The sequence below is a fragment of the Microplitis demolitor genome, chromosome 4 (genome assembly GCF_026212275.2).
Source record: "Microplitis demolitor isolate Queensland-Clemson2020A chromosome 4, iyMicDemo2.1a, whole genome shotgun sequence".
NCBI lineage: Eukaryota > Metazoa > Arthropoda > Insecta > Hymenoptera > Braconidae > Microplitis > Microplitis demolitor.
The window spans coordinates 21,929,695-23,017,651 of NC_068548.1; the positions used below are offsets into that span (position 1 = coordinate 21,929,695).

A 1,087,957-nucleotide genomic window follows, 5' to 3' on the forward strand; every position below is an offset into this window, starting at 1 on the left:
ATCATTTTATTATTAAATACATCTAGCAGTCGTTTAATTTTTCAAGCGCGAGCTACAGTCTCTTTTAAATGATAATAATTTAAATGACATTAATTATAATACTTTATTTATTTTTTTAATACGTAATTGCATGCGATATATGCACATTAATGATTAATTGTATTACATATACATAATAATTATAATTGCAATAATAATAAATAATATTTACGTATCATTATTTACATAAAAATATTAAAAATATCATGCGCGATAATTTATACGAAATAAATAAAATTTATCATACAATTTCTTCATTAAGCGATTATTTATATCACCGAAACATTAATTACTCTTTCAAATAATATATATTTTGTAATACGTTATATCAATATCAATATATATTTATATATGTATATATTTCACTAGTTATTTTTTAAACTCTGATTATGTGATTACTGATTATTTACAATAGTAAAAAGTATAGTGCGTAAAAATAATAAAAATATAGATTTAAAAAATATAATTATTTAAAATATAATCATCCCTGATATTATCAATTAAACTCTTTTAATTTGAGCGTAATTATTACATTTTTTAAAATATTTATTATTTATAATTTATAACTAAATAAAAATTTTTTTTATCTGGTATCTAATCATTTTAAAAGTTAATAAAATATTTCAATTTTTATTTTTTATTTTTATTATAAATCTACCCTACGCTACTCTATTACTAAACATAACAATAATAATTTTTAAATAAATTTAAAAAACATATTTTTAAAACTCTAGTAATCAATGATCCGGAAGTTACGACAGTCTACAATTTTTGAATTTTTTACACCAAATAAATTACAAAAAAAAAAAAAACTAAAAAAATGCACATATAGAAAATTGAAAAATCTATAAGTGCAATTTTTCAAAATAATTTTTTTTTAATAATTTATCATTTTTTAAAAATCCAAAAATTATCAGACCGGCTAACTTCAGTATCATTGCAATTATCGCCATTGGAAGTCCATAAAAATATATACACATATTTATAATAATAATAATTATGAAGGATAATTTGTACATTGCAATTGAGAGATAAATTTATTTAATCAAGTGCTTTAAATAATTATCATTATTGATAATAATAATTTAAACTAGAGTACATCAGATATGCATTTGAATTTAAATTTAAACTTTTATTTAAATAATAATTTCTTCAGTCATATATTGTGATTTAACTCAACGTCACAAATTGCACAATTGCCCTCTGATTATTTTTCATTACTCTCAGTATCATAAAACACGTCAATACTTTACCATGCGGTTTATTTAAATACAATATCTTAATATTTATGACACTTAAATATTTAATGATTAATATTCTTTTAAATCTTTATACTCAAAGATTTAATTTAATTGTCGAAACGCGAAAATTCCCTCCACGATAATTATTTTTAAATTTAAATTATAAACTCAGTGGTATCGCAGTGCGTAAATCGAATTGATATTCACTTATGCGGTATGAAAGAGATCAGGAAAGCCATAATTCCTTCAATAATAAATATAAAAAAACTGATCGTTAAGTGAATTCACCATCATTATAAATTGAACATCAAGTAAATGAAAAAAAAAAGGAATGATAATAATAATAAATAATTCCTTAGTCAGTATCATCTTTGGTTTCTGAGTCAAGTAGCTTCGATCTATGATCTACTTCCTCCTCATCTTGCTTTTCATCTAAAAGTGGCTCTTCAACATTTTGACATTTACGCCGATGAGCCTTAAGCTGCACTACAGTCAGTATGCAGAATATTAAAATTGATATTGCCATCAGTGTCACCAAAATCGCGAACATCTGCTGATGAAATTCGCTTATTTTCTGCAAAGTAAGCACAGAATATATTTATAAACTAGTAGATTATTAATATTTATGATATTTAATTATCAAATAAACATTCAAGATATCAGATTTGAAATTATAAATTTTGCCAAGTATTAAGTTCAGTGTCCCGAATAAGAGTCTAAGGGAAAATAGACAAAAATTTCATACGCCAATAAGTCATTTATACAAAACGGTCTCAGAAATAGAATTTTTAAATTACTAAGATAAGAGACTCAGTACGATCAGGGAACTAGTACTCGATTACTCATGTATTTGAATGTCTATATTTACTAAATTATACGAAATATAGATATAAAAATACACGGAGTGATCGATTACTAGTTTCCTGATCAGGTACTGGGTCTTTTACCTTCAAATCTGTGCATTTTTTTGGTGGGTCTCTAAATGCATTCGAGAAGTCAATTAGAGTCGGAATGGAAAGTAGAGTGAAAACTGAGTCCAATAATTGAACTGTTTGATTGTTTATGTTTATTTTTTCGCAATGTGATAACACGAATAAATATTATAAAATTTTGTAAATTGTGGAGCGTTAAATAAATAAATAAATATTGATGACTGATAAATACGAAGTATAAAATTACCTAGTATATAAAATTTGAAAAAAAATCTGTCAAAATATCACTGCAATTAAATTTTAGTAAAACAGTGAAAGAAAAAAAAATCTCATTTTAAAAAAAATATATGAATATATTGCAAGTATCATATAAATAAATAATTAATAAATTTTAATTATCGTAACTTGATTCAATTCATTATAAATCAATAATATTCATGAGCTCATGTTTAATTTTTAATTCATACATTTTAGCTCTAAAGATTTCTTGCTCATATTAATTGGGTTGAACTAAAATTATTATGGCAGGGATTTATTTATTGAAGACTTGGTCAGTCATACTTTAATTTAATTAGCAAACTTATTAGAAATCATTAATGTCACAATTTAAATATTTAATTGAACAAAAGTATGATTAATTTCCTGAGTATTTAATAATTTAATTTAAAATTTTCAATTTATTGTCAAAACTCCTGAATCTATTTTATATATTATTTATAGAGGCTGTAATAAAATATACGAGGAAGTAAAAAGAAAAAGAATGAAGACTGGGTGTTGAAAAATGTTTTAAAACATACAGAGTCTTGTTTTATGTTGTTGCATTTCTAAAGCTGCAGCCCAATCAATATTTTATTCGCAATCGTTAAACTTTCGTGACGCCCTAGAGCCAGTACGTGCTAGAGTAACTTTCAGCCAGACAAAACTTTGAGCCTCAATGCTAATAAGTCGAGATATAAATAGTCTACATTATTTACTACAGCATTAAATAACGATAATTATAAACAAACCATTCCTGAAAAATATGCAAAGTAAATTTATTATTTCACTTAAAATAATTACCTTCCACTGGCTGTAATCTTTGTAGAGTGAGGACTCGCCAAAAGGCCATTTGTCTTTCCACGGCTTAATGGTACCCTCAGGTGTCTTGAATATCAACCCCTCGAGACTGAGACCATGTGCAAGTACACTTGTTGTAATATTTCCTTTTTTGTAAGACGCAATTCCGGCTTTCATGTACATCTGCGGTATTGTTTCATTCTCCCGTAGTTTAAGAGTAACACGTGGCATCTTAGCTTTTTTATAACCACTCGTCGAGCTTACAGAAGTTGTCGGCATTGTTGTTATCGTCGGGTCAGTGAACTCTTGAGTCTCAAGTTTTATCTTAGAGCTCGATGTTTCCAAGATTGATGATGTCTCAATCAATGTCGATAATAACAGTGACGTTGATTCTACTTCAGTAATCGTTTCTTCTGTTGCTGTTACTTCTGTCACCAACTCATCTATAATGATAATAATTCATAAATAAATTGTACGAGTAAAAAAACATTGGATTGATTTTTAACTTTAAAAAAATATGACCCTGGTTAGCGGACAATTACCAATTTTTGGATTTTTTTTCAACAAATCAATTGCAAAAAAAAAAAAATGCACATGTAGAAAATTAAAAAAATTATAAGTGCAATTTTTTTGAATATTTTTTTTTTAATAATTTATCATTTTTTAAAAAATCTAAAAAAAATTTTTAACTGAGTACTTTTTCATAATTTTTTAAACAAAAATAATTCGACCTAAATTTTTCTTGTTTGAAAAAAAATACTTTAAGTTTTTTATTCTTATCAGACCTATCCGAGGTCAGAAAGTTGAAAATAAAAAAATTTTTTTTCCCAATAATCAACTCAAGGTTCAGAATCCTCAAATTTAAAAGTTCAAATAAAAAAATTAAAAATTTTTTTCTACACGAGTTAAATAATTATCTCTAATTAGTAATGTCATAATATTCACCTGTACTTGTATAATTATCAACAGTAGTCTCATCATTAATAAAAGTATCGAATGTCTGAGTTATAAATTCAGTAATATTGTTAACGTCATCATTGACATCAACAATATTATTGTTATTATTATTATTATCATTACTAATAGTATTGGCAATTAATTGAGAGACAGTATGATCATCATCAACATCAATATAATCATCATCATCGTAACTGGCACCATTGGAGGCATAAGTTTCACTCAAAATAGTAACGATAGTCCAGATGCACATGCCGACAATAACAGCGGGAATAACAAGCTTGTATATTATTACCGTTGCGGTAACAAAATATTTATAAACACTCCACAGATAATTGTTATCACGTGCTGAGGGCGACGGTGGTGGTGCAATTGGAGGGCCATTGTCAAAAAACTGGTCCGTTTGCGGTAAAATCGTGTACTGGAGACTTGCATCTCCTTTCCGCACGGTCTTGTACATTTTTACCTGTCAAAAAAATAAATAAATTACTTAAATCAACAATTACTTCAATTTACTCCCGAAAAATAACTGATTAATAAAACAAAATATTTTTTTCCAGAGTATTTACTTACTATTAAAAATAAATTTTAAAAAATGCGAGTTACTTTGACAGAACGTTACGCGTTGATCCGGTGCTCTGGAGAATACTCTCCGGAATAGCGGAGCTGAATCTGCGGCAAGGGCTCGCACCAGGAAGGCGCAGATGCGTTTCACCCAAAGGCCGAGAGAATCGAATGCAAGTTAATATATAATAATATAAGAGAAGAATAAAACAGCGCTTGCGCTCAATGTGTTCGCGTTAATACCCAGGGATTTAAATGCCCTTTGACATTTAAATATTAAATTTTTCTTTAAAAATACAATAATATACACAAGAGTCTGTTGACATTGATATTTAAAGCATATATATATATTTCTTTACAAAAGTACATTTTTATATTTAAAATCTTTAATTGGAAGACGTGGAGTTTTTATTTAATATAGAAAGACATTCCCTGAGTTCTTTTATTTTTTTTTTTTTTTATCAATTCTTTATATGGTATTGATATTTATTGCATTGTTGGCATTGCTGTAGAAGACGTGATATCCGTTGTATCTTCAGATCTCCACAGCTGGGTTACTGTTTTCGTTTGTGTATGGAAATTTATCCCCTAGAGTATAAATAAGTTATCAATAATCAATAGCCGATAGTTAAAATATATCAGAGTAGAATAAATTATTTTATATATATGTATGTATAAATTATACGTACGTATTTTCCATAAAAGTGATTGTCACCAAGGAACGATCCTTTGTTGCCAGTGAAACTAAACATTGGCAGAGGTACGGGAATTGGTACATTGATACCGACTTGTCCGGCTTCAATTCTGTTGATAAAACTTCGTGCTGTTGCTCCATTTGTTGTAAAAACAGCGGTACCGTTGCCATAAGGACTGTCGTTTATTATTTTAATAGCTTCGTCTAGAGTATCAGCAAACATGCATGATAAAACGGGTCCAAAAATTTCTTCAGTGTAGCACTTCATGTGTGACTAAACATACAAAGGATTGAATATTAATTAAGATCAAGTGAATATTTAATTTAAATCCTCGAATTTAAATATTGTAATTGTAAAATTCACCTCAACGCCAGATAGGATAGTAGGTCCGACAAAATTACCATTTTCGAAGTCGGGAACGACGATCCCCCGGCCATCGAGGTCTAGCGTAGCGCCTTCATTGACACCGGACTCAATTAAACTGTGAATGCGTTCTTTAGCTTGCGGAGAGATAACTGGACCGAGATCAGTGCCACGAATATGACCAGCATTTACTTTTAGTTGTTTTGCGGCAGCAACTAAATCTGGGATCCACTCGCGAGCTTTTCCTACGAACACGGCCACTGATAAAGCCATGCAACGTTGACCCGCGGCTCCAAAAGCCGCGCCGACGATTTGCGATACTGTTTTATTTTTATTGGCATCTGGCATTACGATGCAGTGATTTTTAGCGGCCATGTTACACTGGACACGTTTGCCATGAGCGCTACTTTGCTTGTAAATGTATTTTCCAGCCTGATCTGAGCCTACGAAGGAAACTGCACGGATGTCCGGGTGCTCGCAGATAAAATCGACTGCTGCGTGCTGTCCGTGGATTATGTTAAGCAGACCTGGAGGTGCTCCGGCTTCGGCGAACAACTCGGCGAGGATTATCGAGGCTCCGGGAACTCTTTCAGAGGGTTTCAGTATCGTTGCATTCCCACAAGCAACCGATATGGGAAACGACCAGAGCGGGATCATCGCCGGGAAGTTGAAAGGACAAATTGACGCTGTGACACCTAGAGGAATTTTGTATGAAATTATATCCATGTCTTTAGCTACGTTCGGCGTAGATTCTCCCATCTGGAGCATCGGGATCGCTGCACACGCGTCCACTACCTCTATAAATAAAAATAATTCATAAATATATTTTTATTTTTATATAAATATATAAATAGAATTTTTTTTACTTACGTATACCCCGCAGCACGTCTCCTTCAGCATCGGCCATAGTTTTCCCGTTTTCTCTTACTATAGTAAAGGCTATCTCTTTCTGAAACCCCATCAGTCAGTTGTAAATACTAGAGTTTAGATAAATAAATAAATAATTTTGTGATAATGAATTTTTAGTACCAAGCGCTCGCGAAGTAGAGCTTGATATCTGAGCATAAGTCCTTGTCGGGTTAACACACTACTATCTCGCCATTTTTCATATGCATGTTTAGCACTTTCTACAGCACTTTCCATCTCGGATCTAGTAGACTTTGGAGTCCGATACAGTAACTTATTTGTCGCTGGGTCATGTACGTCAGTAAACTCTGTACTTTTTGAATCTATTTACATAAAAATAAATTATATTAATTTATATTTACTTATTTAGTCATTTGTAAATAATAGTTACCAACAAATTGTCCATCGATAAACAATTTTACTGATGGAGTAGCGCTGCAGAATGATCTTCTTATTACATTCATCTGAAAAAAATTATTAATTGACTGCGTATACGCTATTATATTTTTCGGGACTGGGTACGTGCACTAGGTCTTTTAGGGAACAGTCAAGTTTTCCAGGCTTTCAAAAAATCTGGACTTCTAATACGTGGCCTAGAAGTTACCAAAGTCAAAAATTTTAAATTGTTAATGAAAATTGAAGAATAATAAAAAAAATGAAATTTTAAAAATTCCTCCAAAAACCCAGTATAGATACCCGGGGTTAATTAACTAATTAAATGTAATTACTAGACTATAGAATAATTAAAATAAATACGACCCAGATAATAGTCTGCGCAACTAATGAATATGATAATGAGCGTAAAAATTGTTCTAACAAAATAATTTTTATTTTATTAATCAATAATAACTATTTTTAGTTACTTGATTTATATATTTTATATATTATATTATATTTTATTATATAAGAAGAGTTAAATCATTAAGATTCTATGACACCCGGATGATGTTCACTTTGACTAGCAATTTAATTTAATTTATTAGCTTCCAAGGTCGTATTATTTTAATACTAATAAAATAAGTATTCTTATATAAATAAAATAATTTTGACTTTTAAATTTTATAAAAAAATTTATAAAATATTTCTCCATATGTTTTTTACATTTTCGTTAATTAAAACAAAACTTTTGAGTTTATTTAAAAAAAAAAAAATTAGCAAATAAAAATAAACGTCAAATTTTAAGTAAATAGATTATTTATACATATACATTATAAATATAAATAATATATATGTTAAAAACATATAGATATAAATTTCTAATCCATATTTTTAAAATTTCACAAGTGAATAAAATTATTCTGTTACTTTTTATAAATAAATATTTAATTATAAAAACAAAACCTACTAATTGTTAATTTAAAAAATTGTTAATTAATTTAAAAATGTACCTTGTAAGTTTGTACGAGTAAAGCCATGGTGAATTTATTTAAAGACGATACTTCCAGAGCAGTTTGCTGAAGAGTAGCAACGTAATATTTGATAGCATACTGATTAACTCCAACCCGCTTGGCTCGTTTATCTCATTAAAAAACGACCAATACAAATAGAATAATAATAATAATAATAATAATAAAGTCTAAAAAAAATCTTTAAGCTTCTACACAAACCGTTTACTGATAATTTAACCCTCTATATTATCAGTAATCTCCATTTTTTTTTCCAAACTCCTCACAATATTAATTTTTGTCAATTAATTGAGAACCACTTACACTTGCGACATTTTATAAACTTAATTATTCAACAATTAATTATAAAACAATAAATTGCAACAACAAATGCCAGCAATTGTAAACAAAACAAAAAATCTAATCACTTAGCTCGGGGAATTTTGAATTGACGACCTGTTTAATAATTAGTATTTAGTTTTTAATTATTTCATATACTGATTAATTTGTTGACTGCAATAAATATAAACAAAGTTGTTAATTGTACAGTAAATAGTAAATAAAACAAATTTTTTAAAGCGCGGGGCATTTAAATTTCCGAATACGCGCCTGGTTTGAAAAGCGCGCGGCGCGCATGCGTGATTTTGAATAAACCAATAGAAAAATAGAAATTAAAATAAGTGCGCGTGCGCGGCAAGGAACGGACCAATTGAAAAATAACAATTAGTTGGGTGGGATAAAATTTAGTAAGCCGAGGGTTTTGGGGTTTGGGATTACAGCGTCGATGAGCATTTAGCATTTGTCGTCTGCCGTTGATCCCGGTTGCTCGACGCCCGTGTACGAGCTGTTGCTATCATATTGAGATAGTCCAAGTCCACAAAGTTGCGTGTTACCTGCAAACAACGTAAACCCATAACCCACTGCGCGCCAGTGGCTGTCTGTTGGTGGGTAAGTTTGTCCAGACACAAGAGGTTGAGCCGAGGAAAGTGAAGACGCTACAAGTGAGTGAGAACCCAGCAGTGGCGGCGGTAGTTGAACATTTGAGTCTTAAATTAAAGCAAGATACCAATCATTTATTACGGTGAGTGATAAAGATAAAGTCACAGGGCTGTAACATTTTATAAATTAATTCAAATTTTTTTTATAAACTCAACCCCGCTGTCATCGATTATTTAAAAAAACAAAATCAAACTTTTTTTTTTTTTTTGAATTATTGAGCGCAATTATTGGATGGAGTTTATAATTTTATTTGTTTTACAGTTTCGCAGGGAAAAATGGCGGATATTCAGGTGACGACAGTCAGCCAAGATGCTCTGTCTGTTGGACAATTGGAATTAGGGGGTAATCCAAATGCTCTATCACTACGTAGGCCATTTGATCCAGTGGCACATGACCTGGACGCTACTTTCCGCTTAACGCGGTTCGCGGACTTAAAAGGATGAGGGTGTAAAGTCCCTCAGGAAGTTCTTGGTAAACTTCTCGAGGGACTTCAGTCCGATGATAGTAGTGTTCAGGATCATGAACATGCTCACTTTATGCACATGGCTATTCCACGTATTGGTAAGTGGATTTTAAATACAAAAATAAGTAAGACAATGTCCTTGGTTTGAATTTTGTCTGGGTCCATTGATGCTGGAATAAATTTGGCGCGGCGTCTTTGGCCATGTGCTACCGGCTTGATTTTTTTTTACATGGATCTAGCAAAGTACTTGAATTCATTGATAAAGATGAGTCGAATCAACTTTTTCGGGTGGTTATTTATTCATACGAATTGTAAATTTGATGGGTTTAAATTGTATTTATATTTATGTTAATTAATGATAGACGCCATTGTTAGACGCTTTGGTATTGGTACGAGTTGCTCATTGTTCTGATATTTAGGATAGTACAGGGCCCGGTTTAATATTTACGGTACTTGGTTATAAAATATGGCTGCCACGTTGGCGCCCGCCTAGAGGTTCTCAACTATTTTTATTTACCCGCCAAATTTGAATGAGAGTCAACTGATCAGAAATTTAAAAACAAAATCCTATGATACTGAAGTTGGCTGACGTCTAATAATTTTTGAATTTCAAAACAATAAATTTAAAAAAACGATATTTTAAAAAATTGCACTTATAGTTTTTTTAATTTTCTACACGTGTTTTTTTTTTTTTAAATTGAATTTGAAACAAAATTCAAAAATCTTGAACTGTGCTAACTTCAGAATCATAAAATCTCCCACGTGACTTTGAATTTTTACAATTATTTTAATATTTACTATGAATTTATTGTAGGCATTGGCATGGATTCCTCCGTGACCCCACTAAGACATGGAGGACTCAGCCTGGTACAAACAACAGACTTCTTTTATCCACTGGTCGACGATCCTTATATGATGGGTAAGAGTATCGGGGAGTATGTCCGCCGACAAATAACATCCCTCCTACTATTATCATTTTTTTTCTTAATAACATAATTTAGGTAAAATCGCTTGCGCGAATGTGCTGAGTGACTTGTACGCGATGGGAGTGACCGAGTGTGATAACATGCTGATGTTGCTCGGAGTGAGCACGAAGATGACGGAGAAAGAACGGGACGTCGTGGTACCTTTAATCATGAGAGGGTTCAAAGACTCAGCTTTAGAGGCTGGTACTACAGTCACTGGTGGGCAGACTGTTGTCAATCCCTGGTGTACTATCGGCGGGGTTGCTTCTACCGTTTGTCAGCCTAATGAATACATCGTGTATGTATTTTTTTTTTATTAACTAGTAATTAATATCCTGTAAATACAGTAGGATACTTTAGTCAATTGAGTATTCTAAAGAAAATCAGGTAAATTAAAGTGGGTCTTTCTTATTAATTAATTATTTTTGAAAATAATTACAAAAGATTGATTCCTACAATTTATTTCAAGTAATTAATCATTTATTAATTTGAAATAAATGCTTTTATTAATTCATATATATGTAATTTTTTCAATAGGCCAGATAATGCAGTTGTTGGAGATGTCCTTGTACTGACAAAACCACTAGGTACCCAAGTAGCAGTAAATGCCCATCAATGGTTGGATCAACCAGATCGTTGGAACAGAATAAAATTAGTTGTTAGTGAAGATGATGTACGGAAAGCTTATCAACGAGCAATGGACAGTATGGCTAGACTAAATAGAATAGGTATTCATTTATTTATTGATTTATTTATTTTGATTATAACTAGATCTTTTGACTGATTGATAATTTTTTAGCTGCGCGTTTAATGCACAAATATAATGCCCACGGTGCCACGGATGTTACGGGTTTCGGTCTGCTAGGCCACGCACAAAATTTAGCAAAGCATCAGAAAAATGAAGTGTCCTTTGTAATTCACAATTTACCCGTGATCGCTAAAATGGCAGCGGTTGCAAAAGCTTGCGGCAACATGTTCCAACTGTTGCAAGGACACTCTGCAGAGACCAGCGGCGGACTTCTGATCTGCTTACCACGAGAACAGGCAGCCGCTTACTGTAAAGACATTGAAAAGCAAGAGGGCTATCAAGCCTGGATCATCGGCATCGTCGAGAAAGGAAATCGCTCTGCGAGAATAATCGACAAACCTCGAGTTATTGAGGTACCGGCGAAAGAAAAAGATGGAGAGCTTTGGTAGACGTTTGCTAGGAGTGCCATCATCATTATCATTGTCATCATCATTCTTATCATTTAATAAATAAACAGCTTTGAGTTATCACTTATTGATTAGTGTGTTGTCACATAATTAAGTTTAAAATTGCGCTTATTTTTCGTCTGCTTTAAATGTTATTTTTATTTCATTATATTTTTTTTATATATAAATTTACTTTTGTCCGTTTTTCGTATCATTGAAAATTGTTGATATTTTTTGTAATCGATTAATTTTTTTTTTTTTAAACTAATTGTTAATTTAAAATAATTTAATGCAAGCAAATGAGCAATTTACAATTAGGATAAATTTTTTAATTAACTGATTAAATAATTATTTTTTCTTTTATAAATAAGAACATTACTTATAAATATATATAAATATTTTAATGGAGAGTTATAATTTCAAAATCTAAACGAAATTGTAAATTTTTCTTGACGAAAAAAATTTATAAAATATCAATCACATGATAGTAATTTTATTGAAAATAAATATAAATAGCTCTAATTAATTAAAATGTATTAACTTTTCATACTAAATAAAAAAAAGTGCTACTTTGTCAATAAAAAAATTTCACGATAACTTTTTTTATATATTTTACATCTTGACTAATTATTTATTAGTAATTTTATATAAAGTTGTCAATTATTTTATAACAAATTAAATTTTACGATAATTATTCTTTTTAAAAGTTATTCAACTTTGGATGAATTATAAAAATCAGACACAAAATTGTGATGGAAATTTAAGTCTAAAAAAAATTCGTTCAAAAAAAGTTCGACATGTGGAACTTTTAAACTTGAGATTAAAACTTCGACTGGAACTTTTGTGACTTGGACAGTAAAAAAAAAAAATTTTATATGAGCGAATTTCAAAAAAAAAAAAAGAAAATTTTTAAAACATATTTTTATTACATTTTACTCTGGTTCCGAAAAATTTCCCATCAGAAATTAATACCCCCATAAAAATTAAAAAACCAATGATACTAAAGTTAGCCGACGTCTTATAATTTTTGAATTTGTTTAAAAACGATAAATTATACGAAAAAAAAATATTTGAAAAATTGCACTTGTAGTTTTTTTAATTTTCTACATGTGCATATTTTTAGTTTTTTTTTTTTTTCTTCAAATTTAATTGCTCAAAAAAATTCAAAAATTTGTAATTGTGTGCTAATTTCAAGATCATAAAAAACTTTCATACAAATTTTCAAATTACAGATTTTTGAACTTTTTCAAAACAAGGGTAAATATATAGTAAAAGTATATCTAAAAAATGTTATATTTTTACTCAAAGTTTGCCCATATAAAATCCTAGATAAAATTTTTGATTTCCATCAAAGTTCTACTCCAAGTTCTAATCTCCCTCGTTAAAAAGTTCTGCATGCCGAAATTTTTTGAATAAATTTTTTTTAAACGTGTAAGATTAAGTTAAGATAAATAATTTTATGAGTAATTTGTAGTATATTAATTAATGTAGTTTATTAGCTGTAACTATTGAGTAAAAAAATAATTGGAGTGGTGACACAACAGTAGAGTGAGTTTGCGTCATAAAATGAATATATAAGTACGGTATTATATGTACTGATACATAAATGACATACTATCAAAAAACCTTCATTACATACAAATTATTCCACTAGAATTTATCTTTAGGTCGAAGGTCAGGAACAAACTAAAATTTAAGTGTAAAGTGCGGCCGCGCATTTATTATTTAAAATACTTAACTGTAATTTTTACCATCACTAGAGACAATTGTCAGCGATGCAATTGCGCTCTTGCCGGTCAAATTTTCTATAATAATAATAATTACTAAGGTAAGATAATTTGATTTAAATATTAAAACCTTATCAGTTGTAAATATAATTGCATTTATTGCAAAGATTTGAATACTCAGTGCAAGAGATAATTTATTTGAATAAAATAACTGTCCGCATCAATGGGACATGAGGGCATGGGTTTACTTATTCATTTTTTTTGTTATTTTAGACTGGAATTTACCAAAACGCACAGATAATAAAATGGTCCGTATTTCGAGCATCGTCAGGGCCGCGGCTCTCCGCGCTGTCATTATCGGAGCACCAGGTTCTGGAAAAGGAACTGTGTCATCTAGGATTGTTAAAGATTTTGGGGTTAGTCATATATCTACTGGAGACAAACTTAGGGACCACGTGACACGTGCTACTGGTGTGTAATTATTATTTTTTTTTTTTATTAATGACCTAGTCAATAATTTCGATGAATATTCATTGATTATGTAAGTATTAATTTTTTATCATATCAGACTTAGGTAAACAAGCATCGAAATTTATGAATGAAGGAAGTCTGGTACCTGATGAATTAATTATCGATCTTGTTGCTCATGAAATTAATGCTGTCAATGGCGCTAATTATTTACTAGACGGTAATTATTTGGATTTTATTTTTAATAATAATTCAAATGTATGATTCTGGTTGGCTGACGTCTAATAATTTTTGAATATTTTTACAAACGATTATAAAAAAAAAATATTTTAAAAAATCGCACATGTTTATTTTTTAATTTTCTACATGTGCTATTTTTTGTAACTGATTTGTTGAAAAAAAATCAGAAAATTTTTACTTATCTACGAACTTCAGGATCGTGTTAGATATTTAAAAAAATTTTTGAAAATTCAAAGATTTTTAAGTCTTGTATGGATTTTAAAATATTTTTTTGATATGTAATTTAAAATTTTTTAAATTATCTGTCATAAATAAAAGTATTTATTTATTTAATTAATTAAGGATTTCCAAGGACAATAGAACAAGCAAAAAAATTACAAGATAAGTTTCCAGTTAATTTAGTATTAAATTTAATAGTACCGCATGAAGTTATTATTGAACGTGTACGTAATAGATGGGTTCATTTACCTAGTGGACGAGTTTATAATATTGGTTTCAATGATCCTAAAGTACAGGTAAATAATTAAATGTATTATATCATTATTATTAATTCCTAAGCAGGGATTAGGTATCAATGCTTGTATGTAATTGGCTTAATGATAATAAATGAAATTAAAAAATGGGTTCATTTAAATTTTTACAAGGGCAAGGATGATGTTACTGGTGAACCATTGAGCCAAAGAATCGATGACCGACCAGAAGTAGTTGCCAAAAGACTTAAAAATTATTCACTCCAAACCGAACCAGTCATTAATTACTATAAGACACTGGGTATTGTCGAAGACTTCAAAGGAAATACGACCAATGAAATTTGGCCTAAAATAAAAAAACATGTCGCTGAGTTTATTGCTGCTAACTAACTAACGTATGAGTTTCCCCGGTGGATTTCTTATCACAAGTCACAGTCAAGATATTTTTAAGACATCAATTAATTAAATAGTACAAGTTATTTTATAGATTTTATTATTAATAGTAATTTTTGTTTTATTTATCTAAATGAAGATCTAATTTTCATGAAGAAGTTAGTAGACGTTGGCAAATTTCAGTATCGTTAATTTTCAGAGTACTTTGATAGCCAAGTTAATTTATTATTTAATTAATTAATTACTTGACTACTGAAATTGTATTGATTACTACTTACTAGATAATTTTTTATTTTAATTGAGTTTCAGTTTTGTGTTAATTACTTTTGGTCAAAAATTATTTTTTAAGGCCAAAAATAATTAAGACTAATTAGAATTTAGTAATTAAAACTCGTACTGGCTGACGAGTAATTTTTTACATAAATTTTCAATGTACAAAAATAGAAAAATTGTAACGCACAATAAATAATTTGATAACAATAAATTTTTTTCATTAATTAATTAGTTTATTAATTAATTAAGTCTCCATAAATTTTACTTAATTATTTAACATTATTATAATTATGTTTATTTTCTTGGTAGTACGAATTTCAATGACGCGAAACAAAATGATAAATAAAATGAAAATAAATAAACTTAGAATATAAATTTCGTAACTTAAAAATAAAATAATCAAATATTTACAATAAATAATTTCACAATTGAGAAAAACAATTTTGATTTTAAAAATTCCAACGGAATGTTAAAACATTAATTAAAACTTTTAAATTCTAGTCTATAAAAATCACATATTCTTTTTTTTTTTAATTAATCTTCTTCAATTAATCAACTCATGGGTCGCTCGGCAAAAGAGTCATAATTCAAATTTATATTTAAACAAATGCTGAAATAATTATCAAGAGATCGTAGAAAGCATTTAAATTATTTCCGGACGATCTGTATTAAATATTTAAGTACATTAGTTACTATCAATTATTAATATATCAAATAATTAATAATTAATAATTATCTAAGAAAAATAAAATCGTATAACAAAATTAAATGAATGATGAGTACACGGTATCATCATTACAGAACTTCAAATTCTTCGCATTCGTACGGTAGTTCATCAACAGCAAACTGTTCAGGATTAGCACTAGTGCTAGTGGCCATCATGTCTTCAGTAACTTCGTAGCCGCGTCTTATTTCATCTCCACTGCCCTCGCAAAATAGAAACATCGGGTAGTCAACCTTCTGATTCGAAGGCACGAGAGACTGTAGTAAAATAAAAATTAAAATTAAGATTAAAAATAAAAATAAAAATAATAAAAATAAATAAAACTCACTCTCTCAATAGTCATAACAAACTTATCAAAAGCCTGTTTATCACAAAAATAAAATCCAACGCAACAACTAGGGTCCATTTTTGACAGCAACATTTTCCTAGGAGACGAGCAATGGAAGCTGGCAAGAGGAAAATTATCTTTCCATACATCAACGGCTTCTTGGCAATAATGCGGGTCTAGATGAATGAGTTTGTCTTCCTGGTAGCCGATGAAGTAAAGTGAGTGTCTAGGTCGGCCACCAATTACTCCGATACAGACGTCCAGCTGCAAGAGCGCAGTCAGACAAGGCGCGTAATTTGGATTTAATTTATCAGCGCCCAGTCTCAGAGGTACTAAAAGTATCAGAGACTTCCAGCTGCCGTCACTTTTCTCGCAGGCTTTTCTTACATCCTCCAGATAAACTGAAAAGTTTTGATTATCGTCAATAAAACTCCTGTTCAATTTATTTACTTTTTTAATTATGAATAATTATAATTATTCAAAATACCTGCGCAGTCTTGGGCAACATACAGAGCTAAATTTTCAAACTGTTCATGACGCAGAGCAGCGTCTTTTACAGCCTGACTAAGTAAATGAGCAACAGATGCTGGCCCGTACCAATCACCAGCTCTTTTACCCGCAGATGCTCCAAATTTTACTAGGGTATGAATAGACAGTGGGGTTTGTTCTGTTGGTTGATCACCAAACCATTTTATTATCATACGATGCTTGGCTTCATCTTGTAAATAAATTTCATCTTTTTGATCGGGTCTCCATCTCCAATCTATTTATAAAAAATTAAATCATCAGTACTACGATGTAATAGTAATTTTTATCTGATAAAGATCAGACACGACCAGTACTAATTCGGTTTAAATTTCCGCAAGTCATCAGTAAGTAAATAAATAAACATTTAAAATTACCACGACCAAGAAAATGGCAAACTAGCGCCTGTGCCAGCATCATCTGTCCACTTCTGAGCATACACCCCCACCCACAATCAGTGGTATAAGTGGATCCATTTAAAATAGGAAATTCTTTGCGATACGTCAACCAGAGTCGTGACACAAAGTCCCGTTTAAAACCGTCCATTCCTTCGTCCATTATTGTCGCGTCTTCTGCTAAAGATTCATCACCACTTGAGTCTGGATCCAAGCCAGCTTCTGATGCCTTGTCTAGTGACAGAGCTTCCTCTGGTTTTTTGTAGTAGCAGGAACCCAGAAGCCACACTGGTGATTCTTTTGAAAAATTTGTTTTTATTTTTGATGCCCATCCTACAAAAGCAAATGAATATTTTTTTATTGATGTTGTGCTGATGGCAATTTTTAGAGTCTTAGTTTAGTCTAGGCCGGTATTTTAATGTCAAAATAATTATCAAGGCCTTGGTTTAATGGTGAATGCTCACACAAACCGTATTTAACATTATTCCACATGGTGAGTAGTTTTGTTTTAACTTTGCTGTCAACTTCTGTCGCCAGAACACTTTCATTGAGCTGATGTTGATGAGTCTCTTCGGTAACGTGGAGTATGTCTGGCATGCCGGCTATTTGTTCAGGAGGGATCAAGCTTGCGAACCAGTTGCTGGTACTGGTACCTAAGCCAGCTTTAAATTAAAAAAAAACAGTAATAAGTAATAATAATAATAATTAGTTATTAATTTTCGGGTAACTGATCCGTGTAAAAAAAATTTAGTTTACTCTAAATTTAAAGATGTAACACGAACTTTAAATTTTTGAAAATACAAAGAGAAAATCAATTTACTTTACTATAAATGAACGTTCGTAGATCTCAAGTAGCACAGAGACAACTTTGAGATGTCTTTTAAAAGGACAAGATAAATTTTTTTTGTCTCAAAGCCAAGTATGTTTATATAAATAAAACATATAGATGTTAATTTAGGAGTCATAGGAAACTTGTCATCTTTTTTCCGTCCCAAAAAAATGATTTCCATTGAAAAATTTTGATGACTAATTTGACACTTATTTGTAATTGTTTTTTGTCATCACTTGTGTCAAGTCAGATATTTTTTCAATTATAAATTTCTGATTGTTGTCAACAATTTGGTGTCATTGATGTCAAAAAATAGTTACAAAACGAATCTTGTAAATTACAAACCTAAGAGTACTACTTGGGTTTTGTAATTTTTTTTTGCCACTCCTAGGCTTCATAATTTTTTTCAGCAAAGTACATTCAGAAAAAGATAATTCTGAACTATTTCTGAACGTTTTACTTTAGCATGTCAATAATATCAGGATGTCAATTGACTTGTCTCTTCATATTTTAAGTGGAAAAAAAATTCGTTTTGAAGTTTTGATTTTTTTTACACGGGCATAAATAATTTTATTAAATGACATCTAGATGTCACATTGTCAATCAACCAGTCACCAGTCATCAGTAATACTAATATCGTTGATAAAAATATATTTAACACAATGACAGCGTAAGTACCAGAGTAATAAAGCAGAAACCAGGTGACGTGTCATCTGGGTCAATAATAAAAATATTTGCTCTACATAAATATTAAATTTAAATGTTTGCAGTTGATGATGATTTATGTAAGTCATCAGATAGCAATTAGTATGAATTATCATAACATATTTAAAATATAATTTAATTTGTGAAATTAAATAATATACTTACTTAACCTTTCTCGAGGAGATTTCACTTGCCCATTCATGATTGACAGGCAGAAAATTTGAATTGTTGAAGTGCATAAATGTGTTAATTGTAATTTAATTTAAAAATTATTAATAATAACAAAAAATACTTTTTTATACGGTAGTTAAATTTATTTCTTGCAGGTTAGTAGTAGGATTTACATTTTATTGGACTCGAGATATTTAAATATGTCAACTGACGATCCAACAGTTTATTTTAAAATTTATATTTAGCTTTTGTTTAAATTCTTTTGCAAATAGAGATTATTTGTAAAGATAAATTTATTATCACCTATCACACATTGACATTTAACAGTGTTCTCTCTTACTGATATCTCCTTTTTTATTTTATTTATTTAGTTTTTTTGTTTATTTTAATTCACTTGACAATTTTATTTTTTACTTTACCAACTGTCAGTTCAGTAGAATAATTATTTAAATTTTATGATTCTGGAGTTAAAAGACAATTATAAAAATATGCACATGTAGAAAATTTGAAAAACTACAGGTGCAATTTTTCAAAATATTTTTTTTTAATCATTTGCCATTTTTATGAAAATTCAAATATTAGACGTCGGCGAAAATACGGTTTCATTGAATTTTAAATGTCAAATCATTACATATATTTTTTTTAATTAAAAAATATATAAAATATGAGGTAATTATATTTTATAATTATTTTGAGTACTGTTTTTATTTATTATTATTATTATTATTATTATTATTATTTAAATATTTAAATATGATGTATATGTAAAATACTGACAAATATATTAAATCTATATACATATTTACTTGTGTATATATAATTAACATAGATACTATGGTATTATATATATTTTATCAGTGTTAACTGTAGGGTAGGTCAGTGCACTGACATTTTTATTTTGTATATTTAGTCATCTAATTTATTAATAAAACTTTTTTTTATGTATTATTTATGTGAATGTTCAAAGTAATTTTAACAAGAGATTTGAATATACATCATATATTGTTTATAAAAAAAATTTTTTACTTAAGGAAAAAGAAAACAGAAAAATTACAATTTCATGTTAAGCAGCGCGAAATTCAAATTTAAAACTGGTAAGACTTTTTTAAAATTTTAAATATTATTCTTAGTAGGAGATTTTTCAGCTCAAGATTTTCTGTCATGTCTGAATTGATAAAAAAAAACTTTTATCAGCTACAAGAAAAAACGCGGGAAAATTTTAAATGACAAATATTTTTGAAATGTTAATTTTACATAAATGGTCTGTTGGTAAAAAATTTCTGTTCTACAGTTTTATTTAAATGAAAAAAATAATTATTATAATTATAATTGTGGGATTTTTTTTTTAATTCAATCAGAATTGTAATGACTTTTTTTTTTATGGTAATAAAAAGTTAAATTGTAAATATTGAATAGAAAACATGATTAACAATTTACTGTCATTATTTTCTTGTGGTTTTAAATTTTAATTTTGTTTCCTATGCGTACTCAGTTTTAAATTATATTTCAATTTTTATCAAGTGTAATCATGGTATTAATATAATTGTAAAGAAAAAGAAAAACTGAAATAAAATTTTATATTCTATGATTTAAAAATTTCATTAATTTTCACGAGATTTTTTTTTTAAATTTAAAACCGCGAAAAATTTTCGCGCCATCTTTCCGTACACTCATAAATTTCTTAACTTAAAATTAAAAATAAATAAATATATAACATTTTCTAACTACGCATGCGCGAATTTAAAAAACCGCGCTCCTATATTTTACCTCAAATTATCCTATTTTTTTAAAAATAAATAAATTAAACCCAAGCCAATTTCTTACCCACCATAACTCAAAACACCCACCCAATAATTTCCAAGCCCTCAGATAAAAAATAAAAAATTTCAACTTAAACTCCAAAATTTTCTTTTTTAAATATTCCCAAGGCCATTACATAAAAAACATAAATAAATGGATTTATTTTCAACCTTCCTCGTCTTCACAAGGTTTTATTCTCCATAAATCCTATTAATAATAATAATAAAAAAAAAACATTTATATAAAAGAAATAAAGTTGAATAAAATTGTAGAGCGCAAACTCCATCCAGCTCTCGGCTAATTCTACCTCCGTCTTATCACCACAATCTGAATGTTTCTGTCCTCCTTCAACTCACAGCAAGACTCCAATGTATTCCCCCAGCCCAGCAAGTCATCAGCCAGCATTGAACAACATTCTATCCCGCCGATCCCACCTTTCATTTCGTGGATATCAAGATCCCACGTGATACGCGACACAACTTATACTACGATATCTGTGTTACTGAGTCGCGAGTTACATGTTTTAGTTTTAAGTCAGTACTCAGACACTGCCTGAGACACAGTATCAATACCGTAATTGTTCCATTACTTATCACTACTATCCATTAGTTAATTTTCCCTCACTAAAAGTGAAATTAATTAAAAAAACGATCAAAATTTTCTTAAACTCCAATCGCGAGTGAAATATAATTTAAGTGAAATTACAAATTTTTATATTGCATTTATTTACATAAATAATTAGTTATTAATTATTAATAACAAATTGCGTAAATTTTATTTTTCCTTCATAAAAAAAAATGTAAAACTGTTTGTTGATAAACGTGCAGCAAATGTGGGATCAATACGAGATGGAAAAGACGGAGACGACGTTGTCAATGTCAACAATAAATTAAAAATAACATCAATTTTTTTTTTAAATTAATTTATTTAATTACTTGTTAATATTTTTTAACAAAATACTCAAATATGGATAATGAGCAGTACTCAAATTCTGTGCTATTAAATACATTTGTTATTAAAAAAAAAAGATGTAAAGTATATTTTCATAACGGAACACTAGTTTGGCAAACGGAGCGACCGCCTTACAGTAAGAATTTTTTTTTTTTTAATTAGTAATTATTATTATTTGAAATTATCAAACATTTAATTGCTGTACTTAAGTGGGTGCTCTAGTAATTTGATGATATGTTGCGTGGGAGTCTATTGTATGTATTGTTATCGTTGTACGTGAAAGTTCCTGTTACCGGTTCGGTTTAGTCTAGTGTATGTTTTTTTTTCTTTTCCTGTATTACTCTTCTCTAGTACAGCATATCGTTAACGGTAAAAAAAAAACAATAAATAAAAATGTTTTTTTATTTCGTAATTAAATTTCTCTCCGTTTATTTCAAATTGGAGTAGACTTTAATTGGCTACTTGTTATTTTTTTTATAGTGACGATAATTAATTTTTGGAGTAAAAATTTAAAAATAGACAATTATTGTGTTGTAGTTTTTTTTACAAATTCAATAGTTGTAAGAATTTATTCTGTGTAAGATGGCCATGAGAGGTGACTTTGAGGAAATTTTATTAATGGTTCTAATGACATTTATTTATCACTGGGTAATTTAATAGTGACGCTAATGGGAAGCATAAAAAAATTGATAAAAAAAAATTTTGTCGTAAAAATTTTTAAAAAATAAATTTTATGATCAAATTTTTGATCATTACCAAAATCTTATTTTTTAAATTACGGCTTTCTTATTAGTCCTATGACAAAATTATAAGAGACATTTTCTTTATAAAATTAAATTTTGAACAACTTTTATTTGAAAAATTTTTTGATACGACTAATATTTTCACCGTAATTCCAAAATTAAGATTCATAATGATTGATTCAAATTTTTTATCATTACCAAAATCTTTTTTTTCAAATTACGGCTTTCTTATTAGCCCTATGACAAAATTATAAGAGACATTTTCTTTATAAAATTAAATTTTGAACAACTTTTATTTGAAAAATTTTTTGATACGACTAATATTTTCACCGTAATTCCAAAATTAAGATTCATAATGATTGATTCAAATTTTTTATCATTACCAAAATCTTTTTTTTCAAATTACGGCTTTCTTATTAGTCCTATGACAAAATTATAAGAAATATTTTCTTTATAAAATTAAATTTTGAACAACTTTTATTTGAAAAATTTTTTGATACGACTAATATTTTCACCGTAATTCCAAAATTAAGATTCATAATGATTGATTCAAATTTTTTATCATTACCAAAATCTTTTTTTTCAAATTACGGCTTTCTTATTAGTCCTATGACAAAATTATAAGAGACATTTTTTTTTTTAAATTAAATTTTGAACAACTTTTATTGCAAAAATTTTTTTATACGACCAATATTTTTGCCATAATATCAAAAATTTGGCCCAATTAATCATTAATTATATTTTTAAATTAAAGCCAAAAATCTTGGCCCTATTCATAACTTTACAATGTAACAAAGATAAAATTTTACCACTGTTATAAATATTTGTTAGTTTTTTATATTTAGCAAAAAAAAGAGTTTGAATTTAAATCATGGCCGCGGTTTTTTTCCATACTTTTTTTTTGTCAGAAAGGTTAAAAAAGTGATGGAAATTATATTTAAAAAGGCCATGGACCTGATTCATGACCTTCAATTGCAACGTGCCGTTGAAATTACTATAAAATTTGAAGTAAACATTTTTTTATTTTAAATCTGAATGTCCAGACAACTTTAGCGCAAAGTTAATAATTAAATAAGTAAACATTTAAGATTTAAGATTTAAATAAATTTAAATATTTATATGATAGTATAATTGAGAAATATGATAATCGCGATTGCATATAAAAAATAAATATCACATGTTACAAAGATCATTTTTATATATATTCAAAACGAATAAATAATTATTAAAATTTATAAAAATGAGTTTTTGTTACGAAACCCCAGAGTACTTACGTCAGTAGCGCAATGCAATTTGCTAGCTATCGTTAAGTGACGTGCAAATGTACCAACTTGTTATCACTTCCTTTACACATTAAGTATAAATGTATATAAAGAGACACGTGTCTTTTGTGTATTAAGTATTTTAATACTTTGTATTTATAAAATGTATGATAATTAATTGAATATAAAAAAAATATCTAATTCAATTAGTAATAATGTTTGTGTTAATAGATAAAAAAAGGTCAAAGATAAAATTGTAATTAATTTATTTAATTAGCCGTTAAGATTGTATTATGAATGATAAGTTATTAATTATCATAATAACAAAGGGGATTAAGTATTTAAATAAATGTTATTATGTTTTTGTTTGACAGTAAGGTGGACATTGCCGCTGACAGACGCGCTGGCTGTTAATTATGGCGATGATTACATACCTGAGACGAGGATAAAGGAAAAAGTTCCGGATGCGATTGGACCCACGTCGCCGACGAGTTTTATTCTTCATTATGCCGCGAGAGGCCCGAAAAATCGCTGGAGTCATCATAATGTTGTGATGAGTCATACTGACCCGAGACAAGTCGCTTCTTGGGTTAAAACTATCAGGAATTATTTATTGAGTAGGTTTTTTTTTAATTAGATTTATATATATTTTTTTATATTTTTTTTTTTAGAGGATACGCTACCGGACCTCTTTCTTACACTTGGAAAAATAATCGGGACTATCTCTGTTACACTTGTAGAGTAAATGATAATTTTAAAACAATTTTTATCAAAGACGAATTTGAATTTTTGAAAATATGAAATTTTTAGATGAGTTTGAATCTAGCAGACATTAGACAAATTTAAAATTATAAATAAATAGAGTAAATAATTGAAAAAATAATATTAAAAAAAAATGCACTTATTAATTTCAAAATTTTTTAAATGTCCATTTTTTTTTAATTTTATTTTATTAATTATTTACTCTATTTATTTATGATTTTTAATTTGTCTGGTGTCAGAAGGAAAGTCAAAGTCTAAAGAATAATAATTTTTGTTTTTATAAAATTTCAAATTAATTACAAAAAAAAAAAAAAAAAAAAAAATGCACATGTAGGAAATTCAAAAAACTACAGGTGCAATTTTTTTAAATATTTTTTTTTTTGTAATTTTGTTTAAAAAAAGAAAAGTTAAAAATTATTGGACGTCAGAACGTCAGTATCATATGATTTGTCATGTTTAGCTTTACTGCAAAAGTCCAAAGTCTAATGAAATCTATTTTTTTTTTTCTTAGGATTGAAAATAATTATCGTGTTTCTTATTTTAAATTATACGATAAATAGAAAAAAAAAATATGGAAAATAATGAACATTTAAAAGTGTTTCGTAATACTTGACAACCGGTTATTAATAAAATAATAGAATGTCGGTTACTTTTATTTTCACAATACAGAGATTTAAAATAAGAAGAAAAAAAAATAAATACTCAAGTATTGTTTTGTCTGAATGCGGAAGAAATTTATGAACTACAATTGTATTTTTTTTTTATACTCATAATGATTAAATTTATCATACAGTAAATATTTAATAAAAATTAGTGACTATTGATTATTTAAAGTACTTTATTATATACAGCAGTTATTTTAGTCTTATTGATCTTTCATACTCATGTAACATTAAACGATCATTAACTTGTGTCCTTGAAGTAAATTTGTAAGCCATTGACTTGTTTGTATGTTGATATTTGTACGTGATTTAGAAACAAGTATGCCAACTTAACAATTGACGTATATTTATTAAATGTTTTATTTGCAGGCATTGCTCATCGACCAAGACGGATAATCGTCTTTGTAAATCCGTTTGGAGGTAAAAAGAAAGGGACTAAGATATGGGAAAAACAAGTCCAGCCGTTAATGAAGTTAGCTTGTGTTGAAATGAAAACAATAATTACTGAGAGAGCTGGACATATTCATGACTGTTTGCTCAATTATAATTTAGATGACATTGAGGTAAATTGCTTTTCATTTTTTATGATTTTTAATTAAGTTATACAGTCACATGGGGTAACTTTCGCCTGTCCCTGAAAAAAAATCGGGAGCAAATACGGACTTTATTTAAATTCAAATTCACTCAGAGTGAAAACTGGATTTTTGTATTTAAATAGAGGATTTTATTTCCCGCGAAATACGAAAGAAATTTACGATGAAAAAAAAAGTCTTGATAATTTTTAAAAATAATAATAAAATTTTTAAAATTTTAGGCAGTAGTTTGTGTGGGAGGTGACGGCACATTTGCAGAAGTATTTAACGGTCTGATATTACGAGCAGCTAAAGATCATCATGTAGATCCAAACAATCCTGACGTAACACTTCCAACACCTAAATTACCTGTTGGTGTGATACCAAGTGGAAGTACTGACACTGTTGCTTACAGTCTTCACGGAACGACAGACGTTCAAACAGCCGTAATCCACATAATATTTGGAGATACAACGGGCCTTGATATTTCCTCAGTCCATGGAGATCAAACCCTCCAGCGATTGTACGCAAGTGTTTTGAGTTACGGGTACCTTGGAGACGTGATACGTGACAGCGAAAAATTTCGTTGGATGGGACCCCAACGCTACGACTACTCCGGTTTCAAAAAAATAATAGCGAACCGCGGATACGAAGGTGAAATTGAGTTACTATCAGATCCTTGTCATCCAGCAGCGAGCACCCGGTGTACGAAAAATTGCACACGATGCATTCGTCATATGCACAATAGTATTGCGGATAAAGAAATCGCAAGGTGGCTGACAGTGAGGGGTAAATTTTTTATGGTAAACGGCGCTAATGTATCGTGTGCTTGCTCAAGAAGTCCTCAAGGATTTAGTCCGCACTGTCATATTGGCGATGGTTGTATTGATATTATTCTAGTCCGACATACGTCATTATTTAATAATATAAGAATGCTGCTGAGATTAACCAGCAAAAATAAAACAGTTGTAAGTATTCGATTTTTTTTTTTTTTTTAAATTAATGTCATGTTCGAGTGCTTACTCTGGGCTCAAAATCGATTGATCAGTCAGAAATTGTTTAGTTAAACAGGATAAGTTTCTGATAAATTTATTTTTAAAAACCTGATTGTTGTGACGAATAATACTTACGGCTATAACATGAAAGGATAAATAGAAAATTTTATCCGTTAATAAATTTTCAGAGTTCATTTTTTATTTTTAAATTTACTGATGGATTTATTAGGTATAAATCGGCTTTGCTCCGAGCAGCCCAGAGTAAGCGGGAATGACAATTTTCAAATTTATAAAGTGCAAATTTTTGCCCATTTTGTAAGCCAATAGCTCTCCTGCTAAAACTTCATGATTTCCCTTAATTGTTATCATTTTTCTTGTACAGGAGGTCGTCCTGAATGCGCCTGAGCAGTTGTCGCCTTATAATTTTATATTTTGATACTTTTTTCTAAGATTCAGTGGTCAAAATGAGGATTTTGGCCCGTTTTGACCCATTTTGTCGGTCTAGCCGTACTTTAAACTCGTAGAGCTCAAAAATTAACCAATAATAATGTTCTCGAGCTCTTTGAGTTTAAAAACAGCGGGAAATTTTCAAACTGGCCCACAGGGTCAACCGATGTCCTGATTTTTTTTTATTATGATATTCATAAAAATCGGGTCTCGGTGGATTTCAAAATTAGACAGCCTCGGAAATTATCAATTAATATTCGTTAAAATTTCTAATATAAATTATTTTTGCCAAGCAGTAATTAAATTTCTTTAATTTTAATTGTAGATGTCGATAATAAAAAAAATTTCTTTTACGTAATGGGTTTGAAATTTTGATAAATTTACTAACAAATAATTTTTTGCAGTACGACTTACCATTCGTTGAAGTATATCGAGCACGTGAGTTTACATTCCGAGCTTCTTCAACAACATCAACAAATGACGCAGTTGACACAAGCTCACAATTAAGCGTTTGGAATTGCGACGGCGAAGTGCTTCAACACGCGGACGTCAAGATACGGGTTCACTGCCAGTTATTGAAGGTTTTTACTCGACGTATGCAAGAACCTATTGAAGAACCCAAATGTTTTTGTTTTCCATAATCATAATAATCACAAATAAAAAGAGAAGTAAAACTATTTTATGCTGATTGAGTAGGGGAGGGTCAAGTGCAATAATTTAAATAAAATTCTGTGAATTTTGCCATTGATATTAATATTTTAATGTGTATGCGAATGCGTAAACTCTATTACTGAAGGGTGCACATGTATTTATAGTTATATTTAATTTTTAATTTTTTTTTTACCTTCGGACCTTTGAACGCGTGATCCGCTGAAATGTATTTATGCCCGCCTTAAATATAGAATAAGCTCATTTTTTTACAATCTTATTTTAGTTTTTATTAAGCTCGTTATTATTTTCTCAACAATTTTCGAGTGAAAAAAATATTTTCGTACTTAAATCTTTCCACTATATTATATTATATAATAGTAAAAAATAAAAAAAAATAATTTAATAAAATAAAAATAGAATTGAGTATTTTTTAGATATATTTAGATTACAGAAAAAATATATTAAACTTTATGATAATTTATTCCGTTCGAAATGATGGCTGTTGAATAATGCAATTATATGATTTTTTAAATTAAAACTTATAATGTAAAGAGTAATGATTAATTAATTAATTAATTAATTAAATAATGGAGTAACTGTAAATAGTGGATTAAATATATGTGAGTAAAAATAATTGTTAAAGTTACATATCAATACTATTTTGTAACACTTGTGTATTGATCGCAAGTGAATGTCTTTAATTTTTTAATCTATTGATGTTTATATTTTTAAATGAAAGTTTTCTTGCCTCTCTATACATTTTATGTTGATATCATTAAGTGGAGGGAAATTTGAATAGAAGCTCATGAGTATTTTTAAATAATTTTCTGGTTGAAGGAAGTATGTGACGAATTATTGTGATAAATGAATAAATAAAGATAAATGCATATAGATATATATATATATATATATCTATATAAATATATGTATTCGAAAATGATGTATTGCATCGAATAGTATTGAGAAGCTTTTAATGAAGATGTGTAAAATATTTGAAATATTGAAGATTAAGATGAATTTCTTTTCATGTAAAATTATTTTGTGTATTTTAATAATACGATTTGAAAAATAAATTTTAGTGCAAAATTTAATTTTTTCTACTTTATTTTATTAAAAAAATTTCAAATTGTAAAGAGGAAAAATGACTGGTGTCGGTCGAAGTCTTAAGAACTGAGTTTTAAACAGTTCTCGAGGTTTTGAGGTCCTAGGTAAGTATCCTGACTTATTGAAAGATGTCCAAGTATATGTACGTACGTACTACAGAAATTCTATAAATTTCCTTCAGCCTGATTTCGATGCAGGGGATTGAAATCTACTTCCAAACCAATTCTCAGCCTTCTAGAGCAATAATTAGATTTTCTACGTCGATTTGAGTGGCTGAAATCATGATTTTCACCGATTTTTGACACCTGGAGACCCTCTGCATATCTTTCTTATGGAATCTCCGGTCATCTTCTAGAATACAATTTGGCGGCGACCCTGACTATAATCACGGCCTTGATTTAATTTTTTAGCCTTTGGTAAGATGACAAGTTTTTTGGAAGAACGCTAGCATATTGAGTGAATGAAAAAAATTTTTCCTTCTATTTAAATTATGCTACTTCCCAGAACTCAGACAATTCGTTTGGAAGAATGAACGCAGGAAAAAAATTTTTTTTCAGCTCAAGCCAGAGAGTTCCGATTTTCCATCCTGGCCAAATATACGGCTCCTATCAAATATTTAAAAATGGAAGAAAATGATCAGATTTTGAATATTCCAAAAAAACTAAATGATAGTAAATCTAAAACTTGTCATATATGTTATATTTCCATATATTTCATTTGGTCAACACAGGAATGGCTCTAGGAAAAATAGTAGTAAAAGTCATATCAATGATAAAAAAATAAATAAACCATGAAACATATATGTATTAAGAGTTTTTAATAATCAATATTGTCGGATATATAATACATATTAATATATAATTGAGTCAGTATGGACACAACGGTATAATTGACTCGGCAAAGGTGACAAATTAATAATCTCCTGCACCGGCAATCTAATCGTTTATCATTAATATTAATCATCTTATCACTTATCATTACCATCATAATCATTATTAATAATAATTTCAGTAATATCAATACCAATGTAATAATAATCTCTTCCAACTGGAATAATCATCAATTATTACAAATGATAAATTCCAATATTTAAGAGATTCAACTATTGAGGCGACTATCACGTTTGCAAATCTCATATCGCTCACGCTAATTAACATTCAATTTTATCATTATCATTATCATATATATTATCATACTTATAATTCCATTCAAATTACAAGTATTTATTTTCCCTCCACCACTATCACCACCTCGTTGAATTTTTTTTTTTTTTATTTTTCCATCTACTGCCGCTTAATTTGCAGCCCTTACTATTTAGTCTAATCCCTGATATATAACAACTGCGTTCACAATCGTAAAAAAAAAAAAACGTAACAAATTATCATTGATCGTGAGACGAAAAATCCATAATTATTAAATGGCGTCACGACTAAGACTTCACCATAATAATTATCGTTTATTTAAATAAATAAACCGATACTGCTATTTCACATAAAAAATTTATTGTTATTTTTCATACGCATTTTTAAATTTAAATCAATAAATCTCTCCCCGCATTATCTACTTTGTACACTTGCACTACACATCTGCTAATTTGCTCAATAAATATTCGATAAATATATATATCATATTTTTTTTTTCATTTTTTCATTTTTATTTTATTTTAGTTTAATAAATATATTTATATATATATTCATATAAGTATATAATTTTTAGTATTGCCGTATAATAGATAATTGCACTATCATCGTACATCATTATTATTGTTTATTAATTCAAAAAAATTTATTGTTCGTTTTTTTCTAAACTCCAGTCAACTTTCTCGACATAAAATTAATTATTTTTTTGTATTTTTGTATAGATTAATTAACAATTCTACATTCATTAGCCCGCGCATACAATAACCATAATGTTCACAAATTGGCCCAGCTTTCCCCCGCTAATTTATAAATTTATTAATAATTAATTGAGCTATATGTCTCTCGCAGCTTCAAAAGCTCTAAGATATATCGCATTTATATTTTATTTTTTTTTTTTTTACACTATCAACCTTTTTGTTGCCTCGTCTTAATTAGTCATCAATAATAAATTTATTATTTATTTATTAAATATCAGTCATATTTAAGCAAAGTACTTGAATTTATATATTTATTTAGCCAAGTACTTTGTAGATTTTATTTTCAATTTATTTTTGTTATTAATGCACTTTTGGTTCAAGGCAGCTCGAGACGATGTACGAGGCTCCGGGTAACCCGATTATTTATTTATTATTTTGCATTTTAACTGCAATACTTATGTCCTATCTCACTATTTAGTTACTTTTACTTTAAACATTCAAAAGTTTTATATTTCAAGTTCCCACTGCAAATTATCGCTAACAAAAATACTTTTTTTTTTTATCTACTTTAATAGTTTTGATCTTAGTCTTCTAAGCGCTACCCTGAGAAAAATTTTAGGAAGAAAATTCTACAGGCTCTTATTTATTATTTATTTTATTTTTTTTATTGATGAGCCACTTTTTTGTACATCCAAATTTTTTTTATATCAAATAGCTTAATATTAAGCGACAACCATATGATTCGACTTAAAAGTAACCCTGGTAGATACCAACTACGGTAATTTACTACATTTCTCGTAATTTACCGTAAAATACGGCGTTTCTACAGAAAAATCACCGCATCTCACAGTAGTCTGCGGTAATTTATGGTATTTTTAAGTGATTTACTGTGAACTGTGCTGTAATTTACCGTAATTTGCGGAATTTTTCCCGTAAGCCCTGTATATTTTGTTATTTCTACAGTTTTTACAGCGCAATACTTCACTTTAGGGAAAAATACCGTAGGCTTGCCACAATTCTACGGTAAATTACTGAGTTTTGACTGCAAATTTACGGAAAAAATACTGTACTTGTGCTGTGAAATGTACTTTTTTCGTAAAATATCGCAATTATTCAGAATACCGTCAATTACGTTAATTGCCGTAATTACCCGAATACTGTAAATTACGTTAATTACCGTAATTTACCGTAATTTTGATCCACCAGGGAATAGCACTATAAAAATCTAGCAAAAGTTTACTATTTTTATTTATTTAGTTTTTTTATTATTTAGTTTTTTTTAGTTTATTAAATATAACGAATCAACGGTACGCTGTCCCGGGCCACCCTGTTTTAAATGTGTGACAAAGAATGACGAGTGCATTTACCTCACATCTAATAATTATTATTAATATTATTATTATTATTATTAGTATTATTTAAATAACAACGCATGTGTCATAAGGTCGTAAGTATCAAAAATACGATTTTGATATCAAAAGATCCCATCTTCAAAATTTTTTATATTATAAAATAAAATATAATATATATAAATAAAATATTAAAAATTCATTGAAACAATCGAATTAAAATTCAAATAAATTAATTTCGATAAAATAATTGTAATTAAAATTTAATTTTTTTATACGCTATCCTAATTGTGGCTCGCTTATATCACTAATTACCTAAGCATACTTTTAATGAACCTTTTGTTAACCATCACAATCGTAATTTCGGAGTTTACAATCACATGTAAATTCGAAAGTATTTATTCATTTAATTATTTATTTTTTTTTTATAAACTACTTATTTAACTTTCGTTGAATATTGCTTGTATATTATTATTATTATTATTTGCTACTTTTACCCTCCTTGTGCGTCACTTACGTATTATCTCACTGCCTTTTTTTTTAATTTATTAATTAATCGAATTAATTAATAGACAATATACATTTACAATAATTCTTATAAATAAACGACAAAAGCAACGTATAAGCCACCTGCAAAAAAGGCATTCTGTTTAATTTTTATTTTAAGTATTATGGCAACAAGCGTTTTTTTATTTTTTAGATTAGCTGAGTTAATTCATCTTTTATTAATGTAGTATTTTTTTTTTATTTTTTAATATTTACGTACGGAAAAGTTGTCAATATAATTAGACCATGATTAAATATCCTCATTTTATAATATATGATGAAGAAATTTTTTTTTTCTCAATTAATTGCAATGGAACGAAAAAAACGGGAAGAAATAGTTTAAATATATATTGATCTATTTTGTAGATCGATATCCAGTTAAATAGATCTTTATAGGTAACGATTTATTTTGTTAGTTTATAGATCAATATTGATCTTCATAGATCACTAAATATATTAATTTATTTAATTTATTTTAAGATCTATATAGATCCTTATTGATCTCCATAGATTTCTTTAGTTGTAAAAAATTAATTAATAAACAAATCTATAGATCTTTGGATAGATCAAAAAGGTGATATTGATCTATATAGATCTATAATTATATCAATTTATTTTGAGATCTATATAGATCCTTATTAATCTCCATAGATTTCTTTAGTTGTAAAAAATTAATTAATATATAAATCTATAGATCTTTGGATAGATCAAAAGGATGATATACGTTGATCTATATAGATCTATAATTATATCAATTTATTTTGAGATCTGTATAGATCCTTATCAATCTCCATAGATTTCTTTAGTTGTAGAAAAATTAATTAATATATAAATCTATAGATCTTTGGATAGATCAAAAGGATGATATACATTGATCTATATAGATCTATAATTATATCAATTTATTTTGAGATCTATATAGATCCTTATTGATTTCCATAGATTTCTTTAGTTGTAAAAAATTAATTAATATATAAATCTATAGATCTTTGGATAGATCAAAAAGATGATATACATTGATCTATATAGATCATTATTGCTCTATAGATCTCTGGTTCTAAAAAATTAATTGTATAGATCTATGATTAGATCTACAATTTTGATTCACATTGATCTATAAAGATCTAGATTTTTTAATTTTATTAATCGACATATATTTGAACTATTCTTCTTCAAAAATTTCAAATTATACTAAAATTGTTATTGTAAATAATTTGTGTTAGATTTGAAATTACTGAAATTATAACAAATATTTAAATAGTCTGTTATAGTTGACCTCACACGAGTGTACTTCGGGCATCATCGGGATTTCACCTCACTCTAATAAAATAGGGTTTTGTAAATAAGCAAGCGCGTGCGCTTTTCATAATTTATAGAAGAGGAGTAACCGGAAGTACATTCTCGAGTCGGGCCAACTATAATTACAATTTTAACGTCCATCTTACGAAGTTATGTAATAGATTTATACAAATTAGAGTTACATAACCTGAAATTAAGGCGTACAGATAAAACAGCTAAAATGGATGCCGCGGCCATTTTGTATTGAATTCCATGAGAGAAATTTAACACAGAAGACAAGAGATGTAGAAAAATTAGGATATTTAGTCATGTAACAAAATAGTGTATAACAAGAGGTTTAATTTTAAAAATAATTAATTATAATTTATAATTGGTGGTGGTAATTAGTGGTGGTAGTAGTAGTCGTGACAAAGGTAGTATTATAACAATAAATAATTTAAAAAGTTTTAGTTTAAATGTTACAATAGAGCGTTATTGTTATTATTCACTCACAAAATTGGCATTTGTATCGAAATAGTTGAGCCGTTTTTTTTTTTTATTTATTTTCTATGTTAGATTTTAAATTAATTATAATTGTTAATTATTTATTAATTATTAGTATAAATTTTCAGCGTTATTTAAAATTATTACGTATTCTCACTCATTTGTGCGATTAATTGCGATTGATCGGGTGCGAATTTAAAAAGCGGGACTGGGATTAAAATAAAATATTTTAAATGAGAATCGATTTTCAAAAGGGTTTTATCCTTTCTTGATATTTCTTTAATTATTTTTAACAATTGCTAAAATTTATCTTTTTCGATGTAAACAAACCAAACTATTGTATAGTAAATCTAGTTAAGCCATATACAGAATACAATAATAATAGTAGTAATAATTAATCGTAATTATAATTATAATAATATAACTTAAGTACAAGTTTAAATTTGTATTATAAATAAAACAAAATTTTTAAATAAAATTTCGTGTCGAGTAACTTTTTTTTTTTTACAAAAAGTAATAATAAAATAATAAATTAATTGGGGAGGGTTAATTTTGACTGCACCCTCACAATCTTATCTAAAAAAAAACTTTTTTTTTTAACTAATCAACTAATTAATAACAATAAAGTAACAAGCTCAAGTCTTAATTAATTAAATAAAATATTTGAAATATCGTCGTTTATTTTAACTTCTGATCGCCTACGAAAGCACATAAATTTCACTGCAATACATACTTTATATTTATTTTATTTTCTTAGGGATAAGCGAATAATTTAAATTTTCCCGCCAATTATTTATTAATACCCAATTATTTTTGGTTTAATTTCAAGGATTAAAAATTCAAAAATTTATTTTTTTACTGTCAGCTTTTGAATTTTTCCAGTTTAGGATTTTAGAATTTTAAAAAAAAAAAAATCCCCTGAAATTTGATTTAAAGTAAAAATTTACTTCAAAGTCTTAAAAAAAAACAATATAATAATATATGAGATGGCAATAATTATATTTTTTGTATAAAAATAACTAAAGAGGTCATACTGCCTCTGCACGTTATAAAAAATTCAATTTAATTATTTATAAAATTACTTTACATCAAATTTCCGGTTAAAAAATTCCTAAAAATTTTCGCGCGTCCCCAAAATTCAAAATTAAATTTTCTCTCGCGCATCACTAGTATATTTTACAAGAGCCAATAAGCGTAATGTATAAGAGCTCAAAGCTCATTTATAAAAAAAGAAATTCCATAAACATTTTTTTTTCTTCAATTTTTTACTTTATAATTTCAGCTCTAAGATCTTAAGCGCATCCGTTCGCGATCACTATTGCTATTATTAATAATTAATAATTAATAAATAAATTAATCAATATAATAATAATTATTGTTAATTAATATCATTACCAGTAGACAAATTATTTGCTCATTCAATCCGCTCTTTTCACTCACTCAAAATTCAGTCGCCCAATTTTCACACTTATCTGATAACTATAAATATTACTTTGTTTTTCTTATTTATCAATTAATTAATAATATAATTAATGTGTATTTTTTTTTAAATTTTAATATTTTTTTTTCTAACTAGCAGCCTCGAGTGACTAGTACGCACTAGTCAATTACTAGTGTTAAGCACTAGTCTGAGCAATAGGCAATAAACCGTAATAAACAATTACAATAATTAATTAATTAATATATTTATATAAATATTAATCATTTATTTATATATTCATTCATTATTTTAAATAATCAACATGATATCAAATATCACGCGACTCTAATTAATTATTATTATTATTTGTTCACACTATCGTTGTCCAAGTATATTTAAATACCCACAGAAAAAAAAAAAGAAAAAAAAAATATTAATGTTAGTCTCTCATCGCTACCGCATTAAATAACACCAGTAATTGCTTTTACTTCATTTTTTTTTTGTTATTATTTTTTTGACTTTTTTTATTACAAACTACACAATCAGTTTATTTTTTATTTAAATTTATTTACTAGTAAGAACTATATATCAGCTTTCCGTCCCCCATCTTTATTTTATTATTAATATTAATATTAATATTATTTTTTGAGGCCATCTAATGTATAACAAACGCTTAATTATTTAAAGGCAATAATTCATCTCAACTACTCTTTCATCATTAATAAATTTTTTTTTTTTTTACTTTTTTTTAATTTTTTAATTTACGTTTATATTTTTGTAAGTGCGTGTATGCTCGGATATTACGTCCAACACGCCCGGGAAGCACATGGCGCGGATAACTTTTTTTTATTTGGAAGACCTACGACTAGTGGCAGAGGGTTACCTTATCAAAGGATTTAAAAAAAAAAAGAATTATTAATCTAGACGATTAATTTTTTTACTCATTAATTTACTAATCAATTAAGAATTTTAAGTAATTAATAAATTAATGAATTAATTTATGAAAAAACAATTAGGAGACGAAAATAAGTAGGGAAGAAAGTTGAGCATTGGAGTGCCGGTTGGCTTTTTTTTTTTTTTTTTTAAATTGAATTTCTTAAGAGACTCGCATGAAAAAAGTTACGAGTGATGAACTTAATGATGTTGGTTCTTCGTACGCGCAACGATTTTCTAAAGGTCACGGAGGTGATTTAGCTCTTTCTTTATCTTGCATTTGTTGTTGCTGTTGTTGTTGTTGTTGCTGTTGTTGTTGCTGTTGTTGTTGTTGCTGCTGCTGTTGCTGTTGTTGTTGCTGCTGTTGCTGTTGTTGTTGTTGTTGTTGCTGCTGTTGTTGTTGTTGGTGATGTTGCTGATGATGATGATGAGTCGACGGATCCTGATTCACGCCGAGTTCATTACTCATCAAACCCCCGGACCCGCTTTTGTCCACGACGTTGCTCGTGTGCACGGGGTGAAAGTATCGTTCTGCAAATAGCAAACTGATTTTTAATTTTATTGTGTGGTCTATTAATAATTATAATTCTTTATTAATACAACATCAATTATTAATTTTTATAAATTTATTAAAAAAAAAAAAAAACTGTCAAAATTTTTTAAATAAAACGATTACAGTCAAACTCCATTAACTCGGATTCCATTATCTCAGAATTTCCCCTCAATCTTGACCCCCACTACGAGTTACGCTGTCTCCCATCCGATGTTAAACGTTTGTATGTGTCTGTATATTTATATATGCATTATATATGTAGATGTAAGAGCGCTTGCGTCATAGTTTACTTTTTAAGGAGGAAGTGGCATTCGATAACTCGGAAATTCAAAAAAATTTCCGCTTCGTAAACTAACTGTCCGCGTTAATGGAGTTCGGTTGTATTTGTCGCTAAAATATATACTGTTAAATTTGAGTTTAGTTGAAATAAAAATTTTTTGAATAATGGTAGTAGTAAAATATTCACCCTCGTCCATACTAGAAGGTGGTTCACCGGGCGTGCCAGCAATAATCGGGGCGATCATATTGTAATCGTCCTCGAGGTTGATAAACGGCGCGGTGTTCCAACGCGGTGGTACATTCGCAACCGATCTCTGGGTAGCGACTGGCCTCGTGACAGACACCGGTGATGAAAAGAGGGAGAGATTCGTCGGTGAAATCACTCCGGACATCGAACTGATAGTAGGGTACGTAAATATTTGCTGTATAATAATTAATAAATAAATAACCTATTTATAAAAATAAAAGTTGACACACTCAAAAAAAACTAAAAAAAATTGTTAATCTATTTGTTATTATATTAATTATTACTAAATTATCTATTAAAGTAACTGACAATTAGTTAAAGAACTGTCCTTACCTGTCCGGGTTGCGAATGGAAGTGAGCAAAAGTATACTCTCGACTAGTATGAGGAGCGGTCACGAGAATTCTCGTCGGACTTTTGCGTCCACTGTCAACAGAACTCTGACAGTTCGAACCCACGAGTCCGGCCGCCGCGGCGGCAGCTGCCATCTGCTGGTCCTGTTGGTTCTGTGCGGCTGCGGCCGCGGCGTTAAGATCCGAGGGATCCGCGGGCGATGAAGACGAAGTCGGTGGTGAACCCGAGCCTCCGGTGGCCGTCAGCTCACCCGTCGAACGTATTATCGCGACTGGCCTTGCCATCGGAGCCGGAGGCGGTGGTGGCAACATCGAACTCGGATAATACTGTGAGAACTTTTGCATACCAGCGCGTTGACCAGTTAATTGGGTCTGGAAAATTCACATACAACTGATCATCATAATCAACTTTTTTTATTTTTTAAATGCTCCAATCACTTGAAAAAAATTTATTTACTACTTTATCAAATTTTAATTTTTAAATTCAAGTTCATTTTTTTAATGATAAATAACAAATTCAATTGCAATGTGACTGCCAAAGTATAATCATTAAATTTATTTAATTTCAAATTTTTGAATCTTTCCCTCTCCCATAAATTAATTTCATACATTTTTTTATGTCATAACGTGAATCCTAAAGTAATTAATCATGATCCTGAAGTTAAAAGACTAGTAACTTTTGGATTTTTTTTCAACAAATCAATTACGAAAAAAAAAAAAAAAAAAAAAAATTACACATGAAGAAAATTTAAAAAAGTACAAGTGCAATTTTTTAAAATATTTTTTTTTTTATAATTTATCGTATTTAAAAAAAATCAAGAAATTATTAGACGTCTGCTAACCAGGATCATCAAGTAATGATTAAAAACCGCTGAGTAAGAATTAAAAATTTTCTTGACTGTCAAAAAAAAAAAAATTCAAATTCAAATTTATTTAAACTTGGAACTTTAAATTCAATTCTTTGATTTTATTTTTTTTTTTACAACCTGCCAAAACTATAAAAAGACATAAATTCAGATAAAAACTTTTCAACTGACCAAATTCAAATAGTTTGATTGTATTTCCAAAAAAAAAAAAAAACTAAGGCTGTCACAGAACTTTTCTTACTTTCTCAATAATAAAAATTTGAATTATTACTATTATTATTTAATTATTAATAAAATACTCAAGTGATTGGAGCACTTAAAAAAAAAATATGAATAATAAGACAATGTTGAATCCGGAAGCTACCTGGGGTAGTTGCTGAGTGTTCTCAGCCTCTTGGCAAACGAACGTGACAAAGTCCGAGAGTGTGTCGTGACCATTTTCCGGATACTTGACGACTCCGCTTGAGACGGGATGCTCAGGTTGATAATAGGCAAGACCGGACATTCCTCCGGCCTGCCCTGAACCTCCAGCGAGTCCTTCATGAGGTGAATGTAGCCCTGGAACACAATCCGCTTAAATTGTAACAAACATAACAGCATTTTATAACGTCATTGCCGGAAGCTAACCATCCACCCCCACTCTAACGCCAATTTTATCAATTATTGATTTTTTTTTCTGTCAAAAAATATAATTTATAATTTTAGTCAGTTAGTTAGCAGCTAACAGTTTTTAGTCATTGAGGGGGTGGCGGTGACTTGGCAATCGGCGGAGGTGAAAATAAGAGAAAATTAGTACAGGGAAGTGAAGAGAAAGTTGTGGATTTTAAGGGTTGGGGGTTATATTTTTTTAATAAGGTACTTGAACAGAATGGGATAAGCGTGAGACTGCTTGACTGGCTGGCTGACTGCTGCTACATGTATATGTCTGCCCGTACACTACGTCATTATTTTATACGATGTTAGAAAAATAGTTTTATAAAATAAGTTAATTTTTTATGGTCGGGAAAGACGAGGAGTTATGCTTTTAACGGAGAAAAGTATTGTTGTAGAGGTAGAGACTGGATACACGAAATAAAATGCAAAGGAAAAGTAAAGGAGGTTTCTGGTGATTTGTGGACGGATAAAATGAATTGGTCGGTGTCATCGTATAGTTGTACGTATCGTTGCATACGGTAGATATATTCATGTATCATATATATGCAATGTAAGGAAAAAGAACAGACGGTGGATACAAGAGCATAAATCCGGGTTCTTCAATTGGATTTACACTTGTCTCTCTCGTCTATCTTTACCTAAATATCATGGTACTAATGCCATAAAGGCTATTTTTTTTTTTTTTTAATATTTATAAAAATATTTTTTTGGAGGACTGCTATTTTTTTAAATAATAAAATTTTTTTGTAAGCAAAAATTTATAGAGCCGAGTATAAGTAAATTTATATGATACTGAAGTAAACCGATATCTAATAAGTTTTGGATTTTTTAAAAACGATAAATTATTTAAAAAAAAATATTTTAAAAAATTGCACCTGTAGTTTTTTTAATTTTCTACATGTGCATATTTTTAGTTTTTTTTTTTTTTTTAATTAAGTTGTCGAAAACAAAATCCAAAAATTTGAAACTGGCTGCTAACTTCAGGATCATAAATTTAGATGTGAAAAATTAATAAATAAAAAATAAAATTTCATATAAATAATTATTGAAGTAATAAATTAAAATTATGAATAATTTTAACAGAAAAGTTTTTGGATTCCCATTTTTCCGGTTCTATCTTATATTTTATGAAGACATAACTTAAGAAATCTCATGTAAGTTATAAATAAAAATACTTAAATTAAATTAAACGCAAGCTCAAGATTGAAAAATTTTCCAAAGTTAACTCAGAGTACCACGATAATTAATTTGATAAATTTGAATACAAATCCGTCATAGAATTTAAATTAATTACACCGCAATGCGTCACCAGTTTAAATTCACAGAACGTCATAATCTTAAGATCTATATTTTTATTTAAATTATTCCGATACTTAATTTATTTTCCTCAATTATTTCAGTACTCAGTGCACTGAAAAACCACCCAGCACTCTGCTCAATTAACAATAAATAACAGTCCTCGTAAAAAATAAATTAACAAGCAATTATAATTTTTTTTTTAGGTTCATAATTAAAATTTACAATACTATTAATTTTAAAAAAATTGATTTATGGCATTAGTAACACGATACACACACATATAGTGCAACACACACATCAAACAGCAAATTATATTTAATAACAATAATAGTAATATATATATTTAGTAATAATAATAATAATAATAATAATAAACAACAATTAATAAACACAGATCAAGTAACATGAATAGTAACGACATCCACATCAACAATGTTTATAGACACATGTAACAGGTGTATATAGTTTTATATACATGGAGTAGGCTTTGCGTATAATATATATTTATAGTATAATATTTAATATATAATATATAATATACGGTCAGCATGTATGGAGACAGTGAACAACACCAAGATCGCAAAAAATTTTTATGTAACTTATAATATGTACACAGAAAAAAATAATTTCATAAAACAAGAAAAATTTTCCATTACAAATTGAAAAAAAAAAATTTTTTCAAAATTAAAAAAAAATTCTTTTGCCCGAAAAAAATTTTTGTTGTATTTCATAAATTAAAAATTTCTTAGGGCAAGTAAAATTTATTTGATACTGGAAAAAATTTATTGATGCAAGAAATTTGCTTTTGAACCGAGAAAATTTTTTTTTGCCCAAAAAAAGGTTTTTTCACTTTGAGAAAATTTTTATTTTCAATTGATAATTTTAAAATTTCTTGGGACAAGTAAAAATATTCTTGGGTCAAGAAATTTTTTTTTTCTGTGTTTGTATGTAGTGCATGTAAGTGTGCAATATACATAATGGGTGTGGGCAGAGCTAGTGGACGGGTTTTAAGGATAATGGATGGCCAGGACTGATAGACTAAAAGTTTTCGAGATAAAGTTAAAGAGAAAGATTAAGAGTCAAAGAGTGATAGAAAGATTTTAGTGATATTAGTGTTCATATGAATAAATAATTTTTGAATAGGTTTTATATACATATATATACATATATGTATATTAGTATGGAAGTATGTATGTATGTAAGTCGATCGAGGTCAATAAATTCCATCCAGCATACGACATACCCAGAGCATTGGCCGTGTACAGAGAGTGAGATAGAATACATAAGTAGTCTAATATCATAGTAAGGAATAGCTGATGATAGTGGTGACAGTGCACATGACAGCTTTAACTTGGATTCATGAGCATGCTTTTGTGATTTTTTACTTTTCATATCTCAACTCGGATTATTTATTTATTTATGCAGGCATTGATATTTTTTATGCTGCTTTTTAATTTAATTATTTGGCGGCTTGGAAATTTTTTTTTTTTTTTTATTCAATTACTGACAATTTTTAATTACTATCAAGAATTTTGATGGAGTATTTATAGAAAAATAATTAAAATTTTTTATTTTGAACTTGAAAATTTTTTCAAATTTTACTAATTCAAATTTCCCGCTTTTATTATTAAATATATATCAGATAAAAAAATATTTTTATTTAAAAATAAAAATTTTGATTTGCTGCAATTGTTTAAAAGCGAGATATAAATAATTTGAAAAAATGAAAAAAATTTAATTTTATTACAATAAATTTAAATAATTAAATAAAATTTCAATTTCAAAGCCCATTAATTTCCTCCATCAATCCGCGGATGCATGACAAGATTCAATAAAAAAAAAAAATTTTTTTTTTCACCAAAAATACATGACGCGCGTTCTGAAATGAAAAAATTTAATTCAATTTAATAAAACCATAAATATTTGATTGACTTCACATAAAATTAAAGTGGGAAAACCGTATTCCCAAAGACCATCAATTTAATTTAATTTTAAATGGTCAAAAATATGAAATACTCGAAAAAAAAATCTACAAGCTCAGTAATTGAAACATTAGTCAATTACTCTAAATAAATAAATAAATAAATAAATAAATAATTGAAAGTCCAAGTTTAAGCTCAATGCGTCAGTTTATTTATTTACAAATAAATAAATAAGTTATTAAGTGAAATGAAATTATGAATAAATAATAAATTATCATACAGGGGATGGTAATAAATGGTACATGATTGGAAAGGTTTTAACAGACAGACGAACAAGACAATTAGACAGACAGACAGACAGACAGTGACGAGCTTACCGATTAAATATAATCAGATTGACGTGCTATACCATTACTAGTAAAGTACATTACATTACATTACTGTAAAGTACAGTACAGTACAATTTGTGTAATACGTGAATTAATAATAGTGGCATTACATTTGTCTGTCTATCCGTTGGTAAGTCAATGCCCCTTATTAATATGCTTTCCATAAAAAACATCCCAAAAATAATAAACATTTCAGTTTCATCATAAACAATATTTACACTCTGTAAAAAATTGGGAGTAAACTCGGATTTTATTTAAATTCAAATTTACTGTTGCTCGATTAAAAAAAATTACTTCGTATAGGAGTAAATTTGTGATTTCGAAGTCTGGATTTTATTTAATTTTATTTAAATCCGCATTCAGTATTCGGATTTTTTATTTTGCTTTGGAGTAAATTTCACTCCAAGAGGGTGAAGTAAAAGAATAATTCACTCCGAATTTACTCCGGATTTAATCTTAAAATTTTTTACAATATATAATAGTAACATTAATTTTTGAGAGTAAGTTGTTATTAAAAAACGAGCGACGAACGATCGGAACAGGCAACACACAAAAGTGCAAAATAAAATTGCATAAAATAAAAATAAAATTTTATTTGTTTATTTTTTTGTGAGTAAATAGATATAATGTAATTTAAGATATTTGGTTATAAAAATATTGAATTTGTCTTTTTTTTTTTTTTTTTTTTTTTTTTTTTTTTTTTTTAGGTTTTAATATAATCACATGCTTGAAAAAACGTTTGAGGATTTCTCTAAGGGGAGAAACTTGTGCTCACAACTAAATCGAAGTTTTCTATGTATAACATCACCGGCAATCTATAAATCACGCGAAGCTCAGGCCGTAGGGTAATTGAAAAAGCAAAAAGCTTGAATGTTTTATTTATCATTTTACTTTTTTTTATCTTCATGTCTCTATTGCCTTTTTATTTTATATATGTTTTATCAATATATTATTTATTCTTTATGTATATTTAAATAAAATTAAATATTTTTTACTTTTGATATTTGATTGCGTAATTTTTTTCTGTCACAAGAACAATAGTAATTAATAATAATAATAATTAAAAAAAAAATAATAATAAGAGCATCGTAAAAACAATCGTGCATACACATTTTGCAGGCGACTAATCCAGCACATCATTATTTATAATTAACAGTTGTAAGTTTTAATTCAATGCAGTTTTTTATATTTCATTTTTATTATGCAACATGCACGGATCATTTTTTTTAAACTTTATATATATATTTTTTTTTTTTTTTTTATTATTAGAGGTGGGCGAAATAAAGATTTTTTTTTCTATTTTGGAGTAAATGGGAGTAAAAAATAAAAATCAGTAAAAAATAATCCTGAAGTTAGCAGTTAAAAAATTTTGAAATTTTTTTTCAACAATTTAATTTATGAAAAAAGAAAACATAAAAATATGCACATCTAGAGAATTTAAAAAACTATAAGCGCATTTTTTTGAAATATTTTTTTTTTCATAATTTGTGGTTAAAAAAAAAATTCAAAAATTATTAGAAGTCTGCTAACTTCAGTATTTTAAAAAATGTCATGAATATTTTTGAAAAAAAAAGATAAAATTTTGATTCCTATAATTTTTTTTTTGGCAAAATGGGCTTTAAAATCAAATTAATTTTTTTTTTCATTTCAAATAAAATTTAAAGAAAGATCTGATTAAATTTAAAGTATGAATATTTATAAGATAATTTTAGATCAAAAATTGAAAAAATTAAATTTTTTGTTAGAAAGTGTCAAATTAGTCAGTAATAAATAAACAATAGTATTTTTTGAAATTTTTGATTTTATCAAAATTTTTTGAGCACTTTATTTTGCCCGCCCTTCAAATGTAAAAATTAGATTTTTAAAAATTAGATTTATTAATAAATTTAATAAAAAAAAAAAATTGAATACTTGCAATCAGAGTAATAACGAAAAAAAGAAAAAAAAATGATTTCCGTAATATAAAAAAAATTAATTACTCGTACGCATTAAATAATAATGGCATAAATATGAATAAAAACTTTTTTAATAAGATGTTTAAATTGTTAATAAAATGATCTGTGAACGAATGATTATTAAAGTCTAAGTATAAGTGTAAGTATAATAATAAGAATAAGAATAGAAAATTTGTATTAAAGAGAATAAGAGAGCAAGTTTCTTGAGAATGATATCTACTGGAACATTATCATAAGATGAAACAAGTTTCAAATACTTTTGGTGGTATGTATTACATATGTATATGTAAATGTAAATGTATTGAGTATAGATATGTAGATATGTAGACATGTAGATAAGAAGTGTAAGAGGGTGAAAAAGTGAGAGACGTATAACATTATACAAGCAATACGCTAAACTTTGCTGGGCAATTTCATGGATGAACAGGTGTAAAAAGGAAGTGAGACATTGAGAATAAAAGTTTATGTTAAATAGAGTGAGATAAAACAACTTTAACAAGATAATGCAACTATATGGATATTTTAAAACTATTCCAAAAGACATTTGTCAATGACGCAGTCATTTATTGTGATCTTTTGTAAATAAAATTGGTTTTATTGAAAAAAAATTTTTTCGCTACCGCATGATTTTTTATAAATGATAAATATGAGGCGATTAAAATTATAAATTTTTTTAATTTCAGTAAAAGAGACTGGAGTAAGAGGAAGTTTGGGAAAAATTTAAAAAAAAATTTCTATTATTAGAAGGTTGAAATTTTCAAATTTATGAGATTTCATTTTTTTTTAGACTTTTAAATTGAGAGTAATTATTGATGCGATATATTTTTAGTGGTGTAAAAATATATGAGAATTAACAAATAAAAGACATTTGATGGTAAAAGCTCAAAATGATATTTTAAAATATTTATCAGGACATTTTGTATGAATTATTACCTTTTTATCTACAGTAAAAAAAAAAATCAATATCTTCACTGCTGTAATATGGTACTAAATAAAAAGCTAGAGAAATACGTTATTTCACTGGCAAAAAATAAATCAAAACTTGTTAAAATAAATTTGTTTTTCGAAATCAACAAATCTAAAATAAAAAAAAAATTTTTTTCTCCATTTTTCCAGTCTCTTTAATTTATTCATAAATAAAAAAAAATTAGCAGTAAAAAAATTAATTAATTGATTAGAAAAAAAAAGTTGTATAATTTTACTGAATAATTAAAAATTTGAAGCTTAAAAAAAGTAGATTTTTTTAAAAAAAAAAAAAAATCTGTTTACTAGTGTAGTGTACTATTATAAAGCGTGTAGAGAAAATGTTAAAATAAAACGAGAGAAAAGTGTAGGCATCAAATAAATAATAATGAGAAGCAACCTGACGTGACAGCAATGTAAAAGTAACTTGAATAATTTTTATTTTTAAAACTTTGTTCTTTTTATACACTATACATACTACTGTTGATTTTCATACTCGTGTGCACATAGTTTACACCCAGATAAAATGCTCGTGATCAAGAATATTTAAAAGCCACAGTTATCATTATAAATAATATGTAAAACAAAAATATATAAATAGAAATAAATAATTATCTAGTGCATTCTTCAGGGTTAAAACTATTTTGCATCACCACAGTACTTAAAACTTTAAACGAAATTATAAAAAATAATAATAATAATGGGATCAAAATTAAATATAGTAGATATACATATGCAAAAACACGTACGTACAATAAATGTCAAGTTAACGAGACGCACGTTTAAACATATCCCCGTAAGAAAACTCTCTATATATATATACATATATATAAGTACATATATATAAGTACATATATATATACTGAGAAAAAAAAACTTTTAGAGACATTGTATTTTCTCATTAGAAATTCAGATACGAAAATTTTGAATTCTAGATTTTAGGTTTGAAATTTTCAAGGTTTTATTCGAAGTTATTTTGTAAATTAAAAAATTTCTAGTTCAAAATTCGCTGATTTTATTTTTAAAAAATTTTGAATTTTTTTGAAGAAAATATTCCTTCAAGTTAAATATGAAAATTTTTTATTAATTTGCTCAAAAATTAATTTTTACATAAGTTTTTTTTCTCAGTGTATATATATGAATATATATACTTACATAATATAAATAATAATAAATAGAGATGTTATTCGTTCTTTGATAATACAGCCGTGCGCACATACGTCTACGATAAATATATACGTGTACATGTCGCATTAGGTAGATATATAGTATATATAAATATATATATGTATATATTAACATGATAACAACGATATTTTCACAATGTACCTTTTAGTCGAGTTAGCGAGCTTCTCTGAAAATGCTCGGGCTCAGACTGAAACAGAGATCACGCGTAATCCACGATTAGTGATTCCCAGATTTTATTTTATTATTATTTTTCACGATAAAACTTTTTGGCTAGTTGTTATTGTCTCTTGTTGTGTATTAGAGTTGTACTATACCACAGCATAATATTATACCGTATCAGAGCACCATAGCAAGAGTTAAAGTATCACGATCAACCCCTAAGACAGCGTCTTTATACTTTAAATCCTTTTAATCCTCTGGAGTTTGTACATGTCCTTTTTCGTGGAAAACTTTTTAAAACTTTAAACTTTACTCGTTTTAAATTAAACTTATTCAATTTAATGTTTGCTTCTGTTAATTAATTAATTTTTTTTTTTTTTTTTTTGGTTTATTCACTTATATATATCATTTATTTACTTAGTAGTAATTAATAAATTGGTGAGATATATATTATTAAGACTTACAACGATGCCTAAGTCAGCTCAGAATGGGTTTATCGCATACTGGACATATTTGTTATTGTTGTCACACAGAAAAAAATAATTTATTGGTGTAAGAAATTTTTTGTATTAAAGTAAAAGACCCAGTATCCGATCAGGGAACTAGTACCTGATTACTCATATATTTGTATATTTATATATGATACTGAAGCTAGCTGACGTCTAATAATTTTTGAATTTTTTTTAAAAACAATAAAGTACAAAAAAAAAACATTTAAAAAAATTACACTTATAGTTTTTTAAATTTTCTACATGTCCATTTTTTTAGATTTTTTTTTTTTGTAATTGATTTGTTAAAAAAAAATTTCAAAAATTTTTAATCGTCTGCTAACTTCAGGATCATATTTATATCTAGTAAAATTTAGTAAATATAGGTATATAAACACATGAGTGGTCTGGTAGTAGTTCCCTGATCGGGTACAAGGGCTTTTACTTTACGAATTAAAGGCGAAAATTTTATGTTTTTAATTTATAATAAAAAAAAATTTCAAGCGAGTAAAAATATATTGCGCTAAGAAATAATTTTTTTCTGTGTATTGTTTTATTTTATTTTGTCGACATAACAACAAAATAAATAATCGATAGAGGAAAAAAGAGAGACGGATAATGAGAGAAACATAAAGGGTGTTAATGGTTGTAATTTAAAAATCAATAATTGATATTATATAAATAAATAAATTAATTAATTAAGTTAATAAATGATAATTAATTAAAATGTCTTGTGATAATTAATTGTGTTGAAATAATAATAAATGTATATATATATATATATATATATATATATATATATAAATATATAAATTGGCGAATACAACGTGTTTTAGGCGTGAGGCGATGAGTTAACAGCGGCATCGTTATTGGCATTATTATTATTTTTTATTTATTTATTTATTTCATATATATTTTTTTATCGAAAATACATTGTCGCTCTATGAAATCCTGATTTATTGCTCATGTCCGCTCGTGGATCTCATGAGACCAACATTTCAACGCATTGTATTTTTTTTTTTTGTTTTTTTTTTTTTTTTTTCATGCAAATATGGGTTTTAATAAATTTGAATATAAATATTTTAGTATATTGTTATTAGTATTGATATTGTTGTAGTTATTCTTCGAGAAATATTTATATAGTTAATGGATTAGTAAAAAAAATATATAAGGCCAAGACATACCTGTTTGAGAATGAGGTGAGTCAATTCCGCGGTGGCCGTCTTCGGGCCTGAGTACCGGTGAAAAACTTGGCGCACTTGATACCGATACCGTGGGCGCTTTGTCAGTCTTGTCGTTCCTTATGAGCTGGTGTACCGGTGGTGGACCTAAAATTATTTATATTTAATAAAATTCATTTTTTTTCAGATCATATTTTGTACTTTTGGTCTTGAAAAATATTCTTTCATTTTTAAATTTTTTATTTCTCATCTCAACCCTCCAATTTCAAAAAAATTTTTGTAATTTTCAAATCTCAGTTTACTAAAAAAAATGCAGGCTGAATTTGAAAAAAAAATTGCAGGCAAATTCTAAGTACTGATAAAAAATTTAATTCTTTTATCCAACCGCAGAACCATGGGTAAGATTAAAAAATTTATATAAATAAAAGTAAATCTGAAAGAAGATTTTTCAGAGCGAAAATAGGTCGAGTCTTATAATTATAATGAATATTATTTTAATAAAACAAATATCATAATAATAAAAATAAATAAATAAAAACATGAGCTTACTGAAGCTAGCCGCGGGCTGAGCGTGATCCGCGGCGGATGCCGCGGATGGAGGGGTATAGCTGCTGCAGTAGTACGGCGGGTGCTCTATTTTGATCGCGTTTATTTGAGGCTGCATGTCGCTGAGGTCATGCAATATGGACGCTGAAACCAGACGTACACGCATTACGCTGCATTATTTTTCGTTCCACCTGAAGCTCAACTCAATTCTCAACAAATCATATTAACCAACCACACTCTCTGTCCCTCCCTCTTTCTCATATTCATATATACATATTCTATATACTCACACACACATTATTATTTTTTCAATACTATTTTCCAAAAGCAAATCTGCCTCGTTCCCTTCAGTAAATATCGAGTATTACAAAATAAAAAAAAAATCTAATTAAATGAGTAATTAAATTTATTAAAAATAAAATAATAATAATAATAATAATAATAATGTAAATTTAATATAACGAGTCTTTTAGGTAGCTAACGTGTACAAAGTTACTTCGAGCATTGTTCGTTTCTATAAATATAAACGGGTTGCATACTAATCTACAGTATTATATACCTAACACACGTACGCGTTGTTACCGAGCCTCAGAGGCTTTCGCACTTGCATTCGTCAAGGCGTTTCGAATCACAACTTTTTTTACCCATACCCAAACCCGAACTCGAACCCAAGCCCGGTCAATTAACGTCCCCATAACTCCGTCAGTTCTAATAGAAAATTAAATAATCCCCGCGAAATTCAAATAAAATAAATTAGACCAGAAGTCTGCTCGCGACAATAAATTTATCTAAAAAATCGTGGATACTTTCAAAAGGTATTGAGACCTATCTAAATAAATTACCTTTCGAAAGCATCCATTTAAATGAAATTTTAAACTAAATTTAAATAATTTAAGTCTTGAATTAAAAAATTTAACGACTGATTAAAGGATTATCTAATTTGTTTGGACACCGTCGTACCTTTTGAAAGCATCCAAAGCTCCTTGGAGCTGAAGACACCGGTCGCGAGGATTGTGTCGTTGCAGACGACACCGTTATACAGTTCATGGTAACCTCCACCTGAGAACAAATCCACAATTCTTATATTTATTTAACGTTTTTAATAAAACACCTCCTGCTCTCAATTACAAACTCAGTCTTAGTTTTAGTCTTATCTTTATTATTGTGCTCGTACGGATTTAAATGTAGTTGCATAATTTTATTTACAAGTACCTTTTCGCCTTCTCTCCTCTTCTTTGTTCGCATTGCAAATTCCATTTAGTACTTCTGAAAAATATAAAATTAAATTCTTCCTATATATTGTTCTCTGATTTTAATTTAAATACACTTTTTTTAATTAATATTTTAAACAGGAAGAGTAACGCTCGGACCTTACGCAAATGGTTATTGCGCAACATATCACCGAAATACCGTCAAGACAAAGAAATAAAAATAAATTAAGTATAAGGTTTAATTGTGTGTTGAGGAAAAAAAATAAACTAGTCAGAGTGTTGGTAGTGAAAATCACACACATATATATATATATATGGAGGTAAGTTAGTTAAGTTAGAACGAGCAGTAAAATGTACTTTAGTCGAGGGTGCAGAAGCTTTTTGCGTGCCTGGCATCCCTGACAAGACTAGCCGATAGTCTTGATAAAAGAGTAAGTGTACATGGATGTGTTTTTCATGTGTGCTGGTAACGAGTAACTGGTTGTAGTGTATTGAGGTTCGATATAAAAAATAAAAAAGAAAAAAAAGATGATAGAACAGGGTTAAATAAAAACAGTTGACCTGTCGATACAATAAAAAGAGAGATGATGATGATGATGCGTGTGCCCGCTTAGTCAGCCCATAAACCCGGACACATACTCTGTGAAACTTTGTATGAAGCAAAGACTTTTTGACTCTGATGCTGATGAGAGCGTCATTTTCAACAGATATTAAGTGGGACAAGTCTGTTGAGGAAAAGTCTTTAGGGATTTCCGTATTAAAGTTTTACTGTTTATTAATATATATTCATATATATAAATGTATGTGTGTATTTATATATAAATATATTTTAAGGCACTTGAGATGATATTCATAGATAGATATATAATGACGATCGCAAATGTAAATCAACATAAGCGAGGGACATGCTGACGAGAAAGAGCCTAGATATTTTTAGAGCTACGTTTTATATATATATATATACTCACATACACACACATGTCTAGACAATTTTGTATACATATTCTCCCTCAGAAGACTTTTGAGAGACACAAACTGTTTGCGGGTACAATCTTGTTTTAAACATGGAGTCAATTTTAAATTTGTCCTTCTATTTCTGAATATATGTATACCCATCTATATATATATTTTGTTATTCATGTACCGAGGGTATGTAGAGTGTAGTTTTTTTTCTCTTTTTTTTATATATATATTTCAGTTTAGTTTTATTTGGCCTTTTTGTGAACGAGTTTTTTGCGAGGGTTTGTGATATGAGGGATGAGTAGGAAGTATGAATACAAAGACCCCGAGACACACTGCAGCTAAACTGGAAGCCAACAACAATTTTTATTTCGGAAATGTTGAATAGAGTTTGTGAAACTCGTATCATCGTGATTCCCTGAATAATACTATATTATGTAGTACTGGTGCTGGTGTACTGCGGACGTAGATGTATACTCGAATAAGCTGTTGTGGAGTCACCCGGCGAGCTAAATATCGCCGAGGTAGTTGCGTAAGTTAAACGACGTCTGACGACTAGGATGCTGCTGCTAATGCGAGCAGGCGAGAGGGTGAAGGGGCGGCTCTGACTCTCGACTCTCCACTCTCAACTCTCAGCTCTAGGGGAAGAGAGCTTAGTTTAGGTACTTTTCGTTGTGACGATAGTGCGGTGTAGACTACAAGGCCTGGGACAGGTGCTTCTACAAATTGACGAGCCATTTTAAACACACATTACATCTCCCCTTGCTGGCTCTGCTCTCACCAGAGGAAACCCGGGCTTTTAAACGTTTCCTGGTGTTGCTGTAATCCTCGACTGTAAATGTTCCTCTTTCTTACTGTACTTACAAAGTAAAAGGGGACTCTATTACACTTACGACTTGTGCTCTTTGATCCTTAATTTAGATTTTTACTTTTCTTTTTTTTTTTTTTTTTTTTTTTCTTATTATATAAATGCTTTATATATTTTTCATGTGAGCTTTAGGGTCTGCAGAGTAATTTTTAGTGAGCAAAAAACAGAGAGTGAAAAAAATAATTTTAGGCGGGTGAAAATTATTATGACCGCGAGACACGCGATATTATGGAAAAAATGATTAAGTAGATGATGATGTATTTGTATGCGTGGGCCAAGTACTCAATCACTGGCACCTTGAGTTGACGTGTTGGCCGATCACCATCTTGTAATCTTAGAAATTGTTAATTCTCATCCTAAAATACTTGTGTCACAGTACAATGACAAATTATAGATGATAAATAAAAACACGTGACACGCGAGGTAAAAAAAAAGTTGTATATAAAATAATAAACGTGAGATAAGGCACTTTTTTAGTTAATAACTTTGTCAAGTAGATAAAGACTTGAAAAGTAATTTGAGTTTGGTATAAAGTTAAAAAAAAGGCGATACGAGGAAGCGATTGAAAATAAAGGGGAATCGCGGTTGATAAGTGAAAGAAAACTGGTGTGACACTCAATGGACTTGGTACGACTGGGAGGATGTGGATCCAAGTGAAAAAGTTTTGCTGAGAGTTGAATGCGAACATCGAACGACAAGTATCACCACAAGCTTACAAGCTCGACGGTGCAACCTTGGTCCTTTATTCCTTAACATCTGAGGACGGGCTGAGATAGAGCGAGAGAGCAGAGTCTCAGAAAGCGATGCAACTTACGGTTGAATTTTCGGGGACAAATAAAAGGCGAAATCGTTTGAGCAATAAAAGTTTTAAGCTTTTTTTTATCCTCAAAGTGTTCAATAAGAACGGAAGAGTGAAGAGTCAAGCGACCGTAAATGGGCAATGCCTAACCTACCCCATGCTTTGGCACTGACACTTTTTTTCTGCTCTTGCTCTTCTCTTTTTCTACACACACACACACACACTCTCACATATCAAACTCTTGTCTTTCTCTGTCTCCTTTTAATTCACTCTCTCATTCCTTCCTTCACTCACTCATCCTTTCTTCCTTCTTTCTTTCTTTCATTTCTTTCTTATTTTTATTGCTCAGAGTGTAGTAGGCCTCAGCCAATTTTTGCGTCAACCAGCTGTAAACATTGGAAATGAGGCTGCCAGCAACCGATGCCATCGGGTGCCGTACTTATTCATTGACGCTTGTCGTAAGCCAGAGATTGACTTCTCACTGGTGATTCAACAAGCTCTTCATTAATGCCCACCCGATTCTCTCATTGACACGACACGAGTAGAGTAGGATAGGGCAGAGAAGAGTGAAAGCAAAAAAATTTTTAGAACCTAGCAGTCTAATTAAATTGACAATAGGCTTAGAAATTTTTTTGAAGCAGCGATTTGCTCGGGTCAGGTGACGTTTCTCTTGGAGGGCTTGTTGATGATGGTCATGGAAAGTAAAATTGGCAAGAGACACGATGAGAAACACCCGGTAAATGTTGATTTGAAATAGTCTTTCTCTTTCTGTCTATTCTATATCCGCGGGTACGGCAATACAACGTCTACAGCTCGAGCTATTGCTATTGCTGGTGCTCTCGACTGACTCTCAACTCGAGCTGGGCTTTTGAATGAACGAGTGCAGAGTCGAGAGTTTAGTTGAGTGAATGAGTATGAGCATGAGCATGAGTATGAGGATGAGGATGAGGGAACGTTGGCATGCGATGATGATGGGGACGTGAATTTTATACTCGCGTTCTCTCCCTCGCTGCTACTCATCTTCGCTTTCCCATTCATAATAATTTACTGGTGGACACATTGTGTGTTGGCCGACTCGCTGCTGGGCTATTTTATGTTTACGAGGGAGTTGTCGTGCTAAGTAGATAGAGAGCTCATGTTTATTCGAGGTGATGCTATCGTCTGGGCTAATATTACCGGTATTGTCTTGCCTATCGTTTGTTTATTATTATAATAGCCGTGTAGAGGGAGTATTTAGATATTGAGATGCTCACCGTGACTGGTAATAAAGTTTGCGAGATAGAGGTCCAGTTCCCGGACGGAGACGTTGATGTGGTATGGGTTTACGCACAAACCCGGCTGGGCACATTCGGCCGTCTTTTCCAACCGCTCGCCGTCGGTAGATTCCAGTGGGATCGCTTTGAATAGAATCACCATCACTAGATCCAATCGCCAGACCTTTGACATTTTTTTAAATTTTTTGGTCATTTTTTTTTTACTTGAAATAAAATTTTTAAATTAAATTTTGACATTTGTCAAAAAATCAGTAAAAAAAAATGGAGCTTCAAAGCTCATTTTTTTACTCGAAATAAATTTTGACGTTTGTCACAAAATTATCAGCAAAAAAAAAATGGAGCTTCGAAGCTGATTTTTTTTTACTCGAAATAAAACTTTCAAGTTACATTTTGACATTTGTCAAAAAATCAGCAAAAAAAAAATGGAGTGTCAAAGCTGATTTTTTTTTTAATTTAAATTTTCAAATAATTTTTTTTTTTTTGTAATTATTTTTATTAATAGATTTTAATAAAAAAAAATTTTTATTGATTTAGATTAAAAAGTAAATGAAATACAAACTTTGTCAGCTTGTCGGAGACAGTCAATCCGCCTCATTTTTCCTTTCTGGTCAGGATTGCTGAGCACACACATAGCTGGCCTTTTTCCCGTAATACTCAGTACAAAATCCTCTCGATATTCCTGTGTAATATCTTTCCTCAATTTTCCCAAAAGTCTTGAGGCCCATTTCTGCTTCACCTCCAATTTTTCATTCTGAAAAAAAAAAAAAAAAAAATTAAGGAGTCAAATAAAAAAAATTAAAAAACGATAAATACTAGAGCTGTAATTTATACAATGCACAAGTGATTAAATAGCAACTTGAATAAAATGTTACTTTAATAAAATGCATCACGCGTACTCAGATCTCCCCGCCCGCAAACCGCTTGCCTAGCGCCCCTTCACTCTCTCCTTATTCTCTCAACCTTATGCTACTCTCAACTTCGGAGTCACATGTGGAATAGAAAATCCACACTCGAGAAACGCATCGAAAGCGCACTTTAGAGGAATTCACATGTCGTCGATCCATCCTAGTAGTTCAGGATCGTTTCCCGTTCGTGGGAGCGCCTGGGAGAAATTACGAAAAAAAAAATAAGGAAAAGGAAAAAACATAAAAGTTTAAACTTACAAGCAAAGGAGAGTCGTGGCATCATCAGGTATGCAACCCAAGTGTCTTTTCGCGATCGTAAATAAGAAATCGTGAGTGCGTCGCCGTTGATCGTACGGTTTTCACGACTTCCTTTATACATTACTCTCTTTATTTATTTACTTTTTTTTTTTTTTTTATTATTTATACCAAACCCGTGTTGGTCTTTCAACATTTCGCTTTATATCAAACTCAAAGAGAAATATAAATATATACATTTACATACACATAGAATATGTTACAAATAAAAGGGGTAAAATGGGCTCCTTGAATTTTTGCAATGAATTTATTCATATTTTAAATCTTGTAATATTTAAAATAATTTTTTTTTATTTTTGCACAAAAAAAAATTTCGTCTAATTCCTGAAATAAAAATAAATTTTTTTTGTCATCGATAAAATATTTTTTGTAATTAGCTGCCCATTTTCCCACTTTTGTCTACAAGATATAAAAATTTTGTAAAAAAAAAAAAAAAAAAAAAAACTAAATAATGATAATAAGTTTTAATAAAAAAATTTAAAGAATGACAAGGAAAGAAAAGCAATATATTTATTTATTATAATAATACGGAAGGCATATGTGACATGAGACATACATCTATTTATGTAAAATGTTATATCTTATTGCCAGAAGTGTTTTATATTATAAAAGTATAAAGAAGACACAGAGGTAGGGGAGGAATTGAGTAAATAATTTACAAGTAGATATATATTGGTCGGTGTTGACGATGAAAACGACGACAACGACGACAAGCACGACGACGACGTGTGTATATAAAGATACATATAAGAAGGCGTGGAATATTCCCCCGGATTTCTCAATATGACCTGCGTTGCAGCATGAGAACAGTTGGAAATATTGGACGTTGCACATTGGACGTGAGAGAGACGAGGTGGACTCTCGAGGCCCGAGGTGGAGACTTACTGCTGGTGGTGCATACAATCTGCATGCAACCGCTTGTTCGTAATAGCAATGGCGTTACACTACATTGTACACACTACAAAATTCTACTCCATACTACAAGCAAAGCTTGTAACGTACTCGTAGTCTTGGTTGTCGTCGTAGACACTGATTCTGACACTAACGCAAAACGCGCGGCGCAACAGCTGCCGCCAATTTATTTTGGAATATCGCAAGTGGATAAAGCTGCTCACATCCCTCGAGCTAGAGAGAGAAAATAAAGCCTCGTGTCTTCATGTGACGATCACGCGTGTACCTCGGACATTTTGCTGTCCATTACACTAACATCCACAGGAAAACATCGTCCCGAATATTCTAGATATTTTTTATTTTATTTGTACGCTTTTTCATCTTTGGGCGCAAGCTTTTAAACAAAATAATATTCAAATTCGTTTTTTTGATTTTATATTAAATTTATTAATTTTATGTAATTAAAAAAAATTATTACTTTTTGATAATTAGACTGTAAAAAATCAGGAGTGATTACAGATTTTATTTCAATCCGAATTTACTCCGTGGCTCGGAGTTCCGAAGTTTAAAAAAAAATCCCTTCGCATATGGAGTTTGTTTTTTTTTCACTCCGATTCGGATTTTTAATATTTAAATAAACTCCGCTTTGGAGTAAATTTCAGTCCCAGAAGATTAAACAAATAGTCACCCGCTTCGCAATCACTCCGGATTTAATCCGCAAATTTTTTACAAGAATTTAAAAAATAATTGTACGTGAAAAAAAAATTTTTCAACTAAAATTATGTTTTTTTAAATAACTATCAACTTTAAAATTAATTGACATATGGATAATAAAAATAACATTTATTGGAATGACAAAATAAATAACGAGTGTAATGTAGCAGACATCAGACAAATTTAAAATTATAAATAAATGGAGTAAATAATTTTTAGAAAAATATTTATGAAAAATGCACTTATTAATTTCAAAATTTTTTAAAATTGCATTTTTAAAAAATTTAATTTTATTAATTATTTACTCTATTTATTAATAATTTAAAATTTGTCTAATGTCTGCTACATTCACACATGGAAATAAATACACCGTGATTTAAATTTTTGACATTTATATGACTTGGAAATTTTGAGTAATGATCAATTAATGTCTGCCTTAAATTTCAAGTAAAATTTTTAAATTTTTTATTGACTTAAAATTAATAAAATTTTCGAATTTCAAGTGCCAAATTAAAAAAAATATTAAAGACGTAATAAAAAACCGTAAAAGCGAATATTAATTCAAATTAAAAGCAATGCTCGAAGACTTTTTTTTTTTTTTTTTTTTTTATTGATATGGATGTGAAAGTATATATAAGTAAATATAAAAATAATTGCACGACCTTCTGGCACCAGAGTCACATTATTGATGCTTACTCGGTTTTTATTGCACTACTAGTACGACATTATAGTTTGTTTAATGTCACATTTCATTGTCCTAACTTCCGATGGACTTACTGACCCCACGCGAATAACAGTTATGTCTCGGTTCACGCAACTACTTAAAGCTCAAACATTATGCCCTTTCCCCTTGAGTAAAAAAAAGTAAATTTCCCAGTGTCATAAAATAACCGCAACCATTTGGATTCTCTATCTCGTTCTATATCTCAACTCTGTTAATATTTTATATCTCTTGGTTTTAAAAAGCTCTTTGTATAAAATATTATTTTCCGAGGCGTTAAAAGACCTTGTTGGGTATTTCAGTTTTATAAACTTTAAACAACAAAGTGTTGAGTCCCGTCTATTTAAACTTGTGGACAAAATAAAGGCATCGTTTACGTCACTTTTAAGACAGCGAACATATTTTTTATCCTCGTCTTGTATTATTTTCATCTAACACACTCTTACCTCTCATACCGAAAATTTATCCTGCAGCAAAACTCCCAACTGAAAAGTTATTTCCTGAAAAACTTTTACGCCCAGAAATAATCTCTTCCTTTAAAATAAAAAGCTAAACTCAATAAAAAGTGTGAACGAAATAAATGTAAAAAAAAAAGTAAAAGAAAAAGTAATAAATAAAAATAAAAGAAAATAAACAAACGTGTTCAAGACTTAGTGGCAGATAAGTAGCGTAATACTCTCAACTCTTTCTCTCAACTCGGTAGCCGAGATTGGCGTGAGTTCATGGCACGAAGAGGTAGAATAACCGCGTGGTGTCTTTTTGGCTTTCATCGTTACACGACACTGAGAATGAGAAAGAGACCGAGACACTCTGATACCCAACAGCCCAAGTAAACTAAACAGTCAACATATAATAGCAGTTAGACTGAGGCATAGGCCGAGAAAACGCCCGATGATAGCGCGAGAGACAGAGATGGGTTTAAAAGGCTGCACATTTGGAATTACGGCTTCCTAAATGCCTTGCCAGACTGTATACACAAGACAAGACAAGACAAGGTCCCGTACCACGTGCATCAGTTCCTTATATATATGTATATATAGATAGATATATACTTGGAGCAGATCTTAGCTTATAGCTATTTCATCTCTTTCTTCACCTCCTTCCATTTCATCTCCTGACTACTGTACCAAGTCCGACGAGTTTTCATAACCTACCACCCCTTTATACGCCTCCTGTCCTCACCCCCGATCTCCGGGATTCTTCTTCTTCAATTGACAATGGCTATCCTAGTGGAAATTTCCCGATGAATAGCGACCGTTACTTTTCCTCTGCAGCCCATCCTTTATCTTCTACCGAGACATCTCCGGGGGGTTGGATATGTCTTTGCTACATCCGGAATTCAGCTCTCCTTCTCCTCCTTCTTCAGCTTCAGCTCCACCTCCCCCTCGTTCTTCTTCTAGCTCCGACTGCTTCAGCTCTTTACCTCATTCTTTAGCTCGCCCTCGGAGCCCTCCTCGGGTTCTTAGCCCTCCGGGGAGGTGGATACACAGTAGTGAAATGAATTTGAGGTGGAGTTAAAAGCTGGAATGCATAGGTCTGAGAAAAGCTTTAGACGCAATCTAAAGTACAGGGAAGGTTAAATTCGGGGCATCGTACATCCGTACGTTTGTGTACACAGAGCATACGTTTGTACGGTTATAATCCATAAGAGGCTACAACTTTTGCACAACATTTGCTGTTGCTCTTACACTGCTGCTCTTTTCCGCTGATACTTGCCGAGAGTTTTTTTTTTTTTTTTTTATTGTGAATATAGAGATATAGACATAGACGTGTGTATATTGCTGGGCATATATTCGTATATAATGTGGACACATATATTTAGTATATGCATATAAATGTATATATATGTACAGCAAATGTTGTGTATATTGAAGGAGGTTAATGTGTGTGAATGTGTGTAGGCTATGCGCCTATCGATTTGGTTTTTCGGGCGCAGGCCTCGTTTCTATGCCACTCAAACCCCTATATCGTCCTTTAACCCCGAATTACTTCCTAATTGCTTATCCGCGGTAATATCATTGGGAAATGTGTGGAATAAGCGTGATATTTATTTTTATTTCGTCGTCGTCGTCGTCGCAGTCGCAGTCGTCGGGCTCTTGGATGTCCTCGGTTTTGTAAGAGAAGGATAGAGGGAAAGGGGGCCCGGGGCTAGGGAGATGACACAAAAAGATGGCCGGGGGGCCAACGACGGCGGAAGATCCTGGAGTGCTGGTTGTAGTGGTTGAGATAGATAGAGGATACGATTTTAGTGGAAAAGAGTACCAGAGTGTACAGCACAAGTGGAATAAGAAGAGCAAGAAGAAGAAGAAGAAGAGTACCGGAGCAGAGTAGAAGAGGCGGAGGAATCGACTTGGGAATATATTTATTAATTTGGCAACGATCCCGAGTGTATGGCCGGTGGCCCCTTACGTTACTACGTTATGACGCGAACAAAGCGACTCCGCGATTTCTTTATAGGCAATTCCGAGGTCTGCATAGAGCGTTGTAAATATTGCGGGCTCGTGAAAAGGGTGGAAGGAGTTACAAGAGCAGCCACTTCTCCCTTCCCTCTCCCCCTCTCTCTCTCTCTCTTTACTTATTCGTCCTTTTTTTTAGATACTCTTTTTTTCAACGATTTTTTTGGTCTTTGCCGGGTGTTTTTTTTGTGCCCTACACACCCTTGTCGGGACACCATTCTCTCTCTCTCAATTTCAACTCGTTGGCTTTTCTCATTCTCATTCTCATTCTCCGACGTCGTTTCGTCGTCGGCCGCGTCGACTACGATCGACCGTAGAGTCGTCGTCGTCCTCGTTATAGTCATAGTCATAGTACTTGTATATATTTTTCAACTCAAGCTCCCTCTCTCCCTTTTTTTTATCCTATTTTATTTTATATTATTTTTTTTCCTATGCCTGAGTTCTTGGAGGCCCGGGGGCAATTGTTTGGTAAAAATTACTACAACGAGCTTTGAAGCCACATTTTTAGCTTTTTCAGACCAGAAAGACGTCAGTGGGAAAAATGAGGGTAAGTATATACACATTCACTTACATATATATTTATATAAATTTAAATATAAGAGAGAGAGTATATAGAAGTAAAGTCCTAAAGTACATCCTTATGGCTAGACTATTCTACTACAGTAAATTGCCTCGTGATTTTATTTTTTCCTTTATTTTGTTCCTCGGTCTATACTCTCTACGGGCTTTTATGCGTGTAAAGTACACAATAAAGTTTATAAACTGGAATAATTTGGACGAGCGCACAGATGGATGGGAATATAAAGGAAAAGGAAAATAAAAAAAACAGCTGAAAGATGGAAAAAAGGGGTAGAAGTTTAAGGCGGGGAAGAGACCAGGGTGCACAAGAAAAGCTATAAAATAAAATAAATGTTTGAAGAGATAGTTTGTTGAGGTTCTCGCTTGCACTCTTGGACAAAACTCGCGGATTATCGATTTGTAATGCGGCCGTTAGTGTGATGTAGGACAGAGAAATTCCAATCTGCATAAATTTGGCGCGACGAGGGCGAACCAATATATATCTATAAAGCACGCTGAAAGAGAATGAGTCGTAGCCGGAGAGTGAGTGAGTGAGTGTGGATGAATATAAAAAAAAAAAAAAAAAAAAAAAAAAATAGAGTAGAATAGAATAAAAAAATAAAAAATAAAATAAAATAAAAGGCACGAGCAATCGACCTCGGTGGCGCGCGTTTTACCCCCGCGGAAACATGAGCGAGGGCGACAATGTTTTTAAATCGTTGCAACCCGCGATCCCTCTTCCTTCCGACCGACACCAGAGAGTATACAGACCCGCGCGCCCCTTGACCCTCCGGCCACTATCCGCTACTCGCAACTCGCTCGTTCGGAACGACGCGTTTCATGCTGCCACGTAGTCGCGTCGCGTCGCGTCGCATTGTCGTTTTTACCTCACCCCCTTATCATCTTTCTCACTCTGTCTTTCTTTATATCTTTTTTTATCACTCGTTCACTTGCTCTACCTACTGCGTACTCAATATATAGACGGAGGAATCGACAACTATCTCTTGCCGGATCAAGTGCTTCCGGTGTCCGTATATCCTACCGACAAATTTTTTACCAACGAATAATTCGCGAGTCACTCGAGGCGCGAGACAAAGGGAAATCCGGGGACGATCCCGACTCGGAACCCATCGGCTCCATTGATAGATATTCCTTTTTATACATATGTACTTAGCGTTACATAATTTATTAATTGTTTGAAATTTTTTTCGCACCCAAATTTCCCAGAATTTATAAGTCTTATTTAAAGTTTCCACCAAACTTCTGGTAATTTTTAAATTTATCATGAATACTATTTCCGAGTTTCTTATTTTAATAATTTAATTTAAAGTTAAATAATTTTTTTGACTATCGCTAATAAGTAATTAAAAGAAGAAGAGTGATAAAAAAATTTTGATAAACTTTTATGAACTTGAATAAATTTTAAAAATAAATTTTATTGTCAAGTACTTCTGCAATAGACTTTTCACTTTAATTTGATTGCCAGGAGCTCTCGGGGATTATTAGTTCATGAATTATGGGTTATCAAAGTCAAAAGTTTTATTTTTTACTTTGACAGCCGATAAGTTGCCGAGAAATCACGCAGAGCTCAATCACCCGCCGAATGAAAAGGAAAAAAAAAAAGTTATATAACAGTATTTGATAGCGAAAGTAATTAAATTTTTTTTTAGCGGATAGAGCTCATCAAAGTTTTAAAAATTTTTTTTACTCCAACCCGAGACTTAAAAATTACCAGGAAGCAAAAATTAGGAGACTTTATTTTATAAAATTAGTAATATTTATTTAAGGGATAAATTGTCGATTTTCCAGTCAAGTTGATCAGTATAAAAAGTAAATTCTTTATTACCTTAGATAAAAATAAATCGGCGAGGATAGAGAAGTAAATCAAATCAATAATTGACAGGTAGGAAAAATAATGTCCTTTATCTCTTTATTGTTCACACCTGGGTCGTTTCTGCTGGCTCGCCGGCCCGTCACGGAGGTGCAGAGGGTACGGACGCGATATCTCGGGCGAGTGGGCTCGTTAGATGAATGGGGCCGCTAGGTGGTACATACACACAAGGATATATAAAGATATATAGTTATGTACTAGTAGTACAGAGGCAGTCAGACCAGAGGCAGTAGGCAGCAGGCTGCCCGTTGTCGGACGATCGAGGGAGAAAGACATCGCGGGAAAGCAGAGTCTCGAGTAAGCCGACACAGGGGCCGGTGAGGCGGGGGACCCCACCAGAGGACGGGTTGTGTGCAGGAAAGGGTTGCTAGTTTGCATAAATTTAGGAAATACAGGGTGGAAAATCGATATCCGCATAGAGATTATAGATGGTGGTTGGTAGGCGCCGCGTAGCCGCAGCCTCCGTCGCGACGGCGTATGCGCTATACGTGTGTCTGTGTCTCCTCCACTGCCTCCACCTCCACCTCCTCATCCTCATCCTCCCAATAGCAACACCACCTCCTCATTCTCATCCTCTCATTTTACTCATCCTCTGCTCCCTTTTTCACCCTCCCAACTGCCCGTGTACTCTCCCGTGTATTCGCGGACCCGCGGACGTGTTCGTATGTCTATATGTATACATGTATGTATGTATGGATGTATATATATATATATATATATATATATATATATATGGGTGCAGGCGTTGTTAAAACTAGCCGGTTGTATAGTAGTAGAGAGGACGTCGGTCCTTGCATGCCCAAACCCTCTCGGAACGTCGTCGGATCGGCATCTCACTCACTCACTCACTCACTCGCTCACTTCTCTAACATCCTTTTTTTACCCTTTTACTTTTTTTAAAGTCATTCTTTTTACTCCAACAATTTCTTCGTTTCTTTCTCTTTCTCTTGACTGGCCAAGCAGTCGGAATTTAAGTAGTCTATCCCGCGATTCGTACGCCCGTCACGCCAACCCTCCGAGGGCCCTTTCTACTTGTCTCCCTTTTTATTTTCTCTATTTTTTTACACCCCCAGTGTCAGGGGTGAAATACTCGGGTCGATGTAACGTCCAGCCGAATCTGCAGTTATGTCTTACCGGTTTTTTTCACTCCTCCAATCACCGACTTTGTTTTACTTAAAAATAATGAAAAAAACGGGCTATTGTACACCAAAGTTTGACATTTTTTTCTACAGTCACTCAACTTTTTTTTTTTTTTTTTTTTTTTTTTTTATTTATTATTACTATTTGTTTCGGTTTCATTTTTTGTGTATACGTATTTTGTATGCAGAGTAGTCGGACATGAATTGATTTTCAACAAATGTCCAGTTTTCTTTTATATACTTTTCATCTTTATATTAACGTTTTTTCCTGTCGTTTTAGTTATATTCAATAGGGGTTTTGTGAAGAGGAATAAAATGTGAAAAATATAAAACAACAACAAATATATATACATATATATATATATGGCCCTAGCCATTTACCAAATACCACCATCGTGGGATTAAAATATCGATCGAGAGAGCATCGCCATATCGTCGAGTGTGAATAGACCAGAGAAATTCGTAGATATTTCACCGCGAGTGAGATACCACCAGATAGTGAATAAAAAAAAATTATATATGAGGGAAATGAGCCCTCAAGCATATAGAGATAATAAAAGAGAAAAAATAATGTGGAAAAAAAAAAAAAAATAAAATAAAATAATAATAAAAAAAAAATTATGACGAACACATACGGATAATAACGAGGAAAAAATTATCCTCGAGGCGCAATTATTTTCTTTTAATGTGGCGAGTATATATATAAAATATGTTTATGACGGTGGATTCGTGAGGCAAAAGATGCGATAAAAAAAATAAGAAAAAAAAACTAAATAGCGTATATATATTTAAAGGTAAAAAAGATAATAAAATAAAGTAAAAGTAAAAAATGTGTGGGTAAAAAAAAACTAAATAAAATAAAAAGCACGAAAAGTAAGAGTGCGTGAATTGAGATGAGAGCTACTGACCGAGCGATAGAACGTCACGAGGTCGTTTAGCGCCAGAAATAGTTTTTGAATCTTCTTATTCTTTTTAACTTTTCATTTTCTCTTTTTCATTATACCCCTCTCTCTCTCTTTATCTCTTTCTCTCGCTCCCTCTCACGCCCATTTATTCTATCTTTCACATTTCATTCCTTCTGTTTATTTTTTTATATTTTGTTCATTTTCCTGAGCTTTTCGTCTCCCCGACTTCGTCGGCACTCTATACTCATTCGGTACTTGCAACACTAAAAACTCCATCAATGCTCATTTCGAGTGAGCCAACGATGCATTTTATATTTACCTTAAAAACTATCCATAACACTAACCCACGTTACATAGTCGGAGTTACGATGGCAAAAAGAGCTCCAAAAATATATTAAAAATTAATATTTTTAAATTCTCGCTTACGTTAAAAATTTTTTATCCCAAGCTCTCAAGTCTTACGACCGATTACCATTTTCCAAGGTTAGTCGCTTGCAGTTGACCAATAGGTCGGTTTAAAATAAATCATCCAAGGTGAAGAAACACTTGGTCAAAAATAACCATAAAAATAATAATACCGTTAAATACGTCTATGCAATTATCTCTCTCTTTAAATCTTTTGAATCATCTGGAAGTGCATTTGGCTTTTAAAAGACCCCGAGGTCCGAGACCCAATAAATACTTAATTAAATAAATATATAAATAATTAAAACTCACTTGAAGTTCTTCTTTGCACTGGCGCTCCTCTTCAAGACTCATTCGTTTCTCGTGTTTCTTGTAGTAACGTCTTTTGGCTGCTTGTAGATTGAACCACGTGTACGAGAATGATTTCACGAATGGTAAGAGGGCCTCAATGAACGGATGGAACTCATCCTGAAACAAAAAAAAGTTATTGTCATTTTTGTTTAATAATTAAATCAATGGAATTTTCTGCTGGTCTAATTAAATTATTTCTAATTAATTAATTAATTAATTAAAATAAAATATAATAAAAATGAATGACGTGCTGAGCATGTCGGTAAGTTTAACAAGGCCCGTTAGTAGTTGCGGTCTTAGTTGGTCAGACAGTAGGTTGAGAATTTGACGATCGCCTTGTAAGGGAGTAAAGACGACGGGTCTGACGTGTTGTGATGGTGGTCAGTGTGGTTGCCATCAATTATTTGATTGTCTTGACTATTATTAATCAATTAAATTTGTCTCTTACGTAGATGAATAATGAATTATAAATAAATAATGAAAATAAAAGTAAATAATAAATAAAACGAACCATCGAGTATTCGCAAGGACTTGGGCCGCTGTGGCACACAACCGAGCGTCTGTTTCTCTGTTCGTCTGGTTGTCAGAAACACGGATTCCCGAAATAACCGTAACGCAGGTCACACCGGTACTCCTCCACCTCCTGGACGCAGGTTGATCGTGGCCTCATCTGCTCGGCGTTCCCGCCTTTTTATTATTACTTATTTGAATTTTATCAGTTAACACAATCGCTCTATTTCAATCACGTCTCACTGCTATACAGTATAATTATATTAACAATTAAAATAATTTTAAATATAGTTAACTCACTGACACCCACTTAATATATTTTTATAAATTTAAGCTGCACTTGTTCGTCTATTTACCGACCACTGTTATTATTTATTTTATTACTCGTTATTCCGACGGTTTATTCCCGTTTGGAGCAACAAAAACAAGGTAACTGTCACTCTTGGCACTGTTTTTTTTTTTTTGAATTTATTTAAAAATAAAATCAACACCGCCTGATAAAAATGAACTTTTATTTATATTTTATTTCCGTAAAAATAAAACGGAAGAGACGTAAAAAAGGTAAAAGACGCAGTAACAATAATAACAATTCATGTAAGAAGAGCAATAAGAAGTGTGTAAGAAAATATGACGAAGAACTGCGGGGTAAAACACGAACCACCAGGGGGTATGTCGGTATGGTCCGTCGGCGAGATGACTAAAACACGACAGTGAAGATTCATGAGGACAGTCCGACGTAAGAATAAGAGAGAAAGAGAGAGAGAGAGGGAGAGATCGAGAATGAGAGTAAGAGGGTTTATAAAACTGCGTCTACTGGCGGCTATATCTCAACGACACTCAGTAATACTTGAGCCACTGGTACTGGTAAAGTAGAGTAACGACAACTACACGAAGCTGGTGGTGTTTTATTGAAGAGAGATAACGAGTTAGCAGTTGCAGAAGCAAGACCGTCAGCAGAGAGCTGTAGACGACGTCGCTCGTCGCGGCGACACTGAGACGCCGGTGGACGCGCGCTTTGCCTCCTCCGGAGTCTCTTCTCGGGTCTTTCGAGACAGAGACCGCGCACACTGAACACCAACAGTTCAACTAACGAGTAATAGAATAAACGAGGAGAGTAAGCGAGTAAGATACGCCGCGTCGTGGCCAGGTACGGCACCCCCAAATATACTGTTTATTAATAGTACATGTCCTAGCTTACTAGATTTGCCCTCGAACCGACGACATCACTCTCTATATCCCCACCACCAGCATTAACTAATACTGTGTTAAGAATAAGTTTTGAGAAATAGAAGAAGAGTATATATAAAGTGGGTATAAAAGTAGCGGATGAAAAAGAAGATGATGCTGACGCTGATGCTGGTACGAGTATTGGTACTGGTACTGGTACTGGTACTGGTACTGGTGAAGAAGATCAAGAAGAAGATGTAGCAAAAAAAGAGGAATTTTAGAACAGAGTTTCTTCCGGTTCTCATTCGCGCGTCACGTCACGTGGTCGCTGGTATGTGTAAGTGTGTGTGAGTTTTGGTGGCATCAGAGGGTTGAAGAGATTTTTCAGCTGGCGCGTCAGACCGTAGCATTGCTACGTGGCCAAGGAGAAAAAGAGTAAAGAGGACACAACAGCCGATGCTAGAGGGAGAGAAGAGAAGGGGAGGAGGAACAAGTAGTAGAAGTAGAAGTAGAAGAAAAAGAAGAAGATGACGAAGAAGAAGAAGAAGAACAAACGGAGGAAGGAAGGAAAGAAGCAGCAGAGGAGGAAACGGCGACCACGCGGCTGCTGCCGACTAACGATCGATAGCCAAACTCCTCTCCGTCTGGCGGGACATAGACCGCATAGACACTTTGGGAGAAAGAGATGGTGTATTTTGTGTTTTAGAATGAGGCCGTGGTTGTATCTGGTCTATCTGGAGTTAGCTCTATACACTGAGAGATCTTGTAGGATTTTAGTGTACAGCAGGCTTGGGTAAACATTTAGTCCTTGCTGTACTGATGTACTCTTGTCTATCTCGGTCGTTCTCTCGCTGTAGCAGCCTCTTGGAGCTCACCCTAATCACCAAATGAGCCGTCTTGAAAACCCCTCGGTGCAACACCTCATTAACCTCACGAGAAGCGCTAGACTTTTCGACACCTCTCGTCGGCATCCCTCCTCGTTGAGCTTTTGCTAAATACCCTTTATTGTAGGAGCCTTTATCTCTTCATTGCGTCACTTTTTCCTTGGCAATTTAAGAACCTTTTTTGCGCTTTGATTTATTTAATAGCTCCAGAGTTTTACTTTTTTCTTTACAAAGATTAGTGGTAGAAAAAAAATAAATTTAAAAAAATTCCGAGTTATTTTTACGAAGGGCTTAGGTCGGACTACCGTGAATGTGGAGTGAGAGGTTTAAATTTGAAATTCTTGAGGTACAATATGAGGGTAAAAGAATGATCGTAATGTAGTGGTGATAATGGAGCGAAACGTATTTTTAAAAGGGGGGCTAGAGTATAAGACAAGAATGTTACGATCTCGGTTAAGTTGGCGTGCACGGATCCACAGCACGCGATCTCTCCCACAAGACCACGTGTTCTCCTCTTTCCACACAACCCTCCCTCGCTCGGTTTTAGCTTAAAAGGCGTCAACGACGTAAGGTCTGAGGATCGATTTGCCAACTAAACAATTTAACGTAAATATACATAGATTTGTATACATACACGCTGTCCGTATCATATACAAATCCTGAATAAAAATAATCTCAACGCTAACCAGTATCGCGGTCTAAATAGTTTAATTGACAACTGTCTCACTAAAAATAAATTATAACTAAAATAACAACATTAAGATCTAGTTTCTAGTTTTAGCTCTAATGTTAACGCGACTACACTACGTAATAAATTTATATAAATATTATTAATTTTTTATCAATAGTAATAAGCACCTGTCCTACGGAAGGGGCCTGTAGGTAAGTCGAGACATCCGGTTCCACCATGCAGCTCCTCAAGGTATCCGGGATGAACATGAGTAACTCGACGGTCCAGGCTGAATCCGATCTTCTTTTTTTTCTTCGCTTCAAATTCAAATTCAAATTCAAATTTAATTATTCATAAACTTGTTCACTTATGGGTCTGTCAGACAAATCACAATTTTCAGTCTTCAACAAATCCACGTGGGCCGTCGCGTATCACCCAGTGGGTCAACCAGCCTCAGTCTGGTTCTCACTTGATCAGCAGTAACAACTTGTAAATATTTATTGTCGACGTTTGAATAATTGTTTAAAAATATATTTCTTAAACGATTCCCGGTTCTCCAGGTCCTCAAATTCTTACAACTTATGGTACTGGTACCAGACACGAGGTAACTGTTGTTGACGTAAATAATGTTGGTGTTGATGTTGATGTTGTTGTTATTACAATGCAGGATGCTCTTGATGCAGGGTGGTGGAACACCGCGCCCAGATACACGCATCCTACCTAACGCTGACCACACTCCTCACACAACTATTCCTTCTCGTCTTGTTCTGAGGAAAGTTATCGCAGATTCCGGTGACAGTATCTTGTGCACGGTGGGATCTGCTCTCCTGTCCTTCGTCCCTGCTGCTGGTTGCTACTGCTGCTGGCTGCTGATACTGATGGTTCAGAGCCAGTGCTTAAGTTCAGAGGCTCCCTCTCTTGCTGAACAACCTTTCGGTGTATATCTCTGTCTCGCGTGCTCCAATCCAACGTGGACCGTCGCGAGTACGTATTCAGACTACGCCGACTCCGAGTACGGCGCTCGGCGTCGGCGTCGGCGTACCAACGTCCTGAGAACCCCAATACCAAAAATTTAGAGTTTGCTAAAGAGTAGGCGCACGCTCATTCCTATATAATACAACTACAATAACAAACCCAAACATAACATGGTTAAAAGGAGTATTAGTAGTCGGAGTAAGTAGAAATAAGAATAAGAACGAGTTAAAGTAGTAGTGCTAGTGCTGGTGCTGGTGCTGGTAGTGGAACCATCAAGTAGTAGAGAGAGGGACGAGCAATCTCTGCAAAATCACTCTCTTTCGATTTCACGTCTCTCTTACTTTATCCACCACCACCACCACCACCATCACCACGACCTCCTCCTCCATCTCCACCACGAGCTTCGCCACCACCACTGGCACTACAACTAATACCAATACTACTAAAACTTTTATATTGGGTTATTTCTCACTCGCTCACACGTTTATCCGGCGTATAGCGGAAGTTGCGCGAGACGAGAGATACTCTCGTATTTTTGGATTGACTTTCGGGCCGAATGGAATGGCACTTGGAAAGGGGAGGCTAGTGGATAGGCTAAAGTAAGGCCAGCAAAGGCTGGGAGGAAGAGAGGAGGGAAAAATCCGCAGGCTAGAAAGCTTTAAAAGCTCTAGCGGTACTGCAGGTGTCTTCTCACTCGGAATTTATATATCAAAAGCTTTCAAATTAACTTGATATATACTGCCAGACGTTGTAATTCAACTGCTAAACTACTAGATACTGGTAGATGTAAACAGAAACGATATTTTTGTCTACATATCAATGTATGTATGATATATATGTGGATGTATATGTATACTATGTCTTATTCGACTGTCTGTGTCTGGGAGTGGGAATTTTTTCCAGTGGAATATGGCAGAAGAAATTACCAGAGTTGTGTAGTATGAGTTCGAATGCAAGAGTAGTTTTTCAAGTTGATGGTACGGGACACATTTGCGGGCAGATATATGGACCGATACCGCACTGAGAATTGGTGTACTATCACAGAGACTCGCGAACGCGAGGCAGAACGTACGACCAAGAGCAATAAAATAAAATTATTGCTCGAGAGATATGACCGGGAATAGCAGACTCATATCAACAATTTGCAAGCCCTCGTTTAATTCCGCCGTTAGTGGTTTAAAGTCAAAGACACACTGATTATATTATGCATTTCCAAGTTTACTAGTATACCAAACGATGTCTTGATCGGGAGAATAGTATGGGAGAGCATGGAACGTATGCGAAGGTAGAAGGCTGGGTATAAGTGTGTGTGCTGTTGTTACTTCTGTTGGCTCGACGACCTTATACCCGTCCCGGCTGAGGAGGAAAATAAACATAAATTTAAAAAATAGCGGACGTGATGGATTCCGCGGTTCGAGGGAATGGCAAAGGCTTACCGATGTCGTGACGCGATTTAAGGAGCACTCGGTGTAGTGGACTTGTCACCCGTTCTTCGCGTTGTAGGTGGAATGTTCTCTTGTCTTACTCCTATCGACGTTTACTTGTGCCTGTCATTCCACCTCTTGGTCTTATGTTAAAACAATGACCATCGGGGGGGTCTTTGCAATCTGCAAGCGACGCCGGTGACAAGGTTCGCATACGAAAATTAAACTGCAACGGTTGATACTCTGCAGAACCACTTAAAATCAAATACATTCCTGTTAACTCAATGTCATTTACGGGAAAATTTTATATTTTCTTTTTCTAATAGAAATATTAATAACTTTAATTTTTTGAGTAGGAATTAATAGACACTAATATTTCTAACGAAAATACAAAAATTTTTTTTCGTCTTACTTTTTTTGTCCTAAAATACGTACTCGGTGTCTATATGACCCAGTCGTAAAAAATTAAAAATTTGATTAATTAAAAAAAATATTTCAAATCTGACCCCTCGGGTCTAACTATGCTATACCTCGTCTTAGACCAAACACTAATTCAAATTTATTTAAATTCTGGACTAAAAAAAAAATTTTACAAGAGGGGCAAAATGGCTCCTCTCACAAAAAAAAGTTTAATTGACTTCATTTAGTCGCCAAGTAAATATTTGATAAAAATATGACCCAGTCATAAAAATTTTTTAATGCGGGGCAAAATGAGTCGCCTAAAAAATTTTTGAATTATAAAATAATTTTGTGTGCAATTTTTGGATGAAAAATTAGAAATTTCGAGCGATCATAAAGCACCCTCAGGGCTTTCGCGCTTGAGTTGTGCAATAAATTAAAATAATAAAGGATAAGTGTGAATGGATCAGACATCAGACAAATTAAAAATTTTAAATAAATAGAGTAAATAATTAATAAAATTAAATTTTAAAAAAATGCGCATTTGAAAAATTCAAAAATTAACAAGTGCATTTTTTATAAATATTAGTTTTTCAATTATTTACTCTATTTATTTATAATTATAAATTTGTCTGTTACATTCATTCTCATTAATAAAGGCGGTATAAATAATCGATACCTTTGTTTTTTATTTAATTTTTTTTTATTTACTCAATAGACATTTATTAAATATAAATTACAATGCTGGAAGTTCGAAAGAGTAATCACTAGATTATTTAGTAATTACAACCTATCGATAAAGACCAAAGAGCACCTTATAATTCTATGTTTTATTTTTTTATTTTATTTTTATAACAAGTATTTTACAATCGTCATTATTCATTATCTAAATGCAGTATTATTTACTTATTTTTTTTTTAATCCGTTCGGCAGTTGTTATATTTTAATTTAATTAATTAACTTACTCAATTATTTATATATTTATATTCAAAGATGAGAGGCGTTAAAGTATGTTATTAAAAATATAATAAAATAAAAAAGTGATTTTATCAACAAAGTGTTTGAGAGGAATGGAAATGCATCATCGTATTCGAATTTATTTACTTTAGTCTGTACGTGTGTATTTTAATTGCACAATGTGAGCGATAGACTCTGCAGTATTAATTAAAAGATTATTTTTTTTTTTTTTTAGTAACTAATCTACAAATTGCCCTGATTATCCTTTTATTTATTCGCTTATTGGTCATCGTAGTACAGAATTCAAAAATAATAAAAAAAAATAAATTAAGTAATTTTAAAAATCTTCTGTCGTTGATTATTTTTTTTTTCTTCTCCACTTTACAGAACTATCGCCAACGATTTCAAATCGTTTTTATTTTTAGTTATTAAAACTGCAAAAAAAAAGAAATTAATTAATACATAGAAAATAAATTTTATAATAATGAAGTTAAGTAGAAAATTTATAAATCCGTCAGAGTCTTGTCTGTCAGATCTAATTTCAAATAAAAATTTTTTTTAATAATAGTAATTATGCACTTAATTAAATACAATTAATACAAGTTATTGTTATTCCTTTAATTAATAATTAATTTGATTAAAAATTAAAAAAAAAACGAGTGAAGTCGATGTCGAAATAAAATTATTTAAACTTATCATAAAAAGCCATACCCTTTTTAAAAATTCTTCAGCACAAATACGAGCTCTTGCATTCATAGATAATTTCATTTCACTTATTTCTCTGTCGATTTCCTCCATAAAATGTATAACAAAATCTATTATTTTGTGCTTATACATTTGTTCTATATGTATATTTGTTATAAGAAAACTTATATCATATCCCTAAGACAATAAAAAATATAAATAAATATTTTACACAATTATTTAAAATTTTAATCTTAATAAGGTAAGAGACCCAGTACCCGATCATGTATTCATGGCATTTCATAGAGTGATCAAGTACTAGTTCCCTTATCGGGTACTAGATCTCTTACCTTAGTACCAATTAGTGACACTCTATTTTATTCAACAGTTTTAAACGTCAACACCTTTACATATTTTTCAAATTAAATAAAATATAATAATGACTTCACAGTAAAAAAGGATCGTCACACAAAAATGTCATTTTCGAGTCCTTTTTTACTGGGTAACATACTTGTCTGTCTCTAATTGGGACTATGACGTTGTCAGTAATGACAATAAATAAAACTTACTTTAACAGGTACTCTCCTTAAAATCATAAAATTTTCAGCCCTCATCATCATGAAGCGCGTAAATTTATGACACAAAATTCTCTCCATATCATCAACTTGTTTAACAGCTATACTTATCCTCATACTATTAATACTCGATTCAATTAAAACTTTTTCTTTATCATTCCTACTTACAATAACTGGAGTCAACAATAATTCTTTGCTCATACCGACTTCTATCTCAGGTTTATTGTGTTTTTCAACAATTTGGGACTGAAAATTCTCCATACACATTGCCGCGGTAAGTGTGCGCCTCACCGCTGTCAAATACGGTTTCAATGTCCCAGACTGTAATTTTAAAAATTCAAACTCATTATTTTGTTATCATTCACTTATCATCAAGACTCAAATATACTTATATACTAAGTTATTGTTATGTATAAAGGAAGTATGATAAGATAATAGTTTCACCAGTTTAATTTCTAACCTATATACAAAAATAATATATATATTTTAAAAATACTTACCATGTTTACAGGAAGAATTGATTATAATTATTGTGTAATAATTAAAAATATATTTTATCACTTATTGGTTACTATTTATATATATTTATATTATTTGTAAACATGTGAAAGATGACACATTACGATTGTATAAAAGGTTTTAAAACACTTTCAAAGGGGCTTGGCCGTTCTTTTTCATGATTACGAATTTTAGGGTTTGTTTTTAATGCTCACGAGCTCGGGTTTTATTTTTCACGCCATCTTGTGCTCGAATTGTACGTCATTTAAATTAGGAAATTGATTGCAGCGTAACATCAACTGGTTTAAATTTACCAGCAAACTCTTACTAGGCAGCCATATTGGCGCCAAAATAGTTGAGAAATAATTAAAAAAAAAAAAAGAATTATTCTTTAATTTTTGAATTATATAATTATATAATTAGACTTGAAAAAATATCAGGCGCGAGACATAAATATTTCATTTGAAGAAATAATATGAGTTTTTTAAATTAAACATTAGATTTTAAAGACAATAAAGTTAGCGGACACCTGACAATTTTCAAAACTTGGAAATGATAGATTAAAATGTTTATAAAATAAAAATGAAAAAATGCACGTCTAGACAATTTTAAAATGACTACATGCATTTTTTTAAATTTTATTTATTTAATTATTTTATGTCTCTTACAAGTATTTAAAAAATTGTCTTATGTCTGCTACATGTACACTCATCAGATTTCATGACTTACCGAGATGACTTCAGGCCGCTGAAATAAAAAAAAATTAATTATTAGTATTTTTGATAAATTATATTATTTTTAAATAAAATAATTATTGAGTGATATATTTACTGGATAATTGATTGAAGAACGATGTGATCGAAATAATATTTCACTAGGATTCACAATCGATGCCACGAAATTTCAACACTGATGAAAATTGAATTTATTTTTTGAAAGATTTAAAAATTAGAGGTTTTTAGCAGTAAATTTAAAAGTTTGTAGATAATTATATGTTATTCGAAAGAAAGTATAGGAAAGTGAGCACAAAAAGATTTTTAAAAATTTTTTATATGTATTTTCAAAAAGTTTTGTTAGAATAATGGATAGAAGAGAACGGAGGCGAGACTGTGACTACTAGGGCGCTGATGTCTGATGCGGGAGCTTGGAGTAACTAGAGCAGAGGAGAGGGGATGGATTTGAAAATTACGGATCGATTAGTATCGATATCGTTGGCTCAGTCGATAGGTTGCTGCAACTTCAGAGGTGTCAGATGCGTCCAATTCTACTGACGCCTTTGTTCCTTTGTTCGAGCGGACGTTTCGTGAACGCGTAAAAGTTATAAGTGAGTTAAAATTAATTCATAATAATTAAATAATTAATTAATAACAACATTCATGTCAATTAACAATAATATAATTAAATAATCAGTTAAATTAATAGTAATAGTCGAGTATATTTGTTGAGTGAATTTTTAATTCTCGGAATTTTATACTGAGCGAGTTGAAGTTAGGTATCATAGGACTTAAATAAAATTTTAAACTTTATAGTGAAAGTATCAGACATTTAAGTTGTTTTTTTTTGTGAATAAATTAGATATTATTTGAAAAGTTTAGTTTAAAATGTGCGTATAAAAATTAAAAATAATTTTTTTGTTAATGTTAAATTTATTTATCTAAAAATATAAAAATTACGGGAAGTTGATTTCTTTTGCCGCCATTTTAAATGGATAATAATCGATAGTAGTTTTTTTTTTTATTTAAAAATTTAGTTTTCGTGAAGTGACTTGTGGTGTAGTGAAGTGAATTGTGTTCTAGGAAAGTGGATTGTGCTGTAGTGAAATGAGTGTGAATGTAGCAGACATTAGATAATTAATAAATTTGAATTAAATAAATTAATTAATTAAAATAACGAAATATTTTATTCATTTATTATAAAATTTAAAAAATTGACGTCTGCTACATTCACACTCGCTGTAGTGAAGTTTGAGTGATGTAGTGAAGTGAAGTGGTTGGAGTTTGATGAAAATGGAGCTGGAGATCTAAGGCAGTCAAGTTCCTGGTGTTGCTGTCCAATCAATCATCTGGCATCAACGATGGGGAAATAGCAGTCAAGTGATGTTTTATAGCAAGTATACAGGAATTTGTAAATTTATGAATTCCTGTATAAGGATACCCTTCTGCATATTATTTCTCTATCGAGGTTTGTTAATGCAGTTAAATTATGATATTGGAAATGACAGATACCGAATTTTTTTTTTTTTAAATCCACAACTAAAATACTTATAGAAAAAATTGAAAATTTAAAAAAATATTTTCCACATATTTGAAAAATTTTATTTTACTTACATCTCATGTATAGAAATTAAAATATTTTCCGATATCTGCTACTTTCATTATCATGTTAAACGCATATTTTTATTACAAATTTATTTTCTTATAATTTTCAAAAACACAATTATTTTAAATTTATTTTTTCCCCTAGCGGGATAATTATTTTTGATTAATCAATTTCTTAATGAATTATTTATTACATTCATTGTAAATTATATTGAAGCTTTTGCTTCAGCCCAAGCTCTTTTTATTATAATTAATTGGCGGGAAAAAATATTATTTGAATTTTTACCGACAGCAGATGGTACTTGACACCGCCATCTTTAGGAAATTTTCAAACGTTAGAAATTACGCGGGACGTGCTTACAACTGTACATTAACTTTTTCGGCTTATTGTTAAAAATTAATTATTTAAATAAATAATTAATTATCTTCAAAAAATAAATAACAACTCGTTATTTATTTTTCCCCCCCAAAAGTTAGTACGACCCCTGATTAAAAATATTAAGTGCAGTGTAAAAAATAAATATTGTTTGTCAACACTGTGAGGTTATGTTGTCAAATAAAATCATATATTTATTTATAAAATAAAATAAATTATAAATAATGGCAAGACGAAAAAGTCTTAATCGTCGACGTTCACGAAGATCATTAAATGTCTCTGGTATTCTTAATGATGATACTAATGCTTATGAGGAAGGTAATTATTTATTTATTTATCTCTTATTAATAATTAATTTATTATTTAAGTTTTTTAATTAATTTTTTTCATCCACTGCATTTAAATTTTTAGATAATGATCTCTGGTTTGATAATCTTCCAAATGAATCAAATATATCAAAATACAGGGCCTCTGATTCTCGGTCAAGATATTCAAAGTCTATTTTAAATTCCGACTCGCAAGTTGTCGACAGTATTGGTAATGATGATAAATTTTGGGAAAATTTGAATAAGACGAGCCAAGATCTTTTTGCTCGTGAAAATTCAGCTCCAGTACCAGGACATAGTAAATCAGCGAGAAAATGTAAGTGTGTTAATTATTTCTCGTAACTTGTAGACCAGAGTCTGCTTTAAACTATCAGCTGATAAATTTTTTTAATTAATTAATTAATTATAATAATTGCTATTTTAGCCAATACATTGAATGAAACCTTGACATCAGAGGCATCTACGACACATGCAATAAAAAAAAGAAAATTATTAGTCCCGAAAAATCGTAAGAGTACTGGAGATGTTTTTTCCCAAGCACTGGATGATTCGGAGCCCGCAGTTGAATCCGAGCCTGTGCGTTCTTCTGCGCGAATGATTGATCGGCGGTCATCACACTCGCAGAGCGATATATTAGACCGGAATCGTTCCCGTCGTTCTGGATTCCAATCTGCAGAGAGTGCCAGCGATAACGACAGACCTGCGAAACGGGCAGTATTCAAAAAACCTTCACAGAAAAATGTATCGCGCACTTCGGTTTTTGATGAAGTTCTCAATGATCCCGAGGAGTCAGTAGTCGGCCCGTCGCAGGAACCTACGAATAGAAAAACTTTTGTGAAGCCGCGCACTACTTTTTTTAATTCGCCTCGTGGATCTGCTTCTCAGAGTAGAAAGAGCGGGAGTCAGCAGCTGGGTTCAAATGAAGACAAAGATAAAGATGTCGATACTGATGATGATGACACTGATGATAATTTAGCATCACAACAGCGCCCATTCTTCAGGCAACACAATAGAAATTCGAGTAATCCTTTCGCTAGTATCATCAGTGAAAGTGAATCAGAAAAAGACACCGCCAGTCAGCCGCATTCTAAGAGTCTAGATCAGTCAAAAAGAACAGGAGAGCAGTCGGTTGAACCAGAGGTCCCGGAACCAGAAGAGATTCCAGAGGAACCAGGAGATGAAGAAGGTTTGAATGAGTATGAAAAATCGTTGGCTTCAGTAGAAAATAAAACTTTAGTATCCAAAGAGAGTGAGAATAATTTCACTCTACGTGATTCCGCTGGCAGTGGACACTCTGATTCTCGGCAGAGTAAAAATAAAGATTTGATGCGGAAGACTTTACGGAGAAGCAGTCGCGTATTGTCAGGACAATCGGGTACTTCTAATAAATCATCGACATCTAGTCTAAGTGAAGTTTATAAAACTCCAGATATCAATCAAACTGATTATCAAAGTTATCGTACTCAGTACTATGAACCTATTGAAGATGATGATGCTGGGACATTTGAAGCCGACAGTGAAAGACAAAATGCTGGTGAACACGATTTGAGACTGAGTCAAGAAATAGAGAAAAGGGAAAGAGTAAATAAAAATATCGAAAAAGATTTTGATTCAAATTCACCGGAGGTTAATGAAAATAATTTTGATGATGAGGATGAGGATAATATAGTTGATAAGGAAAACCGCGAGAGTCTTAATAATTTAGAGGATGATGTCAATTTTTCTCAAATGAGAAAGCGTTCAGGGTCGGGAAAAAGTGGATCACCAACAAAAGCTGGTGATAAAAAAGCTCGAGTTAGTGCTGATGACATTATTACTGGTCAGCAGGCCAAGGAAATTACAAATGCTGACTCCAGTGGGAGACGGATGACTAGACAAAGTGAAGGAGATAAGTCGACTAGAAATAAATCACACGTTTCTCAGGTTGATGAGTCGGTGAAGAGTAAGAAGAGTGTATCAGTAAGAATGCGGTCCCAGAGCATTTCTGAGGCTGCTTCGTTGATAGAACAGTTAGGTGTTGAGGCTGGGAAAGATGTAAGTCCGAGTAAATCTGTCAGGAAGACACGATCTGGGAAAATTCTTGAAGAGTTAGAGACTGATATTCCTGAGGATGCGGTTCTAGAGTCTGCTAAAGACAACAGACAATCCAAGTCTTTGAAAATTGTAGAAATTTCGAAACATTCAACGCGTGTTACTATACGTGAGGAAGTAGGTGATGAAGACAGGGAAGAAGATGAGGTAGAAGCTGGAGTTGAAGATGGGGAAGAACAAGGTTTGGGTAATTCTACCAGGAAGACTAGGTCTAGAAGAGTTATCGAAGATTCAGGGGATAGTAGTTCTGATACCAGCTCCGTCAGAAAGAAGAGAAAGGAAGTGTCTGAGAAACGCCAAAGTATTTTGAAAAGTATTGTCGGCTCTGATAGTTCAGATGAACAGTCAGAGTCTCCTGGTAAAGCTTCTGGTAAGCAGCCCAAGTCCTTGATAGTGGAACCTCCTAAATATTCTTCGACGCGTATTAATGATATTAATAAGAGTTCGAGTAGAAAAGATCAAGATGATGAAGATGAAGAAGAGGAGAGTCAGGATGTAACCGAGAGTCAAGATGATGAGGCTCAAGAAGAAGAAGAAGAGACTCAAGAAGAAGAGGAAAATCAAAATGCAACAAAGAGTCAAGAAGATGAAGAAAATCAGAATGCAGTAGAAAGTCAAGATACAGAAGAAAATGAGGCTGAATTAATTTCCTCGCGTAAACCATCTAAAAGTTTGGGCTCACCAAAATATTCATCAACTCGTTATTTAAATAAAACAGGTGTAAGTTTCAATGAAGCTGACAGTGATGATGATATTGATGAAGAATTAAATGAATATATTAAAAATACAAGTAAAATGTGTAGTTCACAAAATAAAAGTAAAAAATCCATTAAAATAAATCCAACACCTAGTCAATTACCATTTCGTGAAAGTGATTCTGAAGAGTCTGAAGATGACAATAATTTGGATGGCAGTAAAATTGGAAAAACTCGCAGTCAAATTTCGCAGACTTCAACTGGAAAGACATCCAAGGTACCGGAAGCTGTGGCCAGTACTCCGGGTACTGCAAGAGTAAATAACAGAGTGTCGACAAAGTCTCGTCTATCCCAACCTCTAGGTAATCAGAGGTCTATTTTGAGTTACTTCGATAATCTCAACTCACGACCGTCATTGCATATAAGCACCAAGCCACTAGAGTCTTCGGATTTTCTGAAAGAAGCGTCCGCCAGGATGAAAGAAATAAAAAAGCAACAAGACGAGTTATTTGCTAAGCAGTTGGAAAAGAATGCCAGCGTGGCGAAGCCAGTGACCTCAGTGCCTGTAAAAAAGAAGATTGGGGCAGGTGTTGGCTTGAAGAAGAAAAATTCAGCGAATGTTAAAGTGGTCGATAAAGCGTACATTGTCAATGGTCAGGTTTACAAGAGACCCAGACTACCGCGACCCAAGCACTGGGCCACAGATCGGCTTTACAAATTTTTGTGGAAGAAAATGGAGCCTAAGTATCAGCTGCAGACACGGGTTCGCTCGGAAAAATTTGTTAAGGACCTTGCGGTTGCTGTGGAAACGATCAAGAAGAAGAAAAAGTATGAGAATTACAAATTTTTGCTGGATGATTTGCTAAAAAAAATGGCGCGCCTGGGGATCATTGAAACCAGAAGAGATTTTTATCATTTTTGCTACGATTTCTTGCCCTATGAGTTCAGAGAAAAGGTCACGCCTATTTTACATCCTAATGCCGTTCATTTGGTTCCATTTGAGCCCGATAAAGTTGATGTGCCCATACTAAGTTGAAATGCATTAAAAAAATAAACAAATAAATGTATATAAAAATTATTTTGTTCAAGAGTGCGCGTAATATTTAAAAATTTATATCGCAAATAACAACGATAGTTTGAAGCTTTTTGATAAAAAATATTATTTTTGTTGTTAATATATTTAATTCTACTCCACTGTTACCAGGACTTGGTTATAAGAAATTGTAATAATTACTAGGAGTCGTTAATGTAATTATTCTTAAGTTAGATATTTAATTGAATATTTAAATTAAATAATTAAAAAGTTGTTTTGATTAATAAAAAAAATTCTTGATATTTTTTCAAAATTTTGTTATTTTTATTTCGCAATTTCATGATTTTTCTGAGTCTATACGACACATCACATTTTTCTTTGTATTTTCTCAGGAAATTTTTTCAAAGGAATTGAAAGCCGGGATGACAGCATCAGTTTTAATTTTTCCAATGTTTATAATTGAAGTAATTGCTCGTATTTAATTTGCCAATTACTTAATCGTTGACAGCCAAAAGCTACTAAAAAAAAATTTGGTAGTATAAAATTTCGGCGGTAGTTAAATTAATAAATATACATTTAAATTCTATAAGTACTTAAAGATCAGAAAGTTTATCTGGCAACGAAAATTAAAAAAAATTGTGTAGTCTCTCTGCTTTAGGGGTAGATCTGGAGGTGAGGAGGGAGAGGGGGCTGTAATTTTTAGCTGACGTGCGAAAGATTTCAGAAATCTAGATCTCGTAAAATTTTTACTTTTTATTTTCGTTTTGAAAAAAATGTTCCGATCTTCAGGAACATAATTCAATATGATATTAGTTAAAAAATTTTTTTATTAATAGAGAATAAAAATGAGTTATCAAAATTTTTTTAATTACAACATTTCCAAAAATAATTTTCGTCTGTAAAAAAATGATAAAAAGTTTTTCCATAAGAAGGCACAATATTTAAATCAATAAAAAAGTCTACAAAAAAATACCCTGGTGACTAATTTCTGCGACTCTTTTGGCACTTGAAGTATCACTAATCTACGTACAGTAAAATAATTAATCTAAAATACAATAATCAGTCATGTCAAGTGTAAAAATAAATAGCACTAGAAAAATTTAAAAATAAATTTAGTCATTTAAATGTCATGATGGGGCTCATGGCAATAGTCATAAATAGGAATTTCCGGTGGTTCCTCAGCGACTCTCGGTATGCAGCTGCGAGTAACAGCGACGATGCAGAGAGTTACTCCAAAAGCTGTAGCGATGTGCCAAGAAAATGCGAGCGCCACTCGCTCAGGTGAATAAATTTCCACTGGATATGTTCTGACCATGTGGGCGATCCATCCGCCATGCAGGACAGTCGTGAATCCTCGTAGAATTTTAAGATCTGGCCAGACGATTTCCAGTAGAACCGTGAACGAGGTCATCCAAACTATCCCAGCAAGTATTCCGTTGGCCATATTTGTGGTTGGGCTTGCCCACACAAACAGGAAACCCTCGACGAAAAAACTCTGGGCGAGGGCTAGATGCGCCAAACTGTTTGTCACGTTGCGGGGAAAGTAAAATGTCAGCACATCGACTAGGCCGGAAAATGCGAAAAATAAATAAATTGTTGCGTGAACAACTTTTGGTGATACTGTTACATTGTCAGGTAATCCGCCGATCATTGTTCCGACTAGACCAACAGCAGTGGCAATCAGTTTCAGACTCCCTTCTATCGGATGATTTATGAAAAGTTTCTCGCAATAGCGAGCGATCCTCCGTGACTTTGACGGCTCGTTTTCCTCATTGCGCTTCGGTGTTATCCAAAATTTGGCGTACTCGCAGCACCATTTCAAACCAAATGCATAGAAAATGCACCCGATCAACACGTAGGGAAGAGCTGATTCGAATGATTCCATTTTTGGAGATATCTAGAAATTTTGAAATTTTTTTTTTAGAAAAATCTACTGAATTTGTTAATATTTTTGTATTTTGCTGGAGTACTCACTTATTTCTGGAAATCGATTATCAAATTTGCTTTTGAGACATTTTTGAAGACTCGTTTCTTAAAACTGTGATTATGTGACTTGTGAAATGGGTAATGGAGTAATAAAACAATTTAAAGGAGGCCGGAATTTATTTATAATTTGTTGAATTTTAGAGTAAAAATGTGTGGGCCGAAATGTTTTCGCTGTACATATGCGACCTCTAAAAAGTTTGCCTGAACTTGACGGAGTCTGGTGGGAAGTAGAATGTCACTTGATCCGTTATGAGTTTTGTAGAAGTCTACTATATTTTCACAGCTGAAAATTATAATGGGTTTTACTTTTTCAACGGAAAATACTTTTTTTCAAGTTTTCTTTTTTATCTTTTCCAAAAGTTCATTTTACTTGCATGGAAAATCTCCACTTTTTTTTATTTTCTTATAGAAATTAAATAATAAAGTTTTCAAGAGTAAATTTAAGTAAAACTTTCAAGAAACTACTCGAGAAAAACTTGAATAAATATGATTTTTTCAGAAATTGTATTGAAAACGTATTTTCTAATAAGTTTTCTCACAAAATTTAATTGTGGGCCATTTTTATCTTCAATTCACAACAAAAGGGGCAAAATGAGTTTTCAAATTCTTTTTTTCACCATCGATTTAAAAAAAAACTGAAAATTCAGTGTATTAATTTTCAAGCCAAATTCTAAAAAATAATCAGATTTCTGTCCATTTTGCCCTTCTTGTTAAATACCAACTCAGTAATAGAAAATTACCGAATTTTATCCCATCTGGCAATTCATCCCGAAATAACTAAAAATGAATTTTCCCATCGAAAAAATTTTCATAAATAAAAACCGATTAGCAGCCAATAATCATCCAAATGTCAACATTTTCATGTCCGTCCTCGCCAACCACGTAGCGCACATAAGATTAGCAAGTCGAGGGTGAATAGAAGCCTCGAACTAGGATTTAATTGTTGGTTTCCTCTATTAGGACCAGAGAACTCGTGTTATGTCAAACCAACGCAAAAGGTCCACTCGATTGGTCGAGTTCTAAATTCTTTATCCGCCCCGTGTCCCGCACATGGGGCAGCATTTCGATTATTATTACATTCATATATCTATACATATTATTATTATTATTATTATTATTATTATTATTATTATTATTATTATTATTATATATGATGTATCCGTCAATAATAAGCGCACTAAGCCCATTCACTCAGATCATCCGGATAATACACCGTGTATTCATAGAATTGAGCTACTTATATAAAAGATTACAATATTACATACAATAAACGCGGCATGTATGTAAAAATTCAAACTTTAATACAATAAATCGTCATAATCACTGACCTTTTAAACTCAAGCTTCAATCATAAAAAATTCTACATCAATATTAAGCAAAAAACCCGTCATTTATAAACAAATACCGCTGAAAAAAATGACATGACAGTTTATAAATAATTCGGAGCATTTTTTTCTCTACACTCAAGAATACCTTCATGAGGAATGAAGACTAAAAAGGAAAAAAATAAAAGGAAAAAGACAAACAAGAGGAATGAGAGCATCGGGGTGCAATTCATATTATTCCTAAGGCAGAGCAGCAGTAGAAGCAGTAGTGGAATTGCACCTTTAATCAAGATTTCTACCAATTTGCAAGCGCCGACGGCGTGAAGACAAAGCCCATTGTTGCCGTAACTGGTTGAGGCTTCAAGTGTTCCAACGCAACGCAACGAACTCAATGCTGCAGCGGCAATATACCGGGTGGAACCGACGTTTCTTTACATCTACTCATACATTTCTGCGAGTTCTGCATCACACAAAGACCCGCTCGCCATCGTTAACAAATATCAAAGTCCTACTCCCGTTGTTAGTCTTCCTTTTTAATACTCTTTTTACAGAAACATTCATACCTAGCGATAAAAAACGAGGGAAAATAACTAGACATTTATAAAGGAGATGTCATTTTTTAAAAATTTTATTGATATTCGAAAAAAATATTTTGAACAGTTTTAACTTAAAATTATGTTCGATGTAGTCTTGAAGAAGTATATTGGCTTGATTTGTCTCTGTTCCAAAACTTCCGCTAGGTGGCTCAGCCTTCTCACACATGCTATGGAAAAATAAATATATAAAGTAGTCGAAGTCTAATAATATACATGATCAATTTAATAAAATAATGAGTTACAGGCTGATCTCAATTCTACACATGTACTTACTGCAACAAAATCTCAAGGTAGTTAATTCCAAGTTCTGATAGCCGTTAATAAAAATGACTTTTCATAAATCAAAGTTTTGCATGTAGGTTGAAAAAACACATCATTAAGCCTGAAAGTAGTGACGTGTACTTGGCGCGAGACACTACCGTGTTTCCTGATTCAAAACTTATCTCGAAGTATATTGTCATGATTTAAGTGAAGCATTTTGTATATAATACAGATTTTAAACGAAAACCAAAAACTTTTTCTAGTGAAAGACAACACCCCTTGTAAAAAATATGAAATTCAGTGAAGGTATCAAAAATAATACTGATGTACGCACACTATTATTATATACTGTTTCAACTTGAGAAGCCACCCCAGCCATTTGCTTTCTGCAGAGTCGAAAGTAGTCTTAGCACTTTCAGCTCATGCACCACTACAACACACTTGTCTAATTCTCAGTCTATCTCATTTTAATCTACAGCAAAACTAATACACAAGGATCTTACTCGCTGGCAGGCAGACGCTACTGCCACTGCCACTGGTACTTCTGCAATGGAGCTCAACTGTACTCGTCGTCGTGAGTCCAACAACTTGAATCCACTTGTACTTCTGTTTGTGTTTGCTAATTGTGAATTGTCTACTTCTTGCCCGGGTGCCTCAAGTGTCTTTTGTACAAACACGCGCACATATACCCACCCCGTCATTTTACATAAACTCACACAATTAAATCCGCAGTGCACATGGTTGATAGAGGGCGTTGGTTCATGTGTCACATTTCAGCATCAGCCATATATTTTACATAAATGTATACATTTATGTGTATCAGTATGAATGCTCAGACTACTGTGCCGTAGATTTAACAAGAGCAGTAAAGTTCTGTGCTCGTACACACGTACCAGGAAAGGAACCAAAACGTGAATACAATTCTCTACAACTACTACTTATATATCTGGGGGCGCTGAAGTACTTGAGTTTACCTCACTGCACTGCACAACACTACACTACTCTACACCAGTAGTCACTGCTCACACACAAGCACCACCAAGAGGCGCCCGCGAGCAAAAGGCTACCAATTTTTAGGTTTACAAGAGGGCGATAGTCTTTCTTTGTCACGTAGCTCCATTTTTTTTTCATTTTATTACACTAGCTATTTTTTTTATAGTAGAGTTGTACTTTTGGGGTTGCCATGCATGAGCAGTATGACATTGTTGCCGGTGGATTGGATCCACGGTTCTTTTGTTACAAATTCAAGCATCGGGAACCCGGTTCGGTTTGGTTTGTTGCTATCTATATACATATATATATCTATATATATCTACCCATGCCGATTTGACAATTCACGCGATGTCGAAAGTGTTTACACGACGACACTGCATCCTCGATGGCGAATTGTCTCCAACCCTGATGGATAGCACCCACCAGTTCTGCTATACCTACTGCTACGGTGTCCAGTCCCTAGTTTCCATTAGTGGTCCCTTGATGATCGCTATGTATGATCGACGCTTGCCATGTGGTGTCGGTTAATGCCGCGACACGTGCAAGCACACCAAACTTGTCGCTTGGTAAACAATCAACTCGAGCTTAAGTACTGTCATCAATGTAATCGGGTAAAATTGCCGCGGGATTTAGTGCTCAATATTTTCAACTGTTTACCCGTGATGTCATAAGTGCTAAATAAATTTTACTGATTATTTCAGACTTTTATTTCAGCCATGGCTTTGATACAGCCAACAAAGGATTGTGTGTGACAGTGTCTTTTTAAGTTTTATCAACTGGCACTAGTCTTTCCCGGTACTATAAATTTTCAGTGCACATTCTTACTTGCTCACTAGGGTTTGCCGGTGATGATGTCCTTGTCTTATTCGTCTGAGCTGTATTCCGTGGAATAATCTCCTTTCTAAATGTCTGGTTGCGCGATTGGCGCGGTAGGAAAGAACGAGGGAGCATCGCACGAATTTTCATTGGCTCACTGTAAATCCATACTCGGTAGTCGCGGGGACGCCTCATTCGCGGTAGTCTACTGACTATACATACACCAAAAAGCTTCCCCACGGGAATCAAAACCACCCTAAGCGGCACCAGCTTTTACCATTCATTCTCACACCCTTACTTTCAATCCCTAGCCAGTATATATATACACACATATATCTATATATATGTACATCAGATTAAATACTGTAAAATAAATTTCTTTCACTTTTTCCAGACATTTCGCTGCTCAAACATCAATTACTTATTTTTTAAAATTCTATGGCTGGAATTTTAAAAATTCAAAGGTTTATATTTCTGCAAAAAAAAGTGAAAATGTGCAATTGTATATGTTTTCTTTGGGGTATTTTTTTTTAGCAACTGAAGAAATGTTTTTTAGTAAAACAAAGCGAAGCTTTTGAGAATTGATCAAGCAGTCGTTTATGTTCCGCGAGATATCTGGGGGGATTGTTTTCACCCTGGCTCGCGCGCGGGTAGTGGAGCCTTCAGTAGGGCTCAGTTTAAACCTCGGTGGGCGTGGCTGGAGAGTGTAGGTTATTCAAGGCACGCCCATCGCGAAAAGAGAGTACAGTGGGGGTTAAATTGCAGCAGGAGCACGCTGACAGCATCAGAACCTACAACCATCTCCATCCGCGGCTGACCAGCTTGCTAGCTGCTGGCTAGATTGAGCTTTAGTCGCGCAACTAGGGCGCCCCCTTTGCCCTTTCGTGTCGCATTGACGAACCACGGTAGACACACGCGTTTTTCTCGTGCAAACACCACCCGAGACACCTCGTTTAAGGGTTCAACGATCTTACCCGGGACCTCATCAACTGCCTCTTCTTGGTCTTGGTCTTGCTCTGGTTTTTGTCCTCGTCCCCGGAGAGAAAAAGGCGATCGTCATTTTTCACATCGGGGATTTTTAAATTTACTGATAAAAAAACCTACCGACGGCGACGTTTGCAAGTTTATTTTGTGAAAAAAATTTGTGTTTATCGTGTTTTCGTTTTGAAAAAAAAATTATCAAATAAAGAGAGATTTTAATTGATAATTAATTGAAGATTTAAAAGTTTTAGTGAAATTCAGTCACGAACAAAATGATCAAGTGGTCGGATTTTTGGAACTGGCGACAGTGTTATCAGTGACGAAAATTGGTCAATATTGCTCTGCATTATTTTTTTTTTTCAAGTACAAAAAGTAAAGTGATTGTGATTACTGTGCACCGAAAGGTTCAACCAGATAAATTTCAAATCATTGGTAAGATTTTTTTAAATTATTTTTTTACCCAACTCTTTACACTACATCCCTAATTTATGTTTAAAAAATTATTAATCCAAAATTCAAATTTTTTTTTCCAGTTTTCCGAAAATTGCTTTCATCCCTCCTTCGCCCCATACCACAATTAATTAATTTTTTACGTAAATTCAAATGAACTATTTACTGATTCAAGTAAAATTTTTTTTTATCAACTTACATTTCATAAATAAAATTTAAATTTCGGATTGATTCAAAAAATTTTCATATTTAATAAATTTTCCTGACAGTATAAAATTTATTTTAAATGAATTTACTAATTAATTGTAACAATAAATTTAAATTAAAATGACTTTATTGTTAAATTTCCATTGAATCGATAATAAAAATAATACATCAGTGAACAAAACTGATACAATCGTATAACCGTCGGTCAGAACACTCAAAAATTCAATTGTTGATTATAATAGAGCAATTACAATTATAAAAAATTACCGAACAATTAGCTCTTATCTTAAAATCATAAAAATATTTAGCCAACACACACTCGTAATCTTTTATACGCGTACTTGTTTTAAATACGGGGAGAGTAGGGGCTTAAAAGAGCGCTAATTGCATTCTATTATTTTACAAGAGCACAACAACGTTTTAAGTTTACAAGTGCCCTGGATATTCGCGCTTCAATATTATAAAATATGTATGACGTGTTACAGTAAGTGGATGAGGTACTATAAGTAAGACAAAGATGTCGTGTATAATGAGTAGATTAAGCAAAGCAGTAGTTACATTGAGAAGAAAAAAATTAAAAGAACCAAACGAGGACGGTTTTGGTTTAAGTTTAGGTCTCATTCTTTGGTTGTATCCGAATAAGTACAGCATGTGGGACAGGGTGGTACTGAGTACGTTTTTCAGGGGCTTCGGTTTATAAACTTCAAGTACTAAGCGGCACAATGCATTATTATATTGGAGGGGGCTTGCGAGGCACGAAAAAAGGGGCCTTCCAATCTCTATTTCATTTCATATACACCCGAGATTTTATTATTGTACAGTATAAACGATTTTGAGCAAACACTTTGACCCTAATGCAACAACTATTTTTATTTATTATTTTTTTTACACAAAAAATTAATTATTGGCATTTTTTTTTTTACATATATTTCTTTTTACAAAAAATTTGATAAGTTATTTTTAATTTTAAATATTAATAATAATTTTGATTATTACGTCACATGTTTATTAGACTCAAAAATTGGGAGTTAGGATTTTATTTAACTTCAAATTAACAGTCACTTGGAATTCCAGAGTTTTGATGCTAGTATAAACTCTCTTCTGGAGTGAATTTCACTCCAAGAGGGTAGAATATATGAAAAATTAATTTACTCCGAATTTACTCCGACTGTAAGATGCGTTCACTCCGAAATTTTTTTTACAGTGACTAAATACTACAAGGAAAAAAAATAATTTTTTTTTTGCAACAAAATTTTTTAGATTATAAATTGAAAAAAAAAATTTCTTGAAGCAAGAAAAGCTGTTTTGAGACACGGAAAATTTTTTCTGGTTCTGAGAAAATTTGTCTTTAATTCATCGCACAAAATTTTTCATGCGCCAAGAAATCCTTTTTGTTGGGTAGAATTATTTATAATAAAAAGAAAAAAATTTTTTGTAAGTTTTTTTATAAACATTACATAGACTAGAATACGTTTTTAGACATGCGACGGCGTCCAGTGATTAGCATAGATATCTTTAAGCCCTTATCTTCTTATTCGAGAACCTCCGCTGGGCATTAATTGTCGGTTTGCTGCAGAAGTATTTCACTGTTGAGAAATACAAACTATGAGCTTTAATTCTAACTAAAATAACAATATATACTCTATGTATATATGTATATGTATATATACACAGAAAGTAAATTCACATTCACACATAAAGAATAAAAAAAATTCTAATGAATTTTTATTAATTCAAGCGAATAAATTTTATTTCTCAATTTTTTGTTATCCCGAGTTTCCCGTTTAAATACTACCAGTAGTTATCCCGCGGACTTTATTCCTTTTATATCCTCGTTTCACAAAACGTATGGGTCGTGAATCCGGACGGCGGTGTCGCATTATTACGCTACTTGATTTTATGTCGAGAGTCCTGCTGCCGAGCAGTAGCTAGATCGCGAGTATTACTATATATATTTATACATATATATATACCCGGCAGCTGTCTACGTCGATTATTCGCCATTGAAATATTCTGTTGGGATTTTCCTCGACGGCACACAAGAAGGGATCATGCAGGGTACACTCTACTTCTTCGTCTTCTTCAGCAGCTTCATATCCAGTTCATCTTCGTCTTCATCCTCGTTTCCTCTGCTAATATTTGAAGAGAGTTTTAAGAAAGAGAATGCTCCTTACATCTTATCTACTCTCATTTTTATTTTATCCCATAATAAATTATACTCTCAGGACTTTGAATTTTTTTTATTACTCCAAAATCTTATTTATTTATCAACTTTTTTTTTTTTTATTAATAGTTCCTCAAATTTAATAATTAAAATCAAATTTCCCAATTAAAATTAACAAAAAAAAAATTTCCAATTATTTTTTATTCAAAATAAAAAATATTTTTTATATTTTTAGTCGGAAAAAATTTATATAAACCATAAAAAGAACAAAATAAAAAAATGAGGCGGAGAATGCGCGCAAAATTTAAAAAAATCACTCAAAGGCGTGAGAACTTCCAACTATTTATTATTATTTTTTATATTTTTTGTATCGCGTGTGAGTTTGCACAGCCGTAAGTGGCATTTTCGCTGTAAAATTGTCACTAAAACGCGAATACAGTTTATAAGAAATGCAAAAAATTAGGAGTATTCACATTAAATCGAATCGGATATTAAATTTTGAAGTCACACCTGAAAAAAATTTCGATATCTAGAATATATGAACTCTGACCGATTTCACTCAACTTTCTAGTCGACTGTTGATATTTTCGATACGAGTAATTTTTGCCTTGAAATTTTTAGTAAAGAAAAATATTTTTAAAAAACTAGTATGTATGTTGAGTATTTGTAAATGTATGAAAATGACTCGTAGATTGTTGATGGTGAGATTGATAGTAGTCGGGGCGTGAGAGTGTAGTGTATAACTAGTAATAAATAACGATAAACTTATGACAAACAAATTACTTGGCACGGACTTACCCCGTCGCTATCGTATATCTGTCTACAAATTAGCAACCGGTAAACTTGACTGCGAGCTTTTGTTAAGTCATACTGAGTTATATAAATGTATCAGTTCTTCTAGACCTATATATATATATATATATATATATATATATATATATATATATATATATATATATATATGTGTATATTACACATACTTATGTGTGTATATATATATGTATATTATAAAGTGCAGTGGCATAATAGTGAGCATGAGGCAAATGCTCAGAACTACGAGGGTTTTATAGAGGGTGTATGTAAACTTCATATGTATGTATGAATGCATGTGTATGTACGTATGTAGTTTAGGTAAGGGTTGCCCTAGAATTAATGTACCACTTCCTCTTGAAGCCAAACGGCAATTTCAACCTCAAGCTGTAATGCTAAACTAAAACGCCTTAAACTTTGAGGTCTTTTCAATTAATCTTTGCCATATTGTCCAGTATTTTTCATTCTGATAAATCTTATGCTATTTATTTTTATTTAGTCTTTTTATTTAATTATATTTTAAATTTTAATTAAGTGATAAGAATTTTTTTAAATTTTCCATCGAATCAAATTTTAAAAATTGTTATTTTTAAATTATTATATGGGATACCAAATTTACGGCTGCCCAATTTGGAAACACAGCAAGGGAAAAATTTTTCAAAATCCAATTTTTAATTTTAGTGAAGTCTTGTGAACATGATTCAATACAGATTTAAAAAATTTTATTATCAGTTACTGTGTTTTGAAATTTTGAAAAATCTTATATATTTATTTTTATTTGGTCATTATATTTGAAATTTTGATTATGATCAGATTTTTTTAAAATTTTTTATTGAATTAAATTTTGAAAATTGTAATTATTAAATTATTACGAGGTAGGAAATTAACGGTAGTAATTGTTATTTAATTTTTAATCAAGTGGTTGAAATAAATAATTAGTTTTAATTGATGTGGAGTGAATGAGATGATATTGTTGTTAATAATTAATAACTTTGTTACGCTGACAGGTAGCATTGGCTACAGGCGAAATTTATTTTAAACGGAGTAAAATTAGCGGTCGAGGGTCTTTTGAGCACTGATGGGTTATTTCGCGTAACAATAACTTGAATATTATCTGAATTACATACTTGTGTATATAATATAATATATCATTGTTATAATTATATATTTATTAAATGTTATCATTATTACCGCACATTGAGCCTTTCAATTAAATTAAATTTTTAATTATTTATTTTTGATTTAAATAAAAATTTCAATGACGTAAAGAAAAATTAAATAAATTATTTTTTTATAGCCTAGATTGTTCATAAAAATTTTAATTATTTATTTTTTTTTATATAAAAATAATAAATTATTATTTTAACATAAAAAATAAATGAATCAATTAGAAATAAAATTATAATTAAATTAAAAATGAAAAATTGTCTTGTGAAAAAAATAAATTATCCTCATTAAAAAAGGATTAAGACAATAAATAATATAAAACTATTATTATTAAAGTAAATAAATATAATAATTTATATCAAGACGTCAATTTAATTGGACTTTTGTAAAATACAAAGTTGCATACATTTTGAAAATAAAAAAAAAAAAAATAAATAAAAATAGTTCAAAATAATGAAGAAAAAGGTGCAAGGATACTTATACATCCGGTTGAGAGATTAACAGATAACAAGGTGTGCAATAATATATATATATATGTATGACATTGGATAAATTAAGAGACTTGACGGGAGATGGTGAATTCTCTTGGGTTTGCGGGGAATACCTATACATATATATATATACTAAGTATAAGCAGGTGCAAGAAAGATCTTGGGTTGTTATCGTACAACGCATAAAACATTATCTTACACACTTACATACCCTTAGTGAATAAATTTTCTTCTCCTACGCATATTTAATTTATTCACTGCACATTGAAAAATTGCTCTCAGCTAAATAACTCAGATGCTAAACTTTAGCACACTTTATTTTACATATCAAAACGTTCTGATGATATTTTAAGTATTTAAAATATATATCAATCATAGTATTTTTCATAAAAAAATTTTTTTGAAAAAAAGAATTAATTTTCTTGGGTTAATAAATTTCGTTATAATTAAATTTCACTGTAAAAAATTATCGGAGTTAACTTGGGGTAAATCCGGAGTAAATATGAACCGGATGACTGTTTATTTATTTAAACCCCTCAGAGTGAAATTCACCCCTAAAAAGAGTTTATTTTAATTTTCAAACTTCGAGTCGGAGTAAATGAGGATTTAAATAAAATCCAGATCATTTTAAAATCACTCCGGATTTACTCCTAATTTTTTTACAGTCTAGTGCTCTGATTACTAAGATAATTTTTCTTCTGGCAAAAAAAAAAAATTTCTTGTATCAAGCGACTGCAGATTTGCAATAAAATATTTTTTCTGCACAAAAATGTCTAGTTTTGAAAAAAAAAAACAATTTTTTTGAGTGTAATAGTGATTTAGACTTGAGTCGAATTGGCTAGAATTTAATTGTCATTTGAAATATTGGACGAAAATAACAGAATATAATTGAGTGGGTAAACCGGAAGTCAATGGTTATTCACTGAGCACCGAAAGGGCGGCTTGCGTATAATTTACGTATAAATTAAGGCGAATGAATCAACGGCAGACTATTAATCGCCGTGGGTCTTATATATGTTTATGTTTATGTGTATACTTATACCGGGTTTAAATATATAGATCGTAAAAGTGTAGACTAGTTTATGTAAGTTTATTATACAGTTGTGAGTTAAATTAAATGCATAAACTCGGTGGTGGTTTTAATATTTATTTACTTGTGTGAATTTTATTGGTCTCGCTGATAACAATAACGATTTGCCGGACGCTTGTTTATACACCTTGAAGTATAAATTAACTTTTTCATTGCTTTGCCACGTGGATCATCAAACTTTCCCATAGAATATGAGACTCATGAGAATTTTGCTCGTTTTATTAAATGAGTATTTTTTTATATTTTACGGGAAATAAATGCAGTATCGTAAAAAAAAAAAAATTATTTTTATGCTCGAGATTAATTTTTTTTTTTATTTTAATCAATTAATAATTTCATTAATAATAATAATAATATTTTTATAAAATTTGAGAATTAATTACCGGGGAGGGCTGGACAAAAAAATAAAATTTTTTTTTAAAATGTTCGAAAAAAAAAATTTGATAGCTGATTAAATAAATTTTTTTATTTATTAAAAATAATAAATATAAATATTAATAAAACAAAAATCAGTACCGGAAGTGCAGTCACATAACGTCGATTGAAGGGATAAAGATAAAAAATAAAAAGAGTGAGGGATTGTGTATAGTATTGAAGGGTATAGAGAGGAGAGAGAGAACAAGAGAGTGAGGGTTGGACGGGGTAAACAGCCCGTGAAATTACCTTTTAAATATTAGATTATGATTAAATGTGTACTTAGCCTCGGAAGCCCTAAATGTTGAGCGATGATCGTTTTCCCTCCGCGGAGCTGTATGGGCCAAAGCTGCCACCAATGAGCTGGCTCATAAACTTTCATGGGGAGAGCCACACTCTGTTATGTATATATATCATGCCAGAGATTGTGTCGACTGCATCCCTTCGCGCTCCATTCACCCCCTGCTCATCTCAGTCCATTATCTCCCCCCCCCCTTACGCGGCCAGCCCTTTTACATCCGCTATCTACCCGTTGGTATCATAGATAAGATAAGATATTGAAGAAAATGAGGGCTTTTAAAAGCATTTCTATGGCTTTATCCCAAAAGCTTCAATAATAGACACCATTTTTTCGACTTTGTTAATTATTTATTCGTTTATCTGCTTTTTTTTTATTTCTTGACGTATCTAAGAAGTCAGCAGGTGAATCTTGATAACCGGTGCACACTAGCCGGCAGGTTTATTTATAAATATTCATAAAATTGTAATGTAATGCCCAGTGGCTCTACCACCCTCACTTTTCTTATCTTTCTTCCTTTATTTTATTTTTACATTTTTTACATCTTATTTGTATATATATATATATTCATTATTTCCTCTATAATTGATACAATTTTACTACAGCTGATTCATTGTTATCTTCAACAAAATTCATCTAAAAGTAAATGAAATAATGCATTAATTAAAAAATGAAGCATTTACTTTAATTTTCCGTCTTGACACCCTCGGGAATTCCGTCTTGGCGTCTTTCTCTTTTTATTAAACCCACAACATACAACATACTTGTTGTGCCTTAATCGAGGATCGACGTAGATGATTTCGTCTTAAATAAACTTGTCACCTACCACTCGAACGCGGATTACGTCCCTTATTTCTCTCAGTATTTTTTTTCCGTCGGTTCTCTCCCTTCTTTTTCCTCATACATTTTCTCCATTCCGTGATCAAAAACCACAATCGTACCCACACTTACATGCCCCACATAAACTACCCTCGGTATTTCCACCAGCCGATCACTTGGACACTTCGAGTGGTCACTTTTGATCGAATCTCACAACAATATCCCGTTTATATTATTCTAAATTCAATTTACCTTTTTTTAACATCCACCATCTCCCCCGTCCACTGATTAATATATAAGGGCGTTGTCATTTCATTATATTTTTTACACATTACTAAACAACACAGTATTTAGACTTCCGGTGTGCCTTGAGGCCTCGAAGAGGGATGTGGAGTATTATTCAAATTAAATTCGCAAGCAGCTGTTTTTATTTCCTTCCTTAAAAAAAATTTAGACCTCAAAACATTATTTAAGATTTTAATCATATATATATATATATATATATATATATATATTTATATATTTTTAGTGAATTGACATTATGAATTAAATTTAAAAAATTTATTGAAGAAAATCGTTTAAGTTGATGATGAAGCTTTGAAGCTTTACCAATCAACTTCCCGTCAGACTGTGACATTTAACGGCATTATGAAATTCTATTAAATATCCTTGTGAAAAGCTCGCTCGTGTTCTCAGAAATAAAGACACGTTGGGTGATGTAAGGGGTGTTTCAGCCTCGACGCTTGACGCTGCTTCAGCTTGAATTTGTGGCTTAGGGAGACTATTCACCCGTCCAACCCAGTCACCAGCTCACCAGCTCACCCTGAGCTGAGATCCAAGACCCAGCACCCGGCAACCCCACACCTTTCCAGACTACTTTCTTCTACCCACTTCTAGCCCACTTCACTCACTACCTTTCGTCTTGGTCTTCTCTAACCCCTTACAACTCAGTCAACATCTTGAGAAAACATCCTACTGATTTTTATATAGCACTCGGGATTTAATACACACAAGCATCAAGTAAAGCTAATTCATAAAAAATATAAGACCGTGTTTTTTTTTTTTTTTATTTCCAATATTTAATATTACTGTTTATTTATTTTTTTTTTATTTAAAGTTTTCAAGTTTTTTATGTCTTAAAACTTTTTAAGACGAAGTTTTTTTTTTTTTAAACTGAGAGAATTATTTTAAGACTGGAAAGTTATTTTTATACTTAAAAAGTTTATAATTTAATATTTTAAGTTAAAAGTTTTTTTTTTTTAACTTAATACCTCTTATTAATAAAAAAATATACGGAAACTTGGGGTAGAACGAGATACCAATTGAAAAAAAATAGTAAAATATTTATTTACAGTATCGAAAAGAGGGTGGGTTAAGATGGCCACTTTCTAGCGGGAAAAATTAATATTTTTATTAAATTCAAATAAAATATCAGAAGTAGAAAAAATTTTAATCTCAGCATTAGATTTTTTTTTTTATAATTAAAAAGTATTGATCCACATATTTAAGGCATTTATTTTCTATTCAACATATGATCTATATAATATGTTCTTCTCATATCAAGTGAAGAGTGATCGTGTGTGGCGCTGGCGTGGCTTGACGTGCTTATCAAAAGATCGACTGAGGTAATAGCCTCCCATCCACTATACTCCACAATACACCCCACTAAATTGAGCGGATATAAGCACATTTCTTTATTATTAACACCAAAAAAAAAAAAAAAAAAAAAAAAAAAATAGTGATAAGAAATCTAAAATATCCTCATCTGCATCTTCATCATAAACTGCCATTCCAGTTTACGAACCAGAGTTCGTTTAAAAAAAAAATAATTTTTTTTGATACGCGATACCGCAAAAAATCAATTGTTTTATATAAAGAAAAGCCGTTTAAAAAGTCTTTTGAGTCTGAGGTTCTAAAAGTCTTGGACACGCGCCGCTCTAGTGGTTTTTATAGGGCAACGATCTTTTTTGATTGAAGAATATAAAAGGGCGTAGAATATTATGTATAAGTAAAGAAATATATATATAAGGGCATAAAATATAAGGAAGACAACGGGCACGCGCCTGGTACTTAAACTCAAGGAGGAGATCGTTGTTTTCTACCGTCGTACGTCTTACTTTACGTTTTTATTCACTACTATTTTAATTCACGTTTGCTGATGTGTGTGTGTGTGTGTGTGTGTGTGTGTGATTGAGTGTATATCGTCGTGTACATCGGATACGATGCAAATGGCACGCGAGACTTCCGGTATATCGAATTCTTAGCTCCATTCTCCATCGGTGACAGAGTGGAGATGCCTGTCGGCGGGTGCATGAATACCGAGTAGAGCGGAAGCGCGAATTTTAAGTCCTTACCGTGCTATTTCTACAGCTACTGCGTTTACTCAGTGCTTTGTACAAGACCCCTGGCATTGTTGCCCACTGCTATTACTTTTATTATTTTTTGTCTATAAGAGAAGGCGTGCCGCGGTATCGGGCTACAGTACATTCATCTAATAGGGCGATGTAAGAAAAGATCAGTCGACTCTAACGTCAAATTTTATTTTTTTTTAAACGTTATGAACAGATGCCTGTTTTTTAAAAATATAATAACCAGAGGTATTTCATTTTTTAATTAAATATTAATTTTTAATTTTCAAATTTATTTTTAATTAATATATAGAAGAAACGCAAAAAATTATTAATGGAAAAATTTAAGGGATTGATAAAACAAATTCTTATCAACTCGAGTTTTAATTCAAAATTTTGAATAAAAAATTTTTTTTAATCATTTATTTTTAAATTTTTTATGGAAAATTTGTCTATTTAATAAATAATAAATATTTAATCAGAAATAGAATTTTTAAAATAAAATTTTGAGATAGAATTTCTTTTTAGCTAAAAAATAAAATCCAAATTTAATTTATTTTTCAAGCCAAATATAATTAAATTATAATTCCAAATTTTTACACAATTTTTTTTTTTTTCATTAATAGTTACAATTTAAAAAAAAAAAATCGGATAGTGTGGGGCAAAGTGGGCCTCCATAAAATTGTGTAGAGGCCCATTTTGCCCCACCCACCCCTATTTATAAATAATAATAATAATGTAAACAATTATTTTTATTTTATAATTGTTTTTCTGACTTTTTTTTGTTCACTATTATATATAACGCTCTCCAGATCCCTTAACTTTAAAATAATTATCGCGTGGTTATTGTTAATGTCATCGTCATCGTTATTTCAAAACGTTGGCGAGCGATCTCAGGTTACTGCTAACTGCTTACAAGGTTTTTATATAATGTGCCCCCTATTGTTACTAGGGGAACCGAAATGAACGTACGTCCACAAATCCATACATCCATTCATCCATATATTTATATATATAAATGCATACATACGTGCGTATTTAAGAGCCGGGTTAGATGTGAAAAAGAGTAGAGCGTAAAAAAGCTAAGGGATATATTAAAATGCACGCAAAAACGAGTACATGCGCGTGTGGGCGTGTGCGGGATGCCAAATGCTCACATCAACTTCTCGTTGCGCTTATTTTGTTCATCTTGATCCTTATTTATTTTTTTTAACCCCGCACATTTAACGTCTCTCATAAGTATATACGTTTTTTCAGCCACTGCGAGCGTACTTGAGTTTTATTTGTCTTTTTAAATAAATATCAAACAATGAGCATCGAGAAACTCTGAGCTAAGAGAAAAAGGCAGAGTTTTATACAGAAAAAAAATGTATATATGTATAAATTTATGTATGGGTGCATGTGTGTATAAAATGTAAAATGAATAATATAGGTTTTGAAGCAGAGCTTGAGTAAAGGATACCTGGCGAGCTCGCAGTAAGGGGTGTGTTTTATTGAGCATGGAGGTCAGTTGACATTTTAAAAAGTGTCTAGTGATAACGAGACTGCCTGGTGTGTATAATCGTGGGTTATGCTGGTGATGAAAAGAGCGTAAAAGTCGATGGTGACCCCCAGCAGTACAGCAGCTGCGTGTCAACCCCCTACGAATATTTTTCTGATCATTTTTGTCCTTTATACTTGGGAAAATTTTTTAGTATTTTTTATCAGAAATCAATTTTTTTAATCCACTGTCAAAAATTTTGAAATTTTATAACTCCATAGGAAAGCAGAAAATTTATTTTTATAAAAATAAATTTTTTTTTTATTTAAGTAAAAATATTTTATTCAGAAAAATTAAAGACCTTTTTCAAATTTCATAAGAAAAACTTTTTCAATTCTGTTACTTGTAATTTTTAAATTTTATTTATGGTGTAATTTTTTTTTTTTTTTTTTTCAAAAACGAGATGAATAATTTTCTAATTGATTTTTCTTTTTAAAATTTTAATGAAAATTTATTTCAAATTCCATATAATCAATTTGACTTTAATTTCATTTCATAAAAATAGAAATTTTTTTGAAAATTAAATTTTAATTTAAAAACTGAATTGAAATATTTGTTAAGCAAACAAATCAGTAAATCTTCTTTCATTAAAAAAAAATTAATATCATTTGGTTGAAGCTCGCAATTAAATATTTAAATTATTTCTAAAAACCTTGAACTTTGGGACGAAATTTCCAACGGGTTAACTAGCCAGCAAATAATTCACATGTGTTGATACTTAAAGATTTAAATAGCGAGCTCTACCCAATAGGAGAAAATCCGCTTACGAGTAATATTCCGTTTTCTCATCTCAAGTTGAGCTGACTGTTTATATACCGAACACTGAGGGTCACGTCCAAGAGCTCGGTTAGTTAAAGGGTGAGTTCTGGGGGCATGGTTTGTATTGTGTCTGCTGTCATCTTCAGCCTACGGTCTTATTTGCACCCAAATGCTAATTATACGTCAACGATTCGCGCGCCAGTTGACGACGAAAGGCCTCTGATGGGAGCACCATCCGTAGCACACTACTGTCAGGGATGGAACAATTGCTCGGATTTGTAGTGCACAAAGACCGAGTTGAAGAATAACCCAAAGCTCCCTGAGTTTTGAATCAGCGACTAAAGTGACGCGAATAAACAAGTGGGTTGTCACTCGTGAAAAACTTTATCACTTGGCTGTTGGCTCCTGCTTTTAATATTTTTAATGCTTGTAAAATTGACCAATCTCTTATTTTTCGAGTACTCTCTGATACCAGTACTTGGACAATAAAATTCTCAATATCAAGTTAATCGACACTCGACTTATTCCCAAGTGCTTACGGAATGACTGATGAAGATTTCACACGCAAGCCCTCTTCCGTGTCTGTTTTAAATTTCTTTGCTTCAGAAATTTCTATGTTCTGATGTGATGATCGCTCATAAGAATACGATTTAACCAAAAATCTAACAAGAACCGAATACATAACTGGTGAAACAAGTTATCGAGTAGGCATTTCACTTTTTATGCTAATCTATTCCTTATCAAATTGTTGATCACGAGTTATGGCGGCGTAGCGTGCTGTCGTTTTCTATTGGCGGTTGTTAAATGAGAACCTGAAATAAAAAAATAATCACTAGAATAAGGAACAAAAGATTTTTTGGTAACCTGCAAAGTAGATATTGTCCAATTCACTGTAGGTGGGTTCAGAAAGAAATCATTGGAGTTTAAACATTAATTCACTGTCTTGGGTAATTAACGAGTTGCACAACGTGACGTGCAAATTTGCAAAGCCATTTCAAGTTGCCCGACGTACTTCTTATTCTTATTATACTTACTTTCCTCGAGCAAAAGCAAAGGCTCTTGTTCGTTTTTCTTTGGCTCCAGTTACACCTCGAATAGAGGTGAGCTCCCGCTCTGCAAATCCGCCGGGTGATTTCATTCTTGGTTATTCAAGTTAATAGTTTACCCGAGAGTGTACTAAACCCAGCTGCGGTAGTTATAGGAGCTTGTGTTTGGGAGTAAAGGGTTGAGTTGGATGGTAGGTGGTGATTGGATTCGTCGGACCATTCGTAACTTGATCGGTAAACTTTGTACATTTAGTGCCTGCTAGAATCTCTCCACCACTTGGTTGTTAATTTTCCTTTACCCCTAGCCTAAGAGCTCTATGCAAACCCGTACAATGATTTCCTCGTTAACAAGAACTCGTCACGAAATCACGATCCTATTTCCTTATGGTATATTTAGTATTCCACCAGTTTCGAAAATTCTGAAAAGCCGCTTTTGTCTTGAGTTATTTACACAGAATAATTTACATGACTGATGGACGTCACTTTGCTAATAATTAACCGCCAACTAAATAACGTCCATGTGCTCTTGAATTAAGTCAGGCAAAATGGGCCCTCGGCAGCAATAACGCAGCCATTACGGCGATCCGCCGGTCAACGGGGAATTTTATCACGTAAATTGGTTTGAATTGATAGGGTAAATTGGTCTGGCTCGCGCGTCACATCATCCGACATATATACATCATTATAAGATATATCCTCTTTCCTCTTTCCTCCGGGCTCTTAAGTTTTTTTGTTCTTGCCCATTGTCATTTGTCGCGTCCCCACTTTGAATATCGAATCTGTAACAACGTGGTACCACCATCAATTACCCCGACCAATCATCTCCATCTCGTCCTTGGTATTATTTTAGTTCGCACATTTAATATGTATGCTTTTCATGGTTCTTTTTCTCTAACATATATATATATGTGAGCATGAAGTACTTGAGGAGCAGAGAAGCGCATTATGGTTTTATACCCAGTGGACGACAGTTGCTCGAGCCATGGTGATGCAATTGTATGTATGGAGGCCTCAGGGGCGTTTCGCCAAGTTTCCGTGGCTTGTTTCACCGCGGGGAAGCTTTACAATGTATATCCCTCTTTAGTTTTTTTTCTTTATTTCTTTTCGTTGCGCAGTTGCTCCCCTCACGATGTCACGATTGTATCAGCTAGACTTTTATATATATATGTTTTTTTTATGGTGTGATGTCTGCGTGTGTGAGTGTATCCCAGTAAGAGTCGGAACAATTGCCGAAGGTTTCAGAAGATGGGCGGAGCTACTGGCTGAATTCACTTTTTTATGTTGTTACATTTCTGCACACTGGCCTTTTTATTTCGACTTTTTTTCTCTTTCTCAAGAGGCAAGTCTGCGGAGTTGATTGGATAGACGAGTAGAAGGTCAAGGAAAAGCTCTTTGCGAGGATTTATATAAACACAAGTCAGCAGTCTGTAGTAGTAATAGTAATTGCAGAAATATACAGGGTTATGTATTTGTGTGGGTTGAGTGTAGACTCGGGTGTATATGCTTGAGATAGAGAAACGTTTCGCATTCAATTCTAACCGTCATTCCAAGTCCAAACAGAGAACATAGTTCTGCGGAAGCAAACATCCTCGAGTCTTGCATGCATACCCATGATGCACGTCCAGCCAATCAGCCCTATCTCAAGCCTTAAGCGCTTTCACTGTGCTGACCATTTGGCATTTCATTCAGCAAAACCGTACCAGCTTTTTACTGACTCTTATTCAGTGGCTCTGTATATTTTCCCCATTCTGTATGGATGTATAAATGACTTTTTTACATTTATATGCCTCTTTTCTCTGCCTTTTGTCCCGATAAATAACGGACGGAAAAAAATAGTAGCAAAAGGAAATAAAAAATAACAACCGGGATTGATGCTTGAGAAAAGGTAGCGAGTAATTAAAGTGACTTAATTTACTGGTCACAGAACTGGAGCGAAACCTAAGCCAATTTAGTGGTAATCGTTGATGATCGTTAACTCCGTAGGAAATGAACGAATGAACGAACGAACGAACGAACAAGTAAAAGGGAGCTCGAGAAGCCTCGGGTGATACCGCAGGATATGTAAATACACGACAGACTGTATACCAAAACCAATAGTGGGCGGTGGCTCGAGGGAGGGTCGCTCTCAGAGTCAGCCCCTAGCACCAAGTCTCCTCCCTATCCTTTCTCATTCTCCACTGCTACAATATATTACACCATACTACACTATACCTATGCATCTGTAGATAGATACCAATCTAGATATTTAACAGAGTTTGCTTTGATACCCAGTTACCCTGACTGATCCTGATGTGCGTGTTTCCTGTTGCAGGAGCTTCTACGAGAATGCAGCCGTTGGATCGTTCCAGCAGTACAATGGCAGCCACTGACACACCAACAAGCTTACCACCCGCTGGTACTGACGATTCCTCCAGCAGATCAAGGAGCTCGCCGTCATGCAGAAACCTTTCAACGCTGACCTTCTCCATTGCAAAGATCATGGAGCCCGACAAGAGGCTTTCGGATTCGTGTTCCTCAACCGCGGCAACGATCCTTCGTCAGCCAGCGCCCAGCATTTCATCGCTTAGCTATTCAGCGCATCTGGAATCGGCTTTCAAGAAATACGTACCAACTTTACGACAGCAGACTCTGCTCCAACATTACCCATTGCTCTATTATCATCCAAATCCGCTGCTAAGGGCATTTCCAGGTGGACCAGTTTCCAGCAATAGCACAACCAGTATCAGTAGCCACTCAGTTTCGCCGCCTATCTCACCGTCGCATCCAACACGTTTGGACTCCAGCAGTGTCTCAAGTGGGAAAAAGTCTCCCATAAATCCTGGTGCAGTAGTGCCTATTCCAAGTGCATCAGTTCCCGCCTCGGCGACTCAATCGCCCAGTGGACAACCGGCTCACATTTCACCGGGACGTGAATTGAACCCAGGCAAGCAGAAAACATTCGCTTGTCCAGAATGTGGCAAAGTATTCAATGCCCACTACAACTTAACGCGACACATGCCGGTGCACACTGGAGCAAGACCGTTTGTCTGTAAAATATGTGGCAAAGGATTTCGTCAAGCGAGCACCCTATGTCGTCACAAAATAATTCATACTGCTGAAAAACCACACAAGTGTCAGACATGCGGCAAAGCCTTCAATCGTAGTTCAACATTGAACACTCATACACGCATTCATGCGAACTACAAACCATTTGTGTGTGAATTCTGTGGCAAGGGGTTTCATCAGAAGGGCAATTACAAAAATCACAAATTGACACACAGTGGTGAGAAGGCCTACAAATGTAACATATGCAATAAAGCTTTTCATCAGATTTACAACCTAACTTTTCACATGCACACGCACAATGACAAAAAACCATTCTCATGCAAAATATGTGGCAAAGGTTTTTGCAGGAATTTCGATCTCAAGAAACACATGAGGAAGCTGCACGACGCAGTGTCACCAGTAATGAGCGCCAGCAATTTAGGAAGTTCTGCAGGACAAACCCACGTCGAACAGTCGGGATTTTCAGCGGTGCATCATGGCTCGACGGGCCACGCTTTCGTAAGCCCGTTTCTGCTGCCCTCGCCGGGTTCTCACCAGGCCAGTTACTTCAGCAAAATGTTGTGACAGACTGAGAACACTCATTACGCCAACCGAAAACAGTGTCCTTTATTTTTGACATCCATGAACTATACCCATGACACAGGACATCTAAGTCTCAAGTAAAAGATATCTACAGAAGTATATTTTACGAACGAGATTACCGTTGCTACATTTCAATTGATCTCAATGGGGATAAATGCTTACTCGAGATCAAAGAACTGTAACATACATTTATAGTTTTCGGTTGCATGGTTTCTTTATGGAATACAAGGTTTCAAATCTGACCAAGCGAAAAGTGTTAAAAACTACCCCATGGGATTTTTAAAAAAGGAGAAGGCTACTGCTGGATATCATGGTTATAAAGGTTAAAATGTATGACACGAGGTTTACAAGTGCGCAATTCCGGTGGGAATGGGCACCTGTGATTCTCATAATCGTTTTCAAACCCCAGTGAATTTTTTATTTATAAGTGGAGGTTTATATATGGACATCAAAAATATAAAAGCGGTGCAATTATGACTGAATTTTGATTTTTTTTTTTTTTATGTAAATACATTGTAAATATCTAAGTGTATAGAATGTTATGACGGAGATTATTGAAATACGAGAGAATATATATAAAAATAAAATATATTATATATATATATATATATAATAATCAAAAATATATTATTATAATTAAGGATTTAATTATGAGCTGATTCGCACGTAGATTTATATAGTTGACGACAAATATATGATGAACATATATATGTGTATTCAATTTATTGATTAATGTACGAATCGGTGTGATAGTAGACTTAAGTTTATAAATTTAAAAAAAAAAATTACCTAGATAGCTAATTTTTTAATAATTCGTTAAAAATATATAATTGCATTTATTTTTGATTTTGCATAGGGGTTAAAAATTTTTTTCTTCAGTCGACGGCTTGTATATTTGATTCAGATTTAAAATTCGTGATTGATTTTTTTTCAAGCACGCCCTTATCATGGTTCCATCTCACATTATTATTGCGAGATCGGGAATATCGCAATTTAAAAGTGCATCGATAATTATATAAAAATTAAATGTAAAAATTAAATTATATTATTATTAAATAAAAATGTGCATTTATTATTAATTAAATTTATTGAATAATTATGAATGATGATTACATGTATTTGTAGATATTTAAAGAATAAAAAAATGGTAGCGGCAAAATTGCATATATGTATACGTGTTTCCCGTTTGTAAATATTTCCTTCGTCCAAAGCAATAAATAAATCGATACGAAAATAATTACCGTCTTATTTATAATTCCATTTACATAAAAAAAATCACAATTTTTTCTTACAGTTAATTAATTATAAAACACTAATTTTTAAAAGGCATGAAAACCAAAAAAAAATTTTTTTAAATCTTTGATCTGGATTCGAACCGACGACCTCGGGTTCAAAATCAAATGAAAGCTTACTCAAATTTTTTTTCACAATTTCCTGTGATTATTAATGAGATTTTTCGTTCGAATCCGTGTTTTTCTAACAGTAGACATGGAAAAAAATTCCAATTTAAGTGAAAGATAAAAAAAAAAATGTAATGTACGAATTTTTAAAGAACTCGAGAATTTAAATCAGGAACGAAAATCAGGATGTGAAAATTTCCATCTGGTGTTATCTCTATCGGCCTTGAAAATTCTATAGATGTTCTTACATAGTTACTACATCAGAGGCTTGAATTTGAAAGAGTCCTCGTGCTTGGATCAAAAAAGATCTGGATCTTGATGCCGCGCTTTACAAAAAAAGAGTAAAATAAAATGAAGAGGGCAAAAAGCTTGATGCAGTATTAAAAAATAAAAAAAGAAATGTATGCATGAAGTATCTAGCCCGTGAGCGAGTAAAAGGTAGCACGAGTTTGTGAGGTTTGCCAACGTCATCCACCATTAGTGGCGATGCGATCTCGTTCGGGCCAATAGAGCTGTGTATATAGATGGTACGCGGATCACATACAAGGATCGAGAAAGGAGGGCAATAGCATACGATGCGACGTGCCAACGTGTACTGATCATTGCTGCAGATATCCTGGGCTTTTCCCTGATATATCTAGGGTAGGTATCTGTCATCCTCTATCCATTAAATTCGATCTTGCGCAGCCCAGCACTGCTCTACACTAGATACAAACTACATATACACCACATACATATATATACTTATATATATAATGCCTGTGTATTCAAGCTAGCAGCTTTTGCTACCCCAACGCGTTTCATCGTCCCAGCTTTACCCCTTATCAAACTGACGGTCGTTATACGCGAGATAGGCACTCAAGCTTTTGACGTGTCGGAGAGGAACAAACTCTACCATAACTATTTTATTTTTTTAAAAAAACTTTTTTTTTCCATTGAAATTTTTTTTATTTAAAAAAAGTCTTCATTATGAAATAGTTTGAATTTTGAATTTTTTTTAATAATAAGTCTAATTAAATAATGTAGTAAATTGGAAGTAAAAAATGATTTCCGGAGTAAATCGCAATAAGAGATTATAGGTATTGTTGTTGTTGTTGTCATTGTCGTTGTTAGGTATACAAACAAGTTATTTAGCGGCGTTTAATGGGAATCACCTCAAGGGATCCGTGCCGAGCTCCACCTTCCTTTCGTCAGGGACAATTAGGGGCGGATTATTGACACCTGGGCACGAACTCACGCTGCTTTTCAAATCGTTGCCTCTTTAGTCTTGTATACTTAGCTAAATTCTACAATCCAAAAAACCCCGAGCCACAAGACACTGGAGAATAAAAGTAAAAAGATGAAAGTAACAGCATAAAAAAAGAAAAAATAAATACTATACCACTTTACTTTATTTTTTTCGCTTCTGTATCCCCACATTCGAATAAATACATTCATATATATACATCCATAAATACATATGTATATAAGATATCATGCCAGTTCAAAAAATTTTCTTTCATCAATATCCGTTCTAGCGCGATTCCGGTATTTCAATTTTACTCTTACCAATACTTAAATTCTATCGTTCTAAAATACTTGAATATCTTCAAATAAAATATTAATTTTTAACCCGCTACGAAAATTTAAAGTTTAAAAAAAAGAAATTTAAAAGTTATCTTCAAAAATTGAGTTTTTATTAAATCAAAGATATTTTGGAGTCTTAGAAAAATAATCTATTTATACTGCAATATCCGAATGTTCTACGCATGTGATGTTTTTTGTCTGAAATTCTGATCGGACAGGATGACCCGGGTCTGAAGTGATTCTTTAATAAAGAGTATAGATTTGCTCATATTAGGAATAACCTTTTATGACATGCACATTTTCTGTTCTTTATAGTGCTCTCTAGTAGAAAAATCTATGAAATTTCTTAAAAAAAAATTTTTAAGGATTCGGACATGACTGATGACCCTGCCCACAATGATACTTCCCTAACAAGTAGTATATGTATTTTCACCTTCATAACATAACCCTCCATAACATAAACATTTTTTGTTCTTTATAGGATCTTCCCTGGTTAAAAATACTGATTAAAAATAATTGAGAAGCGGTCACTCCATGCAAACTGTATATCTATATATACAAACATAAGAACTGAAAAGAATTCGAATTCCATCATTTTTAATTCTTTTCAATCAATAATTTTAAACAGGGTTCTAATAAAAAAAAAAAATGATGAAAATTCCTTAGAAATTTATCTTGAAAAAATTCAGCCATAATTAAGGATATGAATTTTGAAAAGCCGTTCAAAAATTCGATAATTCTCTGAGTCTCACATATGTCCATACATATGTGAGTGTGAAAAATAATTAACATATAAGTTACATTTACTTTTTCCTACAAAAACACTCATCAGCATATACTGCTGTCTAAACCTAATTTCGTTTGCAAATATATAACAATACTCTGAAATTGAGTTTGTACACAAGCAAGTATAGATATATTTGTTGCAAATTTCGATATGTTTGAATACAAGTTCCACCAAGGTTCTCAAAATGTTACGGAGCCGTTAATATAACCCCCGTAATTGGTTAAAACCCGTAACTGATGAGCGAGCTGCAAGTTATTATGCGCAAAAGACCCTCGGGTTTGGCAATAGGGCTTTATGGAACACGGTTCAACACCTCTTCATTACCCTCTTCAGGCTTTGCCGCGTATTATATATACACTATATACATCCGCCTGCTCGCGTATTTTCCCGTTATATCTTCATTGTTGTGTGAACCCCCACCACCGGCACTGCGGCTATTCAATCGGTCCTCTCCCTTGTTATTAAATTTCAAACCATTCGTGTCAATTGATCCTTGCTCGAATTTTATGATGCAAGGTCGGATGCGTTAATTAATTCTTGAGTCTTAAATTTTTTTCGTCATCAGTATAATACTATTGATAGACGTACTGCAGCTAGTGTCTAGTGTCTAGTGTGTGAACGAACGAAAATATATATATATATCGAATGTAAGTACATTGTAAAAAAGAAGCGTTCGAGTGTAACTCATTGATAACGAGGTAACGAAGAAAAATTCTGGAGTCGATGGATTATAATGATGTTCTTGGTGCTGACGATGTCGAGTTGAAAAGATATTTTCTTTTACATTTTTTACCTTAGCTACATTTTTTTTTTTTTTTAACCGAGTACAAGAGCTTTTGTACCGAGTTTTTTATTTTTATGATCGTTACTCGATTACAGAAGTTGTAATACTTGTTTTTGGAGTGCAGAAATTTTTTTATAAAATCTTGTTCAATTATTATTTTTTTCTTTTTAATTAATTATTTATTTCAATATTTTTTTTTTTATTTTCAAAATTAATTACTGAGTAAAAAAAATTTCCATGCATTATAATTAAAAATTTTCTAGAATTAAAAAAATTATTCTGTCAATTTGAATACATAAACATGGAAAAAAAATATTTTTGAAATTGCATTAAAAATTATGAAAAAAATTTTTGCTCAAAAAAAAAAAAAAAAAAAAAAAAAAAAACATTACTGTTACTTTAATAAAGTATCAGTAATTATAGGAGATATAAAAGTGCGGCGGTAAAAATTAGAAATTTTAAAAAATCAAAAATTAAGGAAAAAAAAAAATTTTTCAAGTCCAGTGTTTAAGTGAGTAATAAATAGGATAATAGACGATGATGTGTTAATAAGTAGTTGTATATAATGGGATTCATGTCCAGCTGGGTAAAAAAAAGCGTCGACACTCGACACCGGCCAGGTCTCTATTTCCATTCAACCCTCTTTGGAGCAATGATGTCAGGGCATCACACAAGAGAGGGTTCAAGGGAGAGACTAGTGTCAGGGGTAGCACCCACCAGCACACTCTAGTCTGCTCTGCACTTCACTACACTGCACTAGCTCGTACAGGAAAGAGAAGAAAAGTAGCTGAGTAAGAGAATGAAAAGCTGATGAGCGAGAGAAAGAGTACTAGACATTTCGAAATCTGTTTAATCTTGGTCCGTGGCGCGTAAGTGAAAGCTATCTCCGTGAATGTGAAATCAAACAAAGAGACAAACAAACCTGGAGTCAAAGTTTCAGTCGTCCGCTCTGGTAGTCGTTGAGAATAGAAAGAGGTGGGAAATATGGCGACGGTGCTCGTGAGGGTGAGAAAGCGAACACCCCGGCGAGTCGCTCACTCGTTGAGTGCTTTTGATGTGACGCCGCCGCCAAGAGACGCGACACGATCACGTCACACTCCAAGTGTTTATGAGCTGGGAATCTCCATCACTTTCTTTCTTTCTTTCTTTTATTCCCTATCTTATATATCATACTTTTATTTCGCCTTCTTTTTATCAACTCTCCTTTCTTTCTCCTCTTTAAAACTCGTCCTTATCCACCTCTTATTACACGCTTAGTTCAGCTTTATCTCTTTTATTTTCCACGAATAATTAATATTTTATCCAATTATATAAACTCCCGGCTTTTGTGGATCATAGTCTCATCTCAAATTTAAAAAAGACGAAAAAAAAATCACGATGGATTTCAAATGAATTTATAAAGGATAAAAGTGGATTGTATAATTGCCAATTAGTTGCTTTTATTCCACTACATACATATATCCACTGTTGTACAAATTTAATATTTATAAAATATAACATTTTTCTTTTATATCCAATATTTTTATTATCATTCAAATCTATTCGCGATCTTATCTAATAATTAGAACAAGACGCGATAATGAGGTTCAAAATTTTTCCTACTGTGTATTAATAATATAACAATCATTAGATCATTCTAATGAAAATATATATCCAGACCATACATTTATTCATTTTTAAATTTTCAACTGACATATATTTATTTCATACTTTACCCACCGCGAACGTTTTAAATAAAAATAACAGCTAAAAAAAAAAATAAATAAATAATAGACAAAAAAAAATTTGCACAGCTTATTGTAGCTGTAGGAACAGTTGTTAATATTAATACAAAAGTGTTTGTAAACAATGGCCACTCAATTCAATAACTCGAGCGAACAGCCGCACATTCAACGCCCAGTAAATAAATAAATACAAATTTTTCTTCACACATGACCGATCATCTCTCGATCTACCCGTACTTCCATCTCTCTATTTCCGAATCCGAGCCCATATTTTTTCCTCATCACTTGGATCTTAAAATTCTAAACCGCAAACAAAACTTCTGAAGACCAGTAGCCTTAAGGTCAAAACAACGTAAATGTGATGTAATGATCTATTAAACATAACTTCCCTGACGGCTTTATATATTTTCATTCATTATAAGAACCAGTAGTAGTAGTAGTAGTAGAAGTAGTAGAAGTAGTAGAAGTAGAAGTAATAAAGGTAAAGAAAAAAGGAAATAAAATAGTGAGTCAAAGAAGCCGACAGTAGGCGGCTTGTTGAGGATTAAAAGGCCCGATGTTAACAATGAAGTGAAAAAACAGCACACACGAGAACAAAACCAGACACGAGCGACACCATTCGCAGATATCCCTAACTAGTGATTTTTTGTTCCTGACAATACACAATATAATAGTTTTCTATGAACATTCAACGTTCATTCAATGCACCCACACACTCTTACACACACACTACTTGTATTGAGATTATTACCAATAAATTGGCATACGGATCATTTCACTAATTCTCATAACAACAACTCAATAGATTATGATTATCTATTTATTACGCTTCGTTAATCACACTTTTGCTTTCATTTATATCTGTGTCAGTCTATGCACTATATAAATATATATATGTGTGTATGTGGATATGTATTGTGTGAATTAATTTCACTTCCGTTAATGGCATCAAAGGACAATCGATTATTCCTATTATATATATACCGAATGATACTCGAGTAAACTGAAATTTCCAGGCGGATAAATATCTTCAAAAATCACTTGATCAATTTGATATCTGAAGGAAAGAAAGATAATAAATTCTTAGAGATGACATTTAGAGGTTAATTATCGTTAAAAGATTTTTTTTTTAATGGAGGAAAAGATTCGAAATGAGATAATAAATCTTGATGTATAATTGACGTAAACATCTTGTACTCTTTACTTTTCAATTCGTCCAGACAAATTTAGGGTCGGATTTAATTTAATGCGAGTTGATGTAGAGGCGTCGTGGCTTGGGGAGAGAGGGTGAATCTAGCGCCTGTAGTCGCTGGGGGAATAAAAGAGTAGAAGACCGTGTGTCGATCGGTATTTAGTGGTGCCTGAGAGTGACACGGGAATTCCCGTCTGGTATTGCCGATTACGGTGATTTGTGTATATACAAGTATGGAGATTTATTGTTGATATACATACGGCTGCCTTGATGGCTACTCAACCCTTTCGTTTGGGTGCGTTTAATAATGGGAGATTAAATCGATCTTCATGTAGTGAGAAAATTTTTTTAGAGTATCGTCTTTTGATGCTGATAAGCAGAATGACCAAAATTGGCTAAATGTATAGAAAAATTTAATTTATTAGAAATTTTAGTTTAGTCCTGAACCATAAATCGATAGACAGTTCGATGAATTGAGTGATACAGAAATTTTTTGAAACAGACCTAAAAACTTCTTTTTAATTTTTAGCCACTTTACAAATTTTTCGCCCTAAAATCACATGTTCGAGGGTCTTCTAGACAGATTTATTGTTTTTTTACTTTTTGGACATTTTCAAAAATTAATCATCCGATCTAATGTAATACAATTCGAGAAACTGCGCTATCTTTACTCTAAGGATCTATTGGCCCGAATCCATGATTCTGCTAGGACTCGAGACCTAGAAGCCAAGTAGGTAAATTTTACCATTTAAAATCTTCAGTGGAATACAATATACTTATAAAAAAATTTTAAGTACAGTGACATTGTTGGTTCAGGTTTTTTTCGCAGTAGAATTTTCAAAAATTTCAAGTATTGATAATGGTTCGATTTCTAATTTCTTCGGCTCTCCGTAGCTGATCTAATTTCTTTTATGTCTCTGTTCTCTTTCTTGTAAAAAATTGTGCATAAAATTAAAAAAAATAGTTTATCATTTTCTTTATTCAAAATATAATCCCTTGGGAGAGTAAAAAAAAGCAAAGGCACTAAATGTAAAAAATGACAATGAGTTAAGTTGAGAAAGTAATCGCCTGCACTTAATATTTTTGTCGGTTATTATTGTTGTTGTTGCTGTCATTATTGTTATGATTAAAACAAGAGGACATATATATTTGTGTGAGCATTGAGGGTGGACAGGTTAAAATGTAATGAAGGGGGTGAGTGTTGAGGTGGCAGTGTGCTGTAGTATTATAGTAAGAGTGAGTGGGAGGGTGGTGTTGGTGGTGAAACGCTTAGCGAGATTGCACCCGACAATACAACAATACAACGTGCGTGACACGCCCGATGAGGCTTGGGGGATGGTGCAGACACTGGGAAATCTCGCCAATTCTAGAGGGGCGGTTTGCCACACCCCCGTGTTCCAGCAGAAGCTGTACCAGCAGAATCAGAACCACCAGCAATTTTACTCCACTCTTTGGCTCAATGTCTACTCTTCTCTTGTCGTATCGGCTTTTATACACCATACCCAGAGAGTGAAACAGCTCCTGCAACACACAGCTATCTGCTCCCGTTTATTTTTTTACCAACGAGACCAAGAAATGAGAGAATTAAAAAGAATGATGAGACGAGAATTCACTGCAGTTTTTTTGTTCCTCTCTATTCATTACCCTCTCGACGCAACTTCTCTCACTGTTTTTTATTTTACTTGAGCTTTGACGTTCGTTAAAAAATATATATCTTTCGGATTTATTCTTAAGTATAGTCTCATTAGCAATAAAAATTTATATTCTATAATTAGGCCGGATAAAAAAAAAATAATTCTCACACCTGACGCAAAATAATTAAGTTTATAAATTAGACTAGTGTTTTTTGAAAATTTTTTTTTTATTTGGAGGGGGGGACCATTGTGCCCCGCAAAATTTTATTTTTTTAATGATGATGAATTTTTTCAAAGTAAATTAAAAAAATCTTGTATCTGATGCTCAAAAGCCACAAAAAATAATTAGCAGCTTAGGGAGAGGGGGGGGGTCGTGTCCCAGCCGAAATTTAAATTTCATATTAAACGGATTTTTTAAAATTAATTAATTTTTTCATGCGTTTTTAATTTTAAAATTTAAAATTTCAGTTAAAAAATATCGAGAAAAAAAAATTTCCGATCACAATCGATTTTTTCATTAACTATAAAATTCATTTCATCTGTAAATAATCACACAGCTTATGAAGGTCCTCGAGATTGCTTAGGACTGTATACATTATACATCTTTTGTATGGATACTCTTTAAAAATTTTGTTGAAGCCCAGCATAAAAGGGCCCAAATGGACAATCAAGAGCATCCACATCCGGATCATCATTTTCTCTACCATTTTTACAATCTCTATTCTATTTAACTATGATCAAAAATGTCAATAAAGATGTTCTCTTATCCAGTTGGTTTTTTATTTTTTAAAATTTTAACCATCAGAAAATTACATCAGCAGACATTTAAATAAATATTTTACCATAAATAAATTAATTTATTTTATATGACAAAACAAAAAAAATTTTATTGACATAAAAACACTCGATTCATTTCCTCCGTCACATTTCACTCTTCAGTAAATTGAATTTCCATCAGAAATATAAAATAATAGAAAAATGGAAAAAAATTGATAATCATAATAATAAAATAAATTTTAAATGCCCACGTTAAATATAATAAACGTATGAATATAGGGGCTTTTATTGAAATTCAGTGTTTACAAGGGAATAAAAATATATATATCGGGTCAGGACTCTCTGAAGTATGTAGTTGTATATATATATACACATACACATGTTTTGTGGTATAGAGTAAAGAGACTCCCGCATGTAAACGGCTAAGCTCCAGCTTAGTGCTTTTGCTACTGGGATAAAATTTATATATAGAATTGTCGAGTATGAAACGCCAACGCGATCCTTGATCTACTACTAAATACTCTACTACATACTATTACCACTACCAATAAATATATATATATATACTCAGATGGGTTTTGGATGTTGGATGTATGTAGTATACAGTACAGTAACGGCGCGAGTGATGATGACAAGGGACGACAGCTACGTTAAACAGCCAGTTCAAAACGTCCGCTCGTATTTCACGCGCGAATTGTTGCAACCACGATCATGTACTCAAATCTATAGGACGGAAGTGTTTTCGTATTATATCGAGCACTTTATATATATATATGTAGGTTACAATATGTATTTATACCGTATGCGGGCTTATTAAATTTAAAAAACAACTTTGATTATTTTTAAAAAATTATTCAATTTTTTTTTTTTTTTTTTTTATAGTGATCAATAAAATTGGGTACTTATCATGATGAAATTTTTTTAGTAATTATAGAAATTTTTAAAAAATTAATTGCAGTGATATTTAGTTTAAAATAAAATAATGAAAATTTATGATTACAAGAGAGGTCGAAAAAAAAATGAGATTTAAAAAAAAATTTTTATCTACTATTTATGGTGAAGTATGGGGTAAATTGGTCACTGAAGCAAAATAATGAGCTCGATAAAAAAAAAAAAATGACAAAAAAAATTTGAACAAATTTGACACTCGGTTAAATGTACATTGAAAAAATTAAAAATAATAATTAACCAAGTGAATAATCAATTTATATATCAATTATAATTACACAAATATTCAATTAAAATTTTTCAGACAGATTGCACTCTAAAAAATTTCTAAGTAAATGAAAAGAATAAAAAAAATCGTCAATCGCGCATTTCCATTCTTCAAATTCCCACACCCGAAAAAGCAATTAAAAATTATAACTAAAAAATTCATCTCAAACAACCTTGAATATTTTTTTCCGTAATAGTCTGCTTAGACTTTTTTTTTATACTCAATACTCGAATATGAAAATAAAGTTTGACAGAGCAGTCAATTTATCCGGGCTCTCAAAGTTCATGAAGCAGCAGCCAATACCAATATACCCTAGCGTTATTGCGTTTTTCCACTCGATTAACGAAAAAATGTGGGATTTATTATGGGTTGGCATGTAGCTCCATATATTTATGATCTATATCTATACATCCACATCTACATTCATTTCATTCTCATACAGGCAGACTATGTACTACATAACTACATAAAAGTGAAGAGGTTAAGATCCGAGAGGATCTCGTTGCTATGAGACACTAAAGCCCTTTATTACAACAAATCCATTCACGATTAGCATTTAGATTTTTTTTTAACATTAATTCTCTTGTTGAAGTTCATTTATCTCATAAAAGTAAAAGTAAATGTATACATCGAGATCAAAATCCAAAAAGGATAACGTTTTTATGTTTGAAATTGTAAAGAAAAGGGTTACTCTGAAGATTAAAGCAAAAAAAATCTTGTAGATCTGTGCAGCAAAAAGTTACATCCTCTTAATTTAAACAAGAAATTATAAATACCGGCTTGTTACAATCTCATAACCGCTAAATCTTTTATTATATTTATATATATATATTTTTTAAATACCATTTAGTTTTCTCATAGATTTTCACGGGTAATTCGTTCAGAAAATCAGTTCACGCATTTCTAAACGTCTCTGAAAATGCGGAGGAGACATAACGACGCCAGTAAACGAGGATAGAAGTATTGAGTATTGCAATGTTATGAAAGAAAATAAAATGACAAAAACTCTACTAGAGTATAATTCTGGCGGAAGCCGGTAAAAGATAAAGAGAAAAATCGTCGAGGATTATACGCACCCTAATGCTACTAATCCTTTGGCTTTACTCGGGTATTACCGCAAATGCAGTTACAGAAGCCGAAAAAAACTACTGCCCCGAAAATTTTTTTATAAATTATTTTTTTTACTTGTTAATTAACAATTACAGTTTCTAACTAATTAATTAAATCATACGTATAATACAAATACAATTTTAAACAATATTAAATATATATGATACTGAAGTTAGCCGTCTAGTAATTTTTGGATTTTTTAAAAACGATAAATTATAAAATAAAAAATAATTTTAAAAATTGCGCCTTTAGTTTTTTTAATTCTCTACATGTGCATTTTTTTATTTTTATGATTTATTATTAATAGTAATTTATATGATCGATTATTGATTTAACATGAATTTTAAAAAATCTATCAAAATTATAATTTTCTGGGTAAATAATTGAAAATTCAATCGCTTGAAAATATATGTCGTTATTGAAACAAAATTCATATCCATAATTAATTTTGAAAATTTGTAACAGCATGACATATATTAACATATAATTATTATATATTTTAAAAATATTAATGGGTATAATTGCACGTCCAATGTATTTATGTATATACATATGTGTATGTAATATAAATTTATAGATGTATATTATGACGAAATCGAGTCCTGCGGCCTGAGGCTTTACACGAGCATATGTCAATGTTTGCCTTTCAGCACACAAGCTTTGCATTCGCTCGGTTGCTCGCGACTCACAAATTCACCCTCTTCATTTACGTCTGTCCGATTTTATAAAAATATATATGTATATATATAATATACAGATTTATCTAACAGAGATAATCACAATTAATATTTATCAAATATTTAATATTATTAATTATGAATATAAATTATCAAAAATATTTTTCAACGCGAATTAATTTTGAAAATGTCTGAAATTTTTTTTAATACGGAAGTTCTGGTTGAGATTTATCTGGTATTAGATGTATAGATTGAGGGTAAAAATAAAACGAAGACAAAAGTAAGCTCCAAGCTCTCGTTGGTCGACGTCGTCATTTGTTCGCGCCACAGCCTCCATTTTAAGCCACGATGAGGCTCGCGAGGGACTGCCGTAACTTCCCTTCCGAAAGCTCCAGCGCGGGCTTTTCCTTTGGGAATTTATGTCTTTCGTGGTCGACTGGCTACCGTGTTAACTGTCGTCAAAAAAATTTTATTTTTTTTATCAATTGCAACCACAAAAAAAAAAAAATAATTATTTGACTGGAAATTTTTTTCTAATTATTGGAAATAAAATGTTGAGTAAAAAAAAAAGTGTGAAAAATTGCAAACGTCAACGTAAAGTTAAAGGGATAAGATGAATTGAAGGGTGATAAAAGAAGGTTTAATGGGATAATTTAAATCCTTTGTCAATTGGCTAATTATCCACTTGGCGAAATTTTACAAATTATTATTATTGAATTTATATTTTTTATTACAAAAATAAAAATAAAGTAGAGTAAGTCGTACCAAGGTATCTAATATTATATATATTTATGATTGCAAATGGGATTGTGATTTGTGATATATTTTATATTGTAATGGTTTATTACTATATATAGACAAATACATGTATATAATATGGATCTAATTTAATGTTAGATGAAGAAATTCGGGTAAATCTATTCTGCATCGCGTGATGCATGTCTGATGTTATACAGGCGATTGTGATAAAAGAGGGTTGCGGTATAAGATGATTGTAATCCAGGGACAAAAATAAATGGGCGTGGAGAAAATAGTCAATCGAGAAAAGACAATGAGAGATATACACGAAGAGTGAAGTCCTATATGAGGGGTGACTGCTGCTGCTGCTTCTGTTTCTGCTTCTACTGTTTCTGGATGTGGGTGACTGTCACTAGGAAAGCATTCGGCTGCAGTAATGGCTAATTATTGGATGAGAAGAAAACCACGGGATTTTGCTGATTCATTTACACTCGCTATTTGTCGCTCTGTCGCTGCGACTGTTTATTTGTGGTTTTCCGTGATTTTGTAATGCAAATATTAAATTTTATTTTATGGACTTATGAATTATTTTACATTTATGTTTCAATGAATTTATATTATTTAAATATTTAGCTCTGAAAAAAAAAAATAAATAAATAAATAATGTTGGCAATATTTCAGTTTTGTTGTCAATAAAATGTACAAGCGAAATTATTATTTTTAAATTTTGCAAAAATGACTGCTAGCTCCGTTATTAGTAAATAAATGTTACGTCTAATATAAGAGAGACACTTGAAAAAAATTAAAAAATAATTGAACAAAAAAAAATTTTTTTAAATAAATTCAAAAAAAATCCAAGTCTTGTTTAAAAAAAAAAAAAAAAAATATTTACTGTCAAAGTTGAAATAGAAAAATATTTATTTTGCTAAAGGTCAAAATTTTCTTAAAAAAAAAACTTGCCGCCATAAAAAATTTTTTTTAATTGTTCAAAAAAATATTTACGTCAATCAATTAGATTTAAATTATTTTTTCAGGTAATTAACTCTACTCGGTGTTCGGACTCTGATTGATCGACATAAATTTATTTAAAATAATTTACTCTCAATAAAATAAAATAAAATCGCTCAATAATTACGATACCGAAATACGGTCGTTGAGTTTAATGAGATAAATTGTATAAAAGTAAAGGATATTTGCCTTTGATTTATCACGTAAAAAATAAATATATATATATCCCGACTTTATGTATATTCCTTTGGCCCGGGGGACGTCGCGATACTCAGGGTCGTTGGAATTTTATCATCTCGTCGGTTATTGTATGGAAACAATTGTAATTGTAGTGGTCGAGTGGAAAGGCGGAGGAGCAAGCAGAGCTGAGTAAAGCAGAGTGGGTAGACGATCAATGCAAGAGCACACACCGAGTCCAGTGGGTTTACAGCAATGCTCAGAACTTGGATCCATCCATCCATCCATCCATGGGATCTACAACCAAAGAAAAAAATATATATGTATATATATATAAGTTGATAAAGAAGCAGAAGCAGAAGCCGAAGCCCGAGCCCACAACAAAGTGAGACAGAGTGAGATTGTTATACCTAAACAAATCGGGATTGTTTGCAGTGGGATCGTTTTACGCATGAGCCCGTGGTGGGTTCTTTATATTCTTCTCTCGATTCAAGTTGATGCCACTTGAGCTCGAGGTTGAGTGTAGGCAAATGCGAGAGCGAAAGAGATGGAAACTCGTCGTGGGGTCGCAGTCGCAAGTCGTCACCACCGGCACCGCCACCGCTATCGCAGGTCACCCCCGGGGGCTTTGATCTCTGCCGATCCATCCCGGAACTACTACAAATTCCCTTCAACACTATTATTCTATGCCATCATCATTTGTTTTTTTATTTTACTTTTTTTAATCCCACTTTGCAAGACCACTTCTCGCTTTGGATGCTCCGCAATTCAACTCTCTTTACTTACTCACTTACTATACATCGATCCTACTAGTACACTAGTACACTAGCTCTGATCTTTTATAAAAGAATGACGCTCGTCCTCTAATTACTTTATATCTCTAGTGGATCTTTTATTTGTTTATGTCCACAACTATTTTATGTACTACTTTTATATTATTTACATTTTTATTCATTTATTCATATTTATTTTTATTATTTACTAATTACTTTATATGCTACAAGTGGACAGGCTTCAAAAAAATACAGTCCCATTTTTTTTTTTTATAAATTTAATTTTAAAGCGGGCGTAAGTGGGCGTGAAGATTTTTTTTTATTTTTAGCCAAAATTGGGAAGTCTCAAAAAAATAATTTTCAGATTATTTTGAAAAAAAAATTTTTTTTAATTTAACAAACTTTTTAAAAATTTTTGACATCTGGTTTTTTAATTAGAAGTCGAGTTATTTTTAAAGCGATTGGTTTCCTTGATATAAATAATTTAAAATAAATTTTCTCCACATATTTATTATTTCAGAAAAATTTTATTAATAATTTATATTTTATACAACAACCATAAGGCCACAAATTAAATATATGAATATTATGCAGCAAAACTAGTAATTGAAATCGATGAAATAAATTAATTTTTGTTAAATTGACAAACAATTATTCCAGAAGACAGTTCATATCGTAAGGGATAATCTAATGACGGGCAATTGATGACACTAAAGTGCAACAATGACACTCCAGCTTCTTTACGGACAAGCAGGAAATTAATCAATTCGTCGACCTCAGCGACACTTAAATTCACGGCTTCTTTACCACATGGTTTGTAAAAATACTTTGTCAGTTGAGCTCCATCTTTGCCATCCGGGTATACGTACGCGTCTGTTTCTTTTTGGAATTTCATTTCTTGGACGAATGGAATAAACATATTGATATCAGAAATTCTCGTCGTACCAATTGGGTTCTTAGTTTCAAATCGCGAACACGCTGAATGAACGGCTGGTGATAGATATGCCTGTAAAAAAATATTTATACACAATTATTATTTTATTCAAATTTATCTGATACCAATTTTTTGATATAAAAGAGCCGCAAATAGTAAATTCAAAAATTTGGTAAAAATGTTCAGACTTATTTAGACATTTGAGAAAAAAAAATTAATTTTAACGGAAATTCAAAATTAGTCTTATATTTTTTAAGTATAAATAAGAAGTACAAAAATTGAGCGTAACTAAGTCAAAAAAAAAATATATATATATATATATTTTTCGACAAATAGCAAAAATTTTAATAATTATTTAAATATTTTTTGACTTACTGGAGCAAATAAGCCGACGAGAAGTAGAGCGCAGAGTGAAAATTTATTGGCCACCATTTTTATTTCACTAAAAGTTTTCTTTAATATTTTTAAATGAGACTGTTACTTCAGCTATTGCTGTTATGTTTAACTAACGCTCTTCTAGTCCCTTTTATATGAAATTTGGAGTAATAATTTTTGAGATAACGGCATCAGTTATCTATATTTGACGCACATTTTTTCCTAAATGATTTAATTTCTGTGGAATATTTAAATTTGCTACATTTCTATCTATCACTTTAGTGACGTCAAATGATTACTTCCTACGAAATTTGTTAATTTCATAATTAGGTTTCTTTGAACTGACGCATCGGCGGATTAATGTGCGTCATCATTAAAATAGTAGACGTGATAATAATCATCTTGATATCAAATATTTAAAAATATATTATTTATAAAGACGTACTCAATACATTTCCAATTACATATTTTAAAGAATTGCATCATATTTGTTAATAATTTTGAGACGAATTGTTATTATACTAGACTACCAATAAGAAAATTTCCCATAGTAAAATTTTTTTGCTCCATTTTGCTATTTTATTTATAAGAAATTTAAAATAAGAACAGGCTTAACGATAAAAAAATTTTTTTCACGAAATTTCTTGAGTGTCCATATTGCCCGGAACACTTTCGATCGCTTCAAAATTTGGTCTATGTGAAAATAATAAAAAAACATTTTTCAAATTAATTCTGATTAATATTTTTAATTTTTTTTTAATATTGTCTGCATAAAAAAAAAGTTTATTGTTAAAAAAAAATATTTTATTATTTGAACATTGACTCGGATTATCCTGCATAGCTAAAAAAAAATAAAAATAGAATATTTTTTTTATTTGCTCATTTTTAAAAAATTTCAATTAAAAAAAAAAAAAGTATTAAAATGTCTTAATCTCAATTACAGCGGCGGTTTTCAAACGAATATTATTCCAGTCTCAAAAAAATATATCTTTCACTCTAAAGAGCCAACAATTAGATGACTGAGTATTGAGGAGGGGTTTGATTTTTTTTTTATTAATTAATATTCATGAGGAATCAGTGCGCGTTTAAGTAAAGGGACATAGCCGATGAGTTGTGATCAAAGGGCAGAGGATCATGTCAAGTCCTCACAACCCTCGATCATCCCACTCACTCTCTATCTCTATCTTTTTCTCACTCTGTCGCAAACCGTGTCCTTCATCCATTTGTTCCAACTTCCAACACTCGAACAAACTCCAGTCAACTGTACTTTTTAAATAATGATCCCAGCATGTTGTATATCTTTGCATTTTTTTAAGTCATTCAAACCCAACACATCCCAGCTCTATTTGCAAAGCTTTTTTGAATAAGCGAATAACGGAATTTTATTTTTCCCACAAAAAAAAAAAAAAAAAAAAAAAAAAAAAAAAAAAAAAAAAAAAAAAACATTTTATTAAAAGTAAAAATTTTAGAATATGAATCAATGATTTACTTTTTTTTTTTTTTTTGTGAAAATCTGAGTTACAGTCTGTAATCTATCTGTAGCCGTCTGGCTGGCTGTGATAAAATTTGCTCATCTCTCGTAATGTCAAGAGATTACTCTGGTGTCTGTGTAAGGCTCCATCAACCAGATTGAAACCCTACAGCGTCACCACCTTCACCACCATCCCCATTACGAGTCGAGATTTCTTATCTTTCTTGATATGTAACCAAACCAACTTTTGCTTTCATTTCAAACCTTTTTTATTTATGCAATCCATTAGAAAAAATTTTTTCACATTTTAAATTTTCAAATGCATTAAAAAAAAAAAAATATTTTCATTGATAATAAAAGAAACGAAATGGGCTTAGGGGCAAGATGGGCCATCAAAAATAGTTAACGGAAAATTAAAAAATCTAAAAATTACTCTCAAAATTTTTTTACATAATTACAAAATTGTGATTTTTATCAAATGAGCTGATAACGATTTTTTCTTTGCTATAAATTAAAAATTTGATTCGCTTTCGGCTCAAATGTCGTTACGAGCTGCCATTTTCTTCTTTTCTTCTTAGTTGTGAAATATACAAATTTTTGGAAACAGCATCGTGTCCCAAAATTAAAAATTTTTTTATTAGAAATTGTAATTCTGTTTCATTTTTGAAAAATATGAATCAAAAGTAAAAGCTTTAGCATTTTTGGGTTAAAAAAGTGAACTTTTCTTTTGGCGCCCCCATTTGGGACCTCCCCTATAGATTAAAACATAAATAAAATGTAACATCAGCCCATGTATTGCAAGATCAACATTTGAGTTAAATATGATATAGTATTTTGTAGAGTTACGAGTGTATTTTATTATAAGATGAACGTTCATCCAAATTTGGACAGTAGATTTAAGACGATTACGTTTTGCTTTGATGCGCACTACCTGTATTGAAAATAAAAAATTCGTCCTGGTATACCTCTTTATTGTTGGCTAAATCTCGTTCATATAACAGTTCTATTATGAGTTACGTTGTAGAGCAGAGTTAGCCCGCGATTAACGCGAGAAAAAAATTTTATTTGTCCGAATCCATCAGGAAGTTCAGTTAATTCTGGTCCATAATTCTTAAATACGAAGAATTCAGTCATGAAAATTTTTTAAAATTACTCAAAAAAAATTAATCTCATAATTCTACTATTCAGTGCATCTGAAGATCTTCACCCAGTAGCCAAAATCGTGGTTTTAAGGAAATGTGAGAACAAGTCTCGCTATCTCTAAAAATTTTTTCAATTAAAAGGAAATGATTCGTCGGTAAAATCGAATATTTCACACGAATCCCGCCTGGTAACTGAGAGATCAAAATTTGTATGAAATGTCACCTTACCCCCGTTACCAAACAGGAAACTTTTCTTACCGACAGCAAAATACAAATTTTCAAAATATTTTCAAAATTTGAATTTTTTAATTTTTTGGAATAATTTAATTAAATTGATTATTGTTTTATTTAATTAATTTTTTCAAAAGTTGTCGATAATTTATCAGTTATAGATAGCGCAAAACATCGCAATATGTGTAGTAGCACAAAATATATATATATCTGTATCTAAAAACATATATATGTATAAATATTGTATTTTTATTTAGTAGTTTTACTAATTACATAAAAGCCGGTGAAATAATAGCGCTCGTACTATTTTTGAAAATATTTATTTATAATTTTAGTGGGTCTTTATCCATGCGTTCGGAAAAGTTTTTGATATGTACAACGTAATGTCTATCAGAACATAAAGTCCACTAAAATTTTATCTCAACGATAAGTACATATATTTATAAACACATATGTAGACAGCAATTAGCGAGTTGAAAATAGTGATTGCCACAAATAATTCTATTATATGTTAAGTATATTTACTGTGTTATTAACATACACTTGATATACTTGTTTAACATCTGTGATTAATTAATTAAATAATTTAAATGAGATACTAATTAACAAAACAGTAGTAAGTAAATACTTTTTTTAAATAAAAATACCACTAATAAAATTCATAAGATTTTTTAAATATTTTTTGAATATATATGAATATTATTTTGTGGCAACGTTTTTTACTGCGCATATTTCAAAATTTAATTCTTAAGTATTAGAATTTTTTTTTATTTTTTTTTAATTTTTTTTTTTAAATGCCGGGAACTATTCAAAATTCGAATTTATCAACTTTTTCAATGAGACCTTTTTTGTAGGGAATTTAATTTTCTACAAAATAGCCTTATGACTTTTTTATGTAATTTCAAAATTTCTGGGTGAAAAGACCATGATTATATTTTAAACTGCAATTATTTCAAATTTTGACCTTCGTAAATTCAAATTAAAAATTTTTAACCAGATCTTTTTTTGTGAATCAGAAAAAAAATGTTGCGACAAAATAGTCTGATAAATATAGATTAATTCTAAATATATTTTTTTATTTTAGAAAATGACTCCATTATTACCAAAAGCGAAAAATAATTTAAAAGAAAAAGAAAAAGAGAAAGAACATCATTTGAATTATTTGAGAAATAGATTGAATCAATTAATAAATATCAATTATAATCTAGCAATTTATAATGTACTGGCATTATTATTTGGGTTGTTATTATTACTCATACTGGGCTGGATTGTGATAATAAATCAGCGTACGATAATAAACGGAGAAATCCATTCTGAAAACAGCGTATCCATTTTCGAAACTTTCAAAATACCGATGATCAGCATGGAGACGCTAAAAGTTTACGATTTCAATGAACCGATAGCGACTAGTGCAGAGTGCAGTAATATTGCGCGTGAATTACGTTTCGATTGTCATCCTGAAAACGGAGCATCTGAATTGGCTTGCTATGACAGAGGATGCTGTTGGGAGGCAATTAATAAAGACATAGACGTTATTTCAGAACGTGTTCCTCTTAATATTCCCTACTGCTTTTATCCGCCAAATTGGAAACTCTATAAATATAGTACTGATAATTTTAATGCAAGTGCCGGAAATTTTACGGCGGATTTAGTAAAAACAGGGGACTCATTTTATAAAAATGATTTGGAAAAAATTAGGATGCAGACCATTGAAATCGATGAAAATATTTTACAAGTCAAGGTTCTTATTCATCAATTAAGATCTGTCTTAATTCAAATTATCAATTAGTTATAATTATATTTTTTTTAAAGATTTTTGATCCAGATAATAAAAGACATGAACCGCATTGGCCAGTAAGAAATTTTGTACCAGAACCTAAAATTGATAAAAAATCTTATGAATTTGAAGTTGATAGTTCGAAACCAGGTTTTCGTATCAAAAGACAAAAAAATAATGCCTTAATGTAATTATTTATTTGTAATGTTTTTAAATCATCTAATCAAAAAAAATTTCTACCAAATTTTTGGCAAAAAAATCTAGAAATTTTCTCAATGGATAATTTTGAAAAGTATTAATTATTTTTGAAATCAATAGATTTGATTCCTTGAATGCTGGTGGGTTCATTTTTGCTGACCAAATGCTTCAAATAAGCACACGTTTACCCACGCACAATATTTACGGTCTAGGTGAACACAGGACGCACTTAAAATTGAATACAACATGGCAGATACTGACAATGTTCAATCGGGATCAACCACCAACTGAAAATTCAAATCTGTATGGCTCACATCCATTCTACATGATAATGGAAAAAGAGATTGGTGTCTGCCATGGGGTTTTGTTTCTCAACAGCAATGCTATGGGTAAAATTATTCATTACTTCCTCATCAAATTGTCTAATTTATCTATAACTATTTATTGATAATTGCAGACGTAATATTGCAACCAACACCAGCATTAACGTTCAGAACAATCGGCGGAATATTTGATATATATTTTTTTATGGGTCCAACACCTCGTGATGTTCTTATACAATATTCAAAAGTTGTTGGCAAACCTTTTATGCCACCTTACTGGTCATTAGGATTTCATTTATGCAGGTTTTTATTGCTTTAATTATTGATAATCATAATGAATATTAGCAACTAATTATTTTTTCCAAAGATTTGGTTACGGGTCTCTAGAAAAAACTAAACAAGTTTGGAACAGAACTCGTGCTGCAAAAATTCCTTTCGTTAGTATTCCCATACATAAATTTCTACCAAAGTTCTAAAAAGTCATTTCCAATTAATTTCGATACTGAAAACGCGATTCTAATTTGATTCTACTGAAAATGTTCTATGATTTGTTTGAAAATGATTAACAGGAATATAATTTTGATAAGAAAAATTTGAAAAATTTGTGGACTATGACTTTTCAGAACTAGAGTTACCAAATAATTTTCCGCTGAATAGAAAATATTAAACAGATAATTTTTAAATTCTCACAACAGGATACCCAGTGGAATGATTTAGATTACATGGATAATAACAATGATTTCACTTACAACCAAGACCGTTTCAAAGATCTTCCGGGATTCGTAGAAGAAATTCATGCGGTACAGAAACTAAATAATTCAAAATTATTAAATTTATTGTAAGATGTTTGTTTTGTAGGCTGGTATGCATTACATACCACTCATAGACCCTGGAATATCAGGCTCTGAAACAAATGGTTCGTATCCTCCTTATGACGAAGGTTTGCACTATGACATTTTCATAAAAGATCCTGAAACAAACGCGCCGTTTATTGGAAAAGTATGGAATCGCATATCAACAGTATGGCCTGATTTCACTCATCCGAATGCTGAAGCCTACTGGTACACTATGATGAATAGTATGCACCAGAAATTTCAGTATGACGGAGCATGGATCGTAAATTTATTTTCCATTTTCACTCAATACTCAAAAATATTCAAATTTTTATGTACTCGAAAATTTAAACGTTTTTCGCACAACGAAAATTTAAAAAAATACATGTAATTTGACTGATTAAGAGGTAGCTGTAGAGGTCGGTGGTGGCCTCAGATTTTCGGCTGACATACCAGCATCTATATGCGAAACATTTCTGAAATTTAGTCATTCAGTAGATTTTTTACTGTCCAATTTTTTTTTTCGTTAAGCGAAAAAACGTTCCGATCTTCAGGTACATAAATTTTTCTTAAATTTAATTTTTTTAAACTTAATCAGGACATGAACGAGCCCTCAAACTTTTACAATGGACGTATCAATGGATGTCCAATAAATAATTCACTTAATTACCCCCCATACTTACCCAACATTGTCGGCAATTCCTTGGCATCGAAAACAATCTGCATGGATGCGAAACATTATATGGGACCGCATTATGATGTCCATAATTATTATGGAACTGCTGAAGCCGTTGCCACTCATGCGTAATAAAATTTAATTTATTTAGATAATTAATTAGCCTTTTAATTAATAAAAATTTTTTTACGACAGTTCATTGATTAAAATTCGTAACAAACGGCCATTTGTTGTTTCACGCGCGTCGTGGGAAGGTCACGGATCTTATGCTGCTCATTGGACTGGAGATATTTACTCTAGTTGGTAATTGCGATTCGTGAATTTGAAATATTTTGATATTGACACTTAGTTTAGTGAATTTAATTAGTTATGGTGATGAATGTTATTGTGTAGGTATGATTTGAAAATGAGCGTTCCTGAAATTTTGATGTATAGTCTGTTCCAAATTCCGATGGTTGGTGCAGATATTTGTGGGTTTGATGGCAATACGACAGAAGCTTTGTGTAATCGGTGGATGCAATTAGGTGCATTTTATCCATTTTCACGTAATCATAATTCTGATGATACTATTGTAAGTTTATTATTAATTTTTTAAAATTGTAAATACTCAGTATACAGAAAAAAAAATCAAAATTTTTAGTCAAGAAAATATTTTAGAAGACAAACGTTTTCCGGCACAAAGTCAAGATTTTTTTGAGCCAAGAAAATTTGTCTTAATTAAAAAAAAAATCGTCTTGATCAAAACAGATTTTTATTTTATCTGAAAAAATTGAAGTTTTCAAAAACAATTTTTCAAATAAAAAAAATTTACTTTCAGCTGAGAATTTTTTTTTCCTGGGTACAAAAAAAATTTTTTTTAGTGAACTTGGAATTCGGAATGAATATTAATTTTTTTTCAAAAATTCAAGTCGAACAAATTAATTTCTAATAATTAATTGAATTTTACTGACAGTAAATTTTGAAAAAAAATAAATTTTTAAATTCTAAGTGATATGAAATTTTTTTTCCGAATGTTGGCGTAGATTAATTTTATTAATTATCTGAAAAATGAATTCTTGGAAATAAAACATGGAGTAAAAATTAAACTTTTAATGTTTGCAGGAACAAGATCCAGTGGCGATGGGTGATATGGTTATTAAATCATCTCGAGAAGCTTTGATGATACGTTACCGATTTTTGCCATATCTCTATACACTTTTCGCACGTGCTCATATGTACGGAGAGACTGTCGCCCGTCCATTATTTATCGAGTAACAAATTTAAAACAATCTAATGATTATTAAATTATTAATTACGAATGAAAAAAATAAACAATTAATGGTATTTTTTTAAGATTTCCCACAGATCGTAATACTTGGGCTCTTGATACTCAATTTTTGTGGGGACCTGCATTTCTAATCGTCCCAGTCCTCGATGAAGTATTCAAACAATTAAGTCAATTTATAAAAAATTAATTATAATTAAATAAATAAAAAATTTTTAGGCAAAAGAAGAAGTAGAACCATATCTTCCTAAAGGAATTTGGTACGATTTTTACGGCAAGTCGATGATCAGTTCCCAAGGACAGAATTACACTTTTCATGCCCCGGTTGATACGATACCTATTTTTATTCGCGGTGGTTTTATTTTGCCAGCCCAAGTGCCGGGTAAGACGACAACTGAAAGTCGTAAAAATAATTTTGAGTTATTAATTGCTCTTGATGAAAATGGGCAAGCCGCTGGCGAATTATTTTGGGATGACGGGGACTCGATAGGTTTGTTAATACATTTCACATCAACTTAAACATTATTATTTTTTATTTTTAAATTTAATTAAGTTCAGGAAAAAATTGACATTAAAGTTTTCTATTTTTTTTTTTTTTTTTATTAATGAATACATTAATTAATTGTCTTATAGATACTATTGAAAAAGAAGAGTATGTTTTCTTAAAGTATAATTTGAATAATAGAACATTAGTATCAGTGACTTCAAAAAATAAACTTAAGGAAGAAATGACTTTAGGAAAAATTCAAATTATGGGAGTAAATAAATATGTGAATAAAGTTATGATTAACAATAAACAAGTAAAGTATACATATGACAAAAAACGATTGGTAAGTAAAATTATGAATAAATTCGTAGTATAAATTAGTCATGAGATTATAATAATTTTATTTATTTTTTCAGTACTTGACAATAAAACCAATAAGTGTTAATTTACAAGAAAATTGGTCACTCATGTGGAATTAGTTTTTTTATGGTTATTATTTTTATATAAATATATTAAAAATTTTATACGTGTTTATATTTTTTAGTGGTAGTTATTACCATAATTATGATTGTAATGACTTTATATAATTTTATACAAGCATATAAATATATTTTAGAATTTTTATTCAAGCTAGTGTTAACAATTTTTTTTAATAATAGAAATATATATGTAAATAATAATTAATATTTATGTTTTATTTTAACTTTTTTTAAAAAAACAAATTTATAAAATTATATGGTATTGACAAAAATTATTATTTTAACATATCAAAAGCTAATGGTGGATAATTTTTATTTTCAATTTAAAGTTAGTCTATTTTTTATTCAAAATTTCGGCTTTTTTATAAATTCGCTTCAATGAATTTTAAAATTTAAATTTTATAGTTACGTAAATTCAAAATTAATCACAAGCATTTCAAATTTTGGTGTTAATTAATTTTTTTATTAAATATTTATATAAAAAATTCAATTTCACATTCCAAATTAAAAAATTGTATCAATTTTAATACAAAGTCTAAATATTTTTAATAATTTTTTTTTTTTTTTTTTTTTTTTTTTACATACATTAGAATTTAATTATCGTCTTTATAAATTAAAAATAAAAATTTGAAAGAAATATATTTATGAAAACTTAAAAAATAATTTTTACCAATTCCTCTTTTTAGTAAATTTTCAAAAAAATTTTGCTTTATAATTTTTTATTCCATATTCCACTCTTTGTTCCTTTTTATTTTCAAGTGATTGTTATTAATTTCATATGACTCTGAAATTACCAGACAATTAACAATCTTCGGATTTTTTCAACAACTTAATAAAAAAAAAAAAAAAAAAAAAATGCACATGTAGAAAATTAAAAAAACTATAGGTGCAATTTTCTGAAATATTTTTTTTTTTACATTTCCAGTTTAAAAAAAATCCAAAAGTTATTAGATGTCGGCTAATTTCATGATTCTAAAATAATCGAAATTTATTTAAAGTTAAAAAATTATATCAAAGTGCCCTAAAGACTAAAATGAAGAAAAAAGTAACTAAATAGAGTCTAAATAAGCTAAAATATGTAATTTCAATATTTCTCTTCTGTTCGCTGGTACCGGATCTTATGTATTATGTGAAAAAAAAATACAAGGTTTCCCTTATCGTCAAGTCAAATGATGCCCTCGATGACCTCAATCTTTATTCAGTGACTCGGATCCATAACAATGCGACGTATTTTATTTATACTTTTTGCTTCATAAAGAAAAGGTTTTTTTTCTCATTCATTAAACTTTCGATAAACATCAAAACGTTATTCACAAAAAAAAAAAAAAAAAAAAAACTACATATGCATAAACCATAAATTTTATGGAACAAATCAGAACAAACTTTGGTGAAAAATGTCTTTGTAAAATTCTCTTTGGAAGTAAAAAAAATTGGTACCATTTTATCAGTCAGACATTTGACAGAAATAATCGCTAAATTTTAGTTACACGTATAAAAATCCTAGTTATCAACTACGGTATCGATATATAAGAATATCATATGCCTAATACATTGATAGATAATATCATTATTGTCTGTTCACATGAACTTACATCTAACTATCGCAGTTTTTTTTTTAGTAATGATCTATAAGTAATTAAACTGATATTCGACCACACTGGCGGTGAATAATTTTTCTAAGCAACAAAAGTAAAAGCCAAAGTTATCTAACTACTTAACAATATAAACTTCCGATACATAACATAACGTAAAGACTATAAATTTGGCATTAAATAATCATTAATAAAAGTGCACTTAATTAATTAAAAATTTTCATGAGCTTTATCCGTAATCAACAAACTTATGGCAAGGCATTCAATAAAGTACAAAGCAAACAGTACACTTACAATGTAATATAATTAATCAATAAAACAATCAATGGCAAGGGTAATTTAGTAGATGGCACCTGGATTTTTATTTATCACACAAAAATCCAGTCGTTTTCTTTGGCTCGCATACAAGTCAACAGTAATAATAATGATAATAATAGTGATACGCCTTAGGTGGCTGTAAGAGTTTCAAGTATTTCTTCCGGGCTCTTATTAAGCTTTTTAAAATTCTCCCAGTGCTCTTTGGGCACAGTCCATTCAAGAAAAGTCTCAATATTCTTTCTCAAAGTCTCCAATTCTGTAAGCTCGCCAATGAAAACCGGGTCTTTGCCCGCCGAGACCAAAGAATCTTGGAGAACTTGGTCGATAAGCCGCTTTCCGAATCCCAGCTCGTCAAGTTTCTCGGGTTTCGAAATCCTCTTTAGCAAAACCGCGAGCAGTAGCCGCATTTTTTCTATACCCATCAAACGGTAGCTTCGAGTCTCATCAGCAGCAGCACTGGCCGCCAGATCTTCGTCAGTTAGGCAAATTTTTTCGTGGCTCTCCAAATCGTTTTTGATACGGAAAAAACTGTTGCAATTTTTACAACTGTAGGGTTCAAGTCTTTTGTGTATGCACTTCATGTGCTTTTTCCAGTGTGGTAGCTGAGTGAATCCAACATTGCACTCAGTGCACTTGAAAGGTCTCTCGCCAGTGTGACGTCGTGTGTGTAATTTAAGGGCCGTCGAGTGGGCGAATGCTTGCCAGCAAACGAGGCACCTAAATGGCCTCTGGCCTGAATGGGTGCGTTGATGAACAGTAAGCTGTGATTTTTGGGCAAATCTTTGTCCGCATGTAGCACATCCGTGGGGTCTTTCTTGGCAGTGAGTCCTCATGTGCTGAGGCAGGTGTCCTTTGAAAGTTTTATTGCAAATCACACACAGGAATGACTTGACATCTTTGTGCAGACACTCTAAATGCTTTTTCAGTGCATCGCGTCTTATGAATCCGCGTCCGCATATATCACACTTGTGGTCTTTTTGACCGTTATGACGTTTCATATGCAAAGCCAAATTCGCGGGGCATGTAAAAGTACCCGAGCACAGCGAACAGTGGTAAGGCTTTGCGTGACTATGAACCCGACGATGTTGCGCTAACTGCCCGCCCCGTGCAAAGCTTTTACCGCACTCGCTGCATTTGTAAGGCTTGAAACCAGTATGCGTGCGTACATGCAGCTTCAATCGCTCTTTTAGGGGAAATTCTTTGCCACAATCGTCGCACTTGTAAAAAGGTCCGTCTGCGTGCACGACTTTCCAATGGTTTCTCAATCCGCCACTGCCTTTGAACTTGGCATCACACATCAGGCAACAGTATTTTTTATCCTCAGTATTTTTAGTTCCATTTTTATCATTTTCGTTACTTTCTTCTTCAGATTTACTCGGCTGCATATTAACTTCACTCTCTATATTATTATTTTCCGAATAAGTTTCCTGAATTTCTTTTTCGCTCAAACCCTCCCCTACTCTGGCACCATTTTTTGAGTCTTCAGCTTCCAATGACGAACTCACTATTTTCCTACGTTTCTGCCGCTTTTCTCCAGACTGCCCACTAAAATTACTGGCCATATCCTTAATGACATTGTTCGATACATTTTGGTTGCTACTTTCGTCACTTTCACCTCCAGAATTATGTTCCTGCTGATAATAATAAACTTCGTCTTTCAAATAAACTTGTTTGCGTTTTTTCCTAAGGTTGTAATTTTTCCTATTAGTTTTCAATTTTCTCTCACCCTCATTTTCTCCATAACCATTTTGGTCCTCCAAAGGTTTATGAATTTCACTCTTGCCTTTTTTCACCCCATTACTTTCTATTTTACGAAAAACTTTAAACCCCTGGGTATCAAATTCACTTTGTTCCTGGGTAAAACTTCTTAATACTTTAAGCCCATCTGTAGTCCCTTCATCTAAGTCCTTAAACTCCCGTGTATCCTTGATACGTGACTGTTCAACTGGCAAGAGTTCCGTAAGTTCAACTTCTTCTTGCTCCGTGGACACTTGGGACAATACAGTTTGCTGTGTATTTGTCATTTTCACCAACGTTAAATATTTTTCCTGCTCACAATCAGTTGTCACCGAGAACTTGTTACCGCAAATATTTCTTTGGTATCATTCATTTAATTATTCTATCTAATCGATCTACACTTGCGCCGTTTCAGAGACTTTAACGCTTTAAGCGTTATCAAACAAAGAGCAAACATAACGACCTCTTATCAATATATACATTCACATCCACATCCACATCCACATCCACATACATATACATATACATGTGTATTAAATTTTATCAAACTCGCCAAGGCTACACTTGCAGAAATACATATATATCACTTTTCTTTTAAATAATTACAAACCGAATAAATTATGTCAGCTGTCACTCACTGGTGACATTACAACTTATCAGATTATCTAATTAAACAACCGAATCATGATAACAACAATAATAATAATAACAACTATGGCAATAAACTGTTATCTAAAGTCGGCTTTAGAGCATTAAAAAAAAAAAAAATAAAATAATAAGACCTATTTAAAGTAGAAGACCGATCGCACGAGCGAAGCTACTTCGACTGACCGCCGGCACAAGTCACACCCGGAAAACCGTCCATATGTCTGTCCCTTATCATTGAGTGCGTACACATTGATGGAACGTTTAACTTACTTATACACACGGCATTCACATCCACACACAACAATCGTACGCATGTAAGCAATAAAGTAGTGGACGTGAGAGGTTTTATCGAAGCGTTATCGTCGCACAAATAATTTTAATAATGCGTGTCTTCCTTTACTTACACAACATACTTACACTTATATTTCCATGTGTAAGTATTGAATACCCAGTTAATCAATAATATTATTTATAGATTAACTTCCGAAGAATTATCAATCGATATGTTGGTTATCGTTCCTCGATACCAGGCTTAAAGGCTTGTTTGTTAAAGTATATTAAGTTTAAATATATTTGAGCGTCGAAATTACTTGAGGGCTTTTTCGATGTTTATTGCCGGTCGATAAACTCGACGTGGCCAAGGCGTTGGAATCTCCGTGCCCGGAAAACGTTTCCGATATAAAGTTGCCTTTTTCTTTTCTTTTTAGGGCAGACAGCTGTGAGCTGGAGAAAAGCTTTTTTCCAGCGAGCAAAAGTGTAGACTAATTCACTATGTACCCGGTTTATGAGAGTTACTTATTATTGCGCGCTTTTTACCGCGCAGCCGCAATAATAAGGTCGATATTGTCGGCGCGTACCTGCGAGCTTTCACCCTCTTTTTAATGCTTTTTTTATATTTTTATTTTTACTCTTGAAGGAACAACTAATTCAGTCCTTTGTCCTCTGTCCCACTTGCCCTCTCGACTCAGATTAAAACTACGACCTCTGACTTTTTCTCTAGTCTATTTTATTATTTTTTTTGGACGATCTTTGGAAATGTTACTGCATAAATGATCTTTTTTTAATTCGGCTGTTAGTTTTTGTAGATTACTGCTTATTTAACATGAACTAGTTTTATGTTTTTGTTATGGGTGAGTTGTAAAGACGATTGATGACTGACGATTTGCGATTGTATATGATGACTAGAGTGGATAACACGAATAAAATAGTGAGGACAACGTGAGTATAGCAGCGAAATTAAGATTATAAAGAGCTGTGTGTGTGTGTGTTTGAGTATGGGAGCATTCGTACGTGCCCCTGCACGCCGCTCCTAATTAAATGACTTCCGGTGTGGCCAGTATGGCTTAAAGACCAAGTTAGACGCTGTTACGATAGCTTATTTATTTTTTTATTTTATTATTATTAGTGTAGAGTAAGTCCGCTTTCCCAGTAAGTCTGCTTCAAGAGGTTTTTGTGATTAAGGCCCTTAACCCCCCGTTTAACCATCACCATCTGTAAAGAAAGTTTAAAAATTCCAAAGCTCCGTTTTTTTAAATTCAGACATGCTAATTTTATTTTGGTGGGGACGGATGCTAAGGATTGTGTGTTACGTGATTTTTTGATTAGCCTTGCTCCAAATTTATAAATTTTATGATAAATGTGGCTGACCTCAATGCAGTTTGTTATTTATGTATGCCAATATATTTGATTAAATGAATGATCGATTTTATTTGCCGAGACTTTATTGAAAAATTTGTGATAAAATTTTTTTTGGTTAAAAAATTCAGATGAGGTAAAATGGTTCAGAAATTTTGTAATTGATAGTGGGGTAAATTGGATCGGTAAAAATTTTTTCATGTAATAGATGAGGCCCATGGTTTTTAATTCAAGTTTTTAAAAGCGAAACAGAATGGGTCAGCTAAAACTTTTTATAAAAATTTCTGTAAAATTAAAGTTTATCCATTTTGCCTCACTTATGATAAAAATGAGGTAAAATGAACCCCGTACATTTTTCATTGAAAATTTTTAATGGTCCATTTTACCCCTTTTCAATATACATGGGGTAAAATAGACCACTTAAATTTTTCAAATTTTTCAAAAAATTAATTGAACAATAAAATTTCAGGGACTACTTTACTACTTGTTTTGAAAGTTGGGTAAAATGGGCCGCGTAAAATTTTAATAAAAAGAAATTTTATTAGCAAGTCATAAAAATATAAAAGAAGAGCCATCTTACCTCAGTCTAAAAAAAATTTTATTGACTTTGAACTTGATCATGATAAATATGAGTCAGTAAAATGTTCAATGATAAGAAATAAAAAAATAATCGAACAAATATACAGAAATGATTTTAGAGTAAAATAAAACATCGCGTGTACACTATATAGATTATCAAGAATTTAAGTATGTGAGTAAGTATACACATGTAATGTATGTACAAAGGAGCGTAGGAAGGGAGTAGAGCATGCAGAGAAAAATAAGCAATACGTATAATAGAGTATTAAACAGAAATGAGAGCACACGCACGTGGATATCAACAAGAAAACCACGCGCGCGCATTTAATCTCTCTCTCCCTCTTTCTCTCTCTATCACTTAAAATTATTTCCAACAGTGACACACGTATGTGCGCATTGAACTTCCCGACTACACTCTCAACCATCAAGTCTCTCAGTCTCGTCTAATGACAAGCGAATAAAATTCATGCATTTAAATCCCGCTTTACGTACAATACAAATTCCCACAAAAAATTCAAGTATACTCTACACATAATAATTAAAAAGTACTTACAAGTCGGCTCGAAGTATTATTCGGTTAACCAAAAAGTCACTTTTATTCAAAAGACCGTGACGACCAGCCCTACCCTCGGTTCGCCATCTTTGATTCCACATACATCCTATATTCTATATTCTACCTCTACCTTCAGTCCGCTAGAGGGGTAAAAAGAGCGAGAAACTTTTATTCAACGAACAAAGAAACCTATATAGATGTTCAGTACTTTAGTGTAGTTTCCTACTTTACACACAGATGGACACGCGCTCCCGAATTTGGACTGTACCAACCAGAGCTTATTATACGCTTCAGTTAATTTTAATATTTTTCGTTATGCATCGGCTCTTTTTTTCGCATCGCTGATTTCAAATGAGCTTTTATAGCCCGGTTATGAATTTTTTTTTTTCATCAAAAAACATTAATTAATCCTCTGGTTTATTTTTCCAAATTAATCCCGCTAATTTTTAAAAAATCTATTAAATGGTTTTTTATATTTTACTGCATGAATTAAAAAAATATATATGACTGTTGATTGAAATATATATATATATAGTAAATTTATGAATTCCTTTTTTATTAACTGTTAATAAAAAAAATATTTATAGATGTCTCTAGTAGTCTAGAAAATTCGATAAAAATCCAAAAAAAAAAAAAAATTGGCATTGGAAAAATAAAAATATTTAAAAAATCAACTTATAAAAAATATGACTAAAAATTTGTATAAACATAAAAATTATAAAATTTACAGTAACGATTTTGTAGACGTCATTTAAAAAAAAAAAAAAAAAAAAAAAAAAAAAAAAAAAAAATAGATTAATTAAAATTGAAAAAATAATTAGTCTAGTAAATTTTTCTTACAGAAATTGCTAGTGAAGTATGTGAAGTATGAAGTTTTTTAAAAATTGCAGTAGGATCGAATAGTATGCATCCAATACAGTCAGCACGTGCGCACGCATCCTACCGTCAAGTACTCGATGTAAGTAGAAAATGGTCTTAGTGCAGACAGTGTGGTGGCCGAGTGTGGCCACATCTGGCCTCTTTTGTACGACTATTTTCTGACTTAACCCTTTACCTCGGGAAAATTTGTTCTAAGGACCTCGAAACATCTCCTAATTTCGAGCGCCATTTTTTCAAAACATCGAAAAATAAATGTGAAGTGACAGTTGACATTCTATTTATTTTTCTGTTGACTCGCTCCTGAACTCCATCTCGATTCAGTCTCACGCGTGTGCCACCAGTTGCTCATTGCATAACAGTGAATCTTTATCCAATAGAGTTTCCAAAAAATTTTTCAAATAATAAAAAATATACAATTTTCTGCTATTTTTTTTTTATAGCAATCAATATATTTGTTTATTTGTTTTATCGACCGTGTTGTGCATTACTATTGTTTTATTTTAACAAAATACTTGGGCGGCGTGATACTCTGCTGGCCTCTGTCGGTGAGTTGTTATCATTTTATCTGTCATTAAATTTATTTGGAGCAAGGATACTAATTATTGTTATTACAAATTTTTTATTTTTCATACAGGATATTCATAAATAACTATAAAAATATATTCCATTTAAATTTATCACTTTAAAAAATTTACCGTTATCAATAATATAATTTATGACTCTAGTATTATAATATACCTCATATTTTTTATTGTATATAAATATATATTGTACATAAATATATGACTGTCATTTCATGACATTTCATATTCTCATTTTTCAAAAGCATTTAAACCCAAAGAAATTTTTTTGTTGTCCGTAGTTCTAATTTTGGAAGGCCGCTCATATTTCCATTTTTTTTGCAAAAAACAAAATGAAAAATTGTTATAGCGGCTAAAATTTAAACATTACATAAAAATGTAGTAGAATAATTTTTTTGAAAAGTAACAGAGCAACAAAAAAGATCTTAATGAAAAATTCAAAATTTGAAATTTTAATGCTTAAGAAATAATCAAAATTTTTTCAGCTCAGCAAAAGTATATCATATATATGATTAATATGACGAACAGAGATACTTTTGACGTAAAAATAACAATAAGTAGAATAACGTAATTTTGAGCTTTAATGAAAAATAAAAATATTTGAATAATCGGAAAAAAATGACACAGTTCAATATATTTATTTATATAGAAATATATAATGAGGTAATATATAAATCTTGTGATTGAATGGATATAAAATATAAATTTAGACATAAAATAATGAAAGATAACAAGAAGCATTAAAATTTCAACAAACAATGAAGGTGTGAAAACTGGTTATTATGTGAAAACATATTTTATATTTATATATTTATTTATTTATTAATAATTGCATCTTAATTTATGACTATTTGTTTACTGAAAGAGCGTTTTTTACAAATTTAATGAGGATAGTTGGCAATTATTTATTACAGAACAGAGGATATTTTTTAGTGACATCTTAAATCTGTTGCGTGAGTGGTTACATGCTGGCAGTCATATGTAGTTATGTACTGTATTATATGTACGTAGACTACGTAATAAGATAGAATCATCTGGTCTGGTAGTGGTGTAACTACAGCTCCGGTGCTTTAAATTACCATTTGAGTTAAGTGCAATAATTTATGGATCTATGAATATCAAATAACCTATAGTATTAAATTTTTCAAAAACTACCGCGTTTTTTGATAATTTGATAGCAGCAAAGTGATCATTATTGATCGGGATAATTTTTCAGGTAATTAACTTGAAATAACTACTAATATGACCTGCAATATTCAAAATAATTTTTCAAATTTTTAGAGTACGTCAAAAAAAAAAATTGAAGTCATTTTTAAATTTTGCGACTCCAGCAGAGTTCAAAAATACCAAAAATTGATTTTCAAAAATTTCCAATGACCAAATTTAAAAATCATTTAATTATGGATTTTAAGTTAAAAAAATATAAAAATATGAGCTCTGGTAAAAAATAAAGTTTGAAGAAAAGGAAAGTGTTGAACCCAAATAAACCGCGTGTCTGAGCATCTACACCCACGTGGCTGATGCTCAAGAGCACAGCTGTGACTCGTCTTTTATTTTGTTGCTTTTTTTACTCCATTCCACGTCGTTTCGCACTACTCGAGATCCATAAATAAAAAAAACAAGGTATAGTAGCTCAACAGTTAAAGTCATTCGTGTCGCGACACGTTTTGAATATTACTCTTGTCTGACATACTCATTTTTTTTATTTCTATTTAGATTTTTATTTTCATTCGTATTCCATTTTACACTCTCTTCCTTCCATTTCCTCTCTCTCTTTCAGCTTCTCGTTTGACGTGACCCCACCGTACCCTCCGGATAATAAAACCGACGTAAAAAGTCTCATCCGAAGTAACGACGATCGTCAGGATGGAGAAGTAACAAAAAAAAAAAAGTTAAAATACATAAAAGACGATAGTGAGATGTCAAAAATGTCAGCTTTCAATTTTGTTTTATTTTTATCCTTACAGATAAAAAATCTCTACGTAATTTTTTATCGTCTTAGTCGTTAGTAATTAAATTAATAAAGTAAAATGGTCACTACAAAAAATTTAAGAATATTTTCGAGTGGCCACTTTGCCCCGTTTTTTTAAAAAATCATGAAAAACAAAAAATTCAAATCCGTCATTTTGGAAAAAAAAAATTTTTTTTCGAGTATCCACTTTGTCCAGATGAAAATTTTCTGCTGTCTCATTTAATCCCACTGTTATATATATAAATATAAATATAAATATTGAGGAGCAAAAAGAGAATGAAATAATGAAAAGGAGAGATAATCCTCTTCGGATTTGCGCTCACGTATAAAAGCCCGAGGCTCTCTCGGGTAAGAGTCGATTACGAGCATATGCGCTGGGTCTCTCCTGGGCATTATATACACCCGGTCAGATTAATTCCACGTTCGTTTAATATTTTTTCATGCTCTTATCTCCAGACCTCTATACATACATGCCTATATATATTTATATTTATAAATGTGCAGGTTATATCCTCCCGCGAGTTTTACCGGACACGCGAGGATCAAATCAATAGACGGCTATATATTATAAGCTATATTATAAATATATATCTACCTACTCACATAGGGGAGACCGGGGCAAGAAGGCCCACCTCAAAAATTAACAAAATTTTTTTTTCTTGTTTTCTTTTGATTATCAGAAATTCAGATTATTTACTCATTTTTAGCCTTATACGTGAAACTAGGGGCAAAATGAACCACTCAAAATTCTAAAAAAAAATGTATTTCATATTATTATAACCTAGTCATGATTAATTTAATATAAATATCATTTTTTGATTAATTCTATGGATTTGGAGTAAAATAGAGCAGTTGAAAAAGTTAAAAATACCAATAATCAATTTTTTATTCAATAGAAAAATAATTATTAATCAATTATGTTATTTTTTATTAATGAACTTTTAATTTATTCATATAATTTGTTATAGAATCCAACAAAACAATTATAATTATTATATGTAACATTATGAATAATATATTTATAAAATTTGGTACAGTATTTGGTAATATGTTTGGAAAAAAATTAAAACACTCAATTTTTTTCTACAGAAGTGAATAAATTACTCGTATTATATCAAAAAAGGTTATTTCGAGTAATATAAAAGTAAATTCAGTTGTTAAAGACAAAAATATAAACATTTGTGACGCGGGAAATTTTTTTACAATTAAAAAAAAAAAAAATTTTTTTTCATTTTTTTCGGAGGGGGCCGTCTTGCCCAAAAAAAAAAATTTTTTTTCAGGAGCCTCACCAAAATTTTGGTGAATTGAGTTAAAGTTGGAAGAGAGTAAATCGACTTGATGGTTAAAAGCCACAAAGAATAATAATCGGCTTAGGTGGGCCGTCTTGCCCCAGTCTCCCCTACACACATATATATTATATATATAAATTGACTATCTTTGTCTATGATTAATAAATCCTCTCAGTTTTATTTATTTGCCACTCCCAATCCTCGGCTGTAATAGTAATCAGCTAGAGGCAATAACCATTTATTTAATTAATATCGCGATTAACTCAACAATTAATTATTTATTATTTTTATTAACGACCGCCTCAAGATAATTTTAACACTAAAAATTATTTTAATGTCAGAATAAATTTATTACCTAATCGGATCTCAACCATCAAATTTTTTCTCCGGATACTTTTTTCTATTTGACAAAATTTTGAAAAATTCTGCTTCCAAAAATCGTCGCTTATTTTTCTCCGTATTTTTCATAGAATTAATTAACAAATGAAATTAAACAGGATTTTTTTTTAAAGTAAAAATTTAACTATTAATTAAAATTAAATTAAAATTTAAATGTCAAAGTTGAGCAACACTGTTCGCATGAGTTTCATTAATCTGGCCGCGCCTGGAGCTTCATCTCGACTACTCTCATCTTATATATCCACATATATATATATATATATATATATATATATATATATATATATGTATATATGTATATATGAGTACTTGGGTTAACTCACCATATATTCCATGTGCACTTGCTTTCTTGGATGGTGAAGTAGTAAGTGCACAGCGAGAGGATGTATGGTGATGAGCAAAAAAAAAGTACACACGTCTATTACACATCTCGCACGATATTGCATGAAATTATGCGAGTATAGATGAGTGGCGCCATTATTATACTATATCTACATACTTAACACGTTCATACCTATAGATATCTACATAAATGTATGTAAATTATTCAACGTTATATTATATGACATTAGAAGAGTACATAAAGCTTTTAAATTAGAGGCATGACGTGCTTCACATCCCGAAAGAGTCTTTGTGGTTAACCGAGCTCGAAATTCAGAGGTTTAAGAATTTATACTTCCACACTAACCCGATTCCTAAATTCCTGCTCTTTACACTTAAATGGGCTTTAAATGTACTCAGGTGTTTTAGTTCTCGTAGATAAGCTCGAGAGCTTTAAATTTCATATATTCTCGTATTTTGTCTACAGAGTATAGGTACCGTCTTTCGCCAGTTTTTGATACTTGGAAAATTTTGATTAAATAATTTTCAAAATAAGCAATGGGGTAATTAATTTTTTGAATGGGTTTGAAAATATTTTTATCACATGGAAATTTTTTTCATATAATTTTTATACAGTGAAGTTAGCAGACAATAATTTTTGATTTTTTTTTTTTGCAATTTAATTTTAAAAAAATAAAAACTAAAAATATGCATATGTAGAAAATTTATAAAACTATAAGTGCAATTTTTCGAAATATTTATATTTTTTAAATTTATCATTTTTAAATCAATTCAAAAATTATTAAAAAGTGGAGCAGTGGCATCGAGTGGTACTTCTACCGGCCATTTTTTTTTTTTTAAATAATTAACGTGTCCGAACTCCCCGACTTTTCTAATTATAAATTTAAAAATAGACAAAAATTTTATAAATTCTCATTACATCGTTCCATAAATAATTTTTTTTTTAATCATAAAAATAATTAAAAAAAAAAAAATTCTTATTGCCAATGACCAATTTAAGCTCGTTAGGAAGATAATTATACGGAGTAGTGTTATAAAAAAAAAGGTAATGAATAAAAAAATTAAAGAGCGGGTATTTAGATGTAATAGCAGAAAATTAAATATTAATTCCCGGAAGATTATTTCTCAAAGAAGCTTTTTCAGAAGAGGGGCATTAAAATTTATGAGTTATTTTTTAATGCATGATATAAAATTATAAGCAATAGAATAGATTTCCATGAATATAAGTACACTATAACTAAGTATATGTACGTACGTATGTATATCTCCCTGGACTTTCCCACGGCAACGGTTTTCTGTTCGTTCCTTCCTCTTATAGAACAGGCGCTCAAACTAACGAAGCAAATTTCGTACGGTCCGCATGCACGTTTATTCTATAGATCCATACGTACACATATATTTATACACATATGGATATCTATATATATATGTGTACATAACAGTCGTTTCTTTATCCTCTACGGACTCCAATTAGACGTTACATCGCTACACGCGGGCACATTTATGTGCACAGAAGCAAATTAGATGGTTGGTTCTTTGATTTGTTACTCGAAAATTTATACGCGTATCTTCATATTCTGCAACTTACATGCATCCATAATTTTATAAATTAAACCGTTCTAAGTAATTTTAGCTCTACAGAATAGAATTTGTCGAAATTTCTTCATAGGCTTTTATTTTATTTAAAAGAATCATTAAACCCAACTATAAAATTATATTTTCTATCTAACTGATTTCACTTTCTTCTTATTAATTTCAACTTTTGTTGCATGTCATCACGCATCTTTTTTACTCCGCTATTTATTAGTATTTAAATATTGCTTATATTTCACTAGACAAATAATCAGAATTTACATAAAAATTTTTTTTTTAATATCGTCTAAGCCTCATTTTTAAATTTTAAGTACGAAGAGGGGGTAAAATGGGTCTTCAAAAATTTTATTATTTTTTTTTTTTAGAAAACTCTACGTTTTTTTTAACGTGAAATTAAAAATTTTTTATTGAAATTTTTTTTTCGCGGCCCATTTTGCCCCTTACCTGCTAGCTATACAAATAAAAATGATTACTTTGTACTACAAAAGTTTACTAGATTTATTTGATATGTCGACTAGACACTGTCTGGTTATTATATAAATATATGTAAATTATGTATATATATATATATAAATAATTAAAACTTGTTTTATCTGTCTTATCATAATCACACCTTTTTATAAATCTAATAACTTAATTAATGATTTAATCTCTAAGCACTTGAATTATATTTATAAAATGATTATAATTAATTCAAAATAAATATACAGTAGAATAAAACAAAGTAAACTAATGTAATATAAAGTATAGCAAAATAATTTTAATATCAGCGACCGTAGAAACTGTACTCGAGTCTTATGCACATAAATCACCGTGACTGACTCTGCAACTCTTTATACCCAGCCGGCGAGAGTGACAGAGACAGAGGCAATGCAAAAAAATAAAACAACTCCGCTAAGCAAAGTAGAAATCTAGATGCAACTGCAGGGAAAAAACTGTTCTGTACCTCAGTAACTCACATTGTGCTGAGTGACAACCGAATCTTGATTCTTATTTCCAATAGACGTCAACAATCGAGCGCGAAAAATCCAAACTATTAAATTCATATTTCTTATATTTATATTTATACTAGAGTTCTTCAATCTTTTTTTTTAATTGTTGATATAAAAATAATTTAAAAAATTTGAAGGCGGAAGTATTGAAATTACTTCCGCAAAATACTGAGACCACTCACGTTTAAGAAAGTTACATAACCGTAGGATAACCAATCTCTGTTTCTTTGGTCTCGTTAAGTCTTCAGTAGTATCTTCTTTAATCTTTAAATGCCTTAACTTCAGAGCCGAGTAAAGAGGAGTTGAGTTTAATGATGAAGTAAAAAGTAAACGAGAGTGGGTACCAGAAAAAAAGTAGACTACACTGGACTTGGTGCTGCAGCATCTGAGAAGTTTATTAAAATAGTTTAATGTCTGCAATTGTCTTTTAGTGAGAACCACTGTAACGTGTACCGGTTGTTCCACTCATGGAATGCGGACCGTCGTGTGTCTATGTACACTAAATGTGTATGTATGTATGTACGGGTTGTCTGGCCGCGGGGTTTACAAGTGTGCGCAATTATTACTGTCGAACGATAACGTCCATTACTAGTGTGCACCCACTTTTCATTAGCGTGCTGATTAAAAATAACTGGAGAAATTTGAAAATTTTTAAAATTCTTCAGGGTGTGCTTGAATAATTTGAAATTTTCTATTTAACTTTCGATAATCTCTATTGTAATATTGTATGCAGTGTGAGAAAATTATAAAGTCTATTTTGCAGAAACCATGCCGGTAAATAACTCAGTTGTACGGTAGGAATATTGAAAAATAATAAAATTTTTTATGTCTAATCTAAGTGAAGAAAGAAATTTGCAGTATAAAATTTTAAATACAGCGAAGAAGGCATCGTACATTTTTTTTTTTGGGCAAATGTACATTGAGTACATTAGAAAATTCCTGAAAAAATTTTTTGGACAGAAATTTGGAAAAAAATGTTTTTCTCAAATTTTTGGTATCTTCCATTTTTGTACAAATGACCATTGAAAATTTTATTTTCATATTTTGTAAGCTACTTCATTTTTCCTGAAAATGAAAAAAAAAAAATTATAATTGAAAATCAAATTTTCAATGTTCACATGTAGAAAAACAGAACATCCCAAAAATTTGAGAAAAACATTTTTTTCCAAATTTCTGTCCAAAACATTTTTTCAGAAATTTTTCAATGAAAATGTATATTTGCCCACAAAAAATATATACAATGTTTTCTTCGCTACATTTAAATTTTATACTGCAAATTTTTTTCGTCTGTTAGTCAAATAAATTAAAAAAATTTTTTACAGAATGTTATGAATGGAAATAAATATTTGAAAAACAACACGAGTCAATAATGGACTTGCTTATTTCAATAACTATAAAATTGACATTTCACAGCATTTTTCAAGTGTTTATTCCATGCTAACAAAGATCAATTTAATAATAATTAAAATTTAAATACATGGAATTAATGATTAATGTCTATGACAGATTTATTGCTGCATATAAACGAATGTTTAAAAAATAAGCAGAAGTACACTGAGTATAAAGACCAAATACAATCGAAGGAAGTCAAAGCCTATAAATATGCAAATAGTCAGTGGTCACCTGGGCCACTGTATGCTAATAATGTATCAAGCTTTGCATACGTTCTAGATACACTCGATAAATATTATAGATCTCTATATTTATTTTATGATAACAATTTAATATCACTAAACATATATTTAGTAGTCTCTGCCGTGACCTATGCAGGTGTTGTCAAAAAATTTCAAATATTTATCATGATCCCAAACTTAACATATCTACTATTTTTTTTTTCGCTATAAATATATCAAGTTAATTTTAAAATCGACGTTTTTATGTTCCCTTTTATTTCCAAGTTAAATTTTCTTCATATGAATTTAAATTTTTATTTATAAATTATTTTATGGATGTTGAGGTTCAAAGATTTAAAGATTTGAAAATTTAAATTTGAATTTGAATTTGAATTAATCTGTAATTATTTAACGAATAAAATTCTCATGATTTATTTATTAATTTTATTCCTTTTTTTTTCCATGGCTGGTTTCAGAAATAAACAGAGGGTAGAAGGTACTGGAGAGAAAAGACTGAATATGGCGGCAGGAACGTGTCCTACCTGAAGATTAATAAAAAACAACCAGGTAACATTTTTAAAATTTTTTTACTGTCATTATTTTATGAAATTTTACAATAAGTGGAAAACCACGAGATAAATTGATGTGCATTTTCCGCGCGAGGTGTTGCCAACGATCCGTGTGATGGCGTAAAGACAATGCAACATATGTGGATCATGAGAAGCGCGGCAGAACGTGAAAACGTTTTTATTTAGCTTGGATAACTTTATTATTATACTTTTACTTGTATCCAGCTCTTGTTTATTTTTTATTTACTTTCTCAGTCTATTCGCGTGCAACATATTCCACGATTAAGATGTGCACGCGGACCGTGAATTCCGGGCGCTTGATACATATCTCGATTAACATCGTCCTTTTCTTGTCTACTGCCCATGCAACCCTTTTTTTTACTCCCGTAATGGAACACTTGGAGATGACTTGGATGTAAATCTGCTTGTTCGATGTTTTTTAAATATTTTGCTATCGGATAGGGGAGGAATGGATTTTGTTGAGCTCTAGGCCGTGGAATAGTGGAATAAAGATTTTTTTTATTTGGTAATTGACATTTGTTTTAGTTTTTTTTTAAAGAAGTTAATAAAATTCTGCATTAGAGGCAGAATGTAGAATAGACTTTTTGCAAAAATAATTTTGAACCCCCATGAAATTGGTGAGAGTCAGTGTGAAGTAAAAATAAAATTAAAGCTTAGTTTGTTAGCTTGAATGAACTTTTCAAACTTCATGAAATTCAAATTTTTAAATGCAATTTTTGAACTGATCGACTAGTTTTTGATCATCGGTAAAATTGATCACCAAAAAAATTGTTTTTAATTTCCTCAGAATCCGAACAGATTCGTGATCGGTTTCGTCACTATTTTTACGCGGCTCTAGATGAGTTGCAGCATCTGACAGCGACTTACAACACAAAATAAACCATGCGAGGGACTAACCCTAATTCAAATTTTTTTTGGAAATCGCTTACGCTCAAATGGATTTCAAATCATCCGTAGGCATGAAAATGAATCGAAACTGGGAAAAAAATTTTTACGCAGCTTTAGATGAGTATATTTATACATATGTATATACTTATAACCATTCATTTATTTATTGAACAAATAAATGTATATTTATATATAATCTTACAGTTTTATTTTTAATGAACTTTTACGTCACACGTTATCTCCCGTCTTATCACGTTTTATTATACTTTATTATTTCTGTAAATGAGAACGAGTATAGTATAATAATATTTCAAATTTATTTTTTGTCCGAGATTCGATAAAACGCCTGAAGCAAAACGAAATTGAGTAACTGAGCTCATACAGAAAAAAAAATTTCTATAATGGATATCAAACCCAATTGTTATTTTATTTATTATATTTATCTTTTATATTTGTTATGATCTATTATTTTTTATTTTATATTTATTTATATGATTATTTTTTATTCGAGGTAGCTGTTTGCTGTGAACAAACCGACTGTTCAAATATTTTCCTTACGTTTTTTTTTTTTTTATATTTATTTATACCCGTGACATTTCACTAGATATATTACTGTAGAATAATAATAACATGAGAAAATATATATATATATATATATATATATATATATATATATATATATATATATATATATATAAATAAATAAGATAAATAAATCTTAAAAATAGTGGAAAAAAACGTGCTCGCAATATGTCAGCGGAAATAATATTACCGACGCATCATCTGAAGGTCGGATTATAAGGATACGGCAAGATTGTCAAACTCAATTTACATCAACATAAAAACCGTCGAGAATAAAAAAAAAAATATTGAAAAATATATAGAACATGAAAGAAATAAAAAGAAGAAAATTTTATAAAAACTCGACAATCGAACAGAAACAATAATTTCTCTTTTTATTTTCGAACAAAGAAAAACAACATCAGTTAAAAATACAATTCTTTTTAAAACAATACTACACATAATTAATATCTATATAAATACATTTTTGTATAACAATTTTATCTTTATCGTTCGTACTTCCTGTCATTGGATCGAAACATTTAATTAACTTGTACCATTAATTCAATAAAAGCCATTAAAAAAACATTACTTCGACATTACGACTTCGATTGTTACATTCACAAAAATTGATCGAAATACTTCGAATTAGATTAAAAATTATTAATGAAATTTTTAATTAAGTAAAGAAATAAAATAAAATAAATAGTAGAGGACCAGACAAAATGAGTACACCTTATCCTTTTTTTTTCTTAATCAATCAATCCCCTATCCATCATAGCTCATTTGCTTAATTAGTTCATTTCCCCCTCGAAGAGATAATTGCATTTTGAAACTGGGTTACCTGAACAAAGTTTCGCCTGCAACCCATCGTCACAGCAATCGTCCGATGTCTTGCACTGCAATAAAAAAAATTTTATGTTATTTTAGTAAATAATAATCACTGTAATAAACACTAGGGTCATACACTCTAAAGAAATTACGGATTTGAATAAAATCCATAATCACTCCAAATTAACTCCCGATTTTTTACAGTGTAGTGTAGATTTATATAAAAAATATGAGTTATACTTACTACTTCGCCAGCATTTTTACATCCTGGTGTTTTTGAAACACAACTTTCGGTTAACAAAATAATGGCCATTACAATACCCAAAATAAAATAAATTTTTATAGACATTTTATATATTCAATTATTGTACTGCTCACAATTTTTTTTTTTAAGACAGTTCTTACGAGCTCAGTGTCGCAGTGATTTCATTAATAGACTTAATTGGTAATAGACTAATTTTTATATTTATATCTGAGTCCCCACTTAAATAATTCTATTAAAAATTTTTTTCTTAACCTGATATCAGTATTGTGACGATGGTAGGAAATTAAACAGTGGGAGTTTCCCAAAAATACTTTAAAAAAGTCATATCAATGTCACCGTACTTGAATACTATTATTATTATTTTATAATTAGTATTTGATGAGAATTTTTAATTTTTAATTTTTTTTCTCTAATTGGATAAATTATTGTAGAATAAAACTACTCATCGTAATTAATTTTAGAAATTAATTATAGTCATTAGTTAAAAATAATTTCATATCAAACTCAAATTTTAAAGTCAAAGATTTTTCCCTCTATAATAAAAAAAAAAAAAAAAAAAAAAAAAAAATCAGTAATTATTTTAGTCAAAACGAAAAAAAAAATGTTTAATTATAAAGCTCTATTAAAAGATATTAATGAATTCTATCGAGATATTTAATATATAATATATATAACGATACAATTTAATTAAGGACTATAATAAGGATTAAATTTATATCCGAAGCTCCGTTCGTGATAGTATAAAATATCATCATTAAAAACCTCTGTCTAATTAATCTTTCAAAGATTTTATACAAATGTATATATATATATATATATATATATATATATATATATATATATATACAAATTATTTTACACGAGTTTAAAATATTAACACATGAAAATATAATCTAACAAAGATAACGGTAATCTCACTGAAATATTAATCCATGTCGAGATTCCGTGAGGATTAATTACCCGTATCGTTATATTGGTCCCTAGAGTTAATTCTCCCTCGTACACATGGATGTAGATTCGAGATGATCGTCTTCCTTGTCGTCATCCCACACATCCACCTATCTATACAATATATATGTGGAGATATATACCGGTACTTATCCCAGCAGTGTGATTACTTGGTCAGCTCAGATCCGTATCCGAGGTAATTAGGATAGTAATTAAACTGACTAATTAATCATCAGCCGCGTTACATTCTCATGGAGCTAATACCTATGCAAATGAGCCCTCTTACTTATTTTCAAAAATTTTTTTACGTTCACGAAATCATGGGAAAATTTTTTTTAAAAAAACTCCGGTTTCAAATATACATTTTTTTTTTTTATAAAATTATGTGTTGGAGCTCATGATTTGGATGATAAATTATGAAAGTATTTATGTCATATATTTGTTATGAACCAATTGCTTGAGTACCAATTAAAGACCCTCAGTATGCCCGGACTTTTTTAACTGCGGGCTCAAAGAATTTTAAAAAATAAAATGTCACTTTATTTTTTTTTTGTTATGGGAATTTTTTTGTCATTTAAAAATAAATAAATTCACCTGAATTTTTTCAAAAAAGTGAGCTCTCATTTTTCAAAAATATGAGACTGTTATTGAAATATATTTTTCTCTAATATTAAATATAAAAAAAAATCGATAAAATATTTGACATACAGACCGACTTATTTGATAAAATATCAGCCGCTTTTCTCATCAAATATATTTTCAAAAAATAATAAAAATATATATGCTGATAGTTAAATTTAGCAGACTTCACAATACACCAATGAATCAGAAACGTATATTCCCGTTTTACCAACCGTTAGGATTCTCCAGATTTTTTTTTATCTCATCCCGTCTTGTTATTCTTATATTCGTATTCTTCTCTTCAATACAAGTCCGATCGATTCGCGGAATGAGGTAATCGATGATAGTACCAGAGTTTGTACGATTGAATAAATAACTACCGCGTTTCATCCTACCCACCAGCAACAGCATCAGCTACAACTCAGCAACAGTAATAGTCAGCAATAGGTTACCATCCAATCCTATTTCTACCTTTGTATATATAGTATATATCTAGTTTGTACTCGATCCTCATTGCTTTCTCTCATCTTCCGTGAGATTATTTTGCCCGCTTTCTGGCTGTTTAAAAATTATTCACGTGAATTGCTCATCTCTTCAATCAGACAATTAGAAAAATAATTTAATCCCACACTTAATTCAAATATTTTATATCCGTTAGATATAAATGTATATATATTTATGTAGACTCGAGATTTTTATTTTTTTCTAATAAGCTCAGGATTGCAATTTATTTCCGTGTATTGATCAATGTATTGGTTATTTATTTGAATAACTTTTCTGTAATTAATCACGATTTACAGACGTGATTTATCACTGCGGTTAAATAATTTCTTATTTCAACTTTACCTCACTTCGATTATAAAGTTGGCGCTGAAAAGTAAATGAGCAATGGAAAAAATTTTCTTTGTGTAAAAAAACGGGAATACGATGTAATGTATGTACATAAATATATATATAAATGTATGTGAGACTTGACAACCGACATTGAGAAGTATTTCATGCAGACGAGACTCGTCGAGTATTCGAGACACCAATAATTAAGGTAATGGCTACTTTTCAAGTGGATTTCCGTGTGGTTGAATCTCAGATGTACATTTCTATGTATATATATATATGTGTACGTAAACTAACACAGCTTCACAGCTATTACAGTCACGAATAACGAGTAAGAAAGCACCCACAAGTTATTTCTTCAATTTACATTGCTTTATTTTTAACTTCCGGTTTATTAAATATTAAAATTTGAAATTCGCGGGGATTACCATTTTTTTGAGAATCAAAACATTATTCATTTATTTTTTTTTTTTAGAAAAAACAGTGACGTAAAATATATGCAACTAAATTTATATAAAAATTTTTCAACATAAATTTTTTTTTTTTCAAATAAATAACTCGTATCATAAATTTTAAAATAAAATTAAATTGCCGCCACAATAAATTACTGATTACTGCAGCCCTTATAAATGTCAAATTTGAAAAAACCAAAAAATTAATTTAAATTCCCGCCATTCACTCAATTATCAAAAAATATAATTAATCTCGGCACTAATCTCTCCACATTTTTTTTTATCTCCTCAAACTAGTCCCGTAAAAAAAAATAATTTCTCTTCCATCAAAACTTTTATCACTTCCAAACACATCACACCTTTCAATTATAAAAAATATCTCCCCAAAAAACCCAACATTTAATTTCTACAAAAAAAAAAAAAAAAAAAAAAAAACTCCAGTTCATTGCTTCTCTTATCGAGCTGAAGATAAGGCCGTAGATTTTTTATTAAAATTTATATGTCTTCTTTATCTACTGAGAATGCTCCAGATAAACCGATTACACATATATATACATATATATATATCACATAAGTGATGTTTCTTCACACGTTTAAAAAATAAATCGACACATTTATTTACTGGCGATTCCGATTAATCTGAGCGCTCATGTCGAGACTGATATCACGCATATAATTATCGATTATCACTTATCATTATCGCCCAAGACAAGTAAATAAGGGGATATGTTATGTTAACTTTGAATTTCGTTTATCGTTCGCATAATTATAAATATATCACCACGGGTGTGATAAATATTTATTCATTGGTTTAAAAATTTTATTTTTACTTATTAATTGTCGTGTTTACGACATTATTTTTTTTTTTTTTTAACGACTTCTTAAAACTGTCAACATGTAATCGTTTATAATAACAATAATAATTATAATTATAATAATAATAATAATAATGATAAATAAAAGTGGCTATCAATTTAAAAGGGAAAGTTTAAAAAAGAAACAATGACGTTAAATTACAGACGTGGGTCTAAGGATGAGTCGAGTGGATAAAAAAGGGGAAGTTAATAAAAAAATAAAGTTACAAATATGGAGAAGGAGTTTCTTGGTGGACTTTATCCTCCACTACTTATATTAAACTGACTCTATATCTTTAGTGTAGTGTAGATTGAAGAGTGAAGAGAGTGAAGAGTGTAGCTCTCTTATCCTCTTCTCTATACGCCGTATTCTGATACAATGAATTTTCGAGGAGTGTAATTTCCTGGCGATACAATGGCGATAGCCATCGCCGCCGTGTAATCTCATACCGGCGAATGGGGTGGCAGACGCTAATTTTCCCTGCGTCATAGTAATTCCACAGGATCCACCTTGTAGTTGCTTGTAATCCTCATTTTTATTATATACTTCATTTTTTTCTACTAAATTTATGGTATATATTTTATAAAACCCTTTAAAATCAGTTTTATAATATTTTTCGAGTCTTTTTGGATTTTAATTTTTTTTTTAATGACAACATAAATAATTATACTGTACAAAGTACAGTGGAACACAATATCCTGATAGAAAAATTGCTCTTAGAATTTTTTTTCAAACAGAAAATTTTTAACAAAATTTTGTAGTAAATTTTTTTTTTACTAAAAAACTTGAATTATTTGTCAATAATTGAACCTAAACCCCAATTTATTGGGAAAGCATTCCAGAAATTTTCTCAATTAGTCAAAAATATTAAGAAAATTAAAAAAATTTTATTGGTTCACTTTGTGGAATTTCCAAATTAAAAAATTCTAGAACAGACTCAACTTGAAATATTTCAAAAAAGTCTAATTCTGTGTCGAAAAAAAAGACAAATTGCGTTTAGTCAAAACACTATTGTTTTACGAAAAAAAAAAAAAAAAAAAAAAAAAAAAAAAAAATATGAATATAAGGTTGAAAGTCTTCTTCTAACAGTCTAGCTCTTGTCCAACAGAAGTTTAAGCAACAGAAATTCCATCGCTGAAGGATTACAGTTCTAGAGAGAGTGAAATCACATGAACACACACACTGTCAGCAAACATAGTTGATACTCATACACAACTAAAACTACAAGAGAGCAATCTCAATACGATGTTACGGATTTTTCCGTCGACATCAGCCCGTCCATTCGTTCTTACAGATTTAATCTAACACAACTCGTAGTCTTTCGTGTGCGCTTAATCCTTTTCTGCTGTGCTTTATTCCCATATCTCAAGTCAGATCCTATCACTCCTTTTATTCCCTCATCTATATTCTCTGCCTTCTTCTCCTCTTCCTCTTTCTCTTCTTCCTTCTTCACCTCCTCCACCTTTTTCCTGCTACATTCAGCCTATGTCCGTTAAATCTTAGTCCACATCACCACATATTAATATCCGCGCATAACTTTACATAAATATTTAATTGATTTCCACTTTCGACAAAAAAATACCCAACCGAAATATATAACTATTATTTAAATATATATTTTTGTAGCCTATTTGTCATGTAAATTATTCCATATTGTTGTTATTATTCGTTATATCGAGCATTAATATGTATAAGTCGCTGACATGGATGTTGGTTGGTCGTATTTTGATTTTGACTCCTCCCTCAACGTGACGTAGGACGCATGTCAGCCAATCTATGCCTACAATGATAAGGAATGCTATAATTAGTATGATTTGTTAATAAGCTGAACACATTACTATCGAGTATCGAGAATAGTGTAGTCTTAACCACCGGTTTCTTGTTAAGTCTTACCATTTCACCTGATTATTTCCTCACTCCTATTATTGACTAAAGAAACTTAAATAATTCAAATTTAATTGTGAGTTAGATTTAAATACAAGTGAATTTATTGAGTGGATTTTAAATAATATTTACTGAGTAAGTTTATTTAATAATTTACTTTTAGTGTGGAAAGAAAATTTTTTTTTCGAAGTTATGGTGATTTGTGACTACGTTTGGTTAGAAAATTAAGAGGGTGAAATTTTTTCACTTATGGTAGAAAAAGTTTGGTTTTTATTTTTACTTCAGTTCTGTTCAAAATTTGGGGGGAAAATTCATCAGTCCAGCGGGAAATTTGAAATTTATAGTGAAAATTTTTTTTTTACAATCGTGGTCCATTTTACCTCAGAGTAAACTTTTTCTCGTTTGCAATAAAATTTTACACAGAAAATTTGAAATTGCTCTGCCCCAAAAAAAATTTTTTTTTTTTTTTTAATTTATAATAAAATTTTCGGGAAAAGTAAAAATTTTTTAGGGTCGAGTAAAAATTTTTTCGCTCGAAAATTTTTGTTCTGTGTACAGTAAAAAAAAATATGGTTACGTTAAAAAAAAATGGGGCAAAATGGACCCGGATTTTTTCGAGCTGTCAAATTTTTTAAAACTTCCTAAAAAAAATATACTTGTATATAAACGAATACTTATCACAAGTATCGCAATAGGACGAACCAGAAAAAGTAAAAAGATTTACAAGAATTTAAAAACGCAACAATGAGTGCTTCGTCGACTCTACAATCGATTCTTATCAATATATATTTTTTGTTGCACCATAAGTCTCCTTTGATCTTTTATATCGTATTTATATTTTTTTCATTGTCTATACTCTTTTCATAGCAAAGTGACGTACAGCTTGTTATACAAGTACATTGTCGCGGTTTAGACGTGTACCGTAGTCACTTGACACGAAATCACGTCACGAATTTTCTATAACAATAGTGTTGATCTTCGATCCTCGTAGATCTCTCTTTTTGATCTTTAGTCTCGTTAGTAACCTCTTTTATATTATAAATAAATTATTTATCGTAACTTTTTAAATATTTAATTATTCAAATAATTAAATAAATAAATCTCATATTTTAAATTAACAAAATTACGCACAATAAAATAATTAAATACATAAATAATAACCAGTACTAATTATTAATTTCTTCGTTATCGAAATCCATTCGACCGTTTAAATTGAACTTTGGATTTAGTATCTGTACTATATATTTTAATATTATTTATTATTTTATTACTGATCCCTTTGAAATAATCGTTAACCTGCATAGACATTTACCATTTTTATTTCACAGACGTTATGGACATTTGTTTAGCAACGCACTTTATTATTATTATTATTATTACTATTAATAACCTAAGTGAAATAAAATATCAGCTTATGAAATTTGTTATATAATTAAAATATATATTTTTAAATAATTCACGTATCATTAAATTTTAAATTAAAATTTATTCGCTAAATTTTTATCAGTTTTTTTTATTATGCAATTTCATAGATGTAGAAATAGGGGTAAAATGGACAGCTGACAATAATTTTTTTTGCAATTAAATGAGCGGCAATTTCTACTTTTTTTGAATTTATTGAAATTGAGAAAAATTATTTTTTTTTTTTTAAATGACAGCTTAATGACCGGGATTTTTTTAAATCGGAGGATGTAAATAAAATAATTTTTTGTAAGTAAAATTTATCGTGAGCTTAAGGTGGGGTGAAAAAAATTCAGGGAAGTGAGAAAAATAACGGAAGATTTTGTGTGTCGCATTTAAAATTTTTTTTTTTTTGTGTACATGCAAAGATGTATGTATGGAAATATATATGAGATAAGGATAGAGAATAGTGCAAAAGAGTCAAGCATGTGGTACGTGCTGCAGAAATAAGGGTAAAATAAAATTTAAAAAGTGAAAATGAAAAAAAAAAAAAGTCCGCTGGCGATGAAATTAATGCTCACGAAATGCGACTTAATACGCGAGTATAAAATATTGTGGCTCTTGTGTAATGGTCTCCATAGTTTGAATGATGGGAGGCAGTGTTAAATAAAAATAAATAATAATAAACCGTAGAAATAAAAAATAAGTGACAAATAAATTTAAAATATGTCAAGAGAATTGTAGCGGGAGGATTTAAATCCCATCGCATTCATAAGGGCTCTACAGAGTTTAATACTGTACATACTACATATATAAGGATACTCATATTTTTTTTTTCAAACTCAATTCGCAGTAAAAAATTTTTAATCCGTATAAACTTTCGTTATTTTTTTTTTTAAATGAAAAGCTTAAAAAGTTTATTTTTACTGAAATAAAATTTACTCCTTTTTTTTTTAATTAATTAATTTAAAGAAAATTAATACCAAGTATTTTTTAATTAAAAAAGGATGGTGTTGGTGGTAAACGGAGTCCTGCAAGAGGAGGCTCCGATAAACAGCCGATCACTTTATGGAGCGCATCCAATTTATCGTGAGACAGCTGCTCAATTGCATTCGATGCCCGCTAAATTAGTGGGTCCAGTGGGCCTTCTCTATGTACAGCAACGAGAAATGGCCGCAACTCTTCCACATGATAGTAAGTAATTTTAATTAATTAACTAATCAATTAACTCAATAGAAATCTCACAAATAAAATATTTAAATGTCCCGCCAAAAATTAAATTTTTAAAAATTCTGTTCACATATTGCTCGATAATCCGAGATAAATTACACGCCAATAGCTTCGAGTCCAGAGATAAAAAAATAATAAATAAAGTCCCATCTATAGATATAGGAACTTAAATCTCAGCACTTTTTTCTTTATTTAATCTGACGATAACTGTTCAAGTCCCAGTTAAACCTCTCGGGCACTAAAAAAAGCAATAAGAAAGCAGAAGCATGACACGTGTAAAATTACTAGAAATTAATATCAATTATTTACATAAATGTCCACATCATCTTGAGTAATTCAATAATAAACATCCGAGTGGTTTTTTTACATATCATCAGACTCCATTAAATGCTTTCAATCACTATTTTAAATTTAAATCAATGGACGTTTTATTAGATTACTAAAAAAAAATTTTCCATACCGCGGTACTATGGTATACATATTATACTGTTTCATTAAAAATTGAAATTACACAACGATATATTGACTTAAAAAGTAAAAGCGACGCAATATTAACTGTCGTAGAGATTATTATCGATAATTCACGACTATACTTTAGCTCAGGACTGCCAATTACTGGCTTCAACTATAAGAACTGCATTCAACTCTCTTGAAATGAAAGAGGATACGATAGAATAAAATAAAACAATTTTTTTAAAAATTGCGGTGAAAGAGTGAGACTTTTTTTTATTATTTTTAATGACTAAGACAATATATGTATGTATGTATGTATGTATGTATGTATGTATGGGAATAAAAAAATAAAGACAAGTTGATTGGTCAAGCAATCTGACCGTAACCCTTTTCCTTACGCTATCTATATTTAACTTTTATTTTATTCAACATCCTTTTGCTTATTCTGTTACAGAGAACGTGAGTATTCTTGGCTCAGACGACATGACCACGTGTATAATTGTCGTTGTTAGACATTCTGGTAAGTCATTATTGTCTTATTCAATCATTTTTTTTTTTTTTTTTTTTTTAACAAATTAGATATCGAATTTTATTTTTCCTGCTCTTATCATAGAAAATATTATTTTACATTTTTTTCCGCACTCTAAAAAATTTTCGGAGTGAACGCGGATTAAATGTGGAGTGGATGACTATTTATTTAATTTCCTTGGAGTAAAATTAACTTTAAAGGGAAGTCAATTTTAATATTGACTCCGAATCGGAGTGAATTTGTATTTAAATAAAATCCTTTATCACTGAATTCACTCCCGATTTTTCACAGTCTGTTCACATGGAAATTGACAAAAAAATAAATTTTTAATTTTAGATTAAAATTTAGTCTCTCAAATAATTCACTAGCAATCGCAATTAAAATTTTCCTCTCAGTCTAGTTTTGAAACCCGTAATTTTTTTCTTAAACACGCGGGCATGAAATTAAATAAAAATAAAAGTCATCACCTACTAATTAAAAAAAACTTACAGACAAAACGTGACGTGCAAGTCGAAAAAGTATTATTTAAATGTAGCTCTCTTTCCGTATTTTATAAAATTTTTTATCGGATCCTCAACGCCTGTACACCTGTGTTATATTGCTTTACGCTACACCGTGTAATGTTTAACATATACCCATATATCTATCTGTCTCATTCAACTGTCTTACATGCGAGATATATATTTTTTTAATTATCTCAGTACTCAGTGCTCAGTGCTCAGTGCTCAGAGCAGTGTCGGTGCCTCGTTTGAACACGATACCAATGAGACTTGATTCCTATCATCAATTTTTTTTATTTTTACTTTAAACTTTTTATCTTCAGTTACTATAATTTGTAAAGCCACCACGTTCAACGTGTAGATGAGAAAATGATGCGTTTCTGGGCACTTGAGAAAATTTTCTTGCCGTATATTTCATCCGATATATACCATAGGCTATTTATTTTTTTTAAACCACTTTGCACATATATATATATAACATATTTATAGTAATGCATTTTATCTATTGGATGCATTGTAATTTATAGGATCGGGTGCTGTTGCGCTGGCACATCTTGATGGTGCTGGTACTGAAGATGCTGCAGCTGCGATGGTCCAGAGGGTGACGGAACTCGCACTGGGTTTTCCTGAAGGCCGAGTTGAGCTACAGCTCGTTGGTGGTTACTCTGATCCACGAAATTACTCTGAAGAATTATTTTACAATATTTTATGTAAGATATTAATATATATTTATTTGATAACTTGAATTATTAAAATAATAATATGAAATAAATTAAACAGCTGCCTTTCACAAGCAACCTATCGAGATCGACCTGACACTTTGCTGCGTGGGCGAGCTTAATACGACAGTGAGAGGAGGAATCCATTGGCCCGTAATATATGGAATTGGGCTGAATGTCAAGACCGGTGAGATATTCCCGGCAACGTTCCCGGACAAGGGCCCAGACCAGGCTTTGAGGTCGGCGAGGCATTTGACAGGTGGCCAGCAAGTCAGTCTTATTCTATTTTATTTTATTATCACTCATGTGGGCAAGGGTGCAGTAGGTATGAGTGCGCACACTTGACCCACATGACTATTGCCGATTGGTCTATTGGCTTATTTTTTTAAAATAATTAAATATTATTATTATTATTGTTCCTATAGGTTCTAGATGTTTACGATTGTGGACTTGGACTCTTGAGAATTGGACCTTTCAACTACGACCCACTTCGTGGAGTTGATTTGTGGCTGGCGCAGTCCGATCAGTTTATTTTACAACATCTGTCTACTTCACCAGATGTTGAACCACCTCATTTTGTTTCTCAAGTATTATAATTATTAAAATTTATTAATTTTTAAAATATTAGACGATAAAAAATTTTCAGAGATAACGCGAATAAGATCCAGAGTGTCCATACTTTAAACTTTGAAAATTTTCTAATGACCGTAGTCATTATAAATATTAAATATTTTTCATAAAAATAATTTTTTAAATTTTTTGATAGTTGAATTACTTAAATTTTTTTTTTTTAGATAAGAGCAACATTAAAATATATACAAGACAATCAATTTCCGGCTGTGACAGTCTTCCGAGATAATAGGCCTCATTACTATCGCAGAGATGAAACAACAGGAGTTTGGCAGCCGATACGATACGATACTAATTTTTAATAATTATAAATAAATTGCGTTACTCGTGCAATATTTACATACAATTTATTTGTTTTCAAACCACGACCACGTTTTTTTTTAGATTTAAGCAAACGATTTATTTTTACGCGCCGTACATTTTTTGTGGTCGAGTAATCGATCTGCCTTTGCCATAAAATTTTTAGTTTATTATTATTATTACTACAAAAAAAGTGGAGGAAGGTAGAAAGATACGATGTATATACTTTTTTTTGACTAAGCTCGCCATTTATCAAAATTTTTTTATCAATTGCGTCTATTTGATAACAATCATTTTTTTCCATGTCTATAAATTGATGACTGTTATATTGTTATAAAAAAAAAGTAAATATTGTTAATTATTGAGAAAAAAAAAAATTTAATGAACAAAACCGTCCGTCAAAAAATTTTTTTAAGTAAAGACGTAATTACTTGAATGTTAATTAAAACTAATGAGCGAGCTTAGTCTAGATATTAATTACGAGAAAAAAATATATATTTTTACTAAAAAAAAAAAAAGTTGTAAAGAGACGATTTATGAAGCAGGAAATTAATAAATAAATAAATATAAAAAAAAGTAAATTTTTATTGTAATTTTTGGAAAAATGTAATTTTGATCTACGAAAATTTACGACCGAAATTGAAAAGAAGAAAACTGGAACTTGAAAATTTGGTACCTTGGGGTAACCGAATTTAGATCTAAGAAGATCTAGGATTTCAGTAGATCTTTTTTATGAAAATGTAGATCGTAATTTTGAAAAAAAAAGTGATGAAATTTCGTATGACAGAATTATATTTTCCCGAGTTGAAACTGAGTAAAGTTTGTTATTGTTTACTCAAGTTCATTTTTATCGTTAGTCTTTTTTATTTTTCTTAAGTTTTAAGTTTTAATGTAACAGAGTTTGAGGATAAAAATAAGTTTTCTCTTCTCGAGTCAATTACACCGGTGGATTTAAAAAGAAAGACCGCCATTGTCAAGTAAATATAAGATTTTTAAAAAGAAATAATAAACTTTTACGAAGATGTAATTGATCATTTTTAAAGTTTACAAACAGTTTGCTGGAGAACGTCTGTTTCATTTAGACTTTTTTTTATTTTATTTTCAATTATAATTTACTGTTTGCTCTCTTTTATTATAGTTGTAGTTATAGTAATTATTAATTATTATTATTTCATTACGTAAATACAATTGTAATTTTTATTATTTGGTGATATATTTATATATGATTAATTATTAATAAATATTGTTTTATTTTATAACAAAAATTTAATTGTAATTGTAATTTAAATAAATTTAATAAAATTATTATACAACTCAATGAGATTTTGTTATTTATTTTTTTACTTGGCACGGGTATATTTTTATTAAAAATAAAAAAAATCTACCTGCTTAAAAATATGTCAATAATTTTTTAGCATGATAAAAAAATATAGAATTCAAATTTCAGGGAAATTTCCCGCCATTTTTTGAAAAATAAAATAAACGATGCGCTTACTAAAATTTTCATGATAAATGCGGCTGAGTTTTCAAATTTTATTTTTTCCCGCCAAGGAGTCTGCGCGTGCTTAAAAAAACGGTTGAATTTTATTTTACAAATTCAAAATTTGGAAATTATTAAATTTTTTAATAAATTCGATAGTAGAAAATTTTCGCTACATTTTATTTTTTAATTGACCCGTCGATTTTTTTTAATTGGACAGAAAAAAAATATAATTCCATTTCAAGATCCTTTGAATTTTTTTTTTAAATAAAAGGAAGGGGTGTCTAAAATTCGGCTTGAAAAATTTCAATTTTCTAATTTTTAATTTCGCTGATGAATTACTAGTAGACTTAAATTACAAGATTAATTTTTCTACATAAATCCCATTGATAATTTTTTTAATAGTATCCAGATATCAATAATTTGATAAAAATTTAATTTTCAAAAAGTATATTAATAATAATTATTATTAAAAATTTATAAAATTAACTTCTGAAAAATAAATATACTTCCATTAAAAATAAAAATGACAACTAACCCAATAGATAATCGATAAAATTCATATTCTTGCATACATTTAAAAAAAAAAAATTTTTTTAATTTTTTCCATCCCCGAAGTAAAATAAATTTAACTTTGAAATTACCCTACTAATGTTTCATAATTTAAAAAAACTCCATACAATTTCTTTTATTAAAATTTCAAAGTACCTCTTCAGAGTCACAAAATTAAATATTAAATTTCTCAAGTATAACAAGTGTAAGGCAGTGAAGATCCATAACTGATAAAAACTAAGGCTATATCCTCTACACCTCCAGGCGATTCCGTTAAATTTATTAGAAACTGCTTCAAGATCTTTGGTTGATATTCCAAAAGTTCCAAAGTTAAAAAAATTTTGAAAATTAATTTCGCGTCTTTTGACCCGCGGCAATTAACTCCAGCACTATACTATTATTAATTACTAATTATAAATTTGTAGGATTAGCCGTAAGCTCATATTGAAAATTAGTGAATATTTTCATCATTATCATGATTGATAATCGGGAGCTGATGAGGTAGAATTTGAAAGACCCAGGGGGTAGTAGAGAAGTAGAGATTAGAGAATAGAGAGCACATGCATGAGTGCTTAGTGAAGAGCAATGTTCCTAGTATATTAAGATCATTATCTCATTGATTAAATACATGTTCATACATTTTATTATTATTATTTAAAATTTTATTAATTAATAATTTATAATAAATAAATAAAAACTAAAACTAATGGTCGCAATGTTGGTATTCAAAATAATTTATTTAAATATAATGATAATGACTAATGATGTCATGCCTGGTTTATCGATTAATGAATTCGCGTGTGTGAAATCTGTACATCAATCTCGACTATAACGTACGGGCTCCAGTATATAGAGCTTGATATATATCCTGACAATTAAGGATGCACTGCATGTGAATCGTTGACAAAGGACGACGACCACATACTCCCAATCAACGTAATTTACATCCTTAATAGGTCATACGTGTTAAATTAATTTATTTATTAATAGATTTTGTAATTAATCCATCAACAAGTCTCACAATAATTAATTCATTTATTTAATACTAAATTTAGTAACAGTAAGTGATACTATTTCATTTATTTTTTATTTTTTAAAACTGAGGATTAGAAAAAAATTTCGAAATTTGGTCAATACAAATTTTGGTTTTTTTACACGATTGATTAATTAAATTTTCGATTAATTTATTTTAAAATAAAATCAAAAATTAGCTTGAATAAACACTCGGTAGTCACAAAAATTTATTTATTTATTTATTTAATGAAAATTCGCTCATCTGGAAATTCGTAAAAATTTTCAAAATTCACTTAAAATAATATAAACTACTTTTTACGCTTCATATAACTACATACCGATAATTTGAACAATTTTCAAAAATAATAGTCCAATAAATTTTTTTCTGAAAAATTTAAATTTTCAAATGAAAAATTCAAATTTAAAATCCAAGTAGTTTCACAACAAAATCTAACAATAAATAATATTAGAGGTAAATTTTAGTAGACAAATATTTAGCGCGTAATTGAGTCAAATGTTCGGGCAACATTCGAAAAAAAAAAAAAAAAAAAAAACTAAACCGTGACTAATAGAATAAAGTAACTTATTTAATGCAATCTGTTGTGACCTAAAATCGATAATGGATTGGTGTTAAAACATTTTAGCGATAAGCAAAAAAACAAAAAAAGTTGTCCTTTTTATCATAAATCAATTACTCAAAAATTTTTCTAAAAGCGTATCAATTAATTAGACAAAATAATTACATTTATTATTTTCGTGCATCCATAATTGTGTTTACTTTTTGATTTTAATACCGAGCTCTGGATACCGGAGATGTTACGCTACAAAATATAATAATAATAAAAATAATAATAATAATAAATACATAAACACACACGCGTATTATTATCACCGCGGGGTTTAGAGTTCGCGCATGCCGTCTTTACCATCAGCGTCGTTATCGGGGCTGCCACGACGCTTTTTGACGCTCAGTGCCGTTCCGTCAACGCGTCTGAACACACATTTTTTCGATTGTCAACAAATTCGTGATGTCGGTTGTGTTTTATCACATAAACATATACTTTAATTAATTAATTAAATTTTTTATTCAAAAATTTTCATTTTTATTTTGAGTTTTTTTTTGGGGGGTAATTAATTAATTAATTATCTTGTTAGTGGTTCAATCTTACTAATTACCGGTAAGTGGATTTTAAATTAAAAAATTTTTCTAATGTACAGTTAACTTGTAAAATGTAATTTATTTACTTGAATTTTTGATAATTAGTTTTGAGTTTTATAGTTTGTTAAAGCAGGGTAAAAGAAAGTAAAGAGATAAATCGATTCGTTAAATTTTAATCAGAACATTGATTTGCTATTAAAGTACCCTTGGATAAAATACTTGCAAAGTATTCGGTTATAAGGAATTTTATTTTTTAAGCGGACATTGAAAAATCATTTGGATTTTTATTAAAAAAAAAGTTATGGTAATTTTGAATAAATTATTGAGGATGAGTTGAAAAAAGTTTGATTTAAAGTTTAAGGCTGATCTTCAAATTTTTTATAATTTAATTATCATAAAAAAAAAAAAAAAAAAAAAAAAAATTATTTTTCAAAAATTGATGCAGAGAAAAATTCAAATAGAAATTTTTCAAAATATAGTTGATGGTTAAAATTTAGTATCAAAATTTTTTTGAATAATTCTTTGGTATTAATTTGAATTTTCTATATATATATAATAAATTTACCCGTGAAATTTTTTGAAAATATTAAAAAAGAGAAAATTGAGACTAGCTCATTTTATTTTGAAAAAAAAAAATCTAATGGAAGAGAAAAATATGTTTTATATTTTAAAATATAAATGAAAAGGAAATATACATCACATTTAAGTTTACAAGAGTACTTTATTTTCTTATCGCTCTCATTTTTCCTTCCCCTACAATTGAACGTAAAAAAAATAATATAATCCATTTAGAAAGTTGAATCTTTTAAAATTTCCACTTTAAACTTTTACACAGCATTAATATAATATTATTCAAAAAATATATATATATATATATATATATATATATATATATATAAATATTTTTAATATAATCAATTATCCTCACTTTATTGCACACAATTATTTATCCCAAAAATTTAAAATAGACCGCGAAATACTTACGGTGCGGAATTTAAATTATTTGAATTTCGATATCAATATTAATTCAAAAAAAGTAAATTCAAATGAACGATATTCAAAAAATGGTTAGATGCTATTTAAATGTTTTATAAATTTTTTTGAATTCATATATTTATTGATTGACAAATGATGTATTTATTTTATTTATTACCCGCAATATTTCATTTATTATTTAAAAATAATATTGAAAAAGTTTGTAAATTGTCAAACAAAACAGTCGGGTTTTACCATATTGTGTTTATACTAGCTCCGCCTAGCCTGTTGATATTCATGAAACCGACATATAACCAACTATGTACTAGAAAATACGAAAAAGAACATTTGCTCTTGGCAAGACATGAATACAAAAAGATAACAGCTACATAAACAAATAGTCAAAAAAAAATAGTGTGTAATAAACTGTTGACAAAGATCAAATTTACTTAAATTATTCTAATAAAAATATTCCATCTTGGTCAAATTATAATTTTCATTTCCATTATGTTTTGTTTTCTCGTTTACATATATAGAGGATAGGGGGTATAATGGTCCCCGAAATGAATTTTTGAAAATTTGAATTCAGTATTTTGTATTCTTTCTTATGGTTAAAATAATTACCAAATTTTTAATTACCACAGAGAATCGAATTTTTTTTATGTGGCCAAAATGGACACCGTAATTTTCGGTGCAAAAAATTTAGTCCTGAAAAATTTCTAAAAAAAAATTACGAATTTTTTTTTGAGCAAATTTTTGAGATGGTCCATTTTGTCCACCATTTTCCTACATATATATATAAATGTCAAATAAGTAATCTAGTATTTTTGGTATCAATTACAATTTACCCGTTAGCAATTTTGAAATTGAACCTTTTGAACATAAACGAAAATGTCAAAAAAAAAAAAACATTTCAATTAAAATTTACTAGAATGTAAATAAAAACGTTTATTATTTACAAGTGACCTTTAAAGTTTTTATTTACTATTTCGCGATCTAATTTTAGAAGCCAATTATACTGAGTACAATAACCCAAAATAGTCTACTATAAAATGACTAGACAGAAGCTGTTTAAAGGTAATTAATATAGATCACCAAAAATAGATAATTAATTAAAAATTTTTTAATTTTTCATCACGACCAGTGATGACTTTTTCATTCACTCTAGATGTAGAAGTTATCTATTTATAAAATACAAAGCTTCAATAATTATCAACTCTATTGTTGGAAAAAAAATTTGAATATTAAGACAATATAATAGTATATACATATATATATATATATATATATATGTTAAGTAATATATATTTTAGTGTTCGTCTTGTGTAATTGAATTAATAATAGGTTATGATAATTAAATAATTGAGTATTTTTAGAATTTATTTCTAAGATTCGCAGCTGCTGTCAATTTGCTTATTTCGAGTTTACGCGACAGTTTTTAATGAAAGTCATTGATAAATTAATTGTGTAATTAATAATAACGCAAATAGTATTGGGGTAATAAGACAAGATATTAGATAAGAAATAAATCAATTAGATAATAATTATTAGTACAAAAGACATCGTAAGATGATTCGATGTCAATTTAAGTCAATCCTTTCACATACATATCTATATATATATTTTTGAAAATAGAGTTTATTTTTTCCACGGAGTGATTTCGGAGTATTCTGTATTTTATTCAATTCCGCATTTACTTCAAACTGATGTCAATTTAAAAATTGACATCCTTTTGAAGTTAATTTTACTCAAAGGGAATTAAATGAGTACACAGTCATCTTTTCCGCATTTGAATAAATTGCTTACATATTTTCAAATATTGTGACAATTCTATTAATCTCTCACTCGAAAGCTATCTTTAAAAAAAATCGAGTATGATAATTGAAAGTCTTCGGTCAATTCCAAAGTATAACTAAAAATAATAAATAAATTAACCAAGAAATTATTCTGTTTAATGGCAACAAACTTACTCTTTAGCGATAATAGACTAAAATATCGAAGTTATGATGATATTACGTAGATGCAAGCTGCAACAAACGACAAGGACGACATTGTACTGCTAAAAGTCACGTCAACTATAGCCAAAGAGCTTTTCGGGACTAACATTAGCACACTATATCTTGCAATTTAAAGTGTACTAGTGCTCGGTTCGTGTTACGCTTTGCTATAATAGTTACCTTGAAATTCGGTATTACCACTCCATTATGGGTTTCCATGTAGCTTGCGAGCATGCAATTACATGCTTGTACAGCTTTGTCTTGAAATAAACAAAATTAAACAGACAAATACCGCGGGAAACCCAAATAAAATTTAATTATCTCTGCAGTTGTCGGTGATTATCTAAATTAATAGCAAACACACCAACGTATCATCAGACAAATGAAATTTTTTCTTCGTCGCCACTGTCCGCGTGGTCAATACCCGAATGTTAATATTCTGTTTCAATTATTTGTTTGATTAAATTAATTATCGTTCATTGAGCTGTTAAAAAATAACTCGTCCACTTTAATTAGTTTTTTAAATTTTAAATTATTGCTTTTTTTTTTTTTTAATTATTTTTTAAGTACTCTGCGTAAATATATAATTAGACACCTGGGGAAAATGGAAAAGAATCAAGTATGAAGGTGAAATAAATATCAAGGTCGAAAGTTATTTAACTTAAAATTGAGAGAACTGTAAAACTTTATCAGACTTAAATTCAAAACGGATTTAATTATTTTACGTTATAACTTAAAGTTCCCGCACACTTTGTGGACATTTATAAGCAAGAAATAACTGATATTAAATTTTTAAAAACTCGTTAAAAGTGAGTTGATGCTTAGGATCAAAGTACGCCCTTAATTATTATAAAATTCATTTAATTTTTTAATTTTCCACATGGTCAAAATTGCCGATTTAAAAAAAATTGTCAAATTTTTTCCACTCCCAAAAATACGAAAGTCAAAAAATTTTTATTAATTTATCATTAATTTGAATCCCTTTTCCATTGGCGCGTCATCAAAATTGATGTCAAAATTTTAATAATTAATTTCCAAAGCCGTAAAAAAATTTTTGGCTCTAAATATATATCCAGACTGAATTTTAAATTTATTAACGGCAGCTCATTAATAAATTAAAAATTAAAGATCTCATTGTACTGACAGTAAATTGAAGATTTTAATTACGATCATAAAAAATGTAGGTTTGATTTGGCACTCAAATTAAATAAAATTCAAAGAGAAATATATGAAAGAGAGGTACAAATGCGCCGTGAAAGCTGTGTAGCAAAAGTCTAGCTTTTCGAGTTTAAAAAGACGGCGTTTCATCTGTAAGTCAGCGGAAGCCTTTCCCTCCTTTCTCACGTTTTCTTGTTGCTAACCATCCGGGCTTGTCATATCAACCAATCGTGTCCGGCCGTTCCTTTACGCATATCGATTCCAAGAAAACTAGAGCGATTTCATCGAATCCCCTTTACTTACACATATATATCTTTGATACATATATATAAAAGGATTGAAAAATGCCGTGTAACCGATACGCCTTTTTTTTTTTTTATTCCCGTCCTTATATATTTAATATTTTTCCATACATTACAATCTTACGCAGAACATTTTAGTCTGGAAATAAAATTTTTTTTTAAATACATAAATATGATACATAAATAAATGGATAAGTGGATAAAATCCTCGATAACAAGAATACATTTATTTTATTGTTGAGGAATGAAATATTTTTTATCAATTCCCGGCTTGAAATATTGTAAGGGAATTTTAGGCTGAAATGGCTGAGGGTCAGTGAATAAATTTTATTTAATGTATGAATAAAAAAATAACAATGATAAAATATATATATGTGTATATTTATTGAAGTATATAAATAATTATTTTTTATTACGATTGATTTTTAAAAGTGAGTAAAAAGTTATTCCATTCAAAAGTAAACTGTGGCGTCACGACCTTGTGAAACGTCATCGAGGTACGTTTTATGTCGTGTATTCAATATATACAATATTAAACAAAGAGCATCGACGATGCGGAAATGACGGAAGAATATACAGCCTAGCTGTCGTCATTTGACACCCCCGTATTTGCGATTACTCATTTTATATTATTTTAATAAACTTTTATCTGACCCAATACACGTACAATTTTGCTCTCTGCAGTCACTACATTTATCATCGCTATATATATCAATATATAGATAGATATTTGCATAGTGGAATATTGGATAGACAGCTTTTGACTAAGGGAACAATAGAGTTGTCACAATATTTATATATATAAGCAATTTATACTGTCAAAAATTTTCAGAGTGAACGCGAATTAAATATGGAGGGGATGACGTCTATTTATTTAATTCCTTTGGAGTAAATTTCACTTCCAAGGGAAGTTTATTTTAATTTTGAAACTCTGGTACAGTGGATGCGAAATTCAAATAAAATCTAGATCATTCCGAATTCACTCCTGATTTTTGTGTGTAGGGAAGACCGGGGCAAGACGCCCCCCCCCCCCCTGGGGCAAGAAGGCTCACCTCAAAAATTAACCAAAATTTTTTTTTCTTGTTTTCTTTTAATTATCAGAAATTCAGATTATTTACTCATTTTTAGCCTTATACGTGAAACTAGGGGCAAAATGAACCACTCAAAAATTCTAAAAAAAAATGTATTTCATATTATTATAACCTAGTCATGATTAATTTAATATAAATATCATTTTTTGGTTAATTCTATGGATTTGGAGTAAAATAGAGCATTTGAAAAAGTTAAAAATACCAATAATCAATTTTTTATTCAATAGAAAAATAATTATTAATCAATTAAGTTATTTTTTATTAATGAACTTTTAATTTATTCATATAATTTGTTATAGAATCCAACAAAACAATTATAATTATTATATGTAACATTATGAATAATATATTTATAAAATTTGGTACAGTATTTGGTAATATGTTTGGAAAAAAATTAAAACACTCAATTTTTTTCTACAGAAGTGAATAAATTACTCGTATTATATCAAAAAAGGTTATTTCGAGTAATATAAAAGTAAATACAGTTGTTAAAGACAAAAATATAAACATTCGTGACGCGGGAAATTTTTTTACAATTAAAAAAAAAAAAAATTTTTTTCATTTTTTTTCGGAGGGGGCCGTCTTGCCCAAAAAAAATTTTTTTTTCAGGAGCTTCACCAAAATTTTGGTGAATTGAGTTAAAGTTGGAAGAGAGTAAATCGACTTGATGGTTAAAAGCAACAAAGAATAATAATCGGCTTAGGTGGGCCGTCTCTCCCCGGTCTCCCCTACATATATCTATGAGTAAATTTCTTATGGAGGAATATAACAGTTAGCAATATCTAAACACCTCTATAATAGACTTCTATCACGTTTATTTACCGAGATACAATTTATGATGACGTCTAACTCACTTAACAAAGTAATAAACATGTATGTACGTCTTTCTACACAATAGAGCAAGCTGTATCTTCATAAATGCATCATACATATTTAAATATTCTAAGGAAACTTGTTTCGAAGGTTTATCCCTATGTTGTAGCTACTTCGGTTATTAGTTTCGAACAATAAACCCTACCCTTTTACCGGCCCTTAATATTCTATTAATATCCATATGTAATATTTAATATTTAACATTAATGCTGTGCTTAAAAAGTGAATAAGTTCTTTAGAAGCATCAATTCAAGAAAGTCAATATCAATTGGGCACTTATAAGAAAACCAGCAATTCGTAAAGTAAATTTGTCGGATTGACTATGATCGGTTCAAGATTACCAAACTGTCAAACGACAACTCCAAAGACTACAACTCTACCTGAAATTATTGCGCTCATTGTCTATCAGTCTCCTGTTCTGCTAGATTTGTATCAAGAGGGAAAAAAATGGGGGTCGAACCCTAATTAAGAAGTAGTTTTGAAACCGTAGCTTCTTAGTGACTAGTGATGTAGAAACCTCATGGAATTATAATTAATCTCATTTGTTAGTTCACAAAATTAACAAATTACGCATTTATTTCTTTAATCAGCGAAAATATAAAAGATTAAAAATATTGATCATCAGTGAAAACAAACAAAATTTCGTTAATTTAAGTCCCATTACTCATAATTAAACTTCCTAATTTGTCAAAGGAATTTATGTGTTCGTAAATAAGAGTGACATTAAATGTATTCGGGACATGAAGCACGCTGTGCCATAGAACGACCTTTTACTTGATTACTTATGTACGACCAAAGTAATGGTATATCTACTTGACTATTTGCTCATCATGGCACACATGTTAATTAATTTATAATTAAAATTATGAATATAAATATATCAAGGTTTTAATATTAAAAGGCTTAATTTTCAGGCAGAATCTGTGAAATTACCAAAAAAGTCGTCAAATATTCAGCTTTTGACGCAACATATTTTCAGTGAATTTTTCATGACAGTAAAATAACAACGTAAATTATCTTGGGATTTTTATGTCCTGAGATAAAATAAGTTACAAAAAAGTGTATCTGTAGGTACAAGATATATTTTGTGGACTTTCTTTCTTCTCAAAGTGAAGTGATCCTAGAAACCTCAAGGGGAACATTTTTCTACTCCCTCATTTTTTTTCATTTCCCGCCAACTTGCATACTTATATATGGATAAAATTTATATACAATGAAGAATATACAAGGTCATTTTTTTGAATAAAATTACCGCGAAATACATTATTCTTGAGAAAAGTGTGTACGGAATCATAAATTATATGAAATTTTAATTTTTCTGACCGAATAATTTTTGAATATTTCAGGAAGTAAATATAGAAAAATATGTTTCATCTTTTTTATATAATAAAAAGTATAAATATGTATAATTGAGATGACATACAATTACCGAGACGTTAAATAATATGTCAGTTAAAAAGACGTGTCAATATTTAAATATAAGCTTTGTAACTAATCCTCGATTATGAACGAAAAAATACATAATTTTGAATTTTAAATTTTTGGCGGGTAATTTAAACAATTGGAGCCTATTATCAATAATAAATCCACTCAGCTAATGTAATAAGGATAAAGTGACGTCACAAGTCACTTTTAAATTTTAAATTCAATTTTTTTTTTTTAAATTGCAGACGTGGGTTCAAAATTTATAAAAACCAACATACCCCACTTACTTCATATATAGTAATTGAATTTTCCACTAATATATATATATAGTTATTTTAACTAGTTTTAGAAAGAAAATTACCCTCAAATATATGAAGGCTGAGAAAATGAAGTAAAAAAAAAAAACTTTTCAAGTTGTCAGTAAATATCACCAGCTCATAATTTTCTCCTCCTTATTTTTTTATTACAACTTGAAGATTGTAGAGTACGTATTATATTTTTTTTCTTTAATAAAAGTTGAATATTCATAAGAAGTTATTTTTAAAATTGGAGTACTTAAATTTCTGTTTCAAGAATCATATTTTCATTTTCCATTCTCTCATGTAATTTTTTTTTTTTTAACTTATTGTTGTCAATAATTCTACCCAATAGTCTCGTTATAAAACATGATATTGATTCATATAAATCGCAAGATATTAAACTGCTAAAGCTCTCATTTATTATTTTTTTTCAGCACAAACGATGAAGATTACCCGCGTTGGGGTTAAATAATACGTTTTTTTTTGCTAGCCCATGATCCGGGATGAATAATAGATATTAGGAAATTGCGATTGCGAATAATATATTTGATTGTGAATAATATAACAGTTTACTTTTTTGTATTTGTTTTTAGTCGAGGTTATTCCGTCAGCCGGCTTTATTTTTATTATCATTTTATTTTTTCCTTCATGTTTTGAGTACTTTTCTCCTCTTATTGTTTCTCATTCCCTTCTCGACGCCACAATTTACTATAACCTACGGATAATAGAAATCTTCAGTGTGACAGGGGTCCTACTTCTCACCCACCCTGTGAGCAATAAATGCGACTGCTAACAAAATAATAACAACAGTAATAATAAAATACAATAAAAGACACAACAGCAAAGACTTTAACTGCTCTCACATTTCTGCTCGAGAATTACAGAAAAATAATATTAAATTTTATTCAAAAAAAAAAAATACAACAAATCTCTCACTGGTTATAGAAATTTTTTTTGCTAAAATTACACGATAACAATTTTTTAAAATTGAAGTAATTAAAAAATAAATTAAATGTGGCCATAGAAAAATTTTTTTTTCACTAGTCACTAAAATAATTAATCGATATCCGAGACAATTACAAAATCGCGTGTTAAAAAAAAATAACCAAGTATAAAACTTACCCAATTCAATAAAAATTTTTTATAAAAAATCATTGGCACGAATATTGTTGTCTTTTAATTTTATTATTTGTACTCGTATTTTATCTTTGTGATAAAAGTTTTTTTTTTCGTTGATTGTCATGTCATAGGAACGAGACCGTAAAGCTTTAAAACACGACAATTTAAAATGGGTAACCAGTAGAATACTTTGCTGTATATTTTTTGTTTAAAACTTTATGTACCAGCTCACATCGATACTGCGTATTTGTGTTCATTGACACGATCCACATGCACACAAAAAGAACCAACTCGATTCTTTTTATTCCAACTGTTTTTAACTTGTAGCTATTTTTCAATTTACTGAGTACTTTTTTCTCTACGCTTTGCTATTGTTGTTATTATTATTATTATTATTATTATTATTATTATTATTATTATTATTATTATTATTGTTATTATTATTATTATTATTATTGTTTTGTTCAACTTGAAAAGAGACTTGACTATTTCCGCCACATCATGCCTGTGGGAGGATAATCCTCATCTCCATATGAAAAGGGGAAGGGTTAAGAGTGGCGAAGAGGCTGAAAGGAGTAGAGGGAAAACCCGATAATATTCCGATGACGGATGGCGGGTGGGATGCTTAATCAGCACAATCAGGTTGGATCATTGTTAACGCGCTTGTCTACATCACTGAGATGTCAGTTATACATGATGAACATTATTAATTGTATTCAATCATAAATTTATATCATACTAATTAATTTAACACCATACCAGGATACTAATTCATGTAGACGATAAATTTACATTTATGCTCTCATTTATAGACATTTATTGCTCAATATTTTAATAACTGCCTATTAATTTAATCACCATGTCATTTAATTCATTTTCGATGTTAATTTATTTTTAGTTCATAACTTTATTAATTAATTTATTATTCAAAGGGGTGGGGTAATAGGACTGGGAAATTTTTTTTTTCAAAAAATTGAATTTTTGAAATGACCCATTTTACCCGGTATACTTTGTTTTCCGAAAAAACATGAAAACATTTAATTTTTGAAATAAAATGGTTCAATTTAAGTTTTAGATAATTATACGATGAATTATTAATGTGAAGCAACTCAAAGTATATATAATGTATATAAATGCAGAAAAAAATATAAGAAAATATTGCAGAGTATGCAAATATTGTGATAATATTTGAGTTTCATTGAGAGGGGAATGATGACGTCGAATGTAAGTTGTGTAATAAATGTTTGTTTAGTTCGGCTTGAATAACTTATATGGTAAGAAAATTATCTATGGTAAAATAATATTCATGCCGAAAAAATTACCTTGAGCTGGGATCGAACTGCTGACCCTCAGCTCCCAGTAGAATTCAAGCGCGGATTAAAAATTCGATTATCAACTGATTTTAATATTAATAAAAAATTTATTTGTGATTCAAAATGTGGAACAAGGCCAAGCCAAATCACATATATTTTTTTGAAAAAATTTTTTTGCAACAATATGGCCTACAATTTCTATGACTTAGAATGTCCAAAAAAATATTTTCTGTTCAGACGTATTAAAAATAACATTTTTTAAATAAAATCATGTATATATATGATATATCCATCACTCGATGCTATAAATTTGAAAAAATTTTTTTGGGCTACTCCATTTTTCAAAAAACCTTTTGCCGCATCATCATATTGAGCGGAGACTTAAATTTAATTTTAATGTTATCTAAGCAATTTTTCCAAACTCTGACATCAAAATCAAAAATTTCATCTCACTAAAATAAAAATGTATGACCACGTGGTTAACAATATCAATGACAAAGGTAAAAAATAAAAAAAAAAATGGAAAAAACATCAAAGAGGACTGTATTTAGCGAAATAACAAAAGTATATAAAGAAGAAACGAATACCACTCTCAGTGTACACAGTAATGTTAAATTATTTTTTTTTTTCGTCCTCTCTACGTGTCTCGGTACACATTATTTCAATCATCCCCATTTAACCAACGGCAATTTTCCCGACAATTAAATTCATCATAAAATTCTCACGTTGCCAGAGATATTTGCTCGCAATATAGACTCGAGTCGCTGTTTTTTTTTGTCAGCTAAAATACTAATACATTGCGTTAATTAAAAAAAAAAATCTTGCATTTATTTTTGAAAATTTCTACTTTTCATGAAAATTACATTTTTTCAACCGTAAAAATCAGTGATAATTTTTTTTTATTAATTGAAATTCATGAGTATTTTCGGTTGAGAAAAAAACATATGAAACATTAAATATAAATAAATATAGACAGGGGATTGTAAGAATATGTACATCGATAATATTACAATACCCATGAAAGCATTGTGAGTTCATTGTATCCATCGATCGTCAAGTAGCCAAGGTGGCAAGGACAAAAAAATAAAAAAAAAAAGAGTCACGTATACAGAAGGAGATACAAAAAATAAAAGCTCATGGGAAAAAATTCAGCATTATCAGAATATTCTATCAATCTTCACAAAGCCCTCGTCTTATTACGCGTCTCAATATAAAAAATAAAAATATATTAAATTGTTAAAGTTTTTCTACGCAAGTTAAATTGTCACTGAAAATAATTTTGCAAAATAGGCCTGCAGGGAAATCGTCTAAGGCTAATGGACAATAATTTGTCTTTTTGTTATTTTATGTTATGTTAAAACTAAAAGTCAAATTTACTTAAACAATAAATCTATTTTATTTTTATTCTTGTTCTTATTCTTAACACTTTGCTATTTTTGTTTCAGTTTTAATGCGATTCGCTCAATTCCACGCCGAAGACCCGAGGGATCAAAGGAATTTATTAAGGCGATAGATGCCAAGTAATTGCTGGATTTTGTAAGTTAGCCATTTTATATTCAAATTAAATTGTTTTTATTGGAGGAAAAAAAAGCTGCCATTTAAATCATTAATTACATGTGATTTTGGACAAGTGAAAAGAAAGAAAACAGGGAAGAGGGAAGTCAATTGACATTTGAAATTTTTTTGGAGATTTCTATGAAAAAATAAAATGGCAAATTAGGCGACGTTCAATTTTTGAACCTACAATTAAATTGCATTTTTTTGCAATAATTAGATTCAAATTTTCGATGAAAAAATCATTTTTGAAATAAAGCTTATTCATATTTGAAATTCATAAATTTATATACATTTTTTTTTGAGTATTTTCAAAAGGTTTTACAAAAATTGCATGGCGCGATTTTCGGAAAATTTGCAATGAAATGTTTTCATGCATTGAAGGAGTTCCAAAAACACTATTTCTTCAAAAGTATATAAATGCATGTATATTTTTGACTTTTTTATAATTATTTTGACTAAGTTTAAAAATGAGTTGCTATTTCAAAGTTACTTCAGAAATAGTTGCCATTTAAATTTTTCAAAACAACGAAAGTTTAATTTTTCATGAAAATGCGCATTTAATTTTTCAATTCAAGCTGCATTTTGTACAAAATATATCAAAGTTAATCGAATATGCTTTAAATTAAATTTACGATCATTTTCACTGATTTTCGGAAAATTCAAAATTCTTCCTGAAAAATTTAATTTCCATTTTTTGGCGCGGCCGTATTTTTGAGCCATTTTTGCACGAAGAATGGAAATCAAAGAAGCATATCAATATTACGGACAGACTAAAACTGAAGATAAATATTTGAATAAACAGAAAGATGAATTCAGAAATGAAATGAAAATATGCAATAACCGACATTAATGTCTCATAATGAAGTAGCAGCTTGAAACGGTGATAAATCAGCAACCGCAGAACAAGTAGAGTAACATCAGCAAAATTTACGTATAAAATCACTCGAAAATCCTTTGAGCCGTTTCAGTAACGTCTTGAATGAAATGGCAGCAAGATCCTGAAAGATCTTAGAAATAAATATTCCCCCATTATCTTAGTTGAAAAGGGTCTGTTTTGTGTTCTGACTGCCCTGTCTTTCGACTAAAGATATATTATCACCGTTAACTGACAATCATGAGCCTCTTTTTCACCTCGAGATCTAACCGTCGGTTTTTCATTTACACTCTCCACTGCTCTCATAGATGCCCATACTATACGAACACGAGAAAATGGCAAACACTTTGAGTCGTAAATCTTAAGCGATTGAATCCTGTTCTCATTTGAGTGACTAGGTCCCTCGTCAATGTAATTGAAAAAATTTCCCCTTCCAAGATAAAAAAAAAAAAAAAAAAAAAAAACTGAACCAGATCTTTTCAACTTGTAAGACTCTTTAATTACTATCGACTTTTTTTTCTTTATTTAAAAATCTTTTTGCCACTTTTTGAAACTCCTTAAAGTAAAAAGTTTTTACTTAATCAAGTATTAAATTTATTGAGTGAAAAATAAAGTTTGCTGATGTCAAATTGAATCAGATTTCAATAAAGTTGACCGTTAAATTTATGAAATTATAAATTAATTAATAACTTTTTTTTTTTTTTTTTTGTAATTCAAGTACTCGTGGATTAAATTACATTCACTTAGCAAAACTTTTCGATGACAAATTGTAAATATTTAGTGTAGTCAAAGTTATTTCGGTCGGCTAATGAATAAAGTTTTTTTTTTTTCACTTTAATTATACATAACATGTACATATATATTTTGATGTATGTAGAATTCATAAAACTTTATATTTATTCTATCAATATATTAATAAATTTATCTGAATTAAATTTTCCAGTCAATGTTTATATGTATGAAGAAAAAAGTTAAGCGAAATGTGAAACTGTTATGAAAAAAAAAGTTCTTCTTTATGTTCTGTGATGCTGATTTTTTAACGAAAGGGGAGCGAAAGTCAAATAGACAATGGTTTTTAAAGATAAAAATTTTTAATTGAGAAAATCCATTAATATTGTGATTACAAGTCATTCGCGCGAATATAATTTTAATTAAAAATAATTTTATAAAAAATTTACTAATGACATTTTGTATAGAAAAAAATTAATTAAAACTGGGGTGACTCTTATACTATTAAAATATAACAATATGATAATTTATGAAGAATCATGAATTCAATACAAGCTCGAGTATTTAAAAAGGGGAAAATTTTTTTTTCCATGGTGCCATTTTATTTCATTGGCCCTCAAAGTCTCGTTAATTCAGAAATTTTTTTTAATGATTTCCAAAAATATTCAAAGTGTCAAAATTCTTGAGCAACTTCAAAAATTTATATTTTTAAGGGAAATTTTTCAAAAATTTTTCATTTTTCGCGTTACAATTTTTGTAATAACAAGAAAATTGAAAAATTTTTACTACCATGAAAATTTTTGGTGAGGATTTCCAGGGCGCGAAACTCAAAAAATTTTACATGAACTTAAAAAAAATTTGTCATTTTTTTGAGTCACCAAATTGTTTGTTTATATGAAAGGAATAAAAATGACAATTAATTTTAATTAAACAAAATTTACTACTCAAATTACAATCTTAAATTGAATAACTAAAAATTGAGTGATAAGTGGTCATTCGACAAGTCGCATGTCTATCCACTAATTAACGTCACCCCGACACTGTCCATAAATCCTCTAATTACAATTAAAATTTTTTTTCAAATTTATAATTGAACCTCATCAAGTTCTCTCTTCAACAAAATATCAAAGAATTTTTTTTTACCATCAAAATTTTCATCGTTACTAAACTAAGTAAAGTCATTTCTTACAATCAGTTAAATTGCTACCAAGACTCAAATTACAAAAAACTTTTGATGAAACTTTTTTAAAATTGTCTCAAATTTCTTCGCGAGTGATCACAAACTCTAGAAGAATAATTTAAAAACTACAAGATGTAAAATTTTCCTCTCTTTAATTTACCGCGTTATTTTTCTTCACCGTTCTTATTTTTTCTCAGGAAATAGCTCGATAAATTGGTAACGTTAGTACGTGAAAAAAATATGAACGACCCTAAAGAATAAACTAGACCATTAAATTAATGATTAACAGTAACGAGGCCAGCAATTTACTTATAAATAATTAATAAATATATTATTATTACTTTTTCCTAGTGATGCACAATGACCATCAGTTTTATGTTCAGTCAGCTCACGAAAAATTTACTGAAAATTGACATCAAAAATTTTTCAGTCAATTTCTTGGACAATATCGTTCGCGCGAAAACCGAAATTAAATTCAAAAAATGACCGCCAGTTAATTTTTCGCTGGTCAATTGACGTCAATTATCAGACAATTTCTCTACCTTACATCACTACTTTTACAACTGCTACTACTTCTACAGTTACAATTACAATTTGATCGTTTAATTTGTCCAACTGACATATTAATCAAGTGCTGAACAATTTACAATTGTAGAGTAACCTTGTCAATGTTTATAAATTTGACATCCCAATAATTAATTAGTCGGTGGAACGCAAAAGTACTGGGTTGTTCTAGGTATTGTTGAAACTAAAATTAAATAAAAATGAGTGTTAAAAGGTGGTGGTAATTGTGTTGGTGATGGTTTTAGTTCTTGTGGGATAATAAGGTCCTGGGTACAATTGAGCCCGAATGCAAACGGCGTTAGGTAAAATGGTTTTGCTTTTCCTTTAGCTTTGGTCTCACCCTCAACTTCAGACTCAGCTTCAGCTTTACTTTCAGCTTCACCTTTACCTTTATTACTGTCACTGGTGAATGGGGTAGAAAGCCGGGTTATGCTACACTATGACTGGAAATGAAACGAGAGTGGAGTAGAGTCTGTTATATTGTCGTGTCAATCTACAGCTGGGCTGACTTTATAGCTGGTTAAATCCCTGTGGGCATAAAGAACCTTTTGCACTAGACCTCATTAAATAGTTTTGTTACTGTTTATTATTTATGTGAGTTCAGATCGGACTGTAAGCAATTTTTAAAGTTTGGATTATTGTTTTTACTTTTAATGAGCGCCATTTATTTTTTTTTTTTAATAATTAAATAAACGAAAAAGTAAATGTCATATTTTTAATTGTTTTATTTAAAATTCTTTCTTTTAGTAAGTAATTTTTTTTTTTAATTTTTATAAAATTAGAAATTAGTAATTTTTTTGAATTCCGCTGATTTTTCAAATTTTATGCAGAGGTTAAATTTTTTTTTAACATTTGAATATTTAGTAAAAGTAATAAAAACGGTAATTTTATAAAAATATATTATTTCCCCAGTAATCAATAAAAAAAAAAATTATACAGATTTAACTTTCAATTAAAACTTAAAAAAAAAAAAGGTCAGGATAAAAATTAAATACTCGACAAAAGTTTTACTGCAATTTCCTAATCTATTATTTCCATTCAATTGACTTCGTACAAAATATCCAACAAAACTTTCATTTGTAACGCAAATTCATTTGAAACCGTTTTATTTATTTAAAAGTTCCTTCAGTTAAAAAATTAACGGTAAAAAAATTAGTATCTCTTCTCTTTGTACAAAACTTAAAATTTTTCAGGTTTAATTTATTTTTTATAAACCAGTTCAATTTAAACTTTTTATAACTTTATTTCCGTTGGAAAGCAGAATCATCAGGTCGAATTTTAAAATTATTCTCTTTAATTTTCCAGCGAATTGCTATGCTGTGCTATAATATGACATGATATGATGTGATATTTTTTATCAACTTACATCACCTCAGTTTAGGTACACGCTAGTAATTCCCTACATCTGACATTAAAGAAGAGTTTATATTAGAAGTATACCAAGACTGGCATTTCTCTTTCATTCCAGTCCTTTGACGATTTCACGCGCGAATCGTCATGTGGGCTACCGCTAGACTTTGCTAGAGCACCTAGATACCAACTCCAACCGCTAGAACATTACCTCTAGGTATACTACCAATACTAGCTACCAACCAGCACGGAAATGACCTCATAGTTTAGCTCACCGTCGACGATTAATGACGATGGACTATAGATAGATGAGGGTGTGATGATGAAGAAGGATTGACTGACGTTTAGTTACTAATAGACATACTATTATACTATTAGACATTATATGCTATAATATATGTACGGTATATATTTGATATACTCAATGCTTTGTTTACTCTCAACTTGATTTACTCTCAATTATATATGTTCACTGTGCTCATCAATTTCTCTCTTCATTTAACACTTCCCATAAGAAAAAATTTTCAAAAAAGGCTCATAATCATGAGTTTCAAAATTTGAACTTTGAAAACGTTGTAGACTAAAAAAAACTCAACTGATTATTTTTTAGGAACGTTTTTCAAAATTTATTAAGCGAAATTATTTATTTTTTAAATTTCGCGGGATTGAAAATTATTAAAAAAAGAAAAACTTTGAAATCAATTATTTATGTTTTGTAATTTTTTATAAGAACTTTTCAAAAACAAGGTCTGATTCAAAATTTTTCTCGCAAATTTTTCTAAAGGTACAAAAATAATCAATTCAAAATTCAGAATTGTCTCAAATTTGGAAGTTCGCTGCTATTAAGTTTTTTGAACATTTTTGGAATGACTTTTTTTTACTCGGATTTACTCATATATATATATATATATATATAACGTACTTACTCGTATTAAATTTAAGCCTACTCAATAATATTCAGTGGACTATTTAATCTTATAAATTATATGTTTATATATGTGAAGAGTATTCAGTGAATTTATTCACTTGTAATATTTTAATCATATAAAGTTCATATTAATTTTATTAAAATATTTATATGATTTGTTTGTTTTTAAAAAAATAAATAGATCATAAATTAATATTCATAATTGAAGTGTCCGGGTATTAAATTTTTTTTTTTATCCTCAAATAAATATCCATCTATATGACCTAGATGAACACGGAGAATTTATTCTCGTTCGACATGGTATGGTCCTGGTAGTCGGAGCATATCGGCCACTAACGGAAATTTGAATAAACACGTGAAAATTTTTATTACCATACTAAAATTTCTAACAGTTAGTAATTGGTGATATAATCATTATCATTTTTAAAATGGCCGTAATTTTTTACATGTCTATTTGAATTTCTGCAGGTGGCTAACGAAGTCCGACTTTAACATTTCTCAAAAAAATTTGTTTTTATTTCACAAAATAAAATATTTTTGGCACTAAAAAATTATTTTTTCGTGTATAAAAAATGTATTCTGCCCCATTATTAATCTCAACCCAATGTCAACTCGAAAAAATAAAAAAAAGCGAAACCTCAAAAATGCAGTGAAAAAATTCCTTATTTTTTTTTTTTTTTTTTTTTTGTAGATGACTCGTAGATGTAATCTTTAAATCGTTTACCCCAATCCAAACAAGTCAATACTCCCGAAAAGCTGGTTCAGCAATACCTCAATTTCGCCTGAGTTTATTCATTTTATTTTATTTTATTTTATTTTATTTTATTCTATAAATCAACAATACAAAACATATAAAATAAGAAGCTTTAAAAGCTTCTACACCACGCCCTTATCGAGAATAGATTCGATTCAGCAGATGACTCAGCAGCGAAATATAAAAAATATACGAAATAAATAATAGCAATTGCTGTCATTTCATTTAGTTTTTCTTCATCCACATCTATTACGACCATCAATCCTTCGTAATCTCTACTAATCCGCTTGTTGAAGTTTAATTGACGCTCGAGTGACAGAGGTCAACGCACAATCCACCGGATTGAGTCAGCTAACAAGACAGCGAGACGAGAAAAATATAAACCCACCCAAGTAAACGTAAAAGAGAAATCAAAGATAAAAAACAGTCGTGAGTAGTAAAACTTTTATTTTCCTTTTTTATTAAACCATCAGGTCATTTCAACGCTACGTGGTTTCTATTCCGCCAGCCAATTATTTTTTTTTACATTTTACGGTGATCTCTTATGCTTCTGGTGATCTCAGTAGCTGCCGGTAACTTTCGAGTTGGAAATAAACCTAGAGCTGGCCAGAGCCGGAACACGTCTGACATGACTTCATGACAAGATTTTAGCTCTATAAGTCTCTCGTTTGGTAACTACAGAGTATCACAATCTTGTCGTATCAGTTTAGCTATAAGATCACTATCCCACTTTGCTATCTCACTCTGTCTGGATCTATCCCATGCTCGGGTTGTCGTTACTCCTGATACCTTAATCCCCGGTACCACAAAGCCCGATAGCCTGCCGCTTCTATCACGTCCTCCATTATAATTTTCGCAATTACTGCCAAGTTTTAACTCGCCTTGGGTCACTAAGTCTTTTGTTTTTTAATACATTCTCATTCAATTCTTCATTTTTTATCCCAGACTATTTTTATTTTTTCGCTAATTCGCAGCTTGTTTTTTTTTAGGAATTAAATGTCTGGTCAAAGATCATTTTTTTTTTTTTTAAATTATTTGAAGAGTGACTTTTTATCGTGGACTGACGGTTGTCGCGGTTTTTATTTTTATCGAGAGTCTGGTGTCCTATAGAAGACTGAGGGCTTCTCAATGAGGTCAGTACTTGAGTTTCAAGTCTGATTTTTTTTTTTTTTTTTATGAGTAGACTTATATATAATAATAATAATAATAATATAGACCAAAAATTTTTTTGAATAAAATTATTAGTAGACAAAATTTTTATTAATTACAAAACTAAAAAAAAATAATCAGTAGCAGCTACCAATTGGCGATCGGTGGCCGCTACCGATTATTTCGGTGGCAGCTACCGAAAAAAAATCGGTAATTGCTACAGAAATTATCGGTAGCTGTCACCGAAAATTAATCGGTAGCGGCTACTGATTATTCTGGTAGCGGCTACCAAAAAATAGTTGGTAGCTGCTACCAATTATTTTTTTCAGTGAATGGATAGAAAATTAAAAATTTTTTTTAAACTTTTCGATTTGAAAATTTGATATAATTCGTAAGTGCTCAGCAAAAGTGAAGCCTGAATAAATTTTTTATTCAACCCGTGTTGTTATAGAATTTTTTTAAGACTTTTTATATAAATATATACAGCCTATTTGTAGAAAATTCATTGGTATCAACATTTCACAAGTAAAGTAACCACAATACATAAAGACGTGAAATAAAAAACATAGACCGAATAAAAAATGTATTTCCTCTCTTATTATGGCCATGAGGGAGCATAAAAAAAACGTGAAAATAAAAATGTTAGAAAAACGGGGTGTTTTTTTTTTGTGTAAGCAAAGAAAGTAACGACACGAAAAAGATCAAGATTGTAATGGAGGGTTTTAGAGAAATGAAACTTTTCGGGCCTTTAGTGTAAGATAAAATACAGTAAAAAATTTCTAAAAGTTTTCGAGCAAGTGAATAAAAGAATTTTTCTATTTACTAAAAAATATTTCCAAGACAAGTGCCGCAGATGCAATTGACATTTGCACTTATTTTATTTTTTTTTTTTTTTTTTATATTCTTTTTCAAGCTTCCGGAACACTAGATTACTCATCCATCTTCATGTACTCTATGATAACAAAGAAAAAAAAATGATAATAATAATAAAAATGATAAATAAAATACTTTACCTTGAGGCCATACCAGAGAAACATCGACTAGTAAAACATCTCACATTTTATATACGTATATATATTTTGTGAGGTAACATTGCTGTGTTGTTTTATTATTTCTCAGTCAGCTCATTTCCGCAGTTAGTGGATCTAACTGACGGAATGAAGTTTAAATGAAAAGAGATGCTGGTTGAAAGAAAAAATAAAATATTTAAAATACAAAATAAAGAAAAAATTTATAGTTTTTTTTTTTTTTTTAATATTTAAATACAGAGAAAAAAACTATTTAAACTTTAATATGCTTTGTAATACAGGAAATCATGAAAACAAACTAACGGAAATTGCTCTCAAAAACAACAAAACATTACCATTAACACGAAGATTTTAATAATTGATAAGTAGAATTTTTTTTTCATTCATAGAAAAACAATGGAGCTGAGCAAATGAGTCTCGAAAAAATTTGTGTACAAATTTATTTTTTGGACATACTTTCAAATATTTTTGCAAATTAGGTTTAGAATTTAAATTCACATGTGAACCCATGTGTCACATTTTGCAAAAAAAATGTTTTTGAATCCGTCCCATTTTGCCTGAGCATGGAATTTTTTCTTACATATCAGATATCACTAGTAATTTCAAATATTTTTGTAAATTAGGTTTACAATTTGAATTCAGATGTAGACCCATGTGTCACATTTTGCAAACAAATGTTTTTGAGTCCATCCCATTTTGTCTGAGCATGGAAAAATAAATTTTTGAATCGCAATGGAACTTCTATTCACATATCAGATAATTCCGCATATTGAAGTTAAAAAATTTTTTTTAAATGTATTTTTTTTTCTAAGCCTGCCTTCTTGACCGCCATCGTCTACTCGTCAACGAAGTTACAAAATTAAATGTGACTTTGAAGAAATACAATTCTGAGGTATATATTTTGACGTTACATAACGTGTGGAACTAAATTCCAGTGGCAAATGGATTAACTTACCGATAGACTTCCAGAGAGCAGTGAAGAGAGTATATTAGAGTAGAGTGGGTGGAGTGGCTGGGCTGGGATGGGATGGGTAAAGTGGATAGATAGATAGACTGAAATTGAATGGAAGGGAATCGGTAGGAAGCATTGGAATTGTTGGAGCGTAGATTTTCGCTTGGTCAACTTAGTAACTGTGCCAGGGTCATTGTTCGTGGTGCAGACATGTGTTCTCTGGGAATCCCAGGTGTGATTGATTGACGAAGCCAAAGAAATACCCGAAAATAAACAGCGAGTTTATACTTGTTGGTTTATTATATCATTTTAGGTTTTATTTATACACAACGAATACTGTTCGTGATAGACAGTGTCAGAAACATCGCTTGTATTTTTTATATAAATATTTATGCTTGCGTACTCCGCAATAGGCCAAATTCAAAAACATGCATTTTAGAAATTTTATACGAGAGCTTGCAATTGATAATTTGCTGATCGAGTCTCTAAATTACATGCTTTTGCCCTTAAAATTATTATTTAATCAAAAACTCGAAATTTTGACCTCAATATTAATAATAACCCGACGTGAAATTTTTTTTTTCAAACCCTAGTCAATATTTCGTAGATTTTTTTGAAATTCTGATGGAAAACTCTCATGGAATTGAACTACTTTTGGATTTTTGAGATAAACTGAGTTTGAATTTTTAGCTTGAAAATAAATAGCGAAGAGTACAAATAAATGTCAGTAGAAAAAATGTACAGACTATTTTGTAAAAAAAAGTTTTTCGCTAACATGCATAATTAAATGAGTTTAAATTTTTAATACGAATAAAAAAAATGCGCATGGAACTTTTTCTGTCAACTTGATCCCTGATCTCTTTAAACTAAAGCTTTATTACCTGATGACAGCCTGGAGCATTTAGTCTTTTGACTATTATTATTACTTTTTTTTTCCACTCCTCTCTGTCTTTCGTTTATGTTTTCGCATTTGTTTAAATACAATAGTACTCAAAGAGAATAATTGAGATCTGCTTTTATTATTCTCGCTCTACCGTCATATTATTATTTTTGCGCTGCGTGTTTTTATTTACCCACCGAGCAAAGATTAAAAGAAAACTTTATACGTAGAATTATTTTAACAAAAAAATGAACTTTTTTTAGCAAATAAAAAAAAAATTATTGTGTTTGATAAAAAAAATAATCTTTCGTGAAAATTTTTCGATAACTCGCGAACTAGTTTCCGGTATTTTTTTAGTTTTAACAAAAACAAAAACATGAACTCATTCGAGGTTAAATAACACATTGAGCTTTTTTAAAAAAAAAATTTTTTATCAAAATATTTTTTATTTTGAATTAATTAATTTTCAAATTATGACGTAAGTTCAAATTTTCCGATTTTTTGGACAAATTTTGACACCGTGGACTCAAAATTTTTCACAGAGTAAATCCTGTATGAAAAAAATTTCTCTGGAAAAATCAGAATATATGTCGCATATATGACATATATAAAATTTCGTCATATATCATGAATATTTACTTTTTTTGAACCGGATATATATATTAACATATATTTTGTTTTTAAATTTAAAAAAAATATAATAATCAGTTTTTTTAGGCTACTCCAGTTTATTTTGTTCTTCCCTAGATACACACACGTACATATATATATATATATATATATATATATATATATATATATATATATATATATAGCATGTAACATTGTTGTACAAATGCATTGTACTAATTTCTCTAGGGACATGAGATTGGAACACCCAATAAATTAACTTTATTTTTATTTACACTGGTTTTTTTTTTACACAACTCTAGTGTAAACACGTTGAATTAATTAATTGAAAAATCCCAGCATAAGTAAATATTAAACCGTTCGTATTTACACGATTAATTAAACACAACAAATATTTTTAATTACTATACATATTAAAGTGATTATTTCCTAATGATAACACTTTTACATGAGTCGTTATTTTTAATTAATAAATAACAGCAGAATTCATTAATTAAAAGTCAAGTGTTGAGTGCGCGTTCGTTGATTTAAATTAATTATAATTATTTAAGAAAAACAATAATTTTAATAATAAATTTAATTATTAATATTACGATGCTATCAAGTGTTTATAAGAGGTTCAAAGAAACTGGGAATTCGTACGTCAGGATAAGAAGAAGATGAAGAAGCAGCGCGGAATGCAATTAGAGAAGACAATCAGTGAAAATACTCGTGCCTTCTTGTAAAGAGTGCGACAAACGTGATTCGATAACACCAGAATACTGATTTATTATTATTTCCTAGATCATTTTCTCGTTGCTCGTTAAGCTTTGTTCACAAATCCACATCTGGATTTACTGTAGAATAGAAAGTGAGGGTGCTGGAAGGAAGGTAAGGGAAATAAATAATGGTTGATCATCCATCCGAAGAGTGGATTTTATCGAACATCATCTCGACCTTCTTTACACTTCGGTCTACAGGCTCTTGATGCCTGTAGTTTTTTTGTCATCGCTATCTATTTTTTTTTTTTTTTTTTTTTTTTTTTTTTTTTTCGAATCGAATTTTTTTCATGTCAATATTAAACATGGCGACATGACGCATGTATAATTTTCATAGTATTCATTACATGTCTATGTAAAAAAAAAAAAATAAAGTGGAAAACAAACAGAATTTAAAAGTAAGAATTAATGGCGATTGGGTACAAAAACTATTATGGAAAGTAATAAAAGAAAAATCGATTTCCATATTCCATTAGCGAATGTCGAAGGTAACTATCGATGAATTTGAAGGATCTTTTGAATTTATATCCGCCCATATATATATATGTTACTGTAGATATCGCATACATTTGGGAAAACATTCGAGTTGGCTTTTTTGAGGACAAAAATATCTACTTTCAACAAGTGGTTCGACCATTAGCCCCATTAAGAGCCAGACGATCGCGTATGTAATGAATATTCCCTCATTCGTTTATTTGTCTGCTGATAGGTCATATCACTTCCGACATCCGTTTCCGAGTTCCTGTTTATTATTATTTTTCACGTCTTTAAATAGTAAATTACTCATAGGCCAGAGGCGACTCGACTTTATTAATGCTCGTAGTTTGATTATTTATTTGGCAATTGGGGGATGATAAAAATGATTGTGGGAAATTAAACACAACGGGGATGTCAAGATGATTGGGAATGAAATAAAGGTAATTTTTTTTTTGCAAACTCAGATATGCGTAAAAGAATGTTAACGCAAATTGACATTAGGCTGGAGGCGATTCCGCATGAGTAGACGCCAAGAGTCACGTTCGTTCAATAAAACCCAAAGGGAAAATGTAAAAAGCTCTTTTTTCCTCGACCTTCTCTTTCTTTTTAGTACACACAGTAAAATAAAAACCTGACTCGGTTTTATATTTTTTTTTATTGACATTTTCCTACCGAAGTTTCTTTGTCTATTCTTTTTAACGAATGCAAATTCTGTTTGTCTATATTTGACAACAATAACAAAAGGAAAAATAAATATCATAAAAAAAAAAAGGGAATAAGAAAAATGTATGTACATTCATATATTTTAAATTCTTATGAAAAAATAGTTATGGTTAGAATGTGAAATGATCTAGAAAAAGAATTCTAACATGGTCACGTCACATATTTCCATTACAATTTTACTTTATTAAATGTCTGCGATTTTTTAATAAATTAAATTTTTTTTTTCTGGACTCCCATAAAACAGATGATATTAAAAATAATAATGAGCAAAAGACAATGACCTCAGAAAAAAACCAGAATAATTTCTTAGAGTGAAAACGAGGGAAAATTTATTCCACAGTAAAGTATGAGAAGAAAATGGAAGCCGAGTACAAAAGTTAAAAAAATTTTTTTAAATTCTTCGTGGTCGATTTCACCCCCTCCCTTAAAAATTATTATTTGATTTCGAAATTTATTTATTTAGAGCAATTACCTCAGTAGAGTTCAATAATCCAAGAAAATTTATATCGATGTCTGATGAAAAATCGACTTTTTCTACTACCTCTTGCTATTGAACCGACAATAGACTTCCGGTTACTGAATAGAACCTAAAAAGTGTTAATAAACAATCAAAAAAGAAAAAAAATTAAAGCACGTGGGTGACTGAACTATTAAATAATGATACTGAATTTTGCAGACGTCAAATAATTTTTTAATTCTCAACAAAATGATGAATTATAAAAAAAAAAATATTTTAAAAAATTGCACCTTTAGTTTTTGAAATTTTCTACATGTGCATTTTTTTTTTTTTAAATTCAAACTGTTGAAAAAAAAATCAAAAAAATTCTTAATTGTCTGCTAACTTCAGGATCATAATAAATAATAGAATAAGAAAGTGACCTGACATTAAATTTGGTTAAATTATTTTATTAATTAAGAAGATTAAATTAAACTTTCAGCTGGAATAATTATAATCCTGTACTACAGAAAATATAAAAGTGGGAATGCTGAGTAAAATAAGTCTTTTATATTTTTTATGAAGATTTTAAAATAATAAGAGGATTCTTATCGTTAATTTTTTAAGTAATGAGAAGATTATTTTTTTTATTATTATTATTATCATTGTTATGGTAATTTCGTTTATTAAAGTGAACTCGTAATATTTTGAAACATGAACGTGATATTAAATATCTAATGTTCTTATGAAATAATAAAATTAGTAGACAAGGCTTGTCCTTGTTTTTTTAATTTTTATTTCTCTGAGATCCTGTTTGAGAAAAAGGACGAGGACTCATGGACGTGAGGAAACGCAGAAATGGAAAATAATGAAAAAAATAAAAGCTTTTGCGCAACAAAATAAAGTTTGTAATCTTCTTAGATGAAAAGCTGTCCGAGTTGAGGGTAAAGCGGCTCCTGCGGCAACTCTTGTATAAATTTAATCGCGGGGTGAGTTGAGAATTCCTTCTGCACACTTGCTTCGACTACTCAAAAGAGGTTTTAATAAACTTTGATTAACGCTACAGTAAATCCCAATACGGAAAACGTAAACGCATTATTGTCTAAAGTGTGAAGTTATAATATAACGGGGCATTTCGATCATCCAAAAATATAAGAAACGAAAAAAAAAGGAATTTTTTTAATAATTATGTTTTAGTCATTTGTCATAATTAAAAATTTTGTAATAAATCAAGTACTTGGGGTAAAATGGTGCGTCTAAAAAATCGAAAAAAAAATTTTAACCCCCATAATTTGGAAAAATAAATTTTTATTTAAAGAAATCGTAGGGTGTCCAATTTGCCCCAGTAAAATATAAAACTACTCAAGGGTTTGAAAAATTTTTTAATTAAAAATAATTCAAATATCTGACGCGGGAAAAATTTTTTTTTCAAATTTCAATTCAAAATTTTTCTAAATTTAAGTTCTGATATTTTAAGAAAAAATTTTGAGGTGATCAAATTACCCTACTTGCGTAAATATTTTTTTTTGCAGCAGTGTTTTATTTTGCCCCAGTTTCTATTTTATATATGGAAATTTTTCCAATACCGAGAAAATAATAACAGACGAAAAATATTAAAATCTTTACAAAGTAATAAAAATCCTTAAAATATGTAAAAAAAAAAAAAATGTCAGACAGTTAAATTTTTTTTTATCGATCACAATAGATTGTCGTGGAATAAAACGATACCCGATACAAAGTGAATGCCGTGACTTTAACAGTAACTGCAACCATCGTGGTAATATAACTCAAACGCTAGTGACGTTCATCGTAGCGGGATTGAATTATTATCGAACGGAGCCTCTAGCAATTGAATGACAACGAGGAGGAAGCGGGAGGACTGGGGTAGGTTAAAGTGAGTCGTACTAGTGTAGTCAGTAGAGACAAGATTGTCGAGGTGACACATAACGCCTGGAGCTTTTCTCAGCAACAGCTCGAGAAAGATGATGATGAGGCTGTGTAGAGCGTGGAGGAAAGAGGCATCGGGACCTCGTGTCGCCGACGGGGCTCGAGGAAAAGGGAAAGTCAAGTATTAAATCCTAGTAGCGAGACACCTTTAGATAATATATAAATCCCATGAGCGTCAAACTTACTCACTGGAACACAGCGAATCATAAGGAAGTTTATATTTGTTTTCCTGCTACGCCAAATCTGATGCTTACGTTTATTTCAACCTCTACTCTATTGCTATTGACTTGCTAACTTATATTTGCTGTGACATCAATACATTATTACATATATGACTCACTCTTAATAAATCATATATTTATAACTATCATTTTTTTACATTTATTAATAAAACAAAAAAAATGAGAGAATTTATAGAAAAATAGTATGAGAATAAATTTGAATTGGGGTAAGTCAAGATGGCCAGCATTGTAAGCTTTGATGGGGTAAGATAGTCATCAAAATTTCATCAATATTTTTTTAAGTCATTTAAAAATCTGTATGAAGTTTCCAAAATTTTATTTTTTTAAATTTTAAAAAATATTATTTATAAACCAAAATTTGAGTAAAAATTTTGATCAACAATTTGCCTGAAGTATGAAAAAATCGTTAAAAATAGATAAATTTGTATTAATGATTAAGAAAAAAATTTCACTGTGGTAATTTTACCCCATGTAGACAATCCTTCGGTCTCCTGTGGTTCAATTTATGGTAATAAAATATTTACTAAATAAAAAAAATATGTTTGTAATAAAAATCATAATTAATTGCCATCCATTATTATAATCAATAAATTTTCATTAATTATAGCAATAGATTGAAAAAATAAAAATAATGTCCTTGTACAAAATGAAATTGCGGAAATTGAACGATGTAATGTGTACCGAGAGATGGAATTAATTTAAATTTAGTAATCGATTTGTATCATGTTTCAAAGTCACTGTCGCCTGTACATTCAATCCTCTACGATAGCCAACATTTTAATGGCATCCATTTCAGATCCGCGTCGAGCGGCTCTTCTATCTGCTCATACTTCTCACGCCCATTTTACTATCGTCCATTTAATATATAAATACGTTAACTCCCAGATTAATGTTACACGCTATTTAGTCTGTCCCTTTGACAGTCGACCATCTCTAATTTTCGTTGTCACTTTATTTATTCTTCCAATCAATTGTTGATAAAAAACAATTCAATTAGCAGAGAAAAAATAATGATAAAAATACTTTAGGTCTCGAAATAAAAACAAAAGTTTTGATAGAATGGTATCATTAGTGAAAATGATGGGACTTGAGTAGGTAGTATGGGAATAATTTGATGAGAAACCTTCATCCGTACGGATTTAATCGTCAGAGAATCCACACAATCCACAGGATTACGATGTGGATTGAGCTGGCCATGAATACATCTAAATGCCTTTTCTCTCCTTCTCTATCGATCTCTTTATCTCTCATTCTCTCATTTCACCTCAACAACGAGACGATTGCTAGGAGCTTTTGACGCTGTTCAATCTATTCAATAAAAAGTAAAGCAATTTTCAACAACTCACTATTTTAATTTACAGATTTTCAGTAAAACATAAAATAAAAAATCTACACATATTTTTTTAACAAAAAAATCACTCAGTTTCACTCGATATAAATTGACTGAATAAATACATTGAGTATGGAGTAATTTTTTTTTTTCTACAAAATGAAATATTAAAAAGTATTCCGACTTTTATTTTATTTTTCCATTCTTTAAAAATCACTAATTTCGGTTTTATAAAAATTGAGATTTGGGAAAATTTATCTGAATTCCATAGATAAAAAAAATATTTTTATGTAAATTAAACGGATGATAACACAAAATAAATAGCCGCTATTTTTCAGTGTAAATTGTAACAATAAAAAAAGCATTAACGAAAAATAGCTGCGATCTGACTCCCAAGATAATTTTTAATGGTTTTTTTTTAGTTATTGATTTGTTGGCAGATAAACTGATGAAAAATAGGCAGAAATTCGCATGGCAGTTTGCGCGCGATTGCTCGAAGTGTAGGCATGCGAGTCTATGCTTCGTATTAGAGCTCGTAATATACTAGAGTATATTAGTGCTGGTGTTAGTACTAGTATTGTACAGTATATATATATGTATATATGTATATATGTATGTGTATAGTGGGACACGAGTAATAAAATTGTTAAACGAGTAGGCAATGTGGATTCGGTAGAGCGCGTACGTATCCGTCCATATAAAAAACGCAAGATAAAAATATGTTGAGTTCAAATGTGTGTATGATGTATTCTTAAAAAAATTTATAAAAAAAGTTGATAAAGAGGTGAGGAAAAATGAGGAGAAAATAGAGATGGCCATTAAACTGAACAGAGTAAAAATAAAATTATGAACTTGTGCGTAAATAAAATTCACTAAAAAAAAAATTCTTAACAATGATAATAATTTTTAATAAAATTTTGATTGAAAATAAATTTTTTTTTGTCATCTCGGTTCGATAAAGGCTTGATGATTATTTTTATGTCGAATTTTTTTTTTTTAATTACAGAAGAAAAAAATTTAATTTTTTTAATTCAAATTTTTCTTGTTAAAAATTTTTCTTAATGATAATTTTTATAAAATTTTGTAGTTTAAATATTTGAAAAATAAATATTTGACTAAAAAAATAATTATGTTATCATAAAAAAAGATCTGGTAAGTTTATGCAAATAATTCAAAGTTGATTGCAGACAATTACGATCCCTGATAAGATAAAATGAAAAAAATGTAAGCATTAGTTTATCCGTCAATCAAAAAATCTAAATGTGAATTAAATAATAATGAAGGGGAACATAAAATAGTAGTCGTGATAGTGGTAGGGGTAGAGATAGTGGTTGCGGTTGTGGTATCTAGAGGTATGGAAAAATAGAGGGATGTTATTAACAAACTACAGCGATAACTATTTTATAGAGGGTAAAATAGAGAAAGGAAAAAGGAAAGGTGTACATCATATATAAAGACGATCGATTCTGTCAGATTGACTAAACTGCCGTGGAGATGATGTTACGGTCTAACACACCACGTGCACCTTACAAAGACGACCTTTATCGAGGGATGAAAATGTTCTGTCAGGCGCGTACGTGACTTCAAACCGAGCATACTGACATGAAAGTACCATCCTCAGAACCTGCGACTACTTCTATACTACTTTCATATTACTTTTACACTGTACCACTTCTGCCCAGCGGTCATTAACGTAAATATTTTTAGATGACCAAAATAAATATTAATTACAATCCGGGTGGAAAATAATTTTTTTACCCATAACAGAAAAAAATACCAAGTGGAATTTTTTTTTTTGCTCCTAAATAAGTTTTTTGTCTCAGTAGAATTCAACCGTAAAAATTTTGAATCTGGGGTAAAATGAGCCTCCATAAAATATTTTAAAAATTTAATTTTAATTTTTTTTTAATTATCAAGCTGATGTTTGGTAAAAATTTGACCCAGTTATGAAAAAAAAAATGAAAAAATTTCCGGAATTTTTTTTTAAAGTCATATATATTCAAAAAATTGTATTAACTAATTTGTGTGATTAAATTTAAATTAAAAATTTGTAGACTAATTTAATAACTGTCTACATCACCCTAGATGACCATGTTGCCCTATTGTAAAAATTTGATTTGAAGAACTATTTGTCAAAGTGAAAATTTATTTGGTATGGAAAAGTTTATTTTACCGTCAGTACAAGCTGCATCAGCAGCAATACGTGCTGAAGCGTAACGAGTCGTCGGATTCATATCCCGAGAGATTCTGAAGTCTTGTCAATATTTTTCGAACCAGAGGGTGGTGCCGGGTACTTTAAACTTACATATATTCGTACGACCTCGGTGTAGTCACGCCTCGCGTCCGAATTCATAATAAAAGATCACACGGCAACGACGTGAACTGAATTTTTTCTTTCTAACTTTGGTAAATCAAAAACACAATATTGAAATTTACCGTAACGCTGATCCATCTTTCGCCTAGCAAAATGAGATACATTGTACACTATGAATAATAATCAGCAACGAAATATATTGAGGCTTCACAATCGACTACAATGCACAGCTAAAGTTTCAGCGCAATTGTTATAAAGAAATAAAAAAAATTACTAATGATAGAGGACATAAAAGTTATGGCTTCGAGTTGAATTTTAATATTTATCTTTTTTTTATTATTTTTCGAGTTGAATTCTTTTCAATTTTTTTTTAGGGTACAAGTGTTCCATTAATTCTATAAAAATTTCTCTTAATTATTAAAATTTTTAATTAAAAAAATTCTAGTGAAATAAATTTTTATTTTCGGCTTGAAAATTTTCATGGATAATTTTTTTCTTAGCAATTTTAACCAGATGGTAAAAATTAAATTTTACTGCTAAATACTTCTTTGTACTATTTAATTTTAATATGAATTTTAAAAATTCTACCAGCCATTTAATTAATACTTCTAATCTTAAAAAATTCCATTAGCCGTAAAATATTTATTTCTACTGCAGAAGATTTCCATTAAAAATAAAACGACCACTGACTACTGCATTATTTTTCCATTCAAAATTTAACAGCCGCTCGTAGGTCAACTCTACGATTTTTCTCACGTCTCTCTTAAAACTCTACCGTATTTTCTCTTTTAAAACACTAAATAGTATTCTTTCAAAATAACCATAACTATATTCGACATAAAAAAAAAATTTTGTAAGATCGTTCTCGATATCGATAATTGATACAATTTACTAAAGAGGAGTATCGTTAAATAAAACTGAATCCAGGAAATGGGGTGCAACCCCACTAAATATGAAAAAATAGTTCAATTTATTTTTATTGAAAGATAAATTATTTTTCAGATGATCAGTAAATTAATCGACATTCATTATGATTTTTATAAATGACTATACATATATATACATATATATATATATATATATATATATATATATATATATATATATATATATATATATATATATATATATATATATATATATATATCATTTTTATTACTATTTATTGGTATTTATTTCAAAATCATTGGTCAAAAAATTTAACTTGATTATCATAATGACACATTATTATCACCCCCCAAAACTTTTAAATCTGTGCTCGTATATAAATTTTCAACTAAATTTATTCAAAAAAAAAAAAAAAAAATTTATAATCAATTCCGTTATCGAAAATAGAATTTATAATCTGCTTATATATTTCCAGAGTAGTTTTAACTCTCGCAATGCATACCCCCAAGCATATATGTATATAAATATATATATATACAAATAAATAAAATAAACAATATGCGTAGTCGTCTCTTGTATATCAGTAGCGGTTGTATACATGAGATGGTCTCTTAATTGGACATGGGATGATAGCTTGTTCGCACCTGATTCTCTAACTAGTTTCCTCATAGCGCTTCCATGATTTTAATGTCACTAATTAGTTTTAAACGATGTGAAAATCGAGCCTGTTAGTAGAATTACGTCAATGATTTTCTAGTATTATTATCAATGCCAATTTTCACTTTGTTCTCATTTTACAATTATTTTAAATTCACCTCATATATATATATATATATATATACATATATATATAGACTTTATAATGAATATCTTGTTATCGTTGTCCTCTAACGAACTTATAAATTGGATGTAGATTGGACACAAAAAAAAAATCAAATATTTTTTATTAAATTTTTTTTTAAACCGATCATTGATTAATTTTTTTTTTTTAATTACAAAAAAAATGTTATCGTAACAATTTAACTGGTATAGACAGTAGCTAATAACTAGACAGAGTAATAAAACTTCTTGAAGTTATTGAGTAGTATAGACAATCGCGATAGTTAATGCAGATAAAAACTGCAGGTGGTTGGCGTCTTTTAATTAAGTGTTCACACTTAGTCTCAATGTTAGTTAATGAGATAAGTCAAATTGAAACTTTCCACTTGAAAAAAGTCACCGTAATTATTATCAAAATTTATCTATTGATTCTTTAGATTCAATTTTAAACTCCGGAATAATTATTTCTAATTTTTTTTTAAGCAAAGAGTCTAAAGTTAAATATATATAAGAGACTAAGTAACTATGAAGTAAATAAGGAGTCGTATGAATGCAAAATAAATAATTAAACCGAAGGATCTTTGAAGTTATGGTTGTCGGTACAAACTTTAGGAATATATTGAAAAGTTTATTCGAACTCAGTGCCAACATTGGACAGCTATGTCTACTTGCCCCTCGATTCAGTCTGTTCGTCCTTTCAACTACATCCTACCAGGAATTAATTACACCTCAAAGTCTGACATTCAAACTTCAAATGTACAACTTCATGAATTTGAATTTTCAAAAATTACAAATTTAGATTTTGTGTGTAATCCATCCAAACATAATTACAATTATAATTATATACACTTGCAACAACTCACAACTACAAGAAAAAACTCGGTCTATCTGACCCCACTGTATTCAAACTCCTTGAGCGCGAAAATATTCTTCTAAATACATTTTTGAGCTCTTCGTGTTTTTTCAGCTTTTAGATGATGACAAGTCATGCCGAATGACAACTTGACGATTCAAATCGGTTCATCTGTTCAAAAGTAACATATATATACATACATGAACACTCAGTCAAGATCTCTTAGAAATTCGATTTTCAAAAATCAGAACAAAACCAATAACTTCCCCAATTTTTGAAAATTTGCCATTTTCTCAGCGGAAAGTTTAGAAAAATTTCACGTGAACTAGTAAACCTCATTTGAAAAATAAATTTTTTATGAATAGAAACACGTTCACAAATAATTGAAAAATAAATTAAGTTTGTAGTTGACGTGACTGCATAATGCAAAAAAGAGAAATTATCAAGGAGAAAATATCTAATGTAAATTAAAAACACAAAGGGACCGGCATGTGGTATAGCTTGTGGTCGTCGGTTGCCAATATTGCTTTTGGTAATAGATTCACTAAACGCGCAGAACCACCTAATTGCTTCCACTCTATATACATATCAACTATCAACATATCCATATACATATACATAATATATATACACAGATAAACAAGAACGCAATCCATACTAATGACAGTGGAATACTTAATAAACAGTTAGAGTATATATAACTGGGCATTGAATCTAACAGTATGTGAAATATTATTGAGCATTGATAGAATAATTTTAAGCTGTTTTCTCAACGTGTCTAATCTCGGATCGATAAAATCCGGTGGCAATGATGTGCAGTGTAATCCAATATAATCCGAACATAATTATTCGTACGGTTAATAATTGATTGAGTAGCTGTCATTTGCCAAATGTAATTCCACATAAGCAATATTTACTTTGTATGCAATGCAATTTGACTGTAACGCGGCAACGGCGCTTAGTTACTCGGATGCTGTGTATATAATAATTAATAATAGTTGATGTAATTCTGGTGGTAGTTGCAGTGGCGATGGTGGTGACGGTTATGTCGAAAATGTTTGATTCGATTCAACAATCACTCTGATGTACAAGCAATCAAGTAACACTCGTACCTACTAATGCTCGAAGAATGTACCTGACGTTGCTATATTACGAGACATGTTTTGTTATAATTAAATTTCATAAAGCACTTGACCTTTCGGTTTTATTGATTTTGTTACCTGTTACATCATTTTAATAATTAATTTATTTATTCACGTGCTTGGCATTAAAATTAATTAAAAAAAAATTCCCGCGTGATTTTTACAATGACATGTTAATTAAAAGTTTTATTATAAATTAAGTTTTCTAGTTGAAAACTATTTTTATTCATGCTTACCTCAACTATTTTTTATTTTTTTACTAAATTTCTGAGTACTGAAATATTTGGTCAACGGAAATTTTTTGAATAATTTTAAACTGTAAGCGAAAAATATAATTGAAAGAATTTGAAAAGGGGTTGACTTGCGGGAAAAGTCAGAAACTTTCCGGTCCAAGTTCCCGAAGTTCCAAACATCTAAAGGAAGACTTTATTTTGGTCAGAATTGCCGTCTGAGAAATTCTTTATAAATTCGATCGAAAATACAGACAGGACATTCTGCCGTGAAAAAAAACTTCTTTCCTCTCCTTTTATGGGCTAACATTCTTTCAGAAGACTTCTACTATACCCCAGAGGCCTCCTAACCTCTAACAAATGCTTACTTTTGGTCAGAATCGTTGTCTAAGAATCCCGATAGAAATTCGATCGAAAATGGAGACTAAGGGCTCGGTTTTGAAAAAAAAAAAAATTTTCCTTTACTTCTGGGCGAAGCTTTGTGATTCATATTATTTTTCAAACATTTAATTAAAATGACCTTAGACAATTTAATATTGCGTATTACATTTCGTATAAAGTTATTTATGAAATAAACATAAGCTTTATTAAATAATTATTTTTATTGATATTGAACTCATATAAGAATAATAACAGACACAAATGACATCGTGAAATGTATAATAAACGACTGGTACACTTTAATAGAATATTGTCTTAGAATTTAAGTGCATGAAACAGCATATGATTTTTTATTCTCATTTATATACTCATATCTTTTTATTGTCTATATACCGCACGGTAGTTTCAAGATAATGAATACTGAAAGTGAAACAGGGAGGGAGAGAAAATAAAAACAAGCAAAATTACGAGCTGGGGTGAAGATAATAATAATAATAATAATATACGAGGGTGAGAGCAAACATCATCACTATCAGATAATATATTGGATGTTTAATACATTGTATGTAATGGACATCGATCTCGTGCAGTTTGTAAATATCCATTTACTCGAATAAATTAAATAGAAAATTTTGATATTTATTTTACGGGAAAATATTGAATCAACGGTATATTTACTTTATTTAATATTTATACACTATCGTGGTCTATGTTTTTGTAATGTAGTACTAATTAAAATTTCAAAGGGTTAATTTTGAATAAAATAACTTGTAGGGGATCAAATAATTTTTTTTTTTCTGTTTGAAATGTTTGTTGACATGGGTACTGAGGAAACTAGAGGCAGATGAAAATCAAAGTTTGTTTTTGTTATGAAATTTAAGGGATGAAAAAATTTAGGTCACAAAATCCGACATTGGTAAAATTGAATAAAAATTCTTTAAGATCTTAAGTTGGAAAACCTGAGAGTAAAAAAATTTCATTTTATAAAAATAAATTGAGCTTTAATATTTTTTTTTACATTGAAATATTTATTTTTGAATTTCTTATTAAAAATTTTAGGATAAAAAGTTGAATTTTTGAACCTCAATAGAAATTTCAATTAAAAATTTTAATAAATTTTATTTCATTAAATTTCAATTAAAAATTAAATTTTCAAAGTAAATAAAATTTTTTAAATTTAATTTTAACAAGACTAATAAACAAAAATAAAACAAACTAATTACAGTAAAGAGTTAATTTTCTCGACGAAAGTTTTGTGTACCCAAGAAGTGATAATTAACTAGAACACTGTAAAAAGTCTACGAAGCTTCATTACTTTAAATTAACTCGGTTTGATATCGAACTCGATTAATTTGCTCAAGTCAACCAAGTTAACTTCCTTTTTAGCTCTGAAGTTCAAACCTTACAAGTTTCTACCGTTACACTCTGCTCACTTTCACCCTCACCTCTCACCCCCTCCCCCACCTTTCCTTCATCGCTATCACTCTCTCCCTTGTTCATTGAGTTTTACCCCGTCAACCTCCAGATACAAATTTCTTTCCGATAATTTGCTCAACCCTCAATCTCTATAATTACCTATTATTTTAAACTCTCCAATCAATCACTTGATAAATAACTAATTACCTAAATTACCTTTTAATATCAAATTAATCAGAACTATTTTTTTTTTTCTTTTTTTAAATTAATTTCACGCAGCATTTAATTTAATCAGCCGTAATCGGAATTAATACCGATAATTATATTTACTAATAAACAAATTAATCTCATGTAATATATTAAAAATATTAATTAACAATAAGTTCATTAATTATAATTATATTGATCCGATTTCATCGAAATAAATTCCATAGAACAATTAAATTACAATAATTTTACATCCATACTCATATTAATTTTAATTAATTTAATAATTAATAAATAATTATTTTCCTTTGACACACAAATCAATTAAATGAAATTAATTTTTTTTGTTTCAGATACTAATGGATTAAACAATTAAAAAAAAATTCGGGACACTAAATTTAAAAATTAATTTATAATATTTAAAATATTAAAATTAAAATGTCTGGAGTTTTTATATCAAATGACATGCAATTTAAATTTTAAAAAATGTTTTTACCGCGTAAAGAACTTTTTCAAATGATCTAAAGTTTTTATCACAAATTTTTGTAGAAAAAAAAAAATAACAAATAGAAAATATGTTTGAACTCAAAGTATCCGATCACAATCGATAGTTAACTAGTGAAAGAAGCCACTCCCGTCATCACGTCGACGACAGCTTCCGGAGGCTTTAATATAGAATCTCATTAATACGCTTGCGCTGACTCTGGCACTCGTAACCCGAAGACATCGCCCTTATTGCATTCCCTTAAGGATTCTTGACTATTCAAAAAGATAAATATACATATATATAAAGGTCTATATATTTATGAATTCGAAATAAGAAAAAAACTTCGAGAAAATATTTGGAAGAAATGAGAGAAAATTGAAAGCATCGATTGACCGATAAAATAATTTATTTATCGATTCTTTTATTTGTTTATTTATTCGCTCACTCAGACGCTCATTAATAATAATAATGACAGACTATGAGAGAATACGTTTGGTCGTTCTTGGTGGTGCTGGGGTTGGAAAGAGCGCTATTATTAGAAGACTTCTTGGTCAAGGTTTCACTGAAAGATACAGACCGACTGTCGAGGATCTTTATTCACGTGAATGTATCCTCGGTACAATGACATTTAAAGTTGATCTTTTAGATACTGCAGGTAACATTCAAATATTAAGTCATTTTTAACAATCCAATTTTTTTATTTTTTTTTTTTTAAATTATTCTCAGCTTTTGACGATCGATTTACCGAAATTAGTTACGAGAATTATAAAAAAAAAAAAAACGGATACTTTTAAAAAAAAAATTTTTTGTATCAAAATTTTCAGAGACTCCATTTTGCTACAGAATTAATTAGTGAAGTAAAAGAAAAATTATAAAAATTAATTACGAGTGATTAAAAAAAAAATTTTGAAATGTCAGACGAAAATTGAAACTTTCGGAGTTCAATCCACTTTGGAAGTTTATCATATTTATGATAAACATTATAAACTAATTAAATGATCGTCGATAACTTGGATTATGTGTTTTAATTAGTAGCAACCCCCATAAAAAAAAATTACCAATTATTTCAGGAGACTTGCAGTTTCCAGCAATGAGAAGACTAAGCATAGCAACAGCGCATGCATTTCTTTTAGTTTACGCGACAACTTCATCGCCAAGTTTTGACTGTGTTAAGATGTGCTTCGAAGAAGTTAGAGAGCAACGACCTGACTACCAAGTTGGTCTATTAAATTACTTAGTGAAACACCCATATAATTTACCTTTTCATTAATTTATCTATTTGCATATCTACTTAGGAAGTACCAATAGTTGTGGCAGGCAACAAATTAGATTTAGCATCAGTAAGACGTGAAGTACCAATTGAGGATGTCAGTGAATGGCTTTTCTGTGAGCTGCCAAAACTCCGTGCCAAAGTAATGGAGTGTTCAGCCAAAGATGACTACAATATAAAAGAACTATTCAGGTGTTTTGTCACACTCTCGAAAATAGTACCTAAGAATCCGGGCGGTGAACTCGACGAATCCGGACTGAGAAGAAGATGTTCCGCTTACGGATCTCGACGGTAATATATTATTTTTTTTTACTTCATTTCCTTGCATAGGAAGACATAATTTATTTTTTTTCTCGATTTGCTTCCAGATCTGGAAGCCCGAACGGAAGAACCGGTAGTGCTGGTTCGGGGCCTACGCAACAAGTATTAGCAGCACAAGGAACGAGTGTAGTCGCTGTTGCTGAAGAAGTCAAGAGTAAACCTCGCAGCAGAAGTCTTATAAGACGAGCATCTAGAAAAACAAAGCAGCAGATCCGCGAGTCGCATGCTGATGATTGTAATATTTCTTAAATAATCGTTACTTTTTTTTTTACTTCCCACTGCATTTAATAATAAATAAATAAAATTATTATTGAGTGTGTTGATATTTCTTGATAAGAAATATTTAATAAAAATGTACAAGCCAAGTGAGTTTATGTATGACCGTAAAATTTTTAGGGCAACAAAAGTACTGAGGTAAGTTTTGAGTTCAAGTAGAGTTTGAAGAAGTAGAGGAAAAATATGAACCTACGTAAAAATATGAGAAGTATATTCGTATATATGGATATATATATGTATATGTTTTGAAGAGAACAAATGTTGGTTGAATAAAAAAAATTTAAGTAGAGACAGACATTGAGGTAGAGGGCAGACTGCTAGAGACATCAAAGACGTTTTCTGTATAGTACTTTCTACAAAGTAATCTTGCGCGCGGTATAATAAAATGGAATAATAATAATAATAACAGAGGAAAGATAAATAAAAAGCATTGCGCATTCTATGGGTGAACTTATCAACTCACGACTGGGAGCCAGATTTACTTGTTTTGGTTATCAGTCAAATAAATGCTTAAAAAATTAGAAAAGACTCCTGAAATTTTTTTTTTTTTACTTATTTTTTAAAAAGGGTAATATGGAGTCAGGGGTAGTGTGGGTCACTTAAAATTGTGGTCAAAAAATTTTATAAAAAAAATTAATTCTTGATTTTTTGAATTTTTTTAAGAGGGTTCATTTTGCCTCACATTAAAAATTTTTATTTTTTTATACTTGGGTTATATTACGAGTGTTAAGAATTTTAAAAAATAGTGAGAAAAAAATTACTACTAGTTTTTTTTCTTAGATGACCCATTTTCCCCCCTTTATCTATATAAAATTGTTAGAAGATTATTTATAAAAATTTTCGATTTATCTGCACTAAACATATCAGTCTATTATATATCTAAAATATTATAAATTTTACTTACAGCTGCGTTTTTTCTCGACATCCGATCAACGGATGGTCGACGGTTCGAATCCAGCCCGCGGTCTTTTTGCGATAAATCAATTTGAATTTTTTCCTTCCGGTGAAAATAGTTACTGAAATTAAAAATAAATAAATATGAACATTAGTTAAAAGTATGAAGGTTTTAAAAAAAAATTCTCTTAACTATACAGTAATTCGTTAGTTGATAATTATAAAATAAAAAAAATGTTTTTATTTCGACATTAACACTAACGAGAATTTAATCCTCAAAATAATTTTTTTATTTTCGAGTGTGAAGTAAAAAAAGATTGTGTTACCAAACAATGTAAAGAGCATCTTGAATATGAAGATAAAATATGAGAAATAAATTTCTACAGTTACTTTAAAATATGAAATTTAAATTCAAAGAGAAAATTTTTTAAAGGGACGGTAGATGATTCTGGATGTTGGATGCTGTTTGAGTTCAGATGAGAGATGAGTCGGGTGCTCGGAATAAAATAGCATAGAATATAAAGAGCAGAGTCAAGCGTGGAGTTGCGACCTGTTCACAAGGATATCTTTGACGTGTTACATTAATAAGGATACGTATTACTCGCACGACTGCGTTTTTCTTGAGGTTCTATATCTGTATATAGATCAAGTACGAGTATAACTCGACGTCGTACGAATGGCGAAAATCATGAAAAGTAAGTGGTTGTTTGAGACGGCTATGAATACTTTGATAAGTCATTATATTCGCGAAAGGAAACGTGTTACAAAGAGAATATTAGTTTTATCTACTCTTGATGTCTGTCTCTTTACATCTTTGTCATCGCTTTTAACCTCAATCTGAAGTTTACGTTCGCGGAAAATCGTCAAGATACTAGAGAACAGGGCACGATAAGTTCCCTTGAAAATTTTTTTTACTTTCAAAAAATTTAACAGAAAACAAAAAATTTGGGTACCGTCCTAAGGAAAAATTTTTTTATAAAAAATATCGAAATCTCATTCTACATTTGTTCAATTAAGTGAAAATTAAATTAAGTACGGTAATTTAAATTCAGGAAAAAAATTAATTTCAGGGAGAAATGGCGGGAGATTTGAAAAAAAAATTTTTAATTGAAATTATTGAAAAATAATTAATTTGTGAAATAAAACAGAAGCTAATTGAATTGCAATTAAAAGTAAAATGAATAAATTACTCTCTGAATTTTCCTGTGCCTCAGTCGACCCTTCAGATTTTATTTGTTTTAATTGTTTAAATTGAATTATATAAATAATTACATTCCCGCTTTGTTTGAGGAATAACATTCAGGGTTGATTGTTAAATACAATTATGAAAATATATCAATATGTATAGATACATTTTTTTTTAATTGTAGATGAATGTTGGTACGCATTAATATATTGATATGTGGTTTTTAATTTATTACAATTATATATATATATATAAATATATAAGTATAGTTATTGGTTACGTAGGTTTTTTTTAGATTGGATGAAGAGAATCGATTATTATATTTATTTAATTTTTTTTTTGAATTTCGCGCGATTAATTCAGTCGATTGACGAAAATTTGATTAAAAAAAAAAAAAAAATTTGAATCATGTATGAAATAATTTTTGAAATAATAAAAAAAAAATTTCTGAGTTTGCAAAATTATTTGAAATATATGTATGGGTTATTTTGAAAAAAAAAAAATTGAATAAATAGTTAATGATTCTCTATGACTCTGAATCGATGCACGAAAGGGATTGATAGTAAAAAAAAACCCAAAAAAAAATTATGGTTAATATATAGTCAAAATTGTAAATTTATAATAAATAATAAGATGCACGTAAAATAATTTATTGATTTTAATTTATATGAAATTTATGGTTAAATATTAAAATAAGTGTGATAAAGAATTTTGGGGACATCAAAAATTCTTTTAATAAAAATTATATATATATATATATATATATATATATATATATATATATATATATATATATATATAAATGTATTCAAAATATTTACACGTACATCATGTAAAGGAAATAAATATCACATGGAATTCAGTCGTCATGTGGACAGTGAATAATAAAATCACGAATAAATATATATATATATATATATATATATATATATATATATATATATTTATATATATGATTAATAGACTTTTTAGTTAGACTAAAATGATTATAAATAAATAATTAATACATATATAACGATATATTTATTACTCCATACAACCGTCCGGCAAATGGATTTTTTTACAATAACAAAAAATAAATTAAAATAACTACGAGGTTGTAAAAAAATATTTAAATAATAAATAATGAAAAAAATTATTATTCCATTGTTATAATAATAATAGTAATAATTATTAATACAAATAATTTTTTAACAGATAAATTAATAATAAACGATGGATTACGCTTACGAATAATAAAAATAATTCTCAAGTTTACCGGATTTAAAAGATTACCGAGGATTTTGTATAGGAAAACTCGAGGGAAATAGTGCAAGTTTAATGGAATGTAATAAATTTAATCATTAATTCAAATTCTTAATGGTGTTTAATTATTTAAAATTATTAGTTTTGTCATTTCGCATTACACGGATTCTAGGGGTGATTTTTTGAAAGAATCAAAAATAATTGATTTGACACAAGTATGTGAAATTTTTTATTTCCTATTAAATTTTTTAAAAATCACCCCTAGTATATCTGTAACAAAATATATTCAAAAATAATAAAAAAAATGAAATAAAATTTTAAAAGGACATTTTTACTTCTCTATATATTTTCAAATATTCAGATAGTGTTTCACGGTACTTTAAATAAATAATCGAAGGTTTATGCCAGAAGGTGTGCGCCCATTTGCTCACATCTGTATATTTGCTTTGAATATGATTTAACATAAAAAAATTTAATAAAATAAATAGTAAACGTGTGTACATTTTATGTATCTACTTTTTAAAACGTGATACATATTGAATAAAAGGGATTTTTTTATGTGAAAATTTCCATAGCTTACAATAAATTGTGATTTTTATTGTTGAGATTTGAAATAATTCGCGGATAAAAAATACGAATGAAATATGTGAGAACATCTCGGGTCAAAAATAAAACTTGATTTATACTAAGTTGAAATTTCGAGCCGTTTTTCACAAGACGACTTTTTTTTGAAGATATGAAATACATCAAGTTTTCGGCTTAGTTTAGACTTAACCGACTTACACAGTAACGATTTCAGATTAAAAGATCAAACTCAAATGGAAATCGACTTGAAAAAATTGAAACTAAGGCGAATGACCGTCGTGCTTGAAGTAAAGACGACTAAGTTCAAACCAAAATGAAAAAAAAGTCCTAAAAGTTAACAAGAATTTAATTAAAGTCGAAAAAGTCGAAATCTTAACGGAAAATCGTCGGAAAATAAAGTGAAGGGAGCCTGAATAAAATTTTATTTTTGACCCGGAACCGGTTACAAAAATACTCAGAAGGCTAAGCTACAAATCAAAAAAAAAACTGAGGTTATGGATTGAAAAATTGTAAGAAAATGGAATCAAAATTAAATTTCTTACTGAAATACAAAGTTTTGATTAGTTTTGTTATTTAGCGATAGATCTTTTTGAAAAATAATAGCTGTTGTATACGCACTCTAAAAATAAACGCACTAAATTTAACTCTATGTAGCATGAGGAATTATTTATGATTATAAATAAATAAATCGATAAATAAATAAATAAGTTGGTTAAAGCCATTTTTAGGTTTGGAAAAAAAATTTCGCCTAGGATAAGAAATAATTTGTGGTGTGGAGACCAAGATATTAATCAAATGATTTATAACGATAATGAATTAATAATAACAATTAATAATTAATTATAAAATTAGTTACTGTTATTATTATTATTATTATTATTACTATAATTATTATTATTATTATTATTATTATTATTATTATTATTATTATTATTATTACTACTACTACTGTAATGTATGTTAATTGTGTACGTAAATTACGAGTAATGTATTTATTGCTGTTTTGTGAAGAGAATATAATTACAAATGGGAACAGATTAATAATTATTATTAAATAATAATTATAATAAAAGATATTACTGAGAAATGTTTAAAATTTTCTTATTAATTATTCAATTTCCATTATTTATTTTAATTTTTATTTTAACGTAATTATATAACTTAAATATTTATTTATTTTTTTAATATTTGTTAGAAAATTTAAATCAGCGACTGCAGGTCAGCTGAATAAAAAATTACTTTATTACAATGCTGTAGTAATTAATTAAATTTAAAAAAAATAATACTTTAGTAGCAAGAGCATTAAATAATAAAAAAAACGTTTTTATTTACTCAGTAATATTTTTTATTTTTATAACGAAACATTAATAAAATAAAAAATACCCGAATTTATGAATCTTATCTTTAAACGCACTATTAACTGAAACAAATTTTAAAAATAACAATAATAAATAATAAGAAAAAAAAAAAAAATGTCTATTCTTCGTAGAAAAAAATTCTATAAAAACCCTAACTATGAATAATTAAAAATTGTCCAATTACATTAAAACTGACCCTCGGAAAAAATGATAATTTCTGCACTGTGCGATAAGAATTAAAAACAATAAACACAGAGACATCCACAATATTGTTTTGCAGAACAATAAGTTAATGAAAGACAAAAAGTGATTTAAGATATGTCAATAAAATGCATTTTGAATGGACTATTGAAATATGTACATTTTAATTTAAAAACTTATTCAATTTTCATCCCTCCCGTTCCTTTCGCCGGTCGCCGGTTCAATCTCTTACTCATTTTCGACTGTCAGGCTGCTTCGCATTATCATTTTAAATTCGCATTTTATTTAGTAACAATGAACAATGACATTTACGCTCTCAGCTATTCACTCTCGAAATCCAGCTGGTATTCAGCGATACGTGTATAAGCCTTTTTATTTTTTTCCGAGAATTTTTTTCTGACAACTAGAAATGCCAAGGCAGTCGAAACGAATACGGAACCAAGAGATCCTACACAAAGGCGCTATCGATCTTTTTTTTTTTAAAACATTCAGGCACGTGACTCTGCCCGCAATGATAAAACATTTTACAGTCCAGTAAATACGCTGATTGGAATATCCTATTGCTATGTCAATTGTCCCTCATCTACTCAAGATTTCCTTTTTTTTCTATCAATCAAAAAAGGTTTTTTAAAATATCTACGTTCGAAAATACTCGCCTCATACTTTTATTGTAAAAAAAATCTATATCAAATTTATACACAATATATATGTATTTTTTTTTTTCATAAATTTATAAAAATAGACCCCGAGATAAGTGAGCTCGTAATTAAAATTTTTATTTTTTTAACCCGCGAATTTTTAAAATCAATTTTTTATAAAGAAAATTAAAAGTCATACTTATATATATATGTATAATTTTTTTATTTAATTTTTATAATTACAGAAATACAAACTAATTGCACTTGTTAATTTTTTTATAATTAATTATTTAATTAAGTGAAAAAAAAAAAGAATTGGGTTCATTAATCCTGTAGGGAAACAGCAGAAATACTTGAATTCAAACTGACGTTCATGTTCTCTATTCCACGGAATAGAAATTCAAAATGTTGGACGTAAGACTGACAATGTTCCCCGCGAGTAAAGGCAGTTGTGTTGTGCAGCCTTAGGTTGCGTTGTTCAAAAAATTTATAAACGGAATGGAAAATAGTTGGGTCGTTGAGCGCTTTGGCGGCTTCCAGAAACTTTCGGGCTGACACCTGATCAGCCATTCCGACTGATCGTACGTACCTGCATTATATTATTAAAGTTTTATTGCTAGTTATCAGCATGGGAATACTGAATCTAAGTTGTGTTTGTGTTATACATACCTTAAGGCGGGTAATATATGGCCTTTGGATAACAAAACTTCAATTATTTCCTCGTGGGCGCTTCCTAAACGTTTCAGCATATCCAGCGCTAGTTGATGTGCCGCTGGATACAAATTTTCCAAGGATAAAAGCAAACAAGCCAATGGTTTTGAGTCAGCTACGACGTGGTACTGGAGTAACTGATGCAACTGATAGTAAGCTTTACGTTGAACTAAAGTTGTTATTACTAACTCGTATATAAAGTGTTGTACCGGTATTCCATGTTCTACTAATGATCTTTTGTAAAATAAAAATATTTTTTTTTTAATTACTTTTAATAAGCAGGACAAAATCAACTAAAATTATTTCCGTGTAGTGTTGGAAAAATTTCAATCAAAAATTACAATTTTTTTTTTTTATGTAAACGTAAAAAATATGTGATATATTTATTTGTAATGATCAGAATTTTGTTAATTAATCGTTTAAAAATCTTTACTAGAAATTTTTGTACTTCTGCATAATTAAAAAATTTCTAATTAAATTTATTCAAATTTTTTTTTACTTTGAACCTTAAACTTGAATTTTTTTCAGACTAAATTTATACAAAACTTAGAATTTAAAAAAAATCCCCCATTGATTGCTGCATTAATTTTTTAAAAATTTTCAATTAAATTTAATTTTTTACGCTTTGAAATTTCTTCAAAAAAAAATTTGAATATTTATTATTATTATTTAATTTTGATTTATATAAATTTTTTAAAAATAAATAAATATAACATATTACCTTATATATTCAAGTAATACCCAAATAACCATTTTCGGTTCGATCAAATCAGCTGAAAATTTTGATAATATATGTGTATACATATCGCTTTGATCTAATAATAATTTATAAGACAGATTATCAAAGACTTCAGTATTTTTTGATACATTTTGTAACGGTGTACCCATCTAGAATAATTTGTGATCAATATCATAATAATTATTATTAATAATAACAAGTAATAAATACCTGGCTTTGAATTTCATTTTCTAAATGACCACGATAAACCGAATTTATTTTATCAAAAATAGCCGGCATATCAATGAGGGTCATCGGTAAATCGTTAACATAATTTTGCAATACCTGTAATAAAATTATTTTTGCATCTTTTCGTTGAATAAAAAATTCAATCAGCTGCACTTTGTCACTAATAAGTTTAATCAGAGCTTCTAAATGTAATTCAATGTACCTGTAACAATTTACAGATGAATAATTAATTAAACGGAGTAAACAAAGTTGTTTGTTTTGTATTGATGACTAAACGTTAATTATTAAATTATGTATATCAAATAAGAGAGTATTTACCACAAGCATCCTAGTTTTATGTCAATAATAATGTTTGGCTGAAAGACGACCCAATTTTCCGAATCTAGTTATCGTTGAGGAAAATATAATTTAATTAGTATAGTGCTTAGTTGTTACAGTGTTATATACCTTCAAATGTAATTTAATAATAATAATAATAATAATAATAATAATAATAATAATAATAATAATAATAATAATAATAATAATAATAATAAAGGATACAAAGTGGACAAGGTTGAATAACTTGTTCAGACAACGTAGCACCTTGAACTTTGAGGTTGTATGGTTTTATAGGTTTAGGTATTGCTACACTTGTATGGTGCATTACTGTACCATCACTTACACCACCTAACATTATATCAAATATCATTGATGTCTAAAAATAAATAAATATTTGTTTTGAATACTAGTTTACTCAAATAGAAAAAAAAAATTAAGGTATTATCTGACATATTAGTTGGCAATAATAAGAAATAGATCCCTGAATGTTTGAAGAGCTATAGAGAAAAAATGAAATCGATGAAATCTATGATCGACACAATGGGGTAAGTCGACCAATAGTTTCATTTTTTAGTAATTTTGATTTTTTTTAAAATATACAATGTAACGAAATATAGAGAATTTTCCATGGCAACATGTGATTTATTTTTCATGGGAATAGAAAAAATATCCTAGTAAACGTCTTATTTCATATTCTGATAAATTCTTTTAAAGTTTTTCAGATTCCCGCGTAAAAAATTGAAATTTTCAAAAAAATGGAAAGTTATTGGTTTCGGTTCGATTTTTTTTTTTTTAGTATAATTTATCAGAAATTTGATATTTTGTATACGAGTTTAAAAAATATTCTGTGAAATTTATTTAAATATTTTTCATCCAATAATTGGGAGTCGTAGATTTGATGAGTTAATAAAACTATTCCATTTTATTCACTGAACTTTAATAAAAAATAAAAAATCCTTTGAAATTTTTCAAGGAAATAATTTAAAAATAGTAAAATTACCTTTGATGCTTGATGATGAACAATAATAAGATTATCAACAACATTAATAGCAAATCTTCCTCGTAAATCTAATTTTAATATATGACTCTTTTTAATTGTTAACATTCTAAAATAATAAGATTAATATATAATATAACATTTATAAAATACTCTTACTTCAAATAAATTTATTAGACTTACTTATGAACGGTATAAACACAAACATAAGCACTTATAGATTTATTAGCTTCATATTGATGCCGAAGAACGACAATACTCGGAGTACCATAGAGTACTGCCAGTACTACGTCTCTGTCAGAAACTGCCAACTTTCCAGGTTTTGCTGGAATCGCTTCCACTAAAAATTCACAAATAATTTAATAAAGAAATTTAAAAAAAAATAAATGCTCAGTTTATTTGTTTACTTTCAAATTTAGTTATTTTATGTAAATTTCCAGGTGTGATATGCAACGCCTGCATTTGATTGCCAATTGTCCCAGATGACAATAAAATCATATTGCTTCTAGGACAATAAACGTACCAATTTACCCCTAAACTTAGTGACTTCAACGCTTTGACATTTTTTTTCGCGGGATTTACCTGAAAGATTTTTAATAAATTTTTCCTCTGTAATTTTTTGCTAATGGATGCTCTGGTAGTAAATAAAAGTAATCACTTACAGAAAACAATTCAACACCATGATCGGTTATTAGCAAAATTTCATTACCGTGGGTCCAAACGAACCCTTGGATGGTTGCATTTTTACTTTTACAGGCTTGGGAATACTCGATGGTGTCTAGACCAGTGCCTGGGTTATAATTTACAAACTCAACGGACGTGTATGTTCTTTGTATCGCTAAAATATTCATATCAGCTGAAAATTTGATTGATATCACTTGGCCTTTGTCTTCCATTTTGAATGTAAATACGTCGTTTGGTCCAGTTACTGTTGTTATTCCTCCGGATCTTACAGCAAATACCTCCATACATATAATTAATATATCATTTATTTAATAATAAATATAATAGTTAATTAGTTTACTCATAGTCTATACGACCATTTTTTTTAACCGAAAAAAATTTTCCTCCAAAATCAACCACCGAAATATACATCTATATATATATATAATAAGATGGTTTATTTTGGAGTGAAATTTTTTTCCATTGAAAATGTAAAATTATTTATTGTTCTTACAAAAAAAAAATTTTGTAATTAATGTCTATAATTAGAATTTTTAAATATTGCTCTAATTTAAAATTTTTTTCAAGTAATCATAAATAATTATTTAAAAATGTATGACTATAAACTAAAATAAATATTTGAACATAGTAATTACCAAAAAAAATTTATGTATATATATATATATTTTTTTTAATTCAAAAAATCCAAAAAATAATACATACCTGATGTTTAGAGTCGTCAAAAAAAACATTATTAACACAAGTAAGTGATTCAAATCTCACTGGATTTATTGATAACTCCAAATAATAATTATCACTTCCCTCATCCCCTTCAGTAGACTCACTCGCCGACATCATTGTAATATACAATAACTCCAAAAAAATTCCCAATGATATTTTGACGTTTACTTAAACAAAAACACCAGCCAACAAAAATAAAATCAGCTGATTTGTGTCAATTTTCCAAGTTGGACCTCCCACTGCAAGATGTCAGCACCCACACCTCTTTACACCATTCTCTGTCCAAGCTGTTTCACCTACACCAATATAAATTCCTAGTATTGCCTTATATATGAGCACCTATGAGTTTGATGTACAAGCAAAGGAGAATAATGCAGAGCAAAATATTGCTAGTTGGTGTTTGGTGTACTGGCAGTATCTTACCGACTGTCAGCGGGCTGATGCTGATTGTCGGTTGGTGTAGAATTTAGTGGTGTTAAGGTATGCTTTTGAGTAAAACGGATACGAGAAAATACTAAAAGAGGTCCTTGGTAATCATCGGTCTGATGTCCGATTAAAGAAAATGGCGGATTAGTTGGTGCTCTAGCAAAAGGGCTGGGACACAATATTCAGTACCGTCATGATAACGTCTCAAGTTAACTCTCATTTTATAATTAATATTATTTCAATAAACATATTAATTATTTAACTGTTTATTTATATTTATTACTATACAATAATTAGTTATTATTTTTTTTTAATTAATTGTGTTAAAGGTTTTAATTATCAATCATAACAATAACAACGCGTGGTGTCTCGCGAGTGAATTTTCTTGGATTTAAGTGAGAAATTATTTTATTTAATATATATATCTACACACATATATATACACTCACACATACATATATATATACATATATATATACATACATATAAATATATGGGTACGTGTGGAATGGAGTAAGTGAAAAAGTGACAACTCAGGTAATTAATTTAAACTTAATAATTACTTTTTAATTATTTATACATAAATTTACTCCGTTTACTCGAGGGTTGATTTTGTCAAAGACTCAGGATCATTGATTAGAGGTCCGTGTTAGACACTTGTGGCCATCTATGGATTCCAGATATTTTTTTTTTTCATTTTTTCTCTTATTCATATTTATATTTATAACGGTTTATTTTAATCAATTGTAATTAATAGCAATAATTAATTATTTATTATCCGTGTAATGTTTTATTGTTTGAAATGAGGGAAAATTATTTTTATTTTATTGTATTGTTTTATTTTATTTATTTATTTATTTATAATTTACGGATATTATTAAATTATTTTTTAAAACTCATTTGTCCATAAGTCGCCGAATTAAATTTAAAGAGACGTTTATAAATTTTTAGTAACGGTACTGGCCCTTTAAATAAACGGGAGTTTCGTGGCCATGGGAAATATTTTTGAAAGTTATTTATGATTTGGTAAAGAAAAAGTTATTAAAGTTGAATAGAGAAGTTTTTCCAAAAATTTCATCGTAGATTTTGTAGATAAAATTATCTAGCCTTCAAAAATTGGCCCTGGATTTTTTTAAAAATTTTTCGATCCTATTGGACGTTCATTTATTGCTTACAGTTATTGATAATATATCATATTAAAAAAAAAATCTATAAATTTTCAGCGAAATACTCGAGAGCTCGATTTCACTTTATTAAAATATGTCATAAATTTATGAGTTTGAAATAACATATAATAGATTAAAATTCAATCTATTTATAAATATGTCTTGAAAAAATTTAATTAATTAATAAATATATAGAAGAGCTGGTAATTGCATATATATGAGAGTATTCAGTTAAATGAGTGTTAATTAGTTAATATATCAGTTAATAATTTCGGTTATAAAGAGTTTTTATCAATAGGATATTTTATTGGAATTTTATTCACTTCTAGATTGAAAGAATTCAAGTTTCAATGAGGATTGAATGGTATTTTAAAATTCCCTTTGAATGAAATTGATATTTAGCGGCTTTGAGGAAAATTTTTCATGGTTATTGATAATTCAGGTGTTATTTACGATTAATTATATATAAGTGGTTGTAAAATCGTGAGTTGAGTATGTAGAATTTTTTTATTTACTTCACAGGAATTTATGTTTTTTTTTTTGTGGGGTTTAAAAGTATTTAAATATGAAGTGTTAATTATTTAATGAATTTGAGTCTTGTTGAATTTATATCGACCGTGTATTTTATTAAATGAAGTTATTTGCTAGTTGAGAGGATTATTTATTTCGATAGGGATTAAAAAGGGATTTAAAAAGTCCCTTTTTATTAAAATGATATTCAGTTGCCTTGATAAAATATTTTGAAAACTTTATTTTGAAAATTTATTGTGAAATTGAGCTTGAAAAAAATTGAATTTGAAAAAAAAAAAAAAAAAAAAATTTAAGTATTTTTTTTATTAATGAACTAGAAATTAATAACTGCAATAAATTTTTTTCAAAATTTGTATTGATTGCATACTTCATTAAATAAAACAAATAAATTTTACTTTTTTTTGTGGAATTCAGAATTCTGGAAATTTTATTTCTTTTAAAAATAATTTATATTAATTATTTATTTTATTAAAAGCTAAAGACTCCATTTGTCAATAAAACGATTTTTCGTCACTGTGGATTTAACGGTAGTTTAAAAGTCCCTTTAAATTAAATTGATATTTATTTGCTGTAGAATTATTTGTACTGACAATTTATAAAATAATTCTTCGATAAAATAAAAAAATAAAAAAAAAATTGACTTGATCTCCTTTGAAAAATATACCTGGCTATTAATATATAAATATATTCCCGCCAATAAGTGAAAAATTTAAAAAAAAACTGTTGATTAAATTTTCAATAATTTTGACATCTCTTTGGAAGTCAATTAGCGAAAATCGCTAATTTTCACTTATTCAGTTTCAGAGAGATTATAAAATTATACTTTTATAGCTACATAATAAATCAGATAAGTTAATTGTTTAACTTGAGTTTTATCGGATCGAGTATTAATTTAATTAGTCATCAAAAATTAACCTATTAATTAATTCAGTATTCTTGTATTTTTAATGAGGAATTAAAAGATAATTATACTAATACTCAATTTTACTTTGACTAACGGTACTCTAAGTAGCCCTTTAAATGGAACGGATTTTAATTACCAACGGAAATGACCGTGATCCTTACGTATACTTAATTAATGGATTTAAAAAAAAAAAAATTATTTAATATATTTTTGGATTTATTTTTGACTGCACTATTTCTGCTGTTAAATTCTCAGGCAATTTTTGAGGTATTCAGTAAGTGAACAGATAATTATCGGTTCATAATTGATAATTATATAATTGACTAATCGGTGTTCTGCAAAATCTATAAATTTGATGGCTTACTGAAGGTCAATATTTTTTTTTTTCTTTAATAATATAATGTTTTATTATAGTGCGATTACTCAGTGATAAACTTATCAGAATGAATGGTATTTATTTTTATACTTGCATTTTTTTATTAAATTTTATTTTTAAAAATATTTCATTTTCAGTTTCAATATAAAAAAATTTATCGGAGCAAAAATTATGTTTCTCACATAAAAAAAAAAATGCGTTTTTAATTTCACATGTTAAAAATTTTTGTATCGCAAGAAAAATTTTTAATGTAAAATAAAAAAATCCCACTAGAAAAAAATATAAATTATGGAAATTTAAAAAATTTCCATGTATGTAATTTGTTAATTGCCGTAATGAAGTAGTAGCATTTAATTAAACATCCGTTTCTGTCATGATAATTTTTGCGCGAAATTCAAATCGAATAAATGTCAAGTTTCAATTACTTTTGATGTACCAAATCATAGTATAGAAATAATTTCTGAAGTAATTTTATTCATGTATATGTTTGTTTAAATTGCAGATAACATTAAAAATAGCATTGTCCTGATTTTATTTAAAATTTTAAAAAATAAAATTAAAATCCGGAAATGGCAATCAGGTAGTGGTTAAAATTTAAAAAATAAAACCAATAAAGTGGTGTAATAAAATTCCACCAAAGATGTGAAGGGCCAGGCGAGAAAACGGAATGAAGCCACAAAAGAAGGGTATTGTTTCGCAAAAGGCGCCAAAGTCACCACCGGTTGCCAAAAAGCGTAAGGTCCTTGATAAATTGTCCCTCGACAATAAAACTGATAACAAATCAAAGAAATTATTATCTTCCTCTTCGTCATCACCATCATCATCCTCTTCTGCGTCTTCTTCGGACAAAATAAAAAAAGGGGACAGTGATAAAAAAAAAGATAAAGTGACTGAAAAACGTAAGAAAGTTGATCCCAAGAATAGAGTTGACGTAAAATTAATAGATGACAAAAAAAAGTGTAATCCCAAAGAAATGGACGTTAAGAAAATAGAAACTGACGACAAGAAAATGGATAAAGACGATGATTGCTCATTGGATTTGAGCTTAAACAGCACATCCGGTAACTGCGGCCCCGAAAAAAAGAAAAATAATAAATCTGATGAGAAAATAAAGACAGAGAAAGTTTTTGATGGCAAGAAAAAATCTTGCGAAATTGACAAAAAGAAAATTTTAAGCAAAGATTCGACGGAAACTGGGGAAAATGATTTGAGTTTAACTTCATTCCCGGTTACAATTACAGATGAAGTCAAAAATGCAGACGACAAAAGTTGCGCGCAAAATTTGGTTACTAAGAAAAATAATAAAGTGAAGGATGATAAAAATAAGAAAGACTGCAAGCTGGTCAACAGCAAAGATTCTAAAGAAAATGGTAAGAATCAATTAACCAAAGATAAGAAAGTTGATTCGAGTAAAAAAATAGATAAGGAAGGCGGTAAAAAATCAAAAGCTGTTGCTGTTAAAAAAGAAGTGAATTCGAAAAATATAAACAGCGGGTCGAAGAAATCGGCTGGTAAGAAAACTTGTCTGCTGGGTAAAAAATCTGTCGAGGGGACTAAGAAATTGGCGGATAAAAAATTAAAACTAGTCAATAAGTCTAAAGATAAAGATGATTCATCGAGTGTTGAGGATGAGGAAGAGTTATTAGTTAATATCAAGACAAAGAAAAAGAATCCAAGTAGTGCTAAGTCTAAAGTTAGTAATAATAGTAACAATAGTAGTGATACAAATAATCAAGATAGTAATAATAAAAAACCAAAATTAGCGAAACAGATGAAAGCCAAATTGCCAGCGAAAAATGGCAAATTGAATAACGCTGTTTTAAAGCGGGAAAAACTTAAAAAGATAACTGATAAAATAGTTAATAGAAGGAAGATGGAGTTGAAGGAGAGCGCGGACAAAGTTAACATGGTAGTTGACGGTAAAAAAGTGATGAAAGAAGAGCCACTAAATAGTGAAGAAGACGACGAGAGCATAAAAAAGGAAATTTGTAACGATAAGGAGGACGAAGAAGAAAGTTGTTGCAGTGGTGCGGCTAGTGGTGGTACTAGTAATAGTGGGAGTAGTTATGGTAGTGGTAGTTGTCTTCAAGTGAAATCTTCAGATGTAAAAAAGTCTTTGAAAACTCCATCAAAGTCCAAAACAAGTAACAAAAAACAACCGACTAAGAAATCAGTAAAATCAAACAAATCACAGGAGGAAAATTGCGAAAAAGTTTGTCTCAAGATTGGTGGTTCTTCCTCGGCTTCCTCGCCTTGTGCTTCCGCTTCCGACGATTCTTCATCGTCAGACTCGACAACGGTGACTAAACAAAGCACAAAGAATGAAGAAACTGGCGGGAGTGGTGTCAAGGCAACGTCGAAAAAAGAAAATGAGTGTGCGTTTAAAATTGATCTAAAAGTAGAAAAGTCAAATGATGATTCTAGTGAGAGTCAGGAAGCTTCGTCGAGCTGTGGTGACTCTGATGAGGATTATGAGAACGAATTGGAGGTACGTCGCAATCGTCAGAAGAAGAAAAAAGACCGGGAAGATTCAACGGACGAAGAGCGGGCGCGTAGAATGCGATTGTTTGGGTTCTGGAGTGGACCGAAACGGCATCGCGTTGCGTCATTAAACGCATTAGCTAAAGTGCACTGTATGTACGAGAATGAAGCCGGTGGTGTTTATCTGGGTGGTTTCTGTAAACCGAAACCTGAAAAAGATAAAGCCGCTAAAAAATCGTCATCAGCAACAGCAACTGCTACTGCACCAGCCGCTAAAGAGGATAAAGAGGAATCTGGACGTAAAGAAAAAGATAATAGTAATAAAAAAACCACAACAGTGACGAGTAAAACCGAGTCGGAGAATGTCGCTAAGAGAAATCTAAGGAATGTACCAGGTCTTCGCGGGAAACATTGGGACATGATGGAGTGTTCCTCTTCGTCCTCATCATCTTCCGAGGACGAGTCAAATAACGAGCAGCCCTCACAGCAATCCCAATCACAGCAACCACGCAATCCAGAAGTTAAAAATGCTAAGCGCGGGAGAAAGAAAAACTCAACAGTGAGACGGAAAAAACCTGAAGAGGTGATGGATCTCAAGGATATGGTAGTCTGCAAGCGAATGGCTAGTTTAAATGCATCAGCGATTCTTGCGGCCTCGTACTCGGACGAAAAACATCTCCAGAGTTCATCGTCTACCGAATCCTCGTCCAGCGAGTCGTCGGAAGTCGAGTTCATAAAACGACGCAAGCAGCACGGCGACGCGGGTGAAACTGCCGCCGAAAGACGGAAAGCCAAGCAAGAAGAGGAAGCTCTCAAGGCTTCAAAAAAAGTAGTCATTGTCAATCAGGATACCGATGTCACAATCACTGGTTAGTTTAACCCTCAATTAATAAAGTAATTGTCGTATTAGTTCGCTTGTGGGTTCACTAATTGTATTTGTTTATTTATCTATATCTATATATATTCGCACATATGCAACCATATGTATTTCTCTGTGTACGTGTGTATTATTTGCGTAGTAATTTGGGTAAATGCACAGCATCTCTCTCAGATCTCATATCCCAAAGCAAATTCTCACTATCGTCTATGTGCAGGTGTCTATGTTAATCAAACCCGATCAACCCACCACGAGGGTTTCTGTAGCATCGCTGGAATGCAATATAGAATCAGCTCAACCAGCCACACGCAAACTGCGGCAACCGCTGTGGCTGCTGAACTTCACGAGCAGGTACGCCTTTCGGATGTTTCAACGGTGATAAAGGATTCCAAATGGAATTGTGTCACTATATTAAACCGTCAAATTTCATATCAACTAAATATCTATTTACCAAACGTGGAAAAATTAATTTAGATCCGAGCAAATCCGATTTACCAACGCAGATCTAATTTATCCATAGATCATTTCGGCTTTGCTCTATGAATAAATTATACCTACGGAGGTTTGAGTGATAATCCAGGATTTAGGTCTCCGTATATCTGAATTATTTTTTCCCCGATGGCTCTCTATTCTATTTACGTCCTAAAATATAAAAAAAACTTGTAATCCTGTTATAATAATAACCGGTAGTATCTTAATCTATTTTAAAATAGAAACCGGAGCAGCCATGCAAGTCCTATACACCCCTCGGGGCCTTATCCTCGATGCAGCCACCAGGAAGTCAGGCCACTCATCCGAACATGTCACCCAGAAGACACTCGGCATTCAGCGCTCCTCATCAACACGGTAAGTCCTTTCATTCATTCCCATTCATTGACTCTTTGTTTTTTATTTGTTTTTCCCGGTTCGCGACGCTGACGCGTAATTTCGAATTAATCACTCAATCATCAAACTATAACTTTTTGTAACAATGCCGAGTTTTAATTCCATTTTAAGACTCTAACTAACTTTATAAGATCCTTAGCAAGTCACCTAAGATTTTATAAAATTACATAAGCTTTGACTTTCAATTTGAATACTCATTTTTAATGAAAACCCCGTGGCCCCAATACCACTTACGGCTTACCCAAATACGGTTTATAAAAAAAAAGGACATTATTATTCAGTTTTATCATCGTCCCGAAAATAGCGCCTTAAACTCGACATGAATTGACCAGCAGATCAGTCGGCCAGCCCACCTGTCAATAGTTTTCTCGTTTCTCTTAATTCTTTTTCGCTTATTCTGATGCCATAGATCCTCGCTATGCCCCACACCATAAAAACACAGCCAGCCACTCGATTAAACGCTAAAACGTCCAACCCCCATTAATTTCGCGCCCTAAAAATTCGTTCTCAAGTATTTTATTATCAACACCAACAAAAATGTACGTCCCTGCGTCATATGCGCGCGCAATAATAACACTCTCTTTATCCAACTTGGGGAATTTTATCCTTCATCAGACTATTGCCAGCTCTCTCATACCTTAACTCATACATTTTCACAAAAATACATCCACATAATATCATACATTTGTACATACATACATGCATATGACACACACAATTCGCGGTCCCCGTGGAGACGGCGCCGAACGTGTCTGACGTTACTTGTCATGTTCACACACAACTTCTCGCGCCTGTATGCGAGTATCAACACATTATGACCGTTAATACATATACATATATATACATATACATATACCTATAAACATCCCCTTCTTTTGAATGTAAACACTGACATTATAACTACGCAGTCAAGCTGGTGGTAACACACTATCAAATCTCCAAGGTATGAGTGTCACACAAATGCTGTATAGAATAAGAAAGACAGAAATGCCAATAGAATGAAAAAGGCAGACCGAGAAGGACGAAATATTACAATAAGTGGGAGGTAGACAGAGATAGAGACAGAGACAGAGACAGCATTAGTATAAGTATGAGTTGATGGATATTGGAGTAAGTGAAATGGAGAAGATTATTATGAGACAGTAGTATCTGAAGAACCATTGGTGCAAGAGGAAGACATACCAACTGGTGCACCATCACCATTACAGTTAACTTGGTACCTCAGTGCATGATCTGTAAGTGTAAGTCGTATAGTCTACGACGTAGACTACTCCTTATTTTCTTGTTCCGAATGTGTGCGCGCGCACATCACAATCGGGGAGTTCCTGATGTGCGTCCTATACTATCCACAGTTTACGGTATATACCGAAACCAGAAGTGTGCGCAAAAGGGTACCAAACAAAACGCTGCTGACTACTCGTGGCATACAGTATTAAGCTTTACTACTTGACAATAAGTGCGTTGTTGTTAAATTTAATCTTTATTACGTCATGTGTTATCACGTAGTACTGCCATAGTTACACCATACCGGGATTTATTGCCGATGATGTGATTTCTTTCGTTATTTCGGAGTTGTGACAACGCCGATTGTCAAAATTTTGTCACATGTTTTGATGCAGATATTTGCATCGTTATATGACCGGCATATTGCCGCTGACGTCACTCAAAACATTTCACGGAATTGTTTAAATTCTACCGTGCTTTTGTTTTTATTTATAAAACGATTCTTATCTTTCAACAATTGTTTCGCGGAATTTATTGTGGAGTAACTTGTTTTTGAACAAACTTACACAGTGATAATTTTTTTTTTTAAACCGTAGTTTGTTTAAAAAAAAAAAGAACAAAGTTTAGTTTGTTCTGTTTGCGCTATTTTTGTTTATCAACTAAAGTGCATAGAAAAAGCTAAACCAAAGAACTTTGACACGTTATGCGCTATGTTTACGATAACACAGTGTAAGACTACTGTAGGATTTCGTTGGATATACAAGCATTTGGATTTCAAAGCACGTTTTGAGAATCTGCAAGTGGATTTGGGTGGCAAAGTGTAACTAAAATTCACTTTACGCTTTTTTTTTTTTCTTTTCATTTTTTTTACTCTTATTGTATGTACGTTTTTTGACATCACGTGATTCGAGGATAGCTTTGGTGTTGAAAAGAGGGAAAAGGTAAAGGTAAAGGTATTGAGTTTGTAAAGCAGAATGAAAACAATGTAAATGGGTTTTAAGTACAAAGAGGAAAATAACGTAAAAGTGAATAATTACTGGTGATCATTAAAGAGAAGTAATAACGTGAGAATTTAGCTGGATAACTGATTGCGTTCGCTTGTGAAAGAGAGTAAACGAATCTAAATAAAACATCGTTTTTTAAAAGAGACTAGAAAACAAATAATTTTTTTTAGCGATAAATAATGAAACTTTGTACTGTCTAACGCTTTACTATTTTGTTGGGATCAAATAAGTAACAATTATTGGTGCAACTTTTATCAGCTGGGAGAAAAAAAAATTATAAATAATTTTTATTAGAGTAGATTAAAAAAAAAGAAATAAATGAAAGGTAGTTTATTTGAACGTTCGGATGTATTGGAATAAAACGTTTTAATATTTCACGAATAGGATCGATTGGCGATAAATCGATAGATGGTGAATAAAATTCACGTGTAACTGATGACCCCTGTCGATTTATTTTAAAAAAGTGTATAGTGTATTAAAAAAATAACAGAGCACACTGCATTGTATATTGTACATTATATATTGTATATTGTGTGTATATATATTTATATATATATGGAGGATTGTATATATGTTATGTATTTACGTGAACGGGAAAATAAAATTCGTAAATCACGCGCGTGCGCTACGAAAAGATAATTCCTGTGAAACGGAAGGAAACGGTAACAAGAGGATTAAAGAAGCGTGAAACATTTCTGATAACAGCTACGGCATTTTGTTTTCAAGATAATACCACTGATTATTGCATTATTGTTGGATATATTTATATATAATACGTATATATATGTTTCATATATTTTTGGATTTATTGTTGAAGCACGAACGCGATATGATTCTGGCAGGTTAGTTCTATTGTTTATATTTTATTTTTAAGTTTCATTGATAATTGATTGTATATGTAGTCGGGGCAAAATGGGCGCGATAAATTTTTAAAATTGAAATTTTTTCCCTGGAATTTTTCGATGCTTGATATTTATGGTATGTTTGTATTATTAATGAGTTGTTGCGCTCGGTTATGTAATTCTGTTAACATATCACTACGGACATTACGGTGTTAAAAATTAATGGTCTCCGGTCCAGTGAATGGGTCGGTGCTTAAATTTTCTGCATCAGTGGAAAAATTGCACTTGTTAAATATTTAGCATTTCAGATAACCAGGTTTTGCAAATATTTTTATTCAGAGTTGTGTTCATATTAAAAACACTCGATGCAGAATTGATTTTGGAAAAATAAATTACATGACATTTTTTTTTTTTCACACCCGAATAATGACAAAATTAACAAAATGCATGCATCTAACATCCAAATTATAATTTTTTTGTGTTTTACTAATTGAGCCGAAATTTTTTTTTCAAAAGTCCATTTTACTGCAAAAAATTAAAATTCTTGTCATGCGTATCGACGAATATCCCTTATGAAATTTTATCGCATTCGGCTTTGTGCTGAACATAAATTATAAATTTCCATGAAAAAAATTTTCTATTCAAGTATTTAATAATGAAAATTTTGAAATTCATCCCAAACTTTTTTAATTAATTAACTCATGGTATAATATTTTTTAATTAAAAAAATATGAACCCTTTTTTAAAATGAAATTTGATAATTATCAATCGATTAAAAGTATCGGGTAACATGTCATTAAATGACACTGAGCCGTTGAGTCCACAAGTTTTTAAAAAGCCTCCCTTGTACGTAAATGCGATTAATATTATGAGTCACCACCAAGTAAAGTAGAATTGTCAAAGTGTCTAGACATTGAGTTGGGGAATAAAATTAGTCATTAGTCGTGATTATTTTTATTCTTAGCCGTGACATGATTAGCTCTGCTATCTCCGGACAAAAATACATATATATTTATATCCCATGTGCACAAAAAAACAAAAAAAAAATAAATAAAAAATAAATAACACAAGTTAGAAAAATAAATTCCACATCAGTAAGAAAATAAGAAGCAAATATATTTTTCATAGCTACGTAAACAATATTCAAACCGCGCGGTGGAATTTAATATTTTTAGCAATTGGAGCGATTTGAACACGTCAGCAATTTATAGCTGATAAAATCCCAAGCTTTTAGCCCGGTCATCCAGCACAAGTACGGCAACGTACGACACACGATGCAACTATTTGATTAGACAGCAAAAAAAAACAATTTTTTTATTATTTCCTAGAGCTCGCGAGTTTAACACGTGCACCAGTGGTCACCTGGCCTTTTTATATCGATCGGCAACTCAACTCTATACAACTCGCAGCTATTTTCCATCGCCGTAGCAAACTGCCGCACACCCACCAGTATATTCCGCAGCTCTGAAAGTTCCTATTGAGCACGTACTAAACCGTAGAGCGACGAGAGCTGTAGATGATGAGGACCCGACCCATCCGATCATAACTTTTTTTTTTATTTTTATCCTTCACTTTGTCGTCGACGTCAACTCAATGTCCTAGTTGTCATTTTCGGTGTTTAGTGTCACATATGCTATCTATTATACTGACCAGTCTGACACTTAATTTATTATTTAAGTATTCGTTACTCTACTCAAAATATATATAAATATTTTCTCAAAAAAAAAATAATGTTCCTCGAAAATATTTTTTTTTTCCATTAATTAAAATTTTGAAAGCCGCAGAAAATTTTTGAAAACTTGCCATAAAAATATGAAATTATTTTTTCATGATTTTTTAAAATCTGAAAACATATTTTTGACCTCATGAGTCATATATTTACTATATATTTTTGTAGTACATGAAATTTCCACTTTTGAAAAAATATTTATTTTGACGTTCTTTTAAAATGCCTGAAACTTTTTAAATTTGAAGTTTATCAATTTGTTCAATGAGACCTTTTTTGTAGACCATGAAATTCTCTACAAAATTGTCCTCTAACTTTTTCATGTAACGTCAAAATTTCAGCCGCAAAATTATTTATTTCATTAGTTCAAGCGAAATTAGGAGCAAAATTTTGAAATTCCCGCCAAGAATAGTGTCAATATGCCTTTTTTCGTGTAAACCAAATAAGCAACAAAATATTGCTACAAAATGACGTCTTATATATTAAATACACAAAAGTGTAATGTTGATATGGCGGTGCGCACTTTCACGCAGGCAAACCAGCTGAGAGCCACTGGCTGTCAGTAGAGATATTGCGTCTCACTCCATAATAAAACGCGGCAACCATTCGGGAACCGGCCTACTGTATCATACCCTCTCTCTTTCTCTCTCTATTTCTCTTTCTTTCTCTACACTCAGCCACATCGCGAGTTCTGCCAAGTTGAAGAGAAGAATCGCGGATCCCTCTTCACATCTCAAATGAGCTGGGAAAAAAAGTACGCCGGAGAATCAATTCCAGTTTTATACCTCACTCTTTCTCGTACTTACTCTCAACACAAATATATAACACGATAAAGATTTCTCTGCACTCTATTGGCTATCAGTTTGTCACGTTTAAACTTATTATATTTTTTTCACATTAATAAAAAAATTTTGACTTTGAAAAGAGTACGGCATTTTAAAGATGATAACCATGTTAAACATTGTATCTAGTGCAGTCTCGAGAGTACTCTGCTACACTGACTGCATGTCTGCATATACATACATATAACTAAACATGTATAGTCATATATAATCTAGTGTAGTTGTGACTACATTTTAAAGTGGCATTATGAATACAAATGAGCATTTCCAACGTCCATAATATTCTACGGGTCAGAGATTTTCTATACTGGATAGTGTCAGTACAGATATCACCAAGTATTCATCAATTTATGACATCCAGTTATTATTAACATTATTTTATATTCTTATACATGTATAATATTTCTCAATATCTTACATAAATTAGCCTTCAGTTATTTATTCAACACATATTTCAATTACTAATCAATTTTTTATAAGAAAAATTTTGTCCAATTAGACTGATTGAATTTGGTATTGGAAAAAGTTCTATTTAAATTTGCGTGTCTTTCCATTCCATGTTTTCGACCCATTTCGCACACTCGATAAATAAATTTTAAATTTTCTTATTGGTTAATATATTCAAATTTCGCGGGTAAGACGATAGATTGTTTTTATTTTTAGACGTTACTGCCATCAAAATTTTGTTATCTTTTGAAACCAACTTTTTTTTTTTTTATAAATTAGACTATAGTGCACTTGAAAAATAGATCATACGAATTTTATCGTATTCGCGCTCTTTTCAAGTCACACAAAAAAAGTTACGAGAGAATTAGATGGCAATAAAAAAATGGACATTGTCTTAACTGCGGTAATAAGATAAAAAAAAGCACTAAAACCCAAGAAAACGACTTCAGTAGTTGCATTCAGTACCGACATCGCAATGCACCGAAAGCACTAAGTACTTCTTTGACAATTTAATTCGACGATTGCCGACTTATTTTTACTTTGCGAAACTTCTTCTCGCGCCACTAAGCTAATGTCTATCTTGATATAATTCACTCGAAATTTTCGTGTCTAAAAATAAAAATAAAAAAATAAAGAACATTAAATATACAAGACACATTGACCCGGTATGTTGTAACAGCGTGAGAGAAATTCAAGAGCTAAAAACCGTTAACACGAAACCCAACACTAAATTCACGCCCGCTCTCTACTCGATCTTTTATACATTACATTATTATATATTTTACATATATCTTTATATACTCTGCACAATACTCGAACTGTCTTTTCACATCTTCTTATATAAATATTTTCCACAACAATCTACTTTCCGTATTCATATTTCACACTGTTCCCCATAAATACATAACGATATTTAATTTTAAAACAGTTATTATTTTATGTAGACAATTCAATGCATTATACTGTCATTTTTAAGTTTTTTTTTACTCTCACGGTTCAAAATTATTTAATGTACATTAAAAAAAAATTTATCTTATTTTGATTAGAATTTTCAAAGTTTACTCAAAACTTTTATGACATTTGCGTGAAAAAATTCATTTAAAAAATTTTATAGCAAAATATATGTCATATATATGATCCACAAAATCAGTAAAAATTTTTTAGGGTAAAAATGACGATAAATTAAACTACGTGTACGAAAAATTTTCATTTCCTCAAAATTTGCTGATTTATACAGAACCCTTTTGAACAATTGGCAGATGGACTAATTTTTGACAGACCCGAAATTTCAAAAATTTTGACAAGACAAAAAGTTCAAATTTTTTTAAAATTCAAAAATGTATTCATTAAATAAATTAAAAATGAATAAGAAAGATTTGTATTTAAATAAAACATTAGAAGATAATTAACATTACTCCACTTAAATAAATCATATATGTTATATATATTCTTGCCATTGTCTCTCACTATAAATTTCACATACATACATATAAATATATATATATATATATATATATTCAGATAGTACGTCTTACAAATGATATCGCTTGAGTATTTGTCACGTGGCTTGAGCCAGGCCAAGGTCATAAGATTGTCATATTATACTTAGTCTTTTTTTAATTAATTTAATTGTTGCGTTAAATAATAAATTTCAGTTCACCTGAGTTTAAAAAAAGAAAAAAAATTACCTTTGAATTTTCTAATGTTTATAAATTGAATGATTAAATGATAAAAGAGGTGTTTGGTGTGTGATAAAAATAAAGATATAAGAAAATTTGTTATGTGTATTTTAGAACCGTGTGAATAGGCCGATTGAAGTTGGGTATGAGTATATATATATAGATGTAGATGTAGATGTAGACGAGAATCCAATATCTTGAGGGATGTTGGGACATTCTCAGGCGAATGACGCAGTTGGGAATCCGATGGGGGTGTGTCGGGAGTTCTGAGACCGAGGATAGTGTAAGTGCGTAGATAGGAAACCTAAGCGCTGATATATATACACACGTATATATATATATATATATATATATATATATATAGATGGCAAAAAAAGCGAGGGTGGATACGGAGAAGCATTGATGCGTAGGTGATATGCTGCGTCAATGGAAATGTGTGCTACCCCATCCCAAAGGTTACTTTGTATTTGATACATGTGTGCGATGTGTGATGTGCGTAAAGTTTGTCTTTGTCGATGAAATACTAGAGGAAACCCTTTCTGACCCCTGACATTAAACTGCTTTGCTTTCAATCCACGAAATCTAACACAGGAAGTATTTCCTTTTTATTTTATAAATATAAAAGTGATTCAATAGATATACGATGCTAAAATAGAGTTTTTAGTTTAGCTAAACCTTCATATTAAATATCAAAATTAATACTCCGTATTTTATTTTTTGCAAAATAAATTTTTATGAGGCGTCAAAAATATTTTTTCATCAAACGATTAACACCCGGTTTTAAAATTTATGATTTATATAGAGGGAAGTCTATTAAAATGTACTAAATCAATCGCAGTGTATACAATTCATTCATTGTGCCCACTAGTAATCGTTCAAATCTATACAAACTACCTCGATAAAAAATGGTATAAAAAAAAATTAGCATTTGTATTGCTGACGTCGTCATGTACCAGTCAGATAAAGCTGTTAAATATATAATACTCTCAATACCGCTATTAATACTAACTTTATAAATCGCCAATAAATTTAACATTGACTGAAAAGTACACAGAGCTACTTATATAAATAATATATATATAGGTGTTGAAAATAAATTGAATGTAGAAACGTGACAGTAACGATAAAAAACTATAACAAACCGGAAGTAAAACCCTTCCGGTTTAAAAAATAGGGTTGAATAGAGATAAATATATGATAGTGCGTACTTTTGGTGCCTATACTTTTAAAAGGCTAAACTATGTACTGTATTATTGAGAAGCCATGCAGTGGCCTCAGAACAGAAGGGTCGTACCCAAATTTAAAGAAACGCCAAAAACGCTAAAGGCTTGTGTCGAGTTGTTTGAAGGCGCCTTAATGTAAGAGGGCGGAAGGAATAAGAATAAAGGAAAAGGTTTCGGAAACAAGAGGGAAGAATTTAAGAAAAGACAAGGGAATGACACTGGAATAAATACGATCCAGATGTTCCTTCCTCCTTTTTCTTTTTCTTTCCTCTATCTTTTTCTTCTTTTCCATAAATGTTTAAAAATCTCGATGACGTAATTCAAATATTTTCTTTTTTATTCTTCACTTTTCTCGCGTACTTTTTATTCTCAGCCATTTCGCGACTAAACATTTAATTTACATGCACGTGACGCTCTCGCTAAACTCAAAAATACTTTTTTTTTATTTTTTAACAATTCCAAGCCGGGCAGGATGTCCCTAATTTTCTGGAGCGTTAAACATCCTTCGTGTAACGGTTATATTGTCGAAAGAACCTGGTGCAAAATGGGAGCGTTGGAGCATCAGGAGAAGCATAAGGAGACGAGTAGGTAAAAAAATATATATACGTATATATTGTTGGTATATATAGATATATGTACAGTGAGATGATGGAGTGAGTAAAAGAGAATGTGAATAAGAGAGAAGGATATGCATTTGCATTTGAAACTTCAGGGCGTTTTAAACAAGTTGCAAAAGCAGATAAGACAGGGACCGGTTGGTATATATTTATATATTATATATATATATATATATATATATATATATATATAAGCAACAGCTACTTTTATTTTCTCGCATCTTCGTTGTCTTCACACTCATTCTCAACTTAATATAACCTTGCTCAAAGTATGCTCTTTCAATAGTTTGTGAGAAAAATACTCTTGTTAAATTTCGATTTAAAACTACTGTAAGTAAGTCTTGACGTGCGCCGTCAAAAGACCTGGATTAACATGAGTTTTTGATATGCTGACAGGGATTTTATAACATTATTAATATGGATTTAATTAATTTGTCGTAAAACGTGTTGTGTATATGTATAGATATACATTATATATATGAGGAATTTAAATGTTATACTTTTATGATCTCGGTAAATATTTTTTTAGTGGGATGTGTGTTTTGCGAAAGAGATCTGATACATGGGTTGTTAAGATATTTAATTTCCAATCGACATGTCGAGGCGTTAAAACTCTCGAATACTGAGATTGCTGATTTCTCGGTGTGAATTAACACCTTTACCTTCGCTCAGATAAAAAGAGGATGTAAGAGCAAGAGCTCGAGCTCGAGTAAACTTATGAACAATTCGCTATTCTAACAAAGATAGAAACATTTTAAACTCTTGTACACTCTTTTCTCTTGACTTTCCCTTGACTCGACCCACTTTTTGTTTGTTATTTTTTTTTTTTATTTTTTTTTGTGGCGTATGCTTCGATTGTTGAGAATCCGACGTCATACCGAACATTTAATATATACGAGGAATATCCTCAGGCGAGGTTACTCTACTCGTGTATCTAGAAATTTGTAGAAAGTATTTTTATGCAACTGAAAAAAATTTTTTTTTTTTCATAAGCTGTTTTCATTATCGAAAAAAATCAGCTTTTAATTTACATTTTATTGAAATTATTTTTATTTAAAGAACTTTAATGATTATAATTTATCAAAATATTTGGCATTAATATGAATACCCAATGTATAAAAAAAAATTATTTTCAACCGTATTAAAACCACAAACTTTGAATTTAAAAATAAAAATTATATTTGCCACAAAAAAAAAAAATTTTAATATTAAAAAAATAAAAATTTAATGGATATTAATATTAATATAAAATAAATAAATATTAATAGGAAAAAATATATAATATATGTAAATAGTAATTTGATATAAATAGCTGTATACATTTTATAACCACACATATTTATCTAAACATACTGTCAATGATTCAAACCTGATTACCATAATTATAAAGATCTACCACATCGGTGATGCAATAAAAAAATAGCTAACACGGTATATAAAAAGGAGGTAAAAAAAAATGAAAAAAGTAAAACAAGATTAAAGAAGTAACTCGATCAGCCACGGGGATCTCGGAAAAGCCAACTCTAGCTCCATAATATAAGAACGATGTCGGCATACTGATAACGTTCTGGTCCAGTGGCCTCAGCGTGTCGCAATTTAAAAATCCAGAAGCACTCTAATCTCTTGTACTCAGTGGAATGCCTTCAACGAGTCTACAACAGCAAGGTTGCTTGCCAATTATATAGCTTCCATACTATACCCAGTACAGAGAAGTGAGTATAGAGCCCAGAGCCCAGACTCCAAAGTCTGAAGCTCGAAGCCCGGGTAATGGGCAATGGTGTCCGGAAATCTAGTGTACTCAGCGGTATCCAAGCAATCAACCGACCCTTTATATTACTTCTCCATACATACCTTACTTTTCACAAACTTTTTAAAAACACTTAACTTTCAACACTCGGCTTTTCAATTTTTACCCCAATTATTTTCGAGATACAACTCTACATAAAAACCTTTAAATTATTTTACACTCCGTGTTTCGAGTCTAGATGTCTTGGCCGCTTGCCATTAATTGCCAATTGTTAAGGAAAACACTAGTGTGACCGCCCGAAAAAAATATTATTTTTGGTAATTTTTTTTAAGAAAACTACGGCATGGAATGAAAGATGAAATTTTTGGACGTGATAAGTGATAAAGACCTTCATAGTGTCTGAATTAAAATGAAAACCAAAAAGTTTATTAAACTAGAAGGTATTTTCCGTAACATGACCCATGGGCTGAGGAAAAATAGAAATTTAACAAAAGGCGGGGTTTTTAAAAAAAATTTCAAATTTCGCGGGAAAATTTGATGATTTTCGACCTGCCAAAATTACATTTTTGATTCGATTGGAAAACTGGAGGTTCATGTGGTCCCCGTTAATAGACAAAATATTGTAATCAAGACAAAAACTCATACTCATGGTGAAAAAAAGAATGAAAGCGTAATCTCACTGTGGATAAAATATAAAAAAATGCATGTATGTAAAGCGATAAATAATGATAGTTAGGAGGATTAATAAATAAAGTGATATAGTAACTAAACATGACAAGAAAATCTCTTGGTAAAGTATCCTTTTGAATTATGACATCACTAATGAGCCAAAACACGAAAACACGAGTAGAGTAAAATAGCAAAAAGGGTTCTTTATAACAACAGGATTTAGTATGTTGTACGTTGTAACGATAGGAACAAAATATAGAAGTTGTTATGCATTATTATCATTTGGTGTGGTTAAGTAAAGTAGAAAGGCAGAAGCAGAGACAGAATAGTAGCGAGTAGAAGCAAAAACAGGACGAGCACAAGCAGATGTTGATGTGTCACGTCCTAATCTCATCAGAAATGAGACTCACGAGCGAATTCTACCGCAGTAAATCATCCGGATCACTGATAATCACAATACGCGCTCACGGTTGTAGAAAAATTTATTTTTTTTACGGTTTAGTTTGGTAGTTTTATTATTGGGTAGGTATAAGTTTATAGAAAAGCATTTCATCGTATCTGGCACGAGTCAGTGGATAGTGAGTAGGCAGAATACCTGGATAAATACGTGTGGCACGAGCTTAGTGTGCTCTATGGGTGTATGGGTTGCCGGTAGGTCGCCCGAAGGCATATCGGAGGAATAATACCAGGACGACATCAGGGGATGGATTTGGTGTCCCAAAAGCGTACCGCAGAGATGAGAATTATGGACAAAAGAGTAAAGTGAGCTGACTGGGAACTGGGTTCTATACCGGGTACTGGGTTAGCCTACATCAACATTTACATCTAGACTAATGTAGATTTAGATGTAGATGTAGATGTAGATGTAGATGTTGATGTTGATGTTGATGGTGGTTTTTAAAAGGACACTGATATATGCTTTTAAAGTGTATGACTGAAAGGCCACCGAAACCAGGACTGTGAAATAATGAACGAACGAAGAAACGAGCGAGTGAGTGAATGAGTGAGATGATGCGGGATACTTGGATTAAATAGATGGAGAATGCACTCGAGCAAGAATAAGAAACAGAAAAAAAGGTAAAGAATAATATAGAATGAAAAAGAACGCGGTGGTTTGAGGATGGAAGAAAGACGGAGACGGAGTTTTAAACAGAATGAGGGAAAGAAATAAGGCATCCGGTGGCAACCAATGGGGGATAAGAGTTTCGTGTATATATGTATATATATAAATTTAAGTGTGTATATATATAAGAATAAGAGGGTGAGAGAAGGCAAGTAAAAGCTTCGGTTGTGTTATTTGGCAGCTGTGTAGCAGCGGTAACGGGCAGATGCTTCTTCTGTTCGTGAAAACGTCTTTGGGACCAGCCGGCCTCTGGCATGTACTCTACTGCACGAGCAAGTAGTAACCCCGTCTACGGTCTTGTTCAGACGAGGAAACAATCAGAATGAGACGAGAGAGATCGACAACATTTCTCTAGTTCTTGTTTGTCTTGTTGTTGTTGTTGTTGTTGTTGTTGTTATGAAGCCGGAGAAAACACCTTATGTTGCTCGTAGTTTGAACGAAGCGAAACATCACCAGTGATATGCACTGTCACACGAATAATTCCACATTCAATTTATCCTCCCCTATATTCTCATAATTAACTACTTTGCTCTTGGAAAGTCATTGTAAAATCTGCTTACTCGAGTCAGCTCACCTGAGACTTTTGGTTCCATTTACCAACCAGACTATCCTACAAATATTTTTCAATTATTTTTTATCTTTCATTACCACCGTGAACCTCTCAAAATCGCTTTCAATAATTGACAGTTAATCAAGTTATCATTCAAAACCATGCGATATTTCAGTCCAGAAAAAAGTGAGGTTAGCTTTAAAATAACAGTTTTTATAACAGTTAGCATCGAAAAATAAATTTAGTATGTATTATTTATAAAATAATGCATTATTTGCAACGAGGTGTGTGGAAAAAAAAATATTGTTAATAGTGTTATGGTCTCGTTTACACATATATCACAAGAGCAATTTAAAATCGCTGGAAAGCTTGATCGTATACTACTGCACTGTCGTAGATAACAAGATATAACACCTTGAAGGTGAGAAAAATAATAATAATAATAATAATAAACTATCTATATACATTAGAGTATATATGTATTGAAAAAAAAAATAAATAAAATATAGATCCGCGTGGCAACACAGCCCGGTAGCAAATGTCGATGTATAAAACGATATTGTATATGTTTGTGGGCCGTATTGGCGGCAACGCTCGATCGGAAGTGGATATCTGTGTTGTACGGGCGTCGTGCCAACGGTACAACAACAAAATGGGCTTTTTTTAAAAACTCAAGACTTGCTAAATCCTCTATATTCTATCCTTTACTCATTCATCCAAATATATATCGACATAGACAGATATAGACGACAAGTATACATTTTAAAAATATATATATATAAATTCAACAGTGGAATAGATTCTATTCTTTTTCATCAAAGCTCAATACAAATAATGAAAAATATACGGATGAAAATATGTCGGATTTTCCACAAGGTTTATTACCGTTAACAAATTGTCTGCAGCTAATTTATCAACATCCCAACGGTAGCTTTATGCATTACACTAAACTTTTATTCTCGATTGACGTCTCCATGTGCTTGCCAGATAAAAATCTCGTGTGATAAAAAATAATATTTATCAGTATAAAAAAAAGGGTTGATTAATTATCAATATCGCATGTCAGCAGCTTCATAAACACTCGTATCGTGTGTAATGTGTAATATGTGTGTACGCTGACATATTTGCGTGTTGATCATTAGTAGCGACGCAAGGTCAATTTTACCGTGCACACGTGGTTTTTTTTCATTCCTCGTAATGACAAATATAGTATTATAAAATGGTTGTTCACATCACGGTATAGTGAAATCATCGGTCGGTTTTTTTTCTTCCTTCTGATCCGAGACTGACTGAAGGATATGAGGAGAAAAAGAGGACATAAGTGTTGTGAATATTTAAAAAAAAATAAAATAAACCAGATGAAACTTCGGGTTCCCCTTGTGGCATGACGTCATTGCATATGCGTTTAACGTACGCATCAATAGGGACCGTATCGTGGAAATTACCTACTGCTGCATGCTGTATGCTGTTTACTGTAACTGTGCACCTGCACGAATATTCTAGCACAGGGTATAGGCATATAGATATATAGATGAACGTATCTATGTGTTTGTGTATATACATATTGATTCGAGGAACTAGTCGCGCTGAAAGACCTGCCATGTCTGGCATTACATTTCCTATAGCGTACACAACATATATATGGGTCTTAGAACCAATATCCTTTGTTCACAAGCTTTGAGACAAAGAATATTATGTTGAACATCAAATCTCCTTACGGAGATATTACTGGTATGGTTACGAAAAGAAAATAAATATTTATATATATATACGGATTGACCTTGAAAAGTTTAATGTTAAAATTCTCAGACATCTAAATGATAATGATATATGTTTGCTTGTTTGTTGGTTGGGTTTTTAGTTTACTGAAATAATATTCTGAACTTTGCTCTTTCAAACAAATGGAAATTTTATTTATCGTCTATGTTTCGTGATCTGGAAACTCACAAGATATTTTATTCGTAGAAAATTTACATATAAATGTAATTTTCATATTTTTTGAGTTGGAGGAAGGGCCAAAATGGACCCTTTGAAAAAAAATTTTTTATAGTGATTTGAGCCTTTTCGATTTTTTAAAATTTCATCACTAAATTGTGATGAAAAAATTCAAAATGGAGCTGATAAAATTATGAAATTTTGAAAAAATATCTTTTTAGATAGTTTTGAATTTCAAATTTCAAGCAGTACAAAATCCTTCATGTCCATTTGACCTCCTTAAATAGTTTGAAAGAAAATTCAGAATTTTGGTTTTCAAGCCAAATTTTAAAAGTTTTCTTTTTGGAATAATTTCGGTAAATTTTTGGTAAAATTCCAAAGAACATTCCAAAGATGAAATCCAACTCTTGTACACCTGTCATTTTTTTCTATTAAAAAAAATTTTTAAATATTTCATAAATTTCTTCACAAATTCCGAAAATTTCTGAGTAATTATTTTCGCGCGATTTTTTGAATTTCTCCGAATTCTTATACCAAATAAACTTTATCGTAATATTTACGTTGTTTAAAAATATATCTGATTGAATCAACACTTGTCAATTTAGCAAAAGGTCAAGAAAGGCATTGACGTTTGTTCTCAAATAATTTTCGCCGTTGGTTGAGTAAACTCGAGCGAAATTCAGTAGCAACTGTAGACAAATATGACGTAGATATTTAAAGAAAGTTTATGGAATAGTTTGAATGTTCGGAATAACAAGTGTGGTCTTGGTGGTGAATATTAGACGAACAAACGATGAAAGATGACGACAACGTTATGTCGGACAAGTGAAGCTGGACGGCTGACGTCGGCTGTTATTATATATATATCGAGTTATTTATCTTGAGCATTCCTCGATACGGTATATACGGTATTTGTGATCTACAAATACCGCGGCCGGATAACTCGACGACTGTTTGGAGGTTTAAAGGTATAAGAAACCCCGTAGAATGTATCCAATTCGTGTCTCCAGCTTACCCGTTCAAGTGTACCTTATACTTGAGATACTTGTGCGCTTACAGCTTGTGCTTCTGCTTCTGGCGTGTAATTTCTTTCTGTTCAGTTTGAGTTCCGTTCTTGCCGATACTTAAAATTCGATACTCTTTTTTATCCAATAAACCGATTGATATCGGAATAATGATAATAACTATACTTTATGTTGTCGCTGTCGCTATCGTTGTTGTTGTTGTGTACGTCTGGATGTAATCAATTAGTTGAATACTCGGTAATATGGCGCCGACTTTTTCTTAAACGATCCCCTGAGAGATTAATTCTCAAGATATTAAATTAATATTTCTCTTCATGATCCACATATTTTATTTCATATTTATCTTCCTTTTATAATAAATCATCACTATTAATCAAAATTATTGTTTATTTAGAATTCGAAAACTTTGTCTTTTTTTGTCTGCTATGGAACGTATACAAGATTTTTAATTTTAAGAACTACCACACTTTTGATAATATTTCTGATTTTAAATTTCAATTTAACCCCCCCCCCTCTCTAAATGACTGGAAATTGAAGGTCCAAAAAATGAAAAATCCTTGAGTTGTCAATATTTATGACAAAAATTATTTAGGCGCGAATTTTAACTAAAAAAAAAAATTTTAATGCGTTCGTTGATTACAAAATTTGATTATTGGAAAATATATTATGATTATTGTAAGTAAGGAAGTTTTTAATAAAATTAATTTATGAATGAAATAAATTTGCTTATTAATTATTTGTTAATTCATTTGACTATTGAGTTATTTATTATTGATAAAGAAAAAAAAAATGATAAAACAAGAAAATCACGATTATTTATATAAATTTTCTGAAAACCGGATATTCTAATAAAAGAATTAATTTAAGATAAGATAACTAGTATTTAAACACACGAAGTAGATACGAAATGTTTTAAACAGTATAGATAAGCTTAATTTTATTCTTCCTTAAACTCTTAGTCTTCAATAATAATTAATATATAAATAAATTTAATACTTTTATTTAAAAATAGAATTAAAGTAAAATTTTTCTTGCCGAAATTGCGCGATATTCAAAGAACCGGAAATCGTGGCAGACCATCTTGATAAAAATATATATAATAAATCGATACGTATATATATATATATATAAAGTACAGTAATAACTGCGGTCGAGTTAAAAAGCCACAGAATAATTTTTTTAATATTTTTATACCGAGGTACTTAAAGTCTCACGAGCGTTCAATCATGGGAATTCAATTCGCAAGTCGAAGAGAGGGTTGCTCGATTTTTTAAACTTTATTTTATCATTTTTTGCTACTACTTTTCTCGGCATCATAAAGGTGTAGCTGTAACATGTGTCGAGATACTCTCACCTTGATTTAGTATGCAGTTATGAAAATTATATCTCTCACAAATATCTTTTATTGTATATTTATTTATAACAGCCACTTTATTGCGGTTGATATAATATCGATAAAAACATAACCGTTTGACAGACTACATCCATGAATTCGCTCGCTAAAAAATTTATTCATTCCATTACAAATTAATATCATAAATTTCATACATTTTCCACATAAAATATCGTATATCTTTTTTATCAATAATTATTGGAAAATTTTTTATAATTCATTTTTCTCTCAAATTAAAAATTTTTTAACTTCTAAATAATATTTAATATAAAGATTGGGGGTAATCTGGGCCTCAAAAAAATAATATCAATAATTTTTTTCAATCCCCAAATAAGTACTCGACATGAAAGCAAAAAAAAATTTCGAACATTTGAATAAAAATTTTATCTAATTTCAAATTTTTTAATTTTCGCGGTTCCCCAAATAACCCACGTCTATGTTATCTCTATATATACATACATTTTTTTTCAAGTCCATTTTGCCTCTTACAATTCGAACTTAAAAAAAAATTTCACGAGCTCTTTTTTACCCCTGCCTATTTATTTATCAATTAACCCATTATTAGTAAAAATTACCAGACATTTTAAAATTTTCAGATTTTTTTTTCACCATATAAATTACACAATTTAAAAAAATCAAAAAAATGCACACGTAGAAAATTGAAAAAACTATCAGTGCAATTTATCAAATATTTTTCTTTTATGATTTACTGTTGTGAAATAGAATTTAAAAATTATCAAACGTCGGCTAACTTTAGTATCATGTAAAAGTCTCATAAAACATCACTTTTAAAAAAATTAAGTTCTCATGTTTTTCTATGTAACCAAAAATAAAAAAATTTAATATGACAAACACATTTTCAATAAAAACAAAAATAGTTAATATACGTGTGGTTAGGATGTTTGCCATTACGGATGTAAAAAGCGAATGCAGATGAGTAAAAATAGGTATACAGAATTGGGACATTGCGGCGTGGCATCGCAAAGAGTTTTAGATACTGTGTGTGGTGTCACTACACACACATATTTCGTACATTACATATACATAAAACCATACCTACACCTTTGCCTATACCTATACCCACACCTATACATACACGTCTATATAATAGTCTTGTTCTATAACTCGTTGACTAAAACTATCTCACTCTCTTCCGGCGGTTGGAGTTGCGCGCTCCACATTCTACATTCGGGATATGTATTCCTATATAGATATAGCACAGCGCACTCACTAACACAATGAATAAAATCCCTACACAATCTTGTTTCCTGATAGGACAGAATGCAAGGTTTCTCTGTATGTCAACTATTTACCTGTGCACATGTATAACAGAGTGCCCATGCCGGTAAACGTATTTGTGACTTGTAATATATATATATATATGAGTTGTGCATGTGCTCGTGAAAATAGAGCAATGTAGTCCTGATTAGTTTCCGACTGCGCTTAAATCGAGTTTTGTTGAGTTTACTGCATATAATATATATATACTTTCATCCGAATTTTAAACGTCACACATCACTAGGATCACAGCGATTACAAATTATATCTTCAAGGCTCACTGAGAGTGAAAAAATTATTTTTCCCAACAGCAGACTATCTGATATTTATTCTGTAGCATCTACTCTATGAATATTTATTTTATCAACTTTACAGGTATAAAAATTTTATCATGTGTCACAGAGTTATAGCTTGTATGAATATGTCAAAGGATATGTACCGTGGAATTTTTTTTGGTTGAATTAACACAAAGCGCATGTATGTTTTCCAACTTTTACTGTTTTTATTTCTTTTCAAGTGATTTTGGTATGAAAATTTTTTAACCAGATCATCAGTAAAAAAAATATTTTTTCATGTAACTATCAAATATATTTTTAATATCTTTGATGGCGGACATAATTAATAAATTAGATTCAAAAAAGAAAATGTAATTTTAATATTTTAATAGATTTTTTAAAGAACTGGAGCAAGTACGAATTAAATTAATGATTTTTTCATGTAATGTCTTGAAACATTGGTCAGAAAGTGACATTTAATGTATTGATTTGTTACAATTAAAATTTATTTATTGAATGATATTTAATTTAGTTGAAAATTGATATTCATTTCAGAGAAACGGATTATTTTAAATTGACATTTAGGAGTATACAAGTTAAATAAATCACATTTTCTTGTTCAATATTAATTTTTGATTGGATAAATATGTAACTGTCTTATTGTACCTCAAAAAATTTTCAGAGTGAACTAGAATTAAATCCTGAGTGAATGTAGAGCGGATGACGATTTATTTATTTAATTCCTTCGAAGTTAAATTTTCTCTGAAAAGTTCATTTTAACCCTATTTCAGTGTCGCTGTTTTCAGCAACCGTAAATGTTGAACACAGGTCATTAGCGGTTGTCGCTTTTTTAACTATGTTACTCTACAAAAAAAAATTTGAATGAATTTGTAGGTCTTCTTTGGACTTTTAACTATACGATAGAGTTCTTGCCAGCCCCAAAAATTCGTTTTTCAATAAACATTTTCATCAAAGTTCGGAAGCATGTAGGCTATTTACAGAATATTTCGACGAACGACCCACATTCAACCGATTAGGGTTAATATTAATACTCCGAATTGGAGTGAATGCAGATTTAAATGAAATCTAGATTACTCTGTTGAAAAAACAAACTCCCTATTTACTTCATAGACGGAGTAATTTTTTTTTACTCCGGAACTCCGAGTGTCGGAGTCAATTCGGATTTAAAATCCGTAATCACTCCGATTATACTTCTGATTTTTTACAGTGAAGGGGAAATATTTCTTATCGTGATAAAAATTAACTCAAGACAATTTTCTGTAAGTGCAGATTCTGCTGAATCATCTTTACTATTTTTCACGGGCCTCTACATTTCTAAAGGAATAGTTCAGTCGTAGATGCGTATAGAGATTGTTAACATGTTACACTTAACGGCCTGCAAAAATTACATGCATTGACGCAGCTACAGCCTATACATGTCGATATACATTACATGTATGTATATATGTGGATTATATGCAAGTTTATCGCAAGATGTAACCAATGGACGTAGTACGTGTTCGTGTACTCGATAAGGTTATTCAGTATTCAATATGGATCCAATCTCACATATCGATTACACGAGTTTTTTTATAAATTTTTCATCTCCCATATTCGCGAGTAGCTTTTATCTATAACATTGCACGCCATATTATTTTTATCTACTGCGCTTCAATAGATACATAATTAAAGCACAGTAAAAATTTATTTCTCACGAATTTCGACAATAATGAATTTTTTTTTTGCAAAAAAAAAAAAAAGAGTGTTTATTATATTGGTTTAAAATTAAGCAACGTGAGAAAAACCGGTCCTTTATTGATAAACAAAAAAGAAAGTAAAGCATTATTCAGCTGGGTAAAATGTTTGTTATAAGAAAAAAAAAAAAAAAAAAAAAAAAAAAAAAAGATAGGTCAAAATGTGAATGTGCAAATGAGTACGAGTACAAGAATGACGCACATGCATTACGATAAGAAATTGTGAGAAAGTTATATAAATTAACGGAATAAAAAATGTATGGTTGAAAAAAGATTAAGTGTTTATATGTATGTATTGTATAAATATATAAGTATATTTCAACATTTGTAAATTAATCTACGTTATCATGTCCCATGCAGAGACTCGTAACTTATATATATATACATATATATATATATATGCTGTGTACTATGTATTATATAGTATATAAAATACTGTGTAAATGTGAACTCACACGGACAACGAAAAATAGACAAAAAATATATATATGAAATAGCTGCGAGATGTATAAGAAACTTTTAGTATCTCATAGCAAGTATAACAAATGAGACCTCAAAAACATGCATATTTTGTACGGTTGAATTAATTAGTTTTACTTTTACACACCTTTTTAACCAGTATTATTTTTTTTCTAATAAATATATAGGTATATATATGAACTATACCTATAATATTTTTTTCTTATTATGTATAACTCTTATCTGCATTGAGTTAAAAAAAAGGTAATTAAAAGTTTTTTATTAATTTTTTAATAAAAATTTTTCCCTGCAATTTTTTTTTTTTTTTTCAAATCAAAAAAATTATAATTTATTACTCCAATTTTTCTCTAGCCATTTTGTAAATGTGATTTTGTAGTTTTAAATTAAGGGAACCGGTTGAGCTAAAGGTACCTTTTTTTGTAATTAAAGCATTGAAATAATTGATTGGTAATGTATGTTAGGAATAGTAATTAAGGAGTAATTGAAACGGTAGATCATCGCGGCGAGGTGATTAGTTTAGATTTTAGTGATTTTAAAATCTGTATTTAAATTAATTTATTAATTTATTAATAGTCGCCGACATTGAGTACAACTCGTTAAACTGGAAGTTTCTATTGAAAAAAAATCTTAAGGGTTTCTGATAACATAAATTTAAATGAGTTCCTATATTTATAACTTTACTTATTTTTCAAACTCTAAGTGTTGAAATTTAAGAAAAATTCGAATTTTTTATCTGACACTATTTCTGATTAAGATTCCAGAATTCCGACAGCTATAAATTATTTTTCATAATTTTCTCTTTAGTAACAAGTGAAAAATAAAATCCTAATTATTATACAGGAAAAAATTTTTCACCTTTTCAAGTTCGTCCAAAAAACTCTAAACCCGAAAAGTGAAAAAAAAAATTTCAACCCTTCAGAAAATTTTAAACTATGAGAAAATTTTCTAAAAATCTAAAAATTCACTGAGACATTTCTTGAAATTCTACAACAGACTAGAAAAATTAGAAAAATTCCGTCATCAACTACAAAAAATCCCGAAATCCTCCATATATTTCCTGAAATTTTATAATCGACAGAAATTCATCAAAATCGTATACTTTTAAAACTAAATTGCAAAAAAAAATACCGTAAAGAGTCAAAATACCCATCCACAGTAATAATAATAATTATTATTATTATTATTATGTATAATTTATTAATAAATTGTAAATTTACACTCTAGTAAAAAAAATAACAAACAGGTTTAATCAGAGATAAAAAATCCTTGATCCAACTAAAATTAATTACAGAATCATTGAATCATAGCAGACAGCTTCAAAAGATTTATCATACGAAGCATTAATCAGGTTTATTAATGAAATTCCCAATAGAAAATGAAAGCTCTGAAAAACGAGCAGCTTTGGCTTCACCATATGAACAAATTAAATAATAGTAGTAACTACACAATACACATAGAATGTAGCGATGTACGGAGTGGGTCTTGCAGTGCTGTTAGATAGTAGCACGTAGGTGGTGGTAAAAAGACAAAACGCACGTAGCTCGAGAACGAGATCGTAAACAGCACGTACGCAGATGCGCAGAGCAGTAGAATAAAGAGTCAGCTTGCTCATGTTATGTTGTATTGCGACGTTTAACGTGCTTAGTGTGTGGTGTATGTGGTCTTGCTGTCTCTCAACCAAACGCTTTATCCTCCTATATATATAATGTAACAACTATACTGATGTAGTCTCTATCGTCTCTACTCTCCACCGCGGTTTCAGCGACTCTACTCGCTCGTTGTTGACCTTGCCTTGCGTGTTTATTCCAATGACACTCATCGCACATACCCTGTTGCTCTTTACTTCTCATATCTCCATCATATGTTAGACCGGTACCAATATCACCAATAACAACAATAATAATGATAATAATATCATATTGTAATCAACAATCACGTATTACTACCAGTTGAACCAGCAGAAACTATCTCGGCGCAAGTTTAATATATTCCTATGATAAACAACCAGGATATATATTGACATAGAGGTTTGACGTCGGCTTACAGAAATTAATTCACTAATACATTAATTCAATATTATCCTTTGTAATCTCTTGCTCGCTTCAAATCCACCTGAGCTTTAGTTGCCCCTATTACTAAATTACTAATTTCAAGGGTTGATTTTTTTTTTTTTGTAGATTTGTTAATAGATTTCTAACAGTGAGTCAATTGTGAAAGAGGGTCAAGTATTTGATCTATGGTTTATGGAAAATATATATGTGTCATATATTTTTGTGGACATTTTATTTTGAATGAAGACTATATATTTGAAATAGGATTTGAGCCCGGAAAGCTCCCAAATTTTGAAAATAATAATTTTGGATTATTTTTTATATGAAATTTGAAAATTTTGAACTATCAATTTTTGAATGTCAGATTTTCTTTTAGATCACAAAATTTTCCTGTCTTGGAAGTAAAATTGATTAGAAAAATTTTGAAATTTTAGTATTTACCGCGAAATTTTGATCATCGGTTCGGCACAGGCTTTTTTTTCTAATATTTTTTTTAAAAAAAAGTGAACAATTAAGATCTAATGAGTTGTAATTGATCTTATATTCATCTTTGAATAAATTTTAAGCTCCGATATTTGCATATTCTCGTTGAGTTCACAACGAATGAAACTGGACATTAATTAGTATAAAAAAAAAATTAAATTAACTAAATGATATTGTCATTGAATTACACGAGATAAAAATAGCAACTCAAGTGCTTACAGACAATAAAAAAAAAATATTTATAACCACAAGTGAACATTCTGGCAGCTGAAACCGAGTATTTAACTAAAAACCCATTACACTAGTACCATAGACTGACGAACGGGAAAACAGTTATTAACTCAATAACAAAAAAAACCAGCAAAACAACTAAAACCATTGCACAAAAAATAAATAAAAACCTATACAAAAGAATCCTATACATAATATACACATCCACACATCCATAGTAAGCTAAACAAGTTAATAGACTATTGAATCGCAGATTTTTTTATCTTAGTCTAAATAAAAGATTTAACATCCGCAGTATTGTCGATACTCGATCCAAATCCTCATCCTCATCCTCATCTTCGTCCTTATGTACAATCGATAGACTTCCACAGTAGTTAATTAGTAAAAAAAAAAAAGAAAAAAAAAGAAAAATAAAATAAAAAAATAATAATTTTAAGTATGTGTTACAGTGAGTGGTTGGCAATGATGGTAAAAGCAGGAGAATTTGTGCGCATTACACTCATCATACATACATACATCCACATATATACATATATACATATTTAGTAAAGTGTTTAAGTATATATGCATGTAAGTGTGTGTTAAAGTGAGCAAGTATAGCTGCAGAACTTGTCGGGATTGTACGCAGTCGAATCGTGATCCTCCAAGTCAGCGCGTGTACTTCTATACTACTTATATATATATGTATATATATATATGTTACACTCTTTCTACTTGTCCACAATCACCGTCTAGTCACGTCTCCTTCCCTACTACATTATACATATATATATATATATGTGTGTGTATATGTATATATATATATATGAAACTTATATAAGTATGTGTATAAGTAGTATCGTCTGATTCAGTGCTCCGAAATCGAGTGTTTTCGCCGCCTACTTACCGATCAGACAAGAACTCGCGGTTACTGTACACCAGACAGAGACGTGACTTGTGTAATGTAGTTGTGTATTGAGGATGAATATATATATAAATATATATATAAACGGTGTTTATAGTAGTGAGAAAGCAAAAGACGAGATCGCACGAGTTACAACGAGGAGAACGACGTCAAATGCGCGCTACGCGGCGTGTCACAACGACGTTTTAAACTTGCGTACTATTTATATATTTATTTTACCTAGTTTTTTTAAAATTTAATTATCAATTATTCAAACGCGTTGAGTGATTATTTTAATGAGTTACTGAGTGTCGCTGGCAGAAGTTTGTGTTTGTTTGCTTGTTTGTATATATATTTGTTTGTTCGGTTAGTTGTTGGCTAATAAGTGTTTATATAAATATTTATATTTATATAAATGCGGTTAATGTTTATATAACTATGGGGTGCGAGAGCTTTAACTTTTGAGTAATTTTTATTTGGGAAACGAGTAATTTACACTAGTAAATTAACCTCACAGAGGTGCACGATTTTAATCACGTTATATATATGAAGCAACAAGTGCGAGCTGTAAAACCTACGGGGTATCCGAAAATAACAGCGACGTCATTATTCAATTAGATTCCGGGATATGATTTACTGATGATTTTTATTCTTATGTTTGATGAATACTTTGATTTTTTGTTGACAATTTAATTGTCATATTTTTGAAGTAAACCGGAGTAAATTATTTTTCCATAAGTATGAAAAAGTGCATTTTGAAAAAATATATAAATGCTGCTTTTTAACAGAATCCAAAAATCAAAAAATTTAACAGAATTTTGGTAATCGGTTCATTTATTTTTCCAAAGTCAATTAAATATTCTTTTAGTATTTTCCCAATTTAACCCACTTGTTAATTATGCGCATAAAAAAATTAATAGTCAAATATTATTTTTATAGAAAAATTTCCCCGCCAGGCCAAAATTACCCAAGCTAACATTTATAAGTAATTTTATTTCCCCACTAATATTTGAAAACACTAATAAATTTTTTTTTTTTATTACTATTTTATATTAATTTATAATTATCAATCAATATAAACTATCCTGGATTTTTTTACTAATTAGATTTTTATCACGTAGACTTTCCTTTTAGTACAGAATACTATCAACACTCGTTAAACTACAATCCTGAAGTCAACAGACAATAAACAATTTAAAAATTTTTTTTCTACTAATTAATTACAAAAAAAGAAAAATCTAAAAATATGCACATGTAGGAAATTAAAGCATCTATAAGTGCTATTATTTATAATTTATCATTTTTTAAGAAATTGAAAATCAGCAGACGTCAGCCAAATTCAGTATCATGACAAATTAACTAAAAAAAAAATTTTTTTTTATTTACAAAATTTTGAGCCGCGATTTTTTTTTTACAAAAATCACTAATTATGAAATTACTTTAAAAAAAAAAACATGGAATTTGGAAGAAAATTTTTAAATCTTGACTTTGGCCAATTAGATGAGGACCAAAAAAAAAAATTTAGAAAATACGAACTACGCATGAAATGAAACAGATACCTGCGGAAATAGGGAGACCGGATTAAGAAGGATTAGCAGTAAAGTAATGACGTCACGTTTTAGATTAATTGTGTTGACGTTAACATTTGTTATCGTATCTAAATTATTAATACACCAATAATGCGAATTGTCGATTAGCTATGAATAGATACACGTGTACTCTCGCTTTTCGCCGCTCGCAGCAGATTATCTCTCACTCTCTCTCTCTCTCTCCTACTCACTGTCCGCTCATCTGCTCTCATTTCAATAAATTCTAACATTGATAGCTTCATACAAGCTACTTCATCATAAATAAATGTAACTACTATATAATAATAATATATTCAAATGACATATTTAATGTTGATACGATGTACTCCCATTCTAATGAATATCAGCCTATCAAAGTGCTGTTTATACTAAAGTTTATTCACCGTCCGTAATTACACATATGCATTCACATCCATATACATCCACACTCTTACGACAACATTTTCATGTAAATAAACTTAGAAACATTTTAATTATTCCGACTTTAATAAATATTTCATAATGTACTCTTTACGAAAAAATTGTCTAAAAATTTCCTTTCATCAAATTTTTCGTGTCAACACTCAGTCACGAAATGAATTAAAAAATTTATGAATAAAATAAAATAATATTTTTTTTTTTTTTTTTTTTAAATAAATACTGGATGTCTAAAATTTAATAGAATAAAGACGGTGGAAATGGAGGATAGAGAGGAAAATGAAGGTCGAAACCCACAAATCAGTGCGGTCAGAGTGGCCGCACAGGACACTGACAAGATGTGCGGATAGAAAATAGAGAAAATGGTTACCGGTACAGAAGAAAAAAAAAACAAGTAAAGAAAAGACAGACGTAAAAATTTACTGACTACCATATTTTGTTCCTTCAACTTGACCTAAGAATCAGGACTTACGTTATTTGTTTACTATTCTGTGTTTTTTTCTACGTGATCTGAGCTAAATATTTTTCGCCTCACTACACACGTCTCTTTTATTATTACTAGTATTTTTTATGTGTTATGTTGTTATGTTTTTTAACCTTCACCGGTTTTACTATTACTGTGACTGTGTTGTCTTGTGCTAAACACGTCACGCCGGTAAATTAACGTAAGCATATATATTATTATATTATTCACGGTATCGGGCGTCACGTGTCACGTGTGTCCGAAAGATGGAATACAAACACCGTGTCCGTGCACAATCGAGTATCGATTTTTCCTCATGGCACTTGTATGTGTTTCTTTGTTACATACTACGTCTTACGTCTTTACTATACATCCAGTCCTATACATTCAAGTTTATTTATATTTTATTATCATTATTATTTAATGTTACATTCGTCTCGACGTTCTTTTATTAACTACACATACATTACATTCTGCTCAGCTTAGTTTTACTTGCATAAATTTATTTAATATCTTTTAATAGTGTATATAATCGCTGTTACATCATATTTGAGTCAACACTTTTAATATATATGAACATATCATACTGTCATTTTTTAGCGAAAATTTTTATGATCGCGATTAAAAATTATCTACCATACATTAAAAAAAAAAATTTCTATCGTTACAACCCTTAGTCATAATTTCGAAATTTTGCTCCAAATTTCGGAGGTCCATTTTTTAAATTACAGAAATAGACGTTTTGGAGCGGAAATTTTGATGTTGGATAAAAAAGTCAAAGGAAAATTTTGTAGGAAATTTTGTGGCCTACAAAAAATGTCTGATTGAAAAAATCGATAAATTGAAAATTTTCAAAGTTTTAGGCATTTTAATAAAAAATATTCAATTTGAATATTACTTTTGTCATGAGAAATTTTTTTTACTCATTTTCTATAAAAGTGATTGATATAAAAAAAAATTTCATAAAAATAAAATAAATTTTGTTCGTCTATTATATTTATTCGTATGAAATCCATTTTTATTTTTTTTTAGCATTGAGAAAATGTCATACGTGATTTAGAAAGACCGGAAGTGTGAGTCAGGACAGACTGCAGGGCAGCTTATCAGTTCTCGTACGATAAAAACTTTGTCCTCGGTAATATTACGACTACCGAGGGTAGTAATACTGTAGAGATTGAAAAGTCCGTTTCCCTTTGCTGTCCAGTCATTGTTGTGTTTCATGACGCATTTAAATAAGATTATATTTATTAACACATTGATATTTTTTTTTTTTTTTTTTTTTTTTTTTTTTTTTTTTAAAAAAAAACTCAGTAAAAATTCATTCATAAAAAAGCAAAGTTTAACAAACAACTTTTTTTAAAAATAATTTAAATAATTAAAGTGCATAGAGGATCATAAAGATCATAAACAATAAAGGAGTGTTATTAGTTGGCACGTATTAGAGTTAAATATAAAAATGATCCGAAAGAATGGTAAAAATTTAAGGATAAGAGGCAATTTTCGCGCACTAAAATACCACGTACTCAAGCGATCTAGACACGACGTGCACTCGAATCACGATTCCTATCCTGAAACCGATCGACTCTCAGCTCTTTCGCTCCCATACAATCGAGGACTTTCTTTATTGCGTCTCGTCTACTCAGGCGCCGCCGTTTGCCGTGTGCTCTTTCAATCCTTTTTCCCTTTTCACCTCCATCACCATCACCACCTTAACCTTATACTTATACTACTAGCGCTTGCCTTTTTTTTCTTTTTCACCTCTTTTCTCGCGGTTTTCTACGTCATTCCGTTCATGAGAAAGCCAACCTATTTTTTACGACCGCCATCAACACGCGGATAGCTTGCCGTGAAAACGAAACAAAGACCAAATAGAGATGGAAAATAATCTCTACTACTTTATGCTTAATCTCTTCACACACCCACACATTCATATATATATATATATATATATATATATATATATATATATAAAATCAAGTATAAGTAAGACATCGAATGTCTTATCGTATTTGCTGACTCAAGTATTTCATCGTTTTATTATCTACTATACTATTAAATATATATAACTACTATTTTACTACTATATAACTTTATTACATGCTTTTAAAATATAAAATATATATTGATAGTTTGTTTACAAATAAATTAAATAAAAAAATTACTCGAAAAAATTCAATTATTTGAAATTTAAAGAATTGATTTTTTTTTTTTTGTAAAAGTGAGTAATTTAATTAACATTTTCAGTTGATTAAATTTTTTGGCGAACGTACTCGGACAATATAATATTTAACTTACAGTCTTCCAAGTCAACTCTTATGCTCGGAGTTATTGATCCCACTGATAAAACGAAAGACCGAGCGAGCGCGAAACTAAAAAAGTAAATAAAAAAAATAAAGATAGAGATTGTGATGGTGCTTTGTAACGATCCCAACACGGGTTGGGTGATTGAAGAAAACGTTAACAAAACGAGAGACCCATAAACTTTTAACGAATTTCTGTCTTGATACTCAGCCAAAGTTTCTTGCACGTTTCAGCGAGAACAATCAATAACGAAAAAACTAAAACTAAATCGATTAGTCTCTTTAGCTATTAATTAAACTTAAAATTCTAGAAAGCAAACAAACAAACTGAACAAATAAACCGTAATAGTAAAGTAAAAAGTAAGAGTTGTGTTGAATAAAAATGACAAAAAACCACTGTAAAATATGCGAACTACTGGGCGAGCGTCAAGTGCCTCAGGATCACGGATTAAGTCACCCGTGTCACTTATCATCGCTCCATCAATTAAATTACCTCAATATAAATGGATTAAACTGTAGTCAAAACTCGAGCATCGACTATGCAAACTACGGGCTGCTAAACGGCCTGTATCTACCGCAATTGAAGGACATGATGCTGGCCGCCTACTTACTACGAGGTAATTTTCACGCTGATGCTGCTGCTGCACGAAGGTGCCTTCCGTTATTACCATTATTATTATTATTGTTATTATATACCTCCCAGGTTAGTACCTTGTGTTCGCGGAAGCTAACGCGGATCACCGCTCAACGCACCTTTGCCACGTCATCATTTTAAGTCGTTAAATTATTTTATTTAATACAAACCTAAACAATTATCTCTGCGAACCGTAAACTATCATTAAAAATTAATAATAATAATAATAGTAATGATTAACGAGCAAAAAATTTTCAAAGTTTACATAACGTTCGCGTTGTAAAGTTCGTATTCAAAATTTTTCTCTGTAAAAATTTTTAAAATAAAAGTTAATTTATTTTTTTTTTTCAGGAAATTTTTTATTACCAAAATTTTAAAGTGAAAGTGCCCAGGGTAAAATAGGAAAAAATTTTTGATGCCCGTTTTGCTCGAAATTTTTTTTAAAAATTAAAAAAAAAAAGTTACGAATTCGGAAAATTAAAAAATGGTCAACAGTAATTACGAATCGTGCGCAGCTTCTTATGTCTAAAAATCTCTAGATAATTATTTTTATTAATTGCGATAACTGTTGTTACATAAATACCTAGTCTTTGAAATATAAAATTAATTAATTAATTAATTAAAAATAAAATAAAAAATGAATAATATTTTAAAAGTAGAAACTGTTGTCAAGTTAGGTCATTTTCACTCGAGTTACGCTGTAGTATTTTATCTACAAGTATACATACATGCATAATACATTTAGTCGCAGTTTAATGCTCATCCTATAGCTCTCAGTGTCTACTACAGCATATACCACACGTCGTTCTAGTAAATGCGTTCCCTGGCGAGTCACGTGCCAGGTGTCGTTATAAACTCCCTCAAGTGCTAGTCATATACACATATACATATACATAGATATGTATATTAAATATGTGTGAGTGAAGCTCGTTACCGTTTTACAACATCGTGCGCTGGTTTGACTCAAGTTGAGCCGATCTCTTTAATTTCCACCTCAATACCCCGTGTGATACTTATCTAGCAAAACTTCTTCTAAAAACTATTCTTGCCCTAGACCATCTGGAGAGAAAGAAGCTCAGACCATACCTGTCTTTCTGAAGGCTTCAATTTCTTATTTCTGTTTTATATTATTTTTTATTGCTTATTACTTATTCTCTATTCCGCGGAAACGTGATTTCAAATCACGATTAAATACTTTTGTACTATTATAATAATCGTAAGCGTGATCGCTGTACTTATCTTGTTTGCCATAAACATTAAGATAAGAATATGATGTTATGACAGTCAAAAAGTTTTGCTTTTAAAAGTGGATTAAATTAGTGATAAAAAAAAAATTTTTTTAATGCTGAACAAAAATTATAAGTTCATTTATAAGACTCTTGAGTCGAGAATCATTTCAAAAGAGCTTATATAAATTTTTATTTTTAAATTAAATTCGCATTTAAATATTTTTTAATTATGAAATTATATTTAGTTACAATTTATATTAAATTTACTCATATTTATTTAGTTTGATTCAAAAATTAGCGCGGCTTCATTAAAAAAAATTTTTTTTTTTTCTAAAAATTTTAAACTCGAAAATAAAAATTTGTCACATTTCCGCGGCGAAATTAAAAAAAAATATGAAATTAATAACTCGGTTATTTTGGCATATTTTTTCAAGGGTTCCATGTTCATACAGAAAATAAAATAAAACAAAAAAAAAGGTAAATAAGTTGCATAGGTAAGCAATTTAGCAGTCTGGCGATTCCCAAATAAAAGTTTATACCGGCGGTAGTTCGCAGACAAGAGCAGAGGGAAATTCGTAGGGATTTCCGGGATTTTGCTTAGTGGGAACCGGGAAATAGAAGAGTATAAAGTGACTAGACCGGGGTTATAGAATAGAGCACAGTCTGAAACTAGTACCAGTAGTAATACTAGTACCAGTACTTACTCTGATACTACCACAGTCACTTAAATATATACAGTAGTGTAGAATATAAAAGCCCGTTGCCCGTTCCCGGTCGTTTCGTAGCAGCTTAATTGGTCGAAAAGTGTATGTGTGCAGGCAAACGGCAAAAGCAACTCACCCGACATATAAATCGGCTACTCTACACGAAGCTCTCTGTACACACGGTAATCTCTCGAGTGCCAACCAGTTGGCATTTCACTGGAGAAAGTAGACGAGTATAAGTAATATAAGAGAACCAATGAATTTATTCCTACAAGTATAACCCATTGCAATCATTTGCTTCTAAACATATGGATTAAAAATATTTATTTTCTTGTAAACAAACTCTTTGTACACAGCAAAAAAAAAGCTGAGATAATAAACTATCGGCCCAATCATTTTTTTGTAAAAAAAATTATTTTCAATTAGAAAATTGACATCTTCAGCAGCAAACTGTCTTGCTCCATTTTTTAATTTTCCAACTTCGGATCAATTGATAAAAAAAAAAATTGCGATTTATTTTTACACCTGTGTTACCAAATTCAAACAATATGAGTTACAACAATTGCTACCAGAAAATATGGAAAACTCATTTTGTTAAAACTGCGAATTTAAAAAGTTTTCCCTCAGGACATCGATATAAAGATTCTCGGCATAGTAATTTTTTTTACAATAACAATAATAGATTTTTGAAACAAAAACACATTCTGCTGATCATCAATAAAGTGAATTTTAATCACGAATGTTTCCCTACTCATGTCAAGATTTTTTTTTTTCGCGCCGTAACTAATGACCGATGCCCGATAGCTGATGGTCAAGATGTATCGGAGACTTACGACAATGTATTGTATTTATAAATTATCATAAAGGGCGCGGCATGTGATCATACACAAGAGTAGGTTGTAAATGAGAGATTTTTCCTTGGGAACATCCGTTCATTTCTAGCACGCCTTGACCTTCCTCTCTTTTCTCTCTCAGCACATTTATTTTATTCTTTAAATAGAACCTTTATTTTTAGTTTACGACAAATATCTGCATATATATATGTATAGATATATATAGAAGTAGGAATGCTTTGGCGAATCACACTGATGGTCCCATTTAAAATGCCTTCCAGAAGTATGTTGGCCGTAATTCCGAAAAATCCTACAGTATACTGTACATCACATACACGGCTATTACTCTCACGGTACGTCAGTAAATAGTCAGTGAAAAAAAAATTTAACTTGAGAGTTTAGTGAAACTTTTGGCCGGTAGGTTAAGTTAGAGTGAATGAAAAAATAAAGTTGTTAAGAGAATCAACACAGTTTTTAAAGTTACCGGCGAACTTTTATATAAAAGTCTAATATGGCCAACTGTAACTGAAACTGAAGATTTCATTGGTAAGATACTGCTACTGAGACGACAACACATTCCGGACTCGATTCTCGGCCCCTGGGGGCTTTTACCTCTTTGCTCTGCTATACCCTGAACCTTAACTGTAGTCTACGATATAGAACTAGAGCTCGGTATATATGTCCTTTATGTTCCTTATTGAAAACTATGAGCTTGAAAACTATCAGCATTCCGAGACGACACTCAGTCGTGAGGAATTAATTTTTCCTTTGCGAATTATTTAATTAAATTTATTTTAACTCTCACAAGAATAATAGAAATATTTTATATAATTTATTTCTTATACTTAAGGGACATGGGCAAAATGGGTTACCCATAAATTTAAAAAAAAAATCTCCTGATTCGTCAGTTTTTACCCCGTTTTTAAATTTTGATCTTTTTATAACTGGGTCATTTTGACACCGAATCGAGAAAAAAAATATTAAAATCCCCCCCTCCTCGAATTTTTCTACATCGATAATTAATTAAGGACTTTAACTTTAATATATAAAATGATTTATAGATCTGTGAATTGAAATAGGTAATTTGTCATAACACAAGCGAGCCAAGTGTATAATACTCTTATTGTCTTGATGACGGAAATATGCGTAATGTAGATTATAATATCGTTGTTAAGCTTATTGGTTCTGGCATTTTGTTATCCATGATCAACGATGAGCAAGTAGTGTGTCGCGATGATATATAAACGTGGTTACAGGTTTATGTAGATATGGATACGGTTGGTTGTCGGTTGTCGGTAGTTGGCTGTCGGGCGATGAGCATATCCCAACTTGAATATAACAGAGCCTGGTTAATATCGACCATATTCTGACACAATTGAACCATATAGTAGTTTGCGCGTGTGGGATACAGAGATTACTCACGTTTATTTCGTATGTGTGGATACATATATATATATTAGCTTTCAGAATAGCTTTCTCGCCTTTTTCGCTATCATCGAAACTATCCAAAGAGAATTTTAAAGCAAATCCTTTTCGTTTGTATTACACAGGTACACAGTTTACTAGTTTTATATCCCTTTTTTATTCAAATGAAGGAAGTATTAAATAATTTCTATGGGTATTGTATGTGAAAATATATCCATATATATATTGACTGTGTGTAGCATCGTTTAGAGCATTAACTAAGGATCGCAACTAGCCTAGATTGCTGCTAGAACACTGAGGATTATACTCAGTGTGAGGGTATGTTCGAACAAATCTCGACGATTGAGGTTACTCGGTTGCTGGCGAACGCCAATAGTACTAAGCGGGTCGTCGTATTATTATTATTATTATTATCTTTTCTTACGCCTATACAATTTCAAGTACGAGATTAAAAGGAATACGATTTAATACTTTGCCTAGATTACAAAATGAAAATTAAAAACTGCATCTCATTTTTTTTACTCCATTCAAAAATTAATTTGATTTTTTTTTTCTAAACAAATTTTTATAAAAAATGAATGTCACTTTCGAATTGTAGACCAAATTCCATGTAAAATGAGTACCAACAACGATAGGTTGCAAAAAAAATTTAATTATCTGATTAATTTACTAATTAGTTGTAAGACGGTCACTTTGGAATTGAGTTGGTTAAAATATATTCATGTGGGTACTCATTTTACTCGGAATCACATCGGCAGTACAGTAAAAATAATTTCGAAAAAAAAAAAATACATATTTTTTCAAATTTTTCGAAAATTTTTTTATCAAGCAAACATATGGATGTGATTACTCAAACTGTAGGAAATGCTATAACAGATACGAGTTTACAAGTCATTTTTTATTTGTAGGTTGAAAAAAAAAAAAAAAATGGAAAAAAGTAATTAAAAAATTTTTCCTGTTAAATTCGAACGGGAAAAAAATTAAACACTGAATTGACTGTGTCATTCGCGTTAATAAATCGCTAGCGCCAATTATCTCCAGTAAGCGGTTGATTTAGCACTTTCTATATCGTCCCTGGTAGTACTCTGCTGTATATATATAATACCGCGATTCGACCTCTTTTCCATGAAAATTCCGCGCGGATGGACATGACGCACATCGATACACTGCTCGCAATTAGAAATTAAGAGCTCGACTAAAAAACACTATTTCAAATATTTGAAAAAATAAAATAACAATTTGAGATTTTAATAAAAAAAAAAAAAAAAAAAAAAAAAAAAGCAAATTTCACTAGTTAAAATATAAAAACCTAATTAAGTAGAATAAAGTGGAATAAAATTAAAGTAAATGAGAAAGAAAATAAAATTATATAAAAGAGAAATGACATTGGATGTCTTACATTACCGCAAACCCAAAGGCGGAAGCGAAAACGGGACCCCGCGATGCGGTTAGAAGTCATCGTGACCAATGAAATTAAAAGAAAGCACATGCGTTTGTTCGTTTGTTCAGATGTTGGATTACTGAACATTCGTACTGAGTACTCTCGTGACAAGGAAGATAAAATAAGGATACATATGTGTGTGTGTATATATACATATATGTACTTGTTTGAAGGTCATGAGGATTTATTACCTTCGAAATACTTTGAGCTCTGGTGAGTGGCGAGATCGCAATGTTGACGAACATAAGAAATAATGATGGATATAATCATGTTTGAATAAAAGTCACAAGAAAGCGAAAGAGGTAAAGAAGTTAAAGATGGGGTAAATATAAAAATTTTGACACTTAAAATTTTTTGAGACGAAATTTGGTCTTTGCGGGCGAGAATTAATCGAGATGGCGAAAAGTGCATTCACCTTTTGAGGTCTCAGATAAAGTAACAGGTCAAATTGTCGGGGAAAATTTTGAAAAAAACGAGGGAAATAAATAAAAGTATCGGATGTATGACTTGTATTATGTTTAATGTTTTTGATACTTGATATTTGATATGAAGACTTTAATTTGATATTAAAGATGCAGTAAATTATTAAAAATATTTATAATTGACTGATTTTTTTTTATTTGCTGGTCTTGTGAGTTAAATGAGTAATTATTATTTGTTGAGGTTGTTTACGCCGCGTATTTAAATTAAAAACCGGTTTTTAATAAAAGATTTTATAATTACAAATATAATATTTTTTAGCTGGTTTTAATTTATTTTAAAAATTAATTATGTTGCATTAAAATTTTTTATTGATGTTCCTTCATATTTATATAATTAGCTCGTTAATTAGTTTTGCGGAAAGTACGTATGTTTTTAAATTACATGAGTGCTGAAGAGAAATCGTGTTTGAAAAAATTAACTTTTTTTTGCTAAAAATTTAAATTAATACCAAACTATTGAGTTTACGTAAAAACTCATAGAAGTCTTTTTTGTAGAGAATTAAATTCTTTATAAAATTGTATTCTAACATTTTTATCGTATGGATAGTACTTTAGCCAGAATTTCAATTTAAAGATTAAAGTTTTATAAAAAAACTTTTTGATTTTTAAAATTTATAGATTGAGTACTCGCTCAATCAAGATAACTCATTAACTATTGAAGTTACAAAAAAATTTATTGAAACCTTTTTTGTAGGGAATTAAATTTCCTACAAAAAAGCTCTCTTTATATTTTTATGTAAACTCGATAGTTTACGAGTAACTTTAATACAAAGAAGCATAATCATATTTACAAATTCGTAATTGCGAAGATTGTAAATATTGTCGATAATTAATACTCTAAATACGGTAATATACGAAAGTTTTCATTAACAGACTCCATAAAATCATGGGCATGATTTGTTCTCTCGAAAATAAAAAAATCCTACACCGAACTCTCACCTATCGGAATAGAATCCCATAAAATGTTTCAACACTTAACTTATATCTCTCATAAAATACTATCCTACAAGTGAAGTGACGAATCGAAAAAACAACGGCAGCAAAACCGCACACCACATGCCCCACACTCACCACTACATTTTATAAAACATATAATATAATATATATACATATATATTTACAACCCGACACACGTAGACCGGAGGTCGTGTTCGAGTCCAGGGTCCTTGACTCCTACGACAACTTGACTACCGTTCGGTACCTTCGCTACAAAACACTGTCACCTCGACAACTCCTCCGCAATACAAGGTAAATCGGCCTCATTGCCATCCCCGAGGTCGAATCTCCCCATGCAATAATCCCCGACAATCTCTATCCTGAGAGGAGACAAAAATAAAAAAAAAAAAAAAAAAAAAAAAAAAACAAAGACACAGAGCGTGGAAGTTTAACTCGAGCTTTGAGAAATAAAAACAGTAGCCAAAGCCATGTAAATAAACCATTGAAATAAACATGAATATATGGGAAAAAAAAAAAAAAAAAAATGTATAACAGAGAGGTTGACATTTGGCGCCGGTTTGCTGTCGTATATGCCATCAGTTTTAGATTGATCGAATCGAATTATCCAATTTATAATTGGAGTGTGCTGCGGCAATCGATCACCGTTGTAGTATAGTTATAGTGGCCTGGTAACGCTTGTGGTCATGAGTCCGATCGATTTTGATATTTTGCCGTGGGGGCGCATCGTTACGATATATGTATTTATCCCATCCCCGTTCCCGCTTATTATATTCTCTCTTACTCTTCTTCTCTGTCTCTGACCCCTTTCTCACCCTCACTCTCGACCTCCCTTTATCCTTCGTAAGCAAATAGGCCAAGCTAATCTACTGGGATAGTTAATACACTTAATATACATATATATTATATATTATATTATATATACATTTTAGATAATGCTTGGGTGGAAATTTCTAGATGAGATATTTGATATCTCATGTTTAAACATTTAGCTCTCATCATTTAATTATTCAGGTGTTAAGTGCATTTAGATTATTATTACTGTCAATTTATCAGACTTTTATTGTCTCAATAAATTATCAGGCACTTTAATTATTTACGTTATTTGAGAATTTTAAATTTTAAATTTTTAATGACTCAAGAGCGGGAAAAATTTAACCCGCGACTGAGTAATCAATAAAGCAATAAAAATTCAGCTTTTTTCAAAAACAGGTTTAATATTTGAATACTGATTAAAGTTTGCTCTTGTACAAGCATAAATTCAACAGACATGTGTGTGACCTGAGCAAGGGGTAGAAATTAAACAGACGCAGACTTTTTTCACGGATTTTTTCCGCGATGCGACTATTAAAAATAAAATTATCAACAGATCTTTTAATTTATTTCTAAATGAACGCGTGTCAAAAATAAAATAAATTTTTCTAACTACAATTCAAAAGCAATTTTTCCTTCGATTTCCTTATCACTAGAGCCAGGATCTTTGATTTAAAAATGTCAATTAATAATTAATGCTGAAAATATTGGTCGTATAAAGAAATTTTTTAAACAAAAGTTCCAAATTTAATTTTCTAAAATAAATGTCTTCTATAATTTTTTCATACGACTAATAAGAAAGCCGTAACTTCAAAATTAAGACTTTCAAAAATGTCAAAAATTTGAAACATTCATTATGAATCTTAATTTTGGAATTGCGGTGAAAATATTGATCGTATAAAAAAATCATAAGAGACATTTTTTTCAGAATATTAAATTTCCTACAACTTTTGTTTAAAAATTTTTTTCATAAGACCAATATTTTCGCAGTAATATCAAACAATTAAACAATTCATTTTGAAATCAAGGGAAAAATCTTGTCACTAGATGATAAGCTACTCCCGATTTTCAATAAACTATTTCTGCACTGAACAAAGGCTTAAAACTTGTTTAAATCAGTTCTCAAGTTGTTTAATTACTTTTGTTAAAATCGCGAGCCTTCACTCTCGAGCGAATCTTTAAAAAACATAAGTAACTTAATAACTGTTACTCGTTATTATTTTCTTTATCTGCAGAAACATTTAACAGTAATAAAATATTTTTATAAACACAAAGAAAGCCAAGGCATCCTTAGATCCGTTAAAAGCATCCAACCGTTCAGATAGTTGATCTCTTTCTACCAAGTAAAGCATGAGAGTTGACCGAGTCCATCGAGCCGTTACGGTTCCAACTCATGCTCTCAATTTTCTCATACATCCACATATATATACACACACATACATTCATATATCTGTTTGAAAAAAGCTTCATACGTCTAATAATCAGTTCTAAAAATACTCGTAAAAAATTTGTAATGTTTTTTAAAAAAAAAAAAAAAATCTGCTCTAAATAAATAAAATAAATATAAGCAAATAATAATGTCTCAATTTAATTGAAAGTATTTAAAGTATCAATGAAGCCGAGAATTTCCCTTGGTGCTTAAAGTTATCCGAAGGATTCTCAGAGCATGCAGTAGAATAAAAGTAGCAGCGCTGGATCTGGATACTCGTTAACCTCCTCCTCATTCTCCTCTTTCTTGTTTTACTCTTTAATTTAAACTCTTTTTAGCTTATTTTTTTTATTCCTCATATATCTCGGTCTTTTCTACAAGTGCTCTGTCTCCTTTCACTGGCGGCAAATACGGACAGTCGAACCAACGGCCCACGTGCCCGCGTACTAACGCGAGACTATCCCGGCCAACGGCCTTTGCCTTTACCTCTACTCTGCTCTACTCAACTCAGTCTTAGCTCAGTTTGCTTGTGTTATATTACTCTTATCTATAGTAAAGTCTACACTGGTGCAAACTGTGTGATGGCTACGTACGGTTTACTTACACCAGCTGAAATAAGCGCTCGGGATTCGTACGATGAAAAGAGTAGTGTTGAGGAACAGAATCGGAGGATAGATGTGCAGATGTAGGAGGCTCAGGAGGTGGAGATAGAGGGATATATATGCAGTAGGAGCAGTAAGTCGCCTTTTAAGCTTTATGCAATGCTATCTAACTTGTACCAGCACAGTAGTCTCTCTACTGATACTATGATTATAGGGTATATAGGTTCACTTCTGGATGTAGACCTGAGAATAAGGAAAACTTGATTAGAACAAACAAACTTTCATTACGGCTCAAAGTCAAAACGTTAATTTGCTCTAATTTTCGGACTAAAGACTAATTTATTTACTCTGTGATTTCTCCTAATGGTCATCACTAAATTCATCAAGTTTGTTCGTGTTCGAGCTTACGCTGCACAAACTTCTCTCCCTATGTTGGCTTGTCGATAAATTTATTTATCGATCCTTGTTTTCGGATAATTTTTTTAAAGAATCGAAATTTTTTAATTTAGTTGCAATACAGGTTTATTACTGCTGTAATTTATTTTTAATATTAAATCAGCTAATGTCGCTCGAAAATCGACCATTAATATTTTAATAAAAAAATCCAATCGATTTTTGCTAAGTATGCAACCTTTATAATGCAGATATTTAATTTTTCAGTAAAAATAAATTTTTAAATTCAATAAAAGAAGTAATTTTAAGATTTTTTTTTTTACTGAACTGAAAAATTTAAAATTTTAATAAAAAATCTTTTCAAATTTAGTTTTAAAAAATTTCAACGTCTGACCATTTTTCCCATAACTAGATTTATTTAAACTTTCATCGAACTGGTCAAAAAAATTGAGCCCTGCTCATTTATCCCGAAAATGATACCGTAGGCCCAAAATAAAATAAAAAATAAAACTGATTTCAAAATCTTATTAAATCTAGTACTCAAAATTTTTAAGCTGCTGATAGAAAATATAAATTATCAAGTCTATTGAAATTAAATTCATTATAAATGATACGCCAGCAATTAATTAAATAATGACTCATTATAGTATAAGCAAATGAAATTTGTAAATCCCTCATAAGTTAATAAACGTCCCCTAAGTATCAATAAACGTAAATACCCACAACCCCCCACAATGTTTACAGATTACACATTGACATAATTGAGTGTTAGACATTGACATTGATTATTTTGTTTCAATTAAACCCTTGTTAAATATCCCAACCCAATTAACCCACATTATTAATAACACCTTCAATATTTGTCGCCATATATATTTATCCAACATACGCTCGTAAACAACCGCCATCGCGCAATATTAAATCTCTCTCTCTCTATATATATCTATATATATACGTGTATTTAATTTAATGATGAATAATGAGTAATAATCAAGATAATAATAACCATAATAATTAAATGATTTGATTACAGGTTATTATCAACCAGCGGGTCCGCTAATTCAGCATCCACCCACATTGCCGCCAATAAAAGGCCCGCCACCGGAACCGACGCCCACGCCGCCCCAAAATTCCGAGAGCTCAGACGACCTGGTGGCAACATCAACAACTTCCGGTGGCACCAACAGCACAGGTAATTCATGGCGTTCGTATCGTAAAACGGATTCAAGACTAGCAAGCTCAGCGATTCCATCCACGTCAATTGTCCCCAGTGAGCAAATGTTTTTTTTTTATCCTACTCCTCAACTTTTATTTTTATTTTTATTTTTATTTTACTCTTGGTCATGATCTTGATTATTATTGTCATTATTATTTTTTGTTCTTTTTAAATCTTTTGTCTTCCCACAGCTTTAACGAGCTTAATAAACTTGTGTAGTTATGCCGTACGGAAGTATTCTGGTATATAACAGCGAAATGTTGAGAGAATGCTTGTGCTAACGAGACTAATTTAAGTTGGATGTACTTTATTGTTTTTTCAGCAGGTGGTGGCTTCTACAGAGCCTACTGTCCTCAATACTATGGTACTCCACCGCAGTATCAGGAGCTGTGTTATCCGCCGACTTATCCACATCCACATCCGCATCCACCACCTTACTATAAATATGCTCCAGCTTATAGAAGGTAATTTTTATATATACATGTGAATATTAACTATATATATGTATTTTATCAAAAAAAAAATTTATATTTCGTTAAAATATAAGAGGGCGGAGTCAAATGGTCATTAAATTTTTTTTAATTGTTCAAATTACCAGGGGCAAAATAGGTCACCAATTTTTTTTTTTACTGTAAAAAGCCTCATGGGCATCATTGGGCAATTCGGGTAATCAAAAATTCTAAATTTGCAAAAATTAAAAATTTTTAGCGGGGCTCATTCTGTTCGATAGTAAATTTTTTTATCACTAGATTATATTGGGGTCAAAAATTTTATTGAAGATTAAAATTAATTAAATTTTGAAATTTTTTTAAACGACCCATTTTACCTCCCCTGTCCCTTAATTATAAATCATAAAATGTTTGAATTATAAATCGCGGGAAAATTGAATTTAAAATTAAATTATAAGCAAAGTTTTCAAAATTATTGTTGATTTATTTACAAAAAAAAAAAATGGTGATAGCTTTAAAAATTTATTTTGACAAATTCACTTGAAAATCCGGTTTCCAAACTTCTATTTCGTTGTTCATGAATTTCTCATTATAATTAATTCATTTCCGTTTTAATGAATGTCAAAACAAAAAGAACGATTATTAATACAAATTATCATAACTCATTAAAAAAAAATACTAGAGAACTCGACTCATTAAAATTTAATTCTGAGATCAAGTACGCGACCCACTAAATTAAGCTGCAGTTCATTTAGAAAAAAGTCCAGTCAAAATATTAAATCACCTTTTTTAATTTTTTGTAAAAATATTTATAAGAGTATCAAGACATAAGCTTCAAACCTCTAATGACTACAATATCAAGCAATAATTAAAATTTAATAAGTAACTATATACAAGTCATAAAATTTATAAGATCAACAGTAATGGTCAGCAAATAAATTATTTTTTCTCGATACCAAATAATTAATTTCAACAGCCTGTAATTATAAATTATATATGCTACAATATAAAATTATTTACAGACAGTACTACAGTTACCCAGAAGCAGGAGGAGGTGGAGGAGCAGGTGGCGCAGGAACCGGTGCTCCAGGAGTCGTAGAATACCAGCCACCGCCGCCACCTAGTGATTACTCGATGCCGCCTTATTATGCCGGTTATCCACCGCCACCGGCACCACCACCACCGCCACCTAATCCCGCTTATCTTCACGCTCAAGGTCGACCTATTGTAGATCGTAAGTTATCGCAATAAAATTTTTCCAGTACCCAGGTCAAAAAAATAACTTGATTTTGACTTTTTTGACTTAAAAATTCAAATCGACTTAAATTTAAGTCAAATCCAAGACAACGTGACTTTAATTTGACTTAGTTGGCGTAAATCGGTACTTAGTCAAAATCAAATGAATTTTCATATTTTAAAATATTTTTTTCATTTATTAAAATTACGCTTTTTTAAAATTTTTAAAATGACGCCAAAATGAATTTTTTATTCTTTGACCCGGGTAATGATCAATTTAAATTTACACTAAATTTTTGAATAATAAATAAAAATTACAGACGCAGCCTTCCAAGGTTGTCCGTGTCCGATGCAATCGTGTCCAAAAAACGTGGATACTGGGCCCCTTATTGGTAATGGTAAGGGGGCGCCAGTGGCATCGGGGCCCGGTCTGTCATTGCCACCCAGTGCTTTAGTAGGGCCCCCCTCGCCCGCGAGGGGACTAGCCGGGTTAGCGCCTCCTCACGGCGCTAATGCCTGGGACACGGATCGCGTCCAAATTAACACTCATAATCGTAACATCAATAACAATAATCAGAATCAACAGCTTCCATCATCAACTACTCACATCAACGAATGCCGTACTAAGGTCCGTATTCAAATTCAAATTATAATTATCACCGATTAGTTAATTAATTGATTTCTTAAATTTATCAATTACAGGAAGAACAAAAATGTACGGATAATAAATGCAACAAATGTACGTGTCAAAAGCGAGCATGTACGTCAACGTGTGATGTCAAAATCGAGACATTATCACCAGCAGAAGCAACAGTACCTTCGCCGTCATTGCAATCACAGTCACCAGTTTCATTGCAACAGTCGCAGCCAACGCACCCCCCGACTCTACAGAAATTACCTCCAATGTCAACTGAAAGCATTCGCACATTCAAAATGGAGAACAATAACGTCAAGTGTGAGTCATGCAGCGTAGGAATCGTTAGTGATAACAATTTATCATGCGTTTCAAACTGCAACGTTAAGTGCGAAGAGCAGCAGGATGACTACAAGTGCGGAATCATCAAGTGCGAGCAGTGTCTAAAAGAGGAAAGAGAAATGGCGATACTAGAAATAGACAAAGACTCGGGAATTCTTATGATCGATGATAAACTAGAGGCCGCTGAAGCTGAGGTTAAGGAAGAACTCAATGACGTCGTGGTTGTTAATATCAATATCGACAATCAGAACTGGACCAAGCCCGATTACGAAGACACTGTTACTGAAACAATCGAGGACAAAGTTGAAAAAATCAATGGCGCTGATGTTAATGACGTAACTGCTAATGTTAACAAGACCGATGACATTAACACTGTTGACGTTAATGTCAAGTGCTCGGGTAACAAAGAGCTGACGTTACCCAAGTGCCAAAAGTTGACCAAACGAAAGCTGTCACTCGACAGTCTGAGTTCTCCGAAGAAAATAAAACTAGACAAACGAACTCTATCCGTGGGCTCAACCCGCGATATTAACGACCACCGGGTACCGAACCCGATGAACGGGGAGTTTTTTGTTAATAGAACGATTGCTGATAGAAGTAGTGATAAGCTTGACTGTGGTTCGCTAGCGAAAGATGTGGGAGGAAAGGAGGGTAAGAAGAAAGTTAAAAAAGAAAGTTGTAAGCGTAAAGCTGATGATGGTAATGCTGTTGCTGAGAGTAATAGCAAGAGATCGAAAAAATATTTAAGCAATGGAATCACAAATTGTCATGTTAAGACGGCGTCCGCGACGAGTATTATGGAGACAATTAATAATGTGATTCAACAGAGTGTACAAATGACTAGTAAGAATGATAAAGATATTAATAAGTGTAATAGTAGTGGTAATAACAATAATAATAATATTAATAATAATAATAATAATAATAATAATAATAATAATAATAATAATAATAATAATAATATTAATATTAGTAATAATAACAATAATAATAATGCTAGTACTAAGAGTTGTAATGCGTTCAAAGAACGTGATAGTAAAAGAAAATCTGGTAATTTATTGTCGACTATTAAAAATGTTCCAAAGACGCTAGTTAAGACGGTGGTTACGGATAAATTATGTGTTAATAAGGCGGATTGTAAATTAATAAAGGATAAGGATAAGGAAGGAGTGGCAGTGGGAGGGGCAGGGGGAGTTGATAAGGACAAGTGCAAGGAAAGTAAGAACAGAGTGAAGGGTAATATAAATAGTAATAAAATAGTGCAGGTTAAAAACAAAGTTGACGGGCGAAAACCTGGGGAATCAAAATTAAAGGGGAAGGTTGTTAAGATTTGCGAGGAAAGGGGAGGTGGTGAGGGAGAGGGGGGTAAGAAACAACCAGCGGCCTTAGTTAAAAAGAAGAATAACAAAAAAAGTACAAAGAAAATCTGCGGCGTGGGTAATAAGAAGGCAAGCGGACGTGATGAAAGTGTCACGGGGGTTGTTAGTGATAGTTTTAGTTGTTTGACAAAGAAGGGCTTTCTTAAACCCAAGTGGAGCAACGGCTGGAGTTGGGAAGGAGAATCGTATGAGGCCAAAGTTTATTTAACGGTGGGTTTTTTTTTGTTTAATGTGGATTGGAGGAAGGGTTGATTTAATTATTGATTGATTGTTTGGTTTTTGGTTTGTTTAGAATGAAGAGTCGGCTATACGGAGGTGTTACAAAAGTATGAAACACATAAGTGGTGATGTATTGAGACCACGGGATTGTGTTTTATTGAAAAGCGGTCCACGTAAAGCAGACTTGCCTTTTGTTGCTAAAATAGCTGCGCTTTGGGAAAATCCTGATGATGGTAATTTTTTTTGTTTCTGTGTTTTTTTGGTTTGATTTTTATCGGATATTTTATGTTATGCTTTATATTTTTCAGGCGAAATGATGTTCTCGTTACTGTGGTACTACAGGCCAGAACATACGGAACAAGGTCGCACGGATTTCGACACTGAGGACGAAGTTTTTGCATCGAGGCACCGTGATGCTAATAGCGTTGCTTGTATAGAGGACAAATGTTATATTTTAACGTTCAATGAATATTGTCGGTAAGTATTTTTTTTTATGATTAAAAACTGTAACCTTAAATTTTTACGAAATCTCAAGGATGTAAAATTCAAATAAAAAAAAACTTAGTGTTTTATAGATCTAGTACTTTGTATAGGATAGAGGTACCATTTGTAGCCACTGCTAGGTTTTTGGACAATTTATCCTTTATTTTAATTAATGAACAAGTGTAAAATATAATTCTCATTTGAATGGTGGGATAGAAGTATCTTTAAACATATTTTAAAATTTGATTATGATGCTAGGTCTTATATAAATTATTTTATTAGAAAATTTTCAAGTATCCAAAACTGGCCTTAAAGTAACCAAAAACGGTACCTCTACCATCTTTAATTCAAACAAATAAATCGATTTCTAACCTCAATTGCAATCCTAAAATTTTTTTCTGTGATTAGCGTGAAAGTCTACACTTTGCATTAGCCAATAAAAATTTATAAGCATATAATATGCAAAATAAAAATTCTTTTGACCTACAAATGATCTGACGATTTGATAAATATATCCCACAAATTATATATGTAATTATTATTATATATTTCTTATGATTTCTGTTTCATAAAAATTATAAGTTCCTTATTTTGTTTGTTGGTTTAATTTCGATCACTATTTTTTTATATTTTCAATTACGGTTTTCGAAAAATGGTTATCGATTAATAAAATTTAAATAATTTACTGAAGTAAAAATAAAAATTGAATGGGTTTATTTTTTTTTTTTAGATATCGAAAAAATTTACGAAGAATAGAAGAAAATCTCGAGTGTCCAGGACTAATAGTACCACCTGGGGAACAGAGTTATCCTCGGGAGAGTAGACAGCCTCCTATTCCAGTACCAGCAGATATGGTGCTATTTTGCCGGCGTGTCTACGACTATCGCGGGAAAAAACTCGTAAAAAATCCCGGATGACTCGATTCCGCGTAAAAAAAAATATATTAACAGAAACCAACAAAACAAAAATTGAAAAATATTAAAAAAGGAATCACAAGTACTGATAAAGAAAAAAAAAATAAATAAAAACTTACACTGAAACTGGCATTGATCTTTCTCCAAGCGTCGCCGATTTGTGTTCCACTTGATATCAATTTCTATAAACAGCGACTAAATATTTTATATCACGTTGCTATTTAATCTAAAAGATAAAAAAAAAATATTTATATATATATACCCAAAGAAATAAAAATAATAAAGCAATTAAACAATTCAAATTAAACTTTATCACAAACTGAATTGTTTAGCTGCGGTTTTAAATAATTAATTATTATGTTATATAATAATTATTAAAAGTAAATAAACTGAGTGGAGCACAATTTTTTAGCGCTTAGATTTCATAGAGAGATATAGATATTTTTTGCGATAGCGTTTTACAAATTAAACAAAAATAAAACAAAACATATTTTTCACTTATTAAGACGTACATTATAAAGAGGAGAGCTTGGATAATAAATAAATGATAATAAATAATTAAAGGAAATATTTAAAATGTCCAGTTTCAGGGTTTAGTAAGAAAAAAAAAATATAAAACATGACCATTTAAATAGTGACAGGGAAAATATATAAATTTAAATGAGTAATTGAGTTACGAGTAATGATTTATAATTTAAAATTAAAAATTTTGTTAATAAAATTAAAAAATGTTGAAGTCATATGTTAAATGCGTGTAATGTATACTATTTAAACTGGACGTTTATGTGTGATAAACTTCCATTGTGCGTTATATTATTTAAATTTAAATTGTAATTTAAGTAATTCATTTTTTTCCGAGACGAGACAAGAAATTAGACGGCAATTATCCATTTATTTCTACTCACAATTATTATGGTAATTGTAGATTTTTTTTTTTTATTCTTCATTTATTTTTTTTGTATTTTTCGCTAGAATTTTCTATCTCGCGCACATTGATATTAATTGACAATACATTTTTTGAGTGTCACAATTTTTTAGTCATTCAAATTTTTATTTAATTAATTGATTGAAAATATCTTCTTGTAATTTTTTTAGTTTCATTTTAGAATTGTATATTTGCCGTTTTAAAATAAATAATTTAATAATTTACGTTTAACGTACAGGATTTTAATATTTTTTTTTTTAGATTATATTAATTAATAACTAGTTTTTTTTTTTTAGTTCAATCAAAATTTCACCCGCTAAAAATTCAGTCTTCATTTTATTAAATTTTTTTTTTTTATTAAGGAAATATATCAAATATATGAATAATAAATTATTGTAATTATTTTGAAGAAGTTTGTAAATTAGCGAACAAAAAAAAAACATGAAATTCTTGTTAGCGGGAAAAATATGTTGTATTATTTAAATTAATATATTGAATATTATATAATTATACTTTTATTATTATTATTAATTATTGATATTTAATGAACTAATATATAAATATTGATTTTGTGTATTTAAGGGTATGAGCGAAAATTAATTACGATTAATTAACATTGGATATGTTAAGATTAATAAATTGATTTAAAAAATTAACTCTCCCAATACCAAAATATTTTTTGTTTTTCTTTTCTATTCATTTAAAAAATAATGTAAGATGTAATATAATTTTATTTATTATTATTAATTTTTATATACTTTTTAAGAACATCATTTTTTTCTATGCTTAATTTACATTACCGAGACTTAATAACCGATGGAAAAATAACCGGATAGAAATTTAACCTAAAAAATTAAAATTTTACCCATTCAAATGATTTACTTTTTTTGAGGTTAACAAACTTCATAAAATATAATTGAGTGCCATTTGTTATTATGAAATTTATATATACTAAAGTATCCTTATATATTTTATGTATCGGATTTAATATTAAGTAATAAATTAATTAATCTACGAAATTAAATCTTAGATTTAAAAATTGGCTCTTAGTTAAACTATACTGCCTCTAAACTTGGCCCGTGCCAAAATTCGGCCATTTTTTTTTTTTTTTTTACTTTTTTATAAATATTTTACGCATTGCAGTATTACTTCTAATAAAAATTATCCTCAGAGTTTTTAGACTTCACTTTTGGTATATATAAATTTATATATATATTTAAAGAAAAGGCACTATAAAATCAAATTCATGTTGGTTATTTTACTCTGGTTATTTTTTCGGTTTTTTTTTTTGCATAATTTCGATTAATTATTTAACATTGACATTAATAGTTGATTATTATTAATTACTAGTAATAATTAGTATTATTTTTTTAATCTCTCGTTAAGGTTGATAATACATATCTTTTTTTAATAATTAACTTTCTCTGTCTCTCTTAACTCCCCTCATTGTATTTGAAAAAAAAAAAAATAAATAAATAAAAATAAAAAAAAAAGAATAGAAAAAATCTTGCAATATATCTATGAAATAAAAATAAATCGTGTTCGGCAGCATTAACGCCAATCAAAAAATCAGTTCTAAAGTATAAAATTAAAAAAATAATTTAAAAATAAAAATAAAAAAGTAACAATTAAAATAAGCCATTAATTAAATGAAAATTTGTTTATTTATTTAAAATAATTGCAAACAGGCGAGCGTAATAAAGCCGCGTGCCAAAGAACATCATGATTAATTTAAATCAATTTAAAAATTTAATTAATCAGTACACTCGTCACTACAGGGATTTTGCGATTTACTCATAATGGTTTTATTTTAAATAAACAAATAAAATAAATATAAAATACAAAGAAAAAAATGGAGATAAAATAAAAATAAAAGTTAAAAATAATAAAAAAAGAGAAGAATTATTTCTACATGAAATCTATGAAGTATATAAATATAAATGAATATATATTATATATATTTAGATAATTAGAATAAAAATTGCGTAAGCATGTGCAGGCATTACATGTATGATCATGATGACATTACACGATAAATAAAATTTTAATTAACAAAAATATATATTAATATCATTAATTCCCTTATTTTTTGTGTCAGATACAAAAGCATGTGAGACTCGAATTTTTTTTTTATATCAAATGAAATCAATCAGATTTTATTTTAATCTAAAATTATATTGCATATATATTTAATATTATTAATTATTTATGATCTTAAATTTCCATGAATTCTATGATTAATTTTTGATGAATGAAAAATAAAAAAAAAATTTGATATTATTTTCTGAGTGTCACATATTAATTTGCAGTATTTGGTACAAAATATGTATGTGTACATCAATAGGTGATTACTGATTAACTACTGATTACAAATAAGCTTTGTAGGGGACACAAATATAAATAACATAAAAATGGAAAGTGCGACGAGTCGCTAATCAACTGACTTATCAAAATATCAATAATTTAAAATATGTTATTTTTAATTGTTATTATAATTGTAGAGAAAACGAACAATTAGTTGTTAGTTGATAGTTATTTGTAAGTGGAGGAGACAATTCTAAATTACTGATTTTTTATTGATAGAAAAGTTTTGAGAAGTAGATCTCATGAGTGGAGTTTGATAATTCGGTTGATTGCGACCTGCGTGGCTGACACTGATCCACTAGTACCGCAATGTGTTTTTTCACATAAGTAAAAAGTAAAAATAAAAATATACCGATGTGTACTTTTCAGATGAATAACATGAGAGGATATGATTTTGAATGTTTTATTGGACATTCGTTATCTTGTAATATTGTAATATAAACGTAAGGAGCAACAAAAATGTTTAATAAATTATTTGATCAAATATTTATCGACATTTCATTTATTACTTTTAATTAATTTTAAAATAAGCCAAAACCTTTCGAATTCAGATTTACATAAATTCAAATTCTTTTTATTTTTTCGTAATGTCAAGAATTTATTTTTTAAAAATTTATTTTTATTGAAGACTGATAGAAAATTGATTTTTTTGATTAAAAATTCTAATCGAATGTAATTTTCATTCATATCAAAAAATGTGTTTCGATTGATTTTCAACTCTGGGGATATAGAAATATACACTGTTAAAAATTTCTGTGTAAAAATGGATCCGAAGAATTTTTTATGACCGTGTAGTGTAAAAAAACGGTGTAAGATTCTCTCGGTGTAAATTTTCCATCCGTGTAATTCTAACACGGTGTAATCGACTTTTTTTACTCTATTCCGTGTTTCTCATTATAATTGTGATTAATTAGTATTATAATTTAGATATTAAATAGTATTTTGAAAAATTAAATATTTTTATGATTAATTTTCTCAACGCTAAATTATCATGAATTATAAATTTGGCGGTGTAAAAATTTTAAATTCACACCGCCTAAATTTAACACCGAATTTGGTGTAATTTTCACACTAAGACATTTACCTACACCGTATCCAAAAATTTTTTACAGTTTATTCTAGGCCTTTCCTTGGGAATACCGGAATTTCTGTCTAATAAATTCCTACAATTTCAAAATCTAGTTCTACAGGAAATTTCGCACAAAATGACATGGAACTGAGTTGTTTTTGTTCATTATTAAAATTCCAAAGATTCGGATGCATTTAATTCCATGTCTATTCCAAATTTTTTCCAAGTTAGATTGGATTTATATTTTAGTGAGAAATTATAGAATCGATTCTGAAATTTTTTCAAGATTGTGTTGACAACAGAATCTATAGATTGGAATTTTTTAAAACGAAAATAAAAATATGTAGAAAAACAACAAAAAGAGTAAAAAATAAGCAACCGTGGAGAACACAATAATATAAAGACGTAAATCTTTCGAAGAATTTGAATATAAAAACATGTTTTTATTATTTTATTATCTTATTATATATAAACTTTTCGATAAGAGTTTTTCTAGGAACGTAACACGCAATTGTGGCATTGAAAATACACAGGTAGGAACTGAATGTCTGTAGTCCGTTTATTACTTTAACCTACTGGCATTTAAAAAGTTGTATTCAACACAATTCTCTCGCCTGCTCTTCAAACAGCCCTCGAGTTAAAAAAATATGATGATAAATATTAAGAACGTGAGTTAAAAAAGTAGTGACTTGACTGAGTTACAGAAAAATTTCGTTGCATCAAGTACCCAAGTTTCGAGGAAAAAAAGTAAATAAATATAAGGGGTCAGTTACCTTAAGACCGGGAGCATTTCTTACTCCGAAACTTCCGACGAAACTAAACGAGGAAAATAAAAATAAAAAAAAAAATTGAAGGTGTTGATGAAGGAGACTTTGAAGTGGTGATTTAAGACATCACATAAACTTATCGGCGTTCTCGCGACTCAACTTGTAGCATCCATTTATCGAATTAATGTAATCTGAGTGAATTCGCCTCGAGCACGGTCCAGGAGCGTGATAGCGTTTCCAACTTCAGGATTAACTGGTTACGGGTATTATAAACTTTTCAACTCCAATCAAAGCGCCCAGTGACCGCTCTTTGAGTTTAATATTCACGATGCCTTTATAGCCTTTACTTCCATTCCTTTATTCTCTCATAGCCCTCTTCCGCAGGAATTCCTTTATTATCATTATTATTATAATTTTATCGCTATTCATTTATACTAATTCACTTCCGGTCTTAATATTTTTACATATAAAACAAAACGTAACATTATTGTATATATATAGAAGACATTAATCTTTATCCCAAATCTGAAGGACCGATTCATAAGTAATCAAAATTTGCCGCCGGCGCCTGTGTTTGTATTGTTTTTTATTAAAAAATGATTTATGATTGAAAAGTTTTTTAAAACGGTTGCATATTTCAGTTTGCATTCAGAAAATTTCTTACTGTGTTTTTTTTAAATTTTAAAATATTAATTTTTTATATTGTCACTTTAATAAAAAAAATTCACTGCTTTAGGAAAAACAGAGTAACGAAAAGTATGAAAACGCAGTAGCAGTCATTCAATTATTTATGTGACCTTAGAAATTATTTACATGCTTATACTTGCGTTGAAAATAAAACTTTCTACGGAGTCATTTTTTTTTTATGTCAATAATTAAATAGTTCGCAGTAAACATTATTTCATATTTTTCTGTTTTAAATTCAACTTTACAACTATAAGATTTTATGACCATTTTTAATTTTTTTAAAATATTTGAAACAAAAATTTGACAGTATAAAAATGTTAAGAAAAAAAATTACAAAAATAATTGCGGAAATCTAAAATTAAACGGAAAAAATTATCGTCGAAAAAATTTTGATCATCGAAATTAGGTTCAAAATAAATTTCATTATAAATAATAAAATTAAATATCAATGTCATAAGTATTGAAAATAAATTTTTAGTAGTAACAAATAATAAAAATCATCAAAAGTACAATACTAAATTTTATTACCCCTGACATTTAGAATTATTTATTTAAATTATCCCCATTAATTTAGCATCGTAAAATTTTGACACGAATTAATTAAAATTTTATCGACCCGTCACGAGTGTGCTAATTTAAATATATATATATATTTTCGTTCAATAAAATAAAAACATATTAAATCACGTTAGTATCAGTGTCTAAACATCAATCACCACGAACCTTTCACTTATCATTTAAACATCAGGCGCCAATAAATCAATAAATTCATTCTCAAAAAAATACGTTGCGATAAATATTTTTGAGATTCATTTTTAAAAATTTCTCCTCAACGAACAAGAGTAAAAATAAGAATAAGATATTCTTTATTATTATTTTTAAATACCATCCACTATACTTAACCAAACGAGGATCCTGTCTTATTCTTGTTAGTCCTCTCAATCTCTCCCCTTTCGTACAGTTCAGTATCTCGTTTACGTGCCTCCATGTATCCAACAACCAACAACAGACGTAGTATAGCACAGATGAGAGCAGTATAGCCAAGTGTAGCCAAAGATCTCAAGCGGCTAAACCAGGCTAAAGTAGCCTTATGATGTTCCACAACACAAGCCATCTCCGCCTGCCAATTTTCTGTAGAAACAGGCTCTTGCTATACAAACGCCTTGCAATAATCCTACTAAATAAGTGTCTACCCATAAATATATATATATATACATGAATATATCCCTTGTCCGTAACGAAACGGCGACTACTCTTAGCTCTCACGTAAGGCGTCATTCGACAAGTAGGCTTTAGGCTTTTTAGTTTTTGCTTTTGGCATCACACTCTCAAATATAACTCTCGGTATTGAGTTCGCGTGTGTATTGTGGGCGTTTACTTTAATGCGCATTTATCTTTACGTTACAAAGACCTTTCTATTGTATTGTATTATAATTTTTATTTCTTATGATACTTTTTTTTTTAACCTTATCCTGAGCTATCATACACTTGTACAGCAATTATTTACCTAACGCCTTTAAATATTACGTGAAAATGTCTGTTTTCATAATTTATCTTAATTATTCAATTTAATGAGTTTTGTAGTTAATTAAGAATTATGGTAATTTTTATACATAATTTCATTAATGATATTCATTCTATAAAAGTGTGGAGTTAATTTTTAATTAGGAAAGACTTGACATTAATTAAAAATAAATGAATTTATAAATAGTAATTATTTAAATTTAATTAATAAAAATTTTTACTTCTTACTGAAGTCCAAAGTATCGATAAAAAATTACTAAAAAATTTTTAAAAAATTAATTTTGTTGGAAAAAATTTTTCTGTTTATCAGCAATTAGTTTTCATCCCTCATTAAAAATTTTAAATTACATAATAAATGTAATTATAATTTTTTGAAAATAATTATTTGTACTGTTGTGTAGTTGATTTTCATCCCTAAATAATTTTCACGGGTCGTAAATGATAAGGATTATTTTCGGTAATGGGCCGCAGGATTAAACAAATAAAAAAATATTTAAAAAAATAATTTGTAATCTGAAAGCGCGCGCAGCATCCCTCGTGATTCTCAGTGTAGCGTTCTCTGATCGCGAAGCGTACTCGGAATAATATCGGCAGGTGGGGAGGTGGTTAGTTTGGAGGCAAGTACGATTGGCCGAGGACCACGGTAGGGGAGTTGAGCTTTCAGGGAGGGACTTTGACTACTCGTACGTCGTGTGATCACGCTCAGTTAGCGGCGAGCCGCCACCAGAATCGTGTGTATTTAGTGTCCGGCTATCAAAGTCCTGATCTACTGAATCTTCGCGCTTTTAAATTCAAAATATCTCGCTCCAAAAAATGATTCCTAAATAAAAAACTTTTTACCCCAACAAATATAAAAATATATGACAAATTTTCTGGTAAATCTTTCAGTAAAAAAATGAAAAATTGAATAAAGTAAAAAAAGTTATTGTGAAATTTAAAAAAACTTTGAATTTAAAATTTTGAAAATCAATAATGGCGGCAATTAAATGGACGATTTTTCAGACAATAGTGGTGTTGATTTGTATAAATTATGTTAAATGTGGTAGTGAAATTTACGCAAAAATGTACTCGAGCCAAGCGATCCCCTCAGACCCCTGTTACGACGAAGATCGTCCGCGACGTTGCATCCCCGACTTTGTAAACGCGGCATTCGGTCGCGTTGTCGAGGCGTCATCGACATGCGGTACCGGTGGACCGACACGTTACTGCGATGTCCAGGAACCCCATACGGGTGTCACAGGAGTGGGTCAATGTCACGTCTGCGATGACACAACACCGCGGCGGCGTTTTCCCGCGAGTCACCTTACAGATTTAAATAATCCAAATAACGTCACCTGCTGGCGCAGCGAGCCCTTGGTTTCCTCTCAGAGCTTCAATGCCCCACCAGACAACGTCACTCTCACCCTTTCACTGGGTAAAAAGTATGAATTGACGTACGTTAGCTTACAGTTTTGTCCAAAGGCTGCCAAGCCAGACTCAATAGCTATTTATAAGTCAACTGATTATGGTAAAACATGGCAACCGTTTCAGTTTTACTCATCCCAGTGTCGTAAAGTTTACGGGAGACCAAATCGTGCGACGATAACCAAAGCTAATGAACAGGAAGCACGTTGTACTGACAGCCACAGATTTACTGGGGGCGATGGACTGGGACCCGCTGGTAGAATCGCCTTCAGTACTTTGGAAGGCCGACCGTCCGCCGCGGACTTTGATAACTCTCCGGTGCTTCAGGACTGGGTCACTGCTACGGACATTCGGGTTATTTTTAACCGGCTCCATATTCCCCAACCGGAGCTCAGTGCAGAGGATCTGGGGATCGAGGAACTGACCAAGCGGGAGCGCGAAAGGGAGGAGAAGCTCAAGAACCATAAGAATAATTTGCTGCATGGAGGAGTTGATCCTCATGTCACGGTCCTGCCGTCGGTCCACCAGGTCCTGTCACCCCAGGCACAGGAAATGCACTCAAATGACGCTTTGGATATCGAGGAGATGAATTTCCAGCCGGACATATCGCCCACTACTATTGTTATGGCGACCAGTGGAACTGCGCTGGCTCATCACTACGCCGTTTCAGACTTGGCCGTTGGCGGCAGGTGCAAGTGTAATGGACATGCATCTCGTTGTTCTATGGGTAAAGATGGTGAGGTTGCTTGTGAATGTAAACATAATACTGCTGGTAGAGATTGTGAGAGATGTAAACCTTTTCATTTCGATCGACCATGGGCCAGAGCTACCGCTAAAGATGCTAATGAATGTCAAGGTAATTTTTTTAGCTTTATTTACTTGCTAGCAGGTGAGATCGAACGAAAGTTCTCTCTGGATATTTGAACTTTGGTAGGAAAAAAAATTTCAAGGGAGAAATTTTAAATTATAGATTTTTTTTAAATTTTAACAAAATTACCCCCTCCCCCTATTTTACCGTAGAATTCCTCAGAGTTGAAGCCCGAAAATTTGTTCATCATATTTTTGAAAAAAAAAAAAAAAAAAATATGAAGAATTTTTCCCTCATATTTAATTGCTGTCAAGTCTGCATATTAATAAATAAATATCAGAGATAATTAATTTAAAAAATATTTATAAATTAATGTGAGAGAAAGCAATTAATTTAGAGTGTAGTGAAGAACATTAATAGAAAAATCGCTGACGTAATAAAGTTATAAAAAAGGAGAATGATATGAAGTAGATATGGGTGATGTATAAAATAATGAAGACTATTAAGTAAAGTGGCTTTTGGCATCACACGATGACGATCTTGACCTCTTTATCGTGATAACACCACATATAATATATATACCGTATAATACTGATGCAGGAAAGAAAGATGATGTTAATATAAGCTAAGAGCTGGCTTTGTAAGCGTAGTGAAAGATAATTGATCCCTTCAGACAAGACAACTGATCGAGACGTGTCTGATAGCTTACTTATTTTACTCCTCTGCCTCTTAAATGCTTAATTAAACTTTTTTATTCAATTCCATTATTATTTCCAACAGAGTACGTGTACATTAGATGTCTAATATCGGTCTAATGACAAGTCTACCCGAGTCAAAAAACTAATTGGATTTGTCTCAAAGTTCTCAATGAGGTTTTTGAGGATCGATTTAGAATTTTAAGAGTGACAACAGTAAAGTTATCTTAGTTTAGTCTTCAAAGTAGTAGTTATGACCCATTCTACCACTTTGAGAACTTAACGAGAGTAACATCATCGAAATTAGAGCCTCGAAAGACTCAAAACATATAGGAATTATTTTATTCACATTTGAACCTCGAAAGTCATTCGACGTATTCTTACCCCTCCCTTTTCTCCCGAAAATTTTTAAAAGTACGAAGCATAACTTTCCATTCGTTGAAGATTTTAAGGTCATAGATCTCATAGTTCTCATTGAGGATTTTGAGTACTGAAGTAGAGTTACTTTTTGAGCGGCAAATAAAATATCAAAGGAATTGAGGCTTTTGAGAACTAAACTATAATTTGTTTTTTGACGGGACATATTATTTTAAAGAGTTGTGATTTAGCAAACACAGTACATTACGGACATAAAATTCTCACTAGAATCTTTACGATTCAGCTCGACGTACTTAATTCCCAACCCTCGTATCTCGTATCAAAACGTCTCGTACGCCCCCTCGCGTATCCTTAATTCGACGCGGCGAACCGTGTACGGCGCGAAGGTATCCCGAAGCCGCATCTCTCCGAAATCAAAAGCCTCGGCTGGTGTACTCGACTAGGGTAAAGCTAAAACCACCCTCTCAATCGCTTCAAATCGATAAACAGCCTGCAAACCTCTACAAGTGCATCTGCAAAAAAACAACAGCGGAAGCAGGAGGCAAAAACAGAAGCTGATAAACTTTTATTTTATTTTTATGCGTCAACCAAAACTTTCCCCATTTACTTAAACTTTAATTACTTTCGTTAATTCATTAGACACTTCAATTATATATTTTTTCAAAATGTTTTCTTCAAAATAACTTTTTTTACTATGGAAATAAATATTTCTCTAATATTGAACTCAAAAAAAATATATATAAGTACAAATAATGAACCGAGTGCATTGTGATTGAAATAGTTGACACAGCTGACCTCTCGAAATTTTTTTTTTTCTGAATCAAAGCAATAGGAACGTGTATCATTTAGAATAAATCCCTCTCGATCATACATACATATATATATAAGTATAGTGAATGGAAATATTTTTCTACCTGGCGTCCATGAATGGCCTGTAGTTTTCGAATTGATCGGAGGAAAAGTGGCCGTTTTTCCAGCAGCATCAATTTGCTATTGGTATTGAGGCATTTGCTGTAGGCACTATTGGTAACGTACCATAACGCAGTCTATATTTGTTTGAATGTATATATATGTATATGTGTATGTGTGAAATCGAACAGAGAGTAGAGATTTTACCACCGGCTGTCCGGCTTTTTGGATTCACAAAAGACCGGTCATAACGACACATTGACGTTAAAGTGAATTAAACGTCGAGGGTTCAAACCATTTCCGGATCGTTGTCTTCTTTTTTTATTTTTACTCTAATGTGTCGATTAACACGACATGCTAACGTATAAATGTCAATATTAAATCAAACGTATGTATAGATATATAACCGGTTAAATTATTGACGTTTAACGAGAATCAATTTTCCAATTGATTTAAATTGATGCGTTGAAAATAATTTCACTTTATAAATCCTATATCGTTTATTACATTCCAATGCGTTATCTAACCATGTGTATAAAAAAATTTCTTTATATATATAAATATATATGTGGATTATTTTTTTGGTTTAATAATAAAAAGTATAAGCGGAAACGATGAAGCTCGTGAAGGCAAGCGAGAAACGCGCGTCTCGACGAATTAAATTACATTTTAATTTCGCGGATATTTCATTCGCGTTTCGTCGCCTGACTAAGCGCCAAATATTCCGTAATTTACATTTTAAATTGGATACTTCTTGCAACTCGGGCGTCACCGGTTTTCTCTATCCCCTGTGCTGATAATGTGTACAGCCTTTCCCCTATAATACCCACTTTTTGCTGATATCTGTTATTATATACGATTTAGTTTAAAAAATTTTGAATATTTTACTTCCCCATCTCGGTATTCAATAATCTCTTTTTTTTTTTTTTAAGAGAAAATATTTTTAAAAAATTTAGAAGATATATCTATTGAATTTTTATTTTGTTTAAAAATAAATTCTTAAAAAAAAACGGTTAAAAAATAGAGAAAAAAAATTTCATAGTCCAGTTGAATTCTCAAGGATCGATTGCTCGATTTCTCTGGAATCCGGTGATGCTATCAAGTAGCCGGGTGGATCCGCAATCCTTCCTTGGAATTCACAATCCTATACCTTCATAAATATATATATACAGAGGTATACACATATATGTATATAAAATAAAATATATAGATACGAACAACGTGAGTGAAAAAGAGAGGGCGAGAATAAGAAAATATCCACCCTTCTCACCATATATATATATATATATATGTATGTATGTACAATAAATATCTTGAAGATTCCCATTGGAGTTCGATTGTCGAGACACTCGAACACTGGAGACTTGGATCTCTCGTCGACAAGCACTTATCGTATTTTCTTCCGACTCGTCCTCATGAAATTTATCAGCTCGTCGAAAGCCAAACTCTGTTCTTCTGTGCCAAGTAGCTTTCTCATCTTTGCAAACATCTGGATCAGGAAAACAACCCCCTTGTTACATAATAAAAATTCCTCTCTCTTCCACCTTCAGTCTCACTGTCAGCCTCGACCTCTTGATCTTGATCCTCACTCTCGATCCCAATCTCTCATCCAAGTAATTCCGCGAATTTTTTAACAAATAACTAAATCAACTAAAGAAATGACCAGACCGTATTTAATGTGATTCGAGCTCGACCGCGAACTATCTTCAGTCTACGATAATCAAAATGGAATATGAAAAAAAAAAAAAAAAAAATAATAATAATAATAATAATAAGAGCCTTTTTTTCGACTGACTTATTCTTTTTCATATCATCCAGCATTTTATTAATATTATTTTTAGCTGCTTTTCAAGATCTCAGACCCACTTCTGTTCGGAAAACGAATCACGACCGAGGTTTTTAATTAAGTAATTATACACGCGCAGCGGGACACGCCGCGTTTCGTGTCGAACGCACATGCAGGGAACCTGTTAGCCACAAAATAAAATTCAAAAAAATTTTAAAAAACAAAAAAAATAAATATATATATAAAAGTTTGCTTTAAGAAGAGCTGAGGCGCTAAGTTTTTGTTGCCAGCCTGTTATTTTGAGTATAATTCTATACCAGATCCATAACTAGCCTGCATTCACGTCAGTTACGTGTTGAAAACAATGATAATGTGTTAAAAAATATTTAGTACCCGAAAAGAATCACCTTGACCAGTCTTTTATTTAAATTTTTCTGCCAGCCACTACTGTCTTTAATTTTTCTTCGGGCATAATACCACAAAGATCCGCGTGAATGCAAACCTGAACAGAGTCTGAGCGTGTGTCGAACGCATGCATCATGCATCTTCCGAGATTGCCCTCTGTTCATCCACTTTACCTTTATCTTTCTTCTGTATTCTTCTCTCCCTTTCCCTCTTCATTCTTAACTTTTTTCTTATTCATATATTTTTATTTTATACATTCACATCCTCTATCCCCTCTAGCCGGTATTTTTGTACTTAACACGTCCTGTCATAATTTAAAAATTTTAAATAAATAAAAAAAAAGCCATATATTTTATTTACGGTTTTAATTCATAAATCGACAATAGAATAAAATATTTATATTTATTAGCGTGAAGAAAAAAAATAATGAAATTGAATTAAAACTTACGAGAGAATGAAAAATAAAAAATAAGGCAACATATAATAAATGCATGTAAGCAAGCTGACGCATTGGTTTGCCGAATAGCGCGGCGAGTTTAAAACCACTTACTCTTTTATACGACTCTTCACAAGTCACGCGTTCGCGTATAAATAAATCGCGAAACCCGTGGCTGCCACGCGGTCTGCCGTAGTCTGTCTCGAGCACGCACGTCTTTTCTCAACTCACCCGACTTATATATCTGTGTAATGTTGATGCATGAAGACTCGGAGCTACAGTGTAAGCTCTTGTGCTAAATGTTTGTACGTATGTACCATACGTAAGTGCATTTATATGAGTAGAGTACGAATGGAAGTGGAGAAATTGCGAGCAGAAAAAAAGAAAGATAAAAAAATAAAAAGAGTGCGTATGAGGGCACGTTGGAACGTCGCCCGAGGACCCGTTTCATCCTCAACTCTTACTCTGTCTCTTTCTTACGCTCGGGTTCATGTTCGCGGTCTCGTTTTATCGCGACTCGGGATGTTGGCGGCGCAGGTGCTTCCGCGGTCTCCGTACGTTTTCCTCTCGCCAGCCAAACTACATGCTGTGCTATAGAGTACATAATACTCTTAACTTTAAAATACACGAGTACACTGCACTAATATAATCAACATTTTCTCGGTACTACCCACCGCAGATGTAATTCAATATTTTTTTTTTTTTTTATCACATTCATAATAATCATTTTTTATTTTCAATATTTTTAATGCAATAATAATAATAACGTATACTTATCAAATTGAATTTTTTTTTAATCTTTGAAATAGAATTTCCAGTGAAACTATAGATTTTAGAGAAAAATGTTTAAAGCAAAAATTTTAGGAAATTTAATTTTCTATAAAAAAGGTCTAAAAGTCTATTAACGTATCTCTGATAGTTTTGAAGTTATTTTGAAAATAGATAAAGAGCCAATTTATTTAAAAATAATTCAAATTTAGTTTCTGAGTTCAAGTTACAATTTCGTCGAAATAATTAGACGTACGTGAAAATCTCGTAAGACCTTTTTTGTAGAGAATTTAAGTAGCTACAAAATTGTTCATGTGTGTTTTTGTCATATATGTAATAGTTTGGTCAGAATTTTGATTTTTTTATACTAATTTTTTAAATGTTATTTGAAAATAATAACAATAATAATATTAATAGTAATAATAATAATAAATAGTTAATATAAAACATTTGAAACCAGTTTGAAAATAGAGGCTGAGTTGGGGATCACCATAAATGGCATTCGTTGGGAATTCACAATCGCCTTTAAAGAATAAACACCATGGAAGTAGCTTTTGCCTTTTCCATGCTACTAACTGCAACACTTCTTGCTTTAAGCATTTCTTCCTTTCATTTTTATATTCTTATATTATATGTATGTATTGTATGTATAGTATACAGTATACAGTACATATATATGTTTGATATTTATTTTTATTTTCATTCTTTGTATTCTTCTGCGTAGCCCTGTCTCCGTTGCTTTCTTGCATACGGTACTTTTCCTGGCCTCTTTTACTCCCTTTGATTCCGTCCATTCTGATCATCATCTCGCGTCATCCTTCGCATCTCAATAGATCACTGTCTCTATATATCTATAAGGACACTCGACATTCCGATTCCATTCACGCTTGCATAGAATAACAATTTTTCCTTCAGATAAATAAATTGTCAGTTTTTTTATTATTTTAATTATTTCATTTCTTCGAAAGTAATTTCAATTTTTTGTTTTTTTTTTTTTTTCGTAAAATAAAACGATTCATTTTGACATTTATTAAATTTAAACCCCGCTAATTTTAAATTTAAAAAATTTTATTATTTCAAAAAATCACTTTTTACTCCAACAATTTTCACCAGCTCCACTAATAAAAAAATTCTTCACTATTATTATGATTCATACAATATTTGACTGTGGTGCAACAATTTAATTTCGTTTCGGTTGAAAAAATTTACAAAAAAAAAAAAAAAAAACATTACGCCAGTGAACGAATAAGAGGGTATGTAATATTATCGTCAGAAAATAAGATAAAAGCGTCTCGTGGGAGAGTTTAAACAGAAAACCTTTCCGTGTATAACGACCATGAGTTTACTGGCACGATGGTAAAAGCGAGGCAAATCGGTCTCGGTCTTGCTGACTATAAAATCGTCACTGAACCACAAGATGAGACGCCTCCCAGTCGACATAATCCTCGTTTAGCAAAAATGGAAATTTGAATAAAAACCTTTCGCAGACTAAAGGCCTTAAGACTAAAGATCACGGTGGTATCCAAGTAAACGTTTTCTTTCTTCGCGCGTCTGCTTGCTAATTGGGTTACTCTTTGAATGGCCTCGGAATGGCTGAAAGTTAAGATAAAGCCTCGTCGAGAGATGTGCTATAACTTTATTTTCCTACATCTCATAACATCTATCCTTATGCTCTTGTTTATATTTATTTTTATTATTTTATACTCTTGTCTCGTCATCGTCCTCGCTATCTCTTCATCTCTCCATCTACCGTTTTTTTTTATTTTCCTTTATTAAATTTGCTCCATCGCTGCTCAGTTCCTTATTGCAGAATAAAATGCATGAGGTCCTTTTGCTTTTATTTAAATAAAATTTTTATTCTATTGAACTTGATAATGTACGTAGTTGCTAACTTTAGTAATCTAAGATTTGAATATAATTTTCTTTTTTTTTCTTATTTTACTTTTATGACAAATTTTTTTTTAGCTGTTGGATATGAGCTGTCTTTATTCTTAGCTCAAGTTAAATGAGAGTAAGTTAAGTTTAGTGGGTTTCAAATATAGTAATATAATATATAATATATAGATATGTATGAAGAGGTAGTAGTAAAAGTAAAAGAAGTTGGCTGGTTGGTTGCCGGGTTGTATTGGCTGGCAGGACGAAAATGGAAAACTGATAAATGCTGAAAAGATTTGTACGTACTTACTTTGTGAGGATATATAGATATTGAAGAAGTTGGTTGTACGAATGGGTCATATATATATATATATATATATATATGTATAATGTTGAGACGGTGGCGAGACAGTGAGAAAATAAGTAAAGAGGAAAATAAGGAGGTTGATATAAAAATAAAATAAAAACAAAGTTAAAAAACTAGTAAGATGGTCGAGAAGTTTAAAGAACGTGAAAAAAAAGTTGAGTTTAGTAAAGTTTAGTCTCTGACTGCTTAATGGACCGTGAGTGTCATTTATTATCGATTGGGGGTGAGGAGATAATAATGAAGAGAAAAATAAAATCAATTATCTATTAAAACTTTGGAAAATTTCATTTTTATTTTTTTTCACTCGTTAATTAGTTTGTTAATTAATTATTCATTTAGTATGGAAATAATTAATAGAGTTTTATATTTTCAAGCCAATTAATGAGGATTTTTTTTAGTAAAAATGTAAATAATTAATTTATGATATTTTTTAATTCAAGTAAAGTTTCAGGAAACGTCAAAAAATGAAATTTCAAAATTATGAGTGTTTTTTTTTTCTTGTAAAATAATTAGTTATTTAAAAAAACATTTTTGAGCTGCAAAATGAATTCAAAAAATTTAAATACCTCAATTAAAAAAAAAATTACGTCTGTCATTTTTGTAATTCTTTTAATGACAGCAATTTTTTCGTCTGTATTAATTGAGATAAAAAAAAGTCAATGTATTGATAATAAAAAATAAATTAATCAGTGGCAACAAAGTGATTATCAACTTTAATTAAAAGCGATTACTCAAAAATAATAACATGACATCAATTTGGGTGGTGATAAATAGAATCAAGTAGGTGAGTATAAAGCGATTAAAATGATCAATTGAGTAGTCTCAGGTAGCTTTTGAAAAGCAAATAGATATAAGCAACAAAACAGATAAGACGATCGGAAAGTTAGTTCAGTATTAGGCTCCGGGAATTGAGTCTTGAAACTTGAGCAGCAGCAGCAGCAACTCCACGGAGGAAATAACTAGCGACGCGGAACGGTGGCAGACCGCTTTTACCCAGGACTTGGATAGTTTTCGCCGACGTAGTACACAGTCGAGTTATATATCTCGTAGCATGAGTCTTGAATCCTCATGGTGGCAGAATCCAGCTACTCCTCCGTCTGCTCTTTCTGTCTCCATTCCTCTGATACCAACTTTAAGTATATGTATAGATTATATAAAATATATAGAGCGCTAGTGCAAGGGATGGAGTTTCGTCGGTGAGGTCGGATGTCGCGTACTTCCTTGATGCGCTACAATGCTTATCCTCACGCTCTTCTCAACTCACTTTACCTCTGTCTAGTCTTGATGTCTTTGTTTTAGTCAGTCTGCTATAAATATATATATACATACATACATACATACATACATACATACATACATACATACATACATACATACATACATACATACATACATATATATAGTACAAAAGTACTTTCATACAAATTTGGAGACCCAAAATTGCGGTTAGACCGCCGACTTAAACGATTAAGACGTTGATCAAAACTTTATTATAAATATAAATATATATATATATATATGTATATTTGTTATTTATTTAAATCCGAGTGAGTGGATTTATTTGAATAATCAAAAAGTTCGTAGTACAATTATAAACCTCGTGTAAGTTTACAGGTGATGTGCTGTTGTCTGTAATAAATTTTCATCAAACAACTTTCTCAACCATTTCAACACAAACTTTTAGGTAATTACTTTAATGTTAATGTCATACTTGCTTAATTTTATTTCCCATGTTTGTTGTCTGCTGATTTAAATTTCATTATTTAATTAATTAAATCCAAATTTAACCCGCGGGCCTTTAATAAAATTTATAATAAGTCCGTCTTATCTTCATTTTGAAAAATGATGACATTTGTTATTGTCCGTGTTTTTAAAATAAAACATCACGAAAGTAAGCTCGTTCAATTTCCGATGCTTGTTCGTCTTTTTATAAATTTTTTTGCTTTATGTCTTTCGTTTTGACTTCAACCCACCGGTACCTCACTGGGCACGCGTTGTAGCCGTGCATCCTGCGGGAGGTCGACGAGCAGACTCGTGGGTGTCCAATAAATTGGTGAGGTGGGACGCCGTATGTTATGTATTGTCTCAGTGAAATTACTCAAGCATCAAGTGGTCGCGATCGACGTCGCTGTGAAACATTGCAGCCACTTGTCATATAATAGATATTATTATCTTTTCCAATTACTTATATTACAGTACTCAACTACCTACTGTAATCTCAATAAATAAACATATAAATATATATACATCATATATTATTTTTAATAACTTAAATATTTATCTCATTACAAGCCTAAAAAATTTTTTATCTTTACTCATGACTTGTCAGAGTATCCATTATTTCTTAAAACCATATTCATGTCAAGACTATATGTATATACATATATATATATATATATATATATATATATATATATATATATATACAAAGCTAAGCTCAAATACATTTTGTCACTGTTATTTTTGTGTGGAGGTGAAGAAAAAATGTTTTTTTACTTTTTCAACAGACGATGACTTGACTACACTCGACACTCGGCACTATACTATAAAAAAGATAGAGAGCCCAATAATACATAAGTCTAAAGTCTCTTTGGTCTTTGGATTCGGAGACTAAAAGACGACCTTAAGGATATAAGATACCTAAAGCGGAATATTAACGATAAATAAATATAACAAAAAATTAATAAGCATAAGAACAAGGAAAGAGTTTAAGTTTAAGCTTCCAGGGAGTCCAATCCAGTCGTTAGTCATGCGCAAAGGTCTCGTGTTGCCGTTTACACAAGACCTTTTTTAGCCAAGACCCAAGAAAAATTTATATTAAATATCCGAATGTTGCGCGCACGCTGCAGTTTGTCATAACATTTCATTTAATTTAGTATCAACGGCGCCTGATTCTCAATATCCCGCGTTTTTTGTTGTTACTACTGTTATTATTATTTAAATTGGTTTATTTCGGGGTTAAATTCAGCAGGATTTGCAATCGGTCTTGCGCGTATGGGCGTCCAGCTGTTGAGATTTATTTTATTCTGTAAACAAATCTCTTAGTGTGGATAGTTTGGGCTGTAGGGAAGAATGGATTGGATTGGATTGAATTGAATTGAACTAAGAATGGAATGAATTGGATGGGAGGGAATGGAAGCAACCAGTCAAGTGGAAGTGATCTTGTTCCCAGAAAAAAAATATATATTTCTGTATGATCATACGGAAAACATTTGTTAGCAATAGAATAGTTTATTTTATCACTTCGACACTTGTTAAAGTTTTCTGTTTGTGTTTAAGATTTATATAGGGGTTAAGAGTATAACAGGAGTTTTGATAGTTTACTCACTTGATCGCTCAAGATGGTTTAGCTTGATCGTGAGTATAGACTATGATTCGAGTAAAATAAGACGTCTACATAAACGCACGCTGTGGAAATTATTCCAAGTGTCTCTTCAACGTTCCGATGCGAGATTGATGACGAAGTCAGTTGGAAGAAAGTTTACACACGATACTTCCGTTCAATAAGTCGATATCACGGTACGTCTACTGACATATACACATATACATAGTAAATATACATATACATATATATGTAGATGTATATGTATATGTACAGGTATAGACATCCATGTGACCTGAGGTCTATGACTTTGCTGTAGAGGCTTGCACTTATTTCTCAAGTGTATTATTTTTCTCTTTTACTCTTCTCTGGTACTTTAGTTTTGCTTGTTCTCTTCGTTTTACTCTCGACATATATTATATAGACTTAGCTTGCTTCCTCAGCCGGAGAATCACGGGAAATTACTGTCTGTGCGATGGATAGTAACTATGAGCGAGAATATCAGGTGAAAATCATTTAATACTCATTCAATTTGTTGCAATATATAGGCTAGAGTCTAGACATTTATGACGTTTATACAGTATAACCCTTTCACGGTCTCTGGAAATTACTTTGTCTATAAATATATCCTATAAAAATAGAAATAACTTTAATGAATATTTATCTATACATTATCGATTTCAATTACCATGGAAATGTTTAGTGCTTTTTTAAATATATTGTTAATCGGCTGGAAATTTATATCAGTCCATGATTTTAATAATGAAGTAAATAAGTTTAGTTTTCGATTCTCTGCCAGGTGGCGCATTGTCGCAGTTTTCTCACTTTTAGTTCGATCAAAATTCATAATATAACCAATTAGAGAAAGCAATCAGTTTTATTTGAATTTTATGAGATTTTTGACTTTTTTTTCTAAGCACAAATTATGTACGATAATAATTATGTAAACATCAATAAAAATTATTATGAATTGTAATTTACAAATAAAAAAATTATGATGCTATAAGTGACAAGACTTTAATTTACTAAATCAATAAAAAAAGTCCATAGATTTTAGGACAATATTTTGGACTGTATATTTAAAAATCCCAGAGAAATTTGTAGAAAGACTCGACTATTTAACTCTGGTGAACAAAAAAAATTGCAAAGAGTTCTGGTGATTTTAAAATAAACATCAGAAATGTCGGTCCCTGCAACCGGAATAAGTTAAAATAAAATAAAACGTAATTTAAATAATATTTGTACAGTAATTATCCTACAAGCTCGTGTAGCATTTAAGGAAGAAGCTAATTAATATTTGAATGCCGTATAATTATCTCGAAACATATATAATATAATATCGACTCGGGAATCAGCTCTTGGCTCGTAGTCTCTATTAATGTCCAGCACTCAGTGTCCAGTGTGTGTTATTGTCCGGTGGTGCAAGTACGGAGGAACAGTACCTACACTATGTTGTATGGAGTATCAAGTATTACAGTATGCAGTTTGCGGTGTAGAGTACGTAGGATGCGTAGAACAGGATCGTGTATGCGTGGGTGTTGGCACGTAAAGTGCGTACCAAGACGGGACCACCCGTGGCAGTGGTTATCGGTACGTCAGGGACGGACCACCGCTGGCCTTGTGTGCAACTTGTTATTTCTTCCTTTTATTATTATTCAGTCTTTCCCATTCTCGGTCTTTCCTTATATTCATTCATAAATACACACTTTATAATAACAACACACTTACCTACTCCTTACTTTTTACTTTTTACCCCTTTGACGGGTCTCAACAATAAATAATTACCTTTTCAAGTTCTTAAATTAACAACCGCACAAGTATTATTTCAACATTGGGCATTACTGCGCGGAAATTATTGATCATTCTGCATTCAAACATTTAAACTTACACTGTACATATATTTATATATTCATGTAAAAAATACTCTATATTTTTTATGGCATATACATGACCCCTATTCATATTTTTTTATGTTTAATTATTATTATTATTATTATTATTATATACTTCAATGAATTCAAATATTTTAATATATAAATGCTGCAGTATAGAGAAATATAAATTACGAGTTATTTTTAATCAAAATTCTGGTATAAAAAAACTGCAGTAAATTAAAATCGCGAATTTCATAAAATAAAATATACAAGAGGTAAAATGGGTCATTCAAAAATTTTTAATTCAAAATCAGTTCAATCATTTTTTTTTGGAGTTTCATTAATATTGAGACGACCCATTTTACCCCATAGTTTTTTTTCAAATTGATTTGGAATATGGCCGTTTTACCCCCTTGATTTCAATATCAAATTTTTTTTGTTTAAAAATTATTTAAGTAAAAAAAAACGATACTCAAGTTAGCCGACGTCGCATAAGTTTTGAATTTTTTTTATAAGCAATAAATCATAAAAAAAAAAATTTTCAAAAAATTACACTTATAGATTTTTCAATTTCCTACATATGCATTTTTTTAGATTTTTTTTTTTGCATTTGATTCGTTAAAAAAAAAATTCGAAAATTGTTAATTGTCTTCTACCTTCAGAATCATAAAAAAAAAACTAATTTAGGTGAAGTTTTCAAAGTTCAATGAAAAAAAAAATTTAATTGGCATTAAAAATGTTTTTTGTATAAATCATAGTACTAGTGTACTTGAATAAGTTCTTAGTATAGATCCCTATGGTTTGAACCGAGTTGGATGCCAATAGTTGGTGCCAACAATATCCCTGAATGACAGTCGTCGTTTTAACAGTCGTATTGAAGTAGTAAAGCTGTAAGTAATGTCAGTAAGTAGTAGTAGTAGTTGTGTATTTCATCCAATTCTCGGTGGATATACTCAACATCTACACTCAACTCTCACATTCTACATTCTACCCGTTATCTACAGTCTATAGCTCTATAGCTTCTTCTGTATACTATCCGACAGCGGTAGGACAAACACACGAGGCTTTTCACGGGCTTATTGAAGGTGTCGACATAGTCCCAGCCAATTTTCATCGGAGAACCCGTCGGCGAGAGGTGCCAACGCCGCTGGAGTCTATTGTCATCTCAATAGCCCTCTGAAAACTTGGGACATCAACTTTTTATTCCTTTGTGCCCACCCATGCTCGTCTATCCGAAAGAAATAAAAAATAAAGAAAAAAAAACTTGAAGACTAACATTTTTTTATTTGCTTGATAATATTTGTACAGCTTTAAAATAATATTTCTAACACTTTTATCCGCTTGTTAGAACTTCTATTGAATTTATAATTTTTTTTTTTTTAATTTTACTTGATACGGATTTTTGAGAAATTTTGTCGAAATTTGGTAACAGAAAATTTTTGAAATAACTTTTTATTTATTTGTTATTTTTATTTACTACTGGACAAATAGTACCCTTGAGTTTTATAATTTCGTTGCAAAAATATTGACTTCGAGATTAAAAAAAAAACATGGGCGATATTGCAACTGAATTGGAGATAAAAGTGTTGTAATATCCGGTACTGATGCTTACTACCCTCGGGCGTACTTTTGTTAAAAGTTGCTTGTGTACTCGCAGTACATACACGTACACATTTTTAAATAAAATAAAATATGTGTTATGTGAAAAAAAAAGTTGAATTAAATTAGGAAAAAAAAAAATAAAAAATGTATTTTAATTTTATTCCGTAAAATAAATGAGACCGGATTAATATTTTATAGAGATTAAAAAAGTCGGAGACAGAAAAAAAAAGTAAATAAAGTAAAAATTGTCGAAACAAAACCGGTGAATGAAATCACTAATTTTTATATCAACGGAAATTAAACTTGACACATAACTCAGGCCTTACCGATACTAATCCTCATCTCGGAGTTTAACGGATGAATGCAAATAAATAAGTAGGGTAGAATGACGCGAGTTGAGTTTGATAGGCGTAAAATAAATTAATTACTTGGTAAAAGAATGTACCAGGCATATAAAATAACAAATAAAATAAAAATTAATTTAATAAAAATAAAAAATATATAATTTATATAAAATAAAGAGTTGCCGCGAGGCCGAATCCCGGATTATATTTTGCACGGATTATATCTTGCTTTATTTTTTATGTGATATCAAGCAGATCCGACGAGTGCCCTCGGGGGACTTAAATACTTGGTTGTATTTACTGAATTTTGCTCTCATTTATTATAATTATTATTTTCATTTTTATAGTTTTTTTCTAATAATTACACCGAGTAAAAACAACCCCACTTTAAGTTTTTTGAGTTGATGTTGATTTTATATCTTTGTTCTTTTGAAATCTTTTTTTTTTTTTATTATATTAGAGTGAAACCCACACTGTGAAAAATTGGGAGTAATTCGAAGTGATTACGGATTTTATTTGAATCGAAATTCACTCCGTCACTCGGAGTTCCAGAGTTTTAGAAAAAAATTACTCCGAATACGGAGTAAATAAAGAGTTTTTTTGAGCGGAGTGATCTGGATTTTATTTTAATCCGAATCACTTCGATCCAGACTCTTAATATTAATACAAATTCCATTTCGAACTGAATTTTACTCCGAACCGGAGTTTCATTATTAAAATAAATTCCCCTTCGGGTTGAATTTTACTCCGATAAAATAAATTCAGGTCCACTCCGCAATTTTTTTCTAGTCCAGACTACAGTAGTTTCGATTTTTCATTCATACTCCAAATTTTATAATTTTATTCAAAACTTAATTTTGGAATTTCGAAAAGAAATTCTAAGATATTAAAAAAATTCCTTTTGAAATTTTTCGAAATATTTTGAAGGTTCTAAAATTTATGACAATATTCTACACTTTAAGAGTTTTGAAATTTTTGAAAAAACGCGCCAACTAACTTATGGTACATTAGTAAAATGTACATTACTTTAAAAAAAACCTTTGATATAAGATTGTGGTTTTTAGACTCTAAGTAAAGAGTTTCGATCAAGAATAAAATACATAAAACAAAACTCTTCGCTGTCTTTTACTTTACTCAACTCAACTCAACTTAAATTTCCTTTCCTTTTCTCTGTTAACTCTTGATTCGATTTTCTTACATTAAATCTCAGTTACTACTGTCTTGTTGGTAAAAAGATTCAAACCCGAATATAAGAATTTATTTACTTTCTTAAATCGTACATTACATTAGTGTTTGCCTGTTCGTACTTATTTGTGCACGCGAATGTGTGTGTTGTATGTATATGGATGTGATTTCTTCGAAAGTCTCCCGTCTTGGATTTTATAAATTCAGTTTGGGTTCTTATACATTCAAGTATATACATATATATATGTAAAACTATCAATTTCATTTTGTTGGTTCAAAAAAGCATACCAGCACAGCGAGAAGTAAGTAAAGACTTGCTGCAGACAGACGCCGAGTAGGTGAGAGACAAAAAACAAAAGTTACAAATAAAAAAAATAAAAAAAAAAAGTTATGAAGAAACAAACGGCGTCGTAAATGTTTCCAACCGATAATTTATTGTTCTCTTCACACCCCCAGGTCTTTTTTCTCTTATTATTATATTCATTTATCTATTATTTTTCAATAAAAATTATTTTAAACTCACACGTCATAATAATTTGCTAATTAATATATTATTTATATTAATATTTTAAATTAAACGTTTAATATATTTTTTATTATCAATGTAATAAATTTCAAGATTAAATTTCTTGCTAATTAATTAATTTATGAGCTGAGTGTAATTTAATGGTAAAAAATGTTAATTAAGTAGCAAGAAGGTATTTAATGACATTTCGGTATCCACCTTTGATATTTTAATCTTATTTTATTTTTTTTTTTACTTCGTTTACTTAAATTTCATTTTTCTTTCGCTTTATATATATTTTATTAATTCAAATTTTATTTTAATATCTCTTTTTCAACATTCTGACCGTCCGTTCTTGTGAAAAAAATTTAATTATCATATTTTATTACGTGAAAATTAATACTAATGTATACATTTATCTGATTTTAATATTTTATATATTATTTTGATAAATATTAACATATAGAATTATTTATACCAAAAATATATATCGTAACCTTTTAAAATTTATATAGGAAATTTTTATTAATTAAAATCAATTAAAAAAAAATTTTATTTTTAATTAAATAAAATTTCAATTGCACTGAATAATTGAAAATTAAATGAAGCAATAGTTTAAAAAATTTATTAATTTGTAAAATAAATTAATATTTGGATTAACAAAATTATTTAGCATTTCCCATTAGCAACAAAGATGAAATAATTAATTATTCTGGAAAATGTTTTTAATAATAAAGTAAATTAATATCAATCACTCGTAATATTGATCAGCATAAATGTACGTAGATATTAATTTTCATAAACAAATTGGTTATTAAAATAAGTATTTATCATATCGTAATTAATATCAAAACTCCACAATAATATTCTACTGTACACTGTATTAATACATATACATTTATATGTATACATATATACAGAGAGTATAATCCCATCATTTTCCAGACCAAATAATATAGCTACTGCTCTTCAACTGAATACAAATGTACATGTAGACTCAACATATCCATAATAAAATTCCAGGATTACGCCTCGGGAAAATTTAAAAAGTTTTTCTCATTAAAATAACATTGAATAAAATACGTAAAACTTGTAGAGTATAGAATACTTATAATGTTATACGAGACTTAGTTGACAAGTTCAAAAAAAAATATAAAAATATATGAGCGGGTGAAAAAATAGTATAGAGTTATGATATTATTTTTTTCGTTTCGAGTGGACGTCCGTCATAAGTATGGAGAAATAAAATAAAATAGTATTGTATAAATGTATATATATATAAAAGAAAATATTTAGTTGGCGGTAAGTTTCTAGCAGACATATTACCCTGAGGGTGATGAACAACCCCTGGCTGGTGGTACGGATCGACGAGGATTTCTCGTACTCTGAGCGTGTGGGTGGCTGTTAAAGGGATGCTGGATGATGGTCTGTGGATTTCGTGTGCTAGTAGATAAACTAGTGTAGTGTAGTGTAGTGTAGTGTGGATGGCAAAGCCTGAAAATCGCGGGCCGTCAGGGGCATGCTCTGGCCGGAGGCTAAAATAGATTAGCGCTGCCAGTAGTAAAGCTGAGCGGCGCTTCAACTCGATCTTTACTTTATCTCTCCCTCTCTATCTATTTCTCTTCATCTCTCTCTCTTTCTCTGTCTATCTATCTCTGTATTTATATATTATATTAACTGAAGCTTTCTCACTCGTTCTTTGCTCTTTACTTCTATTTTCAATTCTCAGTGCGTTAGCGTTTTCATTTTCTCGCTCGCGCGAAAGACTGTTGTGAATTCACTGAGCTTTTTATTTTTTATTTAACGTTTTTTTTTTTTTTTTTGGTGATGGACGTTGGGAGGTTGTGAAGTGAAATCCGTGTTCTTTGTACTTGGCACGTGCGTATGTCGACCGTCACTATACCAACTTTACCTTATAACCCTCACTTATTTTATGTATTACTTTAGCTGCAGTTGTTGCGCTGCTTTAGACGTGATGAGAGATTTTAACGATTTTTTTTTTTTTTTTTCATACTACCCGTAATTTATTAATCAAAAAAAAATTTCATAATAATTTTAGTTCTATAAAAAATAATTAAATTTTCCTAACTCATTTTTCCGTTAAAAATTTTTAAACCGTCAAAAATAATTCGATTACTCAAATGTGAAAAAATTTTTTTTATCGATATTCAATATTGATGCCAAGTAAAATTCACAAAAAAAGAAAAAAGTTCTCTAGTCCACGGTTATAACAAATTTTTAAAAAATTTATTGAAAATAAAAAAAAATGATTTTTATCTTAATGGGCAATTTTAGATAAGAAGTATATTAAATCTTAAAAAATATGATAAATGATAAAAAGTATATTTTAAATTGCAAATATCTGATTGATTAAAAAAGCAATGAGATAAAATCAGGTACGTAAAGTATATGAGTTCATTAACGCGTTCTCATTTATACTTATCCCACCCATGATGACGATGATCAATTGATATTGATCTATCGATGGGTAAGTCATCTATACATCCATACATATATATAATATATACATATATAAACCCGATATACGTGAGTATCCAGAGAGACGATTGTATTCTTATATCAAAGACTTGACAGGCTGTGCAGAACATGATATGACACGCCTACAGACCATCCCAATCTCTTGAGATTCTCTTCACATATCCACTAACACTCTCTATAAATACTTGCACACATACCTTACATATATAGACATGACGAAACCAATAAAATTACCCAAGATTTACAATAGACGCAATTTATCCATGACCCATGATTTCACTGATTCCCATTGACGTTTCAATCAAAAATCAATCCTCAATAATTTGACCACTGTCTTACCTCTCTCTTTACACAAAATTAAACCCAAACGTCTCTTCGTCCGAATCTCTACATCTAATTTTAATTTATTTCTCATCCAAAAATACCTTTCGGTTCCTTTGAAATCAAACTCTCTGAAAAAAAAACTCGGCGGATAAAAAAAATCTATACTGTGTCCTAAATTTAGCCGGCAAATTTTTTCATTTTATTTTATTCTAAAATAAAAAATAATCTGAGGAATGTTCTTTGTTTACATTAAAGTTATTTCTCAATAGATAAATATCCCTATTTAGTTTTAAAAAGTATGCAGCATTAATAAAGGTCTTGCAATTGTGTAATTTTATTTCGCAACTTTAAACGCAAGACGCAGTCTCTACGTTTTCATTTAATTCTACCGTTGGAGCTGAGTCGGGATGATGAGATATCGGCAGGAAATATGCCTGAGTGATATCTAGTGAGGATGGAGAACGAGAATAAAAAAACAAAGTGATCACAAATGATGACAAAGAATGGAATCAGAGAGGAAGAATGAGGCGCGAGTGAATTTTAGCCACACCTTGGTTCCTTCAAGGCAAATAAGTAACAACAGACTAGATACATCAAGATTTAAATCTCTTTTATCATACGGTTAAAGACCGGAACAACCGCTCTACTGTACTCTCATTATTTAGTTCACCTTTTTTTTTTTTTTTTTTTTTTTCATGGCTCACTGAGTCAATAATTTTATTTACCAAAAATGAGGATTTAATTTCCATAGAAATAGAATAAATATAAATTTTTTTTTATCAATCTTTGATATGTCCACATGTGATTGAGTGTCATGTTGAATAGAAATGTCAGATGTGAGTAGTGAGTTGTCATTCGAGGGGTAATAAGAAAAATAGGGAGAATTAAATTGGTAAATTCATTTTATTGAGACTAGTCATATATAATATATATAAAATATATATCTAGACGCGAGTCATCGCAGTTTTGATTTAACTAAAGCTACTAAAAGTTGCTAGTTTAATAAAAATGAATTTGTTGGTGAGTAGATTAAATTAACTAAACGGCAGAACATTGATTTGTATATAGTATATATATAATAGTAAGCGAAAAGTATGACGGGAAAAATAGTAAAGCAGAGATTAAGCCTGTTATTCACTAGGACAACAATAGTTAAGGCTGCATGGGGCAGCTAGATTTACCGAACTCGATTTGGTTCTTTACCAATAGTCTACTTGCCAAAAGCTTCTCTTTCATATTCTATGTATGTATACACAGTATATAGTATATAGGTACAGATGTATACATGGGTACTGGTATTGTGTACCAGTATCCACTCAATTGGAAAATTTACAGAGATATAATCAGTTTGAATAAGGATATATACATTTCGGATGGTTATTCAATTTAGAGGTTTAGTTCCTTGTATTATTTGAATAGACGTGTACGTTGGTTAATATTTATCATTGTTTCTATTTTAATTTTAATTTATTTATGCTTTTATCTGCTTATATTATATATTAATATTGTGAGGTGGTTTTGTCAATTTTAGTTATCTATTCAATCTAATGCTTGACCCAAAACTGTCACCGTTTATTGATTCAACTTTTACTGGTTTTTTTTTTAGCTGCTGAATATTTTGTTTTATTAATAAAAATATTTTTTTTTTACACGAAATATTTTTTAAAAATTCAAATTTTAGTTGTTTTAAAAAATTTAAAAAAAGTTTGTCAAATTTAAAAGCTCATTAATAAAATTTTAATTACGAATTTTTTCACTAATAAATTATTAAATAAATTTAATTAAAATTTATGTTTAATTGCAATTAATAAATTACATAGAAAGTAGTTTTGCTGGCTGTAATTTTTATAAATTTATTCAGTGAATTTTCTAATTAACGATTTATATAATGAGAATAAATAAAGGAAGTAAAAATAGTTGACATTAAAGATCGTGAATAAATAGGAAAATGTAATTTGATAATACTAAATAATTAATAATGTAAAAATTTATTAAAATGCCTCACATCGACATTTAGATACCATAATAATAATTTTGTAGTTAAATACTTGGGTAACACTTTTTGTACGAGAGCATGCAAGTTATTAATTAAACAACAAAGTGATGTCTTAAGTATTTATCGCGACTTGTCGCGATTTAAATAATTAATGCCGATAGTAATCTTAAGGGAATGCCGTAACAGTTATAGCAGTAGACAATATTGTTATAGTTGTGTAGGTTGATGAGTTAAAGTATTTTAAATGTAATGGTGGGACAGGAATTGAGTATGAGTATGAGTATGAGTGTAAAGAAAAGAAGCTCGAGTTCGAGGCGTTTATAAGTATATGTATGTACATGTTTAGTTGAAAAGCCTGGTCGTTTATGCAGGCACTCGCGAAGAGTCTGTTTACACAGTAAATATATCAATGAATTTACGATCTGTGCTGATCCCTAATGGCCTCGCAAACAGATTCGCGGCGGAGAATGCAAGACCCAAGTATTATTCCCTACGTCGAACAACCGGGATGTGCTAACTATTAATTCGTTAATGCGCTGAATAGATGTCGAGCAAAAAAATTTAACTTTTTTTTTGTGTTTATTGTGTGATGATAAGGATGAGAATAAAATAATGCGAAAATATGTTGGGAGATAAAAGTGGAGATTGTAAAGAAGGCTTGCGTTAACGAGGTTTATTGTAGGGGCTGCTAAAATCCCGGTTAACGTTAACGGGAATGGCGAAGAGCTGAGGGAGATTTTAAAAACAGCTGGCTGCTGCGCTTGTCACTCAAATTATATAAAACGACTTGTGAAAACGTTAATTTGTCTTGCATGATTTCTACGTCAAGTACTTAGGGACCTTTTTTTTTAATAACTCGGGAAGAATTATTCGCGGAATGAAAAATAATATTTTGTGTTTTTTTTTTTTAGGGAGAAGGCCGCGGACATTATTTCTAGTTTGATTAATGGAGTAGAGTACTTTAGCTGTTTTAAAGCTTCATGTAATTTTATTTTATTTTGTTTTTTAATTCCCATGGAATATTATTGTGATTATTTAAAAGGGTGGAAATTTAAATTTACGAGAGTTAATTTTGTAATGAAAAAATATGAATTTAATTTTTAAAAATTTTTTGATGAAAAATTTTAGAGACTAAAATATATGAAGCATAATTTTTAATCACTCACGAATCCATTTCCGTTATAAAATAAATAAATATATAAAATTGGATAAAAAAAAATGAATGTTATAAGCTTTCAAAATAAAGTGATACATTGATAATTTATAGCGGAACAGATGGTTTTGAAATTCCGTCTAGACTTAAAAGTGATAGTAGTGGTAGTTAAACATAAGTGCAAATATTCTTGGTTATGAATCTTACGGTAGTTAAATACTTTCCGTAGATGCTTGCTTATGTTATATTATGTTTTCGCAACTGTGTTAAGAACATCCGAGTACATTCACGTAGATGCAAATATGTGCTGGTGGTTTGCGTCAAAGAGGTATGAGAATGTATTTAAGTCCATATATATTTATATGTGTGTTTCATTCGGCGTACGCAAAATTTGTGGCGTGAACGCATCGACGAATTTACGAGACACGAGACTTCCCACCCGCGCGATTATGTTTACAAACAGTCGTACATCATGCGAACAGACATGAACGCACGCGAGTTGTACCAACATACCCGAAGATTCTCTCTCAACAAAGGGGTTGTGATCTACTACATTATTTCTCATTTACTATGTCTAATTAAATGTCTATTGTTTTGTATACGAACGTCACTTTGTCTTAATGTTCATTAAAATTTTTGTTAATTAAATTTCAGAAAACAAATCAACACCTCGCGGAACGCTTTTAAAAATTTGGAAATAATAATTAAAATAATTTTTGATTTTAGTAAAATATGAAATACTTTAGTCAGGAAATTTATAAAAAATATTTATGGGCACTAAGTATAAGATTAATTATTTGAGAAATTATGCTAATAAAATTTATAAGAATTTATGATTAAATTATTGTATTTTGTTGCCTTAATGGCGGATTTAATTTCCAAGTATTTAAGATATCGATATTTATTAATCAATAAAAATTTTATAGCGTCATAAAAAATATATTTGTTCCCATAAATTTATTTAAATTATAAAAAAAGTATGACATATTTGAACGAATGGCTTTTGAAAAATTTTAATTCTAAACCTATATCATATCACATTCTATAAATATAAAGCATATTGTAAACGCGAACATAATAGCAAAATAACATACACATACACATATACACATGTGTACACATATATATGAGTTTGGAATATAGTACTTGTAGCCGTAGGGCTGACACGTAGAATGCGAAATAGAGGCATCAATTTACGTCATACGTCATATTTTAGGTTGCGACCTAGCGTGATACATCGTTCACTAAAATTTCCTTTTTATTTTCCATACATTAGCTTTCCTCAGGCGTCGATCATGCGCCATTTCTACATCTCGGCCTCTCTTTCTCGGCTCCGATCTCCATCTACACAACACTATATTCTTTGAAAAATAAAAAAATATATATAAATATAGAGAGTCGAGCATCGCAGCTTGTGATGGATCGAGTCGTACCAGAGCGGAAGAAAATATTTCAATATTTACGCTCTTCCATCTAGTATTTTATCGATTCTCCTTATTGTATCACTACGAAAATCTTTTATTCATTCACTTGCCTTTTCTCTATGCCTTTTTCTTTCTTTACACCCCGTCCTTTAACTACTTCATTTTTTTTACTCCTCCGGTAAACTAAATTCAGCCAAGTTCATCTCAATTTGATCGATTTTTTATCAATATTAAATGTAAATTTTTTTTTTTAAATTTATAAGTTACTTTACCCAATAAAACTCCATTTTCCTTTTATTACAATCTCAAACTTTAGATAAATTTTAATATTTTATTCATAAAAAAAAAAAAAAAAAAAAAAAAAACATATTTGCGTATTTAATCCATATTTATAGTATTATATTACATCAACTAAAGATTATTATTTTTTTTTTCTTGTAATTTATTTTTTAAATCACTTTTATTGAGGCGATAAAAATGTTTAAACCTGAGATGAAACGATTGGCCCGTTCTCGTTGTCAGGTGAGAGAGTACCGATTAAACTGGGTGACCCTGATGCACAACAGATATACACTTGTATTTCTCACCAACTTGTATGATGCCAACACTAACAGCAAGTTAAATAACCTTTATATACTCTGCGTTTCCGTTCGCCACTTTCCCATAGTCTTTATCCTTTAACTTCACTCTTTCATTTATATATATATATATATATATAGAATTGCCACACGCCTCCATAAATCCTCCGTACTGGCTGTTTATCCAAAGGGGGTAAGTATTTATCGTCCGGCAAATTACGAAAAGGGATTACCGATTCATTCTACCGATGCCTGACGGTAATCGGCATCAAAAACGTTATATATATTTTAGTTTTAATTCTTATTCCTTAGCATTCTTAACTCATTTGATAATTTATAAATTTTATACTGATTCAAAATTTTTTTTTAATACTCAGAGATTTTTTAAAAATTTATGTAAGACATTAAGCACGACTAAAATACTGATTCAAAGGGTACAGTTAATTTGTCACCCGATATCTCGATCATTTAATCTGTCGATTAATTAGTAAGATAACCCGATGTTAAAGAAAAAGAATGAGTGTATTTATTAAACGTGTGGGAAAAAAATGGCATTCATTAAATTAAAGTGTCATTAAATTACTGTTTATCATTATTAATTATTCTTAATGATTTTGAATTTTTTTTATTAAGTTTTTAAAATATTCCCATCACTTTTGGTTAGGTAGACGCGAGTTACGCAAAGTAGAGAATTTTTTAATTTTTTTTTAATTCTTATTTTTTTTTTATCCGGTTCCATTTTGCCGAAAAAAAATTATTTGAATGCTAATGGATAAATTTGTTTCGGATGTAAGATGGAAGTGAAAAATTGAACGTATTTAGGATAAAAAAAATGTCAATTTGGTGAACCCGCCCCCAAATAAATTGCGAATTTTTTAAAAAAATTGATAAACGAGCGTGAAACAAAAAGTCGGATATTTTTGTCTACGCAAGTAAAACAAAAGTACAAAAAGACTTTTAGTTATTTGAGGAGCTAGGAAAGTAAGTTGGAAAAGATTGTACGTTAAATTGAAGAATTTCTTCGGGTCGACTTTGAGTGCACCCTCGGGACAAATTCGCACTCTCGACGGACACTTTCTCGCGGGCAAATTCATCCTTCATCCCCCTATACTCGCTTTTACATTTACCATCTCAATACTACTCCTACTACTTCTACTCTATCTTCTACTACTTCTACTACTATATATACAACATAATTTTATTTTTTTTCTACACTAATTTCACCGAGACTTACGGGCGAGTATCCGGTTCTCAGATCTTCTTATTTCATCCATATATATCTCGAGGCTAATCGCTTCCTTCTATTTTCTTTTTGTCGACTTACCATTTAATTCTTCGAATAATTTTCTCAGAAACGTTAACAATAAAAAAAAAAAAAAAAAAAAAAAAAAGAAAAAAAAGAAATTCAATTGAAAAGAAAAAAATAATTTCCAACCGTTAAAAATTGACTTTCCCTTTAAAGTTTTCGCTGTAACGACACTCGAAAAAATTGAAAAAATACTCGAAGAATGTTTACGAGCTCGTCGAATTTAACGATCGTCTGCGGCTCTAACTTCTTAAAACTCTTAAATATTTCATGATCATAATGTCCCTTAGCAAAATAAGACTGATATTTATTATCTCGTCTTACGTGTTACTATTTTACGTGTTATATATTTCATACTAAGCTTTTCAGCGTGTATTTATATTTATATATATAATAGTGGCAAAGTAGTTGCGTGTAGTTGATTCTCTACACCGGTGCGTCTAATGTCACGGCTGTTACGGTCTTATATATCTGAGAAACTCCACTCCTGCTCATTCACCAGCGTGTTAAGCGTATTAAATCCTGCGGTCTAATATCTTCTCTACTTATTTTATTATTTTTCTCCCTTTACCTCCTATATATACTGATACTTCCGTGAGACATTGCACGAGATGTAATTTCTCTAAGGATATATTTTCCTTCAGCGCTTTTCACTAAAAACTATATGAAAAATAATAATCATTTGCTAAAAGTATTAGGGGATTTTTTTTTATCTTACTCATTAAAAAAAATAATAGGTGACATTTAATATCATCAGATAAATTGCTGTGATATTTTTTTATGTCTTAATAAAAAATTTCCATTATTTTTTTAAATTAGTTATTTTTTTTTTAACTATTTATTTTATATTAATGAAGTTTTTTAATATTCTATTTTTTATTATAAATTGAACACAAAAATTCTTTGAAATCCTTTTTTTCTGTGTATTAAAAAATTTATAAGACAATAAATTTTTAAAAAATTAAAATATTTTTAATAGCAAGGAAGTATACTTTGATGTAACCTAAGATTAAATCCTTTCTCTCATATAAAAAAATACAATAAAACATGTAATTTGAAACTATATAATTCAAAAGAGCATAAGTATATAACAATAGAAAGCTCACGTCTAAATACAAAATCTATGCTCATTTTACAAGTTATACAACAAGTAGTAGTGGTGTAGTACCATCAGTACTGGTACCTAAGACTAATAAAATAACAGTACATCAGAAATTACTGCTGTCATCAAGACTATCGTCTTTCTCCTTTGACTCTGTAGCACCGTACAGAACCCAGCTCTGAGTGTCTGGTGTGTCGAGCACGCAAGTACCTCCTGAGGCAAATTGGTTCCATTGTTCAGTTAATGAAAGCGATAACTCGCTGAGCGCGTGGGCACGCGCGAACCCACTACATATATACCTACATATATACATCCCTACCTCGATATATCTACATACATATATAGATATATAGACATCTAGCATAGAAGGCGAACTCTATCGTAGGGGTTGCACTAAAGCGTGCGGGAATTTCCGTCGAGGGTGCAGAAATACCCGAGTTAAGATAAAATGAGACGGAGAGAATGTTAAAGACTATTTTACTCCCCGGAGAATATATATATGAAGCAAATGGGCAGTTTACGTGGCCGAATAACGTCACGCATCGATCATCCGGCTGACAATTAGCTGGGGCTAGGGTGTAAGGCCTAGAGTATGACGACAACTACGACAACGCGTATTCACAAATAAAACTCCACTCCGCTTATATATTTTAACTTTCACCCTGGGATATATATATATATATATATATATATATAATACATATATACAAATGCGCTGTGACAAACCGGGACAGCTTTAATTTGTAATAATATGCACCGTCACTGTTTTATAACTCCCCTAATCATTTATCCGTCACCTTTTTTTACGCCGCAACCCCTAAATAAATTTTATTGCGTCGAATATGTGGGTATACAGAGGGATTTAAATATTATTTGTGGTTTATTATTTTTGTATTATCGGTTTATATTTTTCATTTATTTGCGCGCTTGCTTGTACGGCAAGAGGTGGGGGAAAGGGGATGAAAAGCTTTGCTGGACTGAATAGCTTTAACTTTCTTGCTTTATATTGCTTCTTTACGTGGCGTTATTGGATGCTATAAAAAAATCCCCACGAGAATCGCTTGCTGGTTGTAGACTGCGTTAAAAGTTTAGATATCAAGTGTAAATATGCGATAAACTAGTCTCCTATTTTTACAAAGGATCAATTTTTTTTTTAAACTTTGTTTTATTAGTCAGGTTATTATAGTAGCGGATTATAATTTTTATTGTTTGTTTTCTGACTGATATTTAAATTTATGGATATTTTATTTGTTCATGATATTTTTTTGAAAGTTTATTAATTTAAATAATACACATACGGAAGGGGAGAGACAGAGGGCGCTAAATAAAAAATATAATTTTCTAATCCTGATTAAATTTTAAATTTCCATAAAATTTTTTATTCTCAGACGAAAAAAATGAAAATATTTTTTAAATATTTTTAATAAAATAGCAAACGCAGTCTACAGTTGAAAGAAAAAAATGTAACGCTGAATTTTAATAAAAGACTTTTGATTAAGTAATATTTAATAATGAGTTATGGAACGGGGGATAAAAAAGTGAAAAAGAAGGACGAGGGAGAAGAGCAGAGGAGTATGAGGAATGACGTAGAATCTAGGATAAATTATGCAATAGAGGTGAATAAATGCAGGAAGTTTTGGTTAGAATAGCTACCTCAACTATGCGGGTTAGTCTTATTCACTGGATCCTTCCCTGGGTGCTTTCTCATCGCAGCTACTCCGCGAGGATGATTTATTCGACGTTTACTTACGGACTTAAACTCTCATTAAAACAGTCGGTGGGCCGAGCACACTCACACATTCACATGTTGCTACATTCATACACTCACATACTCAGTGCCTTATTCTTCTTCTCATACTTAATATTTTACTCTCATTAACCTCTCATCCTCTGCATTAGTTGACGCACATGAACAGCTTGTAAATTTAAATGTTTTAATTTCGCTTTCAATAAAATATTAACCCATGATTTTAAATTAATTTATGTACTGGAGAGCGCGGTTTAATAAGACACCATTTAAAAAAATATATAAATTGCTGGTGGCTATTTTGCCTCATTGAAATAAAAATTTAACACTGACTATTTTACCCTCAAATTAATTTTGTTTTTTTCACAAGAGAATTTGAAAAAGAAAAAAATCTATTTTTTAATAATAATGTCTCACTTTTCGCTTACTTAATTATAAAGTAATTAAATAATTTAAAAAATTAGCATATTATTTTAACTGCATTGTATCGAATAATCAGTATCGATTGTTCCCCGACAATAGAATCAAACGAAAGGGATTAATGGTCTTTCGAAAAGGGTTTAAACTCAAGATAAATTAATACCCAAAGAAATTTAGACAGTCGATTAAATATTTCTAAAAGTCTACGAAGAAAAAAAAATAAGTGACACTAAATCCAGCAATTTTTCATATTTTTTTAAAATAAAAAAACTTAATACTTTTTTTAATTCATAAAACTTCAGAGTCATTGCATAAATCACTTTATTAAGACGATAGACAGACGGAAAATAAATATTTTCTATGATTTATAGTTTGTATGTAAATGTAATATAAATAAAAATAAAAAAATATTTGTTTGCCGTTAAAATCCGACATGTTATTAATTTATATTAAAAAAATAAATAAATTTAAAAACCGTTAAGACGATTTATTAAGTGCAATAATTTGTCAATGTGCAGTGCGCCAGCCGCGGTACGCTAACGTTAAAAGTTGTCATACGCAGTATAATATGTTTATATTGTAGTCAAAGGATCGAGGATTAATGAGAGAGAAAAAGTTGATTTTTTTTTTCTTAAGACTTGAGACGTAATTGGGAAAGCTGTTGGTGTTATTTATGATCACGACCGAGTAGACGGCGAATAGAAGGCTGTTTGAACGGTTAGCTATATAACAGGTATATATATAAGTTGTGTTGAATTTAAGCTTGCATATGAGGACGATTTACTGGCAATACCATGTTGGAAAGTGTGGTAACTTTATATATATATATATAAGCGTGTGGGAGATCTATAAAGCCGCAAAAGTTGGAGGCAGCTTATCCAAGAAGCGGCATCTCGGAATAATCTTATACCTTTGCCTCATACTTGTCCTCTACACTCTACTCATGCTCGTCCGACTAACCGAAATATATATATAGTATATATATATAAATGCTTCAATTTAGAATGTCGTAGGTTTAGTTTAGTTTTTGTTATTTTATTTTTATGTTTATGTTTGTATAAACTTTGAAATTTAAGTGAAAAATAAAAAATGAGCGTTTGCCAATTTTAAATTCTTGCTTTGAGGAAATAAATATAAACATATCGTTTTAAGTTGGAGCGGGAGTAAGAATATGCGGGCAAAAAGTTTTACGTGAAATGAAATTCAGAAAGTGTGTAATAATCTTGGATGTATATTTAAAGTTTTATCTTATATGTTATCTTGGATGTTTTTAAAAAGGAAGAATGATAATAAAAAAAGTATCAATATGTTGTCTTGGTAAATTGCCGGTTTTTTTACTTTATGATTTCTTTTTTTCGATGGAAAAACAAAAACTTTCATTTTGCCGGCTGAGAATGCGGGTATAATTTTTTTAACCTCTACTGATTTATTTTTAAGATTTAATTCATTTTTTTAGAAATTATATTTTTATATTTTGGATTTTTTGAAAGTAATATAAAAAGTCGGTTTGTTGTAAATTAGAATTTTAATATTAAAATTTTATAAATTGTGGATTTATTAATTTCTTCTAAAACTCGTGTATGCCATTAAATTTTAAACGAAATTGTCGAAAGTTTTCGTAGTCAAAACTTTAGAGAGTAATTTTATTATCATTTTAATAAAAAATAAATTTGAACTTTAGTAACTACCAAAGTATTCGACACAAACTTTACCCTGACAGATTTTTTATAAAAAATTTAATTTCCCACAGACCCGTATGATTTATAATTCCAAATAAAATTTTGTCCGTTCAAAATTATTTAGTATACCAAATTCTATTCTCATCTGCTCGTAATTAAAATCTCGCTCAAAATTAAAGTTTTTCGTAGAATTCGCTACTCAAATGGTGGGAATAAATATTTCAGCTGAAATTTCAAAATTAAATCCAAAATTTGAAGTACCTTTGTTTAGAATTTTATAACCCACAAAAAAGATCTCAAATATTTAAATATTTTCTTTTAATTAACAAAACTACAACATATATATGATCACTAAAACCGAAAAATATAAAAATTTCAAGCAACGCTTTAAAATTTTAGTTAACAACTCCAACGACAAATTTTATTTTTTTCATAGCAACCAAATAATTTTGAACACCAAAAATCGCTGCAAAATGGCTTAGTCAAATATATATCTATATATTAAAACGATAACGATGACAACAACTCGTTAGTCGTCATGAATCGTCAGTACAATTTTATAACGAACGTATGACGTGTCACTAATGTAACGTCTCGTTAGCGATTGTAGCCAACTACAGCCGTCGCCATAGTGTTTAGTATCGGTTTGAAGCTCCGGTAATTTATCGGGTAATAAATAACGGGTTTCCCGAATATAATCCTTCCGGTTTCTACCTCAAACACATTAGCTCGCGGCTACTGTTGTTGTAATACAAGAGTAACTATTTCTCTACTCTGTCCGGCGCATGATCACGATCAAACATTTGATCACATAAAACATTTATTAATATAAATCGATATTATTTACGCGCGTTAAGGATATTTTGTAACTGCGAAATGATGAATTATGATGTGTGTACTTGTGTGTGTGTATAAATTTAAACAAGTTTAATGTTTGGTGTATGCACTCAAAACAATTACAAGCGACGAAGTTTCATTAAATATTATATATTACGTTAAATAAAATATACATATTTGTGTGTGAGTGATGTATTTGTATTTAGTTATTTTGAATGCTGTAGCATCCGAGTATGGTAGTGGATTTTAATACTACTGCAGACAGAGCAACAGTGACTGATTAATTAACGCGAATTGCGTGCGAGAACCGTTGAATTTTTCAGTGCATGCTGTGGCTGCTGTTACTGCTGCTGGTTCGCGTTGTAGCTCACGGTAATTTTTATTTTATCTACCAACAGAGCATAGCTAGGGGCTGCATAGGCTCGAGTGTATACAAAAGAGAGCAAAAGAGATGAAGATATTGTGGAGAGAGAAGAGAAGAGAGTGGAGAGTAAAGAGTGAGTTTATAACGTCCCGCGAGAGAGATAGATTGTTGGGATATATCAGATCGATGGATACGATATCAACCGACAAACCATTTTCACGTTAATTTGAATTTGCTAAATAGAGTTTTCATAGTGAAACGAAAACAAAGAGATGAAAATACGGTAATTAATCATCCACTGAATTCATTTGTTATTAAAATTTAAAATCATATGTTACCGTTTTTTTTGTACTCAGCAAACTTTGAGAATATGTTTTTTTTTTTTTTTAATTTAATATATTACATCAGTACTCTTCTTTATTACATCAAATATTCAATTGATTTTTTTTTCTATTCATAATAAAAATTTTAATTAATAATAATGAATATTTTTTTTTTCTAAATCAGCAAAGTTTCAAATTTAATCAACAAAATCAAATTAGCGTTTGATTTAATAAAAACTAAACAGGAAAAAAAATAGTTTATTTAGATTACAAAAAAAGTGTGAAAGTCTGTTTGAAATTAGATGAGTCCATTATTGACAATTGAATTAATACTTAAAACAAAATGCAGAGTAAAAAATCATTACATAGGATTTTCGCACTTAGCCGACTTTATCACATGTATATGGAATAATGTAAAGGGAAATGTACCCTTTATTCGTACATGACGATCACTCACCCTACCTTTGCCTCCATTACCTCTTTTTCCTCTACTCTCTGCAGCTACAGATCCATTTATACAGCACATAGATATATCTACACATCATACACACCCTTTGTACAAACGCACACAGAGCCAGCTCTCAGTAGCGAACCGATTTTAATTCCCATAATCCTATAAGCTTGTAACGCGATTTTACGCTTTCGTATTTTACACGTGTCTTGCGGTGACACCAATGCGCTCTATCACCTCCGTCTCCATTTTATACTCAAAATACATATATAGATATATATATTTTTTTTTTCTTGTTAACCAATTTTACACTTCCTCGATCACACATATTTGCCCACAGATCCCCGTAAATTAAAATAAATATAAAACCCATATGCCGATAGCATAAAAAAAGTATAAGTAAAAATAAATATTTAACAGGGTCTATAAAAAACATATATTTATATGGCAGGGAAAGATGATCGGTAAGGCCTACTACTAATTCAAAATACGGTACAAGTATCAGCTATAGACTGAGGCGTATAGCTAAGTATGAGGAGCAAAAGCATGCAAACTCATTCCATCAAAATGCTGCCGGTGATGGGTGACCCTTGGGGTTAATTGTACCCTCACTTGGCTTCAACTCACTCTCTTTATATTCCTCCCTCATCATCATTATCATCTTGTGTACTGCACGCATACACAACTCACACGACTTCTGCAGCATTTACTTGTTCTTCATCATCATCACAACCTTCTTCTTGTTCTTCTTACAAGTATTTTTCTTCTTTTTCTTCCTCTACTTCTTCTTATTATTATTTTATTTTTATTTTTTAAACTGAGTATATACCAACATAAACATACTACCACATGAGCTTGGATGTAAGAATATCGTTTGACGATGGTAAATAAAAATATGGGAAAAGAATATACGGATGCCTACGGGACCTCCAAGATGTAGACACGCTCGGTCTTTATGGACCAGCTAATTTTACATCAATAAATCAAACCAACTTTCACCCTTTAACCATACACTCACACATTCTTAGCCTTCTTAAGACTCTGCAGGGTAATTTTAAAACAAAATAAATATTGATTATCACTATCAACAGCTTTTATTTATTTGTCTTTAGTTTTTTATTTGTTATTGATGGAGACGGGTGTTGGTTTATTTCGAAAGAAATATAAAACTTTATAGAAATAGGAGAGTTATTAATGTAGGACAGACGAAGTCATTTATTGACAGAGACAAAGCGTGTAACTCGATCAATTAACCACTTCGATAAAAGCTCTACTGCGAATAGATCGAATTAAATTGCCGCTACATCCTGATGCGCTGATAGAAGAGTAGAGACGACCCTTTCAACAATATATCGTGTGTTCTTGCTTGTCTGCTGGCCCTTTTCCGCTGTCTCGGTAATTTTCAACTGAAGATATGTCGTATAATCCAGTTAAGGCACATCGAGTGCTTGCAGACGTGTGCGAAGTTCAGAGGAGTTGAAATTGAGAATGAGGGAAGAGAGGAGTAAGTTAATGTCGACAATAGAAGCCCTATAATAGATGTAAGTATCTGATAGCTGTCAATGTGCAGGGAATAGAATCATTTCAGGAGGGGTTAATTATAAGTGATAGATTTTATTCTTTTTTTTATGTCAATGGTTTTGAAGTAATGCAAAATAATTTTATAATGAGGGCAGGGCCACGAGAATTCTATAAACAGGATCTGTTATTTTTAAAAAAAGTTAAATGATTTTTTTTTGTCATTAAAAAAATTTTTTTTATTGTCAATAACATTTTTTGGAGTGAAATTATTTTTATTTATTTATTTTTGAAAATGTAGGTAAAGAATTTTTTTTTTACTAGAAAATTGTTCTTAAGCGACATATTAATTATTTTTTCAATAAAAAATTACCCATTTTAATAAATTTTCGTTAAAAATATCAAAACGCGTGATTTGAAATTTTTCCCGATGTTTGGAAAGTTTAATTTAAAAAATTGAATATATTTTCAAGTGTCATGGATTTTTAATTAATTAAATTATCAAAAATCCACTAAAAATTTTTCCATTGAGAAAATTCCATAAATTAAAAAAAATTATTTTTATAAACTTGAAATTACCGGCGTAGAAAAATATATTTTTCTCCGATGCCGAATTCCGTCATCATTTTATATAAATAAATTTAATACCAATTTATTATTCAATTTTTTTTTATTTGATATTGATAATTTTTTCTAGTTATTTTTTTATTTTTGTATTTAATATTGTTTAGGAAATTAAAATTTTTTCAGATAAAATATGCTGTTGAATTTTCTCTTGGTCCTAAATAATTTTCCTTAAAGTAATTGGATGTAATATCCTTCATGATCCAATCAAAATAAACATCCTGTCTTTTTACAATTTTATGTTCTTTGTCTACTAAATTTTGCTCCGCTTTCGTCTATTAAATAATAGTAATAATAATAATTTAATTATTTGAATTTAATAACAAACGTTAAATGATAATTGAAACATACCATTGCAAATGCCAAAGTAACACAAAGTACAAATATCAAGTATCCAAAATTTTTAAGATTCATTTTTTAAAATTAAATTTTTTTTTTTTATTTAAAAAATTGTTGTTCAATAAAATTAGACAAATGTGATTTTACACGAGCTCTGTTCACGAGCAACTAATTAAGATTTTATTAATTGCAGATAAAAAATTTATAAATTTACTGACGTTATTTTAATGGCTATAATCATTACCAAAAATTACTAATTGATTTTTACGTTTTTATGAGAAAGAAATCAATTACATTATCTATATATATTTTTTATATACTAAAAACTAATTCAAAAAATCACGTACATCGAATTGAAATGAGTAATTAATTTTATAATTGCCGGACCATGGGGGCAATTTGAGCCGCCAAAATTATTTTTAAAAACTTAAAAAATCCGAAACCAGCTCATATATTTTATTTTTAAAACGAATTTCACTCGAATTAGTTGACAATAAAAAAAAATTTTTCAGAATCAATCCCAATTTAGTGAAAAATTAATTTATTAATTAGTATTTTAAAAGTAAATACTAAAGTATTTAGTATGCATAAAATAATATCAGCGTTGAAAATTTAAAATAACTTCTGATAATAATGAAATTGTAGTGATGTAAAACAATTTTCCTCATCTTTGTTTAAAAATAAAATATTAAATTCCAGACCAGACAATATACAGATGTATTTATCTCTATTATTATCATTAATGTATCCGTCTTTCAAAGTCTTTTATATAAATAATTTGTTGTAATGCCATGTAATACTTATATACCGTTCGAGTTATAGAGGTTCTGGGAGCTCGAACCGTCGAATGAAATGTGCATGCAGGTTAGCTGGTAATAACTGTACAACAATATACTCACATATATGAATATTAATATAAATATATGCAATATACATGTACGATAAAGATAAATTGAAATTCAAAGAAAAACCGATTTAAAGTTAAGAGAAAACGCAAACGCCCGCGCACAATTACACCTCTTCGACCACCGGCTTTTCGATTCAGTCAATCTCCCAGTCAGTCAGTCAGTCATTGTAATATATATATATATATATATATATACATACATATAACAGTGAGAAGTAATATAACGATAAAACGATTGAGAGAGGAGTGAAAATAAAGACTGAAAATATAAGGAACAGTCTGAGCTCTCAAAGGAATACCGACATGAATAAACGACTCGGTCATTATCCAGCGATCAAAGTAATGTGTTGAAGGGTCGCCTGCCGCGTTTCTAATTAAGGAATTAACATTGTGAATTACAGCTACGTGGTTAAATGGATTGTGTCGACTTATTATGCCCATACCTCTAGAGAAAGTCACCAAAATTCATTATTATTATTATTAAATAAATTTGTAATCATATAAATTATCAACACTTTGCATAATTAAAGATACTTAATTAGTAGGAATTAGTTTTATTTTTTTATCAGCAAAGAAAAATTTTTTTCTTCCACTTCTAAGAGTCCTGAAGATAATTGACGCTCTGTTTTATTCAATAGGAAAAATTTTAATTATTGTGTTGAGATAGATGTACCAATTTGTGAAAAAAGTTACGAAATTCCAGACTCGAGCCCAGAGCCAGACTGAATAAGAGTTAAGAGGGAGAAAAAAAGTTGGTATGGTAAGAATGTAACTGCTATTTGTACTCGAACGGATAATTAATCATTATTTTTTACGACGGGGTACAAAGTACTTTTTGAGATAAATTGGAAAAGTTTTGAGTAATATAGAGCTGTGGCTAAGTTTCGTACATCGTAAATTTATAGTCACTGCTGGTATGCTACTGCTGTAAGAGAGAATAGGAGGGTATAAAGTAGTACGTTACCGAAGTTAATTCGACCACTAAATGAACCAATTTGTCCATGATTTCCCACAGCTAAGATAAAATTACAGCCTGCGAGGAATTAAAATACCCGAAAAATTCCATCTTTTAAACGTTAACTTTTTTAGTTTATTTGTTAAAAAATATAAAAAATATTTTAAACGTTATTTTTATTATTTCTTACTGGTGATGGTTGCCCGCTAAACCTCGGCGGTAAACCGCAGCAAAAGGATCCGACGGTGTCGGCTTTTAATTAATTATTTTGCCAGGTTTTCGTATCACGTTTTAAATTAAAAGTCGTTCATTAACTAACATAAAAAATAATTTTTTTTTTTTTTTTTACAATCATTTATCTATCACTATTTTAAATTTACTTTAAAAAGTTATAAAATTCCCGCCAAAGAATTTGAATTATTTTTAAAAAAATACAGAAGTAATTTATAAAAGTAAGGACTAAATATCTTGAATTAAGAAAGTAAATAAATAATAAAATAAATAAAAGTTAAGAAAACAAAAATTTACGGACATAACAAGAATCATGGTCGAGTGAACGCGACAATTTCTCAACGACATCCCGACGTTGTTTTAGTATCAGAGTAAACGAACCGTAGTACAACACTACTGTGCTCTACTGTAGTAGTTTAAGGCAAAGTAACTTTTGTAAAAGTGTCACGACATAACGAGTATTATCAGTTGCGCTGTGATAAAATGTCGCTCGACAAAAAGACAATAATTAGTGTAGGTATGGCAGTAGCACTAACGAGACGAGGTTTTTAAAAAACTAAATTCCAGAATAAGCTTATGCTTTCTTTAACTTTATAAGACAAGACGGGTTGGCTTAACTGTTAGGTATCAAGCCAACCGTACTATCTCTGTATTTTAAAAGGTGATAATAAATAGCTGGTGTTTAATTTAGAGCTATACCTGCAGGTGAGTTGAGGGCCTGCCGGCTACATAACTGCTGTTGATACAGAGGTGTAATGTTAAAAAAATAATATAAATACGAGGAAGTGAGAAAATGAAAAATATACACGGGAATATGTTGACAGGAAGGTGGGACTTTTAATGAGTTGGGTTGAGATAAATGTTTGTTTTTAATATTATTTAATGTCTCTATTTATTATTTTTTACTTTTTATTAAATAATTGCATTTGTTCTTATTCACTTTTTAACCCGTTGATTAATTTTAAAAAATTTTTTTCATATTTAAATTCATAAATCGTAATTAGAAACTACGGGGCGAAATCAGACAGTAAAAAAAAAATTTGTTTAAAAAAATTCATGATCGAATTTAAAAGAGGATGGGGTAAGTCGGCCCAAGGCAAAATTATCATAATAAAATATAAAATATTTATGGATGACAATTTTACCTAGTGATCAACTTACCCCATCCTTCTTTTCTGTACCTAAAAATTTTTAAACCGTGAATTTTTTTTTTAGTAATGTCCCATTTTGCCCTAATTAAACGTAATGATAAATTACACTTTACAACTTCGATTCTTCCTCATAAATCGGTGCAAAAAAAAAAAAAAAAAAAAAAAAGAAGAAAAAAATTACTTCATTTTAAAAATTGAGTGGGCATTAAAAATAAAATAACAAAGAAATAAGTACAGGGCAAGTCTTCGTGAACAAGAGCAATTATTTTAGTATTTTATTTTATTTGTTACTTTAACGATCAGCGTCATTACTCGAAACAAAAGTGTAATGTGAAAATAAATAATACTTATCGTATAAAAATTAAATAAAAAAAAATATTTAATTGTTTAATTTTATTTATCGGCTATTTTCTCTACGATTTGAATTCAAGGCTAATGTAATTTCGTAGTAGAATATATCCAATAGGAAATAATACTAGTGTCTTATCTCTAACATAAATGAAAATGAGTCTTCTTATTGCGTTGGCTTACTTTGTCTTTTTATATTATTTTTTTCTTATATATACATATATATATGTATATACTGAGAGCAAGAAGCCATTGAGTAAAAGAGCACGTGGAGAACACGGACTTTGGTCCTTGGAGACAACAGAGGATACCCTGTCAGCTCGTTAGTATAACCTACCAGCCAACTTAAATGTATATAGAGAGAGATAACGTTCACGAGTTTTTTGGTTTTCGTAATATAACCGAATGAAATCCACAACTACCACTACCGCTTCACTGAGACGACAGCGATGTTAAGAAGATAAGAATGTACCAAGGGAGATGTTTTAAAATCTCGAGCGACCGCTACGCGCATTTTCTGGGGTTGTCACACCCGAGGGCTCTGGTCATGAATAAAAGAGCAGATCGAAACAAAAATTTTAAAAAAGTACTGAAGAAAATTTTTGCCGGCAAAGAAAGTAAAAAATCCGAGCTATCGATCACTGATCAGCTCGTGATAAAAATAGTTATCTTGAGTGAGCGATCAAAAATATCCCCGGGCTATTTATTGGTTTCGGCATCAGCCAGCATGTAAGCGGCGTTGACTAATAACAGGAACTTTAACTCAAAATCAACCAGAGTATCTCTTTCAGTAGCTATTTGCCGAAACTTTATTTATACTGCTGATAATCTATCGACTGATCGTTCAATCGATCGCTCAGATCGACTTTTTAAAACACAACAGATTATTATCACTATTTTTTTCACTTTAAATTTATTATTATTTTTATCTTGGTACAAATTGTAACCGAAAACAAGCTACCAATTATCTCGTTAAAAAATTACCATCGAAAGCAATTTGAAAAAAAAAAAATTTTTTTTTTTGACATTTCGAATTGAAATTTTATTTTTTATCGATTGTAATAATCTGGACAAAAATTTCACACTACGGAGTAAAAATATTTTACTGACGTATGTAGAGGAGATGATGTAAAATGGTCACCCCAACATAATGAAAAAATTATAATTTTTTTTTTGTTGCTACAAATTATTACAACCGAAAACAAGCTACCGATTAAATTATCTTGTAAAAATTTTTTTCATCTTATTTTAGGTCTTGGAAACACGATAAAAATATTTAAATATCAATCGGTATTTGTTAAAATAAATAAAAATAAAAAAATCCTGCTACCTGTTTCCAAGATTTATCTGTTTTTTTTTTTTTTTCGATCTTTACGTAACATTTTGGGTTTTAAAAATTTTTGTCACTAGTTTTTATAGAACTAACGATAAAATATAGGATTTAACATGAAGTATTAGTATTAAATATTATTATTTTTTGTGGAGATTACATTGTACAGGAATAAAAAAATGCAGACACGAAAGTGGTCCGTTTGCCTTTCACGTCGTTTTCGATGAGCCAGGAAGAGAATGAGAATAAAAATAAAAAAAATGGGTATAAAATGACGGGGAAAAAAATAAAATAAAAAAGAAAAAAAAATAAAGAAACGAGAGGACGTGAAAAAGTCGACTAACGAAAACGTGACATCGATGATACTTGAGAGAACTACGTTTTTCCTGTCCTCGTCTTTTTCTCGGACTGGGTTACCTAGACCGCGGGTCTTTCTCCCTCTACTTGGTCCCTTGTAGCATCTCTAGATGGCAGAATGAATTCAATTCTTCTCTCCAAAGAATAACCACTACTTTAACTGTATATATAGAGAGGCTTTTGTTACCTCGTGCGGTTGCCTTGAGTCACCGATACTTTCAATATGACTTGAAAGCTATTCAAATATAATGTACATATATGTGTCTGTATGGTTTTTTTGTTCATAAATCATGTATGGACTTTTTTATAGTTAGTCAATAGAATAAACAATCATTATATTAAATTATGTGAGTGATTTAAGTTTTTAAATGTTTGAAAGCCTGTGACAGGATTCGGAATAATTATGTCCAGGTTCGAATACAGGGCATGGATTTTTTTCAAGGTTCAAAATTTTTTTTTTAAATTCTAAATATAAATATTTCTATAAAGAAAAATCATTCAAAAATTCAAATTTATATTTAAAAAAAAAATAATTGTCTGTATCTAAATATGATCCTGAAGTTAGCAGTCAATTAAAAATTTTTGATTTTTTTTTTAAACCTATGAATTAAAAAAAAAAAAAAAAACTAAAAAAATGCATATGTAGAAAATTAATAAAACTATAAGTGCAATTTTTTAAATAATTTTTTTTTTACAATTTATCGTTTTTAAAAAAATTCAAAAATTATCACTCAGCTAACTTTCAGTATCGCCATCTAAACACAAGACTTGAAATTTTCTCTCAATTTGTAAAGTAACAATTTTTTTTTTTATGAGTAAAAATTAAAAATAATTTTAAATTGCAAAAAAAAATGACATAATAATGGTAATGAATAATTAATGATGTTTGGTTTTTAGTATGCAACTGTAATCTTCACGCCCGAAAATGCCGTTTCAATGTGGAACTATACAAGCTGTCGGGACGTGTAAGCGGAGGCGTATGTCTGTCATGTAGACACTTTACTGCAGGAAGACACTGCCATTACTGTCGTGAGGGCTACTACAGAGATCCAACAAAACCGATCACCCACCGCAAGGCTTGTAAACGTGAGTAAACCACATTGTTAAATTGCACAGAAACCCTTTTCCGCCCCAATACAACAACTTAGAAACACCGCTGAAAGACGTTTCTATACTGCGGTTCGCCGCATAAACCTCAGCTTCACTTTTGTTTAATATTATTCAAACATGACCTGACAATTTATGATAAACAATATCAAGTCCTGCGAACACAACCTCAATAGCTAGACCAAGACCTAGACCTCGACTCTGTCCACGTTTTGTGTTAAGCTTAGATATAGCAGAATTTATAAGCCGGAATTTCCTCAACTGGCTCAAGGAATAGAACATTAATATCATCAAAGAGCAAAGGGAATCGTTAATTTTCTCGGTGGATCATTCAAAGGATGTCATGGAATTTCCTATTCCTATTCCTATTTCTATTCCTATTCCAATCTCAAAACTACTTGAGGCTTTTACCTAAAGTACCACTCGGAAACTGCGGCTACGTGTCGTCTCGTTCTATTCCGTTTTAACCTCCGCCTACTTTGCTCCCTCTATACATTACTCGAGACTTTAAAATCTTACCACACTCAAATATATACCAGCATCAGCAGCCACTTGCCGGTGCACAGGTTAAGCAATATAACCAAGATATTCGACTACTACGTGACGACAAAGTTACATTTGAATTGTACTACTTGTACTAAACTATTTAACTTATTTTTCAAAATTCAAATCGTGATTTAAATTTTTACTACTTATTATATTTTTCAAAAAGCCTCCAATAAATTTTTTTTATTCTTTCCTGTGTAAAATTTTGAAAATTCTTCTGCTCACAGAGAAATTAATTTTACTGAATGCGTGTACGAGCCTTTCTTCTTTTTATTAAAAAAAAATATATGGATAGAATAGTTATAACGTTTTCACGCACGTATACACGTCGAAACACATTTACTTAAGCATCAGAGAGGACACATATTCCGCAGTATAATGTATAGCTGAATGTATGCCTGGTGTATGAGCTCGGAAAGCGTGAGTTATAGGGTGCTCGAGGCATATACGGTAATATTAGAAACTTCCCCTGTTTGCGTAGCACGCGTGACCGTACCAACTTATATGCCAGTGTACTCTAACACATACGTTACTGTTTAAACTCTCGGTATAGTACCTACTCTATCTACTACCCATGCAAGTCTTGTCTCATGTTGCTTTCTATCTCAACTCAGAGCTCTATACCTCTACTTGTGTTTAACCCTGTGCCGCCACCGAGAGTACTGCCTCAAGCAAGGGTTCTTCCTCAAACAGAATCGGTCACAGTCATCTCATCTCACTGTTCCCGCCATACCTTCTCTACCGATCCTCTCTTCAATTTTTTTATCTTTGTCTTTAAACAATAATCATTGTAATGAATATTGAAAGCGATTTCAATGAAAAAAATTTTAATTCATTTTTTTTTTATAGAATTGTTGTACTTGTTCAAAATTTCGAAAATAAAGCGATGTTATTTATTGTCAATAGATATAATAATTTTTTTTTGTATAAAAAAATTATCAATTTAGTTTGCGGCGGCCGAGTAAAATAGGGTGTCACGCAGAAAATAAAGTAAAACAATATTTGACTTTATTTTTATCGAAATTACCCCATTTTATCTAAAAATGAAAACTTTTTTTATTTATTTTTAAAAACATTGAAAAAAAAATGACCCAGAAGTAAACAGACAATTAAAAGTTTTCGGGTTTTTTTTTTCAATAAATTAATTAGATAAAAAAAAAAACCGAAAATATGCACATTTAGAAAATTTAATAAACTATAGGTGCAATTTTTTAAAATATTTTTTTTTTTATTATGGATGGTTTTGAAAAAAATCAAAAAATTATCAAACGGCGGCTAACCAGTATCATAAAAAAAACGGTGTGTCTACACTACCCTGGTGTCGGGTTATCGGTGTTAATATGTCCATTTTAACACCACTTTTTTACAGTGTATGTAAAAAATAGAGCCTGCTCCTTGTCTATGTAAATAAATTTTGAATTACAATAAAAGAGAATACTGACTCGAAAAAAAAGTAACAAAGAATTCACAATAAAAATGTGGTTTTGTAACTAATCCTGAAGTATAATATGTAGTATTGTCAAGTACTTGAACTCGATACAAGCAACACAAGTACAGGGTAGAGAGCGAACAGTACAAAGTAAAGTAAAAGCTAAAGCTTTCTCGCCTAGTGTACTTGCATTCGCACACGTTAGCATATTCATTACCCGGCACTTAGTTAAAAGCTCGAAGCTCGAGACCCCGATATGACTTCTTCCTACTCTCTTATACTTGTACGATCAGCAATATTAGTCTCGGTTGAGTTTCGTCCCTCTTAATATAATGTATTTCCTACAATTGATGTTCTTCCGCTTTTTCTTTCCTCTTCCTTTGTAAGTCAACCATTTCACTCATTGTCGGCCATTTTTATTTTTTCTTATCTTTATCTTCAACGCTTTTCCTCTATTCTCAATAACTTCTTTATTCAGAATTATTCATTTGCATTATTATTTATTACTTTAAATAAAAGAATTATTCTTACTCATAAAGACAAAGCGTCAAGTTGGTCTTTTATTTTATAAGAAGCCAGACTTTTATTTATGCAATAAAAACTTAATAAATATTCTTTAATTTAAAATTATAATTTTTTTCATAACTAAGTAATAATTTTAATTAATTATTCAAATAATCATTATAATAATTAACTAAAGCCAGTAACGCAGACATAAATCGCACGTAATTTAAAAGAAGGCGGTTCGAGTCCCGGTGAAAGTTTTTAGTCATTAATTATTTTTAAAATTAAAAAATTTAAAGTTATCAATTAATTAACAAATTAATTATTTAATTGATTGGCTTTTAAAGTCCATTATAATTTATTTTTTTTTCAAATAAACTAAATAAAAAAAAATAATAATAAATAACAAATTATCAGATACGTCTGAGTAAATAAAATAAAAAATTAACTTCCGTATTGAAGAGCAATAAGAAATGTTATTTATTGTTAAGTTATTTTTTCACGATCCGATAGATAATCGACTAGGTGTGTCGTTATCGATACGAAAGAGTGGGCGAAACAAGAAGCCGTGAAAATAATAATAACAATAATAATAAGATGCTAAAGAGCTGAATAAAATGAACAGAACAGAAGTGAATTGAGTAAAAGTAAAGGCAAAGGCAAAGGAAAAAGTAAAGGAAAAATAAAAAAATAAAAAAAAAGAGTTAAACAGTCTGGTATCTAGTTACGGTGTGGACAGGATGCCCGGCCGCTTTACCCCGTACCAAGCTTTTAATTTATTCCCACCTGAAGATTACTCGCGTTCTCTCTCGGTCCAGAGCCCCCGCGTCTTCTGGAACGAGAGAGCAATCCCTCTAGTGCACCTGATACATACAAGGTGTCTTTTTAAATACACTTGATAAATTATATCGTCCGTAACATTTTTCTTCTCATCTTCATCAACTTGCGATAAATTGGAATGTAAATATAACAACATTTATCATATTATATTACTATTATTATTGTAATTATTTTCTGACCTGATTAAAGTTGTCATATATATCATTATTATAATATTTTTTAAATATATATATATTTTAATTTTAATCAGTCTGAAATTGAAGTTTTTTTTTAAGCGTCTTTTCGTAAATCGACTTTTTTTTTTATTAATTTCCACGCTGGGTAATATGGTCACCCTAAATTTTTTTTAAATACCAATTTTTTTAACTACTGTAGTTTCTGTTTAAAATTGTCCATGTAATTGATTCTAAATTATCCAAAATTTTGACCATTCCTATTTTCCAGAGACGTGTGTCTGCGAAAAGTCTAAAGTCAGAAAAATTTTTTTCTACAGAATTTTCTATCATCTTACATAGGAAAATCCTCAAAAATATTGTGAAATGACAATTAGTAGGTTGGATAAAAAAAAATGAAAAATTATAAAATTTTTTTACCAACAATAATACCAAATCATTTTACCCGAACTACGGTCTTTATTCCTTTAGACAGCAAGTTAACTTTTTCAAGAAAAAAAAAAAAAAATAAACAATGCTAAGAACAAAATGAACAAAACAAAAGACTGAAACCTCCGCCACGCGATTCGGCAAAAAAAAATTTTATATCTCCTCCTTGGTTCAAATAAAGCATACCCTCTACAGCTTATTAAGTTGTTTTTATTACGATACCGATGATTGTGCTATAATGGCTGCTATAAAATTACGACAGAGAGAAGAAAAGGCTTCAGTTGAAAGTATATATCTATAAAAGGGAGACTAGGATTTTGTTTTAATCAGATTACACCAATTAACGTGGAGTATTCGTGAAGAAGACTCACTGTTGTAGTCGGATCCTTTTCATCCGGCCAATTAGAATGCGTTAAGAAGCTTAGTGAATTGTTAGAAGAGACTACTGGTAACATAATATTTGTATGTCTGCATATATATCACACTCATACATTTATATAGATCTTTTACGTAACAATTCGTTATTACGTCTGTGATATTTTCATTCATACGATTCACGGTATTAATATTCATGTTGCCCAAACACTTGGACGTTCCTACGCATTTTATCAAACAAATTCTAGAAACGGTTTTAAAAATATTTGAAAACTTTCCGCTAAATATTTGTTCAGACCCCTCCAGTTATCAGCAAGCGTTCGGTCATATAAATATACATATACATATATATAAAATGAATTTCAAATACTACTTACCGAAGGAGATTTGTCAGCTTACGTCGACGTTTCACTTTACAACTAGTCTGCCTCGTAGATCAGCTTTAATGTTCGAAACTTATGGGTTAAGTTCTTAAATACTTGTCGCTACTTACAATTTGTTCAATTGGTTCTATTTCTGAGTCTAGAACAAATAAAAAAAAAGTAATAAAACAGTTAGTACTGCAGTAGACAATTTAAAAAATTTAAGAATCTGTTTAAGTTTTAAGAATTTTTTCGTGAATTTCTGTACAGTACGTTTTGAATTTTAAAATATATAAATACTACTTGAAAATAATAATAATTTTATTTTTCTAATCGATAAAAAAATAATAATAATTATAAATTTTAATTTTTATTCGAGTAATAAAATAGATAAGAATCAATAGTCTTAACATTTAAGTTTTGATTTTATATCTTATTATAGGTATTAGTTAAAATAAATATTAGGGTATATTTGTATGTATATATTTTTTAATAAAATATTTTCCCATAGGAGTGTAGGGCAACAAAACGACACGTTATGGACACCTGCGGGGACTTGGTCGTCGTTATGAATCGTCGGGTTCTCTCGAGTCGTTATTAAAAGTCGAGACAATCGCGACGTGCCATCGATTCATGTTTAAAAGTGTGACTGAAGTTGAGACACTCGGCTTTATAAATACAAATACAAACACAAATAAATTAAAATACACGACATTTAATTATAAATATTTCAGTAGCTGAGATTTCTAAGAACAGACGAGTACCTTGTTGTTCAATTTATTAAATTGGAGTGAGCAGCTTAACAAGACATAAAAAAAAGTGGGATAAAAATTTTTTTATTTCTTTGTATTATATCAAGACGGGAAACATAAAAATGAATAAAAATCGCGTGATAAGAGGAGGAAAAAAATTATCAAGCTGAATTCATGAATTTGTGTCAGTTGAGTACGAGGAGTAGAGTGGATGAAAGAAAAAATTAAAATGTCAAAAAAGATAAAAAACATTTATAATGGTGCGGATAGAGAAGAGTCGCGAACTACGGAGGTGTCGAGTGGGCGGCAAGTGTGCTGAATCGTGTACTTATTCGATTGTAAAACGTCAATCGAATAGTCTCTACGTGCCACTGACCCGACTATCGATTAAACCGATGCCTTTTAGAACATGTGTTTATTTTATTTTAATGCACTTTTATTATTTAAATTATCATTTTTTATGTCATCTTTATAGTAATTTAATTATAATTTAATCATTATTTATTTTTATTGATAATGAAATTTTTTTCATTACTCATTAATTTTCACTAAATAATTATTCTACTTTTAATTTTTTTTTTGCTGCTGTAAAATTTTTTTCACTGATATTAAATTTTTTTAAGAATAGTAACAAAAAAAAGTAATTATATTTTAAACATTAAAATCATATTTAATTAATATTTTATTGATTTTGAATAAAGTTTAGTAACAGGTAGTAATTACTTACAAAGTGACTGGGTTTGATTACGAATAAAATGAAAATAAATTAAAAAGTTAATGATTTTATTTAAAATCCCCGCGGAAAAAAAAGCTCGTGTTCCATTTCTACCCTTTACTCAGGTCACTTAGATTGTATTGTACTATTAAAAAGGCTTCAAATTTGTGTACAGTTAGGTCAATAATTCATTTCATTATGAAAAAAGCTCAAACTCCAATTTATTCCCGCCCTTAATTCAAAATTTAAAATTCTGAAAGTGTAATTTTTGATTACTCCGTTTTCCCGCGTTATTTAAAAAGGGTATTGAAAAAAATTACAATTCAGCTCAATCTATCATAATAAAAGTATAAAAGTGTGTGTACAACGTAGCAAAGGTAATTGCGCTTATAATTTAAGGGCGCGGCACGAAGTAGATATAACTCTTCTCTCCCGATGCGTAGCACATCGGTTATACCTGATCGGTATCCACTTGAAAGATCGAGAACACCCGGCACTTTAAAGAAAATCGATACCTCCAATCATTCTATATATTGTGCACATAACATACACATATATATTTGTAAATGTGTGTGTAAAAATCGGGCCGAGGGTAAGAGGTAGGAAGGAAATTGAAGGGTCACATGCATTGACTGCACCAAGTACTTGGGATGCTAAATTTCTTATTCCTTTTCTTCAATCTTCATACTTTCATATTTTCATACTACATTACCTCCACTCACTGGCTTACTTTATATACTACGCAAATATACACGCACCTAATTTAATGCTATACTACTCGATGCGACATCAAACATAAATATATTTCGCATATGCAAACTTTTAATATTTTAAAATAAATAAATAATTATTTATATCACAGACATTCCATGTCGATTAGTAATTTATCTTTAAGATTTAACCGGTAACTCAGTCGACGAGTTAATTAATATTCTTCATCAGTAATAGAACGATAAGAAATTAATAACTTTTAGTAATAAGAAAGATCAAGGTAAATGGTATTTATATATTTATATTTATATATATATTTGTAGCGTGAATTTTAAAAATATCTCCGAGATATCTTGAGCATATCGTGAGACTGATTTATATATTATCATTATTATTAATATACATGCGGGTCTATTGAACACCAGTAAGTGTGTGATCACTCTGGACATTGCAATTGATCGCCATTTAATGTAATCGTCTCATATCCAGTTGTTACACCAGTTTGTATATATTTTTTTTATTACTCCCAATAAAAACTTAAGTAGTTTGTATTTAAAAATAATTATTTACTTTTTTCACTGATTTATTTTATAAAAATATAAAATATCAATTATATTTATTTATTATACAATAATTTCTAACGTCAAAATAAATATTTTTATTACGAAAGATTAAATGTTAATTTTAATGTGACATAAATTTATTATTTTTTTTTATATAAATAATTTTGAAATAAATATCCAGTGAATTTTATTTAAAAATATTCGTGTTAATTAAATAAATATATATATATTTAATAATAATAATAAGAGTATTATTAATGTATTATAAATGTTTTTTCTTATATGGATATTAATTAAATATACTCGTCGCATTGACATCGGTCTCTTTAGGTTTCAGTTATACGACTGTCTCATTAACTCTTGAGACACCGTCATTACCGCGACATATCGTGTGCTTATATTACGCGAAGTGGTCGCGCACTCCAGGCTTCAAACGCATGTAAAACGAATGGAAGAAGAGAAGATAGCTATCGATCTCCCGCTGCTCGTACCATCATCTCTTTCACTTCAACATCAACCATTCTCATTTACTTGAACCTCTACCTCTTCTACCTCACCCCCCTCCCATCCTCTCTCTACACATATACATATACATACATATATATCCTCCGTATACATCTACGAGATTTCAAACGCGGAAAACGAGCCTCTACACTTAATGCTTGAGTGCACGTCAAAAAAAAATTTTTTTTTTCATTATTATAAATTATAATTATTTTTTTTAAACTCTTACTATTTTACATGACAGTTTTATTCACTATCAAACTGATGTTAATAAATTATCACGTGTTTAAACTTTTTATTTGACATGCACTTGGCCAATAAAAAAAAACACTTTTAACAATAAATAACTCAAAATAATTTATTAATTAAAAATAAGTAAATATATATGAATTAAAACTTTGAATTAAAGTTATACAACTACTGATAATTAACGAGAAATAAATCCTGTGAATTTAAACTATGTATACTAAATTTAAATTAATAAACTTTGGAATTAATGAGATGAAGTTGGAAAATTCTCAACACTTGTGAAATTCCTTGATATCAGAAAGTAAAAGTTTTTTTTTTTTACTCAATATTTAATATTTATTTAAATTTAAATCTTTATTATTCAGTAATCTTTTATTTCCTTGTCATCTCCGGCAGACCTGGTTTATTTCTTTCTTTGTTACTCTCTTATGCATGCTCGTGGCCACCGTGAAAATAGTCAGAGATCGAGATTTATAGAGGTATATTCTGACGGGTGTCGGGTTTCAATTAAATATGATCGATGACATACCTTATTCTCGTTCTTTATTCCATTTTTTTTTACTCCGTTTCTGGACTTTTTTTAAATTAATTTTACAAATGCATTTCTGTGCTATTCTTCGGTCTTTAAATTTAAAGGATAAACTCGAGATTTGACTTTGAAAAATATTTATAAATAATTTATTTATTCACTGACTTATTAATCAATCAAATTATTTAAAAGTTTCTCATAAAAATGCGCGGGAAAATTTTCTTCTTTATAATTTAAAATTAATGAGAAGAAATTTGATGTTAAGTCAGAATTGAATGTCATTTTTTATATATTATGATAATGTTATGAGTCAAGTATTTTATAAAGTCTACCCTTTATAAAATCTAAATGTATATCTTTCGAAATATAAAAAAATCTATCTTATGTAAATATTTCTATTTATCTTGATAAAAGATATCAAAGCAACAAATCCATAGAATTCAAGTTACAATAAATAGGTAAATATATATTTTAGATGAGGTATAAAGTTATAGAGAAAATAAAAAAAGAAGAGATATTTGAAAATACGGCGATTTATCGAATCGGCGAGAGCAATCGAGAGAAGCAAAAAAGAGCAGTCAGATAATCTTGGATGACGGAAACGAGAAAGATTGAAGCCTCCGGCTTTATCCTCCATCTTCATTTTATTTTTATTTTTATTTTCATTTTTTGCTTTTTCTTTCGTACTATATGTATACATATATTTATATATATATATATAAGTATACATAGCTTAGTTACTTTTGAAAAGAGATAACTATCCCATTGGGAAAGGATTCAAGAAACGACGTGAGATCGGTTTTCCAATCATCCAAATATCACTTTTTATTCACTACCAACCGGAAATTATTTCTACATACTTCAAACTTTACGTATATATATAATAAATATATCATCCACATTTCCACTGCAAAACTATCCAGATCCATTTTTTAAAATTCGAAATATTTATCAAAATATATCGTTAGCTAAAGTTAAATAACACACGTCTGGTAAAAAATATTTAGCCAAAAAAATAAAATAAAAAAAAAGATATAGTATAGAATAACTAAAAAAAAAATCCAAACAAAACAGTCTGGCGCCCCGACACAGGAAATGACGTTCCCACCAGGTTGAATATCCCCACGCGTGGATAAATAAAGTGACGAAAAATACGCCCGAGGGAATAAAAAAAAAACCACAAAATAACTAAAATGAAACTTTTTCTCTTTATTGTATACACTCCACCCTATATATATATATATATATGAGTTAACTCGCGGAAACAAACCTCAATCTGACCCTCAATTCTTCTTTTCAAAACTTTTTTTGGTCCATCTTCAAATCAAGAGCACAATATTAAAGGCGATATCATTTCTACTCCGAGCATCGAAAGACACAAGTTGTTCGATACAATGAAGTACAAGTACAACAACAATAAATAAACTAAAGTAAAACAAAAAAAAAAAAAAAATTGGGACCAATTACCACAGTATCGCGCAGTACCTAAAAGTTTAAACGTCTTTTTTATTTTACTACTCCTTATTTATTTATTTACTTATATATTTTATTATTTTTTATTTTCCGTGTACGTGATTTCGCCACCGAAGCATCAGCACATGTACAACCTATACCGTAACTCCAAACTCAGATACATCAACTTGTCCTTTTCTCTGTTTCTTGTTTTTTATCTCCGTTAGATCAGCATGGACTTTATCTCTCTGTCTTTTATTCCTTACCCACCTGCACTAGTCTTGTATTTTATCCACTGTACATGTGAATGTGAAGATGTGGAATTGTGTGTGAGTGCGGGAATCGAATTTGCGAGGTATCTAACTTGGTCTCTCCCAACGGATCCTGCGGACGTGCCGCCAAGCAACAAGAACAAGTTATTGACGCGTTTACGTGGCGAGAATTCCGTCAGATAGTCTTGTCGATTCTTGATTATTTGATCGCTTCTTTTTTTTATTTTATTATTATTCTCTAACTTTCCTCCTGTTTCGTCTTCGTCTCCGTCTTCGTCTTATTCTTGAGTTCTCGACGACTTCAATGCTGGCATTGCAATTCTCATGAGAACCGAAAAAATTTCTTGCTGACTTTTCACCTTTCTCTCCCATGTATACTAAAGATATTTCGAAACTATTTTTTATATTTATTTATTTTATCTCCATTTTGACCCACTTCGACCTCGATACAACAAGAACTTTTTTTTTTTTACTCAAATCTTACTAATTACCCAACGAAACGTTAATTACATTTTATTTGATACAAAATTGTTTTAAATAAACTAAAGTTCATTTAAATTTTCAGTGCATAAATATTTATATGAACAAAAAAATTAAATTAAAAATGCTGAGACAAAAGGAAAGATAAATAAAAACATTTAATATAATATTTTTTACGGTTTTTCGGGACAACTAATGAAATACCCGTCCTATAAAGAATGAGATTGGGATGCCAATTAGAGGCGCCGGATTCCGGAGCGTTATAAAGGATCCAAACCCATAAAATAACAGCCAGTATAAATATATAAATATAAATACTGGGGAAGCTACAACAAAACGGGGACGCTGATGAATAAATACTATTTTTTAATCATGAATAAGCTAATCCTTTACTTTTCACTGATATTAAAATATGTAAGTGCAAATTTCCCATTTTTATTGAAAAAAAAAAAAAAAAAAAAAAAAAAAAAAATGCAATTTAGGGAAAAATGGAGTAGGCTCAAAAAATTTACTTCCTTTATAATTTTTAAACAATTTCAGGCAAGTGATTTATGTGAAAGTCTAATGAAAAAATGCAGTTTAAGAGTAAAGGGTTAATAAAAAATTTTTAATAATTTTTTAGTACCCATTTTACCCGCCCCTTTAAGTATAAAAATATGAACCGGATTGTAAATGAAACGTTATATAATAAACTGGAGTTTAAAATTGCGTATAAATAATTTTTTATTAATCTATAAATATATAAATAACAATGAAGAAATATGACGGTCTAGATATTTAATTTTTTTTTTTTTTTATACTCGAAGTAGTTACAAGTAATGCTATAAATTATGGACACGTCTTAAGTCGACGAAAATCCGAGCTCTACCCTCACGTGAAATTGCCCACCAGTAGCACATGGAGTAAAAAAGAGGCAGGGAGGTAAAAGAGGTAAAAGTATGTATGTATAGAATAGAGGTAGGACATACACACTGGCCGGTATCTCATCGTCGACAACGACGACGTGCTACAGGTGGGCATCCATAGCATGCGACGACGACGAAACCAGTTTCCGTTTTCTTCTCGTTCACCCGGTAAGCTTGGCATCACGAATAAACGGATATCTTGAGAGGTCATCCGTATAAACTTGCGCTCTATGCTGGTAAATTCAACTCTTGCGTGCTTCTTGAGATTTAAAAGTATGTTTTTAAAAGATTTTTCAAATTTTTTTATGGCTCAATAAATTGAAATATTTTTTTTTTGTTTTTTTTCTTGAGAAAAATTTATGAGTTGATTCAAATTTGAAACATTTATGCAAAAGTGCATGCATGTTGAAATGATGTATAGACGTAGAAAAGCGATTTGAATTATCTGGAAAGGAAACAATTTAGTGGAGACGTGGGGGCCAACGACTTCGAGTTGTGAATGCGAATTCGTTCGCGGGAACCGCTGTCTGATTACGGGGTGTGGAGAATGTATAACGTAGGTAGACCAAGACTGAGGCCGAGAGCAAGAGGAAAAGGAAGACGGGATGAGTCGGAGGCTAAGAGTGCCGAGATGTACAGAGTATAGGGCGAAAAGACAGACTGAAAATCTTTGATGATAGACTTGAGAAAGGAGATGAAATAAAAGATGGAGAGAGACGAGCGAGGAATAAAAAAGGAGCTGAGCGTCAGGAGAAACTTGAGGTCGGACGGTGTGATGTGAATAAATCAAACGGCGCCGGGCGTGTCTCGATTTTTGAATCGCACGGGAGTTTCTTCTTCGCACTTTCTTATTTCTATCTACTAAGTCCATCTTTCGCGCCTTGCCTTATAACCTTATCCTCATCTACATCTCTCGTTTATCAAGATTTATAAGTAGATGATGAATTTTTTAGTCAGACTTTACTCTTGTTCTATGAAAAATGTCTTCTTTGCTAATATTTTTTAAAAAACTTTTATAAATCGTTACTCGATTTTTTATCCTTAAATATTTACTTATTTTATTTTACTGCAGGACTTGTTTTAAAGTTTTGACCCTAAAGTTTGTGGATCGAATCCTGCTCAAATGACTTTTTATTTGAAGAAAATTTCTGTATTTATTTTTTATTTTTATCGAAAAAAAAAAATTATTCAAATCAAATATTTCAAAAAATTTATTTAATAAATTTTTGGTCCGTAGGTTTTTTTTTTTTTTTTTTTTTTTTAGATAAAAAAAAATAATATCATTTTTAAATCATATTATTTTTCTAGAGGTATTTTAATGTTTATATTCGTTTAATAAAATAGAAAATGATATTGACATTCTTGGATAAAAATAGTAGATATTTTTTTTCCAACCCTGTGGTCTTTAGTTATAAAGATTTTTATGAAAGAAAAATTGATCGCATGCTTGGCCGAACAACGTGTTCCAATATTATACCCCTCTCTTGAGCCCGCAATAAAATCAGAAAATCTCGAAGCTCTACTCGAAGCTGTCCTCTTAGAATTCCCAAAGCATTGAGAAAAATAATCTGTTTCCACATGACCAGTTTCATCCACTTTTCTTTTCTTCCTTAACACTCTACACCCATTTACTCTATACCTATATCTTTTTTCGATGTGGCATGTGTTGAAGAAGAAAGTCTAGTGTACCGACGCAATTTCATCAATGAAGAACGTGCGAGGGCAGAAAAAAAACGTCCCAAGGGAAATAATCCCCTAAAAGTCACACCGATCCTTTTATTTTATTTTTAACCCCCATTATTTCTATCATCGGAATTATTATTTGATCATGAAGATCCTAAGATTTCACTTCATTTATTTTATTTTTATTAAATCCATGATTTTTAAAGCTTCATTCCGGCTATTTGTTTAAAATTTTATGAAAAAAAGTTACACTAATGGAAAAAATTTAAGGATCAATAAAAAATTCCAAATTTTTGGGTGATTTTCAACAGGCCGTAACTTCGAGAGAAATAGTCGAACAAGGAACTTTAATTTTTTCCAGTAGTGTAAAAGTGAGAAAATGAAAACAGCTGGGGCAGAACATTGTGGGATAATGGCTCGATTCGATAACCGATAAACGATAACAGACTCTGTGGTCACGGGGACCCACGGGAAATTTTAAAGCTCTCGTTGCAACGATCCGTGAATTGTGGGTTTTCAGCTGTATATATACATATATATATATATATATATATAAATTTAAATTTATACATACCCAATCCTATTTTTTGGTTTTATACTTTTACCAACCACTTTGTTGTGAACAAAACCGTTTTCAAAAGTTTTATTTTTTAAAAATTTATTTATATTTCTTTTTTATTTTTAAATTTATTTCAAACACTTTACATTCAAACTCTTAAAGTATAGTAAATATTTAATATTTTAAATTTTTAAATTAAAAATCTAGTGTCCAACTTGACCACTTGTAATTATTAATAAAAAGTATAAGAATTTCCGTGATCAACATAAAAAAAGTGAATTTTTTCTCAGATTCGAATTTACCCGCGGAAAATAAACTATTTTTATTCCCGTTTAATGGTTTGTTGTAAAAAAAAAGTAAATGAAAGAGTGTTAAAAAGAATTAAATGAAAGCCCAGATTTACGAGCGGAGTGAATCTATTTATATTGGAACATTGTATCGTAAAAGTAAAAGTAGTTAAAGTGGAAATTTCATATAAGTTAATCTCACGAGAGTTGCAGGTGAAAAGCGCCGGCAAGCTCGCAAATTTTATCAAACCACTCGCGATCATCCGGGTAACTTTTACTCTGGGGAAATCAGCCTGATAATCCGATTAATAAATTGTTCGGTATTCACGTTAGCTCTCACTACAACATACCATATAATAATAATAATGATAATAATAACAGTTTCTATCACAATTCAAATCCAATCGCTAATAAATTTAACTCACTGATTTTATTACTCATCCATCAGTTAGTAATTCTCACTTATATTTTATTTTAATTTACTATTACTTGACTCGATTAAAAAATCGTCAATTTATCGCGGATAGATAAATTTTTCAGTAAAATTGAAATTCTCTATTTAAATGTTATTTATTTAACTGGCGGGCAAAAAATTCAAGAGGACATGGAGGTGTCTCAGTGGCAAGAAATCAAATCGATTAGATCTCGGGCCGAGGGCCAAATGCAAGCGGAAAAGTTACCCGATGCTCATGGTAGTTGCCATATCGAGGCCAATCTCTCAACCTTTATCGCACCCTCACTACACTCTCTAAGATACAACACATATCTACTACCACATAAATATATTCTTCGAATCGAGTTTAACTTTTTTAAAAGTTACATTTAAATCTCACTATCTCTGTACTTTTCCCATAAAAAAAAAAAAAAAAATTATAAATAAATAAAAAAAATTACTGCTATTGATTTTTACACCAGAAAAATAACAACAAATAAAACCCCATTATTTTTCATGCATTTAAGCATTAAAAAATAAAAAATTAAATAATTTTAATGCAACCCAATTCAGCCCAGAAATAAAAAATTTTTCAATGGTAATTAAAAATTTTTTTTTTCTCTAACTAAAGTAAAAAATAAAAGACCGTACCCAGAATAAAAAGTGCATTTTTTTATCAGCCTCCATTTCGCGTTTCTCTAAATATTTACTATGACAGATAAATTTAAAACATAAAACTGCACAGTAAATTTTATTGTATTATTTAAAAAAAAAAAAAAAAAAAAAAAAAGTAAGAAAATAAAAAAGTTTATTATAAAAAAAAGTAACCTCTGTCTTGTGCATAAAAATTTATAATCCAATTTTATTTTATAAAAAACATGAACGTAAAATTGAATCATAACGCGGATAAAATACGAGGGCAAAGATGAAAAGAAATCTCTGAAGGTTATTTCGACTCTAAAATCTAGTATAATCGGCTTAACTATACTCTCACAATTTTATGTACATCAAACATAAAATATAAATATATACATAAATACAATGCATAAATAAAATAAATAAAAATATATATCTCTAGCTAGCATACAGCCGGACAAAATCTCGCCCACTAAATGTAAATGTAAACTGCAACTTTTTCTTAGTATACCAGATAAGTCGAATTTACGAGCGCTTTAGCCTTTTTTTAAATAAAATTAAAGATTCTCAAGACCATTTAACATTTCACCCTTTTTACCTTAAACCCCAATGAAATTACTCCGTTACTTAAAATTTTAACCCTCGTTATTCGTCCATTAAACTAATCACTTATCACTATTACAATAAAATTACAGATAAATAAAGACAAAAAACCCCTTTATATTCATGTTTACACTGACATTTATTTATATATATATATAAATATGTATACGAGCTGGCTTATTATCGTATAAACTCAAAGAAATCCCATCCCACGATGGCATTAATGAATAATGACACTGAGAAAATGAGGAACGGATTGTAGCGACATGAGGAATAATGAAAACGCAATGTACAAGTAGGAAGTACGAATAAGAATGAAAAAGTAAAAGAAGAGAATAACTTAAGGAATGGGATAAAAAGACGCTGGTAAATGAGGAACGAGCAACGTGTAGAGCCACTAGGCGCGACCGTACTTGTATACTACAAGAGTCAATCTTACATTTTTTTCAAGAGTTTTTTTTCTTTTTTTTTGACGATGAGCCTGAGGACGCTCAGTTGATGCGATCGTAATTAGCCGCTTTTCACCGGCCTCATCTCGCATGAAAGATACTCGCACGCGTAAACGACCCACCCGCCTTATTTTCCCTGAAGCTCTAGTCTACTTTTTTTTCCAACCCCACTAATGTACGCATAACCTGGAAGTCTTTCTAAAGATTTTTATTTACAATCTAGGTTACTGTTAATTTCTTTTTTTTTCATAAAATTAATTTTTTTAATTAAAAACGTTTTAAATTTAAATTAAAGTCAGCACTACTACTATTTAATTTTTTAATTAAAAGTATTTTTCTAAAATAAAAATATGCAATTATTTTTTTTTTTTTTTTTTTTAAATATATTTTAATCCTTTGCATTGACTTCCGGATTACTCGAGTGTGCTATCGAGATAAAAACAACAATGATGTTGACAATCTTGATACTCGAACAAGCTCAAGTACAGAAAATCCTCAAGCGATTTAAGCAAAAATTCCGCGTGGGTCGATTGATACATCATCAACACGAATAAAAACTAAATAAATAAAAATATTAAATTTCAACGGTCTCAGCTTACGTATTAGTCATTTCGCATTCAAGTTCATCAAACATTACACACATAATAAACACACACATATGTACACAGATGCTGTACATTAATAAATTACCGTAGACTGGATTGAGACACGCTGTTACATAGGCTTTTTGATTTACTCACTGATTAACTTGTGCAATAAATTTATTTGCACTTCTGTTACTCTAATTGAATACTCTGATACTAAATAAAAATAAAAATTCATACTAAATATCAATATATATATATATTTATCGGGTCGTGAACATGAACCAATAAAGATAAATATCAACTGATAAAATATTTACAGTCGGCAAATATATTTGATAGTAATAGTAAAAAAAAATTTTATATATATATATATATATATATATATTCATATATATTTAGTTATAAATACTCTTTTTCATTATTATTATTATGAGTATATAATACTCAAACATTAATTTAAATATGTACAATCGATGTTCCATAGGGAGGGTGGGTAAGAGGGGAATAGAGTTGGCACGAGAGTCTCTTGTTGACTTGATGTTAATAAATCCCTCGTAGAGTACAAGTACGACAAACTAATGTTTGCTCTGTGTAAATATTGTATGTCGAATGGACTTACTGTCGTGAAACGAGAGAAAGCGAGTACTGTGTTACGCTTTGTAAGTATACAGCCGAACGTCGTACGTCGTGTGTCCTTCTATTTCTTGGGTATATATGTATATATTGTATGTATACTTGGTTTGTTGGTTACTTGGTTATATTAGTTGGTTGCTAACTACTGTGCAGGACGTCTTAAATGATGTCCACTGTATCTGTATAGAGGAAGGGTACAACCTAGAGTTTGTATTGAGTCGAGCTAAAAGACGAGTAGAGTTGAGTGAGTAAAGAGCCAAAGGAAAGATGTTTGATAAAAAAATAAAAAAATAAATGGTAAAATTGAAATCTCTTGAAAAGGACTTTGAGTCTCTACTCGTGTCGGGTCATCTTGTGTGTATGCCCGCGTAGGAGTCACGACCGGATGGAAGAGAAAAGACGTGAGAACGAATGTCTTGCTGTACTGAAGACTCTTTGCTTTATAGAACTATGTGTCCATGTATTGGTATATATGTTGTGTGTATATATATGGATATTTATATTTAGTATTCGTTGATCGCGACTAAGGATGATAAATGCGATAAAGTGGTACCAGTATATCTGTTCGTGATGCTATCTTATATGCGCTTAATGACTGTACTACTGACTCCACATGAGCATGTGCCACAAGTCACGACAGACTTAAGTCAACAGTTATTCAAAATATAAATATCATTACTGTTTATTACATTGATTTTAATAGTTATATTTATTTTTTTAGTTAATAATTTCAATCAATGGGACAAACATAGAGACCAAAATTGATTTTTAGAGACAAAATGGCGCCAACTGAAATTTAAAAATTTAAATTACACTATTAAAATTTAATTTAAATAATAAATTGTCCACAAATGTCTTTAATTATTTTTTGAGGCATAAATTTTGTTTTTCGATCTCGCAGATAAATTTTTAATAAAAACTACCCAAAAAATATGATACTGTGAGGACATGTGGTAAATATATAAATTTTTTCCCTCATATTGTAAAATGCACTATCCGATAGCATGTAAATGAAGTCTAGATGTCTACTGGCTAGATATCCTTACAGTGCCAAATTTTGTGGGTAATTTACTCAAAAATTATCTGCAAGTTAATTTATTAAAATTTGATTATTTTTTAAGTCAGTCCATTTTGCTCCAAATTTCGATTCGAGTAAAAATAGATCAAATAAATAATTTATATAAATAAATAAATATTTATAGTTATTTATTGATTACTAGTAAAATATGAAGACCGAAATTTAATTTAAGAAAATCAATATAAATTGTTTGGAAAATTTAATAAAGGCTAATAGGATAAAAAAAATTAAATAAACAATCGTAAGAAAAAAAGTAAATAGTTATTAAATGTTGAATCGAGGCATCAATTAAATAGTCCCCTATCACATAAATTCAAGCATCAAGATGTTTCAGCATTATTATTGATTTATGTCTCTGAAAATTGTTGAGGGTCACTCTCAACAAGTCAAGACGTAATTGATGCCATGAATTGGGGTGTGATTCACAGCTGAATATTAAGTAGTAATTACAGACTTTACCATGTGAAACAAAAAGTACAAATAAAATACCGTGACAATAAATTAAAACCACAAATAAAATTACCCCGTCACATTATCAAATCGCTCATACTCACACACACACGCTCTGATATATCTAATAAATTATTCCATTAATATATAATATATATAACCAGGATTAAATTATATATCAAACTATCAAGCTCATCGTCAGTCAGACGTCGAAATTCTCACCCCTATCAATTTGTACCCGTTATCTGTAATCCGCATTTCTCATTAATACTCACCTCTCATGACAGACTGTTGATTGATTCCATAAATCATTTAGTTAAACTCTCACATATTCTCTCTACCCACCTATTCAATAAATATCTATATAATCTTATTCATCTACGCAATTAATTACAATCTAACATCCATTTGTCTTATTAAAAATACAAAGAAAACTCCCACCCCTACTCTAAAAAATTTACTGAGTAAAAAGTCCGCTGAAAAGACAAACTCCCTATTTACGCCTGACGGAGAGAAGGATTTAAATAAAGTCCATAACCACTCCGAATTCACTCCTAATTTTTAACAGTACACTGTCAATAACCACATAAATAATTTGAATAATTTTTGTTACAGCATGTGATTGTCACTTAATTGGAGCATCAGGAAAAACATGCAATCAAAGTACAGGTCAATGCCCTTGCAAAGATGGTGTGACTGGTACCACCTGTAATAGGTGTGCCAGAGGTTATCAACAGAGTAGGTCTCACATCGCACCGTGTGTCAGTAAGTATGCGATTATATATATATGTATATGTATATAGCATCCTTTATACTCTGTCAAGCAACACTAACTTATCATCACAAGCAACATATCACAATCATTAAGAAATACAGCGACATAAAAAATGCACACCCAGAGTTCATGGCTCAGAGTTACTGAGGTATGCACACCACTATAAATATATCTGTGATTCTGGCTGTACTAAAATGCAAATCGCATTATGATTAATTTATATTCAGATAGTAGGTATAGTTATATTGGTTAACGTGTTACCAAAATACCAAACTGTTAATTTATTTTCATTCGCGCCAATAATCACACATATTGGTGTGAGCCAATAACTAATGTAGAGATTGTAAGTATACATGTATGTATGTATAATGTATAATGTATATATATATATATATATATATATAGAAATAATTTATAAGATGTATATTTAAAGGTAGTAGAGTTGTCGTAGTATGATATGGTGTGTCAGTATGGGTGCAACCGTAATATACGCGACTGGTTATTATTTATGCATACCTTATTTGGCCGAACGGACAACGATCAACTTACCAGCCGATAACTTATGCTTTACTTAATGTACTTACTTGTATCTTATTCGTAATCATCTTCATCCGCTTTTTTGTGAACAACTTTTTAATAATTCATCTCATTTTCATTTTTATTATTTTTACTTTTTTAAATTTTGCCGCTATTTTTTTTTTATTTTTGAATTTAGTCGGGATTCGCGGTCATTTTTTATAGGATATCATTTAAAAGAGATAATTGATGGTTAACTTTTAGTAAACTTGTCGTCAATTAGTGGCGATTGCGATTAAGGAAAATGAGTGTAATATAAACGAAAAAAAAAAAAATTAAATTAGTGAGATGTTTATTTTTTAAAAATGTGGTTTTTTAGGTGTATTAAAGTTGTTCACACGTGAGATAAGTGTTTGTTACCTTTTATGTAAGGTTTAATATAAATTTGGAAAGTGGAGATCTGATTAAATTGCTGTGTTAAGTGTTTGTAGTTGAGTTTTTTTTTTTTTATTTAATTTTTTTTTTTTTTTTGAGTTTATTATAACTTTTTACTCCTAATTTTTTTTGTTTGTTTGTTTGGGATGCTTAGATGGATGGTATTTTGTTTTACAGAAATTCCGCAAGTGATTCAGACTCAGGGAATCGCGGGTGAAGATAATGGGGAACATGATTATGATGATGGGGATGCCGACGAACGGGGTTACGATGGACGAGCTGGTAAGTTTATTAATAAAGAACATAATATTTATATTCGCTATTTAATGTTATAGAGGAAATTTTTCAAAAATATTTCTCATCCTTCTATACATTATTTGATAGATTTTTTTTTACAAAAATTAATTTCTCAAGCCTCTCAACTTTTTTTCCTCTTTAATAACACAGCCCTCTATTCACCCTCTGTTTACTCTTTTCTGCCATAATATTCAACTAAAATTCCATTTTAAAATAAAACATTCAATTTTTCACTTTTCCACTCTCTAAAAATAATTTTGTTTTACTTTTATCTGTCATAAAAATTGACCAAAAAAATTTACCCAATCTATGACTTGAAAAATAATTTCCGTAACTCAATAAAAAAAATTTTTATAAAAACTAACTCTACAATCAGAAAAAATAAATATAAAATTGAGTACATTTGAAATGTACTTACATAATCATAACCATTATCTAACACACAGTAAATGGAACAAGATAACGAGTCGAGTGGTGAGTATTGCGCTTTTAGTAACCCCCGGATGAATTCCGAGACCTCTGGCTCTTTCTCTCTTTCTCCTCCTACCTTTATACACGTCATGTATATATATAAAGTAATACAATTCACAGAGCGAAGTGATGTCGAGTGAGACAGCGAAAGTGAGTAGGAAGTAATAGTGCACGAGGGTTAGGGCGATTTGGATCAAGTTTAGCGGGAGTATGGTCACATCGGGGTAGAAATTTAAGGGTGATATTAATTTAGCAAAAAGCCATGCAAGAGGGACAGAGCAGTAAGCTAGTGGTAGTATAAGAGAGTGGTAAAGGTAAAACAGGAAAGAAAAGTGCGGTGGGAGTAACCGAGGGATAAGAGGATAAGGAGAGCAAGGAGGGAAATGGAAGAGTAAAGAGGGTCTCGTAGTAGGTTTCACAAGATGAGAGGTGAGTAGAGAGAACGTCTCGCCGCTCGGTCCCAGCCTCTCCAGCCTACCCCTAATGGCTTAATTAAAACCACCCTTGCACAACGGTACACGTTTATACCCTCGCCACGGACTCCTTCCTTCCTTCCTCTTTGTCTCTCTCTCTCTCTCTCTCTACTTTACTCGTACTCTCGGGCACTCTCGCACTCTGGCTGCTTTTCCATAACATACATAATATACATATACATATATTTATACATACATATATACATACATACAAGTATACTTACAACTAAACACTATGTCTACTACACTACGGCCATAATACGTAGTATCACCACGGCGAATATTTACGCGCGAGTACCTCTACGCTCGAAATATTTCCACGCGTTTCCTCTGTACTACTACTGTACTCCCACTACATATATAAACATATACAATATACATATATATTGTAGTATGTTTGGTAACTACTAGCTACTACGTTACAAAATACAACAACGTACGCTTGCACAAGCATCTGCGTGTCGTATTTACCAGTATGCTAGAGAAGGTATTACTTGCTCGATTAATCACTCTATTACTTAGTAAGGCTTTACACTCTCTCTGGTTAACAATTAATTTACCTCATGTTTCGTTTGTCTGCAATTCAAAATTTCATTGCGTTATTAATTTAAACTTGCTCATTTTTACTGTCCTAATTTTAATTAATGAAAATGTTACGGTGAAGATTTATTATTATATAGTTTTTTTTTAATTACTCATGAAGTAAAAAAATTTTATATTGCCAGACGAAATTTGAAATTAAAAAAAAAAATAAAAATTGCGGATAAAAATTTTTGATTTCATTTGAAAATAATGAAATAAATTTTCAAAATTTTATTAATCATTTTTTGAATTTAGCGATGAATAAAAACTTTTATGCGAATAATTTAATTCGAGCATTGAAATATATTTTATAAATTTTTAATGAATCTAGAATGTAAATAATTTTTTTCAGCAAAAATACATGAATATTTAATGAAATAAATATTTTCTCAGATAGATAAAGTTGAGTAAAGACAACTGGGAGCTTGTATTAATAATACAAAGTACGTGAAAGAATAGTTAATTTTAAAAAATAAAGTTAATTTAACCAGGAGTAAAAACGCGTATGTTATGCGCTAAACAAGTATACAAGCATACCTCGGAGCAGATTCATGTCGTGTCACGGATCGCATCTATATGTTAATGCACCTTGAGCGCGCGTAACTCGTCGCGTGTACACGCGGTGGTGCACCCACGCGACGACCAAAGTATAAAGATAACCCTATCCCTCTTCCCTATCCTCCAGCTCCTCTGCTTATTCGTATGAGAGTACACGCAGAAGTCGAGGCAGCTGAGGAAGAGTACAGAGAAGAACCTCTTACTCTTGCTTACTCGAGGTCTTGCTGTTGGTACGCAAAGTAAATGCTAAATAATAAAATTAAATAAAAGTTTAAACTAAAAAATATTATCGGCTACTAGTACACAGTCGCGTGGATGTAAGAGGCTTGTTGCTAAGTGATTTATAGGACTCATGATTCAGATATCGGTACATCGACATTACTCGATATTTCATAAAATAAATTCTTATATACATACCATTAAACAACCCATAATTTTATATTATCATTATTATTAAATTCAATTTTTCAAAATTTTTATTTTACAAACTGAAAATTTTTCCTGAGTTACTTTAAATTAATATATTTAGTAAACTATTGAGTTTTTGAAAAATTTACTGCAGATCTTTTTTGTAGAAAATTCAATTTCCTACAAAATTGTTTCTATTCATTTTTATCATATCTTTGATAGTTCACCCAGAATTTAAATTCAAAATTAAAAAAAATAAATTGGTTACTAATTTTGAGAATTTTATTATGATTTACTTCAAATCAAAATTTTGACTAACCTATTGAGTTTACGAAAAAATTTTTGAGGATCTTTTTTGTAGAAAATTAAATTCTCTACAAAATTTGTTCTTTAATTTTTATCGTATCTTTAATAGTTCAGCCAAAATATGAGATCAAAGTTCGAAAATATAAATTTTTTTGGAAAAAAGAAAAATAAAAAAAAAAAAATAGTTATTTAGTAAAAAATCTACTTGTGGTTTTCTTTATTATTATTTTTCTGTAACTCTCACCCGAGCCGGTCGTCATACGCGTTCATACAGGGTGTACACGCTCGGATAAATGCGAGAGAGTATAGGGTCCTTTCCGTTTCGGAAAACAGCCAGCCCGGCAATGTTTGCACACTGCATCGATTCGTTTTCCACGCCGCGTGCGGTTTCAAGCCTCAGGACTACGAGACCAAAGATATATAGAGATACTGTAGGACACTATGGAACACACATGACATGAGTTTACTTCCGAGTCGGATCGTTCGAGGGTTGCCAATGAGCTAGAGTTAAATTGTAGAGAACGTTAAAGCAGCAAAAAATAAAAAACTATTCAGAAAATAAAAAAAATCTTTTGCTATTAATTATTCTGTAGATGTGGACATTTGTTTAATTGCATCCATCTCAATTAAAATTTTTTTTTAATTGCGTTAAAAATTTTTTTCCGCGAAATAAAAAGTATTTTAATTAAAATTTCAATTTAAAAAAATTTATTTATTTTTAAATTTTAAAGTAGCTGAAAAAAATGATTTCGATGAAATATATCAAAACCGGTTGTTAAACCATTGATCCCAAGTGTCAGAGAAACGAATGAATGGAAATTTAACGTTGCAGTCATAACGAGCAGTAGAAAAGACGGAAGGAAATTTATGCGGGCGCGACGTCGGCTCGTTCACTCAGTTACTGCCAGGAGACTCGATATATCGATCTCGATCGCGGCCTAATTGCAGTACCAGTCACCCTCCCGTCGAGGAAATAATAAAATAAAAAAATATAAAATATATACACACACCTCTGCAAAGGTATATATCGTCAGCGAACACATGAGACGGGTGGGTACAGTAAGAAAGTGGGCTCTTTGGTGCCTTCGGCCGCCGGCAAACCGGGCGTAAATCTTTCGCCCTGGAAATACTGCTCCCTTTAACTTTCATTCTTTTTTATCTCCACTCGCTCGCGCTTATGTGGACTTTTTTTTCTTTTTTTTTTTTTTTTTTTGCTGATTCTTTCTTTCTCTACTTAACTCTCCTGCTGGCGTGTTTTCTATATAATAGGCCAAGTGTTGTTGGGAAGGTGGTAGTTGTATTTATACGTCGAAATGAGCCAACAGCCAATAAGAGTGACGAGAATGAGAATCGACAAGACATCACTCCAACTGTCTCGTTTAATAGACTTTTATCGCAAGCTCTTTTATGTCTGAAGAATAAATATATAACTATATATATTCATATATAAAAAAGTTCAATATATTTTATCAAACACGGGATTTATTTCTCATTAGACTACTCAAGCAAAAAAATATAAAAATTCCGTTATATAAAACATAAGAAAAATTGACAAGATTTTCATGAAAAAAAATTTTTTTCATTAAATTTGATAAATATATTTTTTTATACTAAATGAATAAATGTAAAATGTAATTAGAACAAGTACATTATTAATTATTTAATGAGGATCCCAAATTAAATTTTTTATTGACTATCACCAATTACCCCGAGGTAAAAATTAATTTTTTTCCTGCTCTTAATACCAAAATCACAAAGTAATCCCCAATTACAAGACACCGAAAAATAATAACCACAACTATTAATACCATAGTTAAATACGTAGCTAAAATGTATTATTATTAATAACAAGTCAAGCGTGAGAAGTTTAATTGAAACAAACACCTAAGCCCTGCAATATGTAGTTTAGTAGCTCCCTCAGCCTACTGAACTAACTCCAGAACAAAGATAATTCAACATAGCCTTTGTTCCTTGAGCCAAATTCTATCCCAAATGCAATATGTTTCACTAAAGTTTCGTCAGAGCCCACACCCTTCGTCATCAGGAGAACCTCGAGTTGCCCCTTTTCCCGTTTCCCCGACAAATCTTTTCATCCCTTCATCCCCTTTCGTTATCATCAAACTTATATTCTCTCTTATATATTTCGTATATATTCTTTTCTATTCCTTTTATACACTTACTCTATACCAACAAAATCTAAAAGGCTTCCGTGTTGTCGTCAAGCTAATGAAATTTAAACAAAATTATTCCGACATTTTTGCCTCCATTGATTTTGTATACACACTTTTACAAAAGAATTCTTGTCTTATTGTCTTTATAAAAACTGCAAGCTCTACAAGAATAAAGGAAGAAGAGCATTGAATAAAAAATATATAATATACATAATATAAAGAATCTTCTTTTTCGTCTTCTTCCTCCTTCTTTCTTGTAGCGGTTTTTTATTTTTTAAAATAAATGGAATACTGACGTGCGATAGGGACAATATCATTTCCTTTCTGGCATACTGCCAATAAACTTTTGCTGATGGTACTCTACTCTACTCTACTCTACTCTACTCTACTCTACTCTACTCTCAATATTTCCTCTCCCTCCTTTACTTCAACTTCACATCTCACCCTCACCCTCTTACTCTAAAACATCAGACTACATATCGATACGACAGTACAAGTTCCTTTATAAATGTAAATCGATACATTTATGCATAGCATATCTTGTATTATAATATTCTACAAGGTGTTTTTCAATGTACACTATTCCAACTTGATATTAATATTTTTTTTTCATTTCATTTTACCATCTGTTATGCACATTTCCCAAATGGTTATTTCAACAAAATTTTATTCAATTTTCTTGCCCATTTAACTTTTAACTTTTTTACTTATATGTATATACTTGGATTCGATCTCGGAAAGCTAATAACTCATAACTAATAAAATAATAGACCCACTACTACGTAATTAAATTTTAATTAAATTTATCCAATTAAAAATTTTATACGAAATGTATTTACTGTCGATATATAATGATATATTTAAATGTAATTAACAAAATTTCGACATTGATGGTAACAAATTACAGTAATTATTGTACATGTGGTTCATTACAGCATTGAATTCCCTTGCTGCATCGTGGTAATACGAAATTACATTAATTAAGAATTACCACATACTAATTTCATCGGTAAACAAAGTATATAAAACCTCTTGTGTTAAAACTTATCAGTGTCAATTACATCATTAATTTTAATAAATTAATTATTTAATTAGATTCTTGCCAAAAAAAATTTCAATGACACTTTTATAAGATTTTGAAAAAAAAAAAAAAAAAAAAAAAAAAAATGAAATTAAAGAACTTAAAAACATGTCCCCGAAAAAATTTATTATGTGTTGTCTACATTTAAAAAAAAAAAAAACATGAATGTGTCAATTAATTAAAAAATTAACGATTGAAAAAAAAAAAATTATTTGACGGCCAATGAAATATCGGTAATAAATTACAATCAGCAATAAATTTAATTAATCGATAGCTAAAGAAAAAATTTTGCAATCACTACCGACAGGATTATGAATTTAAACTCACATTTGACTACTTCTTTCAATAAATTCTCAATAACACCATTAAAAGAAATGTATAATCAATGATATAATACATTGATGAATTCAAGATGAAGAAGAGGAGGAGTTAGATTATTATAAACGGGCTAACGCATTTTCCCAGTCGCTTGTAATATTAATTATCGTAATTATTAACGGCGTTGCGCATTAAATCGACCGGGTCCGTTCGTCCCTATCTTTTTCTCTCCTACCCCTTCCCCCTTCTCTCTCTCTTACTGTATATGTATATAATATAACGTCAGTTGAGGATCGTTCTCGCGACCTAAACCAAAGTTAATTACCACCCGCCGTTGGTAATTTAAATCAAGACTAATTGATCTACCTCTACTCGTGGCTTCTTCTTCTTCTCAAACTAGTATCTATTAGCCTCTCACCTCTATCGTCTACACTATTATAAACCCATAATAATAATATTTGTGTATAGTATCATAGATTACGAAAGTTTCGACCAAGTTAATATATACAAATAACATACTGAATATATATCTATATATATAGGACTAATCTATCGTAAAACAAGTTTATTAATTTTATTTTAATGTATACTTATAACAGATGAGACATGTTAATTACTGTGATTGATATTAATAAAGATTAATTAACTAAAAAAATGGCTGAAGATGAGACTAGAAATTTTTCGTCCGAAAATTTAAAAAAAATTCTGATTTTACTTTTTAACTCGCGGTTGAATTTTGAGTCGGATGCTGAGTGATGGTATATTTTGATTTACACAAGCAACAAGCATCAACGTATACATATATGGTTGGTGGGTATGACTGGTGCCCGCGAGTGTTACTTTGGCATTCACCTAAGTCCCTCTGACGTTAATCTGGTCTCGTGCTCTCTGTACTGTGTGTACTCATGTGTAGTACTGGCTTACACTGTACTGACTAGAGGGTGAGAAACTAAAAAAGTATAAAAAACTTTAAAAAAAAAATAAAACAGAGACAAACGAGCTCTGAGAATCCTCACACTTATTCTGCACAGTTTACTTGTGTACAGCTAACACACGCTAATGACCCTTGTCCAGTGACTCTCAACTTGTATATTTTATCAAAAAATTAACTTTGCAATTTTTTAAATTATTGTAAACAAAATTGTGTTTATTTTATTTACAGACTTCACTTCAAGCAAAAGTTTTTAATTAAATTAAGAAAATTAATTTTTTTAAAAATAGCTAATTAACTAAATATAAATAAAAATCGTTACTTTGTGAGCTAATGTCTTTACATCTTATTACATTACATCATGCACTGAGACAGTCATTAATTATTATGATATTCTACGAATTTCTAAAGTTTTGTTAATTAATTTATATTAACTTCCTCAAACTTGACAAACAATTAATTAACACTTTAAATTAATAATCTTACATCAAATGTTATACATTTTATATTTTCATTTGTCAGATATTTTATTTTAAAAATTTTAAGTGGTGCAAAATAAACCTAAAAAAAATTTTTTTTAATTTTAAAATTTAATGTAGTCCATTTTGCCCCTTCTTCTTTCACTGAACATGATGTAAAAAAATTACTTTACTTTTTTACGAGTATTTAATAAAATATGAGGAAGTCCAAATAAATTTTTTATTTAAAAATGCAAAGTAAATTTTTTTTTTTAAATAAAAAGTCATAACAATTCTTACAAAAGAAAACAATAAACTATAAAACGTCTGATTGTTTAATAAAAAAATGAAAAAAAGCAGTCATTTACGACTGGAGTATAATTTATAAAGTTAATTTATTAAGTAAAAAGTTTATGCTAACAAATGAAGTTTAAGTCTTTATCAATCATTTGTTGGACGGTAAATTCCTCTTTGGATTTGAATTCGCGGCACTTAAAGCGTTTCATAATGGGTTGCACCGTCGCAACGGAACCCTTTTGTAATTAAGACGTTACTTTATGGTCGTGCTTGAAGGCATAAGTGTAGCCCACGCGCATGAATATGCTCCAGGTTGGCAATGTGCTTGGTATAGACGGTATAGTACTGGCACAGGCATTACATTTCATGGTGTACAGAAACAACGACAACAACAACAACTACGTATAAGTAGAGAGTAGAGAGTAGATACAGAGAGTGTGGTGATGTGGTGATGTGAGTTGAGAGCAGAGTGACTGGAGACACAAGAAACCAGGGAACAAAAACCAGGAAAAAAGGAGAAAGTCGTGATGAATAAAGAGGGAGAAATGAAAAAATGAAAAAAACATTTTTAAAAATAAAAATAAGGTGGTAGGGAGGATGTGGACCGCATCATGATCTCCTCCATGAGGAAGCTGCGGAGAGAAGCGTGACGAAGAGGCGAGAGTAATCCAAGGTAAACATACGCTCGGTACTCTGCCAGAGGAATGAACCAAGCTTGTGTATATTTTTTTTTCTTTTTGTTTTTTAGACCCTCTCATTCTGCACACGAACATTAGGCATCTCTCCGTCTCGCTTATGGATTTTTATCGCCGTCTTTATGAATGCTCGGGTGTCTTTAACAAACGATGTACCTTTACAGAAGATACCGCGTGTGAATATACGCTTGTACTGTCACCTTAAACCCACAGTTTCACATGTGTAATTAAAAAAAAATATTTAAAAAACATGGCGTTTTTAATTTTTTTAAATTATGTTTTAGTAGCAGTAATTAAAATTAATTAATGCTGCACATTTATATGCACTAATATTTACGTAAAACAGAAAATTAAATAAATTATTTTAATTTTTTAAGTGATACGCATCAACAGTGACACACGCGTCTAATAATTATCAATTTTTTTTGACAAATTTTTATTTTTATCAAAATAAAAAATTTTTAGCACGATTTAATGAGTAAAAAATGGCAGATAACCGAGTCATCTAATTGATGATGGTGATGCGATTTATTTTACCTTTAGATCATTATCAATAAAAAATTTCCAAAAAATTGAAAACAAAACGAAATTTATAAGAAGTGAGGACTAAAAATTTTTTAAAAATCAACAGAATTAATTTTAAAAAATTATGAGAAAAGTCAAAAATCGATAAATTTTCATAAAATGTTAACTTACTGCTTATGTGACGTTAAAAAAAAAAAATAAAAATATTTTTAAAAAATAGTATCAATAAAAAAATGATTATTTATGAATCAAAAACCTCCCTTTCAATTTAACTCACCACAACACCAGAGTTATGATAAAGAATGGTAGGCAATCACCATAATGTGAATGTCTCACCAACCCTTGTTGTATCTTGAAGCATGTTAACTCTCTCTCATACACACTGAGTTCATTGGAGTTTTATTGCATAGGCATATAGATATGAAAGCATATAAATACATATACATACTTATACTTATGAAGAAAAATATATGAGGGAGAGATTCAGTCGGTTGGTGGTTAGGTGATGGTGGGTTGTATTTTGTCAGAGTACATTGGCTTTCATGATAGAGCGGATGCTGGTGTATACAAAGTATAAGTATAGTTATAGTTATAGTAAGAGAAAGAGTAAGAGGGAAAAATTGTTGTTGAGAAGAGATTTTTCTGCGATGATTCAAGAGAAAAGAAGAATAGTAACAGTTGTGTATAGTTGTAGAATAAAGTAGAGTGTTGAGGCGCCTTGGCGTCGTCTACCATTTTATTTCTCTCATATATACATATACACAAAGGATAATAAAAATAAATATATATATATATATATATGTATTATGATTCGGGATAAATCGAATGATTGTCCAAAGTAGCTTTTGCTGACAAATCTATTATCATTCATGTAACCTTACATATATTTTATATTTTATTAGGTTTCACTGATATATTTATCGACCATATATTACTAAATATATAGAGAAGTAGTCCAGTAAATGTAATCTCCGCGGATTAATGCAACGCGTAATCCCAGTCCGGCAAATACCCATGGGCACTTAGTTACTGAAAGTTTGGTGAAACTGCAATATAGCAACCAGCAACCACTCGATTTACATTGCTAGACAATAAATTTTAATGTATGTTGTACATTTGTACTATTTATATATCAATTTATTTTTTTTTTTTTTTTTTTTTTTGTAAATTAATTTTCCGCAGGTATTTAATAATTTTCAGACTACAGAGAGCTTGCGAAATTAGTCAGTAAATATAAATTTGTACTCCGAAGGGTTTATTGGTTTCTCTCATAGGAAAATTTTATATGAAGTATTTATTTTTGATTTGATGAATCACCAAAATAATTAATTTATTTTTAAAACTCATAAAAAATTTTAAAACAAACGATTGAACTCATAAATAGTTTTTATTGTACTTTAATAAGATAAAACGTCCAACGAAAAAACCGGCTATAAAAATTATTGATGATTATTTTTAAAATCGTTAATTACCGACTATTTAGAATCATTAAAAATTTGTCCTCAGTCGCTACTACTGTCAACTTACTTTCAATCAATTAATTGCAGCTGGTGATTAAAAAATAAAAAAGTATTCTAAATTTACTGTAAAATAAGTTAACAAAAATATGTCATCTCTATATCTTGTGAGTTTTTAACCGACAATTAATTTTAAAAATTAATTAATTCATTTTTTATGTAAATTTATTATTACAGATTTTTTTCATATTATCGATACTCAATATTATTATTATTTCATCTAAAAAAATAAACAAATCGACATTCACGAGTGACCATGAAAAATTTGGATTACTATCATGGATTTCTAAAAAAGACCGCGTTTACATGGATTCGAATAGTAAATTATGGTTATTTTTACCATTCTTTTATCTGACCGACTATAAAAATAATACTGATAAAAACATGCTGACACAATCACCAAATTTTACAAACAAAGGATCAGTTATTGTGGGAGGCGTAGAAAAAACAGATATTCGTATAGATGAATATGGATTCCCGTGGATACATATTTACTATCACTTTTATCACAACGCTGATATTCCTCAAAAAGAATTAGTACAATTACATGAATACCAAACGAAACCTCAAAAATTAAATCATATAATCGCCAATGGTCTTATTCATTGGAATAATAATGAAACGACGTATGGATATGTAGTTGACGACGGAATTATAAGAATCGTTAAATTCTCTAACTATTCAGTAGCTAGTGGTAATTATAGAGCCAAATATCAACTAATTTATTAAGAAAATCGAGCAGCAATTTTCCTAAAAAAAATATTAACTTTTGTGGTTTTTACAGTCAACTCTAGTCATGGAATGTTATCATGGTTCAATAAAAATATTCGACTATATTTCAACCCTAAAAATGACAGTCTTTGGTATTTTTTACCCTACATTATGAATAATGAAGTATCAAAATTTCAATCTCGAAATAAAAATTTTTTAAGACGACGTCCGGCTTTTAAATACCGAGGCTCAATAATTACCGGCAGTGTGGAAATTACTAAAGTTTGTGTAGATCGATACGGATATTTATGGATTAAAATACCGCCTCAATAATACTTCGGCAGTATTCCAAAAAATAATAACCGTCAATAAAATAAATGACAATAAAGTAAACCATGACACAATTGATTACAGTATTGAATTGTTAAACATTTTGACTACTGATGCGAGCATATTTACTAGATGTTTTGAAAATTTTTGTTTCGTTAACGTAAACGAAAGCATTCGTAAAAAAAATGATTATCTATTGAATTTATTAGTATTTAATAATTAATGATTTGTATTCAGTAGCTGATATAATGCCGTGTTGATTGAATGTTTATATTATTTAAATAATTCAAAACAAATAATTTAATGAGGCGTAACTAGAAAGAGAAGCATGACACGAAATCCTAATGTAACATAAGATAGATGAGTCTGTTGATACTGAGGAAATGACCACGAGCCAACCGTTTGATTAAATATAGATATATATAATCAACAGCATGAAACCACACACATTAACACACTCATATATATTTATATATAAAACACGATACAACTTTTTCGATTAAATCAACTTATATATTTAAAGTATCTATCTATCAATCTTGTAATTTATAAATTATCAGAGATACTATGTAGTAAGCATGTACTAAGTATTTACCGTTAAAGTAATCACGCGATTCTGTAAACTTCGCTCATCATTTTCATTTTATATGTACATTAATATAGAAAGTTATTTATCAACAAATTATACACGTTTTGTTGACTTAGATAATTAGTATCGATAGCAAATATTCCTTTTAATAATTAATAAAAATTTCATTTTAATTAGTAATTCAAATGAAATGTAGTTCACTTGCCCCAGTCAAAATATAAGACGTTAATTGAAAGATTTTTTTGTATTTTGGTCCATAAAAAATCGGTAATTTCACAATTTAAATTTAATAATAATATTAATTTATTTATTTCGATATTTGTAATCACAATTTATATAACCTTGATATGAAATATATGAACAGATATAGATATATAGTGTTAAAGATAGAAGTATATAACTGAAAAATTTGTTTTTAAAATACTAATTTTTTATTCAAGAGCCAGAGGGCGTATGAAAAAATTTTAGGGAATTTACGTAATTATAATCCAGGAGTTCAAAATCGATGAAAATTTTTTGGTATGTAAGTTTTGAATAAGTTGAAAACGGTCAAATTGAGTTTTTAATGTCCAAAACCTTCAATTTACGTCTAATACTTTGACTCGGTGGTTATTTAAATTTACCGCCCATAAATAATAAAATAAAAAAATCGTTTAAATTTAATAATAAATAAACGATAATTAAAAAAAAATATTAAAATTTAATTAGTAAACGTTGAATCTCGACAATTGATATTAACATTACCAGTGTGTACAGAAACAGCAGAATAGGGAAATGAAAGTAAAAAAAAAAGAAAAAAAATAGAATAGAATATGTTTTTGTATGAACAGGAAAAACGAGCAACAGCAAATAGCAAACAGGAAAACAAGTATGTAGAGTATGTTTGTTAAATTTCATAGTTATTTTAATGAACTCTACAGTATTGTGTGTAGTTATACCGGGATATACTGATGGCTACTCTTTCACTGATGATTTAACTCTTTTTCGATTCTCTCATCGACAATATATTATCTCATATATTCCTCTCTGGCTCTGTTCATGTATACACTACACTATATTATACAACATATATGATACTTGTATAGATAGTAATAGTAAACGTAAAAGGGTGTATAGTGAGTATGAGTGAAAGAGAAAATGGTACGCAAGCCTGAGGCAGCGCTTGTCTGTGGCTAACCAAATTAAACGTAATTTGAATTTCGTTTGAAATTCAATCGATGCCCCATGGCATCCTGATGCCTGTGGAGGTGATGGTACAGTGGAGGAGGAACTAGAGTTTATATAGGCATAGTTGTATAGCTGTATAGATAGAAAAGAGAGCTTCGGAGATGAGGGAAAGAGGGTGGTGATAGCAAGCACAGAGACCAGGTTATCGAATAAAAATATCCAACATTCCACTATCGGCATTGTATATATATATGTGTGAATAAGTGTGAGTAGATTGTAGTTGTAGTTAGTGGCAGCTTTGGTTCCGGCTGGGCTCGTATCGAAATTCCCGAAAACCTGCCGGCAAACTGAACAGATAAAACAGTAAATCCTCTATCTCTGCGCCCTTTGTAAAACTTTTACGGTAAAATAAAGTCTAATAAAAAATGTGGTTTTTCTGTTTATATCGAGTTACTTGATGGTTATTATACTAAACGATAAAAAAAATCTGATATCTTCTTAAACATAAAAAAGGCTCATTAAAAAAAAAAATTATTTAAATCTCAAAATTTGTGATTCTGGTAAAAGTTGTTGTATAATTTTTTTTTAGTCGAAATTTATTCTGTCTAAGATAAAAAAAATTTCGTACACTACCTATATAAAATTTTTTTCCCACGTTGACATTCAAAAAATTCAAATTCAAATTAATGACCCGCGAAGTATAAAATTTTTAAATTTATGAATATAGAAAAAATTGTATTCTTTTCCAACCGAGACTTTACTGTAAAACTCGACACTAAAATTTAAAACCTTTGAAGTTTTTTTTTTTAACAAAATATTAATAATTGAATTTTACATTGAAACAAAAAATAAAAATTGTTCTTTCAATTACAAAAAAAAAATATTTGTTTATAAAATAAATAGAGCTTTGTAAAATATTTAAATTGATAAAAGAAAAATAAATGAAAAAAAAAAAAAGAAAAACGAGTGGAACATATGTGGAATTGATAAAACGTAGGTCAAAGAGTGTAATCCATTTAATTCCAAACTAACGAGACGTCCTTTGTATTCATCAACCCCAGCTCGCGTTAATACATATGTGTGTAGGTATGTATATGTAAATGCTCGTGAAGCATATGTTTAATGTTCATGTACCAACTATGAGAAATAACAGTAGATTGGAACAAACGATTTTTGAAGTAACTTTCCAATCGAAGTAACGTCACAGCGTACATCTGTGTCGTATTTTCTATTTCTTTATATAAATATACAATATACACATATAGAGTAGTATGCATATGCAGATGAGTATGTGTGTGGGTACTCACGGGATGCGGCATCCATCTCTTGACAACTAGAGATAGATCTCTATAGAATACGCGGCACTATATAAACTGAATAGTAGTGAGGATACAAGCGGCAAAACAATATTGTCAATACGATTGGTCTCAATCGGTTGCTCTCGTGTTCTATAGACTAATTAACTTCGTTTCGCATCGGTGAATGTTATCCCCCGTGAATTGAAACATATTCTCTATATAGTTTATTATATTATTGATTTAAATTTACTCTCGTTAATAATAAAAATAAAAATCAAATTATTTTTATTTTTTAAAAGAATAAAAAAAAAATCCCTAATTATGTTTATGTAGACAATTAAATTTAATGGCTGATGATCAAGTTTCTTTATGGAATAAATTTTTTTTTTTTTCATTTATATATATAAAGAATTTTTTATTATGATTAAATAAAAATAAAATGAATAAGAAACAAGTCAAGACGAATTTCTGACCTTGTGAGATCGGACCACGGAGATGAATTACGACAAGGGTAAAGCGATTTCAGAGCAATCTCCTGCGGCACTTCCTGCGGTCGGATGTCGAGTACGAGGCGAGAAAGAACATGAACAAGTGAAAAGGATAAATGTCGATGTGGAAAACGACGTGTATTACTATCGTAATCAGACCTCAAAAACCGCTATTCATTTTATTTTATTCATTTCACGTATTCATAAATATTTTTAATTGATTCAAATAAATAATTTTTTTTTATTCGTTAGTACTTTTAATTGGAAAATTATTTTTAAATAAACTACCAGCGAACGCTGATAAAATATTTCCATATTTTTGTCAATGTCATGATACATAATTTATTTTTTACCCCAAAAATAATTTTTTTACAACCAATAAATCAATTGAGTCGAGTTAAGATTATCTGAAAAATTTATTTGCAATAAATAAAATCGGGTTAACTGAAATCAATTTTAGCTGACTTAAATACTATTTGGTTGGTTTAAATCCAAATTTAATTCACTCAGATGTCGTTTTTTCCTGATAAATGAATTTTTTTTATCACAAATAAAGTTATCAATTGACTCAAAGGATTTTTTTTTTGTTTGAATTAAATACTTTTAATTCGATGTGTGAAAATCTATTGAATATTTTCAAATGGATTATAGCGAATGGTCTCCTTTGTTTTATTTTTAATTGAAAATTTTTTTATTAACAATTTATTGATTTTTTTTTAAATTTCACTATCAGACTATTCTACTTTACGCTTTATTTGCCAATATGCAAAATAAATTATTTTTAAATTTTAATTATTTGATTTAAAATCCAATTTCAAACGAATAATTCGTAATTTTGAATTATCCGAACATTTTTACTTTTAATAGAATATTCCAGTAGTTTTTTAAAAAAATTCCAATGATTTTAATCTTTAATTTCAATTTAAAATATATTCAAAAAATTTTAATAAAAAAATTTCACAAGACATTAAAAAAAATATTTTGCAAATGAAAAAAAATTAAGAGGGTTGACGTTAAAGAAAATATTTTTTTTTACTAAAAGAAAAAAAATCCACGAGTAGCTGTAAGTAAATTTTCGTACGTGGTCGTTTAGAAAAAATATATAAGAAAATGTTTTCTCGACATGATCGTAATTCTTGTGCACCCCTGTTAAAATGCCTTTATTTTCTCCCACCCTTATGCCCCTGGTTCATTCCATTTTAGCTTAGAGAGTTACGAAAGATATCGTTCCAGGATACGACGTCGTGTAATCTAGATTTAATGGACTGTGGTAACGGTAATAAAATTCCGATTTTCTCTCGATTCACCTTGGAAATAACCTCAACCGAGAACCAGATGGAAAATTCCAGACATTCTAAACCTCGACAAATCTCATGTTTCTTTTTTACGCTTCACTCTAAATGATAAATCACCCCCGCCCAAACAAGTTACTAAAATTTCAATTAATCCACTTTTATATAAAAATAAAAAAATATATATATATATATATATATATATATATATATATGTATATATATTATCCACATCAAATTAAATATTCTATTATATCCTCTTTATACTTATATTTAGAGGGTGGCTTTTGCAATTTAATACCCCAGCGAATCGGTGGGACTTGACGTGTAAATAACGAACCCCCCACACGATAAAAACATTTTTCGGCTCGCATTTATTATTTTTTATTTTAATTTTTTTTTCGCGATGAGTAGTTGGCAAAAAAATATAAATTTAGGGGTAGCCACCCCCGCATATATCTTGGGAGTTGGGAGTGTACGCAAAGTCCTTAGCCAGGACCTCGAGGACTCACTTCACTAACGTAGGGTAAATCCGCTTTTTTATATACTACCACCCTTCTTTTCTTATTCTTTTTCTCCTTCCTTTCTTTCTTTCTTTTTTTTTTTTTTGTTTCTTTACTTCTCACTCCTTTCATTCCGTCACCTCACACCCTACATTTTCATTTTCACTCGCCCTTATAGTACATGCACCTCTTTACATGACGGAAAAATATTGAAATTCGCGGTGAAGGAAAAAAAATTAATAAAAAATATAAAGAAAAAAAAAAGCTACTGAGAAATAGAATAAAAATTTTAAGGCGTTGAGAAGTTAAGTTAAATGTGAAAATTTTCACACGAAATACCTTGTAAAATTTATACTTAATTTAACTCAAGAGCTTCCAGCTAAATCTTGTTATTTAAACGAATAAATTATTATGGTAAAAATAAAAAAAAAATTTTAATAAATATCATTTCACTATTAAAATTAATTTTGTAAATTTTTCTACCCAATTTGATAATAATAATTTTTATCAAATTAACCATTTAAATTTAGCCATCAAAATTAATTAATTAAATTTTTCCATCGAATTTAAAAATAAAATTAAATACGAAATGAAATTTATCAATTAATATAAAAAAAACAAAAAATAAATAACAATGAATTAATTAAAAAATGCTCTAGCCTGAAGTTTAATTTGTTTTCCATTGTCTCGAGATATATAAATCTCGAGACAAGGAGCAGGTGTAGAAGCATTACCACTTGAATGTACCTCGTCTCAACTTGACATCAGCCACCATTATTACCCAACTATATCTGTCCATCCATTACTCTAAGCACATATATCTCCAACGTGACTCTAACATCCACATTTACCTATTCCCTCACATCCAGATTATGCACACGTACACATATTCTCTCACACCAGTACCCAGTACTGCTCATGTGCACATGACCCACACACTCGCCCGTCAGCTCGATTAATTCCCCGTGCAATGCGTTATCCGTCTCGCGAGCGAACACCGAGCAGCCTACGTCGGCGATTCGATGTACAAGTCGACGTTAGTCCAACTGTCTCCTGTATACGTCAATCTACCGCTAATTGATCAATCTTTTTAAATATTTTGACTTCTTAATTCCAACAACGTACTCTATCAAATTACCACCTCTACCATCATTAATTAGTTAATTAATTTAATTTTATATTATTATTATTTAAAAATAATAATAAATATTTTTTTATTGCAGAACGTTGCGGAAAATGCCCATCAACAACACGAAGACTAAATCTAAATAAATATTGCAAGAGAGATTACGGTAAGAGTATTTTCTAAATATAAAATATTCATACCATAAAACTATATAAATACTTGAATAAATAAATAAATAATACTAAGTACATAAAGAAATAAAGACATATTTTATAGATATATATATATATTTATAAAAGTCCATAGGCCAAAAAAGCTTGTAGTAGAGAATCCAGCGTGGTTGACCCGAGTACCCGAGAGCTTGTCGCAGAGGGATTTAACCGCGTGGACTATGGGTAGAAATAATAAAAAAAAAAAAAAAAAAAAAAATGAAATGAAAAGAGCCCGACGTGGTGCTTCAATAATAGAACGGCACGCTTTTGAGTCTTTCGCCGGGAACACTAAACCACCAAGGGGACGATGCGCATAACACAGACAAGTGATGTGACTCTACTCTTGTTTTCTGTTATACTATATATCTATCGTGTGTCCTACCCGTACTTACTATATCTACTAACACTCATGTCATTCGTGTTTCGTGACAACATACTCGAGTATCCCACCATACTTGTTACATTACTTATTATGTCAACTGCTCAATATCAACGATAAAAATTTTCATCAACGACAAACTTCATTTTTTCAGTACAAATATTTATTCTGTCCCGAATTTTATCCTATTTTTATTTTTTACCGTCACATCGCATCATATCAAAGCTCTAGGATAAATCCCTGTAATCTTGTATTTCATTTTAATGGCGACAATAATAGTAATAGTTTGGGTAACTGTTACTGTTGCTGTTCTGTGTAGGAATAGTCGATAGTAGGAATAGATTTTGTCATATAATACCTTTTGCATGAAACCTAGTACATATATGAACACATATATTTGCTTGTAACGCCGAATTTCGTAGAGTATTACTCGTACTAAATTCACAACATGATACTTTACAGATCTATGGTATGTAGTCCAGTGTTTAGTTGTGTATAATATAGACTAGACTACTGTACCCACTGGCCAGAGATGTAGAGTGCAGAGTTGTTTATAATTGTACGGTAGATATTTTTATACGTATGTACGTCTATTGAGGGCGTAACTAATCGCACCATTTGCCTTAACAGACATTTATTTAAAATGTTTAACCGGTGTTATTTATTGCGATTAATACGATGAATTTTAGCTTTACAAGGATTAATAATAGATTTTTAATTTTACTTATTTAAATAAATGCCTTTGTCTCTAATTACTATGTACTTAGTATCAGTATTAATATATATATATATATATATATATATATATATATATATATATATATATATATATATATATATATATATATATATATATATATATATATATATATATATAATAGCTTTGATATTTTAGAATTGATAAAAGATTTACTTCAAGTGAAAATTATTTTTCGGCTCGGTATCAAAAATAGAAGTAGATAAAAATTATAATAAGAACGTTGATAAATTTAGTATTTGATGTAAAAAAAAAAAATAATAAAGTGCACAGAGAAAAAAGTACTTCAGCGTATTTTTTATTTGCTTAATAAAAAGCTTGCAAGAAAATTTCCATCGCCAAAAATATAAATTCAGGCAATTTTCGAGCTTGAGTAAGAAAAATGTTTACTTAGTAGAATTTATTTATTTTTTTTCGCGGTACAGAAATGTAAGCACAGAATGTGGGAATTATTTAGATTGAATTTATTTGTAAGCAAGAACAATTTATGGTGTTTATTGATGTGTTTCAGCTATTCTCGGTAGAGTTACCGGAAGATACAAGAGTAATGAGGTATCAAGTGGTAGTGCTACAGGCAATTCCTTTGCCAGATTCACACTAAATGTTGATTTGATCTACAAACGAAACGAGGATTCCAAGATTAAACGCGGCCCTATTCCACTCTACGTACACAATGAGGATCTTGCTTGCAGATGCCCCAAAATAAAGCCAAATAAGTAAGCCTTTTTTTCTACATTACACTATTCTTTACCATAAAACTTTTACACCGAACTCGTCTCTTCCTTCTTTACTAATCAAATTTTAAAAAAATAATTATCTAGTTTCTCTCACTGCATCCTGAGAAAAAGTTTGAAGAAAAATTGACTTTATTACAAACTGGCACTAAAGTTATTACTAGATATGAGAGTTATTTTCTTAGCCCTAAAAAAATTGCTTTTATAAATAGAACACTAGTTTAATAATTTTTTTTACTATAAGAAATTTAAAATCAACACTTTTCTTATTTAAAAATTCATTTCTTTAAATGAAGGTAATTATAAAAAAAAATTTTACTAAATTGATACGTTCTTGTTACTTAAAAATTCAAAAAAGTTCTACTCTTTAATCTGAGATTATAAATTCAATTTCTTTAAGTTTTATTTTTACTTTCCTGTCTAGATGCATAATATACTATTTCGCGGTGCAACAATTTATTATAAAATAAGTTTTTGAATTATCAAGGATTCAAAAATTATAATTTAAAAATATAGTCATCAAAAATTAAATTAAATTAGCTGAGTAATTTGTATAACCATAGTGAGGTAAACAGATATAATTAATTATTCGCGTAATTATAACTTACAAATTTATTCATAAGCAATTTGTTGCCGTGAATAGTGTTATAATAATGTAACCCAGTACCATACATACCAAATATAATAATAATAAATACTTCGGTATGCATATACGTGCACCGTAAGTTACATTACCAACCAGACAAACTCTCTTGCGTGTCATTACACGCAAATTCGCGGCGGGTATGACGTCGAGACGAGTCCGGTAGTGCATATTCGCTATAAACTTTACCGCAAACATTCGCACATTTATATGTATATATGTATATGATATAAGAACATGTAATAATAATACATATAAGAGAAACTACAAAACGACACACAAGATTATATGATATCCGAGGTGTAACGCAACCTCTCTCATACTGTCACAAATATTCAGTCTTTATGTTCAACCCCCTCGAGATCACATTGCGCTTCATGTCAGCAACACTCCTACATTTCTTTATTATTATTATTTTATCTTCATATATTTTTTTATATCTTTGTCATATATAATTTTTTTTACTTTCATTTATTACGTTTTTTTCTCCCCGCGGATTAATTTTTCATTGCGTTTTTTGCTGGTACATAAATATGAGAAAGTTTTTAATATTTATTTGGTTAATTTATTATTTATTTTTTTGCAGGTCTTACTTATTTTTAGGACAAGAAGAAGACGGAGTCGGCAAAAACGGACTAACGGTAACGCCAAAATCAATCGTTATTGAATGGCGAGATGAGTGGCACCGCCGAATGCGTCGATTTCAACGCAGATCACGAGCATGTAATTAAATTATTTTATAAAAAAAAAAAAAAATCGATTACGACCGCAGCTAATCGTTGAAACTTTAATTTATAATTAATAATTATAATTTATTTAACGATATCTTGGAATTTAAATTCTTCCAATCAAAAATTTATTTTTAAATCTCGGATTTATATTTTTTGATTTTTTTTTTAACCCTCTTCGTACATATCTAAATTATATATACGATAATCTAGATTATAAGTTATTAAATTAAGAGTAATAAAAAGTTTTATAATTTAATTATGCGTCGATAAATATCGATAATATCTAGTCGATAAATAATTGTACTGCTTTTTTTTTTCTTTAAATATTATTATAATTATGAACAAATACTGAAGACTAAATTTGAATAAAAATTTTTTGTATGATAATTAATTTTTAATAAAAAATTAATTAATTAATTAGTTAATTAATTAATGAGCACCGTTGGTATTTTTAAAATTATTAGCAAAAGATTTTTGTACACAGAAAAAATTTTTTCATTATAATTTCAAAACAAATTTTCTTCGGACAAAAAAAAATTTTTAAAGCGAAAGAAAATTCCCGCGCCAAAAAATTTTTTCTAGTCTTGATAAAATTTTTGTTTTCAATTTATGGCCCAAAATTTTTCTGTATACTTAAAAAAAATGTAATTATTCACGAGTAAACAAAAAATAAAATTTTTGTAAAGTGAGAAGTAAAAAAAAAAAATAACGAAATGAGCACGCAAGTGAGATAAATATGAGGATGAGGGAAGAGTTGTTGTATGAATTTAAAGACAAGTTTTAATTGTATTGAGATTAAAGAGGAAGAGATACGTATATATTTGAGTGTAGAGTACAGAGAAGAAAGGATAAGTAGAGTAAATGGAGAAGAATAAAAATAAAAAGTTGAGCAGAGCAACGGAATGGTTCAAGACGAATATTTAACCGCGGTTATCATCAAAGTCAAATTGCCCAGCGAATGTGCATGTGCATGAAGAATTTATTTATTTGTGGACGTAAATAAAAGGTGATGGGTTACAGTAATGCTCTGAGTATTTATTCTTGCGTGTTAAGCTGTAATAGTTGTTACGAACTCCATAAGATCGACGTTATGTGCGAAACATTAGTTTACTCGTGATTAAATTTCTTAAGTACTGCTAATGGGTTTACATTTTTAAAATATAAATAAAAATGAGGTGAAAGACCCAATTATTTACAGGCCACCAATTAGTGGCCCATTATTTTGTAAATTATTTCACTTAATTTTTTTTCGACAAAAAGAAAAAATTAATTTTGTGATTTATTTAAAAACTGTAAATTCCATAGAAATTTTATGGAATGTCAGTAATTGCCACTTATTAGATATTTATTTAAACTTAAAATGAGAAAGTTTATTAAAAAAATGTATCTATTGTTAGTAATAAATATAAAAAATAAATAATATATCATGTTTTATAGTTTGAATATTTGAGTCTTTTAACTCTATAATAAAACGAAGAAAAAAAATTGCGCGGTAAATTTGAAAATTATTTCGATACCATGGTGCGACATCTATGAATGCATTTAGAAATTACAGTGGATGCAGCGTCACTGCCAAGCGCGGGATAAAATTTCAAATTTTTATATTTGAATAAAATATATTTTTGAAATCAATTAAATTTTAAATAATTGATAAATAATTTGCGTGATATTTAAAAATTGAAAAAATTTTTTTTACTCACCGGAGATGTCTTGAGATTTTCGGAATTCAAAGTCGAGAACTTGACTACCAGTTGGTCTTGAGAAAATAATTCATTTGTTTTATGAAGACAAAAAAAAATTAAACATTTTGAAACCAGGACCTGGGTCTAGACCATTTCCGACTCTACATCACAGCACTCACTTCACTACATCACTACACAACTTCACTTCACTACACTACACCACTTCACTACTGACACAACTTAGCACACACTCAAAAAAAAAAAATGAACACGACCACGAATTAATGTCAGAAATAAATTTATTTTTATTTTTATTACCCGAGAAAAAATTTTAAAAAATTCGCGACACAAAAAAAAAATTTTAGCACACAATCACTTATTACACCACGACTTAAAAAAAAAAAATTAATAAAATTATTTCTCACTATTTTAAGCACAAATATTTACCCGACAATCTTTAAAAATAATAAATTATTAATATTTAACAACCAAGAGCACCGAGAACGCCATGACGCCGCGATTGAAAAAAAATAATTCCCCGAATTTAAACTTTGTCACTCGAAAATTTATATAAATTATTAATCTACAAGCTATTTACGAACGATTTATTAATAAATTTGAATTTTTTTATCGTTAATTACCACAAAAGAATTCAAATTAACTCACTACGACCGTTGCCTCGAACTGTTGCTGCGACAATGAAAATGGCGTCGCGTTCATGCGCAGTAACTGAGAGCGGGAAGCAATCGCGCATGCGCGCTGCAAATAAAACTGCCAATTAGAAAATTTTCTATTTAATTATAATAAAATAATTTCTAAATGCATTTGTAGTTATAAAATAAATATTAATTAACTTCCTGTTCAAATATTTAATTAAAAAATAAACAAATGAATTCAAAAAACTGATATAGCTTTTGCTAAAATTTTGTACTCGAAGCTTATCACTCATCAACATCCTTTTAAGAATTAGTTTTATTTTTAAATTTATTTTACATTAATTATTTATTTATTTACATTCGATACCATAACAAATAATTGTAGATCTTATTTGTAAATTTAATAAAAAAAAATTAAAATTATGAAAGCTTTTTTTAGACTGTATTTAAAAATACTTGAATAGAAATTTAAAAATAAAAATATAAACGCCAGTAATAATAAGAATATTATTAATGGAATATTTAATAATAAATATTTAAAATTATTTTAATTTGAAGGCAGCTTAATGTTTAATCCACTGCCATAATATTGATCCAAGTATCTGCATGTTTTTTAATAATTATTAATAAATTTATTAATTAATTAATTAACTAATAAATAAATAAATAGATAAATGTATTATTACAATATTTCTTTTTATACATTTCTGTATTTTATTAAAATTACTATTGTACAGTATTTAGAGACAACTTAATTAAATAATAGATGACAATAGACTCACGGAAGTTTAATTAATTTGAAAGTTTAAATAAAAGTAAACGATAATTTTTTTTTATGCATAATTATTTATTTAATGAACTGTATCAACGAATTATAAAATACTTGAGAATTTAAAATTTTAAAATATTGAAAAATGTTTAAAAAAAATTTATTAAGCTTCAAGAGTTCTTGTTGTCGCAACCATGTATAGATTAATATTAATAATTATAATTTAAGATAGATTAGAATAAATAAAAAATATTTAAATAATCGCATATGGAATATTAAAACATATGTAATGGTAATGAGACAAAATATATATTAATTAACGAGTAATTATTATTTTAAAGTAGAGTTATTGCGTTCACCTGGAACGTGTACCCGAAAATTTAAACGCTTGAATTCAAATTATCATGGGCAGAAAAATATTTAAAATAAAATCATTAGAAATATTTATCGAATAGTTTTTAAACCTGGTTCTGTGACAAGTGTGCTATTTATACCTCCGGATTATTATTTATAAAAAAAAAAAAACAATAATTATAATTAATTAATTAATTAATAAATAAGTAATTAATGTCTATTGATAAATGAAAAAAATAAAAAATCGCTTACAATTTACCAGTTCATGGTGTTAACTTTAAATTATTTAAATATAAAGTGTATAACGATGTGTATTGTGGTGTAATAAATGTGATTAGATATTAATATACAAATTAATATGACAATCTAGTACTTTATTTAAAATCCTTAATATTTAAATGTCAATAAATTTTTTTCAGAAGTCGGAGGTCTTATTTTTTTAGCCACCGACCTAAGACAAGAAATCACAACTCACCTTCATCATACTTTCAATTTATATTTAAATTCCACATTAAATAAATTTATAAAAGTTTCTAGTTCGAAATTATTTAAAAATTAAACGTTAAAAAAAAACGCTGACTTAAATAAAAGCTCGCCCAGACTCCTCCTGATGTTCCGAATACTGAGAAGCTCGGATTGATGACCTCTGGATCCTTGGCGAGTAATTAAAATTTTAAAATTAAGTGGAAAAAAAATAGATATTTATTTAGATATTTTTTGTACAAGTTAAAATGTATTTATTGTAAACCAAAGCTTATACAAATCAGATCGAGTAACAATTTTTTATTTCTTTGCACCTGAGAGCCAGAATACCTGCTACAATATTTAATAATTAATAAATATTTCAATGCATTGCGTATAAAATATAAATATAGTTAATCTACATTTAAAAGTAAAAGAAAATTAAATTGCACAGATAAATAAAAGTGTAATTATTTAAATTTTTTTTCAAAGGACGGTTGCCGTCATTAACATAAATTTTATGGACGATTTCTGTTAGTCGTTTAATTAAATTAAAAAAAAAATACATTTTTAGCAGAGTATCACTTTTTATTTATTTATTACTTTATTATATTTATTATGTATTATGATAATTAAATTATTAAATGATAAGTTTGTTTTTAGCTTTACATATTAATTTATTGTTTGGACAAATAAGCTACTGAAAATGCATTCTTAATACTTAAATTAAAAAAAATGATATATTTGTTTAAGACACAAACACTAGGCCTTAAAGCTCTCAGGCGCACATACGGTTACAAATGCGTAGATATCGCGTCGAGAGCACATATTATTTTAAAAAAACTTAATTTAATACTTAATTGATATAATTAATAAATAATAGCAACTAAACAAAATAAAAGTACAGACATTTAATAAATTATTTTTTAGCGGTGAATTTTAATCATTTTTTTTTTTTATAAATTTTATAAAATATACTTATTAATACACAATCAATTCAATTTAAAAAAATCTTATTTACGTTAATTTAAATCATGCATTTTACTCAACGTTCTGTATTCTTCACTCGTTATTTAAAAACATACTTTTCAAATAAATAGAAAAATTTAAGATTTTTCGGTAAAAGTCTAAAGCTTTTCTCTGACTACAAAAATTTTGTTTTGAACACTTGTTTGACGTGATTTATCAAATATTTTATTATAATCAAATTTAAAAATAAAAGATAGAAAATTCAAATATTTAGAATGAGATCTGATAACAAGAACGTTACCAAACTCATTTATTTGAATACTACAATTTTTAAACTTCATTATACATCTTACAGCATAAGACAGTAGAATGAAACCAGAAAATATATTAATGTTAATTATAAAACACATATTTTTTAGTTAATTAACTCCTAATTAACGTTTGATTTTACTAATTTAAATACAACTCAGTTATATTTCGTCTACTCCATTTTTAACTTCATCCATCTTACGGCAAAATGTTTGAAGTTTTTGACAGTTTTTAAATTAAAAACACTATAATATTATTTAAATATGATTTTACATATTTTTAATATGAAGAAATAAATATATACTCATATATATTTTGTTTTGCAAGCAATTCAATTTTTTCCCTGAATAAAAAATTTATTTGTTACTTTTTTACTTTCAAACTTTAAAAACTTTTTTAAATTTTTGAATTTCCCTCTGTTTTCTCTTTATTAACAACTCGACGAGTTAAACAAGCCGACAAATTAAAAAAAGAGTTTTTGAAACTAAGAATATTTTTTCGCTCGAAATCAGCTTCTAGACTTTTACCTGAATTATGAAATAATAATTTACCGGTAAACATAAACGGATTGGACTGCAAAATAATAAATAGAACTTGATTTAAGATACATTAGGTGACTAGTCCTACATAATCAAGTACTTTAGATTTTAAATTCAGATCTTTAACTATAAAAAATCAATAGTGATTAAATAAATTATTTAATATTAATATTAATATTAATAATAAAAGTATATAATCCTAACACTAATTTAACGTAGTTCGACAAATAGAACACAGATTAAATGTTTTTTGGCTCTATTTTTAAAATTATTATCGTCTTTGCAGCAATCACTTTTTAGTTGAGAATCGATGACTTCTACATGTTTAGAAACGTAAATTTTATTATTTTAATTAATAAATTATGTTTATCAATTGATTTATTAAATAATTAATAACATAATCATAGAATTTACTTATCGAAAAATTAAGTGATCTATTAATTTGGCCAGATATGTTTTTATAAAAAAAAAAAAATTCAAGTGCAAATAACATGTGTAATGTTTTCTATTAAACTTGTATTATATTTTTGTTTTTTTGATTAAAAATTCCAGTCAAAGCAGATTTTAATCAATTCACCGCGTAGCCCATTCCAGATTTTATAATTTAATTCACAAATCGGGAATTTTTCAATGTTTATCTTTTAAAAACTATTTATTATTTAAATTTTTTTGTTTTATATTTTTATTTAAGTGTTAAATTGATCACTTGTACGTGCAATTTACGCCGCGATTATCGTTGAAAGCAATTCTGGAATGTATTATTATTATTAATATGCATTAATGAACAATCCAGCCTAGGTTAGACATCGAACCGACGTTTTCACTATTGTTAAATATTTGTAAAAAAAGAATTTAAATAAAAACGCCGTTTGGTTATCGAGACGTCACCACCTTGGATTTTTTCATCCTTACTTTCGCTCACTTGACACTTATTTTATTATTTTTTAGTGATCCATTAATCATTAGTCTTCATTAATCATTAATGTGATGAATCCTCCGTGCACATTACTTTCGATTCTGCAACACAAGAAATTCGCTACTTCTACCAAAATTCTTTATCTTTTTTTATATTTTATATTTTAAATAAAATATTTTTTAATTGCTTTCATATCTTACTTTTAATATTTTAAAAATCCATTTTTGTTTTATTTAATTATCAGTACTTTTAGATTCTTTTATGAAAATAAAATATTCATAAACAATTTATTTAAAAAAGTATGATATGCTTTATGAAAAATAAAAGCCGCACAAAGGGCAATCAATTTTAAATAATATTAGAACACAATAAACAACCAAGTGTCACCATTAGTGCTTTTTTACATTTAAATAATATCACTATTATTATATTAATAACTATAAAATAAATAATCAAATTTATATGAAGCAATTGATCAAGCAAAAATAATAAATAACTATAATTAAGAGGATATTCTCATAAAAAAGGTCTAATAAATTATTTTATTTTGTAAATTCTCTAATAAGATTTTCAAAAGTTATCAATTAATACATTTTTTCCGTAAAACTATTTTTTAAATTAATAATTCATCTCTCAAAATTCATTTTTGTCTCAATTAATCAAAAGTTAATATCTTTAGGTACATTCGTCAAAGATCGGTAATAATCGACTTTGTTCGGGTAACCAACAATAGTATTAATTACATTTTTCATACAAAACAAAGTTTTATAAGAAATTTTATTCATTTTCTACTGAGGAATTTAAATAATTTAAAAAAAAATGATTCTGAAATTGGCAATGAGCAATTTTCTGATTTTTTTTAACAAATCAATAAAAAAGAAAAAACTAAAAAAATGCACAAGTAGAAAATAATAAAAACTACAAGTGCAATTTTTTCAAATATTTTTTTTTATACTTCGTTGCTCTTAATAAAAATTCCAAAAGTTATTAGACGTCGGCTAACTTCAGTTTTATGAAAAATTTTTAAAAAACCGCAATATTTTGGAATTTATCATATGCAAGTAAAAGTTAAAATTTATATCAATAAAAATATAATGAGTTAATTTTCAAATTATTTTTTATCCTGTTTAATGAGAATATCCTCTCAATATTTAAAATAATAGCAGCTAATAAGTTTACACACGTCTACTGTGCATTATAAAGGGATAGAGAGTAAAGAATTGTAACAGAAGTAATCCTACTAAAAATACGCACCTGTCCAGCTTAAATTTCTCAAGTCATTTGGATTTCCATCAGACAGCTTCCTTTGATCTAATCTTCTTACTCTTGTCCCATCGACTGACTGTACCTAAGCCCCGGGCCCGCGTTTACTTACAATTAAGCGAATGAAAATAAAAAAATAAAAAAAAAAAAACGACAACGCAAATACCGCGAGAATAACTTGTGGTAAAAAAATTTATGCGTGCATCGTAAGCAACAAAAATTTATTATTTATACATCGATTAATTTTATTTATTAACCGGGGAACATTAATTACTCAAAACAGTATAAACTTTATTTACTAACTGCTTTTTTTTCTGTAAAATAATTTATTTTATTAAAGTATCAAGGCACTACTACTTCAACTCGCGATTAAACAATTGTTCACGTACTTATACTGCATTATATCACTTATATATTTTATAAAAGGCCATAAAATATAAATATTTATAAAATAATCTCAATTATTAATATCATTTATTATAATTTATAAATTTTTAGTAATAAAAATAAGCAAAGTGTTTCGATAATTGACAAATAAATTCAAAGTCTTAATATTTAATATTTTTTTTGAGCGTTCGTTGGAAGTAAATGAAACCCGATGCATTAATTTTATCAAAACATTCTATTATATTTATTTATCATCATATTTTTATTAATATAGAAATTTAAAAAAGCAACTTCATTAAATGCTAGTTGTAAAAAGCACAATTAAAAATATACATCTCTATTAAAATGAATAATCAAGTGTACCTGAGACGTATTCAATTAATTTTTAAATGTCTAGATTATAAATTTAAATTTTATACTTTTTGTTTATCATTTTAAATGTAAATAATTATTCAGATCTTATTAATAAATAATGTTAATTATTAATAAATTTATCACTGGTCTTAATTGTTTGTAATTATAATTAATTTTTCTTTAAGGCAAATGCACAATTATAAGCACCTATCGTCAATAATTATTAATTAATAATTAATTAGTTATTAAATTGAATTACTCATATTTATTTAAATATCTCACAGTGACGTAAACAATAATTAATAAAAACAAAATATGAGTATTCAATAATATTTAAAATAAAAATACTATAAATAATGATATTAATTAAAAATAAAATGAAATAATTAAGACAATTACAATTAAGACATATGAGATTGCGTATTAAAAAAAATTACGGCTACTTCGTGCTTGTATTAAATAATAATAATAATAATAATAATTAATAATAATAATAAAAATAGTAATAAAAGTCCTACGTGTTCGAATTAATACCGAAAACATGGAAGAATTTATTTTTGAACCCGGGTTTATTAGAACTAGTGTCGCTGTTGGTGGATTGTCCATCGTGAAGTGACTTCTGTACCAGCGGCAGCGAGCCCTGTGGATTGTGATCATGTGTGTGTCGGAGAATCGTCAGATCGGGCCGGGACAACGAAAAAAAAATAAACAAAAAAGAAAGAAGAAAGGATAGTAGACGACTAATGGTGATACTACGACATGCGGTGCGATATACACTTTTATAAATATATATTTATATAAAATACTGTTATAAATTTTTTAAATTTTAATATTTAAAAAAACTTATTTAAAATACTCGATAAATTATAGTGGTTTTGGGTATTTAATTTTTTAGACTCACCTCGTCGTGCTGCTCGTGTTCGCTGTTCGCGAGACTTGAACGTGAGCCACGTCTTGTTGTGCCTTTTTCATCACCGAGTATTTGTGCGACTTTAGCTTGTTTTACTAGATCTAGTGCCTAAAATAATAAATTTTATTCATTAGCTTCTATTACTGTCATAGAAAAAAAAATTAATTTAAATTCAAAAGCTTCAACTTTGATTTAAAAATTCAGTTTAAAGTCTAGCTCAGTTATTTAAATAAATAAAATTTTAAACACGTGAATGATGTATGAAATTTGCAAAAGCATGGGAAACTCACCTGCTGCAAATGCTGCGTGCAATTTAAAAAAAAAATAATTGTGCAACGTTAAACTCTAGTAATTATTTAAAAATATATTTTCAAATGTTATCGTGATACGAAGTTAATGCTCTGTTTAGAAAAAATGGAAAGATCAATTTTAAAAAATTTCTAACTCACTTCCTTGCGTGATCTGAGTGCACAGTCTTCGAGCGTTTCAGCGGCTTCGTATTTTCCCTGTCTTCTATAAAGAGCTCCCAAATTTTTCAACGTCGTGGTTACCGTCGGCGAGTCAACTTTCGCGGCTTTATGCCACCCGCCATATTCTCCATAAGGAGCGTTCTCTTTATTTCTATGTTTGTTTTCCTCTCGTTCTTCCGCGACCTTAAAAAAATTAACAATACAATTAATGACAGCTCCATTATTTAAATAAATATGAAAATAAATGAATGCATTACCTGCCAAATAGGTTTATTATCACCATCGATAGCACCAAATTCTCTTTCGTGTGCTCTAGTTAATACTTGTTTGTACAAAACTTCAGCATCTTTATATTTTCCTTGTTTCAGATAACAAGACGCCAAATTATTTTTAGTTTTAGCGACATTAGGATCATCCGGACCCAATTTAGCTTCATAAATTTCTAACGCGCGTTGATAATATCTCTGCACTTCTTCATATTTACCCTGGTTCTGACAAAGAAGCGCTAAATTATTTAACTGCTTAGCAACATCCGGATGATCACGGCCCAATACTTTCTCACGTATCTCCAATGCGCGCTTACAAAGCGGTTCAGCTTCCTTGTATTTGCCGCGTTTTCCATACAACACAGCCAAGTTATTCAACGTTGCGGCGACAGCCGGGTGATTTTCTCCCAGAGTTTTTTCACGAATTGCCAGCGCGTCATTCAACAAATTAGCCGCTTCTTTATATTTATTCTGGTCGCGATAAACTAACGCCAATATATTTAACATTGTTGCTACGTCCGGATGATCGTGACCCGAAGTTTTCTCAAGGTCCTCGAGTGCCTGTTTGCACAGTGGTACTGCAACTTCATACCGGCCTTGACTTGCGTACTGTATTACTAAATTATGTAGTGTACGTAGACGGGCGGGTATTTCATACCCGGCGTTAACTTGCTGGGCAAACTGTGACGGCGGCGTTGGCGACATTGCTGTTTATTTTAATTTATTATTTAGTAATTATTTTAATACTTGAGCGCATTTTCAGACAATGCCCCTGCTCTCACTTTTTAAAAATATTCAATGACCTTTGGCTGTCATAACAGCATTAAAATTTTATTAATTAATTTCAATAAAATTAAAGCATTAATTTAAAAAGAACAATTTCGCTGAGGTATAGATTTTTAAAAAAATTACTCAGCTGTTATCAATTGAGAGTTAAACGAAATTTGGTACATAAATTTTACATTAAAAATTATAATTTTGATATGAAGATTGAACTGTAATTTTCAAAATTATATTCAATTCCTAGTTGATATCAACTTTAAATAATTTTTTAAAAATTGTAACTGCGTTGCCCTTTTTTCAAAAAAATATTTAAACTTTTTTACAATTAATTATCAAAATTTTTACAGTCATTACAATTGAAAGTCTTTGAATATTTAAAAAAAATGGGGAGAGGGCACTGTCTGAGAATGACATTAATAATTTTATTTTTGTAAATTATATATGATATATAAATAATAATAAAGAGGAAGTATTTTTTTTAACGTACACTTACTGTTTCGTTCGTCCCCTTCTTCATCGGGGAACAAGTCAACAACCGGATCATCTTTTGGTCTGTCTTTAGCATTTTCATCATCTGCTGGTGGATCTGGATCATATTGTCTCATACTTTCCATAAAATCTATATGTTTTTTGTCCACTTCCAATTGAGCAACCTTGAAAAATATTCATTTTTATTTTTTAATTACAACTTGACAAGAAATTACGTTTCAAATAAAATATTTTTTGGACTTGCAGTAAATTTTTCTCAAAAAGTAATAAAAGAAACGATAGAAAAAATTTTTTTAAAATTACAATTATACTTTGTAGTGTGTAATGATATATGACAATAGAGCTTTGTGATATATAAGTAAATACTTACAGCTTGTTCACTGGCTTGTAACTTTTGTTGAGTACCAGCAAGTTCATCACGCAGCCAAGCATTTTCTTGACAAAGCCTCTTAACTTGTGTACGTAATTTTTGCTTTTCAGCCTCAACCATCTGTAGTTGACTCGCGAGGGCCATCATTACCTGAGCTTCACCCAACCCCAGCTCAATCATTTCAATGTTTTTACACAGCATATTTACTTTATCACGAGCCTCAGGTGCCTCTTGAGACTGCAGTCCTTGAAGAAGTCCCGTGTGCTCAACACGCAGAGCTTCCAGACCCTGGGCCACTGTCCGGGCACCAGCAACTATTTCTTCTTGCGTCATGGCTGTCATTCTGCCAATATGTTCTATTTTTTTTCTGTAATTTTAAGACAATTAATTAATTAGTAAATCAGTAAACTGACAAATTTAAAATTATCTTTTAAAGGCTGAGGCTCATGTGTGAAACTTTGACATTCACGATCTCTATATGGACTAGACTATTTTAACTAACCGAGATCCAGATTGAAAAACTAAACTAAACTTGACACTATTTATATTTAAATGGTAAGGTTTGAATGTTTATCTTAAAATGAAAATATATAGTGTTAAGATAAATTTAATGTCTTAAAGACCTGCAAGCATCGTTGTCGTCCAATGACCACTACAAACTTGACGACCTTCTGACCGTAAAAATTTTCACATGTAAAAAATTTTAAAAAAACCTCAGTACAGCGAGAATTCACAAGGATATTTTCAATCCATAAGTAAATTGTTATTTTATTCGTTAAAGTTTATTTAAATAAATAAAAATTAACGGATTAACTTTGAAATAACAACTTACCCCATGTTAAAAGTTGCGCAAAACCGGGCGAAAAATATCAATCGGTCAATAAGTTCGCGACTGCGCAATTTTATTTTTATTTTACTTGGACAGTAAAATTATTGGATATAATTATTATTTTTTTTATTTATTTTTACTTAAATTTAAATGATTTATTATTTTTAAATTTCAAGTTATACTGATTAAGATTTATGGAGTTGAATACCTTGATTTCTAGTCAGACCTTGACCTCTTTTTATTTGGCTCCGGTCTTAGAAAAATTAAAACCGACAGACGAAAAGCAGGAAATGACTTTTTTTTTGGAGAAAGGATTTGTTGGGGAAAGATGAGAATGTAGAAAAATAATTTTAGTTGTAAAAAGTATTTAATAACGTGAATGGTTTAACAGCTGACAAGTTTCGCGCAAGGTCGCACAGCCATTCAGACAGTAGAGATTCATTTACAAGAACTACAGTGAAAACTTGTTCTACAGACGTGGAAAAATTTGATAAATTATCTGGCTGGTCAAGTATTTTTTTTATGGATTTTAATATTGTTGTTTTTATCTGCTTACTTATTTATAGTTATTAATAAACCAGTAGGCTCGATAACGTACGCGGAATAGAGAATCATTTTTTAGACACGTGTCTTTGTATATAAAAATTTATCATAATTTTTTAATTAATCAAAGTATAAATTTTAAACGAGTCTGAATGTAGCAGACAGACAAATTTAAAATTATAAATAAATAATTTAAAAAATAATATTTATAAAAAATGCATTTACTAATTTGTAAATTTTTTAAACGCGCATTTTTTTTAAATTTCATTTTACTAATTATTTACTCTATTTATTAATAATTTTGAATTTGTCTGATGCCTGCTGCATTCACACTTATATTGTAAAATTTTCAAATATTTAAAAAAATGATTAAAATTAAAAATTAATTGTTTTAATAAATATGACTATTAAATATTTACAATAATATAAAAAATTATTTTCAAAAATATTAAATAATTTTCTCAGTTAATCCGGAGATGCCCAAATTTAAAAAAATTTTTTCACCCAAAAATAATTTGAATTGAATATAATTTTTCACAACAACCCAATATTTGTTTACTCATAAATTTCAATCAATTAAAAAATTTTTGAACTGATTTCCAAAATAAAAATAAAAAAATAATAAATTTGAAATGAGGATTTTAATGGGTAATTAATTACTTACGATTAAACTCACATTCTATAGGCATTAAGTGTTTTAGACATATCAGTTCTACCCATTGATAATGTCAGAATCTGCAAGACCTACCTAATCCGTATAAAAAAGATAAAACCCTTATGTATATGCCCTGGTATCGATCTGTGTCGCTCACGTCTAGCCGACCACGTTAACTTTTTATTTTAAATTTAATTAATTTATGTTCTCACTTTAAATTATATTTATTTATTATTTATCAATATCAATATTTGTTACAATTAAGTGCGAAAATAATAGTAGTTTCTGTTATTAATTATTATTATAATTATAACTTTACTTTAAAAACTACAACAAAGTACGGTATAAAAATATATATGTCTATACAGTATAATAATGTTAAACTACGGGGATAATCACGTCACTTTGGGGTTTTATTCCTCACTGAAGTCGCTTTCGGAGTAGATTTTAGTCTGCACCCCTCGTGTATTTTGCACTTGATCAGGGTGGGAGAATGCACCCGCGCGTGCGCTTATCATGTGGCCTCGATATCTGTGTGCATTTTGCTGCACATGCATTATAAATATGCGTGTATGAATGTATATATATATAACAGTATGTACAGAATGTAATTGCACATGCATGCTACTAGTGGATGCAACGCAAGGGCGGTTTAACATCATACTCGTTATTATTATTATCCTGTAAGTCGAATGAAGACATGAAAATGAGAAAAAATGAAAGGGGAACTTTCGTACAATAGATGACACACTTTTATAATGTTTAAGACTAAATAAATGTAAACATTGCAGAAAGATTATTGTACAAGTTCATAGAACTCTTTTTGCTGAAAAGTTTTGCAAAGTAAAATATAAATATTTATGCTGAATAAAAATTAACTATAATAATTACCGCATAACAAGTAAGTGATAAAGTGATAAGTAATGAATATTATTACATAGTAATTCAAAAGGTTTTAATGCAAGATATTTTTTTTTTTTATAGGAAAAAGAAATTTTGAAATGAAATGCAGAAATGCTGAAAAAAAATTTGATCTTTAAATTTTTACTCAATTTTAAAATTCACCGCGAAAATTAAAAAAAAAATAAAGATTTTCTTGGATTTTAATAAAATATTTAATATTTTATTTAAAAAAGTTTTAATCTGAAACATATGAATAGAATTTGTTTTTTTAAATTAAATTAAATTTGTCATTATTTATGGCACGTTTTATAAATAAAGTTTTATAATTTGCTAGAGAGCTAATTTTATTAAGTTTACCGTTAAAACTAGTGAGTCAAGACCCGAAAAGTTGACTAATTTACTCTAATCTTTAAAGAGAAAATATTTAGTTAAGTAGTAAGTCTTTAAAATTTTAAATTCTCCCGACCATAAGTACCACAAACACAAAATAAATTTTTTCAATAAAATTTCAAAACTAGATCAATTTTTTTTTAGTTTTCCAGGTCTCCAATATCTCCATTAAAAATTCGCTCCATATTTTTTTAATTAAAAAAATTCAATGAGCTATATACTCTTCGCTCGATAAATTTTCAATTAGACCATACAATTAAACGTCATTTTATTTTTTACCGTACAACCAACTATCCAATTCTTTTTTTATAAATAATCAAATAAAAATATGATGTCTACAAAATTTTATGAATAAAAAACCAAAGAAAATTTTTAAATTAAATATAAATACATCAGATATAAAACCTTATCTTGAATTAAATAATAAGAATAAAAATAAATTGAATAGATTAAATATAAACGTATTATCAAGTGAAATTAGGTTCAAATAACGATAATAAATTTTATTACAAACGAGTTTACATTTAACCCATAATACATACAGAAGTTTTTTTAAATTTAAGACTTTAATTTTTAGTACAGTGTAAGTATTCCATGGATAAGAGTATGTGGTGAGTTACAAAGCATTAAAAAAACAAAACTGCAGTAAAGTTATTTTGATGCAAGTATATCTGTATTTATCAGCGTGTCGTATATCTATATCTATATAATACTGATTGCTCGAGAGTTGAGTGCGATAGACGGTATCCGATGATTCATGCCGTGACGACATTACTATCCGAGCAACTACACCGCTAAGACCAACTAAACAAAGCTCAACTCAACCGTAACAACTTATATACATACTAATAAAATAATATAAATATATAAATAAAATATGTTGCAATATTATTCTATTATCCCTTAAAAACATAAACAGAAAAAAAAGGATTACTTTGCGCAAAAAATTTTTACTTACTCTAAGAAATTTTTTTCATAAATTAAAAACGAAAAATTTTTTTTCTGTGTCCACGTGGAAATAAAAATATAAACAATATTGTTGTTAAAAAAATAAATATATATATTTTTAATTACGACGCAAATATTAAAATTAGACTACACTCTTTCGAAAGTTGTTTTTTTTTCTATCTATTAATTATCCATAATCAATTAGTAAAAATATTAATAATTTATTAATAGACAATGCTACAAGTGCTTAAATAATTGAGTACTTTCATATTTTGTCCACGTATTAATTATACAGTTACATACTTAATAATCAGGTGGAACGAACATGCGATAATGTATTAATATACATTAATAACTTTTATTCTACTTTCTTTTTTAATGACTTTTTGTTAACAATTTGTAATCTATGTTATTTAATAATTGTCAATTTAATTTACTTTACTTTAAAAAGTGAGGATTTTTAAGGCATTAGTCACTGCAATACTTTTTTGTAATTACTATTTACTGAATGTTAAGTAATGATATTTTAATGATATATGTAAAGAATTATTAACTGTTTTAATTTAAAAATGTATGATTGTATTCTTTATAGTTGTGGGTTAACTGTAATTTGTATGAATTTATATTCTTTTATTTTATTTAAATCAAAGTCTAATAATACGGACTTACGTAAGTAATTTAGCATAATTCAATGGAATAAGATTCATCTAATAAAAAAATGACTACCAAGTTATGTTTGTAGTTTTTTTTTTTTAGTAAAATTTGAGTTATAAAAATTTTATTAATTTAAATATTTCGAGTATTCATTTCCAAGGTAAATTTAAATCCAATTCAAATTCAAATGAAAATTGATTTTAATTTTTTTCAAAAATTCAATTAAAATTTTATCGAAACGTTGATTAAAAATGTTGTAACAGACTCAATGAAATGTCAATTAAAAGTTAATCGTAATAAAAAACTGACAGTAAAGTTGGCGGTCATCTAACAATTTTTTAAATTTAAAAATAATAAAGTAACTTTTTTAAGGAAAAAATTAAAAAATACTTTTAGAAAATTCTAAAATCAATAATTTAGAAATTTTCTTGTCTGCTAAACTTACACTCATAATAAAAATTACAATTTAAATTGTAATAATAAAAAAAATCGAATAATTATCAACAAAAAAAATATATAAATTTCTAATTTTCATTGCCAACTCAAGTGTAATTAATTAATTAAATAATAAATATTTATTTAAACATTTAAGCATAAATATTTATCATAAAAACAATCACTCGATTAATTTAAACATTTACTCAGCGCGATTGTTTTATTATCACTCTCAATCCCAAGTAAGTTGAAATATCTAAGATCTTCGTCACGGTATAAATATCGCGGAAACAAATTAAAGTATGTAAGATTTTCCGGCTTCACCTGCTCTCGTTGAAGGCGTGGCAGGTGAAAGAGTATCCAGAGGAGAGTAATAAAGTTTTAAGAGAGTAATACAATCTTTTGTACAATTTATATTAAAAAGTATCAGAACGCTCTACAGTCCCGGAAAAATATCTAGATCTGGGATGGATCTCACAAAGAAACTTTTGTTTTAATAAAAATTAAACTGAAATAAAACTACTCACTTATAGAGATCCAGAAAGGAATCCTTGGTATTTTTCAAATTACCATCACACTGTAAAAAAAATGACAGATTAATTTTACAAACTCCACTAGAACTTATATGCTAAGAAAATTTTTTGTTAAAGAGGTTAATGATGATTATTATTATTTCTTCAGCATTTCATGATTGCTGGACTATGATAGTCGTAATTATAGATAAGAAACATTTGAATCGTCATTTTATTTTTTATTTCTTATTTAATTGTCGTTTTTTTATTACATTTAGCTCACGAACTAACTAAATCACAAGACAAGTATGACAGGATAAAATGGCGAGAGCGTTGCTCATTAATGTATGACCGTTTTTTTCATTTTTAATATTTATTTTAATTATTTATATTACGTCAAAGTTATTTTATTGATAGTTACCTAGTTATTGATACTGATAAATAATTATAATAATATTTGTACACTGGGTAATTGTTTTTTGTCAACTAGTTATAATGACTTAAGTCGTAATGATCACTTTGTGATCCTCGTCTGAAAGTAAAAACAACGATAACTCGATTGTTGACTGACGCGCCTCTAACTTACATTTTTTAATTTAAAAATTACCGCGCTTACTTTGAAATTTAAATTTATTGTAAGTAGTTAAAGTTCTAGATAAATAATACATTTAAATAAATTATAGACTTATGTCGATTAGATAAGAAGTATGAATAGCATTTTATTTTATGATATCAAAAATTTTAAATAAAAACGTTATTAGTATCTTGGAAAAAAATATTTATAACTCTGATTTCAATTTACAGGGTTACAGTGGAGATGCATTAATTATGTGGTTCAGCAAGTCTACAGAGATCAACAAACTAAATAAATTCAAGAAAACTCTCCTTTATTTAGCAGTTAGAAATAAAAATATCGATATGATTAAACTGTTGATTAGCAGCGGAGCAGACGTGAATGCTTCTAATTTTAATAATGAAATTGTTCTACACGCCGCCGTTCAATCAAATAACGAAGAAATAGTCAAACTTATTCTTGATGATGAACTTTGTGACGTAAATGTTAGAATTGATTCTGGTTTAACGCCACTTCACATCGCTGTGTCGAAAATATTTTAAAGACTAAATCTTACAAAGTAATTTAGTGAAAATAAATATTTTTAATATTTAAATATTATTTTTTATTTTAGAAAAAAGTAACCAATCAATACATGAGTAGTACAAGCATTATAAGTAACTGGCAATAATTATTTTAGTAATTAACTTGTTGACGGAAATGCGGCTGGAATTTATTAGCCTTCAACTTTAATTTCATAAGGTATCTCGATTGAATACGTTGCATGAATCTAATATCCCTGACTTTCTTTGCCACTTCAACTTTCTGAGTTTCAGACCATCCGATAGCTCGGTACTGACACAAAACGCGTCTTAACTTTTCGTTCTTCGGAATAGCAACTGCGCGATTCGGATCCAAATTCTGCTTGTAGTATTTCATGAGCGAGCGATGCCCGATGACGTTGCCCGAGGGTAAGACAAGTTGATAATCAGTGTCATCAATCTCAGGAATATCGACATCTGCATCTGGATCATGATCTTCAGCGTCTGGGTAACTCGATGAGTAATCGTACCAGTCGGAATACTCAGCCAAAGCTTCGCCTTCGTGCAACATCTTGCAGTGTCCCTTGTCCAGCATGTGACCACGTGCAGCTTCAGCACTTTGGAACACACGTCCGCGGTCATTGCACCACAAACACATGAACCCAGCGAATACTTTCTCTCCTAAATAAACTAGTAAACCTCTGACGTCGATGCAGTACTCCGGGTCGGGTATGAAGAAACCGTGAGCTTCATTCATGTGCTTCAAGTTTTTTACAATCGACCTGCTGTGATGTTTACAAAATAGACAGCAGTTATTTTTAACTGGATTATCAGTATCCTCGACCCAGTCATCAGAGTCGACAGATTCAACATCTGAGTCTACTTCAACATTAAGTGAAGATGCTTTTTCGTCATCTTTGTCCGGTGAGCCAACGGAACTAACAGCTTTGTGTATTAATTTTCCAGGACTTACTGTATTAATGTACTCTGCATCATCACGTGGTGGAATTTTCTCACTCTTCAAAGACCTTTCCCTGTGTTTCTTAGACATGAGGTGATTCTCATATTGATTAGTAGTGTTGAATGTCTTGTGACAAACTTTACAACTTTCTTGCTCGGAAACTGCAGTCTCTTCGACGCGCTGTTCAATTACTTTTGTCTGAAAATTCTCAGCTGTCACTGGAGGCAACTCAGCGACTTTACGTTTTAAATTGTAACGGTGCCAATCTGTTTTGTAATGTTGACGTTGGATTTCCGGATCTTTAAATGCAACTCGGCATGTTATGCATGTGTATGTTGTTGGTAAACTTTCAGTTTCCATTTTTTTTGCTCCAGAATCTTTGAACAAATTATTAAATGTCATAAATTATTTCTTATATAAACTTGTTTTGAAAAATTTATGCAAAAGAAAATAGCAGATGTCTGATAAATTTTGTAAACAAATGGTCTATTATTTTTAAAAATTTTGACAAGTCTGGTATAAATTTTTTCAATTTATTTTTGCCAATATTGAGTTTTTCTATTTATAAATCCAAAATTTTTAGGTATCTGCTGTTTTTATAAAAATTTTAAATTAAATCACGATTAATTATCAATTAAATTAATTATAACTTACATTATTTGGTGTAATAAATAAGACAAATTACATCAATCCACGTGTTGACAACAAATAGGATATGAATCACTTGACTTGTTTTGTTTAAACCGAATAATTAAATTGTAATTAAATATACTCATGTAAAAAAAATTATTACATCACATAAATATCATATATCCTCATAAATTATATTTTAAACAATTATATTTAACACGTTCAATTATTTAAAAGGTTATATGACGTTTAGTTTCTGCGTCTGCGCGTGCGGGACCATATTGACTTCGTTAGTTACCTAACGAGATTTATCTTATCGACGACTGAATTTTTGAATTTTCATTTTATTAATTTGCAAATTTTACTGTTTATATAAAAAAAAAAAACTTTTTACTAGTAAAATTAATTATATGATTTATCAATCTTATAAATTATTAAATAAAAAATAAATAATTTAAATTGAAAAAAAAGGAAGTGATGAAAACTCGATGGGAAGCCGCCATTTTCTTAAATACGTAGTGGTGTGAAAATAAAATTTAGTCGTTCATTTCATATTCGCAGTAGCATTCAGGCATGAGTTGTCTTTACAATCGGACGTTTATATCATTATAATTGTTTTATTTTATTATTATACTTATAATTACTCATTACGTTAGCAGACGTATTAAAAAAACTAATTGTCAAATCTACTGTGTCGCCATTGCCAGGTAATTTAAAGATTAAACCTAAAAATATATTTATTTACTTTTATAAAAATGTTGAATTTTTTTTTTTGAGGTCGCTTCGACTGTTCGCATATAAAATATATCTATATGTATAAATGCACAAAAGTATTGTGCGCAATATATATATATATATATATAGAAAGAAAGATACCCGACATATATATAAAACACACACTTTGATAATTTTAGGTAACCAGACGGTTGCGAGTAATATCGCAAAGTAAAATCACAGGGTGCTGCTCTTAACTGAGGGCCATCCATCTGTCCCAATTTCTTGCCCAACGGGTTACAAGTGAATTTTTTTTTAACGCTAGAAAGCGGCCGTCCAGCAGGGCGTTACCATTTTATATGACTTTTCATCGACAACGAAGTAAGTTATATATTTTTATAAATAATTTAAAATGTAATACAAATATTTATCATCATTACAATACTCGAGCTCCGCTTCAGTCTTCATCTCCACCTCCATATCCATCTGCAATGTAATGGCTACTATCATATATATATAATTACTTTCTAACCAGCTGGTCCAATTGCCAATATATATTTTCACATTTATCTAAATAAATCATAAATTACTCGGTATTATTTTATGATACTGAAATTTGCCGATGTTTACTAATTTTTGGGTTTTTTTTTACTAACGATATATTTAAAAAAAAAATATTTTAGAGAATTGCACTTATAGTTTTTTTTAATTTTCTTCATGTGCATATTTTTTTTTCTTTTTTTAAATTTAATTGTTGAAAAAAAAGATCCAAAAGTTGTTAATTATCTGCTAACTTCAAGATCATAATTATTACTGATCCCAAATGATTGATTGTATTTCTACTGATGATTACGTCTTATCTATTACATTAAAATGCTTTATAGAGTAAAGATAATTCATTGTCATTTTTATTACTATCATTTTTTTTTATTTCACTTGTAATTGTGATTCATTTGTATTTTTAACGAGTGGGAATTTATCATTAATCTGGTCACGTGTCCACGCAGAAAGGAAATAATAATTATTTATAATTAAAGTAGCAGACATGAGATTATTAACAAGTTTTTATAAACAGATTACTTATTATTAATATTTTTAAGATAAACATTTAAAAAATCTTTAGTATAAACTTTTATAAATTTATATTTTATTTATTTATTTTTAAATAGATAAATTTCCGTCTAATCTTTGAAGTATAATTTTATTTTAAATATTTATAAAATTGCTGGGTATTATTTATCATTTATCACCAATTCAACTTACTTGATAAATTTATACAATTATAAATATAAAAGTATATTTATTTATATATATATACAGTGGCTCTCAATTACATTTATTTAAATATATATATTTATAAATGCGGAAGAAATAGCATTGGAACCTTCTAATTTAGAATAGAAATAAAAAAAAACCAAGAAGCTAGTTGAAGAATGTCGTAACCAGAGAGTTTTAGCGAGTGAAACTTTTAGACGGTTTTAATTTAAATTCAACTTTTGCTTTTAATTTATTCATTTTAATTTATTTCTTCACAATCAACATATTTATTTATCTACTATTATTATTATTATTATAAAAAACAAAACTTATTATTTATTCAATAAACATTTCATTCATTAAATTTAAATTATCTTTAAAAAAATATCTTAATCATACCCGCAGTAAAAAAAAGCCTCAGTATTTATAATCTTAGTTATGTTATCTATTGTAAAATAAATATTTTAATGAGATGGTAATGAAGAGGATGTAAATAAATAATTAAGAGGCTTAATCAGTTACGGATATTGTATTTTAAAATGAAACATTAATTTCAATGTTGATGATATTTCCTTAGATGACACTAGAGTGTCGTAATAGTGGATGACTTTAACACAAGTTCAATGGACGCAGCTTACCAATAAATCACTAGTTACGATGGCAACGGACTTATATATTTATGTATATCATATATACTGTCTAAGAAAAAAGAGACCAAGAGACCGAGACATCACTAAGATCAATTTGTACCCACTGTAACTATGACCTAGGTCACGTGGATGCTGAGTCATCTAGTCGGAAAAGTAAATGAAATTTCGTGAAATTCACGGAGTTGATTTTTAACTCTTAAGGAAAACAGGCGAGACGATGATCTAAGATGATACAAATCCGCACTGCTCATTGCTATCATGCTTATATATCTGTATACATTTAAAGAGAGTGGTGCACTGCGCACTCGATCAATAAATGAGGGGCGAAACCACGGCGTTTTACTCAGTGATTTTGCGCCTCGGTATTTACAATAAAACGCCTGCGCAAATTTTATTGTGAAAATATAAAAAGTAAACTTGTGAGATTTATCACATGGATGTATTCAAAGAGACGGTGATTTTTATTGGTAAATTAAAAATTATCTTGAGTATTTTTCTCTCAGTATTTAAATCCCTCGTTTATTTAATCGCTTCTCCCTCTTTACTTAGCGATTCGATTTTTAGTGTTAGCATCGCGCATCCGCTACCCAGCAGGAGAGCACAATCCGACACCGCTCGTCTCGCTGAGTATTAACAGCATACACCAGTACTCTACAGTACACTAGGACAGTGACAGTCGGTTTCCTTACCCCCGTGGTTCGTTTTACGCTCAACCAGCTAAAAAAATTTTCGCTTACTTGGCTTAGAATTAAAAGTATAGTTCTAGAAGTAGTTTGTTGTGTTTTATCGCCGGGAGTTAAGATAAATTTTGATTAATTAAAGTTGGATCTATTGATCCCACGGTTTTTAATCAGCATCTGCAGCGATAGAACTCTACAGACTAAAAAACGACTTATGCGTCTACGAGCAGGTAAAAAAAATAGATAACATCTAAATATTTCGAAACTTTCATTGACCTAGATTTAACAATTTACTTTTTTTTATCTATTCCCTATTTATTTTTAAAAACAAATTAAATAGGTCACGGTTAGTTTCAGTAATTTATGAATAAATTATTATTTTTTGTGGACATAAGAGTGTTTGGAAATGAATTTAAATCAATATGTATACATTATAAGGTTGTCATCGATAATTGCGCATAGACATACTATTTATTATCAACGTCACGACGTGTACGTCAATATCATGCTTGGTCAACTCTTAAAAATTACACGATAAAAATAATTAGTTATACTTTATTTGTTTATTATTTTTTTTTTATGTAGGTCACTTGGGGTTTTAATTAACATTTAAAAAATAAAATTGCAGATTAAATAAATCCAGTTGATTAGGAAACTAGATCTATTTAATCTGCAGTTACAGCCTTTATATAAAAAATATATTATGAGTGCAAATGTAGCAGACATACGAAAATTTTTGAATTTTTTTCAACAAATTAATTAAAAAAAAAAAATAATAATAATCTAAAAATATGCACATATAGAAAATAAAAAAAACTGTAGGTAAAATTTTTTGAAACATTTTTTCTTTTATAATTTATCGCTTTTAAAAAAATCAAAAAATTATTAGACGTCGGCTAACTTCAGTATCATCATTTTTTCATTACATGTAAAAAAAAGTTTTTATAATTAAAACGATAAAATTTTTAAAAAAATGCATATACTGAATTTTTTATTTTCTAAACATGCATTTTTTTATTTTTACTTTTCAAACATTTTAATTTATTATTTTAAAGTTTTAAAAATTTTTAGATGTTTGCTAACTACACTATCATAACTATTTATATTTATTAAAAATATATCAGTAATAACTACATATCAGCAAATATATAAATATTTTTTAATTATAAATTATTTCGGTTAAGAAATTGATGAGAAGAAGGTGTCAAGCAGCGCGAGGTACGCCTGCTTTCAGATAACGTTATCGATCGTACGTGCATCGAAATCCAACGTCGTGTGTATTATTTTTTCATATATATACATATGTACATATTAATGTTCATGTTCACATACATGACTACAAGAATAAGACGGTAATAAATGTAATGTTGATTATTAAAAGAACGTGCAATTGATTTTCACCGACTCTAGTGTACATTGTACATAATAAATTCCGTGTGATTGCAGTTACTACTCTTTTTTAAAAACTTCAGCTCATTTTATATTTATTTGTTAATAATTTACTGAGATAAATAATAAATTATTGAGGGAAAATATAAAAATTCATTGTTGATACGAAGAAAAACGATTTGTCAAGACAGAAGACAGGCTTCCTTTGAACTCGATCACCTAATCCTGTTTGCTTGTGTGTTGTAGGGATTGTATAACCGTTTTATTGTTTGAGTTGTGGACAATATTTTTATTTTATAAACTATAACTGATATCGTTATGTAATCACAATTACCAATTACCGATTACTGATTATTTATTTTTTAAAAATAAACAAATGAACGAGTAATTAAAATTAAGTTTAAAATTTCGGATAATTGACATATTTTACTAAATTTATTTGGTTATTTATTGATAAAGTTATTTATCATGATCTTTAAGCTTTATTTTTGGTTGAGTAAAGACGATTATTTTGGCACGCGAGTACGCGATGCCAATTATTTTGTTGGACGTTAAAAATTATAATTCAAAAGAAAATTTTTAATTACTATTAATTATTAAGTATGTGAGTATAATTATCATGAGATTAAATTGATGTAATTTTTTTTTTTTTATTTTTTTACAGAAACATTCAGGATATCATCCAGAGGGAAAGGATCTAGTAGCAAAGGCGGCGGTGGCAGGACACTGTCCAGACATCGTAAGATAGACAGCAAAATTATAACAAAAAATAATTTAATTAGTTCAGTTGTTGGTGAGTCATTATCTACACCATCACTGTTATCATCACAATTATCATTGCGACTAACGGGATCATCAGGAGCGTCGTCATCAGTAGGAGTAAGGTGGTGTGCTGATAAAATTATTGTAAACAAGAGATACGGACCAGCAGCGTGTATGATCATTGAAAACTATCCCCCTCTGCCCACAAGATCGCGGCATAATACCAATCAAGATACCACCCAACGTTTATTGAACCATCTAGTCCTGCCTAAGCACAGATCCTCAAAATTTTCCAGTAACAGGCATCGAAAGCTTTACCAGCCATTTAGGGAGACGTGACTGTCATTATCAAGTTGTGCGGCAGATATTAAAGTTGCTGCTAATACAACTAAATTGTCAGACAATACTTTAAACACAAATCATCCTGACTCGATCGTGTTTTCGCTACCACGAGGTAGCTCTTGTACCAAACAGCGAGTGTACAGTAATACCGATCAAACTGACGCATCAGGAGGTCTCATATATTTTAATCAAGCGACACGTTAGAAAAACGAGGACTAAGACATTGCCAACTTGATTGTTTTTAAGAAAAAGCAAAAGGAGTGGGTTAAAATTGAGCGGTTCAAGAAAAAAAATATAAGAGAGTACTGGGGGTTGAGATCTAGGGACAAAACAAATAGATTATTATTGGATTATCTTATAAATTTTAAAAGTAATTAGGAAAACTTTTGTCATCATGGGTAGTTTAAACGTAAATCGTAATGTTAGCGATGCTTTCTATCGTTACAAAATGCCCCGCATCCAAGCTAAAGTCGAGGGCAAAGGCAATGGAATTAAAACAGTAATTGTCAATATGATTGATGTCGCAAAAGCTATTGGAAGACCGGCGACTTATCCAACAAAATATTTTGGCTGTGAATTGGGTGCACAAACGCAATTTGATTTTAAGAATGAACGTTTCATTGTCAATGGCTCGCACGAGGCAGCTAAATTACAGGATCTGCTTGACGGTTTCATAAGAAAATATGTACTGTGTCCGGCTTGTGATAATCCGGAGACAGAATTGATTGTCAGCGCTAAGAAGGGGACGATATCGCAGGGCTGCAAAGCTTGTGGGCATCATGGTTTACTTGAGAGCAACCATAAATTAAATACTTACATTCTGAAAAATCCGCCTAGTCTTAATCCCGCAGCTCAGGGCAGTTCTTTAACTGAAGGTAAGCGCGGCAAACGTTCCAAGAAAGTCAACGGCGATTCTAATGGCGATCGTTCTGGTTCACCGGACAATGACACCAGCACCACTGATATTGTTGTCGAGGCACCGGAGATAATCGCTGAGGACAAAAAAGTCGATGATGTGGCCGACGTTAAATGGGCCGTCGATGTTTCGGAGGAAGCGGTCCGTGCACGGCTCCAGGATCTGACCGAAGGCGCCAAGGGGATGACTATCAGCGAAGATCTTGAGAAAAGCGAGAAAGAACGCATGGATATTTTCTACAAACTTGTTAAAACACGTCGCGATGCTGGACAACTTGATAACCACAAGGAGCTCGTCACCGAAGCTGATAGACTTGAAATAAAGACCAAGGCGCCGCTAGTACTCGCTGAGCTATTGTTTGACCAAGGGATTGCTGCTCAAGTTAAAAAGCACCGCGTACTCTTGCTACGTTTCACTCATGATGATATTAAAGCACAAAAATATTTGATACGCGGTATTGAACAGGTGATTGCTTTACACAAGGACGCACTTATGAATAAAGTCCCTGGTATTCTCAAGGTGAATATTGTTTATTTAATAAACTACGATTTGATCATTTTTTTGTTAGTTATGATTTGCATCGTCTATTGTTTTGTTTGCCGGAAGTTTAATTTTATATTTTTATCTTGAGATAAAAATTAATCTATTAATATATTTATTTTTATTTTATAGCTTTTTTACGACAATGATATCCTAGAGGAGAAAGCTTTGTTCGAATGGGCGAGCAAAGTAAGTAAGAAATACGTTTCGAAAGATCTATCACAGGAAATTCATGACAAAGCAGCACCATTTATTACCTGGCTCAAGGAAGCTGAGGAAGAGGAATCAGAGTCTGAGGAAGAAGATGAAGATGATGATTTAGAGGTACACATTTTTTACGAGACAGTTGATATTTATTACAAAATAATTTTTATAAATATTTATTTATTTGTTATTTTTTTTTTTTTATAGATCGAGTATGACGACCGAGCTAAGCAGCCGCTCAAACAGCAACAACAGCAGAATCAAAAAGCTCCACCCAAACCTGTGGTAGATGATTCCGATGAAGAAAATGACGTTGACATCGATGCCATTTAAAAAAAAATAATTATTGATAATACACTCAATGAATTTTTACACCGGCTAATTAATTAAAACCAATTAAAATAGTAATTATAAACACTGGAAATTTAACTTTTACTTTACCTCAGAACTCAATGGACACAAAACTTACTATTGAAAGTTCTTATTATCAATTAAAAAAATCTTCTTAGTCATTTTTGGTTCATTTTTATGTAAAACTTTTTTTTTATTAAATGTTTCGTTTATTTCCTTATGTTTTTTTTTTTAATAATATTAATTTTTTATTATTGAGATAAATGCAAAATAAACATTACCTGCATTGTCTTGACACCCAGTCCTTTTAATTTAAAGTAAAAGATTGATTAATAATTTTAATTTTCAATTGATTTACATATTACTATAAATTGTTTATTATTAAGGCCGTTTTTCATTGTATCTATTGAAATATTATGATTATTAAATAAAAAAATATGGTTCATTGCAAGTACTTTTTTTTTATATTTCTTTATAAATATTAATTACTAATTCAAATATTCGGCATGAATTTATTTAAATAGGGTAGAAGTACTATTTGAAGTCACTGCTCCATTTTTGGAAAGTTGATACTTTATTTTAACTGGTGGATGGTGTTAGAAGGGTCACCAATGTCATAAAATACCAGGTCACTTGAAGATCCCTGGTTCAAATCCAGACTACGGTCATTTTTTATTTTCGTTTTTTTTACAAACTAAATTATGCAAGATTACACACTAATTTTTTTTTTTTTAATTAAATTTGAAAAAAAAACTTCTAAATTTATTTATTTTAAAAAAAAAAAAAATATTAAAAAATCTCTCTTACAATAACAATAAATTACATATCTCACAATAAAAGTTAAAAGTATATACACATTATTTACATTAACTCAAAAAAAGTATAAATTTTCATTTGTCCGCCATCACACTGGATGTCCTTCCTAAGCACATTAATAAATCGTCATCGCTCAAATATACCAAAATATTCCTGACACAATTGTGCGGCAGCTTGATAAAAATATCTTCCAGCAATTTCTCAACATCATTTAGCAACTGGTTACGCTTGTGTCCTTTTTTGAAATAAAATACCAACATCTCCGCATACAACGGATACTTTACCGTCAGCTTATTGAGTTTCACAGCCTTCCTGATATTTTTATTCTCCGCGTACATTGCCAGTTGATCGACATTCTTAGCAAGCAGATCGTAGTAACAAACATTACTCTTATTTATTTTTTCTGTCTTCATTTTCTTTAGCTCTCTTTTACATTCTCGTTGAAAGTCTCTATTACCTCCTCTGTGACAGGACCAATCTAGATGTCTTTGATGAACAAATAAACCAGCCGCCTTTAATTTAAGTACATGTTGCTCAAGAATGGTCAAAGAAGCATCAGTCAGCTCAAGATGTACATAAGAATTGTTAATATCAGCTCCAAAATTCAAAAGCATCTTCAGCAACTCATCATCGCCATACCCTTTGATAGCGATGTCAATAATAGACTGACGTTTATCATCAAATTTATTTATAGCTTTAGCATTTACATCAGCGCCTGCATTTATCAACATGAAAATAATGTCTTTTAAATTACGTGACGATGCTTCAAGAAGTGGAGTGATTCCTTCAAATCTATACGTGTTGCTCTTGCGATTTACATCAGCTCCACAAGCTAGCAAACGTTTGACAATATATTCGTTTTCCGAGCAAACGGCCATATGTAGAATAGTCTTTACATCATTTCCCATGATATTGACATCGGCCCCCCGACTCAGCAATAAATCAACCAGCTCCGCATTACCATTTTGCGCAGCAATATGCAATGCAGTGAATCCCGCGCCCTGATCTTTGGAAAAATAATTAACATCAGCTCCATGATCCAGCAGTAATTTTGTCATACTACAATTATCAGCTCTCACAGCAACTTGCAATGCGCTCTCATCATTCATCGTCTTTTTATCAACATCTATTTTAAGATTATCCAAAAAATATTCCGTCACTTCTAGACAATCGTCATAAACAGCCACGTGGTAAGGCGTCAATCCATAAATAAGATCATGTTGACCATGAATATCAAACAGCGCATTTTTTTCCAACAACATTTTGAGTATTGTCAAATTATTTTTCGACGCGGCAATATGGAGCGGCGTTATATTGTCATCCGTCTTCACATTTACGTCGCAAAACTGATGATCTAATAAAGTCTTGACTACACCATCGTAACATGCCTCAGCAGCAGCATGCAGAGCAGTCCATCCAGGAATAAAATCACTGCAATTGACCGCATTTACATCAGCACCGTTGTCAAGTAGATATTTAATCATCTTTACATTTTTATTGGTAACTGCTAAAAAAAGGAGAGTTTGATCAGATTTATTTCGGACATTTATGTCTGCGTACTTGCCGAATAGCAAAGCTATTAAATCTTCACCGTAGCCCATTTTTGAAAGCTGCTGCATTGAAAAATTTTTAAATACTTCTTTTATTGAACTATTGTAATTATTGTAATTTGAATTTCCCGCTAAACTATTGATCAATTTGAAATTTTTACGCTCGACAGCGTGACGCAAGTTGGTGTCATAATTTTTCATCAGTTCCTGGACGTTTATTTCTGTTGTGAAAAGTAACTCAAGAATGTCTAGACGATCTTTTCTCACTGCGATGTGCAATGGAGTTTCCCAGCGTAGATATGGGTCATCAGATTTGTTCTTAGCAGAAATATTTGCTCCATATTCAACTAAACACTTGACAGCTGCTAAAAATTCATTATCAACAGCTAGATGAAGTGCTGTGTTAGAATCTTCCCCTGGTGCATTGACATCAACGCCAGTTCTCAGAATTTTTTTAACCAATTCAATATCTCCAGCTTTAACAGCAGCATGTAACTGAGTATCTTTGGATTCTTTCCTCAAAGAAACCAACTCTTCTTCGTCTTCGTAAGTTGATTCGACAGACGAGCCTCTGATCCAGTCAGAAGAGCTAGAGTTCTCTTGGAATTCCTCATTGTCATTTACGTCTTCGTCAACAGCTTGTGCTATCAATCGAAAAGAATGTACCTCACCGCCATTGCCATAAATATTATCAGAGCTTGATACTTCGCTGTCACTGTCTGATAAATTTTCTTGATTGATTGCTTCTGACAGGTCGCTGTCATTCAATGTATCATCAGATTTTGATGACAATGTATCCAGACGTCTCCGCTTAGGTGGTGTTTCATCATCAGACATTGTAATCACGTTCTATTAATTCCTAAAAATTATAAATGTCATTAAATTCACTTCGACTTGACATTTGACGTTTTACTTTTCTTACTCATTTAGCACAAAGTAACTCACCTGTGATTACATAAAAAATTACTGATACTATTTGATCTGTCAAATTAAAATTAGTGTTGCACACACACTTTTTATTACAGTAAAAATATTTATATATATATTCTGTTATTGATATTTATAAATATGTTTACATTGACACATGTGTCATGCTGTAGGTTAGGATTTTTGTTATTCAAAATATTTTTTTACTCAATAATTTATATTTTTATCACTTGGTGGCGACCGTGGCGACGTACTCCATTCTTTAAGACGTACTCTATTATTTGAAATAATTAGTTAATATTTAAAAATAATTATTCGATAAATTATCAAACTATTTATTAAAATTTTAATTTCAAAATTTTAGCGCCAAATTAATTTTTTTAAAAAGTAAGTTTTCGCTTAAAGTTTATTTTCTTTGTTTTGACTTTTCTTTATGACGTCATAAACATAAATATATATATATATATATATATATATATATATATATATATGTATGACTGCACATATGTGAAATGTCATAATAAAAACAAATCATGTCAAGGATGTAATTAAAGTACGTAATTATCAATTGTTTAAATAAATTATTAATAAAAATATAATTTTTGTTTGAAAATTTAAATTGATGACTGTAATTAATTGTTGAGCTGTCAAAATGACAACAGAAAATAAAGAATTGTGTGATTTAACTAATGTCGTATTGCAAGTGGGTGGAGATAAACTAAATCAAGTAAGTCTTAATAAATTAACCTTTAATAAAAACTAATTACTTAATTAATTAAAATTTTATTATTAATAATTTAGGATAATCAATCACTAAAACGCCCAAAAAGAGTTTTACATTTTTCTGATGGTGATCTAGTTGAATATTCTGATGATGAAACGGACTCCAGTTCTCCTGATACTGATAAAAAAATCATTGATCTGGTAAATATTATTTATATATCAATTATTCAATTATTGTCATAGATAATGATTAATTTTTCTCGCTAGAAAAATATCGGCTGGATCCCGTGGACTTGGTACCAAACCTCGTGGATCGGTTCCAAAGTACTCGAGAGCTGTGATTACGTTGGCGAAGCACTGGCTGATTTTCTAGGCATCACGTCACCCAAGTATAACTTTGAACTTGCTGAGTACCATCGTCTTCAAAAGATACAAAATGAAGAAAATAACAAAGACCTAGAGATGCAGGGCTGGACTCAAAGTAATACAGAAAATCTTATTGTTAATGACATTAAAACTTCCGGCAATTAATTTTATTATTAACAAAAAAAAAAAATTACTTTAACATTCAGTCAACAGTTTTACGAAAATTACTCAGTTATGATCAACTATTTACTTCTCTTAAAAAAACTAGTCTTAAATTTATTTTCCGATTCATGTCTCACAGAAACGGTAAAAATTTTTTTTTATAGATTTCAAAATGTTTAAATTTTATTTTTAATGCTTAGTTATAAATATTATATTTTAAAATAACTAAGTAAATTTGCACAAAAATATCAGTACTCAGCTCTTCCCACTCTTGATTTTTTTCAAAACGACAAATGATAAAAAAAAAATATTTAAAAAAATTGCACATACAAATTTTTTAATTTTCTACAGGTGCATATTTCTAGTTATTTTTTTTTTTTAATTGATTTGTTGAAAACAAACAGCAGGATCATTAATTTTCAAAATCCTGAATTATCATTTCCCAACAAAAATTTAATTTAATTATCAAGAAAATTAATAATTATAAGTATTAAAATTATTTTATCACTAAAAAAATAAATAGAGAGTCTGAGTACTGAAAGAGGGCTAGCAATTATTTGAAAAACAAAAATAAGCTTAGTGCCTTTAAAAAAAAAAACGCACTTTATTGACAATTTATAATATATTTTTTACATATTAATATATTTGTATAACTAAATTGTACAATTATACGTTGCATTTATTATCATTACTCTTACTCTTTTTGTTCAACAGTCTTCAATTAATAATTAATACCCTTCATATAAATCTGACAATGGAATTATTTTTAAGTTTTGTCATTATTTAAAATATACAATTGCATCGTACGGAAATTTATTGCCAACAGTAACGTCAAAAAATAATAAAATATTGTCAATAATAGATAATTATTATTATTATCATAAATAACAATAAGAAAATAATAAAAATTAGTGATAATAAATCAGTACTACGAAGACTCTGGTACAAAACGATGAAGCGCACTGGTTAAGACTAGCAATGAACTCTGAAGACCTTGTGGTAAATGTCTTTGTAACCAAGCTCCTTTGTACTGTTCAATGTGTGCTAACATTTTATTAGCAATGTCAGTTCTAAATGTCGGTGGTAAATTACAAACACCGAGATTAATAACAGCTAGGCCCATATTGCTATTTGGATTTACACCAACACCAATAAGCGTGCGACCAATACGACACGCCGTCACCATTAAATCAGCAGTTAATTGTAATTCCTGTATGTCCATTGATCCAAATTTCGCGGTTACATTAGCTTCATACAATGCATGAGTCACGCGTTTTATTTGCTTAGTCATTCTCTGTTAAAATAAAAATTAATTAATCAAAATAATTAAATAAATAAATAATTAATTAATGATTTAAACTTACAGCGAATAAATCAGCAGACAAATATTCCAAATTAACATTATCAGGATCAGTGAGCAATCTGTAGAGCGTCGATCCCCGGTTGTCAGGAATCTGTTGCAAGTCATTGGCATCCTGGTTTTTGCTGAGCGTTAATACCAAAGTGTCAACGCGTCCTAATTCAAGAATAGTACCGCCGATTTTGTGTTCCAGGTCTTGGAAAACGTGGATGTTTAAAATACTGGTCAAGTACCGCTGGCGTTTAATTAAATTAGCAACCTCTGGGTTGTCGTATAGGTCAACAGGACCTAGTTCGATTTCTGTTGAAGGGTTCCAAGAAAGACCAGCGGCTATCAGATATCCGAGCCACGAGAAAGGGTGCGGAGTTAGATGATGACTTCCTGACCAGTGAGCCACGACAATACCAATTGAATTTTGTTCAATGGCCATTTTCAATGCGTTCCTTGTGTTTATCAAGGTCGATCCAGGACAACCGGCTAAGCTGTTGTAGCTAGCAGTACCTGAAGACGGCAGCACGTTGCCTCCAGCTGTTTTAAAGGATTCAGTCCACTCGGAGAAGTCATAGTCTGCTTGGAATCCGTACTCGACAAGTATCACGTTGCTAGGAACGCTTCTGAACTCGGGTTTCGAATGCAAGCCGTTGCTACAGAGCAGCAGAGTTGTGTCGGAGTTTAAATTTAGAATGTGCCAGAGTTCTTGGAGACACGAATAAGATTTGAATACTTCAGACATGTCAGTTTCTACGGTCTCGTTAATACTGTTGCTCAAATCGAGATTTTCTGGTGGCACCAGCAAGCTCGCAAGTCTAGGGCCCACGTGCACGTAGCTCAAGCTTGGGAATATTGCGAGTAATTCTTGAAACACTGGCCACATTTGCGTCAAATGACGCTGGCTTACGTTTGAATCGACGTCTAGAGCGGGGATCAGATTCAAATGGCGATCGCGGCAGTACCGATCCAATGTCACCATTTCGGAACGTGTGTAACACAACTGCCAATCACAGCTGGGATTTAATCTTGAGTACAGGTGGAGATGGGATACTTTGAATGACGACCATAGATCTATAGTGTGCAGTAAATATTCCAGTGTCGGGGTTCTACCACGTGGAGAAATGTCAAGTAGTATCCCGCGATGCATAAACCTCGGCTCGTCTTTTATTAAAACGGATTCAATCTCCGTAACTTCCGGTGAGTTTGAATTTTTACTGAGACGCAGTATCTGGACGAATGTGCACACCGCGTAATGTAACCCCGCTAGACTTCCCGCGCTAACTTTTATTGAATTCTGTGATATGTGAAGTTGATAACCCTCTGCTATATTAAATAATTTACGATTAACGATACATTCAATCCTATTGTCGCTAGTGAATCTTCCAGATCCCGGTTGGACTTCGCCTACTTTAACATCATGACCTAGTTCAAGCAAATACGTACGACTAACTTCCCAGACATCCAGGATATCGTGAATAGATTCACTTCCTTGGATTATTGAGATAAATATTTCTTTGCCGGCAATAAATGGAGGCGAGTAGTGACTCAAATCAATTATACTTTTGGGTTCAGGCCATATTAAATTCCATGTTGGTGATTTTTCATGAGATCTTATTGGACTCTGGTGATGGTGATGCGTGTTGTCATTCACTGAGTCACGTAGAGCAGGTAGTGTTGGGTCGTACAGAGGATCTGTTGATTTAGCAGAGTCTATTGACAGCTGGCTCATATTCGTTGACAAATTTTTCTGACTAAAATTTGTCGAGTCGCTGTACGTTACTGGACTGTGAACACTTTCAGTTTCTTTCGGCATAGTACGTTGCAATAAGACATGTATTGCTGGTTTTGTTCGTGATAAATCGTATGGACTCTTACCAGCAAATGTTCTGAATAAATTATAATATATTTATAGACAAAGTAAATAATTATTTCCAATATTATATAATAATTACCCTTGTAGAGCACGAGTGTGAGGATTTGCACCAGCAAGTAATAATTCTTGGCATATTGTTATGTCACCACGATTGACTGCTTCATGCAAAGGCGTCGCTCCGCAACCATTTTCAGCATTAACATCAGCACCGCGATCTTTAATATTTATTTACTGTTAAATAATTAAATACTTATTGATTTATATATTTTTTTCTTACCAATAAGACAAGCAACTACATCTTTATTGCCGTAACAAGCGGCCCAGTGTAATGGCGTATTTTTACTACCTTCTGAATCCCATGAATTAACATCAATTCCTGCTTCTAGTAATTGAATAACTCTATCTATTCTAATAAAACAAAATATCATTTTTTAAATTAATTTTAAGAAAACGAAAATCGTGTAAGCATCAAAAGACATTGATTGAAATAATTAGCTAGTGAAAAAAAAATAATTTACTCAGACGCAGCAGTAGCACGTAATAATTCTTCAACGTAAATTAAACGTATGACTTCACTAGCAGCAACATCAACAGCATTACGTCCATGTGCATTTTTAACCGCTGGATCAGCACCGCAACTTAGTAATGTTCTTACTACATCAACCTGATTCGTCTAAATGTCAAAATATTATTTATTTAAATAAAAATTTATGTGCAAATAAAAATGATAGTGAAAGTAGCAGTCATTTAAAAAATTTATATATTTCAAATAAACAAAGTAAATACACATGTAATTATTTTTAAAAATGCATGTGAAGAATTTTTTTAAATTTTACTGTTCATATTTTATGGCCCCGAAGTTTGCAGACAATTAACAATTTTTGATTTTTTTTTTTTTTTTTTCAATAAATCAATTACAAAAAAAATAAAAATATGCACATGCAAAAAATCAAAAAAACTATGAGTTTTTTTTTGTAATTTTTCATTTTGAAAAAAATCAAAAAATTATTAGAAGTCGGCGAACTTCAGTATCATATTTTTTAAAATTTCTGATGGCAATTAACCGGTAATTAAAGACTCAAATTTTCAGATGCCGGTTACTTTCAGTAGCATCAAATAGTAAATAATAAATTAAAAATAATTGATTACCTTTGAAGCGTAAGATAAAAAAGTGCCTTCTTCTAAAAATGGTTGGTTCAAAATTTCATTTCTCGTTATTCCTTCGCCAACGTTGCCATTGTCACCTAAACAAATTTTAAAAACAATTTAAATAAATAGTCATTTCAAAAATTATTTCAAAGATGCCGCAAAAATGTTTAAAAATTTTCAAATAAAAAATTCAGCGAATTTGAAACCCAGTGCTGATTTAAAGTCAAAATTTAATCAGCATTAAATGCAAAATTCCAATTATATTTATTTAATATATCGGTTGATATTTTTTTATTGGTTATACATTTAGATATTTATTGTATACATACAGGCACCAAGTAAAGATCGAAGGATATCAGTGCGACCATGATCAATCGCTGTCCTAATATCTGAACAAATATCTTGCATTTTAAATTATTATTTATTTAACTACACTAATTATTGCCATTTAATTTAAATTTATAAACTATATACTTATTAAAAATATATATGCCGCGTATTCACTACCGCGACTGTCAGTTTTTTTGGTATGTAAAAATGGACGGATTTTTAGTATTTAAAAATGGCCTACAATAAATATGGCTGCCTAAAATGTAGACAACTGTTTCACAGTCGGTAAATTTTAAATAATATATTAACATACGTGTGTAAAGTAAATAATTAAGTAGAATTAAATGTCATGAGGTCTTTCACCTCAGGTATTAAATAAATAATAAACGAAATAAATGGTAAGTGAGCAATGATTATTTATTATTTTATTTTAAATGTAATTGGTGTGTTATATACATATAAGATAATTTCATTGACGAATATCGTCAAATAATTGTGGATTTATAATTTTTTTTAAAACTTTATGTACTTTTTTTGTTCTTGAATTACTTATTATTTTTATTACTTAATTTATGTCTTGTAGCAATGCAATTAGAAAAAAAAAAAAATAAATGACGATGACAAATTATAAAATACAAAATAATAGACGATTAGTTGTAATTGGCTTTTTCGCAGCGGAGACTAACGCATAACAAATGCTTTCAGTTTATCACATCGTCAATTCCTGTAACAGATAAATAAATAATAAAGTTAATAGAGATATTAAAAATAATTAATTAACAGTAATTTTTAGTAAATTATTTTTCAGACAGCCAAGTTTATCTTCAAAGTAATCCGACAGTGAAATAAATTTTAGCGAAACCTTCACGATTATCATCATTTTAAATTAATTAGCACGTGGAGAAAAATTTAATTATTAATAAATAGAATAAATAATTAGTAAAATAAAATGTTAAAAAATTAATAAGTGTCTTTTTTATAAATATCGTTTTTTAAATTATTTACTCTATATATTTATAATTTAAAATCTGTAAGATGTCTGCTACATTCAAATCCATCTAAGTTTTATTGTAGTCGACAAAACTTTAAACAGGAAGTGAAGCATCCAAAAAGTTATTACGCTCTTATAAAAAATATTAAGCCGCATGACAATTATCATGTATGGAAGTTATTTTCAAAGCTTATCGATAAGTTTCTCGCGCGCATCAAGTATTGTTAATACAGCATAATAATTTTTTAGATGGTTCACTTCCTGTTTAAAGTTTGGTCGACATCAAAATAAAAATTGATAGATTTCGAGCCGACATTTTTCTCCGAGCAGTTAAGTGAGTGTAAATTAAAAATGACAAAAAAATTACCATGATAGCATTGACGATATCATTCTGATTATTTTTAAGCGCTTTGATAGCTTTCGCTCTTGAAACTTGAGCTTGTGCGACAACCAGTTCGACGTCTTTTTCCTCGACGCCAGTCTCATCAACTTCTTCCTCGGATTCTTCTTGTATAGGCGCTACGACAGATGTACTGCCACCAGCTTCAGCAGCAGCGGTACTTGGTGGTTCCTTGAATTTCTCAGCAGCTGCAACTTGTGCTTGTTGACTCAAGTCTTCAATCTAGACAATAAAAATCATCAATTTAAAATCAAAGTTCAATTAAAAAATTATTCTAGCTGAATATCACAATAATTACCTTGGCTTCACCAAAGATTATATAGGTATCAGAAGCCGGATTTTTGAGGACATCAGGTTTGTTGATGACGAACAAAATGTTCTTTGCTTTACGAATAGTAACGCGGTTAACTCCCTGTACGAGTTTCAGTCCAAGTTTGCTCATAAGTTTACGTGCTTTTTTTTCACCACGTGTCTGTTTAGCTTTGGAGATAACGTCTACTGGTAAACCGCTGACGTTGGTACCGGAGTAACTTCCACCTCCAGCAGTTGGGTCCTCCAAATCAGGAATTGAGTCATCGGAATCTGACTCTGTCCCAGATCCTGCAGGTACAACCTCGACTTTTGAGTCTGAGCTCGCTGCTTTGTCCAATTCAGTTAATTCCGGCATCTTTTATTATCTGAAAATTAATTATAAATAATTAATTAATAATTTTGTTCATTACCAAATACTTAATTATTATTTTTAATTGATTTTTTTTCAGACAGCCAAGTTTCTCTTCAAAGTAATCTGACAGTGAAATAAATTTTAGCGAAACCATCACTGTGCTATCATCATTATTACAAATTTATATAATTAAATATATCAATTATTATGAGTAATTTTAATTTTAATGGATTGTGATAAATAAATATATGAGTTGAGACAAAATAAAGCCGGGCGCGCCATTTTTATCTTTATCTAGAACGTGTTTGCTAGGGTGCCGATTGAAAAAACTATAGTTTCAAGGTCCAATTATTGCAACTATTAAATAATAACAATTAAAAGTCTATAAATTAATATATTTGTTAATTAAAATTAATATTTATTAAAATAAGTAGCGTTAAATATTTGTTTAAGAAGTAATAAAATTTATTTTACCATAAAAGGAAAGGGAGTACGTTTTTTTTTACTTCGCGACTCACGCGAGATTGTTGGAAAAATCCAAGTTACGATGACAATAAAAATCATTTTACTAGACTATTAATTTATATTTAAAGTACGAAATTTAAACTTTGTAATTAAGTTATTATTGACGAGTATTAATAAGAGATGTAGTTTAGATTTTTGGATTTACCTTTACAGATATTTAGACTGAGTGAATTGTCGGTTGGAGATTGGAGGTTGTAAACGCTTTGAGTTGAAACTATATTCATGCGTCACGATAAAACGGCCATTTTCAATATTTTTTAGTTTACTGTAAAGACACTTGATGACACTGTCAAAAATGCGCCTAAATTTAAATTTTATAAATTTGTTACAACGAAATAAAAAAATCAGTACATTTTATTTTTTTTACTGATTTACCTCAAAATTTTTAAATCTTTTAATTTACTTTACTTTATATTTTGAAAAAAGTTTTTTTTTATTTTATCTTACAAACATTTTTTTTGCTTATAACTAATTTTTTTTTATACAGATAAGAAATTAATTAAAAGAACATACAGTAAAAAATAATTGAATTAATAAAAATTAATTAATTTTAATCTTCTTCCATTGGTTCTTCATGATTTTTTGTTGAGCTAGAATTTTTTACTTCACTTCTTATCGGAATTGTTTCATTATTACTACTCTCAGTATTTTCTTCTGTACTTTCTATAGTCATATTTATTTTTTCAACATCTTCAGCATCTTTATTTTCTACTTCTGTATTTTCTTTATCAACATCCCTAGTATTTTTATTATTTCCTTCTTCTGTACCTTCTACAGTCATATTAATTTTTTCAACTTCAGTATTTTCTTTTCCTGTATTTTCTACTATCATATTTGTATTTTCAACATCTTCAGTATTTTCAACACCTTCAGTATTTTTATTATTTCCTTCTTCTCCTATATTTTCTACAGTCATACTTATTTTATCAGCAGCATCAGAATCAATATTATTTTCTACTACCATCTCAACATCATCTTCTTTACCTTCTTTATTAGAACCATCAATACCTGCATCATATCCACTGGAACCATTTGCCTCATATGCCATTGCCGGTTTCACATATTCCGTGTACACATCCTAAATAAAAATATAAAAAATTAATCACAATTATAAATTCTACATATATATAAATTATAAAATACATACCTTCTCATTAGCAACTTTTTTGGTGTATAATTCATAAACAAAATGAGAAATATGAGACGTGTCCCGCATTTCTACGACCGGAGCTGAAGGTGGGTCAGCATTGAGTCTTTTAGTCGGATAATTTTCATCAGGTATCAACTTCAGAACTACTGGTCTACGCATCAGCTGTTCGAACACTGGTCTTAATTCAAAACAATCTTTGAACAAAGAGACTCTGGCGAAAACGTATAATCCAAGTCTAGCACGAGACATGGCTACAATGAGACGGCGGACGTCGCGTAAGTGACCCACGGCACGAGTTCGCACCAATGATAGTAAAATATAATCATTCTGCTGACCCTGGTACTTGTCGACAGTAGTGACCTTGCTGGGACGGCCAATAAGAGGATGGTTTGCGCATCTCGAGTTGATGACATCTCGGATGAGATGTTTCTGACCGTTGTAAGTTGTCAGAATACTTATTTTATCAGCAGGATATCCGAGCATTCTCATGTACATAAAGACAGCAACGCAGTACTCAGCTTCAGCTAAATTCTGGTAAAAGTAAGCAGTAGGTTCGGTTTCTCCTTTCCCATTGAAGTCTTCAACATTAATGAGCTGATAGTCAAAGCAAAATCCAGCGTTTGCGGTCAAATACTCGGTACTGCGTTCAACATGCGTAAGATTGCCGAGTTTTTTGTATCTCCAGTTGTATAGATTACAAATACTCGGCCTTGCACGTCCTTGAGCATCTAGATCAACAGTTGGTACTCCAAGACGGACAAATCTTGTGAAAAGTGATTGTTCCATGTTTGAATATTTTTGAAACGCCATATTCTTAATAACAGGTGGTAATTGATGATGATCTCCAATCATGATCCAGCGTTTCAAACGATTATACCCATCCTCTGGATTTTGTAGCAGCAATGGTATAAATGTTTCAATTTCTAAAATTTGCGCCGACTCTTCCATAAGAATATTGTCATATTTAAATCCCATGTCAACTAATTCGCGTCTTTTTAAAGCAGCGTGTGTACAAGTCATGGCTATTATTTTAGCCTCTTTAACAAGCAAATACTTGGACCGGTCAAGGCCAGATCTGAGCAACTCAAAAGCTCGGAATTCCTCCAGCTGCTTGAAGACACTCTCGATGTATCTGAAGCAGCTATGGGCAGTCTCCAAATCTTCTTCGTAGCTCTGGCTCTTAAACAGTGGCTGCATTGAATTACTGAAGAATTTAGTGAACGGAAACTCTTCTTTGATGACAGTGACATTAGTGATATTGTCAGCAGATACTTGTTTGAGTTTGGACTCAAACGATTGCCAACGAGTGATAACCTGGTCCATGAAGAAGTAGCCAGCAGTCTCGCAAGTATACGCGACATCACCTTTGACGTTCAATGATTCCTTGAGCCTCTGGACTTCTGCTAGTAGATCTATACGCTTTGCTAGCACGTAATTAACTCGCCCGTAACGGCTGAAGTCTTTTTCAGTCTCCAGTGCCTCTTCTCCATGACCGAGACGAAGCAAATGCCGCTCGTCGATATCAAGCGCCATAATTTTTTCAAACAGTTGATTCAAGGCCTGATTGGAGTGCGTCACAATAAGAGTACGTTGGTTCGGAAAATTGTGATAAAGATTCGAAATAATTTGAACGGCTACATCAGTCTTACCGGTACCAGGTGGACCAACGACCAAAGTCAGTCCAGGCTGCATACCCGCACGAATTGCTTCTATTTGCGTTGGAGTAAATGGTATCTGATTTTTTTTCGGTTGGTTTGCTTTGTAAGGACCTCTACTAGGTATCACATGAGACTCTACCGTTATAATATCTTTATCTTCAAACGTTATTCGGAAAGGCCTTACCAATTTATCAACATCATCCGACTTAACTTTTATTTTGTAGCCTGGAAAACTGGATTTCAGATGGTCGATGTCAAGGAACGTGTCATTGAAGTCCATAGTCGATATTCTATTGGGCATCTCCGAGTACTCAGCAGCACCGGGATTACCATAGCCCAGTATGATATCGTGCAGCCAATCAGGTACGACGCATTCAGTATTCATCAGCTCACGAATTGTTTCAAGTACGGCTTTGAAATTATTTTCTTTGGGCTTACGGCGCATTATTATACTGAACCCTTCATAAATATCTTCATTGCCGTGGCTGGTGGTGTCCATATCAATGCGATATTGGTTGGAATCCAACCAAACTCTGTAAGTTCTCGAGTCTCCGGGCAAAACAGGCCGGGGTTCAGGGCCATCCTCAATCACACGTCCGTTTGAATCCAGCATACCCTCAATTTCGCAGCCACGTACTGCTGTCAAGCCCACTTGCGTCAGGAACGGAAGCTTGTGTGAGTATTTAGTACCGATGGGATTTGGTGGCTTAACAGTTATAAGAAAACACACATCATGTTTTCTCAAATTTTCCCACTCGGACTTTATTTCTTTCCGCGTACTGAGATTTATCGTGACGTCAGCGCGTACACGCGAGGGTCTTTTCTCACCAATATTAGGCTTAGCGACTTCCACGACGGCAAATTGCGTTATCGGTTGTGCCATACGAGCCCACCCACCAAAATAAACTCCATCGTCTTCAGCCTTCCAAGGACTTAGTCTACTAACAGAGTCTTCAATGTCCTGACGTATTTCGTACGTCGATTCCAACCGAAACAAATTAAAATTCCTCAGTAAATAATCATGCAGAGTAAGAAACTGTAGGTTTAATTTAGGCAAAGCCAAGCAGCTTTCTCCAGAAAAATATTCCGTTGGAACAATATTTTCATTCCAGATGACATCTTCCGTAGGATAAAGCGGCATTTCGTTCAATTCTTCCAGCTGAGATGACCTGCGTTCGTGGCGGGATATCAGTAATTCCTGTAGGAAAAATTTATCAACACGGTACCAGTTTTCGTCATTAGCTCTTTCTGCTGGTGGGATAAGATTCAAATAACATGCAACAGCTTTGAGTTTTTCTTCACTCAGTGAACCGAAATGTTTTTCCAGAGCTTCTCGCGTGTCGACGCTCGCAACATTGGCCATCGCAAAACTCCGGAGATCAGGAAATTTAGCGAACGATGCTTTTTGGAGTGACGTTATTTTTTCGTAGTGAATGTGGGTCATATCGTGATCAGTGAGAGTGTCCCCAGTCTTTTCGTCAATCTCAAATTTTGCGTAGAACTTTAACATCTCTAGTAACTGACCAAATAAATTACCTTCAGGTCTCTTCAATAAATTGGAGAGGGAGCATCTGACAACCAGGTGACAATCATCCATCACTGTATTGAAGTAACGACGAGTTGGTAGTAATGCTTCCAAGTCAATCATCAGTTCAAGAAACCTTTCGCAGTAGTGGACTTTATCAGGATTCAAAGGAGCGTCTTCAGTAATTGTGTCTAAGATTGCCATAAATTTAATCATTAGACGATGGAGAAATTTCCTTTCCCAGTCCAACTTTTCCTTAAGCTCTGGTTTGTCTTTTTTTCTTAAAATCTTCCAGTGCTTTCTCCACTTTTCATGTTTTTTAAATTCCAGTTCCCGCCGTCCCTGCTGCAGCGAAACCCACATTGACAACGACACCAGTCGTTTTATTTCATTTCTCACCAGCTCAATTTCCATTGAGTTGAAGCAATGGTTCAAAAATACTATCAGTGAAGTCTGCTCTTTTAGATCATAATCTAAAATACTGTCTTCCAAACATGCTTCTAGTACTCGTTGGATAAAACCCGAGAACTCGGCAGGATTATTTTTAAAAACATCCCAAACTTGAACTCTTTCTCGAAATTTTTCATTCACCATAACGACTATCGAAAGAGTGTGAGCTCTTGAAGCACTTTCTGCTTGATAATTAGGCCATAGATAATTTTCCAAGTACAAACTGTACTCCAACATCATTATCCTCCGTATTGAAAATTTTGACGCGCATATTTCTTGTATATAAATGTCTTCAATAACATGTTTATTAAACGGCGAATGTGAATCACTGTCCTGCGGTGTCCAATATTTACTGGCAATCTGTAACATACATTTACATTAATATAAACAACATCCACGTGATAATTTATAACCTACAATCAATACGTTTACTGAACGTAACAACTTTTGATGAATTTTAAATTAAATTTAATCAAATATTTATACCATACTTTTTATATTGATTAAAAAAATTAAAACCTATTGAAATATATAATGACAGATAATAGGTAGTTATTCATACCTGAGTTATGTGATCAGATGTTATTTGTTCCACTGTTGGAGCTGGGTTAGTTTTTATGACACGATTATTATCCATTTTAAAGTCAGAGTCTTTAAATACAATTTAATAAATTTATCAATCTAATTTATAAAATAATAATTTTTTTATGAAATCATAATTATTATTAAAATAACTAAAATTACAGGTACTGAAACTCAAAATACAAATTGGGAACTCCGCAAACTGAAGCCCACTGAAGGTATCAACATCCGAGTTTTAAAAGTTACCGGTCGATTGCAGCTCCTCTACCTGCAATAATATTAAGGGATGAATGTGAATGTAGCAGATATGAGACAAATTTTAAATTATTGCTAAATAGGGTAAATAATTTAAAAAATGCACTTTTAAAAAATTTTGAAATTAATAAGTCTATTTTTTATAAATATTATTGTTTTAATTATTCAGAATTTTAAATTTATCTGATATCTGCTACATTTGCGTCACTCTAAACGACCAATAGTCCGGAGTTATTGATCATATAAGCCAAAATGGACTTTTTTGCTTTGATCAATGATAACTTGGCGCCAAATCGTCGTAGAGACTTTTTAGGCGGGCAAATTTCCTAAAAGTCATAGGGTCAGATTATCCAAAAAAATTTATTGACGCCCATAGATTTGTTGGAAGAGGAGCAAAAATTAAAAAAAATTTTTTGTTGTCAAATTTCTTAGGATTACTCCGGAACCATGCATGATAAAAAAATTTGAAGTCTAGATCTGAAAACTAGAAACTTGAGGCAGCATTGTAATATTTATTTTATCCAAAAATACATAGAAAGATTAATATAGAAATAAATATAGTTTTTGAATTGTAATTTTTATTTATTTTTTTTACGATGTTGAATCGTAATTTTTTAAGTAATTTTTAATTCTAAAAGTCTTTGTTAAAATTACGATATTGAATAGTAAAAAATATAACCCACATAATAAATTTTGAAATAAGATATTTTAAAGAGAGAAGAATGAAAAAAAAATATTTTTATTTCTCTAAATTAAATATTCGTTTATTAGAAGTAATAACTTATTACAAATACATTAGTTATATATTTTAAATAATGAGTATAGAGAAAAAGATAAATAATATTAATAATAAAAATAATATTAGATGCTTTTGAGCAACTTAAAAAAATACACAAAATAAAATGTAAATTGTTTTATTTTTTTATTTTACAATAAATAAAAAACAAAAAGATTTGTAATAAATAATTTTTATTTAATGCTCAAAAGTCATAAATTATTATTTATATTTTATTTGCTAATCTATCGTACTGTTATTGAAAAAAAATTTATACAGTCTCGAGATGTCAATAGAGTAATAATAATAATTTTGATCACAGATTCAATAACGCTTTTTTTTTACATCAATATCAACAATCCAAAAATAATTTACATGAACATTTATTACGTTATGATAAAATCAATGGATAAAATGAATAATAATCATTATAATTATGAAGTCTACTTGGAGGAAAATGAGCTTAATTTAAATTCTAAAAAATAATAATAAATAATAAGCAGTTTGTGCAGTGAAAAAAATATAATAAATATTTCTATTATGGCGGCAGTTGCCAGCGATTATATTTATCGCTATAGAGATTGCGCTAATATAATAAATATCTATATGAATACGTATCAATAACACATTGGAATGAGTAATGATTATTATTACATTACATTAATTAATGAACGCGAAAATGTTAAAAAATCCAAGCCACTGTTGGTTTTAAAAATTATTTCTCACGATTTACAATTTATTTATATTTATATGATTTTATTTATTTTTAAATTATTTACGCGGAGATTCATCTACCTCCATTTGGTCATATTTATCTTCAGATTCTTCTTCAATTATTTTTTTATCTTCATTTAAAACTATTGAAATAATTTTATTTATTAATTTATTGTTAAGTAGAAAATTAATTTAATTATTCAAATTTAAGATCACGAGTATTTTTACTTAAGTCTCTTAATTATCTAAATTTTATCAAAGATAAATAAATAAAAATTAAATTTTTAATTTTTTTAGAAATACTGACAGCGTGACCTTAAATTAAATATTTAATTATTTAGACCTGAGTAATTTAATACCTTTGTTATGTAAATTTTTATCATCTATTTTATCTGACTCAAGAGCTTCAGCTTCAGGTGTATCTGGTTTATCAACAACCTCAATATCTGAATCAGTGCCAGATGAACTCGATGATGTTGCTTCATGATCTGTTGACTTAGCGCTCTGTCGGCCGGCAATTGCTAATGATGAATTAATATCACTATCTAATTTTGGTGCTGATGGTTTTTGTTTACGGGCTGGATTCCAGTATTGACAATAACAGCAACGGAAACCTGTTTAAACAAAGATTTAAATTAATCTGACAAATTAAATTAAAGTAATTAATGCCATAAAATTAAAAATATACTTTACCAAAGTATTCAAATTCTTCTTTGAGTGCCATTCCATTATGGGAATCGCACTGACGGCAAATCAACGCATACCGATTAGAAGGACCATCACCTACCAAATACTCAACCAAACGATCCAAATAACTTCTCTGTTTCGGAAGTATAGGACGTGGTAACGGTGACTCTATTTAAAGTAACAGTAAATAAATTACAAATTAGATTCAATGGTAATGTAAATTAATGACAAAACAAACAACCAACACAAATATTAATAATTAATAGAATTAATAAAACAATAGCAATGAAGCTAGAGGGTTAATACTAACGAGGACGGATTAACGAAGCATTTAACAATCTACCACTCGGATGATAGTATGGAGTCAGCGGCGGAGTATTAGCACAAGCTAACCCAACAGGACCAGTATTTACAGGCCTACCGATTGATGAATTTAATTGCGGGCTCGTTGCTGCCAACGCGCGTTTCCGGAGCTCATTTGCGTCTGACATCTGGTGCAATGGAGTAGCCATTGATGTGGGCATTGGTGTCTGTGGCTGCGGTGTACTCACGCGCCTTGGTACTGGTGTCGTCATTGGTGTTTTCGATACCGGCTAAAAAATAATTATTAATATTAATTTATAATTAACTATTAGCATGTTAATTTATTCTCCATCTAGCCGGGACTCGGTCATTTACCTGAGGTGAAAGCTGCAACAAAAAATAATAATAATTATTATTAATTTATATAATATTAATTAATGGGTAATGTGATTACGATCCTGAAGTTAGCAGAGGTCTTATAATTTTGGGATTTTTTCAGAAACGATAAATTATAAAAAAAAATATTTCAAAAAATTCCACCTATAGTTTTTTTAATTTTCTACATGTACATATTTTTATTTTATTCTTTTTTTATTTTTGAGTGGTTGAAAAAGAAATCCAAAAATTGCTAATTGTCTTCTAACTTCAGGATCATAATGTCATTTAATTTAATTACTTACAGGTGTCATTCTTAATTGATCAGGCGCAAACTTTAACAAAATTTCTTTAGCCTTCTTGTAAGTTTCAGTATCAGTCACTTGATCAAGAATTTTTTTCTTCTCTTTCTGCATTTCTGTTAATTTTTCTTGATTTCTTGATATTTTTCTTTTGTAATACCACGTCACCATTTTCTTTGTAAATATTATACTGAAAAAAATTATTTATTAGTAAAGACATATTTTTTAAATTATTTAAGTGGGTAATTAATGAAATAAAACTTACAGCAATGGGAAAATTAATAACGGAGTAATATAAAAAAGTTGGTCGTAAAGTGAAGCGGGAAAAAAGTAAAAATAAAATAGTAACGCTGTTACGACATAAAGTATAACACTGTAAATTATTAATGTTCCAACTATTTTTTTATGTCTTTGCTCAGTTGTCTGTCCATACTGTTCTATATCTTTAATTTTCTACAATGAAAATCCATAAATAATAAATAAAAATAAATAAAATAATTATTTTAAAATAATAAACTTACAGAGTCGAGGTCTTCCAAAATTTCAATTGTAGTTTTCTTTTTCTAAAAATAAAATAAAGCATATGCTAAATTTCAAATTATTTATATTTAAAGATTCAATTAACTAAAGTAAGCAGAGTAATTATTTAACGGCACAGTATTGAGTAAAAAAATAAATATTATTTGCCAAAAATATAATTCGTGACCTATTTGACCATCCAGACAATCCATTAAGTTTAAAAACAGTTGCTGTGTCATTGGATGGTAATTTTGGATTCAACGAGACAATCGTTTCAAGAATAAATTAACGCTTTGACCAGTCACATTACATTTTATTACCATGTGTCATTATTCCATTAATTAATAATATATAAATATATAATTTCAAAAATAATAAATCACCCAAAGTAACTTCTCTATTAATTTATATTTCATTTTTTAATTTAAATAATTAATTACTAAACATATGGAATTTACGATTTTGAATATCGCGCCTAACCTGCAAATTTCAAATTCGGGTAAAAAAGATTTTTTTCCCATAAAATTACTTTGGAGGGTACCAACAATTACCGAAATAATTATTTATTATATATAACAATGTAATAAATGTATGAATACTAATTACAAATAGTAATTATTGTTTTATGTTATAACCTAAAATCAAAAGAAATACCGCGCAAGTGGTTAAAATAAAAGTAAAATGGAGATAGATAATAAAATAAAAAAAACTTACGCGAAACCTTGACAGTATTATTCCCATATTGATAAATAAATAATTTAAATAAGATTATAAATTTTTGTGTTATCACAACGCGTAGTATAAAATAGTATAAAAAAAATTAACAGTAGCCTACATGAGCCCAGGCCATACAATCGTTTGCGTTTGCGTGCTCCGGTTCTGGCTTATTTGCTCGGCTTTGCTTTCAGTTTTCGATGGTGGGTATGATTGTGATTGTGTTCAGTTGAGCTTGACTGTTGACTGTTGGTTGTTGGTGTGCTGGTAGCTAAAGGCGCTAAAGGCTAAGCTGAAAACACCAATGTCAAGGAAAATTCCAACCAGAGCCAACCACTACACTAAATCCTTTGTGGAATTTTAAAATAGACTCGAGTATGCGCGTTATCATCATAAGCTAAGCTTTTAATGCTAATACTTATATACTTTTATTATTACAAATATTATACAAATACTTATTCACCACTGAGTTTAAAATTAACTCATATTTATGTCATATATATATATATAGGTTGATGTGTATATGTATAAATAAATAATAAATATGTATTAATGGACTACGTATATGGAATTTCAATTTATGGTATTGGTTAAAACATAAATTTATTTATAGACAAATTGTATTATTGTCAATTAGTAAATATATTTACAGAGTAATTCTTTTTATTCTTTGTGGGTAAAATAAAAGTTTTCTATCGGTAAAATCAATGCCTCTACTACAGATTTTACCTGAGCCATGTGATGAGTTGATGACTCAAGTGAATATTAAACTTTCCCTGACAGCCAAGTTGGCGAGAGATGTTAAATTCTCATCAGGTGACCGAATTTGACTCTAAAAAGCAGCGTCAAGTGTCAACATGAAAAAGAAATGAATTAAGTGGTGATTGTGAGGTTAAGATTTACTATATTTATTTTGAGTAAATAATTATAAATTATTAATAAATAATAAATTTAACAAATGACAAGTTATCGTATTAAAATGCTGGAATTTATGAAGTATGGAAAGTAAAAATATAAAAGAAACGATAAAACTTCTCGATCGTTCATCAGATTCTGACAGCAGCTCTGACAGTTTAATTTTGAAAGCTGTCAAAAGAAATGTCAAAAGGTAATTTTTTATTAATAAATTATTTAGCTGATCGTTCAATAAAAATATTTATTTCATCTCCAGGAGATCACGTACAAGATTAAAAAAAAATAGAAATCAGTGTGCTTGTAACAGATCCAAATCACGTGCAATAGCATTATGGTTGGCAGCTATTTTAATAACATTCTGGTTGATTGCATTGTCATGGCTAGCAGCCATTCTTTATGGAGAAATTGGACGAATGGATTTATCAATACGTTCTGGTTAGTATTACCGTAACTTTATTCCAGCAATCCCCAGCCTCAGTCTTATAACAATTTTCAGTTCTCCATCAAAAATTTAATTAATTAAATAATTTTCTTTTTCTTACTAATTAGATATTTATTTTTCAGTGTGAGTGTAGCAGACAGACAAATTTAAAATTATAACTAAATAGGGTAAATAATCAAAAAAATAATATTTATAAAAAATCCACTTATTAATTTTTTAACTTTTTAAAATTTTATTTTATTAATTATTTACTCTGTTTATTAATAATTTTAAATTTGTCTGATGTCTGCTACATTAAGGTAAAGAGCTATTGGTATTCTTTTAAATTATTAACAATCATAAGTTTAAAAATAAAGTTTAATTAGTTTAGAACCTATATCATACAAATTTATAAAAATATAATTCTTTACATAAATTTTACAAACACCTAAGGTTCGAATGATCAACTTTGAATTTTTCTAAAAAATAATAAACCAATCCGACGAATTATCAGTCATTATAGGAATAATAATATAAAAAATATCAGAAACGTAAAATGTTTAAATATTACTAATTTATTTTCATTCCTTATCACTAGATTATTTTAATCATTTATTTAAAAATTACACATTTGAATTACTTATCAATTACTAAATAATTAAACATCATAAAAAGTCGCGTGTCAAAAAATATGATAAATGATACTGCGAGAAAAATCTATTAATCAATGTAACAAATTTATAAATAATTAACAGATTCAATAGTATCTTCAATAATATATGTACATAGGTATATATATATATATATATATATATATATATATATATATATATATATATATATATATATATATATATATATGTTTAAAAAAAAATACACTTATATGTTCAAAGTTAAATTGTCAAACGAGTTAACGTGTCCTTTATCTCTTATAAAGTATACAATATTATCCAACATCTATGTATATATTGTATTATATGTCAAGAGTGTTTCCACCTTCGCACACCTTTTAGTCAAGTCAATATCAAGCTTCAAGTCATGAGCCGCACAATCTAATGTAACGTCGCGCGCCACCCAGTATCGTTTGTGAATTGCGCGGAGGCGGTACACATTTACTTTACTCTCTATTATATTTTTCATTTACATTTTTTAAAATTACTTACACAATAACTTTAAGTACATGAATGTATATCAAAAAAAAAATCAAAATGTTTTTTAAATAATTATTCATATATGTAACTGTGTCAAGATAAATAGTAAACAGTAAATTTAAATTCGTTTTATAAAAGTTGTTTTATGGATTGAGAAAAATGAACATATATTTTGAGTGGATCGATAATACTACGGTATCAATTGTATGATAATATAACTTTTAAATAATTATCTGTTAAAATAGTGATAACTTATTTACATTTATTACTTAAATTTTTTTTTATTCTTCAAGTAAAAATAAACTCTAGGTATTTTTTGAATAATTCCTGTATCTTATCGTACCAGGGTCGGTGCTGTATCACTACATTTAGCCTTGTATGATTTTTTTTTATTAATGAATGAATGAATGAATAAATAATTAAATTATAGCTAAATTTTGTAAAAAATATAACGACTTTGAATTTTGTTTAAAAAATTTTTAATTATTTTATGAGCGTTTAATTTATCGTACAATAAATATTTCATATAATTAGTACCATTTGTGTACATAAAGTATTGAGTTTGCACAGTTTATGTGTGAGAAAAAAAATAGTTTGTGTGTAGAGTTTAGTACGAGATAGACGTAGATAAAGACCGATAAGAATATAATTAGAATTTTAAATACTTAAATTTTACAGAGTTTTTTTTTTTGAATACTTGGAGTTGATATTGTAATTTAATTTTTTAATATTGTTATTATTGTTGTGTGTCGTTTAATTATATGTAGAAAAATATGTGTAGATATATGAGTAAATTTGCAAAAAGTTGAATGACTAATCAAAAATGTACTGATTAAAAAATTAGAAAAAAAAATTACGGAGTAGAAAGAAATAAAATGTTACTGTAATGTGTGTAATTTATGAACAAAAGTGATATGATGTAAATGAGTGATATAAAAATATATAAATTTATTGAGGAATAAAATTAAAAAAAAGAAAGATTTTTGTAAACTGAAATGGATTCGGTAGCAGTAACAGTTCCATTGCGTCCACCGACTAAAAAAATGAAGAAACGCAAAGAATTAGATGCGTTGGCTCCGTCACATGTCATATCGCGACGAGTGTCTGGAAAACGCAGCTCTCAGGTAAAAAATTATGGAGTAATGACGATAAATAATCAAACTTTCGGTTAATTACGAAATAAAAAAATAATGAAATTTATTTTTATTTTTTCAGGAACTGCTGACGGACAGCAGCGATGACCGGTCAGAGTACTGGAACGTGTCGGTAAGAGGGAACCGCAAAACAGCAGCACGAAGAAATCGTTCTTGTCCAGGTCTACTTAAAGCTTGCAGTGCATTTTTTGGATGCGCGTCATTATTAGCGACAGCGAGTCTCATTTGGTTGTTTATTGATGTCCGTCAACAGCTCACCTCACTCAGAACGGAAGTTGACCAAGGTATTGGTCACGTGGAATCCGATTCAAGAGATATATCATTACTTTAGTAGCTTATGTATACGTATAATTAATTACACTGTCATTAGTTGGTACAGTCCAACTAGCGAGCAATAAATTTACAAGACATTTAGATTTTATTTAAATGATATTATTTCAGACAATGGTTTGTAAATTTATAACTTTAATAATTTATTGATTTTATTGTTTTATTTTTGTTACAGCAATTGCTGGTAGTGAAGGTGTACCAGACGCTTTACAAAAATGTCATTCCTTATCTAAAGATTTACAAAATAATCAAACTTTGTTATTTTCACAATTGTCTGATGTTAGAGTTCAAATTACAAATTTTACAATCCAGGTAATTTACTTTAATTATCATTTTATTACGGGGTTTGCATTTTTCTCTGCGCTCGAGTGGACGAACGCAACTTGTATAGTAACTGGAGACTGTCAAAAATTTTTTCACAACTAAATAGAAATTTTCAGTAAATTAGACCGAGGATCGCTCGATTATAGAGTAGTGTATTGAGTCTTAGTATAGATTTTGTGCAAAGGGATTTTATTTGAAAGAAAAACTTTGAGAAAATTATCTAGAAACCCTTCTTATATATTTATTTAAAGCCTTTTGCAATTTAAAAAATTTTTCTATATGCATTCGAGTTATCACTGTACGAATAACAAAAAAAAAAAAAAAAAAAAAACTAAAAAAAAAGATAAGATGACTTATGGGAGTATGGAATTTCTAAAAGTCTATTTTCCATTAGATTGTAGAATCGATAAAATTATTAATATGTAAAAATATTAAAGTAATTATAATTATTAAGAAGTTTCTTAAAATAATTTAATTATATGAATTAATTAAAGCTGACAAACATACAACAAGGACTTCATCAAGTTCAAGAGCTACTCCATGATACACCAGAGCTAACGAATGTACCAAAAAAACTAAAAGACATCAGTTCAAGTGTTGCAACTTTTGGAAGTACAATTCAAGATTTACGAGTCACTGTCGACGGCTTAAAAGAGACTGAAACTAAATTGCAACATATTCTTCAACAAAATATTACTAATATAAAGGTACTTGAACATTTAACTCCCGTTATTTTTAATACTAATAAATAGTTATAATTGAAATTAATTTACAGGCAACGCTGGATGAATTAACGAAAGTAACACAAAAATTAACTATGCCCACAAATGAATCAAAAGTTAAAACCGAAGAATTGAGTAATACAATATCGGAATTAAGAAATAATCTGTCATCAATAAATATTACGCTTACTGCTGGTTATCAATGGATCCGAGATGATCAGAAAAAAGATCATGTAATTATTTATTTATATGTTAATTGTGTAATTATATTTTTATTAATTAATTTGATATTTTATTTATAGGATTTGTTGGTTTCATTACAAGATACCACACAAAATGCGAGTATGAAAGTAATGTCTTTAGAAACAGAGTGCGCTAAAGTTAATGAGCAAACGAGTATCGTTAATTCTGTTAAAAAATTAACTGATGAGGTAATTAATTTTTTATTTCTATATTAATTAAATAGATTTACCTAAATTACAACTTTTATAAATTTAAGTCCGTAAGATTTTGAGTTTTTAAATTTTATAAAATTTTAATTTCAATATATTTTAATTTTTGTATAAATTATTTTTTAAATTCTTAATATCATTTTTTTTTTGCTTGTATTTAAAAATCTATCAATTGTTGGTTTTGACGTTTGTGTGAACAAGTAAAAATTTTTACAAAATTCGAAATATCTTTACATTAATTTTTAAATTAAGTATTTTTATTTTTTAAGCTTTTAGTTTTAAAAAAAATTTTAATTGCGAATGCTTTTGAAATATTTTTCAAAAGAAAATCTTTTTTTACATGAAATTATTTATTTGTAATTTAGATTGACCTATTTATTACTTTAATTACTAAGTAATTTATTAATTAAAATTAATATTTATAGATAAATATCGTACGATCAGTTGATGTCAATTTAACAAGTCGTATAGTACAATTAGAGGATTCATATAATAATTTAAAAAATTCAACAGATAAATTATTAACACTGAACAGCAAAACTCAAGAACAAGGTGTTAATGCTACTGATAAAAACAATAATAATAATAGTAATGAACAAACAATAACAGATGGATTACCACATTAATAAAATTGCAATAATTTATAAATATCAAAAGTGATAATTGTTTAATGAGCGTAAAAATAAAATTAATTGATAAGAGTTGAATTTACTGGTAAAGAGATATATAATTATAATTACAATTAATGATAAAAAATAAAAAAGTAAACTGATGTATTATAGAAATACGAGAAATAAGTATTATTGTGTATTTGTATATATTTATTGATAATTATCATTATTTAGTTGATACTTTATATTAATATATGAAAAAAAAGAAACTAACGCACGATTTTATTGAAAGTGTCGACAATTTAATTAAGTGAACTTTCAAATGCGCAATTATGTTGTGAATAATTAAATGTCTGTGTGATTGTGCCCGAATAAATTAGATATTTAATTAATTAAGTACTTAAAAGGATCTTTATTAATTTGTTTAAATAAAAGATCAATCAAATTTTTATTATCTTTCGTCTCGATCCTCAAATCCAGTCCTAGATTAATTATCAAGTTTTTTTAAATTAATAAGTATTTTATTTAACATTGCAGATTCAAATTATAGATTTCTGTTAATAAAATATTATTTTTATTATCAAATTTTTATTTTTAAAAGGGTGTAGAAAATATTTAAGTACTGTAATTATTTATAATCATTAAAATATTTAAATTATATTTAAAATTTTGAATTATCAAGTGGACGCGCATTTTTAAAAATTAAAAATTTTAATTTCTATAAACAAATTCATTAAATTTTACTTACAATTATTTTCTTTAATTAATAAGGATTTTATTTATGATCCTGAAGTTAGCAGACAGATTAAAATTTTTTTATTCTTTTTTTCGACAACTTAAAGAAAAAAAAAAAAAAACTAAGAATATGCGCATGTAGAAAAATAAAGAAACTAAAGGTGCAATTTTTCAAAATAGTTTTTTTTTATAGTTCATCAGTTTGTTAAGAATTCAAAAATTATTTGACGTCTGTCAAATTCAGTATCATAAATATTTAAAGACTGCAATTATCAATAGTCATTTAAATATTTGAATAACAGTTTTATAAATGATATTTGAAATTTTTAGTTATCAGAAGTCATGTATTTTTAGTCATAAACTTTCCATTTGATAGTAATGCAAGAAGTAATTTTACAGTTCAATGGCTGAAGTGAAGTCCAAAAAAAAATAATAAAATTGTCTTCAATTATGTGCACTTACAAACGCATACATAAAAATAATAACAACAGAACATGATAATAATCCATAATTTAAAATAGTGGGGATGAAAAGTTTAGACGGCAGTGGGGAGTAAAGTCATGATCCAACACCGTCACCATCACCACTACTGCAACACACGAGTTCTCTTGTTCTTTGTTGTGTTATAAACACACTCCAGTATCTAACTGAGTAATTATAAATAACATCATTATTTACAACCGTACGTCATTAATTAATTAAATGAAATTTATAAATTAATACCCAGCTATCAATAATTTTAAAAAATAACTGACGGGAGTGATATATAAATATATATAAATAAAAATAAATGATAAATAAACCGTGTCATCATTGACGTAATTGTGACGTTAAATATTACCAAGATCATCAATTGCGTAGTTAAATATTTTATTTTAAATATCGCAATTTATTGCGCATGGATTTTAAATGTTTTAATTTTATTTTAAATCTCAAATAAACGTATATATTTATTTGAAAATTTTTTAGTAATTTCAATCAATATAAATTTATAATATTTAAAAAAAAGTTAAATAAAAAAGGGAACAATGAACAAAGACAAAATAGTGTTAAAAAAAAATTTGCACGCGTGCGCGTAAAATACTTTTAGCAATAGCCTTTTTCACTATTCTTTCTCACTTTGTCACATTATTTATCATCGTTCCTTATATATATTAAATATATAGACCTATTTCACTAGCTCAGTACATCTTCATACAGTTCCTGAATCTTTTGTTATCCGGAACTAGAGCCACATAATTATTCTCCTCTTATAAATATTTATCTCTCTCTGCAATTAGGAAAAATCAAAACAATCAAGATGGCTGATCCAAGTGGTGAAGCATCGTCGTCGAGTAGTGTCTCGGAGCCAACTATACGTGAGGAAATTGAAAAAACAAACGAGGATTTTATAGAACCAGATCAAAAGAGACGAAAATTACTCGTCAAACATGACGGGAAAAGTGATCAGAAACTTGAACATCGTCTGGGAGGAATTCTTTGCTGCGCTGTCTGTCTTGACCTCCCGAGATCTGCCGTTTACCAGGTAATTTTTTTTACTTTAACTTATCCTTCTTCACTGCTAATTACTAATTACCATTTATTCTTAATCATTGCATCAATGCTAGATATTATTTTTTTTTTTGCAATTTTTATCTAGACCACGGTAATTTTTTTTAAATTTTTAACATTTTTTTTAACGCGAGACATTTTTTTTTGTTAGTAGGACGACACCTATTTTTATAATGGAATTTAATTTACGAAATCGTGTAATTTTTTTTCATTTATTTAAATTACTATTAATATTTTTTTTATTTAAAAACTCAATTACTCAAAAATTAAATATTTTGTACTGCGTGTAAAATAAAATGTAAGTTTTTAAAAAATATATATATACATATATATGGAAGTAATGAATAATTAATGAAGATTTGTTGTGAAGAATATTTTAAAAATAATAAATTTATCAAGACATTTGTTATGAAGAGTAATATATTTTTTTTTTTTATCAAGATATTGTGTGTGATCAGTAATGTTTGTTTATTTATTTATTTTTCTTTTAATAATAAAGACATAAATAAAATAAATCAAGATGTTTATGTTATATAAAATATATCAAGATAAAAATATAAGTAATTGTTTAACTTATTTTTTTTTTTTGGTGTTTTTAGTGTGAGAGTGAGAGAATTATTTTATTACTAAATAATCATAATTATTTGATTATTATATATTTGTATGAAATTAAAAATAAATAATAATTAAATTAATAACGAAAATTGATTTTTTTTTTTACATTTATGTCCTGGATGTTATCCTGACGTACCAATAATCCTTAATAAAATATTTATTTATAAATGAGATGAGGAATGGAACTATTTGATAATCAGTTGGTTGAAATTGATGGAGTAGTCATTCATAATAAGTGTTTTTAAATATTTATTATCATTACGTTAATTTATTAATAGTCCCCATACGATTTTGTGTTTCAGATTTGTATAAAAATAATATAAAACACCGAATAATGGTAAAGAGTATAATTTAGCTTGGCTAATTAATAATTACTGTTAACGCGAGCTTAGTTATTAAGTTTTATATATTGTTATATACATATATACCTGTGTAAAAAAATTTTTAAAACGCGTTAACTATTCGAAGATTGAAAACATGACCCGAAGAACTTTTTTCAAACTTTTGAAAATTCAAAGGAAAAATCAGTGACTGATAAAACTATTAAAATATGCGAACAAAAAAGTTGAGACATTGTTCAAAATTTGCTGTACCAGGGACTAAAATTACAGAGCTGGACTTAGATTTTAATAGATAAATTTTAAATTGATGGTGGATCCGCCTCGTGTTTTTCTGACCGAACAGACGATTGCTAATTTTAGGATTTTTTTTTATCAACAAATCAATTAAAAAAAAAAAAATATGCATCTGTAGAAAATTAAAAGAACTACAAGTGCAATTTTTTAAAATATTTTTTTTTTATAATTTGTTTTTTAAAAAAATTTCAAAAATTATTAGACGTCAGTCAACTTTAGTATCAATTTTCTTAGGATTTGAAAAAATTTCTTGGCGCAAAAAATTTTTTCTTGTCCTAAGAAAATTTTCGTTTTCAATTTATAATACAAAAAATTTTTTGCGCCAAAAAATTCATTTTTTTCTGTGTAATGATAAGTCTTGTTTTCTTAGTATTTCATAAGTATAAAAATCGTTCAAAAAAATTCGTGTCATTTTCTGATGTTTTGAATAGTCAACGTTTTTTCTTCAATTTTTTTTTACACGGATATACCTATATGTATTGTTATAATTGTTATTACTATTACTATTGTTATGATAATACTAATAGTCAATGAGTAAAAGATAAAATGATGATGATTGATTGATAAATTTATGTGGTTGGACTTATCTTTGGTCATTGACAATTATTTAGTGAAGGTGATGGTGGTATTGGTGTGTTAATAATAATATATTTTTGTTTGTTTGTGTATGGTAATGTTCACAGTGCACCAATGGACACTTGATGTGCGCTGGATGTTTCACTCACGTACTCGCGGACGCGAGATTACGAGACGAGTTGGCAACTTGTCCTAACTGCAGAATTGAGATAAGCAAAACATCAGCATCGAGGAATCTTGCTGTTGAGAAGGCTGTCTCAGAATTGCCGGCAGAATGCCAATTTTGTGCTAAAGAATTCCCGAGAAATTCGTTGGAACGTCATGAGGATAATATGTGTGAAGAAAGGTAATAGATATTTATTATCAGTTTTAAATATTTAGTGACACATAGATTTTTTTTTAAATACTAATGCCAAGTTAGGCTTCAATTTTATTTATTATCTTTAACTAGAAATTATTTTTTTAAAAATAAATTTTACTACAAAAAAATGACATCTGAAATTTGAAAATTATCATCATTAATATTTATAAATTTACATAAATAAAACAATATTTTAATTCCATTAATAATAATAAATTCATTTTTGTAATAAAAAATACATAACAATTAAAATATTGGTGTATAATATAAATCTGAGTACTAACGACGTATAATTATTTAATAAAAAAAATTTGATTAGAATATCCAGCTGCAAGTACAGCAGAATCGGGTGCCCATGGCGAGGTCCGAATCACGAGCGTGCCGAGCATGAGGCGCACTGCGTCCACCCGCACCGTACTGGCGCCGATGTAATGGAAGCACTGCGTGACATAGACGCCCGCACCCTCGAGGAACGCAAGCACTATGACAACATTTTTGATCTTCTGTCTTACGAAAAAATCACATTCAACGGTCTGCTCATTTTTTATAACTCCATTACTCTATTCATAAATAATACATTTTCCCATCATCATCATCATTATTATCATTATTAATATTAATAATAATAATAATAATAAAAACTATCTCAACTACTCATTTTTTCCGTTCTGTTTTCTCTGGTGTTTAGACTTGCAAATGAAGCCATACCGTACCGACGAGTTTGTACACAAATTATTCTATGAAACATCACGGTTCTCGGCATTTAATCATCAATGGGTTGTAAAAGCTAGAATTAATAATAGCCAGAGAGATCCAACACAAAGTTCTGAACGTGATATGACTTATCAAGTACGTTATTAATTTAATATATTAGTATTAAATAAAACAATACTGACAATCACTTTATTAATTATTTATAACTTTCTTTGTTACTTGGACAGTTGATATTAAAAACAAAGACAACATATCCATTGGCGCTCCACTATCTAATTTTAAAAGGACCTTTTGGTGATATGAAAGTACAGCCACGTATTCATCGATTTGATTTTACTGAGCAAGATAATGAAAGCCCGTATTTACCGTTGCCATTACCGGATACCGCGGAATGCAACAGACTTCTAGCAGCTAAAGCAATAAGTTTCCGGTACTTTTATGTTATTTTATATAATTAAATTTGTTTCCATTTATTTATTTATTCATAAATAAATTAATTAATTAAATTAATGAAACTTTAATTTATTGCAGGCTCATTATGTTCCTGGCGTCCAAGTAGTTGCTGCTGAATATTGCAATCAAGATCCTGCCGAGAAATAAAATTATATATATTTATCTTTTAATCTTTTAAGATTATCATAGAACTCGGTTACTTGCAATTAACTTGAAATTATTCTTTCGTTTTCATTTTTTTTTTAAATATTTAAAGAACATGTGAGCCCTATTCATTTATATATTTAAATATATATATAATTATAATCATTAAATGTTTATTTTTTCAAGTAGACTGAAAAATAAGAGTATCTTATAGTTTAGTCATTATTATTATTATTATTATTATTAATTATTATTATTTTTATTATCATGAACAATAAATAATACAATTATTTTTTAAATTATTTTTATTTGTAAACGAGGCTTTATTAAAATATTATTTTCTCTAGACTAGATAATATGTAATTGTAAGTTCAATAAAATCTTACTCAAATAAATTTAATTATTTAATTATGACTAGATATATATATAAATTTATATAATAATCAATAAATATATTTTAATGACCGTAATTTATTTAGTTAATTACTCAAAAAAGCTTGAAATTTCTATTTTTGTGAATGAATTCGTCAAATTTTACTGCTAATTGTTTTAAGGCGGGTAGTTTTTTGTTGTCAAAATTTTTCCCTCAAACAAAAACTCGAAACGCTAAATAGAGAAGGGAATCTACAGTCAGGTTATATAGGTTTTTATTTATAACAAATTTTCATTTGTTTAAAAAAAAAAGTGGATAAAGTTTCTCTTTACGGTGCAAGTACAACATGGATAGAATCGTTTATCCTTGAGAGTAGAGAACAAAGATCTAAGCTATCTTCAGGCCTTAAGCAGCTTCAAGTTGGGAATTAAGAAACTCTGAAATAAGTTTTTTACCAGGGACAATACAAGCTGTGGTGGCGATCAAGTGGCGACTACCAAACTACCGCTGCTGTTGGCTTGCAAGCCGTACGATTGCTATAGATGAATTGTAAAGTTTTTTACTAATGAAGAACAATATGAATTATATATTTTTAGAGTTCAGACAAATTAATAAATGTATTATTAGAATTTTTAGCATTTAAAATATTCTGCGGGAATATAAGAGGATTTAATGTTGTACATTGTCCATTATCTGGCGGACTAGTGCTGTATTTACGTAATTTTGGTGACGATAAGCGTGGATCTGGTGTTGTGCATCCATTTAACCAGTATGACGTCACAGTACCTTTGCCTTTTAATTCAACTTCGCCGCGTAATTCTAATTCAAATGTCCCAAATTTATCTAAGATATTTTTAGTTGTTTCTGACACGTGGATTTTTAACGCTGGAAATTATTTATACTTTAGTTGGTTACTTTAAATTAAATTAAATTGAATAATTAATAAAAAAATAGACTTACGTAAGCCAGTCGACTCCATACGTGATGCTGTATTGACAGTATCACCAAACAAACAATAGTGCGGCATTTTTTGTCCAACGACACCTGCACAAACAGGACCACTGTGCGCGCCAATTCTCACACTTAATTGCGAGTCCTGTCTGTGGCCGATCTTGAACGATTTTACGGCATCAAGAATAGCCAGAGCCATCAGACCTATTTCCTTGGCATGCTCGTCTCCATTTCGTTGGGGTAGTCCTGAGACAACCATATAAGCGTCGCCGATTGTCTCGACTTTGTAGACGTCATAGAAACCTATTATGCGATCAAATGTGCTGTAGAGATCGTTAAGAAAATCTACAACTTGCATCGCAGTGCTCTGAGCACACAGCGCCGTGAAACCAACGATATCACTGAAGTAAATAGTCACGGATTCAAACTGTTCTGGCTGCACCAGTTCGCCAGCCATCAGTTGTCCAGCTACTTGTCTGTAATATTTTGTTTTCAATTTATAATTTTTTAATTTTATCTTAGAATCTAATCAGTACCTTGGTAATACTTGATACAACAATTCTTCACTTCGACGTTTTTCTAACGTCAGTTGCTCAGTTTTTTCTTCGACCAATGCTTCTAAATTATTAGCATATTGTTCCATACGACGTAACAAATCATCCATTAGATTTTCGCAGTATCCTCTGTAATTTGAAAAAAAAAAAATAATATTTACTAATTATTAATTTTTGAAAATTTACAAAAGTAGAGTCAACTATCCGTCATAAGTCTTTTCCCCTCAATCGGCAGATACTGAGTCCAAAAAAACTTCCCCTACTTAATCGCTGTTTTGGGTTTCGTTATATCCCTCGTGAAATTGCCATAACGGTATTTCATTCGCTATCGACTACGTTTATGCTCTTTTAACACGACGTTTAAACTGTATCATGAAAACCGCGAGGGATATATAGATAACCCGTTATAAAAAAAAATACAGACAAATTGATGATAAAAATTTACAATTTATGTTTCGCAGATATTTTAGCACAAAATCACTAGAAAAATTTCCCTTACGTCACCTAGACTAGGCTTATGACGAATAGTCGACTATAGCATTAATTTATCTGACTTCATTATGCCGCGAATTATTCCGCGAATTGTTTGAAATGATGGACGGTCATCACTTATTTCACTCCAACATCTTTCCATAAGACAGAAAATATCTGGAGGGCAATCTTTTGGATGAACTTCTGGACGGAAACATGGATTCTCTCCTGACGATACGCGATTTACAATCTTCAGTAATTGAAAAAAAATTAATTTGTTTATTTATTTTATGAGATTTATCAACGGTCTGATTTTAATAAATAAATGAAATTTACTTCTTGTGATGTCATAAAAGTCTTGGCTACTTCATAAGGACCGCCACGTAATATTATTTCTTCTAAAATGATAGCAAAACTATAAACGTCACCTTTTTGTGTCGCTGCGCTACCTGGCAAAACTGTTTGCGGTAACAACTCGGGTGCGATCCACAATAATTCTATTTAAATTTTTAAAAAATTAATTTATGAGATGATAAATTATTTATCAAATAATTAATAAAGTTAGTTATGCAACTGGTTAATTACTCGAGTAATAATTTTCATCAATAACCAATTCCGCAGGAGTTGTCAAAGTCTTGAGACCAAAGTCGGATATCTTTAATACGAAACGTCCGTCAATTAAACAATTGCATGACCGTAGTTTGCCGTGCGCATTCACTTCACTTGCGTGTAAATAATCCATTCCCTTAAATTAATTGTAGTTATTTTAATGTATAAATTTTAATGGTGGCTTATAAATAATTACTTTGACGATGTCATGGATCAATGACATTCGGAAGTTCCAGTCAAGTTTTATTGCTTCATTATTAAGGACATCTTTGAGTGATCCTTTTGGACAGTATTCTGTTAATATTAATACTGTTGGTGATGGTGAACACAGACATGCTCCAATAAATCTATTAATTAAATTTATTTATATTATTAATTAATAATTAAATAGAAAATTAGCAGTAAAAAAATTTTAAGTAACAATTCAAACACAAAATTTAAATAAATTATTATTTAATAAAAATTTGAATTGAAAATTCGAACAAAAATTGGAAGAGAAAATTGAAATGAAAAGTTTTCAATAAAAATTCGAATAAAAATTAAAATACTAAATACCTAACAGTATTTTCCGATGTAACATCACGTACTTGTTTAATTTCCCATAGTAATTTTTTGGTAACATCAACAACTTTTTTTTTAGTTACTTTCTTAATAGCAACACGTTCTCCTTTATAAATACCTACACTCGTAAATACCGATGTTGCTGCTAATGAATCACCACTTAATTGCGATCCCCGTCTTTTTTGTTCTAATCCAAAATTCTTAAACAAAATCCATCGACATAAATTACAAGCTACTATTAATTACAACAATTATTATCAGACTGTCACATCTCAAATGTCTTACATTAGCGTCAGCCATAGCTTGATGTAAATTTATCTTGGAAGAAAAAGTTTTACTGACTTCCAATAGCAATTCTTCTGGTCTGATTCTCCACGACATGTTATTCAAATCAGCGGAGAGACGTAGATGTCGATAGAGCAAACATGCTGCGGTACTAACAGCGAGTAAAAAAATACCAAGAGCGAAACTCGAGTAAAGTATCAGAGTATACGCGTCTGTTTTACGTGAGCAGCCTGGATCGTCACCTAGAAATCCACATTCAGGAATATCTGCCGGTGGTCCTTCACGGCCACCTGGCCAGTGAATTTTTTTACCCGACACTTGATTGTATTCTCGATTCAGTCCCAAGTAATGCGCCACTACTTCAAATCTATTAAATCATCAGTAAATAAATTAATAAACAAATAAATAAATAAATTATTTAAGTAAATTACCTTCCAGTAATAGGGTCAAGATCGAGAATACTATAATCAGCATCCCGATCACCGTCAATATCAATACGTACATGCCCAGTAATTCCCACAAAATCACGCCCCCACATTCTTTTAGTCATAGCGAGTCCATCATTAATATTTCCTCCTTGGGACAACGTTTCATTCAAAGCCATACCAAGCAAATAAACTCCGTCGTAGAAAGCTCCAATAAAAAAATTAACTTCCTCACCGTCAGAGAATGTGTAGTTATAGTCGGTTTGCGCGCGAATACGAACGTCTTCTGCGAAATCTTGAAAACGCGGAGAGGTCGGTTGGAGTAATGAAACTCGTAGAAGAGCTTCGTAAGCTTTTCGTGCTGCTCCGTCTTCTACGTCGCCTATTTCCCAGTCATGATCACCCCAATACGAACCCTTTAATTTTATTTTCATGATACCAGGATCAAAACTTAAAATTTCAGGATCTCGACAGCCAGTCGAAAGAAGTTAATTTAACTAAACATTTTTTCGGGCTTACTTGAATTATTTCAACGTCCAAAAATGTCCAGTCGCCGCGTGTCATTCCTAGAGCATGGGCTGCTAGCATAAATCTTCTGACGAGTGTTCCTCTTACGCTCAGTATCACGACTTCAAGTCAATTAATTTAATTAAAGAGAGATTTTATTAGTGTAGTGTGCTAATTAATCGTTTTTACCTCTTGCGTACATGCTGGCATCACGTAAATACAAATGATAGGAATCATCATGTGAATTACCGTCGAGTTCTCGTACAAATTTAAGCAGACCGTCTTTACGTAATCCGTATTCTAAATTTTTTCCTACTGTCAATGAAAATAAATCGGATTTGTCGAGTATCAATGCAACGTGCGACCATCCAAATTCTTTGAAAATGCTCGAAAATACTAGACGTAATCGACATTGACAATAAGACATTCGTGTTAATGTCGGATATTTACTTTTATCTTTAAAAATTCCCTATTAAAAAATGATTATTAATTTTTTAAAAAGATTTAATTTAAAGTTCAAATCATATATAATTTTTATAAAATTTTAATAAAAAAATCGAGTGAGAAATTAATTTTTTTTATGTTAATTAGTAGCAACTTTATCGTAAATTAAAAAAACAGTCTAATTAGCTGCACAGTAAATCGCACGTACACAAATAATAAAAAAAAGGAGAGAAAAGAAACATGAGAAGTTTTATTTAAAAATAAAACTAAAAAAAACTTACTGAACTCTCATTTTTCCATTTGTGAAGTCTACCAAGGATACCGGATGTTACTGAGAGTTCGCCTTCTGATGGCGGCTGTTGATTTAATTCAAAAAAAAAAAATTATAAAAAATTGAATAATTATAATTTAGCTTAAGGGAGGAAGCTGGTCTGAGATACAAAGAAAGAGAATTTTTTTGTGATTTTTTTTTTCAGAGTACCTCCTTCAATAAAATTCTCAAAATTTGTGATATTCTTAAGAGTCATTTCAAGAATATTTTGTTAAATTTTTATAAAAAAATATTGAAAAATAAGCCAGTGGTAGTGGGGAGAGACGAGTCACCTTCAAAAGAAAGTCTCCGTGTCATAGACAGGATAACTCATCACTGCCCCATCAGAAACGAAAAAAACCAAAACCTACAACACGAGATTTTTTTTTTTGGAGGTAACTTGTCTCTCCCCACTACCACTGGCTTATTTTTCAATATTTTTTAATGAAAATTTAGCAAAACATTCTTGAAATGTCACTTAATAATGTTACAAATTTTGAAAATTTTAATAAAGAGGATACTCTGAAAAAAAAAATCACAAAAATATGCTTTTTTTTTTCTTTTGCATCTCAGACCAGCTTCTCTCCTTAAATGGTCAATAGAAAATTTCAAATAAAAAATTTTTCTCCATGAACCTGATCACCCATTCCAGTAATGATCGGCGTGTTCCAGTAGGCCGCGAGTCTCGCAACAGGTTCCAATGCAAAAGCACACGCTGGACCGATAAACGCGATAACGTTATCGCGAAAATGCATGTCCGCTGCTAATCCCGGTGCTCTCGCACCACTACACGATGGGTAACTACAATAATTAGTTCCATTCAATTTAAAAGTTGTAATTCTCTTTAAAATAATAGCTTTACATAATTTTAAAATTCCAGTTATTAGTTTAGTTTGAGTTTTAGTCACTGTCCGTAAACTATCGACACGTGACCCCAGGATACGGGGGATGTATATCATCCCTGCTTTACTATTCAATCACGTATCCTGCTCGTAAATGTCTATTCACCACGTGATTATATAAGACAATTAAGTTACTATTGTTCCAACAAACTGATTATAATTGAGTTTAAATTTTATTACGTTGGTTTAGTTTTGAATTTTAGGATAGAGAAATTTTTATCACTTGTGAGAATAAAAATATCTTTTATTTCAATAGACTTTCTATTGGGAATAGAAATTCCCTTTGAAAATAAAAAACGTCAAGGGTTGCATTACAATTTCAAATTTCCTTTCAATATTTTTATTTGTATCTAAGATCTATTGAATAAATTTATATTGATATCAAAAACGACATTTTAATGTTTGTAAAAAAATATATTTTTTTATAAAAATCAAAATATTGAATAATTTAATAATAAAATAAATTTTTTCACTCAATAAAAATTCAAGTAAGTTCAGTTGCAAAATTACTCGAGTTATAATTTTTTTAAAAGAGTGAAGTCTTTATTTTAAATTTGTAACGAGGGCTGGTTATATGTAAGCGTTTATTTTTAAAATTTCTATCATGAAATAGTAAATAGTGAATAGTAGTAGTAGGTAAGTAAATAATGATTTACCTAGCTTGCACTTTCTGTAATTGAACATTATGTATAATTAAAAATTCATTAACTTCAGCGAGTGCTAAATCAACAGCAGGTCCACAACGCTCTAGGTCAAATGGACTGTCTAAATGGGATGCCATCAGCACTCCAACATTATAAGTCCGTACAAATAATTCTTTAGCTTTAAAAATAAAATATTAAGTAAATATATCAAACATTTCCACAGCAGAATTTATATGCAATAGATAAATTTATTTTAAATCCCATGCAATAGTTAGATTATAATTAACGGACTAGAAAAATAATAATTCGTATTCAAATTTTATGTATTTTCTAGATAACCCGCGCGTAAATTTATTGTAATTTTATTCACTGTTTTTTTACTTCACTATTAAAATAACAGTTTTTATTTGTAAATAAATAAATAAGAAGATTAAAAAAAAAGTTTACATGAATTATGTAAAAAAAAAAAATACGTACCTGATATTTTTGATAAATAATTACTTTTGCTGAAGAAAATAATTATGTAAATAAATTGTATCACTAGTTTTGTTACTTTGTATTTTTTTTTATACATTTTCATGTTTTTTAAATTAAAAATAAATAATTTTACTTATATTTGTTATGATTTTTAGTTATTGACTAGACCTCACAACTCGGACGACGGATAACGTCTGACGTTTCGCAACAAGTTTCACCCCTATATATAGGGGTTGCTCTATATTCTGAATTTTTTTCTATTCCCATTAATCTTAACATTAAACTAAAAACTTAAAAAAAAGTAGAACACAAATTTAAAAATTATGGAAATTTTTTTATAAAAATTCAAAAGTAAAAGAAATTTTATTAAATTTATTTTGTAGTTTGATAATTAAAATTAAAGTCATTTTATTTAAAATTAAAATAAATATTTTCTAAATTTTTATTACTGATATTTTTATTAATATATAAATTAATTAATTGGAAATTAAAAAAAAATATTAACGGAACATTGCACATAAAAAAAAGTCAATTAAATTAATACTATTATTATAACTAAAAATTTACACTTAGTAAAGAAGAAATTAATTAATTATAAATAATATTTATTACAATTTATATTTAAAATATTAAAAAAAACAACCAGTTTATTTCTAAGTGCATTTTACATATTTTATTTATTTAAATAAACGATTTTAATATTTTTTATAAAGGCACACTTTTATTTCATGGGAAATAATTTTATATCGTGTGTTGTTTTTATCATTTGCGTAGAAGATGACGCAAATTTTTTTTAAATATTATAATTATTTATAATTTTAATGTTTATTTTACTTTGATAATCGAGTATTTTGTTCATATTTTACAGTCTCATTGAGTAATTTAATTGTTCAACAATAAAAATATTTTTTTTTTTAATAATAATAAAGCGCTAAACTAATCGCTTATCTAGCGGCAATAGTTTTTAGAATTTAAGAATAAAATAATCATTTTATTACTTAATTATATATAATATTACAATATTTATATCAATATTTCTATTGACAAGCTTGGAAAATTTAATTTAAAAAATTACAAATCATAACATAATTTTATTTATGAATATTTTCTTAATCCGAGATCACATATCGTTTTTTTAGATTAAGAAAATTTCATTTATTTATTAACAATTTTATTATTATTATTTTGATATTTATTTGTTTTTGTAATAATTCCATGCCATTTGAATTCAACTAAACAAATGTCATTTAGGTGAAACAAATAGATCATATTTAAAATTTAAAAAAAAGGCGGCAAATGAAACCGGCGTTTAAAAATTTAAAAAAAGTTCTAAAATACTTAACAATATTTAAGTACTGAATGATAAAAAAAATATATATATAAATATATACATGTGTATGTATATAAATATATATTTATAATTGTAAAATTTAAATCTTAATCAGAGCGCACTATTAAATAATAATAATTAATAATTTGCAACATTAAAGTACACTATTACAAATATCTAAAAACATAAAGCTGCAAATTGAATACTGTGGTGATAAATGTTTTTATCTTTAATATATATAAATATATATATTTCTTTTTTCATACGAAAATTTCTATCATATCTTCGTCTAACTCCTCGGCCTCCAATTTCTCCTTTTGTTATTCGGGTTTATTCGGTAGTACTCTCGGGAACAGCTGAAATTTTAAAAATATATTTATTAATTATATTGTTTTTTATTTTTGAGGAAGATCTTAGACACTACCCCCCTCTCTTTTTAAAAAAAAATTATCCAATGATTTTCAGTACGAGTTAATAAATTTATTTGATAAATTTTTTTAAAGCTCAAGGACTTTGGATACATTTTAAATGTGGGGGTTTCGTCTAAGAATTTCCTCAATAGGTGTCTAGTTTCGCTTATATAAAAAATTGATGATTAATTAATTAACCAGCAAATTTCTAGTCAATCAAAAAAAAAAAATTCAGTTTTTATTTGAATTTAATTTTTTACTAATTTTGGAATTTTGAAACTACGCCTCAATAATAAAAAAAAAAAACCAAAATTTGTACCAACTTACCCCTAATAAATTACGTGGTACATATCCTTCGCGATGTCCCAGTCTACTCCACCACCATTCACGTTCATTATCGTCTCCTTTCCTTATTATTTCTAACTGATCCCCGTTTTTCAACGACAGTTCATCATTGTGCTGCGCATCGTACTCGAATACCGCATAAACTTGTCCATTGTTCATAATGCCCAGCTTTTCTTGAACACCTTGACAAAGAGGAAAAAAATCCGCGTTTTGTTAATTACACACTCATAAGTAATTAAAAAAAATTTAATACCATCCCACGTTTTCTCACCCGTATACTTTCCCGCAAAAAATAAAAAATGGGGTAATTTTTTAAAAATTAAACGTTTAATCAGCAGAAGTATACGGGAAAAACTGTGATAAAAAATCAGGAGAATGTTTACGTGGTTTGACGGTAATGAATTATTTTAATTAACAAGTTAAATAAATATATGTATAAATATACGTACTGTACAAATACTCAGAACAGCCGTCAAAACCTTCTTCGTCCTCTTCGCACTTCTCGGCAGCGGTTTCGTGGTCCGACAGCGTTGTGGCAAAAATACAGGCACCGTGTTCAACAAGAAATCTCACCATCGCGAGATTATTACAGCTTGCAGCGCAGTGTAACGGCGTCCTAATTAATTCAAAACAAATAAATTAATTATTCATAAGAATATAATAGTATACTGTGTGACAAGGGATGAAACAAAACGTTTGCAGACCAGGTGAAGTTGGATGACATCACCCGCGTGTTTCATCCTAAGTTACACACTAAATTTTTCCTGATTATTTGCACTGGGAATTAAAGTTTCAGTGTCAACAGCCAGTTAGAAACAAGCTAATTCAAACGTAACAGAGACTCAAATTTAAACTTTCAGATGTAGGTCTGGTGAGAAATAGTATACACACTATGGAAGAAAATAGGCAATTATACACGAAGGTTGGCATGTCCTACTTTCCTCCCTAGGTGTGTAATTTACTATTTCTTCCTAAGAAACAGAACATGATTATCTCTGCCCGCTGATTGAAGGCATTCACAATTTACTTGTTTCCTAATATTTGTTCGCGACATTAGACTGACTGTAGAGACACTGAGACTTAAAGACTTAAAACTGGTATCATGAAAAAGTAATAACTTACCATCCGTCACTATCCTGGGCATTGACATCGCAGCCAAACTCGACCAGAAACTTGACAATATCCAAATGACCTGCACAAATGGCGTTGTGCAACGCGGTGATGCCTTCGTCGTTAGCCGAGCTGGGATTAGGAACTTCTTTAGCTGTTTTTTTAACCAACTCCAACTCTCCTTCGAGACTGGCGTCCAATAAAAGCGCCAGAGGATCAAAGGATACCCTCCTTGACAGATTAGCTTTGCCCGTCGTTGATTTAAGATTTCCTTTCTTGCGTCTTATCACCTCAGTTTTAGCATTTGAGTCGGTATCAACTTCCGGCTTACGTTCTTGAGCAGCGGCGTCTTTCTTCAATTTATCTTCAATATTAATTACATTCAAGGCTTCAACAATATCCGAGTCCTCGAGTTTCTCATTACATGGCACTTCATCATCTATTGCTGAGGGTATTTTCAAAGTACTGTGATCAATAACGTCACTGGATACTAACGATTGCTGCTGCTGTTCTGTTTGCATAAGATCTGCTGGTATCTCAGTTTCGGGAAATAAAAATGCCGGTGGCATTTCAATTCGTCGGTTTATTGACACATGGACGTTTGATTTTGAATAACGGAGTCTAGGCTGCTCTGACAGTAGTACTTTTTTTAGTGTCAATGGACGCGCTTTTATTATCTGGTGATTACCGATCACTGGAACTTCATTTGGTGAATCTGGTGGTGGTTCGCTTGTTGGTATCGGCGGGATTTCTTCTTCTTTGTCACTCCTATAAATTTAAAATAATTAATAAATTTATTACCGATAATTTTAATTAATCATAAATATTTTTTTTATTAAAAATAGTTTAGTAGAAAAAGCGGAAAAATGGGCCACTTAAAATTTCAAAATCATTTTATTTAAAAAAACAAATAAATTTTCTAATTTTTTTACGGAGGCTCATTTTGTCTGACACTAAATTTTTTTCTTTTTATGCTGAGTAAAAAAAAAAACGCAATATTTTTTATCAAAGCCCATTTTGCCCCGGCCCTAGGCTGGTGCGATATTATATATGATTAATTAGATAGGTATTAATTAATAGCACAATAACACTAAACTGATTGATAGCTTAGCACTGCGCAATGATTAGTGGGATGACGGACTAGAGAGTTAATAGTAAGTATCAAACTATTGTCACTCGGTCATTGTATTGAATGTTAGTATCTATTTCGGTATCTATTTATTTGTATTGTACGTGTCTGTCTACAGACAGGGACACAGATTTCCTATTCACCGGCCAAATCGATCGCGTACTAATTAACATTTATAATTAAACTGATAAACGTAATTGGGTCTGAAGTTTCTTTTTTCACTTAGACACCAAGTAGAAAGTCATAACAATAATTGCTTATCAATTATCATGGAAACTCGTTGCGTAATTTTGTTTTCATTAAAAATAAGCTCCGAGATAAGCGCGCTTAATTAATAGCAAGACCAAGAGTAAGACCAAGAGGAAGAGGAAGACCGAGAGTTTAAATAAAAAATAATTGTTTGAAGATGATAATGAATAGGGATTAAATGTAATTATCAATGTTGATATACAGACTAATCCAGGAACTCACCTACTGAGTAGAACGGGTGACTTAACTCCCTCGGGGACTATCGTATCAACAACTTCAGGCTTATCCTGACTGTTCAACCTAGGCGGTGGATTAGGTTTAATGGGTTTAGGCGGTAGCGCCGGTTTCATCTTGTCCTCGGATTTACTCTCGATAAAGTTTACCGTTTTCCTGTCACTCTCCGTTACGACGGCTCCCCCTCCAACCCCTACTCCCACCGACGCCTTATTTCTTTCGTACTCGTACAACTTGTCCGGCTTTGCCGGTGGTTCCAATTTCGTCGTATGGTCATGCTTCACTGGAACACTAGGCTCGTACTTATGCGTCGTCGTCGTGGTGGTCGCCGCCGCGGTGGTTGTCGTGTGCTCTTTAGTCATCGGAACCTCAGGATATTTATTCAACTCTTGCTGCTGCTGCTTAAACTGTTGGAAATTTGAGGCTGGCTCGTATTTGTGCTGGGAATCATGTTTGTACTGTGAGTTGTGCTCGTATTTTGTCGTCCTATTTATTAAATTATCGTGTCCTTCGTGTTTGTTGTACTGATGAGTCATTTGCAGTTGTTGTTGCTGCTGTTGCTGTTGTATTGATCCATTTTCGTGTTTGTTTTGCCCTAACTCGTATCTAATCTGCTCTTCACTAACATTAATTCCTAATTTTTTGTTATTATTGTCAAACTTCAGTCTATTAATGTCGTTAACGACAGCGTCGGAGGCCGTTGTTGCTGAAGACGTGTTAACATTCGTCGTTTGATTGTAACTCAGTGGTGCGGGATAGCCAGGGAAGTTTGCGTTCCCCAAATTACTCAGCGATGCTTGTGGGAAATTATTTAAAGGATTTTTGTAATTCGTAACGTTGTGCCCTTGGGTGAAATTGTGTCGCGGATAAGTTGTTGTGGTGACTGTCGTGGCTTCAACTCCTGTGGTCACCGGGTGCTGCTGTTGCTGCTGAGTCTGAGTCTGTGCTTGCGAATTTGAATTCTGGATATTCGATCGCTCGGCATAACTCTGCATCTGCTGCGGTCCGGGATGACCACGACCGATCAGACTTAGTGTCTGCGGCATCACCGGATGAATTTTAGTCGAGGATGTCTGATATATTGGAGATTTAACGGGAAAACTAGGCGCTACGCTTGACACTGGCTTTGCGTGGGTCTGTAAATTACGGTGATTATGTGATTGAGTTATGGATGATTTATCCTGATTGATTGACGCTGATATTGTCGGGCCTGGCTTGACATGACTGCTAATCTGGGGCTGCGTAACCCGGTTTGGTCCTTGATTTTGATTCTCGATATTGCTGCTTTGATTGTTTATAAGATTGTTATTGTTAACGCTATTGACATTTATGTTACTGCCGGCTGTTGTTGTGATGTTGTTGTTATTATTATTGTTGTTGCTATTGTTATTAGTCGAGTGCACTATAAAGTTTCCAGACTGCGTTGGAAAAGTTTGAGGACTTGTGTGCTGTGGCTGTTGCTGCTGTGGTAATTGTTGGGGTTGTACTGAAGGCTGATTTATTCCTAGAAGTTGTGATTGACCTGAAGTTTAAATATTTTTTTATTATTACTTTTTAATTAAAATATTAATTATTTCAGAAAAAATTTAATTTAAAATTTATTAATCGTTAATTAATTGCAAATATTTGTACTAGACCCCAGTGTTTAAATTTATAAAAATATGATAGATTGTTCTTTTAAAAATATTCCTGTTAATTTTTATGGTAAAATTATTAAGAGTGACTGGGATATGAAAACTAGTTTTTGGAGCACGTTAGGGTGACACCGTAATAATTATTGATATTAATTGCACATTAGAGTTGAGTTAAAAGTTCAATTATTTATTTACTGTAAAGCTGAATGAACTTATTCACCCTTTTATTCGTAATTTACAAAGGAAGGGAACCAACCAATTACAGGAGAGATTATGACCCTTTAAAATTAAGTTTCAAAGTAACGACTCCATTAATATCATCTTCCCACTTGATTATGAAATTAATACCCGCTATCACATATACAATTAACATCATATTTCTCTATAAAAACATAAATTATAATTTTTCTGCTGTTACTTTACAAAAAATTTTATTATTAATTTCTTATCAAAGATTCGATTGAGTACACAGAAAAAAAATTCTTTAATAAAGAATATTTACTTTCAGTCTATAATTTTTTTTTCTGTGTAACAATTAAAATTTATTCTGATTGGTAAAATAGATTTAAAAATAACAGCCTCGTTAAAAAACCCAAAGAAATATAAAAAAAATTTTACCTTGAATGTGTGACTGTGATTGACTGTGTGCAATTTGCTGCTCTAACTGCTGTAAAGTTGCACGTTGTCCAATTTGCGAGGCGCTCTGACTATGCTGAATTTTATTACTATTATTTTTATTGACATCATCGTCAATAGGTTTTAGATTGACGGTGAATTTAGTGTTGTACGGCAGCGTTTGATACTTGGGGTCATTTTTATTTATATTAAAATTATTCTCATTGTTATCGTTGTTGGGTATATGACTGTAGGGTTCAATAGCTGCGACATTTCCCGCTGGTCTCAGTTTGTTGTTGTTGTTATTATTATTAGTAGTAGTATTATTGTTGTTATTATTATTATTGTTGTTATTATTGGTAGTTGATGATGTAAAGTCTTGATGATGTTTGTTTAGCTGATCAGTGAGACAGGGAGTCATTGTTGTACTTGTAGAACTTGTTGTTATTGTTGACGCAGAGGTAATTTGATGACGATTATTTGCTATTTGTTGTTGGGTAAGCAGACGTTGATTTAACGCCCGCTTACGTTGGAGTCTACCCTGCAGCTGTGCTATTCTTGCGTCAATTGATACCATTTCTGCTTGACGCTGCGCCAGGACCAACCTTTGCTGCGACACCACTTGGTTTTGCTGCTCGTTCATTTTATTACGGAACTGCAAGGACACAAATTGGATTTATTATTAATGAGTTGATTATTTATTGGTTGGATGGTTGGATGATTTAAAATACTAAAGGGTACCATAAGCTCACGACGAAGTTTCTCGAGCTCAGCACTGGCTGTAGACGGCACTTGGCCACTGACACCACTTCCAGCAGCATTTCCGTTGTGTCGACCACGCAACTCCTCGAGTTGTCGTGTCAGCTCCTCAACCTTTGCAACAGCCAACGACAATTCTTTTTCCTTTTCATTGAACAGGGCTCTTATACAGTCTAGGTCGGAGGCTGTAAGTACATACAATAAAGAAAAAAATATATTATATATAAGAAGACACTGGGGATTAGTTTTGTCTTGGGTAAAAAAAATTTATAAAAAATATAACTTAAAGTATATAGAGTAATACAATGTAAAATCGATGGGAGATTGTCATGTTCTATAAAACCTGAGACAATAATAAGAGGCTTCTGATTTATATTGTCTGCATCTTGTCTTTAGTTTTATTATTATTATTATTATTATTATTTAAATTCAGTTTTTAAAAATAGTTTTCTTACTTTGGATAAAAATTTTTATCAGTTACTTTAAATTGATATATTTAGTAAACTATGAAATTTATCAAAAAATTGTATAAGACCTTTTTTGTAGGAAATTTAATTCTCTACAAAATAAGTGTTATTGATTTTTATCGTAAGTCTGATGGTTCACCCAGATTTTGAATTCAAAGTTTTGAAAAATAAAAATTTGTTATAATGAAATTTTTTTACGCTGAATTAAAATTTTGAAGAAATTAGAGAGTTTGCGCACAAACTTCTCAGAATATCATTTGTAGAGAATTAAATTCTCTACAGAAGTCCTCTCATTTATTTTTATTGTATCTGCAATAGTTTGCCCAGAGTTTAACTTGAAAGTTTTTCAAATGTAAATTTTTGACGGAAAAATTTTTTTGCATATTTTTGTCATCAGTATAACGGTACAAAGTTTCAAAAGAAGGTCAATTGTTAAGAACAAGTCAAAAATTAGAAAGTTATTATTGAAGACTTTTCAATTTATAATTGATGAAATTTTATTTATTGTTACCATTAATCAATTATTTTTGTCCAGTACAAAGAAAATAGTAATAAAAATATATTTTAACACATACTGGTATTATAAAGTCTTTGATAGTCGGATTAGAAGTGAAGTTAACTATTACCTATAATTTTAAACTCTTTCAGACATTAATAGCTCCATAAATTCCCTCGCAAAAGCTATACAACGTGAGTTATTCCCAAAGATTGAAAGAAAAACTATCAAAGAAAATTGGAAATAAAAATATATATATTTATACAAAATCTAAATGTCAAAAGTAAATAAATAAATAAAAAAAAGAACATGCCAAATATTGGAAACCGATTTTTATTTTAAAAAGTAAATAAATATGTATTTGTTTAGTTGTAAAAATTATTCAGTTGAACTCTTTTCAACAATCGATCGATTTACTCAAACTTGCATCAATAAACTACAGCTTATAGTTGAAAAAAAAAGTGCATGATAGTTTTATTTTTATCATGAACATTTTGTTCTTTTTAATTAACTTTAAAACTAATCAGATACTTTTAATATTAAAAAATATTTCCACCAAGTTTTCCTCGTTAAATTACTAAAATTAGTGTATTGTGGCGTAAATTACTGGGGCTTATCTGCGGTGTAATCAACTCTCAAACTATGTCGCTATGAAGTGAATTTAAAGTAAAAAAAAAAAAATAATAATAAAGACGGGGGTTAGGAGGAAGTCTTTGAAGTCATTATATTGCTATTGCCGCACCTCTGTGTCTCAAATAGTTTTTTTATCCACTAACTCTTTTCATAGTCTCGCTCGTTTATTTGGACATATATATATGTATATACGCGTGGGTCGCGGTCTTTTATGCAGCTCACAAGACTCGCGCGCGCAACTTTAAATGAAAAAGACAAAGAAATTTTCTTTCTCTCTTATTATTATTTTTGTTTTTTTATTATTTTAGTATATACATAAAACAAACCACACTTGAGGTGTGAAAAGCTCTTTTCAAATTTTATTCCTTTGTTTAATATTTCATTACCAGATAATAAAAAAATTTTTCACTCAAAATTTATTTGTAAAATCGTTATAAAAAGTTGCGATTAAAAATGATGAATAATTTAAAAAAAAAAATACGCTGACACTTAAATTATATTCTCATTGGTAAGTATGAATGGCATTATCGCGTAGCTTTTTATAATGCAGAATAGACATCAGCATTTGCGCTCAGGATGCTGGTATGGGGATAAAACTTTTGTGGACGTGATGAGAGTATGGGTAAAGTGGTGAGTATAGAACATTTTGCTCTCAGTTCACAACTTTTTTACAATTGAAAGATAGTATTATCTATATATATATACATGTATATATGTATATAGATTGAAGTAAAATAGTGTGGTTCAGAGAAGTAGAATGTAGAGAGTGGGCTGTGGGTTAAGAGTTAAAGAGACAGACATTACAACATTGCATTTTCCAACATGACCCATTTTCACCGTATAATTCATATTGAAACTATATTATAATAATATAAGTAAATTTTCGATTTGTGACATCGACATTTCCTGAACTGCTGAATAAATATAAGAATAAAAAGTATGAGGGTAAGACTTATAATAATACTGAAGTACGTTTCATATATGAAGTGAATAAATATACTCTGCTCTATAACCTTTTCTATTATTTTTTTTTTATTTCAATCCTATTGTATTGATGTAGTGATTTTTTTTTATTTCCGCTGTATTTAATTCGTAGTTTTATAATCGAGTGTTGAAGAGATTTTTTACTGGGATTTTTAGTTATAATGCAGTTTATATTTTTTTTTTTTTTTTGGACATAACGGAGGATTATTTTGAATTATTTTATAGATGAATTGAAGTATGTAGTTTATATATACATATATATGTATTTATTATTTATATAAGTAGTTAAAGAATGTGAAAAGGTGGGATTATTGCGAACTATTTTCATGAATGGATAGAGATAATTCTCGTGAGAAAAGATATAATATTAAGTAGGAGAATAAAATGGAATAGAAGATTAAGAGGATAGTGAATTTTTGGACGGTGGGTTTAAAAAACACGAGAATGTCGTTCAGTTGATGTGAGAAGTGGAATGAAATAGTTAAAAAAAAGATAAAGTATTTAATGAAAAAGGAAAATGTTGAAGAGGAAGAAGTTTAGGTGTCGGCGGAAAATAATGCAGTTGGATACGTTCGTGCGGTTGCATTCGAACGAGTATTTTATGTATAAGAAAAAAAATATAAAAAAAATTTAACAAGTGGAGAACAAGAGCTTTTTTAAGAGTAAGCTCAATCATGGCATTGATGTATATATTTTAAGAAACAAATAAATGAATTTATAAATCACTGAATATATATAGAGATAAGATTACATTGTATTGTATTGTATAGATGAGCAATACAAAGTTATTTCCGATTGCCGCTGAATGAGCAAAGTGGTTTACTAGTAGATGCTTTTTATTTTTCATTCCCTAATATATAGTCTTTGGGTTTATATATATATATAAAGGCGATTCAAGAAGACAAGATGCGCGGAATTGTATAAATTTCACGTATCGAATAAACGTCCACTGACATTTGATACCCGTATTTTCTTTTCGTTTGGTATCTAAGGTCGATTTGTGATAGGAAGCAATATCGAGACAATTTTACCTTTTTCCTCGCTCGTTTTTTTATTTTATTTTTCTTCGAGATGCTCTTCTGTGTTGGGGATTTTTTCTTTTTATACTTTGTATCAAGTGATATTGTCTTTCTTTGCTGATTTATAATGCTAAAATTTATTTGGGGTGCGTTATATACCATAGGCTTATAAGGATTCAACAAAATTTTATTGTTTTTATAGTGCTTATTTTTTCTTTGAAATGTATACTATTCGAGATAAGGGATGTTCATGAAACTTTTATTCCTAAGTTAGCTTTGAAATTTATTTTTTAAATGGATGTAAAAAAAAATCATTTTATGATGTGATGATTCTGGTTATTAATTAGTCACTTCAAAAATTTTTTTTTGTCTGACTATTTAAAAATATACTTTCTTGTAAATTTTCAATAGGCCATCTTTTGTGAAATCTCGATTTTTTAATAAATTAGGCTTTGACGAGTTTGAAAAAGCTGCATTGTCATTTTGAACGTAACAGACCCCCCCGTAACGAGTTTCCTAAATTTTACATGTTTCAAATTCATACTTTGCAATATTCCTTTCACTAAAATATTTTACGGTCTAAAATAATTCAAGTACTTGCATAATCACATGATTTTTTCAGTAATGACTAAACTTATTATAACTTTAATAAGTATGTAAACTATGAAAAATTTTCGGAGTGAATGTGAAGCGGATGATTTTTTATTTTTATTTATTTGATTCCCTTGGAATGAAATTCGCTAGAGGGGAATTTATCAAAACATTTTAATTCCGGATCGGTGAGTGAATGCGGGTTGATATGAAATTCACATGAATTCAAAATGACCTCTGAAAAAATCTTCCTACTGAGATCACATGCAGATTAATTTTTTTAAAACTCCCGAATTTTGAGTAAATTTTGATTTAAATAAAATCCGTATTCACTCCCGATTTTTTCGGTTTATTGATCAACTATAAAAATTTTTAATATCACTTTTATTAAAATATAACAAGTATTTTACTTATTCATAAAATTTGATAAAAAAAAGTTTAATTAAATTTTTTTTTCATTATTAAGTGGTTTATATTAAATTCTTTTTTACTCTTGAATTTTGTACAAGAACGGATTTACTTGAGCTTTGTAACTGCACGCAAAGTGCCAGCTGTTCCTCTTACAGAGTGCATATCAAGTTTAGCTTCTTGTTTTTTAGATGTATATAAATATATATTAAGAGTCCTGAATGTAATTTGTTTTTATTGTTTGCTCGAACAATTGTCTACTCGTGTTACTGCTAACTTTAATCTGCTTTATTTACCGCGTTTCCTTTCTGCTAAATTAAAAATTATTTTTAAAAGTCAAAAAAAAAAAAAAATTAGATCATTTAATTGTTAAGTAGAAATTCAAAGTTATAATAAGTAATTAAAAGTTTGGTCATATATAAAAAAGACGTCAACTTTGGCCTTTCGAAGTTATTTGATTGAATCGCTTGGCAAAGAATTTAAAAAGTACAGACACAGTAGTGGTGTAATGTAGTTTGGGTGTAAATAGTTTCTGTAGAAGGAAGTTAGTTTGAACTTGTGCTTCGTTTTATGTCAAAAAGAGCCGGACAAGTGAGCACTATTGTGCAATTCATGTGGATACATACTCTGTACATATATAGACTAAAAATACGATTCGCGGGGAGGGGGGGGGGTATAAAGTTAAAAAAATTTTCAGATGAATTGTTTTGTTGGTGAGAACAGAAAATTGCCGTTTTCACTGGCTAGAGTAACATCCGTTCGTGCAAATGAATTTGTTTCTTTCCTATCGTTTTTTTTTTATTTGTTCGAACACAACTTTTTTTACAAAATTTTATTTTGCCGTACATAAAATACTATTTTTTGAACATACATGTGGACACTGAATTTCACGTTTCTACTTTTTATTTTATTTTATTTTTTTTTTTTTTTTTTGACAACTCAGCAAATTTTTTTTATGATGAAAAATATTTATCGCAATGAGAGATAAAATAAAGTGAAAGCTCCAATTATCGGGAGTATCACAACTATTGATATTTTATTGTTCGCCGTAAATAAAAGTTTTTTATACATCATTTAGTTGCAATCCAAAAATATATGGGATTAATAAAAAAAAATTCAAAAATCTATATTTGGCGCTTGTAATAAAGATGTTGATAAAATTAACAATTATATAAAAATTTAATAGCTTGTTATTTTTATTATTTTCTTTATATTTAATTAAACGCCAACTATCAGTTGATAAATTTAAATAAAATTCCAACTTCAACTCGGAGAAGTTTTACGCTTGAGATATGCTAATTATTTACTTTTTATCGACCGTTAACTTACACGTGATTATAAATAACATTTTAATCTCTGGCGTCAAGTTAAAAATAGACGGATTTTTTTTTATAATTTTTTGATTATTTATTTATTTACAAGAAAGTATTTTTTTTTCTGTGTAATAATTAAACGAGGGTTAAACGAGTTGAATAGAAATAGTATCTAGCTTAATGCACAGGGAATTAATATTGATTTATCGTGTACTTTGGATCATAATGATCACGCAATACGAACAGACCAATAGACGTAAGCCTGTAAATTCGTTATAAGTTATAGCGTGTCAATAATCGGGACATTAAAGTTATTTATAAGCAATAGTGTGTTTATATTTAGTGTCGGGTATTATCAAGATAATAATAATAATTAATTAAACTATTTACGAGCCTATGTGGAGATAATTTTTCAATGAAAATTATTATCTTAGAGCAACAAGCCCGGGAAAGGACGGTAAAGACAGAACGTAATCCGGCTGCGAGAATAGAAAGTAGATTTCGCAAAATTTATTTTAAAAATTTTGAACCCCTGCAAGATCAGCAAAATCGTCAGAAAAAAAAGCTTTCATTTATTTTATCTTAGACGAATTTTTTTTAGAATCTAACCAAGTTTTTTCATTAAAAAGTTACAAGAAAAAGAAGCCATGGAAGCTGAATTTTTCGTTATTTTAAAAGTTTTAAATAGTCGACATTTCTAAACTAATTAGTCGATTTTTTTTTTCTTTAAACTCGGCCAAGGAAGCAAATTATGGGAAAATTTTCAAAAAGGCGACATGAATACAAATTCAATATATTTATATAAATCTACTGAAAAATGTTTTTTGTGTTCCAATTTTTACTCTCATGGTAAAAATAATAATCTCAGTAGAGAAAAAAAAATAATTTTTACTCTAAAATTTTTTTTGTGCATTAAATTATATAATTTAATTGGTATACACTAAATATATTGATTAAACAATGTCTAGTCATGTCAATAATTGGACTAATTATACGAAGCGGCAAAATAGAATTTTTTTTCTCATTCAATAATTGAGTGAATTTTTCAGTGCGGAAAATTATTGATAATTTAAATTTATTTTGTGAAGGATTAACTATTTTTAGAGGAGTCAAAATGAAATCTATAAAATATAAATATTTAATAAAAGATAAAATTTAATACCGTGTAAGATAAATTTAAATTAAATTTTTACGACTGAATAAATTTGACAGTAATTATTACCAATAATTTATTTTATAAATTTTTGTATTGAGGTGAAGGTTAGCACGAAATAAATATATTTTGTTTTTTTTCTAATATTAACTTCAAATTAAAGTGGTAATAATAAAATGAATGGAGTGTTTAAATTGACCTTCGTTAATTTTAGGAGTACATTGATCGATAAATGATATAAATAAGCAAGAGAGGATTGTAAGAATAAAACAGGTGAAATTTAGGTCGTGATTAAGTAATTTTAGATACAAAAAAAAAAAAAAAAAGGGATTTCTTGGTGCAAAAAATTTTTATTCTCCCCAAGAAAATTTTTATCTGGCCCAAGAAATTTTTTGCAATTCATAGCTCAAAATGTTTGTTGCGGCAAGAAATCCTTTTTTTCTGTATATAAATTTTTTTTCCATGTAAGTTTTTTTGACATGAAGATGAAGATAAAGATAAAGTTGATGAATAATAAAGTTTCAAGTGAGTTTTTTAGAATTTTAAAATAATTGCGAAGTTTGCTGTTTTTAAAAAGTCACTTTTAAATTTTACGAGTGGATATGTGACGAGTTAAATCTTTATTTAATAGATATAGATATACAAGATTTATTGTTAGTTGAGAATTGTCTGTCAATAACAGCTGCTATTCACTTAACTTTGACAAACTCAAATATCGTTAAAAGAATTCAACATTTTTCCATTTTTTTATAATACCAGTGCAAAAGTTACCAGAACATAAGAGGATATAAGTATTCTTATTATTTTTCCTATTTTTTATTTTATTCTAATTACGTGATTTGGCTTGCTTATTTGTCTTTATGTTAATCTACAAAAACGTGTCATATTAGCCTGAAGCACATAGTTTTTTACCTTTATTGCCCTGACGATTACATATAAGTTTGCATCGTCTGCAAATTAATCAAGGAACACACATAATTTTTTTTTTGAAGTGGTTTTTGTAAAAAGTGATTGTTCGTTTAAAAAGATTATTTTTCAATGGGAAGAGAACTTCTTCATTTTTGGTTTTCTACTTGTAATACCAGTGTATTTTTTCTGATGGTAAATGCAAGTGTATTAATTTTTTGTTTAAAGATAAAAAAGTCACTTATGTGGTTCTGGAAATTATTTATTTTTAAATGTTTTTTTTTTAAAGAAGATTATTTTTTCGTTTTTATTTATGAAAAAAAAAAGTGATTTTTTTAAAAGAAGTGATTGTTTCTTTTTCTTTGTAAGCACAGAACAATCATGTCATAGTGTAATACAGGATACCGCTATATTACTAGAGTACTACCAAAAGAGCAGCAACTTATAAGTCCCATACATGCTTCGTTTTGAATATAATATTTCTGAAATAAGTTTCTTACCACGGACACACTACAACTGGTGGGCGCGATCTAGTGGCGAGCACCGAACTACTCACGCTACTGCTGCCTAGGACCATAACTTTTTAAATTAATAATCATTAGGTTTTAATATATATTTATTAACATCAAACAAATATGTATATTTAAATGAATATATTTTTTTGTTTAAGTAATATTTATTAGAGTTAAAATAATGATATTTTGCTTTAATATTTGAGTTTGTTGACACTACAAAATAATTTAGTTGTCTATATAATAAATATTTTCTTAACTTTACCAAATGATTTTATCATTGTAGTAAGAGAAATATTAGCGTCAACAAAATAGGGTCTATTAAATCATTTGTTAAAAAATGACAGAATAGATTCTGTTGACTCAATAAAATTAAGTTGTTCCAATTAAATATTAGTTTAGCAGAATTTAACAAAACCAATTTAATTGTCTGAAGAGAAATTTTTTCTCAGTGTACTTTATTCTTTTATTTACTCTATTTGTTTAACGCTGAAAAAATAAACATCATTAAAAAATGAGAGTAAATAGTAAGAAAGTTAAGAATATTATATATTTACTTAGCCAATTACTGCTTCAACAATAGACAAATAATGTAATAAAGATAAAATAAGTTGCGAGTGGAATAATGCTCTTGTTGTAATTGAAAAACAGGATTTTTCTTTTTTTAAGAATTATTTCTTTAGAGAAACGGACTCGAAATTAGTCGGAAGTACGATAATCAAAATGAAAAAAAATGATAAAGAAAATGAACGAGGGAACATAAAGATGAGAGTAGCAAAGCTGCAGGAAGAGAAGAGAAAGAACCGGATGTATTTAATAGAAAAGCTCTCATTGATCATAATATTAAAAAAAAAATTATTCGTTGATAAAAAAAATATTTAGAGATAATAATTCAGCGACATTTGTTTTGATTTTGACGGGAAATTAAAATCAAAAGTAAATAGGAATATTTATAATTAAAATGTATTGTTTATTTACAAAATAAATAGAGTGAAAATATTTAAACTGAATAAACAAAGCAAAGATATTACTCAATGGTTCGTTAGATAGAGGTAAAAAAGGTATTATTGTTATAAAAAAGTGTGTACGGATGTATAAATAAATAAAAAGGAAAAAAGGTAACACAATCAGGCACCTGATGAAAGTGAAGCAGATATTTTTCGAGGTAGAAATAACCGAGGGCGATGATGTGGATTCGCGATGAATGCCAGCCAGTGAACACAAGGATAGATCAACCGAAGGATACTACCCGGGTTGAAAGGGAAGAGGGAGAATGGCATAATCCGGGGATCAGCATGTGCACCACCATCGCGAGAGACTGGATGCCCACATACGGTACGATATGCCGCCAGTGGCTTACCCACATATTCATATTTCCTAGTAAATAGATATGTATACAGATATATAAATGTATATATGTATGAGTAGAGCTATACAAGTTGCATACTCGTGAATATATGGTATCCAGTCAGAGCTATGCTGAATATGGAGTTAACTTTACTACAAACTGTACTTTATACTTTTGGGTATATTTTTATTTTTGTATGGCTTTCCACGGATTTTCAATGTTTATTTATTTTTATTACACTCATATTTATTGCTATTTGCTTCTATTAAGTATTTTTATGATTAAAATTTTTTCTTTAGAAAAAAAATAGAAATAAAAATTGATAATCAAATTTAAGTGGGAGATCATAATTTTTGAATTTATTTTGAAATTTGTCGGACAATAAATCTTCGTATTGTGGAACTATGATTTTTATTGCATACTTCGAACGTGAAAACGGATTTGTCTGATTTCTATGGGTTTTGATTGAGAAATGCTGATGCATTACTGATACTTGACAGAATTACTCGTTTTTCTATTTATAGGCTGGCATTTTATGTAAGTAAGGGAACTAAGTTTAGAATTCTGGAGCTGATTTTGTCTGATTCTACAGTTTTTGATTAAGAAACACCAATGAATTACCGAAAAATCCAGTCATTAATTAATTGGCTGGAAAATTATTTTACTCTTGTCAAATTTTTAAATTGAAAAGTGATAAAAATTTTTTTTGTTGAAAATTATAAATGGGGATTTTATAAAATGTTAAATTACTTATATATAAAATGATATTTAATTAGTTTTATTTTGACGGTGAAATAAATAGATATTGGTACGGTAAACTTACAGATAAAAGAATAAAATAATTTTTTTTTTATACAGTAAACCGCGAAATTAAGCCAGTAATTGAACACGTGGCAGTGTGAGTGGAAAACTCATTACTTGAGGAACGATAACACGTAGAGGTCGTTTTCGTATGAATAGAATTGAACTGGAATGAGATTTTTCAAGTCTAGGATAGATGTAAGTAACGCGAAAAGGAAAGAAAACTCTTTAAAGAAAAATAAAAGAAACTCCATTAAATTTAGTTTAAATTGCAGTAGACGTTGTAGTGATTAATAATAATTTTTCCAGTATAATTTAGTGATAAAAAAATGAACAACAGTGCAGATGAACCTAGATGCTCATTAGCAAATAATTTTATTTACTTTTTACTATTTAAAATTTTTTATTTTATTTTCTTTGTGCTACTTTGTCGAATCCTCTTACTTTTTTATTCTTTATCATCCTCCCAATTCCCAGTATATTTAAAACTCAATTAAATTCACTTTTATAATTAATTAACTTTTTCGCTTGATAAATAAATACGAATAATAAAGGCCAGAATGTAACTTTGACAAAAGTTATTCATTAAATTCATTAAATTGCATCAGACATGAACCGGCTAAAAAAAAGTTAATGACAAGAAATAAAAGGAGGTGAAAAAAAAAAAAAAAAAAAAAACAATTTTAAGTTTAATCGTGAGAAAAATAATTCAGAGCATGGACAGCAGATGGACAGACGTCTATCAAGGATCGGTGAAAAAATAAATAAAATCCAGCGAAAAAGGAAAATAAATAAAAAATAAGATCGTGAAGTCATTGAACGGTAGATTCAGAGGAGCTGCTTAGTTCTCTACAAGAGAAGTACTGAGAGCTGAGACTGGTTGAACTATAGCTTAATTCACGGCGAGAGGCCACGATCTGCACTGCCGCGGCTTGAATATTCGCGTGTGTACTCGCTCGCGTGCTCATCTGGGACGTTGACTGCATGGGAATTTGCATCAAACCACTACCACCAATTTAGCTACATATATATAAAGTAAATAAGTAAAGCAATGTTCCATGTTCCATCACAATCAAACCACCTAATAAACGATTCCCTCTATAATACTCTTACTGTCTGTTGAATTGGACCTTCATTACATTTCATCTCTCTTTTCCTCACGACTAATTCATATCCATGTCTCTTGTCTTCTTTTCCTCGATGATGCACTTTTGCTTTGATTTTCTTTACAGTATCCTGCTTTGCCCTTCGCTATTCCCGGCTGTCTCTTTGTACAACTCTTTATTTCTCTTCGTAGTACTCAGTACCTTCTACTTCTACCTCTTTATATAAATATATATATCTACCTCTAGCTCTACCTACTAGTAGTATACTGCAGTATACTCTCTGATCGACCCGGGAGGTCGCAACGCTTGTTTAATGTCCCAGCAAATATTTGCCCGTCGATCCAATCGCCAATCAAGAATTCCCATTCGTGATCTGATTTCATTGGACTTTATATATCGATTTAATGCAATCACCATCAGTAACAACTATTTCGATCTAATTACTTTTTATTTACTATTTGCTATTTTTTTTTCGTTAATTTCTTTTTTTAGATCTTTTGACTAGATTTTTTATTTTCATTTTTAACTATTGGTAATTTATATAAATAGATAATAATAATAATTTAAAATTAATTAAAAGTTAAACTTACTCAGGGTTGCATTGTTAGCTCGTGACTGATCTGTTTGTGATCTCAGTAACCTTAGCCTATTAAGTTTACTTTGTTGCTGATCAAGTCGATGTCTCAGTCTTGCAAGTCTTTCCTGCTGTGCCGGTTCCTTTAAAATATAAATTAATATTGTTAATATAATTTTAGATGATGGAAAATAATAATAATTTCGATGTAAAGGTAAACGATCGGATGGAGTACGGAGACTTATGAATACGGATGCTGAGATTGGATATATATTTTTTTTTTCTTATCCAGGAGTATTTTATAAATTAAAGACTTGTTCATTCTGTGTATTGATGTATTGATATCAATATTAGCTACGTTTTAAAATATATTTTGTATAGATGAATCTATAAATTTTCTATTCAATCCAGTCATATATAGAATTTAAATGAATTTCGTTCCATTTATAGAGTATGAGTAATTCGAGTACGAAAGGATTTTTATGGATATATTTTATATATTCATGTATAAATATCAAAGGTCGTAGATTGAATTACTATATAGACTGAAGTTCGTACATTCAGATAAATATATTTAAAGATTATGGTTAATGGAATTTTTATTATCTAATATATATTAATATAGTTATTTGAAAATTATTCGTAATAAAATTTTGAATTATTGTCGATTAATTTTTAAATAAATTATTGATGTAAGAGCCTCAATTATTACAAGGAAAATTATTTTATAATAGATTTTTGCCTCTCGTAAACTTTAGACGAGTTGAGAGGTTTTACACTGAGGACGTCGATATAATCTCTGTGGAATCCCCAGTTTTTGTGCTACTTTCAGACGTCACGAAATATAATTTTTTTTTTAATTTTCTTCTTTATAAACTACACCGAAAAAAAAATTTCAAGTAGAAATTTTTTTTTTGAAAAAATAATTCTTTTTTGAAAAAGAATATTATTTTAGCATAGAATTCTCGTTTAAGTCAGCAAATTTATTTTTTGAAATTTGGGTTAAGTATTTTCTTTTTATAGAAGGATCAATTTTTTTGAAAATTATTTTTTTTAAAGGAGTTTACTTTTCTTAGTGTAGGTATGCACATTTTAAAAATTGAATAATTTAATAAAATTACTAGGGTTTTTGACCTCCAGTCAGACATGAATTGAATTCAGGAAAAAAATGCCCATTTTTTTTCAATTTTTAACTCTGCCATCTAAAAAACTGAAACTAAATCCATTAATTATAATTGAAAACCAAGGATTTGAATACTAACTTTCGATCGGACTTTTGTTGGAAGTATTCCCAAACTAACACAAAGGAAATTAAGTTAATCAGTCATATATTTCGAATGCAATTATATTTACATAGATACGAGCCGACCAATAGATGATAAAATTAAAAACTTTACTAGTATTATTTAAATCAACATCAAAGTCGAGCTGGAACATCAGTCGTGTCATTAAATATTCTCACTAGTGTACTTTATTATAAATTTTTAACCACGCGAAAGTACAAACACAAAGCGCGAGTATAAGTCCAATGTGAAAAATTTTGAAGTTTGATAAAAAAAAGTTTTTATTATTAATGATGTAAAACTGTGTGCACAATATGCTTAATGTAATCCGAGAAGAGAATAAAAGTAATTAATTTAAAATGAATAAGGTGACAATTAGCGTAAGAGAAAAGTGACGCAGCTTTTACCTAAAGTACATTATTATACACTAGCTTCGTTGTGAATATCCTGCTGGGAAAGGATAAGCTGACGCGAAAATTTAGATCCCCAGGAAACCACAAAGTAAAGCTTATCGAGAACAACGAACATGATAAGGACCTCCTTTAGATACCCTTCTCAAAGAACATATAGGTATATAATACTATTACTATCATATAATATCAGTCTAAAGATTATTTGGTATCATTACATAACATATTTATTTTTACAATGTACTCATCCTCTTACACTCATTATTTGAACAGATACTAATTTGTACTTAATGTTTATATACATTATATATAGAAGTAGATGTGTGTTTATATATATCTATATTGATAATTGAGAGCCTTTAAACCTCACTAATGTATTTACATACTATCAGGTTTACGTTCCAATCGAGTTTCAGTTTGAAACATATATCGAGTCAATAATTAAATTCGACAGAAGCTTTGGCTTTTGGTAATGAGAGAAACGCGTTTAAATTTAAATCCAAATGAAATTTATCGTATAACACACCGGTAGACTAGTGTTCAAATATTTATTGATTTTGTTACGGAATATTTGCATTTTAAGTTCCTTCTAATTTGTAATTATTTTTAACAATAATAATATTAATTGTAATTATTACAATTCATATTGTTATTATTATTATTATTATTATTATTATTATTATTGAAAGTTAAATATTGATCGATACTGTAACTAATTCAAATAATTAAATATTGAATTGATGCATTATTTGTAAGGGCTTTATAAGCTTATGAATCATACGATTGAATAATTCATAATAATAAAAATATTGAGGAAATGGAATTTCAATAAAAAAAAAAAAAAAGATTTTTTTTGTAAAATTGAATTTAAACTATTTTTATTATTTTTCTTTTTATTAAATAATATTAAAGTTCCGCTTCCGTAGAGTTACCTACGGAATTATTATATTACGATGGTTATGTATTACCCATTTTAACGTTACGGTGTGAAGTAATTATTATATATGTACGTTGTATATAGATAACTATACATATCTGTGTACATAAAACGGATAATGATTTTTTAGTTATGCCTCCGGGCGTAAAGTAATTAACCATAAATTGATTGTTTAATATTAAAAATTATAATTTTATTGTTTTTTTGAGCTTATCTTTGTATGCGAATTTTAAATACGAAATTATGATAACAAAAGTTTTATTTGGTCATTTATTATTTGGGAAAATGAAGATTATATAATAATAAAAATAATAATGATAATGGTAATGATAATAATTATAATGAAGAGTATAGAGATGCAAGACAATATAATAGTATATAATTTAATACTTTCATAAGAATTAAGAACAATGAAAATACTGACGGTGTATTCATATGAGAATAATATTTTGAAACAAAGAGTATTTCACTTGCACTCATGCTCTCTTTGTTATTAACGAAATAAAAATAAATAACTATGGCTTTTAATTTTTAAAATTCATTTTTATTTTTATTTATGATAAGCAGTTATCTTGCCGCTTAGCTAAGCATCAATTCAAATTTTTCTTTAAATATTTTTCTATTTATTGCAAATTTTGAAATTAACATTTGAAAGTTGTCACGAAAAAATTAAAATTCTGTCTAAACTAATGGAGATATGAAAAAAATGTATATGAACAATCTTGTAGCTTATTAAATTCTCTACAAGAAAGGTCTGATTACATTTTTACGTACATCTATTTATTTCGATGCAAATGCAACCTGAAGTAAAAAAATTAATTTAAACATCATTTTCAAAAAAGTGTTTCTTTACTAATCTTCTGAATAACCTTGAAACTATCAGAGATACGTCAATCAATTTCTAGACCTTTTTTGTAGAAAATGAAATTCCCTACAATTTTTGTTTGAAACAATTTTTCCTAAAATCTATAGTTTCGCCACAAGTTTCATTTCAAAATAAATTAACCTTCAGTTACTCTCGTTTCGCGGCGTTTATTTAATTAAAAATTTTGATTGACTAAAACTAATTAATGAAGCGTGTAGTAATTAACTATAATAAATTACCCGAAACCCTCTTTGTGATGCTGCACCTATCAATAACAATATCCAGCCAAAAGTTTTCCATTCATTCCCTTCAAATACGTTTTCATTAATGATGAGTACAAATGATTTAAAGAACGCATTTAAATGAAATATTAATTAACGTATTGAATAATAATTAAAAACAAGTGTATGCAGATTAAAGATAGAGGATAGTAAGATTGATTGAAATATTCAAATATATACCAAAGTTTATTCGGGTGGATCACGAAGTAGCGGTAGAGAATTTCCGGAGCGTGACACAGAAGTTAGTTGGGGTTTATAGAAGATATGATATAAGCCCGAGGATGTCATGTCTTAGCTTGTTTGGGGTTGTTAGCCTGTCATGTATACCCAAGTCTGTTTATCTATATATATTATATACATACATATCGATTTATGGACGTCTTTGGCGAAGACGTAACTTAATTGGTAATTGGTAATCATCATGAGTAAGTTAGCGAATATATATATGTAGTTTGTCTTATGAGCGTACATATATATATATAACATACATATGTATGTGCTCATATGGATGGATGGATGGAAGTACGGATGGATGACTTACCTGAGCGCCTCGAAGCACAGCCAGCCGAGCCTCGCGTTGCTCGAGGAGACGTCTCTGTTGGGCGATCTCCCGCTGCTGTCTTGATGCCATACTCTCGAGTTCGCTGAGCACCAGCACGGCCCCACCTCCGCCCACTGGTAACTATAACATAAATAAATAAATTGTAAACAATAATAATTAGTAAGTACTTATACATTTTCTTATCAACTTCACCGGAAACTGAGTTCAAAATTTGAGTAGTTATTTTTTTTTTTAAACTACGAGTCACAAATTATTATTATTTTTTAAATACTAAATTAGCTTGTATTTTTATTTATTTAAACATGAGCGCAGAGTTTATTTTGCAAACTTTTAAATTTATGATCTCCTTTCCAACCGATTTACGTGATATCTTTTTTTTATGGGTATTATTATTATTGAAATTATTTATTTAAGCAACAAACTTTTATACAAGTATGAACGGTAAATTGTAAGTTTTGATTGCTTATTATTTACAAATTTCTGTAAATAAAAAAAAAAAAAAACTCGATTTAGTGATGAAATATTTTCAAAAATAGAATAAATATTTTTTTAGCAAATCATATATATTTAAAAATCCCTCTGGTATCATTCGTTTACTAATAATGTAAATATGTTATTTAATATTCATATTTATATAAAAGAATAAATATAAAACCGATTTGACGTTTATTTATATATTGTATGAAAATAAATTGAAACATGGTTAGAATATGTGATATAGATTTATATTTTATTACTGTCAGTGTTACTGTTATTATTGTTATTAAATTTTTGTGTGGCAAATAAATTTTTTATTATTTTCCCCTTCCTGTCTAGTGTGGAAGATTCTCATTTATCATCTGTTTCCCTACACAAGAAAATATATAATAAATCAACTTTCCGTTGGGTAAAAAATTACGGTGACGAAATAATAAAATTGAAAATTTAAAATATAAATTTATATATGTATGGTGCGGATAAAAAAAAAGTGAGATTTAAAATATATAAAAAAAAATTTCGGGTCCAATTTTCGGTTTATGAGTTTATTTTATTTATGAGAATGTTATGGGGACTAAAAGTAGAGGGCGTAAGTGCGTTATGGGAATAGAAGCTGGAGAAGGGTTAAAATGAGCGAATGCGGTTATGGCACGGCGTGATAAACTGCTGGCTTCCTGTGGTCCATCCGACGCGATTTCCTACTCTCCTATATAACTTTAGCGGTTTACACGTCAACTGTTACTACTACTGTTATAATACAGTAGAGTGGTACGGTGTAAATTGTAGAACTCCACAGAGTAAAGAGTGACAGATAGTATGCCAGTAGTGGTCGGGTATTTATAATTAGAGAGCTAAATTTCATTGCTAACAAAACCACTCTATCAAATATTACACTAACTGCTGTAAAAACATTTCATTTAATTGTTATTTCAAAGTTCACTCGTATGTAGATAGAAATTTATTTGTGTTTTTAATCGCAAAGTATGGGCTTATACATTGAGAAAAAAATTTTATCCTGACAACTACACTGTGAAAAATTCCCATTAAATTTTACTATGGGTGCATTGTAACTCCGGATTATAAAAAAACTGATACAAAATTTACAAGTGTACCATAGTAAACGTATGCGCATAGGTCCCAATTGTGTCGTCTGCGCATACGTTTATTTTGGGACACTTGTAAATTTTGTATCAGTTTTCTCATGGTCCGGGGTTGCAATGCACCCATAGTAAAGTTTAATGGGAATTTTTCACAGTGTAAATTTTAGTTATGACAAGAAAACTATTTGATTGCTCAGTGTCAATTATATATTTGGTTGTCTTAACTAAATATTTATATTAAAACTCGAAATAAGTTTCTTACCAGGGACAACAAAAAATGGTGGGCGCGGTCTAGTGGCGAGCACCGAACTACTCCCGCTGTTGCTGCCTAACATCATAACTTTTAAATCAATAATCATTAGGTTCAAATATATATTTATTAACCTCGAACAAATTATTTCTAAAATAATTGAATAATTTCGGTAATTTACTGTAAGTTTACTGACTTTTTTCCAAAGAAGAGTAATCAGGGAAATTGTTCGAATTTCTAGAAGAAATTTATATAATTTACCATCAGTTTACTGACTTTTGATTGGACTACCATAAGCTCGGGTATTTTTCAAATTTTTTAAAAAAATTTCTATAATTTACCGTCAGTTTGCTGACTTTCCACTGAAGTCGAGTAATCTCGGGCTTTTTTCGAGTTTTTACAAGAAATTCCTGGGATTTACCGTCAGCTTACTGACTTTTTACTCTACTTCGGTAAAAGGTTGATTAAAAATTTATTAAATAAATATGAAACTTAAAAAAATTTATGAAAGATTATTATTTTAATAATAATCGGTAAAGTATTTCGTAAACTATTAAACTTTAATTTAAAATGAGAGGTAGATAAAGCGATTCCATGTGTCCTATTACAGATACACTTAAAATTAAATGACAGAGAAGTTAAATTGGTTTACAATTTATAAAAAGTAATAAATATAAACTAACTTTTTATATTTAATATTTTAAAAGTAATTTAAAACTATTTTTCTTTACAATCTTGACGTCCGTCTGCGAATGATATATTTCGTTCACTCTGTACAGTAACTACCCTCTTTGAAGACTAGACATATAAATACATATAGATATATATATAACTACAAATAATATACAAGTGAAAAAGATGAAAGCAAGTTGCAGTAAGAGCGGGCAGAAGTAGATTCTCCATTACCTCTCAAGAGAGAGCACGGTTTGATAAATTGACTCGACGGTTTTCACGGAAAAGCACATCCGGTTCGGCTTTTTAATATTTTTTTTTTCCCGGCCATATCTCATGTGCATAATGAATTCGACTCACACACAATAACACATGATATGTAATATAAAATATGTATCAAGTCATAAAACATCAAAGTTTCACTTCTATTTGAAGTTTTTCAGCTAAAAATTTTTATGTAAATTCAAATATAAAAATAAAAAAAATAAAATTAAACTTCTCGGTATTGACTTTACGTTTTGTTTAAACTTATCCCAGTCTTTAATTCATCAGATATGGCCTCGCGTACATGTTTGGAGGCCACCAAACACTCTTTACACTCTTTACTTTATACTTAACTTCCACCGACTCGTATCCAAGTTGTATATATAGCTGAGTTAAGATGAAGAAGAAGAAGAAGAAGAATGAGACGAGCTGAGAAGAGAAGTGTACAAGACATTGAGAAGACGGAGAGAGATCAACCTAAGGGGCAACATCAAGAAGAGTATGGAATTTCAAGGTCGACGAGGTTTCGTCGCAAACTACAAGCAACTGCGGTGTCCCGCAAAAAAAGTTTAATTTTAAAAAAACAAACTATCAAAATAGAAAATAAATATTGTTAAATAAAAATTAATTGTAACTTGGAGTTAAGATTAAATTTTATAAATTTGTAATACGATATTACCGAGGGTGGAAGGTATTAAGTGATTTTAAAGAGGCTTTTTCTCTTTTTTTTGATAAATTTGAAAGAAGGAAGTCTTGTAAGTATTTTGAGGTTTAATTAAATTGAGGAACATGAGGAAATTAATAGGACACATAAGGTCGTCCTTGTTGAAGGGTGACGAGGGTATAAGACTGCCACAAACGAGATGGGTTACAGCTTGAAATCCTTTCTCTTATGTCAAAAGACATACCATTTTACTTATATATCTGTATATATGTATATATATATAAATATCTTTCCAGATAAACGAGCGCGCCTTTATTGAAGTTCGCTGACAAAAGCGAACAAACTATGAAGGGTGAAAAGAGATAACGACAATATGTGTTACTTTGCTACTGTAACTCATATCACAGTTATGATTTTAATAAAAATGTCAATAAAAAAAAATTAAATTTTTTTATTAAAATATTTTTCCGCAATTAGGGGTGATATGAAAACTCAACTATTCAACTTTTTCTACAATGTTTTTTTTTTCGCGATTTGATAAAATAAATGACGTCTGCTCTTAAGACTGAAACGTGTCTTAGAAAGTTTTCTACTCTCTCGAAGATAAAAAAGTTGCGGTAATGAAAAATGAGCACATTTTTTCTATTTTGTAAAACGATAATAATAAATAAGATAAAAGTTTTTAAATTAATATTTATTATTGGATATATATGTATACTTTGATTCAAATAAAAAAATACGAAGCATTAATTAAGTTGAGTAATTTCATTTTGACGGAATGTGGATATAGAATATATTTATTTTCCTAATTAGAGAAAAACTTTTTGATAGGAAAGTTTGATATTCAAATTAAAAAGTTCATTATGTATTTGGTGTAGAGTAATGAGTTGATATTTTGTTAATTATTACCTTCGGATTTCATTCGTCTACTGAAGTGTACTCTTGTTTTCAGTGATTATATTTTATTCATATGTTGAATTAAATGTGAATATGTCTACGCTGGTTTACTCTCGTGGATCGCGTCGATGCGATGCCATCCACAGGAAATTAATTCGCGCGTCCTATTATAGTTGACACAGTACGTGTGTGTGTGTGTGTGTGTGAGTAAGTGAAAATGTGTGTGTGGTTTGTATTTTCGAGAGGAAGTGTCAGGCTACTTTGACAAGTCGCTTGGGATTTATGTTATTCCAGGCCATTTTAGTAAAAAAAAAAAAAAAAAAACTAAAATATAAAATCGAGAGTGGATTCATTAGCCGGCACTAGAGTAACTGATATTGGAAACGTATTTTTTCACTTGAAATAAACTAAAAATTGTATAAAATAAAATACGTTTTTTTTATTTTTATACTCGTAATAGTTTTTGTTTTGGCTAGAAGTTATTTTTAAAAGTACCCATATCTTTTAATGGATTTTTTAAATTATTAAATATATTTTTAAAAATATTATATTCCAGTGAATGTAATTCTGTTAAGTAAAGTAGATTATATTCTACCAAAAAATTAAGGGGATAAGCAGACGAGACGAGTATTTAATAACAGCAATAATTTTTAAATAATTATTGAATTATTTTTAGTATTGAAAAAAGTCCAGCAGTAATTTATTTATATTCAATTTTTTAAAAATAAATATCAAGGAGCGTAGTTAGTGGCCGCGAATAAAAAACCAGCAGTTAATTTTTATTATTTCAAAATCAATATACTTTTATTATTTAACTCTGCATGCGAGAGATTAAAATCTCTTGCCGCCTAGCGGCTGTTTGAAAAATTAACTCCAACGAATTAATATAGTGAAGCTTTTATTAGACTACCGCTTCTTTTTTTATTCATAAAATCCCTATTTTTTTTATTACTTTCATATAAAACACTTTTTATTACTCAGCTCTCATATATTTGTTGATATGAGTTACGAACACAGTATTAAAATATTTTGTTTTTTATTTTTCGCAACTTATATTTTACAATAGTACAACTCAAAATTTTATTTGACTTCAGAGTTGCAGTCTAAATAAACAAAAAATATGTACATGTAAATTTATATAAATTTCAGAGTCGCAGGAACTGATATTTGTAATTTATACTTTCACGTAACAATTGCATACGTGAAAGATGTAAAGCAAGAAATAGACAATAGCTAAATATAAATCAACACACACATACATATACCTTCATATATATTTAGGAAAGTAAGACGAAAATTTTGTAACTCGTAAAATTAGTTAGTGTCGAGTTTCAAAATGACAGACTTGTATCTTAAGCCTGAAAGTCTGAGCTTTTTGATGGCAAACTTAAATACGTGCTTTCTAGTTTATACATACTTTATCTATATATATGTATATATATATGTTTGTACATATATATGTGAGTAAATATCTTTTGGCAAGAAAATATATAAGTATAGTAACATGTGCGGTCACGTATTCACTCATAAAGTATGATTTTATATATTACAAAAAAAAAAGAAAAAGATTGAGAGGTGAGTACTCCACTCTCAGTACAGTTTGAATTTATGCTGACATAGACCGCCTGCAAAAGTCGTTCGTAATATAAATGTACTTATATGTATTATAGTATATAAATTTTTCAACCCCAGGTATTTTAGTTTTACGCTTTACCACCGACCGAAAATCCATAATTAATTTAACTAATTGAAATATTTAATTGAATGTATCGGACTCTAATTGGAAATTTTATTCAGCCGTATTGTAATTTTTGTCATTGAAAATATTAATTAAATTACTTTTGTTTTACTTTTGACCAACTACTGTAATTATGCTTAAATATTGTAGCGAAATTTAAATAATTTATTTTTTTTTTAAATATTTCAATAAAAATTGTTTTCTTTTTTTTTTTTTTTTTTTTTTTTGTAAAAAGAGGGAAATGTGAAAGATAAAGTGGCCTTCTTATTCAATAAATTATATATAAGTATACCTTGAAGGTGAAAAAAAAAATATATAAATTTTTTTAGTTTATTTTTTAAAAATATATTTCTCATCTTTAAAGCCCGCCTTCGGCCGGTTAAAAAATAAGAATAAAAAGAATGATGACCGTAAGGATAAATCCGGAAAAGTCTCGGTAAATCTCGTGTATTGGAAATCCAAAAGGAATAGAAATAAAATTAAAAGAAAAGTATAAGAAAAAAAAATAGCGAGTAGCAGGTTCAGGTACACGTCCTTTGAAAAGATCTTTCTTAAGATTTTCCTTTGGAAGTGGATTTAAAAAATGTTTATCTTTTTTTCCAGCTACTTTTCTATTAAATAAATTTTTTTTCTTCATTTATTTTCTCATTACGTTGCCTTACATAACATAATTAAATATAAATTGAAGCATTACATTGAACAAGCTTTCTTGTTAATTATATGTTTTTAAAAAGTATAAAATGGATAAAAGCACATTAACTTACCCCATGATTGGCGTTTACGGTCGGGTCAGGTTTAGCGACCCCCGGACGTTCTTTTATCGCTAATAATTTAGCTTTTTTTTTAACTTTCCCGCCCGCCTGCCGTAATTTAACCGTAACAGCTTTCGTTTTGAAGCTTTCAGCAGAATATACACAAGTTAGCATTTTATTTTCAATTTTTAATTTACTTCTACTACTAAGCAGCTTTTACTGGCACATTTTTTTTTTTCCTTAATTACGACTCGTATATTTTATTTTTAAAATTTTTCCTTTCCTTTGATCCTGAAACTAGACTCGGCTAGACTGAAATTTTATATATCCCGTAGTCTTTGTAGTCAGCACAACCTCTATTAAAGTCTCCAAGGGCACACAGGTTTCTGTGAAATGAATTTTCTATGGTTTGTAAACTGCACGCTTTTCTGCCCTGCACTATTTTAGATTTCTTTCTCTATTCTTTTATTATTATTTAAAACTTTTTTATATATTTTTCTCAATTTTCTTCCTCTCTGGCTTTCAGATCCTTTATGTTCGTAGATCTATTATTACTATTATTATTATTATTTTATATATAGAATAGCAAAGTACTGGCAGAATATAATGCAGAAGTTTGTCCGGCGCCTTTTTACGGCCCGTACACACAAACCTGTTGATTTAACGGCCTCTGTACTCTAGAGTTGTGACATTTTTTTCCTTACACGTATTCCTCTAAATGTCACTTCAGTTTCTATAATTGACCAATAGTCTATTTTTTTTTTTTTAAATTATGTACTCCATATTATTTGATTCTTCACTTGTTGATTTTCTGTTTTTCAAAAATATTAATTATTAATTTACATCAGTATGCAATTAATTTAATGTCAACATGGTTTTTTTAGTGGCACAAAAATCGTGTTTTTAGTTACTGACAAAAAAAAAAATTTATTTAATAACGCAAGTAAATAAAAGTTGATTATGAAACGTCATCGATCCACTTAGTTGCAATGCGTTGTGTTATAAGTTATAAGTATGTATGTATATGTATATGTACATACATATAAGTAAAATGAGAGAAATATGCCCGAGTAATATGATGATGAGTCGGTGCATTCTCTCATCGTCTTTTTCTCTTGACACCGCCGACGATGGAATGCAATCTACACGATCTTATTGAGACTTTTATCGGGTTTCATCGAGTGTGTTAGTCGCTTGTAACGACGTTGATGCATCTGATAATTATTTCATCTTGTCTCATATATTTAGATACATACATGCACACATTCATATGTTCATAGTGATAAAAATAAGTTTGAATTTTATATTTAAATTTGATATTAATAAAACGTGTTAAATCATCACATGAGAAAATAAATAATTTTTTATGTATTTTTAATTTACTGTAAAAAATCGGGAGTAAATACAGATTTTATTCAAATTCAAATTCGCTCCGTCACTCGGAGGTTTTTCAAAAAAAAATCACTCCACATACGGAGTAAATAAAGAATTTGTGTTTTTATTGAAGTAATATGAATTTTATTTAATTCGGAGTTTTAATATTTTAAAAAATCCCCTTCGAAGTAAATTTTACTCCGAGGGAATTAAATAAATAGTCATCCGCTCCGAATTTACTCCGGATTTAATCCGCGTTCTCCGCAAATTTTTTACAAAAATTTTTTTTTTTAATTTTCAAAACTTGCATGGCTTTTAATAAAAATAAATTAGTCAGTTGACACAAAATTAAAATATTTAAAAATTAATTTCTGATACATATTTATGACTCAATGTAATAATCGTCAATAAAATTGATATTGTTGAAAATTAATTGACTTATGCGCAATAATAAAACAATTATTTAAATGAGAGAAAATAAATTACATCGTGATAGAAATTTTCGTTCATATTTTTTTTTAATTTCAGATAATTTTCCCATATAAAAATTTGCTAATTATTTAATAATGGTTAATTGAATTGTTATTTGACAGGTAACATATAAATGTATTCAATAAATAGATTCATTAAATAAAATTAATGAATTAATTATTTGTAAAATAGTTTAATATCACGGCCGTATATCAAATAAACGCTCTTTTACAACCGCATGTAATACAACTAACGTTTAAACTCGTTCCTCCAGTATTTCTCAGTAAAATATTTAATATATATATATATTTATAGGTATGTACCTGGTATGTCTATATATATTTATATATAAAGTATATGAATGCTGTAAAAGTACGGAAAAACAATGTCATCTCGTGGGTAGAATGTGAGCCGCGAGAGGTGATGCTGGCGACAAAGAAAAATAATAACAAACAAAAAAAAAAAAAAAATAATAATAATAATGGTAAATAAATGAAAAGAAGTGAACTCGTCTTGCGGTTGTGCTCTTTTGAGACAAAACGAACGCTCTCACACACCGATTCCCTCATTCTTTTCTTTCATATTCATTTTTTTTCATAAAACGTGTATGTATGTATCTTTTATTTTTCAGAGCAATGCAGCAGGTCGTCGCACAGCTAGACTATTTTCTTTGCACAAAAAAAAATTTCAGTTTTTTAAAATTAATATTCATTTCTTAAATGAAACCTTTGAAAAATTACTATTCAAATTCATTATTTTTTAAATTACTTTCAGCTGTTAATTATTCCGCGTAAATTAAACGTTTTCATAGAATTCAAATTACATTCAATATGTTTACATAACCAAGTTACGTTAAAAATCCAATGAAAATTTTAATTATATTTTTATTTATTGCGTTATTAAAATAAATGGATTCAAATGTTTTTTTTACTCCGAAGCATATTTTTATAAAATAAATTTACTGACTAAATAAATCAAGTAATTATAAAAAAATTAAATTACAACAGTCTATTTGATTTATATAAATTTAAAAAAAAATTATAATGAACAAAAGAATTCCAAAATGTCATAAAAAATACATAAATGGCATTTTGCAAAAAGGCGCTCTTGTTTTGTGTTGAGTAAGCATCAACGAGTTTAGTTAGACTCCTTTCGCCAAGCAATTTGTCAGTTGGAAGTGAGAGCTTGTCGATCTGTCATGACCAGGCCAATGGAAACACTGTTCATATATTTGTACATATATATATATATATACATTACATAGAAATACAAAACGTATTGTACATAGTAACGTTCAATAGCAAGTCTGTCTCAGTATATTTCAGTTTGAATAGTGGGTAGAGCAAAAATTTAACTCGCATATTGCTCAGACCATAAACGATAACTCGTTCGCAATATACTATATTGAAAGCAAACAAATAAACAAAAAACTAAATAAAATATATGAACAAAAAAAAAAAAAATAAAATACAGTACAATACAATGCAATAGGATTGACACGAGAGTTTACGCCTACAGGGAATATATATTATACATATGTATTTTTTGTTTTTTTCCGAGCGTGTGCACATATGTGTCGGATGTGTGGTACTGCGGCTGCGGAGGCTGGATATAATAGGAGAAGAGCAGACTAGAGGACACAGGATGCCGGTTGATGGTATAAGTGTAGAGTGTAGAGCATGGAGACAAGATTAAATGTGAAAGACAGACTAAAGTTCATGCTCTAACGGTGTCCCATCGTGTCGCTCGTGATGCTGTCCACTGGAGGGTATTTTCAGCGATGCGACTGAGACTGCTCTCCCGTAGCGAATGCCCACCCGGAAGAACCGGCCACTAGACTGACTAACGTAAGAACGCAGAACGAGGATGATCAAGTCCACTGTCCCTTGATTCTCATTCCTGTCTCATTCCCATGCTATACTATATGTTGTTATGTGCCTTAACACAACACTACACTCTCTCACTTACTCCATTATGTTACAGCCCAGTCTGCTCTTGTCTACTCCAATCCATCGAGTATCGAGTGAGTCTTATAAAAAACTGGTAGGCTGCTATTTCGCCGATTACGGAATTTATCTTACTTACAATGAAAGATAACTTATACCCCTTGTTTTTGTAGCTCTTAGATAATAGTAATGGGCTCGTCTTTCATTATTAATTCTTTTGGATACGGGATTACTTATCTGGTGGTTTAGATAAGGACGTAATAAATAGGGAGAGATATGTTGAGAGCAATGGGAACTATAAATAATGTTTACTTCACATGAGTTTTTTTTATATTTAATTACTTTCCCATGGAGATTGTAGACGTCAATGGTATTTTTATTTTTCGGAACGAAATTAGGTTTTTAAATTTTTTTAAGCGTTAAGATTAGAGAATTTAATTAAAAGCTGCTATTATTTATTAAAGTAGACTTTTGAAAAATTCAATGATTTTATTTTGAAAAAATTTGGAAGCTTTAATTTTTTTTAAAGAAAATTATGGGATTAAAAAAAGTTTTATTAAATTTTTCAAGTGTTAGGGGGTAGTTTTTATGTGATGTGATTTAAGCATGAGTGAAGCAAACATACATAGAGTTTTCTGGGTTACATATATGTAGGAATATGTATATATGAGTGAGGTGTCCCGTGTGATTTGGGAACTCGGTTGTGACAAAGTACAACGGGGCGATGTGTCCGTGGCGCGATTGGGGGTGAAAATGTGACGGGAGACTCGCGACGACCACCTAAACCGCCATTTCCCAAATGCAATAATGTCACACGCTACGGGGTGTGTGCATTCGACTGACGAAAATCAATTCTGCTGGTAGTTAAGTGAGAATCGTCGATAGTTGTCGTATATGTTGGTTTTGGTTTTTTATTTTATATTACCGCTCTACTCTTCAAAGATGAGTACTCTTTGTTATTAATTTCAGCATAACCTACTTTTTTTATTCTATGTAATTTTTATACAGCTATCAACTTTTTTATTTTTTAGTTTTATTGTTTAATTGGTTTTGATCGTATCACTGTATCAACAGGTCAATTGAGATATTTGATACAGTTCAATGAATTTATTTTTTATTATTAACAAAAAAAATTTACAAATTTTTTCCGCAATTGAAACTTTTCTCTTTGTAAATTTTTATTATCAACAAATAAAATAAAATAAAAAAAAGTATATGTATATAATTATATATTTATGGATTTTAAGTAAAAAAAGACAGAAATAGGATTTGAAAAAAAAAAAAAAAAAAAAAAAAAGAAAAGGTAAAATTATTAGTGAAAAGAAGGAATGTGCAGGTAAATGGGAAATGAGGATTACCGTCTGGAAACGATGAGTCATAGTCACAACATTCGCGTACTAACCATAGACTATGCTTATTATATATGGCACTATACTATACATATATTTATATATATATATATATATAGTTAAGTTTATATTAGTAGTGAGACTTGGACTTGGACTGAATGTTGGAGTCATAGACCGTCAGTATTTATATTGTCAGTACGTAGCGACTAGTAGAGTACAGAGTACAGAGGAGACGTAGAGTACAGTAGTATAAACATTGTAGTTTGTAGCGTTTGTAGTAAACGTAAAGTAGTAGACAGTGAACAATTTGCTACTTAGCAAGAGCAACGCCTTACTTTGCTGAGTAGCGCACAGTGAATGACAGTAACGGGCACCACAGGTAATTTATTTCTAACCCGATGTTGTCGCGTCACAACTTAACGTTGTCTCTACTCGTGGTCGCGCTTTTTATACATCTCATCTTTACAACTTAGCTAAGAGCTCTCCTATTCAGGATACAGACAATATATTTTTTCGTCTGCGTTATTTATCATTTCCTTATTACATCATTTACTTTACTTTATTCTTATTTTTAAGAACTACTCTATTTTTTGCTTCGGAGTAATTTATAAAATTGTTTATTAATTTCGCAATTTCGGTATATATTTATTACCTACTTATATTAAAGTACGATTTTGATATAAATTGACACTTCCGGACCGTCAAGTTTTTAAATTTTAAATTCAACAAAATTTTGAAATTAGTCATAATTTTGAATTTTTATTTCAGTTTTAAATTTGTAAAAAATTAAAGTAGAAAAAAGTTAATTTTTAAAACACAACACAAACACGACGTAATAAATAAACAAAAAACAAACACAACAAAAAATAAAAACACCTGCCACTAAAAAAATGTAACAATAAAAATACTTGTGTATGTATTGTGTAAGCATTAAAACCATGTATTGACATTAAATGATTACGTCAGTTTAAAAAATACCGGCATGTGATGATTGCGTTGAATCTGAAGGTCACGTGGTGGAATTAAGTCGCGTTAATTATAACAAAATCTTGATATTATTTTAAAAAATTCACCTGGTCTTAGATATTTTTCATTTAACGAAACTACTGATGGTCTTTTAAATGGCAAGTAGCAAGTAGTAAATAGTTAATAGTGAATGACAAACCACGTCGATCAGTGGTCGTCGAGGAACTGCACGCTTGAGAGTTAAGCGCGAAGCGTCGCGTTATCCTCCGCTAACCGAGAGCATCCGAAATTTTCCGAAGCTCAGGTGGAGGGGAAAATGTAAGAGTGGGCTAAAAAGTTGTGAAAAACGTAAAAATTAAGGCATTAATAACAGGACAGTAATAACAATAATAATGACAAGTTATTTTTTATTTAAATTTAAATTTTAAAGTTGACTAAAAAGTTAACTCGAGCATATTTATAAAAGATTTGTATTTTAACAAGTTTTGTTAATTACCCAGTGCAGTCTTTCGTTCCATTTCATTTTATTATTTCTCTTACTCCGCCTAACTGAGCACCAGTTTAATGCTAAATGTTGTTTTAATGTTAAACTAATGTAATTGCTAAAGAAAAATATACTCGTGCTTGCATCAGTGTGCAGTACTTTATTCAACGGTTAATTAAGCGGTGATTTAAGAAAAAAAGAAATTTTTTTTTATTGAGATTTATTTAATTTTTGAATTTATTTTGAACCTTGACGTTTAGTCTTCGTCAACGGTCTATTATGTTTAATTACTTTGATGTGAGGCATCAAGTGTACTCGAATGAATGAACAACTTGGTAATGTATTAAATTTAACCGAGCAAAATAGGTGAAGATGTTTAGTTTTGCTTGCTTAATTCTCGTATCTTTTATCTTTGTGACGTACGATTGTCGTTATTATTTATTATTTTTTGAATATTGTTATTATCACGAGTATTTTAACCCGTGCAGTTCTTAATATTTAGTTTTTTTTTTTTTAATCAACTTTTCGTGCTGCAGAAAGTTCCAGAATTCGCTTGGGTATTCCGGATAGTTAATGAATTTCTGGAATGTTCTAAAAAGGTACAATACTTTGTGAAATGCTAGTGAGAGTTATTAGAATTTTTGAACATTTAAATAAAAGTAAGTCTTGAAATGTAATTACGACTTAAATTACAGAGGAGAGAAGGGTAAAATGGAGGCATGAAAAAATTTACTTCTTTATATTGATTATGACTTTTACTTTTATCAAATTAAAAAAAAATCTAATTTTCAATTACGATAATTTTTTTTTATTTTCAGGTAAAATGGAGTCCTTGCAAAATTAAAAAAATTTTTTTTTATATTTTTAACAAAATTTTATAGGGTGATATTGATGTCAATTTTTCAGAGATGACTTGCATTAAAAGTTTAAAATAAAAGCCTCGGAAAAAAGTCTTGAATATTTCAAATTTTTATAAAAAATTACATTAGAGGCTCATTTTGCCCACCTTCCCCTCCATAGTAAAAATATTATTGTTTTTCTGAAAAAAGGAAATTAATCTCGAGTCCTAATTTCAAAAATTTTTAATTATAAATTAGAAACTTTATTAACTATTTAAAATATAGCGTAAAATTTTTTCAACCCTGCAGAGTACACGGGTATGAAATATTGAAGATGAAAAAATGAATGAGCTTCTGTCAATATTATCATAAATAAAAAAGTAAATGAAGTGAAAATATGTAATTTTAAAATATTAATTTAAATAAATTTTTAAAAAAATAACTTGTTTTTTTCATCTGCCAAATTCCTTTAGGATTACAGTATCTCTTGCGATGATGATGAAGAAAAAAGTCTATTTGCAATACGACACCAAGAGCAGGATTTTCCTCGGCTCAATTCAAATACCAGGAAAGGCTCCTGGATTTTATTAAATTCTGTATCGAATTTCAGAGGGTAAAAAAATTTAAAATGCGCCAATAGTATATATGAACCTATCGTTCTACATATACATCATATATACATACATCCATACATATATATTATAGAAGCAATTGAATTAATCTCACGTCGATTCAATATCACAAATGAAATGCTCCGGTGGATTTTCCTCATTAAAAATATACGATGAAAAAAGGTCAAATGCGGTTTTTCGACATTATTCTCGAGTTAAAAAAAACCAAAAACAAAAAAAATATATTTTTATGTTAAAATGAAAGTTGAAAGTCTACTAGAGCAAGTGGGTGTTTTATATTTTTTTCTATTTGAATTCCCTGTAGTATGTACAGTTCGTAGTTGAAGCAGTTATTGAACCACTGGGTAACCAATGGCAACATGATATCAACAATGATATTTCTGAGGGTGTATTTTACTACACACATAGTAAATAGTAAAACTATCAAATACACCTTTGATACATATACAAACAAGTACATAGTTATATAGCTGCATTACATAGTATATATAATATATGAATAGTATGTAGCTGTGAAATATAACTGATGAATCGCGTGACATAACATGATATGACGTTAGAGATCTATCAGCACGTTTCCATGTTGAAACTCTCATTATTAAAACACGTGAGCACGTTATTAATTTCTGTGTGTTTTAGACTGTTGTTAATTTAAAATTTTTTTTTTTTTTATTATTAATCAATATTTACCATGTGTTCACACAATTTTATACAACGCGTGTTTTTATTATTTGATAAAATATTTTTAAAAATTTATTTTTATTTTTAGTTGTAATTAGGAACGTGCAATTCCGTCTTGAAAAATGACTTTGAATTTAAGACGTGTCGGGTGTTTGAAGATTTTAAAAAAATAAAACAGGAAACGGTGCAAGGTTGATAAAAGCAGGTAGAAAAATACTTTTCCATGAAATTCTTGATGGTATTTCCTTACACTGTTGTATACTATAGCATAAAATATATGTATATATACTCTATTTCTATTTCTATTTCTGTTCATCATTTTTATTAAAACGTATTTTTCCTTTTTTCTTATTATTCACTTTTCCCACGCCCACTAAATCTCAAAGACGACAAAACAGAGTGTAAAAGTGTTTAGTTATTTCATTTAGATTTTTTTTTCAAAAGTACCGGATTTTATATTTTCAGTTTTATTATATATCTTCGGTCATTTACATTCCTCAGTGGCTGTATCTCATCATCAATACATTATTTTTGTCATTAATGATTCAGATAATATATGTATAAATAAATTAACAGATGAATAGATTTTTATTTTATTCATCTGAGATTTAATATTTAATATTAAGTAGCAATAAAAATTGTTAACTATTTACTGTTATTTTTATTGGATTATTAAATATGGATTTTTAATTCAAATTAATCTGGGTCACTCTTACGCTTATTTTATTTATTATGATTAAATTTTACAACTTGTTAGTAATGCAGGAGAAACAACGCTGAATATATATAAATATATGTGTGTACATAGCTTCGTTATATTTCAGCTTGTGTACCTTTTGCACTAGATAGAACGTAATTAACCGAAACGTGACACAGTTACAATAGAAGTTAATTTGTTGACTCGTTGACCCAAGATATATATGTATATATTTTTTCTTTCTTATTTAATTTCTTCGCAATTATTACTCCTACTCTTATTAACTTTATGTGGCGTTACATTGACACCATTTTTCAGAAAGGAAAAGTCAATTTTCATATTCAATTATTGTTAATTTTTTTTTTTTTTATTCATTTTTAAACGAATGAGTTTTGATATTTTTATTTTTGAATAATCAAATTTTGAAAAATTATGAATATTTTTATTAGGATCATATATATAGAATTTCAAATATATGTAAATTTAAAAAATAAAATTAGTTGACTTTTTTGGAATTCTCAAAATTTTTTGACGGTCCATTTGACCCCAAATAAATGTATAATTTTTTTTACTTCTATTTTGACGTATTCTTGTGAAAAAAAGAAATTTTTTTTTAAATGTACGTATCAAATTTTTAAACTCATGAGGAATTCAATTAAATTTTTTTGAAAATCAAAAGTTTTTTTTGAGATTCAATTTTTTTATTATGAAACTTGAAAAAAATTAATAAATATTTGAATCATCACGAGAATAAAATAAAATTTTTAAAATTTGGTAACCAATTTTAGGATTTACAAAATTTGAACTTGCATATAATGAACCCGAAAAAAAATATTCTGTAGTTCCAAAAATAGTGAGCGCGTGTTTTAAAAGGTTAAGTAAAATTTTTAAAATTAACTGAGGGTTTCAAAGTAAATACTTGTATGCATTAATATTTACATACTCGTTAAAAAATTCGGCTAAATATATTTGAACAAAAATTTCTTTAGTCAGCTAAAAATATTCAAATGAAAATTTATTTCGTTGGTTTTTTTTTTCGCTTGTACTCAAAGAAATAAATTGAATAACAGAATAATTATTGAAAAATGTAATTAGAGAAAGTATATTAAGTGTATAAAATTGAAAATGAGTTAGAGGATGAGTAGGAAATCAGGTGGATTGCCAGTAGATTCGTAATCGGGATTCATCGTCGGACATAATTGGATAGAAAAGGGTATGTTCAATGTCTACATATATATATCAACATATGCACATATGTAGCAGGTAAAATAGACTATTGAAAGGCCATTTACAGCTTCGTGAACAGAGAACACGAGTGATGGGCTTTTGTTCAATCTCATTCTATTGAGTGAAAAAAAAAAAAAAAAAAAAAAGGAATGACTTTTTTTATGTTTTCCATTTCCTTTTTAATTTTTACATCTGTCAATACTCTACTTAACATCCCACATTTTTACAAATTAACCTTCAAGTATTAAATGTCTCATTTCTTTTCCTCTTATTGTCAACTCTTTCTGCAAGTTAATGACACCTAATTACAACTTTTGTTTTTACCATAAATACATACAATTTTAATCATTTCGACTCAAGTTTTAAACGTGACCGGAATAAATTTCATATCTTTTCGTAAAAGAATAAGTATACAGAATACCTTGAGGAATAAGAGCAAGTATAAGAATAAGACAAGAAAAAAAAAAGTATAATTAAATAAAAGTAATAACGTCGAGTACTATAGTGAAGTGATCGTAAAACTCTTAATTAGCTTCTCTTTTTCATTCTTTAATTCTCAGTCTATCTGTCTATCTATTAAACTTTATATCCTACTTTCAATCCGCCTCACACTTCAAGATACTTATATTCAAACTCAATTGATTTATTTAATTTATTTCCTGTAATATATATCCTGTGATTTTAATTTATTCAAAACACTAATTAAATTATTCCCATTGCACTATTACTCACTAATATCAATATCTACATATATATGTATATATTTTCTTTTATTTCTCTAATTAACAAGTAATAAAAAATTAAATAATTGAATAATTAACTAGATAATACCTTTTAAGTAGCCATTAAATATTAAATCGATTATACATGAATAAATAATTATGTTATTTGAATTAATAATGATATATTAATCTATATACCTACATACTGAATAATAATTACAACGTTGTAATTTAAAACTTGTATATGGCCATTTACGGAGCCATAAAAGAATGAAGTTTAACCGTTCATTGAACTGTTATAAGAAATAAAACCGATGAAACTAAACGAGAAGTGTACAAACCTCTGAAGCAAAAGTTAAAGCATAACAAGAACAAGAATAAGAACAAGAACAAGAAGACTAAGAATGAGAAGAATAGGGAGAAGAGTAGTAGCACGTGATAAAGAAAAATCAAGGAAGTAAACACGTCTTAACTTATGTGCATCAACTGCTTGTATTGCCTTTTATATGCATACGCTAAATTCTAGGGCGTTTATTAACAATAATAAAGTGAATTACAAACATGCACTGTGAAAAATTTCTAACAAATTTTACTATGGGCGTATTGTAACACCGGACCATAAGAAAACTGGTACAAAATTTACAAGTGTCCCATAGTAAACGGTATGCGCAGACGACACAATTGGGACCAATGCGCATACGTTTACTATGGGACACTTGTAAATTTTGTATCAGTTTTCTTATGGCCCGGGGTTACAATGCACCCATAGTAAAATTTGATGGGAATTTTTCACAGTGTGGGATTACTGTAGATGAGAATAAGAAAATTGTCATGTAATTTATTAACATATGTATAGATGTATTTTAGAGTAAGATGTGTTTTCTAATAGAAAAAGAATATATGGTTTAGAATTTTATTTGTTTTTGGTTGGTATGATGGGTATGTTGTAACATGACCAAATAAGCAGAAACATGTGTCATATGTATGTATGTATATATGTATGTATGTATGGATCTAAGCACTTGGACATGTAGTATAGAGTTTAGAGCAGTGTAGTATACAGAGAGTACAGGGCAAATAGAGGATAGAAGATGTCTTCTGCTACTAGTATACCCTCTCTGTGATGTCTAGTTTCCGGATGCGGTCATAGACAGGTTCTTTACCTCACTGATGCGTACGCTAACATACCTTGTAGTTGAGGGTATTGAGGGTGCAGATGGAGGAGAGTCTTTAGAGTCGTCGAGTTGGAGAAAACGGTTAATTCCGGCGAACGTGTATTCCCCGCGTCGTTAAACATCCCGGTCGGGAAATTTCCGGTGAACGAATAACGGATTTAATTATGTTATAGCTGTTTTAATGCAATATTTAGTTTTTTTTTCTTTAGTGCGATTTTAAGATTATAATAATAATAATAATAATAATAACAGTGTTATTTTTTTGAAATATATGCATGTAAATAATGAAATAAATTATTATTCGGAGCGAAGGCAAATTAATAATTGAAGTCTTGAGTGACAGAAATTGAATGGGTAAAAAAATTGATTAAATATAACTTTAACTATTGACCTAAATTTTAAATAAAAATCACGTTATAAATATTTAAATAAAAAAAAAAAAAAAATGTTTAATACTCGTGAGATTTTTAAATTTGTAAAATAAAATTTTTTAAAATTCAAAATATAAAATTCCCTTTACACAAAAAAAAAAAAAAAAAAAATTGCGAAATACGGTAGTGAAGAAATGGGAGTTGAAGGCAGAATATTAATCCCTTGATACTAAAAGCCCTGATTAAAATAAGTACTCACATTTTTAAAAACCCCTACTCTGATATTATATTTAAGTTTGCGTATAATAAAATAAAACTGTAAGATAAATTTATCTAAAGAGATGTAACAAACATTTGTTTGCAAGTTTGTGTATCGAAGAACGCAGCGGTTACTACGTGAAAAATATCTAACGTGACTCGGTATTTGAAAAATTGAAGCAAAGTACCCTCGAGACTTGAAAATGCTCTTAGAGCTAAAATGTATAAGAAAAAAACTAAATGTATGAGGTTAAACGATGGCACCGCAGTATATCGAGACATTTATTTTCTTTTATCATATTTTTTTTTTTGCAAAAGCGAATTGTTCGATAGCGAGAAGAAAAAAAAATTTTTTAAATAAAAAAAAAGTTAATAAAGTTCACCGTTTGTTATTTATATGATTTTTAAAAACTTTTATCTCTCAATTATCTCAACTTTATTTTATTTATTTATTTTTTGAATTTATTCCAAAAAGATTTAACAAGTGGTACTGTTAAAGAAAGATATATGCAGGAAAATAAATAAAAGGGTTAGAAAAAGAGCTTAAGGCTGATACGCCGAGGGCTTTTACAACCTTAAAACATGTGTTTTTTTATGCATATATCCACTTCCACTCTCTTATTTATACTTTTTTCTTCTTCTTCTTCTTCTGTACCATCTTTAACTTATTTTTCATTGCCTCGTATTTAAATGTGTATACTTTTTTATATTTTTCAGCGATAACTCTTCAACTTCTTCGAAGCGTTTTTAACCGCATTCCAGATCTGACATTGAAAATAAAGTTGAAAAACTTGTATGAAGATAAGATTATACAGAGATTTAAAGGTATAATTTAATGAAGAGGGAATCGAATTAATTGAAGTGTGATACAAGTGGCCATAAGGGCTTTCTTGGCTTCATTTGGCTTACCGACAGGTGGGACAATAAATACATTCGGAATAAGAGGATATTGTAGTACACGTAAGGGTTCTTGAGTCACGAATAACCAGTTGAGAAGAAATAGTGTTATATTTCACCTACAGGACACTTTGGATTAACTATATTTATTTAATCCAGATATCAAGTTTTGCATGAGTAACATATATTATATTTTTGACTAGAGTTAAAAATAAAAATAATTGTTTGATAAAAAAAAATATATTTTTATAAAATAAAGAGTGTTCCGTTACTTAAATATAGTGGAGTAAAGAATAAATAAAAAGAAATGAAGAGAAGAAAATACGGTGAGAAGTGGCGCGAGTTGAGTCGAAAAAAAGTTGACTTTCTGGAGTAAGAGAAAACAAGAAGAAAAAAAATAAGAGATGAAAATAAATGTTAAGGGCTCGTGAATCTTTCCCACAATACGAAATAGGTCATACCGCGGCTCTTAGATGCACACTTGAGTCCTTACTCTCTTGTCAGGATGACAACGAAGCCAAGTGTAAAGTACGAGTACGAGAAGATGCGACAAGTGTGAGAAAGAGTTTTCCCGCTTCAGCGGTACAAGTTACTTCTCTGACGACAGTCTGGGACTTGTCGCTTCTCTTTCTCATCTACTTTTATATATATTGTATACTATATATATATATATATATATATATATATATATAAGATTTAATATATAAGGTATAGTTGTGATGAAGACGTATAACTATTACATCTACATTCCATTTCTTCGCTACACAGTCTAACATCCAAGCCTCAGGCGAAAGCTTCTCAGCCGATCTCTTTCCAAAGCAATACAACGTTTTGCTGAATTCACTGGCACGAAACGCTTTTCAAACTGTATGCTCGGTTAATAAAATACGCTATCATCTCAATGTAAAGTATTAATAAAATTTAATATTGCAGAAAAAAAAAAAACGCTCAAGTACTGAACGGGACTCGAACGGCGACCCTAAGAGTCATTCTTGTCTTCCATTGACAAAATTAAAATGCACAAATTTTTTCAAGTGGCCAATTTATAAACAAAGTTAACTTATAAAATAAATATTGGATGGAAAAATGTGTGGTAACATTTTAATAATGTTTGCTCACTTTTATTTTCCTCATAAAAAATTTGAATTATAAAATGTTGTGATAAATAATGAAAAAAAAAAGAATAATAATAATAAAACAGTTTAGGTTACCATATAGCAATTTACATATTTGTACAAAAATATCCCGAGAGCACGATGTAACGATGCAAGTTGTATTTGAGAGATTTTCAAGTGTAAAACATGAATATAAATATGTATGTCATGGATATATGTATATACATATATGTATGTCGTATATGAATATGAATATTTGATCCAAGAAACAAGGTTGCTTGAAATAAGGAAATACGAGTAGACTGAGGCATTTCAACACAAATTTAGTATATAAATATATATATATGTACGTATATATGTACATATATATTTGAAATGTTAAGAATCTAAAACTTTGATATGCAAATATGTATGATATTACCAAACGTTAAGTTGAAGCAATCGTCTAGTTCTTATCTCATATATTTTCGTCTACATATATATTTTGATATATATCAAGCACGCTGATAAATGGTAACGGAAAATGAATTAAATAAGCTTTATGTAGGATTCTGAAGCGTAAAAAAAATTTAATCAGCTTATATTGTTAGTTATTATCTGAAATTTTAGTTAGTGTAGAGTCGATGAAGAAGCCGGCAAAATGTTAGATTCCAATTAAAATGACGAAAAGCTTTACAACCTCTCGCGGTGTATGGGCTTTGAAATATCCCGACACAAACTGGGTTAATTGCGTCGAATGAAAAATGAATTCACGCAATACGCTTCTCGCGGGATTATACTTCACCGACTTACTCTGGGGTTTATATAGTTTTTTTTTTTAAACTCTATAATTGGATCATTTAAATCCCGAAAAAAAAACACAAAGGAGTAGTAGAGAAAAATAATAAAAAATATTTCATAAGTTTCTAAAGACAAACCCGAGATTTTCACCGGGTTCTTAACAATATTTTCTTTTTTTTTTTTTTTTATATATATATATAAAGTTCCTTAATTTATCAAAACTTCAAGTCATTTAAATGGTTAACGCTGGTATTTAAATACCTTCAAGAGCCAAATATATTTAGATTTTTTTTTTTTATTTATTCTTTTGATGGATTCGAGTTTATTTTATTAAGAAACCTCTGAAAAAATATTTAATATTTTTTTTTACTTACGGATTCTTTTAAAATATTTTTTTTAAATCTTTGGTAATGCTCAAATACATCAACAGGATAAATATAATATATTGTTTAATAAAAAAATTAAATTTTTTTAACCGCGACTTGTAAATATTTAACACAAGTTTAAAAAAATGAAGCAACTCACTTTCTTATATGCCCACTTGACACTTCTGGCAAATCTGGCCATGGGTGAATCGTCGAGTAGGAAATACTCAACTGGTTCATCCAGCTCTTGAGTATTATTCCCCGATGGCACGTCAAGATCGTCCTTAAACTCATCTACCAACATAGTTGTTGGATCCCTACTCGTAAATGTCTTGCTATCGGAACTTTGATTATTCCCATTCTCAAGAACCACCCGACGTTCATTCTGATCCAGATCCTGATCCTCTTCCTGATCAGGATGATTATCGACCCAAGTAACTCTGGCATCCGAATAATTCGTGATCGTCGGTAATTCCCGTCTCCCATTTGCGGTCGTAATATTTCCGCGATCCATTTTACAGTAAAACTATCAACTATTTGTAATAAATATCTCAGACTCACAAATATATCACAAATAATTTAAGTATGTATGTAGAAAGTTATGGCTTTGGCTTCGAGACACCTCGTACACGATAACTTTAGTGGATACTTAATTAAATTTATTATTATCAAGATGATCTAAGAGAAATGGGAAATAAGCGATAGCAGAATGTGTACTAAAAACTAAATATATATTATTTATATTTATTAATGTATATATATGAGTATGAGTATAAGTACGGACACAAGTAAGCGATATATATATTTATAGGTTTTGTGTTGTTTAGTTGGGAAGAAAGTTATACACGTGCAAAATGCCAAAGCATGACTAACTGATTTACAGATTATACACTTTATACGTGGGTACGAGTAGTCTAGGTGAATACTAGCATCGACCAAGACTGCTAAGTCTTGAGGATTTACTTCTTGTAAGAAGAAGAATCCATCCGGGGTTCACGAAGATGAGATCAACTAGAGTTTTATACATGCGTTTGCACTTAGAGGTCTCAGTCTTTAGTGCATTTTTTTTTAATGGACATTTTTTTTTAGACATTTGTTTTAGTGTCAGATTAAGAAATATTTCAAAAAAAAAAATATATTTATCTTGTAAAGAAATAATTTGAAATTTTTCTTTCATTTTTAAAAAATCAGTTGATTAGCATATAGTTGAAAATAAATGACAATTTTTTTTTTTTCAATTATTATAAATTTGTCAGTTGATATTTTAAAATTTAAAAATCTGTAAATTATTTTCATCAAATTTTTATTAGTGGAAAATTTAAAAAAAGCATTATGACCATCTAATAACAGGCATAACTTTTTTTTTCTAAGAAGTTAATTATCGTTCATACGTTAAAAATAAATGACAGTATATTTTTTTGTTAACATTAATTTAACTTTTTCTCTGTAATTCATTTATCACCAGCGATGTATTTTAAAAATAAAAAAATTACAAGAGCATTAAATCAACACAATCGACTTTATGTCATAAAAATATAACATGTTAAGTAAATATAATTATTTTAACAACAACAAAGTTGACATATTTATAGTTGTCATTTCATGATAAACGTATTAAGTGTCCTTAAAAAAAAAAAAAACATATCTATATATATGTCTCATCTCCCATAGTAATTAATAACAAGAGATTATATTACATAACTACCGTCGACAGGAAACTTTTTGGGGGATAAAATGTCAATGCAGCAAAAGTCGCTTGTTATTTGTTACTCATACAAATATATATACATATATATATATATATAATATAAGAATGATAATACTGAGTAGACTTAATATTTCATCGCATCTCATGGCATTTACACGCTGCGATATATATCTTTTAAACTCCTTAGTAATATTAAACTGTGAGAAAGCGAAAATTTAATTACACTGCAGATCAGTGTTTTATCTTGAGCAATTAATTTATGATAACTATTAAATTACACTTGTAAAAAAAAAAAAATGAAAATTAATAAATCATAACTCAAAAAAAGATGATAATTAATCACTTGTAAATTAATAACAATAAAATTATTCATCAAAATTTTTTCTTTGAACCTTATGTTTGTATGAATAGACTTTTGTTCGCGAGCCATGACTCAACAGACTTGAAAAAAAAAAAAAAAACTAATAACAATAATGATAATAATAAGTTAGAAATTTGATAGACGAAAAAAATGACCGGAAGAGATTTTGAAATAATAATAAAATGACTTGTACATTACGTAATGCAACCTTCACAATCCCTTTGTCCTTGACTCAGTACGGGTCACTTACTATAATGTAATATATATGTATAATATATAATATATAGTGTAATGTAAACCAGTAAACAAATAACAATGCGTTTAGATTTAAATGGGCAATTCAGTAGGTTGTTTTACGTATGTAGGATAATATGTCGGCGATGATGATGATGATGATGGTAATATTAAGTGATATGAGTGATTTTAGTGCACTAGTCACTTAGATTTAAGCAGTTGAGACAGTAAGTTAAGACTAACACATAATATAAGGTGGTTCAACGCCACCGAACTCGCAACCTCGAATTGTGAGCTTTATATTTAGATATTTTAAGTATATATGCACCGGCAAGCTGGTATATGTATGTGTGTATTTCTATGGTCTATTCATGCTAACTTTATTTTAATTTTAAAAGATTAAATTATTTATGTATTTAAATATTTTTTTTTCTATTGTCAAATTTATTTTTAAAATTGATGATGTATTTTTATTCAAATGATAAGTACTTTGGACAATGATAAAGAAAATTTTTGTGACAGCAGTATTTTTTTATTTAAATTAAATTGGAGTATTTTAGTTTTTTTATTTGAAAAGTTTTATGGAATTTAGTTTGGCTCAAAGTTTAAAATAAATTTGAATTTTACGCGGGTTAAAAATAATTTTTTGCTGGGGCGTTTTCGGGATTAGTTTTTAGCATTCAGATGTCAGATAAATTTGGTGAAATAGAAATATTGATAACTACGAAAAATGTGAATTTGATGTCAAGGGAATTTTGGAGATAAAAAATTTTTAATTAATCAATTAAATAATTCAATTAGTGATTGATATATTCGGGCAGTCGCGTAGCGATTGTGAATTACTAATTGGTATATATGTCAAGATAAAATATTTAAAAGAGATCATTTATGTCAACTAATAGAAAATGTATTTTATTCATTGATTGAAATTTGTAGTGGGTCAATAAAAAAAAGCGGTAAAAAAGTGTAATTTATTGAATGAATGCGAATCGATCGGTTGTTTTATTATCTAGCTATTAAATTAATTTGATGATACAAAATTCCCATCCCCACGAATCCTACTCCGTTACCGAGGATCCGAGACGCGGTTTGTATTTCATTGGTACTAGTAAGGAAGTACTTTATGGCACATGTAAATGCTCTATACCAACGATTACATTTATAGCAAAACAAAACTGCTGTGTAAAATTTAATAATACGTAATACTATCAGTCAACTTTTTTTTTATACTAAAAAGAATTATTTTATACGAATATTTTATTTTTTTTTTTTTTTTCATTTTCTCTCAAATTTCAAATTTAAAAATTACGAAACATATCTATTTATTTGTAATTAATTTCTTAATAAATATTTATGACGACAAATATTTTTAATTTAATTAATCAAATTTTTTAAATTAATATATTCATTGCATCACTGAGTATATTTTTTTTATATTAAAAAAAAATTTATTCAAGAATTAAAATTTCATTTATTTATAATTTGAATTTTTTAATTAAAAAAATTTAACTAGCATTTATATTTAGTAAATTAAATATTTAAATATATATATAATTTAACTAAATTTGAATTTGTGGTGGAAAAAATTTGTCCGTACATTATAAATTGATAATAAATTCAGATTATTGATCACTTAAATTTATATTCACTCATAAAATGGTTATAAAAAAAAAAAAAAAACTGATTAAAAAAAAAAAATAATAAAAAATATCTCAAACTCCAACAATGAACTGTTCGCGAAATATTTAACCGGCAGATTATAAACTCAAAACGGTAGCAATTATTTAATTAAAACTCTGTGTACCTATAGACTATTTAATAAAATCAAAGCGTGTGAAATTTTACTGTTTGTTTAACTCCACTCTCTCTCTTTCACTCCATGTGTGTTAAAAATATATCAGAGTATAAGTCAACCATTACAACCGCGCGAAATACAAAACGATTCAATTCAATTGAAATAAATTTAAACGAAATCACGTATTTATCTAGAGTTAATGGTTTTTGTTCTTTATATATTTTATATATTTATTTAACTCTTTCACTCAAATAAAATAAAAAAAAAATCTGCTCTATACAAATAAATATCGAATTAATTAAACAGATTAAGTGTTGCTCCTATTAAAAGTTTATAAAGTCAAGAAAATACTTTTGATACTAAATAAACTCCGTCTACTGTGAAAGTACTCTTTTGTAGTTAATCTTTGAATTTAAGTTTCGTTGAGACAAAACTAAAGATGCAGACTGCAGACTTTAGACTAAAAAGTTTTCAAGTTAAGGAAATTAAGTTTAGGTATATATTCGATAACCAGGAATCCATTTTAAGTGTCATGTGTTACGTGTTCTGCAAAGTGTTTTCGCATGCCTGTGAGCATTTCTCAACATTATGATTCCGTCACTCGTTTATTTCTATTCCAAGTCTCAGAGAGTTAAGTCCCAGTACTTAATCTCGAGTACGCGTATCGACGCTAATGTTATGTATTAATGCTTCGACTACAAAAGTATTATATATATGTGCAGTGTTATAGAACCAAACAACCCGAGCTAAGAACCTACATGTTGTATGTTGAGCAATAAACCACTCAGGATATTCATTAACGTACATATTGCACTGCACCAGCGAAACGCTAATTTTTTTTAGCAGTCCGTGATATGGTTCCAAGTGATAAAGTGGATGAGTATGATTGAGTAGAGAATTGTGTGAATGATATATTATATCTCATGATATGATATTGTGGTATGAAAATTAGATTGACTTGTAAGGTGGAATAGAATATTTGATGGGTACTACTATAGTAGGTCTAGTCGGGAATAGTTTTCTCCCTTCTGTGTATGGGAATACGTATATATATATATATATATAAATATAATGGCATGGTCTATATATTGTGAATTCGACGAAGCTGAGGACAAGTTTCCTAGACGACCGGTACTAGATATAGACTAGTTTTGGAATTTACGGCTCATTTCTATGCATCGAATTCTCCGTTCGAACTTTTATTGATGTATATATTACCTTGAATTTTATAATTTTTTTTATCGCTTTGGAATACTTTTACTATGAAAAAAAAGTTTATTAATTTATTATTTTTAAAAGTGTTCAATTTTTATTGAAAATTAAAAACGAGCACGTTAGTGTTTAATCACGAGCACTAAAAACGGAGTTAATTTTTTTTTTTAATTTTCGGTCGTAAATAAAAATGGGTATCTAGTATATATTTTTGAGTGGTAAAAAATTATGATGAAAATTTTTTTGACTGGGGATGGACACGATAAATAGAATACAATAAAAAACAAGGTGAGAATTGGATGAAAACCTGTATATATGTGTATAAATTGAATTTTGAATGCATATTTCTGTTTGTCGAGCTTCTCTTGTGCCGTAGGGTCTGCCGACAGACTTTTCATTTTTTCTCTGTCAGGTGAACGCAGCTTTCTGCGGAGAAAGCAGGTCGGCTGTAGAATGAACTTGGAATACGAAGGGGGCATAGTGTAGTGTAGTGCAGTCTCTCTTACACATCTATGTGTATAAGTATATATATATACAATAACGTTGGAAGAGCCAAAGCGACTCAGAGCACGTTTTAGTGTGCCGAGTTCGATTCTAGCATTATTTTGTCTACTCCTATTCTATTCGTTGTTGTAAACTTTACTTTAGAGCCACTGGGTTTGTATATTGTAGTTCACTAATGCAATGTATAAAATGCCATAGTGGCTTTGCTTGTCAAAAGTTTTCAGTGTGTGCAGACTACTTAACTATAGATATGACGAGTGAAAATCTATATTCTATACATCTATACTTTAGTGTGCTATGCTATGTCTAATGCTTTGGAGCGGCACACAAAGTGAAACCACTTGTCCGCTTGTCTATTCGTCTATCTGTCGTCCCTACGTTACGGATAAATGGTCCAGGATTATACAACAACTGAACCTTTTTTTCTTATTTTTTTTTAAGTGCATCAGTAGACATCTGGGTAACTGTAAGAGGCAGGTCAGGTCTGGCAAGTGTCAGGTCCTTCTTTTATAAAGCTTTCAAATTTTTTCATTTATATTTTATTCTTACTACGAGATTTATTTTTAACAATCATTTCTCACAATGAAACCCCACCTGTTATTAAATTACTGCCGTAAGAAAATATTTTAATTTAAAATAAAAAAATATAAATTTTTTTATTTAAATATAAATGACTCAATTTGTTATAAAGTGCAGAGTAAAAAAAAAAATAAATAAATTATTATAAGATGGAAAAAAAAGTAGTCGTGACACGACTTACGCCGACCTGATTACCAAGACAAAAGTTATAATAATAAAATCCAGCGAGAGGATGCACGATTGTCTGGGAATAAGCGATTCCACTTTCCATTCCATTCCTTTCGTACTGAGTAGAGTAGAGTAGTGTAGAGTATATACTATATACCATATAATATATCCATATATATAGTACAGAATATTCGCGGTTGAAGGATCGACTTAATCGCGGGTTCCCATGACATTCCCACTGGACACCCGTTACACGTCCTCAGCACGTCCCCATCGCCCTTATCTACATTCAAACTTATTTTTTTAATTTTTATATACTCTTTTATCTCTTCCGCGATGTGCGTTAGATGGATCGCTTATCACTGATACCGATTTTTTGCCCGTTTTCCCACGAAAATGCAAATTTAACAAAAAAAAATGAAATTTTTTACTATACAATTTTCCGTGTCATCAAAAACACATTTACTTATCTTTCATAAAAATATCTACAAGTTAAAGTCATGAATAAAAAACCGGGAAAAAAATTGATGGATTTCCAATGAAAAAAAAAAAAAAAAAAAAAAAAAAATGAACAAAACCTGAAAGTTTTTTCGTAGGGATATAATTCGGTATCTGGTGTCTGGGTTTTGGAGTAAAGCCTGGTTGCAAATAAAAGTGTTGTGTGCAATGTAAAAGGGGCAGAAAGATAGAGAGAGAAAGGCTGACCGGAAGTGAAGAAGTCACACGGCTGGCGCAAATTATTCATCTGATCGGGCCACACGACAAGTTGTAAGCTAGGGCGCATTTATTTCTCGCACGGTCACGCGTCCCCGCACTAATTAATGCCACCGGCCTCTGTTCACATATATGTATATATAAATCCATATATATATGTACGTTATACGTCTCTCTAATTACCAGCGAATCCGGTGATTCGGTCATGTGGAATTTCCACGCTCTCGTTGATTATCCATCTCTATATTTATGTATATCGTACAGTGATTTATATATATTTTTAGTTTTGTTATTTTCATCATAAAATTTATTTTTTTTTTAACTTAAAAAATTTAATCTGAATAAAATATTCCGTTAATTTTTTTGTCCGATGAATTAATTACGGATAATAGAAGACGGATATTGACATTAATGATAAAAAGTGTATTGATAAATTGAAATAAAATAAAAACTATAGCATATTTAAATAATGAACTCTAAATAAATTTGATTTGACCCAGTAGCCTACATCACGATTTCTCAGCAATGCGAATGCGAATAAAATAAAAGACAATACTGACATATTGACACACAAATTTATCGTCAACAAATATACTTGACGTACATAACAAATTCTCTTGTGGTCACAACTTGGATTGTTTATATAAATGTGCTACACATGGCACCTTTTCCCTCACATTTTTACTTGCCAACTGGTCTCCGGAGACTTGGGAAGAGTTTCAAATAATATAACTTCTACAGATATTTCATCTTTATCCCTATTTATCCGACTCTCAATGTGAGGCGTCAATTGTTGACACTTGTACTTTGAAAAAAAAAATTCTGGGGTTAAAAGTTCACGTATAGGTTCAGACATTCGTCACGTACCCGCGAGAAACAGTGCAAAACGTCTGTTAGCTGCTCAACTATGAAATTGAAATTTTCTGAATCGACAAAATATTTTATTTTATCGGTAACGCATTTTTTTCCTTGTCAAAAATATCATTAAAATGAAATACATGTTATAAATTTTTTTTTTTATATTTCATGATAGACAATCATTTCTGACTGATAAAATATTTATGCACTTTAAAGTTATAATCAAATATCCTTTCAGTAATTTGAATTATTCGAGTATTTGAATTTTTCATATATTGGAATTTTTTAAATATTTGTCAACTTTCCAATGTATGATTCTAGAGATATTAAAAACTACTGAGATGTGAAATAAAATAGTATAGTATGGTTCTATATTTTTTAAAAAATCAATTAGATGATAATTTTAAAAAAGTTTAAAAGTTATGTTAAGAAAATTAAAATTCGGCCTAAACTAATAGAAATATGAAAAAAATGTATATAAACTATTTTGTAGCTTATTAAATTCTCTACAAAAAAGGTCTCATTACATTTTTACGTAAGTCTACTTGTTTCGATGTAATTGCAATCTAAAATAAAAAAAATTTGGATGTCAATTTTAAATAAATTGATTCGTTGTTTATTTTTTATATAACTTTGAATCTATCACAGATACGTCAATCAACGTCTAGACCTTTTTTGTAGCAAATTAAATTTCCTACAATTTTTGTTTCAAACATTTTTTTCTAAAATTTACAGTTTCGCTGTAAATTCAATTTGAAAATAAATTCATATTTTTTGTTTAAGCTTTCATATTGCCCTCTAGCAAATAAATATTCATTTAAAAAAAAATACTTAGTAAGTTATCGGAGTTTCCAAAATAATTTGTTAATTAGATTTAGAGTAATTAAGTATCTAATTAAAATAACAATTTTTACACTTCCAGAACTATAATAAAAAAAAAAAATAAAATAAACTCACCACCTCGGCAACGCTGCCGGCGCCTTCTCTCATACCATCGCGTTCCGTGTGTGGTCCTAAAAAAGCATAATATGTCATGTACACAACAATAAATAATTTATAATTGTAATAAAGTACTGGGTGGGTGTAAAATTTGAAATTCAGGATTAACAGGGTAGCATTAATGTTGCATGGCACTGAATGGGGGATCAATTTATCTATCGGTAAACGGATTATCCGAATAGCACATTCTACAGTGCATATATATATATATTAGATAAAATTATTTAACATCCTCCCCATATATATGTAACATATATACATATATATGGATTTGTGTGTTAAGTACATCTACAAGAGACAAACGATTGTTAGCCGAGTATCATTTTATCTTGTAACAGCCGACTAAAATCGGTTTAATACTCGTGTATTAAAGCACCTATATGTCACCCTAAACTGTGTAATTATATATATGTATATGTATATGTACAAGTGTATATATAGATATATAATTATTGGCAGGCCGCCAATCACGTGTGCACGAGGTGGAGTTCATCAGTGATTGTGGTCAATTTGAGGTTTGGTCAATGTACTAATGTATTATCTAGATAGTAATTATGTAATTACAAGCTTATGAATACACAAAGTAATTTAAAAAAAAACAAAATGTATATTTATGAGCGAGTATGAAAATAAAAATAAAAATGAAAATTTATTTTTTCAGTCTTATCTCGAGTCTCTTCCTGTGGGATTTAATTGCAGTGGCAAAAGAAGATAAGCGCGATGTAGAAGGATGAAAAACGGAGCTTGAGCTGAAGATTGAGTGGGAGGGATAGGCTCATAACTTTAGCGGTAATTTCGCACGAGCATTGCTTGCACTTATGGGATTCAGAACAGAACGGAAAAGCGTCATTATGAGCTTCATTGTCTACTCCCTCTCTCCCTCTCTTTTTCTAGCTCTCTCTGTTATATATATTATATATTATGTTTTGTTGTGTGGATTTAGTATCCAGTTGACTGGTATGTGTAAAGAGAAGCTACAAAATTACGGCAAATAACAGGCAATGTTGCGATCGAATAACTTTCTGGAATGCTGGAGAGCCCAGAGAGCTCCACTTTACCCGCTAAATGCTAATGGTCTGTAACATATATATTTATATTTATTTTATGTCAGGTATTTAAGCTGCGTTTACTTTAACACGTTAAATAATTGTTATGTTAACTTTATTAGTTGTAAATTATTATTTTATTTATTTACCATTGATTTAAATTGACGTATTGATAAGACAAAAAAATATATATAAAGTGTCTTGGGAAATAATATTTTTTAATTGAAATAATTTATGAGCTAAGAATGAGGAATTTAAAATATGTAATAAAATAACGGTTTTATGAGTATGTTGAAAGAGAAGTTATTTTAATAAAACTAGTAAAAAAAAAAATAAAAATTTTTCTAAAAAATGTAAATTAGTAAAATAAATATAATGATGATAATAATATAAAATGGGTAAAAAATATGAATAAAAGTGAGGTGGGAGAGTAATCGAGCGCATTCCTTGCCACGATGGAGGGTCTCTCGTGTGTTTTTAAACGCGCGAACCGTCGAGAGGAGTTTCAAGGTTACGTGATCCGCCGCCAAGTCGTCGCTCGAGGTCGTGCCTCGCAGATCTCCAAGCCGTGACTTTTCTTCTCGCTGGTATGGCCCACGATCGCGGACTACAACCGTCTTCTTCTTACATTACATTACATTATACATTATTCTCATCTACCCAGTATACGAGAAGTTGTTTTCAACGATATACGATACGCGACATACGACTATGTCTTTCAAATTTTTTTAACAGTAGCAATCATCGAAGTACATACACTACGTACTCCCATGTCTGCACTTTATATAAATATAAATAAAAGCCCGGCTTACAACTTTTTGAAAAAAAAAAAAAAATAATACGAGAGACGGAGTTTCTTTCTCTACAAAAGACGGCCACCGATCACTCCAAATATATATTCATAGATATAGATATTGTTTTTTTGTTCAACTACATATATCCTTCCGCTCTAAAAAATTTCATACAAATGTTACACATATCTAAACTTTCAAAGAGAAACTATGGATGAATAAAAACAATAGAAAAAAAAAACATTTTCATTTTTTTTTATCAACAAAACCATAAAAAAATTTTTACTTTGATGAAATGATACTAAAATTAGCAATGACAATAAAATTAGCAGACATTTAAAAATTTTTTGATTTTTTTTTTAAAAAAAATTGCACCTATAGTTTATGAAGTTTCCGACATGTGCATTTTTTTAAAAATATTTTTTTTTTTATTATTTGTCTGTTAAAAAAATTTTTTTTAATTTCAAATGTCTGCTAACTTTACTATCATAAATTAGCAGCCGTCTAATTTTTGAATTTTTTTAAAAACATTAAATTTCAAAAAAAAAAAAAATATTTTAAAAAATTGCACCTATAGTTTTTTAAATTTTCTACAAGTGCATTTTTTTAGTTTTTTTCTTTTTTTTAATTTAATGATTGAAAATAAAATTCGAAAATTTTTAATCGTCTGCTCACTACGGAATCATCTTAATAAACAAATTTCGCACTGGGTAATTCAAAACTAATTATTTGTATCGTCACACAATAAACTAAAATAAATGACTAACAAATACTTAGTGTCAGAAATAATTATCATAAACGTGACAAATCGAAAAACCGATTGACGATAAGATAAAACTTATTTATGATTATGATAATGATCATCGTATTTTCTAAAATAAAAAACGTCAAAAAAACGTTACTTAACCGATTACGATCCGCCTTTCTCGGGGCTTACACACAAATAAAAGACGTGATCAAGTAAACGACTTCTATCCCAAAGGAAAATGTGAATCACGCGACACATTAATGACACCGTACCGGTTTTCTACGACTTAGTCCCCGTAATCGCATACGCACTTCCAACGTAAAATTAACATTTCCGCAGATATAGAACAGCGTATTCGAAATGATAATCTTCTCCGGTCCCGTTTTCCTCCTCGCTATTACAAACTAAACCTACTGGGAACTAAACGCTTCGCACAGTTATACGTGATTGATTCCCTCATATCTTTTAATATCATCTCCATATCTTAACATATTAATAACCATTTACTTTAACGGAAGTCGATGGTTTCCTACTCATCTTAATAGAAGTGACTTTTTTCATCTGCAATAATAAACAAATAAATAAAAATTACCTTTGTTATGAACCAATAAATTAAAAGCCGACTCCCCCGTGTAATCCAGATTTCAAAATCAATAAAACACACCTCAATTACACACACTATTTTATTCAGGTAACACTTGTTTCACTGAACATCAAACACCATCAATAATAATAGTATACTATTATTATTATTATTATTATTAGATGCAAAAAATCAATACACAGGCACGATATCACTAAATACAAGTATTAAATTCCTTCTATAGACTAAAGTATAAAAAATTCCACAGATTTAAAAGCAATTGATGTCGCATTGGGGTCCGTACGAAATATATTTATCTTAAAAGCGCCAGCAATGAACCGCGAGATGATGCTGCTAGCAACGAGAAATTGCGAACACCGAAGACGAGGAACTAAGGAGCCTGAAGATGAACAAGAAGTGGCTGAAGATCGCCAATCCAAGAAAACGGTTACAACATACATACATACATTCATATATATATATGTAATGCACACTATACATACAGCCGGTCCAGCAGTTTTGGTTTATTTAAAAATGTTAAAAGAGCGCAGGCGCTCAAGAGATTCCAGCATCCGCAAGTAGATCCAGACCAACGGTCACGAGTTCAAAAAAAATAACATTTTAAACACATAGTTAATCGAATTTGACAATTTAAACTCCGAAACTTGTGATAGACTAGCAATTACTTGACAACAGAGTAATTACACATGTAATTAATGAGTAACATTAGTAATAATAAAAATACGAAATGTAGATTTAAATTTTTCGGTTGATAATAAAAAATAGGCTATTAAAACAGTGATCTATTATTTTTTTATCGTACGCGCGCAACTCGCGTACAAAATGTCCGCCTGGCCGCCGTCCGTGGGGCCGAGGTGAGTTGAACTGAAGCAGCACAACATACAGCTAAGCTAAAACCCAACAACCATAGTGTAGTTACTATACACAATAGCGTGTGCTTATACCGTGGAGCGTAAAACAAGAAATATTTAAGTTTAATCTTAACTCGTACCGGCGCAGAGTTTGGTGACAGCCAATCCGAGTCAAGTGATACAAGAACCGGCCAATCGGAACAACTTATTGCTTTTATTCAAATTCATGTAATATTCCTGGGGCCAGGAGGTTTATTTCGATTCCCCAGGTGCTGCCGCCATTGCCTGGCACGTTACCTGCGATCGTTTCTACTATACTACTATAGTTTAGAGAGGGGGAAAAGTAGTAATGGTTTTATAGAAGGGGAATAGTTTCGCAGTGGGATAGTTTATTTAAACATAAATAAGTGGGTAAATTTTTTTATTGATTTTACGGCGGGTTTTTTAGTCAAAATTACCCCACGTTCGAGTAATCCGGAAGTGTCGTAGTCTTCAAAAAAAAAAATTATAATTAAGTATACTTTACTCTACGACGTAATAATTTATTGTTACTCCGGATTACTCTAAATTGCAGAGTAATTTTCAATGAAAAAATTGTTCCTAGAACTTGAAAAGACGAAAGAATTTCATTGGCCTGATTAACGAGATGCGCTAATTATACACTATTTAATATATACTTATTTATATATATGTTAATGCATAATTTAGATATTGAGCGTATTTGTATGATGCATAAGTTAAACTTTTGTGTTGAACGGTCTTTTGTCATTTTGTTTGACTTGAATACTTGACAATCGACATTGTCTAACAATAAACCGACCTCACAATACTTGTTTTTTTTGGCTCTTATTATGATTATGATTGTTATTATTATTTCCTCTTATTTGTTGTTTATTTTTTGGGGAAAAGATTGGACTGTGGTCACACGAGAATTTAACGAGTAATTTAAAACGAAGGGTGAAAGGCTTTTTTTTTTTTTATTCGTAATGTTTTTTTTGTTCATGACTTATGATTCATGACCACAATGGCCATTTTTCAGAGCTAACCATTGAGCCGTGCCGGTATGACGCAGGATAAATATATTTAAAAGCCTTAAGCGCGAAATAACAATAGCTGCTGTTATCTAAATTGCTCTATTGCAAAGGAATTTTGTATATTGTTTTAGTTATTTTTTGAATGTTATACATTTGGAGGTCAATTTTCAGGAGAGTTATTGATGTCGGTGGGTTGTAAGATGAAGAGGAATAAGTTAATGATTAAATCTTGGTGGGTGTTCTCTTTGAAGAAAGCTCATAATTCAGTATCTTTCTTGCACACTTTCTCTGATCTGATGCTCCACTCCCATTTACGGGCAAGCCTGTTCAGTAGGTGCGGTGATTTTATTATTAATATATCTATATCTATGTATATTTATAAATACATGTATGTATACATATATTGTGATGTATTGATGTGTATCGGAAAGGATTTTTTGTTTTTTATTGTGCTTGGAAGTAAAATAAAAGATTAAAACGCGATAGTGTAGGCTGCTTTGGTCCTTCGAGCCTTCTCAGTTTTATAAAAAAACTCTTCAAGGTAATCCGATAGCCGGGAAAATAGTTAGCAATGTGTCCTCTACTCGTTGTCGCGGTAGTTTTATGTGTATTATAATGTGTATAAAGAGTACGCGGTGAGTTTTAAGCGTAAAACGTTTTAGCTCTGTACGTTGGCGCGCTGTTCTCCAGACTGGACAAGGACGGCGCGAATGGAATGTTAATACTTGAGAAGGGGAGATGGTTGTTTTGCAGACGAACGAGACTTGGGGGGGCCAAGATGGCTGAGCAGTATACTGAGATTTTTAAAAGAGCGAATAAGATATATATATGTATATATATATATGAAAGACGCTTTGAGCTAACAGTCAAGTCTCAAGAGAAGTAAAAGAGAACTGATATGCTCAGATGCTGAGAGAAATGAAAAAGTTGTAGAGTAGGGAGTAATCTGACTGAATGGACCAGCGTACACCTTACCTCGATCTTTCTTCATTCACTCATTTTTTTTTATTTATTTATTTTTATAATGTAAAAGTAATTAATTAATGGAATCTATTAAAAAAAAAAAAACCACTAAATATTTAAGATAAAAAATATATTTTCGTGGTGTAGAAAACATGATGGGATAAATTTTTGTACCAGTGATGGGAAAAGATTTTTAAAAAATTTTTTTCTACAAAGACACGGACAAATGATTATTGTCACAATGAAAAATTAATTCTTGGATTATTTGAGTGTTAAATAAAAGTTGGATTCAATTGTCGTATAGAAGGTGATTTATGGAAGTCGTTAAGCGCTAAGTTTACCGGTGGAAAGCGTTTTAAATTATATTATTTCGTGGCTTTTAGTTTAATGTATTCTATTTATTTATTTTTTTTTGTTTTTTCTATTTTATCTCTCTTTTGTTTCAGTCTAAATTAGAGACTATCGGTAATGGAATAAAATTGTAGAGCGCAACTCAGTCGATAGTTTTCACGGCACAATAATTGTATCGAGTGGAGCTTTGGCGGGATAGAAATAATGTTATATAATAAAGAGGGCTAAGAAAAAAAAGTAAATGAGATAAAGATTGAGTTAATAATGGGTAGAGTAAGAAAAAAGTAATGTATCAAAGTCTTGATGATCTTTCCAATGAACCGAAAGTAACGTCGGTATTCCCACGAGTCCTGGAAAATTTCCAAGAGACCGATTGGTCGCGTTTCTTTTGGCTCGAGACACGTCTTAAAAGCCACCTTAGTTGAAGAAGATGTTATAACTCACTCGATACTTTCCATTGGCTTTCTTTTTTTTAGTGCTTTTTTAGTTTTATTTCCGACGCCTTTAACTCACTCACGTTTGCGAGAGATAATCATGGGTCAGGGTTTGACAGATACACGAGAAGATATATAGGATAAAAATTTTACCAGAAAACCACAGTCATTAAATATACACGTTTAAACTCAAACTGACGCTTCAGGGCAAATAAAAGCATTGCGCTAGTTTTGGAAGACCCATTTCGATCCTCGAGAGCAACAGAGAAAGAGATAAAGAGGATTACAATGCATTTTATGCATCAGAATAATTTCACATTGAGTTTTAAAAGTCGCGGTGTTAGTGCTGGTGAATCGGGAGGAGGAACTGGAGGTACTCAATTTTTTCTCTCTCATCTCACTGTTATATTCACTCTGTACTTCCTCATTCCCTCGTTTTTATTTAACGCCGGCGGCCCTTCTAACTATACACCAACACGTGAATATTGTTATATACCTATTTCCTCGGCCTTTTAAAAGCTAAACAACTCTTTTGGGTTTATAGTAACAAGAATTATAAATACTATTGTATTCACCTTGTATTTTAGTTTCTCCTGTGATTAGAATTTTAATTATTATTTTTATTATAACTAAATTTTATTTACAAGTCCCCGTAAAATAAAACTGTGCAATTAAATTTAAAAAAATTTTTTTAAAGTGTTTTCCCAGTCAACGAAAAAAAAAAGGGTAAAATGGGTTTCCCATAAAAAAAATGTCTTTTTCTAAGTCTCCATATTATTCTCATTTTACCCCACACTGACTTTGCCTTCACTCCCTTCCCTAGATATATTTTTTACAGCAGAAAAATGGCGGCAAAAATTTAATTTATTTGAAAAAAAAAAATTTCAGTAACTTTTAATTTTTTCTGTGCAGATTTCGCTGGATTACAATAAATAATTGTAATTATTTAAATAAATAATAAGCTAAATTAAATTACTAATTATTAAAATTATTTTATTTCTACAAGAACGTGCTTGTAGTTTTAAATCTTCAGATAGTTTAAGTTTATAAGACACGATTTAGCATTACGTAATACTAAAGCTTTACTTGGAAACTCGGGTATCGAATCTTTTTATAAATATATATATATACCTGTATTTAGTTCTATATATCTATAGCAGACAACCAGCACAAGGTTTCAGTTATCCTGAGGGTGTTTGTGTGGTAAGCGCAAACTTTTGGTTTGAATACTCACTAAAACTAGTTAGTTGTGCATTCAACGTAACAGAGACACCCGGAAGTAGTGATAACAATATCTATAACGTATACCGCATTAGAAGTACCCTCGATATCCATTCATTAGTAATTTGATCAATGATTTATCATAATTCAATCTATTACACTTAATTGTTATCAAGCCAGCAGAGCAAAAATGACTAAAATTGCTGAATTGATGATTAAATTATCCGTGGATTTAATTATGATACAGACATTTTAAAAGTTAATTTCTTCCACGGAAAACGGGTTATAAAATTTCTGAAATATTGTGCAGTAAAATTATTTTTGGACTTTAATGATACCACGGCAAGGTGGCAATAAAATAAAAGATTGAGAATAAGAAAATAAATAAAATAAAAAAAAAATTTACTGTCACTAAATGTGTTGACGTTTTGTGAGTGTAATTTACAAATATTACTGCCACTTATTATTTTTTATCTTCGTTATATTGCCTATTACCCATTGCAGAGTAATAATTTCTGTCATAAAAAATATGACAGCCCTAAAAAAAGGAAAAATTTTTTTTTTCGGATATAAAAATTTTTAAATAAATAATTAATAAAAATGACCTCATTAGACAAGACTATTTAATAAAAATAAATAAATAATAAAGCTGCCCGTGACCTTTGATATAAAATTCCCAGTTAATTAAATAGAAAAAAAAAATTTTTTTTGGGCATAGAAAATTGATAAAAAGTTTTTGATGCAAGTATGAACTTTATAACTATTTAAAATATTTACTATTCAGCGGCTGCACATGTAATTGTGTCTATAGCTATAGACATTTAAATATATGATGAGTGTCAAAAAGACAACTGAGTGGTAACAGCAGCTTTACTCTCAGTTTCAGTGGCATGGGAATACTTTTGACGATTGGCCTCTTGAGAACGTCTTTCAGAATCAAACTCGAGACTCGTCATCGTCGACGTCGTGTACTCGGTTTACCTTCATACGCTACACAAACTTAACTTACGAATTTGAAAGCTAAAGTGTCTAAAGTCTTAAGCATCCTCCGAATTCAAAACTTTGTGTCATCAATTTGAACTATTTCACATTTCACATACCCAAACTTTTGATATTTAATTAATAATATATGACATGTACAAAATAAATAAATAAATAAATAAACTTTCTCATTTAATTACTTTTTTTAATTATCTAATTATTTTTATGCCGACCTTTGATATGTAAATATATGATAAATTTTTTTTCAAGTACAATTTAAATTTTTTTAAAAAGGAATAAATAATTTAAACGGCATTTTCTTTACGCAACAATCGATTAAGAAGGTATATAATAAGAAAATAAGAATTACAAAGACTCGTAAGCTATTTATGTTTAAGAAAACAATTTATTTGAATAATAGTTACTAGTATAAAGTCTACTCTACGAAGCTGTCTCGAGGCGATTGTGGGGTATTAACTCTCGTCTCAATTATATATTTTTTTACATCACGATACGTTATTCAATCTCTCAATCTAAAACTATACGTTCTATTGAATTGAGTAGAATTGAATTGTAATGTCATCAGTGATATTTAAAATTCTCAGTCTATACTTTTAGATATTTTTTTATTTTTTAAATCCGGATTTTAAATGGATAGTAATTAATGTTAATTTGAACGTTTAAGTACTCTTGCTAATATATATTTAGAAGAAAGGGAGGAAAAGATGTGATATTTTACTGGTAATTAATTTACAAGATTTAAATAGATGAAATGAAATTATAAAAATAATTTATTTATGTTTTATGAAGGGAAGTTAATGTCATATATTATTACGGTGTCAATTGTGTCGGTGTAAAATGAAGTGTGGTAGCTGTGAATAACCCAAGAATCGTCTACTAATTTAATTTGGACCCCTCGCCAAATTCAGTTAACGAGAGCAGTTACGATGCTTCCCAGAAAGCAACCATCACATGCTGTGACTATGTACTATATATGTAATACTACTTCTGCATATATACATATATATATATATATATATATAGAGAGACATACAGACAAAGTGTACTAGCCGCAATTTAATCCACGTCCCTCAATCTTCGCTCTTCATTTAACTTCAATTGAATGTCATGCAGAGGTTTTAAAAAAAAAGTTTTTTTTTTTGTTTAAAGTTTTAGTGTCAAGTCGGGCTCTATATATATCAGGAAAAAATATAGACATTGTATGAAGAAATATTTTTTTTTAGGTGAAAGAAATTTTTGAATTAATTAGGAAAATATATTCATTGAGAAATGAAGAGTTATTGATAAGTAGTGAATATCGATGAAATACTAGAGATTTTATTATGCAGAGAGGATGATATTGAAGCTGTAAAGTTTTTGTTTTGCTGAGTTTGAGCAAGATACTTATAAATTATGGAGGTACTTGCGTTTGATGTTTAATTCCGAGTGATTTTTTTGTATATATTTTGAATCAAAGCCTGAATATTGAAATTGGAATAAAAACTAAATTGAATTGGAGTCAGGTCAAGTACTGTCTTTTTAATTGAAAATTATTTGAGTGGAAAAATATTAAACAAAGCAGAATATATATTAGCAACAAATTAAATAAAAAAATATGAAAATCGAATTGGGTGGGATGTTGAATAAATAAATAAAAGATATACCCTGACAGCTAGCTGAGCTCAACGAATTTTATAAAATATATTTCCATAGTTTCTCTAGCAAATTGATTGGTCAGAATAAATATTATTATATTAAATTTACGTGCTCTATTTAAATAAATTAAATATGTAAATCAATTGAAAAATAAAATTATTAATCAATCTTTTATTATAAATTAAAAGGACTGGGTGTCAAGATAATCTAGGTATATTTATTTTATATTTATCTCAATTAAAAAAATTAAAATACAAAATGACCATAGCCTGAATTTGTACCAGGGATCTTCAAGTGACTTGGTACTTTATGACCTAGATGAACCTGCTACACCTCCACCGTCCATCTTACGGTACGAAATAAATACATTATTTTAAAGGAAATTTTATGTAGAAAAGGGTAGAAAGACGGTCTTCCTGATTATTTCGAGTTGGGGTCGCACCCACGCTCTCAACAATCAGAGTCTTCTACACAGTTCATAAAATAACCCAACGTCTTGACGCCTTAACCACTTGGCCAATGCGGACTTAGCAAAAGTGAAAGTTTAATATTCACTTGAGTCATCACGTCATCACATGGCTCAAGTAAAAACCGCAGTAAAGACACCGAATTTACCGATAAAAAATTTTTATTTTATCCACAAAGAATAAAGAGAATACATTTATCCTGAAAGTTAAATTGATGGTAAGCTACCTGTGCGAATTTAGCGTCACATCGAAGAAATTGCGAAATCAAAATGACCTGGATTGATAGGTCTACGTTAGGTCCGTATAGGTCAACCAAAATTATCGTTAGGTCCCCTATAGTTTTTTTATAAATAATTTTTGAAATTTTGCAAAAAAAAAATTTTCATTTTAGCATGAAAAACTAAAGACCAATACGGACCTAATGATAAGGAATGCAAAAATGTTCAAATTTATTGGTTTCTTTCTGAATGAGGTGCTAAATTGAAATTTTTTTTTTACAAAATTTCAAAAATTATTCATAAAAAAACTATAGGGGACCTAACGATAATTTTGGTGGACCTATACGGACCTAACCTCGACCTATCAATCCAGGTCATTTTGATTTCGCAATTTCTTCGATGAGACGCTAAATTTGCACAGGTTCCCTGATAACACGAGTTGATCGAGAAAAAGTTGGTCATTCATTAGTTTCCGACCAACTTGACGACAAGTTATCGACAACTTCAGCTTTTGCAACTTTTGGCTACAAGTTACCGCCAACTTTCTCAGAAAGTTGGCGGCAGTATGGAGCCGCAACTGGAATGCAAGTTTCTGAGGAAATTGAAAGTAAACTTACCGTCAACTTATGATCACCAACTTTTGCAAGCAACTTTTGCCACCAACTTTCTCAGAAAGTGATCGTCAACTTTTTGGATTTACAACTTTTGCCACCAACTTTCTCAGAAAATGTCCATCAACTATTGGAGGTACCAACTGTTGGCGATCAACTTGGTTCCAGTTGCGGCTGCAAGTTTCTCGTCAGTTTCTCGCCAACTTGGCTATCAGGGTTGGTAAGCTAGCTACAACCTAGGTTAGGACTTTCAATCTGCTATTACCCTAAGAAGATGGCGCTGTCAGCGTCACGCTTGTATATCAGACAACGAGTATCCGCCGCGGCAAGCTAGTCATGTAGATATTTTACCAACATATAGTTAATTCCGATCTCAAAATTTTAAATTTAAAATATTTTTTACCACCAATTAGTAATAAATCGTTGAATACTTCCAGTATACATCGAAACAAAATGAAAAATTTCATAAAAAAAAAATATCAGTTAATCCGTAATAAAAATCTCTAATTTCATCATTGACGTAAATGATTTTTATTCCTTAACATTGTTAACTAAAAATTCATCATCTATTTCTTCATGACATTACATTATACTTTTTATTACACAATATAAAAAATGTTCATGAGATAAATCATAACGATCCTCGATATCCAAACATTCACATCTCTGAAATATCAAATAAATCAAATGTTCAGATTTATAAGATGAACTTTAAGATAAGTAAATTGAATGAGATTTAAAATAAATGAAACGAAATTCCCCTATTTGAAACCCGTAGTTTTATACTAAATAAAATTTAATTATTCCTTGATCAAGTGAATCGCGTGATTGTTTGTTACATCCCACAGCCATGAACCCGGAATTATTCTCTACAAATCTTATAGTCCGCTCAGACTCTTATATATTCGTCGCGGCGAAAGGCAAAATACAAGGAAAGAGTTGAATACAAACGTTAAATGTATATCTTGTTATTTTTCCGTAGGCAATACTTTAAATGAATTTTTATTGCTTTTTATTTACATCAATCTCGAAAATTCTGAGGCACAATAATAACCAAATCGTACTATTACTGCATTGAAAGATACCGTAAGTAGTTATTTAAAATATTTAATATATCGGCTGATTTAACAATTTTTATGAGTCAGTATTTCCGGATAACTGTTTAAGAACAAAAGTATATTGAATGAGATGAAGCGAAAAATTTGAAAAATATACTGTATCAATGATACAATATCACTATTGCAAATCTAACTGTGAATTTAGTAGCAATTTATCTGTCATAATCGCTAAATACATAATGCCACACTGATGTGGACTGTAGGCTATCATTTCCAGCACCAAAAGTAATAATACGAGTTTGAAATGGCGTAGGTTTGACATCATAGGAATACTTTAAGTGATACCGTTAAACGTATCACCCACCTTCTTCATTAAATGTATGTACAATATGCGAATGCTATATGTATATATAACAATCACGTAAATTATATTTTTAAACAACTACTTATGACTCTTTACATTTTTTTTTAATCCGTTGTATATAGTCTTTCCTTATATTGTCCGCCGTACCATATCGAATGTCATTCATTACTCATCCATCCTTAAAATTTTTAGACACACCTTTATCTGTCAAAGATAACCGTTTCTTAAAATTTATTTATTTATCACCGTTTTTTAAAGTATTCAATTCCGCGAGTTGACAATATCATTTTCTTTTTGATTACAATATTGAAATTTTTTTCAAAGAGTATATTATTTTTTTTTTCTTAGTATTCTTTAACATGATGCCTATTCAAATATTTAACAGATTACTGGAAAATTCATATAAAAATTATTTTTTCAAAATTGGAACTCTATTTTTTAAGAAAAAAATTTTCTATAATATAAAGATTTATTCAGAAAAAAAAAAGTTTACTAAAATAATTTTGTTAGGTTTAAAATTCGAACTAAAAGTATGTTGTCCCTAATAAATAATAAAATTTTTAAAATTATTTTATTAAAATATTTTTAATTTCTTAATGACTTAATGAGTGCACATAAATATTAAGTGCGATAACTCAAAGCTTGTTTGCATCTCTATTTAGTTCTTAGACATCTTAGATTCATATATTATACACCTATACATCTACACATATGTACATACAACATACATACATAAATATATGAGAGGACTATAACCTGATGGCGTGTGAGATGGTCAACCTACGATCGATGCTGAATCATAGGATAAACATAACGGTATACTGATATTTTTTAACAGAAAACTCTTCCTGAAGTCTTTCGATAATTGCATCGATTTGCAATAATACTTTTTCACATGTTCCTTTAATATTGCTGTACATAAAATTATCAAAGTAAAGTAATGTAAGACAATTACGATCGTATTATTAAAATACAATTCAAATTAAAAAGAAAACGTAAGAAATGAACTATAGGAACTGTGTACCAAGTCCAAGAGCAGTGAAAACATTAATTACACGAGAAATAATTAATTAAATTACAGAGTAATTTTTTTTATTTTTATTTAAAATTCTTACGTGAAAAATAATTTAAGTGTATCGCGATCTTTTGTTATTGTATAGATATGTACATACATGTGTATGTGGACATGTGTGTCTTATCTTGCGTATAACAACGGTGAGAAAAAGTCCCACGACTTCACCCGAAGTACACCCAAGATCACGAGAGTAATGTCTTTGTGTGTACACATATCTGCATTACAGTTTGTTATATACCGGTAAAAACACCATACCAAGAATGCATTCATTATTATTATTATTTTTTTTTTTATATTCTATTATATTATAGTATGTTCTCTACTCTACTCTACTCCATTCTTTCATGCGCACATTTACAAATATAAATATACACCACAACAGCAACAACAACCCCTTCCTATTTATATCTCACTCTATAAACTTTAAAAATACTTTTCCTCTCTCTACTTCCCACTGTTACTTATTATCGTACATGTGTGTAAATTTACTCACTCGCTTTTAATTTCTTCCGGAAATTTATAAACGCATACTTGACTTTGAATTTACACTCAATGTTGTTATTTTTTACTATACTCGAAAAAATTTTACTATTCTAACGACAGTATAATAAGTAACTGATTATAAAATTTTAAAAAATTCAGTTCGTGTTCCGGTTCCATGAAATTTAAAAAATTACTATGATAGACCTACTTGGTAGAATATTCTAATGGAAACTTTTTTTCATACAAAATTTTATCTTTCCTTCTGAAATGCAATTTTCGAGCCAAGGTATCCTTGTTTTCTGTGTACGAGATTCTTTAAAAATACTATTGTGTACAAATCACTTTAAATTGTAGAACTCGTTATTTAAAATGTAAAAATGTTTAACATGAACTTTTAAGCACTTGATTGATATTTCAAACAGTAATTTGAAAAGATTATTTTTTTCCGTGAATAAAATATAAAATATTAAACTTTTAACTTTAAATTTTAATGGAAATAACTCCAATGATAATAGTAAATGATGTAAGGATGTAATTTAATTCAACGACCGTTGAAAAATAAATAATATAAACTAACAAGATACATACAATGGCTTAAAAGTTTGAAGGTTACCGCATGTAATTTATTCAGGACACACGCCATGCGACGAGATAATATATTATTCGTTTTGTTTGCCCACAATATATGGGTATGTATATTAACAATATGTTAATATCTTTAATTTAATTCAGAAATGTGGAAAAATTCTTACAGAAAAGCAGTAATTGAAACGATTCTGAACCATTTATGCATCAAAAGATCAAGAAAACCAAATCTCTTACATTTTGCTGCATAATCATATGAATTATAATCATAACTTTTAACTGTTTTTTCTTTTTTTCCAATAAAATACTATTTCTTTTGTTGAAAACAGCTTTTATTTTTTTGTGGAAAAGAGTGTTTTATTTTTTTTAATATTATCATATTATATATTACATTTTTGTTCTTTTCAATTCAACATGGCATCAGTAAGAGACGAAAAGTAAGTTTTCATTATATCGAGTGATGCTACCGGTGTCGAAGGTTATTTGGAGAATCGCGATTGAAAAGAAAAATTTAAGGATCCCACTAACACCGCGATGGGTATTCAAGGCTTGTTAGTACCCGCTTTTGAGATCAAAAAGCAGTAGTATCAAGTCTTCAATAGGGCCGAATTTTCTGCTTTCCAGTGGGAACAGATAATCATTGACATCGACGGAGGAAAGTTTCACTGCACTATTTGCAATACAGACACCCAAGCCTGGCAAATCAAACAACATGTTTTTGAAAAACATAGTAACGGTTGTCTGCATTGTAAAAAGTGCAGACTGCCAAATGCTGGAATCAACCACATTGTTGACCATCAGCGGAGATGTCGGGGGGTTAGATACGTATATCCTAGGTGCGGGGAAAAGTTCAATGCGAAGAGACTTGCCGTGTCGCACGTCAAGTTTTATACGCCTGAACTCTCCGTACCTAAAAATCTAAAATCCCGATCTCGTAAACGTTTTTTACTTTGAAACAGTAAAATGTATCGATTATTCAAAAATATCATTGGTTTAATGAATTAGTTAAAGACAAAATTAAAAGTACTTATTTCCGTAAAGAAATAAAATTTTGTTTAAACTTAAGAGTTAATAATAGGATTGATTCAGTTTTTGCGATAAATTTGTGATACTTGTCAGTAATAACTTAGTTTTTTTGTATATTGCTATGTATATAGCTTTTTTACACCTTTGAGCGGAACTTATTACTTCTATTTTAACTCTCCAACTAGGAAAATGTTGCAGCGCTCTTCTGTGCCTAGCGTTGACTCCTGGTACTAATTTTTTATTTTGTACTACGTCTGCGTACTTTTTTATTTTCACTCGCCTTATTTTCTCTCCATTTATTTTTTTTTTCATACGCATTATATATATTTTTTTTTTTTAATAATTTTTTTTTTATATGTGTAAATGTTGTGACTCGTCACACCATGAAAAAAAATTCCTTAAGATTAGAAAAAAATACTCTCTAACTGAAAAAAAAATCACTTAGGCTGAGAAATTTCTTTACTTAGTTTAAATTTTTTTTTGTTTTAATTCAAGAACTTTTTTTTTACTCAATACAAAAAATATCTTTAGCCAAGAATAAAGTTTCTTGACTTAAAAAAAAAATATTTGCAATTTTATCATGATATATCGTATAACGCTAGAAAAGTGCGTGCAAAAAAGGCATATTTACTTCTCTATATTGACACCCAGGTTCCAATTTATAATTTCAAACGCTTATTTTTAAAGTTCTTTATTCACTATTTTTTTTTTGAAAGAAAATAAAATTACACTAAGGGTTTGATATTAATTTAATAACGACAGTTAATTTAAATAAATAAAATGTTTGTTGTCTTAATGTTTGTTTTATTTATAGTTTAAAGTGAGTTTATTTTTAGTTATCTCGCGGATGAGAGAGGAATGATCTTAGAATGCTCGCAAAACGAAAGGAATGAAAATAATCAGATAGAGAGAAGCTGGAGAGTAAGAAGTTAAGAGTAAAGATGAAGAAGGAGTAGGAGGAGGCGGATAGAAAATATGGCCATGATATTTACTGGCGCAGCCTCCACGTGAAAGTGTTCTCTGTACGCGACTCTCCTCCGACTTTATGGAGGAACTCGTATCATTTATATACATTTATATATCTATACACAAGAGACTCGTGCAACAACACCAGCAACACCACTTGGATGTAATTCTTACATACCACAAAAATTCCATTTTAAATTAGTCAATCTAATTGTACTAAATTCAACTGTTTTATAATAATAATTAAATTTTCTATTGTCCAATAATTATTTTCTTTTTATCTCGAAGAAATTACCATTTCAATTCGATTGACAAAAAATTTAGTAAAAGTCCGATGATCAATCAATTGATCGATTTAATTTTTTTTGCATTTCATGTTTACTAAAATATTAAAAAAAAATTCATTGAACTCCAATAAATATCACAATTTTTTTTTACTAAAATTTTCCATTCATTTTTTTTTACCTGTTGCTGCTATTAAAAAAAACCGTGAAATTCATTTAAATAATAAAAATTAATAATACAATTCCTTTTAATTTTGAAATTGAAGAAAATTTAAAATTCGTAAATGATTTCGCGCCAAAATAAAAACAAATTTTAATAATTACTTCTTAAGTAATTTATTGTAAGATATAATAAATTAATTATGTATTGATTATATATTTATATAAATGGTATTTAAAAAAAAAATAAACTACAGATATAAATAAATAAAAAAAAAATAGTGGAGAATTGCTGGAGGAGGCAGGACACCTTTCTTGCAAAAGGAGACTTTTGCACACATGCATCACCATACCTTTATATATGTACATATATATAAATATATAAATATATATATATATATATATATATATATATATATATATAACATGGTATTATATACAGTACTTGTACTTGTACTTTACTTGGGTAGTATGTATGGAATAGCACAAGAAAGAGAGGAGTCTGATGGTGACGTCACTGGCGCACTCACGAGTGCCGCTAGACCTCTCACTTCGTCGACAGCGCTCGACTCGGATGGTTCTCGATATCTCGTACCCCAGGGTACTGACTTAATTTTTTAAAATTTAAACTAAAATAAAAAACCGACAATTTTTAAAAAAAGAAAATTCCGTGCCACGATTTTTTGACTCCGAATAAAAAAAAAAAAATAAACCGATTGCAATAAAAAAAGTACACTGTGCAATTGTGAAGGTGTAAGGAGTGCTTGTGATTTATAAAAAAATCTAATTATATAATACAATGTGATGATTTCAAATTATCTATAATTTATATATTATTATTATTATTATTATATAAATAATGAATTTAAAATAATTTATCGTAAATAAATAAAAAAGTGTCAAGTGAAATTCTGGATACTTCTGATGGAGTAGAAAGTCCGATAAAGGTGAGTGCATTATAAAAAATTATAAATTCATTATTTATTATTAAATTCCTGATTTATTTATTAACACATAAATTTAACTAATTTTAAATTTAGTAATATTTGAATTTATAGGTAATTTTTTTTTAAATGAAAATTTTTTAAAATTAAATATGAAAATGAGGAGAAAAGTTGATATTTTTATTGGGTTAAGGCTTTAACTACTCTTTAATTTTTGCCATGTCCAAGGATTACGAGTGAGTATATTGTTTTGTATATATATATGTATGAGACAGGGAAAGATTACGAAAACGTTACTGATTCTGCAATATTATAAGCCTTTCATGAGCTTTCGTTTTCTCGCGGGACCTGGTCTACATTTACATCTACATAAAACCTTTAATTAATCAATTCTTTTTATACAAAATCCCTCGTTTATTTTACATTTTTTTGTCCATTTATTTCCATTCCTCATGTACTCTCTGTCGCGAACTAAAAAGTTGCATAAAAAAAAAATAAAAACTTTTTAAACAGGTGGTAGACGAGCCTTCTAGAGTACAAGGCCAATAAAAAGAGCAGAAAAAGTATCTTGACAATAAAAATACAATCTTTTTAAAAATAAAATTTTGTTTTAAAAAAAAAATTAAATAACGAATAAAAATTTGCTCTAGATTAAATAAAAATAAAAAAGGCAACTTCTCGGTTGAGTAAATTTTAATTTCAATATTTTCCACTAACAAAACAATATAATCTGTAACATTATTACAATTTACGGATGGTTGATCTAAAATCTATTCTCTTGTAAAACTTTTCGATCCTTTTACGATGAGAAAAATATTTACAGACGAGTTATAATAAAATTTTTAAATTTAAACGCAAGATCCGCGACGACCTTTTATCATTATTTGCATACGATTTAACATAAAGATTATTATTATAATATAAATAAAAAATAGAAATATAGACGATGGTCGGCAGAAGAGTTTTGAGCGAACAGGTGGCCGCCTTTTCTGCGCCACGGAACATTTATTCGCTCGCGTTCCATTAAACATCTCTCTTAGAATCTAACGGTCCGGTTAAAATCTAATCTCTATTTATCACGTATACGACCCTGTGATAATTAACCCCTAAGTTATTATTATCATGTATGCATATGATCTTGAATTTATTTTTCAAAGCTAATTCAGTTTCATTTTTTATATTATAAACTTTCTGTTTTTTTTTTCATTAAGGGCATTCTTTGACAGTACCCCTCACTTTTTAAAATTTTTAATGACTTTCAACTGTCATAACCGTATTAAAATTTAATTAATTAAAAAAAAAAAAAAATAAAAGCATTAATGAAAAAAAGGACAACCTACAAATAATGTCGCCAAGGTATGGAATTAAAAAAAATTACAATTGACATCAATTAGGAGTTAAACAAAATTTGTTAAATAAATTTCAGTAAAATCTTCATGTCAATTTTTAAATTAGAAATTTCAAATTTTTTAGGCTGAAATCATTTAACAAATTTCGTTTAACTCCCAATTGACATCAACTGTAATTTTTTTTAAATTCTTTCTCGGCGAAATTACTCAACGTTGTTCTTTTTTCTATTAAAGTTTCAATTCTTTTTTAATTAATAAATTTAATTTTGATACATTTATGACAATTGAGTCATTTAAAATTTTAAAAAAGTGGGAGGCACTGTCTGAGAATGGATTGAAACGTAATTACTTGATTTATAGACAATTCAAATTTAGCAGCAAAAAAGTTGAATAAAATTTATTTTTTAAATAAAGCTGTAGTATTTTTTTTAAACTTCAAAATCGTTTAATTTCAAAATAATCTAAATATTTATCTATATTTTATAAATAGTTATTGGAATGGAACGTTTGTACACCAATCAATGGAGCGTTAAATTTGTTATAGACCGTAATAAAATAATTATATTTAACAATTGTTAAATAAATATTATAATAGAAAAAAAAATCATTACGTTATTTAACAATTACATAAATAAGTTATGATTGGCAATAAACTTTAATTTAAAAAAAAAGAAAAAAATTATTTTTTTATCACCGTTTTCTAATAAAAATAAAATGAATGTTGTCACGAATAATAAATAAAAATAAATTTGTTGTGGTCAACAATAAACTGACGGACAATTTAATACATAACGTAATAAATTTGATGACCAGGGATAATTATATACAGACAACACACAAAGCGAATGTAATAGGCCATTAATAATCGATGAGGCATTGATTAATTAGCAATTGACATTTATAATTAAATAAATCAATTAGTAAAGTTAATTTGAATTTATAAAACAGCAAAGTTGTTTTAAAAAAATATAAATAATTTGAATAAATAAGTTGAATGTTAGATGATTTTAATTCCGTCAAGGTACTAAAGACCACAGAACATATAAGAGGGAGATAAAAAATCGTGAAGAAGAGGAAGTCAAGTATTTGTGGTGACGAAATGCAAGACTTTGTGGTCCAAAAGATACTGATAAACCTCAGCGAAGTTTCACCTTATCCTTTTATATTATTTTATTTATTTAAATTATGTTTTTTTTTTTTTTACGTATATTTACTTACTCGTCATCCTCATGCACTTTTATAAAACAGTATCATTGCCTTTTTTTAACCTATCGCATTTCTACCGACACTTCTGTGGTTCTTATCTCAATTGCGTCTCATACTCGTAAAAAAAATTCAATAAAAAAATGTACCTACAAGGAGATAATTTTTATATGAATTTGTCGTGTGAAAATGGGCTTCAGTACGGTATTAAAAAATATTCAGCTCCAAATATTTCATATTTTTAATAATAATGGCGGGAAAATTTTAATTTGACACCGATAAATTTTACAAAATACCAATTAGATACTAGTACCTCTAATTACGAATGAGTTGATGAAAAAAAAATTCGTTAAAAATCGCTGCTAAAATTTAAAAAATATTTTTCCTAAAAAAATTGATCCGTGCATTAGCATAAATTTCGCGGCAATTTTAAAAATTGAAGTCTTGGGGTATAAACATTAAGTGGAGACTAAAAATATAAGTTAGTACCCAAAAAATGAATATTATCTTTTATTATCAACAGTAACACAATAGAGAGTAAGAAAATATATAATTTACCACGGTTTATTATTATTATTATTAGTATTATTGAAGGTATAATTTGGTTTTATATTACATTGTGGCTTGATACCACTGTGAAATGGATTTTATTCGCGTGGAACCACTTTCGCCCGTTGTGCTGTACATCTATATATATATATATATAAATATAAAAGATGTGCACGCAATGTAATTGGACGATTTCGCTGGTTGGACGCCTCAGAAAATTCAACTTTACTCTTTTATAGGTATTGAGTGTGTCATGTCAGTTTACTTTTATTTTCACAAAATTACTCTCCAATTTTTAAAAATAAAGGTCATTTTTTTTTTTTCAAACGAAAAGTTTAGATAAATTTTTCTTAATAAAAATATACACAGAAAACAAAAATTTCTTGGCGCAAAAAAATTTTACTCGCCTCAAAAAATTTTTTCTCACCCTAAGAAAATTTTAGTATTCAATTTATAGTCAAAAATTTCAGGGTAAATAAAAATTGTCTTTGGGCAAGTAAAAATTTTTGACTCCACGAAACTCTTTTTTTTCTGTGTTTGAATAAAGAAATCGAGACTGAGAATAAACTTGATAGTTATCAGAAGTAAAATGGTTAATTTTCTACATGATAAATATTAATAAAGATCTATTTGATAGTATTTGCTTATTACTATTGTTATAATAATTGTTATATATATATATTTATTTGTAATTGCTCGAAGGCCAAGCGCAAATTTTATACTATCTCTAATGTAATGCAAGAAAAGTCAGGAGCATGGGAACAAAAGGACAATCGTGAAAGCATCAGCGAATATATGAGACTGATGATTAGATTGTTTTGTAGAAAGTAAATAGTAATGTAAGTCATATATATAAATTTTAAAATATGCATGTATTTGTCCTTTGTCTTTTGCCATTTCGCCTTGGTCTGAATAACAACGCAGCTATAATAAGAGAAGAAAATGAACGTGATAGAAAGGGATCTCTCTGGAATGTTAAAAAATGTCAACCATTTTATTAAGTTATATTTCATTTAAAAGTTCAGATAAAAACATTTAAAAAATCATTTTTTTCCATTTCATTCTTTGTCTCGATTTCTTTGTCCATGGGTCGGATGGTCATCGCATTAAATCGCGACTAGTTTTATCCAGCCTCGCGGCAAATCACGCGAAAACCAGTTCTCTCATGTTTTAAACCGAAATTTAAGAATCGGAGTTTAAAAAAAATTACGAGGCACCGGCTGCTTTCTTTTCTCTACCCTAGTATAGATTTTTTGTGTATATATTTTTAAAAATGACCCTATCATTATCCATGGGAATTAATGACAGACAATTGTTGCCAATACAAAACCACTAAAAAATATAAATACGCTCTCTATTATACGATACAATACTTAAAAATTTTATTTTTATTTTTATTGCAGACTTTATTATCAACAAATAAATCAAAACGAATTCAATACTCGTTTGTTGTAATTTATTTAATTAAATAAAATAATAATAGGCTTCGAAAGCCCTAGAGACTGGAGTGAAATGCAAATTTAAATCTATTTTATCGATTATTGATTACGATATTTAAATATTGAGATTAATTATTGAAAATAGAATAAAAAAAAAACGGAAGAATTTATAGAGATAGTAAATTCTTGATCTTATAAAGAATCGGTAAAAAGTTATAAAATAAAAAGTAAGTAAAGTAAAAAAAAAAAGGTAATACACTTTAGTGGCGATGCAGGAAGCGAGAAACGTTTCTACGAAACAAGTAAAGCCGCGTTCGCGAAGATGAGCACAGTAGAGGAAGAAAATCTCTTTAAGGCTGAAGAACTAGAGGAATCGTGCGATAGGAAGTTGCGCGCCATTTTGAATTTAACTTCTTGTAATTCGTTTATTTCATTTACTCTTTTATTTTTTTTTTTAAATAATTACTTTAGCGATTTTATTCTATTGCTATACAAGGATCGAATATTTATAAGTGTCCTTGATATTTACCACAAATTGTAAAAAATGAAATATTGCCGTCTGTGTAATGGATGATTTGCCATATTCACTATAAATCTGTAAGAGAAATGAAAATTTACGCAAGCTGGGACCCAGTAACCTTTTGTACTCTGATGTATACTAATGTAATACAACATAACTAACATCTCATACTAAGTATATGCTTATATATTTGTGTATATATGGGTGTATGGAGATAGAGTAACTATAAACCGAGCCGCGAGCCTGAGAGTTATAACCGCTGCAGTATAAAGGATGATAATAATAATAATAATATATACGATATATAAGCTCGCGTAATAATAGATGAGATGAGTGAGTAGTTTCCACTCTCGTCTGTTTAAGGTCACTTGTCCGAAGGTTCAAATAACACGAGTCACGAGTAGTCACATCATCATCATTATCATCTGACGAGACATCGTCTTCCTCACCTGCCTACTTTACTTTTTTTATCTTTTTTGCCAGACGAGAACTGAGGGGAGATAAAAGACGCTAAGATTTTTAAGTTGTCTAGATAAAAAAATTAAAAGATGGACTATAAAGATGAAAAATTTCTTTTAACCTCTGACATGATCGAGCCTGTTTGCATACATTTTATTGTTTTTTACGTTGGGTGAATAGTAATTTTGTTTTTAGTAAAACAAACTATAATTAAAAAAACAATAATCATTTTTATTTGCTTCTTTATTCAAAGAGGGCGAAAACAGGCTGAAAAATTTTTATTCTTCTTATAGAGGCTAAAAATCGGCCGATTTTTGGCCATCAAATGAATCGGCCTTTTTTTCGGCCAGAATATTTTTTTTTTTTTTTCAATAAAATTATCGGAAGTAAAAATTTTTTGAGAAAAAAATAATTATTCTTTCAGTTTGAAAAAATGTCACCCGGTAAAACTTTTTTTTAATGGACAGAGAAAAAATTTTTACGATTTTATTATAATATTTCCGTTTCAAATTAATTTTTTAATGGAATAGATTTTTTAAATAAAAAAATATTTAATAGTTCTATTGCAGCTATAAATGATAAAAAATTGTAACAATAAAATTATATAAGCCGAAGTAATTTCTAACTTTCGTCTAAATTAACACATTAATTTTTTTTGCCGAACGTAATTTCGTACCGATAAATTTTCATAAAATCTTACAAAAAGTATGACATAAAAAAGCTATTTTTTTTTTTCTAAACCGTAAAAATAATATTTTATCACGCCGTTAGATTTATAAGCGAAAGAAAAAAATTTAAAAGACTAATAAAAATTAGAAAATCATAACGATCGTTAGCCAGTAAAATTACGGGTACAAAAAATCTGGCCGATCGTCACAAAAAACCGCTTAACAATCTTAAAGAATTCTTAACAAGTTTAACTCATAACATAAAAGTTTAAAAACCGTCCATTCAAACGAGCTACTTTCATTAGTACCATTCCGTTAATAATTAACAACTCCCAAGGTATTTTTACCGTGAAAAAAAAAAAATAAATAAAATAATAATAAGTAGTATAACACAATATAATAAATAAATTAATCGATGGCCCCAATTGTCCATCACGAGCATTCGGACACATTTGCTCTCCTATTGACACACTTTTAACGCCATGGCGTAACACACAACTAAACCATCAGCGATTCTCAACTAAACATGCGTTTAATGAAACCACCATACTACGTTGACCGCTTTTTCGTATAGTAGTCGTCGTTAATCCGGAATTCCAACAACAGCAACCAACAACAACAAGCTTAATGTATATATACGTACATATATATGTATATGTATGAAGTAAAGTGAAGGAAAAGGAGACGCAGCTATACATGACTCTTAAAGTCTGTTCAGATGTATAAAAGACGGGCGTATCCACCAGTTGAGACTCTCGATCGGCTAACGGTTCCTACCTCTTTCTTTTCATATATAAATATATATATATTTTTTTTACTTATTCGCCTTCGTCTGCCTTTAATCGCAATACGCATTCATTTAAGACTTAATACTCCTGACCAATTCATTCTTGATAAAATAAAATCGGCATCAATGTCCCATTTCCGAAGATTTAAAGACTAAATAAGACAGATGAGCCCCCAAAGCTTCTGATCTCAAGTGTCCTTTAATAAAAACAAAAAAATAACTACTGAGTAAACTTAAAAATAAAAACAAAATTAAAAAATAAATGACCGAATGTGACCTCATTGGAGTGCAGACTGTCAACCGGTCCAGGATGAAAAAAAGTTGGAAAAATACCTGACCGGTTCGAATTCTCGCTATACAATCGCGACACACTATCAAAGAAACCAACGACCTTTACTATACAGTACTCTGATGTCTATTTTTTTTTTTAAAACCCACACCAAAATACAAGCTCCCGTCTCCATTCCCCAGTCTCCAGTCCAGTCATCGGGCTTATATCTAGTCGCGTTACTTTACTACTTTACTCAATCCAACAAACTATTAATGCAACAGCAATGCTATCATATATATGGCGATTCTGACGGACTCACGATACACGACATGATCAATCCGATCTACGGGATTACCTTCGACCGTTACTATTTTATTTTATTTATTTTTTATCGGTATGTGTAACCAGATATTGTGTTTTAGGATTAAATTACGCGTATTTTTAAATTATAAATAAGTTATGCTTCTTGTTAGAGTCTACTCATGACGCAAGTTTACTTTTTATCTTTCAAATCATCAAACCTCATCTATCATATCATTTTTTCTCATATAAATATTTATATTAATCATCTGCTCGTCCTTTATTATAAATAAATATTGCGGTAAAATAGAATTTTTTTTTTAAATGAATAACTTTAATAATTTAATTAACTAACTAATAATTAAAGAAGATGTATTAGGTTTAAATATATATATTAAAAAAAAAAATTACCATTTAATTACGCTTTAATAATATATACAGTAGCCAAAGACTACTCACGAACTGACTATCAATCGCTCAATATCCACCTTTCAAAATGGCGACTTCTTTCTCCATAAGATACTGAATTGGAACAAAAATATCAATGATCTTTAGCTCATAAAATAAATTTAAAAACCCATAAACCTACAGCTCGAGATTTAAAAATAGTCTACGATGAATATCAAGATGAATATAAAGATGGAGATGAAGTTTAAGATACGAGAGACCGAGACAATGGCAGAGAAATACTAAAATTAATTTCCATTTAAAACCATAAACTTTTACCTCAATATTATAATATGTGTTTAAGCTACACAAGTCAAGGATGAGTTCACGCAACGACGGATTTTAGCGTGTAGTAACATACATAAAAAGTGTGCCTGTCTTGTTTGCGCGTAAGCACGCTTTCCATCAGATGATGCTGCTACTGCTGCTGCTTATGCTCTTACTGATATGCTGGTAATTCTAGTATGCTGCTTAAACGCACTTATATTAATTGCTCTGGCCAACTTTTCTTCACATACTCAACTAATCGGAGTCTATCTACTGGAACTACATTTATATATATATATATATGTAGTTAGATATTTCTTAAACTGAGTTAGTAAGAAATTTAAAATATTTAATAATTTGAATAAAAATATTTAAATTCAAATAAAATATCTGGCTAGTAATGAACTGGAATTGCATTATATATTTTTAATTACTCTTATGAAGTCTTAGAACCTGCATAGATAATTAAATTCCTAAAAGGTCAATGACTTGATTAAATTTAACATGAATATATATTTTTATTTTGAGTCCTGCTTTACGAGTTTTGCTAATTTCCTATAACTTACAATCATTTCCTGCTTTAGATAAGCTGCAGATATGAATTCAGCATAAAGTATGGTGTATATATATATATATAGATTATGGAGTGTGTAGCATGTGCTGGTTTTATGAGCGATATTAGATTGACCTGCGGTAAACGGAGCGTGAATAATAGCTCGTTCGACGACTTATATGTTAAACTACTCTCTTTAAACGATTAATTTTATCTTCTATATAATGTATAGGCATATATGACTAGGCTTTTAACTGATATGGAGAGTAGAGAATAGAATAGAGATGAACGAGCTTCTATAATCACGTATCGGTGGTTAAAGTATACTTGAGTAGAGTATCATTTGTCATTACATAGGTTTAGTTTTTTTTTATGAATTATTAGATAAGATTTCTGCACTCACCGGTGGAGAAAAATCAGCTGGCGACTCGCGGCTGAGGCTTCAGCTTGCAGCTCCATGTTCATTCAGCTGAAATACGTCTTCAGTACTTTCACTTGAATGTACTTTGCACAAAAACACTTTAAATATATGACCTGATTATTCGGTTTATGTTTTTATAACCATGATAAATCGTTAAATCACACTGCAATAAAAAATGTATACATTATGCGCTGATTTAAATAGAATGATACTGAAGTTAGCCGACGTCTGATAATTTTGGATTTTTTAAAAATTGATAAATTATAAAAAAAAATATTTTAAAAAATTGCACCTGCGACTTTTTTAATTTTCTACATGTGTATATTTTTAGTTTTAATTAATTTGTTAAAAAAAAATCAAAAATTGTTAATTGTCTACTGACTTCAATCATGATCCGAAAGTTTTCAATCAACAATTTTTTGATTTTTTTTAACGAAATGAATTACAAAAAAAAAAAAAACTAAAAATATGCACATGTAGAAAATTGAAAAAGTTGTAGGTGGAACTTTTTGAAAATTTTTTTTTCTAATAATTTATCGTTTTTAAAAAAACCCAAATATCTGATGCCGACTAACTTCAGGATTATAAAATAAATTAATTTCTTTAAGAAAGATAATTAGCAAATTAAATATTTACCGATGCAAGATTGGTGTTATTGCTCCTGGATCTATCATGTCATTGATGTTTTTAAATCATTCCATGTTTTTTATTTGAAGTATTAAAAAATTGACAAAGATCTATTTAAATATATCAAGACAGCTCAAAAATGATTTAATAAAATGATCCTGAAGTTAGCAAATAGTTATATAATTTTGAATTTTTTTTTCAACAATTTAATTTTAAAAAAAAGAAAATATAAAAATATGCACATGTAGAGAATTTCAAAAACTATAAGTGCAATTTTTTGAAATATTTTTTTTTTATAATTTATCATTTAAAAAAAAATTCAAAAATTATTAGACGTCTGCTAACTTGAATATCATTTTAACAAAGGCGGATGGATTTAAATACATCGAGACTTGATTACTCAGTCTTTGATCCAGTATCAGATTCTAGAACAAAACACTACACTGACACTACACTGGCACTACACTGACTCTACACTCAACACAAATACATTTTTTTTCAAATTAATTATTTATTTTCACTTAAATCAATTCTTTATATTATTAATAATCGAAAATATTAATTATTGATTAATTAATAAATTAAAATTATTTTTTAAAATAAAAATTAAAAAAAATAAAATCTTATTAAAAAAAAAAATTATTTAAAAATTTACTCACAAAGATTTTGAACGATTGCGTAATTAAAAATTTTTTTTACTATTGATATTAAATTAATTTATTAAAAAAAAAAAAAAAAATTCGGACACTGCGTTCACTATCACGAAAAATAACTTGACTAAAAAAAAAATTTCAACTCAAAAACTGCCTGCGTATTGAATTTTTAAAACAAAAAAAAATGCGCGATGACTGCTGATTTAATTTACGTAAAAACTTTAAAACCGTACACTAACACTACACTCAACTCAACTGATTATTTTTCTAAAACTATTTATTTTCACTCAATTACATCACTTTGTCATATTTTTAATTATATATAATAAAAATAACCGATTAATTAACACAGAGTACGAGCAGACGTCTGCCTTTGTTACGAATAATCGCCATTTTGATTAACTGCCAAATTTGAGACGCATGCGCGTCGTTCCAAACCCGCCAAAAAATATTTAAAAATTAAGAAATTTTAGAATAATGAAAAAATTAATTATTTAAAATTTATACATAATTAATTTCATTAATTTATTTTTTAAAATAATGTTCCACATCAAGTGAAATAATAAAATAATTTAAATAATAAACAAAAAAAAAAAAAAAACATCGCGGCGTCATTTTTAAAAATGATCCTGAAGTTGGCGACAATTAAAAATTTTCGAATTTTTTCTTCAACGAATAAATTACAAGATAAATTTACAAATATGAACATGAAGAAAATTAAAAAAACTATAAGTTCATTTTTTAAAAATATATTGTTTTTATTATTTATTATTTTGAATAAATTTAAAAAATTATTAGATGGCTAACTTCAGTATCATTTTTAAAAACAGTTCGATCTTCGATTTCCATAATTCGATTCTAGAGCAAGTCAGTCAGCTGCAGTTTACTTCAGTTTCTTCTCCGCTCGCGTCAGTGTTTTAACGAAAAAATTACTACCTCGCATTAATTAATAATAATTACATATGTATATATCCACACATACATATATTTATACATATAATTATACCGAAAGTGAAGTAGATATAAATTTAATCGCTGCAATTAAATTTCATAACAAAAATAATTTAAAAATTATCTGGCTCAAAGGTTATAAAGGTCTCGCGCGCGCATCAGTTGGGATAAAACAATTACAATCGATTAAAAACACTTAAATCGATTACAACGATTCGAATATTTAAATTACACGATAGATTGTAGGCGAAAAATTTTCTCATGCTCGAGACTCGGTACGAACAAAAAGGATGTAATTATTTAAAAACGTGTATCGCAATATCAATAATTCTCAATACATTAAAAATCAATAAACCGCGACATTTAAATGGGCACTATAAAGATTTAAAATTTGTCATAAATATTCCTGTTGATTCGCAATCGGAACAGTTTCCGTTACTAGTCAGCAGTTGCAAGTTACTGGTTGGTGGCTGATATTTAATTCTGAATACAGCAATTGCTGAATAATGAAAAATGAATATAAATAAATAAACATGACAACACGACTATGGAGTTGTAGCAAAGCTGGAAGTTATATACTGGTATGAAAGAAATTCCTCCAGCATGGGAACCAGTCTGATTTCCGTTACGCAGCGACCAAGAAAATATACTTGTACTCGACATGTGTGACTTTTAAAAGTAACTTATATCAGTTATATTAATCAGTGATATTTACTAATGTAAGTACCATTTTAATAATTAATATTTAATGCAAGGGCTTGATATTCTGTAGTTTTATTGCGTCTGTGTAATGAATGAGTTTAAATGTAGCAGATGACAGTAGTTAGCAGACATTTGAAATTTAAATAAATTTTTTTTTAAATAAATAATAAAAAAAAATATTTCTAAAAAAATGCACATGTAGAAAATTTAATAAACTATACGTGCAATTTTTCAAAATATTTATTTTTTTGTTAGAAAAAATCAAAATATTGTTTAATGTCTGCTAACTTTGTCATATGTAGCAGACATATAATTTTTTAATTACACATAAAAAAATTAAGTAATTAATGTAATAAAATTTTTGAAAAATGCATGTATTGAAATTTGAATTTTCTGAACATGCATTTTTTTATTTTTATTTTATACACATTTTAATTAATTATTTAAAAGTTTTAAAAATTGTCAGATGTCCGCTAATTTTTATGATACTGAAGTTTGCAAACGTCAAATAATTTTTGAAATTAAAAAAAAATAATAAATTGTTAAAAAAAAAATATTTAGAAAAATTGCACTTGTAGTTTTTTTTATTTTCTACAAGTGCATTTTTTAGTTTTTTATTTTTGTAATTGATTTGATGAAAAAAAAAAATCCAAAAATTTTTTATTGATTGCTAACTTCTGGATCATATAATTTTTCTATCATGTGTAATGAAGACCATGAAAGATTTGTTTGGTTGTGGACACGCGTGTTAGAGTCATAGTCTGGTATCTGGTATGGTCATTTGTTGAAGACGGTCTCGACGTGATTACGTAAAAAAGAACGAGATAAATCATAGACGTCGGTGTCCTGTGGATAACATTTATTATATGTTCACTATGCAAGAATATATATATATATATAAATTTGTGTAGTGTTACGTAATAAATAAATATATATGTAGATAATATGTGTACGGTTGCATGTATTTATAAAGAGGTGAAGAGAAATATGTGTATGTTACATTTAAAAAATAGACGAAGACTCGTCTTGCATTTAACATACATTGACATTATGTGTGTTATGAAATAAGATAATAATATATAAATATAAATAAAAATAATATTATTTCGACTGATGACACCACACTCATTATTCGCGGTACTTATTTTAAAAATATTCTTTTCAAACAGCCTATTCCTATGCTAATTTACGGTTTTTGCCTCGCCTACTGATATTAACCAAATGCCAAAACGCGATCTTACGCAGCTATAATTAAATGTAAATTCAACTTTTAAAAAAAATATTGCTTTACTTTTTTAGTCTGTTATCAAATCATCTATAATTTAAACTTTTTTTTTATCAGCAAAAAATTTAAATTACTTAAGAATTTAAATAATTTTTTTTATTGATCTAGAATTCTATTTTTTGTTCATTTTTTTTTTTTTAATAAAAAATTTCTTGTACTTGATTAAATAATTATTCGAAATTGAATGCAAAATATTTTTCAATTGACGTAAATTTTAGTCGATTACTCATTTGGTTGATGAAAAAAATAATAAGTTATTATAAATATGAGTAATTTTTTATTAAGAAATTTGCCCAGTCGCTGAATACTGCAGGCATTTTATTTCAAACATAAATTTATGGTTTTAATATAAATTGCAATATAATTCGAGATATTAAATAATTTTATTGCAGATTCATGTTGCCCTCAGTTAAAATATTGCAAAGCTAAGATTTTTATATACATTTTCAAGAATTATAAGGCGACCCAGTCATAAAAGGATGTAGTAGTTTCAAAATAACTTTTTTAATTGAACAATAATTGCTTAGATACTCAAAATTACTCAATTACTTGGTATCTAATTATAATCATCAGTGATAAAAGATTAAATATAAAAAATTAGTTAATATAGTATTGAGTAAAAAATATAAATTAATACATTAGCTTAGATTTTCGCAACCCCGGATTCACATCCTGACCAAACGCATTATTAATAAATTTAAATATCATAATCTATTCTTATTATCATAATTATTATTCTTCTAGCCTTACATAACATTTTTCACGCGTAAAAATGCATAAATGTTTTTTTTCTTCTTTTTTTGCGGGTACTCGTCGCGCTACGACGCCTATTTGTTGTGAAATTAAAATTTTAATTGTGGCTAAAAAATTTACACAATACCTTTTACAAACCCATCAATCATTATCTATAGCAAATAATTTATTGCATTACATATGAATAATTATAAATATATAAATTAAATAAGAAACTTTTACAACCGTATACTGTAAAAAGTCGGGAGTGATTGGAATTTTATGTGAAGATTAAATAAAATACATGATCCAGAAGTTAACAGACAATTCAAAATTTTCACATTATTTTTTCAAAGTAAATTACAAAAAAAAAAAAAAAAAAAAATATGCACATGTAGAAAATTTAATAAACTGTAGGTGCAATTTTTCAAAATATTTTTTTTTTTTATTATTTATAGCTTTAAAAAAAATTCAAAAATTATTAAAAGGGCTATCTGCGTGATACTCGTTAGCAGACGTTTAATAATTTTTGGTTTTCTTTTAAAACCATAAATTATAAAAAAGAAATATTTCAAAAAAATGCACCTGTAGCTTTTTTAATTCTCTACACATGCATATTTTTAGATTTTTTTTTTTTTTTAATTTATTTATTGAAAAAAAAATCCGAAAATTTAAAATTGTCATCTGCTCCGTATTAATTCCCCATTTACTCTGGATTTAATCCTCGTTCATTCTGCAAATTTTTTACAGTCTACATACATTTGCAAAGAGTAACAAAAAAAAATTGCACGTGTCAACGTATAATTATTTACATGAATAATATTATCATTACAACTTATCATTTTTTGTTTACCATCTCACATATCACTTTTACAAATATTTATAATACTTGTCTCTTATTAACTAGCATCAATTGTTTGAATTTTAAATCTCACGTTATTTTTACTTATTGGTTCTATTTCATCAATCAATCAATTAATTAATTAATTAATTAATTAAACTATATTAAATAAAACATTAACAAGAAAATATTTGAAAGTTTAAACATTGCATTACATTAAATAAATAAATAATCAGCTTTCATGAGCGCAAATAATCCGTTAGTGCGTCGTTGTCGTCGTGACATTTTCCTTACATCGCGACGAGAGACATACACACCAATTTACATTACATTTGCATCTTATTAATTCCAATTTGCTCTACATGATATACAAGATCTACGCTGCCAAGAATTCACTTTAATATATAAATTTTTTTTTTAGTTTAACATTTTTTACTATCAGTTATTACTAAACTATTTACTATTTTGATTACTAGTTTTTTTTTTAAATTTTTCTATTAAAATCGTGAAAGGAATGGAAAGGAACGAACATGAATTACTGCATTGGCTAGTAGTATGAGAGATAAATTTCAAAATTTATGATATCGTTTGAGATTGATTAATAATGATGGAAATAAAAAAATAATAATCAATAATTAAAGGCTGAGATAAACGGTTGATTTCACTGGGTTTGGAAGTATAACTGATAGTGTCGTGAGTTGTTATTTGCTCCCGATTCAAATGAATTTTCACCTTGCATTATACACACTTTTTACTCTTTTCTCAGTGTAACAGCTTATTGCTGCTCGCGGTAAACTTTCGCCCGGCTGCCGCGGGTTTTAAATGAGAGGAAGAGAGAGAGATGATGATTCTGTACTGGAGAGTGTTTGTTAGCAGGTTATCGAGTGTCGTATCGTACTTATTATTATTATTATAAAAGCGTCATTCAATGCAATTGCCACTCCTTTTCTTTCAATACTCCCACATATATTTATAATAAATATAAATAAATAATTACGAAAGTTATAGAATTTAAATTACGGTTAAAAATTACAACTGCTGCTAGATTTTTTAAAAATAATTTTTAAAATTCGTATTCGGATACTTTACGAATCGAGACGTTGGGTAAAATTTTCTGAAAATTCTGAAAAAAATAAGGAAAATTGTGATAATTATTATTAAATTTTTTAATTTGATTTTTTGAAAAAAAAAAAAAATGACCTGATTGATGCAAATAATTATTTGAAAAAAAAATTAAATTTAAAATCTTAGTAGAGAGTGTGATGGATAAATAATGATAACTTAAAAATAACATGAATATAATCAGAGATATAAATAAAAATAATGATCATGCGAAAATACTCCAGATTGTGGTCAAGAGTCCACTTTCAACCGTCGATGAAAGCCGTTTACCTATATTATAATCGTCTATATCATTTATTACTCCAATTTTACCTTTCAGTAGATAAAATAAACAACGATATATATAACAATAATTTTTTTTAAACCGCAAAACAAACATACAAGTTTTTAACCGAGGAAGAAAGTATCCAGTAATTATTTTTATAATTTAAACAAATAATTTAAATTTCAGTTACTGCCGTAATTTAAATTCTTTATTCATTTTTATTTGAATCAAATATTTTTTTACTGTACTATTAGCTAACGATTATTCAAATCCCCAATATACTCTAAATTTATTCATTTTTTATCATAAAAAATTTTTCAGGCAGAAATTAAATTCTTCGTAATAAATTTTTTTTGTTCTGTCCGAAAATTTTTTTGATTAAAGAAATAAGTGACGTTTGAACATCCAGCATTAAACACTTCCTGAGATAACCGAAATTCAGGTTATCTTGAACCGATTGTTTGCTAAATCTTTATATTGTGCCAAACGATCGAGCTGTGACCGCACGAAGGTGTTGCGAAATCGGAATTAATAAAACATCGAATTAATAAAAGCGTCGATGACCGCCCGCTACCCAAAAAGAAGAAGTAGGCAAAAACAAACTAATTCAACAAGACCTACATGTGTAAATATAAACACTAATACAAATCTATACATTAAAGATTTTATTGGAGACAAGACTATATATATACATATACATATACATATTAAATAGTTAGTAGTAAAAGATGTGGACCACACGGTGTCGAGAGAGATCGGCAAGTGGCACGCACTGACCTAGGATCCCATAGAGGCCGGTTCTTCCATTCGGGTTGTATCTTATATCTTTCGATTCATCTACTATACTATAATATATATTATAATATACTATAATATAAAACTATAAACTCTACGCATATTCACTACCAACTGGTACACGGTGTTTAGTTGTGTGATAGGAAAGTGATCAGGTTCAAGATAGTTTTATCTAGGCCATTCCCGCATCGTTGATCCCATGTCTTGTGTTTTTATTTTCTTTTATTTTCATTCGGAAATTATTCATTCTTATATCAAATCTATTACATCATATCAAATTTATTTTTTCTTACACTTAAAATATTTTCACTTTCGAATTTTATTTGCCTATTCGCAGAAATGATAATTTATTGAAAAAAAATTATCCAGTAATTAATTCAAATATTTGAATAATTTTGAGTAGAGAATGTCTTTCAGGTTATATAATTTTTTGTTTGAAATTTTTCGCGGCTCACATTGCTCGTCAATGCCCATGTTGTGCTTTGTAGCTTAAAAATTTCATGGGTCACAAAATCTTAGCATTCTCTCAAGTGTCTCTGATCCAACATTAAAACCGTTGCTCAGCGAAAAATACCGTTATCAGGTCATTTGGCAGCTCCAGGATTAAGTGTAACGAGATCAGTCAAATGACCTCGTGTTACCTTGTCAGCATGTCAATAATTTCACTACCAAAACCACAAGATATTTATCTTTGGTGTTAATTAGCATAAACTATTATCTTTTAAACACAACACGAATCCACAAAATGTTCTAGATTGTTTAAAGCAGCCTTCATTTATTACCTTGGCTCGAAATTCAAAAACGTCAGACAATGCTACGATTGTTGCAAGCTTAAACAATAGACTCAAAGACTCCAACTACATAATTTCGATAGTTGTATTGCTATTGATTGACTTTACAAGTAAAGCAATACAAATAGTCAGTGTGTCGTATTTAAAATGCAGGTCAAGAAGTCTCGGGAAAAATTCGAACATCGGTCTCCAAGCATTACAATGTACTTTTAACTGTACTCGGTGTATAAAAGCTTGTTTCAGCTTTATTAATGCTGTGTCATAATAATTTCAGTGAGTTGATGTGTGTTGCATTATAAATTTATGTATATATGTACATCAAAAAGTATGTACTTAATAACAACATTTAACCGCATATTTTTTTATTATCTTACTCATTTTTTTTTATTTCGTCCATTCTTTTGAATTTACGGTAATAAACTCTTCCGCTTCTCTTCTCTCCGTTAGTCTTTTTGTCGTTCGAAAGTCCTCAATTTCACCGTTTCATACTAAATACCAGGCCAATTGCCAATGTTTCTATTGTTTAACAAAAAAAAAAAAAAAAAGAAAGTAATCACTGCAGTTTTATTTTATTCAAATTAATCTATCAAAAAAATATATTTACATAATTAATTTCTCCAAGAATATTTATTTTTTACTACTTACAACTTATTTTTTAATCACTATTCTGTTTGTACAATAAAATAGGATAATTTTAATGTAAATAATTATAATACTACATACAAAGTGAATTAAATTTCTCTATAAAATTATTCAAATTTATTTAAATCGCTTAATTAAAAATTTTTACAAATAATTACAACATTTAATATCGGGCATTTTATGTTTTTTAAAAATTCTAATGTAGAAAACTGATAAAGCTATATTAAATATAATAATAAAATAAAAAATATATCTGGTTAAACTAGTACTCTAAATAATATAATAATTATTATAATAATTATCCAAGCTGCCGTTGTTGTCGTGAACATAAGCCACTCCATTTTTGTCAAGAACGGGTTTTATTTTTCTCAGCAAACCCCCGTATAGTTCGCTAAGAAGTACTGCAAGAATAATAAAAAGTATAAGCACAAGTACAAGTACTAGTAGAAGAAGAATAACAACAGCAAGAACAAGATGAACAAAAAGAAGTTTTGACTAATGTAACTTTAGAGTTCCTCAGGATTTACACAGTGCAGTATAGAGTACGTCTATAATCCGTTGGTATGGGTTCAGTTCCACGGTATATTCTACTCACATTCGACATTAGTCTTTTTAAATAAGTCTAAAGTAACTGAGTACTCAGTATTATGTTGTATAGTACGTAAAAGAAGATATTGCTAATCCTATCAGGAACGGAAACTAGTTTGCTGTATGTGGATACCGTTCCATGCATCTATATCGCGTTATTTTTCATTATTCATTGGATATATTATACAAATATATATATAGATAAGTGGTAGGGTCGACGGTCTGCTACATATTTATCTAATATGTATATATTGTATATATACATATACATATGCTGATGTAATAAATTAAATTGCAGATCGTGAGATCGGCTTGAACATTAACAGAGAATGTTTTTCAAATAGAATCTCAATTACTATTTAGTTTGTAATAAAATAATATACGTTGGTATGGGCTGTTGTCTTATCTGCAATGTTTGCATTTGGTATTGAGTATATAATCGGTACATGTGTCCAATTGATGTTCGGCACGCGTAATATTATACGGTGTACATTTGTCTTCTTGGGAATTCAAACGTCAGATATAACTGTCGTTTTATTGTTCGTCATTAATTAGCGGTTGCATATTTATCTATCTGATTTTGAATATATATAAATTAGATAGTGAAGCTCGTAAGAAAGTTGTTAATTATAATTATTAGAGGGAAGTTGAGAAAAATCATTGAGAAAGTGATCGGATGGTTTTTTTTTTTTTTTTTTTTTTTTTTTTTTTTTTTTTCGATTTGTGCATGGGTAATGGGAATGCAGAGATGTATGGATAGACCTATAGAACTGTTGTCTGTTGTCAATCTCAGAGGATGGATCGATCGAAATCTCGATAAATGAGTAGGCTGGACAAAACATCCGGCAGGCAATTATTCCAACTTTGGACAGCTCATAATAGATGACTTGCATATGTCTGAGCACGAGTCTTGTAAAAGCTTGCTATCAATTAATGTAGACATCTTGTTTTTTTTTTTTTTTTTTCAACATTTCGCATTCAATGTTCAAAATTTGATGTATAGCATAAAGTTTCATTTTATTGATTTTATAGTTAACAATTGACGTAATACTTAGTTTTTCAAATCAATTTGATTTTACTCGAATCGAAATATTCGACGGTATAATGACAGTTAAATGTACTTTGTTTGAACTGAATTTTAAACGGAAGGTCGACAGTTCGATTCCATCAAGGTTTTTTTTTTTTTGAACGTGATTAAAATTTTGTTTTTTTGACTTTTATAATAATTAAATTTCAATAATAAAGTAATTTGAGTCAGGTATAAAGGGATAACAGTTCAAGGTGACATGTGAAATTTATAATCCGCTGAAATTTTTGAAGGCTGTTGTTAATCTGAATGTGATATTTCTAGTGGGCATATCGGCTGGATTAAACATTTTATATTTAGTTACGAATGATGAAGAGATATGCTATTAAAAGTGATTTAACATGTCGTGGGCAGAGTAATTCATTTGAATAACTGATAATAAAAAAAAGTTTATTCAAGACAGTATTTTACGTAACCATTGGGGGATTAACAAAGAAAAAAAATTGACCGCAAGAAAATCAGATTGTATCGAAAAAAAAAATAAACTAACATCAAAAAGTTGATTAGACAGCATTAGACTATTAGATATTGTCTAGACACAAGACTTTCGACTTTCTACGTGACAACTGAAAGAGGCTTGGATCGAAAAGCTACGAAACTTTGGTCCGTTATTGTGCAAGTATTTATTAGCCGTTACATCTCCATCCTCCTCAAGTAGTTTTATCTGTCTGATAGCCACACTAGTGGTGAATAATAAAAATTGCGTCAGTTCCATTGTAAAAGTGATGCAACTCGATCGCCGGATTTTTGCGCAAACTCTTTAAGATGAAATCTGATTATAAATTTCTCTAAAACGTTTTTAAATATTTGAATTTTAAATCGTTTATGAAATAATATCACACATAATTTTACCATATATACATATATATGAGGAGGTTATATAACTCGATATAATAATTTGAATGATAAATAAACTGGCCGATTGAATAATTACTAATAAATTATGTTAATTATTTTTTGATTTCAGTTGCCATGAGGATGAACATCATAACTTGTTTATGTGCGCAACCATCACCAGGCAAATGTTTTGAATTATATGCTTATGACGGAAGAATAATTACCAGTAATGAAATAGTAGCTGTAATAGAAGATAAAAATATAAGTTGTAATAATAAAAGAGTAGACGGGAATGACCATGACGAGTGTGGCTGTTGGGCCGGCTAGCCTCGGAGCGCCTTCAGCGATGCTCGGCCCCAAGAGATATCTTCAGCAGGGCAACACTTCTAATCCATCATCACCCACACCTAATAAAGTAAGTTATTAACACTGTTTGTTGGTTGACGCTCTTTAATTGAGACTAAACGCTTCATATTAACCCTATAAGTGTTGCTAATCTCTTAATGCTAATTTATCACTGATTGCTTGATTCATATATTTTTTTATCTACTAATTAGTTTTAATTACATACTTTACATCTTATCTAAAAATGACAGATTTTTTTTTAAGTCTAATTCCTATTAAACTATTGAGGTTACGTAAAAAGTCAATCAATACTTTTTTGTAGGAAATTTAATTCTCTACAAATTTGTTCCTATACATTTTTATCATATCTTTTATAATTTCGCCAGTATTTAAATTTAAAGTTAAATTTTTATAGAATGACATTTTTTTTGGTTTTTAGAAAAGTACTTTGACATTTAAATTAAATTCTGGCTAAACTATCAAAGATATGATGAAAGTGCATAGGAACAAATTTGTAGAGAATTAAATTTCCTACAAAAAACATCTTCGTAAATTTTTACGTAAACCCAGTAGTTACCGAGTTATTTTAATTGGAGCCAAAAAAAAAAAAAAAAGTAAACACAAACTATTATTAAAATAACAATTTATTATTTAAAAAATAGGTTTTAGTTATTAAGTATAATTATTAAATACAATGACAGCAATTACACATAATTACACAATGACAAATAATTAAAATACCTGAATATTAGAAATAATTATAATTACAATAATAAATTGAAAAAAAAATAAATATTCATATTTTCTTTTTCTTAAAAAATAGAAAATGAATAAAAAAAATTCAATGTCGTTACAAAACAACGTAGTTTTAAAATTTTCAAAAGTTCGTTCAGTGATTTCACGTGAAAGCGTAGCTCGTTATGCTACACGATTATCTCGAGCGATTAATTGGCACGGCGAACTTATTACGCAATCCGATGAATGTACGCCGACCTATCGTTCGATCTAGATATTATTTAATTTATTTTATTTAATTAAGCTTATTTTTTTTAAACATAACTAAATATATTACAATCCTCCATTCACAAGTGCCTGAGTCAGAATTAATTTTTTTTTTTAATCGGGTCTCGGGTCGTCAAGATATTTTTTTTCCTCAATGAATATTTTAATTTTATTACATTTTGAGCAATTGTTGTTTTTTTATTAAATGTGATGTTGAAAATGAAAGTGTATTAACATATAAAGTAACGTGTAAAGTAGTTTAGGTTCGAAAGTCAACTAGATAATAAATAGCTTCCATTAAAAGCAAAGACAAAAATATTTTTTACAGATTTTTTTTTTAAATGCTTGAGTTTTTGTGTTATTTATGTAATATTACATTTATGATACAGTATAATACTTGAACTATTGCATTACAAGAAGGAAAACAAGTTTTGTAAAGCTGAAAATTCTGAAATTAAAACGATTTATGAAGGACGTTTATTTGATGAGGAGATTTAGTTACTTGGTTTCAACTTTCTAGAATAATTTAATAAAATTCAATTTTTTTAAAATATTTTATTAAATTAAATTAAATTTTTATTAAGTATGCAGGAAAAAAAAATTGTTTTGAGATTAGAGGCACGTAGTTTATATTGCGAGTGTAAATTCAAATTAAGAGAGATAAGAAATATGTAATAGAGGAAAAACGTAATTGGGAAATTTGATATAAGGGTATGTGAGAAGTTATAACATCGAGGCTCGTTTCACGTTTCTTTATTTTATTTTTTTCTAATTTTTACGTCGTCTTAAAGTTACGTCGTACGCGGATGGTGTTGTGCAACGGACAGACATCATGAGTGTGCGGCTACGGCAAATCAACCACCGTGACCCTCATGGATCGTGCAAGGATGAGTGAAAATGCGACACTCATCGCAATCACCATTAACTTTATATTAAAGTAATTTTATTAAATGCTTCCGCTAGATTTCTGTGGAAATTTAATAATGGAATTTTTTAACTTGTCTTTATTAAACTCTGTCCCGGAAAATTTTTTGTTTAATTTACATAATTATTTTTTAATTACTTGGGTTTTTTTCTTCACTGTCCGTCAAAAAATTCCTCGATTACTTCGAGATTTATAGAAATAAATTTTTAAATTAACTTCTACAGAAGAAAGAGGGAAAAATCTTATTCGAATTTAAAATACAAAATTTGAAATTAAAAAAAAAAAATCGTTACTTTTGAAAAACTTTTTTAGGTTGGCTCATTTTACCCCACATTCTGAATTTTTTTATGACTAGATCATATTAGTGTCCAATTTTTATATAAAGACGTTGCTCGAAAATCTCAACTTTGAAATTTGAAAAATTTAAAATTTTAAGTCTAAATTGTCCCGCGCAATTAATCTCAGGAATTTTGAAAATTAAAAAAAAATAATTAAAGTATAGGAATTCAATATTTATCACTATCAATTAAAACTTATAATTAAAAGAAACTATTTTAATTGAATCCCATCATTGGAATAAAACAATTCAATTAAAAATCCCAGTAAATTAATTAAAATAAATAAAACCGTCACAAAACAAAATCTAAAAAGCACATAATTTAATAATTAATAATAGCTTACGAGTATTAAATCACCTCGATCCAGCGATAATTATTTAAAAATAATTGACAATAATAATAATAAATATTCAAATTATATTACCCGATCTAATAAAATAAAAAAAAGCAAATCGTCAATTACCGTCGGTTATTGACTTTTACTATGACTTCCGTGTAATTTACTTTTATTTAATGCTTGTAAACGACGCCCGCATATTTCTCTTCATCATCAGTACTTAGTACAGTCCATATACCAAGCAGTTGCAGCGTAGTCGCACACTACGTAGTTCTAAGTCGTGAGGCGCATCACCGAGGAAATTCAACTAAGTACCAAGACTAAGACCAAGTCTAGCTCTAAGTGAATATATCCCAGCATATGCTGCAACTTAACCACTATAAGACACCGTCTCGTCTAATATGTTCCGTATACTTAATCAGCAAAGTTATTCTCATACTGGAGCACACATCACATCAACCGAGAATCATCTCCATATTCCAGAGCTCGCTTTTCCTCCATTATTTTTTTTATTATTATTCTTATCTCTCACAATCTCCATCTCTACTTGTAACTTCGCTTTTTACTCAGTGCAGATACCTGTATTCTTTATATTTTTTATCTAAGACCGGGACTGAAAGAGATAGAGAAGGAAGAGACGGAAGAGTGGCTGCTGTACACTCGATAAAATTAACATCCTGATTATTAAAGATGAAATAATATAAAATTTTAAACGCTAAATTAAAATTTCATCCCTGAAATAAATATATACTTACGTACCGGATCCATCTAGAGAACCGTGTGAAATTTATACGATCCAAGGTATCAATTAGACGTGAAATGGAATTTAACTTTCCCCAATGCAAAGAGAAGATGATTACTCCGATTTATTTTTATTGGAGAACCAGAGCCAGGTGTATCATTGTTTGAAGACCGATAAAAATAATTTCGTGAGTGGAAAAGTACAAAAAAAAAAATAAATAAAATTTAAAATTGTAAATACGTTTGACGGTTATAATTTTTGAGCAATAAAAGAAAAGGTATTAAAGGTTATTTTATTTTTTTTTAATGCTCAGAGAATTTTAGTCGCTTTCTCTTGTCTTCACGTTCGTGTACGTCTTTGCCTTCGCCTTCACCATTGAACATCAGTTGTAAAATGTCTTTCCGAAGGAAGTTTATATTAAGGAAGAGATGGGTACTCTTGGTTGTGGTTAAAACTTAAAACACGTGCTTGTAATATGAGTGTGTGTGTCTATGGGCATGTATTACTTTCGCAGAGCTGTGAATTAGCTTGGCGGTCTCACCTGCGTGATGCGCGCATATCTTGGGACAATGGGCGGTCTCTCTGGACTTCCGGTTTCACGATTAGCTGGTAGTACAGGATCGTTGCACTCAGCCACTTAAACTTCTCACTCATTCAATATCGCTCACTGACGACAAAGCTTATTATACACCAGTAATTTATACTGAAAACAAAATTAACTCGTTTTTTTTTTTTTTTTTTTAATTTATCGTTTTCGAAAAATTATTGCTGGTAATTTTTTTACGTCAGCAATTTTGGTTTACAAAAGAAATTTAAATATGGCGCGGTACAGATTTATTTTTAATTAGTTTAGAAAATTATCACTAGAGGGCGAATGTAAAAAAAACTTCTCACAAGGAAATATCTAAGAGTAGTTGATACATTGAAAAAAAAAAATAAAACCAACTGATTTTAAAAACTGACGGAAATAAAGTTAAGTATTTAAATTATAGGAAATTTTATGTAGAAAATGGTAGAAAGAGGGAATTTTTGATCATTTTGAGTTGGGTTCGAACCCACGCTCTCATCAATCAGAGTCTTCTACACAGTTCATAGAAGACCCAATATATTGAGTAAATTCTTAAAAAAATCAAGTACATTTACAATTCTACGATTTATATTTTAATAAACCTTTAAAGCCCTCTTTCTTATTTCTTTCCATTATTGAACGTGACCTACCGGCTCACACTTTACTTATAAATTTATTTTTCCCAACTCAATCCATCCAAATAAAATGAACGCATACTACCAATTACTTATACATTTTATAACACAATAAAATATACTTGGTATTAAATAAAAATATATATGAAATTTATTCATATAAAAATAACTTTATTAAACACTAAAAAGTTTATTCGTTTAAAATATTCAAAGTAATGTCTAATTTATTACAAATTCAAGTTATCAATTAACATTCACGATTATAAAATATGTCTTTTGAGAAAGTATCGAGGACTTCTAGGCACTAAGTTAATATAATACGATACAACATATGCGTCCTATTTTTCCTCAAATAATTTCTCTTATTCAATGCTACACATTTTTTTTACACAAATTATACCAATTATTTATTATTAAAAAGAAAATTTTTTTCTCGTAAAGAAAAGCTTTAGAATAATTTTCTTAACAATGAACTTTTTAATTTTTATGTTTCTTTAGATTTTAATTACAGAAGTCGGAATTTTTAAAGTTCACTGTCAGCAACGATTTTTTGAAAAAGAAAAATTATCAAACGAACTTTTTTTACACAGAGGGTTTAGTATATTAATAAGTAAATAAAAATAAAAATATAGAAAAAGTAGTGTAATGTTTTATGTAGCTAGAGTTCGATGTCCGTTGGTAAATGATCACAACACCTGTCTACATATGACGCAGGTGTAGAGTACTCCGTTACGCGACCATGAGGACAGTATATTTACAAAAGTGGACATTAAGGAATTTCCTGGTTCTTAACATAATATATTCGTGTCATTAGTGGACCAACTGGAAAAAAAAATGTAGATAAAGAAACGGTTTAATTAAGAAGTTATCTCGTGTTCTAAAATTCTAAATCTATTATTAGTAATTAGTAATTATGACGACACAAATAAATTAAGTAAACAGTACTAAAGTATCCGGGATATGGAAATTGATAACGGAAACAGATAATTTTATAAAATTTTTTTTCTTATAAGATTTTTGTAATTGATTATTTTAAATAATTGTATAATTAATTATTTCGTTGTCCTCATTTTTTTGTTAAACGGATAGTAACTGTTGCTCAATTAAATAATGTAATTATTTATGCAATAATTGTTAATAGCAAAAAAATTAATCGCTATTAATATAAAAATTTTTTACACTGCACTTTAAATTTAAATTTCTTTCAAACTACTAGTTTTATGTAAAAAGTTGTCAGTATCTTTTTTGTAGGAAATTTAATTCTCTATAAATTAATCTCAGTACATTTTTATCGTATCTTTGATAGTTTAGACAGAATTTAAGTTTGAAGATTTAAAAATTAAGAATCCTTGAGAAACTTTTTTTTTTAAAGTTATTGGAGTTATAATTTAAATTACGGCCAAACTATCAAAGATACGATAAAAATGTATGAATACATTTTTGTAGAGAATTAAATTTTCTATAAAAAAGATATCTTTAACTTTTTTCGTAATCCCAATAGTTTGCACGCTATCTGACTTGGAGTTGAAATTCAATCCCAATTACTCTGAAAATATAATCTTTAAAAAAAATTTTCACACATTAAATTAACCTGATTAATCCACGACACTTAATAAGAATAATTTAAAGTTAAAAAATATATGATCGGATCATAAAGACAGGAAGTTTAACTCTCACTTTACTTCCTCCAACAAAAAAAGATTCTCTTGGTCTAAAAAAAAAAAACATATATATATTGCCCTAAAAAATAAAATTCTCGTTACACGAGGCGTATAAACACGAAAGTTATGCGTGCTTGAGTAAAGTACCTTTGGATTCATTGGAATTATTAGACATTAGTTAAACCACGGACATGGACTTTCGTGCGACCTGAGAGACCTCGTGGAGACCACGAGAGCTATACGAGAGTTATATTACGAGTCTCTCTACTTACATTAAATAAAACTCTATAGCTAACCAGTAAATATATAAGTATAAGTATATAAGTATAAATATAAAAGTAGTAGTGCAGAGTGCAGCAGTCTCTCATGCAAGTCCATCATTACGAAAAACGGTCTCGTGGTCTCTCACTTTATTTTATTAAATATGCATCGTTTTATTTCTACGTCGACGTATTACATGTTATCTGTCACAGAGGAAGATACATACTCCCAGGAATTCATGGATAACATGGAGTTTTATTCCATAAATTATACAGATTCACATATATTATACATCGTTACAGTCAAAAATAATAATAATAATATATGAATTAAAATTAGGGAAAGCCATAGAAAATGTATGAAGAAGAATTAAAATTTATTAACGGTGAGATAAACTGAGTAACGAGCTAATGAAAATGATAATTATCCTATTTCAGGGCTACGAGACACTGAGCAAGGGCAAGAAGTCGTGGAGCGTAAGGTTGGGTCTGTCACGACAAAGTCAGCCGTCCGATGAAACGACAAGTGGTTGGAGCACGATAAGCGGTGGCAGTGCCCTGTCCCGTCAAATGCTCTACGGCGAGCCATGGCTCTACGGCACAGTGAGATCTTCGCGCTCTAGCTTGGAACCCCGGGGTTTTCTGACCCCGCCTCCCCCACCACCTGGCGCTCCGATCCTCGTAGTCTGTTCTTGTCCCGAGTTCCTCAGCGGGACTACAAGGAAGCTGGGAAATTGCCGTAAGTGCGGAGGTCATCGGCTCGCTGGGATTCCTCTGGGAGGAACGTGCAGGATTCCTGCCAGCTCTGTTCGCACCAGACCCAGTCTTGCTGGTAATTTATTATTTATACTATTTATGTTTTAAGCCATTGACTGAAAGAGTAAATTACTCAGTAGGCCAGTTGTGGAATTTTTTAAGTTGACAGAAAATGCTGAGACAACCTAGACTCTGGTTACTTTTAAGGCGAACCAAATTTTTTGAACATTTAATAGAATTGTAGAATTTTTAAAACTGGGTCAATTTTATTTTTAGAGCTACAACTTGTTCATGATGAAGTTTTATTTTAATTTAAAAAACTGTCTCTGTATTTATTAATTATGTAGATAATTAATTCTTGATGTAATTTAAAACTATTTTATAGGAGTATTGAGACCATCAGTCGATGACCCCTACGATGTTATGCGAAGAAGTCGTTTAGTAGAGCCACGGTCACGTGCCAGAAGTATATCTCCTCACCGACAATCAAATCAACGTGACCAACGGAGTCAGAGTGTGATCCGTAACACAAAAGAACGTAAAATTAGCAACGCAAGTACCACAGCTGTTTCGCGCACCGAGTGGTTTGATACCGAAGTAAATTACGCTGATGAATTCACAAGAAAATCCCCCGCAGACGACTGGTGTAAAGAAAATTCCACGGATTCCAATAGTCCCTCAATAGCAACAACTCCACTATCCACATCGACGTCAACCCCGACATCGACATCGACATTTACTTCAGCAACTAGACTATCAAAGGGAAAAAACAAATGGCAAGAGCCATTACCGAGAACTAATGGACGCGAAACAGAAGATGTTAGCGTATCGACACTCGACTCGCGCAAAAGCATTCTCGAGTGTAATGTTAATCCGTACCTATTGGTAAAGAAAAACTTAACGACCAAGGATGAGGATGATTTGAGTGATGATCTGTCTGATAACGCTCTCGAATTAGACGATATATCATCTTCCAGTTTGTTCGATCCATCAAAAGTAAAATCAATCGAACGCTTACCCAACCGCGGAGCCGTCGCAGCCATCGGCGGCCAACGCATACGCGTTTTTAATGAAGTACGCGAGCTGATATCCGACGACGACGACAATGTTCCCTCAATTCAACCGGTCACGCGCATTCCCATCCCTAAAGTTTCACCCAAAAGACCACCGCGAAGACCCAAAGAAACAAAGTCCGTATTAAAAAGTATTCTCAAACGCGGGAAATCAGGAGCTTCAACGAATTTGACAGATGGCATTCGTAAAAATGTACTTTTTAATGTTAATAATATTATATTTGCACCAGAAAAATCTAATGACAGAAGAATCAGTAAAAATTCTTTGCATAGTAACAGTAATAATAATAATAATAATAATAATAATAATAATAATAATAATAATAATAATAATAATAATAATAATAATAATAATAATAATAATAGTAATAGTAATGTTAATGTCAATGGTAATTGTAAAGAAGATGACTTAGAGAAACCAATAATACCAGAAGAAGTAAAAGAACGCCCTAAATTTATAACAATTCCAAATATAAAAGAACCAAAACGTCAGGAAAAATTACCGAGTGATAAACTGAGTCCGTATTCGGGGGTTGACAAAAATGTTCAAGAAAATAAAATTATACCGGAAATAAAGACGACATTTCAAGACAGAAAGGTTACTAAGAGACCGGAAGTACCGGCAAGAAACAAAAAGATCGGTGATAATAAAATTATTAATAATGACAATAGTAAGAAAGAAGGGAGAGACTGCGATAAACATGCGGAACAAGATGGCGGGTTTTTGTCTATAATGGATTCGACAATTCCAAAGATTGAAGTACGGCCAGAAGATGAAACTAACCTGGAAATTGAAATCGAAGAGCTCAAGGATCGACTGACCGATATTGAGACTGATGACAAGGATTTGCTGCTCAAGGCTGATGGTAAGATAACTTTCACTTGTTTTTTTTTTAGTTGCTAATTGATTGATAACAGTAATTAATTTTTTTGAAATTATAACTGAGGGGTAATTTTTTATATTGAACGTTAAATGTTTAAAAACGGTTGCGGTTAAATTAATGGGTCGTTAATAAAAGTAATCCTTGAACTCGATGAAAAAATGAATATTGCAAGGATTATTATCAAGGATAACAGCATGGACAACTTTATGCTACTAGTTTAAGATATTGTAATACAACTATGATCGTAACGATCATAACGGTTATTACTTTTAAAAGATATTTCATTCATTACCTTGACATATCGTCATGCCTCTTATACACGCACGTTTATTCAAATCTTGATCCGGTGATCTTGATTTTATGTTTGAAAGTAAGTGTTCGCGTAAATTTATAAATAGAAATGATAATGAAAACGGGGGACAAAGATATGATAGTTTCATGTTTACGAGATTATTATATTTACGAGTATAAGTTGCTCGGGTTCTAAATTTAAGAGTTTGTTTTTCTCCAATGAAGCTTTTAAAATAATGATGTAGTTAATCTGGGGTTTTAATAGTGGAGTGGGTGGAGAGAAAGGTTTAAGGATCCGGATGACCCTGAACACACGTTTTCTTAACATTAACGACATGACCGTCTAATGTGTATGGAAACCTGTATGTGCAAATTATTCTGTTGAAGAAGTCCAGCGTAAGATAAGATAAGGTCATGGTTTAGATATTATTTATTTTTGTTGTCTTAACATAAAGTTAACAAGTAATTAATTTTATTTATTAAAGTTGTCCTCGGTAAAGGACATGAGTCTCAAAGAAATTAATTTACTTAATGTTTCACTAAGTTATTACTGTAAAGTCAAATTACTTATTGCATTTAAGTCTTATATATCTAATAAATTTTAATTTTATATATCGATTAATATATCGATTGTAGTAATATTCGATTTATCGATTTAATGCTAATTGGCTAAATTAATTTAATTTAAATTCAATAAATTAATTACATGTATCGATTTAATAAATCGATCGATTTTATAGAATTATTTGATTCGATTGCGATTCACACGGCCGTAAAATTATTTCTCAACAAATATCTATTATATTTTTATTTATTTATTTATCGTAATAATATTTATCAGATCTTTGTTTATTATTTAAAAAAATAATTTATAAAAAAATGAAAAAATTGAATGAAATGGAAAGGAATTGAATGTCGAATGAAAGTGGACGCGTGGGAAAGGCACGAATTGATCGGAACAATGGTAACCGAGTCGCTCCCTTATATGGAACACCGAGTACATTTATCGAGTGGACGTGGAGTGAATAACAAATTTTAGCGGTGTCAGGAAGAGTCACTGGTGCTGTGGCTGTAGATAGGAAACTTGCACGCGAATAAATACACCGACACCTCAATTTATTAATGCAGAGATACAAAACATAAAACAATACTACATTTAAATCGATGAATACTAATCAATGAACACTCTGCTATTATATTAAGCATCTCCAGTACAACGACACTTTATTTTATTACCATTTTATTACTATTGAAGACATATCAGCAAACACATGTCATTCCTGATGCCAAGAGACGGAAAAGACGGTAGAAAAATACTTATTCCCCTTCCGGTCGATCATATTTCCTGTTGTCTCGCGTGCTGAGATTAGATAATATAACACGATAAATATTTTTTAAATTCAAAGACTCGATTCTTGATGTACTCAAAATTAATTGCGTCAATTTCTCATTCCGGATATTAATTCAATCTATTAACGGATATAATTAAAAAAAAAAAATTAAATAGCGGACATAATTTATTTTGTAATTAAAGATCCTAATTATAATGTGTCATCAATAAGATGTCTATTGATGTCATGACAGAACGCTGACAGTTATAACACTAAACAAATTCTTTCTACCTCCTGTTTAAAAAGTTCAGTCCATTAAAATAATTGAGCGTATCAAACTTTCATCAATAAAATATTCTAATCTGTGATTCCTAATCTATTAAAACATTTTTGAATTAGAATTAAATTTCCCCTCATCAGATCGAGTCATAATCGCATGCTCCTTCGGACATGTAATGATATTCACTTGATTAAGCGATTAAATATAAATAATTTATAACAGAATACAATCCAACATATTTTTATAAATTCCCGACACTTGGAGAAATTTACGAACCATAAATAACGTGAAGAAATAATATTACTCGGTTACGTAATTATTTTATTATTTTTTCTATTCAATTTTAAATGATAATTTAATGTGCATATTTTTTTTTTTGTTATTACTTATTACTTATGTCAATTACATAAGTGCCGAATTAATTAAGCGACAGAATGTTTTTTACCTTCTATAAATTTTGAGTTTCATTGAATTAATAAACATGAATACAAATTCATCTTCAATAATAATAATAGTATCCTTGCTATCATTAATATCATGGCGCGTAAACGAGTACTCGGAATTTATCAAATATTTGTGAGTGAAAACAATTTTTCTCGGAACTTTTGATGGGTTTTCTACTACAAGACATGATAATAAAACAAAAAAACGTTAGTATTGTGATGAGTTATTCCCAACAAGAGCAAAGTTACGGGCCACTTCTTATAATATTGCATAGACAGTGTCATCTGCCCGTATCTGCCCGACGTCGATTACTCAAAAAATAAATTATTCCCAGGACTTTTTATGGCTTTTCCTACTAGAGGGCATCATAATGAACAAAAAACGTTTGTATTGTGATGGGTTATTCCCAACAGAAGCAAAGTTACGGGCCACTTCTGATAATACTGCATAGACAGTGTCATCTGCCCGCATCTGCCCGACGTCGATTACTCAAAAAATAAATTATTCCCAGGACTTTTTATGGCTTTTCCTACTAGAGGGCATCATAATGAACAAAAAACGTTTATGGTATGATGGGTTATTCCCAACAGGAGTAGAGTTACGGGCTACTCTTCATAGAAAATCATCTGCGCCCATGCCCACCCATCTCCACCCAATCCTAATATGGGTCTCAACTCAAAAATAAATTATTTCCAGGACTTTTTATGGCTTTTCCTACTACAGGACATCGTAATGAACAAAAACTGTTTATATTATTCGGAGTTATTCCCAACACAAAAAAAGTTATCGACCACTTCTCATAAAAATACATAGACACCCATATTCATCCATCCGGATCTCTCCCATCTGACTCGTCTCCAGACATCAAAACACTTATTAATTATCCCAATTTTTCTACTCACGTATGACTAAACATACATACTTTTCGCTCTTATTATTGTTATAATCACCATTACTTAAAAAATAAGTAAATTACCATTTCTTTCTCCAACAAAAAAATTTACGAATGCAGTTTCGTAATACTAGTTTTGCTTTTCAATATGAATTTTAGTAATTACTCAAGTAATTGATTAAAAATTAATAAGTAATTGCATCCATAGTACAAAGAAATTTCTTGGTTAAAAAAAGTTAACAAGAGATTTCGCGACGGGGAACATGATTAATGCTCGATTACGTAATACTTCAAAGTCAAACAAAAAAACGTTTAAATAAAAATTGCAAATACGTTTAAAAGTATTAAATGTAACAAGAAGTATTAAGTTTAACATAGAGCCTCCGGTGTACTTTCTCCATCTTCTAGTATGTTCAAGCACTTAAAGGTGTCTTGTCTTATCCACGTGAAAAATATCACGCGCAGATTAGCTGGCAGATAATCCAATTGCTCTTTACTCCCCTTTTATTTTCATTATTTTTACCTTTATTCTATTCTATTCTATTTTATTTTAATTTTACATCATTTCCTTTCGTACAAACCTACAGAATAAGAGCAAAGCCGTTACATTAGATAAATAAAGAGAGTACCGTTGTCCGGAAATCTTGATGAGGAATTAATGCCTCGTAATCTCCACAAAATTACACTTAAATTTAAAACAAGAAAGCGTGGGCCTTGTTTGTATTTTATAAACTCTTATCTTCCGTTCCTTGTTTTTATTTTAGTCTCAACCGTTTATTATTTTATTTTGTTTTTTGTTATTTTTTATTTTGACGGAATCAAGTTGATGGGCTTAAAGAGTGTAAAGAGAACTGGGACACGACCTTTCTAATGTTGATTTAATGGCCGAAGATAGATTCAAATGCCAAACAATCACTTTAGCTCGCTTTGCTTTTAACTCTTATTTATTATCTACAAGTTAATATATCATATAACACTAGAGGAAACCTTTTAAATATTACATTTTATTTTTTTGGTTTCACTTCCTTTACTTATTTATCTTAATTTTTTTCACGTTACTTCAATTACGACCGCCATGTAATGTAACCTCAAGCGGAAAAAATCGTAGGAGATTTATTTTGAATTATTGGATATTTTGTTTCAATAATTTACTTGTTTATTAATATCTGAGAGGAAATGTTTGGAATCAGACGAACATTAGTTTAGTTGAGAGTCTATTTGGTCGCGTTTGAACTCCCGCCTTGTTTCACGTTCGGGTGAATGACCGAATTCATAACTTTGTTCCATTAATCATAACTGGATTCATGTTTATGAATTTTTTTTAAGTTATATAATAATCCTTTTGACTGATAAACTATTAATATATAATTATTAATGGTCTCGAGTTATGTTTTGAGATTACATCTGCATAAACACAATAATATAATTTAAAAAAAGCCACTCGGCATTCGAAATGAAAATAGAATTCTTATTGTTTATTCATTTATTTTCAAATTTTAAAATAAAGTTTAAAATAAATTTTGAGTCCGCGGTGTGGAGTGAATGATTTGATGTTTCAATTTTACTGCCCCATTACTACGGCACTTGAAATTTAATTTTTATTTTCAAATAATCTAAATCAATAATTTCGTACCGGCAACTCACACCGAATTTGAAATGCCCGCTATTTTTAAACTTAGTTTAGATATAATCGTTCATAGAAAAAGTGTGCCAAGTTTGACTAAGATCTTTTTCAGCTCAGAAAATAATTCGCGGGTCGCTATTCTTAAAATTATTTGAACATTAAGCTGTCAATTTTTTGTTGCATATAAAATAAAGCTGGGTGATGATAAAAAGTATCTGGATTTATTACAGATAAAAATCCACGTCTGTGTTTAACAAGGAGCCAGAGTGACAGATCAATAGCAAAACCAGATATGTCAGCAACAAGCATCCAATACTTAGATACAATGCGTTTAAGTCTTCGTCGTCCTTCAGACAAAGAAGAGACTAAAGAAATTCAACAAGACACTGAATACAATCCGAGCGAAAACTTATCATCCACGTCTACGATTCCTACGATAAAAATAACAACCGCAGACTCTGACGATAAATTGAATGGTTCAGTGACAAGTCTGCGTGAAATTAAAAAAGAAATACCAGCCCGTCCTTCAGAATTGGCTGAGAAAGAAGCAGAACCTCCTCCATCTTCCATTATATCGTCTCCATTAAATCCTTCAATCGAACAGTTTAAGCGAATGCGTCCGACTTCATGGTCACCGCCGCCTGGAAAACTAAAACATACCGCTCGCGAACGTGTGAGCGACCCTGGACCTTTCAACCACATAATTGTAATGCCAGAGAATAAACCGAATCACAGTATCCAGACATCTTGGTCTCCAATCGGCAGTCCATGTTCCAAGATTGAAATTTCATCAAAACCGGAAATAAATATTTGCAAAATAACCGTCTCTCCAAAATCAACGGGAACACCTTTAGTGCATCGTCTTCAAGTGGGTGGCGAATTTCCTAAAGGGTCACGACGTACTTCGATTCTCATCAATGGAGACCAGTCTCCTGAACCGGAACCCAGCGTTACTGACAACAAAGTAACTATCAGTGTGGGAGGCGAAGACAGTGTTTGTAATCCGACGGTTATTTCTGTGAACTCAACAAGCCCGCCAAAGATTCAAAGCTCGATGGAAAATAGAACTCTCGTTATTTTGGATAATTACCAGTCGAATATTGTTTTGGAATCGGCTAAAGATAAAGCGAAGGATGACAACAAGATGGCGGACAAGAAGAATGAAAAGAAAATGGAGGACAACCAGGAGTGTTCGTTGAGAGAAGAGAAAACTCGATGGTCAGCATTGTCCAAGGAGTCGCTGATATCTAAATTGCTTGAAGATTCATTACGAAAAGCGCGGGAAAACGGGGAAATTCTTGACGAAAGTAGCGGCGAAGCTATTTTGAGAATTCTTAAGCAAAGTTTGTTGAAAACTAAAGAATACGAGAGTTCAGAGTCGACATTGGAAGCTGAACAAACTTTCTCACGGTCACCGAGTTTGCACTCAGATGTTGACTTTTCGGTCACTACTAATCTGTTCTTGGAAGAAAATCCTTACGAAGTTATTAAGGAACCGATTTATGAGGAAATTCCGGACGAACCACCGCCACTGCCATTGAGCCCACCGCCGACTGAGGATTACATTAAAGGACGCATTTATTTTCCGGAAGAGTACAAAGAGAGTTATTATAAAAAAGTCAATGCTGGACAGTATTTAGGCTCTTATTTGACGGATGACGTTTTCAAAAAATCTGAAGATGGAGACTACTTGTCCAAAAGCCCGCAAGAGTTTTTTAATAAGCCCGCGTCGACGGCGGATGGAAAGCTGACCAAGAAATTTGAGTTACTGAATTTTCTGATGGACAAGGAACGACCGGTTGTTGAAGTCGAAGAAGATGAAGTTGAAGACGATGACGAAGACACTGAGGGCGACTTGGAGGCTCTTTATGAACAAAAGGAAACTAGTATGGGCGATTTGAGCTCCAAGAGCTCGCAGATTTCTAACGTTTCAGACAGCAGTGAGGAGTGCAATATTATTCTAACCAGTTCTACGGAAGCTTCAAAGGTAATTTTCTTTTTTCATAAAAATCTTTCATACCTTCGAGTCAGAAATGAAATTTCCTTTCGTTTGAGTACCTACATCAATATATTTAAATGAGAACGTTATTGAGTAGAAAGTGACAATTATATAAATAATTGATTTACATAAACATTAACTAATCAGGAACTTGTCATAATAAATCGATGTTGGTACTCATTCATCGCGGAATTGCACCAACTACTTAAATATAATATTCATTTTCCTAAAAAAAAATGTACTCCAAAAATACTTACGGTATTGAACTTAGCCAATGTCTAATAATTTTTGAATTTAAAAAAAAAAACGATAAATTATAAAAAAAAAATATTTTAAATAATTGCACTTATAGTTTTTTAAATTTTCTCCATGTGCATATTTTTATTTTATTTTTTTTTTCAATAGACATTCAAAAATAAAAATCCGATAAAAAAAATTGTAATTTTTCTCAGTATTCAATAAAAAATAATTTGTTACTCAATAGTAAAAATGTCAATTAAATTGAATTATAAATATTGTAATTTATCTGCAGTCAAGTGCGGTTTATAATAAAATATTTGTAATTACACCAGCTCATAATCTATGATCCGAGGCGACAAGAGAAATAAAGAAAAGATATTAAAAAAATAATCGAATTTACAGACACGGAGCGTGGACATCGAGCGAACTGACAGCGGAGTTGGATCAGAGAGCAGTCAAGCGAGCAGCAGCCGCGGCGTGGTAAGACGTTGGCGAGCCGGAAACACCTCATCTTCCTCCTCCTCCGGTCCGGGCAGTCTCCGCGCTGGAATCCCTCAGGTCATATCCGGCGATGCGAAACTCTGCGAGGATTGCGAGCAACGTCTTGAGCCTCTAATCACCGACAGGTACACTAATAATAAATAATAACTATTCAATCATGCGTATTACTACACTCTACCCTTCAATACAATAAAAAAAAATCTGTAGACGTCATCTCAGTGGATTTGATTTTCCTAATCTGCAGTTCGGAACCCGTTTACTTTTTTTTTTTTAATTATATTGCGCAAGATTTGAGAGTAAAGTAACAAATAATAGTAATTAAATTAATTGTTAATGAATGTGTGAAAAAAAGAAAAATTTCTCCGAATTAAATCTGTTGTTAGAGCATTTGAATTTATAATTTTAAATTTTAATTTAATCCATTTAAACTGTTACTTTCTCTGATATTAATCCTAGAACAATAGCCTGCTCTATGGCCTATAAATTTGAATTAATGATGATAATTGTAATAAATATACAACAATTATTGTTTTATTGCGCTTTATTACTTTAATTTTTCTTAGTGGAAAAATGTTTTAATAAAATCAGATAACAAAAGTTTAGATGAGCGGATAGAATTCAATTTTTTTGAATGGTAGGAAATTTTTATAATTATTTAAATTTCAAGTTTCTGAATGATAATGAACTTTCGTATGGTTAAAGAGAATAAAAAAGTGGAAAACGTGACGTAAATTGCGATATTAATAGTGAAATTTCAGGTATTTTTATGTCGTACTCGAAAAACGGCTTTCTTATAATTTTTATGTATGATAAAATTTTTTTTATTATTAATCAATGCATTATAAATTCCGATACTTGTATTATTTTTTTACTTTCAATAATTTTTAATTGATTATTTTATTTTAATTAAAAATTTTTATCATTTTTTTTAGAAGTAAAATTAATTTTCTAAATTTCAAGTTCAAATTAAAATTTTTTTTTTTTTAAAAAGGGCGGGAACGCAAAATTTTAAATAAATTCAAATTTCAAGTGGTAAAATGGGCCAACAAATTTTCCTTAAACTATAAGAAAAAACACCATAGATATTATGGGAAATGTTTTAAATAAATTAAACTGTCAAGGGGTAAAATGGGTCGCTAAATTTTTCTCAAACTGTAAAAAGACACCATAGAAATTCTAAGGAATATTTTGAATAAATTAAACTTTCACGGGATAAAATGGCCATCTAATTTTCTTCAAGCTGTCATAGGACACCATAGACATGGGGAATGTGAACAGTCTAAAATTTTGTGCTGAAAATTCCGAAATAACAGAAAAAAAATTTACACTACTAAAATTTTTTTTAAATGATCCCATTTTACCCCCTAGCTTTATGCTGAGATCAAATTAAAATTAATGAAAAATTTTTCTGATTAGAACTTGGTGCAGATATTTATTTACAATTCTCATTAATAAATAGATAAAATGAATGATTTATAGTCCATATATTAATTTTAAAAAATAGAAACATAAATATTTAAATGGAGTAAGTTAATTCCTGTAAGTCTGCTCACTTTTCCGGTTAACTTTCATATTTACGGTAGAAAGGTAGTATACAAATGCCGGTGATCGACATATAGATCGTTTTACAATGTTGTAAAAGTTTCGTACGTTTGCCAATTTTTATAATTTTAATTTAGTATGAGCTAAGAGTTTTAAAATTAAATGTTAGCGTTATAAATTAGCTTTCTTCGTCGCTTAATTATTCTCAACGCGAACTGTCAGAGGGATGAGGACAGCGCAGAGCTTTTCAAAATAAAATCGAGCATTCGATAATCGTGAGTACGCTTTCGCTTTTAGTGACAAACAGAATTGATAGCAGGTGAAAGTAATACGTGATACAATATCCGATTATTTAATTATTCAAATTTAACACTTGTAATATCTTATTTTAATTATAGAAATAAATATCATGGGGTAAAAATTCTCCATCATTTTTTATTTATTTCCAAAGAAAATTGTAAATTTGTCAATACAATTTTTTTTATTGGGTCAGTTTAATAAGAAAGTGTTATAAATTATTTGAAAGTAGCGATTAAGTGTTAAATTAATGATATAATTAAATTTTATGGGTTTATAATATCGCTATTATTTTTTTAAACATTTATTTTATTTTAGTGATTAAATTTTTAAATTAATTTTACTTAGTTTATTAAATTAATGAATTTTTATTTTTATATTATAATTAAAAAATTATTTTTATTATTCAATATTTATAATTATTTTAATGTCTCAATTTCTTAAGAGATTTATTTAATTTTTAATAATCCAGATCATAATTAATGAGACAAGTTAATGATAATTATTTATTAATTTTTATTAAACACTTTTACAATAGAAATCGAGCTCACGCATTTGATAAATTTTTGTCACATTGATTTTGAAACTCTTTCGAGGTAGAAAATACTTATGGAAAAAAATTTTTCGAGTCTTAGAATATTGGAGATTTAAAAATTTTAATTGTTCTAATAATAAAACCCCAACACATTTTCTGATACCACCAACATATTGAGGGATACGTTAATAATATTAAATAAAATTTCCAGTGGTGTAGTTTATGCGCCATTCGTTTGCCGGAAGTGCTCGAAGAAGCGTGCCGAGCGTAAAGAAATAATAACTGAAATCGTGGAGACAGAGCAAAAGTACGGAAGGGATTTGAGAATTATTTTAGAAGAGTTTCATCGACCTATGCTACGTGCTGGTCTTTTAACGCAAGAACAATTGTCTGCAATATTTCTCAACGTCGAAGAACTACTCGAGCACAATCTAGTACTCGCGGAGAAGTTGAAAGATGCCGTTGAACTCAGTCAAGTACGTTCAAACTAATAGCGCTAATTATTTTTATTTTTTTATAACCGACCATAGTTTTAATTTTAACTTCAATTTTTTTTTTTAAATTTAATAGGTATCCGGAGACGAAGATCTAGTGACAGTGGACGTGGGTAAAATATTTCTCGAGTCCGAGCGGATGCTACATGCGTTCGAGAGCTACTGCACCCGACAAGGCGGCGCGAGTTGTCTGCTCCAGAACTTGGAGAAAGAAAAAGAACTGCTGAGAATATTTTTAAAAGTATCCCAGATGGAAAATGCTGTTCTAAGACGGATGAATTTGAATTCTTTTCTCATGGTTCCTGTTCAGAGGGTTACTAAGTATCCTTTGTTACTCGCTCGTCTCCTTAAAGCGACGCCGTGTATTAGAATAGACGTCCTGGAAGCGAGAAAGAGATTAGAACAGGCACGAGCCAATATTGAACTTCACTTAGAGCACATGAATGCCGTAAGTTTATTTTTTATTATTTATATGATTATTTATTTTTTAAAATAATTATTAATTAATCAGGAAGCCAAAGATGTCACGTCGACAAAACTCTGGCGCAGGATTTCAATAATCCAGAATGGCAGGAGATCTAATGGCGAACACGACATGGTCAATATTAAATTACGCAAGGTAAATTTATTTAAAAATTAACGAGGGGGCGGGGTAATATGGGGGCCATAAAATTTTTTATGGATTAAAATTACAAGAAGCAAAATGAGTTGTCGAATAATTTTTTTTAATACTAAGTGGGGTAATTTGGGCAACGTAAAATTAAAAGTTTTTAAGACGGCTTATTTTACCCCACATTTGAAATTTTTTTTTTTGTGATAAATATTTAATATTTGATATAAAAAATAAAAATAATGTTGATAATAACAGATGGCTGTTGAAGTTCTCGAATGGGCACATGAAGAAGCGCGTTTTGTTTTGGAGGGTCGTCTTCTTGTTGCTCAACCAACCGATAATAATTGGCGACGAGGAAGAACTGTTAAATTAGCACCTGTCATTGCTATGCTTGTTACTAACGGAAAAGTAAATACATATTTTTATACGTGATATTTATTTTTGATATCACATAAATTACCTATCGACTATACTAATTGCTATTATTCAAAATTTTATTATAGTCAAATACGGAATTTGTTGATCTTAATGACGACTCATTATTCCCGAGACAAATTGGTATCAAAGAAGCAACTCTGCTGCTGGTTAAAGAAAAAATTGGACGTTATTCACTTCTGCGAGTAAGTAAATTCAAATTATTTTTTTTTTCTTTTGTCATTTATTAACTCATTATGTTTATTTTTTAATTAGGAGCCATTGTACCTGGATAAATGCATAGTATGTTGCGAAACAGATCTTGAAGATTACTTTGAAATTCAAGAACTTGCTTCCAAGGAAACTTTTATATTTAAAGTAATTATTTATTTATTTTTTATATTTTTCAAATAATTTTTCAGTGACATTTTTTTTTTTTTTAAATAATTATAATTTACCTGAAGTCAAAAAAATGATTACATTAAATTCAAACTTGAATATAATTTCAAAATTTTCATTGCAATTAAAATATTTTTACAAAATTTCCACTAATCTACTGGTAAAATTAAATTATGTAAAAAAAAAAAAAAAAAACTCTTCAATTACTCGACCGATCAAAAATCTTATCGGTTCCAAGTCTTGATGTTTCCTTTAAATTGCCGCCAATAACTTCTTTTTTTTGAAAATTTGAAATTTTCAGCGGGAAGTTAAAAAAAGTAATTATTAAAATAATTAAACATATTTTTTTGTGATTTAAAGGCTGAAGACGGGGCGAGAACAAAAAGATGGTGTCGAACACTTCAAGCCCATGCACAATCACTAGGTGCCTGGCGCCGACGTCGTGGCGCGCTTCCCAACATCATGATTTGCGGAGTCGCAAGAAGTTAATACCCGGACTTATAAATTAAAAAACTCATAAATAATCAATTTATTAAAATAAGCTCTGAACAAAACTTATTACTATATAACCAAATAGATCGATCGATCTTTAAGTATCGAAATAATTTTCTCTAATTGACCAGTTAGACTCTGATGTACTGTTCGCTCCCTTGTTCATAGAATTAATTAATAATAATAATTAAAATTATTATTAAATAAATAATGAAGGATGCGTTGTAATGCGACGCAAGTGATCCTCATATATATTATTATTAATAATTATATCTATATAATTAATATATCATAGACGTAAGAATTATTTAAAGAAATTCAATTAACAATTTTAAAAGATTGAGTAGCTGTGATATTGATTGGTGATTTGGGATTTTCAAATTTTAATATTTTTTTTTAATGATTAATTAATTAATTATAATTTAATTGTTTTTTTAAAATGTACGCAGTTTTTATCGAGTATGGAAGTGACTTTTAAAGTTTATGTTAAAAAATTAAATTAATGAATTAATTATTTTTCTATTAAATTAATTAACAACTAAAGTATTTAAATTTTAAATGATCTATTAAAAAACTATACATTGATATTTTTTTTAATATGCAAATTATAAATTTTTTCAAAAAAAATATATTACATTAAAAATTGATAATAATTATAATTAAAAAGAAATGTAATATTTTTAAATGACTGTAAATAATAATATTAATAATAAACCCACTATATAATTATCCTTGCTCGATTGTACGTGAACTGGAGTTCTAAAAAAAATTAATGTGAGATTAATAAATAATTTAATACTGAAAATTATAATAATTAATTATAAGAGTGACAAACTTTGCAGAAGTTAGCGTAATTATCGTTTTCTTCATCGGAAGCTGTTTCATCTTCAATCTCTTCGTCTTCTTCAACTTCGCGGACGTAAATCTTCTTAGTCCAGGCGCGTGTCAGTACTTTTTTCGAAGCTCGGTAATTATAATCCTTAACTGCCGGATGTTTTTCGATGATATATTTGTAAGCTGTGCAAAGACGATCCATTTCTGCGACTGTCAGCTGGAAAGCACGTGTGGTTGGGTCTAGGTCTGCTAATTTGAACATTACAACTGCTAAATCTTCATGATAATCTTTTGGGAATAGTGTTCTGTAAAAATATTTATTTTATAAATTTAAATATTCGTCCTTTCAGTGATAAAATTTATTGATTTTTAATTTGTGATTTATAATTAAGGACATTCTCAGACAGTGCCTCCACTTTTTAAAAATTTTCAACGACTCAACTGCCTGAGAAAGTCCTTACTTTCAAAAATGCTGTGAAATTTTGTTCTGCTGTGTATAAAATATTGTTTTTAATTACGAGCAATTAATTAATTAAATAAATGAATAATTACCTAGCACATGCCAATGAATATTTTTGTCTGAAGGAAAACATATGACGAGTAACTTTCTCAAAGAAATCAAAATCATGTTCAGTTTGAGGTGTAATCAGAGGCTCAAAAGTAACAACACCAACATCAACATCAGGCTTAGGTATAAAAACATTCCCAGGAATAGTGAAACATAACTTAGGTGTAGTCCAAGCCTGGGCCATAACAGACAGCCTGCAGCGCTGATCAAACTGCGGCTGAGCGACCAGTCGTTCCGCGACTTCCTTCTGGAAAGTCAAGCACATCTTGATTCTTCCACTAGCCCAAGGCCCCGCTCTTTTAGAAATCAAATCCAGCCACCTGATGATCAAGTGCGTCGAGACATTGAACGGCAAATTTCCAATGATGTAAGCCCGCGGGGATTTCCAATCCCACGGTCTATGACACTCCTCAGGAAATACTTTAGTCAAGTCAGTCCTCAGTATGTCGTCATAGACAATATTCATTTTACCATTCACTGTCGACAAGGTCTCCGCAAGCATCTCCAGCGTCGGTTTGAATCGACGGTCTTTTTCAATCACTGTCAGACTCGCCGGTAGTTTCTTTATTATCGAACGCGTGAGACCTCCAGGTCCAGGACCAACTTCCAGTACATGAGAGTTTTGAATTCCCCCGACTTGATTTACTAGCCGGTTTATTATTCTCTCATCGAGCAAAAAATTCTGCGCCAATTGTTTCCGTGCTCTCAGGCGATAGAGTTTTAGAAGATCTCCCACTGACGGTAACGGTGGAAGCCGGATTTTTTTTGTCGCCATTTAAAATATTAATTTAATTAACAGTAATATTAAAAATAAAAAAAAACAATAATGAGCTAGATATTAAAATATATCGTAACTAAGCTTCCTCAGTTGAAATAGTTTCTGGTATTTCAAAGTCATCCAAAAATGTTTCTTGTTTGACAGCAAAAATAGTGTAAGTATAAATAGCAATAACTCCAGCAAATAATCCGCATCCAGTATAACGATTTGCTCTACGAATCCCTTTCATACGAATTGCACGTTCTATATTTAATTTCTCAAGTTTCTCCATAAAATGACGGTCTACTGTTGACAACTTTGACTTGCCTTTGCTGAGATCAATTTTGGGCATTTCCTCATTGTCCATAATATCAATTATATCTGTAATTATTTATTACTAATTATTTATTGTTGAGAAATAAATTTGAAAGTGAGGTTATGAGATTGTAAAAAAAAAATGGGAGATTTTATTGGGAAGTGAAAATGAAATTAAAAAAAAATAATTACTGTGTTTTAATTAGGGGATTAATTAATTTAATAATTACCTTGCGCGATGGTGACGCGATAATTTATATGATGAAATATGAAATATTTAATTATTATTGAGTTAAGATATGGCCATAATACACGAGCAGCAACGAGTTTTTCGGTCGGTAAAAAAAAATTTAACAGCTGAGCTGATTACGTAAAATAAAAAAAAAATTGAATTATTTAATGGTGGGAAAAATATTTAAAATTAAATTTGGTAATATTAATTAAATAAATTTATTGAATTTTTATTAAATATTACATAAGAAAATTAATTGTAAGTAAAATAAAAATATAAAATGAGGAAAAATTTTAATGTGCATGCGCGGGATTTAAAAATGACCGCTAGGGGGCAGGAGTGAACTTGGCGTCATTAGCTGACGCTGGGTGTTAGTTCCGACATTAAAGAGCTAGAAGCTGGAAGTTCGCGAGTTTAAGTTTTTGTCTTTTGATATTTAAAATATTAATTAGTGAGTGAATAAATTTAGTTGGATAATTAAGTGAGTTAATAGTTCAGTGAGTGATTAGTGAAGTGAAAGTGTGATTTGTGTAGAAGAGTAACGGAATAATGATGGTCATGATTACAGCAAATGGTGATTTGCATGTCTGATAATTTGGCTGGATGGTGAGTAATTTAATTATTTATTGAAACTTTTTTTTTATTTTTATTTTTTATTACTGAGAATTTTATTATTTTGTCTAATTCGTGTTTTGATCGAATACTCGATTGTAAAAATTTTGAATATAAAATACGGCAAGCCGGTCATTTTTCAAAGTTTTAGTCTAGAATTTTTCGTTATGACATGACTAAGTCTTATAAGATAAATTTAAATAACAGAATTCGAGAATTGAGAAAAAAAATTTCGCTTCGGTTCAGGTTTTCTTTTTAATTTTTCTGAACGTTAGTGTTTTTTGTACTCTGAGTATCTTTCGAAGGCAAATTCAAAGTTTGCGCAGTTGCAGTGAGCGTCCGTGAATAAATTGCGGAACTTGTCGCGAAAATCAATAATGAAATTCCGAACGAAACTCTTATCTACGGTGACTAGAGTAGTTTCGAAGCGTCATATTGTTGCTATAGATTGAAAACACTAATAACAATAATTTGATGTCAATTATATTGTAAGAACTTAATGTACAAATTGATGCTAACTCGTAGTCAATTTTTTGATGCAAACTTGTTAATTTTACGTTAAATGAATGATTCTGAAATTAACACACAATGAAATATTTTTTCACAAATCAACGATTAAAAAAAAAAAAAAAAAAAAAATGCACATGTAGAAAATTAAAAAATCAGTAGGTGTAATTTTTTCAAAATTTATTTTTTTCTTTAATTTATCGCTTTGAAAAAAATCCAAAAATTATTAGATGTCCAGAAGACATTAGATAAGTTTAAAATTATAAATAAATAGGGTAAGCAATTCAAAAAATAATATTTACAAAAAATGCACTTATTAATTTCAAAATTTTTTAAATGCCCATTATTTAAAAAATTTTTTTTCTTAATTATTTACTCGATTTGTTAATAATTTTAAAATTGTCTGGTCTGCTACATTCACTTTTTTTTTTTTTATAAATTTACTATTAAATAAAATAATTAGTAATTTCAAATAGACTTCAAATCTCAAAAGTCAATTGATTCTCGTCTATTATGTCAAATTAAATAAAATGAAATATAAACTACTTGAAATTCAATAGGTTTAACTGTAACTCATCGATGCGTAATTGTATATTATTTGGTAGCAATTAAGACCAACTCGATATTGGAAATTTATTGTCCACAAAATTCAGCAGGTGCTCAAGTAACGTCAAAGTAGTACTTTTGGGTTGTCGGACAATGAAAAACGAGAGTAATAACAAAAATGGTTTAACCAGAAGTACCAACAATTACAACAACCACAACAACCATTCGGTAGCATTACCTATACCAGGGATAGCATGGAATTGAGGGCTAAAGGACAGAGAAATAGTAAACCATAGGATTTAATCGACAGAGATACAAGTACTCACTCTGCTCGGAAACATTCAAAACTCGTCGATGCGTGGATTATGTCGACAGTAGCTAATAATTGGAGCGTAATAGTATAGGCTAAAGCCATTATCGTTCAGCGTTAATACAGCCGTTTAGTTCGATGGATTTCGTACTCTCTCCTTCTCACTCACTCACATATTTTCCTATTACTCGTCAATATTCTCACTAGTAATATAAAATTCCTATATCCATTTTTTACTTTCTCACACGTCATTTCCTGACTCAAATTTCCTCAATAGAAATCACGTCATGCGATTTTTAAATTTTTCAGCTATCAGCAGCTTTTTTTATTCATATCCTTGAAATTTTTATCAGAAAAATGGATTCAAACAATTTCAAATTAATTCTTTGTTGCGGTTTTTTCTCTTGATTTATTTTTTTAAAATATTTATATTGTTTTTACTTTTTTTTTTTTTATCGAAATTCCTCGAATGGAAACAAAGTACGAGGTAATCGGATGCAACTCGATTGCATTTAGAGCGACGCTATAGGAATTCGAGTGGTGGATCAGAGAGAGAAAGGGAGATTCGAAGTGTGTAAAGCGCGCGAGGTCACGTAATTTTCGCGTGAAATCAATGAGTAATATCATCAGATAACTGATCAACCTACAGAACATTGAGCATTATTATTATTATTATTATTATTATTGACGAATGGAGACTGATTAATGTATCAGTTATTTGGTAATTAATTATTGATCATTTTAAATTCATTAAAGCGTACGGTATTGTGTCCGTTAACACAAGTTGATAAATTATTTATTATTTACTTATATTTATATTCATCCAACTGGTAACTGAACTAATAACTGATCTTTAATTAGCATTTAAAGGCATTAAGTAAACGCACATTAATATTAGTTAATTCAACCGATAATCGAATTCGGGACTGAAAAACAAAAACGAATAGATAATGGTCTAGGAATCGTATTTCAAATTCAGGTGTCTTAGGTATTAAATATCATTAACATCAAAGCCTAATTAAGCAACTAAAAATTAAAGCGTAACTAGCCAAGATCTAGGTCAACAACTGAATCGTCCTTTGAATTTGGTCACGACAATAAAATTGAAATCCTTTGTATAAATTTAGTGACGAGTAGGTTTAATTATCATCAGATTTTTATAGCAATCGAATCGATAAATTATCTTGACCCATTACTGACTTTGACACTATTGTAACATTTGCTCTTTATTAATCATTAACTATTTTTTAATGATTTAATTATTAAAAAAATTTGATGACCAGATTCTTTAGTCTCAATTTTCAGTAGTAATTTTTCGGACTAAATTTATCACCAGTAGTATAAAAATCTAACATATATTTATCGCTGGGTTTATTTATAAATTATTAGCAGTAATCAAAATAATTTTGTCGCTTAAAAATAATCCGAGTATTTATGTCGCCTATTTAATGAGTGATTTAAAAAATGATTAATTTTTACTAAAAATATTTTATCTTAATAATATAAATGAGTTTATGAATACTGAAAATTTTATAACATAGCTTGAGGGGTGGGAAAGATAATTATCATTTATGGCATTTTAAATGACTGTTTAAGGTCAAAATAAAATTAAACTACCCCTATATACATAAACCCCCTTCCTCACTTAAACTATTTCGATATGTTTAAATGCGGTTTAATACTCATGTGAGTCGTAAAAATTCAAATTTTTACTCAACTGATATACATTTTATCGTTTTGCTCGTTTGTATTCCAAGACGACTATGTCGCAACATTTCTATACCACAGCTTGAAGTTATATACTTGAGTAACCGAGTGTTGCATTCGTCTCATTGTTCGTTTTTTTCTTCTTATTTTTTTTAAAAAAATGGAACTTGTATTCTCATTCACGTCGTTCCCTTTTAGCGATCCGGGAATTTAATCTTCTGCGCACCTGCAATGAGCAGCTTGGAACTACTGTACAGGGCATAGGTATCTAAGGACACCTAACTATATATATATATATATATGTATATCTATCTATATATATGAGTGTGTGTAAGTAAATGTATGTATGATAGTCCTGAGAGGGCTGGAAGCCGATTAAATGACACTCAGGGGTGCTTTGATGAATCCTCGACCTTGACGGAACTTATGATCGACCCGAGTGACCTAAATAAAGGTGTAAATAATATTTCTCAAGGGTTTTACTGGTTAAAAAAGTAGGCTCAGATGTATAACCACCTCTGGCTAATTATGTTCGTTCATTATTTTTAAACACTTTAGCGCTCATTTATTTTTTATAGTCACACTTTTCTTTTCTTATTTATTTTATCTTGTAATGTCTTTAGTACTTGACTATTTAATATTTATCTTTCCTCAGGGATTTATCTAGTAGATCTAGTATCTACCCTACAATCTTATAAATATTTATTTTATTACGGTGATTTTAAATTTATTTATTATGTATGACATATTTTTTTTAAACACTAAAGTGGAGTGAAATGGAGGGTTAATGGTGTTAATACTTTTTGACTAATCTGAAAAATAAAATTTTAATTTCGGTTATTTTATTAGGAATTTTTTTAGTGAAAAAAAGTAATTAAAATTTTTTTACTTTATTAAAAATAAAAATCCGCATTTATTAAATATAATATTTATGAAATAATTTCAATTATAAATGCAGTAGAATGGAATAAAAAATAAAATTTAATATTAAAAATTATAAATTGAAAATTAGTATCGAAAATCCGTAAAAAGCCTTTGGCTAATTTTTTTTATATGCAATTGTATTAATTAAATTTAAATTCAATGCTGCGTTAATTATAGATTCGATTTTTTTAAAGTTACATAACGAATCATCCTGAATGTGTTTCATTTTATTTTCATTTAATTAAATTTAAAAGACTGAAAAAAAAATACGTATATAATTAAACGAGCAGCAAAACGGAATATATATATATATATATATATATATATATATATATATATATACATATATAGAAAAGAAAAAAAAAGTACAAGCTAATTGACTTTTATGTTGTACAGTACAATTTTATTTATAATTATACGTATCCGCTATACGTGTCCTTCAACATATGTGACAACTAACGTGATATATATATATATAATGTGGCCATAGTATAGTATGTGATCATAAAATTTATTTGTTAGTTGTGCCTTCGCTCTCTGCCGTGCATAAAATCCACATGAACGCATTTACGTGTGCTTATATTCGCAGGATAACGTAGTTGTTGATACAAGATGCGAAAAGCTCGGCACGTGCGAGTATAAATGAGATTAACTGAGGCTACTTGTCCACACATACTACATTTTGCACCCGGTTTGCTTCCTATATCTTCCTTCTATATAATTGAATCGCGTATGGAAAATTTAAACAATTCATTTTTTTCAGTCCCCATTTTATCTGGTTTTTTAAAATTTCAAACTCGGTTTTTTACTCCATTTTATTTGTTTTTTTTTTCACTGCAAAAAATTACTAATTTATTATTATTATTGTTAATTCATGCATTTATGAGTGTTTAATTTATTATGGAGGTCACGTATTGAATGAAAGCGGATGTAAATCCCCACAAAAAAAACTGATATGTTTATCGTGGGTTGAAGGGTTAATTCAGATAATCTCTACTTCACCTTTTCTACTTTTTTTTTTTTTTTTTTTTTTTTTTTTTGGATCACGTTTGAATAGACCGGTACGGAATTACGATCGACAGAATGATATAAGTAAAAACGAAATAAAATTTTTTTACTTTTACTCGGGTATTTTATACTGACGAAGGAATACAGCATTATCATAGATATTGGCCGCATCCTTGAGTTTATAAATAATGAAAAAAAAAAAAAAAAACAAAAATAATCGATAACAAAAAGACTAGAATATTTTCCTAAAAAAATAAATCAGTAGAAATGACTATTATTGTTGTTATTGTTTTTATGACGCAGATAGTAAATTAGTATTTTTTGTTTGTTAATAAAAGCGGTGTTTTTTTCGAGACAAAAATAGTGTAAGGATAATAGGAAAGTAAGAAATAAAAGCAAGTGTGAGAGTTGCGATTAAAAGTAAAAAAATTATTTTTTTATTTCAACACCCGAGATTTCCCTCGACGAACTTTAATGAAAGCATCTCATCTTTCTTCTTCTCTGCATAATAAAAAATATAACTTTATCCGTTTCTTTTATTCTTCATTTGCGTTTGTTTCATATTTTAGTTTTTACTTCATTGTACTTTTTCTTTACTTAACTTTTTTTTTGGTATAGACATTCATAACTTTGGAGTAATGGTGATTAAGAATTAAAAAGATTTTTTAATAAACATTTATTTTCTATTTACGATTTCATTAATACAAATTTTTATAAATTAATAAAACAAATTTTTTTCACTGTCTTTAGTTTTCAAAAAAAGTTTAATGTGTTTTTGAATTCTACTTAATCAATTATTAGGAAATTCCGCATCGGAATAAGATAAATTTTTAACAAAACCAGAAAATTTCGTATTTTTATGTAAAAATCTAAGATCTGTCTATATTTGTAACAAAAATCAATCAGAATCGATATTATTTATTTTTTATTTAAAAAATTCTTCAGTAAATGTTGTAGCCTAAAAAAAAAGTTTAAGACGAACTTTGAAATTTGAGACGTTCTGAATTTTCATAGGAATGCGAACTATCGGAAAATCTCTCTGGAAAATTTAAAGATTTTTTATTTTACCGCCTAATTTTATCCCGTAATTTTCTAATTGCTGTTTTGTTTTTGAAATTGAGTTTTTACAAAATTTCGAAACTGTCATAAATTTCGAATTTCCTGTTAAAGTTTTTTCAAACTTTTTTTTACACCCGGGCAGTTAATTATAGAACTCGAAATTGGCATCAAAAAGTTTCAACTTGAAAATGACAATTACAGAATTGTCATCAATTCTACAGAGAAATTAAATTCACTTGATAAGTAATTAAATGAAAAAAAAATAGTAATTAGTAGGAAGCCAGATTGTGAGTATCAGCTCATATTTTAAAAGTATTTTTAAAATTTCAAATTTTTTTAAGTATATTTGTAAATATATTTTATAAACAACTTAAACTCAGTCATATCTATGCTTCATTTTATGTGACAAGAATTTATTTTCTCGCCAAGAGAGCCATTATTCTTTCAGTATTCGAGTTCAGTAACTCTTTTTTTTTTAACCCCATGATAAAACAACTGTAGAATTACTTCTTTTCCATTGTGGGAATGTCTGACAAAAAATAGAGTTATAAAAAATAAGTAGTCACAAAAACATTTCTAACTTTTTCGAATTTATTTTCGCGCGGTACTCCGACGTATTAAATGTTAACCTGACATAAATGAGCCTAAAATCCTAAACCCGCTAAATTCTTAAAGAAATGAAGACATTTAAATACCAAAAACTTGTTTAGAGGTTCTAGTTTTTCAGCTGATTTAATTTTATAAAAGTTTTTAATTTCGTCGTTTTTGTGCAGTAGTTAATTTGTCCACTTAATTACATCATCTCAATTCAAGTGCAATAGCAAAAGTAGCAGTAGTAGAAGCAATAGAAAATTACTCTTAATTTTTCGTTCTCTCTCGAGTTTCCACATGTAGCTAACTGCACTTGTAGTTAAGCTCGTGTAATTCTTAAGACACTACAACTTAAGGGTCTGCTTGAGGATCGCCAGCATTAACGAGAATGAACTTTACTTAAGAATTAAAAAATAAATGCAATTGAAAACGGGGAAAAAGGAAAATCCTTAAGACCGTGGATTTAAGGTCGATATTTTCTATTGATTAGAAATATATGGGAGCTATTGATTTCATCAGTTGTGATTTTTGACAAAATCAATAGATCGGTTAATTGATTTTTGGTCAATAATTACAACCAATTGAATTTTTCTTCCCAGCTGACTATTTTCTCAAAAAAATTAAGTAAAAAATTTTAAATTGATAGTCTCCAGTTTTTCTAATGGTTCAGGAGCACTTGGGGTATTTTAAAAACTTCTCGCAAGCTCAGGCCATTCTATCAAAAATCTCTAAGCAATTTCCCACCTTAAAGTTTTTATAAATTTCTTATACTAAAATTGAATGAACGGGAATAATTAACGTCTGTGATAATAAATGTAACAACAAAAAATTATTTTATTAATGACAGATACAAACTATAAAAATTAAACCTTCTAAATATTTAAATTAATAATCATTAATTATTTATTATAATGAATACTTGATTAGAAAAATATAATTCTCTATTTGAAAATAATTAAAATTTCAATAATCATATCCGTCGTGATTCATAGGGAAGGGTGTACAACGTCGTTGATAATTTTCAGCATTGACTATACATTTCATCACATGATTCTTTACTTCACAACAATCTCTATGACGATTACACTATAAAAAAAATATAATATTAATTATCTTGTAACAAATATTTATATAAAAATTATCTTAATTAATTTTCATCAATAAAAGTATACTCACACTTTCATTAGGCTCTTTACACGAATGCGAGCAAGCTTCCGTCGAAACAACGACAATGGCAATTATTAGAATTAAAAAAAATTTAATTGACATTTTTCGTGAGTTGATATTTAGATCAGTTGATTTGAAATGAAAAAAAATTTTGAATAAATAAATTCTGTAGTTGGTCTCCGCGAAAAATGTGGTCGGTAGGTAGTTTTGAATATGACTAGTTTTTAATTAAAAAATTGAGTTAATATAAAAGGAAGGTGGTAAGTGATAGAGATAAAAATTTCTACGCAACTCGACTTATTTTTATTAAATCTATTTTTTATATTAATGATAATTTTTTATAGCTAAATGAATGTACGGACTAATTATAGTTGTTTTGATGTGGAATTTTTTTTTTTTTTTTTTTTTTTTTTTTTAAATTTTATAAGACATAACATTTAAGGTCATTTTAATTAAGGAGATAATAAAGTTTCTATTCGGAGTTAATGAGCTGTAATTATATCAATATATTTGACAACTGTAATGTACTAATAATAGGTCATTGAATGGAGTTCTTAAGAGATTTGCTTAACTTGTAACATGGTGATAGTTTTCAATTTACAAATTATATAAATTTAGATTTGAATGAAAATTCAATAATGGCTCGCGAAATTTTTCAAAATAAATTTTTCTGTTTCGGGCAAAGATGGATTGCACTGCAGGGAGAATTGTTAGGGTCATTTTTGACAATTTTTTTTTGCCAGAGAATCGAAGAGGTTCAGAGTAGTAACCAGTTGATTTTAATTTTTTTGAAGTTTTTTATTGGAATATTTACCTAGACAAGATTTTTTTTTTTTTTTCATGTAAATTTTAAACACATTAATTGACACTTCAAACAGACGTCGGGTCAAATATAAAGGCTGTCAACGCGAATCTTGTCAAATTTAGGTTTTTTCAGAGCTTTCATTTGCTTACTATACTTATAAATTGATTTTGAACAATTTTACTGTTTTAGTTAGGTCGTAAATTGGTTAAAATGAGAAATCTACTTTTCCATTCAGATTAAGGCTGATTTTTTTTTTTAAATACAGTATAGAAAAAATTATTTTGTAAGCGGGTCGAATCTTTTAGTAGATCGATGATAATTGTTTTTTAATTTTTATCAAACTATTGAACCAACCTTGAATTGAAATGTTAAAAATAAAAAATTTATCAGCTCTAACAAGCATCATAAAAATATTTTCACGTTAAAATACTAATTAAAAATATCACCTCTGAGTTTAATAAACTACATTGGTAATTTTTATCTTTAATAGTTAGTCAAAAAATTCCACAGCATTTAATTAACAAAAACGATTTTTTTTTTTTTTTTTTTTTTTTTAATTTTTATATTTCCGGTTCTTTTTATTTTTTTCGTTATTATTATTATTATTATTATTATTATTATTATTATTATTATTATGATTTTTATGGTTCAGTCGTTGCCTATTTTTTTTGCTCGGTATATGATCAAAGCAAGTCAACCCCCGTAATAATCGAAGTGGGTATGGCTTATGAGATGGCAACACGTGGTCGTGGAAAAATATAATGTAGTTTATCCGCCCACGCACAACTCACGCAGAAAGTATTAATGTATAAAGTGAAACAGGATAAAAATATATAAAAAAATCTAAATATAGAATATATATATTTATATATATACCCTTTGTTAAAAGTATATGTAGCTCATCTTGTAAGGCATCTTTTATCCTTTATCCTGCATCCTGAATCCCTTTAATAGTCACTAAGACAGCGACCAAGTTCGACACGGCCGGAAAAAAAAATCTAACGTCCCTGTTACTAAATCTTCTTAAACGAGAAGCCAACAAGTCTGGAGGGCAAGAGATATAACAAAAAAAGTTTTATCTTTTCACGTATTTCATCTCCTTCGTGTATACTTCAATTACTCTTTAGTACCATTTCATCAAATTATAACTTTCATCCATTTGTCCCAGATATATTTAAATATTTAAATTATATAAATTTTTTTTTTTATCAATAGTAGAAAAAATTTTCCTTTAATTGATTAATTTTCCAAAAAAATAAATTTGAATTTATTTTTTAGTTGTTGAAAAATCACTGGCCGCTGGACTTGATCCGAGAACTTTAAATTACAAAAAATACTTGTAGTACCGAGTAAATTTATTCCTGTACTAATTAACTGCCAACATCGTGGTGAAGAATTTAATTTTCCAGATGATGAATCGTAAGATTTTTGAATGAAGAAACCAAATTTTAAATTTAATAAAAAGTCGAGTAAATAATTTTCGATTGTTTGAATTTAATTGAGATAATGCAGCTTTATATTTAAAATTTTCAGTACGTGTCGAGTTATTAACAAAAGTAGATTGAAAGAATTAATATTTGTCATTTTTTAATAATATAGATGTTAATTAATATTAATTTCTATAACAACTCGGATTTAAATTCATTAAATAATAATAATAGTGCCATTAATATATTTATGCAGACTAATGGATCAATATATTTTTTTTATTACCATAAATGATTTATAATAATTTACGCTCATCTAAAATTCCATTTTCGATCAAAATTATCATACAATAAAATTATTAAAATATATATTTATTTTTTAAAAATAAAAATTTAATTTTCGAGTTGTTTTTATGTAAAAGTAAATTTTTTTACTTTTACTTAAAAATAGAATTCGAGCTAAACGATGCAACGTACGATAAAAATGTATAGGAAAACATTTACAGCAAATTTAATTTTCTACAAAAAAGATTTTCATAAATTTTTCCATGAACTTAAAAGTTCACGAGTTATCGTCACTTTTACAATTTAATTTATTATTTAAATAATAATAACAGTAATTTATAAAAAATGAGTTAATTTGATGGGATGGTTAAACATAAATTAAAAAAATATAAAAAAAAATATTTGCTACTCCAGTTATAAATATAATTATCGATAAAACGGTTTTTGCACCTTTTAATTTTTTTTAATGGGTATTTTTCTATCACGAACATACCATTTATCATAAATATGTACCACCCAAGTCATCAGACCGATATCATTGACAAATATTATTTATTAGTATATTTATTAAAACGTTCCATACATATTTTCCATTGAGATATTTATACATTATGACATTCATATAAATAACGTTATTTATTTTTCGATATCTACTGAAAAAGATAAATTACAAAACTCATTAAATTAAAAACTCAATTTAATTATTTTCGTACTGAAAAAAACTACTTAATCATATATATATATATATATATATATATATATATATATATATATATATATATATATATATTTTTATGATTCTGAAATTAACCGACGTCTAATAATTTTTGAATTCTTTCAAAACGATAAATTATAAAGAAAAAAATATTTTAAAAAATTGCACTTATAGATTTTTTATTTTTCTACATGTGCATTTTTTTTTTTTTTATTTGATTGATTAAAAAAAAAATTCAAAAACTTTCAATTGTCTGCTAAGTTTAAGATCATATTTTTTTTCATTTCATTAATTACAAATTTTTCTAATTAATAATTTTATGTAGACGCGTCTTAATTATTTACTAGTAATTACTAATTTCATATATATATATATATGTCTTATATCATAAAAATTCCCAACGTTCATTAAGTGAAATTACATTATATTAAATATTGATAAATTAATTAAATATAAAAAAAAAAAATTAATTTGACGTTTAGAATTTTTAGTTATAAAATGAATGTAAAAATAATTTAAAAAGCCTACAAGCTTTTATATTTAAAAAGAAACCATTTATTCGTAACCAAAAAACGAAAAATAAATAAACCGCGAGCTTTCACGGTCGAACTTGTAAAAACGTTGATGAAAAGAAGCTAAACAACATAACATATATAAAAACAAAAATAAAAAAAATGATATAAAATGTGGGCGCCCTCGACCTCTTCTTCAGGTTCTGCTAGTCCTACGCTTCCGAGGATGCCACTCTGCTGCCTGCCTTGACGTTTCTCTATCCGTCTACTCTAGAGGAAGCAAGCAAGCAAGCAACTTATTTATTTTCACTATACTAGTCCTGCGCGATGGGAAACGCCCCTCCATTTAGACATCGAGCTTTTTTGGTAGAGGGAGTCATCAAGCTCTGAGGTAAGCGGGAGGAAAAGCTCGCGGTGTTAAAGGGGGAAGCTTTTATGCGGGTGCAACCGGGAAAGTTTTAGTTTAGTGGGAGGGAAAAGCTTCTATGGTGGTAGTAGTGGTCGGGGTGGGTGGCAATGGGGTGAAAGGGAAACGCTTCAGGGGGTTTAAAGCGCCCTCTCGCTCGTCAGGTCGTACCAAATGAGGTGGGAGAAACAGGAGACCCGGGCAGTGCAAGCCGGGCAGTCTGCCCGATGATATCGGTTCCTTGATATAATCCTTTGTTAATATCTTTACTTGATAAAATCATTTTGCCGCTATTTAGTGACTCACCACGGTTGTGTTTTTATTTTTTTTTTTTTTTAATAAACTATTTTTTGAATTTTTAAAATTTGTGTATTTTAAGAAACTTTTTCCTTTTTTATGAACATTTATTTTTTTTCAATTTTTTGTGGAATTTTTTTGTCTAAAGGACGACGTAACAGGTTGGTTTGTTGAATGTATAAATTTTCATTTTTGTAGACATTTTTTTTTTTTATTTTTTTTCAATTTTTCCGTCAGTGCTTAGTGAGATTGTGAATTTAATTAACTTTATTATTATTTTAAAGAAGGATAGAGTGCTAGACATAATGATAATAATTATATAGTAAAAAGAAAAAAAAAAAGCAAAGTGAGGAAATAAACGTAGGTAGGGAAATTACTTCTCACTTGATCGGGGTATTTTTCCCTGTGAAAACTGTTGCGCCTCCAGCCGACCCAGTCTTTGTTAGGTCAAAAAAAAAAAAAAATAGTCTACGAGTTTTTTTTAACAAAGCATACAATTAATTACACGTTTTTTTGGACTGATTGAAGAGTGTCACGTTTTTTCCGACAAAAGGGTAACTTTACAACCAACTCAATAGCCGGAGTGTTAAAAAAAAAATTACTAATAATAATAATAAAAATAAAAAAATGATGGTAAGACTCAAAGGAAAATCTTTTAGTCATTTATTTTTTTCAATCTGTCGTACAAAAGAAGCTTGACCAGGTTTTCCTTTTTTAGCTTTTTTTATAGCGTTGAAAGGAAAAAAATAGATATGAATTGAAATATAATAGACTTTTTGTTTGGCTTACTCAATTTTTTTTCAGATTCGGTATTTTTGTTATCCGTGACCTTTCCATTTTCATTTTCTGCAAAAAAAATTTTTTTTTTAAGCAATTGATACACTAACAATTCAAAAAAATTTATTAAAATTTTTTTTTTAAATTTAAATTTGAGAAAAAAATTTTCAAGTTAAAGCAGCAGACAACGAAATTTTTTTTTGCTGTCACTTTAACTTTGAAATCGTTGTACAAGTAAATTTTTCAACTTCAATTGAAATGTAATTAAAATTTTTTTTGAATTTGATTGACAAAAAAAAATAAATTTTTTTTTGGAGGATAATTCGTTCGGCCCAAAAAATTAAAAATTTTTCTTATTTTTAAAATTAAAAGTCAAAAGATAAAAATTTAAATCGGATTTAAAATTCAAGCACGAATTTTTTTAGTGTCCCCATTTTCCCGACCCTCCCCTAAATAAATAAATAAATAATAAAAAACAGCAAATATCGTATTGAAAAATAGTAGCACGCGTAGATTTTGTTTCGCTATAAAATTCTCCATAAACATCTCTGGAATATATAAATATATATTTTATTAAGAGTAAGGTGTTTAGAGGAGCGAAAAAATTGTAAAGCAATTTCACGAAAGAAGGGAAAACAAATGGGGCAGAGAAAGGGCGTAAATGACATCTTGTACCTACAGGGAAGAAAAATAGGGGGAAAATGTTTAATAAAGATAATACGTTCATACAATAAAATCTATCAGAACGAAAAATGTCACCGGCAAAAAGTTAAAAAGCTATGTCAGTCTTATTTTCTAAGCTCTTCGAATGCATACACAAGTAAAAGAATTTTATCTATTCAACAGTCGTACGAAATTCAGTCGACAGAATAGGTAAAAATAAAAAAGGCTTAATGACCATACGAAAATCGGTATTTGAATGTCGTCGCATTCAGAATATACCCGTCGAGTGTTTAAGCTTTCAGTGACAAGGATACTCTTAAAGAGATTTCACTTTTTCGTGAGTTCACTCAGTCCTCGGTCCTCTTTATTTCTCATCCTTATTTATTTCTCATGAGCATGTCTCTCGGGCGTTTCGCGCGCGGTTACCTTCGATGCGCGTGAGTAAGTGGTCTGTACCTATATTACTAAGCTCTGAGTCGGTTTATTCCGTGACAGGGTCACCTGTTGACCTACTTTACCTAACGTTCATGTGGGCCAGTGTGTTAGTTATTTTCTCTCGTTTTCTCTCTCATTATATGCACCCATATATTTATTATATAATATATATACAATAACTTACCCTGTATACGCGTACTTCTCATTTACTAACTATTATTTCTCATTGTATTGTCGTTATAAACTTTTTTTATACTCGACGGTTAAACTAATTTTTTACTCGGCCATTGTTTCAATATTTTTTATACTTTTCTATAAAAAAAAAAAAAAAAAATTGACTCGTAATTTACTTGCTCGTTTTATCAAATGAAAAGTTAACATTTTTTGAATAATGATAATTATTAAAATTTAATGATATTTTATTTATAGTATTTATAATACGAGCTCCTTAAATTATTTCACTCTATTTAATTCATTTTCTGTTGTCAATTTCGTTGATATTTAACATAATTATGTATCATAAATTTCCGATAATTGTTTTATTTATTAATTTATATTATCATTGTTATTTTTTTTAGCTTAGCCGAGTTTATATCAAGCAATTGAGTGCTTTTTAATTGAATTATAGATTTAATGGCTTTAATTATAATACAAGAGACTAATATTTTCATTAGTAAATTATTTTTATTAAATATTTATTGACAAATATTAAATGCCTTTTCTATGACAATTTTATTTCTTCACTTATTTTCATGTTAAAAATTTTGAAAATTTTTTTTTTTAATTTACACTGAAAAAATCGGTAATAAATTCCGAGTGATTACAGATTTTAATTCAATTCGTAATCACTCCGTTACAGAATCCCAGAAGTTTTTCAAAAAATTATTCCGCATGCGCAGTAAATAGGAAGTTTTTTATTTCATCAGAGTGATTTAGATTTTATTTGAATCCGTATTTACTCCGGACTTAATTCGCGTTCATTCCCCAAAATTTTTACAGTACACGGCAAAATTTAAATTATCAATTTATAATTTTTTTTTGCAATTTTGATGTATGAGAATTGTTCCTCAAAATTTTAAATTCAATTTTATGAAGATAAATTTTTAATACAAGCTAAAAAAATACTGGTAGTACTTCCCATTTTAACAAAGTAACTATTTCCATCGTTACATTTTAATGATTCTCATTGATTCATATTAACTTTTTCTATCGGAGATGGTAAGCATTCTTATCTGAGATGATAATCATTACTATCTCAGAAGGCAAAATTTAAAAATTTTTCAGTTATAAGAAATATTACTATCTAGATGGTAACTATTACTATCAGCAATAGTAATTATTACTGTACAAGAAATGAATAGTTAACATAAAAGCATGATAATGATTATCACATACAGATGGTAATTATTCCCTATTGCAAGATGGCGATAGAATTTTTTTTTCAGCGTGTAAAAATTTGAAAATAAATTTTTTTTTATTTCGATACAATTTCTTACTTGATTCACTTTTTCAACACGGAAAAAAAATATTAGTAAATATTACTGAGATTCTCGTCAACAGCGCGCCTAGACCGGATCTCAGTAAATTTTACTGAGTAGAACTTAAAAAATTAATAACAGATGCATTTTTTTTTGACAAGTGTCTTGTAGTTTTTTAAGGTTTAAGTAGTAATTTTAAATAGTCAAGTAGTATATTTCAACGATTAACTGTTAATTATAGCAGTTTAAACATTAAAATCATAATTTAACTGATTGAAACGACATTAGTTATTGAACATAACATAAATAATTAGAAGTTGAACTACAATTATTGTCAATCATTTTTTTCTGTGAAACTGTATCTCTTATTTACGTACAAATAATTATTTAAAAAATTTTTTTGAATAATTTAGACACTCTAATAAATATAAAACATAATTGAGTGATAAAAAGGTAAAAATAATTCGATTAAAGTATAAATTAATGTATTACTATTTAAATTGATAAATACTCCAAGTTAAGTAATAAAATACGTTAGTATCTCATAAAACAGTCGTTGCAACAAAGTAACCGAAGAAAATATGTTTATAGTATAAATAAAAGTGAAAAATAGTAGACAGGGGAATACTTAGTAAATACGTCTATGGATACGTAGAGAAAATGAACAAATTACGCAAAAGTTTATCCGTAATATACGCAAGCTATCTTTTTAGATCTCAGGTGTCTTGCAACCTCTATAAGATCCATATTACCTTAGCAAAACTTTGTTTTTTAATTTATAGATTAGTCTTTTTCATACATAAATTTAGTCAGAGGCCGATGGGTTACAATATATCCTAGACAATATCTCCGACAAAAATATGACAAATAAGTAATTAATCGTATTAGTATTCACAGTCAACATTAGTACCAATGTCCCCTGTTCTCATATATTTAATGTATGTGCATTTACTTTTTAATCTATAAAATAATCTTGTTCATACTTATATATTTATTGAGGTCAATAGCCTTTAATATACATCGTGGGCTCTATGAGCTTATAAAAACTTATAAAAATGCCTCGAGCTCTTTATCGACAAAATCAAACTCTATATCGTTCAAAATATATACGAAAATATTTTCCGTAAGAGTTTTTAATTCAATTCGACAACTTATCCAATAAAAATTTTTTTAAATTTATTTTCAACAAACAAAGTATACATATATATATTTTTTCTTGTAATTAAAAAAAAAAAAAAATGTTTTTTTAGTTTCGAAATACAATTAACTTGAGTACTACGTGTTTTAATTACATTTATAGAAGTTTGTTCTGACGTCAATTACAGTGTCACGTCACACGCAATTAGCAAATGATTACGATTCGAAAAAAGTGATACCTTGTAAATGTTTTATTAGTTTAATTAAAGAAAATAACTATATAAAATTGATTAAAATAAAATTTTCGATTAAATGAAAAAAAAAAAGTACAGTAAATTAATTTTATTTCTTGTTTTACTGCAGTCTTTTTATTTCTATTAATACTTTTTTTAAAGATTAGTAAAAATAGTGTATTGGGTAGAAGATGGCGAAGGGTCAGAGAAATGTGAGCTAGCTTACACTACCGATCAATAGCTACAGGTGGCAGCCATTTCCCTTTACTCACTACATATAGCTTTCTTTCTTTCCTCTCTATCTTTCCATTTCTTCTCTTCTCTTCTCTTCTCTTATTTTCTCTTCTGGAAACGTCTAGTCTCTCAATGTCATACATTGTGCAACGGTATTAGTGTTAACTTTTCCTTGGTGAGAAATAAAAATATCGAGTATCAGAAAATCATTCGTGAAAATTTAATCACAAAAAAAAAAAAAAAAAAAAAAAACTAGAATGCTGCGATTTGAAATTCGTGTAATCCATTTTATGAAAAGTATTTTAAATTTTCGATGCAGTCGTCAGTAATATTATAGGGTTTATTACGTAGGTAATTTATGTGATTACAAGATTAATCTAATCGTCGATTTGTTAATGAGACCTAGTTAATACGAACCAACTAAACAGTTATCATGGAATATTAATATTGTTATTAATGCTTCTATTAAATTTACAAAATAGCGAATGTCTATTTCACTGTACTACATTATTATCATTAGAGAAATGGACACAAAATAGATTAGAATGAAAAAAATTTGTAATTAAACCACCATAAGGTTTTTTTTTTACGATTTTTCAATTTTCAAAATTTATAGAATTTTCTAAAATTTTCCTGACTGTTCATTTTCCCCTAGCCCCTACTAATCTTGAGGGTTTCTTGTATGCTTGCCATGTCCTGAAATACTTCAGTCGGTTTTATAATTTTTTCAAATTTCCCGCCACTAGAATTTTTTTTTTGTGGATTTTAATCAGAGTTTAAATCTTTTTTAAACCCATACTCCAATTATATTTATTAACATTTCTGACAAAAAAAACCATAAGAGCCTTTAAAATAATTAGATCAATATTATAAGTGTAAAAAATAAAAATCCTATTGTTTGATAATTTTCGCAATTATGTAGCAGAAAGTACACGTCGGTTGACCATAAGAAGCTTAGTAACTACCCCATTGGGTACATGAGCTCACAAGGCCGTTTCCTAGGGGTTGTTTTCGCGTGGGAAGTAATTCCGGTTCGCTGCAGTTTACGTCAACTTAATTTAATTTTATATTTTTATTTGACCGCAACATTATTTTACAGCCTTCCTGTTTATTTTCATGCTCACGTTTTTAACTTCCTTCCTTCCCTGCTTACTTACTTATCAGTCTTTTACGTTTCACTTTTCTCTTTTACGTTTCTCGTGGGTTATATTTACTTAGCAATAATTACGAGTAATGTTAAATTTATTCCGTCTTCACTTTACTCCGAGGCTTAGTATTTCTAAGAGATAAAAATATATATCTGTCTGCAGAGTGTAAATGATGCAGTAGTTGGTATTAATGGAAGTTACCGTTAGTGCTTTTTTTTTAACGCAAAGGCAATTGAGTATATCACTTAGACGTAAGAATTCAATTGGAGAGAACGGGAAATGCGTCACTGAATTATAAAAATAAAATTTAAATTTCATCTTTTTCTTTGATTAAATTTTACATTTCATCTTTGGCTGACTAATCAGTCGTGGCCTTTAATTTTATTTTACGCTTCAAGTCTTTCAATTCAAAATCTAATTATAATTATAATAAATAAATATCTCAATTTTCTTTAAATTTCTCAGATCTAATTTCAGCCGTACAAATTTAATGAGTCAGCTAAAAGAAAAATTATTCGAAGAAATGATTCCTCTTTGATCGAGCCATTAAATATTTTATTTCTTCCTCAATTCACTTTTGAAATTTAATATGCAGGTACAATATATATTTTAAGGCACTGAAATCGATCTATAAAAATATATATTTCAGTATCGAAACTGAAAACTTTTTATAACTTTTTTTTCGTTGTCAGATTATATTAAACTTAAAAAGTCAGAAAAAAATTAATTAAATTTCCTCTTATTCGCTATTAAATTATTTATAAAAATAACTCCCGTCATTTTTTTCAATAAAAAAAAAAAAATAATAAGAGCTTGCAGATTTAAATTTATCAGATAATTTTTTATATTGACCCCGCCTGGTAAGTGACCTCAGTGGTCGTTTACTAGTGTAGTTTTTAGTTAAACTCCGGGGAGTCTGTAGTCTGGTGTGATGTAAATGTGGTAGTAATGTAATAGAAGTAAAGGATCTCTTTGTTTAGTAAGCGACTCAAGGGGAGCGAGTGTGTATCTGATCAGCCGCAACAAGTAGTCAAGCTGCGAGACCGAGCGGCCGTCGTCGCGCCACATGACCTCGACATATTCAATCCCATGTTATATATATATATATATATATATATATATATATATACACATTTACAAATATGTGGGTTTATATGTATATATATGTACGAACTTGGAGTATCTGTCAAAACAATCTGGGTGAATTTATTTCAAATAAATAAATAAATTAATTATTATTAAAAATAGTTTACTTGTGGGGTCATTTTCTTTAATGGAGTATAATTAAATAAAAAATAAATTTATCAATGTAATTAATTGGGCCAGGATTTTTGCCTTAATTCAAAAATAACAATTAATAATTAATGGTGTCAAATTTTTGATATTACGGCAAAAATATTGATTGTATAAAAAAATTTTCTAAATAAAAGTTGTTCAAAATTTAATTTTCTGGAAAAAATGTCTCTTATAATTTTTTTTTAGGACTAATAAAAAAGCCGTAATTTCAAAATAAAGATTTTGGTAATTATAAAAAATTTGAATCATTCATTATGAATCTTTATTATTAAAATACGGTGAAACTATTGGTCGTATAAAAAAATCATATAAAACATTTGTTTTAGAAAATTAAATTTCCGACAATTTTTGTCTGAAAACTTTTTTTATAAGATCAATATTTTCGCCTTAATTTCCAATATTTGAAGCATTCATTTCAAAATTAAGTCAAAACTCTTGTCCCTAGTTATTAATTATTTAAGCTAATGAACATTTAATAATTAAACAAATATTTGACAGGCACTTGAAATTGAAAATTGATGTGATAATTAAATAGACATAAATTTGTTATATGTAAGGTCAAAGTTCTCGTTAGAAGCCAATGTCGAGATGTATATAAATTGTGTGTAGACACGAAATATTGCGTTTTAAAGTTATTTTTGAATGAGCGAGTAGGGTGCCGTGTTGATATTACAATCGATAATTTGGAACAAGCCGTGTGCGATTTGTAAGAGGTCATGAGGATGACGCGAGTCGTGTATGTTGGTATGTTTGCGTTACCCTCTTAGAAAGAGGGTAAGGAATAGTAAGAAAATTATAAAAATAAAATTCGTAGAAGCACATGGACATTTGAGAAAACGAGCTTCTGTCAACATGAGAAAAAAATGATGAGGAAGGTTATCGATTTCAATTTATATTTACTTTGCTTGCTGGTTTCATTTTTCGCTTCTTGTACTCTTGACCATCTCATTATAGTTTTCCTTTAGAATATTATGTGCTCTTCGTAACAAATTGTGTATCATAGTTTGTATACTGTTTTTTTTTATTTGCTCTTGAGGTAGTTTATTATTTTGTTCAATACAAATTCAAAGGTATTTTTTATTATTGATAGAATCGCTTGATTAACTGGATATAGATTTATTTTTTATAGCAAATAGATTGCTAATTTTTTTTTATGATTTACAATTCGGTGTATTGATGAAAAATTAATCGAAGTCGAAGAATGTATGGATGTTATTGATGGGAAATGAAATATCAGAGGAACATTTAATAGAAGAGTATATTATTTGCTTCCTATTTTTTTTTTGACTATACTTTAATGAAAATGTACTTGGTTTATTTAATATTTTTTATTCAACTGTTGTGTTGTTTTTTTCCATTTGAAAAGAGATGTTTGTTTGTCAAGCAGCCTGGTCAGTTTTATATAGCGGAAAATATAAATCGATGGGATAATAATTATTGAAATGGTTTTTTTTTGTTTTGGAAAACAATATTGATTAATTTTTAATATATATAATCTATATATAAAATATAATTCGCATCGAAATATTAATTTAACTTTAAACAGATTCGATTGCAGTGGTTTTGGAATTTCGTTATTTAACGTAATATTCGAGTGAGTTATTATTGAGAACAATATTTATAATTAAAATTAATTTTCACGTGGGTTAAAGTGAATCTCTTTGCCGCATGACAAATGTTTGTTAGCATTAATTTATATCTTCTAACTACGACTATTACGTCATCGTCCTACACTCGCAGAGACTCGTACACTTGTGTTCAAATGTACATATTCATTTACTAATTACTTCTTTTACTAACTCAATATTTGATCTTACTCAATTCCAAATGTTTATATTTATCCAACTTCCCACACCGGAAACAAAATAAAGTACTCACATTAATAATTTACTTTAAAAATTAAAATTAAAATTTTTCCTTTTTAAATTATTTACCATTCGTCAGTTCATTCTCCGATACTTCAAAACCTGAAGCATGTAACACAAAAATCAAACCCAACCTATCAAAACCAAAAGTCAGTTGTCCCTAAAATCCTTCGACACACCCAACATATTTTACCCCAACATTTTTGTGTTCATCAATCACACTCTCGACAATTTTCATCCCCGAAATCCCACATAACATCTTAATAACCACCTAAACATCCATTTATCACTTGAAATTAATAAATAATAAACCGTAAATAATTACCCTAATTAAGTCGTATTAAAAGCGCGGTCACTTTTGGTGGGTTCCTAAGGTTAACTTGGCTACGTAATCAGATTGTAATTAATGGTAAGCCAAGAATAACGAGCACAAATTCCCAGGAAACTACGTGGATCCTTAATTTGCTTTCTCTCTCTCTCTCTCTCTCACTACATATATATATATATATATATATATATATATATATATATATATATATATATATAATGCTGAAAATTTATTTCTACCACTAGTGCGAACGTTGTTCAATTTGTTATAACTGCCAAGAGATCTACATACTTGTTCGTTTCACTTAATCTTGAATATATAATGTCACATATGTGTTCTTCACTAAATAATAATAATTATTATTATTATAATTAGTACTTTAGCCTCCTCTGATTTTTATTCGTTGATTGAAGTAAATCATATTTATGAAAATTGAAATTTCCCTCAGAGAAACCAATTTTTTATGCTGTAGTTTCAAGAATATTTTCAAATATTCTTGACAGATTATTTCAAAATTTTTCAAGAAGTAAAAAAAATTTTTTCGTGTTTAGAATAATTATATAATTTTTCGGATTATTTCCAAAAGTTGACATTTTTCCTAAAGTTCTATGAAAATTTCTAGAATATTCTGAAAAATCATCTTCTGTTATAAAAGTCTTAAATTTTTGGGAATATTTTAAAAGATTTCTAAATGTATACAATTCTTAAGATCTTCAAATTTCCTGCACTGTATCAAAAAAATGATAATTTAAAATTTTTTCAAATTGAAATTTCATATTTTTAAATTCTAAATATTTCGTGTTGCATTTTAAATTTCCCGAAATATTTCAGAAAGTTCAAAAATGATTAAGAACGTGTTCGAATGTTTCAGTCATTTCCGTAATCTTGTAGACCACATTTGAATTTATTTTCGCGCGCAATTTAAATTGTGTGCACTAGTATAATGATAATAACAAAAACAAAAGTAAAATAATGGAAGTAAAATAAGAGATAAACGGGATACTAATGAGGAAAGTTAACGCGTCTGTTCACTTGACGGAGAATCTAAATGGCTTGGTAACACTGTTGATTGTTTATATAATATATTTATGCACAGTACGATGTACTTTCTACAGTTCGATTGTTAACATTTCCAAACAATCATGTTACCTATGCTCGTAACAATCCAATTGTAAATTAACATTTATTTATATATGGTAATATCATGTAAAGTATGCAAATGAATTGTCCTCACGTAATTCTATCTGTCGGTTTGGTCTTCTCTCATTCATGTACTGGGTATATTACTATCAAATCTAGTAGTATAGTATAGTGTAGTGTAGTCTAGTGCGATTTTGCGTTCAAAATGTCATCTAAATATTCCAATATGACATTTCCTCATGTCAAGTATACAGAAATTGGAAAAAAAAAAATAAATTATCGTTTCGTAATTTATTTGTGAGCTAAAAAAAAATTATTGAATAAAAAAAAATACTCGTTTTATTTTTATTGATTATATTTTTTTTTCTGCGACGTTGATATAAAATAATGCTGGAAAAAAAATTCATTAGATTTAAAATAAAAAAAAAAAGAAAAAAATTAATTAGTGAAAGAAATGAAATTTTATTAGTTTAATTTTTTATAATAAAAATTTCACTTTATGAGTGAAAATAATAATTTATTTTTTTTTATGTTGATAGATTTGATGTGAGAAGAAAATAAACAAGGAAGGAAAGGAAAAATAAAGAGAAAGTTAAAATATCACGTAATACACGGAAGTAATGCTTATGAGGATCCTGATGTTCGGAAGGTCACATTTAGGAAAGCCAGACGTGAGTCAAAATCGTAAGAGGGAAAATCACCAAAGTACGACATTAGGGCACTGTCGTTAGGTCACAGGAAACTAGAAGATAAAAAGTTAAAAAAAGAGGAGCCAGAAGAAGGAAAAAAAATAGTAAGCTGTCTGAGAGGATAAATTGTTAAAGCAGTGAGGTAGCCCGCCGGCATTTATGACCGTCTTCGGGCATCAACAGGACGTCAGAGCGTCGTCCTGGTGGCCGCTTATTATTGACACGTCTTGAGATTTTTTTCTTTGAACCGCCAACTGGCATTTAACTCACCTCAAACGACAAGAAAATTTAATATTTCTGGCTTTACTCTAAATTTAATTGTCTGTCGACAGTTTAGAAAAATAAGTGGGACTTTATTTCAAAATTCAAAATGTTGCCGACAAACGTTATGTCCTTCATGAAAAAGGTGAGTTATTTTTTAAATTCATTTAAATATTTTTTTTTCCCGCCAATTTTTAAAATTCAAAATTTCGTCATTCAAATTCTTAATTGCGATTTTTTAAAATTAAAAACAAATGTCACTTGTAAAAATAACTGATTTTTTTTGCTGGCAACAAAATTTCGTTTAAATTGTCATTTAAGAAATAAAAAAAAGGCTAATCGGTTGGTGCAGTGCTGTGCCTTAAATTAAGTCGCCTTCGATTGATTTACACCTACGGACGTATCTCGGTCGCACGCGAAACAATAAATTCCCAACCGCCCATTCCGGCCACCCCTTGAATAGCTTCAGATCACCAAAATACCAACCGCTACAATCTTCACTTAAGAGTGACCTAAATACCCGTGTGATTGCGTTAACCTTTTTTTCTATTCCACTTTATATTTTTAATTAATTGCTCCGAGCACTAAAAGACCAGCACTCTGTCTTATCTTTATTAGATAGTAAAAGAGATAAGAAAAATTTTTTCTTTCTCTATTTATTCAAGTTACTTTCCGCACTCTATTCCTTGTCAACCATATTCAATTTTATTTTCTTTAGCTTTTAATACTTTTTTTTTCTTTTCAATATCTATCGTATCATTTCCAACGTCTTATCTCAATCGTGCATTACTTCAAGGCATTCCCGCAGTACTAGGTAATGTCCTTGCTCTCATTTCTTTGTGAATCATCTGCGAATCCTTTACTCCAACATTTTTTACAGATTGTTATTATTACCATTATTATTATTTTATCTTTTTTAGTAATAAAATTGATTAGACTTTTTATGTCAGCACAAACATCTGAGAAAAATATTATCAATTTAATTATTTTGTAAATTAAATTTTTTAATTGAAAATAAATTACAAAAGGGTTTAGTGAAGTCGAATTTTTAAAAAAGGTAATAAATGTTGAAATTACCAAAAAAATATTTTATTTTACTAAAAGTAGGGGATGGAAATTTTAAAAAATTTGGACAGGTCATTTTGATCCAGTCGTAAAAATTCAATTTTTAAATTTTTAGTAAATTTGAATATTTTTATTTTGAGAAATTTCGATCAGAATCGCTGTCTAAGAAATCTCATAGAAATTCGATAGAAAATTTCGACCCATGGTTCAAATTTGAGGAAAAAATTTTTTTCATCACTTCTATGGGTTAGAATTCTTCTAGAAGACTTATTCGATACCCCAGAGGTCTTCCAACCTTCAACGGACGCCTTAATTTTGGTCAAAATCGCCGTTTCAGAAGCCAACCGTTTTAAAATTTTTTTTTTTTTGTGATAAACTCCAATTTATATAAGAAAAAAAAATACAATGTTCTTTGAACAAAAAAAAAATATTAGTATGTAAAAAAATGCTGTTAGTCAAAGTGTCTTACAAATGATTTATTTAAAATCACTTTAAGGTTTCACCCCAATTTAAAAACATTGCAGGTACTTTTTAAAGAGCTGTAAGCTTTTAAAACGTGACTAAAATGTATTTAAAATGGAAATAATACGTTTAGACATTTTAAATTAAATTACTTGACAAAGTTGAGATTTACAGTCTATGAATTCGTTCTCGAATACCGATTTCCTAATAGAGAGAATCTCTTTTATCTTTTGCCGAGCAGAAGTAAATTAAAATAAAAATAGTAAAAGAAATAAAGCAATTAAAAGTAATCAATAAAGAAGGTATAGATAACGGCTGTAATTAATGTCGTTTAATTTTGAATAAGCCACTCTATGAATGATAAGACATAATACAGGAAAGTAAGGAGAAACTATGAACAACTCAAGTTATACTAGAGTAGGGGAGATGGGCGATGGGAGATGAGATGAAATGAGACGAGATGAGTATCGATGAAGAGTCTTATCGATTTATCGAGGAAATGTCGATTGGTGTGATAATTGGAGTGAAGGAGGTGAATTCTACTACAAAGTCCTTTACTTGCCCGATGCTCTCGATCCAACCAAACTCTCCATAGACTGCTTCGAATGTCAGATAGTTGCCCGCGGAATTTCACTCATCCTTAGGTTACGTGACTCGAAATGTTGGCGTTTCAACTAATCGCTAATGACACGCACACTTGCTTCTCTTTATATATAATCTGTCATTCAAAATTATATCAATATCATGCCAACACGTGTGTATAGACATAGGGGAGATCGAGGCATGACGGACCCCTTCATAAATCCTCTAAAAAAAAAATTTTATTCGTCATCATCATATTTTCATGAACTTTGACATATTAGTGATGTTCTAGAGCGATACGAGCTATCAGAGATCGTCAGACCCCGCAAAAAAATTTCAACAAAATAACTTTTATTTCCTTACCACCAGGGGACGGTCGTACCCCGAAATTTCTTTTTTTTTTTTTTCTTAAATTATGATGAATGTATTAGGAATAGATCTAAAGAACCTGCACCTGACAAAAAATAAATATCGGCTCGAAGGTGCCGTCATGCTTCGTTCTCCCCTACATATATATGTATCTATTATACTCATATTGATACTGACGAATCCGATTATTTGGTGATACTGATTTTCTCTACTATCCAATTTTCTCTTGCTCATCTCCAGTGATTTATTAGACGAGATTATTTATAATCTTTATGTGTAGCGATAGCGATATAGAGATAGGGAGGAATTGATTCGCTCTCGAGTTGTGTATCGAATATCCGGAACAAATATTTTTGTAAATCAGGAAGGAAAAAAATATTACAGCCATTTCTTTGTCTGATGTAGAACAGGTATTGCGGGGTTTTATTACCTATTTTTCACGCAGCACACATAAATTGAGGGTATGCTTGATGAATAGAAACATGCGAGGGTAAAATATACTGGGTTTAATATAATATATATATGGGAATTTCAGTGACTTTTATTCTGTCGGTTGTAATGGCTTGGATAAGATTTTTTTGTTTTACTTTTTGGAGATTTTTATAAATCGCTTGCATTAACTGACTGATGGAAATTTCTGCCAGAGTATTTTTGAATTTTAAAATATTGACAGTGAATAGTAAAATCCCTTATGGAAAATAATATTTACATAAAATATTTGAAAAAGAAAACATTTTTTAAGAAAAATTTTAGTCGTTTGAAGTATTTATTGAATAAATATTGCAAATATGGATGAAATAAGTAAAAAAAATAGAGAACTTTGATATTTGGTTGTAAACATCTTTTCCATCATTGAATACCTAAATAACTGTAGACCGACTTAGAATAGCTTAAAGTACTAAATTTTTTCCTCTATGAATTATGAATATATTTACATTATATACTTCTACATATATTTTAAACGTGGAGTTAGTCTCTGGAAAAAAACCGCTTTAACATAAATACTTCTAAAGTCACTGGACTGGTCAGTAAGCTGTAGGAATTCTGTACCACAATTTCTCTTTAGGTCTTTTTGTATCGCTATAAAAAGTAGCCGAAGAATTCGAGCGATCAACTGATGTTTTTCAAAGCTCATACAACTCAGGAGCTAGAAATGCCGCTAGGCTTGAATGTTTTTATGTGCGCTACAGAGGCATATAAAATAGAATCACTCTTATGATTCCATGTCGCGGAAAATTTTCATGCATGTAAAAAGGAGCTTGAGGAATTTCAGTCATGCTATTTTACGTTACGGCTGATTGATAGCTACTAATAAGGCTAAATTTAAATACCGATTTGTGATATGATAAGTAAATTTCCTGGGGGATGAAAAAAATGAAATGAATGAGTGAGTTTTAATTTTTAAAATAAATTATTAATGTGAGTACTTTATTTTGTTTCCGGTGTGGGAAGTTGGATAAATATAAACATTTGGAATTGAGTAAGATCAAATATTAAGTTAGTAAAAGAAGTAATTAGTAAATGAATATGTACATTTGAAAACAAGTGTACGAGTCTCTGCGAGTGTAGGACGATGACGTAATAGTCGTAGTTAGAAGATATAAATTAATGCTAACAAACATTTGTCATGCGGCAAAGAGATTCACTTTAACCCACGTGAAAATTAATTTTAATTATAAATATTGTTCTCAATAATAACTCACTCGAATATTACGTTAAATAACGAAATTCCAAAACCACTGCAATCGAATCTGTTTAAAGTTAAATTAATATTTCGATGCGAATTATATTTTATATATAGATTATATATATTAAAAATTAATCAATATTGTTTTCCAAAACAAAAAAAACCATTTCAATAATTATTATCCCATCGATTTATATTTTCCGCTGTATAAAACTGACCAGGCTGCTTGACAAACAAACATCTCTTCTCAAATGGAAAAAAACAACACAACAGTTGAATAAAAAATATTAAATAAACCAAGTACATTTTCATTAAAGTATAGTCAAAAAAAAAAAATAGGAAGCAAATAATATACTCTTCTATTAAATGTTCCTCTGATATTTCATTTCCCATCAATAACATCCATACATACCTCGGCTCCAATTTATTTCTCATCAATACGCCGAATTATAAACCATGAAAAAAGCTCAATACCGATGTTAAATTAATAAAATAGCTTTGCCAGTCCAACGTGAATTGTAATCCGCTCAATTGATACCCGAGTTGTGAGTTTATGGAACCAATAAAAAAATAAAACCAGATATTTAGTCAACAGTATAAGTGGCAACAGCCAAACGATAGTAAGTAAATACCAGACATTATAAATTCCTGGCAGCAATCCAGTGACTTGACTGAATAATACCCAGGTAATAGGCACTATAGAAACCAAGTGGAGTTGCAGAGAGTCTGGTCTTGGGGTTTAGATTCTGAAAGGACCGCGTCCTCCCCATTCCTGTATACTGGCATCTCGCCAGGCATTCTACTCCCAATTTACATCACGATTCCGAGATTGGCTTTTGCTCAGTCCATCTCCAGCTGGCCAACCTCTTTACCTCTACATTAATCCCACATCTCCATCTTCCATTCCTCGTCCTACATCCTTCGTCATTCGTGCTCATCATCAACAGCCGGTGCTTCTCCACCTCATCCGTCTCCTTTTGCGCCAACCTTGAATCGTTTTCCACGACCCTGGACTCTGGACCTTATCAATAAATATCTCATTGTTCCCACTCTTGTCCATTCATGTTATTACATTGTACAACGTATAAAACACTCGTTTTATTGTCACTACAAAAGCCCATTTACTTACGAGAACAATACCGACAAGACATGAAATTATTTCCAGATTCTCGTTCGGCCACATCAAGTATTTTGATAACATTCTATTCATTGGACTTCACCCAGTGTTCCAGTAGCCTAGTGTCTACTACTTTGGCGAGTAGCCTGTAATCTGTAGTCTGTAGTATATAATCTATCCTAGGGTACATGTAATATCAGGGCTTAATATTATCCATTCGATGGCTGATCGAACGTGAGCATGGACTTTATCAACGCTCTGAAGCTTATATCATGCTTCATAGATTATATACGTAGTACTTCATCAAAGTCGATCACTCGATTGTTCAATAAGCTGTTCATTAGATGTCATATCATAATTAAATTATCCTGATAGATAGTTTTTTATTTTATTAATTGATACCTCTATCTTTGAAATGATAAATGTTATATTTTATATTTATCTCGAGTTTTATTAGAAAACTTTTTACAAACATTTTTTTTGCCCTTCTTATCATTATATAATTGTGATATTTTATTTTCCATGTCCATCAACTTAGAAAATTTTTTTATGATATGAATTTTTTTTTTATTTGCGGTGGCCTGGAATCGAACCCGTCCGTCTGATTACTAGTCCAAGCAGTTACTGCACCAAGCCGGCTGATTTATAATTTCAATTAATTGATTGATTAAATATATATATGTATATTTTTGTCTGTTATTTAAGATGGTGACAGCGCAGCCAGAAACGACTGCTGAATCAGTAACACCCGAAGATACAGGAACGACTTTTAGCAAATTGCGGCAGCTGATGACCGTAACGGGCAATGGTAAGTTTTTGTTTATCGAATTATTATTTATTATTTATTGGTAATACTTTTGCGTGAACTATACACATAAGTAAGCATTCATCATACAGAATAATAAATAAAAATTTTATTTATCATGTTTCATAGACGTCTAGGCATTTGCGAACAAACAAAATGTAAATACGACTGCAGATATTGAAATATGGTTTCCATTTGTTTTGTATTCTATTCTATACTTTATTCTTTGCTTTAAAATAGAAGCGGCTTAGAGATTCCCGAGAGCATTGGTCTAGTTTTTACTGAACATATTTTAGGTTTTTTAATTTTTTATTTTTACTGTAAATGCAATATTTTTAACTTTCCGCTAGGATAATTGGAAATTTTCAAAAATTCGGAAAGTTATTGGTTTCGGTCTGATTTTCGAAAATCGGATTTCTAGGTGATCTTGACGTTTTGGGGTTCTAGGGAGCTATTGTGATTAATTTCAAGATGATGTCCAAGTGTATGTACGTATGTCAATATCTGTAACTTTTGAACGGATCAACAGTTTTGATCTCAAAGAGGAAAATAATTTCCAGACACCTGGAACAGCTCAGACCCATGTGTATGGGCATGTGTCTGGCTATCTGTATGGACATCTACTCTGCGTGTCCATCGGATTTTCTTTTCTCGAAGAGCTCGAAAATGTACTCACAACAATGTTTTCGAGCTCAAGGAACCCGAAAACAGTGGGAAGTATTGGGGCTGGCCCACAGGGTCAACTGATTGACAGTTTTTTCTTTTATTATCCATTTTAAAGTTTGGAAAATGCAGTCTCTATTTTGGCATCAACGAATTTTCGCGTAAGTTCCGAGGTTCGATTTTTTTTTTAATACTAAGTTTGACACCGAATTTAAAAGTATAATAAATATTTGAAAATGTCAATTTTTCTCAGTGAGATATGAGTTTGAAAACTAAAAAACGCTCTGTCCGGATTCTGAAATGGCTTAGCAGTGGATTTTTCTATTTTTCATCACTTTTCAAACGCTCATAATTCAAAAATTTAGATTTTGATATATTTTGATTATTTTTTATCATCCCGAATCTAATAAACGATCGAAAAAGGGTATTGAATTGAGGAGAGCGAGATAAAATGGGCAGTCATAAATTTTGAGGGTCAAAATTTTATTTTAAAAATAATTTCCAACCGTAATTTATTCGTTTCCAGCAATTTCTGTCGAAAAGTGACCATTTGTGTGCACTTGGCTTTCCAATTCCATGTCCTCATTCTTTTATTCGTCACTTATTACAATTATTTCCAATAAATAAAGAATTTCACTGTATCAATTCTTCACATCTATAATATCGAACCGCAAGGCTCAACTCGAAGTAAGCCGTCATATCTTAATACAAATAAAAGTGACACATCTAATCTAAATAATAAATCTTCCGTGAATTATTAACGTGTCCATGAATAATATAAGCGATAATTTCAGACATAACAATGCAATATTTTTTTATCTGTCATATATTTTTTTTCATCCACGACGTAAATAAAAAATAATTATAAACTAGAAACCCTTTTCATATTTTTTATAAATTTCTGAAAGCGTCTTAAATTAATTTTTATTTTCAAAACCCCAGAATTATTTCTCATTTTTTCTACTGTCTGAATCGTTACACTTTTTTTTCATTAAATTGCCGGAGTGGGATATGTGTAAAATGAATTGGAAGCCATCAGGTCATGTTACTTGGCAAGGTCGTAGTCTGAAAGTCTTGAGTCCAATTAGCACCTCGGTATAGTCTCTAGTCACATAGTCTCGGAGAATAAGCCGTATTACGTAGCAGGTGGAAAAGGGGTGGGGGTAGGGGTGAGTCAAAAAGAGATGAAAGTTTTAGTAAAAGTTGAAGTGTAGCGAAGGCGGTGGAAGTGAAGGTGAAGGTGGAGATGGAGAAAAGAAGGTGGTCGCAAAAAGATAAAGTAAAGACAGAGTGAATAAGACGAGCCTCCAAGTTTACCCTCGAGGGTTTTATCCTTCCTTCTAATTCGGTCATACTTATTCTTTCTTTTCTAATATATATCTATATATATATATATATATTTTTTCTTATTATTTTCTCTTGGACGTTTTTTCTGTTATTTCTTCAGCTCCGTCATTTCACGGTCCTTCGTAAAACTTAGACCCTAGAGGTATTCAAATTCGACCCTTGTATATTTTAGCTCGGTAACTTGGCTACTAGGAAGAAAATAAAAAGGATGAGGGATGAAAAATAAAATAAGGTGGCACGTGCTTAGAAATTTGCCTAGAGATTCTAAGGATGAAAGGTGCCGTGTGAGTGAGCAAAGTGGAAGCAAACAGAGCAAGTGTGTGGTTTGAAATATATATAACCAGTCCAATAAGGAAAACGATGGCATGATAAATATCATCGGTTTTATTGAATTGACGTCGCCTTCGATAAGCATTCTCCGTTAGGTCGCACCCCTTAAGCCTCGGATATATTCCATCTTGAAAACGTGCTGGAAATTTTCAAATTCTCAATTTAAATTACGTCATTGTCTATCGATATCCAACTTTTATTTTTATTTTTAATTATTAGTAATATTTATTTTATTATTCTTACTTTATAATTATTTAAACAAAAAAAAAATTTTTTTTGAATTCTTTGCTAATATTTACCTGCTTAAAATTTTTATATTTTTCTATAAATCGTTAATTCAAAAAATATCAAACATATTTTTTTTATTGAAGCTAATGATCGTTCTTTATAAATTACTCGAAATCTTTTATAAATAAGCCCTTATTAGAACACCTTTACAAATCCTCTAAAAAAAGAACTGAAAACAAAAATTTAACTAGATATTTTATTTTTAAAAATACTCATTTATTTAAAAAAAAAATCTTTTAACTCCGGTTTTATTATCTTCCATACTCATTTAATTGTCGGGCAATTAAAAAAAAATGCTCTATTAAATTTTTTTTATTAAAAAAAAATTATTACAAGCCACTCAAGATGAAACAATTACGCTCCACAATTATCAATTTTTTTTTTTGCTATATAATATTTTTTAAATTATATGGACTACGTAAAATAACGCTTCAGTAAGTCTGACCTGATTTATTAAAGCCGAGTTCGATGGAGAAACTAAGAATGAAATTAAATCTAAGATAGCGAGGCCAAAAGTAAAGTAGGAAATAAAAATTAAAATAAAATCCAGACGAGAAGAGAAAAAAAAATGTACAAGTAATAAAGTTAAGGGATGAAAATTTGATAAGAAAATAATATAACCAGTACTTAATAGTTGGATATCGATAAAAATACCAGCTCATAAAATAGTGTCTGTAAAATAAAGCAATACATTGAGTTTTACGTGGCTCAGTTGAAGATAATAAAGCGCACTTACTACCTCGAGTTGTACATTTCGTAACAATGTCAACTGTGAATGAAAAATGTTTAAAAAAAATGAGGTATCGTTAAAGGCTATTGATAAAAGACGACAGTCGATTCGAAAATTAAACCTGTCTGCCTCGAAACGTAACCATAACTCTATCAACGCTCGACTCTTCTATTCGTCTTTTGGTCTTGCTCTTATTTTATTTTATTTATTTATTTTTTCTGTCACTTGTTCCCGCCTCGCGTCCCCCCGATTCAACTGGATACATTTTAAAATGGAATTCTCAGTGAGAATCGAATGGAATTACTTCCGATGGAAAATACTACAGGAACTACGGGAAAATAAAAATAACAATAATAATAATAGTAATAACATAAAATAAAAAAAAATATAAAGTAAAAAACTCGTAAATGCTTCGCGATATTGTTAAAAGAAGTAATAAGCTAAGAGATGTCATTGTAAACGCTTTTTTATATTTTTTTTTAATCTTTTCAACCCATAAAAAATTTAATTTTCCGTTTAAAATAACCCGAGTAGATATTAAAACTTCACAACCGATTTGATACTCTTATATTTTTTTTTTTTTATTTTGTTGTTATTAATTTTTAAATAAAAAATTATTACTATAACCTTTAAGAAGTTATTACCTGTAAGTTGATACGATCGAACTAATAATTAAATGGAATTAATAGTAATTTATATACGGAAAAGTAGAGCAAAATAAGACACCATTTTTTGAAAAAATTTTTTTTTTAATTGTATACAGTTGCGGAATAGTAGGGGTATGTTGGTCAATTTGAGTAGTACGGCCATTTTTTATTTTTTCATGTTTACTAAAATTGATAGTAGGGGAGGGGGCAAAGTGGACTCCTTAAAATTTTCAGAACTTCAAAAAATATGGGGGCAAACTGGGCCTCTGAAAATTTTCTATATATTTAAATATAATTTATTAAGAAAGTTAAATTTAATAAAATTACATTTTAAAGATACTGCAGCATACTATTAAAATGATTTTTTATATTATTAAAATACAATTGTTTTATAGTTATTTGCAAATATCACACGTGCGAATGATAAAAAATATCAAATCCGAAATTTTTTGAAGGGCCCACTTTGCCCCTAATTTTTGATTTTTCAAATTTAATGGTCGCAGCATACTAAAGTGAAAATAAGCATCAAAGGTCTCAAAATAGGTAAACGTGTAAAGAAATTAATGATATTATATTTATTTTCCTTGAGTGACCCACTTTGCCCCCTCTTCAAAAATAAATAAAATTTCAATATTCAAATCTTAATCGATATAAAATATTTTTTTTTTTAAATTTGCGAAAAACTTTTTTTTTAGTTCATTTTACCCCAGCTTTTTTCCAAAGTAGCCGGAACGCTTTAATTATGAAATTTTTTGTTTTTTTCGAATCTCTCCCTTTGAATAAAAATTCCAGATATGAAATATTTAATAACTAACCAAATTAATAGTATTAATATAATTTAATTGCTGTTTCATGTAATTAAACAGTCAAAGAGGCATGCAAGCACACGTAAATCCAGAAATTAATATCAAAACTAAATAATAATAATAAATGTTATCAGTAACATATTATTAGACCCACTTGCCAGCAGACATTTGATAAATAATTCATAAAAATAAATAATTAAACGCTCATCATCACCCACTTTTCCAAACAATAATTACACAAATAACTTATTCAACTGCATGAAAACTTTATTTAATAACACTTTTCTCTTTTTTGTTTATCTTACTTCCATTATCGTAGACTCATTTTTCGTAACGCCATGAATATTCATGAGTTTTCAACACTGGTTGGTCACTCGTTAGCTTCTCTATCACGATAAGCGAGATGCTGGCGTTAAATTTAATTTTATCCGTCTCTAAAAAAAAAAAAAAAAAAAATTATCCATAATTAAAAACTTACCAATTGTTAATCATGTTATTAAATTATTAAAAGTTTTACATAATATATTTTGATTCATTTTTATTAATTATTCATTTAATAATTAGCAAACAAAAATAATTGTTATAAATTTTTAACGAAGATAATTAAAATAGTCATTAGTCGTGACATTTTTAAATAATTAAAATTTTTTTTAATTAAAGTACTCAAGTTTTAATTCATTATTCGAATTCATAATATATCATATATATGGTTGTTTATTAAATTAGTAAGTAGTCTGTATTATATATATTTTTTAAAAAAAATGAAGTTTTAAATTTAAAATAAAAGTAATTAATGTAGTAATTATTTAAATACATTGAGAGTGTTGACTAGTTTGTCCTATTTCAGGGGTTGAATTTGTTCAAGTATAAAATAACATTTCCACGGATTTATTTTCTATGATCAAACAAAAGTAAAGTGTGGGAAGAAAAAGAGATTAGTGAAGAAAGTTGTTAAAACTAAAAGTTTGCCTTGGAATAAAATATAATTTAATGGGGATAATTTATTATTGTTCTGTATAATATAATATTAAGTTGAGACTGATTCTCTGAAAATTATTACCTTCCATCGGAAGTAATCTGATAGTTGACAAGATTTTTTAATTAAAAGCTATGAAACATAAATTTTAATTTTACTAATTTATTTTTTTAGTTTAATAATTAAGACGTTAAACTTACTATTACATTGTTAGTAAGTTATTCCAGTGAATAAATAAAGAAAAAAAAAGTTCAAGGTATTAATCTGAGATCGCAAAAACTAGAGTGAGAACTTATCGCTCTTTTATCACTTCGTGACTTAAAGAGTCTAACAAGCGAACGAAAACAATAAATAAAATAAAATAATATGAATATATATATATATATATATATATATATATATATATATATATATATATATATGTTTGTAAACAATCGGATTACGAGTACTTGAATCCTCCAGCAACACAAAGCAAAGAATTCGATAACTTATTTTTTTAAAAAAAGTTTAAAAAGTTTTAATTAAAAATTTATTTAAGCACTGTGTGTAGATATATCTATAGATTTATTATCATATATTTTTGGAATTATTAGGAGGGCTTGTCAAGTGATCTGGAAAATTGCCGCAATTTATATTACCATCGACGTCGACGTTCTTTATCCCTCTATTTTATCAACTTTACAAAAGTAGAACAAAAAAATTGCACTGGTGGTTGTGGGATACTTTAGGCGATGGAAAATAAGGGTGAAGAGCTATGAAAGATAAGCGGGCCACCTTTGCAATTTAAAAAAAAAAAACTTCAATTTTTTACTTGCAGATTTATTTATTTTGTCTCTTTAGTTTCAGTGATTTTTTTTTTTTATTCAAATAATTTGAATTTATTCCCGCGGCGGTGTAAAAAATTTCAATTAACTTTTGACATTTATCATTTAGTATTTATATAAAAAATAAATATTTACTCATCAAATTACAGTGAATATTTATTTTTGTTGCAGTTGCCAAAGGTTCGCCGGCTAAAGTTACTCCCGTCGAGGACCTGGTGCCGAAAGAAGAGGCACCCGTCATCGAGCCAATAAAACCGTGAGTATATAAATATTTATGATTTCAAATATAAATATACCGTCTATTTAATTAATAAAAGAGCTTCCGAAACAGGAAAAAAAATCACTAAAAAAAAAAAAAAAAAAAAAAAAAAATAATTAAAATTTTTTTTTCAATGCTTTACAGATCAATGAAATTTTTCTTCATCTTTTTGAGTAAATAAAATAAAACTAAAATAAAAAAAAATAATACAATAGTTCAAAGTATAAAGTGAAAAAAACTACTAGTGTGTCATTGGATCATTTTGGTCAGCCATTTTATTTAACGAGAACTCGTTATTGCACTACTGTTCGTAATACTCGTGAACCGGAAATACTTCCAGTTGATTTTTTTTTTATTTATATATATATATTTTTTTAAAAAACTTTTTCTATTATATATATATATATATATATATATATATATATATATATATATATATTTTATCCAATTCCGTAGTTACTCTTTTTACTCACTCTCATTGTTTGCCGGGAAATCTCACACATCTGACGCTTTGACCCGATTTTTTTTCTTCGTGTTAACATCCAATGTCCATTTGCGCAAAGAAATATTGCACCAGTAAATTTAATTTTTTTTTATTTCCCATTAATTTTAAAAATTCATTCATCAGGCGAAAATATTGCGTGAGAATAATATTTATATTTTTTATTTTAAATAGAAAACCAGAACCAGGAAGACCAGCGAGTAGAGCTGGATCTTGCAGAGTCTGCCTCAAGGCCTTCAAACCCGATGATTTCTCACGTACCTGTTATGAATGTCAGTTCAAGGTTTGCGATGATTGCGCCTCTTATTCTGAAACAAAAGACTATGATGATCCGGTAAGTATATTTATATTTTCATTCAACATTTTATATTTAGACTTTCATTATTTTCTCTTCATCTCAATAATTCATTAATTAGGGGAACACTTTCATTTTATTTTCCTTTAAAAATCTCAATAATTAGTTACTTATACTAATCCCGCCTGAAAATATCATATTTGGTAAACGTATTTTCAAAAATATATGTTACAGTTTTAAATATATATGTGACGATACATGAAATCTTATATTGTCACATATATAGATTTCCACCAATTTTATTATATTTCTATATATATTTTCTCTTATATGATTTCATATATTTCTATATAACTTCAATATATTTTTTATATATATGGAAACAAATAAAAATGCGGGATCACTGCATCGAAATTTTAATGGATGAAATAATCATTTTTAAATTTTAATCTGAAGTAAAAAAAATTATTTTAATTAATATTTAGTTAGTGAGGCAGAAATTTCTGTAGATTTAAAAAATTATTTTTAACTATGACCTAATTCTCTTGATATCTTTATACATATATATGTTTTATATAATTAATATTTCTTATGATTTTAAGCGGATTAATTTGAAAACAAAAAAAAAGTTAAAGTATTTCAATCCATTCTCATTTGATGACGCAAAAAATATGCAGTGGAATAAAATAATGATAATAAATATGTTGTAGAATATAAATTGGAAAATTAGGTTAGCTGTTTATTTATCGTTAAGTCCCGAGAATAATTGTCTTAATCAGGAATTTTAAAAATAAAACTTGACTCGTATTTAATAATTACTCCAACTCGCATTCACTTCCTCATTCGCGGTAATTCCGATTTTCTCTTCCTCTGATTCTCCTCTCAAGAGACCTGTTAATAGATAATTTCCTCTGGTAAAAACAAAATGAAAAGTTTCTGGGTAAACAAATTCTCATGACCTAAATCTGAGACTATTTTTGGTAAATTTTTAGTTTTATTTTCGAATTTATTTGAATATTTTATCATTTTAAGTAAAGTAATAATCGATACTAAGTATATAGTGGAACATCAATTTAGCCTAAAGAATTTCATTTATTTTTAATGGATTTTGATATGCTAAAAATGATGGCGAAAATTAAAATATTGTATGGAAAGATTGTAGAATATCAGTTTGTAGAATTACTTAGAAAGAGTGGTGGCGATTTTTTAATGAACGACTTAGAGTGACGGAAATGAGGCGGAATAATTGTGCGTAGGCTCGAATTAAAGCTTGAACTTTTCACGTTTAAAAAGTATATCACATTAAAAGCCCATCGACATAAATCACGATAGAAAGAAAAATGCGTATTTTTTTAGCCTTACGGCGTCCTCTAGTAGAAAAAATTCAAGAAAGTCCAAAAGAAATTTTTTTTGAAGTATGATGGTGTGTCTGAATAGAAAAAGGCTCAAAAGGTGACGTCCATGTTTTTTCATGGAGAGTAACTTTGCTCCTGTTAGGAATATCTCATCATAATATTAATGTTTTTCGTACATTATAATGCCCTCTAGGATTTTCTATGAAGAGTAGCCCGCAACTCTACTCCTGTTGGAAATAACCCATCACAATGCAAACGTTTTTTGTTCATTATGATGCCCTCTAGTAGGAAAAGCCATAAAAAGTCCTGGGAATAATTTATTTTTTGAGTAATCGACGTCGGGCAGATACGGGCAGATGACACTGTCTATGCAGTATTATCAGAAGTGGCCCGTAACTTTGCTCCTGTTGGGAATAACCCATCATACCATAAACGTTTTTTGTTCATTATGATGCCCTCTAGTAGGAAAAGTCATAAAAAGTCCTGGGAATAATCTACTTTTGAGTTTGGATCAATCAGAAGATGAATGCGGGTTAATGAATATTAATGAGGATGACACTGCCCATTTAGTATCATAAACCTGAATTCAATCACGAACCTGAAGCTCCTACTATCCAACTTCAACAAAATCTACTGCTACCTCTCACATATTTAGCGAAAAAATATCAATATCTCTATTTTTTTTTCAATCGTACTTCATATAAAATTAATTCCATCAAATATCGATGCTTAATTAATTCAAACCGTTTTAATCAAAGTTAAAAATAAAATAACTTTTTCAGTCAACGTGGCGGTGTAGTGTTTGTCGGCGTAAAATAGCGTCACGTGGACAACCAATTGTAACACAAGAATCAACAGACTCATTACTTGAAGTACCAGTCCTCGAAGCATTACAAAGACGCCACAGCGATGCACGGCTTAGTTGTCAAAGCGGTGGTCCAACGTCGAATCTCGGCAGTGGTCTCGCTCCACCCAGAAGTCCTGAGCTCAGACGACACTCGGATGTATCTCCAGCAAGTCTCAAAGAACTCGAAAAGGTAAAAACACTTTAATATATATTTATATGGCTATATATTTGTATATATAGACATAGACACGAATTATTCATTTGAGATGTTTGTTTCCACAGCAGCTGTATTCATTATTATACACACTCTTAATACAAATCTTAATTCTCTCGTCTTCAGAAATATATGTTTATGTATATATATATTTAATGAAACGCATTAAATTAAACTGTAAATTTATCTGAGTACAACTAATGTTTACTCAGATTAATTGTCAAGCTTTCTTGATTTCTGTGTTTGAGAGCCAGAGGACTTGATATATATATATATATATATATATATATATATACTTAGTGTAGGTAGAAAAAGTGAGAGAGAGGAAAAGAGGAAAGTGTGTTGTTGTTTGTAAGATGAGAATTATAAACCAGAGCTTTTCAGTGTTGAACTGGTGTGCGCTTTGAGTGTTGGTAAATTGTTAGCTGTTAATTTTCTAAAACTTTTCACTTTTTATTTTACCATTTACACATTTTATCTATGTAATTTCTTCTTTTTATAAAACTTTTTACGCTTCTTCATCAGCTGTCTCTCTCTCTCTCTTTTCTAGTCAGCAAACTTATCTAGCATTTTTTTTCCTCCACGTACTTCCAAGTCTTCTCATTAGAGATATTTTTCTTACAAAATTTGCTGGCTATTATTCTATTTGAATAAGAAAAAACTCAGTCATTTCATTTGAAAATGACAATGTCATGGAAATGCATAAATATTTTCGGTAAAAAAAAATGACACCAAATTGTCTGGTGGCAACATACATTTATATCACTCGTACAACATATTTCAAAAAATTGTGGCCCAATAAATTTCGAAACTCGAGCGCGGGAATCCACTAGACTATAAGCTAAATTTTTATTTTAACGTAAGCGTTCAAGGTGGGCATGTTTGAATTTTTTATCATTTCTTTTTTCTCCGTTCACTCAGATCACTATCAGCGCTGTACTGACAGCTTGAGGAAGAGATTCAACTTAAGCATTATTTATAAGAATGATAAAACTCTCCTCTAGAAAATATTTAGAATAATGGAACTATAAAAACTTAAATAAAAATGAAATAATTGAACAGAGCAACCAAGTATATTGCTCGTCATGTTCTCGGTCTCTGCAGAGTAAGCGCAGCTGTCGAATATTGGTATACTGACACGAAAACTCATGGTGGAACACGATAGTCTACATAATTTCGATAAATTTACAGCACTAAGCATACACATCTAAAATCCTATTTTAAATTGAATTGAGCGCGGCTGTCGTTGATTGCGTCATCATCATGGAAATGTCATTTCCAACTGTTTCTCTGCGCTCACTATACTACTCGCTATTTTTTTTACCCCAGTTTATCGTTTCACTTCTCTCTGCTCTCCACTCATTTACATTCTCTCATTCTCATCCTCATCCTCATTCAACTCCTCTCGCTCTTCTCTTTTCGCCCAATCTCACTAATTAGCGAGCTAGTTGAGCATGCGAATCAACATCACTCACTTCAAAATATCATTTTTTTTTAAAAAAACTTTTGCGCTTGCTCGCTTCTATTGTCTCGCAATAATTCCCATCAAAACATGACAATTATCTTCAAAAACACTCTTATCGTTCGTTAATTAAATCGTAACAAGAACAAATAATTGACTCATTATAAAACAATTTTTTTTATTTCTCATCCAACAATTCTTTTTTATTCTTTGCTAATTCCGCTCATTAGAAAAAAATCAAATGTGAGGCAAAATAAGCCTTCGTAAAAAAAAAATTTTTTTTTGAAATTTTAAATTAAATTATTTAAATGAAAATTTTGAGAACTACCTGTAAATTTTTAATTTTCATCAGCAATTTTAGTTGCCCATCTTGCCCCTTTTGTCCAAGTTATCTCGTCAGACAGTTTAAAAACAAGAAAAAAAATTCTGAAAACTTATTTAGTCTCTTGTAATTTAAATTTAAAAATAAATGTTAGTCGGGCTATTTTACCCGCCATTTCTACTTGAGTAAATTAGACTCGTTCGACAAACTCAGAAGTACATTTATCGATTACACTTGAGATGTAATGATGCACGGCTTGATGGCTCGAACATATCATATTTAAATTAATAAGCTCGCCGTAATACCTCGATGTCTACATGTCTACATGTCTTCAATTAAACTTGACTGGCTGAACTGTTGCTGCTGCAGATATTTCTATATCTATACATGTTCATATACATATATAAATATATGACAGTGTACTTAGTAGCAAACAACACACTCATAACTCATCTAACTCGTAATGCATATAATTGAACGTCTTGCGCACAAATGTGCCTCTTGCCTAAACCCTCAACTGTGGTGGTGTGTCCTCGCTTGTGCCCTAATCACCCTCGTAATTTTGTAGTTTCGAAAGGTTGCAGGAGAACGCCGCGAGGAGCTCAGATGGGAGAGAGAACTAGAATGGAGAAGTAAATCACGCAGTGGTTCCCCTGATCGGCATTCAAATGACCGCGGCAGACCGACCAGTCCATCGAGAACCGCCAAAACTCCATCTATTGGTAATTTATTTTATTAATCAATTACTTCATCTATTCATCTATGTGTTTGTAAATTAATAATTATTTTTTTTTTTTCTTATAGAACAAGAGGGAGATATTGGTGAAGATGAAGACGAACGACGAAGACGAGCGGCACGTAGAAGTGGAGGTACAATAAGACGGAAATCCCGAGTAACACGACAGCACTCGTACGATGATGAAATTAAACCAGGTGGAACTCTTGGTAGTGGTGGTGCGGGTGGCGGGGGTGGAGGGGGAGGAGGAGGTGGTCAAACGAGTCATAATGAACCCGGGCTTGGGCTTCCGGTCCAGTTGCCACGTAGAGCATCGGCTTACGATGTGTATGCGACACCCGGAAGCGGAGGCCTCAACGCCATGGCAATCGCCGCCGCTCAGCAACGAGCCTCAATTTCTGCACAGGGTATGCTACCTTATATATATATATATATATATATATATATATATATATATATATATATATATATAGATGTACATAAAATAAAAATATAAAAAAAGCTGCTATAGATGTTGAGCTAGAGGTTTCGAGCGATGTCGTTCTCATTGGGGAAAAGCAATTTTATCTAACCATCGATCGGATTTTCACTCACTCACTCGTTCATACACTTTTGCTTCTTCGGGATTTTATTCTTCAGCTCTTTTTTCACGTGCTTTATCCAATAACCTTGGAATATCTTCATGTTACATTTTAAAATCCCGCGGGTTTTAGAATAACGTCAGTTACAATGGATTTTAAATTTCAAGTTACTGTTATTTTATCTCAACAGCGTCAACTTTTTAAATAAATTTCAATTTTTTTCCGTCATCAGTGCATTCAATAAAATATTAATCGGTAAAAAAAAAACGAATTTCATGCTGAGAAAAAAAAACAACTGAGACTCGAACCCGGAACCTTATATACGATGTCAAGTATTTTCAAACTCGAGTAGAGTTTTATTTCAGCGTACTTGATAAACATTTATTTATTAAATTAATATAAAGTTTTTTATTTATTTTCATTTCATAGAAATGTTCAATTTTTGTTTTTTTTTTTTTTTTAAACTAAACAAAATTTAGTATTTAAATAAGTTTATAATAAGGAAAAGTTTTAAAACTTTGCATAACTTTTCTACCAAATATTGAACTTGTACAATTTATTGTACTGTAACGAGTAAATAAACCTCTATATATATATATCTATATATATATATATATATATGTGGGTAAAGTGTACACAGTCTAGCTATTGGTCAATGTGAGCAAATAAACAGTATAGCTAAATAAACGAGTCTAGGGACAGTATAAATAAAATATAAATTAAAGATCCGTCATTTGTCGTTCGTTCGATAACTTGTCTCATGTATAAATATCTATACATATTTCTTGTCATATTCCTACTTATTTATATTATTCAACTAGATCGAATCCTGCTCAATTATTTACGTAAATCTTGTTTTTTTTTACCACCGCGATCTTTATAATAAGAATAGTAAAAATAGTTTACAGTTATCGTTAAATCTAATGACAAAAATATATGAGTTTTCAGCGGATAAAAAGATAATAAAACTGGTTATTGAATGAAAAAATTTACTAGGTATTTTTACTGTTGTTTTATAATTCAGGTGCTCGAGAACCGGAAGAGAGGCCGTTAGGCAGAAGACAGTCTTTCCGTGTCGTAAAACCAGTGATGCCCTATGAGATGAGCAATGACGATGAGAAAATAATAAATTTAGACAGCACCAGTGCACCGGACTCCCAAGTTCTTCAACCGGATGAACAGTCGAGACCAATGAGACGAAGGGCCTCTATGCTGTAAGTTTTTTTTTTCTTTTTTCATATAAAATAAAATCAAAAGGCAAAATATTACACAGAAAAAAAAAATTCTCGACTGAAAGTGAATATTCTCGATTCTAGAAATTTTTTTTGGCGACCTAAACTTTCTCAGATAAAGCAGAAATCTTCTCTGACCAAGACGAATTTTTTTTAACCAAAACGAATTCTCTTGGCTCAAGAAAATCTTGACTTGGTTGCTGAAAACGTTTGTCTTCAAAAATATTTTCTTGACTCAAAATAACTTTTTTTTCTGTCTAGAAAATTAAAAAAAAATTAACTGGTTATTCGGATGCCCGTTTTGCCCCTCTCTGCCTCTATATAGTTTTTTTTGCTAAAATTATTTCACTTGCAAAGCAAAATAAATGAATTCTCAAGAATTCAATAATGAAAACTTGAGTAAAAAAAAAAAATCTCTGCTTAATGAGCGGAAGAAAAATGACTTAAAAAATATAATAGTGCGTGAAATTACAAACTTATTTGTTCTTTAGAATTTCTACCATTAATCTTTATTACCCGAGCTGATGAATCAGAGTAACGAGTTCCGATCGCAGATAAAAAGCTAATTTTTCACTCAACATTCAAGTGATTACAGTCTAACTGTAGTCAGACTTACTGATGATAAATATTCAGTAACTTTCATGCAAATTAATGGAAAACAAAGTTCACAACTCTCACTAAAATGCATTATTTAATTTTTAATTTTAATTAGTCTTGCATACCCCTCGTTAAGAATTTTCAGACCAATATTCAGTCCTTCGGACATCCGAAAATAAAAACTAATACCGTCGACCTACAAAGTATATTTTAAAATATTAATAACGAATTAAAATTCTGTACAAAGTATATGTGTACAGAGAGGTCGGAAACGAAATGTAGTATGTGAGGATCGATAAAAGAGGTGAAAGGTCGCATAGAAGATGAACTACAGGCATGAGCGACGAACGGTGACATCGAGCGATAGACCCGACGGGAACGCATATTAGATGAGTTTTTCATTGAATTTCAAATGCCGACGTAATTAAACGGTCCTCTGTAAGGACTTACTCTTATTTTGCTTCCCCCAATTGACAGCATTGCCTTAACAAAAAAAAAAAAAAAAAAAAAAAAAAAAAAAAAAAAAAACTACTTTGTGCAAAAATTGAACTTCATTCGTTATCTGTTCTCACTACGTATTGTTTTTTTCATTTGCAAAGAACAAAAGACTCAGTCATATCACCCGAACAAAACGTGCCTCTTTTTGGGCTTATGTTTGTTTTTTTTTTTTTTTTTCTGATACGAGGAACAACAGAATGTAGATAGTCGGAATTAAAGTTCTATTAGAAAAGAAATGAAAATGAGTATTCGTGTTGAGCAGTTTCTTTAACACGTAATCTACCCTCACATCCGGTCGTTGAGGAAAAGTTTAAATAAGAATTGACGATAAAGGATATCAAGATCGCATATTTCATGCTTATTTATTGCCAATTGTTGAAAAAAAAATAGAGACATAGACTGTTATTATTATTATTATGTTTTTTTTTTTTTTATTTCAAATCCGATGTATGCTGCGTACCGCGAATTTATTTTTATCCTCAAGGAGATACTAATACTTAATATCCACTAGGCGACCCTCAAAGAGCTGAAAAAATAGAGAGGAAAAAAGCTTTTAAGGTTATAAATATCGACTCGCATCCCTAACGCGGATTACCATTTAAATCACCGATTTTCTTAACAATACAATCTCCACGATCGTCCTTTTCGATATCTTATTTTTTCTTTATTTTTTCAAATTTTAGTGGCTTTTTTTTTAGATCAACTTGAATGTCTAGATGAAAATTATCGAATGAACGTGAGTGGAATTTTTATGGAGATAGTACTTGGATTAAATCACAAGATCACTGATAAAATTGTTTATTGTGATTAGAACTCGGGGTTATGTTGACGATTTCGTATAAATAATTTATCATTTTTTCGTAAAAAAAAAAAAAAAAAATATATAATGGAGGTTAAGTTTCGTAATTTTGGAAAAATCGGTATGAATATTTTCAAATGTTTATGACGGAAATAAAAAAGTCAAGGGAAGTATTTATGGGAACATGGGGAAATAAAATTTAATATTTTTGAATTAAATATAAATTCGTAGTAAAAAACAAAAAATGAAAATTTATTGGTTTTATCCAGAGTTTATACATAAGAAAAGTATATTTCAAAAGGGGGCTGCGATCAAAAGCTTTTTAAGGAATTGAAATAAAAGTAGTTTATGCGACATGTGTTGAATAGGGTGAATTATAAGACAATCGTGACGTCAGTTCACATAAGGGTTATGCACACTCGTCATTTGAATGCGACACAACTTTCGAAACTAATCTAAAGTCATGACTTGGGTTCACTCCCTTTTGACACGTAAGAGACATAATTTTTTGCATAACTTGCTATCAAAGTTTAATTTAAGAATTTAAATTATGAGCATAAGATTATTATTATTCATTCTAATTAATTGAATTTCGTTATTGATATTTCGCGACCAATTACGACCCTGGTATATCAATGAAATTTTTCTGACGTTACACGAAATGGCGGTCGTGGCCTTAGAGATTTTTGTCGAATTTACATGAGCAATAAAAGTTAGTTTAGTATCGCGACGTTTAGTGGCGCTTGTGTCGCTTTTTAAATTTGTGGTCTAGTATAAACTGTAAAGTAATAAAGTTTTACTGAACGAGTGTACTAAAGTAGAATTAATTTTCTGTAAACGTATAGAAGTTTTTTTTTAAAGACAAATTAATGAGCAGACTGTGAGTAATGATAATATTTATTTTTGAATAGAAATTCAGTGAAATAATTAGTATGAAAGTGTGGAAATGTAAAAGTAATGTAAGATGTAAGCATAATTAAACGCAATCGAGTATAAAATTGACGCGTTGAAGTATAATTTAAAAATGTTGAGGAAAATTGCCGGTAGTAATTAACATTAGTGAATACGGAAGAAGCTGCTCTGGTTTTAAAAGACTTGTGAAGTTGTGAAGTAGGTCTCGTGAGCCCTTGTCCTAGTCTCTGGCAAACAAACTTTCCCTTATGTACCCTCTCCACTTTATTACGTTCACCGCTTGCATTCTCAAACTCTTTCTTTTTTTATTTTTCCTGACACTGGAAAATTTAATATCTCCACTTTTTTAAATTCATTATCTTGTAATTTCATACATTCAAACTATAATTATTTTTTTCATATAAATTAAATACATTTTAAATTAAAATTAAGTAGCAAATATTTTGCTGAAATTTTCTATAACAAATTTTAAAATAAATAATAAATTCTTGGAATTAATCATAAAAATAATTATCAACTCCTATAAATTTTAATAAAGCTTCCGCTTATATTCTACAGATAGAAAATTAATGATCACCATAAAAAATCTATCAAAGCAGTCTAAAATAAATATAAAAAAAAAAAAAAAATATTTTTCCAGTGTACATAAACGCATTGGGAGCGTAGGCAAAGTTACGTGGGATTATGGATAAAGTTTGTAACCGCTAGCCTCCCCACACGGGTGTGGCCATAAACCAATTAAAAACACGTGGAGCTTTATATACTATCCATATATGTATATATATATATATATACCCAAGTACTGTAACACAACTAAAACATTAACCTCCATACTAATATCATATCCTCGAGCTATTATAATTGTCAACCGCGCCCTTTGTATGCCATATTTTCAGCGATAACGTTTTACCAGTCAGCCATTGATGTCTGAATTTAAAATAAAACGCTAAATACCCTCATGATTTATTTTTTTTATCTCCGATTCAAAACTTCCGAGTGATATCATGCGATATTTTTAAAAAAATACAAGAAATTACTTAGGCTCTTTTAAATTGGTACTCCACTTTGAGATGTCATGAGTTATAACATTGTGTAAGAATAAGTAATGTACGTGAGAATGAGTTTGTTAATTAGTTGATGAGTCTTTTCAAAAGTTTATAAAAGGGAAAATTTTAATTTCTATGAAACAGTTAACCCTTTTTCCGCTTTTACTTTATTTACTTCCTTCCTTTTGTCTTTTATACAAATATATATAGATATATATATATATATATATATATATATATATATATATATATATATACCTCTAGATAAATTTCCTTTTCGTTACAGCCGTTAATTAGACTTTTATAAGATCTTTTAGATTTTAATTTGATTTTTTTTTTAGATTTTTTTTGAATGTCTGAAATTTTTCTAATTTTGAATCTTGAGATTTTATTCATAAGACTTCTTTTGAAGGCCAATTTTCGAAAAAATTTTTATTTGACTTGTAGGTAAAGTTAAAATTTCAGCAGCAAACTCATAAATAAACACTTATTTGTGTATTAAAAATAATTTGAACCTGTTTATAAAGGCGTCATAAAAATTTTGAATTTTTCCATTCCAAATTAATTAACAAAATTATATATTTTTGGGTCGAAATATAAATGATCAAAATTCCTCATGAATTTTCAAAACTATAAACCGGGGATAAACGATTCTAATTTATTTTTGAAATGTATATTTAATTATTTTGAGTAGTGAACATGAAAAATCATTTCTGCGCTCAGTCTACTAGATTTATATATTATTTCATATTTTTTTACACTCAATACAAGTAGATTTTATGAAAAAACAACACAATAACAAAAGTGTTCCAACATTTATCTCAACGGTGTTGAATTTCAAGTTTTCCTATTCCGCTAAACTTTTTGGAAACAAATTTTGTCTAAATAAATATATATAAGTACATATACTTCTGAGACTCCAGTTAGCACGTCTTACACTTTGAAACTTTGACATTTCTGGTAGCAGTTTGCAAACTCTACAAAAGTATCTGTCATTAATATGAACTTGCTACAAATTATGTAACTAGAGTTTGAAAATAAACAATTATCAATTTAAATAAATAACTTACTTATTCTGCGGGCATGTTAGCAGTGAAATAAAATATTAACATATTTTTAATTAATAATTATATATAAATATTCCGAGGATATTTGGGCGGCACACAAATATATTAAACAAAGGGAAATTAATAAGGCTATTACACAAATTCGCGAATATAGATTACGATAGCCAAGTAATTTCAGGGAAGGCAAATATCTGTGATATATAGTGACCGTACAGGAAAATTATTTAGTTTATTAAAGTTGATATGCAGGGTAGTAAATATTTCCACAACATTCTCTAACTCAATTCTGGATTCCATATGGGATGATGCGGATTTCAATGAAATAAATCTCGCCTACGCAATCATGGGATATTGTATGGGTGTTTATATATATATATATATATATATATATATATATATATATATATATATTATGTAGTTTTATGAATACATATATACATACCAACGTATGGAAGTATGGACGTAATATATGTATGTGGAGATTGTGTGGAGATATGAATGTATTGAATATCCGGTAAAATATTATTTTGGTGTATTATAAATGGTAATGCGGGTATTTGAGTTCTGGAATTGAAATACCGTGGCGCGAGAATATTTACATTATTGTAAAAAAAGAACCAGAGGTTGCGTTGCTTCGCGTAAAAAATAATGTATGCGAAATTGATTTTTAATCTTCATATTTATTATGCGAGCTTTAAATGAACAGAGATTATATGAAATAGTGGAAAAATTTTATTTATTCTCATAATAATTTTTAGTTTACATACAAAATTTCTTTTAATTTAATTTGCTAGAACACGTAAAATTATTTAGAAATCTCTTTTTTTTCATTTTCGGGCAAAACGGACTAACCTCAGATTCATTTTTGCTCATATTTATAAAAAATTAATAAAATAAATTTATGAAAAATTCCGAAACTTCACAAATTCAACTTTTCAATTAAAAAAAAAAAATTTATTAATTACTGCCTCCAATAATTATTATAATTAACGTTGTATATTTATATGATTGATGTTAACAGACCCGACATAAACATGATAAGATCATTGCCATCAGTACCAGGGTCAGTGAAAGGAACGCCAGCCTCAGTAGCTCGAGTAGCAGCCCAGGATGATCGGGAATTACCTCGTCAGGGCAGTTTGGCTGATGGTGAAGGGATCAAAATCGTAATTCATGACGTCGACAGTGATCTCGGTATGAAAATTTGATTTTACCATTACCACCACCCCTAGCCATTCGTTTTACCCAACCCTACACGTATATTATATCATATTATAATATAACATAATATAATACTGATAATGGGAGCTGCCAAAAAGTTGGGAGGTGCTGAATTTACTGAGAAACTCCATTAGTGTTGTGAGTTATAATGAAGTACAGGAAATACTAATTAATTAAACTGAGCGAAACAAAAGCTAGTACGTTAACTCTCAGTAATGTAGCTGGTACTTTCTTGCTCTAAGATAAATAGTCTTGTTCAGTTGAATGAGACAAACAAACAGAGGACAATCTGAGTCTCTCAACAAGAGCAAACAGTACAGATTATTTATAAATTTATAATGAAACGAGTATTGCTATTATTATTTACCGGGGGGCGTTTGCGCTTACGCAACTTCGAGTAACCTTGCAAATGACATTTTATCACTCACGTTAATTCTGATAATTAAATATACTAAACCATTTATCCGATTAATAATTATCACTGGCCTTGATAATTTATCTATTCAATTAAATAAATACTCGACAGATTAATTTTATTATCCAAGGGCGTTAATTTACGTTTTATTTTAAATTAACAAAACTTTTTTTTTCAATTTACTTTGATAGACAAATATTATTTACAGTTTACGTTCATCCTTTAGTATTTTTATTAATAAAACTCGACTAAATATTTAATGAAAAGGCTTTTAAAAATTCAATAAATTATTACCCTTGTTCTATATGTGGAATTTTTTATGCCCCAATAAAACACACCGGTGACGTAATAAAAATTTAATTTTATTTTAGTGACCCAGAGAAGTAGGGACATGTATACTCGGTGATACAAAATCAACAAAATAATCGATATAAATAAATTTACATTACATTTTGTGTACTCAGCCCACATCGAGGGAACGAGCATTTAAGACGCGCTTAAGTCTTTACTCTTCACTTTTTACTTTTTTAATTTTTTCTCAACTTTATTACCCATAAAACTCGACGATAAATGTCACGGCGGTTTTTTCCCTTTACCACTAATTTTTTTTCAAAAATATAAGTCACCTGGAAAATTATTCTATCATTTTTTATTTTTAATATAAAAATTTTCTTAAAAAATATCTCGATATTTGGAAAATTTTAATTTTTTAAATTTATCTTTTAAAATTTTTAAAATTTTTTCTCAGATTAAAAAATTTATTTTGTTTATAAAAGTGTAAAAATTTTTTACAAATATATACCTCGATATTTGGTGTCCGTAATGGAACATTAAATATTTAAATAATTTTTACAGAATGCTGTTTTTTAATTAAATCAAATTTTTTAAAACTCCAAGCAAAGTAAATTTTAATTGAAACATTTTTTTATTTTTTGAAATTCATTAAAATTTTTTGTCGAATGAAAAAATTTTCCCTACCCAATTTTTATTGTTTAAAAAAATGTAAAAAATATTTTTCCAGTAAAATAATTTTTTTAATTGAAGATAAAATATCAAAAAAAAATTCCTTCGTTAGGAACTTGTCTTTCTGCTTGATGAAGTGTAAATTTATTCATCCAAAAGTCATACCAGTATTCGTAACTATTTAAATGTATTATCTTTATCTAGAGTTAATGTGTATAAATATATATATATATATATATATATATATATATATATATATATATATATATATATATATATATATAGAAGCGATTTGTTAAAAATACTCGAATCCCTCTTAAAGTTTCGGTTGTCGTATCTCTACTCCAGTAATTCTCGAGCGGAATATTTCAGTCAAGGGAATTAGAATCGCTTTGAATTTAATCCCGTACATTGGTACAGGAGGTCGTGTAGCATTAAAGGGGAACAAAAGCGCCAGTGCAGAGATAAATGTTAAAAGAGGGTGTGTATGAGGTTATAAAGTATAAGGAGGAGTTGCTAGGGATTGCGCGGTGAGGCTCCAAGTAAAATAAGAACGGAATTCGGGTACCCGAAGGAAGATGAGATGAAAGATAAGGAAATGTCAGCTATTTCAATCCTAATGTAATCTTCTATTAAAGACGCTAAATTACAGTTTAAATTTCCTTGCAGCTCCGAGGATGAATACAAAACGTCGGATTGTTCTCAGAAGGGATCCGCTGCTCATGGACAAAGGACACAGATGTAAGTCTATTATTTTACCTTTTGATAAATGTTTTGTCATTATTATCTCTTGATACTCTTCACGTACTTTATTATTATATTTAAAGCCCATTTACTGATTAATATTTTTTTTTATGTACTTAAATTTTTCAACTACGGGTTTTAATTTTTATTTTCGCACTAAAGTAAAGGAAAATTCTCTCGACTCCCGATATTACAATGAGCTACAAGCTACAAGCTACTCATCTCCCTCATGTCTTTCCTCCACAAAAACTTTTTCAATCCAAGCTCATGTCCTTCCTCGTAATTAATTCCTCGTGTACCTTAATAGTTAAATATAAACCGAAAATCTATTATAATGGCCAGGTAATTAAAATTAAAATTTATCAAAGGACACACGAGAACTTAACTTACAAGACTACAGTTTCAAGTAGGCCATCGTCCTGGCAATATCGTCGCACGTGCATTGATAAATTATTCCAACCCTCTATGATATTATAAGTTACTCTATTATTTTCTACCATGTAAGTAAATTTAGTAGTCGTTAATTATTTCTCATGAATATTCTTATCCTTAAATTTTCAATTTTCATCTGAAAAATAATTTGCATAAAAAAAAAATTTCAAAAATCTTATTATCAAATTTTCATTTAAATTTCCCGCCACAATAAAACAAGAAAAATATTTGAATGCATTATTTTTAAATAAATATATTGCACATTTACCTCGAAATATTTACTGTATATTTGATTGCAGACCAATGAAAAAAATATTTATAATAAAATAAAAAATAATTTATTTTTCATAAAAAAAAAAAAAGTAATAACGAGTACATGTGTGTATTCACACGAGAGTTGGAATAATTTACTGATAAAAATAGTTCGTTAATGAATGTTGGAAAATAGATTTTTCTGCAGATCAAAAAAAAAAAAAATTTAGTTTATATCAGAGTATGACAGACATTGATTGCCGGAAACAAGTTACCTTCATATAAATCGTGACCATTAATTCTCATGAGGGAATTTAAAACCTATGTAGACATATGAGGAAAAAATATATATGAGTTTCTATGATTGCTAACGATTGCGTGCAACAGGTTCGTGATTTTCTTACACGCTTCGATAAATTAATGAGCTTGTCGATGTAATAGAAAAAACCCATGCTCAAAATTGTAAGGGCTGTCAGTGGTATAGAGAATAATAATAGCGCACTATAGTGTGATAAATAAATCACCATCAATCACTTGAGATAATCGTCTTCGGCACACCCGGGCTGTCAAAACACCAGGACATTCTCATGCATCATCACTCAGGCATTCACACCAGCTAGTGCATTTTTTTCCGATTCAATATGAAATTCGACACGCTTTGGAAAATAATAAAAATAACTTTTAAGCTTCAAAGTTTCCATCTGAATTATTCCGTCAGAGATTATTTTTTTTATGGGCTTTGATTTTAATGTTTTTCCAAGTAAGAACTTTATCATTTTTTTTTTATGTCAGCGTGATGGGAAAAACGGCATTGAATGCTTTTTCATTTTGTCGGCGTATAGAGATCGTCTATTTGCATGTACATGTACCCTTTCATTTAGTAACGTCGGTAGACAGATCAGAAAATGAACGCGGACAGGGCGGGGTTTCAATGCATATGGAATAATTAAATGTCGCTCAAGCGTTTCAGAGTTTGCGGTTCCCTAGCACGTTCATTTCATTGTGTGGTATTACACCCATTCATCTACACACCATATATATTTTACAAATAAATATAGCCATCGAAATAGGTTTTATTAACAAAATAAGATTTTTTTTTTAAATTAGTCTGAGAATTTGAAATTTTTTTAAAAATTAGTTCGGTATCGAATATGATATTAATCGATTAGTTGAAAATATATCTGATAAATTATAAATTTAACGAGGCTAGAATGACAATTCAAAAAAATTTCGAGGACATGTTTGGACTGATGAGTTGTCTAAATAATTTCTGTGATACTGCAATTTAAATTTATGAAATTTATTTCTATTTTTCTTGAAATAGCTGACAGTGAAATTTAAATTTTACAAACTTATTTTTGAACGTATAGTGAAAAGTAACGACTGCAATTATCACAAATAAAATCTTGTTATTTTGAATAACAAAACGACACTTAGAAAAATTTAATCAAACAAGACATTATTATTGACACGAATATCATGAGGTTCAGAATTAATGACAGCCCACTGTACTCCTCGGAGTATTCTATCTTCCTGTAAAAAAAAAATTGATTAAAGTTGCTCGGTATGAAAAACTAAATGAAATAATTTAAATAACAAATTTTATTCAAATTAAATCCTTTCTCGTTTCCCAGTATTTTTAAAAATATTTTTACCCTTGGCTGTACTGTGGATCTTACTATTTTTATTTAAAATAAAAATCTATTCAATACTTTCATTTAATTTATCTAATGAAATTTTTTACCACCAACCGCTCATTAGAGTCAAGAGCTTTCGTAAAAAAAATTCGTCTTGTCATTATTTTTACTCATTTATTTTATTTTAAAAATGTCAAAAAAAAAAAAATAATTAAAATTTTAATTTAAATTATAAAAACTTCATCATAAAAATCTCAGTACTTTTTTTTAATTTTTTATCATTTACTTGTTTCACTTCCATTTCCTGTTTTTTATTACTCTCATTTTTCTTCCTCTCATTCTCACAGATAATATTCTGTATCCCAGTTTTATGTCTACATATATACCCATAACTATATACATATACATATGGATATATGTGTTGCATTATATATATATATATATATATATATATATATATATATATATATACATATACATATACATGTAGGTGCTATTTGTACAATCAACAGGTACCGAGAGTCGGGAATTGTGAGGGTCACGCGATAGTTACTATTAAATTGAGAAGTATATATATATATATATATATATATATATATATATATATATATATATATATATATATATATATATATATATATAGGATAATAATACTGCGCACTGAAATGAATCGAAAAAAAAAAAAAAAAAACAAAAGATAGATAGACAGATAAATATGTTTCGGTGTTTTTTCATTTCGTTTTTGTATACGTCCAAGCTCGTTAGTAAAATACTATTACATTGGTTAAAGTTTATTGTCCAATTGGTATAAATTGCTACTATAACGGTTTTAAAATACAGATAAATCTGATCATTGTAGTATTTATAAATATAAAAGACAAATAAAATTCCCATGATCGTCTGACTATACAGTGATTTAATTACTGCACTTTATGTTGCTCATACGAATACTTGTTAGTAGTCTAGTGCTCCATAAAAATGACCGTATAGTCCATTTGATTTATTTAAGTGAATCAATCCAATGCATTCACGATGGGAATAAAAATTTTTAGCTTTAATAAACTTCCGATAGAGGGATGACGGCTGCAAGGGGGGTTAAAGGGAAAGTCACTTTTTTATCTTTGACACATGAAATTTTATTTTTTTTCTGCTATTTTTGAATAAAATAGAATAATGGAGTGAAAATTTTTAAAAATTTATTCCTTGGCGCGTTTAATTTTTTGAAATGAGTAAAAGAAATTCAAGACCAGAAATTAATTTTATAATTAAAAACAACTAATTGGTTGTGTATTTAATTAATGAAAATTTTTTTTCAAATATATATAAAGAAATAAGTACAATAGCTAATAATATGATGGCCTAATATCACGGAAACGGCATTTTCTAATAAAAGAACCGGGAAAATCCAGTTCACAATCTGCAACCCAGTCCGATTGTGAGTAATCGCAACAATCTTTGCAACTCACGCACTGTAATTAAAAAATCTCCATTAAAAAAAAAAATTATTTTAACAAATAGGCCATTTTTTAGATTGAATTAATCCATACTTACTTCTTCTCCTTCGTTTGAACAAACTTCTGGTTGAGGTGGACAACACTCGGTCATTATTATCAGCAGTCCAATAATAAAAAAATTAATAAATTTATTAAACATATTCTATTAATACAGTTAAATATTTTTTTAAAAACTAATATTTGCCGATTCTTCACTATCTATAATTTTAAACTGTGACTTAAGTATGTGCTAACGACTTAATGGCCTATTTCTGTATTAATTTTACGTTTGGAATTTCCAATCATTAATAGATCATTAAAATCTTTTATGACCAAGTAGATACAGTACAAAAATATCTTTCGTTTAAAGTAATCTATAATTGTTAACTAACAATAAATGTCAAAAAAATAAAAAAATAGGGAATAATTTTTTTTTTTTGAATAATCTAATTTTTGATAAACGATAAATTCCCCCTTAATTTAAATAAAAACATCATTGCTTTTAAAAAATAGAAAAAAAAAGCCAAATATTTTTTCCCTCGGCTACAAACATTCAAAGTTTAAAATTAATCTTACAAAAGTCAAAATTAATTAAATAAAATTACAATTAATATTTAAAAAATATTTTGATTACATTTTAAAATTTTAAAAATTTTTACTGGCTCATGTTGCCCCCTTTTGCTTAGTAATTAAAATTTTTTTGTTTACTCGACCAATTTTACAAATATTTTAAGCATGTAAATAATCCTCTATTAAAAACAAAATTAATTAACGACAAAATATTAATCAAAATTACATTAAATTAATGGAGCGTAAATTTCAATTAACTTATTTGTATTTAACGAAATTTACTGGTTTAATTTACCCCAAAGCCAGTTTTTTTCTCGAATAATTTTAAAAAAATTTAACTGACTCATTTCGCTTTTGAAATAATTTTTTTTCGTTTACTTGTCATATTTAATTCTCAAAAAAAAATTAATCCATTAAAACAGTTTATCAATAAACGAATATATAATAACATGTACTTGACCTACTTGATAAAATTTATTCACTTGTAAAATTTAAATTTTGTTCGTAAATTAATAATTAAATTCGTCTGGTCTGCATTTGAATAATTCAACATGTTTCAATAAATAATCCTGTTCAATAACAAAAGTTCACTTGTAAAAATCCTTGTTATTCAAATTATTAATTAGAAAAAATAAAAAATTCAGTTAATAAATAAATACTTACGTTAAAATGTAATCCAAGTTAAATAAAAACCGTAATAAATATTTTAATGACGTTATTCCGCAACAGGTATTCCATTTTATAAAAAATTTATGTAGAGAAATCTCGAGTCGGAAAAGAATAAAGTCCTCTGGGTACTTTTGATATTTTTTTTTATATTTGTTAGCGATAATGATACTCGAGTTCTGAAAAAAATTTCCAACCCATGAGTTAAAATTTTTTTTTTGCTGGCGGTATCGATATTCATATTAATGATATTAATATATAGAGGCGGGTAGCAGTGGTATTATTTACAGGATAGCTAATGGCGTTATATCGATTTCGAAAGATTCATCGAACCCAAAAAGATATAATCGGATTGATTGGGAGCCCGCAAGGCGCACGGAATTAATTCCATCTTATCGCGACTAAATTAAACTTTAGGATGATACTTGTATCTATACACATTTAGTTTCAGTGAGACGTAACACTTTTGCGAGATCTGTCTTAATCGCGATCTCTTTATGTACTTATGACTCTCTTCAATGAAAATTCGCCCTTATCTCTTAAGTAATTTAACTAATTAGTTCAATACTTAATAGAACTTTGTCTTTTTAAAATTAAAGGGGGTAAACTAATCAGATTTTTCAATTTAAGTATTTTTATAACACAATTAAATTCGCATTTGAAAAAATTTTTTAATTACAAAGATTACTTGGATTTAAACTTTAGGTTAATTACTTTTTCTTTTAATTTAAATTCATAATACAGGCAAACAGACAGCTGGAAAAATTATATCTTAAGTAAAAAATTTTTTCATTCATTTTATTAATTATAAAATAATTTTTTTTTTATAAAATTAATGACCGAGTTTTGTCAATTTTTTTTTTCAGTGAAGTTATAAAATATTGATAACAAAAATTTTTTAAAAACACATTTTTTTCGCGTAATGATTTTAAAATAATTAATTTTGGGTCTAATTAAGAAGGGGCTGAAATTAGGCAAAAAAAAAATTTATTTTTTGAATTTTAATTGCAATGCAATTTTTACGTTTCTATATTTTGGAAAAAATTTCAAAAATATGTCATAGACATTTCAAAATTAAAATAATTAAAAAATTAATAGATTACGAATAGAGCGAACTTGCAAAAAAAATTGAGTGCCATTTTTTGGTTCTCAGTTAAAATTTTCAAAATTTAAAAAAAAGTTCGTTTGGTAATTAGTCGAATTATTGATTAATTTATTAAATAACTAAAAATTTTTCTTATGCCGATTTACCGGATCATAAATAGAGAACCGGAAGTTATTTAAAGCAGAAAAAATTGATATCGTAACCGTGAATAAATAAAAATGAATACCGAGCTTACATAGGATTTAATAAATTTGAAATTGTCGGAATTAATGTCATCAACTAAAATCGATTTATCTAGAAAATTATTTATGTCAGTTAAAATGTATTCCCGAGCAAGTGCAATTGACGTAAAAGATTTATTCGAGATTATTGAATTATTCAATAAGGTTAAATGTGCTCTTAACATTTGAATTTAAATTTAACATAGATTTTTAAAAAGTGTTGATCGCATTATAAGTAAAATAACTATTACACGGAGAGAAAATTATAGTAACAGTTACAATATATTATGGGAATGGTTCCTATACTGCATGGTAACTGGTTTTTTTGAAATGTTGATTATAGGAACGGCACCCATATATATTATGGTAACCATTCCTATAATTATGGATATAATTCCCATACGGTATCGGAATAGTTCCTATGGAATTATGGTAATTGTTACTATGTACCTATGGTAATGGTTACTATAATATTATGGTAATCGTTACCATAATATTATAGGAACAGTTACCATAATATTATGGGAATAGTTACTATATACGCTTAGGAACTGTTACAATGTGGTTATAGGATTGATTCCTATTTGCTTATGGGAACTATTCCTATGAGTATGGTAATCATTACCATGATTCTTTCACATACGATATGGGAACTGTTACCATAATGATAGGAATTGTTACCATATGGAAACCTTCCCAAAAAGTATGGGTCTATATCCCATAATCCCAAGTAATCATTACCATAACGGTATGGGATGATATTTCATAAACGTACTAGGAACAGTTCCTTTAATTTTTTCTCCGTGTACTGCGCATAATAAATAATATTTTAACAGATTTTATTTTTCGAAAATTTTACCAACATCTGCGTCGTAGTTTTAAATTCAACATAAGTTCATATTTTCTTCATCGTATATCCGAGTATTTAATATTGTAAAACATGCAGATAACTTTACATACTTCAGTTAAATTTCATGTGTACACTTAAAGTTTAACTATTTCGTAAACTTTTACATCTTTATACTCCATTTTAATTTTACGCATGCATAAAAAAGTTTTATACTCAACAAACAGTTCTTTTTTCTTTATCTCAAGATAAATTTAAGTTCACTTATTTATAGAAATATTTAAGTTTTTTTTACATTCTTATATTATCGTTTTTTACCTCTTATTTTTTTTTTATTAAACTTTTTTTTACTATTTCGAAAGTTTAATTAAATCTATTGAAGTACAAAAGTCATAAATAAAAAAAATTAATTACACATGTTGATTTAATTTTTTTTAATTAACTTTTTTCAAAAGCAGTAATACAATGCATTTGATTAGCAGTCTAATGCAGAGTTATGCAATTTCTCCATAAAAGTACAGACATTTATAGTCTTCATCCTTCCAATTGGCTTTACCGCACTCTACAATATACGCTTTGGACTGCGGATATTTGCAGCAATCACTTAAGTCATGGCACTGTCAAAAGACGTTAACATAATTAATTAGTGATAGTTGTAACATTTCATGTTTATTAAATTCCAACAAATACTTGATACATACCGACTCATTTTGTTCCTTACATTGTGGGCTATGGCCACAACATTCAATTGTAATGGTCATGAATAATCCAATAGTCAAAAGTAACAAAATTTTGATTGACATTTTTTTTTTTTTAATTTCTTTACAATATTTTGCTAAAAAAATTTCAAGTAACTTTTGATGCTTATATATATATATATATATATATATATATTTAAGATCATAAATTTAAAAGAAAAATTATTATATAAAATTTTGAAATATTAAAATACTACTTTTGATTTTTAATTTAAAAGTTTTTAAAATATATATAGAATTTCTTATACTTACTAATTAATGCTGTGTCTATTAAGTGCGAACTTTGACAATGAAATGTCTATTTGTTTGTACTAACATTCTAAGATTAGTCATAAAAATAAAAAAAAAATTGATAACAAATGAGTTAATGTGATAAAAAAAAGTTAATTATTTCCAAAATAATTAATTGTAAACTTAATCGGTCAATTTTTTTTTATAAAAAATATAAGTCAGTGACAACTATACAGATTTCACCTGAGGGAGCCACATACTAGCTCTTTCCCCCTCCTCTCCTTCCTTTGTATCTACTTGATGACTTTAATTATCTGCTCACTGCAGTCGTTACGTAACATTAAAATTTTAATTAATAAATCTTATCAAATTGAGTCATTAATATCTTAATGACTTTAATTAATCGTTAAAATGATATCGCGATTTTTGGCATCGGATTTTTTTATTTGTTCAAACTTTAGGTATAAAAATATATTATTTTTAATAAATTTATTTGATAATAAAAATAAATTCAGTATGACACGTTTCTGTCGACAGCTGTGGTTGTAAAATCGGCTATAATCTCACCTCAATGGCCGAACTTGCAGTCACACACGTGCACGTACACATGAAATCCCAGCTGAAAGTTGTAACGTGCGATTGTTAAAATTAGTGTACGTTATAAATTTATTCCCCGGATATTGTACGTGCTCAAGAGCATATTTCCCGGATATCAAAATTGCAAATCGATTCATCCAATTAAGAGTAAAGAAAATCAACATTTAAATTTCACATTTTTTATTTTCGTCATTATTCACTTTTTTTTTACGCTTGGAATAATTTTCAGTAAACTTCTCATTATTTTTTTTCTGATTACTCAATGATTAAATTTATCATAATTTCATTATCATCAAAAAATTATTATTGATAAATATTTACAAGTGGGAGTCATGCAGTTTTCAAAAAAAAATATAATATTCGCAAAAAATAACATGAAGCGAATTTCAACAAAAAATCGAGAAATTTTTCATTTTTTCGTACTTTCAACCGCGAAAAAATTTTTGAAATTTAAATTTTCAAATATCGTTCTATTTTGTATCATAAATGCACCGTAAAAACAAACAGAATAAGAAACGAAGCTGAAGCTAGCAGCAGTAATAAGTAGCGGCCAATTTTTAGCGTGGCCGCTACTTATTACGGCCGCCAGCTTCAGCTTCATGAATAAAAAAAAATTGAAAATGTTAATTTTTCGCTTAGTTATGGCTCAAAATATAGTAGCCGTCACTTGTAAACGGATACCTTATTATTACAAAAAAAGAAAGGGTTTATTAGGTATCATGAATTGAAACTAAAATTTTTCTAAGACTAGAAAAAATTTCTTGGCTTAAGAATTTTCTTCTTATCTCAAAAAAAACTTTTTCTTGCTCCAGAAAAATTTTAGTTTTCAATTTATAATGCAAAAATTTTCTTGACGAGTAAAAATTTTTTGCGTCAAGAAATCCTTTTTTTTTCTGTATTATTATTATTATTATTATTTTTTTTTTTTTTTTTTTTTGTAGGATATTCTTTGAAGTACTAATTTAAGTAGTATATTATTTTTAATGAAGCTGATAATAATTTGAGTACATAGAGAATAAAGTAAAAATAAAAAGAGACTGAGATAGAGAGAAAAAGATAATAAGTGAAGTAAATTGCGGTAGTTACGATCAGAGACATAATGTACGAGAATATGCTAGCGACAGGTTTGCGGTTCACCTCTGGAGTGGTTTTGTGCGCCTGTTATCTCAACTATTGTGCATCAGCTTCTAGAGCTGTCTTTACTGACATAACCACTCTCTATATTCTCTTGGCTTCTTCAATATATACACACATAGATATATAGATATATATCTCTCATAGATCTGTTTCCACTTCAAGACACATCTTTTGTTCATTTTAATATTATTCCTACGTCATTTTATCTATCAACTATTAATTCAAACATTTTTCCCTCAAAAAACATAAAATAATATTTCACTGGCAATTAAAAAATGGGTAATTCTTTTTTTTTTTTTTTTACGAGCGAATAAATAAAACGACTAAATAAATAACGTTAAAAATATTTTTTTATTCAAAAATAAAAAATATTTCAATATGTAATAAAAATGATTTATTACACTCGGAAAAATCCACGGCAACGTGAATAATGTCCAGCTATTATTTACAAACATTTCTAATAAAAAAAAAAAATATATATATATATATATATAAAATATCTGAAAAGTTTTCATGGAATTAAAAAGTACTCTTGACATTTTATCTCCTACAGGATTAACAGGAGCATGAAAAACATGAAAGTGGTTTTAATACCAAAGTGAAGCAAAAAAATAATTCTATAGTAATAAAATCCGTGTTGTAAAAATGTATGATTATTGAAACAAAAAAAAAAAATGTAATTTAAAGTCGAGATGAAGATATTTAATATTTTTATTATTTTTTAATTAATGTTTCAGCCCGAGGATTCGGTATGCGCGTGGTCGGAGGTAAAAATGGTACTGACGGGCGTCTGTATGCGTCAATAGTATGGACGGTACCTGGGGGACCGGCAGACAAGGCAGGCCTTCAGAAAGGTGATAAGGTATGACAATATTCTGTCTATTCTACTTGCACAATTATACGTTCCTATTTATCGTACTTATATATATGTATATGTATATGTATCAACGAATACATACTCGTGTATATTTAATGTATCGACTCAAACTTTTACCTAGTGTTTAATTAATATATCGACAGCAAGATAACTGACATTTTCTCATTTAATTTATCATGATATTTATTGATTAATATTATTATTAACATATAAATTAACAATAAACCTGGATTACTTTGAAAAATTATTTTTACTCACCTGTGTAAGAAAAATTGTCGTCTATTTTAATCTTCAAAACGTGATACAACCAACTTCTTTTGAACGTTTTCTCAATTTTTGAAAATTCAAAAAAAAAATCGATAAATATCCCGAAAACGAAAAACGTTCAGACAAAGTTCAAAATTTGTTTTTTCTGAACGTATTTTGCATTGGAAAATGTTAATTTGCAGGATTAAGTCATACGTTTTTCTGTGAATTTTCAAAAATTTTTAAATCGTTTTAAAAAAGTTCATTGTCACATTTTAAACTTTAAAATAGTCAGCATTTTTTTAACTAACAGTGAATATGTTGGTAGTATCAGAATTTTTTTTTAAAGTTTTATTAACATGAAAAAATTTAAAAACTGCTATCCGTGGTGTTTTAATCACCAGGGTTAAATTTAACACCGAGATCGTGAGTTTACTCCATTTTTTAATGTAATAAAAAAAAAGTTTGTGCGCTTTCAATGCAATTTATTTTTTTAAAATCAAAAGTTTTTTAATTAGAGCCCACGCACATTCATTTCGCATCATTACCTTTCCTTTAAATCTCTCATTAAAAAGGCGCCAGTTTTTAAATTTTTTAAATTTACCAAAAGATATTTTAAATTATTTAAGAAAATTCCTGCACTCCACGGAAAAAAATTTGAGAGTGGCTTCAGATTTTATTTAAATTCGCATCCGGAGTTAATGATAAAATAAATTCTGCTTAGCCGCATTAGATATTAAAATAAAATTTAAAAAAAATGTATACCACATTGAGTAAAAAATTTCTCAGACAGAAATGCGGAAAGTAAAAAATTTCAAAATAAAACAAAACAAAGTAAATGACATTTTCTTGTTCTTACATTTGCATATTCATGCTTACATTTTTATATCTTATGCAGATGTCCAATGAAATTGTCATTACTGTGTATACACCGCGTTTTATATATGTCATACATGCATCTATATTTATATAGCAAATAAATATATGTAAGCGCGTCCTACAGAGTATACTTAGTATACTCTACCCAAGAGGATATCCTAGCTATCGTATCAGTGTAACATCTTACTCCGATATTACGAGCAAGCAAATGTCTGCACCAATAACGCAAATGCGAACAAACAAGCCGACGTACTTTTAGTACTGAACTAAATTTTTTATCCCGAGTTTACGGCAAAAGTAAATGATTGGTTTTGAAATTAAAAAAAAAAGAAAAGTAATTAGGGAAAATGTCGAGCGAGGGATTACCCATGTAAATATTATTTCTGATAATAATGAAAGTAACTGGAGTTAAATACGTTTTTTTATCGAATGCCGTTGGTTAGGAACCACTGTGTGCTGTATTACTTTCTCTAATTGCCAGGAACATTGCCCGCGGCTGTTGTTAATAGAGAAAGGTTCGCCTCTACCGTAATTAATTGCACGAAACTCCCAGAACGTCGTGTTATCGAACGCCCTCGGGCCTTTTACCTTCTACTCGTTCTCGCCCTCGAGTTATGTCGATGTTTGTTACGTCATGCAATATTATATTAAGTTCCTCCGTTTATTTTATCTCACTCTCTTTCTCTCTCTCTCTCTCTCTTTTACTATTTCTCTTTATCTTACTCCTACTTTGTGGAAATAACGACCGCAGCCGCACCAATAATCAACTTCATGACAGTCTATTTTGTTAGACATCTTCATTTTTTTTTTTTTTTTTTTTTTTTTTATAGAAAATTATTCATTAATTAGTTTTGTCTTCGCATAAGATAATTATTCAATTACCTGAAATGAAAAAATTTTTAAAAAAATTAAAATTATTTTAAAAAATCATAAAATAAAATTTTTTTTCAAAGTAATTTAATTAATAAAATTTTAAATTTATTTTATGAAAACTTAATAAAAGTTTTTGAGTTAAAAAATATTATTTTTATATAAAACTTTAAAAATCCCAAGAAATGATAAAAAAAATTGGTTGCTATGAAACGACAATTTTAAATAATCTCTTGAGGAAAAATGAAAAATAAAGTTCTTGGAAAAGCGAAACTGAGATAAAATGTATAAAAAAATATTTGCCGAGTACGCAGGTTTTTTTTTTTTCAAATATCGGAAAATTTATAAAAAAAAAAAGTCCACTTTACAACTCAATGAGTTTAGTAAAACATATCGGATTTATAGTCTTAAAGAAAATCCTCCTTAGAGGTTCCGGAAATATTTTATAGTATAACCGCGTTCTGCGTCGAGTCGAGTCTCGAGTCTCGATACCACTATTTATTATGCACTTTATACATATGTAGTACAGACGTACATCAGATGGCTGGATGTAGGTCGACTTGCAATGTCTGAACTGTTTACATGGTTATATATATCGTCACCTTACACCTGTATCTGTGTGGAGGGACATGATATAGCGCTAAAAGTAAACTTAATTTATTAAATGCTTATCATGTTTCATTTTATTTATTTTTCCATCTAACACTTTTTTTATCAGCCGACATTAAAACCCGGACAATTAATTCTGCTTTTTACTAGGATACTTTTTTTTTATTTTTTACTGCACCCAGAACATTTGTTTGCAAGTTTGGAGTTTTTCTCTTCCTACCTACGGAAATACGATGAACGATAACCTTATAAATATTCCGTCTCATTAATTCCTTTTACAAATGCGTTAAATCATTCTTAAACAGCTGAAATAATTAACGTGGCGAGTTTCCAACTTTATTCTAATACCTATAGCCTAAAATCAGTCGTTTTTTTCGAAATAGAAGCTCCAAAAGGAAAAATAGCATATAGTAGACATGTAGCTGCACGCGGCAGGTTCCCAATTTGTAATACATCTCTATCCAATTTTTGAAATTATATTCTTTTAAAAATACCTATAATCCGAAATCAGTCATTTTTTTCGAAATAGAAGCTCCAAAAAGCCAAATAGCATAGAGTATACATGTAGCTGCACGCGGCAGGTCTCCAACTTGACCGAATGCATCTACTTTATTCGATTCCTGGAATTCCATTTTTAAAAAAATACTTATAGTCTGAAATCAGTCATTTTTTTCAAAATGGAAGCTCGAAAAAACAAAATAGCACAGAGTAGGCATGTAGCTGCTCGCGGCGGGTCTTCAATTTGATCGTAATGCAGCTACTCTATCCTATTTTTACACTTCAATACTTTTCGAAAATATCCATAGCCCGAAATCGGTCATTTTTCTTCTATTTTTTTTTCAAAATCAAGGCTCCAAAGGTCAAAATAGCATAGTCGGCATGTAGCTGCACGCGGCAGGTCCTCAACTTGGCCCTAATGCATCTACTTTATCTAATTTAAAAAAAAAAAAATACCTGTAGCCCGAAATCGGTAATTTTTCTATTTTATTCAAAACGAAGACTCCAAGAGACGAAATAAAAATTAAAAAAATTTATTTTTGATCTCCCAAGATTATTACTTTGTTTCCATTTTCCAAATGTCATTTTGTTTTATTTACTATTTACAAGTATCAACTGTATTTTTTAAATTTCATAAAAATAAATAGGTTGTAAAAAAAATTCGAAATAACCAAGTATGTTTGCTGTGCACTTATCAAGTGTACTATCGTACATGAACACAACAATATAAGTATATCCACAAGTAGATGTATAAAGAAATATATAAAAAATAATGAATATATCCTACGATAGCATAATTTGTCAAGAATAACTTTTTTTAAGGACACATTGAATAGAATTATTGTCATAATAAATCCGATTATATTTAATGTTATTATATGACATGACATATTACATTTTTATTTCATAAAATACATATTATATTTATATTTATATATGCATGTGTGTCATAGGAGTATTTGAAATTGAAAAAAAAAAAAAAAATAATAATATAAAATAATTCGTGAATTATTTGAAGCTCTTATAAGTGTCTCAGAGACAAATGTATCTCGTCAAAGTATATTCTTAAACCTTTGAGATATAACTGCGTCAAAGCAAACGCGTAGAAGACTATTTGTAAGGATTTACTGAAAATAAGAGATCGAAGTTATCGTGAACGTTTATTTTCGCGGATTTATAAAATCCTAAGGATTATTTTTGATGATTAAAGTGATTTTTAAAAACATCATAACAATAAAAAAAAATTGAATGACTTTTTTTTATCTCTGATTAATTGTTTTTTTTTTTTATTTTTTATACTTTATTTAGTAGAATAGTTTTTAAAAAGTAGTATCGGAAAAATGTCAGACGTTACTCTAGATTGATGAAAATTGACTTGTCATCATCGTCAGTGAAATTGCTGACATTTAACAAGAATATGTATACATATATATATATATATATATAATTATATTTAACGGTGCAATTCCAGGTACTAGAGTGGTCAGGAGTATCTCTCATCGATCGTAACTTTGAGGATGTGGCACAAATAATTGAACGCTGTAGTGATGTTGCTGAACTTGTTGTTGAACATGTAGGAGATATGTAAGTATCAATAACGTTATATTTATATATGTAACTTTCTTAACAAGCTTAATTATACTTTACGACCGCTATTTCGTTATCGAGAAATTAATTTACAAAGCAGATATTAATCATGTAAAATGGAACAAAAATTTCTATTTTATTTCATTCAAATTTATTTTATAATTTTATTCATCGTAGAAATCAATTAAATTTTTTCTGAGTGATTGATTTTGAGCTAGAAAATAAAAAATAATTATTGACATGATTTATCGTAATAAATTGTGAAATTAATTGCAAAGCGATGTGAACTTGTTTTCAAATTTTGAAATACGTATGCGCATAATTCGACAAAGTATGAAGGATCAAAGTTTGTAAGTGAGAGATCCGGGTATAAATGATTGGCGAAAATTATTTGAATTAGGTAGAAGTTAAAACGGATAGTGCCAAGGGTCAAAGGGATAAAATGGATTTCTCTAGTCAGTAGAGCCTAGAGAAAAGGTCAGGTAGTTAGGACCAAGATATATATGGCCAATAAAATATAGAAGGTGTTCAGTAGATCAGGAAAATACACTCGAAAAAACCAACCACAGAACATAATAACTCCAGTAAATAAATTTCATGACTTCTGATGTATTGTTTTTGGTAAAAATTCCGGCAAAATTTTTCTATTGTGTAGATTAATTGTTCATAAATTTTAATATATATTCGTTTTAAAAAAATCCAGCCCAAGAATCTTTAAAAATCATTAAAGATCATGCATACCGATTTTTTTCAGAAATGGCGCGAAAATTTAAAAATTCAAAAACTGAAATTAATTTTTTTTTCTTCGCTACAAAAATATAAGTTGTGAAAAAAAAAAAAAAAAAGAAATTATTGACAGTTAAATTTGAAAATATTCAATTTTCAACATAACATTTCAAAATTTTTTGGCTGCTAACGAAATTTTTCCAGTGACAAGTGGAAATAAAAAAATTATTTTCAAAACTTCATTTTCGCGCCATTGCATATTTAGTTGGAGGTAGGGTTAAAAAATTTTTAAATGCCCCCTAAGTAGGGGATGGGGGCGGCAAAATGGGCCCTTCAATTTTGGGCCCCCCTTCCCCTACACAATTAAAAATTTTTGAGACACAGCCTGATCGAAATTTTGAAAAATGAATTCGACATCGCAATCAAAATATGAAAATATTTTTTTTTTACCTGTAAAAATAAATCTGACTGTCAAAGTACAGATATTTATATATATATACTAGACAATATAAACTGAAAATTAAATTAAATTGTTTAGGGGCATTGATTCGCTGGACGAACCGGGTATGCCGCCGCCATCATCTAAAACATCAGGAAACTTAGGTCTTCAGTTAGGTAAGTTCAAAATCAATAGTCCTTCAAATTAGTCCTCTAAACTATTGCTACATCTAAACTATAACAATGTAATTAATATACGAAAACGTACAAGTGGCCGAACACAAACCACTGCACAACATGATATAAATATATAAGTATACACTGACATAAAAACAGCAATGCAACAACCCACAGACAATTAATATAAATAAAGTTAAATGGTTGGTTTTCCAGACTCGGAAACGGATAAATCGCCTTCGTCACCGACCCGCAGGAAACTGCCAAAGACGCCGGTATAACGAGTTGATAAATTGAGTCTACAAAATGTGACCTTTGTCTATTTATTTTTCGTTTTATAAACACTTCTGTCTCCTCATTTGTCTCTTCATCTTTCAACAACTCTCAACACACTTTATTATACTCAACTTATTTATTTATTTTATCATTTGCTGTTTTTTTTTTTTTTTTTTTTTTTATTATCTTCCGCCATTTACTTTATTTACTTATTTAATTTATTTAATACTCAAGTCGAACTTAAAAATATATCAAGTTATTGACTAGATAAAGTTAATCAACAGTTAGACGGGCTGATAGAGCCTCAGTAAATTTATTATTATTATTATTATTATTATTATTGTTATTATTATTATTTTGTATATAGTTTTATTAGTGTATTTAATTATTACATTATTATTACTAGAACTATTACTATCAATGTATACGATGTACCAAAATATGACAGGGATACAAAGTTTTATTACAAGTGGACTTTAATCTCTATTTAAAAAATTTTGTGCCAATTATATAACTGTCACTTTAGAATGGAAGTGACATTTTTTTTTTTTTTTGGTAAACTTGCGTTTTCTTTACTCGCACAGACGTGACGAGTCACGTTACAGACGACAGTAATTTGTAAATATTTATAAATAATGCACGTCCGTAATTAATAATTAATTTATATATATGTGTATATATTTATATATTAGATTGTAATTTTGCAATAATTTTTTTTCCATGGTTACAAATTACAAATTATGAAAAAAAAAAAAATCATTTTTGAAGCAGCTCTCAATTGTAATTTTTGAAAATCACTCAGAATTTTTTTATTTTTATTTTTTCAAAATACTAAAATTTGGACGTTATATAAAAAAAATTAAAAATTCAATAGGCTAAAAAAAAATTGACAAAAATTTTAACTTAACTGCGCTAAATTATTTATTGCAAATAAAAAATAAAAATTTTTATTAAAATAAAAATAATTTTTTCAAAGTGAATATTTAATAATTTTGAAATCTGAGCATTAAAAAAAAGTTGCATCATAACATTCATATAAATATATATAGACATATATATTTAATAAATTAATTATTATAAAAAATTATTAGATAATTGAAATATGATAAATTTTCTTATACTATCTCTTTACTTGCCACAATATCTTGATATATAAATGCATATGTTAGCACTTGTCGTCTTAAAAGCACAATAATAATTAATACCATTATTTAATTATTTTATTTTTCACTACTGTGATACTAAAAAATTGGCATCGAAATATAAAAAAGAAAATAAACTATTAAAATATATAAAAAAAATATAATAGATTAAAGATGAATAAAATTGTTTAGTGGATAATTTTTTGAAAAGTCTATATATAAATATATAAATATACAAAATATTACATAATGTGAGTGAACGGTCGGAAGATGAGACACATGATGCTTACGTACAATCAACAGTAGTTAAATAACACCGCACGTGGAAATGTTCTTACGTCAATGCGGTTAACAAAGGGCAAAAATAAATAATAATAATAATAATAATAATAATAATGAATATAATAATAAAATTATAGTAGGTGGGGGTATCTAAGATAATAAAGACGAGGCAAAAAATAAATATAACGGTGCTAAATATATTCGAGCTTTGACAATTTATCGTCTCTTCCTAATTAAATCTAAATAAACATAATATACATTTTAAAATATATCAATATATATATATATTAAAGATAAAAGTATTTAATTAAAAATTTTTAATGTCTTTTACAAGCTTTTATCTATATCTCTGACTTTTTAAACTAATCAAAAAGAGTTTTTAATAAATAATTAAATTTTAACGAATTTTAAAACAGAATTATCAATTTTTATGAACGATTAATTAAAATTCACACCTCAAATTTTCATGGTGTCATTTAAATATTTATTTTAATTTTTTCTATTTTCTATTTTTTTTTTTTTTTTTTTTTTTATTACAATGCAAGAGAGGGGGGGTATAAGTTTGTGAGTAAATCGGGTTCTTTGGAATATTTTTCAAAAATTACTCTAAGGAGTAAATAGACATTATGAGGCAAATTGGGCCACTTTTAATTTTTACTTAAACCAGAAAATGGCAATAAGTTTAATTTAATTTCTAGTAATAAATTTATTTAGTTTTTTTTTTTTAATTAAAAATTATTCAATGTCCATTTTACCCTGCACTTTTTTTTTAATGACTCATATTAATATGAAATTATTACCTAAGGCCCAATTAGTCTTCTCCCTAATTTAAAATACAAATAAATAAATTTCTACAAAATTTCAACTTTACCACAAATTTTTCCAAAAATTTGAAAATAATTTAAACCTTAAAAAATCAAAATCTTCCATAAAAGTTTAATTTCATATTTTTCCACTTAAGCAACACCAAAAAAATAACCAGGTACTAAAATTAAATCAGCGTACTATTCGTCCTTTTTAATTTTTCTAAAATGCACACCATGCAATTTGAGGTGTGAACTTTTTTAAATACATAACTGAATAGTCTACCAGATGAAGGTTTAAATTAGTAAAGCTAGTCTAAAATAAAATGTAATTAAAAAAAAAAAAAGAAAAGTAACGAACTAAAATCTATTTTAAAAAGTGTAATTTACAAAAACTATAACTCCGTATAATTGAACCGAACGGCAGTTCCAATACTCTAAAACATTTAATTTAATTGTTACCCACAAAACTTTCAACGACCACGATCGTTAAAACCGGGGTGTGTATAATTAAGTTAAATAAAATTAACACTCACACGTGATCACTTGTTCCCACTCTATACCATTTAATTATCAGCTGAGCTCCAAGAAATCTGACGGATTTTACATTAACGGATTGAGAGTTTTATTGAAAATTCAAAATAATCTTAACTCTTTATATTTATCTACTGATTTCTACCTTGCCTATAAAAGAAATTCACTAATAATAATAATAATAATAATAATAATAATAAACAATAAATTTAAAACGTAGCTTAGTTCATAATACATTTAATAATTCAGCCGCTTTCGAGTTAAATAAATAATAGGCCGTAGTAAATCGAAAATTTCATATCATTAAAACTTAACTAGGCATTATATTATTTAATTTTATTTACTAAATAAATATAAATATTTTTTTATCATTACTTATAATATAATTTGATGAATTGAATATAAAGTCCTCTCGCTCCAATAAAATTAGTGCTAATTAATTTATTTTTTTTTACTTTATGGCCGTTCATTTCTATATGTGTCAGTTGGGGCGAGTTGCGTTTATTAAATATGACGTTATCCCATATCAATATAACCCTAAGCAACAAAAAAAATATATATATATAAATAATTGACTCTGAAAAATTGATCTCAAAAAAATATATGTAACTTTTCATTTTTATTTGAATTATTAATTTTTATAGACTATATTCAATGATATAGTTTGGAGTCTGAGACTGTCCGTTTTTAACGGCATTCCATTGCTAATAAACGATAAATGACAGCCAAATTTACGTCCCAATGGAAATCCGTTTACTTATAATTATTATATTTAATTACCGTAGTTTAATCTTCTTTAAAAAAATGAATTATAGATATATTGTAAAAAATATGTTGAATTACAATAAATAAATGGATCATGTCTAGATTTAGATCTCGGCTGATTTTATTGTAATTTAACTTTTAATTATAAACAGAAAATCTTTAAAAAAATAATTAATTAATTAATTGAAACGAGATTAATTGATTTTATGTATAAAACTGAATGTATGTTGAATAAACGAGATATATAGAGAAAATTTATAAAATTGAATTTTAAAAAATATTAAAATTTATATTACAGTCCACAGTTCACTCTATCATTTATTTCAAAATTATTTTTTTTGTTTTTTTCAAAACTCTTTTGTTCAAAAATATTCATTCCCTTTGATGGAGATTTTTTTTGTGTACCCTTTGACGTTGTGTCTACTCTTGTCATTACATTGTTATTATTTTTATTATTATTATTATTATTATTATTTTTATAATTATAATTATACTCTACGTCTTATAAATGTTTCTGTCCATCTCCACGTTAATTCATCGTCATTTCTGTGTCCCGTATAAGAAAAGTTAACATTACTGAAAATAAAACCGCTGACGAATGACGAAAATGTAAGTTATGGCTATGATAACAACAACAAACAAAAGTTTAGCATAACTCGCCCTCACGCTACTCTCTCCCAACTGGCACGAATATTTAGTATTCTTAGAACATTTTATTTATTATTATTATTATTATTAATTTTAATTTTCGTATCTGATTATGATTAGTTTGTAAATATAGTTTTTGAATCCTCCGAATGCCTCGCAGCAAGTCACCCTATAAATTCAAATATTTCATTAAGTACTTTGATGATTGTCAAAAAATCATAAGTTTCACTTTTTATCCAAAATTTATCAATAATTGTAATTTTTTTTTGGAAAAATTAACAATTAGCCATTTTTCAAAAAAGGAAATTTAAAAATAATTTTTTTAGAAATTTATGAAGGTCACAGAAATCGTCACTTATATATATAACCTAAAAAAATTATTTTTAATTTTGTAGTCCAATTCTAATAAGCGACTGCATCTCTAATATTAATTTTGCTGTCACTGGGAATTAAAAATTTTTCATTATAATTCACATATTCTACATTTTGAAATTTATGTTTGAATATATAGTGGATATATGGACTCGTTTTATAAAAAAAGAAGACATTTTGAAAGTGACGATTTCCATGAAATGTTTTTTCATAACTAAGATGGCCACTTATCAAAATTTGACTGCAATATTAAAATTTGGTAAAAGTCCTCAGTGACGCTGTGAAGGCTGATTACAAATGAATTTAAATAAATTTTATATTTATAATTTATTAGATTTTTTGTAGAATTGAATTTGTGAAAATTACTGGCACGCGCATGCGCACGCAGTTAATAGCTACTAGTACGAAACAAGGCTAATATATTTTTTTTTATATAAAATGTAATAACAATGAACATATTTATAAATTTTGAAAAAGGCGAATTTGACATTCGATAAAATATAAGTTTTTAATTTTTCACTTGACTTAGGATTTTAAAAAAACTTTACATCTTCAAAGTACTAAAATAATTATAAGTAAAAGTGGGTAGGTCGAAACTAGTAGACAATGCAAATGAGATTGTTCAAATTCAAATATTTATCATATATATGTATATTAATAATGACAACTAAAAATATAGTCTTGGTCAGTCTAAGAATATTTTCCCAAGTATTTCATCAATAAACAAATATTTGAAAACATAAAAAAAAAAAATAATACGAGGGAAAATGAAGACTGAGGCGAAAATTGAACATCACTTTATTTTAAATGGAATCAGGACATCCCAGGTAAAAATATTTGGCCAAAATCATAGAATTTTATCAGAAGAGGTCAAAAATTGGCTGAAAAATGGCGAAAATTTTATTATTTTTGATAAACAACCCGAAAATTGATCAATAAATTGAGTCTGCATATTATCAATTATTTTCAGGCCCAATTATCGGCCTTTTTTCGGCGGAGAAAATATGTTACTATTATTTTGACATGAAATTTTTTTGCCCGGGATGTATCTCGCGATACTTGATCTATTTGTATTTCTTCTATTCGCCTACATGTATATAAAAAATAAATTTATATATATATTTATACGTATAAATAAATTTATCTGTATATATATATTCTCTTCGGATATATCTCCCAATTGTACTATAACATTATAACCTTATTCGGTGATGTTGCTTGGCCCTTACAAGTAGTGATACCATCAAGAATGCGAAATTTGCTCGTGAGCTCGCTACCGCTCTATACTACTCGTTGCTCTCTACTACTGGAAATCCCGGGTAAGCGAGAAGGCGTACCACGATTTATGGTGTCTCAACACACCCTGGAGAGCCAGAAAATGAAAATGGACGTGAAACATATGGGGGGAGGAGTTCAATGTGGCGAACAAAAAAAAGAATGGGCTCTTGGGGGTGGAAAGGATAAATTTTACTAAAAATAAATATAATTAATTTTTTATAAATATCACAAATATGACTCTCATATTGTATATTTTTTTCCATACTCTGTTCAAAATTATTTCCTATACATTTTACTCCGCCCGAATTTTTTAAATATTTTCAAAAAAATTCTCAGACAAATTTTTGAAAAATTTAATCAGCTACAAAAAAAGTCTCATTGAAAAAATCAATAAATTCAAAATTTCAGATATTTTCAAACTTCAAAATTATATATTCTGCAAAAATATATGATATATATGATTGATATTATCAGATACATATTTTTAGATGGCAAAAGTAATGACACAAATTAATTTTCTTTTACTCCAAGCAATACCAGAAAACTCTTTTCCGAAAAGCTACTTTTCAAAATTCTACTCAAGGGCTCTGTCGCAACTTTTTTTCAGTATGTAGTACACGATTTTGAACGGAGTAAAAAAAAATATATTTTAAAGTAACACACTGTGTATAAAGTATGTAAGTCATATTTTTTTAGAGCTCACTCTTTTTTTCTCCAACTCTCTGCCTTATCGTTTCACCTGGTCCGGTCACGTTTAAAAGTGACAAATAATTTTCAGCTTAAAACTTTCACGTGCGCTTTGCATGTCAAATGCATCCTCTTTCATGTTAACTTTTTTGAATTTTCTTTTGAGTTTAAACTTTATTTTTCGTTACCTTTTCTTTTTTATACTTTTGTAAAAATGCAGTCTCATGCTCAGCCAATCCTCCTTCGTATTCTGTGCAAAACCTTCATGTAAATTTAAACCAGCTCATCCGCATGACATTAAAAATAAAAATATTTTTTATTTTTCTGAAACAAACTTTTTTTTTTTTTGTTAATAATAAATAATTAGCCAGTTACGGGCTGAAATTTTCTCTTCTCCATTCCAACCAATTTTTATTAACAAAAAAAAAAAAAAAAAAAAAAAAAAATTATCATCAAATTAAAAATCATTTAAAAAATTACATTAAATTTTTTTTTTTTCAAAATAAATTAAAAAATTTTTCAGCCATAAATTTTTAAAAATTTTCCAATAAAACCATCAGTTCATTAGACCATAGAAAAAAATAGTGGGTCGAAATATAAAAAATAATAAACCGTGAAATTTTTAGGAACAACTTGCTAAAGAGAGACAAGTGAGCGGACGTGTACAGATTCACGTGTGGTACGAAGCCGATAGGAAAGAGCTGGTGGTGTCAGTTTTGGCAGCTGACGAGCTCTGTGTCCGAGACGATGGTTCGCCACCGGAAGCCTTTGCCAAGCTGGTGCTGATGCCAACCTGGTAATTAAATGCTAACATAATTATGATAAAACAATAGGTTGTAATTAAATTAAATTAAAATGTAAAATAAATATATACATATATAGATACATAGACATATTTATGTATACATTGTTTGTTTGTCGTAGTGGTGATCAAAGTTCTCTACAAACAGATGTGACTGGTCCAACGCAAAATCCAATTTGGAACGCAAATCTGACGTTTACTGGCATCGCTGGTGAGAAGCTAATGGACAAAACGATCGATGTAACCCTCTGGGATTGTCATCCTGATGGTGATAATATTTTCCTCGGGGAATGTTCTATAGACTTGCAGAATGCGTTTGAGACTGATCGAGAATCCTGGTTAGTATTTATTATTATTATTTTTTTTTATTTGAATTTTTAGTTGAGTTTTGTTGGAGAATCTTTTATTTGGATTTCTGATTGAAGATAAATAACTCGACGAGGTGGAAAAGCGAATAAAGAAATCACGTTTTTTTTCGTTATTGACTTTTCTATTTTAAATTACTCATGATATATTTGGGCATATATATTTATGGATGTTGGTGTGTGTCGGCTGTGTTGGATAGGTATCGATTGGAAGACCCGAGGGGGATCCGTTCAGGAAAATCGCCTTACGCTTCACCGCGTGGCTCACTGTCGATGGAGATAGCGCAAAGGCTGCTCAGACGAGAGTTGAGGGAACGTAGTTACAGCGAAGACACTCAAAGCGATAGCGGAAGTCCGGAACCGTATTTCCTTCATCCAGATCACGCTTGGCAGGCAAACTCACGCCGCGGTTCGTCCCAATCTGAACAATTAGAAGTTGAACCTTATGAACTTAGTAAGGATTACAGCAGATCGCTTCCCGGAAGCAGACGGAGCAGCTTTCAAAGTCAAGGCGGCACTGACAGCAAACGTAAGTTTCAATTACTCTCTTAACTTTTATTTACTTTCCTTTTAAATATATATATTTATATATTTTTAACTTCCTGTTATGAAAACGAAGTTATTGAATTTGGTCCGGTTTTCAAAATTTTAATTTTCATTAGATCTTGACATTTTGAAGTGAAGAAAAAAATTTTTTCCTTAAAATCGAGCTCTGAGTCTAGATTTTCGATCGAATTTTTATAGAATTTTTTAGATGACGGTTCTGATGAATAGTAAAGCATCTGTTGGAGGTAGGGAGGCCTCTGAGGTATGAGAGAAGTCTTCTGGAAAAACTCTAGCTCACAGAAGTGATGAAAAAAAATTTTTTTTTTCAAATTCGAGCTCTGAATGTTGAGTATAATTATTATACAGTCATTCATTACTTTAAATTAAAATTCTAGCTAAACTATAAGAGTTACTTCAAAAATGCACATAAACAATTTTGTAGAGAATTAAATTTCCTATAAAAAAGCTCTTATAATATTTTTATGCCAGCCGCTTAGTTTCTGAGTAAAATTAAAATTAAACAAAAATATAATAATTGAATGAATTCAGGCGGCAGCATAGTGGATACAGAAATGCCAAGTGTTTATTACAACCGTGATCGCCGACGCAGTTCCGTGGCAAGGTCAGTCCGCGATCCAGAAGAAGTGTTGAGATCGTTGAAAAAAGCTGCAGCCAAGGGCGAGCTCGGGAGAACAATGAGCCTATCGAGTGACAAAAGACGCGGAAGCCGTGAGTAATTTCACTACAAATGCTCATGAATCCCAAAAAAGACCATTCACATTTTTTTCTTTATCTCCATTTCATCTTTACTTTTATTATTATCATTATTACAATTATTATTATTATTATTACTGCTATTCTAACTATAATACACATTTTTCACAATCTTTTGACCATTTTTCCTACACTATTTATATTTTAAAAAATTATTCACTTCACCTACACTGTCAAAAAAATTACAGAGTGAATGCGGATTAAATCCAATGACTATTTATTTCATAACCTCAGAGTTAAATTCAAATAAAATCCAAATCACTCCAGTCTCTCCATTGAAGAAAAAAACTCCCTCAGAACTCCGAGTGACCGAATGAGTTCGTAATTAAATAAAATTCATAATTACTCCGAATTCACTCCTGGTTTTTTACAGTACACTTTAGTCATTAATTAATAACTTAATTAATTATTTTACTATCAAACAAAATGCACATTACATTTATTAATTTTGCTATATAATATTTTAATCAATCAATATTCATTGTCTTAAATTAATTTCATAATAATAATAATCATAATAATAATAATAATAATAATAATAATAATAATAGTCATGGTCGTATATATGTGTATCCAATCATCATTTATCTGGTGTGTGCGGTGTTCACCTGCATCATAGCATCATAATTAAAGTGCATTCATGTTGATAGATGCTAAGTCAAACGTCAATTCCCCATAGTCATGCGTAATCAAACCCTCCTCGATTAACATTATACATAGATACATATATGTATATGTATGTATATATATGTATATGTATGTATGTATGTATTAATGTATGGATATGCTTGCATATTGCTTAACATCTAACACCCTTGAACCTTTTCCCAAACTGATACATTGTATACATCACATGTTACATGTTATGGATCAACTGAACTACCCGTCACTTTAATCTTAAACTATTTAAAAATATGAATTTTTATCAGTGACGGTAGTTTGTGTGAGCAAAGTGTGTGTGTCATTCATGTTTTTATTTATATATTTTTTTTATAATAGAGCATTGTGATTTTTATCTTATTTCTTATCCAAGTTTTCAAATTATTTTTACAATATTATATACATATCTATGCATCTTTCTCATTATTTTTGTATAAAAAATACTGCCGATGCTTAATCAAAGTGCTTCGACCGAGCGATTTTATTTAAAACTATATTTTTACACTTAATATTTACATTTTTTATTTTATTTGTATGAAAGAATGTTTTATTCAAAAATTGATCATTATTTTTTAAATTTTGAAAAACTTAAATTTTGAATTTTTTTCCTCTACAAATTTTTTTAACTTTTTCCATTCTAATGTCAATAGTTCTCAATTTTTTAATTTTTTGTAATTTTTTATAACAAATCGCCAACTTTTTGAAAATTCGCTCTTTCAGCTAAAGTCTAAAAAAATCTCAATCAAAAAATGAGATCGACCGTAAAATAAAATTCCTGTTCCGCCTCCAAAAATCTTAACTATGTACCCCTCAAAATTTTCGCGGCAAATTTAAAATGAATGATTCAAAAACAACAAATCACAATTTATCAAATTCATTGATAATAGTTACAGTAAAAACATTCTTTTGTACAAATATTTGATTATCTAAACAACTGACAATGACTAAAAACAATTTTTCAAAATCTCACATTACATCAAATAAACTACACGGAAAAAAATAAACTTTAAAAATTACTGTTTGAAATTATAACTCAGAACCTGAGTGTCAATATGGGGAATTTTGACATTCAAAATATTAAATTTAGTAAGACGTGTCAATTTTCTGAGTATTAGTTACGATTTTTAAAGTTCAAACAGTAGTTTTTCTTGCACAGACAACAAATTTTCATACTTATCCTGTAATTAAATGAGAAAATTACTATATGAAGCTGAAGCTAGCGGCCGTAATAAGTAGCGGCCACGCAAAAAATTGCTGGCCGCTACTTATTACCGCCGCTAGCTAGCTTCATAATTACTATTTAGAATGATAGTATCTACTGACCACTTTATCATTATATTACTTGTCTTTCTCAATGTACATAGTTAATTTTTTTCCGTGTAAATTAATTAAATTGTATATATATCAATAACTAAAATTGAACTTTTTATAATATGAACAAACTCGACATTTTTTCTTTGTAACAAAGTTCAAAAGTACATAATGGAGTATCATCTATTGTCCAGGTTTGCAGTCATGTTCAATTTCCTCCTATATATTATCTTATTCATCATAATTATACATACATATATAATATATTTACATACACACACACATATTATATATAAATATATATCACTATTAAACGTCTAGATGTCAGACTAATCCACTATATAACCCACTCGTTTTATCTCAACATTACTGCAATACGCGCACGCTTAATTCATACATGCAATGTCTTAAACCTCTGGATAAAATTATCGTTGCTCATAATAAACTTAATAATCCTCGCTACAAAAAAAAATTAAACACCGGTACTGGCGATAGTAATCTCCCCTCTATTAATGAAACATATTAATCATTGAAATGTGCTAAAGCTCTGCTATAACAATTATCATTATTGTTATTATAATTGTTTTACTATGTCGTTATTCATCGTGTCCATTACATTACACTCTACGTCTATATCTATGCAGTCGTCCATAATGGATATATGTTTATAACTACCATTTAATGTCTCGTTGTCTATGCATTTAAAGCACGATATAAAATGATAGTTTGCCGTTGGATATTTCACTTTTATTTTTTTGTTCAGCCCGAGGATATAAAATATTTCATACGCCATTTTTTTTTTCAAATTTTTCAAATTATTAATTTTGAAAATTATTTTTCAATTAATTTTAGTTTAGTTTCTTTAGTGAATATTTTTTTTAATACAACAGAGGGGGTAGAATGGGTCACAAAATTATTTAAAGACCGTACAAAAAAATAATAAAAACATGGGGTAATTTGGGCTGTGATAAATTTATTTAAAAAATAAAATCATAAATCAGCTGTAAAAATTTCATTGAAATTTTTTTAGAGGTCCATTTTGCCCCACACTTAAAATTTGTATCTGCAATTGGGTCTTAGTAACAAAAATAATTAATTGGGCACAAAAAAAAACTAAAACTATAGAGACACATTTTTTGCGGCCCATTTTGCCCCACAAATTCTAAACTATTTAAAAAAAAAAAAAAAACTAATTCAACGACATTCTATCATTAAAATCGCTTTGTTTCTGTCCGTCTCATTAAAAAAATATATATATATATATGCACATATATACATATATATATATATATATATATATATATATATATTTTTCTTTATTTTGTTAATAAAAAAAAAAAATTATTAAATTCAATTGAATCAATATTTATTTTTCTTGCTGCCCGCCGACGAACGCGGTGCAAAAACAATAAAAAAAAAACGAACAAACATGTGACCACTCGCTCGGTCGAACCTCCGATCTGAATGATACGAAAAAAAAATCGACTGACGCAACCGATACTGCATCTCACTAAAAATCACCATAAAAATAATGAATAAAAAAACCATGAACATGAGTCTGAATCTTAATTTAAAAACTGAAATAAACCATAACAATCATCACGAACCTTACTACCACATCACCAACCACCAACCTATGTTCGATTACCGGGCCGCACTTGATCGGGGCCCGGCCATACAACCAGAGTGCGTAGTCCCAACAGTTACTGTGTGGCAGTGCGAGCCTGTGTCTCCGAGGACCGGTAAATCGGCCTCCTTCTCACTACCGCACTCCACACCACCCCGATAATAAACGCAAGGCATTGTCGTCCAACGACTTACGACACCGGTAAGACCACTCTCTGTCTGTCTCTTATCTCTAATCTAATAATTATTTGTCTATTATTTTATTTAAAGCGTATTGAAAATATTAAAATGTAATCCAGTTACAAACAGCCTAATATATTTTTCGCTACTAATAAATTCGATCGGCTAATTGCAGTTGACTTAATTAATTATTATTTCAATTAAAAGTATACTAACTTTATTTCATTATTTTATATTGAATTTTAAATTCATTTGCTGACAAATTATCTCGTATATTATTGAGTTATCCTGTAGTTGCTCTCAATATCCTAGTCTTCTCTAATAGTCTTCTCTATTATATTATATATTATATACATAGACGTAGATATATACATAATGTAAATTGTATATAAATATTAGGTGGCCCAAAAAAAATCGACTATTTTTTTTTCTCATTAAATTTTTTTTGGTTGAAAATTTTTTTCGAATCTTCTCCAAAAATAAAATCAAAAAATTTTAAGGTCGGTAAAGAATTTTTAAAATTATCGAAATTTTGATTTTTTCTCTTCAATTTTTTTTTTTTACTCATAGAAATTATTTCTGTTATAAATAAAAAAATTTAAAAAGAAAAAATCAAAATTTCGATAATTTTTTGAATTTTAAAAATTAAGCGGCATCGAAAAATTTTTTATCAAATTAATTTTTTGAAGTTTGAAAAAAATTTAAAACTGACAAAATTTCATATGAGACTTGAAAAAAAAAGGCGGTTATTTTGGGCCACCTTAATAGACATACATATATATAATATAAATTGTATATAAATATGAGTCAAGGTAAAATATAAAATCCTATTAGATATACTTTTATTGCTACCAGTTGATACCAGTTGTATAAAACCTGCAGACGTGACTTAGGTAAGGCCGTAAGGCCAGAAATTAAATCTGATAATTTTAGTGTCCAATTAAAGTACGGGTTTGTTGAGACATAAAAAAAAATTGCTGTGCTTGACAAACTTATGTAATTATTTTTTTAAATATTACTAGATACTAATTACTAATTAATTTATTAATTAACTTTTAAAAAATAATTAGATTTTAAAATTTTTTAATTAAAAACTTTAATCTTAATTTTAATTATTTACTTCTTTTGATACTTTTAGTAATTTACAGCTATCAACTGTCTTTTCATTTTGATTTTATGTAAATTTTGTATTTATTATTATTATTACTATACTGATGATGATGATTATGATGATGATGGATAGTAGACGTGTATGGAGGCTTGCACTTTGCAATAAACTAGTAGCAACTGGCACGATTAGTAGCATTAGATATAAAATATATATTACTTTTTTTTTATAGATTTTGCATCTTTTTTACTTTTTTATCTAAATCTTATTACTTATTATTATAAATTGTGTAACTTTTTTTTTATGGTAAATTATAAGACTTTTTTTTTTAATTTTAATATTTAGTTTGTAAAATAATTTAATTACTGGGAATTGTTCTCTATCAACATACATTTTTATAAAATACATCTGAGAAAAATAATAATATTTTATTGTTGATAAATTTTTGGAAATTTTATAACTGAGATGAAGGAATTTCGAAGATTGCGTAGAAATTTGAATTTTTTTTTTTTGATCCTTAAAAAAACTCTGGAAGTGCAAAATTTATAAGCCTCAAAAATGGCAATAAAAATTTCCGGTAATTGTCAATTATTTGGGCTAAATTTGAAAATTTCAATTACTGATGATAAATTTTTGAAAATTTTATGACAAAGTAATGAAGAAAGTGGAAAAATCGTGTAGAAATTTTGAATTTTCAATTTCTTTCTTTTTTCGATCCTTCGAAAAAATTCTAGAGGTGAAAAATTTATAAGCCTTAAAAATTATGAGAATGTCAGATAATTGTCAATTATTTTTAATAATTTAGAAAATTTGAATTACTAACAAATAAAATTTTGAAATTTTGCTACTAGAAATTTTGAAAAAAAAATATTATAGTCATTCAATAAATAATTTTAAAAAATTTTCTATGAATAAAATTCTTAAATAAATTTTGTTCATTTAAAAAAAAAACATATATATATATATATATATATATATATATATATATATATATATATATATATATATATATATATATATATATATCAAATAACATTTATATTATTAATTTGAAACAATGAATTTTTTGAACTGTTAATTTCCTAAGAGACAGTTAAGATCTTAACAAATAAAATAATGACAACTAATTTAAAATAAAAAGTTCACCGACTTAAAATGTATTACACTCAGCGATTTTAATATTTAATATTTTTATATTCCGTACCTAAAAACTTTTAGTCGCGGTTTAGTTTTTAAAAATGCAAATAAGCATATTTCGTCCCTAGGCATGAGTATGAAAGAAGTTTATCTAGAACACAATATCAAACTGCTTAGGTTTTCGTGTTCTGAAGTAGGGTGTGGGAGTATTCGTGTATATATATCATATTTAGGTGAATATATATAGCTTGTGTAAGTACTGAATGCCCAGAGCCGTCGACTCTTCTCAACGGATGGGAGGGAACCTCGTAAAATGGTAAACGGATAAAGGAAAAAAAAATGAAAAATTTCTTTTAAAAAGGGGAGAGCCGGTACTTAGTCGTAAAGTAGTAAGAGGAAAAGGCGGAGATGCCGGGTTACTAAACGAACGAGGTCGCTGAAATAGCTGCACTAGATGGGGTGAGATAAATTGGATTCGCGACTTTGCGAGTCAACCAACTCGGCAAGAAAAAAATAAGACAATCAAGGGACAAAATCCAGAGCAAGAAAAAGACAATTCGAGGGTGACTACAATTATGAGGGAGATGGGTTAGAAACTTTTAAATTGACATCTTCTATTCAAGTCTTAAACCACTCGAACTTTCAAATTTATTAATTCAATTTTTAAACTTCTTTTTTTTTGTTATAAAAAAAAGAGATAAAAAAAAGTATGACCTAATGATCTTTAGAAACTTGAACTTTTTAATTTTTAAGTTTGAAATATGAACTTACAACAAATTGAAGTTTATAAATTTTGAATTTTAAAATTTGAAGTTTTAAGTTTAATCTTTAGAAAAAAAATTTTTTCTTCTTATATTTGATATATTTTTTTACAAGTACATAAATTGCCTGAATAAAGGCAAAGATTTTTTCAATATATTTTGTAAGTTTTATTTTTTTAAATTTATTTTCAAAAGCTAATTTTTCCCGCGATTAATTTTATTAAAATTTAAATTACCAGAGGTTAAAATAAAAATATCAGTAGCTGACAGAAAAAAAATCGTGACATTTTTTTTAGAGTTACTTTTGAATTTATATATTATATATAGGGATATATATTTTATTTAAACATAAAACAAAGTTAGCAAAAGCGAATACGACTTGTTGATTACGACATGAGTTTCTGCTTTAGGTGAAAAAAAGTTTTTGAATACTCTCTTGAACTCACTTTTATGATTTCTCGAGTGTACTTCAAGAGAGCGTAAAGCGAAAAAAAATACACATAATAAAAATAAAAAGGCAGGGAAAACTAAAATATGAGTACGCAGACAAATAATATTTCTGACATGAGAACATTTCCCAGGCGACTCACACGATTTTTATAAAAAAAAAATTTTGCCAATAATTAGTGATTTTGGTTTGAAAGTTTTGACTCCATTAAAAAGCAGAATTTTTTCCCAAGGATAAAATAAATCGTGGGGGTCATGCGACTAGATTTATGAATGACAAATACAATTGAGAAAGTGGGTAGAGAAATATGTGGTATGATAATTGAATAAATAAAATGTCAGGGCGAGATGAGCGCAAAGACAGCATGGGAGGACGTGGCGAAAAACGTGACAGCATAGGACAAACAATGATGGCATTTTCCGAGCGATTTTATGACAGAAACAGTGAGTCTGATGAAGACGATAAGTGGAGGTAAAGAATTTATATTACTCACGTTCTTACATACACCCGTATAATATCATCTTATCATATTACTCGCTAACTTTTATTATTAAAAAAATTTTTTTAATATATGGTTATTTCTACATTCGTTTTTCCAACTCGTAACTCAATTCCCGACTTTTTTATCTACCTTTATAAATCAGTGTAGTATTACTTTAATATAAAAAAAATTTGTCGGATTGATATTTTTTTATTAAGTACAAATTTATTTAAAAGAAACTCGGGGAAATTGAGCGAAAAATTTAATTTCATTTTTAAAATACGGCTAATAATTTTTTTGATTATTTTTTTAAAAGATAAATTTTCAAAAAAAAAATATTTGAAAAAATTGCACCTATAGATTTTTTAATTTTCTATATGTGCATTTTTTTAGTTTTTTTTTTTCGCAATTGATTTGTTGAAAAAAAAAATCCGAAAATTGTTAATTGGTTGTCAATTTCAAGATAATTTTTAAAAAAATTTTTAAGCCAACTTAATTTTCAAAAAAATTAAAGGAACTAAAAAGTTTTCTCCTGATCGATTTCCCCAACTTTTTAGCTGTAAATTTTGAAAGGATTCAATCGAACGATTCAAATTTAAAATTCATGATTTGACCCAAATTTGAAGTTTGAATTTGTGCAATTTATTTATAAAAATTTTCAGTCAACTCCGAGATGAAAATGGTGTGGATGTAAAATTGGGTCCAGGACAAGTTGCACCTCGAGGATTTAAACTTATTGGAGGTAAACAGGAAATAATAACAATAATGTTAATATATTGCATAAAGTTAAACAAAAGTTTATTTTACAGCATAAATATTTCGGAGCGTAAATTTAAAAAATGTACAAACTTTTGTTTTCGTAGGTATACACAGCGGCGAAGTTAAGTTGGCCTTGTTCCTCAGCAAAGGCACACTCGAGGTCGAGGTGATCTGCGCGCGAGATATTTGCCCAGGAGAGAAAGAAGAACCGGGTAATAAAATAAAAGCCAATTTGCTTTGACAATTGGAAAACTTGCTCAGAGTTTCATAAATTTAGGGATTCAATTATTATCATTATCATTATTAATATTATTATTATTATTATTATTATTATTATTATTATTATTATTATTATTATTATTGTTATTATTATTATTATTATTATTATTATTGTTATCACTGCTATCATCGCCACTGCCAAAGTGGGAAAAGTTCAATTAAATTCTGCTGAATATTTAATAACCTTTTTACCATTTCATTTTCTTTATAAGTAAATTTAAAAAATTATATTAAAAGTTTGAATTATAAAAAATATATAGAAATATAGTAATCTCTCGAGGGAATAAAATGTATCCGACTTTTTCTCTATTAAATCGAATTTGCGGTCTACTTTATTTGATAAACTTTGTGTTAAACTTTATTACGTTTACTTCTTGTTAATTTTATTTTTATTGATCCGCAATACTAATAATAATAATAATAATAATAATAATAATAAGTAATTAGTTTTCCGCTACAGTAAATTCATTAGCCATTTGAATTAATAAATTTACAGACACATATGTTAAGACGTATCTCCGCGACGGCGAACGTTGGATACACAAGCGAAAAACCCGAGTAATTCGTCACTCCCGAAATCCGCAGTATCGACAAACCCTGAAGTACGGAAGCTGCGACGCGCTGGGACGTAATCTCCTGGTAATGTTGTGGGAAAAAAAACAAGGTTTCGAGAGTAATCAAGGACTCGGTGGCGCAGAAGTTGACCTCGAGCTATTGCCATTGACGACACTCACCGTCGGCTGGTACCCGATTTTCCCCATCCACACTCTCGGGACTCAGAACGACAACTCTCCATGATGGTTAAGGGAAAAATGGGCTCTCGAAGCCGGCGAACTCGATCTCCGACTTAGTCTACTAGTCAAGGAAGAGACCGAGTCCGTCGTTAAGATTATATCTTGATAGAATGTGACTCAATTTTTTATTTTTTAATTCGTTTCATTGACTTCTAATCGACTAATGACAATCAATACCCAATTCATTTTTTAAATAATTACAATTATTTATAAATTATTAAAAAAATTTAAATGCACACCTCAGACTTAAAATTTAATTTCCGTAAAAAAACTCTTAAAATTTTATATTAACAATTCAATTAATTAATTTAATTTAATTAATCGTTTTAATACAAATTTAATGTTCACTTCCGGTCGGGTTTCTTTTAATTTTTTAAACTAAAATTTGCACACCATTAATAAATTTCTGCTTTATCGACAAATGAAAAAAAATTCCAACCAATAATTTTAAATAAATTAATTAATAATAAATTAACAAAAATTTAAATAATAGTTTTTAATAAAATCACATCTCAAAGTCTTCTGAAGCTGATGCTAAAAAAATTAATCCGTTTAATTAAATATTTTTGCCATATCCGTAAACAGGATATGAGTATTAAAAATAATAGTAACGCGAACATTAAAGAAAATTTTAAAAACCAGGCATCAATTGTTAATTATACGTTCTCTTTGTAACCGAGTGGTTTATTAACCGCTTTATCGATCTGAAAATAGTATGATGGTGTGAGGTGTGCAAGAAAATGGATAACGATGTAAAAGAATAAATTTACCAGAGCTCCGTCAATGAAACGTTAACAAAATTTTATTAAACACAATATTGAATTTGATTTAAAATAAAATAATAAAATTATTTCCTCGTTAAATCGGTAGTCGGCGTATATTTTTCTAAAGTTTTAAATAAAAATTTTAGCGGTCAGTAGAATAAAGTGATGAGTACAAAGTATTTGGTTTAAAGTTGAAAAAATATAAAATTAGTAAGCAATATCACAGAGATTTAGCAATAAAATTGTACCTGGTTGCGGTCTATAAAACGGGTAAGACGAGGAATTAATTTCTTTTTTTTTTATATTAATTTGTTTGAGTAACGAGTCGCTGAGAGCCCATTTTTCCCCAAATAAAGTAAGAAAATGTATGAAAATTAATGTGAAGATAAATTACGAAAGTCGATCGATATCGAAATTTGTTGTCTGGTTGATCCAGTTGAGGGTTCGATCGAGTTTCGTTTAAGCAAAAGTAAAGAACGCCACGTTGCCGATTTAATAATTTAATTTTTAATTATTGTGTCGGCAATTTCCTCAATTTACGAACATTAAATTTTGAACATGCCTTTGAATTAGTCATCGATAAGTATTTTTATTTTGTTAAACCAAAGACTTATTATAATTAATTGTTAATTTGTTAATTAATTTTATTGCTTACAATGAAAGTAAAATATTCACATTTTATATTATTGTGAATTAATTTAAGTGTTAGTATAATTATTAATTAATTAATTAATGAAAGAAGAGACGGCCTATTGACTACAAATTTTGAAAGCCAATCAAAATTTTATTGTTCGTAAATAATATGATCAATTATTGTTTAAAAAATATATGTATATATATATATATATATATCTCACGTCCTAATTAACTCGCTGGCCGAGTTATTAAATTTTCTAAATAGGATTGTGACACTAGAGAAAGTATATCTCTGGTGACTAATATATATATATAATATATAAAATAATAAGAATCAATTTCTAAAACTATATTATACAAAAAATTGAATATAAATCAAATTCCATAAATATAAGATTTTTATTTATAAATCTTCAATATATTATTAAAAAATATTTTTCTGCGTAGAAATTCCAACAATTAAATATATGAAGTATAAAAAATTATAATTATTGATACATATTAAGGTTTATATATTTAAATAATTTTGCGCTTATCTCATCTGGTGAGAACAAGGAAAGATAAAGACGAATAATATATACATATATACATTTAAAATATTATTTTAATGGTGATAATTATAAAATGATATTTTAAGTCTAAATTTATTAAATTAAGGATAAGTAATATCGATATTTGTGTACAGTAGCACTAGATTATATCAAATTACTCATTATATGGAAAATATATATATACATCATGGAATATACCGGCATGCACACGGTAACTATACTATAAATTTTGTGCAGTATAAATTACTGTACTATGTGAAATGTATATATATTATATTACCGTACGAAAAATTTCGTTTTAAAAAGGTTCAAAAATTTAGGCTATTCTGAACTCAAAAGTGAGACAATGACCAACTTTTGAAAATATAAATAAATAAACAATGTCAGAAAATTTTTTTTAAAAAATTTATCCAGATAATATTCAAATTAAAATGACTTTCTTATAATATCTTTTGAAACGCGCCTTTAAGAAGTTTTATCATGATTTTTCAAAGACGTAATTTTCAATTCCCAATTAAGAGTTCTGGGAAAATGAAACTTTTTTTTTTACATAATCAAAAAAATGGAATTTTATAGAAGTCTTATTTGTGAAGTCAAAAAAAATAACTCTTTTCAAAATGAATTATTGAGTTCGCTCTTAATAGCGCATTTGAAATCTTGAGAGCTTCTTAAAGACTCCGTTCAGACGTTAATCAAACGTCCAAAACATAAATAAGAAGAATTTACTGAAGTTTTTTATCTGGGTAATTAATTGAAAAATCCCAAAACCGATTTTTTGAACACGTCAAAAATAGTTGAGGAAAAAATATTCAGACAATTGTTTATTTTGAGAATTTAAAAAAGTTATACTCGAAATTCCGGAATAAAAATGGATGATTTATTTAACTTGAATGAAAATCTAATAAATAAAGAGTGCAATTCTATAAATATAAACCTACAATGATACTAACGGCCTACAAAAGGTGTAGAGAAACACGAAAACCTTCTCACAGGGACAATCCGATGCAAAGAAAATAAGTTGCTATCATAAATTTCACCTTTTTCTATCACATTTCTTCATTAAACTAAAAAAAAAATTTTTTTACCTTCAGCATCGAATACTCGTGGCCTCTCGTTAACTTACTAAACTTAAAAATTTAATCAATCGCTAAATTGTATCAACTTTGAAGTTAAATTTAAAATTAAAAATATTCTTGATCGAAAAGCTTTTCACGAGTTTACTAAAAATATACTTAAAGTTCGTTTGCACATTTACGCTTTAATGCGATAATTATAAAGGAGTTAAAAAAATGTAACAATTTTAAAAATTAATATTAAAATAGATAGTAATTGCTTTACTAAATAATGAATGTTTTCTACAAACGAAAATAATTTTCAACTATAAACATAATTATCTTTTTCAAAGTATAATATATAAGCCAAATATTATATTTATTAATAGACTAATTATAATTAATAATGATAACTGATAATGGATGAAAAAATAAATAAATAAACACTACCATCTATATCTGATTTGACAATCGACTCTACAACACTGCATCTAGTGTGGATGTTATATATATTATTATAATTCGTACATTATGTATATATATCGCAATATTAATTCCAAAAGGACATATTTTTTTTTCTACGATTAATAATTTTGAAAACTTCAAAAAAATTTTAAAACCAAAAGGGCGGGAAAAATTTGTGATGAGGAAATAGGCCCCTGGGGGCAAAATGGACATACATTTACATGACAAATGCCCTTATTTCTTAAGGGGCCCATTTCGCCCCCTCTCTTCCCTGTGAATCCTTTTGGAATTAGTAACGCAATATATATGACATAACTAATAACCAAAAGCTTCTATAAGATTAACATTTATGAATATTGCATAGAATCGTATGTAGATTTATGTATATAGAAGATAAACGCTTGGGTCCGAAACCTGATAAACTAAACTGCTCACAAGTTGTTGCTGCATAAAGATAGATTGCTGTGTTTAAAACTTTCGAAAGCATTATCTATCTTGTTTACATACTTTATTATTATCGATATCATAAATATTACTATTCAAGATAATTATCATTTTCGATTTAATTAATTAACCAAATATTTTTTATTTATATTCAATTAATTAAAAGTTTTTATCTTGTTATGAAAAATAGTTCAAAATTATGATTAAATTTGAATTTTAATGTTATGCAGAAATTAAAGTTTTCAAAAATGTATGAAACTTATTTTTCATCGGCCATTTTGCTTAACTATTTAAAATGGCGGTTAAATAGATACGTTTTTATTTGATTCTATAATTACTAGATAAAAATAATAACTTTTGATAACATATCGAAAAAAATATTGCTCTTGTTATTCGACAATCTCGAAAAATATTTCAAAAATAAATAGTTCAAAATAAAGTACTTAAAATATAAATATTTTTTTTTAACCTAACTCTTGATAACAGATTGCGAGGTATAGAAAAATATATATTGATGTGGCAGTCAGGTATTTTGTTTAATTTAATAAAATGAACAATTCTACTGTGGAGGTTTAGAATAAAACTACTTAGTCACTAGCATAACGTCCAAATTATGTAAACCATTAAAATATAAAAGCTATAATAAAGTATATTGAACAGAACTAAATACATCTAAGTAGAGATATAAATTACAATAAATCGAAGAAATACACTAGAGTAAGACAACATAAAATAATTATTTGGGACCCATGTCATAAATATATTGGCATATGAATAAGATTTTGATTCATACTTTTTTTTTTTTTATATTTTCTTCGGTCAAAAAAATTAAATTTGAATATTTTATTTCCAATCATAACTTTTTTTATTATTTTTAAATATTGTTTATGTTTTTTGTAATATATGCTTGAAAAATATTTTATAGCACTTGCACAGGGCAAAATATTAAAAACTAAACCAAATTTCGACTTACCATAAAAAAAAATTTTTTTTTGGTTGACAGAATAGAATACCCTGAAATTAGATGAAAAAAATTTAAAAAAAAATTTTGATTTTCGAAACAATTAAGAAAAATACGATAGTCGTAAAAATTAAAATTGCCAATAATTTTGAAAAAAATTCGTTTTACCAAAATTTGATAGTTCCTTGACCCCATCCCCCTCCACTGACTCCTATATATATATATATATCAATATATTATTAATTTCAAGCTTCAAGAACTTTTGAACAGATGGATTTATCAAAAAATGATAAGAGACTTTTTTTGTAGAGTATTCAATTTCCTACAAAAAATTGTATTTCAAATTTCCGAATTCTCATGGTTGACATTCTATAAAATTCAGAACGAGCAAAAACAAGATCTTTGAATTTTATTATGCTTTGACGTCGGATATTTTGTAAATGGTTGAACTTATGCAAAAATCATAAAAGACCTTTTTTGTAGATCAGTAAATTTTCTACAAATTTTTGAAAAAATATTTTTTGTATCTTGATTTTTTCGGAAGTTATGTATTTTTTACCATGTTACTAAATGAAAAATCGAAAATTATCAATAGCCACCTCTAAATGTCATTATTAAGAGCTCAAATTTTAACTGTCACCATATTTTAACACACCCTTTCGATTTTTTAATGTTCATCAAAAAAAATCCCTAATTTGAAACAGTCTATTATATATATATAAGTTGTAAATGATATCTAAAGTAGAAAAATATCAAAATACAATAGAATCTGTCACATGGCCTACAAGGAACCATAGCGATTAAAAAAAATCAAAATGGCTCCGGAGTTTTCGATTTAAAATTAACAAGTTATCAAAATGCTCTGACAGTAATTAAAAATTATTAAAAAACAATAGACTATATAAAACTGCCCTGTAAGCATGAAAGTTGTATTTTTTTAGCATTTATTACAAAAAATAATTCAATATCCATCTAAAAGTGACTAATATATATACTGCGTAACTAAAAACTCGTGCGTAACATATGACACGTGCGTATCGACTTATGTCACAAGTGTAAGAAACTATCTCATATCTGCCGTAATACGCTCATTAGAAAGCGTAAAAGTTTGTAGAGAACTTGGGGAAAAAATACCCTTAAAAAAAGAAAATAAATGTAATCTTATATAGTTAGGATATCAATAATTGTAATCATGGAGATGAATAAATAAATAAATATAAAAATATGTGATGTCCTATGTATTGAGTGTTGACTGTCACATGCCACATAATGTATAAAAAAAAAAAAAAAATAAATATTACAATCATATGAATGTATAGAACGAGTAAAGCAACGGTACTAATTTTGAGTGTAATTAAATTATTAATGGATAGTAAAAAAAATTAATTTTTTTGCGTGTTAGATTTTATGATCAGTGATTGGGAGGGATGACTAATTTTTTGTATATGAATATAAATATTGTTAAATTGATATTTAAGTTTAATTGTTCTGTTAATTTTTATATAATTTAATTGGCGGCGAATATTAAATGAGTTTATGATATATTTAAAAAAAATAATGTGGAAAATATGTAAAAGGTGTAAAAATAAAAATTATAATTATGGTAATTGCGAGATTAATGAATTAATTTTTATCAGCGGTTATATAAATGACTGAAAAATTAATATTAATGTATATACGTATACTTAAAATATATAAATATTGAGAATAACGATATGTTCTAATGGAAAATAAATATGTATTGAAATATAAGATTAATAATTTTATTTACTTAGTAATTTATAAATTAAATGTGTTGGATTGAATGTGTGAATTTTAATATAATTATTTATGTATTTTAAAAATTTTATGTATGGGGAGTTATAAGAGTTAGATAAAATAAAGTGATAATTCAAAATAATTAGTCATTTTATTTTAAATATTTTATCAGATTCTCAGGGGCCCTTTATTAGGGTGAGGATGAAAATTTCGGGGCCTGTCATTATATGACAGTAACACTTGTAGTCAAATTCAATTCATATTGACAATTTACTGTCAACTTAAATGTAACTGCTTGCTTCCCAACGGTATGAAACATTTGACATCTCGATGATGCTTAGTACACAAACTAATTACAATTTTTTGCTCCCATATGAAAAATTATGCATCAACTTGATGTAAAATAGCAGCTTTAATTTTACTTTTATCGAGTTAAAATGAACTTAAATTTTTTATTAACATCATCGAGATGTCAAAAGTTTCATTTCAATTTCTGACCTAAAACTCTGGTTTCTTGGCATCCGTTCAAATTTTTGAAGTATTCGCGCCAAAAATAAACGCGCGCATCGACATCTGCACATGTAGGAAAATATTTTTTTTTTTTTTAAAGAACGTGACCAGTGTCGCCTCTTCAGCAAATTATTATTGTAAATTAAATTATAAAGAAAACAGTAATGGCTGTTTGTGCGCCAACACAATGAGGTGCATCATTCTTGATAATTTTGTTAATAATATTCTTATTAAAAATTGACAAATGTTTAACGTAATTATTTAGCAATAAATAAAAATTTAACATATAAATTAAAAAAATGTCTAAAGTTAAAGTTACTGCGGAATGGAAAAAAAGGGTAAGATCGGAGTACATGAGACTCCGACAAATGAAAAGATACAAGCGAGCTGATGAAGTTAAAATAGCTTGGAATCAAAATCGAAAAGTTATGACAGGTAAATATTATTTATTATTCATTTTAGAATTTTTTAAAATAAATTTTATGATCATTTTATTATCAATTAAATTTAGTATTCAAATTTGAGGTTAGAATAAAAAATGATCCGTAATGAGTCTGAATGTAGGAGACATCAGACAAATTTAAAATTATTAATTAAAAGAGTAAATAATTAATATAATTAAATTTAAAAAAATTTTAAAATTCATGTGCATTTTTTATAAATATTTTTAATTTTAAATTTGATGTCTGCTACATTCACACTCGCTCCTGAAACTAACAGACAATTTTCAGATTTTTTTTATAACAAATCAATTAAAAAAAAACGAAAACTAAAAATATGCACATGTAGGAAATTAAAAAAAACCATAGATCCAATTTTTTTACAACTTTTCTGAAAAAATTCAAAGTCCTGGAGACCCGCGAATTGATAATTAAATGAAAATTTTTACAGATTTATTAGTAGCAGAACAAAAACGGTGGGCAGATGGAAAAGCAACGTGGGTAGCGATGCAAGATGTCCCAGCCCACGTGTCATGCATGAAAAAAGCCGAGGTTACGAGCTCTGAAAACGATACCCAGACATGTCCGGTGAAAATAATAAACGCGGTGACTCCAATTCCCACAATGTACACCTGGGCGCCTATCCAGCAAAATTTTATGGTAGAAGATGAAACTGTTCTTCATAATATTCCTTACATGGGTGATGAAATCCTTGACCAAGACGGTACCTTCATTGAAGAACTTATCAAAAACTACGACGGAAAGGTAATTTATTCATAACTTTTTTTAAATCTCTCTTTAATTGTCGATTTTATTCAACAGGTTCATGGCGATAGAGAGTCAGGTTTCATGGACGACTCAATATTTATTGACTTAGTCAAAGCACTGATAACTTATGAGAAAGAAGACAAAGAACGTGAACCAACCCGTAAAGTTCGTGATAAAGATGACAAAGATAAAAAAGATAGTGAACCACGTGCTGATAAAACTGCCGATGTCAAAGAACTTAAGCCTCCAGGACGATCTCCTTCAATGCAAATTTTTAATGTATTTATTTTTAAAATATTCTAATTATTAATTATTAATTAATTAACTCTAATTATTAATTAAAATTTTTCAGGCCATCTCCAGTATGTTTCCTGACAAAGGAAGTCCTGAGGAATTGAAAGAAAAATATATCGAGCTGACAGAACGTTCAGATCCAAATGTCCTACCGCCCGAGTGTACTCCGAATATTGATGGTGTCAATGCTAAAAGTGTACCAAGAGAACAAGTCATGCACTCGTTCCACACTTTGTTTTGCCGTAGATGTTTTAAATATGACTGTTTTCTCCACCGTAAGTGTCTATCACCCTTCAACTAATTTTACATACCTAATAATCCAAGAAATAATTTACTGTTGGTTAAAATAAATGATTAATTGGTTGTCTTGGTTCATTACTAACTTTAGCATCCAGGGGAACATCGCAAGGTAATCACTGAAATATTAAATGGGTCTTTTTGTTTTTAGTTTAGCGCAGACATCCAGGGATCATCTCACTTTTCATTTATTCATTATGCAACGATAGTAAGACTGATGGATTACATTTTTATTTAATTTTTTTTTTATCTCTAGGGCTGCAAGTTTGTCATCCGGGACCGAATCTGCAGAAGAGAAAGGGTCCGGACTTGAAACCTTTCTCGGACCCCTGCGGGGCTGAGTGTTACATGCATTTAGAAGGAGTGAAGGAAAAATTAGCAGCGCAGGCAGCTGACAATAAGGACGATGATGCTGATGACAAACGGGGACCGCGTAAGGTTCGTAAGCAAGCGAGTGTTGACTCGGGAAATGAAGCCAGCAGTGAGGACAGCAATGACAGCAATAAGTACAGTCAAAATGGAAACTGTCAAGGTATCGATACAAACTTTAAATTTATTATTTTAAATAAATATTAATAAAGTAAATATTTAAAAAAGATTAAGTGATAAGTAAATAAACTAATTAATTAATTTGTCTATTTATTTATAGATTTCAAGCAGAATGTAAATCATGATTCAAAGGCTGAAAAAACTGAAGAAGAACAAGCGCAACCGGAACACCAGTCGCCCTTCATGTTACTGGGTCTTGACAAACGCGTAAAGACGGACAGTCAATTTATTTGGACTGGCTCAGAACAAAGTATCTTCCGTGCTCTATACAAAGCGTTCCCTGGGAATCCTTGCGCTCTGGCGCAGGCGATGCTGACGAAAACCTGCAAAGAAGTTTATGAGTTCGCGCAGAAGGAGGCGCATGACATTCCCGCGGTGGAGAGTCTCAAAGATTACACGCCACCGCGCAAGAAGAAGAAGAAACATCGTCTCTGGTCAATGCACTGCAGAAAGATTCAGCTGAAGAAAGACTCGGGAGCCAATCACGTCCACAACTTCGCGCCTTGCGATCATCCTGGCAGGCCATGTGACAACTCGTGTCCGTGTATACAGGCGCAGAACTTCTGTGAAAAGTTCTGTCAGTGTTCAACGGAATGCCAGAACAGGTTCCCCGGTTGTCGCTGCAAGGCTCAGTGTAATACAAAACAGTGCCCTTGTTATCTTGCTGTACGTGAGTGCGATCCCGATCTGTGTCAAACTTGCGGCGCGGATCAGTTCCAGGTCACTCAGATATCCTGTAAAAATGTGAGCGTACAGCGCGGGCTGCACAAGCATCTTCTGATGGCACCGTCGGACGTCGCTGGCTGGGGAATTTTTCTCAAGGAATCTGCGGTTAAGAATGAATTCATATCCGAGTACTGTGGAGAGATCATCAGTCAAGATGAGGCTGATAGACGAGGCAAAGTCTACGACAAGTACATGTGCAGTTTCCTGTTCAATCTCAACAATGGTAATTATTTTTTTAATTATTAATTAGGGTCGGGATTTTTGCTTTGATTTAAAAATAACAATAATTGACGGTATCTAATTTTTGATATTACGGCAAAAATATTGGTCTTGGAAAAAAATTTTTCAAACAAAAGTTGTAGGTAATTCAATTTTCTAGAAAAAATGTTTCTTATGATTTTTTTATACGACCAATATTTTCACCGTAATTTCAAAATTAACATTTTCATAATTATCAAAAATTTGAATTATTCATTATAAATCTCAATTTTGAAATTACGGTGAAAATATTGGTCGTATAAAAAAATCATAAGAGACATTTTTTTTATAAAATTAAATTTCCAACAACTTTTATTTCAAAAATTTTTTTCCAACATCAATATTTTCGCCGTAGTATTAAAAATTTGAAGCATTAATTTCAAAATTATGGAAACAATTTTGTCTCTAATTATTATTAAACGTTGCCTCAATTTTTAAACTGTTATTGTTGTTGCTGTTCACAGACTTTGTGGTCGACGCGACGCGCAAAGGAAACAAAATCAGGTTCGCAAACCACTCGATAAATCCCAACTGCTATGCAAAAGTCATGATGGTAAATGGCGACCACAGGATCGGAATCTTTGCCAAGAGAGCGATACAACCCGGAGAAGAATTATTCTTCGACTACAGGTAAATTCTCATCATCATTATTTAAAACCCAACATACTCTGAAAATGAATTTTACTCATCCAATCCTATTTATTTGTCTTAGATACGGACCAACTGAGCAACTAAAATTCGTCGGAATCGAGCGAGAAATGGAATTCCTCTGATCCCACTTCTCCCGTACTCTACAAATTGTAAATACATCGCGTTCCAATGGATTAATCTACTAATTAATTTCATGTTATTACACATTTGCTTGATAAATTATTTTGATGTCTATAGACATTTTAATATTTTTATATACTTTGCTATTTATTCTAGCAAGTAATTTAATTATTAACATTTAAGTTTCATCCCAACTATTTTTTTTTTTGCAATTTACTATCGATCTGCATCTACAAGTAATCCGATACATTTATCGATTTTTATTTTTACAGTATACATTTTATAAAAAATGTACTTTTTTATTTTATTTCTCCCTTTTATTTTTATTTTTCCTTTTTTTGTAGATAATAAATTCGAGTATTTTTTTACTCCGCTTTTTATTTAATTAAAAAAATTAAATACTACTGCCCTACAGAAGCACGAAATATTTATAAAAAGAAAAAAATGTCTAATGTAATTTTATGTCTACGGCAGATTTTCTTTAAAAAAAAAAATTTATTTCTTCTCATTTATAAAAATAAAAAAAAAGTTTTTAATTAACATCTAAAAATACGGTAGTAATAAGAATTAAAAAATTTATTACTAACAACATATTAGTTAATTAAATGATACTGAAGATAGCCGACGTCTAATAATTTTTGATTTTTTTCAAAAGTGATAAATTATAAAAAAAAAATTATTTTAAAAAATTGCACACACAGCTTTTTTAATTTCCTACATGTGCATATTTTTATTTTATTTTTTTTTGCATTTTATATGTAGAAAAAAAATCCGAAAGTCGTTAATTGTCTACCTTCAAAATCATTTAATTAAATACTCATTTAAAGTTTTTATTGTTATAAATAAAAAAAAAATTGCTGATATTTGGCATGAGAAATATTTATCTAGAAATTAAATTTTTTTTTTTCAAATCCACCGTAATATGAAACTCTTGTCAATCAAAAATTTTTAAATAGTAATTTACTTTATTTAACTATCAGATTACAAGCGATTAGACTAAAATTTTCGGAACCCGTATTAAAATCCCATTACAAATATATCGACATATTTGTAACTATGACCAATCAAATAAATATTGTACTGTACATCAGTAAGAAAAAAAATTTTTGCAATTGTAGATTGTTAAATAATTCAGTGCAGCTCAAGACTTTGAGTTGTAAACTTTGTAATTGTAATATATATAATTAGAAATAGTTATTATAATTGTCAATAAATTTCAATTAAAATTAAAATGATTACTTAGTGATTTTTTTATTTAAATTTACATTACAATTATCATATATATTTATAAATATTGACTGTCATTTATTTAATGAAAAAAAATGGAAGCCGAGTGGAGAAGACGAGTGAGATATGAGTATAAAAAAATAATTAAATTAAGAGAAATAAAACATGAGTACAAAATTAAAAGTGCGTGGAAGGAAAATAAAAATCAGCTTAGACGTAAGTCATTTTTTTTTTTTAATTTAAAAAATTATTTGTTTATTTATTTTTAAAATAATTTAATAGATTACACAATTGAATTACAAAATAAATGGGCTGCTAAAAATAATGTATGGGAAGTTGGCCAGGAATTACCGATCCCGAATGATTCTGATGATAAAGCGAGAGCTATACTTGTAGGGACGATAGTTGAAGTCCAGGAATGTTGCATTGTTGTGATAAATCCAGTGACGACTATTCCGAATTCATATATATGGACGTCGATTAGAACAAATATCAGCGTCCGAGATGAGACAGTACTTCCACATCTTCCTTATATGGGAGATGAAGTTTTTAATGATAATGACACTTTTCTTGAAGACTTGCTTAATCATTACAATGGCAAGGTATTAGCTCTTATTTTAAATTTTATTCTATAAAAAAAATTCATGTGGGATTGCATGAAAACCCATAGGAATACACATGAAAAAGAAGGAGAGACCGCGTCTCTCCCTTGGATTTAGGTAAGAGTTCATAAGAATTAATATGGGAATGTATGGATTTATATATAAAAATCCATGGGTATTTGAATCCCCATATGAAAAATCCACATAAGAAACTGTGGGTACCTGTATTCCCATATAATCCCCATAGAATCTGAGTTTTTCTAAAGTTATTTCTATAAAATTCGGGGTATCGATTTCTATGTCTTGTCTATTGATACGCGATATGAATAAAAGAACAGATTTATATTCCTATGGAATTCCATCTGAAAACGCCATGGGGATACCACATAGGAATCTAGGCTAGACCTCTCATTTACAAAAATATTTCTTCATGAAATTTAATAATAACTTGAATATTTTAACAAAAATGACTGAGATATATAATTTTACAAGTGTTCTATTACGGACACGAAAAAAATATCAATCTAAAAAGTTATTTATATATATATATTTTAATTATTTTATTTGCTATGTCCAATTTAACCAATCAAGGTACACGGGAAATCGGCAGCTTTGGATGACGACTTATTAATAGATCTTGTTAATGCTTTGACGATTTACGAAAATACTTCACCCCAAAAACTCCCGAAGAAGCGAAAATTCATCAATCCAACTAATAAAGACAATAATGAAATTGTTGTCAATTTAACAAGATTGCCATCCATCAATATCTTCAATGTAAGTTTTATTAATAACGATAACCTTTAATAATTATTTTATTAATTTTTATGACCGACAAATGAGTTGTAATTAAGAAAAATTAATTAATTAACAGGCGATATCAGAAATTTTTGCTGATAAAGGGACACCAGAAGACTTTATGAATAAATATATACGTTTGTTAGAACGTTTAGACCCTAGTATATCAGCAACAAAATGTACACCGAACATCGATAGTGACGATAGCAAAAGTTTATTGAGAGAGCAATCATTGAAGTCGTACCAGAAACTTTTTTGCCGGAGATGTTTGCAATACAACTGTTTTATTCACCGTAATTTTTAAATTATTTAAATTCAAATATTTATTTAATACGAGAGTGTGTGCAAATCGGATCGAATCTTTCAATTTCCTAGATTTGAATCAAAAAAGTTCTGATCAGCTTTCAAATATTCAATTTTTATTCCAAGATTTTTAGACCATTCTCAGACAGTGTCCCCAGTTTTTTAAAATTTTCAATCTCAAGTGTCATAAACGTGTCAAAATTTATCAATTAATTGAAAGAATTAATTAATTAATCAATTAATCGAAAAAAGTACAATGAAGTTACGATTCCGCCGAGATATAAATTTTAAAAAAAATTACTTACAGTTGTTATCAATTAGGAGTTAAACGAAATTTGGTACATAAATTTTCACCTACAACATTTAAAAATTCAAATTATAAAATTGACATCATTTTGCTGAAATTTATTTTCCAAATTTCATTTAACTCCTAATTAATATCAGCTGTAACTAATTTTTCTGTAGTTTCCTGTCTGAGCTCTACTTATCTCTATAAAAATTCAAATTATTAAAAAAAATATTACAATTTCAAGTCGTTAAAAAAAATTTGAATTATTCGCAAATTTCAATAATTTGAAAACATGAATATTTAGGGAAGTTTTGAATTATTCAAATCGAATAGATTGATTCGACTCGATACGAAATTTTCGCACACCCCTATTACCAAATTAATAATGTAACTAATTAGGCCCAGAAAGCTGTTCAGTTTCAAAAATTCCTATTGGCCCTCGGCTTGAATTGTCTACTATACCTTGCAGTAGTAAATGTTACCTACATATCGTAAGTATTATTTATTTATAAAAATTTATTACAGGCCCAATATTTAGTTCAACTTTTTAATTATTCATTACAGATAAAGATAAAAAAAAATCTAGAAGTAGTTAGTAGAAAAAAAGTAACGTTCGGTGAAGCTGAGGTTTTTGGTGAATTTGAAAAGTTGCGAATAGATAAAAATTTAGGGAACGATCCTAATAACAATCAAATGTCTGACAATCAAAGTACTTACGATGAAAGCGAACAAAGTAATTTATAACAGACTATTTATTTAATGTGTAAAAAAAATGATATTTATTTAATGATGATTATTAAAGGTTTCGAAAATAATGATGAGAAGACCAAAGTAATGAGAGAAGAAACGCAAGACGTTGAAGCAAATAAACACTCGTCGTTTACATTACCGGAGATTGATGAGGATGAGTACAGAGAAATATGGACGGGTGCGGAAGAGACTCTTTTTCGCGCACTGTATCCAGTGTTCCCAGGCAATCCATGTGCAATAGCTCAGATAATTCTTACAAAAACATGTCAAGATGTGTACAAGTTTTCATTTAAAGAAGGCCATGAAATACCAGCAGGCGAAATAGAGGAGCTCAGTCTTCCACGTGGGCAAAAGAAAAGACGAGGACTGTGGGAAATACGGAATAAAAAGAAACAGTTGATGAAAAACAATAGTTATTTATGCAGCTACAAACCATGCGATCATCCGGGCAAGGAATGTGACGACTCGTGTACGTGTGTGCAGTCACATAATTTTTGTGAAAAGTACTGCAAGTGTTCAAGGGAATGTCTGAATAGATACCCCGGTTGTAACTGTAAGGTAAAGTGTAACACCAAACAGTGTCCTTGCTACATAGCCTTCCGCGAATGCGATCCCGATCTGTGTCAAACTTGCGGCGCGGATCAGTTCCACCTTACTCAGACATCGTGTAAAAATGTGAGCATACAGCGCAGGCTGCACAAGCATCTTCTGATGGCACCGTCGGACGTCGCTGGCTGGGGAGTTTTTCTCAAGAACTCTGCGGTTAGGAATGAATTCATATCCGAGTACTGTGGAGAGATCATCAGTCAAGATGAGGCTGATAGACGAGGCAAAGTCTACGACAAGTACATGTGCAGTTTCCTGTTCAATCTCAACAATGGTAATTATTTTTTTAATTATTAATTAGGGTCGGGATTTTTGCTTTGATTTAAAAATAACAATAATTGACGGTATCTAATTTTTGATATTACGGCAGAAATATTGGTCTTGGAAAAAAATTTTTCAAACAAAAGTTGTAGGTAATTCAATTTTCTTGAAAAAATGTTTCTTATGATTTTTTTATACGACCAATATTTTCACCGTAATTTCAAAATTAACATTTTCATAATTATCAAAAATTTGAATCATTCATTATAAATCTCAATTTTGAAATTACGGTGAAAATATTGGTCGTATAAAAAAATCATAAGAGACATTTTTTTTATAAAATTAAATTTCCAACAACTTTTGTTTCAAAAATTTTTTTCCAACATCAATATTTTCGCCGTAGTATTGAAAATTTGAAGCATTAATTTCAAAATTATGGAAAAAATTTTGTCTCTAATTATTATTAAACGTTGCCTCAATTTTTAAACTGTTATTGTTGTTGCTGTTCATAGACTTTGTGATCGACGCGATGCGCAAAGGAAACAAAATAAGGTTCGCAAATCACTCGACAAAACCCAACTGCCACGCAAAAGTAATGATGGTAAACGGCGACCACAGGATCGGAATCTATGCCAAGCGAGCGATACAACCCGGAGAAGAATTATTCTTAGACTACAGGTAAATTCTCACTCTAAAAATTAATTTCACCCAATTAATCCTTTCTACTCCTCTTTCAGATACGGCAACACCGAGCAACTAAAATTCCTCGGAATCGATCGTGGAACCCCGCATCCAAACCAGTCTCCCCAAGAAAATTTCAAATCCTCCCACAATAAAAACGTCTGAGGACATTTCGCCCAGTAACTATTTCCTACAGTTACCAACTACTGAGACACCCGCATAGATTACTTGCGTCACAAAATATACCATTTACCCCAATAAAATAATTAATTAATTTCATTTACTAATCGAAAGAATAAAAGACCAGGGTGTCACTATTATAAATAATAAATTAAATAAATACCCTTATAGATGACCCCAATTATTATTATCATAATAATTATTATTTTTTCAGTATATTAATATAAATAAATAGACAGACAATGAACTTAAATGAATTTGTTATTTTTTTAACGCAACGCACTTGTGTCTTGGGGGTATCAATGTTGCTTTTGTTCCATTCTCGTATTCCGTTGCACTAGTACCAACATTTATATTCATCAAATATATATACATATACATATACATATACATATATATAGCTTAGTATCACATACTCTTGCGCGGTTTTGTCCTTCATCCAAGTTAACGCGAATGTAGTAGTAGTCAGAGCTTGGCAAAGGAGCTTGCACGCAGTCTGCCACCAGTTGCAGGCGCCGTGTGGCCGTCGACACTCACCGACGTCGGTCTTTATATAAATATTACGCGGGCTTTTAATTTAATAATGACCATTATTCATTTTAATAAATAAAATTTTATAATTTTTTTAAAATTTTCCCAATAAAAAGAAAGGAAGTGATGGAAAATTTATTTTAAATTATGGAGTGCAGATTTTTCGGGAGTTTATCACAAATTTAATTACGAAGAAGAAGAAGAAGTTTGAATTAATGAACATATGACAATACTTTGCCTTGAGGCTGTCACTGCAGAGTTATAATCGTTGAGGAAATAGCAAGTGAATTACCCATCGAAAGTGCTATCAAGTTTCGTGAGAAAGTTTAACGTGTAGCAAAGCCAGAGTTTCCATATTATTCAGTTAAGTTAAAGAAGAACAAGTAGAACGGGAACAAGTACAAGTTTGAAAATTCAAATTCTGGGTAACTTGTAGCAAAATGGATGAAAAAGGTATTGTACATTTTTTTAACCCATTTAATTATTAAAGTCATTATTTTTTTTTAGAGAAAAAGATAAATTTAAAATTTGTTTAGCGAAGATAAAAAGGAGAGACGAGGAAATAAATTTCGAGAATAGTCTTTTGTAATTAATTTTACGGAGACTATGGCGGCTTATTCGCGAGCAATGGGGAATGAAGTTATTTATAAAAGATGAATATTAAATGCGTTTATGGATGTCATTTATTCAAGAATCCTCGGCGGAATTGCTATGAGAGACAGGGAATACATTTTAGCGGCTGCGAGGACGCTTTATATTTTGCTAAACACGTCGTACGTTATTCGCGACGGCCATTTATGTCGTTAACTGTCAAATACACGTGACTATTCAATTTGTTATGATTTTATCCAGCCACAGGAAATGAATTTTTTTGAGTTAATTTTATTTATGGCATCCATGTGTCGGTTTAAATATTTTCGATGCTAAAAAATCTCCCGTTTTTTTTTTTATTGTTTTATTCAGAAAGAAACTTTTGTTAAAAAATTTTTAAACTGAAAAAATCCATTTTTTATAAATTATTCATTAAAATTTTTACTCGATCGTCACTAAATTAAAATCTAATTATTTTTTTATAAATTGCAGACGTGGAATTATTAATAAGCAATAGACAGGATAAAATTTAACCTTTGACATTACAGAGAAAAATTATAAATTTATAAAATTTTTATTTTGCTCTTAAAATTTATTGAAAAATTTTGTCTATTAATTTCAGCAAATAATTCCACAGTATTTATTTTTCGACTTAAATTTAAAAAATATTTACATTCATTTCTGTGTAAATTAACGGAAACAAAATAATTTTCCTTGGAAATTTCAAATAAAAAATTCCCGCGTAATTTTAAAAACTAAAACTATCCCCCAGTAAATTACAATTTAAATAAATTTATAAAAAAAAAAAATATACTTCCAGCCTGAGTTTAATTAAAAACTAAACTCCAAATAACCAAATTTTGACAGGTTAACTGGTAATTAAAAAAACCAAAGAACCAGACATTACAGAGCAAATAATTCGAATCAGGATGCATGATAGGGCTGAGTTTTGTCCGCCCGAGGGAAAACCAGTACCCTTTTAGCGTAACGTGGCATCTTTTTCATCAACTTCCAGCACAAATTCACATCCACTCCCGGAATAACGATCCTCTGAAATAAAAGTTTCCACGTAGTGTGTAAATGAGCCGGCTTTGAGATTAAAGTAATAGGGGACAAACATTAACGTACATCATGCCCGTGACAGTTCTCTTGCCATTGTTTAGACCCAACTGAAATCCTTTTCTCTCATTACCTACTTTTCACTTAATTTACATCCGTTCTCAATTAATCATTCAGTTCTCTGATAAAAAATTAAATTATTTAGAGGATCCGAGTATTCAATTAAAATTTTTTTATGCAAACAAAATATTTTTTTTCATACTCATATATATATATATATATATATATATATAAATATATGGTAGAAATTTGCATGGCAATGAAAAAAAAATCTTTAACAAGATAAAGTAAATAAATAAAATTAAGAGCGCAAATTATTGACACATGAAAAAAATTGATAAAGTTATAGGTCGGCTATCATTCCCGGATGTTCTTGAACTAGAATTAAAAACAATTGACAGTTGACCTCCTGCGTGTCTTACAATTGAGTAATAAAATCCGCTGGATAGCAATAGATCGGCATCGTTAAATACATTTTTTTTCTTACTATTGACAATAAAACCAATTATTATAACTGAAGTCAATTTATTAAATAATTTAAGGCGATTAAATAAAAAAATTTATATGCTATAGATTTTTTTATCAAACTATCGAAATAATTTTTTTCAATTTCTCTTTGTCATCCGAGCGTTTAAAAAATATATATGATTGATAGCGAAGTATAAAAAATATTTTTTTTGCTAGAAATAAATGAAAAATACTTATCTGGAGTATGATTTATCTTTATACATTTTTCTCGCAGCTTTTTTATGACCGCTATCGTTTTTTTCACTCAATAATTTTTATAAAAAAAACCGGGGGTGAAATTTTCATGAAAATAAATTTATGATGACCGGCAGAAAAATTTTAATTTCAAATTAAATTAGTCTTCAAAATTTTATAGAAAGAAAAAAAAATCTGTCAATTTTGCCTCCGTATTTGAATTTTTTTTTATCTAATCTTAGTTCTGATAAGGAAGCTCGGGGCAAAATGACTCTGGGGAAAAATTACAAAAGTTATTTATGGGGTAAATTGGTCAAGGTAATTTTAAAAAATGAAAAAATTTTTGTATACCCATAGAAATCCCAAGCTACCCCATGTAAATAAAAATTTCAAAAAATGAAATTCATATTTTCCAAAGAAAAAATTTTTTTCTCTGTTAAAATATTATTATTTAGCCCCAGGGTTTCATATTTTTATTTCCGCAAACTTTCCTCTGCGGAAATTATACTTCCGTGTGTTGTTTCATACGCGGATATAACAGAGTCGTCACACTGGAAAATTTACTCATACGAAAGTTTGAAAAATAAACATTTAAAAGCCTTGAAGAAATGTACTCAGTCATAAAAATGAAAAAAAAAAAATATATATATATATATATATATATAAAACTGCTAGCAATTTATCAGCATCTGTCTATCATAAAAGTGAAACTTCTTAAGTAAAGACAAATATAAAAACTTATTTTTAGATAAGAAATATCCCCATTCTATAAAAAAAAAAAAAAAAATACATATATATATATTTTAATTATTTGAATTTGATCATAACAATAAGTGCATTATTTTTCTATTATTATTGAGCAATGTGCTGAAAATACACCACAAAAGTTGGTTTATTTTTACCACTGCAGTGTCTAATTTTACTGAGTGTGCTCTTTACGATTTAAATTTTACATTCATGACATTTTGTTTAATTTATTTGTCGTTAAAATTTATAATTTTTCATTCATACATTATTATTTATTACCTACATTACATACATTTACCCCAAAAATTTCAGTGTCTAGAAAACTAGATTATGAATGTCAAATTAAACCGTTAAATTTACACTTATTGTCCCCGACGTTACGCGTGATAATATGCGCGTAAACAAATTACGATTTAAATCCATTGTCGAGGATATTAACAGATGGAATACGGATCCTATTAAATAACTAATAAATGTATGACTGTTGCTCGCTATAAACATTTATATTTTATGATATTTAATATTCACAATAATGCATTTGTTCAACCGTATTAACTTTCAGTTAAATAATAATTATCATTCATTTTAATTTATATTTGGCTATTAAACATTAATATTAATAATCATTCGAGCTCAAAATTTTACTTAATTTTTTTTAGTATATATTTTAATCTGTTCAATTTATGAAGTAAAATATTTATATATTTGTTCTGTAAATAATTTAATTAAAAACCTATTAAATTTTTTTTTAAAAATATGTAACAGCTGTCGTTTATATTGGAAGTTTGCCCGCGAGTATCATTACTCTCTAACATTGATATATATATATATATATATATATATATATATATATATATATATATATTGTGTGTCATCTTCTGGAAAAAATCATAGACTGTAGATTTATTTACAGCTGCTTGTAGTATAATATTTAAGAGTAAATTATTTAAAACACATATATATATATATATATATATATATATATATATATAAATTTTTTTTTAAATACTAGAATAAATTCTTAATATAAATCACCTTTAGGCTGGGATTCAAAATTTATTTTTTTCACTTAAAATTACGATAAAGTGATCTGAAGACCACGGGAACAATTTTCCATGTCTCCCATGACCTTGATGTACCATATACACTGTTCATATATTTTACGACTTTAAGTAAATTCATATTTTTAAATATAAGAATAAATTCAAAATCTGTCACCTTAAGGTTGGAATTCAAAATTTATTTTACTTCACTTAAAATCACCATAAAATAATAAAACGACCATAGAACAGTTTTTCGTATTTCCATAAGAATCATAGCTTCTGAAAAATTTGTAATATAAATTTTTTCATAAGATTTTCATTCGAGTGATATAATTATTCAAGACTTAGAAAGGTAAAGTCGCTTAGTTCTGCCCACCCTGATTTTAAAATGTCACTTATTTTATAAAAATTTGTTATACATTAGTATATAAATATATATAATATATAAACATTATCTACTGTAATTTTGATTTTACAAAAAAAATTTCATGACTATTTTGTAGAGAATTGAACGGCCTACAAAAAAGACATTAAGAATAATTTGATAAATTCAAAATTTCAAAAGTTAGTCCAAAAAAAAAAAAGTGGAATTGAGTGACCAAATTACTGGAATTTAAATTAATTAAACTAAATACTGTCAAAATTTTTTTTTCAATCAAATCATTACTCAAATTCAAATCAACAAGTGTTTTGCCCCAAGCTCAACATTTGGCGGTCATACTTTCATTTGAATTCAAATTTAAAAAATAAATGACACTTCCAAAAGTTTAATAGAACAAAAAACCCATAAGTTATTAAAACAATAGACAAATAATCTGTCAAGTTCTCACTACCCCACGAAACGTCAGCTCTAACAGAGTCAACTAGTACCCAAGTACTATTTATCTTGTTAATTAACCCGAAACTCGGAAGTTTAACGGTTAGATAATGGGCCATGCGGACGGAACGAGTGTGATTGCGCTCTTCATTAATGTGTACCACACTTTGATAAATTATTAGCAAATGAGTTTAATTTATTTCACTAATGTTCACCAGACACTATTTAAACAAACCATTTGCCAGTAGCAGTAATTGAACACCATAACCTTTCCCAAGTGCTCAATAATTCAAACAACTCCAAAAAACCTCTAGTCTTTTAGTTTATTTTTGGCTTAAGCATAATATTTAATAATTTTTAAAAGCTTTTTTTCCATAATAATGATAACATTACGTCGTAGGCGATGCTGCAGACACTTCAAGGGAAGAAACGAGTGTTGAGGAGTTACAAGAATTACCGGATAGATACGAGGGTAAAGTAACAGCTTCTCTATACACGAGTACACTCTTCGTAGCTGCTGTGGCTTCACTCATCGCACTCATCGCCTTGTGTGTTTTGCACTCCCACGTAAGTTCATTCATATGATCTTCAATTTATATACTTTTATATTTTATAAGCGCGTTAAAAAATAAAAATTTCAAGACTTAATCAACGGAAATATGAATACATTTTTTTTTTAATGGGATATAAGAGACCCAGTACCTGATCAGGGAGTTAAGACCCCCATAAAAAAATCCATATGGGAATTCAGCCTCGATTCTCACATAAATTCCCATAGGAATATTAATCTGTTCTTTTATTCATATCGCGTATCAATAGATCAGATATAGAAATCCTGAATCTATGGGAATTAAAGTACCCATAGTTTTCTATGGGGATTTTTTATATGGGGATTCAGATACCCATGGATTCTTATATAAATCCATGGACTTCTATAATAATTTTTATGGATTTCTATGAGGATTTCTATGGGTTCCCATACAATTCCATGAATTTTTTTGACGGGGACACTAAATATACTTGGAATGATCGAGTACTAGTTCCTGATTGGATACTAGGTCTTTCGCTTTGCAAAAAAATATTTAAAAATGAAATTATTATTTTTGGAAATGAACTGGGTATGAAATGCGCAGAGGAGATGAAGTAGAGCTTTTTGTCGGCGTCGGTTCACACAATTAAGCTTGAGTAACCTTGTGTATATAATGCTCTGATTAATATACAACGGTACGCAAATATAAAGCTAGTAGTACTCGACAAATAAAGCGAAACTATGAACACGACGCTGGAAACACTAGAGCAAGTGGGTTATATAGAAGACAGGTGCCGCCAGCGATTTAAACTAAATCTCGTAATCCCTTTTCAAAATATTACCTATAATGTACTAGTTAAATAATACATTTTAATACGTCGGTGCTGCTACATGCAATCAAAAGATAAAGACACGGGAATTTTAATTATTTTTATTTTTAAAAAGCGCGCTATTTTTTTTTTTTATAGAAATTGTATTTAGTGATTTTTTTATTTCTTATTTATGGTAAAATAATTATCCCGAGTTTTTGAAATCTTTTTAAAAAAAAAATCTGTTTATTGGTTGACCCTGCGGGCCAGCCCTGAAACTTCCCGCTGTTTTCCACCTCCTTGAGCTCGAAAACATTTCTGTGGTACGAAAAATTCTCCTAAGTTTTCTCTAGGGTGACTCGAACAGAATGGCTTCCTAGGACCTCAAAACGCCGACATTTGACGAAAACTCAATTTCCGAAAATCAGGGTGAAAACAATAACTTCCCGAAATTTTTGAAAATCATCGATTTTTTAAGCGGGAAATTTAAAATGAGATATAAGAAAATTTAAGATCTAATTTTTCACTACTGACATCAATGAAAATTTTTGTAGACTAAAATTTAAAAAATTAAATCAGATTTAAAAAATTTGAATTTAAAAAAAAATTTTCAGGATTTTATCAAAAAAATTTTTTTTAAATTTAAAATCCAAGAAAATTCATATGAATCTTAAAAGATCTAACAATACCGATCTATATAAAATCTGAAAAAATAAAATTTCCAAAAATTAAAATTTTCACAGTAAAAATAAAAAAAAATTTTAATTTAATTAAAATATTAAATAATTTTCTACATATGACATAGTTACAAATGGTATCGAGACTAAAGTATGCAGTTCTGATTATTTCCCTTTTATACCGAAGGCGAAAGAGAGAAAGAGAGAAATGAGTACCTATTATTTATGAGATATAACAATGAACTGTAGCTTTTTATTCGACATTCATTGAGGATAAAGAGATATATTCAAGCTCTGCTTGAGCATAAATATAACGAGGCGACGGCCATGTCTTCCAAGGCTGGGACTAGTAGTAACTAGACATCGATATTTTATTTGGTTAATATCTGAATAATTTTGTAGCTGAACATCAAACGAAATTGTAAGCTACTTACGATTAATTACCTGCAGGCTCTTGGCGGCAAAAGTAAAACGTGGCTTTGCATTGTTACATATATATGTTATATATAATATAATTATGATTTGAATATTCAAATTAGGAGGAATTATTTCGGGCATAAGTAAATGATCTATCGTATGTTGGATGCTGCGCATTATTAAATTATCTTGCATTAATACTATAAAAGCTGTGGGATAAACTCTCAAACCGGAAACATAGTTACACAGATTGCGTTACTCAAAATCAAACAGCCGATGCTTCTACTATGACTACTATACGTAATTTGATGTTAACTCGATGCTCTACAACTTTATGATTTCAGAGACCGACATTGTCCTCGAATATTGGATCGGGTTTAAGTTTGCTGAGTGTTCTTTGTTGCATATTAATTTCAAATAAACAGTTATTATTATTATTGTCTTATAAATTATTTATTTTTAAATTTAAATGCTGAATCCTGTGAGTTTTTGGTGAAAAAAATATTTTTTTTATTGATTCACATACGTGTGGATTTAAAGATAAAGTATTAAAAAAAAAAAAATATATATATATATATATATATATGTAAGGTCCGGTGTTGTAGCCTTTAATTGTAATTCTAAAAAGTCGCTCATAATTTTTAAAAATTTGTCAGAAATAAAAAAAATAATGATACTGGAGTTAGCCGACGTCTAATAGTTTTTGGATTTTTTTCTCAAGGATAAGTAATAAAAAAAAAATATTTTAAAAAATTGCACTTATAGCTTTTTAAATTTCCTACATGTGCATTTTTTTAGTTTTTTTTTTTTTAGCAATTGATTCGTCAAAAAAAAAGTTCAAAAATTCTTTATCGTCTGTTAACTTCAGGATCAGTAAAAAAAACTTTAGATTTTCAAATTATTAATTTTTTTAATAAGACCTTTTTTGTAGGCTACTTAATTCTCTAAACGTTACTTTTTGACTTTTATGTAATTTCGAAATTTCCAGAATAGATATAATTTTTTCCATAAAAAAATAGTATGAAGTACGATCCAGACAATTAGTAATTTTCGGATTTATTTTTCATTAAGCCAATTAAAAAAAAAAAAAAACTAAAAATATGCACATGTAGAAAACTCAAAAAACTACAAGTGCAATTTTTTCAAAAATTTTTTTTTTATAATTTATAGCTAAAAAAAAAATCCAAAAATTATTCGTCAGCTAAAACTTCAGTATTGGGAAATTGGGAGCGAACTTTAATAATTTTAAGAGAGTAAAATTTTTTAAAAAATTCCACACATGACAAACTAATTAAATAAAAAATTTTCAGAGTCCAAATGGTGTCGTACTACAAATATCAATTATAACGATAATGCTAGTGTCGTCATTAAGCTTCTTAGTGGTATTACAATTTCCCATAATACTGACATCATCTCGTGCGCGTTTTATCATCGGGCTGGCATCCTCTTTGGTCTTGGGAATGGCAGTTTTAGTTCTCGGCGGGTCACTGCCGCTCTTCATCACTGTCCTCGCGATAATTGCAATCTTGCCGGGTATCAACAACAATCAGCAGCCAAGTATCATCGCTTTTGTCCTCGCCGGCTCCCACATTACACGGGGTATAATAATGTGCGTTATCAGCGATCCAGTCGACTCTGACGCTTACTACCAGGTAAATATACTAAACTTCATTTACTACTTTTACTCCCGGTTCTTTTTTCCAATAATGTCCAGCCGCTGTCAGTTCTCTGCAACTCTCGACAATAGATCGACGTTTTTTTTTTATTTACTCACTATTAAAATATTTTTTTTTTCACTTTTTTAAAATCTAGGTTGCCGCGGACGGAGTGTTGCTACTTTCCGGCTGTCTCGCTGGTATTTATTACAGAAATTTAACCGCCCTAGCTCACAGACGAACATTTTCAGGGACTAAAACAGTTATTGAGTCACGAATTAAACTCGAATGTGAAAGAGAACAACAGGAACAATTATTACTGAGTGTAATACCTGCTTACATTGCCGCTGAGGTAAATATTTTTAATTATTTATTAAATTAAAAAAGAAAAGATAAAACTCAAGTGCTTAATAAAATAAAATTTATTCACTGAATATTTGAATTTAAATTTTATTATTCAAATTATTGATCTGTGAATTAAAAAAGTCACGTCTCGTTATACAACTAGAACTTTTTATTTTTATACGCGTCTTCAAAGCAAATTCAAAGAACTTTATTATTCTCCTTCTTATATACTCTCACTTTACCTTTCATATAATTCAATTGCGCGGGTCGTTAATGTGAGAATAAGAGCGCGAGTATAATAAAAAAATTTGTAAAGAAAAAAAAATGGTAAATGACAACTAAGTGACGCGAATGATTGATTTTAAATAGCGCGCGTGATTGTCAGGTACTTAGAAAATCTGCTAAGCTATCGAGTATCCAAAGATTCTATTTTTTTTTTACTTTCTTTTTATCTATAAATTAAAATCTTAACTTTTGTGACACGTAAATCTTTGCATTTATTTTTTTCTTGTATAATCCATTGAAAAATCAACTCACGTACAATCGTTATTTCCGAGATTTCTTTTTCATTATTATTATTATTTTTTTTTTTACAATTAATTCGAGGCTTTGCGCGTCAGATTTAAATCCGCTATTTATTTAGTCTTTTTGTTTGAATTAATAATTAATAAATATCAGGTCTGAGTTTTTTTTACTGAGTATTTATTGAAAAAAAAATTTATAAGACACAGAAACCCGTCATTAGGACGATGGTTACAAAACTGCTGTCCCAAAAGCTTAAACCTTTTTTTTTATCCTCGTCTATGGAGGTCTCCTTCTATTGATGTCATGTTAAACAACCTCTAATGACCCAATCAGGAAAAAAGATTTGGGATAAAGGGAAACATTAATCTCTGGACAGTAGTTTCGGATGAACATCTTGGTAGTGGCCTCGTAACTTGTAATAACTTGTAGCGCGGTTAAATTATTCAAGAAACAAGTTCACGAACTAGGGACTTAATCCTGATCAGTAGATCTAATAATGACGATACTGATAAATTAAAAATAATTAGAAAATTTAGAGGTGAAATTATAATACTGGTCAGCCGATGTCTGATAATTTTTGAATTACTTTTCAAAATAATAGATTATAAAAAAAAAATATTTGGAAAAATTGCACTTGTAGTTTTTTAAATTTCCTACATGTGCATATTTTTAGTTTTTTTTTTTTTTTTAATTGGTTTAATGAAAAATACATCCGAAAATTATTAATTGTCTGCTAACTTCAGGACCATCAATTTCAAGATCATGTAAAATTTCGTAATAAAAAAATTACTTCCGATAAAAACCATTGGCAGTTCTTTCTTACCGTACTCATAAGCTCATTACGTCATAACTTTGAAAAAAAAAAATATTGTGACGTCTTTTAAAAAATTTTTGTTAATTAAAATTACAAATGATAAAAGATTTGAATTAAATTTAAATGATAAACTTTTGAAAACAATAAAAGAACAAAGTAAATTTAATATTTATTTTATTTTGTAATTAAATGTCAACAAAAATATTTTAAATTCTTGTTGTTGCAAAAAAAAAAAAAAAAAAGGTAAATAAAAAAAAATTGATCGGATTTATATTTAATCCCATCTAGATATTTTTTTATGAATGAACGGAAGACAAAGAGACGTATAAATGAAATGAGATTAATTCTATAGAATTTCGAATTAAATATTGTAATTAAATATCTTTTATGTTCTTCAAAGCATACATATACATATATTTATAAAAATTTGTTATTACAATTTCTATTGTAAATTCAATCCTTCGCATGAACCAAAACTAAACTCTAAGGCCGTATTAAATTCATCAAACAGAATTATATATATATGTATATATATATTTGACTATCATCACTCGGAGGTTGGAGTCCCACAGCACTCTATTATATCTACTATTTGTCTTGAATTTACACGGTCTTTGTTATTGAATATTAACATGACAATACGCACACTTGTATATTACGCAGTATTCTGATGCAGGTGAAGCGGAGTATAATGCTGAAGATGGCTGATGCATGTCAGGAAGTGAGTAAGCACAAGCAAACACGTTTTCACGAGATGCATGTACAACGTTTTAACAATGTCAGGTAAACTTTAATGTATTTATACGTTTATATATACATATATATATCTATATATATATATATATATATATATTCATTTATCTAACACTATATTACTCCTCACGTGTCGCGCGTAATCCTCGTACATATAAACAATATCAAACAGTTGTCCAACTGTCAACTTTAATTTGCTTTCTAAACAATTCACTTTTTATTTAAAATCATGAATTAAATAATTTTAGATCTTACACTTAGAAATTTACGAAGATTTATTATGCTGTCAACCAAACGAAACAGGAAGTTGTCGACAAAATATTATGATGATTTACTAAAAAAATTTTGTACACAAAACTTAGTGATAAATTTTATTTTTTAAAATTAGAAATTATATCGAAAAATAAAAAATTCTTAGCAGAATAATTTTTTGATAATTCAACTTCCGGTTTGGTTTAGTCGACAGCCTAATAAAAATTCGTACATTTTTAGCCTTTTTTTCTCCTGTAGAAAATTTGAATTTATATATATTTATATATTTATGTATGTGGATTGTCATTTTGCAGCAGCATATTTTTTCGTTCTGCTCAAAATTATTTAGTATCCATAAAAAAAAAATCTTCATTACAGTTCTTAATTAGAGTTTTAAAAGCGAGCGTGCTCTGAAATTGTTAATTACGAATTGTAATGAGAATTTATTTTCAGCAAATGAAAAATTTTTACCATAAGTAAAAAAAAAATTTCCTTTGACTTTTTTGAAATTTTGAAAAAATATATTTTTAGTGATATTAAATTTTGAATAAACTCAAAATTTTATTTAGGAGATTTTAATTAATGAGTTTTTTTTTCTCTAGTGTATTTAATAATTTTGAATTTGAAAATAAAAAAAACTGCAGAAGATCTTATAAAATTATATTTTTTGAAAAGTTTAATGTTGTTATAAATATAAAACGTTCTTTTATTTTTTTTTCAGTATATTATATGCAGATATTGTTAACTTTACTCCACTTTCTGAACAACTTTCAGCATCAGATCTGGTAAAAACTCTTAATGAGCTCTATGGAAGATTCGACCAAATTGCCCAGGTAATAAATTAATATAATAATTAATTTCTTAATTAATAAAAGTTCCTAATAGAGAAAATTATAAACAAATAAATATTAATAAATTACTTGAAACTGTATATTATGTCTGGCTGATTTCTTTCAGTACAGAATTACATGAAAAATAAAAAAAAATGAAATGGAACTCTAGTTATGGGTAATGGCATTTAGACACAAGACAAGACGCTCGATAGAAATATAAAGAAAATATCGCGTTCAAATGTATTTTACCCCGAGGACTTGTAGATTTTATTTTTCCGATCTATGTAATGGATTTTTTTTATTGAATTTTCTCATACTGTCATACATTTACTTTATATTCTATTTGATTTTGTTTCAAACAAATTGTTTTTATGTTTTGTATTTAAATTTAATTGTGTTTTACACATATAGAATTTTTGAATCTTTTTCAAGTGACCTGAGAATTTTCGTACCCTGAATCTGATAAGAAAAGGCGATCATATATTTTTATTTACAAGATGGTAATTGGAAAAAATTATTTGATTGATTTCTTTTATGGTATTGAATATTATTTTATGTAGCAAAAAATCTAAAAGTGAAAAAGGATAATGTTGCGTGAGGGTAAAAAAGATAAATCGCCCAGTAAATTTAAGATACTCGAGATCGAAAATAAAGTCAAGAGAACGAGAAAGAGAGTGGCCACATCAGAGTCACTATTTATCGATATAAAATTCATCATAAATATTTTTTTTTTTTTTTGGGTAATGTGTTATATATATTACACATTTCACACGAGGAACAAATATTACTTAATATTTTAGCCACTGAAAAAATTGTATAGTGTAAGTCAGTAAGTCTCGATTTTCCATAAAATTTTTATAGAATTTCTTAGATGGTGATGTTCGCCCTGTAGCAGCTACAGGACATAGTTCTGTAGCAGCTACAGATCATGGTTTTGTAGCAGCTACACAAACCCTGTAGCAGCTGCAAGAAATTTCTATGGCAGCTACAGGCCCTGTAGCAGCTGCAAGAAATTTTTATGGCAGCTACAGGCCCTGTGACAGCTACACAGATTCTGTAGCAGCTACAAGAAAGTTCTATTGCAGCTACAGGCCCTGTAGCTGCTACAAAGCCTGTAGCAGCCACAAGACAGCTCTATTGCAGCTACGGGCCCTGTAGCAGCTACAAAACCTGTAGCATCTACAGAACTTGCTCTGTAGCGGCAAAAAAACTGATCTTGTAGCTATAACGAGGCGGTTCCTGTTACAGCAACAGTTTTTTTTCCATGTATAAATTTAAAAAAAAAAATAATATAAATTACAGTATAAATATAAATATATATAGATATTGGCTTAAATAAATAGAGATTACTTAATTTAATTATATTTATCAATTTTTCAAATTAATCAAAATTTATAATTCCAATAATTATTCTGACTCCATAATATTCACGCTCCAAAAATACTAATTTGAATACATTAGCAGTGTAATTACAGTATAGGGACTGAAAATAAACAGAAAACTGTTAAATATCATTATAAAGATGTTAGTTTAATGGAAACGTGAATAACCATATATTTAATTACTTTAATAGGCATAAATATTTTCTTAATTAATAAACTTAAATAATTAAATGGATATAAAAAAAAAATAATTGTGTCAATTAAAGTGGATTGAAGCAACAGTCACTCCCATTTAATAAATAAAATAACGCGTCTACAGAATCAATACGAATACGAATATGGATGTTGATGTGAATGTGAATGTTTATGGTTGGTCTATAGACATTTAGATATTTGAAGGAAAATACCTGAGTTAAACTCATTGGATTCCATGCCCACTAAATTGCGATGATCACAAGCATAACTTGCGTCTTTCTTATCATTGATAAATATTCAAAAGATTTCTTTCTTTTTCTTTTTTCTCAAAAAAATTTTCATACAATTAACTTTAAATTATACTTTGTATTCAAACTGTTACTTGATTATCATCCGGGTCATTAGCTTCTATTACATTTAATTCAATGTTTCTTCTGAGATTTTTTTTTATTTAGGGGAGCGGCATTAAATAAAAAATAAATACTGGAAATTGGGGAAAAAAAATATTTGCTGATAAATCAGCAGCTTTGAAGACGTTTGCAAAAAGTAAATATGTGTTATACGTTACTAAAATAACTTCCAAGAGATCTTCGACCCTCGTGCTTAAATGTCTTTAGTCAAACTTCCGCTAATAAATTATTATTTATATTTTAATTCATCTCAGTAACATTTGACTTGAGATAACTCGTAAACTATTGAATTGAGTAAAAAAAGTATTAATACATTTTTTTTAGAAAATTTAATTTCCTACATATTTATTTATATACATTTTTGTCATATCATCAATAATTTGGCTACAATTTTGATTTGAAACATTCGTTATATAATTTTGAACAAAATAACTTTTGGAAAAAATATATTAATCTTTAAATTAAAATTCTGACTTAACTATTGAGGTTACATAAAAAATGTATGAGACCAATTTTATTGCAAATTTAATTTTCTACACTTTCATTTATCTACACTTTTGTCATATCATTGATAGTTAAGCTACAATTTCAATTTTAAGCATTCATTATAAATTTTGAACGAAACAAATTTTGGAAAAAATTTATTAAATTAAAATTCTGGCTCAATTACTCAAGTTAGGTAAAAAATGTATGAGAGCAATTTTATAGCAAATTTAATTATGTACAAAAAATATATATACAACTTTTATCATAAGTTTGATAGTTTAGGAGAAATTTTTATTTTAACGATGTCCTGAACTATTTCAATTCCCTCAGTTGATTCAATAAAGTAAATAATTGTCGTAATTAAATAATAGATATAATTTATTGTTTAATAAAAAAGCGTCAAAATAAATAAAGAAGAGTAATAGATAAAAATGATAAGATATTTGTATTGGTTGGGTGTAACAAGTGAATCGAGGGATGAGAAAGAACCTTGGAAAGATAACGCGTAAGATCATCGAGGGTCGTAGAGAAATAAACTCGGAATTTACTAAAAACAAAAAAACTCTTCGACGAATCTCAGCGACCCTTCCGCCGTAACACCGGCAATGAAATAAAAGAGATGAGAAACTAGAGATCCAAACTAAAGCTCCCATTCTTCGGGAAACATAAAATTTTTTTTATTTATCTCTGATAGAAACTCGATGCCGACACATTTATTTTATTTACGTAATTAAAAACCAATAAATACTTTATCACACCTATATTACTCATTCCGATCGACAAAATTAAAGGACATAAAAACTCCTAAGTAACTTTTTTAAAAATCTCATTTAACTTGTTTAATTTTATATTTTATTATTTTTTTTATATTTCACTTCTTCTTCATCTTATTACTTTTTTATACTTTTCAAAGTCACTTAAACTTTGTTTTTACAATCATTGTCTACAAACTATTTAATTAAATTTTTAGCAAATAGTTTATCATTACATCTCTTGAATTTTTATTGCTACGCAAAAAAAATACATTTTTTAAAAAGTACAATCTAATTTTTTTTTTTACTGGCGTTAAAAAAATCATCAATTTTCCCATACTGTAAAAACTTGAGAGTAAATTCCGATTTTATTTTAATCAGAATTCAGTTCACCAAAAATTTTTTGAAAAAAAAATTACTTGTCATATTTAGTGACCAGGATTTTTTTTTTCAGCGGAGTCTAAATTTTATTCAAATTCGCATCCACTTTGATCCGGAGTTTTAATATTAAAATTAACTTTCTTTACATAGTGAATTTTACTCTAAGGGCATTAAGAAAATAAAAATTCATTAACTCCGAATTAAATCCGCATTCATTCCGAAATTTTTTACTATGTAGCAATAGTAATTTTTAAATAATTTATTTTACGTCTGTAAAAAATAATTACATACAAAAAATGACAAATTATAAGATTATATTTTCAGATATATATCAATATATGACAAGCAATATTTGATTAATTTCCTATTTGAGATATTTGGCTTTTTGCTTTTACTGATAAAGTTCATGCGCTTAAGCAAATTCAATTTTGATTTCATATATATATATATATTGAGACAAGACAATTTAAACATGAATGTTACTAATACACTAGTACTAAAGTAAAAGTAAAGGGAATCAATTACACATCTGCAGAAATAATATTGATTTAAGAGCTCATATGTTCTTAAATATATATATAGATATATGATAGAAATAGTTAATTACGATGATGCAGAGTAGTCACGAAACAAGCCTTTTAATTATTTAATGTCTTCAGTTGATTCGAAATACGTTCACGTGATAATTAATAATGCATATGTTAGTGATACATGTACATATATGTTCTTATATTAAATAATATATAAATATTTTTTTTTAGATAAGAGATTATACTTGATAAATTTTATACTTGATTGTTATTATTAATAAAAATCTGCTGATGAAAAAAATTAAGGAGCTTAAATTTTTCCTTTTATGGAATTTAAACCCCAGTAAAAAATTTTTCAAGCTTTTATTTAATAAACTAAAAATTTTTTTTTAATATCCACAATAATATTTGACTGTTAATTAGGCAAATCAGTGTATGAGGATCAAGATTCTTGGTGATTGCTACTACTGTGTTTCCGGTCTGCCTATTTCTAGGCCGAATCACGCCATCAGTTGTGTAAACATGGGTCTGCAAATGATCGAAGCGATTAGGTATACATCAACATTAAATTATTCATGATAATTAGCTTCAGTTAAAAAAAGAAATTAAGTTAAATTGAATAAATAATAAAAAGCTTTCACGCTTTAAAATAAACTTACTGAGAAAAGTGCCAGTTAACAAAAGAATAATAAATATTTAACTTGTAGTATTATTCAAATTTAAAAAAACCCGGGCTTTTATGTCAGCATAAATTCAAAACTTTAAAGGTAAAATGAATTTTAAAAAAAGTTTATTACGTTTTATTTTCTCAGATGCAACTCCCGCGTAATGTCAACTAACTTCCCTATATTTCAACTCATAGTTTAAATAAAATAAGTGCCTTCTTGATGAGCGCTTCCTTGACAATCTAACGTCGGCTTAAAAATAATATAAATTCTCATCCTCTATCTCGAAAGCTTTTAAAAAAAATTTACATTCTTATTGTTTGCGTGACGAAAATATTTATGGATTTTAAAACATTTTTTCTGTCCGCGGTTACGAATTTTTTTTTTATTGGATTAGTTTTGGTATTTATTTGTAAATAAATAAATAAATAAATAAATTAATGGGTGAGCAATTAATTTTTGTAATATGGAATTTGTAATAACAATAATTATGATAGATTTGTACGAGAAGCAACAGGATTCAATGTCGATATGAGGATAGGGATTCATACCGGAAATGTTCTGTGCGGTGTCCTCGGATTAAGGAAATGGCAGTTTGACGTTTGGAGTGACGATGTCACTCTTGCAAATCATATGGAAAGTGGTGGATTACCAGGGTAATTTATAATTACACTATTTTTTTTTTTTTTTAAATATTTTGAATCCAATTTTTACTTTTTTTTTATTTAATTAATTTTTAATTATTAAAAAAATTTTTAAAAATCAGTTTAATGTTAATATAAATTCAAGTTTTTTTTTTTAATCAATCAGTAAAATATGTCGCTTATTAGAGACAGAATTTTCATTTTCATTTTTTTAAATTAAAAAAAGAAATTTATTTATTAATTAATAATTATTAAAATCAATCAGCGCATTGAAGTTTAAAGAGTTTGGAATTTGAAATTTAAATTTGAAATTCTTTAAATTTTATTTGTCATTCCCGCGCACAAAGACAGCAATTTAATTAAATATTAAATTATTATTATTATTATTGATATTAATTTGGTTAATTTGTTAAAAAAAATAGAAGAGTCCACGTTACAAAGGCAACTCTAGATCAGTTGGAAAATCGATTTGAAGTTGAACCAAGCAATGGAGAATCACGTGACAGTTATTTAGCGGATCATAAAATTGAAACTTTTTTAATAATCCCACCGAAGGTAAATTTTTTATTATTCTATTTATTGTTCAATAAAAAATATTGGTTTGATAAAAGAACAAAATTTTATCGCATGTTAGCTGAAAAAAAACAACTTCTAAACTATTAAAGAATATGAAAAAATAATGCAGAGCCGACAGATCTCTGAATTTATTTATAATTTTGTTTATTATCACAGAAAGTTACCGGAGAAAATGAATTGGAAAATGGGAAAGTATCAGGAGTTAAATCGGGGACTAGTAGATCCCGGCCCGGCAGCAAAATGACTAAATATGTGGAGTGTTGGGGTGCTGATAAACCTTTTGCAAACATTGCGGAATCTACACTTGCAAAAAATATCGGCTTAACTGTGAGTTTTTTTTTTTTTTTTAATATAAAATCAATCCAATTAAAATTTTTAAGTCATATTTGAATTGTTTTTTATAAAACCCACTGGAAAAAAATGTATTTTCAAGGAAAGTCTTTTCTCTCACAAGTTGCACTTGCGCAGTAAATGAAAACTTTATCCAAATTTTTCTCTTCAACAAATAAAAATTTAAAAAAAATAGAGAATTTTTAAAAAATCTTTAGAGTATCAGAATATTTATAAACAGGAATATTGTAAAAAATATTTATTGTACACAGAAAAAAATGGATTCTCACTCCAAGAAAATTTTTGTTTTCAATTCATAATGCAAAAAATTTCTTGGGAAAAGTAAAAATTTTTTCGGGGCGAGTAAACATTTTTTGTGCACAGAAATACTTTTTCTGTGTGTCTATTGAAACAAGTAAACTATCACTCTAATTGACTTTTTTCTCAGTCTAGTATGCTGCTTAAAAATCCGATAAATTCTTATAGCTGTATATATAAAACCCTATACTCAACTATCGCACTTCTTATCAACGCATTTATTCTTATAAAATCTCGATTGAATTCTATGAGATTTTCTAAACAGACTATGTACATATTTAGTACATACTTCCTGATACATATTTTTGTCGTTATGAAGCTCAAGTCGTTATTGGAGTATATAAATATATATAAGAATGCTTGATATTAAATAAAACGATGAAGGAAATTTTGTCACCGATCCGGTATGGTCTAGTGGCTATGATTTCTGGCTCTCACCCAGGCGATCCGGGTTCGATTCCCGGTACCGGAATTCAATTTTTTTTTTTTTAAATTAAATTAACTATTAATATTTTTTTATAAATTTATTCAGAACAAATTATAATAAATTAAAATTTTTAATTTATAAAAAATACTAAAAACACTACTGTCTACCTGGACATAATTAATTATGAGTAATGAGTACTAAAAGAAATTTATTTTCTAGTAAAAAAAAATTTTTTGTTTTAGAGCATTGCGATGATTGAATCAAATTTTCTAACCAATGACTCTAATTGCTGTACCATGAGGTAAGTAGTCAATGATAGTAACAAAATAATTAAATAATTAATAAATAACGAATTATAAATAATAGACAGTGGGGGAATAACGAGGGAATGTCATCAGCAACTTACTGGTTTCGGGACAAATCTCAAGAGACGCAGTATCGTGATCAGAAAGATGATCAATATCCCTGGTATGTTATTGCCTCGAATGTTTTTTACCTGACAATATTCTGCATTCAATTAATTTACTCGCCCAGGTAATTAAAAAAAAATAAATAAATAAATAAAAATAAGGAAATTTTATGGGAAACTTGGTTTCTAAATCCTATGAATAATATTGCAGAAGCATTACAGTTTACGCATGCTTTGGAGCCGGACTTATCTCACTGACGATGTTCTCTGGGATTTCATGGTACGTTGATAAAACCAACGGCAACTCAAATGATCATGATCACTCGGCAATTTTAAGCCGGGGGATTAGAATCACTGTTTATCTCATCACCGCAGTACTTGCGATTGCCTCAGCTCTTATTTCTCTTATTGATTATGAGAATAATGACAAAGCTTATACTATTGCACCCGTAAGTACATTTATTTGTTTATATATTTTATTTTTTAACCATTCACTCTTAGAATTAATCTCTAATTTCTTTGAATAATTATTTTATTTAGAGTTGAAAAATGCGGAGCTAAAATTTATTTTTTATAGAGAAATTTTTATTCTTATATATTTTAAGGGGTTCCCCGTTCGAGGGTCAGTTTGTTAAGCATTTTTTGAAAATTTTTTATTTTTGACGACCAAAAGATAGAACTTTGAATTTTTTATCATTTATTAATATTTCAAGAGTATGTAAAATAAATTTAAAATAAAAATCTTAATTACAATGTGAGTAATTTGTAAACGTATATGAATGGAGTGAACTGGAATCATCCAAAAATTCAGAGTATTTATATTTTTTTCGCAACGAAAAAATTATTAAATTTGAAATTTTTTTTCAAAAGTTTGCTAAAAATCCAATTTTTGATATTTGCAATATATTCTAGTTCATTTGATGCATTTAAAACTCAAAGTTCTATTTTTTCATTGGTCGTCAAAATAAACAATCCCAAAAAACGCTTATTAATTAGACTCATACGGAACCCCCTTAATAAAAAAAAAATGAGGGTCGATTTTGATTACGAGACTGAATTTTGTACAGCTCTCTCCTACTTTATTTGAATACTTTTTTATTTAAAATAAATAAATTTGCAGGCATATGTGCATTCAGTAGCAATAGCATTAATAGTTGGCTGGGCGCATTTAAGAGTTGGCTTTCTTCTTAAATTGTTTGTGATGCTTGTATCAATAATTACTGTCCTGGTTGTATTTTCTCAAGTTGAAATTATAAAATTGTATTATCAGAATGGCCGAGAGTAAGTAAATTAAAAAAAATAACAGCAAAAAAATTTTTAAAAGTCTTCTGAATTTTTTTTTTACAAACTCTTGAATTTTCAGATTCACTGGAGTTCCTTATCTGATACAAATAGGCTACTTGCTGTTTTTGATAGCATCGATACTCCACGTCCTTGACCGTCAGCTGGAACTCACAACACGAACGGACTTCCAGTGGAAGTATAAACTGAAAGCCGAGCAAGACGAAGTTGAAACTATGAGAGGTATAAATAAAATTCTGCTGGAAAATATCCTGCCGGCCCACGTCGCCCATCACTTTTTGTCACTCAGCGACGACCAGGATCTGTATCACGAGAGGTACAACAGCATCGCGGTAATGTTTGCCTCGATTCCTAACTACAAAGAGTTTTATGATGAAACTGACATCAATAAGCAAGGACTCGAGTGCCTGAGGCTGCTAAATGAAATAATTTGCGATTTCGACAAGTTGTTACTGAAGCCCAAGTTTTCTTGCATTGAGAAAATAAAGACGATTGGCAGCACGTACATGTTGGCTGCTGGGTTGAATCCTGGGAAGGAAGATACCGAAAATAAAGTTGGTTTAAAAAAAAAAATAAGTTATTTATTTTAAACTAAACTCACTAATCTATTGATTTTATTTTTTAGGATTTTACAAAACAAGAAGAGCATAATGTTATTATACTAGTAGAGTTTGCTATCGCGTTGATGACAGTACTAGATCATATTAACCGCGAATCATTTCAAAGATTTAAACTTCGCATAGGTAAGAAATTTTAAATTTAAATAAAATTATTTATACATTTAATTCATCAGAATCCTCAATAATTTTTTTTTAAAACCAGGTTTAAATCATGGACCAGTGATAGCTGGTGTCGTAGGCGCACAGAAACCTCAATATGACATTTGGGGTAACACAGTAAATGTTGCATCGCGAATGGACAGTTGCGGTGAAATAGGACGGCTCCAAGTAACTGAAGACTCTGCTAGAATACTCAGGAATGCGAACTACGAATTAATTTGCCGCGGTCCAACTTACGTCAAAGGCAAGGGAACACTGACGACATATTTTGTAAAAACTCCATTTGATGGTCGTGAAGATGACTACTAATTTATTTAAATAAAATATATCTTTTTGTACATACGTTTAGTAAAATATATAAATATATATTTTAAAAATAAATCAAAATAATCTATTTTAAAATTCAAGATTCAAAGAATAATAATAATAATTATTATTAGTAATAAGAATGAATGAATAATTTGATGCTGTGAGAAAATGATTTTTAATAATTTAAAAAAAAATAAGTGTAATATAATTAATAAAATAATGATCTCATGCCTGTATTTACTTTATGGAACATTTAAATTTAATTATCCGGTAAATTAGAAGATAGTCATTATATTTAAGTATTTAAATAATTAGTAGATTTAAATTTATGTATTAGTAGTAAATGTATTGTAATTATTGTGGTGTAATTAAATTTTTTAATTAATATTTTAATTATGATTTAAGTGATAGATGGTATGTAATCTATTCAGATGTCGAGTGGAGTTAAAATTTTAAAATTAATAAAATTTTATGAATGGAAAAAAATGATGTGTCTGCAACTCTTATTTTAGAAATTTAAAAAAAATTTATTTTTAAAAATAAACGATACACAGAACCAGCTATATCTCTATTTACTTTATTATAATTTTTATTATGACTTACAATAATAAAAAACTTGCTTATATTTAATAAGATGAAAAACTTAATTACAACTTAAAATATTCGGTCAAAAAATGTATTGAGAACAACAATATAAAATATAAAGTTTCAAATATTTATATAAATAAAAAAGCCGTTCGGCTTTATCCGGAATGGAAAGCTAGATTTCTTATCTAAAGACAATTAAGCTACAATAGTGTAATTAATACTTATTTTGTAAATATAAGCATGAATTTCGAGGAAATGAGTTATGCTTAGAGCCGGGATTTTTGCTTTGATTTAAAAATAACAATTAATAATTAATGCTATCAAATTTTTAATATTGTGGCGGAAATATTGATCGTATAAAAAAATTTTTCATACAAAAGTTGTAGGAAATTTAATTTTATAAAAAAAATGTCTTATATAATTTTTTCATAGGACTAATAAGAAAGCCGTAATTTAAAAATTTAGATTTTCATAATTATCAAAAATTTGAATCCTTCATTATGAATCTTAATTATGGAATTGCGGTGAAAATATTCGTTGTATAAAAAAATCATAAGAGACATTTTTTTTATAAAATTAAATTTCCTACAACTTTTGTTTTAAAACTTTTTTTATAAGACTAATATTTTTGCCTTAATATGTTAAACATATGAACCATTCAGTTTGAAATTGAGGCAAAAATTTTGTCTCTAGTTATGCCTTATCATTCCGAAGTTATTAAAGGACTAAGCCGCAAAAATAAGCTTTTTTAATTTTTTGTGAAATTTTCGAGATCATCAAATTGTTAGACAAGATTTTTAAAAAAACAAGTAATATAGTAAAAACTAAAGCTAATTGTACGAATTTTAAGATACTTTTTACAGAATTAACTTATCATTTTCGATTCAAAAGTTATTTAAGTATAAAGCCATAAAATTCATTTTTATGAAAATAAAAAAAAATTTAAACACCTGCAACTTCCAAACTAATCGACTGATTGGGCTCATCTTCGAACTTGATCAAGGTAATCGTCCAATAAATAAGTGTATAAATTTTCATTAAGATCTGTTGATACTTTCGGGCGCTATCGTGATGACAAGGCGCGTTATATCGTATATATATATATACATACATACATACATACATATATAAATTTTTGAGTGGATGGTATTTTTTGACTCTACTAGGTAAAATAAGATATATGGTGGCAAAATTCTTTGATAATTCGATAATGAGACCCATTGCAATAGTCCGATTTTTAAAGAAATCTACTTAATAAAATAAACTTAAGTAGTATAAAGAATAAAGATACTTGAGATTTTTTATAAATAATTATAAAAGTAAAAGAAAAATTTTATTTCCTCTCAACGCCAATTTTTTTTTGAATTAATTAGACATCCAGATGTGTATCCTAGGAGCCATGGAAAATCAGTCTCTTCTCCGGCCTAAAAAATATTTAAATTAAAAAAATCCGTTAGATAAATTGACAATTATTTGTAATTTACTTTTTGTCACCTTTTTCTGTCGAGTCTTGTAATCAAGTGTTTTTTCGGTGACAAAGTTCTGGTTACTTTTTCGAAATTATTGTTCCTTGATAGGCCAACAAACTGCGGTCCCATAGATATCATAAATAAAATGTACTGATATTTGTCCTAGGAGTCATAGAAAATTTTTCTTCTTTTTTCCGTCGTAAAAGTCAGTGGAATTAAAAAAATTCTTTAGATAATAATTTACTTATTGTTGCTTTTTCATCACTTTTGTCGTCTTTTAACCATATATTTATTCAGCGACATAATTTTTTAATTGTTTTGTTAAAATTTTTGTGTCTTGATTGGTAAAAAAAACTGTCATCTAAATGATGTCAATTTGTGTATTGAATATAAATAAAATTAAGCCGGATTAGAATTTATCATCGCTCGAAAAATTGACTAATTCTTTTAATTCTTGGTCATTGAAAAACATTGCGATTTGTTCACAGCAATCGTACTTCAAGTGATCGCCAAACAAAGAGGATAATATTTCAATTGTTTTTACGAACAAAATACTTTGTTCTATGGCAGCTTCCAAACGAACTTTAATCGTGTAATGATAGAGGTAGAATTCATTTTTATAATCACTTACGCGTAAGCTCTGTAGTTCTTGATTACGTGAAATTTTTACTAATTCTGACTTCTTGCAAGTCAATATACGCCAGTAAGAAATTATAGTATTTCCAATAAATGTTTTTTTCATTGTGTTTATGATATTTTTAATTTTATTTTTGATATAGTCTTGATTCAGGTGTGCTATTGATTGATAAGGAGCAATAGGAGATTCTGTTGTCGCTAATAGTTGTTCTTCAACTGGCCATCCAATCATATGTTTACTGATCACGTAAATAACTAGAGAATATTTCATAACCAAAAATTGTTTGGTGAGATATTTAATGAAGTTCGAGTCAACTTGTGGATTTCGGGAGAGTATGCGCGGGTTAATCCTCGCCAGATAAATTGCCCTGGAATCGAGGCTTTGATAATTAAAGTCTGTCTCAAAAAGTATAAATTTGACGATCTCTGTGTGCCCAAGGACAATCGCATAATAAATAAGTGAACTATAGGAAGCGACTGGTTCAAAATTTGCGTTGATGTTAGTTCCGGCATTGTATAAAAGTTTCATTATCTCCAACTTTTCATATTTTCTTTCTAATTCTTCATAATTATAAGTAGATTGATAACTATTGGCATTTAAGACCGTGAAAAAACCTACTGGTTCACCATAAATATCTTGATCATTGGGATTCGCACCTTTCTCCAAAAATGATTCAACCAACTCGGGATCATTTGCTTCAACAGCGTGCATCAATGATGTTTTATTTGACCTTGTCTTTAAATTAATATCAGCTCCATGCTTCAACAATAATGCTGTCATTTCTTTGTATTTTCGAGCAATCGAGCAGTGTAACAGCGTTAAATCCATATCCTTCCAAAAAATCAACTTGTCCCATTTATTATAAAAAAATGTATTGTCAAATCTTAGATTCACGTCTGCGCCATGGTTCAAAAGCAACGCCGCTACTTCAACATAATTCTTAAATACCGCGATGTGGATTGGATGGTGAACACCGGCGGCTTTTGGAGTAACACTTGCTCCATATTTCAATAAAACTTTTACACACTCAATTTTATTATTTAAACATGCAAGATGTAGCGGAGTGTATCCATATTTTATTGGTCCATTTGACACAGATTCAAGATGTGCTCCATTCTTGATAAGTAGCTTAATGATCTCGAGATATCCATTCCATGCTGCTACATGGAGTGAAGAAAAACCACTTGGTCCTAATTTATTAACATCAATACCTTGACGAATAGCTTCTTTAACCGATTCAATGTTACCCTCTCGAACAGCTTGATAAAGTAGCCCGCCTTTTGAAAAATTATTTTCTGAATTACTGCTTGAAACACTCGACATATTTATAATAATAAATATTGTACACAAGGGTTACTATTTTTTATGCATTAATATTTTTTATTAACACTTTACTTTTATTAATAAATTCACTTTATAAAAAAATTAATTTTACTGATACATTGTGTAGGAATTTATTGTATTGACGCTGATATCATCTACACATAACTGTAATTTTTCAGTAACTGAAGCACGAGGTAATTACTCGAAGAAAATATGTTCGACTATTGTTTGAAGCTAATCAGTATTACTCGTCTGTATTTACTTAAACGATTTTCATCCCCATTCTTATCCTATTCCTCAAATTAATGCAGAAGAAAGGGAAATTTTGTACTTCAATTGAGTCTTAATAACTTAATTATTGCTAAGCAAAAGTAGCAAAATTAAAGGAAATAAAGAACGTGAAAGATGAGACGTATTTATAAAATTATTTCGGACAATAAAATAATTTATATACGTATATTAAGAGAATAAGGAAAATTTTGTTCTAAGCATATCTATATGATAGGATTAGTTAATGTTATTAAACTTGGTATCGTTAAAAGGATCTTGACCCTTAAATTTATCATTTGAATTATATTTAAAATTCGCGGGAAAAAAGACGATCGTATATATTTTCTTTAAATAAGTTATTTTATTGTAAGAAATATATATACAATGCGCTGCAATAATTCATCCCTGCTTATGTTGCTTTTGTTTCAATGTACTTTTGTATTTTTGGTCATTTGAATTAATTTTTTTGTGAATTTATGGAAATGGTTATTTGAAATTTAGGGAAAAATAATGAAATAATTTAAATATAAATGTACAATAATACAAATGGAAATATGTGAAATTAGGAAATTATTGCAGTTGTACAACTGTACATGTGGCCAACTGAAAAAAAGAAAAACTTTATTTTTGAACATACTTCCGGAAGGAAATATGTTAAGTTGGTATAATTTTGAAAAGTTTAAATAAACTAATGGACTTTTTTGTTACTGTAATTTATAAGAATGTTTCATAAAAAAATTGTATAATTAAAAAAAATAAAAATTTGATTAATAAACAAATATAATCTAAGAAATAAACATAAACGTAAAAAGGTATCAATGATTAATTGAATAAAACTATTTATGAATAAATGAACATATGAGTTTATGTAAAAATTAATTTATGGACAATCGAAAAAGTGGAAATTTGAATTTTAGGAAAAGTACAAAAATGGACATTCGTATAAATACCCATCTATAAAAATAAAATCTGTATTAATGGAAATTTGAATAAATTAAATTATATTTTAGTGGAATTAACTAAATGGACATTTATAAAAATGAACAAACCAGTTTTTAGTATTTACTATGTTAAAGACGATAATCAAATTTCCATCGTGGTCAGGAATTATTGAGTGTGTATTAAATATAAAGTATGTCGGAGGAACTGGGAGCTCGACTACCAAGACGTCTTTGCCAAAGGTTCTTGAAGAAAACTATAAAATTAAAAATAGATTATCAAATATCGAGCAGAGAGCTGTCAGGGCAACTGGAAATTCCACTACCGCCATTTTCTCCGAAGGTTTTGGCAAAAAGCGTTAGGATATAAAGTAATTTATTAAATATTACACGGAGAAGGTTTTAAATCTTTTCAAATTCCTTTTTTCAATCACGGCAGCATTCAAATGGCTTACAAGGCTACATGAAGTTTACAATGATATACTAGTCCCTACTACAGCTAATCTCGGTCCTGTAAGCTAATTATTGACAATTATTAATAATTATTTTGTATTATGAATTGAATACAAAAATTTTTCTTAGTTCATGAATTTTTTTCTAACCTCAGAAATTTTTTTTTTTATTCCAAGAAAATTTGTTCTTACCCCAATTACCGAATTGATGTCAATATAAAGACAAAGTGGGTCTTGAAAAATATAACTTTTTATTATTGTTGCCAGCAGACATTTTTTACGATGAAATTACAGCGCAAATAATAATAATAATAATAATAATAATAATAATAAATTATTTATAAATTACAGACTGATTACGTGAAGTCACGCTTAAATTTGCCGAATTAATGAAACAATAGAGTAATTAAAGTAAATAAATAAATGAATATTCAACGAATATTGATCCTAGGAATTAGTAGAATGGTCTAGATCTAGGTCCAGGTTTAGCATTTAATAAATTAATTTTTTTTATACTTCATTTACTTACTTTCTTAATTAACTCATTAAATTTAATTAAATTTTACTGTATTGGATAATTATTTATTGATAAAAGTAAATTAGCAATCTATAGTATGTGATATTAATGATTAATATTATGACTATCTTAAGATATAAATTTACATAAGACCTCTCTGAGAATTCTACTAGTGACAGAGTCGCATCTTCAAAATTTTTGTAGTTAAAAAAAAAAAAAAAAATAAGAAATTTTATTAACTTGTAAAGAATAAAATTTTTTTTTTAAACAATTTTTACCATAAATAAAGAATTAAGGACTTAACGCTAGAAAAAAAAATGGAACATTAGCCAACAAAATAAAAAAAAAATTTTAATAATATTAAATATTTATTTAATATGTATACATTTATTTATATGTACATATAATAAATCAAAATTAATAAACTATATCATTACTTGAATTTTTTATAAAATCGTCTAATTCTTTATCATCAAAACATGTTGCAATTTTTTCGCAACAATCATACGGTATATAATTGTAAAATAAATCAAACATTATTTTGCTACTTTTTTCTATCGAAGTGCTTCTTTTGATGGCAGTTTTCAAACGAAATTCAAACATGTCACAATAATCTTTCAAATCATCTGCATAATCTTTCAGACATAAACTCCGAAAATCTTTATGAAATGAAAGTCTCACTAATTCCGTCATTTTACAAGTCAATACATGCCATAAAGAAATTTTAGTATTTCCAATCGTTTTTTCTTTTGCATATCTGATTATTTTTTTAAAATATTCCGTAAGAGGTTCGATTCCGTTTAGAAAGAATGCTTCCTGGTAATTTAAAGAGGCTACTGCTGATAATAATTCTTCTTTTACTGGTAAACCAATCATGTGTTTACTAAAAATGTAGTTCGATAATAATACTTCCAAACTAAATGAATCTCGCAGAAGAGATGAAAAGTACGAAATATTACAATCATCAATTGGGGAGATACTTCTAGTCGTAAATTTTGTTGCCATAAGTGTTGGAACATCAATGTTCCGCCAATCGAAATTGGTTTTACCAAGTATATATCGAGCGGTGTCGAGCTGTGTATACTTACACGTGTAGTAAACAAGAGAATTATAAAATCCATTAGATAGAAATTTTGCATTGATGTCAGCTCCAGCAGCGTACAACAATTTTATTATACTCAATTTCTCATTACCAGAATAAAATTCTTCTACATTATTATACTTAGATTGATTATGGGCATTTACGAGCGTGTAAAACAATACTGGTTCACCATAAATATCTTTATCGTTGGGATTTTCACCTTTCTCCAAAAATGATTCAACCAACTCGGGATCATTTGCTTCAACAGCGTGCATCAATGATGTTTTATTTGACCTTGTCTTTAGATGAATATCAGCTCCATGCTCCAACAATAATGCTGTCATTTCTTTGTATTTTCGAGCAATCGAGCAGTGTAACAGCGTTAAATCCATATCCTTCCAAAAAATCAACTTGTTCCATTTATTATAAAAAAATGTATTGTCAAATCTTAGATTCACGTCTACGCCATGGTTCAAAAGCAACGCCGCTACTACAACATTGTTCTTAAATACCGCGATGTGGATTGGATGGTGAACACCGGCGGCTTTTGGAGTAACGCTTGCTCCATAGTTCAATAGAACTCTCACACACTTAATTTTATTATTTAAACATGCAAGATGTAGCGGAGTGTATCCATTTTTCATTGGTCCATTTAATTCAGGATCAAGACGTGCTCCATTATTAATAAGAAGTTCGATGATCTCGGGATGTCCATACCACGCTGCCACGTGGAGTGGAGAACTGCCTTTCTGTCCTGAACTATTAACATCTGCCCCTTGGCGAATCCGTTGTTTAAGCAGTTCAATATCACCAACTCGGGCGGCATATGTAAGTAATCCTCTCTCTAAACAATTACTTTTGGGAAGTAGTTTATCTCCGTTATTTTTCAGCGATTTGACTATTTTTCGTAGTTCCATCTCGACTATTGGCCATGGATAATTACTTCTACTTGAGACCACCGAAACTTCTGATTCATTTAAAATTTTTATTAAATCGCGATTCTTATCATCATCATCATCTTGAACTTTATTACGTGAAAAAATATCATTGATTGCAGCACTCAACATATTTTTAATAATGAGTTTTATACAATAGACGATATACGCACAGGTTTAATTTTTCACTAGTACAAACACGTGGTCTTTACTTGGAGAAAATATGTTCTACTGTAGTTTGAGATTAAGGAAGGTCAGTCTCTTGCATATAGTTAAGTTATTTCCGCCCCCGAAATTTTCATCCCCACTCTCATAAAAAATAACCCTTTCTTGGCTCGGAGTATCGGTGAGTCTAAGTGTGAGTCATGCGGGGATATGTAGAGCCAATTATAGTCTCTTGTAAGGCTGTATGAGTGAAAGTTTAGTTGTGGTAGCTAGTGTAGACAAGCGCCCCCTTCAACTATTTTCGGGCCCTTCTCTAGTATGGAGGGTAGAGGTACCTCTACTCATACTCTCTAGAAAACAGACTATAGCTCTCTCATTTTAAGAATAGAACGAATGATTCATATTAAGAGTAAGGATTCAAGGTCGACCAGAGAAGGGTTACATAGGCTACATTTCAATTTTCTTTATTTTAGTGGCACGTAGCGTGGCCCAATAGGGGCGAGAGCCAAAAAGGAGAAAAATTTTTAATATTACAAAATTAATTATTAAATTCCATTTGAAATTTATATATTAAATAATTAATTAACAAGTAGTTATTAAAAAAAATTTTTTTTTTAAACTCAATTTTAAAAAACTAAACATTTTATCCTCAATAAAATATTGTCACAATGCCATACCTAAATGAAAATTTATTATACAAAGATAATACATTTATAATGTAATACTGAATTTATTTAAAAAATATTTTATACATTTGTGCATAAAAAAAAAAATTAAGACTAAATATTTTAAATAATGATCCAATGTCTTAAATAAATTTGAGTAAGTGCAGGTTAATTTCAATTATGCCCATGGATTTTTTCATGGTCTCTTAGATGGTGTCGATGTTTGAATTTTTTCTTGCAGCTGGAGCATTGAAATCTTGGACCGACCCCGCACTCGAGTCTCAGATGCCTCATCAGAGTGCACTTGTGCGAGTAACTTCGGGTGCATTTAGGACACGAGTAAAGTCCGTAAACAGATGACGTGGGCTCGTTGATTCCTGGTACCAGGCCCCAAGCTGTAACAAAAAAATAAACTCTCTTTTTGTGAACTAACCGTTTGATTTTTCAAGCCCGATAATCCAGCTTATATTTATTATTTAATTAAATGGTGACAGTCAATTTAAAAGCGTAATTAGCAAAAAAAAAATAAATAGTGATGCAGTTCTAGTCACTAGTGATTTACTTGAGATCATGCGAGCAGATAAATTAACTCAATAAGAGTTACGTCTTTATAATATTTATTCAAAAATTATACAGGACATCTTTGTTTTATTTTTTGAGTTTTTTTTTGTTTCATTATACGGTTTAACAATTTATTAAATTTATAATTAATAATATTTAATATAAACTCTGTCTATCATATCAGACTATTTGTTTCTCTATAATTATTGTCCATTAAATTAAATTTAATACTTTCCTACGTTCGTTTGTTCATTTTCGGTTCAATAGCAATCATTTTTAATTCCTAAATAAATTTTTTATATTTAGAAATTATTGCCCTGAATAAAAATATATGGCACTACAATATAATCTAATATTGTAAATTAAGTCTTACCGAAGATTATTACAGACCATTAAATACAAAAGTAACGTAATATAAACTATAATAGAGGTATGTAACAATAGATTGGAAGATTGGTACAGATTTTAGGACGTTAATGCTTTTGGTGCGTGCGCATGTGGAGCAGAAGATTATGCTTGTGTTTAGATTTTTTATGGCACAGGGGACACTCGAACTGCGGCTCGACCCCGCACTCGAATTTAATGTGCCGGTTTAGTGAGTGAAGTCGCGAGTAATTGTTGCCGCATTTCGGACAGAAGTAACTCGAAGGAGAACTCGATTTGCCGGCCAAGTCTGACGAATTTTCCAGAGGCTGCTCCATAGACAGATGATCCATTAGCGAAAGCTGATCCGCTGGAGCAATATGAGTTCCGGTGATTTTCTGCTCAGCTACCAGACGGAGATATAGACTCTGGTATTGATAGTACCACTCGATTGCCATTTCCGGTGACTGGCCAAGCTCTAAGAAAGTCAACAAACAAAAAAATATTCTCGCGTCAATTACAACTGTTATTATTATTCTTCTTCAACAATTCCTGGATGAGACAAGACAAATACACATATACCATTCACCAGGAAGCACGAATAACTAAAAACAACAACAGGATAATACTCAACACTTAATTTTTCATTCTTTTTTATTAACTGTATAAATTTATCAAATAAAAAATAAAAAGTTATCTTCATCGTCTGAGCTTTTTAATTATACAGTTTAATTTGAGATGTTCTTGCAATTCGAATCTCCATCCAAAATCACCACCGCAGTATTTACAGACATAACGCTCAATCTTCAACCAATCCCCTGAAATCAAAACACAATAATTACAAGTGGGTAAATCTATTCATAGTCATTCTTTCAATTAATTAATTTGGCCCACATATATATGTATCCATTTACATTAACTTTTGAATCTACAGTATTTTTGGAACTTACTCAACGAATTATTACAATATGGCAAAATTATTTGAAAATTTCGACTCGAGAACAAATGCAATATATTGATTTCTATAAAAAACAAAAATAGGCAGGTCAAATACTAGAGACTGAAGTGTAAAAGATCTCTGGAGAGGCTGTAAACTGCAACCTACTACTAATAATAATAAACCTCAATCATCGATTCATTTATTTCATATTTTATTCTTGTGAAAATATATAAATTACACAATGCAATTCTTACAGACTACATATATTTTTTAAAATTTCTTGTTCCACAGTTTCTTACCATCGATCTAAGATCTATTACACACCATAAATCTATTGCACACATTAAAATAACTAACATATATTCGTGACCTTGATAAAAATTAAACATTTATAAGTTTCAACCCAGTGATTGTCTTTAATATATATATTTATATATATAATTATCAATAATATAAAACAAACCATAAAGTTTCGTATTTTATTTATAATCAATAACAACTTTAAATGCATCTCTAATATTTAAATACTTTTAAAATAAATCCATATATATTTTATTTAATTAAGTAATAATAATTGTATTAATTGATCATATGCAAATTATATATCATATATATGTACAGTCAGACCTCATTATAAGACTACGCGTTAATGTTCTCCCACCAACAACTCAATCAAAATTTCGCGCCTAAACCTCGCGATAAGACTAACAAACGATTTAAAATCGATTAAGAGAAAAAGACAAATTCTATTTGTTTATAAATATATATAAAATATATTGACTGTATAATAAAACAGTTGAACAAAATACATAAATAAAACACAAAACGGCGATAGTCTTATAGCGAGGTCCGACTGTATGTAAAATTAATATTTATATATTATCAGACGTATCATGTTTCTGTATACGTTTAAGGCATTGTTTCATGTGCAATTCAAGCTGGTAGTTTTTGTAAAACTTTTCCTCGCAGATGATGCACTGAAGTGTCGGTTCGACGACGCATTTTTTTTTGTGACGTCTTAGAGAGCTTTTGCGAGCGTATCTTCGTCCACAAGAAGCGCACACGAATGTCGTGTTGAATCTGGTTCGCGGTAGGATTTGTTTTTGGCCCTCAGCTTCTGGGTCAGGATTTGCTGAAAGTTCTTCCTCTGGATTACTCGCGTTGTCTTCGCTCTTTACGCACCAGCTCCATACCCGTTCGATTTTAAAGGCTGCAAGCACAACAAAAAAAAATGTTAGCGCCTAGAAATTTTAAAATTATTTATTTTTTAACACGAAATTAATTTTAATTACAATTAATGGGTTAGTAAAAAAAAATGATTTAAAATTAGCGGTAATTAAATAAATTTTATGTACAAAAGAGAATTTTAAAAGTGAGTAAATAAATACGAGTGTTTATTTATTTATTTTATTTTTATTTAACGACAGACGGATTATTTAAATATTTTTTAAAATTTTATTTATCGTAATTATCTGCAAAAATTTAATTGATGTCTCAGCAAAACGTCTTTGCGGCTAAACTGTTTTTTGCATTTGTCGCACTCGACGGTATTTTTTTTAAATCCGCAGTGTGACTTTTGGTGGCGATGAAGATTCGACATGCTGGCAAACAATTGGTGGCAATTCAGACAAACGAAAGTTGGTTTGTTGTCGATATTTCGAAATCCCGTAAATCCAAGCGACCGTAGTTTAGTCCTCGTCGTTCTAGTCCACGGGTATCCATGCACTGAAAATATAAATGGTCTTGTTAATAAAATAATATTATTATTATCTAATAATTAGCAGTAATAAATTATAATTAAATAGTCCATGCATTTATATACATATATATTTATTACTAATAAATTATAAGTTTGTCATAAAATATTTATTAATGTATTAATTACATTCGTAACAAAAAAAACATATTTGTAAACTTAGTTTCCTTAAAAAAAATTAATTTTTAGTTTTTTCTAGAATTAATTGTTTTTTAAATTTAAATAAAAGTGGTAATTTAATTTGGATATTTAATAATAAATATGAGGTGCAATAATGACCAGCATTAGCTGCGTGAGTTAAGGCGCTGGCTTTAACGCGAAAGGTCTAGGGTTCGAGACCAAGACGTGGCGTTAATTTTAAAATCAATAAAGTCATAGAATAGAAATCTAATATTATGATTTGTAGAACAATTTGAAATTTTTGGGGAAATTAGACAAGAATTAAAGGCAACTTTTGATTGATTTTTTTTTTTTTTATAACTCAGTCGTCATTTGTTTCGACCAAAGGAATGATACCGAGGCTGATTAACTTTCTTTCACAATTTTGTACATGAGCAGTAAGAACAAATTTGTGTCTGAATCGTCTGTTACAAATGTGACATTTCTCAGATGGATCGACGCCACACTCGAGACGTCTGTGCCGTCTCAGTGATGTCGCAGCGATATAAGATTTGCCACATTTTGTACAGACATATTTTCCATCACGATCTCGCACTTCTTTTGATTCATTAACCGAAGTTTTGTACGCGACACCAAGAAGATTTTGTGGATAATTATCTTCCGCGTCTGAGGACGACTGCGATACCGCCAAAAATTCCTTGATATCTGAAACAAAATATTTAAATAATCAGTCAGTTTATTATTACACACATTACTTACTATTGTTATAATTATCATCATTATTTATTGTAATTATTGTTACAATTAATTATAAATAATTAAAATAATACACGAGTTTTTCAGGCGCGTGCTCAAGTAATCAGTAGCCAAGTGAGACCATGAGTCACAAAGAAGAATAGCAGAGAAATAAATAAATTTATTGTCGTAATTTTAAAAAAATTAACAAGTGATTTAATAGTTTATATATTTAATTAAACATCACCCAGCTCTAAACAATTAACAGTGCGAATTTTAAATAATTTTACATCGTGAGAGTACAGGAAATAAGTATACTATAGTAGAAAAAAATAATAACATCAATTATATTTATAATAAATATTAAATAAAAACAATTTTATCTCTCTAGATTTCTCTCGCAAGACCTCAAGTGTCTCACGAGTTTGAATTTGTGCGCGAACTTCCGGCCGCAGTTCGCGCAAGTGTTCCTCGGTTCGACCCCACACTCGTGATGCTTGTGCCGCGACAATGAACGCTGTGCTTTGTAACACTTTCCGCATCTTAGGCAAATAAATCTTCTTTCTGGTTCTTCTATTTTAAAGTTTACTACTTTGTAATCTCTGTCATCCTCATTTTCTGATTGTCGGCCATAAGTTTCTTGTTCGTACGGATCTTCTGTCTTCCAAATCGATTCTTTAACAAAAATATTTTTTTTTCTTTTTAATTACAATTTAAAAAATTATTTTTTGCCGCGAAAAAATTTTACTCCTAAGAAATTTTTACGTATAAATAAAAAACGAAAATTTTCTTGGGGAGATAAATTTTTTTGCCAAGAAAAAAAAAACAAATTTTTTAAAATTTTTCTTGATGATAAAAATGAAATTTGAAAAAAAAATTATTACCGCATTTAAATCTTTGGTGTTTTCTAAATGATTTTTCCCGCTGGTATTGTTTTCCACAGCGTGAACATTTGAAAGAACTCGGTTTGTTGTCATAAGAGTTGAGCGCCTCGACTTTTCTCACCACCAACCGCGGTACTGTAATTTTAAAAAATTTATTTGCATTGTTAGTAATTAAATCACTCAGCAATTAATTAATTATTCGAGACAGAAGAGTAAATGGAGATTTTTAAATTTAATGGGTTACCACAATCACAAATAATTTTTATAAAAGTAATTAACTATTTACAGTAACAACTACATACTTAATACGTAATTTCAAATATATTTAAAAATCCTTTTGCGAAATTATTTTATTTTGTCTTCACTCCACCTGAAAAATAATTTCTTGATTAATAAAATGTTTTTTTTTCAATTTAAAAAAATTCAATTTTTATAATAATAGATAAACAGAATTTTTTTTTTAAATTTTATTTTCAAATTTTAATTAATACAAAAAATGATAAAATAAAATTAAAGAAAATTGATTTTATTACAAATATTATTATAATTATTTAAAAAATTATGAGAAAATTGTGCGCAACAAATTAATTCAAAGTGAAAAAAAAATTAAATTTCAATTTTAAAATTAAAAATTTTGATTTAAAAATTAGACTAAATTTGAATTTAAAAAAAAAATCATTGTTATTTATTAGATTCTATTGGATGACCATGAACACTCCACATGTGACGTTGACAATTATGACGTTGCTTGAAAACTTTTTTACAGTAATCGCAAGTAAACTTTGGACCTTTACCGCAGCCTTCGCGTACGTGTTTATTAAGAGATCTCAGAGTAACGCAATCTCTCCCGCACTCCCGGCAAAAATATTTTGAATTCAAATTCATCTGAGAGTTATCGTAACCCGGGTTGATATTTACGAGCTTGTGATCTAGCATAGGCACTGCGAGATTTTGATCTTGTGGATTTATCGAGGCACTTATATTCTGAAGATTTGACAGCAATGTGTCTACGGAAGCTATCGAGGCAGTGTCCGATGCATTCGAGTCATCTGAGTGGGTATCGAGTTTCTCAGATTTAACGTCTGGAATTGACAAGGGATCTTGAAGCTTCGTTAAAACTGCAACTCTTATTCTCGGTTTTTTTTCTGAAATCAAATATTATATTATTGTTTAATTTAATTATTTTAAATTTTGTTCCCTATTCCGTGAGTTGGTGTCATGCATTTGAAAACAAAAAATTACTAAGCAAGAAAATATTAAAAAAGTGAAAAGAAAAAAAAATCAAGAAATGAAAAGAAAATTTTATTTTCATAAAAATTATTTATTAAATTCATTGGTTTTAAAAATCTATAGTCAATAATATTTGGAATTATAAAATCATTGGTAATACTGTAATAATATGGCTTATGGCTTATTCACGGATTGAAATTTATGGTAACAATTACAATATATTATGGGAATGTTTCCTATATCATATGGTAACAGATTTTTTTTAAAATGTCGATTAGAGGAATGGCAACTGTATAAATTATGGTAACTATCAGTATCTATATGGGTTTTATTCCTATATGATGTCAGAATAGTTCTTATAAAATGATGGTAATAATTAGAATGTCATTATGGTAATTATTACTATGCTACGATTGTAATTTTTTACCATACTACTATCGTAATTATTACCATAACTATAGTAATTATTACTATAACTTTATAGTAATTATTACCATTCTACTATGGTAACTATTACCACACTGCCATGATAATTATTACCATGCTACTATTGTGATTTTTTACCATACTACTATAGTAATTATTACTATAACTTTACGATAATTATTACAATAAATTAATAGTAATTATTACTATAACTTTACGGTTATTATTACAATAAATTAATAGTAATTATTACTATAACTTTATAGTAATTATTACCATACTACTATGGTAACTATTACCACACTGCCATGATAATTATTACCATGCTACTATTGTGATTTTTTACCATACTATTATAGTAATTATTACTATAACTTTACGGTAATTATTACAATAAATTAATATTAATTATTACTATAACTTTATAGTAATTATTACCATACTACTATGGTAACTATTACCACACTGCCATGATAATTATTACCATGCTACTATTGTGATTTTTTACCATACTACTATAGTAATTATTACTATAACTTTACGGTAATTATTACAGTAAATTAATAGTAATTATTACTATAACTTCATAGTAACTATTACCACACTCATGGTAGTTATTACTACATTGTAATGGTAATTATTATCATACAGTATAGGAACTTTTGTCATAGTCAAAAATTTTTTCCCATAGATATGAACATTTTTTCCATATTTTGCTTGTGGTAATTAATTAATTTTCTATGGTAATTATTACCATAACGTTATGGGTTGACATTTTATAGACGTACTAGGAACGGTTACCATAATTTTCTCTCCATGTTGTTTGATTAACTCTGTAGTTTAAATAATTACATGATTTGACTATAAGTTGCATTTTTTTGGTATAAAATTATAAATATTTCAGTATAAATTTATATATATATATATATATATATATATATATATATATATATAAATATATAATATAGTTTTAAAAAGAGGTATGAAGACGTCTAAGAACAGTTCTTAGGATGATGAACGGTCGCATTGTGACGGTGGAAGTTTGCTTTCTGCTTGAAGCCCTTCTTGCAGATGTGACAGATGTACTGTGGGGCCTTTCCGCACTCGTCGAGAAGATGTCGACGAAGACTGCCCTTGTTAAGATAAGACCTACCGCATTTGTAGCAGGGATAAGGTTTTTCTGAAGTGAATCTGTTGGCATGCAGACCCGCGAAGGTTAACTTCAGCAACATGGGCAACGACTCTGAAATTTCGATAATTTGCATTGTTATAAAGTTCAAAATTTGAGTGACACTAGAATAGCGCGAATTTCAAATGTAATTGATATCACACGACATATTGCGGTCAAGTGTAATGGAACATCATCAAATCGCATTCTATTGTCTTGTCAACAAATCACAGGACTAAAAAATCATGCGGACATCACGAAATATCTTACGACAAAATCATGCATCGGCTATTAAATATCATGCATTTATTTTATAAATGATAATTACTTTTTTTTTTGCAAATAAAACTTACTGTAAAATATTAGTGGCCATAAAATTCACCCATTTTTTTACTGAGAAAAAATTTAATGACTGAAAAACTAAAGAAAAATATTGAAAATTTTTCAATTTTAGTTCTAAAAAAATCGTGTCCAAAATTTAAAAAATATTTTGGCGCTGAAAATCAAAAATACTATTGTCATTTTGTAAAATTTAATCGTCACTACTCTTTTTTGTCTAAAATTATTTCTCATCTCCAATATATGCATGATTTTTTTTTCGTATGATAATTTTTTAAAACTAGTCATGTGATTTCTTGACAAATTAAAAAATGGCGGCAGAGAAATCCTCAATAGCTTCATAGATCTCCGATGTTAAATTTTCAAGCAAATTCATCCATTTATTATAAATAAGTTAATTATTTTTTCTATATCAGTAGCGAAAGTTTAAATTACTGCATGTTTAAAGGGGAGAAAGTCGTTCTTTTCTTTTATTAGAAAAAACAAATTATAAAAATTAGCGCATGCGCAATTTTTCCTGCAAACAGAGGCAGAAATTTAAACTTTCAAATGTAGGTCTGGTGAAAAATCGTATATACTATAGAGGGAAGCAGGTCTTTGGCTCGGGTAGGCGATTATACACGGGTCCAAATGTCCTACTTTCCTCTCTAGGTGTGTAATATACTATTTTGTTAATAACAGAGAAACAATTGACAATTTGTACAAAGATAGACATTGGACTTTGCATTGATATTAATTCCTGTCGCTACAATAAAATGCACATGGCCTTTTTTTAAGAAACCTGATTTGTTAAAAGCAGCACAAAAATATATACACAACTAACATAACAATTTACATTTAAATAAATATATATGAAAAGCGACAGGCGCGCTTGCAGAAAAAAAATAATTTCCCGAAGTTTTTAAAATAGAAATTGACAAAAGCGAATGACTTCAGATATAAATGTATATAAAATGGATACTAAAATAATATATTAAAATATGTCGGTATATTTACAATAATTTATTTGTAATTACCAAGTTTTACTATTGAATACAGATTTATATGACATTGAATCAGTAAAAAAATCTTATCAGATCTTCAAATGATGAATTTTTATCTTCCGAGTTGCAATGTCTTCTAAAATAAAAAATTAATTGATTAATAAAGTATTCAAATACTTGAATTAATTACTTACCTGGTAATTAAAAATAAAAAAAAGTACCAACGAGTTTTATAAAAAAAAAATGAACTTTGTAAATGTTTATTGTAAAAAAATGATATTTTACAAATTTGAAACTAGTGAGTGGGAAAAACAGTTGGTATTAAATATAAAAAAAAATTGATCAATTTTACAGTTTACTCAGAAGTTGAAATTGTAAATTTAAATGATTATTTAATTTAACTGCGATCGGGCGGATACTCGCAGCGAGTTTGGGTATGGAGTAACCAAATGTTAACTCTTTTAGTAGCGTAATTACATTTATCGCAAATAAATTCTTTTCCGCACTCGTTTTTCTGGTGGCACTCTAGAGTAAAACGATATTTGTAACGTCTGCCGCAACTGCAGGCAAATCGGGCGGGTCGAGGTTTGTCTTCTGAAACATAAATATTTTTTTTATTAGTGAAGAGAATTTTTTACAGTAAATTATTACAGCAAATGTAATTGTGGATATTTATTTTTAAAAATTATACGTGCAATGAAAAAGTATAAAAGCCGGTAGTGAGTATGCTGATAATTGTATTTCACATGTTGATACAATAATTACAACAGTATTATAAATAATTTTGCGGAAAAAAGGTGATAACTTTATTTGAGAACACTTACGTACTAATTATTATCTGAACCTCCTTAGACTTAAACTTTTATATTTTTTAAGTAATTTATATATTTATTTTTTAATCTTCCTCGGGAAAGAAACAAACGTATACATTTACTGGACATACATAATTTTATGTACGGGATAATTTGGATATATTTCTTACAAATATCAATTATTTCAGCTGTCAAATGATATATTTATTTGGTAATATTGTAAGTGTATGTGGGCGTATATGCAACTTTAAAATAATTCTATGTAGGCATCACGTGTCGAGATTTAAAAGTCCGACACGATGACTCGAGTATTGCATACATTAAATTGGAAAATTTTATTATTATTGTTAATTAATAACTTTTGTTGATAAATTTTAGTCAACTATTTTATTTAGATTTATCACTAAATATTCCAACATTTAAATGCCATGAAATAATTAATTGCCCACCGAGACCCAAAAATTAACGGCCGCTATATTTACTCGTATTCATATTATATATATATATATATTTTGTTTTTCTTTCGTCGCAATAATAAATCAAGAAAATACACCTTTTATCATACGGATTATGGATACAATATATATTTAATAAATATATAATACGTCTCACTTGTGGGTTTTAAAATTTGAATATCAGTCTTTCAGCTGGTTATTAATTTAATTGCTTTCGCCCAACATTTTATTATTTTTCTTTAGTATGCAATAACATTTTATTGATTTTCCCCATAATTATTATTATTATTATTATCATTATATTATTTGATTAACATTTTGTTTTGTCATGACTTATTGATATTTGTTGTTATCGCTCGACAATTAACCCATACCCGGTTTACTTTTTTTTATTTTCGGGAGCTTGGAAGACTCGTTCTTAAACATTTTTTATTTCGTGTGACATTTAGTGCCGACACTAAAGTTACGAATATCAAGAGATTCAAGTGAAGAGATAAATATTGCGACAGTAAAATATTTTTATTTGTTTTCTGTTAAACTGAGACTTGTGGCGACTCAAAAGTCTCACATCAACTAACGCGATATTCTTTGGCACAGAGAAGCATCAGCGATCCGGTTTATCTGATTAATTTTATTCAGTGAGACGAAATTTAGTTATAGCTATAATTGTTATTGTAATTATAATTATAATAATAATAATATAGATATAGATAGATACAGATACAGTAACGAGTAGATAGAGGTGATACTAATTTATAGTTTAAGATAATGAAGATATTTTTCAACTAGATAAATAGAGTAGAGCATGCAAATTATAGAACTTGACTAGATCCAACCGCCTTTGGTCTTATCAGTATGACTAGTTTCTCAAACTGTTTTTAAAATTTTGAAATCTTCGTTGCTCTGAAAATTTTATTTTTCTAAATGTCTAGAAATTTTATTTAAATTCATAAAAAACATTTATTATTATAAAAAATAATTGGCGCTCAATAATATTTGAGTAACGATATTTTTCGATACCAAAGAAATAATTGATATATACTCAATGATCAACAATTAATTCTTACCAGAATATTTTTCCGGTTAATTAATATTAATAGATGGCACTCAATGACTAGTTATTAAATGCTACTATTTCATTATTGTTCAACTATATTTTAAATTCTTTCGAAAATTTTATTTTTTTTTATTCAGCTCTGGTAAACGCTATAGCGGTAAATATTGCTTTCTGTCATATATTAAATAGAACATATTAAAATAATAAATTTTAAACTTTGGTAACTTTGGTGTTTTTTTTTTTATAAAATATTGTCATGGATTTTTGTCTATAATTTTCTCAAGTTGTAAAAATAATTTGACTAAAAAAAGGGACATCACGATAAGCAAACTGCTGTAAATAATTGATAAATAAATTAGCCGTGACAATAAATTATAAATAAAGTTTGAAATAAATGTGACCATCAAAAGAACGATCAATTTAAAAATAATAAATCTACAGCTCACAAAATATGTGGAGCAAAAAATAAAAATCAAAGTTGATAAATTACTGGGGGAAGCATTCTTTGGCACTTGGCAACTAATTTGGCAAATTGCTGTCAATAGACAGTCGCTATGAGTCATTTTTATAATTATTATTTTGTGAGACTCAGTGACTTCGATGGGTACGACTTGAGGCCTGCGAATTAGCAGTCTTAGACTGGGTTTTGGCAAGTATGTGGCGGTGGTTGATGTGGGCCTTGAGATTCCTCTCGTACTTGGAGCTAAAGGCGCAGTGAGGGCAACTGAACGAAGGAGCTTTTCCACATTCGTACAGCATGTGTCGTTTGAGAATGTAGGCGTTCTTGTATGACTTTCCACAGCGCGAGCAGTCGTGGCGTCTGTCGTGGGCGGAAATAGCCAGTGGTCGATTGGTGATCCGGGCGACGTGTCGAGCCGGACAATGGATGCGAGCTCGTCTCTGAGGAGTCAATGGTGCCGGAATTTGGTTACTGGAGACACTGTTGGTGCTTCTCGCGCTTCGTCTGATGCCTTCCGACCACCCGAGACTCATCAAGAACCCTGAGGAAATTCAGATCAGTCATGTTAGTAAAGTACTTTACTAATTACTCTCCGACAGCTGCATTCTGATCGCCGCCGCGGATCATGCCAAACAATCAAATTTACTTAATAAAAGCTACAACAACGAGCAAATCAGGGTAATTTGGATTGCTAATTAAATCTATTTAAATTTATTTATTAATTCATTTTCATTCTTGTCAACCTGAAAATAAAAATTCGTTTTATCAATATTAGGAACTTCACAACAAAAACTTCTCATCAGTCTTCTTTCAATTTTTCTTGCGCCATCTTCTTGACTTAATCTCCATGTCATTATCCCTCGGTCGATCTGAAAAAGAAAGATAATAAAATCAGTATGCGGAAGTGTGAAATAAATTGAAGCCTCGGACCGAAATCTTGAGTAAAAAAAAATAAAGAGCTTCCTTACTCCTGCAATATTAAATATATAAATAAATAAATATATTAAAATGATAAATATGTGACATGGTAAAGCAATGAGGTAAATATATCAGGGACTTTGTCTTTCTAGACTTTATTTTGCTCTAATTTAAATATACAAGATCTTCTACAAATATAAAAATTAATAAAACAAATTATGAATGATTAAAAGCAAGTTGTCGATGTTTTGGAATGTTCAAAAACAATTATTGAAATGATACGTCGGCAAATACATATTTCAAGTGGTTATTTTAACTAATAAGTAAGTGTTTGTACAAAAAATTATTTAAAAATATGAAGCGCAGTAGTTGAAAGCCGTACATTTATGTTTTATCTTTTTTTCTTTAGACTTTTAAAATCTTGTCGAGTAATAAAAATACACTTTGTCATTAATTATTAAATATGTTCATGTGTTTATCCTTGCGTTGTGTCTTTTACAAAAAATTAATCATCCAGAAAGCGCATTAATTAACATTAAAATCGACATTAATAATAATTTTTTATAAATATAATTCTAATTAATTATAAAGTTACAATGATTTGTGGAAATTTTTTAAAAATAAATTTTCTCGGGCGCTGAGCTAAATTTTGCGGTTTGTACTCAAGTGTGTTGCAGTTTGAGCGGTAAATGTATATATATTCAAATTTTATATTACACCAAGTATATACTTGCAACTTGTTACTTTAAATGGTTTTGTATTTTTTTGAACCGACACTTTGCGTAAATTTGAGACGGAAAATAGTTGGGGTTGATTGTAAAAGAGGAGGAATAAATGGCACAGCCGAACGAGCGAAAAACCGAAAACCTGCTCGGCTCTGTCGCTGTTTACGATAAATCCCGGATCCACCGGACAGCAATAGTCTCATTTATTTTTTTATTTATTTATTTTACTGGAGTCATTTAAATTATTTTTTAAAATAAATAATCGAGAGCACTTGCTGGTTAATAAAAAAGAGATTGCACGTATTGAGATAATTTTGTGTCGCTCAAAAATACTTTAACAAAGTATCGCTCACTTTTTTTTATTTATTTTTAAAACAAATATTTATTATTTTAATAAATTAGTGATTTTTTTTTATCAAGAGCATTGACGTTTGATATTTAGTTGCAAATAAATAATTGAATGATTGAGCTCCTTTGAATACTTTGACAATAAATAATCCAGTAAATGTAATAGCTTAAAAAAAAAATTAAAAAATTTAAAAAAAAGTGATGACAGGTGGAGTCGCTCAGCGCCTGTTGTTTTTGTCGGTTGTTCTCTAGTCTAAAATCTAAATCGTACTTCAAGGCACTTAACACAAGGCTCTCAAGTTTTTAAAACTTCATTCCGTAATTTATAATTTTCCGCGGCGGTTACATTGTCAGTTACTTTATTTCATTAAATTGACATTGTTGTCTATTTATATTTATTATTTTAATCCATTTGTTTATTTTTATATTTTTGAAACTTGGATAAGTTGTATCAGTACCTAACTGCCTACAAAAAAAGACATCGTAATTTTCGAGTACTTATTTTTCCACCTTGTACATTTATTTGCTTTTTTTTTCCTAACGCAAAATATTTATAATTTATTTTTAAACTCTAGAACTTGAATTTAATGATATGGTTCAATGTAATTCTCTCTTCGGATACGTGTCGCAATTTTGCTTCAATTGTTATTAATTTTTTTTTATTTTTAGATAATTTTGTTAATAATTTCAATAAATTTAAAATATATAATTTAAAAAATTTTAGTACGCATAATAAAATATAAAGCTAGATTATAAAATTTATAAATAGTGGATAAATGTATGAATAATTTTGTGGCTAATCAATATCTCACTTTAGGTTTCCTTCGTTTTATAAATTTTGTTTACGAATACTTAAAGAAAAAATTTAGAGCCTAAATATCACGATGAATTATTGTGTTGTATGAACACAATTAATTAAATATTAATAATAATAATAATAATTAATAATAGTTGTAAAAAAATTATATAATTTAGAAGTAGAAAAAAAATTTAGAAAAATAAATGATTGCATCTTTGAAAGACTTTACCTAAGATCATCGCATCACGCTGCCACAATTAGTTTGAATTTATAATTTATAATTAATCCAAATTAATATATATACTAATTGCGTTTCGCCTCATGTTTTTTTTTTTTTATTTTATAAATTTTTGCCCGGTCTAAAATTTAAAATCCATAAACCGTCACCTGGAGAACGATAAAAAAATATCAATAAATTTAATAGAATGTTTTTTTTTTATTTTTGTTGTCAACATTTAATATTTTATGAGACGACCCGTCGTTATTTTTTAAAAATAATAAAATATAAGAAATAAGATATTTATTTAAATGCCTAATATTATATATATTTATATAAATTCAAAAATTAGCCCAATAATATACGCGCAAAAAATATAATATTAATAATAATAATAATAATAATAATAATAATAATAATGAAAAGCCATAATTGTGAATATTTTATATCACCACCAAAAGGCATAATAATAATAAGCTACGGCGAAATAAATTTATATATAATTACACGGTTACAAATTTTTAAAATATATATAACCGCGATAATTAGTAATCAAATTGATATATAAATTTTTTTCATTTTCTTTTCTCAAAAACATTTTTCTAGCACTTTGATCTTAACGAAAAACAAATAAAGTCGCGTTTCTTATCACTTTTATTTATTTATATCATTTTTTTTTTTTTTTTTTTTTTTTTGTTTTTTATTTTCCCACCGATCGATTTAAATCGATGCTTTATCTCGGTACTGCCGATACACCGACACTGTCTAATTAATTATTAATTTCCAATGATTACTTTAATAATTATTATTATTATTTATTTTTAAAGGCACATTCAGATAATTATTATTTAATATTAATAAAAATAATAATAATAATATTTACCGAGTAGCGTATCCACGAAAGAGGAGAACAACATCCACTTTTTACTTCATTTCGTCCCCGTTTTTTTTTAAATCGTCGGCCGTCGTCTTTAATCGTTTTTACCAAAAAATAAATCGGCGATCTCCTATTTTTAATGTCGGACTCGTTATAGATAGACAAAACTAAAAATATCCAATTGACAATAACCATGCGTTGTTACAAAAGATAATTAGCAGCCAATAGGCAATCAAATAGTTGATTCAACACAAACCAAACTTTACTGATACAAACTACGCACTAATTATAAAATTAAAAGCCAATTAAAAAATCTTATCCAATTATTCTTCTGCCTCTTACAATAATTATTTTTTTCATTTTAAGTACTACTTATCAACTATTTTTAAATTTAATGTTATTTGTATTTTTCCATTTATTATAGATTTTTTTTTAAACTTCATATTTTTCAATTTTTATAAACAATTTTTAGAAATTTTTTTTTTATTTTTATTTATAAGAAAGGCCACAGATTGCGTTGATTTTTTTTTTTTATATAAATTTAGTGCGGAAATTTATTTTCTTTGTTTTGAGGTCACTGTTTATAATTTTTATTAGAGTTCAAAATAATAATAACTTAAATAACTAATAATTAAAATAAATGTAAATAAGAAACATATTTATGAGCTACTTCAATAAAAATAATTTTACGTTATAATAATTCAAGTTACAAACTGAATTCGAATAAATTCAATATTGTTTGTCATAAATATTGTCTAGAGTTAAATGGAACTTGGACACCCGCAACTCGAGTGCATGTGGCTGAAAGGAGTACAGTACTTACTGTTACAATTGTATTTTATTAATAACTTGTTTCTCTGTTTAACTTCAGTTCTACTAGTAGGATAATTTGTTTAATTCACAGTTTCCCGCCCGGAAGGTTAATCGAGAGTCCGACCCAGCGCAACTTTACACTTATCAACTACACATTTATTTATTTATATTATTATCTATTATCATTATATATTTATACTGTACACGATTAAATTGTTAGTTTAAATTGATAGATAATACTTGTCGCGTGTCAGCTATGAGGCTTTTGTTTGATTAGGTGCCACATGGGGGCGCTATGACAAACATCAACTTTCGTTTCCTTTTCTTTTATTTTTTTTATTCATAAAACAAAGCACTGAACAATCAAAACTCGGTACTATATATTAATACGACAAGTAGATACAATAAATTATAATTATTACAATATTATTGCAAGTAACTTGGGTTAATTTGTTACCTAAGTATCAGTCTTATGTATTTTAAATGTGATGGTGTTGGTAATTTTAAAATCGGCCTCTAATATTTTATAATTGTACTTTCTATTGTCTGCAAGAGTTCAAAGTTTATTGTTCAGTGATGACGTCACGAGAAAAGTCAAAGAAAAAAAAACGAATTTGATGAAACAAATTGCGGCAAGTGGACTCTCGATTATGGGCACAGATAAATCGTTTATCACCTGATCGACCTGGCACCGGTTACTTCAATCCCTTAAATATTCGTATACGATTTAAATTAAATAAGAAATGGTATAAATCTTATTTGCTTAATAAACTATTTATACATTATTGTATATCTGTTGTCTGTATATAAATATATCTATAGATTTTTTATATTATATAAATATATATATATATGTATATTATTAAATGCATCGTTATGAATTTGCGTTAAACTCTGGCAGTCTGTTTGATTGTCATCAGTACCTTGAGAACTTGTTTTTTTTTTTTTTTTTTTTTTTTATTTAAGTTATCAAAGTGACAACCGTATTTGTTAGCGCGATAATAATTACTGTCAATTACTTTTATTACTGTTAAAAATACATAAATATATTATATGAATTGACTAATGGAAAATATCTATGGAGAGAAATTATTTAAAATGGCGGGGATGAATGGGATGTAAATGAACTGTACAAGCGCGGATGTGTTTGATTGAAGTAAACGAATGATTGTAACCAGATCGAGTGTTCTCTATTTTAAATATTTGACTCAAAGATTATTTTATAACTAATAATTGTCGTTAAGATCTCACATAAAACAGTCTAAGCCACATGTATTGCGAGTGTCCGTCAATAAAAATATGGAACCAGTGTGACCAGAATGGTTGCTATGGAAGAGCTCCGGTAAGCGTCCGGACGATCGCGATTCGACTCGCGGCTGTCTTTCCTCATAATTTATATAGTCTAAGTATACATATAATATTTAAATACATTTCCCTCAAACTTTAACTCCTGTTTTTTTTCTTTTTTTTTTTTAATTTATAAAAATTAACCCGGCAAGTTCTTGGAACCTGCTCAAGTCATTTTGAGTATTTTTTGTTTATCCTTAATTCCCAATTAGGAATAAATCAAATTTAACATTAAAAAAAAAAATAAACATTTCGATTAAATCGAATAAATTTTTAGTTAACCAAAATAATATATTATAAATAATTTTTTAAAAAATCATTTAGTATAAATATGTAAATATATTTTTATCTATATATCACAAGGAGAAAAAGAATGAGAATAATATAAAAGTATGATTTTTAACGCCCCCCATCTTAAAGCTAAACTTGTACGGCTCAAAATATTTAAAAAAAAAAAATAATAATAATAATAATTAAAAAGACAGCCGCGAGTAAAAGCTCGACTCGTTTAGTCTCTCTGTATCGATACATCCCGCGAAAATATATATTGTAGTACGACTTGAATGTTGTAGTAAAAAGAAAATAATAATAATAAAAATAATAAAAAAAGATAATTCGAGACGACCCGTTTGCGTCGTACACCAGCGACGTCTTGCTCATCTCGTGTTTAAAAAATTGGACCTCATTAATCGTCATACTCTTACATACAATTCCTATACTGAGCTAGTTAATTTATGGATAAATCAATTAATCAACTTAAATAATCTTAAATTACGTCTTTTTTGTATAGCGACACTATTTTTCTTACTAGTGTCCAGTGTAAACTTTCGATGATATGAGCTTTGTTTCCGAAGATCCGGGAGACCAGCCGCCGGCTTAATAAAACCCACCTAGACAAGTTCCTGCTTAAAAATCTTCTCTTTGTGCATACGTTCCATGTGCCGAGCAATGTGCATCTTTTGCTTTGCGCGATAGACGCAGTGAGGACACTGGAACTGCGGTTCCTTGCCGCACTCCCACTTCTGGTGGTTCCTTAAGCTGCTCTTTAGTTTGTAAACGCGCCCGCATGCTGGACAATTGAACCCCTCGGGATTCCCAGTTGTGCTGCCGCCGAAACCTTTGCCAAGTCCGCCACCAGACCGCCACATTATTGACGGGACACTCCAGCGCTGCCATGCCGCCGCCCACTTTAGCCCCGTGATGCTCAGGTCCTCGGCTAGAACACAGGTTTTATTTATTTATTATCTGCTCTTAATAAAATTCATTTTTTACGCATTATTATCAAATCTAGTTTTTTATAAATATATATATTTATATTTATATATATTCTTCAGTACTCAGTGAAAGCCCTCGACTCGGTACTTCAATTTTTTTTAGTTTTTATTTAATACCCGATGCCTCGAGAGTCTGGAGAGTTCTGAAAATTTTCGAATCTCGAGGTTGCGAAAGTAAACTTTGGTAAATTTTTAAAATATTTAATTGATATACATATTTTTTTTTAATTATTAAATAGTCTTGTATTCAAAGTATAAAAAAACCTCGAGAGTCGAACTTGTAAAAGATAAAATTAAATTGATAAAAGGTTAGATCCTACTCTCGAGCCCCAAGCAGCTGTAATTTATCTGCTACAGGCGCAACATTTCGCGAAAGGAGCATCTGAATCGCTTTACTTGATTAATTACTTTCTTTCAACTAAAGCTGTGCAATTGTTCCCTTCATTATACGAGCAATTACAGATTTTTGAAAATTTATTTACAAAAAGTTTTAGACTGTTTTTAAAATTTTGTTTAGAAAGTTAGTGCACATGCCAATTGTATTCAGTTTATTAAGAATTACACTAATTGAGGATTGAAAAAAATAATAGATAGTCTCGTATAAATTTTTATTTAATTCTTGTTAATTTTTTAAAACTAATTCGAGTGAATGCCTCGTCTTCTTTCCTCGAGTGAATTGTCCACTTGCGTTCCCCAGGCACCTAAAAAAAAAAAATTGTTTTAGATGTGTTCCAATTTTTCTCAAGTACCCAACACATAACTTTTCATCAAATAAATTTTCTGGTACTCGTCCACTGATTTCTTGCATCGAAATTTTATGAAACATTTTTAGAGTTTAAAGCCCACATACTTACTCCTCATATTTATTTACATAGATTAGTATTTAATAAAGACATGGGTATCAAATAAATCAATTATTTATTGAGACACACATTAAACTACAAAACGTTGATTCAAATTTAGCCAAAAACACAAAAACAAAAAATAATAATAAAAATGATGATAAATAATTTAAAAAATAAGCGGGAAATTATTTTTGAGCGGCAATTGGAGTATAGGAATGAAGATAATTTTCCATGTTTCCAATTTTATCGGCATGCTGGCGCCTGATGTGTCGCATCCAGTGCGGCTTCCTCTTGCATCTGTGGGGGCAGAACGGGCACTGGAACGTCGGATCCTTGCCGCATTCCCAGCGTATGTGTCGCATCAGCGAGTCCTTTCGCATGTAATTTCTCCCGCACTTTACGCAGGTAAACGGACGATTGTCTTTATTTTTACCCATTAAATTACCTCTGGGTATTTTTATTTGCCCCGCCGGGGTCTTATTATTGACCCACTGGCGCAGCAGCTCGTAATTCTGGAAGATCGCACTTAAATCTGAAATGAAATACAAAATTTTTAGATGAAACAAAGATAATAACAACGACAACAACCCACTGGGTAGTTAAATATATTTTTGATCTCGATTCCACTGCCCACCACCAGACATCCGAGCATTGGATCCTTAGTTGTCCAGAGTTTCGTGCAAACCAAAGTAACAACACACAGCAACTCATCTTAGAATAATCGACACACAGAGACAAGTTTTTTAAGAAAATGCAGGTCGTTTTCAAATCACTACATGCTTTCCTGAAAATCTCCAGAACGTCCGACGACGCCGTCATTAATTTACAAAACGAAATTCATTTATTTGATTTCACTTTTTATTTTTTATAATACAGATGAAAGAATTTTTATGAAAGTGATTCGAAACGTTCATGTCATCTGAAATCAATCATATAATTTTTTGAAATTGTCCGATAAGTAGAAAAATATGAAACATGTTATGTGTGAAAAATAGTTTTATACAATAGATTGTCTGAAGGCATGAAAGCCTGTAATGAAAAAAAAAATTATGTTTTAATTTTGATTATATTGTGAAGGCATATGTATTTGGTGTCGCGCAGAATGTTTCGCGAGTTTGTCGCGACGATAAAATTTTTTATTGCATGTCGGACATGTGTGCTTGGGCTCTTCGACGTGGAGTTTCATGTGAGCGGTCAGGTTGTGTTTGTAAGTAAATTTTCCATTACAGATTCTACACTGATATCTGGGATGTTTTCCGCACTCCATGCGCATGTGACGTCTCAAGCAGGAAGCTCTCCGGTAGACGCGGTTACAATTTGGGCACTTGTACGACGACTGACCTCGAGTCGTTGTCGCCGGCTCGGGAACAGAATTTCTCATCGGCAGATAAATATTCGCCAAGTTTTCAAATCTTGGCTCTGCTTCTGGATTATTCGCCTCCATGGGCCTGAACTCAGGCATACTTTGATACCTTGCTCTGAGCCATGGACCTGAAAAATAAATTTATTTATGAAGTGACTGTTCGAACAAGAGACTGAAAAAATCAAAACCCGTCTTGTTAATTAGACATTTTTTTATAAATTAAATACCAGGAAATCTCAATCTAAATAAAACCTCTCGTCTCATTGATAAATAAAATAATTGATAATTATTTTACTCTCGTTATATTTTTATGACATTTTTATTAAAAAAATAAAACAACAACAATAACATTAGTAATTGACTATCTGTTTAAAAATGGCAACAGTGTAAAACTCTGATAAATATTTAAAAACAATAATTATCATCTAAAATAAGCTCGAGGACTCTGTCGCGATCGGGACTCGCGGTAATAAATCAGACGAAACGTTGCTGCTGCAGTGCGGGGTTTAATTTTTCATCGACTCCCGAAAAGGAGAGATGGATCCGATAATGCCGAAGCAAACTGTGCTTGTGTTTGAATTTAGCGTGACATATTATGCACTCAAACTGTGCTTCCTTCCCGCACTCGAGTCTCTTGTGTCGCTGGAGTGAAATCATTCTCCTGTAATGCCTCCCACAAGCCGCACAAGGATACACTCTGCTGGTATCCTCGTCAGAGTGCTGTTGCTGATGGTCTGCTGAAAAATAAATTCCATTAATTAGTCAGACAACTCTCTTACCACTCGCTATTTCTAAAGCAAGGACTCAGGCTTCAATTAAATTTAAAAAAATACACTCTTTTTTAGAAAATAACCCTCAACAATTTGTTTTTTATTAATTATATTCAAATAATAATAATAATAAAAAAAAAAAATAATAATAATAATAATAATAATAATAAGTAATCACTTATTAAGAATAATAATAATCAATACACTTAAATTATAAATTATAAGCTTTACAAAAAATATAGTTTAAAAAAATGTCAATGGATACTAATAACTTCATACTACTTGTAAGTACAAAAACATGAAAATTAAATTAAAAATTAATTTGTTTAATTAAACGTAAGCGTAATTAATAGAGTTACTAAAAAAGTATAAATAAAAGAAATCAAAGCTTCAATTAAAATGAACTAATGGCAATAATAATAATAACATTAATAGTAATTATATAAAAAAAATGCATAGAGAATGAAATAATAATTACGGGTAATTAATAAAAATAAATCTTTGTCTTATGCATTGATATGATTAAGTGTGAGCATAATTTATAATTTATTCTAGCGAAGCTTGTGAAACCTCGTCGTAGGGCATCTTCTGGTGGTGACGTTTGTAATGGACCGTAAGGTTACCGCGCTGACGAGCTTTGTAGGGACACTCGGGACACTGAAAAGCCGGAGGTTTGCCTCCGCACTCTACCGTCTCATGTCGACGCATTGTGCTCTTCCATCGGTAGCCTTTGCCGCAGAAGCGGCACCGAAATTTACGCTGCTGCTCGTGGGGCAGCCCGACGTAGGTCAGATCCCGCGGCTGCGGCAATACTTCAAAGGAATCTGGAAATACGACCTCGCGGGACGAACGCTCCCGTCTAAGTGAGGTCCCGCTCTCGCTGGCACTCTCGTCCACAGATCTCGGACTGCGACTCTCGTTGCTTGCTGTCGAAAGTGATTTCTTCAGTGAATACTTGCTGGTTTTACTGCCGAAGCTTGAACGCAGAATTGAAATTAGCGCACCCTCTTCTGCAACAATTGCCCGGGCGAAAAAAAATATATTTAAAACAAAATCATAAAATAATAATTGTTTAAGTGAGGAATTAATAAGGGGGGAAGTAACGAAAGAAATAAATTTATAACGTAATAATTAAGTTATGGGAACACTGAGAAAAATAATTTATTTTATAACAAAAAATTTATTAATTTTTTTTTGTTATTTTAAATAAAATAAATGATTTTTTATTTTTAAATATTTTTAAAAATATTTTTTATCGAACTGACTTTTATTTTAAAATAAAATAAATAATTTATAAATAATATTTGTGATGAACATTTTCTCAGTGCGTGGGGACGTTGACAGGACCGACGATCACGATTATGTGCAGTCGATGATGATTGTTATTTTTTTTGTTGCAGGTAGAATGTAAAGAGGATTTAAATTATTTAATTAACATAAATTATAAAAATATATAATTAATTGAATAATAATAATAAATAATAAAACCCATAACCAACCCAACACAAATGATTCAGCCATAGCCCTGGAGATGTGCATATATTTATATGTACCCATGAAAATATTTTAACCAATTTATGAAACAGTGTTTGTTTAAAGAAAGAGTTAATGAGAAATTGAGATAGTGACTCCAGCTGAAACAAACTTAACAATTAAATTACTAATATTAATAATAATTAAATTTCACCATTGGGTTATTTGATAGTTTGATGTATTTACACATTTATTTATAATGATAATAATAATTATAAAAATATAACATAATAAGTATTAACGTTTATGAAGAAGCATGTGCTTGTAGAGGCTGCTATTTTGCAAGCGCTTATGACAAATCGGACACGCGTATTGTTTGTATTGACCGCACTCGTACTGAATGTGCCGCGTTAATGAGCTTTTATTTCTGTAACTCCTGTGGCAGTGAGAACACGGGTAATGTTTACTGGACCCGGCGTTTTCGGATTTGGACTTGAACTTGGACTTAGCACCTGAAACAGAGTATGCAAAAATAATTCAGTAACTGTTCTATGTGGGTTTGTGTTTTCCTGTGGGAATTGATTTAACACAAGCATTAAGAAAAATTTTTTTTAATTTTATTGTGTGATAATTTATTTATGTACTTACAAAAATACATGAGTTTACAAACACTAAAAGCAATAAAACTTTTTCTACTTTTTAAGTTCATTTATTTTTTAAAAGTAGATACGATTGTTTGGATTAAAATAAATGAGTTCGCTAGCTCTAGGAACAAGTGAGATCCTTTGTAAACTTGTCCCAGAAAGAGAATGAACTTCGAATCGCCCCCACTACCGATTATTCCTATTCTACGCACGCGCAGAAAAAAGTGGGAGAACATTTGGTACTGAGAACACCCAGAGTGGGGGTAAAAACCGAAAACACCCGAGGTACACTCTCTTGCTGGGAAAATTTAAGTGTTGTTTTACATTAACACAAATTTAAAATATTATGTAGTATATAATTGACAGCAACATTAGGATAAGTGTGGATTAATAATAAAAAAAAACAAAAAAATCAACGAGAACCTGAAAATAAATTAGTGGCACAAGAGACGACATCTAGGATATAAGGCAGTTGTTTAATTTATTTAAGGGCCGTTGAGACGAACAAAACTCGTTGAACTCGACGTGGTATTAATTAGTGCGTCGACGAGGGAATTTTAAAATGCTGCTCCGCCTGATGCGCCTGGAGTATGAACGCCTTGAAGGCCGCGAACGGGCAGAGTGTGCACTTGAATTGTGGCGGTTCGCACTTATGTTTCAAGTAGTTGCTCCACATTTTGTAGAACTTGCTGCACTTGGTGCAAGTGTAGCCGAGCATTTGATCGCCCATGTACATCTTGCGATAGGCTGGAACCAAACAAAAACAAACCTCTATTAATCTGTAACACAAATCGTCTCAAGGATTAGCAGGTAAATTTTTCCAAACAAGTTATAGCCAAACAGTTCACACGAAAAGATAAACTATTGTTTTAAAATTAATTTTTTACATTAATTTAAATCAATAGATATTTTTAAAACTTAATTACTCAAAAAAAAAAGCACTCTTACAAGCATTTATTTATTTTTTATTTATAGCAAAGCCACTACACTCAGAAAATACAAAACTCACTCTATCCAAGTCTCCTCTAAAACAAAATTACTTTATAAAACCCTCAATTATTTTAATTCTCAATTTTTATTATCAAAATAACATTTACAATTTTGTGAATCTTAAAAATAATTCAAATTTCGTTAACTAAATTATCGAAATAAATTTCTGCTTTGAATTTTCATCTCAAGTTTCCTTTTTTTTTAATATCAAATATACTTTATCATTGACCTTCACCGTCGGGATAACCTCGTTATCCGCAGTGTTCAGCACTTCGACTTTTTGAACATTTTTTCCCACAGCTACCACATCTTGCTCAGATTTCTTCTGTCTAACAGCTTGGGCTTGTCGTTTTTTATTCTGACAATTACGCCTGTGTCTCGGCGACTGCAAATGTCTCCAAAAATTGTTTTTACTCTCCGAATCATAGCAGCAAATATTGCAAATAAATTTCTTCTTGCTTCTTCTAATGCCCTCATCATCAGAGTCCGACTGCGATTGCGCAGCTTTCTTTTCAATCCACTTAACATTTTCATCCTCCGAATCCTCTTCCATTTGGCTCTCAGCTTCTTTCTTCTTCTCGCATTCTCTGTAGTGGTTTATCAGTGAAATGCATGACTTCCTGCACCACTCGCACTGCTTATACATTATCTGCCTGTTATTTTTTTTCTTATTAACCCATACAATTTCAACCTTCTTCTTCTTCTTTTTCTCAACTTTCTCAACTTTCTCAAGTTTCTCTATTTTTTCAACAGCTTCCGACATCACACTTTCTTCACATCTTTCATACTCTAGTGATTCTTCATTTATATATTCCGGTTCCAGTTCTAGTTCTGGTTCTGTTTCCGTTTCTTTAGCAGCCTGAATATTTTTCTGCTCGATCGGAACTTTTATTATTTTAATTACCATCGGAAGAGCTTTAATTTTAGTTTGCCGCCCATCTGAAACAAAATTCAAACAAATAATTTTAATATTTATTCTACACAACATTTTTTTTTTATTTAAATCAAATCATTAAAAAAAGGAGGATACTAAAAGTGAATTTGAAAGTTACATGCATGATTTTAAAATAATTATTACTACCCATAACCTCATTAAACTAAAAAAATTAATAAGTAAACAAATAATAATAAATATAGACATTGAGTAAATAGTTATTTTATTTTTATTAAAAATAACTTGAACAAAATATTACTTTAAGTCATAACATCATTGTAATGATACAATTAACTCTTAAATAAAGTTACAGAAGTCCCAGTAAGGGTTTAAAAATTTTTTCCACTCCTAGCGGCAATTTTTATCAACTCTGGAGCAAAATACTAGTTCTAGTCTTCCCAGAGAGTAATTTGCTTCGGTTTTTACCCCCACCCTTTAAAAATCGGTCTACTCTCACGCTATTGGTTCACATTAACATTAAAAGCCGAAAATTTCCGACGATTCCCGACGGCGACTCTGGAAAAACTTTACATGTTTTTTTTTAAATCGACTAAGATTACTAGAGTTATGTTCTTTTGGGTTTGAAGTCATCCAAAGTCTCGCTTCCTCACGCGCATGCCCAAATAAAGCGAGATAGAAGCTATCTGCGCATGCGTGAGCGAATCTTCTCAACACCATTTTGTTCACTTCTAACTCAAAGAACATCGCCTAAAATAAAGTATTTTTAAAAAATCTACTGCGCATGCGCAAGTTTTGTAATAGTAGGGGGAAGAAATAGTAAAAACGAAATTCAAAATTTTTGCTGGTAAAATTATAAATGTGTGCATAATTGAATGTCATATACAGTCGAGTCTCGTTATGAGTCCGCTCGTTATGAGTCCGTGAACCAGGATTTCCACGGAAGACCTTCCCCCTCCACAACGTGAAAAAAAAATTAATTTCAGAGTCTCGATATGAGACCGTATATTCATGAAAAGAAATTAAGAGTTTATTTATCATATTAGTCCTATTTACATATAAGAAACATAACACTCAAGTCAAACGGACTCATAACGAGATACTGGAAACAATCACGTACACACTCACACACTTAAAAAGTAGGGGAAGTTCAACTCACGACTGTCGTCTGCGCTGACAGAGTGGGGGTACACAAATTCTTAGAATTATATTCCCCTACACCCCTTTATGCGGGTTCATAACGAGACTCGACTGTATTAAAATGTAAAACAAGGGTGTAAAGTTTTAAAGAAATTATTTTAAAAATGAAATATTTGTAGGCATTAAACATTTTCAAAAATATAATGATCTTCAGTAGCATGATGGATGGATTTCAAATGACGTTTTACATGAGACTTGTAATTACTATGGTAGCCGCACAACTCGCACTTGTACCGAGACTTGACATTGCTTTCATGAACATTCTTAATATGTCTGACAATATTTATATTCAAGTGACTTTTGAAGGCACAGAGATAGCATGAGAACATTATTTGATTTGAATCACTGCGCGTATCTAATGCGCAGCAGAGTTTCATGTGACGACTCAAGTGGATTTTCGCTGTGAATATTTTGTTGCAGAATTTGCAAATTAATTTCGACGTTTGTGATCTTGATCCTGTTTTGTATCTTATTTCTTCTATTTCTCCATCTGGGTCCGATTCACTCTCCGGTTCCGGTTGTGGTTGCGGTTGCGTTTCTGCTTTTGGTTCCTCGTCTTCATCGGCGATTTCGATTAATTCTTGCACTTGCAAACCTCCTTCAGGAGAGATATTCAATGGATCTATCACTGGCTCGGATTTCGGTATCGGCACTGGGTCTATTGTTATGTCAACAGATGGCGCGTCTGGCAATTGAACAAGAATTACACCGTATTTAGTAATACTACTTCTGTGGTCAGGTGACTCAAAATCTTCAGTTTCTGAAACAAAACATTGTTCATTCATTAGCTTAAGTTCAATAAGTAATTAACCAACACTCACTAATTATTTAAAATTAATTGTAAGTAAATTTCTACCATGCAGACGGCCACCAAAAAAGAAACAACAGAATTCACAAAAATTTATTCGTAATAAAAGTAATTCAATTTGTGAAAATTTATTATTTTCCTTTTAATACAAATGAAAATAAATATTAATGTATCATAAATAAATAAATTTAATTATTTTGCGTCGTGAGATTATGAACTCTGATAAAATGGCGTTGAAGGCTGTATTTTTGGGTGAATTTTTGCGAACATAAATAGCAATTAAATTTTTTCTGCCCTCCGCACTCGTAATTAATGTGTTTATGAAGACTTTTTTTATTACGGTAACGTTTTCCGCAAACCATACACTCGAATCGAAGAGCCCTCGATACCTGAATCTGACCAGCGCGTGATTGGTAATTAAGACGTAGGAAATCTGCAAGCAAAAAAATTATTATTTCAGTAAATTATTTATTTATTTAGTGGGTAATTTAAAAATAAATATAAAATACATAGAGATGAGTATTAGTATTGAGGTCTGATGCTCAAATTTTGATTTAAATTTGTAACTTTATTGCAAAGTTAAATACATGTTAGATAAATTTTAAAAATTTTAATTATTGATAACTAAATGCTAGGGTTACATTTTAATTATAAATTTTCTTTGGTTTAAACTCTTCACACATTAAATAAGCGGTAAAAAAATGAATATTTGAATTTTGATTTCGAATCTTTGGTTTTCAGGCTGGTTGATTGGCAGGTTCACTTGATGTTGTGCACGGAGAGCAGGTGCTTGAAGAAACTGGCGGGAACTCTGGACTTGTAGGGGCAGTAGCGACATGAGTAGTGGGTGTTGGTGAGCTTACCGCAGCCCATTTTCAAGTGCTTCCTCAGGTTCGAGGCCCACGAGTACATCTGCCCGCAGTGGGGACACACGTGGAGACGAGGCTTCACGATAGGAAATAGCCGCGAGTCTGTAATTAAATTGTCATTTATTATTAGTATTATTAACACACAAATTCCACATGCGCGCTACTGCTCATTTAGTTTATCGGTTTGCGCAGTAAGTAAACGAGCCCCTCATCACTATATTTTTTTTTTATAAAACTTTTTGTTTATAATTATTAGCAGCAATTCCGGCTAGCATCTAACATCGAAGCGCATGCCTCAGGATATTTAAACAACAATAAATTTATTATTTACCGTACGCACGATCGACTCTCGCTGCAGATCTTCAGGTCGTCTGTAAATAATTTATTTTAAAATAAATAACATTCACCTGAAATAAATATTAAATATTTATCAGCCGTAATATTTAACGCGTATTATTATTATTTAAGTTAATAATTATAAAATTATTTAAAATACATAAAACAAATGTCAAAATTTATTTTTAAAATTATTTTACAAAAAAATATTATTGAGTATTTTATAACACTACTTTATGTACATTAAACATGTGTCTCTTGAGATTGCCCTTAAAGTTTGACTTATAAGTGCACAGTGTGCAGTAAAAATTTGGTGGTTTTCCGCAGGCCATTTTTTTATGAAGACGCAGACTCGCGATCCACGTAAATACTCTTCCGCACAAATCGCACGTATACGAGTTACCTAAAATCAAAAAAATTTATTAGTCAGTTAAATAATTGTCAGCTGCAACACTTACATATCTTACAATTACTATCTAAGAAAGATAAATAGTGAAGCATTATTATAGTTGCGAAAACAGATTAAAGAAATTATTCACTTATTTATAAAATTTACTTTTTCGTAATAATTGTAATAAAAAAATCAAATTGTCGTGTTATATAGTACGGTTGTATTGTCAGCGTTACAATTATTTATTTATCGTAAAAAAAAACATCTTAATTAAGAGGAGTGAATTCTGAGAATGTGTTTCTGTAGGCTCCGTTTGTATCTCGTTTTGTGAGGGCAGTAGGGGCAGAATTCGGTGGGGTCTTTTCCGCACTCGACTTTCAGATGGTTCTTCATGTTCCTCAGCCATCGGTACCCTTTGCCGCACTTCGGGCAGTAATAACACCCGGGTCTCTTGTCAAGACACCCCTGGTTATTTGCTCGCCGCGAGTTCCCGATCATCCGCATGCCGCTGATAGATCTCAGCGGGTAAGTCTCCACTCGCGGATACTGATGATGGTAATTCGGCCACATCACTGAAAACAAGAGAACAAAATTTATTAGCAACTGGTCTCATTTTAAAATAATCAAATTTATAATTACAGTACAAAATTCTACTGAAGAAAAGGAGAAAAAGATCTAAATACCTCAGAGTTAAATAGAATTTTTCGTACGGATAATTTTAATTAAATTATTAATATTAATATCTACATAAATAAGTTATATAAATCCTATATATATTTACACGTATTTATCACTGGGATTAATTTAAAATTAATTAGAAGGACTGGGACTAATTGTTATTGTTTTTAATTAAAGGATAACTAATCAGTACTAGTGAAGACATTTTTTCCAGGATGATTATTACGTATATGCTGATAGAGATTTCCCTTCTGCTTAGTCCGGTGTGCACAGTACGGACACTTGAACTGCGGCTCTTTCCCACACTCGTGTCTCGTGTGCCTCACTAGGGTCGCGCGATGCTGGTAGCCTTTGCCACACTGGTCACAGCGATACGAAAATTGGCTCCGCTGTTTGACCATCCACATTGACGCCAAGTTCTTCATCAGAGGCAACACTGAGTACCCAGACCTGCCGCCGACGATGTTCTGCTGCTGACGGCGTTTTACGTTCATCATCAGCGACGGCAGGATATCTGTTCAAGTGTCAGACAAAAAAATAACCGTGTTATTTATCAGCACACTTGACACTTAATTTATAAATCATCTAGCAGGAACAAAAAGGACACTTGGTTTTCATTCATCGATAACTAATAATTAGTATTATTTTAATTATCGTCCTCGGTCTTTCACGCTCGGGTAAAAAATTTAGCTGATGTTAAATTTTTTATAAAATTATCTTATTTAATATTTTCATTATAATTACATTTGGTTGGCTATTAGATTTATATATGTTATTAAATTACATAAATTTAAAAATTTAACAGTTAATTAGAATTGTAGTTGATGGAAAAATAAGGGTGTTAATACAATTTAACCAGCGTCACCGGTTCGTTAGGGTGCAGGGATCTCACGTGCTGGTAAACGTTTGATGTTTTTTTGCTACACAGATGACAGTAGGGACACTTGAACCGTGGCGGCTTTCCGCACTCATATCGATAGTGCGCGAGCATTGAATCTCTACGAGTGTAACTCCAGTTGCATGCAGGACAGTGGTACCTTCCAGTCGTTAAATTTACTGAGTATTCTGGATTCTTTTGCCAGTTTCTCTGACCAAAATCTCCGCAATCCGTTTTGTCGCCACGTAAACCTAAAAATAATATTCACATATGATTAGAATTTTTTTTATTTTTGAAACTTTCGATAATTTTATTTTTTCAGTCATGCGATAATTTATGAATTTTTTTTTTTTTTATTAATATAGGAAATAAATTTTAAAAAATTATAATTCAAGTTTTAAAATTTACAAATACTCTGAAAAAAATTACATTTATTAATTAAACGGTTCTGTAAATCCATGAGTTAATTTTTTTTTTTTTTATTTTTTTTTTACATAAAATTTCACAAAATATTATTATTGTTGATTATAAAAATCAAACAATTTTTCACAAATTGATTATTCAAAATATATAAAATATGGAACAATATCCGGAAAAAATATATGTAGATTTATATGGACCTTAATAATAAAAAAAAAATCAAATCCAAGATCTATGAAAAATACAGGAATTGATTCCCCGCAGATCTGAATTATTTTTTTCGGATATTATTACTTTTGGATTACAATTATCACACAAATCACAAGATATTTATCCACACAATGAAATCAGTATTAATTATTTGTCTAAATAAATTTTCATATCACAAATAAATAAAATAAGTTCGTCTTTTCAGCGACCGCTAATATCACATTAGATTTTCAGTACGTTTGAGTTGGCTATTAATTTAAATTCCATAAAAATTTTCCTTAAGGCCTAATATTAAAAATATCACATAAATTCAAATATTTTGTATCAAAAGGAGTTTTTCCGAAAAAAAAATCACAAACTCGCGGGCAAGTTCAATAATTGGTCGCGTAGTTCTAAAAATAGATAATACTTTTATTAAACAATGAGCAAATAATATATGAGCAGATTTATTGCACGTTCAATAGAAAACTTAAAATTATGGTGCCGAAAAACCGATAAATTGACCAGTGACCGGATTCACACGACACACCTTCCGGGTAAAAATATTTCACCGAAATTACGCGGGAATCAAATTTTATTTAAAATTATGCAGAAACCGTCGAATTTTCAGTAAGAAGCCGAAAACACCGAAATTTTAGGATTCTTAATAAACAGCCCGAAAATTGGCCGATTTTCGGTTTTTTCCAGACCCAATTATCGGTCATTTCTTCGCCCAGCTAATTTTCAGCCTCGTGTTCACCCTGGGCCTTTTTTTAGCCACTTTTCGGCTGAGAAAAAAATTTTTACAATTATTTTGGCTTGAAATTTTTCTACCCGGGATTTAGCGAAATAGTTAAGCTTCAAAAACCTTTTGCTTATAAAAAATGGCGACTTAAGTCATGCAGATAGCAGAAATTAAATAAATAACCCATATGGGCGCCATTTAACAATGAATTTACTGAGCAATGACCAGATTCACACGACAAACTTTGTCAGAATGTTCTAATTTCGAATGTTCCTTGACGTCATCTCTGAAGTGAGCCCTAAAGGAACAGTAGTAACACTTGAATTGCGTTAATTTTTCACACTCATGGTTAATATGATGCGTCAGAATTCTTTTGCTGTTGTACTTCTTCCTGCAGTCGTCATTAGGACACGAGTATTTTCCTTCTGTTTTCTTTGACGGCTTGTACACATCAATAACACTAACATTCTCTCCATTATGAACGCGTGCAATGTGTGACTTTACGTAACAGTTCCATTTTGACCGATACTTGCACAGTGGGCACATGAATCTCGGTGACTTGCCGCAATGGACTAGATGAGTTTTCAAGCAGCCTTTCATTTTGAACACCCGATTACACTCAGAATTCGGGCATGTGTATTTCTTCTTCTTTGTTTCCGCACCGGCTTTATTTGACTCCACTATTTCCGGTAGTACAATAGTCTTCTGATTGCAACCGTAATTTAGAGGATATTCATTTGAGTCAATTACCGATGGCTGTGTAAGTTCTGGCCATTCGGCAAATCTTCGGTACAGTTCATCAGCGACCAATACTTTAGATTTGTAGACTGAAAAATAAGAAAAATCTGTTTTTTTTTTTTGCTGGTATACTTTAGTATTGTGCGCAATTAATTTTTGTGCTGTGCCGGTTTCACACCATTGCTGAAAACACACGTGCTGCACTTTTTTTGCACACAAAATGGTGTAGTTTTAAATCTTGCTGAATTTAGTAATGGCGGGAAAATTTAAAAATTTGAAAAATAAAATAAATTTTTCTGACAGCTAAAAAAATTAGAAATTTTCTGTATGTGTGCGCGACAATTTCTAATTCTTTTTATGAAAAGAAAATTATAAAAATTACTTTTAAATTTTTATATTTTCGCGCCATTATTAAATTTAGCGGGAGAATTTTTAAATCCGCCTTGAAGTTCTAGATCCTGAAAAAAAAAAAATCATTTCTTTGAAATATCATTCTTAAATAATTGTAGTTGATTACTCCAAGTAAATATATCATATATTTAATAAAAATAAATAATTAAAATATGGGAACAGCGTTAATTTTAATTAAAATTTATTTAAAGTTAGAGAAAAGTAAAAAATACAGGCAGACAAATGAAATATTAACAAGTAATTGAATCATCGCATTTTAACGATGTCAACGATCTGAATCTCCTTTCCAGGATGACGTTGGTTCAAGTGTCGCCTTAAATTACTTCTAAAACTGGTCGTAAATCCGCAATACGAGCACATAAAGCGAGGCGCTTGTCCACACTCGTATTTCAAGTGAGTCAATAAAGTTCCTTTGGCTTTATAACTTCTACCGCAATTGTCATTGGGACAGAAGTAATAACCTTTTGTGAGCCCGGGAATACTTCTTACTGACCGTCGTCTTCTCCGTCCACGTAATCCTGCAAAATAAAATTTATTCGTTAGTAAAAATTGATTGGTACTTAAATCTGAACACATACATGCTTGTTAGTGAAAATCAATTTTTAATTCTGAAAAAAAAAAAAAAAAATTGTTGGAAATTTAATAATTACTTTTGTCGACCATATTAAAATTTTTTTTTATTTGTTAGATAAATTACTGGAATTTTAATTGTTAATTTTTAAATTCAAGAGAATTTTTTTATTCCAAATACCTGTTGGTTTCTTTTATAATTAAATTGCAGATGCGCAATTGAATCCTGGTAATCACTTTGGACTCTTGATTTTGAACTAAGTCTGAAAAAAAAAAACTATTTTGGTTACTTAATAAAGAACAGAAATTACCGAGTCAAATAAATATTCACTATTGTGAAAAAAAAAAAAATGAATTTAATTTTGATTGAATTAATTTTTATTTCGCATTATGAAAAAAATACAATAAAATTTTAGTGCTAATTTAATCGGTGGTAAAATGAATTTTTCAAAAAACGCTTGAATAATATTGGATTCTTATAAAAAAAAAAAAATTTGTCCGATATATTTGATACTTATTAAACTAAAAATTTTATATTTCTAATGAGAAAAATTATTTTGTAAATTAATAAAAATTTTTTCGTTCGCAAAATTTTAAATTTCATAAAACAAATTATTGAAATAATTAAAAAGTACTATCATCTATATATATTAATTAACTAATTCATTTTTCGAAGCAATCATTAATTAAAAATTATCTATAAATATTTTACCAATTAATACTCATAACAAACTACATATTTTTACTTTCAATTTCCTTTTTAAAAAAATTCGAACTATCCAAAATAATTAAAATTTTTAACTCCTTTGAAATTCTCATATATTTTTCCCCGCGAAAATATATGTATACACGACAAACAAATTTAACATACATTGGATATAATTTCCATTCATATAAATAAAATTTATTCAAATACAAAAATATCAAGTATAGTCTTTTTAAAATTTCGTCATTTTTCTAATTTTTTTTTGTTTTCAAAATTTCTAGAACATTATTTAGCTACTGATATTGAATTGCTAACTATAATTACTAATTTACTTAGTAGTGTAAATTTTTTTGCAAGGGTTGTACAACTCAATGACGTAATTTTTGAGCCCGTAGTGTCTGGCGCTGACGTGAGCTTTGAGATCGGCCTTGCGATGTGACCTATGATTGCAATAAGGACACTTGAACCTCGGGGGTTTTCCGCACTGGTAATTGTAATGAGTATTGCGATTGCTCTTATCGCTAAAAGTTTTCGTGCAGTTCGGATTCAGGCATGCGTACTTGACGGCTTCTATTTGTAAATCGGATCGCTCTGGGTTAAAATTTTCGCTGTGATCTTCGGTCACCCAAATAATCTGCGTCAGCTCTGTAAAATAAAAATATTATTTTTTATTAATTTATCTAGTAAAAACTTTTTTTTTTTTAAAAGCTAAGTCTACTTATTTATTCACATAAATTTTAAATTACTCCCCATATAATTATTTTGTGCAATAGATTTTTTAAAAGATTTTATTTATAAGAATTTAAATACATCAATTTAAAACATAAATCATAAATATATATTGGGTAAATATTTAACTAGATAATTATATTTTTTATTTTTAGTAAAAATTAAACCGAAGGTCTTTTGCATTCATATTTAATATGATAAAACAAATTATCTTTCCGCATGTATCTGCGATTGCAGTTCGGACACTGGAAATTGCAGGATTTTGTTGTGGGTTTGTCGTAAAGTTCGATAACATTAGTCTTGAGATTCGGGTGAATTCGCTTCGCATGAAGAAGAATATTGTATTTTGTTACAGACTTATATTGGCAGTGAGGGCACATGTATCTCGGAGGTTTCCCGCAGTAATATTTCACGTGTTTATTTCGTGATCCCTCATGTTGAAATACTTTCTGGCAGTTAGCGTTCGGACAATACAAAAACTCCGATTTTGTTCCCGGTCTTCCGGCTACAGAAGTTATTACATTTCCCAGTCTTATTTTTCCTCGAGGAATTACGAAGCCTGAAAAATTTAAACAGAAAAAAATCTGTTAGTTTTAAAATTCATATTTTGTTTTTACTAATGACGATTTATTATTATCAAGTAAAAAAAATCAAAACCTTTTTATTTGAAGCCTGAAAAATAATTTTTTGTTTATGATTAATTTCTATTATGAACAATAAATAAAAATAACATTTTAATATTTAAATTATTTTATTTTTTTTTGTAGTGTCAACTTATAGCTAAAAATTAAATTTCATGTTCGCCATTTTTGTTTTTTGCATTAAAATAAATTTTTTTGATCGACCAATCAGAAACCAGGCCTAGAAAAGATTAACGAAGTGACATAACCTCAAAATTTTAACCATGTGTACAACCTTCATTTTCAAAAAAAAATTTATGAGTAGAAATTAAAACTGAATAAAAAAAATAAAATACAAAACTTTGTACCTGGTCTGGTTTAAAATCTGTAAGTATTTTTAAAAATAAAAAAATAATTTCTGGCGCCCACTAAAACCCTGAAATTTTTCAAAATACTTTTGAAATTTTCTTATTGAGCTTACGCTCGATAAAAAAAAAAAAAAAAAAAAAACGAATTATGAAAGGAATAAAATGGCGTGATGTTTCTTAAAATGATACTTCAGATCAGATTTTCTATGAGTTTTGTAATCGCAGTGCGCACACTTAATGCGCCGTTCTTTGCCGCACTCATACTTGAGGTGAGTTTTCAAACTTGTTGCCAATTTATAAACCCGCTGGCAATTTTTATTCGGACAAATAAAGTCTCCCTTTTTGACACAGGGGTTGTACAACTCAATGACATTAGACTCCAAATCTTTGTGCATTCTTTTTGAGTGTTTTTTTACATTTGACGACTTGTGGGAACGGTAAGCGCAGTACGAGCATTGGTATCTCGGAGGTTTTCCACATTGAAATTTAACATGGCTACTCCAGCCTTTCTTGTTACTAAAAAGGCTGTCGCAATTCGGACACTTCAATTTAGATTTTGTTTTCTTCAATAGTCTTGTTCTGCGATAGGCATTAACGTCCACCCATTCAAATTTTGTATCTGAAAAACAAAAAATATTATTTATTAGAAAAATTTTAATTCTCTTCTTCTCTATAAAAAAAACATAAACGTACAGATTTCCTAAAATTAATTTTTGAAGAAATAGATTTTGAGCATTTGTATGGGGCGTAAAAAAAAGTCCAAAACTTAAGCCAATTCGTAAAAAATTTTATTTAAAATAAATGTCAAAAAAATAAAAAAAACTAAATTTATTAATTTCCACACATATATTTCATGTGAGCATCTAATCCCTTCTTGAATTTGTATCGCTTTGAACAATTCGGACAGACATATGTCCCTATTTCATCAGGGTACGGATTGTACAGTTCGATAACATCTGGCTCGACATCACTGTGCAGTGCCTTTGAATGAGTCCTCACATTTGGCGCCCAATGCGATCTATAATTGCAATGCCCGCACTGATATCTAGGCGGTTTTCCACAGATATATTTAACATGCTTGCGCAGAGTATTTTCGTCCTTGAAAACGCTGTTGCAGTTGACATTTATGCATGGATATTTAATATTATTCACGTTGAAGTTCGACATTCCTGCATGATAATAATCATTGTCGAATCTCCGTAGCATAATTGAGTAGTTTGCCCCTGTAACATCATAATTTATTTGTCAGTAATTTTAATAGGCATTTAGTTTTTTTTTGAATGATTATTGAAAATTCATGCTACCAATTTAACCCCCACATGCTTCCCTTTTTTTAACCTAAAAAATTATCAGTAGAGTAGACTTTTTTATTAACCCGTACTGGTATTTTTAGTTTAATGCCGAGTCTTGGGCTCGAACACTAGACCCATACTGGAGTACGGTAAAATTTATTTAGTAATTTATCAGGCGGATCTCTATTACAGTAATTTACCGCATCTTGCTGTAATTTATCATAAATACGGTATTTCAACAGCAAATTTACGGAAATTACGGTAGAATACGTCAATTTTGCGGTATTTTTACCGTGAGCACCGTATTTTTTTATTTTCATGGTGCAAAACTTCACTTTACGGTCAAATACTGTAGATTTGCCACAATTTCGGAGTAAATTACCGTTACCTTACTGCAAATGGCGGTAAAAATGCCATAATGCTTTCGAATACCGTAAATTACAGTAATTACCGTATTGTGGATCCACCAAGATAACAAAAAAAAAAAATAAGTAAAAAAATAAATAATTTATTTAACACAAATTTTTTATTTCAAACAAAATTATAAAAATTTTAATTAAAATCTTGATAATAAATATTTAATTTTTTATAAATCATTTTTTGGGGAATTTATTAAATTTCATAAAAACATCTTTTCCCGGAGACTTTCTTCAAGTAGGCTTTTAAATTCTGCTTAAAATGACTCTTGAAATGAAAAATCAGGTCATTTCTTTCTCTAAAATATCGTGGGCAATTTGTATTCGGACATGCATAATAATTATTAAGAAAGGATTTAGAGGTAACATTGGATTCAGAGGCAACATTGAATTCAGAGTTGATATTGGATTTAATTCTCTTGAATTTTCTCTTAATTTTTTTAATTTTTTTGCGAATATCAGTATCAGACTTCTTATTGATGTTCCGTACTAGTCTAGATCGCAATTTCAAGCAGCCTTCAGGCACTGGACCATCTTGTTTTTTTTTATCATGACAAAGACTGTAGTGATTATTTCTCAATCTTTCGCTTTTGAATGTTTTATCGCATTTTGGATCGGGACATGCGTATTTAATGCTCTTAATTTTCAATAAATTTCCACGAATTTCGTTACTGCCCGTTTGGGTTTCTTCATTATTCACCGGATGCGAATCGTTGACATCTGAAACATCAAAAATTATTTGTTAGTACAGGAATTTTTTTTCAAAAATAAGTTTATAGCAAACAATCAAAAATTTTATTCTCAACAATAAAATCAAAATTTTTTCTTAAAAATTGATGGTAAATGAAGTAGATATATATCAAGTTATTATTTTTTATTTATATATGTATGCATATACAATTTTTTTCTCATAATTTTATTTTAAACCATAAATTAACTTTATAGTTTAAATCTTACATAAAATTTTTGGCAGAACTCAAAAACTTAAAAAAAAATTCGCTCACTTTCAGTAAGTCGATTAATAATTTGAATTTAAAAAAAAACTGAAAATTTTTTAATGAAAACTTGAGATTAATATTAAGATTAATGAGATTTTTTTAAATGTAAAATAACTTAAAGATGCGCAACTAGAATAAATTAAGTTCAGTAGTCTTTTAATGTAATTATGGATGTGCAGTAAAAGTAACAAAAGTATCACATTTATTAGTTTGCTACATCAATTTATTCAAGTTTTGGTTTTTGCAGTAGCAAAAGAGGTTTTACATCCGGTTCGCACAACGTTTCAGCTGTCTCCTGAAAAAAAACATCCATTTTCATTAATAACCATGACTGATTCGAATTACGGTATTTTACCACAAATTTGCGGTAATATTGAAGTATATCACTGTAATAATATATATTTACTCCAAAATTACGGCATATTACTGTTATGTGAAGTATTTCACTGTGTTTTGGTTAGAATGCCAGAAATTGCGAGAAACTACCACAAAATTCCGTATTCTACTGTAATCTGCCGTAAAATTCAGCCAAATTTCAGTAAAATACGGTAATTTACCGTAAGATGGAGTATTTTACTGAGTTTCGGTTAGAATGCCAGAAATTGCGAGAAACTACTGCAAAATTCCGTATTCTACTGTAATCTGCCGTAAAAGTTGGCCAAATTTCAGAAAATACGGTAATTTACCGTAACATGAAGTATTTTACTGGGTTTCGGTTAGAATGCCAGAAATTGCGAGAAACTACCGCAAAATTCCGTATTTTACTGTAATCTGCCGTTAAATTCAGCCAAATTTTAGTAAAATACGGTAATTTACATTAATTCGGATCCACTAGGGTTTAAAAACATAAAAAAATTAAAAACCCTGAGTAGAATTCGAATTTCGGACCTCGCGTTTCCTCGACAAGTAATCGAGAATAAAAAATGTCCACGAATACTCACATTTGATTGCACAACATTATTCAAAGAGACATTTCTACTAGAATTTTCTAATTCTGCGGGGTTATAGAGCTCAATAACCTCAACATTAACATCCGAATGAATTCTGTGCGCATGATCTTTAATATTTCTCTTGAGCAGCGATTTGTAATCGCAGTGCGGGCACTTGAATCTCGGCGGCTTGCCGCAGTATAAATTAACATGGGCATTGCGATTGTACTTTTTGCTAAAAACTCTATTGCAATTCGGGTTCGGGCACGCGTACTGCGCCGGGCCGATCTGAATATTTGACAAATCCTGTCCCATCTGGTTGTACGCCAGCCAAAAATTAGCGAACTCTGAAAAATAAAATTCTAATGTTAGTAAAAACAAACAAAAAAAAAAAAATTGAGAACACAAACAAACATTTATTAAAAATAATCCCAAGTAATAACTAGCAGACATTTATTTAAAAATTAGTAGTTTCTCTAAGCACCCAAGCGCGAAAAAATTCTAAAAAATAAGTAATCAAAGGACAGGTTTTAAGTAAAAAAATAAATTAAAAAATTATTTATTTATTTAACAACAACAACAATGACAATATTAATACTGCTTTAACAGTTTTTATAATTAACTCAATAAATTCCCAGCATATGGGGCTTATACAACTCGATAATACTTATGTCACATAGGGGGTGCCTGCGCTTACAATGTTCCTTAATATTCGTCTTAAAGTGCGATTGCTGATCACAGTAACCGCATTTATAACGCGGAGGTTTACCGCACTGATGTTTAAAATGTCTGTTACGATTACTCTTATCGTTAAAAACACTCTTGCAATTAGGGTTCAAACAGGCGTATTTTTCATCCTTAATTTTGAGAAGATCTGAAAAACAAAAATTTAAAATATTCGTAAATATTTTTATTATTTTATTGTTATTGCAGCGTATGAAGCTGAAACTAGCGGCCATAATAAGTAGCGGCCACGCAATTTTTCGCGTGGCCGCTACTTATCACGGCAGCTAGTTTCAGCTTTATATTGCAGCATTTAATTTGAATAAATAAATTTTCTACTTGTCATGCAAATAAATTAATTAAATTGTTAAAAGAGGTTAATTTTAATTAATAGTTTATTTATTTAATAATAGATTTGTTTTAATACTTCGATACAAGTATTTTATAATTAATACTTTTTCAAAAATTGCTTAGTGCTTATTGCTTAATAATAAATTTTGAAATATTTAATTAATTATAATTATGTTTAATTGCCACAGCGATATTGCAAGTGATGAATTAAATTTTTTTTATGCCGGAAGTGTTCGTAGCAATTGTCCGATGGACAAATGAATTTGTCTTTTTTTAGTGAATTGGGTTTGTAAAGTTCGATAACGGGTGTAACGGCGTCATGGTGTTTGTTAATGACGTGACGCTTTACGTCATTGCGCCACGTGGTCTGATAATCGCAGTGCGGACACTTGAATCTCGGCGGCTTGCCACAGTGATTGTTTATGTGACTGCGCAAGTTGTAATATGAATTAAAAACACTGCGACAGTTTGAATTCGGGCAGGGATAACGCGCTGATTGCCCTGATATGTTACGTCTTGGGAGATGCGGCTCCGCAAAAATTATCTCTTGATGGTACACTGAAACAAAAGTAATTTTTTTGTTAATTATTGTTATTATTTTTAATTATTATCAGTGTTATCATTAATATGAAAGAAAATAAGTAATAGTGTAGTATGTAGTAAATACCTCAAATAGTTCCCTGAAAAATGAGTTTTTATTTTGAAAGAATGGTCATGCGTAAGAAGTTGGAAAAATTTTGAAAAATTTTTTAAGTGCATGGAATGTTAAATATTTTTTTATAATTATATATTTACAAATATATGTATTTATTTACAAAAAAAAATATTTTTCTAAAAAAATTTTTAATACATTTTTCAAAAAGATTTTTTCTCGGGTTTTGTTAAAAAACATTTTTTTTGCAAAATTTCGGTATTAATTTAGAAAATAATTTTTTTTTCTATAAAATATTTTCAGTAGATTATTTTTCAGCCCGTCAGTAAATTTTCCTGAAAAAAAAATTCAAAATGTATTATTAAAAAATTTAATTAAAGATAAAATTTCATTTATTTGGACCAGTTACAATTTTTGTTTCTATTAAATATATAAATTTATTATTGTACATAAATATTTAAAAAAATTTTTTTTTGTTCACAAAAGTATTATTAGATGAGATATTTTGCTTCTATATCTATGCACCCATGTATTTTAAAAAAAATGTTTTTTATCTATATCGCTCAGCGACCCAAACTTCTTGACCCGGATGCCGTTTTTGTTCGTGAATTTTAACATTAGTCTTCAAGTGCGACCGGTAATCGCAGTACGGACACTGAAAACGCGGGGGTTTTCCGCAGTGATAATTAATATGCGTTCCTAAATGACGTTTTTCTTTGAAAACACTTTTGCAGTTTGGATTCGGACATGGAAAACGTCCGACTTTAACCCCATGGTTGCTCGAAAAAGGCTTACAATTGAACCCAGGCCGCGCAGGTGGCGGCATCATCATATACGCGAGGTCATAACCTGAAACAAAAAAAGTAAAATAGTTATTAAAATATTCTTCATTTAAAATCGATAGAAAATCAATCATCAATTCTTGAAATTGCGAAAAATAATTAAAAAACTATTCAATACTTATTATCTGATATTTTTATTTTAAAAATTACATATTAAGTTTAAACATATCAATAAGTATTTCTTCTTTTTCAGAATCAATTCGGCGGCAATGTTTTTGTACATTTTGTTTGTGCATTGATAAGAAGAATACATGCATTTAAAACGCAAAGAACTTCCAGTTCCATGGGTAATATTTAATTTGTAATGATTTGCGTAAATTTTCCAGCAGTTCTTATCATAATAAAATTTTTGCACTCCCGCGGCATCGTAACCTAAAAAAAAAAAAAAAATAATTTATTTCGATAGTAAAAATTAATTTTTGTTGTTATTAGTGACAATATTCGGTAAGTAGACAATTTTATTTAAATTATAGTAAAAAAAATAATTCAAATCGGGTGTGATGAACTTTTGTTGGCAGCAGTAGCCTTCGGCTCGCGCGGCAAACTTCTCATCTCGTGGCCTGCCCTCTAGCTTTCAATGAAAAAATTAATAAATTCAAATATTCTTAATAATAAAAATAAAAATAAAATAAATTGTGTTTATTCACTGATTTATTAAATGAAATTTTAAAAAATATGATTTAGTGTTTTTCGTACAAATATTTTCAATCTATTAAATAGATTTTGATCAAAAAATATATCATTCAAAAATTATTTTTTTTATATTTAATATTCAAAAATAATTTAGTAATTTATTAATTACTACTTAATTAAAAATTACTATTATTATTATTATTATTATTATTTAAGTTTATCGAACTTCTTGACTTTACACGAGCGTTTTAGATGAACGCGCAGGCTGGCGAAGTATCTGAAGACCGAACCGCATAAGTTGCACTGGTGAATTTTCCCGCAGTCTTCTCTCAAGTGTTTTTCAAGCATCCACTTCTTCATGTAGCAGATGCTACAAGACACGCATACATATGGGTATTTTTTAGACCGGAAACACCGTGAGGATGGACAAAAGACGCAAAACTTTCGCTGATGACGTTCTAGGCCGCCGCGGTGGGCGAACGTACGGTAGCAGAACTGACAGGGAAAACTGCTTTTTAAGTCTTCCAGTACCACAGTACTCAGCGGATCTTCACCGAATTCATCTAGAAAATTGAACAATGATAATATTAGTAATTTTTATTAATAAATATTCAAAATTTGTAAAACTTATTTTTAATAAATTCAAATTCGATTTTGTTTTTTTTAGTCGCGGGTTCAAGAGACATGCAGATGACAGAGAAGGAAAGCCGTATTTAAAAAAAAAAAATTTTTTTGAATAATTTTGATTTTTTGAATAATTCCGTATTTTTGCTCCGAAACATTCTGTAATTAAAAAAAAAATTAATTAATAAGTTTATGGAAAAATAAAAAATAAAATTTTTGAAATTTATAAAAAATTCAAAAATTATTTTACTCAAATAATTATTTATTTTTTGTTCTTAAATTACACTAATTAAATTTTATAAATATTAATTTGATAGATTACAAATAAATATTTCATTTTAAATAAAAAAAGTCGAATCTATTTTATATTGGCACGCGTTTGAGGTATCGATTATTTAATTGCATTGATTTGTATATGAAAATTTGCGTGCCTATCACATGTCACTGTACAAAACTACAGATATAATAAATAACTATATATGAGTGTCAAAGTCATAATTGTAAGTATGAAGCTTTTCGTGGTCACGAAGGTGATGTCGATGCTTGAATCTCTTCTTGCATCTGGAGCATTGATATCTCGGGCCGACCCCGCACTCGAGTCTCAGATGTCTCGTGAGATTGCACTTGTGTGAATAACTCCGCGTGCATTTAGGACACGAGAAAGGTCCGTAAGCAGATGGCGTAGACTCGATGGCTCCTGGTATCAGGCTCCAAACTGTAACAAAAAAATAAACTCTCTTTTTGTGAACTGACCGTTTGGTTTTTCAAGCCCGATAGTCCAGCTTGTATTTATTATTTAATTAAATGGTGACAGTTTATTTGAAAGCGTAATTAGAAAAAAAAAATAAATAGTGATGCAGTTCTAGTCACTAGTGATTTACTTGAGATCATGCGAGCAGATAAATTAACTCAATAAGAGTTACGTCTTTATAATATTTATTCAAAAATTATACAGGACATCTTTGTTTTATTTTTTGAGTTTTTTTTTGTTTCATCATACGGTTTAACAATTTATTAAATTTATAATTAATAATATTTAATATAAACTCTGTCTATCATATCAGACTATTTGTTTCTCTATAATTATTGTCCATTAAATTAAATTTAATACTTTCCTACGTTCGTTTGTTCATTTTCGGTTCAATAGCAATCATTTTTAATTCCTAAATAAATTTTTTATATTTAGAAATTATTGCCCTGAATAAAAATATATGGCACTACAATATAATCTAATATTGTAAATTAAGTCTTACCGAAGATTATTACAGACCATTAAATACAAAAGTAACGTAATATAAACTATAATAGAGGTATGTAACAATAGATTGGAAGATTGGTACAGATTTTAGGACGTTAATGCTTTTGGTGCGTGCGCATGTGGAGCAGAAGATTATGCTTGTGTTTAGATTTTTTATGGCACAGGGGACACTCGAACTGCGGCTCGACCCCGCACTCGAATTTAATGTGCCGGTTTAGTGAGTGAAGTCGCGAGTAATTGTTGCCGCATTTCGGACAGAAGTAACTCGAAGGAGAACTCGATTTGCCGGCCAAGTCTGACGAATTTTCCAGAGGCTGCTCCATAGACAGATGATCCATTAGCGAAAGCTGATCCGTTGGAGCAATATGAGTTCCGGTGATTTTCTGCTCAGCTACCAGACGGAGATATAGACTCTGGTATTGATAGTACCACTCGATTGCCATTTCCGGTGACTGGCCAAGCTCTAAGAAAGTCAACAAACAAAAAAATATTCTCGCGTCAATTACAACTGTTATTATTATTCTTCTTCAACAATTCCTGGATGAGACAAGACAAATACACATATACCATTCACCAGGAAGCACGAATAACTAAAAACGATAACAGGATAATACTCAACACTTAATTTTTCATTCTTTTTTATTAACTGTATAAATTTATCAAATAAAAAATAAAAAGTTATCTTCATCGTCTGAGCTTTTTAATTATACAGTTTAATTTGAGATGTTCTTGCAATTCGAATCTCCATCCAAAATCACCACCGCAGTATTTACAGACATAACGCTCAATCTTCAACCAATCCCCTGAAATCAAAACACAATAATTACAAGTGGGTAAATCTATTCATACTCATACTTCCAATCAATCATCGGGCCAAATTTATAGAAATTTACCCAAGTATTTTTTAATAAAAAAAAATTTATTAAGCCACTGCATACACAAGAAATTAACAAATTGATAATACAATCGATATTCAAATGACAGTTCAATATATCTAATAAACATCAATGATAAGCAGATATATGTTTCCTAAGTTCGTATCGATACTTAAATTTCCTACTGCACGAATTACAAGAAAATCTTCTTTCCTTGTTCCCACACTCGACTCGCTGGTGCCTTCGCAGGCTGTCCACCCACTTGTACCTCTTTCCGCAAACGCTACATATATACATGGGCTGCGGCTGCTTCTCGACAGACGGCGACTCAAAAGTTATACTTTTCGCCAGGACTTTCGTCGCAAACCCACTCGTCGCGGTTTTCCTGAGCTCGACTTGTTCCTCAAACATTAGCGGCCCATCAGGAGCATCGCAGTCCCCAAAGTCTTCCGTCTTCATCAACCACCGGTTGTCATACTGCAGCCTCCCTGCAATCATCAACATCACGACCTCATTAGTCAAGAAAAAAAAAACTTAAACTAAAACATTATCAGAAAAAATAAAAAGCAGTCTCGCTAATGATTAAAATTTACAATTTTTATAGCCAACTAAATCCCTCTTTATTAAATCCAACTATAATTAATTATAATTTATTTATTATCAGTATCTATAATAATAATAATAATAATAATGATATATTTCTGTCCATAAAATTGCGGTTATTGAATTACTTCATCTTTTTCTATCACCGAAAACTCTGTCGCGATAGCAAACGAGCCTCTGGTGTCTCTGCAACGTGTCCCGTCTTCTGTAACTCTTCCCGCAGTTCTCGCAAAAATATTCCCGGTCGTCGTTGCGCCCGGGCAAGTTGTCCTGCAACGAACTGGTCAAGTACTCGCTGCACTTGAGCTGGTGCCTTTTCAAACTGTCCACTCTCGTGTAAGATCTTCCGCACCCGCTGCAAAAGTGCAGTCTTAGCTTCTGGTCTCTCCTCAGAATACTTATCGCGTCATTGGCTTGCAGCATCTCGATGTCGTTGCTCTGGTAATTCAACTCCGGGTACAGAAAGTAGTTCATCTCGTTAATTCTTTGTCTTCTGTATATTTTAGTATCTGAAAAATTTTTTATTTTTGTTAGTAAAAGTCGGTCTTAGTAAATTGTTCATCATTTTTTTTTTTTTTTTTTTTTTTTCATTTTATGATGTGTTAAGCTTGAAAAAAAATATTTTAGTATTATTTACAGTTTTTGATAATTAAAATAAATTATTAATATTTTATTTAAATATTTTTGTAACAATTTGTAATTTTTTTTTGGTTTATTGGTAACAGTTAATATTATAGAATTTTTATTGATAACAATTAATATATAAATTTATTTAATTTTTACCCATCCCAAGATTTGAAAAAAAAAAATTTTCTTACGGAAAAAATTTTTTATTTCAATTTTTAATGAAAAATTTATCATGCGCCGAGAAATTTTTTTTTCTGTGTATATATATGTATATATATCATATATGATAATTCGTTTTAAATATTTTCGCTACAGCGAATTTCAAAATTTATAATATTTTAAATTTGTAAATAAAATAAATATGAATAATTAAATTCTTCTAATGCATTGTTTCATGTGAGCATTAAGCTGATAATTCCGAAAAAATTTCTGCTCGCAAATGATACACTGAAGTGTCGGTTCTTGAAAGCACTCTTTGTGATGCCGTCTCAAGCAACTTAATCGCGCGTATTTGTTACCACATGCATTGCAAATAAAATTTAAGCTCAATTTGCACTTTCGCCCACGTCGCTTTTTCTCCAAACTTATTGACTGATTTCCCAGCTCGCTCGAATACTCAGTATCATCTTCCACATGCTCTTTCTTTATACTCCAATCAGTGAACATTGAAGCTGAAAAAAAAAAAATTACTGTCAGTATTTATTCGCAAATTATTAATGAAATTATTTAAGGAAGACAAAATTTCATTAATGGAAAATAAAATGAAATATACAGTTACTTTTTTTTTTATTAAACCATACATATTTTATTAAATCATATAATCACTCATCAATTTGCCACAGAAAAAAAGTATTTCTTGGCGCCAAAAATTCAAACTCGGCCCCAAAAATTTTTGTCTTTAATTCATAATGGAAAATTTTTCTCACACCGAGAAATCATTTTTTTCTGTGCGTACATCAATTTTTATTTTTTTTAATGTCGACAATACAATAAAATACAATACCTTAAAATTAAATGATTTTTATGAATACCGAAATTTCCATATATTTTTTTTTTTTTATGACAAACGCATATAATTTTTTTTTATTAAATATCTAGTGATAAAAATATTAAAAAGAAATTTTTGTAAATACCGTTACAAGATCATTGGCTTTTTTTATTTATTTTTTAAATTACCATGAGCTAGAATCGAACCCAACTTTCGGCTTTCGTATACTTTGAAAACAAATAAAATTTTTCATCAAATTCTAAAAGTCTACATTTTATTGAATTAAAATGTCAGTAACTTTGACAGTTTTTTGAAAAAAATGCTCTGATAGTGACTTAATAACTTGAACTTTTCTCTAAACCTTTTGATCATATAAAATTTTTGTGCGTCCATGTCAGCCATCTTGTCGTACATTTTCACGAGCTAAAATTAGCTTCCTAACCTCACAATAAAATATTTGAATTACCGCTTATTTGAAATTATAATCATTAGTTAGTGTATTAGTAATGAAAATTATCCCTGATAGCTGCATTTTTTTGAAAACTTATTGTTCATTATTTTTGATCAAGTCTACACAGTTTTCACTTTTCAAGTTTTGACTACAATATGAGTACAACATGAACCATAAGTTTGTGTAAATTTACGGCCACATTCTTAAAGTTTTTGGAAAAATGTTTAAGAAACAAAAGTTCCAGTTGAATTCCATTAATTCGGACATTTTGAATGCAACTTTTCCTAAAGAGTAAATTACACGCATGCGCACAGGCATACAAATGTATAATATGTGACACGTGTCAATTTGGCTATCAGGGTTTATAAGACTTCCCTACATGGCATAAAATATTAATGTGCGGATAAAATCGCTATATATGGACAATTAGACATCTTCATTATATACTTTATTACCATTTAAAAACTCATTATCGATACTTTTCTCCATTAATCAATTTTTTACACGTAAGATAATGTACTTTCATATAATCCTTGCGTTTGAACTTTTTCTTACATTTAAAACACGTATATCTTTTATTACTTCCACACAAATCATAATGACGTTTCATATTATCGCGCCTGCCAAATAGTTTACCGCATTTTTCACATTCATATGTTTGGGTGTTATTGGTACCGCACATCGAGTTAATATGTTTCAGCAGAGTTTTCTGTGACAGAAAGTTTTTTTGGCACAAATGACACGTCAAATTTTTTTCATTCACCATTGGAGGTTCAAACCATTGGGATGTCGTCGCATAACTTACAGCAAATGGGTCCAAATTGTAAACTGAAAAAAAAAGAAAATTATCTATTAGTATTTGCTCTGGATATTTTTAAACTTATTGACTAACAAACATTTCTAATTCTAATTCTAATTCTACATAAACTTAAATTTGACTTTAAATTTCTATGTAATAAAAAGAAATAATGAAAAAAAAATTTCTAGAAGAATAGAACAAAATTTTTATTCAAAAACATGGAATACAAAATACTAGTGATTAAAATTTCTAAGAAAAGAAAGCCCTCTGTCATATTTTTTTTTGCACATCTCATAGTGTTGTTTGACGTAATCCTGCCGACGGAAGGCGCGATTGCACAATTCACAAGAGTAAGGTCTCAGTGCATTTCCGCACAGAAGTTGATGACGTCGCATGTGACTGCGGTGCCGAAATCCTTTGTTACATTTTTCGCAAACATGGGGCATAACGGACGTTAGCGGGTTTGAACCACTGACGGTTCGTTTCTTAACGTTACGTGTTTCGTAACTATGAACCGGTATCATTGAAGCTGATTGATTTCCCGCGGTCGTTTGATTGATTTGCTCTATTCCTCGTTCCGATGATATGAATATTTGATGGTTCATGCTCCAGACCGCATCAATTCTAAATGCTGCAAAATTTAATTTACTCTTATTCTCATTCATTTAATTTAATTACTGTTTCTATTTTGAGGTTAATTTTTTTTTGCGAGTAAACGAATCACCAGTTGAAGAAATAGTTGTTAGTTATGATTTTTTTAGTAGAAAAGAGAGTTAATATAAGAAATTTTTTCATTATTTGATAGCTGAAAAAACATTAAATTATTCAAAAATAATAACCCATATCAATAAAAATATTTATTTATTTTTGCAATAATTACATACAAAAAAAAGCATTGTATAAAAAACTTAACATATTTTTGATCAAAAATAAAATAATAAGTAGTAAGTGTGTGCGAGTAATTCGTACTTATAAATTAATTGTATAAAACCAAATATTAATATTCGAATTGAATAATTAGAAAATTTAAATTATTCAATTCAAATTTTAAATTTAACGTTTGAATTTACCGCGCTAATGGATTGGGCGCCATGCCATTTTGTTTTCTCTACTCGTAGATGGAAAACAAAATGGCGATGACACTCACGTAAGGACAGGCAATACAAACACTCGAAATGTCATCGCTGGTTCAGTTTAAAAATTATTTGGCACACCTTCAATAAGTAAAAAAAAAATATTGATAACAATGGAAAAATGTAATGAATTAAAATAACGATTATTTTTTTTTAATTATTTGAATAACCTCAATGCCGAGTCGTTTTTTCTCACAATTTTGTCTATGAGCAGTAAGAACAAATTTGTGTCTGAATCGTCTGTTACAAATGTGACATTTCTCAGATGGATCGACGCCACACTCGAGACGTTTGTGCCGACTCAGAGATGTCGCAGCGATATAAGATTTGCCACATTTTGTACAGACATATTTTCCATCACGATCTCGCACTTCTTTTGATTCATTAACCGAAGTTTTGTACGCGACACCAAGAAGATTTTGTGAATAATTATCTTCCGCGTCTGAGGACGACTGCGATACCGCCAAAAATTCCTCGATATCTGAAACAAATATTTAAATAATCAGTCAGTTTATTATTACACACATTACTTACTATTGTTATAATTATCATCATTATTTATTGTAATTATTGTTACAATTAATTATAAATAATTAAAAGAATACACGAGTTTTTCAGGCGCGTGCTCAAGTAATCAGTAGCCAAGTGAGACCATGAGTCACAAAGAAGAATAGCAGAAGAAATATATAAATTAATTATCGTTGAGAAATCTATTAATTTAAATAATTAATCAATCGGTCACTTAAGTAATTTATTAAACGATTATTTTCGTACACTTAATTCATTTAATTAATAAAATTACAAAACATAAATATTAATTTTCTATTTCCAATCAAACTTCTGCTTCGCTTTACACGACACCAAATGCCGCGTTAATTTAAATTTATGTGGGAATTTCTTCCCACAGAGATTACACTTTTCCTTGGGTTCTATTCCGCACTCATAGTGTCTGTGCCGCGACAACGATCCCGCGCTTTTATAAGTTTTCCCACACCTCGGGCAGATAAACTTATAACTTGGGTTGTAAAAATTACAGCTTTCAGACGATTTATCTTCGCCGGATGTTCCCTCGTAGCTGTCCATCGTGTTCCAGAAGAAATCTGTAACAAAAAAGCACAACTGTTAGAAAAAAAATCACAGCATTCTTTGATCGAATTATTAGTAACAAATCTATTAATTAATCAAAAAAAAAATATATATATATATATATTTACATTCTTTTACATTTATTTTATTTTATTTTTAGTATTCATTACATTTAATAATTAGTATATATGATTATAAAAGACCTTAGATTATTTTTAAAACAAAATAATTTAAATTGAAATGGCGCGAGATTCAAATATTTTCAAATGATACCTAATTTTGTTTTTTTTTTATTAATTTAATGAAAAATATTAAAGTCGGGTTTCGGGATTTTTATTTTGGGCTAAAATATAATTTTATTGCTTAAAATTTAGTAGAGTTTCTATATTTTGCCTTTACACGATTTAAAATGTTGAGAAAGATTGAACTTATGGATAAATTTCTTCCCGCAGTAAAAACAAACTTGCTTGGGTTCCACTCCGCATTCAAGTTTCAAATGTCTCCTCAGCGAAGTTTGTCTCTGATAACTTTTCTCACATTTCGAGCATTTAAATATCACCGGCTTAAGAAGACGAGGACTAGAAGTCTTGAACTTCCTCTCAGATACCCTCCGCGCTGCAACATAAAATAATATATTTGTCAGTCTAATTTTCATAGAAATACAAAAAAAATCAGCATCCACAAAATTCCACCAGTAAAAAATGAATACTAATTATCAAATAAAAATTATTTATTAATTTTCAATTACAAAAATACAACTATTCACTCAAACTTTCATGCGGTGCACAGACATTATGTGATACTGCCATCGATGTTTGTATTTGAATTTTCTTCCGCAAATTACACATTCGAAAGTCGGTTCTTTACCACATTCTACTCTAATGTGAGTCATTAATGATCCTCGCCAATGGTAACTTTTCCCACATTGCAAACATGTCCAATTTTTACTTGGGTCTGAAAAAAATAAAATTGACTTATTGTTATTTTAAAAAATTTATAAAAATTAAAATCCAATTATAGCCCTAATTAAAAATAAATTTTAATTATCAGTAATTAGTACAGCAGTATGAGTGTTATCAACAAACATAAATATTTATTTAAAAAACGTACAGCCAAATCTATAATTAAATTGTCTAGACAAATAAATAACGTCGGATTCCATTACGTCGGAACTTCCCCTTTATCGTGACCCCCCACTACGTTACGTTCTCCCACCCGAAGCTTTACATTTGCATGTTCTGTGTACATATGGACGCATATTCATGTCAATATAAGAGCGCATGCGCTGTAGCTTGACATCTAAAGGAGAATTCCCAGGAAATTTCAGATCCCCGGTAGACTTAATGTCCGAATTAATGGAATTCGACTTTATATATTACAATTAAATAAATTTTATGGTAAAAACCATTCTTTAGTATCTTTAAAGTCGAACGAATCGGGTAAAGGTAAATTTCCATATATTTTATGCTTAGCACTATTCAAATGTTTCGTTAAATGATGCTTGTGTTTAAAACGCTTGCCACAAGTTTCACACGGATATTGTGGATCCTTTCCGCAAATTGTCAAGTGATTCCACATCGTTTTCTTGTTGAGAAACAATCGGCCGCACCGGCGACATGGAAAAACTGAAGATGCTACGAATTCTGTAATTTTAAAAAAATTATAAATGTTAATTATTTTTAAAATATTGAACATTTAATTACTTATTTAACGGTTATATTTAGTGACACTTTTATTGGTTAGTAATAAAAAAAAAAACATGCATATATTTAATTTCATAATTTATTAAGAAAATTTGAAGTCACTAATTAAGTAATTGCTTTTTTTAATATAAAAATTTTTTGTTCATTTCTGTGTGGTAATTATGTACTCCACGATAATGCTTCTGAAGATGATGTTTGTGCTTGAATTTACGGCCGCAAAAGTTGCAGAAGAAACGAGGCTCGATACCACATTCGTAACGTTTGTGGTGATTTAGTGCAACTTTGCGCATATACTGCCGACCGCACTTGTCACAAATATGAGATTTTTCAAGATTTTGAGACTCTGAAATCATAAATATTTACAAAAATATATAATACATATTTTTTCAACAAAAAATATTTCAAAATTACATTCAAATTTTCAATTTTTCTCTACGGAATCTAAACATAGAAAATTTTCAAATCTGAGAAACAAAAATTTTTAACTGTCGATTTTTATTTCGAAAACCCTAATGTTGATGAATAATCTACTTATAACTTATAAAAAAATATATAAGATGGTTTTCAGAAGGAATTGTTTTGCGTTTGTACGTTTCGGTGTACGCACTCACGATATCTTTCAAACGGGTCTACGGATTTGAATAATTTCGGCGGTAAATTCAAAAGCTGATCAAAATTTACAGTCTGATAAATTTTTAAGTCAATTGGTCACTTAGTTTCTGAGTCATTGCAAAAAATGAGAAAAAATTTTTTCCGGATTTCCCAAAAATTCTGCAAATAAATTGGGATTTTTTATGAATTGATTTTCAATTTATTATTAAAAGAAATCTTAAAAATTACATTGATGCTTCCGTCGTAAATGTTCTTTCAAATGATGTTTATGTCTAAAGGGTCTACCGCAATACTGACACGCAAATTTCGGTTGAATTCCACATTCAAGTCTTCGATGCTGCCTTAATGATTCTCTCCACACATAAGCCCTGCCGCAGATATCACACGAGTAAGGACGATCACCTGAAAATAATAACACCCTGGGTTAGTAAAAGATTTTATAAAATTTTACAACGAAAAGTTCGATGACCAAATAAAAATATAAAGACTTTGTATTTTTAAATTTATTAAAATAAAAAAAAAAAAAACTACAATAGTTAAAATAAATATGAGTTTTCATTAAAAGACGTCCATTGATGCACGTGGATTAAGTGCTGTCTCAAAACTCCGCTTCTTCGTATCTTAAGATTACAAAGTGGGCATGCGAATTGCGGATCTTTGCCACATTCTTCCCGTTTGTGTCTCGTCAGCGACGGCTTCCATGTGTATTTTTTACCACAATTGTCACAAGAATATTTTCCACGGTATCGTTTGTGGTAATTCGACCTCGGGTTATCTGCGAACATAAAATTAACTTCCATTAAAAAAAAAAAAAAAGCAAAAGTTGCGATTAAAAGAAAAATTTTAATAAATTTGACAGTTCAATTTTACAAAAAATTATATTTACAATTTATTTATTAATAAATATTTATGACAAATTCAATTACAATAATTTTGAAAATTAATTTATATATTTTTAAGGTTATTGTATAAATTGGTGTAAATTTAATATATGTTTTTTCAGTATCCAATTATGTCGCATCCTTATACCACAAAATGGACACGGATGTTGCGGCGCCTTACCGCATTCTTCTTTTTCATGCCTTATTAATGACTGCATCCATCTGTACTCTTTTCCACATCGGCGACATCTGTGTTTTCCCACCCGCTTATAATAATCTGTACTCAGTACACCTGAAAAAATAAGAGAATATTCATCAATAACATTTTAACCTTTTACAAAATTCCTTAACATATTTACAGAAAAAATTTACATTTTTCTTCATATCTGCAGAATTTTGAATTCCTGCCGTTTTTAGAGGGACAAAAGTTTCGCTTAACCTCAAAATAACAGAACCAAAGGAAATTAGGGCGTTCCAATCGACGTTTGCCGCACTAGCCTTTGGCTCGTGCAGACAATCGACGGAATGTCCTAATTTCCGTCCTACTACAATAAAATTATTGAAAATAAATCTGACAAACAAACAAAATCCTAAGTAAGTCTTTTTAATATTTTTTACTGGGTACAAAAAGTAAATTTGGTACAGAAAGGTTTAAATTAAATTCTTCTCCAATTAGTAAAAAGAATAATTATCAAGGACATCAAGAGGTTCTTCTTTAACAAAATGTTCATCTTCTTTAGGATCTTGAGGTTCTTCTTTAGGCTCGTCCTTAAGTTGCCGCAAAGAAGACAATTTTTTATGAACTGTAGCTAAATGATTGAGCAGAACCCACTTCAGGGTGAATTTACTGTTACACTGATGACACATGAACTCAGCGGGGTCAGGTTTCTTCCTGGGACGCTGAACCCTGAGTGGGTTCAATGATTTCTTCTTACGTCGAACGGTTTTGGTCACCAATGTATTCTTTCTGCTTTTACGTTTCTTCTTTGAGTAACTTACAATATTGGTTATGTTCCACTTGTTGTCTTCTTCCCAGCCCGTGCAGTCCTTGCAGTGACAAGCTTCTTGTTTAGTTGTCGTCAAGATATTCCTGTAATCTATAACATTAAAAATTTAATAATAAGCGACACTAAATCCAATCAAACAATTTCTTCTTAAAACAAAATGGAAGTTAAAATTACATTTTATTTTTAGACATATTTCTTATACTTTATATTTATAAATTCATTTTCTTCTTTTCTTCTTCTGTGAAAAATTGATCTAGAAAAAAAAAATAATTAGAATCAATTCGATTAATTTTTAATTAAAAAAAAAAAATTCAATAAATAAATACATAAATTCATAAAAAATATGAAGTTTATTTTATTTCTTCTTACAAATAAATTAAAAAATATTGTAAAGGTTTTAATACTAAAGGCTAATTCGTTAGTGCGCATTTAAATAATTAATGAGCACAATATTAAATAGTCTAATAAAGAAATAAAAAAAGTTTAAATAATTAATAACACAATGAAAAAAAAAATTAAGCAATCGAAGTGAGCAAACAGCCGTGAATAGTCCAGATGTGTCGTTGAAAATTGGACCTTTGTTTAAAGGATTTCTGGCAATAACGACAAGTGTATTGAGGTTTCTTCCCACATTCTTCACGCAGATGTCGGTTCAAAGTACTCTTATTAGAGTACCGTCGATCGCACTGAGGACAGACATGTTTCTTATTCTTCCGTTTCTTCGATTTAGAAGTCGAAGGGTCATCAGGATCCTCATCGCCGTCCTCATCTCCCCCATCGTCCAGGTACGTGATGTCATCAAGACAAGAGCCAGGAGTTTCAAGCGGATCTTGAGGATCCAAAGACGCCGTTATCTTCTGAAGATTTATCGTCAGGTCGTCTTCCTCATTCGCTTCCGTTTCCGCGTGGTCAGACTCATCGGATTCGTTTTCTTCCGCAAAAGAAGCCGAGTTTTCAAAATTATCAACAGCCGGCATTGTTTCGCTGGTGTCTACACTCACTATCGGCTCAAGAGATGGCGCCTCTGTCGTCACTGTTCTCGACTCTCCCAACAAAGGGTCCGCTTCCACTTCAATGGGTTCAATTTTCGGAGCCGGCTCTGAAATCAAACACAATTTATTTATCAATACATTTTTTCATTAATCCCACATGGGATTTACATGAGTTAAAAAAAATAATTCCATGCATTTGATTTCAATTAACAAAAGCTTAATTTATAAAATAATTGAGCAAAGATAATATTTTTATAGATTTAATAACAATTTGTTTATTTATTGAAGTAATTGTCTGAAGGGTTGCATTTGTAACTACTGTTTTAAATATTATAATTATTGATGATTATTGAGAGTATTGTGGGTAATTGTATATCTTTAATTGCATAATTGGGGTGATTAGATATTACACTGATTAATATTGTATGGATAGTGATTAATTGCCTGGCTATTGAATGCACTCGTAAGTGTGAGACAAAGTTAACAATATTTATATTTTCATATAAATATATATATATATATTTATATATTTATGTCTAAGTTAGTGTATATTATTAAGGCGTTTGGGAGAAGAGATGAGCATGGATGGTGGCGTTGTGTCTTTGGAAATTGGCCTTCTGCTTGAACCCCTTCTCGCAGATGCTGCAGATATACTGCGGCGGCTTCCCACACTCGTCGTGAAGATGTCGCTTCAGACTGCCCTTGTTCCGGTAGGCTCTGCCACACTTATGACAAGGAAATGGTTTCTCCAGCTTGAATATGCTGCCGTGAATTCCACCGATTGAGTACATCAGCCTTGGAGATGTGTCTGAAAACACGAGAGATAGCCTCGATTACCATTTAAGGCCTATTAATCTTCAAGTTGTTGTAATATTTTCTTACGGCTACGGTAATAGTGATAGATGGTATCTTGGAGTGATGGTCTTCAAGCTGATCTTCAGTGTCGATTTACCATTTTTTTTATATTTTTTATGTACAGTGAGCAAGTCAGTGTTTAAATGATTGTGATAATAATAATAATAATAATAATAATAATAATAATAATAATAATAATAATAATAATAATAATAATAATAATAATAATAATAATAATAATAATAATAATAATAATAATAATAATAATAATAATAATAATAATAAAGGAGTAAAATTATATATGGGACCGGGTTAATTCATTAAACAACAATACATTTTTATTTAAGTATCAATTATGTGAATATTTTTTACCCAAATCACCAATTAACTGATTACGATAACCTAAAATTTATAATTATACTACGGGACCCTGTTTTTGATTATTAATTTTAAAATCAGTGATTAATTCTACAGAAGTCTTAATAAATCTCTCTAAACCAATGACAAAATATCATTCTTCTTCTCTTTCTTCTTGTTATTACTTTTGTTTATTGAAAATAGCGTTTTTTTTTTTAATGTTTACTATAACCTAAAGCCGTGAACATTTAGGTTGTGCCGATGGAAATTTGATTTTTGCTTGAAGCCTTTCTTGCAGACGTAACAAATATACTGGGGATTTTTCCCGCACTCGTAGCGCAGATGGCGCCGCAGAGTGTCTTTTCGTGTGTAAGATTTACCGCACGTCAGACAAGGAAATGGCCGCCACAGATGCAATGATCTTGGGAGTTTTAATTTCGGTTCCGTATTAGGTGGCTCTGAAATCAAAATTTGGGTATTTGTTAGTAAAAATATCCATTTTCACGCAGATACATTCATATATTTATATATTTTAAATTACTATTACAGTAATTTGTAAATAAAAAGCATATTCGTGTATGTTAGTTTAGCGTTGCCTTCAGCTAATAAATTTTTAAAAAATAATCTACATATTTATTTTAACGAGGCAATTTGGTTTAATATTTGAATTCCAAGTCGTCTCGTGTTTTAAAAATTTAATTAATGAAAGCAAATACTTAAATAAATTTTGAAATACAATTAAGACAAAAATCTGAAACAAATTAGGAAGAAATATCCGATTGGTAATTTTTTGTAATAAATTAATAATTAAAATTATATAAATAATAATTATTAACCGCATAAATGAGAGTATGAAGACAATATAAATTTACCTTTAATTTAATATTGTATTCTTCATTATCGATAATAATCTTCATGTTGTTATTTTTCACTGATGTGCGTTAATAATAATAATAATAATTAAGTAAGTAAACAGAAAAGTTTAATTAGTAATTATTTGGAAACTAAACCCAGGAGAAGGTAAAATAATAAAACAAAAACTATTAACTTATGGGAAGAAATAAGTAACAGTTAAATAAATAATTATTTTTAATATCGAAAAACAAATAAATAATATCTTCAATAATAATCTTCATGATGATCGATATCTTCACTGACATTTTTCATTTAAAAAATCTTCATTGATGATTTTTTTTTTATTAGTCTTCATTGATAATTATTAATATCTTCAGAGTGAATTATTTCTTCTCAAAAACAATCTGTAATGCTGAGTACGCAAGTGCCTTTGAAAGCTACTTCTTTGTTTAAATTCACGGCCACAAAACCCACAAATATGTTGCGGCGATTTGCCGCATTCTTCTCGTAGATGGCGCCCGAGTGATACTTTCCACATGTAAGATTTATTACACATGTAACAAGTATACGGACGGCTTGCGTCTGACATAACCTCATTGAGTATTTCTTCATCTGAAAATATGAAGAAATACGTCAATTATCTGAAATAATTAAATATAAATAATGTGATGTTAAAAAAAATTAAATTAAATTGTGAGTTTTATGTTGGATCCTTCACCACTTGGCTTAATTTATATGCGCGTTAGTAAGGTTACGTCTTGTTTAATGTTTCTCCGCTTCGTGTTAAAATTTCTTCATAACCTAAACAAAAATAGTATGTTAGTATGTAATTACAAAATTAATTTTATGATAATATAAAAATATCGAAGACTATAACTATGAAGAATAAAAATTTTGTTTAAATAGCAATTGATAATTTAAATTAAACATTTATTTATTAATTTTATATTAATGTAGCCTAGATATTTTATGAATAGCCAATAGATGATTAGAAAGATGATGTTTGTGTTTGAATTTTTTCCCGCATAATTGACAGTCAAATTGTCGCGGTTTTCCGCATTCCACTCTTAGATGTTTAGATAAACTGTCTCTTCTTTTGTAAGATTTCCAACATCTGTGGCAAGCGTACATTTGATTAATCCACTGATTTAATGGCCGCTCATTTATCTCACCCAGTTCTGAAAAATAAAATAATATTTGTTAGAATAATTTTGATTTTTATTAAAAAAAATTAATTAATGAATTAACAGAAAAATTAATTAGTGTCTATTTTTGAAATTGTAATTACGAATAATTATTAATGAATTTTTTGATTCTGGACAGATTTTTAATTCTTACTTACGATAATTCTGAAAAAGTTGAAGAATATTTTTGATTAATATTAATATATTTTGGAAAGATGAAATTAGAATTTTGGGAAAATTGAAATTTCGGAATTTTTGAGAATAAGATTTTTTAGTTTGGCTGCAGTTTGATTTTTGAGAGATCTTAAACTCAAAAACTGCAGGAATTTAATTTTCTTTATTAAATTTGTTCAACTTCTAACGTAATTGGAAATAAATCCTTGTTTTATTTCTTGTTTCAGAAAACTTGGCCGTAATTCCTCTTAATCTTCGTAATCCAGCACCTAGACAACATAAAATTGATTAGTAAAATATTTATATACAATCATATCATATCTAAACCAAAATTTTCTGCAGAAAATAAATTTTGTAATTTTAAAAAATTAACAAAATCATGATAAATAAATTATTTTATTATAAAATTTATTTCTTTTACCAAAAAATCAAACCAACATTATTACAGTTCTATCAGAATTACTAAAAATTAATTGCAAAATAAATTTTAAAAATTTTCAATCACGAATTCCGAAATTTAGATTTCTTTTTTTTATTAAAAATAATTTCATGGATTTTTGTCACCAAAAAAAAATTTTGTTTTTATTTCATACTACAAAATTTTTCATACAACAAATTTTTTTTTCTGTATACATGTCTATATATTTTGATTATCTAATAAGAGATTAATAAAATGAATGATTATATTAACAATTAATTAATTAATTAATTAATTAGTTAAAGTAGTGATTGGATAAATTATCGAATACGTATCGGAAAAGTGCATCCAGATTTAACGTGAGTCAACCACTGATTAAGTTTATCAGTTCGGTAATTACAGTCTGAACAAATAAATTTAACCCCGCAATCATCGCGCTGGTGGCAGCTCAATGAGAAGGAGTATTTGAAACGTCTTCCGCAGTGACAAATCAGACGGCCTGTAACAAAAAAATTTCATTGTTAGTAAAAAAAAAAAAAAAAAAGAACGAAAAAATTGTAAATATTTTTTAATTATCGCTATCAACAATTATAATTATTCACAGTAGGAGTTCAAGTTCAAATGAAAGGACAAGGGTACGAGGGACTGTCACTTATTCACTGGTGAGTTTAAATAAATTAAATTATTTTTTTTTATTATCATTTTCAAACGCATCAACACAATTCATACAATTACCTTTACAATTGTAAATATATATATATTATTTTAATCAATTTATATTGGAGAAATAAAATAAATATTTTTTATATATAATCCGTCACCATTATTCCGGTACCTGGTTAACTTGCAACAATTTTCGTTTATAATTATTATTAATATTTTTTATGAAGATATTGATATATGGCCTATCTTCTGAATATATTTCTGTAACGTGATATTAGATGGTTTATTTTTTACCAAAGATATAGGAATAACTCTATTTGAGAACACTTACGTACTAATTATTATCTGAACCTCCTTAGACTTAAACTTTTATATTTTTTAAGTAATTTATATATTTATTTTTTAATCTTCCTCGGGAAAGAAACAAACGTATACATTTACTGGACATACATAATTTTATGTACGGGATAATTTGGATATATTTCTTACAAATATCAATTATTTCAGCTGTCAAATGATATATTTATTTGATAATATTGTAAGTGTATGTGGGCGTATATGCAACTTTAAAATAATTCTATGTAGGCATCATGTGTCGAGATTTAAAAGTCCGACACGATGACTCGAGTATTGCATACATTAAATTGGAAAATTTTATTATTATTGTTAATTAATAACTTTTGTTGATAAATTTTAGTCAACTGTTTTATTTAGATTTATCACTAAATATTCCAACATTTAAATGCCAAGAAATAATTAATTGCCCACCGAGACCCAAAAATTAACGGCCGCTATATTTACTCGTATTCATATTATATATATATATATATATTTTTTTTTTCTTTCGTCGCAATAATAAATCAAGAAAATACAACTTTTATCATACGGATTATGGATACAATATATATTTAATAAATATATAATACGTCTCACTTGTGGGTTTTAAAATTTGAATATCAGTCTTTCAGCTGGTTATTAATTTAATTGCTTTCGCCCAACATTTTATTATTTTTCTTTAGTATGCAATAACATTTTATTGATTTTCCCCATAATTATTATTATTATTATTATCATTATATTATTTGATTAACATTTTGTTTTGTCATGACTTATTGATATTTGTTGTTTTCGCTCGACAATTAACCCATACCCGGTTTACTTTTTTTTATTTTCGGGAGCTTGGAAGACTCGTTCTTAAACATTTTTTATTTCGTGTGACATTTAGTGCCGACACTAAAGTTACGAATATCAAGAGATTCAAGTGAAGAAATAAATATTGCGACAGTAAAATATTTTTATTTGTTTTCTGTTAAACTGAGACTTGCGGCGACTCAAAAGTCTCGCATCAACTAACGCGATATTCTTTGGCACAGAGAAGCATCAGCGATCCGGTTTATCTGATTAATTTTATTCAGTGAGACGAAATTTAGTTATAGCTATAATTGTTATTGTAATTATAATTATAATAATAATAATATAGATATAGATAGATACAGATACAGTAACGAGTAGATAGAGATGATACTAATTTATAGTTTAAGATAATCATTAATATTTTTTTTTAATGCAAAGTTAGAGATGGAAGTTTTTCTATATATTTTTTAATATACGAATTTAAATGCCAACAGAAATTTTTTCTCTAGAAAATTCGAAAAAAACCGCAGGAGACTAGATCCAATTGTTTTTGGTTTCCTTAAAACGAAGTCATGTAACGCAGACTAGATTTCCTAAATAAATCCTAAACCTATCAAACGGTAAACTTTTAGAACAGTAGAGTAATTTCGTAAAGAAAAATGTTATATATTTTTTGAACACTTGATGATTCGTCACTAATAAATTAAAAACTAATTGTAAAAATGACTAGTTTAACATTTAAATTTATTTTATTTCCACTAGACTGCACTAATATTTTTATCTTTACTTTAATAGTTATTGTTATCAATCTTAAACATTAATAAAATCTGTTTGTTCGTTGCATCGAAATCTTTGATTTTAAGTCTAGTCAATCTAAAAATTTTTAAGACATTTTCTACTCAACTATTCACTCTAACTCCTTAAATCTTCATTATTAATCAACTACTTTGTCAATTAACTTGACTTTTATCAGACAATTTACTGGTCAACTGATAGCCCGCTCGATAAACGAGGGACCGAACTCTAAAAATTTAAGGACATTTTTTTTGTCCTCTATAATTTGTATAAAAATAACTGGGCGCTTACGTCAGCAAGTACTGGACACCGAGGGTCGTTCAAACTGCTTGCAAAAAAAGCATTTACATAAAAGTACTCGCGTATTTAAAACGGAGAAACTCTCGATATCCTTAAAATGTTCAACAATTTTTTCTTATTACTAAATATATATTTATATTTTTTTTTTGGCTTTTTCTTTTTATATTTGATAATATATGGCACTCAACAATTGCTAATTACTAAATATTTTCTCATTTGTTATATATTATTAATATTATTATTCAAGTATTTACTCTAATTGTTCAAGAAAATTTTCTTTTTCAGTAAGCTACTTAACTTTTTAACCTTTTACGTTTTATCTATCCTCTATTTTTCATCAAAAAGATATTAAATGTCATATATATATATGGGTACATTTAAAAATTGCTTTCTGTTATATATTAAATAGAACACATTAAAATAACAAATTTTAAACTTTGGTAACTTTGGTGTTTTTTTTTATAAAATATTGTCATGGATTTTTGTCTATAATTTTCTCAAGTTGTAAAAATAATTTGACTAAAAAAAGGGACATAACGATAAGCAAACTGCTGTAAATAATTGATAAATAAATTAGCCGTGACAATAAATTATAAATAAAGTTTGAAATAAATGTGACCATCAAAAGAACGATCAATTTAAAAATAATAAATCTACAGCTCACAAAATATGTGGAGCAAAAAATAAAAATCAAAGTTGATAAATTACTGGGGGAAGCATTCTTTGGCACTTGGCAACTAATTTGGCAAATTGCTGTCAATAGACAGTCGCTATGAGTCATTTTTATAATTATTATTTTGTGAGACTCAGTGGCTTCGATGGGTACGACTTGAGGCCTGTTAATTAGCAGTCTTAGACTGGGTTTTGGCAAGTATGTGGCGGTGGTTGATGTGGGCCTTGAGATTCCTCTCGTACTTGGAGCTAAAGGCGCAGTGAGGGCAACTGAACGAAGGAGCTTTTCCGCACTCGTACAGCATGTGTCGTTTGAGAATGTAGGCGTTCTTGTATGACTTTCCGCAGCGCGAGCAGTCGTGGCGTCTGTCGTGGGCGGAAATAGCCAGTGGTCGATTGGTGATCCGGGCGACGTGTCGAGCCGGACAATGGATGCGAGCTCGTCTCTGAGGAGTCAGTGGTGCCGGAATTTGGTTACTGGAGACACTGTTGGTGCTTCTCGCGCTTCGTCTGATGCCTTCCGACCACCCGAGACTCATCAAGAACCCTGAGGAAATTCAGATCAGTCATGTTAGTAAAGTACTTTACTACTTACTCTCCGACAGCTGCATTCTGATCGCCGCCGCGGATCATGCCAAACAATCAAATTTACTTAATAAAAGCTACAACAACGAGCAGATGAGGGTGAATGTGTCAGGATGCTAATTTTTTAATGATCTATTTACTGTCAATTTTCTACATTTAAATTCTTTTCTCTTCACTTTCACTGAATCTGAAAAAATAAAAAAAAATGTCAGTACAAATGATAATAAATTTCTTTCTTAATTATTTCAAACTAAAAAAAAAAATTGACAGCAATTAATTGTAATTTTTTTTTATAACAAAAATGAATTAAAGGATTAAAATTTTACAAAACTTAATAATTTATTTTTTTTAATAATAATACAATAAAAATTTTGTCCGTTGATCCTTTTGACTTAATCTCCATGTCATTATCCCTCGGCCGATCTGAAAAAGAAAGATAATAAAATCAGTATGCGGAAGTGTGAAATAAATTGAAGCCTCGGACCGAAATCTTGAGTAAAAAAAAAAAAGAGCTTCCTTACTCCTGCAATATTAAATATATAAATAAATAAATATATTAAAATGATAAATATGTGACATGGTAAAGCAATGAGGTAAATATATCAGGGACTTTGTCTTTCTAGACTTTATTTTGCTCTAATTTAAATATACAAGATCTTCTACAAATAGAAAACTTAATAAAACAAATTATGAATGATTAAAAGCAAGTTGTTGATTATTATTACTTTTTTTTTTTTTTGGAATGTGTAAAAACAGTTGAGACGATATGTTGCCAAAATTACATTATTGAACTGTTAATTAAATTTAAAAAAATAATTATTATAAATACATATTTTTATTTATATTAAAAATGAAGAAAAAAATTAATTGAAGCAAGCGACCACTTGGGTACAACGAAGCCAATACATAATTAATTACAGTATGAAAAGCCAGAGTAATTAAATTACCGTACATTTGTTGTTTCTTAAATAATTTATCGTCTTGTCGCAGTAAAATACATAAATATTACAATTGTGTCCGTGTTTGTCTGCATTATTGTGAAGTTTGGTTGTAAATATTAGTATATATAAATCGTAACAAAGCAAAATTACAAATAATCTAGAAAGATATTTATTAATTACTATTGTAATAATAATTAATTAATTAATAATTGTTTTTTTCTAAATAATATTCATTATAAATGAAGACAAAATAATATTAATATTAATAATAATCATTCGTTGGCAAATACATGGCGAAATAATTATGATTATGTTACTCTTTATATATTTTTTTTTTATTTTTATTTGTATAATTTATTTATTTATTTTTTTTTTGAGGCGCTGAGCTGAATTGTCTTTAGTTTAAAAATAATAATGGAGATATTTTGTTGTACTAGAGTATCATGCTTATGGGAGTTTAAAAATGTCATTGCGGTTGACAAATAAAATTGCGATGACAATTTTAAACTCGGACTAAAAACTAATATAAGTTGTACTGAAATTAATAAGTGGATAAAAAAAGTTTAAAGAGTAAAAATAAATAAAGGCAGTGATTATTTTTAATTAATTAGGGTAGAAAATAAAAAAGTGATGGAGAAAGAAAAGGGGAAAAGTAAAAGTGAGATTACGATATTTTGGTAATAAATAGTAAATATCACTGGTATTGAGATGGGTATTAAATAAATTTTAGGGGAAGATATTAAGTATTTGCAACTTGTTACTTTAAATGGTTTTGTATTTTTTTGAACCGACACTTTGCGTAAATTTGAGACGGAAAATAGTTGGGGTTGATTGTAAAAGAGGAGGAATAAATGGCACAGCCGAACGAGCGAAAAACCGAAAACCTGCTCGGCTCTGTCGCTGTTTACGATAAATCCCGGATCCACCGGACAGCAATAGTCTCATTTATTTTTTTATTTATTTATTTTACTGTAGTCATTTAAATTATTTTTTAAAATAAATAATCGAGAGCATTTGCTGGTTAATAAAAAAGAGATTGCACGTATTGAGATAATTTTGTGTCGCTCAAAAATACTTTAACAAAGTATCGCTCACTTTTTTTTATTTATTTTTAAAACAAATATTTATTATTTTAATAAATTAGTGATTTTTTTTTTATCAAGAGCATTGACGTTTGATATTTAGTTGCAAATAAATAATTGAATGATTGAGCTCCTTTGAATACTTTGACAATAAATAATCCAGTAAATGTAATAGCTTAAAAAAAAAATTAAAAAATTTAAAAAAAAGTGATGACAGGTGGAGTCGCTCAGCGCCTGTTGTTTTTGTCGGTTGTTCTCTAGTCTAAAATCTAAATCGTACTTCAAGGCACTTAACACAAGGCTCTCAAGTTTTTAAAACTTCATTCCGTAATTTATAATTTTCCGCGGCGGTTACATTGTCAGTTACTTTATTTCATTAAATTGACATTGTTGTCTATTTATATTTATTATTTTAATCCATTTGTTTATTTTTATATTTTTGAAACTTGGATAAGTTGTATCAGTACCTAACTGCCTACAAAAAAAGACATCGTAATTTTCGAGTACTTATTTTTCCACCTTGTACATTTATTTGCTTTTTTTTTTCCTAACGCAAAATATTTATAATCTATTTTTAAACTCTAGAACTTGAATTTAATGATAGTGTAGTGTAATTTTCTCTTCGCAATTTTAAAATTTTAAACAATAAATTTTCATGCATAATTTTTTTTTGAATTTTTAAAAATTTAATTTTCACAAAATTTATCTCGTGGCATTTGCGGTTATTTTAATAATAATTATAATTATTAAAATTATGTCACAGTTACTATTCACTCGTCTCATTACTCATCACTCATTACCCGCAACTTTAAAACCAAATCGCAACAATATCAATTTTTTAAATCTCACTTACGATTTCGTATCTTTTTTTTCCATGCATTAATTTTTAAAAATTCTTAGCCTAAACAAAAATATCATTTTTTTTTGTTTTAACAAAAAGCTCAAACTGCTCGCAGCCTGGCCGAAAAAATACAAAATTTGTTATTTTTTTTTTTTTTTTATCTAAAATAAGTAAATCTAAAATGTATAAATTTTTTAATAATTTTAAAATTTTTTCCTAAACCATCATACCAATAAACTAATTTTCAGATTTATCACACAGTGTCACATCATAGTCATTCATGAACCGGTTTTCGGGTTTTTAAACCAACGCCTCATTTTTTCTCTTAATAAAAAATTGTAACTGGGAACACTCGAAATTTAAATTTCGCTTAAAATTATAATTTTTTTAATTTTCTATAAATTTTTTAATAGATGTATATATATATATATTATAAAAAAAATAAACAAGTGTATCTTTTTTATTTAGTTTTAAAAAAAAAAATACCTGGATGGTATGTAATTGTGTCGAGTCTTAAATTATCCAAATAATTAATTAAGTGAATAATAAATTTGTTTTTAAAAAATTTTAATTAAAAATTTTTCTAAAACATGAATTTCATAAATTTAGCGTCTAAATATCACGATATCATTGTGTCGTAAAAACACAACTTTTTTTAAACGTAGTAATAATTAATAATAATTAATTAGTCAATTAATTTATCCGAAACAATTTATCAGCCGAAAAATTAAATCTGGAAAAAATAAATAATTGTCTTTATGAAAGACTTGGCTTTCAGACAAATGTCTAGAGATATTTGTTTATTTGTTTTATAAAAAAAAAAATAAATATCTAAGATGTCCGCATTACGCTGCCACGTAATTTAGCCGAATAGTACAAAAGATAGTAATTACTTATTAATGACGTTTCGCCTCATGTTTTTTTTAATTTTATAAATTTTCGCCCGGTCAAAAATCAAAAATCCATAAACCGTCACCTGGAGAACGATAAAAAAATATCAATAAATTTAATAGAATGTTTTTTTTTATTTTTGTTGTCAACATTTAATATTTTATGAGACGACCCGTCGTTATTTTTTAAAAATAATAAAATATAAGAAATAAGATATTTATTTAAATGCCTAATATTATATATATTTATATAAATTCAAAAATTAGCCCAATAATATACGCGCAAAAAATATAATATTAATAATAATAATAATAATAATAATAATGAAAAGCCATAATTGTGAATATTTTATATCACCACCAAAAGGCATAATAATAATAAGCTACGGCGAAATAAATTTATATATAATTACACGGTTACAAATTTTTAAAATATATATAACCGCGATAATTAGTAATCAAATTGATATATAAATTTTTTTCATTTTCTTTTCTCAAAAACATTTTTCTAGCACTTTGATCTTAACGAAAAACAAATAAAGTCGCGTTTCTTATCACTTTTATTTATTTATATCATTTTTTTTGTTTTTTTTTTTTTGTTTTTGTTTTTTATTTTCCCACCGATCGATTTAAATCGATGCTTTATCTCGGTACTGCCGATACACCGACACTGTCTAATTAATTATTAATTTCCAATGATTACTTTAATAATTATTATTATTATTTATTTTTAAAGGCACATTCAGATAATTATTATTTAATATTAATAAAAATAATAATAATAATATTTACCGAGTAGCGTATCCACGAAAGAGGAGAACAACATCCACTTTTTACTTCATTTCGTCCCCGTTTTTTTTTAAATCGTCGGCCGTCGTCTTTAATCGTTTTTACCAAAAAATAAATCGGCGATCTCCTATTTTTAATGTCGGACTCGTTATAGATAGACAAAACTAAAAATATCCAATTGACAATAACCATGCGTTGTTACAAAAGATAATTAGCAGCCAATAGGCAATCGAATTAAAAAAAAGTCAAAATCATCGTCGCTCAAAATTACAAACTAACACTAATATTTATTATAAGCCGATCAAAAAATAAATTTAAATTCAAATAAAACCTAATTAACCTTATTTTTATAAACTAAAACCCAGTTAGGCATCAATCCAACCCCTCCAAAACAAACCAAAATCAATCAATTAAAAATTACCCAATAAATCAACTTTTTAAATAAAATATCCAAATTGGCACCGTAATAATCCGATATTCGAAATCCATCATAACTTTAATGAACAAAAAATATATAATAGTTAATCTAGAGTGATGTAAATCAAACAACAAATTGAAAAGATTCATAGTAATAATAAAAAAAAAAAAAAAGAATAATAATAACCCCGGTAAATTGATAAATCTACTTCTCTTTATAATTAAATCTCATAAATTTCATTTCACATTCACTCGGCACGACTAAAAAATATCAACTACGACGCATTTTTTTTTAATTTCATTTTTTTTCTTTTTTTTTTTTTTTTTTTTTTTATATTTTTCTTTTTTATAAAAGTGAATAATTATTAATATTTTAAATTTAAATCTTACAAACTATCCCTTGAAAATTCTAAATCTAGTAATCTCCAGATTTTTTTAATTATTATTACTGTTTATCTACTGATAAATTATCTTGCATGATAACACATTTTTTTTTAATAATAATAATTATTATTATTTAAATAATTAAATCACCGCTAACCTAAAAAGGCCTCGCGAGGCAGTTTAATTATTACGCTTAATTGTGTAATTTAATTTAATTAAATAACTACAATTGATAAATCTATCACCTATTGATTACCCTTTAATTTATCAATTTTAAAAAACTGAATTTTAATTTTAAAACCGTTCATTATAAATAAATCTCGGCCTTATTAATTTATTAATTATTTTATCATGTAATTTATCATCTAATTATTTATTTTTCATATTCCATATGTTCAATTATTTAAATATAGTAAAAAAAAAAATTTGAGGCATTAGGTTGCACTTGACTGCGGATTTAATCACCGAAATTTTAATATTTTTATAAATATATATATATGTAGATATATGTAATTTTGTATTTAATTAGACTCTGGTTAATTTTTATAACGATAAATAATTAGACAAGGCCACATATTGTGCTATAATTAATATTTAGGTATAGAGTACGAAATATTGTTTAAAAAATTTCTTAAAAACTGGGATTTGTCTAGGTCCGCGTGTACTAACAAGCACTCTGGAAATAATAAGGTATATAATCGATATTAAATATAAATTAATAATAATAATAATTAAAAAAAAAAATATTTAATTACTATTTGTCGCGTGTAAACGCTCTCACTTATGTGTTATGAGTATATGACGTATTTGTATGCTATTAACCTCGTTACTGATTTATTAATATTGTTTGTTATAAATATTGTCTAGAATTAAATGGAACTTGGACACCCGCAACTCGAGTGCATGTGGCTGAAAGGAGTACAGTACTTACTGTTACAATTGTATTTTATTAATAACTTGTTTCTCTGTTTAACTTCAGTTCTACTAGTAGGATAATTTGTTTAATTCACAGTTTCCCGCCCGGAAGGTTAATCGAGAGCCCGACCCAGCGCAACTTTACACTTATCAACTACACATTTATTTATTTATATTATTATCTATTATCATTATATATTTATACTGTACACGATTAAATTGTTAGTTTAAATTGATAGATAATACTTGTCGCGTGTCAGCTATGAGGCTTTTGTTTGATTAGGTGCCACATGGGGGCGCTATGACAAACATCAACTTTCGTTTCTTTTTCTTTTATTTTTTTTATTCATAAAACAAAGCACTGAACAATCAAAACTCGGTACTATATATTAATACGACAAGTAGATACAATAAATTATAATTATTACAATATTATTGCAAGTAACTTGGGTTAATTTGTTACCTAAGTATCAGTCTTATGTATTTTAAATGTGATGGTGCTGGTAATTTTAAAATCGGCCTCTAATATTTTATAATTGTACTTTCTATTGTCTGCAAGAGTTCAAAGTTTATTGTTCAGTGATAACGTCACGAGAAAAGTCAAAGAAAAAAAAACGAATTTGATGAAACAAATTGCGGCAAGTGGACTCTCGATTATGGGCACAGATAAATCGTTTATCACCTGATCGACCTGGCACCGGTTACTTCAATCCCTTAAATATTCGTATACGATTTAAATTAAATAAGAAATGGTATAAATCTTATTTGCTTAATAAACTATTTATACATTATTGTATATCTGTTGTCTGTATATAAATATATCTATAGATTTTTTATATTATATAAATATATATATGTATGTATATTATTAAATGCATCGTTATGAATTTGCGTTAAACTCTGGCAGTCTGTTTGATTGTCATCAGTACCTTGAGAACTTGTTTTTTTTTTTTTTTTTTTTTTTATTTAAGTTATCAAAGTGACAACCGTATTTGTTAGCGCGATAATAATTACTGTCAATTACTTTTATTACTGTTAAAAATACATAAATATATTACATGAATTGACTAATGGAAAATATCTATGGAGGATTGTTTAAAATGGCGGCAAACTGAAGAAGATGGAATGGACTTTATGAGCGCAAGGAATATAATTGTTAAAGTAAACCGATAAATAGTAACCAGGCCGATAATATTTTTAAATAACTTTACTATTTGACTTGGGGATGGGGGTTTGTTATATCTATTGATTAAACAGTCCGAAGAAGCCACATGTATTGCGAGTGTCCGTCAATATAAATATGGAACCAGTGTGACCAGAATGGTTGCTATGGAAGAGCTCCGGTAAGCGTCCGGACGATCGCGATTCGACTCGCGGCTGTCTTTCCTCATAATTTATATAGTCTAAGTATACATATTATATTTAAATACATTTCCCTCAAACTTTAACTCCTGTTTTTTTTCTTTTTTTTTTTTAATTTATAAAAATTAACCCGGCAAGTTCTTGGAACCTGCTCAAGTCATTTTGAGTATTTTTTGTTTATCCTTAATTCCCGCTTAGGAATAAATCAAATTTAACATTAAAAAAAAAAATAAACATTTCGATTAAATCGAATAAATTTTTAGTTAACCAAAATAATATATTATAAATAATTTTTTAAAAAATCATTTAGTATAAATATGTAAATATATTTTTATCTATATATCACAAGGAGAAAAAGAATGAGAATAATATAAAAGTATGATTTTTAACGCCCCCCATCTTAAAGCTAAACTTGTACGGCTCAAAATATTTAAAAAAAAAAAAAAAAATAATAATAATAATAATTAAAAAGACAGCCGCGAGTAAAAGCTCGACTCGTTTAGTCTCTCTGTATCGATACATCCCGCGAAAATATATATTGTAGTACGACTTGAATGTTGTAGTAAAAAGAAAATAATAATAATAAAAATAATAAAAAAAGATAATTCGAGACGACCCGTTTGCGTCGTACACCAGCGACGTCTTGTTCATCTCGTGTTTAAAAAATTGGACCTCATCAATCGTCAATCAATCATCATACTCTTACAAGCATCACACAATCGAACCATTAAAATCTAATTACTAATTTTAAAAAACAATAGTATAATAAAAATAATAATAATAATCCCTAAATTGACGTCTTTTGTTAGCCATGCCGTCATCCTTCTCACCAGTTACAAATGTCCTTCATCAATAGTTTTCTCCTCAACAATCATTACAATAAAATATCGATCTTTACTCGCGGTAAGAAGGAATCGGCAATTTTGTCAGCGCACTGTAACTCGCTTCTATTAACGAATCCAACAATTTAAATCATTAAAAATTTTCCTTGAGTTTTATTACTATTTAATTTATCACTTCCCTGGTACTGCGTGTTTTCTTCCTCTCCACAAACTTGCATTCCACGATGACGACTCGGGTGAGCTGTGGGGGACCCGGAAGACCAGCCACCGGCTTGGTCCCCGACTCACTAGACAAGTTCCTGCTTAAAAATCTTCTCTTTGTGCATACGTTCCATGTGCCGAGCGATGTGCATCTTTTGCTTTGCGCGATAGACGCAGTGAGGACACTGGAACTGCGGTTCCTTGCCGCACTCCCACTTCTGGTGGTTCCTTAAGCTGCTCTTTAGTTTGTAAACGCGCCCGCATGCTGGACAATTGAACCCCTCGGGATTTCCAGTTGTGCTGCCGCCGAAACCTTTGCCAAGTCCGCCACCAGACCGCCACATTATTGACGGGACACTCCAGCGCTGCCATGCCGCCGCCCACTTTAGCCCCGTGATGCTCAGGTCCTCGGCTAGAACACAGGTTTTATTTATTTATTATCTGCTCTTAATAAAATTCATTTATTACGCATTATTATCAAATCTAGTTTTTTTTTTCTTTTTTTATAAATATATATATTTATATTTATATATATTCTTCAGTACTCAGTGAAAGCCCTCGACTCGGTACTTCAATTTTTTTTAGTTTTTATTTAATACCCGATGCCTCGAGAGTCTGGAGAGTTCTGAAAATTTTCGAATCTCGAGGTTGCGAAAGTAAACTTTGGTAAATTTTTAAAATATTTAATTGATATACATATTTTTTTTTTAATTATTAAATAGTCTTGTATTCAAAGTATAAAAAAACCTCAAGAGTCGAACTTGTAAAAGATAAAATTAAATTGATAAAAGGTTAGATCCTTACTCTCGAGCCCCAAGCAGTTGCTATGAATTTTTCTTTTTCATAAAGAGCAAAACGGTTTTACGAAAGAAACATGTGACATTTTTTTTTTAATGAGTATGTCAAATGCTTCTAACGCTAAGCAGCGAGCTGTTCGGAAAATCATATACAAAATATTGATATCAATAACGAATGCATTTTCTTGATCTATTTTTTTTTAATTTTTCAAGTTAGTGCGCATGCCAATCCTTCAGTGATAATAGAGAGAAGATAATAAAAATAAAAATATAAATGGAAATGAACGAGAATAAATGAAGATGACGGAAAATAATGCAGTGAAGTTTTTCAGCACAGCAATAAGTTACACTAATTATTTATCAAGTGTGGCTTATATGTTGTGTTGAAAAAGTGAGGTAATGAAAAGTGCAATTGGGTTTCAATTTTTTTTTTTTTAAAGGATCAGCAGTATTTTGATTTTATTACACATATCATTTAGTCTAAATAATAAGGAGTGGAACGGATTTTATTTTTGATTTTTTTTTTCTAATTTCATAATCAGACGAAATTTGATTATTTATTTTTCCTTAGATTAGTCGAGTGGTTTCGATTATTTGATCCTTATTTAATTTTTCTCAATTCAAGTGAATGCCTCGTCTTCTTTCCTCGAGTGAACTGTCCGCTTGCATTCCCCAGGCACCTAAAAAAAAAAAATTGTTTTAGATGTGTTCTAATTTTTCTCAAGTACCCAACACGTGACTTTTCATCAAATAAATTTTCTGGTACTCGTCCACTGATTTCTTGCATCAAAATTTTATGAAACATTTTCAGAGTTTAAACCCTTCATACTTACTCCTCATATTTATTTACATAGATTAGTATTTAATAAAGACATGGGTATCAAATAAATCAATTATTTATTGAGACACACATTAAACTACAAAACGTTGATTCAAATTTAGCCAAAAACACAAAAACAAAAAATAATAATAAAAATGATGATAAATAATTTAAAAAATAAGCGGGAAATTATTTTTGAGCGGCAATTGGAGTATAGGAATGAAGATAATTTTCCATGTTTCCAATTTTATCGGCATGCTGGCGCCTGATGTGTCGCATCCAGTGCGGCTTCCTCTTGCATCTGTGGGGGCAGAACGGGCACTGGAACGTCGGATCCTTGCCGCATTCCCAGCGTATGTGTCGCATCAGCGAGTCCTTCCGCATGTAATTTCTCCCGCACTTTACGCAGGTGAACGGACGATTGTCTTTATTTTTACCCATTAAATTACCTCTGGGTATTTTTATTTGCCCCGCCGGGGTCTTATTATTGACCCACTGGCGCAGCAGCTCGTAATTCTGGAAGATCGCACTTAAATCTGAAATAAAATACAAAATTTTTAGATGAAACAAAGATAATAACAACGACAACAACCCACTGGGTAGTTAAATATATTTTTGATCTCGATTCCACTGCCCACCACCAGACATCCGAGCATTGGATCCTCAGTCGTCCAGAGTTTCGTGCAAACCAAAGTAACAACACACAGCAACTCATCTTAGAATAATCGACACACAGAGACAAGTTTTTTAAGAAAATGCAGGTCGTTTTCAAATCACTACATGCTTTCCTGAAAATCTCCAGAACGTCTGACGACGCCGTCATTAATTTACAAAACGAAATTCATTTATTTGTTTTTATTATCAACTTTTTTTTATTTATTTCGTCTTCAAGATAGCAAACTTCAATAAAAATTTTATGCCATTAGTTAAAATGAAATTTCATAAGAAGTACAAAGACAAGTAAAACATTTTTTTTAAAAATCTGTAATGTTGATTACAGATGGGTGCTCATGTGTCTTCTTAAATTTGTCTGCCTGACGGTTTTGTACGAGCAATAGACACACTTATATTTCGGCTCGCGATTACACTCGATTCTCTGGTGGAACTGCAGAGCCTGCAAGGTACTGTACGCTCGCTGACACACTCCGCAGATGAATTTTTTATCGTAGCCTTCCAATAAACCGAACTCATCTGTAAGAAAAAAATTTTAATTTGTTAGTAATGACAACTAATTAATATTTTTTAAATTAAATTATGCTACGAAAAGTGAGAGGTCAAATCCTGATACTTATTTTTCTAACAAATTTTAGCTCAGAAATAATTTAAAAAAATAAATTTGTTATGGAACAAGTGACGCAACGAGTAACAGTATGATTATATTTTATTAATTTGCTTTTAGAAAAATATAAACAATTATAATAAAAATATGATTTAGTTTTAGGAGTGCGTTTAATGAAAAAGTGCTGAAAAAAATTAATGGTTGGTTAGTAAAAACACCTGGAGTGAAGTATAAAAAATAAATTTGATGATAAAATATGTCGGAAGTAAATGAAGCTTAGGTGATGGCATGTATTTGGTGTCGCGCAGAATGTTTCGCGAGTTTGTCGCGACGATAAAATTTTTTATTGCATGTCGCACATGTGTGCTTGGGCTCTTCGACGTGGAGTTTCATGTGAGCGGTCAAGTTGTGTTTGTAAGTAAATTTTCCATTACAGATTCTACACTGATATCTGGGATGTTTTCCGCACTCCATGCGCATGTGACGTCTCAAGCAGGAAGCTCTCCGGTAGACGCGGTTACAATTTGGGCACTTGTACGACGACTGACCTCGAGTCGTTGTCGTCGGCTCGGGAACAGAATTTCTCATCGGCAGATAAATATTCGCCAAGTTTTCAAATCTTGGCTCTGCTTCTGGATTATTCGCCTCCATGGGCCTGAACTCAGGCATACTTTGATACCTTGCTCTGAGCCATGGACCTGAAAAATAAATTTATTTATGAAGTGACTGTTCGAACAAGAGACTGAAAAAATCAAAACCCGTCTTGTTAATTAGACACTTTTTTATAAATTAAATACCAGGAAATCTCAATCTAAATAAAACCTCTCGTCTCATTGATAAATAAAATAATTGATAATTATTCTACTCTCGTTATATTTTTATGACATTTTTATTAAAAAAATAAAACAACAACAATAACATTAGTAATTGACTATCTGTTTAAAAATGGCAACAGTATAAAACTCTGATAAATATTTAAAAACAATAATTATCATCTAAAATAAGCTCGAGGACTCTGTCGCGATCGGGACTCGCGGTGATAAATCAGACGAAACGTTGCTGCTGCAGTGCGGGGTTTAATTTTTCATCGACTCCCGAAAAGGAGAGATGGATCCGATAATGCCGAAGCAAACTGTGCTTGTGTTTGAATTTAGCATAAAATATTATGCACTCAAACTGTGCTTCCTTCCCGCACTCGAGTCTCTTGTGTCGCTGGAGTGAAATCATTCTCCTGTAATGCCTCCCACAAGCCGCACAAGGATACACTCTGCTGGTATCCTCGTCAGAGTGCTGTTGCTGATGGTCTGCTGAAAAATAAATTCCATTAATTAGTCAGACAACTCTCTTACCACTCGCTATTTCTAAAGCAAGGACTCAGGCTTCAATTAAATTTAAAAAAATACACTCTTTTTTAGAAAATAACCCTCAACAATTTGTTTTTTATTAATTATATTCAAATAATAATAATAATAATAATAATAATAATAATAATAATAATAATAATATAATAAACCTTTCCAAAAAAAAAAAAAATTATAAATATCGTGGAATGAATTGGAATCGTTAATTACTACACTAATTAATTAATTAAGAGTCAGAGAGACAAAGAACTACATTTGAATGTATGAAAAATAAATCAATAAATTGATTAATTAATCAATTAACTCACTTAACATAATTAAGTATACATACAATAGGTACCACAATTCCATACTATGAAATTAAAAACTAAAGACGGAAAATTTAATTAAAATGTCATACTCAATAAAATATATAAGATACATATTTATAAACCTTACGAAGTAACTAATTTTTTTTTATTTTCATCATATAATAATTTGTTTAATATTCTTTATGCCAATAAAAATAATTCAAATATGATTTCCCAAAATCGTATTTTTTCGTATACTTTTTTTTTTTTTAAATAATCATAACCCATTTTATCATTTGGTAATTAAGAAAAATGTTAATATGATCCCAAGTAAAAATTTTATTTTTTAAAATATGCAGCAGAGGTGCATTTAATTTTTCCAATAAAAAATTCTGTTGCTTTATTAAAGATCGTAGATTTTTTTTTTAAATTTGAAAATTGCCGCGAGATTTCAAAGTTACGATATTCTTAAAAGGTAACCCAATTTCTGCATACAACTCATATATTTTATCAAAACGAGCCTTACCAGAGGTCTCGCTATCTTCAATTTAAAAAATCAAAATTTTCAAAAGTTCTAAAACTCAAAAAACCTTTCTATAATTTTTCATTCGCGTAAATAATAATAATCTCACCAGACAAATTTAAATCTCGTAAATTAACAATAAATCTCGTATAATATCATTTACAAAAAAAAAAAAAAAAAAAAAAGTTGAATTCTTTAAAAACGGGTAAAAAAATTTATTTGAAAAGAGCACTTTTGTGAGCCTCAAGTTGATTAAATAAAATCAGTTACGTCTGTATATAATGATAATTAATATTACTATTTAAATGAACGGAAAAAAAATCCCAACTAATTTTCGTTGCAGGCACAATAGTAAATGGCGACTAATTCGCTATAAATACTGATATAAAAAATACTGACGTCTTCAATGTTATTTCAATTTGACGTCCGTTTATTATCATACTTATTTATATTAATAGTAATAACAATTAGTGTCTATTCATCGCACAACAATTACACAAAAATATTCTCTGTCATAAAAGTAAATTTTCAAATTATTTATAAGAATACATATAAATAATAATATATATCTATAATAAATTTTCCAGAAAATGCTCTTTTAATTTTTCTCACACTCATACTTACATTTATTTATAATTATAAGGCCGCTTTCAAATTATCTACCCAACTTTAATCACTTAATTAATAAAACGCGGGAACGCGATTTGAAAATATAACGTTAGTAAGATACTGGACTAAAAACTTGTAATCCAAATTTTAATTTTGTTACATTTAAAATTTTTTTTTAAGTAAAAAAAAATCGAAGCACCCGTTTACAAATATTTAAACGATAGAAATATATACTATATATTTATATATAATATTTTTTTTACATACCCAATAAATTGTCCTAAGGCTCGGGTAAAAAGGCCGTAAAAAAAATAAATCCACTCACTGTTACTTGATTTTTATTTAAAATAATTATAAATACTTAAAGCAGATATTGATAGATTATTTTCCGGTTTGAGTATTTCTGCGCGCGCAAAATCAGCATTCAAATATTCAAAAAATTTTAAACATTTTTGTTCGTTTATTTATACTTATATTTATATATTTTCATTTATTAGTTCAAAATAATAAATAAAAATAACAAAAAATATATGAATATAAATATATAGAAATTTAAATGAGGTAGGTGTGTGAGTGTGTGTTAAGTGAAGCGATTTTTACCGAATAACGGTTGTTGTAGATACCGTAAAATTTTCTACGATGCTTCAAACCCAGATAAAAATCTATTTTTTTGTGGACGGTACGGTATTTATAATTATTTTTAAAAATATTCCAGTAAAAAATTTTTTAAAATATATAGAGAACAAAAAATTTATCAAACTAATTTTATTTTTTTTTTTTTTTAATAATTATTTTACTTAATTATTAGAGAGTATAAAAAATATATGGAATATCTTCATAAATTAGTTTGATAAATTTTTGTAAAATTTTTTTTTCAATTACGTAACAGTGATATGAAGACCGATGATGATAATAATTATTATTATTATTATAATTTAGTAATTAAAATTACAAAAGTTAATCGCGCGAGCCCTGAGAAACTTCGTCGTAGGGCATCTTCTGGTGGTGACGTTTGTAATGGACCGTAAGGTTACCGCGCTGACGAGCTTTGTAGGGACACTCGGGACACTGAAAAGCCGGAGGTTTGCCTCCGCACTCTACCGTCTCGTGTCGACGCATTGTGCTCTTCCATCGGTAGCCTTTGCCGCAGAAGCGGCACCGGAATTTACGCTGCTGCTCGTGGGGCAGCCCGACGTAGGTCAGATCCCGCGGCTGCGGCAATACTTCAAAGGAATCTGGAAATATTACCTCGCGGGTTGAACGCTCACGTGTTATTGTTGTTGTTGTTGTCGTTGTACTTTCGCTGAAACTACCGTCGAGTGAACGGGTGCTGCGACTCTCGCTGCTTACTGTCGATCTTGTTTTCTTCATTGGAAATTTGCTGGTTCTGTTTCCGGTGTATTCCGAACGAAGAAGTGAAATTAGTGCACCCATTCCTGTAACAATTGCCCGGGCGAAAAAAAATATATTTAAAACAAAATCATAAAATAATAATTGTTTAAGTGAGGAATTAATAAGGGGGGAAGTAACGAAAGAAATAAATTTATAACGTAATAATTAAGTTATGGGAACACTGAGAAAAATAATTTATTTTATAACAAAAAATTTATTACTTTTTTTTTGTTATTTTAAATAAAATAAATGATTTTTTATTTTTAAATATTTTTAAAAATATTTTTTATCGAATTGACTTTTATTTTAAAATAAAATAAATAATTTATAAATAATATTTGTGATGAACATTTTCTCAGTGCGTGGGGACGTTGACAGGACCGACGATCACGATTATGTGCAGTCGATGATGATTGTTATTTTTTTTTGTTGCAGGTAGAATGTAAAGAGGATTTAAATTATTTAATTAACATAAATTATAAAAATATATAATTAATTGAATAATAATAATAAATAATAAAACCCATAACCAACCCAACACAAATGATTCAGCCATAGCCCTGGAGATGTGCATATAATTATATGTACCCATGAAAATATTTTAACCAATTTATGAAACAGTGTTTGTTTAAAGAAAGAGTTAATGAGAAACTGAGATGTGAATACTATTAAAACAAATTTTTCAAAAATTATGTACAAAAAAATTTGTTTTTTTTTTTTTTCACCATCTCTACTTTTTAATACTTCAATATTGACAAATATACAAATTTTAGACCACAAACAAATATAGAATGTCTTTTTTTTCTACAAAACGAACATATTTTCTGCATTGACTCCATGGGATGCGTCAATGCATTCTTTTTTCATATTTCTCAGTGCATTGATTGCACAAAATTTCTTTTCTTGTTCACCACTGACGATACCTGAAACAAAACATACAAAGTGTGTCAGTAACTGTTCCAATTTAAATAATTTTACTAGACCTTTCACTATTTGTTCAATTTTAAATTTGTGTCAATGCAGTTCCTTTTTATCGCCTGATTTCTTCATTTGATATCAATCAATGTTAACTGAAACAAAAACAATAGACCAAAACAAACAAATTATAAATAAAAATGAACTATATATTTATTTTAATTAAATACTTTATTTACTATTAATGTATAATGCGACTTTTATTAATAAAGAAATTATTTAAAAATTCATTGCAATCGAATTTTAAATACAGCTTCCATAAGCTTATTTATAATAAACAAATTTTGACACACCGGTTACAATTTAATTAATTAAATTATTATTAATTGTCTTTTTTTAGTATAAAAAAAAATATTTATTATCATTTGATGTTTCATTTAATTAATATATTTTTAAAATTTTCTGTACACTTCAATACTCATATATTGCTTCCACAGTATTCAAAATATAAATTATAAATTATTTGTTAGAGAATTGACATTTTTGTACTGTATCGTCAGTGAATGTTAATGCAGTAACTAAACCCTGGCATCAAATGATAATAAAAATATATGCATACAATCAATGTATATAAATGTCATATTTATTGTACAAGTCCCAATAAATATATTAAATTAAAATTTGTGTTTAGTAAGAATATGACCATTAAGATTAAATTTCCTTTTCGAACTAAAGCGGCAATACGGGCAGTGAAATTGTGGAGGCTGACCGCATTCCAATTTCAAGTGACGTCTCAATGATGACGAACTTGCGTATATTTTTGAACATTTGTAACAAGCATATCCTGGATCACCGTAGGATACGGCTCCGCTTCTTCTTCTTCTTCTTCGCCCTGAAAAATATCAACAATATTAATTAATAAATTTGAAAAAAAAAATTTTGAAAAAAAGCAAACAATTAGAGCCGTTAAAAAAATTTCACTAAAATATCAAGTCTATTATATATATGTATATCAAAAATTGTTTTCAAACCCGTTTATAATCTATAAATAAACTAGTACTACTGTTAAAATATCGTCATTTTTATTTAAATTAAATATAAATACAATATTCAGGTAAATAAATTAACAACGATTGCCGTCATGGAGCAATTTGAACTCAATTTGTCTTATAAATTCTTGGTTGCCACAGCTAAAAAGTACCGGCCAACATTCTGGACTTTCTCTAACGTGACGATGCAGCGATTTCCTCCATTTGTATGTTTTTGAACACGCGATACACATATTTTTTCTATTCCCTGTAAAATAATAAATAAATATTAAAAAGTTATATACATATTTTATAATAAAACATAAATATATACATATACATATTGGCCGGGTGCAAGAAAAGATCAAAAAAGAGGACCGGAATTTTTTGCGAATATACATATACACAATTCACACTTTTTTTATAGTAGTATATGTTTACGCACATGACCAATAAATATACATTTACATACATGAGAATTTATTTATTTAGAAATTCATGTAGAAATGAAGAAATTAAAATGAAACATGCAAGTGACAAAATATTAAAAATTTTGTTTTATTTAAAACATCTACTATTTATTTATTTATTATTATTATTATTATTATTATTATTATTATTATTATTATTATTATTATTATTATTATTATTATTATTATTATAATTAAGAATGCATTTTGCGTATATGTTTCAATAAATTGCAGTGTAATTTCATTTTTGTCGGACAAAATGGACACTCATATTTAGGAAGCTGCCCACATTCTTCCCTCATATGTCTCAGCAATGATTGACTCCATCGATAATATCTTCCACATCTATTACAAATATGTACTCTTGATTTCTCTCCAACGCGCGATGCAAAACCTAAAAAAAAAAAGTTTTTAATATTCTGTTAGTAAAATTTTGTAAATTTTTAGGTTAGACTATACCGCAATAGAATAAACAAAATTAAACACGGGTATGTACATAAAAACAAATTATTGTTTATTTATAATTTGAACATTTGCGTGGTAATTTTTCATGTGATTAATCAAATTAAATTTCATTGGAATAATCATTTGGCAAACAGGACACCGGTACAATAACCGTCCGCATTGTTTGCGAACATGCCGATTTAATGCTACTCTTGATGGAAATTCTGTCCTGCATTCGCTGCAAATATATGCACCTGAAATCAAAATTCAATAATTAATTACTGTCTTTGAAATTTATTTTTGAAAATCAAACGATTCTTTAAAAACAAAGCCAATATTTTTGATAGTTAGTATGGAAAAAGAAACACTATAAACAGATATGAGTAAGTTTTTATTATTATTACTTTCTTTTTCAGCTATAAAATTATACAAATTTAGTGCCAGCGTAATTGGGACCTGACACGATTGTCTTGTTTAATTCGAATCCTAAAGTCTTGGTTATGTTTATTTTTCAAGTGTCGTATTAAATTATTTTTGAGGTTAAACAAATGGGGGCAGTAAGGACACGCGAAGGGATTTTTCCCGCATTCTTCGCGGATGTGTCGCTGCAAGGATTTGCTCCATTTGAAGGTCTTGACGCAGTTCGAACAACGAAATAGGGCCTCTGAAACAAAACAATGTCCTTGTTAGTAAATTATATCAGTCAATTAAAGTAAAAAAAAAAAAAAAATACAAGCATAAACGATATTTACACTAAATAATTCAAAGTATCACAAGAATTTTGATTACATTGTATTTCTTTATTAATGCAGTTACGAAAATACATGAGTTTACAAACGCTAAAAGCAATAAAACTTTTTTTACTTTTTAAGTTCATTTATTTTTTAAAAGTAGATACGATTGTTTGGATTAAAATAAATGAGTTCGCTAGCTCTAGGAACAAGTGAGATCCTTTGTAAACTTGTCCCAGAAAGAGAATGAACTTCGAATCGCCCCCACTACCGATTATTCCTATTCTGCGCACGCGCAGAAAAAAGTGGGAGAACATTTGGTACTGAGAACACCCAGAGTGGGGGTAAAAACCGAAAACACCCGAGGTACACTCTCTTGCTGGGAAAATTTAAGTGTTGTTTTACATTAACACAAATTTAAAATATTATGTAGTATATAATTGACAGCAACATTAAAATAAGTGTGGATTAATAATAAAAAAAAAATAAAATCAACGAGAACCTGAAAATAAATTAGTGGCACAAGAGACGACATCTAGGATATAAGGCAGTTGTTTAATTTATTTAAGGGCCGTTGAGACGAACAAAACTCGTTGAACTCGACGTGGTATTAATTAGTGCGTCGACGAGGGAATTTTAAAATGCTGCTCCGCCTGATGCGCCTGGAGTATGAACGCCTTGAAGGCCGCGAATGGGCAGAGTGTGCACTTGAATTGTGGCGGTTCGCACTTATGTTTCAAGTAGTTGCTCCACATTTTGTAGAACTTGCTGCACTTGGTGCAAGTGTAGCCGAGCATTTGATCGCCCATGTACATCTTGCGATAGGCTGGAACCAAACAAAAACAAACCTCTATTAATCTGTAACACAAAACGTCTCAAGGATCAGCAGGTAAATTTTTCCAAACAAATTATAGCCAGACGGTTCACATGTAAAGATAAATTATTGTTTTAAAATTAATTTTGTATATTAACCTTAATAAATAAACATTTTCAAAAAACAATTACTCAAAAAAAAGCACTCTTACAAGCATTTATTTTTTTTTTTTTTATTTATAGCGAAGCCACTACACTTGACAATTATAAACTCATTCAGTATTTAGGTCTCCACTACAAAGTAATTATTCAATTAAACCATTAATTAGTTATATTCTTAATATTTATTATTGAAATTTGAATAAAAAGTTAATCAATTAAAATGTTATAGATTATATATGTTATTAAAAATTGAAAAAAAAAAAAAAAACCCTAATGGGTATTAAAAATCGTTTTATATTTTTTCTTTAATATTTTTGCGCTTAAGAAAATTCTTAAGTTCTTCTTCCTCAGAAGAGAAAATTTCATCTTCTTCTTCATCATCTAAGCCGTCATCATCATCATCGGCGGTTATTTCTTCAGCTTCAATTTTTCCCTGCATCTTCTTGAACCGGATGTTTCTCTGGTGTCTCGGAGACTTGACATGTCTCAAGAAGTTGCTCTTGTACCCACTACGGAACCCGCAGAGGCTGCAGACGTATCGTCGCTTGTTTCTGGATCCGCACTGAATAGTGCGATGGCGCGACAAAGATGAGGCCCAATGATAGCGACGGCCACAGTCCCAGCAGGTGTATATTCCATCAGCAGATTTATATTTAGCCATAACGCGCTCGTATTTGCTTGACCCAGCTGGCTTTTTCTCCATCTTAACCTTCTTGCTGCCCGGCTCTCCGTCATCATCATCGTCTCCTTGCTCGGCTAATTTTTTCATCGCCATGATCTTCTCACACTTCAATCTATGACGATTCAATGATGTAGTCCAAGAGTAAATGCTACCGCACAAATCGCATTGGCACATCGTCGGCTTGCGTCTTCTGAACCCATATTTCTTAGGGACTCTCTTACGTTTCTTGTTCTCAACTTTAACTCTGTCTTTGCCATCTTCCTGTTTGATTTCTTTAACTTCTTTCTTTATTTTCTCAACATTTTTCTTATCATCTTCAACTTCCATTTTGTTATCTTCAGCTTCTTTATCATCATCTCCTACATCTCCAAATCCATCTCTGTCTCCATCGTCATCATCTTCTTCTTCAACTATTTCTTCAAAATCTTCAATTATTTCAGCCAATTCTTTACGATTTCCATCAACGAATTGGTCATCATCAATTTCATAGAAACTCAGTTCTTCATATTCCAAATCCAATGATTCCTCATTAATAAACTCTGGTTCTGATGACGCTTCTTCACCTATTCCTTGATTGGATAATTTTCCACCTTGAATCAATGATTTAACACTTTGAATTGTTGGTTTTCCTTGAATTGGTGATTTTCCACCTTGAATTGATGATTTTCCATGTGGTAATGATTTTCCACCATGAGTTAATGATTTTACACTTTGAATTATCGGTTTTCCTCTGAGAACCGGTTTTACACTTGGACTTGATAATTTTCCACTTTGAATTGATGGTTTTCCACTTTGAGCTGGTGATTTTCCACCTTGAGCTGACAATTTTCCACTTGTAGTTGACAATTTTCCACTTGGAGTTGACAATTTTCCACTTGGAGTTGACAATTTTCCACTTGGAGTTGACAATTTTCCACTTGGAGTTGACAATTTTCCACTTGGAGTTGATAATTTTCCACTCAGAGCTGGTAATTTTTTAATCGTAACTGCTGGTTTTCCAGCGAGAGCTAATGATTTTCCACCTGGAGTTGGTTTTCCAACTTGCTTTGATTTTCCACCTTGAATTGATAATTTTCCAGCTTTTTTACCCTTCAGGCCTGCAACAAAACAATTAAAAATTAAAATATATGTCCAAAACAAAGTTTTCAAACAAGCAAACAAACTTATGCTAATTAACAATAATTAGGTTAGTGTACAGAAAAAGAATAGCCAGTAAAGAAAGTCCCAGTGTAATACAAAAAAGCCATTACTAGAATGAAAGGGTAAAAAAAAACAACAACAAGACCAAACAAATTTTTATTTAAAGTCATTTAATTTATTCGTCGATTCAAATTTTGCCGCTGAATTTTACAGTAAAAAAATTATAACCTAAAAATAAAAATACTTTTAGGCATCCTTTCTTATATGACCGTCCCCAATAATTTGGTGGACTGACTTCAAATGCCGGCGTACACAAAATCGGTAATTGCTGTAAAAATTACACAGATCGCATCTGTACCTCGAGGCTCCCGAGGACTCATGGACATTTCTGACATGTCTGTCCATGTTTGCTTTGTACGTACTTTTGTACACGCACAAATTACACGAATACTGCGAAGCCCGTGGGTTTATTTTACAGCATATTTTTACATGCCGCTTAAATACATTTTTAAATGGAAACATTTTTCTGCAAATTTTACAGAAATACCGTTTGCTGTATCCAGATACGCTGGGATTTACCAAAAGATTCCCTTCGTTTTTTGGCGCTGGCATCGTTTCCGGTTGCGTTGGTTGTTGCAACTGATCAAAAACGCCATATGCATTGTTTGTATAACTCACGTTCCAATTTTCTGAAACAAAATACAATAAATGTTGTAGTATAAGTTCAAATACTTTTTTAAAAATTATCTCAATTTTCTAAGTTGCGTTCTACTAAAAAAAAAAAATTATAGAAATTAGTAAAAATTTATTTATTTTTCACATAAAAATAGAATCTAATACAGGATGTGAATCAAATTTATGTATTGAAACAATGTGTCGCTGTAAACTTGATTTTTGTGTAAATGTGTAATTACAAAATTGGCATGGGAATGTCCGTTTTCCCCCGCATTCATATTTAATATGTCGGCCCAAATTACACCGTAACGTGTAACCGCGTCCGCATCTCGAGCAAACAAAGCTCCCGGCATTGAAACCTGGTGACAGAAAAAAAAAACGGTGTATTAATAAGTGATAAAAAATTATTTTTGAAAAAATGTTTACAAATAAAAAGACCAAAATATTTTTGAATTTTATTTATTAAAAAATACATTTTTAAAATCTATTGTTTGTATTCCAGGTTAGGGTTTGAGTTTGTGGACCCGAACAAAGTGACGATGCAGACTGTACTTTTGAGTAAATTTACGGGAACACATGAAACAAAAAAATTTTTTTTGACCCCCGCATTCGTAATTGACGTGCTTATAAAGTCCAGTTTTGTTTCGGTAACATCTTCCGCAAGTCGAACAAGAGAACCGACGAATTTTGTGCGAAACTGGCTGACTTGGTTGAGGAAAATTTCCCACGTAATATGACGTCGATGGGTAATTTTGACTAATGGCGTAATCTGAAAACAAAAAAAAATAGTTAGTTAATAAAAAAAGTCGTTTTTTTTGTTTATTAATTAAAACAAATTAAAAAAACTATAAATTAAAAATAATTATTGGCAATTTCTACTGTAATTGAACTTTATTATTAATTTTATGGCATACAATTACATATTGTTTTATTAATAATGTATTAATTAATTCACTTGACAAATAAAAAAGATCAAAATTATCTTACGCACTATCTTAACTACTAATTGCTTGAGAAAAAACTCAATACATGATGAAAAAATTTTTAAATTCATAATTAATAACATTGTAATTAAATAAAATCATAAAAGTAATTATAGAAAAACAAACTTAAAACTTGTGTTTTTTCTGAAAATTATTTGTACAAACGTCGTCATAAATAATCAAAATTAAAACGTTTTATAAAATAGTGAGGAACACATTAATATAAAAATGTTAATATGCGAAAATTCTCTTGGGAATTAAAAATTTAGGTGGGAGGTAAATATTGTGTAAGTGCATAATATGCCGACGCAATTCAATGGTTTGTGTAAATTTGGTAGGACAGATGCTGCAGGTTATTTTTTTCTGATTTCCACACTCAAATTTCATGTGCGTCAGTAATGTTGGTTTTGCTTTGTACAATTTACCACACAGTGGACATTTAAAATTATTTAACTCATAGCTTAAATCGTTGAGAGGTCTTGATCTTCTTTTGTGTACCCGTTGCTTTGAAATTTCTTTTACTACAACAAAATAAATAAACAGTTATTGTAATTATTATCACCTTGAATTTGTGTTTAATTTTTTTTTTGCAGGGGACGACAATTAGACTACACATAAATTCTTCATTCACCCTTTCATGCGACAATTAATGAAACAATGAAATAGTTTGTTTATTTGGAGGTTAATTTTTTGGTTTGTTTCAAAATAAAGAATTTTTGAAATTTTAGTCAGTAAAAATTTCATTAGAGATTTTAATTAGAATTTGTAATATTTTGGTTACAAAAATTAACTAATCGAATTATTGTTTGAAAATTTGAAACAATGAATTTCTCAACTTAATTTTTTAAAAATTTTCTGCGTATGTCATTTTTTTTTTTGATAAAAATTTGGGGACAATAATTGGAACAATATTTGGAAAAATCAAAGTAAATTTTGAATTTTTTTCTGATAATTAATTTATAAAAAATAATTTGATTTTTTATTAACAGAAAGTTGAAACTTCAAATTACAAAATAGTGAAAATTTTTTTAGTAGAATATCAATTATAATTATTGGAAAAAATTCAAAAATTTACTTTTGGTAAATTCTAAGAATGTGCGAATCCAATCGAATTATCAACTAAATTCGAATTATTTGTAATTGCGATTCAATTCAAATCCAAAAATTATGATCAGCTTTCAAATATTCAATTTTAGTAATTTTTTATAAATTTGTGTCTGAGTTCTATTTACTTTGAATAAAAATTTGAATAATTTGAAAAAAGATAATTTCAAGTCTTGAAAAAGAAAATTCACGAATAATTCGAAAATTGACGGATAATTCGAAAAGTTTCTCCATTCAAAAATTCAAATTATTTGCACACTCCTAGTCAATACACTTTCAAAAATTTTAAAAATGAACGCGTATTAAAATCGGCGATAATTTTCCACCAAATTAATTCCCTCGGAGCAAAATTCACTCCAAAATTTTCTAATTGCTGACTTAAAAAAAATCTTCACTCCAAAATCAGACTAGAGTAATTTTTTTTTTATTTCCAGATTTCCGAGTGACGGAACAAATTCAAGCAAAAATAAAATTCAAATTGTTTTTGAATTTACTCCCGATTTTTGCAGTACACTATAATAAACTAAATATGTATATATATATATATATATAAAAAAAAAAATACTCACATGTGAATGAAAACAAATTAAATGGTAATATTAGCAGAAGGATGCATGTTCTTCATGTGACGTTCAAGATTACTTTTTTGCGCAAATCGTAATGGACATGACTCACAAGTAAATTTGGGTTCCATTCCGCATTCATAGTGCAAGTGTCGCCACAGGGAAGTGTAGAAAGCGTAAATACGTCCACAGCGTTTGCATGTGTGTTTCTTCTTCTTTTTCGGCTGAGGTGGCTGGTCAACATTTGCATTGGGGTTCCACAATTGCTTGCTTGGACTTATAGGTTTTGCAGTGTAACTATCATGGTCACCATCGGGGTCAGGTTTTATGTACTGCTGCAACTCGTGGATCGGCATGGCCCTGAAGGACGCGAGATTTACGACAGTAGTTGATTTAGCCGGAAGTGTCTTTATTGTCTTGAGTGTTTTCGGCTCAAGCGAACGTGGTCTTCCTCGGACTCCCATTGTCTTAACTTTTGGCGTAGGTTTCTTAAGCTGCTTTGCCATCTGATCGCGACACTCGAGCGACTGATGACGAGTCAGTGATGCCTTCAATGCAAATGTGTCACCGCAGTCGCGGCATAAATATTTTCGTGGGCCCAAACGACGAACGCGGCCTTTGGTTGCGTAAAAACAGTCATCGCCGAATGTTGTTGAGCGCAAACGTCGCGTTGACGTTGAATCTTTTGTTGAAGTTGATGGCAATGTTGGTACTGTCCAATTTGCTGGACTGTATTGTCTCTCTGTAACAACAATAATTAATAATTAATGTTAATTATATTTTTTTTTTTTGTTTAAATTTATTTTATAGTTAATTAAATTAAACTCCAATTAAATTATAAAGTAAGATGGAATTAAATTTTTTGGGGAAAAATAGAAACAAATAACCATTTAGAATAGATTTTTTAAATTTGGAAAATAAGAATAGAAATATTGTAAAATCTGGGATAAAATGAGACACCATTTTTTAAAGCGAAAAAACATTTTTTTTTGTTTAAAAAATTTCAAATATAATGGGGTAAGTTGATCATTTTATTGCAGCCATTCTTAAATTTTTTATCGTGGCCCATTTTACCTCAAGCTCAATACAAAAACTCAAACATCAGCCATTGAAAAAAAATTTTTCTAAAAAATATCATTTCCATGACCAACTTGCCCTTTTTTTCCTAGAAATTGTCTCATTTTTCCCGATGTTTCTTATTTTTAATTACCAATTAATTGATAATTCAAAATTCCTGTAAAAAAAAATAAAAAATTAAAAAAAATTAATACTGTCATTAAAGCTAATGTTTTATTAAATTTTTCTAATAATTTATGAATAATAGTAAATATTTCGATACAATTATTGGTGATAATAAATTAATTAATTGTTAAAATTGTCAAAATAATTAGCCGCGGAGACGCGAGGAGTAAATTCACCGCGGCAGTGTTTGACCATATGAATTTCTAAATATGATTTATAAGTAGCGCGATAAGGACAATAAGAACACTGATAACTCGGCTGTTTTCCGCATTCATTTTGAACATGTCTCCTTAAATTCTTGGCTTGATGATACCGCCGCCCACAATTATCACAAAAGTACCGTCCCTGGCCTCGAAGTCTTCGTAAATTTGACCGGTTCACGCGATTTGGACCTGAAACCATTGGATTTATTTGTTAATATACGTAATACTTATATATAATAACAACAATTAACATTTAAAAATTTGACAATTAATTAATAAGTAATTTAAATTAATATAAATTTTTTAATATGAATATTTTATTTACAGAATTTAAGATTTTTGTGTAAATAATAATGATAATTGGTGCTTATGGATAAGGAAGATCTCCGTGTATGGTTTTAATATGTTTAGCAACAGCGTTTCTGTATTTACTGTAACGACCACAGTAAGGACACTTGTACTGCGGTAATTTCCCGCATTCCACTAACAAGTGTCGCGATAATGATCGTTTTACTTTGTAACATCTTCCGCACTGCAAACACTGAAATGGTCCTGGTGCTAATGGATAATTTAATCTCGTACATCCTGAAAAATATTATTTTTTTTTTTATTAATAAATAATTTTTTTAATTTTTGAATTTAAATAAATTCAAATTTTCCCGCGACTTAAAAAAAAATTCAAATTTTATAATTTAGCCAAAGGATAATTTTTTCTCGTACATCCTGAAAAAACAAATTTTTTTTTATTAATAAGTATTAAAAAAAATTTTTAATAAATTTAAATTTTCCCGCTAATTTTTAAAAAATTTAAATTTTATTTAAAATTTATAATTTAGAACCATACCTAAGGACTAGGTAATTTAATCTAGAGTCCTTAAAAAAACCCCATAATTAACACATTAATATTTATTAATAAATAATTAATTAATTAATCAATCAATTAATTAACGGAATATCACAAGTTACAGTTCATGCTAAAAATTAACTGTACAGAATATTTTATAAATATTTTTGATTTAATTTTTGGTTTTTTATTTGTGTAAAAAAAAAATATGATGATGATTAGAGTAATTAGTCTCCATCGCTGGAAGTACGACTAGTTTTTGAAAAATCGGTGGACTTCATGTGTCTGTTATTGAGGTGAGTGTTCAAACTGGATCTGTGTTTAGTCCTGTAGGAACAGAGCGGACAGTGAAATTTTGGCTCGACCCCGCACTCGTGTTTCAGATGACGCGCCAAACTCGAGTGGTAGTTGTAGATCTTGTTGCAGTTCTTGCAGGGGTAAGTAGTCCGCGGGTAGTTGACGAAGCGGAAGAGTTTCAGGTCTGCGAACACCGTCAGAAAATATATATTATTAGTTTTTGTTCTAAAGGGATTGTAAGCATTACGTTAGTTTAGTTATTTTACTATTTACCGGCTAATCTGTAACATAAAAAATTATTAGTATTTTTATTTAATTTGATTTTGGTGGAGGTAAGAAATGAATAGGCAGTTTTTGGTAATTTTATTTTTTTAATTGATTTTAATTACAGAATTTACTAGAAAATTTTTTTAACGCGGTCATTTAATCCTTATAAAAATATTTTTTTTTTTACTTAATTTTTAAAAAAATTTTAAATAAAATCGGAAATTCAAATTTTCTTATTTTTTTCATCTATCAGCTAGAATTGAATAAAATTTTAATTACTTAAATCACAAATAATGAATAATTCATTTTTTTTAATCACTATTTGTACTGTCATATATTTAATTTAAACTAATCAAATTTTTAATAAATATAAATTAAATGTTAATTAAAATTATTAATTATAAATAATTAAATAAATAAAAAAATGCACATGTAGAAAATTTGAAAATCCATATGTGCAATTTTTTTTTTTTTTATTTCAAAATTGTCTGCTATTTGGTCAAACTAAGGGCCAGTTTTTCAAACCGAGTTTAAATTACAGAGTTGCGTTACGAGTCCGTCTTATACTTCTATTGAACATTCCCCTCTATGGCTATAAAAATAATCACGTACACACGCTTGTAAAGTAGGGGAAGTTGAGTACGGAGTTGATTTCTGTGCAGAAGTAAAGGTACAGAAAATTTTAGGTTTGTTTCCCTACACCCTCGAAAGCAGGTTTATAACGCTACTGTAATATTGCTAGTATATATATTGATAATATGTATATATATACCAGTAATAATAATTTGAACCCGGTTTCAAAAACTTGCCCTCATGAAAAATAATTAAATTTAAAAAAATGCGCGCCCTAATTTTAAAAATATCCAACGCATTTTAAAATTTATATTTTACTCGAATTTTATCTACTTATTCAAAAATTTAAAAATTGACAATTGTCATCCATTCACACTCATATTTTTTCAGAGTATCATCATAAGGATCAACAGCGACAATTAAAACTGAACTGAATCATAAAAATCCAGTTTATTGTACAAACTTATCGGTATCCCATGTTTGATATAACGTTGCAATGTAGTACGCGGAATATTAAAAGTTCTTTCCGCGGATCTAAGTGACATCGAGCCCCGAATAACAGCATCCATCGCCCACCTCAACTGCTGATGGCTGTGCACTTTACTCTGACGTCTTTTTGGTGCTTCTGAAACCAAAAATTAGAAAAATTAATACTTCCATCATACTAAAAAAAAAATTTTATCACTAAAATTTCTACATCACAAATAAATCACAGTGGCACAGTATAAAAAACAATAAATTTATTTTTATTATCACATGAAAAATTAAATTATAAAAACAAATATAAATTATAGTCAAGAATTTGTGTGAATTCTTTTGATGTGCGACTTAACGTTCCATCTTCTATCACTCGTGTAATCACAGAAAGGGCAGCATTCACGTTTATTTACTCGTCTAATAATATTTGATGACTGGTCCAGCGGTACAACGTCCTGATAATTTTTCCACCGGACTCCTAAAACAAAAATAAATTTATTGTCAGTAAAAAAAAAAAAAAATTTATTTTACATTTTAATTTCAAACTCGATACTGAAAATTTAACCAAAAATAATTTACAATAATTACAATTATAATTAATTAATTAATTAATTAATCAATTTATTAAACAGTTAACATTTAATTGATTAAAAAAAAAAATTATGAGGGAATTTTAATGACATCCCGATGCAAAGCGAAATGATCTTTGGTGATATGGTGAACACGTTCAAGATGAACCCTCATGTCCCACAGTCTCTTAGATCGATGATTGCAGTACCGACAAACAACATTTTTATCAACGCCGCAGTAACGTCTTATGTGGTCACGCAAATTCGCTGACGTAGGAAATAATTTATTGCAGGCCGAGCAAACAAAGTCGTAATTTTGTTTTTTACGTTTTGAAGACACGGGTAATTTTTTAGCGGGCCATTGATACTGGGGGTAAGTGTGTTGAAGCAGATCTGGATCTGGATCCGCGTACCAGCCTGAAACAAAAATGATTATCATTAGTAATTATTATCAATGTCAATTAATAAATTAATGACAGTAATGGATGATTACAATAATTATGGAGTGTGAATGTAAACAAATTTTATGTACATAGATTTATTGTAATTAATAAGTACAGATTATTTGATAAGATATATAATTGCCGGGTTTATTTTTTACTGTGCGGGCAAGTGGTAAAATATTGCGATCAAAGTGAGATATTTAGTAAATATAAAATGAATTAATTGTAGATATTTTATGAGTAATGAATTTATCTTTGGTAATTAAAATGTTGATTTGAATTTAAATATTTCACGCGGTATGAAAGTAAGAGGAATTTTGATTTTGAATCTTTGGTTAAGCTGATAGTTGATTGGCGAGTTCACTTGATGTTGTGCACGGAGAGTAGGTGCTTGAAGAAACTGGCCTGGATTCTGGATCTGTAGGGGCAGTAACGACAGGAAAAGTGGGTGTCTTGTGTGAGCATACTGCAGCCCATTTTCAAGTGCTTCCTCAGGTTCGAGGCCCACGAGTACATCTGTCCGCAGTGGGGACACACGTGGAGACGAGGCTTCACGATAGGAAATAGCCGCGAGTCTGTAATTAAATTGTCATTTATTATTAGTATTATTAACACACAAATTCCACATGCGCGCTACTGCTCATTTAGTTTATCGGTTTGCGCAGTAAGTAAACGAGCCCCTCATCACTATATTTTTTTTTTATAAAACTTTTTGTTTATAATTATTAGCAGCAATTCCGACTAGCATCTAACATCGAAGCGCATGCCTCAGATATTTAAACAACAATAAATTTATTATTTACCGTACGCACGATCGACTCTCGCTGCAGATCTTCAGGTCGTCTGTAAATAATTTATTTTAAAATAAATAACATTCACCTGAAATAAATATTAAATATTTTTATCAGCCGTAATATTTAACGCGTATTATTATTATTTAAGTTAATAATTATAAAATTATTCAAAATACATAAAACAAATGTCAAAATTTATTTTTAAAATCATTTTACACAAAAATATTATTGAGTATTTTATTACACTACTTTGTGTATATTAATCATGTGTCTCTTGAGATTGCCCTTAAAGTTTGACTTATAAGTGCACAGTGTGCAGTAAAAATTTGGTGGTTTTCCGCAGGCCATTTTTTTATGGAGACGCAGACTCGACGCCCATCTAAACTCTCTTCCACACAATTCGCAGCTGCAGTATCCTAAAACCAAAATAAATAATTGTTAAAATAAATACTCAAAAGCTCAGTTACTTTTCCACATTGCACAAATAAAGCAATATATATAAATAAGTTACATTTCAAATATATGAGTCTTCATTGAAATGCTGGAACAAAATATTTATTAATAACTAGTAATAAATAAAAGTCGTGTTATTCTACGGTTGTATTGCTAGCGTTACAATTATTTATTTATCATAAAAAAAAAAAAAAAAAAAAAAAAAAAAAAACAATTTTAATTCAAAGGAATGGATTGCGGCAATCAGTCGTTTGGTACCCGAGTGAATCGGGTGATTTTCAAAATTAAGCAGCAATAAATGGAATGATAATTGGCTGAATAATCACTCAGCCACGCGTTGGGTCGAACGGAAGTCTAGTGATCAGCAAAATGGAAATTTTATCAATCACTTGAGAGCTTCATCCGTACCGGTGATACTGACATGAGTTTTTTTATGTCACTACACTTCCACCTTAAGTACAGAAGGGACAAATCAGGCCACAGTTATACAAATTACAAAGGAGTAGAAAAATGGAGATGATCTAGGGAAATATGTGAAGAAAAATTTAATTAAGAGGAATGAATTCTAAGAATGTGTTTCTGTAGGCTCCGTTTGTATCTCGTTTTGTGAGGGCAGTAGGGACAGAATTCGGTGGGGTCTTTTCCGCACTCGACATTCAGGTGGTTCTTCATGTTCCTCAGCCATCGGTACCCTTTGCCGCACTTCGGGCAGCAATAACACCCGGGTCTCTTGTCGAGACACCCCTGGTTATTTGTTCGTCGCGAGTTCCCGATCATCCGCATGCCGCTGATAGATCTCAGCGGGTAAGTCTCCACTCGCGGATACTGATGGTAACTCGGCCAGATTCCTGAAAACAAGGAACAAAATTAATTAGTAATGGTTCTCATTTTAAAATATAATAATTAGTCAGTTATCTACAAAAAATAAATTAGTTCACTCTACTGTATTAATTAAAAAATATAAATTATCGTTAGATTTTTATTGGTCAATAAAAACAAATAAATATATAATTTATCACATAAACTTGTTAATTATCCTAATTAATATTGTCTGACAATAGTCCTAGTTCCACACCGTTAAGAAATTTAATCATCACTTGAAACAATAAATAAAATTTAATTAAAGGATAACTAATCAGTACTAGTGAAGACATTTTTTCCGGGATGAGTAGTACGTATATGTTGATAGAGATTTCCCTTCTGCTTAGTCCGGTGTGTACAGTACGGACACTTGAACTGCGGCTCTTTCCCACACTCGTGTCTCGTGTGCCTCACTAGGGTCGCGCGATGCTGGTAGCCTTTGCCACACTGGTCACAGCGATACGAAAATTGGCTCCGCTGTTTGACCATCCACATTGACGCCAAGTTCTTCATCAGAGGCAACACTGAGTACCCAGACCCGCCGCCGACGATGTTCTGCTGCTGACGGCGTTTTACGTTCATCACCAGCGACGGCAGGATATCTGTTCAAGTGTCAGACAAAAAAATAACCGTGTTATTTATCAGCACACTTGACACTTAATTTATAAATCATCTAGCGGGAGCAAAAGGGACACTTGGTTTTCATTCATCGATAACTAATAATTAGTATTATTTTAATTATCGTCCTCGGTCTTTCACACTCGGATAAAAAATTTTGCTGATGAGTTATCGAGCTGGTCACCATGTCAGTAGTTAAGGACACAATTCTTTGTTATGTCAAGCAAAAGCATGTCTTGGATTTCTATAATTATTTTTTAGCATTAATTAATTATTTAAAAATAATAATTTACATAATTAATAAATTCATCTGCAAGACGGATAAAAATTCAGATAATTAAATTTTAATATAAGACTTAATTACATAAATGTGAATTTAATGAAATAAACACTTGATCACATAGTTAATTAATTAATTAATCAATTAATATCAGTATTGATAACACACAGTGTCTTTATATTAGTGTCCGCTGTCGGGAAATCAATTAAGATCAATGACATAGACATTTTGCCCTCGATGACACCGTCTTATGTGGCGGTAGACGTGCCCGCGCTGCTTCATCTTTACCATGCAGTAGGGGCACTGAACCTTCGGCTCCTGGCCGCACTCGAATCTCATGTGTCGCTTGAGGTGCCACGCGTGCATGTAACTCTTGAGACACTTGGGGCACGTGTGGCTCTTCATCTGCTGCATTATCATCTGCCTCCTGTTCCGCGTCAACAGAGGGTTCGCGTACTGACCCTCCATCCGAAGGTTCGTGAACTCGACCTCCTCCTTGATTATCACCGAGCACAAGTCGGCCTCGCATTTTATCGTTCTTAGATCTTCTAAAAATAAATAAAAAAAAAATTTGTTAGGGTTTTTTTTTACATTTTTTACAAGGGCGAAAATTAATTTGCTACTTATTATAAGTTTTATATATTTTGTGATATATATATATAAGTGAATTTTTTTTTTTTTAATAAAAAAATTTATCACCAAATATGAATTTTAAATAAATTTTTTTTTTTGTAATAATTCTTAAATTTGTCTAAAAAAAAGTCAAATTTTTTCTTTTAATTAAAAAATTGGACTACTTTTTTTGTAATTAAAAAAAAATTGATTTGATTCAAATTTTTGATAGTAAAAAATTGAAAAATGATCCGGATATGAACGAAATTTATTTAAAAGCTCATATTTAGTGAATAAATTTTTTTTATATAAATTTATATGAGTGTGAATGTAGCAGACATCAGACAATTAATAAATTTAAAAAAAATAATGAAATTTAAAAAATTGCCACTTGTCAGTAACATTCACACTCATTAATTTCTTTTTAATATTTGAGAATAAAAAAAAAAGATGCATTTTTTTGCTAGAGATATAGATAACGAAAGCATTGATGATTTCCTGCAAAGCAAAAAGTCATGTATTATTAAATAAAATTTAAAAAATAGCAAAGCGAGATGAGACAATTATTACGATCGACCATAAGTAATTATTTCAATAGTAAATTTTTAAAAAATAAACCGGCATCTTATAAAGTATGAAATATTGTCGATAAATTTAAGCTGAAAATAAAATCAGAAATTACAGCAACAGAAATTATTTTATTTAAATAAAAGTCAATTAAATTTTTTTGTAAAAATGAATATCTAGTTTTAGAATCAATACCGTTTTGCTCCATTCTCCTTCGTGAAGATAAATAATGTTTGCTGTAAAAATCACAAAAAAAAACACTTATTTATATTTTATTTTGTAAACCGCACAATAATTTGTTATCCGTTTAACTTTTAATTCACTTTTATCACTCCAATATGACAGGAAACAAAAAGTTCTATCTTTTATACTGGTAAGTAACATTATCACCAATCTGTTATCACGTTTATTAAATCTTGTCCTTTTTCCAATCACAAGAATATTTTTTTCTCTTTTATCTGAAACAAAAAAATTAAATAAATTTGTTAGTAAAATTATATATATAAATATGTAGAATACGCGCCAATTTTGTATAAATAAAATTATCAGATAACTTTTAGATTTTTATATAAATCAATTAAATATTTATGTAAAAAATAAAAAAAATTTTAATAAATGGGAATTTTAAATTTTAGCGCTCATATTTTTAAAATTCATTTTTTTTATCAACACATTTAAATTTTTAGAAATATACTACTTTCTATTTCATCTAAGTTTTAAATATACATATCTATACATATACATGTATATGTTATGAAAATCACGTTTTCCTCCAATATCGCAGGAAAAAAAAAAAAAATATTTATACACACCAATATATATAAAATATGAAAAAATTTTAAATTTAATTCAAGTTCATATTTAAAAATCAACTCAAAATTATTTTTAAATAAATAAAAAAAAAATTCAAAACATTTTTCAAAACCTAACCTCCAATTTCCATTTTACTAAAATTTGAAAATTCAAATCAAGAAACAAAACAATAATATTAATTTATTTAAAAATTAAATAATAAATTAATAACAATCGTTAAAATAATTGTACTTTATATAAAATATTTATAAAAATTATTAAAAAAAAAATATAAAACAAAAAAACAATACTTACATTTTTCAAAATATTCACTTAATTTTTTTTTACTTGTCACTCACAAATAATTATTTATTTATCACTTATTATTAAATTAACACGACAAACTTTTTAAACACAACTAAATCTAAAATAAAATAAAAATTCAAAACTGAACACGCGTTAGTGACTCACGAACAAAACTAAAGAAGAATATCAGTACAAGGTTAAGTTTACCTGAACAAAAGAACTTTACCCAGCTTGCCCAGCTTTACCTGAATATATTACCTGAATAATCTGCTTTGACCTTTTACTAAAGCTTAAACCCTTGTGCGCACTTGCCGTAAAGTTCATGTAAACCTGCAAGCATAAATTTATCTATTAGTTTTTTACATTGACTACCTGTACAAAAATCTTAATATTCTACAAAATTTTTCAAAAATTTGAATCCAGTATAAAGATAATAATTTTATAATATTACATAAAATTCTTTCCACTTATCCAATCTTCCAACCTGTAACCATCTTCGAAAACTGAATTAAATAATTAAATATATATAATAACTAATATACATTATATATTTCCCATAAATATGTATACAGATCATAATACTTAAATAAATAATTTTAAAAAAATACAAATAAAGGTTACAATTTTAAATATCGCGCTCATAAGATCACAGTCAAAATATCATTTTTAAAAATATCACTTGTCGAAACATCATTTTTACATGAGTGTGAGTGTAGTAGACATCAGACAATTAATAAATTAATTAATCAACATAATGAAATTAAAAAATTGCGCATACGGATTTGCCTATTATTTAAATACGCATTTTTATTTTACTTACATTTTATTTAAGTATTCAAAAATTTTTTGAATTGACAATCGTCGGCTACGTTCACACTCATCATTTTTCAATGATCGATCCATTGTCGTTGCCCGCACTTTTTTTCAAACTTATATTATAACTTCATTATAATTAAATAACAAATTATATATCTTTAATTTAAAATTAATGTCAGTATATTAATTAATAAACTCATTTAATTAATTAATTATTTATTTAATATTCGATCAAGCAAAATTACCGGAAATGTGAACAATGACAATATGAAGCACTAATAAACATCAATGTGAAGTTGGCTAGAGCTTCATTATTTTCACGGCCTCCCATTGGTTTAAATTTTTAAAAATTACCGAATCAAATAATTTATAAATAAATCGGCGACTGCTTGACTCCAGTGTCTTATGGGTGATTTACAATTAAAGGAGAAGTTAGTTTCGCACTTGACACTGTAGCGTAAGCATATCGGGGTCAGTTATTCTCAATTTATTTAAATTTTCTGTTATCGTAATAAATAAAATATTTAATTAAATTATTCAGTAAAAAATGTGTGCGCGGTAGTAGTGAAGTAAGTGAATTATTTTTAGTGCGCGAGTGAAGTAAGTGAATTTTAAAAGTTTAAAAATTTTTAAAAATCCTAGTGAGTGTCTATCAGTATAAAGTCACAGTTTTTTTATTCGTTTAGAGATTTCGTGTTTTATTCTTTATTGGGTCGAAAATAAATTGATAAGTGTCAATAAGTAGTGAATTTGATAACCAAAGTGATTAGAATAAATATTTTTTTAAAATTCGAAATATAAAAAAAAATGGCGGATTTAGTACTAGTGTGCAATAATATGAAGTTAGCTAGCGTTGTTATTGTTATTTAAAATTTGAATCAGAGCGTGTTTTCTGATTGGTCGAAATTTCAAACGGACTCTAGTGTCTTCTGGGTAATTTCTAAATTATGGGGAAGTGAATTTTAATCGTGGATCGAGCTCAGTGACATGGACTCAAGTTTGTTTGATTTAAATTTTAAAAATTCGTTGGAATTAAAATACCAAGTGTAGTTTTATTGATTGGCAGTAGTAGTCAGTATCATAAAATTGTGCAGTCGTTGTAAAATTAATCTTTCATTAATTTAAATCGTGCAAAGTATCTGTGGTGTAATGAAGTGTTGAGTGTTTAGTGTTCAGTGATAGTGAAAAGTGTAAAGTGTTGCTGATAACTTCCAAGTTCCTGAGCCCAATCATCTGGCATCGTCTGGTGGGAAATAGCAGTTAAGTGACGTTTTTAGCTGGAATACACTTGGAGCAATTTAATTTAAATCTCCAAGTGTATTAGGATACCCTTCTGCATATTATTTCCCCACCAAGGTTTGTTCAAACACCTGCGTGTTTTTTTTTAATTTTTTAAATATTTTTGTCATACTTTGCCGCCATTTTATTTCAACATTCAAATTTAAATTTTTCTCGAATTTTTGATAATTTATTTTTCAAATATTTGAATTTACCGCGCAAGTAATAATGATAATTAGTAAATTGACTACTTTGGGTACATTTGGAAATGATCTAGCTATCATCCATTGCTGTTTAAAATTTGAATCAGAACGTATCCTGATTAGTCGTAAATTTAAACGGACTCTCGTGTCTTCTGGGTAACTTTTAAATTAGGGAAATTTGATAAAAATATAAATAATTTCAGAAATAATAAAGCGATTCATTATCACACTAAACATAGAAGGATCGGTCCAGTGGATAAACACGACCAATAAATAAATTATTTTTTATTTTTACCTGCATCATCAAGATTCAAATGAAAATTAAATGAAGAAAATACTTGATTGCTGATCGATCATAATATTTTATAACTCAAATTGTAATTTTATCACATCCTTTAAAAGAATACGCTGTGAAATTCAGACTTATGATGTTCTGACAAATATTATCTTAGGTGATATTTTTTCGCGTGATATTTAGTCGCACCCAAACTATCCTTTAAGATCAACATAAAAAACAGTTTGTCCAGGATGTTGTTTCCTAATATGCGGATAAATATTTGGCGGCTGCTTGGAACAGTAAGTGCAGTAGGGGCACTTAAATCTGGGCTCTTGATTGCACTCGAAGTTCATGTGTCTCTTCAGCAACCAGCCACGTGTGTAACCTTTTCCGCACTTAGAACAAGTGTAATTTTTTTTAGCCTCCTTAATTTTCCTCGGATACTTCGGCTCTACTTTGATATCCACTCTTTTTATCAGTTTAGAATACATCGCTTCGTCTTCCTCGTAGTACTCGAAATCTCCATCTTCTAAAATAAATAAAAAAAACATTTGTTAATAAAAACCAAAATCTCGTGATGTCATAAAAAAACTAAAATTTCTACGGGTCTTAAAAATCTTCATAAAAAAAAATCTACAATTTTTTTTATACATTTTTTTATTAATTAACTTTTTTTAATTAAAATTATTAATTGTCAATAATGTGTTAATTAATTAATTAATTATCTAAGAGTTCAAGCTTTCAAATCGATGTATCGAACTTCCTGGCCGTAATGTTGCCGTCTAATGTGAGAGTAAATCGGGGACGATTGTTTGGTACAATAGAGGCAGTATGGGCACTTGAATCTCGGAGTCAATCCGCATTCGTACTTCAAGTGCCTCCGTAAATTACGCGCGTACATGTAACTTTTGAAACATTTTGGGCAGGTCGTGTTCTTCTGCTGCCGCTTCTTCAGGATTTTCTTCCTCCGCTGAAGAATCACCGGCCGGACATTAGTCTCCTCGGTCCTTACACTCAATTCCACTTCCTCTTTAAAAACAATCGGCCATTCAGACTCCGAGTACTCCGCAGTAGACAATGGACCTAAAAAAAAATTCAAATTAATTAGACACAAAAATCACTACAGTTTTTACTGATGATTTAAATTAAATAGCGGGAATTTTAAAAAAAAATAATTAACAAAATTTAATTAATAAATTATTAATATAAATATATTTTATATTTATACATCCAATAGTCAGTTATCAGATTGTCTATGGAATAAATTTGTTTTTAAATCGATATATCCCTTTTCTCTACCGGGATGTTTGTTTCTGATGTGAACGTAAATTTGCCCGAATTGTTTGCTCCGACTGTTGCAGTACAGGCATTTAAATCTTGGCGACTGTCCGCACTCATTGTCCATGTGCCTTTTTAAATCAGAACTACGTTTGTATTTTCTAAAACATCGCGGGCATGTGTTATTGTAATAAACTAATTCCCCAAGATCGTGACGTCTTTTTACGCGCTTTGCTTCCTTGAATTTTGAGGCCCTTTGATATGTCGCTTGAAAATCTACAAACAAAAAAAATAAATAAATTATTTAAATAATAATTAATTTATTTATTCACTTAAATACTGAATTTTAATTAATTAATTTAAATATTTATATATTTTTAGGGTGAAAATTAAATTTATTAAAACATACATTTTTTTACAGAAATTAATAAATATTTTGAACTATTTTTAAAATTTATTTAGTAATTATGCTTTTATGTCAATATATCCAATATCGAATCCTGGATGTCTTTTCCGGATGTGGGTATAAATATTCGGGGACTGCTTGCTCCGGAACTCACAGTACAGGCATTTAAATCTCGCGGACTGCCCGCACTCGTAACGTATGTGACGATTTAGATGAGAAGTGCGTTTGTAGCTGCGGTTACAACGTGGGCATCTATTTTGCTTTATTGTTCCGCGTCTTTGTCTACGAATTCGCTGCTGTTGCTGCTGTCTAGGAGCTGGCGGATTTCCGATTTCCGTAATGTCAACTTCCGTCTTCAGTGCGTATGAAAATAACGGCTGAGGAGTTGGAATTTCCAGCCAATCAAATTCTGCAATAATAAAAAAGTCATTAATTAGTGGGTGAAGATAAAAATTTTTTAAATTTTAGAGGGAAGTTCATTCGGAAAATAAACAGGCAAAGGTTTTTTAAAAAAGTTATTATTTTAACTGTTTACAATTATCTAGATGAATATAATTCAAAAATTGAAGTTTTTTAAATTTTTTTTTCAAAAATATCATTTTTGAAAAATTATAAAAATTCAAAAATTTTAGGGTTAATTAGAAAATTTTTATTGCGCTCCAATTAAAATTCAAAAAGTAGAAATTTAACAAATAATTAAATTGTTCACAGCCGGGAAAATGAAGGGGAGGGGCAGGTCGTCAGTTTATTTTAGAAATTTAATTATTTAAACAAATATAATAAACAGGAAACCCAGGATGTTGTTTTCTGACATGATTATAAATCGGCGAGGTTCTTTTGGTCCTTAAATCACAGTACGGACACTTGAAATTCGGCTGATGGCCGCACTCGTATTTCAAATGGCGACGCAGTGTCTTAAAATATAAATAAGTCTTGGAGCATTTTTGGCAAACGAATTTATCATCTTTTTTATATTTTTCCGACGTATTTTCTAAGTCATTTGTCATCCATCCAGAATAAGTCGCAATTTCTTCACTTTGATGAAAATCAACTTGCCCCAAGTCCGGTTCTAAAATAAAAAAATAATAATTATTAGTTCAAATTTTCAAATTTCAATTTTTGAATTTAATTATTTTTTCTTAATAAATTAATTAGTGAGTAGAAATTATACAAGAGTTTTTAAATTTTTTCTCAATTATTTATTCAATTCAACATGATCAATTTTGAAACCAGGATGTTTATGTTTTATATGAGAATAAAGAGATGATTTATGTTTGCTGCAGTATTTACAGTACGGACATTTGAACCTCGGTTTCAAACCGCACTCAAATTTAATATGACGTTTCAAAGACTGCTCATACATATAAATTTTGAAACAACTATCGCACTTATATATACTCATTTTTTGGTCATTATTCTTCAACTTATTTTTAACCATCGATTTATTGTCTTCGCACCCCCATTCTTCTTTACAGACTCCAGAATCAAAATCCAGTTGAAAGGATCCCAGAGCTACAACTAAAAATTCAAAAATAAATAAGTCACGATATTTTGAATTTTTTTAAACAGTAAACTTAATTATTAAGCATTAATTATTTAAACGCATGCAATTAGTAAATAATTTTTGAAAATGAACATGAAATATTTGAATTTTTTTTATTTGCGTACAAAAAATCGTCGTGTGTATAAAGAAACTCAAATTTCTACAACTATATAACCAAGCGGTAAACTAGAATGTTTTCTTTTAATGTGACTGTAAATAGGCGACTTTTGTTTGGTCCTTAAATTACAGTAAGGACATCCAAATTTAGGCAGTTGACCGCATTCGTATTTCAAGTGACGGTTCAAAGATTTTACGAGCTTGTAACTTCTCGCACAATTTGGACATTTATGACGTCCTCTAGAATTCCTCTGTAGCGACTCATCTCTTGCGCGGTTGCCGGGTTTCAGTTTGAAAATGAATACTGAAAAAAACAAAAAAACAATTTATTTGTTAGTTTAAAAATAATTGATTTCCTTTTGCGGGTGCGGTAAAAAAATTTTCAAAAATTTGAAACTAATAAATAAAATAAAGACAAAAAAATTATTCAAATTAATAATTATTTTTATTTAATACAAAAAAAAGTTAATGAGAAAATTTTCGGCTTCTTCGTTGCAGTCTCCTGAATTTTCCTTTTTTTTCTACCGGAAAATTTATTTCTTTTTGCTGAGTTTCCAATTTTCCAAAATTAACTTTCCTTACTACAGTAAATTCAAAAAATATTTTATTTGTTAGAATTCAAATTTATGTAACCTCTTTTTCCCAACATAAATTAACAGGAAATTATAATTTTTCCATAAAAATTATAAATTTTCCAAAAAACATCCGATAAAATTTTTGAAAAAATAATCAGTAGTCACTACGGATTTGTATCAGTAATAACTATTGATTAAAAATCGATAGAGGTTAGGGGCACGTTGGTCGCAGTGATTAGTTTGGTCAGTTTTGATTACTTGTAAAAATTTATGACTTGAGATCAATGTAACGGACAGGAAAATTAGGATGTTTTTTTCTGATGTGAGAATAAATTGGCGATGATTGTTTGGTGCAAAGATCGCAGTACGGACACCTGAATCTCGGCTCATGGCCGCACTCATATCTAAGATGGCGCTGAAGATTTTGGATGTAGTTATATTTTTTAAAACACTTGTGGCAGGTGTACTTTTTGTCTGTCTTCCAATTGGCTCTCTTTTTCAGCCGCCTTTGTGGCCTTTTGAACGCCATTTTGAGATCTTGGTCGCCATCTTTGTATGTATAGGGACTACTTTTTGAATAATCGAACTCCATATAAATTTCTCGACCTAAAATAAAAATTTACAAAAATGATTGTTAGTAAAAATTTTGACCGTAAAAGAATTTATCTGATAAAGTAAATTTTGATATTTGAATTTTTGGGAAATTTAATGAAGGATTTGGTTATTAATAAAATATTATTATTTAAAAATTTATTAATATCATCACAGTAATGAAACAAAATACTAAAACATTGAGATAACTATTTTGAGTATAAAATAAACTATTTTTGACTTTAAGATTGGAACTAATTAATTGAGCGCTGAAATATAAATTACAAAGCTTTGAGATCAACATAAAAAACTTTTTCTCCGGTATGTTTTTTCCTGATGTGAACGTAAATTTGTGAGGTCTGTTTACTTTTTAGATCGCAGTAAGGGCACTTGAATCGCGGTTCATGGCCGCACTCATACTTGAAGTGCCGGTTGCGATTACTCTTGAGGGTGAACCCGCGCAGGCACTTTGGGCAGAAGAAGAGATTACTTTTCTGTTCTGCAGAACCCGTGCTTTCGTAATTAATATCTTGATTTGGCTCCACATAAGGCATTGATGTGTCCATCATGTACATACCTGTAACTAAAACCAATCGATTTATTCAGTACAAGCTCTACACCCATAATTATCTAGAAATTTTTTCTTATCCGTGCAACTCCTAAACAACAAAATTTATTTGCGCATAAGCTTTATTTTTATTAATGCAAAAAAATTAAATTTTAAATTAAGTTTTAAATACGAATCAATTGTTAATAATAAAAATAATAATAATAATAATAATAATAATAATAATAAGTGAATTTAATTGAGTATATTAAATTTTTATTTTAATAAATAATTTATAAATATCAATTTTTAAAATAAATAATGCAATTTTAAAAAATACATAGCCTATATAATTATTTTTTAGTTGCAATAAATTATATTTTTTACGAACAGTTTAAGGCAGAAAATGTCAGTAATTTATAAATAATAATAATAGTAATTAATAAATTTACTGACACGGGATAAAATTTTTATTTTAAAATATAATTTCATACCCGGAAAAAATATTCAAATACGATCATATATCATCAGATATCAGCATATGTGATCCTCATCATATATGACCAGATATCGGTATATGTAAGTCTGTTCATATACGATAAGATATTATATATGATCCTGATCATATATGATCAGATATAGACATATGTAATCAGGATCATATATGATCAGATATGAGTTTGTATGATTATGTATACTGATATGTGATCATTCATAACTACATATGATCAGATATGGTTATATGTCATATACGATCATATCTGATGACATATGATCAGATAAGTTCATTTTTTATAGCTCTCAGCAGATTTGAATATTGAGACATGATCATATATAAATTATATATAAACACATATGATCATGTATGCTCATATATGATCATTTATGACAGATATCATACTTATTTATAAATTATTAGATTTAAATATTTATTCATAATCATATATGATCATGTATGGACATATTTGATCATGAATGTTTATATGATCACATATAAGTATTTTTTCCTGGATAAGAATTGAGTAAGTGATTAAAAATTAAATATCCATACCAAAAACCTATAAACTATTATAAAAGTACTTTTTTTTTCTTAAATTAATTATTAAGAATCACAAAAATTATTAAACTTTCTATCAAAATATTTCAACGGCGCATTGGGATGGTGACGTTTAAAATGACGTATAATATGAATTTTCTGATAATTTTTAACATCGCAGTGCGCGCACTCAAATCGTGGCTGTTTTCGGCAATAATTTCTAAAGTGTGCCAACAATGAATTTTTCCACTTGTAGAAATTCCCACAGTTCGGACACTGGTACACTCCGACACTATTTTTCGGTATCCTTTCGCTGCCGTACTGATTGCCTGCAATAATAAAAAAAAAAATTCATGTTAACGAAAGTCAAAAGTAAAATAAAAAATAAAATATAGTAAAATTCTTCTACAAAAGTATAAGAGTATTAGATTCAAAAAAGTTATGTACAAGAAGTTTTTTATATAAAAATATATATATATATTTATTAGTCATTTTTTTGGTCTTTTTTATCGAGTCGCGTATTAGTAGCGATGTCAATACAATAAAATTCATTGTTCGGATGGAAACGACGTATATGCGCCCAAACGTGTGTCCGCTGTCTTAAATGGTGTTTGCAGTACGGACACTCGAATCTTTGGGGAATACCGCACTCATATTTACAATGTCGTATCATATGACTTCGGTGTTTGTAACTGCGATAACACTTAGGGCAGTGGTGCCGAAAATTTTCCATCTGCACCGAAAACTGTGGCATCCACTTATTACTCCATTGTGCTGAAACAATAAATCGATTCCTCGTTAATAAAATATCTATAACCCTAAATTTGCATTAAACAAAAATTATTAATCCCATGTTAACAGACGATTAATAATTAGAAGCCAAGCAAATGCTACAATAAATTTACAAAATTCGACAAAAAAAATTTATTTATTATTTTTAATATCAATCTGTAATTTTCAATACACTGATAAATATATATTTTTAATGATATACATTGGTATGATTAATAGTATATATTTGGTACAGATGAATATTAACACCATTTTTTACCAAAATTCTACAAAAATTTGTCATGTAAGAGCTTTGAAAAACGTTTTGAGTTTACAAACTGTAGTTAAGAGACGCCTCCACAAGAGGGCGCTGCGCGTGATATATTATTTTGCAGCGCCATCTGTTGGTGCCGATATATAACAACATTTTTTGAGCATATGTTGGAATTTCAACTGTAAAACTTCCATTTTCTACAGTTTTTGCACTTTACATGTTTGCATTACATGGTCGAAGTAATTTTTTTCAAATAAATCGAGCATTTTTGGAAAAATGTCTCACTAAATTTCTAGCAAATTGCTGTGAACTTTTCCAGATTTCATTGTCCTGGCCATATTTTTTCCATTCTTACTATTCATACCCATAATTTTCTTCATCTTTTTCCATACTTCTTTGCAATAGCGAAGCGTTTTAGTGGGCAAGATTGCAGACAGATGGCAGTCTGATGGTCAATGCATCATGAAATTATTTGCTCATGGTGAGATTCAAACCTAAGTCTGGTCAGTACTTGAGTTCGAGGACGAGTGTCCATTTCGATCTCAATCACTGGATTAGTCTGCGTGACTATTCATTTTAAGAAGCATTTTATAAATATTAATGGCTGCCATTTTGATCCATCTTACGGCTACTAGTGTGATTAAATATTATTATTAATGAATTTATGAGAGCCACATGGTATCGACATAATAAACCGGCATCCCACGATGCTGAGTTCTGATATGTAACTCGACATTGGGAACATATCTAAACCGCGAATCGCAATACGGACATTGAATACTCAAAGGCGCGGCGCAGTGATACTTAATATGGTCCAGAAGTTCATCGGGGCCTTTAAATTCACTTTTGCACTGCATGCACTTGAGCGGGTTGATTCTCGGCTTCGGAGGATCTATAATCAGAAATAAAAAAAAAGGCAATGTTAATAAAAAATCTCGACAACTTGATATTTACACAAATTTGAACGAAAAAATATACGAAACATGAATTAAATTAATGAAAATTTATTTATTAATAAAAAGTAAATATTAAAACAGTTTATTAACAACAACTGGTGATGAAGGATGCCAACGGCGGATATGTCTATACACATTTGAAGATGAATTATCTTTTTTCAAACAATAAGGACACGCGAATTTTAATATCTGTCCGCATTTATGCCTTAACAGATACCACGATGTACGAAATCCAGCGTTGCATTTTTCGCAAACGTAACTTGATACTCCTGGTGATGGCCAACTGCTACTGTAATCTGAAAAAAATTTTTATTAATATCATTAATCAACTGTACAAAATATTCATTTTATTATTCAAAGTCTTAATTTAATGAGAAAAAAAGTACTTTGATATGATCATATATGAATCTGATCATATATGACCTAAAAATTTTATCTAACATCATATATGATCTGATATGATCATAAAAGATCATATCTGATATCATATATGGTCATGCATAGTTATATTTGACATCATATATGATCAGATGTCATGTATGAATTTAAATTTGATAAAATGTGATCATGTATGACCACATATGATCATATGTGGTCAGATATAACCATATATGATTCCACATGATCATATGTGATCAGATATGGCCATACACCTTCATATATGATCAGGTATGATCACGTATGGTCATATCTGATCACATATGACTACATATGATTAAGTATGACTACACATGTCTATATATGATCAGGTATGATCACATATGATCATGTATGGCTATACATATCTATATAGGATCAGATATGGTCATAAATCTTCATATATGATCAGGTATGATCACATATGATCATATATGGCTATACATGTCCATATATGGTCAGATATGGTCATAAATCTTCATATATGATCAGGTATGATCACATATGATCAGATTCAAATCGTACATTAGCTGAAATTTAATAATTTAAGAACATATATGATCATATCTAAATATTTTTTCTCAGATAACCTGTAACTTATTGATAAAACTTGAACATTGTTTGAAAGTAGATTAAAAAATGATCCATGCATGGTCTATAGTTACTAAACATGCGCATCTTTGGTGTCTGTAAAAACTTATTTGCATTTATAATTTAATATTTATTAGTTAACTATCAACAATCTCAGTAAATATATAGAGTAATTATATATACACATACAAATTTATCAATGAATAATGATTAATTTTTATGAACAGTAACAGGCAGTCCATCGTGCCTAAGTCGGACATGTTTGTAAATATTAGACGAGCACTTGTCTTTTTTATTGCAGTACGGGCACTTGAAACGCGGCTCTTTCCCGCAGTCGTACTTGAGATGCGTCTTCAGAGTTTTCTTGTACGTGTACCCGGCGTTGCACCGAGGACAATGGTAAGCCATTTTCCCGGGGTACCATGGGTCGTCTCGGTTATCTTCGTCCAACGCGTAACTCGCTCGTGTCTCCAACAGCTTCAATCTCTCGTAGTCGTAACCTGTACATTAAAAATTAAAATGTTAGTACTCTTTGCAATTTAAAAACTTACCAGATTTCATTCAATTCAAAACAACAACTCATAATTTATTGTAAAAATAATTAGCCTTCAATCTGCAGATAAATTTGCGAATATTTTTCATATGATTAATTAATTTATTTATTTACTTATTCGTTACATTTTTTTAAATTTTATAACTTATAACTTAAGTGCGTATTTTTTTTTACCAAAATGGTAACGATCGATATGTCTATAAATATTGTAAGTTCTTTTAGTCTTTAGTGTACAATATGGGCATCTATATCGCGGTTCTTGACCACAGAAATGACGATAGTGAAAAGCCATATTTGCTTCTAATGTGAAACCGCTGTTGCATCTTGGGCAGTAGTACGATTTTCTTGACTCCAAATCTGAAAAAAAAAAATATATAATTAATTAGTTAATTAATAATAATAATAATTAATCACTAAAACACAAACCAACTATTTAAATTCAATAAATACTTAGCGCTAAATATGTAATATTAAATTCGAAATTTGAACTTTTTTTCAAATTTCGAATCAAACGAGTTTTTAAATTATATTCAAACTCAATTTCAAATATAAATTTTAAACTCCCGTTTTAAATTATTAAAATTTTTTTGATAATTCGAAAAGATAAAAAAAATTCAAATTTTTTAAAATTTCGAATTAATCGTAACTTTATTAAATTATTTTATTCAAATTCACTGTTCAGTTTAAATTTTGAAAAAAAATTTTATTCACGTGGTCAATTATAAAAATTTTCTTAATACTGTGAAAAATTACAAATAATTCAAATTTTATAAAAATGCAAACTAGTCGCACTCCATTAATTGGTTAATTAATTAATGAATCAATCATTTAATTAATTAATAAAAAAATTTTCATTGTTGATCTTCATTGATGTCTTCATTGAGGCTCCTCAATTTCCGGTCTCATTAATTACTAATTATAAAAATATAAAAAATTTGATACGCGGTGATAACAACCAAGTGCCGTTTATTCAAGAATACACAATTCAAATAATTTTAAATCTTCAAGTTGAATAATCTTCCGTGGTGATTTACATTTATTACAATATTTATACATTAAATATTAATTATTTATTCCTAATTACTAATTACTGCTGATTATGGATTTAAAAAAATTCGGTCGGGTTTGAAGCAAGGCATCTGTTTGTGCACACGTCGCATGTGCTTGTAAATATTTGAGCTGTACTTGGACCCGTAATCACAATAAGTACAACGAAATCGCGTTTCGTGGATCCCACAGTGAGACTGATAGTGACGGAGCATGCAGTCCTTGGACAGAAAACTGTGGGTACATCTCGGACATCGGAACCAGCCTTCTTTGTTGACGCTATGTCCTTCTGAAATAAATCGACAATTACAAATTAGTTTAATTAAAAAAAAATAATTTCAAGTCACAGTGCAATTTAAATCCTCGTTATTTTTTTTTTTTTAAATCTGTAAATAAAAATTAAGCAGAGAATATTCAAATTTAATTTACTGGATGGTATGAAAATTTTTTGACAAACAAAACAAAAGCCCCACATGCGTAAAATCAAAACAATTTTTAATTACTCAATTTATTTATTTTTTAAATTTTTGACATTTAAATTTTTGGCGGGAATTAATTTATTTTTAAATTAAAAAAGTTTTATAAAGGTGGGCGCCATTCCACGGTGTTTTGTTCTGACGTGTCTGTACACAGCTTGGGTGTACTTAGTCCTCATTTCACAATACGGACATTTAAATCTCGGGATATCTCCGCATTCTAGACGATAGTGTCGCGTCATTCCGCCGTAGGATTTAAAAACCCGAAAACATCGCGGGCAAGAAGATCTAGGCCTCATTTTTTTGTCTGCCAGCCTCAGCGCGAAACCTGAAATAAAAAATAAAATTTAATTAATTAATTAATCAAAAAAATTTTTTTTTAATCCCAAAATTAATTAATTATTTTTTGAAAATTAATTTTTTAAGCTTACAGTCATGCAGACGGTTAATAAAAATTATCCATTTTATTTATATATAAATTTATTTTATTTTCTTAGTAAAATTAATATCGTCGATTAACAGTAACTTCAAGTCCAGGATGAATTTTTCTAATGTGATTATAAATAGCATGGGTCCATTTGCTGAGATAACGACAGTACGGACACTGATATCGCGGCTGCGAGTCGCATTCGTACCGGCAGTGCCGATACATTGAATAACTTTGTGAAAATTTTTTACGGCACTTAGGACACTGGTACTTTTTAACAAAATTTTGATTTGACGAACGCTGACTTTGACCAGGAACACCCGACGGAAATCCTGAAACCAACAATTTCTTTGTTAGTATGATAACTTTTATCAGGAAATTTTTTAGCGGAGAACTATGATAAGAAATAAGTCGATTAATTGGTTAAGTGATTAATTGTGTGGTGTTTTTTTTTTTTTTTAAATTTTATTAGTAGAGTTTAACATAAGTAACTATTTTTTTTGGACGCATGGTTCAGACATGTTTGTAAATATTTGTAGCCTTTTTACCCCTCAGTTTGCAGTAGGGGCACTTAAATCGTGGAGCTTTTCTGCAATCGTAAGCAACTCTGGTTACATAAAGGACAGTGATGCTTACTGGTAACATTTTTCTTCTGTCAGTTGTTCTTACGTGGACTCCGAATACTTTCTTCTTGAGTTGTAATTTGGTAATCTATAAGTGATTTTAAGATGATTGGATTATTGTTATTATTGTTATTACATACAGTCATGTTAGTTATTTAACAGTTTCATACAGTTAGTAACAATCTAACTACTCTACTACACATTTCAACATTTTCTTTTTTTTTTATGTAAAAAAAATTTTTCAAATTTTAAAGTTCCCGCCCGTGGACAATTGGGAATTTTTGAAAAATTATGGAAATTTTTGAAAAATAAAATTTTTTGAAAAATTGAATTTTGTGATGGAAATTTCAGAAATTTTTGCAATAAAAAAAAATTTCCGTGTCGTTTAATGGGTTTCTGAAAAAAAAAAAATATTTGTCAGTAAAATTAAAAAATTTGAAATTTTTGGATAATTATAATCTACATAATAATTGACGTCACTATTTTCCTTGAAAATTTTCTGTAAAGTAATTTTTCTTAATTTTCCAATAATTGACGACTTCCGTCTAACGAAAAATTTGTTCCTTTAATTCTGAAAAATATAAAAAAATCAATAAAATTTCTACCTAAAAAAAAATGCGCGGGTCAAATGCCCAGCAGATTATTTTTTTTTCATTCCCAAAAAATGGAAAATTTGAATTCTATTTTCCCGCACAAATTTCGTAACAGTCAATCGCAGCTGACGAAATAAAAATTAAACAAAAAAAATATATCACTGAAATATAATTTTATTTTTAGTCTTTTTTTTTCAGTCAACAGTACAAAGTCTATTAAAAAAATAAAAAAATTACATAAAGCGCTCGAATTCATTTAAAATATTGCAAGTAACCGGTTCCGCAGGATGTTTTCTTCTTATGTGATCCTGTATATTGAATTTCTTCTTGCTGAGTTTCCCGCAGTACGGGCACTTGAATCTCGGGGGTTTGTCACAGTCATATTTAATATGCGCAGTGACGGCACTCTTTGACGAATAACTTTTCCGACATCGCGGACACTGATGTCTCTCCGTTTTGTTAAAAAATTTTCCATAATCTCTCCTCAGTGATTTTTGGACGTACCAATTCATCGACTGCAGGTGTAGATAAGCTGAAAAAAATCATTACACATTAGTCAAATCAATGAAAAAAAAAAAAAAAAAAAATAATTAATCCTTAACTCTAATTAACTATAAATTTAAAATTTACAATTTTAGTACCCAGCAGCTACCCAACTGTACAGTTAAATTTAAAATATAATTAATTAATTAACCATACACTTTAATAAATTCCTCTTTATTTATTTACATAATTATCTAATTCAATTGAAATAATTAACAGCTAAGAATTTTCTATAAAAGGGTCCCGTGGAAAACAGTGCTGGAGATTTTCCAAGTCGATCGCGAACACTGTGGCCGATGGATGCTTGCGCTTGCAGTGTTTGTAAACGTCGGAATTGTACCGAGATTTGTACGAACAATGCGGGCACCCAACTCGCGGTTCTTTTCCACCGCAAGCGCGTCTTATGTGTCTCTTAAGTAAATCCTTTGTTGAGTAGCTGTAGCAGCAGCCTAGACATTGATAGGGCTTGTCGTTCCATGGGCAATAATTGAACCAGCCATCGCGGCGGTTCGAAAATTCTGAAACATAAATTTATATATTTTTCAATTTTTTTTTTTTATTGTATTTTCTTTTTTAGACACGGCAATTTATTAGTTTTTTTACCTTGTGTACATTTAGGGAGAAGGCGGGTAAAACGGGACAGGGTAGGCAAAACGGAACACCTCGAAAAAATATATTTTTTAAAATTTAAACAAAAAAATTTTATTTATGATTTTTTTAAATGAAAAAATTTGACTTTTTTTTAAGGTGGTCCATTTTTCCCGCTGGAAAATTTATCTACACATGCATTCAAAAAAAAAAATTCACTTAATTCAAATGCACAAAAATTCATAATTTTGTTGGCGGTCACTTTTTACCCGCCATTCCCTATTTGAAATTTCCTACCGCTGTTTATCTAGCGCCGAGTACCAGACTCGAACCCTAGACCTTCCTCTTGCCGAGAGTCTCCACGCGGCTACAGAATTTTAAAAAATGATCTTATTAATTGCTCACTTGAAATTTATTTATCAGTTATTTTTTATTGATTCTTGTAAATATCTAAGGCGTAAATATTACAATTAAAATGCTTGGTACGTATATGTAAATATATATGAGACGTTTTTTTGCTCCGGTATGTACAATATGGACACTGAAATCTTGGCTCTTGACCGCATTCGTATCTAAGGTGTCTCGTCAAACTCGCTTTCTGTTTGTATGAACTTGTACAGTTTGGACATGGATACTGTTTTTTATCGGACAGCATTGGGTCGAAAAAATCTTTCAAGTCTGAAAAAATAAAATTCATTTATTTTATTTATTTATTTATTCATTATTTTCAATAAAAAAAAAAAAACTAGAGATTAAATGAAATGGGATGATTTTGAGATAAATTTTGAAATTTTCTTTATTTTTTTTTTGTAAATGCCATGGAGGTACACTTGATAAAAATATTTTTTTTTTATATAATAAGTTAATACTAGAATTTAACGGAATTAAATTGCAATGGCTTGTGGGTGTCTATCACTACGGGTAATTCCTCGGGATGAACGCGCTGTATGTGGACACGGGCGTGTTGCTTCCATTGGGACTGATAATTACAGTACGGACATTTGTATCTCGGAGGTTTTCCGCACTGATTTCGCAAGTGAAATTGTAACTGATTTTTGTGCTTGAATGTTCTTTTACAATTAGCAGTAGGGCAATAATATTTAAAATCCCCCTCTTTTTTACACGCTTCCATGTCATTGTAATCGTAATCTGAAAAAATATAAATAATTTTTTTGTTAATAATTATTTTGTGAAAAAAAAAAATTTTAATATTGAGAGAAAGTTAATTATTTTGAAATTTACTTTTAAATAATTAATTTTTGGATGCCTGTAAATTAAAAATTATTTTAATTTTTTAAAAATTGATTTCTGGATTTGAGAAAAAAAAAAAATTTTATTGAAAATAGAAAAAGAACCGTAGGTTGTTAGATTTTTTGAGTTTCTAAAAAATGATTGAAGAAATTTTTTAAAAAACCCGCGAAAATTTAAATTTGAATTTCCAGAAACCAATTCTGTTCTTTGAGTTCTGCAAAAATAAAAAAAGAACAAGTTAATTATTTTGAAATTTACTTAAAAATAATTATTTTTTGAATTTCTGTAAAAAATTTTTGATTTTTTCAAAACTTGATTTCTGGATTTGAAAATTTAAAAAAAAGTGAAATTAAAAATAGAAAGCCACCGTTTAAAATTTTTGAATTTTTAAAAGTGATCATATTGATTTTTTAAAAAACCCGCGAAAATTTAAATTCGAATTTCCAGAAACCAATTGAGGCCTTTTCTGAAAAAAAAAAAAAAATAATCAAGTAAGTAAATAATTAAATTATTGCAACAACTAAATTTTTATTAAAATACAAATAAAAATACATGAATTTGAATATTTACAATATCTGACATATTTTTTAATAACTTTATTTATTTTTCATCATATTTCCCTTGAAAATATACTCAGCAAATCCCTTCTTATAACCAACAGGTGGCCGGGCGCTGACTTTTTTTCCATGAAATTTTTTCCCATGCAAGTCAACGAGTTTTTTTATCGTCGTCGAGTAGCCGCATTGTGGACACGGATATTTAACAAGCATCGGACAAGTTTTCATGTGAAAATTCAAATCATTTCTGCTCAGAAAAGACTTTGGGCAGCCGCGATTCGGGCACGTGAATTTACATCCCGTCACGTCCTCAGGAATTTTAAACGTCACTAATTTCGCTCTCGCTGTCCGTAATTTTTTTTCTAAAACAAATAATTATATAAATTTATTAGAATAGTCAAAAAAATTACAAAAATTATAAAAATAAATTTAAAATAATTTCGGTTAAAAAGTAAAAAATAAAAAAATTTGACAGTTATTTTATTTAATTAAAAATTACACTGAATTGTAAATAAAATTGATTACAAAATATAATTATTAAAAATTAATTGGATTAAATATTTATTTTGCATTTATTTTTTATGTGATTTCTCCAGCTGCTTTTCCACTTGAATGTTTTTTTACAATTGTCATTAGGGCAAATGTAATTAATAACTTTTTGCAGGGGCTGGTAGAGCTCCACAACCCGAGGTTCTTTATCCCGATGTACATTTTTAGTGTGAGATTTAATGGAACCGCTCCATGTTGATTTGTAATTGCAGTATGCGCACTTGTATCGCGGGGGTTTCCCACAGTGATATTTAACGTGGGTTCCCAAATGTCGTCGCTCTTTGAAAACGCTCGTGCAATTTGGATTTGGGCATGCGTACTTGCGTGTTTTTACTTGAGTACTGGGCTGAATAGCTTGATGATTCCCGTAATAGCTGGGAATGTTTCCAATATCCATGTACGAGAAGAATTCTGAAAAAAAGTAAAAGAATTTTTGTTAAAAAATTTTCTTGACGAAAAAATATAAGGGATGGAATTTTTTTTGTTTTACATAATTTACATTTTTACACCCAAGTAGAGAAATAGTTATTTATTTATTTAAATTCTTCATGTATTTTATAAAGAAAAACAGATAATAAAATAAAGTATAATAGAATAGAAAAAAAAACCAAAGGTCTTTGGTGATAGAAAATATTTTTTAGAGTATAAAAAATTGTTTATACTCTATGTCTTTTTGGAAACTTGAATACATGTTCAGACATAGAAAAATATTTTATTTTATTTTTTAGATAATTTTGATCGGTTATCTTTGCATAGAATTTGAGGCGGCTCAAAAAATTCAAAGTTAAAAAAATCGCGGGAATTTTGAAAATTTATTGAATTTTTGTTTTTTTATCAAAATTTATTCCTGCCAATTTTACTATAAATTTTGAGAATAATTTTTATCAAGTAAAATTTGTCAAAAAAATTTTGAAAAAAATCAAATTTCAATTTTTTAAATTTCAAAATTCTTGAGCGACATCTTAAACTTTTCAGCTCAAGCTCTTTAATTTTTGTTCTTACATTAAATTTTTTGAAAAACACATTTTTCAAAAATGAAGAATCAAAAAAATAAAAAATGATAATAATAATAATAATATTAATTGTAGTAATAATCATAACAAAAAAATATTTATTTATTTTCTGTTTTAACGTGAGAGTTAACGTGGTAATTATATCCAGAGCTGGATCTAAATGTCTTATTGCAGTTATCGTAAAGACAAACAAATTTTCCCGGCTCTTTAAGCGAATAAATTTCAATGACCCGCGACTGGGTATCGCGATGTTTGCGGGTCGCGTGTTGTTTCACACCCCGACGGCACTTGGATCGATAATCGCACGATGAACATTTGAACCGCGGGGGTTTCCCGCACTGATGCTTCATATGGAATGTCAATGACGCTTTCCTTGAAAATACATTTCCACAGCTTTCATTCGGACATGTGTATTTTTCCATCTCAACTTCGACTTCAGTGTCTTGAGGTTCGTCCAAAATTTCTGTTTTTATTTTTTTATTCTCCGTTTGCTTTTTAGAATCTGAAAAAATTACATAAATAAACGTCAATTAAATTACTCGACTATAAAAAATTTCTATTGAAAAAAAAAAATTAAATAAATTTTTTTGATGCACACCATGGTGTGCACAAAATTAAAAACGTCTATAAAACTGTGACGGCAACTTTTTAAAAAATTTTTTTTTTTCAATTACGTCACACATGTACTGTAAATTATTATTTCAACAAAATCTCACCACATTCGAATTTCATATGATACTTCAACTGACTTTTGTTACTAAAAGTTTTATCGCACACGCGATTGTAACAAACAAATTTAATCTCTTCCTTTTCTCTTTTTATTCTTGACCTCAGAACCGGACCCTCAGACTTAATACGATCTAACAAAATTAAAGGAATTTTGCTGTCTGAAAAAAATAAACAATTTTTTTTTGTTATCATAATTAATTAATAAAAATAATTATTGTAAAAAATTAATGAAAGCGTGAAACAATTAGACATCACATGAGTAATTAAAAAACAATGTTACACCAACAATGCAAATGAGTGTGAAAAATGAGACAATCAACACAAAGTTAACATAAAATTTAAAAAAATTCAAATTTATTAATACATTTATAAAAAAAACTCAACGATTAATTATTTTTTACAGTAAATAAATTTTAAAAAATTAACTGGTGCGTAAATCGACGGCATGAAAAGCGCGACCGGGATGAACTTTGAGCGAATGATTTTTAATTCTATTTTTAAAACTATTTTTGAAATCGCAGTAGAAACATTTGTAGCGCGGGAGTTTCCCACATTCAAAATTTATGTGCGCGGTTAAATTAGATTTCCACTTGTATCGCTTTGTGCAATTCTTGTTTGGGCAGGAAAACTGTTCCGTCACAGATTGTGATTCGTCACTCACACACTGGAAGCCCGCTGGGTGACAAGTCCCGCAAAGACGACACAAGTAATTTTGACGGTTTATCTCTTGGGATGAAATTTTATCTATAAAACTGTAGGGTTGACTTGCGTAAGGTGTCAAGTAAGTCGGCGCTTGATAGGCTGAAAAATAACAAATATTTTTTGTTAGAAAAATTTGATAATTTTAAAATAATTTTCTTTTTTATAAAAAATTTTATACAGTTTTTGATTTTTTAAAATTATTTTATTTGAACCAAAGTACAAAATGTACAAAATTTTTATTTACACAAATAAATTCATATTGCGGCATGTCATGCGCCTTAGCTTTGAAAAAAATGTCACCTGTGGACCAAGAACGGATTTATTTTAAAAATCTGAAGTATAATTCAAAAATTAGTAGAAAAATTTGAGACAATTAGTGGCACCGTTGATTAAAAATTTAATTAACCAGGAATTAAACTGAAAAAAAAAAAATTAATTGATAATTAATTAATAGAGTCGGGCCATTTTTATTAATTATTATATCGAGTAATTATTAAAATATTGATATTTGATATTATTATTGTAATAATATAATGGAAGTCTTATTTATTATTTTAAATGTCAAAAATTTATCGCTAATTATATAATTATTGCGTTAATTCAATAACACACGAATATTGGTCAATGTTAACAGTCTTGGTGTCCTTACATCAATACCCATAGATAAATATACCCACTGTAAAAACACGAGTTTATTATTTTTTTCGCACACATACTTCATATGTAATTCAAAATTACCGCTACAATTAACACACTTATAGTAATTGTTAGCACATTAATTAGTTATAAATAATTATCAAGTGGCGCCAAATCCCAAGGATTCAAATTCTGTAAAAAATAAAATTTTTTTTTTGTCTAAATTTAAATGTCAAAAAATAAAACAAAAAATATTTATAATTTTTTTTTTTTGTTACAATAAAAATAATAAATTTTTTTACAATAAAATAACATTTATAAAATATAGTACGGAATGTTATCGAAGTATATTAATAGTTATAATTAATCACTGGTTAAAATTAAAAAAAAAAAAAACAATCATAAATTGAATTTTAATTAAAACAATGACTAGGTTATGGCGGAAAATTTTTTACGCGCATCGTCAAAATGCCGTGACGATGTACAATTTATATAAAATATAATATAATTTACAGTCCAAGTCCATTAAGTCGGAACTTTTCCTTAAACGCCCCCCCCCCCCCACTACAAATACACCCTCACCCATTCTGTGCACATATGAGTGCATTATTCATATATATAAGAGCGCATGCGCTGTAGATTGAATTTTAAAGGAGAAGGAGCATTCGATAACTCGGAATTTCCCGAAAATTTCCTCTCCTTCGACTAGCGGTCGAACTCAATGGAATTCGACTGTAAACAAATTTTGATCCATCGGAAGACTTTCTAGCCTACTTTTGACGAAAGCTTGTACATTTCAATGATACGAGCACTTTGCCCTGAGTGATTGTGCTCCATGTGTGACTTAACACCGTACTTCCATATCGACCGGTACTCGCAGAACGGGCACTTGTACCGAGGAGGTTTTCCACAGTGGTAATTCATGTGCTTTCTCAAGTAACGCTGCTCTTTGAAAACGCGATTGCAGTCGCGGTTCGGGCACGCGAACTTCATAGACTTGTTGCGGGACAATGAAGTCTGAGGTGTCGTAAACCGACGGTACTTCGATAAGAATGCTGGCGGGTAACCTGAAAAATAAAATTTAGATTTTTTATGTAATTACTGTTCGAATTGGTAATTATTACTAGTAATTAGTGTTAATTATGGACTATTTTTTTCACATGCTTTATACTAAATGCAAAAAAAAATTGATTTTTTTTTTGTATTTGTAAAAATAAATTTGTTATTAATTTATATTGCAGACCCGCAATACAAAGATCTAGATTTTGATTTCAATAAATTTTCAAATTTGATAATTTTTTTTTTAAATTTGAAATTTTTTATAAAAATATATAACAAATTTATTTTTTCATATATTTTAGTTCCGGCCGCAGATTTTCGATAAAAAAAATATAAGAAAATAAAAAAATTTTCAAATACTTTACCTCAGATAAATATTCGAGAAAAAAAATTGAATTTCAATAAAATTTACATTTTCAAAAAAAAATTCTGCCCTTAATGATTTCCGTCTGCAAAAATAATTCAAAAAATAATTAAATATAAAAATAATAAATTTTCAATTACTCGAAAATTTGAGATTAAGTTTATTAAGATAAAATGAAAATTACAATAGTCACAAATAAATAATTACTATAATTAATTTTAAATGAACATGTGTGAGTATTATAATTATAGAGTCGAATTCCATTAACTCGGGCCATTAATTTACGGAGGCAAAAATTTTCCAGAAATTCCGACTTATCGGAAGCCACTAACACGCATGCGCTCTTACATCTGCGTGTATAATGCACTTATATGACACAGGCCACAAATGTGGAGCGTCGGGTGGGGGTCAGCGTAACTTGGAGTGGGGGGGATAACGATTAAGGGGAAATTCCGAGGTAATGGAGTCCGACTTAATGAACTTCAACTATGAGTTTTAATTATTAATGGATAATATTACACATAAAAAAAAGTTAATTTTTTATTTTAAGATCAACTGCGCAGGTTTCGAAATCAGGATGTTTAGCTTTCGTGTGTTTTTTAATATTTCCTTTGTGATAAGCGTGATAGGGACAGTAGAAACATTTGAATCTCGGTGATTTCCCGCACTCATTACTCAGATGATAGACCAGTCCTTGTCTATATTTGTATCTTTTGTAACAGCCTTTGTTCGGACATTGATATTTACGTGAATCAGCGAACGGGTTGTACATTTCGACAATTTTAATTTCTTCTTCCGGGTGGAGTCTTCCCAAGTGCAATTTCACATTCGCTGTGTTGTGGGACTTGTACTCACAGTACGGACACTTGTATCTCGGTGGTTGCCCGCATACGTATTTAATATGTCTAACTAGACTCTTTTTTTCCGAAAATACGCTGCCGCAAAAGTCGTAATTGGCGCAGAAAAATTCTTGGGTTTCAGATTTTCGGGATTTCCGCCTTGAGTTTCGCCGCTTTAGAAGAAAATCTGAAAAATAAAATACATTTTTTGTGTTAGTAAAAATTTTTATTATTTTTTATTTTAGAAATTTTTTTTGGAATAAAATTATGGTCATTTTTTGTAATAGGGTTTTTATTAAATTTCAGTTGAGAAATTAAATTATGGGAAAAATTTGTTTATTTATTTAATAAAATCATACAGTTGTAAATAATTATAAAAATTATATAAGTAACAACATTGAAAAAATTTTTTTTAAAATTTTAATAAAATTCGACTGAAAAAATTCTTAAATTCTACAGAAAATTTTGAATTTATTAAAAAAATTATAAAATATTAAATTTTAATGAAATTTTTGATTTTTTCTAAATAGAAAATTTTTCAAAAAACTTGTAATCTTTCAGTTTAAAAATTTTTGAAAATCATAAGTTTCGCTGAAAAATTTAAAAAAATCAAATACTAAAAATTATATGAAAATTTTTTTTATCCAAAATTCAAAAAAAATTTTGAGTTCTTCTCAATTCTACTAAATTCTCAAACGTGAAAAAATGAGTAAATACAGAAATAACAAAATTTTCCGTGGAAATAAAAAAAATTTTCTATCACAATTAATAAAAATATAAATTAATTATAAGATCAATAATTGAACATGTCCACGTTATCGAATTCTTGGCCAGCATGATGTTTGGTGACATGTTCAATAAAAACGTAGCGCCTGAATGTCGAGTAATCGCAGAACGCACATTTGAAAGACGGCTCTTTCCCACAAACATAGCGCATGTGTTTGTAAAGACTACTTTTCACAGAATAAACTCGATGACAATTCTCATTCGGACACGAATAGCTCTCGCCTTTAGCAATAGGCTTGACTTTATTCAGCTTAACCACGTGAGTTTCAACCCCCGGGTGTTTTTTACTCGCATGCTTCTTCACGTCATTCTTCCAGTGCGCCTTGTAGTCGCAGTGCTCGCACTGGTATCTCATTGGCTTCTTACAGTGATACCGCAAGTGGAAATTGCGTGACTGACGTGATTTAAATGATGTGTTGCAGTCCAGATTGACGCACATGTATTTTTTTCCGGAATTTCTTGTACTTACACCCGCTCTTGTATTGAGCTTTCTTTCGAAAGTTTTTAGTAACACTATCGGTGTCAGGAAAGCTGAAAATATAAAAAAATATGAGTTAGTAAAAACAATTAATTAATTTTTTAATTATTAATTAACTTGAAGTAAAAAAATTATGTCTAAAAAAAATAGAAAATTTATAGAATAAATGTTTTCTTTTAATTATAGAATACATGTCATATAATAATAAATATATATGATAACAATATATATATTTTTTTATGTCAATATCTTAATATAATTAATTAATTTTAATTTCAAATATTTAATTAATTATTTTGTACAAAATTTAAAAAAAAAGTCCTAATAATTTATAATTTTTCTCAGAAATTTATTCGTATGAGGTAAGATGGTCACCTAAATGAAAAAAAATAAAAATCAATTTTTCAAAATTTTTAAATTAACGATTTAAATTTTAAAAATTGCCGCGCTTGTTATTTTCTGAAATTTAAACAAAAAATAAATACTTTGTAGAAGTAAAAGGTTTAAAGAAGAGTTTTAAGAACAGAAAAATATAAGATGTAGTAAAAATTTGTTTTTTTTTAAATATAAGAATATTTTCTCCTGCGACTGCAAGGATTGTACAGTTCAATAACATAAGTTTCAACATCCGTGTGTTTATTTCGCGCATGCGTTTTAATATGGGCCTTGTGATGGGACCTGTAACTACAGTGGGAGCACTTAAATCTCGGGGGTTTACCGCACTGGTGATTAACATGTCGATTACGATTACTCTTATCATTAAAAACGCTCTTGCAATTCGGATTCGGGCATGCGTATTTAATCGCTTCTATTCGAACCCCGGAATTTTTCGGGTTTTCTCCTCTAAATTTTTGCGTCTTTACCGTCTGGTAAATTCTCCTATCTGAAACAAAAAAAATAATCATATTAATATATATTCCAAAAATATATAAATTCACATAAATTGATACACAGCCGAGGAAAATAATTTTTCTCAACAAATTCTTTATATACTTTTTTTTATTAATTATTATAATAGCGAATAATTAATTACTCATTAACTTTGTTAATGTAATTACGTTTTTTACATGGATTGTATAATTCAATAGCGTAATTTCTGAAAAATCTATGGCGCGAAGTGACGTGAACTTGAATATCGGATTTGCGGTGCGACTTGTGGTTGCAGTACGGGCATTTATACCGCGGCGGTTTACCGCACTGGTAATTATAGTGACGATTGCGGTTACTTTTATCTGTAAATACACTATCGCAGTTTGGATTAGGGCATGCGTATTTAATAGTCTCGATTTGAGAAAATTTTTCGTCGTCTGCCAACTTTTTCGGCGGGCGACGGACCCGCGATATCAGCCGCGGCTTAATATCTGAAACAAAACCAAAATATTTTATTAATAATTATTTTAAATACTCAATTTTACTAATTACTAATTACTAACATTTTATAATATATATTAGTAATAAATTATCAGCAGGAATTTAAATGAAAAAATGTTTGTCCTTTGAAAAAATTTTATAAATTGAATTAATTATTCAAAATTAAAATAGTACAATTCAAAATATTTAATTAAAAAAAAAAGTACATAGTTTGGAAATTAATCCATTCATTGAGTGATTAAAATAAAAAAACAATTATTGCCCAGGTAAAAAAATTCAAGCCAAAATAATGATAAAATTTTTTTCTCAGCCAAAAAAAACCCAAGTAATGAACGCGAAGCTGAAAATTAGGCCGGAAAATGGTCGATAATTAAACTTGAAAAAAAATGGAAAATAGGCCGATTTTATTTATCGGAAAATTTTCGGGCTGTTTATTAAAAATAATAAAATTTCGGCGTGTTTTCGGCCAACTTTCAACTCCCGAATTGAAAATTTATTTTGAAATTCAAGAGTTTCAATCGGAGTTTTCATTCAGGGCCTTTTTCAATAAATTTCTATGACTTAAGTGTAATTTCGTCAAAATTTAGGCTTCATAGAATAAAATTGTATGATTTCGGCATAATTTCGGTGAAATATTTTTACCCGGGTGACAATTTAAATTAATAATCCATTGAAAATTGTCTCTCTATAATAGAAATATCGCGATTGGGATGTTTTCGCTCGGAGTGTTTTTTCAGACTACTCTTAGAATGTGATTGTAGATAACAGTAGCCGCACTTGAAACGTGGAGGCTTGCCGCAGTGGAATTTAATATGCTGGATCCAATTCCTTCGATGAATGAACCGACGGCGGCAATTAACGTTTTCACACACATATCGACCGTCGTCACTATTGTCAAGCACAGGCTCAGTTTCTAATGAAGCTGATGGAATTCGTCTTGATCGTGTCCTTCTTGATTTGCGGCCTGAAAAACATTCAAATTTTTCATTTAATAAAATTTAAATAAAATGGAAAATTAAAATAGAGTATTTTAATAAACCGAAATAAACTTCCGGGTGAAATTTACAGATGAAAATAAGTTTGCTTAAAATAATTGAAATTTTTTTTTGAGATTTTTATTTATCAGACTGATAGACTAAATAATAAGTATAAATTTTTGTTAGTAATATTAACAACAATTATTTAATATTTATAGTGTAATTTGGCCAGAAACACTTTTCAGTACAAGATGTTGCGTTGAAACTTTTTTTCCGCACTCATATTTCTGGTGCCGCCACAAACTCGCTTTGTACATAAAAACTTTATTACAATTATCATTTTTACAAACGTAACTTTTTGTTTTGTCATTTGTAACTGACTCTTTTTTCTTAAGTTTGCTAGTACTGGGCTCAGTTAATTTAGGACGTAGTGATATTTTAGTGGTAGGGAGGCCAGGATGTTTTTGATAATGGGAATTAACCGCGTGTTGGACAATATCGTTAGGCTCGTCGGCAATAAAATTACACTTGTCACATTTATATTTAACCGGTTGCGCAGATTCTTCTTCTTGATACTGATCTGGTTCAATAATCGTCTTCCCAGAAGAAACTTGGCCCTCATCTTCGTCGGCCATTTCAGTTTTTACGCAACTTGGGACTGATTTTTCTTGAAAGCTCACCCGCAAGGGAACTCCTGAAAAATAAATTATTTTCTGTTAGTAAATTTTCACTTTTTATTTAGAAAAAAAATCTATCAATTAATAAAATAAATAAATAAATTAATTTTTTAAATTAAGCATGTAATTAATTAGTTGTTTTGTTAATTAAAATTTAAAAAAAAAATGGATTTAAGTTGAAATCTGAAAAAAAAAGTCATGAAATTTTGAAATTTTAAAATTGAATTTTAATATAAAAATAAGTAATTGAATAATAACATATTTTTTAAATATATTTCTGTGATATAAAAATACAAAGAATACAATTTTTTAATGATTGATAATAATTTCAATTTTTTTGATTAATATAATGATAGCAATAATAATAATGAATAATATAAATGTATAATGGCACTAATTATCACAAGTACAGTGAGTAATTAAATACTATTTAAACAATGTCATATATGACAATAAATTTTTGAGGTTAGTAACAATAAAACTTGAGTATAATAAGTATATATTGGCACTGAGTATAATAATACATGGAAATAGTCAATTTTAATTAATATCTGATCCATATTTGAATGGCAACTCAGATATAGTCACGATTTAATTATATTTTTTTTATATAAAATATGAGATTCAAATCTGTGTTTTATATTTCATAGATATGGTAAAATTGTGCTAGCGAGTGAATGTACTCGGACGTTTTCGGATTTTCCTCCCACTTTAGGTGTTCTGTGCGCTAAATATTCTCCCACTTTTTTTGCGCATGCGCAGTTTGAAAGTAATCAGTAGTGGGGGTGATTTGAAGTTGATTCTCTCTCTGGGACAAGTTCAGACAACATTAACCTAAGAAATTTAAATGAGTTGTACACTTGAATAAAAAGTTTAATTTGATCTGATATTTTTTAAATTTTTTAGCGCGGGAATTTCAAAACAGAAATAATTAGAAAATATTTGATTTCAATGGTCTATAAGTATATAATTCACGTATATCAATATCTAAAAGCCCATGTTTTTTTTTAGAATGCATCATAAGATTATTTTTTATATGCGACTTTTTTCCACAGTGAACGCATTGAAAACGCGGGGGTTTTCCGCAGTGGTACTTAACATGAATGTAAAGAGAGTGTTCACTTTTGAATATTTTATCGCATATACTATTAGGACAAGGAAACCCGATGTATTGCCCTTCCACCAAAATTTTGTTCTTCGACATCAGCAATTTCCGCTGGATTTTACTTTTCTTCGGCTTGACGACCTGGTCCGCATCTTCTGTAAAAAAAAACCAAGTGGTCTATTAGTTTAAAGTTCACGTAAACAATATTTCGATTTAATTTCCTCCGTTAATCTTTTAAAGAAAAACTCTGAACGACAAATCATTAATAAATCTTTCGGAATTCCCATCGAAAATTTCTACAATCCCAATTACACTTACGGCCTTCATATCTCGGTGATTGGCACATACTTTTAATATGTTTATCAAGAACTCGTGTACTTTTGAATATTTCTTTACATGCGGGATTAGCGCATGCGTTTTTGTTATGATTTTCTCCAGAATTAGTATTTAACTTATCAATATTTGGTGTAGAAGCTGTGCTATCGACAGAATCATTGTCAATTCTCGTCAATCGAACCCACGGAGCTCTAACTTCTGAAAATAAAAAAAATTTCGTTTATTAGTAAAAAAATTTATTTTAAATTCCAACTTCAGTTTGAATTCCCATGGAAAAATTTTATATATTTATTCTTCAATAAATATATACATATATACAGCATAATACTATTTTTTGATTAGTAAGGACAGAAATTTTGAAAAAAAAATACATTTTTGTTAGAAATTGAGAACATACGAAATTCAGTCAAATTTAATTAACTGAAAAATAAATAATAATGATCATAATCATTACTTATAATTAAAACAGAGTATACCCAGACAGCACAATAGCAATACAGTAGAAAATTAACATGCCATAACCTGAAAAAAAATACATTAATTAACATCATTTCTTCCATGAAAAATAAAAAAATAATACTACTAATAATATATGTTTATTAATGACGTCATATATATTTTAAAATCGTCAGTTACAAAGAATATAAAAGTAATATCTATTAGAACATCTATAAAAGAAAACAAAAATACTAAAATTGTTTTAAAAACAATGGTTACATAAATGAAAATACAGTTTCTGTACTTTAGTACTCGTAAAAATCATAATCTAAAAAATATGTTTCCGTTCAATTGTTGAACTAAATAAGCAAAAATATTTTGAGACCTGGGTCTTTAATAATAAAAATTTTAATTAAGAGCTCCGTATTGATTGTGTAATTATTTATAATAATAATTGTAATTAAGTATATAGTAAATAGGGATAGTATATAGATTCTTAATCATCAGAAATTAAATTTATGAGCCGACATTCTAGCGATGGGTGATTTCGGATCACGTGTTTCTTAACCTGGCTCTTGAAAAATGCCTTGAATTGACAGTAGTAGCATTTGAATCTCGGCAAAAGTTTCTTGCAGTCATACTTGACGTGATGTTCAAGTCGTTTTCTGCTGGCGTAAACTTTCTGACAGTTTTCATTAGGGCAAATTAGTTCACCTGCCACAGGATTAATCAACCCAATAACTGAAGTTTTGCATCTGCGGTGCATTTTCTTGGCATGATCTTCAACAGTTTCGCGCAGTAAAGCTTTGAATTCACAGCGCGAGCATTTGAAATTCGGTTTCTGGTTGCAAATTTTTTTGAGATGTCTGTTGCGCGACGCAATATTTTTGAAAGTTCGTCCGCAGTTCAAATTCGGGCAGCTGAATATCCCAACACCCGAAACAGTCGACACATTTATCTCCGACTTTATTTCAATATTCGACTTGACCCTTATCCGCGGCTTGATGTCCAGTTGCTGCGGCTGCGGCTTGACGTCAATTAAATCAGGTTCGATTTTCGGAATTATTTCAAGCATCGGAAATGTTTCAAAAGCTTCAAAACTGTCATTTGCGTCCTGGCCTTCAGCGCCTGGAACAAAAAAAAATTTTCCCATTAATTCTGTCCTGACCTTCAATGTCCAGGTGGGACTGAACTGAATTCTTACCCGATGTCGAGGCCTTGTAGAGTTCAATCACACGGGTGTCGTCATCAAAGTGCAGCCTTTTGGCATGGGCCTGAATATTTTGTTTCTTCAATGATCTGTAATTACAGTGCGGGCACTTGAATCTCGGTGGTTTTCCGCAGTGATATTTTGTGTGAATATACCGTGAGTCCTTACTCGTAAACACGCGGTCGCAATTTTCATTTGAGCATGCGTACTTGACGTCCCCAATTCGGATGCAAGTTTCTTCATAATCTATAAAACAAACAATTAAATTTTATTAGTTTTAAAACACGGCATTTAATAAACATACACATATATATACGAAGACAAATATATATATGTATATACATATATATATATACATATACATATATATATATATACATATATATTTCAATACAAACTAATAAAAGTCAACCAAATGCATTCAGAAAATATGAAATTATTATTAATTAAAGTACAATAAAATGTTTAATATGCAGTACAACAAAAAATTATTATTATTAATAAAATAGTTATTAGTGGTAGTAAAATAAAACTAAATACAGTCGAGTCTCGTTATGAGTCCGCTCGTTATGAGTCCGTGAACCAGGATTTCCACGGAAGACCTTCCCCCTCCACAACGTGAAAAAAAAATTAATTTCAGAGTCTCAATATGAGTCCGTATATTCATGAAAAGAAATTAAGAGTTTATTTATCATATTAGTCCTATTTACATATAAGAAACATAACACTCAAGTCAAACGGACTCATAACGAGATACTGGAAACAATCACGTACACACTCACACGCTTAAAAAGTAGGGGAAGTTCAACTCACGACTGTCGCCTGCGCTGACAGAGTGGGGGTACACAAATTCTTAGAATTATATTCCCCTACACCCCTTTATGCGGGTTCATAACGAGACTCGACTGTAATGAGTAATTATCCAGCATTACTTAAATCAATAACGCGAAAACGAAATTGTCTTTGCGAATGTTTAGTACGTAAGTGCGTTCTCATTGTGTATTTAAACTGGGACTTGAATGGGCAGTAGTGACATCTATATTTATGATTTTTGTTACAGAACTTCAAATGGTGTTTTAGTGTTCTAATAGTTTTGTAATTTCGCATACAATTTTTATTAGGACAAGCAAAACGTTGCACCAGAGGTCTAGTTTTTTTTTTTTTATTAGCACTTACTGCTGATAAATTGCGATTACTTTGTCCTAAAATATTGTTATCATTAGTAGGGGGCAATTCAACGAGGTTAGAATTTCCATTAACTGCTGAATCAGATTCAGATTTTAAAATCGCGCGTTTTTTCATCGTAAGCTGGCGCTTTTTAGTTATTTCCGCTCTTTTCTTCAAAATTTCGGCGCGCTTTTTGTTATTCAATTCAACGCACTTTCTAATATTTGATTCGCAGGTTAAATTAAAATCGCTTTGTCTTAAATTTTTTTTAAGACGTTTTTTATTTTTCTTAATTATCGGACGTCGTTGAATTGGTTTTATTGATGGTTTGTTATCACAATTATTAATATCGATATATTCTTGATGATAATTGTTAAGATGATTATTGTGGTAATGATTTAATAAATGACGATTTTTATTACGTCGGTGTCTGCAGTGAACTGAAAAATGGGTATTTCGACTTTTTCGTTTATCAAATACACGGTTACAATTAATATTAGGGCATGCGTATTGTACAGATTCAATTTTAATCGTCGAAAATATTTCTTGAGAACATTCTTCTGTAAATTCTTGAGGTTCCTTTTTTATTTTAAATATTGTCACGGCCGGCTTACAATCTGAAAAATATAAAATGAAATAAATTGTTAGTGTTAAGTATCAATACTGATGATCTTCAAACAACACATTTTTTAGGTTAGTTCATTTAAATTTAAAATAAAGCGTTAATTGGACAAAGAAGAGGGCAATAGATTCATGCGATTTATTTTATTTTATTTTTTTTAAAAATATAAATAAATTAAGACTTAATAAGCAAGACCTATACTATAATACTCTGAATCATATTGTTAAATACGTATATAATTTATCTGAAAATAAATAATTAATTAAAATATTGCATATGTAAGTCTATTATTATCATTTTCATGTCGGGATGCTTCTTAATCAGATGACTTTTAATGTTCGTCTTAAGATGAGAGGTTAAGTCGCAGTACGAACACTTGTATCTATGGGGTTTCCCACACTGGTGTTTAAAATGTCGGTTACGGTTGCTTTTGTCATTAAATATACTCCTGCAGTTCGGATTCGGGCATGGATACATAACCCCCTCGACAATAACGTCCTCATTGTCTTCATAAACTGATTTTTTTCTCTTAAATTTGAATCTTCCCAAATTAATGAGTTCTGAAAAAACAAAAAAAAAACACTGTCAGTTGATACTTTTACGGTCGGCCATTTTGTCGACATTACATGCATCTAAAAAAACAGCCATTTTTAATTGTTTAGTTTATTAATTTAATTAATAAGCTAATAATTTAATTAAAAGCGATAATTGAAGTTATTAATTATTTTTAAATATTTCATTAAATTATATCATATGTATTGTTTGTACAATGCAATGGTCTCAGTGCGCACATTTACAATGCGCAGGTCACAATTGAAGTTAAGACAAAATTTTTTGTCATTTCTTCTGTATCTGCGATTGCGCCCCCACTTATTGGTTTAGTCTACATCCGGAAGTTCTGTAAAAAATAAATATTTACATTAATTTAAGAAAAACAAACAAAAAATAACATTGTTCAGTCTAGACAAAAACTTTGTTCGAATGAATCATAGACTTTTTTAAAATTTAAAACGTCAATTAAACAATTTATTTATTAATTAAATAATTACAAAACTTAATACTTTTAGTTTAAGTACTAAAAACCAGTGAAAAAAATTACACAACAAACAATATTGCATTGTTTTTTTAAAATTAATATAGAGGTTAGTTTTTTTGGAACATGTTCATCTTCTCGTCAAAATATTCCAACATGGCGACGGATTCATCTGTGTTCGATTGCTCTTGAGTATCAATTTCGCGATATTCTTGATCTGGATGATTGTTCCGTGCGTGATGTTTCAAGTTGCATTTGTAAAATGTTCTGTAAGTGCAATACGCGCACTTGTAACGAGGTTCTTTTCCACACTCGTAATTAAGGTGAGCCCACAAGCTTCTTTTGGCTTTGTAACTTCTTTTGCAATTGTCGTTAGGGCAAATATATATTTCAGCTTTCAACGGACGGTTCATTTCTATAACGTAATTTTCTTGTTCTGGATGCTGGTATCCCGTGTGATTCCGGACGTCATTTTTGTCACGTGACTTGTAATCACAATATGGACATCTATATTCCGGTCGCTTATCGCACTCTAGCATGTGTCGCGTTAGACTCGTTTTCCAGGAAAATACTTTTGTACAGTTCGGATTTGAACAATGGTACTTTTGGTGTTTTACTGTTAAAAATGATCCTGATCCAGATGTAGATGGCGTTTGATACTCGTGAAACTGATGCTGTTGATGTTTATTAGAATTACGGGATTTTCCCATAAAGAAATGCGACATATGGAAATCTGAAAAATAAAAAAAATTTTTATTGTTAGTAAATTATATATAATACTCATATATTTAACATTTTTTATAATTGTGCAAACATGCTTATATTTGTTAACTTATATTATATTTGCAAGTATATATTTTAAAAATATTAAAATTAAAAAAAAAAATTTAATAGTATTTTTAATTAAAAATATAGTGTGCAGTTTTTCAAAATATATGTTTATTAAATAAGAACACTTTAATATTGTACAGTTTGTTCGGTAGTAAAAATATTCTTATATGTTTTTGATTTTTTTGTAAGTTTTTGATGTGAAAAAAAAAATCCCTGAATTTTTCGGTAAGCGTTAATTTTCAAACGCCCTATCAAAAAAGTCCATGGAGGATTTTATGGGAATTCATATAAATCTATGGAAGACATTATGGAGGCATAAAAATCCATGGGGATCATGATAAGAAAGTAAGGAGTTATATAAGAATTCATGGGAACATAAAAAAGTATGGGAACCTGAATTTTCATACATGGATATCATATAGGAAACTATAGGTACCTGAATTTCTATATATGGTTACCGTATAGGAAACTGGGTACCTGGATCGCCATATGGAAAAATATGGGTGCCTGGATTTCTCCATAGGAATTGAAGAAACTTGGAATTCCATTTATGGATTCCCCATAGAAAAATTCATTTATGGATTCCCCATAGAAAAATCCATTTATGGATTTCCCATAGAAAAATCCATAAAGGATTCCATACTAGATTCTCATAGGGATTTAGTATGGTGTGAATTTCCATAAGAAGGAAATCCATTCAAAAATGCCATATGGGAATCTAAGCCGGATTTCCACATGGATTTTTTGATAGGGCGGGTAAAAAAATTAGTTGTTACTATCTTCGCCAAGTAAATCAATGCACTGGAATGATTTATCAGGATGAGCGCGTAAGCAGTGACTTCTTACGCGGCTTTTGATACAATTTTTGAACTCGCAATAGTAACATATATACCGGGCCGGTTTTCCACACTCGTACTTAAGATGAGTGGCTAAAATAGTCGGAGATTTGTATCGTCTTCCGCAATTCGGGTTTGGGCACACATAATTACGCTGTAGAACACACGGATTGTATAATTCCAAGAGACTCATTTCTTGACCGGGGTGTTTTGCGCGTGTGTGCTGTTTAATGCCGTCTTTTTTCAAAGTTCTGTACCCGCAGTGTGTGCACATATAGCGCGGGGGTTTGTTACAGTAGTAACGTGAGTGGACATTGCGATCGCACTTATTTTTGAATAAGCTCTTGCAATTAGCGTTAGTGCACGCGTATCTTACTCCTGATGTGGTGTCTACTGAAAATGCCGGAGCTTTTCCAGATTCGGTACTAATATTTTCATCTCTTTGAATTGTCATGGAAAAAAGTCCGCGCCCAAATCCTGTAAAAAAAATTTTATTATTTTTACCAGACTCAAAAACAAAAAAAAATAAAATAAAATAATAAATAAAGAGAGGAAGTAGAAAAAAATGACGTTAGATGCATTCAGAAGAAAAAATGGAGTTTAAAAAAAAATAATAATAATATATATATATATTTATTTTAAAATGATTTATTGTTCAAATCGATAATATAGAGATGTGCGTTTTGATGTTTTCGAATCGAGTGTCTTTTGACGTCACTTGACTGAAACGCTTTGTAATAACAGTACCCGCACATAAATCTTGGCGGTTTGTTGCACCAGTGTTTCATATGATAATTTCGTGAGCGTTCATATTGAAATGACTTATTGCAATTTGGTTGTGTGCAAAAATACTTTTTAGATGATTTTGAAAATTTTGAAAAATTTCGATTAGCTCTTCGGGATGAAATTATGCGGCGTTTTTCTGAAAAATAAAAAATATTTCAGATGGTTAGTAAATTTTCTAATGTATTTTCAGTTTTACATATATGATTAGACATTATTGTTAATTGTTTTAATAAATTTTGAAAAAAGTATTTTCAGAAACATTTTATTGGTATAATCAAAGCAATACAAAAAAATAAATACAAAAAAAATTCGTGTTAAGGAAAATTAAAGTGAACAAAACGTGATTAAAAAAGTGAAAAAAATAATTATGTAAATCTTCGACTTTTGCGCATTTTATTTTCAAATTTAAATACCCGCCATTTTTAAAAAATTTGAAAATAATTTAAATTTTTCCATTTCCATGAATAGAAACTTTAAATACGAAGTAAAACAAAATGGCGGGTGGTTCATGCAAGGAATGAATCTGCGTAAAAAGTTCGGATTTTAAATTTTAAATTAAAAATTAATGAGTATAAATAAAAATGATTAATTAATAAAATCAACTGTCCATCATATTGACGATAAGAAATTCTTTGTCTGGATGTTTTTCTCTCCAGTGCGGTTTCATTCTTTTCATGAGATTTTTCTTGAAATCGCAGTAGAAACACTTGAAACGCGGGGGTTTTCCGCACTCGTACTTCACATGCTGGTTTCTGTCGCAAATTTTCTTGTACCTTTTCTTACAGTTATCATTCGGACACATGTAAGTTCGCGAGGTCATTTTTGAAATAACTTTCGAAGATGACGGGTGCAATTTAACGATATTGAGTTTCAGCTCACGGTGTTTCTGACTCGAGTGCGATTTAACATAAGCAGGTTGGGATGATTTGTATTCGCAGTAACCACACTTGTATTTCGGCTGCTGGCAGTCATTTTTCATGTGGATTTTGAGGTTACGCTCGGTCTTGAATTTCTTTTTGCAATTTCCATGGGGACAGGCGTAACGTTTTTCTTTGATCTTCAAAAGCGGCTGAACTTCGTTGAATTCATTTTCTAGAGGGCCGTTTATGATCTTATAGAGAATCACTCGCGGAGTTCGAACTTCTGTAAAACATTAAAACAAAAATTATTTTTCATTACTGCAATTTAAAATTAATTAATCGTCAATTAATAGATAACAGATAGAAAAGTTTTCTGGTCCGCATTCCCCGAAAAATTTAGAAATAGTTTATGAAATTTATGATCAATTCAATTTTTATTTACTAATGTAATTAATTAAATAAATACACAGGAGTTACTAAATACAATTTTTTTTTTTTTTTTTTTTTTTTTTTATGAACAGAAATCGGGTCTTTTTTCTTCATCACCCTGTTGGAAAAAAAATTCTAATTTATTTTATGTAATTAAATTTATAGCAAAGTAACAATTCGTAATTCTTTATCTGGATGTTTTTCTTTATGATGATATTTGACTCTCCCTTCAAACCAATTTTTGAAATCGCAGTAGAAACATTTGAGACCCGGTGGTTTTCCGCATTCAAAATTAACGTGACGTGAACAATCTTCTTTGCGCCTGTAAGCTCGATTGCAGTTTGAATTCGGGCATAAGTATTTTGGTTTTTTCGGGTTAATTGAAAACAATTCGACGATGCTGACATCTAGAGTTTTGTGAATCGAGGCTGAGTGTCGCTCAATGGTCCACTGTTTGTGCGCTTGGTAATCGCAGTGGCCACATTTGTAACGTTTCGGTTTATTGCAGCGATATTTCATGTGATATTTTAAGTCACGTTCATATTTAAACGTCAAATTACAGTCAGAATTCAAACACGCGTATCTTCTTTCTTTAGATTTTGAAACTCTTCCTGGCGATTCGCTGCCCGATCTTGATGCGACCTCTTGCGGATTATCTTCAAACTCATCTGGAAAACAAAGACACTTGTTAGTAAAAATCATTTTTCATTTCCTTAATACAGATATCATAATTTCTATCTAAAAAAAAAACTTCACTACAGTCCCGTAACAGAATACAAAATTTTAAAATCAAAATAAGAAATAATTGACAAATTTTTTTTGCAAAAAATTATAAAATAAAATGTCATAATTAATTTATTTTCACTCTTGTGATATTTCTCGGCAGATTTTCATATTTTGAACACAAATGTCCTTCAACATTTGAAATTCGGGTGGATTTGTAATCGCAGTAGCCGCATTTGAATTTCGGCGGTCTGTTACAAAAATATTTAACATGAATTCGTTGGTTCGCTTGATTATCAAAATTTTTCCCGCATTTTAAATTCGAACAAACGTAATTTTCAACTTTAGCGTCGCTTGGTTTCGGGTTACGGTTTCTGAGCTTTACAGGAACTTTAACACCTGAAAAAAAACTAATGTATACTTTGTGTTAGTAAAATCATATATTTACTATGACAAACATTTTTAATCGAAATTTTATCAAAGAAAAAAAAATTATTGAATTTTTGGTTTCCATAGAAATTTTTTTATTTAAGTTTTTTTCAATATTTTCTTTTTTTAAAATTTATTGCAGTCTCATTACAGTGTAATATCAAGCATATGATAAATAATATACTACATCGAATTCCATTGACTCGGAATTTCCCCTTTATCGTGACCCCCCACTACAAATTACGCTCTCCCTCATATAAATCTAACAGCGCATGCGCACAATTTATTCTCTAAAAAAGAAGGGATATTCGACAATTCGAAATTTTCCGAAAATTTCCTTTCCTTCATCGATTAACGGGCAGATTTAATGAAATTCGAGTGCAAACTTAATTGAATTGATTTAAAATCGAAGGCGGATAAGTCATATTATATTCTCCAGTAGATATATATCGCACTTCTTGATCAGGATGTTTCAATCTGCTGTGCGTATTAATACGGCTGATAAAACTATTTTTGAAATCGCAGTACAAACACTTAAAAAATGGAGCTTTGCCGCACTCATACTTCAAATGTTTGTTCAAATCATATTTTATCTTGTATTTTTTATTACAATTAGCATTTGGACAGACAAAAGTCCCGACTTCTTTGGGTGTTTTGTATAACTCGATAATATTAAGCGGTGAATTTTTGTGAATGCTATTCGAGTGAATCTTGACATTTGAAATTCGCGGGGCTTTGTACTCGCAGTAGCCGCACTTGAATCTCGGAGGCATATTGCAGATATACCTAAGGTGAATTCTCAAAGAGTCTTCATTTTTAAATATTTTACGGCAGTTTGAATGCGGGCACTCGTAATGTTGGGAAGGTTTTACTTTCATGTAACTCGGCTTTGGCGGTCGGCCCCTGCGTCTTGTAACGAAAACTGGCGTACATTGATAATAATCTGTAAAATAAAATAAAAGTTTATTGTTAATAAAATAAATTATTTTTATTACCAATAATTTCAGTTTATTTTACCCGGTTTTGTTAAAAAAATGATTTTAATGCCCTCATGCATCTAAGATTTTTTTTAAATTATAAAAATCGATGAAGTAAAAAAAATTTATTGAAAAAAGTTTCTGTAAATTTATTGTAATTATTTTTTATCAAGGTATGTTCCGGTTTCCATATTTATAAGGTTTATATTCTGAAACAAAAAAAAAATAATTTGTTAGAATTATTTTTCAAATTTTTTTTATGTACGAAAAAAAAGATTTGAAAGTAAAATAAATGGATTTAGTGATACAAGGACTTATCAAAATATTGCAATTTTATTGTTCATGATTATTGTAAAATAAGTACATTCTACAAAAAAACTATTCCATTAGTCTCACAAATGGTTACCAAAAAATACTTAAAAGTAGTTTTTTGTGCTAATGTGTATAAATATGACAGAAATAGCAGTTTTGCACACTAAGTATCTGACATTAAAAGTTATTAAGATTTATAGATCATATATGAAGCATATATGGTTCATATATCAAAATTTGGCATACATGATCCATATGTAGTTCATATGTGAAAATTTGGCATACATGGTTCATGTATCAAAATTTGGCATACATGATTCATATATCGTTCATATGTGCAAATTTGGCATATATGGTTCATATATCAAAATTTGACATACATGATCCATATATGGTTCATATATCAAAATTTGGCATACATGATTCATATATCGTTCATATGTGCAAATTTGGCATATATGGGTTCATATATCAAAATTTGGCATACATGATCCATATATGGTTCATATACCAAAATTTGGCATACATGATCAATATATTGTTCATATGTGAAAATTTGGCATATATGGTTCATATATCTAAATTTGACGTACATGATGCATATATGGTTCATATATCAACATTTGGCACACATGATCCATATATGGTTCATGAGTGAAAATTTGGCATATATGGTTCATATATCAAAATTTGGCATACATGATCCATATACGGTTCATATATCAAAATTGGGCATACATGTATCACAAATTAAGCATATGTAGACCATATATGAAGCATATGTATATATCTGAATCATATACAGTTCATGCATAAGAATTTAACATATATGAAAATTAGGCATATATGATTTATATATGTATCATAAATAGAGCACATATGTATCATTTGTAAAGAATATATCGATTATATATAGACATGTGATCCATTTTTTACAGAAACTGATATTTTCCCGTATAAAAAAAAATAATTCAAAGTAAAACCTTTAAATTTTTACACTAAAAATATAATAAATTACAAATTTTTGATAGCATAAACTAACTCGGATTTCATCATCTTGAAATTTCCTCTCAATCTTGACCTCCGCTAGCCTTTCGTACTTACTGCTCGAGTAAATGGAATTTGTCCGTAAGATTTATAAAAAATCTATGAAATGTAAAAAAAAAAAAAAAAAAAAAAAAACAAAAACAAAAAAAATAAAAAAAAAAAAAAAAAACATAGTGTGATGTCCAAAACCGATATTTCTGCCTAACAATTTGATTAAAAGTGCTCAGCAGTTGTATATATCGACGATATTGATGACGAACTCCTTGTGAGCTCTAATGCTGTGTCTGCCGATGTCTCTTGAATAATGGGCTTTGTATCCGCAATAAGCGCAATGGAATCGCGGGGGCTTATTACAAATTTGCGACATGTGAGCTCTGCGAGACAAGTCTGTTTTGAAGGTTTTGTTGCAGTTTGAATTCATGCACGGAAATCTTCCTGCTATGCTCATTAATTTTTCCCGCGTCGGCCGCCCTTTATAATTGACCAATTTTATTCGGGTGAATTTTTTGTCTGTGAAACAAAAAAAAAACAAATAAATTGTTAGTATTTTCATTTTAAATTCATTTAGCCAGTCACTTACATTAATTTACTTTATAAATAAATTAATTAATTAATTAGTTAATTAATTAGCCTACAACTACTTTAGACAAATAGACTAGTAATTAGTATAGAAAATTGAGGTAAATTACAATAGATTGTTTATTAGAACAAATTTCGGTACAAAGAACTCAATAATTCCTGTAATTTTTTTGTTTTTTAAATAAATAATAAAATTAATGTTAATTGTTAGTAAAAGTCTTAATTACGTCATCTTGGATAAAAAAACGTAATTTTTCATTTGGATGTTTCCTCAGCGAGTGTTGTTTAGTCACATGTTTAAAGTGATGCCTGAAATCACAATGAAAACATTTAAACCGCGGGAATTTCCCGCACTCGTGTCTCAAATGCGCAACTAAATTCCGCTCATATTTGAATTTCTTAACGCAACTGGGACTCGGGCAGCTGTAAAAATTTATTTCCGACTGAGGACTGTAAAGCTCGATGATATTCACATGGAAATTCCCATGCTGGGAACTCAAATGTCTCTTAATATCTCGAGAATAATACGATGTATGGTCGCAGTAGCCACACTTGTATCTCTGCAGACGATTGCAGATGTCTCTCATGTGATCTTGACGAGATTCTTCATTTTTGAATGTTTTGCCGCAATTTTTATTCAAACAAACGAAGCGATTTCTAAATTCCATATCATTTTCCGCAAACTGATAAAAATTCGTGGCCCGCGTCAGCGGAATCGTGAATCCTGGAACATAAATTTTTTTTTTGTTAATATAATTGAAAGCACCGATTATTGACCACAAGTTATCTACTGCTATCTACAGTAATTATTTTTGAAAATTTTACCTCAATGGAAAAATTCGAATCTAAAACAAAAAATTTCAGGCATTTTTATATTTTTGTTGCAGGTTATAAATTCGTATACATGGTTATTATTTTAACAATTAGAAGCACCTTCTTAAGCATTAATCTAAAAATAACGATTATAAGGTTTTTTTTTTAAATTCATTACTTTAAGATCGTTTTAATTCCTCTTATTTAAGAAAGTATCAAATAATAACAAAAATAATAATTAATTAGCAAAACTTAACATTCGCATTTTTTCAAAACAAAACGTATTCTATCGGCAATCAATAATTTTTTATTTTCCAATTAATAACTTTTTGAAAATTACTTTCATTACTTTTTACTCGTTGATAGCCGTTCTAACCTAATCTTGGTCTCAAACACTAGACCTTTGCTTAATCAAACCCACGGAAAAAAAATTGTGATGTTCCGATCATAATATTGCAGTAAATATTGTAGTAGCCGGTATTACAAACTGTAGTAAATAGTACTGACAATTAAATACTGTAGCAAAAATTGATAGCATACTCTTGAAGTAACCTCGACTACAGTTCTTGTCGCACTGACGTGCAGGGAGAGAATGAACCTCGAGTTGCCCCCACTACCGAACCTTTTGAAACTACGCATGCGCGAGAAAAAGTGGGAGAATATTAAGTGCGCAGAATATATAGAATAGAGGCGACAACCGAGGTCTAATTTTCTTCCGCGCAGCTATGGCAGATCACTGATGTAAATATTTATATATGTATATATAACTAAAGAATATAAAGGATTACAGTATTGTTATTATATAGGAATCTATTCTATGCAAATACGAAGCTAATAAAAAATAATCAAGCCAATTGATTATTTTGTGAGATATCATGTCGTCTACTCAGTAAATGAACTGTCAACTTGCTCAGTTTTTAGCGTAACATAACGGAATACTTCATTAGGATGAACTTTATTGCAGTGAAGTTTTACGGTGGATTTAAAAGAGTATCGGTAGTCGCAATAGAAACACTGGAACATGGCTGGTTTACCGCATTCATATTTTAAATGTCGCTTAACATTTTGTTGCGAGCTGTAACTCTTGTTACAATTATCATTCGGGCAAGTGAAAACTCGTTTTTTGAAGGGGTTAAACAGTTCATCAACAATAGGTTCCGCGCCTTTGTGCTTTGCCGTCAAGTGAGCTTTAACGTAATTTTTGACCGCTGCATGGTAGTCGCAGTAACCGCATTTGTAACGCGATGGCTGGTTGCAATAATATCTCGTGTGGATGAAAAATGATTTTTTCGACTTGTATGTCCTGCCGCAGTTTGCATTTGGACAACAAAAATGCTGCTTTGCCACTTGCAAAAGTTTCTTCTTTGTTACTTTTGAAGAACCTTTGCTTCGCGTCAACATGCCGCAAGCAAGTGGATCATCTGAAACACAAAATTAATATATTAATTAAATAATATATTTATTTTTTTATGGTGCGTTATTTTTTTCCATTTAAATTTTTATTTAAAACGAACAGTTATTATTTTTTTTTTAATTAGGAGAAAGATCATTAATAGATTAGAAAGATGTAATGCTGACGTATTAGAATCGAAAAAAAAATTGTTGATATGAATTTGAACCATCAACCTCCCGCTTATGGAATCAAAATCTTGTAAATTTAATCGTAAGCAACTACAGAATGAATATTCTGCATTATTTCCGTAATGAAACATTTGAGTCAATGGAATTTTTCATGATTCTGAAGTTAGCAGACAGTTAAAAAATTTTGAATTATTTTTTCTACAATTTAATTTTAAAAAAAAGAAAAAATAAAAATATGCACATGTAGAGAATTTAAAAAACTATAGGTGCAATTTTTTTAAATATTTTTTTTTTTATTATTGATCGTGTAAAAAAAAATTCAAAAATTATTAGACGCCTGCTAACTTGAGTATCATAATTTTTCAGAGAAAATTTTCATTAGAAAAAAAAAAAAGACTTTCGTCACAAGAACTGTCACTACAGCATTTGTGTGTTGGCTGTATTGCCCCTGAATCAACTGAAATTTAAAATAAAAAATTTTAATTATAATTATTTTTCGAAATTTTTTTTTTCATTAAAAAATTTAATTAAAATCAAATCTTACCCATATAAAAAATAAATATCAGTTCAAATAAAAATATAAAATAAATAAAAATATAAAATGATGAATTTTATTGAAAAAATAAAAACAAATTTTTTCTTATGAAAATAAAAACATTTTTTTTTTTTTTAAATAATTAACTGATAATTATTATTCTTCAATTTTGATAAAGTGAAACTGTAAGTTTGCGTGCTTTGAATTATTATGCAACTTAACCTCATACTTGTAATAACTTTTGAATTCGCAGTAAAAACATTTAAATCTGGGTAGTTTGCAACAGCGATATTTCATATGAAACACAACTCGTTCCTGAGTCTCAAAAGACTTTGAACAATTTTCATTAGGGCAGGGAAAGCTGCTTTTGTTGAAATATTTATTGTTAAATAGTTCAACAATATTAAGTTTTAATTTACGATGTTTGGATGTTGAGTGCGCTCTAATATTTTTTTTAGTCGTCGAATAGTGGTCGCAATATCCGCACTTGAAACGCGGGGGCTGACTACAATGTCTCATGTGAGTTTGGCGGGCGCCAATTGTTTTGAACGTTTTGTCGCAATTAGGGTTCATGCAAGCCATTCGCGTTTTAACGACTTTCAAAAGGTCCTCGCTCGGTGATAAATTTTCATATTTGATCAGAACAAGGTGAGGATTTTTCACGTCTGAAACAGTAGAAAAAATCAAAATTTTCAATTTAAATTTTTAAGATCCATTATTTTAGGCCCGTTAGTATCAATTACGCTTGTTAGGTCCACAATTACATTAAATTATTAATTAATTGTTAGTACGCAACTACTGTAAAACAAAATAGCTTTTATAATATACACAAATTACATATATTTATATAAAAATAATTAGTTGTTATATTAAATAAAAAGCCATTAGAATTTATATTTCAAAGTTGGCGGGTATTGTTAGTGCTGACAACAAAATGGCGCCCAGACTGCTGATGAAATGGCGTGGAATTTGGTTTAATGTAACCTATAAATTTTCTTTAACGAAAAACAAAAAGTAATTTAAAGTGATAATAAATAAATATTTGAATTTAAATTATTCCCGCTATTTTTCAAATTCTCGTAACTTCTAAAACAAAAATAATAAAAATCTATTAGTCGTGTGCGCTTCAAATTTTTTACCGCCATTCGTATTCAAAAGATTCTTTTCGAGGAAGCAGACTTTCTCAGACTGAAAAAAAAATTTTTAATTAGTAATTGAATTTTATTTTTGATGAAATATTATATCTAAAAATTGATAAATTTTTTTAAAATTTAAATTAGCAAATAATTTTTTAAATTATTTTATTAATTCTGAAATACAATTTCAATTTTGGTTATTGCGTTTGCTTACAAACTATATATAAATACTTGAAACTTTAACCTAAAATAAAAATCTGAATATTAGCCTTCAACAAAATTATTTTTTACGAGAGTATAATTCAATAATATTCGACTCTAAGCCCTTATGCCGCGCATCCGAATGTCTTTTGACAGTCCAGGGTCCATAAGTTCTGTATCCGCAGTACCCACATTCGAACCGCGGGGGCCTGTTACACATTTTGCTCATATGAACTTGGCAGGATCTCATAGACACAAATGTTTTGTTGCAGTTTTTATTTTTACATGGATATCTCATCTCTTGTGCATTTGCAGTCCGCGTTTTTCTTCGTGATTTAACTTCATACTTAACTAACTGAATACGCGGAACTATGTCACCTGAAAAATAAATATAAATTTACATGTCAGTACAATTATTTCAAAAATAAATTTTTTCATTAATTCTAATTTATTTTATTTAGATTTTCAAAACTACATTTTTTTTATTAATGTTTTTAAAATGTCTGACTTAAAAAATGTCAAAATTAATTTTATTTAATTTAATTACAGTACACAATAAATATTAAGTATTAAATATTTTTTATGGGACACAACAGGTTAGTTTTCATTGAAAATTTCAGTTCCGGTTTTAAAAGGAGTTTTGTACAATTCAATGACATTCATTTCGTACGCTGAATGTTTTGCAGTTAAATGCGCTTTTACATTTGAAATTCTGTGGGATTTATAATTACAATAACCGCATTTGAATCGCGGCGGTTGATTGCACGTATATGTTACGTGAACTCTACGTGAATCTTCATTTTTAAATGTTTTATTACAATTCGGATTAGTGCAACTGTAACGAACTCCTTTAGCTTCAATTAATTCTGGATTTGGCGGTCTTCCTCTGCGCTTCCTTATTACCACAAGTGGGTTAAAAACTGAAAAATAAAAAAAAATTTCGTTAGTTCAATTATATTAATCACTTGCACGCATACTTTAATCGTAAATTAAAAAAAAAAATAATAGTAATAATAATTCAAATTACAAAAAATTGTTTTTATTTAAATTTACCATTACAAATTGTAGGTGAATAGGCTGTGTAAAAAAAAGTGTACATATTTTTAAATTTACCCGTGTCCCAATAAATTTTTAATATAAAACTGTGTGCAATTTATGTACAATAGCTATATTAATTATTACAGCAAAGCATTTTACCAAAAATATTTTTACTTATCCATAGAAAGTAAATCAGATATAAATTTATTCAAAATCATCGACTTGGTACAATAATTTTTTTTTTAACCCAGGTTATATTTCTACTCTCTAAACATGAATAAGTAAAAATTAATGAATATTCACTTAATTTACTTATTTATGTTTGGAGAGTAGCCAAAATGATAATAAATCCCCCCCCCCCCCGAAAAAGGCCCCGAAAAACTGGCGAGGTCAAAAAATGGTTGATAATTTAACCTCAAAAAACCCGAAAATCAGCTGATTCATATTATCCGCCAATTTTCGGGCTGTTTATTGAATAACAAAATTTCGGTGTATTTTCGACCAACTTTCGGGCGTTTCGGGCAAACAAAAGCTCTAAACGCAAAATAAAGACACAGACCCGATGCTTTACTCTACGAACTAGCGAAGTGCACTTGAATTTTTTGATAATTTCCATTTGTTTACGAGAAAAGCTTGGACAAAGTTCCTATTTAATGTACAAGTACAACATAGATAGTACCGTTTATCCAGTTGAGTGCGAATAGAGAAACAAATGAAAACGCGTCTTAATTGAAAAAAATTCTATGATTTTGGCAAAATATTTTTACCCGGGAAATTTAAAAAAAAATTATCAACATAACCCCCGAAAAATTTCCATTTCCCTCAGTTATCAATATCAACTTCGCAATCTTCATTATATTCTTCATATTCGTCATTATCTTCATCTTCTTCTTTAATCTGTTCAACAACGACACAATGAAAACTTTTTCCTGGATGTTTTTCTTTGCAGTGCTGCTTGATCCTCCTCTCATAATTTTTCTTATAATTACAGTAATAACATTTGTAACCCGGTGACTTTCCGCATTCGTACGTAAGATGTCGGGTCAATTCGCCCTTGACTTTGTATCTCTTCTCGCACCCGGAAGTCGGGCATGCGAAGGGCCGGGCCTGGTCAATGCGATGCGTGTGCAGATCAACGTATCTTATTTCGGAGTCTTTGTGCTTCGAATTCAAGTGTCTCTTCACATGCGAAGAGTGATTGGATCTGTAACTGCAGTACGCGCACTTGTATCTCAGTGTCTGCATGCAGAAATTTTTGATGTGATAACTGCAGTCTCGTTCCGTTTTGAATGATTTCCCGCAGCTGTCATTGGTGCACAAATACCGCCTGTCTTTCACAGCCAAAAGCCTTTTTTTCTCGGGTAGTTTTTTTTCCTTACCCAAGATCCTGTCGCTGCGTTTGCGCACTGGAACATAAGGAGAAAAAAAATATTTCAAATTAGTTTTTAACATTTTCAATTACTGTCACTATTTCTAAGCAAATTTTCCTTCTTTTCCACTTAAATAAATTTTATTTACTCAATTTCCCTGTATGAAAAATTTTATTTATTAAATACGTGTACAAATTATTCCTCCCCCATGACAATAAACTGCAATTTTTTTCCTGGATGTTTAATATGCGAGTGTAACCTAACTCTGTCTTTAAAACAATTTTTGAAATCACAGTAAAAACATTTAAAGCGGGGGGATTTATTACACTCATACTTAAGATGTCTTGTTAGTGTGTACTTAGACCGGTAACTTTTGAAGCATTTTTGATTAGGACAAATATAATTGCGTGTTTTAAGCGAACAATAATTTTGAAATTTTTTTATTTCGGAATCAAATTCACTTTTTACGTCTTCTATTTTTATTTTATCTAAACCAGATTTATTTCCTGCATCAGTTTCACTGGACTCCGATTCTTCAAGACGATCGCAGAGATATTGAGAGTGATAACTGCACTCTTCTGCTTTGGGAAATTCACGATAACAATTAGTATTCGGGCAAACGAATATTTGGTCTTTAACTTTCAAAAGATCCAAAGCGGCCGAGAATTTCGGAAGCGTGACCCAGATCTTCGGACTTTTCACTTCTGAAAAATGAAAAACAAATTTTTTATTAGAATTTTTTTCTTAATATTCAATTTCAAATCGCGTGCATTTACTTTTACTTACTTATTTAAATAATTTTAATTTAAACAACCAAATAAAATTTTTTTTCACTTTCCTCATAAGAAAAGTCACCGATAATTTTTAGCCATCACTAAAAATCTAATACTTATAATTATTTTAAATTCAATTAAACTGGGATAAAAAAAATAATTTATATTTTTTTATATATATTTAATATATTAAATATTTGATACAATAAAACATCGGTAACTTTTAGATTTTTTAATCATTAGCCTCTTAGTTAATTAATAAAATTTTCTTAATTACTTTAGTTTAAAACAATTATACGGAAAAATAATTCAATTGACATACAATTTCCTGACTGAGCCTCGTTCATTTCTTTAAGTTAGAATGTTCCAGCAAGAAAGTGTACTTCAGTATGACTGACCCTCTACCCCCACTCCATAAAATAGAGTTTTGTTAACAGGCATGCGCATGCGCATTTTTTATTTTATGGAGTGGGGGTAAAACGGGCTACACTAAGGTAGCCATACTGGCACATGGCTCATGATAGCCAACATTAAGAAAATGTACAATCGCTCTTGTAGATGTTTCCAATCATTATTTTTTTCCATGTAAAATTTAAAATTTTGATTTTCCACTAAAATACTTTCTTATTTTTTTTTTACGTCAGATTCCATTAAATCTAAACTTTCACCCCCATTACAAACTACGCTGCCCCCCCCCCTCATACACATTTGCATGTTTTTGTGTACAAATAAATACATTATCCATATAAATTCAACAGCGCATGCGTATAGTTTACAATTCAAAAAAGAAAGGGTCTATAGTTCAAAATTTCACCCCTTCATCGACTAGCGGTCAGATTTAATGGAATTCGACTGTATATTCATTAGTTTCCATGACTAAAATGAATACTTATCATGGAAATTGATTTTATTCATCAGTTTTATTACTATGATACTCTTTTTTGACATCAAGATGTTTATGAGCCAAGTGTTTATTGATAGCATGCTTAAAGCTAGTTTTATAATCGCAGTAAAAACATTGGTAGCGCTGAGGTTTGCCGCACTCATAATTCATATGCGTGGTAAGATCCCGTTTGAATTTATATTTTTTACCGCAATTAGGTTTCGGGCAGGAGAAAACACGCGTGTCAGCATGAGGGTTGTAAAGTTCGACAACTTTAACCTCGAAGTCTTTGTGCTTGAAACTCAAGTGAGACTTAATGTGGCTCGTTTGATATGATTTGTACTCGCAGTAACCGCATTTGTAGCGCAATGGCTTGTTGCATTGGTTTTTAGAGTGAGAATTGCATTGATACTTTGTTTTGAAAGTTTTTTTGCAATTAGGATTCGGGCATGGGTATCGTCTTTCCGTAGATATCAATAAATTGCTGTCTGATAATTTTCCTTTCAGTTCAGACAAAATTACCTCAGGACCCAAAAAATCTGAAATGACAAAAAATTACCTTCCGTTAGTCGAATTTTCAAATTACTTATATATTTGTTCATATTATTATTATTTATTATTAATTAATAAATGAGCGGGAAAATCCTGACCTGCAAAAACCTAGAGAAAATAATTTTTAAAATTATCGTTACGTAAAAAAAATATAATTAATTAAGTAACCAAAATTTTTACACTTTATATTGAAAATTAGGTGGTTAAATAATTAAAAAAAATTTTATTTAAAATAATACATGTCAATTACCCACACAATATTTATCAGTAATTAGTATAATAAAATTAAAATTTTAATTGATTCACATAAATATTTATTGTTTTACCATTAGGTTTATAATCACGATGACAAAAGACACTTTTTAACAAAAAGTTTTTTATTTTTTACTTGTCGAAGATTTCAAGTCATAGAATTTAATATGAAGACCTAAATAAATATTATTAGTATACCACAGAATATATATTAAGATAAATATACGTAAGAATTATATTAGTAACTAACGCGAGCTACGATCTGGACTTGTCCCAGAGAGAGACTGAACTTCGAGTCACCCCCACTACTGATTATTACTAAACTGAGCATGCGCAAGGAAAAGTGGGGGAACATTTAGTACACACAGAGTGGGGGTAAAAACTAAATGCAACCGTACACTCTCTCGCATGGACAACTTTCAGTCTGCGCTACGAAGTACACAAATGTTTCGACTTCGATTACTCGACTACACTCTATTGATAATTTCAAATTTAACTTCTTGATTAGGATGTTTCAATTTACAATGAGCTCTAATACGATTTTTGAAATTATTTTTATGATCACAATAAACGCACTGGAACCGCGGGGGTTTCCCGCACTGATAGTTAAGATGTTCAACCAAAGACCTTTTGTATTTGAAACTCTTAGTACAGTTTTTAGTCGGACAGAAGTAAGCCCGCGACACAACATGGGGGTTATAAAGTTCGACGACTCTAACCTCAAAGTCTTTGTGCTTAGAAATCGAGTGGCACTTAATATGCTGGCTCGAGTACGATTTGTAGTCACAGTAACTGCACTTATATCGCGGCGGTTTGTTGCAGTAATTTTTCATGTGTCTATTGCACTCGACCTTTGTTTTAAAAGTACTGTTACAATTCGGATTCGTGCACGCGTACCGCTGTTCCTTCACGCACAGCATCCCCGAGTCTGATGATCGCCCTCTGGATTCGACGAAAACCAACTCCGGGCCGGCATATTCTGTAAAATATAAACATATCTTTGTTAGTAAAACTATACTTCATTAATGTTATAATTAGATAATTACTGATAAACAATTAGCCCTTTAATTATTTACACTGTATAGTGATTCGATACAAATTTATTTTTATTTTTGTTATAATCGTATACATTTTTTTAGAAATATTTTCTTGACACTTAAGAAAATTTGAAAAACATTTTTTTTAATTATTAATTATTATTGTTTTTGTAATAAACAGAAATACAAAATTAAAAATACGGAACTTGGAAAAAAAAAAAATTATGATAAGGTTTCAAAACAACATTCTTCTCTTGGGTGTTCTCTAACCCAATGCTGCTTAATTACATATTCAAATGAAGTTTTGAAATCACAATAGAAACATTTGAACTTTGGTATTTTCCCACACTCGAATTTGCGATGCTGCTCTAAATTGTAAGTACTGTTGAAAGTCTTCTTGCAATTTTCTCCAGGACATGAAAAATTTCGGGTTCTAGAAAGAATATTAGGCCTGAAAAATTTTTCGATTTTCATTTTCTGCTTATCGTGCTTCCGAAATTGGTGAAGTTTTACATCCGAAGGAATGTGGGCTCTGTACTCGCAATACCCGCATTTGTATCGCCGCTGTTTGTTGCAAACATTTTTTAAATGATAATTCAAATTTCGTTCATTAGTGAACGTCCAGTTGCAATTTTTGTTCTCACACTGATACTTTTTTTTCTCAGGTGCTTCAATTCGATCCTCCTTTTCGAGGTCAACTTCAGTCACCAGAGCTTTTGTCTTCGAAGGAACTGAAAATAAAAAAAAAACGAAATTCGGTTAATAAAATTTTGGTAAAAATAATTATTCAATTTTTGACTAAAACTAAATTAATAATTAATCCCGTTAATTAAAATTAATCATAATAGTAATATTAACTACTAATTGAACCGAAAAACGAAAATCATCCGGAAAATTTGTTAGTCAACTGAAAATACAAAAAAAAAAATTATAAATAATTTTTTTAAACACTTTCGAGTTTGGAAACCAGCCCAAATTTTTGCTAACCGTAAAAAAAAAAATATTTTTTACCAGGATTTTTAGTTTCGCAATGAAATTCAATTATATTTCCAAACACATTTTTGAAATCAGAATACAAGCATTGAAATCGCAAAGCTTTCCCACGAAAAGTTCTACAACTTAAAAAAAATAAAAATTTAATTAAATCAATTGCGAAAAATTAGGACACAAATTAATTATAAAAACAGAGCCGAATTTTTTTATTAATTATTTCCATACAAATTAGTAATAAGTCATTTTATAGGTACAAAGGATATTTCCTGGCCTTGATGTTTCAGCTTACAATGAAATCTCATACGATTAGGAAATATATTTTTGAAATCGCAGTAGGAACATTTGAACCGCGGGGGTTTCCCGCACTCGTGGTTAAGATGGGTCGTCAAATTACGTTTGTATTTATAAGTTTGTGTACATGTGGAATTGGGACAGGTGAACACAGTCTTATTCAAAAAGACGATTTTTGATTTTAAGTGCTTGTGTATTTGCCCTAAGTGATTTTTTATATGCGACTTCTTGTGCGATTGATATTCACAGTAACCGCACTGAAAATTCAGTGGCTTACCGCAGTAAGTGTTACTATGCATATCGCGAGATTTAATAGTAGGATACATCCGTTGGCATTTTTCATTTGTACACATGTATAATTTTTCTTTTATTCTCAAAAGTCCTCTGCTAGGTTCAGGGTTGATTCTTGTCAGTATTATCCTCGGGGTTGATGCTGAAAAACAAAAAATTTCTTTCATTAGCGAAATTTATATAAAAATGAATATATATTCTACTATTAAAGCGCAATTTTTTTTTCATAACCTAAGTCTGGTTAATCAAATAAATAGTAATCGAAATTTGAGTGTTTATTTGCGTCAAAAAATACATAGATTCAAAAAAATTACTAACTAATAATACAAATATATTTGGTATTAATTTAAACATCATAACCTTAATACAAATATTTGGTCTAAGTTTCAACAATTATTTACTGTCTAAAAAAGCTATTTTTTTTCTAAACTATTATTTACTACAAATAATTGTTACATAAACCCTGATTATGTCCTCAAATACTTTCTTTTACTAGCACCAAATTTATAAAATGAAATTATAAAGTCTTTTAATAGAGAGTAAGTCGCATTCGGGAACAGTCGGAAATTTTCGGCTTTCATCGGTAATGTGAACCAATGACGTGAGATTAGACTCGATTTTTATAAGTGGGGGTAAAAATCTGCGACTTACTCTCCTGCTCGGCAATTTTCGTAAACTATACTGTCGAAGTTCCCTAAAGTTGCGTTCTGTGAAGTTCCTGAAGTCAGAATACGTTTTGTATTTTTCTATCTGCAATTTTTGAAACAAATCGAAACACAAGATTTTGGCGCCAAATTTAAATATTTGAAATGATTTCAATACCCGCGCAGAAAAAGAGCAACTTTAGGAGGCTTCGACTGTAATATTTCGAATACACATAAAAAAAAAATAATAATAACATGAATTTTATAATTTCTAACATATGACAAAGTGAAAAATGGAAGATGGCTTATATTTACGCCTCTGGGAGTTCAGATTTAATAGTACGCTGCTTAGGACAAAAATTGTACATTTCAATAACCTTTGGATTAAAATCCCGATGTTTCGCTCCCGAATGTTTCTTAACATCTTTTCTGTAATGGGATTTGTACTCACAGTAGCAGCACTTGTACCTCGGAGGCATGTTACAAAAGTACTTAGAATGTCTTGTACTAGTTTTCTTACTATTAAAAGTTTTGTTGCAATTAGGATTAGAACAAGGGTACGGTCTCTCTTTTACCGCACTCAGCAATGTCCTTACTGGCTTCAAACGGGGGTAAACGCGTCTGTTAGTGGCGATACACAATTTAATAACAACCGGTTGAGAATCTTTATGTTTAGTAATGCAATGTCTTCTAATGTCGTTTGAATAGTGCGATTTGTAGCTGCAGTATCCACATTTGAACCTTTCCGGTTTGTTGCATATATATCTGGCATGATAGTCACAATTTTTGTAGCTTTTGAATGTCCTGTCGCAGTTGGGATTCGGACAAGCGAATCTTTCTACCAAAGGTCCTTCCGCTTTTTTATTCAAGTCGCAATTTATTCTAGTCAATAACACGCATGGATTATATCTCCCATCTGAAAAATTAACCAAAATATTTATTTATTAGTATTTAAATTTTTATCAATTATTTGCATCAATATCTAACACTTAATTAAATATATGTAAGTTAAGGAAGATGACTAAAATCTAAAAACAAAAAAAATGTTATTAGTAAAAAATTTGGTAAAATTATAAATTTTGATAAAAGCGGACTTTGAAAAAAAATATAATTATTAATACTAAAAATTTCAAAGAATTTTTTATTGATCATTGTCGTGATACAAAGACAACTATACTTTCAAATTAATAATAATTTTGTTACTTTTCAAAAAAAAAAAAAAAAATTATGCTTCCAAAATTTCAAACTGAAAATCTTCATTAATATGTTTTCTCTCCCAGTGTTTTTTGATGATATGTTTATAGCTATTTTTGAAATCACAGTAAGAACATTTGAATCTCGGAGGTTTGCCGCACTCGTAATTGAGATGGGTCGTCAGATTGCATCGGTACTTGTACTTTTTGCCGCAGTCAGGGGTCGGGCAGACATGAATACGCGATTCTTCCCGAGGATTATACAATTCGATGATACCAATTTCTTGGCCCTTGTGTGACTGCCCGATGTGTCTTTTCACATTCGCCGAGTGAAAAGTCCGGTACTGACAATACGGACACTTGTAACGCGGCGGCTTATTGCAGCGGTTCTTTATGTGAAAATTACAGTCAGCTTCGTTTTTGAAGGACTTAGCGCATCCAGGATTAGTACAAGAAAATCTTTCTTCTCTCACAGTCAGAACTTGTTTTCTTCTTTTGCTTCCTTCTCTCGGTTCTTCATTTAGAAAATTACTTTTTGATTTTTGTACAGCTTCAACTTCTTCTTTTACTACTTCAACTTTTTTTCTTATCGCCTGCCCACCAAATTTCGCCGAAATTTTGCTTGTCTTATTAATTGATTTTTTTATTTTCGCCGATACCCTGACCAACTTTGACGCTACCACTCGTGGATTTTTTCTCGTCACTAAAAAAAATAAAAATAAAAAAAAAAAATATATAACAGCTGATTAATAATTTTCAATTTTTAAATTTAAATTAAACGCGCGCTTTTAAAAAAAAAATCATGTTAGTTATTGCAGTGTAATTAATGACCATGCATTATTTAACGAAAGCACAAATATATATAAATATATATTTGCTGATATTTATTAATCGATATTTGCAAAATAAAAGTACAGCTAAAAATTACGAGCGCATGATATTAATATACAAATCTTTGTGTTTAACAAGAGAATGTGATTTAATATTTGTAGTAGAATGTGATTTGTAATTGCAATGCCCGCATTTGTATCTCGGTGGTTTGTTGCAAAGATTTTTAATATGATAATTGCAGTCGCTTCTATTTTTGAATGTCTTCTTGCAATTTGGATTCGTGCAAGCAAACTGTCTTTCTTTTCTCTCCAGGTGGCGCTGCTTGCCCCACAATTGTTCGGGATATTGCCAGAAATATGTTTCTGAAAAATATAAATGTTTTAAAAAATTAGTTATATATTTCTTCTTCACTTCTGAATTTAAATACTCACAAAATATCATGGATTCATTTTATTTTCTAGGATAATCTAAATAAAAAAAAAAAAATAAATAATAATAATAATAAATGACTAATAATTATAATGATGATATAAATAAATTTGCATTTATTACAAATATCAGTTACATGTAAATTTTTAAAGAAAATTTTTTTGAATGTCTTAAGTACAAAAATTATTATAATATTTAGTCAACGTTCATTATAAGCAACTTAACCCTATTGTATTTTTCATTACTATTTAGCCCCTCCTCCCCTACTTATTTGCACTGATCATTGACTTTATTAACGTACGGAAAAAAACGTATAATTAAATCTGCAAAAGAATGGGCATTTCTCCCACTACTTATCTATAATGAAGTCCATGAATTTTCACTATCGCGCATGCGCAGGAATGCCTTGATTGTAGAAAAATGGTGGGAGAAAAGCCCATTCCTCTGCAGACTCAACTATATCTTTATATTGTCTATGTGGAACATAACCTAAAATCATTAATGGACCCGATAACTTTTACTACTCCATAAGTCGAAGATAAAAACGTTCAGTAATTTTAAATTTATGATAACATATTTTAATTATGGAATAGTAACTTACTTTCACCAAAAGTATAAACTATAGGATCCTATCAGTGGTTTCAGATAATTTTCCACTAGCACATGAAAAAATTATTATTGTTCAAAAGGTTATGAGGTCACAGTAAAACTGAACCATATTGGCCACCTAACGGTCATTCAAATAAACATGTTTTAACCTAAAATTTTTTTTGAAAATTGCTTATAACGATCTATTATAATTTAAGATCAATTCCGGTCTTTATTGTGACAAAAGAATTCAATATGGTTATTTCGGCTGCGTTCGGTTTTAAATGTCCCCCGGCAATTAGGGTTAGTGCAAGCGAACCGCACATCTCTTATCGTAAGAGGTTGTTTCTTGATAGATATTTTTTTGTGTCTAGTCCAGCCAGCCAGTGGATTTCTTGCAGCTGCAAAAAAAAATTTTTAATAAAATATTTATTAATTAATTCAGTTAATCATTAATACGAAATTTTGTTAGTACTATAAAAAGACAATATTATATATATATATATATATATTAAGATAAATAAACATAAGGCATTAAAATAAATATTTGCGGAAATTTATTTACATGGAATAAATTTTTCATAAAATTCTTATCAATATTAATTTCAAATATTGTAAACACGAAGTTCACAATTCGGATGTTTGTGTCTACAATGAAAATTAACTCTTTTTTTTAAACAATGTATGAAACTACAGTAGGCACATTTAAAACTCGGTGGTTTTCCGCACTCATATTTAAGATGTTCTCTTAAATTTCTAATACAAGTATAATTCTTATTGCAATTATCTTTAGGGCAGACAAATGGTTTAACTACTTCATTAGTTTTAATTAATTCAATTATTTGAGCTCCGGAATTTTCGTGTCTTAAATTTATGTGATTTCTCATAGAATGATGTCGGGATGACGTATAAAGACAATGGCTGCACTTGAATCTGTGCGGTCTGTTACATAAGTGATCAATGTGAAACTTGAGAGAACGCGCATGCTTGAATGTTTTTCCACAATTCAAATTCGTGCATGCGAATCTTTTTGTTTTGGCGGCAACAAGATTTGATGATGGCAATTTTATTCCTTGGAGTCTTGTCAACACAACACGTGGACTTCTTCTTCCTGAAAAAAAAACTTCTTATCAGAACAATGTTATTAACACTTATATTTTAAATTACTATTTCATATATATATAAATAATGATGATATGAAAAAATGAATTTACATTTATTTGCAACTTTAAACTACTGGTTTCAAACCCATGTTCGCAAGGACAGACAATAAGTCTAAGAAGCGAAAATTTCTTAAAAATTTCGACTTATCCCCTTTTTTTAAAATATAAACTTACATTTACATAAATATACACAGACTCACAAAAATATATCGGGCGAGTAACAGCATAACGGAGTGGGGGTAAAGATTCAGGAAAAGTTCCGACGCAATTTCAAAGTCGATTTTTAAAATTTGGGCGGTAAATTTCCGTCAACTTGCAGTCAATTTGGCTATCAGTGTTCAAAAGACCCCTCACATGACATAAAATATAAATCATAAGCTGGTAAAATGGCAATAATAGACAAATACACATCTGCATTAAATACTTTATTTCCATTTAAAAACTCTAAAGATGTTTTTCTCCATTAGCCAATTTTGTACACTTAAGATAATGTACTTTCATATAATCCTTGCGTTTGAATTTTTTCTTACATAGGTAACACGTAATTCTTTTATTACTTCCACACAAATCATAATGACGTTTCATATTATTGCTCCTGCCAAATAATTTACCGCATTTCACACATTCATATTTTTGAGTCTTAACAGTATCGCACATCGAGTTAATATGTTTCATCAGACTTTTCTGTGACCGGAAGACTTTTTGGCACAAGTGACATGTCCAATTTTCTTTATTCCCCACTGGAGGTTCAAACCATTGGGATGTCGTCGCATAACTTACAGCAAATGGGTCCAAATTGTAAACTGAAAAAAAAAATTCTATTAGTATTTGCTCTGAATATTTCCAAACCTCTGATTCTAATTATAATTCTGCTTAAACTTAATTTCTACTTATAAAGAGAAATGATAAAAGAACGCTCAGAAAAAAGGAAAACTTTTTATTGGAAAAATAAATTTCGAAAACATAAAATTCAAATTACTGTTGACTAAATCGGTGAAGTTGAAAAAGTCTTCTATCATAGTTTTTTTTGCAACTCACGTAATGTTGCTGGACATTATCTTTCCGGCGAAAAGTGCGCTTGCACAGTTCGCAGTAAAGTCTCAATGTGTTGCCACACAAACGTTGATGACGTCGCATATGACAGCCGTATCGAAATTCTCGGTCACATTTCCCGCAAAAAGAAGGCAAATAATCAGGCGTTAAAACACTACGTAAACTACCGATAGCTCGTTTGCTTACGTTACGCGTTTAATACCTATGAACCGGCTTCTCTGCTGATTGATTTCCCGCAATCATTTCACCAGTTTGCTCTATTTTCTTTTCCAATTTTATCTGATGGCTCATACTCCGGACCACGTCAATTCTTATTGCTGAAAAATTTAATTTACTCTTATTCTCATTCATTTAATCAAATTTTAAAATTAATTTTTTTTTCTGGCACTAAACAAATCACCAATTGGAGAAATAGTTGTTATTACTTTGTTAGTAGAAAAAAAAGTTAATTTAAGCAATTGTAATTTCAAAAAAAAAAGTCATTTTCGATGAATGTCAATGTGGCAGATATCAGACAAACTTAAAATTATTAATTAATAGAGTAAATAATAAAGAAAATAAAATTTAAAAAAAATGCGCATTTAGAAAATTTAAAACCTGATAAGTGCATTTTTTTAAAATATTATTTTTTGAATTAATTACCCTATTTATTTATAATTTAAAATTTTTGATAATTATTTTCAGTGATCCTGAAGTTAACAGACAATTAAAAATTTTTGGATTTTTTTTTTCAACAAACCAATTGCAAAAAAAAAAAACTAAAAATATGCACATGTAGAAAATTTAAAAAACCACAGGTGCAATTTTTCCAAATTTTTTTTTTTTTTAAATTTACTGTCTAAAAGAAAATCAAAAAATCATTAGAGGTCAGTGAACTTCAGTATCATTAATTTTTATTATAATTTCGATAGGTGAAAAAAAATTGAATTTAAAAATAAAAACTGATATTAATGAAGACATTCACGGAATGAAACTCGACTATATTAAAAATTATCCGCTAATGAGATGAGTAATTACTTTTATTTTTCCAAATATCAGAATACAAAAATACAAATTTAAAGTAAGTTATATTTAATTTGCATAACATATGGCTCTTTGTCCTGATGTTTTTTTTTGTTGTGCCAAGTAACTCTTTTCTTCAAACAATGTTTGAAGTCGCAGTACCCGCACTTGTATTTCGGAGATTTTCCGCACTCATTTCGCAAATGAACTCTCAAATAAACGCTTCGCTTGTATATTTTACCGCAATTGTCATTAGGGCATGGATAAAAATTACTCTCGTCCACGGAATCGGACAACTTGATGATCTTCATTTCGGCATCTGGGTGCTGGTCGGCGATGTGTCTCTTGATGTTTAGTACCAAATATGAAGAATACCTGCAGTAGCCACATTTGAATTGTGGCGGGATACCGCATGCGTTGAACGCATGAACGTCACGATCCTCTGGAGTTTTGAATGTCTTCGGGCAGTCAGGATTCGTACAGGAATACTCTTTTTCTTTGATCATCGATAAGTTTGATGTCGACGAATCGGAATCGTCTGATAGTCCAGTTAAATCTACTAGAGTTTCACTTTCATCTAGAATTAAATAAATAATTATTTATTAGAAATATTTATTAATTAAATTAATTAATTATTATTATTAAAATTAATTTTTAATATAACATATAAATATAAACCTGAAAAATAATTTATTTTAGTAACGCAGACTTTTTAAAACGTCAATAAAAATAAATGGTCAATTAATATTAATGAGAGGATAATTTTATTGACAATTAATTTAATACAGCCAATTAAAATTCAAATTTTTTAATAAAATAAAATAATAACACTTAATATTATTTTTTTTTTTGGACTAAAATTTTAAAAAAGTAAAATAAGTAAAATTTTTTAAAAATAAAAAAATAAAAAATAACTTTAGTTAATTAAAAATAAAATAAACTTCAAATTTCATCAACTGAATATTCTTTGCCAAGATGAGCTTTGAGCCAGTGTTCCCTAATTTTCGAGCGGAAAAACCGGGCGAAGTTGCAGTACGAACACTTAAAACGAGCGGAAGTACTACACTCGTATTTGAAGTGTTTTTTTAAAAGCTGCTTCGACTTGTACTTCTTTTTGCAAGCAGGGTTAGGACATGCGTGGATGCGCACGTCGATATGGGGGTCGTACATCTCGACAATTTTTGTCTCTAGGTCTTTATGCCGGGAACCCAAATGCAACTCTATGTTGTGAATTTTGTGGGACTTGTAGTCACAGTACCCGCACTTGTAACGCGGGGGTTTGTTACAAATGAGTTTACTGTGTCTGTTACACTCGTCCTTTATTTTAAAAGTTTTTTCGCAGTTCGCATTCCCGCAAGCGAACCGGTGGTTGTTTACTACTAATTTTTGACCCGAATTTCCTGATTCGCCTTGGAGTCTTGAAAAGTCTAGCAGACGGGTTATAAAAGTTCCTGAAAAATAAAAAAATTATATTTTGTTAGTACTAATTAGTTATTTTTTTGTTACACTATTTGGCATTTTTACATATGTTATATCCATAAAATAAAACATATTTCTCCTGCCGTAAAAAAAAAATCAGATTTACATAAATCTGAAATTTGAAAAATTTCATTAAATCTAAATTAGATTTTTTCTACAATTAATAGTATAATCCAATTAATTTATCTAATCTCATATTTATTGATAAAACCTAATCACATTTTTTTTTACATTTTGTATTTTTTAATTATTATTTTTGAAAAATCACTTAAAATTATTTTCGTTTTCTTGTTAATAAAATATTTTTAAAAGACTACGAAATTTGTTGTAATAGAGCGTATTTGAATAAATGAGAATCCCGGGTAAAAAAATTTCAAGCCAAAACGATATTAAAATTTTTTTTTCGGCCTCGTTAGTAAAATATATAAATTTCAAAAAAAGCCAAAAATAGTCCGTTTCAAGTTATTAACCAATTTTCGACCCGTTTTGTTAAAGATACTAAAATTTTGTTCGACTTTCGGCCTTTTTCGATAAGATTCTACGACTTTAGCGTAATTTCGGCCAAATTCAGGCCTCACTGAAAAAAATTCTGATTTCGGCCAAATATTTTTATCTGTATGATCTTATGTGAGTTAATCAAAATGAAAGATCGTAGAACACGTCTTACTACTTCGCAATCGCCTTGTAAGATAATTTTTCAAGCGTTTAAATAATCTTCACCAGGATGTTTAGCTCTGAAATGTCTTCTCAAACTTTCAGCGAACGCACTCTTAAAATCACAGTGACAACATTTGAATCTTGGAGGTTTCCCGCACTCATATTTCATATGCACATTCAAAGTTTTTGGATACTTGTAGCTTCTTTTGCAGTTGGGATTCGGGCATACATAACTTTTAGTATTGATGCGAGGATCGTATAACTCCACAATTTTAACCGTTAAATTCTTGTGTCTATTAGTGGAATGTGATTTGATGTCTTTTGGAAAGTGGGATTTGTAGTTACAGTAACAACATTTGAATCTGCAGGGTTTATTGCAGTGATAGTTACTGTGTTTATTACGATCTGACTTATTTTTGAATGTCTTGTCGCAATTTGGGTTCGTACATGCGTATCGCTGGTCCCTAATTCTGAGCAGTCCTGATTTCTTTGTTGATGGTCCCAGGATTCTAGTCAAAATAATTCGCGGAGTTCTTCTTCTATCTGAAAATATAAAAAAAAATCATTTATTTATGTCTTCAAATTTATATCACAACCTCATTTAATTACTTACTCATTTAAGAATTAATTACACAGAAGAAAGTAATCACCTGCTACAAGTGATTATTTTTTTCATGTAATTCTCAAGCAAATTTATCTAACATCTACTTTAAAATAATCACACGTATAATTACAAGATATTAAATAATTGACAATTATTAGAGTGATACAAAAAAAATTTATTCTTTACATGACAATTTTTTTTTTCACTGGAAAATAGAGTAATAATAATAATTTTTTTTTTTTAAATTAGCTTAAGAAGTTATATTTATATATATTAAATATTAAATATCTGAGCTGCAAGATTTATGTGAAGAAAGTAATAAATTATATTAATAAAATAGTTTTTTGACTCGCTTATAATATATGACTCGAAAAAAGATCAGATTTGACGAAATATGATCAGATTTGACGAAATATGATCAGATTTGACGAAATATGATCAGATTTTATTATATCTGACAGAAATTTTCCTGAAAAATATTAAGATTTTTTCTTATACCTTCAGATTTAGTCAGATTTGGTCATATTTGTCAAAATCTGAGCATATAGGAAGAAAAAATGTATGTAATATGGCTAAATCTGACGATATGCTTAGATATGATCAGATTGAAACTCAAATCTGATCAGAAATAACTTTATCTGACCATATGACATCAGATTTAATTTTATCTGCTAAATTTTTCGATGTATGGTAACATCTGTTCATGTACGTTCAGATTTGGGCAGATATGATCATATATATGATGAAATCTGAGTAGATATGGCCGTACTGGACTATATTTTGCAAGATTTGGTCATATCTGTCGAAATCTGAGCATATAGGAAGAATTTGTGATGTAACTAAATCTGACAATATGTTCGGATATGATCAGATTGAGACTCCAATCTGATCAGATTTTACTTTATCGGACCATATCACGTCAGATTTAATTTCGTCTGCTACATTGTCGATATGAAGTCAAATCTTTTGATGTATATTTAAATTTGGGCGGATATGATCATATATATGTCTAAATCTGAGCAGATATGGTCATACTGGACTAGATTTCGCAAGATTTGATTTCGCATCGAGGTAAAATTTATCAGATTCAATTAAATCTGATAATGTGATCAACTCTGGTCAAGATAAAGTTTATAATCTGATCAAATCTTGTCATATATAATAAATTCAGTGGTTTAATATTAATTTTTGTCAAGATTATGGAGTCAGAACCAAACGAAATTGCTCTGAGGAATCAAGTGAAAGATTCCCATGAGAATGAGTCTCAGTACGATAAGTTTTGCCACACTCGAAGTTAATATGCACATTCAAAGTCTGTGTATTCTTGAATTTCTTTTTGCAATTAACATTCGGGCATCTATAGTACGGGATGTTAACAGAATTATCATGAAATTCAATGACTTTGATATCAAGTCCTCGGTGATAAGAGGCCGAGTGTTTCCTCATGTTCCTCAGCTGGTAAGATTTATAGACGCAGTAACCGCATCCAAACCGCGGCGGCTTATTGCAGACATGTTTCATGTGATAGTTACAGCGGCTTTTCGACTGAAAACTTTTATTACAGTTCGCATTCGTACAAGCAAAAGGCTTTTCTGTACTCGATGTAAGTTTCTTCTTAAATAAATTCGCGTTGATCCTCGTCAAAACAACCCGTGGACTTTGTCGCAGCCCTGGAAAATAAAAATAACAATATTCTTGTTAGTATACTTATATATTCACATATATTTCTTATATGTTAGTCAATCTTTTTTTTTATTTTTTCAGAGTTAGTGCAAGGAAACAAATAAGATTTCTGTCAAAATCCAAAACAGAAGATTTAAAAAAAAAAACCTGATAAAATTATTAACCAAAAATTTCTAAAAAATTATACGTAATTAGGGTTTTTGTAAATCTTACAGATGATTTGATGGTTCTGTAAATCTTCATGTAGATTTTGATAAAAGTTAATTATCTGAAAAAAATCTAAAAATTATCTGCAGATGTTAATCAAAAATTAATTATCATAACGTAATTAATTATTAAAAAAAAAACAATTTAAACCATTGGTTTATTAATTTTTAAAAGTATTTTACAGTTCATTAAATATAATAACTATTTAAATAAATAATTAATTTTTTTTTTAATATTAATTCTTAATATTTGTTATTTTGTTCGACTACTGATTGAACGATTGATATAATTTGTCATTAGTAATTACAATTATTCTTGCGCGGCAAGGAATGAAATCACGTTTTCTCACGGGGGAAGTTGGTCACCCGAGATTTCTTCACGGGCCGCGCACTATATTTTTCGTATTTACTGCATTGATATGGAGTTTTAATGTCTGGAAATTTCAGACAGGCTAATTTCTGACCAATTGATTTTTTTATGGAAATCAAGTCAGAAAATAATTTAACGGGTAGAAAGTCATAAATTTCTTCCGTAGGATAGAAACTGATCAGTTTCTATCCTCTAAATCGCATTATAACATGGTTCCATGTTCACTGATCCCAGCGACATCTAATTTTGCCATTAGAATCTATTAAATTGATGTGAGATCAATTATCTGGGATCATTTGTCGTGAAAAAAAATTACTTGGGTCAGTTAACTGCAGAAGGTCTAAAATTTTGTTGTTTTGACCGAAAAAACAATCGCAGTTTCAATGCAGAATATGAAAAAATTATTGCAAATTTTCGTAACTAAATTCTTCATTCGGATGTTTTCTCTTCGAATGAGTTTTCACTGTACCCCTATAAGTATTTTTAAAATCACAGTACGAACATTTAAACCGCGGAGGTTTCCCGCATTCGTATTTAAGATGCTTCGTTAAATTACCCTTGTGTTTGTATTTTTTCTGACAAGTCGAGCACCGAAAATTGCACGACTCTTCCCGAGGATTGTACAGTTCGATTATTTTTATTTTCAACCCCTTGTGAATGCAACCAATATGTCTTTTTACGTGGGACGAGTGGTGAGATTTGTAGAAACAGTATGGACATTTATAGCGCGGGGGTTTGTTACATAAATTTTTAATGTGAAATCTGCAATCATCTTCGTTGTCAAAAGTTATGTTGCAGTTTCGATTCGTGCAGACGAAAGGTTTGTCGTTCATATGCGACCATTCGTCTTCTTCAGACTCTTCTTCGCTGGATGAATGGCTGACTTTCGTTACTGTTACGAACGGAAATTTTCTATCTGTAAAATAAAAAAAAACAGTTGGTCAGTAAAAATTCCACATATTCAAATTTTTATTTTAATTTTCTGTAACATTCACTAGTTTTTTTTTTTTTTTTACAAAACTCAGTTTAAAACATTTCATACAATTTCGAACCTTAACTGGAAAACAAAAAAATTTTTATTTTTTTCTGTAATATCTTAACCCTAAAAAAAATTACCCAATTAATGATAATTAATTACAATTAATTCTTTTTGATGATCATTTAAAAATTTTCCACAAAACCCAATCTGAAAAATAAAATTTAGTTAATTAGTAATTTTACTAAATTATTTTCAACAAAAATCCAATTAATCAGCATTGAAACCAAAAAAATAATTAATTTTAAAGCGACAAAATTTTAATTTCAATTAATAATACAATTTAATTATAAATTAAATTTATTTTAATTAATCAAGACATCGACACTGAATTTTTTATTAGGATGTTTTGCAAAAGAATGGATTTTAATTCTATCTTTGAAATATCCTGTGTGATCACAATGAGAACATTTAAACCTAGGGGGTTTCCCGCACTCGTATTTAAGATGTTTCGTTAAATTACTCTTCTGTTTGTATTTTTTACTACAGTCACTAACCGGACATGTGAAAACCCGGATTTCATTATGAGGGTTCCATAATTCGACCACATTAACCTCGAAATTTTTATGAACTGAGGTTATGTGTTTCTTAATGTCTCCAGACAAACTTGACTTGTAATTGCAGTATGCGCACTTGTATCTCTTGGGTTTGTTGCAGCGGTTTTTTATATGATAATTACAGTCGACTTTATTTTTAAATGTTTTATCACACCCTTTATTAGTGCATGCAAATCGCGGTTGTTTCGGTTGTAAGTAACCCGAATTTGTTGATCCTCTTGTACTTTTAGCGAGAATTATCCATGGGCCTGAAAATAAACAGACAATTTGTTAATTTACTGAGTGATTCAAATTAAAAATAATCAATCAATTTAAAATATCTAATTTTTTAAAATAAATTTTAAAGAAACTATTTCTATTATTGGTTTTTTTATTTTTATTTAAATTACAGAAAATAAATAGACCTTAAGGTTAAATATTTTTTTCTAAAGGATCGACCCGAAATTCTTTGTCTGGATGCTTGGAAATCGAATGTTCTTTTATGCGCCATCTGTAGAAATGCTCGAAATCACAGTAATGACATTTCATACTATTGGGAGTCCCGCATTCATAATTAACATGTTTTTTCAAAGCGCGAATAGTGCGATATTTTTTACTGCAGTTTGAATTCGGGCAACTTAAAGTCCGCGTTTCCATGTGGGGGTCGTATAGTTGGACAATTTTAGGTTCTGTGTTTCTGTGCTTCCATTTTGAATGAACGCGGACATTTTGCGCATAATGAGTTGTGTAATCGCAGAAGTAACATTTGAATCTTGGCGCTTTGTTACATAAATATCTCAAGTGATAATTAAAAGATCCCTTTGTTTCAAATGTTTTCGCGCAATTTGTATTCGGGCATGCGAATCTTTTTCCTGATGCCGATATTATTTGGTTAACATCCGGTGACTGGATCCCGTACATCCTCGAGAGAAACACCCGTGGGTTTTTCATGTCTGAAAAATAAATTTAATTATTTGTTAGTAAATTTATTTAATTATTGTTTTCAAAAAATGCTTTATTTTATTTACAAAGAAAACAAAGTTGTATTTGTTGCATTTATTTTTTTAGGAAAAGTAGAAAAGAAAACAGTCAAATTTTAGTTTTGAAATTTTTTGACACTAATTTTTTAATTTCAATAATTCTAAGTTTTTTTCCAGTATGTTGAATGGTGCAGTGATTTTTGACCATATCCTTGAAATAAGATCTGAAAGTACAGTAACCGCATTTGAATCTCTCGTATTGGTTAGACGTATCGTCAGAATACGGAAATACACTTTTTATTTTTGATGAACCACTTTTTGGAAAATTAAATAGTCTATGACCTGGGACCAGTCTCACTGAAAAAATAAATACAAATAATAATAATTAATAACAATAATAAATATACTTAATTACTAATTTTGAGATAAATTCAAAAATTGTTAGTAAAAAAATTTCCCTCTCAAACCGCCAAATTCAAATTAATGTAAATCCATAATATGAAAAATTTTATTTCTGAAAATTGAAGAAATACAAAATTTTGAAAATTTTCTAATAGGAAAGAAAATGTAATTTTCATAAATTCAAATTTTTGGCGCCAATTTCTTTTTTTTCGAATTATTATCTTTTTCTGTTTAAATTAGACGCAATTTCTTCCTATAAATTGAATGAAATCTTTAAAAATTACGCAGTTATAATTTTTTTTTTTTATTGAACTGATTAAAGGGAAAATTAAATTTTAGATACATAAATTTTACAAATGACAATAATTTTTTTACAAAAGATGAATGATATTATCAACAAGATATTTTTCATTAGGATGTTTTTTTTTCCAGTGTGATTTAACCCGGGTTTTAAAACAACTTTTATAGTCGCAATAGTGACATTTGAACCGCGGAGGTTTGCCACACTCATAATTAACATGAGCCCTAAAGTCTTTCATATATTTGTATCGTTTTTCGCAGTTAGGTCTTGTGCAGCGAAAACGTCTTGCCTCATCATTAGAAGTAACCAATTTAATAACTTTGAATTCCAATTCACTGTGAAAACTCATGTAATGTCTCCTTAAAGATGATAGTCTTGGTGATTTATAGTCGCAGTGATAACACTTGTATCTCGGCGAATTATCACAAAACTTCTGACGGTGATAATCAAGATTACACTTTGTGGAAAACGATTTATCGCAATTTGGATTTGCGCATGCCCATTTTTTCACCACCAGCAGATCTGATTTTTTTGGTGACAATTTGTCGTCGGTAATTCGCGTCAAAACCACCCGAAGAGTTTTCAATTCTGAAAAAAAAAATAAAACGATGATTTGAAAAAAAAATTTCATATTATTTTCATAATTAAAAGAAGAAAATAGAATATTTTAATTACATGCATAATTATCACAAACAGTAATTAAAATTAATAATTTATTGTTAAAAAATTTTTATTGAGTATTTTTATACAGTAATTTTTAATCTGATAATAAATTTTAGAATTAAAATTTAATATAAAAAAAAAAAATAATTTTTAAATTTAAATAAAAATGGCGGGAAATTTAATTTATTATTTTTTAAACTGGATTTTGTGTATGGCTCGCATATGAGACTTAATATTTCCCACCAAATGAGCTTTGAAGTCACAGTAATCACATTTATGACGAGGAGGTTTATTGCAAAAATTTTTCATGTGATAATTGCGACTATACTCATGTTTAAATGTCCTGTCACAATTGGGAATCCCGCAAGCGAATCTTACTTCCGAAATCTTGCAAAGCTCATTAGTTTTTTGGATTTTCTTCTTCACCTGTCGCTTTTTATTTTTTGAGGTTACCCGAGTGATTCTCAAACCTGAAAATTGAAATAAGTATTTACTTTTATTACTATAATTACAGTATTAATTTATTTACTCTACAAAATGCCGTACTGCCAAAAAAAAAAATTATTTCTAATTAAAAAATTTTATTCAAATTAATGAATTTTCTGTTTTATTATGAAATCAAAAAAAATATAATAATGCAATTAACAATTTTTGGCACTCACATGCATCTAAGAAATTAACTAATAATTGGTGTCTGCATTAATAACAAAATTTAATCAAAAATTATCTTTGACATTTTCATAGAAAAATTGTTTATCTGGATGTTTTTCTTTGCAGTGCGATTGGACCCTATCTTTGAAACAATTTTTGAAGTCACAGTAAAAACACTTAAAACGAGGGGATTTTCCACACTCGTACTCTAGATGTCGCGTAAGATTTTGCGAATGTTTGTATCTTTTGCTACAATTATTGTTCGGACAAATGAACAGACGAGTCTTGAAATGGGGATCAAATAATTCAATGACATTTTGCGGAAGTCCGATATGTCTGATACCGATATGTCTTCTAATGTCTTTTGAATAATGCGATTTGTGGTCGCAGTAACTGCATTTGTACCGCAATGGTTGATTACAAACTTGCTGCATATGACAGTTTCGAGATTTTTCGTTTTTAAATACTTTGTTGCAGTTTGAATTTGGACAAACCAACTGCGATCTTGTTACTGTCAAAAGTGGATCATTGACCCATGACTGCTGGCTCATTTTTGGATAATAAGGCTGACCGTAGATCCCTGAAATGTAAATAAAAAATTTATGATTGCATCTGAATAAATATTTTTTACATCTGAAATTTAAAAAATTCAAATTTTCACTTTTATTAGTTTTGGAAAATAATTATAAAAAAATTTAAAGTGAAGACAAAATGGCCGCCATGTTGAGGTTACAAAAATTTTTAAACATGAATAGTTTTATTATTCATAAAAAATTGAAATAAAAATGGCTGCCAATAATGGCGCCAAAAATTCAAAATTCAAAAACATTACATTTCTTAAATTAAAAATTCAAGTACACGATTGTTGACTAAAAATTTATGAATTTAATAGAAATGAATGAAAATTCAAAATTTGTGTTTTCTATTGGAAATTTTTTCAGTAAAAATTTAATAACGGAGTTTTATTTCCTAATTTTTATTTTTGTCATAGCGTATAATTTTATAATCACGATTATCCCTAATTGCTATCAATAAATAATCAATTAGTATGTTATGTTTTGAGTTAATTTTAAATATAAAATCTCGAAAAAATTAAACATACATATTATCACAAGAAAATTCTTTATCCGGATGCTTTTTCATCCAGTGTTCCTTGATCCTCTTCTGATAGCAATTTTTAAAATCGCAGTACGAACACTTGAAGCGCGGGGGTTTGCCACACTCATATTTAAGGTGCGAAGCTAACCCGCGTTCATGTTTGTATCTCTTGTTACAATTCTTCGTAGGACAAGAGTAAATGCGTGTTTCCGTATGGGGATCAAACAACTGAATTATATTTATTTTAAGATTCTTATGCTTTCGGCTCAAGTGTCTCTTGATATCCGCGGACTGATGGGCCGATTGGGTGCAGTACCCGCATTTGTAACGCGGCGGTTGGTTACAAAAATATTTCATGTGTTTATCGCGATCGTGTTTAGTATTAAAAGACTTGTCGCAGTTTGAATTCAAACAGGGAAACGGTTTCGCATTAACAGTTTGATTCTTCTTTATTGCTTTGCTCGCTCGTTTCGGTTTTCCTGTAAAATGAAAAAATTTTATTTTGTTAATAATAATTCTCAAAACTTTAAACTCATAAATAACATTCACACATGCGCCAAATAAAATCCTACTAAAAAAAAAAATTACGATCAATTATTCCAAAATTTCCTCAATTTTTCACCAGTGCCTGAAAAATAAAATTTTCTTTCTTCTAATTTACAAAAACTCTTTTAAACCTGCAACAAATTCAAAATTTGTTAAAAAAAAAATTTTCAAATTATTTTCATAATTTTTTATTTTCCCGCCAAAAAAAAAAAAAAAATTACAATATCTGTAACTTCAAGCAAAAAAATAGTATATTGAACACCAAGAGAGGAAAGTTGGACATTCCAAGCCACGTGTGTGCGCGTGCGCAATTTCCTACCCGAGGGGATAGCAAACACACGGGTTGGAAAATCCTGTCTTTCTCCATGTGCGAACGATTTTTCATCGGATCTGCGCCTGAAAATTCAAATTTCCGCCTCTGTTCACAGAAAAAGTTACGCATGCGCAACTTTTCATCATTCGTTTCCTCACAAAAGAAAAGACGGATATTCTTCTCGCTAAACAGAGGCAAGAATTCAAATTTTCGCGCGGATATGGTGAAAAGTGAGTACTTAATCTCCAGTATCTTCAAAAGAAAACTCTCTGTCCGGATGTTCTTTAGTCCAGTGACTTTTCATTACATGTCTGTAACTATTTTTAAAATCGCAGTACGAACATTTCAGTCCCGGTTTCCCGCACTCGTAATTAAGATGCGCGTTCAATCCGCGTTTATACTTATACTTTTTACTACAGTTCGCATTCGGGCAAACGTATTCACAAACTTCATTCTTGGGGTCATACAGTTCAATTACTTGAACTGTAGAGCCCTTATGAATGCGGCCGATGTGTCTCTTAATATCCGCAGTCTGATGGGCCTTGTGAGCGCAGTACCCGCATTTATACCTCGGGGGCTGGTTGCAAAAATATTTCATGTGTTTATCGCAATCGTACTGAGTTCTGTAAGATTTCGTGCAATTTGAATTATAACAAGCAAACGGTCTCGCTTGATTTCGTGCTTTTCCTCGTTTTGGTTCTTCTGAAAAAACAAAAAAATTATTCTGTTAATAAAAATTTTGTATACTTGAAAATTTATCTACATGCTAAAAATAAATTCAAAAAATCTTAGCTAGAAATTTTAAAAATCGTAACCTTTATTCCGAGGAAAAAATTTTCTCCTGCAAAAAAAAATTTTTAATCCCTTTTAAAATTTTAAAATTATTTATTGTCTGACAGCAAACAAAGTACAGAATATTTGATTTCTAATTAAAAACGCATGCACTAAAATAAGCAATTATTAAACTTTCGCCTCAAAATTAAATTCTTCGTCTGAATGATTTTGACTCCAGTGTTTTTTAACAAAACTTTTGTAACAACTTTTAAAATCACAATATGAACATTTCAATCTCGGTTTCCCGCACTCGTATCTAAGGTGACGATGCAATCCACTCTTATATTTATATTTTTTATGACAGTTCGTATTCGGGCAAACGTAATTACAACCTTTATCCTTGGGGTCGTAAAATTTAATTACTTCAAATGCGGAGCCGTTGTGAATACGGTCAATGTGTCTCCTAATATCCGCAGCTTGATGCGCCTTGTGATTGCAGTGCCCGCATTTGTACCAGGGCAGATAAATGCAAGAATATCTAATGTGTTTATCATACTGATAATGAGATTTGAAAGATCTCCTGCACTGTGAATGAGGACAAGCATACGGTTTCCCTCCATTTTTTCCTTTTCCTTGTTTTGGTTCTTCTGAAAAATAAAAAAAAAATTTATACTTCAAAATTTATCTGCCAACAAAATAAATTTCAAAAAAATTCTTAACCAAAAATCATTAAAAAAATTATCGTAACCTTTGCTTAGAAAAAATAATTTACTACTGCAATAATTACTCGTATAGTTATTTATTTTTCTGACAGCAAACAAAGTACAGAACAAATAATTTCTAAGCGACAATTAAAAACTAAAGTAAGTAATTATTCAACTGTGACCTCAAACTTAAATTCTTTGCCTGCATGATTTTTAATCCAGTGTTTTTTAATCAAATGTTTGTAACTATTTTTGAAATCGCAATACGAACATTTCAAACCCGGTTTCCCGCACTCGTATTTGAGGTGAGCTCTCAGCCCCCGTTCGTATTTATATTTTTTGCTGCATCCCGCATTCGGACAAGCAAAAGCGCAATCTTGTTTCTTAAGATTATACAACTCGATAACTTCTACCTCAAGACCTCTGTGCTTGCGCTCCGAATGTCTTCTCACATGCCCACTCTTATAACTATCATAATCACAATGCGCGCATTTGAATCTTCGCGGTTTATTACAAATATTTTTAATATGAAAATTACACTCTATTTTATTTTTAAACGTGCTCTTGCAATTTGGATTCGTGCATGCAAATCGTTTTTCTTTTTTCTCAACACGTCGTTCCTCATATTCTTCTGACTGATCTTCGCACTTGATATATATTTCTTGCCAGTGTAGTTCTGTAAAAAAAAAAACCAAACACAAATATGTTAATAAAATTTTAAAATAAATTTTTTAAATTATTTATATTAATTTATTAAAAATATATGTGATATTTAATAAATACTTAAACTTTTATATACTTATTTATTTAACTCAAGTAAAAAATACAAATTTAATTAATAAAATTACTAGCCTACAATTAATATGACAAGACATTGATAATTATATAAAAAAAAAATTTTCGAGTCAGTTTAAATTTTTCGCGCCAAAAAATTATTTATTGCTGCGTATAATTATCCCAGCAAAAATTTGGAATTTATCCCTACCACAATTTCCCCCACCACCCAAGATTCTGCGCATGCGTAGATGTTCCGAATATTATAATAGAGGGGCAACGGTGGGGGAAAAATCCCAAACTTTTGCTGGGACCGCTATATAAATATAAATAGAATTAATAATAAATAATATAATTATTCCATCATCGTAACACTCCGCGGTTCTAAAAGCGGATGTTTATTTTTACAGTGGGTTCTAATTCTCGGCTCATATGCATTTCTATAGTCGCAGTAAAAACACTTAAATCGCGGAGCTTTGTCACATTCATAATTAATATGATTCCTTAAATTTAATAGACATTTATATTTTTTATCGCAATTAGGATTAGGACATTTATGTTTACGCGCTTCGAGATGCGGGTTATACAATTCAATTATTTTAACCTCTAAATTACTGTGTTTTGTAACTAAATGTCTTTTAATATCTGCTGAGTAAAGAGATCTGCGATTGCAGTACGCGCACTTATATCTAGAGGGTTTATTGCACAAATTTCGCTGATGGTCATTACGGTTTCGTTTGTTTTTAAAAGTTTTGTTGCAGTTTGCGTTCAAACAAGCGTAACGTTTTTCTGTTATTTGAATCGGGGTGCCCTCTGGTGACAGCGCGTCGTACGTGTACAAAATTTCCCCTTCTTTTTTAAGATCTGTAAACAAATAAATATGTATATTCATTAGTATTTATATTTATCATATATATTTTATTAGTCAAATATTAATTAGATCCCAACCACAAACTATTTTCCTATTTGCATGTCCAGAAAATTATCATCCCGAAGTTACCAGACAATAATTTAAAAATTTTTTTTAAAACTAACTAAAAAAAAAAAATTCAAAAATGCGCATGTAGAAAATTTAAAAAACTACAAGTGCATTTTTTTGAAATATTTTTTTTTTTTTTATTTATCGCTAAAAAAAATCCAAAAATTATTAGACGGCTGCCCGTACGAAAAAAATATATATCGACAAATTTCATATATGAGACATATATGTTTCATATATGTAATTTGCCGATATATATTTTTTTCGTATGGGTGATCTCAGTGTCAGAAAATTAAAAAAAAAATTAATTATTAATGCGAACAAATAATTAAAGTTTTTTATTTATATTCGCAGTAGAAATACAAAGAGAAATATTTAAATGTTTGCTGGAATTCTTGACAGGTAAAAGTTTATAAAAATATAAACGTCATATTGAATATTATATTATAAATGTTAGTCAGCGATTTCAACACGAAATTCTTTATTACAATGTCTTTTATAAGAATGCATTATAACTTTATATTTGTAAAAATTTTTGTAACCGCAGTAAGAACACTTGTAGCAAGGAGATTTTCCACACTCATTTTCAATATGGTGCTCCAAATTTTTTCGTATTTTGTATTTTTTCGAACAACCTTCATTGGGACACGCGTAATCACGTGTTTTAAAAATGGGTTCAGAAAGTTCTGTGACAATTTCCGGGTTATTGCTGTGATTGTTTTTTATGTGCCTGGACACATTGGCCTTTCTTTGGGCTTTGAAATCACAGTAACCACACTGGAATTTCAATGGCTGGTTGCAAACTTGTGACATGTGAGCTCGTCGTGATTTCTCGCTTTTAAATGTTTGGTTGCAGTTTTCATTTTTGCAAACGAGTCGTTCCTGATTTCCAGCTGATCCATTACTTGGTGGCCGTCCGCTGGTAGAAATTGTCCCTGACTCTAGAACTTCTGTAAACAATTAAATTTTTTTTTTAGGAAACAATCACTGATTTTCCGACGGTCGAACAATTGATTGGTACAGTCGAATTCCATTGACCAAAACTTGACGGATTCCCCTTTTTCCTCAAAAAGTAAACGACAACACATGCGCCCTTTACATGAATGATGACATATAAAAATATACACAGACATTTAACATCAAGTGGGAGACGACGTAGTTCATAGTTGGGGTCAAAAATCAGGGGAAGTTCCGAGTTACTGGATTTTCACTGAATATTGAAAAAGTTATTTTCCGTATGGAAAATTTTTTAGCGAAATTTCCAAGCCTTGTATTGCAACAGTAACTTACATATTTTTACTGACACTAAATAACTTGATTCCGTTCCCTGATAACGTGACAAGTCAACTTGTCAATTATTCTCGTTTCAAAATTTTTGTGCCTCGCTTTTAGGTGAACTCTAATATTCGCTAATTTATGCGATTCGTAACAGCAGTATGCGCATTTAAATCTTGGCGGTTTGTTACATTCGTATCTTACATGGTGAGTAAAGTGATGCTTATGTTTAAACGTTTTATCGCATCTCGGATTCGTGCAAGCGATCCGTTTTTCTTTATTAACATTTTCACTTTTTCCAGAACGGCCTGAATTAGGCAGCTTTATGCGTCGGAATGTTGCTTCTGAAAAATAAAGAAACATTTACATCAGTTTTATCTCGGCAGTAATTAAAAAGATTTTTATAAATGAATTATTTACAATTTTGAAAAAAATTAATTAATTAATAATTAGGATTAATCATAATTATAAATAAAATTTTATTGATAATTGTCTTCGTATTACATAAGATCATAAGCTGTTATCTTGAAAATGACTAGTGGCATTTTCGGCTGCTTGTTCGTCCCTGCTCGGAACAACCCGAAAAATTCCGAAGGTTAACGAGATTTTCCGAACAATTGATAATAAGAAGAAATGAATTTTCAGAAGAAATAATTTAAAATTTTAAATTTACATTCGGATTTTTTCGGTACGTCGGGTCTGATCCGAAGAGTCACGAACAAGAACCCGAACGTGCTAAAGATAAATTATTTACAAATCAATAACATAAACCGGCAATTCTTTATGTTTTCTCATACTGTGACTCTGGATATTTTTTTTAAACTGTGACAGATAATGGCAGTGGCCGCATCTATACCGCGGGGGTTTGTTACAAATATCACTCATGTGTTTCCTTCGAGATTCTTTGTTTTTAAAAGTTTTGTTGCAGTTCAAATTCAAACAAACGAATCGTTCGTTTCTAACAAACAACATTTCTTCATATGACGACTGCCCTCTGTTCCGATACCCAGCTCTCGAAAATTTAAAATCTGAAAAATAAAATAAACACATAATTTGTTAGTGATGTCAACAAACAAACAATGATTTACTTACATACAGAAAACGAGCAGAAATCTACTCTTATCTACTCTCTACTTCATACAATACAACAAACAGATTTTTAAATCTCTCAATTTATTCAAATTCAATGTCGACAAAGGATACAAAGTAAATAACCTCAAATTTTTACTTTAAATATTTATGCGTCCGTTTGTTGCCATGTAAGCAATTAAACTTCAATTGTCATCAATTTGACTACCGACGTCACTTGAGATGCGAATTTTACTGCCAAAATTTTTCTGTACCTGTCTATAATTCGTGAATTTTAGCCACTGAACTTTTATGAATTCCTTTGCAATGAATTTTAACGTTTGCTAAGTAAAGTGACTTGTAATTACAGTAACCGCATTTATATCTCGGTAATTTAACGCAAAGATATTTCATATGATAATCACGATTACACTCATCAATGAATGTACTCTCACAGTTTACATTCCCACATGCAAACTTGACGTTAGTTATTTTTAAATGTCGGCCATCTTGTCGTGACTCTGACACGGGAGCGATTGTTAATCGTCTGCCTGAAAAAATTAATTATAAGGATTTTTAAGTAGTTTGTCGCATAAATATATATTTGTTTCAAGCACCGACGCAGTATTTTATGATTTTTAAAAATTTATTTATTAGAAATTTTGATTTTTTTGTATTTCATATTTTTTACTACTGACTGAAAATAAATTCGTAAATAATAATAAATATATGATAACTTTTTGATAAATTTTATTGACAATTATTGCCGCTATACAATTTTCAACTTTTTTGAAACTGCATAATTTAAAAAGCGTTTGAATGCACACTTTTGCGAGTAGATTTTTTAAAAATCTATTACATAATTTCGAGTTTTGATTTGTGGTAATTACTATTACATCTCATATTTTTATATTTATTTATCTATCACCCAATTCATCAAATAAAATTAAAAATAAATCAAAATTAATTAACCCGCGAAAAATTCAAAAATTTAAAAACTTAAATAATTCGTCACTTTAAAAAATCATAACTTTGGAAAAATATCTCATAAGTCCGTAAATATTTTTGAAAAATTTTTGTAAAAATTTAAATAAAATTCAACATAGTCCAAAAAAAAAAATAAAATGTCCAGATTTAAAATTTGAAATTTTTAAAAACACAAAAAATTTAAATCTGTTAAAAAAAATTTTTTTTGGCAATTACAATAAATTCAAAAGATTTTAATTATCATATGGAATTCAAAAATTTAATTATCAAGCTCGGGATAAATCGGTTTATCCGGATGTTGTAATTTGTAATGCATTTTAGTTCTATTTTTGAAACAACTTTTGTAATTACAGTAAAAACATTTGAACCGCGGAGTTTTACCGCATTCATACTCAACATGAATCGTCAAATCACGTTTATGTTTGTATCTTTTACTACACCCCTGATTTGGGCAGGCGTAACTGCGCGTTTCTGCGTGAGGGTCGTACAGTTCAATTACTTTTATTTGCATGTTTTTGTGCTTTCGAACCGAGTGATTTTTTATAACCGCAGATAAATATGACTCTTGGTCACAGTACCCGCACTTGTAACGCGGCGGTTTATTACAAACTTGAATCATGTGAACTTGTCGTGATTTTTCATTTTTGAATGTTTTGTTACAATTATCATTAGTGCAAGTAAATCGTTTTTCTTTAACTTTCAAATATTTTGACTTTGGCAAATTTCCTCCTCTGCTTCGGGTGTAAATTAACCGAGATGCGCGCGATTCTGTAAAAATAAAAAGTTTTTTTTAGTACAATTCTTTAAAAACTTATTTTTTTTTCTGTTAGTTTTCAAAAATTTCATTATTTTTAATTTTAATACAAAATAACAATTAACACAGACAAATATTAGTTACTAATCAACTATAAAATCGAAGCTGAAGCAAATAAATTATTTTTTTATTGTACAATAAATAATAATTATTACTTATAAATTTTATTTATTACGATAATACAAAAATTTATTTTCAAATTTCGATTATCGATTGAATTCATTTTTTTTTTCTCATTGAGAATTAAAAAAAAAATTTATTTGGTCTTAAATCTAAAACATACTTGTCGCAGACAGCAGTAACTATTTTTTCCACAATTTTAAATATAACATTTTAATATTCTATCATAATTTTTAGCGAAACTCATATTTTAACTTAATGTTAAAAATTTTCGGGGTAAAATGGGCAGCGGTATAAATTTTCTGATAGAAAATTCAATTCCCTTTCCAATGAATACCCACAAGATATATTTACTTCCACTTTTTTTCAAAGCCATATATATATATGTTTATATATACATATATATGACTTTAAAAATAAATATATCTTGTGGGTACTCATTCAAAAGCTCATCAAATTCTCTATCAGTTTCCATTGCCGAAGACATGATTTTTTATTACCAAGGTAAGATGGGCCATTTTTTTATCAGCATCCAAAGTTCAAAATAAAAAATAATATTACAATAATTGTTTATAGTAGTTTTTAAAGGTACATATGACTACTAAATTATTATAATCTATCAGTAAATTCTATAGTTAGTCAACTACTACAAACTACTACATAAACGTCAGTTGGCGCTCGAATATTTAGACTCCTGAGTTGAAAAAAAGAACTTCTTTATCTGAATGACAGGCTAGCAAATGGTGTTTGATTCTCCATTTAAAATAGTCCCTGAAGTCACAGTAAGAGCACAAAAACTGCGGAGGTTTCCCGCACTCATAAGTGACATGTGTTTTCAAATTTCTCTCATGTTTATATTTTCTCTTGCAATTTTCATTCGGACAAACATAAATATGAGTTTCTCTACGCGGGTCATACATTTCGACGATTTTCACTTCTAAGTCCTTGTGTCTTGTCTTTGAATGAGACTTTATGGCCGTAGTGTAATGCGCTTTGTGATCGCAGTAACCGCACTTGTAACGGGGGGGTTTGTTACAGAAATGTTTAACGTGATAATTACGGCTCCTTTCATCTTTAAATGTCTTGAAACAATTCGAATTTGTACAGAGAAAATTTCTCAGGTGTGCTTTCGACTGAGGTTTAACTTTCGGTTGTTTTCTGATGCTCAGGAAATCGACGAATGTTAGTTTTTCCGTTTGGCATTCTGTAAAAAAAATAAATACAAATTTTTTCGTTAATAAAACTATTTAATTACTTTAATTAATTGTTAATTTAAACTTATAAATTTGAAATTTATCTTCGTTATCTAAATTCTTAAAGTAAGTTAAGAAAATTAATAAGTATAATTATTTTTATTGAAAATAATCAATACTTTTGTTGAAAATAATTGTAATACATAAAAAAATTATAATTTTTACAATTATTTTCTGGAATTAATAGCAAATTTTTTGAAAATTTTGTGTTATTTTTAGAAATGATACAGAAGTTATCCGTCGTTTTATATTTGAATTTTTTCAAAACAATTAAAAAAAAAATTGCACTGGTATTTTTTTTTATTTACTACATGTGCATTTTTTTTTTTTTTTTTTTTTTTTTTTATAATTTGTGTTGAAGAAAAATTCAAAAATTTTTAATTATTTACTAACTTCAAGATCGTTATTAAAAATGAGTGTGAAATCAGTTCCTTAATTAAAAACTTTGATCAAATCCAATTGAAAATCAATCGGAAATTGACTTCGATTAGAATTTTTCAATCAGGGAGCTCACTATTGGCAATTTATGAATTTTAAATAAATAAATATAGCATAAGTAAAATTATAATGAAAATTAAAAAATGCGAATTTGAATATTTGAAAAATTCGCGCGCGCATTTTTTAAAATTTCATTATTAAATTAATTAATTTATTTAAAATTTACAAACTGACATCTGCTACTTTCACTCATTGATTATTAGAAAGCAATTAATTGTTAAAAATGAGCCATACTGGGAGGTAGAACAGTAATACGGAATCTTTCTCTCCGTTGATGTTTCAATAAACGCGTTCTTGTAATTACAGTAAAAACATTTAAATCACGGTAATTTACCGCATTAATATTTAAGATGTTGGGTAATAGTGCGTTTGAATTTGTATCTTTTGCAACAATCTTCACTCGGGCAAAAAAATTGACGGGATTCATCATTAGGGTCCCATAGTTCGAGAACCTTTATTTCTAGATTTTTGTGTTTTGAGTAAAAGTGAGATTCAATGTGGGTCGACACATGCGCTCTGTAATCGCAGTAACCGCATTAATATCATTGAGGTTTATTGCAAATGTATTTCATGTGGTAATTTCGTGTTCTTTTATTTTTAAATGTCGCATCGCTCGTTCACGCAGGAGTATCTCATTTCACTTGTTTTCAAAAATTTATCCTGGGAATTTGATATCCTTTTTTGAAGCAACCGCAAACTTCTTATCGCCCCTGAAAAAGAAATAAAACGCTAAGTTAGTAAAAATAATTAAAGCCCGAAATTACTCTTAAGTTATTTTTACTTACTCATTAATTTGTTGTATATATAAAAAAATCGGTAGAATTTATAAAAGTAAAATTAATTATTTATTTTTCGAATGGATAGAAAACGACAGAGGATAGGGAACAGAAGACGGCGAACGTCTGGGAATATGGCGGAGTCTTGACAAACAAAATGGCCGACTGTTCACCGGTTAATCGTTTGTTGGAGAAAAAACACCAGAGATTTGCTATTGATAAGGCTGTTTATTTTAAAATTTTAAGAACACATTACAAACTGACTGACTAATTATTAGTTTATTTGACTTAGATAATTGTTATTTATGAACAGAAGTTAGCGAATATTCGAATCAAATCGAATAATTTGAATTTTTGAATTATTCGTAAATTTTTAACTATTTGTCTATTTTCGAATGACTCATATGTTTTCGAATTATTTGTAAGTTTTTGAATCACTCGTCAACGCTCAGTTTTTCATAAATTTCTAATATTTACACTCACTGAGGTTCGAACACAACCCCTAGCCGATTGAACTACATAAATTTTTGAATTATTCTCACATTTTCAAATCACCCGCCAATTTTAAATTTTTTTTTAAATTTTAAGAGTATTCGTAAATTTTTAATTCTACTATTCGATTCGACACGAATAATTCACAAATTAAACTTAATCTCCCCCCCCCCCCCTATTAATTAAATATCAAAATAATCTGAATTATTTATTTTCTATAAGTTCATACCGAAATTCCCTCTCAGGATGCTTGTCATCCATATGATCTTTGATTCGCCCCTCAACAGAGGTGAGGTACGAACAATAACAGCACTTGTAACTCGGTTTCCCGCACTCGTAAGTAAGATGAGTCATCAAATGTTGACTGTACTTGTATTTCTTCTTGCACTTGGGGTTAGGGCAGCTGTAAATACGCGTTTCAAAGTGAGGGTCATATCGTTCAATGACTTTGGGCTCCAGGTCTTTGTGTTTAGCAATAGAGTGTCTCTTAATAACCCCAGATATGTGCGATGTCTGGTCGCAGTAACTGCATTGATACCTCGGTGGCTTATTACAAAAGTGTTTCATATGATAATTTCGTGTCCGAGTGTCTTTGAAAGTACTCAGACAATTTGGATTCGTACATGGATATCGTTTCTCTTTTACCGCCAAAAGTTGTTTCTTCTTCCTCTTCTTCATCAACTTCGACGACTGACTACCAGCTGAAGTTAAACGCAAACGCAAACTTTTTCTTTGTCCTGAAATATAAAAAAAATATTCCTGTTAGAATTGTTGTCTTAATTCATACACAAACCCTTGAAAAAATTAACATGTGCGTAATTTAAAAATTAGTGCGAATTTCAAATAAGCTGTAACTAATTTTATAAAGCATTTATGATTATTTATTTAACCAATAAAATATTACGACAATATTTTCGTTTTAAATTTATCGGGTAATTTTTATGAAGACTAGTAGAATGTCTTTTGACATCTGAAAATCTGTATGATTTATAATCACAATAACTGCATTGATACCTCGGCGGCTTATCGCAAAAATGTTTCATATGATAGTTACGATTCCGTGTGTCTTTAAAAATGCTCTGACAATTTGGATTCATACAGAGATACCGTTTATCCTCTACTGTCAAAAGCTGTTTCTTCTTCTTCTGTTTCTTCATCAGTTTCGATGACTGTTCTGCTAAATTTAAACGCAAACGCAAACTTTTTTTTCGTCTTGAAAAATATAAAAATATTTACTGGTTAAAATCCCTGTAATATAAAAGACATGATAAATATATGAAGACACAGGAATATTCATTAAAATAAATATATGAAAAAGCGGTTGATTATTTATTTAACCAATAAAATATTACGACAATATTTTCATTTCAAAGTCACAATTGTATGAGTCGATGACATTTATCGGGCAATTTATATGGATTTTAGCGGAATGTCGTTTAATATTTGAAAACCTGTATGATCTGTAATCACAATAACTGCATTGATATCTGGGCAGTTTGTTGCACTCATATTTAATATGAGCATTCAATGAGTAAATAGTTTTGAAGGATCTATTACAATTTGCATTGTCACATGAAAAAGTTCTCTTTTTATCGAGTTTCTTCTTAGCTAATCGCTTTCTGCGTCTAATCGATACTCTGCGATAATTGAAATCTGGAAAATAAAATGTAACATTTTTCTATCAATTATAAATAAATCATACTATAAAAGATTAGTCACAAAATTAATCAACTCGATTGCTGATCCCCATAAAAAGCGATTAAGTTATTTTAAAACTGTTTATTGCATTGACATTTATTGACGAAAACCCAAATACATTTAATAAGAGGTTGACTTTTTTTATTTATCAATAAGCAGTTCGACAATGAAATTTTTTTCTGTTGGATGTTGGGATCTGCAGTGATATCTAGCACTGGTTTTAGTGCCTTTGAAATCACAATAGAAACATTTGAAACCAGGGGTCGCACTTTTGTTTCTTGAACCACGGTTTAAATTCTGTTGCGATTTTTGCGTCTTTGAAGAATTCGAAATCGAACAGTCTTCAGAATGACACGAGCATGGCTTTGATAAATTTTCGTATTTGATTTCCATTTTTTTGTGCAGAGTTTTCAAGTGGATTTTCATTGAACTCAACCTGCATGACGTATGTGGGCAGTAACCGCATTTGAATCTTGGCGGCTTACCGCAGAAGTGTTTCATATGATAGTTACGGTGCCGCCTATTTTTAAAAGCTCTGTTACAGTTTTTGTTTTCGCAGTAATAAAATTTATCTGCATTTAGCAACTCTGGCGTAGATAATTGCCCACCCCATTTGGTCAGTCTTATACGCGGAACAGTTTTTCCTGAAAAAATAAAAAAATGTTGGTCATTAATACGAGATTTACATGATTTATCGCTGCATTGACACTTGTTATCAATGCAATTCAAATTTCTATCATCAATGCACTAATTTTCATTCATTAGCATGATTATCCGGCTACTAATCACTGCATTGACACTTAAAAGCAACGCAGTTCAATTGTTTAAATGTCAATGCAGTAAAATTATTTCTAGCATTCAATGGAATGATAAAATAAATAAAAAAAACTTCTATTTGATTATGAAAATTATTATTTTGAGTTTGAATGACGATACAAAAATTTTTTTCAATTTTTATAAATATTTAACTTCCTTATCATTAAGTGAAGTAAAAAAATTGATGAATATTTTGATTGAAAAAAAAAAAAAAAAAAAAAAAAAAAAACAAACTTAAGATTAATATTAATAATGAAAATAATGAGTTTTTAAGCTGTTATAAATCTCAATTCTTGATCAGGATGTTTTTTAATAACATGATTTTTAATTCTGTATTTACGAGTATTTTTGAAGTCGCAATAGCAGCACAGAAAACGCGGATTGTCACCGCATTCGAAATTGATATGTTTCATGTATGTCCGTTTGTGAATGTAAACTTTTCCACAATCCTTACATTGATAGTGATTTGCATCAACACTTTGAACCTTAGAGGTTACTTTGCGTATTTTTCTTTTGTAGTTAGTGTGGACTTTCGAGAGATGACTTTTAACCTTAGCGTTTATTTTAGATTCAAAATCACAGTAACCGCATCTGAATCTAGGCGACTGCTCATTGCAGCTGTACTTCATGTGATAATCCCTGTCCCGTGCGTGGTTGAATATTTTGTCGCACCTTTGATTTGTGCAGAGATAACGCTTGCTCTTTATCTGCAACAAATCGTAGTTTGCTGTCGGATCTTCGCACTTGATCAACATCACCCTCGGGTACTTGATATCTGAAAAATAACAGTGCGTTCTTTGTTAGAAAATTTTTTTTAAATTTTAGGCAACTCTAATTACTAATAAAGACAAATTTTCATTAATTTATCAGAACAATAGTGACTCAATTATTCAAGGGAACAAATTGACGTCATTAAGATTTTTTTGAAATTTTTATTAAAATAATTCATTATTGTGATACATAAATTTTTGGAGTATATGTTTATATTATCAATAACATATCAAATGAAATATCAAAATATATAAAGTAAACTCTCAATAAGGTAGATGGCCTTTTTATACCTGATTTGCACCTGAAAATTTCAATTTTCTCTATTTCCATTTAATAATGATATGAGTGTTTTTTTTTCAAAATTTCGCGGGTTTAGTCCCAACGTACATGATTATGCAAGTATAGGACTTTTGCTGTCATTTTGAGGTTACGGTACTCCCAAAACCATAACAATATTGAGAGTTTATGGCATTAACATAACAAATTGAAATTTTTCATTTGGATGTTTAAACATCGAGTGTTTTTCAAGTCTATCCTTAAAGCTATTTTTGAAATCGCAGTAAAAACACTTGTAACGAGGTTCTTTATTGCACTCATACTCAAGATGCCTCGTTAAATTATACTGATGCATGTATCTTCTATTACAATTTTCATTCGGACAAACATAATTGCCAGTACCTCTGCCAGAATTGCTCACTCTGACAATAGCTATCATCTCGTCTTTGTGTTTAGCCTGAACATGTCTTTTGATGTCGGTCGAGTAATGAGACGAGTGATCACAGTAACTACACTTGTAACCAGGCGGTTTATTACACGAAAATTTACTGTGCCTACTGCAGTCAGCTTTATTTTTAAATGTTCTGTCGCAATTGGGATTAGGACAAGCAAATCGTTTTTCCGTTTCCGTTTCCGTTGGCGATTCAAATTGGCCAGTCCCTGTGCTCGTTGATTGACCACCGTTTCCAACTGGGTCCATTTCCGGGACAATATACTCTGAAAACAAGCGCAAAACATGACTTTGTTAGTACATTGACACTCAAAATCAATACAGTCTTCAATTTAATATTCAGACTACTCAACAGGTTTTAAATAATTGATCTTAATCAATTTTTCATTCATCACATGTTAATACAATCACACAAATTTTAATAAATCATCCAAACAAATACCAGGGTTGAAAATCTTAAAGGAAATTTTTCAAGTAAATTTTAATTTTACTACAGATACAAAATAATAATAATTACATGTAATAATCGATTCGAAAAATGATTGATAAGCTAATATAGCAATTCAACGAATTTTATTTTCTCATCAGCATGTTTTCCTCTGCAATGTCTTTCAACCGAGTACTGGAACGCGTGTTTGTAGTCGCAGTAGAAACATTTGAATCCCGGAGGTTTTCCACACTCATATTTAAGATGGCGATTGAGGTTGTATCTTGAGCTGTAGCCTTTTTTGCAATTTTTATTGGGACAATTGTAGGGATATTTGGTGTCTTGTAACCCAGAGCGATCTAAAACTTGAACTTCCGAGCCGTTGTGGTTCTGGATCGTGTGGGATTCTATTTCCGTGGGTGAAATCGCTGTGTGATCACAGTAGCCACATTTATATCTGTTGGGTTTGCTGCAATAATGGGTTATATGGACAGCGAGATGACTTTCTCGAGTGAACATTTTGTCGCAGTCCAAATTCGGGCAAGCGAATTCTTTATTTTTGTTTCGGTGATCGCACTCATTTTCCGAGTGGTGATCGCGCAGTTTCTGGGTTTCGAATAATTTGTCGCAGTTAGTCAGCGAACACGCGAATTGTGTGTTTGCTATTTTTGGTAACCCTTCGACCGCTGGTTCACTGCCAGCTGAGACCCCTGAGGATTTTTTTGAAAGCTCTGAGGGTCCGCTGACGCTACCCGGGGAATCCTCAGTTTCTTCTGGTTCCTCTGATGACTGATCGCTGTCGCCATCTAACGCCGCGTTCTCTAACTGAAATTCTATTTCTGTAACAAAAGATTTTTTCAATCAATAAAAATATTTTAATCTCAGAATTTCCGAAATCGAATCAAACTTCCATCCAACTATTTATTTAAAATAAATAATAATAAGTATTCCGTCACGATATTTATTTAAATTACTTTAAATACAAAGTAATAGATCCAATAATTTATAAATTAACGTATCGTATTTGTTTATCCGGATGTATTGACGCTGTGTGATTTTCCAGATCGGACTTGAAAAAATATTTATACCCGCAATAGAAACATCCGAAATTAGGCGACTTTCCGCATTCATAATTAATGTGTTTCAATAAATTACTTCTCGACAAGTAAATACTCTTACAATTATTATTTGGACAAGTGAAAATTGGAGTTTCTGTACTGGGATCATACAGATCGATAATATTAAGCTGCAGACCTTTGTGGTGAGTTTTTAAATGTACTTTGATGTTCCCCGACAAATGCGACTTGTAATCGCAGTAACAGCATTTGTATCTCGGCGGTTTATTGCAGCGATTTTTAATGTGATAGTTGCAGTCCGTCCTGTTTTTGAACGTCTTGTCGCAATTTGGATTAGTGCAAGCAAATCTTCCGTCCCTCGTCAGCAGTTCCCTCTTAGGTGACGTTCCCTCCTCTTGAAAACCCAGCAGTGGCGACAAAATGATCTCTAAAAAAAAAAAAGAACGTTCTTTATTAATAAGATTCGCTATGAACCTGAAACTAGCGGCTGTAATAAGTAGCGGCCTCGCAAAAAATTTCTGGCCGCTACTTGTTATGGCCGCTAGTTTCAGTTTCATAGATTCGCTCTGACCTAAAATTCCATATATTCTACAATTTATGCAAATGCTATTCTAATTATCTGCAATGTCAATTACCCAAATAAATAATTAATAATTAATTTTGTTTATTTATAACATACGTCAAATTTTATTTAAATAAATAAAATACATTTCATTAAAAAACAACTCGAATTTTTCTAAAATCCTTTATTTTCATAGCGTTAAGTCTGAAAACTAGTGATTTTCATCGCAAATCAACGTAACGGAACTCCTCGTCAGGGTGACTTTTCAAGGAGTGACTTTTAATTCTCTCCTTGTAAGAATGCCCGAAGTCACAGTAGTGACATCTGAATCTTGGAGGTTTTCCACACTGGAACTTCAAGTGTTTGACCAGGTCAATTGTACATTTGTATCTTTTATTGCACCCCGGATTCGGGCAGAAATTACTACGAGTATCGATAACAGGACCCCCTAATCTAACGACTTTTATCTCCATGTCCCCGTGTTTTCTCATCGAATGTTTCTTGATGTCTCCGGACTGGTGGGCCAGGTAATCACAGTAACCGCACTTCCATTGTCTCGGCTGGTTGCAAATTCTCGTCATGTGTTTCCGACACAAATCAGCATTTTTGAATATTTTGTCACAATTGTCATTCATGCAGGGATACTGCAAATCTTTTGATGGAACTCCCAAAGGGTCAGACTGTTGTCTTCTTTTTGATGATTTTAATCTCAATGATTTTCTTGATTCTGTAAAATAAATAAACAAAATATTTGTTAATTTTTTTGCTCATTAATTAAATACTCGATTATGTTTTTAGCTCCGATATTTAGTGATATTCTACGAATATATAAATTATACACTAAAGTGATCCTAAAAAATATTTCATTTTTTTGACGCTCATTTTTTAGACCAGTTAATTAATTACAGAAATAAAATAAAAAAAATTTAATAATTAAATGAAAATTTATTAAAATGCATCATTTTCACAAAACAGAAAAAAAACCATCAAACTATTCATCCAAATTTCGCTCCTTTTTCAATCGGTTTCGTTTTTTGAGTTTACTCATTTGAGTATTTTTGAAACTGCAATATAAACATTTAGATCGCGATTTTTTGCTGCATTGATTTGGACAGGGATCATTGTCGGTATCGACAAAAATCACGTCACAATTTTTGTGCTGGGAATGTACATGCCTGCGGGTATTGGACACCCGCCACGATCTGTACTCACAGTACCCGCATTTGAATCGGGGGGGTCTGTTACAGGGACGTTTAAGATGAGATTGATAGGCGCGTTTATTCTTAAATGTTTTGTTGCAGTCAGGTTTACTGCAGGCATAAACTCTCTCTGTGACTTTCAGCAATGATTTACTTTTTCGAACCGGCTCTTCCGTGTACCGGATCCGTTTCATCACGCGCAGGATTGGCAACTCTGTAAGCAAAAAATTATTTAATTAGAAAATTATCAGCAGAATGTATATTCTGTATATATATTAATATATATGATTACAAGGTTGTAAGCAGATGGCAGTCTGACGGTTATACGAAACGAACTTCAAAAAACGATGCATCGCAAACTTGTCCCAGAGACAGAATGAACTTCAGACCACCCCCACTACTGAGAATTTCTCAACTGCGCATGCGCAGGGAAAAGTGGGAGGATCTTTACGACGCAGAATACGTAGAGTGGGGGTAAAACTGTAAATACTCTCTTACTAGGACAACTTTATATCAATATAAAAAATATTCATTGCTTATATTAATTTTTTGTTATTTATAGGAAATAAAATCAATTTTTTTGTCTGTTAAATTTTATTGGAACATTGGTACAAAAAATTGAAATATAAATATTCTTACTGGCTAGTAGACATCAGAGATTGATAATAAGACTCAGTAACAACAAAACGGTATTCTTGATCGGGATGCTTGGTTAGTGTGTGTTTCTTAATAACACTTTTAAAATAATGTTTAAAATCACAATAGTTACATTTAAAACGCGGCAATTTACCACATTCGTAATTAACATGATAAATTAAATTACTTTTTGTTCTGAATTTACGTGAACAATTAGCATTCACACAAGAAAAGTCGAACTTTTCGACAACGGGGGGATTTCGCGGGCGTGATTTACCAGCAGACTCATGGAGCTTAACGATATTGGACTCGAGACCTGGGTGACATCTGATGAGGTGTCTCTTGATGTCTGTTATTTTACGGGATCTGTAACGACAATACCCGCATTTAAATCGAGGCGGTTGATTGCAAATGTCTCTTACATGCGTGTTAAGTGACGCCTCGTTTTTAAATGTTTTGTTGCAGTTCCGTTGCCTGCATACATAACGCACTTGGTACATTTCCGCTAAATCCATCAGCGACACGCCTGTAAAATAAAAAATTTTTTTTGTCAATTTTACGATTTACAAATTCATTTTTATAAAAAATTCTTTTTTTTTATTAGTCGGAAAATTGCATTCATGGTTAGAACAGAAAAAAATTTCACAGTTTCCTTTACATAAATCCGTATTATTTATTAGTATAAAAAAATGTTAAAATTTTTTCAAGAGTATAAAATTTATAATTTTTAAAATTCCGCCATCGTTAAAAAAAAAATTTGCTCCTTGATTTTTTTATTTCTTGATTTCGAAGACAAAAAAAATTATTTTCCATAAATAATTAAAATAAATTAATTGGTGTACTGACATCTAACGAGCAGAAGTGGATCGAATTCATCAAACTCATCTGGAAAATATATGAAAAAATTTTTTTTTTCAATTACGACACAAAAAATATTTAAGTGAACGGTTTAAATAACAAGTCTGTTAATTTATATCTTAGTAATAATTGTTTAATTGATAATTAATGATATAAATAAAATACATATGATATATTTATCGCGGATTCCAATCGACGACGCGGAATTCTTCATCACGGTGCTTAGATAGTGAATGCCTTTTTATTTTATTCCGCGCAACTGAACGGTATGAGCAGTAGAAGCACTGGAACCTTTGAATTTTGCTGCACTGAGTTTTCAAATGTGACAGCAAATTTTTTTTCCACACGAACTCTCGCCTGCATGCGTTATTCGGGCACACATATACTGTTTTGTGTTTTTTACGCCTGGGAAAATATACTTGACCGATTTCTCCCTGCATCGTCCAAGGATCCAGGAATCCTGAAAAAAAAAAATAATGATGGGTTAATTTTTTTTTTTTTTTTAATTAGAAACAAAACTAAACACACAATTAATTAAATTATTAATGAACAAAAAAAATACAGAATTTAAATAAATATTTTTATTTATTTTTTGATAAAAAAAAATTATAAATTATATTTGTAATATCGCATTCGAATGAGATCAACATTTTGATTTGAATGCCGATGCTTGGCGTGTCTTTTTACGTCAGTAACTCTGACAGATCTGTAGGGGCAATATGGGCACTTATATTTACGCGGTTGACCGCACAAATATCTCATGTGACCATTCAAATATCTTTGGCTCTTAAAAACACTTTTGCAATTAGGGTTCGGGCATGGAAATTTTTTAACTTGAGTTTCAAATAAATTGGGCGCCATTCCTGCGACCGGATCTTGGTTCTGTGAATTTCGAAGATCCGCTTGTTCATATTTAGATTGGTACGAATCTGCGAAGCCGTACCAAGGTAAATTTAAAACCGCAAGTCCTAGAAAATAAAAAAACATTTTTATTTATTTCCGTTCTTTGTTTTATTTTTTTAGGGTGCGTGCGCATCAAAAATGAAAACACCATAACCTTAATAATAGAATAACAAATAGATTTTTTATTTTCTCATATTGTAAAAATATTATAATAAACTTATAATTAGTAATTATATTTATGCCCTTGAAATAATTAAACATTTTAATTTGTACCACAAAAAAGAGGTCAGTTGTATATTTTAAACGCATCCTCAACTCTCCACTTTTTCAAAATAATCAATGACTCCTGTCATAATTTTATTAAAATTTTATTAATTAATCAAAATAAAGCACAACGTAATTATAATCAAACTTCGAATCTCCCCCACTACCAAAAATTTCTTAACTGCGCATGCGTGAAAAAAAATGGAAGAATAGTACATCAAATATCTAAAGTACGATAAAGACCGAAAACACCCGAGAAGAAATTTTCGGTAGTGGGAATTCCAAAGTTCATTTTAGTAAAAGCTTAAAATTCAAAATTTCAAATTTTGGCGGCTAAAATTAACTTACAAAATTTTGTCTGACAATTTGTAACTACAATGTCTTTTTTCAATTAATTAACAAAATATTAATAAGGTTATGACAGTTAGAGGTTAAATATTTTTAAAAAGTGGGGAATGTCTGAGCATGCGTTTAACAGTTCGTAACACAGGACAATGACAGCTGTCTTGTCTATGATTAATTAATAAATAATATGATTTAGTAATAAGATCTTATAACAATTAACAGTAATTAGTACATAGATTTTCTTTTTTGTATTCTATAAAGTTCGATGACTGGCGTGATTCCATCCTGATGTTTGGTTATCGCATGTCTTCTCACATCTTTCCGCCATGTTGTCTGATAATCACAGTGCGGACACTTGAATCTCGGTGGTTTGCCACAATGATAAGACATATGACTGCGCAAATTGTAATGCGAACTAAACACACTGTTACAGTTTGAATTCGGACATGAATATTTTATCGTCTGATGTGATCTCGACCTGCGCATGACCTCATGCCGCATACTTACGGGATCGTAATGATGGAAAATAATCTGCTTATTATCTAAAACAAATTAATTATTTTATTGTTAATAAATTATTTAATTAATTATTCAAATTATCACTTAATAATTTTAACAAATAGGTAATTAGTAATTACTAATTAGTGATTAGTAAATTTAATAAGTAATTAATTCTATGTTTGGTTTTATTTTTTTTTTTTTTTTTTTTTTTTGTAAAATACATTTATTTTTTAAATAAATTAACAACAAAAGTCTGCTGGCCAGGATGAATTTTACTCGCGTGTTTTTTGACATCGGCGGCCCATTTTGACAAATAGTTACAGTACGGGCATTTGAATCTTGGCGGTTTTCCGCAGACGAATTTTATGTGACGATTCAACTCGTAACTGCTAGTGTAAGATTTGAAACAATTTTTGTTCGGACAAATGTACGCAGTGGGAATTTGTCCCGCAGTTTGAACTTGATCACCGACACGTGATTTTTTAACTTCTGGGTGATGATTATTCGTGTGTTTGTCCATACTAAATTTAGTGAGAGACTGGTAATTGCAGTCTGTACAATTATATTTAGAAGGTTGTCGGCTGTGGAAACTCATATGTGTCATCAGATGTCGCCGCTCTTTAAATACACTTGCGCAGTACGCGTTCGGGCAGTGGTACGTCGCAGGTTTTACTGCTGCCCCATGTCGGAATTTATGTGGAGTTACTGTAAAAAAAATTTACATGTTTTGTTAATTTAATTATTTCATTCATCTTAATTTAAAAAAAAAAAAAAAGAAAAAAAAATGCATTCGAGTAAAATTTACATGCGAAATAAAAATAAACGTTTGATTAAATAGTGAATTTTTAATTTAAAGAAAATTACAAAAAATCGTAATGAGTGATACAAAATAAACAATTTCTGTTAATCGAAATGTTTGCGTCGATGGCCTCCAAACTGATGGCGGGATTCGCATTCAAAAGAACAATCAGGGCAAGAGTACTTGGGTTTTTTACCACAGGAATATTTTATGTGACGAATTAATTCGTCTTTTGTGTAAAAGTAACTCGAGCAAGTTTGAGTGTTGGGACAGAAAAATTTGTCAGAGATTTTAGTCGATGGGTTCCATAACTCAATTACCATCGACTGGTTCTTGTGGTAGCGCTCAGCGTGTCTTGAAAAATTTTTTCGCTCAACGGAATCGTAATTACAGTGAGAACATTTAAATCGCGGCGGCTTCCCGCATTTAAAATTCATGTGATGTAATAAAGTTACGTTTGTTTTGAACACTTTTTTGCAATTTTTATTCGGACATGAAAAACATTCTTCTGCTGTAACAAAAAAAATTTTTAAGCTTAACTTCAATACTCAGTTAGAAAATTATCAGATTAAGAAAAATTTTACAGATTAAAATTATTTTGTTTAAAATTTTATTTTATCATTAAAGTTAAATGTAAAAATATAAATTACAGTTTTTTTACAAAATTTTTTCAGTCTTTTTGATTTACAAGAGCCAGTAAAAAATTTTATCGTCAAAAAAATAACTAATGCCGAAAAAAAAAATAAGCGGTAATTTTTAGAAAATTTAAAAATTCAAATTTTTCTCGAAAAAAAGCGCGGTAATTTTTAAAGAATTCAAAAATTCAAATTTGTTCCGAAAAATGGCGCGAAAAAAAATAAGCGGTAATTTTAAACAAAATTCAAATTTGCTGTGAAAAAAGGCGCGAAAAATAATCAGGATGCACGTCATTGACATGCTGACTGTAACCAGCGAACCATGGGGACTTAAAAGAACATGCGGGGCACTGATATATTTGTACTTTACCGCATTCTTTAATATGACTCTCATATTTTTCTCTATCATAAAAAAATTTTCTGCACGTACTATTAACACAATAAATTTTAATCCCATTATTATTTCTCACAAAAGATTTCCCAATTTCCATAATCGCAATATTCTCAATACAATGATTTTTTTTCCCATGTTTTCTAACCCTCAATTTATTACACGAAATAAAGTCGCATTTTGAACATTTGAATTTCACCGCCTGCGCACAACCCTTCCGGTGTTTCTTCAGTGATCTTTTGCTATAGAAAGTTCCATCACATCCTGCATTGCGACATTTTAATTTTAAATTTTCTGTAAACCAAAATAAAAAAGAAAAAAAAATTAATTAAAATAAAAAAAAAAAATAATAATAATCACAGTAACGAGCCTTAATTTTTTTCCAACAATTATTATTCAAAAATCCACATAACAAACCCTTGACATAAAACTACACAATTAATTTCTAATTAATCAATTATTAAAATAATTAATTAATTAATTAAGTAACAAATAAAAATAATTTCTAATTATAATTAAAAGGAAAGACATTGATATTCATTCCAGGATGACGAGTATGAACATGCCTCCGAGTATTTTTGCTCCACTTCGACTGATAGGGACAATACGGACATTTGAATTTTGGCGGTTTTCCACAGTAATTATTAATATGACGGTTTAGTTCACTCTGCGAGTTATAAACACTTGGACAATTGTCATTAGGACACGCGTAACGTTTTACCGTGTTTGCGTACTGGTTCCACTGGTCAACCACCAGAGTTTCCTGGTTCAAGTGCTGGGTGTTCGCGTGCCTTACAACGACCCCAGACTCCCAGGCGTAAAAATCGCAGCTCGAACATTTGAATCTTGGCAATTTACCGCAGTCATTATTGACATGTTTGGTAAAACTTTCTCTTGTCTGAAATACTTTACCGCAATTTTTATTAGGACACACGTTATTTATTTCAATTATTTCAATCGGGCAAGATGGGTCGTTTTCAATAATCGGTCCTCGACTTCTGGTTTCATACATTGGGAATATAATCATTGGATTTTTATACTCTGAAAAATAAAAATTGAAATCCAACATTACTATTAATTACCAAAATGAAAAATATTATTAATTAATTACAGTAAAAATAATTTTTCATGCGCAATTTTTAAAACCCAGTTAAAAATTTTAAATTTAAAAAAAACAACACAATTTAAATCTTCAGAAATTGTTTATTTTCAAAAGTCGGCAGATTGTTCGATTTAATTTAAATCTATAGTAAGCATACGAGACTCATCATCAGGATGACTGTCATTAATGTGTTTCCTAGTGTTTTTACATGAATGAGAGCAATAGGGACAGTGCGGACACTTGTAACTCCGTCGTTTGACGCATTCGTAAGTAATGTGACGATTGAGTTCACCCTGGCTGTAGTAAACGCGATCGCAGTTGGTGTTCGGGCACCCGAAGATGCCCTGGGTCGAGTGATTCCACAACTGGATCGTGGAAACTTCCTCGCCTATATGATATTTTTCAGCGTGTCTTTGTATTTTAGATCGCTCCCAGGAGTCGTAGCTACAGAGCGAGCATTTGAATCTCGGAGGCTTCCCGCACTCGAAGTTTACGTGATAGACCAGCGTTCTCTTGGTCTTGAAAGCCTTCGGACATCCGTCGTTCCTGCATTTGAATTTCGGAGCTTCGCTTTTCGCCCGTTTTTTCACAACTGGGTTATAGTCATACTCAACTGTAAATAAATACGGCAGTATATCTGTAAAATATAAAAAAAAAATTTATTAATAAAATTACTATTTTTTTTTTTTTTTATAAATTTTTTTATTGTTTCAGTAAATGCGAAATTATTTTTTAAAAATTAATGTATGTCTTCATATATATTGATATATATTTTATTAATATGTACAATTACTATTGATATGTTTCAACCAACTACTCTTATATTTATATATTTTTTTACAATCTAATTTCGGGCAGACAAAATGTTCCGATTGTTCCGGCTCGAAAAATTTCGAATCTGGTGTAACCTCAATTTTGTAATTATTTTCGATCATGGATTTGTTCGGAGATCGATATTTTTGATTGAGTGCATAATTGAAATATTTGTCGACGACCAGAATTTTGCAGTGCGGGTGAAGTCGCTCAATATGTTTCTTAACATCCTGAGAGTATTTTGCCTCGTAAATGCAATACGAGCACTTGTATCTCGGAGGTTTACCGCATTGGTAATTAACGTGAGTCACTAAATTACGATGCTGTTTAAAGACACTCCGGCAATTGAAATTCGGGCATTGGAATCTGGCTGTTGGTTCCGGCGCATAGCGAAATCCTAAAAAAAATAAAAAAATTTTTTTCGTTAGTCGAGTATTCAAAAAATTTAATTTTTTGCGGGAAAATAAAGTAAAATTTATTTATTATTTAGTAAATATTTATTGTGGTTTTTTAGAAATCACATTTGTGTATATGTATATGTATATATTTATATATATGTATAGTAAATATGATAAATTCGTGAAACTTTCAAAATTTTTATTAAGAATTTTACGGCAAAAATTACTGTGGTCACATAAATTTATATATATATATATATATATATATATATATATATATATATATATATATATGACATTATTTTGTCTAGAGGCAGAATGAGAAAATATAAAGCCTTTTTTTAAATTAATCAGCTAATTGCAATTAATATACACAATTTATACGATTGCTATCCGCAAAATTAACAACACAAGCCTATAATTACATTTTTTTGTACAGAAATTCAAAAAACGGACGATAGGTGGCGTTAGTTTCGAACTTCTTACGGTAATTTTTACCATGAAATTCTTTGAAAGGTTACTTTTTATAATTAATCGAAATTAGTACTAACACTAAAAAAACTTAAATTAATTAATTTGAACTCCATACTTTTACAAAATAGCCTGGAAAATTTTCTGTTCGTTCAAAATTTTCAGTTACCAATAATTCAATGATCTATGAAATTTTTTAAAAATTTATGCCTCAACATTTCGACTATGAGTCGAATTTTTTTTAAATTCAAAACCAGTTTTCAATTTAGAACTCAAATTATTACAGAAAAATTTACCATGGAAAGAAAATATTTAAATATCATAATTTTTCAAAATTTAAAAAAATACATTTTTGCTTCTCCTGAAAAATTGAAAAAGTGAAATTTTAACAGAACGTCAGTAATTAATAATTATACGCAAAAGTAGTAAAAATTACTGTGACAGAAATTAAAATTTTTTTGCCAATGAATATTTGTCGCATTTTCGCGGGAAAAATTTAAACTGTCATATAAAAATAAAAATTACAAAAAATATAAAAATTTACGCCAAGACTGTTTGGTTTCCTTTGATAATCCAAACATCAAGATGGGGATGAACGTTACGAATATGACGTCTTACATCAAACCCATTTTTCGCGCGAAATTCGCAGTAGGGGCATCGAAAACGCGGGGGTTTGCCGCAGTTGAATTTATAGTGGTAAGTTAGGTCACATTTTGTGCTGAACTTTATAGAACAGTTACTATTAGGGCATGCGTAGAAACGAGATTTGACGGTTTTCGATGACTTTTTTGGGGCTTCCGTCTTCTTTGAAGAAAGTGGTCCTGGTCGCTGTTGCCGGTCGTGGCGCTTCAGGTGCCGGGTGAACAGGCGTTTTATCGGCGACAAATAATCGCAGTACGGACACTCGTAATTAACAGCTTTGCCGCATGCACTGCGCAAGTGTTTTGTCAAACTGCTTTTATTTTTAAAAACGCTACTGCAATTAACATTCGGGCACTCGTATTTGCAAGCCGGTTGGTACTCATTGCCTTCGTCTTCCGGTGGTCCGATTAGCCCAAGTCTTATCAGTCTCACCACTGGTGTTTTCAACCCTGGAAAACAAAAAAATATAAAATTATATTAGACTAATAATTCTAAATTTACTGCGCTATTTAAAAAAAAAATGGTGCAGGATTCCGAGTAACAAAAATGACTAATTAATAATTAATAAAGTAAAATAATTTAAGTCATATATATTTACAAAAAAAGTACATGGTCATTTTTAAAAGATTTATTTTTATTTATTACAGTAATTATAATCAATAAATTCCTGTAAATATTTTAAAAAATTTTAATCTTTTAAATTTATTATTAACTATATATATTTTTAAAACACAATTTATAATTAAATATAGTTATATTTTTATATATTTTAATAAAAATAATTTAGTTAAAAACCTGATTAAAAACTCCGATTTAGATTGATTACAAAAATTCGAATTTTCGATTGACTTTCAATCGGTTCCAGTCGGAAAATTAAATTGGAAAATAGTAAAGTCTGTTTTCCGATTTAAATTCAATCAGTGAATCAGAACTTTTCCGATCAATTCCGATTGAATGATTGAATTTAATATAAATCCGATTGAGTTTCTATCAGATTCGAAGTTTTTAATCAGGAAGATCCTTACAGTACTAAACTATAAAAATTTTCAGGTAATGTAAGACCAACAAACAATTATCAATTAAATAAAAACAATTACTGATGTTTTTGCTCAATAACATCAACGTCCTTGCCAGGATGAATGGCCAAAATATGATGGCAAATGTCCGCAGTGCGCTTGGACTGATGCTCGCAGTACGGACACTTGAACCTCGGCGGCTTGCCACAGTAATGCTTAATATGAAAATTCAAAGTACTTTTCTGAGCGAAAGTGCTCTTGCAATTAGGATTAGGACACGAGAACCTGTTCGATGATTTCCCGTCCAAGTTGTTGAGCTCAATGACCTCAATCTTCTGGCTCGGATGCTGCGACTTTGCGTGACGGGTTATCTTAGCCTTCTCCCACGAGTCATAATTGCAGTGCGAGCACTTGAATCTCGGCGGTTTTCCACATTCAAATTTCATGTGTCGCGTCAAGTGTTTCCTCCACTTAAAAGCACTTGTGCAATTAGCATTAGGGCATTTGTACTTAACCTGTACATTTTCCGGCGCGATATAGTTTACCTCATCGCTCTCAGTTTTAATTACCGTCGCAATAGTAACACCCGTTCCTAGACTCGTTAATTCAAAGACCGGAGTTTGAAATTCTGAAAAATAAAAATTTTATCATCAAATTAATTTAAATTTTTTTTTTGCATTCATTACTTATAAACTTAAATATTTTTTTTTTTACATCAGGGAAATCCAAACGTTACATGCGTTATGATTTAAAAAAAAAGAAAAATTCAAAGGAATATTTCCTCAAAAAAAACTAAATAATTTTTGAATTATAAATTTTTTTCTAGCTCCTTACATATTTATTTATATTTATGACAATTATAATAATTTACAATTAATAATTAATGATTAATAATTAATACTGTTGAATAACGCAAACACTTTTTCCCGGATGAATGCAACGTATATGTTGTTTAATATTCGTGGATAATTTCCCGACGTGAAAACAGTATGGGCACTTGAACCGAGGGGGTTTGTCACAGAAATGTTTAAGATGATAAGTAAGACTGTACTGTTTTTTGAAAGTACTCCCGCAATTAATATTCGGGCACTTAAACTCCCCTCTAGCTTTGTCAGGTTTGTATAACTCGACAAGCGTCACCGTTTCATTGGGATGCTGTTTCGTCGTGTGTTTCATAACGTCATGTTTCCGTGGCGAACGGTAGTAACACTTGGAGCACATGAACCGTGGGGGTTTTCCGCACTCAAAGTTTATGTGTTTCGTTAAATTGCTACGCCATTTAAATACACGGTGGCAATTCGCGTTCGGGCAACCGTAAACTTCTTCTTGTAGATCTCTCCCTGCTGCGCGGGCGCCATATTGAATTATATAACCTGTAAAATATAAATAAATACAAAAAAAATAATTAGTATCTTTGTAAAAAAACATTTTTATTAATTATCATTAATCTTATTAATTAATTAATCAAATTATTAAACAATAGAAGTAAACATTTTTTTTATATTTTGTCCTTTTCGTCAGCTAAATACGTAATTTATTTAAAAACAAACAAATAAATAATTGTAAAAAATTTTTATATGTATAATTTTAATTAACAACTGTAATTATTTATGTTGATTAGATGCATTAAAAATAGAGACCTGCTGATACTTTGGAGTCTTATCACACAGATAACTGGTGTGATAATTCAAAGCATACAAATTTGTGAAAGAAGCGCCGCAATCGGTGTTGCCGCACATAAATTGTCCCGTAGGCACTTCGTGTTTTAGTATTTGATGACTTAGGATCTGCTCGGGCTGAAGATCCTGACTACTGTTAATCAAAGGACTACTGTGCTGCTGATTAATCGCTTCGGTTAATTGGTTAGGATGTTTTGCGCTTGCGTGTCTTAGCACGTGTTGTTTAAATGGCGACTGATAATCACAGCGCGAGCACCGAAATCTCGGAGATTTCCCGCACTCATATTTCATATGACGAGTCAAATTACTGCGCCAATTAAATACTTTATTGCAATTTTTATTCGGACAGTGGAATTCCACGGCGTCTATTGCTATCACACAGTCGTCTGTGCTTTCAACTTTAACTTTGCTTCGGGGATTTATTTGTTTTACTGGCGTCGTTGCTGTCCAGTCTGAAAAATACAAATTTTTAAATTGTTAATAATTAATTTTATTTATTTCCTGCAATAAATAATCATTTTAATGAAAAAAAATTTTAATTTTCCCAAACACCGTAGCGTTATTTTTAAAATTACTTAGCAAGTTTGTTGAAAGTCCTAAAAAAAATTTATTTTTATTAAGGTGATGGATCAAGAATTTTATTTAAATTAATATACATATTTTAATTAACAGTAATTATTTGCCAGACGTTTATTTAATGAAAAATACAAGCAGGTACATGATCAAATTAATCAAAAAAATAATTAACCCTGAGCACTAGCTTACGCGCATGCGCGCAAAGTGTCATGGCAGCAAAATGGCCGTAGTGAAAATGGTGACGGGTTAAATGTCGTGAAAGCGATCAATTATTCTAACTTCCTCTTTAGGATGTTGCAAACTGATGTGCATTACAATGGGATTTACTTTCATAGTCTGGAAATTACATTTAGAACATATGTATCTAGGACCATTCCTAGGACGACATTGAAATTTAAGATGGTCAGTCAAAGATCTCTCAAGTGAAAATATACGATTGCAGTTTTTATTCGGGCACTTATAATACCCGAGCTGACTTGCATGACTTCGAATTTTTCTATTTTCTACTTCTTCTTCATCCTCATCTTCTTCTTCATCATGAATTTCAAATTCTTCCTCTTCCTCTTCTTCTTCATCTTCATCTTCTTCATCTAAAACAAAATCTTCGTCATCTTCATCGTCAACTTCTACCTCTTGACCTTCGTCATCTTCATCGTCAACTTCTACTTCTTGACCTTTGTCGTCTTCTTCGTCGTCAACATCAATTACCGGTTTTTCAATTTTCTTCTCTTCTTTCTTAATCTCAATTTTTTCTTCCTCGAAATCCATAACCTCTAATTTAATTCCTGAAAAATGAGAAAAAAAACTTCATTAGAAAAAAATTAATTAAAAAATTCAAATTATCTTAGAAATTAATGCAATCGTCAAGTCATCAACATTTCAATTTTTCAATAAACAATTTTTATTAAATTAATTAAAAAAAAAAAAAAAAATACAAATATTCAATTTAATGTCCAGCGTTTTTTTTTTTTTGTATCTACATTTGTTCGAACGCAATTAATTAATACATTACTAAGAGAGCTGAAGTTAATTACTAGATTTGCTAATAATTATTGTTCCTATATATACTAGTGTAAAAATTTTTCAAAAAATTTCATAACCGCGAATTTTCAAATTTGACATTTGAATAATTCGGCTTCGAAATTTCGCTGGTTTGAAAAACATAAAAAAAAAAACTTTGAACTCAATTATGAACTTTTTTGAACTTTTCAAAAACGAGGTCCGAAAATTGAAAAATTTCAACTCAGAAATCAACTCTAAGTTTCGAATCGACCCGAATTTCAAAGTTCACTACAATGACTTTTTTTGAAAAAACATTTTACAGCAGTTTTTGAAAAATTTCAAACCTCTAAGAAAATCATCAGAAAATTTCCTTCAAATAAATTGATCGCCGCTAATTATAGTAAAATAATTAAACCTACAATTTTTCAAAACAATAAAGAAAAAACTCGAATAATTATTCAGTGCGACGGCACTTGTGATGAATCAAACTTTGTTTGTGTTTATAACTTTTCAAACATTCAACATTACTACAAACAAAGGGCCCATTTGCCAGTCGCTCATACTTCTTTTTCTTAAACAAATGTTCATTTTGTTCAACAGCTTTAACACAAGTGTCCTTGTGCACAGTTTTCGTGTGACGATTAACGTCGCTAATGTACCGCGACTGGTAATCGCAGTACGTGCACTTGTATCTCGGAGGTTTTCCACAGATTTCCAAATGTCCCCTCAAACTTCGCTCGTGACTAAACGCGCTCGTACAATTGCTGTTAATACACCTAAATTTTCCATCCGCATCCATCTCGAGAATTTCTGCGGGCTCATTCTTAACAAGGTGCTTTGTTTCGATGTGTTTTTTGAGGTTATGTTTCCAGCACGTTTTGTAATCGCATTCATTGCATTCAAATCGCCATGGTTGCCCACATCTGTACTTAACATGGTGAACAAAACTCGGATGTTTGTTAAAAAATCTTCGGCAATCCGAATTCGGGCATCTGTATCTTCCTGATGTGAGATGCCGTTTATTTTTCTTGTAACTTGGGTAAGCGACTCGCTTCATCGGGATTAATAAATCTGAAAAATAATAATAATAATATTTGTTATTATTTATATTAATAACAAAACCATTTTTTGACTACAACAGAAAAATTTTAAACACTTTTTAAATAAATTTTTATTTTACTTCAATTACTCTTATAAATAAATAAAGAAAAAAAAAATTCAAGGGAATAAATAATCGAGTTTGATAAAAATCAATTTTTATATAAGATTCCATACATAACGAGGATACAAAAACTTAAGATCTACTGAGATTCAGTCGCCATTTTGTCGACACACTGAGGAATTTGAATTTTTGTGGTTATGCGCAGAATCTTATGTGCAGAAGCATTACGTTGGTATTTAAAGACTCTGTGACAATTGAGGGTTAGACAAAAAAAAATTCCAGTGTATATCATCTTCGGGAGTTTTCAAACTGAGATTTTGAGAATGTCTGATCGCCGTATGCCTAACCATGGAATTATGTTCCCGCGCTTTGAACCCGCAGTGGTTGCATTCATAAAAAAAATGTCTTTTAAATTTGCGATTGAGGTTCGGGCGCCGGAATTTCTTCTTTCTTGGTGGCTGGACACTTTCTTTAAGCCGCACCAGCTGAACGAATGGAATTTTCAATCCTGTAAAATAGTTAATAATTTTAGCAAAAATATATAATAAATTTGAATTTAAATTCGAAGCGCTTGCAGAATTAATTTCTTTTAATTCTATCATTATATTTTTTTTAAGCGGGAAATTTAAAAATAATTTTTACTTGCCAAATTTATTAAAATTAATTGTATTTATTTTTGGTAATTAACATAAATTTTTGTTCTACTCTCTATAAATTAATTATTATTCTTACATATATATATATATATTATTTATAAAAAAATAAATAATAAATATTCTGTAAGAAAAATCGCGGGAAAAAAATTTTAATTATTTTTGAAAAAATCTAAATATTTACAAGTCTGTAAAATAAACGTAATTAATTAGTACAGAGAAGAGTTTGATCGACATAAACAATATCATTTCCTGGATGTATAACTTGGACATGTTTTTTGATATCCGCGCTCCATTTTGACTGATGTTCGCAGTAGGGGCACTTGTACCTCGGTGGTCTTCCGCAAATTTTCATGTGTTTGTTCAAATAGAACTCGTCATTGAATGTACTGCCGCAATTGATGTTCAAACACGAAAATTTACCAGGCACTCGGGAACTGTATCGCTCGACAACCCAAATCTCTTGTCCCGGATGCCTTTTTTTGCAGTGGGTCTTAACATTGCACTTCATGTGAGACAAATAATCGCAGTACGGGCACTGGAACCGCGGAGGTTTTCCGCAATGATAATTAACATGCGTTCCCAAGTGACGTTTCTCTTTAAACACACTCGTGCAATTCGGATTCGGGCAGGGATATTTTTTAGATTTTGCCGAATTACTTCCTTTGTATTTATTTTCCCTCCTCATTTCACCGGCAAATGTATCATGCTGCATCATAAGATATCTTGAGTCGTATCCTGAAAAAATAAATAAAACATTTATAATTAATAAATTAATTTATCAATTAAACTTTCAAATAAATAAAGTAAATTACAATAAAAAAAGTAAAAAAATAAACTTAATTTTATTTCATCACAGAAATATAAAATTAGCAATTAAATAATTGAAAAATTCAAACTACAACTAATTTTAACTTTAATTTTTTAGGTTATTTTAAAATTTTTATTAAATACAATACAATTAATTACATTTTAAATAAATATTATTAGCTAATAAATTTCATTTTATTTTTTATTCAACTCATGTCTAATTTTTGAAAAAACAACTCCTAAAATTGTCCCAGCAAGAGAATGTACCTCAAGTGTTTTCTACCCCCACTCTGCAGTAAATATTCTCCCACTTTTCCTTGCGCATGCGCAGGTTAGAAACAGGCAGTAGTGGGGGAGACTCGAAGTTCATTCTCTGTCTGAGACAAGTTCGAGTCATCTCGAGCAAATAATCTCGCGCTCAATAAATTTGAAATTCATTATAAGTCATACTAATAACTTTTAAAATGAGGAGTGAGAATCGAGAGTGTCATAACCCCACTTATATTAGAATTTATTTTGCGGGTAATAGAACTCACAAAAATCAGACATTTGTTGAATAAAGTATAACATAGCAAGTGACTTATCCCACTTGCTATGTAATGAACTATTTTTTGAATTAATAGTGATAATAAACAGGTTTTTCAGGCATTTGAGTACCGGATTTATTAGCAATATTATATAATTCAATAACAGCATTATCGTAATCAGGATGTTTTCTTCGTGCATGTTTCTGTACATCGTGTTTATACACAGATTTGTAATTACAATAAACACATAAATAACGCGGCGGTTTACCGCACTCGTGTTTCATATGAAAACGTAACCGATACTGATTCGCGTAAGTACTTCGACAATTTGGATTTAAACATGGATATTTAACTAACGTTGTCGATGACTTCCTAGTAACACGTGCTGGGTAACTATAGCCTGTAAGAATACAAAAAAAAAATTTTTTTTAGTCACTTGGTCACTATTATAAATTACCATTTATTAATAATAATAATAAATATACAATAAAAATTTCTTAGGTAAATAGCAGATAAAGTGATAAATAAATATATTATGTAATAAATTTGCATGTATTGTTTACGTGGTACTTTAAATAATTCAATGTCTTGAATGTTTTTTTACAACAGTCTCTAGGGCAGATGTAATTAGCTACAGTTTCATCTAATTTATCTAATTTATCTAATTCAACTACATCCATTTCGAGGTTAGGATGCATTGTTTGAACATGACGCTCGGTGTCTTTCCGCCATTTTGACGCGTAGTCACAATACGGGCATTTGTATCTCGGCGGTTTTTCGCACTGATGCTTGATATGATAAGACAAATTTTTTTTCCACTCAAAACTCTTGTTACAGTTCGAATTCGGGCAGACAAATTTTGATTTTATTCCTAAATTATTTTTCGGTCTCCCTCTTTTTTTCGGCGATTTTAAAACTCCATGTTCTGTAAAAAATTAAAATACTCTGTTAGCTAAAATATATCCATGTATATATGTTATCTACATAAATTTCACAATTTAAAATAATTTCAAAAATCTTTTAATTAAATAAAATTTATTTTATTTATTTTTTGGATTTAATAAAATTAGCGTTACATGAAAAATATTATTAGGAATAAAGTAAAAATAATAAAAAATATTTATACTGCAATTATTACATTTATTTTTTGTTAAGTTTCAGTTGTTCTGGTACTTGTTCGAATAAATCAATTATTTGTAATCTCTGGTTCTTGTGTTTTATTTTAGTGTGGCGCGTAATTTGAAATTTTCTTTTTCCGGTGTACTGACAGTAAGCGCACTGATACCGCGGCTCTATTCCGCATTCTTTAACGTGTCTTTTAACAGAATACTCGGAGTTAAATATTCTGGGGCAACTTGAACACTGAAATTTATCTTTATCTACAATAAATTTTTGCTGATGATTGACGGCCTCCGGATTCTCATCAGAATAATCCAGCATCAAAAGTGAACTCGGTAACATTAAGTCTGCAAGCAAATAAAAAATACGGTCAATAAAATAAATATAATAATTAACAGGTCAACTGAAGCATTAACAGAAACATACAGAAGAAAAAAAAGTCAAGAGTGCGGAAATAAAAATTTAAGAAAATTAACTAAAAAAATTTATTTATAAATGTACAATAAATTAATTAATAATTTACAATACTTTTGAATTATGAATTGCACTTTTTATATATATATATATGACCTGAGCATGTAATTTTGTAAATGCAATTCATATTTATAGTTTTTTTTTCTCAGCAAAATGGATGCCGACAATTTTATTGTCGATAATGTCGATCGCGTAAGTCGTGCAATTGACGTGCCGCGTTCTGATGTGTTGGGTGACATTTGAAGTGCGTTTGTAATGCAAATCACAGTATGGACATTTGAACCTCGGCTCTTGCCCGCACTCATATTTAAGGTGCCTCGTTAAACTGTAGTTATGACTAAAAGAACTGCCGCACAAATTCGGGCAGACAAATTTTTTCATCGGCGCGTTGTCTAGCCAACTTTCTGTCCGATGATTTTGCTGGTTAAGATCTTGAATTGACTCGCTGATAAAATCTGTAAAAAATATATTTTATTAATTAGTTTAAATGTATAATTATAAATATATAATAAACTGACAAATAAATAATATATTACAATTTTCTAATTTTCAGACGCTCGTGCAAAATAATATTTTTCAATCTACGTTACAGTTTTCTTTATTTATACATTAGTCAATTTATCTAAAATTCATTTCATTGTCACCGTCGAATTAAAATTATAATTCCTGATCAATTTTTATCAACAATCCACAGCCAGTCTTGTCATCAACATTTAGGACTTCGTTAATAGTCCGTAATAGTTAAAAAATTCATTTACAAGTCAATTATTTACACAGAAAAAAAAATTTCTTGGCTTAAGAAAATTTTTCATGTCCTAAGTTAAGAAATCAATTTTTTCTGAGTACTTCTTACAAATAATTATAATTATGAATTCCACTGTTTACGAGGTTTATAATTTCCCAGTGTATCTACAAAATAAGGTTTCAAATTTTTATGAATTCTTTTAACATGATCGACAACATTTCCCGCGCGTTTAGCCATGTGCTCGCAATAGGGACATTTGAATCTCGGTGACTGTCCGCACTCGTACCGCAGGTGATTCTTCAGTGTCAATTTATGACTGTACACTGACGGGCAATTTGGACACTTAACTTTCGTTTTCACAATCCTAATATTCCTATTCCTATTATTTATGTAGTAATAATCTAAAACATAAAAAACAACAATAACATAATTAATAATTAATTTAAAATATATCAAAATTCTAGCCGCATGCATTTATTATAAATAAATATACCAGTATATATTTACAACAAGTATTCAAAAATTAATTTATTCATTTTTAAATAATTAATATAATAATAGTAATAGCACAGTAATACTTAAGTGGTAAATAAATTTTCTAATTTAAAATAATTTATATATTTTTACAATAAGATAAATATAAATTATTTATTCATCATTAAGTGTCGGGAGCCTGAATTGGCGCGGCTTAAAATCAGCCATCTGGTGGCGAAAAAATAAACTAAGCAAAGTAGTCACCAGTTGACATTTACGTCGATAAATTTTTCTCATCATTTGAAAATTCAAATTTTTGGCGCCAAGAAATCCTTTTTTTCTGTGTAATTAACCAAGTGATCGACGTCAGTGAACTTGGTCTCAACAGTGACTGAACTTCGAATCACCCCCACTACCAATTCCTAACCTGCGCATGCGCAGGAAAAAGTGGGAGACTAATCAGCTGACTACTTTGCCTAGTGAAATTTTTTAGCCCAGCTGACATAGCCGAGTTCTAGGTTCCCAATTATTAAGAAAGAAATTCAGTCTTGCAGCATTTCGTAATGTCGACAACGTAAACTTGAAGCCCTGGATGAATTTTCCTAACATGCGCGCGCACATTTGACGAGTGCCGCGTCCGATAAACGCAATAGGGGCAATTAAACCTCGGCATTTGCCCGCACTCGAACTTAAGATGGTACTGTAGGTTATGTTTACGGCTGAACACACTCTGGCAATTGGTACAGGGATACTTAGTAGCGTTTGGATCAATTGTCTGACTGACTCTTCGATGCCGACGTTGGTACCACAGGGAATCGCTATCGAAATCTGTAAAATATAAAAAAATCCGGACTTTTTAAATTTGTCTGCTTAAGAAAATTCATATTATCTATTCATATATATTTCGGTACTTAGTAATATAGGGAATTTTTAACAGTCAAGCTATATATGTTAATATATATTTATATATTTTTTGGCTGTTATTTATCATTAATTCTTACTATTGTGGCTGTAAAATATCAATGACATAAATCTCCTTGTCTGGATGCTGTCGCCGTACGTGGGCTCGTACATTCGAGGTGTGTCGAGTCCTGTAGCTGCAGTAGGGACAATTGAATCTGGGTAATTGACCGCAGACATATTTCAAATGCTGCTGCAAATTCCATGACCAATTGAATGTCCCGCCGCATTTCGGACAAATATGCACACCACGACGTGATTCGCGCACGACTCGTTGCTGGTTTACCAAGCGGTAAAATTTAATGTCTGTAAAAAAAAATAATTATTCAATAATTTTTAATTAATCATTAATTTTTAGTATTAATAACAGATCAATTAAACAAACAGAAATTAAATATAAAGCTTTGCTATTTAAATTAAGTCAATTAATTTATTTACATTAAAATTATTTATCAATTATATAACTTATTTATAAACTTCTATGTAAATAAATTATATAATTATCTTCTGTACAAAAGTATATGAAATTTTATTAATTAACGTAATTAATGCTAATGATTTTTTTTTGAATTCTTGCAGATATCGACTGCGTAAACTTTTTCGCCAGGATGTCTTCTGACGACGTGAGCCCGCGTATTGGAGACATGTCGGGCCCGATAACTGCAGTAGGGACAGCAGAATCTCGGGGACTGATTACAAGAAAATTTTTTGTGGTAACACAGATTATTCTTCCGACTGAAGACTGAAGAGCAGTTGTCGCACGGGTACCTGCGCATCATTTCCGCAGGCCACTGGCACAAATCTACGGCAAAATATAAAAAAATATAACATCAGATTGACTTCTTACCAACGTAACCTCGATTTTAAATTAACGCTTCCACCAAACAATTAACGTCAAACTATTAACTATCATTTAATTAATTATAATAATTTATTTATTAATTTATTTAACAACAATATAGATAATATACAATTTTCCTTTAATTATAGGCCATTAATTTGTTTAATGACTGCCCTTTGGTGTTTATTACAAAGACTTGGTAACCAGGATGGCGGCGCTTTATGTGTCTCTTAACATTCGACGTGTGTTTAGCAACGTAAACACAGTGCGGGCATTTTAATTGAGGCAAAATTCCGCAATCGTAATTGATGTGCTTCCACAGGTACGTTTTGCTGTAAAAATTTTTGCACTTTGGACATGGAAATTTAACGCCCTCTTCAGTCATAACACTCGGGATCTCGTGAATGTTAAACTCATCTATAACATTTTTAAAAAAAAAATATTATAAATTTAAATTACAACCAAAATTATCATCCTGAAGTTAACAGACAATTTATTTTTTTTTTCTACAAATAAATGACGAAAAAAAAAAAAATAAAAAAATGCACATGTAGAAAATTTAAAAAACTACAAGTGCATTTTTTTAAAATATTATTTTTTTCATAATTCATCATTTTAGAAAAAATAAAAAATTATTGGCACTTCAGTATCATCCAAAATAAAGTTTGTGGATTTTTTAAAAATTATTTTTAATCAGCCCCAAAAAAATGTTAGTGGCACAAGTGCTTATTAAAATGACAGCATTAAAGAAAATATGAGTATAATTTACAAGGGATTTTTATTGAGAAAAATCTAAAAATTTTCCAGGATAATGATAAATGTCATGTACATAAATTTCATTGCCTATATGTCTTCTTTGTATATGTTTTCTTATATTTGTTGTCTTCTTAGACATTAAATCACAATAAGGGCACTTATATCTAGGAGGTTGACCGCATTCCCATCTCATGTGAAAAGTCAGGTTAGTTTTGCGGTTAAAAACGCTGTTGCAATTTTCACACGGATATTTTGACGTTTCTTCCATCGGTGATTTGCTCGCTCGCTTGACTTCACTTATTCCTGTAAATCATAATTTACCATCAGTTAAAAACCCACTCCATTAACCACCTCATTAATCAATTAATCATTTTTTATTAACGAATTAGTATGAGCATGAATAAGCGTGATAACTTTTTACAACATAACCAAAAAAAAGTCCACATTTAATTAAATATATTTTATTTAAAAGTATTAAATAAATACAATTTTTATAAACAATAAATAATTTTAATTATTTAATAAATTAATTTATTTAAATTACAAATTAATCAAAAAATATATTTCTATACTTAAATTAAATTTTCTAATTATTGGACCCTAATAAATATTAATTAAATTTTTGGTACTATTTAAATATTTGAATTAATTTTAATGACGAGAGCGATCAAAAGCATTAATTAAATAAACATCACGTCCTTTGTGAGCTCGTCTAATGTGCGTGTACATATTCGATGATATTTTAGCGCCTTTACCACAGTAAGGACAAAGAAAACGCGGTGCCTGGCCGCACATAAAACGCAAATGTTTTTTCATATCACCGGAATTTTTGTAACTACGATTACACTTTGGACATGTGTATCTACGTGAGTAAAATTGGTCATGTGAATTTTTACTACAAGTATTTAACGGCAAGTCTTCTGACGCGAGTGAGGTTATCCAACTACCACTGTAAGGACCTGCAACTAATCAATTCAACAATTGTTAAATATACTTTTAATACACTAATTAATCACGTTTAATTATCACGAAAAAATATCACATTATCATCCATCAGAAAATCATGCGTTAAAATCATTCATGCCTGAACTTGTCCCAGAGAGAGAATGAACTTCGAGTCACCCCCACTACAGAAAACTTCTATACTGCGCGTGCGCAGGGAAAAGTGGGAGAGCAGTGCACAGAACGCAGAGTGGGAGAAAAACCGAATACACCCGAGTACTTTCTCTTACTGGGACAATTTTACGAATTTTTTTATACTTTTTCATTAATTAGAATCAAGTATTAAATGTCCAAAAATACAACAGTGGCAAAAAATGATACTTCTGCCTATGTATAGCTTACTCTGTTAAAAACCGGAAGTTATTTGGAAATGATAACGGATACTATTCAAATCCGAATTCACTTTGCAAATTTAAATAATTTATTGCATGATATTCTTTAGTGATATTTTGTCGTGTGATATTTAGATGTAACCTTTAATAAGTCTATATTTTATTTATTAATTAATTATAAATTTTTGAATACTGTTAGACATGCTATTAAATATAATTACAATAGAGAAGAAACAAAAAACAGACAACAATATTGTTAATTTATTTTACAGATCTATCGAAGTGTCTAGAGTAAAATCGATTGTTATTAAACCCGCATGCTGAGTACGAATATGTCGAGACATATTTGAAACAAAAGCTGTCAAGTAACTGCAGTTTGGGCACTGAAATATTCGGGTGTTGCGACAAGCTTTTGGATTTTTCAAGCAGTACTTAGACCGATGCTGAACGAGACTATTGTATTTGTCGTATTTTTTATCACAGTACTGGCAAGTGAATTTTCCTTGAGTTTTTTTACCCTCACTCGTATTTTTATCCAACTTATTTTCAACTTTGCTTATTTTTTCCTCTAATTTATTTTCCGTTCCTTTAACTTCAATCTCCATTACTTCCGCAATCGTCTCGACTTCTTCTGTCGCAACTATTTCTTCAGCAGCCTCTACTTCTGAAACTTCAATTATTTCGGTTGCGTCAACGACCGATTTGTCTGCGACGAAAATTTCGCCAACAGTTTCTTGACTTTTTTCAAAATTTTTTTCACTTTGCTGGGAATTTTTCTCTTTAACTTCCGAAGTATCGAATACTCGTACTTCTTTAGACTTCCCGTCAATTTTTAAAAGTTCATCGCAGATAACATCTGAAAATTAATCAAAAATTTTTTTTTATTATTAATTAATATGGAGACGTTTTTTAAAACACAGACATTTTGCGCGCGCAAAAGCATTCAACAAGCCTTGTTTGTGAAATAAATAAACTGCTAATGATAAATTATACGATGACGTGAATGATTTTTTTTAAATTCAAATTTTTCTGAAACAAAATTTCAATTTTCATTTTTTTTTTATTAATTAATTTTTTTTTCTTGAAGTTGACATGATTTCGATGTCTGTCCACGGGCTCATTTTTTGAAAAAATTAAAAAAAAAAACTAGAAAATTTCTTGAGAAAAAAATTCAAATTTTACTGAGTAATTTTTTTTTTTTTACATTAATTATCAATTAAATTAATAATTTATTTATACTTACGATATAAATTTGATATTTAGGTTTACTAATTAATTAGACGTAATTAATAAATTAAAGAATTTGATGCAAGAAAGGAAGAGGAATTTTTATAAAATTTTATTCATTCAAAAAAATTTACAACTAAAGTCACTTATTTTTTAATAACAGTGAAAAATTTTGGTACATCTTAGATGCATTTTTTATTAATGATAATTGAGGAAAATATATAGAGTATAGTAATTTTAATTATTACAATGGATACAAACTAAATATTTATTTTTACTTTATACTTATATCTAAATTGCGCGCATATGAACCTGCAATAAAAATATTTTTATACTTATAATTAAAAAAAGAAAAAAAAAAGTATGATAAAATGACATCAAATATATATAAAAATTTATATCTAATACATGTATCAAATAAAATTTTGATATAAATTACACAGCAACTTTGACAAGTTTTTTGATTTTTTATCAAAAACAAAATTCATATTTTTGAAATTAATTGCAATCGAAGGCTACTGTAAGAAAATTTTGAGGTGGATTAAAAAATTCATAAAATCACCGAATGCTTTTTTTCAACTAATCTGTAAGTAATTTTGAGTACCGATGTTTCAAAAATATTTTTTTCATAAGGCAGCTTAATGAGAAGCCGAAAATTTGAAAAACAAAAAATTGCATTTGGTGATTTGTTATTTTGAATTTTTTCTAACCTACAAATTTCATGTTAATTTTTTTCGAATACTCCTTCCCCTACTTAAATATTTTCAATGACCGTCAAAAACTCATGAGAATTCGATTAATTAATTAAAAAAAAAAAATTAAACCATCAGTTGAAAAATTGGCGGGAATTTAAATTCACTGATTTGAATACCCACTAGCGCCACCAGTGAACGCAAGATTAACCAATAGGAGGTCCTGCATCAGTTGCCATTTTGTGGACTCGTTCAGTATGGTGACTTCTTCCACTTGTTCTAAATAGAAATTTTAAAAAAATTGGCGCGCTTTTTATTTTTCATTTGAATGAAAAGTTTTAAAAAAATAACTACCGACCCTTAATTTGATAAAATTTTGATAAATTTACAATTCAGTCACAGTAAATTTTAAAAAAAGTAGTAGAGGGGGTATCTGAAAATTCCCTTGATCCCAAATAAAAAAAAGTAAGCATAAAACCGAATGAAGCGAGAGATTTACTGAAATAAAATAAATTATCTGAAAAGTTTTCTGTAAGAATCATAAACCGTAGCGGGCATAGCAGGATGAACAAACTGAATATGTCTCTTAATATCCCCGCGTCTTTTTGACTCATGCCCGCAATAGCCGCACTTGAATCTCTTATCAGGGTTCAGGCAGTACCTGATGTGCTGAGTAAGGGAGGTATTGGTTTCAAAAACTTTATTGCAAGCCGGTTTATTGGGACAAACGAACAAACCCGAAGGATCTACAAGAATCCCTAAGAACTCTCCGCGCTCAATAGCAGGATCCGGGTGATTTTTGCTTATGTGCCCGTTCATCGCTCGCGAAAACCGCGAAACGAAATTACAGTAGGGACATTTATTGCGCGGGGGTCTGCCGCATATGCTACTCAAATGTCTTGTTAATGCAGGCCTCGTTCTGAATGACTTATTGCAACCATTGGTTATGCACTTAAACTCTTTAACTGATTCCACAAAAATTTGCTCTCCATTCGGGTCAGCTTCGCTCCAATATCTCTCTAGTTTAACTGAAAATAAAAGCAAAAAAATTACTCGGTTAAAATGAATCTTAATATTTAAAAAAATTATTTTTGTTTTTTTTTTTTAATTTTTAAAAAAATATATCATGCCTCAAGTCCATTGGCACTTGAATAAGTACTCAATTAATTACATCAAATTTAATTAAAATTTTTTTTTTTTTTTTTATAGAACAAAAGAATTTATTTTTGAAAAATGACATTTCGTAAATTAACAAAAATAAAGCCAGTATATTTTTTAATAAATAAAATCATAATTAATTAATAATAAATATTAATATAAAATAATTAAAAATAAAATAAATAAAAAATAACAAAATAAAACTTTTTTTTTTTTTTTTTTTTTTTTTTTTTTTTTTTTATAATAAATAAATAAATTAATATTGAGTAAGTACATGAGGATTTTGTTGCGGATGAAAGCTACGAATGTGTTTTTTGATTCCCCCACTCCAATTGGACTCCTTGGGGCAGTATGGGCACTTGTAACGCGGTGGCTTCTGACACTGGTAATTAATATGACGTGTGAGGTCGGCCTTGTACTTATAGACCCGGGTGCAGTGCGGGTTGGGGCATACGAAATTTCCAGTCTGTTTTTTAGTCGTAATGCTCAGTTCGATGACGTTTATTTGGTCATTGGGATGACGGCTTGCCGCGTGGTTCAGAACGTAACTTTTCCAGGGCGACTGGTAATTGCAGTGGGAGCACATGTACCTCGGGGGTTTTCCGCACTCGTAATTCATGTGTTTGGTTAAATTATTTTTCCACTTATAGACGCTATTGCAGTTGGGGTTGGGGCAACGATATTCTACTGGTTTGTTTATCGTCGATATCCCCGCTGACGATGCGGACCCCAGTGATTCTGGTTTTATTTGCGTGCTTATGGGTTTTGTCTTCATGAAATTCGAAAGTCTGTATACTGAAAACATTCAGAAATTCAATTGTCTCATTATTTATTTATTTATTTTTTTAGTCTCATTTATCATTCAATTTTTTTCTTTTCTTTCCATTCGACTTAAGTTTTTTAATTAATATCTAATTTTTGTTTTATGCAGTACAAGCGATAATTTCATGCTTCATTTCACTACAAATTATAATCTAATTAAACTCATTACTTTTTTTTTTTAATTTAAATATCATGATTCTCAAGTCAGCTGATACTGGTTAGCCGACGTCGAATAATTTTCAAATTTTTTTTAAAGTAGCAAATTATTTAAAAAAAAATATTTTTAAAAATTGCACGTCTAGTTTTTTTAATTTTCTACATGTGCATTTTTTTATTTTATTTTTTTTTTTCAAAATTGACGTTAAAAAAAAATCCGAAAATTCCAGATCGTCTGTTAACCAAAGTCATGAGCCAGCTGTTAAATAATTTTTTGATTACTTTTTTAAAAGATAAATTATAAAAAAAAAAAATTTGAAAAAATGCACTTGTAGATTTTTTGGTTTTCTACAAGTGCATTTTTTTGGTTTTTTTTTTTTTAGTAATTTATGTTGAAAAAAAAAATCAGAAAATTTTAAATTATCTGCTGACCAGGATCATAAAATATTTTAAAATTTCTAATCGAGCAAATTTTTTTCCGCTTGAGGAAATTCGTCAGCAACTAAATCACGGGAATTTTTTAAAAAAACTAAAAATTCTTGCATGGTTTCGCACTCACTGAAAAAAAAAGAATGAATTAGTAAAAAAAAAAGTTATTAATTATTTTTTAATTAATCCGATAAATTATTTATTATTTACAAAGTTTCTAAAAATAAATAACTGTAATAAATAAATTTTAATCAGGTCTGAGGTCGATGAACTCGACAGTGGATCCAGGATGCTGGCACCTAATATGCGAGGCAATATTACTAGGCTGTTTGGTAACGAAGCTGCAATAAACGCATTTAAATCGAGGCTTTTTCCCACACTCGAATTTACGATGCCTCCATAGATGAGAGTGAGTCTTGTAATTCTTATTACAACTTTGACAACTAAATCTTCGGGTTAAATCTTGAGACTGTGAAGATCTTAGAGTACTAAGGCGGCTTGGCGGCTCGACGAAAACATTCAAGTAATCGTTATAGCCTGCAAGCATATCAATAAATAATTATTATTATCTGCTCTAGTTCATTTTATTTTTCACGACATTTCCTACAATTCCTTTTTTTTTTTTATTTTTAAAAATTCTAATTTTTTTTAAATTCTTTACCAGTAATTGACAATTAAAAATTTTCAGACTTTTTAAACAATTGAATATAAAAAAAAAAAAAAAAAAAAAAAAAAAAAAAAAAAAAAAAAAAAACTAAAAATATGCACATGTAGAAAATTTAAAAAACTACAAGTGCAATTTTTCGAAATATTTTTTTTTTTATAATTTATTACTTTAAAAAAAATTCAAAAAGACGGCGGCTAATTTCAATATCATCTCAGTACAGTAATTAAATTTATATTGCAAAAAATATGAGATTAATTTTTTTGATTAAATTCCATGGAAATTTTTCGTTATCTCGATTTATTTTCTTATCAATTATTTTTTTGACTAAATAATGTAATCAATGAGACAAAAAATTGAGTCAACATAATTAGATATTTTTTTTTTAATAAAATAATTTTAAAAATTTGAATTTAAATTTATTTTTAAAAAATCAGGAAAAAAAAAATAAAAATTTATATCTATAAAAAAATATTTATATTTATTTAAATTACATTACTTACATTTTATAAAAAAATATCAAATTTTATTTTCCAAATATTATTACTAAAATTTAAAATTTTTTTTCTCCCGCGTTAAATTTAAAAATAAAAATTAAATTTATTTAAATTTAAAAAATTAAAATAATTTCAAAGGATTATGAGCACGTGCGACATGTTCAGAAAGAGTATCAGGCCTAGAATAAAATTTCCCACAATCAGGACACTGCAATTTAAATTTAAAAGGCCCGCATCCATACTTGCTGTATCTGCAAAGCGATGAATAATTTTTGTACCTCTTGCCGCATCCTCTGCACCGGAAACCCTCGCTGCGGTACATCTGCTCTGTAACCAGACGGGTTTTCCCAATAAAAGACTTCTCATTTTTCAAAATTTCATTTATTCATATATATTTATCTCTGTATATTTTTTTCCACTCAGACCGCGTTAAAGCCACATGCCGTACAGGAAATAAGGATAAATATTTACAATACAAAATAAAAATTACTTAAAATAATATATATCTCAACAGTCTAATAAATCTAATCAGTACTATAATTAACAAAAAAAAAAAAATAAAATTTTCAAAAAATAAGACTCGATTTTTAAAATTGACTCCACTTAATTTTAATACTAAATTTTTTTTTAATTTTTTTAAAAATATAATTCATTTAAAATTTTATCATAAATATATATATATATATTTTTTAAAGAGTCATATATATTTGGCATTTATATTTGGCAGTTTTGTGGTTCCCCTCAATTCTACAGGCTTAATATGACAATGCCCTCTTTGTAAATAAAAATATAAATATTTATATATATACCCAACAATTAATAAAATAAAAATATATAAAATAATAATAGTAATAATGATAATAATAATAATTGATGAGGGTTATTTGCTGAAAGTAGTGCCGCCATGAATGTTGAGTATGTGCTGCTTGAGATGATCCGGTCGACAGAAGTATTTTCCGCAGAGGGTACAGGTGAATGTGTACCTTGATCCTAATCCACCGCATTCGTACCTCGAGTGCCTTGTCAGTGAGGACCGCGAACGGTACCCACGTCCGCACATTACACACCGAAACCGAAGTTCACCTGGGGAACCGCCACCGGACTCCATAGTCCCGGGACTCGCTGTAAGCATACACAGGGAGGAATACCTCTATTTATATATTTAGTACCTCAAAATCTATGGGGTTCGATTTCAAATTCAAGTTTTAAAATTTTCCCGCTTTTAATTTCAAAAATTCTTGGATTTATCGTCTGGTGGTTTGTAAATTTATAAGCTCGGCCAAGCGCCAATTTGTCGACTTTGCACTTATTTAATTTTTTTTTTTTTTTTTTTTTTTTTTTTAATTAAATAAACAATTAAGTTAATTATAATTTTTTTTTATTGTTACAAATTTTAGAAACAATTTTAAAAATAAAACAAAATATATAATGCAAAGTCTCACAATTATTTCAGGCTGTTATTTACATGCTGCCCCATAAAAAATTATATTAGTTTTTTTTTACACCGATGTGAGTACAACCCAACGTAAAATTAATCTAGTTTTTTTTTCTATACAAATTAAAAAAAAAAAAAAAAAAAAATACATTGATCCTTTACAACCCAATTAATTGACTTAAAGTATCTTATAATTTTTACAGCGAATGAGTTCGGATGACATTTGATAGTAAGTTATTTCGGAAATTTATTGTACAAGATCTTGCCGTCCTTGGTGAGCACGTGGTCGAGATGAGCTGAGGCTGTAACTGGAGCGAGACCGGTGAGGTCCAGGGTACCCTCGGGACCACCGGGCTCGGGAAAACACTCGGCGATGTGCCGCAACAAACCCCCTCGATACTTGTAACTTTTCCCGCAGCTAGGGCAAGATAGTCGACGGTAATCAGTCATCGGGTGATGCTGCTGAGACACCGAGGAAGAGGCTGCTGACATTCTTCGTCTGACAACTGCAAGCATCCACCAGAGCTTTGGTCATCTCTGCCTAATTTTAACCTCGACAATTTGCCGTCTTATTTTTTAATTTTTTTTTTTTCTATTTTTATTTTTAGAATTAATTACTCTAATTATTTTTGACTGACTCTATTTTTTTTTATTTCTTAGTGTTAGTAATAGAAAAAAAAAAATCGATTTAATTTTTTCTAACTCAAATTGTAATCAAATTTTCCAAATCAAATTTTAATCAGAATTTTTAATTAAAATTTTTAAACTCTAATTTTAATCAAATTTTCAAATTCAAATTCATATGAAATTTTCAAATTCAAATTTTTATCACATTTATGAATACAAATTTTTACCACATTTTCAAATTCAAGTTTTTATAAAATTTTTAAATAAAAAATTTTTATCAAATTTCTGGATAAAAATTATTATCAAATTTTTTACTAAAAATTTTTTATAGGAATTTGAAATTTATAAATTTTTTCCAAAAATTATTAAATCGATTTTTTTTAAACCCAAATTAAGCTAATGATACCTGAAAGCGGAACAAGGAAACAAATAAAAAGATTTTGTAAAAAAATGATTTTTTTTTCAATAATTTTTATTAAAATCTCAGTTGCTTCAGTTGACATGATGATTCAGGACCCACATGAATACAAAAATTTGGAGGGAAATTTAAAAATTCAAATTTTCAAAAATTTCAACCAAGTCTGATATTTAATTTGAGTAAAAAAAAATAAAAAAAATTTTGAATGATTTATGTAATTATTTGTTAACATTGAATCCATGGACGTTGATGGTATGCCATTTGAGCGAAGAAGAATAGTATCCTTTGTAAGGACAGATTGCGCATTGAATAGTCGGCTCCTTGCCACACTCGACTCTCTGGTGACGACGAAGTGAATCGTAACGTTTGTAAACTCTACCACAGCGATTGCAAACTTCACTGGGTTGCCACATCGCCGCTGAAAAATTAATTCGGATTCTAGACGCGAATTTTTTCTCATCTTTTTTTCGTCGGCTGGGACTTTATAAAATAAAACAATTTTTTTTTTAAATTAATTGACATGTGTGATAATTTATTTTAAATTTCGAGCGACGGATCTTCAAAACAACTGACAATTTTTACAATAAAATTTTTGAAAATTCCTCGCGTTACAATTTCCTTTTTTTTTTTTCAAACAATTTTTCTTAAAAAACTTTTCAAACAATTTTTAATTTTAATTAAAATTAATTATGACTTTACAAAAAATTCAATTTAAAAAAAAAAAAACTTAAATTAATAACAAAAAATTTTTCATGACTCGAAACAATTCAAAGTAATTTTTTTTTAAGGCCACAGAACTTTACGTCACAAAATCAAAGAAAAAAATAAATAAATTAATTAATTAAAAAAAAAAAAAAAAAAGTGCATACTTGTGACGTAAAGTTCCAGGTGCAGAATAATTCTAGTTGACCTCGAAGCCGGATGTTGAACCAGAAACTTGATTGCCGACTTGGACTGTCCTTGGACCCACGTGGACAAAAAAAAATCATTTACGCAACTAACAAGCACACAGCGACTTGAAACCTGACTAAATATTTGAATTGAGGAATAAAAATAATTAATTTGATGATTTAATAATAAAATTTCATGACCGATGCTCTGGCGCCAAGAGAAAGGGTCAACAGACTTTTATTATTAATTTACTAATTAATTAATTATTTAATAAACTAACGAGATGTTTTAGCAGCTCATTCACTCAAGTCATTCGAAACGAGTACAAGCTGAAAGGTAAAACTTATTGACACAAAAATACAGTTCAAATTTCAAATATTTTTAAATTTTACGGACGGGTAGGAACTGAGGTCAGGATGGAAATTATTTTATAAAATTACACTGAGAATGTCATCAATTAAAAAAAAAATTTGTTAAAAAAATTTAAATTAATTAATTAAAAAAAAAAAAACATTCTCAATGTAATTAATAATTAATTAATTAAAGGTCACCCTGTACGCCGATACAACGTACAAGATTAAATACTTACTGATTTTTAAATTTATACCTTTACCTCAATACTTAATTTTTTTTTTTATCATCTTCTTCTTATTAAAAAATTCAAAAGGAATTTTTTAATTAATGGAAACACATCCTAGAATTTTTAAAAATTGACAATTTAAATATTCAAATTTCTGCTAAGAAAAAAAAAATTAAATTAATGAACCAAGTCAATAAATACTAGAGAATAAAAAAAGTTATTCTAGAGTATTTTCAATGACTTCGAGCAATTAATTAAAATATTAATTAATTTAAAAATTATTAATTGCAATTTCGACATATGTTTCATTCACTCGCTCATTTTCACATACAAATAAAATTTTAAAAATACATTTCCTGTAAATAAAAATTTTAGAATTAAAAAATTAAATTTGGCGGGAAATATTTAAAATTTAAAATAGAGGTAAAAATAAATCTGTAAATAAAAATTTTGATTAGAGGTAAAATTAAATTTGGCGGTAAATATTTAAAATTTAAATAAAAATAAAATTGGCGGTAAATATTTAAAAATTCAAATTACATAAAAAATATTACATGATAAATTATCAAGTTGTTATAAAATGTTGATTACAGTAGATATTTAGCTGATTACCTCAAGATCTTACCAATACTTTACCAGAGTTCATTGAACCCGGAGATAACGAGTTGTCTTGAAGCTGAGTGATGATGCGTGACGCGGTTTTATCTCATTGTAAAATCTTTGTTTAGAAAAAACTCTCTAAATGGGGAGAGTTATTTTCAAAAGAATCGACAATGAGTCGAAATAATAAAATATCAGCACTCACTTCCATTCCATCGGCTTACGTACGTGAAAGTCGTTACTTTAAGCTAGACTCGAGTAAATAAATCACTGCGAGCAAGCTCAAGCAATCATTTGAATAAAAGAGTCGTCGACATAAAAGGCGTTTAAAATTATGGCTTTCACGGTTGCGATACAAAGGAAGTTTTTTTTTCTTCTCTTCTCTCTTCTTTCTTGTCTAGCTGTTGAAATTTTAAATTACAAGTTATTTAAAAACAGATTATTATTGAAAAATCGACAATTTAATTCAAGAGAAAGTTCAAAGATTTTTTGAAAATTCAAAATTAGAAATTTTCGAATTTAACTGGAAATTAATATCAGAGTGATCAGAAAAAGTCGTCACACATTTGATATTAATTTTGCAGAATAAATTTCGAAATTTGAGTCTGAAAGAAAAAAATATTTTTGCGAATTTTGGGATGGGTTGAAATTTGGCTGAGGATATTAGAAGTGAATGGAAAGAGACTTGAAATTTATTCAGAAAAAATTAAATTTCTGAAATAAAAAAAAAAAAAAATTAAACAATTTGAATTTATGTTTCAAATTTAACTGCACTAATTAATTAGTCATTAGAAAAAGTCGTAATGGCTGATTAATTTACACAGAATAAATTTTGAAACAAAAAATAAAAGTAGAAATCTTGATGTAAATTTGCCTGTAAAAATTTTAAAAAATGTTAACGAAATCACAAAACTTTCAAGAGTAAATTTGAAATTCAAATTCTGTAAAAAAAAAAAAAAAAAATTGTAATGTCAAATAATACATCCACGGAATTGTCCCAAATTTAACTGAAAAATTAATTAGCAATGAAAAAGTCATCAGCTAATTAATTTCACCAGAATAAATTTTGAAACTTAGCCTGAAATTCAAAAAACTAAAATTCAATCGGTTATTTCAAATTTATTTGCACAAATAAATTTAAAAGTATCAAGAAAAAGTCTTCATACATTTTAAATTCATTTTCACAGAATAAATTTTAAAATCAGTCCTGAAATTAAAAAAATATAAATCACTCCATTGGTCATTTCAAATTTAACCGCAAAAATAAATCCAAAAGTATCAAGAAAAAGTCTCAATACCGTCAAATAAATTTCTACAGAAATTTAAAAACTTTGTCCTGTAAAAAAAATTGTCGCGCAAGCGCAACTCAAAAATTCAAATATTCTCTCATCCACTCGCCATTTTCTCACTCATAATAATCAATCTCACCAACAAATTTATAAAAATTCACATAAAAATTTGAATATAATTTTTAAAATTTTCAAAATTACAACAAAATATTCAAAATTCTTACCAATTTACCTTCTTACCAATTACCTTTACCTTCATACTTTACCAATTACCTGAATACCTCAAAAATCTTCTTTCGTCCTAGTCCCGAGTGCAGCAACAAGAACAAAATGTCCAAGTCGCGCTCTCGAGACAAATCTTCTGAATCTCCATCATCATCTTCTTCTTCTTAAAAAAAGCCAGTATACAAAAGGTACACTAGCAAAAATGAAATCTTGTCTCTTCTCTCTTGACTAATGTAAGTAAATAAATGAAAAGGTCAACTCTCACCCAGTCCGAGAAATCGCTCGTCTGAGCAACAGCCGACCCATTCACTCTTCTCTCTTCTTCGCCTACTTCATCTTCTTTACCCTAGACACTCGGAATAAAAGTACACGAAGCATAAAAGCAACATGATGAACATGGTCATGAAATACATAAATGACAGTTCAAAAAAATTAAAAAAAAAAAATTAAATTACAATACCAGTTAACAATTAGTCAATTAAATAAATTGTTTACAATAGTATGTTTAAAATTAATTATAAATAATTATAACAATATCATATATGTACCATAGGGCTTTTATGGACATTAACATAAATATGACATGTATATATGAATTAATTAATTAAAAAATTCATGTACACATGATTAAATAATGGGTTAATAAACAATTGATGTATGCGTTACGAACAAATAAGCGAGTATGTACACGTGGGTTAGTAGAAAATATAAAAAATGTTTTTTTTTTATATTTATATATCTTATTATAAATAATGTATGTAGTTTTCAGTGACGTGTTCACTTGCGCCGTAAAATTATCATTTGAATAATTTGAATTTTCAAATTTTACCGCCACCACTTACTTGGATGATAATTGCCGGGCAAGTGGACACGTGAGTTAATTATTAAAACTACTGAAGGAAGCGAAAACATGCAAGACAAATTAATAATAAATGGCACAAATTTATAAATATGTATATGGATTAATGTGTTGCTCACACTTGTGACTTAAATAGACGTACGAAAGACCTTTGTTTAAATATATTGTACTTTATATATATATGATGAATGATGAAAAATAGAATCAGACAGACTTAGATACTAGTCCCTGCGTGCAATCGGGATCTAAGGTCAGCCGTACGTATTTTAAATAAAGAATAATGTAAAATAAAATGTAAAGTGAAAGAAAGAAAAGTTTAGTTTAGTTTAGTATATTAAAAATATATATTAAATAAAATAATAAATAAAATGAAGTGCAAGCGTGCCATTTGAGTGTGAACACATTGATGTCCCGTATTTTAAATTACGATTATCCAAGAGTATCCTCCCTTTTTTATTTTTACTTAGAATATTCAAATTTAAATTTTAAAATTCATTTTGCCGCCAAGTGCAACAAAATCGCTACTAAACACGAACACGACTACAAAGGGTGGTATCTTGACTCTTGTAATGGGGATTATTTTTAAATTGGGAGTTAGCAGAACGAACGAGCAAAATATTTTTATTTAAATTGAAATAATCAATTAATTGTAATTATTTCAATTTTAAATATTTTACTTTTTCGTTGTGGCTTGTTCACAAACATTTATATTTATATTTCAACTACGCGTTGCAGACAACGTGGTACAACATCGGTACTAAATTTAAACGAGACTCTAATTTAAAAAAAAAAAATTAAATGATAAAATAAAAATAAAAAATAAAATAAAAATTATTGTATTGGACCTTTAAATTCTAAGGGCACATAGAGGTTCAATCCTCGGCGCGTTGGTCAACACGATTCAAGGTAACAAGTCTCTGAATAAAAACGACCATCGATCAATGCGAGCGACTTATTTATTTTTCACGTCTTCCGATTGTTTAAATTTTAAATTTACGAGGGAACCGCTGAGTTTTAACGGACGTTGTAAATTATAATTAAATATAATATATATATTTATCAGTGATAATATATATATTTTATATAACGAGGCATCGACCGCTAGCATTGACAGAGAGGTCGTTCCCTCTCTCTCCGTTTTTACCTTGAGAAATCCCACGTTGGATCGTCGACGCTGACGATCTCTATACCTGTTCCGATAATTGTAATGATAATAAAACCCGAGTAACACGTGGCCTAAATAATCATTACCGTATAATTAATATATAAATTCAATATATATATATATATATATTTATTTCCGACATGTGTTTTACGAAAGCACGTACGCGTACTACCGATTATCTTTTCCATGGTCCTCAAAAAATCCTGGCTCGCATCTGCTAGCGACAGCTGTACCACCAGATGTAGCTACGAAAAAAACCAACAGCTGCGTCGCGTTTTTCTTTGCGTAAATTTAAAAAAAAAAAAAAAAATAATAATTCGCTGATAGATAAAATGTGTGGTTTGGTATAAAATTTAAAATGGTGGCGGTGAGGAAACTTGGAGCCTTATCTCGGCCTACGTGTCGCGAGAGAGCATAGAACCCGAGAATGGAATCTAGGTCGTGCTCTCATGCCTGTTATTTTATTTCTTAGCTTCTCACGGCGAACATGGATATTGTAGACGTTCTATTATACTGAAACCGAGTTGCTGAGCTAGTAGATTTGCTGCTCGTTCGTTTTATCTTGGCATCCATACGCGGATGAGGTTCAGTTGTTCGCGAATACAAACACGGATCGCTTTTACTGAGAATTACTAGTTTGCAGACCTAAGAACTCCTAATATAGCGGGTCTAGTTTTATATATTTATATATATATATGTATGCATATATATGTGGTATAGTAGATGCTGGTTGGGTTTGTCTGTAACCCCGGGGGTCTTTATGTTTAAATTCACCGTATGGAGTTTAGTATCAGAACGATGCGCGTTTCTCTAAGCTCTCAATAGAGACCAAGGCCAGCAAGTTTTCGTGGGAACGCCACGAAAAAAAACTTCTTTTATCTCATTCTCCCCTTCTGCTAAAATATCTGATGTTGCGTGGTTGCGAATTTACTCAACCGAATTTATCTTTAACGCGCAGGAAATAACTCTGAAATTTATTATTTTATTTAATTTAAATTTATGGCGGGAACTTGGAGAATTTTAAATCTTCTGCTGATGAATTTTCAGGAGAGAGAGGACGCGACTACACGTTGCGAGACCGAGAGAAATTTAATTATTTTCTTTTTTTTGATGAAAAAAATTGCGGGGTTTAATTTTCGGGGATCAATCGCTCTCGCATCGCGTGGAAGCGAGTGAAAATAATATTTAAAATAAAGATCCAAATTTAAACATAAAACAAATAAATATGTACTGATATTTAAATATATTTTTGATGCAAAAATATATATGACGTGCCCTGACCACAAAAAAATATAGAACTACTTTTAGAGTTCTTTCAGAGACCGTGCTACGCTTGAAACATCACCGACTTTTTAAGTTGAACCACATTGTCCGGCAACGTAAAATTTAAACCTCGACTCGCCTGCGCAATGGGCACTTTAATATTAAATTAAAAAAAAAAAAAAATAATAAAAATTCTTAAGTTTTTTTTATGAACGAATTAAAAACTCATTTACCGAGTAATTGACTCGAGCCAGTCATTGATAAATAAAATGATGGCGGGAAAGTTTAAATTACGAAATAAATAGTGCCGATTGTTACGGGAGCCTGAGGCATTTTAAAAATGGCCAGTTGTGCCTACCTTGAGAGTCGCGGTGAGCGTTGGCTGCTTCCTGGGCTGCCATAAAGACTTCGTCATTAGATCCTGGTGCACCAGCTACTGAACCGACAACGCCTCCAGCGTTACTTCGGTCACCAGTTACGTGCCACGATGCAATGCCTGATAAAACAAAAAAAATTATAAAAATAAGTACCAAAATTTATTTTTTACAATTCCATAAAAAAAAAAAAATTTAATTAAAAATTAATAAAAATCAAATGAACTTTAAGTGCTCGACATTTATTTTTCCGTCTTCTATTACAAGTTGGCCAGTAATCTACGTGATACAATATATATATTTAATAATAAATATGTAATTTATATTTATATATTTCTTACAATTGAATAAAATTTAAAACTAATAACAAATACTGTTTAAATCAGTCTAAATTATCACCAAGTGCATTATAGATAAACTTTAATTATCTAGTAATTAAATATATATCTATATATATATTTATCTACTCACAAGATAAAGTTAGCGATGAAATAACGTAATAAAAATGCGTTCTATTAAATTGAACAAAGTAAAATACAATAACAAAATTAGTATTTATGCTGAACGACTAGAGTTGTCGGAGGCTGTCTCCAACGACGTCTAACGACATTTAATTTTTTCAAATAAAATTGCAGAGTAGATCGGTTTATTCCGTACATCTCTGAAGCTTGAGTTGTGCTAATCCCTTGCTGCAATATTGCCTCCAGAGACATTTTAACTGAGTCTAAGCTATATTTTCTACCCTGTTTGTTGGCGAGTGACTTGAGCAACGCGGACACGTCGACGTCCGGACGCGATATTCTTCTTTGATTCCTACTGTTATTATTATGAAAATTGCTGACAATCGATACCTTTTTGTAATCGAGGAAATGAGTTGCCCAGTTGGTGGTGTCCGTCTCACCACCAGCAACAAAATTACCTCTCGTACAAGACCGCGGTCCCGCCCCCCTACCTGCAACGAGGAAACCCAAGCTCTACATCTCGATTTTTTTCCTCCCGTGAAGAAAAAAAAAAAAAACATGTCAAGTAAGAAAAATAATTGAGGAAAAAAATAAAATGCCACATCGCGATTTTCTAAGTGCGCGACAAAGTCTCGACCTGATTTTTTTATCTGATAAGTGAGTTAAAAATTACAGTATTTGTTATCAATTTTTTTTTTTTTTCTATTAAAATATTTTACTGCCAACTTTAAATTTGATTTTTAGTCGAAAAATAAAATGGATTTTAAAAAATTTAAATAATAAGGGAGTAAATAAAATGAATCGTACCAGGGTGAGATGAATCATGGGACGGTCCGGCTCGGTTGTTATCTGGTTCTAAGTCATTCATGTCATTTAAGTCGTCATCAAGCGTCAAGTCCTCAACACTTTCTTCAGGGTCCTCCAGGTACTCAGACTTTGGCTCAATCAAGGTATCATTAGGCTCAGGTTTTTCAACAGGCATCTGCAATTAAAAATTTATCATTAAAAAAAATTCCCATCACTAAATTAAAAAATCATGTGAAAGATTTGTAGTGAAGTGTCGAAAAAATGTTTCATGCCGTTTCCGAACTGACCAAGTCATGGTAAAAAGACGCGACAGTAGGATAGAGCAGGATCTTTAATCTGCCAACGAAGCGAAAGAAGTCAAGTACAAACTAAACCTCCATTAGGCGCTGGCGCTCAGAAATTCAAATTTTTTCCGCGAAAAATTCAAATGTGTAATGGAGTGTCTCTGATAAAAAAGAGCGATGAGTAAAAATAATTACCTGTAGCATTTCGTCGGCGGGTTTGGTTAGTTGTTGCATGAGAGCTGATCTGCCAAGTGAGTCGGCGGATTCAGACATTGATTTTTCATCAGCTACCGGTGCTACACCAAGAGCGGGCACGTTCATCGGTTGATGAGACATGTCGCTCGAGTTCGAGGTTTCGTGGTTGTCAATTGGGTTGTCATCGTTCAAGCTTCTTCTCCTATATCTTTTACGTTTTCGTCCGTTTGGACTTACTGAGCCTTCCCTGTAGACAAAAAAAAATAAAAAATAAAATTAAAAACCGGTACAGCTTGGCAATGACTGGTGATTAATCTGAGCAGCCGACAATTACCTGGAGGAAATGCCTTTTGATAATGAGGGGCTTGCAGAGTCTTCAGGTAAATCGCCAACAGATGTTTGTGCCAGACTTTGACGTGGAACTTTACTGTTTTTCTCAATGGTGAGGCCGGAAGACGGGTGAGGAATGTCCAACGATGGAGCAGTAGGTTGAGGTGCTGCAGTCTTTTGGGATCTTGTTTCTGCCTTACTGCTGCCGCTTGTGCTACCACTGCCGCCAGTTTTACTTTCAGAGAGCCCTTTTATTTGTAAGGACTCCGCGGCTTTTAGTAGCGCTGCCAATTGGTCTTGGGAAATATTTACTTCTCCCCTGTACATGTAGTCCATCATGGCTTTGAGTTCTTTGAACTTAACGTCTTTAAGGATAAAGACTGGATGTTTGTCATAATGTTCGCTTAAAAGACCCTGTAATAAAATTAAAAAAATTCGTAAATAAACAATCATATTTACTAATTACGTGAAGCATAATAAATAATAAAAAATCAATGACAATGATTATCAAGTAATGGCAAAGCTAAGTATCGATTGAGTCATGAATAGTTATCAGGGCGAGTTCCCTGGAACCGGCCATCTTGCTTTCCCTGTATTGATCAGGACTTGCAGGAGGGGATGCCCCCTCTCTGAACCTCCTGTTTCCCAGGTCTCTGCTTCTGCTCGCTGGCGGCCATCTTGTGTTTCGCCATCACCTCCTCGCCTCTCTTTCTATTTGGTATTGATCTAACGCTTGGGCCGGCAACGCCAACTATCGACCTGGTCTTTCTTTCCTTCTTTTTTTTTTTTCTACCTCTCCCTGCTCATTTTCTCTTTTCATTCTCATGATACCCAACACCAAATGACTCAATCGTTAAAAATTTTTACCGTTACTACTTTTTACTTCTAATCAATGCTCTACTTTTATTCTATGAATTTTTAATTTTAAAAATTTATCAGACAAAAATTTAAATTCAAACTAGACAGTTTTTTTTTTTTTTTACTTTCTATCAAGACTTTAATTTTTTTTTTTTTTTTTTTTTGCAATGAATGAAATTTTATGGAGATCAATAATGAAATCATAGAAATTAATTATTAAAAAAATGATATTTACCTCAAAGTATGGACTACACGCGGAGAGGACAACTTTGTGGGCCTTTAGGTACTTCCCCTCCGCTGCTAGGGTGCAGTCAACCAGTGTACCGCTTTCCAGCAATGTATCGAAGTTTTGTATAAGCGTCGTCTGGTGGTTGTTCCACCTAAGGCAGAACTGCTGGTCGTCCTCCATGATATCGTGTCTTTGTTGCAGCTTCGTATCAATAATGGTCAGGGTGGACTGTAGACGAGCGATCACAATTCAAAAACAAAAAGAAATAATAATGTCTATTATTATTTAAATTCATCAGTCTTGACACAAACGTTTTTAAATCGCGTAGCGAATGTTGTTTGTTTGTTTTAAATTATTTAAAAGTATTATTTAAATTAATAAGTGGTGACGCGACGCGAAAGCTCCGTGACGTTGGAGAGAAGCTTCCAAAATGGCTGTGATGCAAGCGCGTCCGGCTAGTATGGCCTTTTTCCTTTGTGCGTGTCCTCCTAACGGTAACGACTTTGCTCTAAACCGATCTGAATCTGAGTGGGGATGATGCGGGAGGTGACGCAAAATGTATTGCGCAGACGCGACATGGAAACTTCGAGTTATCCAATGCTGCGCACACGGTTACTGCGCAGTTAACGACTACCGGCTTACAAGAAAATCAGGGATGGCCCACTAAATATTCAAGTGCCCAAAAATTTATTTTCTTTGTTAGATAATTTAAAATTTTTAAATTTTACTCAAAATTCAAATTTGAATTTACGCGCGATTATTTAAATTATTTTAATTTTTTAAATTTATGGCAAATATTTAATTTAAAGTTTATTTTATTCAATTTAATTTGAAAGTGACGCGATGAAAAATCAATTGAGCAAGTTGTTGAAAACCGCGCAAACGCAGTAGGATTTTATTGCTGAATTTTAAATGGTGGGGATGTTGAAGCAACGATCGACCAACTTTATTATTAAACGCTTGCGCGCCAACTATTGCGTAATTTATTTATATTATTATTGAGATGAAATTGCGTTACTCAAGTTGAGGTAAAATGGATTTATTTAAATATATAAATTCAAATTTAAAAAAATTTTAAATTCAAATCAAAAAAAATTTTATTTAAAAAATATGAATAAATTTTAAATTCAAATACGCGATAATAAAAAATTAGTCTAAGCACAAAAGATTGTTAGACTTGCCCTCTTTCCCCCCATCATAAATTCCCCGTGGAAACACAACGGCGAACGGGGGCATCCAATATGGCTGCCAACGGGGTCGATCCCGGACAAAATGGCGAAAACTCAAAGGAAAATTCGACGCGAAAAATATTTAAAATTCAAAAGTCAATTAAACGTCGTAAGCTCTCAATATAATTTACGACGACTTTTTTTTATCATACGATAATATTTATTAATCAATTAAATGATTATGTAAAAGCAATTGTTGGTATTGATCGCATGCACGATTTTCCAGCGTTACGTTCACGAATCGCGACAAAGTGTAAAATAATAGAGATAAAAAATTGAAAAATTTTCAAAGTGACTGTGAACTCACCAGTAATCAAGTAGACAACAAATTATCTATCACAAAATAGTTTTGGTTTAAAAAAAAAAAAAATAATAATTTAAATAAAACACCCTGGAGCTTCCAACGCGACGTGCGTTCTAAGCGCTGCCCTTCACGACAATGGCGTAAGTTCCGTTGCCCGACCCCACCACCATCGCCACCATAGAACCGACGCGCAACGCCGGCGAGCTAACACCAGGATAGAAAGAGATAGAGCTAGAGAAAAGAGAGAAGAGAAATTTTCGATTACCATGCACGTACCGACCCCCCTTTTCCGGAAACTCAACCGACTTATTTAAATATTCAGCAAAAAAAAAAAAAAAAAAAAAATAAAAAAAAAAAAAAACTAAGTAAATAATAAAAAAAACAACAAACAATTACGTCATTTGTTTTCAAATTTCAAATATTTAAATGCAAATTAAAATTTTTTAAATTTCGCGGGAAAGTAAATAATTTAAAAATAATCAAATGAATTTAATTAAATGACAGTATTTAGTAATTGTTAAAAGTAATTAGAGTTAAAATATGTTAGGGAAAAAAAAAAAAAAAAAAAAAAAAAAAAATTACAACATAGATTTGTCGCCGTGCAATGGTCATACAATGGCGGCCTAGATGAACTAACGAGACAAGATGGCGATGAGAGAAAAGCGCGGAAAAAATGACGCAATTAATTTAAAAAAACGCATAAATTACCATAAAAAATATTAAAAATAAATATTGTTAAAGTAAATATTTAATTTGAATGAGTTAATTAATTAAAAAGATTAACAAAAGTGAGTTTATGAGATCGCGTCTAAAAGGACGCCGCGTCACCACAAGTTCGGACAAACGTTTACGTTATTGATGTTAAGAACGACAATTTAAATATTAAATAATATGTTATTTATATAAAAATGTAAATATGTAACTCACCTACGTTGGCACAGTCTATAAATTATCACAAAAGTTTAAAAAAAGGAAAAACTACGTCCGGCGATCCGGTCCTCTGCGTGCACTATCCGAGCGTCTTGGGTTCTTTTTACACAATGGCTGCTCCTCTGGCTTTAACGATCGAACGAGGTTGCCAGAGCTTGCCCACCAGCTCAGCACAAACGGAAATAATATCCCTCTAGTGGGGAGAAACGCGGCGCAGTAGACGCAATAACTCCCACCGCGCAGCTGTTAGTTTTCAGTGGAACGCGTCGAGTGAAATGACTCAGTGTCGTCTCAAAAATTCAAAAATCCCGCGCTTTCAAAATTTTAAACTTTTAAATCCACAACCCCCGATTCCCCAAATCCCCATCAGTCATCATCAAACCTCTGACCCCTGCACCCGCGCAATTTTTATTTAAAAAATTGCGCGGGAATTTTTTAAAAATTAAAAATTCAAATTTTTAAATTCCACGGGCGCAGTGAAATTTCTGAGCCAGGCCTGATAATCCTTAGCTTGGCGTCGAGGATTCTCTGTAGCTTAACGTCGGGGAATTGCGTCGACTCCGTTGGTGGGAAAAGGCGTGGGTTTCCGTTTGGGTGTCTATTCACCACTTACTGCAACCGGGCACAGCACGGTATAGAACTTCAGAGTATATGTATATATATATATATAGATGGCAAGCAGTTGCAGAAATGTCGATGTATAGAAGTAGAAGAGCAGAGAAGAGAAGGGAAAAACATGAGAAGTAGAAGTGGAAAGCGGGAAGAGAGAGAGAGCTAAAGTAGAAGAAGAAAAAATCGGGGTCCACAACAAAATCGCTTAATCGGTTTGCGCCATCATCGTCTTGCGCTACTTGACTATACCTCACTGTACATTTGTAATCTATAGTCTACATTATCCTCGAGGTATACTCAGGTCCAGGTGCCGGACTGTAGCGTTTTCACCAAGTAGACCAACTACAATGTGTACTCTTTCATCTACACTCTACACTACTGATGTCTCCCTCTCTCTCACTCGCTCTCGCCAGTGCGGCAACGCAAAACGGAACCGTACCCAGTGCTGGCACTGGCTGCCGCTCTCTCTCGAGCCGCGAGAGTGAGAGACTTTGCCTGTACTGGCTTTTACACAACACTCGCCGCTTGTCACACGTCGCGGTGCGACGTAGTCGTGTTATCATACATCCCGGTATACAAAATAAACGTGATTTTCGCATACATATAAATATAAATATATATAAATACATATATTAATATATCTAATAAAGTAAATGACAATTCGCGGGATAAATTTTTAAAATTAAAACCAACTGACAGTGACGTTTTAAAATTTTTTTTTTAATTCAAAGTGAAATTTAAAATCGCGAGTTTATTTATTTATACTAGTGCAATTTAACGGGCCTACACGGGCCCAATTGCACAATTATTTGTTTATTGTTTACTATTTATTGTCTTGTTCACCATAACATCTTTAAGAGCTGATTTGTCATACGGGTCATGGTAAGGTAGGAAAAAAAAAATCCTATATTTATATTAGTCATTGTCAATTAATTTCATTAATTTTCGTAATTAATAACAATGATAATTATCATTATCATTATCATGATAATAATGACAGTAATTAGGGTCTTTTGAATTTGTATTTTTAAACGCGGCAGTTTGACAGCGAGAGAACGTGGATTTGTTTTGGACACTTGACGCGCCAAATTTAAATTAAACCGCCAATGAATTAATTGCTAATTATTTTTAATTCATTAATTGACTTTATCGTTATCATTGTTATTATTATTATAATTATTAAGTAAATAATATAAGATAATAATAATTATTTATAATTTTAAAAAAATGACAGTTCCCGCGGTTAATTTAAAATTCCCAGGCAAGTTCAGGTCACGTGTATTTAAATTGACGTTGAATAAACACTCAATCGAACTCGTAAATCAAATAATTACGTCACCAGATACTTCTTAAGTGAGTCTTATCGTCACAATCTTATCAACTAATAAATTTTAAAAATACAAGTACAATAGGACGAGTTACACTGGCCCAGTTCATCTAGAAAGGCACCAGGAAAATACGATACCAGGAATTCAAGTTTGAATGTATATGCAGACGCAAGTCCCAGTAATTGATTGTCGGTATCATCAGCCGGATTTAGTGACTGATGATGGCAGGAGTAATAAACCATAAGGAAGTAAACCGCTGATGGTCCCGGTCGTTGACAAGGAAAATAAATGAAGCAGACGCATAAGGATTTTCTTTAGATCCTTCACGGTTGTAGGTAGCAAGTATTCTCTTGGTTGCAGTGATAAAGAGAAATGCTGGCTAGAAAGCAGGTCTTGAGTTGTTGAATCTAGGCCACCCCGATGCTGCCGTACACATTCTCCAGAATTTAACAGTGTCCGTATCGGCCTTGCTTACTTTACCTCGGATTACTTGCTCTCTATACACTCATCAAGTCCATCTTGAAGGCAATAACACGAAAAATATTTAATTCCACCCATTTCCATTCACCTCCGCTTCCACCTCCAGCAGTACCTCGCTCCCAACCTCTCTCTTTCATCTTCATTATCTTTGTTCTCCATTATTGTCACTGCACGCATGACACAGGAAGTAAGAATGAAGATATATAAATGCAAATCCACTAAAAATACCTGTACTTATGATAAATAAGAGTCTGTAAGAGTAAAAAAAGAAGAATATATTTGTAAATGGGAGAAAGAAAAAACATCAGGTGAATTATCATGGTTGACAAGCAGCTAAAGATGCTCAGAATGAAAGGAGGCATGTGAAGCTCTCTCTCGCCTTTCTTGTCTTTGTCATTTTCTCTTTTGTCCCCTCTCAACATCTCTCGCAAACTAAAACTCGAACTTGCTTCTTTCCCTCGATTTCCCTCCCCCTCCCACTATTCTATCTCTTTTTCTTTCTTTATTTCTTCTCTGCTCCTCCCGGCTCCGCACTTCTCATCACAGAAAGCCTTCTACGTCCATATACACCTTATACATATATATACAGAACACAGTCTTCGATTTTTCCCTACCATACTTTGCTTTTATCTTTGTCTAAAAAGAATAAAAAATAAAATAAAACCCACACCAGCTCTTTCCTCGTTGCGATATCTACCGTTATTCATCCGGACATTTCTGGCCATTTTTCTTCCTTTTCTCTCGTTTCTTTTCCCCTTTACTTTCAAGGATTGGATGTATATACATATATATGTACATATATAAAGCAAAGTAAAGTACAGGCTGGAGAGGAGGCAGAGGAGGCAGCAGAGTAGAATGGAAGTAAAGTCTCAAAGCGCCATGAGAGGGATATAACACAAGAAGTAAAGGAAAAAGAGCACGGAGAGAGACGTTAAGAGAAATAAAATGAGAAAAAATATATATATATATATATATATTCTCTTTTTCTCTGGTGCTTTAGCTCTTTCTCCACTGCGTTCTCCACTACAACTTGCCCGAGCACCAGTCGAAGCAGACAACTTCTTTTTACTTTTATATTCCGTCTTAGTCATTTTTTATTTTCCGTTCTCCTCATCCTCTCATTCCTCTATGCTTCGTTGGAAACCAAGTCGAGGAACGTGAATGTGAAGTTGAAGCAGCAGCAGAACACCCGGAGCAAGAAGAAGAAGAAGAAGAAGAAGAAGAGAACAGTTTGCCAACGGCAAACCCTCCTTGCCTTTCACCCGAGCTCTTCCTCACCTCTCTCTCTCCATTCCTCAGTCTACGTCTTGCCGAGCGACCGCCACCCGCCACCCACATCCTGTTTCTTCAGCAAACCCAACGAAGGAGACTAACTGAGGAGCCAGAGAGGAAAGAAAAAGCCTTCACTTCTATACTCCAATGAGAGTAAAACGAGCAAGAGCATATTATCTTTTCTTATTATTTTTATGCCTTTTCTCGCTCATTCTCCTTCTTACATCCACATATATCTAGCCTACAGTACGTCAAATATTTAAAATTCAAAATTTAACGTCATTTCTTCTTTGAGAATAAAATAAAAAAAAATCTCTAATTTACTTGGCTACAGCATTCTTATTATTTTTTATTATTCTGAAGCTTTCTTCCGGCTTTGGTATTCTCTCATCGCCCATTCGTACTTGAGGATCTTATACATATTCTTTGAGCCCTTATACGCTCAACTCTATACTATACCTTATCTCTCTCAAGTTTCTCATTGTCCAACGGCCATCTGTCTCTCCCAGCTTTTTCATCCCAGCGCTTTCATCCCTTTGCTTCACCCCGATACAAAGAGACTCTCTTATCCTTGTCCGCCCACCCGCACACTACATCCCCCTTTACTTCTTTCCCGTTATGTCTTCCCACCATTTTCTACTCTGCTAAGCTACATTCTACACTAGTCCCAGTTCTATTCGTCCAAGTCCAGAGCATATAGCCAGCACTATTACCCCCCACCCCCACCCTCTTTCTGCCCCTTTCTTCGTGCAGTAGTCGGCAACGACTCAAGTACCGAGAAAGCCAAAGAGAAAAGGGAGACCAGGAAAAAAGCACCCTCACAGAACCCATTTCCACCCTTTCCCTCCATGCCCATTCTACCTTTCTTCGATCCGTTCTCTCCATCTCGTGATATTTTACCTCATATATTTTTTATTTTATTTCATTCGACTTTTTTTTTTGTTAACCTCATTTTTTTTAAACCTTATCTTTTTTTCAACATCCTTATTCTTATTATCGCCTGTTTCATTTATTTTTCTCATCGCTCGTGCACGCAAAGCGCCATATTTGAATTTGTGTCACATTCATACTTTAAAATACAGACACAGAAGTTAAAAAAAAAGAAAAAAGAAAGGAAAAAGATGACGTGGCTGCACGTGCATCTCTTGAAACCCTTTTAAGGGTTGGATTGAATTTTAAAAAATATCATAGCCCTCGTATCTTTTTTTAGAAACATACATTCACATATATATATATGTACATATATATGAATCTGTGTACCACATATACATTAATGTTATGCTGTAACGTATTCTAGTTTACTGGCGACCTTGAGTGACGTCACGTCACACCCCCATGATACTCAACTGCGCATTATATACAACACCACACATATATATATATATATATATATATATATATATATATATATATAAACCCTATCTATTCACACAGGATTATTCATATTTACCCTTATCTCTCCCTATTTTTCTTCTTATTATCTTTTTTTTCACTCACTAATTAATTTTCCCGCTTATTTTTTATTTAAAATTTTTCCAGTTCCCGCTTTAATTGATAAAAAAAAACTTCCGTATTTTTTTAAAGAAAAATAATGATGATAATAAGCGAGAGCAATGAAACGTAAATTATGGATAAAAAATAAACAATGATAATGATGAAAAAAAAATGGAAGAACAGGTGAGAGAGACGGAACTGCAGGAGGTGAGATAAGAGAAGACCGTCGCGTAAATGAAAGGTAAAGGAGTTAAAGGAACAAGTTGATGTAAAAAAATAATATAAATAAAATGAGAATAAGATGAAGCGAAGGGCATCTGAGAATGTTGTACTGTTACCTTACGGTACAGAAGACGGAAATTAGGACTACTTTGCCACGCTCCCGTGGACTCCTGATTCATCGCTTTCTCGCGACGTCTTTAATTCATATTTTCTTTTTATTTATATACTTTTTTGTTTATTATTATTTTTGTGCCCGTGTTTTTATCTTATTCTAAACCAATGCGGTTTAATTCCATTCTCTTAAATTTATTATTATTGTTATTGTTGTTGTAGTTGATGTAGATGTTGATGTTGATGTAAATATGGGTTATTCGCGTGAGGGAAAGCCCGGATACCGGTCAACAAATTCAGCGCGTGAGTGACGTTGGAAAACGCGCGGATGAAAGTGTGATACCATGTACATATATATGAACAAATGATATGTGTACGTGAGACAGAGTGTGGATGTGGATGTGGTAAATGTGATAGGATAGGAAAAGAGAATGAAAAAAAAAAAAGTTAAAGAGGTAGGAGTTACAGGATGTGTATGAAGTATATATATATATATATATATATAGTAGTATGTAGGGAAAGGCATAGAATAATGTTTAAGTAGAGGGAAAAAATTGTTTGCCACTCTATCTATGTAGAAAGTATTGCTGGGTTTATGTAGTTATAAGTATGTGGGTAAAACTTGATGGGAAATTTTTAAATATGTACAGCACATTAAATATCTACGCGAAACTTCTTATATATGTATGTGTATACATATATTTATATTTCTAGGATAGTGTAAATTAATATCTAAGTAAATATAGTTTGGCTCTGGCTTTCTTACTCCTTTATTTTCTAACTTAAATTATCGTTTAATGGCTGTACTGTCACAAGGCGATAATTATTGGACGGATTTTTATTTCTGAAGGATAATTATTTATTTATTTTTTTTTTTTTTATTGGCCAAGGAATGAATTATTTTTGCGAAGGGAAATTCAATGGAATTTATTGGGAAATTCAGGGCAATTTGTACATATAGGGGTAATATGGAGCAATTGGTATCTGCTTCCAGGCCGACCTCTGATTAAAAATAAGGATAAAAAATTGTTGATGCCTAAATATTAATTTTTTCAACAGACCAAATTACCCCAGTTTATAAATTTATTGTGACTTTTTAACGGCTGGTATTTAAACTAAATAATTAAAATTAAAAAAAAAAAAATTGATCGGTTTTATTTTTAAATTATTGGAAAATTTGAACCGTCTGTAACTGACCCAGTCAGGATACTTTCTGCCCTTTATTAAATAAAAATTAAAATTAAAAAAAAATAAAATATTCCTGAATTTTAAACCGTCTGAAAAAAAATTTATTGACTTATATATAAATATTAAATATTATAATACACAAAGTGTATTCGTGTAACGATCGACAAAGATAAAAAATCCATCTCGAGTTTACACACGGCAACGACGTAGAGGACAACTCCTGGGAGTTGCTCGTATATAGTTTCCGCCAAGACTTTCTAACCCCTCGCAGCAAACCCTCTTTTTCTTTTTACATTTCTCTTATTCTTCTCCCCATCCCCTCGAGCTCCCTTCATCCTCTTCCTTATCCTCGTCATCCTTCTCGTTTCTCTCAGGATGTAGGGGTTACATTTTACGTCTATTTTATTCTTACATCTTCTCCTTTCCCTCCTATTCGTTGCTGGGGTTAAAAAAAAACCTGGTCGATACTCGCCAGGATAAAAATAAAAAATTTTATTTTTTTACGGATCCTCCGTCCATTTAATCATAAAAATAATAATAAAAATTTTATTTGTGAAAGATTATTCGCATCAACATGAGTTAAATTTTCGGTAACGATAAATCAATCAAATATATTGATCTTTAATTAATAAGAAGGTTATAGAAATTATTAAATAATTAAATTCATTTAACCCACCGACGTCATATGAAAATTCAGTACCAGTTATTCCACTTAATGTCAGTCCTCTTTCTCTTTTTATATCTCAGTCACCCAATTATTCTTGTTTTTCCCAACTGCGACGTTCATTCTGTTCATAAAATACATGAATAATTTACTTGCAAATAGCATCCACCTCTCTGATATATATATATATATATATTTATATATTTTTATATTTAAAAACATGACGGAGAAGATGAAGAAGTGTAAAAATCAAAAAAAAATATATCGACGATCAGAAGAAGATGAAGAGGAGGTGGGAGGGGGGGGGGAAGATGAAAACGATGACAGAAAAATAAAAGAGAGGAGGATTTTTCAACATAAAACTTGTCTCTCTTATTCTCGAGCTTAGTTTTTTCTTTTATTACCTCTAGTTTTTTATATTATTTTTATTTTTTATTTTTCTTATACTTGAGAAATAGAAAGAGAAGGAGCTCAGAGGTTGATGGTATAGAGTTCGGTATAAAATGTCTCGGAGAGAAGAGAGAAGAGTGAAGTAAAACGAAGCGAAGAAGGTCGATAACGGTGGAAAAACGTAAAAGCCAAGGAAGAGAAGGACAGTGGGTGGACGAGGAGGTGAGAAGTGAAAGAGGTGAAGGAGGAAGCTGAGGAAAATACTTTTAGGCGAGCCAGGGTACGGGTGTAAGAGCGAAGTCGAGCTCAACTGAGAACTGGGAACTGGGAACTGTAAAGAGAAGAAAAGAGAAGAAAATAAGAGAAGAGCCCCGTGGCCTCGTAGCACCAGCAGCTCCGATGCTAAACGACAAAGAAAAAATGAAACGAGTAGAGTGACGGAGACAGAGACGGAAACAGAGTATAAAAAAAACCGAGCACGAGGAACAAAAAAGCTGAGAGAGGGAGAGATGAGTAAGAACGAAAGATATAAGTTGGCAGGATCCTCAACGGCTGAGCTGAACAGGGAGAGACAAAGGAAAGAAAGAAAGAACGAGAGACTGAAAGAAATAATAAAGAAAGAAAGTATAAAAGTAAGCGAGTATGGCTGCTGAGAGGAGATAAAAGGGGCCAGGGGGTTTATGATGAGAAGGGTAAAGGGAAAAGGGAAATAAAGAGAGTTGGGCGGAGAAGATGAAGAAGAAAAGGGGCCACGAGGAAGTACCATCTTCGTTTATTCCCTTCTCTCTGCTCTCCTCTCCTCTCCTCTGCGTTACTCCTATCCAGCTTCCTCTTCATCTCTCTGATGTGTTTGTGCTACACGATGGCAAGAAGAAACGCAAGGGACGTGTAGAATAAATGGAAACTTACAAGAGAGGGCGAAAAAACCAACCAACAAGGGAGAATAACCATTTATATATATATATATATATATATATATATATATATATATATATATATATATATATATATATATATGTGTATGTACGAATACGAGCACATATATATTTATATATATAGACACCCTCAATTTTGCAATAGAAGTATAGAGCTGACGATGTTGCGAGTTAACGAAAATTACGACGATTTGAGCATACGTATTTTACCTATCGTTTATTTCGTTGCTTTGTTCTCAGATCTATATATATATATATATATGACGATGGTGAAAAATTGTACGAGATAAAGAACGAAAATGGGCAAGAAGAAATTGGGGATTGGAAAAAAAAGAAAAAAAAATAAGGCAAGTGTGGGCTTATATCCATCAGCAGATATAAGAATATATAGGAAAAAAAAAAATATATATATATATGAAGAGGGTTGAAGAAAACCGAATTGAAAGGGCAGAAAGACGTCAGAACTTTTTTAGCCTTTTTTATTATTCTCCCTTTTTATTTTCACCAAAAAAAGAAATATAAATAGAAAAGCCTTTGACATTTGATTTAAAATTTATATTTATGATTTAAAATATATTTTTATTTTATGAGATAAATAATCGATAATGCTTTTCGATTTTTAAAAAATATAAACTGGTAATCGCTCGTTATGTCACTGTGTCAATAAACCGGAAGTACCGTAAGGGTTGAGCAATTAAATGTTTTACAACTTTAACGCGGGAAAATTAAATAATTTGAATTTAAAAAAAAGCAGCACAATAAAGAATTCGGGTAAATAAAAATGAGTGTTTATATCGGAGCTAAAGATAAAAAAGGTGAAGAGAAATGGGACAAGTGAATGCATTGGACTTTGGCATGAGGAAATAGAGACACAGATACAAGAGACAGTGAGCCGGATGGAAATGAAAACAAAGGAGACAGAGGATGAGAGAATAGAGAGGATTTAGCTAGAGGTAGGATACCAGCTGTAATGGGCACTCAGGTGTGTTGAGAAAGAATATAAAGAGCAAAGTAAGAGGATGTTGGATGCTGGATCTCGGATACCGAATGGATGCTGGATACTAGAGAGCATATCTCGCCATGTTTGTATAGGATCTTTACTTCTTCAGACTTGAGACTCGAGATTACAAGAGTCTGCTTACTTGGCCTATGTACCCGCGATCAAGCTCACAGCATCTTCATATTCAGTCATTGTAACAGATTCACATGGAAAGAACTATCTAATGAATTTTACTCGTTAATTTTCAGAAAAACTGAACATGGATGAAGAATCACTCTTCTGTTTCAAGATATTGATCAATTACGGGGTAGAAAACCGTAATTTCAAGTGGCTTTTAAATAAGAAAGAGTGAATTTTAAAAAAAAACGATCTCTGTACACTCCCAGTAACGCAAACTGATGCAAAGACAAGAATGAAGTGGAATGAGAGAACTGATGAATAAGGGAATCGAAAACGTTAACTTGAGAGAACCAATGGGACCAGCGGAGACTATCTTCAGCTGAGTCTGCTGGCCTGTAATGTAATGTAGCAATAAACTGAAGAAATATAAGTTGAGTATGTAAGTATGTAGAAAAATATGAGATAAAGTAAAGGAATGATGCTTAGGAGCAAAGACAGAGAGAGAATATAAGTATCCGTTATCGTGAGTCGTCTAAGCAGCTGATAAAAGTCCGTATGCCGACGGACAGATAACGCAAATAGCCCGTATAAAGAGACTCGCATAGATAGAGACAGATAAAATACGGTTCAGAGAACAGGTGAATATCGCGATTCAGACCAACGCCCGTACTTTCAAACTCTAATAATCAAGTCCCAGAGTCCGTTTTCCGATTTTTAGTAAGAGCCTTTATAACTTTTTTCGAAATTTAATTTAATCTCGTTGATTTTATTTATCGGATTTCTCTGCGTGTCTAGACGGCGTAGGCTAATGAGCTAAGAAAAATAAGGACAGTGACGTGTGAAATCTGCTGCTATTTTTTTAATTAATCCGCAATCTGACTTACCGACTTCAGGACACCAGGTCCTGTCTTTTACGTCGTGTTAACGCTTTTGTTTATTTTTTTTTAATTAATTATGTGATTCATCGGGTGGTTTTGTGGATAATAAACAAGCCTGGTTAAATGGAGGCTGCTCGTTACTGGGGTGTTCACTACAGGTACTAATTTATTTATAATTTTTTGAACCTGTCCTGAAATTTTTTAAGAGTTTATTTTTCCTTGTGGAAAAAAAAATATTTATTTTTTGCTGTCAGAGATAAGATAAAAAAAAATAACATTTGTTACTCAATTCATTGAATGGATTTTATTGACAGCAAAAATGTCAAAATAGGTCAGTTCAATCTTGTAAATAATTAAAAATAAGTATCATCCTCGTCAACAGGCAATTAAAAATTTTTGGATTTTTTTTCTCCATATTAATTACAAAAAAAAAAAATCTAAAAAAATGCACGTGTAGAGAATTAAAAAAATTACAAGCGCAATTTTTTAAAATATTTTTTTTTTGATAATTTATTATTTAAAAAACAATTAATAGATGTCGGCTAACTTCAGATTCTGAAGATCAGACAATTAACAATTTTTGAATTTTTTTTTCTTCATATTAATTACAAAATAAAAAAATCTAAAAAAATACACATGTAGAGAATTAAAAAAACTATAAGTGCAATTTTTCAAAATATATATTTTTTAATGACAATGGCTAATAATTTCGTTTCCAAATTTTGACAATACAATAATAAATGATTTTTTGTTTAAACAGCGGAGGGATGGCCGGGCAGCATTACTGCCTGCGCTGGAACAATTACCAGTCAAATATGACCTCAGTGTTCCACCAGCTTTTGCAAACGGAGGCTTTCGTGGACGTGACACTTGCCTGCAACGAGGCATCGTTAAAGGCGCACAAGGTAGGCAAGTGTAACATGAAAAAAACACAAAGTTATAAAGCCACTGGCTTATAAGATCATATATTTATATATAATATATAACATATATTAATTCCGCTCATCAGCAAAAGTGCAAAGATAACAATCTTATCATATATGACGTAACCCGCGAAACTGAACAACAATTAAAGTAAAAAATAATTATTTTTTAGGTCGTGCTATCAGCATGCAGTTCATACTTTAAAAAACTCCTGCTATCAAACCCCTGCAAGCATCCGACGATAATAATGCCCCAGGACGTGTGTTTCAACGACTTGAAATTCATAATAGAGTTCGTCTATAAGGGGGAAATAGACGTGTCCCAAGCGGAACTTCAGGTGAGAGAAAATTTACGGGGAGCTTTCCATGGATGTCTGTTACAAAGATCCTGATGACGCAGATGTATTGATCCTGATCCAGGATTTCCAGATTCTCGATGATACAGATGATCAATCACCCAGATCCTGATGACACAAATTGACTCTGGCCGTTAATCTTAAATCAAAAAGAAAATGGATTCGAAAATTTCTATAGATTTTCTAAGAATTTTATAGAATTTCTGTGAAAAGTCTACACAGAAAAAAATAATTTCTGGGCGCGAAAATTTCTTTGTATTATAAATTGAATACAAAAATTTTCTTGGGATGAGAAAAAAAATTATAGACTTAAAGTTTTTTCGTGCTCTGAGAAAATCCATTCTCGTCGTAAGAAAATTTCTGTTTTATTTTCATAATGCGAAAAATTTCTTGGGCGGAGAAAAATTTTCTTAAGGAGAGTGAAAATTTTTTGTGTCAAGAAATTCTTTTTTTTTGTGTATTGAAAATCTGGACGTAAAGAAAATCCGGCTAAGAAAATCTAAGGAAAATCTAGTAACCATCACCGTCTAAGAAAATAAATGGAAAATACGTAGAAAATCTATGGAAAATCTACTAGTCATAACCATCTAAGAAAATAAATGGAAAATACATAGAAAATTTATGGAAAATCTAGTAACCATCACCGCCTAAAGAAATCTATAAAAAGTCTGAATTCAAAATTTTCTTTTTGATTCAAAATTTACGGTCCATAACAAGTCAATTCGTGTCATCGGTATCTGGGTGATTGATTTTCTATATCATCAGAAATCTGAGTAATGATACTCCAGACATTCGGGCTCTGAATCTAGTATCAAGATCAGTGTAATAGACATCCACCGAAAACTTTGTCCTCTTGCTAATTTCGCGCTGTCTCTCCCACTTCCAAGCCTTCCTTACCAACAGCCGGTTCCCCAGCTTACCAACAAGTCGGCAAACCTTAACCCGATCAACAACATCCCCAACTTACCAGACATCGGCAATGTCCAGCAGTCAACAATCTCAGGCACAGATTTAAATTCATGACGCAAACACCAGGCGTTCATACATCGCGTCGCGTCTCTCTCTTTCCATCCAACACAATCCAACCAATCCCTTTTTATCCACCGGATTCACTTTGTTCAGTAGTTTTTTAATCGTAAATAATACGGTCTACTATCACGGTTAGGTGAAGAAAATATATATAGAAAAAATAACTTCCCGGCTTTTCAACTGTTTCACCTACTGAACAAAACCGAGCCGAGGATTCTGAGCATTTTTAAAACCACCAGTTAAGTTTTCATTTAATTTATATCAGCACTCCATGCTAATGTGCATATACATGTATATTTTTTACTGACTACCGCAGTAACTATAATTACCAACGCGTTACATGTCTACATAGCCTTTAAAACCGTGCATCGTAAATAAAGGTTAGTCATGCCTCATCGCAACTCATCATCATTCAGCAAATTTTGAACTGGTATGTCTCTGAAAACTTCATTATTATCAATGCCAATCATAGACTAACAATTAACAGTAATTAGACATAGTTAATTAATTAATTGATAAGTTTAATTTACAATTAATTCAAATAAACCGCCTTTTTCAGAAAAAAGCCAAAATTTTTTTCAACCGCTTCGGCGGCTGAAAAAATTACCGGTTTTTTTTTAATAGCACTAGAGAGAGAGAGAGCCGTCGTGGTAGTCGTCGTAGTCGTCTCGTGACTCTCGCGCCTGGTTGAAATCAATAAAAGGACAGTCTTCGACCCCCATCTCGTTAGGACGCATTGTTCGGCAATCAGGCTACTCTGCGCGAGCTTACAGGGGCTCTCAAATCACTTCCCTTTCTTTTAAACCATATTTTTAATTTTTTAATCTATACATATATACATATATATATATACACAAAAACAAAAACAAAATTTGCGCAAGAAATACTTTGCACTATTGAAAACAAAAATTTTCTTCTAGATGACGTCTAAATACTTTTGAATTTTATTTTAAAGGATAAATTATAAAAAAAACAAAGTTTTAAAAAATTGCACTTGTAGTTATTTTAATTTCCTACATGTGCAATTTTTTAATTTTTTTTTTTTTTTTTTTTGTAATTTAACCTTTTACAAAAAATCCAAAAGTTTCTAGTTGTCTACCAACTTGATCGTAATAATTTAATAATTCTGAAATTAACAGACAATTATTTAATTTAAAAAAATAAAAACTAAAAAAATGCACATGTAGAAAATTTAAAAAACTACGAGTGCATTTTTTCAAAATATTTTTTTTTCTTTAATTTATCCTTTTAAAAAAAATCCAAAAATTGGTAAACGTCGCTGACCAGTATCATAAAATTTTCTCTGTTCCTAGATAACATATTAATTATTATATGATATATATATCATATATCATATATATCTACATCTCTATCATCCGCCCTTGGACCTCAAATAATTTCCCCGCGAAATAAATTCGCGAAAGCGGTTAATAAATAAAATATATAAAATTTATTCGCCTTCGAAGAAAATCGAGTCAATGATCTCTTGCTCCGTCTCACTTATGCCAATGACCAAGTATATATATACACATATAATAATAATAATAATAATAATAATAATAATAATAATAATAACAACAATGATAATAATAATGTAACGTCGCGCGCACGCACAACGTCCAACGTCTCCAATGTACTTAACTTATACGCTCATGTAATTACGCAACCGATTGACATCGGACAATTATTAAATTTATGAGTTATTTATCAATTACTTTGATGTTTTAACAATGATTTTATTTACTAAACCAATATTTACTAAATAATTGAAACTTTTTCAAAATAATTACTTATTATGCAACAAGAGTTGCGCAATAATTTCATTCCTATTTTAAAATTTAAAATTTATTAAATAATTGTCATTTATTTAATAACATTCTCGGTATTTAAATTTGCCGGCACGCAATCCACATCTGTATAAAAAAAAAAATAATTATATTTTTTGAAATTTAAAATTTTATGGCGGCAATTTCTGAGGCGAATAATTTATTCGAATAATTAAACCGGGTGTCGAGGTGGAGGTAAAGGTAGAGGTCAATAAACTTTAAATAAATTTCATAAACCCAAGTTTAACAAATTAATGATATATGTATATATATGGATGTATATAAAATATTGTTTAAAATGTAGTTAACAATCCCAGCTGAGCGCATCACGTGTTTCAAGGACTGACCTTGAAGAATCCCCACATGAAAGGAGGTTGTGTTGGTGAAACACAGAGATGTCTTTTCTTCCCCTCTTGGTGTGCTGTGGGCTATTGGAGAATCGGAGTAAGAGTGCTGGTCTTGTGTGTCTGCGAGAGCGAGAAAGAAAAATAAAATGAAAAGGAATTGAGAAGAAAGGAACAGAAGGAAATAAATAAAATAAAAAAACGGCAAAGTTGCCTGTGGCACGGTTGAAAAATACCTCACCCGTATCGTTCGGTCGCTCGGTCGGTCGCTCGGTGCATTCACTTTACAATGTACAATATATATATACATATATATATATATATATTGGAGGATGTTAAGCTCTTGTAGACCTGGAGACTCTACACGACTACGTACCACCGAGACACTACATCTGTACCAACAATAAGTGTCGCCGTTTCAGCTTTGCTTCTATCCACCAAGAATGGGAATCAAAATAAAGATTTAAAAATAAGGGATCCGTGACCCGGTTCTCTGTCACGCTTGTTCTTATTTTTATATCTCCGAGTACTTGTACTTTTACCTTTACCTAGATCTGCGCATGTAAGAAAACTCATCGTCACGGAGAGAATTTCTTTAGAGTATGAATTTTACTCGTTTCATGGAGAAATTTTTCTTGTTTGAAATGCTGTAATAGCGATGTCCATGTTGCCCACCTTACGGTAATTTAAATAAACAAGATGTTCTAATTAGCAAATTCTCTAACTTAATATTTTTTAGTCAGTGTCAATGTAGCAGACATCAGACAAATTTAAAATTATGAATAGAGTAAATAATTAAAAAAATAAAATTTGAAAAAAATGGACATTTACAAAATTTTGAAATTGATGTGCATTTTTTGCAAATTTTATTTTTTTAATTATTTACCCTATTAATAATTAAAAATTTGCCTGATGTCTGCATGAGTGAATGTAGCAGACATTAGACAAATATAAAATTATAAATAAATGGAGTAAATAATTTAAAAAATAAAATTTGCAAAAAATGCACTTATCAATTTCAAAATTTTGTAGATGTGCATTTTTTTCAAATTTGATTTTTTTAATTATTTACTCTATTTATTTATAATTTTAAATTTTACTAAAGTCTGCTACATTTACACTCATTTTTCAGTAGTTGATTTTGTGCAATTTTCAGGTGCAAATCAACTGCAAAAAAAAAATCTAAAAAAATGCACATATAGAAAATTCAAAGAGCTATAAGTGCAATTTTTCAAATATTTATTTTTTTCATAATTTATCTTTTTTTTTTCAAATTCAAAAATTATTAGATGTCGGCTATCCGTATTATGGATTTTCTAAAATGGAGTCGATTTTCTAGAACGTGATGCAAAAATTATGGCCACAGTAATTGCCTGTGTATTTAAATTTTCATAAGGTGGCTAACATGGTCCAGCATTACTATGACACCATAGAATTTCAACCAAGACTTTCTCCATGTAGTTGTGAGTAAAGCAGGACCAAGACAAATAATTACTCTTCCGTATCTAAATATTATCAGACTACAAAAGGTACCAGTTTACATTTAACGTCCAGGTTTACTCCAAAATGTAGGGTAACTTAAAAAAATATCTCAGCACAAAAAATCCAGCATGACATAAAATGAGGACGTTCTGTGACCTGGTTACGGACTAGCTTCTCGAGTAGGTTCGTATATAAACTCGGACACCTGACCAGGAACTACTCAGTAGTACAGATCCACCGCGTACGTTTTATTCTCTTTCTTCTTCTTTATCTTCCTCGATTCCTACTACACTACTTCCTTCGTACCAAGAGCTGGTTTGGTGTTAGTGGGGATCTGAACAAGGCAAAACCTCCGAGGATCCCGTTCTACAGACCTTGAACTCTACATCCACTTTACACCGCGAAACTGTTAAAACTTATATTCTATTCTCTTCACATCCATTTCTATTTCCATTTCTCCAACTTCAGCCTTGCCCAGTTTCGCCAAAACTGGGATTCAAAAAATGAAGTACCCAGCGCAAACTATCGTGTTCCTGCTACCAAATAATGCAAGCCATTTTGTATAAAACCCCTTTAGCCGTCTCCCTGGGGAAGCCGCGTTGAATATACATCAGACTCACACTCACATTCCCCATTCTCATACATATACCGAACAATGCCGAGTCCTGAGATGGAATAATTAATGTTTCCTACATTGACTGTACCTCTGGGCACCGGAGTATCCACTATAGTAAACTAATAACGTTATCAAAAACTTGAATTATTTGGGGAGAGACAATATTCGCAATCGATTCTACAGATGCATACATTCATAGACCAGATCCATACATATAATTAACTAAAATATAATTAAATGTACACAGAAGTGCTATTACATGGTGGTGTAGGTGCAATGTTTCAAACAAATAGATACAAATGGCAAACGCTGTTACTGAGCTATCCGCATTAATTATTTTCTTTTGGGTTGGTTTCAAAATTTCTCAACTTACACTCTCGACTGTACCACGCGGTTTTCTGCGAGCGTGAGTGTGTGTGCTGCACATGTACATATGTGCTGCGATGGGTGCGTGTGCGTAGAGCCGGCGACTGGAGGCAGATTCCCTTTGTCTGCGCAAACTCTGGACCGCGACAGCCTGTGCCCTCTCTCATCTGAATCCCTCTCTGCGCCCCTTGATCTCCACATCCACATCCACCTCCACTGGTGTCTCTGGCCTCTAACTCTTGCTCGCGTCGGGCGAATCTGGTCTGCTATCCATAGGCTGCCGTATGCTCGTGTGCCACACACAGAATCCGAATAATATCTCCGCGGTGGTGTGCGATCCGCATGGCCCTCCACATTTCGCTGGCAAATCTACACATCAGCTAACAGCTAACCAATTCCCTCATATTATACATATACATATACATATATTTCTTATAAACCTCCGCCTCCTTTCTCATACATTTGCCTTCCATTTCGATCTATCCTGAATCCTACCCCATTATCCCCGTACTCCATATCAGACTTCCCGTGGTCCTGCGGTGATTTTACTGGCACCGAGTATCGGGTGGATGTACCCGTCAGTAAAATTGCTTTTGGCCGCGCCCGAGTAGAATATAGCGTCTCGTCTTTCATATGCAGGCAGCGTTATCGTCACCTCTTTTCATCTCCATCCTCTTTACCCTCCTCCATTCTCCATCTTCCATTCTTCATTTAATTTTCTCCTCGCCTCACGCATTCGCACATTACCAGCTAAATTACAAAAAAAAAGATTACATATTAAAAGCGAGGAAAGTACCCGATGTAAGGAGAGTTGGCAATTGATGTATAAGCAAAATAAAATATCCAATGTAATGTGGATAAAAATGCAAGTTGGGCAAACGTTTGAATCGCACGATGAAGCAAAGAGCCGCGCAGACGGGTCCAAACAACAACCGGGGGTCCCCTCCTCGAGATTATCCACGTTCCGATAGATCGATCCTCTCTGTCGCCCGCATACCTTCGAACTCCGCGGGCCTCCTCTTTCCGTGACTCCCTCGCCCCTTTAACGCCGGGTCTATCCGTCCCCCTCCCTCTCCTTTCCCGCTTTCCCTCCACTCGCTCTTCTCCTCGTCTCGCGCCTCTACCCAACATCTGTCTTTCTCACTCGCTCTGTTCCTCTTCCTCATTGGCTGCGGCTCGTCCGTCAGTCTTCTCACTCTACCACCATATATATATATATATATATATATATATATATATATACATATATATTGGTCTGAGGCTCTAAAACACGCACCCCTGCTCACTGTAGACCTCAACTCGACTCGACTCGACTCAACTCGTATCCACTAGAGTTTCGCGTGTGTGAGTCTGATCGTTTCTCTGTTAACATCTAGCCAGCTCGGTCCTTTGTCGCCGTTCCTAAACACACATACAACTGTCTATTGAAAGGCAAGTAAAGCGAGCCGTCGGGTGCTCGCGTCGGCGAAATTCGTGGCCTGGTTGCCTGTGTTGGAAATACGCCGCTGTTCCCGACACTCCATCTCCATCTCTCGTCTCTCCCTCTTTTCTCCATCTCCCTCTTACTCCAGGAGTTTTCTCCACCTCCTCTTCTATACCTACACCTCATTCTCCTCCTACAGCGCTCCGACGCCGCCGCTTGGCGTCCTCTACCGATGCCAGAGAGCCTCCGAATGCCATTTCACTTTCGTTGGGCTTCGCCACGGAGACCGGGCCCCGCTAAGAATTATCCTCAGTAATACTCAAGAGCAAACCATTCGCTCTTTTATCGCTTAACGGACTTACCCAGTGGTATACAAGTACAAGTACCAGTTCCATCACTAAAGTGCGTGCGTTTATTTTAAATTACATTCGTTGATCGCTGAGGACAATAGCAGCAGCATCAATCATCAGTCATCAACCAGCAGCAAGCACGTGTGTGATAACGCTTTGTGACTCGTTTTACCTCCACTCTTTATCATCTCTCTCTCCACCCATTCGTCTTTTCCTCCCTTACCCCAGCCGGCTTTCTTCGCTCTAGTATCCGCGGACCCAGTGAGAGTCTCGCGCACGTGCCTTCTCTCTTCCGTCTGCGTACTTCTTGCTCTTATTCTTATTGTTACTCCAAGGCTCTTTTCCTCCATACCCCCTTCCACCTCGACTTACCGCTACGACTAAATAATTCTTACTACTCCGACTCCTCTCACTTCCTCCTCCCCCGCGTCATCGTACTCCAGCCGTATCTGTATCAAGTGCAGGTGAGTGATCTACTCGTACATTCATAGATTGCTCCTTACCGGAAATCACGTGTGTTACAAGTGTGTGCCGTGAATATATGTATATATTTAAATTTCATTTTTTTTTTTTTTACTTAATTTAATTATTTTAAAAAATAAATTATCACATTTGGCTCAATGCCGGTCTGCTGACGTTAAGAATTTTATTACGCACACGAGCACACTAACACATCATATATATGTATATATTTAATAGTATACTTTAATATGTTACTCAAAAAAAAGCGGAGAGATGATTCTATTCTACACTATGACTATAAATATATATATACATATATATACATGTATATATATTAGTGTAGTGTAGATGCCCTCTGCCTCTGCGCCAGTAAAGTGGTAAGGAAGTGACTTTACGAGAGCCCTCGGAAATGTCTGGGAACATATAGTCATATATACGTGTGTATGTATATATATATATGTACAGTATGTAGTTAAGAACATTCACATATTATCCACCCTCTTTACTTGGCACATTCGTAAACATTCTTGAAGACTGACGGCACTGAAGAAAGCTTACATGCCACATAACCAGTAGATAAAAAAAAATTTCTGATATTTTGTGATTTTTTTTGATAATCCTGAAGTTAGCAGACGATTAATAACTTAAGAATTTTTTTTTGGCAAATCAATTGCAAAAAAATGAAAACTAAAAAAATGCACATGTAGGAAATTTAAAAAACTACATGTGCAATTTTTTCAAATATTTTTTTTTTGTAATTTTTTTCTCTACAACTTTTATTTAAAAGTTTTTGAAAAATTTGTTTTTATTTATTAACAATCCCTGGGTGACTTTTTTTATTTAGAGGGTGACGTCATAGACCAACAAAATTCGCACCGATTTCGGAGTTTCGACTGGTATAGTCTAGCGGAGCTAAAAGTTTAACATGAGTGTGCGTAGACCTGAAGTTGAAAAATAATTTTAAAACCAGCATCTATACTCTCGACGACTGTGGAGCAGACAGAGGAACTATACTCATGACACCATGGGCCGCATATCTAATCCATGTGTGGAGCGGCTGGCTTGGGTCCAATGAATGCAGACTAGTGACTAAACCTAAAGCCATTTCCCTTTAAATTTTATTTTCGAGTAGCCTTTAATGTTATTTTCAACTTGTATTAACTAAACTTTATTATTTAGCAAAAAAAGTTGTTTCGTGGAGATAAAGTTAAAAATTCATCCGGAAACTTTGTACTTTGCAAGTTGGAAAACTTTTTATTAGTTTAATTTTTTTAATTGCAGTAAATTTTCATCTGCAACTTTTGGTTCAAGCTTTTACAAAATGAAAGAAGGATTTTAAATCGCGGATCCACGAACAGAACGGGAGAGCAAACGAAAAATGAGCGGTTTCATTGAACCCCTTCCACAAATCGTTTTCCACGTTTTGTCGTCTTGTTCTTGTTCTTCTTGATACTTGTCGTTTGCGTGGTTCAAGCACGTGGTCTTCCATTCAGTAAGAACATTACGTGTAACTCACTCCGTGCTGAGAAAGAGTAGAGGGCAAGAAAGAGACCAGAGACACTAGTCTGCTGAGAAAGACCCAAAGACGCTTGCGCCCGTTACACTATCGCTCCTTTATGACGTCATATCCGCAACCCGTACAACTTTCACCCTTTTTTTATTTTACTTTCATCCATTTCCCAGCTCGTGGGATTTATTTTTATCCACCCCGACTACCACTCGCTTAGAGCATTTATGTCCTTTTTATCGGCTCCAGTTCCGAGGCCAAGAAAAATATTCCTCTTGCGCATTCTTACCTCAAGATCGCGTGCCGTCTTCTTTCTTTTACTCACTTTTTTTTCCTATCCTACTTCTATCCACTTGCTCCGGAAACTGCCTTTTGCTCAGCTTTTTCATGGATTTGCACCTGTTGGACTTGCGATAAAAACTTTTATTTTCTCGCCTCTTTTTTCACCTAGCGCGACTGCGATCTCTTACCCCGAATCCTTCATCACCTAGACCTGGACCAGATTCACCCGCAGCTCATTAATTTTCTCGCTCGCTTCTGCTCCCAGGGAACGGAAAAAAATCCCTGATTTATTAGACATTAGACGCAGACTTTTCCTCGTGTCAATTAGTCAGGGTATAATTGTTCGGGCGATGCCCTTGAACCCTAAGTATTGATTGGTGAGGTTGGGATTCTGGCGTTGGCTCTCGAGTTCCCGACAACTCACCAGCTCTCCCTTCAACCGCGCCACTGGTTCTGCCTCTGCCTCTTCCTCTTCCTCTTCCTCTGGCTCTGACTCCGACTCTGCTATCGCTGTCTGAGTCAGTTTCTCTGCCCCGACATAAAGTTATCTTCGTCGCGCGGTGCTTGGTTGCGCTACCACCGCCGTCACCACCCATTCTGCATCGCTCTCTGCAAACTGAATCCCTCTTTCTCTCTCCCATGTCCTCAACACTCCTCAGTCCTCCCTCTACTTCGAATTTCCGCTGGCGTCCGGCCGTTGCGTGTCGACTACGTTTACGTTTTCGTTATCGTTCATTCCCTTTATTTTATTTGCTATCATTTCTGTCTCTCCTCTTTCCTAACACTTTTAGAAAACCCCGCGTTTATCAAAACCACTTTCTTTGCATCGTCCGGCATCTTCTTCTGCGAGACCGCGGTTCCATTTTACCCCACGTTCTCTGTAAAAAATAATAACCAGATAATGATTGCCCGCTGACATACACAACCAAAGTTCCGTGATAACGACAGCTACACAGAGGGGGCTGGATGTCCTGCACGAAAAGTCACCGACCAAGCCTTGATATACGAGAGGGTGAACAAGAGCCCGGGGGGTAGGAAATTGAGAGCCAGGGGTTGCCCAGTGGGGCCATGGGGGTGGTCGATACGGCCCTGGGGTCGCGACAGCCACGTCGAGGCCTCAACTCCCTCGCACTCCCATTCCCATCCTCGTTCTCGTCCTCTTGCTCACCCGCCTAGCACTTTGCTCTCCTCTTCATTCTTCCTGCGGGCGTTTTTCCCTTCGCCGACACCCCGGCTCGTACAATCGCTCCAACTACAGACTACTACTTTTACTACAACTACAACTACCGTAAGCTCTAATCGCACCACCCGAGGGTTGATTTAAGAACACACCCGCCGACACTCTCGACTCTCCATTCTTTTCCATCTCTGTCCTTACCATCAAACTCTTTTTACTTTACACCCAACACCCATCAGTTCTATCAATCCTACTTATGTATTTATCAATAATTAATAATTATGCTTAAAAAAAAAAATAATTAATTAATTTGTGGTTTTTTTTTTTAGTCATTATTGAAAACGGCGGATCAATTAAAAATAAAAGGACTCTGCGAAGTGCCGGAGAGTAAGGAAGCGCCAGCAACAGTAAGCTTGAGCTCGTCACCACGAGAACCAGGAGGTGGTGCATCGAGATTCAATTACGCGAAACTTAAGAGACATCACCCAAAGTACAAACGACAACGAACGGGATTCGCTGGTGGAGTTGCTGGCGTTGGAGAGGCTGCTGTTGGAGGAGGAGCTGGAAGACCGACTAGCACTGACTCGAGGGGACAATACGACAGGTACAAAGAGGAGGATAACGAGAACACTGGGGCTGGAGGATTCGGCTGTGAAAACGACAAAGAGGTTCGTCATTTATTTATTTATTATTATTATTTGTGGAACGAGCGATTGGTTCGCCGGCTATTAATTCCGCGTCCGTTAGTCGGCGGTCTTTGCGCTCGTAGTCTTGCGTCTTTATATTACTTATTCTGGGCTATACTCACTGACAAACTGATACTGTAAGCAACCCGATGCTAAATTCGTACCGGATGTTCCACAGAATCACCGGGGTGACTGGCAGACGGAGGATGAGGAGTGCGGAGGAGACGCAGCAGTAATCCTGGAATCCTGCCAGCGAGACACCAACAACGGTAACGGCACAAACAACAATAACGGTAAGCCAATTGAAGGCAAAACCTGCGCCCCACACCTGAGACGTCCACGTTGTCTTTAAACATTATTCTTCTTCTTATTTACTTTTTTTTTTTTGCTGTTATTGTCAACGGTATTATTAGTATTGGTTTCAAAAGATGAGTTATAGATTTACTATTTTATTAATTTTTTTTTTTTTAAGTCATATTTTTTTTTTATTTGAAATGAAAATACGGAAAGAAATTTTTAAATTTTATTTTTATGATAAAATTTTTATACTGAATTTTTATCATCAAAATATTAATGGATTTTTAAAATTAAATTATAAGTAAAATTTATAAAATTAAATTTCCGCAATAAAATTGTTGATGAAGTAAAAAAAAAATATTTAAATTAAATAAAATAAAACGCAATACAAGAATTTCTCAACCATCAAACAATTCCACGCGAAACTGTGCCGTCATACAAAAAAAAAACTTTCCATAGCCGCAGGTAAACAAAAACAAAAATACTAATATAAATAATAAAACAATAAATCCTCCGGACGACGGGTGTGGGGCGTCCTAACAAAACAATTATTTAACCCAGAGCAGATCATCTTCACGTTTTAATTAAAAGGTGACATGTTCTGTCACACAGGTCTAGGTCATTACGGTCACCATCCGGATCCAGGCGAAGTCGACTTACCACCAGAGACTCAGCCGACGCCGCCGAGTGCCACCCTCGTCGGTACCACTATCACACATCTCAGGGACACTGATAACCATTCTACAGGTAATCCCATTCATCCTCTTCCTCATCCTCATCCTCGTCCTCGTCATCATCATCATCATTACCATCATGTTCAAGATAGTTGTGCGTAATTATCATCCTCTCATTAGATCATAGAAGAATTAACCAGTAATTGCTCTAATAGCACTTAACTATTTACGATTAGATTTGCTCCGTTTATTCTTTTGATATTAGCGACCCACGCACTATCATTTAGTCTCGACAGTTGTCAGTTACTTGATACTTTGTTACGTTTTATCTCCATACTATTTTATTTTGTCTCTATAAATATTTCGTTTGTAAAAAATATTTTTCATTTACTTTTAGCCATCGATTATTGATATCAATAACTAATAATTCGAATTTAGTGATAAATTCAGCTTGATTTTTTATTTTAAAATTATTCAGTAGTTTTTTAAAAATAAATAAATAGAACAGTTGTGGGAAATTGTATGGAACATCATGTACTTGGACTAGTGATTTAAGGCAGAGTCAAATAGACGTCAATTGACCAGCGGTAATTTTTTCAATGTCAAGATTTTTAGAAAAGAGACAATTATTTTGCAAAAAATTGAGTGAAAATTTTTTTACTCATTTCGTGTCTAAGTAGAAGACGAATTTTTTTAGTAAAAAGTTTACTCACACAAGTGCGTGTACATTTAAAATTTTCTGGGGAATTTTTTTATAAAAAATTTACCGAAAAGATAAAATTATTTTTGACGTCAATTTACGAGCAATTGTTGTTTAATTTTTTGTGATCTGACTTAACATTAAAATGATGATCATTTTTCATCACTGAGATAAAAATAAATATAATTTTTTAAATTGTAGGTTTATATTTATCTAGAAATAAAATAAAAATAAAATTTTTATTAATTTTAATGAATAATTAAATATAAATATAATTTCAGATATACAAAATTGTGATAACGTTAAAATAAAATTTGAAACACTTCACACGATGGATTCATCAGACACAATAGACATTGACAGTCATATGTCGGATTGTGCGAGCGTTAGTTCTAAACATGCAGCTGAGGGTGACAATATGATGATGATAACACCCGAATTATTGGGTTTGATGCCGTCCGGCAGTTCAGTTCATTCAAATTCCGGTGAAAACAATTCACGAAGTCACTCGGGAGGCTCTGGACATCATCATGGCTCTAAATCATGGACACAGGAAGACATGGACGCTGCACTTGACGCTCTCAGGAATCACGACATGAGTTTAACAAAAGCTTCGGGTAATTATCTGATCAACACTAGCCAGCTCCCAATTCAAATTTTCAAATTTTAAATTAACAAAATAAATTCCAGCGACATTCGGAATCCCATCGACGACATTGTGGCAGCGCGCCCACCGACTGGGCATCGACACTCCAAAGAAAGACGGACCCACTAAATCCTGGAGCGACGAGAGTCTGAACAACGCGTTGGAGGCTCTAAGGACGGGAACTATTTCCGCGAACAAAGCGTCGAAGGCGTTCGGCATACCCTCGAGTACGCTGTACAAAATAGCCAGGAGAGAGGGCATAAGATTGGCGGCTCCATTCAATGCGAGTCCCACCACTTGGTCGCCGGCGGATCTTGACAGAGCTCTTGAGGCAATAAGGTCTGGCCAGACTTCTGTACAAAGAGCTTCCACCGAATTCGGTATACCCACGGGTACTCTCTACGGGAGATGTAAACGAGAGGGAATTGAATTGAGTCGGAGTAATCCAACTCCTTGGAGTGAGGATGCTATGACCGAAGCTCTCGAAGCTGTCAGGTTTGTCTGCAGTCTTTATCATTGAAAATTACTAATGGCTTGGTAATTTATTCATTATCTACTCGGTGTTTTAATTATTTAATACTAATTTTACATTTTTTTTTAAGTTAATTATGAATATTAATTAACAAAAAATTAGTATTAAAAAAAAATTAGTATTAAAAAAAAATTTAACACTTACTAGATAATAAGTGAAGATGTACGAGCATGGTATCGTAGTAATGAAAAAAAAAATCAAAACAAAATTTTGAAAGTAATTTTTCAAATTCAAACTTCTATGAAATAGATAAAAAAAATAAAGAGTAAGAAAAAATTTAAAATTTAAAAAGCCCGCGATTTTTAAATTCACCTAAAGAAAAAGCGTAAAAATAATAAATTAACAATACGCTCAAAATTTTTTGAGTGAACGCAAAAATCCGGAGTTAATTCGGAGTAAATACGGAGCCCATGGCTATTTATTTAATCCCCAGGAATAAAATTTACTTCAAAGAGAATTTATTTACATATTAAAACTCTGAATCAGAGTGAATGCGGATTCAAAAAAAATTCAGACCCCAAAGTCATGATACTGAAGTTAGCTGACGTCTAATAATTGTTTGATTCTTTTTAAAACGATAAATTATTCGCAAAAAAAATATTCAAAAAAATTGCACTTGTAGTTTTTTTAATTTTCTACATGTGCATTTTTTTAGTTTTTTAATTTTTTAAAATTGAATTGTCAAAAATATAATTCAAAAATTATCTATTGTCTGCTAACTTCAGAATCATTCTGAAATCTCTCATCTGAAAAAACAAACTCTATTTACTCCATATACAAATCAAACAAAAAAAAAAAAAAAAATATGCGCATGTAGAAAATTAAAAAAGCCACATGTGCATTTTTTTATATTTTTATTTTTTTCAGAATTTATCATTTAAAAAAAATTCAAAAATTATTAGACTTCAGTATCATGAATAAAATCCGTAATCACTCCCAATTTTTCAAATTAAATCAATATTAAAATAAATAATCAATTATAAAGTGAACCGATAATAAAATTCCTTTTACTAAACTTGAATTTCGATACCATGCTCGTTTATTTCCCTCCGCTAACTCCCTTAAATTTTTCATCCCTACTAAAAAATTTTTCATAATTTCAGGTTGGGTCACATGAGTATAAATCAAGCGGCAATTCATTACAATCTCCCATACTCATCTCTCTACGGTCGTTTCAAACGCGGCAAGTATGAAGAGCCAGTCGCAGAGTTATCTCAAGACGGTACAAATCCCCACTTCCATCAGAGCCCGCACCACAATCACTCATCTTCACTTCCCGATCAAATGCCTTATCAGGGCAGCTGAAATTTACCTCTCTACTAGGACACACCAGCTCCTAGATACATCGCTCTCGATCTCACTTGCTCGTTTTCTCGTCTATAAATAATAATAATAATAATAATAAAACTTCTATTACTACTTCTGCTACTACTACTACTCCCCCCACAATTATTATTATGGATCATCGAGGATCAATGAGACGATTGCGTTGCGAGAATTCTCTTGCAGTATTACAAAACGTTTATACCCACACTTTTGAAATAAAAATAAATTTCGTTGATAAACGTAATATCTAATGAGGCGGATAAATGTACAGAGGGTAAAATTACCTGTGAAATTTTTGTATTTTAATCAAGTATAGTTAGAAAGATGTTTTAAATTAGTTACGGAGCAACAAACAATTAAATATATAAATAAATATTAAATTCAATAACTATAAGTACAATCGTTACTCCGTTGATTTGTAATTTACGATTAAGAACATCAGGGATAAAAATTTAAAAAAAAATTAAAATTAACAAACGTATAAAAATGGATCAATATATATATAAATATAAATATGATAATTATTTTTAAACAATTAAATTTTAATTTATAGTTCGCTTTATTTTTAGTCTTCCAAAGGAACAAAAAAATTTTCTCTACATTTTTTTTATACAGATATTAATTATTGATTATTGATTAATTATTAATTACTAATTAATTAATTGTTAAAGAAAATAATAGGCATTGAACAATAAATTTTTTACCGCGTTCGTAGACTGAGTTTATATGTAACGAACAAAAAAAAAATAATAAATTACAAGCAATGATTTCTGTGTGTTGAGGATATTAATTATTTAGTTTTATTAATTAGGGAGGATGATTTTAACTGTAATTGTTTATTGTTTTAATTAGATTTGTAATATGAAATTTTAGTTGCGACAAACTGCCAGGCGCATCAGTATGTTTATGATAATATTAATTTATGCTCATTGCTGGTGTAATTATTTTATTATTATTTTTATTTTTATTGGTATGGATCGAGTGACAAGTATATAAGGTATATTGTAATGTAAATTTTTATACCTTATATATATATATGAATACAAAGGAAATAAGAGTTTAATAAAGTATGGATAATATTATATATGTATATGTATATGTATAAATAATTAAATGATAACTGATAAATAAATGTACAGTTTATATATTTTAAATTAAAAATTAATTATAAATGTAACCTGACTTTTATTATTTATTATTATAATTACTTACAGTTGACATCAATTGGAAGTTAAATGAAATTTTTAAAATAAATTATAAAAAATTTTAAAATTGTAATTAAAATGATCCCAAGTATACTTGGGTGACATCTATAAGATGTCAGTTTTTCGACTACTTTTTGAAATCATAAGGCACCAATATGTTGACAAAACGATCAGAAAGTCGCTGAAAAAATATCTACTTAAAAGACAACACAAGTGATGACAAAAAGTAAATTATAAATGGTAAAATGTCATCTAATTGATAACAAGTTTCTTCTGTCTCCAGAACCAATATTTGCATGTCGTATTTATGTAAAAAAACCGACAGACAAAAAAAAATTTGTCATCCTTTTAAAGGTATCTTAAAGTTGTCTGAGCTACTTGGGAAGATTTTACTAAAATTTATTTTTCAAATTTCATTAAACTCCTAATTGATGACAACTGAATAATTTTTTATAAATTTACATCTCGGCTATTGAAACTACGTCTTTTTTTAATAAATATTAAAACTTTTTTTTAAATTTATGACATTTTCAGACAGTGCCTCTTTTTTTTGAAAATATTCAATGACTAGTAATGACCGTATCAAAATTTTGAAAATTTAAAAAAAGCAACGCAGTTATTGTCATCGAATTTTTAAAAAATTATAAACACATCAATTAGAAGTTGAATGAAATATAGGAAATAAATTTTAAAATCTTTAAATTAAAATTACAATTTTTAATTTTAAATTTATTTAACACTCCTAATTAATAACTAATTAACTTTTTAAAAATTTCAATACAGTCATTTCTCATAAGTAATTGAATTTTTTTTTTAAAGAAGAGACACTCTGAGAATATTATTAATTAATTAAATTTAATACCTTAATTACAATTTAAAAGAATTAAATATTTTTTAAAAGGAGGGGGGGGGAGGAAGCGTGCCCTTAATTTAAGTAAGTAAACATCTTTTTGTAACTTTATTACAGACTTTATTACTAAAAAATATATAAATATACATATTATAATATACATAAATATACATAAATCTATATACATATATTTGTTTATTAATAATAATAATATAACTTCGAATTAAAAAAATACAAAATTGAAAAACTGGGTGTGAAAAAAAAATTATTAAAATTACATTCAAATTTTTCTAAACTCTACCCAGTAAAAAAAAACCAAAAATCAAAATGAAAAAAATTAACAATTAAATATAATTACATAAAGTAAATAATTGCAGTGCGCAGATGCACTGTACAAATCGTACAAACGTCATTACCATTTTATTTGTCACTCTATACATACATTCATACATATATACATATATATACTTAAAAAAAATATATTATCAGTAGTCTAGAGTACTCTAGATAATTGTAAAAATAAAAACCGTCCAGTATGTCTACATAAATATATAAAATATTTACTGCTATTTATTTAAAATTAATTAGTCAGTTAATTTAAAAAATAAATAAATTACAATGGCTACTTTTCAAGAAGGTTGTGTTTTCTGTAAGATAGTTAAAGGCGAGTCGCCTTCTGACAGCATCTACGAGGTAACTTTAAATAAATATATTAATGTATATAAATATATAAATAATTGATATTTAATTTCAGGATGACGACTTAATTTGTATAAAAGACATAAACCCAGCATCAGATCATCATTATCTGATAATCCCAAAGAATCATATCGCGAATGCCAAAGAATTGAAACCTGAAGACGAACCTCTGTGTAATTATTTGAATTTTTTGAATTATTATTGAATATAGTGGCAAAAGTATTAGTTATTATGTAGCTAAGTGATGATAATTACTGATTACAGATGACAAAATAGTTGATACTGTTGAAGTCGTAGCAGCACAACAGGGCCTTGATCTTGGAGCAACTCGGACAGGTTTCCACTGGCCTCCTTTCAATACTGTTAATCATTTACATTTACATGTTATATATCCCGTTGAAAAAATGGGATTTATTAAGCGACAAATGTTTAAACCGAATTCCCTGTGGTTTGTAAGTGTAAGTACTCGTCTGATTAATTTATCAAATGACATCCAGGTGGAAAAATATCAGAGTTTGAATTTTTTAATTTTTTATTGTCCTGGAGAGCCAGAGCTCCTTTGGGAAAGTTTCCTAGTATTTGACGGCCGATAAACGTCAATTTTGTTGTTTAGTTCATTGACTACAATACGAGTGCAAATTGACAGCAAGAACTGTAAATTTTAATTGGCAACTTTTACTGAGATTTTGACATCCGATAGCTGGCGTAGATTTTGGGAAATTTGAATCCGGAGTTTGTTGTTTAAATTTTCTATCAAAGAGAAAATTGACAGCAAATTTTGATTTTTGTCTTGCTGGCATTTTGTCCTCCAAAATTAGGCCCATGTCCATTTCAAGCTAAATTACTGAATTGATGTCAATTTGAGTACAAATGATGACTACTGACAATATTTTTCCACCTGCATAAAATTATTTGATTTAAATTCTACTTGACTATTAATAATAACAATAATAATAATAATAATAATAATAATAATAATAATAATAATAAATTATTTATAAATTACAGACTGATTACGTGAAATCACGCTTCAATTTGCCGAGTTAATAAAACAATAGAGTAATTAAAGTAAATAAATAAATAAATGAATATTCAACGAATATTGATCCTAGGAATTAGTAGAATGGTCTAGATCTAGGTCTAGGTCTAGCATTTAATTAATTAATTTTTTTTTATACTTCATTTACTTACTTCCTTAATTAACTCATTAAATTTAATTAAATTTTGCCATATTGGATAATTATTTATTGATAAAAGTAAATTAGCAATCTATAGTATGTGATATTAATGATTAAAGTTAATGACTACTATTTGTGGGAATAATTAGTCTGCTTGGGGTAAATTTTTTCGTTAAACATCCGCTGGCACTCTTTGCCCTGAGAAACTCGTAGTCAAAAATCGCTTGGTCCTTGAGCTTTGATGAGTATCCAGACTTGGCGACATGTAATGCCCATTTTTGACTACCGTAGGATTCACAAAGTGCTCGTGTTCAATTATTCGGTTATCGGAAGTGTCACTCAAGGAAGTGATCGCAGATTTGTAAATGCTGACATACTGCAGCTGATTGTTTTATTTTGTAATTGTTTAAATAAAATATCTTTTTGAAACTAATTATTTTTTGTCCATTTAATATCTTGTCAGATCTTTAAATTTTGAATTCAGAACATCTTATAGTTGACTTAGTTTTTATTTTAAAAATTATTTTACATTCTAGTCTTGCTTCAGACTTTCCAAAGACTGATGTCGCTGACTTGCTTAAGATATAAATTTACATAAGACCTCTGTGAGAATTCTACTAATGATAGAGTCGCATCTTCAAAATTTTATTAATTTGTAAAAAATCAAATTTTTTTTTTTTGATTAGCTTACGATATAAAAAAAAATTTAATGATATTAAATATTTATTATACAATGTATATATATATATATATATATATATGTACATGAAATCGAATCTAAGTTAACAAACTATATCGTTACTAGAATTTTTTATAAAATTTTCTAATTCTTTATCATCAAAACATGTTGCAATTTTTTCGCAACAATCATACGGTAAATGATTGTAAAATATATCAAACAATATTTTGCTACTTTTTTCTATTGAAGTACTTCTTTCGATGGCAGTTTTCAACCGAAATTCAAATATACTATATAAGTAACAAAAATTACCAAGATAATCTTTCCGACATAAACTCCGAAAGTCTTTATAAAATGAAAGTCTAACTAATTCCGTCATTTTACAAGTCAGTAGCTGCCATAAAGAAATTTTAGTATTTCCAAACATTGTTTGTTTTGCATATCTGATATCGGCTTCAATGTCTTTTTTAATAGACTCAATTTTCTGTGCGTAGTCTGGGCTGACACGGAGATCTGAAGAGTAGTATATTGCTGATAACAATTCTTCTTTTACTGGAAAACCGATCATGTGTCTACTGATGGTGTAGTACAATAACACTGTTTTCGAAATATCTAAATACTTCCTGAGACATTCAATGTATTTAAAATCATAGCGATCATTTGGGGAGCTAGCTTCCTCTGTGAATCTTGAAGCCTTAATTGTTGCATAATCAATGTTCCGCCAATTGAAATTGGTATCATGAAGTACAAATACAGTGATCGAGACTTGTCCATACATACTCGTGTAGTACACAAGTGAATTAGAAGATCCATTTGATCCAAATTTCGCATTGATGTCAGCTCCGGCAGCGTACAAAAGTTGAACTACTTCCAATTTCTCTCTAGAGAAATAAAATTCTCGTTTATTATAATACATAGATTGATTATGATTATTGGCGTTTAAGACCGTGAAGAACAATACTGGTTCACCATAAATATCTTGATCATTGGGGTTTGCACCTTTCGCCAAAAATGATTTAACCAACTCGGGATCATTTGCTTCAACAGCGTGCATCAATGATGTTTTATTTGACCTTGTCTTTAGATGAATATCAGCTCCATGCTCCAACAACAATGCAGTCATTTCTTCGTACTTTCGAGCAATCGAGCAGTGTAGCAGCGTTAAATCCATGTCCTTCCAATAAATCGACTCGTCCCATTCATTATAAAAAAATGTATTGTCAAATCTTAGATTCACGTCTGCGCCATGGTTCAAAAGCAACGCCGCTATTTCAACATAGTTCTTAAATACCGCGGTGTGGATTGGATGGTGAGCATTGACGGATTTTGGGGTAACACTTGCTCCATATTTCAATAAAACTTTTACACACTCAATTTTATTATTTAAACATGCAAGATGTAGCGGAGTATATCCATATTTTGTTGGTCCATTTGATACAGATTCAAGATGTGCTCCATTCTTGATAAGAAGCTTAATGATCTTGGGATGTCCATACCATGCTGCCTCGTGGAGTGGAGAACTGCTTTTTACTCCTGAAGCATTAACATCTGCACCTTGGCGAATTTGTAGCTTGACCAATTTAATATCACCAACTCGGGCGGCATATTTAAGCAATCCTCCCTCTGAACATTTTTTTTTAAGAAGTAATTCAACTTCGTTTTCTTTCAACGATTTCGAAATTTTTCTGAGTTTGTGCGTTAATGCCGGCCTTGGAACACGATTTTTAATTGAGTCCATCGAAATTTCTGGTTTATTTAAAATTTCTGTTAAAACACGTATCTCACTTTCATCTCGAACTTGATTACTTGAAGTAAAATCACTGCTTGTAACACTCGACATATTTTTAATAATAACTTTTACACAATAAACGATATATGCACAGGTTTATTTTTTCACTAATGGAAAACACGTGGTCTTTACTGAGAGAGCTCGGAGAAGATGTGTTCTACTGTGGTTGGAGATCGAGAAAGATCAGTCTTTCAGGTACTCAGGTGTCTCCGCCCCCGAAGTTTTCATCCCCACTCTAATGAAGATTACCCCTATTCTGGCTCGGAGTATCGGTGTCTAGGTGTGAGTCATGTGGAGATAGAGCCAATTATAGACCCTTGTAAGGCTGTATGAGTGAAAGTTTAGTTGTGGTGGTGTAGATCTTCAACTATTTCCGGTCCCCTCTCTAGAAAACGTACGATTCAAATTAAGAGCAGAAATTCGATTGGTCAGGAAAAGGGTTAAGCGCATAGGCTCCATTTTGATTTTCTTTATTTTAGTGGCATGTGGCGTGGCCCAGTAGGGGCGATAGCCAAGGAGAAAAATTTTTCATTTTACAAAATTAACGAATGTATTAGTGAGAAAAAAAAATAATATATTAGACAGGCAATAAAATATTATATTTTTATTAATGTTATGACTATTATTTGTGGGAATAATTAGTCGATCTGCTTGGGGTAAATCCCTTCATTGAACATTCGCTGCCACTCTTTGCCCTGAGGAAACTCGTAGTCGAGGATCGCTTGGTCTTTGAGCTTTGTTGAGTAGCCAGGAAGACTTGGCGGCATGTAATGCCCATTTTTGACTATTGTAGGATTTACAAAGTGTTCGTGTTGTTGATCCACGTATTCAATTATTCGGTTATCGGTGGTACCACTCAGGGAGATGTAATCCCACATTTGTAAATGCTGTACCATTTCACAGAGTCCGACTCCGCCGGCATGTGGACACACTGGAACTGATTAATTTATTTTGTTACTACTGAGCTAAAAAAAGTAATAATTAAGTAGAAAAAAACTATGAAAATTAAAAAACCTTTCAATTTGTAAGCCATGAAATAAACAGCAAGAACTTCATTGACTCCCCCGATTCTCGCCGAGTCGATCTGACAATAATCGATGGCCCTCAATTGCAGCAGCTGCTTAAATATGACCCTATTAGCGCAAGCTTCACCAGTAGCGACTCCAATTCCCAGCGGCCTCACGGCTTCCGCTATTCTTCTGTGCCCCAGGATGTCATCCGGCGAAGTCGGCTCCTCGATCCAGGCAAGCTTAAACTTCTCCAAGTGCTTCATCCACTCAATGGCCTCGCCCACTCCCCAGATCTGGTTTGCGTCGACCATCAATTTGTTGTCGCTTCCTATTTCCTCGCGCACTAGCCCGCATCTCCTGATGTCGTCCTGCAAATCGCGGCCTACTTTAACTTTGAAGGATCTGTAGCCTTCTTTCAGGTATTTCCTGCACAGCTGACGGACTTTTTCGTCAGAATATCCCAGCCAGCCGACTTGGGTCGTGTAAGCCGGTAACCCGTGGGTCAGTAGATGATTTTCTCGTTCCTCTTTACCCTCTTGCCTTTCTTTTAATATATTAATCGCTTCTTCAGGCGTTATTACATCTGTACTATTTAATTAAAATTTCCATCAATTATTTTGTTAATTATTAAATTAATTAAATTGCTAATTAATAGATGAATAATTTATAATTACATATAACGGAAATCAATTGTAGAAACTAATTGCTCAGGTGTTAAATCTGTTAACAATTTCCACAGAGGTACATTTCTTATTCTCGACCATAAATCCCATAATGAATTAATTACAGCTGCTGTCGCTAATTGGATAACACCTTTCTCTGGACCCAACTGTATTAATTTAATTATTAATAATTTAATAAAAATAAAATTTAGTTGCGCCGTAACAAATTACCCGCAGAAAAAATAAATATATCATCATAATTTTTATATATTTATATCATGATTAAGATAAAGTCTCCCGAGAATAAATTGCCGTTGGTTTTTACCCCCACTCTTAAAAATGTGGTCTAATTTCATGTCATTGGTTCACATTTTAACATTAAAACCCGAAAGCTTCCGACGATTCCCGACGACGACTTACTCTCTGGGAAAAGACTTAATTCATTAATATTTAGTATTATTTGTAATTATCGTCTTACTGTAATTTTGAATGCGGACATTTTTTCACGGCAGCATTTTAGTAAATAAAATTTTAAAATTAATTAATAAATTTAATTACCCAACGTAATTGTGATTCACTAGTAATATCTCTCCAAAATTTACCAAAATTATTAAAAATATCATAAACATTTCTATTTATAACCATTTTTAAAATATCTTCGCATGCTTTTACCACTGAAAAAATAAATAAATATATAAATATATGTTAGCATTAATTAATAATTGAATATAAATTAAAATAACCGATTTGAGTTCCCCTTCCGAGGGTAAATGTAAGACCGTGTCCCTCAAGTCCATTTTTCAATTTAATTGTTACATAAGCGCAAGAGTAATCTGGATCAGTGTGCTGCAATAAATAAATTTAGATAATTCACATATATATAAAAATATATAACTTTTTTTAATGGCTTTTAATATATTAACTTACCATAGCGTCACTTCCGTCGGCTTGCAAAGAAGTTGGAAATCGGATGTCTTTAACGAAAACTTTTACTATGCAAGTCATTGTTTTGCTTTTTATATTATAAAATAATATATATATGTAAAAATGAATTAAACTTGATAATTAGTACAAGCAATGTCTGCATCTACACACTTGTCAAGTGATAAATGAACTGGTCACATAATACGTTTTATCATGTCGTTAAAAATAAATAATAATAAACGGAGTACATAAATATCATTATCTTGTTTGAATTTTGAGTGACTGATATCGATAATGATTTAAAGTTTTTGTACATTCATATATCAATAGAGCATGGATCTGATAATTTAAAGACCTTCTTGTGTGAGGCATATTATCAGATTAAAACTCAAATGTCCCATTGTGGTTCAGCTGCCCGATTGAAATGACCCTTCGAGGCATTGAGAAGTAATCCCTTAGGCAGGCCATTAAAGTATAATTAAATATACATTTTAAATAAATTTTCCCGAGGACTTAAAAGAAACATCTGGTCACTCAAGACTCAACTAGAATGAAAGTATAAATAATTTTAGTATTTGGAAATTGTAAATCGTTTATAATTACTCAAAAACTAAGAATTTTTTAAATATCTCTTAATTTTTATATTTAGTGTATTATTTAAAATTTTTTAAATTTTCAACTGTCACAATTAAATTCCCGGATACTTTTTGAAATTCCCTGACATTTCCATAATATTTCCATTTACATAAAATTCCCTAATTATTCCCGATGCTTTCGGATTCAAGGAATTGAGAAGTAAATCCTTGGGCAGGCCATTAAAGTATAATTAAATATACATTTTAAATAAATTTTCCCGAGGACTTAAAAGAAACATCTGGTCACTCAAGACTCAACTAGAATGAAAGTATAAATAATTTTAGTATTTGGAAATTGTAAATTGTTTATAATTACTCAAAAATTTAGAACTTTTTAAATATCTCTTAATTTTTATATTTAGTGTATTATTTAAAATTTTTAAAATTTTCAACTGTCACAATTAAATTCCCGGATACTTTTTGAAATTCCCTGACATTTCCATAATATTTCCATTTACATAAAATTCCCTAATAATTCCCGAAACTTCCGGTTTGTGACCACCCTGTAAATGCAAAACACTTAATTTTAAAAATAAAAAAATTCCCAAGTATTTATAATAATTTATTTAATTAATTGTCATTCTAAAATACATATATCTAATTTATCAATCAAGTCAAGTAGCATCGAAGCTTTTCTTTAAAACTGAAAAAATTAATAATTTAATTAATTCATTTATTGATTAGGTAATTAACAGAATTCATGAATACATTAATTAATAAATTTTTGTTTTTAATTTAAGACTTAATCCATTGGGCAACATAATCAAGTGTCCGCTTCAATATTTTTTTTTCCGAAATTCTTAATTGGAGGATCATTTTTTTAATTGGCGGCATTGTTGTACTCAGCAGATCTAAATCTTCCTGAACATAGTAAAAAAAAAAATAATTAATAATTAATATTCTGTTTAAATTTTTAGCGGTAAGTTCAAGGGTCGCTCCAGTGCGCGCTCGAGAACAGAATTCTCGAAAAAAAAATCTATAACTCATTTAAAAAATTTAAATTACTCGTTTTCGGAGCGCATGCTCTGGAACCGCCAAAAATAAAATATTTAAAAATATAATTACCTCTAAAGTTGTCGGATAATTAGCAATTAAAAGTTTCAACCGCATCTGCAAGAATTTTTTAACATTGTCCTCAACGACAGTATCGAGTGAGCAGTCGCGATGCTTCAGATCAAATATTTTATCTGATTGAATCCAATGGTCTAGATCATTTTTCCTCATACTGAATACCCGTAAAAATGACAGCATCTGATCGGAAATCGGCTCGCTTGAATTTTTCAGCAAAAATGTCATTGTCGTTGAGTCGAACCCCAGCTTCTCGAGCAGAGTCGTACGCTCATGGTACAGAGAGTCCGATTTGCTGATACCCAGTCTCAATTTGAACCCGTCGTCTTTATTGTCCACGGGAACGAACCCCGAGTGGACGAAAAAATCGGAATTTGTCCTCGAGCCGTAATTTATAAATATTTGATCGCCTGTTTTAAAATCACGCATCGCGTAACAATCGCAGGTGTCTGAGTTTACGTTGAAGTCCGTTGTAATCTGAGTAATCAAACATAAAAAATGATATTTATTAAACAATTAATTGTAATAAATAGTAAATATTTTTTTATAAATTACTTACGTTTCCGTCTTCGTGATTACACATATCCCACATTGGTATGAGTGCGTGGATCATCTGGGTGCCATTTCTACTGGGTATTATATTTTGTCTCGTCATTACTGTAGAAACTGCCCAACTTAAATAATGAAAATAAATTTTTTATTACAGGGAAAAGAAGAAGAAGTAAATAATAATTCAAAATTTTACTATAATAATTGAATAGAAATTAAAATATTTTTAAAAATGGCCTGGTTATTTATCCTACTTCTTTACTTTCTTGTAAAAAAAAAATCTAATTATTTTACTCTATCAAATTTTTTCACGGTTCAATCAAAAGCCTCGGAGAAATGTAATTAGCTATGAAATTACCAAAACGATAAACAATTTCCGGCTTTAATGGATGATAATCATAAATAATATGTCATTTCCATAAAATATTATAATTATGACGGCAGTAATGAAAGGAAATAGACTTTTTTTATTGGCAATAAAAATAAACAACGTGATTTACTTAGCCTACATTTCGCATAAGTGAAAAATTATGAAATTACTGGTTATCGATTTCTATCATTTACGATGGAAAAGTTTGTTTTTTTATCTGTTTATTAGTAAATCTGCATATTTTATGTTAATTAGAATCTGCTTCTAGCGAATAGAATTTGAATTTTCTTCTGTACACAGAGAAGAAGAATTTCTTGACGCAAGAAAAATTTTTCATTGGAAAATGAAAATAAAAAATATCTTAGGATTAAAAAAAATTTGAAAATAATAGAAAATGAACTAATAATGGGCTAGATTGAACTTTTTTTTTTTTTAATAGATATGTGAGCCCTCAGAAGTCTAAAATGGTCTGAATTTGTCTGAAAATGAACTAATAATGGGCTAGATTTAACTTTTTTTTTTTAATAGGTACATTTTTATTTAATAACTTGAATTTTTATATTTTATTTAAAGAAATTTATTATGGAATTAATTGCGGTCAAAAAATAAAAAAAATTATAACGTAAATCTCCTAAATGAGATTTAATGAGAATTAAAAAAAAAAGTAAATTTATATGAATATTAATTAAAATGATTATTATAACCGTCATTGAAATTTAATGACTGTGTTAACAAGTTAACAAAACTTTCTATCGACACGAATAGTAAATTTTTCAAGCCAGTGGCTACTCCACTGCAGATCGTCCATCAAGTCATCAAATATTCCCCGTCATCCTACACCTCTCCGCAAATAAATCTTCAATCCACGCAATTGAAATCGGTCAGCGAAATCCGAGACGAGTTGACGATTTTAGGACTCGCGAACCTGACCCAGAAACCAGAGATTCGTAAACAAACGTTATCGTCCCAGAACTTTCTCTCTCAAGCTGAAATCTAAATACTGTTTTCCTTTAAAAACCATTTATCTAACTTTTACCTTTTACAAATATTCACGGTCACGATCTTTAAATTCTCCTCATTGTCTACAAATTCCTCGCAATCCTCATAAATTATCAAGAATTAATTAATTGCTTATTGTTACAACTTTTATCTCTTTTGAATTATTTGTCATTTAAATTTTTGTTAAATAATAAAATATAATATAAAATAAATATATATATAAATATATATTAATATATAAAAAACAATATACATTTAAGTGAAAAAATTAGTATCAGTATCATATAAGTATTACATGTGAAAGTACTCTTGTAAAATAAAATTCCAACTTTCAATTACTAAATATTTTTTTTTTTAACTCAAAAAAAAATTTTATTATTTTTATTATTAAACCAAAAAAATCTGAATAATAAATTTTTATGTTAAAATGAAAACAATAAAATTGTATGATCCTGAAGTTAGCAGCCAATTACTAATCTCCGGATTTTATTTTTCAACAAATTATTAAAAAAAAAAAAAAAACTAAAAATATGCACATGTAGAAAATTAAAAAAACTATAAGTGCAATTTTTCAAAATAATTTTTTTTTTGTAATTTACCTTTCTTAAATAAAAACAAAAAATTATTAGACGTCGGCTAGATTCAGTATTGAAATTGTTATTAAAATTTTTTACTAGTAATTAAATATTATAATTATGATAACAATAACAATAACAATAATAATAACAATTAAAACAATAATAATTAAAAAAGGCAAGTAGAAGGGAATGTGGATGTACACTTGGATGCATGTGAGAAGGTCGTACGTGAAAATATCGCGAGATCTCAAAGTACTTTCTATTTATATTTTTAATCATTTTTTATCTATCAAAAATTGCTCATTATTATTATTATTATTTATCTACCCCAAATTGCAACGAATCCCCAATGAAAAAAAATATAAAAGATTAAGAAATTAAATTTTTAAAAATAAAATATAACATCTTTCGACCCAATTAATTAACTTTCACTTTTCTGTTGCGTATTACAGTTTCAATTGTAATAGAGATAAATATATACATATATATATATATATATATATATACATATATATATATATATATATATATATATATAAATAGTTGATTTAAAAAAAAATAGTCACGTACAATTGCAGTAATCTAGGGATCTAATGATTTAATGATCTAGATCATACAGTAGCAATAAGCAATTAGTCTCCTTATTTAAATAAATCAATGAGGATTTTATAATCGTATATATTATAAATATATTTATATATATATATATATATATATATATGTATATATGTAGAGAGATATATATGTTAAATGGTGATTTTATAATTGGAATGATTGCTGACTAGAATTCATGATTGTAAAGCAATGAGTAATGAGTAGTGAGATTAAATATATATAAAATATTAATTTACAAATGTAAGAGCGAGAGAGAAGAAATAAGAGAGCTGGTATCTATGAACCTTTAGAAGTATCTTTAAGTTTCACCGGCTTACTTACTGCTACGGTTAAGAGAAAACCGCATCAGTTTGCGAGACAAACTTAACGCGTGAGGATCGACACTCTTATATATTTATATAAATATATGTATTGTGTATTTTTATATATTTTTATTAAAAGTTTATTTTGCTAGTGAAGGGCTCTGATAATTAGAGAGATTATAATTTCCGGTATTTTATGAATTTAATGAATGAACTGTGAAGAGATAATAAGACTGTGCAATAGAAAAAATATAATATTTATTATTTTATGTTTGATGGTGTGGTATGTGCATTATTGGAATAGACGATCAGTTAAAAGAGAACCGAAGTTTGATTTATTTTATTGAATTTTCTTTTAATTAGAGGAATTTTTCGCGGTAATTTTAAATTGAGAATTTAAATTTCCGTAATTTTTGTTTTTAAATTTCTGAGGTAATTTTTTGGTTTTTAATTTTACGTGATGCCCCGGACAATAATGACATGCTAGTTGTCATTGCCAGCTGAAAAATGTGGACTTGTAATTAACGATATAAATTTAAGGAGAAAAAATTAGTAATTATTATAATAGTGCGAAATGATGAAGAAGGGATTATTGGCAGTGAAGTTTTTTTTGTTTTTTACAGTCGTAAATTGTGTGACTTTTGAAACTCCGAGATTAAGTGCTGGTAAAAATTCACGGAGAAATCAAGTGAGTATTTTAAATTTTAATTTGAATTTTGAATTTTTAAAAATCTTTACAAAATTTTTTTTGTCTCGTTATTTTTATCTAGAATTTTTTTTAAATTTGAAATCTTTTTTTATAAAAAATTTCTCTCATATTTTTTATATAAAATTGTCTTATTTTATTTAATGTTCATAATTATTAAGAAAAAAAAAAGTAAATGCAAGTAATTTAAAAAAAAAGTCTTGTGTAATTTTTTATTTATAAAACTTTCTTTTTTTGTTGCTCGTTATACTTTAGGCCTCTATTTGTAAACATCCATAATCTTTATATTTTTAGTCCGGAAGTATAATAAAATATATATATAAATAAATAAATATAAATGCTTATAAAATGTATGAGTGAGCATTAAAAGTCATACTCACTTTCTCATCAGAATAAAAATTTAAATCTCGCGCGGTGAAATTTAAATATAATAAGCTCGATTTAAATCCTGTTTATCCGAACCAGCTAGACAATAAAAAAGTAATTGACTAAACCGAATTAAAAATAGGACAATATAACGCAATAAGCAATTATTTAACTTGACAAATGAAACAAAACAGCGAGTGTACAATAACGTAAAAAAATTCTCTCGACTTTCCATGCGACTTTCGACTGCACGATCATAATTGGAGCTTCATTCTCACGATTCCCGTCACAATTGCTTAGCTATTAAAATTACATAGCTTGGCGCCACAGTCCATAGAATAATTCGAGATCTATTCGCGTTTGAAAGCTCATTTATTTTATATTTTCCCTCAAAAAACATCTCAAATCCTTATTTACGATTCCATACTTTCTTTTTCAGAAATATTCCCATCTAAATGGCGAGGAAGCCGTCGTCGCTGCTGCAGCAGCCGTCGCCGTAGCAGCAACTGCTGATTACCACCCAGATTATCTACCCCAAGAATCACAAGCTCACCCAACTAATATTAACAACAATAACAATGAAAACGACAACGAATACCGCGGAGGAAAACTGATAGGAAAATGGCGGAGTACCGGCGAAGCCATCGAACCAAAATGGCGGGACGGCGACTCGATTCCATTGGTGCCGTTCGAAGAAGCAGCCACAAGACGTAAAATCCCTAAAACCCGTGACAAAGTCATAAGCTCCTTCACTATTAATTACCCAGACAATTTACCAGAGTCCATTCCAAAGAAAAATCCAATACCAGAGCCCTATTCAACTGGATTTATAAACTCTCCAGGTTATCAAGATTCAAATATTCCCATCAATAATAATGGACACGTTAATTCACAAGCAACTTACAAAAATCCAGTTGTTCAAAATCCATTAATTGTTAAAAATTCACCAGGATCCATACCAGTTTCAATCCCGGTTCCAGTTCCATTGAATCATGAGCCAATAACAAATAAATTACACGAATTACATTTAGCTAAATTACGTTATTTAAGTATTCCATTAACAAATATTAATTTACCTATACCTGAAATAATTCCATCTTCTGAAATAACTCCTCACAATAATTATTTTTATACAACTGATGAAAATAATAACAATACTGGATTAAGAAATGTAAATAGACGTTATCGTACCAGGAAACCAAAGCCTGTGACTAAAATACCGGAAGAAGATTCACATACTGGTTACGCCGAGGAAACTATTAAAACAAGTTTGTCTACAACACCTATTACAACACCTAGTTCAACAACTATTTCTTCTACACCTCCAATACCACCACCAACAACCACAACAACAACAACTACAACAACAACTAGTACGACTACACCAGCAACAACGATTACGACCAGCGCAATTACGAGCACGGACCCATCAACGGCATCGACAACTAACGCTCACGTAACGGAAAAAACTAAACAGGTTACTAAAGTTAGACAGAGCACCCGTACTACTAATAAAGTTAATCCATTTGAGAACAAAAACGAGTATGAACTCAATGACGAGGAATACCAGCGACCGAGGCCTAGAAAACGTCGGCCGCCGAGCAATTATGAGTTCGAGGAGGTTGACAAAAGCAGCCCGGGAAATTCGGAGCTCAAAAGCAAGGAGAGACCGGTGGTCAATCACAGGAGGAATCGCACGCGAAATAACGAGACGGAAGTTCATAAATTAGAGAACACGGAGTTAAAATCGCTGCTTAAGATGCAGCAAGTCGAGGGCACGAGTTTGTCGGAAATACTCCAGAGACGTAATTTGAGTCTGAGTGATTTATTGAAGCGAAAATCAGAAGTTATCAATGTTCTGAAAAATAAAGACGATGATTTAGATAATTCTGGTAGTATTGATAATATTACTAGTATATTTAATTATGATAGCAATAATAATAGCAGTAATAGTAACAATAATGATAATAATGATAATGATAATAGTAATAATAATAATAAAATAAAAAATTCAATTAAAGAAGCAAATGAACGCAGATGGAGACGACCATTTAGACGTAACAAATTACGTGTACCTTCAAGAAGAACGACAACATCACGAACTCCATTAAAAGAATCAACAACAGAAGAAACCAGCCCAGAAAATATTGATGAAGATAAAAAATCAACTGAAGAACCTGAGAGAAAGTATAACGAAAAACTTTCAACAATTAGTAAATTATCTCCGTCTATAATATTTCCACGGCTGAATTCGTTTACTAAGAGACCTGTTACTTTAATACCGACATCGACATCAACAACGACGACAGCTAAGCCAGCAACAAAAAGCCAAACGGTTATAAAAGAGGCTACGGATGAGCGCACAGCTAATGAGGGTCGATTAAAACCGGGACAGAGCGACGACGATGAGATAATGGAGTTTTCAGATTTTTCAACGGTTTCTACAGACGTTGACCAGGAGTCCGATGGAGATAAAACCGAGCGATCTGATTTCCCGGTTACGGAGAGAAGCGATACAAATTATTATTTTAATGGCGGGAACACTATTTTTTCTAGATTTGAAGACCTGACTAAAGACATCGGTTCGACTTTGAGTATCGAGCATATTCTGACCACTCAGCCACCGACGAAACCGACGAAAGTCGATCCCATTGACGAGTCCAACAATTTGTTCAGCGAGTCTGATGACTACCAGAACGACGGGCTTAAACACGAGCAGGAAGACGATGAGGGAAATTTTGCCGGCACTACTCTAGGATACGAAGGAACTGATGACCTGGACTATGACTCTACCAGTCCTAGTAATGCTAGCAAAAATAAAAATAGAAATAGCGAAATTTATGAACGAATTGTCTCTGAAATGGAACCGGAAGTACGTGCGGAAATTTTTGAATTAATCAGCACCGGGTCCAGCGCTAAAAGACTCGAAGAAATTTTACGATCACGGAATATGAGCATCGATGAACTCATTGCTCTGAGACAACGCGGATCTAGTCGCGTTCATTTGGCTGAGCTGTCAAGACTCAGGTCCAGGTCTGGGTCAGAGACTAGTGACGATGATCCTGTTACTGAACCAGTTACCAGTACGGAGTCTAGTAGGATTGATACTGATGATGATGATGATGATTTGAAGAAAGAGCCGATAATTATTGACTTGTTCGGCAACAAAGGATTCGAAGCTGGGATAATAAATGAAAAAAATGAAACAGGTTCAAAAAAAAATCTACTAAAGCTAGATGACTTGCTAAGTGCTTTTGATTCGCTGCCTTTCCTGCGTAATTACACGATTGATGATGAAATTGTTGAAAAAGTATCAACAGTTACTTCAACTTCGACGACTGAGTCATTTAAATATGAGATTAAAAATATCTTTGATGAATTTAGAGCAGGCCGAGTTGGTTTCGCTGGTGATAAAGCAGGTGGAGGTGGAACTGGAATACATGCGCAGGAAATGAAGATAATCAGAGAGGAATTGGGAATAAATGACAAACGAACTGGTAAAAATATAAGAATAGATGTCAATAATAAAGAAAATGGGTCAGTTGAACAAGAAATGGGGACAGTTGAAGAAATAATTCGTAAGTTTGAGTCACTGGACTCTACGGAGGAGACAAATCCAACGGTACCTGAAGTTAAACCGGTTGAAATAAATCTTGCTGGAGAAGTTGAGAGAAAAAATTTGTCACGAGTGAGACCTAGTATCATTGCCAGTGGCGCGATACTGGGAATGACCATCGTTGGGTTCCTGGTGATCTTTATTGTGTGCAGGATAAAACAGAAGCAGAGATACAGGTACAAAAATTCGTTTGCGAAAACGGTTTTTCAAACACCGGCGATGTCGGGGAGAAAATTGTCCAACTCGAGTAGCTTGAACACGATAATGGTGAATGTCGTGGCGACTTCGACGGCGAAGCGCGCGGTCCAGCGGGAAACTCAGCAAGTTGAGGAACACTTTGACTGCAGCAAAAGTGACATCGACAACGACTCGCTTGATGCTAATGACAGCTGGGAAACGATACCCGATTTTATGAAATGATTTTCATTTTAAATTAAATATTTATTTGTTACGTACTGACGGTAACAGAAACAGTATTTGTTTAGTAAATTACGCAAGGCTGATTTATTCTAAATTTATTTTCATCATTTACTTTTTTATTATTTTTAAATGAGATTTTTATATTTATTTTTCATGTATTTATAATTAAATATATTTTATGTATAGTTATAATTTGTGACTAATTATTATTTAGATCCTTATTTTGATTATTCTTAATCCTGAAAGATTACATGGGATTTAAAAAACGACAGAAAATTTTTAATATCAAATTCCGAAATCTAAAATTAATCCTTTGAATTTTAAACTCGAAATATCTCAGTAGTTATTGAGTTAAGAAAAAAAATCAAAGAGACCTTTTTTATAGAGAATTTAAAGCTCTACAAAAAAGGTCTCTTACAATTTTTTGAATAACTCAATATTTACAAAGATATTTGCAAAAAACCAACAATACTTTTTCTTAAGATTTTCGCGGGAAAATTTTGAATTGTCTTTAGTAAAATAAATGTAATTTTATCAAAACAAAATTTTTTTTTGCAACTCACCAATATTCTTCATAAGTGAAGACATCTCGAAGTAATTCAGAAACCTGATTGCTGTTATTGTTAAATAATTGATTGAAATATGAATACTGGCGCGCAATATTACGACAATGTTTCAATGCAGCTTCTAAATGAATAAATAAATTAATTAATAATTAACAAATAAATTTAAAATAATTTACAAATAAATTACCTAAAGTAGGACTGCCTTTCAGTTCGATCATGTCATTAGTAGTCATAAACAATACAGTAGAATAATTAGCGGGCAAAATATTTAAATAAGCCTTCCATTTAGAATTATCTTTGTGTCTTTCAATTAATAAAGCGATAGCCAATGCCACTTGCGGCATGTGCTGGATCAGTGGGTCATTCTGCAGAGCTACAAGCTCCGGTGCCGCGGTTTCGCAGTTGAAAATAATGCTACCAGGTATCTGCAGCAGCAAATCATTTGCGTTTAAATTTTTTTCGGCCTTCAGACCCAACTCGTACCCAGGAAATTCAGCGATACTTGTCCCAGAGTAATTAGCTTTGTTGTCTTGCAACCATTTTACGAATTGTTCAATCGCTACTGAACGCTTTGATGTACTAATCTTCATTTCCTCAAGTCTTTTAACCTTTTCCAGCACCGCCGTGATCTCCAAGTAATTTTCCCATAATTGAGTTGAATATTCTGGATCGCTGCATACTGATTAAAAAAATTAAATCAATCAATCAATTAATTAATTAAATATTTATACTTACATCGTAATAATTTGTCACACAGAACTAAAATTTCATTTTTCTTTACAGATAATTTTTTTTGCTGTTTATTTTTACTTGTATTAGATTTCTTTCTGCCCATTTTTTATCAACAAAAAAATAAATTAAAAAAATGCTATCTAATGAAATTTATAAAATAATTTTTAAGTCTCTGCTGCATCATTAAATTTATGGCACAACACAACACAAGTTTTTGATTTATTTTTAAACTTTTTTAGAAACTTAAGAAGTTTTTTTTTTATTTTTGAAATAAAATTTTAACTAAAAATAGACAAACTCCATCTAATTGTAGAATCTACTTCTACGGGAGAGTAGAATGATATTAAATTACAACATAACCCTTTATTTTATTTTTTTTAATCCTGGATAAATATTTAATTTAATTTGACATTTTACTTGATGGTATTTTTGTAAAATCAACTACTTTGTTGATTGTTGATGAAGTCATGATTTGAATGAAGTTGCTAGTGATTGGCTGTAGAAAAAATCGAAAACGATTCGAGATATCGAGGAAAGAAGTAAGCAGTGAATTCTGAATCAGCTCAGTTCAGAATTCAAATTCGGAGCGAGTTGCCGCTTCTAAACCGGGAGTAAAAAATGTATTTAATAAATTTGCGTGATAATTTAAATGAAAAGTCATATATTTATATATTTTTTAATATTTTATGAGTGAAATTTTATAGTAATTATAATTAAATTCCATTTATATGACAGTTAATCATTTTTTTAAAGTCTGGGCTGAAAAAGCAAATGGCCGCTAGTGAAAGGAATTTAAAAAAGTTATTTTTTTACTTAAATAATTTTTTAGTGATTAATTATTATCACAAGTGATTAATTAAGTTCTAAAGAAAGTGTGTAATTAATTAATTGTCATTAATTAGACAGGTGAAGTATTTTTTTATTTTTTTTGTGAGAACGAGCGCCGGCCATTTTGAGCGGGAGTTTAAATTTCAAATTTTCAGCGGTCGGTAAGTCAATAAACTTAAATTAATTATTTATTAACACAGAATATAATTAGATTTAATTTTTAATCAAATTTACAACAAAACTTTGATTTAAATTCAAAATTAATTTCCATTAAAAAAAAAACAAGTAAAATTTTTTTAAATTTCGCGAGTTTTTGAATTTAAAAATTCTAACCTCGAAAAAATAATTTTATAATTTCTGATTAATAAAAAAAAAATGATTTGAAAAAGTTAATTAGATAATTTTAATTAAAAAACAAGTGCTTAGATAAAATAAAAAAAACGGGCAAAGATGGTCGTGTTTATTTATTCAACGTCAAGTCACTAACACTTGTCAAAAATTTGAAATGTAAGTATACTTACACATACAAACATATATATATGTACATATATTTATAAATATATATCAACTACTGCGTGACAATCCGTCACACTATCATCGAATTTAAAAAACAAGCCACGTTTCACCTGACAATGTTCGTCATACATGAAAAAATGTAAGTACCCGCACTTAAAATAAATAATTAGCCCACGTAAATAATAATTCGTCCCGTTAAAAATTTTTTTCAGCTCAAAACCTGCGTCGACAACAAATATAACCTGCAACCAGTCAAAGTGACACCTGAAGCTGCCGAAAAATAAATAAATACTAATTTATTAGTATCGTAAATTTAAATGTCTCATATCCAGTCTATATTTTTAGTTATCATTAAATTTTAAGTGCCGCGCATTGGAATATTTAGTAAAAGAAAAAAAAAATATACATCATGTATTCGTATTTGACGCACGTTATGACATTGGCCAATAGCATAATCGGAGTGAGTGTCCTGGCAATGCCATTTTGCTTCAAACAATGCGGAATAGTCCTGGCAATCCTGATCCTGGTGTTCTGCAGCCTGCTATCGAGGCTCGCATGCCACTTTTTGATAAAGTCTGCGGTGATGTCCAGGCGCAGGAACTTTGAATTTCTTGCCTTCCATGCCTTTGGACCCATGGGAAAATTCCTGGTGGAATTGTTCATCATCGGGTTCCTGCTGGGCACATGCATCGCTTTCTTTGTCGTCACTGGGGATCTGGGGCCGCAAATCCTTGCTAAAATATTGAACAAAAACCCCGAGGACATTCGTACCAGTTTTCTACTGGTAACTGGACTGATAATTGTCTTACCACTAGGATTACTGAAGAATATTGACAGTCTCTCCAGCATCTGCACCGTGACAATTGGATTTTATTTGTGTCTCGTTATAAAAGTATGTAAATTTAATTAATTACTGAAATGAAAGTCATTAATATATTTTTTATTTATTATTGTCAGGTGATATCAGAAGCCATAGGACATATTTTTGATGACGACTGGATGGAAAATGTTAATTATTGGAGACCTGCTGGTATTTTACAGTGTCTGCCTATTTTTTCAATGGCTTTGTTTTGCCAGACGCAATTATTTGAAATTTATGAGTCGATTCCAAATGTCTCGTTGGAGAAAATGAACATTGTTGTTAAAGGTGCAATAAATATTTGCACAATTGTGTATTTATGTGTCGGTTTCTTTGGATACGTTGCTTTTTGTACTCAATCTTTCTCAGGTACTTGATTTATATTTTATTTTAAATTTTAAATTCGATTCTTCAACTTTTGCACTCCCGGTTTGAATTCCCGCCGTTTTTTATTAAAAAGAGATAAGTTTCTGGCTGCCAATTATTCTGTGACTGAGTACAGAAAATTTGAACCTTGACTGAATTTTCATTCGCAGAATAATTACTGATGGTCTTGAGTACCCAGTTGCTAGTCTCATATATTTTGCTAATAAAAATATTTATCATTTCAGGAAATATTTTAACAAGTTTTGAGCCAAGTCTTACATCAGACTGCATCAAAATAGGATTCGTACTATCAGTATTATTTAGTTTTCCTCTTGTGATCTTCCCATGCCGCGCAAGTTTGAATTCACTTTTATTCCGCCGGGTAAGTTTCGCGCCAAAATTCAAATTTAAAAAAAAATTAATCACCTAAAATAATCAATTGCAGAGTTACGGACACGAAGGCTCAACAAATTACATTCCAGAAATAAGATTCCGATGCCTGACTCTGATGATAGTACTGGTGTCCCTAATAACTGGACTACTGATGCCAAATATTGAGTTCGTTCTCGGTCTCGTGGGATCGACCATCGGAGTCATCATTTGTTTGATTTTTCCAGCTGGATTTTTCATCGCCATCAGTACCAAGAATACCAATGAGCGTTTGATCGCTCAAGTAATTTTATTTATCGGTATTTGGATAATGATTTTAGGATCTTACGCAAATTTATACGCGATTGATGACTCCAGTACCACTAAAATTTCTCTTGTTACGGAAAAACCATTTGTTCCGATAAATAATATTCATTTAAATGTCATTGAAGACAATAATAAAAACAATAACAATAATAATGCAGTGGAAATTCCTCAGGTCATTGATATTTTTCCCAAAGAAAAAGGTAATTAATTAAATAAAAAAAAGATTTTCAAATATTTAAATAAATAATTTTATTTCAGAAGAGCCATTGATTAAAAATGACAATTTAAATGATTTCCCAGTGGAAAAGTTGGAAGAAAAAATAAAAATCGACGTGGAAAAAATAAAAATAAAAGCCAATGATACCTCGAGTACTGAAAATAAAAACCCACAAGTGGAAGATAAAATAATAGATAATAAAAACATGGGCCTGAATAAAGTCGCCAAGGTGCTGACAGCCGAGGAAAAATTGAAACAAGTCCTGGCTGCTGAGGAAAGTGTAAAAAAAGACCCCGAGACCGATAACTTGATAAACGTCGACGCGATAAAAAAAGAAGAGTCCGAGATCGCGGAGGCTGATGGCAAAGACCCTCTGCTGCAGGAACAGCAGCGCGTGAAGGAGGTAATCGAGCGGAATAAAATCGAGTCGATCGAGCTGCTGGAGGAGCAGAAGGCGATTTTGAAAAATTTTGCTAATAAAAAGGAAGAGATTAAGAAAGAAAAAAAATTGCTCGAGAGTTTTAAGGCCAATAGTCCTGTTGATAAAGTTTTGGACAAGAACTCAAATGGTTTTAATAATAAAGTTGAGGGATCTAGTGACAGACATATCAAAATTGATAACAAATCCAAAGAAATAAATAATTTGGGTAATTTAAATAATTCAGGAATTAATATTAATAATCAAAGTAAAGAAATAAAAAATACAAATGTACCTTTGGATACGAAAATTAATGTGCCTTCAAATGAATCACGTGGTCCTGTCCTTAATGTTTTGACAAATTGGACAGCTAATCAATTTAATAATTCTGTAGGAAAACTAAATACTGATGATAATCGTTCGGTAAATGATGTAAAATCAGCTAATGAACTTCCGGTTCCTTTACCATTGAAATTAAACAAGTCAGCGGACAGCGACAATGACAAGGCGAATGCGGAAAAAAATATTGGACGAGATATTTTACAGGATCGCGGTAGAGAGAAGCGTGACGTTGATGGTCTGGAAGTCAGGAAAATTATTTTTGATCAAGGTGAGGTTGACAAAAAAAGGGAGAGTATAATAATTGATGGTAATGACAGCAATGAGTGTAAGTTGGAGAAAAGTAATCCAGTTATTGCTGATGATGTCAGTTTAGAGGGAAAAAGTAATTTGGGTATAAGCAGTACGGAGTCGATTATAAAGACAAATATTAATTTGTCAGAGCAGAAATTTGGAGAGGATTTAAATTTTGGGTTGGATCCTCCTGCTAATTCGGAGTACCAGGTCTTCAAGAAACGAGATCTCAAGGCTCTGAAACCTGGAAGGAGAAAAGATTAATTATTTTTTTTTTTTAGTGTAGTTTGTAAGTTATAATTGATTATTTTTAACTGTAGGCATTTATTATATTTTATGATTTATTTCTCTAAGTCAGTTATTTATTTATTTAAAAATTAAGGGGCTATGAATTAAATGTGATAATGCATTTAAAAAAATTAGTTTTGCAATTGTAATTATAAAAATTAAATAAATAATATTTTTGAAGGTAAACAAAATGACGTTTATTTTTATTTCAAAATATATGAGATTCATTTTTCATTTTAATTCATTTTAAAAATTTCTTAGTTTTCATTTTTTTTCTAATTTTGAATTTCAATTATTTCTTATTTATAAAAAACATTTACTAAATTTTCAACATCATTTTTAAAAAATTTAAATCCAAATTAATAAATTTTTATTTAAAAATTTTCACCACAAAATTTTCAATTTTTTTACTTTTAAAAGAATTAAAAATTCAAAATTTCTCAATTGTTTTTTATTTATAAAAGAAATTTGAATCCCAAATTCTGTATTTTCTTTAAAATATTAATTTTTAAAAATACATTCAAATTTTTATTTTTACGCAACTAAAATTACAAATACATTTTTTTTAAACAAAAATATTTAAATCACGAACAAAATTCAAAATAAAAAATTTCCCGCGCGAAAAATAATTTCAAATAGATCACAGTATAGACCATACATACGCATCCACTTGTCATTATTAGATAATGCATATAATAAATAACAGCACAGATAGTCATTAAGAAAAGTATTAGGTAAATAATTACCTGTCCAGTAGAATCGATTGCAACGACAGCCACAGTAACACAAAGTCAGCCCACACGGCAACATTTGCTACCAAAGTAACGTCATATCAGTCGCTATCATAAATTGAGGTATTGAGGTACAGGTTGTTTTGTATTTCCCCATAGAATAAAAAATATTACCAATAACTACAACCACTACAACGTCTCTCCTTCAGTCCAAGGTAAATCTTCTTTTACCTCTACCTCCACGAGCGCAATCACGAGCGCGATCACGACCGCTGCTACTAGTACCTCGTTCACCTGATCATTAGTGAACATCACTCAGTGCAGTGCAGTGCTCTTACAATTAATTTATTAATTAATCGCTAATCACCATATCAGCATCGGTTAAATTTCATGATAAAAATAAAATGACGTTTGTTAAATTCTCCGAGACTTTAATAATCTTCAATTAATTAATTAACTACACTCAAATTAATAATTTTAAATTATTCGACATTACAATGGGTTACGACGAGGTAAGTATTTACTTTTAATTTTTATTTTAATCATATTTGTTTTGCAAGTTATGGATTTAACTTGTGGCCTAATTTAAATTTTTTTTTTTTTTTAAAGCAGTGATGGGCTGAAAGAATAATTTTAATTTATGAAAATTACTAATTTTTTTTTCTTTTTTTTTGAGAAAGTAGTTTTTTAAAATATGAATTTATTTGTAAAAAAAAAAAAAAAAAAAAAAAAAATTGTTGGGGATACGGAGCTTATTGATCGACCTAGTCACCCTGTACACTTACGTGGCTAGTTCTAGAAAGTACAGCGTATAATCCATTGAAGCTTTTTTTTATATTATTATTATTTTTTTTATTTATTAAATTATTTATTTAATGGCGCCAATTAAATTATTAATTTAAAAAAATTACGTAATTTTATTTAGAAAGATTAAATTTGAGTATTGAAGTTCATTTAAATATTTAAATAAACTGGGACAGTAAAATTTAATTTAAATAAATTTATTTATTTAATTAATAAGTTAATTATTTTAATAAAATTATTTAAATAAAAGGGCGCGTATTTTAAAATTAAAAAACTGTCAGTTTTGACAGTTCGCGGGCTGGCAATCGAAACCTGATCTTTTATTAAATAATGCTTGTAAAAATGTTTTTTAAACTTAAAAATTTACAAAAATAGAGCATAAGAATTTTTTTGAATTTTTATATAGATTTTTTAAAATTCTTTTATTAATTAAATTTAAATAAAAGGGCGCGTATTTTAAAATTAAGAAGCTGTCAAATTTTGACAGTTTGCGGTCTGTCAACAGGCGCCCAAGTCTTATTATCTTATTAAACAACGCCGATAAAAATATTTTTTTAAATTAAAAACTTTATTTATTAATTAATGAAGTTTGTAAAAATATTTAAATTAACTGCAGCAATTAAAAAATCAAAACAAATCAGAGCAAATAAAATTTTATATAATAATTTACATCAATTTTAAGTACTTGTATTTTTTTTTAAAATAATTCAAATAAAAAAGGGCGCGTATTTTAAAAATACCAAAAATTCAAAAGCTGTCAAAGTTTTGACAGTTCGCGGGCCGTAAAAACTGAAGCCACGTCGTCTTGTTATTATTATCGTCCCGTATGTGCATACATTACATGTCATATCTACACGCTGTCTGCATTATTAATATTAACTCGCATACAATATACGTATCAACAACGTTAACCCTTGTGACCAATAAAAAGCCCCCACGTTATTGTGAATCCACTAAATAAAATAAAAAATAAAATCAATAAATATCAATAAAAAAGATAAAAAACATATTTACTTAATGTTTACTGTAAAATCAATGGAATCATTTCGTCTAATAACGCGGTTTTGAGGTTAGACCTTTCATTTATTTCATTTTATTGTTACCAACTATTATTATTTACTATACATCAATTTAATAATTTAAGTTTTAAAAATAAATTAACTGACAGTTTATTGCTCGCAAAATATATATTCGTTTGTTTGCCACTCATATCTTTGAGAAATATATTTTTAGAATTTATATATGTGTATTTTTAAAGCTGTTTAAAAATATAATATTTTATTTAAATTTAAAAAAAAACCAGCGCAGCTTAAGCAAATAAAAATATTATCAGTTATCAGTTTATTAATGAATTAGTACAGGTGTTTTTAAATAATAATAATAATAATAATAATAATAATAATAGTAATGATGATGATGATTGTGAGGGTTTGAATTTATTTGTTGACTGTGAGGGTTTGAATTTATTTTTTGACTGAAGTTCTGTCATTTTAAAAATGAAGTTGCAGGAGGACAGTGTTAATGCGGAGATGTGGCTCACTACCGCAGAAGCCGCAAGTCTCGGAGCCGAGGAAGTCGCGGCAAAGTTCCAGGTCGACCCGAGAACTGGTCTCTGGTGGCAGGAAGCCGATGCAAGGAGACAGAGATATGGTTACAATGAGCTCACTGTCAAAGAAGATGATCCCACGTGGAAGAAATATATTGAACAAGTAGTTTTTTAAATTCAAATTTTTGAAAGGCGCCCCATTTTTACACAGCCAAAAACGTCTGTGAAATATCTAGAAGTAAAAATTTATTTGCTTGTATTGCTCAGAAATATTTCCGAGACGTCACTTTTGAAAAAATGGGGGAGCGGCAAATTTAAAAATCGCGGTAATTTTTAAATTTTAAAAAATGATTTCAGTTTAAAAATCCTTTGATTCTTTTGCTATTGGGCTCGGCACTAGTCAGCGTTTGTATGAAACAATTCGACGATGCCGTCAGTATCACAGTAGTGAGTTGTCTATTATTTTTAATTATTTATCAATACTTGTATTTTATACCCAGCAATTATTACTTTAGTACTTGTGTGTTTTTCAGTAATAAACAATTATTTTATGAGTAAAAATTTCCACGAGTGATTATCTAATAATGAAATAATTATTTTACAGGCGATAATAATCGTCGTTACGGTGGCATTCGTTCAAGAATACCGCTCGGAAAAATCACTGGAGGAGTTGAATAAATTGGTGCCGCCAACATGTCATTGGTAAAAATTTAAAATTTAAATTGGATCAATAGTCTTATTAATTAATTATAAATTAATACTTAAATTTATTGACTAATTGATATTTTAGTTTGCGCGAAGGTCGAGTGGAAAGTTTTCTCGCCCGCAATTTAGTTCCCGGGGATATCGTTTTTTTGAATATCGGCGACCGAGTTCCCGCCGACATCAGAATATTCGAAGCGATAGACCTGGCGATTGACGAGTCCAGTTTCACTGGAGAAACGGAGCCGTCGCAAAAGTCGACGGCTCCGCTGCTGAAGAGCAACGGGCACACGTCGAAGCGCAACATCGCGTTCATGGGAACTCTGGTGCGCTGCGGCAATGGCAAAGGAATCGTCATAAACACTGGAGAGAAGTCCGAGTTCGGAGAAGTCTTCGCGATGATGCAGGCCGAGGAAGCGCCCAAGACTCCTCTTCAGCGCAGTATGGACATCCTCGGCACCCAGTTGTCCTTCTACAGCTTCTGCATCATCGGAGTGATAATGCTGCTAGGTTGGTTCCAGAACCGCGCGCTCTTGGAGATGCTCACAATCGGAGTGTCTCTCGCAGTAGCGGCTATTCCAGAAGGGCTTCCGATTGTCGTGACAGTAACCCTGGCCCTGGGAGTCATGAGAATGGCCAAGCGCAACGCCATCGTAAAGAAACTCCCTACCGTTGAAACTCTCGGGTGCGTAAACGTCATTTGTTCCGACAAAACCGGAACCATTACCAAGAACGAAATGACTGCTACGATAATGGTTACCCCGGAGGGATACATCGCAGACATAACTGGCACTGGGTACAATGACCAGGGAGAAGTGAGGATCAGGAAGTGCGACAACATGGATCTCGCGCGTTCCGCAGTCACTAATCTTCTTGAAGTCGGCAGTGTTTGCAACAACGCGATCATACAGAACGACACGCTTCTAGGACAGCCGACTGAAGGTGCGTTGGCCGCTGCTGCGATGAAGTACGGGATGTACGGTGTCGCTGAAAAATACTTGAGGCTTCAAGAGTATCCATTTTCATCGGAGCAAAAAATGATGGCTGTCAAGTGCGCGCCTAAGTACACTGAAGATCGTGAGGAAATTTTTTTTGCCAAGGGAGCTATTGAAAAAATTCTTGCCCAGTGTACAAAGTACTCGGCCAATGGGCAACTGTACCCATTGAACCAGAAAAAAGAAAAAGAATTCGCAACAGAGGCTTATGAAATAGGACAGCAGGGTCTTAGAGTACTGGGACTCGCCAGAGGGTCATCGCTCCAGGATCTGGTCTACGTGGGACTGATCGGCATCTGCGATCCTCCACGTGAGGGAGTTCGCGAGGCGATTTCTCTGCTGTTCAACAGCGGGGTCAAAGTTAAAATGGTCACTGGAGACGCCAAGGAAACCGCTGGCGCGATCGCGAATATGATTGGGCTGGACACGATGCATATGCGGCTGGTTTCCGGTGACAAAATGGACACGATGACTGAAGACGAGCTTCAGGAAATAATTGATAATGTCAGTGTGTTCTATCGCGTCACCCCCAAGCATAAGCTCAGCATCGTCAAGGCGCTGCAGAGAAACGGGAACATCGTCGGCATGACCGGCGACGGCGTCAATGACGGAGTCGCTCTTAAGAAAGCGGATATCGGTATCGCAATGGGAAAAAATGGTACTGACGTGTGCAAAGAAGCCGCCGACATGATTCTAGTCGACGATGACTTCAAGACGATTATTTCTGCAATTGAAGAGGGCAAGGGAATTTTTTATAATATCAGGAATTTCGTGAGGTTCCAACTAAGTACCAGCATCTCTGCTCTGGCTCTCATAGCCCTGGCCACTATGATGAGTATCCCGAATCCTCTCAATGCCATGCAGATTCTCTGGATCAATATCATCATGGACGGGCCACCTGCTCAAAGGTATTTTTTAAAATTTTTTTTTTCTTGCTGCTATTTATTGTTAAGACCTCAGACAATGCCCTCACTTGAAAAAAAAAAAAAATTTAATTCGCTGAGACAGATTTTAAAAAAAATTATGATCCTAAAGTTAGCAGCCAATTTTCGGATTTTTTTTTTCAACAAACAAATTAAAAAAAAAAAAAAACTAAAAATATTGACAGTTGACATCAATTAGGAATGATGTCAAATTTTTGAGGTAAATTTTCCAAATTTCGTTTTACTCCTAATTGATGTCAAGTGTAAATAATTTTATAAAAAATCTGTCGCTTTAACTTTTTAAAAATTAATTAGTAAAATTTTGATACTGATGACAGTTCATTTGAAATTTTTAAAAAGTGGGTAAGAAGGGCACTGTCCAATGATCTTAGATGATAAATTATTAATTAACTTATTTTTTTATTTGTTCATTTATCAGCCTGGGAGTCGAACCAGTAGACAAAGATGTACTGAGACAAAAACCCAGAGATACTAAGGAGCCGATGATTACACGGAATCTAATTATAAACGTATTATTATCAGCGGCTATTATTATTCTGGGAACTCTTTGGGTGTATAATCGCGAGGTAACGCTTTCATATTTTTTTTTATACATATTTATATATTTTATAATGTAACTAGATTTTTTATAATAATATATTTTATCTTCGCTCTAATTAGAGTACTTATTTTTATCCGTTTGTCCTTACAGATGACCTCCAATGGAATTACCGCCCGAGACACCACGATGACATTCACGTGTTTTGTGTTCTTCGACATGTTCAATGCGCTAAGCTGCCGATCACAAGTAAAATATATTTAATTACTCCTATTAAACTTTTATTCTATGACCTGGTGACATTTAAAACAACAATTAGTTTAATATTTATTGATATTTAATGAATTGTTTTTTTTTTAGACAAAGTCGATATTCAGTATCGGGCTACTGAGCAATAGAATGTTTCTGATTGCCGTAACTTTGTCTGTTGTGGGACAAATGCTTGTTATTTACTTTCCGCCGCTGCAAAAAGTATTTCAAACTGAAGCACTTACAGCTAAAGGTAATTGATCTGTTTTATTTATTTATTTTTTGTTGAATAATTAATGGCGGGTAAAAATAGCGACTTAATTATTTTTTCTTGTCGGTGCTCGTGATAACTCGAGTTTCTAATTGTCTGCATTTGAAAAAATATTTTCTTTTTAAGCTGAACACTTGTCAGTATCGTATGATTTAAAATAACTTAGGTAAGGGAGGGGATATTTATTTATTTTTTTTTTTTTTTTTGTAGAAAGAGAAAAAATTTTGGGTAAAAAATTTATGAATTTTAAATCAGCTGAAGTTTTTATTTTAGTAATTGAATTTAAAATAAATTACTCGACGTTTAAATGAATTAGTTTTTTTAAGATAACAGAAGTCATTATTGACATTCAATGATATTTAAGTATTTGCTTAAATTTCTTTATCATATTTTAGGGGTCATGAATATTTTATTGTAATTTTTGAAGTATGAATTGGAGAACATGCGGTGTTAGTTTATGATACAAAAATTCAGGAAAAAAAAATTAAATTTTGTAATTTTTGAAATTTTTGCTAAAGCGGTTCATTTTACCTCACGGTAAAAATTATTTTTTTAATGTTGAGTCATAATTTTATTAACGTTCCCCATTTTACCCCGAATTCAAAATTTTTATCAGAGTCAAATTGACATCAAATAATTTCGGAGTCCAAAAAAAATTAGGAATTACAAGCTGAGATATTTTTTTAGCGTGTCCATTTTGTCCCTCTCCTTAAAAAAATGAAATTTCTTAATTTTTAAAATTTTTTTTACAGTGTCTCATTTTACCCCACATTCAAAATTTTATATCAGCGTCAAATTGACATCTAATAATTTCGGAGTCTGAAAAAAATTAGAAACAAAAAAATTCTGAGATTTTTCTGTAAAGGGTCCATTTCACCCCCCCCTCTTCAAAAAATTAAAATTTCCCAATTTTCCAAATTTTTTATCACTGGGTCAAATTGACATCAAATAATTTCAGTCTAAAAAAAATTAGAAACTAAAAAATCCTGGGATTTTTTTAGCAAGTTCATTATGCCCCTCCCGAAAAATTAAATTTCTTACCTTCGATCTTAAAAAAAAAACTGAAGTATTCCCAATGACTCCAGTTGCCCCATTAAAGAATTTACCCGCGAAATAAAAACGATTTTCAATTCAAATTAATTAATCTACGAGTTATCATGCGCGCAATTAAAAAAAAGTTAATTAATTGCAACTTAAAGTGTCAAATAACAATACCAATAATATATTTCCTAAACTTTGTTGCAGACTTAGTATTTTTAACAGCATTAACATCCAGCGTGTTCATAATAAGTGAACTAAAAAAATTACTGGAGCGTCAGTGGGAGCGAAGACGATCATCAGGATGGAATTACCGTAAGTCCGACTGCGATTTTGTATGACGTTTGTCATCCGGCGAGGAAAAATTAAATTGATACTCGCGCGGAGTAAATTTAAATACAATAATAAACAATTTACTTGATAAATAACAATCCGTAATTACACCAAAAAAAAAAAAAAAAAAAAAAAAAAAAATAAAATGACGATCATGTCAATCTACTTGAACGATTGACTTCATTGTCAAAGTAAATTAATGAATAAATAACAATTAAAGTAAAATAAATAATTAGTAAAGACGTTTGTAATTGTGTGTTGTTAGAGTTACTTGTTAAGTTGTTGAGTAAAATACAAAATTTACAGAGGAGAAGAAGAAGACTGTTGCGAAAATAAAAAAAGGGAAAAAAGTTCGTGGAAAAAAGTAATGAGTGCATGGACACATGACGCGCATGATCTTCAGCATTTACTTCTGTAAATAAATATTATATTTGTAATAATAATGATAACAACAACAACAACATCCACAACAACAACAACAATTTTGATAACACAAATACTTGATTGATAACATGCTGGAAAAGGTCTAGTCTTATCGCCCGTCAACGCGATATCGGATTATTATTTACTATAAATAATAATAATAATGATAGTGATTATGATCGATACGAAAATCGATCGAGTTGAGTAAGTTGACTGTGCTCCGGGATAATTATTTGTTTATTATTCCTGTAATTGTTTTCATCATGAGCATTGATCGACTATGCCGCTTAATCGAATCTCACATTTCATCGTACATTCAACTTTTTTTGTATTTATGAATTTGAGATTTTTTCATCGAGCATGTAATCCAAGCACGTGTTGATTTTACAGTGGGGTGTGCGGATAATTCGATTTTATTGCTGTTGAACTTTAATTTGAAATTAATCGATTGAATTTTCTAAAGATTTCGAGAATTTTGATTGGTCGGTTTCTAAATTATGCGAATTCGAACTATAATCAAAGGAATTATTCAAAATTTTCAACTATTCGAATTAATCAAAATTTCAAATTATTCGAATTATTTAAAATTTTCAATTATTCGAACCAATTCAAATGTTCAATTGTTCAAATTAATTAAAATCTACAATTATTCGAATTATTTAAAATTACCAATGATTTGAATTATTCAAATTTTTTTAGTATTCGAATTAATCAAAATGATCAATTGTTCGAATTATTTAAAATTTCAAATTATTCGAATTATTTACAATGGCCAATCATTCGAATTATTGAAAATTACCAATTATTCGAATTATTCAGAATTATCAATTATTCGAATCCATTAAAATTTCAAATTATTCGAATTATTTAAAATGACCAAATATTCGAATTATTCAAAATGACCAATTATTCGAATTATTCAAAATTACTTATTATTCGAATCAATTAAAATTTCCAATTATTCGAATTATTTAAAACGACCAATTTTTTGAATTATTTCAAATTTCAAAATATTCGAATCTAATATCGAATCAAATAATAATATTAAATTCGAATACTATTCGCACACTCCAACCTTACACACAACAATCCATTAATCACTTAACTAAATAAAATAAAATAAAATTAACAAAAACAAAAAAAAGATTGCACTGCATTTAAATCGTTCATCAAAAATTTGAACCAACATTTATCTAGATCTTTTGTAAGCTTGTTTATTATTTATGCATTTTGATGTTTGACGCTAAGTAGATATTAACGCACAATTGCTAATGTTTTTTATTTATTTATTTATCTTATTGTTATTTATTGTTTTATATTTTTTTATACTTAAACTTTTGATTAAAAAATACAAAAAAAAAAGTAATGAGCACTGTGATTATTATTTATTATGACTGTTTATTGTTTATTATTGTTTACTGATTCCGTCTAATGCATTTTGAATTGTACAAAAAATATATATCGAATCTGTTATTTTTTTTGAATTTTTTTTTGCTGTAGTGCTTAAATTTTAAGTTTTGTATTGACAGCAATAAATAGGTCATTTAAATCTCTACAATAAATTTTGTATTATAATTATAAATAATAATGATAATAATAATAATATTTAATAATAAGTTTAAAGTAATGTCTTAAAAGTACTAACTTATAGGTAATTTGCTACTGTGATCGTATCTGTCGATTGTCTAAAGTCTTGAATCTTTAAATATTTGTCAATGGGTGCTAATTATTTATCGTAATAAATATATCTTCAAATAGATATACAATGTTGATTAATTAACTAATTAATTAGTTATCATTTAATTAATAATTCAAATTTTATTTGTGCCCTTGACTCTTTTTATTGTGAACAAATAAATAAAATTGAGTACATACAATTTCTTAATTATTTATTTAAGTTTTTTTTAAACCTGAGGTATGAACACACCTTTATTTTAATTACTAAGGCCAGGATTTTTTTCTTAATTAAAAAATTGACAATTAATAATTAATGATGTCAAATTTTTGATATTATGGCAAAAATATTGGTCGTATCGAAAAATTTTTCAAGTAAAAGTTGTTGACAATTCAATTTTCTAAAAATAATGTCTCTTATGATTTTTCCGTGGGATTAATAAGAAAGCCTTAATTTCAAAATTAAGATTTTGGTAATTAACAAAAATTTGAATCATTCATTATGAATCTTAATTTTGGAATTACGGTGAAAATATTGGTCGTATCAAAAAATTCTTTAAATAAAAGTTGTTCAAAATTTAATTTTATAAAAAAAATGTCTTTTATAATTTTTTTCATAGGACCAATAATAAAGCCGTAATTTCAAAATTTAGATTTTGGTAATTATCAAAAATTTGAATCATTCATTATGAATCTTAATTTTGGAATTACGGTGAAAATATCAGTCGTATAAGAAGATCATTAAAGACATTTTTTTTCGGAAATTAAATTCCCTACAACTTTTGTTTGAAAACTTTTTCTATAGAATCAATATTTTCGCAGGAATATCAAAGATTTGAACGATTCATTCCAAAATTATGGCAAAAATCTTCTCCCTATTAATTACTTACAATTTAATTAAGAAAATTTATAATGAAAAAAAATTTTAAAAACCTCAAACTCAAAAAAATCATACCCTAGTTTCCATTTCCCAATTAAAATTTTAATAAAAAAAAACCTCCGTACAAAACTCAAAATAATTAAACCGCAAATTTCCTCTACAATTAAATTAAATTAAAAAAAATAATTAATTAAATAAATAACAATAATAATCAATGTATGCCTTCTAACGGACTGTATGTACGATATTGATAAAGTTCCGGTCCACCATATCCGTACAACAATTTTCCACGGCCATTTTCATCATAATATGGATACCGATACTTAGGTCTAATTAACAAAAAAAAATAATTATAATTAATTACCAAAAACCAAATGAAAAATAAATTTGAATAATTTACCTCTCAAAATATTGAAAGTTAGGGGCCTTAGGCTCCGACAAAGTCGAAATACTTTCATGTACTAAGCAAATAAAAACCAGAAGGCAAAAGATCTAAAAAAAAAATTCTTATGTATTTTTTTTTTTAAATTCGTAACAATTAAAGTAAAAAAAACTCACAAATAATTTGGCCATGCTGTTTTTATTTTTAAAATTAAATTTTTAACTATCTAGTCACGATTAGGTGGTCACTGGATTGGATGACCGTGAAGGTATCGGTAAATATCCAGAGAAACAGGTACGTAATGACGACAAGTCTCTGACTAAAGACTAAACTCTAAAGTCTTGCACGTTGGGACGGCTTGAAAGTCAGTACAGGTGAAAGTACACTTTCCTGTTTATTATTATTACGATATCTACAGACGTGTCTTTATAAATTATAAGGAACTTTGTAACAAAGACTTTAAATAAATTTTAAATTATACATTTATTAGATTTTTAAATAAAAATTTAAACAACTCATTATTATTTAATTAATTATTAAATAAATTACGAGTGACGCAAATCTGGTTTCACTTTGGAGACTTTGTTGCCCCATGGCCCGGTGAAATATTTCATTCCGTTGCCTAATCTCTCTATTAAATCTTTGCCTAATGGACCATTGAGAGTTTCGTACTGTTCGCGGCGAGCTTTGCCTTGGTCTGGATGAAAATCCCATTCTGTGTGCTGTGGATTATTTATTTTAATTAGTAATTGTTTGTTTATTTATTTTTTGGCAGTGGAGATTGCGGGGGTGATTAAATAGTTGGGAGAGTGAAGATAACGATTAATCGGTGAAGTTGAAGAAAAATGGAATGATGTTTCGTCACTGTTGTAATTTTTTTTATTTTGAGTTATCGGAGTTTTAATGGAACGTCGTTTGATAAGAGAAAGTCTTTATTACTGATATAGTTTGATATTTTTATTAAATTTTTTTTATTTCAAATTTTAATTTATTATTTTTCTTTAAAATTTCAAATTTTCATTTTTATTACAAATTCCATAATTAAATTTTTGTTTAAAATTTTACAATTAATATTTTTGTTTAAAATTTAAAAAATTTTAATTATAATTTCAAGTAAAGATTTTATTTATTTTTTTTTAATTGAAAATTTTCATTTATATTAATAATTTTTTTTTTTTTTTTAATAAAAATAAATTACCTGATGAACTATTGGAATTCCTGCAATATTATTTTGTACAGCATCATGTATCAAAGTCCATACAGTTGCTCTGATCAATGTCACTTTTAAAATAATAAATCCTAGCAGCATTAAATATTCAAGCTTCATCGTGAGTGACTAGTTTTATTTTCAAATAACCAGTTGATTAATTAAACGATTTGATTATCCAAAATAAAGTTTTAAAACATACTGATTTATTCAAAGCAAAAGTCTTAAAACGAGTGAATAAACTACCGAGTCCTGTATTTTATATTGGTAACTTTTACATATATATATATATAAAAACATAAAAGTGAAAGTCTAAAATCCAAGTTTGTTAAAATTGACATCCATCTTTCGTGTTATTAAAGTAATTAATTTTAAATTTTAGTTACTGAGATTTAAAAAAATATTTATACATACGAAAAATCATCCAAAATTTAAACCCAAGTTTGAAATCCATTTTTTTATTGAGATAAAAAAATTATACATAAGTGCTAGATAGCTCTAGAAAATTAATTAATATCAGAGAGCCCATACACGAACATAGTCAATTTTTAGATCTTTGTCGTTACCCAGCCATGTCCTCGACCATAATTCCGTAGAGTTGTAAAAATCAAATAGTGCCTGCATTAATTGAAGACAATATTAATAAACTAAAAAATTTTTTTTATTTGTAATATCTACCTTGGAACCGACATTTTTCCATGGCTTGTAATACCCATCACTCATAGAACCATCCGGAAACTCTTCATGACCTCCCACAGCAACACCAAGTGCAATATAAAACTAAAAAAAAAAGTATTAGCACATTTTACTCATATATTTTTTATTTTAAGTTTCAGTCATCGGTGGAATTTGAAAAAAATTTAAATAAAAATAATTTTTCAAGTGAAAAAATTAAATAGAACCCACAGGTTTATCAAAAGGTGATTCCGAGCTCATGGATCCATACTCGACATTATCAACTCTGACGATTATTTTAGATTCCGTCCACTCCAGCTGATAAATGTGATACTCATCGGACCAATAATTAGCCGCAAATCTTTGCGGCTTATCTTGTAAGTTCATTCGCTGGTCAATAAGACCTTGACCGTCGTTCCTTTGAAATTTTCCGGCAGTCAGGACATGCCCACTCAAGTCTGCGCCTCCACTTGACGTAAGTACTGCGTTTCCGAAAGACATTGCTATCCTCAATTGAGGGTAACTTGTTGCTTCGGCGTCTTGCAGCGGCTCCAAGCTGATTACTGCATACAATTACATTTAAATAAATAAACTGCCCAAATTACTTCCTCCAAATATAAACATAAATCAAATACTTGGGTAAATCCAATCTCCCCGAGGTAATTTTGCTCGAACCTCAACTTTGCCATAGACGAATCCAAATTTATTCTTAGTGTCGACGTAACCAGACGTCACTGGTGGTAAAATATAAGCGCCACGTGCTTCCCTTTTGCAGTCGTGAGAGTCAGCCAATTCTGTACATCTAGAAAATTTAAATAAATTAATTTTTTTTTGCCTTAGCCGGGATTCGAACCCTGATCTCCTGCGCATGAGTTCTAGCCTCAAGTCAACGCTGCGTAATAATATTTGATAATTACTTGGTAAGTGTTATATTGCCGTGACGTATGAAATCTCTTCCAAATTCACTCTCAACTAACGTTGGGCTCAAATAAAGTTTTCCTGCATCTATTTTTATATTTTTTTCATTATTGCGGTAGATTACAAATGCGTAATCCTGTTGATAATTTATTAGTAATTATTAATAATTATTTTTAATAACAAAATTAAGTAATTAATTAACTTACAGGCGTTGAAGTGAATCGTTCGACCCGTCTCCAGATTGAGTCGTTAAATAAATCGAAGTTGTCTTCAAATATCAATTGCTTTTGACAAGGTTGTTCATAATTTGTACCAGATGAATCGTATATTTTTGTGACTGACATTTTGCAGTTCTGTGGTTCTTCAGTGGTTGAACTTTGCACACTTGCTCGTGTTCCGTCTTTATTATAAAATGCTGCAACAAAATTTGTTTGACCATAGTCTTTTTTTGGTTTAACTGTCACTTGAACAATAAATTCAAATAACTCATAAACTATCAGTTTTATGGAAAAATATATAGAGACCATTTTTGTAGGAAATTTAATTCTCTAAAAGTATGTTCCTATACATTTTTGTCGTATTTTAATTTTTTTAGCCAAAAATTGGATTTTAAAGTACTCAGTTTATAAATCAGTAAACAAAGGGAGCAAAAAAATTTTTCTATCTTTAAATTAAAATTATGGCTGAATTATTAAAAATATGACAAAAACATATGAGATCAAATTTATAGGAAATTTAATTTTCTACAAAAAAGGTCCTTACAAACTTTTACCTAAACTCAATACTTTCGTCAGAATTTGAATTTAAACCCTTAAAAAATAAATGGGCTATTCATTACCATTAACACGATGCTCCTGGAACAGTAAATTGTAGCCAAGACCTTCATAAACAACATGGACCCAATAGTAAACAATGTCCCCAAAACTAAGTTCTGTCGTAGCATCTTCATAAGTCCAGCGTCCATTCTTAACTCTCAAAATATCTCTGGCAATCGTGCCGGCTTCGATTCCTTCAAACTCTTCATTAAACTTGACATGAAACGCGACCAAACTTATCCCCTTTTCATCTAATAAGTAAAAATAAACTCTCAGTCTTTCATTCTAGACCAGCAACACAAAATTAATTAAACATTTAAACAAAAAATCCTTACCTGGAATAGAAATCCTTATGCCCTTGGGATAAAGCGGCTCAACTTTAGCCTGCGGCGGAGTGTAACGTCCATCAGTTAAAATAATAACGAGCAAAATAATAAGTGTATTTATTGTTAAAAAAGACATATTAATATTTTAAATTATACTATAGTCTTTGGTTGAAAAATTACGCAATTGAACTGGTCAATCTTTTAATGATACGCTCGGATAAAAAATACTAGAGATTAAAAAAATTATTTGCTCTTTAGTTCGCGGATATTTCAATGACGTTTAATGAATGCAATCTCAGAGTGGGGACTTGTCTTCCTTGTCTTATTTTATTCTGATGTAAACTCGTTCTTGCTGCGGAAAAAAAAAATTTCCCATGTTATTTAAATAGGAAATAAAAAATTACGATTAGCGACTCCTGGATAGTAAAATTAAGGACTCAAATTTTAACAGGACATTTATTTTGATATCCTTCAAAATTTTAAGACTATTTAGGAAAAAAATATTCAGTTTTTTTGACACAGTCATATAGATTTTTTTGAACTAGTGGAATTTCTGGTACCTATTGTTCAAATTTTGAATTTCCCGCCATAAATATTTATTAAAAACAAATGCTTATTGATAAATATGTGACATTGATCATGTTATCAGTGATATCTATATGTAATTACGGAGTATTATACGATAAGTAGAAAGTTAATTTACTTGAATAAGTAATTACGCGTAACGTCGAATGAAAGCTGTAAGTTCATTAAATATATAAGTATAGTAAACAAGTGGGAGGTGGGGGAGTCATGCATGTCGATGTACGATGTTACATGTAATGTGTAATATTAAACAATACGTAGTAGGTATGACCAACTGAATGTATAGACATTGGCGTTCATATTAAAGCTGGAAGCAAACTGGAGGCTGTTCACCCTCAGTCCGCATATCATATAGATTATTCTCACCGTACGTCCAAGTTCCGGTAATCGATCGCTGCTATTTTAGACTAAATATTCAGTAGACTGTTAAAGATTACCTGAGTATTTTATCTTACTCAGTAATCAATTACTTTTTTTTTTTAAATAAAAATACTCACATTTTTTTAAATTTTATCCTGTCAAGTTAAATTTGAAAATAAGTCGCTGAGTATTGGATTTATCAAAAAAACTAAAGAGACTTTTTTTACAGGAAATTTAATTCTCTACAAAATTGTATTCTTATATTTTTTCATTATCTCTGATATTTAACTCGCAATTTAAATTTCAAACTCCAAAACTCTTGATCCAAGAAAAAAAAACCCACCAAAATTTTTTAAACTTAAAATTAAAATTTCAGGAAAACTATCAAAAATATGACAAAAATATAAATGACAAATTTTGTAGCTAATAAAATTGTCTACAAAAAAGGTCCTCACAAACTTTTACTCAAACCCAGTATTTTCGCGGCAATTTAAATTATAAGTCGCCATAAATTCTAGTGATAAATTTTTTTTACTTTCATATAAACATATATATAAAACGTCAATGACAAATATATACTACGCAACAATCTCATGTATATATAATTTACAAGGTACTAATATTATTTATCCTCAGTGTCGCGAGTGCTTCTGAGGAATAGTGACGAGAAACAGGTGAGAGTAATAAATAAAATAAATGCAATTAGAATTCACCCGTTCAAATTTACCGCGTAAGGGAAATTTATTTTCGACGGTGCTGTTGAAAGTTTCGTTTACATTAAAACTTTAAAGGTAAATAAATAAATTAAAAGCTTGAGGAAAAGGGAAAAGGAAAATTTAGATGAGAACTCGGCGGACCCGGTGCTATCGACAGGTGCGGTTTTATTTTAACTTTGAGCAACTCGTGTAAATCACGGGCTTTTTCCGACAGGTACAAGAAAAAAAATCTACAAAAAAATAGTTACATAACTATGAATTATAGTTGAGGTAAAAAAGTATCTATTAAATATAATAATACTAAATATAAGAAAGTATAAATAAAATAAACGTTACCGCCTTTTTTAAACGTCAAATAATCCTAACTCATACTTACTAGTCACGGAACGCACACATAGGCACACATAAATACCCGACGGCTTTAAATTCAAACTCTCTTCTTTTCTTTCCTTTTATTTATATTATTAAGTATTATAGTAAAGAGGATGTATAGAAATTACGGGATGAATAACTCCACCCCTGTTGTATTCAGAAGTAGGATAAAAATAATAATTTTACAAGGGGACTTTGGAGACATTTTATCTATTGGATATGTTACGCAATACAATGGCTCTTTAAAATGCATTTATATATTTTTTCTTTATTTTTCTGGATAATTGTATAGTAAATATTGTTATTTATTACTTTGAAAAATTTGTATTATTTTTGGCGCGTAAAAAAAAAATATTTGATAACTTTAAAACGGATGATAGGTACGCTAAGAAAAAAATATTCAAATATTATAAAATCTATCATTTTGGAATACTTGTTTTTCCTGATCCATGGTTGTTACCAAAAGGATCCTTTTTTGTGGAAATTGTCTACTGAAAGATACAAAACCACAGCACCATAGAACTTGCAGCATATGTAACCACGGAGGAAAATATTAAGCGATGAAGAACTCCCTCAACAACACATATGAACTGCGCCCACAATAAGAAGATCTAATACTAATGGAGACTTTTAAAATTTTTATAATTAATTAAAAAAAATATTTTGATAATTGATAAAGCATTAATAAAAACAAAGGCAACGCAGTTACGACTTTCAAGTATACACTGAGAAAAAAACTGTTCTGACAAATAAATTTTCTAAAGTAGTCATAACGAAATATATTAGTGTGCCTTAAAGCGTGAATTATTAATAATAACTAAATATTATTTTCAAGGGAATATAAAAACCTGAAATAAGTTTCTTACCACGAACACTTAAAAGGTGGGCGCGATCTAGTGGCGAGCACCGAACTACTTCCGCTGCTGCTGCCTAGCAGTAACTTCTATAGAAACATTAATTTTTTTTTAAATTTAAAATTAAATGTGAAAATTTAAAAACAATTTTTTTGCAATTAAATGTCAATTTTCACTAAAATTTATTAAATATAAAATATTTTTTTATTTAATATTAAATTTTAAATAATTTATGACCAGACGACAATATAATGATAAAAAAAAATAATTGCAGACGGTTTGTGCTCTTTAAAGCACATAAATAAATCGAAAGTGATGAGTGATGATTATCCTGTTGAATAAAACCCTGTTGTAGTTCGCAGTGTCATGCAATCATTATTATTATTATTATTATTATTATTACTATAATATATTTATATTTATATACATACGTCCATCTTTTATCTTATCAGATGACCGTGACTCTCATAACTAAGCCCACTATCATACTATAATTCATATTTGTTTTATTTAATAAATATATAAATAAATAATTTTTTGTCCTCTAGCTTCAAAATGGCGGGAATAATTAATCCAGGTCTTGAAATGACGGACGATTTATCAGTGAGTATTGAATGACAATAAATGTAAGATAATAGACTTAAATACAGTTATGGTGGCCGAATTACCCCACACATTCAAAAATAGTCAAAATAAATTCCGAGGACTTCAAAATTTTTAATTTTTTTAGCGGGAAATTTAAAATATGAATTGTTAAAAAAAAAAAAAAATGTGAAAGCTGTTCTGAATATGAGGGAAAAAGTTGTTAATGTGGACATGGGCATAAGTATAAGTACAAGTACAAGTATTTGGGTGATTGTGCTCTGCTTAAGCGGTAAAACTCGTTCAATCGTCTGTGGAAAACTAAAAGCACAAAAGTCTGAAATTAAAAAACGGAAAAAAATCAGTGAAGGCATAGAATAAAAAGGTAGCTCGAGGCGATTCATTTGCTGATGGCTCAGAGCTCACTCCTTGTCTTCTTTTCTCAGCTACCGGTTCTTTACTCGGCTCTCATCTCGAGATTCGGGAAAATGTTTACTGCTGTATATGAGTTACAATTGTCTTGTAATTAGTACCGTAGTTTTAACCACTTGAAAATTTGTGTCACTGAAAATTAGTTGCCGTAAAAATAATTATTTTGGTTTATAAAAAAATTTTTTAACAATAATTGTAATTAACAATAGTAATTTATATATAAATATTAAGTGTGTAATTAACTGACTAATTTTAAAATAATAATTATAAATTTAAATTGAGGTATAAATATTTATAATAAAAATTAACTGACGGTAATTAAAAGAATAAATAATAATAATTTTTAATCAATATTTTAAAAAATTTTGACAATTAATTTCCCAATAATAATTAATAAAAAAATTAAAAATGAAAATTTTTCACAAAGCGAAGTAAAAAGTAAAATAATAACAACCGGATGTTTCATCAATCACAATTTGACAGCGACGTTATGAGGCCGTGAGTCGTCAATAAAAAAAAAATAAAAACACGATTAAAACTACTGAGATTGAGTAACGATCGAAAAATAATCGATTATCCCTCGACCAAGCAGACGCCAATTAACGCCGGATTCCGTCGCCCACGCACCCTCAGCCCCTCAGCCCCCACCCCACACACTCCTGTTCCTCATTCCTCGTTTTATTTATCGACACACGACAAAGTTCAACAATTCGACTTTATCATTTTTCTCTCCACTTCCTCTTCTGCCCCCACCCGCCTTCAAAGTGCAAATAACGAACCGCAAGTCACCCTACACTATTACTATTTCGTATTTGCACAGCGTTTTCAAACCCCACCTCCAGGAAAAAAATTTAAAAAACGGCCTCTGTATCTCTGTAAAAAAGTAATTGCATATTCGTTTATATAATAGACCGTCCAAATAAGTTAGTTAAAAAGGGTCCACCTACGAGTATATGTCACGCGCTCGTAATCCCTCTTTTTACTCAATGGGTCATATATTTACATAACACACACACGCACACGTACTCGCAATCATTAATATGCAAAACGGAAGCAATGGATCTTTATATTAATTCTATAAAATTTATGGACAGTCGCGTGGCATCCTCCCCTTTACTTTTCTTTCATTTTCCTTCTTTATATTTATTTTACATTTTTATTTTATTTTTGTTTACTTTTCCTCCGTTTGTCGTGGGAGCAAACGAAGCTCCGTTTGTTATTACTCTTGTCCATTCATTTTTATTTTATTTTTTTACTGGGAATTAAATAAAATTTATGTGTAAAAAGTTATATATATATATTTGCTACCGGGTATCATGATGGCGTTTAAGTACATCTTTGAATTCAGTATATAGACATAGAAAGTTTATAAAAAGTCTGGTAATGATAAAAAAAATTTAGTGTTAAAAAAAAAAAAAACGTGTATGAGTTGGATAGAGATAATTTTTTTTTTACTACTACACGGTAAAAAGAAGAGAACAACGACCCCCAGAAGCTGTTGCACCGGATAGTAGAGGTGGTTTTAGTCACATGAAAGAAAAAGCCCGCGGAGAGTGGGGGTAGGGTGGAAGGGTAAGAGAGTAAGACAGAAAAGTTTTGACGGGGAAAACTCGGGTTCTGTCTCAACTCAGTCGCATGTGACTCGTGGCAACGTGCACAGCTTCTACTCCATACTTTTCATCTCTTATCATCTCGGCGGTTATCTTTGTTATCATTCTGCTTCACTCTTGTCACCGCACATGTATGATGTGGTCAAGCTTATGAATATTTTATAATTTTCCTTATTGATTTTGAAAGTATTCAGAATGCGGGACAAATTTTCTTTTAGTGTAAGTGATTTTTTATTTGTGAATTTGGAATTTTTTTTTTTTATTAAGCAGTGAAATTTATTTGTGATTTTTTAGTCAGGAGTTGCGGATGTTAATGAAGCGCTGCCGAAATTTGTTGAGCACGATGTCAACACGATGAAAGAAGATAAAATTAAGAGGTCTACGGAGCAATTAGATACTGAAATAATATCATCAAAGACATTGTGCGGATGGTTCAAATTTCGGCCCAAATATTTACAAAAATTTCGGACCGCCAAATGGGCATTGTTTTGGCTTTGTTGGGCTGGTGCTATGCAAGGTATTTTTTTTTTTTAATCACTCTTATCATTAGTAAATTAATTATCTAACAGTAACTCGCTTAAAATTTGAATTCTTGTAAAAATAAAAATTTCAAAATTTTTCATAAGTTATTAATTTTTTAATTGAACTAGAGTTTAAATTTTTGAAATAATTTTTTTCATACAAATTTTGAATTTAATTTAAAAATAAAAGTTTTTTTTACTCCATAATTTAATTCAATAAAAAAATTAATTTTTGAAATAATTTTTTTAATACAAATTTTGAATTTAATTTAAAAATAAATTTTTTTTTTACTCCATAATTTAATTCAATAAAAAAATTAATTTTTGAAATAATTTTTTTCATACAAATTTTGAATTTAATTTAAAAATAAAATTTTTTTTTACTCCATAATTTAATTCAATAAAAAAATTAATTTTTGAAATAATTTTTTTCATACAAATTTTGAATTTAATTTGAAAATAAATTTTTTTTTACTCCATAATTTAATTTAATAAAAAAATTAATTTATGAAATAATTTTTTTTATACAAATTTTGAATTTAATTTAAAAATAAAATTTTTTTTTACTCCATAATTTAATTCAATAAAAAAATTAATTTTTGTAATAATTTTTTTCATAAAAATTTTGAATTTAATTTAAAAATAAAATTTTTTTTTACTTCATAATTCAATTCAATAAAAAAATTAATTTTTAAATAATTTTTCATTACAAAATTCGCTAATTAATTAATTAAAAAAAAAAAAAACGATATTAAAAATGATTAAAATTAAAAAATTGAATGTAAAAATTTGAGCATGAACGATAATGAGTTAAATGATAAAGTAAATATTTAAAGTGAACATTGACATAATATATAATTAAACGTGATTTTGATTAGAGAGATTAAGAGGGTTAAATAAACAGAATTAATCGGGATTCATGTGCAGTGCCCTATTCCAATACGTTGACGCTTGAATCGCACGAATTTAGTGTTATACCTATAGCGATACCCATAGCAGCTTTTGAATGCATACTAATGGTATGTATATTTACGTTTGTATGTGCACAGAAGCCGCTCGTCCAATCGGTAATCCCTTGGAAATAAAACCATGTAATACCGAAACTCCAGCTCCGCATCGATCGCGATCGATTCCGAGTGCCGGCGTCATTAAATCTCTCAGTATTTCGTGAAAGTTTTCTAATAAAATTATTTGAATATTGTGTTAGATGTGTGTTTCGTGGGCAAAAATAAAAATATTAAAGACTTGGGTATTAGGCTAGATTGTAGATCCGAGGACGGATAGATACGAGGCAATTTCGATGGTATTCAGAGAAGAGTAACCGGAAATCCAATTTACTCTTGCGAATTGAAGACTTGAAATGAAGATAAAAAAAAATAATAAGAGTTTCAAGTGTCTATATATATATTTATATATATATATGAACTTTTAAAAAATTCTTCAAGTGTAACTTCAACATTTCAAAAATTTATCAATCGAAAAAAAAAAATTTTTAATTTAATTTACAAATAATTTTTTTTTAAAATTTCAAAAGCGGGATTTTTGAAATTTTTTTTATTTAAAAAATATTCAGCAGCATTCAAAATTGAATTTTAAAAAATATTTACAAGTCAAAAATTTAAAATTTATTTAAAAATATTTTTTTTAATTAGTGGAAACTTTTGATATATATTTATATATACGTGTGAAGGAAAGAGTAAAAATAAATATAAAGAAGAATTTTCAATAAAAAAACGGAGTTTAAAAATAAATTTACTCAGTCATTGAATTATATAGAGTAGTGAGATGTATTATGGGAGTAAAGAGAGTAATGAGTAAGTCTCTGACCATGTACTTATGTTCCCCCTGGTTGTCGTATGGTCGCGATGGTGTGTATCTAGGCGCGAAACAATGCGAGTACGCGCGATGAAAGAAATTTAACAAATTGACGGACAATAGACGCGCCTCCTTTGTCTCCTCGGTCTGTCATCTTGTTCTTCAATTCAAATGTTTATTAATTATTTTAAATTGTTACTAATATTAGCCCTACAAATTTAATTAAATATAAACAAAATTTTTTTGTAAAAGCTACAGACTTTTCTTCTTAAAGTTATTAAAATTCTTAAGGACTTGTTATAAGTTTTTAAAAAGTTTTTTTCCCAAGTACAATATTAACATTTTAATGAAACTAAAGTATGATCAGTAAAGAAAGGCGGTAAGATGCTCTCTAGAATTTTGATATTTTTTTTTCTTGGCTAATTATAAATATATAAGTATTTGTATACTGATTCTTATTAAAAAATTAAAATCACGTTTATATTTAATTAAATTTAAAATTTTTAATAAACCGGTTTTCAAAAATTAGTGAATTATTTAATTAGAAAAAATTAATAGTTATATCGATAATTTTTAATTTTTTGAAAATTTTTGTCCATTTTACCCGCAGAAATTTTATTTTCAAATTTTGACCCGCTGTTTAATAAATTATTTTGTAATTTAAATTTAAAAATTTTTTGGAGTAAAATTAGTAATTTTTAATTTATTTAAAATTTTTCAATGTCCATTTTACCCCCAGTTATTTTTCAAATATTGATCAAAATTTACTTAAATAATTTTTCCAATGATTGAATTTGAGTTTTTACTTATTTTCGTAATTTTCAATTAAAAAAAATTTTGTGTCCATTTTACCCCAAAAATTAATTTTTCAATAAATTATCCAAATTTTTTGTAAAAAATTTAATAATTAATTAAAAAAAAAATCAATTACAGTAAAATTAATAAAAATTTTCATCGCCCACTTTTACCCCACGTCAGTCTTCCTTTGATTAAAATCCAAGATTTCTAAAAGAATTTTAATTTTTTTCTTTATTTAAGGGATGGTAGTAAATGGTTTCATAAACGTGGTTATCACGACAATTGAAAAGAGATTTGGATTAAATTCTTCAGAGACCGGTCTGATAGCCGGAGGATACGACATCGCAAGTTTTGTTTTCTTAATACCCGTCAGCTATCTCGGCGGTCGTTCAAAAGCGTCAAAGCCCAAGTGAGTGTTCTCGCCACCGCTATCTAAATTTTCCAAATAAAATAAATACCATATTTTAACCGAAATAAATTAAAGATACATCGGCGTGGGAGTTCTGGTCCTGGGTATCGGGAGTCTGCTCTTCGCTTCCCCGCATTATCTCGCCCGAGCCAACCAGCAAGGAGGTCAAAGGTCTTCGCTGTCGTGTCATCGTGGTACCAGCACCAACACCACCAGCTTTACTAACACCAACGAGACTTCACTGTCGGTGAGAGTTGTCCTTATCAAATAAGGTGATTCATCGATAACCGATTTCCCGTAACTCGACTAAATAATCATATTTTTTTATCTCCCTTTTCCTGTACCAGCCAAAGTGCGACGAGCAGCTAGATGACACCGTAGACGTTGGACCATTCAGCGGATTCTACCTCATGATATTTTTCATCGCCCAATTGCTACACGGGGCGGGCGCTGCGCCCTTTTACACCCTCGGGGTCACTTACCTCGACGAGAATGTTTCGAAAAAAATGTCTTCCGTTTATTTAGGTACTCAATTACCTCAATCACCGATAAATTTCGTCGATAATTATTTTTAAATATTCTAGGAATTTATTACACGATGGCAGTAATCGGGCCTGCCTTGGGATACGTCATAGGTGGGGAGTTACTCAAACTTTACACAGATTTCCTGACAACTGATCCTGGAACGTAAGTTTCACTTAATCTTCAACTTTTCCACACTTCCGGTATCAATTGAATATTTCAAAATTTTCCCGCGAAAATTTTTTTAATTTTCAAGAAAAGTGTAATTGGTTTTTTGGAAATATCTTTGAAAATATTGAATTTTTGGAAAAATTATAAGAGACCTTTTTTGTAGCGCTTTAAATTCTCTACAAAAAAGGTATCTTGTATATTTTCCTAAATTGAATATCTATCGAGATATCTCGAGTTTAAAATTCCTAGATCTATAAATAGAAAGTTTAAAATTTTTTGAGGTCTTATGGGTTCAGTTAAAATCCAAAAGATTAAAAAAAAAAATCTTGTTATTGAGAAAATGGTAAATAAACGCATATAAATCTTGAAAACCGTCTAGGTAACTGGAACCATCTCCATTAAGTCTCTCTGCACTTGAGACTTTATTAAATTCTCCGTTGAATTTATTACTTCCCCGACGCGACTCTTGCCGGCTATTTATTTTTAATATTTTATAAATTCTTATTTCCATTAGCGGTAATAGAGACTGAAGACCAGTCCCCAGATCCCTCGGTAATTTTATAAATATTTTAAATAAATAAATAATTTTTCATCGAATAAGGTGAACTAAAGGGCCGCGGCCGGTTCTCACGCGCGTGACTCGACATGAAATATGTCAACTTTACCATGGATTAAATGCGAGCGGTAGAGAAATAAGGGTTTGTTATTCCTCCCCATGAAGGCCCGGGAAGTTTTTTTTTTTTTTTTTTTTAATAATAAGGGTAACAGTGGCTTCATCCTCAACATCGCAAAGCGCTGCTTGACATTTTCCCCATGGGACGTCCGCACGCTTCTATTCCATGCGCTATTAATCTCGTATTATTCGCTCTAATGCCACAAGGGTTATATTTATACATACTTTATATATTGTAAACTATTATTTATATCCAATAGAATATTTTCAAAATTTATAGCTTAGTAATTTTAAAATTTATCATTTTTAAAATGAATTTAAATTTCAAAGAGGCCCGGCTTCTTTTCACTGGACTTTGATTGAAAGTAATTTCAATTCATGAAAGACCAGGATATGCATTAATAAATAATGCAAGCTAAGTAATTACGCTCTAAAGATCCCTATTGATACTCATACTTATTTTTTTGCTTATATATATAAGTGATTTATGGAGAAGGGGTAGGAGTCAAGGGTGGAAGTAAAAAAAATTGCTTGGACGGAATAGAGAATTTTAAAATGATTTTATACATATAAATATATATGAAACTTTATAATAAAATACGGATATTTTTCTAAAAAAATTTATTTGCTTCAAAAAATTTAACCACGTGAATGAAATATTTAAGACGGTTGTAGAAAAGTTATTTCCGGTGTAACTTGAATGGGAAATAGTGAGATTAATAAGTAAAGATACCGTATTTTTATGTTTAACATATTTTTCGCGTCCGCAAAAGAGTCTCAGGGCGTAGCGATGCTGCTTTATAAATAAATTTTTCCGCACGAGTTGCTGGAGATATAGATATTTTTATGGGTAATTAATTTTTTTTGTAATGAATTTGTACAGGCCGGACATTAATCGATTTATTTTTTAACTCCAGAAAAATTCAAGTTTTCATATTAAACTTTTTTTTATTTTCATCGCAACTGCAATTAAACAAAAAAAAAAAAATAAAACAAATTAGTTGGTTGAATGAAGAGCAATAAATTACAACAAATTAAATGAGTTAGTCGCGAAAAATAATTAAAAAGTTTGTTGTAGGGGAGCCTGGGGCACGAAGGCCCCCTTAAGCCGGTTTTTTCTTTTTGTGGCTTTTAACCATAAAATTCATTTATTTTCCGTCGATATCGAAAGAATAAGTAGAAATTTTGCAAAAAATCGAAAAAAAAATTTGTTTTTTTTCTGGGGCACGAAGGCCTCCTCTCCAAAAAATTATCAACAAAAATTTTTTTTTTATTTCCCGTTAAGTTATGACCTTTATAATGTTTTTATGACGTTTTAGGCCAGTATGTGATGTATGAGGTAAAATGGACCATTAAAAAAAAAAAATTGTCACAAAAAAATTAACTTGACGGAAAATAAAAAAAAAATAATTTTTTCTTTATAATTTTTTTTTCGAGTTGTCCGTTTTGCCCCTCATATCACGTATTGACTTAAAATATACTAAAAACATTATGAAGGTCATACTTTGACGGAAAATAAAAAAAAAAAATTTTACCTAATTTTTGAAGAGGGCCTTTATGCCCCAGGGGGGCCTTCGTGCCCCAGGCTCCCCTATAGTTAGTCAGCTAAATTAGCGGCATCAATCACTTTCATATATTTATATATCTATACATGTAGCGAATCCCGCAAATAAAACAAGTTATTTATTTATATCGGCATTTATAACTTTGTTTGAAAACCTTATTCACCGCGACTCCAGTCTCCTTAATTAGTGTATACACACAATGTGAATTAAAAGTTTAAGCGCATTTAGCAGATGCCGAAAGTTCCGATACAGTTGTTCAGATTATAATGATAAATAAGTACTTTAAACCTCCGTACCCCCACAAACTAATTTCAGTTTTACTCAACGGCAATACTCCGGTCTTAGTTTCAAGAGTTTCACCATAACCGGAAATAATTCCCCCGACTCGTTTTAATATCCGAGTCCGAGTTTTATTGCTTTTAATAATGAGTTCTTAAGACCCCTCGCTATTCATTAATACTTTTAAATAATTATTATTCATATTTAAATATTATTTACAGAATTGGTATGACTCCAGACAGCAATGTATGGATTGGTGCCTGGTGGATTGGATTTGTTGCAGCAACTATTGTCTGTATCATTGTCGCTATTCCAATAATTGCGTTTCCTGCATCACTTCCAGGTTTTATTTTTATTTTTTAATTTTTTCCCATACACTGAAAAAATTTCCGGAGTAAATTTGGAGTGAATGTGGATCAGATGACTGCATATTTATTTAATCCTTAATAAAATTCTCCCCGTATATGGAGTGAATTTGAATTTAAATAAAATCTGTATTTAGTCTGAACTTACTCCCGATTTTTGACGAAAATTTGAAAATTTACGTATTATTATTATTGTTAATCCACAGGCGCTGAAGAGTTGGCCAAAGAAAAAGTATCAGAAGCCCACGAAAAATCCCCATCAGCGGGAGGAACATCAACGGAAGCGTTTTCCAGAATACGAGAATTACCTCGAGCTCTAACAGAATTACTTGGCAACCCGGCGTTTTTTATGCTCAATTTAGCGGGAGCTAGTGAAGGGCTCTTGATAGCCGGGTTTGCGGCATTTCTTCCTAAACTTATTGAGAATCAGTTTAGCGTGACTGCCAGTTCAGCTGCACTGCTAATGGGTAAATTTCTTTATCACCTTCTGTAAGCACTGATTTAATTCCAAGACTTATTTATTTACAGGACTGGTGACTGTTCCCGCGGGAGGAGGGGGAACTTTTCTCGGCGGGTATTTGATAAAGCGATGGAATTTGCCCTGCTCGGGTATTCTAAAGTTCTGCATTTTTTCAACAGCCGCTTGCATTATTTTCACTCTTTGTTTTGGGCTCGGCTGTCCCAATTTGGACTTTGCTGGACTTACTGTCCCCTATTCGGACTCTGATCAGTAAGAAAATTCTTCTCTTCTTTTCTCTAGTGGGAAATTTATAATTTTAAATAAAAATGATTTATTTATTTACTGACAGAAAAGTTCTTGCATTAGACGACAAATGCAACAGCGGATGCGGCTGCACGACAAATAAATTCAGCCCAATCTGTGGAGTCAATGGCGTCACTTACTACTCACCCTGTTACGCAGGATGTGACCGTGAAATTCAAACCGGGGATGTGAAGGTATTTTTTACAAAAATAAAAAAAGAAAATGTCTTATGGGAATGGGAGTAAAGAGAGTTGACGGCTGCAGGTTTACCAAAACTGCTCGTGCATCAGCAGTCAGTCGAACTGGACAACGGCGAGCGGTGATACCATTTTGTATGAAGCTGTGAACACAACCTGCACGAGCGGCTGCAAGTACTTGTGGTTATTTATATGCCTGGCGTTCTGCAATATGCTGATGACCTTCTTGTGTACGATGCCGGCTCTGGCCGCGACTTTGAGAGTCGTTAGAGACGAGCAGAGATCCTTTGCTTTGGGGGTCCAGTGGATAAAAGTCAGGATACTGGGTACGATTCCAGCTCCGATGATTTTTGGCGCTCTGATTGATGACACGTGTATTTTGTGGCATGAAACCTGCGAGGGTCAGGGCGCTTGCTTGGTTTATGATAATTATTGGATGAGCTGGTAAGATTAATTAGCAGTTTAACAGAATTAAGTAATTACCTGATAAAAGCTATTGGTACAAATCTTGTACTTACTCTCTGGTCGCTTTTTAAATTATCTAGTTATTTTGTAATTTTCCCGGGTAATTTTACTTATAAAATCACCGGAAATAGCCCGGAATTTTCTTGACTCGGGTAATATTACTTTTAGTTACCGGATAATTTAATAACCTAAATTCAAAATAATTTCAGGTACATGTTAGCTTTGGCTTTCATCGGTAAGACAGCTTCCCTACTGTTCTTCTTTCTCGCCTGGTGGTGTTACGTTCCCCCAGGTAGCAGGAAGATAATACCCGAGCCAGGACAGCCCATAGCAACAATTTTACCCAGCGATGGACCAAATAGTCACAATTCCGAGAATTGAACGGACCAAATTTCCCAACTGTTTGATATAAGTCTCAAGATGTATAAAAAGTGGAAAAACCTCTTCTGTATTATTTTATTTAATTTAATTTAACTTTTGTTATAAATTTTGGCTCGAAACACTGCCGTGACTGAAAATTTGTTTTTTTCCATAAATTTTATTTTTACATTTTTAAAGTAAATTATTATATCATCTACTAGGATTAATTAATATAAAATTAATGGATGTTGAGTATTTATTGTATTGATATTTTTAATATTTTTAAGACGATTGTATTCGTATTTTAAGAGTCTATTAATTAACTAATAAATAATAAAATATAGGCTAGACTAAATATATAAATATGTAAACAATTTATCACTTTAATAACTAAATAAAAATTTTTCTGCTAATTTTCTTTCAGTCAAAAAAATTTCCATGACCTCCAGCAGCCCCAGGTTAGTCTCAATAATCAATAAAAGTATTTTTGAAAATATATATTTATTTATTTTATCAAATCAAACTCTAAAAATTTTAAATCAGCAGACAAAGACAAAAAAAAATATATTTTCATCTGGCGATTGGTTTTTTTTTCAATTTAAATGTCGCGCCAAGACAAAGATGGTCGCTGCCGACCACAAAATTTGGAATCAGCGGCAGCGTTTCGCACTCGCGCACTGTAGGCAGCGAGTACTTGCTGGTCACCTCGACATCTGTGTAAAAAATATAGTCGACTGTGATCCACTCCCCCTGATTGGTCGTCGCCTCCATCTCGCCCCGTGGGTCCACGTGCTGGTACACGCTGCTGAGTTTGAATGCGTGCCGCAGCGCGCCAGAAGAAAAGTGCGCATACTGACCGTCTACTATTTGAACCTTCTGGTAGTCGTAAGACTCGGGATCTACTTCGTTTGTAAAGTTACTGGGGTCTCTTACTCGTCTATTTGAGTCTTCATTGCGGTACAGCTGTAATTATTCATTACCAATGGTACTGATGAATAAAATTATCAGTTGGCTAAAGTATAATTTATAGTTACCATTATTTTTTCATCACCATGACCGCGAAATCGTTTGGCCACTACATTAAAATGCTGACAATTGTCAGTAACAAGCAGTGATGAAGGTATCAGTGAATTTGACAAACGTCTAAACCCACTTTCGTCTAATTTATGCCCTTTGCCGACGTAATTAAATGAACCTTCTGTTATAAATTTATATACTCCTGTAAATGGTTGGAAATTAAAATCACCACAAATTATTATTGGATGATATTCAGGTCCATTTCTAAAAAAAATATTAATATATTGAATATAATTGACTTAGTAAATAAAATAAAAAAAAGAAATGCTTACGCAGTATTTCTGATAAACGCAATTCTATCTAGCTCAGCAAAGAGAATTTGAGTCTGAGCTAATCTTACGTCATTTCTCTTGGGATTATACAGCAAATGAGTAGTAGAAATAACGACCCGAGTATCTGGGCTCTCAACTAAAGCAAACTTGACAACGACCCCGACATTGTCGCGATTAAGGATGTCGTCAAAGGTCTGGTGGTACTCGACATAAACGTAGTCTTCCAGCTTGAACAGACTCGGCCGGTACAGGAGCAGCAAACCATCTCGGGTGTCATTTGTACGTTTTTTGTATAAATAATCGAAACCTTGTTCGATAAAAGGTACTAGAAATTCTTGCAAATGATCCACTTGCATTTCTTGTATACATATCACCTATTGTATATAATTAATCACATATACCCCATATTTACATATATTTTTTTGGTTTCATGACAACTGATCCCAGACTAGATCCAACTGACAACTGATCTAATTCATCAACTTTCATTATCATCATCTTCAAATCTTTATCTTCATCATTTTCAACAAAATGTCAATGGGATCAGATGTCGGGATCAGTTGACGTCACAACATTTTTTAAAAATACTTACACTAGCTTCCGATTCAATTATTTCTTTTTGAACCAACAACTTTCTGATCCCCCAATCCAATGCATTTTTATTATGGCTTTTGTATAAATAATAGTGAGATTCTAATAAATTTTGTGCGAGTATATTATATGACAATATTTTAAATGAAAAATCTGTCTCTGTATTTATCGGTTCTGTTCCTGCAATAAAAAATCAAATTACTCATATTTTTATTTTTTTATCAAAGAAAGTTCAAACAATTAAATTAAAAATTTTTAAAATTCGTCGTTACGAAAATCAATGATTTAAAAAAATATAAATCATTTTACCTGAAACAGATTTCCATTGTCGGTAATCTTTGTACCTCTTCTGGCTGATGCCATATCGAAATTTAAGCGGCAATTTATTCAAATCCTTGGTAACCTCGTTAATAAATTCACAGGAAAGAGGTTCTGGTATATCTTGTGCTGGAGTACACGCACTGCCGTTCTCTAACTCAACATCTGCGTAAGGATCCATATCTTTGTTGCGTTTCGACTTACAATGACGTCTATTTAAATTATTGTTCTCTTTTGCGTCTTCCAATAAATTATTATTATTATTATTTATGTATTTATGACTACGCCTATGACTATGACTATGATTATGATTATGATTATAATTAAATGTCGAGTAGCTGAGTATTTTAACTCGAGATAAACATCTGCGTCTTCCAACAAAATGTCGCAGTGATAAATCTGTCATAAATATCTGAAAAATTACTGTCATAATTATAATCATATTTATCAAATAATTTAATGTTTAATTAACAAAATTAATTAGTGATAAGAGTTTGTTGATAAGATTGTTAATTAGATTTACAGTTAATTCAATATTAACTAATTATTCAAAAAAAAATCGAAAAATGGAATTTTTTAAAAATATTTTTATTTATTTAATTAAATAATTAATCGTTATTTTAATTAATAAATGAATTAGTAATTAATAAAATTAATTAGAAAAATAATTAATAAAAAATATCAATTGACAAATTTAAAATTTATTAAAATAATTTAGTTTAACTTTATTAATTAATAATTTTAATTACAAATTTTATAATTAATTAGTAAATAAATTTAATGAAATTAATTAATTATAAAAATGATTACTAAATATTCCGAAGTATGGAAAAAAAAAAATTTGAATTAGTGGCAGATTTAAAAAATATTTAAATTTACTTTTTTCGTAATTAATGATTAATGATAAATTAATTAATTAACAAATTACCTTTGATTGTTGATATATATTTGTTGTATGAGCATACCGACATAAAAAACTAACAGTTGTCAAATTATTAAATAATTTTTTCGGTATCATTTAACCCAGCAACAAATCCACTTATTCTTATTATTATTATTATTCAAATTAATTAATCAACAAAACCCTTGACAGCTTGTTAACAATCATAATTACCAAGAAACAATAAAGACAGCATTTTAATAACCTTCTTTTGTTTCAAATATTTAAATTTTAAAAATTAAAATATTGAATTTAGGTTAGAAAATTTATTTGTTTTATTGCAAAGTCACAATTCGCATTTTTAATTATTTATTTATTTAGTCTGTCAATTAGCAAGTGCACCGAGTACTTGATATATTATATGTTAGTGCATAATTTGAATATCTAATTACTTGTAATCGATTCTCGCAACAATTAAAATTTATGGAAATAGAAAAAAAAATTTTTGTGGTAGCAATAAATGAGTGTCGTTGAGTAAAGATTTAAGTTAACTGAATAAATATAAATGTATGAGTGTCATATCGTATATATTTTGTTGTAAATTATTTCTTTTGTTATAATAACAATAATAATGATAAAAATATATATGTTTTTTTTCTTATTTATTCTCAGAAATATTTTTCTCACAATTTTTTACCTACGGTTAAAGGTTACTATGCTTACAATTGAATAAATATATCATATATCATATAATATATATATATATATATATACATATATCTATATATATACATGTGTATATATATAGATATTTATATAGATACACAATATAAAAATATTAAAACTCACGACTTGTACAGAATTTCTTTTAATCGATAAAAAAGGTCTCAGTAAATTTAAACTTTTTTTTTTTTTAATTACTTATTTATTAAAAAAAGTAATTAATTATTATAATTATAATTGTAATTACTTCAATTAAGCAGACGAAAAAAATATTTCAAATATTTATAAGAAATTTTTGAAATTATTTTATATAAATTAATGTTTTTTTGTTAATTACCATTAATTTGATTAGCGAGTAATTAAATTAAGTACCTGCTACTTGCAGTGTAATTAATAATTGAATAATTAAGCTTGAGTTAAAAAAAAAACATTTATTTATTTGCCCTCATTTATATTTCTGTAGATTTTAAATGGGAGCGCGAAAAAATTCCTGTATTTTAAATTTTAAAAAATTCGCGGGTTTTTTAAAAACGAAAAAATGCATCTGATTTGGATAATTAAAATTCAGTAGTACAATTTAAATAAATAGGAACCATAATTTAAAATTAAAATAAAAATTTATTTACAAAGGCACTAACATTTTTTTTTTAATACAAAAAAAAAACATGATTTAATTGTACAACTTTATAAAGACACTTGATTTTATTTTACTATATTTAATTGTACTTGCGAATGTATGAGTAAAAATTTTCTATAAAATAATTATTTGTCTATTTTGAGCTTGACATCATTCGCTATCAAGGAGACTGAAAGCTGCGCCTAAACTCCAGCTTAGCTCATGTCCGTTGTATTTTTTGTAAAGCTGCAACATAAATAATTAATCAATTAATTAATTAACCAATTAACTTATTTATTAATAATAATAATAACAAAAATTTACATACATTTAATTTAGTCGCATGATCAAGACCAAATGCGTCGTGTAATAGTACATAAATAAACGTCATATCTAGGCACATAAATGGCTGATCAGTATTTGGATAATTACATATTTCAATAAGTTTTTTATGAAATGATTGCAAAGTTATAACGCCTCCTTTAAATGGATCTATTAATCCTGCCTGTAACAAAATTTATTATCAGTGTAAATAATATTTCCAGGTCACAAGTTTGTAAATTTTCTTATATAAGAGAAAAATTTAATTATGTAATTGAAAAAAAAATATGTATGTATAATAATTGACTTGTAAAAAATAAAAAAATTTAATTTTTTTTTTAACAACAGAAATTTAAAAAAATTTTTGTCCAAGGACATTTTTTTAACTTTATTATAAAATTTTATTTAAATTAAAAAACCGCGAAATTTCAAATTTTAAGTTTATCGAATTTTTTTGTAACAAATTTCAAATTTTATATTTTTGTAAGCGGGAAAATTAAAAAAATAAATGATCGAGAATGAACTTGAATATCTAATATTTTTTTTTAAAACTAGTGTCCATCAACCAAGTGATTAAAAAATACTCCCGAGGACTTTTGGTCGTAAACTAGCGGTAAAAATAAAATTACCTCAGTAGCGCGGTCATAGTAATAAGAAACAGCATAGATATTATGCTTAGCCAATCCCACAGGTTTCTCATCAATAGTGTCAATGTAATCCTTAACGACTTTCATGCACTCATTAACTCTAACAACAGGTCTGTCTTCTTCAGTGACAGCGCCGCCCGGAGTTTTGATTTTCTTGTGCGTGCCATTGACCGGTCCTTTGACCAAGTAATTTACGCCTCCGTAGCTCCAGCCAGCAGATACGATTGGATTTATGCACTCAGATCTCACCAGCACTTCTGAATCTTTTAGATCCTGCTCCTTCTCCTTCTCCTGGTGATGACCTACCCCAGTAAGAATTCCTTTGCGTGCAGCCATCAGACCCATGCCCAAGTAACTGTAAGTGTAGAGAGTCATGTTGCGATTGAAGGCAGTTATTGTGTAGTAATGTTTCGTAATTGTCTTGAGGTCTTCGTCATCCAGAGCGTAGGTCACTTGAGTTGACCCGCCGCCTAGATCTAATACTGCTGCTGTTTTGTCGAATTGGTAACTTGATAATCTTTCAGTGAGGAAATTTACGGTGAACCAGGCGTAGATTCCTTCGTCGACGCCTTCCATTATGGAGACGGAGTTTTTGGTGGTGAGGAACCCGGACTGGCTGAAGAATTTCGTGCACTCTGCTATTATGTTGTCGGCTTTGTGACGGGGAAGGAGTCGCAGCCCTGCGGTGGCTTTCATACTGACGTGAGTGTGCGGCCAAGCGGACTCAGGAATTACAGCTTTTGCTTTGCCGATAAGTGTCTGGAGAGTCTGGATTCCTGCTTGAGGGTCGTCTGCAAAACTACTAAGACCTGGTTTAACTTCAGCGAAGAGCTCGTGGTCCAGTACTAGGTCGCCGCTGATGATTGAATTGTGGAAAGTGAAGGCCAGCACGCGGCTCCCCGTTGAACCCGCGTCTATTATCACTACGTACTGCAGTTTCTGGAGGTTTAGAGAACTTGCGAGATTGTCGATTGCTGTGGAGCCCAGGCGCATCGGCTCCAGGTTGAAGGATATCGCAATGTAGACGAACAGGAGGATCCCCAGTGACAGAATTACTTTTTTTGGCCGCATTTTAAATAGTGTTGAGGATGGAACTTTCTTCGCGCGCGGTGGTAGTTCATTTGTGTCTTCATTTGAAAGCTGAAAAAATTTATTTCCCAATTAATTTAAATTATTTTGTTGGTAGATTTCATTTCTCAGCTACTTGGGACTCGGATAACTGATGAACTACTGAGTTTGGGTCAAAATTTATAAGGAACTTTTTTGCAGAGAATGAAATTTCCTAAAAATTTTTACTGATATGTTTTTTCAAAATTTTTGACCGTTTAGCCAGAATTTAATTTCAAAGTTAGGAAACTAAAAATTGACAGCAAAATTTTCAAATTTTTGAATTTAATTTCGTAATTTAAAATTAAAATTCGGAGCTAAATATCAAAGATACAGTAAAAATATATATGGACAAATTTATAGGCAATTAAATTTTCCACAAAAAAAAGTCATTATGAATTTTCACCTCCACCCGTTAGTTTCTGAGTTTTCTAAATTTGCGCTAAAATTTAAATTTTAATTTAAAAAATCACGATGATTAAAAAATGAAAAATTAATAATAATAATAGCAATAATTAACAAAAGAAATAAATTATATAACTTACACGGCTATAATACATTTATGCTCATTTAATTAACAAACCTAATAATCACCTCCAATCATTTATTAATATAATTATTATTTATAAATAATTTATATTTATTATCGTAAATAAAAATGATTAATTTACAAACACGTCATTATAACCTAAAGTGACAAACAAAAATAATAATAATTATTGTTATTATTATTTGAAATCCTGTGATTTGAACGTGAGTGTGAACGTAGCAGCTAGAGGCAGTGTCTATCTACACGATTCACGCTACGGCCCGTCACTGCAAGACAAACTACAAGTCAGGTTGCAGACATGGGATAAAATTTTCTGAAACCCATGGATTTAATAAAAGACAGGGAACAATTTTCCAATAAAATAGTTTTTACGGTGACTATAATATATCCCTAGATTCTCCTTGGATTTAAGATTTTTTTTCAATTAAAATAATATACATATGTATAAATATATTTAAAATAATTCAGTAATTATATTTTTTTTGTTTTATTTTCAAATATGTGTATTAATTCAGCAATATATTTGAAGTAGCCGCCAAAAATTTATTATGTATATCACATATGGCGCTGCAACATACATTACCGTCATTAAAATTGAAAATGCCTTGTGCATAAATTTATTGCAATTAATAGTGTAATTTAACGTAAGAAATTATTAATCTAATAAGTTTTGAATTTATAATAAAATGATATATAATAATAAAAAAATTGCACTTGTAGCTTCTTAAATTTCCCACATGTGCATTTTTTTTTCTTTTTAATCGAGTTGTTGAAAAAAAAATCAGGAAATTATCATTTTGCTGCCAACTTCAGATCATGTCATTCATATATATATATATAGTATATGTTTTGATCACGTGGCCATCAAACCTCAAATAGAAATGACACTTCCGTGAAAATAATTAAAATTTATTAATTAAAGTAATTAGTAATTCCCCGAATTTCACTAAAAAACTTTTTTTTATTAATTTGAATTTTTGGTGGGAAATTTAAATTTAAAATTAAAAATTTAAAAAATATTACCCAAATCTTTAATTTAAAAAATAATAATAAATAAAATAAATTTACCTGACGTCGACGTAGTTCCATCGTGTTGATATTTCAATAAATATGTATATATATGGTATATATTTATGTGCAACTGATAGCGAAAATTTGAATGAATAAACTTCCGTTAAAAAAAAAAATAATATGAATTAAATAATAAATATTATTTATAAATATAAATGGAGTAAATAAATATTTATAAAAAAATATATACTATATACCATATATTTATATATATATTTGTTTGAAAAAGTTAATATTTATGTAGATGTAGACATGATGACACGAGGTCACGGTAGTAAGGATTTTACCAGATTGTATATATTTTAAAGTTGAATACTAACTTATAAGTATAGACAGAGTATTGTTGCTGTACTTGTACTAGTATGTGCTAGTGCAAGTAGTTGTTGTTTGAATGGTAGGCAGCTAACTAAAGCTTAAGTTAAGAAAAAAGTTTAACTAGTGTCATGATGACAATGCAGCAAATCCATACTCTGATAAGAGTTTAAAGTTCTGCAATATATAAGTTATTTATCAGCACATTTATGTTAATTTTAAATAAATATATGTTACTTACATATACTTATTACTGTTAACTGTTATATATTTTAAAAAGATTTTTATAAATTTTTTTTTAACAGTAATTAATTTTGAATTTGAAAAAAAGCTGATAAATGAGTTATTTTTTTTTTTTTAAACAAAAGAATAATTATGTTACTTATCAGTAAATATATGTAGTTTATAATAAATATATGTAATATACTTATTAATAAATTGTTAATTTTTAAATAAATGTACAGTAAATTATTTTAAATTTTTTGGTCGGTAATTTTAAATTTTTTGAAATTAGCGGGTAAATAAATGAATTATTTGAACAAAAAACAATAGAATAATTATATTTATATATATTTTAAATATGTAATTTAATATCTTAATTATATTATGATTATTATAAAATAAATAAAAAATCTTAATGATAATTATCAGCCTTGAAAATAATTTTGAGATAAATTTGTTCCACGCTCACGAGTTTACTTTTTTTTCAAGCATGTTTTTTTTTTGATACTAAAATATCTCGGCATTTAGACTCAAGTGACGTGACCGTGCTCTAGACCTTTAAAGTATATACATTTTTCATATTATTATGATAGTTATTTGATATTAAGTTTACTTGGTAACAAAGTAGGTGATTGATAAGTTTATAAAATGAGTAACGACGACTTGGGTTTGATAAAAAAAGCGGTAATTCAAATTGGAGCTGGTGGGTCAGCTGGTTTTGTTGAAGTTTGTGCGATGCACCCAATGGATATCATTAAAACACGTTTGCAATTGCAAGTTAAAACTGATAAAGTCAATGCTTTGTACTATACTGGTATTTTTAAATTCAAATTATATTAGCAACAATGTTTCTTTTTTTATTCTTCAATCCTAAATCCCTAAGGGTAAAAAAGAAAATTTAATTTTTTTTTCAAATTTAAGGCCAATATATATATATATATATATATATATTTAGCAATAATGTCATTCTAGAAAAATTGGCCCGTAAATTAAAAAAAAGTCAGATTTTTTTGGCGCCAAATTTAAAAAAAAATAAAATTAATAATTAATAAATATTTTATTTAAAGGAATACGTGATTGTATGACTAAAATGTATCACAATGAAGGTCTAGGTGCATTTTGGAAAGGTATATTACCACCAATTATTGCTGAAACTCCTAAAAGAGCACTGAAAGTAATTACTTTTAATTAAAATTAAATAAATCAATCAATGAATTAAATAATTAATTAATTTTTGTATTACAGTTTTTCACTTTCGAACAGTACAAACAGTTATTCAGCTCTAGTTCAAATTTACCTTTACCTGTGGTAATTTAATAATTAAATGAACAAATTTAAATATCAAAGAGGAATGAAATTTATTTAAAATACTTCTATTGATTGTAAGATTTTAGCATTGGCTGGATTCTGCGCTGGGATAACTGAAGGAGTAGTAGTAAATCCTTTTGAAGTTGTGAAAGTACACATGCAGTCAAATCGTTCACAGATGAAACATTTTCCTAGTACAATGACGGTCACTAGGAAAATAATCCAAGAAAATGGACTGGGAGGACTAAACCGTGGGCTGTCGGCAACGGCTCTGAGAAATGGAATTTTCAACTGCTGCTATTTTGGGTTCTACCACTCGGTCAAAGGATTTATACCAGTCAATAAAGATCCTTGGATCGAATTCTTCACAAAAGTATTTGGAATTATTTTTATTTACTCCTAGAAGCTTAAAAAATAATTACGTTTTTTTTTTTGATAGGTAGGATTAGGATTTACTGCTGGTACATTGGCATCTTGTTTGAACATTCCGTTCGATGTTGCTAAAAGTCGGATACAAGGGCCGCAGGATAATATTCAATACAAGGGAACCTTCAAGACTTTGAAAATTGTTTACCAAAATGAAGGGTATTAATTACAATAATTATTAATTATTTATTTTTTTAATTTGTAAAACTACCGGCCGCTGGACTCGATCGCAGGATCTCCTGATTAAGGAAGAAAGTGTGACCAGAAATTTAATTAATTAAGAATTGACATTTTAAAATTCTAATAAGTTAATTAATAATTAATTACTAATTAATATTTTTAGATTAACGGCATTATACAAAGGACTTGTACCTAAAATATTGAGATTGGGACCTGGAGGTGCAATAATGCTCGTCGTGTACGACTACATGCATTCCTTCTTGACATTTAAATTCCAAAGCCAATTAATTAATTAATTAATAATAATTATTAAAATTTATTAAACATATTTTTACTTCGAGTGATCTTTGTACATCAAAATAAATAATCAAATAAATCATTTGTAAAAAAAAATTAAAATTTAAATATCCAGAACCGAGTCCAGCCACTTTTCGAGATCTATCGACTTGGTACTGGGCGCGCTATTTGGTTTTGGCTCTGAAAAATGAAATAAAAATCATAAATTCAATTGCAATTGCAGTAGTAGTTGATGAATAATCACCATTGGTCTGCTTAGGAGCCAACAGAGAGGTGACAGATGAAGTTTTCACTGGTTCTTTGAGTGATAGTAAGAAATCTAGATCTTCAACGGTATCATCATCAATAGAGTCTACTTTTGGTGAGGATTCTTTAGAATTACGTCGATTTTCATCAGATAATTTTTGCTGACGTTCTTTGTCATGTAATTCTTGCTCGTAAATTTTTTTCGCTTGCTCGGCGGTTGTATTAAATGATGTCAATTGATCTTTCTGATAAAAAAAAAATACTGAATAAATGACGTACAAATTTTGGTAAAAAAAAAAAAAGAAATTGCTTACGGTAAAATATTTATCATCGACTTCGATAGTTTGATTGAAAGGAATACAATTAAAAATAATGGATAAATTTTTGACGTCAAAAGCCAGCAGGTCGCTAAACTTGGAAGTGTCCACGGACCAGTTTTTCTCAGACTTAAATTGAAAGTACCCGCTGGTCAAGGCAGTGTTGGCTAAATAATTAAAGTCGTTGCTGGATTTGACATCAGTGTCGTCCTGGTCGACCACTTCTGCGAAGCTAGAGCTCGGCTGGGTCAGTGTACTTTTCGTGACGTAATCAAATGAGTAAAAGTCATCATCAAAGTCATCCTCGTCGGACGAAACTCCGGTTCTCTCGAAATTCGCTAGCAAGTACGGCTTAGCTGGAGATGGTTTCGAATCTGATGCTTTTGAATTTCGCTCCTTTTTCTTGTTATTGTAATTTAATTTTTCTTTTTTCCTGCGGCTCTCTCTGGTTTCAAAATTTTTTTTTTAAGTCAAAATTTTTAAATTGTAATAATTTGAGAAATTTACTAACCTGTGCTTTTGTTTGTCCATAGTTTGGAAAAAAATTCAAATTTTCGTGTGTTTTGGTGGTAATTTGAATATGACAGTTCAGGTACTAGTAGATTTTTTGTTGATATAAATTTGTTCAGATACAAATGCAAAATATGACACGTTTTTTTTTTGAATGTTTACATTTGTTGGGAAAAAGGTAAAGTGAACATGAGACAATTGGAGATAAAAATATTATTGTTATCCATGGAGACTAGAGAGAATTCGAAATTGAATCTTCGTGTTCTTATTATCGATAAAAAAGTTGAAGTTTCGAAGGAAACCACAAGATGGCGGCGTGTGGTTTTTATAAGATGGCGGTCGATTATTGAATTTAAAATTGGCTGGAAAAATTTGCTGTCATAATTCTAGTATTTGGCGCAAATGTCTTTTACACAAATCCTGCTGATGTAGAATGTTGATGATCTAGATCCCGATGATTCAGATCCCCATTAAACAGATTTTCAACGATACAAATAATTACTTTGTCACCGTCTAAGAAAATTCATAGAAAACCAGGACTTGCTGCTGCCAAATAAACTTGATCTCAACAAATTGACATCAATTTTCTGACTAGAAAGTCTTGCTACCAGGATCAGTTTCCAGGACAATGCCCGATCCAGCTTTTGATAAGACAGAAAATCAACATTTCCATCTCTCAAATTTACAACAGATAGTTATCGAGTTGCATTAGAGATGGCGCTCTCCACTCCATTTTGTTGTGCAAATTTGAAAATGAACCCCATTTATTAACTAGTACTATAAATAACCGAACAGACTGAAAATTTTTCATTTCAGAATTCTGGTTCTAAAATCCGCAGCAATAATTTGTTATACAAGTTATTAAAAACGAAACTTTAAAGTATCATATCATTTTCTCCATTTTTGATACGTTTAAAATAGCGCAGAAAGTATGAAAACCGCAATAGCATAAATATTGCACATATGAGGTTCCGTGAAATTCAAGTCGTTTGCAGCACATGTCGTCCACATTAGGTTCCTTCGCGAAAAAAATAGTAATAAAACCTCAGAACATCACAAATCGTCATATCCTTAGTCCCCCAGGACAAGATACCTTGAAGCAGATCCAATATTACCAGACGGTGACACGTGTTACAATTCTCATAACGTTGATATTACGTCCCCAATAACATCTACCAGGTGACGATCGTTTGTTAAATAAAAAGCATGAAGGAACAAAATAATCACAATGAATTATATCGCGATTACAAAATATCAGCGTCTATAATAGCGGCCAATTGGTCATAAATTAATTAAAATTCAAACATTTGCTTATTTGACAAGCAATAATATATTTATGTACTGTTAAATAAATCCACCATATCAAACGTCAAAAACTCGCTCGGCTTAAAAACACACTGACAGTTTATAAGATTATTATATTTTCTTAGCCTTAATAGCTGATAGCCATGTCTAATCGATCACACTTATAATAAAGCTTCATAATAACAAGAGTTTACCCGAGCATGATAAGTATTGCGATATCAAAGGAAATTTATTGTCCGTGCTCAAACTCGATATGATTTATCGATTATTGATCTTGCCTCATTGAGGAATCACTTACATAATAAATAAATTAAAACCTACATTGTAATTTACATCACACCCAAGGTTCCCTTGATCATTACTCGCATATTTACGGCTAAATATTATCCTTCGATCGGCTAAATAATCTGTTACTTTCAGCCAAAGGGTTACCTTTACTATCAGAAATGGCGATTGCGGAGGGTTATGTTGCCTCAACTTCTTGCCCGTTAACAATATATATACATATAGTTGGTAACTCTCAACTGTTATACAGACCACTATATTATATCATTGGTCGGCCATTTTGGACCACCCAAGTTGCTGTCGGAGCATAAAAAATATCGAGTTCTTTTAGGGCCGCCTTTTTTTCGAAGCCGCTAGCCGGCGGATAGCATCATCTTGTATAACGTTGTTGCCGGGGCGGTGCGTGCGGTGTTTGGAATGAGCCCAGGCTATATACTAAACGACCCTGGGTCTATATATATATATATATATATATGTATGTATATATATATAGAGAGTTGCGGATACCGGGACATCACAAGATGAGCCACGAAATGAAGAGAAATATACTGGAGGAGGAATATAAGATAATGGATGATGAGCAAGAAGCGAGAGGACCCTGGAATCACGGGGGCCGAAGCAGGACAAGAGATTTTCCCCCGGGCTCGTACTATACTTTAGCTTATATTCTGCTGATATGTTGCCCGCTGGACGAGAAAGATGTAGTTATGTAGTTAACTTGGGTTAGACCGTTTTCTTCAGGACCGCCATCGTCACGCTAAAACTTTTATTTTTAACTCCCGAGCAAATTGTCCTTTGTTTTACTCTTCCGAGAAACTTTGTTGGTTGAGTTTTTTGTTAATTATTATGTTTGTCGGAGCGCGGCTTCCGGAAGGGGAGGAATGCTTCGGCTAATTGATTCCTTGGGGTGGTTTCTGTGCCACATGTTTTCGATGATTGCTCTGGGTCTTGGAAAAGCATCTGACGGACGGATAATCACTCTGATGATGGAAATTTTATGACATGAATAATTTTTCGAATTATTTATTGGGTACTAAAATTGGAGGCCAATTTTGATCTTTCGGCGCAATGTTTTTAATATTCGAGTTAAAAAATGATAATTTAGTAAAAAAAAAAAAAAAAAAAAATTGGATCATCATAATAAATTATCTATTATATATAATAATATACATATAGCAACACATCGCACTAACCAATTTAATTTTATAAAATATTGCCTGCTAATGAGATTGCCTGCATCACGCAATTCGTCACGTACTTGCATTATCATTATCATTATAAATCTGTATATATTTTCCAATCATTATATTATTACATTAATCCTTTTTTTATTTATTGATTTTTTTATTTCCATAATCCTAGAATATAATCCATCTCCTCATCTTTCATCGTTTCAAATTATAACCGCAGTCGTTTCTTCTTTAGAGCGGGTTGCAGCTTTTTAAACCCAGCATACGAGTCTAACTGCTCAGCTCGTGAGAATAGAAATTATTATTATAAATCTTTGTTGCTTTTTTAAAATTTTAAAAGCGGCGCCCTTTGTCTTGCGCATCCTCATTGTTCGCAATCCATCGACAAATTGTACTTCACATTAGGGCCATTTCGCGGCCTCAGGCTGATGAGTCCTAACCTCATTTATCTTTTCTCACCGAGTTGACCTTAAATATTTATAAAATAATATTTATATGTATGTATATATGAATATATATTGGAATTCCTAAGCATAAGGCTAAATTTAAAAAATCGTCAGCGATAGCGATCATTTATGAGTCGTGCACGTTAACGTTTCTCGTGTTACAAGTTGGCTGAAAGCAGTATAAGATGGCGCGGTCCCTCGTCTCATGTTAAATTGTGCGCAGGTGCAAACATATTTATTGGTTAACAAAAAACTAAATAAAATTAGCCGATTAAATGAAAAAGTCTGAGCAATAAAATTGATGTGTTAAATAACATTGGGTGCTTTTTTGTATATTTGTAGACGTAAACGGTTTTAAAATTAAAATTTTAAAACGATTTTTGTTGAAAATTAGCTGGTGGAGTATCGTAAGATATTTAAATGCTGATGGTGATACGAGTCAGGTAGGTTTGGAAAAGAAATTTGAGCTCGATTATTTTTCATTTGGTATAAGTGTGCGTGCGTGCGCATGTGCGTGTGTGCATTTGTGTTGTATTGTTGAAGTTTAGTTGAGATTGTGGTGTAGGTATAACGTTTCGATTCTAATCTCCGTTGAATTTATTATTTTGATATTCCCCTACTACTTTTGGGCGCCAGGGATAATGTCGCGCGCCAGATGCTGCTGGGTTTCGGTGATCCTTTGGTAGGCGGTGACTTTATCTGGTTTACGAGCGAGTGAGAGAAGCCGGTGGATACCGAACACAGCGACCACCGAACCAGGAGTTGTACCGGGTTCCCAAAGTGCCCGGAATAAAATTCAGATAAAATGGTGGACAGACCATACCCCGGTATATTTTTATTTAAAACTCTGTTTAATTCTGTGGTCCCCGAGATGATCACACGGGAAACGGCCACTATTTAACGGTTTGAATTATCACTATTATTTTTTTTATCTCTCCTCTACACATTATTTCTTCCCTCGATAGTGGATTGTCTCTATTAATTAAACTTTTATTCAAATCAACGTCTCAGTTGTTTTAAAAATAACACGAGGCATGCCCATAAAAATTGGTCAGAAATTCGATAATAAATTTTTTATCTTCGAAAAATAGTTGTAATTGCAGCCGCTCTTCCTTTCTCGGTCAATATTTTTACGAGGACTAAAATTCCCGTTTATTGCTCAGAGAAATACTTACATGCTTACTTAACAAGTATATAGCTTCGACATTCGTTATAATCTGCAAGATCGTAATTTTCACATGGTATTTCCAACCGAGTGTTATTTCTACGCTCGATCTGTGCAAAGAGAGTTTGCTCGCGCTGTTCGTTCAGATAATGATCGTCTCGATATAATGCCTCCTTTATTTATTTATCTGCTTACTTACTTGGTTTATATTTTTCTTAAACAATAATAATAATGATAAGTAAAAACAGGGGCATCAAATAAATATAAGTATTTACACTTATCGATTGTCGTTTGAACTCCAGACCTATAGGTGCTGTATTCTTTCATCTATGGCTGTCAGTGCACAGAGACATAGATGTATATCTACATACATACATACATACATATATATACATACATAATATATGTATACAGAGAAAAAAAATATAGGAAACGTTGCTTAAAAATATGAGTTTTAAAAAATCACTTGTTTCGACCGAGATTCGAACCCTGATCTCCCACTTGCGAATCCTTTCTTCAGTCTCAGTCTGATATTTTGCCTCTGAACAAAATTTTCCGAACTCGTAACACATCCGTTGAGTAATTTTTAGTTGTTGTACAATAATAGAACTCTATCCATCTAGTTTACAGAAATTACTCAACAGATTGTAATTTTTGTACAATAGAGCATTTAATGCACATTTTTCATGCACAAATCATTGAATCGTATAATGAAATGTATGACTAAACACGTTGAGTAATAATTTAATATTTTCTTTATAACATTGCTGTTCAATTAAAAAAAGGATACGAATGAGTTAGTATTAAAATTAATAATATATCAATTTTTCAGATAAACATATCTTAATTGAAATTTTGTCAATTTTGATATACTTATATTAATGAACAGCAAAAGTAATGCACTATTATTGATTTGAATTAGTATTTTTTACTAAATATTATGGGTTTTCTGTATGGGTGTATGTGTGTGTGTGTGTGTGAGTTTATAGGGTTATCACGATGTAAAAATAGATAAATAACGGTGCAAGAAAACAATGGAAGAACATGGAATACAAGGCAACTCGTTAGTCGGTGTCATTTGATGGTTATTTTTTGTTTTGATCAGGAATAATAGGGGGCGATGTGCAGTGTGGTGTGCATTTGTGGTGTGCGACGGGGTGTGCATTGAAAGAAGGTTGTTAAGGAACAAAAAAGACGTAAAAATATATGTAATAATGTAAGAATGTATTAATGTATATGTGTATATATATTTATTATAAGAAATATATATTTTTGAGAGAGATATTCTGCGGTTAGTTCTTTAGAGACATGACACACGTGACCTCCAGCTGGCTGTTGATAATTTATAACTTTAAATTTGTAAAGCTTTTGAGAAAGTCGAGGCATTCTTTGGGTTTTCAGGTGCCGTGGTACTCGATGGCTTGTTAGACTCTGCCATTTTTCGTAATTGTATCCGTTCCGAGTCTCGTTTCCATGGTTTTATGTTTATATGCATGTATATGTGTGTGGGTATTATGTAGTATGTAATAATGTTGGCTAGTGTAGAATTATACAGAGATCGAGCAGCTCTTTTGTTAACGAGACATTTGGGTTTACCAAATCAGAGGGTGCGGTTTTACTCCAAAAATACTCTACACAATTATGCTAAAGTTTCTGGAGGAAACGGCCAAAAAAATGCTTTTGTTTGGGTTGCAATAAAATTGGGCAGTGGTTTCATTATGTAATTAGCATATTTTCAATAAATTATTATTTCTTTTTGCCTCAAGAAAATTTTTGTTTTCAATTTATAATGCAAAAAATTTCTTGGGCAAGTAAAAATTTTTGCGCCAAGAGATCCATTTTTTCTGTCCATTTTGATTGACAATTTCTAAAACATTTCTTTTAACAAAAGACTTCTATTGAAGTTTTAAAAAATCAACTTTTCCAAAAAACATGCATTTGCCCAAAACCTTGAAAATCATGAAAACAAATATTTTAGCGTTGTTCCGGCAGTTGTGTCGCAAAATAAACACAACTATTGTCAATGTTGATGCTTGAGTTATAAAATTAACAAAAACGAGAATAAAATTACTGTTTTTTCTACACATGTTTTTTTTTAAGTCTTCAATAATAAAATCTTTGTTGCCGGACAAGAAAAAATCTGTATGTTTTGTTAGCGACTTTGTACAGCAAGAAACAGATAATAAAACAGTTACAAGTCAGTGATTCGGTCAATGTACAAAACGATCGACGCAACATATAAAAACTACTCCTCAAAGATCTTGTGTAAATCCACGTGGGCGGTTGGCCCGTGTTCTTATATTTATACTGAGTATTACAATAGCAAATCTGGCCCATGGTTTCTTTCAATCAGATGACAAACTAAACTTTTTCTCTAATATGTTCAAGACACCCTGGATCCAGGATCAAACACAAAACATCTGTAAACCGTTTTGTGTCATCTTGTCATGACGACACGCGCCCTCGTCATCAGAGCACGCGTTCTAGTGTTGACCTCCAGGAAATGCCACCAGGACTACAAATAATATAAAAAGGTGCGACTTAGTATCACGCAGGGCGCGCTATTTTACTTACCAACCACAAGCCCTTGTAGTTTTTACTGATCTAGGTAAAGTGTCCTGCTGCTTGGACACGTGTCTTCTTAAATAATGCAACAATCTTTTATTTTCTTACACCTTTTATTTACATACAGTAAAATCCTCTGCTGAGGTTCACTTCCGCTAAAAAAATTTTATAAGCGCGATACAAAATTTTAAAAAATAATTATATATATATATATATATATATATATATATATATATATATATATATATATATATATTTTTTTTTCTTTTTTTTTAGGAAACCAATTAAATGGAACCTTGGGCTTAAATGATTTATCACAAATTTCTAAAGAAAAAAAAAAAACTAATTTTCAAAGTGTCTTTCTATTCACACCTTAAATTAATTTTTTTTTGATTAATGGGTTTCTTTTCAATGAAACTAATCACGATAAATTAATAAATACTGATCTTTAAAATAAATTTAAATACCAACTAATATCTAATTTTACTTTTAAAAAGTGAGTTCAAGTGGGCCGGGCAAACCCAATAATTTTTTTTCAAAATTTTGTCATCTTTTTTTAAATTATTTTTATTAGATTTTTTTTACCGGTTTTGCTGTCAGATGATGTTGCATATATTTCTAATAAAAACTTGTAAATGGCTACTCCATTTTGCCTAAAAACAAAAAGTTAATGGTGATGGAAAACTATTCCCATATCTTCAAGTATACATTAAAAGTAATAGACTAAGTAAATATTCAATATCAAGATAAAAAATCCATTTTTTCGTATCGCCCCTCCTCTAATAAAAAAAATAAATTCTGTACATTAAAATCATGAAGGTTATTAAATTATAAGCGTCGAGCTTAACAAACACCCTACTGAGGTTGTTTACAGACAATCGCCACTCCCTATGCTGGGCTCCACCCTCTGACTATTTAATAAAACGGCAGTATCGGGCTTATCAGGGCTACAGGCTGCACCATCATGGGCAACGTCAATGACTAACGAGAACCGATCAGCTGAAATAAAACAATTGAACACCCAGGAATATATGATTTATGGTCATCCAATTTATGTATAAAAAATAATACACAATGTCTACAATGGCGAACAATAGTAAACAAAGGAGAAAATATTTATAAACCTTTTTCCGTCCAGCACCCAGCATCCAACGTCCATCGCACCATCATTACATATATGTATACAACAAACACTATATAGTATATATTTATACTTATATATCCATTTCTTGAGAACATCACTAATAACGCCGAGTCACTGGCGTATCATTTTCTACACCTACAATATTTCCAGCACCTGGAAGATCCACTGGGCTAATGTTTTTTTTTCCCTTGTTCATCTACGGACCAATGGTTAATGGTTCTGCTTTCGGTTTCCTCTTTCAAATGAAAAATACTAGAGGAAAGCAAGAAAAAAAAAACAATTTACCAGCACACTTGGCTATCCAACTGACGAAATCCATTTATAATATATATTTTTAGGTGAGACGGGAATAAATGGCGTCCCTGGAAGACTGGAGTCCATCAGCGTCAGCATGAGCATCAGCATCAACGAGCGAAGCTATAGAGCTATGGTAGATATGAGTATAGTGGAGTGGAGATGAGATGAGAGCAGTGTAGAATAACATAAAATGATGGTTTTAAGGCTGGACGCCATTAGCCGGTCGCCGTTAGGCCAAAAGATGAGCCGTGATCACGTGGAACGTGGAAGAAGGGAAGGTGGACGATGGACGATGGTTATGGTGCTAAAGGTGAAGGTCCACCTTCTGTGGAGGGGCTTGAGTTTATATATCTTTTGGTAAAGGTATAGATATATAGGTGTAGGTTTAGGTTTGTAGATGTATGCAGGGATGTGTGGTGAGGGAGGATGAAAAATAGAAATTAAGGGCCGGTGAGTTATCGCAGTTGCGTGAGAAGCGATGAGCGAGATAAATCATACCCAGCATCGTAACCGCGGTACGGCGATATGATGATGATCGTCGATGCAAAAAGAAGTGTAGTAAATTTATAGATTAATAGTACGCTGCAAATACTATGATTGTACTAGAGTTTACGGGCATCAATGTCTTACTGAAACTCATTACTTTTCATATTTTATTATGCTTTTCTTGGATTTTTTTAATAAAAAAGCTAATTATATTACGATCAAGTGGTGAAGTTATGGTATGTCTATTTTTCCTAAGTAGATGACTCATCAGTAATTATTTATTTATTTTATGTGATATATATGATTAATCACTTTGGAAATTGTGAAAAGTACAGAAAAAAATCCTGCTCCGTCTAACCTTCAGAATTTACTCAGATTTGAATTATTTTTCGGAATTAATTCTAAATTATGTAGAAACATGCCTGAAAAAATTTGAAATTCCTATTTTGTCCGGCCTTTTTTCACCATATGTTCTATTGAAGCATGTTTTCCAAAAAACATGGACTAATCGAATTCGACAGAATTTCTCTGACCCGACGGCATTCTGTTACATAATTTTCCGCGTTATTCAAACTCATGAAAGCTGAAATCGCGATGAGCTCTAAGGTAATATAAATAGACTAACAGAATAAATAGATGAGTAACAACCATCAATAATCTTTTCAGTATGATTCTGAAGCTACAAATTATCATGTCTAACTAAAAAAAATATCCACAAATTCCTTCACGGATTTCGAAAAATTTTTTACTAGAAACTAATTACAACTCGTCAAGCTTAATCATAAAACAATGACAATATAATAAAACATAATTAGCTTCATCATATGATAAATAATTATGTAGTAGTTTAATGTACGTTGGCGTGAATAAATCTATATAATCACTTAGCTGTTAATAATTATTTAGCATTATCTCTTTTTCTCACATATAATGTATACTTTCGCGTGACTCTCTCAGTACTCGCTGAGTACCACATACATACTTTATACTTATAAATCTATATAAACATACATACATACATACATACATACATATATACATATAAACATACCTATAAACGACAAGAGAGTAAAGTATTATAAAGAGAAACGAATTATTTGATTTTATCATGAAAAGAACGGGTAAATGCTGTAAATGGATAATTGACACTCTTCGGGAGATATGTGTGTATACCTTTTTATTTAACTCTTCTACAATTACATTCCACACAAATACCCACTATCTTACTGACAATGGTGTGCATGCACACCACACACACTCACACAGTTTACCCACTCTCTATTACATTAACTGCCTTTACTTGATATTACTTTAGTTTAAAGACAGCTCAATGTATCCTGCTGAGTAAACATTACTCTTTTTTTTATTTCATTCCTATTATTACTATTATCATTATTATTTCCTATAAGTATATACAGTTTATTCTTCTAATTAAAACTAACGGATATGATAAAAATATCATGTCTATATTTGTATCTATGCTATGTTTAGAGAATGGAATTTATTCTATAGATCAACCGGGTGGTGATCCATACTTTATTATTATTATTATTATTATTATTATTATTATTATTATTATTATTATTATTATTATTATTATTATTATTTTTATTATTATTTTTATTATTATTATTATTATTATTATTATTATTATTATTATTATTATTATTGTTATTGTTATTATTATTATTATTATTATTATTATTATTATTATTATTTTTATTATTATTATTATTATTATTATTATTATTATTATTATTATTATTATTATTATTATTATTATTATTATTATTATTATTATTTTTATTATTATTATTATTATTATTATTATTATTATTATTATTATTATTATTATTATTATTATTATTATTGTTGTTATTAGGGAACTGTTGCGGATGTTCTCAGAAATAATTGAGTATTGTGTTGCAGCAAAATCAAATTTGGGTGTGTACGATAATTCTTGCAGTCTCTGTCCCCCTTTTATCGCTCTCCCATCAGATTTATAAACTTTATCATTTTTTTTACTCTATCATTCGGGCTAAAATATACAAGACATGCCGTATGTGCATTTTTGTTGCCCACCACAGGGTGCATTTATCATTATATTATTTTACAAGTAGGCTATATATATGTAGATGTATATGTATAAATATAATCTAACAGAACCGTTTAAGTTTATAACAATGTAGACAATTGGTGGATTTATGATGAGGAACTGCCGACAGATGGATCTTGTTTTTTATCTCAAATATATCTTCTTTGTTTCTTAAAGATTCAATTTGACCGACGGTTATAGCGATACATTGTTCCGAGCTTTTGATACTCAAAACAATTTCGTAACCACGAAAAACACTTCAAGTATTACTTTAACAAATTGGAGGTTATCATTCTGAGGCATGCAGATTCTGCAATACCGACGATTGCTGACCGACTTCCGTAAAGGAGCGTTAAATTACTCGTCCGCCAAAGAATCAATTTTTTTTTGCTTTTTGCAACCGAAAGTCAATCGATTTAATTTAAATTTAAATTTCCTTTACTGTAAGACTAAAGCTGGTGGGGCAAATCGGGCCAAAATTTTCAAATTTTTGTAAGAATGCCGGTAATTTAAAATATAATAAAATAGTGAGTGGCTAAAAATGGTGACAAAAAATCTAAAAATTTTTTTTATGACGGCCCGTTCTGCCTGTGGGTTAATAAAAAATAATAAATTATTTCTTTTGAATTTTAGTGCATAAAATACACTTATATATTTTTTTTCGAGTTGGTAGACCGCGGTGCGACTTAGGTGGCCGCAGTTTTACCGTGCGGTGAAACATTTCGCGCTCCGTGAAACTAAAACGAGCGAAACGATCCCGCGAAACAATTACCACGGGTCGTCGCCAACGACTGAGCTCTATCCTTAAGGTTTACATTAACATTTACATTTATACACAACTACTATAGTGGGCAAACCAGCAATCCTAACAAATATATATATATATATATATATATATATATATATACAACTCCCCTTACTTCAGCAGGTATAAAATATAAAAGTTTCCGCCATATTGCTCGACAATAATTTTGTTCGTTAACGCTCGCGCTTTAGGTTAATAAGAGTGTGTGTTCTCGTTATCCTTGTGACTTAAGACCGACCACTGGATCCTAAGGTTCATTAACTTTCCCTTGTTGCCTTCCTGCCAGCCTGACAAAGCCGTTTTGCTGCATTTTTTATTCCACTTGAGCTCCGCTCCCAAATAATACATAATTTTTAATTTACTTGCAGGCCTTGTAAGTGGCGCCACCTGCTCGGGTCCGGTTCTGAGGATCAAGGGAGGAAAATCAATACTTGAGAGGTAAGTAAATTTTTGTACAACAAATAGTCACAAGAAAGGCTATTAGTTATTCATTATATATATGTATATGTGTGTATCATATATATTTTCAGGTTTGTTTTTTCTTACGTGTTCAAGATGTCAGCTGAGACACTGAATGATCGACTGAAAGTTTGCTAACGATGTGTTCTCGCTTCCCTCCTCCTTTCGGAACATGCACAGACACAACCACTCGCATTGGGTTTATTCAATACATGTTGTGGATGATGATGCTATATATAATGAATACGTTCGGTTAAAATGCCCTTTTGGGAATTCAATGTATCGTCAAATTGTCGACAACAAATACAATGCTATTTTCTCTCGGGATATAATTATATATTCCATCATATCTGACAGTTCATTTTTATTTTACATTTTTTATTATTATTATTGTATGCCAACATATTTTTTCAATTTACTACTATGTAGCAATTTTTGAAAATTTATTTAAATTTAGGTTTTCTTTGCAAATTAACATTTTTTGGAAGTCAAAAATTTAGAAATAATTATCTGAGATTCATTTTTTTCAGAAGTGTCTTAAAAACTAGATTTTTAGGAAAATTTTAATTTAAAAATTTTTTTTTGCAATTTTTAGTTTTTCAACATTGGTTCAGTACCTCCAAAAATAAGTGCAAATAATTTTTCATTATTTCACTAAAAAAATAACCATTTTCTGAATATTTTTAATTTCATCAAAATTTCCGTCTAAAATGAGTTTTTGCAAAATATTTTTCTTTAGAAATTTATTTTCATAAAATTCTGAAACAAAACTCTAAATTTCACTCAGTTGCCCAATTTCCCCATTACAAAAATGGAGAAAAAATTTCCATTGAAAAAAAAAAAACCAAATTTCCAAAATAACATAATAAATCCAGCTATCACATAATAAAAAAATGTGTTAACTATTAAAGAAAAAGTGTCATGTAATAAAAGAAGATGAGAATGATAATCAGTAAAAAAAAGTGGCCAGAGTTCCAGGTGAAAAATATTCCCGTGGGCGTCGAGCGTCGGGGATCAGTGATCTAGCATCAAAACCATCTAGCCAACAAAGCGTAGCCAGCAACTTTGTAGCCCATCTTTCGAGACACGATGATTTTAGTAGACTACTAAAATCCCATTTGAGTCGGCGGATCAAGGCCTGGATGTCGCGTTGTCGCGATACCATCAGTGCCCAGATATCTCGTAGACTTCAGCTGGCAATCTAAATCTCCCACACCAGTGACCAGTGACACTGACACTAAAAAGGATCTAGATCTAGGCATCCTCATTTCTATCAGACAAAAACGATAGCTACATAAACGGCACGCCCCTGTAAGGCCATAGCGGCAACCGTTTGCGGTGACATCAATGGAACCTTACGGGTCCCCATCACCAGGACCCAGGTAATCTCTCCATACACCCATAGATCCAGGTAAGCCATTATCCGTATAAATTGAAAAGTCTAAATATATAATACCGACCAAAACACATTCCTCCCCACAGGGAACATATCCAGGCAACAAAACGTAAACGAGCGTCTTCCTTTATTCTTTTCCTTTGACTTGTTTTCTGACTTTATTCCTCTATTCAACACTGCCGGCTCAAAACCCGGCCTAGAGCCACGGGGTACGCTTAATAGACCTCAACTACGAGGCTTGTTTGGACGTTTGTGGTAAACAGAGCAACAACGGGTGATCTATAGTCTGCTGGCTAAATGGGGGATGAAACAAGCCGCTCATTTTCTCTTGGGAACAGGGTGGTCTTGTTAATGTTTTATAAAGATTTCTCTGCTCTCTACACTTTACACTCTCACTTAAGACCAATGTCGCTTAGAAATTCAAATGTAGGATCCTGCTCCAGACCCAAGACCTGGATCCTCTGGACCCAGACCTGGACAAACGCTTATTCATGGACAATTTTATTGGAGTACGTGAGACAGATTAATTGGGACTCCATTCAGCAGCATGATGATCATTCCGTGCCTGGCAATAATGCGACATTGGATTTATTTATTTATTAATGGGGACGGGTTCTGACTGATGCAAAACTCGGTGGCGTCTTGGGTCTTAGCATAATGATTAGAAATAATGTAAAGGAGCTTTTTCTTTGCGTAAGGCACAGGCGTAAGGCCACCCAGGCGGTTTTGTGTCGGGCAACTACTTAGAGGTTTTAAATAATAAAAAGGAATAAAAAGCCTCAGTGGAGTTGACTCGAGGTGTAGCCTGCTGATGCTCAGAGACAGAGATACAGTGTGTATATATGGTAGTTTGTAAGTTATAACATGCTGAGGTGGCTTTATACGGCCGCTGATAAACGTCTTACCTTCACCTGTGCTTTTGTGTATCTCGTTTTGATCGATGTCCGGGCACTAACATCGCCTCAATTATCTATTCTTGTTCGTGTCTACTGTGGAATTTTTCGGTGAGTAAATTAGTCCTTTTATTTCGCTTTGTTTATTTTGTATATATGTGTATATATAAACGACATTTTTTACTGGTTTATATTAATGTGTGTTTTGGCAGCTCAGACACCAGATTTCACAAGGAATTTTTAAATCCCAGAGTTATTAATAAGCTTATTTATTTAACTTTCATTTTTCGGATGACAACTTTTTGACGTCAAAAATAAGAGTTTTGATGTTGTAATGAATAATGATTAGTCGGAACTAAATAGATTTACTTGGAGTAATTACTCTATTGGTTGAGATAAAATATGGTGTAGGATTATTATTATTAATTGTGCTGCTATTGGAACAAATGGAAGACTGCATTACTGTCAGAAGAAATTTTATTTGTTGGTGATCACACTTGGGCTGATGTATTTAAAATGCCGGGTTAAGAAATTTTTTTTATTGGGACCCATGAAAGTCAACTAAATTAGAAAAAGTTGTATTGGTAAAAATTTAGCAAAGTGCCGCAGTCGAGCTGCTTTATTTTGAAAAGATTTTTGAGTTTGAAACCAACTTGAAAGTCAACATTATTGAGTTTAATTAACATATTTGGATTATGGTGTTCCAAGATGCTAAACTCAGTCAGAATTTGATTCCCCACAACTTCGGTTTCTATAAAAAATATCAAAAAATGCTTAGTTTGAAAAATATTGTAATTTTGAACCCAGAAACGACGTTAGTGATTTTTCCAAAAGTTTTAAACGGCTGTAACTTTGAAAATATTGACTTTATGAAATTTTTTGTAGAAATCAAAATTATAGAAAATTAAATTTCCTATAACTTTGGTCCTTACAAAAAAGGAGCTAGGACGATTAGTTCAAAAGTTACAGCCATTTTTAACTCTACAAAAAAATATATAAATTTTTCCAAAAATTTCCAAAATACCTAGAGTGCTATAACTCCTAAACTACTGATCTTACGTCAATTTTTACAGAAACAAAAATTGTAGGAAATTAAATTCCCTTTTCAATGACCTATAACATCATGCCTTTTTCTCATATATTTCCCAAGATTTTGCCGATAAAACAACTATATATATCCTCTCTTCAAATTTTCATTATAACCAATATCAATATTTCATTAAAAAAAATGAATTCAAATATTTTCTTTCTTCCCGCGCTTGTGTGACACCGGAAAACCTCTTGAAAAGTTCTAAAAAATATATAAAAAATTTACCCAATATAATTTATGTATCCATAAAAATTTTTCTCACGGTTAAAAAAATAATTTAAAACAATTAAAATCCATCGGGTCATAAATTTTGATCGAATACTGAGTTAACATGAATCGGCACTGCGACAACAAATAAAAAAGATATAAATACTAGGTGGGCAAAAACGTTATGAGAAAAGTAGACAGCCATATATATATGTACGTCCGATAGAAATGAATAAAAATATCCATGTATACATTTATATATTTATATATACTTGTATCTACGTAGCGTAGTGTAAAGGAAAGATCTATAGAATTCGGCAGGAAAAAAAAAGTTTTGATTATTTGTCGGGATTTGAGGGAGAGTTCCTTGGCAACAATTCACCATAGACCAAATGACAGGTACGACGACTAGAGATACTAAATGTAAAGAAAAAACTGGTGGTGTGTTTCTTGTTTGTTGACGTCTGTTGTCTGTTTTATGTTTTATACTAGAACTCTCTCTTCTAGTTATACTAGCCCTTACCTTATTTTCACGCGGTCTCTAAAATATACCGCCCGCTTTGGGATAATGTACACGAGGCGACAAAGATCCTTTAGCATTAGCCTTAGCCTTACAAAATATTGTTATCCACAGCCTTGGTCGTAAAGTCAAAATAAAATCTAAGTGTTGAGCTTTGTCCGCATCACCGACTTAGTCCTCATACTTTTTTTCAGGTATCTAGATATATGGATTTATATATATAGACAAGTAAATATATGAGATAAATAATCGTGTTTGAACCATGAAAATTCACTGGATATAAATATAAGCAAATGCTTTTTTTTTTTTTTTAAATTTCTATCTCAGCTGGCTTTGAATATGACTTTATATTTTTTATTTATTTTATTTTCTGGTAAAAACAAAAATTCTAGAAAGGTATTATACCTGTGCTTAGAACTAGAACATTGTATATAACATATACATGAATTACTTATATTAGATTATACTTACATATTAATAATACAGTGTAACGAACAATAAGTTAGGTTAAGTTACCAAAAACAGTATTATAAAGCTTATCTTTAATTATAGATTATGATTATTAGTTCTTATCTGATTACTACACTTCTTTTTTAATAGTTTACTCTGTGAACCCTGTGAAATAGGTGAATATACACTTATTCGTGTTCACAGAGTAGAACACATTCAATTTTTCATGTTATAAGGTCCCTGGTGGAAATTTTTCGGACTTCTGTCTTAAAAAGTCTTTGGAACTCTGAAAGAGTCTTTAGAACTATAGAACTGAGTTTTTAAGACAGAAGTCCGAAAAATTTCCACCAGGGGTAACCTTGTTTAGAACATATATTCTCTTAATTTTGAAATAGTAAAAATAGTGACTTTTCACTGTTTACTAGTGAAAAGTATATCACTGATTCAAATACTGATATATTTTTCACTAGCAATAAATGACTATTCACTTCCAAATAGTGATTTTCACTAATTCGTTTTTAGAGAGTAGCATTCAATAGATTTTCATAAATTCTCATATAAATTTTATAAGAATGCATGTGTTCTATGAAAAGTGTTATAGTTAAGTATAGGGTTTTATATATACAGCTATAAAGAATCTATTGGATTTTTTAAGCAGGACATTGAATATAGACCTTTTTACTGTTATAATACTTTTTTTTTTTTTTTTGGTAACTATTACATAAAATTATAACCCTCGACGTTGCTAGAACATGAAAATTCTAGTGAAATTTTTTTTCAAAATATTTTCATTAAAAAATTGAAGTTTCAAAAAACACTTTTTTTTTTTTTTTTAGGATTGTATAGATTTAATTTTCCCCAATATTTTGTAAGAATGATTTTTTCTGACTTATGATTTATTTATATATTCTATTGTAAGCATTGTAACCAAAATCTAAAACATGATCTTTTTATGCCTTACAATAGAAAACATGAAAAAATATTTTAGCTAAAGAAAAAAAAATATTTATAAAAGCGTATGATTAGCTTTCACGCTGTGCTTAATTCACGAGTGTTACAATTTACATCCGATTGACTGAAAAAATTTAAAACCACAGAAATTCACTCTGTTGACTTTTTTTAAAAAGACAGATTTTATCTCATTTATATAAATACCTACTTATACTTTTTTTTTTTAATAAAAATATTGAAAATTTATGATGATGTGAAACATGGCTTTTCATTTAAATTTAAATTTATTATAATAAATTCTATATGATAATAATAATAATAATTTTATTACAATAAGTCCTTCTTCAGTTTTTAATTTATTACTTAGAGATATTACAATTGAAGTCGAGAGACATGAATTTAGCCACAAAATTAACGCGTTGACAGTCGGGAATAAACCTGAAATAGTTAAAAAAATCATAGACTATTATATTATTATTATTATTTTAGTTTGATTGAGTGATAAATAATCCTGTCATTTTGTGAATCATTGGAGGGAAAGATAAAAATATTAAGAGCAAATAATATAGTAAAAAATAAATTTATACGCGGTTGAGAACAAGAAAATTAAATATGATTAACGTGGTTAGAATCGATCTCGAGGATAAAAAAAATGGATAAAGTGATAGCGGTCATCAGATGTCCACCGCAATACGGCCAGAATTTACCCACGGGATCAATGACTGTTTTGATGGTTCGTGAATCGGCGGCTGTTAGATCTCCATTGTCGACTGTAACAGAGGCAGCAACGACAGCACAAAGTGATTCCTCCCAGGAAAGTTTATCCAGTTCTTTGGGTGAATTGAATTCAACCCACAGAAGTTCAGGTTTTTACTTTTTGTAGCTAGAAATTTATTTATATTTATGAAAAATTAAATTTAGGTATTTTTTTTTGTAGAATTATTTAAGAGGCATTTTCTGGCACTACAGAAACGCTCAGGAAAAAAACAAGTGAGTAAACTAATTTTTTTAAATGAAATATTGATATCGGTTATAATGAAAATTTGAAGGGAGGATATATATAGTTGTTTGATCGGCAAAATCTTGAGGAATACATGAGAAAAAGGGATGTTGTTATAGGTCATTGGAAAGGGAATTTAATTTCCTACAATTTCGGTCTCTATAAAAATTGGCATAGAATCAGTAGTTTAGGAGTTATAGCACTCTAAGTAATTTGGAAATTTTTGGGAAAATGTATATATTTTTTTGTAGAGTTTAAAATGGCTGTAATTTTTGAACTAATGGTCCTAGCTCTTTTTTTATAAGGATCAAAGTTATAGGAAATTCAATTTTCTATAATTTTGATTCTCACAAAAAATTTCGTAAAGTCAATATTTTCAAAGATATGGCCGTTTAAAATTTTTGGAAAAAGCACTAACACTATTTTTGGGTTCAAAATTACTGTATACTCTAAACTAAGCACTTTATGACATTTTTTATAAGGACCAAAATTGTGGGAAATCAAATTTCCTTTCCAATGACCATATTTTTTGAGTAATTATTTAAATATTGAAAAGCAAAAATATAAAAAATTTGATATCTATAAATTATTTTTTATTTCAGTGATAGTAAGTGAACCAAAGCCACAAAAAAAATCATGCTTCGGTCGTGTGTGTCCGTGGTGCGTAAAAAAACCAAAAGAAAATTCTTCCCGAAAATCTTCCCGCTCAAAATCACCTCACAGTTCAAGAAAATCTTCCCGAATCAGCATTTCTAGTCAGCTCATATCCCCAGAAGTTTGCGGCAGCAACAGAAAACTATCTGCCGCCGAAATAAGAAGCATATCTCGACACTCAGATTCCCTTGACTCAAAAAATTCCTTACCCAAGAAAAGACCATCGCGAGACAGAATTTCTGAGCGTAAATTGAGCAAAGAGCACCGAGGATCAAGCGTCTCTTCAAACAAACATTCCAGTAAACGGCACTCGAGATTGTCCGGAGAACAAAGACTTAGTTCTGTAAATGATGCAGAAAATTCCTTGCTCTCGAGTGTGTCCGAGAAAACTAATACCATTCCCCTCGATGACCCAGGAAATGATCTCAAGTCTCCACGGCCGTCTCTCGAGAAGCAACTTAATTCATCTGCAAAATTATCAGATACCAGTGTCAAGTCATCATCAAAGCAATCTCGCAAAGCGTCCCGCGAAACAGGTAAACAGCCACAGTCAAGAAGAAAATCTTCCGACGCTCGGAAAGACTCAAAGCCAGATTCAAAGAACTCCAGGAATTCAGATTCTAGCAAACAATCAACAAGTTCTCGCAAAAAAGGCTGGAGTTTATTGCGTACCCTGGGAGCCAAGAGCATTTCTGATGACAATCAGCAACCCAGCGTTGAAAACGAAGGCGCTTTGGCTGCTGGGGAAACTGATGACCCCAAGAGTTCAGAAGATGGCAAAACTGACAAGAGACACTCAAGACTATCGACTTCTTCAAGGAGATCTGGGTCTGCACGACAGTCTAAGGACATCATGGACCAAACTACTGTGCGACTCAGTGATTTATCAAGCATCGAAAGGCACTCGGACATCATGGACCAGACGACTCTGCCCCTCAGTGACTCAGGAAATAAGGAACTCAGATCCAGTTCCAGGACCTCTGCAGACTTGGAGCAACCCTCGACTTCCAAGCTGGAAGACAACCGAAAACCAAAAGACAGCTCGTGCTCAACCAGGTGCTCCGACTCCAGAAAAAAGTCCAGCGACTCGGGAACCAGGAAAAAGTGCCAGCGTCAGAGGCGAGTCTATTGTTTCTTGGCTGAAGATTTCGTCCAAGGATTTTTTTAGATCAGATACTTACTCTAGCAAAAAACGTTACCTTTGTTTAGCATTAGGATCGAATTCTGCACGCATCAGAAGCACCGTCGCCGAACGGAAGGATCCTTGGATCACCCGCGGGCCTCAATTGTCTCGCAGTTGGCAGTAAAAATGACCGAGAGCTTAAAAATGTTCCGTGAAGGCCCTCCCGTGTCGCCGAAAAAGTGTCAATGCTCACCTGCCAAAATACCAACAACAGATACCCGAAACTCATCAGCCGCTTCCGAAATTGACCCAAATAAACAGAAAACCATTAAAATATGTGAATGCGAGGATAATCCTAAGAATATTTCTAGGTCAAAACACGCCCTCTGCAAATGCACAAACAAACGTTGCCATGAAAAACGACAGCCCTAAATTTTCCACTCACTCACTCACTCTTTTTTCTTAAATCTCACCAGCAATCTCCCGGCACATTTGCTAAAATTTTAAAATTTAAACCCATAAAAAATCGTCTAATAAAATTCCGTCCGCGATATAAAAAAACTTTTTTTATTTTATCAGCAATGAATTTTTACTCAGCCATTAAATCTGTTATAAAGATTAGGATTTTAAAAAATCCTCATATGCATAATTTATAATTTTAAAACTCGAAAATTTAATTACTCATTAAATATTTATAAGCCGATTTATAAAGTGTCTTTTTAATACTTTAATAAAAATAAATTGTTATAATAATTAGGTGGTTAATTTGTTTGTGCTCGTAGTAGTGTGATTTGTCTTGCTCTACTATATACTATACATATATATATCTACATATATATATTTTAAAAATAATTGCCCGCGCAGTTGGACGCTAAACGTCGAGTGGAGGTTTAAGGTTAATGTTTGCGGCCTCGTTTGTCATGTGAATAATAAATAGTATTAGATTTCTCAGAGCCACAAATGCACGCGAGGGTCATCAAGTCTCGGGGGAAATATTATCATATATATATGTACATATATATAAATATATATGTGTTATAGAATGGAAGGATACGGGAATAACTCAATTTTGAAATTCAGTTTTGTGTTAAAATTTGGAAAAGATCTGAGGTGCCTAGACGGGAGGTCTAGGCAGGGAGGGGGTGGAAATAAAGATGATATGGATAATTTGAATAAAATAAACGGGATTGGTTGTCTCGTAGCAGTTTTCACACGCATAATCACCTGTCTCGTCCATCATAAAGTCCGAGTGCGGGCCAGATGTAATATCGTGTGTGCCCACGCAAAACTCGTCTAACGTTACAACGTTTCAACACACGCCCACACACTAAAGTCGGCGAGCTTTAAGAATATGCTTGAGTCAAATTGCCCTCAGTCCACGGTTTCATCAATCCCCACCCTCGGTATCATCATTCTTAAGCTCATGTGCAGTCGAGAGTACTTTGATATATGTCGTGGTGTGCGAATTTGTGTGTGTGGATGCTGTGCAAATGCTTAAAGACTTATATTTTTGCATTACATGAAACATTCCGAGTGTTGACACTACAGTATGTATATTTTATTTTATTACCTCTTACTCATCCTCTTTGGTTTTAATTTTATCTGCGGCTTTTAAATCAACTGTTTATTATTACTTTATTTTTATTACTTATTTTTTTTTTATTTCAATTACATTTTTTTCAAATTATTGCAATAAAAAAATTTTGAAATTTATTCAATTTTTTAATTTTGAAAAATTGGGAGTGATTTGGAGTTGTTATGAATTTTATTTAAATTTGAATTCGCTCCGTCACTTACTCCGGAATTTAAAAAAACTTTGCGTACGGAGTAAATAGGGAGTTTGTTTTTTTTAGCAGAGTGATTTTGGAGTGGCCTGGATTTTATTTAAATCCCCATTTACTCCGACTTGGAGTTAGTATTAAAATAAACTCCATTTGGAATTAATTTCACTTTGAGGAGATTAAATAAAAAGTCATCCGTTTCGTAGTTACTCTGAATTTACTCCAGATGAAATCCGCATTTACTCCAAAAATTTGAATTTTTGAAAATGATTTGTCTAATTGAATTTTTTGTAAAAATTTGTTACTAAAATCATAAATTAAAAATTGTTATAAAATAAAAAAAAAGCTATTAATTAACATCAATAATAATAATAATCATTTATAATTAGTTAATTAATTTTAAAAAAATTTTCACTCCTTGGCGAAATATAAATAAATTACTTATTTAATTAATCACCTCAGATCCAATAAAGATCTCAAAAATATTTTTTAATTAATAATTACCCAATTAAAAGTACGAAAATACCTTCAGTATAAAACCAAAAAAAAAAAAATATATATATATATACATATATGCATATAATTACATTATTTGATATTTTGATTGTCATCGCTTTCTCACGAGTGAAACGTAGCCATCATCGTACTTTTAATCAAAATTTAATCGGGCACACTCTTACACCTCACGCTCACATAAATAAATATATAAATTCATACATATATATATAAATTTAAATGTATAAGGTAATAAGGCAATAAGGCGAAGGCAAAGGTCTGATTGCAAGCCCACGTAAACTCCGACATATGAGTTAGCGTCCGATTGACAGCTTGACAGGTGAAATTTTTTAACGGAACCGTTTCCGTTTCGCTTTTTAAAAATTCCATATGCTGAAAATAAATACTCTTACGCTTTCATATATTTTGAACACCTAAATTAAGAGTGCACCGGGCTTAGCTTACGTAATTTATCAATGACAGAATAATTTCAATGGCCGAAAATAAATATATATATATTAATGCAGGAATATTAGAGGGAACGATGAAATGTAAAAAAAAAAAAACTGAGGTGAATAAAAAAATGGGCGGTGCCTTGGATGTTGCTCTGGGATCGATCTAGTCCCCGAGAGAAAAGAACAAGGCCGGCCTTTTACACAAGATTTAGTTTCCGAGCCCTTCTTCTCATCTCTTTTTTAGTCTTCTCCGCCTCTCATCTGCTGAGATGTTACTACAGACTGAGAACCAGAAAATGACGGTATATATTCGCTTACTTAAACTTTATTATTATTTTTAACTTCAAGTAATTTATAAAAAAAAATTAATTTGTTTTTTATAAATAAATGACCGTGAGCCCAAAAAATATAGTGAGGAAATATCGCGGTATCAGTTTTCATTAACGGGAGGGGGTGGTGATGGGGTGAAAAGAGGAGAAAAAAATAATGCTGCAGCGTCACTTTTATTTAGTCACGCAGAATTCTAAGCCGAGAGAGGGACTACTCGGGAGCTTGACAAGACCCCGCGAAAAGATAAGGGCACAGGCAAAATGAAATATCTCTTTCACGGGGCCTGAGTCCTGCTGGTGCTCCCGACGGATCTCGGCCCGAGACTGTCTTTGTGATGTCTGATCCTGATCGGGCTACTCGTGTACACATTAATCATGCAAATTGCTCAGGACGATTCGCTCAGCAAGCAGACGTAACACGACTGGAATTTTTGTCCCTTAAATATTATTTAGCCTTTTTGAGTAATTGTGGGAAGGAAACAAATTACTGGGAATGATAAATTCTTTGTCATAAAAATTCCTAGGTTATTATTTTTTAGTGTTTATTAATATATTTAATTGCTTTTATTTTGCTTTTTTCCTGAGGTCGTGAGTTCGAATCCCGATCTCCGTTTCTTGAAATTTTAAAAATAAAATTTTCATTCTTTCTAATTAATATTTAAAATAATTATTTTATTAATTTAATTTTTAAATTTCCAAGTACGGTTATAAAGTTGCAGTTTCATTTATTTTTTTTGAAAAATTTAAATTTCGGAAAAATTCAGGTCAACGTCAAATTACTAAAAAAAAAGTTTAATCTGAGATCGTAAGTTCGAATCCTGGTCTCCTTTTTTTTTTTGGCTCGTTAAAAAAAAATTTTTACAAGAATAAAAAAATCCAATTTTTTTTTCTAATTGACATTAAGAATAATGAGCTGCCATCTGCAATTGTGATATCCAAGTAGATTTATATCGTCATTAAATTTCTAAATATATAAGTATGCTATAAATAACCAGTTATTTTTTTCCATATATAAATTTCCAAGCAAAAAAAAAAACAATTAAATTTTTATATTGAAAAAATTCACACGTACATTTTACGAGTAAAAAAATGAGTTAACCCGAGGTCGCGGGTTCGAGTCCCAGAGTAGATTGTAATGAATTCAAAACTTAAAATTAATTTGTAAATATTTTTTTTACAAAAAAACTCGTCTCGATTAACATCTTAATAAAAAAAAAGCCGAAATAATTAAGAAAAAATAGTTAACATTAATAACGTGGTTAAATAATTGTGAAAGTGGTATTTAAATATTTAAATTAATGGCGTCCATTAAACAAGTCATCTAGTTACTCACATTGATTAATGATTTAATAATACGCCTGAACATAAATATGGATAAATTTTTTTCATTAAATAATTACAGAAAAAAATGAGAAATCCACTAATTATGTTTAATCTCCGAAAATATCTTGCGAACAAAAATATCTTAATATCTCGGCAATTACCCCATTGCGATTTTGGATTAATAATCCCCTGAAAAAGTTAAATCCGTCTAAAAAGTGACCGTTAACACTGATTATTATTTTATATAGCTCCGAGTGATGTATTTGTGGTAGCGTGCAGCTTAACTCTCATATCGCCGTTTTAAAAACCTGCATATAAAAGAAATAAATAAATAAATGACCGAGCGAGCCAACGAGTCTGGGGAATAAGGCCCACAAGTCGAATAAGAAAAAAAAAGTAACAGCAGCAACAACAACAATAATAATAATAATAAGAATGAGCATCGGCTGCAAGGACTGCATGAGAGCATCTGAGATTATAGTAAATTTCGTCTTGGGTGGTCCGCAGTAGAAGCGCGGTCTCCTGTCGAGTTCCCGCGCCGCGTGCGCCACCTCGCGAGACGCAAGTCGGTCTTCTTAGGCCCCGCAATCGCTCCCCCACTACGCGGCTTCGGGCCCCGCTCCATGTCTGCATCAGTCCCAGCCAACTTACCCCCACTACTTACTTGTTTGTTCCTCAGGTTTTTTTTTAGTTTCTTCTCCCTTCTCTCTTGCTCTTCATTTAAAATCAAAGCCACTCCTGATTCTTTCTTCTCTACATCCTTATATATATATATATATATATATACATGTACATATATTTTTTTTTACTTAAGTAAATGAAGTTAATTAAAATATAAAATTTTTTAAAATTAGTAGCAAAAAATGTTTACGGGGTAAAATGGATAAAATAAAAATAAGTAATAAAAAATCCTTTTCCAGGTTTAAAATTTATAAATAATTAAATATATATATAAATAAATAAAAAGAAAAGATAAAAATTTTTTGTTGATGTTTTTATGTTATAATATAAATGTAAAGTTATTATTGGGCCTGTGGCTACCCACAGCCGCTCTTTTATGCTCAATACATATACATATAAATAAATTTGTTAGTATGTATATATGTTGGCATTTGTACGTACGTCGGACTTTTGAATCACGCGATATTGTCCAGGTTTAGTTAGTGGTGGCAGTAAGTTTTCACGGGTGAATGAAACACAAATAAAACACATTTGTTAGCAATCTTAACGGTTGACAGCTTCTGACAGACTGATACAGACCATACCGTAAGACTGACATAATAGTAACTATTTTTCACCTAACTTGCGATGTACATTACTTTCATAATATCTATATAGCTCACATTACTATTATTTTTTTTATTAACATACAAAAATTCACCAGCTTAAAATATATTTTTTTTTTTTTTCATAAATATTTCAATCGATTGTTTCGTTCAGTAAATAAACGTATTGAAAAAACCAAAGTATTAAAATAATAGAATTGAGGATATAGTGAGTAGATGGGTCGATGCGATATCGTGTTTCGAGATGTACATCGCGGGTATATGCGGAGAGGAGGAGATTCTACACTCGTTCCACACTCTATTCAATTTAAATAACAAAACGCCGTCGTTTCCATTCGTATCCTTCGTATATACATATATACATATATATATCCACATACGAGTAAAGTGACTCCGATACCTCGAGATCGATGGTCCTCGTATTTCCTTAATGGTTTAGTGTTAACAATGCGAGCAGTGTCATTCTCAATTCTCTGGACTACGAGCTCTGAAATCGATTATTGAAATTAACTATAAGAAAAAAATATATTGTTTAAAACTTACCTCGTCATGTAAATTAAATATTGGAGATTATGATCTATACATGTAATGCTAAAGGTAAAATACATATATATATATATATATGCATAGTAATAGCTAGAGGTGAAGTGGGGGTGGATGTAGAGATGGAGATTGAGGCAGAGGTAGAGGCGATAAAACAGGAAGTGATTTAAGGGTGAATATAGGTAACAAGTTTAGCGGCGCGGGGGGCATTGCCATGGATACCAATATTGATCGGTCGCTACTTTCAACCCAGCCAATAACACCTTACTGTAATATGTACAGTTATTATTTGTTATTATTTAGAAACTCTGGTTTTTTTTTTTTTTCGTGAAAAAAAAAAAAAAAATTTAATTGGTTGAAAGTTTTATTTATGGGCAAGTTGAGGAAAATTTCTAGATAAAGGCAATTTAATTGAGAGGTAAAAAAAATTTTTAATGAACTCAATTAAGGTTTACTTTATTTTATTTTTTTTTTACTGCGAAAAAAAAATTTTATGAGTTTTTGGTGGAGGGAAATTGAGTAAATAATGAAAAGTTTGATTGAGTTTGAAAATAAAAATAAAATAATGTTCGGACGCTGCATAATTATCCAATTAAAGTTTACGAGGGATTGGAGTAAATGTCATTATTTTTATTGGACTGCTCGGTGGAGATTGCGGTTAATAAAATAAAATAAGAGGGGTTATGTCGAAGGTTAAATCAACAAAATAAGTGATACATTAGTATGTTTTTTAGAGTTTTGTCCCTAGTGAGAGCGAGTGTCTGTTGCCCTCCGGCTTATCTTTTATTCCACGCGGCAAATTGATTTCTTTCCGGAGGGTTGCAGAGCACGAAGACACGATGAATCGTAGACTACTATCCAGCTGTATACTGAGCTGTGCTTGTACGAGTCTTATTGTCCGTGACTTGGAAAAGGTCACGAACTTTTAAAACAGTCCAAGATCCTTTTAATGTTCCCTCGAAGGACTTGTGTGCCAAGTGATAATAAATTTTTTTATATCCCCATTTTTTTAAAAGTAATTATGGGTGAGGAATTTTGAATTTATAATTTTATTTCACTTCCTGCATTTACACAAAATTAAAATTTAAAAAAAAATTTTTTTACCATTTTTTAATTTTTTTTTCCAGACCCAATTTATTTATTTACCAACTAAATTTTTTTAGTTGACCATTTTACCCCAGTTTTTTTTGCGTCATTATCTAAAAAAAAATTCTAAAATTTCGATTCAAATTCATTGGAAATTTTTTGTCAGCAGGTCGAGGGTTCGAACCCAGCTCTGGGTTTTTTTTTATTTCCAAAAAAAAAATTTTGAATTTAATTAAAATAAAGAAAAAATATTTAAAGTGAAGCGTTAAAATTGACGTTTAATTAAAAGCGGATTGAATAAGTTCATTAAAGCACGGATCGATTGCCGGCGGCTAGAACTCCGATGAATTTCTAGATTAACAAAATAATTAAGCTGATAATTAGTTTAAAAAATATATCGACTGATTCAAAGGAAGAGGGAAAAAAATATAATTTATTTAAACTTTTTTCAATTTTCAGGTTGATCGAGTATCAGTGTGAATTTAAGGTTAAGTTCGCAAGAATAGTTTAACAACGGGTGTAGAAAAATTCGGTCCCTTTTTAAATTTTCCAGATGATTGCGACGGGGTGCAGAAGAGCGGGAACTAGTTGGAGTGAGAATAAGAACGAATTACACGGTTTGTCTGTTCAAGTGCGTTGTTTAATTTAATTCAACGAGGGCGTGATATTCTTGGCGTTAACAACTTCGGGTGGGTTCGCTGGGTAATGCATGTAATGTAGAGATGCTTAAGGTCTTTGTCGCGCCAGCGATGGGGTGCAACTTCTCTACTCTGCTACACTGGTTTATATATATATACATATATATGGATAGAAGAGTACCTAAAAGCATAATCGACTCGACGACAGAGCTTATCTTGGTAAGCCGTGCTAGAGCCCAGTTTATATCGACTATCAAACGCTGTGCACCCCAGCAACATTCAACCCCCGCATCTTTATATAAACTCTCACTCCCTATTATAGAGCACTATATATATCATAAATATTAACTTGCCGATTTATAAACTCGCTCTATACAGAAAACAAGGATTTCTCGGCTAAAGAAATATTTTGCACTATGGTATACATGGGAAAAAACTTTCGCTGCAAGGATATGGCTCTATAGCAGCTACAGAACTTAGCGGGATTTTTGAAAATTTATTTTTTTGTACTAAAAAATAAGGGTGGGGTAAAACTAAAAAAAAAAATCAACAGTCTTATTTATTAATTTTGGTATCTGTTTGCCATGAAAATTCCTCCCCCCACCCTCCTTTTTTTCAAATATCTCAAAATAAAAATACATAAGATTTGAATATTTAATTATTCTAAAGTATATATTATGAGTAATTAATAAGAATAATATTCTTATGTCCTGTCTAATGAGGATTGCAAGAAGTTATACAAACACCATAAGAAATAGTAAATAGTATAGAGCAATAGCAGATTCTAAAGCAGAAGCAAAAGCTTATTAGGTTCTTTTAATTATTGACATTAACGCAATCCGGATAATTGCAATCTTGGTCTCATTCCCGGTGCCCAGTTGCTCCTGGTGAGACGGAGAAACGAAGATGCTCATGCACTACCTATATATATATATATATATATTTGTACACTTTAATTACGGGTGTGCTGCTTCAACGACATTTAGTAGGAGACATTCCAAGGTTCGGAATAACAGGAGACATAACATTAGCGAGTAGAAGCAGGTGACTTCCGCAAAAAAGTCGGAACCCACTTGAGTAAACTCTCAACTATATATAAATGTTTATATATATGTATTTATATGCTCTGGTATGAGTTGACGCTGCAGAAAAGGATGAAGGTAGAAGATGATGTTTTTAATATAAAAAGAGCATCTTACTTACGTACAAGATGCCGGTAATTAATTTTATAAAAATTTAACGTAATCTTCATGGTGGCTGTCCACGGGGAATTGGATGAAAAACTATGAGAAATAAGGCAAGAAAAGAACATGACAATCGTATCATTGGTTTCCGTCATACCTGAGCTTTAGAAATGGATTTTTTTTGTGCAAAATTATGACATTTGATTTTTAGTGGAAAATTTTTTAAATTTTGCTGAAAATCATTTTCACATACACCAGGTTCAATTTCTGCCCTATCTAGAGAAAAAATTCATTTTTTTCAGAAAAAAAAAAATTATGAAAATTAGCGCATGCGTCAGTTTTTCAAGTAGTGGAAAAAATTTGATCTTTCTGCTAGAGGTCTGGTAAATGTCAACGGAAAAATTATTCTTGTCTAAAATACTAGTGTCAAAAGTCGGACCACGTTGGCCAGCTGACGGAAAGTGACATAAACACATGGAAAAATTACGACGGCCATAGTAAAATAAAAAATTGTAAAAATTATAAAAAGGAGGGATGAAAAAATAAATGAATAAATATTTTTCGTGTGAGATGTACCGTAAGGGCTTGTCACTCGAGCTGTGTTTTACATATAAGGGTGCCAACGTGCTCAGGAATGCTAGACACGCGCCGTGATTTCTTTTTACACTTGTGCTGGTGAGCTGGCATCTTTGCTAGGATATTACTTTTGTCTGCTGACACGCTGCTGCTATGGAAATATCACTTACATCAAAGTTAACCTCTGAATTTTTTTTTATTCTATTATTTTTATTTTTCCATAAATTTTTAGATAAAAAAAAATCCCACTACATAATTATTTAATTTGAATGTATAATAATAATTATTATCAGGAATATTGATAAATAATACAAAGTAGCAAAAATTATCAATAAATTTTTTTCAATTATTTAAAATTAAATTTGAAAGACTGCATCCTCATTGACTTAACCATATTATTACCTCAATTAAAGTTGTCTGTTGAGAAATAATAATAGAAACCGGCAATTTAAATGTCTACATCTAGATAATAGATCAGTATTGTTAAATATTTTTGAGTAGCCAACTGCTAAAATTAATGACAGTCACGAAACTTTAATAATTTTATTCATTTTAATTTTTTTTTCCTTTTCAATATATATATATACATATATATCTATATATACAATGAGATGAATGCACGTGCGTTACGAAAAATAAAAATGACTAACAAAATTAGTGGCTGTTACCGGCAACAGACTTCGCGTTCTTAATTATATTTTGTGACGTGACGGTGATGGTGCCGGTTGCCAAAAAATATCTTAAATCTCAAGTAAAAGGATCTATGCAAATTAGCTGGCAATTATGTTACAACTGAGGCAACCGCAGCTTGTTAACTACAGATATATATTTTTTTGAATTTTAAAATTCGCGCCAATTTTTTAAAAATAATATAGGAAGTGGAAGTGAGAGTAGGGGAAGTGGAAGTTGAGCTGGGATCTTTAATCAACATCATTATAAACAATACGGCTTAATAAATAATAATCAGATAAAAATATAGTGAATTATTTATTGTCGTGATTTATGTTTGAGATCGGGAAGACGAATAAAGTTAAAGTTAACGAGAGGAACAAGTCGAAGAAAATTAACTAGTACTGAGGTACTGAGGCATGTGTACTGAGTGTGGTATATTATTTTAGCTTATGTACATGTGAGCATTATACGGCAAAAGCGGAAAGCGGACGGCACGAGTAGATGAGGATAAGAGAGGGCGGCTGAGAAACTAACACTTGAGTACAAGACAAAACACTTGAGTCAAGTACTGATTTACTAACTATATAATGATGTGTGAGACTAAGTTACTGTTTTTTTTTTTTTATATAAATTATTTATAATTTTAAATCACGGAATTATCATTTTTACATGACAAGTTTATTACTTTTTTTTCACGGCATATTTTACTCAGCTTTTAATTAAAATTATTGATGGACCATTTTACCCAACTTTGATAAAAAATTTTTGTGTCAGTATCTTGGAAAAAAGTTCACTTGTCCATTTTACCCAACTTTGATAAAAAATTTTTGTGGCAGTATCTGGGAAAAAAATTCACTTGTCCATTTTACCCAACGTAAAAAAATAATTAATAATGGAGCATTTTGACCTACAATTAAAAAAAAATTTCAATTTTACTTTTTCTCAAAAAAATTATACAGACCATTTTACCCCTGAATTGTAAAAATTTAATTTATTTTCTATAAAAAAATTATAAATGGGTCATTTTGCCCCGGTATTAAATAAAAGATCCATTGGCCCATTTTACCCCAACTTAAAAAATTATTTTTTTCCGCTTAATTAATAAATTAATTAATTAACTTATTATTATTGTGAGTAAATAAATAAATAGTAAGCGCGGGGGATGGAAAGAACGCGAATAAAGATGAGGTAAGAAGAGCATAGATCCATGAGGACGAATGGAGAAACGTAGGAACAAAAGCTGAATAAAACAAGAACCGAACTCGAGTAAGAATAAGGAGTAGATGGAGTAGATGGAGTAGGAGATGAAGAAGGCAAAAAATAAAAAATAGCTGGTAGTCGGGTGGGAGGGAGGGCGACCGGGAGAGAGGAACTTTGAGTGTCGGCACCTCGCCGCCGAAGGGACCACACACGTCGATTCGCGGTTCTCAACCCTCGGATCCTCATATCTTACTCCCGCAGTCCCACTACACTCCTCAGTATCAGCTCTGCCCGCGTTTAACGACTCCCGCACTATACGGGTACCTACTACTACTTAGTCCGCTCGGTCTGATCAATTATTTTTTATCTACTCGTTAGTGATACGGATTTTAAATATGTCTCCGACTCTCACTCGATTACCCTCCATCACGTCTCCCTTTTTTTTATTCCTCCGAATAAAAGTCCACTGCAGTTCTTGTCAACACGGTGGTACCAAGTCCAACCAACCCAAGGAAAATTTCTTCACAGACTTACCGCAATTAATATTTAAAATTTTGAATTTTAAATTTTAGTATTTGAGCTCAGTTTTAGAAAATTATTATATTTCATGATCGGAAGTTTAATACGCAAAAAAAAAACCGGTTGCCTTGCCCACTTATCACTAAGCGATATTGCCATTGTCTTTAAATACATACACACATGCTTACACATATGTATAGTATAGACTTGAATCATAACATACGAGCAAAGACGCACAGCTGCAAAATAAGTGTTTATGAAAATTGTATGTTGCATTTCATATTTTACTTGTTACCTTCATGCAGCTTTATTCCTTGATGCTTTACTTCATCATCTATCATTACGCTCACTGATTATATTTATAATTTTATTTTTTCTGGTAAATTCTTTCTTAATGTTAACGGCCATTAATTTTTATTTTTTACTATTTATTTTCAAAATTAATCCTGTTGATAAAAATCAAAATTAAATTTTAAAATTTTTATGGTTAGGGGAGGAAGAGGTAAATGGATTTGAGTAAAAAATGTATTTTTCTTCGGTTCAAAATACATGTGAGGCAAAATGGCCCGCATGAAAAATTGATAATTAATTTTTTTTAATGAATGTTTATTTCAATCGAAAGCAAACTGAGCCTGCGCGAAATTAGAATTTTAAAATTTATTAAGATTGAATTTATTTTTTTCATAATAAAAATTAATTATTTTGTTGATTAATTTTTATGTAAAAATTAATTTTTTTTAATGAAATTTATAAATTTTTTATTTATACATAATAATTAAATTTATATGTTGGGAATTTGGTTTCACTAAAAGTATACTTGAATTCGTTACTCTATAGCTTTTTCAATGGAATTACTCGTGGAAAATTTTGTCGACTGACACGTAAGTGCAATAAATTCTAGATAATTTAATTAAATACTCAAATACTTTGTATATTAATCTAAAACAATTGTAATAAATATCAGTAATTTTACAAGTGCGCAGACTCAGTCAATAATTTCGCTGTTCAATTTGAAATCCGAAGCTCAATTTTTTTTTCAGTATTTCATTGCAGCATTTTATAATTTTCCAGTCTGAGAAATTTTCCCAAATTTTAAATTCCACTTCCATTAACTCAAAATTTTCAATAAAAAATTTCAAATTTTGCAGGTTGGTAATTTTAAAATAAATTTTTCTCTAAAAAAAAAATTCAAATAATTAAATTTAAAAAAAAGCAAAAGCTCACAGAAAAAAAAAATTTCTTGGCGCGTATTTTCACTCGCCAAAAAAATTTTTGAATCATCAATTAAAAACGTAAATTTTCTTGAGCAAGATTTTTTGTGCTCATAAAAAAAAAAATGAGTAATAAATAAATGGTTAATTTTAAATAAATAAATAGTAAGGGTAAGTAATTTAAAAAAATAGACAAACAGTCGCTTGTTACCGGGATATGTGAGATCTCTACAGCTTGTTATCCATGTAGCTTCGGGGCCAAGACTGCGAAATTTCTTGGTCGAGTAGGTACTTGGGCAAGTTGATGCTCTCGTTTGCCGTTCACTTTCCCATTGTGGAGCGACGTAAAATGATTCTTTGGCTTTGGCTTTAGCTCGGGCTTTGGCTTTAGCTTTAGCTTATTCAGCTTTAGCTCTGTCGGTTGATGTTTCCTCCTTCTTCTTCTTCTTGTTCTTATTCTTGTTCATCTTTTTCTTTTCTGCTGCTGGTTTATTTAGTTTTTTAATGATTTTTTGCCGGCCATTATAGGCATACGGCCGTGCACTATCTTCTCGTGCGGTGTGTGAATACCTGGCAACTTCTTCCTCTTTTAGATATACATTATACATATAAACATAAGCCTACACATATGCACACGCCACCCTTTTCTACACTCATTCCCGCACGCTAATAGATTTTTTTACTATCCTAGTTTTTAGAGGCGAAATTGCTTTTTTTGCTTCGAGGCTTTAATTTAAGATGTATTTAGTTATTCAGTAAGAAAATACCTTCGGGTATCTACTGATTAATTTTTTTTACAGGCTAAAATAGACGTTATTTTTTTTAGCTCCTAATTTCGATATTTTTCATTTTCAATCTTTGTCCCTCCAAAAATTAATTCAGAAATTTTTTTTGTAATTTTAGCTGATTGATCAAAATTTTGAATGCACAGTGAAAATAATGAATTTTCAATGATAATTTTCGGCTGATAAATTTGAAATATATAAGAAAAAAAAAATCTTTGTTAGAAAAAAAAAGCGAAAAGTTAGAATAGGGCTAAAGGGTTTATTGTCTTAAAAATCGTCTTAAGTTATAACTTTGACACTCACATTGACTTGTTGATCCGGATTACAAACTCCAAACAACTAAATTCCTAAATAAATACCAGCATAATAAATATATAAATAGCATAAGCGTATTATCTCTATCTGTATCCCAGTACCCGAAAATTCTAAAATCGCTGGAAAAAGATTAAACTTTTCTTTTTCACAAGTAATCTTCTGTAGGCTGTTATTGGAAGCGAAAATATTTGAGCAAGTATAATTTTCCGTAAAAAAATATTTAGGGATATTGTCGAGAGGCGAAGTTACAAAAACACCCAACACCGAGACGAAATGATTCTTGCAACTGTAAGAAATACAGATGGGGAAAAAAAATAAATGTCAAGGTTTTTTTTTTTTTTTAAATATTATAAAAACAGAAATAAGATTGAATGTTTTGTTGTGATGGGCTTGATGACCGAGAATAAGAAGAAGAGAGCGAGTGAGAGAAACAAGACTCGAAACGAGGCATGAGACTTGAGAGATGGATAGAATGAATCGGAGTTTATCTTGTCAAGTTTTTGAACCCCCGGCGGCACCCAATTGGTCACAGGTTACAAACGAGAACCCCCTGCTGGTGTTAAATATAAACAAACCCTTTTTTGACTTTGTATCCCACCCAAAGTCAAACAATTTTTTAACCTGTCACAATATTGTTGCGCAATTTCAAATTGATATGTTTCAAATAAATATGTAAATATTTATCACCATCACTGTGACTGCAAAAAGATGAAAACATTTTTTTAACATCAAATTTAACATTTTTTTCATCAGCCGAAGTCGAAAAAAAATTTTATTTCAATTTTTCAAAAATCGTCCTGGCATTTATTGCTTGGAAAAAATTTTCTGGTGGAAATTTCCCGAAAATTTTTCTTCAACTCATTTGTCTGCATGTGTAGGAGTATGAAAAAAATTACTTCAACCTTCCAAGTCACGGGATCAGAAATTTCAAAGGGTTTGAAAATTTTTTTAACTGAAAAATTGAGTTTTTTTGGTCAGTTTGTTTCTAAAATTTTTTTGTGTTTAATTGGTGGGTTTCGGGGCCTGGAATATTTTTTTTTTAGAATTTCTGGAGGCCTGTAGATGAGGTTGGAAATTAAAAAATTACAATTTTTTACGGCCATTGCCGAGGGACAAGATCGAAATTTGTAATAGAAATTTTTTAAGAATTTATAGCAGCATTAGTCATATTTTCTTTCAGAAATAATATGAATATAACAAATGAACTTATTGTTGTGAAAAAATGTATATTTCAATAAAATTTTCGTTGGGTATTAGAATAAAAATAGCGTTAAAAATTTAGTCATATACATATATACTGCAGTAAAAATATAAAATGGGCTGAAAAGCAAATTATAGGGCCGATATTTAAAAAGCGAAGGCACAGTTAAAAAATTAACTCTCCGGACCGTGAATCGTATCCATTGTGGTAAAATAGTTTTGACATTTCGAAATAAAGAACACAATGCGTGTTGTGGTGTGCATTCACATTTATATAAACATAAATATATATACATAACATTAAGGGTAAGAGCGAGATGGTCACCGTGACGAAATTCGGGCATGAGAAGACCAGGCAGGTAAGCGCCCAGGGGGTTCTCTAGTCAAAAGTTAAAAGTCTTAAAGCCACTACGCGTTTTACCTTTCACTCTCAGCAGAATCCTCTTTATACAACGACTCATCTCAAATAAACTCTCTGATAACAATCCTCTTCTCATCTCCCCGCGGAGAATGGAACGAATCGTGTTTTCGAAACACGAACGCCTTTTCGCGATTACTGTGCCCGGCACATCCGTGACGGTAGTTTTACTCGCCAGTAACATTGCTTTTCATTATACCATTTTTTATTCTCTGCTGATGCTGGATACCGTATGCAATATAATAAACTCAATCCTTGGACCGTTAAAATACGCACCTGGGACTGCATCAAACAGCACGCATTGCTGGCGTCGGACACTACAGCATAAAACCTATTATTTTCATCCATCTCAATTTAAGTCTAGAACCGTTGATGATTTATCATCAATGCCACCTATGTACGTCCATACATCCAGCCACTGTGCTGGTACTCCTAGAAAAAAAAAAAAATAAATAAAATATTAGCACACCGCATTAATTAAAATATGCACACCACGTCTTATTACATGGCAACATCATCAGTCCTGTCTGTTTTCTCCATCTGTATTCGAAAACGTCCGTGACCATCCCATTGACACACCGCCATACGGATACATTATTATTATATATTACAATATACAAAATGCACACCCCTCTACATTATGTCATTATATATGTTGTAACAGCTGCGAGTAAATTTTCGTGAGTCTTTGTCGATTTTTGGATCCTCACCTCTGAGCACTGGCAATAGTTTTGAGTCGTGGTGTGCATGGGGTGTGCATGTCCGCGACTTCGGGTTATTCCCTAAAGAAAGAGATGAGCTCGTCTCGTTTATCACTTCACCGATAAATCAGAGTACACTAAGGGAATACTTGGCGGTTCCCCATCGTGTTAGAACGGTTTATAAACGAGGGTCCCTGGGGTGCGGTTATCTTCGCGTGTACCGGGTGTGCATATTACTTCGTCGGGGTTAGTGTAGCTACTTTTCAATCTTCTCTCTCTGGATATATATATATATATATATATATATATATATATATATATATATACATGTATACATGGCTATGGGTAACAATAATAACCATAATGTACATAAGTGAGTGCGTGTACGTGCATCCAATGGAAACAGTTAAGAGAAAAAGATAGATACGAATGTTTGTGTTAAGTTGGTGAGTTACAAATCCCAGCCCGGGGCTAAAGTCCCTATCATATGCATGTTATCTGGTGAAAATCCACTGGAAAAGTGGGTGTGGCCAGAGTGTGTGCATGCCAGGGGGATGTTTTTCATTATTAGTTTGTCATATGTAATGCTGATATATATAATGCTGTATAACAAATATATAACTTACCGGGTCTTGTTTGATGTCACGTGCCTGGGAAAATTTGTTACAGGACCAGGAGATACGAATAAACTTTATACCATTTAATCTCGTATTAATTAATCCAATTGGGGCTCAGTAATTGGATTGGTTTATATTGATTTTATTCTATCGGCTTCTAATCTTCATTATTTTTGCTTTCTTTTAATTCAATTTTCCTAGAGAAACAGGGGTGGGGGCGAGACCACGCCCACGCGAAATTTTAAGATACTTTTGGAAAAATTACGAGATTCAAATTACCCGAGGGATAAATTGTAAAAGTAATTTTTTATGTTACTGAAAAATTTATTAAACTCCAAGTGTGCGAACAGTAGATGATTTACATGATCTGGCACCATAAGTCACCCGGTACTTTTCTCGCTCGTGAGATAATGGTGTGAACGTTTTTCTTCAATTATGAAACCATTGTTGGTTATCCGCATGTACGTTATAACGGCGTTGTGATAAAGAACAAGCCGTTTTCCCACTCATGACACGCGATATCGCGAATACCGGGGCGTGACCTCGCGCCCTAGACCCCGCCCCCTGGTCTTTCTCTCTGGCAAAGGGGTGGGGAGCCCACGGGCCTGATTGGTCGGGAACAGGTTTCGCGTAGGTGTGGCTTGAATTAATTATTCGAAGTAAGTCGTCGTACCGTGGTGGCTGATTATAGAGTTCGCAGTACCATAAATAGAATCCGTTTATAAAACACGCTCGTGGAATAATCACGTACCGAAGGCATGAATAAAAAGAACACGATCTGTCTTTATTTTTTTTTTCTTCCTTCCTTTCTTTCTCCCTCATTTTTATTTTTATTTTTATTATTGACTTTCAAGTGAAATAAAAAAAATCGTGTAACGTGTAAACGTGTAAGTCAATCCGCTTAAACACATTGTACTTTTTCTTATTTTAACTTCCTTTCGTCTTATTTTCATCAACCCAACTCACGCTTCTTTATTTCTCTTTCCACTCCATCCAACTTTAATTCCCCGATTCGAATTCCATTAAAACATTTTCATATATTTATTAAATAATTATTCACTAAATAATTACACTTAAATTATTTACATTTTAAACCGACTTTTTATTACACATGAGCGTTATAATTTTTGGAAAGTTGAATTTTTTAAAAATAATATCTTCCCAGGGGTCTTCCTGCAGTATCGCTATCTCGAAATCTACCTCGCCCATATATTTGTATACATACCATATATATATATATATATATGTATATATCGTTTGGTCGTTCTTCATTTTACAGTCTCAGCCATGTCGGCGACGAGACTCCCCGGAGGGAATTAAGCCTGTTTATTTACGGTCCATGTCGACTATTATACGTATTTATTATATTTTTAATACTGGAGAGACTTTATGGAACCGCAGTGACCCCCCCTCCCCCACCCCGACTCCATACTCGAACATAACCTCAACCAATCGAGTATATCGCATTAGAAATATCTGCAACGACTTAATTACTTACTTATAATATAAATATAAGTATAAATGTATATATAAACATATCTTAATCGTTCAATCAATTGGATAGAAAGGAAACGGCTGATATGCAACGGAAACTTGATTTTGTGCTGCGAGCGGCTACTTCGTTAATAACGTGTCATACATTATGATATATATTGATCAGCGTATTAATGCTTAGATTTTTTATTCGTTATCAAGAGATATATTTATGCAGTTAATAACGCATTATAAATATAGTTAACAGATTGGCTCAAAGTGGCAATTGTCGCACCTTTTTCCGCCAGACACACTCACTACGTCGCACACAACGTTGATGTAATTATAGATAAAACAATTTGCATGTTAATGTCGTCATCACGACATGCGTGTAATCATATCTTATATATATGTATATACAGATAAATATATACATGTGTCGGATACATTTATCTAGCGTGTTGAGAGTTACCCCAGTTAATTATATTTTAAATAAATTGCTGTACTCATGTCCACATACATATGTACATATATATGTAGATATAGGTATGAATATCGCTCGTGAACAAGACCCGCATTAAATAAAAATTTTTTAGTGGGCAATTATCAGAAACATTACTTGACACTCGTCGAAATATGTCAGAAAATTATATGATGTTTTTATAAAACCGTCAAAAGTATTTTTTGAGGCTTTTAATAATTATGTAGTGAGTTTTTTACACGGTGTAATTTCGTGAATGAGAATAATATGAGGTTGTGTTGTTAATAAATTATGTATTACTGAAACCTGTTTGTCATAAATGTATATGTTTGTTGTATTTTTCGGGTTACTTATATAATATTTAAGTTTTTTGTTCAAAGCGTTTTCGGTGAGTGGCGAGAGGTCTCTTAGGGGCGGAGGGGGGGGGGGGGGGTAATCAGGAGCAAGGATTATGTGCAATGCGTTTGTTGGAGCTAAAATGTAAAGATGGTTGTGAACTTGAATAAACGAATTAACTCGCGGATCGAATTCGCGAGTAGAACAAAGACCGAGCTGCATATGGAGAAACAATGGGGGCGTGGTCAGCGCGGGGCGTGGCCGCGGTAGGCGGGGCTTGGGCGAGGTGCGGCTTGAGGAAGTGCAAAAAAAATGTCGAATGTTTCTGTAAAACAATAGCGAGTCTGTCAGGGAGTTTTAAAACAGTGGATTGATCAACAAACGAATTCGTCTATGGTGATTAAGATTTAGTTGACGTTTAAAAATCGAGAAGTGGGGGCTCGAAGGCAGCGCGACCCCCACTTTGGCTGGAAAAGTGGTGGGGCAACGAGTTGGGGGAGTAAAGACGCAGTGGGCGGGGCAGAACTCCGGTGTTAATAGAGATACAATCAAGGGTGTCTAGTGTTGTGCCAGTGCTGCAGTGTAGGAGGAGTGAGTAAGAGAAGAGAAGACAGCAAAGGTACACACTGGATAAGAGTAACAAGTTAGAGGTGGAGAGCGAGGCCAAGGAGAAAGGGACGGTGTAAGTAGGGACTTGAGGCCCGTAGTTTAGACATCACCATCCGACGGATGGACAGCCAGTCTGACCTGTCAGGGCACTCAATCCACTACGGAATAACGTCTACAAGCTAATCGGGCAATATTTTGTCCCTCAAATCACTAGACAGACGCTAGACACTCTACTAATTTTTCCATGTGTTCAACACATTCTCAGTGTTTCAATTACCGTGTGTGTTAAGTGCAAGTGGTTAAATGATTTTAAGACTAAATCACACTCTGTAAATTTTAACCGATATTATTTTTAAATTCAGACTTTAGTTAAATTATCCGGTGGTATTTTGATAAATTTGTTTTTTTTTATTTTTTTCTAAATTTAAAAATGAGCGTTGTATTAACGACAATGGAAAGTGCGTACAGCCTGAGGCTGGGTTTGAGTCATCACCACTCTCACCTCCATCATAATCATCTTCACAGCCATAGCCATCAGCTGCGATCTCCGTCGCCCGCGGGCGAGGGTCATCAACCGATTCCAGATAATGAACCACCTCTGCGATTTAGTATCGTTAATATTCTTCGACCAGAATTCGGACGCAGCGCTATTTTGAATACCAAGGCCCGCAGCTCGAAGACGTCATCGGGTTCGGGACCAAAGGACTTGTCGCATTCGACGGCAAAAATATTGTCGCCGAGTTCCTCATTGTCTTCGATGACATTGTCTGGGTCAAGTTACGCGGCTCATCGTCCTGACAGAGAGTACTTTGCGGATTCCGTGTCACCGCTGCAGAGGCATTCAGCGGGTCTAAGTAGAAGCACGAGTCTTGAGAGTCTTGCCAGCAACCGCAGCTCCTTAACGGGGTCACTTACGGGAACACCCTCGTTGTCATCAGCAGCTTCGACTGTAGGAAATGAGTCTGTCAGTGGAGACAGCATCCCTAGTAGTAGCAGTAGCACGACCACCAATGGTGCTAATTCACAAGGTGTATGGCCCGCATGGGTCTATTGTACCCGATACTCCGACAGACCCTCTTCCGGTAAGCTTTCTCTTCACAAATAAACACGATAATTTATTGCGACCTTCTACTTACTTTAGGCAACATAATTTTCTAACTGATTTCGAATTTTACAGGACCTAGAACTCGAAGAGTAAAGCGGCCTGTTGCCGAAAAACAATCAGCTGACGACAAGAGACCCAGGACGGCCTTCAGCGCTGAACAATTAGCTAGATTGAAGACTGAGTTCACGGAAAATCGGTACCTCACTGAAAGACGTCGCCAGCAACTGTCCCGAGAACTGGGTCTTAATGAAGCCCAGATTAAAATCTGGTTCCAAAACAAACGCGCCAAGATAAAAAAATCAACTGGACAGAAAAATCCTCTCGCTCTTCAATTGATGGCCCAAGGACTCTACAATCATTCCACGGTACCCGTTGATGAAGACGGCGAAGAAATTATCCCCCATTAATTAACAAATTAGTACGATCTTGAAGTTACGAAGCAATCGAAAATTTTAGATTTTTTTTTTCAACAAATCGATTGCAAAAAAAAAAAAAAAAAAAAATGCACATGTAGGAAATTAAAAAATCTATATGTGCATTTTTTTTAAATATTTTTTTTTATGATCTATCGTTTGGAAAATGAATCCCAAATTTATCAGATATTGGTTAACTTATGATCCAGAAGTTAACAGACAATTAAAAATTTTTTTCTCAACAAATGAATTACAAAAAAATAAAATCTAAAAAAATGCGCATGTGGAAAATTTAAAAAACTACAAGTGCAATTTTTTCAAATATTTTTTTTTATGATTTGTTGCTTTAAAAAAAAATTCAAAAACTATTAGACGTCCGTTAACTTCAGTATCACAGCTAACTTCAGAATCATCCAATTAGCTAATGACATTTCCCAGTGAAAAATGTAATTAGAAAAATATTTAAGGTGCTTAGAGCTTTTATCGTGCCAAATGTCTTTATTATCAAGACTGCTACGTCATTAAAATATCTTTGTTGTAAAATTCTTTTTTTTTTTTTCGAACAAAAAATTATTAATTTTTCTAGTTGATGTTAATTTTAAATTATGCAATTAGTAATTACATTATTTATTAACTTGTACATAATTACACCCATACACTATAAAATATTATTATTATAATTATTATTATATATGTGATTAATAAAATAAGAAAGGATTTATTGTTACGTTGTAAATAAAAACGTACTTATTAAAATATAAAAGTATATATAGGCTTTAACTATGATCTCAATGTAAATAATATGTAATTAAAAAATATATAAGTATATAAATATAAAAAATATGTATGAGAATTGATAAAGACACGTATGTTAATTACTCGGTAATTATTAATTATTAATATTGTATAGATATTCGTATGTATTATTGATGTCATGTCCAATTAAATTGAATTGCAAGATAAACTTTGTTATTTTTATTTATTTATTTAATTTAATTTAAATTGGTTATTAATTACCTAATAGTGAAATAGAAGTAATGATACATCGGCGATATGATAACGAGCGTGACGACGAGTATGAGAGAGTACTTACTCTCGAGATTCACATAGTAGAATATCCATTTCGCGAGAAATAACTAATTATACTTGGATATGTATATTTATATTAATGTATGTATGAGAGTGTGAGTGTGTGTGTGTGGCGAAGTGTCATGTGTGAGGGTAAAGTTTGCTGGTAGGCGTGGTCGTTATTGCAAACGGTACAAGTATACGCTCCATTTTCCGGTGACACATTGCCGGGCCTGCGCGATAATTGATCCCAAATTAACGAGCTCCGTTTTATCTCGTGGACCAGTTGACAGATGAATTGCATGGGATCGTGTCGTTATAAATTACTATTAAAAGATGAAAAAGATGCCAAAAACAATTTACATTTTTTTTTTTTTTCTTTTTTTTTTTTTTTCAAATTATCTACTTATGTATTTTCATCGGGTCATTTCTCATATATATTACATATGTACAGGAATATTTGATTTTTTTTTTTTTTTTGAAATTAATAAATTAGAAAATAAGGGAGGCGGGAAAAGGAGGGGGGGTACAAAAAATTTTTGAAGGTAACCCATTTTGCCCCCAAAAAAATTTCATGAGAAAAATTTATTTTTTAACGATATTAGAAAAAAATGTAATATTTTTTTTCTTATACACTAGAAGTGCAATTTTTTTTTTATATTTTCCCCAGCTCTGAAACTTTTTCAAAAAACTTCAAATAATTGAATAATTCCTCGAGTCAACAAAAAAAAAAAAAATTTATTACTTTAAAAAGTCTTTAACCTATAAATTGCCATCGAGCAAAGTCTGAAAAAAAATTAATCGCCAAAAAAAGTAATTTCTTAATAATCCATCCATTTTTTACCGTTAAAAAAAAAAGTAAATTATTTATCGACTAAATAATCCATTGAAACAAATAATTTATCTCGTGACATAAACATGCCGATTTAATATTTTTTTCTATTATCATTATTTTTATTGATGTTATTCTGATTCTACTACTTTATTACTCTGTCATGTCCCAAGTTTCCCGTATAATATAAATATATATACATATACATATATACATACCGTACTATATATAGACCACGAGACAACCAAGAAATGGAGCAATAAAATATTCACCGATCATTTATGTATTTACGGTGAATTTAAGGCTGTAAGCATTCATTTGGGCAATAAGTATGTTGTCGTATATATATATATATATATATATTTGATATAACATGTACAGCGAATAGTAATGTAACATAATATAAAAGCGTTATTTATTTATTGGAGCTACAGATATATTAGACGGCTATCAGGTAAAAGGCTGGATGGGGAGGTTTAGCGCAGTATAACCTACTGTCGGGAGACACGGAAGATTGCCATAATGTTGTGCAAGAGCTATTGCTGTTTTATCATCCAGGTGGAAAACATTTCGCAATTGCCGGAATACCAGTCCCGAGTTGGACTGCCGAGGGATCGCTTAGTAAGTGCAATATAGAGTTAATATTAGTACCTATGTGTGGATATAGAGTGTAGTGTAGACTATAATAGACTATAGGTTGTAGAGGGTAGAAAGTAGAGGGTAGAGGGTCGAAGGTGGCCAGAGGGTACAAGGTATAGCTGCAATGGCGATGAGATAACACGCGACGCTACGATTGCTGGGGTGAGTCACTGCCCAGATAGAGGCAACAGACTCTGGGGCAGAGGGAGCGAGAGGTTCCGAGGAGTATGGCTGATGAGCACATATATATGGATATATATATATATATATATATATATATATATGTATTGCAGACCGCAGACATCGCAATGGCCATTAGAAGGGCTCGAGGCTGGCTGCCAGTGGCTCACTAAATTTCCTCTTCTTGTACCACCTTGCGAACCCACAAATTAATGGCGGCATTCTATACTTTTATTCACTGCTCTGTTAATCGCTAAGTACTTTTCTCATCTTTGATTATTTTTATTGCTATTATTTTTAAGGGACATTTAATTGGACACTTTTAAATTAGATGGAAAAATAATTATTTTTTGTTTGAATAAGAACTAATTTATTGAGACGGGCCATTTTACCCCGGACAGTAAATTACTGTTGAAACTGTTTTTAAAAGTAATTGGGATTAATAAACATGACGATAAAAATGTATGAAATGCTGTTGGATTAAATAAAATTAGTGAGAAGATAATAACCATAATTCCCTCGTCATCTTAAATCTTGTGGAGATCCAAATGATCCATTACACGGGATGGATCTAACGAGGGACATAAAACTATACACAAAACATATCACACATGTGACTTGTAGCGTCACTTTAAGCAAATCAAAGGTATCGCGGAAAATATCCGTACGTAAAATTTATCACACTCTTGAGTGAGAGAGAGAGGGAGAGGGAGAGAAAACGAGCTTTTGAGCGGGAACATACCCGTACTCTATGGTACATAAGAAACGAGAGTGTGAAATGCCCCAAATGATTTAGCCAGGCCATAAATGTGTCAGGAATTATATATAAGCTTATGATCTCCGCAGATGTTTTCGCATAAATCACACATCTCACAACACACACTTTCCAAGCGATCTATCTCATGCACACCACATGCACACCACAATATCCTCGGCCTATAAATACAGATATAGCCGAGCGTGCAACTAAAGTTAAAAAGTTAAATCGAGTGACAACTATTGCACACGATCTTATAAGATATCTCGGGTCGCATCTCATATACACACCGTGTGTGAAATTCGCCAAAAGCCTTTTGCCGCTGCCATACAACACAACACAAACTTCTTAAAGCTCTCGGTGTAACTTGTAATTGGCGGGGGCAGTGAACGCGCCGCGTATTAGATCCTCGTTATCCTAACGAGCTGAAATGTTATAGTCGACTAAAATGAAACACACACACACACACACGTACCAACACACATGCGCACACTTTTTATCTGAACTAAACAGCAACATTGTAGTCAGCAATAAACAGTATTTTTAAATTTTTTCCTGCCTTTGTATTGAAATTTCAAAGAACTCACTACATTATAAAAATAATTAAAACCTATTTATTTATTATTTTTTTCATCAAATCGTAAATAAGTATTGTTCAGATACAATTACACCTACTAAGTATTTACTATTTTTTTTATGGCTTTTACATTACAGCTTTAACAAAATTACCACATCATAAATATCTATTCAATCGAATAAAACCGTAATGTTCTTTTTGCAGATACAAATGTATCCTATTACGTATTTCTACATATTTTTCGATATTTAAGGCTTAGTTTAAAATAAAGTTCAGTAAATCCATTGTGATCAGAAATATATCATAATTCCCATATAGTCACCTCCTACTCCATTCGAATCAAAATTTTCAGAACTTTCTACACAATAAATATGGCAAAATCTAAATTTTTTCAGTTTGAAATAAACATGTACTTTGAAAATCAAAATTTCTTATACTCAATGCATCAAATTCTTATTTCAGCCATTGAATTGACATTTCAAGACTTACTTTGTGAAAAATGTCCAAATTTTGAAATTTTAAGTTCAATTTGGAATAAAATGTACTTTGAAAATCGGAATTTCTTGTATTCAATGCTCTGAATTCCATTTTCAGCCATGTGGCTGAAATTTCAGACACTTTCTACTCTATGAAAATGTCAAAATTTTGACATTGTAGTTCAATTTGGGTTAAAGTGTACTTTGAATATCAAAATTTGTTGCAATCAATGCTCTGAATTTCATTTTCAGTCTTATGAAAAATGCAAAAATGTCGACATTGTAATTCGAATTTTGAATAAAATACCAAACATGTACTTTGAAAATCGAAATTTTGCATATTCAATACACCGAATTTCTATTTCAGCCGTTTAACAGAAATTTCAAAGACTTTCCACTCTGAAAATGTCAAAATTTTGAGATTGCAAATCGAATTCGTACTAAAATGAAAAGCATGTACTTTGCAAATATAAATGTCTTATTTAACATTTCAAAATTTTTCCACATTGGAGACGAAATCATAAATGGCACTTTCAACCCTTTTCACAGCATTAATGCAAAAATATAAAATAATCTATCGGCTGGCAATAATAAAGAAATCGCATTTTTCCTCGTTATTCTATAAATAAACCTGAAAGCATATGCTTAAAAGGCCCGGAGAAATACCTCAGTGTATAAGGATAATATTGGCGAAGGGTGGGAGGAGCAAGGACTCGTAAGTCTTAGTATCAGAAGGAGCAGGAGCTAAGCGAGAATGTCGAGCATCAGCTACAGCAAGAGTAGCGAGACCACCCAACGCGATCGCGCGCGGACTTTGGGAGCCGAGTGAGACCGAAAGATGCCGCGAAACGGCGATCCCCGTGAGATGAGATGCGAGAGAGGCGAACCCCATTCTGAAACGGATCCAAGTGAGAGGGAATCCTTAACCCGAGTTGTATTAGTTGCGTGCTCGCCGTTTCTCCCGTGATGGTATTGGCTTAGGTCTTAGGAGGAATGTTAGGTCATTAATGCATCTCGTATGCCGACCAAATTGGTGACCGATTTCCCGTCCGTTTTTTAACCCTTCTTCTTGTACAGTTAATCAATAATCACAATTGAAGCCTTGTATCACTTGTAGCTGAAATTCCTTCCGCTAAAAGCTTTTCCCAGTTCTCGCCAAAAGATGGAAAGAAGTCTCTACTGGTCTTCCCTCCCGCTAATTGCAAGTACTCAGCAAAAGTCCTGGTCTTAGTTTCAGTCTCAGTCCCAGTCCCAGTTGAGTCTGCAGATGCCTTTTCTCAAGATTAATTTCGGACTAGTCATTACTGTTGCGTCTAGATCCTCAGGTACTAAATTGGTAATTAAATTCCTAAATGGAATGTGTTGGGCGCCAAATGACTACTCGGGGTTCAGCTTTTGACCTTTTAGCTTCCGTAATTAAACTTAAAAAATGTTTAGCGTTTTTTTGTTGTATTCTAGCCCCTAATTTAGGGAGATTGAGCGCGGAATTTTTCTCGGGGCTCGTCTACGGCAAGTAAAATTACCGAAATTAGGGGAAATGTTTAATTTGCAAAACAAATGTCTGATAGCTTGGTTATTGTTTTTTTTCTGGCGAATGTCATATCACTCAGTAGAATATAGCGTAGGCATCCGGTCTATGTCTATTCTAACTGATGGGGAACGGGAGCCCGCGGTGACAAGCACAAAGAGAGATTTGTCGCGGTCCTAAATCGCGTGCGTGTTTGAATGCATGGAATTCAGCGTCTAGGGTGATGGGCTTGATTTTCCGAAGGGAAACACTACCATAGTACACACTAGGGCTGGAAAGTGTTTTGGCAATTCGTCTTTTTCTTTTTCAGACAACCGATTTAGCTGTCGCATTTTCGCGTTATTGAGTTAGGTTTCATCCCCCCGACTGATGCTCGATGTTTTCTCCCAAACCGTAGCTTTTTCTCACCCAGCGCGGAGCTTGACAGCATGTTTATTTAACCCAAAGTAATTTGATCAAAAATTTAATCAAGTTGGATTTTTGAGCGACGCCTATTGTTACTCAAGCGCAACGAATCAGTCTCGCAATAAAATGTCCAATGAATTTTTTTTTACTTTTTTAATGAAACGCTTGTATTGCAATTTTTATTTTAAAGGTTTACAGAACTCACACTTCATTAAAAAATTATATTTTATTGAGACCACCCCAAATTTCTAATGCCTATTAAATAAAATGAAAAAAAAAAAAAAAAAAAATGAAATTCACGCGGTTGATTGGGTGTTTCAATTTATCGTGGGTTATTTGATCGAAAACATACTAGGGCATTAAAGGAAAAGATTAATGAACTGAGACTGAGACTGAGAAATAATAATATTAAGTATTATTGTGAGAGTGTGAGTGTATACATCACAGGAGCACTTTAACAGATAGGGTGTGACCCTTTTGGTGTTTTAGTGCTTATGCTGGAGGGAAGAAGGGAAAACCCACAGAATTCGAGCCGTAAGCGATCTAGGTAGATATAGATGTGTAGGTGGGTGTGGGTCTGCCTCGGGGAAGGGGCGGAGGGTGAGTCGACCTGGGACTGGGCGATATCGCGGGTCACACTTAGTTTTCTGACGATTTGTTTGAGGGAGCGACAGCGAATCGAGTGGAGCTTTGATCGGACACTCTCTGAAACAATATGCCACTTGCCAGCGTCGGGTGCCGTTGTGTGGTATGCAGTAAATAGTCGAGAACTGACGCTGTATCACGACAGACCATTTGACGATTACAAGGGTGGAAGGACTAGGACTGGTACTGGAACCCTCTGGTTATCTATTACCATAGACTAACGCTGTTTATGATGAATAATAATTAGCTGAGTGACTTGTACATTATTTTCGTGGGAGATGTTTCATCGGTGCATGAAAATAAGTACAAATCATTGTTGATATTGTTATTACCATTTTTATTAAGGTTCAGATTATGGTAAGCTTGATGGAGGTCGAAGGAAATTTTTTCTTTTTCAGTTTGGCTGAGGTATTTAGCAAGATTTATTAAATAAGTTGATGTTAAAGATGGTCTTTGGAAAGGAAATTTAATTTCCTACAATTTCGGTCTGATTGAAAAAACACGTGGGATTGATATTTTGAAAGCTACAGCCATTTGAAGAATTTGGACATTTTTCAAAAATTCTGCATAATTATTTTTTTTACAAAACTTATATCAACTATATCTTTGAAAATATCAATACTAGAGTATTTTTTATAGAGACCAAAGTTGTAGGAAATTCGATTTCCTACAATTTTGGTTTCAATAAAAAATAACGTGGGGTCGATATTTTGAGAGTTACAGCCGTTTGAAGAATTTGGAAATTTTTCCAAAAATCATATATAATTATTTTTTTAACAAAACTTCTAATCACTATATCTTCAAAAATATCAATCCTACGAAATTTTTTATTCAAACTAAAGTTGTAGGAAATTTAATTTCCTACAATTTTGGTCTGATTAAAAAATACCGTAGAATCGATATTTTAAAAGTTACAGTAGTAATAAAAATTTAATAGTGCTTTCCAAAATAATCAACCTCTTTCATGAGACTTTTCCTTTCCAATGGTGTTCAATAAAAAATCATTAAGACCACCAAGAAAATAATTTTCCTTCACTTTCGTATTTATCGGAAAACTTATAATTATCATCATTAATGGTAATAATTTTCAATGAAAAAAATAATGAATAATTAATGTAATTAAATATCAAGTCTCTCATAGCGTCGTCCATAAAAAAATTTCATTGACGTTCATTATAATTTGAATTGCAGTAATTAAATGATACTCGACATGGAAACATAATAATAATAACAATAATTAATAGAATTGATATATCTATAATTCAATCACAATCTCGCGTATTTGACGAATCAATTGAATTTCAATAATTGGTTAATCATACTTGATTATGCGTAAAAAAAGATAAATAATAATTTATGTCGGCAGTAATATAATCAAGATATATAATTGATTGATAAATAAAAAAAAGTAAATAAAAATGAAGTCGGTAGTAATATTACTTTGGATAGGATTAGCGTGGAGTTAAGTGTTGAGAATTGATTAACGACCGGAGCGTACCGATATACAGTTTATACAACGTTGCATACGCATATTATATTAGCTCAACATTTATGTATACACGTTCTTCCCGGGAATTTAGCACGAGTGCTATGCGCTTTACCCCCGATAAGACGTATCCCAATGCCAGCGTGTGTATGCATGCCACCAGACTAGAGACGACTCAGACTCAGATCGTGTCTCGGCATTGAGAAACACGTAATAATACTGACTTGGCTACATGCTACATATCTAAACCTTTCCTCTCGTTATTATTATTATTATCATTATTCACACACTACTAGTTTGCAGATATATTTATATAATATGTATAAACGGTCACAATCTGCGGGAAACCACAAACGGCAATGCATCATCTCGCTTCTATAAACAATAACTTACAGATGATTTAATGCCACCAAATATTCTCCCTCTGGGATTTTTTAAATTACTTCCCTTATCTTAATGCCACACGTTTAGTTTTTTATGATAAGAACTATGCAGAGAGCATTAAATTCAAGAAAATTAAACCACCAATTTTTTATTCTTTTGTTCGATTCAAATCGGAGTTGATGCGGCTGAGTTATGGAGTAAAATTCACTGTGCTAACAGTTACCACACTCATGTGGTAAATTTTGTCAATAAAGTCTAAAATTATCGACAATTTTTTGTGACTAGGTAGTTAACTGTAGAGCGAATTACCACATTTGTGGTAATGTGGTAACTTCGAATTTTTTGTGACGTGGTAACTGTACTACGAGAAATACGTATTATCACAGGACAGTAGTTCTATTAAAAGTATTATGGCTGACTTTATTAATTTTGAGTCCGGAAATATTGTGATTATCAGTTATCATGTGGTAACGATCACCACAGGGCTTTTTTTCTGTAATTAAGACATTTCTTGTCAGATTGAATGAAAATTATGTTTTTACGTTTAATATCTCAGTCATTTCAAGTATCAGTTTGTATTTTGCTTACCTACTGTGGTAACTGTTACCACATCGCTTTTTGGTGAGTAACTGTATTATTTATTCGCCAAATTTTACGGGATGACATTTTCCAATCTTCTGCCCTCTTGAAATTCTTAAGCAACTTTATAATTTGAAATTGCCCTATTTTAGTGCTAAATGTTACCACATCACTTTTATGTGCGTTAATGAGACACTTGGTACTCAAAATTAAATGGAAAAATTTCGCCTCAATATTTGATGTCCCCTTTCTCTGAAATATCGATAAAATTTATAGTTACTGACTGTGCTAACTGTTACCACATCACTTTTATGTGCGTTAATGAGACATTTGGTAGTCAAAATTAAATGAAAAATTTTTTCTCAATATATTATATCCCCTTTTTCTGAAATATCGATAAAATTTGTAGTTACCGACTGTGGTAACTATTACTACATCACTTTTTATGGTTAACTGGGACTTTTACTGTAAAATTTGGTTTAAAAAATTGACCTAAATATTCTGGGTCAGCTCATAAAATTAAAACACCAAGTTTCGTTACTTTTATTTATTTTATTGAATGAATTTTAATTTGTAAGTATAATTAAATGCTATAAAAGTGTATTAATATATGTAGAAACATATTTCAAGGATTAAAAAAATATAACAAAGTGCTTAACAGCTTGTGAAGCATAATGGATTCCTCGAAGCATTTTTCTCAACTTTAAAATCCCATGTAAGCGATACCTGGATAAAAACACCTCGGCGTAATGTGGTGCAGTCTGGTGGTAGTTATATCGTTACCACACTGGATAATCAAAATAAATAGCGTACAGTGCGTGGATTTAAAACCTATAAAATTAAACTCTTGCCGACGAGAACAAAGATCATGAAATTAATCAAGTAGCCGCGGAAAGGTGGTAACTTCTTGTACCTCATCAAAGTGTCGTTCATTTCAAACACGATGACACCAATTGAATCCACGGTACCCTGCTCTCTGTACTCTTATTACCTGCGGTAATCGCGCGGGCCCCAGGCTTCAGACCCTTCCCCCACCCCTCTTACGCGGCTTCTTTAAAGAGATACCAGCTCTTATTTTTTTCACGCAAATTTATTTGCGAATTTCGTTTACATTCTGTACCTCAAAAGCATCAAAATTTTTTTTTCTTCAATTAAAAAAAAAATATATATATATATATATATATATAAAGAGATATTAATGCTAATGTGTTAACTAATAATTATCATATTAATCATAAATATAAAATAAAATATTTATATATTATAATAAATAAATAATAAATAATGACCACCCAAATACTTATCATTAAATTATCTACGTTTACATACATATGTATCACACGATAAAATATCTTAAGTATGCATTAGAAATAGTGTGCTATCAGTAACACGATTAAAAAAAAATTGTTTTTTTTTTTTTAAATATTTTAAATCTCAGCTGCAGAGATTGATTTTTATTTACATGTTATATTTAAATTTATATAAATATATACATATATATAATGAAGGCTGGGGTAAATTGGGTCACAATTTGTGAAACGACATTTTTTTTTAAATGCTCAATTACGATTTGTTAAAAATGGGGTAAGTTGATCATACCCAACTAGAAATTTGTATTAAAATTTTTTTTTGGAATTATTATTTGAATTTTTTTTTACTAAAATTTGAAATAAGCAGACTTTTGAAGTAAGATGTGTTGTTTAAAAAAAAAAGTTTGTCAGAAATTGGCCCCAGTTTTTTCTACAAACGGTCACTGATATTTTTTGACCAAAAAAAAATTTTTTTTGTTCAAAAAGTAGTGTGTCATTTTACCCCAATATTAAAATTTAGTGAGGTCAAAAAATGATACTAATGACTTTTTAGGGAGTAATAAGTAATGGAAAATGCAAATGTAAATGCCTTTATCATGATATTTATTTGTATTTATATAAAAAGTGAGAAAGATAATGGAATAGATTTAAAGCGGAAGAAGGGAAAGGTTATAGACTGGTTTCGTGTGAATAAACGATTAGTAATTACTGAGGTGATAAATTCAGGTAGGTCCTAGTTAACCAGTGCTATTATCTCGTGAGCTGCGAGCGCCTTATGGGGGTGGATTTTTTTAGCCATTTTTGATGAACTGCAGTTCCGTCTGCCAGCTTCATTTTTCCTTCAATTGCAAAATTTGGGGTGGGAGTAAGCAGAGCTATCCCCTAAAAAATTCGAATAATTTTTCCCTCTCAATAAAAAATTTCAGCTTTTAAAAAATAAGACGAACCGCGTAATCTCTTCTACCCGGCAGCCTTCGCTTCCTTTGCAAAGCAAACATAATTAAGTGGGAGTATGAGTGAAGCAGTCGGTAATGAAGGCCGTCTATATGATATTTAAAAAGCCATAATTTAATTTGTTAAAAAGCAATAGGTTGCAATTTTGTGGTTATTTGGGTCTTGACATATTTAAACTCATCTCTAACTCAGTTCGGGCAGCTCTTATTTTTTTTTAGTGGTACGTTTATCGGGCCCGCGGTAAAGAGAATGAGCATCATCCTCAACTCGTGTAGAAGGAGAGGAGGAAAGTGGCCCCGTGATAGATGCGAGCAAACAACGGCAACATGGGTGGCCGAGTATGTCACGTTGTTAAGTTACCTCTACTAGCCATCTCGAAGACATCAGACATCGGCTCTACTCAGCCAATACAACTCGATACCCGCATCTTCATCTCCCTCGGACTCCGGACCCATTCCCATTCCCAGACCCAGACCCAGACCCAGACCCATTCAGTACAGTGTCACAACCTCCAGTCTCTTCTCCGGACGCGAGTCCTAACCTCGGATTTTTACCAACAGTTCCGACCTAAACACAGCCCCTAAGAGTGCTGGTCATTGTCGTCCATTCCGTCTGTTGGCACCTATTTGGTTTATAGTCCATAAGAGGCAGTCGATAATTTAAAGGATCACCGGCGACCGCCAGTCTAGTCCTTTTTATTCCGGAAGCCGTTTAAGGTACAATGATCTCATTGTTCCAAAATAAAAATAAAAAAAAACTAACCCTAAAATAGCATCATCAATTTTCGATATCGAATCTTATCGAGCTGATTAACATGGAAATATTGATCAGCCGCCAAAGGTACACAGAACGAGTCAAAAAAAAGGAATTTAAATAAACACAAGGAAGAAGAAGAAGAAGAAGAACGAGAAGAAGAAGAGGAAGAAAGAGGAAGAAGAGGATGGAAGTCGCGAGCCGGGTTTTAATTAGTTTAAATTGCCACTCCTGTATTGCCAATACAACACAATACGTATCGCCGGAATTAATTATGCCACGGATAACAAAATTTTTTACTCCATTTTCCTCTAATCAGTTTCTCTATCGTCACGAAGAAAAAAATAAAATAAATGAGAATAAGAATGGCTGAAAAATAATATTATTGATAGGACTAATTTACCAGATCATAATTATCATTATCACTGCACGATATGCCTCTGCCAGGATATGAGTTCGCTCGATAGCCGATTGCCGCGATTTGAGCGCCACTGTGGCGTTTACAATTAAGCAATGTGACCGAGTCACAGACGCGTGGAACGTCGTGTGTGGTCCCGGACTTACCGTACCACCTCTTTCTCTTCTTAACTCCTTCAGTTTCTTTACAACACACACACACACACACTCACACATGAACCTACGTGCGTGGCATCTCACTCGCTCCGCCGATCTCGCCCATTTTATCTCACGCTAGTTTTTCGTCTCGTACTTTTAGATGACCCTAGAGGGCGCGTTGGCTCGCTGTCACACCTTCACTTGTCTCTCTATTGTCTAATTACGCGTCTGGGGTTTTTTTCTTATGGGGCTCTTGCCTGCCCGAAATCCGAGTCTAAAATTTTTTTTTTTTATATTCAAATTTCTCTATTTATTTGGTTTTGTTTTTGAAAAAAGATACAGAGATATAGTTGTGAGACGAAAGGGCGAATTAGGGTAGACGTCGATTGCGGCTTAGACTTAACTTGTCCAAAGGCGTGGATGCGTAAAGAAGGACATGCTATGGGAAACTTAAATATCTACCTGGGACATGGAAAAAAATATATATATATATATATATATATATATATATATATAAAATATATGTAAATAAGTTTTAAAAAATGATTTATGTATAAAGAAACGGTCTAACGAGTTGTCGAATATGATTTGCAAGATTTCATGGATATATATATATATATATATATATGTATGTGTGATGTCAAAATATAGTGTTAATATAATAAACTTGTTTATATATATTTTTTTTTAATATAATTAATTGTTGGTGTGAAAAAATAAATAGTAAATTTAAATATATTAAAATATTTATATATATGAATAATATATGAAGATTTAATGGTAATAAGTCAATGATGCTGTATATTGTATTTCAGATGAAATATTTAATGGGCTAGTAATGTGATAATGTATATGTATATATATATGTCTGATAGTTTTAACGGTACAGAATTAAGTTGGCATTCGTCAATCTCCGATAACTCGAGATTATGTATGTGAGATGTTGTTTTTTATATACTTTTTTTATTTTAGTTTGAGAATTTAGTGGGCATAAATATGTAAGCTGGAGTGCCGAGAGATTGGAGGCGAGGAAAATGTTAGATAGCGGAGAAAAATAGTGAGAAGTGAGGAGGGAGAGGGGGAAGAATAGAGAGGCCTTGCGGGATAATTTATAGGTCTATCAGAATGACACATGGCGGGATAAGGTGACACGTCACTGCGCTGCGTAGCCCCATTTATTTAAACGGGCATCATCGAGATGTTTTCTTTATTTACCTATAAGTTATAACTACCGCGTATTCAGCGTCCTCGATGGGTCAGAGTTGTCAGAGACAACCGTACTGACAGATCGAGAATAATCTGTTGATGTGCTTCTATAGTATAATCATAATAATATCGCTACTGTGTTTTTTTTTTTTTTTTTTTTTTTTTTTTTTTAAGAGAAATTTTTTTAATTTTTTAAAATTACATTTTTTTTCATTATTTGTGTTTTGAAAAATTTTTACGGGGAATTTTTTACGAGGAATTTGTCGACTCCATATGAAATTTCCTCAACTATAAAAATTTTCAAAAATTCCCAACTACGCTGTACTTTCAAATCCATGCCTTTTTCCAAAAACCAACTCAGGCCCAAAAAAATCCATTTGTTAACATCATAAAATTTGTCATCTAAAGAACGTGCACACAATAAATGACAAAAAAAAGTCCCACAATATTTTATATTCACACGATTAATGATCTCCAATATACTATAAAATAAAAAAAACTTTTTTTGACTATAGATATTAAAAAAAAAAAAATTATCGGATTACCTGTAGATACACCTACGCAAATATAGTGGACGATCATGTGAAATATTCGAGTATAATGTATGGGTATCTTTATACATATATATTATGTCGATATGAGTATAGGATTAACATGGTGTGATATGAGAAGTGCGTTGAAGGACCGAGGGGTTGAAAGACCGAATGAATGTATGGAAATGTCCAGCGGTCGTTGAGTAATAATTAATCGCGAGTTATTTGTAGAGAAAATATTCGACCCGAGTTAACTTAAGAATAAAGAGAAGGACAATTGAAATAAAAGACTGAGGCGAGTCTTGGTGGGGTGGGGTGGGGTAACCAGAGGTGAGGTAAGATTGCCATGGTAGTCTATCGCATACACCCGTCCAATATGTCCTTGTCAGATTAGGATCGCAACGGGTGTGACAGCCTCGCGCTTCTGTCTGTCGCGTTGTTTCTGTCAGTGATGTTATACCACACCGGTCTATTCTATTAATTCTGTTATTTTATTTTGTTATTTCTCACAATAAACAGATACGAGGATTCAGATCCTGTCTAATGTAACACAACGTAACATAAACACCACGACGGAATTAAATTAAATGGTTAGCGACACAACCATTTTGTAGATTTATCACTTGATATATATATTTGTACATATATGTGTGGGTTTATATATTTCTTTGTCAGTCTATTTATATGGGAATAGATGCAGAGAAGAATGAAGAGCATGGAATTAAGTTCAGTACTTTGGTGTAGGAAAATTTTCTGAGATGCGGAAGGGCTGAGGGCAAGGGGAGGTTGTATTTTTTCTGGGTCATGTCTGATTGCACGTTGATGGTAGAAAAGGGGGGCGTGGTTCACAGTTGATATCAGCTGCAGCCAGCTTTAGACTGTAAATCAATTGATATCTACGCCCTTAAATTTATCCTGGAAATTGTAGGGGTTGCAGACATGCGCTGAAATTACTCTAGTTTTATGGAAAATTCTAGTCTCAACTTTTTACTTCGGAAATGAATTTTTAAATTTGAGATTCAAATTCTGCAAAACATGCAGTTAGCTCCATTTTTCATGGATTTTTAAAATTATTCCATTCCATGGCTCATTAAATTTCAGGAAAAATAAAAAATTATGAAAAATCATAATTTTGAAATTTGCTATAAAAAATTACAAAAAAATTGACGTCAGTTTCTTCAGAGAAATTTTTTAATTTTCAAACCATGAAATTCAAAAATTTTTAACGATTTTTTTAAGGAAATTAATTTTTAGATTTGAGATTAACATTCTGGAAAATATGCAGTAAGCTCCATTTTTCAAGGATCGAAAAAAATATTCCATTCCATGGCTCATTAAATTTCAGGAAAAATAAAAAATTATGAAAAATCATAATTTTGAAATTGGCTATAAAAAATTACAAAAAAATTGACGTCAGTTTCTTCAGAGAAATTTTTCAATTTTCAAACCATGAAATTCAAAAATTTTTAACGATTTTTTTAAGGAAATTAATTCTTATATTCGAGATTAACATTCTGGAAAATATGCAGTAAGTTCCATTTTTCAAGGTTCAAAAAAAATATTCCATTCCATGGCTCATTAAATTTCAGCAAAAATAAAAAATTATAATTTTGAAATTTGCTATAAAAATTACAAAAAAATTGACGTTAGTTTCTTCAGAGAAATTTTTTAATTTTCAAACCATGAAATTCAAAAATTTTTAACGATTTTTTTAAAGAAATTAATTTTTATATTCGAGATTAACATTCTGGAAAATATGCAGTAAGCTCCATTTTTCAAGGTTCGAAAAAAATATTCCATTCCATGGCTCATTAAATTTCAGGAAAAATAAAAAATTATGAAAAATCATAATTTTGAAATTTGCTATAAAAATTACAAAAAAATTGACGTTAGTTTCTTCAGAGAAATTTTTCAATTTTCAAACCATAAAATTCAAAAATTTTTAACGATTTTTTTTAAGGAAATTAATTCTTAGATTTGAGATTAACATTCTGGAAAATATGCAGTAAGCTCCATTTTTCAAGGTTCAAAAAAAATATTCCATTCCATGGCTCATTAAATTTCAGCAAAAATAAAAAATTATAATTTTGAAATTTGCTATAAAAATTACAAAAAAATTGACGTCAGTTTTTTCAGCGAAATTCTTCAATATTAAAACCATGAAATTCAAAATTTCAACTCGATTTTTAATTTTCGTATTAAAAATTCTTCCAAGTCCATTCGCTTTTTTAAATTCAAAAAAATTCCCGCCGACTCTCCCCTTTATAAAAGTAAATCTAGTCCATGCACTTTTCTCCATAAATAAACGTGACTAAAAATAAAAGTAAAATTAAGGAAACTGGTTAAATAAATAACTAAAATATATCAAATAAATATTGCGAATATTATTTAATTTATCTTTATCTTTATCTGTTAAATAATCTTACATACGAGTGGTTATCCAACATATTAAATAACTTGTTTAAATAAAATTTTAAAAATAATTTATCGTCACAAATTTAAACTCCTCGGTTTAAAAACAGGCGGAAAATAAATTACTACATAATTTTATTAAATTTCCTCATTACCAATCAATTTATTTTATTTTTTTTTATTTCAAACAGTCTATAGGTAACACTTATCAACTAGACATCGGGTCAAATATTTACAGTCGGCAATTATTATTATTTTTGGATCACATATACATTCATACATATATTCATATATTTATATATATATATATATTTAAATTCACATCGCATAACTGAACGCTATTAACATTTTTTAAATTTAATCTCTATTGCACACTGCAATCTCAATTAATAATTAATTTATTATTTATACACATTTTTTTTTAATAATAATGATAATTAAATTAATTAAAAATGTAATGACAATTTCAAAAATTTATTTTCTGTAAAAATGATGAAAAAAATGGCACTTGATAAATTATTGGATGTTACTATTTTTTAAAAAATTCATTAACTCGAGGGAAGCGCATGTACTTGTACTTTCAATTATACACAATAATTATCAATTAATTAATTAATAAATACAGTAGTTAACATAAAATAATTTTTTTTAAGAAAAAAAAATATTTGTACATGTATTTAAATAGGGGTCGATTACAGTCACTTGGCTTGGAGTTCCGCGGCCTGTTCCTCTTCTTCTTTGCTGAGGGGCACCGTCGAGTGGTTGTAGAGCCCCTGGGCCATGAGTTGGAGGGCGAGGGGGTTCTTCTGCCCGCTGGCTTTCTTTATTTTTGCCCTTTTGTTTTGAAACCAAATTTTAATCTGGGCCTCGTTTAGTCCAAGGTCGCGGGAGAGCTGCTGACGCCGCCGCTCGGTGAGGTACCGGTTTTCCGCGAACTCACGCTTCAGTCGCGCCAGCTGCTCCCCGCTGAATGCCGTCCGCGGTCGCTTTTCCTCGGGTGTGTTTCCGGTAGGACGAACTTCATTTGTTCTTTTTACTCTCCTCGTTCGGGGACCTGGAGACAAATTTTTTTCTTTAGTCAGGGAAACTTTTTTTTTTATATTTTTTTACTAAGGGGCAAAATGGGCAGTCGAAAAATTTTTTTCATCTAATTTTTAAAAACAATAATTACTATGGGGTAAACTGGACACTAATAAATTTTTTTTTTTTTAATTTCAATAAAATTTTATTTTAAAAAAATGACTGTCCATTTTACCCCAAAATATTTTTTACCCATTAAATTATTTGACTGAAATTTTTTTTCGTCCATTTTATTCCACAGTAAATGAAGTCATAAATTTGTCTATTTTTACTAAAAAAAATTTTGTCTTTTTCCACTAAAAAAAAAAAAAAAAAAAAAAGTTGACTCGTTCTACTTAAGAATTCCCATTAAGTCTCAATTTACTTAGGCTGTAAAATAATCTCTCGTAAATAAAAAATGATAAATTAATTTATCTACAAAATAACCTTTTGAAAAGTTCAACAGTCGCATGACGTTAAAATATAAATAACTTAATATATCTTATCATTATTATCATATATTTAAAGTGAATCTTTATAAGGATTTAAATATTGTCTTGACAGATCGTGGGCATAAACATGCAATACCTACTTAATAATACTTATAACTCCAATACATATATATATATACATATACATGTATATGTAAAGGAATGATTAATGACCGCTTGACACTTATCCATTTCTTCAGACACCATTTTAAGTTAAGGTCAAATCAATATACACCCAGAGCAAAGTGAAAAGCTTCGTAAACTTTTGACTCGGCTCTCAACTTACATTATACTGAATGACTCGAGATACAAAAACAAATATATAGATATATATATGTAACAAGTAACGAACAAGTATAATTACTAGAGAAACGCGTCCTCGCGCCCTTACTCGAAGATCCGTCTCGGTAGATTGGAAAGCAAACGAACAGAGCAAAGGGTGGCTTGAAACCAATAACGTCAAGACG

The 1,087,957-nt window shown here is 30.2% G+C and overlaps 74 protein-coding genes and 1 non-coding gene across 165 annotated transcripts; 30 read left to right on the top strand and 45 right to left on the bottom strand.

Annotated features, from left to right (window-relative positions):
* Positions 1 to 917: 917 nt before the first annotated feature.
* On the bottom strand, positions 918 to 4,996 carry LOC103577442 (uncharacterized). 3 transcript variants are annotated; one of them, XR_001345374.2, is made up of 5 exons: positions 4,799 to 4,996; positions 4,214 to 4,691; positions 3,272 to 3,711; positions 3,010 to 3,149; positions 1,764 to 1,854 (listed from the first exon to the last, which is right to left on the bottom strand). XR_001345374.2 is itself a non-coding variant. In XM_014444346.2 (4 exons), the coding sequence occupies exons 2-4, from the start codon at positions 4,683 to 4,685 to the stop codon at positions 1,636 to 1,638; spliced, it is 1,131 nt and encodes a 376-aa protein (XP_014299832.1). In that variant the 5' UTR covers positions 4,686 to 4,691; positions 4,832 to 4,996; the 3' UTR covers positions 918 to 1,635. The 3 variants fall into 3 exon arrangements, 2 of the variants coding, with proteins under 2 accessions (XP_014299832.1, XP_014299831.1); XM_014444346.2 differs by lacking the exon at positions 3,010 to 3,149 and having other exon boundaries at positions 918 to 1,854; positions 4,832 to 4,996; XM_014444345.2 differs by lacking the exon at positions 3,010 to 3,149 and having other exon boundaries at positions 918 to 1,854.
* Positions 4,997 to 5,114: 118 nt separating this feature from the next.
* Positions 5,115 to 8,291, bottom strand: LOC103577441 (probable methylmalonate-semialdehyde dehydrogenase [acylating], mitochondrial). Its single transcript, XM_008558074.3, has 7 exons — positions 8,142 to 8,291; positions 7,145 to 7,217; positions 6,877 to 7,076; positions 6,718 to 6,796; positions 5,848 to 6,644; positions 5,479 to 5,757; positions 5,115 to 5,377 (listed from the first exon to the last, which is right to left on the bottom strand). The coding sequence occupies exons 1-7, from the start codon at positions 8,166 to 8,168 to the stop codon at positions 5,276 to 5,278; spliced, it is 1,557 nt and encodes a 518-aa protein (XP_008556296.1). The 5' UTR covers positions 8,169 to 8,291; the 3' UTR covers positions 5,115 to 5,275.
* A 623-nt stretch (positions 8,292 to 8,914) lies between these two features.
* LOC103577440 (inactive selenide, water dikinase-like protein) lies at positions 8,915 to 12,234 on the top strand. Its single transcript, XM_008558073.3, has 6 exons — positions 8,915 to 9,219; positions 9,399 to 9,698; positions 10,415 to 10,519; positions 10,602 to 10,863; positions 11,103 to 11,293; positions 11,365 to 12,234. The coding sequence occupies exons 2-6, from the start codon at positions 9,413 to 9,415 to the stop codon at positions 11,760 to 11,762; spliced, it is 1,242 nt and encodes a 413-aa protein (XP_008556295.2). The 5' UTR covers positions 8,915 to 9,219; positions 9,399 to 9,412; the 3' UTR covers positions 11,763 to 12,234.
* Positions 12,235 to 13,283: 1,049 nt separating this feature from the next.
* On the top strand, positions 13,284 to 15,509 carry LOC103577439 (GTP:AMP phosphotransferase AK3, mitochondrial). Its single transcript, XM_008558072.3, has 5 exons — positions 13,284 to 13,587; positions 13,760 to 13,957; positions 14,055 to 14,174; positions 14,537 to 14,709; positions 14,839 to 15,509. Exons 2-5 carry the CDS (start codon positions 13,792 to 13,794, stop codon positions 15,052 to 15,054), a joined length of 675 nt encoding a protein of 224 aa, XP_008556294.1. The 5' UTR covers positions 13,284 to 13,587; positions 13,760 to 13,791; the 3' UTR covers positions 15,055 to 15,509.
* A 135-nt stretch (positions 15,510 to 15,644) lies between these two features.
* On the bottom strand, positions 15,645 to 19,392 carry LOC103577438 (cysteine protease atg4da). The gene is made up of 6 exons (XM_008558071.3): positions 19,002 to 19,392; positions 17,773 to 17,964; positions 17,285 to 17,635; positions 16,870 to 17,145; positions 16,383 to 16,783; positions 15,645 to 16,311 (listed from the first exon to the last, which is right to left on the bottom strand). Exons 1-6 carry the CDS (start codon positions 19,036 to 19,038, stop codon positions 16,126 to 16,128), a joined length of 1,443 nt encoding a protein of 480 aa, XP_008556293.1. The 5' UTR covers positions 19,039 to 19,392; the 3' UTR covers positions 15,645 to 16,125.
* A 1,817-nt stretch (positions 19,393 to 21,209) lies between these two features.
* On the top strand, positions 21,210 to 28,830 carry LOC103577437 (ceramide kinase). Of its 2 annotated transcripts, none has more exons than XM_008558069.2 (5): positions 21,210 to 21,894; positions 24,138 to 24,380; positions 25,557 to 25,750; positions 26,002 to 26,727; positions 27,606 to 28,830. In XM_008558069.2, the coding sequence occupies exons 1-5, from the start codon at positions 21,774 to 21,776 to the stop codon at positions 27,840 to 27,842; spliced, it is 1,521 nt and encodes a 506-aa protein (XP_008556291.1). In that variant the 5' UTR covers positions 21,210 to 21,773; the 3' UTR covers positions 27,843 to 28,830. The 2 variants fall into 2 exon arrangements, with proteins under 2 accessions (XP_008556291.1, XP_008556292.1); XM_008558070.2 differs by lacking the exon at positions 21,210 to 21,894 and adding an exon at positions 22,036 to 22,127.
* Positions 28,831 to 36,977: 8,147 nt separating this feature from the next.
* LOC103577435 (nuclear factor 1 X-type) lies at positions 36,978 to 70,377 on the bottom strand. 7 transcript variants are annotated; one of them, XM_008558063.3, is made up of 12 exons: positions 69,646 to 70,377; positions 66,188 to 66,343; positions 55,535 to 55,726; positions 54,955 to 55,138; positions 51,076 to 51,129; positions 50,824 to 50,922; positions 49,867 to 50,007; positions 49,321 to 49,464; positions 39,484 to 39,677; positions 38,236 to 38,589; positions 37,843 to 38,077; positions 36,978 to 37,354 (listed from the first exon to the last, which is right to left on the bottom strand). In XM_008558063.3, exons 1-12 carry the CDS (start codon positions 69,724 to 69,726, stop codon positions 37,068 to 37,070), a joined length of 2,121 nt encoding a protein of 706 aa, XP_008556285.1. In that variant the 5' UTR covers positions 69,727 to 70,377; the 3' UTR covers positions 36,978 to 37,067. The 7 variants fall into 7 exon arrangements, with proteins under 7 accessions (XP_008556285.1, XP_014299842.1, XP_053594069.1 ...); XM_014444356.2 differs by having other exon boundaries at positions 38,236 to 38,625; XM_053738094.1 differs by lacking the exon at positions 69,646 to 70,377 and adding an exon at positions 66,738 to 67,694 and having other exon boundaries at positions 38,236 to 38,625.
* A 2,582-nt stretch (positions 70,378 to 72,959) lies between these two features.
* On the bottom strand, positions 72,960 to 75,172 carry LOC103577436 (actin-related protein 2/3 complex subunit 4). Its single transcript, XM_008558067.3, has 4 exons — positions 74,972 to 75,172; positions 74,466 to 74,792; positions 73,924 to 74,094; positions 72,960 to 73,646 (listed from the first exon to the last, which is right to left on the bottom strand). The coding sequence occupies exons 1-4, from the start codon at positions 74,972 to 74,974 to the stop codon at positions 73,641 to 73,643; spliced, it is 507 nt and encodes a 168-aa protein (XP_008556289.1). The 5' UTR covers positions 74,975 to 75,172; the 3' UTR covers positions 72,960 to 73,640.
* Positions 75,173 to 77,638: 2,466 nt separating this feature from the next.
* On the top strand, positions 77,639 to 82,034 carry LOC103577434 (dentin sialophosphoprotein). The gene is made up of 3 exons (XM_008558062.3): positions 77,639 to 77,981; positions 78,075 to 78,305; positions 78,414 to 82,034. Exons 1-3 carry the CDS (start codon positions 77,888 to 77,890, stop codon positions 81,809 to 81,811), a joined length of 3,723 nt encoding a protein of 1,240 aa, XP_008556284.1. The 5' UTR covers positions 77,639 to 77,887; the 3' UTR covers positions 81,812 to 82,034.
* A 121-nt stretch (positions 82,035 to 82,155) lies between these two features.
* LOC103577433 (transmembrane protein 45B-like) lies at positions 82,156 to 83,959 on the bottom strand. Its single transcript, XM_008558061.2, has 2 exons — positions 83,783 to 83,959; positions 82,156 to 83,705 (listed from the first exon to the last, which is right to left on the bottom strand). The coding sequence occupies exon 2, from the start codon at positions 83,691 to 83,693 to the stop codon at positions 82,929 to 82,931; it is 765 nt and encodes a 254-aa protein (XP_008556283.1). The 5' UTR covers positions 83,694 to 83,705; positions 83,783 to 83,959; the 3' UTR covers positions 82,156 to 82,928.
* A 5,134-nt stretch (positions 83,960 to 89,093) lies between these two features.
* LOC103577490 (fez family zinc finger protein erm-like) lies at positions 89,094 to 105,978 on the top strand. The gene is made up of 3 exons (XM_053738433.1): positions 89,094 to 89,198; positions 104,681 to 105,211; positions 105,293 to 105,978. Exons 2-3 carry the CDS (start codon positions 104,695 to 104,697, stop codon positions 105,976 to 105,978), a joined length of 1,203 nt encoding a protein of 400 aa, XP_053594408.1. The 5' UTR covers positions 89,094 to 89,198; positions 104,681 to 104,694.
* A 16,088-nt stretch (positions 105,979 to 122,066) lies between these two features.
* Positions 122,067 to 123,001, bottom strand: LOC103577432 (uncharacterized). Its single transcript, XM_008558059.3, has 2 exons — positions 122,869 to 123,001; positions 122,067 to 122,565 (listed from the first exon to the last, which is right to left on the bottom strand). Exons 1-2 carry the CDS (start codon positions 122,923 to 122,925, stop codon positions 122,185 to 122,187), a joined length of 438 nt encoding a protein of 145 aa, XP_008556281.1. The 5' UTR covers positions 122,926 to 123,001; the 3' UTR covers positions 122,067 to 122,184.
* A 2,930-nt stretch (positions 123,002 to 125,931) lies between these two features.
* On the top strand, positions 125,932 to 131,888 carry LOC103577431 (lysosomal alpha-glucosidase). The gene is made up of 16 exons (XM_008558058.3): positions 125,932 to 126,328; positions 126,797 to 127,453; positions 127,525 to 127,676; positions 127,808 to 128,076; positions 128,145 to 128,313; positions 128,378 to 128,447; positions 128,706 to 128,810; positions 128,869 to 129,126; positions 129,442 to 129,647; positions 129,715 to 129,822; positions 129,913 to 130,090; positions 130,621 to 130,769; positions 130,853 to 130,937; positions 131,003 to 131,273; positions 131,417 to 131,613; positions 131,687 to 131,888. Exons 2-16 carry the CDS (start codon positions 126,800 to 126,802, stop codon positions 131,747 to 131,749), a joined length of 2,934 nt encoding a protein of 977 aa, XP_008556280.2. The 5' UTR covers positions 125,932 to 126,328; positions 126,797 to 126,799; the 3' UTR covers positions 131,750 to 131,888.
* A 458-nt stretch (positions 131,889 to 132,346) lies between these two features.
* LOC103577430 (zinc finger protein 883) lies at positions 132,347 to 138,904 on the bottom strand. The gene is made up of 2 exons (XM_008558057.2): positions 138,812 to 138,904; positions 132,347 to 137,535 (listed from the first exon to the last, which is right to left on the bottom strand). The coding sequence occupies exon 2, from the start codon at positions 135,681 to 135,683 to the stop codon at positions 133,788 to 133,790; it is 1,896 nt and encodes a 631-aa protein (XP_008556279.1). The 5' UTR covers positions 135,684 to 137,535; positions 138,812 to 138,904; the 3' UTR covers positions 132,347 to 133,787.
* Positions 138,905 to 139,789: 885 nt separating this feature from the next.
* LOC103577429 (protein N-terminal asparagine amidohydrolase) lies at positions 139,790 to 163,016 on the top strand. Of its 3 annotated transcripts, XM_008558056.3 has the most exons (9): positions 139,790 to 140,235; positions 141,186 to 141,487; positions 148,948 to 149,038; positions 159,608 to 159,795; positions 160,739 to 160,804; positions 161,841 to 162,023; positions 162,094 to 162,302; positions 162,458 to 162,619; positions 162,827 to 163,016. In XM_008558056.3, exons 4-9 carry the CDS (start codon positions 159,609 to 159,611, stop codon positions 162,962 to 162,964), a joined length of 945 nt encoding a protein of 314 aa, XP_008556278.1. In that variant the 5' UTR covers positions 139,790 to 140,235; positions 141,186 to 141,487; positions 148,948 to 149,038; position 159,608; the 3' UTR covers positions 162,965 to 163,016. The 3 variants fall into 3 exon arrangements, with proteins under 3 accessions (XP_008556278.1, XP_008556276.1, XP_008556277.1); XM_008558054.3 differs by lacking the exon at positions 141,186 to 141,487; XM_008558055.3 differs by lacking the exons at positions 139,790 to 140,235; positions 141,186 to 141,487; positions 148,948 to 149,038 and adding an exon at positions 157,139 to 157,335.
* A 4,004-nt stretch (positions 163,017 to 167,020) lies between these two features.
* Positions 167,021 to 208,918, top strand: LOC103577428 (GTP-binding protein Di-Ras2). Its single transcript, XM_008558053.2, has 6 exons — positions 167,021 to 167,186; positions 179,165 to 179,255; positions 204,811 to 205,599; positions 206,015 to 206,160; positions 206,240 to 206,505; positions 206,583 to 208,918. Exons 3-6 carry the CDS (start codon positions 205,413 to 205,415, stop codon positions 206,782 to 206,784), a joined length of 801 nt encoding a protein of 266 aa, XP_008556275.1. The 5' UTR covers positions 167,021 to 167,186; positions 179,165 to 179,255; positions 204,811 to 205,412; the 3' UTR covers positions 206,785 to 208,918.
* Positions 208,919 to 213,126: 4,208 nt separating this feature from the next.
* Positions 213,127 to 217,564, bottom strand: LOC103577427 (regulator of MON1-CCZ1 complex). The gene is made up of 11 exons (XM_008558051.3): positions 217,301 to 217,564; positions 216,577 to 216,876; positions 216,322 to 216,496; positions 216,098 to 216,254; positions 215,918 to 216,023; positions 215,140 to 215,293; positions 214,915 to 214,978; positions 214,579 to 214,798; positions 214,351 to 214,517; positions 213,588 to 213,863; positions 213,127 to 213,507 (listed from the first exon to the last, which is right to left on the bottom strand). Exons 1-11 carry the CDS (start codon positions 217,433 to 217,435, stop codon positions 213,243 to 213,245), a joined length of 2,019 nt encoding a protein of 672 aa, XP_008556273.1. The 5' UTR covers positions 217,436 to 217,564; the 3' UTR covers positions 213,127 to 213,242.
* Positions 217,565 to 217,733: 169 nt separating this feature from the next.
* LOC103577426 (uncharacterized) lies at positions 217,734 to 276,761 on the top strand. 4 transcript variants are annotated; one of them, XM_053738777.1, is made up of 12 exons: positions 217,734 to 218,281; positions 221,224 to 224,071; positions 224,297 to 224,430; positions 224,793 to 224,925; positions 267,187 to 267,423; positions 267,692 to 267,833; positions 268,841 to 269,052; positions 269,375 to 269,682; positions 269,757 to 271,619; positions 271,702 to 271,861; positions 271,937 to 272,105; positions 272,842 to 276,761. In XM_053738777.1, exons 2-12 carry the CDS (start codon positions 221,389 to 221,391, stop codon positions 273,026 to 273,028), a joined length of 6,228 nt encoding a protein of 2,075 aa, XP_053594752.1. In that variant the 5' UTR covers positions 217,734 to 218,281; positions 221,224 to 221,388; the 3' UTR covers positions 273,029 to 276,761. The 4 variants fall into 4 exon arrangements, with proteins under 4 accessions (XP_053594752.1, XP_053594753.1, XP_053594754.1 ...); XM_053738778.1 differs by having other exon boundaries at positions 267,695 to 267,833; XM_053738779.1 differs by having other exon boundaries at positions 267,187 to 267,345.
* Positions 276,762 to 281,085: 4,324 nt separating this feature from the next.
* LOC103577425 (netrin-1) lies at positions 281,086 to 367,067 on the top strand. Its single transcript, XM_008558049.2, has 7 exons — positions 281,086 to 282,621; positions 323,885 to 324,073; positions 343,898 to 344,047; positions 345,186 to 345,290; positions 363,698 to 363,766; positions 365,460 to 365,664; positions 366,912 to 367,067. Exons 1-7 carry the CDS (start codon positions 281,334 to 281,336, stop codon positions 367,054 to 367,056), a joined length of 2,151 nt encoding a protein of 716 aa, XP_008556271.1. The 5' UTR covers positions 281,086 to 281,333; the 3' UTR covers positions 367,057 to 367,067.
* Positions 367,068 to 371,246: 4,179 nt separating this feature from the next.
* Positions 371,247 to 385,421, bottom strand: LOC103577424 (kinesin light chain). 5 transcript variants are annotated; one of them, XM_008558046.3, is made up of 8 exons: positions 385,295 to 385,421; positions 384,889 to 384,938; positions 379,005 to 379,371; positions 378,633 to 378,798; positions 377,354 to 378,069; positions 377,076 to 377,279; positions 376,618 to 376,734; positions 375,772 to 376,356 (listed from the first exon to the last, which is right to left on the bottom strand). In XM_008558046.3, exons 3-8 carry the CDS (start codon positions 379,344 to 379,346, stop codon positions 376,231 to 376,233), a joined length of 1,671 nt encoding a protein of 556 aa, XP_008556268.1. In that variant the 5' UTR covers positions 379,347 to 379,371; positions 384,889 to 384,938; positions 385,295 to 385,421; the 3' UTR covers positions 375,772 to 376,230. The 5 variants fall into 5 exon arrangements, with proteins under 5 accessions (XP_008556269.1, XP_008556266.1, XP_008556265.1 ...); XM_008558047.3 differs by lacking the exons at positions 375,772 to 376,356; positions 384,889 to 384,938; positions 385,295 to 385,421 and adding exons at positions 371,247 to 373,813; positions 381,053 to 381,437; XM_008558044.3 differs by lacking the exons at positions 384,889 to 384,938; positions 385,295 to 385,421 and adding an exon at positions 381,053 to 381,440 and having other exon boundaries at positions 375,769 to 376,356; positions 378,639 to 378,798.
* Positions 385,422 to 386,033: 612 nt separating this feature from the next.
* Positions 386,034 to 387,827, bottom strand: LOC103577423 (cytoplasmic 60S subunit biogenesis factor ZNF622). Its single transcript, XM_008558042.1, has 2 exons — positions 387,584 to 387,827; positions 386,034 to 387,306 (listed from the first exon to the last, which is right to left on the bottom strand). The coding sequence occupies exon 2, from the start codon at positions 387,287 to 387,289 to the stop codon at positions 386,123 to 386,125; it is 1,167 nt and encodes a 388-aa protein (XP_008556264.1). The 5' UTR covers positions 387,290 to 387,306; positions 387,584 to 387,827; the 3' UTR covers positions 386,034 to 386,122.
* A 277-nt stretch (positions 387,828 to 388,104) lies between these two features.
* LOC128667602 (uncharacterized) lies at positions 388,105 to 393,357 on the top strand. Of its 2 annotated transcripts, XM_053738419.1 has the most exons (3): positions 388,105 to 388,266; positions 388,474 to 388,654; positions 392,914 to 393,357. In XM_053738419.1, exons 2-3 carry the CDS (start codon positions 388,633 to 388,635, stop codon positions 393,348 to 393,350), a joined length of 459 nt encoding a protein of 152 aa, XP_053594394.1. In that variant the 5' UTR covers positions 388,105 to 388,266; positions 388,474 to 388,632; the 3' UTR covers positions 393,351 to 393,357. The 2 variants fall into 2 exon arrangements, with proteins under 2 accessions (XP_053594394.1, XP_053594395.1); XM_053738420.1 differs by lacking the exons at positions 388,105 to 388,266; positions 388,474 to 388,654 and adding an exon at positions 390,808 to 391,090.
* A 376-nt stretch (positions 393,358 to 393,733) lies between these two features.
* Positions 393,734 to 395,763, top strand: LOC103577422 (eukaryotic translation initiation factor 5). Its single transcript, XM_008558039.3, has 3 exons — positions 393,734 to 394,788; positions 394,942 to 395,133; positions 395,221 to 395,763. Exons 1-3 carry the CDS (start codon positions 393,748 to 393,750, stop codon positions 395,344 to 395,346), a joined length of 1,359 nt encoding a protein of 452 aa, XP_008556261.1. The 5' UTR covers positions 393,734 to 393,747; the 3' UTR covers positions 395,347 to 395,763.
* A 404-nt stretch (positions 395,764 to 396,167) lies between these two features.
* LOC103578873 (putative ankyrin repeat protein RF_0381) lies at positions 396,168 to 399,058 on the bottom strand. Its single transcript, XM_008560145.2, has 2 exons — positions 398,676 to 399,058; positions 396,168 to 398,589 (listed from the first exon to the last, which is right to left on the bottom strand). The coding sequence occupies exon 2, from the start codon at positions 398,565 to 398,567 to the stop codon at positions 396,255 to 396,257; it is 2,313 nt and encodes a 770-aa protein (XP_008558367.1). The 5' UTR covers positions 398,568 to 398,589; positions 398,676 to 399,058; the 3' UTR covers positions 396,168 to 396,254.
* Positions 399,059 to 399,173: 115 nt separating this feature from the next.
* On the top strand, positions 399,174 to 400,605 carry LOC103577420 (protein FAM177A1). Its single transcript, XM_008558035.3, has 3 exons — positions 399,174 to 399,384; positions 399,459 to 399,581; positions 399,648 to 400,605. Exons 1-3 carry the CDS (start codon positions 399,310 to 399,312, stop codon positions 399,909 to 399,911), a joined length of 462 nt encoding a protein of 153 aa, XP_008556257.1. The 5' UTR covers positions 399,174 to 399,309; the 3' UTR covers positions 399,912 to 400,605.
* An 89-nt stretch (positions 400,606 to 400,694) lies between these two features.
* LOC103577419 (uncharacterized) lies at positions 400,695 to 404,836 on the bottom strand. The gene is made up of 7 exons (XM_008558034.3): positions 404,611 to 404,836; positions 404,282 to 404,376; positions 403,651 to 403,805; positions 403,410 to 403,540; positions 403,212 to 403,347; positions 401,273 to 403,145; positions 400,695 to 401,202 (listed from the first exon to the last, which is right to left on the bottom strand). The coding sequence occupies exons 1-7, from the start codon at positions 404,687 to 404,689 to the stop codon at positions 400,837 to 400,839; spliced, it is 2,835 nt and encodes a 944-aa protein (XP_008556256.1). The 5' UTR covers positions 404,690 to 404,836; the 3' UTR covers positions 400,695 to 400,836.
* A 2,768-nt stretch (positions 404,837 to 407,604) lies between these two features.
* Positions 407,605 to 412,790, bottom strand: LOC103577415 (RNA helicase aquarius). The gene is made up of 3 exons (XM_008558031.3): positions 412,537 to 412,790; positions 408,339 to 412,334; positions 407,605 to 408,269 (listed from the first exon to the last, which is right to left on the bottom strand). Exons 1-3 carry the CDS (start codon positions 412,609 to 412,611, stop codon positions 407,742 to 407,744), a joined length of 4,599 nt encoding a protein of 1,532 aa, XP_008556253.1. The 5' UTR covers positions 412,612 to 412,790; the 3' UTR covers positions 407,605 to 407,741.
* Positions 412,791 to 417,982: 5,192 nt separating this feature from the next.
* On the top strand, positions 417,983 to 423,725 carry LOC103577412 (TNF receptor-associated factor family protein DDB_G0272098). 3 transcript variants are annotated; one of them, XM_053738686.1, is made up of 8 exons: positions 419,579 to 419,891; positions 420,469 to 420,811; positions 420,903 to 421,125; positions 421,347 to 421,483; positions 421,990 to 422,202; positions 422,271 to 422,450; positions 422,520 to 422,648; positions 423,095 to 423,725. In XM_053738686.1, the coding sequence occupies exons 2-8, from the start codon at positions 420,683 to 420,685 to the stop codon at positions 423,293 to 423,295; spliced, it is 1,212 nt and encodes a 403-aa protein (XP_053594661.1). In that variant the 5' UTR covers positions 419,579 to 419,891; positions 420,469 to 420,682; the 3' UTR covers positions 423,296 to 423,725. The 3 variants fall into 3 exon arrangements, with proteins under 3 accessions (XP_014299850.1, XP_053594661.1, XP_014299849.1); XM_014444364.2 differs by lacking the exons at positions 419,579 to 419,891; positions 420,469 to 420,811; positions 420,903 to 421,125 and adding exons at positions 417,983 to 418,308; positions 418,372 to 418,550; XM_014444363.2 differs by having other exon boundaries at positions 419,579 to 420,811.
* Positions 423,726 to 424,233: 508 nt separating this feature from the next.
* LOC103577413 (zinc finger TRAF-type-containing protein 1 homolog) lies at positions 424,234 to 429,376 on the top strand. Of its 2 annotated transcripts, none has more exons than XM_014444365.2 (7): positions 424,234 to 424,666; positions 425,296 to 425,540; positions 427,500 to 427,738; positions 428,073 to 428,284; positions 428,442 to 428,602; positions 428,695 to 428,897; positions 428,999 to 429,376. In XM_014444365.2, the coding sequence occupies exons 2-7, from the start codon at positions 425,316 to 425,318 to the stop codon at positions 429,024 to 429,026; spliced, it is 1,068 nt and encodes a 355-aa protein (XP_014299851.1). In that variant the 5' UTR covers positions 424,234 to 424,666; positions 425,296 to 425,315; the 3' UTR covers positions 429,027 to 429,376. The 2 variants fall into 2 exon arrangements, with proteins under 2 accessions (XP_014299851.1, XP_008556251.1); XM_008558029.3 differs by having other exon boundaries at positions 424,235 to 424,697; positions 428,999 to 429,375.
* A 653-nt stretch (positions 429,377 to 430,029) lies between these two features.
* On the bottom strand, positions 430,030 to 436,237 carry LOC103577411 (atrial natriuretic peptide receptor 1). Its single transcript, XM_014444349.1, has 15 exons — positions 436,113 to 436,237; positions 435,190 to 435,355; positions 433,990 to 434,269; positions 433,813 to 433,922; positions 433,300 to 433,709; positions 432,994 to 433,235; positions 432,869 to 432,945; positions 432,578 to 432,783; positions 432,219 to 432,369; positions 431,999 to 432,158; positions 431,750 to 431,910; positions 431,497 to 431,663; positions 430,925 to 431,071; positions 430,398 to 430,864; positions 430,030 to 430,322 (listed from the first exon to the last, which is right to left on the bottom strand). Exons 1-15 carry the CDS (start codon positions 436,235 to 436,237, stop codon positions 430,030 to 430,032), a joined length of 3,162 nt encoding a protein of 1,053 aa, XP_014299835.1.
* Positions 436,238 to 437,804: 1,567 nt separating this feature from the next.
* Positions 437,805 to 522,602, bottom strand: LOC103577409 (dual specificity protein kinase splA). 5 transcript variants are annotated; one of them, XM_014444360.2, is made up of 13 exons: positions 522,517 to 522,602; positions 522,126 to 522,226; positions 521,472 to 521,652; positions 493,295 to 493,350; positions 461,021 to 461,161; positions 456,720 to 456,846; positions 444,375 to 444,577; positions 443,637 to 444,288; positions 441,373 to 442,906; positions 439,785 to 440,540; positions 439,112 to 439,278; positions 438,645 to 438,844; positions 437,805 to 438,263 (listed from the first exon to the last, which is right to left on the bottom strand). In XM_014444360.2, the coding sequence occupies exons 4-13, from the start codon at positions 493,325 to 493,327 to the stop codon at positions 438,228 to 438,230; spliced, it is 3,849 nt and encodes a 1,282-aa protein (XP_014299846.1). In that variant the 5' UTR covers positions 493,328 to 493,350; positions 521,472 to 521,652; positions 522,126 to 522,226; positions 522,517 to 522,602; the 3' UTR covers positions 437,805 to 438,227. The 5 variants fall into 5 exon arrangements, with proteins under 5 accessions (XP_014299846.1, XP_014299845.1, XP_053593869.1 ...); XM_014444359.2 differs by having other exon boundaries at positions 522,462 to 522,593; XM_053737894.1 differs by lacking the exon at positions 522,517 to 522,602 and having other exon boundaries at positions 522,126 to 522,298.
* Positions 511,880 to 555,866, top strand: LOC103577489 (uncharacterized). 2 transcript variants are annotated; one of them, XM_008558026.3, is made up of 13 exons: positions 511,880 to 512,259; positions 533,538 to 533,822; positions 540,659 to 541,052; positions 541,362 to 542,915; positions 548,026 to 549,782; positions 550,437 to 550,660; positions 553,121 to 553,385; positions 553,480 to 553,851; positions 553,915 to 554,022; positions 554,272 to 554,424; positions 554,520 to 554,636; positions 554,707 to 554,808; positions 555,190 to 555,866. In XM_008558026.3, the coding sequence occupies exons 2-13, from the start codon at positions 533,700 to 533,702 to the stop codon at positions 555,316 to 555,318; spliced, it is 5,298 nt and encodes a 1,765-aa protein (XP_008556248.3). In that variant the 5' UTR covers positions 511,880 to 512,259; positions 533,538 to 533,699; the 3' UTR covers positions 555,319 to 555,866. The 2 variants fall into 2 exon arrangements, with proteins under 2 accessions (XP_008556248.3, XP_014299843.2); XM_014444357.2 differs by lacking the exon at positions 511,880 to 512,259 and adding an exon at positions 523,898 to 524,439.
* Positions 555,867 to 555,898: 32 nt separating this feature from the next.
* Positions 555,899 to 557,498, bottom strand: LOC103577408 (dimethyladenosine transferase 1, mitochondrial). The gene is made up of 3 exons (XM_008558023.3): positions 556,708 to 557,498; positions 556,157 to 556,460; positions 555,899 to 556,080 (listed from the first exon to the last, which is right to left on the bottom strand). The coding sequence occupies exons 1-3, from the start codon at positions 557,496 to 557,498 to the stop codon at positions 556,048 to 556,050; spliced, it is 1,128 nt and encodes a 375-aa protein (XP_008556245.1). The 3' UTR covers positions 555,899 to 556,047.
* Positions 557,497 to 558,137, bottom strand: LOC103577407 (cytochrome c oxidase assembly factor 3, mitochondrial). Its single transcript, XM_008558022.3, has 2 exons — positions 558,026 to 558,137; positions 557,497 to 557,861 (listed from the first exon to the last, which is right to left on the bottom strand). The coding sequence occupies exon 2, from the start codon at positions 557,845 to 557,847 to the stop codon at positions 557,578 to 557,580; it is 270 nt and encodes an 89-aa protein (XP_008556244.1). The 5' UTR covers positions 557,848 to 557,861; positions 558,026 to 558,137; the 3' UTR covers positions 557,497 to 557,577.
* Positions 558,138 to 558,431: 294 nt separating this feature from the next.
* On the top strand, positions 558,432 to 647,271 carry LOC103577405 (regulating synaptic membrane exocytosis protein 1). 3 transcript variants are annotated; one of them, XM_053738427.1, is made up of 23 exons: positions 558,432 to 558,633; positions 582,179 to 582,734; positions 588,577 to 588,679; positions 595,459 to 595,543; positions 596,223 to 596,382; positions 598,481 to 598,735; positions 601,112 to 601,265; positions 601,348 to 601,686; positions 602,885 to 603,074; positions 609,033 to 609,205; positions 611,280 to 611,351; positions 622,038 to 622,162; positions 626,751 to 626,863; positions 628,131 to 628,207; positions 628,424 to 628,482; positions 635,621 to 635,790; positions 635,919 to 636,134; positions 636,362 to 636,690; positions 637,257 to 637,436; positions 645,054 to 645,183; positions 645,856 to 645,935; positions 646,057 to 646,164; positions 646,728 to 647,271. In XM_053738427.1, exons 2-23 carry the CDS (start codon positions 582,699 to 582,701, stop codon positions 647,027 to 647,029), a joined length of 3,456 nt encoding a protein of 1,151 aa, XP_053594402.1. In that variant the 5' UTR covers positions 558,432 to 558,633; positions 582,179 to 582,698; the 3' UTR covers positions 647,030 to 647,271. The 3 variants fall into 3 exon arrangements, with proteins under 3 accessions (XP_053594402.1, XP_053594404.1, XP_053594403.1); XM_053738429.1 differs by having other exon boundaries at positions 601,121 to 601,265; XM_053738428.1 differs by lacking the exon at positions 558,432 to 558,633 and adding an exon at positions 570,959 to 571,066.
* Positions 647,272 to 654,336: 7,065 nt separating this feature from the next.
* On the top strand, positions 654,337 to 658,637 carry LOC103577404 (histone-lysine N-methyltransferase E(z)). Its single transcript, XM_008558019.2, has 8 exons — positions 654,337 to 654,601; positions 655,058 to 655,371; positions 655,429 to 655,653; positions 655,727 to 655,943; positions 656,222 to 656,497; positions 656,615 to 657,463; positions 657,963 to 658,128; positions 658,211 to 658,637. The coding sequence occupies exons 1-8, from the start codon at positions 654,466 to 654,468 to the stop codon at positions 658,269 to 658,271; spliced, it is 2,244 nt and encodes a 747-aa protein (XP_008556241.1). The 5' UTR covers positions 654,337 to 654,465; the 3' UTR covers positions 658,272 to 658,637.
* Positions 658,638 to 658,990: 353 nt separating this feature from the next.
* LOC103577403 (histone-lysine N-methyltransferase E(z)) lies at positions 658,991 to 664,179 on the top strand. The gene is made up of 9 exons (XM_008558018.3): positions 658,991 to 659,712; positions 659,779 to 660,098; positions 660,690 to 660,875; positions 660,973 to 661,189; positions 661,888 to 661,979; positions 662,053 to 662,221; positions 662,291 to 663,118; positions 663,618 to 663,783; positions 663,843 to 664,179. Exons 1-9 carry the CDS (start codon positions 659,592 to 659,594, stop codon positions 663,949 to 663,951), a joined length of 2,208 nt encoding a protein of 735 aa, XP_008556240.1. The 5' UTR covers positions 658,991 to 659,591; the 3' UTR covers positions 663,952 to 664,179.
* Positions 664,180 to 664,493: 314 nt separating this feature from the next.
* Positions 664,494 to 687,121, top strand: LOC103577402 (adenylate cyclase type 2). The gene is made up of 17 exons (XM_008558017.2): positions 664,494 to 664,950; positions 669,917 to 670,083; positions 673,259 to 673,600; positions 673,761 to 673,955; positions 675,964 to 676,070; positions 677,014 to 677,125; positions 681,685 to 681,812; positions 682,424 to 682,582; positions 682,993 to 683,125; positions 683,303 to 683,473; positions 684,464 to 684,522; positions 684,588 to 684,755; positions 684,842 to 685,079; positions 685,751 to 685,911; positions 685,994 to 686,486; positions 686,558 to 686,675; positions 686,755 to 687,121. Exons 1-17 carry the CDS (start codon positions 664,938 to 664,940, stop codon positions 687,018 to 687,020), a joined length of 3,030 nt encoding a protein of 1,009 aa, XP_008556239.1. The 5' UTR covers positions 664,494 to 664,937; the 3' UTR covers positions 687,021 to 687,121.
* Positions 684,195 to 684,266, top strand: Trnae-cuc (transfer RNA glutamic acid (anticodon CUC)). Its single transcript has one exon. It is a non-coding gene; the product is annotated as a tRNA-Glu (tRNA).
* Positions 687,122 to 687,583: 462 nt separating the features above from the next.
* On the bottom strand, positions 687,584 to 691,292 carry LOC103577401 (putative ankyrin repeat protein RF_0381). The gene is made up of 2 exons (XM_008558016.3): positions 689,103 to 691,292; positions 687,584 to 689,032 (listed from the first exon to the last, which is right to left on the bottom strand). The coding sequence occupies exon 1, from the start codon at positions 691,035 to 691,037 to the stop codon at positions 689,487 to 689,489; it is 1,551 nt and encodes a 516-aa protein (XP_008556238.1). The 5' UTR covers positions 691,038 to 691,292; the 3' UTR covers positions 687,584 to 689,032; positions 689,103 to 689,486.
* A 1,136-nt stretch (positions 691,293 to 692,428) lies between these two features.
* Positions 692,429 to 695,212, bottom strand: LOC103577488 (putative ankyrin repeat protein RF_0381). The gene is made up of 2 exons (XM_053737950.1): positions 694,303 to 695,212; positions 692,429 to 692,502 (listed from the first exon to the last, which is right to left on the bottom strand). Exons 1-2 carry the CDS (start codon positions 695,210 to 695,212, stop codon positions 692,429 to 692,431), a joined length of 984 nt encoding a protein of 327 aa, XP_053593925.1.
* Positions 695,213 to 698,796: 3,584 nt separating this feature from the next.
* LOC106694124 (zinc finger protein 652) lies at positions 698,797 to 700,580 on the bottom strand. Its single transcript, XM_053737951.1, has 3 exons — positions 700,556 to 700,580; positions 700,231 to 700,505; positions 698,797 to 699,165 (listed from the first exon to the last, which is right to left on the bottom strand). The coding sequence occupies exons 1-3, from the start codon at positions 700,578 to 700,580 to the stop codon at positions 698,797 to 698,799; spliced, it is 669 nt and encodes a 222-aa protein (XP_053593926.1).
* An 18,305-nt stretch (positions 700,581 to 718,885) lies between these two features.
* On the bottom strand, positions 718,886 to 720,166 carry LOC106694062 (zinc finger protein 32-like). The gene is made up of 2 exons (XM_053737952.1): positions 720,145 to 720,166; positions 718,886 to 719,775 (listed from the first exon to the last, which is right to left on the bottom strand). Exons 1-2 carry the CDS (start codon positions 720,164 to 720,166, stop codon positions 719,192 to 719,194), a joined length of 606 nt encoding a protein of 201 aa, XP_053593927.1. The 3' UTR covers positions 718,886 to 719,191.
* Positions 720,167 to 721,715: 1,549 nt separating this feature from the next.
* On the bottom strand, positions 721,716 to 722,692 carry LOC106694063 (uncharacterized). Its single transcript, XM_014444132.2, has one exon. It carries the CDS (start codon positions 722,657 to 722,659, stop codon positions 721,937 to 721,939), a length of 723 nt encoding a protein of 240 aa, XP_014299618.2. The 5' UTR covers positions 722,660 to 722,692; the 3' UTR covers positions 721,716 to 721,936.
* Positions 722,693 to 722,965: 273 nt separating this feature from the next.
* On the bottom strand, positions 722,966 to 726,076 carry LOC128667591 (histone-lysine N-methyltransferase PRDM16-like). Its single transcript, XM_053738313.1, has one exon. The coding sequence runs from the start codon at positions 724,627 to 724,629 to the stop codon at positions 723,967 to 723,969; it is 663 nt and encodes a 220-aa protein (XP_053594288.1). The 5' UTR covers positions 724,630 to 726,076; the 3' UTR covers positions 722,966 to 723,966.
* Positions 726,077 to 726,191: 115 nt separating this feature from the next.
* On the bottom strand, positions 726,192 to 728,119 carry LOC103576327 (zinc finger X-chromosomal protein-like). The gene is made up of 2 exons (XM_008556486.3): positions 727,153 to 728,119; positions 726,192 to 726,820 (listed from the first exon to the last, which is right to left on the bottom strand). Exons 1-2 carry the CDS (start codon positions 727,421 to 727,423, stop codon positions 726,519 to 726,521), a joined length of 573 nt encoding a protein of 190 aa, XP_008554708.3. The 5' UTR covers positions 727,424 to 728,119; the 3' UTR covers positions 726,192 to 726,518.
* A 2,585-nt stretch (positions 728,120 to 730,704) lies between these two features.
* On the bottom strand, positions 730,705 to 734,505 carry LOC103576382 (zinc finger Y-chromosomal protein 2). The gene is made up of 6 exons (XM_053737953.1): positions 734,205 to 734,505; positions 733,532 to 733,918; positions 732,479 to 732,870; positions 731,915 to 732,234; positions 731,058 to 731,139; positions 730,705 to 730,824 (listed from the first exon to the last, which is right to left on the bottom strand). The coding sequence occupies exons 1-6, from the start codon at positions 734,503 to 734,505 to the stop codon at positions 730,792 to 730,794; spliced, it is 1,515 nt and encodes a 504-aa protein (XP_053593928.1). The 3' UTR covers positions 730,705 to 730,791.
* A 1,422-nt stretch (positions 734,506 to 735,927) lies between these two features.
* On the bottom strand, positions 735,928 to 737,274 carry LOC106694064 (pair-rule protein odd-paired-like). The gene is made up of 2 exons (XM_014444133.2): positions 736,947 to 737,274; positions 735,928 to 736,300 (listed from the first exon to the last, which is right to left on the bottom strand). Exons 1-2 carry the CDS (start codon positions 737,247 to 737,249, stop codon positions 736,229 to 736,231), a joined length of 375 nt encoding a protein of 124 aa, XP_014299619.2. The 5' UTR covers positions 737,250 to 737,274; the 3' UTR covers positions 735,928 to 736,228.
* Positions 737,275 to 743,624: 6,350 nt separating this feature from the next.
* On the bottom strand, positions 743,625 to 748,048 carry LOC103576383 (zinc finger protein 93). Its single transcript, XM_053737954.1, has 6 exons — positions 748,024 to 748,048; positions 747,690 to 747,974; positions 746,707 to 746,991; positions 746,144 to 746,389; positions 744,569 to 744,793; positions 743,625 to 744,004 (listed from the first exon to the last, which is right to left on the bottom strand). The coding sequence occupies exons 1-6, from the start codon at positions 748,046 to 748,048 to the stop codon at positions 743,625 to 743,627; spliced, it is 1,446 nt and encodes a 481-aa protein (XP_053593929.1).
* Positions 748,049 to 748,230: 182 nt separating this feature from the next.
* On the bottom strand, positions 748,231 to 749,959 carry LOC128667592 (zinc finger protein 480-like). The gene is made up of 3 exons (XM_053738314.1): positions 749,346 to 749,959; positions 748,979 to 749,194; positions 748,231 to 748,593 (listed from the first exon to the last, which is right to left on the bottom strand). The coding sequence occupies exons 1-3, from the start codon at positions 749,425 to 749,427 to the stop codon at positions 748,316 to 748,318; spliced, it is 576 nt and encodes a 191-aa protein (XP_053594289.1). The 5' UTR covers positions 749,428 to 749,959; the 3' UTR covers positions 748,231 to 748,315.
* A 96-nt stretch (positions 749,960 to 750,055) lies between these two features.
* On the bottom strand, positions 750,056 to 751,752 carry LOC128667547 (zinc finger protein 497-like). The gene is made up of 4 exons (XM_053737956.1): positions 751,432 to 751,752; positions 751,364 to 751,381; positions 751,123 to 751,313; positions 750,056 to 750,625 (listed from the first exon to the last, which is right to left on the bottom strand). Coding segments are annotated over exons 1-4 (474 nt in total). The 5' UTR covers positions 751,695 to 751,752; the 3' UTR covers positions 750,056 to 750,623.
* A 1,368-nt stretch (positions 751,753 to 753,120) lies between these two features.
* LOC106694065 (zinc finger and SCAN domain-containing protein 2) lies at positions 753,121 to 755,199 on the bottom strand. The gene is made up of 2 exons (XM_053738317.1): positions 754,657 to 755,199; positions 753,121 to 754,582 (listed from the first exon to the last, which is right to left on the bottom strand). The coding sequence occupies exon 2, from the start codon at positions 753,757 to 753,759 to the stop codon at positions 753,298 to 753,300; it is 462 nt and encodes a 153-aa protein (XP_053594292.1). The 5' UTR covers positions 753,760 to 754,582; positions 754,657 to 755,199; the 3' UTR covers positions 753,121 to 753,297.
* Positions 755,200 to 761,348: 6,149 nt separating this feature from the next.
* LOC128667548 (transcriptional repressor scratch 1-like) lies at positions 761,349 to 761,792 on the bottom strand. The gene is made up of 2 exons (XM_053737957.1): positions 761,777 to 761,792; positions 761,349 to 761,728 (listed from the first exon to the last, which is right to left on the bottom strand). The coding sequence occupies exons 1-2, from the start codon at positions 761,790 to 761,792 to the stop codon at positions 761,349 to 761,351; spliced, it is 396 nt and encodes a 131-aa protein (XP_053593932.1).
* Positions 761,793 to 772,107: 10,315 nt separating this feature from the next.
* On the bottom strand, positions 772,108 to 774,081 carry LOC106694066 (zinc finger protein 468). 2 transcript variants are annotated; one of them, XM_053738315.1, is made up of 2 exons: positions 773,875 to 774,081; positions 772,108 to 773,238 (listed from the first exon to the last, which is right to left on the bottom strand). In XM_053738315.1, exons 1-2 carry the CDS (start codon positions 773,993 to 773,995, stop codon positions 773,042 to 773,044), a joined length of 318 nt encoding a protein of 105 aa, XP_053594290.1. In that variant the 5' UTR covers positions 773,996 to 774,081; the 3' UTR covers positions 772,108 to 773,041. The 2 variants fall into 2 exon arrangements, with proteins under 2 accessions (XP_053594290.1, XP_014299622.2); XM_014444136.2 differs by having other exon boundaries at positions 773,686 to 774,081.
* A 951-nt stretch (positions 774,082 to 775,032) lies between these two features.
* LOC128667260 (longitudinals lacking protein, isoforms F/I/K/T-like) lies at positions 775,033 to 777,651 on the bottom strand. The gene has a single exon (XM_053738316.1). The coding sequence runs from the start codon at positions 777,541 to 777,543 to the stop codon at positions 777,067 to 777,069; it is 477 nt and encodes a 158-aa protein (XP_053594291.1). The 5' UTR covers positions 777,544 to 777,651; the 3' UTR covers positions 775,033 to 777,066.
* An 8,324-nt stretch (positions 777,652 to 785,975) lies between these two features.
* LOC103576317 (longitudinals lacking protein) lies at positions 785,976 to 931,637 on the bottom strand. 50 transcript variants are annotated; one of them, XM_053738357.1, is made up of 9 exons: positions 931,489 to 931,632; positions 929,035 to 929,256; positions 927,946 to 928,355; positions 927,612 to 927,858; positions 927,133 to 927,307; positions 925,849 to 925,986; positions 804,861 to 805,076; positions 804,370 to 804,508; positions 803,574 to 803,631 (listed from the first exon to the last, which is right to left on the bottom strand). In XM_053738357.1, exons 2-9 carry the CDS (start codon positions 929,206 to 929,208, stop codon positions 803,589 to 803,591), a joined length of 1,542 nt encoding a protein of 513 aa, XP_053594332.1. In that variant the 5' UTR covers positions 929,209 to 929,256; positions 931,489 to 931,632; the 3' UTR covers positions 803,574 to 803,588. The 50 variants fall into 50 exon arrangements, with proteins under 50 accessions (XP_053594295.1, XP_053594334.1, XP_053594332.1 ...); XM_053738318.1 differs by lacking the exons at positions 803,574 to 803,631; positions 804,370 to 804,508; positions 804,861 to 805,076; positions 931,489 to 931,632 and adding exons at positions 828,218 to 828,930; positions 829,007 to 829,258; positions 830,602 to 830,796; positions 930,565 to 930,705; XM_008556474.3 differs by lacking the exons at positions 803,574 to 803,631; positions 804,370 to 804,508; positions 804,861 to 805,076 and adding exons at positions 828,222 to 828,930; positions 829,007 to 829,258; positions 830,602 to 830,796 and having other exon boundaries at positions 931,489 to 931,637.
* On the bottom strand, positions 865,236 to 865,950 carry LOC103576319 (histone H4 transcription factor). Its single transcript, XM_008556477.2, has 2 exons — positions 865,892 to 865,950; positions 865,236 to 865,816 (listed from the first exon to the last, which is right to left on the bottom strand). The coding sequence occupies exons 1-2, from the start codon at positions 865,917 to 865,919 to the stop codon at positions 865,296 to 865,298; spliced, it is 549 nt and encodes a 182-aa protein (XP_008554699.1). The 5' UTR covers positions 865,920 to 865,950; the 3' UTR covers positions 865,236 to 865,295.
* Positions 931,638 to 932,626: 989 nt separating the features above from the next.
* Positions 932,627 to 960,367, top strand: LOC103576328 (uncharacterized). 2 transcript variants are annotated; one of them, XM_014444155.2, is made up of 9 exons: positions 932,627 to 932,990; positions 942,946 to 943,090; positions 943,282 to 943,446; positions 954,658 to 954,996; positions 955,193 to 955,307; positions 955,903 to 956,058; positions 956,967 to 957,302; positions 957,376 to 957,826; positions 958,967 to 960,367. In XM_014444155.2, the coding sequence occupies exons 1-9, from the start codon at positions 932,983 to 932,985 to the stop codon at positions 959,166 to 959,168; spliced, it is 1,917 nt and encodes a 638-aa protein (XP_014299641.1). In that variant the 5' UTR covers positions 932,627 to 932,982; the 3' UTR covers positions 959,169 to 960,367. The 2 variants fall into 2 exon arrangements, with proteins under 2 accessions (XP_014299641.1, XP_014299639.1); XM_014444153.2 differs by lacking the exon at positions 932,627 to 932,990 and adding an exon at positions 941,934 to 942,343.
* A 1,295-nt stretch (positions 960,368 to 961,662) lies between these two features.
* LOC103576329 (adenosine 5'-monophosphoramidase HINT3) lies at positions 961,663 to 963,680 on the top strand. Its single transcript, XM_008556488.2, has 4 exons — positions 961,663 to 961,937; positions 961,999 to 962,116; positions 962,208 to 962,401; positions 962,952 to 963,680. Exons 1-4 carry the CDS (start codon positions 961,863 to 961,865, stop codon positions 962,988 to 962,990), a joined length of 426 nt encoding a protein of 141 aa, XP_008554710.1. The 5' UTR covers positions 961,663 to 961,862; the 3' UTR covers positions 962,991 to 963,680.
* Positions 963,681 to 963,903: 223 nt separating this feature from the next.
* On the bottom strand, positions 963,904 to 965,657 carry LOC128667549 (ankyrin-2-like). Its single transcript, XM_053737958.1, has one exon. The coding sequence runs from the start codon at positions 965,638 to 965,640 to the stop codon at positions 963,904 to 963,906; it is 1,737 nt and encodes a 578-aa protein (XP_053593933.1). The 5' UTR covers positions 965,641 to 965,657.
* Positions 965,658 to 966,215: 558 nt separating this feature from the next.
* LOC103576330 (mitochondrial enolase superfamily member 1) lies at positions 966,216 to 968,346 on the bottom strand. Its single transcript, XM_008556489.2, has 6 exons — positions 968,189 to 968,346; positions 968,005 to 968,107; positions 967,820 to 967,935; positions 967,274 to 967,428; positions 966,604 to 967,187; positions 966,216 to 966,526 (listed from the first exon to the last, which is right to left on the bottom strand). The coding sequence occupies exons 1-6, from the start codon at positions 968,264 to 968,266 to the stop codon at positions 966,228 to 966,230; spliced, it is 1,335 nt and encodes a 444-aa protein (XP_008554711.1). The 5' UTR covers positions 968,267 to 968,346; the 3' UTR covers positions 966,216 to 966,227.
* Positions 968,347 to 969,369: 1,023 nt separating this feature from the next.
* LOC103576334 (actin-histidine N-methyltransferase) lies at positions 969,370 to 980,185 on the bottom strand. Its single transcript, XM_053738252.1, has 6 exons — positions 979,711 to 980,185; positions 979,163 to 979,654; positions 978,973 to 979,096; positions 970,448 to 970,562; positions 969,886 to 970,365; positions 969,370 to 969,681 (listed from the first exon to the last, which is right to left on the bottom strand). The coding sequence occupies exons 1-6, from the start codon at positions 979,808 to 979,810 to the stop codon at positions 969,556 to 969,558; spliced, it is 1,437 nt and encodes a 478-aa protein (XP_053594227.1). The 5' UTR covers positions 979,811 to 980,185; the 3' UTR covers positions 969,370 to 969,555.
* On the top strand, positions 973,187 to 978,483 carry LOC103576333 (putative uncharacterized protein DDB_G0277255). The gene is made up of 2 exons (XM_008556491.1): positions 973,187 to 973,989; positions 974,813 to 978,483. Exons 1-2 carry the CDS (start codon positions 973,876 to 973,878, stop codon positions 978,407 to 978,409), a joined length of 3,711 nt encoding a protein of 1,236 aa, XP_008554713.1. The 5' UTR covers positions 973,187 to 973,875; the 3' UTR covers positions 978,410 to 978,483.
* Positions 980,186 to 980,987: 802 nt separating the features above from the next.
* On the top strand, positions 980,988 to 984,708 carry LOC103576386 (putative sodium-coupled neutral amino acid transporter 10). The gene is made up of 6 exons (XM_053738251.1): positions 980,988 to 981,190; positions 981,264 to 981,943; positions 982,009 to 982,279; positions 982,522 to 982,658; positions 982,722 to 983,172; positions 983,231 to 984,708. The coding sequence occupies exons 2-6, from the start codon at positions 981,461 to 981,463 to the stop codon at positions 984,502 to 984,504; spliced, it is 2,616 nt and encodes an 871-aa protein (XP_053594226.1). The 5' UTR covers positions 980,988 to 981,190; positions 981,264 to 981,460; the 3' UTR covers positions 984,505 to 984,708.
* A 600-nt stretch (positions 984,709 to 985,308) lies between these two features.
* Positions 985,309 to 994,725, top strand: LOC103576335 (calcium-transporting ATPase type 2C member 1). 3 transcript variants are annotated; one of them, XM_008556494.2, is made up of 10 exons: positions 985,309 to 985,771; positions 987,566 to 987,772; positions 987,967 to 988,056; positions 988,214 to 988,311; positions 988,400 to 990,214; positions 990,669 to 990,816; positions 990,942 to 991,037; positions 991,149 to 991,290; positions 992,554 to 992,661; positions 992,986 to 994,725. In XM_008556494.2, the coding sequence occupies exons 1-10, from the start codon at positions 985,757 to 985,759 to the stop codon at positions 993,045 to 993,047; spliced, it is 2,781 nt and encodes a 926-aa protein (XP_008554716.1). In that variant the 5' UTR covers positions 985,309 to 985,756; the 3' UTR covers positions 993,048 to 994,725. The 3 variants fall into 3 exon arrangements, with proteins under 3 accessions (XP_008554716.1, XP_008554717.1, XP_008554719.1); XM_008556495.2 differs by lacking the exon at positions 985,309 to 985,771 and adding an exon at positions 986,891 to 987,132; XM_008556497.2 differs by lacking the exon at positions 985,309 to 985,771 and adding an exon at positions 986,891 to 987,132 and having other exon boundaries at positions 987,572 to 987,772.
* A 352-nt stretch (positions 994,726 to 995,077) lies between these two features.
* On the bottom strand, positions 995,078 to 996,373 carry LOC103576336 (uncharacterized). Its single transcript, XM_008556498.3, has 3 exons — positions 996,215 to 996,373; positions 996,057 to 996,148; positions 995,078 to 995,985 (listed from the first exon to the last, which is right to left on the bottom strand). Exons 1-3 carry the CDS (start codon positions 996,227 to 996,229, stop codon positions 995,868 to 995,870), a joined length of 225 nt encoding a protein of 74 aa, XP_008554720.1. The 5' UTR covers positions 996,230 to 996,373; the 3' UTR covers positions 995,078 to 995,867.
* A 75-nt stretch (positions 996,374 to 996,448) lies between these two features.
* On the bottom strand, positions 996,449 to 997,480 carry LOC103576387 (uncharacterized). The gene is made up of 2 exons (XM_008556582.2): positions 997,237 to 997,480; positions 996,449 to 996,760 (listed from the first exon to the last, which is right to left on the bottom strand). The coding sequence occupies exons 1-2, from the start codon at positions 997,363 to 997,365 to the stop codon at positions 996,584 to 996,586; spliced, it is 306 nt and encodes a 101-aa protein (XP_008554804.1). The 5' UTR covers positions 997,366 to 997,480; the 3' UTR covers positions 996,449 to 996,583.
* Positions 997,481 to 997,681: 201 nt separating this feature from the next.
* On the bottom strand, positions 997,682 to 1,000,143 carry LOC103576341 (beta-1,3-glucan-binding protein 1). Its single transcript, XM_008556508.2, has 8 exons — positions 999,989 to 1,000,143; positions 999,677 to 999,904; positions 999,045 to 999,253; positions 998,838 to 998,974; positions 998,556 to 998,722; positions 998,152 to 998,483; positions 997,924 to 998,025; positions 997,682 to 997,863 (listed from the first exon to the last, which is right to left on the bottom strand). Exons 1-8 carry the CDS (start codon positions 1,000,113 to 1,000,115, stop codon positions 997,762 to 997,764), a joined length of 1,404 nt encoding a protein of 467 aa, XP_008554730.1. The 5' UTR covers positions 1,000,116 to 1,000,143; the 3' UTR covers positions 997,682 to 997,761.
* Positions 998,770 to 1,014,678, top strand: LOC103576340 (solute carrier organic anion transporter family member 4A1). 3 transcript variants are annotated; one of them, XM_008556504.2, is made up of 13 exons: positions 998,770 to 998,840; positions 1,003,415 to 1,003,469; positions 1,005,785 to 1,006,007; positions 1,008,865 to 1,009,033; positions 1,009,109 to 1,009,280; positions 1,009,381 to 1,009,558; positions 1,009,618 to 1,009,720; positions 1,012,465 to 1,012,586; positions 1,012,815 to 1,013,075; positions 1,013,137 to 1,013,338; positions 1,013,418 to 1,013,565; positions 1,013,636 to 1,014,012; positions 1,014,243 to 1,014,678. In XM_008556504.2, the coding sequence occupies exons 2-13, from the start codon at positions 1,003,422 to 1,003,424 to the stop codon at positions 1,014,412 to 1,014,414; spliced, it is 2,175 nt and encodes a 724-aa protein (XP_008554726.1). In that variant the 5' UTR covers positions 998,770 to 998,840; positions 1,003,415 to 1,003,421; the 3' UTR covers positions 1,014,415 to 1,014,678. The 3 variants fall into 3 exon arrangements, with proteins under 3 accessions (XP_008554726.1, XP_008554727.1, XP_008554728.1); XM_008556505.2 differs by lacking the exon at positions 998,770 to 998,840 and adding an exon at positions 1,001,848 to 1,001,910; XM_008556506.2 differs by lacking the exons at positions 998,770 to 998,840; positions 1,003,415 to 1,003,469 and adding an exon at positions 1,005,550 to 1,005,709.
* A 125-nt stretch (positions 1,014,679 to 1,014,803) lies between these two features.
* Positions 1,014,804 to 1,018,253, bottom strand: LOC103576338 (protein angel). Of its 3 annotated transcripts, none has more exons than XM_008556502.2 (6): positions 1,017,580 to 1,018,253; positions 1,016,643 to 1,017,074; positions 1,016,335 to 1,016,513; positions 1,015,743 to 1,016,116; positions 1,015,428 to 1,015,674; positions 1,014,804 to 1,015,356 (listed from the first exon to the last, which is right to left on the bottom strand). In XM_008556502.2, exons 1-6 carry the CDS (start codon positions 1,017,620 to 1,017,622, stop codon positions 1,014,964 to 1,014,966), a joined length of 1,668 nt encoding a protein of 555 aa, XP_008554724.1. In that variant the 5' UTR covers positions 1,017,623 to 1,018,253; the 3' UTR covers positions 1,014,804 to 1,014,963. The 3 variants fall into 3 exon arrangements, with proteins under 3 accessions (XP_008554724.1, XP_008554723.1, XP_008554725.1); XM_008556501.2 differs by having other exon boundaries at positions 1,014,806 to 1,015,356; positions 1,016,643 to 1,017,063; XM_008556503.2 differs by having other exon boundaries at positions 1,014,807 to 1,015,356; positions 1,016,643 to 1,016,891.
* Positions 1,018,254 to 1,018,865: 612 nt separating this feature from the next.
* Positions 1,018,866 to 1,022,845, bottom strand: LOC103576337 (nucleoside diphosphate phosphatase ENTPD5). Of its 3 annotated transcripts, XM_053738253.1 has the most exons (5): positions 1,022,764 to 1,022,845; positions 1,022,564 to 1,022,663; positions 1,019,821 to 1,020,978; positions 1,019,199 to 1,019,375; positions 1,018,866 to 1,019,116 (listed from the first exon to the last, which is right to left on the bottom strand). In XM_053738253.1, exons 2-5 carry the CDS (start codon positions 1,022,582 to 1,022,584, stop codon positions 1,019,042 to 1,019,044), a joined length of 1,431 nt encoding a protein of 476 aa, XP_053594228.1. In that variant the 5' UTR covers positions 1,022,585 to 1,022,663; positions 1,022,764 to 1,022,845; the 3' UTR covers positions 1,018,866 to 1,019,041. The 3 variants fall into 3 exon arrangements, with proteins under 3 accessions (XP_053594228.1, XP_008554722.1, XP_053594229.1); XM_008556500.3 differs by lacking the exons at positions 1,022,564 to 1,022,663; positions 1,022,764 to 1,022,845 and adding an exon at positions 1,021,491 to 1,021,756; XM_053738254.1 differs by lacking the exons at positions 1,022,564 to 1,022,663; positions 1,022,764 to 1,022,845 and adding an exon at positions 1,021,529 to 1,021,755 and having other exon boundaries at positions 1,018,867 to 1,019,116.
* On the top strand, positions 1,022,362 to 1,025,410 carry LOC103576343 (mitochondrial 2-oxodicarboxylate carrier). Of its 3 annotated transcripts, none has more exons than XM_053738255.1 (6): positions 1,022,362 to 1,022,416; positions 1,024,168 to 1,024,274; positions 1,024,346 to 1,024,408; positions 1,024,488 to 1,024,781; positions 1,024,848 to 1,024,993; positions 1,025,178 to 1,025,410. In XM_053738255.1, the coding sequence occupies exons 2-6, from the start codon at positions 1,024,182 to 1,024,184 to the stop codon at positions 1,025,308 to 1,025,310; spliced, it is 729 nt and encodes a 242-aa protein (XP_053594230.1). In that variant the 5' UTR covers positions 1,022,362 to 1,022,416; positions 1,024,168 to 1,024,181; the 3' UTR covers positions 1,025,311 to 1,025,410. The 3 variants fall into 3 exon arrangements, with proteins under 3 accessions (XP_053594230.1, XP_008554733.1, XP_008554732.1); XM_008556511.3 differs by lacking the exon at positions 1,022,362 to 1,022,416 and adding an exon at positions 1,022,897 to 1,022,960; XM_008556510.2 differs by lacking the exon at positions 1,022,362 to 1,022,416 and adding an exon at positions 1,023,599 to 1,023,914.
* LOC103576342 (uncharacterized) lies at positions 1,025,331 to 1,026,590 on the bottom strand. Its single transcript, XM_008556509.2, has 4 exons — positions 1,026,386 to 1,026,590; positions 1,025,872 to 1,026,319; positions 1,025,556 to 1,025,802; positions 1,025,331 to 1,025,491 (listed from the first exon to the last, which is right to left on the bottom strand). The coding sequence occupies exons 1-4, from the start codon at positions 1,026,403 to 1,026,405 to the stop codon at positions 1,025,415 to 1,025,417; spliced, it is 792 nt and encodes a 263-aa protein (XP_008554731.1). The 5' UTR covers positions 1,026,406 to 1,026,590; the 3' UTR covers positions 1,025,331 to 1,025,414.
* An 18,195-nt stretch (positions 1,026,591 to 1,044,785) lies between these two features.
* On the top strand, positions 1,044,786 to 1,046,955 carry LOC106694067 (vitellogenin-like). Its single transcript, XM_014444138.1, has 2 exons — positions 1,044,786 to 1,044,999; positions 1,045,736 to 1,046,955. Exons 1-2 carry the CDS (start codon positions 1,044,786 to 1,044,788, stop codon positions 1,046,953 to 1,046,955), a joined length of 1,434 nt encoding a protein of 477 aa, XP_014299624.1.
* Positions 1,046,956 to 1,067,220: 20,265 nt separating this feature from the next.
* On the top strand, positions 1,067,221 to 1,068,712 carry LOC103576344 (homeobox protein engrailed-1a). Its single transcript, XM_008556512.2, has 2 exons — positions 1,067,221 to 1,068,225; positions 1,068,321 to 1,068,712. The coding sequence occupies exons 1-2, from the start codon at positions 1,067,574 to 1,067,576 to the stop codon at positions 1,068,653 to 1,068,655; spliced, it is 987 nt and encodes a 328-aa protein (XP_008554734.1). The 5' UTR covers positions 1,067,221 to 1,067,573; the 3' UTR covers positions 1,068,656 to 1,068,712.
* The last annotated feature ends 19,245 nt before the right edge of the window (positions 1,068,713 to 1,087,957 follow it).

Excerpts from the sequence above, each read along its gene's own strand:
- LOC103577407 (XM_008558022.3), bottom strand. The coding sequence starts at position 557,847 with ATGGACAATGAGGAAATGCCCAAAATTGATCTCAGCAAAGGCAAGTCA.
- LOC103577429 (XM_008558056.3), top strand. The coding sequence starts at position 159,609 with ATGGTGTTGGTGGTAAACGGAGTCCTGCAAGAGGAGGCTCCGATAAAC. Across the intron at positions 159,796-160,738 it reads CGCAACTCTTCCACATGATA|AGAACGTGAGTATTCTTGGC; the intron begins GTAAGTAATTTT and ends ATTCTGTTACAG. Across the intron at positions 160,805-161,840 it reads TGTCGTTGTTAGACATTCTG|GATCGGGTGCTGTTGCGCTG; the intron begins GTAAGTCATTAT and ends TGTAATTTATAG.
- LOC103577432 (XM_008558059.3), bottom strand. The coding sequence starts at position 122,925 with ATGGTGGCCAATAAATTTTCACTCTGCGCTCTACTTCTCGTCGGCTTA. Across the intron at positions 122,566-122,868 it reads TCGTCGGCTTATTTGCTCCA|GCATATCTATCACCAGCCGT; the intron begins GTAAGTCAAAAA and ends ATTTTTTTACAG.
- LOC103576338 (XM_008556501.2), bottom strand. The coding sequence starts at position 1,017,669 with ATGATACCGAAAAAATTATTTAATAATTTGACAACTGTTAGTTTTTTA. Across the intron at positions 1,016,117-1,016,334 it reads TAATTGAATCGGAAGCTAGT|GTGATATGTATACAAGAAAT; the intron begins GTAAGTATTTTT and ends TATATACAATAG. Across the intron at positions 1,015,675-1,015,742 it reads GCGTTTATCAGAAATACTGC|AAATGGACCTGAATATCATC; the intron begins GTAAGCATTTCT and ends TATTTTTTTTAG.
- LOC103577402 (XM_008558017.2), top strand. Across the intron at positions 670,084-673,258 it reads TGTGTGTTTTGCACTCCCAC|AGTCCAAATGGTGTCGTACT; the intron begins GTAAGTTCATTC and ends AAAAATTTTCAG. Across the intron at positions 683,126-683,302 it reads TTTTAATAATCCCACCGAAG|AAAGTTACCGGAGAAAATGA; the intron begins GTAAATTTTTTA and ends TTATTATCACAG.
- LOC103577411 (XM_014444349.1), bottom strand. The coding sequence starts at position 436,237 with ATGGCATCCCATTTAGACAGTCCATTTGACCTAGAGCGTTGTGGACCT. Across the intron at positions 434,270-435,189 it reads TTACTGGAATGGGTGATCAG|GGAATTTTTAAAGATAAAAG; the intron begins GTTCATGGAGAA and ends ATTTTTTAATAG. Across the intron at positions 430,323-430,397 it reads TATGGAGTCGACTGGCTTAC|CGTTAAAAATCCACGTGTCA; the intron begins GTAAGTCTATTT and ends AATAATTTCCAG.
- LOC106694124 (XM_053737951.1), bottom strand. The coding sequence starts at position 700,580 with ATGATGATAATTATAACAATAGTAA. Across the intron at positions 700,506-700,555 it reads GATAATTATAACAATAGTAA|ATATCAAGGAATTTTTGGCG; the intron begins GTAATGTGTGTA and ends ATTTTGTTTCAG. Across the intron at positions 699,166-700,230 it reads AATTTGTTCTTACTGCTCAT|GCGCTAACATTTTTTTTTGT; the intron begins GTACAAAATTGT and ends TAAAATTTCTAG.
- LOC103577427 (XM_008558051.3), bottom strand. The coding sequence starts at position 217,435 with ATGATGTCGGCGAGTGAGTCTACTGAAGGGGATGAGGGAAGTGATAAT. Across the intron at positions 216,877-217,300 it reads TTGACGACTCTAAACATCAG|GTATTTGCTGTAAGATCCGG; the intron begins GTATGTATTATT and ends ATATGTATGGAG. Across the intron at positions 215,294-215,917 it reads TTCATCATCAAGCATCAAAG|ACATCAATGATATTTGATAT; the intron begins GTAATTTTACTA and ends ATTTATTTTTAG.
- LOC103576336 (XM_008556498.3), bottom strand. Across the intron at positions 995,986-996,056 it reads AACTTTCAATATTTTGAGAG|ACCTAAGTATCGGTATCCAT; the intron begins GTAAATTATTCA and ends TTTGTTAATTAG.
- LOC103577428 (XM_008558053.2), top strand. The coding sequence starts at position 205,413 with ATGACAGACTATGAGAGAATACGTTTGGTCGTTCTTGGTGGTGCTGGG. Across the intron at positions 205,600-206,014 it reads TGATCTTTTAGATACTGCAG|GAGACTTGCAGTTTCCAGCA; the intron begins GTAACATTCAAA and ends CAATTATTTCAG. Across the intron at positions 206,506-206,582 it reads TCCGCTTACGGATCTCGACG|ATCTGGAAGCCCGAACGGAA; the intron begins GTAATATATTAT and ends ATTTGCTTCCAG.
- LOC103577430 (XM_008558057.2), bottom strand. The coding sequence starts at position 135,683 with ATGACAAATACACAGCAAACTGTATTGTCCCAAGTGTCCACGGAGCAA.
- LOC103576335 (XM_008556494.2), top strand. Across the intron at positions 988,312-988,399 it reads GTGCCGCCAACATGTCATTG|TTTGCGCGAAGGTCGAGTGG; the intron begins GTAAAAATTTAA and ends TTGATATTTTAG. Across the intron at positions 991,038-991,148 it reads CGCTAAGCTGCCGATCACAA|ACAAAGTCGATATTCAGTAT; the intron begins GTAAAATATATT and ends TTTTTTTTTTAG.
- LOC103577434 (XM_008558062.3), top strand. The coding sequence starts at position 77,888 with ATGGCAAGACGAAAAAGTCTTAATCGTCGACGTTCACGAAGATCATTA. Across the intron at positions 77,982-78,074 it reads TACTAATGCTTATGAGGAAG|ATAATGATCTCTGGTTTGAT; the intron begins GTAATTATTTAT and ends TTAAATTTTTAG. Across the intron at positions 78,306-78,413 it reads TAGTAAATCAGCGAGAAAAT|CCAATACATTGAATGAAACC; the intron begins GTAAGTGTGTTA and ends TTGCTATTTTAG.
- LOC103577438 (XM_008558071.3), bottom strand. The coding sequence starts at position 19,038 with ATGAATGGGCAAGTGAAATCTCCTCGAGAAAGGTTAA. Across the intron at positions 17,965-19,001 it reads ATCTCCTCGAGAAAGGTTAA|CTGGCTTAGGTACCAGTACC; the intron begins GTAAGTATATTA and ends TTTAATTTAAAG. Across the intron at positions 16,312-16,382 it reads TTGTTATGACTATTGAGAGA|TCTCTCGTGCCTTCGAATCA; the intron begins GTGAGTTTTATT and ends ATTTTACTACAG.
- LOC128667547 (XM_053737956.1), bottom strand. The coding sequence starts at position 751,694 with ATGGAAGTTAATTTTATGTTCGCAGATAACCCGAGGTCGAATTACCAC.
- LOC103577409 (XM_008558024.3), bottom strand. The coding sequence starts at position 468,029 with ATGCTAACTTGTGTATATTCTGCTGAAAGCTTCAAAACGAAAGCTGTT. Across the intron at positions 444,578-456,719 it reads AGCTAACAATGCAACCCTGA|CCTCCGACCTAGACTGTATA; the intron begins GTAAGTTTAACT and ends ATGTACTTACAG. Across the intron at positions 438,264-438,644 it reads TACCACGTAATTTATTAGGG|CTGTTCCCGAGAGTACTACC; the intron begins GTAAGTTGGTAC and ends TTAAAATTTCAG.
- LOC128667260 (XM_053738316.1), bottom strand. The coding sequence starts at position 777,543 with ATGGGTGCACTAATTTCACTTCTTCGTTCGGAATACACCGGAAACAGA.
- LOC103577422 (XM_008558039.3), top strand. The coding sequence starts at position 393,748 with ATGGGTAGTTTAAACGTAAATCGTAATGTTAGCGATGCTTTCTATCGT. Across the intron at positions 394,789-394,941 it reads AAGTCCCTGGTATTCTCAAG|CTTTTTTACGACAATGATAT; the intron begins GTGAATATTGTT and ends TTTATTTTATAG. Across the intron at positions 395,134-395,220 it reads ATGAAGATGATGATTTAGAG|ATCGAGTATGACGACCGAGC; the intron begins GTACACATTTTT and ends TTTTTTTTATAG.
- LOC103577415 (XM_008558031.3), bottom strand. The coding sequence starts at position 412,611 with ATGGATAATAATCGTGTCATAAAAACTAACCCAGCTCCAACAGTGGAA. Across the intron at positions 412,335-412,536 it reads CATCTGATCACATAACTCAG|ATTGCCAGTAAATATTGGAC; the intron begins GTATGAATAACT and ends TGTATGTTACAG. Across the intron at positions 408,270-408,338 it reads AAAAAGTTGCTAATGAGAAG|GATGTGTACACGGAATATGT; the intron begins GTATGTATTTTA and ends ATTTTTATTTAG.
- LOC103576334 (XM_053738252.1), bottom strand. The coding sequence starts at position 979,810 with ATGGGCAGAAAGAAATCTAATACAAGTAAAAATAAACAGCAAAAAAAA. Across the intron at positions 979,655-979,710 it reads GTGTGACAAATTATTACGAT|TATGCAGCGATCCAGAATAT; the intron begins GTAAGTATAAAT and ends TTTTTTAATCAG. Across the intron at positions 969,682-969,885 it reads ATTATCCGACAACTTTAGAG|GAAGATTTAGATCTGCTGAG; the intron begins GTAATTATATTT and ends TACTATGTTCAG.
- LOC103576330 (XM_008556489.2), bottom strand. The coding sequence starts at position 968,266 with ATGACTTGCATAGTAAAAGTTTTCGTTAAAGACATCCGATTTCCAACT. Across the intron at positions 968,108-968,188 it reads CCGACGGAAGTGACGCTATG|CACACTGATCCAGATTACTC; the intron begins GTAAGTTAATAT and ends TATTTATTGCAG. Across the intron at positions 967,188-967,273 it reads ACAATTGATTTCCGTTATAT|TACAGATGTAATAACGCCTG; the intron begins GTAATTATAAAT and ends TTAATTAAATAG.
- LOC103577437 (XM_008558069.2), top strand. The coding sequence starts at position 21,774 with ATGGATAATGAGCAGTACTCAAATTCTGTGCTATTAAATACATTTGTT. Across the intron at positions 24,381-25,556 it reads TATCAGGAATTATTTATTGA|GCATTGCTCATCGACCAAGA; the intron begins GTAGGTTTTTTT and ends TTTTATTTGCAG. Across the intron at positions 25,751-26,001 it reads ATAATTTAGATGACATTGAG|GCAGTAGTTTGTGTGGGAGG; the intron begins GTAAATTGCTTT and ends TTAAAATTTTAG.
- LOC103577490 (XM_053738433.1), top strand. The coding sequence starts at position 104,695 with ATGCAGCCGTTGGATCGTTCCAGCAGTACAATGGCAGCCACTGACACA. Across the intron at positions 105,212-105,292 it reads TGCAGTAGTGCCTATTCCAA|GCAAGCAGAAAACATTCGCT; the intron begins GTGCATCAGTTC and ends AATTGAACCCAG.
- LOC103578873 (XM_008560145.2), bottom strand. The coding sequence starts at position 398,567 with ATGTCTGATGATGAAACACCACCTAAGCGGAGACGTCTGGATACATTG.
- LOC128667602 (XM_053738419.1), top strand. The coding sequence starts at position 388,633 with ATGACTTTTCATCGACAACGAA. Across the intron at positions 388,655-392,913 it reads GACTTTTCATCGACAACGAA|AAACATTCAGGATATCATCC; the intron begins GTAAGTTATATA and ends ATTTTTTTACAG.
- LOC103577404 (XM_008558019.2), top strand. The coding sequence starts at position 654,466 with ATGTCTAAAGTTAAAGTTACTGCGGAATGGAAAAAAAGGGTAAGATCG. Across the intron at positions 656,498-656,614 it reads TCAAAATGGAAACTGTCAAG|ATTTCAAGCAGAATGTAAAT; the intron begins GTATCGATACAA and ends ATTTATTTATAG. Across the intron at positions 657,464-657,962 it reads CCTGTTCAATCTCAACAATG|ACTTTGTGGTCGACGCGACG; the intron begins GTAATTATTTTT and ends TGCTGTTCACAG.
- LOC103577401 (XM_008558016.3), bottom strand. The coding sequence starts at position 691,037 with ATGTCGAGTGTTTCAAGCAGTAATTCAGAAAATAATTTTTCAAAAGGC.
- LOC103576319 (XM_008556477.2), bottom strand. The coding sequence starts at position 865,919 with ATGCAACAAATACAACTTTGTTTTCTTT. Across the intron at positions 865,817-865,891 it reads AATACAACTTTGTTTTCTTT|ACATGAAAAACCCACGGGTG; the intron begins GTAAATAAAATA and ends TTTATTTTTCAG.
- LOC103576340 (XM_008556504.2), top strand. The coding sequence starts at position 1,003,422 with ATGGCGGGAATAATTAATCCAGGTCTTGAAATGACGGACGATTTATCA. Across the intron at positions 1,012,587-1,012,814 it reads GTTTCCTGCATCACTTCCAG|GCGCTGAAGAGTTGGCCAAA; the intron begins GTTTTATTTTTA and ends GTTAATCCACAG. Across the intron at positions 1,013,076-1,013,136 it reads TTCAGCTGCACTGCTAATGG|GACTGGTGACTGTTCCCGCG; the intron begins GTAAATTTCTTT and ends ATTTATTTACAG.
- LOC103577435 (XM_014444356.2), bottom strand. The coding sequence starts at position 69,726 with ATGTTCATCCCGGATACCTTGAGGAGCTGCATGGTGGAACCGGATGTC. Across the intron at positions 55,139-55,534 it reads GTCTCCGACAAGCTGACAAA|GTCTGGCGATTGGATCTAGT; the intron begins GTTTGTATTTCA and ends AAAATGTCAAAG. Across the intron at positions 50,008-50,823 it reads GCTTTGGATGCTTTCAAAAG|CGTCCATATTGCATGACCTC; the intron begins GTACGACGGTGT and ends GTCTGGTTTCAG.
- LOC106694064 (XM_014444133.2), bottom strand. The coding sequence starts at position 737,249 with ATGGGACAGGATTTGTCAAATATTCAGATCGGCCCGGCGCAGTACGCG. Across the intron at positions 736,301-736,946 it reads ATAATGTTGTGCAATCAAAT|GAGACAGCTGAAACGTTGTG; the intron begins GTGAGTATTCGT and ends GTTTTTTTTCAG.
- LOC103577442 (XM_014444346.2), bottom strand. The coding sequence starts at position 4,685 with ATGTACAAGACCGTGCGGAAAGGAGATGCAAGTCTCCAGTACACGATT. Across the intron at positions 3,712-4,213 it reads TGATAATTATACAAGTACAG|ATGAGTTGGTGACAGAAGTA; the intron begins GTGAATATTATG and ends TTATCATTATAG. Across the intron at positions 1,855-3,271 it reads AAGATTACAGCCAGTGGAAG|AAAATAAGCGAATTTCATCA; the intron begins GTAATTATTTTA and ends CTTACTTTGCAG.
- LOC103577431 (XM_008558058.3), top strand. The coding sequence starts at position 126,800 with ATGACTCCATTATTACCAAAAGCGAAAAATAATTTAAAAGAAAAAGAA. Across the intron at positions 128,077-128,144 it reads TCTCAACAGCAATGCTATGG|ACGTAATATTGCAACCAACA; the intron begins GTAAAATTATTC and ends TGATAATTGCAG. Across the intron at positions 128,811-128,868 it reads TCGTAGAAGAAATTCATGCG|GCTGGTATGCATTACATACC; the intron begins GTACAGAAACTA and ends TTTGTTTTGTAG.
- LOC103576337 (XM_053738253.1), bottom strand. The coding sequence starts at position 1,022,584 with ATGGAACTACGTCGACGTCAG. Across the intron at positions 1,020,979-1,022,563 it reads TGGAACTACGTCGACGTCAG|CTTTCAAATGAAGACACAAA; the intron begins GTAAATTTATTT and ends AAATTTTTTCAG. Across the intron at positions 1,019,376-1,019,820 it reads ACTATGACCGCGCTACTGAG|GCAGGATTAATAGATCCATT; the intron begins GTAATTTTATTT and ends ATTTTGTTACAG.
- LOC103577419 (XM_008558034.3), bottom strand. The coding sequence starts at position 404,689 with ATGCAAGATATTTGTTCAGATATTAGGACAGCGATTGATCATGGTCGC. Across the intron at positions 403,541-403,650 it reads CGTGCTACTGCTGCGTCTGA|AATAGATAGAGTTATTCAAT; the intron begins GTAAATTATTTT and ends TTGTTTTATTAG. Across the intron at positions 403,348-403,409 it reads TGTAGTTGCTTGTCTTATTG|ATCGCGGTGCTGATGTTAAT; the intron begins GTAAGAAAAAAA and ends TAAATATTAAAG.
- LOC103577489 (XM_008558026.3), top strand. The coding sequence starts at position 533,700 with ATGACCATGACGAGTGTGGCTGTTGGGCCGGCTAGCCTCGGAGCGCCT. Across the intron at positions 533,823-540,658 it reads CATCACCCACACCTAATAAA|GGCTACGAGACACTGAGCAA; the intron begins GTAAGTTATTAA and ends ATCCTATTTCAG. Across the intron at positions 550,661-553,120 it reads GAGCCTCTAATCACCGACAG|TGGTGTAGTTTATGCGCCAT; the intron begins GTACACTAATAA and ends TAAAATTTCCAG.
- LOC103577412 (XM_014444363.2), top strand. The coding sequence starts at position 420,683 with ATGGATTCGGTAGCAGTAACAGTTCCATTGCGTCCACCGACTAAAAAA. Across the intron at positions 422,203-422,270 it reads AAAATATTACTAATATAAAG|GCAACGCTGGATGAATTAAC; the intron begins GTACTTGAACAT and ends ATTAATTTACAG. Across the intron at positions 422,451-422,519 it reads ATGATCAGAAAAAAGATCAT|GATTTGTTGGTTTCATTACA; the intron begins GTAATTATTTAT and ends TTTTATTTATAG.
- LOC106694065 (XM_053738317.1), bottom strand. The coding sequence starts at position 753,759 with ATGCCGGCTGTTGATAATTTTGAAAACTCGGCTTCTTTTGCGGAAGAA.
- LOC103576328 (XM_014444153.2), top strand. The coding sequence starts at position 942,309 with ATGGAGGCTGCTCGTTACTGGGGTGTTCACTACAG. Across the intron at positions 943,091-943,281 it reads CATCGTTAAAGGCGCACAAG|GTCGTGCTATCAGCATGCAG; the intron begins GTAGGCAAGTGT and ends ATTATTTTTTAG. Across the intron at positions 957,827-958,966 it reads GAAGCTCTCGAAGCTGTCAG|GTTGGGTCACATGAGTATAA; the intron begins GTTTGTCTGCAG and ends TCATAATTTCAG.
- LOC103576342 (XM_008556509.2), bottom strand. The coding sequence starts at position 1,026,405 with ATGGACAAACAAAAGCACAG. Across the intron at positions 1,026,320-1,026,385 it reads ATGGACAAACAAAAGCACAG|AGAGAGCCGCAGGAAAAAAG; the intron begins GTTAGTAAATTT and ends TTTTGAAACCAG. Across the intron at positions 1,025,803-1,025,871 it reads TCGATGATAAATATTTTACC|AAAGATCAATTGACATCATT; the intron begins GTAAGCAATTTC and ends TTTTTTTATCAG.
- LOC103577423 (XM_008558042.1), bottom strand. The coding sequence starts at position 387,289 with ATGGAAACTGAAAGTTTACCAACAACATACACATGCATAACATGCCGA.
- LOC128667549 (XM_053737958.1), bottom strand. The coding sequence starts at position 965,640 with ATGTCGAGTGTTACAAGCAGTGATTTTACTTCAAGTAATCAAGTTCGA.
- LOC103576341 (XM_008556508.2), bottom strand. The coding sequence starts at position 1,000,115 with ATGTCTTTTTTAACAATAAATACACTTATTATTTTGCTCGTTATTATT. Across the intron at positions 999,905-999,988 it reads CATAAGGATTTCTATTCCAG|ATGAAAAGGGGATAAGTTTG; the intron begins GTAAGGATTTTT and ends TTTACTTATTAG. Across the intron at positions 998,723-998,837 it reads GGCAATATAACACTTACCAA|ATGTACAGAATTGGCTGACT; the intron begins GTAATTATCAAA and ends TAAATTTTCTAG.
- LOC103577405 (XM_053738427.1), top strand. The coding sequence starts at position 582,699 with ATGTTGCCGACAAACGTTATGTCCTTCATGAAAAAG. Across the intron at positions 626,864-628,130 it reads GTTGAACATGTAGGAGATAT|GGGCATTGATTCGCTGGACG; the intron begins GTAAGTATCAAT and ends TAAATTGTTTAG. Across the intron at positions 637,437-645,053 it reads TGACAAAAGACGCGGAAGCC|GGCGAGATGAGCGCAAAGAC; the intron begins GTGAGTAATTTC and ends ATAAAATGTCAG.
- LOC103577425 (XM_008558049.2), top strand. The coding sequence starts at position 281,334 with ATGGCGGCAATTAAATGGACGATTTTTCAGACAATAGTGGTGTTGATT. Across the intron at positions 345,291-363,697 it reads GGGTTACGATGGACGAGCTG|AACGTTGCGGAAAATGCCCA; the intron begins GTAAGTTTATTA and ends TTTTTATTGCAG. Across the intron at positions 363,767-365,459 it reads ATATTGCAAGAGAGATTACG|CTATTCTCGGTAGAGTTACC; the intron begins GTAAGAGTATTT and ends GATGTGTTTCAG.
- LOC103577433 (XM_008558061.2), bottom strand. The coding sequence starts at position 83,693 with ATGGAATCATTCGAATCAGCTCTTCCCTACGTGTTGATCGGGTGCATT.
- LOC106694066 (XM_014444136.2), bottom strand. The coding sequence starts at position 773,995 with ATGCCTGAGTTCAGGCCCATGGAGGCGAATAATCCAGAAGCAGAGCCA. Across the intron at positions 773,239-773,685 it reads CGAAGAGCCCAAGCACACAT|ATGAGTTCGGTTTATTGGAA; the intron begins GTGCGACATGCA and ends TTTTTCTTACAG.
- LOC103576333 (XM_008556491.1), top strand. The coding sequence starts at position 973,876 with ATGATGAAGAAGGGATTATTGGCAGTGAAGTTTTTTTTGTTTTTTACA. Across the intron at positions 973,990-974,812 it reads AAAATTCACGGAGAAATCAA|AAATATTCCCATCTAAATGG; the intron begins GTGAGTATTTTA and ends TTTCTTTTTCAG.
- LOC103577424 (XM_008558043.3), bottom strand. The coding sequence starts at position 381,096 with ATGGGTAGAACTGATATGTCTAAAACACTTAATGCCTATAGAAT. Across the intron at positions 378,070-378,632 it reads GGACGAACGAAACAGTAAGT|CAATGTCGCCAACGCCGCCG; the intron begins GTACGTTAAAAA and ends TAAAATAAACAG. Across the intron at positions 376,735-377,075 it reads CACTCAGATCACGCAAGGAA|GCACTAGATCTAGTAAAACA; the intron begins GTGAGTTAGAAA and ends TTATTATTTTAG.
- LOC103576343 (XM_008556510.2), top strand. The coding sequence starts at position 1,023,749 with ATGAGTAACGACGACTTGGGTTTGATAAAAAAAGCGGTAATTCAAATT. Across the intron at positions 1,023,915-1,024,167 it reads CAATGCTTTGTACTATACTG|GAATACGTGATTGTATGACT; the intron begins GTATTTTTAAAT and ends TTTTATTTAAAG. Across the intron at positions 1,024,275-1,024,345 it reads CTCCTAAAAGAGCACTGAAA|TTTTTCACTTTCGAACAGTA; the intron begins GTAATTACTTTT and ends TTTGTATTACAG.
- LOC103576344 (XM_008556512.2), top strand. The coding sequence starts at position 1,067,574 with ATGAGCGTTGTATTAACGACAATGGAAAGTGCGTACAGCCTGAGGCTG. Across the intron at positions 1,068,226-1,068,320 it reads CTCCGACAGACCCTCTTCCG|GACCTAGAACTCGAAGAGTA; the intron begins GTAAGCTTTCTC and ends CGAATTTTACAG.
- LOC103577408 (XM_008558023.3), bottom strand. The coding sequence starts at position 557,498 with ATGGCGACAAAAAAAATCCGGCTTCCACCGTTACCGTCAGTGGGAGAT. Across the intron at positions 556,461-556,707 it reads TATTCATTGGCATGTGCTAG|AACACTATTCCCAAAAGATT; the intron begins GTAATTATTCAT and ends ATATTTTTACAG. Across the intron at positions 556,081-556,156 it reads ATTACGCTAACTTCTGCAAA|AACTCCAGTTCACGTACAAT; the intron begins GTTTGTCACTCT and ends AATTTTTTTTAG.
- LOC103576386 (XM_053738251.1), top strand. The coding sequence starts at position 981,461 with ATGTATTCGTATTTGACGCACGTTATGACATTGGCCAATAGCATAATC. Across the intron at positions 982,280-982,521 it reads TTGTACTCAATCTTTCTCAG|GAAATATTTTAACAAGTTTT; the intron begins GTACTTGATTTA and ends TTATCATTTCAG. Across the intron at positions 982,659-982,721 it reads ATTCACTTTTATTCCGCCGG|AGTTACGGACACGAAGGCTC; the intron begins GTAAGTTTCGCG and ends AATCAATTGCAG.
- LOC103576317 (XM_053738318.1), bottom strand. The coding sequence starts at position 929,208 with ATGGAGGACGACCAGCAGTTCTGCCTTAGGTGGAACAACCACCAGACG. Across the intron at positions 928,356-929,034 it reads CGTGTAGTCCATACTTTGAG|GGTCTTTTAAGCGAACATTA; the intron begins GTAAATATCATT and ends ATTTTATTACAG. Across the intron at positions 829,259-830,601 it reads AGTTCACTGCAGACACCGAC|ATTATGAAGAAACTTGCATC; the intron begins GTAATAAAAATC and ends TTTGTTTTATAG.
- LOC103577413 (XM_014444365.2), top strand. The coding sequence starts at position 425,316 with ATGGCTGATCCAAGTGGTGAAGCATCGTCGTCGAGTAGTGTCTCGGAG. Across the intron at positions 427,739-428,072 it reads GATAATATGTGTGAAGAAAG|AATATCCAGCTGCAAGTACA; the intron begins GTAATAGATATT and ends AAATTTGATTAG. Across the intron at positions 428,285-428,441 it reads CGAAAAAATCACATTCAACG|ACTTGCAAATGAAGCCATAC; the intron begins GTCTGCTCATTT and ends TCTGGTGTTTAG.
- LOC103576382 (XM_053737953.1), bottom strand. The coding sequence starts at position 734,505 with ATGCTACGGAGATTCGACAATGATTATTATCATGCAGGAATGTCGAAC. Across the intron at positions 733,919-734,204 it reads TGAAATAGGGACATATGTCT|ATACAAAATTTGAATGGGTG; the intron begins GTCCGAATTGTT and ends TTTGTTTTTCAG. Across the intron at positions 732,235-732,478 it reads ATGAATGCAAAAGACCTTCG|TTTACAGAGCTGACGCAGAT; the intron begins GTTTAATTTTTA and ends TAATATTTTTAT.
- LOC103577439 (XM_008558072.3), top strand. The coding sequence starts at position 13,792 with ATGGTCCGTATTTCGAGCATCGTCAGGGCCGCGGCTCTCCGCGCTGTC. Across the intron at positions 14,175-14,536 it reads CGCTAATTATTTACTAGACG|GATTTCCAAGGACAATAGAA; the intron begins GTAATTATTTGG and ends TAATTAATTAAG. Across the intron at positions 14,710-14,838 it reads TCAATGATCCTAAAGTACAG|GGCAAGGATGATGTTACTGG; the intron begins GTAAATAATTAA and ends AATTTTTACAAG.
- LOC106694062 (XM_053737952.1), bottom strand. The coding sequence starts at position 720,166 with ATGGCTGAATCATTTGTGTTGG. Across the intron at positions 719,776-720,144 it reads GGCTGAATCATTTGTGTTGG|TATTACGTTATAAATTTATT; the intron begins GTTGGTTATGGG and ends CCATAACTTAAT.
- LOC103577426 (XM_053738777.1), top strand. The coding sequence starts at position 221,389 with ATGAAGCCACAAAAGAAGGGTATTGTTTCGCAAAAGGCGCCAAAGTCA. Across the intron at positions 224,926-267,186 it reads CAGCGCTCCTCATCAACACG|GTTATTATCAACCAGCGGGT; the intron begins GTAAGTCCTTTC and ends ATTTGATTACAG. Across the intron at positions 271,862-271,936 it reads TTGGGAAAATCCTGATGATG|GCGAAATGATGTTCTCGTTA; the intron begins GTAATTTTTTTT and ends TATATTTTTCAG.
- LOC103576327 (XM_008556486.3), bottom strand. The coding sequence starts at position 727,423 with ATGATGAACGTAAAACGCCGTCAGCAGCAGAACATCGTCGGCGGCAGG. Across the intron at positions 726,821-727,152 it reads AAATCTCTATCAGCATATAC|TGATGTGGCCGAATTACCAT; the intron begins GTAATAATCATC and ends TCTTGTTTTCAG.
- LOC103577488 (XM_053737950.1), bottom strand. The coding sequence starts at position 695,212 with ATGGAACTACGAAAAATAGTCAAATCGCTGAAAAATAACGGAGATAAA. Across the intron at positions 692,503-694,302 it reads TTCTCTTGTTTACTACACGT|TTTTCTTCAAGAACCTTTGG; the intron begins GTAAGTATACAC and ends TTAATTTTATAG.
- LOC103577436 (XM_008558067.3), bottom strand. Across the intron at positions 74,095-74,465 it reads TAAGGAGAGTACCTGTTAAA|GGATATGATATAAGTTTTCT; the intron begins GTAAGTTTTATT and ends TTATTGTCTTAG.
- LOC103577441 (XM_008558074.3), bottom strand. The coding sequence starts at position 8,168 with ATGGCTTTACTCGTACAAACTTACAAG. Across the intron at positions 6,645-6,717 it reads AGACGTGCTGCGGGGTATAC|AGGTAGTGGACGCGTGTGCA; the intron begins GTAAGTAAAAAA and ends TTTTATTTATAG. Across the intron at positions 5,758-5,847 it reads CTATCCTATCTGGCGTTGAG|TCACACATGAAGTGCTACAC; the intron begins GTGAATTTTACA and ends TTGTATGTTTAG.
- LOC128667591 (XM_053738313.1), bottom strand. The coding sequence starts at position 724,629 with ATGAATGAACAATGTTTTGTTTCAGAAACTGAAGATTTTGAGTCACCT.
- LOC106694063 (XM_014444132.2), bottom strand. The coding sequence starts at position 722,659 with ATGGTAATTAAAATAATAAAAGTTCCGATCGAGCAGAAAAATATTCAG.
- LOC103576387 (XM_008556582.2), bottom strand. The coding sequence starts at position 997,365 with ATGAAGCTTGAATATTTAATGCTGCTAGGATTTATTATTTTAAAAGTG. Across the intron at positions 996,761-997,236 it reads GAATTCCAATAGTTCATCAG|CACACAGAATGGGATTTTCA; the intron begins GTAATTTATTTT and ends AATAATCCACAG.
- LOC128667592 (XM_053738314.1), bottom strand. The coding sequence starts at position 749,427 with ATGTGTAATTTGCGGAAGAAAATTCAAATACAAACATCGATGGCAGTA. Across the intron at positions 749,195-749,345 it reads TGCACCGCATGAAAGTTTGA|CGCGGAGGGTATCTGAGAGG; the intron begins GTGAATAGTTGT and ends TTTATGTTGCAG. Across the intron at positions 748,594-748,978 it reads TTCTCAACATTTTAAATCGT|ATTTCTTCTGGAACACGATG; the intron begins GTAAAGGCAAAA and ends TTTTTGTTACAG.
- LOC103576383 (XM_053737954.1), bottom strand. The coding sequence starts at position 748,048 with ATGATGATAATTATAACAATAGTAA. Across the intron at positions 744,794-746,143 it reads TCATTATGATTTGTGTGGAA|CTTCAATGTTCACTGATTGG; the intron begins GTAATAAAAGAT and ends TTTTTTTTTCAG. Across the intron at positions 744,005-744,568 it reads TCAAGAACCGACACTTCAGT|ATACTAAAATATACAGAAGA; the intron begins GTATCATTTGCG and ends AAAATTTTTCAG.
- LOC103577420 (XM_008558035.3), top strand. The coding sequence starts at position 399,310 with ATGACAACAGAAAATAAAGAATTGTGTGATTTAACTAATGTCGTATTG. Across the intron at positions 399,385-399,458 it reads GTGGAGATAAACTAAATCAA|GATAATCAATCACTAAAACG; the intron begins GTAAGTCTTAAT and ends TTAATAATTTAG. Across the intron at positions 399,582-399,647 it reads ATAAAAAAATCATTGATCTG|AAAAATATCGGCTGGATCCC; the intron begins GTAAATATTATT and ends TTTTCTCGCTAG.
- LOC106694067 (XM_014444138.1), top strand. The coding sequence starts at position 1,044,786 with ATGGATAAAGTGATAGCGGTCATCAGATGTCCACCGCAATACGGCCAG. Across the intron at positions 1,045,000-1,045,735 it reads TTCAACCCACAGAAGTTCAG|TGATAGTAAGTGAACCAAAG; the intron begins GTTTTTACTTTT and ends TTTTTATTTCAG.
- LOC103577403 (XM_008558018.3), top strand. The coding sequence starts at position 659,592 with ATGGAAGCCGAGTGGAGAAGACGAGTGAGATATGAGTATAAAAAAATA. Across the intron at positions 660,876-660,972 it reads CATCCATCAATATCTTCAAT|GCGATATCAGAAATTTTTGC; the intron begins GTAAGTTTTATT and ends ATTAATTAACAG. Across the intron at positions 663,119-663,617 it reads CCTGTTCAATCTCAACAATG|ACTTTGTGATCGACGCGATG; the intron begins GTAATTATTTTT and ends TGCTGTTCATAG.
- LOC103576329 (XM_008556488.2), top strand. The coding sequence starts at position 961,863 with ATGGCTACTTTTCAAGAAGGTTGTGTTTTCTGTAAGATAGTTAAAGGC. Across the intron at positions 962,117-962,207 it reads ACCTGAAGACGAACCTCTGT|ATGACAAAATAGTTGATACT; the intron begins GTAATTATTTGA and ends TACTGATTACAG. Across the intron at positions 962,402-962,951 it reads ATTCCCTGTGGTTTGTAAGT|ACTGATTACGTGAAATCACG; the intron begins GTAAGTACTCGT and ends TATAAATTACAG.